Below are 1,152,471 nucleotides of genomic sequence, written 5' to 3' on the forward strand. Positions count from 1 at the left end.
CCAGAAATGAACCCACAATTATAATGTCAATTAGTCTTTGACAAAGTAAGAAAGAATATACAATGGAAAAAGAATGTCTCTTCAACAAATGGTGTTGGGAAAACTGGACAGCAACATGCAAAAGAATGAAACTGGACCACTTTCTTACACCATACGCAAAAATAAATTCAAAACGGATTAAAGACCTAAATGTGAGACTTGAAACCATAAAAATCCTTGAAGAGAGCACAGGAAGTAACTTGTTGTATATTGGCCATAGGAACTTCTTTCTAAATATGTCTCTTGAGGCAAGGGAATCAAAATCAAAAATAAACTATTAGTACTACATCAAAAACAAAACAGAACAATAAACAAAAAAACTTCTGCACAGTGAAGGAAATAATCAACAAAACCAAAAGGCAACCTACTGAATGGCAGAAGATATCTGCAAATAACATACTGATAAAGGGTGAGTATCCAAAACATTAAAGAACTTATAAAACTCAACACCCTCAAAAATGAATAATCCAATTAAAAATGGGCAGAAAACATGAATAGACATTTTCCAAAGAAGACATACATATGGCCAACAGATACATGAAAAGATGCTCAACATCACTCATTATGAATATGCAAATCAAAACCAAGAAGAGATGCCACCTCATATCTGTCAGAATAGTTCAAATCAACACAAGAAACACCAGTGTTGGCTAGGATGTGGAGAAAGGGGAACCCTCTTGCACTGTTGGTGGGAATGCAAACTGGTGCAGCGGCTCTGGAAAACAGTATACAGTTTCCTCAAAAAGGTAAGAACGGAACTAACCAGGATCCAGCAATTGCACTACTGGGTATTTACCCAAAGAATACAAAAATACTGATTCAAAGGGGTATGTGCACCCTGATATGTACAACAGCATTATCTGCAATAGCTAAATTATGGAAATCGCCCAAGTGTTCATCGATTGATGAATGGATAAAGAAGCTGTGTGTGTGTGTGTGTGGGTGTGTGTATGTATATGTGTGTATGTGTGTATATATATATACACACATACACACATATACATACACATATACATATACATATACATACATATACATATACACACATATACATATACATATATACAATGGATGTGTGTATACATATATGTAATATATGTGTATATGTGTGTACACACACATATGTACATGTATACATACGTACATACAGTGGAATATTACCAAGCCATAAAAAATCATGAAATCTTGCCATTTGCAATTACATGGATGGAGGTACAAATAGTACTATGCTACGTGAAATAAATCAGAGAAAGACAAATACCATATGATTTCACTCCTATGTAGAATTTAAGAAACACACACACACACACACACAAAATGAGCAAAGGGAAAAAGAAAGAGACAGAGAGACAAACCAAGAAACAGACTCTTAAGTAGAAAGAACAAACTGATGGTGACCAGAGGGAAGGGGAGTGGGGGAATGGGTTAAATGGTAGAGGAGATTAAGGAGATCACCTATTGTGATGAGCACCAACACAGGTGATGTACAGAAGTATTAAATCACTACATTGTACACCTGAAACTAATATCACACTGTATGTTAACTTACTGGAATTTAAGTAAAAACTTTAAAAAATCTGGTTCTGTTATTTTCAATTTTCACAGGTTTTCTGGTAAAGCCACACACTCTCTTTCTCTTTTCCATGCAAAGTTGGTCATTCTCCTTTCTTCTGTTTCTTGTTTTGTTTTGTTTTTTTCTTTGAGCTCCCTACCTCAGTGTAACTGGTCAGGAAAAAACCAAAAACTTAAAGATGACTGAGTATCCTGCTACAAGAATGATATGTACAAATTCCACTGTACTCATGCTAAAACACAGATTCCATCGATGGCCCAAATGGCCCTGAATGACCTAGCCTGGCACTGTCCAACACAGCAGCCAGTAGCCACATGTGGCTATTGAACGCTTGAAACATAGGCAGTTTGAATTGATATGTGCTGCAAGTGGAAACTCCACACTGGATATCAAAGACTTTGTACCAAAATAACAATAATAATGATGATAATAATAATAATGTAAAATTTCATTAACAATTATTTATATTGATCGCATGTTGAGACAGTAGTATTTTGGATCTTTTGAGTTCAATAAAATATATATTATTAAATTTAATTTTACTTGTTTTGTTTTAATTTTTAAATGTGGCTACCAGAAAATTTAAAATTACATGTGACTCACACTGTATTTTTAAACGTTTTTTAGAAGTTTATTTTTTTGAGAGAGTGAGCAAGCAAGTGAACATGAGTAAGGGAGAGGGAGAGAAAGAATCCCAAGCAGGCTCCATGCTGTCAGTGCACAGCCTGATGCGGGGCTCAATCCCATGAACATGACCTGAGCCGAAATCAAGAGTCAGACGCTTAACTGATGGAGCCACCAGGCGCCCCCTCCCACCATATTTCTGTCGGGTGTTCGGCCTCAGTTCCTGTCACCCTTCTAACCACGGTCTAGGCTCCAGGTAAGCTGAATTCCTTTTAAGCCTTCATCTATGTCAGTTTTTTTCACTTAATTTACTCTTACTCAGCTTTGTGCCAGAGTTCAGATATTACTTCTTTGATATAGTGTGGCATGTGGTCAGCCTATCAAATTTGGATCTCTGTGACCTCATGACCCCATTTGTTTTCATCCATCATGGCACTTGTCACACTGCTATAACGGACCCTTTCTGCCCCTCTGGACTATAAGCAGCAAGAGTGAAGAAACTGCTACTATATAGGGCATACAGTAGGTGCTCAATAAATATTTATGAAGGAAGGAGGGAGATCTAATCCGATTGTACCGCATCAATGTCACCCAACACCCTATAGCAGGAACTGGCAAACAATAGCCCACAGGCCAAATCTGGCCCGCCATCTGCTCTGGTAAATAAAAGTTTACTGGAATACAGCTAGGTTCATTCATTGACACACGATTTATAGCTGCTTTTGTGAAGCAGAAGTGAACAGTTGCAGCAGAGACCATATGGTCCACAAAGCCTAAAATATTTACTCTATGACTCTTTCAAGAAAAAAGTTTGCTGATCTCTGTCCTATAAGACAATGTTCAACTCTTCAGCACAGGTCACTGCTTACCTGTCCAGCATTATCTGATGGTACTCCTCCTATAATACCTGTTTCAGATGTGCTTAACTACAGCCAGTGCCGGGAAACCTCCCTCACTCATGCTCATCCATTCCATGTCCAGACCACACTGTGGCTCTCAACACTGTAACATACATAATATGTAATTATAATTCCAGAATATGTAACAGAAATGAATATATACCTACCTGTAAGTCTTTCTTCTTTAGACCGCAAACAACTCAAGGGCAAGGACAGCTTACTCATTCAACACGTATTTATTGAGTGTGCCCCAAATGTGCCATTAGGAGCTAGAGACAGAATGGTCACCATGCTCAAGTCACTTACAACCAGTTGGAATGGGATGGGAAATCCACTTTCCTTCAACTGTGTCCCCACTGTCCAAGCCAGTGCCAGGCGTGCTGGAGCCACGCAGCTCATGTCTAAGTGAAGGGATGTATCCTACCAGAATCACACTTTTAGCTTCACATAACACTACAAGCAGTGCTATTAGGAGTCAGACCCCTTTCCCCTCCCAGCCTTGACAGGCAGGCAGGCAAGAAATAATAGGTGAGGACACAGATTTGGGAAGCAAACTGCCTGGATTGGAATGCTGGCTCTGTACCTGCTCTCTGTGTGATCTTAGGAAAGCTGCTAGACCCTCCTGCGAATCATGCCCCGTGTCTGTAAAGTAGGCAGAAAAACACCCATCTTGGAGAAATGCCATGTAGATTCAACAACCGATACTATAGATGCAAAATGCACAGAGCAGTGCCTGGCCCATAGCAAGTGTTTTATAAGCATCGGCTACATCATTATCTTCATCGCTCTTGTTATCACAACCTAAGGGAGGGTATGTGACGCCTTTAGGAGCCTCGTTGGTCAAAGGGGGCTAATGGTATCTGCTCTGTCCACTTTGCTGTGGGAATCTGACTAGAGACATCAGTGGGAGGACTCCATGACCTGTAGAGTGCTCTACAGATGTGATCCAGGGTGATGATTAGCTCCCAGATGTGTGGGCCAAGACATTGCTGACACATCTGCAAGGCACAGACATCTGGAGGCCTGGCATTCCATCATCTCAACCCCTGCTGCCCTTCCCCCTCCTGCTCAACTTCCTTCCCTCACGCAGCCCCTTCTCCCATCCGGGCGGTGGGGGGGGGGGGGGGGGGAGGGCGCAGCTTGCCCGTTCCACAGTTGGAGCAAGAGATTCTTCTGTTCTCTCTCCAGTTTCCATCATGTCAAGGATGCACAGAGGGTCCATTAAGGCTTCTTATGGGAAGAGGCAAGGGTGTGGAGAGAGGGAAGGAATGGGACTCTCTTCCACTGGGGTTTTGACAAGCACCCCTAGATGAAATCTTTCCATTCAGTCACCAAAGCCCTTGGTGGGTCATGGCTACTGCTAGGATGTGATTTCTTTTTTCTTTTCCTTCCTTTCTTTCTTTCTTTCTTTCTTTCTTTCTTTCTTTCTTTCTTTCTTTCTTTCCTTTCTTTTTTGGAAGTAGGCCAACAGCAAAAGAATGTTTCATTGAATCAAAATACACATCCATTGCGATTTTTTTCTCAGCCATTTTTCCTCTTTGCTTTCCCAAACACAATACTGTCCAGCGTAGTTCACAAAGCACTTTTGGAGTTAAGGCTGAGACTGTTTTGCAAGGAATCCCCAAAAGCAAGTCAATTCAGTTCAATACACATTTATTCGGCACCAGGCACCATGCTGGGCCCCAGAGGTGAATTGAAAACACTGCACTGTTGTTGGAGACAGTCATAAAACCCAGAACTTTCTGACACGCTATGACAGGGCTGACATAGAAGTGATCCCTGGCACTTGGGGATCTCAGAGGAGGGGACAGGTACCCAGCTTTTGTACTGCTTGACCGGAGCACAGAACCAAACATATCCAAAGTCTTTCATGGCAATATCACAAATCAGTGAGCCCTACATTTGAGAGTTCAAAGAAGACTTCCCAAAGAAAACACTCATGGATCATGGGTGAATAGATGCACCAGGGTTCATAGTTGCAAGCAGCAACCACAGAATTTGGCTCAAAGAGAACTCATGGCAAGCATTTGGGGGAGCATGGTCCACAGTCTTCTGTGAGGGAAGGCTGAAAAATTAGACTTGAAAGAGTCAGAAAGCCAGGCAGTTTCAGGGGTTCAGTAGCAAGAAGAGTTCAAAAATTGCACCCAGCTTTGGGATGCCTGAGTGGCTCAGTCAGTTAAGTGTCCAACTTCTGCTCATGTCATGATCTTGCGGTTCATGGGTTCAAGTCCCACATCATGCTCTGTGCTGACAGCTCAGAGCCTGGAGCCTGCTTCAGATTCTGTGTCTACCTCTCTCACTCTCTGCTCCTACCCCACTTACATTCTCTCTCTCATTCACTCTGTCTTTCTCAAAAATAAGTATTAAAAAAAATCGCACCCAGTTTCTCCAAACTCCAACTGTTCCTCTCTAGTATCACTCTGCTTAAGACTCAGAGTCCTGGGAGAGAGGCTGTAGCTGGTACATGCAGGTCACCTGCCTAGGTAAGGAGAGGAATGATCTTCAGTGGGAGAATATAATGGTCTGATTTAAGCTCCACCAAGGCCATACCCAGTGGGGCAGAGGTGGTTTACCCCCCCTTCTCCCTGCAAAACATTTAGGGTGTTGCTGAGGAGTAACTGCACTGCTGCTGAGCAGCCAAAAAAGACATTGCAACCGCCAAACAGCGATAGGCAGAAGAAAAAGGGTGGCAAAAGTGTGCATGATCATGGAAGCTGGGTGAGCAAAGTTATGGAGGTCTAGAAAAATAAGGAATGGGCAGGGAATTTCAAGCAGCTTGGCATTACTTGGGTATAAGGCATGAGATCAAAAAACAACCAGGTATGAGCAGGGGCACAGTATGGTGATGCTTAAACTTGAGATTGCACTGGGGAGTGGTTGGGACAATGAAGGAAGCTACGGAGTCTGGTGTCACCCCTACGTGTGTTACTGCTGCTTAGAAGTAGTGTGTTGTTCTTGCCCAGTGTCAAGGGCTGCAGCATGTTCCGTGACTATTACGTACCCCACTGATACCGGGACAAATAGATTAAACAAGTCCAAATACCAGTAACCCAATTGCAGATGTTCTGAGAGGGCTCTGAGCTTGGCCCATCCCCAACTGCAAGTTTCACGGGAAGACTTAAAAGGAAGGGTGGAGAATTCTCATCTGTGGCCCATGCATGCCCCATCCCCCAGCCAACCTCAGAAACCTCTGCTGCCCAATATTCATCCTTTGCTCTGTTTTTCTTTGTTGATTTTGTTTGTAACACAGGCCAGTGTCTTATGTAATGGGACACATGGCTGGGTGAGAAGCTTCCTCCCGGAAGTTCGGTTTTCTTGGAATTAATTGTGATGCTAAAAGGAATGATCGAGTGAAAACTAAAAACGCAAGCCTTTCTTGAGCACCTGCTTTCTTATTTATTGATAATATGCTAGCCCCTTTCTTACTTACTGATAATGCTTTCCCTACAATGAATGTCCCAGTGAAGCAGATGAAACTTGTAATTCCTGTTTTCCTGGTAGGAAAATGGATTCCAGGTCTGTAAAGTTCCCATGTTTGGGGAAGCTGAAATTTAAACCCAAGTTTGTCGGACTCCAAAGGCCAATATTCATTCCTCAGAATCAATCTATCCCTTAACAGGTCTTTCTGTAGCTATTTTGTTCCTTGCCACATGGATCTGAACCTCAACCTGGTTGCCTGTCAGCTTGCACCTCTTTAGTGATGGAAAGCTCACCGCTTCACATACAAAAAAGAGCCCTCTAAAAACCAGCCCTTTACATGGAGACAAATCTGCCCCCGCTGGGAAATCCTTTGTCTCCACCTTGCATTCTTGAACCCCAAAAAGGAGTCCCTGCCTCTAGCTGCATGTTTACTATGACAATATCTGAAGATGAGATTGAATCTCAGTGGATTCTCCATGTAAACTCACAACCTCTCTCTTCTCTAATTGGAAATGTTCTTGGAAATCATCTAGGTGTGTCGTCCTTAAACCAGGCAAACATCAAAGTCCCTAGGAAACATGTAGATTCCCAGGTCTCTCCTAATACTTATTCAACTGGAGTCTCAACAAGCGGGGCCAGAAATCTGTACTTCCCCCCAAGCTCCCAGGTCATTCACATTTCTCCATGGGTTTCCATCCCATTCTCCAAATTATATTGCATGGGAGATCAAGATCCAAAGAGGGGAAGAAATTTGCCTATAAGCCACACAGCCAATCAGTCATGTTTTTACATTCTGATAGGGCAAGGCCAGCCTTGCTGATTCCTGTAAACAGCCCCTCTTACACACATGCCTCTCGCTCTGCCCCAAGAAGGCTGTTCATGGACTGTGGAATAGAATAGCTTGCCTACAAGTGAGTGAAGAAACTACGTCATCTCTGATCGTAAAACCTAGTGAACTGCAACCATGCTGGTATTTGTACTACAAAAACCTCCTGGGGAAGCTGGCCAGACTTGGAACTGGCCTTGCTTCTTGAGCAGAGGTTAAGGCTTTCTTCCCTGCTCCTCCCTACCTGCGCAGACGTCTGGAAAGGGGATGGGCTTGGGGGTTGCCAAGGGGTCAGGAAAGCACCAGAGATAAAAATCAGGGAATATTCTACTCTTGGTTCTGCCAGCTGAATAACTTTGGATAGGTACTTTTTCCTTCCTGGCCCTCAGTCTTCTCATTTCTAAAATGGGGGGATTTTAGAAATGCTTTGGAGTGGGTAGGGGTGCCTGGGGACCTCATTTGGTTAAGCGTCTGACTTTGGCTCATGTCATGATCTCACAGTTGGTGAATTCGAGCCCCAGATCCCGGCTCTCTGCTGTCAACGCAGAGCCTGCTTTGGATCTTCTGCCTCCCTCTCTCTGCCCCACCCCTACTCACACTCTCCTTCTCTCTCTCAAAAATAAATAAACATTACAAAAAGAATCAGAAATGGGCTGGAGTGATTATGAGAACAGAGCTGCAGAGTCACCACGTCTTAAATTAGAACTCCATCCCAGCCCCTTACTGATGGCACCACTCCGGGAGCGTCACCTGCCCTCCCTGTGCCACAGGACGTGTTCTGTGAACTGGCGATGCCAACAGCTGGATTACGGGATATGAGTGACACCTAAGTGAGATACTACAAATAACCCCGCTTGGCATAGACCCTGGCCAAGGGAAATGCGCAACAAATGGTAAGTATTCCTCTTATTATTATTATAACTGGCCATTCTAATCTGAATCTCCAAGAAAGGAGCCTCTCTGACCAAGGGCAGAATACCGAGGTCTTACATTTGAACAGTCTTCCCCAGTTCCTTCACAGATGGCCCCCTCGGCCCCCCAGGGTTCCTCAACCACCCTATGAATGGACCGCTTCGCAAAGCCCGGAGGGGATTTCTCTGGGTGTCAGAAGAGAGATGCCCAAAGTCCTGCTCTGGCATGGATACCCTGTGTCAACACAAACCCAGCCTCAGTTTCTTCATCTACAAAGTACAAAGTCTGTCCAAGAAAGACTTCATGAACCCTGTCCTAGAAAACTCAAATCAGCACACATTTGCTGAGCACCCAACATACGCTTCAGCCTGACCTGGGCATGAGAGACATAAAACATGGCCATACCAAGGAGGTGACATCTTAAGGGAAAACAGAAACCTGAAGGGATGATTAGAACTCCTTGGGCTAGGTAGAAGCATCACAGATGTATGGGGATTGTAAGAAACAAAAGGAGGAGCCCCTAAACTGAATTTGGGGGAGATATGTTTAGAACAGCTTCCCTAACATAGGCAATACTTCTCCTCTGAGAGTCTTCTGGGTCAACATCAACATACTCAACATAGAGGACTGCTTCTTTACTCCCTCCATTTCCAGTTGTGGGCCCTGAGGGCTTGAGAATCCTGGAATATTAGAGTTTAGAGCTGAAGGATTTTTCCAAGAAGTCCTAGTGCCACCAATCTGTTTTTGAAAAGACCCTGAGGGTAAGACTGAGGAGAGCCCAGCCTAAGGTTCCCACGGCCTGTTAGTGTCAGAGCTGGGGGCAGGATATGAGTTCTTAGCTTCCCATCTGGGGCATTTGCTGCTACGTGAACTCACAACCTCCCCACCCCATGCCCCCTTGTCTTTTTTCCTTTTCTTTTCTCTTTTCCTTCCTTGATCTCCTTTCTTCCTCCCCCGCCCCCGCCCTTCCTCTTTCCCTTCCTTCCTTTTCTTTTTTCTTCTTTCTCTCCCCCCATAACCCCACCAACAGAGCACAACTATGGCCCCTTGAATGCCCCTGCTGCCAACTCCTGTAAAATAGGAAAACAGAGCAGCTATAGCATGTACAAACACATGTAGCGAAGTTTCCAAAGGGAGACAGACAGTGCCTTTCAGGGTCTTGCAGTTTGATGGGCAGAGGCCAATTATTAAAAAGCTCACCCCCACAGAGCTTGTGGGTTCTGTTTGGCAGCTGCCCTCTTTCCAAACCCTCATATGCTGCATTGATTGCAAATTGGAAGGGTCACTGCTCTCAAGGGATTCTGGGTATTTCATATGCTTCCTAGGATCCTCCCTCAGGGCTCCCTCATTCCAGGCATCAAGGTCAATCTTGCTGGATGCTATTCATGAGCTAGGTCCAGTGCAAGACAGCAGGGTACAAACAAAATCCTACCCAGACCGTGCTCTTGCGTTGCTCATAGTCTTATGGGGCACAGTGACACTGAGTGAGGAAAATGCTGGAATGGAGGTGGGGAAGTCTTCACCATCAGACCAACTTCTTCTGGGAGAGGCAAAAGGTCTTAGGGAGGCAGTGACAGACATTTTAACTGGAAGGGCATTACCAGAAAACAAAATAGCACATGCAAAGGCTGAGAGGAAAGGTGTGAGAGGAAATTTTTTGAGATTTTTCAGTGTGGCTGTCAATAAAGTATGGTGCTGAGTACAAGAATGACAGTGACAACTAACACTTATATAGTACTTGTTACACCGTGGGTACTATTCTAGGTATCTGACATATGTCGACCCATCCTCACTAAAATCTTATGAGGGCTGCTATTATTTCCCCTAATCGGCAGAGGAGGACACCAAGGCATGCAGAGGTTGTCATTCGCCCAAGGTTGTTGGGCCCTTAACCACTAGTGTCTTGTATGACCATGAGAGGGATCTCAGTTGTCTCTAGGCCAGGAGAGTTGGATGGGGATCCAGACTCTGCTCCAGACTTTTTGGGACCTTAACCTTCTCTAGACTGGCCAAATGGAGCCATCCATTGTCCCATCGTTAACCTCAACAGAAGGCAGTGAAGGTAAAAAGGACAGAGAAGCAAAAAGTGTTCTTTGTACATAAGTTATTATCTAATATAATCCCTCATGCCCATGGCACATCTTCCCCAGTGTGGTGGGGGCATATGGAGAACCTGAGGCCCACAGAGGGTGAATGGCTTGCTAAAGGCCACCCAACCACTCTTCCATAAAGGTTAGACTGGAACTGAGAAAAACGGGGAGGAGGAAGAGGAGAAAGGGAAGAGGAGAAGGGGAAGGAGATGATGAAGAGGGAGAACCTAGCACTCTTAAGTTTACAAACTTTTCCCAAAACATCTACACTGGCTTTACACAGCCCCTCACTATGGTTCACATACTTGCATTTGGAAGTCAGCACATTCATGCAGTTACACATAGGTCCATGCATGGTTTCCACCTAAACCTAATGGTATTTTTTCTTAAATTCTGCTTACTGTATCTGCATGATACAAATTATGCCTCATCCATGCACTATCCATTGAGCCCAAGTGGATTTATCACCCACTTCAGGCTCCATGTTCTTCCTGCTCTAATACTCGACACCAGAGGGGACTGGGAAGACCCAAGTTCCCAGACCTCTTAGTTAGCAAGTCCTGCTGAGTCAAGTTCCTTAATACTGCCCAGATCCAGCCTCACTATCGCAACGACCCCAGCTCAGGCAACCTCATCTTCCTCTAAACATTTATCTATTCTCCTACCCCAGCCCATCCCAACCTATTTTACTCTACCCGACCTTACCTAGTCTCTGTGCCTTTGGCTCCTTCCCTTCTCTCTACTTTCCTACTCTGCAGCCAGAGGGGTTTTTCCAAAATGCTTGTCTGCCTATGTCACACCCTGCTTTCAATCCAGTGCCTTCCAATGGCCAAGGTGTTCAGCTCTGCCAACCTCTCCAAACAGCCCCCATCTTTCAGTCCATAGCAGTTTCTCACCGTGTCTCAAATATGGCGTACTCTTTCATAGATATGTTGATCTCTCTATCCATAGGGCTGTTCCTCTACTGCTCTCCTCACTGAACTCTCACACATCCTTTGACTGTGAAGGCTCTCCTGATGCCTGCCTTTCCTTGGCAGAGTTAATCTTGTCTATCCTTTTCTCACCTACATAAGCTGCTGTAATAACTATTTACTGAGAGTTTTTGTTTTCAAGCGCCTAATGGCTTTACGTACATTAGCTAATATAATCTTCCCAACAGTTCTTTGAGGCAATGTATTTATCCCCTTCATAGATGAAGAAAGTGAGGCTTAGAGAGGTTAATGTCAGCTAGCTTGAGCCTCTTAATTAGCAAGACCTATTGAGTGTGACTTATAAATTTCTCTCAAGGACCAACCCCTCCTCGCTGAAAATTGTACCACCAATATTTAAACCCAGATTGGCTTGACTCCAAAGTGTCTGATTTTATCACACTACCTTTAGTTAGCTAAGTTCCAAGAGTTTCTTAAAGGCAGACTTTGGGGTCGTGTTCATCGCAGCACTCTAAACCTGGAAATCAGTCCTCAGACATTGGCTGGAAGGTAGAGGGATTTAGCTTTTGACTTAGGATGGGGAAGAGGGGCACCATCCATTTGTTGTAGGAAGCACAGTTATCACTGGTTTGAATTACTTAGTCTGTCCAAGTTTAGATGTCAATATCTCAAGATCATAACCAACTACAGAATTTGGAACAGGTTATTCAAGTGGTTTAAACCTCAATTTCTTTAACTGGAAAATGGCAGTAACATGGTTCTTTTGCATGCGGTTAAGTGAGGTAAGTGTGTAGTCACTGATGTGATGGGCACTCTCGAAATAGTAGTTACCAGCGTTTGTCTATGCAGTCCCCTCCTCTTTGTCATGAAGCCTGCCTAGGGAAGTAATTCCTCAACCATACAGGAGGAGAAAGTCATCTAGGGGTGATTCCCTGTGCACCTCTGATACACACCTTCTTTATTCAATGGAGGACACCATATGAAAAGTCCCACATTGCCAGCACAGTGGGAGGTGAGCTCCCTGGGCATTTTCCATGGCAGCACATGAATCATCTGACTGTGTGGAGGCCAGGGCACCGAACCCAGCAGCCTCAGGTGCACTTCAAGAATTTTTCTTTTCTTTTTCTTTTTTTTTCCCTAATGAAACATCTTAACAGACATTGGTCCAACTAACTTTCCCGCCATGGCAACACACAGACACACACCTGTCTCTCCAAGCTTCTGGAATCACCCTCCGGAGAGCCTGATGGGGGCTGCGAGGAGCAGCAAGGCTCCACAGTGCCAGGAAAAGGGGTTTAAAACTAGAGAGGGCACGAGCAGCAGAATGAGCTGGGGACAGGCTGGTAGCACATATTGTGGTGGCATCACACATATGTGATGGCACATTCAGGGGTCAGCCAGCTTCGGCCAACCAGGCAGCTATCCAGAGGCCACAGCTGTCTGTGAAGGCCTCAGAGAAGCCACACACCTCTCTTTGCAGCTTTTGCACTGTGTTGGGTTCTGCCATCACAGCTGCTTTACCCTGAGTTAAACTTTTGATACTCTTTACAGTTCACACATCGCACAGGACTGCTAATCATTAATCCCTTCTCTCTCTTTTTTAAAATTCCTTCTCTTAATCAGAATTCCTTAGGCCTCTCCCAAACAAAGCTTCCTACTTCTCTCTCCAAGATTCAAAGAGTTGTGCATATAATCTAATAAAAGAAGAAATGACCCTACTATACATTGTACTGAATACATTACAGTTACTCTCTTGGTCAAGCCTCATAATAACCTCACAAGGTGGGACTATTACTAACCCCATTTTGTTGATGAGGAAACAGAGGTTCTGACGGCAAATTACTTACCCAAGGTAATAGCTAGTGAATGGCGACAGAGACAGATTCAACTTAATTAGGCTCACACCATGGTCTCAGCACACTGGGGAGTTTCTGCAACTGTTGGGCTAATTTTTCCTTTGGGTTGGGTCAAGACAATGGAAAGCTATGATAATGGGGTGACTCAGCAAAGGCTGGGGACCTAGGTTTTAGGAAAGGGCATACACGAGAGGAATTTAGAACAGGGCTTGGCATGTGGTAATGTTATACACTGAATATTTGTGTCCTCCTGAAATTCCTATGTTGAAACCTAATCCCCAGGGTGATGGTATTAGGAGATGGGGCCTCTGGGAGGTGATTAGGTCTTGAGGGTGGAGCCTCTTGAATGGGATTAGTGCTTTTATGAAAGAGACCCCAGGGAGCTCCCTCTTCCCATCTGGCCTGTGAGGACACAGCAAAAAGATAGCTGTTTATGAACCAGGAGATTCTCACCAGACACTGAATCTGCCAGCACCTTGATCTTGGACTTCCCAGTGCCAGAACTATGAGAAACAAATCGGTGTTGTTTATACCAGTATCCTATTACACCAAAACTAAGATAAGGCCACAGACAAAGGCAAGCAAGTGTTCAATGAATGCAACTATGACTTTTCTTTTCTTCTTCTTTTTTTTTTTTTAACATGTTGGTTCCTCTCTGAAAATATTATGCCTAGGAGGAGGAGTCGGCAACACTGCAGGAGAAATTGATTCATCTAAACTCCACCTACATACTTGCAGAAACGTAAATCCAGTAATAATGAAACTTCTTGAAAGAGTATCCTTGAGCTTAGATTGCTAGAATCTCAGCAGACCTCTAGGCACTGAGTTGTCTGGAAGAGTCTCTCTGTGCTTTGTTTCCCCATGTGTAGTAGAGTTGAGGCGGAGTGGTTGCGGGGGACTCAGTATGTAGGTTTTCAGGAAGGGGACTGTTGACCTCACAGGCACTCAACAAAACTGAGAAGTAGGCATATTTTCAACTGCTTATATTTTACACCTCTCTGAATTCCCACAGTGCCTTACTCTCCTCTCTTGAACAGGTGTCATCCTTGCATAATGAGATACCTGACCACATGCTTACTTCTTCTGCAGAGCTAGCTCCTGTGAGCTTTTACCAGAAAGTTAAGATTCTATAAGGCCTCTTTGTACTCTACCCTCCCAGGTAACACGCTGGAAGCAGTTCATTTGCTTTTTAAAAGGAGACTCCAGGGGTGCCTGGGTGGCTCAGTTGGTAATTAAGTATCCCCTGACTCAGGCTTTGGTTAGGATCTCACAGTTCTTGGGTTTGAGCCCCATGTTGGGCTCTGTGCTGACAGCTCAGAGCCTGGAGCCTGCTTTGGATTCTGTGTCTCCCTCTCTCTTGGCCCCTCTCCCACTCGTGCCGTGTCTTTCTCTCTCTCAAAAATAAATAAACACTTAAAAAAATGGGGTGCCTGGGTGGCTCAGATGGTTAAGCGTACAACTTCGGCTCAGGTCGTGATCTCATGGTTTGCGAGTTCAAGCCCCACGTCGGGTTCCACGCTGGCAACAGGGAGCCTGCGTGGGATCGTCTCTGCCTCTCTCCCACTAGTGAGCTCTCTCTATCTCAAAATTAACTTAAAAATAAATAAATAAATAAATAAATAAATAAATAAATAAATAAAACAATGGCAGAATGTCTCCCCATGACCTCAAGATCCAAACTGCCATTGTTTCTTGCCTGGAAAATAACAATAGCCACCCTCTTTGGGGCCTTCTCTCTGGCCCCATTTCCACTTCTGCAGCCAAAACAGTTTTTCTTAAAGAGCAACCTTGGTATTTCACTTTGTTAACATTCTTTGGTACCTCTCAGTTACTTCAAATATGGTCCAACTTTTTGTCCAAAGCTCCCAACACTCTGCCTAGCCCCAGCTTGCCCTCTGGCTATTTGGGTCTTTATTCTCATGGGAAGTGCTTTCAGCCCCGGAATTTGTTTTCCGTTTTCTCTTATCTCTGGGTTTTCAATGTTCCTGGTGGCCCATCTCATTCCTCCCCACTCTCTTTGGTTTACCCCTCCTGTCCTTTGGGATTTAGTGCTTCCTTGAAGCACTAGTTTGTCTCATGACCCAGCAATGAGTTAAGAACCCCCTACTGCAGCCTGAAATCACTGACCCACCTCTCTATAATCTCCAAGGGACTGTACGGTCCAAGAGCAGGGAGCTTCTCACTCTTCCGTTGCACGCCCAGTGCCTGGCATATAGTAGGTAATCAATAGATATCTGTTGAGTGAATACACAGAGGTCCCCCAGGGGCAAGAAACACTACCCAAGCAGAAAGAGAGACAATAAGAATTTTTAATCCATGGAAAGTGCTGCAGGGACTCTGTCCAGGCCCACAGGCAGCAGGAAGAGGCAGGGATCCTGCAAACCCAGTAGTGTCTGGAAAATGAAAAGCCATAAAGACCCAAGCTTCCTCACTGCAACAATCCTCGGGGCCTCCTTCCTGATGCTGAAGAGGTCAGATTGTCTCTCCATGGGTCTCCTCCAGGGCCCACTGTGGGAAGGAAGCTGAGTGTGGCAGGAGGAAGGAAGAAGAGCAAAGGCCGCTTGGTCTCCACCTGAAAGCCCCTCCCCCGGGACTGACCGCCATCCATAAGAAAATGTTTAAAAAGGAGAGACTTGGATAGTCAAATAATATCTTAGAAAAAATAAAAGAGAAAAAAAAACGGATAATTCCAGCAGTTACAAAGTTCTCTGTCGGCTATCCACAAGAGAAAGAGTTTGCTTTGGCCTCGCTGGCAAGCCTCATCTGCCAGGCCCATCCTCAGCTGTCCCCCAGCCCCCCCCAGGCCCCAGGATCCACGAGAGTAGGGCTCCCCCACCCATGGAGAGTCTCTGTGCTCATGGAGGGCAGTACCCTCCCTCACCGGCCCTTGGACTCCCCATACGTGTTTCGGGCCATGGACACCATCTTCTCCTCGCATGTGATTTTGGTGTCCTTGAGGATGCTGTACCACACCATACCCGCAGGCCGGACCTCCTCGCTGCGGCAGAAAAGGTAGGGCACGGTGTCCACACGGCTCTGGATGTAGGCGCTTCGCAGGAGGCTGGAGCAGTGACCGCTCACCCTCTCCAGTCGCCGCAGGATCAGGTGGGCCTTCCTGAAAGGCAGGACGAGACAGTGATGAAGAATGAAGCCCAGATCAAAGCTTAAGCCTTTGACGGTGAATAAAGGTCGACAAGAGAAATGAGGACTTCCTGTCCCAACAACCTCCTAACCATTCCTGGCCTGAGTGTGATATTTCAAACACCCATTTGAAAATCACCTCAGAATCTGTCCTCTTCAACTGTGCAATGTGTAAAGAATGAAAGTGACATAGAACCTTTGATCCAGCATTTTCATTTCCAAGAAAAGAGAGTCCCAGGAGTTATGAAGTCACCAGCCTTAGGGCTCTGACCAAGGAGAAATTATTATAATAATCATACACAGAAACCACAATCACAACTAAAATTTATTGACACTAGCCATGCTAGGCACAGAGTAAGTGCTTTGCATACATTTAACAGTTTTATTTAATCTTCACAACAGCCCTGAACATACTGTTCTTTCCACTCACACAGAATGGGAGTAGAGCCCACAGCTCAGAGAAATGACATTGCATGACCAAGGTCAAACATCAAGTTGACTGTTGGGGCTGGGCATTCGAATCTAGGCCTGATACCCATGAAGTCCCTCTCTAACTTCTGCTTTTGTGTTTCTCTATTCTCTGATACTCTTTTTTTTTCTTTTTGAAAGAGAAAGAGAGCATGCAGAGAGAGAGAGGGAGAGAGAGAGAATCATAAGCAGGCTCTGCGCTGGCACAGAGCCTGACACAGGGCTCGAACTCATGAACCATGAGATCATGACCTGAGCCGAGATCGAGTCAGATGCTTAACTGACTGAGCCACCCAGGTGCCCCTCTCATACCCTATTCTTACAGGCAGGAAATTTGGAGATATTTTATCAAAGCCTTAATAGCTAAGTTCCCAAATCAGATTTCTCTAGATCTCGTTTTTGTCATCTCTAAAACAGTGAGGATGGTCTTAGTTTCACAAGTTCATGGTTAAGATTTACCATGAGAAAGGTCCAAAGCCTGGCACAGAGTAAGCTCCCAATAAATGATACCTACGATTACCAAGAATTGTTATGATAGTATCTTGGGATCAGGGTCATACTGAACACTAGTCTAAACAAGAATCACCCTGTGCCGTGGTGATCATCATGAGTAATTTATCTGGAGTCCTTTATCCAGCACCAGAAAGAGGATCATTGAGGAGGCCTGATGGCTGCATAGAAGATTAAGCTAGAGAGGATCTCTGAGATCCTTGGGTCTCTCAATGATGGCACTATTGACACTTGAGCCAGATAATTTGCTCTTGTGGAGGCTGTCTGGTAGGAAGTTTTGCAGAATCTCTGGGCCTCTGCCCATTAAGTACCAATTGCACTCCTTTGCCCCAGTCCTAGCAATGAAATTGTCTATAGACATTGTAAATTCTCCTCTTGGAGGTGAGGGCGGGGGGAATCACCCCAACTGGGAACCAGTGACCTGGTCTCACCTACTGTTATTGAAGATGTGAAAACTGAGGCTGAGAGAGGAAAAGGGGCATCCTCTTCCCGGATCCCACCATAGACTAGTGTCACTGTCAAGGTGTCCATCTCCATGTAGAATCCAGTTTTCTCTAGGTTCCACCATCTTCAAGATACCCAAGGGCTGAGTGAACAGCTCTCTCATGCTGTCCTCTCCATGCCCCTCTGAGACCCCAGGAGGGAGGGCATTTTACGACAACATACCCCACAAGTGGGAGACTGTGTCAGGCACCTGCATGGCGACTGGAAAAGGGCCGGGCTTACGTGTGTATGTTTTGTGGGCACAATTTATGAGGTACCTTTCAAAAAGTCCTCTTTGTATAGTTCACCACTTGGGTGGAATATTTCCTGAGGTGCCAAGAATTCATAGCTTCATAATCACACTCGAGTTGCCACTCTGCCCACAGACCTCTCTCTCCCCTGGCAGGCCAAAGAAGAGCTTGAGGAGTACGTTTCTCTCTTCTCCTGGTTTGAGTCCTTGCTCTGTTCCTTAATAGCTCTGTGTCCTTGGGAAATTTACTTAATGTCTCTAAACCCATTTCTTCACTTGAAAAATGGCACTGTTGTGAAGTTAAAGGAGATAATGCTATTGACTGCACATTTACTGAGCATTTATTTTATGAGAGTGCTCCCTATTCAGTGTGAAAGACCAACAGATGGACAATGACAAAAAGGAGAATGATAGGAGGAGGCACGGGGGCCGGGAGGAAGCAGAGGAAGGTGCCTAGGTAGGATTGGGGATATCCAAGAAGGCTTCCTAGTAGAAGGGTAACTTGTATTGAGTCTCATAAATGAATAGGGGTCAAAGAAGACAAAGACATAACAGGAGGGATAGGGAAAGGCATAAAGATAAGTGATTACGTTGAATTTCTGAGGATTTACAGTTGGAATGCCATGTGGTAAGTGGGGACACAGTGGGAAAACTGGTGAAGTGGCAGGAGCCAGCCATTAGAACTCAGGAACTGGGGAGTTGGTTGTACCAAGTAATGGTACACCATTCAGGCTCTAGAGCCTGACTGCTCAGGTTCAAATCCTGGCTCAGCCACCTACTAGCTCTGATATTGAGGGAATTGTTTAACCAGGTGTGACTCCATTTCCTTATCCATGAAATGGGAATAATGTTTGTTATCTACCACAAAGACTCATTAAAAAAAAAAAAGCATTAATGAATCTATAACAAGCCCTCAATAAGTGTTATCTAGATCGGTAGTCTGGAAGGCAAGTAGGGGAGTTATCAAAGGGTTTCAAGCTGCCAAGTAACAGATTCAGAGCTGGACTATTTAAAAACGTTCCTGGATGCCTTGAGGAGAACCGAATTGGGGGAAGGACAAGCCTGGCAGCAAGAAACCAGGTAGGGCACACATCTAGGAGTCAAGTGTTTCCTATCATCACACTTAAGGGTGCTGGTTTGTGTTTTCTGTGCTTTTAAAAAGCTGCGTCCTCTTTCCGCTTCCTCATTTATAACAAGGGAGTGACATTTGCCAACCTCATAAAGTTATAGCGAGGATTACAGAAGTTAATACACACAAAACCCTTAGAAATGTGTTTGGCACATTGTAAGTCCCCGATACAGGGTAGAAAGTACCACCCCCACCATTGCCCCTCATCATCACTGTTTCTGTACTGGTATAAGCCTTGGGCACCTTTGCAAGTCAGTGGCAGGAGACAGACAGAAATAGGAATAAAGTGGATACCTAATCATTAGTTTGGGGGCTCAGAAATCTTCCCAAGGGATTTAACAACTACACTAGGACCTCAATGATGAGACAGGTTTTTAAGGTAGATGGGGAGGCAGAGGAAAGAGCCCATCCAAAGTTAGATTACCAAGAGCACGAACAACCAGAACTTTGAAATGGTTAGTGCAAAGAATGGATAAGAGACTAGTCAGTTTTTCAGATCTCAGACCATCTAGACTCTTCAAAGCCCTGGGGAAGTGTTATATTTTAGGGGCAATGGAGAGTTACTGTCTGATTCAGACAGTCACAAAAACAAGGCACGGATATAAAATGAGGTTGGAAAGGGGAATCCCTTCAACATGTCCAAAGGCTTTGTCTCCAAAGGCCCAGCCATTTCCTCAGGGAGAATTCTGGAACTCCAATGAACCAAGCCTCCTTTTGAATGGATGGGGAAACTGAGGTTTGGAGTGAGAAAATACTCGGTCTAAAGGAACACCTTAAGTTAGTAACAAAGGCAGAGCAAGAACCAGAGCTCTTGGTTGTACAGAGCTGAATTGAAATATCTGGGCCTGGAGTCTCAGAGTCAAATCCTAGCTCTATAACTTAACAGCATGTGGATCATTAGGAAGTTCTTCAATGGTGCTCTTAGTTACCACATCAGTAAAACGAGAGTAATAACAGTGTTCTGGGGGGAATGAGATGAGCTGAGTAATTTGATTACTCTCAGTAAATGTTAGCCAAGGTTCAAAGTAGCATACTGTAGTAGAAAGGACACAGGCTTCAGAAACCATTAGGGTAAGTCACTTCTCTGTAAGTCTGTTTCCTCATTTGTAAAATGGGATTAGAGATGCTTATTTTGTAGGGCTGTTGTTAGGCTGAAATGAATGACTGCTGTAGGCATCCAGCACAGAAATTTGTACTCAATAGGCACTAAACTGGTGCCAGTTCACTTAACTATCCCCTGCTCTTTGTCCACAGCACACACTGCCTCAGACTTTGGCTTGCATTTAGCCAACAAACACAGGAGAACTCAGAAGGGGACACCACGGAGACAAGGGTTGGAGGTGCTCAAAGGCCGGAGAAGAGGAGGGGGAGTGAGAGACCAAAGGTGAGAGAGCTGGGTAATAAATTTGTAGGCAATGGAGATCCATAAATCAAAGGCCAGGCATGCTCCAAGCTTTCCCTGGAGAGGGAATCGTAGGTCAGAATGACCACTTTTCTCAAATACCGGAAATGAAATCTTCCTCATTGGAGACGGGACCCAGGCCTGCTGGGATAGGAAGCCAGAGGTGAAGGAGTGACAGTGCACATTAATTTATGGTTGTATTAGCGGGCAAGGCTGAGACAGGAATGGCTTGTGGAGGAGTCAGGGGCTGAGTTCCAATGCCACTTCTCCGGGAACTATAGAACCTTTGACCGACCATTCTATTCCCAGCACCATTACCCAATCAGCTGTTGACACAGTTAGTGGATACAGACCTAATTTCTAAGGGGGCCCTGGAATGGAGGGGGGAAAAAGAGGCAGTAGGGAAATGTTCCTATTGGCCTCTCCCCCTCCTCCCTATCTCCTTTAGTTGAGCTCAAACGTCTCTGTGTTAGCTGACCTCAAGCTTAATGAGAGTCGAGGGCATGACGTGCTTGCACAAAAACGGGACACAACCTCCAAAAGTGGATAGCGCAGATTAAGAGAAAGAATGACTTCATTCATGTTGCCCTGGTCAGGCCACATCTGGAGAACCCCAGTCACTTCTGGTAAGAGGGACATGTGCAAACTGTAGCCAGATCATGATGCTGAAGCTTGTCTCAAAAGCAAGTCTTAATGAGGAAGTGTGGAAAGCAGGAATGGAATGTGTCCTCTGAAGGGAGAATTCAGGCAAACGGTTATGTTGTTCTAATAAATGAAGACTAGTGGGAAGAAAAAAAAAAACCTGAAATTAAATATAATCCTCACCACAATTTTAGAGTTCATACTTCAGTCCCAGTCTTTAGGTGGTAAAAGTGAGGCTTGGGCTGGTCATATGGTTTGACCAGGGCTAACAGAGTGTGAGAAGAGCATCTAGAGCTGTTGCAAGGCACCCCAGTGTTATCAATGATATTGCTCCAAAATTAACAGAAGGTGAATTTTGACTCAATATGATAAAAAACTTAAAACTAGAATCCTTGAAATCTAGAATGGACCCTTCCATATCTCCATATCACTAGAGATGATCAAATCAAGTAAGTTTTAGAGAGGAGTCTGTCTTGGTCTGTTTGGGCTGCTATAACAAAATACCACAGACTGTGTCGTTTATAAACAATGGAGATTTAATCCTCACAGTTCCGAAGGCTGGGAAATCCAGGATCATGGCACTGAGGACATGTGCTGTGCGGTAGCTAGTGAGGGCTAGCTTCCTGGTCCACAGATGGTACTTTCTTGCTGTGCCTCCACATGGTGAAGGGGCAAAGAATATCTCTGGTCCCTCTTTTTATATGAGTACTAATCCCATTCCTAAGGGATCCAACCTCTCGACCTAATCAACTCCCAAAGATCCCATCTCTTAATACTATCACCTTGGACATTAGTTTTTGAATCTATGGATTTTGGGGGGATACAACATTCAGACCATAGCAGACTCTAATGGTAGTAGAAAGTGGAGAAGACTTTTGTGGTTCTTGTTTGTTTTTACTGACAAGAATCAAGGGGTTGATTCACAGATACCATCTGGTGGGCATCTGATGAGAACTTCACGATAGATGTGACACAACTGCCAAGGCACAGAGTTCCTGACGTAAGAGGACCACATTTGCTGAAGTTCTGTTCTTGCTTCAAAGTCATGCTGAAATTTCACCTTCAGGAAGTCTTCCAGAACTTCCAGCTATCATAAGTCATCTTTTACCCTTTGCTGCTGAAGCTTTTTATTTCTCTGTTGAGATATATAATATATTCTGCCTTAGTTGTGTACATATCTTGGGATGCAATGTGTTATAATGGACAGGACGCTGGTTTGAAGTTTGCATTTTGAGTTTATTTTGAATTTGGCCTCTGGCAGTTATTAGCTATGTAACCTTAGTTATTAGCTAATAACTAAGTTATTAGCTAACCATAGTTATTAGCTATGTAACCTTAAACAATTTACTTAATTCCAGTGATTCCCTGTTGCTTAATCTTCAGAATCAACGGTTTAGGAGATGAAATGAGATGTAAATGACCTAGCCCATAATAGTGCTCAACTAGTATCTTCCACCTGCTTCTTGGACAATGTAGAAGGAATTAATAAGAGCGAACTGACTTGAACTGAGGAAATTCTCAGGACTCAGCTTTCAAAATCCAAAATTCTCTAGCAGGAATTGATAAAAGGAATGGAATGGCATTTGAGCATCCATGTGGACCTAGGGAAATAATATGGCCAGGTGGGCAAAATGTTTATACAGAGTTGTTTATAACAGCAAAGCATTTGGAAGAAACCTAGTTGGTATTTAACAGAAGACTCAAGTAACATATAGTACATTCAAATAATTGCATGGCTAAAGGGCCTACCCAGATAACACAGTACATGTGCATCCAAGAGAAAAGACCTATTAAGTATAAAGAGACAGCAGAACATGGTGTATCTATTTGTTGTACATAGCAGAGTTGGTGAAAATTGTGCTCTGGTTGTAGACACAGGTATATCCTTAAGCCTGTATCAGCATCCCTATTCATTTTCTTATCCAAGTCATATCTAGAAAGGTATGTGCACACTGCTAATGACTTTATCTCTGGGTTGGGATTATGGGATTCAGAGTGCAAAATTCTCACTTTCCACTTTATATACATCCACATCATGTAGATGCTACAGAATGAGCAAGAATTACTTTTAGAACAAAATACAATAAGGTCTTTCCATTTTGAAAACCTGCGTATATACACATATATTTTTGTAGCTGGTGTGATGAATCTGAGCAATGAAACCATGGTTTCATGACGTTGCGGTAGTTCACTGGGGTTACTTTCAGCATCTAGCCTCAGACCAGTCCCACGAAACAGAAAACAAGTAGCTCAATACTGCTGTCTTGATATAGATCTTCAACATCAGCTTGGAAATGTGATTTATAAGAGTGAAAATATTTATGTTTTGTCTTCTCCTTATTCTCTCGCAAGAAACCATAAGACCTTCCCAAGAATTCATTCCTTAACTGATGGTAAGAATGACAGAGTCTCAACCAACCCAGTGATTTCAGTGTGGAACAGAAACAGACTACAAAATAGCAGCCAACCTTGTTATACCACCAGTGGGAACACTGATCCATAGAACACTTGTTCAAGGTCATCCTGTGTTTTGTATTTATCCACCCTGAAGCATCTTCAATTAGAAGAAATGCCACTGATTTAATAATAGCCTTTCAAGAAAAGGAGAAAGAATATAACACTTAATGTGCACATCCATTGTGCACCGTCCATCCTGATTTCAGAAATGTCAAAATATGCAACAACAACAAAAAAGATTAAAAGTGCATGTGAGATCATAGGAATATGGCCCTAGAAGCCTAAGTTTGCTCTTGTTCAAAATATCCTAGAAATTCCAAAAGACTTAATCCCTGATAGCTAAGGAAAGGGTTAATATAATCTTGAATTGAAAGAATGACATCGAGTTTGCTTATTTTCACTATGGATGCAGCAACCATGGTTCATGGGATATGCCAACTCTTCTCAGATAGGACAGGCCTATCTTGCTATGTTGAGAAAAATCCTAGGCTAAACCAAGTCTGTAATGATTTCTGTGATGTATTAGCAATGTCTGCCATGGAAGCAAGAGGGGCTGAGACAGTAAATATATCATTAGAGTCCAGAAAGATCAATTCACTGAAACAAAATCCCTTCAGGTGCTTTCTCTCTTCTTCCTATTCTGTCACTTCAGCCATACGTGGCTGAGAGGATCATCGAGAAGCCCAAGAGTGGTCAAGTATATTCTATTGGAGCAAATTCTGGTCCTTAGCCACCTATGAGCTCAGTTTCTGATGTCTAACAGAAACCGTATGGCTGGGCCAGCTGGGTGTCAGCAGGTTTTCTCTGAGTAGCTGTTTGTGGCACCCACGGCTGCCACAGGAGCCAGGCTCTGGAGGACAATGGCCTGACAGATTTATTAGGCAGAGATAAGAGATGCCCAATTTGTCACCAAATTTTATGGGGGTATATGACTATAGTTTTAAGGAGAAGTATGGAACATTTTGGGGTTTGGTGATTCCTGATAGAGTTCATTCCATGGTATCGGTGGTTCTGGGAGGTGCTCTTAACACCCTGGCCACCTAGGTCCCTGAGAAACAGGACATGCTGGACTAAAGGACAGTCAAGGTGTCCCTGTTCTCTGGTCTTTATGACCTTGAGGGCTTTCTGGTTTCTTCGCTTCCCAGCTGGAAGGGACTTTGGAGTCCGGCTCTTTTACATTACAAACGAGGTCCAGAATGGGAATGGAGGTTTTCCAAGGTCACGCAGCTAGTGGGTGGCAAACCTAGGACAGGAACCCAAGGCTCCTGGCTCCAGGGCAGTGTCTTGCTCTCTCTCTCTCTCCTTTACACTTTGATACTCTGCACACTTGCGAACCCTTCGGAGTCATGGCACATTTACCCAAATTGTTCCTCTGTTTAAAACGTTTACCTGGCTTTTTGGGGGAAAGAACACACTCCTGGACAGAGCTCACAGGAGCCATCATGATCTGCCCTCTGCTGAACTCACCAGCCTTGTTTTCTTTTCCCCCCTCTCACCTTGAACTCTCTGTCCCAATGAGAATTATACTTCTTAAGTGTATCCTCTTAATTACCATCCCCCAACTCATCTTTGCATTGGTTGTTCCTTCTGATGAAAGCATCCATGGGAGGACTCCTTTGATGCTAAGCACAGACTTCACTGTCTTCTCCAAGGATTCTTGTTTGAGGTCCAGGTCTGGGTTAGCTGTGCCAGGTTCACATCTAGAACCCTGTCACTCAAAGTGTACTTTTGGGACGAGCAACACTGGCATCACACCTGAGAGCTTATTAGAAATGCAGAATCTCAGGCCCATCCTAAGCCACTAAGTCTATTTGAATTTTAACAAGGCTTTCACGGGATTCTCATGCCCATTAAAGTTTGAGAAACACTGCAGTAAACCAGCTTCTCACCCTCCTTTTTACAGCATGCTTCTTGTAACATGCTTCACTGCAACTACCTACAGACTTTTGCTCACTAGATGCTGCTCCTTCTAAGGCAGGATCTGTCTTCTTCACTCATATATTTCCAGCCCATAGCACAGAGCCTGGTACATAGTAAGCACATTAAGTGAATCAACGAATAAGTAAATTAATGAAATGTGGTCTCCACAGGTCTCTTAATATTTTCAAGCACAATGCATTTTTTTATTGCTACTTTTGAGCTGGAGAGACCTTAGGGTTCATGGAATTTAGTTGTTACCAACTGTGACCTATAGATCTTTGATAGCTCAAAGAGACTTAAGAGTCCCTCGGGATTGGGGGAAGGGGGTCTGAAAGGGAGACCTAGCAGGTGGAGCTCCAGACCACCCTCTCTAGTTTCTACCAGAACAACTGTGTAACCATCTGAGCCACACATTATCCAATCATTTAACAAGTAAATTTAGCACCCACTTACAAGAGTGAGTAGGACATAAAGAATCGCTAAACACACATAAGCTGCCATAGTAGTACAGAAGAGAGATAACACAAGAGTAAACACATAAGCAATATAAGATACCAAAGCTAATAGGTATGATGCAGAAAATTAAAACATAAGCATGTGACTGAGAAGATATGTAGAAATCTTAGAGGATTCTCTGAGGAAGTAGCATTCTAGTTGAGACATGGGGGTCTACATAAGATCTGTTTAGAAAAAAATTTTCTACTGCTTAAAAGAAGGAGTACCACTGCCCTAGTTCATCCTGACCATTTTATAGATGAGGAGACTGAAAGCCAGAGAAAGCCAGAACCCAAGGTTGTACACTGAGTTCATTAGCAGTGTCAGGATAGATTAGGATGCAGCTATCTTGGTTCCTGTGGACATGCCAGTGTGGGATGTTAAAGGAATCTCATATTCCCTCCAGAGACTAGAAATACTGAAGAGTGAGGAAACTGGGTGATACCAACGGGGGCTGGTGGACAGTGACTGGTGACCGGTTGGCTGGAGGTTAGGGGGGTTATCAGAGCCCATTACCAAGTGGGTTGTCCTACCTCTGTGGGCGGCCAGGCAGCCTCTCCAGAAGATTTATGTCCTTGAGGGCCATAAAGGATCCCAGAAGGTCATAAAGACAAAGTCAGGAGTGGAGCTCTGGTTTACCTTCCACCCAAACTCTCTGAGCCCTGTGGGAAAGGCCAATAAAGTGGGATGCCTTTCCCTGACCATGGGCAAGATGGCAGCCCAGATGACTCACACAGTGGCTTTCATCTGAGGCTCTGGGCTTCTGCCTGTCTACTCTCTTTTAGCTTTTATCTAAAGAAACTTCCTTTCATGTGAAAGAGAGAAAGTTATAGTCCAGGACCCAATGGGCAGATAACGTCTATTCCAGGGAGAGATCCCAGCTCTCATCTGTTCCCTTGAGGGTCTCAAATCCTTGGAGGGTTATTTCAAGTGTTATAAGGGCTCAGGGTAAGGGCTCAGGGCAGAATCAGCCTCCATATAAAACTCTGTGCAACCATGGGCAGTTCACTTGACCTCACAGGGCCTCCAATTCCTTATCATCCACAACATGAGAATACCCTACTTTGCCCAGCTTACCCGGGTAATTTTAAAACTTTTTAAAGCATAGAGTGCTACCAACTAAGTATTTCAGGAGGTCAGGTGATGCTCTCCAATGCCACCAGTACCACCCCGCCCCAGAACACCACACTGTCTCCCCTGGATTATTATAACAACGGCCTCCAGAGCCTCACTACCTCCCTCCTGTCTTGACCCCTCTCCATGTTTCCAACAGCAAGTCAGAGGCATCTTTCTTCCCTGAAGATCAGCTAATATCACCCCCTTCTGAAAAACACTTGAAAAGCTTCTCATTACCCTGGGGAGATAATCCAAACTCTTTAACCCTACTTAAAGGGCATTCAGGACTGGCCCCTGCTGACCTCTCCCTTCTTATCCCTTCCCACTCCTGCTGTCACACACTTTGCTTCAACTACAGGGAAACTCTCTCAGTTCCTCTACACACAGTGTTTACCAAGTGTAGAAGGAGTTCCCCTGGGGAAGGAGAAAGGGTTTGAGGTGGTACTCAAGATGATCACAGACACAGCATTAAACAACAATGAATCACACTGGGAAAAGCAGTTAGATTCTCTTTTTCATTCTCTTCCCCTCCTCCAGATTACTTTAAAAAAGAAAGTCTTGGTTTGAGACTGCGTCTTTAGTACTTCTCTAACACTTGCTAATCTCCTTTTTAAACTCAGAGTGTCAGGCTCCACTAGGATTGAATAGCATTGTTTTCTGTTTTTGTTTTTTTTTTTCTTTTTTCTCTTCCCTTGTATCAAATGTTTACATTTAATTTTCTTTTTTTTTATTATAATTTAAAAAAAATCTTTATTTTTTTTGAGAGAGAGCAAGAGAGAGAGAGAGAGAGAGAGAGAGACAGAGACAGAGCATGAGCAGGGGAGGGGCAGAGAGAGAGGGAGACTCAGAATCCTAAGCAGGCTCCAGGCTCTGAGCTGTCAGCACCGAGCCCAACGTAGGGCTTGAACTCACAACCCACGAGATCATGACGTGAGCCGAAGTCAGATGCTTAACCAACTGAGCCACCCAGGCACCCCTACATTTAATTTTCTATTAAGGGTAGTTGGTGCCCATTTTCCCTTTACAAAATGATACGGTGTTTTCAAATATATTATCAATGAGAAGTGAATCTAAGATACCAAAACAAAATAAAATAAGTGCTTACAGTATGGCGATATGTCGAAACTCATACAAGTGGCAGGCATATGATGAAAATTTGAGGAAAACCCTGCCCTGATGTAACATTATCTCCTCTGTGCATTCCCTAGGCTAGTCACAATGCCCCACACCCTCCAATCCTCCTCCCCTTCCTCTAGTCTAACCCTCTTCACCCTGTGGGTCTTAGTCTCAGCACTTGGGAAGCCTTCACTAGGTTACCTAGATCAGATGTCTATCTCTCACCTTCCCAAAGGACCCTATTCTGTTATCTCTTTTACTTATTCCTATTCTTTCAATTGCTTAAATGCTTAATTACCTCCAACAGTGAGTTTCTCTCCTTTTATTACTGCATGGTCAATAACCAACTGGTAAAAGTAAGTGATGAGGGGCGCCTGGGTGGCTCAGTCGGTTGAGCGTCCGACTTCGGCTCAGGTCGCGATCTCACTGTCAGTGAGTTCGAGCCCCACGTCGGGCTCTGGGCTGATGGCTCAGAGCCTGGAGCCTGCTTCCATTCTGTGTCTCCCCCTCTCTCTGCCCCTCCCCCGTTCATGCTCTGTCTCTCTCTGTCTCAAAAATAAATAAAACGTTAAAAAAAAATTAAAAAAAAAAAGTGATGAGTGAACGAATAAGTGAATGTTGTTAGGCACAAGGCATGAAATGCAGCCACCATTTCATATGCTACTTTGTGAATGAAGCTTCACAAGATAGGGACTGTGACTTTGTGATGTTCGAACCCCCCATGGCATCTAGCACCAGTGGCTGGCATAGTCACTGCCAATGACAGAAGTCATGGCTTAATACACATTGAATATAGAAATGTATTTAGTAATGGTCACTAATGGACTTATTCTAGAAAACCTCAGGTTTCTTATGGAAGAGTGGGGAGAGCCCTAGATTAGAGGCCACGAGTCTGCCACTATGCCCTTCTATCATCCTGGTTAGGACACATAACCCTCCAGGAGTCCATGGTTCCTGTCTCTAACCCTGAAGGTGGAAGGTGGGTGAGGAAAGCGAATGATGGAAAGGACAGTAATGTCTCTCTCCTATCTGATATTCCAGGAGTCCAAGAAACAAAAATTCCAAGATTCTGTCATTCTCCCTGCCCATTTCCTATCTCTAATCCTGACAGAACAAAAGTGAATGATACCCTTATTTATTAGACAAAGCCCATTCTTAGCCTATGGAAAAAAAAAAAAGGTCCAATAAAATCATACAGAAGTAAGAGGAATCTGCCACTCCACTCATACTCACACAGCCATCCGTACCTGGGCCCCAGCTCGTCCTCACTCCTCCAGACAAAGTCACCAAACTTCTCATAGTGAGAATTGTAGTGGTGCTGTACTCGGAACAACATCGAGGCTGAGACCTCCATCAGCGTGTTGTAGGCAGTCTGCTGCTCCTTTCCACTTGTGTACCCATTGTACAGATTGTAGATCTTGTCTGCTATCTCTGAGGTGGGGAGAAGTATAGGCACAGATCACTGGACAGCAGGAAAAAGTGAGCATGGAAACATGCCTTGCAATAAGGGAGGCACATTTGTGCGGGACTTCGCATGCATGGTATTTGGGGGCAGACAGACCTTCAGTCCACCTTGAATATCATTGGCTAGTTATGCTCAGTTTTCCCATCTATCAACTGGAGATAAGGATGTCTACTCTGCAGGTGTGCTGGGAGGGTGGAATTAAAAAGTGAATGTAAAGCATTCGACACGGGGTCATAATTTGCCAGCTTCATTGTCAACAAATATTTGGTGCCCATGATTGAACAGAAAATTCCAAACAAGTGCAGAGGCTTAAATCAACTGTCACGAGCTCATCTCAGCAGTCTACTTCTACATCCCCTCTATAATATTTCCAACACAGCTCCATGATCAGGTCTAACAGGTGTCCATTCAAAAATCTTTCAAAGAGGGGCACCTGGATGGCTCTGTCAGATAAGCATCCGACTTGAGCTCAGGTCATGATCTTGCAGTTCATGGGTTTGAGCCCTGCATCAGGCTCTGTGCTGACAGCTCAGAGCCTGGAGCCTGGTACGGATTCTGTGTCTCCCTCTCTCTCTGCCCCTCCCCGACTTGTGCTGTCTGTCTGTCTCTCTCGCTCTCAAAAAAAAACCTTTTTTTTTAAAAGGTTTAAAAAAATTTTTTTTTAATCTTTCAAAGAAAAATCAGACTCTTCTGCTGGCCATTCACAGCTATTTCTATTTCTTTAGTCATTCCTATTCAATTGATGTAACTTGAAGTCATCATGGGCTGCTCTCTTGAACGGAAGGACCACTCTTTCATGTTTGAAGACTCTGACCAAAATTTATGTATGTCCCCCCAAGTCATTGCTAATGGCAATTGCCTCTAGAAGAATCTTGGAAACTTGTGTTAAGATGGGAGAAGCATTTACTTCTCATTATTTCCACCCTGGTTTTAATTTTTCTTTCTTTCTTTTTAACCCTATGCATATGTTATTTTAAAATAATAATAATAACAATAACAATAAATAACCAGGAAACCATCTCAAACCCCCTCACTTTTGAGATTCAATAGCTCTTCAATAGGAGGACTATCTTGTCTGATACCACACAAAGTGCTTATTATTCGGCTTATTATTCAGCCATATGTAGACATGTCTGTCTGTCTGTCTGTCTGTCTCTCTCTCTCCCTAGAATGTGAACTCCTAAAAGGTGTAGAGCATCACTTGTGTACCAGCGCTCTTAGGAAATATTTGCTCAACCTGAAGTGAACCACCAGGACTCACAAGCCACCATTACACTCTGGCCAGTCCTGATGTAGAAACCATACCTATATGTTGGCGAAGAACTAAGTATGTGGTGGATGTGACCGACTGGTTCGACTTTTTTTTAGGTGTTTTGCCTGAAGTTTACAACTTCAGGGACCAGGAGCAGCAGAAAGGTCCAATCTTGCATGCTAGCTCTCACTGATAGTCACTGACTTCAGCTCTAGGCTGAGGATTCTGAGGCCACCCCTGGGCTAGATGGGAATGTGTGCTATGAGGACCTAATGATAGTAGGTTGAGTCATTTTCTACTGTCACTGATACGCCAGCTCTGGCACAGACCGAAATGGAAAAAAGTGCCTGGTCTCCCAAAGTCTAGGCTAAGGGGCAGGATACAGTCATGGGGCCCTGACTGTCTACCATCCTTGCCTCTAAACCAGAACACAGACAAATTCTATGAAAGAGGAACAAGTCTCTCCACTGGCTAAGATACTGCTGGACAATCTCAATTTCCTTTAGGCCTTAATTTACTTCCGTGTTCCTCCTGTCCCCTTAGTCCTTTCACTTTTTTCTTTCTGTCCAAATACGTGTATGTGGCAGGAAAGGGGTGGTGGTTAACTTCTGGGTACAGAACTTAAAGGAAATATGGGAATTACCTGGGAAGTGAAGAGATTGGTCACCTACCTTCTGCTTTGTTGTCATCCACCAGTGGACAGGCTGTTCTCAAGGTCACTGTGCTGAGTTCCGAGTGCCTCCCCCGTGTATCCACGGCATACAAAGTGAACCTGTAGTGCAGCGAGAAAACAGAGCACTGGGTTGTGACTTCAGAGAAGACCCTGGAAGGTGTAAGGAGGAACACAAAATCAAGTACAGGGGTAATGGTCAATAGAAGTCAGGGAGGCTTAGCCTGTAAGAGAAATGATTTGGGGGAAAAATAGCAACCATATAGCATTTATTGGGCACCGATCATCTGCAGGGCACCCTGTACTTACTCCTATTTTAAAAGTAAGCAAACCTAGAAGGCAGGGATTATTATCACCTGAACTTCACCAACGAAGAAACTGAAGCTTAGATTTTATATCTTCCCGTGGTCTCGTAGTTATTTGGGGACAGAGCAGTCTGAGTCTGGGACTTCAGAAGTGAACCCTAGTGGTGTCTTGGATGGCTAGAATACTCATCTATGTTCTTTCATTCATGCAGTGAACAAACACTTACTGAGCATTAACAATGTGCTAGCAGTCATTTTATTCAGATACTACCTAAGCTAGGTATTATGGCTGTGTTTTATCAATAAGGACATTGGTCCCAAAGAGGTCAAGTAATTGTCCTATTATTACATATTAAGTAAGTAGCAACAGGGGACCACAACTTAGGTCTGCCTGAATCCAAAGATTATATTCTTGGGACACCTGCATGGCCCAGTCAGTTGAGCGTCCAACTCTTGATTTTGTCTTAGGTTGTGATCTCAGCGTTCTGGGATCGAGCCCCACATCAGGCTCCACGCTGAGGGTGAAGCCTGCTTAAGATTCTCTCTCTCCCTCTCTCTCTCCCATCTTTCCCTCTTCCTCACTTGCTCTCTCTAAAAAGCAAAATCAAAACAAAGATTATGTTCTTATCCACACTGCCAAATCTAACTCTACCTTTTATCTTTCATTAGCTGGCTCGGAGTGCTGGCAAAGGTAAGGAAGTGTGGGCCAATACCTAAAACATAAGTCTTAAGAGGCCTAAACATGGGGTATTTGGGCCCCATCTTCAAAAAGAACCTAATCTATTCATCTGCTTTCTGGGGATTTGGGCTTCTGCCTTTGGTATAAGAACAATAGCACTGTGATGTGGGCATTCTCTCTCTCCTCCTGTTGTATCTCCGCATCATGAGTGGAGCTCAGTTCTACGGCTTACTACATCCAGTACTATTTAGGTCAAGAGAAACAGTGGTGGGGGGCCTGGGTGGCTCAGTGGGTTAAACGTCAGACTCATGGTCACAGCTCAGGTCAAGATGAGATCAAGCCCTGCATCTGGCTCTGCACTGGCAGCATGGAGCCTGCTTGGGGTTCTCTCTCTTCTTCTCTCCTTGCTCTTCTCCTGCTCATGTTATCTCTCTCTCTCTCTAAAAATAAATAAATAAACATGAAAACAAAATTAAAAAAATAAAAGAGAGAAGCAGTGGTGACAGAGGGAAGAGCCTGGTCCTGGAGATGGCCAGGTTTGGGTTCACATTCCACTCTACTTCCTTGCTCTGTGACCTTGGTCAAGTCACTTCCCTTCTCTGTGCTCACTTCATCTCTCTGTATCACGCATCTCTGTTAAGGAGGCCACTGCCCACTTCATGGGTCAGTGTGGATGAACATAAAATGTTAAGTGCTACTTGAGGTGAGTAATGATTGAGAAGCCTTGCAGAGGAGTTAGAAGGAAGATCACGAGGAAACTCCAGGATACGAGAATAAGCAAGTGGCAAAGTAGGAAGGGAAGGACAGTATTGAGTACCACTGTGTAAGCAGTTACTACCCACACAACAATCCATCTAGAAAGCAGCAGAGGCAGGATCCAAACCCTAGCCTGTAGCTCCCAGAGGGTGTATATGTCAGTTTGAGTACAACAGTATCCCTGGCATTTAACAGTACTGGGTATATATGATAGACACCCAGTAAATATTTGAGTAAATAAATGAACCTGAGCATACCACATCTTTTTTTCTTTTAGTTAGTTTGCTTAATTAATTAATTATTTATTATTTTGATAATTACTATTTTTTTAATATGAAATTTGTTGCCAAATTGATTTCCATACAACACCCAGTGCTCATCCCAAAAGGTGCCCTCCTCCATGCCCGTCACCCACCCTCCCCTCCCTCCCACCCCCATCAACCCTCAGTTTATTCTCAGTTTTTAAGAGTCTCTTATGGTTTGGCTCTCTCCCTAACTTTGTTTCCCCTTCCCCTCCCCCATGGTCTTCTGTTAAGTTTCTCAGGATCCACATAAGAATGAAAACATATGGTATCTGTCTTTCTCTGTATGACTTATTTCACATAGCATAACACTCTCCAGTTCCATCCACATTGCTACAAATGGCCAGATTTCATTCTTTCTCATTGCCAAGTAGTATTCCATTGTATATATAAACCACATCTTCACGTTGCTACAAATGGCCATATTTCATTCTTTCTCATCGCCAAGTAGTATTCCATTGTGTATATAAACCACAATTTCTTTATCCATTCATCAGTTGATGGACATTTAGGCTCTTTCCATATTTTGGCTATTGTTGAAAGTGCTGCTATAAACATTGGGGTACAGAGAGATCAAGAGAAAATCCCAAATAGGCTCTGCACTGTCAGCATAGAGCCTGATGTGGGGCTTGAACTCACAAACCATGAGATTATGACCTGAGCTGAAACCAAGTCAGATGCTTAACCAACTGAGCTAGCCAGGTGCCCCCCACATATAATTCCTTAATTTCAGTTTCTACATTTTTCTACAACAAAATGGGGATAATTGTAGAGATAATGTATGATTATCTCAAATATTACATAGAGTGATATACATGAGAGGTGGCTTGTAAGCTGCAGATTTTTTTGAGGGCGGGAGGGGCAGAGGGAGAGAGAGAATCTTAAGCAGGCTCTACACCCAGTGCGGAGCCCGATTTTACAACTGTGAGATCATGACCTGAGCTGAAATCAAGAGTTGGACGCTTAACCCACTCAGCCACCCAGGCACCCTGCTGCAGATTTTCATAAAGACGATGTAAAGAGCACTTATTTGTGCAAGAGTATACCTTTAAAAAATGCTTTCTTGGGGAAGAGGAGATTCATTCCAACTGAGGGAAACACAGAAGGGCATAGTGAATGGAATATGTGAATTAGCCTCAAAACATGAGGAGTTGGAAAAAATTTTTAAACACTGCTTTCCCATTGGCCACTTATGTTTCCATGGTATTTCTGCAATATATTTCCTCCACCAAGAGGGTCCAGGGTCACCTCTCTGCTTAGCCAAGCAGCATGAATAACAGCATGCTGGGGAAGAAGCAGTCTTACATTTTTAAGTCACAAAAACCTGGGTGGAATCCTTGTTTTCCCCAATTGTTGGCTGAGTATTCTCTGGTGAAATTCTCTCTCACAAGTTTGAGATCAAGACTCAATGATACAATGATGGAGCAGGCCTGGCTCAGTCTTTGCTCCTAAAAGGTAGCTTCTATTTGTGTTATTAGGGTAACCAAACATGTCAGTGGAGGCCTCAGGATGGAGGAAGCCTCAGGCCACCCTGCCAGTGGGGGGTGGAGGGGTGGAGAAAGAGGAAGATGTCAACCTCACAGGCCTGGGTCAAAAGTCACAAGGCCAAGCACTTTCTGCCCGTCTCAGCTGTAATTGTAGAACTGTTCCAGAGACACATCTGAAAGCTGTTAGGGGACCAGGCAGGGCTTGGAGGGGCTCTTTGTGAGAGGAAGAAAGTGGCGGCCCCTGATGTGGAGAACGGTGGGGAGAAAGGAGAGAAAGAAAGAGAAAGAGACCGAGAAACAGACACACAGACACACCCATAGAGTAGAGTGAAAAGCAGGGAGAGAAAGAGAGACTGAGAGAAGGCACAGGTGAGACCTTTGTGTTTCTCAGGGGATCCGGAAGGGTGCCCACCACCATCTGCTCGTTCTTTTATCTTCTCTTTGCCCACTGAAGCAGGCTGAGATTCACTGACAGTTTGAACTAGAACTCCGGAGACATCCCCAAACTCCATATACTTATTTACAGGTGGAGAAACGGAGGCCCAGAGAGGAAAGATCCTTACGTAAGGACCCACTGCCAGTTAGTTCAGAGTAGACACTGGCTTTTCTGACTCCTCCCCCAGTGTGCCTTCTATACACTAGACTGCTTCTGGTATAACTGGCTGACTTAGGTCCAATTGCACCTTTGGGATACTTTTATTACAAAAGAGGGGGCTCCAAGGATGAAGTGGGATGAGCTGTTTAGGAACCTGAAGCTCCAGACTCCAACCCGTGCTGTTCCTTCCTCCCACTTTGGTTTAGGGGAAAGAACACTGGCCAAGGTGCCTGAAACAAACAAAACAAAACAGACAGAAATACCATAAATACAGAGAACAAAGTGGTGGTTGTCAGAGGAGTGGGCTGTAAGGGCATGAGCAAAATGGGTGAAGGGAAGTGGGAGGTACAGCCTTCCAGTTATGAGTAAGTCATGGGGACAAACGGTACAGCACAGGGAATATAGTCAATGGTGTTATAAGAGCTTTGCATGGTGACAGATGGTAGTTACACCTGTGGTGGACACAGGGTAATGTAGAGAGTTGTCGAATCATTATGTTGTGCACCTAAAACTAATGTGATATAGTTTGTCAAGTATACTTATATTAAAACAAGCAAGAAAACAAACAAACAGAGTTCATGTCCCAGGTTTTCCACACACTGTGGCCTGTGAGATCTTGGCTGTCTAAAGCAATATGGTGTCAGTGAATTGTGATTTCAATGTGGGGGAAGTGCCTTGGGATTGACTACTCAAAGGCAAAGTATTTTTCAATTTCCTTATCACCCTCAGGAAAAAGTCCAAAATCCTTACCACAGGCTCCCAGGGTGGCTCCTTGACCTTTATTCATTTGACAGTACTGGATCATTGAACTTCAAATAAACTCTGGCCACACCTCCAGCCTTGTTTACCAGTCTTTGCCTACTATTCTGTTTCATAGTAGAACCTTATCCAACTGCTAATGGTTCCAGAACATGGATTCTACCTCTTTGCCTTTGCACATGCTACACCCTCTGTCTGGGTCATCCTTCCCCTTCTCCACTCAACCCTTCCTTTCCACCTTGTCCTTGGAGCATCAGTCAAACCTCATCCCCTCCAGTAAACCTTTCTCCACGCAGTGAATAGTGCCCTAGTATAGCACATGCCGCATTACTATGTCAAGTGCTCATACACTTCTCTCTTCTCCCCATGACATCTTCAGGACCAGAATATTGCTCTGCCCATCTCCATCCACCCACCTACACTGGGTGCTCAGACACCTAAATCACGTGATGCTGAGCAAGTACTTTCCAGACTGAATGGCAGACTGAACGAATGACTCAACCAACTATGAAGTAGTTCCCTTGTCTGGAAATCAGCTTCCCCATTTGTAAAATGAACGAAAGGTGACTAGGTTGAAAGGCCATCATAAGAGATGAGATGACAGAATGGCTAAGAGCATGATCTTGGAATCAGGCAGTTTGGTTTTAAATTGGGGCTCCCTATTTATTGCCTGTGTAAGGACTTGTGTCAATTTACTCACCTGTAAAATAGGAATCAGGATATTAAAACCTACTGTATACAGTAGTGGTAGCATAAAATGAGATGTAAGTGCTTATCATGATGCCTGGCATGTGCTAACATTCAGGGAGAGTGAGCTGTGGGCATTATTATCAATAATATTGTTATTATGACGGTGCTCAAGGCTCTGACCCCTCCTCTCCCCCTCCTTCCAACATCCAGAGCGAGCTGTCCTAGTAGAAATCAGAGGAAATTGGGCGGAGAGGAAGCTGTTGTTGGTCCCATCCAAGACCCCCAGACCCCCTCACAGCAGGGGTGAGAGAATGAAACCGAGAAGTTAATTGGCGGTGAGAGCTTCTCACGGATCTGACAGGGGGTAAGAGCAGGGATAGAGCCCCAGAGGCCCACATCAGGACCAGGTCCCCGAGAGTACGGGAGAATGCGTTTGAAGTCTCCAGGCCAACGCCTGCTCTTCCCCAGCCGCCACATGATTTAGGCATTCTGGGGAGGCAAAAGTCTCCTCGCTGATTTGAAGGGAAACAGATGTTTCCAGGCCAGAGGCCCTGGTCTTGTAAAATGCTCCTTCCCCCCACGCAGTTTTGGCAAACAACTTCCCGTTAGTTTAAACCCCCCCCCCTTCCCCACCCCAACAAACACACACCCAGTCTACCATCACTCCCCTCCCCGCCATTCCCAGCACAATGTGGCAGTCAGGGTGGTGGGAAAAACAGAGTCCCAGCTTTGGCTCTGGGTCCAAACAGCTGGATGGCCAGGGACACTTGACTGCCCTTCTCTGGGTCTCAGTCTCCTGTCTCTGCAGTGAGGGAACTAAACCAAGACCACCTCTAAGGACAGGCTAGATCTGATATGTTAGGGACTCATGATTGTTTTTTCCTCTGAAAGAACTGGTATTATTCATTCCAGATCCTACTCCATTGCAGTCTATAGCAAAGAGCATGGGACTCATATCAAGCTGCTCTGGTTTTGAATCTGGCTAGACTCTGTCAGCTACCTGGCAAGTAATGACTTAACCATTGGGCCTTGGTTTCCTTACCTGCAAAATGGGACAAAGGTTCAATCTCACAGCATTGTGAGAATTAAATCAGAATTCAATCTCCTCACCCATATTTTAGGTCTCTTATGAGTGAAACTGAGTGTCAGACGTCTTTCCTTACACTACTCAAAAGGCACAGAATGGTCTGGACCCGGAGTAGGTGTGCAAAATGCTTTTAATTGATTGCTGTCAGGAGAACTACCTAGACGCTGGGCGGCCCAAAGACTCATGTTCTTTTTAAAAATTTTTTTTTTCAACATTTATTTATTTTTGGGACAGAGAGAGACAGAGCATGAACGGGGGAGGGGCAGAGAGAGAGGGAGACACAGAATCGGAAACAGGCTCCAGGCTCTGAGCCATCAGCCCAGAGCCTGACGCGGGGCTCGAACTCACGGACCGCGAGATCGTGACCTGGCTGAAGTCGGACGCTTAACCGACTGCACCACCCAGGCACCCCAAGACTCATGTTCTTAATCCAGTTCTGCTCTAGTGATAGAATGAGCACTCTCATTTTCATGATCACAATGAAGTGGCACGGTTAGAACCGATTTTGGAGCCTGACTACCTGAGTTCAAATGTTGGTTGTACAACCTACATTTTTTGACCTTCAGCAAGGTAATTAACCTCTCTGTTCTTTAGTGTGTCTTGTCTTTAAAGTGTGGATGATCACATTACCTCCTTCAAAGGGATGTTAGAGGAATAAAGTACTCAATACACTGCCTGGCACAGGGTTAAGTGCTAAGTAAGCATTCACCACTATTCGGGGTGTGTGTTTAAATTATTAGTCTCTGCTAGAATGATTTTAAAAAGTGAGCCCCCCCTCCCCAGTTCTTTAACATTTCTCTCATTGAGACAAGGGGGTCCGATGGCCCTTCACCTTGAATTTTGGTGGGTTCAGGAATGTGTTGACTAGTAGAACACAGCAGAAGGGATACTTGCTGTATGACTTTTGAGTCTGGGTCATAAAAGGCTATGCAACTTCTACCAAGCTCACCGAAACTCGGTCGAAGCCCTGAGCCTCCATGCAAGACATCCAACCGCCCTCAGGCCACCCTGGAGCGAGGAAGCCAGGACACAGGGAGGGAGATGCAGCTGAGGCTCCAGACTTCATGAAGCAAAGACAGCTGATTGTGCTGTGCACTGTCTTGGTGCCTGACCCACAGAATCCATTAGCATAATCAAATAAGTTGTCTTAAGCCACTAAATTTTGGGGTCATTTATGACATCATCATCAACAGTAACTCTAACAACTTCCAAGCATCTACAGCAAGGGTCAGCAAACCATGGCACATGGGCCAAATCTGGTCTGCCACAGGTTTCTGTAAATAAGGCAGAGCTGAGTAATTGCAACAGAGACCATGTGACCCACAAAGCCTAAAATGTTTACTATCTGGACTTCTAGAGAAAAGTTTGCTGACCCCTGATCCAGAGTTCTGACACAGAACTTAACACAAAGCACTTCACGCAAAATCATTTTGTGTACATTATTTCATTTGATGCCAGGGTTAGAAATCATTCCTGTTTTACAGACAGGCTCAGTGAGTCCAGATGACTTGTCCAGGGTCACACAGCTCTTCTGACCCCAAGCCTAATGTCACAACTGCTTGCTGAAGATCTGGACTCCAGTTTGGGTTCAGACACTGAATAAGCAACATGGCCTTGGGCAAGTTCTATTGTGCTTTGTTCTCAGTTTCCCAGCCTGCGAAATGAGGGGATTGGGCAGGACGGTGTGAACCAGTGCCAGAATTCAGATGTCCAAAGTTTTCCCCAGCTGGGTGCTGGCCATCAGGCAAAATCTCTCTGTTCATCAGTCCAGGAGTATCAAAGCAAGGCTTGAGAATGAACAGCCAGGGGCTGTTATGGTTCCCTGCTCTGTTCCACATGCAGCCCACCTACTCCCCAGCACTGAAAACCAATCTTTTTATATCCCAACTTGGGCTGGCACCTTGTGCTTTCTGCCAACATAAATATTTGGTTACAGTGCCAGGCATGGAGAGACTGTCATGGTATTAAGGACGCTGATCCTGGTTTCTACTTTCAGAGCAACTCAGTCTGAGGCCTGATTGGGAGGCCAGTGGAACACCTGCTAGGTGCCCAGCACTCCGCAAAGCAGGGCAAAAACAGTTGGGGAGAAGACGAGTGTGGTCCTTGCTTTCCAGGAGCTCACAGAAGAGCAGCGATATGGTTGAGTGAAGAAATGGGATGCAGTGCTAGGAGCACTTCAATAAAAATTTATTCCCGTCCTTCCATTTCCTTCAGATGTGTTCTTTCTTCCTTCTTTAAAACAATGGACTAAAGCCTCGGATAGGCATTCAAGGACTGCCCGGATCCCCTGTCAGCTGCAACCTATCGGAAATGTCAACCACCTACGACAATCTCGTTTTCTCCTACCAAAAAAAACAAAAACCAAAAACCAAACAAAAAACAAAAACAAAAACAAATCCACCTTAAAAAAAACCCTGTAAGGGGACAATCTTTATACCCTCCACCCTGAAAGCCTTAGAGGACTGAAAGAGCCAAAGGATTTTAACATACAAAAACTAGGTAAAAGGTCCATTTGAGATCATTCATTTACCTATCAAGTATAACTTGACCCTTCTTGAAAGAAAGATTCGGGTTGGCACTTAGCTTTCAAGGCTGTTCCTGTTTCCCTTTCCTTTTCTTCTTGTCATTCCCTTCCCTTTCTCGACCTTCTTCTCTCTTCCTTCTCTTTTTCCAGGGAGTAGACTACATGGTAACACACAGCTAGACTGACCACTGGTCTCAGTTGGAGGATGTTCATCTTTTTTGTTTGCTTGCTTGTTTATTTATTTATACTTATTTATTTAGAAAGTGAGCACACACACAAGAGGGGTGCAGAGAGAGAGAGAGAGAGAGAGAGAGAGAGACAGAGAGAGAGACAGAGAGAGAGAGAATCCCAAGCAGGCTCCACAATATCAGCGTAGAGACCAATGCGGGGCTCAATCTCATAAACCATGAGATCGTGACCTGGGCCAAAATCAGGAGTCAGATGCTCAACCGACTGGGCTACCAAGGGGCACCAAGGATGTTCATCTATTAATAGGTTGTTTTAGGTCAAAGCAGACACAGACTAATTTTATGGTTTCAAATCAAGGAATGGATGCCTATTATTCCATGATTCCATTTAAATTTGTATTCCTGGGATCTTTAAAGCAAATTGTGGCCTTTTTATTATATATTTATTATAAACTGGATAGTCTTTCTAACACACCCAGGTATAGATAATAATTTTTAAGTGACTACAGTTATAGGAATTTTTTGCAGAAAAGTATAGTATGTAGCACTGAGGCAGAGGGCAGGATTTGAAGGTTTAACCTTGTCTTTAACTAGCTATGGAAGTTTAGCCAGATTATTTAACTTCTCTGTAGTTCAGATACCATTGATATCAAACCCCACAGGGATGCTGTGAGGGCCAAATGTTCATTATGGATGTGAAAGTGCCTTAGAGACCCCACACACACTTCTTGGGCACTCACTCTGTATCGGAGCACCGTGCTGGGGGCTTTTACACAGTTGTCTTCTGTTCTCTTTAAAACTGCCTAAGGGGTACATATTATTAAATCCACTTTACAAGGAGGCAAATGAGCCATGGAAATTTGAATTGACTTTTCCAAGGCTGCACAGATAGTTCAGCTAGGCCCCAACATAGGTCTCCCAACTGAAAGTTCAGTGCCATTTCCAAACAGATAGAATTAGTAACTATTCATTGGTCCCAATTGGACCTTGAGTCACAGTTTGGAGGAGGTTAGAGCTGATTAGGAGGATGAACTCCATGTTCCCAACTTTTGACAAGGCAGTGCTCTTAGTACAGCAACACCATCATCGCCCATCATCCCTTTTCAACCCTGGCATTACCCCTCTTCCTATGTCTGACCCTGAAGTCTTTCTCTTCTTCCTTATTGCCTTGTAAAATTGCATTTGGCCCAAGTCAAGCTCAGAGGAGAGGCGGCCAAGCAGAGGTCTCCAACTTGGAATTATCCTTGGGCATTAAGTCAGGCAACATTACAGGCAGGATGGTTCTTAGATACCTCAAGTTGAGCTCAGTTTCCACCTGATGTGAGAGCAGTGTTTTCCCACAGGTGGAGGAATGGATGTGGGAAGAAGGACCAAGCCCTGCACTTGGGAGTCTGAAGGACTGAATTTGTACCATGGCTGTCCATTTCCTATTCCTGTTTTCTTTGACATCCTTGGTTTCCATAAATGTAAAAAGTGGAGTTAACAGTATCTGTCTCACAAGATTGTTTTAAGAACAAAATAACATGAAAAACACCTAGAATAGTGCTTGGCACTGTAAATATCATCTTGCTTGTCTTGCTTCTTTATAACACTCAAATGGGGGGATAAAGTGGAAACATTGATTCCTGAAATCAAAACCCTGGGCAAAGGCAATCCTCCTGGAGGGTATCATGGCAACAAGGCCACTGTTTTTCATAATGTTTAGTTAGAACTCCAGCTCAGCCACTGGGTGTGTAGGCAAATCACATCATGCCTCTGAGCCTCAGTTTCCCTTTCCTTCCCCAGGAAAGGTAAATGAAAGCAAAAATAAATAATTGGGATTACATCAAACTGAAAAGTTTTGCAGTTAAAAAAGCACCATCAACAAAATGAAAAGGCAACTTACTGAATGGGATAATATATTTGCAAATGATATATTCAATAAGAGGTTAATATCCAAAATATCAAGAACTCAAACAACTCAACACCAAGAAAAAAATCAGATTAAAAAAATGGACAGAGGACCTGAATAGACATTTTTTCAAAGAAGATATACACATGGCTAACAGACATATGAAAAGATGCTCAACATCACCCATCATCAAAGAAATGTAAATCAAAACCACAATGAACTATCACCTCACACCTGTCAGAATGGCTAGTATCAAAAAGACAAGAAATAACAAGTGTTGATGAGGATGTGGAGAAAGAGGAAGCGTCATGCACTGCTGGTGGGAAGGCAAACTGGTGCAGCCACTATGGGAAACAGTATGAGGGGCCTCAAAAAATTAAAAATGGAACTATCATATGGTCCAGTAACTGCACTTCTGAGTATATACCCAAGGAAAATTAAAACACTATTTTTTTTAGAGAGAGAGAGAGCACACAAGTTGGGGAGAGGGGCAGAGGGAGAGAGAGAGAAACCCAAGCAGGTTCTATACTCAGCGCCACGCCCAACATGGGGCTTGATCCCATGACCCTGGGATCACAACCTGAAATCAAAAGTCAGACGCTTAACCAACTGAGCCACCCAGGTGCTCTAAAACACTAATTTCAAGAGATATATGCACCCCTATGTGTACTGTACTATTTACAATAGCCAAGACTGGAAGCAACCCGAGTGTCCTTTGATAACAGATGGATAAAGATGCGGTACATATACACAATGGAATATTACTCAGGTATAAAAAAGAATGAAATCTTGCCATTTGTGACAACACGGATGAACCTAGAGGGTATTATGCTAATAAGCAAAATAAGTCGGACAGAGAAAGGCAAAAACAAAATCGATGGACAAACAAACAGAAACAGACTTATAAGTACAGAGAACAACTTGGTAGTTGCCATGTGGGAGAGGTTGGGGGGGATGGGCAAAAAAGGTGAACAGAATTAAGAAGAACAAAGTTCTAGTTATAAAATAAATAAGTGATGGAGATGAAAAGTACAGCATAGGACATATAGACAATAATATTGTAATAATGTTGTATGGTGACAGTGACTACACTTACCATGGTGAGCACAGAGTAATGTACAGAATTACTCAATTACAATGTTGTACACCTGAATTAATGTAACACTGTATGTTAACTATACTTCGATAATTGAAAATATGATAATAAAAACAGATAAATAATATCTGCTTTTTTGCTTTTTCATATAATTGATCACTCTTGTTAATCAACTGCAGTTTACTTAGCTCAAAAATTTCAAGTCCAGTCTAGTTACCATACAGTGTTATATTAATTTCAGGAGTATGATACAGATTCAACAATTCTATACATTACTCGGTGCTTATCAAGATTGTACCTTTAATCCCCTTCACCTATTTCACCCATGCCCCATCAACTCCCTTTTGGTAACCATGAGTTTGTTCTCTACAGTTAAGAGTCTGCTTTTTGGTTTGTCTAACTTACAATTTTTTTGCAAAGGCCAAGATTTCACTCTTTTTATGGCTGAGTAATAGTCCATTGTATGTATGTGTGTGTGTGCAGACACACACACACACACATACCACATCTTTTTAACAATATCTGCTTTTAATAGTATGAGAATTAGAGACTATGCACGCAGTGAGCTACAAACTGAGGGAGGTCTGAACCCTGCGCTTCCCTGGCTTTGCCTTAATCAGCACTATGACTGTGGGTGAAGTTCTTCCTCATGGATTTTGCTTTCTTTTCCTATAAAACAACGGGTCATTAGATGTCTTCGCTGGTGAATTCCACCAAATTTTAATAGCAATCAACACGAATCCTACATAAACTCTTCCAAAAATATAAAAGAGGAGGGAACACTGCCAACTAATTATATAAAGCCAATATTATTCTGATACCAAAACCAGAAAAGTCATCAAAGAAAGAAAACTACAGTCCAATATCCCTTATAAATATAGATACAACAAAATCCTAAACAAATCCAGTAATATGTAAAAATGATTATACATCATGACCAAGTGGGATTTATCCCATGAAAGCATGACTGATTCAGCAAATGACAATTAACTAATATAACACATCCTATTAATAGAATAAAGGACAAAAATTATACAATCACCTCAACAGACACAGAAAAAGCTTTCATAAAACTCAACATCCCCTCATGATAAAAACACTTGAACTATGAATAGAAGAAAACCACCACAACCTGATAAAGGGCATCTGTGGAAAGCTCACAGCTAACATCATACTTAATGGTAAAGACTGAAAACCTCCCCCTATGGCCTAGAAAAGACAAGGAGACCGACTTTCACTATTGCTATTCAGCACTATACTTAAGGTTATTGACAGGGTATTTAGGCAAGAAGAAGAAAAAAAAATCATCCAGATAGTAAAGTATAAAACTATCTCTATTGGGGTGCCTGGGTGGCTCAGTCGTTAAGCATCTGACTCTTGATTTTGGCTGAGGTTTGTGAGGTTTGTGAGATCGAGCCTCATGTTGGGGCTCTGAGCTGACAGCATGGAGCCTACTTGGGATTCTGTCTCTCTGTCCACCCCCTCTCTCAACATGAATAAATAAACTTAAAAAAATAAAACTATCTCTATTTGTAGATGACATAATCTTGTATATAGAAAAACAAAGGAATATACACACACACAGACACACATACACACACAACAGATCTTAAAAAGAAAGAAAACAAATTCGATAAGGTTACAGGTAAGATAAATATACAAAAGTCAATTGTATTTTATATACTAGCAGTGAACAATCAGAAAATGAAATTAAGAAATAATCCCATTTCTAGTAGCAACAACAAAAAAAAAACCACTTAGGAATAAATTAAACAAAAGGCATGCATGACGTATACACTGAAAACCATAAAACACAGAAAGAAATTAAAGACTTAAATAAATGGAAAGACATCTTGTGCTCATGGAGTGGAAGATTTAATGTTATTAATACGGAAATACTCCCAAATTTATCTGTAGATTCAACACAATTCCATTACAATCCCAGCTGATTTTTTGCAGAAAATGACCAGCTACTCCTAAAATTCATATGGTACCCAGAAGAGCCAAAATAATCCCGAAAAAAAAAAAAAGTTGGAAGACTCCCATAACCTGATTTCAAAATTTACCACAAAATTGCAGTAATCAAGACTGTCTGATACTAGTATAAAAATAGACATAGATCAATGGACTAAAATTGAGAGTCCAGAAATAAATGCATACATTTATGGTCAATTGATTTTCAACAAGAGCAAAAGAATAGTCTCTTTAACAATAGTCTCTCCAGTAAATGATGCTGGGACAATTGGATAGCGATATGCAAGAAAATGAAATTGGACCCCTATCTCACACCATATAAAAAAATTACCTCAAAATGGATCAAAGACATAAACATAAAAGCAAAAACTAAAAAAACTCTTAGAAAAACCCCTAGATCTTCATGAGCTTAGATAAGATGATGATTTCTTAGCTATGACCCCAAAAGCACAACTAAAACAAAAAAAAAAAATAAGAGAAGTTAGACTTCACGGAAGTTAAAAACTTTTGTGTTATGAAGGACGATATTAAGAAAACAAAAACACAACCCACCAAACATGGGAAAATATTTGTAAACCATGTATCTGGTACAAGACTAATATTCAGAATATATAAAGAAGTATTGCAACTCAACAACGGAGAGATAAATAGCACAATATAAAAATGGACAAAAGATTTGAATAGATATTTCTCAGAGAAGATACACAGCTAATAAACATATGAAAATATGTTCACGTCATGAGTCAGCAGGGAATGAAAATCAAAAGCATAATGGGACACCACCTCTTACCCATTAAGATGGCTATAACCAAAAAAAAAAAAAAAAAAAAAAAAAAAAAAAAAAAAAAAAAAAACCAAAGAAACAAAAACAAAAAACAAGAAATAAGTGCTGGCAAAGATGGAAGAAATTGGAACTCTCATATATTGTTGATGGGAATGTAAAATGGTGTAGCCATCCTGGCAAACAGCTTGGCAGTTCCTCTCAAAGTTAAAAAAAAAAAAAATTAATGATTATTCATTACTGAGAGATAGAGAGAGACAGAGCATGAGCAGGGCAGGGGCAGAGAGAGAGGGAGACACAGAATCCGAAGCAGGCTCCAGGCTCTGAGTCGTCAGCACAGAGCCCGACACGGGGCTCAAACTCACAAACCGTGAGATCATGACCTGAGCCGAAGTCGGACACCCAACCGACTGAGCCACCCAGGTGCCCCTTTCCTCTCAAAGTTAAACATAGAGTTAACATGACCTAGAAATTCTATTCCTAGGTATATACCCAAGAGAACTGAAAACATATGTCCATTAAGAAAAAAGTGTACACAAATTTTCATAGCTGCATTAACAGCCAAAAAGTAGAAAACAACTCAAACGTCCATCAACTGATGAATAAACAAAATATCCATACAACTGAATATTATTCAACCATAAAAAGGAATGAATTCCTTATTCATGCTACAGTATCACTGAACCTTGAGAACATTATGCCGGGTGAAAGAATTCAGACAGGCCATATGTCGTGTGATTCCATTTCCATGAAGTGTTCCCAATAGTCAAATTCCTAGACACAGAAAGTAGATTAGTGGTAGTCAGGACAGGGACGCGGAGACAACAGGAGTGACTGCTAATGGATATGGAGTTTCTTTTTCAGATGATTAAAATGTTCTGGAATTAGTTGTGATAATCGTACAACTTTCTAAACATTGTAAAATTCACTGAACTGCATACTTTACAAGGGTGAATTACATGGTATGTGATTTAGATCTCAAAAAAATAATAAAGCTCTATAAACAAACAAAGCCAATGTGTCACTCTACAAGAATCCTGTGTCCATAAAGGTGGCCATGGCAAGGATCGGATCTTCAATATCTGTAGCTTTCTGACCTCTGCGTTTGAGAAAGCACCTTCTGCCTCAGCCTCTGTCCCATATTTGCTCATATAAGCAGAAAGGGTTACTTAAAGGGGAAACAGGGGACCTTCAATGAAATCTTTTTTAAAAAATAAACGTTTATTTACTTATTTTGAGAGATAGAGAGAGAGAGTGTAACAGCATGGGTGCGAGTGGGGGAGAGGCAGAGAGAGAGGGAGGGAGAATCCCAAGCAGGCTCTGTGTTAGAAGTATATTAGAATACCATTCAGCTGGCTCTATTTTTTTCTTCATAATATTTATGAACTTCTAATATATAATTTCCTTGTTTGTTATATTTACCGAGTTTGTCACTCCTGCTTGGATATAAAATTCACAAAAACAAGAATGGAGTCTGTTACAGTCACTGATATATTCCTAGTGCCAAAAGTTTAGGTAGCTCACTGGGGCGCCTGGGCGGCTCAGTCAGTTAAGCGTTCAACTTCAGCTCAGGTCATGATCTTGTGGTCTGTGGGTTTGAGTCCTGCTTTGGGCTCTGTGCTAGCAGCTCGGAGCCCGGAGCCTGCTTCAGATTTGTGTCTCCCTCTCTCTGTCCCTTCCCTGCTCATGCTCTGTCTCTCAAAAATAAATAAACATTAAAAAAATTTTTTTAGTGACTTGAATCTGAATATTGCACTTTTAATCCCAACCCCCTGATGTATCTTTCAGAATAAAACCAAATAATGTTTAGGGGTGCCTGAGTGGCTCAGTGGGTTAAGCGTCCAACTGAGGCTCAGGTCCTGATCTCATGGTCTGTGGGTTTGAGCCCTGCGTCAGGCTCTGTGCTGACAGCTCAGGAGCATGCTTTGGATTCGTGTCTCCCTCTCTCTGTCCCTTCCCTGCTCATGCTCTCACTCTCAAAAATAAACATTAAAAAAATAAAAAAAAAATAGAGTTAGATCATAAGGTAGGCCTTCAATAAGGGTTTCTTGAATACATGGATGTGTACATATGAATACATATAAATGTCTGTCCCTGTGTGTGTGTGTGTGTGTGTGTGTGTGTGTGTGTGTGGAGTATGAGTAGAATGTGAGATATGGCATGTGCATTGCTTAGGAAGAGGATGGATCCTTTTTCCTACATTCAGCATTGGAAAGCTAGGGGAAAGAAATGGTGGAGAAAAAGGAGGAAAAGGGATTATAGTTTTCACAAACTCAAAAACTTAGGAAAGTCAGTCCTTTTGTAGCTATTAAAACAGCTGTTTTGTCATTTTATAGTATTTCTGTAAACCAATGTGCACCTAAGCGCCTTGGCTGCAGCTACTAAAAAGCAGGTGTGGCCCAGAAGCCCTGTGCACACAGTCCCTGCCCATCAAGGGGCTCTCAATTTACTTGACTAGACTATACACACACACATACACACACAATTCATACATATGTATCATCTTTGCCAATCATTGACTATATGTTATCTAATTTACTCCTTACCACAATCTTAAATAGATCATATTATCTATATTTATCTATGCTTACAGATGAAGAAACAAAGTCTCAGAGAGATAAAATGAAATGCCTGAGTCACCTGGTGGTAACTTCCAGAGTAGGATCCAATCCCAGAGCTGTCCTGACCTCAAGTCTGCATTCTTTGTAGGATACAGTATGCCCATCATGAATTAACATGTCAGTCTTAATCCAAAAGGCACTTATATATGATCTGAAGATAGTAGTTTTGTCTCCAATGCACATATTTTAATCAAACACCAATGCTTCCTGTCCTGAGTTCCTGCTGTCTTGTGACATTGTACTTTTGTTCCTGAATAAAAGCAAAGGATTCTTTCTGTTGCCATCTTAAATTTTTTTTTTTTTCAACGTTTATTTATTTTTGGGACAGAGAGAGACAGAGCATGAATGGGGGAGGGGCAGAGAGAGAGGGAGACACAGAATCAGAAACAGGCTCCAGGCTCTGAGCCATCAGCCCAGAGCCTGACGCGGGGCTCGAACCCACGGACCGCGAGATCGTGACCTGGCTGAAGTCGGATGCTTAACCGACTGCGCCACCCAGGCGCCCCTCTGTTGCCATCTTAAAACAAACAAACAAACAAACAAAACAAAAGGCACTTATAATCCTATGTGAACAGATAAAACATGTCCCCAAGAACCAATGGTGAACAAGACAGGATAGAAAGTTAGGCACTGGTCGAACTAGTTCAGAGAAAAAGTAAGGGGGTTGGCAAAGTTCTTCCTTAGGGGAAAGGAGAGAGCTATTACCTTCACCTGTTCAGGAAAGCAGAGCAGTAATAGAGGGCAAAGTTAAGTGGTGCGAACAGCATGATTGAAAGATCAGTTCTCCACGCCAGGCTGCCAAATAAACAGGTCACGGATGACGAAAGCACACTAGATATGAATGTGCAGTATCTCAGTAGAACTCCCAACAGAGGTGGTAACCACTGAGGAGCTGGACGCGGCTGCCCAGAAAGCCCTGAGGGAAGCCTCGTCTGTGTCAGCCCTGAGCTCCAGAGAGAACTCCCAGTGTTCTCACCAGCTGAGAAATAGCATCAGGACAGAGTCTTGTCAAGTAGCTTATTTTTCACCTAAGGCTCAGAGAGGGCAATCAACTTGTCCTAGGTCATATAGCGAGTTCAAAGCAAATCCAAGATTTGAACCCAGACGCCCTGTCTCCAAGGCAGGGTACTGTACTGACACTTAGCACAGTGAGCAGATTCACAGGGGAAACTATAAACAGGGCTGAGAACAGGGTACCCTTCCCCAAAGGTGTCTCCCTGCCTCCATTCCACTTAGCAGGACCGGCCTGGTGGGTCCCCAGGCAGCCTTTATACTGGGAAGTTTTTACTCTGTTTTGATTTTATTTTTTTCCTCCTCTCACTCCGTTGATGCTTGCTCTCTGGGCCATACTGACCCATTCTCTGCTCGCTCATATGGCCCAACTCCCCCCTTCTTTGCGGCAGCCATTATGTCTGATAACTGTATGTCACGCACTGTGGGTACTACATGACTGATCCTGGTTTTCCCAAGAAAGGGGTTCTGCAAAGAAGGTGCCTCTCCCTCACCCACTACAGTAACAGGCTCAGAGCGGTGTCGTTCCTCTGGAAGGCTAAGTGCCCATTATATGGCAGAGAACAGGTCTGCATTCAAACCCAAGACTGTCTGCCCCCACCACCAGGGCTGCGTCCTCCCCACCACGGTGTCCCTCTTTGTTCTCACCAGAGGGTCTGATCACTGCTGTGAACTTGGGCAACCTCACATAGCCTTTGTCTCGTATCTCAGAACCCCAGCCACCATCCGGCTCCCTTTGCCCATGAAGATAAGCCTCTTTGGTCGACTGGACACATCGGCCTTAGAAACCTTGAGCTACCAGAATAAGGGCAACGGGCTGGCTGGGCACAGTTGGGGCATCCGGCCCTGATAAGACCTCGCCACGGCTGGACAAGCTCTCAGAGACGTAAGACTTTGCGTAAGCACAAGATTAGAAGAATACATTATTAAAGTATTTATTTCTTTTCTTGTAGGTATTGACATAAAAAGGGGGAAAAAGGGTTCCCAGGAGAGATAAGACCTAATGAGACTTTCTGCGCCTTGGTTTTAAAAATATGGCTATTATGGAAATTAAGTTAATATTATTAATAAACAATAAATAACAAAAACTGTGTCAGCTGCAACCAGCTGGATTTTCGATCGGCTAGCGTATGAAACGAGAGATGCCGTTGGAAATTAAAAAGGAGAGAAGTGAGCAAATAAATAAACAAACATAAACTCACTTTGCTCTTTGGACCAGACTGATGACAAGGAGACAGTCATCTTCAAGTGGATCTTTAATTTTAATTTCTTTTAGGATAAAACAAAGTACTCTGAAGCAAATGTGACGCAGCCCTGGCAGGTATTAATCCTGCACGGTGGGCACACGGTGGCTTATTGTCCTGGCTCCATACTTTCTGCATTTTATTTTCAGTTTCGTGATTAAAGCAAACAAATGAACACATCCCTGACACCTATCAATTTATACTTTGCAAAGCTTATTACGCAAATAACCTTGAAAGCAAGACAAAGCAGGCTTTATTGCCCACATTTTACATTCAGAGATTTTGATGTCTGCAGGGAGGGTGGGGAGGGAGCTCTTTAATCAAGGACAGACACATAGTGGCAGAGTGATAGAGCTGGCACTTAATTCAACTTCTGGTTGAGGGCTCCTTGTGCTATATTCACCTTGACACTGAAGACACAACTGCTCCCTCTTGCAGAAAAATCTCTACAGGGTCTGGGTTGATCCAAGGACAGACACGGCACCAAGACACTTCTGAGCTCAGCGTCTCTGCTAGTCTACCCATCTTCCCATCACTCTGCTCTCCAACAATGAAACTTGATATCACTGGTCCTGTAAATGTTCCCTAAAGCCTAGATGCAAGGCTGGGACTCCTAGGTAGCTCTCTATAGCACTCTGCTTCACATTCATACCAGCCCATTCTCTCTGTGACCTTTATTGTCTAGTTCATCTTTGTGAGTTGGGATGCTGCACCTGAGTGGGTTTTTTCACCTTCCCACCTTCCTCAGATGGAACGCAGACTATGAGGGAAGGCAGTGCAATGCCGGTGGTTAAGGATCCAGGGTGTTAGCATTAGAAAGACCTATATATGGGCCCTGTTCTGTGCTCCACCTCTACGAACCTCTATTTTCTCAACTCTGTAACGGAGATAATAGAACTCTGAGAACAGCAGGGTTTTCCGGTTTTGTTTTGTTTTCAGTTTCGGTTGTTTCCTTTACCTAGCCTTTCTTACTCCTTTTTCTGGAAGCATGGTGCCTGTGTCCACTTAGCAACAATTTTTCCACCTCTACTGTGATTTGAGTGGGACTGTCCATTTCATGTCCCTGACTCCCACCACAGAAATGGTGAGATAACCCAAGCAAAACAACCAGATTCCTTTCCTGGGGATTGATAGGGATCTCTTTCTAAGATCATAGGTCTAAAGGACCATCAAAGACTCTAGCTGCCAGGGTCATGAGGAAAACCCAACTCAAAAAGCAGCCAAACACACAGCAAACTTGAGACAGAGACACAAAGTCCATATCCTATTATCTGAACTCCTAGATTCCGCTGAATCTAGGGGCTGAAGCCAGCACATTTGTTGAATTTCCCAGTTACACAAGAAAATAAATTCCATTTTTTTCCACACGCAATTTTGATTTGAGTTTCTGTTACTTGCACTCATGAGTCCAGATTCTCCTATGTCCTTCTGAAATATCCTTTAGAAAGTTATTGTGAAGATAAAACAAGTTAATGTTTAGTCACACACTTAAAATAGTATCTGGTGCATTTCGAGTTGCCCAAGATGGTGGGGAGGAGATTAATTAATAGGACTGTGGTGGACTCTCGTCCCAGAAGCTCTTCTGCTTGGCTCTCCAGCTCAGCCTAGCGACCAGCAAATAAAATCCCTGCCACTGCTTGGTCACGTGACCTTGGCCAGTTCTCTCTCCGGGCTCTGGGAGAGACCCATACCTGTTTTCACGGGGCCAATTGCTTCTCCCTCAGAGTCTTAGTACCTAGGACATGAAGCCATAAGTGACACTGTCCTCATCTATCCTTTATTTGCTGAGCACGCCACTGGTATGCGAGCTCTCTGGGAGAAAGAAACTGTATCTCATCTCCCTTCAACCCCATCAGCCCCCACATGGTTGTGGCACCCATAAAGGATCTCTTGCTGTTTCAGAAACAGATGAGAGCCAAGTACTCTTAAAAATTAGAAAGGGAATAATGGGAACTTTTGCCAACTCACATAAGCTCACTTTTTTTTTTAATCTTCCAGAGGATAGGTATAGCCTACAGAAATATTTCCTGGTTGTCGACAGTACTGCTCTACCTTGGGCCAGCCTAAGAGGCAAGGGATTGAAGTAGAGTTCTTACCAATAAGCATCATGCAGGATAAATTTGTACATGCTCATGAGCTGTTTCTGGCTCATCCCTCGCCCTCCCATGTCCTGCTCATCTGACACGGTAGATTTCAACCACCCTCTTTCTTCCAATTCTGGCTAACACTAGACCTCACTGTCTCCCATTGAGGTCGTGGGAACAGCTTCCTTACTGCTTCCTACAGTTCCCTCCAACTTCCAATCTATCGTCAGTATATCAGCCAGCGGATCTTTCTAAAGTGCAAATTAACAATGTCTATTGAGCATCTGGCTTAAAACCTTTAATGACTGCTTTACCCCTTAAGATAAAGTCCACACTTCTTGGCCTAGCAAGAGAGTCCCTTGCTCTTCAATAACTTTGTACATATGACTCCCTCTCCGTGGAAAACCTTTCCCCTTCTCTGTCTTCATCTTCCTGATCCTATTTATCCTTTAAAGCTCAACTGAAATGAAATGTCACCCTTCCTGGCCAGCTTTCACTGGACTGAGAGGCATCGCCTCCTCTGAGCTCTCTTATCACGGGCCACATTTTATCACGAGCTCCACGGCAGCAGGGACAATGTGCTGTTCATCTCTGGGTCCCTAGAATATAGTGCAGGTCCCTGCAGAGATGCAGAGACTGTAAAATGAATGAACACCAGTGCTAATAGGGAAGATGCTACATTTGAACACACCCTTAAAGGCTAAGTGTGCACTGGATAAGTACAGAAAGTACTGTCCTGGCTGTCCAAAACGTCCTCTCTCTCCCTACCTTTTTCCATAGCTCATAATCAGTGTGATATTGTAGAACCAGTTCACCAATTTTAATTGCCCTGTGGTGTGGCAGTTTGTATACACATCTGGCTTCTCCCAGCAGAATAGGGAGCTATCCAGGGCAGACACTGTGCCCTCATTTCTGTGTGTGTCCCTTATAGGGCTGCACAGGAAGGAATACAGTGTACAGGTTCAGAGCGTGGGCTCTGAGATCAGAAAAGACCTGTTTTCTAACACTAGTTCTGGCATATACTCCCTTAGTGACTTAGTGACATGCCCAGTTTACTGAACCTCTGCAAGCCTTTATTTCTTTATGTCTAAAATAAGGGAGAAAAGTGTGTGCCTCATATAGCTATGATTAAATGCGATACTACATGCATTGATTTCTCCAATGAATATTCATTGAACGCTTTCTGCATGTGTGCAGTTGAGTGTACAGAAATAAACAAAACAAACACCAGCTTTACTCTCACAGACTGTCAAGTCTAATAGGGGACAGACATGATCACACACACAAATATGTCATTTCAAAGTTTAATAATTGCAGTAAAGGAAAGGGGTAAGGAGGCGCAATTCAGATTACGGGTTGGGGGATGCCATTCGGAGGGAGCAACACTGAGGCTGAGGCTGAGAACTGAAGAACAAATAAGAGATGTAGATGTGCCAAAGCCCTGTAAGGGGTAAAGAGTGCGCGATCTGGCAGAGGCAGTACTCGTTACTGATGAGAAGCTTGGGCTCTGGAACCAGCCAGTATGAATTTAAATCCTGGCTCTGTTACTGACTAGTGCATGACTTTAGGCAAATTTCTTAACTTCTCTGGCCTTTGGTTATCTCATGTATAAAATGGGGATCATAAAATTCTGTCCTCACTGAGTTATTGAGAGGACTGGTCCAGGTAATTTATATAAAGCATTTAGAACCGCATCTGGCATATCAACAGCACTCTTTCACAGCCATCCGTATCATTAATTCTTCTTTGTTTCTTCCTCTGAAGTATGGACATGGATACTACTAGAAAGGAAGAGGCAAAGGTCTTGCCTGAAGAAGACATATCCACACTAGGAAATGAAAAAGGATAGTGGGAAATGATGGGAGGTTGTCCAATAAAATATCAGGAACTCAGTTTGCCTAGCTGTAAATGGTATAATCCTTGCCTCTAGGGTCAGCACATTTTATGGTGCCAATGCACTCCTAAGACACCTCTAGGGGACTCCCTTTGGCCTGCATTGGTTAGCTGGATTTGGACAAGGTTACTGGGATTCCTGGAAAAAAGTATAATTCTAAGCCAGTGTATTATTTAAAAATTCACAGACTTAAAGCAAAAACAAACAAATAAAAAACTCCAGGGATTACCTCTGTGTTTTTTTTTTTTTAAGATGCTTTGGTTGATTTAATATCCATCTAGAAGCCAGCGAAATTGCTGTTTGTTTATTCTGTAGCTTCTGAGTGTCTTCCTTGCCTGTGTGCGTTCTCTCCTCTCCGTCACAGGCCATAGGTATGGTTAATAAATATCTATCTATGTCTTAAGCTATGACACATGTGAAGGAGAGAGTTCTGGGGGGCAGGCCTGTGATAAGGATGAGAGGGCTAGATACAGTCCTGGGAGTCAGGCAGGGAGCTAACCCAAGCACCGCCCTCTGCACAAGTCAGACAGCCCCCTGGCCTTCCTTGCTTGTTTGAATCTGTGTTTCCCAGAAAGAAATAGTAACTTCTCCTTTTTCTGGCAGGGGTGCCTGATGAAACTCCCTGAAAACAGGGCCTCTCCCTCCCCTTCACGTTGGCCTCACACATGCTAATGCAAATGAGTCCTGACCCAGCCAGGGGTCTGCGGGAAAGCTGCCAGGAGCTTTAGAACAAACATGAAAAGAATGTTATTTCATTTCTGGCATCCTGGGGAAAGAGGGACCCAGAGAGGGAAGTTGGGCAGTTAGGGGGTGGAGGGAGAGGGACAATGAATATGAATGCTTACTGCAATAAGACTGAAGTAAAAGGAAAGGATGAGAGGAAATTAATATGTCTCTCAAGTGCCAAGAATTGACATATAGAATAATTTTTTTTAATTTGACAGATACGTTTTGAAGTAGAATTTATTACTCCCATTTTCTGGATGCAGAAAGAGGCTTGGTCTCAAAAGCTAGACATAGTTTTTTCGAAGGTTACCGGACTATGAAAGGGTAGAGTCAAGATTTAAACCTAGATTTTAAAGTTTTGAATTCCGTGCTATATCTTCTCAACGAGGCTGGCTTCTTGGCTGTTCTTTGATAGATTTCCAAAGAATACTGTGAGTACAACAAGCCCACATCCTATCTATGCCTCTCTTTATCCACTTCTTCCTCTCATCTCTTTCTGCCACAATTCTAACTCCGGATTCCTCACCTCTTACCAGGACTCCTACAACAGCTCTCTAAGCCTCCTGAATCTAACCCACACTCCATAGAGATCATTCTAAAGCCCAAATGTGGCCTTCTCACTGCTGCTCAGAACCAATCATTGGTTCCTTCATCTGCATTACAAGGCCTTACAAGTTCTGGCCCTCCAACCTCATACAGTATAAATCTCAGCCATCCTGAATCTTCTGCTCTTCCCTTAGGTGTCCCTTCAATTTCCCCCTTCTTGTCTTTATTTTGGCTATTCTCTCTGCCTCAGATGCCTTAACTTTCCTAATTCTAAATGGCCAATGCTATCCATTCTTTCAGACTCAACTCAAATGTGCCTCCCCCGAGGTACACTGGCTGTTAGAGATCACAGCCTCCTCCGAATTTTCTTGCCTTTAGTAAGGGTAAATCACCCTCCACCCCAGAATAATTATCTGCTTACAAATTTGTCTCCAACACTGGACACAGCTCTTTCAATCTGAGCCATAAGAGTTCCAATTTTAGTCACCCTACTGCCTATAAGAGGAATGCATAAGAACATACAAGTGTAGACTCTGGAGCCAGGCATCTTGTATTAGACTCATGGCTCTGCCATTTACCAACTAGGTGACCTTGAACAAGACACTTAGCCTTGCAGTGTTAATTTTCTTATATATAAAACAAGGATACTATAGTACCTGGCTCAGAGGGTACCATATTGTGAAGGATCGAAGAGTTAGTGTGGCAGGTAGTCAGAACTTGATAACTGGTTGATGAAGGCAGTGACTAGGAGGCAGGGGCCATGTGACTGCTATGATACTGGCTAACAGCCATAGATGTTTATATGAAGTATGGACTCCAGCCATTCAACCTGTAGTACCCATTACGGACCTTTGGTGTTGGCTGAATTGAGTACCTACCAAATGTTAGGCCATATGTTAGGGACTCACAGAGTCCTAAAGCACGGTTTCTAAAACATGTTCTACTCTTGGATCACTGACAATCTTAGTTCCCGATCATCATGAGAACAGTATTTGGGATGGGTTCAAGGAACAGTAGAAGAAAAAAAGAAAAAGGGAAGGCATCTCTTGTTATGTCAGATATTTGATGAAAATGATCCCCAGTTTTGTCACATCTTATGTCCAAAGGGCTCCTGGAAGTGGCTCAGAGAGAACAGAAAAATGTGAGCAACTTCACAGTGGGCAGGACAATTGGCTGATCATGGGTTCCCTTTATGGTCATCCTTGAGGAAGACCTACTAAAGAAACGTCTTGTGTGTACTTGGTATGTGCTTGGTATGTCTTGTGTGCTGAACATCTACGGCTGGGAGCTTGGCATGTATTAACCATTCTATACTTGCCTTACCATGAAACTAATGTAGGAAGTAGCAACACTCTCACCTTGCAGATGTGGAAATTGAGAGCCAGGAAAAATAAGTATCTTGTACAGCCAGAAACTATTTGATATTTGAACTCACCCTAGGGCAATCTGACTCCAAACCCCATGCCCCTAGCCTCTCATACACCCAATATGATCAGGGTACACATGTGCTTGGATCCAGGACAAGAAAGCAGCAGGTGGCCTGTATGGTCTGTATGGGAGTTAAGAGCCCTCATCCAGCCCAGCTCTGACACTGATTCTCTAAGTGACAGAGTGCAGGTTCGTGCCCTCCCTGAACTTCAGTTTCTCCCATAAAGAGAGAAGGTTCAGGTCAATGATTTCCGAGGCCTCAAGCTCTATTATGCTGTATTTCAAGTGTGAAAGCATCACGGGGTTGTTGGTAAATGGGAGAGTCTGTCCTTGAGGGAAAGGAGAACAGAATAGAAAGGAAAATGTCAAGAATCTGGATTCTGTCTTGCTTCTGAATTTCCATGCATCATTCATGATGATCCCCTGTGGTCTGCTAATACCTTTTCAGCGATGACGCTCAAGACTGCTCACAGCAACAGCCTCCATAGATGGAGGTGGGAGCGAGGGGGCAGGTGGCCACTTAGCATGAAGTGATGGACCCACAGCCAAGATAACAGGAGCAGGGACAAGTTAGGAAGCCTGGCCTCTAGCCTGAGTCCATTCCTACCTCTAGGAGTTCTTCGAGCCTTAGAAATCAGAGAAGGAAGGGACTTCTCCATTCAATCCCTTCATTGTAACAAGAAAGAAACTGAAGTTCAGAAAGAGGAAGCTCTTTGCCTATGGTCTCTTGTGGATGGGCAGCAAAGCTGGGCACAGAACCCGGAGTGGCTTGTGACCCCATCCCAGGAATCTCTCACCATGTTGAGCTGTCTCTGTGTTTCCCCTGCAACAAAGCAACCCTAAGATAAAAGGTCGGGGTCAAGACTCATTGGAAAGAACACTACATCAGGTGTTGGGACCACTATATGTTAATCCTTGCTCTGCTCTGAATGAGAAGCCTATGGGTCATCTCTCAGGGCCTCAGCTTCCACATGTATACACTGGAAGAGCTGACCTAGGTTAGTAATTCTGAATTAACCTGCAGGCTAATTGTAACTTACAAAATTGGTCTATGTGACCAATTTTAAATTGGTTGCCAGCAAGTACTAATTAAGAGATTGCACTTAAACCCCTAGATTTATGGCTTGGAATATTTTTCAACACTGGGTCTATACTCTCACATAGTAATAATCAGCTGAAGCTGAGTATTCTCTACTCCATTTATAGTTTACCATGGTCCCCACTGTTCCCTATCATAACCATCTGGCCATTGTTGACCCATTGATGTCACTTGCAAGTTCCTCCTTATAAAACCCAGCTGAGAGTTCACCCTGTCTCCCTTAGCTCCCTGCTACCCTGCACATAGGGCTTTCACTGTCCTCTGAGATTACCACCCCACTGATGGCCAGCATCAGAATGTTTTCTGATAGTGACCTAGCAAAACTCCAACCTCTGCCTGTCTTTCCACGTAGTAGATACCAGTAACTACACTGGATTTAGGGACCAATCTAATCTGGTGTAATCTCATCTTGATCCTTAACTCATTACATTTACAAAGATTTTATTTCCCAAATAAGGGCATAATCTGAGGTTTGGGGTAGATACGGACTTTGGTGCGGGGGGGGGGGGGTGTCATCACTATTCAATGCAGTACAACCCCTCCAATTACTTCCTCAGGAAGATTTTGCAGTTGATTTGCAAAGGGGGCCTGCAGTAGACAAGGCTGGGTTCGTGGCCCTTCCCCAGAGTTCTCACAGCCCCTGGGCTTTCCCATCAGAACACGAAGCGAAGCACCATGGACCTGTCTGGTCTCTTCTGCTTCCCCACCATAACTGTGAGCTCTGTGAGAGCAGAGACCTTGCTTGGCTTGCTTAGTTCTGCATCCCAAGTACCCAGCTTAGGGTGAGGCTCACTGTAGATGCCCCACAAATATGTCCTTTTCCAGAGCACTCTGCACTGCAGTCAGTTAGTAAGGATAAGAAAAGCTATCCTTGGATGTTCCCAGAACTGAGCTGAGCCCATGTTGCTCCACTCCGACCCAGCATATGCCCTTCTCAGGGCACCACTCACTGGATCCCCAAATGTATGAGGACCCCACCCTTCCCCTTTACCTATGCCAAATGGCTTCCCTAATAATCAAGTCAACCCAGCTCCTTCCACACCATGCTCAGAGTAGTCCCCAGAAAACACAGGTTTAATATAACCTGCGCCTCCTCAAGCTTTTCTTTGCTCCCCATTGCCTGCAGGATAAAGTCCAGCTTCTCTGCCCAGCATTCAAGGCCTAGCTTTCCAGCATGGCCTCAGCCCTCACCCATCCACTATCCATGAGTTCACAAGAGCAGCCTGTGCCCTGTCCCTCCAGAACTCTGGCCAGTGTCCCATTCCTGGATGAAATCTTGATGCAGTTTGAGGAAAGAAACAGCCTGCCTGAGAGTCCCCAGCAGGTTTTAGGAGCCTCACTGTCTGTCAGCTGAAAAACAGCTTTATTTTTCCTCTACGAGTCTCTCTTGGCTTGAGACACATGGCTGTATATGCCTCTGGCTTAGGACAGCTCTTCCCCTCTCTGGGGCCCCAACTGTGCACTTTGGAGAGGTCAGCATGACCTGATGCTAGAGGGAATTGAGTCTTGAGTCACAAGGCTCTCTCTCTCCCTACCCACAACCCTGTCTCCCAACCAACTGGACAAGGTGCCACAACCTGGGAGAGTTCACATTCCATTCAGGTTTGGGGGCATCGGAAGCCCCCGGCCCCTGGTTAGCTCTGGGACCCTTGGCCACAACTTGGCTGTTTGCTCCAGAGTTACACAGTAGACCCAGGCCCTTGTACTTAGGGTGGGTACCATGGGGAATGCACAGAAGGATGAAAGAATAGAGATCTTGGGATTGGGACAGAGACTGAGAAGTGCTAAGTAAAGAAGAAAGAGACAAGACATGCATATGCAGAGACGGCAAATAGAAGAGAAGGACACACAGACAAAAATAATAGATGGGAAGTCAGAGTGACGCCAAGACAGGGAGAGAGCAAGAAAGTGAGAGGGGAAAAAAAGGGAGGGAAAACAAGAGTCAAGCAATAAAGAAATGGACAAAGGGGAAAGGAAAGAAGAGATGTTTGAAAAGAGGGAGGGGACACAGGGAGAGAAGGAGGGAGGGAGGGAGATGGAAGAAAGGAAAGGGAGGGAGGGGGAAGAAAGGGAGAAAAGGCAGGGAGAGGGAGAAGGGAAGTGGGAGGGAGGAAGCAGAGGGAAGGGAGGGAGGGGGAGAAAAGGCAGAGAAAAAGAGGGAGAAGGTAAATGGCAGGAGGAAGGAAGGAAAGGGGGAAGGGAAGGAGGGAAGGTGAGAGGAAGGGAAGGGAGGAGAGAGGAAGGGAAGGGAGGAAAGAGGAAGGGAAGGGAAGGGAGGAGAGAGGAAGGGAAAGGAGGAGAGAGGAAGGGAAGGAAGGAAGGAGGAAAAGTGGGAGAAAAGGCAGAGAAAGAGAAAGAAAAGGAGAAGGGAAGTGGTGGGGGGAGGCAGAGAAGGAGACTGAAGAGAAGAAGAAAGGGCTGAGGAAGTTTCACACTGGGAAGAAAAAGTCAGTATGGAGTGGGGCAAGAATTGTCAGGCCTGTCTTGGCTTCTTTCCTGGTGTTTCCTGGATCAACCCTGGGCCTCAGCCTCCGTTCACACTGGTCCAGAGGCTGTGGCCCAGGGCCCTGGTCAGCATGGAAGGCTTCTTCCATGCCTATCGCTTTTCTCCCAAATGCTGAAAGTCCCCTCAGAGGTTGGGCCCTGTCACGCTGGGGACTTGGCTCCAGAGGCCCACTAAACAGATGGGTTCACTGAAACTGAAAGGTGGGAGAAGTATGGGGCCTGAAGCTGAATGAAGCTCTTTCGCCTGGACTCGAACTCTCCCCTCTCCAATCAACAGGGGCTTGAGTCCCTCTCCTCTCCTCCATTCTCTCTTGAGGTGCACAGCCTGCAAATTCATGAACTGGTCCTTTGGGTCGGCCTCATTCAATCCCTCTCCTATAAGTGAAGAACCGGAGGCCTCCAGAGGGGAAAATCCTTGCCACGGCCCCAGCTGCTTCGAGCCAGAAGCAAGATGACCCTCAGGTCTCTCGCCTCCCATCATCTGGGCAAGCACTTTTGGAAGCCAGCCTTAGAGGGCTCCTGATGACTTTCATGCTGTTTCCAGTAAAGTCTGTGCTGATTCTTGGCACGAAGAGAGGAAATGAAGAGGGTAGGGTAGGAATGTAAATAAAGGGGAACTTTGGGATTTCATCTAGTATATAATTATAGTATCCATGGCGGTGGCCTTGGCTGCTTTTCTGATGTACTGCCCAGGCTGTGCCCAGGCAGAGGTGGTGTCTGGGGGTGAAGGGGGCCCAGAAATGCTCCATCCAAGGCTCCAGTCCCCCTGGGCTTTTGGAATAGCATCTCTGGGCCAAAAAGCGTGGACTTGTTTGCAGAAACACATGGCAATCTGGAGACACTGAGAAACAACTCAGCACATGAGAGCTGGAGATCCTGGGTGTCGCAAAAATGGCATTGGGAGTACATTGCTAGGAGAAACAGAGGTCTTCGTACTGACTCTGAGCTCAGCCATTGGCATGGCAGGGCCAGGAGTGCAGGAGGAAGTATGGAATTGAGTGGTAGTGGACAGGTATCTCTTGGTGTCAAGACTGAGAAATCTATTTTCCATACTGTTTCCAACTCATCTGGGCCCACGTGGCTCTTTGCACAAAAGACCCCTCTAAACATATTCTACCCCCTGACCCTCGCTGTCTCTACACTGTATCATTCTTCTTGTCATCCAATGTGGTATTTTGAGTTCAGGCTCTGGAAATAAATTAGCTGAGTTCAAAGCTTGACTTCTCCTCTTACTAGCTTTGAGGTTTTGGTCACGTTATCTAAACTCTCTGTGCCTTAGCAGGCTAATCTGTTGGATAAGAAGAATAGTAATGGCCTTAGAGAGTAGGTTTGAGGATTAAATTAGATAAGGTAGGTAGGTAGGTAGGTAGCCAGGCAGAGAGACAAATCTCCAGGTAGATATACAGATACGGAGATTTGGTACTAGACTGCAGCCTGGCACATGGTGGGGGTCATCTAAATATTTGGTACGAAAGGGAGTTAGAGGTTGTGAATGCGTGAAGGGGAAAAGTCAGTGTCTCCAGATTGATGCACCGACTTGGAAATTTCTTCAAATCGTTCAACAACTATTTACTGGATTCTTTACTGGTGTCAGTCACTGTTCTAGGTACCAGGGATATGGGATAAAAAGGCAGACACAGATGCTGCTCTATGCAGCTGACAGGTGAGAAAAGACAGACAACAAACAAGCGACCAGATACCAAGTCATTACAGCTTTAGTGAGTAGCATGGCTTTGTGTCTCTATGTGTGGCAGGCAGGATTTACTGCAGATAATGTGGTCAAGGAAGGCCTTTTTCGGGAGACGAAGTGACATGTAATTCAACACATGAAGGAGAACAAGGAGCCATCATGGGAACAATGACGGGCAAATCCCGGAGAAGTCCATCCTGGGGAAAGGGAAGAAGCAGAGGCCTTGAGGAAGGAAAAAAGCGCTACATCCTAGCAAGAGTGCGTGGGGATGATGAGTAAAGGGCCAGTGTCCGAGATAAAGACTTACTTTGCTCTCCCACTGGAATGCCGTGAACAGGAAGGTGTCAAAGTGGCAACCCCAGGCCGGATTGCTCGGGTGAAGACTGCTACCCCAGAGAGTACCGGCCAGGCTCCTCCACCTCCAGTCAAGCACGGACAGTGAGCTAGACACATCTTGTGCTCTTTACATGTTTCAGTCCATCGAATCCTCACGATCCTATGCAAAGGGTCCTATCGTGATTCCATTTTACAGGTGAAAAATTGTAACTCAGGGAGGTTAAGAGATTTGCCCAAGGCCACCTATCCACCTGAGGGGAGGGGTTGGAGTGGAGGCGAAGACTTCCTTCTATCTGATCTAATTTTAAGGCCTAATTTTCAACTGTGTATGTGAGGTGGTGGGTGGGAAGGGGCAAATGGATTTGCGACGTCTCTATTGCCTTGCCCGCTGCTGACCTCTGACGACGGAGTCATCAAGAAAGCCTGACATGAGCACATGATGACCTTGTGAAAAATTCAAAGCGTTTCCTCATCTACCACTCATTTTAATCTTTGTGACCACATGGGGAGGTAGAACTAATTATCTCCACTTTCTGGATCAATCAGCTCCATTTCACGGATGAGAAAGATGAGTGTGAAGCACCTTCCCTGGGGGTCTGCAGGCTGCAGGCTGGGTCCATCCCCAGCGTGCTTTCCATGACAAACAGGGCTGCCATTAGTGCGAAGGCCCTCTTGCACTCATATTCTGACAGGTCCATTTGTGTGATGCACAAGGACAGGGATAGCACGTGGGGCGAGGGCAGAGGAGGGTGGGTGTTAGAGGCAGCTTGGGTACAAATGTCAGCTCTCTTTCTCCTTGTCATGTAATTTTGGGCAAAATGTTTACCCCTTTAAGCTCCAGTTTTCCCACCAATGAAACAGGAGGTGATGATGATGATGATGGTGATATCAGATCCACAGGATTATGGCAAGGATTAAACGAGATAGCACACCCAACATCATCCTTAGCATGGTTCCTGGCACACAGGGAGTGCTCAGTCAACTATTACTCTCCCCGCTACTGCTATTATCCAGGAAGTACCAGAGGCACTGAGAATCAGGACTTTGGTGTAGTCTTAATCCCCACCTCAGAGGTGCGCAATTCTCATAGCACAGAGTTTAACCTTTCCATTTCACAGATGAGAACATCAAGGCAGAGGCGGAAGAACTGGCTCTGGGTCTCACTGGGAGCAAGTGTGGGAACTGCTATCTGACTCCTGACCTCAGGCTTTTTCTTCACAATGCTTTCCCTTCTCTAGGGCCCTGGTTTTCCTTTTACTCCTCTCCTCCAACTCCACCCATCCCTGCTAAGAAGGAACCCCTCTCCTCCCCCAAGCCTCTGGCCCCACCATGGATGTTGGCATGTGGTTGTAGTACCCAGGCTCCCTTGGCATTCTTTTCAGAGAGCTGAGGCCAGGGAGGTGAAGGACGGGCCTGGGGCAAGCCTCTGAATGTGTGGGAATGAGCCCCCCTCCCCGGGAATTGGGCCTGGCTGCCACTGCATGTTTGCTCAGGACCCTTTGGCAATCATCCATGGTTTGAGAAAGGCAAAGCAGCCAAGACAAGACAGAGGCTAATTACCTTGGGTAATAGGAAATTGAGGAGCGGTGACAAGAAGGGTATCTAGGCCTCTAGCCAGGCAAGGGCAGGGAAGACCATGGATGCCTAGCCTGGCCTGACCCATCCACTGTGAGTGGAGATTCCTTCTCAGGGTCACTCTCCAGTTCCAACAACCCAAGGGTGCAGGAGTTGGCCACACTGTCAGACCTTCTGGGGACCCTCTCCTCTGCTTCTCTGTTTGTTTTCATTCAAAAGCAAAACAAATGAAACAAACAAGGAAATTCAATTTAGACAGGGCCCAAATGCTGAGGTTTCTGTTTTGCTACACCAGGGTGAGCTTAGGACAGAGAATCAGCCTTGACTTTCCCTCCCCCAATTGGTCTCAACCAAGTGGTGCTTTGTAAAACTACATGGATAAAGGGGCTGCAAAAGTAATTTGTCTTCCTTGGTGGACTGAAGAGAGGGAGTAGAGATTCAGAGAGAGAGAAAGAAAGACAGAATGAGAGAGACGGAGAGGGAGAGAGAGAGAGAGAGAGAGAGAGAGATGAAGAGAGAGGAACCCACACTCAAATAAGAAACAGGACAGAGAAACTGAGGTACACACACAAGAACAGAAGAGAATAACAAAGAGAAAGGCAAAGTCAGAATGACTGGAAGAATGGCAGATAGACACAGACAGCAAGCTATGAAGAATAGACTTACACAGAGAATGAATGAAAGGCAAGAGAGATGAACAGAGACACAAGGAGGCACAGTGGGGTAAAAACAAGTGAGAGAGGCAGAAAAGCAGGAAGGGCAGGAGCCCAGGAGGAGAAGAAGGGAGAGAAAGAATGAGAAGAAATCTCGTGGCAAAAGTATGCATTCTCTAAACTCTCAAGCTGGGGTGGATCTAACACACCTTCACTTTGAAGGTGCCAGAACTGCAGAACAAGAAGGGGACATGAACGTCTAGCCCAAGGTCCCAGAGATGGAAGTGGTGGTAGTGAGATGTGAATGCAGACTTCCTGCCTGAGAGACTGGCCCTCTCCACCTGAATCCTATTATATCTCTGGCGGGGGGGGGGGGGGGGGTGTGGATGGGTGATTTGGTGCCCTGTGCTTAATTAAAACTCAGGGGTGTGGGCTCATGCTCTCTTTTCATTCTATTTCATTCCCAAAGGATCCTGGGCCAGTAGCACCTCAACCTGCTCCATAGGAAATGGCTCTCCCTTGGTTGTCCTTGGAAGAGACACAGATTCCAAGTGATGGAGTCAAGAAGAACAAAGCAGTAACTATATGCAAGGCATTCTGGTCAACCCCTGTCTGTGGATTTTGTCACTTACTGCTCTTCCTTTTAACCCCGTGATATGAGAACAATTACCAGCTCCCTATTTCCAGAGGAAGACACTGTTGCATCGAGCAGTGAGAAATGACTTTCCCCAGGGCAGGTCATGAGTAAAGGGTGGAATCAGGATTTGCACCCAGTTTAGTCTGTCCCCAAAGCCCATGCTCTTCCTACTTCCATACACAGCCTTTTTGACCCAAGAGTAAGAAAACTGATTTTGGTAAGAAATGAGCAAGCAGAAAATAAGAAGCCCCAAGAACTGACAATGGAACTATTTTAAAACTCGCGACCGTGTTGGTCAGACTTCATGGAAGAAGAGTCACCAATAGGATGAGAGATGGGTCCAAACCACACCCTGGGATCCTTGTCGAAGCAGCCCAGATTCCACAGCCATTTAATAAAATCAGTTTTGAAAATAAAAGAAAGAAGTGTTCAGAGTTAGGAATGACAAACTCATGACAAATACATTTCCAGGACAGAAGAAGAAAGGATGGTCCTACTTAAAGACATGGCAAGGGGGTCATGGGTGTTAAGCAGTAAGGGAAAGAAGAGGTGAGGGAAAACCACCATCATCTTGAAAGGATTCGACTGATTTGTCAGCTCTCAGGGTTAATTGCTTTTGGGGTTCCATAAGACATTTCATTGCTCTCTACATAACAGGCCTGTAGGATTCCAGACTGCCTAATGCCCAGACTCTACAATGTCACCCAGAGACAGGGTTACTACTTGTTTCTCACTGGATAGGAACCACCTTCCAGGGCTCTGGCCCTCTCTGCTAGATGTTATCCCAGTAGTTGGTGAATGGACGGGGAGAGGATTAAAATTAACCATTAGCCCAACAAGGACAACAAGAACAACAGTGATAACAGCTAACACTTCTTAGGCTCTTACTGGGAACTCATCACCAAGTGGAGAGCTTTTGTGCACTAGCTTATCAAATCCACTTCAGGTCCCAGTGCATCAGACACTGTTATTATCTACATTTTCACAGAGGAGGACATGGAAGCTCAGAAGGTTGACAGGCTCACTAGGTGTCACACAGCTGGTAAGTGCAGGGTAGAGATGTGAACCCAGATCTGTCTGCCTCCAGTCTATGTGCTTAATGAGGGACAAAGGGACCAGAAGCCAGTCATCATGAAATCTTTCAAAAATGTTACTTTCTTCACATAATCAGTTTTCAGAGTTGGAAAAGGCTTCAGAGCTCTTAATCTAGTCACATACATTTAATAGATGCGGTGGTCCTGGACACCCAGAGGTTGGTGTCAGCACTTATTGATTAAGAGGCAGTGGAGTCATGCTCTCAAGATCTGGATCCCAGGTCAGCACTTAAGGCTTGAGGCAAATGCTACTTCCTCTGGCAGGTTTGCCAAGATGTCCCACCAGAAGAGATTTGATAGCCTGTTGTATTTTGGGGATTCCATTTCCAGAGCTCTCACTGTCCCCAATTGATTTTGCTATTCTGTACAAAGTAAAACTTGGATCCCAACATCTACAAGATAGTCAGTGGCAGAGCCAGGGTCAGAGGCCCAATCTCTAGCTTATAGGGATATTCCTGAGTTTGGTGCATGAATGTGTTGGGTGTTACCAATGAGCCTGAATATATTGGATATTCTAAAGTATGCCATGGTCTTTAGAAAAGTCATGGCCTTCCAGAGGAAGTGGGGATGGGATACGGTTTGGAGGTGAAAGAGATTCACATTGTGAAGGGGTTAATACTTACTGAGCACATACATACTGTGCTGAGGTGTTTTTTGTTTAATTCTCATGTGCCTCTGCAAACTAGGTTTTATTATTACTGTTGTACTGAGGCTTATAGAGGTAAAGGATGACATAACTAAAAATGTCAAAGCCAGATCAGAATTCACGGTCTGTGGCCTTTCATACCACCATTAAGTTCTAAGTTATTTGAAAATAGAACCCTTGTGGTAGTCACATTCATACCTGCATTTCTTAGCTCAGTACCAAGTCATAGGAACTCTTCAGAAAATGTCTGCTGAATAAGTAAATGAGTTATGAGTGAATGAATGAATACATAAAAATGGAATGAATGAAAGAAGTGATGAATAAATAAGTGAATGAATGATGGAGTATAAGAGAGGAAGAACAGATATATGGATGAATGAGATAGATAGATGGAGAAAGGGAAGAAGGGGGAGAGAAAGGGATGGAAGGAGGGATGGATTAATGATTGGGTAAAGGATGGATAAATGAATGGATCTCTGAGTAAATAAAAGAAAAACATAACTGAGTTCAATAATTTGTGGATAATGCCCTCCTTGTTAATAACTTCAGCTTTCTAGGCTAAGGGAGGTGCCCTATAGTTTTGTAACTAGGGTACATGAAGAAAGCTTGTCTCTAGAACTCTATATTATAGCTTTTGATGGATGCATCTCAATGTGGCAAATGCTCACCGAGGGGAGAACAAAAGAAAAACAAGCCCCTTTTCTAAGATTAACAGATGAGCCTCAGAATGACTTCCTTTTGTATCACTAGAAGTTTGGATGCAGTAACTCTAATATATTTTGTGAAGGAGTGATAATGGCACTATTTCTAAGGAGGGGGAAGCTGAATCTAATAAAACTAACAACAACAAATATATGTATACATACATACATACATACATACATATATATATATGTCATATATATACGCTGCATGCATACATACTTCAGATATACGAATCTAAGTATTTTTTCAGAGGGGATATCATGGAATTGAGAAAAGAACGCCAGGCAGGGACTCCTATCCCAGCCCTCCTTGCTAACTCACCACTTTTCCTCTCTGGGCTGCAGATTATTCATCACTAGAAGAAATGCTTTTGTGTTCCTGGCCTCCCTGGGCCCTCCAGCACTAACCCTGTGTGATTCTGTGGCCTATTGTGGCCACACTTCTCCAATGGATACTTCCAAACCTTAGCATCTGAAGGTGCACATACAGGCTGTCTATAAAACGCTTGGCTGCCTGGACAGATTACTCATGCCTTGCCTCCCAGACTTGAAATCATCTTGTTTCACATCCCCCACGCACCCAGCACATCTTACTTGTAGAGACCGTCGGGCTCCAGACACTTGAAGATGACGGAGTAGATACTGACTTCAGGGACCTCTCCATGGCTTCGACCAGCTGCTACACAAGATGTGCCCAGGCCAGAGAGTAAGTCATCGGCAAAACTCAGGAATTCTCCTGGAGGGAGACAAAGAAAGATGAGCTCCCCAGCTCAGGCCTTGGTGAGCAGACATCCTTGCTGCTGTCCAAACCCAAGAAATGTCTAGATACCATTATCAGGAGGATTAGTGGGCAAAGCAAGCATAGCATATGAATGACACAGAATAGTATCTAGCCTTAATGTCTCTTTGTTTAAATTTATGCCTGAATTTTCCCAACTGTAAAGTGGGCATACTAATATCTGCCTTTATAAAATTGTAGGAAGGCTCAAATGAGGTAAATTATTGTGCAATAAAAATAAACGAAAAGGCAAAAGGTGCATCGTGCTTTCTGTCCAGACTAACAATTCTGGTCTTATTGCTGCCATTAACTTCCTCTTAACTATTTGAGCAAGACCTTCCTTCCGGGAACTGCATTCTCCTTGCTGGTGTAACAAAGGAGTTGGACCAAGGATGTAAGATAGGTTTCCTATTACATGGTCACTCTTATGCATGAAGTGGAGTCATGAAGTATCCTGGTTCTGGATTCTGGATTCATGAAGTGGCTCGTGGATTCAGGAAGTGTTATGTTGGTTCTGGATTCGTGAAGTGTTATGTTGAGATGGACAGAGACCTGGTCCAACTAAGGGGGAAAAAGTTCCGTGCCTGATAAGTGATGGCTATGGGACAGGAAGGGACAGTGGAAGAACAGGAGCCTCAAACTCCATGATTTCTAACAATCAATCTAGACACTGGATTTTAGGAAGCAGCTGAAGTTTAGTAGAAATAGACCTAACTAAAAGGAATAACTGGACATTTAAAATCTCAGGTTCTACTTTTAGCTCTGTTAAGAATTTGCTGGATGGCTTTGGGCAACCAAATTCCCATCTCTGTGCCTTAGTTTTGTCTTCTGTAGAGTGAAAGTGGTAGGATCACTATTAGAGCTTTTGAAAAAAGAAAATAAAAACATAGATGTGCACAAAGACTAAGATATATGGATAAACGTTACAGTACCATTTAAACCAGGATGAATTTAGAAACAACTAAATGTTCAATGATATAGAAATAGCAGTATCATTTATAGTTCAGTGATGCAATGGAACATTTTATAGCCATTAAAAACAAGATTGTGGAAGCATATGAAGTTATATGAAAAGATATTAAGTTAAAAGACAGGTTACACTATTACAGAATAATCTAATTTTTGGTGGAAATTTTACATGTTTATCTATTTAAAAAGAGAAGGAAGAAATTACCAAAAAAAAAATGTACAATAGTGGCTTTGTCTGGAAAGTGAGATCATGGGTATTTTTCTCTCTTATTTTTGCTTATCTCTGTTTTTTTTTTTTTTTAATCATCGATAATGGACATGTATTACTTTTGTAACAAAGAAAAAAATCAATAAAAAATTACTTAAAAATAGATAAAATAAATGAACCAGGCTAAATGGCCTCTTAAGTTCCCTTCCAATTCTAAAATTGGATGATTTAGGAGCAAAACAAACACGTGGATTATTTTATACCACACAGCATGGAACGATTTGAAGCGACCTTACCATTCATTCCTTCTCCTTCTTGTCTAATATGGAATGCCTCACACTCCTTTCTCATTTATTCTTAATAACGACAAGAGGAAGAAGTCCATTCGACTAAATCCTCTCCACTTGATGTTAAGGACAATCAAATATATTGGAACCAACATGGAACAGTAATAATATTGGCCAAGTGCCTGAGAAGGCTGTGACCCAAGGAGGCCACAGAGCTCTTCTCTACCACGGAACTGGTAAAGCCAAATATATAGATCACAGCCTGCTGGTGTTTCAAAGAAAAGTTTCATTCTTCACTCACAGGTGAATGATATAACACTTGTCTGACTTGAACTGTCTGGAAAGCCCTAGGATTTCAGGTAAACAACCGTTCGATAACGTACTTGTCCGTAGGGTCCAATAGAGCAGATCTGATTGTCGTGTTCTTTGTTTTCTACTTTTTTACAAAGACATCTACAGTTCATAGACTTGATACGTAGGTGCCAGAGGGAAGCATGTGAACCAGGCTGATGTCAACAACATGCAAGTTCACCTGCTATTGTCAGACAGGCTTGGGACTGAATTCTACTTCCACCATTTATTGCAAGTCTCCTAACCTCTGAAAGTCTCAGTTTTCCCTTCTGTAATACGGGATCAGTAACTGTTACTGAGTTTGGAGTCCAGAATGAAAGAATCTAAGAAGAGATTCTTAGACCGGCAGCCGTCTAGAACCAGCAGTTGGAAACCGAAAAGGTAAATGAAAGCTTTATTCATCAAGGATGTTGGCATCCTCTATTTCTTTCACAGGCCTCTTATGTCAGCTTCTTCCACAGTAAAATCATAAACAGACAATGTCTCTCTTCCAATAGCTACCAAAGCAGAACAACATATAGGGTGAAAAATGAAGAAAAGGGGGAAAAACACAGAATTACTCACTGGAATAAGGGCTTTGTCTCTCGTGGTTTCTTAGGATTTTAAGTTTGGCAACTTACATTTGTTTTCTCTGAGCTTGGATCCACGTCTGTCTGCTTCTCAATTTGTTTCTAGATAGCCATTGAAAGAGTTGGCCCCTCATGAGGGAATTCAGGATTTCTGTGGCCAGTATTAACGGTCTTCAAGCCAAAATATGGCTGACATTCATTCACAAATGGGCATAGCTTTCCAGATGTTTCAATGCATTTCAGAACAATTGGACCCTGGATAAAAGCTTTATAGCATGCCTGACAGGTCAGTAAGACAGGCACACAGCTCTAAGGTTTAAGATTTAGTTCGAAGGAAGAAACTGGAGAGCCTGGAACACGTAACTAGTCATATGGAGGACAGTATAAGGACATACAGCATCCAGTTGTATTTGGGACTGCATAGACATGATGACCTTTGCATGGAAAGTGTCAAAAGGAAAGGAAGTGACACAGTGCCAACTCTTCTTTGTTTCATTTAATCATCACAGCATCCAATCCTAAGGAGTTAAATGTTAGCAGCTCTGTTGTAAAGCTGGGATTAAGCTCACAAATTTCAGGAGGGACAGAGCTGAGATTTGAACCTGTATCCTCCTAACTGGAAAGCCATACTTTTTCTTTTATACTATGCTGCCTCCTAGAGAAAGTTTAAAAACAACAGTGTTCGAAAGTGAGGTTTTCAATTCTGTTCAGTTTGCAATTGAAGCGTGTCACTCTCTTAGCTTGGGGAGTGAAACAATGAAAGAAATAGTTCCTGACCTACAGTTTGTAGTGTGACAAAAGGAAGGGTTCTGAAAGACAAGAACAGACCGACAGAGTAAGTTGTAAGATCGCTTTTCTTGGCACTGTCTTCCAGAAGGTTTAAATGTAACTTCGATGGAGACAGGTGAATGAGGGGATCCTTCACTTCCTCACCTGTTGGAAGGGGTCCTAAGGAAGATCTTCTCTGTGTGCAAATGCAAATCAGTGCAGTTCAACACATGCACTGGGGCTCCACAATACCCCAAGTCTGGCAATGGGACAGTCGAATGAACAATACTCCAGGGCAGTGGTTAAGAGGCTGGGCTCTGAATTTACACTGCTTAAGGTTAAATCCTGGTTCACCCCCACTTATGGCTTGCCTCAGGCAGGTTCTTTGATTCCCTCCATCTATCTCCTCATATGTAAAACAGATAGAATCATAGTATCTAACGTACAATGTTGTGAATATCATATAAAATATTGCATCTATAGCTTACAAATCAATTAGCACCGTGTCTGACATACAATAAGGGTTCAAAGATATGTTAACTATTGTGTTAATTATCGTTTTCGTTAACACTGTCATCATATCAGAGGAGAGAGATAAGGGCCCTTAGAAAATTTTTTTTTTTTTTTTGGTCCAATCTTTTATCCTGTCCTTTTCCAGGTGACAGTTGAGGTTTAGAGAAAGAAAGTATCATGTCCATGGCCATACGCAAAGTGGGAGGTCCGCTTGGAACAAACATTTCATCTCTTGGCCCTTACAGCCTGTGTGGTGATTCCTATTAGCCTCTGAGATAAACCCGCTGAGACCTGAAGACCTTGCTCTGAATTTCTGACCAACTACCTTCAACATGAACGTGAGCTAGATTTACTTTGTGCCAGGCACCGTGCGAGGCACACAGTTCCACCCTGCCATCTTCTTAAACTTGGACTCCCCTGAGAAAGATAAAAAGCCCAGGAGAGACAGAAGTAGTTCAAGAGGTTTCCAACACGTGCTATATTCTAGCAGCGGCTTGCCCATCAGGACATGCAGAACTCCAGGGTGGAGAAGGAGAGGCAGACGTGGTGGGGGCTGAAGTCTGTCTCCTCTGTGCCCACACCAACTTCAAGCCAGATCAACGCCAGTTTGATCTATTGTATATACTGATGGTCACGTTTTATTTAAGTTGGGGACAAAAAAACTGTTCTAAAAATATTGGCTTACAAGTGTTACTGCTTAAAATGTTTGAATCCTAAAACCCTGCCACATTCTCTGGTAGAAGAAATACAGAGGTTCAGGAATGTTGCACCCCACCCCCCAACCCCCAATTCAAGGCTTCACAGCCACTCTGGGGCAGAGTCGAGGATCAAACCTATTTGCTTCTGAGCTCCATGTGCCTCCCACTAGGAAACTCTGCCCAGGTTAGGCTACCCCTGTCCCCTCCTCTCTGGTATGTTATGGCTGTGTGGCAGAACCCTCCTAGACGGGGCTGCCGTTGCCACCGCCTAGCCCATGCCTGTCCAAGATTCTAACATTCTTTCTCTGTTTTTCTTTCCTTGAAAACAGATAGGGAGTTGGGAGTCGCTGTACAGGAATGTGCCTGTTCCCCATTATGGCTCTTCTGGGGCTGTAACCCGAGTGGGCTTGGGCCAGACCCCCACACACTGCTTCATCCACTCAGACTCGAGCCTTGCTCTCATTACGATCCACAGCGGAGGTCAATCACAAATTCTGCTGGAGATTCAGAACCAACCCAACAAAGCACAGTAATTTTTTGAAAGGCCCCACCCCCTGCCTCAATCCCTTCTCCTTTTATCACTCCCTCAAATCCCCTGCCTCCTCGTTTCCCCCCTCTCTCCCCTTCTCCCCTCACCCCCTCACTTCTGATTGAGTTGAGGTCACAGTCAAAGCCGGCCACAAGAGCAAATTGAAAACAGGCTGGGGGGGAAGGGTGGGGGGAGAAAAAGCAGCAAAGAAATTCCAAAATGGAAGGGGCGGGAGTAGTGAGTTATTTAGCCCAGGTGGGGAGAAAGGTCCCAGCTCCAGCCTCCATGCTCTTTTCAGGAAACGCCAGGGGGATTTGGAGGCAGCTTTGGGCCTGGTCTCTCTCTAACCTGAGGATGCTTCTTGCTGTGGTGCCAAGGAGAAGCAGGGCTCTGCATTTCCCACCATTCCTTTAGTTGGGCCAATGTAGAAATTCATTCAGAGACCTTGTCATGACAAGATGCATTTTTTCAGGGCCTCACACTTATCAGCTGCCATTGGTTTGTTTCTTCACAAACACGGTACTTGAAATCTGAGGAGCCAGTGTCTGGTTCCTACCTCGAGCATAATGGCAGTACGAGGTGGAGGAAAGAGACTGGGTTTGTGGGGGCAGATGAAGGACCCGGTTTTGAAGCCAGCCTCCACCACTTAGGAACTATACTATCTACGGATGGATGATTAAGCTCTCTGAGACTGCTTCTTAATCATCAGAGAATCAGGTGAGGAACAAATAATTTATGTGGTATGCCTGCTACATGGATGGTTTACCAATGTCCGTGCTCCCCCAGTCCTGCTACCGTATGTCCATTTCCATCAGGTCACAGCAATTTGTCTGACAGCCAAATTTTTAGTGGTGAAACTCAGCTACTTTGAGATACATTATATAATATCTAACTCCCTAGAACTTTTTTTGTTTTTAAAGGAAGCAATATTTAAGAAGGTTGAGGGAAGAAGGATGGAAGGTAGGCAAAGAGGAGAGAGGGAAAGGAAATGTCTATTTCACTCTTATCGTATGACAGGTAATTTTTTTTAACATTGCCCTGATTAAACATTGAAAACAGCCCCATTGTGATTTTCAATACAATCTAAAGATTTGGGTTAACCACGCTTTTACAAATGAGGAAACAGGTTGAAAGAAGGCTAAGAAACTTGCCTAATGGGATCCCATGCTTTTCCTACTGCACATTTACCAACAGACTAGGAGATGCTGTTTCAGCAGGATTTGTGTTTTGGTCACCTCTGTGTCCTCAGTGCCCAGCATAAGGCTGGCCATGCAGAGATGTGTGGGACTCTAGAAAACCAGATGTCAGTGGTTGAAGCCTGGATCCACACCCCATCTCCCCAACAATGGCATCGGTCATTAGAACTCTCTTTTGGGAGAACCAGGATGCCTCCTGGGTGACCTCTTTTAGGAATGCATAGGACTCGCATGATATAAAAGAGAAGGGACTGCCAAAAAATGATTCTGAAAATGGCAATGGTGGTCTAGCAAATACCTACCAAAAGTTCCTATGTGCCAAAAGTCATGTGAAGGGACTTCTGGCTCATCTCCATGCAAGTCCTCGAGTGAACCATCCATCAATTGGACCAGCTTTAAACCCATGCCTCCTTCTACTAACAGCGCATGAGTTTTCCACTGGAGAACCAGCTCTCCCCTAATGTCAATCTATATGATTTCGGTGGAGCTAAGGCCTACTCCTTCCTCCAGAGATGGGCATGTGGTCAGCGACCCGATATTCCATGTCAGAGGCCAACGAGAGATGAACTAGTCACTCAAGCCTGATCAATCGGACTAACTCCTGGGACAGAGTCCAAGTCCTGATGATGACATCATTTGAAACCTTGGATCGGTTGGGTCTGAAGTTAGATATCCTCTTGGATATTTCAAATACATGAGTCAGTATTTTCCCTTTTCTGCCAAAGTACTTTCCATTTGTTTTCAGTTACTTGCAACCAGGAGCCTTACCAGACACAAATCCTATGAGGTAGATGTTATGATTGCCATTTTATATGAGAAAAAAAAAAAAAAAAGCTTACAGGTCTCAAGCAGATTGCCTAAGGTCACACTTCATCTAAATAACAAGGCTGGACTTCAAATCCATAGCTGTCAGACTCCAAAATCTGAGCCTTTCCCATCATAAAACACTGCCTTGGGCAAGAGATACAAAGATTCTATTATTCAACAAAAATCACTGAGAATTTCCAATTCCTATTTCCTCTAGTCCTGTTTTCCAACCTCATTGCCTACATTATCTTCCTCACTAACTCATTCCAGCAATACTGGTATTCTTCTGAGGAAGAATGCCATGCATTCTCCAACCACAGGGTCTTTGCACCTATGGCTTCCATCTCTGGAGAGCTCTTCCCTCTGTTTTTTGCATAATCATTCCTTCTCCTTACCCAGATGATTACTTAAATGTTACTTCCTCAGAAAGTCCTTCTGCAGCCACTCAGTCTCATCTAATCCCTTTCTATCCCCCTTTTCTACTTTCTCTTCATAAACCTTATCAATCTTTCTCATATATTGATGAATTCTTGTATTGTCTGTATACCCCACTATGAGCCCCATGGGGAAAGGACTTTGATCACTTACCACAGCAACTGTACATAGCAGATTCTCCATAAATATTTACTGTGTACTGTGACCTGAGGTGATGGCTGGCAACACAATGTGAAGAAGAATGTCTAAGTTTACGTGCCCTGGGAAACAGAGACTAAAAGAAGGGTCTGGGTGCAGATGGTTATTCCGAGAAGCATGCATGGGAGAGAGGAAAGAATCAAATAAGGAAAAAGAAACATCAATATAGAAGTGCATGATGAAGTCTACTGCCATGAATCATAGGAATGCCATTCTACAGGGACCTTCTAAGAAGGGAACTAGATGTCTCCCAGAATCGTTTGGCTGAAAGCTGGGAGCTAGCTGATTCCTGATAACCACTGGTTGAGAACCTCCCCATGAAAAGTTCCCCATGCTTTTTTTTTTTTTTTTTTTTAAGCTGTGCATGTACATGGGCCTAGGGAGCTCCCTTGGTCCTGTATGACAGCATGATGAGGCAGAAAATGGAAGCTTGCTTTTGAGGTCACTATCAGTACAAGGTGAGCCTTGGTGTAGACAGTACTACCACCACTGCTGTGGCTAAAATATCCAGGACCAAGCGGGTATAGTATAGCCCAAGAGGTGTATGCTACAAAGACCCAAGTCCTGTGTTTGAGAAATTCACAGAAAGAGCAACTGACATGCCTTGTTCTCTGAGGTCTAGGACAGACGCAACTGGGTAACCCAACTGGTGAAACAGTCCACAAACAATTATTAAATACCCACTAGGTTCCAAGGAAAGGACTACCCACTATGGACAGAGCACTGGTCCACCCTTTCCCTGTGGTGCTCGCGGCTTAGCAAGGCAGATTTGCAATGGTTGCTTTTATGAGCAACCCACCAAAGAGTCCTGCAACTTATTATTAATATGGAATTTAATAATATCAACCTCAGTATTAATATGCACTTGGCTAATAGAGGCTGCCCTTTTCTACCGCTGGATTAATCAGGGCCAAACAAGCCCTCGTCATCCCCACCATCTCGAGGACAAATGATGCTAATGCATTTGGCCAGAGTGGGTATTGCTAACATGTGTGAGGAGAGCTGACCTGGGGGGCAGGCTTGTGGAAGAGGAGCAAAGTGGAAAGACAGCCAAGGTCCCCTCGCCATCACTCTCTGAGGACCACGGTGCTTGTTTACTGCCCTCACAGCACGCATCAACAGAAGCTTTGCTTTTCTTCCTTGTCTTTTTTTTAACTTGCATTCCTAAATGTTACACTATGGTGAAGTGGAAAGAACCGAATGTACAAAATGTGCTTCTCATCAGAGTCTCCGTTCCCCTAAAACTTCCAACTTTGTCTGGGCCGAGCACTTCATTCAACGTCTCCCTCTCTGGGTAAAGAGGCAGAAACGTTGTGTGCTGACAGTGGGTCCTAATAGCCCCTCTGACCACAAGTCTGATGAAACAGTATACAGTCTGGTGGAGCTGGGGTTACTATTCTCATTCTATCCAGAAGAGAGGTGCAGAGAGTTGGGGCAAGTGGCCCAACCATACACCTACTGCACGGTGAAGCTAGTACTTGAACCCAGGTCGATCCAATCCCAGAGCCTGTGGTTTTTCTTAATTGTTCTGTTTCTATGGACCTCAGTCTCCTTGTCTCTTAGATGAGGATGTCATTATCTACTCTGGAAGAGGGACATGAGGGGTGAATTCAATTAAGTCCATAAAAAAATATAAAAGTGCTTTATTATCTGCAAACTGTGATGTGTATCTAAGGGGTTGTTGGTGAGGTAAATCCACAGAATAACAGGCAAGAGGATGAAAATGTCAGATGGGTTCTGCTTCTGGAGTTAGAAGGAGGGAAAGGAGGCCATCTTTCGGGAGGAACTGAGGTATGTTGGTGTTCAGCCCAAAGGACACACAAAATGGAATGATGATGAACCTTTGCCAACCTGGAAACATACTCATCAGTGGCAAAGAGGAATTTGTATCCCAAGAAGGGGAAAGGCATTGTGCTGGATGAGGGTGCTATAATGCAGGGCAAGTTAGGACTCCTGGGGCTGGAGCTTCCACAACTCTTAGTCCTGGAAAGTGGGCTTCTCTTACTTTAGTTCAGCTAAAGTCCTATCGCCTCAGAGCCTTCTGCATCACCCTATCTAAAGCAGACATAGGCTGCCTACTCTCAATTAGTCTTCATAGAACTCTTGATTTTCTTTTAAACACCTGTAGTTACTATGTTCATTTATTTATTTTCATCTGATTACTAAAACGTGAGCACCATGAGCTCAGAAGACTTATCCATCTTGTTCCATCTTTTTCATGGTTTCTGTTTAGCAAAGAGTGGGGGACAGAGTAACCATTCACTAAGGATTCACTGAATACATTGGGGAGAGGTGAGGCCTGAGAGGCAATCAACTAATGACTCAGCCACGACTTCGCAAACATGTGGAGACAGCCTGTTGTTTTTGCTCATACCTGATATCTTTCCAAAAGCTTTCCTTGGTCACCCTTCCATCCAGCAAGGATGAGGTACCTCCTATGAGTTCCCATAGTGTCTTCACTTCCACCACTGTGGTCCTTAACCCTTTGTCCTGCAACCACCTGTTTAGTGTCTCCCTCCCCCAGGACTTATGGAAAGGGACCTGGCCTGTCTTATTCACCATCTGAGCCCTATGCCGGGGAGTGTGGAATGATTAAGTAGATGAATGAGCATGGCTTCCTTCCCAGCTGGAAGCAGGCCCGCTAGGCAAGGGGCGGGGTGGGATTTCCCAGCACACCAACCTCTGAATTGTGTGGGGAAGAGCAATCCCAGGAGGCCAGTAGATCTTGTGTGAAAGAACACTGAATCCAGGGTCAAAGGGCATGAGCTGTGCCCCTGCCTTCCTATGAGACTTTACAAATCTATTCACATCTCTGGCACAGCAAATGGCCATAATAGAAAGGGCATGCATCAAACTCTTGTCCAGCCTTTACCTGGTTTGATCTTGCAACCAATTCCAACACTGAGACCCTCTTTTATTTTCCTTTATATTTGCCTATCACTTTGCTTCTTCAGTCTCAGCCTCCCTGAGCTTTGTCTAGCTGCCAGACCCCCCACACCCCAGGAAATTTCTGTCATTAGTAGTACCGCTTCTTGGTCTCTGCCCAACCCTGGCATTTCTGCCCAGCTAAGCCTTCTGCTGTATCACCTTACCACTCGCACTGGCTGCCTATGAATCCTTTGACTCCTGTCTCTCTTTATGAGGAGGGTTGCCATTCTCTTCTTACAGCTTTCTCCTTTTGTAAAGCCCTTTAAAGTTCACAGTGCATGCCCCTACCTTCTTTGCCATCATACTCAAGCTTCACAAGCACTCAGTGAGGTAGGAAACATGAATAGAAGTGAAAATTCCCATTTTACACAAAGGAAAACTGACTCAGGAAAGGAATGTGTCTACAGAAGAGGTACCAGAGTTGGATCACACATTTCCTGATGTGAGATACAGTGTTTTAGTAGCTGTACCCTGTGCTCTTGTCTCCTCATCCAGACTGCAGACCCACCTGTGACTAACACAGCTTTACAGCCACTCCCTGAAGGAACTAATGAGGCCCTCACCTTTAGTGAGCCCTCTGCACATTTACTGATTTAGACAATTACATTTACTAAGACATCAGCATCAAACCCCCCTTGGAGAGGGAAAAGTAGCAGAAAAGGCAATACTGTGCTCCTGGGTTTAAATCCTGGCTTTGCTGAATGACTCCTCCGAGCAAGTTACTTAATCTCTCTAATCCTCATTTTCTTCATCTGAAAAATGCATGTGAAAATGCCTACCTCACCAGAATCAATAGAATCATACTAAGAGTTAATTTACACAACGTATGCAAAACACTTAGCACGGTGCCTGGCACATGGTAAACACTCAGTAATGGAAACTGTATTGTTGTGATTACTTTTATTATGGAAAATGCCAACTCATAAAGCATTTCACAGGAAGTAAAGAGGAGAAATTCAACAATCCAGGGACAGTGAATTATCCTCCTGAATTTAGCACCTCTTACTCTGCCCAAACCAGAACTGCGTAAACTATGTGCCCAGAGATTAAAATTTGCTGAATGCCCAAAGCTGCCCTCCCTTTTCTAAATATAAACGTCAAAGCCCATGGTTAGCAGATAGCTGGGGTATCTTCCATAGATAAGGGAGCCTCTGTTTGTCTTTCTTCTTCCCTCCTGGGGTGGGATCAGGCTTCAAACCCAAATCTGACCAAGACTCTCCAAAGGCAGCTCTGGGAGGACCCTGTTAAGGCACCAGAGAGGAATGAATGAGGTCCTAAGGCCATTCCATTCTCCCAGCCAACTTCCCCCAATACACACACACACACACACACACACACAAACACACACACACACGTGCACAAACGCATATCCCCCTCCTCATCCCATCCCTGTGCCCAGGCCTTACGGCAGGGAGACGCCAGGAAGGTGGAGGGAAGTCCAGCAAAGATGACTCAGTTTTTCTAGTCGTGCAAACAACACCATTCCACCAGGCTGAGGTGAATCACTGAGAAGAGGTGGGACCTGGGAGGTGGCAGAGAGAGGTACATTTCCAAATGAAAGAGACACACAGAAAGAAGGAATAGGACGGAATAGAGAAAGAGTCAGAAAAAGACTCATAGCCAGGAAATGCTCAGAGGCAGACTGAAGTAGAAATAGATAGCAATAGAAAGGAACAGAGAAGGAGAAAGAGAGTCATACAGAAATGGAAGGATGGAAAGAGAGACAAAGAGAGATCAAAAGAGAGATAAATGGAGACAGAAGGAGACCAAGAGTAAGAGAAACAAGGAAGGAAGGAGGAAGACAGGAGGGAGGAAGGGAAGGAGTGAACTATCCCAAAAGAGAAAGGGATAATATCAAAACAAAACAAAACAAAACAAAAAAAAAACAGGAGGAAAAGAGGCAGAGAGGGACATAGACAGCAAGAGAGCTGGACACTGAGAACGACCCCTGCAAGAGGAGGAGAAGAGGACAATGCCTGGCCATTGCCACTGAGCCATCTTAGCTCTCCCAAGGGCAGGCTAATGCTCCTTCTTCTCATTCCATCCTCCATGACCTTATCCAGTTCCCTTGACAGAAGAGACACACCCTAGGCCCAGAGGGGGAATGCTGTCCCCTTCCCTTTTAGCTTTGGATCAAAAACCAAGTCAGTCAAAGGTCCTATCGCTCTATAACCTGGCCATAAGAGGGCCTTGGGGTCCCACTGAGATCCCACAGGGAGAAGTGACTTTCTGGAGATGCCCAGAGGCCAGAAGGGCCTCCACAGGAGATGGTGGCCCTTGAGTATCTGACCAGGGCAACCTTGATGGGGGGGGGGGGTGCCCACCTATCCCAGGGGAAATGACCTGGGAGGTAAAGAAAGCAGTGTGAGTAGGTGACAGCCATTTGCACCCAAACCCCCTCATCTATCCTCCCACACACATACAGGATTTTTTTCACTCTCTTAAAATGACTTCCTTGCTTCCCAATTTATATTAAATTTTTCCTTTAAATAGAGAAGGGGAAACAAGTTCTCTCTTCAACCCACAATGAAAGCTATAAAAGGGTTTTTAAGCTTGGAAAATTTGGCTGGTCAGTTTTTCCTACTGTTTAATACATGCCTTAGGTTACAGTGAATGAGTAAACACGGTTCATAAGCTTCTAATTCATAACTAGCCCTGTGAGTTTATACCATATATAGACACACACACACACTGGAGATATATATATATATGGTGAGTGTGTGTATAAGTAGGGTATATATTCACACACATATATAGTATAGTATACATGTGTAGTATTCATGTATATGGTATACATATGTAAAAACAAACATGTATGTCTGCATCTACATACATAAACATACACATGGAAGTGTGTGTGTGTGTCTAAGTGATCTCTCAAATTTGACATCCCATTAGGGTTGACAAAACACTCTCTCATTTGATCCTAGATAACCCCAGGAGGTAGGCAGGGTGAGATGTCACCTCCAGTTTGCTGATACCTTTAGTGAAGGCAGAGCTCCAGGGACCAATAATCTCCCATATTACAGTTCCCCTTGCCAGTCACACAGACTGATTACGTGAGCACTGTTCAGGCAATGCATGCATCTGGATCTGCAAGAACCCAAAGCAAGGGGAGCCTAAGGCGTCATCTGTTTCAGGCCTTCATTTTACAGATTATAAGACTAAAGCTCAGAGACTCACTGCTTGCCCATAGGGTGCCTCTGTGCAAATCTTCCTTAAATACTTTGCTTCTATGTATCTGCAAGTGGTCCTAAAATCCCGGTTTATTAGAACAAGAGACATGACTATAATGTCTACAACTGGAATGAGGAGTTTTTAGATGTGGTAGTACTGTGCACTGTAAAACCTGTCCAACTGTACATGGCATTCCTGGGAGGGAGCTCAGCCAAGGTCAGGGCAGAGAGGAGGGCAAGAGAGAAGACAGGGAGGGGGTGCCTGGGTGGCTCAGTCAGTTGAGTGTCCAACTTCAACTCAGGTCACAATCTCACGGTTCGTCAGTTCAAGCTCTGCATCAAGCTCACTGCTGTCACAGCAGAGCCCATTTCGGATCCTCTGTCCCTCTCTCTCTTCCCCTCCCCCACTCATGCTCTCTCAGAAATGAATAAACATTTATTTAAAAACGAGAGAGGATAGGGAAGGTAAGACGAGAGAGGAACCAACCTTAGATTGTCTAAGAAGATAACTCATTTCACTTCAGGTATAACAGGAGAAAAATAATACCTAGTGTTTATTAAGCACTTAATGGTGTCTGATGGTTCCAATAACCCTTGAGTGGGACACATCTCTACTGCTGCCTTCTCTGCTTTCCTCCAACTAATGCTGCTACTACTGACCTTGAGCACTCACGATCTGTAGAGTAGCACGCCTAGTATTTCTTTAACGTCACCTCATTTCAGCTCCACAAGAACTCTAAGAGCTGTTTCCCTGAATTCACAGATGAAGATGTCAAGACTAACACAGGGGCAGTAATATGCCCAGGTTCATGCAGCCAACTGTGTGGCTGAGATTCTACTTTGGTGAGGAAAGGGTAGAGGTCAGATTCCTCCACATTCTCTGAAGAGAACTCAAATGCTCTACCTACTTAATCACTACTGACTCTTTTGGCACACCAGACTCTACCTACTCTGTATGTGGGGGTGTCAATACCCAATAAGTACCAGCCAAGAATGAAAGCATCTCTCTGAATTCTCATTCGTGTGTTTTATAGTGTCCCACAGTCGGTTCATCCCTTTAATCATGCCAAGGATGTTGAATAGAGCCATATGGATGATGTATCTGTGGAGTCTGTGCTCTGAGGCCACAAAGGCGGCTCTGCCCCAGCTTTTCCTTGGTACCCAGTTTGTCTCCTTATTTCCACCTCTCCCTCACTAGCTTCCCATTTTGAATACAAACAGATATGGATAGTCATCATGAATTAAAAAGAAAAAAATTAAAAAGGCAAGGCAAAACAAAATTAGAGCCAGGAGTCTGCCACAGGAAGCAAAGCCACGTCTTTGGATACCAGTGGAAATGGGCTTTCTGTCTTCAGCATCCTCTAGTATAAATGGGAGTAAGTTCTCCTACTTTGATGATGTATTTTATGGATTTAATGTGATGTATAGTTTCTGGCCCATTGCTTGCCACTCAGAACTTTGTTTTACAGACTGGAAAACAAGAAGCGGGTATCGGCCAGGGTCACTCACACTGGACTAGAACTTTACGGTGTGTGTATTTCATACCCATCAACTCCTTACCATGGTCTACGAGACGTCAGGGGTCTAGGGCCACCACTGCAGCTAGGGCCCTTTGGTCCCCCTTGCTGATGATACTTCAGTGATCTGAACTCACATCATCAAAGAGGTATTCTCTGACCCCCTAACTAAAGTGGCATCCCCAACCTCTGTCCCCATATCCATTTTTATTTCAACCACTTATTACTCCTTGATGTTATATTGTACATCAGTTATTTTATCATCTTATCCCATCCTCCTCCCCCTGCAACGGGAACATAAGCTCAATGACAGCAGGTATTTTGTTTTCTTCGGTGCTGTAGCTCAGCTTCTATATGTTTTTAAATGTTTATTTATTTTTGATAGGGAGACAGAGAGAGACAGCACTAGCGGGGGAGAGGGGCAGAGAGAGAGGGAGACACAGAACCTGAAGCAGACTCCAGGCTCCGAGCTGTCCGCCCATAGCCCAGCCCAACATGGGGCTTGAACTCACAAACTGCGAGATCGTGACCTGAGCTGAAGTCAGATGCTTAACTGACTGAGCCACCCAGGTGCCCCAATGCTGTATCTCAGCTTCCAGAATAGTTTTTGGTGCACAGTAGGTGCTCGATAAATATGTATTAAATGACTTAAGTCATAGTTCTTCACAAAATACCAAGAGGCTAGCCAGGCTGGGATTCTGATTCCCATTTTATACATGAATAAACAGGCCTAGGGAGCTGAAGAAGTTTCTCCAAACTTCAGCTGGTGACAGAGGTGGGACTGGCACACTGAGTGGTCAGACTGAAATCCAAATTTCTTGCTCTCCCACCAAGCTGTATTTCTTATTATCACTCCCCTTCCTCTCCAAGTATATATGGGGAGTGGCTGTTACTTGAGATTCCATTGCTTAAGTGAGAAGCCACAGGAGATGGAGGTGTTAGGAGTGATTTCCCTGTGTGTTCTCCACCCAGACACAGGCCTTGCCAGGGCCATGCTGTGTACATACTAGAGCACTGGTCCTCAGTGGGAAGCACACATCACCCATGTTCCAGACCAGCCACCAGCAGCCAAGAGGAGGAGGGCTTGGTATCAAGTTGGTAGAATGGAGGAAGAGGGTAGGAAGGGACTGCTGTAGTCATCTTTAAGGCTCCAGAGAGCCATAAGGGAGAAGTCCAATTTCCCTTTTGGAGTAATTTCCTCTCTATGAAGAGGTGATGACTTATTTCATTACCCCAAGGTTTCCACTTGCCTCCTGGGAACAGCCAAGTCCTGCAGAAGAGGGAGGGACTCACCAGCTCTTGGGTTCTCTATGGAGAGGAAAGGCCTGGGCTGGGACTTGGGCTGGGATCTGACCTCCTCTGTGACTCACCTGCCTTCTTTGGACATCAGCTCACTCAGAAATCTTGGGCATAGAAAACCCTGGGGATTGGTTTGGGGAGATGGTGTTTAGAAAACTGTAGGCTGTGGCATGCTATAGGTCCATACTGTGTTTGGTGTCCCACAAACGTGATGTCCTTAACCCTCACAGAAATACATGACGTTGGCATTATCGTGCTCATTTTGTAATTGGAGAAACAGCAGTGCAAGGTCAAGGACTGTGTCCAAAATCACACTGATAGAGAAAAGAACGTTGAGATCAGAGTCAAGATCTCTTAATAATATGTCCCTCTCAAATGCAGACTCGGGGTATGGTCACCTGACATCCTCAGAGTCACAGCCAGGGTCCTTAGAAACCATTGAAATCTTTTGTCTCCTAGACAGATAAACAGGCATGAAGGGAAAGGGACTTGTCTGGGATCACATAGCAAGATAAAAGCAGAGTCCAACTGGAACCAAGCCAGACTTTCCTGCTGAACTAAAAAGTGAATGGACATTCAATGGTAGTCCGCATTCCATCATTATTAGCCAGGCGAGAAGAAGGTGTGCAGCCTTCTTCCCCCCTCCCCCACCCCTGTAGGGGGAAGGGCAAGAGTTCCTAGGAAAAGCGTCCTTCCAAGCCTCGCCCTCTAGACCACAATATTCCCACAGCCTAGCATAGTGCTGGTGCTTAGTGGATATTCAAGATCTCTTTGAATGAGTGAGTGAATGAATGAATGAATGAGTCACTCCTCTCTTCTTATTGTTCTGGGCATCTTCCCACGGCGACACTTCTGTTCACACTCTTCTACTTGTCTGGTATGTTCTCTCTGTCCTGCAAAGTCAATCTTTAGGCCCCAGGTTAAGGTTCAAGCCCATCCCCACTACCTTCCCATTCCACATTCCACATTAATTTACAGGGACCTCAGAGAGCTGCTGTGAGGATCCACGATGTTCAGGAGAGGTCAGCGAGTAATGCATTCCATACTTGCTACAAGGTGGTGGTACAGTCGTGGTCATAGGCTTCAACATGTCACCTAGTCCTATGACCTGTAGGAGTTCCCATGTGTTCCAGTCACTCTTCTAGAACTTCAATTTCCTTTCAATGTATGCATGAATAGGACCAGTCAGCTGCCTGTGACGTAGGGGTGTGTGTGATGCGTGTGCTAAACACCCTGCCTTGGGAAGCCCTGATTCATGGTGGCATCACTGACATCCTTGCCCTCATGCAGAGTACTTTGTAGTTTACAGGGTATTTTTCTTTTCTTTCTTGTGATCCTTACAGCAACACTTATGAGCAAATGATGTTACTTTTACCTTCTAGACAAGGAAAGCTGAGGATCAGAAGAGGGAGCTGATTTGCCACCACAGCAGTAAGTGTGAGATGCGGGATTCTTGTAAGGTATTTAGCACCTGCACCCAGTTCTAACCCCCTGTCAAGTGACCTTTCCTCAGTGTCTCCATGCACAAGGTAAGGGCATGATTAGAGTATGCCGAAGGGAATGCTTCCATAGAAGGAAGTGCTGGGATGATCAACATAAGGCAGGGCAATGGAACAGGAAATGCACTTTGGAAGACCTGCCCAAGAGAGTTTCAGAAGACTCCCCCGCCGGGCAGTGAGATGTGGGACTCAGCCTCTAGAGCACAATTTCCTCCCATACCTCTCCTCCACCTCTGAATTTTTTTTTTTTAATTTTTTTTTCAACGTTTATTTATTTTTGGGACAGAGAGAGACAGAGCATGAACGGGGGAGGGGCAGAGAGAGAGGGAGACACAGAATCGGAAACAGGCTCCAGGCTCCGAGCCATCAGCCCAGAGCCCGACGCGGGGCTCGAACTCACGGACCGCGAGATCGTGACCTGGCTGAAGTCGGACGCTTAACCGACTGGCCACCCAGGCGCCCCCTCCACCTCTGAATTTTTAAGCACATCCCTGGGTAAGCTGAATTTTTCAAGAGTTCCCATTTGGATACTCATATGAATCTTGATTCTCCTCTTTGATCTAGGGACAGAATCCTGATTTTGAACGGATCAACCCCTCAGAAAACAGTAAAGCTTACATCATAAGCCAATGAATGTTTGCAAATGGTTGCTTTAGTGGTGGGCACATGAACCAGACGTAGGGAAAGTGTGCTAGAGGGCTTCCACACAAGCTTTCCCCTCTTTCTTAAGATGGAAACATGGAGAAGAGAGTCCATTTTCTCTCTTGAACATATCTGAATATAATGCTTAGAAGCCTTGGGGCGCCTGGGTGGCGCAGTCGGTTGGGCGTCCGACTTCAGCCAGGTCACGATCTCGCGGTCCGTGAGTTCGAGCCCCGCGTCGGGCTCTGGGCTGACGGCTCAGAGCCTGGAGCCTGTTTCCGATTCTGTGTCTCCCTCTCTCTCTGCCCCTCCCCCGTTCATGCTCTGTCTCTCTCCCAAAAATAAAATAAACGTTGAAAAAAAAAAAAATTAATGCTTAGAAGCCTTGCAGCCATCTTGCCACCAGCCTGAGGAACGGGCCAGAAACAAGGGTACTTTCAGAGAACCAGAGCTGGGTCTCTGATGTGCCACATTTGGATCCACCCTACCTCCGGACTTCTGGTAACACAAGATAATGCATTTCCTATTTGTTTAAACTGAGTTGCACCAAAATGACTGTTCCTTGAAGACAAAAGCCACCTGCCCCCTCCTGGTGGGTCTTATGTGCAACCTGCATTGTGACCCAGTGCAGGTCTCTCCAACGGTGCTATGACCTACTGAGTCAGGTAGCCAAAAGTTATTAGTCACAAACAGTAAAGTCAAAATATGTAAGAACACCTGACTTTTTTTAGATCATTAGACCAATGGCTCTCAAACTTTAATGCATCAGAATTACCTAATGGGAGGTTCTTGTTAAAATACAGATTGCTGGACCCCAGCCCCAGAGTTACTAATTCAGTAAGTCTGTGGTGGGGCTTGAAAATTGAAATTTCTTTCACGTTCCTAGATACTGATGTTGCTGCTGGTCTGAGTACCACATTTGGAGAACAAGTATTTAGATGATTTTATACTAATGTCTCTTGCACTTATTTGCACATAAATATGATTTCTTGGCTAGGAGAAAAGGAAGTAAAACTATAGTTAGTCCTCATGTACCTGGAAACATCTAGAGGAGTGTGTCTTCCGTTGACTACATCTTTCATGGGTATCCTTAGAAATGAGGGTTGAGATCTAAGGTTCCAGATGCCTGTTACTTCAGACCCAGAAAACGTAGGATGTAGGTACAGTGACTTAGGGATAACACAGATGAAGTTCCTGTCTTCATCTCCTAGGTAACATTATTTATGAAATCAAAAAGGTACTGCTGCCATTATTAATGCCATTAATGTCATCACTTAGACTTTATAAATTCTTTTCACATCCTTCATCCCATCTTATCTCTGTAACAACACTGTGAGAAAGATCATTAAGATTATAAATAAGGGAGAAGAGAAAGAGGTGGACCAGAATGGGAGTGAGAGAGAAAACTCCCATTGCACAGATGTGGAAACTGAGGTTGAATGACCTGTCCTTGTCATACAGCAAGTAAATTCCTGAGCTAAGATTCAAATCCAGAATTGTCCACCATTAGGTTGCATATTCTCTCTAGTCAACTATGGTATTTTTAGTAAGGTGGCACAGGAGAGAACTATGGATAAGAAAAAGAAAGTTCAGAAATTCTAGGGCTAGCTCATCTTCCGAAAGAAGGCCAACCTCTTGCTTCAGAAATCCTAGCAAAGCCAACTCAGCCTAATGGATTGGTATGGTATGGAAAAGAGCATGGTGATCTTGGGTGGCTGTCTCTGAGCATCCATTTCCTTGGCTTGAAAATCAATGTCATAACACCTTCCTTGAGGAATTGTGAAGACTGGCAATATTACATAGAAAGAGCCTAACAGTCTTTGGCCCAAAGTAGGCCCTAAATAATAGGAGGCTCTTGTGATTTTGATAATGATGATTATTCAGGGAGGTTCTAAGAATGAACACGTATGAGATGGGAGGCAAGGAAGAGGCTCAGATCCATGACTAGCAAGTTCAGCTTGGACAGACATGGACACCAGACCTTGGATGCCAGCTTCAAATATTAGTTTCTAAAGTTGTAATTTGCTAAACCAACCAGTTCGCGGGCCTTACTTCACAAATTATTACTTTGCCGTTTCAAAGGCCTCCCATAACTAGAACCAGCCCTCCACAAAGCAGGAAGAGAGTCACAGCTGAGTTCCACGAGGAAAGCATTGTCTCAGGGGCTGTAGACGCATGCAATATATTTTTTGGCCAGTGCTACTTGGATTTTTAGCAAGGAGAGAAGGCCAAAATGTTAAAAAAAAAAAAAAATCACATAGCTTACATGCTTAGATTTGGACTGAAGTCTGTCTCATTTTCAAACTCTAAACATGGGGGCGCCTGGGTGGCTCAGTGGGTTGAGCGTCTGACTTCAGCTCAGGTCGTAATCTCATGGTTCGTGAGTTCGAGCCCCATGTTGGGCTCTGTGCTGATAGCTCAGAGCCTGGAACTGCTTTGGATTCTGTGTCTCCCTCTCTCTCTGCCTCTCCCCCGCTCACACTCCGTCTCTCTCTCAAAAATAAATATTGAAAAAAAAAAAAAAACTCTAAACATGGATGCTGTCTCTGTTTCACTGACAGAATATTACTAACCTGGTTGGACACCTTGGCAAAGGCAAAAGAAAAGTGATTCTTGGCGGGAGAAAGACAGAAGGTCCTATTTTTTAGTGACTTCTGCAAATGTCTGCATTCTCCACCAGGGAAGGGGGAAATTTTTTTTTTTTAATTTTATTCTAGTTTTACCTGGTAGGTGCTACGTGAAACGTAGCTGAGTTGACGGAAGGCAAGGGAATTGCTGAAACACAGGGCTTTACTATTTGAGCCACAGATCTCAACCACCGTGGGTAAACATGTTTCCATGGGAAAATGTGGTCAGAGTTCCCTTCCGCACGTAGGTGCCAAGAACACCTTTCCCTCGCAGCCTTTCACTGATTTCTGTGGGGCTGCGTGGTTCTATATTTAGAACAAGATGACATGAGTTCCAGTCCCAGTTTTCCCCGCTCTATTAGTTGAATGACCCTTGGACTCCCTGTCTCCATTTCTTTATCTGTCAAGCAGGCATGAAAATCTCCCACTTCTTTGGGGTCTTTTGAGCTTAAAGGAAAATAATGTTTGCAGCCTCACTTTGAAAACTGCACAGCCCCTGTACAATTTTGAAGAGTTGTAACTCTCCAGTCTGTTAGGATGTGAGCCCCCCTCCACAACTTCTACATGAAAGCGGGCATTCACTTCTCAGGACTCCATGGCCAAGGCCCCAGTCCTCTCTCTGTGTGGAGACATGCCTGCTTCTGTCTCTAAGCTGCCCAGGTGTCTCTCCTCTCAAAGCTTCAACTTCCAAAATTCATAAGCTCTGAGATAAAGAAAACTAAAAAGGAACAATTATTGCCACACATGCAGACAACATATAATATGTGGTATAGATCACGTTCCTGCTTGGGGCCCTGCTGGCAAGGCACAGAGTGGAGGGTGTGCGAGAGGAGGAAACAGCAGAGCACAGGGGCCAGTGATTTCCCGGCTCCGGGGGTGGGATTTTGTCCCATCCTCTACCCTCATCCAGAACCTAAATACCACTGATAGCTTCTGCCCTCTAGGCTGCTGTCATAGGTCAATAAATGAAGCATCAGATTAAAACCTGTATTCAGAAGCTATTCATCTCCCCTCTACCAGAGGTCCTTAGATTGAGTGATAATGTTAGCACTGAGTAGTAAACACAGGAGATTAAAGCAAGCCACTGCTGCATTCAACAGCAGTGCCAGAAGGATGTAATGAGAATTCCCAACGTGTCAAGGGAGCTTTCTCGATCCTTTACCCTGCAGGTGCCAACCCTAAGCAAAGCCTTTCCTTTGCTGTTTCCCTGCTGAAAGTCTTTAATTATTCATGGGCCTCGGGGAAAAAAGGTCACAACTCTTCGGAGTTGCCCTAAATGGGTCCCAGCTACCATTCCAGGTGCACTCGTTCCATAAACCATCCCTTCTGGATTCATCCCCAAACAGGTCACAATTTTATACCTCCCTGCTTTTGTGTTGGCTGTACCCCCCACTTGGTAGACCACTTCTCCCCATTTCCTTGCCTGCTGTCAGTGGAGGCTTATTGAAATCCTACTCATTTCCAAGGCCCAGCTCAAATGCCATCTTCTCTAGGAAGCCCCTCCTTATTCCAAACCTCCTCCACAGCAACCCCCACCCCCTTTTCCCCCTTGTCTAAGCCACAGCTGACCTCTATTGTTTGGTGCTAATTTCATTTATACAAAGAACATGACATCAGAAGGCTTAACCTTGTGCACGTGGTCCAGCATCTCTGACATGTGTGCCTGTCACATCCTGGAAATCTCTAAAAGTCTCTCTTTCCTTATCTCTAATAGGGAGATAATCATAATATCTACTTCATGGAGGTGGTGTAAGCAGCAAAAGAGATGGAAGTATATTTTAATTTTGGAAATATGATAAATTTGTCATTGCGATTTTTAGTATGCCTGCCTAAGCTGGGTTTTTGTTTTTTTTTTGTTTGTTTTTGTTTTAACTTCCCAATGAGGCCAGTCTGATATCTGGATCCCAGTTGCTCAGATCCAATTCTGACCCAGCACAAATAATTAGAAACATCTGACAAGGGGCACCTGGGTGGCTCAGTCGGTTAAGCGTCCATCTTCCACTCAGGTCATCATCTTGGGTTTGTGAGTTCAAGCCTTATGTCAGGCTCCGTGCCAACAGTTCAGAGCCTGGAGCCTGCTTTGGATTCTGTGTCTCCCTCTCTCTCTGCCCCTCCCCCTCTCATGCTCTGTCTCTGTTTCTCTCTCAAAAATAAGCAATAAAAAAGATTTTAAAAAAAGAAATGTCTGATGAATTTAAAATATGAAAATAAAAGAAAAAATGAATTAATCAAGTCAGAGTCGGGAAACAGAAGACTCCTTTCAACATAAGAATGACCGCTTCCCCATCAATTAAATTAGGGTTCTCCTGATATTCCTTTTCAAAGCCAGACCTGTGCACTCCAAAGACATTCCTAATTGTTCTCTTCACAGAACCTTATCATAACATGAATTTTCCCTGTAGTCTGTTGGTCTAATTTGTTTCAGCTGCATTTGACAAGTCCCCCAGTGATGGGGACCATTTGTCTTTTGCCCATCGAACACCTACCACCTAGGACAGCTCTAAATATACATCTGCTAAGTGAAAGAATACACTGATATTTCTACTTATCAAAACAGAAAACCACGCCCAGATGGAAGGTGATGGCAAAGGGTAGCCTATCATTCAATAACCGTTAGTGTATGTGGAAACACCTTCCTTCTTGCACCCGTCCCATCCCGTAGGCTGGATAGGAGGCCCAGTGTTTGTTCCCATTGCTTCTTCACTTTTCTCCATGGAAACACTTAAACTACATCACATATGTCCTTGTCTGCTTGCCTTCTAGACTATGATCTCCAAAACAGAACGGCACTTTTGTCTTTATGTCCTAACTGCACAGCGGTGAGTGCTGAAACACAGGGATAGGGCACAGCCACAAGTATGAAGTTCTGTTTGATATGTGGTTCAAGGCCCCTCTGCTTACTGATGCTCACATGCTTTTTATTTTATTTGGTCTCCCTGTTCACCAGAATTTCTCCATGTTTACACGTGTCAATGTGTATGGACATGTGTAACATGGAACAAACAGAACTGAAATTTTGCCTTTACAATTTATATTGGTAACTTCATGTTCATTTGACAGGTGTATTGTATTTCTGACAAGTGCACACTTTCTTTTGGTCTTGGACTATGGATACCACACAAGATGGAGTGGCATACGTAATGCGGTTTGTGGTGGGGACACCGGGAACTGAAACCCACAGAGAAGACCTGAGGAGGGAGGCGGTGAATGATGAACTTTGATGGAACCCGCCTGCCCCTAAGTTTCCGAAGCCAGAAAACCCAGCAGGGTCTCTTGGAGAAAAGTTTTAAAGACAGCTCAGTGTTTGGAAAAAGCGTTTCCTGAAAACTCACTGACCATTGCAGAATCCGAAGAGCTGGGCAGCTGCCACGGGGGGAATGGGATATAGGCGTAGAATCAAAAAATCCGATTTCAAGTCATAGGTACTGAGGGATAATGGTAACGATTCAAGCCACAGAAGATGTGAACCAGGGCAGCTGGGAATGTTATACAGGGGACGGGATAGGGGGTGAGGAGGCCCAGCGATCTGCCCCACGTCACACTGCTCCTAAAAGGCCACGTCCGGGTTGGAAACCAGACCTGTGCGCTCCAAATGCATGACTAACTGTACTCTAAGACAGGGCCTTCTGCTTGATGCTTAGGCTATCTCTAGCTGATCTGTCTGGAATGAGCCAGAGCTGTGTCCCCAGTCTTGGATTAGCTTCTATGGGGGAAAAAAAAGGGAGGGAGGAAAGAGGAGAAGCAGAGAAAAAGAGAAAGAATGAAAGGGCAAGAGAGAGAAAGAGAAGGGGATTTTGGCTCTACCCCAGCCCTACAGAGAAGGGATCTTCAGGGTTGTGACCCAGGGCTTCATATTTGAAACCCTCTGCAGGTGATTCTCGTACCCAAGAGCAGACAACCATGGATCTGGAGCCGAATTCTGCTCTGGCTGTGATGTTGGACTCGTGAGTTCTAACAGCCTTTGCAGAGTCTGGGCTGTATGTCCCAAGTCTCTCTGCTTGCTGGCACTCAGAGCCAAAGCTCTTCGTATCGACTGAAGGAAAAGTACTAAAGATACATTTCCGTATTTTATAAATAATAAAATACATAACTTTATTTTTTTTTTTGGCCTTTCAGTATATCTGAAAAATTGAGATGTGTCCTACAAGTGATGATGACATACAAACAGTTTCCATCAGCCAGGTGGCAGATGTGGCTGCGTGCACCTTGTGTGAACTTGGCTGTCATTCTTCGTGTACAACTGAATATAGACAGCCCTTGATGTTTCAGGCCACAAACTCCTAAAGAACTAATTGTGAAGGAAATGGGAGTCCTGACTGTTGGCTGACAGCCTTCACTGACAACCGCCAGAAAGATCAGGAAAGCACCAGCACTAAAACTTGAAGGAAAATCCCAGAGATAATAATGGAGTCTTCGTTGAAGAAATGTGGTAATAAAAACGAGTGATATACTATACATGCTGTGACAGGGATGAACCGTGAAAGAAGCCAGTCATCGAAGATCACATATTGTTAAGATTCCATTTCTATGAAACGTCCAGGGCAGGCAGATCCATGGAGGTAGAAAGTAGATTTGTGGTTGTGTGGGACTGGGGAAATGAGAGGAAGAAGGGAGTGGACGCTAATGGGTAGGGGGCATATTTGCGGGGTGCTGATGAAGTCCTAAAATTGATTATGTTGGTAGTTACAACTCTGCAAATGTACAAAAAAACCCTATTAAATTATATACTTTAAACAGGCAAACTGTATGGGATGCAACTTGTATCTCAATATTGCTGTTAAAAAACCCCAAATACTATGAGGTAGTGGTGGGGGGACGGGGGAATGCAGTATAATCAATCCTCTGGCTGGTAAAGAGAACAATAGTATATGGAAAAACCCAGGATTCAATGACCTTGAATCAGAAAGTGATTTGGCAAAGTCAAAGCTGGATGTAAAGAAATGCTATGAATATTTGAATACTTATTTTACCTTTATATCACAGAAGTGATATATTACAAAAATACAATCACAATACATGAGCTCTTTTAATGAGTCTAAAAATTTAATTGTGAAGAAAGCACTGGCTTACAGCTGAGTTGGCAGCATTTTCTCTTTCTTCTTAATGGCACCTAAAACAAAGTGGCTCTTAAAATCAATGACATGTCGATATGATGAAGATACGGTATTTGAGTCTTAGCTACTGGAGGCCAGCTTTTCCAGCCAGTGACTAGCCACGAAATGCCCGATAGATCCCTTAGCTTCTCCATTCCTAAGCTTTCAGATCTCTCTAGTGGATTTATTTCTAAGGATCCTCCTGGCTCTCAGATGTTCCAGTTCTAATTTAAATTTCTATTCATGTCTGGTGGAAAATTCACCAATCGTTAGATCCTGCATCAGATCGCAGGCTTCAAATATAAGGAAGAGAGGAAAATAGCACATCCATCTAAATTTAAATTTCTACCGAAAAGGAATACGCTGGAAGAGAAAGGTAAAATGACTTCTTGTACTTTTCCCTTGATTATCTGCAGAGTTTCATTTCTTAATCCTCTCTGAATCCCAGATCCCCAGAGATCTGACAGTGAATGGAATAACACATTAAGAGGGGAAACTCTGGGCCTGTGGTCAAAATGTGTTCACTACGGCAGCCAACTGCTTGGGCGGCAGCTTTGGCCCCTGGTTGAGTTCTTGGCGTATAATTGTCCAGCCTGTAGGTGGCTTCCTGCTGATCCTGTGTGCAGGGCAGCAACCAGGACGCCTAAAGCACTAACCCCAGCAGGAGCTCACACAGACTCAGGACTTACAAAAAGAAAAGAAACACAATGGAAGAAGAGAAACCCTTGTAAGCGTCATCAGAGAAAACTTTTCTTAGTAGGTTCAAGAATTCCTTTAGTTACCAGACTGCATAGTTCAGATTATTTTTGTCAAAAATGCAAACGCCCATGTTTATGTCAGCTGTCTTCAAAATAAGTGAGAAACTCAAAGTGCCTAAATGTCCAACACTGGAAAAATGGTAAATAAAATCTGGACTATCCATATTATAAAACTGTATACAGACACTAAAATGTTTGCCAGTAGTTTACAAAACTTTTTTTTTTCCTGTGGGGGCGGGGGGGGGGCGATGGGGAGGAAAGGCTTAGATAACACCATCTAATAAAAAAAAAAGTAGAAAAATGTAAAATACATTATGTTTTCCACTATATAGAGAATATACATTGGTTGGGAAAGAAATCTATGAAAATTCTGACCATCTCAGACCTGTGTCTTTCTGAGAGCTTTGTTACCATTTCTGTTTTCCCATTCTATAATGCACGCAGCACCATTTTCTACTATGGAAATTCTATATAATTTTAAACCTCTTTTTATTATAAAAAAATCTGTTCATTATAATTTAAGGAAATGAAGAAAATATAAATCTGCCAGACATAACATAAAGAAAACAACTTATGGTGACATTTTGGTATATGTTGCTTGAATCAATACACAGCACACAACACACAACACACATGACTATATGAGCCACTGCGAAGTTCACCCAGACTATAACTCTGCTTTCTGAGAACTAGCCCCAAGACACATAGTACTGGGCTGTGTTAGCCATGGTTTTCCCAGGTAACCCTATATCTTTAATCATAGCTTACTGAATCAAGAATAAAAATTTAACCCAAGGTGGCCCAATCATATTTCTTTTCTCTAGGGAATTAAAGCTGGTAATTCCAAGGTACAGGGAAGATAGGCAGATGGTCAAAACACTGGACTAGGGCAGTGACGTTATATAGTGACCAGAGGCAACAGATGATGGGCTTCTGGAAGACTGAGAGAACAACAATAGTGATTCCTAATAACTCCCAGTTCCCTGTCTCTTTGACTCACAAGACTCCCCCTTCAGTTCTAAGTAAAGACATCCACACCCCTGGAGCCAAAAGTGCTTTAATTAAAACATATCAGATGGTAATTTGTAATGAGCTTTCTTCAGTGGTAATATTTAGATGATTTCCTTTATAGTCAACATTGTCCTAGACATTGTTGCATGCAAATATTTTATGAGCAATTCTTCCTGGAGTAAGTTGTCTTCTGCTATGTATTGATAATATTTACCTTTAAGAAAGTTATATTAATTCACATTATAATCAACAAACCATAATATAGCCTAATAAATTTAATATAATTTTTAATGAAATAAAAAGGTGACATAAACCTTTAGTGGTTCATAAGATCCTCTAAGAACTACTGTTCATAAGAGGGCCTAATAAATCCCTTCACTTCAATTGAATAAACGGTCTTAATATCAGAACAACTCAAGTTGACATGTTTATTATTTTTGGTCAAAGATCATTGGAAGGGTGTTCAGAAAAAAATGTTAAATTCATTGTGAACTTTAAAAATAGCTTTGAAAAATCTGAAAAAGCCAAGTTATAGATTCTTGGGAAAAGAGATAACAGTTTGGAGTTATTAAAGAACATTATCAGTCCCATTCATCAAAGTGTTGTTTCAAGAGTATTATTTTTGGAATAACCTTGATGTTTCATCTTTTGAATCATCCAGTTCCCCAAAAAAGTCATACAGTATCAGTGTTGGACAGCAATATAGCTTTTTTGGAACTATTTTAAACTGAATATTAGCTCTACTAAATATGCATCCTAGGGACCATCTGGCAAGTTTTTTTGATGGAAAGAAAAGCTTTGAAGAAAATGAGGGGAGTTCTTCATACTCATGGATGATAGCATGAAGGAGGACTAATACTCTCCCCTTTGTTGATTATGACATAGTTTTGAAACAGATTGTCCTGAAGAAAAAGAAGCTTCAGTGAATACAGAAGCGTTGATAGCTCTTCAAGCAACTGATTTCAATTCTTTTGGATATATACTCAGAGAATCGATGGTTGGATAATATGGTAGTTGAATTTCTACTTTTTTTCAGGAACCTCCATAGTGTCCCAAAGTGGCTGTACCACTTTACATTCCCATCAACAATGCACAAGGCTTCCTATTTCTCCACATCCTCGCCAATACTTGTCCTTTGTTCTTTTGACAAAAGCCATCCTAACAGGTGTGAGGTAATGACTCACTGTGGTTTTGAGCCACAGTGGCCAAGATGTGGAAGTAACCAAATGTCCATCATTGGATGAGAAGATAAGCGAGTTGAGGAATATACAAACAATGGAGTAATAGTCTTTAAACAAAAGGAAATTTGGCAATATGTGATATGAATGAACCATGAGACTCTTGTCTTCTTGAGGACAATATGCTTGTCTTCATGAGGACAGTATGCTGAGTTCTAAATAAGCCAGTCACAGAAGGAAAATGCTGCATGATTTCACCTATATGAGATATCCAAAATAGTCAAACACAGAATCAGAGAGTGGAATGGTAGTTTCAAGGGGCTCCAGGAGGGGAAAATGGGCCATTGCTAATCAATGAGCATAATATTTCAATTTTGCAAGGAGAAAGTTCTAGAGATCCGATGTACATTGTACCTATAGTTAACAATACTGTATTGTTCATTTCAAAATTTGCCAAGAGAGCAGAACTCATATTAAGTGTTCTTACCACAATAATTTTTTTTAAAAGAAGTTTAAAATTGCTTAAAAGTCAGAAGTCTGGCAAAGTAGAATAATGCAGCTCTATGCCATATACCATTTGCTGAGCTGAACAAGTGTTCCCTTTTAAATCATGTTCCCTTAAGACAATAGTCTTTATTTTCCCCATTGCCTTCTCCAGTGGCCTCTCTTGAAAAATCATCCTCATCCACAGATGGTCAACATTATGATGGAATTTTGTTTTCCTCTCCTGTGAATTTGGAGCTGATAGAAGCTTCTCAGCTCCTTGCTGGGACCTGCTGACAAACCCGCTGGCCCCAGAACTATCTGTGACGTCAGGATGATGCTTCTGAGGTTCCTGTTGGTACCTTCTGCCGAGCCACGGGGCCCAGCTGGATATGCATCGATGAGCACATGGAGTTCAGGCTTTGTCACTGTCCCCACAAAGCCAATGTGAGCTGGAGTGGCTGATGGAATCCTTCACTATCTTTTCCCCATTAAAACATGATAGAGTCTAGTTTTAACAGAGAGATTGGGGAACGGGTTAACAATATCACATTCCCTTTGGAAGTACTTGGAAAGAAACTACCAAACAAGGCCTCTTTTGTAAACTAAGAGGGATGCATTCAAAGTTCTCCAACAGCACTCCATGGCTGACATTCTAGTATTCAATAACGAATCAACCCCGAAACTTGCACCTAGGTGGTCGTACTAAGGAACATACAGTGTCTGGGGAGAAATGAGGTATCTGAATGAAAAATGGGGTGTCCCTCAGATAGTCATGAGGAGGAGTCATGAGGAGGACTATCCCTCAGATAGTCATGAGGATAGACATGCCCTCCATGTCTAATCAAGTGACTCACCTATGACAGCATCCCTCCCACCCTCCAAAACAAAAAATGTTTGTTATCAAGAACTGTCATTGGCAAAAAACACAGGTATCTTAGACATGGCAGTGACAGGTCCTTCTCTGAAAGGGTCCACCTCCAGCCCATTTTTACAGGCAATTTGCTACGTTTACACACGCCAGAACACAAGGAAGGGACAGCTACTTGGGCTCCTCTATTGCCACAGATCTGATGTGCCTTTGACTGCTCTATCACATACCTTCATTCCTCGGTTGTTTGGTTGATTCATTTTTAGGGGTATCAACAGTTTACCCTGGAACACGGTTTGGGCACAAAGGCCTTATACTTTAGACACCAAAGGTCACACTCTGGATTAGGTTCGAGGGGCCAGGCCTCTAGACCACAAGAGCAAACACAACAGCAATTTTCCAGGAGCCAAATCAGTGGGAAACATGTCAAAGAAGGTGAAGCCGAGAACTATTTTTGTGGCTGTCTTAAGGACATAAAAAGTCATAAAGCATAAAAAGGCTTCAGATGGATTTCCCCCATCTTTCTTCCCAGCTGCAGAAACTTTCTTCCTGGCTTGTTTTGGAATAGGAGCCAGAAGACCCTTGGTGAGGATGCCAATGGCCTGCTCCCAGCCCTGCTACCTGCTCCCTGGATGCCTGAGCAAATGTGGATGTGCCTTGCTCCTCTGCAGCCCCTGGGGCAGATCCTTCCAGCTTCCCAGCGATGTTCTTGGACTGCATGAGTAGCTCCTGGCCCAGAGTTAGGCCAAGCTCTCAGATGTGCCAACTCACAGCTAGGGACGCCAGACCTGGCATGGGGGGCCGCCCGCCTGGGGCCGTGGGCTATCCTCAAGAAAACAGAGAGTTTGAAAGGGCCTAGAGTTTCACCCCCAAGCTGTGCTTTGATCCCGGTGGGCTTCTGTACCAATTACACATGGTCTTGTGGAAATGCCCTAAAGATTTAAGGATAGATGCGGGTGGGGGAGAGGGCAAAGTGGGTGATGAGCTGGGAGGAGGGCACTTGTTGGGATGAGCGCTGGGTGTTGTACGGAAACCAGTTTGACAATAAATTATATTAAAAAAAAAAAAAAAAGAAGAAGAAAGAAAGTGTTGCTCCCCAAATCAGAGGATGAACACCGCAGACTGAATCTTCAGATGCACCCCTGGCCTGGTCCTCAGTGCCTCATTTGGGAAACCCCAATTCCTTCTCATTACCTAACATCATTCGGCTTTCAAACATTTCAAAGCCAAGACTCCACCTTTCCAGAACATCTTACCCATACATCCTATATAAAACCCAAAGACTGGGGCCATGAGGCCCCAGCTCCTTTATCCCATAAAGCAATTCTACTGCACAGCTTGTGGGCCCCTGAGGTCTAGCCACAGATCCCTTAAGCTCTGAGAAACATACTTGAAAACCATGGTTTAAGGATTTTTATAAACAACCTAAATCTTTCTAAAATCCAATTTCAAAATTGCCAGTTTTTAGCAGGAAAAAAAAACAACCCCATCAAGTAAATTCACAGGCATTCAGTGTCAGAACGCATTCAACAAACACCTTCGGAGTACAGAGCACAGGTCAGGCACTGTGCTGGGCGGCGGGGACGAAGACATAAAATAAGACACAATTCTAACACCGAATTGCAGCCGAGGGGCGTCAGGAAAGCTACTCACGTCTCTCTGAGTCCCTGTCGTTTTATGTCCTTGCGCAGTAAATGTGCTAACAGTGTGAGAGTGGATGATTACTGTCATCTGGAATCTCTTCAGTTTCTACTAGAAGAAGCTGAGTTCCAGAGTGGGAGATCAGACTTGAGGCCCAGACTCAACTTCTGGTCTCCTGGATTCCAACTGAGCAGTATTTCAGTCTCCCTGACTGCAGGGTATGGCAGAGGTCAGTGAGGAGAGGCTGACGAGAATGGCGTGGGAAGAGAAGGGGCAGCGGTGGTGGCTGGGTCTCCTGACTCGAAGGTGAAGTGCTGAAACTATTCTGTCTTAGATGATGGGGTGAAAGGACTCTGCGGGTAGGGTGTGAGAGCTTAGCAAAATAACACTGTCAAACCAAATACATCAGGGTGACAGACAACGGGTTCCCAATACAGATAGTGTTCCTTTTTACTTTCCAAATGCCTCCCGATTTACAAAGCACTTTCACTGGCAGTATCATATTTGATCCTCCTAGGAAGGATTTTGGTGCATAGGAGGGACATTTCCCCATTTCAGATGTGTATAAATGGAGTCTGAGAGATGGGAGATGACTTCCCAGGAGGGTCAGACAAGTGAAAAGTAGCACAGCCTAGACATTTCAACAAGTCAGGAGTCTACATTTTCTGTTTGAGTTGAGTAATGTACTGAGTGAGAAAGAGGTGTGGGTCTCGACTTTGATCTGGGGGTATGGGAATGGTAGTGACTTTGACAGAATTAAAGAAAGGAGACTGACATTTATTGAGTATAACCATCATATCAATGGGAAGCACAGTTAGTGCCTGGACCTTTACAGTAATATGGGGAAGGCAGGCATGTCAAGAGGTAAATAGTTATCTAGTGTGATGAATCCTAGTCTAGAGATATATACAGGAGCTTGTTTCATTGTAGCAACCAGGGGATAGGTGTGTTTATTTCCAACTCCATGAGGAAACCAAAGCTCAGAGAGGCTAAGTAACCAGCCCCCAGGCCATGCAGCCAGTACTCGGGAGGAGCAGAAGGAGTTGAACTCCAGTTACTGACTCCAAAGCCCTTGCTCTTTGGACCTCACCTAGCTGCCCTTAGCTTCAATGAAAGCATCTGCAGGCATGCTGGCTGGAGAGGGTAGGAATAATATTATTTCATTTATGTTTTATTTATGTGGTGTCGTGATATTTATCTAGAAGCTTTCATCTGAGAGATGTGAAGTGTTTTATAAACAGGTTCCTATTATTGCCTCTCTCCCCTTGTCCTCCTCCACCCGAGTCCTTGGGAACCAGGAGGTTGCCAGGGATGGCCAAGGTCACAAGTATGGACAGGTGTATGTGTGATGGTTTCCCCACGTGGGGACACAGCTGTGTTTGGCGATAACAGCAATAATCTCTCACTTTGTATATCTCTCTGTTGTTTACTAACCGCTTTCATGTCCAACTTTGACTTGATCCTCACATCAGTCATGTGAAATAGGCAGAGCAAGCAATATACAGAGGAGGAAACAGGCCCAGAGAGGTAAACTAATTTGCTCAAAGACACACAGCCTGCCATGAGAGGAGTGTAGAAAGAAACCCAGATCTGCTGATTTATGCCAAAGTGGTGTTGTATATTGATCAAGAGGCTGCGCTTTGGAGTCAGGCAGACCTACCTAGAGTTCGGCACCCACTAGGTATCTTCAGAGCTGTATGCCTGTAATGGTCGACTTCATCTGAAAGGGACATACTAATCACTCCTACATTAGTGAGCTGGGGAGAATCCACATGGGAACTTCCTGTAAGTATAAAGAACTTACCATAGTGCCTTACAAGTAGGGAGCTCTCAATAAACAGCAGCTTGAGTGAAAATTCCAACAGAGACCTCCTCCCGCAGTAACCATTGTCTGGAAGGAAGGAGTGAGGCATGCATACCCCAGAAGGGGTCTGCCTGGAGCCTGGGCAAGGTGTGCAGCCTACCTACAGCTGCCATCCAAGCTGAGGTTCCCAGCCCCCACTCCCTCCCCCTCAGACATCAGCCCCTGTATGGGATGCTTCTGATGGCACGTACTCCCCAGCTCATCCCCAAAGTTGCTGCCCACCTGTCTCCAGTTCTCCCCAGCTGGCAGCTTCACTTTGCCTGGGAGAAGAGCAGGAAACCTGCGTCCTCAGGTGCTCTCCTCCTAGCTCCCCCACGAGGAGATACAGCCAAAGAAAACCAAAGCACTCTGTTTGTTTTCTAAGCCGGAGCCAGGAGCGATTCCCGTAAGGCACGCCTGGCTTAATGGGGCTGTGTCTGGGCCTTGCCTCTAAGCCAGGCTCTGGCAGAGTCTGAAGACTGCTCTCCTGCCTGGCCCCACTGCAGGCAGTGGCATTTGCTTAAGGCGATTGAGAGTCCAGGCCAAGGGGGCGGAGATGGCGGGAGGCTTCATTCTGGTTCTGTCTGCACTGACTTCCCATGTGACCCTGGACATGTCCCTTTTTCTGCTCTGGGCCTCAGTTTCCCCACCTTTGCCAAAAGACGTTTCTTCTAAGTCAGTAATTCCCCACCCTGGCTGCTTAAGAGAATCACGTGGGGGAGCTTGTACAAAATGAACACCTGAGCCCCTGCCCCATAGATTCTCCTCCGATTGGTCTGGTGTGAGGTCTGGGCAACAGCAGTTTTCAGAAGCTCAACAGGTGATTCGAGCAGGCAGCCAAGGTCTAGAACCCAAGGCCCTCAGGGAAGTCTGAGAGCCCTGTGAACTCTGTCATTTAAAAATTCTATGAAAAAAGTGAAGGAGTGGAAACAGAACCTTCTAGGAGAAGTCCTGATGGTTCTTCTGTCTTTAAACCTCCATCTAATCAAGGTGCCTCACTGGACGGATGGGCAAACCGAGGCCCAAAGAGAAGAGATGAGGCCAAAGCCATCTAGTGAGTCACTGATAGCCTGGTCTAAACCTGGGTCTCCTAAACCTCAGGTCCTAAACCTGAGTCACATGACAAATACTACAATAAAGACCAAAAAAGGATTCAAAGGAGGGGGGAGAAGAAGCTGAAAGCACAACAAAGAAAGGAAAGGCAGAGGAGGGCACATTTTTAAAGGAAGAAAAGGAAGTAAAAGAAAAGAACGGGAGGCAAGGGAAGGGGGGTGTGGAGAAGGGGGAGATAAAAGCCACGGCAGGGGCACGAGCCGCTCAGAGAGTCCCCGGTGAGTCAGGGCAGCTCCGAGCCACACTTGGCTGTACAGCGCGTATTCGGCAAATACAACCAGGGCAAGAGCTCCGCTCCCAGCTGGGGCCCCAGGCCCAGGCTGGAGCCTGCGTGGGGGCGGTCTGACTCACAGCTGCTGCTTCCTTACCCTGCTTCCAGCCTCTTGCTCAATCCAGGCAGCAGGCAGGACGGATGCTCTTGTGCAAGGTGATCCCAGCAGAGAGGTCCTGGAATCTTTAGGATAGACTTCTGGCATGGGGAAGGGAGCAGATGGGGCGGGGAGACCCTGGGCGACCCCCAAAGAGGCCGAGCCTCTTCCTCCTGCAGGCCCTTATCTGAGGCCCACGTCCGCTGGCGCGCTCTTCCCTACTGACGGCCCACCTAGCATGGTATTCAAGGCCTCCTACATCTGGCCCTGTGACGTCTTTATTCAGGTCTCCCCGCATGCTTTTGATACTATTCGTGAGGCCAGCTGTTTCCCCAAACATGGTTGGAAGTCTCCTACCTCCACACCTTTGTGTATCATGTGTTCACTCACCCGTCCTATTGAATTCGTAGGCATCTTTTAAAATCCAACTTATAAAAATCTCACATGAACTATCCCAGCATTAGTCTCACTCCTTCCCCAATGGCCCTCTCCAGATCTCCAGTCAGAATCACTCCTTTCCCCTCCTACATTGCCCCGTCAAGTGTCCTATCCCTCCTCTGCAATACCTACCCCACCCCCAGACTAGTGGATCAGACCACAGAAATGAAAGTTCTTAGGTGACCAGATTATGTCCACAGAACGTCTCTTGACAGTAGACTTGGACAGATCTCGGTTTCAGTGGACTTGGACAGACACACCTGCTTTATGGGTGCTTTGAGTCACAGCACCCTCAACTGTAAGACCAGGGTGTCAATTCTTACCTCATAGGGTCAATGTGGCCACACTGTCAGCAGTGTGGATGAGGAGGAGATCAGGAGAGGAGGAAGCAGATAAAATAAGAATGAACCCTAAAAGTAAGGATGCTGGTAGGCTCTTTTCCTCATGAGGACCAGGCTGGCAGAGCTGAAGAAACTTTGTACTCAAGACCTCATACCCTCCTCCCAATAGCACTGTGAGATAGGCAGGAGATCCTGTCCCTAAAAATGGAGACTCTACCTAACATAGGAAAGCTTGGGCCAAGGCCCCATGAAAACGTGAACCCTCCTACTTCTAAGATGCCTATTCTTGCTTTATGGCTCCACTGCCTGTCAGGAAGACAAGGAGACTTGGCCCCAATGTCAGCAGATGTCAGCCTTTGGGCACAATGGGACCTGAGAGGCTAGAGGAAGGCAAAACACATGCGGGGAACTCTGTCTTTCATAGGAAGCCAGGATGTGGAGTGGGGAGAGGAGGAGGGCATTCCAAGGGCCTGCAGAACTCTTTGGGAAAACATTTATTTGGTTTCATCATCCCAAGGAGATTCTCAATCATGGTGACTCTCACACATTAATAGACATGGAATCACTGGCCGGGGGATGGGGGGGTGGGATCTAAAAAATAAAAGTTCCCAGAAATACTGATTCAGTAGCTTTGGAGTCAATGCTGTAATTTGCATTATTAACATGTTCTCCCTTGTGATTCTGATATAAATGGACCACACATTGCAAAACACTTTAGCCCATGCTCTGACCTAAACCATCTCTCTCCTCCTAGCCTAGCCTGCCCCTAGCTCAGAATTCTCTTTTACTCACAACACTGATTAAATTGATGTGTGTACCTCTTTCCCCTTCTTCTGCCAACACCTATCATTTCGTCCTGTCCTGTTTCATCTGGGTCTCTAGGGAAGAATTACCCGAGCGGGCAACAGCATCCTTCCATCTCAGGGAGGCCAGTCCCTGCCCATGAGCTTCAGATGGATCCTTCTATCAGTTATTTCTATCAGTTTATTTCTATCAGTTACTATAGTTCCTTTCCTCCAGAATTGCTTCTTCTTCTGTATCTCTTTCCATTTGGGAGACAGGCTCTAAGTTCCACATAGTGATCCTGCCTCAACCTCTCAAAGTCTATATTCACTCTTCCCACTCAGTCTTCTGCTCCAGCAACACTTCACCAAAATGCATGTGTGTACACACACACACACACACACACACACACACACACACACACACATCACCATCACCTTCACTATCCTGTGGTTCTACCTCTCAGCGTCCCTCCTCACTCCATCATCACTTCCATGACTCTCCTTTGGTTCCTAATTCTCCCCCAGAGCACTGCAGTTCAAGGAGACCAAAGAAGAGGGTGTGAGGGGTAAGAATTCAGGCTGGGCCTTCTTGGATTCTCAGGAAATAGGAAGAGCTGTGGAGAATTAGGGGGACTCAGAGAAAGGGAAGATGATATCTAACCAAGTTGGTAGCTCTAGCCATAAAGATATGGCCAACAGATTTTAAAATAGCTTGCCATATTGTATGTCTACATATGTATAAACATATACATACACATGCATGTGTGTATATACACACACATATATGAATATACTTGCATGTATATACTTGGGCACATATACATACATACACACATGCATAAAACATATACACATACATATATACGTACTTGATTGCAATAAATTTTAGAGGAACAAAAGCATCCATGAAGACTTTGCTATTTTTCCTCAGCAGCTGCCAGAGGCCAGAGTTGGCCACTGGGCTCTTGTAACAACAAAGATTCTAAGATTCTTCCATCATGGGATGTGTGAAGGTGTGGGTGAGTGAGCAAAGTCTTTTCTTAACCAACTTCCCATGCCTCGGTGAATCCATCATCTAAAATAGGCATATTATTAGGAAAATCATGTGTTTTGTTCATTTTCATTTCTTTTCTTTGGGGGTGTTATCGTGTGTATTTGTGTGTGTATGGGGGCGGGGATGAGGGCTTATCTTAGCTGAAAGTGAGTCTAGAAAAAAGAGTGTTTTTCAAACCACTTATTCCTAATAAGATCTCGTGGAAAAACCCAGCCGGTAAAGGTAAGGCTCTCTGCTAGTAGCAGGAGGTGAGTGGTACAATTTCCTGTCTATTCTAATTTGCCTTCCTCAGTGGTTGTTGAGGTGCCTCAAAATATCCCTCAAGTTATAATGACACTGTTTTGGAAATTGCTGATGTAGTCCAAACTTCTTATTTTGAGAATGAGAGAAAGGGGGACTTGCTATAGCTTACACAGCCACAGTACTAGAATGTGAATGCCTGATTACCAACTCCTGCACCCGTGTTCCTCCAGCTAAGCGGTTCTCCCATGTGTGCTGGTGTGATAACACCAATTCAGGGCTCAAAGGAAAGATGAAGATCCAAGGCATCTGGGTCCAGCCACTCTGGTCCAAGCCACCATGTTCATAGCAAACGAGCATCCCCAGCCTCTGTAGGGCAGTCAAGGGCTTTTGGTGGGATTTTATAGCTTCCTTTGGAAATACATGAGGTTCTTTGTGTCATGACAAGAATGGGAAAGGTTCTGGGGGTGCGGGGGCACTAGGGCTGAAGGCAAGAGGCCCAATACAGAGAAGACCAAGGCAGCATCAGAGAATGAGGTGATGTGAGACAGAGATTTGAAGGCTTTCCCTGGCTGGACGTCTTAAGAGATGTCTGAGTTCAGCTTAGGCAAATCCCCTCTTGAAGGACAAGTTCTTTCTCCCTTTCTTTTTTGTTTCACATCTTTTTTCAATGGTCTGTGAATCTACAGACATGCCAGGGAAGAGGCCAGAGAGTCTACTTTTGACTCTAAAACAAGACTAATCAATAGTCAGTCTTACCTCAGTTCATTTTAGTTCTCAAATTAAAAATAAATAAAAAGTGTTCAACATTAGATGTTTACAGCATTTGCCTACAAGGAACCCTGGGTGAGGTAGTGAAGTCCAGACAGCACAGGGCCAAGGCTCAGTGTACATTTTCCTTCAGTTTTTTCTTATGGGTCTCAACTTCTCCCATCTGTTGTGCCACCATTACCCCCAGCAGATACTTACTGAGCTGCAACTATGTGTAGGGCAGTGTTAGGCCCTGAGAAATGAAAAGCACATGTGAAAGAAAAAAAAAGAAACTGCTCTCAAAAAACTTACAAGCATGTAGCTCTGCAATGCAGTAGAAAGCGTCTGGGCTTTGGAATTGGAAAGATCAGAGCCCAAGTCAAATTTCTATCTGCCCAGGCTACTATGATTCGGGCAAAGAGCTTCAGCTGAATCTCCACCACTCCACGCAGGATGTTGTGATAACAGCACCTACCTAGCACAGCCCTGAGCATGGGGTCGGTACTCAACAAAAATTACCATCTTTCTTGCCTCTCTTAGAAAATGTGGGGAAGTCAAAGTTGGGGTGAATTTGTCCCTCAGATCTTTGACCTTAAGCAAAAGTTGAAGTTTAGAAAGTTTAGAAAGTTACCATAGAAGAACAGAACACCTAAGCCCCTGCTTACATTTTGTTTTGTACATTGGGCCTTCCTAAATTGTGGATTTTTTTTAAGGGGAGGGGGAGGGAGTTTGCGGATATTAAAAGGAGGAAGAAGGGGAGAAGGAGAAAAAGAGGGAAGGGGGGGCAAAGAGAAATATAAAAAAAAAAGAAAAAAGAAATTGAGAAATAAAATGAAATCAAGTAATCATGAAAGAAATCAAGAAGGAGGTTGGTAAGCAAAGGGTCTTCTACTAGTGATAGGTGGATGTAACTAAAGGTACAAGTTGTTCAGCGAGTATTGAATGATGAGTGAATGAATGCTTAACCTAGTAAATGTCAAAGCTTAACATGCTTGTGACTGATTTACTCTCAAGTTTTTATAATTTGGCACAAATTATTTTGTCACTAAAATAATCCCTTAATTCCACTGCACTTCTTAAGTGGGGTAGAAAAGTATGAAGCAAGTTAGAATACTGAAAACCTAAGATCTATGTTAATGCCACAGACACAGAGTAGCGTGGTGGGGAAAAAAAAAATGGCATAACCTTTTTCTTGACAAAGTCCTTATCTGGTGAGGTCTCACTCCTGAGAAACGAAATGTTCCCTTCAAAGAGGCAATGGGTGTATATTTAGGGGACAGGGGGAAACTCATTCTGCATTCCAGCGTCCTGGGTCTAGTCCTCCAACTGCCACAGATTTACTGTGCAGCCACCAGCCTGTCCCTTCCCTGGTAAAAACCATTTTGTTGGGTTGCATGGTATTTACCAAAGTGTGGGACACACCAGAATTAAACCACTTAATGGAAAAAACAAAACAAAACAACTTTCTAATTTTCTTTCAGTCCTTCACATTTAATCATGGAGAATGGCTTCGTTTACCACTGATATTCCTTTGACAATTCCATAACATGTGCCAACCTCCCTTCTTTACAAGACAGAGCAAGCCTGGGGCTCAGAACCTTCTGGAGGCAATACTGTCTTGTCCAGAGTTATATAAAATTGTTTCATTTTCATTGTATTGATTTTTAGAGTTAGCTTCTATTTGTGGCAAGTAATCCTGGCTTTCCACTTACTGGTAGTGACATAAATTTCCATTTTGAAATCATTGATTTCACCAAAAATAATTTAAAAAGAAAGAAAGAAAGAAAGAAAGAAAGAAAGAAAGAAAGAAAGAAAGAAAGAAAGAAAGAAATCAGTTTCAATAAGAACATGTCAAATTAATAATATCTCAGGGATGACAAGATTGTAAAGCTGATGCTCAAATGAGGGCTACAAGAAACTGTGCTTGAGGATTTTCCAGGGTCCTTTCAAGGAGGGGAAATTGGGATTATTTGAGCTCTTCAAACTCTGAAACTGCCAGCCAGAACATTCCAAAGGGGATCAAATGAGCTTTAGTTTTCAAGGGAAACCAGGTTTTGGTTTCCGGGAAAACTAAACTGTGTAGAAGGCTACCGGGATCTATTCCCCTCAATCAGTTGTCCACATGGGAGAGAAGCAGGTCTGCAGAGGCCCTGGAAAGAATACAGGGCTCCTTAACTCTGGGGCCCACAGAAAACAGCCCCTGGCTGCCCAGAGGCCACCCCAGCAAGAGGTTGAGGCCCTATGATTTCTCTGAGCTCCCCGGCCGGGGCCTCTCTGCTCCCTGGCCAAGAAGAGAGACAAGGCCAGCTGCACAGGCCGGCCCACTCATGCGCAGCTGGAATCTCTGGGCCAAGGGGAGTCAGGGGCCCTGATACAGTCTCCTTCTCCTGCACACCCACCCCACCTCAGTTTGAAATATAGCAGAGCAAGGAGGTAAAACCAGGACGACCCCAAACTGCAGAGATGGGTTTAAATGGGATGGGAGTGGGTTCTCTCCTCCCTACTCAGTATACTCCACCCCCCGGGCCATAAGAGCTCACCAAGATTTCTGGCTCAAGCTGACCTCAGGGAGAGCGATTGGACAGTGCTCTGAAGACAATGAGGAGGAAGAGGAGGAGGAGGAGGAGGAGGAGGAAGAGGAGGAGGAGGAAGAAGAGGAGGAGGAAGAAGAGGAGGAGGAGGAGGGAGAGGAGGAGGGAGAGGAGGAGGGAGAGGAGGAGGAGGAATGGTTCCCCAGCTCTGGAGGAGGGAGGAGAAATGGAAGGGGATGGATTTCTCCAAAGAGTTAATGTTCACTGAACATTACACACACTCACCTGAATTAAAAATAAAAAAAAAATTAAAAAATTAAAAAAATTAAAAAACCTCCCAACCCTGGACCCGATAGTTGAATGACAGGGGCTGCTGGCTATGGAACGGGGAGACGCCTCAGTATGGGAACTGAAGCAGGGATGGATTATCATTCAGGACAAATTAACATCTTAAGTTGGGGGCTGCTAGTTCTGTGAGTACTAGTTTGACCCCATCAGTGGACACATCACCAATTCACAGCATGGCAGGACTGGCCTGGGCAAAAAGGATCTATGATGCCCCTCCATCACATCATCTGCTGAGCAACACTGAAGTCAACACCTACCAGGTACAGGGCTCAGAGCCAGGTACTGAGGGGACGGTGGTGAACAGACCAAACGCAGCTGCCTCTGCCCTCCATGAACTTTACCTTCCAGCAGAAAATACAATTTGAATAAATAATTGCAATGACACATGAAGAGAGCTCTTAGGTGAGCGAGTGCTTGAGTCTCCAGTCACCTCTACTAAAAAGTCTTGGAGAAGGGAACCTGGGTGGCTCAAGTCAGTTAAGCGTCTGAGTCTTGCTTTTGGCTCAGGTCATGATCTCAAGGTTATGAGATGGAGCCCTGTATCTGGCTCCTTGCTTAAGATTCTCTCTCTGTGGGGCGCCTGGGTGGCGCAGTCGGTTAAGCGTCCGACTTCAGCCAGGTCACGATCTCGCGGTCTGTGAGTTCGAGCCCCGCGTCGGGCTCTGGGCTGATAGCTCAGAGCCTGGAGCCTGTTTCCGAATCTGTGTCTCCCTCTCTCTCTGCCCCTCCCCCGTTCATGCTCTGTCTCTCTCTGTCCCCAAAATAAATAAACGTTGAAAAAAAAAAAAAAAAAAAAGATTCTCTCTCTGTGTCTCTGTCTCTCTCTTTCTCCCTCTTTCCTTCCCTCTGCCCCTCTCCTGCACTCTCTCTCTCAGCAAATAAGTGTTGGAGAGGCCTGGAAAACTGTCTCTGCATCCCTGGTCTGGAGTTTCCTCATTGGTGACAAGCATGGGGGTCAAGATCCATGACTTTCAAGTCCTAGGGATTCTAGAAGTGTTCAGGGCCACTGGGAACGAGCTTGCAGCCTGAATCCCTAAGCCCCTGCTTTTATTTTGTCTAGTACATTGGGCCTTTCCAAACTGTGTTTAAAAAACGGGTTCTGCTGGTATTAACAGGAAGAAGAATATATGTTAACAAATTTAGATTTAAATTTAAAAAATTAAAAATTAAAAAAGGGCACTTCATTTAAAAAAAGAAGGAGGAAGAAGAGGGGAGAAAAGGAGGGAAGGGAGGGAGAGAGGGGGAGAAGGAGGGAGAGAGAGATCAAGAACAAAAAAAGAAAACAAATTAGAAATCATGAAAGAAATTAAAGAGGTTGGTAACTTAACAAGATGATCACCAAGATTTTATCAAGTTTTGGGTTTCTAGGACTGTGGTGGCACAAATGTCCCAGAATTTAAGCTAGTGATGCTGGGTTATATGAAAATCTATAACTATGACCATATTCACATGTTGAAGTAATTTTCTACTCACTTTATCCATTTGTTTTCCTGTAAGCACCCAGAAAGGTGAGGTCATTGGTGTGTATATAAACACACACACACACACACACACACACACACACACACACACACACACATGCATGTGCATATTTACAGTGTATGCATAACATATATACACAGAGAAATACAGATGAAGAGACATGAAAATATATGCACCACTGGGTGTAACTAAGCATTGTTCAGTTCCATGATGTAATAGTTAAAAAGCATACTGTTTTGAGTCTAAAGGACTGTTTCCTGGATATGTGATTTGGGGAACTGACTAAACTGTCCTAAGTCTCAGTCTCTCTTTCTGTGAATTGGGAAGAGTAATGTGTAACTCTGCAGTATTCTTGGATGGATTAAATAACAGCGTAATTACAGCACTCACCATGGTGAGTAGCAAGTAACAGAAACCTATAAATGATATTTTCTTTTGCTTTTATGCCTCTTCCTAAATGTCTAGCCATGGATAGCCAGCATTTTCCCTCTGTGCCTTTCTTCCTCTCAATTCGGACAGGGACACTGTCACTTGGAAATTGTCCTTACTGAAACCCCAGGTTGGTACAGAAGTGAAAGGGCTGTAATTTGGAGGATCTTAGGCTGAGTCCCTCCACGTTCCTACATAATGCATGCTCATCCACTGAAATAGTGGGAAACGTACACAAGCAAAGATGTAAAAAAAAAAAAATTAAAATTATCTGTAATCACTCTACTTCAAAATAATCACTGTTGGCATCTTGGTGTGTATTTCCCATACCCTTTTCTAAGTATATATAAACAAACATAATATTTTCTATGTCTCTGAGCAATTTTAAACTCCCAGGATGAAAGAGGCACAGGGAGAATACAGACAAACAAAACACTCTAACACACACACACACACACACACACACACACACACACACACCCCTTTCATTTTGTTCTCTGGTTCTTGAACAGCTCTGAACTTCCGTTCACTTCAAGCTCTGTCCATACTCCCAAGAAACCATGATTGAACATGCATTGCTGGATTTTCGTTTTTGCACAAGTCCCATTATGGACCTATAGACACAGACATAGAATGACTATGTTCACCCCACGGTTGATCAATCTTTTAGCCAATGAGTCCTGGACTCTCACCATGAGCCACATCCCGTGTGGTAGGGCCTGAGGTCAAGGGCACCAGCCCCATCCTCCCAGAGCTCTGAGACTAATATCAGCAGACAGCCGCCACCGCATCTTGGGTCCCAAATTCAGCAGGTGACATGGCGAACCAGTTGGAGGCCCTCAGATAAAATAGCAATACAAATAGCAGTAGTAGTGACAGCCACCATGTAGGAGAGCTGATCACTATAATAGAAACTGTGCTCAACACTCTACTTTCATCGCCTCTGATTCTCTCTCTCCAAGGTAGACTCAGTTACCCCTCAGATACCACCTCACGCCAGTCAGAGTGGCCAAAATGAACAAATCAGGAGACTATAGATGCTGGAGAGGATGTGGAGAAACGGGAACCCTCTTGCACTGTTGGTGGGAATGTAAAGCATACTGAAGAGAAAAAGCAAAACACGGCTTGCCTAAGGTCACCTCGTCAGTGAGTGGTTGAGCCAGGGTTACTTAAGGTTCCCTCCATCTCTTCTGTGGAGCAAAGCTTATAGAAGGACACTGGCCACTCCCCAGCAGGATCAGAGCCCACAGTCCCAGGCCAATGACCTGTATTCCTCTGGCCCACGACACTCACCTCAGGGAGGCAGACCTAAACAGCCCAGGAATATCAAGACTGAGGAAGTCACATCTGCTTGACTCAGTCAAGCCAAGGGTTCTGATTCAGCTGGACTCTCGCAGACCACCCAACTCAGCCTACATATCAATCTTGAGCCCAATTACCCCACCCTGGTCTGCCCTGGCTCCTGCCAGTGACTGAATTCTCCTCTCCTTCTCAAGGCACCTGATATTGTGGGACACAGAAGAACGAGCGAAAGCTAGGGCCAGGATGTAGATCCTGATCATGTGAGCTTGCCTGAGCCTGTTTCCTCAGCTGTAAAACAGAGATGAAAATATAACCTTCTACATAAGACTGATGAGAGGGTCAAATGAATCCTGTAAGATTGCCTGGCACATGGTGGCTTATTTAATAAATGCTCATTCTTTCTCATTTTTTTTTCATTCATTAAATATTTCATGGGGATCTACTTTGATTCAGTTATTCTTGCAAGTGCTTAAAACAGACCAGTCAAGAAAACAAACGAAGACAAGAAAACAAACAATAGATTGTTGCCTTTGTAGAGGTTACACCTGGGGAGTAGGGGAAGCCGTTCTCATTCTTCCCTCCTTGCCCTCTTTCTTGCCAGCACGACTTGCACAGAAGGCCCAAGCGCTGTGAGGCTTCAGGAGAGCCCCCCACCCCTCCCCACCCCTTCTCTCAAGTGTGAAATGTTGCTCTTAGAAAGACCCTTGGAAACTCCACACTGTTTCAGCATAAGTCCTTTGCCCTAACCTTATTCCATTTCACAGACCGATACAGAAGGCTGAGACCTTGGAAATCTCATCAGACCAGATGGGCAAGAAAATAATTTTAGGGAGAGGGAATTCAACAGACACATGCTGAATACATCTCTACGCCAAGCCCTATGTACTGGTGCCGAGAGAAGATGGGGCACACACCCAGCTTTTTTTTTTTTTTTTCCACATTTAGAGGAAAATTCTGAGTTAATTGTGAGCTGTTTGTGGTATTTTCTTTAATTCCACTTAATCTGTTAATGTATATGTACAGCTGCAGACAAAAAGGAGTTTGATTCTGGGGGTCATGTCTGAGAACCCAATGAGGACATTACAAAATATAGGACACAGGCACTTCATTAGCTTTCGAAAAATCCCCCCCTCCAAAATTCTCAATCCAGAAACACATCTAATACCAAGAATTCTGGACAAGGGATGATTGACTTGTAGTATTATTTTCTCTAGATTATGGATTTAAAAAGCCGAGCTGCAGGGAACCTAAGGAATTTGTCCAAGGTTACACAGCTATAACAGAATCAGGATTGGAACCTGGAAGCCTGATTTAAGAACCTATTTTCTTGGTCTCTACATGATTTGCTTTTCTTACTTCCCACGTTATTTATGTGTGCCAGGCACTTTATATTCTTTTTTTTTTTTTTTGCATTTAATCCTCACAACAATCAAATAGGTAATGACTACGATTGTCAGTCTTTCGTTGATAAAGAAACGATTGCTAAAACCAACATATTTAAATTTTTTTTTTACGTTTATTTATTTTTGAGACAGAGAGAGAGACAGAGCATGAATGGGGGAGGGGCAGAGAGAGGCACACACACAGAATCCGAAACAGGCTCCAGGCTCTGAGCTGTCAGCACAGAGCCCGACGCAGGGCTCGAACTCACGGACTGAGAGATCATGACCTGAGCTGAAGTCGGACGCTTAACCGACGGAGCCACCCAGGCGCCCCTAAAACCAACATATTTAATATCATGCTGCTTAACAGGTAACAGGACTGGGATCTGAACTTAGGACTGCCTGGCTCTAATGCCCTTCCCCTTCATCACTGTCCTATATACTGCCATGGACCACTGAGGTCCAAAATGGGCTGCACTTACAGAGGACTTGCATGATCCTTTGGTGTATGTACATCTGCTGTCTTGCTTCCTTGCAATCATTCTCCACATAACAGCACAGTGATATTTGTAAAATAAAATCTGATAGTATCACTAATTCACTAATTCATTCATTCACTCAATAAATTTACTCAGCCTTCATGCCTGTCATTTTTCTGGTCACTAAGATGACAGCGATAAATAAAAATCAGTCTAGCCCATTATGGAGCAAACTCTTCCCCATGTTTCCATTATATTTAGAATAGAATCCAAAAGCCTTAACGTTAGACCCAGGAGATATGAACCTCCTCATCCTCTCTTCTTGTTCTTCCCCTTCACTGTCTCCTCCACTCCTAGTAGCCTGCAGTGAGTTCGTCCATCATTCCAGCTTCCTCCAGCCTCGAGTCCTTAGCATCTGAGAGTTTTTTTTTTCTTTCTGAAAATGTGTTTCCTTACACATTCATTAGTTTCATTATTCAATTAATGTGTTTCCCACTGGACTGTAAGTGACATGTGGGAAGAGCTAGGCCTTTTCTTGTTGACCTGTGTATCGCCAACCTCTAGCAACACGTATCTGGTACTGAAGGGGCATTTAATAAATACTTTTGGAATAAGTGACAGTAGAAGTACTATTTACAGGCACAGATCTTTTTTTAAATGCTGAGTCAAGGGGCGCCTGGGTGGCGCAGTCGGTTAAGCGTCCGACTTCAGCCAGGTCACGATCTCGCGGTCCGTGAGTTCGAGCCCCGCATCGGGCTCTGGGCTGATGGCTCAGAGCCTGGAGCCTGTTTCCGATTCTGTGTCTCCCTCTCTCTCTGCCCCTCCCCCGTTCATGCTCTGTCTCTCTCTGTCCCAAAAATAAATAAACGTTGAAAAAAATAAAAATAAAAAAAAAATAAATGCTGAGTCAAGTGGCATACTATTATGACATTTATTTTCTTGTATAACTTTTCTTTTTTAGTTTCCTGGGGCTAATTACCGTTCATTTTTTCCTTCCCAAACTTTACTGAAATATTACCGACATACAACATATGTAAGTTGAAGGTACAATGTGATGATTTGGTAACATGCATATATTGTGAAATGAGTACCATAATAAGGTTAGTTAACATCTCTGTCCCTCCTCAAAATTCCCTTTGTGTGTGTGTGTGCATGTGATGAAAACTTTTAAGCCTACTCTCGTAACAACTTTTCAGTAAATAATAGAGTATCGCTAACTATGGTCACCATGCTGTTCATTAGATCCCCAGAACATATCTGTCTGATAGCTGAATGTTTGTACTCTTTCTTCTCTTCCAGCATCTCTGCTTTCTCTTCCAGCCTCCAGCCCAGGCAACCACCATTCTACTATTTTTTTGAGCTTTTTTAAAAAAAAAGATTCTACATCTAAGTGTGAACATACAGTATTTTTCTTCTCTGTATGACTTACTTTGCTTAGCATTATGCCCCCAAAGTCCATCCATGTTGCTGTAAAAGGCAACATTTCCTTCTCTTTTAAGGCTGAATAATACTCCTTTATAAATATATATCAAGGAATACACACACACACACACACACACACACACACATTTTCTTTATCCATACATATACTGATGGAAACTTAGGTTGGTTTAGAGGCACAAAACTTAAGTATTAATAATATTTGGACCTAGATATAAGGCAGAGAAAGAAGATAGTAAGAACATGTCTCAGAGAAAGTAAAGTTACTTCAACTGAAGATCATGACTGGTACCACAAGATCAAAGAACAATATGCCAGGAGGGCTGAACACAGAAGTGTCGACATGAACTCTGGGTTGTTTGTAAAAATGAGGCTGAGTGAGTTTAGGAAAAGGAAGTCTGAAGACATTATACGTGTTGAAAACCAAGGCTCTACAAAGATAGAGACAGAGAGGGTGTCTGCTTCGAATTCATCCCTTGAGCACATATCCTCCCCGCACTCACACCTGCCTCCCCTCCAGCCCGGTGTGCATCATGGTACACTCGGTCACCTTTCTAGGTCTATCTTCCCCTTCGAGGTTGGAAAGTTCTCGTGAACAATGGCTGTAACGGATTCACCTTACTGTTCCTGATGCCTATCATACAGGTGCCGGTGGGAGTTCAAGAAGCGTCTGTTGACTTAGAAGGAACGGAAGTGCAATAACATAAGCTGAGGCAGAAGCAGCTGCACTTTTCTCATCTACTCCAGCATCTGCCAACTTCCACTTGGTGAAGTTTAGCTGGATCATCGGGCTCCAAATCAGAAAAAGCCATTCCGACTTTAAGAGATAAGGGAGACCACCAAAGAGAAAAACAGAAACCAAGAACGACTTTGAGAAAGACACAGACAAAACGAATGAGAAACCACAGGAGTCTCCTTGTCAAAATCCGGGAGGGCCTGCTGGCATCTCCCATCGGCCCCACGGGGGCGAAGATAAAAATCCTACCCCTGTGGGCATCAAACTGCATCTACTACATACTGCCACTAATTCAATTTTTATGGCATGGACTGACCTGCCAAACTTCTATTGTTGAGCCTGCTTGAGAAGACAGCTATGGAGGGTGAGAGGGAAAAAGCCATGCCTTCTTCTTCCACAGGCCTGGGTCATCTCCTTTTCATTCCCTCGGCTTTCTCCCAATTGTCATAATTGTGACTCCTTATATTTCATTAAGGGTTCCCTATAGTCAGGAAAATTTTAAAGTCTGAGGTCATTTCTCCTTCCTGAACAGCCTTTTTCTCAGCAGGCAAATAGGAGGTAAAAACCAAAACCAAGGTGGCTGCCTTGGGCCATGAAGCTAGAATATCAGAGGTCAGCTGAGGTTAAACCAAAAAATATTCCAAAAGCTGGAAGAGCCCAACTAAGATGCAGCCCAGTTTTTCCCAGAGAGGGTTTCTGAAGACTGTTCCTTTGGGAAAAGGTGCATTATAGTCAAATATATTCAAGAAACATTCCTTGACAATCCCTTCCTTTAAGATTCACAATGCCCGTGTATCATACTAACGTCTCTGAGAAGTCACTGAATTAAGAAACCCACTTAGATTTGATTAACCAACAGTTTTCCAAACTAACTGATCCCAGAACTGTTTATGTTCTATTAGGTTCACTAATTAGAATCCCATCAGACTAATGTTCTCCTGTGTAGATGCTGTGGAGTTGAGGTCCGGGAGAGGTGAGCATGAACTTGACAATGAAAGAATGCTTCTTTAAGAATACCAGGCTTATGCAGGACCTTGAAGGATAAGGGGTAAGGAGGCACCGCTTAGGCAGAAATGACAGGCAAGGTTCAGAAGTGTCACTGGTTCATTTAATAATTCATTAAGTATTCATCCAGTGCCTACTCTGAGCCAGAAAGTATTCTTGGTGTTAAAGACACAGAGAGGATTGAGAGAAACATGAACTTGGACTTCCTGGAATCTGCATTCTGCATTAGAATGGAAGATGTAAGCAGGCCATCACAGACCAATTCTTCTACCCAAGATGGCCAAGGAAAAGGAGCTAGGACCTGAAGGTTAATTAAGAATTCTCCCACCAGAGTGGCAGAGAAAAGAATTTGAGCTAGAGCAACATGAATAATGGTTCCCTTGCCATCCCTCAAATACAGTAGGCACACTCCCACCTCAGGGCCTTTGCATGTGTTTTTCTCTTTGCCAGAAACCTTCTTCCTCTGGGTCCCTCATCTCCTTCAGGTCTTTGCTGCAATGTTTCCCTTTTCTGACTACCTCATTTAAAATGATGTGGCCCCCTCCCAATTCTAACACTTTTTCTGCTTTTCCCTTCTGTATCACTTATCAAAATCTGATAAATTATATAAATTCTTATTTATTTTTTATTTTTACTCTCTGTCTTCCTTTTCTTCTAGAGAGATATGTGAGGGTGACCCCAAATTTATGTGACATTGTGACACCCCCACCCTCCAGAATGTTGACTCTATAAAAGAGGTTTTGTCTCTTTGATTCACTGCTGTGTCCCCAGCACATACTACCTGGTACAAGTAGGCATTCAGTAAGGATTTACTGAATAAATGGATTAACGAACAAATGCAAAGTGTGGGTATGTTTGAAGGATAATGACAGGAGGGAAAGAATAAACACTTAGCACAAATTCTTTGCAAAGTGCATGGATTATAAAAATATTAGAAGACCAATATTATCTTCATTTTATAGATGAGTAAACTGAAGCTCAGAAAGGTAAAGTGATTTACCCAGTGCCACACAGCAAATAAGTACAGAAGCCCATGTACAAACCTAGATCTGATACGAATCACTAAAACGACTCAGGCTTGGTGATCTCAGGTGGTTCTTTGGTTTTTGGTCTTCACCATAATGCACTTCTACTCTGAACTAATGAGTAGCTTTCTGAGGTGGCCCAGAATGCATAGATCTGGTTGGCTCCTAGTCATGGGACCAATGAATAATGGCATGGCAGCCCTCAGGGCTGAAGATGACTCAGCAGACCAGAGCTGTAGAGGCCATCTCTCCCCATCCCAAACACCTCATTCATTCTGTGATGTCAGGCGCCTGACTACCTCCATGCTGAGCCAGTTAATAGCTCACCCTATAAACGGGTGCGTAACAAAGTCTACTGCAAGGCCGTCATCACTTGGTCAAGTTTGGCTGATCTCTGGGCTGGCCACATGATTAATTCCAACTGGCTGTGGTCCCCCTGCCTGGGGTCATTCAGAAATCCTTCACTCCTTGGCTGGGAGTCTATAGACTCATAGTGTTAGGGGATTCAAGAACTTCCTTTCTCCCTCCCTCCCTCCTTGATTTCCTCCCACCTTTTTCTACTTCCCTTGTTAATTCATCCATCGGTTTTTCATGGAGTTACATATTCGCTTAGTCATTCATTCATGAACTCATATATTCTTTCATTAATTTACTCATATATTGCTACTATATAATTTATAATATGTATTCATTCATAAAGGCATACATTGATCTGCTGATTCTCTTAATCAAACCAGGTATTGTAAAGGATCTTATGATAATTATTTTTATCTTGGAGCTCAGACGTCACCTCTCTAAGCATGATTTTCCCACTGAAGAAGGTTGAGTGGGGAGTTTCGATGGCACAAAATGTCTAAGCCACTTGTAACCAAAAGCCTCCTCCAATTCTTTACTTCCATGAGTTTAATTTGTATAAGATACAAGCCCAGCTCTACAAGAGTTCATAGCCTCGAAAAGTACATTTCAAACTTTTTTGACTGTGATTCATATATTTTACATCCCAGCGTAGCATGCATATATGACTGAAACAAAGCTTTATAAAATAACACTGACCCTTGATACACACAATATAATCTGATATATTCATTTTTTTAAATGTTGGCCACAATCCAGTAAGTTGATTTCATGACTCACTAATGGGTGTGTAATGACCTAAAGTTTGAACACTATAGACTAGAAAGTCTAGAGAAAGAGTTACAAGTAACATATAAGACAAGATAACTATTTGGACACCACCGTAGTCTCTCTGCTCCCATAATCTTTCAAATCCAACAGCCATCTACCTACTTATGTGGGTTCCATCTCTTCTTAAATGCCTCCTGACTTTCCTTCCCTGCATTCACTGTTCCTGCCATCTCTGCCAAATGGACCTGACTTCCTGCCTCCAGTCTTATCCCTCCACTCCATCCTCTAAACTGTAGTCAGTGATCGTTCTAAAATATGCACTCGATGAAAAGTCTGTAATACTCCTCACTTAGCTTCGCTCTACAAAATAAATAAATGTATCTAATTCCTTAGGTTTCCCTGGCCTTGATTCTTTCTCCAGGGTCATTACCTGCTAATTCCACTCTTGTATCTTATGCTAAATCCATATGTTGGGTTGTTCACAAGTCCTTGAATCTTCTGTGCTGTTTCATGTCTCTGAGTCTTTGCTTTTGAAGATTTTTGTGTCTAGAATTCCTATTCCACTGACTACAGGGCTCACTTAAGGATCATCAAATCACATATTTCTCTGTGCAGACTTTGTTGAGGGGCCTCCTCAACCATCCCCTTTCTTTTTACACTACCCTGAATATCTGTGTACCCTCAAACTCCCGTTTGGGTCAAGGACTGTGTTTCTCACTTCTCTTCATCCCCTGGACTCAGCAAAGTTCTTGGCACAAATTAGGTGCTTGGAAAATATTTTTAAAGGTGTATGAGGTACTCTGGGGAAGATGGGATTTGACTTGTTAATAACTGTGGCAGCCCTGAGAAGGCACCTTGGAAATCCGGCCATAGGGGGCTCAATTAACCAAGAGCCCAAGTCTGAGTTTTCCAAATTCCATCCCATTTGCACTGAGGCCACATTTCCTATAGGCTGCTGTCAGACAGTGACAGGACATGGTGCCAGGGGCACTGGGGCAGGCCTGTTCCTATGAGATGCAAGAATCCCCCTTGGACGGTAGACCGTTTTCAGGACTCCTCCTTGATGGTCTTGCCAAATATTACTTAAGCCTCCATTCTCTCTCTCCTCTACTCAGGGTCAGCTTTGCACCATGCTCTGATGGTTTTCCCAGCCTTTTCAGTAACTGCCCATCTTCTCTCACACAGGTGTTTCCCCTAATAAAATACTTGACTGTTTCATCCCATCTCGGTGTCTGCTTCTTGGAGGGCCTGAACTAACACAATATTCTCAGTGTCTATATGAGAGGTGACATGATTGTGAACAATTGATGTGACTGAGGTTCAGTAGTGTGCTGGTAAATACTTAACAACAGGCTCTCTGTTGGAGGGGGGGGGGAACAAGGTCCTGATTTGTAGCACTGGCTGATGTCAATAGCTAGTCAATGTCAATTTTTCCACCACAGCCAGTGTCACACTGCCACTGTGATATCACTGAACATGGACTTGGAAAGAGATGTGCACAGTTGTCTTAAGGACAGAGTGCAAACCAGCTCTAGAGGACCTCCATGAGGTTCACAAGCCCAAGTTTCCATCTTTCTATTGGGCATCTTTTGATAGCCCACTGCAGTTCTGTTCACTCCTGAGTGCTCTTTCCAGGAGGGGCCCTGTAGCTAGCCTGTTCTGGAAGTTTCTGTCAAGTCACTGGGCTGGAAACCTTGTGGACCTGTAGCTAACCCATGGTTCCAGAGGGTGGATGGGGGGGAGGGTTTCCTGTTCCTAGACATGTAGGCTCTGCTAGGTGGAAGCAGTCATCTTCTGTTTTCTTAGAGAAGGCTTGTGACACCAAACTGGCCTTGTATGACCTTTCTGGCTGTGATATGGAAGATGGTTTGAAGGAGAGAAGGAAGAAGACAGTAAGACCAATAGGAGGTGGTTTAAATAAGAGTTGTAAAGCCTGAGTGGAAGGTAGTATTGTAGGGATTATTTCATCAGGAAAATCAAGGAAGGAAGAAGTGGAGGGAAGGAGAAAGGGACGGAAGGAAAGAGAGAGGGGTGGAGAGAGGAAGGAAGGAAGCAAGGAAGGAAGGAAGGAAGCAAGGAAGGAAAGAAGGAAGGAAGCAAGGAAAGAAGGAAGCAAGGAAAGAAGGAAGCAAGAAAAGAAGGAAGGAAGGGAGGAAGGAAGGAAGGGAGGAAGGAAGGAAGGGAGGAAGGAAGGAAGAGAGGAAGGAAGGAAGGAGGGAGGGAAGGAGGAAAGGAAATAAAGACCAGTTATTATTGAGCCTTTACTACTTGCCAAGCTCATATTAAGCAGTTTCTTATTTCACACCCCCATATAAATGCCAAGGTGAAAATTACTGTCTCCCATGTTACAGATGTAGAAAAGGAGCCTCAAAGAGGTTATGCCTTGAAAAACAATAATCGAAGAGATAGCAAAAATAGTAGTTAGTGTTCCTTGAGCCTTGACTGTACAGAGTAACTCACAGCAACCCTATGGGGGTATTGCTATCATCCCAATTTAAAGATGTGATTAAACTACTAACAAATGATAGGAGTTGAAACTATAATCCAGACACCTTATCTCTTGACCAAGGTCTAAGTATCCTGCTTTAGATGCCATTAATAAAACAGATTAAGTCCCCAAAGTCAGAAAACACACTTTTTCAGTTCTTCATGAATGAGGACAGAGATTAGGAAATGCACAATGTAAAAAAGAAAGATTCTGAGACCCGTCTTGCAGATGGAAAACCTGGGCTGCCCTCCCTGTTGTGGAAAGGATACTTGGAATTTCAGCTTAAGACTGTATCACTGGATGAGCCCACAGTAAACTCATCACATGGCAGAAGTTTGGGAGAGGCTTTAAGCTAAGTGGACTAAAGACCAAGAATAGTTAGAAAGAAAGTTAAATACATTTGAGAACAAAAGCAGCCACTGACCTCCCCATCCTGGGAATTGGAGTCTGTAGCCAAATCTCAGCAGACACAGCTGGATAATCCCAGTGTAAATCCCCTTGCTGAGTAAGAGATCCCACCAGAATAAACAACAATAATTGAACCCCATGGCCTCCTGGCTTTACCAGCTGGCCATTCTCAACACAGATAGCCTTTGAGGGGAGATGCTGGGCCAGTGACTCTACCAGAGTGAGCCTAGTCCTTCTCTGAACATAGGGCCAACTATCACATAATACTTGAAATGGACAGGCACTAGCCAGAAATGAAGACAGGTAATGCCACCTAAGGTGAAGCAGGAGTCTGATCAAACTGAGTCAGATGAGATTCAGGGGCTGGAGGACACCCCTTCCCAAAGAAACCAACTGGAAGACAGCAACTGGGTGATGTTGTAAAGAGATGTCCTTTCTAGACAAAGTGAGGCCTTTTGTTTGACCCTGACATCAACTGCTTTACCAATCCAGAAAGTGATCATGCCAAGCTTGGTCCAGGGAGCAGCAGGAAAGGGAGGGGGGAGGGATCAGGGGCTCTAGGTCTTGATCAGCTCTGTGACCTTGAACAAGATAGTCTTCCTCTCTCAATGGAGTTCTTGTCTCTCTACCTTGGAGGTAACCGCCCCTGTGCCCATCTTTCCACCTTGGTCAGGAAGGCCACAGACCAGAGCAGTGAGTAGTGACAGCTAAGAGTCACTAAGGCCTGATTTGCATCTCAGTGCTGTCGTCGGCTAGCTGTGCAGCCCATGGCAAGCCGCCACACGTCTCTGAGTCTTGGTTTGCTTGTGTGTGAAAACGACAAATACTTATAGGAGCGCTGTGAACATCTGAGGAAACAACACATGCAGAGTGTTTAGGGTAGTTCCCGGCAGAACATTAAGTACTTAATAAATAGTTGCTAATATGATTATTAATCAAAACACAGCAGTAATAATTAAGTGTGTTATCAGACCTCAGCTTTCTTACCTGTAAAACGACCAGATGATCCCAGTGTTCCTTCCACCTCTGCTGTTATCTGATAACCCACAGCAGATACTTGACAATACAAAAAAAAAAAAAAAATACAAAAAGGAAAAAAAAGGAATACGTGCTCCAGACCATGCAGACTGGAGGACAGAATTCTGATCTACTCAGCCTCAATCCACATTTGGCCTCACTAGTTTTCCCACTGTTGCTTTCTTCCTTGACCGACAGACACCTAGGGAAACCCAAGAAGCCAGACATCCATCCTTGATACTCTACTCACACAGCAGACAGCCTGATGGTGGAGCCCAGGGCCTCACGGGGAACGGTGGGAACCAGCACGTCAGCACCCAAGCTGAGATCTGACGCCAGGCAACAGATGATCGATCCAGGCCCGTGAGGAATGAGCGACAACTTCACAAACCAAGATTCCTCTTACTGGTAGGAGAGTCCAAAGTATGCCCTCATGTCATCTAACTCAGAGTCTTTTTGCTGTGACTTTCTCTCTCCCCTTTCTATTGGCTCTTGCTCAAGATCTGAAAAGCCACAGGAAGTACTTAATTATTACCATGTAGTGGAAAAGACAGGGGGCTTTGAAGTCAGACTGCTGGGTTTGAATCTGGAATTCCTAACGATGCTGCCTTGGGCAGGTGGCTTCCCATTTTCAGCCTTGGTTTCTTCATATGTACCGTGAGCTGTTAATCCATATTTTTCATAGTTTGTTTTATGAGCTTTAACTGACATAAAGGATATATAGTGCTTGGCACAGTACATGTAGCAGGCTTTCAATTAATGTTTACCCCCTTTGACCCCCTTTCCTTATCAATATAAAAAGACTCACATTCTATTTTTTAAGTTTATCGAGAAAGACAGAGAGAGGGAGGGAGAGAGAGAGAGAATCCCAAGCAGGCTCTGCACACACTCGTGAACTGTGAGATCAGGACCTGAGCTGAAGTCAAGAGTCCGACTCGACCAACTGAGCTACCCAGGCACCCCCAAGAATCATATTCTATATATTAATGTAACTTTCGCCCTCTGTTTCAAAAGTTTTACATTCTGTATCTCTTTATCTTATTAGACAGTACTTTGGAAACTGAGTTTTGAGTATCTTATTTATATGCCCAGCACCCTGCATTAGTCTGGACCAGAAGAGTTACTCAAGAAGGTTTGCTGATCAGAATCTGTTTCACTGGAAATCCTGCGATTCCGTGAAGCGAGTTCTATTGACTTAGTTACATAATAAGCGAGCTTTGCCCAGTCCTTTACCTTCCCCATCTTCTCTGGAGGCACAACCCTTCTTAGGTTCACAAGTTTTCCTGTTTTATTTTTAAAAACAAAAATCGTTTCCTCTTAAAAAAAAAGAGAGAGAGAGAGAACAGGATATATCCTGAGAGTCTGAGAAAGAGCTTCTTTGCGATGCTGCGGCCTGGGGAAAGTCAAATCAGACTACAGGCAATGCATAGGTCAGGATGAAACGAGATGGTTTGGTGCCTCTGCCCCTGCTGGACTGAGGCCTAAGCCCTGGCCCCAGGATGACCACTCATTTTCCTGGGGGTATCACTTGCCCCAGCTGTAGACAGACACCATGTCTGTATGGCCTCCCAAGGATGCCACCCCAAACCAGCTTTCTCTCTGCTTCAGCAACTAGAGTGGAGGGGACAAGAGCCCAGGCGGAGGACCAGATCTGGCGTGTAACCCCTCGTCTTCCCCCGGGGGCTGTTCTTCACTCTATTTTGTTTCCCTGTCCTCTTTTCCATCCTCCTCAACCCTCTTTTTCTTCTCTCACCCTTTTCTGGCCTGCCTCTGGTTTCTCTTATAGAAACATTCACTGATTCCATTTACTAACCGACGCATGCAGACCGTGAGTGCGCGTGCTGTGTGCTAGGCGAGCGGCTGTCATCCAATGTGTCACGCATGCCCATTTGTGTTGGAGGGACCAACATGGCGCGCGGTACATCCAAATGTCTTTGCAGTATGCCTGTGGGGAGCTGGCTGTGTTTATGCATATCTTGTGTGGTTCTACTGCTTGGCCAGGATTTGCCTCTGGGAGTGTCTGTTGTGTGTGGTGTGCTATCCCCAAGCCACGTGTCTCTGTATGTGTTGTGGGTCCACTCTGTGCGGTGTACCGTGTATGCCTATGTGCTTACCACGTGTGTCTTTGTTATCTGCCTTTTGTATACTGTACGTGGCTTGAATGTCCCTGTGGGGTGATGTGTTTACACACGTGTGTGTCTATGTGTCCTCTTTATTGCTTAGCTAGGTGAGATCACCGTATTGTGTGTATTTGTGTGTGCTGGGCTGCCTTCGTGTTGTGGTTCCGCAGCCTGTGATCCTGCGTGTGGTTGTCAAATCTCTTGGTTGTGTGCGTTGTGTATGTGGGATGTATTGTGTTTGCTGTTTGTGCACATGCGGCTTGTTTCTCTGTGTCCCTGTCTCTGTGAAATGTGTCTGTTTCCCCTGCCAGCTCTTCCTCCCCTTCGAGCGCCCCAGCCTCCCTCCCTCCCGTCTCCTCCCTAGGCTGTGACCAGTCTCAGCTGACACCTTCGCTGCTCTGGCAACCCAAGAACGGCCTGGAGAAAGGTCAGCTGGCCACCTTCTCCCTGGGCCTGCCCAGATCCCAAGACTCTGGTGTTGTGTGGTGTGGGAGCGCCCTCTGTTGGCTGTGTGGACCACAAATGGCCTCTGCAACTGGGGCTTCCTCCTCCCTTTGCAGATCACCCCCAAGAGACTTTCAGCCTCATTAATAAAAGGTCTTAGAAGGGGGGAATTCCCGTGTCATTTCTCATTCAAAGAAAGAGACTTGAGATTGAAAGAGGGTGTTATTAAGTGCACTGAGACACTGGGTACATACCAGATGCATTCTGAGTTGATGGTAAAGACTTCCCTGACCACGTACTCAGGTCACTGTCCCACTGAAACAAGACTGGAAAACATATACTGGCCCTCACTGGTGAAAGTAACAGCTACTTCCAATTTATATTCAAGGGGGTTCCAATCTCAACCCCACACTTACCTGATAATTTCATGCTTCCCACCGCCACCCCCCAACTACCCCAGGCATTATTTCCCAAGGCTTCAATTTCCCCTTTGTGACAAGACCCAACGTTGACACCCCAGGGGTTCCATTCCAGAAAAAGGGAAGGGTCAATAGTGCAGGATAAACATTGAAAAGTTTCCAGTGGCTTGAACTTAAGGAAGTCGAAGGCACACTTGTGAGAGGGTTACACTTAGTGGAAGGAAAGTGAATGGTCACGGATGCACTCAGGACTTACAATGCCCTGGGTATGTGATTCTAAGACCCTCAACAGGAGGAGAAAGGATCCATGGGCTTACGTGTGGGCATGGGTGCACAGAGACACATATCCACACCAAAACACAGAATTCTCAAACAGCCTTTGTGGCAAATGTCCCTGAAGTGTGGGGGCATGCATATTTCCCACTTCTTGACTTACAGAACAAACAGAACTTAAGGCCATTATTTTACACAAAAACATGGGTTTTCATTGCATTCCTTCTTCTGGTGACTAACAGGATGCTGATAAGCAGTTGTTTCTGTAAACTCAGTATGACAGGGTTGCAGGAGGACCCAAGGACCACATAGCCCAATCAGCCTCAAGTATGTTTTTCAGAACATCACTTCTCATGAGACATTAATAGTTATTTCAAGGTTATTTCAATAACAGTTATTAGAGATAGAAACAGTTATTTCAAGCAAAATAAGTTCGAAAAACACAGGGTTAAGTAAAGTTTAACAGATTTCCTTCCCACATGTTTTCTTAGAGCCTTTAATATGATGATGATATATCTCAAAAATTTCTGAAAAAGGAGGGGAATGTATGTAGTGTGTCTCAAAGTACATACATAATAGAACTTTTTTCTTTCCTAGAAATTTATGGGCGAAAACATTGTGTTTACACGTTGGCAAAGCAAGATCCCAAGTAGCATAATTCAATTACCATTAAATTCCCACTTACTTTGATAATCAGATATTTTGTTTTTGGATGTTTGTTTTAATTCATCTCTTTGGACCTTAAAATAACATGGGTAGATGGATACTATGAGATACTATGTTATCATGCTAAATTACAGATAAGAAGACAGACTCGAGGAGTATAAAGTGACTTGTCCCAAGTCATGACATTGGTCAGTGATGATACAAGACTTGACAAGAGGCACATCTCTCTCCAAAACACATATACCTCTACTTTGTTAACTACTGCTGAGTCTAGCTTTACTAAAAGTTTAAATGTAGTCCCTGTCCTCAACAGCTATATATTATACTTAAAGAGACCTTTTAAAAAAAGTTTTTTAATGTTTATTTATTTTTGAGAGAGAGAGACAGAGAGAGACAGAGAGAGACAGAGACAGAGAGAGAGAGAGAGACAGCATACAAGCAGGGGAGGGGCAGAGAGAGGGAGACACAGAATCTGGAGCAGGCTCCAGGCTCTGAGCTGTCAGCACAGCTGACATTAAAGAGACCTTTTAAAAAATACAATGCTAAAAATTAGTGGATAATAATTGGCATCACATATGGGAGATAAGGGAAAGAAAAAGAACTGGGAAGGAAGGTCAAGGAAAGCTTCCTGGAAGAGGTGAATTTCAACTGTGCTTTGAAGGATAGAGAAGGCTTATTAGATCAGGGGTCAGCAACATTTTATTCAAGGTAAAGGGCCAGACAGTCAATATTTTCTGCCTGTGAGCCATACAGTCTCTGCTGTAAGTACCTGACATCGCTGTTGGGAGTGTGAAAACAGCCCTAGATGATAAGTAAATGAATGGACATGGTTGTGTTCCAATAAAACTTTATTCGCAAAACTTTATTCGCCCATGGACCCTAGTTTACCAGTCCCTGAGTTGCATGGAGAGACAAGGGGAATGAGACCTTTCTGGACTAGAAGGATCTCTTCTACAAATGCAGTCAGCAGTACACTCAAGGGCCTTGCTCATAACTGTTCACTTTCTAGTTCCCATTCCACCCCAACCCCACCTCAATTGTCTTCTAAGCCCTGAGGGTAAACTCACTGTAGTTATGCAAAGAGAAGGCTGTCTACATCTGAGATAAGCTGAACAAACAGCTCAAGGATCCCAGTGGAAGGTGCCTGGATTTAGTCTGTTGGGAGGGCAGAAAAAGTCAACAGACCTAGTTCTCTCTTGAAAAGGGGATTGGTCTCTTCCTCCAAAAAGTCAAGGCTAATGCTCAAGTGCTTACCTGTTTCTATATACTAGGTATGGAACAACCCTCCTTTGCAGATAGCCAACCTGATGTGCAGAGGTTCCAGTATTCATCAAATGTAATATGCCGGAACAACATCTCTGTCCCTCCATCCCTAGCACGGGCCCAGTGAGTGGCGTTACTCCTTGCACATTACACTTCAGTAGCTCTCTACTTAGTATAGGATCAAAATCAGGTGCTCCAGCCTGGCCTCAAGGCACTGTACATGTGACCTCAAAGACTCAAGCCTCACTCTCCTCAGCATCTACTCGAGCTAAACTACATTGGTCTCTGTGCCCTTGTGCACGATTTACAAGTTCCACACTTTGGGCCTCTGCACCTGTGCCTGGAATGCCCTCCCCCTTCCTTCCTTTTACCCCTGTCCTATCCTGTCCTTCAAGGCTCTACTCTTAACTCCTCCTACTTGGTGACTTGGCGAAGACATCCCATTCTCCCCTCTAAATCGCCACAACCCAGATGCAGCATTTATTATGGGCAGTGTCCTTGGCTTTTTGTTTTGTTTTCCAAAATGAAACTTGGGGCACCTGGGTGGCTCAGTCGGTTGGGTGTATGACTTCAGCTCAGGTGATAATCTCACAGTTCATGGGGTTGGGCTCTGTGCTGACAGCTCAGAGCCTGGAGCCTGCTTCAGATGCTGTGTCTCCCTCTGTCTCTGCCCCTCCCCTGTTTGCACTCTCTCTCTCTCTCAAAAATAATATTAAAAAAAAAAAAACTTGTTAATGATCGTAAGAAATACAAACCTACTGTTTAAACACCCAAGCATTCTAAAAACTATAATGCAAAAAAAAAAAAAAAAAAAAAAAAAAAAGAAAAGAAAAGAAAAAGAGAGAGAAACTCAGATGGGTGATAAAGTCCAAAAAGATGTCAAGGGGTAATACAGCACAGTCTTTCAGGGAATGCAGCTGCTCTGGTGTAAAGGACCCCTACAGAGGAATGACGAGAGAGAACGCTGGGAACATGGCAGGGGCCAGAACACCAAAAATCCTAACTTTCTTTTTTTTTTTTTTTTTGCTCCCCTAAATTCTAAATTTCACTGAGTTTTGATTTAGAGATTGCTGGAGGAAAAAACAAAAACAAGAAAACAGATGCCATATCCCCACTAAGCACCTGGCTTGATACATAGTAGGTGGTCAATAAGTATTTGTTAAATTAATATAAGGCTAGACTTGGGGCCTTAGGCTAAGAAAACAACTCTAACTGGATTTCCTAGCATTGTTCCTATAGGAAAGGCATTGAGTGAGAGTCTGCAGTAGGAAGCTCAGGGGACTGGTGCCTGTGGATGGTCCCATAAACTAATTCCTTAATCATTTCCCCCTTAAAACAGAGAGTGTCTCCCCATCTATCCCAGCATGTGTACTGAAGCTAGGCGGGAGAATATGAGTGGACAAGTTCCACAGTGAGCTTCTGAGGGTGAACAGAAAGATATATTATGGGGAGTTAGCCATAAAAGGGTAGCTCTCTGGTGCCATGCTGGAAGGGGAGAAGCTCAAGGCACAGGGGGAGGAAAAGGTAAGGGAAACAAAAAGGGGAGAGGAATGAGCAGGAGCAGCCCTCTTGTCTGCATACTGACCTTTACAACCTGGGAAGTATTTTACAGAGTAGAAGAATCCTAAGTTTGGAAGAACCCAAAAGGTCACAGAAGCTGACCCCTCGGTCAACAAGCCAGTGCCATTTGGCCCCACTTTGAACCTTTCCAGTTATAGAAAACTAGCTCCTCTATATCCAGGAGGCTGGTGCAGGGCAGTGTCCAGGATGCAAGTGTAGACAATATGAAGAGGAAGGGGGACTAATCCCCTAAGAAGCATTTACTATATGTCAGATGATCACTGGGCGTACTACCTACATTATTTCGTGTAACCCTCATGACAACCTCGTGAATGGGGATTAACATCTCTGTTTTACAGGTAAGGAGAGTGGGGCTCAGAAATATTGAGTCATTGGACCTAATTACAAATCTGGTAAGTAGGGAAGCCGGAATTCAAATTCAGGATGGTTTACCATCAAGGCCCATGGGATTTTAGCCAAAAAGCAGCTTTGGCTCAGACTCATAAAAGGCCTGATGACTTAGGTAGCCCCCACAAAGGCCAGGGTAGAGGGGATGAGGACCCTGCCAGTTGGTATGGCTATGGGGGGTTGGGGGAGGGAGCATGAGAGGATGCCAGGCTGGGGCAGGAATACAGGAAATGCTTCAGGACAGGATTATGGCACATTGGCAAGGATGGTCCCGAAGGCTCACATGTTTTTGGTTCTGTGTGCCTGTGCCTGCCCCATGGTGAACATTTGGGCACTCTCCTCTTCTCATCCCCTTCCCAAGCTTCAAACAAAAGAAGAAGAGAGTAGGGCTCAGGGAAACAAGAGTGTCCTGGCCTGATCCCATAATCACATAAAGCAATCCCCACCCTGGATCTGTTACCAACTCTCCTTTGAAAAGCATCAGAAAACTCATCCCACACTCCCCCTTGCTTGCAAAGCCCTTTCATCCTTTCAGTAAGCAGCATATAGTCTCAGGGCCAGGCACTAGGGATACAGAAAGAACAACAACAATCACAGAAACCATGTCTCCCGTTCTTTCTACGTGCCAGGAGCTCTGCTAAGTGCTTTATGTGCATTTTCTTACCTAATCCCAACAACAACCTTGTGAGGTAGCCGCTGTCACTGTTCCTACTTTACAGACAGACACTGAGGCTCAGATTAATTCATCCAAAGTGACAATCACTACGTGGGGGAGTGGGGGTCTGAAATCTGAACCCAAGCACAGAAATTCAAAGACTCTCAAGGAACCAGCTCACAGTTCAGGGAAAGAAGTGTGCATTGAGCACGAGGCGTGTGAACCCACAGAATCTGAGTCTGAAGTGCTGTCCAGGTGGCAAGTGATGAGAAAAAAAGGAGGAAAGGCTAACCTTGTGAAAAGCATTTAATATATGCCAAGCCAAGCAAGGTCAGTTAGGTTGGTTGTCTCACTGAATTCTTCCTTCAACCCTGTGGAGAGGCAACTGATAGGCCCATTTTACAGATGGGCAGTGTGGGGCTCAGGGATACTGAGTCCCTTGACCTAAGATGGAAGTCCAATTATTAGGAGGCTTGTAGGTGAAGCTCCTACAGCAGCCTCAAGTTGAGGGTGGGCTCTTAAGAGGGTATCTCATGCAAGGGTATCTCAGCAGAGGGATTACAGTGTGCAGTGGCCGAGGGAAGGGCGGCAGGCAGGGCTGGACCGGAAGCGAGGAGAGATAGGGCTGGAGAGACAAGAAGGGGTAAAATTTAGGAGAACCTTAAAAACCACACTAAGAAATGGGAACCTTATTCTGAAGGCAAAAGAGAATTATGATGGGTTTTAGAATCCTCCCACTGACTGCAAAGTGAAAAATCAGAGGGGTAAAAGGGTTAGGATGGATGGAGACAGGAAGACTAGTAAGGAGAACGTTACAGTAACCCAGGAGAGCAATGATGAGGACAGGGCCAAGGCCAAGGGTCAGTGTAGTCTGAAATGACAGCAATAAAGTAATTTTATTAAAGGGAGACTGAGGCTCAGAAAGTTAAGTCCCGGCCACTGTTAAAACTGGAACACAAACTCTGGTCTATCTGACTCTCAGGGACCTTTTTAAAACTGCATACATCCTTTTTTTTTTTTTTTTTTTTTTTTTTTTTTAGAATTCTCTCTCTCACTCACTTCTACTATCTACCAGCATGAGTACATTTTTCATTACCCAGATAGGAGTTTTAGGATTCTCATTTTAAAAACGTGAAATCATGAGTTCAGAGAAGCAAAGAAACAATTGTGTCTAAAATAATGTAGATAGGATGCAGCAGAGCCAGGATTTGAATGCAAAGCTTGTGTTTTTCCCATTCCACCCTGCAGATCCCCAATACAACACCATGGCTCTTTTGTGCCCACACACTACCTCCCTTCCCATCAACTTTTTCTTAAGTTGGGTTTTTCAAATGGAAGAAATACCAACTGAGGAAATAGAGTATGCAATACATTTTTGGATAAAGTTATTTTTGTCCACGGTGATTTCTCCCCCTCAGAAAGATTACAGAAGGTTCAGATCAGCAGAAAAGCAGCCTGGAAATTTCATGCTTTAACAAGTTCCAAATATTTTTGAATTATTATTTACTTATTTTCTTAGGAAGTAAATTCCACATTTGGAGGGGGGGGGGCGAGGCCAAGAAGTGGCCACATACCCCAGTTTTTGATTCACTCTCAAGAAGGAAAGCACCTGGAAAAACTGCAGCCTGCAATTATCAATTATCGATCTTCCACTATGGGTCCATTATACCCACTGGCTCATTTAATTATCGTGATGATCCCACAGGAGTGGTACTATTATCCCTATTTTATAGAGGGGGTAACTGATACCCAGAAAGATGAAGTTACACGCCCATTGTCATCCACATGGAAATGGAAGATTTGAATACAGAATCTATCACAAATGTTTTTCTCTTCTGACTGTAATTTACTGCATCTATCTCCATAATTAGTCTAGTTCATCTCTCTTTGCTTTCCCATCATTGATTTTATGAGCAGGTAGCAAATGCAAGCACCATCAGGGTTTAATGGGAAGAGCAGAGCACACACGATGCCTCCAAGCCCTACCGGCTTTTTCTTCCACCATCTTGCTGTTAGAGCTCTCCAAACAAAAGAGCAAAAAGACCATTGGTCTGCGAGTCAGGCCCCGAGGTCTAATGCTGGCTCTGCCAGGCCAAAGGTGTGGGTCCACAGACAAACAACCTCCCTAACTGGCCCTAGTGTCATCATCTGTAAACTTAGGATGTTAGAAAGCAATGAGGCACTCTCTGTGGTTCCATATTCTAAAATGTTAGTATCTCAGAAGAAATGCAGTGGGTCAGTTCTCAGAGCAAAGGTGAACACACACAGGACAGAAGAGGCAGAGATAAGACAATGTGGGGAGAGGGAGCGAAAGGGACTGAAAGAGGGGAGGAGGTCTCTAACAGTGGGGGCAAGAGGCAGCCCAAAGTTACAGCCTTGCCCTTTCATCTAGAGCCTTGCAGATAAACTTCAACCCAAGTCAAGGACCCATGGCCCTATGAAGAACATTGACTGAGGGCTGACTAGAATCTGGGATGGAGGAAAGGGAGCAAAAGAAAGCCAGTGACAGATCTTCCATTCACTTGAGATGCTGTATGACACCAGGCTGTGTTCTAAATCTGTTCTTTGCAGCAGGACAGCTGAGTTGGTGGCATAGAAGGGCCAGATGTAATTGCAAAGCCAGCCTGGTCTTCCCTCTTTTTTCCCTGGTTGCCATTTTCACATGAAAACCATAAAAGATCCCAGAAATGGGAGGTGCACTTAATGGGTTTTTTTGGCACCAAGAAATTAATCTTTTTTAAACCAAGGGGATTTTTTTCTCTTTCCTAAAGATCTTTGGCAAACAGAAGCTAAATTGCTTCCAGACCTCATGAAAGGTATTCTGTGCAAACGAGGTGTGATTTACACTTCCTTTAATTAGTCTGAACCCTGGAAAAAGAGAGAAATAATAGAAAACAAGAGCTATGTAGAAAACAAGTCCAAACAGCCCTAAAATAACAGTTTTGTAAAAGCATCAGTTGAGGGTGTTAGAAGGAAACCAATAACAAAAAACAACAAAAACAAAACAAAACAAAAAAATCCTTCTAGTTCTGGGAGTGGGGCAATTACAAGTGAATTGAAGTTTTGTTGGACTCCTTTCCCTGGGGATGGGGGAGGGGAGAAAGTTTGGCAGAAAGGAGCCTTAGTGTTCTCAGAGTTAAGTTTCAAGTTCTGGTTGACCTTCCTTCCGTTAAGCCTGTCTTTTCTGAGGGCACTTGGGGTCTAGGGAGCCAGAGAGTCAGGGAAGGACAGGATAGTTCTCGAAATCATGGACATTTCACCAAGTGTGTCTCCTACCTGGGTTGAACATACAGCATTTAGGAAGAGGAATGGTTTTTGGAAACACAGACCTATACTTAAGTTTTGGCTCTGCCGTTTACAGCCAGAGTGACTCTGGACAACCCCAGTCTGCAATCTGTTGACCACTCCCTTACTCCTTGAAGCTCTCATTTCCTGGCTGCCTGATTCCCCCTCCTCCACACACCCTTCTTATTGTCCCATCAGGTTGCTCCTGTTTACTATCTTTTGCAGATTCAAGTTCATCTACCTGGAAGTTAGTTGCTGGGGTTGCTCAAGGCTCAGTCCCAAACCTACTTCCACTGGTCAGTTGACTTTATCAAGATGATATATCCATTGTGCATTGTTCCATCTTTCATCTGATTAATTCTCAGAGTCTTATTGCCTGGCCACATCTTCTCCTTTGTTGGGACCTCATAGCCAAATGTGTTGCTACATCTTTTAATTGAATGTTTCCAAGTATCTCAGATATAACATATCCAAAACTGAACTCAGGATCTTCCACCTTAATCAGGTCCACTCCCCAAAGAAGACCATCCCCCTCCATGCACATATTATCCTTGGCCCACATTATCCTTCACCCTCTATCTGGTGCAATGTCATGGCCAGTTGATTTCATCTCTGCCCTAACGTTACATGATTTGAGCCAATCTTGCCCCTTCTCTGTGCAAAATGGACACAGATGTGCATGGCCTTGTTGACAGTGTGCAACAACTCAATGGTGATCATCTCCGCCTCTTACTCAGCTCACCTGTAGTCTATGATGGACTCTGGAGCCATCCACAGCCTGGGCCCAGGAACTCTTAGAGGAGTTTAAGTTTAAGGAGACAATTAGGAGCCAGCAAGAGAAGCCTCTGGTGTGAATCTTATCTTTATTTTCACTAATCCCATTCCTTCTGACTACTCATCTCCCTCAGGGAAAAAAGAAAAAAACAACACAAAAACAAATTATCATACCTTTTGGGTGTTGGAATGGAATACCCAACCTGATGTACTGCACAAGCTTAAAGAATAATTTCATCTTACCTTTAGAATGTTTAAGAGCCTAAGGCTCTATTCTACCACTAGAATCCTTGAAATCATAAGGCCAGTATCAATGATAATTGCACTGGCCATACATACGTGATTCAAGAGTCATAAACCAGAGGACCTGGGCTCAAGTACTGGCTCTGTCTCTAACTCACCACCCTTATTCTCAAGGACTTCATCATCTCTGTACTAGAAAGGGGTTTATACTTGGTGAGTTACATGGGTTCTGTCAGCTCAAACATTTACAGGACCGTTATTATAAACCATGCAGAGAAGGAGAGAGGGATCCAGGGAGACTCTTCTTTGCAGATTCCCTAGAAAATCATGGATCTTCCCCATGAAAGGAATAACACAGATAACAACTGCTGAAATTTATTGAGCACCCATCATATACTACACACTAATGTCCACAGTCAAGAGATAAACTAAGAAAAAAAACAAAATTGAATCCGTGCACTGTTGGTGGGAATGCAAATTGGTGTGGCCACTGTGGAAGACAACAGTATAGAGGTTCCTCAAAGTTAAAAATGGGGTGCCTGGGTGGCTCAGTCCATTGAGCATCCAAACCTTGGTTTCAGCTCAGGTCATGATCCCAGAGTCATGGGATAGAGCCCTGCGTTGGGCTCTATGCTCATCATGGATTCTCTCCCTTTCCCTCTGCCTCTCTCCGGCCCCCACCCTTTAAAAAAAAAAGGTTAAAAATAGAACACTAATTTATGATCCAGCAATCATACCACTGGTTATTTACCCAAAGAACACTGGGTATTTACCCACAAGAACACTGATTCAGAGAGACAGATGTGCCTCTATGTTTATAGCAGCATTATCTACAATAGCCATATTATGGAAGCAGTCCAAGTGTTCACTGATTGATGAATAAAGAAGGTGTGACGTACATCTACAATGGAATATTACTCAGCCATCAAAAAGAATGAAATCTTGCCATTTACACATGCATGGAGCTAAAGAGTATTATGCTAAGCAAAAGTAAGTCGGAGAAAGACAAATACCATATGATTTCACTTATAGGTGGAATTTCAGAAACAAAACAAATGAATAAAGGGAAAAAAAAGAGAGAGAGACAGAGAGAGGCAAACGAAGAACCAGACTCTTAACTACAGAGAACAAACTGATGGTTACCAGAAAGGAGATGGGTGGGGGGGGGGGGGAAGGGTTAAATAGATGATGGGGATTAAGGAGGGCTCTTGTCATGATAAGCACCGAGTGATGTATGGAAGTATTGAATCACTATATTGTAGACCTGAAACTAATATCATACTGTGTGGAATTGAAACAAAAACCTTAAAAAGCCAAAACAAGAAACAAACAAACCAACAAACCAACCAGCCAACAAACAAACACGTTGAGCCTTGCCCCCATTGTCACATGGTTAATGAATGGTACAGCTGAGATTTCCAATGTCACGCTGACTTATTTACAGCCCGTGCTGGACACCACACTCTCCATTTATCCAGCCATTTTTGTTGTGCCTCTGTTCACTCATCCATTCATTCGTGTTACAAGCATTCCAAGTACTTTCTCTGTGCGTGGAACTGTGCTAAACACAAGGAAGCATGAGAAAAGGTCCATCAAGAAGTTCACAAATTGGCTACAGAAACAGGTAACTATGCTTAGGACATTTAGAAAGATTCTTTCTTTCCAAAGGGCCATTCTGGTCATGTCTCTGATCCTTCTGAAAAAGGCTGATGGCGCTCCCCTTTGCCTACAGGATGAAGTCCAAACAGCTTAGCCTGTTGTCTAATCCCATTGTGACCTGGTTCCGGTCTCACCTCCTCTCGACCACATTCATTCAACACTTGTTCAATACTAGCCATGTGCCAGAACTGTACTAGAGTGTTGGGAAGGCAGTGCTGAGTGACAAAGACTTAGGCCCTGATCTCCTGGAGCTTGCAGATATCAACCAAATTATCACATTAATGCAGAAGTAGGCATTCCTTTAAGCTTTCTGTGGCCCAGCCCCAGTAGATGTGGGGTCTCTCATCCCATCAGACGCTTCCTGCCCAGTAAGCCATAAGGATCCAGCTCTCCTTGGATGCATTCGATGATCAAATGGACTTTTAACAATGCAACTTGTCCTATTCATCAGGCATAAATATCTACTAACCAGAGATTTGTGTGTGTGTGCAATAAATACATTTTTACTCTACCTCAACATAGTTTTTCAACAATAGTTTAAAACTTCTTACTATATACTACCATAAAACAACATGGTCCTTCTCCCCAGGAAATGCTATGCTTCAAGTTAATTGCTTATAGTTTATCTCCCCTATTCAACTCTAAATTTCAAGTAGGCTGAGTTCTTGTCTATTCTTGTCCACCAATGAATTCCCAACACTTAGCCCAGTGTTTGGCACACTGTGGACATTCAGAACATATGATGCTTAGATTGAATAATCCTTAATGATTCTTAAAACCTTAACTCAAAAGGAGACTGTAACAGACAGATTCTCACCCATTTTTTTTTTCCAGAGGAGGAAATACAGACTGAAAGGAGAAACAACTTTCCAAAAGCTACAGAGAGTTGGTAGCTTAATTGAGGTCAGAACCAAAGAGAATCTGATGTCCAGAACTCCTGTGATACCACACCCATTCATGAACCTTGAGTCTGACATGGCCAGGAAGATACAGCCTCAGGGGGAAAGAGCACATAACTGGAAGCAGACACAGTCCCTCGACCTTTACTACACACGTATTTATCTCAAAGAGCGTCACTGAGTGCATTGTTCCAGAGCAAGACGAGCCCATCTGCGTGGGAGAAACTCTAGTCTGCCCCCAAAGATCATCTCTGACTGAGAAAAAGATTCAATCACTCCCTCTAACCCAAACTCTCCAAAACTCTATTTCCTATTATGTCTCAACTACCAAATTTAACCCACCCGCATCTCAAGATTAGATCTGTGAGCTCACAAAAGCTCAATCACTCAATTTAGAGTAGGGAAAATCTTATCCTCTCCAAACAAAGTGAAATGTGACATAACCCAGTTGCTAGGATTATGTCTCACTCAGGAAGAAGGAGAGGAACAGGGAGAAAAATGGGTGGGTCATTCATTACAGTGAATTTTCCAGGATAATTTGAGTAGTGTGGCCCTCCAAAATCAATGTTCCAGTCCTTAAAACAATGCTCAAGTCAAGGTCCAGGCTTTAGGAGAGCCATGAGAGTGAAAAAGCCTCTTCTGCCCTTGCCCTGAATCCCTGAGTAATCTCTAGGTACATTCTGATTCCTCCTCGGATGACTGGCCTACTATCAATGATGATCTTTATACCCAGGCCCAGGGAATCCTAAAAGAAAGTACCAGTCTCCAAAATCTACTTGATTGGGCCAATGCAGAATATGGCACAATTCTACCTAATCAAGAATCCTTTTCCTCTTCTGAGCCTTCATTTGCAACATCCTGGAATTTCATAGGAAGCTGACTTGGGAAATATCTAAAGTCCCTTCCAACATCTTTGGTTGGTGTTTCAATAACTGAAAGACAGTTTGGTATACCAAAAGGGTCAGGGACTCTGGCCTTATCCAATTTCCAATTCTGCCCTGGACAAGCGATTTTACTTCACTGAACACCAGTTTTCTCTTCTTTAAAAAAGGCAGTGACAATTTATAGATCACAGAATTTGCAAGGATTTGAGAATATATATTTGATGTCCTTAAAACAGTGTCTGGTATACAGACCTACACAGTAAATGATCAGTAATCAGTCTGAGCAGGTCTTTGGACTTCAGCTAATTAATGACTGGTCTCAAGAATAAGACCTCTATGGATAAAATCTTAAAAGAGACTTTGAGTTCAGAAAGGAGCTATGTTCTCAAGTTAAAGAGTCTTCTAATTCATCAGCAACCACTAATCTACTAGAGGCTACCAATTCACAGCTGGTGAAACCTGTTTTCCTAAAACAACTGGCCATGTTAAAAAGTGGTACAGTTACAGAACATCCAGCTCTCAAGGCCAGTTTTAGAGGAAATCACTCTTTCCATATGGAGGATTACTAAGAGGCACCTTGGTATGGACTCAATTTTAAACAATCCAGAAAAACTCCTGCCAGGGCCTGAGCAATGTAATTAATTTTGGACCAGCCACCCTACCATCCCGGGTTTCAGTTTGCCCATTTATATGATAGAGGTGATGACATAAGCATCTAGGAGTTGCTTAAATGACTGACTGTGATAACCCCTAGTCCTTGCAGGGTAGATGGTTGACAGCAAAAGTAGGTTTCCTTAGTATTCCTGCAGCTCTTATCACCTATGTGTCTTTGGTTACCTCTCTTTCCCTCTCTGAGTCTCCATTTTCAGACCTAGAAAAGGAGTCCCAGGACACTCCCCATCATAGAACTATTGTAAGCAATTGATGAGGCAATGGACAAAAAGGGTTTTATAAAGTAGAAGGAAGGCATGACCCAAAGGCAGGACATGCTCATGGCTATGCCCAGGCTCTTTTAGACAAGCATCCCAGCATCTCCCTTTTATTCTTATCGTCTAAAAGTGATTGTACTTCCATGTACACAAGAGTTTGAAGGTTCCATTTCCAATGGTGCCTGTGGAAATGTTACCAGTATTTTTTGTCATTTAGAGTGACCCGAGGGGAAATTGGCCAGACTGTTGTCCTAGGTCCAGAGTCTTACTACAAGATTAAAACTCCACCCAGAAACCTGAGTCAACCGAAGAATGAGGCACTGGGCATAAACCATGCCAAAAATATCCACCCTCTGCTTTCCAGGATCCCAAATGACACTGGTCATTGAAAACCCATCCCTCCAATCCAGAGGGAAAACTCAGCTCTGCTTAAGATGAATTTAGTGCCCAGCATTAGTGTTAAAACCCCAAAAGGCCCTTCCAAAACTGTGACCTTCTATTCAAAGGCTTGCTTTTGTTTGGTTGTATCTTGTAAAACACTTTAGCAGCAAATTTAGGACTTATAAAACGGGGCCAACTGACAGCCTCAGGAACCAAAAGTCTGTTTATTCATTGAGTACAGACAGTGGGGGCAGGAGCAACAGACAACATGGTGCCTAAGCCAGGGGTTTCTGGAGCAAAGATATCTTAGAACCCACAGCAGTCATGGGTCCTGAGGTAAGAATGAGGAAAGAGTTCATGGAAAAGGTAGAACTAGTTATAATTGCAGTAGGCTCTGAGACAACAAAGATTTAAAAAGAACACCACTTGACCTTGGATATGTTACTGAGCATCTCTGTGTCAATAAAATGGATGATACACTTCCTACTTCATGATTACTACTGAATACTATTATGCCAAAGGGCTCTCCTAAAGCCCTCTCTGACCCTCTCTCATACTGTTTGTTTTTTTGAGGAATAGAATTTACATACAATAAAATGCATGGATCTTAAGTACATAGTTCATACCTGAATGATTTTCAAAAATGGCTAGATTCTCCACTTTACATGGATGGCTAACCTATGTCACAGACACTTAGGCAAGATAAAAGAAAAGATATTCTTCTGGTATCTAGGAAACACAAACCTATAAGGAAGCTTATACATGAACTATTATAATTTTCTTTTTCTTTTAGTGAGAAAACTGAGGTCTAGAGAATTGATTTGGGGAAGTGAATGTGGTAGAAGGTCATATACTTTTACAGTGATAAAATGATCCTGATAATTAGCAAATATCTATTCAGTGTTTAATATGTCTCAGGATGATAGCTCTCCCTGCTAAATGCTTCATCAACAGCCATACTGAAAGTGATGCAGCCACAAAGAGACTTCTAACCATAGGTAACCTACCGGTTACATTAAGAAAGATGTGGGGGGTGGGGGTGTCTGGGTGGCTCAGTCGGTTAAGCGCCCAACCCTTGATTTTGGCTCAAGTCATGTTATCACAGGTTCATGGGATCAAGCCCCTGTGCTGACAGCACAGAGCCTGCTTGGGATTCTCATTCTCTCTCTCTCTCTCTCTCTCTCTCTCTCAATCTCTCTCTCTCTCTCTCAATCTCTCTTTCTGCCCCTCCCCTGCTCATGGTTGCGTGTGCTCTCTCTCTCTCTCTCTCTCTCTCTCTCTCTCTCTCCCCCTCTCTCTCTCAAAATAAATAAATAAACTTAAAAAAAAAAAAGAAAGATAGGAAGAATGGGGAGTGAAAGAATGCTGAAGGGAGGGACAGATTGCAGTTGAAGATACATTAGTTATAAAAGTGCCAGGCATACTGAATAGACAGTTAAAAGAAACTCAATAAATAATTGTTGAATGAATGCATGCATGTGTGATCTGTAGACAACTTCATCAACTTGGACTGCAAACACTTCTTTCAATGCTTAGAATAATTGCAGTCATAGACCCACATGTACACATTGCTGAGAAGTCCAGTGTCTCCTTGAGGCCACCCTCGCTCGTGTCTGGATTATAAGAGAATTCTAGAGGTTTCCTCAGTCAAGGCTTTATGGTGCCTTATGAAGAGAGAAGGGGGAATAGCATCATGTCCCCAGTGGGCCCCCTGTCCTTCTTTGCCTGTAATTCCTGCCACTGCCACATAAGGCCACTTTGGAAAATGGGAGTTCTGTGAGGCTCTATGCCAGGTCATGGTGAGGAGGAAGGCATTAGAAAAGTCATCTAACACGTACCACAGTGGTTCTCCAAGGGAGGACCATCACACTCCTCAGCCACAGAGGTCCAGGCTTGGGTTCCCAAGTCTAAAACTCTTTGGACTAAGGCTCGTTTCTCGTGCTCAGGTCATGCCCACTGTACCAACGTGGCTGTGCCTACTGTGACTTTAGCTTGACACACCAATCAGATTTCCTCCTCCCTCACGCTGAGTTCCCCTACATGCTGAGACAATATTACCTCATCCTAGAGATTCTATACTTGATAAGGTGATCAGGATCTTCTACCCATCTGTTTCCAGCAGCAACTCAATTTAAAATCAAATTTTCATGTTGCTCCCCTTGAATGCTCCATACTAAACATCATTGACAGGGTAGCCTTTTTCAGGCCACAAAATGCCCCAGTTAAATCCTTGCCCCAGAGTAAGCACTGTTTACCAGTCGGACTTACTCTCATATATTTAAGACATACCATTCACAAGAACTTTCTCAGACAGTAAAGCTCAGCTCCAACATAACTTGCAGTCTATACATACTAAAACTTCTGCCAGCTTTTAAAATGGCAGCTCCTCTTGAGAACAAATAATGATAAATAAACTACAACTCTTCCTAACAATATGAATGGACTGCACAATATGATGAGCAAAAGAATCCAGACACAGCAGAATGCATATTGTGTATTTTATATATAGCTCAAAAGAGGCAAAATTGGTCTGTAAACTAAGAAATAAAAAATAAAATAAATACAATACAAGTCAGAATAGAGGGCTGCCTCAGTTCGGCTCAGGTCACGATCTCGCAGTTCAAGAGTTCGAGCCCTTCATTGGGCTCTCTGCTGTCAACATGGAGTCGGCTTCAGATCCTCTGTTCCCCTCTCTCTCTGCCCCTCCCCAACTTGTGCGCACACACACATGTTGTCTCTTTCTCAAAAATAAGCAAACTTTTTTTTTAAAAAGTCAGGATAGAAACGTATCCTTGAGGAAAGGGCAAATACCTAATGAAAGCACAGGTGGGCTTCCGGGAGGCTTGCAACGTCCCGTTACTTGATCTGGGTATTGGTAACAGGACTGTATTCACTTTGTGAAAATTCATCCAGATGTACACTTATGATTAGTATACTTTCGTGTATGAATGTTACACTTCCGTAGAAATTTCAAAAAACAAAGGTACTCCGCCAAAAGTGAATAAAAGAAAGGACAGTATATGCATTTAATACCCTAGAGGCATGAAATCATAAAACCTTAAAGACAGAAAGGCCTCGGAAGTGATCAGTTTCAAACACCTCATTTTAAAGACAGGGAAAATGAGGCCCATAGAGGGGAGTCCCATGATCACACAGGGACTTTGTGTCAGATCATGTCTCCTGTAATTCAGCCCTTCACAATATTCCTTTCCTTCTGCAGCCGATAAAGGGGAAATATGAGAGAAGACTAAAAATAAGCCATACATCAGGATATCAAGGCATAAAATTTTTCAAATGCCGATGGATATCTATCTGCCTTGCAAACAGTGTCAGACAGCTGGATGAGGCAGATGTGGCCACATAAGTGTGCTGCCCATGACGCATGGGCTGGAAGAGTGAGGCAGAGCCAACTCTAAAGGAACAAAAGAGAAGCCTGTCTGTCCAGAATGCACCAGGAATGAGAATTCCAAAGAGGTCATCCGGGGAGAAGCTGTGCTTGCGCCCCAGAGAAGCCTGGGTGCATTTACTGGCATTCCAAACATCTGTGCTTTTGCAAGACAGATAAAAGGGAGTCTGCTTCCCTGACTTGAGGTATGATATATGGGCTTCTGAGGCACTGGGTGTGGGCTGCTGTTGAAGATGCGATGCAACGTTTGATGGATGAAGGCTGAGGAAACTACTAAGCCACACATTAATAAAAATTATCAAACTGTCCTGGTTGGTGGAACAGAATGCTAATGCCATTCTCCATGTGGACGTCAAAGGCAGAGAATGTCTGGAAGGAGCTAACCTGCTTTGTATCTTTACCTTCATCCCACTTGTCCAAATTAGAGCCTCAGTTCTGCTGCCAACACCTTAACTAGCCAAGACTGGCGGGGCCCACTCTAAAATAGAACCACCCATGATGCCTCACCTGCACCTACCCCTTCTCAACTGAGAGTGAGAAGGTGTGTTGCAAACACAATGTAGACCCATAAATACCCTCCACCACTCCCCACTGCCCAGAGAACAGTCCAAATACCAGCCTGGCCTTTAAGGCACTTACCCACCTGACCACAAACTTCCGTCTCCTTTATGTTCTCATGGTCCTCCTTTCTTTTTCATCTTCATGTCTTTGTTGGTTTCCACTCTTTCCTCATCTGGATTTCCTCTCAATCATCTCTACCACTGAAACTCTTCCAGGCTGAGGTCAATGGCCACTATCTATTTAGTTACATTTCGTTTTTACCATATTATCACATAGTTGTCCATTTTTCATTTCTCTCACCCAAGATTGAGCACTCCAAGAAAGAAGATAGTACTGATATAGCAATATGACTGACATATGCAGTTGTCCAATATACAGATTTTTCTGAATGAGTATGTAAGACGATCCTTTGGCATCATCACACATCCCTAGCCTCTGATTTTAGCCTCAACTGCAGTAGACAGTTCCAGCGTGAGCTCAGACTCCCCTTATGCTGCTCTACCTCCAGCACAGGCCAGATGCGTCTTTCTGCTTCCTGCCCCGGGGGCCTTAGCTGGTTGATGCCCGGCATCAGCTCAGAGGGGTAAACATGGCCCAGAAGTGTAACGAATGGAAATCTTCAAACACAGGTAGGAAGCCAGAGCAGACATACTCCTACTTTGCATCCTCAATTCTGGCAGTGATTATGGGAGGCATTTGTTTCCTCCTCAGGAGGTGCCGGTGGACTAGAGCCCATATTACCTCAATAAGAACCTTGTGAACACACCCCTGTATTGGCTTTCTCTCTTTCTGGTGGTACTACCCAAGCTCCATCATAACTGCTTCCTGTGTGTACCTACTAAGTAAATTACCTGCTCCTAATCCTTGCTCAGTGTCTGTTTTTAGGTTAAATCAAAATGAAAAATAAAACAAAACAAAAAACAGGATGAATACATGTCCTCTCTCTGAATTACAATTGGGCAATACAACTAACTGTCTCTAACATTTCCCCAGTGCCTGGAACCACCTATGGCATGCAATATATAATCCATAATTATGTGAGCGAGAAATAAATTTTAAAAATATGAGCCACTAGTGTCAACTTAGCCTATAAAAAAAAAAGCCCTACTTACAAACATAATCATCAAGGCAGTTGTCTATGTAGCTAATTCTAGGTGAGAAACATTAGAAGAATACAATCTCACTGCCATTTGATTTTGCTCCATCACTTTAGGTTCATTCAGTTGAGTGTATTCACTGGATCTCATTTTCAATACCCCCTTGTCTCTTTATGATGCGGGTCCAAGACTCCCCTGAGAGGTTCAGCTACTGAATAGCCAGATCTGATTTTCCTAAGGCGTAACTTATCACACACATGATGACAGAACATGTGTACCCAATGCAGAAAACATGGTGACCTATAGATCCTGGCCCAGGCAGGGTATGATCAGAGTTTAAGTTGTGCCAAGATTTCTGCCTTGAAAATAATGCTCAGTCCTCCTCCATATCTGTAATAAAAAATGTTTATTTCTCTTTCACTATATATTCCTTTCCTTTCTTCCATTAAAATCGTCATCATCACCATTACCATCATCATCGTTCTTCCCCTTTCAGGGATTCCTTGGAAGCTATCAAGAGTAGGGATAAAGAACATGGACTTCTCAATGAGAAAAAATCAGATTCAAATCTTAGCTCTATCACTTAATAACAATTAGTTCCTAGGCAAGTGACTCTGCTCCTAAACCTTGATTTCCCATTTGTGCTATAAAGATAATAATAACTACTTTTCAGAACAATTCTGATGATTAAGTAAGTCCTTAGTATATAAATGCTCAATCATTGCTAGTTCTCTCCCCTTTCCTTTTTTTTTTTTTTTTAAGGGAGAGTGAGAGAGCAAAAGCACGTGCACTAATTGGAGAGAGGTGAAGAAGAAGAGAGAGGATCTTAAGGGCTCCATCCCGTGACCCTGGGATCATGACCTAATAAGCTGAAATCAAGAGTCTGATGTTCAACCAAATGAGCCACCCCTCTCCCTTTCCTTTAAATTAGCTTTGCACTTTCCACACTGCTTACAAAATTCCTGGTATAGAAAAGGTGCTTCACAAATGCCACTCGTCTTGCTTCATTCTTGCTTTAATTCCCTTTAAACTGGATAGAAGTAGTTTGCCTGCCTTGTTTCAGGGCTTTTGATACCAGCATAATCTACATTTTTGATACTAGGAATATAGCATAGACTGAGACAGTCAAGGTGAGGTCCCCAATCTTATAGGGCCTACATTCAGGAGCAGGGGAACCAAAAATAAATAGGCAAAAATAAATAAATAAGTAAAATTATTTCAGAAAATGGCAAGTGATGTGAGGACAGTAATACTGGAGGATGTGGCAAGGGGTGACAGAGAAGGAACTTTATATTTGGGTGGTCAGGAGGCCTCTAAGTGAAGAGGACAATGGGATGAAACAATCAACAATTCAAACAACTGGGGAAAGAACATTCTAGGCAGGGGAAAGTAGGTGTGAAGAAACCAGCTTGGTGTGACTGAGGATAAGAAAGATGACTAGGGCGGTTCTGCCCTTCCATGCTAAGTTAGTCATCAGTTACCTCAAAGCCAACTCAAGAAGGGAAAGAGTTTGTGTTGTGTTGTTCTCTTTTCCAAATATAAAGGAAATACCTCTCAAGGATGGCTGTATAAGGGAATTTGTTTTCTTGCCTACTAGAATGAATGACTTCCATCTTTTCTGGCCTTTGGAAATGGTATGCTCCCTTCTTGAAGGCTATGCTCTCCAGAACTCAGACTTCTTCTAAAGGATGACTTCTGCCCAGGGGTCTGAAATAATGAGTGAGCCCAAATCCAAAGGTATTGTGACCCAACTCTTTGGCACTTGAATGGTTAGTGCTGACAGCACAAATTATTCTAGGATTCTTGATATGAGGTCTAAGGCCTCTGGAATTACATTCATGAACTATGAATGATCTCAGTGGAGTCACTTCTCTTCTGAGTCTTACTCCTCATCTGTATGATTGAGTGAGAGAGGAGAGAACTGGGCAGGGGTGGAGGCAGGGGAACTGGGTAGAGGTTTGTCTGTGATCTCTACAGTTCCTTCCAGATTTCCTGTGATTCTAAAAGGTACTTTAGAATCATGGAGTGAGTATTACCAGGGAACTCTTATGTGTTGGAAAGCTGGCTTACATCACTGATGTCAGCTGTACCTGAGGCCTTTAAATGGGTCAACTGTCTGCAAAGATGAGCTGGAGAGAAACCTAGTAATTATGGATTAAAGAGAAATTACAACAGGGCCCATAATTGTTCTTTTACAAGCCCATATTCATTGTTAGTTAATAACCAAATTCCCTCTTTCCAGAGTACTCCACCCTTACCTTTCTCCACCTGGCTAGGTGAGGCCAGCTCAGGGCAGGGCAACTGAGTTCTCCCTGGGGAGTTTGGGGTCCAATGAACACAACTCCTTGATCTCCTCTTACATGACTTCAGGAATGTACCCCAAATCTTTCCCTTGAGAGGCATGATAAGATGACTTAGGAAAAGGAAAGTCAATGGGAGGAAGTTTATGAATATTGGGGATGGAACTGGTGGGCAAATCCAAGCCTGAATACTTCTAAGGACACATGGTAGAAGAATTAATGATGGTTCTCTAATCTCTAATATTTGCTCTTCCAGATTCAGGGAACTTTCTCTTAATATATCCATGATATACAGTAATAGGGCAAAGTATTGCTCTGTGAACAAACTGAAGCATTTAGCTTTTCTCTCTACATGAACCTTCTGAAAATGACAAAGTCTGGGAGTGTTCTTTCTTCCATGGCAATCATACCTATTTGCATAAGTTCAATAAGAACCTGCTCTCCTTATAATAGGACACCACTGGAAATACTGGTGATCTTACCAAGGCTTTGACTGGAACATCATATTTGAGAGACATGTATAGTCTCAGATATGACCATACAGCTTTAAAGAACTAAAGTTGACTTTATGAAGCATGAAGCCAATAAAGCCCCTTGGAAATGTTGGTCTAATATCTTGCTTAGAAAGTACCCAGAGTCTTCCTTACCAAGTAAGTAAAAATGTCACTTCCTGGCAGGTGCAGAAACCACAGGATACTTTGGGGACCTCATGAAGAGGAATTAGCCCAAATCAACAGGTATTGCAGGCATGCCTTATGGCAAGTACTTGGCATGGCTTCTGGCCTAGAGAGGCTACTAAAAGTTCAATCTCGATTCCTTATAAAAAGTTCTAGCAAAGCAAATTTTAAAAGATCTATATTGGGGCACCTGGGTGGTTCAGTCAGTTAAGCATCCGACTTTGGCTCAGGTCATGATCTCACAGTTTGGGAGTTCGAGCCCCACATCAGGCTCTGTGCTAACAGCTCAGAGCCTGGAGCCTGCTTTGTCTCCCTTTCTTTCTGCCCCTCCCCTGCTCATGCTCTGTCTCTGTCTCAAAAATAAATAGAACATTAAAACAATTTTTTTAAAGATCTATATTGATCAAGAACTACTTTTGTTAAGCTAAGTAAATAATTAGGCCAAGTTTGTTAAAATTGGACTTTTCAAAAAGAATTAGTCTTGATTTGGCTATCACTGGAAATGAGGGTAATTATAGAGAAAAATTATGTTCAATAATAACACGTCTTTGCAGATGTTAAATTCTAGTTCTGTCTTTAAATGTTGGCTAAGCTGGGCAACTTGAGGTAAACTTCAGAGAAATAGCTCACGTATAGACAATCTTCTTGGTTGTTATTCCGTGGGGGTAACAGGACCCCATAGGCAGATGACTATTTAAACCACTGGAAAATGGGTTGGATTCCCCCAACAAGTGTATGTAAAAAGGCTTTTCTCACTGTAGACCTATCAATAGATACAGGCTATAGAGCTTTATTAAATTATTCACTTGAGGCTGGGTTAATTCCTACATCTCTAAATGAATATGCAAACTATATCCTCCCTAAATCTGATCTGACAGTCGCTAGCAACCCACCCCATATAAACCCAGGAGACCTGGTTTATTTAAAGGATTGGAAGTCTAATACATCAGGAAATTTAACTCCTAAATGGAAGGACCTCTACCGGGTCATATTATGTACTCTCACTGCAGTAAAATTAGAAGGACATTCCTCATGGATTCATGTTTCAAGAATTAACCGGGGTGCCTGGGTGGCTCATTTGGTTAAGCTTCTGACTTTGGCTCAGATCATGATCTTGCAGTTCATAGGTTTGAGCCCTGTGTTGGGCTCTGTGCTGACAGCTCAGAGCCTGGAGCCTGCTTCAGATTCTGTGTCTCCCTCTCTCTCTGCCCCTCCCCTGTTCCCTCTCTCTCTCTCTCTCTCTCATAGATAAACATTAAAAAATTAAAAAAAAAAAAAAGAAATAAAGAATTAAACCTGTATCTTCCTCACAGGATTCTAGTATGCCTGCTGTCATGCCTTCTTACTCCTGTGAACCTGTGGAAGACCTCAAATTTCTCTTCAGGAGACAACAAAAGAGTTGAGGAAAATTCTAACTATCAAAGGTCTTTTATTTAGGTTTCTCTTTCTCATAATATTAACCTTATTTTGTTGTCTTATTTCCGGTGTCTCCCTGACTGGTGCCAAGACTCCTTCACTACCATGACTTCCAGCTGATAGATGATCTTTTCTACTCAAGGAGGTTCATACATGTTTTCTACCTGGGATTGGCTGCCTTGGCCTTTGGTAACTCCTATATATACATACCTCAACTGACCAATGTTGGTCCATAGGTAGGGGCATCTCTACACCCCTATTCAGCAAGAAGAAGTTATAGAAGAGAAGACCTTCCACCCTCAGCAACCTTTAAGATTTAAGAGTCAAAACTGTTCAGGGGGGAATGATGTGGGAAACTCTGGAGGAAATGTAGACGAGATTAAATTTCCTTTTAACCTGCTGCCCATTGACAAATACTTGAGGCAGGTTGAGTACAACATTTCTCCAGGAACTCCCCAGTATCTTAATGTTAATGCTCTGCTAGAGGGGAAAACAACCTTAGTTGGACAATGACAATGGCTAGGCCTCCAGAATCTGATGAGTCTTCTTTAGCATAGGAAAATCCCTTTGGAAAATCCCACTGACTTTACCTCCCCAACTCCCAAGTATATAATCAGTGTCTCCTCACAATCTCTGGGCAGCTCTTTCTGCCTGGGTCCTTTCCTCATGCTTTAATAAAATAACCTTTTCACACCTGGCGGGGGGCGGGGGAGAATCCATGCATGGCTAGGAGCAGAGAGATCCAAATCTACTCACCAGGAGACTAAAAGAAAGTTCCTTGACTTCTGGAATTCAGTTTCCTCATCTGAATTGAATCTATAAAGATCTTGTAAGTATATTTTAGGATTCTAGAAGCATGTGACCTAGTGGGGCTACTCCTAGTTGATCATCTATCAGCTGAAGTATGGTGGTGAAGGAGTCTTGGTACCAGGCAGGGAGACACCGGAAAAGACAACAAAGTAAAGTTAATATTATGAGAAAGAGACAAAAGCCACAGTTCAGGCTTTTGTGAAAATGAGAATAACAATACTAACTTCATCAAAGAATTATGGTGAACATAGAGTTTAGCACAGCACCTAAACTCCTTTCATTCGGTGTACTCCTTTAATGGTTACCCATTAGGTTTCTGCTGTGAACCTATGCTAGGACAGGACAGACAAATAAATACAATGATGAACTAGACAGAGATCCTCACAGAGCTAGAAGTCTTGTGGGGTGATGGCGTTTTGGGGTAATGCTGGGGTTTGGAGCCGACGGCCAGGAAAAGAATTCTTGAAGACATCTTTGGTGCAAAAAGATGATTTTATTAAGGCACAGGGACAGGACCCATGGGCAGAAAGAGCCGCCTGGGATTGAGAAGAGTGACTGATTATATACCCTCAGGTTGGGAGGGAGTTAGGGACAGCATACATCTCTAAGGAATTCTGGAAGCAAGGTTTCCAGGACCTTGAGGGGCTAGTTGTCGTTAAGAAAATGTCATTTATTACTGCTTAGTAAAACCTCAGTCATGAGACCCTTCAGATATGTATCAGGGGCCATATGCTTGGAGTATAATTGCCGACATATACTTGGGGATTAAAGATAAAAGAGGTTTGCAAAGAAATATTTATGTGTTTAAGGAGATGCACAGAATCCTGTGAGGGGGGAAGGGGGGTCGGGATAATGTTAAGCCAAGATTCCCTTTTGCCCCTAGCAAAGTGTCAACATCAAGGCAGCTGGGCTTCTAGAGGAAGGTCACTCTGCCTATTTCAAAGACTTATCAATGGGTTGTAGGTAGTAAGGGAACTTAATTTTTCATTTGCCTTGTTTCCCACATCACCAGGGCAAGTACATAAACCCCCTTAAATTTTGATGAGGGTGATATCAGGGCTCCAGGAAACAGAGTCTATAGGTTTCTGGAGATTAGACTGTGGATGAGATTGCCTTTTTCTTGCAGTTTACTAAGTTATCTGTAAACTGAAGGAGACTCCTGGCCTGCGTGACTGTGATCTCCATCAGTCAACCACTTACTTTCTTTCCTTTCCCCTGCTCTTGGGCAGCCAGGACTGTTGGAGGAATATCACACACATCCCACCTTGGTGGAGGGGGGGGGGCAGGGAGGGAGGGGAGGGTACTGTTAGCCTGTACTTTGCCCTCAGCTTGCCCCACGCTCCCTCATCAGGGGCACAGAGCAAACATTCAAAAATTGAAGCTATTTTTATAGGACATTTCTGCTATTATTATTAATAATCAGCTCAACGCCCACCCTACCCCCCGCCTTTGTTACGATACAGGCAAAGAGTAGGCTAGAATATTCCAAGACATGATTAATTCAAAACTCTGAAGGGAAGATGCTCTGTGTCCCTGGCCTGGGTTAGGGAAGACACAATCAAATATCTAAGGGGTAAAGCAGATAATACAAATTCATGCAGTCGGTCAGACATCAGACAAACTGGAAGACGGGGCACTTTCGCAAACTAAACCTTACGCACATTCTCTACAGTGGGGAGCTGCTACTTAGCAATCCTGTCCACTGCTGCCATGTGGGATTACACCCCAGCTTGCCAGAACCTACTCTTTTTTCAACAGAAGCCAGGAATCCAAGTTTTCATGGGAAAACATTCCAGATTTCAAATGATGGCAACTTATCCAAATATTTTTTAATATTTTTAACGCTACGTAGCCAATTGCTACTTCTAGTTTAAGGCCAAGTATTTCAGATAAGGAAGAGTATTGTGTATATTTTCAAAGGGGATGCTAAAGAGAAAAGAAAAGGGATGAGTAATTATTTTATATACTCCACGCACCAGGCATCTCACATACATCATACAGAATTTCATTTGCTGCTCACAACAGTGTTGAGAAGTACAGATGTTTAGTTTGGGTTTTGTTTTGTTTTCTTTTTTCCTTAACATATTCACCTTTAGAGACTGTGTTTTGGGGAACATTGGCATAGACAGATAAGACTCTGGCAGCACCAGTAAGACTGAATATAGCGGAAGACAAGAAGAGGTAGAGAAGCCTGATGAGGAAGTTATACTGGAAGTATCTAGAGTGGCCTCAGTGAGGAAGAAAGATTTGAGGTATAATGGAGAAGGAAGGTTTTTTTTTAAATTATTTTTTTAATGTTTATTTATTTTTGAGAGAGAGAGAGAGAGAGCACAAGCGGGGGAAGGGGCAGAGAGAAAGGGAGACACAGAATCTGAAACAGGCTCCAGGCGCTGAGCTGTCAGCACAGACACAGGGATCAAACTCACAAACCATGAGATCATGACCTGAGCCGAAGCCAGACGCTCAACCAACTGAGCCACCCAGGCGCCCCAGAAGTAAGATTTTTTTTAAAGTCAACAAATAATGCCTTAGAGGGAAATCCTCCTTCCTACCCCCTCCCCAAGTCTGATGGGGGTACAGAGGTACTTATAGCTACACTCTTTTCCTCATCTTTTCCTTTCATCTTTAGGCAATCTTTTTGGATGCCTCTGTTCAGTCCCATGTCAACTATCCCTCCAGGTGGGCAATATAAGATGAACCTTAGTCCTATAAAGTGGGTCACTCAGTCAACTCCTTGATGCCCACACAGAATCCTTAGGACAATGAAGTTCTGTAGAGAAACCATTCAGCCATTGTTCTTGATCCCCAGAGCCAGGGGCTTCTTGCCTCTGACTAGCATACACCGGCAGTCAGAAATGGAAAGAAATGTAGATTAAATAATCAGGATACGAAAATTCAATTTTTGACCCCACTCTTCTCAGAAGTTGGACTTTTGACTATCAACTTCACAAGCCTGATCTTCAATTCTCTCACCTTTAAATGTAAATAATAATTCCCTACTTGGAAGGATGAATTTGTGGATAAAATGAAATACTAGATTCAAAGATGCTTCAACTCATCTTCCATTGACTAGCAGCCAAGGCAATAAAACATGCATTCTTTAACATGCCTTAAACAGCTCACCATAACTTCACCCCTTCTATGGTCTCTTCTCTTTTAAATCTACCAATCAAAATTTAATCTCCAGCCACATTACCCTTTCATTCCTTAAGGCCACTGCACATGCTTTTCCCTCTCTCTCTCTGGGATACTCTTCTTATTCATCTTCCCCTCAACCTTCACATGGTCTCACTATTTCTTGCTCACACTTCAGGGCCTTTATTAGGTGCCTACCATATGCCTGACATTTTACTAGACACTGGGGATGAAGTGATAAAAAAGAGGAACATAATTCTACCGAGGAGGAGTTAATATTCTAGTGAGAAAGGCAAATGTTAAGCCCATCTCCCCCAACCCCCAATCAAAATCCATTCATTATAATTGTAATAAGTGCTACCAAGGGAGTATTAAATGCTAAAAGTTCACATAATCAATGAAAGGGCCAAATATAATCTAAGGATTTAGAGAAGTGACATTTAAGCTGAGACCTGAGTGTATAGACCCCAGTGGGAAAGAAAATTGGAGATATCAAGAATAGATAGAAGACTGGAGAAGAAGGCAAGAACAATTATTCATAACCTTATAGGCCATGTCAAAATTTTTTTTTATTCAGTTAGAAGAGTTATGGGAAGCTCTTAAAAGGTTTAAGTCAGGAGAGTAATATTATAAATCAGATATCTATTCATCAACTATTAATTGAGTGTCCATGATATGCCAGGCACTGTGCTAGGTCCTGGATATGATCAAGAGCTGTATTTTGAAGGGTAGCTCTGCCTTTAGAACTGAGAACTGAAAGGGACAAAACGTGGCTAATATGAAAACTAATTAGAAGGTAGCTGCAAGAGATAATTGTGGCTTACACTAGGCAATATGAAAAAAAGAGAACAACAAGAGATAGTGTTATGTGTCAATTATACCTTCAATAATACTTCTTTTTCTCTGGCAGAGAAAGAGACAATGGAGATCGAAGCTAAATAACTTGGTTATAGATTGAATATGAGGATAAATAAGAGAAAAGAGTTATACCTTGGGGGGTTTTCTTCAAGGAACTCAATTTATAGTGGTACCATTTGCAGAGAATAAACTAACACTTGGGCAGGGGCGTATGCGTGTGGAGATGGTAACAAGTTCAGTTTGGGATGTGTTGAGTTTGGATTGTTTGTGAGACACCACACTGCACATGCCTTTTTTTATTCAGCTAGATATGGGTAGAGAGCTCAGAAGCATGAGATGGAAATGCAAACATAAGAGCAGCGAATGTGTTGATTTTAACTATCGGAGTGCACGTGGGAGCCCAGAGACAGTTTAAATTAAGAGTAGATAGAAAGGGTGCCTGGGTGGCTTAAGCATGTGACTTAGGCTCCGGTCATGATCTCATGGTTTGTGAGTTTGAGCCCCACATCGGGCTCTCCGCTGCTGTCAGTATGGAGCCCATTTCGGACCCTCTGTCCTCCCCCACCTCAAAAAATAAACTTAAAAAAAAAAAAAAAGAAAAGAAGAGAGGATAGAAGACCAAGACCTAAGGACTCTAAGATTTAAAGAGCAAACTGGAGGACCCGGAAAGGGAGGCTGAGTTGGAGTCAGACAGGCTAGTGGAAACCCAGGACAGTATGGTCAAAGAAAGCAAGAAAAGCAAAGGTTTCAGAAGAGAATGGTCAACCCCATAGAACGAATGAAGATATCAAGTAAATTTATGACCAAAAAAAAAAAAAAAATCATTGGATTTAGTACCTCATGGAAGTCGCAGACATTTACAGAGAAAATGATTCATGTCAGCAACATGGTGGTTGCAGGAGACAGAGTCAAGCAAAGTGAGGTGAGGAAGGAGTGGAAAGTGAAGAAACGGGGTCAACCACTGTAGATTCTACTTTCAAAAGTGTGTTTATTAAGAAGAGACATACTGATAGTAGAAAATGGAGTGTTTTGTTTCTTTAAAAAGAAAAACCTACAAGAATATTTAAATCATGGTAAAAATAATCTACTGAAGGAGAGACTGAAGATACAAAATAGAGGGATATAATTAATATGTAAAGTTTCCTAAGAATTTAGGAGCACATGAGAGCAGTGTGAATAAGGGGACTAACTCTAGGTGCACCTGGGTGGCTCATTGGTTAAACATCCAACTTCGGCTCAGGTCATGATCTCGTGGTTCATGAGTTCCAGCCCTGCGGCAGGCTCTGTGCTGACAGCTGGGAGCCTAGAGCCTGCTTTGGATTCTGTGTCTCTGTCTCTCTCTCTGCCCCTCCCCCGCTCATTCTCTCTCTGTCTCTGTCTCTCTCTCTCTCTCTCAAATAAATAAACATTAAAACAATTAAAAGGACTAACTCTAGAGAGGAAGAGCACCTCCTACATTGTATCATCAGGGAAGTGGAAAAATATGCAGAAAGGGGCACAGAGACTTAAAATTGTCACAGACGGAGGTTGAACTACTCCCTATGTTATCTTCTCTGTGAATGAGGGACAAGCCCATCTGCTGAGAGAGGCGGGGAAGGATAGGGTGTCATCAATTGAAAGATGATGAAGAAAGCAAATGACAGGAGAAGTCTAGTAGGATTGCCTGGTGGTGAAGCATCCAGATGACACTGGTGACTGATGATATACTGGTGCCAAATACTCTCAACTGTGTGCTTTTCTCCAGCAGTGTGACTGTATGTACAAGCAGCAGGGAAGAAGTGAGACTTGAAGAGCAGTCTTTTCAGCCAGAGGGTGAGCTCCACATGGGAGGGCTCATAGTCTTGAATAAGAGGGGTTGATCAGTATGATTAATTACTAAAACCGGAATCTTGAACAGCTCCCTCACTTCCTCTAGGTAGCCTTTACTGACACCATGGGCCTGAGTTAGAAGCCTCTATTCTGTGCTCTTAACAGTATCTGAATTATCTCCACACCTATCACGCTGGAGGGTAATTTCTTGCTATGTTCTCTCTCTCTCCTAGTCAAGTACAAGATCCATATGGGCAAGAATCATGCCTGTTTTATTACTCTCCCATGCCCAGCACGTTCTGCAGTATCTGGACCACAGTAAGAGCTCCATATACATTAATGGGATGAGTGAATGTGCTTTATGAACTGTAAAAAAAAAAAAAAAGAAGAAGAAGAAGAAGAAGAAGAAGAAAGAAAGAAAAAGAAAAGAAAAAGCTCTGATACAGAAAGCGGGCTGGGTAGAAAGCAGGCTGGGTGGCATGCAGGAATGGAGAGAATTAAGATCCTCCAAGTACCTTTTCCCTTTGGAAGTACTTCACTTTTGGAAACCTCTCATCCTAAGAGCAGCTGTAGTGACAGAAATGTTTTCTGAGGATCTAATATCAGTTCCAGATGTTTTCAGTCATGTCGGTTTGTACCTCACCCTGTAAAACATATTTTCTTCATCCCCCCTCCTCTCCTCCACTCTAGCTGAGGGAGTGAGGCCCAGTCTCCAATGACATCACCTCCCTCAAGCTGGTCCAGAGCAGGCAGACGGCAGGCGGATAAGGGCCCCTCTAGCTTCTCAAAGAGTATGGCTGAGCCATGGCCGACGCTGCTTGAGAAGCTCTGAGTAATCTCCACAGTATTTTTTCAACAGTTCTATCACAGATGTTGCTGCCACCATCCTCTCAGCTCCTAGGGAAATTGGGGCCATGTTGTCCCTTGCCTTCAGTTATCCCCCCACACAAATTGACCTCTATAACTGCTTGCCTTCACCTGAGAAGGTCTTCAGTCTAAGGTCTAAGATGGGATAGTGCGTGTAGGGGAGAGGGGGGTTGTCTTTCGGTTGTAGATTAGATTTAATAGAAACTTAATGGAAATTGGGAGAAAGAAGATATCGAATGGGGGTGGGGTGGTGGAGACATCTTCTCATCATTCTAGACATCATTCGTGACCCAGATCTAGAGGAATTTATATGAGCAGTTTATACCTAAGCCAGTTCAGGGAGACAAACACAAGAAAAGATGGTGCGAGACACAGACAGAAGAGGACATGAAGTGAAAAAGACAAAGGAAGAGACAGAAAGATATCAAGAGGAAACACACACAGAGGGAGAAAAAGAAAGAGAAAGAGGGAGGGAGAGAGTCAGGAAAGGACAAAGAAAGGAGGAAACACACACAAAAGCTGAGAGTTGGCAGAAGGGGAGCCTGGTACTGATCAACTGGGGAGCAGCCCAGCAGGCTCCCAGATGCCAGGACAGCAAAGGGCACTGACCAGCTCCAGATGTTGTTGCTTTCCATGAGGAGGCTGGGGGTGTAAAGGCCCTATTGCCTCTGTGGGGGCCAAAGCCTGAATCAAACAAGTTAAAGTTGGAAAGCCCATGGAAAGAGAGAGAAGTTTCTGATTTTTAGAAGGTTAAAAAAATCCAGCAGATTACCCAGGCAAGTTCAGGGGGGTGTGGTGGGAGATTATGACACTGAGTGAGACCCTTCCCCTTCTTGTCTTCATTCTTTTGACCCTTATAATGAGGGAGCTGGACTCATGCTTAAGGTCCTTATACTCTGAACTTCTGGGTTCACAGAAGCTGACATATATGAAAATAGACAAAGTAGTGATGATTCTAAAGGTCTACATTCCCTATAAGGTGACAGCCCTCCAGCTGCCATCAGGTGGCTTGATACTTCATCATGCCCAGACAAACAGACACCTTCTATGCCCTAATTTCCATCTGCCTCAGCACGGCACAGCCTACTAGAGGTAATATGGACTGGTGGAAAGATGACTGGAATTGGCAGGGAAAGGAGGGAAAGAAACCAGAGTCCCTCCCATTTTATCTCCAGCTCGACTACTAGCTCATCCTACGTGCCACTTCCAGTCAAGTCCCTACCCTTTCCTCGCCTATTCCTCTATAAGTCAACCAAGGAATTTGACTTTATTAAATATGCTTGTGCCTCAGCCCCCACTTCATATTCCTACCCTCCTGCCCAAAAGGCTGAAACCCGTGCCAATTTCTCTGGTGAGGCCACGCAAGAGAACCAGACGTCTGTTTTTAATATCGATGACAGGTTAGTGTGTGGGGAATTTAGCCACTCCCCAAAACAAGCCCCGTTTCTGCTCAAAACAACTGGAACAGGAGGCTACTTATGTTTGGCTTTCCCAATAGAGTCCCAGAACCGACAGAGCAATGGCTTCTCTGAAAGAAACAAAGAGAGCGCCAAACCCAGGGGCGAGGGGCAGGGGAAGGAGACAGGGAAGGAGAGTGAGCATTTCAACAGCTAGTTCAAAAAGATATGGAACAGATGGCAGTAATAAAGTGTGGTGTGTTTGTGTGTGTAAAAGAGAGAGAGAGGGCAAGAGAGAAAGAGTCCGTACGCATGTATATCAGTGCACACACATTCGTGAGCTTGCAAATAAATAATTCCAGCACTGGACTCGGCTGTTGGTGAAAATCCAGAGATCAAAGGAGAAAACCCGCATTTCCTTATTCTGGCCTCACCTGGCCAAGTGTGTGAGTAATCCTAACTCTCCATCCAAAACAAGTCTTACACCTTACTTTGTTGTTTTCTTCTGAACATTTAATTTTCCTTTCATTGTTTTTAATTCATGGAAATGAGAAGGAACTAAAATTTACTAGTACCTACTGTGTCCCAAGAACTTTACTACCTTCAATCTTGAAGGTAGCATGTTCAGTGATTGTTATTTTTCCCATTCCATGGATAAGGAAACTGAGACCTAGAAAAGATTATGACTGGCCCTAGATTTCTCAGTGCAAAGTGGTGGAAACTGAAAGCAGAAGCCAAGTTTTCCAAAGTCCATACTCCTTCATTAGGCTTCTATCCTCTAAGATAAAACTCAATCAGATGAGCTGGAATATTTAAATTTGAGCCAGGTGAAGTTTCGAGATGGTTGAGACATGGTAAAGATGACATAGAGGCAAAAAAAAAAAAAAAGTTTTTGCTTCAGATAGCCCCCAATCATCCATAGCATCAGTTGACCATGATACATTTTAGAAGGCTCATTATATACTCAGCTAGTCTCTAGGGCTATGTAAGACTAAATATCTATATCTATACACATATACATACATATATTGATATCTACCCATGAACAACTCAATTCATTAACATTGAAAATCTATGTGGGTCAGGCACTATGGGAGGATTCCAAATTATACAGAAATAAGTCATTATCTTCTTCTTTGTAGACAGCTACCCACTAAAAAATTCAAGAGCTGAACAATGGGGATAATGAAAGTCAAGTCACACAAAAAAGGATTAGAAGAACCTATAAAGATGGAAGTAGCTATGTCATTACCTTCAAACTTCTGAGTGACAGCAGGAAGAAGAAGGGATGATATCTGTGTGGGGTGACCTCAGACCATTAACTAAAAACAAGTAAGCTTCATGTATATAAAAGAAAGAAAGAAAGAAAGAAAGAAAGAAAGAAAGAAAGAAAGAAAGAAAGAAAGAAAGAGAAAGAAAGAAAGAAAGAAAGAAAATAAGTTCTTGGATCAGAGCATTGGTTCCTAGACAATCAGAAGGAAGAATCTTGGATTTCCATTTCTGGACCAGATGGACAAACAGCCACTAGATTAATTTCCCCAGCTGCCTGAAACATAAAGAAATTAAAAAAGGAAAAGAAAGAGTATAAAACAAATGTTCAAACTGGAACTCAGCAACAAAAGTCAGAGATCTTGAAAGATTGAAATTGAAAACAAATTATGTGAGCCCTTAAAATTTTCCAGATTACTGCCTTTAGAGTTTCCAGATCACTGTGCAGTGAGAGGGAGGCCTGCAAGATTCCCTGCACTGAGAAGATCCAGTTCTCAGTCTGAAGAGATCAAAAATGACCACAGGGATAAAAGAATGGAGAGAGGAGAGCTACACAAAGAGAAAAATGAAGAGATCTGTGGAGGGTCCCATTTCAACACTCACCACAGTACTGACTAATGAATGTAGGTGAGGAAACTACTACCTCAAGAGGATTAGATGGAACGCTGCCAAGTGTTCATATAGGGGCCAAAAATAGTGGCTGTTCCTACCAGCCATACCGGAAAATCTCATAATTCATAGGCCATTGTGTGGAGCACATAGAAGAATCTTGCCTCAGTAGTAGGGAATAATTAGCCCTAGACTAAACACTGCTCCAGTTCCAGCTAGCAAATCTTAAAAGTGAGACTCAAAAGAATAGAACTATTTCCAAGTAACTTAACTGTGTCCCAGAACAGAGTTAAAAAATATAGGAATACAAAAATATCCAGCACCAACAAGGCAAAAATAAAAATGTCTGGCATCCAGTCAAAAATTACCTGGCATGTAAAGAAGCAGGAAAATGCAACCCATAATGAGGAAAGAAACCAATCCATTTAAACTGACTCAGACATTAGAATTAGCATATAAAGACATTAAAACAATTATAACTCTATTCTATATGTCAAAAATGTTAAAGTGTGTGATATATTAACAAGACCCAAACTGAACTTTTAAAGATGAAAATTATAATGTCTGAGACGAAAAATTTACCAGACGGGGTCAAAAATAGGTTAGACTTTGCAGAAGGTATTGAAGATCCATCCAAAATTAAACAAAGAATTAAAAAAAATAAAAATAGAATCACTTCACATGGCCAAAAAACACATAAAATTAGAGTCACTGAAGGAGAATAAAGATGGTCAGGAAGAAAAAAAAATAAAAAAAAAATAATGGCCCCCAAATCTCCAAACATGATAGAACTATAAACTATAAACTATAAACATGATAAACTATAAACTATAAACATGATAGAACTATAAACTATAAACTATATATAGAACTATATCCAAGAAGCTCAATGAACCTCAAGCACAATAAAATAATAAAATTGCTCAAAACTTGGACGAAAGAGAAGATCTTAGAAGCATCCACAGGACAAAAATGGTATGTATATACAGGGGGTCAAAGGTAGGAATAAAAGCAGATTTCTCAATGCAAACAATGTAAGCAAGACAGAGAAGCAACAGTTTTAAATTACTAAAAGAAAAACATGTCAATCTAGAATTCTATATCCAGCAATAACAACTTACAAAAGCAGAAGCAGAAAGAATCTATCACTAACAGATCTGAAAGGTAAGAAATAGAAAAAGACATCCTTTAGGAAGGACAATGAAATTAGATGAAAATATGTATGTGAAGGAATGATGAGCAGCAAAAATGGTAACTACATGGGTAAATATATAAAATTATTTTTTTCTTAAAAAAATAAAATTACTTTTCTTATTATTTAAAGGTCTTTAAATATAATTATTCTTTAGGGAAAAATAATGACAAGTTATAGAATATAACATGCATATATATATATATGCAAAATGTATGTCAGTACAATAAAGGCTAGGAGAGGAGAAATAAAAATATACTATTATAAGGTTCCTATACTATATATATAGTGGTATAATAGCTTTGAAGGTATATCATGATATGCTGACTATGCATATATAAACACTAAAGTAACCACTAAAATAAAAAAAGATATATAGTTAATAAGTCAACAAAGGAGATAAAAAGGAATCATAAAAACACTCAATCCAAAAAAAGAAAAAAAGAAAAAAAAGACAAGAAAGATGGGACAACAGAAAATAAGTAGCAAGATGACAAACCTAAACCTGACCAAAAAAAAAAAAAAAAAAAATCACATTAAATATGAATGGTCTAAATATCCCAATTTATTTATGTATTTATTTATTTTTTCAATATATGAAATTTATTGTCAAATTGGTTTCCATACAACACCCAGTGCTCATCCCAAAAGGTACCCTCCTCAATACCCATCACCCACCCTCCCCTCCCTCCCACCCCCATCAACCCTCAGTTTGTTCTCAGGTTTTAAGAGTCTCTTATGCTTTTAAATACCCCAATTTAAAGGTAACAGTGTCAAATTGGATTTAAAAAATATATACAAAAGACCTAAATATATGTTGCCTACAAGAAATATATTTTATTTTATTTTATTTTATTTTATTTTTGATAACTAAATGGAATTTATTTTTTTTACATTTGATCAAAGATTTTATTTATTTTTTAATATAATTTATTGTCAAATTGGTTTCCATACAACACCCAGTGTTCATCCCAACAAGTGCCCTCCTCCCTGCCCATCACCCATTTTCCCCTCCCCCTCACCCCCCCCCAATCTACCCTTAGTTTGTTCTCAGTCCTTAAGAGTTTTAAAGTGGATGCTGAAAATAATGACAGAACAGATTCTGGTCCATAAAGCCAGTCTCAATAAATTTAAAATGATTAAAGTCATAAAAATTATGTTCTTTGATATATAGTGACATCAATAACAAAAAGATGTCTGTAAAATCCCCAATATTTGGAACATAAGTAACATTAAATAAGTAGCCATAAAGAATCCATAAGTCAACGAAGAAAACAAAAGGGAAATTAGAATATATTTTGAATGAAAATGAAAACTCTATCAAAAATTGGTAAGCCACTAAAGCAGTAGTTAGGGGGAATGCTTATAAGAAAAATCTCAAAACAATAACCTCAGCTACTACCTTAAAAATCCAGGAAAAAGAGGAGTGAACTAAATCCAGTTAGCCAAAGAAAAGAAATAATAAAGATCCCAACAGAACATAACGAAACGGGTAACAATAGTGAAAACAGATGAAACCAAAGTTGAATGGCTTGAGAAAGTAAATAAATTACATAACCTTTGAGCCAGATTGATCAGAAAGAGAGAGAGAGAGAGAGAAAGGCAAACTGCCAAAATCAAGAATGAGAGAGAGATCGCTATAATTTCTAAATTTCCATGGGTATTAAAAGACTAATTATAGAATGTTATGAACAATTTTTTGCCAGTAAATTTTATAACCTACATGAAATGGCCAAATTCCTTGAAACACACAAGCTATAATCTGAATAGCCTTGTATCTATCAGACAATTAAATTGGTAGTTAAACCTTCCTACAGGGAAAGCTCCAAGCCCAGGTTTTTTCACTGGTGAATTCTATCAAATAATTAAGGAAGAAATACTGCTAATTCTACCCAAACTGTTAGAAAATGGGAAAGAAAGGAAATATTTTGCGAGGGCAAATTTACGTTGCGAGGCCAGAATTAATCCTGATAATAAAAACAGACAAAAGCATTACAAGAAAACTACAGATCAGAATCTCTCAGGAACATAGATGCAAAAAATTCGCAACAAAATTTTAACACATCAAATCCAACAATATGTAGAAAGAAAAAAAAAGATAATGCATCATGACCATGTGGGATTTACTTACTCTGGAAATGTAAGGGTTTTTTTTTTATCATTTGGAAATCCATCAATGTAATTTGTCATATTTTTAAATGTAATCTATCATATTCACAAAGAAACAAGCTATATGATCATTTCAATAGGCAGAAAATTCAACATCCATTTCTAATTCAAACAAAACAAAAATCTCTCAGCAAACGAGTATTCAGTCTTCCATCATGAAGTCTGATGTTACATAAAGAATGAGCACGGTGCTGGAGTGAGATTTGGTTATAAAGCCTGACTCTACTAGGTACTGGTTGTAGGCCTTTGGAAAAATCTCACACCTCTCTGGGTGGGATCCATTTACTTGATCTGTAAGCAAGGCTGCTAATCATTTGGAGAGTGAAGTTAGAAAAATGACGGCACTTGTTCCTCTGACCACCGCCCTCCCCAAATCAATTTCAACAGGTAGCCATGCAGAAAAATACGTCCGCAAGAACTAAAGTTTCTAGGTAAGGGATTATAGCACTTGGGTGAGGCACAAAAACAGGAAAAGCGATAGCAAGCAGGTTAAGAAAGATAAGATTCACTATCATAACCTCCCCCAAGATGGGACAGACCAATTCAGAGAGAGAAATCCTCCCTGTGGAAGGAGAGAGAAGTGTGTGCGTGGCTTCACCAAGAGCTATTGAGGCCCCAGAAGCTTTCACGGCACCAGGCTCTCACGAACTCAAGCTTCCAACCCATCCTGGTGCCTGCCAGTTCCTACAGCTCCAGGGGTCCCTGTGGGCCAGGCTTCACTTGGTTCCAGTGATGACTGGGCATAACCCAAGCATACAATACACACTCACAGAAAATTGGTTAGTTTGCCATGTATCTAAACCATATTCTCAATGATGCTTCATTGTTAATTAAATTGACAGTGCCTTCAGATACAGTCAGCCTATGCCTGACTACCACAGACCCAGACTCCTGGCCTGCCTTGAAGCCAAACCCGCCCCCACATAGCCAATCTCCAGGATGGCACAGCTTCCTGGCTCTATCAGACATTCAGAATTCAAGGAGAGCAACTCAGAGTCACAACCAAATGTAGCACTCTGAAGAGTCCCTTTTCTCATCTCCTCCTGAATGTGTGAATCATTTCCAAATCCCTCTTCCCCACCACTGAAGACAGCTATCTCACTAGAGATGGTATGTCACACTAGAAAAGACAATTCCTTGAGTTTCTTTATCTCCGTCCCAGAGATTATATGCTTACAGACTCTGTTATTCAAACATGTGACCTGTAGGCCTTTCCAAGCAGAAAAGGTTAAATCCTTTTCTAAATTAACACTTTGATATATGACTTTAATGATCCATCTCAGAGAATCAGAAATTCTTTCCAACTACAATTTAATATCTTTCCCCACTGAAAAATCATATAAAAAGGCATACAGGTGTGGGCACCAGGTGACAATCACAAAACAATGAAATCTCAAATGCCTTCCCACATCAGACGACAGTAAGTCTCCAAATCCATTTCTCTCCTCTGTCACACCACCCCAACAAAATGCGAAGTCATGGGCTTCCTACTTACCTGTATAGAGGTCTGTATCTGTGTATTCATCCACCTTCTTGTGCTGCAGAATATAGTCAGAGACCTTGGTCCCAATAGCTGGTTGAACATCCACCCACTCCAAGGAGACCACTGTGCTGGAGGGCTCTACTGTTGGGGACAGACGAAGCCTAGAAAGGGTGACGGGGAAGGTTGATCATTTCCCAGTCAGCATTGTCTGGGCTCCAAAAGTGTGTGCATATCTCAAGATTAAAAGCACAGGATTCACCCTAGGCTCAAATTCTGTTTCAACCCACCAACAAGCCTTTGTATGGACTCTGGCAATTCATTATACCTCTTTCAGTCTCCATTTCCTTATCCATAAAACAGGGTTATGAATAGCTACCTTTCAGGATCAGTGTGGGATCCAGTAAATTAACCCAAGCATATGATATATGCTCAAAGAAAATTGATTTTTCCATGTATCTAAACCATATTATCAATGATGCTTCGTTGTTAATTAAATTCACAGTGCCTTCAGATACAGTAGCCTCAACCTTCCTGCCATTCTCTCCAATCCCCCAACAGATCATTCAGATCTATAACATCTTTAAATCAACACTCCCTCAGAGAGGGCAGGAGTCCCAGAGAATCCTTTTATAAGTTACGACACAGCACAACGATTGAAGGTCAGAACTGGAAAAGTCCTTAGAGGCTGGGAAGTTTAATCACCTCATTTCACAGGTAGGGAAGCAAGGAAAAGAAAAACTATTTGTGAAAAGTCACACAGCATGTTGGGCACAGAACTATGATGGTAATTTCCTTGTGCCCAGCCGAGATTCCTTCTCTATTTCCATTACACTACCTCTTCAAGAACTATCTTATGGTGTAATCTACCTAACACACACAAAGGGATGTTATGGGCCTCAGGTTCCCCCACATTGGCTCTTGCTTCTCTCTCCTATGCTCCTCACAGCACTGTCTTAATCACACTGCATCAGTTGAGATGATCTTCTCTTACTTCCCTGAATGCTGAATTTCCCACATTGGGGCTTTCACATGTGTTCCTCCTTTTGCTTGAACCACGATGGTGCCATTTGTTGCCTGGAAAACTACTCTGATTCAGGTCTTTTCAGAGAGGCTTCCCTCCCTCCCCTCCAACTAATGCACCAACCACATTATTCTCTCCTAGCACCTCTTTGTCTTTCTTTCATATATTTATTAGCTTTTTGAGTTGTATCATATTTTCCTGTTTTTGCTTTGATATCTATCCCCTCACTAAAGGGTCAGCTCCCTAAGTGCACAGACTGTCTTGCTCACTGATGAATTCCCCAGTGCCTGACACACAGCAGGTGTTCAAAAATTATTTGTTGAATGAATGAATTAAATGACATTTCTTAGACAACATTCTACACCCTCCTTACCTGAGTAGCCCCAGTGACCAACACAGGAACTGATTAAGCAGCTGTCAGTGCCCAGTAAACGTCTCCTAAACAGATGAGCGCGGAAGTAATGATAAATGGAGGGGATCATTGAAAAAATCTGGTTTCTATTCTCCCCAAACACTCCGCTTTCTCAAAGGAGGAGGCAGGTCACAGAGGCTTCAGGGATCTGGTGATGCACTCGGGGACAGGACTGTGAGTCCATGAAAGGGGTGGCCAGAGGAAGAGGGACCAAGCACACATACTTACACTGGCTGTGGGAGGGGGCTGCAGTTGGGGAGCCCACTGGCATCAAAGGCGCTGAGGTCACATCTGCACCAGTCATCGATCACATCCCCTTTTCCAGAGCACCAGTAGGAGCTCATCAGTGCGCTCTTGAAGGCCTGGAATAAAGAAGGGCAGAAGAGATGATGAGGATCATGGTGGAGAGATTGAGAGTGAAGATCCCAGGGACCAGAGTTGACCCAAGCTTCAGAGCAACCCACCTAGGCACAGGCCACCATGTCTTTCCCAAAGACCTAACACTCTGCCACCAGGTTCTCCCATTCTGAGCCATTCTCTCCCCCAGGCAGCCAGAATGGTCACTGAGGCAGGACAGTGGTAACAGCAACTGCTGAGAACCTCCTCTGGGGCCCAGCACTCTACCTGAATTAAATTATGTAATCTTCTCCACCCCATGCCATCGATATCACAATTATTATTATCGTCATTTCCCACTCTACCCATTGGAGTACTGAGGTCCACAGAAATAACTTGTCTGAGGTTCACAGCCAGTAACGTGATGGAGCTGGGATCTCATGAAAACAGTCTGGGCCCAGGCCCTGCCCCTCCCCACCCCTTTTTAATTGAAGTATAATTAACAGTGTTATATTAGTTTCAAGTGTACCACATAAGGATTCCACAATTCTACACACTACTCAGTGCTTAGCACAGTAAGTAAAGTCACCAGACTTCTTGCAGATGCTTGGTCCATCTCACCTCCCCGTGTGGAAACCTTCAGAGGCTCCCCCCAAGGCCCTCAGGATAAAGCCTAAGCTCCTTACTCTAGCTCCTGATGGCTTCCACAGGCTCATCGTTCACCACTCCTGTGATGTTCCCTTACATGCTAATGTCCACCCTCATGCCACCTCTAACATTCTCACCACAGTAAATTCCTATGAAAAGCGTGCTCTAAGTTAGGAGACAACAAATTCCTTCTGTAAAGGGCCAGATAGCAAATAGTTTTGACTTTGTGGCCAGGTAGTCTCTGCCACAACTAACTTAGCTTTGCCTTTGTAGCCCACAAGCGACAGAGATACTTTAAATGAATGCGCATGATTGTGTTCTGATAAAACGTTATTGACAAAGACAGGAAGCAGGCTAAATTTGGTCTAGGTCCACAGTTTGCTGACCCTTCCTCTCAATGATGATAAACGTTCTATAGAATTGCAATGTGCCTCGTTGTGTTTTTATTTAAAAAGATTTCTTCTGGGGCGCCTGGGTGGCGCAGTCGGTTAAGCGTCCGACTTCAGCCAGGTCACGATCTCGCGGTCTGTGAGTTCGAGCCCCGCGTCAGGCTCTGGGCTGATGGCTCAGAGCCTGGAGCCTGTTTCCGATTCTGTGTCTCCCTCTCTCTCTGCCCCTCCCCCGTTCATACTCTGTCTCTCTCTGTCCCAAAAATAAATAAACGTTGAAAAAAAAAATTAAAAAAAAAAAAAAGATTTCTTCTCTCCCTGCTAGAATATTCCCTACTCCCCTTCCTTGTACTCCAAGGAAGGAAATATCCCTTTATTCTGAGACTAATTCTTAAGTCTTGAATCATTCCCCTCTTGTGGACGCCATAACACGCTAGACCACACCTATTGTCACCTTCCCTTGCCTGTCTCATCCAACAGATTCTGATCACACCAAGGGTACAGGCCATGCCTTATTCACACAAGTATTCTCACAGGGCCCAGCACCGATATCCAGTCAATATTTACTGAATAAATAAATGGACACCGAAAAACATCATCAAGCTCATGTTCAGGTTCAGGTGTGCTTCATGCTGTAGTCACTCCATTTACACTAATGTTTCAAGGCACTGAGGGTTCAGCTCTTTTTTAAACTTAGAGAGCATTGATTTCTTTTCTCTTTGCCAGGTAACAGACTCTATGTCCTTTCTTTTGCTTTTATGTTTGTTACTTTCTGTGTACTTTTTAAATTTTTTAAATTTTTATTTACTTTTTTGAGAGAGACAGAGTGTGAGAGGGGGAGGGGCAGAGAGTGAATGAGACACAGAATCGGAAACAGGCTCCAGGCTCCGAGCTGCCAGCACAGAGCCTCTTTGTACTTTTTATTTTTTTTTTCAATATATGAAATTTATTGTCAAATTGGTTTCCATACAACACCCAGTGCTCATCCCAAAAGGTGCCCTCCTCAATACCCATCAACCACCCTCCCCTCCCTCCCACCCCCCATCAACCCTCAGTTTGTTCTCAGTTTTTAAGAAAGTGTCACACTGCCTATAACCAAGGACACCTGATTACCCAGCTGTCACTTTTTCCATCCTACGTTGTCAAAAGACTCAGGTGTAACATGTTTGTGTAAAGTAGGTCTGGGGTCTGCCTCCTTAGCTACCCAACACACAGATACAAGAGGAGGTAAGTAGCAAGGATGCTATTGTCACACCGTGCGTGGCTGTCCTGCAGATCTGCCTCTTGTTTCAATAGTATTCGGCCAGAACAGACCCAGGGACACCCCTTCTTCCAGCCTCTGACCACCCTCCAACCTCTTCCAGTCACAACCTTCAGAACCATCTTCTCAGCCATCCTCTGTCTCCAGGACCAGGCAACACTGCATTCTGAGCTTAGCTCCTTATTGCCAAACAAACACGAGCTCTCAGATTCTTCAGAGTTATTCTGTCAACGTGGAGGCTGCCATTGACCACCGTTAGCCCTAACCACTAGGGTTAGGGTCGATATGCATCTGTGGGCCTCCTACACCTACCTCTCTCTGGGCTTCTATTTCCACCTTGACAGTGTAGCTCAGGAGGCTATGCGCCACTTCTTCTGCAAGTCGGCTGAGCAGAAATGCAAAGGCACTGAGTGCTTCTTGAAGATGCAAAACTAGCTTCTTGAAGGGCAAAACGTGCCCTCCTCCAAAGCATTCAAAAGCCTTTCCAAGATGAGTGGAGAAAAACTCTGACACCATGGAGGTTCTGAAGAAGAACCTGAACCAGGCCCTCTTGAAGCTGCCTGCCCTGTGTTCTGCCCAAGCAAGCCCCCATCTCTGTGACTTCCTGGAGAACCACTTCCTAGATGAGGAGGTGAAACTTATCAAGAAGATGGTGACCACCTGACTCACCTTATCATGCTCGCTGCTCCCCTAGCTGGGCTGGGCAAGTATTTATTTGAAAGGTTGACCCTGAAGCACAACTAGAAGCAACTGGAGCCCAGCAGCCTTTGAGGACCCTCCCCTGACATCCCCCTGGTGTCAGAGATTCTGCCTGAGCCTCTCCCTGCAACCATTAGGCAGCCTTTTAACCACCCCAGATCCCTTTCCCAAGCCAAAGGCCAAAAGGAAACAATAAAGCTTTTTAGAGGAAAAAACAAACAAAACAAGAATGCTATTGTGTTAGCCTCTACCACATTTCTCTAAGTGACTCTGATGAGGAGGCCCCAATACTCCTGCTGTGTGTTTTCACCCATATTCTCCACTAGGGAATAAACAAATGACTAATTTATCCTGAATTTAGAGTAATGATCTAAAGAAACAAAGAAGACCAGGGCACCTGGGACGCTCAGTAGGTTAAGCGTCCAACTTCGGCTCTGGTCATGGTCTCATGGTTTGTGGGTTCGAGCCCCATATCGGGCTCTGTGCTGACAGCTCAGAGCCTGGAGCCTGCTTTGGATTCTGTGTCTCCCTCTCTCTCTCTGCCCCTTCCCTGCTCACACTCTGTCTCTCTCTCTCTCTCAAAAATAAATAAACATTAAAAAATTTTTTTAAATAAAGAAACAAAAAAGAATTACAGTGAAAGCTAATGTTCATGAAGCATGTAATACAGCATACACTTTAAGGGCATTAGGGTTGCCCTTAAAGGGTTGCCAGAGTCAGTAAACAAAAATACAGGATGCCCAGTTAAATTCAAATTTCAAGTGAACAACAATATTTTTTTAGTATATTTCTCTCAACATTTGCATATGCACCTAGCTCTCTTCCTACTACAAATCAGAACCTATGTTAGAAACAAATGTCCGCTGCTCTACCAGCACAGGGTGGGGGTGGGGGTGGGGGTTGGGGTCTCTTGAGGACAGAAAGCAATGGGATCACATGAGGTCATGCTGACTGATGGACCTCCTTCCTCCATTTGCAGGTTCCCCTTTACTACAATTAACGTGCAAAATGGCTCTGGGCATAAGATTCTGTAACATCTCCAGCTAGTACTAAGGGCTTACTTACTACCATAATGGTGAAATCTGGGGCCATGGATGAAAGTGACCCAGATGGTAAGAGACTGCTTTGACTCTAGCAATGAGAGGAGAGAGAACATCCTGTTTTGTTTGTGTATGTGTTTTTGTTTTTGTGTGTGTGTTTTGTAATCAAGAGTCGCTTGAGCTTGTGGAAAACAAAACAGGAAATCTCTCTGGACTTTGTGAGTTTCACCATCCAAGCTGCTCTTGGGAAGAAATCCTGCCTGCGAGTCTCCTCATCTACTGGCTCTTTCCCAAACCATGAGGAACAGAATGGGGACTGGTGCAATGGCCAGGCAAACCCTGGAGAGAGCACAAACATACCCTGATAAAAGGCCTACATCAAAGAGGGAGCCCTGGCTAGGCAGCAGAAACCAGCAAGGCATCAGGGCAGCATCACTCTTTCCTTGTCTCCAGCCCTTGCAACATCCCATCCCGAATCCAATTAGATCCCAGGGGAGGAGAATCATAGAACGTTCCAGCTTCAAGGGATTCTGTAAATCATCTAATCTAATCCATTTGACAGATCAGATACAGTGGCTCAGAAAGGCTAGCTGGCTGGCCCACGGTGAGAGAGCAACTCTGTGATGAAATGATTCTATTCCTCCATTTAATCGTAAAATTACCCTTTGAGATAGAGGTCCTATCCCCATTCACAAAGGAGCATGGAAGAGAATCCTGGCATCCTGGACTTCCCCAGGTCACACAGCAACAATAAATGCCAAGATTTCATCCAAAACATCCTTTTCAGCTGCTCTGTTTGAATCACGTGCTTATGTTCTGTTTGCGTGCCTGTGCATGGGTGTGTGTGTGTGTGTGTGTGTGTGTGTTTGTGTGTTCTCGGAGGAAAATGAAACCTTACACTGGAGGCATTGTTGACTTCTGGCTTTTGAGTCAGTGCAGGGACTGAAGAAACAAATCCTGTACTTAAACAAGGGTAAGGACTACATTTGCATGATCATTCGTTTTCATAACAAAGAAATGCTTCCAACTTCTGGCTAATTAGCTAGCAAACCAAAAGGGGCAGGAGGAGTAAACAGCCACAAAAATGTTAAGCAATCAAAATAAACTAAGATTTATTTCTGACTCGATGGTTACTTTCCTATTTGAACTTGCCTCGTTCAAATTATTGAGTTATTCCTCTCTTTAAGCCTTAATTTCTCCATCTGTAAAATGAGGATGCAAAAGATATATTTTTGAAGGTTTAGTTAAGTTCAGTAAACATTCACTGAACTTCCTACTCCATACCATCTGCTGTCTGGATGCTAAGAAATGAGGTGAACACGATGCAGTAGCTAACTTCAAAGGACTCATAGTGTAATGCTGAAGACACAAACAATCGCAATGAATACGGTTCAAATGCTATGAAGTAGTACACAGAGAAGGCTGTAGGAATACCAAGGAAGGGACTCCTCCAGCCTTAGAATGTTGACAATGTCTTAGGAATCCTAACTTTAGTACTCTGTATTTGATTAAGATACATGGGACCATCCATACAGAATGTCACTGAGCCCGTGAATTAAATTCCATACTCTATACTTACAATGACTGTATTTTTTACACTAAAAATCAGACTCAGAGGCTGACACCAAGTTTGTTGTTTCTGATTTTGAGATGATTCTGAGATGATTTTTCTGACCAAAAAGATGCCCTGAAGTCCTCACTCAAAGCTTAATGGATTTTGTTATCCCCACGGTGCTATTAAGATTGGTCTTGTGGCTGTCCAATCATTTTCTCTAGGCAACTGTCACAGCCTCTGGACTGGCCTTTGAGCCCCAAGGTCACCTTTTCAGCACCTCCTCTCCCAGCTTTCTAAAACATTCCTGCTTAGTACACTCTCTTGCCCAGATTCCTTCAAAATCCCACCTCCTTCTGGTTAAAGTCTCTCTCTGCTTCTTAACCTGACATTCAAAATCCTTTGTTGTTCAGCCTGTGGCTCCTCTCCCTTCTCCTCCCCACTGCACCCACTTTATGATCTGGCACATGCCAAGCCTTCTCTTATGCTGTGCCTTTGTTCTGTATTGCCCTTTCCCCACTTTTTTCTCCTTGCTGAATTCCAGGAAACCTTTTGTCCACCAGGACCCTGCCATACTTGAGGAATTTTGTCCCTATACCTCCTCTCAATTTTTTCCCATTTCCCATTTCCTTGCAGTTTGCTTACTTATGTGTCCTTCTTATTATACTGTGAACTCCTCCAGCCCAAGATAATATATTTGATTAATCACTGTGCCCCTGGCTCTAAGCAAAAGAGCAACACATAGTAGGGTCCCCAAAATGGGCGTTAAATTCCACAGATACGTACTAGGATGCTCTGCCAGGTATTAAGCTTATATACTTGCTGTAACTTTTCTTTTCTAGCAAAAGAGATGACAGAAATGTAATTGGTCACCATAAAAAGACTGACTCTCCATGAAGCCATTGAAAGTGCACTGGGGTGGGGGATGGAAGGAGAGAGAATCTCTTCTGGAGACATCTGGAATCACTGCTTGGAGGAGAGTAGGTTGATAGCTTTTTGCCAGAGGAGTGCTTGGGTCTAAAATAAGAAGCTCCTAGGTGCCTAGAGAAAGAGGGAGGAGGAGCAATAGGAATGGTTGACATCCTAGCTTTGTAGGGAGACTAATTCCTGAGCCCCTGTGGACCACACGTTTGATTGGTCAGGAGGGACTAGGATTGATGAACACAGAAAGAATTGAAGAGGACATCATAGGAGTGCTTGTGCAGAGGCAGAAATCATGGTTTCCAGCTCAGCCTGGACCTCTGGGATAGAACCTACCCAGGCCATTTGCCATCCAGTCATCAGCACACCCACTAACAGTGGCTGCAGGAGGTGCCAATCACTCATTTTCCCAGCAGATAGAGGAGTTGGAGACCAGGGACCAGAGCCCCCATTCTTTGGGAATAGAATAAAACACTGTTGGTGTGCCCTGATCTTGAGGAGATTGGCTGGTCATCTTGTTATCAATCAATGACTGCAGAATTAAGCAGCCTGTGTGAGAATACATTTGGGGACAGAAGTGAATAATGTCTGGGGACTGAAATTTTCTTATTCTGCAACAGAGCAGGAAGGCAGGGATAGTGACTTTAAAACATGCCCCTAGATATCGCTGATGTTTCCTTCAACATGACATGCAATCTAGGTTCTCCCCCCTTGGGTCTGGACTCTGTAACTGCAGCCAAAAGAATCATTACTGCTTCAATTTCTGGCCCCAAGTCTTGAGAAACTGGCAGCTTCCACATTATGTCTCTTGGGATAGTCACTCTTGGGGCCCAACCACCATGCTGTGAGGAAGCCCAGACCACATGGAGAGGCCACATGGAGGTATTCCAGCCAATGGACCTAACTGAGGCCACAGCCAACAGCCGGGGTCATCTGCTGGATATGTGAGTGTGGACGTCTTTGAGATACCTCCAGCCACAGCCACCAGCTGACTGCACCCACATGAGAGAGCCAAGTAAGAACGACCGAGGTCAGCCCAGTCAACTCCCAGAACCATTAGAAAGACTAATAAAATGATCACCATTGGTTTAAGTCAACAATTTCTGGGATTACATGGCAATAAACAATGGGAGCAACAGGTAATTTACCTCTGACAATGGTGAAAGATTGCTTAGAGGAGGTAGCAACTAGGGACAGCCAAGCAAAGGGAAGTACAAACCTTAGACTAGAGGGCTCTGACACGCATATGCACATACTCAATGCCACAGATCCCTGGTATGTCAAATCTAGAAGACTCCTGAAAGGTGATGCTGATCTTCACAATTCTGCAGACCAAGAGGCCCAAAGAGGGGAAGAGACTTGTCCAAGTTTACACCACAAGAATCTGGCAGAAAACAAACCAAGTTTCTCATCTCAGTAACAGTCACTACATGAGGCTGCCTACCTTTGGACCTGGTTCAAGCCACTCATCAGCTATGCTGCTAGACAGGAAACATAGTAACAACACTCGCTGAGAGTGTGCTAAGCACTTTGATACACATGATCTCACTTAATCTTGTTGCCTTAGAAGGCAGATTCTGTTGTTACTGTCCCATTTTACAGGTGAAGAAACTGAGGTTCAGAGGGTGCAATAGTCTATTCAAAGTCACCAATTAAAAAGTGGTAGAACAAGAACTTGAACTCAGGTCATTTGATCCTGTAATCCATTCTGTCAGCCATGACCATCATGGGCAATATTCTCACCGACTAGAGTAGCCAAGCACTTTTACACTTTCCATGTGTTACTCCTCACAAAAACTCTAAGTACTTTAGATATATCGGCTCATTTAATTTTCCCAACAATCTGTGAGGTAGGTAGAATTATTATGTGCCATTTTACATTTGTACCCAGGGTCAGGGGGCTGGTCGGTGACACAGTCGGGATCTGAACCCAGGAAATCTGGCCCTAGAGCTTGTGCTCTGAAATATAAAGCCTCCAAATACACACTCTGATGGAGACAATCCATGTTTTTAAATATGATTTTCACCGCTGATTCCCTCCACCTTTAGTAGATATTGAGGTCTTCACTGTATCCATATGAATAGACTAATGAAAATGCCATCTGTAATTTCCATTTCTGTAAGTCAAATGTCAGTAATGTCACACAGTTCAATGTAATAGCAGCCACAGGAGTGAATAAAATTCCACAGGAAGAGGAGATAGAGCATGAAAAAAGCCAAGCGACAGGAGAATCCCAGGGACTCTAACCTTTTCCGACTAACTTGCTATGTGGCCTCAGTAAGTCATTTACCCTCTCTGGGCCTTATTGTCACTCGTAATTTCTTCAACTTATGTACGCACTGCACAGTATTGCTGGTTCTGATAATGTGTCCTGATTTGTGTCCGGGATTTTACTTTTCCTCATAACTGCCCACAGTTTTCCCATCCCCTTTAAAACTTCCTATCTTAGATGTACTGTCTGAGATCCTTTAAAAGTTCCTTCCAGCAGACAGAACTATGGAGACAGTAAAAGGATCAGTGATTGGCAGGGGCTGGGGGGAGGGGACGAATGGACCGAAGGAGCACACAGGATTTTTGGGCATTTCAACTGTTCTGTATGATACTATCATGGTGGATGCGTGTCATTATACATCTGTCAGAACTCGGAATGCACACCAAGAGCAAACCCTCACGTAAACCATGGACTTTGAGTAACAAAGATGTGTCAGTACAGGTTCACCAGTTGTAACAAATGCACCACGGTGCTGAGGGACTATGATGTGGTATGTGGGAGACTCTGTGTTGTGGGGGGGCAGGGGGTATATAGGAACTCTTTGTACTTTATGCCCAGTTTTGCTGGGAACCTAACACTGATCAAAAGAAAATAAAGTCTATACTTCACTCCCCCCCCCCCCCCACCGATTGCTTTCTGCAGAAGAGGTCACACGGGCGATGAGCATGCCATGGGTGGTTTCTGAATACAGGGAGGGGTATCATGAAGGGAAGAGACACCTGTTAAGCACATCCTTACTCTGTCCTGGTGCTAAGGCATCTATCTGTCAGCTCTCCTATGCCTCTCAACACCTTGTGCATGCTACAGCTCTCACCGTCTGCAGTAATCCTTCTAGACGAGCAAGTGTAGGACCAGAGAAGAGAAGACAGCAGCCCAGCGTTCCCCAGATAGAACACAATCGAGCAGAGAGTCTCCAACTCCAAGCCCAAGCTTTGCCCCCTGACCTCCCTTGTCCCGCTCCTCATTTTCAGCTTCTGAGTCAGACCTCTCTATTCACAAGGCCACACAGTGGAGGAATACTAACCGGCAAGGACCCATTTCCTATATGAGAAATTGTGCCGCTCAATCTATGGCTCCATAAATCACAGAAATGACACCTAATTTCCCCTGTCAGGATAAACTTCGCTTTTCAAGCCATTCTCCCCTGAATGATGAGAGCCCAACAGAACAGCTTGTTAATCTGGGTGACAGGGGGAAGACATTTAAAGCCAGCCAAGCCCCCCTTCTTGCCACACTTACTTCTGCTAATGAAAAAATATTAGAGAAATAAATATACAACCCACTGAGATGCTCCAGCATGGGGCACTGTCAGCTGTCTGTTTCTCAAGATGTACAGAGACAAGATGGTAAGGTTATATGATCCTCAGGCAAGGAGCTATTTTTCTTGTCAGTGCACCCCATACTTCAGTTCCCATCCATCTCAGGTAGAGGACGGAGTGCTAGGTTTCAACGCATTAAAAATAACAGTGAGCGGATTTGAGCACAACTATATGCCAGACACAGTGCTCATTGTTTTCCAGGAAGAGAAGCATTTTATTTGCACAGGAATGCCATGATTTGGGTATTTCTATCACTCTCATTACACAGAGGATGAGATCAAAGCCCCAGGGACTCTGGGTTCCTTTCCTATGTCACATAGACAATGTTTGGCAGAGCAAAATTAAATCTCAAGCTCCTCCCATTCCTAAATACATCACCACTTCCAGCTAATTTAATCCTGAAATAAGCCAGTATACTGGGTTGTACTAAATCTTTGAAAAAGTTCCAACTTAAAGTTTGGCTCAGCATGAACAAACGACTTGAACAATGTCACAAATCTAGGATAATTCAGAGTTAGGATTCAAACACCAAGCTGATTCCCGAGACCGAATACTTCTTCTCTGCCCCAGTCATTTTTCCTAAATACTGAAAACAGGTGAGGTTTGAGGGGCGTGGCATATTCTCAGGGTGAGCCAGGGTGACTGGTTAACCTTGTTTTGTTCAGTCCTAAGTCCTTACTGGCAAGAACAACGCTCCAAAGTGTGTTTCCAGGAACATGAGTTCAATGGGATGCTGATTTTAAGTTAAAAAAAAAAAAATTGAGAGTGGTTGGAGAGGTTGTCTCTGTGGTCAAGTACACTTGGAAAAGACTGGATTTAAAAAGATAAGATTGCTCTACATGGAACTTTTCAGAGCCATTTATATACTAGTGGTCAGTGGGAAACCCTAAGAAGGTAATGCATAAGATGCAGCATTTCCCAAACATCACTGTCTATAGAATGTTCCCCCCCACCCACACACACACACACACATGGCATCTTGGTATCTGGTACTTGCCAGAGTCTTCTCCATATTGTGCTAACCTCGATTCTAGGCTGGATACAAAGCTCTCTGCCAAGAGCTTCTCAGGAAAGACAGCTCATCCCAGCTCTGTCAGCAACTGTGCAACTTTGGCCAAGTCAGTCTCCCTCTCTGGGACTCAGTTGTCTCGTCTATAAAATAAGGGTGTTGAATATTCTTATTTCAGAGGCCCTAACCTTCCGGCAACACCATGAGTGCTAGAAGGACCTGTAACTCACACTGATACTGCTCAGACTCCTGTTGAATCTTCCTCAGGCATCCAATTCAGATGCTTGCAGACTAAGCCGTAGGCCACTCTGATGACCTGAGCCCTCCATGATTGGCCTCCCTGACCACAGAGCCTGCCACATCCCACTAGGTGGCTCGGAGTCATCTGGATGCCTCTGTGCTGATGTCGGGCCCTCCGAATCTCTGCTCCTTCCAGCATCACCTCTTGCCACCACTCTTTTCAGACTCTATTCTCCAGCCATGCTTTCTCACCTCTGGCCATTCACATGCTATTTCCTCTCTAGGAACTCTTCCCCCATCCCATAATTTCCCCCACCGAGTGATCTATCAATTCTGTTTGGGAATGAGCTCTTGCAGGGAACGTTCTCCAACCCCCTAAAGCTGGAATAGACCCCTTCCTTTGTAATACATCTTCTCCCACCTTCCCCTGTCATAAAACTTATTCTACTGTGTTATATTTTCTTGTCTGTTTCATTGCTCATCTGTCTCTCCTAATAGACTGTGTACAAACTGAGGTTGGAACTCTCCTGTCTGCTTTATTATTTAATCCCTAGCACCTGACATAGAGTAGAGGGGCTCAGTAGTTGACTAATCAATTGGTTTATCATAAATGAGCTAATGCTAAGAGCCCTAATCTTGTATCTCTTATCCCTTCACCCCTGGTTGGCCTTAGCTTAGAAGATTTCTCTTCTGCCTAGGGCCTTAGGATAAATTCTAAACCTTTTCCATGCTCCTACCACATGCTAACTTTATTTCTAAGACCAGCACAGGAGATCTAAGAGCCAAATCTCTCGATTTTTAAAAACTTTCTACATCCTCCAGTAAAATATGGAAGGATTTTTTGTTGTGATGGTGGTTTGTTTGTTTGTTGTTTGTTTTATCTTTTCACACAAAGAATCCCAAATATCAGAAAGGACCAGGACAAAATTACTTTGAAGTCTCTTTCCTAAATATTTATGCAAATTGCAAATTCTACTCTACAATAGACTTGAGTTGGTTTTCATATTAAAACAATGACATTTTTTCCCCTCAAAATGTTTCTCATAGGGTGATATTTGGGGCTCTTCCCTCATTAATGACTGGAAGCACTTATTAGAACTTCAGATTCCCAGGTCAAACTCAGCAGCAAACCAGAATCCCGAGTGAGGTGCTGCAGAATCTGATTTAATATACTCGAAGGTGATTCCTGTATACTATTTGTTCAAGAATCTCGTCTCTCTTTATCCTGTGGCTTTGGAGATATCTTTGCATATCATAGTGTATCCCTCCTGGATTAAGGTACTCTGGTTTGAGAATAAAAACCTACCTACAGGATTTTATTTTAATAGTTACCTTTCAGGTATCAGATACAAAGAACAGTTTGGCAGTCATGTTTGAACTAAATAACCTTGTTGCTTTAGCCAAGGGTGGTGGGAGAAAAATTCATTATTTGGCCTAAATTGGACTGATTAGATATTTTTGCTAGGAATTTAGATTCAAAGGGTCATTGGTCTGTGAATGCTTGAACTGGCATGAGATACAAAGCTAGACTTGGCTCTGGGGTCTCGGCATGCTGAGCTACTTTCACAGAGACCAGAAAATATAAGAAAGAGAGTTAGAGAGAGAGAGAGAGACAGACAGACAGAGAGAGAAGCAGAGATGGAAGGCTTTGGAGTTACTTCTGAGAGTGGTTTCCTAGATGCTGGGGCTCTGCTGTGCTCTCTGTCCATGAGAAGTCACTATATCATTATAATAATTTCTCCAATTTTTTTCCCTCAGATGTTTTAGTGGGTTTCTACTTCTTACCAACAGAAGGGCAAGTATAAATATTCTGTTCTTGGCCTGGCACACAAGGCCCTTCCTACAGAGATGGCAATCTTTCTAGCCTCATGCCCCACCACCGAGTATACCCCAGTCCTACATACCAGTGACACTAAACCACCTGTCACAAACCAGACAAGCAACAAACTCTTCTCAGCTTAGAATGCTTCTCTTCCACTCTACCTTTGGTCACATCACCCTCATTCTCTAAGAATTATCAACAACTGCAATCTTCTCCAGAAACCCCTTTCTGGTTTCCCAGCTCCCACTGCAACTTGGACAACGTATCTGCTAGTGAGCTACAATATTTTACTGAATTATTCATCGGTATGCCTGTCTTCTCCACTGAAATCTTCCTTGGCTTATTTTACCCGAAGCTTCTTGTACAAGGCCTGGCCCACAGCAGGTACTCCATACATGTTTGTCACATGAATAAGTGATGCATGAATGAGTGGCAAACTCTGAGGAACAGAAGACTAGAAGCTCTTTGGATGTCTAACCTATGTGATCTTAGTAGACCTTCTCCAACACCAGGGCGATAGATTGTGCTTACACTGTTCCAAACTATCTCCAGACTATTTGTCCCGCCTGTCACCGAGCTGATAGCAGTTGTGAAAGTGATGAATAGCAGACCAATTATGAGCAACAGGAAACATCAGTTATAACTCCAGGGAGAAGATGCAGCCATATCAGTAGCCTCATCCATCTAATCATGAGTCATCTTCCCAAGGCATCTTGCCCTGTGACCTTGAACTGCCAAGGACTTCTTAGTCTCGCACAAATCCAAGTTCTTCAGAGAACAGATCCTCCTCTCAGCCTGTCTCCTACAAGGCGTTGCTCCTGGCCCGCTCAGTCCTAGAAGGGAAAACCTGGATGGAACTCATACTTTTCCTAAGGGAAGCTTTTAGCCAAGGCTCCCAGCCCCACCCAATAGACAAGACCTGTCTTCTAAGGCCTGCTGTCCTTTGACAGATAGTAACTCCTCTCCCCTGTGGTGAGAACATCTGGAGATGAGAGGCGGATGGGAAGGTTTCAAGTGGAAGATTTGTCCAAGATTGTGGAGTTTATGTCGCTAAATGCTAGCTTAAGTTAATGGTGAGTTTCTGAGTAAAGGACCGCAGAATTTCCTTTCTGTGGCCACTGGTGACCTCATTTTTCCAGTACGCCCATTTTCCCTTAGGAAGCATCTGAGGGAGGCAGTCTCTCCAGCTGATGAGGCTTCCATGGTTGGGCCTGTGGGTGGGGGCAGGGAAAGAAAGGTCAGAGGACAGGAGGGGACAGTCTAGTCTAGACTCAAACTAAGCTTATCTTTGCCTTTGAAAGGGAGGCTTAGAAATTCAGCTGGAGAGGTTATGAAAACGGAAATTTCTACCACATGCATTATAGTCACATTTCCATCAAGGCACGTTGGGACTCTGAAGTCTAGATCCCTTAAACCAACAAAGGTTATTATACATGCTGGAGGGAAAGCAAGACATGGAAGTCAAGTGTATGGTCTTTGGAACCAAACCCCTGGGTTCAAAGTTTAGTGTTATCACTAAGCAAATTGACAGAAGTGACTTCAACTCTCTATGTTTCATTTCCACATGTGTGAAATGGGGATACGTTAACGCCTACAACAGTAAGGAATGTTTAAGGATCATTTGTAAAGTATCTAGCATAATGTCAGACCCATGCATGTGTCTATGCATATACATACATTTAACAACTAAGTGAATATTGACAAAGCCCTGGACTTGGATGTTCTCCACATGGAAGAAACATAATTATTATGAATTATTATTATTTATTATGAACATAGTAAAGTTGTTTACAATTATTTACAGACAAAAATTATTCTAGGCACATCTATGCTCAGAGTAATTTTTATTCTTTTTAATATTTTTTCAGTGGGGAAAAGTAAATCACTAGAATCAGCTTCCAAAAAGACACTAAGATTACCTTTGCCTTTGGGGAGGTATGACTTTCCTGGTTTCTGTGAACTGACCACCCTTCGGGTTCTTTAATCAATGGATGCCTGAGGCTAAGACAATTACGATTTAGTGTGCACCTACTCTATGCTGAATGTTTAATCAGCAGCAAGAACAGAAGCAGAAGAGACAAGGAAGAAAAAAAAAAGAGCGAAGTTGAAGATGAAGAGGAAAGAAGCTGCAACTAACACTGATCAAATTTTTAATCATACTAAGAATTTCTAAGGGCTTTATATAAATAATCCTACCTAAGCCAACAATAATTCAATGAGCTACATCATCCCCATGTTATCTTCATAGAGATTCTGAGTAATAGAAGTTGTATCTCCATCGTATGTGGCAAAGTAAGAATTTAAGCCTAGGTCTATCTGATACTTGAACCTTCTTTTCTTTACATCTATCATCATATATAATATCCAGAACAATCCTAGAAAGCAAGTCTTAAGATAAGACAATGGAGCTCAAGTAGGATAAGTTATCTGTACAATGCTATCCAACAGGTAAGCATAAACTCTGAAATTCAAATCTAGATCTGGGTGACTCCAAAATTCAGACCTTCTCAGTGACATTTCACTAAAATGCCTAACACCTCAAAATCTCATTGATAAGTCTGTTTACTTTGAATATAAGAAATACCCTCCTTGATATAAAATATGCATAAATATTTATATATATATATGCACACACACACACATATATCTACCTATAGGTATATATCTATATTTATACTTTCTCCAGGTTCCTTCAAAATAAATATCTGAAAATTTGACAAACAAATAGGAAAGAAGCAATATGAAGGGATGGAAGAGCCTCACTGATGTGTACTTCTCAATCCCAAAGCAGCCACTTATACTACCATTTGCTGGTATTCCCTCTATTTTTTAAGAGAAAGTAATAACTTCTGGTAAAGATTCAGCTTGGGCAAGCCAAAGTTGAAGGAGTCAAGCCCAAACTCTTTTAAGAGTGGATCCATGCTTCTAAAAAGGATTGAGAACAGGGCTCTGGATTGAGTTAACAAAAGGTATTTGTTGAATCACTTCATACCTATTAGAATGGCTATTATCAAGAAGATAAGATATTTTGATATAAGATGTGAAAAAGATAAGGTAACACCAACAAGCGTTGGTGAGGATGTGGAAAAAAGGGAACCCTTGTGCATTGTTAGTGGGAATGTAAATTGGTGAAGTGACTATGGAAAACAGTATAGCAGTTCCTCAAAAAACTAAAAAAAAAAAAAAAAATTACCACATGACCCGGCAATCCCTCTGGGCATTTACCCAAAGAAAATGAAAACACTAACTCAAAAAGATACATGCACCCCAATGTTCACTGCAACATTGTTCATTAATAGCAAGACATGGAAACAACCTAAGTGTCCACTGATGGATGAATGGATAAAGAAAATGTAGTATGCGTGTGTGTGTGTGTGTGTGTGTGTGTGTGTACACACAAATATTATTTAGCCATAAAAAATAAAATCTTGCCAGATGAACATGGATGGACCTTGAACACATTATGCTAAGTGAAATAAGTCAAACAGAGAAAGACAAATACCGTATGATCTCACTTACATGTGGAATCTAAAAAAAAAAAAAATCATAGATAAAGAGAATACATTAGTGGTTGCTCAGAGGTGGGGCATAGGGGTGGGGAAAATGGGTTAGAGAGGTTAAAAAGTGTATAATTTACAAACTTGCAAATTAAAAAATAAATAGGTTATGGGGATGTCATGTACAGGTTTGTGACTATAGTTAATAATACTGAATTGTACATCTGAAAGATGCTAAGAGAATAGATCTTAAACGTTCCCATCACATGAAAAAACTTGTAACTATGTGATGATGGATGCTAACTATTAACTAAACTCATGCGGTGATCATTTTGCAATGTGCAAAAATACTGTGCACCTGAAACAATATAATATTATACATCAATTACACCTCAATAGAGGGAAGTGAGGAGGAGGAGGAGGAGGCCTTTGTTGAGTTTTGAGACAAGAACTTCAATTAGGTGGTGGAATCGCTTCCAAGAAGCTGAGAAGTGACAGAGTTGAGAAATGAAACAGAAGTTTCACCATCAAGGAAAAGTGAAGAAAAAGATAGTGACAGGAGGGACTGTAGAATCCAAGAACAGCTATTTGATGACACAATAGGTTTGCTTGTGTCAAAGTGTAGAGGAAGGAGCCAATGATGAGGCAGTTTCTGTAGCTTACATATTTGAGACTACAGGCAATAGAACCAGATAAATGTGTTTAAATCCTGGTTCTATAACTCCTGGCTGATTTCTCCTTCTGAGCTTTGGTTGACTTTAGCCACTCAAAAGTTATGCTTTGAATGCTTAGTATATACATGACACTAAAGATAAAAGCTATTGTGACCCAGGACAAATCCAAAAGTCTGGAAGCAAGAGACTTGAATTCTACCTTTAATTCTGGAGTCAAGTGAAGCAGTCTCTGTGTGTTCTCACTTCTACATAAACCATACATCATTAAGAAAGATATACACATGCTGAAGTTCTTACAGAGGCTAATAATTAAGATGGCTGGGATAAAACTGAGTTGGAGTGAAGTACAGACCCATTTGATGAAAAGTTATAAAAGGAATTGGGATGTTATAAGAATTAAGCCTTAAAATATCTTCAAATTCCTGAACGACTGTCACTTAGAACCAGGAGAGGACATATTTTTATTGAGCTACTTCTATGTGCCAAACATTGCTCCTAAGCACCTTACCTGGATTATTTTCAATTAATAATCTATTATTTTAGCTACTGTAGTTAGAAACAATTCTATAAAGTAGACATATGAGAGAATAGAATCTTAAAACCTTCAGTAATGTGCCCAAATACACAAAGTAATCTTGTAGCGAAGCTGATATTTGAACCTTTATCTCTCTGATTCCAAAGTATATGTTCTGTCTAATAAGTCAGTAGGTAAGTCTATTTCAGTATAGTGTTGATGAATGGAACTAGAGACCAGGATAGGAAAATATTTTAACTCAATAAAAGGGACATTCTAGTAGTGAGAGAACAAGCTGTTTAGGGGTCACTGGGCAAGCTTCACTTGGAATATTCAAATACAGACTCTTGCAGGGTATAGTAGAAAAGATTCAAGCAATAGACTAGGATACGTCTACATGCCTGGACCCCTTCCAGTTCTGAGTCTGTCTGCTCTTTATTTCTCATAGGCATTGTTTTGATCATAAAATAAAAGAATGAAATGTGGAAAAGGAGAAGGAAAAGCAAGAGGAAGAGCAGAAAGGGAGGAAACATAAGTAAGAGCTTATCTTTACTCAGCACAAGACTAAGCTTACTACATACCAGGCACAAGACTAAGCGTGTTAAATGCCCATCTCATTTAACAGAATAACCTCAGAAATTAGGTATTATTATTATTAAACCCACATCACATCTGAGGGAACTAAGGCTCAGAATTCCTTGCCAAATGTCACACAGAGAAAAGGAACAGCTAGGACTTGATGACAGATTTGATGTACATCAAAAACAAACTCGTAAATCCTAGATTAGAAAGCTCAGGTTATTCTATTAGATCCTTGGGGTACAGGTGTATCAATACTAGTTGTGGTAGAATGCCAAAAAAGTCAAACCTGGTCAACCTTCTAGACCTAACTACCAAGATACAGGAAATGCAGCGGCAGAGGAACATGTTAAATGATACCATGAGGATGCAATGAGAAAAATCCAGGCTGTGGAGAGCTCTACTGGACAAATGATGCAGTTCTTGAAAAATATCACAAGGAATAAAAAGAGAGAGAGTTAGATAAAGGAAGAAACCTACAGATTAAAAGAGACTTACTTATCAGCCCATCACAATGTTTAGACTTATTTAGATCCTGCTTCGATCAAACAAACTTGTACCAAAAACATAAGACAATCCAGTAAACGTGAACAATGACTAGATATTTGATGATATTGAGAAACTGTTAAATTGGAGAGCATGGTAATGGTATTGAAGGTATTTTTTTAGTCTTTATCTTTTAAAAATATGGGCTTTAACATTTGTACATAAAAGGCCATAATGTTTGAGGTGAGAGAGCAGGTAAGGTAGGCTTAGTGTGAATTGATCACTGTTGCAACTGAAGGTGAGAGGTCCATGGAGGTTCATTACACTAATTTCTCTGCTCTGATGGAAGTTACAGTTCTCTAAACTAAATCGTTTTGGGTTGGGTAGCAGAACTGGGATTTAACAGCGTCCCCTCAAATGGGAAAGTGTGGAAATGAAGTTGAAAAAGAAAAGAAACATGTGGTCCCAGGAGAAGCCCCATTCCTCAAGGTATTCTCCTCCTCCCAGGACTTGAGTTTACAACCTGGAACCCTTCCATTCAGAAATATTAGGAATGACACGACTCTATTGACCAAGGAAGGCACTGCACAGACTGACTGTATAATGGTACAAACTCATGCTGCTTTCAGCTACATCTGCCTGGTGAATTGTGAGACACATCTGGAACGACTTTTTGGTTCTTAGAAATAGCAAGAGAGTTGAACTGTTTGTGAATTCTTTCTGGGCCCTTTGCATCACCGCTGACTGAAGTTGTCTAATGACCCAAGAAGAGCCCCTGTGAACAGGGATAAGCTCCAGAAGGGATGGGGCCTACAGCTTGCTCCATTCCTGGAAGCCAGGCACTGCCCTGGCTGGGGTAGTCTTTGCATGGTTGTGTGATGGATGAGTTATTATAGGTCAGCTGGAAAAGAGATCCCAGCCCTGGTTCTGATATGTTTTAGCCCTTTGGGACTTTGGGGGGTGGCACCTACCCTTTCTAAGCCTCAGTTTCCTTTTCTGTAAAATGAAGATAAATATCACTACCGTCCTTGGTCTGTTGAGAGGATCAAGGGGGCCAGTGTATGTGAAAGCACCTTGGAGGCATACCAATGTAAGTTGGTAATTCATTTGCTTTTCACTCATTCAATTCACCTATTCACATTGAGAATTTACTGAATTTCTACTATGAGTCAGGCACTATACCGGAATGCTGGTGCAATGCTGAGCATAAGTTTGCCCAGACCTTTGTCTCATGGAATTTACCCCCTAATGTATAAGACAATCATTTGAGCCGATTAGGAACGATATTCTAGAAGTAAGAGAAACAGGATGCTTGGGGTCACTGAGCAAGCTGTTACTGGGAATGTTCAAACACGGACTCCACTCCAGTTTGTAAGGCATGGCAGAAAGGAACCAAGAAGTAGACTAGGGTTGGACTAGATGCCTTCATTTCCGAGTTTACCTGTTCTTCCTTCCTCACAGGCACTGCTGTCATCATAAAACAAAATAATAAAATGTGGAGGAGGAGGAGACATAGACATTAATCAATTTCAAAACATAAAAAGTATAATTAGAAGCTTTGATAACGGCTACGGAAGAAAGATAAAAAGACTCAAGAAAGTACATAAACAAATAAATGGGGAGCTTATCAAATCCAGAAGCTTCCACAGCAATCTGGCGGGGGGAGTAGCAGTTAACCCAGAAAAGAAGGAGGAAGAGGGATGAAATCCATGCTAGTTAGAGGGAGAAGCATGAGCAAAGGCTCTTCAGCACAACAAGGTATATAGCCTTTCCAGAAATTGGATGATCACCAGTGACTGAAAACCAGAAAGCAAGGACGGTAGGGGTACCAATGAGTTTTAAGAAGTTAGGAGGGCCAGCCAGTCCAAGCAGCCCCATGTAGGCCATGTTAGTAAGTACCATGGTCTTGATCCTAGGCAATTGGAAGGCAGTTAAGGGTTTGAATCGGGAAAGTGATGAGTGTAAGTTTTATTTTTGAAAACGCCACTAGCTGCAAGGAAGAAAATTAACTAGAGGGGGCAAGGACTGTTGTTAGCCAATGAGGAGACAATTGCAATAGTCCAGGTAAAACTTGAACAAGACTGGGTAAGAGTGAATTCTTCTGAGAAATTCTTAAGAAGAAAAATCTGCAGGATTTGATAACGGGTTATAGTTTCAGGGGGGACGAGTGCAGGAAGGAAGAAAAGCATCAAGAACCTACTGGTTTCAGAATCTGTAAAAAGTGAGATAGAAAACACTATCCTAAAAAAGGCAGTCTTTTATGGCAAATGTAGTGTCCACAAGACTGAAGCCACTCTGTTTCCATTGGATGAAGGGAGTCAGCTCTGGAATGAGTTGCAAAGTGAATCAGCATAGACAGTAGAAGCAGTCAATTTAAAAAAAAAAAAAATTGGCCGTGAAGTAAAGAAATGAAGACACAGTAGCTGGAGAAGGTAATATAATGCAGTGATAGTGTCTGTAGTGCACATTAGACTTCCATTTATGATAATTTAAAAAGTTGAAAGGAAGTAGCTAATAGAGAGTACAGCAAAGTGAGAAAAAGCCCAGGGGCTCAGGTTAAACCCTGGTTCCTCCACCTGGTCCTATTTCTAGGGACTGGGGACAAATGGTGTAACATCTCCATGCCTCAGTTTTCACAATGGAGAAAAAAAAAAGATAATAATAATACCCACCATGTGAGGTTGATGAAAAGGTTCAGTGAGCTAAGTACATAAAGAGCTAAAGCTGAGCTCCTGGCACAATTGAAGTGCTTAGGAAATGGTTGTTATTAAAAGTACAAGGGAAAGACATTATGCTATTCTCTTTTTTATCACATTTGCTAACTGAATTCAATGCCCCATGGGGTAAGGGTAGGGGGAGGACGCCCTTTGCTGTGACATGCAATAGTGTTTGCATTTGCTAAGTCTGTATGTCTTGTAGATCTTATTGAAGCTGGTCGTCTTCTGGTCCCATGAAATAGCTACATTTTCCAGTTTTGCAAGTAGGCAAGCCAAGCATTAAGTTCCTTTTTTGTAATTGACCATGAGCGTGTTGAGTAATGTGTGGATTATTTCTCCCTCTTTTCTTTGATCTTCTCTCTTGCCAAGGATTGCCTGACAGTCTGGTTCCTGGCCAGTGCACCTCCTCAGAATGCACGGAGAAGGAGAGGAAGTGGCCCACAATAGCAGAGATTTATGCCAGATTATAAGTACTTGACTTTCTTAATCCCTAAACAAGGAATTCCCTGAAGGAACTTCAGAATGAAAGAGACCTGTGATAGTGGTTCTCAAATTCAGTGTGCATCAGAATCACTCTGGAAGCTTGTGAAAATGAAGATTCCCAGCCTCACCCCACCTGAGAAAAAATAATCAGTAGGAGGAAGCCAGGAACCTGCATTTTTAACAAATGCTTCCTCCATGCCCATCCCAACAGATTCCGAGTGAGACCCCCTGAAATCCAGTCTCCATATTCCACCAGCTACTCCTCACGTCGCTTTACTGCTTTATTGTTTTTTCTCTTCACTTTCTAATATACAGTATCATTTACTATTCTTATTGTTTACTTTTTGTCTCCCACACATGCTCCAGTAGAAATTAAGTCTCCAGATGGTCAAAATACATGCCTGCTTTTCTCTCTAATGTATCTCAAATGCCCAGCATAGTGCCTGACCCAAGGGAGACCCTCAGTAAATACCTGCTAAAATTATTTGAATTGAATCCCCACACTCCCAGCCACCTCATATAGGAGCTTCTGCAATAGAAACCCCAACTAACTGGTCATCTTATTTAAGTCTTCTATAACGTTTGGGTCCAGAACATTTAGAAAACAGACTGATACCAAGATTTTTTTTCCAGGAAAAATAATTTGATAATGTATAATTTGGTATAAATTTTTGCAGGATGGAGATCCAAAGACACTTTGAAATCAGAGATCTGCAGACCCCAAATTTAATAACCCTTGGTTATCACATAGCCTTGGTCCCTGAAATTCACTCTTCAGCTGTTGCTGTAGTTATTCACCTAAAAGTCACATTTATTTTCACTTTTTTTTAGGAATTTAATTTTTTTAATGTTTATTTTATTTTTGAGAGAGAAAGAGAGAGAGAGAGAGAGAGAAAGCAGAGAGGGGAAGAGAGAGAGGGAAAGAGACAGACAATCCCAAGCAGGCTCCATGCTGTTAGTACAGAGCCTGACACAGGGCTTAAACCCATGAACTGTGAGATGATCTGAGCCAAACTCAAGAGTTGGATGCCTAACCGACTGAGCCACCCAGGCACCCCTAAGATTTTATTTTTAAGTAATTTCTACACTCAATGTGGGACTTGAACCTACAACCCTGAGATCAAGAGTTGCATGCTCCACCAACTGAGTCAGCAGGTGCCCCTAAAAGTCACATTTAATCATGTCTTTCCCTTGACCCAAACCTTGAAGGAGGACTCCCTATAGTTTACATGGTTCCTAACTCCCTCAATGCAGCATTCAAAGCTTCCCACAGCTCAGGCTTCTGCACATCACTTTTCCAGTTTGATCTCTCCTAAACCTCAAACCTGTCACAGAGTGACTGATGAAACACATAAGCTTTAGATACAGACATCCCAGGCTCACATTCTGACCCCACAACTCCCTAGCTATGTGATCTTAGATAAGTTACTTACCTCTGTAAAGCCTCAGGTTTTGCTTTTTAATTTGTGAAATGGGCATAATAGTGCATACTCAAATGTGTTGGAGGGGGTGGAGTGAGAGAACATATATTAATATACATAAAATGCTTAAAAATGCCAGGCATAGATTTGGCACTCAATAACTGTTGAGTTTTATTCTCCTGTTCTATATGTTTGGCTCACAGTATCTGAAATAACTTTTTTCCCCTTCCTTTCCAATATCCCTTAGTCTAGACCAAGGTTTATCAGACTTTTTTTTTGTAAAGAACTAGAAATGAATGTTTTTGGCTTTGTGTGTCATACTGTATTCTGTGGCTACTACCCAACCCTGCTGTTGCTGCAGGAAAGCAACCATAGATGATATGTAAACAAACGTGTGGCTAGGTTTCATAAATGTTATTTGTAAAAACAGGTGGCGTGCTGGATTTCACCCATGGGTCACAATTTTCCAACTATGACCTGAACTAGCTTTGGAACTTTACAGAACTGGCTTCAAGCTTCTCTGAGACTCTGTGTCCTCATCTATTAAATAGGGATAATGATAGTACTTCCCTCATGAATTGTTGGGTGATTAAATGAGATAAAAGCATGTAAAGCCCTCAGCACAGTTTCTGGCATATGATAGGCATCTCATCGATAGTATTATCTTCATCATCCAACAGACCTGCCTCAAGCTGTTCCATGATCTGCCCATATCCACCTTGCCTACTGCAAGAACTTTTCCAGACTCTCTCTGAGTTTCTTTCTCCCACTTTCTAACACTGTTGGAATGTCAATTGTATTATTTGAAAATAAGTCATGCATGAATGTAACATATGCAAGTAATTATAGTTACTTCTGTGACTCCTCAGCTTCATCCACTAGACTGTGAGCTCCTTGAAGGCACAATCTGCATCTGACTCCCCCCTCTGAATCTTGTTCCCTTACACAGTTATCTGTCACACACTAAGCACCCAAGGAAGGCAAGAAGATGGCAGCGATGGTGCTACAGTGATGGTGACAGCAGCCGTGATAATGGTGGTGGTGATGGTGGTAATAATGGTGTGGGGGAAGCGGGGGTGATCTTGGCTGACTTCCTTTCAAAGAGCAGTCATTTGGAATTCCCTTCTCAGTGAGAGCCAAGAAGTGTAAATAGAGCAAACAAGTCTTTCTGGCAGAGAGAGGATCTGCTAGAGGGTCAGACAACCACAACAAGACCAAAATTATACATGGCTCTTCCTAGAGCAGCATGAAAAGAAAAAGGAAAAAAGAAAAACAAAACAAAACAAAACTCACATGACCGGAAGTCAGGAGACCCAAGCACTAGGAAATAATCATCCATCTATAGAGTATTTCACAGTCTTCAAATTGTTAGCAAAGGGTGTCTTAATTTTTCTACATGAGAGCCCTCTGGTAAAAGTTACCACTATCCATTTTACAGAAGAGGAAACTGAGTCTCAGAGAGATGAAGGGCATCACTGAGGTCAGAAGCCATGCCTAACTGCTTTGAATTCAAAACTGGTGTGTGACTAGAGCAAGCCACTCCTCAAATCTAGGTCTTACTTCTACTATTTGTGACATAAGAGACTTGATCTGTAAGATGAACAGGATGTGGTTTTAACATCCCTCTCTACTCATAAATGCTGTGCCACTACAAAAAAGTGCAAGATATGTACCTATTTCTCTTCCAAATATTAATTGAAGGAGCAAAACTGTTAATATATCTGGATGGGAAATAAACTGCAGGTCACAGGATGACTCTTCTAACCTCAAAGTATTTCCCTTATTTTCAGGGTAAAAGTCAGCTCTGACGCTACCACAGCACTGGGAGGTGGAGGATGGGGGGAGGGTGATGAAGTTAGCTCAGAATTCTCCTGGTACAGATAAAGTAACAAAGACCACAACAGGAGAAGCATCCATGCCCAATGCCATATAAGAGTCAAGGGCAGAGCCTAGTTCAGATTCCAGATGTCCCAATTCTCTAGTTGTCCCAAAGAGAACTCCTAGCCCCAAGATGGATAGAGATAGATACAATGCCTAATTTATAAATGAGTACAAGGAAGGTCACCCAGTAGCCAATGGCAGAGATGGGTTTCAAATCAAGCTCTGACTGGCTCTGCACCATGACTCTGTTCTGTCTCCCCCACTCGCAGCCTCTTCTTCTCCTTCACCCAAAGGCTACATTAACAGCCCCACAAAGTCTTATACATTAAGCACTAGCTGTGCTGTGGTTTTGGGCTGTGTAAAGCCATTTAACAGGTGGAGGGAGGAGATTTATATATAAACCAAACTGTCCATCATAAATCATTTTTTTCCTGCTTTCTTGGTTCTAAATCATAGCGTGACATGTAATGAAGGGCTCCTTTCCAACTGAGGCACAAGGAGTCATCCTATCCTATGTATTTACGGAGACGGATGCAAGGAGACCCCAACCACCAAAGGAGCTGGTGTCCAGTGGTCCCCAGGGCTATTCAGAGCACATCCTAACCTTGGTCCAGAATGAGAGGCCAGAACTGCCTTACAGACCTCAGACAAGCCACACCCCCTCTCTGATACTTCCTACCATGCCATAAAATGGGACTCAGAAGTTGCCTGAACACCCGCAAATAATTCAAGGGAGTCAGGGGTTCTTACATAGAAGACTGGTTCCATTCCACATCAGGAGGTCTGTAGGAGAAGGGAATCCTCTTATTCTTTGTGGCACTCCACCTATGACTTCCCTTACCAACAGAATATGGACTCCAGCCAAGTTTATTTATTTTTTTAATTTTTTTTTTTAACATTTATTTATTTTTGAGACAGAGAGAGACAGAGCATGAACGGGGGAGGGTCAGAGAGAGAGGGAGACACAGAATCTGAAACAGGCTCCAGGCTCTGAGCAGTCAGCACAGAGCCGGACGCGGGGCTCAAACTCACATAGCGCGAGATCGTGACCTGGGCCGAAGTCGGACGCTTAACCGACTGAGCCACCCAGGTGCCCCTCCAGTCAAGTTTATAAAGTGTGAAAATGTTCCTGTATTCCCTCCATTCATGATCTGTCCTTTTGGGTTACCCAGTGATGTCTCCCATGCAAAATACAGATCTTACTCTAGAATGTCACGTCCCTAGCACTTTGGGCATCTGCAAAGTTACAGAGTACTACTTAGAAGAGGAAGTATCAAAGGAAACTTGAAAAAAGGAGGGACCAAGTTGAGATGAACATCACTTTTATCATTATCATAGAGAATGTTTGCCCATTATATGCAATGTGCCAGGCACTATACATTCGTTATCTTGTTTGATGCCCATAAAGACCACATTTTACAGATGTGGAAATTGAGGTTTGGAGAAGTCATTCAGCATCACACAGTGAACAGGAGATTGGGGCAGGATTCCAATCCAGCCTGAGTAGAGCAACAGAGCCTATGCTACCTGATTCCACTCCAACGAAGTTTCTTGCAGGAAACTGAGAAAGAAACTCATTCATCGATGCTCTCTGCCTTTTCAGGTAGGGGAAGAAACACCCAGAAAGGGAAAAAGGACTTTTCCCAGCCTTGCTGTGCCTCAGTGTCAGAGCCCAGGCCAAGGTTCTTTTGTGTGTTATGCATGTGTCCTCCACCTCCAGCTGCAGAGAAAAGCAAAGAGATGGAGAAGCCAGGGGAGAAGGATCGATGGGGTCTGGGGAGGCAGAAAAACAGATGACTGCCACAAGGGGAGTGGCTGCCTTCTCATCACACCAGCCTCATTTAATGACCATATTCCCCTCCCCCAGATCATTTCCAGACCTACAGTCGGCCTTTACCACCCACTCCTTCCTTAGCCTGGATCTCCTGGAAAAGCCTAACTTACCACAGCCCCTAGACTGTTATGCAACTTTAAAAAGGCCTACCATTGGGGGTTGGGGAGAAGAAGCTTGGAGACTCGAGGAAGCCACCTCATCAACCAGCTCTGATGTTTCTGAGCAGGGATGACTAAGAGGAGGAGAGCGTGTGGCTGAGAACACATCACCCCTGCCTGTCTGCCTGCCCAAACTCTTCCCAGGCTCCCCACTACTGGAGGCCAGACTCCTCCCCACCACAGCCTCCCCAGGCCTGCCTGGCCCAGCCCTGCCACTTTCTCCTCGGTGCTGCCCATGGAGCTGCCCCCGAGTCTCAGCCCCTGCCACACACGGGTTCTCACTCAGTTTCTCAGGCAAATGGGCCAGTTCATTCTTCAGGCCTTTGCAGGAGTTGGGTCTTCAGTGTTGCATGTGCTCAGTCTCCTCACCTTCCCCCAAACACAGTCCTCCACATTCACCTTATGCATCCAAGCCCTCTTAGATGTCACTTCCTCAGGGAAGCCTTCCCTAACTCCACAAGACCTCCTACCACACTCTTTCAACCCACTGGCCTGGACTTCCCTTGGTACTTTGCAGTCCATCTTTACTTGTATCATTGTTTCATTAATACCCGTCTCGTCCGTGTGAGGATAAAGACCAAGTCTACGCATTACACTCTACTTCTCAGGGCATGACACAGTACTTGGCATATAGTAAGTCCTCAAAAATGGTGAATGAATGAATGAATGAATGACTAGTGCTTCAACAGTCCCAGATCTCCTATAAGGAGAACAGTGACATCTAGTGACTGCTTTCACACTCTTGGGCTTCTCTGATAACATCCCACCAGTTGGCCTCGAAAACATCTCGCTTGATTTCCGAAGAACTGCATATTTCGCTGATGCCAAGGGAAGCTGGCATAGAATCCAGACATGGGGGAATCTGATTCCTAAGCAAGGAGGAAAGGAACCACCAAGCCTCTTGCTATTGCATGTGCCAAGAACACATCACAAAAGTCCTGGGACTTCGCTAAGATGGTGCCACATCACAGATGAGGAGAGTCTGGCCCAGAAAGGCAGTCACTGGGCCAAGTTTACAGAGCAGTAAATGGGGATTCTCACAGCCTCACCCACCAAGTCCTGGAGAGCAGCTAACCATGATGCTTCACTCATCCACACTGACATAACACTGGTTGGACCATCTTTGGTATTCGGCGGAAGCTACCGCAGCCTCCTGAGAGGTCTCCCCCTTTGCACCCTTGCATTTTCACACTCATCTCTCACCCTGAAGCTGGAGGGGTGGAGATAGATACATATTTGGCTTTTTTGTTATAGTTATTGTGGAGACCTTTCATGCACAGAATTAGATTATCCACGATGCTTACTTCATGATTCAAGCTCATTATTGCACCATGCATGGTTAGGCTTTATGTATTCATCCAGTTAGTGTTTGTTAATTAGCTAGTTTTAATGCTTTAATAAACTCCCACAAATCCACCACCCAAAATGCCAGCTAGGAACTTGATTCCTCCATGTAATGAGGGCTCCCTCAAGCCATTGCCCCGCCTCCCTGACTCAAGACTACCATCATCCTGAGTCCTACGTTCACCATTTCCTTGGTTCCCTTTTAAAATAGTTTATAACACCTGTATTCATTCCAGAAATGTAGTGTATTTGGCGTGTGTGTATCTGTTTTAACTTAAAACAGGGGAGGGGTGCCTGGGTGGCTCAGTTGGTTGAGCATCCAACTTTGGCTCAGGTCATGATCTCACAGTTCATGGGTTTGAGGCCTGCATCGGGCTCTGCGCTGACAGCTCAGAGCCTGGAGCCTGCTTAGGATTCTGTGTCGTTCTCTTTCTCTGCTCCCCCACCCCACCCTCAAAAATAAATAAACATTAAAACATTTTTTTAAAAACAGGGGAAAGGGTATCATGCTATATAAAATATACTTTTGGGGGGGTGCCTGGGTGGCTCAGTCGGTTAAGCGCCCATCTTCGGCTCAGGTCATGATCTCACAGTTTGTGAGTTTGAGCCCCACGTCAGGCTCTGTGCTGACAGCTCAGATTCTGTGTCTCCCTGCTTCAGATTCTGTGTCTCCCTCTCTCTCTGCCCCTCCCCGCTCATGCTCTGTCTCTCTCACTCTCAAAAATGAATAAATGTTAAAAAAAATTTAATTATACCTTTGGGACTTCTATTCTTCATTTAATATTATGTTTGTTCGTCTCATATCAAGTGTCAGTATAATCCATTTGTGTTGTCTGCTGTAGAGCATTCCACTGTATGCATATTCCATTATACACTTATTTAACTGCTCTCCCACTGAGGGGTCTTCTGCGTCATTTCCAGAGGGCTCCTTCTGCTGCACAAATCTAACCTATCTAATCCTTCCTGCATATCCTAAGCATCTCACTGCCCTCCAGACAGATCCAAATTCTATGAGCTAGTTTTCTATAACCTGTATGATCAGGCTCCTTCTGACCTCTCTAGCCTCATTGTGCTTTCCTTTTATCTCTTGATCTTAGTCACGGGGGATGTCTTCCAGTCTTCGTATGGATCATGTTCTTTTCTGCATCTGGTCATCTACCTAATGCTTTCCCCACCTCCTTACTCTGATCCCCTCTCTGTCCTCTATGAAGCCCTACCTGACCACGCACCACCCTCTAGCACTCAGTCCAATAGAATGCTATGGTGGGAACGCACAATCCATAGCATCCTATTGGTGCTGGTCAGGGATCTACCAGAGGATCTTCTTTGGAGGTGCAGGGCCAGCTATCTGGGAGTTGCTGCAGAGGGAAGCATGGGGACCAAGTAGAGATGCTTTAACCACTTTCCTCTTCCTAAGTGAAGGCATGGCATCACTATTCCTGGTTTTTAGGAATTGGGGTTCCTGAAAGATTGCATTTAGAGAAACTGTTCATTAATACACTTTTGCAAACCAGTGAACCATTTATATGGTCTCTTCAAGGCCAGGCATACTGTAGTGGAAAATGAGAGATTCAGAAAGAGGAAAAAGAGGAGACAGAACTTCGTGACTAAGTACATGGGCTCTGAAACAGACTAACTTTGAGCAAATCACTAAACATCTTCGAGGTTTCCTTACTTGTAAAGTGGGCATGACATTAGGATGAACCACATGGAATTACCACTTTTATAAATTAAAAAATGATCCACAGTTGGTAATTTCGTATGAATCACACCAATACTTATATGTATTTCATAGATCTGGAGGGAAGATTAAATGAGATAATCCAAGTATAGCACTGAGGCAGAGACTGTCAGGTTTTCAACAAACCCATATATCTTCTTCTCCTAGGCAAACAGATAGAATAGATTTCCCTGTTTTTGTTTGCACACAGGTGTGTCCAATGGCTGAGTTCTAGCCAAGGGAGTGGAACTGAAATGATATTTGTTACTTTCAGGCTTGGCCCATTTCAACTTCTCATGTATCATCCTCCATGTTCTTTCTTCTTCCACAGCAACTGTGGAAGCATCAGGTTGATGGAGCACAAGACAGAACAAGGTGGGTCTCTGAACCATCTCTCAGAGTAAAGCCACTCATCATCAGAAACATTTATCTGGGACTCTGCACAAACAAGCGATAACTTCTATTGTCTTAAGCCATTGAGATTTGAGGATTTGTTGGTAATAGCAGCTATATATGTACTTAAACCATGGTAAGGAATCAATACCATGGTGATGATGACAAGACAATCCCAGTGGACAAAGGGCCTACAAGGGCAGGAGGCAGGAAGATTGATACTTAAATGTGACGCAGTGGCTGTGTCAGGGGAGCTCACCTCCTTGGTACCATTGTCTTGGATGAGGGTATACAGTGGTACCACACGGTTGATTTCCAGCAGCACTGGCGTGGGGCTCAGCTGCTCTTTGCCCGGCCGGCGGCAAAGGTGGCAGGTAGAGGGACAGCGGCCTTTCTCCTCACAGCGGATCTCCACACCTGAGATGAGCTGGTCATCTGACAGCATTTGCGCCGTCAGCAGACCTGAGAGGTAAGTGATGAAGGGCATGGACTTGAGTTCCTTCTTGCTGCCCAGCTCTGTGGTCTCTGGAGAGGAAAGAGAAATTCAATATTGTTCAAAAGGTCAGACTCTTGAACCCATAGGGTCCAATGTGCTAAGGAGGAGGTATCCACTGGAAAGGAAAAAAAAGATGGTAGAGTGGTTTGCTCATGATGCCTTGGAAAGCACACCTGCTTGAGGACTCAAGGTGTCAGAATGGTATCTTGTTTTATAATTCATGTTAAATAGCTCCTTACTTTCTCCAGGCCTCACTTTCTCCATATTGGAAGTTGGTTGCTTAGACAAGAGGATTCTCCAAGGGCCCTGTAAGATGTAAATATCCAAAGAAATTTTTCCCAACAGGAAATTCCTGTCTACTGTCAATTTACATAAATTTTACCTTTCTTTTGAGAACTTGCTCCAGTCCTGTATTTTCCATGAAGTTTCAAGTAATGGCGGAAACATAAGCTGGAGTCCAATCAATTTCCATTTAAATCCCTATTCTGTTTGAAAATAGCAAGGGGTCTTGGGAAGGTCTCTTAATACCTAAGCGCCTTTGGAGATTAATTCTGTAAAATGGGGTTATAACGTTAACGAAACAGTGATGAGTGGTAAATGAGATAGAAGGAGGTGGACCTGCCTGGAAAAGAAATGATTTCCCCTTTCTTTCTGTGCTCCTCTGGTCCCTTGTTCAAATTTCTTTTCCTATCTTCTTCAAGCGCACGCTGAGATCTAATTACATATGCTCCATTCTGGGCTGTCTCTCTTGACCTGTGCAGTTAGCATTTCCCACCTCTGTGCTTCTGCCCACTTTCCCTGCTGCCTCTCCAAACATTTACCACCCATCCATGCTCCATTTCAATATCCCCTTTTCGGGAAATCTTTTCTCCTTGCTCTAGCCCTTCTTCTCCAAAGAAGCATTTCTGTTGATAAGCCTTTTTCTTGTTAAGCTCATTTTCTCATCTCATCTTCTGCTGACCTCGCCAACCATATTATCGGCTCTTGGAGATGGGACCATGTCTCCCACTCCTGCCTCCCGCACCCTGTCCACTTCAGTGTCCAGCACGGCACTAGGGATATACTTAAGACTTCATCAAAGAGGAAAATTATGGAATCTGAATGGCTAGAATGACATCCATGATCTAGTCGGGAGGCTCCAAAATCCTTCAGAGGAATTCTTATGGATCCCAAGAAGCATCTCAACAGATGCTTGCAAAGGACAAAAGGGAAACTGGGCAGGTGGCACTCTAAACCCCACCTCTCGGCTTCCATTAGAGCAGTGCCACTTGTATCTCTCCTATAGACTGGCCTTCTACATAAGGCTTCATAAGAAGAGAGTGGTCTACAGCCATGCCAAAAAGCTTGAAAAAGCAAAGTAACTGGTACAACCCAGGGAGTTCCATTTACATCAGAGACTTTGTGAATGGTGTTCTCAAACTTACGAGATGCATAATCTGAGTGGCAAAACAGGATAGCCCTGTAAGTAATAAGGGACAGGGCTTGGTCCAGATGGCAGTTTCTTCTAAGCCTGGTAAAGTGAAGGCAGGCTCCTGCCTCAGTGGAAAAAGTGGCCCTGGGCACCAAGGCCTGAGAGAAAAAGTAGGGTTGTCTCCTGCTCTTGCTCTTGGCCTGCAGTGACATGCAGCGGCGATCTGGAAATGGGCTTGTGAACGAGAAATCAAAATAAATGCGGCCTTCATTCATTACTCTCTGGGCCCTCGGGCCTGGGATCTGGGCTCCACCTTTTGTGTCTGGCTGTCAACAAATGCTTATGAGCATCAGATCAAAGACTCTGAGGGAGGAAGACAAGGCAAATTCCAGCTAACCAATCCTTCAGAGGGATTAAAGAAGGGTAGTTACTAAGATAAACAAAACAAAGCTGTGAAGAAGGCATCTCAGCAGCTGGGCAGACAGAGACAGTTTTAAGTACAGACAAGTCGAAAGAAGATGATGATGATGATGACTTCTGGAAGTGGAGGCCAGAAGGAATAGTTTTGGAGAAGGGTAACTTCAAACTTTGGAGAGAATAACCATTGAGGGGAGAAGGTCAGAGAGCAGTCAGAGCTGTGAGGACACTAGCGAGACAGTTAGCCCACACTCTGATCCAGAGGTCAGCAAACTATGGTCCATGGGTCAAATCCACACCTCAGCCTTTTTTTTTTTCTTTTTTGTAAATATAGTTTTATTGGAACACAGGCACCCTCATTCATTTATATATTGTGTATGGCTACAATGGCACAATTGAGTAGGTGCAACCAGGACACTATGCCCCACGAATTCTGAAATATTTACTATCTGATCCTTTACAGATTAAGTTTGGGAACCTCTGCTCCAGTCCTAGGTTATAGATGGGGAAACCGAGTCTCAGAAAGAGAATCTACCTTTGGTCACACAAGAATGTGGCAGTATAATGGTAACATTGGAATCGATTAGGCCATCAATACACTTACATTGTGAATCTCCAATGAGAAAAAAATAGTGAGGCACCTTTTCTCCATAAAACATCTTCCAAAAAACTACTGAAAAAACATACATTTGAAAATGGTAATCTGGTATAACCCTCCCATTTTAAACAAGGGGAAACTGTGTCCCAAAGAAAGACTCTCCAAGGTCACACTCTGAGTTTGGGTTCCTTTCGGTACATGATTCCAGTCTCTTCTGTTAACCAGTTCATCACTTAAACTACTAATTTTATCTTGTATTTTAAACCATAGATGGCCCACCCCTCATAGCACATTGCCACATGCACATAATTTAACTGGGAAGGAAATAACGTGTTGGAAGTAAAAATTCCCTTGATCAAACGTTCATAGCCCCTGGGTTAAAGATATAACTATCCATTTAACAACAAAACAAGCTATAGATCTTTGCTGGTCTGTTTTTTCCAATAAATCTCTTTCATCTTTTTTTTTTTTCAATCTATCAATCCTACAGGTGGGGTTAAAAGCCCACGGTCTAGACTAACAGTTGCACTACAGTAGCAATATAGAATTCCTAGTTGAACACAGAAGCTGGTTTTGCAAAAGGAGGGTCCTTGAGTATCTCCTGGTCCAACCCCATCGCTCAACAAACGAAGAACTTGAGACCTAAACAGAGAAAGAGATTTACCTCTATATTCCATGCACATTTATTAACAATGATCCTTTTTGTAAAGATCGCTTCATGCCTAAGTTATGATCTGGATGAAAGTTACAACAGGGAAGACCATTAACCATTCCATTAATTATTCCTCTGTAGACATGGCAATTGTGAAATCTAATTATTTCTGATCCAACCTCACTCTGTGGCTAAAGTCATCTTTAGTTCAAGTGCCAGTTTTTCAGAAAAGCCTTCCCTGAACTCCATCCCCATGCCACCAATCTACATAGGGTTTCCTATCAAAGATTCTTGTAGCATCCCGTTCTATCCATCACCTCTTAATGCGTCCAGACTATAAACTCCATGAGGACAAAGACCATATTAGTTTTGCTGATTCCCATACCCACTTCACATAGAACGTGAAACACTTCAGGTTTTCAGTAATATTTTCAATAAATATTTGTTGAATATGTATTTATAGACCCTGATCACTGTACTATCTTATCAAAGCACTGATAAGTCGAGAACGAAGGTCTGTGCATGTCATGACTAACAGTTAATTGATGGCTTGTAATCAAGTGGCAACCTCTTCCCAAAGCAAAATTAGCTTTCTCAGTTGGAAGGTTTATGGATGAATAGCTGATCAATTTGCCAGTTGCTCTGACCTCCCCTGGGTTTTCACATAGGCCCTTGCCATTGAGGGGATGGGAGAGTTCACTTAAAACAGCCTGTCTCTAACAGGCAAGGATCAAGAGCATTTTTGAAGAGACTTATCCTCTGTTCACATTTCCCATCCCTCTGAACAATGCTTCCAAAATAGGATCATGTCTGGTTTCAAGCCCAATTCAGTTCCAATGACACTACAACCCATTCATTTGAGAACCTGCCAACTGAACTCTCTTTTTTCTCCTCCCAAATTCCTGCTGGGTCTAATTTTGTTGCCACCAAAAAAAAAAAAAAAAAAAAAAAAAGCAGCCTCAGTTGAAGTGACAAGTCCTTGTTGGGAGGACAGCCAGGGCTTTCCGGCAGGAGGCGATGGCACTGCTTGCCCTCATCCAGAAAACAAAACAAAGGCAGCAGACGAAGGGCTCCGGGGAGAGCCAAAGCCGTGCGAATGTTTGTTCAATATTCGGCCACAGCGCAGGGCGCTGCCTCCCAAGTCAGACAGGCTTGCTTTGGCAATAGGCTTGCACTTGAAGCATTTAAAGGCTCCACAGGGACCAGAGGGGCTCAAATTAGAAACGTTAAGGGTGGGGGGAAGAGGGTGAGACTTTTATATCATAAAGAATGGCCTTTATTACAGCAATGGCCTCCCAGGAATTGCTGAAATGGGATCATTTCTTAGGCGGAGTTACTGTCTCCTGTTGGAGGAAAGCAATTGCTCTGAGGCCTGACTCAAGGACCCACACAAATATCCTAAACAAAGGGAAAGTAGCCAGCCGAAAGGCCATCGGCAAGGCCTGTGCTTGTGCGTTGTGCAATCCAAACTCCCCAGCGGAACAGTCAAGGTCACGCATTGTCAGTGTGCCCTTCGTAAGTCACGGCACCGACCTGACTGAATGAGTTCTTGGGAGGATCAACGATGGTGCCTGGCAAAGGTTAAGCTCTCAGTCTGTATTAGTCGTTGTTGTTGTTGCTGCTGCTGCTGTGGTTGTTATAATTCTTACCGCTGCTGCTGCTGCTGCTGCTGCTGCTCACAGGATGTTACAATTGCAATTTCTACGGAGACACCAAGTTGGAATAGAAATGAAATCCCAAAGCCGAGCCCCAATATGCAGGATTTACAAAGGAGGTGGATCCTAGTTTCAGAACTCCAGAATCCTCCGCCAGAACAAGGAAATAAAACAAGGTCAGAGAATAGACGGGAAGGATTTAGGAGAGATTTGTTTTAGACAGTCTATTACCTGACGTTTAGAGTCTCCAGCACCCCAGGTGAGAGATATGTGGAGCACGGTACCTTTTCATCCCATTTTGTAAGAAGGATCTCAAGAGTGCCTCTTGGAGAACTTGGTAGGTGTTCCCTACAACTGGGGAGATAGTGGACTAGAGTCTTAACGCCACCTGCAAAAACTCTACTGACCTGTGGCAACACCACAGGCGGGCGGCGGGGGGGGGCGGGGGGGGGGCGCGGGCTACACAGGGATGAGGCCCAAATCCCAGAGGCTGCCAAAGTGAAAATATTCCAGTCTTTCCCCTGTACCAGGTGTGAGTCACATAGGAGAAAGAGAGACCTAGAACGGTTGGTTCTAAGTCCTACCCGAGAGGAATTCTAACAGAGATTGAGGGGTTCACCCCAGTGAGAGTCCCTATGAGATAGGCCACTAGAGAAACACAGGTGGAGGGAGAACAGTAGCAGGCAGCCTGAGAGAAAATGCATCATCCCAGGTCTTGGGGAAAGCTCCCGAAGAAGCCCCAAGAGAAAGGGCTAGCTTTAAAAAACTGTCAAGATCAGAGAACACAGAGCCATATACAAGGGTACCAGGGTAAGGATGACCTTCCTAATCCTTACCACTTCCGCCCTCTGCTTTGACCATGGAGGGAGAGGAAAGAGAAATGTGAGGTAGAAAAACAGAATGAAGGCCAATCTTGCCCCACCTCTTAATGCCCCCACCACTGGGGAGGGCAAGGAGATGTGATATGTCAGATTTAGAGATCTGATTAAAATTCTCAGACTGGACAGCCTAATTCCTGACTGGAAACTGTGTTAGCAGCTCAAAATGTCTATATCACTGTCTAGCCCATAAAAGTGAGAAGAGATTAGATGTGCCCTGCTAAAATCTTCATCTAGGAGCAGAGGAAGATTATCCCACTGAATACATTAAAAGGATCGTGAGAAGCAAGTCACATGTATACTTTAGAACGTACATATATTCATAAACTGTATTGTGAATTTTCTCCATTTATATTATCAACCGAACCATTTACATCATCTTCATTAGAGTGCTTATCACATTTTTAATTTTAGTTAATATGCTAGTTCAATTAATAACTGTGTCCCCAACTAAACTACAAGCTCCATAAAAGCGAGGACCACAGCCTGTCTTAGTGACTACTTGCATCCCAGCACAGAGTTCACTGTCTGACGTAGTATAGGTGGCTTACAGGTTAAGTATCTGCATAAATGAAGCATCTGACCCTCTTTCCCTTTAATCGCTTCCATTCCTATAACACTTGTGAGACTTTAAGCTCGCTATCTCAACTTACCACCATAGTTCCAAAGGCAGATGGTCTTAACCTTACTTTATTCAGGTACAAATAATAGCTCAGAGAGACAAAGTAATTTGCCCAAAGCCAATTAAAGTTAGTAACTAGCCTAGCCTTTTTTTTTTTTTTTTTTTTTTTTTTAGCAGGGGCGCCTCGGTGGCTCAGTGGTTAAGCGTCTGACTTCGACTCAGGTCATGACCTCACGGTTGGTGGGTTCAAGCTCCATGTCAGGCTCTGTGCTGACAGCTTAGAGCCTGGAGCCTGCTTCAGATTCTGTGTCTCCCTCTCTGCCCCTCCCCCACTAGTTCGCGCGTGCACACACGCATTCTCTCTCTCAAATAAAAGTTAAAAAAAAAACACTAAAAACTAACGTTTACTCATTTATCTTGAGAGAGAGAGAGAGAGAGAGAGAGAGAGGGAGGGAGGGGAAGAGAGAGATCAAATCCCAAGCAAGCTCCACACCATCAGTGAAGATCCCAACAGGAGGCTCAAACCCATGAACCGTGAGATCATGACCTGAGCTAAAATCAAGAGTAGGCTGCTTAACCAACTGAACCACCCAGCGCCCCTAGCCTAACTTTTTGTACTGGTTCTCCTACTCCTGCCATTGTCTATGTTTCCCCTCCCCAAATCTTGTAGCACTAACTCTCACTCTTGCACAACGAGTCTCTGCTGAAAACACTTGGGCCTTCTCTGTTGCTGTTATGCCCAGACAACACCGCCAGGCTCCCTCACCTCTTTCCATGGACTAAAGCATCTCACGGGTAAAAGGTAGTTTAAAGGTCACCTGGTCAGAAATCCCATCTGATGTTCCATTCACCACCAAATCATCCTCTTCTTTTTGGAAACTTTTAATGATGTAAAGCTCATTATCTTTTTAGGCTTCCAGTTCCATTATGGGACAGCTCTGTTAAATCTAGATGGCTTCCCACCCAGGAACTGCATTCTTCATCCTAAGCATCAGACCCAGACCCAGAGGTATGCACTTTATGTTATTAGGACACCCTATCGAAGGTCCTCAAGCCTGTCCCCTCCTTGGGGGTCATGCTAAGATTAACCAACGAACTAGGTGGATGAACCATGGGGCATTCCCGAGTGCCTTCTGATAAGGTATAAGTGTCTCAGTGAGTGTGAGTATGTGTATGTGAGTGTGTGCACACGTGTGCATATTTAAGGAATGGAAGGGAAGACAGGTCTACAAAACTGCCAAATCCTAGGAAAACTTGTCTCCTGATCTAACCTAATTCACAGCTTCTTCCCAAAATATACAACAATCAGCCCATTTGCAGAGGGCAGCTATAGCACACAGACTTGCTTGGGGGTGAATTCCACCCCTTCCATTTCCAGGTGGGGGACCCTAGACAAGTCAGTTAACCTCTCTGAGGCTCCATGTGCTCGCCTGTAAAATGTTGATCCTGTTAGTACCTAAATCTTGGAATATTCGGAGGATCAATGCGAAACAGAACCCGATGAGGAATTTACAAATTCTAGGGTGTCCGGAGCATCGTCAGAGTTATTTTTGTCCCAGCCCTTGGCCTTCACCTCAGCATTATTCAGTTCTTGTTCAAGTCTGGATCTGTAAAGCTTCCCTTGTAACCTGCAGCGCTTTAACCACACTGTCAGGAATTTCTCCCCAAACCACCCACTTTCTACCTAGTGGAACACGGCAGACAAAGGTAGAATTGAACACTTAAGTCCAAAGCTACTGAGTTAGATTCCCTGATTTAGGATCTTTCTGGTCAAGTCACTACCTCTCCAACCTTGGTGTTCCTCGCTTGTAAAATGGGAACACTAATTCCTGACTGAACTGCTCTGGGCATCAATCAAGAGATGCAGCCCCAGCTGATTCACACCGATGATATCATATGGCTCTTCCTATCATACTACAAATTAGGAACAGTCGCCCCCTTTTATAGATAAGGAGACTGAGGCTCAGAGTGACACAGTATAACCTCACAAGAAGATACCTGTTTCAAGTGAAAGCAGTAACATCTCTGAGGAAGCAGTTAAATCTGAGGAAAATACTCTCTGCAAGGCAAGGAGGGCCAGCCCTATACACTGCCTAGTACCCAATATCCCAGTAGTGGCTAATGTCGTTTAATGTTTGTTGCAAATTAGAATCCTTCATTTTTTTTTTTTCCAAGTACTAAAATTCCTGTGTGGCTCTGCTGTCCTAAAGAAATTACTGGGCAGAGTGAAGAATCCCAGTACAGTTCAGTGGACCCCAAAGTGGGCCTTTCCACAGTCCAAGGTGTGCTCAGGCTTCCTCTACCCCTCCTGGAAGGGAACAGTCAGTATTGAAGCTTATCATTTACTCCTGCCTGTAGTGGGACAAGACGGGCCCTGGCCAGTAAAGGGAGGCTGGAGAAAAAGGTCATCTGTGATCTCCTGCTGCCCTCTAGTGCCTGCTTAAGATGATTGCTCTTGGGAAAAATGTGTTCTTCCATGCCAAAGAATGATTGCTGTGTGCAAAGCAACTTGCTAGGAGCTGAGGACAGCAGGTAAAACAGTAAAGCCTTGGCTAAAATACAAGGAAGCCTAGTGTAATGACCGTAAGGCAAGCATTTGCTTAGAAGGCCTATTTGCCAGGTTTGCAGCCAGGCAACGGGGGGCAAGGGAGCTGAAGGGTGAAATTATGAGCAACGATTTGTTTCAATCCCAGCAGTACCCAAATATAGAAATTGTACTGAGTGTATCCACTAAGGAGAAAAAGCCAGACAAGAGGGAAAGAAGACACGTGGGAAAGATCATCAATGGAGCCGAATCCTATAGGAACCAGGCAGAGATAAACTCCCAGGGAGTACAGGAAAGGATGTGATCCGAATCTAAGACAAATGGAAGTTGGAATTTTATCATGAGGCCAGGGCCTCTGGGCACAGCTGTGCGAGTTGTGCACACATGTGACAGTAACAAGGCAAGGGGGTGAGTAGGATCTGAATCCAGACTCAGCCCCGCTAGCTGTGCCTGTGCCCACCGGATTGAATCCAAGTAGAAGAGCACTATTTCCTGATTTCTATAAAAGCTAAGTCATGGGCTGGCCAAGGCCTTGCATGGAACCATGAACATGCTGTCAGAGCCTCCGCTCTATTATGTTTAAAGTAAGGCTAGTCTCACCGACGGCACAAAGTTGTTAGAATCTGAGATAATGTATGCCCATGCCACCCAAGAAATTTCAGTTCTTATTGTTACTACTATTATTATAACAAACTAGTTTTATTTTTAAGAGATGGTGGGATAAGTCCTTCAAGAAAGGGAAAGGGTAGAATGGAAATTCACATTTCCTGAGCTTCCATTATTTTTTGCCAAGCACAAGACATTATGAATCTCACTGGCTCCTCGTGACAGTGCTTTTGGACTAGGGAGTATTACAATTGTCACAACCATATTTTACAAGCGAGAAAACAGAAGTTCTGAGAGGTGACAGACTGCAGCCAAAGGCTATTAGGCATTCAGGGCAACTCTAAAGCCCATTTTCTCGCCAACGGAGCACAGAAGCATCATTAAGAGGAGGCCTGTCCTCTCCTACCTGAGATCCCATTCTCCCTGTTTCTTAAAAACTCTGCTCAAAACTTATCCCCTTCAAGGAAGCATTCCAAGATTAGTTAATCCCCAATTCTTTCTCCTCCCAGTAGCTTCTTAGGCTAGGGGTCAAGGATGAAATGCTCAGAAGGTATCATTCCTGGATAAGGTTTAGGGAATGGAGGTCTCTGGAATGCTAGTAACCTGCTTCAGACAGAGACTCCCAGATCATGCTGCTTGGAAATGACCTTGAAGCAGGAGAGCAGGCTGACAAGACATACCTGGTCACCCTGCAGCCAGCAGGAGGTTGCCAGATTTGAACATCAAGGAGGGCGTGACCCTGAAGTGGGGTCATTTGGAAGCTCTGGTGTGAAGGGCTATCAGAAAACAAACTTCTACTCTCTGGCCACTTTCCCAGGAGGTTACAGGCTTGTGACTACACTTCTAACTCTTTCCCCTGAAATCTTAATACTCAGGTTAAAAGGTCATCTTTAAACATGCTGACAGGCAATAGTTTTGGAGAACAGATTCAAGGTGAGTTACTTCTCCCGTTAGCATCCTTATTCCCTGTAGTTGTGCTGCTAGGGATAAGGAGAGGGTCTAATGAGCCCACCCATCAAAAAATAAAATAAAAATAAAGGGCTAAGACCATTAAAGACTCCTTCTCATATTGCTGAGGGAAGCAGTAAAATTAACATTAATAATAGCTATGGGGCTCCTGGGTGGCTCATTCCGTTGAGTGTCCAACTCTTGATTTCGGCTCAGGTCATGATCCCAGGGTCATGGGTCAAGCCCCATGTTGGGTTCCGCACTGAGCATGGAACCTGCTTAAGATTCTTTCTCTCTCTCTCTCTCTCTCTCTCTCTCCCTCTGCCCTTCTCCTCCGCTCATGCTCTCTCTCAAATTAAAAAAAAAAAAAATTAGGGGCACCTGGGTGCCTCAGTCGGTTGAGCATCCGACTTGGGCTCAGGTCATGATCTCGAAGTCTGTGAGTTCCAGCCTCGCGTCGGGCTCTGTACTGAGAGCTCAGAGCCTGGAGTCTGTTTCCGATTCTGTGTGTGTGTCTCTCTCTCTCTCTCTGCCTCTCCCCTGTATCTCACTCTCTCTCTCTGCCACTCCCCCACTCATGCTCTGTCTCCTAATGTCTCAAAAATAAAGATAAACATTAAAAACAATTTTAAAAAAATTAAATAGTAGCTATGATTTTACAGGGACATATCACAGCTCAGATGTTCTGTCATTTACTATGTGTACATTGTCTCCTGTGGTCTGTAAAAATCTTAACAGTGAGAAGTAGGTTTTGTTACCGCTTTTTAAAAGATGAAGAAATGGAGGCTCACAGAGAAGAAATCAATGGTTGGAGTGAACTGGATTTGCAGCCACTTTGACTGGTTTTACTTACTCTAAGCATCTTTCACTATTGTAAGCTGTGTCCAATCTGCTAGACCACTGGAGATTCAAGGCTAGGCAGTTATAAATTCTGAAAATTGAATGTGTAATTTCTGTTACTTCTGCCCATTACATCATAGTGATTAACAATAAAAACCTTAACATAAGAATCCATGGACAATCAGTAGGTAATTGGTTGAAAAATTATGGTGTATCCAGACGGTGGAGTCTATTTACTTAAAAAGGGAATTAGGACAATCTTTATATGATATGGAGTAATCACAAATATATTTTATTAAATGGAAAAAGCAAAGTGCAGAACAGTGTTTATAGTGCTTTCTTTTGTACAAGAAAGGAACATAAATATATACATTATATAAATATGGGATTTATATAATATGTATATATGACCTATATACAGATTAGATAGATTTTTCAATAAGTAACACTTAAACAATCAACTCAAACTAAAAAAAAAAAAAAGGTAAACCAAGGGGGAGCAAGGAAATAGGGCCAAGGGGACAAGGATAGAAGCCAAAGTTTTTTGAATATATCATTTTTTTTAATAAGTTTTAGCTTTGGAATCATGTAAAATTATTATATAATTTTTTAAGTCAAAAAATATAAAAACAATCTCTGCAAATTAAATGCAAACTGAAAAAATCTAGTTTTATATATATACATATATATATATACATATATATATGTATATATATATATATATATATATACACCACAGAAACAATAATTATTTTAAGTGGCTTTTATTTTTTTTTTTTTTAAATTTTTTTTTTTCAACGTTTATTTATTTTTGGGACAGAGAGAGACAGAGCATGAATGGGGGAGGGGCAGAGAGAGAGGGAGACACAGAATCGGAAACAGGCTCCAGGCTCTGAGCCATCAGCCCAGAGCCTGACGCGGGGCTCGAACTCCCGGACCGCGAGATCGTGACCTGGCTGAAGTCGGACGCTTAACCGACTGCGCCACCCAGGCGCCCCTTAAGTGGCTTTTAAAATGCAGAAACTTTGATTTCATGTTTAATGAGAAATATTCCAAAGGAAAAAAAAAAATCTGCAAATAGAGCTTAAACTAAGATTTATTGCTAGCTATAGTATTGGTATTGTTATTTTGAAACTATTATGGATATAATGTGGGCTATAGCAAATAAATAAGCCATTACATTACCATCGTTAGGAATGAACATTATAAGCAGAAGAGGCAACTACTTCAGGTATAGAGTCAAAGAAGGTGAGAAAAATTCTGTACACTGAAATTTTCACTGGAAATCATATAAACTTATGATTTATTTTTATCTTTTACAAAATAAGCATTTCATAGTTGTCTCCACTGAAAAGACCTAGAAATGATGACAGCTAATCGCAATGAATATCCCTTCTGCCTAGACTCTTGTTTTGAAATACCATTGCCCACTAAAAGAAACAAAAGATTCTTGGAAAAATTCCTTACTCCAGCTCTGGAAGAGGTATGATACAAGCTGTGCCTGGGACATCTTGCCGTGCCAAAAAGCAGGATCTGCCAAAGGCTGATGTGGTCATTTCAAAAGGACATAGAAACCCATCTAGAGGGGCTCACACTGGCCTAACATTGATTGAATAAACTGAACATCAAAGAGAATAATGACTGAAATTGATTGAAATGGATCAAATAAATAAGTTTCCTGTAATTCATAGTGTACTTCAAACCAAAACCAAAGCCAAAGCCAAAACCAAAAAGCAAACAAAGCCTATTGATCACCATTGGGGATGGCTAGGACACTAGGTCATTATCTGAAAATTGATAAAGGAATACAGTAATAATCAAGTTTTATTGCATGAACTGGATTTCAGGGTAACTACCCTTTTCTTTATGGCAATACTGCCAGTAACAAAAGGTTGGAAGAATGACAGAATTACAAAATTGCCATTTTGTAAGCTCTAATAAGACAAGAGATCTGGACAGCTCTCATCAATTAATCCTAAAATCATTAGCAGAAAGGATGATGGGAAAATGTCTAATCAGTGTATAAGAATTATACTGCCTAACCTGCTGATCAATCATAATATCACTAAAAGTAGTAAACCAGACAAGTACCTTTGATATGATGCCAGAGGAAGCACACAGCATGGCCTGTATGCTGGCATTCCTTAGGTCCATGGATAAAATTTAAGAGTCTGTGAACTTGTTTAGGGGAAAAAAGACATCTTTATTTTAAGTATCCTATAAAGGCAATTTAGCATTTTCTTAAATTATGAATGAAGGCAACAAACAATAGTAGTGTACCACTTCCTATGATTTTGACAATCAAATTCATATATATTTCTATCACATTACAGTTTTTAAAAATACAGGTATTTCCAAATACTTACATTCAGTACTACTTAGAAATTGTAAGTTATTAGACTCTCCACTACATCTTGTTATTAATAAAGAAGCACACATAACATTACACTACTGATTTTTTTTTATATTTTGATAACTATATCTGATATCATGTCTTTCTTACATAGTTTCTATGAATTTAATTTTATGAATTTACAAACATGATTCTGATATAAGTGGGTCAGCAGTCTTCATTCATTCTACACAGTGGGTCCAATGGGACCAAAAAAAAAAAAAAAGTGATGAATCGCTAGGAGAAAAGAACAAATTAACACAAAGAGGGGGCCATCAGCTAAATCTGCCAAGTAGACAATTCTAAAGAACACATGAGTCACTGTCTTTGACAAATAATGGCATGGGCAAAATTTTAGGTGTGACTGTTATAGACTAAAGGAGACCAAGTACAACATGTAGACATTTTGATCCTTATCTAAACACACTCATAAAAAAATAAAACTTATAAAAAAAAGTTTTTTGAAGCACTTAAAGAATTTTGAATATGAACTGCTAGATGTGATAATGATGCTGAGATATTATGTTAAAAAATAATGGTCTGTTAGAGATACATACTGAGATATTTAAAGGAGGAATGATAGGATATCTGGGATTTGCTTTAAAAGATTCTAGCAACAAAAAACAAATTGGGAGTGAGGGATAGCTGAAGCAAAATCAGCAAACTATTGACAACAATAATTGCAGGGTGATGGGCACACAGGGACCCACTATACCATTTTCCCTCTTTGTGTGTGTACTTTTTCTCCATAAAACACAGAGAAAAAAGGGCTGCCAGAGGATTACACAAAATCAGTAAAGGCAATTACTGTTGGGGAGTAGAACGGGGAGGAATTTTTCACATCTACAGCATGTATTGTTTTGATGCTTTCTTCTAAATGCATTTTCATTTGTATTATGTTTAAAAGTGAAAAAAAATAGCAACCAAATATTCCTACTTTTGTAAAAATAAATTAGAATAATGGTTAGCAATGACATGAGAAAAGTATATAGAGATGGATGGGGGTAAGGGAAAGGACATTGTCTCTGTCTGCTGCCGGCCAGTCTCACAGACTACCAATTGATGGAGTGGGACAATCGTAGCCACCATAAAGAGAAAGGTGGATGAAATCCTGGAGCAATGATAACAGGAAATATGGAATGAGGTTGAGAGGTGGGACTTAGCAGGAATAAGGCCCATGGGAAATTTTCCAGCAACCCTCACTTAGCATTGAGTTGAGTTGAGGTTGATGACACCAAACAGGCAATGTTCTCTGAGCAAGCCTCCAAATGCCTCCATCATTTATCAAGGATCTACTCAGTCAGTGACTACTGCTGACCTTTGGCTATAGGCACTAGTTCAAACTATTAGAAAGTGGGTCTGGCCAATGCACATACATGTGTATGATATTAAAATAAAGCTTCAAAATTCTGAACCAACTATTTCCATATCAGTTCAAGAAAATTAAAAAAAATCCTCCCTCACAAGGACATTTATGCAGCCTTATTTGTGATGGTTAAATGTTTAACGATAGGCTTCTCAACTTGACGAAGTCTTACCTGGCCAGTTTGACAACCATGAGGGCCAAATACACACACACACACACACACACACACACACACACACACACACATTTTTCAAACATTTTCCCATTTTAAGTAAATATGAAAACTTACATTTATTAGAAAAACACTTGTTGGATATCCGATAAAGTCATAAGTATACATTAAAAGAGAACCTTGTAAATGAACCTTGTAAATTTATATGAACATAACCAATATAATGGTTATATTAAGGTGATGAATAAAGTTGACTCTTTGTATATGCTCTTTTATGCTATAAATTTAAATTGAATTCAAACGTCTATTGAGCACTTCCCATGTACTGGGTGAAGGTCAGACTGAGAAATACACAGGTATTGAGTATGGCATATGTAGATGAGAGTCAGAGTTTCAGCAGAAAGTAGACTAATGACAGGCAGACAGACAGATGGTAAATACATAAATAGAATAAGAGATTGAGGGAGGGAGGAAAGGATGGAACCTCTAAAATGGCCTGCAATGATCTCATGTCCTTGATATGCACTGCCTATTATAATCTCTTCCACTTGAGTAAATTGCTTTTAACCAACAGAATATGGCAGTTGGGGATGTCACTTCTATGATTAGGTTACAAAAGACTGTGACTCTTGTCTTTGTCAGACCCTCTCTTGATTTGATGAAACAGACTCTCATGGAGCAGCTCACATGTCAAGTACTATCAGAAATCTCCAGCCAAATGGCAGCAAAGAACGGAGGCCCTCAGTCCAACAACCCTTAAGGAATTGAATCCTGCCATCAACTACATAAATGATCTTGGAAATGATCCTTCCTCAGTCAAACCCCAGCCCTAGCTGATAACTAGACTGTAGTCTTATGAGAGACTGTAAGGCAGGGATCTAGCTAAGCTGTGCTCAGATTCCTGACTCACAGACTGTGGAGTAAGAAGTGTGTTGTTTTAAGCCACAACACTTCAGGGTAATTTATTATTCAGTGATACATAAGTGATAGAGATAGACAGATATAACTTTATTCTATCATTTCATGGAAATTCTAGCAATTTTAAACCTCTAGAATCAAACAAATTTGGTTAGGATAAAGTAGAGTTTTAACTCCTCCCATTTTCTCCTTTGTATTCTATAAACACAAACTCCTCTTCCTCCTCAGAGTTCATCGGTAATAAGAGATGAAGGAGAAAATATTTTGTCAAAAATACTATAGATCACATTAATGATAATAATGGCTATAGTAGCCAACATTCACAGAGCACTTACTCTTTACCAGGCTGTGCTTTAAAAACCTGGGCTCTGTTAAGTCATCCAACATTCAAACATTCCTATAGGTCGATAACTAATAGTCCCATTTTGCAGAGGTGGAAAGTAAAGTACAGAGAGACTAAACACCTTTTCTTTTTTTTATTTGAGTGTGACAATGAGCTAGGTTGTTTTTTTTTTTTTTTCGTATAGCAATTTTTATTTATGTATATTTATACTTACTTCCAAGGATTTTTTATTTTTATTTTTTCATCATGATAAATGTATTCTTTAATCCCCATCACCGTTTCACCAATCCCCCCACCCACCTCCCAAACCTCCCAAACCATCAGTTTGTTCTCTGTAGTTAAGAGTCTGTTTCTTGGTTTGTTTCCCTCTCTCTCTCTCTCTCTCTCTCCTTTTATCTTCAATGTCATTTGTTTTGTTCAAAGTAAATTCTCCAAGATTCCACAGCTTGTCAGTTGCAGCAAGTTACCAAGCTTCACCTCAAATCACCTTTTCCTCAAAATAACTTTCCAGGTAGGGGGGACTGGGCTTCCAAACAGGTCTGACTCCAAAGCCCCTTTCTCTTTCTACTACACAAGGGTGGACTTAATAAAAAAACAAACAAAAACAAAAAAACACCTTGTTTATAAAAAGCGCAATAAATTACACATTACTACCAGACAGGCAATATCCTAAAATGTAAATGTTTAACATCTAATATTTCTCATTTTGTCTCCCAAAATCCTATGGGTTAGCTACTGTTATTCTCATCATTAGGAAAATAAAAAAGATGTTAAACTAGAAATCTTAGCAAATGGAGAAAATAGTGCTTATCTCATTGGGTGATGCTATCGGTTGAACTGCGTCCCCCAGAAAGATAGGTTGATAGCCTATACGTCAGAATGAGATTTTATTTGGAAATCAGGTCATTGCCGATGTGATTAGTTAAGATAAGATCATACTGAAGTTTTAATTAGGTAAGATGGTGGTCACACTTAATCTGACTGCTGTCCTTACAAGAAGACAGCGACACACCCAATGAGACGAGGAGAATGGCACGTGAACATGGAGACATACACAGAGAAAATGACCACAACAAGATGGAGGCGGGTATTGGAGTTACGCTACCATAAGCCACGGGATGCCTGTGGCCACCAGAAGCTGGAAGGGGAAACGAAGGATCCTCCCTCAGAGACTTCAGAGAAAGCATGGTCCCACTAACACCTGGATGTCGGATTTCTAGCTTCCAGAACTGTGAAAGAATAAATTTCTCTTGTTTTAAGCCACCCAGTTTGTGATACTTTGTTATGACAGCCCTAGGAAACTGATACAGGTAGTTTAAAAGTTAAATGAAAAAAAGATTATGATGAAATGCTGAATAAAGAGTAAAGTGCTCCACAAAGAGTATTTTAGAAACATCTCTGTGTATGAGGAATGCTAATATTGTGCCAGAGTATGCAAAGCCACGGAATTAAAATGAGTGCCTTTTCCCAGGGTATTTATTTTACTCTGAGATTTTTGAGGGAAGTGTGGTAATTAATTTCACTGGTAAGTAATTTAAACATAAAAAAAAAAAAGCACAGCCAAACATTTTTTTTTTTTTTTTAATGAGGAGAGAAAGGATTTTTCATTGTTGTTGTTGTTGTTCTTTAAAGGCATGCTTGGATGATATCTCCAGACTGTCAGAGGAGTGCAACCAGCTCCTCTCACTGGGGAAACATCAGAATAAAAACATGATGAGTCCTGAATGGAGACTTTGGGTTGGGAACTGTGGTTTTCAGCAGAGTGATAACTCCCATCTGGTCTGAGAAGAGGGTATAGGTGAGGTCTTAAGGTTGGGAACAAACTATTTGACGGCAGCCCTCCCATCTCCCCAGCCTCTAACATGCGGGGCTGATAGAAGTACTCCCCAGTTCCCTATCCAGAAAGGTTTCTTGCCATTCTGGTGAAACAGGCCACTCAGACTCTCCAACATGGCAGAAACTCAGGACAGAGGGCAATTCCTGCTGTTCCCTGGCATTGCTGCCCAGAAGAGCTCATGGGAGTGTCTTTGTCTTGACAAGATCATGCTCTGTGGTCAGAATAGCCACGATTTGCCCCACAATCCTTGAATTCCTAAGCATTGTCATCTCTCCTTCTCTTTTGATTCTTATGAATAATCTTCAATAAAATAGAAAGCTAGCTCCCATCATAAAATGTGAGTAGTCTTTGTATGGTGGTTCAGAGGAGGTCCGTGGGCCTAACTGGCCTCGGTTTGTACCTCAGTCCTGTCACTTCCTAGGAGACGAAGGTAGGCAAGCAAGTTAGTCCTGCTGAGTCTCAGATGCCTCTCTGTAAGATGGACCTACTACTCTCTACTTGAGTCATTGCTGTGGCAAATTGTGATATGTGACCGTATCTACGAAGTGTTTGGTATATTGCTGGTGTTCGAAAAACGGTCCCCTTTTACTCAACTGACCCCCCCTGAGTCATTCTGCAGCTTGAGTAAGTGTAGGTCAGACAGGAAATGCAGTTCACTTAAAATCACATTTCTGAGTCTCACTCACTTACTCAGCAACTCTTATGTGCTGGGCACTGTGCTAACAGATGCAAGAATTCCTCCTCCCTTGGCCCTGGAAGGTTCTGTTGCACCTGCTGGCTGGCTGCCAGTTTTGAGCAAAATCTGCGCCAGGGCCCTTCAGTCCCCAGCTGGGCTCCCTCTTCAGTCCACTCCTGACTCAACTTTTTCCTGGTCTGTCTGGTCAAAACCCTGGGTAGCTATGAACTGCAAATATATCCTTGAGGTCTAAATAGCCTCTGAACTCTATGCCAATCCAGGCATCCAGCCCCATGTCTGTTCAAAGCATGCCCTAAGTATGCCAACCCAGTCTCCCTTTCCCCTCAATATTTGAAATGCTGGGCACTAGGGCTTCTGGAAGCAGCTGTCTAAAGGCTGTAAGAGCTAATTATAATTTTAAAAAATACTCTTCATTAAGTGCAAACGACTACGTATTCATAATTTTGGTTAATCCTCATAGCAAAACTTATCTCCATTTAGAAATAAAAAAATGGACCAAGAGGTTAAGCAAGATTATTAGGGTGGGTTCTCATCTAGTCTTGGGTCCCAATCTCTGTTTTATCCTTGTGAACACGTGGCCTTACTGTGTAACCATCTGGGTGTCAGTTGCTTATCTAACAGGGTGGTTATGAGAATTAAGGGACTATGCATGGGAAGTGCTTAGCTGCAGCCAGACACGAAGTGCTCAAAGGTGGTAGCTGCGTTCTGTTTCCGTTGTATTATCATTGTGCAGGGTCACATACCTACGTGGTATTTCCAATTCAGGACCATGCAACCTCACCCCCTGTCCCTGCGCCTACTCTGTACCACGTGGTCTGCTGCACCAGCAGGTACTGGACCTGGAACTGCGTCAGGGGCCACAGGTGCTCAGCAGCCCTAGGCCTGACTGGCTGTACTGTGGGCTTCCTGGAGGGCGCTTTGCTCTGCAGGGGCAGCAGGTGCAGAGCGCGGTCCCCTATTTACCTCTGTTGCGGCCTCCCCACCGAGCAAGGAAAAGACTCCTCTCCCTTGAGCACTAGGTCCATCGCATGAACTCGAGTCTAGGCAGCCGCGTGTCCCAGGGAGAAACACGGAGCCCCAGAAAATTGCTCTGTAAGCGAGTCCAGCCTCCGCGCCTGCCCCCGGGGAAAGCTGTACTCTTCCCCTGGTCACTCCCTCACATGCGCTGGCCGCACTTCCGAGACGCCCTTCTGCCAGGAGCCCAGGCTCTGCTGAGGCCCGTTCCTGGACGTCACGGGTCAGCGAAGCGGTTAACGCACATATTGGAATCAGACACGAGTTCTGACTTAGCTCCGGACTCGCTGAGGGAACCTGGGCGGGCCGCTTTCATCTCAGTTTCCCTGTCCGCACAAAGGGGGGGAACACAAAGCGGACGCGCGCGTTCCTAGGTCCCCACGTTCCCAGCTGGGAGCTAGCTTCTACTCCACCCCTGAGCTACGGACGCTCGGGTCCGTGTGACTACAAGCCCCAGCATGCCCCGGGGGCGGGGCGCAGTGACGGACAGACGGCTGTGCGAATTAGCGCCCGCCAAGGGGCGCGCGGCGGCGCGTGCGCAGAGGGCGGCGGGCGGGTGGGCTGGCGGCGGTGGACGCGTTGGAGCCGCGGGCGGTCAGGTAAGGGGCGGGAAGGAGGGTCCGGGACTAGGGACCGCGGCCTGAGTCGCGGGCCGTGGCTTAGCGGCGGGGCGGGGGGCCGCGCTGGCGTGCAGCGGCCGGCCCACGCCCGACTGGCAGGGTCTGGGGACCGGATCTGGGGGGCAGGACCAGGGTGGGGGTGGGGCTGCGAGGGACAGGCTCGGGAGGGATCCGAAGGGGCAGAGGAGCTCAGAGGAGATGCAGATCCGCTGGGAGGGGAGCGAGGGCCTCTCTCAGAATACCCGGTGCAGCATCTCGGGAGGCCTGAGGTAATGTGGGGGTCCCCGAGGAAAGAGGGGTGCAGCATCTGGGAGATGGGAGGGCATCTGAAGGCCCTGGAGGCATCGGGGGTGCAGAATTTCGGAAATAAAAAGGAACTGGGGGGCTCTGATGAGGTTTGGGGTGCCGCATCTCAGGAGGTTTGAGGCAGTCTGGGGTCACCATGCATTTGAGGGGCCAAAACCTGAGATCAGAGAGAGCAGGGCCTGGGGAGGAAGCGTTTTCCAGATGAGATCTGGGGAAAATTGAGGGCGTGAGTTCTTGGGGGAATCAGTGGGAGGCAGTGTCTTGTTAGCAAGGAGGGATCAAGCTGAGGTTTGAAGGCAGCACATGACATGGGGTGGATAAAAGGGGAAGGAACCAGGTTTGAGGTCGGCCGACTGCCTGATGGAATGCAGGACTTGGGGGCTCAGATTGAGGCGGGGCACAGAAGTCTGGGGTGTGCAGTTGGGATGCTGTGCTGGGATGCAGGGCTGAAGGCTGCAGCGATTTGGAAACAGATGAAAGGATCTATGTCAGAGGCATTTGGGGCACATGAGTAAAGAATTGGTAAGGGCTGCAATACAGAGCCCAAAAGGCTGAATTGTCTGTTGTAAGACGGTTGGGATTTAGGGAGGGTTGAGGGGACAGGCTGGAGACATACTAACTGGGTTATAGAATGAAAGGGCTCTAAGGACCCTGAATAGGTTTATGGATTGGTGTCTCGGGCTGCTAAAGGAATTTTCCTGAAGTCTGCATGGGAGGCAAAGGGAGTACTACACTAGAGTCCCAAGGCCCCGGGGGGTAGTGTGTGAGAGTGGACTTGAGTGTGTGGAGTTTAGCAGAGTTCAGGGGTTCAGCAGCGGAGTCAGAAATCTTCAGGGATCAGGACTCCTGAAGGAGCCTGACTCTCCACGGGAGGGGCAAAATCCCCCTCCCTCCCTAACCAGAGATTGCTTATCACAGGGCAACTATGGCACTGCCAGTAACTCTGAACCCAGCCTTGGGCTGCTGCAAGGGGTAGGCTTGGGAGGAGGAGGAGACAGTGGTTAAAGGAGGTGGAAAGCAGGAAACCGTTCAAGGTCATCTGCCTAAGTATTCCTTCCCCTGCCCCTCCGAGCTGTGATTGCAGATAGTATGGGAGACCTCCAGGGGATGAGTAGAACAAGACCTCAGGCCTTACCGTCCTTATCAGTTACATAAGTAGACTGAATTAATCCTGAATAAGGTCCACTACAGCTCCAAGAGGCAGTGACTCTGTGAGTGAGGTGTTTGGGCTGGAAAAGAATGACAGGAAGAGGGGAACACTGAGCATTTAGTCCTGCACCAGGTTCTAAAGAGAGGGTTCCTAATGAGACATGTGCAATACCTGGAAACGTTTTCGGCCCACACGGTTGGGGTACGGGGGACTACTGGCCTCCAGTAGGCAGACGCCAAGGAAACTGTTAAACATTGTACAGTGCACCGGTCAGCCCCCACAACAAAGAATTAGCTGGCCCAAAAATGTCAGCAGTGCCAAAGCTGAGGAGCTCTGCGCAGGAGTCAGATGTTCTGGATTCAAATCCTGGCTCTCTGTCTTCCCTCCTTTGTCATCTTGAATGAATTACTTAACCTCCCTGCGCTTGGCTCTTCATCTGTAAAATGGAATTAATCACAGACGACATCATAGATGACCGTGAAGCTTCAGTGAGAGACATCAGAGTGCTTCATGTCTGGTGCACAGCAAGCACGCAAAATTTAGTAATGTGTAATTTTTATATGTGCTTTCTTACTCAGCTTTCCTCACAGCACTAGTCAACAGGCCCTACCATATCCAGTTTTACACACGAGGCAGCTAAGTCTTGGGAAGTGACTTGTTTAAGGTTCCAAAACTAGGATGGCAGAGCTAGGCTCATATTCAGATCTCTGTAGCCTGTAACCCTGCGTATTCCCTCTTTCCTTGCTGGGGCCTGCTTAGTCCTACTGTCTCAGCCCCTTCCCCTCTAATGAAAGAACTGCCCATGAGTATTGCTGAATATCGAATTGCACTCTGAAGGGGACAAAACTATCTCAATTAGGTAGGGAGTAGCCCTGGACTTTGTTCTTGATTTGCTCTTAGACCAGGACCAGTGGGCAGATAAGGGGAGGAGCCTGAAGTTAGACGGGATGAGGTGCTAGGGACTGAAGGGTGAGGTGTGGAGGCCGCTGGCTTGAAAAAAACACTTCGCAGCAGAGACTGAAGCCGAAGGCAGTCACGCTCTGGAAAATAACTCCTGGTTCTAAATGATCTCTTGGGTTTCTTTCCCCTGGGACAGAGTAATAGCATTTGCTCTGTCAGCTCTAGGACAAGCTACGGCACTGCTGAAGCCAGTTCAGGCACACAGTAGGACTGCATCAGAAGGCAAGAGATTTAGCTGGAATAGTCCTACGCACCGCTATGGAAAACATGTGATAGGAATTGAATCAGCCTGGGAATCAGAGGCTTCAAGTCCAAAATCCCTCCTCTGCTGCTAATTTACTAGGTGACCTTGGACAGACACTTCTTAGCAGCCTCAATCTATTAAAAATAAGAATAGCAACCATTTACTGTTTATTATGTGCATTGACTCAGTTAATCCTGCCAATGATCCTGCCAACATTGTAGATGTTATTCCATATTTTGTAGATGAGAAAACTAGTAGGTTAGATGCTTTACCTAAGGCTTCATAGCACAGCGGGATGTGAGCCCAGGTCTGTCTGACTCCTAAGTTATATTATACTAGTTTCATTAGAATGGCTTCTCCAACATTTAAAGCCTGTGCACCTGTGTCTGGAGAGTTTGGTAGTTAGGTTTACAAAGCCCTTTGGGTAGATCACTGTCCCTGCACACTGACGTGCTGCCTCTGTGACAGTCCTTCCATTTTGTCCTTTTGGTATAACAATTTGATTTAAAAATCATTCCTAGGTGCCTTTACCAACCTCTCAGCCAAACTGCCTAGAGCCAGTGGTAGCCTCATCAGCTAGGGAACTGTAATGGATGTTTTGAGTTGATGTGGTTTTATGACTGGGAGTTAACACACCTGGATTGGAATCTCAGTTCTACTACCTACCAGCTTTGAGACTCTGTGTCCTTATTTATGAAGAGGAATAACAAACATGTATTTCACAGTGATTACGAGAATAGGAGATAATGTATAAAAGATGCCTGACATCCAATAAATGGTAGTTTTATAAGAGCACTTCTAAGAGGAAGGCATTGCTAGAAGGGAACTGAGGGTTGCTTTCCCAAATTTCAGTGACCCTAAGCAGCCCCTGCCAGTCTCCCCCCAACTCCCATCCCCTCCTCTACCTTTCCCAGGATCTGCTCCCTGATCCTTTCATCAAAAGCTCATGGTTAAGTGAACATGTGTTGTATGTAGATAAAGCAACTGGAAGAGGGGTGGGTGAGTCGAGATGAGTTGGAGGTCCTCTGAGAAAGGACTGTTGGTTTTTCCCATATTCAAGATTCTTTGTCACATTGGCAGCATTGGTATTAACCCAAACGTTTGTGGAAGATACAAGGGAATCTTTCCAGCGCCTGCCGTTTTAGAAGAGGAAGAAAAGTGTCTTTCCAGCAAATTCTATTATTGGTTTAACTTATTCTTGACATACTTTAGCTGAGGTTCCCTTTTCTACAAACATTTTCTTCTGAGTTGCTTTGTGTGTCTCACACTGGTACAGCTCTGGGGGGAAGTCATGCTTGTGTTTCCCTATAAGCTCCTACTTGTTGAGTTTCTCTTAGCTGTTGGCAGGTACCTTAAACGCCCTGTGTAAATAAACTTCAGACCCTCTTCCACACACAAGATTAGGCAGGTGTCACGAGAGGACCTCCCTGACTTTGTTAAAATCGCTCCTGTGAGCACCTCCCAGAGAGCAACCACTGGGGGCACGGAGATGGTTGTGTACTTGGTCAGCATTCCATTCAAACACAAGAGGAATACATACAGTTTAGAAGGGAAATGTGATAAGCCTTGCAAAACCACCCCCCTGCCAAACCAGAGGAGGGTGGCAGTGGAAAATGAACCTTTATGCTTTGTGAAAGGAAACGTAGTACTATTTTACATGTTTTCTGGTTTTTAGGTAAGTCGCTCTATTCATGTTTGGTTTGTTCAAAATTATATCCCTAGTGTTTTTATGGGGCCAGACTCAGTGTGTGCTCAAGTAAAGATTTGTTTAATTAATTGCTTAAAGTTCTTCAGTTCTGCTGACGGCCTAAGCCCCCAAGGAGTTGACACGTGTACGGCCTTTGGGCATCTCTAATCTTTTGATTCAGAGATCAGGTAAAAACTCTTTGGTGAAGGCTCAGAACTTTTACTTTTGAAACTTGCATATTTGGTATCTTCATACAGTATGCCTGTTGTAAAGTGCGTATTCTTTTCTTCTCATTGGCTGAGTAGTGGCTGTGCCTGCACTCTTATAAATACTGCACAGTTAATTGTATGCTTCCCTTGGTGCTATACTAAGTGTGTTATTCACATAATCCCATTTAATCCTTACAATAACCTTGTGAGGAAGATACTGTTGTAAATCCCGTTTTCTTAGATAAACCAAGAACTAGAGAGGTTACTTAACTTGTCCAAGTCTCCACAGTGAGCAGTAGGGCCAGGATTGAAATCCAGAAAGCCTGATTCCTGAGCCCTCTTTCTTCGTCTGTATAATACTGGTTACCTCCAGTTCCTGTCTTTTAGTCCTCGTTCTGCCATATGATTAGCAAGTTCTCAATTTCTCTCTCCTGATCTCCGTTTACTCATCTATTTTACTCTTTGAGATCACTACTAATTCTAGCATTCCATATTTAGTCCCTAGTAGAAGAAGCCTATTTTCTGGGCAAAAGAAGTTGTGAATTCATGTGCCAGTCAGTTTCTAGCATGAATATCTAGTGTCCTCAATCAAATTCTTTCAAAGCTGGCCAGTCTCTTTATTAATCTTCATGTGCTTTTATATGTCATGAAAAGAAAGATGTGTCATCCTTTGAAAATGTAGTTTATAAACTGAATGCTTGGTTTATACTAGTACTAGTTGTTGTTATTGTTAATACCATTGCTGGTTGTTACTAAAACTATGATAGATAGCAATTTTTCATTTCATACCTGCCGGTTTCCAGACTAGGCACTTCACATGCATTATCCTTAATTTCTTACTTTTTGTAAAGTAAGAAAACAAATTTGGTGAGGTTATTAAATAACTTACCTATTGTCCCACACCTTGAAAATGGCAGTGCTGATTTGACCCCAGTTCTGTCTGACTTCAGGGTTCATGGGTTTCTGTTTGCTTTTTGTTTTTTCCTGCTATCCTGGTTGTTTAAATCACGGACTGGGGAAAGCCTGGTGGTGCCAGAAACGGCTGGATTAGGCTAGGGTAGGACTATAGAATTTTCCTGAGTCTTAAGGCTGCTGAAGCAAACACAGCTTAAGGGGTAGATTCTCACCTGAAGAGCTGGCCTGGTATCAGCAGGCAATGTGCAGTATTAATCATGAGATCAGAACAGTGATGGGAGAGTGCATGGGCTGAGGTGAGCAGTCAAGAGTTGAGAGTACAAAGACACAACAGGAAACATATTCAAGGTATCATGAAGTCAGACAACACTATTATAAAGAATGTGTTGGGGGTTCATTCTGATTGGTTTTAGATTTTATAGCTGGCAGAAAATGGGCAGCTAACTTAGAGACTTGGGATGGTTAGACAGTTCCTGTCACCCGTCTGGCCCTTTCATGGAAACTGAGTCTGAATTAACTTTCCATCTGAATCACTGTCAGTATGAACAGTAATGGTTAGATACACGCTTCTGGAGGAGAGGGAACGTATCTGCTTGTCACGCAGAGCTCTGTGTCGGGCTAGGATCCTACTGAAGGCAGTGTTCCCAGCTCCTAGAGATGGGAGACATAGTTTAGGCTTTTTCCAAGTCTGAGGTATATCCCTGATGCTTTAGTGATGGCAGCTCCAGCTTTCCTGGCAAAGCATGCCAGCATTAGAGTAGGAATCCTTGACATTCTCCTCTGCCTCAGAGAGCCTAGTGAAGCTGCAGGCAGCTGAGGTATTTTAGGATATGGATGTGGGCATAGTAAATTCATTTTTCAAAGTGGATGGCTTAGACAGGGCGGTAAGAAGCTTTTTAATTGAAGGAGGTGGTACGACATTCCAGAAAGCTGGGGAAAGAATTTGCTAGTATTTTTACAGGTTGGCAGGTTTGTTTAATTAGCTGATCTGCAGTGCCAGCTTTGGGAAGAACAGATGTCCCTTGCATTGTAAGGTGACATGCTCTTGATCTAAACACCAAATGTTGCCCTCAGTCTGTTGTCCCAGATGATGGAAGAAGGGACCCAAGCTGTTGGTTTAGAACTAAGGTTTGCATGGATTCTGAGTTGAGGTTTCTATCAGCATTTCTCAACTACTGTGCCCAGACCCATGGCATTTAAGAAGTCAGTATTAAGTTTCAGATATTCACTTGAGACCTTATAGGTTCATGATACGTGATAATGTGTCATTTGTTGAGACGTGGATTTGAATCCTAATGGTTTGCCAGGCTGCTGTGTGAGAGTGGGTCACCCAGCTAATAAATCAATATAGCCCATTTTATAGAAGATAAATACCGTAACAATAGTATTGTTCTTTCTTATTTGTGGAGAAAAGGATATGCTATAAGGCAGCGTTTCCCAGAGTATGGTCTGGAGAACACTTGTTAACAAGTGTTATTACACCAGTGGCGGCGGTTGGGGGGGGGGGGGTGGGGATGGGGAAGCTTGAAGTAATTCTGGGTTAAACAAAGTTAAAGGTTATCTGTACTGCATGGTTTCACCACGTGTGGGCTTTGTGACCCTGAGCCAGTGCTTCCTCATGGCAAAATGAGATAATAAAAACAGCACCTACTTTATAGGGGCATGAGGCAGATTAAATGAGATTAAGTATATGAAGCATCTAGTGTGGCATCCAACACATAGAAGGTACTAGATGTATAATGGTTTCCCTTCCAGTAGAAGGGAAGTGGGATTTCAGAGAGGTTGGATTGCTTTTGGATACTGGGTGTGTCTGCTGTTGAGTACTTGTCAGATCGCGATGCAAAGCTAAATACGGGGAATTCTGTAATACGCATCCAGAACGCATCTCTGCATAGACGCCCTTTCTTCTGTATGCATGGAGAAAGTTGATGGCATTTGCGGAGCTCTTCTCAGCTTGCTGCATTGTCCTTAAAACCCAGCTAACTTGCCCTCCTCTTCTCCTTGATGGCTGAGGATCTGCATTTCAGGACAGCACAGATGTGGCTGTAGAATTTGCATTTAAGAAGGGCTGCAATTTACCCACATGCCTCACCTTGCCAGATCTGTTCATTCTAATTTGGGGTATAAATACAAATGACGGAAGTCTCAGAGCACTGAGATCTCTGTTCTATTTCATGAGCATATGTGGATCAAGGTGAGTGGGAGTATTTATGGCGTGTACTTAGAGAAGCAGGGGGTGTTCCAGGCCAAAAATAAATGGTCTTGATAAGGCACTACTGGTTTTTAAATCACTGGGCTTGAGTCTTTGGTTATCTGAGCTCCACCACTTTCCTACTTCAATCTACTCATTTTAGTGATTGTACTTCTGGAATATTGCTCCCATGCATCTTCCTTCCATTTCCACCCCTTGCTGTCTAGTTCAGGCTCCCTATTACCTCCCCCAGGCGGTTTTGCAGTAGCTTCCAGACTAGGTTCTCCGCCTTTTCACCTACTCCATTCAAGCTCTGATCCTATCAGTTCTCTGCTTCAAAACATGCATTGCTTCACCATTCCCGTCAAAATGAAATCCAAAGGTCTCATTTCGGCTCTGAAGACTTCTTATAATTATTCTCATAATCACGCCAGTTACTTTAATCTACCTACATTCTCCCCACAGTTTTAACCTTAAGGATGAGAGAAAATAGAACTAAAATTCATCTAAGACTCTTTTGGTGCTAAGCCAAAACTTAGCATTTCATACACTGCCTATATCATCTCATGTAATCCTCGCGTTGACCTTGTGAAGGCGGTATTATTTCATTGTACAGATGAGGAAACAAATGTATACAGGCAACAGGTTCTCCTTCTACTACCCTGAAGTTCTTGCTCTTCCCCTTGCCTTCTAACCTTTGTTAAGACTGCCCTTTGTCTGGTACTCCCTTTCTCCCATCTCTACGTATCTGTGCACCCTTCCAGAGCCCTATCCAGTGCCATCCCCAGCCCCTACTGAAAATTCTATTTCCCCTCAAATTAGAGTAGATGCCTCATAGCCTCCATCTAACTGAGTTTATGTCTTATTTATGATACTGCTTTCTGCCTTGGCTATTATTTGCCTATATGTCTTGTCCCCTTTCCTAAAGTTTGAGATCTGAAGGGCAGGATTTCTATCCTGAAAACCTAATATAGTACAGCACGTGGTACCTAGTCCTAGTTGGGTGGATTGGTGAGTAGATAGGGGAATAGATGCATGAAAAATACATGTATTTCCCGACCTAATGTTTTACGGATCACTTGAATTTTCTGTTTCCCTGTATGCTTCCCAGGAGCCCGAATGTGACATGGTGAACTCTACATAACATAATAAAACAGTCTCCATGATTTTGGTCACATAGTTTTCTTTGCCTAAAATGCCTTTATCCCACAAGGCCTTGTTTCTTTCCAGACCTGTCACAGAAGTGACACTGTTTCTGGGAAGCCCTTCCCAGTTCCTCTGGGAACTGTTACCCCGTCCACCATGCACCCACAGAACTTTGTGTGTAGTCCTTTCCTGTAATTTTCTTAGGCTTTTCCCCTAATATAAATGGAGTTGTAGATGTCAGTAATCACTAACATTAATCAGGCATGATGCTGGCCACGGGCTGTGCTAAGTGTGTCGTAGTCATCATGTTGCTTAACCCTTCCAAAACTCATATAAAGTAGATACTGTTATTACTTCAATTTTATAGATGGGTGATGGGGAAACCGAGCTTTGGGAGGTTTAGGCCACCTCCTTAAGGTCACACAACTAAGTATCAGAGACTCGAGAACCTGAATTCTTACCTACTATGCAGTGCTGCATCTGTTCCCTTTCCCTGTGTATCACGGTCACCTAACAGACTTCAACAAGTATTTGTTAAACACGTCAGTGGCTGGATGAGAGATGGTAGCTGTTCTCTGAATGTTTCTTGAGTGAATTAGTTCATGCAGGCAGTGCAGTAATGGCTTCTTATTCTTATTAGCAGGCGTTGACCCTCTGGAGCATGAATGCCAAGCTGTCCGGTCCTGGGCTGTGTTAGCAGGCCCCTCAGAGGAAGTGCGATGGCCGCAGCAGCGACTGCGTCTCACCTGAACCTGGATGCCCTCCGGGAAGTGCTGGAATGCCCCATCTGCATGGAGTCCTTCACAGAGGAGCAGCTGCGGCCCAAGCTCCTGCACTGTGGCCACACCATCTGCCGCCAGTGCCTGGAGAAGCTCCTGGCCAGTAGCATCAATGGTGTGCGCTGTCCCTTCTGCAGCAAGATTACCCGCATCACCAGCCTCACCCAGCTGACGGACAACCTGACCGTGCTGAAGATCATTGACACGGCGGGGCTCAGTGAGGCCGTGGGGCTGCTCATGTGCCGGTCCTGTGGGCGGCGGCTGCCCCGGCAGTTCTGCAGGAGCTGCGGCCTGGTGCTGTGTGAGCCTTGCCGGGAGGCTGACCACCAGCCCCCTGGCCACTGTACGCTCCCCGTCAAAGAGGCGGCCGAGGAGCGGCGCCACGACTTCGGAGAGAAGCTGGCCCGTCTGCGGGAGCTCATGGGGGAGCTGCAGCGGCGGAAGGTGGCCTTGGAAGGGGTCTCCAAGGACCTCCAGGCCAGGTACAAAGCAGTGCTTCAGGAGTACGGGCATGAGGAGCGCAGGGTCCAGGAAGAGCTGGCCCGCTCTCGGAAATTCTTCACGGGCTCTCTGGCTGAGGTGGAGAAGTCCAACAGTCAGGTGGTGGAGGAGCAGAGTTACCTGCTTAACATTGCCGAGGTGCAGGCCGTGTCTCGCTGTGACTACTTCCTGGCCAAGATCAAGCAGGCGGACGTCGCGCTCCTGGAGGAGACCGCGGACGAGGAGGAGCCGGAGCTCACGGCCAGCCTGCCCCGCGAGCTTACCCTGCAGGACGTGGAGCTGCTTAAGGTCGGCCACGTCGGCCCCCTCCAAATCGGGCAGGCTGTTAAGAAGCCCCGGACCGTCAACATGGAAGACTCCTGGGCCATGGAGGCGGCAGCCTCTGCCGCCTCCACCTCTGTTACGTTCAGAGAGATGGACGTGAGCCCCGAGGAAGTGGTCGCCAGCCCGAGGGCCTCGCCTGCGAAGCAGCGGGGCTCCGAGCCAGCCGCCAACATCCAGCAGTGCCTCTTCCTCAAGAAGATGGGGGCCAAAGGCAGCACGCCAGGCATGTTCAACCTCCCAGTGAGTCTCTACGTGACCGGTCAGGGCGAGGTGCTGGTTGCCGACCGAGGCAACTACCGAATCCAAGTGTTCACTCGCAAAGGCTTTTTGAAGGAGATCCGCCGCAGCCCCAGTGGCATTGACAGCTTTGTGCTGAGCTTCCTTGGGGCTGATCTGCCCAACCTCACGCCTCTCTCAGTGGCCATGAACTGCCAGGGGCTGATTGGTGTGACTGACAGCTATGACAACTCCCTCAAGGTATACACCTTGGATGGCCACTGCGTGGCCTGTCACCGGAGCCAGCTGAGCAAACCCTGGGGCATCACAGCCCTTCCATCTGGCCAGTTCGTGGTAACTGATGTGGAAGGTGGAAAGCTCTGGTGCTTCACTGTTGACCGGGGGGCAGGGGTGGTCAAATACAGCTGCCTCTGTAGTGCCGTGCGGCCCAAGTTTGTCACCTGCGACGCTGAGGGCACCGTCTACTTCACGCAGGGCTTGGGCCTCAATCTGGAGAATCGGCAGAACGAGCACCACCTGGAGGGCGGCTTCTCCATTGGCTCTGTGGGCCCCGATGGGCAGCTGGGTCGCCAGATTAGCCACTTTTTCTCAGAGAATGAGGATTTCCGCTGCATTGCCGGCATGTGTGTGGATGCTCGTGGCGATCTCATTGTGGCCGATAGCAGTCGAAAGGAAATTCTCCACTTTCCCAAGGGCGGGGGCTATAGTGTGCTCATTCGAGAGGGGCTCACATGTCCAGTGGGCATCGCCCTCACTCCTAAGGGGCAGCTGTTGGTCTTGGACTGTTGGGATCACTGCATCAAGATCTATAGCTACCATCTGAGAAGATACTCCACCCCTTAGGGGATAAGAGAGAACAGGTTCTTCTCCCCAGCCAGCTCCCTACCCAACCCCCACCCCCACCCTTATTCTTGGGTTATTGGTGGTATTGTAGAGTGCGCTTGGCCTAGGTCTTCATTCCCGCTGGCTAATCTTAGAATTTTAGAGGCTCTGTCTTTTAGTAGTTTTTTGTTTCTGTTTCTGTTTGTTTCTTTCTGCATTATTTCCTTCCTAAATTTAGAGCTTTAACATGCATTGCCCCAAATAAGACATATGATATGGGGTTAACTGAAGTTTGATTAGAATTTAGGCACTTCTGAGGCTTCAGTAGAGAGCCTCCTGCCCCCCTGTATTTGAAATTTGCCCTTATACTGAATCCTTGTTGATTTCCCTCTTTTGGCCTCGTTAACCCCGGTCCCATATTTCCCTCCTATTATAATGTGTTTCATCTGTGATACTTTCTCTTCAGCTCTGCTGCATTTAGTGTGCATGCTCCACCTTTCGTTTCAGACATCACAGCCCTGGGGCATGATGTCTCAGGTCTCTTCACCTTTACCAGAGTGAAAGCTCACTCATTTAGTGCCACCAAGAGACATACACAGTCCCTTTGGACCTCTCGGCTCTGGAGGTTTTGTGCCATCTTGGATTGGTCTCTAATTGCAGATGTGACAGAAGATGGATTGACCCTAGTTGGTTGGTATGGAAGACTTCAGCCTGGAAATTGCTCGCCTTTTATAGGAGCATATAGACTGGAATTATTTCAAAGCACAGAAAGATGGGAATAAACAAACACAAATGCTAATATAGTCAGTAAACACTCTTGGAGAGTCTCTAGAGTTCATCATTTTTCATATTACCTCTCTCCACTGACCTGTGCTAAGAGTTGTCTGCAGAATTGTACAACACAGGCCAGGGCCAGCAGAGTGGAGATGTGGGCACATCGCATTTTCATTACTAAGACAAAACTGTTGGGTCTTTATTCTGTATTTTCCTCAAGTGACTGCACAACATTTGGTTTTGAGATTTATTTCCATTCCTCTATCAGAATTAAATAATAACTGTTTCTTCATCGCTGGTGTTCATGTCTTTTAATTAAATACGGGATTTGGGAGATGGAGAGAGAGAAGTTGTACCACGCCGCTTTGCTTCCATATCTGACACTGCATTCTTTGAGAGCGTTAGGATCTACCCCAGCCCAAAATCAGCCTAAGGCACCATTATGTAAAAATGATCCAAATCTTACTCTCACCCACAGGTATACAGAATCAGCCCCCAAGGTTGATAGAGTCACCAGCGCTCTGTTAGGAAATGAGCTTCTACCATTTGCGTTATCCTTATAATTACAGTTCAAAAAGGGAAGAAGTCTTGTCTTTAAAAAGACCAAAACTGGATAAGGGAAATCGTGACAAGGCTTCTCAGGCTTCGTTTTTGCTAAGCAGCATATTTTGCTCGTAGATGCAGGGCCAAAGAGCTATTACCCTGCTTTTCAAAGAAACAAAATTTGCTGAGCTGGGCTACTCAAAATTGTTTTTTGTTGTTTTTTTGTCTGTTTTTGTTTTTGTTTGTTATTTGGTGGTCACGTTGCTTTTTGGGCTTCTGTTGTAATAGCTGCCAAAGAATAGGAAAGGAAATAATTGGTAGGATGTTGAATTAGTTCCTCTTGTGCTTTTCACCTGGAGAAAGCCCCGTGTTCTGATTATGAAATTGCACCCAATTTCCAAAGATCGTAGAATTGAGAAGAAACTGATCCAATTAAAAGTGCATCACAAATGGCTCCAGTAGTTATCAGAGCCACTTTCTCTGTGATAGCACCTGGCAGTAGGAGGTCTGTCTTTGCTGTCAGTGGGGGGCTTGCTGAGGCAATAACAGTGGTCGAGGCCTCTGGCACAGGGTCTGCAGCACAGAAATGTACATTGTGGGCTGGCTTGACGTAAATGGGCCAGAAACCCTGTAGCTGCCGATGCTTTTGGAGGCAAGTGCTATCACCTGTGCTGTTCAGCACTTAGGGCTTCCCGTTGCTGAACTACGCTCATGCCGTGGTCCTCAAGTACGGCAGGCACCTGCTGACCCCGAATGGGTGAGAAATGGACGCCTCCTGAATAGTTTTTTCTTTGATGTGAATATTTCAGGCTGTGCTTAGTCCAGTCAGTTTTCAATTACCTACCGTGTTGACTCAATCACATACGCAGTACATCCCCAGGACACCGTTTTCCTCAATTATAGCAGTTTCTGTTTGTTGTTTGTTTTTTTGTTTTTAAGCAACAGTGCCCTTAGTTGAGTAAAGTCTCACATACCAGTCTATCATGTCAAGTAGATCACCCCTGCTCTGGGTGAAGCAGGTTTGTGGGCCTGGAGAAGAGGCTTTATTTATCCCCCCATCTAACCTCCTGTTTATTCTTACAAAACTCTTGTGAATCTACAGAACACTTTCTGAAAACCATTGCTAATCTTCCATGTGGCCATGGACAAGCCATTTCACCTTTCCCCTTCTGGAAAATGATGAAATGATTCTTCACAGGAAGGGTGTAAAATACGAGACAATGGATGCAAAACTACTTGGATGTAGTCCTCGGCGTACTCAACAGGTGACAGCTGTTCCTGTCTTCCCTGAGTGGCATGAGGTGTTCCAACCACTCCAAACTAACTTTCCCTCTTTCCTATTTTATGGATTCCTAATTGCCAGCCACAACTTTTCTCAGGCATTTCCTCTCCTGGTCACCTGTTCCTTTCTATTATCACTCTCCCTATTTCATGTGTCTATTATTGTATAAATTGCTGTGAGCACATAGCATGGTCCCTAACGCAAAATATATCCTCAGTTATTTAACTGGCTGCTGTTTACTTGCTAATGATGATAGGTCTCCAGTAACCTTCGTCTTCTTAACGTAGTAGCCCCCTCATGTTGGACAAAACGGTATTCTTAGGCAACAGATTACTTACAGGTTAGTTAAGTCCCTGCCTCCCTTTATCATTCTGAGTAATTAACTTAGAAATTAAGGTTTTAGAGCAATGATTCATTCAGTATTTCTTGAGTACCTACTGTGGGCCAGGCACTATGGGAAGTGTTCAGAAAAGAAAAAAAAATTAATAAATGATATTCATGTGTCTACTCTTTCAGAAATTGTTTCAGTCTTTCCTAAGATACTTGAAATCTAATGTTACATTGCCGTGGACTTCCTGAGAGGCCAGGGATAGGCACTTCCTGAATGATTGTAAGGGTCAATCCAGCCAAAGACAGTCCGCAGAGGGACACTCCATTATTCCAGTCAGTAAGATAAACTTGGCTGGAGTCCTACAGTGTTCCTGTGGGTAAGGCAAGTAATGCTTAAGTAGTTGTACTTCTAATCTAGTGCTAATTAATGGCCTCTTAAAAGTAAAGTGTTACCCAGCTCTGTTGCAGGGAAGTAGAAGGCAGAGCTTGGTATGAAACTGGGGGCTCTGTCTTGCACCTGACTAGGCTGCTGATTTGTACTTAGGACGTACAGCCCCTCGAGGGATCTCAAAAACAAATTACAGATATGAAATAGCAGATGCCTGGATGAATTTTACAAGCAGGGCAGTGGTGAGGTACAAAGCTGCTTAGCAAAATACATACTTACACTCCAGACCTATGGCTATATCTTGTCAATATCATTAATATTCATGCTCTCCTGGCTAAGTCCGAAGTTAGTGAGGCAGCTCTGGGACTGCCAATGTATTCTAGTGGGAAAGTCACTGGACTTCGTCTAGGTCTGAATCACAGCTCTGCCCTTGACCTACTCAGGTGGCCTCTGGTGATCAACACACCTCTCCAACAGTTTCCCAGTCTGTAAAGAGGTTAGACTAGATCGTTGGTAAAATCCCTTTTAGCTCTACGATTTTAATTACTCTTTAACCAACTAGAATTGTTGCATTTTGCCTCACTTTTTGCCCAATTCTTGCTATAACTGTGTTTAATACATTGGAGTGGTAGAAAGAACCTCCGCTTTGTAATAATCAGCTCCACTTTGGTCCAAGTCCTTACTCTGCCCCAACTACTGGAACTTACTAGGCTCTTGTCACTCTGCTGAACTATTGTTTCTTCATCTGGTGGAAGGCAAAGACAGTTTATGTTTTACAGCGCTTTTGTGAGAATTAAAAGATACAAATGGGATGGCATACGTAGAAGTACCTAATTCAGAAAGTGTGAGGTGCTCAGGGAACGTGACTTCCCGTCATGCTGCACTGATGTGAAATTTTCAAGTTAACGTCGGGAGACTGCAGACCTGTGTTGGTGTTGCGGGTGGCACTGCTCAGCTTCTGAAGGAAAAGCCTACTGGAGGGAGAGAGGGATTCCTGGAGAGGTGGAGGCAAACACTCATAGTACTGTACCCCCCAAGGGAAGCTGCACGTCAAGCTTAAAGGCTAATTATTTGATGAAAGTAGTCAGGATGTCATCTTGACTGTTTTTGAGAGGTTAAATGGAGTCACGATTTTTATATACAGACATATATATGTATGTATTGTGTGCATGTGTGTGTATTTATTTCAAGACAGAAATATGCGTGTTTAGCTATTCTGCTAGATGGCTAGCATAAAAGGATTTTTCCTCTGGGTCATTATTCATGAACTCAAGTAATTACAAAAATTAACATAAGCCATTAGAGTGCAATTGCTGGCTGCATCTTGGGCTCTCCTGGAAACAAAGGCTGGTTGTCACGGACACTGAACCTGTGGCCCTCCATCCCTTGCTGCCCATTAGGCCTTGGGTCGGGGAAGCAGCACTCTGAAAGTTCAGCACAGCCACGAGACCCCCCTGCTATAGCACAGAGCCAAACGTAGGCCCTCGGCATACCTCGTCTGTAGGACAGGGTCCCCCCTCCATCCTTGGTCCTTGGCTGGATACCATGGTGCTGGAGAAGGTCACCCCTTTTCCAAGACCCCTTGGCTATCTGAGGAGTCCCCTATGATCAACCCAGTAACTTTATAGATGGCATCACCAACCATCATATATGATCGAATTTGCTGGAAAGCTGCTGCTTTTCAGTCCTTCACTGGGATGTTCCTGATAACGAGACAGGACCTAAGAGGCAACACAACTGGCCAAACTTCATGCAGTCCTCTTTTCACTGGACGCCCTGGCCAACAGTCCACCCCATCTCCACATTCCTCTGTACTCTTGGGCCATTGCCAAAGATGTGTTCATCTGGTCCAGTCAGTGGGTGCAACAGTCCTCCATCTACGATCTCTGGGAATCTCTTGTGTCACAGATAACCGAAACAAATCAAGATCACACATGTCTCTACACAAACTAAATCGATAACAAAAGTCCTCACTAAGACACTTTATCGCCTTCAGAGTTTCAGACATCATTGATAGTGACCAAAGCACTCATTTCATTTCTCAAAATACACAGCGTTGGGCTCTTATATAAGGCATTTAGTAGAATTTTCATTTCCCTTACCACCCTCACACTGCAGCCCTCATAGAGTGCCATAATGGCTTACTTACACACGTTCAAGTTCAATTAAATGAATCATGGCACATTTCAGTAACCAAACATCCAGGGTGAATTGTAATGATTCTGACTCCAAATTTGATGCTTGGATTCTGACAGCATCCAAGCCCCGCTACTTCCCACTTCCCCATCAGCCCCTCATTTGGCAAACCCAGGTGCTCCCACTCTTGGTGCCAGAGGGAATTTCAAACAGTGGAGACATACCCCAACCTCCCTGCCCATTATATACTAGCCAGGCCAGTCTCTCCTTGTTTTCTCAAGCCACTTGGGACCTTAGGGAGAGCAGAAAGCCTCATTATGTGATCGATTAGCCCTTTTATATCTTGATGTGTGGGCGGGAGCATCAGTTCTGTGGCCAAACCGCATGCATACCGGGTGGGAGTCCATCCCACTACTGCCCCGTGACGGCACACTTCAGAGTATGATAAATTAAGTTTTACGAATGTAGTTTATGAGCAACCACATGAATAAGACTGTGTTTCTGTGAAAGGACACTTAATATCTAAACTTGAGAATAAAAACCCTAACTGTCTCAGGCCCAAGGACCTGAAACTTGTTTGCAAGCCTGATGATTCTAGAGCAGGGTTAGAAATAAACTGTAAATATCGTGGCTCAAAGGGTGGAAAGGGAGTGGGCCTGCTTCGTATCTCCCCTGATCCTGGCTCAGGGCTGGATGCAGGAGAAGGAAGCTTGTGCCGATGGATGTGCTGGAAGAAACGTGTGATCCATACACAGATGGGCCATCCACCCTGCACCTCCCATAAAGGCTACTTAATTCTTAGCTAAATGAAAGGTACAAATGCTGAGGTCAAAGCCCTAGCAGGATGTATTCTTCTCTCCTGCTCTGGCATCGATGGCTGCACAGGCCCTTCTCCCTCCTCCATGAAATGGGAGATGTTAACGCCAGCCTACCTAACATGCACTATCCCACAGCATTTTACAGAAGGAAAAGCTGGCCAGAAACGAGAAGCATGCACAGCCCCTCTAAATGAAATAAAGCCGCTCTAAAGAAAACCTCAGAAACAATACTGGGCCCACGGTTGGGGGGGTGAGGGTGGGGAAGGCTGCTCCCTGAGGAGACAAGTTGCAAAAGGGGAGCTGTGTCTTTATACAGGGAGCTCTGTCTCCTATGACGGTTACCAACCGGGTCCCAAACCTGCATTTTCGGTTTGTTTGTTTTTCCCCCTCATTACCAGTCTGGGGTATGTCCAGCTGCCCACTTTGTACTGCCAATCGGGATGTGAACTGTGGGCTGCTGTGCTGGATGAAGACCTCCCTGAGAACCCTCACGCTCACTGTCCTCAAACCTGAGCTCCGCTCTCCAACACTGGCCGACCTTCCTTTGCTCTACTTTAAGAACCCCTTCTGGGGCGCCTGGGTGGCTCAGTCGGTTGAGCGTCCGACTTCGGCTCAGGTCATGATCTCACACTCTGTGAGTTCGAGCCCCGCGTCAGGCTCTGTGCTGACAGCTCAGAGCCTGGAGCCTGCTTCTGCTTCTGTGTCTCCCTGTCTCTCTGCCCCTCCCCCGCTCATGCTCTGTCTCTGTCAAAAATAAAAATAAACATTAAAAAAAAATTAAAAAAAAAAGAAACCCTTCAGCGCCCCCATTTCTTACCCATTTATTTCTGTTTTCTCCAGCTTCACAACTACGAAATGTTAAGCTGCTATCATTTTTCTCCTGAAACAAGGCTACAACTTCCTAACTGATCTTCCCGGATGACTCTTATCTAGCATCCCTTATACACGTCCTTCAATCCCAGGTCCAGCCCCACCCTGCACCAGCCAGAATCAATCGTTTTTTGAAATGCAAATTAATATGACACAAAAATCTTTAAACGACCTTAAACGGCTCCTACTAAAACGGGCGCATTTCTTAGCATGGTCCACGCATCTAGGGGGATTTGGCGTTTATCTCAGCTCCTCCCTAGCAATCTGCTCCATACACTTTTTGTCTCGTATCTCAGGGCCTTTTCTGTACACGCATGTCTTGCTACCTGAAACTTCCCCTCTCCCTACCCACCTACGTGGCCTAAACCTTGCCTCCTGCAGGGTTCCTGGGATGCCCCTCCTGACCCACCGCACAGTTTGAGCCAGGTGTCCAAGCCACGCTTTGTGTGGCTGCTGCTCCTAGCGTTTCCACGTTGCATTGTGATTTCCTCATTACCTATCTCTCTCCAAGTCTGGACTGAGCTCTGCGAAGGGAGAGCCACGTTGAATTTGGTGCCGCATTGGCACAGAGTAGACACTAAAACTGTTGCTGGACAAAACCAGGGCAGGGGGTCGGCTTTGCTCATATGTTAATATAAATGAACACTTTGTATTGCATTTAGCCCCTGCTGTCTGTGCCCACTTGTCCCCCTCCCACCAGCTGCCTCCCTGAATCACTGACAGTAGGTGGGACAGAAAACGGGACATAGTTGAAAGTGGGAGGCGTGTTTACCTCCGATTTCATTTTCCTTGAAGAAGCTTCTCAACCAGACAATAATGAAAAGTTGTATTTCCTTCTGTAAACTCAACCCAAACTGTGTCTTTGTGCAGAATCACCACCAGAAGGGAAGGCTCAAAAAGATACCTTCGACGTGTGGTATGTACATTATATATCTCAATAAAGCTGTTAGAAACAAAAAGGAGATACCTTTGGACAAAGGGTCTCTTAACACATCTTCTTGGAATGAGAAGGAAGAAAGAAAAGGGAGCTGGTTTGAGTCCTAACCCTGTCACTAGTTTATAGTTCCCTTTGAACAAGTTTTTCATTACCCATTTCATCATCTACAGTTAATAGATTTATTGAATTAAGGGTCTTTCCGGTTGTGAATTTCAGTGATTGTGGTGCCTCAGACTTCAGGGACTTCTTGAACCAAGATCTCTAAAAGAAGCCTTCCATCGGGCGCCCATGGAATGTGAGGAAACAGAAGGGCAGACCCCAAGAATCCTACAGAGGAACACTTGGGGTCTAGGGCTTGTGTGTCAGATGAAGACCAGCTCCAACCCAATGGATCAGCGGTCAAGTCAGTCTCTAAGACCTGGCTCGAAGCCTGCGCCCCAGCCCAAAGCCAGGGTGTTGATAGAAAACAAGAATCTGGAACCAACTGACCGACATCATGCAGGCTAGAATCATGCTGGTCTATCTGCCTCTATTTTTTTCACTCTTCCGATGAAGTATGTCTACCTGTTTCAAGAGGAAGAGAAATGCCTCCCAGAGAGGACACTTTTTGGAGTGCCCACTGTGGTTAAGTAACAGCAAAACGTAAATGGTGAGAGGCCCCGAGCAAGAAAAGAAAGAAAGGGAAGAGCAGGTATTTCCACCAGCTATATGTCTCTGGATTATATACATCCCCCCTCCCACCCCAGCACCTCCTGAGTCTCAGTTTCCTAGGCAGGAAGACACCAGCTTCAGAGGATTTGTTGTTAGGATTCACTGAGATCCTGTATGCGAGGTGCCCAGCATGCCTGCTGGCAGATAGTGGTTCTCAGTACCTGGCATCTGTTCTTACAGGGATGAAGTAGGGCATTGGGGCTCTAGAGTGACACAGTCCTGGGATAGAATCCTGCCTCTGCCTATTACCAGCCACGTGACCTTAAGCAGATGAGTTTTCTCATTTGGAAGATGGACATAATACTCTGGACCCTGCCGGCTTCTCATGAAGACAACGCAAGATCATGTGATTAACTGGCCCACAGTAGGAACTGCATACAAATCAGTCATCATTGCCCATTCCTCCGGAATCCCTTTCCCCAACACACACAGCCCTACACATCCTTCTCGTGTATTATAAGCTCAGTGCCCAGCTGTGCAAACACTCCCCTGTGCCCCACTGCTGGGTTCCAGGCTGTGCTTTTTGATAATTTTGCTCCCCTCCCCCCCACCCCAACCACCCCCAGGTTCAGGCAGGACTCAAATTCAAGCTGGCAGATCATCCAGTGAGAAACAGCCGTGACTTCAGGCTTATCTAGGCTTCTGTACTCAGGACTGGAAAGAGCTATACCATTAGGCTTTTTGTTTTGGGAAACTGATGGTAATAACAATCATCACTGACTCAACTGCGTCTCACAATAATAAATGATAACAATAACAGCTCGCATTTCCTGAGTATTTCTTATATGCCAGGTGCAGTGATTATCACTTTATAATCATTGTTTCTGCGAATTCTGCTAACAATACTGTGAAGCAGGCATCACTGTACCCATCTTGAAGATACACTGAGACTCAGCAAATCAAAATGCCTTGCCCTAGTCACACATCTGGCAAACGGGGCAGAAGACTCACATACACTGGGTATGTATGTCGGTATTTGTTGAAAGGTACACCTTTGATAAGGAGTGGGGAACAATGACTGATTTGAGTTCCTACAAGCCAACTCATCACACGACCTCATGCCATCTTCGTAATAACCTTGATGCTTCCCTAACTATTCCCCAGGTACCTCTGAAACTAGCCCCATGTGTTGACTCCATTGCAGGCATTTGGAGATACAGCCTTGCCCTTGTGCGAGAAGACTCAGCTATGGACAGAGGCAATGGCAGTTTCTCTAACTACTTGGAAGACCGAGGAACAGAGACGTTCAAAGACCTAAAAAAAGAAGCCAGTGGTGTCCCTAAAGAGCACCTGGAGAGATTCAGGCACTGTTGCTGCAAACTGGCCTGAGAGGACTCGGCATTCACCAGGCTTTCCCACACCCCAGATTCACGTCTTGTCCCCTGCAAATCCCTTCTCTACCACCCCAGTCTGGCAAATGCCCACACCCTCCCGGGCTCTGCTGGGACATCTCCTCCAGGAAAGTTCCAAGCCACCCTACGTGGTTAGGGGCCAGTCTCCCAGGCTTGCTTCCTTCACTCCTGACCCCCCCCACCCCGCACACACACACACAGTGCACACACGCACGTGTGCATGCTTTCCTTTGTTGCAGCATTTATCAAAAGGGTTGTAACTGTCTATCCACCTGTTAATCTTTCCTATTTGGCTGTGAGCTTCCTGAGAGCAGAGGGTGGGTCTCACTCGCCTTGCAGCCTCAGCACCTGATACAGAGCCTGGCATATTCCAGGAGCTGGACCCACTAGTGGACCCCTTAGTGTGGAAAGATGGAGGGGTGAGAAGGTATGAAGGAAGAACTAGGAGAGATAGAGCAGCAGGAAACACACCCTGTGCCGTGATATCTGTGAGTGAGGCTGCTCTCAGGTTGATGGGTTCTATCTGCTGCTGCCGACCTGGGGAAGACAAAAGCTTCCCTCGGTGCACCAGCGTTCCTTCCAGACCATTCTGTTCTCACTAAGGGGCTGAAGGCAGAGAGAGAACAAAAGCCCCATATTCATCTCCAGGGAAATTCCACATTCTTAGGGCAGGACTGCTGAGAGAGAAGGGTCCCTTCGGACAGCCCCGCTCCCTCAGTCCCTGTATCGCCTTCCTGGGAATAGGCCTGTGATAGCAGAACAGCTGTGGTTTCGCCCCTGGCTGAATAGAATCAAGGGTAACCAGCTTACAGCAGTATCCATCTTGTATTGTTGCCCTAGGGGGAAGGACAACAGGGGTGGTCTCCAGAGCTTCAGGGGAGGATGTATTTGTGTGTGCACGTACCCTACAACAAGAAAATGTGCAGTCTGTCCACCGGTAACTCTGCCATCTCTGAGGATATGGGGGGCTTTGGCAAGCAGGAGACTTTGAATTTGCTCTGAGTTTTCAGGAGGGTGAAGAAAAAAAAAAAAAAACAACGCTGTTAGCTGGTTATTACGTTGTAACTATAGGTTCTAACAGATTGCATAAGCAGACCTCAACTTTCCCGTCTGTAGAATGGGAACAGCCAGCCCAGATGAGAATAGAGAATGCCTTACACAAGAGTCATTGTTTCTTCCTTTTGTACCCATGGTAGATGTCGCTAAGTGACCACTGGATTCCTGTCACCAAGCCTGGTCCTGACCCAGGATCTCTTTCCGCGAGCATTCCAGGCAGCTACTACCTTTTGATCAAAACCGGCGCATAAGGAGAAGCTCACCCTAGCTGGATGCCTGCCAAGGCCTCTTCCAGCTCTGACGTTTTAGGGTTTGGCTTTGTCTGGCAGTGCTGTGGCTAAGCTAAGACAGAGAGTTAAGCTACCAGAGGGGTACTGGTGCATAGAGTACCTCCTCCCCCGCCCAAGCTGAGGGCCTAAGTCTTTGCTTCCCTCAGTTCTTCCAGTGGTGGATAAGAGAAACAGAACAGGAGTGCAAACAGCTCCCCTGGGTCTCATGCCAGCCAGCATCTAGAGAGTTCTTTGAGGCCGCCATGCTATGCACACACAGGGTCTTCATGATTAAAGCAGCCTGGGTTCAAATCCCTGCTCTGCCACACTCCCTGGTGTGAACTCCCTCAGGTCGCCTTACCCTTCTGAGCCTCAGTTTCCTCAAGCATGAAATGCAGACAGCAACGCCTCCCTTCAGGCCTGTTGTGCGAGGAGTACATTGGATGAAATAATGTACGTGAGAGGGCTCTGTGAGTTGCTCTGCGCCGAGCGCCGCGAAGGATTATTATTCTCGGTACGCGCCAATAGGAAGAAGACTAGGGTGTTCCGTTCCAGATGGACTCAATCTAAAGCGGGGAACAAATGCTTTTTTTGGTAATTTCATCTGGTGGAAATGGCAGTCTCATGGGCCTATTTGTGTTTAATGAACCACATCCTGTATCGTCTTTTTGCAAGGCTCTGAGGAGAAAGAAGTGGGTTCCCTCCTCTGGCGTGCTGCAGACTAGCGAGTGAGCGTCCAGCTCTCCCTTAACCTCCCCTGACCGCTCTACCCTCCCCTCTCCCTCAGAGCTAGATGCATCCTACAAGTAGCTGCATCGGAGCCACGGTGCAAGGGGAAGGGAGAGGGGTCCTCAGCCACATCCCACCACCTGGCTGAGACCCTGGCATAGATGGATGTGGACAGGCTCTGATCCCTGACTCCTGCTGTAGTTAAGGAGCGTGCGGCTGCGTGTGACTGAAAGGCAGACAGCCTGGGGCAGATGGGGCCCGAGGAAGGGGCAGTCGGTTGGGGACACAGCAGATCTGGGAGGGCCCTGAGGCCGTGCAGAAGAGTCTGGAAATTAACCTCAGGGCAAGGACACAGCACCCAGGAGTTTTCATTCCAGAAGTGGCATGAAGGAATGTCTGTTTTAGAAACATCCCATGATGGTTGGTTTTATGTGAAATCTTGCCTGAGCCATGGGGTGTCCAGATATTCGGTCAAACACTATTCTAGCTGTGTCTGTGAAGGTGTCTTGGATGAGATAATCAGAAGACTAAAGCAGACTCCCTAATGTGGGTGGGCCTCATCTAATCAGTTGAAGGCCTGACTAGAACAAAAAGACTGACCCTCCCGTGAGAAGGAACTCCTCCTGCCTGACTGTTTGAGCAGGAACGTCATTCTCTTCCTGCCTTTGGACTTAAACTGAAACATTGGTTCTTTTTGGGTCCCAAGCCCACCAGCTTTGGAATTAGAACTTATACTACCAGCTCTCCTGAATTTCCAGTCCGCTGAACAGATCTTGGATTGAAACTTAGCTTGTACAATAACATCAGTCACATGAGCCAATTCCTTATAATAAATCTGTGTGTGTGTGTGTGTGTGTGTGTGTGTATCAAATGTATCTTTTACATGAATATTACATATCCATCCAACCAACCATCTTGTTGGTTCCATCTCTCTGGAGAGCCCTGACTGGTCCATGTCCTGAGGGCTGCTGTGTGGTTTGGATTGATGGGGGACAGGAGTGGATGCAGGGAGTCCAGGTAGGATGCCTATGCTAGAGGCCAGACAAGTCACGATGGCAACTAGTGACAGAGCGACCGCAGTGAGATGGAAAGAAAAGGGTAAATTCAAGACCTAACTGGGAATTAAAATGGATAACATTTGCAAAATGGGCGGGGGGAGGGAGAGGGAGATATTAAGAAGGACTCAGCAGGGGCGCCTGGGTGGCTCAATCAGTTAAGCGTCCGACTTCTCACAGTTTTTGAGTTTGAGCTCCTCATCAGGCTCTATGCGGACAGCTCAGGGCCTGGAGCCTGCTTCGGATTCTGTGTCTCCCTCTCTCTCTGCCCCTCCCCCACTCACAGTCTGTCTCTCTCTGTCTCTCAAAAATAAACAAATGTTAAAAAAATTTAAAAAAAAGAAGAAGAAGAAGAAGAAGAAGGACTCAGCCTTCTGTCTCCCTTCCCAAGATCCAAACAGATCATGGCACGTTTTGCGAGAACACCGGAAAGTGCTAGGTTGTCTAGGGTGTGTGGGGCAGAGTTTGGGCGGGCAAGGGAGCTGGCATAACAGCAAATACCAGAGGAAAGCTTGGAGGCACAGGTGTGAAGTGGGAGTCATCAATTGTAGGGATGGTGACAGAGTCCCCACAGAGGGAAGGACAGTCCAAGAAGAGGGCCCAGGCCAGGGTCCTGTGCAGCCACAGCAACTGGTTTGGCAGAGGAGGATGCAGCAGACAGAGAAAGGAGCCGGCAAGAAGGGAGGTGGCCAACAAGGAAGGTCTGGTGCCATGAAAGCAAACACAGAAAGTGCCTCAAGCAGGAAGTGGTCAACTCTGTCAACTGCTAACACAAGGTCAAGCAAACGGGACGTGAAAACTGCCCCCGATGATTGAATCTACAGAGAAGTAAACCGGTGCCCAGGCAGGTCTCGGCTCTGAGAACGACTCCTTTCATGTCTGGTTGCTGTCTTTGAAGCAAGCTCCCTCAGGAAACTGAAAGCCCCAGAGAGTTCTCCAGCCCACATCAGCCCCTTGGCCACAACTGTCCTCACAAAAGGAGGTGACATTTGACTTTCTTTCCCTTCTCCTCCCCCCCACCTCAACCCCTGGGCTGCCTTTCAAACAGCCAAAACTCCTTTAAAGAGGAGTCTAGGAATGCCTCAGCTGACATTCAAAAGTGCATTGTAATTCAAATGGAAATGCAGAAATTCATTCCCTTGGACAGTCTTGGGAAATTATAATAGAGATAAAACATCTTTTAAAGGTGGCACCAGGCATTTATCTGTGAGGACATCTCTATACCATGGACTATCCCAATCTTAACTCAAGAGCAGTATAACCTTCACTGGAAAATGTCCTTTCACAGGGTCACAGAGTCTATAAACTTGGAAAAGTCATACTAATTGCATAAATTTTCTCTTCTATACTTTCTTGGTCTCTCCTTTGGGTATCTGTGTGTGTGTGTGTATCTTGGTTTGCCTTTGCCTATCTCTCTTTTTTTCTGACTCCTCCTACCTCCTTCAGTTGGTCTCTCTCTGTCTCTTGTTCACACACGCGTGTGCACATGCGCACGCACACACACACATGAACGCAGTTACCTGAGCAGACATGGCAACTATGGTGGGGAAGGAATGGGTTGGACCAAGATGATAAATAGGTGCCCAGCTCAGTGCTAGATGAGTCCATCGATATGCTATGCTTTCATGGGAGCCTGTGTTCTGCATATGAGGAAACTGATCTAGAGAGTGAATCAATTTGCCCAAGAACACACAGCTGGTAAGAGGTAGAGCTTGCATTTGAATCAGAGTCCATCTGATTGCAAAACCTCTGCTTTATCTCCGAATGAGGAAGTCTTTATCCAAGGTAGCCAGGGGATAGATAACTTCATAGAGAGAGTTCTTAATCATGATAAAAGTCTCATGTATCAAGGTCACAGCTAAGCAGAATATGTGAATATCAAGTCAAGGAGTGAAATGGAGGCCCAATTGGGAGAAAGGTAGCTTTTTAAAATACACACATATCAAGACCACAGCAGTATTTAGTGAAAAGTGAGCTGAGGCAAGAGACTCAAAACTCCATGTGGTCCTTGGGGCACCACCTGGGAGGAGAGGTGAAGGTCAAAGGAAACGGACAGGCTAAACAGCTTCCACACTAAGCCTGCCTGGGCCTGGAGGGTCCAGCGATGATTTTGGCCGCTCTGGTTGCCTTCTAAGGTCCAGCTCTTCCTGGCTTCTGACAGGCACCATCTAATTAGCCTGTTCGGTGCTCTGGTCCCCTCCAGACCGGTGAAATGCTGAGCAGACCCACTTGGTGGTAGAAAGCCCCACCTCCCTGCCTAGATCTTTCTAGTCCTGCTTGGCATACCCAGTCCCCCTCTGGAATCAGTGTCACAAGGTAGGTCTGTTACTTTAGCATTCACTTTGCCCTACTGCAGGGAGAGCAATACATAGACCACCCCCTGCCGCTATCTGCATCACAGCAGATGTTGTTAACTGATCATAATGTTCTTGGCCAGTGACTTCAATGAGCTCCATACAGTGGCCTAGACAAGCTACTCCCTAACGGATCAAAACTGGCACATGAAAGGAAAGGTATGGGCCATCACATGATAGTGACTGGGTTCTTTACCATGTGTCAGTCCCTCCCTCTTTCCAGCTATTTACCAGTGAATTAAAAAAAAAAAAAAAAGTCTACAACAAAAATGGTAAAATGTTGAAAGTCTAAGACAGACTGGTGATGAAAAACAGGGGACCGTGCCCACATCTTGTCTATTGCGGTGCCCCAGCACCTGGTGTGAGGTCTGCCAAGAAGGAACATTTGGGTATTAGTGAATTAAAGAATTAATGCATGATAAATGTGACTTTTTTCTCCCTGTGGAATGCACACTTAGAAGCACTTAGGGGAATAAAATGAACCTCTCATGAGGATATTTTAATCAGGCACATTCACCCCAACCCCCTGGGCTTTCCAGTGATTTCCAGTGGCTGCTTTGTATCACAGCAGGAGCCAGAGCCCCATGATTAGTAAATCTGGAAAGGCTGGGGCATTTATTTGTAATTTCTGGGGACACAAGATCTAGGGAACACTGTACTCAGGTTGGAATTCAAACACCATCTCATTCGCTAACAAACTGTGTGGCCCTGACAAGCCCCTTTTCTTCTCTACACTCCAGGTTCCCCTTCTTTAAGATAAGGGGTGAGTAGTATCCTTGCTTTCTCTGCCTCCGGGGGTACGTGGGAGAACCAGTGGAACCATACTCTGTGAAGTGCTCTATTCATGTCTGTGCTCAATACCCGTGCCCTGTTGGGTCTTTTTTCTTGAACTTCTCTTCCAGCCTTGGTCTTTCCAGCCAAGGACAAGCCATCATGTGGAGCTAACCATAGATTTCAAAGACTCCAGGAACCCCTCTACCCCTACACTCTCTGGTTGGAAGGATATTTGCAGGGATTGTGCTATTATGGTGACACAGGTGCGTCACAGGGGGAGCTAAGGGCTGGGTTTACACGTGAGCCAGGAGTTGTGGCCAGGACCAGAAATCCTCAGCTGACGCCCACACGTTTTGCTTTATTTTAAGCTACAGTTTTTCATGTGCTTACTCTACGCCAGACATCTTACCTGTATTATCTCATTTCATTTTCCCAACAGCCCCACAAGGGAATTACTATCTCTCATTTAACAAGTGGGGGCACCGAAACATAGCAGTTACTTGCCCGAGGTTACCCAGCAGGAGGCTTGCAAGTCTGTCTGTCCGGCTCGGCCCCACACTAGCTCTCCTCTTCCCACAGCTCTGCCGCCAGAGTGATCAGCTTCCAAACCCAGATCCACCCTGACCTGCTTCCCAGGGAGCCCTTGTTTAGCAAGCGCCCATGACACAGAGCTGATGGCTGGGGAGAGAAAGGTCACCTGCTATTTCTGAGCCCAGAGTTCTTTCAATTCTTTGGGGTGTGGGGGGTGGAATCCCCGGCTTCTCAGCCTCCCACTCGCAAACATCACTCCCACATTTAAAAAATAAAACCATCGTGTTTAATGTGCCATCTAGATCCCAGCAGGTGGACAGAGAGAGGAACGCACACGTTAGTGTTAAGGTGGCCTCAGCATATTCCTGTGCTCTTCTTAGGGGCAAGCCTGGATGATAGAAGAAGGAAAAGCACCTCAGCACAGGCAGCCCAGAGAGAAAAACTACCACACCAAGGGTTCCCAGCAAGTCTGTGGCGAACCCGAAGACTCTGGAGTCTTAAAGGGGCCCCCAGATGCCCTTTCAGGCCTCCTCTCTGCCCCCAAACCATCTGACTTGCAACAGAGTCCATGCATTCACTGTATGAGGAGTGGGATTTTCTGGAGTGCAACAGTCCAAGGCCTGGAAGCAGCTGACGTGGCACTTAGCATGAGAGTGCTGTCCCAGGCCCCAAACACAGGCCGAGGCGAGTTAGTTCAGCGGCCACAGTGAGCGAAGCTTTTTATAAACATAACCTAATTGTATTACTTCAAAGTCCTGAAGCTTATTGCCCTGCTTAATGATGTGTCACGTTATTTATAGGGGAGGACAACGAGACTTCTATTGATTTAATGCACTTCCTTAAAGACCGTCATTGTCACAGCCATAAAACAGAGCTATTCCCACACAACTCAATTATGTCCCCCGCGTCTATAAACCACCCTGTGGCCCACACAGTTGTACACAGGAGGCAGGGAGAGGTGAGACCGTGGTGGGGGTCTCAAGGCCCCAGGACAGAAGGAGAAGTTCTAGAGATGGCAAATGCAGGTGCAGTGGGGCACCATCCAGTCAGGGAGGAGGGGCGGCATGCAAAACCCCTGATGGGGAGCTTGAAGCACCCCACTTTGTCTTGGCCCACCCAGCGGAGCTCTGTGATGCTAAGCAAGCTTCCTCCTCCCTCTGGGCCTTAGTTTTCCCAACTGCAAACTTGGGTTGCTAAGCCCAGTGAGACGTGTAAGGTCCCTGGTGGCCCCCACGTTCTGCGGGTTTGAGGGTTATGGCCGATCTGGTTCTTGAGACAGAGCTGAGCCATGTGGCGACGGTGCGAGCACATGTTTAACATTGCTCCCCACCCTTTCCGTCCATCGTCCATCGAGAGCTCTTATTTCTCAGTTGATCGATGCTAACAGTAACGGACGCTAACAGGAAGCAATTCTCACCCTGCTACTTATTAGCTGTGTATCTCTGGGCACTTGACTTGGCACAACTGAGACGCATTTTCTCCCCTGTGAAATGGGGATGTGAATACACAGGCCTGTTAACATACCTCATTCATGTATGCAATATGCCTGTCTTTCTCAAAATGCTGCTACACAAACTACTACCCTTTAATGTGGGAGGCAGACAAGAACAGCTAAAGTGCCCATTTCATAGGAAGGGAAAACTGAGATGGGAAGGGAATGAAGTTCCCAAGGTGGGGTGGTGGAGACTGGTCTCCTGCATCTGATCTGGGGAGTTCCAACTCTGGTAACAGCTGAGGATTGAAGGGAGATAAGATCTGGTGACCCTCCCTGAGGACAGAAGGCCCTCCGTGGGACAGACTTGATACTGTGCCCTCAGACACAAAGTGATGGCTGCCAGGCTTCCAAGCAGCCTGGAGAGAAGAAGGGGTCAAGGAGACACCACTCCCACCCCTCTAACTCTCCCCCAACAGTTGTTTCAAGGGGAGAGAGCTGGGAACAAGGAGCCTGCGGGAGAAGACCAGAGTTCTGGAGTGCTGACCACCACCTTGCAGCCTCAGAAAATGCCTGAACTGGAAGAATCCTGAGATATCATCATACGGCCCCTTATAGGGTCAGTGGTGCAAGGAAGCCCAGAGAGGGGCGGGGACAGCCTAAGGGCACACAGCCTGTACAAGACAGAGCCAGGATTTAGCCTGTAGGAGCCTTACCTCCACACTCCACCCAGCTGCCAACTTCAGCAAGCATTTGCAGGCCTACCTTTCTGATACTGGAGCCACAGCTGCTGCTGGACCTTCTTGCTGGGGAAGTGAATGATACAGGTGAGCTCGGAGCCATAGAGGGCCTCTGCGATGTAGTGGGAGCCGTAGTGCTGGATGAAGGAGAGCAGCTCCTCTCGGCTGCTCTCCCTGGTCAGGATCTTGAGGACGTTGGTGAAGCCTGGACAGAGGAGGAGCAGGGGGAGGTGGTCAGATTTGGGAGGCCAGTGGCTGCCAAACTGTAAGTGGCAGGGGGCTCTTTCCAGCCAGGTTTGGTGCCTTATCCCTCACCACCGCATCAGCCTGCTGGCTGCACTGGTCTGAACATACGCAACAAGTTCCCCTTCGCTCACACGGCAAAGGTCGGTCCCTCTGGTGGACCCACAACTGAGTGGGGAACAACAGCGGAGGAAGGCCAAAAGCCTGGTGACCTAGATCACGGGACCTGAAAGTCATGATCAGGAAATCAAAGTTGATGTCTGTCCCGAGCAACTAATGTGTACCAAGCACACTGCTCACTATTTCGCCTACTTTGTCCAATTTAGTTTAGGCCCCAACAGGGCACCCCCTGATGTGTACGTGAGCAAGTCAAATCTCAGACTATAAATCATTTCCTTGGTCTTCCAGCCAGAGGAGCTAGGATTCCCAGCCCCTTCTGCTCTCACTGCAAAGCATATGCACTTCCCGCGGCATCCAGTCACCCAGGGCTTGAACTCTCCATGGCTGGAGCCCCGGGGCTGCACTGACCTAGGCTCAGCAGATACTCTGCGTGCTAAGATTTGATCCCTGGCTTAGCTTCCTATAACACTACTTTCCCTTCTGCCTCTGCCTTTGCCTTCCCAAAACAGTGGTATGTTCTCTCTGCTGACATGGCCAAGGGCTTCCTTTGCTGCTCTACTGTCCTTAGTCCTGTGCCAAAGAGACCTAGGTCCTCAGTGCCCAGCATGGTGCCTGCACAGCAATCACTCAGCAACTGCTGTCCCCAACCCCCCCCCCCCAACCTTCCCCTGGCAGGCAGGTCACCAAGCTGTGCTTCCAAGAGCCTTAAGTCCTGTGTGGGCTCCTTCCTGCTACTAGATGACCAGTCCAGTGACCTTACCTGGTATTCCAGGCCTCCAAGGGCATCTCCCATGAGCCACCTACATCAGGCTTTACATCCAGCCAAATCAGCCTTCTGATTTCTCCTAAATGTGACCTGAGATCTCCACCATCCTTTCTTCACGTACATCCCCCGACACGCAACACCCATACACATTCACACCACCACCCACCTGGAATGACCTCCCCACTTCTTCCCTATGTCCTCCCTGTGCACGAAGTCTCCGGAAAGTCACCCCCACCCTCCCAAGAAACCATTCACACAGTCCTGGCCAGCCGCACCTACACTCTGCACCGCCAGGGGGCGCCACCTTGACCGCAGAAGCTAGTCCACTCGTCTTTGAGTCTGGAAACGCGTCCTTCCCCACCCCCGCCCCACCCCGATACAGGGCACAGGTCCTGGGACAAGGCGGGGACACCAACCACCATTCTTCCAAGAGCAGTGGATTCTGTGCCACATGAAAGTACAATGTAAAACAGCAAGCAAGCCCTTCTCCAACAGTAGAAATGAGCTGCAGTTTGCCAACACTTGATTTACAAGGGGTTCCCAGGAGCATCATTATTGATTAATTAAAGCTGATACACCTTTGTAGTTTTAACACAAACATCGCAGTCTCATTCACAAGTGCCGTGCAAGGGTGTGGGTGGTAGGGAAAACAGAAACATGCCTCAAAAGAATGGCTGTTTGATTAGGACAACCCCTCTCCATCAATCTGTTAACTCATACAACTGGGTAATTAATGCAGCAGTGTTAATGATGAGATCATTTCTCTTAAATAATAAATAACAACACCATGGAGATGACCTGTGGCACTTTATCCAGGCAGACAAAACTGTAATCAAATCCCTGCTCTGCTCCTGTTCGGCCACTTACTAGTGTGACCTTGGGCAAGTTACTTAACCTCTCTGACCCTCGGTTTCCTCATCTGGAAAAAATGGGATAAATAATGCCTTCCTTGCAGGACTGATAGAAGTCCTAAGATAAAAAAAAAAAAAATCATTAGAAAGGACTTAGCCAACATCAGCAATAATCACTATTTGTACTTCCCAGATGGGAAAGTCCCCTGATTCCTAGACTAAAAGTGTTCCGTGTTGCTCGTGAACAAAGTGATATTGAAAAAGATAAGAAAAGATGTGGCAGTAAGTAGGAGACACAGGGACAATCATTCAGTGGCAGCATTACCAGTAACAGCCAGGGTAGAAAACCCCATCTTTCCAGAAACTTTCATTCACTCTGAATTTTCCAGTTTTCCTTTTTTTTTGTTTAATTCCTTTATCAAACAAGAGTGCCAACAATGTGTTGATTCTCTGTTAGTTACAGAGAATACAATAGAGGATACAGGAAAGAACAGGGCCTACACCCTACCCACAGTTCTTGGGTCAGGGGAGAAGACAGACAAGACTCAGATATGCATCTAGCACTTGTTAGTGCTTTAATACAGGTGCTCACAGGGAATATCCGGAGTTACTCTGAGGGGAATGGAGAACACAGGAGGGGTCTTGCAGCACTGCACGACGTGTTCCCTGGGCCAGGAGATCCAGGCAGAGGGAACAGCATGTGCAAAGGCACAGAGGCATGAAAGAACATGGCCCATTTTGAGAACTATAAATTGTGCCTCATCAACTGAAACACAGGGTTTGTGCAGGTAGAGCATGGGCAGTATATGTGCCCGTGTGTTGGAGGGGTATGTGTTATTGCTGTCTAGGAGTTGGACAGGAAAGGAAATCATCCAGGAGAGACCAGAGGAACCAGTGCCTCAGAAGAATTTATAATCCACAGGCCTGACATACACAGAACGTAATTGTGACTTAGATTGTCATTTACCCCATCTCCCACTCACCCTTCCTCACACTGCTATGATACCCCTTCCTCCAGGAAGCCGCTCGGACTCCTCAGAGCAGACAGCTCCCTCCTCTGGGGCACTGCTGCCCCACTGTTGCATTGAACCGACTGAAGCGTAAGGGTCTCACTGTCTGTCTGCTTGTCTGCCCCCCCTCCCTGTGGGCTCCTTCATAGAGGGGAGGGCATGGCCTCATTCCCTCAGCATCCCCAGTGCCAGCCCAGGGCCTGGCACCCCCTAAGCCCTTGGGCACATGTGCTGAATTGCACCAAGCCCCCTGCCCCCTAAGCCCTTGGGCACACGTGCTGAATTGCACTAAGCCCCCTGGCTGCCTGAGAGGTGGTCCTCACCTGCCGAGAGGGTGATGGTGCTGAGCTTCACGCGGTACAGGTTGCTTCGGACCCGCCACTGCTGCACCATAGGGTAACCCATGGCCTCGTCATACCTGATGTCTCCTGGGGGACAGAATAAGAAGGGGAGGTCAGCACTTAGAGAACACTCACCAAAACCCCCAGCCTGCAGCCCTGCTGTGTAATGGCCCCTTCTAAATAGGCAAATGCTTGCCTTGGCGTGCGGGCTCTCACTGGGGCCAACAGCTTTATCTGGATCTGCCTCCAGGCCTCTTCCTGGCCTCTGATCTCAACCCCAATCCTGCTTTTTCTCTGCCCAACAGCTTATAAGCAAGCAAAAGCAGATTTATGATTCCACGTAATCCTGCTGGCACCTTGCCATGGGAAATTAGACATCTCAGTGCCTCGGTTTCCCCACTGATACTATGGCTACCTATGCCGACCTTACTTCACAGATGCCTCGGGAGACTCAAATAAGATAACAGAAGTGGAGTCCTGTGGGAACCTGTCAATGCTGTACGTGCAGGCACAGGGTCAGTGACCACAGCCCGTCCTCTGCGTATCACCTATGGCTGCTTTCACAGGATGACAGCTGTTCTCAGCAGGTGCCACAGAGCTTCCTGTAGAGCCTAGCACATTCACTATCTGGCTCTTTCTGTTGGCTGACCCCTGTTTGCACCACTGTTTTCTAACATGGAAACATGGGGTGAACATCGGTATCACATAAGACACACATGCACATACATAAAGGCTCACATTTCAAGTAAGACCGAGCTAAATGAAATTAAGCAAGATTTTAAAAACTCTGGGTAGTTTCTGGGGCACTTGGGCGGCTCAGTCGGTGAAGAGACCAACTTTGGCTCAGGTCATGACCTCAAGGTTGGTGAGTTAGAGCCCCACATCGGGCTCTGTGCTGACAGCTCGGAGCCTGGAGCCTGCTTTGGATTCTGTGCCTCCCTCTATCTCTGCCCCTCCCACACTCACACTCCGTCTGTCTCTAAAAACTAAATAAGCATTAAATTTTTTTTTTTAATCTGTGATAATTTCTTGGCACCTTGACTAGGTTAACATGCATTCTAGAGCTCTAGGAAATTCTACTTAAGGTAGCATTTTGCAAACTTTTTTGACCAAGGAATCCCATTTTCATAGAGGGTTCACTGGAACTCATGTTCCATAGAATGCATTTTGGAAAACACAGGTATTGACAAAGAATAAACAAAGATGAAACCAGCACACTGTTAGCAAATGGTTAACTCTAGGTGGCGGGTGTATAAAAGATTCTTGTATTCTGATTTATATCTATTTGCATTTTCTAAACTTTCTGCTCTTAGCACTGAAAACTCTCTTTTTTTTTAATCAGGAAAAAAATACATGGAAAAGAAATGCTAGTCACATCAGCAGTTAATATTATTGTTGTTATGTATCCTCTGCAAATGGCAGGCACATTTTCTGTCCTTTTCTCTTGTCCCCTGGTGAGGAGGCACTTAAAGAGATATCTGATACCAAGATTAAAATGAGAATCTCATTGGAACCAATGATTTCTTCCTGGACATTACTGCAGTATTAAAGTTGTCCATTACTGTCAACTTTTTTTTTTTTTTCCTCCTTAGCCTTTTCAGGAATAACATAATTTTTTTTCCGAAGCTTTCATTTTAAAGTAAAATATTCATGATCTCCAAATATATGTCTACTGGAGCGGGGTTGTTTTGTGATAAATATGTCCTCTCTGTTTATCTGCTCTGCCTGTCCTGTCCTTCCTCTGGAGAGGCTGCGAAGAGAAGGAGAATGGGTGGGGGTGGGGGATGAAGGAGAGGCTGCGTTTTGAGTCAGGCAGGAGCAAACAGTCTGCACAGGAAGACTAGGCACCTTCATCCGGGTAGCCTCTGCCCCATCTGTTTGCGCTCGTCCTGATTCAGAACAGGCTTGGAGTGGGGATTGGCGACGGGGGCCCATCTTCAAGAGAGGGAGGCAAAGCATCTGAATGCAGGCTGTGGACACAGTTCATTCACTGGATGACATGGCGTCCAAAGGGAAAACAAATGCTATATCTTTTGATTATCATGAAACTTATAAAGCCATCATTTTTGCCTCTCCCCACATTGTTGGACCTCCCCATAGTCGTTATTATCACTCTGCCCTTCACTTCCCTCCATCTCTGGTCCTTCCTGGAGTCCAGCCTGGAATATAAGCTCCTCTAGTGGAGTGTTAGCTTCTTGAGGTCAAGGAGATGTTTTGTTTTTTTTTTTTAATGTTCATTTATTTTGAAAGAGAGAGAGAGAGAGAGAGAGAGAGAGAATCCCAAGCAGGTTCTGCGCTGTCAGCACAGAGCCTGATGCAGGACTCCAACTCCCAAACCTGGAGATCATGACCTGAGTGGAAACAAGAGTCAGGTGCATAACCGACTAAGCCACCCAGGCACCCCAAGGCCATGGTCTTTATTATCTGCACTCCTGCAGAGCCAAGAACAGAGCCTGGACCATAACAGGCTCTCAACAAACACTTATTTACTGGCTCACTTGCTCACTTGCATCCTATACCCAATCATAAGGGTATGGCTCATCCTTGGTCCTTACTCATTCTTGACCTCCATTTTATCTGACTCTATCCTAGATCCCCACCAAAAGATGGGCTTTTTCCTGGTAAGTTTTTTTTGTTGTTGTTGTTAACTCTAGAAATATAACAGTTCCCTTATTAGGATGCCTCCAGAGATCCTCATGTCAAAACAAACAATCCTAATAATTTGTACCACTAATACAGAAGCACAATGCACCGAGCATTTTACACCTACAATCTCCAGTACTCACCATGGTGCTGAAGAATAGTTCTTACACCCCATATCTCAGAAGAAGAAACTGAGGCTCAGAGAGGGAAATGCCCAAGGACACATAGGTCAATGCCTGTGCTTTTCCATTAAAGAACAGCCCCTCCCCACAGACCATGGTGATGTCTGCTTTAAGGGGTGGTGAACTCCCTGTGACTGAGGGTCCCCAAGAGGGATCATTACTCAGTGGGGATATTACAGATCTGATCTCTTCATTGGTAAGGAGGACTAGACGAGATGCCCCTGACAGTCTCGGTCAGCTCTGAAATCCTATGATCTTATGAAAATCTAAAATTAAGGAAGGCACAGCAGTTTTTAGACAGATTTCACAAAGCATTTTTAGATATATGATTTCATCTGATCTACATCTGGGCTCTTTTTGAAGTAGGACAGGTCAGGAAGGTGATGTAGGATAGTGGATACGGCATCAGCTTTGGAGTCAACACCCACTGGGCTTAAATCCTGACTCGACTGTGGACTAGTTATGTGGCCTTGGACCAGTTAAATGATTTCTCTAATCAGAAAGAAATCCTGTGCCCTTGAAAGGAGACAATGACCCTTGCAGGGTTACAGAGATGAAGACATGCACAGTGTATGGCCCCTGGAGACCTGAAGCACACATGACTTGGGTCCTCTGCTCCGTCCATGCCACTTTATTGGAAAGGCTGTGGAGGTTCCAAGGGCTTGCACGTGGTAGAGGGGGCTAGGAAACAAAGTTGGCCACACTGCGTGGTCTTCCTTGGGGGACAGTTTCCTTCTCAGTGAGAGGGTGCAATCACCTGTGAGGATGACCATTCTCTGCGGGCAGTGGTTGAGATCCCCAACCACTGTATCACAAAAGCAGAACAAGGGCCTTTACATCTTAGGAAAGTCCCTCCAAAAAGGGTAGGAGAGGACCTGGGAGAAGATGAGGGGGAGCAGAAGAGCATCCTGGGTGGAACAGAAGATACAGAGTCCCAGGAGAGCCTGCAGAAGAGGGGGAGAAGGAGAGGGAGGGGTGGGGGTTGGGGAGCTGCAGAGCAGAGTGAATAGGGCAGAAGACCCAGGGCGGTGGAACCTGGTTCTCATCCTGGTAGGCGTGCTCTGTGACCTTGGGCTGATCCCATCACCTCTCTGAGTCTAGACTCTTCATCTATATAATGGGGAAAATAATACCCACCCCACAGGATGGCTCAGCGCCCATATTCAAAATCAAGTTGTGTAACAAATGCTTCCAAGTGAGGGAGACTCCTGGTAGAGAGGGCCAGTGATGTTACTTTAGCACGATTTAAAAATAAACCTAGTGAAATAAGCTAGACGCAGAAAGACAAATACTGCACGATCTCGCTTTTATGTAGAATCTAAAAAAGCCAAACTCATAAAAGCAGAGAGTAGAATGGTTGAGGGTTAGGGGAAAATGGAGAGACGCTGGTCAAAGGTACAAAGGTTCAGTTATGTGGGATGAATAAATTCTGCGGATCGAAGGCACAGCACGGTGCCTAGAGTTAGCATACCTGAAATTTGCTAAGAGAGTAGATCTTGGCTCAGATCAGAGGCTAGAGTCTCAGGGAATCCCCCTAGCTCTGCACAGACCATAGCAGAAGCCTCCCCTCCCCCTCCCCCCCCCCCCCAAATGGCAGGTCCCTTTTGCACTCTGTCTCTCATGAAGGAGGAGGCCCGTCTTGGACGTGCTGAGGACTGACAGGCACCCAGAGATCAGCAGGTGTGTGGTCAGAGCAGCGGGGAGGGTTGTGGCATGTGCGGCTTACCAGTGAGCAGCTGGAGGTCCGGGAGGGGCTCGGAGAGGACCCCCCGGCACTGCTCCTCCACCGGCAGTGGGATCACCAACAGCCCATCGGCCAGCTGAGGGAAGTCCTTGATGAAGTTGTTCTCCCTGCGGAGAGGAGCAGAGAGACCGCCAGAATGAGAACGTGAAGGCTGCTGGGGGCTGCAAGGTAGGAGGGCCGGGATCTTGTAGTCAGATCAGAGAGACTCTCAAGTGGGCGGCTGTCCTTGCCCTTCGCCTCTGGCTCCCCGAGTCCCAGCTCAGAGCACGCGGTGCTAATCACAGGCTCCAGACTCCTGCAGGCTAGGGCTCGAGTCCTGGCCCGCCATCCACTAGATGCACAATCCTGAGGAAGCTACTGTTCCACCCAGAACCTCAGTTTCCTTGCTGTGAAGTGAGATCTCAGGGTTGTTGTAAACACTTAATGGGATAAAGCTGCCAATTGCTTAAGACACCGTCTGAAGCTCTACAAACTGTGTTATTTGGCTGCTAAACATCTCCTTGCATAAGCAATGACAGTGGTGAGCTAGAATGAGGGAACTGGGGACAGCCTGGAGTGCTTGGAGGAACAGGGGCAGGGTTGAACTGGAGAAAGGAAGGCTGCAAAGAATGGGTGTGAGTGTGCTCAAGTGGAAGCGTCCTAAGGCATCTTTTGGATCACACGCCTCCTTTTACAGATGGGGACACTGAGGCCTAGAGAAGGGGAGCGACTTGCTCCCAGACCCACTCCTCCCCACTCTCCCCGCCCAATTCCAGGCTCATGCTCTTTCTCCTGCCCTGGTTTCATCAGATGCCTCTATTCATTCCCCGCAGGGCCATTGCAGGGAACAGAAGACAGACCTTGGGGGACTGAACCCTGAACAGAGGTAGTCTTTTGGGCAGGCAGGGTACTAACAGTGCATCCCATGGGGGAGCCTTCAATCTTTCATGCAACAGACCTGCCTAACACTAGAACAGCCTGCCAAGCCAGGTGGTGAGCTTCCTGTTCTTGAGAGTGTGCAAGCAGGGAATCTGACAGCCACTTGGCACGGATGGTATTAAAATCTGACATTTGAGGTCCCTCCATATTCAGAAAAGCTCAGAATCTGAGACACTAATCACAATCTGGAGAGGAGAAGGAGGAGGAGGGGGAGGAGAAGAAGAAAAGGAGGAGGGTGTTTATCACTTCACTGTGCCCCCTGGAAAGGGCAACTTTGAAATGAAAATCAGGAAGAGGAAAACAAAGATAGGGATGCCAAGGCAATGCCTTTGAAGCCTGGATCTCTTGAGCAGTTCAAAAGCAGCTGTACAAACGTGGGGGCAGGGCTGGGTCACTTCCTGTCTGTACCCGCTGTCCCTGCTGCGCACCTCACCCTAGGCACCTGTGAAGCCCCCCCAATGATTCATTCATGTAGGGAACCCCTCCCCTGTATCCTGACCCCTGAGGAGTCCAGGGTAAGAGACGTTAGCCCCATTTTCAACATACTCAGCATTGCCAGTATCTTCGTCATCATCATCTCTCACATTGTGTCCAATCCTCAGAATTTGCTAGGGTCTGGCTAAGTGCTTTACATACATTTTATCACTTAACGTTCACAGCAACCCCACAAGACAGTTACGATTACATTCTTTTCCCAGATGATCAAAACACGGGGCACAGAGTGAAGAGGTGGTGGGTGCTGGGGTTTGAACCCAGGTCTGTTGATTGCACACTTGGGAAAGTTGGCAGCTGGGCCTGGGAGTGTCTGCTGAGCACGTGTGTGCATGACAATGAGTTTCTAGGTCCACGCTGGTGCACCGAGGCATGCTATTTTGTGTGCCTGTGTGGGCGTACCCCTGTCTGTCTCGGGAGCTATACTTGTTTAAGTCTATGCGTGTGCCGTGATCGTGGCTTCCACCTAGGTGTTTGTGGTTGGCGTATGATCCGTTTGAAAGCCTGGGCGTGTGGAACGGCCATGCGAATAGAAAAAGAGGGACTTCTGGGGCGATGGGAGTGCCCCTAAAGGGGCACGTTAACACTCGCCAGGGTCTGAGGGCCTAAGTTTCCTTCTGTGTCCCTTGTGAGGTGGCCTATGGTGATACAGATCTCCCCACAAAGATACAGCAGGGTGGAGGGTGTCTGCATGCCCAGGTCAGCTGAGCTCACACTCTGGGTGGAGCCCTGAGCTGGGCCGAAAGATTCAGAGAGATCGGATTCTCCCCCACTTTTCTAGATCTTCCCAGCCTAGTGGGGGAGATGACAAATGAGCCATGCGGAGCAGCCACTGGGGCCCAGTGATCAGGAATTCTGGGTGGGCTGGATGCTTCTGGGACCCAGCTCCACGAGACCCAAGCACCTGTTTCAAGCGTAGGTATGGGCACGAGTGAGAAGATGCCAGCAGCTCTGGAGACTGGGCTCCAGTTCTGCCCACACCACACCACACCTCACTGCTTAACCTGGAGCAAACCGCTCAAACTTCAGATTTCCCATCTGTAAAGTGAGGGTCAGAAAAGCTGTTCGATCTGCCTTAATGAGAAACAGCAATAGACAATAAGAATAACCTTTTATAGGGGTGCCTGGGTGGCGCAGTCGGTTAAGCGTCCGACTTCAGCCAGGTCACGATCTCGCGGTCCGTGAGTTCGAGCCCCGTGTCAGGCTCTGGGCTGATGGCTCGGAGCCTGGAGCCTGTTTCCGATTCTGTGTCTCCCTCTCTCTCTGCCCCTCCCCCGTGCATGCTCTGTCTCTCTCTGTCCCAAAAATAAATAAAAAACATTGAAAAAAAAATTAAAAAAAAAAAAAAAAGAATAACCTTTTATTGAGCACCTACCACGCACCAGGCACAGTTCCAGGTACATTTATCTTCTCCCAACCCTATGAGGTCGGTGCTGTTAGGACCCTCACTTCAGAGGCTGAACAGATGAAGCACAACACAGTTGGAGGTCCCAGGTGGTCTGGTCCCAAGGCTCCCAGTCCTCACTACTGCTCAGGTGCAGGGAACTGTCAAAGCCAGCAGAGCAGTAGCGCCCCTGGGTACACTGAGCCCCGACAGGCCACGGCCAAGAGAAGGAGCGTGCTGCTCGTTACGACTTGACCGAACCAGCTGCTCTGGTCTGCACGTGACCTCACCCATCTTCACTGCATCGCCATGAGCTGGGTGCTCACTCAGCCAATGCAGAAGTAGAGGCTCTGAGGCGTGCAGTACCTTCCAGAACTTACACAGAGTGCACTGGAGAAGAGGGATCTGAAAGCAAGCTTATGTTTTCTCACTTTACCATCCAGGGTCTCCATCTTCTCTGGCACTGCTTTTAGAGACAGAGACAGAGACACCCTCTTCACTCCACATCCCTCTGCCTTCTGTGTAAGCCAGGCTTCACTCGGTGGGTAGATCTGACCCCACAGGGACAATGAAAGGCAGCCTCGGGATGGTGGGGTGGAGGTGGGGGGGCTCATATGCTCTGTGTTCCTAGAGGAAGGTTTTCTCCCAAAGCTTTGGGGAAGCAGGGAGGATGTTGAGGAAGCACGTGAGAAAGAAGGGGAAGATGCAGGGGTGGGAGGTCGAAGGCCAGTGTGAAGGCTGGGAGGGAGGGAGGCAGGGGCGAAGCAGGGGATGGTAAGACCAAGGTCTGTCCCTCAGAAAGGGGCCCCTTTGCCGCCACCGCCTGGGGATGGCCACAGTCCTGCGTGGCCATTGCCAGCAGAGGGCGCCCAGGGCTTTCACATCTCCTGGGCTCTCTCGGGAGGTACAAAAACTCAGAAGGGAAGAGCAGGCGCCAGGAAGTTCCCCTGGGCCCAGAACCGCAGACAGAACCCAGACGGCTGCTTCAGAATCCACCCACCTGCAAAAGGGACGCGGGAGGCCGGCGGGGTGCTGGTTAAATTCAATTGCCAGAAAGTGAATTCTGATTCTCATAGCTTGTGTGTACGTGTGTGTGTGTAGAAAAACAAAAACAAAAACAAACTACAAGGCAACTGATCCCAAAGATAGGAAGATGGGAAGGAGAATGAGTAATATTTATCGATCATATTTGTTGATCATCAGCTATGCCCTAAATAGTGTGCGTGTGTGTGTGTGTGTGTGTGTGTGTGTGAGTGTGTGATTTTAACCACATGACACCTCTAGGAGACAAGTAGTATTACCCCCATCTTGTAAATAAAGAAATGGGCCCTCAGGGAGGTTAAGGAACCTGTCCCACATGTCCACAGTTAGGAAGCTGGCAGGGGCCAAGACCACTTGTAGCCAACGGGGAGGTTCCCAGCTTAGTGCTTTGCACTTGGTAAACACCTGCCCAATGGATCAATCCGAAGCCCATGCTCTTGATCCCTGGTATAACCTGAGACCAGTCAGTTCTGCCCTTTTACCGCCAGAGTGGATGCTCTCTCGTGCCCACGGGTGCGTCTGTATGTGCACGTGAGTGGATGTCATGTTTCAAACTGGGACAGGGTCACAGTTTCTTTAGACCAGTATCTCCCCCCAAATATCCATGAATCAATCTCAGCTGATACTATATGAAAATACTTGATTAATTTTTTTAAGCTTTTTAAAAATTTATTTTGAGAGAGAGTGCTGAAGGGGCAAAGAAAGAGGGGGAGAGAGAGAATTTCAACCAGTCTCCTCACTGACAGTGCGGGACTCGAACTCGCCAACTGTGAGATCATGACCTGAGCGGAAATCAAGAGTTGGTTGCTTAACTGACTAAGCTACCCAGGCACCCCTGGAAATGATTAATCAACTTTTAAAAATAGTAGATCCTGGGCTCTGGGCACTCAGGAGGGCCCTGGAGGTACGAGATCTCACTTGTTCCACATTTATTAGGGTCTCTCAAGTTTCAGGGACTGCTCTGCACACCGGGGCCCAGCAGGAAACAGGGAGGTGCCTCCATTCACAAGGATCAGAGAGAACGCAAGGCATGTAGGAAGGTCTGAAAGGTCTTCGAAATCTAGCCTCTGCCTACCTCCTGCCTTATGTTTTGACCCCTGTCCCCTGGTCTGCTGTTCTCCAGCCGCACTGACCGCCCTTAAGTTCCTCTTACAGGGCATACTCACTTCCTACAAAGGGCCCACTGGGGGGTTTGCCCTCTCTCTGGAAAGGTCCCTGCCCCATGCACCTGGCTATCACCTGCTTATCGTTCGGACTACACATTACTGCCAGGACAGTTCTCCTGTTATGCTATCCCATAGTATCTTTCCTTCCATGAAGAGCTTCCCAACTCCTACCCGTAGATGTGCTCCCGGGGACCTTCCTTGAGACCTACCCTGCCTGTTAAACTGTGAGCTCCCTGGGGGCCAAGACTACCCCTCTGCTACTACTGCCTCCCCAGTGCAAACTGCATACAAAGTGTGTACTCACTGAACACTGGATCGAAGGGATCTTGGGAATTTAAGTCTAAAACTCCAGCCTGTCCCCACGGAGCTTCAAACCCTACTTTCTTCCTCTTCCTAACTGCATGGCACCCTGGTTCCTCTGGAGCTCAGATAGGAGCCAGGGGCTCCAGCCCCACCCAGCTGCTGGGGACCAGATGGGAAACGGTGGTCTGTCTAAGCAGGGGTTGGTCAGACCTCCCACACTGGATGAACACATGTGTACGTGTGTGTATCCCCACACTGGGGTGGGGATGTAGCAGGCGGGGTGGGCTGAAGGATGTCAACAGGAGGCAAGAGGCCAAGTTAAAAACCCACCTCCTCTTCCATGTAATCATCTCGATTTTCCCCAGATGCAATAAAACCTTCCTATCACTTTTCCCTCATGCATCGATCCCAGAAGTGGCCTTGGGGTCTGGTGGTGGAAAAGGCAAGGGCTCAGAAGTCCTGCAGACATGGATCCAAATGCTGGCTGTGTGACCTTGGGGAGGTCACTTCCATTTTATGAGTCTTAGTGACCTCACCTGTAAAATGGAAGTGAGAGGTCTGACTTCCAGGGGCTGAGAGGAAGATTCGTTTGTAAAGTGATCTTTAGTGATGATCCCATTTCCGGAACCTCACACTAGATTCTGAATCTCTTCAAGAGCCTCAGAGCACCTGAGACAGTGACTACTCCTAGTAGAAGCCCTGTAAGCATCTGTTCAGTTGTGTGCAGAGGTGAGAGGCAGGCCTCTTCACCCACCATGCCACCTGCAAAGGACTTCTGACTCAAAGCTACAGAGTATTTCCGTGGAGTATGCACCTTGTCTAGCTTCCCTCCCATCAGCCATGCTGACAAGAACAGCAAGCAGGGGAGGCTGGGCTCCTCCGCCACCCTCCCCAGCCTACCTGAGGTCTTCCCTCCCTCCTGCCCCAATTTAAGAATATGTGTGAGTGTTTTGGATACATTAATACACAGCCACCAGCATGCAAGAGCCGATCACCCCTCAGTTCTGGGGAAATTAGCATTTAAATTGAGGCATTTCAGGGAAGTAAATCATCCCAGAGCCAGCCAGCACTGTCTGCAGCTCTTCCTCAGTGGAGGGAAGGCGAGGAGCCGTGGCCTGCAAGCTGTTGAGTCTGCAGGGAGTGGCTCTCTCCACCATTTCTGGCTGTCCCCAGGCTGCCCAAGGCCTCCTAAAAGGGTGGCAGTCAACCCCCAGCACCACTGAGGACATCTCACCTGGTTTAAACCATGCCGTATCCCTCACCTACGCCTAAACTGAGGCTTTCTGTCAAACGAGAGTGGTGTTTTTGGCTGAGATGTGGTTTCCTGTGTGATCAATGAGCCGGGACATGTGCTCTCATCTTGGCTCTGTCACTGTCTAACTGGGGGGTCTGGGGAAGCCACTCCCCGCCTCTGGGTGGGTGAGCAGCTGGTAAAAATACTTGGGCTTCTCTGAAGTGTACATTAAGAGGTATTAGGCTTGATTCTACAGGCACTCTGTATGTTCTGGAGTCACAGGGACCAGTGTTGTTGAAACTGATGCTGACATCTGTCCGTACCCAGCCTCCAACTCTGCTCTTCTTGGGGAGCAGTTAGAAACTTTGTTCTGTGATCTACTTCTTAACTATGGGTCTTTGTTTACATTCTCTGCTCAGGTGCTGCACTGAGTCATTCTTACATTCAACCATTCATTCATTCATTCATTCATTCAAATATTCAATGAATTTTCATTATTACATACCAGGCGTTGGAAATACAATGACAAAACAGACATTCTCTGTCCTTAAGCTCCCATATCCTAGGAGAAGACACATGTGTAAAATGCTTCTAGATAAGTGTGCAAGGTGAATAATGGTTTTGAAGAGGTTCAAGTGAAGTATTTTTCATTCCCCATAAATCATATTTGTCTATGGCACCCCGCCCGCTCAATCAAAAGCATTCATCCCTTAGGTAGAAGGGCAGATATCATCTAGACAAGAAAGGGGTCATTGCTCAGCTTTGCATCTCAAAGATGACTTTGTAGTGTCTTGAGCTAGACAAGAGTTTCCAAAGCCAGCCTGTGCTAAAAGTGAAGGTCCCCTTATATATCAAAGCCAGGCTTGACCGACTCAAATCATAGTGTCTTATTTTAATGTACAGATGGTGCAGGCTATGACCTCAGGGGAGTTCCCACCAGACAGGAAAAGGAAGGAGAAAACCCTTCTTTCTGCCATCAGTGCTGTGCTGGATTGCGAGAAGAGAAGGCTAGGGGGGCCAGGAGCTCATACCCAAGGGTAGACAACCCCTTTCTGGTCTTTTGGAAGGCAGCACTGCCTCCCCATCCACCCTCGAGGGCAGCGTCTACAAATGCTGAAGATACTAACAAGTGTTTGGGAAAAGTCCCAGGGCAGGTGAGCAGGGACACTGGGGCCTGCTGCTTCAGATCAGGGATTCGTCTGGGGAGCTGGGGAGCCCCTCTATCCAACGAGCCATGGAAGCTCCCATGAGAGGGCAGCAGGAGCTGAGCAAGAGACTGGAAGTCAGCCTCTGATTCCTGCACCTACAAGGCAGACATAATAAAGCTGACAAGACTTCCTGTCCCAACCCCCTGCTTGCATGGAGGCAGCGATGGGGAAGGGGACCTGAGATTAGAACAAAGGGGCTTCAGAGTGTGGGGACCTCATGACTCTGGACTGTGGCAGTGTATTCTGACAACATATCCTTCCTCAAAAGACTACCCAAGACCATCCACATCCTAACGGATGCCAGTGCAAGGGCACAGAGCCACGCTCAAGTAAGAAATCCACATAGTGACTCCAAGCAAGGATCTAGTACACCATGCATCCTGAGGCCTGGTGGAGGTGGGGGAGACTGCTTGGTGAAGAAAAGGCAGGGTTGGCTGGGGAGGAGTTCAACTTTGAACAGACTAAGTACTTCCTCTAAAGAGGATGTTCTGTATCCTTCATTGGTAACCTGAAATACTTTTTTGCTATAAGTGAAATGGAACCTTGAGGAAAAGATTATTTCAGCTGTAGAAAATTAAGACTACACTGTTTTGCATAACTGACTTGTAGTGGGAAAAATGTTTAAATCTTTTATTGTTTAAAGAGACAGTTATAGGTTAGAGTTATAAAGTTTAAGATTCACAGCAGGGAGGTTCAGAGAACAAGGGGGTAGAGAGGAGGGGCACTTAACACAGAGTGGGCAAGGTGGGAAGGCTGCCTGGAGGAGGTGAGCCTTGACTGATTGGGAGGGGTCATCCAGGGAAAGAGCAAAGAATGCAAATGGGGTCCGGGCAGAAAGAATAGCATGTGCAGAAGTCTGAAGTGGGGTGTGTGTGTGTGTGTGTGTGTGTGTGTGTGTGTGTGTGTCTCAGAGAGAGAGAGAGAGAGAGAGGAGGTAAACACTCACATGGCACATTCTGGAAATTGAAAGAAGCCAAGATTCAAGATGTAAAAGCATTGACTAAAATGCAAAGACGGGCTGGAGAGGGGCACATAAACAGACCAGCTCTTACCAGTCTTCCAAGTGATGCTAAGAAACGCGGGCTTTATTTTATTTTTTATAATTTTTTACTGTTTACTGATTTTTGAGAGAGAATGAGTGAGCAAGCAGGGGAGGGGCAGAGAGAGAGGGAGACACAAAATCAGAAGCAGACTCGAGGCTCCACTCTCTGAGCTGAGAGTCAGCACCGAACCCGATGTGGGACTCAAACTCACAAACCGTGAGATCATGACCTGAGCGGAAGTCAGATGCTTAATTAACCGCCTGAGCCACCCAGGCGCCCCAGGAATGCGGGCTTTATTCTGAGGGCAAGACGACCCACTGCAGGGATTTCAGCAGGAGAGAAATACTTTCTGACCGGAGCTTTAGAAAGATAGCCTGGACACACGCTAGAGGGTGAGCTGAAAAAGGAACAAGGATGGAGGGAAGGAGTGTGTTAGTATGTTATGGGGTTTTGCAGCACCCCAGACAAGCACGGTGGAGGCGCCCTATGACAGGACATGGAGAAGACGCACCACTTTGAAAGACACACAGCAAGTAGCACCTGCTGTTCCCTGTCACCAGCTGCACGCAGTGGGAGCAGAACGAGTCATGAGACGTGTCAGCAGTGCTGACTCCAGAACCCACGTCCACTTCTGGCTAAGCACCAGAGGCCCCGGACACCCCCGATTTTACCTGCTGTGGCCAGAGAGCAGACCAATGCCCATCGGGAAGTTCTTGCCTCCTTCCTGCCCCTACCAGCTGGCAGCCCATCCTCCACGAGATTCATCCTGTGAGATTCACAGGAAGACTGCCAGATCTCAGTAAAACCCCTAGCGTTTCGTGCGAGCCCAGCCACCTCCAGAGGGAGGCTCCCAGGATTGCCGTCTCTTCCTTGGCAGGATGCAGTTCATGACCCCCACCCTACGGGCTGTTTCACGGGTCATGGGTGCAAAGTTGCTTCCCTGGCTCTGCTGGGGTCCATGCGTGTGGGGCTGTTCTTATCTCAGCTGATGCTCGGCACATTGATGAGAGAGGGGACAAAGGCAGGGCAGAGGAAGTGACTCATTTACTGGTTCCTGGGTTGGCAAGACCAGAACAGGCTACCCATCCACATTTTTGATTTCCAGCCCCAGAGCTGTTTCCTCTTGCATGTTCTGGAGGGTTCCTAAGAAAGGCCATGTTACCTGCCCTACCCCCTCGGACCTGTGGGCTCCTTGAAAGCAGGGGCTGCATTTGATTCTTCTTTGCAACGTCCCCTGAGCCCTCTTGGGAGCCTCCAGACAGACTTCATAGTGTCCTCTTCTCTAGAAAGCATCCCTGAGCCCCTTCATTGGAAGGGACGTCCTGCTTCCACAGCACTTGATTTTGACTCTGACCACAGCCTCTGGCAAGTACATGGTCGTTCTCTGCATGCCGGTTTCCCTTTCAAGGCTCTCTACTTCTCAGTTGCAGGGATCTGGGGATCTGGGGATCTGGGATCTGCCAGATCTGGGATCTGACAATCGTCTGGGCAACTGCCCTCTGAGCCTTCCTCACCTACACACCCTGCTTCCAGGGTGTGTACAGACACAACACAGGACGGCTGTGTGCTTGGGTTCAGGCCACCACCCCTCTCCCAGGGTCTGCTGTAACAGCCTGTTAATAATGCACTCTGCATTCAGCCTGGTCCCTCTAATTTGCCAACCACCCTGTGGCCAGAATGATTTTGTAAAATGACGGTTCTAACTCAGATGTATCACGGGCCCCGTGTATTCGTGTATTAGTAACCAACTGCCACCAATATAGCGGCTTAAACCAACATACACTTATTATATTTTTTTGTAGGTCAGATGTCTGACATGGGTTTGTGGGCTACAGGCAAGGTGTTGGCACGGATGTATGCTTTCTGGAAGCTCCAGAGTAGGAACCGCTCCCTTGCCATTCCAGCTTTTTGAGACTGCCCGAGTTCCTTGGTCCCGGGCCCTCTTCCACCACCATCAAAGCTAGCCAAGGCAAGGCAAGTCCTTCTGGAATCACATCCCTCTGGCCTCCTCTGTTACCTCCCACTCCCCTTTTAAGGAACCTTAGGATTACATCAGACCCACCTGGATAATCCAGGCAATAATCTCTTTATCTCCATATCAGCAGCTTGATTTCCACCTGCACCCTTAATCACCCTTTGCCATGGAAGGTAATTTATTCACAGGGTCTAGGGATTAAAATATGTACATCTGGAAGGCATTATTCTGCCTACTACACTCCATTTCCACCCCCGGCAGGAGAGCTTTGCTGATGCCTCCCTTTCACTTGGGGGTTTGATGCCCCTTCTCTGAGTTTCCACAGCACCCATCCTTCCCCTATCTTAGCACTTTCACACTGGACTATTGATCTTGGTCACTCACTATCTCCCTTGCTGGACAAAGGGCACTTTACGGCAAGGACCACGTCTTTCTTACTCGCTGCCTACATCCAGCCTTGACACAGTGGCTGAAACACATTCTAGGGGTTCAATAAGTGATTATTCAGTGAATGAATGAATGAATGAATGAATACTCCTAGCTGAATGGAAATGTGGGAGAGACCACCCATCCAGCTGTGTTACTCCAATCTCCCCCTACCCTTTCGTCCCTACATATCTAGTATCAGAATGACAAACATCATTTTTAAGCTAATATCTACTGATTCCTTGCAGTGTGCTAGCAATTATTCTAAGGGATCTGCACACATCTTGTTTCACACAGCAACCCTGGGAGGGAAGTACTCTTATTCTATTTGTTTGTTTGTTTGTTTGCTTGTTATAAATAAAGGAACAGAAGAGTAAAGAGATTGATTAAAGTACAAGGGACTAGCAAGCTGGACGTGGAACAATTCAACTCCATGTTCTTAGAAACTATGCAAAAATAGGCTAGTAATGTTTAATCTTGCCCCAAAATGAAATGCTGAAACGTGCAAGCTGACTCACTGAAAATACCAGTGTTGGCTGAATGTGCCAGATGGATGCCCACATTGATAACAGTAACTGCTCTTTATTGAATGCATGTCATGTGCTAGGTCCTCGTCAAGACTTGTTTCTAACTTTTTTTTTTTTTTGCCATAGACTGAATGTTGGTGTCCCGCCCCTTCAAATCCATATGTTGAAACCTAACCCCCAATATGAAGGTATTAGGAAGTGGGGCCTTTGGGAAGTGATCAGTTCATGAGGGTGGGCCCTTCATGAATAGGGTTAGTGCTCTTGTAAGACAGACCCCAGAGAGCTCCTTGTCCCCTCCACCAAGTGAGGAAAGGTACCATCTAAGCACCAGGAAACAGTTCCTCAGCACACATGAATCTGCCACTGCCTTGATCTTGGACTTCCCAGCCTCCAGAACTTAGAGAAATAAAACCTTTATTGGTTCCGCCATGAAGTCGATGGTATTTTGTTAGAGCAGCCCCAACACTGAGCTCCAACAGCCCCAACACTAAGACACTTCTAACATCTTGCAAAGTCATTATTATTATCTTGATGCTGGAGGTAAGGAGACTGGGTCTCAGTGAGGTGGGGTCACGTTCCCAGGCTCACCCTCTACTCTGCCACACCCCTCTCCAACCATGTTCCACGGTCTTTCTCCTGCCTTGCCCTCATGCATACGAAGGTGTGCATGAACACACACACACACACACACACACACAATGTGAAGCCTGACTTACACACTGCACATGCCTTCCCTCTCTAAATGCAAAACCATTTCTACCAGAGGCACCAAACTCACTTAAGCATTCCGGGCATGGCCGCTTCTAACTCCTGCCCTGGTAATTGCAATCCCTGAAATTGAAAGAAATCGCAGGCTAGAGAAACATTATCTTCTCTTCAGCCCCTGTGCCCTCCCCCTCCTCAGCACCAGGACTCCTCGTGGTGTCCTAACCCCAGGAGCAGGCCGGATTGCTGTCACTGGGGCCTCTGCAGCTGTTTCCAGAACGTCCCCCTCCATTTCTCAAGGGAAGGAATCCAAGACCCTGCTACCCTGACATCCAATTTCAGAGCTGGGGTGGTGAAAGTTCGACATCACTAGGCCCGATCTCTGCATTTTTTTCTGACCCAGCACTGTCGTTATCTCTGCTTTTCAGATGCTATAATGAGATCTGAAGAGGAGAATTAGCCTCACCAAAACCTCCAGACAGAGACGTGGACCTAAACACAAATCTGCAGGGCCTGAGTGAACAAGCCCCTGGTCCTAGGTGGCGGCTGAGCCTGTGAGAGACGGGTACAGCTCAGCCTAGATCCCCCTCTGCAGCCACAGCCCAAACTGCACGCTGAGATTTACCCCCCTCCATCCCGAAAGGGTCTATTGCTTATGTTATCACAGTCAAAGGCAGAAGCCACTATCCCTGTGCTGTTAAAAAACATTTCAATTGCAATTAGGATTTCATATTCCAGTGTTCAGGGCACTCTCTGCTCTCAGGGCACCATGATCCCCACACACCTCCACTCGTGTCTGTCTCAAGGGTGTAGCTTAACAGCAGACACAAAATACGTGTACTCAAGCACTTGCTGAGTGAGTCCAAGTGTTGGGACTACTGACTCTCCCTGAATCCTGGTGTGTGTGCCCACCATTCCTCAAGCACCCCCAGTCCTCTCCTGGACAGGGAGCCAGTTCTGTGAAGCTGTTCCACCAACTTGCTTTAAACAAGTCACTTCCCAGCTCTGGGGGTGTCTTAAGCCCTAGGGTCATTTCTTTGACATACAGGCGTCCTCAAACGGCTCTGGCACAGAGGGCTAAGAAGAAGTTCCCAAGAGGAGGAGCGTGTTCCCACGGGCACTCTGTATCTTCCTTCCCACCTCGGGAGCAGTCTCTACAGCCAGACCACCTGAATTTACAGCATGCTTCCAATTCCCATCCCCTACATGGCTCTGGTTAGACAGAACGTTGAACCTTTCCTGGGCCTCTGTTTGCTCATCAGGAAAATGGGAATAATAATCATCCTTAGCCTTACATACTTGTCATAAAGATTAAAAGAGTCCATAATGTGAACCACAGAAGAAGGACTGAAAACAGCAGGCTCTCGATAAATAGTAGCTATCGCCGCTGTGGAGCATAGTTTTATTTAACATTCTCGAAAAGCCTGTCTTGATTAGGAATAAGAGAGATGCAAATTTTAGAGCTGGGATGGACCTCAAATTCTTTTCTTTTCCTCTTTCCAGGCAGCAGACACAGCTTGTCCAAGTCACATGATAGGACTATAATGAGAACCCAGGACAGGTGGCTACTAATTTGGAGTTCCTTTTTTTCTATCATGGGATTCTTTTTTTTTTTTTTTTTTTTTCTGGCTGGTGGATTTGATTTTTCCCTAGCCTCATACCCTATCCCTGACATCTGAAAGAGTTTTTTTTTTTAATGTTTGTTTATTTTAAGAGAGAGAAAGAGACAGAGCATGAACGGGGAAGGGGCAGAGAGAGAGGGAGCCACAGAGTCCGAAGCAGGTTCCAGGCTCTGAGCTGTCAGCACAGAGCTCGATGCAGGGCTCGAACTCACAGACCATGAGATCATGACTCAAGCCGAAGTCGGACACTTATCTGACTGAGCCACCCAGACGTCCCCTCTAGGACAGTTATTAATGCTAAAGGCAGTATTCCCAGCACCATATGTTGAACACATTTCTTCCTACCACGTTATGCACTGAAATTGTTGTGGGTATGTCTTTCCCCCCACATTGGGAGCAGAGACCTACTGTGTCTTCTACTTCTCCAGTTCCCAACAAAGAGTTAGGTACATAGAGGATTCTCAAAAATGTTTGTGAAATTGAATCTCCAGGAGGTTGGACTCCAAATTAAGTTAAAAAGACATTTCAAAACTCCTAACTTAGGAGTGCCTGGGTGGTTCAGTCAGTTAAGCTTCCAACTTTAGCTCAGGTCATGATCTCACGAGTTTGAGCTCTGAGTCTGGCTCTGTACTGACAATGCAAAGCCTGCTTGGGATTCTCTCTCTCCCTCTCTCACCCTGCCCCCAAAATAAATAAATAAACTTTAATAAAGAAAACTACCTAACTTAAAGCAACAAATAGGAAAAATCAAAGCCACATTTTAACTAACCTCACAGCATCAATACATTTGTAACTTTGTCTGTAGTATTTAGAAAGAGAACCCTTTTCTTCTTTTGTTTTTCTTTTTCTTTTTTTTTTTTTTTGGTTGTTGTTGTTTTTCATTTGCTTTTCTTTTCTTTTCTTCCCCTCCTCTCTCCTCCCCTCCCCTCCTTTCTTCCTTTCTTTCTTTACTCCTTTCCCTTCCTTCCTTCCTTCCCCTTCCTCCCCTGCCCTTCTCTTCTCTCCTTCCTTCCTTCCTTCCTTCTTTCCTTCCTTCCTTCCTTCCTTCCTTCCTTCCTTCTTTCCTTGTTAACACTTAAAACCAAGCCATGAGGTGCCTTTTAGCATCAGAACATGTGGTCTAGATACAGCTGGTTCTGGTGTGAATTTCTGGCAGGGGTCATATCTCTGAAAGTTTCTCTCTTCTTCGCTTTTGTCTTTCTCCTTCTCCCTGGGGCACCTTGGAAGTCTTTCCATATAGCCACCTCTAATGAGCTCTGCAGAATGAAAAACCTGCTGCAATAGAAGAAAATCTAATAGCAATTGCTTTCTTGTTTGCTCCCTCTTCTCTGTCTCTCTCTTTTTTTTATTAGTCATTAGCAATGGAGAAAGAAAACACCCAAAGGCAGTAGAAAGGCAGCAATATTTGCACGTGCTTTCTGCAACAGTGAGCTAATGAGGAGCCCTGATCATCTCTCATATCCCTTCTTTTTCAATTCTCGCAGATCTGATATCAGTTGCAGTCAAATCCAGGCCCCAGCTAGTGTGGAATTAGCTATTTTGCATCACAACCAAAGTGAAGTGTGGGTAATGTTGTAGGGCAACTGGAAATGGCTTTAAGTGCTCCTTAAAAACCAATGGATGTCAAGATTTAAAAAGGGCCTAGGAAAACCAAAAGATCTAATTAACGAACACAATTTTTGGTCTTTTCAAGATCTGACACCAAAATGTAATTCAATTTAGTTTTCAAGAGCCTAGGTCTAGCTCATACCCTTGCTAGTTAGTGATCATGGTTGTCACATGGCCATGCTCAGCCTCAAATTTGTCTATAATACTTCCACCCCACACATTGAGAATGGGTCTTCAACTCCATCTCTTACTGTGTGTGTGATCCTGAACAAGTTATTTAATTTCAGGAGCCTCAGTTACCTCATTTGTAAAATGAGGATCAAAATACTACCTACTTTTATAGACTCAATTACGAGAAGAAAAAAAGGGGGTGAGGGATAAAAACAGCCTTGTATATATGTAACTGTATGGAAGTTTCCATTTATTTTCTAGAAAGAAGGGGCAGGTCTAAGTCTTGCCTCTGCCTTTTTGGATAACCGTGCCTCTGTCACTGGATAGATTTCAGGTTCCTCATTTGCATTAGGGACTAAATCATGGTACTGGTGATTCTAAGCTATTGTGGAACTAAATGAGATGACAAATACAGCATGACACCTGTCACATCATACTATGCATTCCATAATGTTCATTACTGTTATTATTACTATTAATAATAAGAATGTGAAGTGGGTTTTTAAAAAAATAATATATAGTGGGAAACCCCCAAAGAATCAAAAGTAACAGCAACAACAAAAAAAATTCCTGAAACTAGTAAGTGACTATGGCAAAATGACAGGATACAAGGTTAATATATGAAAGTCAAATTCTTTCCTATATGAGAGCAATGAACAATGGAATTTGAAATTAAACACAAAATACCATTTACAGTGGCATCCAAAAAAAATGAAATCCTTAGGTCTAAATCTAACAAAATACACACAAGATCTATAAATGAGGAAAACTTCAAAACTGATGAAAGTAATAAAAAAAATCTAAAGAAATGGAAAGACATTCCACGTTCATTCTCATGTTGTTAAAATGTCAGTTCGTGCCAAGTTGATCTATAGATTCAACGCAATCCCAATCAAAATCCCACTAAGTTATTTTGTAGAGATCGACAAGCTAATTCTAAAGTTTATGTGGAAAGGCCAAAGACCCAAAACAGCCAACACAAACTGAAGGAGAGAAAACCAAGTCAGATAACTGGTATTGCCTAACTTTAGGCTTATTACAAAGCTACAGTAATCAAGGAAGTATGGTATTGGTGAAATAATAGACAAATAAGTTAGGAAACAGAACGGAGAGCCCAGAAATAGACCCACACAAATCTGGTCAACTAATCCTTGTTAAAAGAGCAGAAGCAATTCAACAGAGAAAGGATTGTCTTTTTTAAAATATGGTGCTGGAAAAATAGACATCCACATGCCGGAAAAAAAGAAATCTAGACACAGGTCCTACACCTTTCACAAAAAAATTGACCCCACACGAATCGTAGACCTAAATGCAAAGCCTGAAACTATAAAACCTCTAGAAGACAACATAAGAGAAGATCTTGGTGATCTTGGGTTTGTTGATGCACTTTCACATACAACGCCAAAAGCACAATCCATTAAAGAAAAAAAAAAAGATATGTTGGGCTTTATTAAAATTAAAAACTTCTGCTCTGTGAAAGACACTGTTAAGAAAATGAGAAGACAAGGCACAGATTGGGAGAAAATATTTGCAAAACACATATCTGATGAAAGACTTGCATCCGAATTATACAGAGAACACTTAAAATTCCACAATAAGAAAACAAACAACCAGATTTAAAAAGGGGCAAAAGAGCTGAGCAGACGTAGCACCAAAGAAGATATACAGATAGCTAAGAAGCATATGAATGCACGCACAACACATGTCATTCCGTAATTGCAAATTAAACAACAATGAGATACCACCACATAACTATTGGAACGATAACATCTAAAGCACTAGCAACACCAAATGCTGGTGAGGATGTGGACCAGAAGGAAGAGTTCAGTGCGACTGGGAATACAAAATAGTACAGCCACTTTGGCAGGTAATCTGGCAGTTTCTGGCAAAGCCAAACATATCCTTACCACACAATTCAGCAATTGGGCTCCTTGATACTTAACCCAAGTGAATGAAAAACATGTCTATGCAAAACCCTGCCCGTGAACAGTCATAGTGACTTTACTCTTGCTTACCAAAACTTGGACGCAACCACGTTATCCTTCAGTAAGTGATCCGATAAAGGATTTGTGGTGCATCCATGAATGTGATAGTTTGTACCAACAGCAATAAATGAGCTATTAAGTCACACAAAGACACAGAAGAACTTTAAATGCATACTGCTCCATGAAAGGAGCAAGTGTCAAAGGGCCACAGATTGTATGATTCCAACTCTATCACATTCTAGAAAAGGTAGAGTTATAAAGGCAGTGAAAAGATCAATGGCTACGAGGAGTTGGGGGAGAGAGATGGACGGATGAGAAGGTGGCACAGGGGTTCTTTAGGACAGTGAAACTGTGTCACACTGTAATGGTGGATATATGATGTCATGCAAAACCCATAGAATGTACAACACAAAGTATACTATAGACTGTAATTAATAATATTGTATCAATAGTGGCTCACCAGTTGTGACAAATACACCCCACTCATATAAGATGTTAATGATAGGAGGATCTGTATGGTAGAGGGTACTGAGGGCAATGGAAACTCTGTACTTTCTGCTTCATTTTTCTGCAAATCTAAAACTACTCTAAAATATCCTATTAATGCGGCGCCTGGGTGGCTCAGTCGGTTAAGCAGCTGATTTCAGCTTAGGTTATGATCTTGCAGTCCATGGGTTCGAGCCCCACATCAGGCTCTGTGCTGACAGCTCAGAGCCTGGAGCCTGCTTCAGATTCTATGTCTCCCTCTCTCTCTGCCTCTCCCCCACCTGCACTCCGTCTCTCTCAAAAATAAATAGACATTAAAAAATTAGAACATCCTATTAATTAAAATAATAATAATAATATGCAGAGGCAAGACAGGTGTTCCATTAAACTTTATTGGTGTAGGGGCTCCCTCCAATTTTTGTAGATAATATTTAACCGGAAAATAGTCACATCCATTTATCTATATATTGTCTATGGTTGCTTTCTTATTAGGATAGCACAGTTGAGTCACTGTGGTAGAGTCTGTATGGCTAACAAAGCGGAAAGTACTTGCTATCTGGCCCTGTACCGAAAATTTTGCTGACTCCTGTTTAGAGTATAGACTTCTGGGCTGAGAAGTACATTGAGAAGTTGTTCAGTTCAATTACCTAATAAATTCTGGAAACCTTACTACCACAACATCCCAGGAGGAGCGGCTACCTTGTCTAACCTCTCCAGCTGGTATGAACTTCTGCACATTAATCTTAACATTAGAAACCAGCCTCTTTTCCTCTCTCTGCTATTCCTCCGATTCACCAAGTGCACTCTTTCTGATCTAGAAATATGATATCAGAGGAGAATCTGGGCATACACACATCACTCACAGCCTTCTTCATGAACCACACCCTTTCACACCCATGCCCCCAGACCCTACTTCTGATTTTTGGTTTCAATGCCAGAACAAGGTACCCCAGTTATGGCCCTGGCTCCTTTTAAATTGAAAAGGAAGTTGACCCTTGAAAAAGGCAGGGGTTAGAGGTGCCAACCCCCATGTAGTTGAAAATCTGCATATAACTTTTGACTCTCCCAAAACTTTACTACAAATAGCCTAGTGTTGATCAGAAGGCTTACTGATAATAGTAAATTAATACATATTTCATATGTTCTCCATATTATATACTGTATTCTTACAATAGACTAAGCTAGAGAAAATAAAACGTTATTAAGAAAATCATAAGGAAGAGAAAATACATTTACAGTGCTGTGCTGTATTTACTGGGGGAAAAACCCCATATAAGTGGACCCATGTGGTTCAAACCCATGTTGTTCAAGGCTCCACTGTAGACAAAATTATGGACCTCAGAGATGTCCAGGTCTTTATTCCTGGAACCTGTGAACATTACCTTATGTCATGGACTGAACTGGGTCCAATTCATATATTGAATTCTTCACAGTATCTCCCAGTATCTCAGGGTATGTATGTATTTGAGGATAAGATCTTGAAAGAAGTGAGTAAGTTAAAATGAGGCCTTGAGGGTGAGTCCTAATCCAATCTGACTGGTGTTCTTGTAAGAGGAAAATCATGGACATGTGGAGACACCAAGGATGCTTGTGAAAGACCATGTGGGGACACAGTGAGGAGGCGGCCATTTGCTAGGCAAGGGGAGAGGCCCTCGAAGAAACAAACCTGCTGACACCTTGTTCTTAGCTTCTAGCCTCCAGAACTGTAAGGAAATGACTATCTACCATTTAAACCACCCAGTCTGTGATATTGTGCAGCCCAAGCAAACGAATACACCTTATGTAGCCAAAGGGACCTTTCAGAGCAACAGCTCCTAGTGGGACCTGTCCATCCGCATTAAATTAAAGATTCTAAAATGATGGGCCCTACTGCATCACACATGTCCTCTATAAGGAGGAAACAAGAATGTGCCCACATAAGGGCCAGAAGGTGATATCAAGATGGGAGAAGAGATTGCAGTGATGTGGCCACAGGCCAAGGAACACGAACGTATAGAAGAGAACGCGCCAGATTCTCCCCAGAAGCTTCTAGAAAGAACTCCTCCTCATACCTTGATTTAAGCCCCATCAAACTCAGTTTGGACTTCTGGCCTGCAGAAGGGGAAGAGAAGTGTATGCTGTTTTAACCACAAAGTTTGTGGGCATTTCTTACAGCAGTCGTACGAAACGGATACATGTACTTTCTCAGATAAATACCATTTTTGGTTTAGCGTGGTCTCCAGACCCTTCTTCTCCATGGCCTCAGCTCTTAAGCTGGAGCCAGAGGGCCACTCAACCAATTCCCTGTCCAAGTATTTCTGGGGACTCTGAGGAGTTCAACATTAGCCAGGACTGCGTTTGAATCCCCACTCCAAAAAGTGGTAGTCTCTGTGATCTTAGGCATAGTACTGAACCGTTTAAGCCTCGATTTCAATCAGTGAATGAGGATCACACTATCAACCCTCTAGGGTTGTTGCAAAACTGTTAAATGACATAGGTAAAATTTTCTGGAATAAAGTACCTTTTTAATGTTCTCAGTAAGTAATTATGACAATTGCTATCCTTATTGGTGTTAGACTCTCCACGAATTCTCAGTCTGCCTGAGTTTCTCTTCTCAAAGCTGATAACGGACTTTGTAAACCATGGCTTAGGACTCAGCTCTGGTACCAATTCAGTGAGTTTGTACCAGCCACTCCCTCTCTCATTCACTGGTGACCCTGACCAGTGAGTATCTGTAAGGCGCTTAGAATCAGGAAGGCACGATCGTCAATGACTCCAGTTCTGTTATTTGGCACGTACGAGAGGCCGAGTGGCTTTACTTCAGAGAAGCTAAGTGACTTGCCCAAGGTCACACAGCTAAATAAATGACCACCTTGGGATTTACGTGCAGGTTTCCAAAGTGCTATCCACTATGCCACACTGTGTCTCACCTACTATGCCTGTCTCTCCGAATTCTAAACCTCAAAACACCAGGCTGCCACTTACAGCACTTCCTGAACTGGGCACAGGCATTTCCTGTTCCTAAGGCCAGACTCCGTCCTTTTGTCTTCTGGGAAGTTCCTTCCCCAGGGCAGCTCCTGGTGAGGAGACAGATGGGAGGGCCCCTCGCAGGTGGTGGGAAGCCCTGAGACTCTGTGCCCTTGTGCTGGAGAAGGTGGTGACATACCTAATCGTCCTCCCTCCTCCCAGGGAACTAGGAAACCAGCGCTTACCCAGAGCGCCTTCCCACTCTGTCAGCAATCCAGACCATATGGTTAATTAGCTAAAATTTGCGACCGCATCTGTGATGCTATTTCTCTTTTTGGCATGTGTGAACTTAATTACTGAAGCCATGGGAAGCTCCGGGCCCACTGGGAGTGTGGTGGGCACGAGGGTCACAGAGAATGCCCATGGCTTAGAGATGGGATGTGTGGGTGGTCGAGGGTCTGAGACACAGAGAACAGAGAGGGCCATTCGATCAGCTGAGGATGGGAGTTTTATGTGGTTGCAATGAGGCTGGGACACAATGTCACAAGGCCCCATCTGTGCGTGTTGGCAAGCATCCGCAAAAAAAGGCCAACCTCCTTGCACAGTGGAGCATAGGGTTCACTCACTGGTCACCCGTTGTTCTTTAGTTCTGTCCTCAGTTACTGCACAAAACATCTGTATCCCTGGAACATGGGGATGGGGCCTATGACATAGAAGGTGTCCAATAAAGAAGACTCATTGGTCCAATAAATGAATGTACCCTTCTTTGCCTTTGTTTCCTCATCTGTAGAAGGGGTCTTAAAAGTTAAAGTTGACCATCCTGTTAGGATTAAATGAAATAAAATACATGTAGTAGCTAGCACAATGCCTGACATAATAATAGGTGTTCAGTAATAACTCACTGAATGAATGAATGAATGGACAGCAGAATCAATGAGCCACCCAACGTCAGCCCTGGGAGAAGCCGGAGGGATCAGAATCCAGTCCGATCCTCCCCCTGTGCCTCATTTGTCTCATCTGCAAAATGGGTACAATACACCCACCTCCCTGATTAGGTTACTTAAGGCTTAAAAGAAATAACAATAATGCAGACCTTCTAGAAGGGTGCCTGAAATGTGGTAAGCATTCAGCAAACACTGTTGCTGGGGTTGTGGATGATAGTGAAATGGGGGAAGCTTACTGCGAGCAGGGAAAGGGCTCTGCCCAGGCAACAGCAGCCTATGGTATATCCTGGACCCTCCTCTCAGCATGGGCCAACACCATGCTCCAGGGCTCACAGGATAGACGTGTGCCAGCTCTGAGGGGTCACTGGCATAAGAAGGGAAACAGAGCTCCCCACAACCCCTCCTCTGGCGAACACTCAAACTAAGAAGTAAGTCAGAGCCCAGAGATGATCTGACCAATGTTGACATTGTCCCCCCCTTGTACCCCCCTTCGTGGGGACTCCTGGGCTCCCACATATGATTTTGCAGATGGTGCCGTTGGTAAGAGGGCACAAAGAGAGTAAAATCCAGCCCTGTTCAGCAAGCCACATGCAATGCCCATGAAGGGTGTGTCTTCCCCGAGATGGCTATTTTTTTCTGATTCATACACACGTGGTGTATCGGCCGCTGTGGCCTTGGAGCCTTCTCTGGGGTCAACGGGCAGCTTGGGGGCTGGTGAACTGGAAGCCTCAGAACCTGGGGGCAGATGTTCGTAAGAGCAGGGCCAGTGTGTGTCTTACTCATCTAGCTCTAGTGCCTAATACTAGTGGACATTCAAGCAAATACCTGTGGAAGAAATGAGCCACTGTATTCTTACTACCAATCAGAGACCCTACTGTGTGCTATGAATTCAGCGCATGCTGAATAAATGTGTGACTGAACTAGCAGGAGAAGAAGTGTGTTCAGGAGAAGCAGTGATTTCCTCAACTTTCAGCACGATATAGTAATAGGAGTTAATTTATTGAACAGTGACTGTGTCTGGGCATAATATAAAGAGCAATATATGTATTGTCTCCTCAAGTCTCACAAAGGCCTTAGAGGAGGGCACTAGGTTTGCATGCAATGTACAAATGAATGCACTGAGGCTCATGAAGGCTGAGGGATTTGCCAGTGGTCACAGGGCTCCCAAGGAGCAATGTGGACATTAGTAGTGGGGCGCCTGGGTGGCTCAGTCAGTTGGGTGTCCGACTTTGCCTCAGGTCATGATCTCACAGTCCATGAGTTCGAGCCCCATGTCAGGCTCTGTGCTGACACCTTGGAGCCTGGAGCTTGCTTCAAATTCTGTCTTCCTCTCTTTCTACCCCTCCCCCACTCCCCCCCCCCCAAATATAAATAAAGATTTTAAAAAAGAAGCGTTTCATTGCCTCCAGTGGTGTTTCATTGCCTCCATTTTTTCTTTTTTTTGTAGGTTCTGGAGCCTTCCTACAATCCCCACTCTTTGCCGGAGACCTGGGGATCCCTCAGTCTGGCGCAGCCCTGACCCAACAGACTGTGGTATTCGTGTCTGACTGTGCCCCAGCCTCCTCTCTCTGCCTGAGACCGGGACCCTTCACAGCATCACTTGTGAGCAAATGTTGGATGAAAGAATGAATAAATGAACGAATGTGTGAGGGGTGGCATGAGGGCAGTCCACGGGATGTATGATTTCCCTCATCGTGGCAGCAAATTTCCACTCACATCTTAGAAGCCTGGTTGGTACACCCTCTTTGGCTTCTGGGGGGCATCAGGTAAACATATTCATTCATTCATTCATTCATTCATTCATTCATTCACTCAATGGCCACCAGTGCCCTTTTAACCACCATGCTCTTCTCCTAAGCTGATTCGTGAGATATCAGGAGACCTACCACTCCCTCTGTCTGTTATACTATTTCCCTCCACTCGCTCACATCGTCACTTTATTCAGTTCTGTGCTTTACTGTGTCACCTCCTCTGAGAAGTCTGCCATGACCACACTGGATAGAGTAAAACTTTCTAATTCCTTACCCTGCTTTATTCTTCTTCATGTTCCCTACTGCCACCAGAAATGCATGTTGATTTTCTCTTGGCTGCCTTCATATCCCCATCCTTTCCCAGACAGTTAGCTCTATGAGGGCAAGGACCTCATCTGTCTTGTTAACTGCTATTTTACCAATATTTAGAACAGCACCTGCCATAGCAAAGTGCCTGACATGTATTTATGAAATGACCGGAAGGGTGGTTGGAGAGTCTCGGTCTGTTATTTAAATGTCTGTTCAGCGTCTGACATTCTCTTTCTTTCTCATTCTCTGCACTTGCTTCTTCATCAGTCAGGCAAGGTACAGAAAACAGACGTGACCCCCCCCCCAACCCCGAATGTATAAAAAGGGCCATCAGGAAAAGTTTAGGAAATCACCAAATGGAAGATACCATGTCTGAGCGTTAAGAGCCTAGGTCCCTGCCAAAAGACTCCCCACCTTGCAAGGGCTAGGACGCACAGCGTAACCTCAAAGCCCCAGCCTTTGCCACACCTGAGACAAGGGCTTCACCAAGACAAGTCAGTGCAAGGCAGCGTCGGGACTGGTTTTGGACAGGAAGCTGGGGGCAACTGCTGTGACAGCACCGTGCAGCGGCGACAATGTGAGGTACGTCGTCTTGCTCCCGTTGCCTCTTACCCAAGACCAAAGTAATGCTAACACCAACCTTAGAGGGCACCTGCTAGGCTGAAATGCAAGCGCTTTGTGAAGTGTAAAGCTTCACACAGATGGAGACAGCAAGGCTGGGCAGTTCAGAGTTGACTGACAGCTGGGAGCCACGGGAGGATTCGGAGAAGGGTAGAAACACACCAGGAAATCACGTTTGGGGAGCGAATGCAGTCTTGTGTACAGACGGCCTGGGCCTCCAGCTTCCCTTTTCCCTTCCGGATTGTGCCTAGGCAAGGGGGGAGGGGAGAGAAGTAGCGACTGCAGAGTGGGAATCCCCCTTCTGCACATGCAGGAGGGAGTGGGGGTGGCAGGGAACGGGCCTGGGTGACAGGCACCGCTTGTGCCACCCTGATTAGCTGGGAAAATGCAAATCTGCACTTCCTTCCCCGCCGCAGCTAACAAGATAATGAATATTTTCATCAGCTGCAGAGAATACAAACATCTGTAGGAACACCAAACCTACTCTCAGGGGTGGGGGGAGGAGGGAAGGACGCGGAGGTGGGGAAACGGCTTCTCAGCAGTTTTAGGGAAGAGGAGATGTGTGGAGATGCTGGAGCGGTGGCTGGGAGCTGGGAGCTCCGGCCGGTGCCTCCAGCACATGGCACAGCGGGGAACAGGTAACTACCCACTGCAGCCCACTCCCGCTGCCCTGGCAGGGTTGACACATGGTCCTCTGTGGACTTTTCATCCCCGTCGATCTATCCACCTGCACTGGTAGCTGTTCCCTCCGCCTGCCCACATATCTACTCAACCAACATTCACGGAGTCCTACTATGTGCCAGGGATGAATGCAGGCTCTAGGGGATAGAGGTAAATAAGACAGCTCTTGCCCTCAACAAGCTCATCCATGCATATATTTACTTGCATTATTAAATGCCTATTCATGAAGCGCCCACTGTGTGCCCGGCATGACCCATCTAGTCGGACAGACAGAAATGTGAACACATCCCCTTATCGAAGGAGTGCTCTGAGAGAGCAGACAGCAAAGGAGGATCGCCTACTGGTTCCTTCTGGAGGAGTGGTGTTCCAGAAAGACTGTTCGGAGGAGGTGACAGGCCCCTGGTGCAAATCGAGAATGGACTGGAGTATCTTAGGCAGGGAAAGTGGAAGAGCATTCCAGATACAGGGAACAGCATGTGCAGAATCAGGGAAGCAAGAGGAACCCCGGGGAACTCAGTGAACCACCAAGAGTTCAGTAGAAATGGATGATACCAAGCAAGGCAAGGGCCAGGAGCAGTGACAGAGGAAGTCCGAGAGGTAGGCTAGAGCCCATTTATGTGAAGCCTTATCCACCACGCTAGGGAGGTGAAGCTTATCCCGGACATGATGTGACAATGCTGGCCAAGTTTTGAGCACAGGAGTGCCATGATAAGATGTGCGTTTTTTTGTCTTTTTTTTTTTTTTAATTTTTTTCAACGTTTATTTATTTTTTTTTTGGGGGGGGACAGAGAGAGACAGAGCATGAACCGGGGAGGGGCAGAGAGAGAGGGAGACACAGAATCGGAAACAGGCTCCAGGCTCTGAGCCATCAGCCCAGAGCCCGACGCGGGGCTCGAACTCACAGACCGCGAGATCGTGACCTGGCTGAAGTCGGATGCTTAACCGACTGCGCCACCCAGGCGCCCCAAGATGTGCGTTTTAAGAAGATCACTCTGGCTGCAGCATGGAGAATGGATTCAGAAGGAAGAGTGGGAGGGGAGTAAGGGGGCTGCTGAGGATTCTGGCTGGAGGCAGCCTGGCCCTTATTCAGAGGGCTTGTCCTCTAGGGGCTGGAAGACACCTGCAGATGCAGAGAGCTGGCTCTGTGACTTTGCAGAGCACCAGGAGCTACTCATAAGACCCCCTTCTTGCAGTTTCACTGAAGAACAAATGAGATAATGTGTGTCAAAGTGACCGACAAGGTCTAAAGCACTGTAGAAACATTAGTTATTGGTTATTTCATCAGAGCAGTACTATTGGGTCTGATCATCACTGCCTTCTGTTGTCTTACATTCCCATCACTGATAATCTAGAAACGGAAGGTGGTAAAAATTGGAGCCTCTAGGCTCTAGTTTGCCACTCACTCTGAGTGAGGGCTTGGAAAGTCCCTTGAAGCTCTGTGTTTTGGTGTCTGCATCTCTGAAAGGAGAATAATACTCTTCTCTTTACCTATTCTTTAGGGCTCTCAGGGGGACACATCAGGACGGCTGACCCTCTAGTATTGGACAAACCTGTATCTTGCACAGCAACTTGAGTAGAAAGTGGGTGTGAACTCAAATCCAGTGAGCACCTGCCTGGGCCCCATATTTCAGATTAGAGGTTTGGTCTGCCGGCCAAATGTAGCCCTCTGCCTGTTTTTTGGTGCAGGCCATGGGCTGAGGATGGTTTTTAATTTTTAGGTGGCTGTGGGAAAAATCAAAGGCAGAAGAGTGTTTCGTGCGACATGCAAAAATTCTGTGAAATGCAAAACTTGGTGTCCATAAATAAAGTTTTATGGGAACACACCCACAATATGCCAAGTGGACAGGTGGAGGGCTGCATTCATTTGTATAATGTTTGTGGCTTTTTTCCACCACAGCCTCAGAGTCGGTTACCCGCACCAAAGGACACAAGTCTGCACAGCTCAGTATATTTACTACCTGGCCCTTTACCAAAAAGTTTTCTGACCTCCTACTTTAAAGTTTATTTATTTATTTTGAGAGAGAGAGAGAGAGCAACAAAGAGCACAGGAGACAGAATCTCAAGCAGGCTCTGTGCTAACAGCGTGGCGCCCAACATGGGGCTCGATCTTACGAACCGTGAGGTCATGACCTGAGCCAAAATCAAGATTCCAATGCTTAACAGACTGAGCCACCGAGGCACCCTGTCCCCCTACTCCAGATACACGGACTTGAGTATTGCTCACTGTTGCAACCCTAGGAGGTAGGGATTTAATTTCCTTTCTGTTTACAGATGAGGAAACTAAGGCCCAGAAAAATTGAACCACTTGTCTAAAGAGACATAGAATGCTTCAATTCCATGACTACTTTATTTCAAAGCCCATTCTCCTTTTGCCTTTTATCCTGATTCTTCTCTCCGAAGGGGCCAATTACCCTCCTTCTCTCAAGACACCCAGCAATCATGGGTCCACCAGACTCTACCTAACTGAGAATAAAGACCAAGGGGGCCTTATATCCCACACCATGCAGCATCTACTACGGTGCCCCTCACACAGTACGTGCTTGAAAAATAACGATTGCTACTTTGGACACATGTGGCTGGTGGGGGTGGGGGAACCATGCTGTTCCATCACCCCGGCATTCATAGTTATCAGCCATTGATTTATAAGATATACTCCTTTTTTCCTTTCTTTATTGGAAATGAGTGTAAATCTGCACCCTCCCCCCAAAACGCGGCCATGTGGAGATGTTTGTGCACACTGTTCAGTTTCTCGACAGGAGCCCAGCAGTCAGTGCTTGCTGTTTTATGGCAAGCAAGTCCTGCGATCAATACCAACCTACCTCTTCCTCTGGCTGCGAGGTGGCTCTGGGCCCCTGAAGACCATCTTCCAATATCCCCAGTTCCCACTTCTCCAGGCAACCCTCATCACTCAGACTTTGTGAAAACCGGCAAGAGAAAATACCCACGGATGGCTGAGCGCTGATAGGAAACACTGCCTGTGTTTGGGGACGTGGAGTTGCCCGGGGGGACCTGGTCTCTCACGGCATCCCAACGTAAGCAACAAGAAATGGTTTGTTGTGCATCCTAGGGCGAGATTCCTCACCTTTCTGAGATTCAGTTTCCTTATAGATGAGGTGTGGTTGCTAAAGCCAGGCTGTCAGGGTTATAGAGAGGGCTGAACAGGGAATAGCAGGTGGAAAAAGTGCCTTGCAGCATCTGGCCCACAGCAGATACTCAGTGAGCTCCACTAGACCGCAGTTGCCTTTTGCACAACGTGCAACGTGCCTTCAGGAGTGGGGGCATGGGGTGGGGGTGAGGGAGGAAAATAACCAGATTACTACAGCACCAACCAGGGTAAGAGGGTTGCAGAGAGAGCCCAGAGGAAAAGAAGCAAGAATGTAACTTTTACTAAGGATCCCTGGTGCCAGATTTGTGCTGGGAACTTCTCTTACAGAAGCTCTTTTATCTTCTTTAAATGTTTACTTATTTGTTTTGAGGGGGGAGGGACAGAGAGAGAAGGGGAGAGAGAAAATCCCAAGTAGGCTCCGCGCTGACAGCTGGCATACGGCTCCATCTCACGAACCGTGAGATCACAACCTGTCCTGAAATCAAAAGAATCGGACGCTTAACCGACTGAGCCACCCAGGCAACTGTCTCTTTCCATACATGTCCACTCAGAGCCACTCCCTGATAAGCATGCTGAACTCAGCTTCTGCTTCCTGAGCAAACCCCACCCGCAATGAAAGGCAGGAAATGATGGAGCTCACACCTTGACCTTCCGTTTAGTTCTTGGTCGGAACCTCTTCCTTTGGGTACCTGCACAATTGAAGTCATTCATTGGTGCACATCTTCAACTGTTCACTGAATTTCCCAAGAACCGTGATCCTTCAAGATGCTCAGAGTACCATAAACTTACATTTTCTGAACTTACTATTTTGGATACCACTGTTTCCTCACCTTTAGGTGAGCTCCGACCTCTGAGTATCTTTTTTTTATTATTATTTTTTAAATGTTTATTTTTGAGAGAGAAAGAGACAAAGCATGAGCAGGGAAGGTTAGAGAAAGAGGGAGACACAGAATCAGAAGCAGGCTCCAGGCTCTGAGCTGTCAGCACAGAGCCTGATGTGGAGGTCGAACTCATGAAAGGTGAGATCATGACCTAAGCCGAAATTGGAGGCTCAACCGACTGAGCCCCCCCGGTGCCCCCCGTTTAAAAAAATTTTTTTTATTGTTCGACCTCTGAGTATCTTAACTGCCTTCTGTTATTTCAATTAGAAGCTGAGGAGCAGCGTATATTTTAAAAATAATCACAGTCCAATGCATGCACCAATCTGATCTGCAGTGCTTCTGAAAGACATCCACGGTACCTCCGTATCCGCGTGTGACTGCACACTCCGCCCCACCACCCTGGTTTTGCCTGCCTTTCCCCCCTCATTTACTTCTGTAACACTCCTCTTCATCTTTGAGAGGCACTGTGTGAACTGCAGATGCCTTTCCAGCAGGCTTGCTGATGACAAATCTGAGGACCAAGACAGCATGGGGCCACATTATGGTCATTCAGCTCCAGAGGGTTCTTTCTGAGTGGAGGCCAACTTCTACCTGTGAGCACTGAGAGAGCGCCGCCTGATGTGGCCAAGCAGCCTAATGAACCCATCCTTGTGGAGAACATCTGCTTTCCTGCCCCTGTGTCTGTCTTCCAGGAGTCTTGAAGCACAGCCTCCAGTCACTCCTGGCCCCAGTCCTGGACCAGCCCATGTCCGGAGGCCATCATGCAAGGCCCCCTCCCCACAACAATGTTTGGAGTTCAGTCAGGACCCCAAACAACACCAGCTGCATCCCCTCTGGCTCACTCACTGCCTTGCTAAGCCATTACATCTAGAACTCCAAGTGTAAAGGCTGGCCCTTTCTTGGGGCTAGTGGTACTGGCTATCAACAGTTCAGTGTGCAAACCTCTTGCCCGAGAGGTTCTGCTTCCTAGACTTATCCTAAGGAGACAACCAGTCAAATGCGCACAGCTGTATTTACAAAGATGCTCATCACAACATAGTTTATGACAGTGAAAAGCTGGCAAACATCTCCGTGTCTATCAATAAATAAATGAATTATAAGTCTTGGCAATGAAATACCATGCAGGCATTGAAAAACATATAGCTGATCTTTATAAATTAGAGGAGAAAGATCTCTAGGGGATATTTTAAAATGACAGGCATATGCTATATGATACTAGGCACATCAATTTTTTACTATAATATATGTGACTACAAGCACAGGAGGACATTTGGAATGAAGTTCACTAAAATGTGAAGGAGGTCACACACAGATGAGGCTTCAGGTGATTTTAAACTTCTTTTAAAAAACATTGCTTGGGTTTTCCTACAGATATATTATATATCTGTAGATTATATCTCTACAGATATATATATATATATATATATATATATATATATATAATCTACAGATATATATATATATATATATATATATATATATACACATACATACATACAGAGAGAGAGAGAGAGAGAGAGAGAGAGAGAGAGATAGGAACAAAGCCCTGGGTAAATAATTTTCCCTTTCAATCCTGAGTGAAGAGGGATCTAATACTAACTATCAATAATACTACCTATCATTTATTTTTATTTTTTAATATTTATTTGTTTTTTGAGATAGAGCAGAAGCAGGGGAAGGGCAGAGAGAGGAGGAGACAGAATCTGAAGCAGGCTCTGGGCTCTGAGCTGTCAGCACAGAGTCTGACGTGAGTCTTGAACCCACAAATCACGAGATCATGACCCAAGCTGAAGTTGGACACTTAACCGAACGAGCCACCCAGGTGCCCCAATAATATTACCTATTAATAAGACTATGAAATATTAAGCAGAGACTTATCTAAGTCACTTAAAACAGAGCCTTCAATAAACGGTCAATGACAAGCTTCAATAAACGGTCACTAGTAATAATTATTATAAAGAAGCAGGTATAGGGCAGACATCCTGAACAGATAGCCTAGGGCAATAACAGAGAGGACAACCCAAATGGACCAGGCTTCGTCTCTTCTGCTCTCACAGGACCACACTCCCACACACATAAACACACACACACACATTCATCCCCAGTCCCATAAATGCTCACATGCGTACACACAAATACATACACTCACACTCACACGTAAACCACACTAATAGATATTCATACTTACACATAAACACGCCCACACATATTCACTCTTGTACTTGTACATGCACTCACACGCACACACACACATTCATGCTCACATACACCAAGGCAGGCAGACACATACACACATATTTCAGGTACATGTGTTGGGGGCACACCCTGAGATGCACTCACACACACACAGAGACGCAAGCAGACACACAGTGACGTGCATCACCAGGAGATGGGGAGGACCGAGCCGGCAAAACGGGCAGCTGGCACCTGCCTTTCTCCCTGCACCACCCCCCGACGAGCCCGCTTATGCCCTGGGTCCCCTCTGCACAGACTCTGGCTGCTCTCTGCTGGCTCCCAAAGCCTGTCTCCCTGCGAGAGAGGGAGGGGTGGCTTGGGAGAAGCGAGAGGGTGACTGGGTTGAATTAAGCATGATGCCTGGAGACGTGTCGCTGAACTCAGAACCCCCATTCTCCAGGCGTGCGCAGGCCTGACAAAACATTTCAAAGCGGAGGACAGCCAGAGGAATGGAGGAGCCGACAGCTCCTAACAGCACGGTAACAAGAAGACACTAATAAAAGAGTGCGTCTGTGAGCTGAGCAGCTCCAGAGACGAAGAATACAAGGCTTCTTCAAAGGCATGTTGGCAACGCATGGGCCTTTCCTCGGGCGTCTTCTGTGCCCCACGCATCACAGCAGAGGGGCAGAAGCGCCTGGTGAGTTGTGCTCGGATTCCCCTCTGTGAGCAGGGGTTCCTGCAGCCAGCACCGTCAGGTATGTCCTTGAGAGCCCTAGAGGTCAAAACTGTGGGGAGCGTGGCACAGCGGAGTCCTACGGTAGATAGCTCTGGAAGCAAGGAAAGGAAAGCAGGAGGCAGAGAGGAGGTGGGAAAGGGGATGCAGGAGGAGAAGGAAGACGATCCTCTATTTCCTGAGTGTAGATCTGTAGTGAAAGAGAGCTTATTGCCTCCACAACAACCTGTGCAAATGTCAAGGATTCTAGTTCCAAAAGACACAAGTCGCTAAACACCTACTTTTGGCAGACCCTAGGTATTAAAGATGAAAATCAAAGCAAATCAGACAGAGGAACAGTGACCCCATCCTCAAGCCCTTGGCAGTCTAGTAGGGGGGTCATACAGGTAAAGGGGCAATTGTGCTATGTGTAAACTCCCCACATCCCATGTTCTCTCTCCCTTTTCTAGCAAAATCCCTCCTTGAAGAGGAGTTCCTGCACCCTCCCTCCACTTTCTCCTCTCTCATTCTCACTTAACTCCTTCCAAGCACCTTCTGCCACATTCACACACTCAACTTGCACTCCCCGCCATTACTGACAACCCCCACTTTGCCAAACCCACTGCTCTCCATCTTCATCTTAGGTGGCCTCTGAGTGGCATGTGCCACAGATGACCAAACTCTTCTTGGGAAGTGTGTTCTGCAGGTTCCATGGCATCCACTATCTGGTGTCTCCTCATTCTGCTGCCTCCCCGGCTCCTCTGACCCTGTCCCTTGGGCTGGTTTCTCTTGTCTTCCCCCTAAACAATGTGTCTGTCTCTCTTCGCTCTCTGTACTCTCTCTGGACAATATCCTCTACAATGATTTTTGAAATTCTCTATATACCAAGAGGGTTAGTTTAGAATCAACTGCGAGGTATGTTTGCGCATTGAGGAGAGTTACAATCAGGCAGTTGGATATGCCTGACTTTTGCTCTGAAGAAAGCTCCAGGCTGGGGACACAGATCTGGAAGAGGGCACACATGGAGAGCTGCAGGGAGAGAAGACCCAAGTACTGAGGATCAATCCCCAAGAAGGCTGGAAGTGTCTGTGGAGGTGACAAGGCAACCAGGGGCATGGCATGCACAAAAGCCTGGAAAGACATTTTCAGGAAAGAGTGGACAATGGTGCTAAGTGAAGAGAAGCATGGGTGTGAGATAGAGAGAGAAGCGTGTATATGGGATGTCACCATGAAGGGAGCACTTTTGGCCTTGAGGAAAGCAGTTTCTGTGGGTGATGGGTGCAGACGCCAGGCTGCGGTGGGTGGGGAAGCAGTGGGAAGTGAGGACACGGAGACCATTTGCATAGACTTCTCTTTCTAGAATGCTGGCTGCGAATGGAAGACATACGGTGGCAGCAACTCAAGTGTGTGGAGGGGATGAGAGGGGAGAAATGAACACAGTTGGGCTGAGGGGAGAGGATCAGGACAGAGGGAGACATTTACGAAAAAAGGGGGGCGCTCACTGAGGACATCAGGTTTCTAAATGATTGCAGGGGAGGAGATCAGTATTAGATGGCAGAACTCTTCCCCTAAGACAGGAGTGGGTGTGTATGCGGGTACATGAAAAAGAGGTTTGGAAGTTACGCTCTTTCTTGCATGATGGTCGCATATTTTGTCTTTAAAATAGTAGAGTAGGGGGCGCCTGGGTGGCTCAGTCAGTTAAAAGCATCCAACTCGATTTTGGCTCAGGTCATGATCTCGCAGTTTGTGAGATCGAGCCCTGCTGACAGTGCAGAGTCTGCTTGGGATTCTCTCTCCCCTCTCTCTGCCCTTCCCCAGCTTGCTCTCTCTGTCTCTCCAAATCAATAAACTTTAAAAAAATATAGAAGAGAAAGGAAGGTAGTGCTGAAGTCGTGTTGGAGGCCGAAACGAGGGGGCTCTGAAGGTTTGACAAATCCACCACTGCAAGGATGGGGAGAAGGAAGAGAACAGCAAGAGACTGCCTGCTTGTTTGAGGACCCAGCTGTTATTGAGACTATGGATGGGTATTGGTGCCAGTCTGCATTGCAGTGTGGCTTATACAAACTACATGTGGCTGTCCCCAGGTTGGAAGCAGGAGAGCTGATGGGGTGGATCCAGGGCCAGGGTCCATGCAAGACTGGTCCTGAGCTCACCTGTGTCTATAGGACAATAATTACAGCAACAACAGCTACCATTTTGCTGAGTGCCAATAACGTTCCAGGTGCCTTATCTACTGCATCTCTAATTCTCAGGATAGTGCCACAAAACCACTAAGTATTCCCCCTTTTACCCAGGAGAACTCAGGTCCCAGAGACGTGATCTAATTTTCCCAAAATTTCAAAGGCTGTCTGATTTCAAAGTCTGGGCTCCTTCCCTTATTCTGTATCTTGTCACAACCTTTGAGACTTGACTTTAGCTCTCATTTTCTCCAAGTGTTTGCTTCCCAAGGATAAACAACTTCAGGCTTTGAACATGTCCTTTTGGGGCCTCGTTTCCAGTCCCCTTCCTCTCCACGCAGTTTGTTAACTTCCCATTCCTGAACATGTGTACACACGTGTGCTTTCTTCAAGGTGGTAATGAGTTCCCTATGGGAAAGCCAAGACTCCTCAGTAAAAAGTTCTTGAAGACTCGGGAGGGTTTTTCCCCAAAGAAATTTGCATATGCTTCCCTCTAGTTTTCTCACTAAACCAATCTGCCAACTCAGATGTCCTTCCAGGAGCCAGAGATGCAGAGCCCAGCATCCCATGGCCATGATCACCTCTCTGCCTCTCCCTCCAAACACTCATGCCCACGCTCCACAAAGACCAAGCCACTTGGGGTCTTACATGCTTTGTTCTCAAGTTTTGTGCTTCTTGAACTTCACCTATTGATCTTTCTGCCTGAAATATCCCTTCCTCGGCCCTTTTCTAGCAAACACTCACCCCTCAAGATTCAGCTCAGACATCACCTTTGAGGAACATTCTCAGGTGGCCCGCTACCATCAGGTTCCCCCCAGTGTTCGTGCTTCCTCTCTGATAACACAGAACAGGCAGGAGACAACGGTTATGTGACTGGGTCAGTGGGCTCATCAGTCAGACTAGGCAAAACCTGGTTTAAGGCACTTACTACTTGTGTCACTTAACCTTCTCGATGTCCCCATTTTCTCAGCCCAAGGATGGGGACAGTGTAGACCTGTCTCGTAGGGCTGGTGTGAAGAAGTAAGCCGAAAGCTCTTAGCACTTGGCACGGTGCTCAGCACATAAGAAATGGCAGTTATTCCTGTAACACTTGTCAAACAGTACTATATTGAGTCCATGCTTTTATCTTCCCCACCAGCCCATGAGTACCAAGAGGGAAGGGATAGCACCTGATTCATGTTTTTTCATCTCCAGCACCTTGCTCAGTGCCTAGATTACAATAGAGGATCATGAATAAATGAACAGATGACTCTAAGTCACTTCAGTGTGTATTGTCCTTGTAATCACATTATCTGAAATTACCTATTTCATTTCCATATGTTTTGAGAGAAGATAAGGGATAAGATGTACTTTCTTCATTTGAAAGGCAGGAGACCTCCCCAAGGATTGACTTGATGATGGGGAGATTTAAGGGTTGAGTACCAAGCCCCATGCAGGATCATGGGGAGTGGAGGTGGCCATCCCCAACTGGACCTTATGACCATTTAGAAGAGGTAAAGACCAATGGCTAGGCACAGTCAACAGTGTAAGCTGGCAAGAAAAGATCTAAGTCACATGGAGAGATGGGGGCACTGTATCAAGACTGACATTCTACTGGTACTCATGCATACAACCGTTCTTATTTATGGCTCCACAGGCAATAGGACGGTTCCATTCTGATTATTTGGCATCCATGCCATTACATTTACAAAATATATTAAATGTTACCCTTTCCCTGAAACACCAGGATCCTAGGTTCCCAGCAGGGTTGGGGAAAGTGATGAAGAACACAGTTGAGAGGACTGTGAACCCAAAGACTAAATTTCAGGTGGCCACAAGCCAGGAGCAAAGAACAGAGTTCAGGTCAGGTGAAGGCCAGCCATCTTGTTGAGTCAATGAATTAGCAATCTGAGCCCTGCATGGAAGCCACCCCTTAGAAGACTCTGCCTTCTCCCTCAACCACCACCGCCCCCAGCTCTCTCTCCATATAACAGAGCCACGTGACTCCAGCCAGCAGCCTCATCTTCGCTGCAGCCACCGGGGCCAGAATCTAGTCACAGGAAATTTATGAACCTCTAGGCCAGATCTCAGGGGATCTAGCTTCCCATTAGCACTTAGTACTTATGTCTGTTACACATGCATCTAGTGGTACAGTCATTATTTCTTTACAGATGCATCTTTCCTGCTAGCTTGAGGCTTTCCTAGAAGCAGTAAGATTGAGAAAGAAAGAAAGAAAGAAAGAAAGAAAGAAAGAAAGAAAAGAAGAAAAGGAAATAAAAGAAAATAAAAGAAAAAGAAAGAAGGGAAAGAAAAATAAAGAATGGAAAAAGAAGAAATTAGGCTGGCTTCTGGTTTTGCTCTCATTTTAGGAACCAGTTTTATACAGTGGGCCTCTCTCCTATTTTTCCAATGCCTATCTCGATAACCTGCCCAGCGTGCTACGTTCTTTTGATCCCAGATGCTTTCCCTGCAGGGGACAGAACTCCATCCCCAGATTTTTGCCCATATCTTGGGTCTTTAGTCTTTGAAACATACCTAACTTCTACTGCAAAGTTGTGAGCCCTGACTCTGAACCAACATATACTTGCACTACCCAAGGGGGGCCCTATTGAATTTTCCAACCTGCTACAGTCATGTCTCTTCCTTTCTGGAAGTCTCCTGTGAAGGCTTTGCCTCAGAAATCTGTGGATTTGAGGAAAGAAATGAAGTAGGTTAGTGGGGATGTCATGTGGAAGAACAGGGGTCACAGAGAAGAGAGATCATGATAAGGGAAGGCAGGTGGGACCATGTCTGTTTCATGAGGGGGAGTACTTCACTCAAAGACAGGCCTCTGATTCAGAATTCAGAGTTCAGGTGGGGAGATGCAGAAGAGAAAACACATACTGAGTATATATCACAAACCAAGCACCGTGAGATTATATATTATATCTCACTGAACGTTCCCATCACCACTTGCAATAGAAGCCATTGTTCCCATTTTACAGATGAGAGCACTCAAGTTCAAGGAGATTAAGAATCTTCTTTGATATCAACAAGCAAATTAAGAGTAGAGCTCAGAACTGAATCAGTTCTGTCTCACTGTAAAGCCATTTCCTCCAAACCCTTAGCCTAGGTAAACAGGGTGTCCCCACACTTTGGAAACATGCCTTTTCCCCCAGCTAGCCCCCAGATCCCCAGGATAACTATCTTTTACAGTTTAAGTGAGCAATCATGGTCACCTCTGCTTATCTGGCTCCTTCCACGAGGAGATTATAAAATCTTGGGCCACTGAAACCACAAGCATCTTAGTACTCCACTGAAGCAGCGGCTTTCAAATTTCTTTTCTTTGTGGCAGAATCTATATTTGGGACTCCCATGCATGAAGCAGATACCAGAGCAGTCTCCAGCCCCCCTCCCCCAAACTGTCCCCCTCTGAAAGGTACTCCTGAGGCTCTTCTTAAGACCCCATACCCCTCCAAGAAATGCAGTCTGCCTACTTTGGCACCTCATTTGTGGATGAGAAGGCTGGGGACTAGGGTCATAAAGGGCCTCACCCAAGGTTATCCAGTGACCTGGAGGCAGCACTGGGACAAGAATCTACATCCATTGTTCTCGTATTCTCTTTTCTATCCGATGGCCAAGTCATAGCCATCAGAGAAAACGATAAGGTGCTCTGAGTCTAAGCAGGCAGACGGAGTAGGAGTGGGTTCTGGAGACAAAAACCTCCTTCTGATAGGGGGAGGAATCATTAAGAATAGTGACCAACTTAACTGAGCACTTTCTGTGGTGCTAGGTGCAGGGCAGAGAGCTGTGCCTGCAGCATTCCATTTAATCCTCGCAACAGATTATGATCCCATTATGGAGATGAGGAAGAGGAGTCTTAATCCCTAGGCATTAGGTGACCCAGCCAGTAAAGTGCTGTCAGTGGGATTTGTTCCAGAGCCACCTCGTTCCAGAGCCCAGCTCTTAACCAGCCTGCAGTACAGTCTTCCTACTGAAGGCTAGACTCGTTGGTATTTACCAACATGTCCTTCCCTCCCCTCCTGCCAATCTCCCAGCAAACGCTCTGCACGATCAGACATCTCATTTTCCTCACCGTGACCGCCTGTGTGCAAGGTCTTGGGTATAAATGCGCACCTCCTACCCTCCCTCTGACAAACGCACATGCATGCGTACACAGGTGCGGGCATGCACTCATGCATAATGCATGCCACCGCGGTCTCAAAGCCTGCTAAATTGAGATTCAGCCGGCTGTTGGGTCTGGAGGAGACACCTCAGTGCCTGCGTCATTAGCTGAGCTCTGAAAGCCATCATTACTGCAGCCACTGTGGCTGAGTCACTGAGACCGCAGGCAGGTAATAGAATTACAGGGACACATAATAAAAGGGAATGGAATGGGACTCGGGCCGGAAAGGAGGACTATCTGTCATCCGTCCTGAAGGGTGATATGTAAACAAGAAGCTCCAGGTCCCCGAGATACCGGTTCCGTCAAGTCCTTCAGCAGAGGATAATAAACGGCGCAATTATAACCTCGGCACTCTGAGGTTTCAAAGGAGAGGGAGAAGAAAAAAAAAATCAATGAAATTAATTTAATGTGGACCCATTCTTTATGTTTGTTTTGCTACAGCAGTTGTAGGAGATACCCCTATAGACCTGCTCATCTTTCCTCCACCCACTGTCTTTACCCACAAGAGCAAAGGGAGAAGAAAAAAGCCAGGACTTCAGGCATATTTGTCTATGACACCTCATAGAAGGGAAACAGATCAGAGAATCTCAGGCTGGAAGAGGCTTTAAAATTGCATCTTTCACAACAGAGAGGAAGACGGAGGGTCGGTACATACCATTGTGTGGGTTGTGCACTGTGTAAGGGTGCCCTGTTGAGGGACAAATGGGGACTTCAATCGAACCCATGCTTTCCAGATCCTTGGATGGGGTCACATCCATCTCTATATAAGTGATAGGGAGGAGCCACAGGTAGGTCTAGGGAGTTATACTGAACGAGGACTGAGAGACCTGTGTTCTGTGGGGTTCACATTCAATGTGATCATTTGTACATCCCCTTCCTGGATATATTCCCTCTTTGTAAAGGGAGGACATTAGATAATGTGCAGGGGAAGGCACTACCATGAAGACACTGATTTCCCATGATTTCCCAGCAGGCATAGTACTCAGAGTATGAAGCATCTGCCTTATTTAATATTTTCAATAATCCCCTCGAGGTTGACTTAGTCCCATTTTGCAGATGGGGAAAAAAAAAAAGCAAAGCTCAGAGTTGTGATCACCTTCCCCAGGTCACAAAAACAGTTGAGTAGAGAAGCAAGGTTTGCGACTAAGTAGGTCTGAGTAACATGCCTCCTCTATAAGGCTGTTTCCACCTCTAGTTTTCTGTGATTCTGTATATAAAGTGACCTCAGCTATTGGAGTGCCAGGGGCAGGGGGCAAGGACTGGTCTTGCTATCCCAATCAAACAATGGAGAACGTTATCTGATAAGAGCTGACGGGTCTGTGCATCAGGGGGCGGGAGGTCAGGGTGCGGGAGAAGCAAAACTGACCAAATGCAAAACTGGTCTTCCAAGGAGGTTAATGAGAGATAATCCTGAAAATCACTGTCCAGTAAGCCCGGTGTCAATATTTAGTAAAATAATTGGACGAATGTGCCCAGAGAAAATCTGCAAGCATTCGGGAGATAATGGAATAGTGAGCGTTAAGGAGCACTGGAGGTTCATGTAGAACAAATCATCCTGGACAACTTGATAGCTTTTCCTGACAAAATTACAAAATTAGTGGATAAAGGAGATGTAGTAGAGGTTATGGATCTGAGCTCCGGCAAAATATTGAATAGTGTCACATGTGATATTCAACTTGCCAAATTAATTCAAATTGCCTCTGATTCAAGCTGTGCTATGCGGATTAGTGCTGTTATTGAATCTGGTTGAAGAACAGAGCCATCAGGTGCTGATATGTAGTACTGCTCCAAGGGCCAGGCCCAGCGACCTTCTCACCCCCATCTGTGGTCTGGAAGGGAGCGGCAGCAGGGCCACTGGGATCCCAGGTGAGAAATGCAGGCATCTTTAAAACAGTGGAAGGCCCTGGGGCATCAGGAGGGAAAGGCTGTTTGATAGATAATTTGATTATCACAACCTCCCTATGGGCCAGCCGTCATTACCATCATCCTTCTCATCATCAATTGTCATCATCATAATGTAGATCATAATGAACTGAGGGGTTGGAGAGGGAGTGGCTGACCACACAGATAGGAAGTAGAATCACCTGTTTCTGATTCTAATGACTGGTGTACTTTCCTCTGTGCCCAGTGGTTCCCAAACTATGCATATATCAAAATCGCCAGGGGTGCAGGGAGAGTGGGGGAGGGTTAAAGATTGCTGGGCCCACTCCCAGAGTTTCTGATGCAGTGGTTCTGGGGCCTGAGAATTTGCATTTCCACCAAGTTTCCAGGTGACGCTAGTGTCCAAGGACCACCCTTGGACCACTGCTCTATTCCAGCACTTCTTGGATATTAATTTGCATATGACTCACCTGTTAATCTTGTTAAAATGCAGATTCTGATCAGTAGATTTCCTGAAGAGTGAAGGATTCTGCATTTCTAATAAGCTTCCGGGTGGGGCCCATGCCGCTGGGCCCAGCACACCCTGAGCAGCAAACACCTATGCCGTGATGTTGGGCAATAAATCTAGAAAGCACCGTGACTTAAGAATCTACTCTGGAATTCAAAGTAGAGGAAAGAGGTCTTAAGACATACAGAAAAATGATTTATAGAAAAGACATAATTCGGAAGATCCGAATTTCAAATGTGGCCTTGCCTTCCTTTTATTCCTTTTATGGTTGGAGGAATTTCTTTAACTTCTTTAGGCATCAGTTTGCTTGTTTTCAAAGCAACACTCATTATGTGTCTTACAAAAATTATTTTTCTTTAATGCCAAGACTTTTATTCGATGGTCAATTTATAAAAAAAATCCACAGAGAAAATACTTGTGGACTTGTCAAATGATTGCTGAAGACACACCCTATGGTATTGTTCAACACCCTTGTGTGGGCAGCCACCCAGGAAACTCTTCTCAGAATGCAGTGTTAACTCATCTCTCTCTCCCCTGATGACTGACTCTACCTCCTTCTGCAGGCAAACAGGACCCAGTATACTTGTCATTGCCAAAATGTTCCCTGGACTCTTCTAAGGTGGTTTTATTGGAATTCTAGAATCACTCCATTATAAAATATACCCCTCTGCCTTTTTTAAAAAAAAATGTTCATTTACTTTGAGAGAGAGAGAACATGAGCAGGGGAAGGATAGAGCAGGGAAGGGGAATGAGGGGGTAGGGGCACAGAGAGGGAGAGAGAGAGCCCGACGACCTGGGGCTCAATCTCATGAACCATGAGATGATGACCTGAGCCGAAATCAAGAGTTGGTCACTTAACCAATCGAGCCACCCAGGCGCCCCGGCCCCTTCTGCTTTAAATACCTCAATGTATGTATACAATTTCTTGCCAGTTGTCTACAGTCCTTCAGCAGAGTGGAAAGGGCCTATGTCTGAACTACTGATTTAATGAATGCAAAAAGAAGGATTGAGGGCCCTTGCCCATCCTTCTCTGGAGGCACTTATTAAGCTCAAGAGAGAGAAATCAAAGAAGGACTGTTGTAGACAGGGACAAGAGGAATGAAATGGCTAATTATTGTGATTGTTATTACATACACTATCAAAACCAGTTATGCTTTAAATTTGGTATTTAGATGGAGCGCCTGGGTGGCTCAGTCAGTTAAGTGTCTGACTGGCTCAGGTCATGATCTCGCTGTTCGTGGGCTCGAGCCCCGCATCAGGCTCTGTGCTGACAGAAGCCTGGAGCCTGCTTTGGATTCTGTCTCCTTCTCTCTCTGTCCCTCCTCTGCTCACACTCTCAAAAATAAATAAATGTAAATTAACAAATTTTTTTTAAAAAATTGATATTTAGGAACGTTTCAACAGTTGTTAAAAAATAGAACCCCACCTGGCATAGTCTTCCAGCCTCAGTGAATTCTGACCATTCTCTCCACAATCTCTGCATTCCTCATCATCTCCTTCTCCTGTTACCTCTAGCATTCCCTGACCAGTGCCTACCACAGCAGCAAATTCTAAATCTTGATGTATTTCTTAATGTTCCTCAAACACCAGGAAAGAAATCACTAGTTCCACTCACATCCCAGTCTCTTTTTTTCCACTCTCCCAGAGTAACACAAATTTCCCCAGAGCCACGTGCCTTTTATGGCTCTCCTTGGCCAACAGCGGGTCTAAGATATGTGGGGTCAATAATTAATCATTCATTTACCTTTACATTCCCTCAATAACCATCCTGCCCCCAGCCACTCCTTCATTTATTCCACCATTCATTGAACACATCACTAATCCATCCATGGGTTCATTCATTCATGTAATTATTCTCATATATATTCATCAATATATGAATCAGATGTGAATATACATTAACATATATATGTATGTATGCATCCACTAAGCAGTCCATTTTTCATTCACATTAGATCTCTATTCATACATTCTTTCCTTCACTCATTCATTTACCAAATATCCACAGTGCTCGCTGGGAGCCCAGCTGGTCGGGATCTGCCTTGGATACTGATTTGTAGAAGGTGTGGTCAGTGCCATTTAGAAATTCAGAAACCAATGAAGAAGACAGAGGAGAGGCAAACATAAAATTGCAAAGGCTGTGTGGTCAGGGCAAGGAGGGCAAGAAGTTGAAAACAAAAGTAATAATAACTGCATGCCTACTATGTCCCCAGTACTTCCCGTGCCTTTTCTGATTTAAATGATCCCTTCCTTTTGGGGCACCTGGGTGGCTCAGTTGGTTAAGGGGCCAATTCTTCATTTCGTCGCAGGTCATGATCTCATGGTACATAAGCTGAAGCCCTGCATCAGGCTCTACACTGGGCATGGAACATGCTTGAGATTCTCTCTCTCTCCCTCAGATCCTCCCCTGCTTGCACATGCATGTGCTCTCACTCTCAAATAAATAAATAAATGAATAAATGTTAAAAAAAAATGCTCCCTTTCTTTTAATAGGTGATGAAACCAAATTCACCTAGTAAATAGTCTCAGTTGAGATCCGCGCCCAGGCACTTTCTTCACGCTCCCCAAACTCTTAACCACTCTGCTATATTCACTGGCAATATCATTGGCGACCTCACTTTAGACTAGAGTTTCTGGGGAGTGATGTGGGAGAAATCCAATTAGAAAGGTGTGAGAAGCAATTGGAATGTGAAGAAGTGGAAACTATGAGTTTTTGTCAAGGAGCTTGTCCTTCAAAGGGTGGAGAGAGAAGTTGGTACCTGAAGAGGAGACTAGGAGCAAGTCTCAGCCAGGGCATCAGAAGATTCTTAGGAGTAAAGGCAAGCAGGTTTACCACCGCAGGTCCCTTCCTTTCTCTTCCATTAGTTATTGTCTCCATTCCTGTTGCTCTCGCCATGCCTGTGAGCTGTTTTATTTACTTCTGTAAATGCTAGGATATAGCGAGGAGGCTAACATAGTGTAGTTGCTAAATTAACACCTATAGAGTGGACGTCAAATGCTCTACAATGGATTGATGCATTACCTAGAATCACACTGTAGAGAAAGAGAGGAGTATGTTGGCTGAGTGGGGCAGCTGATCACCAAGTGATGAGTGGATCCCACCGGATCCTGGAAGGCTGCTGATATGGAGGCAGTGGCTGGGGTAACTAGAAACATAAAGTCAAAACTTGTAAGAAAAGTGTAGGTTCAAACACAGAGTAAAACTGACGTTGTGCCTAAGCAGGGGGCAGCGTCAAAGTGGGGGACTCGAACAAGTGTGTAGGATTGTCTTAGAGGAGACAGGCCCGTAAAAAACAGACCCAGGGAACAAATGTCACATGCCTATAGTGTTTGGCCATTTGCACAATTCCCTGGCAATTCACATTGGTTCAGGAGCCCCAGCAAAGAAAACAGTCTTATGGGTGTAGAGAAAATGAAGGTTTCAGTTTCAGTGGGGTGGGTTTTAGTATAACTGTTATTAGTCTGTTGTGCAAAAAGCCCATTAGAAACTCACTAGGGCTCTCAAAAGTATTGCACATTTATTATAATTATATTCCTTCTGATTGCTCCATGGGTTTCTTGATACTGACTGAGCATTGGATCTATTAAAGGTGCATAGGGAAGAGTAGCTTCTGGGTCACTTGGCATTTGAGTCCAGGGACAGATACACCTAGTTCATGCCCCACACATATTGCTGAAAGGAAGAAAGGGACCTGCCAAGTTGTGAATTGTAGGCACGTGCTTTGACATGTATTATTTTCTATCATGACGACCAGAGGAGTCGGAGGATCAGGTACATCAAGTAGCTTTCCCAAGGTCACACAGCTAGTCGGGAGCAGAACTGGCATTCGTAACCCAGCTGGTCTAACTTGCAAAGCCTATATCCTTTCCAGGGCCCCATGCAGCCCCCAGCAATGGGATCTCTTTAGTAAGAGAAAGGATTTCTCACTCCAGGTTGGCAACCTTTTTGAGAAAAGGAGGGGGCAGGGGAGGAAAGAATCATTTCATGCCAGTTTCAGTCTCAAAGATCACTCTCCAGCTGTCAGCAGAGCCCGCAATCACTGTGGAGTTTTATTAAGGAGCAAGAGTCGTCGAAGAGAGAAGTGACAGATTGAAAATTAACTTGCCAAACTCCCCATCAATATTGTGACAGTCCCCAAGTACCAGTTCAGTGGCCCAGTGTACCAACTTGACAATATTAACATAACTTTGTCAGAACAAAAGCTTCCCCTGTGTCTTTTCAAGAGAAGCTGATTTTGGGGAGACAGACATTCTTCTTTTTGCCTTTTTTGTCACCTCTGACTTCTACATGTCACACCCCCAGCTCACTTGACCGAATTTCACTTGCATAAGCATCTTTTTTGTGTGACCTAGGAGCTTGGTAAGTGGAGGGACGGTGGAAGCTATCATCTAATCCAGGCGACTTTTATCTGGGATAAATGGTAAACTTAGACAGGACTCTGGGACAAAAGGCATAAACCAGAACTGTCCCAGTCTACCTGGGACATACGGTCACCCTACAAATACTAGGCACATGCTGCAACTCTTTGTATGTCCATCACCTTGCACAATGATTAAAATTCAGTGAGAGCAGGGAACTTGTTCAATGAGGGAATGGAATAGGTTCTTTTCTTTTAATTAGTCTTAGAGAAGCTCACAGAACCTTACTGACTTCCTTCTTTGTTCCTTCTATACTCTTGCCCTCCCTCTCTTCAGCCCTCCCCAGACCCTTCCTTCCTTTTATTTCTTCTTGCCTTCTCAACTTACAAGTCACCTTGTATTCATCAAGCCCTGTTTATTTTTTATCACTGGGCATATAAATAAACACAGTTTCTGCCTTGAGGGTGAGAAGAGAAAATGAGTAGAATATACTAAGCATTGACCATGGGTCAGCTGATTTAAACACTGGCTTATTTTGCCACCTGACCAATGAGGTAGTTAGTATGTTCACCTTGTGCAAATGAGGAAAATTAGCCTGGGCCAGGTGACTTGACCAAGGTCACACAGCTAATAACAGCAGAGGGTGAATTTAATTCCAGGCCTGCCAGAGTCTCACCCTTAAACTACACTCCCACCTCAGCTTTATAGAGGGAAACTGAAATATAAAATAGTGCAGTGTGTAAAGTGCTGTGACAGAGAAGGGTTCCCAGTCTGTGGATGGGTATAAAAGTGTCTCTGACCCACAATTTTCTATACACTTTATCCATAAATCAACATGAATGGAACCAGAGAGTGTTATGCTAAGTGAAATAAGTCACACAGAGAGAGACAGATACCATATGTTTTCACTCTTATGTGGATCCTGAGAAACTTAACAGAAGACCATGGGGGAGGGGAAGGAAAAAAAAGATAGAGAGGGAGGGAGACAAACCATAAGAGACTCTTAAAAACTGAGAATAAACTGAGGGTTAATAGGGGGTGGGAGGGAGGGGAAAGTAGGTGATGGGCATTGAGGACGGCACCCGTTAGGATGAGCACTGGGGTGTTGTATGGAAACCAATTTGACAATAAATTTCATATTAAAAAAAAATGAAAACATAAAAAAATAAATTAGAAAAATCAACTTTGAACTTACAGCTACCGTTTGTCACAACCTTTCACAACCTGAGTCGTATAGACACTTTGCTAGCTAGGTCTTGGGGATTGATACTGACAGTCAAAAACGTGCCGGGTCTCATTTCAGTAGGGAAGGTAGACATTGAATAAAGAATCACACAAATATTAATTTAATTTAGGTCTTTACAAGTATTTCAGTGGAAAAATAGCACAAAGACAAGATATAATTTTTTCGTCATTATTTCCATGGGCAAAGAACAGTCTGGGTGGGTAAATAATGAAGATCATATTGCGGAGAGCTAGGATTCGAACCCACCAACTACTTGATCGCAAAGCCTGTGGGTGCCCTTCCCTCCCTCCTCAACAATGTGACTGCAAAGCCATTGGTGGAACAGAGCAAATCCCTCGGCACCACTTTCTAAGCTCAGTAACCTCAGTGTCTTTCTCTGCAGAATGGATATAACATTGGCTCATCTCCATGAGCTTGTTGTGAGGAGTGAAGAAGATAAGTACCTGAAGCACTGGGCAGAGTCTCTGACCCATACATGTGTGCTCGGTAAATAGCAATTATCATCATCGTTAATATTATTAGGCAGTATTGAATTATTGACCAAGGTAATTTGGTGGTCTATCATATACATCATGTCCTGCGTGGTTGGTTAACTTTTAGCCTGGGCATATTTTTATAATATGCTTCCTCCACTCCCCAGCTGCCGCCACCCTCCAGTCCCTGAGCCCAGCACAGTGATATGAATGGAGCAGGACATGTGACCGTGTGGTGTAAGGGGAAGGGAGGAAGAGATGTTTGAGTATGGATTTGGAGCCACCCTGCCTAGATGTCAATCCTGGCTCCACCATTTATTTCTAAGCTGGGTGACTGAGAAAATTAGTGTCATCTCTGGACATCATACTGCTGTGGGAGCTGAATGGGTTTATACAGGTAAAGCTCCTCCCTGAGTTCTCCTCTTAGGTCACTGGGAACTCGTTCTCATCCTCTTTGGCTGGTGCCTCTTCATTTCTCTGACCTGTAAGTATGGGAGCCCCTGGGCTCTGGGCCTGGGCTCATCTCTTCTCTCTCTACTCCCTGATGAGTCTGTCTCCTCTCATTTCTTTTATATCATTCATATGCTAAGTAATCTGACATTTGTATTTCAAGGCCGGTTTCTCTTCTCTGTTGGTATATCCAACTGGCTTCCTGACATCTTCACGAGGAAATACGTGAGATATGGCCAGATGACGTTTAGTAAAGCAGGGTGATGATTACCTGTTTTTTTTTTTATTTTTTTATTTTTTTAACGTTTATTTATTTTTGAGACAGAGAGAGACAGAGCATGAATGGGGGAGGGTCAGAGAGAGGGAGCCACAGAATCGGAAACAGGCTCCAGGCTCCGAGCTATCAGCACAGAGCCTGACGCGGGGCTCGAACTCACGAACCGTGAGATCATGACCTGACCCGAAGTCGGCTGCTTAACCGACTGAGCCACCCAGGCGCCCCTACCTGGGGTTTATGATACTGTTGCCTACTTTTATTAATGGCTGGAATTTTCCACAAATGAGTTCATTTTTTAATATGGCTGAAATCAAATTTCTGTTTCTGCTCCCCTCCCTTATGCCTCCTCTCCTGTCTCCATCAATGGGACTTCCATCTGTCCAGTGGCTTAGGCTAAAACAGAGAGCCAACCTCACCTCCCGCTTCCTCTCCCTCATCAGCAAATTCTGTTGCCCTATCTCGAGAATACACCCAGAATCTGCCCACCATGTCAACTTGTACAGCCATGCTCCATTGTCTTTCACCTGAACCACTGCAGAAGCCTTGGAACGGCTTTCCCTGCTTCTATCCTGGCCACTAAAGTCTATTCTTCACACCCCAGATGGAATGGTCTTTTAAAAATATGAGTGAGATTAGAGCCCTCTTCTACTCAAACCATGCACTGGCTTGCTTCTCTTCTCACTCAGGATAAAATCCAAAGTATGGCATTTACATGACTCATGGGACTCCACACAGATTGCCACAGCGTTCTACTTGCCATCTATTATTTTTTAACTTAGAACATTTTCTCCTACTACTCACCACCGCCCCCCCCTTCACTATATTCCATCCACCTGAACTCCTTTTTGTTCATGGATCATGCCAGGGGTCTGTGAACTTGCTGCACCCTCCGCCCGGAGGCTCTTCCTTAGGTACCTGCAAAGTTCACAATCTCACCTAAGACCTACGCGCAAGTATCACCTTATCAAAGAGGGCTTTTCTGTTCAGCCTGTATTAAACAGGACCCCCTGCCCAGCACATGCCAGCCCTATGATCCTGCCTCCCTCCATCGTGTTTACACTTGACATAGTCTCTATATAGTTATCTGTTGATTGTCTCCCACACTAGAATACAACTCACGAGGGCAGGGATTTTAGGGGCTTTGTTCATTGCTATATTCCTGGCTTTCCAAAGACAGTGAGTGACATATAAACAGGTACTCAGTAAAGTTTTGGTTAAATAAAGATACAATGGCGCCTGGTGCAAGATAAGTCCTGTATGTTTGTCACTGCTATTCTTGTTACTATTGTTACTACTGCCACTACTGTTAATTTTACTAGGACTTAGTTGACTCACAATGACACAACAAGATGTAAAGACCTTATCAGGACCTTATCGTACAGATGAGGAGATTCGGCTGAGAAAGGAGAAATCACCTGTGTGAGGCATGACAGACCAAGAGGAAGAATTCAGTCTCCAGAACCCTGCTCTCTCTCCTCTCTGAGGCCCCTAGTTTTTCCATGATGGCATCGTATATCACTGATGGGATCCCTGTATTAGAATGTTCTCTGTGTCATTTTTTTAAAAGTTCATCGCCTATGGAAAGACCTTTAAGAGATATCACTAAATGAGGGTAAAAGTAAAAAAAAAAAAAAAAAATCAATATACTTTGTGTGATTTTTATGGAAGAAAGGGGAGGGATAATATTTAATCTTACTTGCTTGGATTTATATGTAAAAAACACTGGAAAGATACCCAAGAAAGGAGTAACAGTAGGGTAGGGCCGGGGCAATAGGGATGGCAGAAAACAGGGAAAAGATGAAAAACTATCATCGTATGTATTTTATGCTGCTTTTGTTTTTGAACTTTGTGAATTTAATGTATATAAAAAATAAGCCTTCCAAAACTGTCACTGGCAAAGGGGCCCAGAAGAAAGACAGGTAAAGATATAGTAGTGACGAAGCCGGCCTTGAGATTCTCTCAACTTGACCCATCTTAAAACAAGCTTCTTCCTGACTCTAGGTGTCTGACCTCTCTTTCTCAGACTATGACTTTAGACAAGTGTCCCTATAAATTCTTTATCTGCCCCTTTAGCAAGTAAATCTTTCAAGAAGTGTCTGGCTAGTTCTCCAACCCAGGAAGGAAGGTCTTTCTTAAGGATCCGGAAGCCATTTCTTTAAAACACAGTCGTCAAGGAAGATAGCAGAGAAATACGTCTTTGGATTTGGAATAACTCCATCTGTGGGATGTATTCCGCTGGTGACCCTCCCCTGAAGTCCTCTGGTACCCTTCTACCTGCTTACCCCAACCACAGAAACCCTCCTGACCTTGTCTGAATGCAACTGAGTTCAGACCTCTCTCCCTGTTGCAGCAGTCTTGAATAACCTCTTTCTGGCCTGTTCGACACAGTCTGATGAAATTTCTGCTTTGAAAGTCACAGTGCTGGATAAGAGCCAGGATCAAAGCAAAAGGACGTTACGTACACACTAAGGTAGTGTGAATCACTGACTTTATTCAAGGCTACTGCAATAAAAGAGAGGGGTTTGAACTCAGTTCCACTGGGCTAGAGGGCAGAGGATTTTTGAGGCTGGGGTGGGAAGGCAGGGGGTACTGGAGGACTCTGGCACTAGGAAAGGGGGGTTGACCAATAGGTATGTCCTACATATTGACTTATTTTGAATTTGCAAATGCATTTCTCTATCTTTCTCCACAATTACGTTTCAAAAAGAGATGCTCCCAGGTCTTTGAGAAAGAAAAAGAAAAAAAAAAAAAAGGAAACACAAATGTAAATAATACCAATAAAAACTATGTCCTTTTCCCCTTTATACCGATGTTGGGCTCCTTGAGTCCTGCTCAGCTTTTAGCTCCAGAACCTGGCAGATGATAAGTACTCAGTGTCTATTTATTGGGTGAATCACACAGCTGAAGGAGAATTTAATTGCTATTTAGTTTAATTTCAAACTAGGTTTCCACCTCCTTTGCAAACACAGCTGCAAGATTTCCTATAGGCTTGTATATTCCCAGTGGTTGGGTTCTCATGAACTCCTTAGAAGTAGAGGGGGAATTAATACAAACTTGTAGAACGCTGAGTTCTCTGAACTTCAGTTCTCTGAACCGTGAGTGGGCAGGAAAGACTCATCCCTTTATCCTGTCTTTCTTCCTACTCTAGAAAGCATCCAAAACAAGCTGAAGCATCTTCAAGGTCACAGGTCATGGCAAGTGCCGGGACCGGCACAGAGAAGGGAGAGGTGGCCCACTGATTCAGGGTTGATTATTGCAACGTGGTCAGGAATATACTGAATTAACTAGGACTGGGTTACCCAAATGACTGCAGCTTCTGCTCCTGGCTTATGCCTGCTAATTAATTGCCCACTTAATGGGCTCCTCTGAGGATCTTATGAGACATAAAAATAAATGCTCATTTTGGACTCTTAAAAGCCACCTTTGAGGTGTTTCACTAGATTATCATTAATAGAAATTATTCAGCGGTGATGTTACATAAAACCCCAGCCACTGCCCTTGGAGCTCTCTGTATTAATTCACATCCAATAAACTGTGATCCTATCTTTCATTAGAATTGTTACTAACTACATTTCTATTCAGGGCATCTCCCTGAAATGGAAATATTTCCCTAAAAATTAATTTTCCTGATACACATGTGTAGGCTTATTAATGTGAGCTTAGAATAGACTTACTGTTTCATTTCTCTGGAAGGAACACAAAGAAAGTAATGTTGGTGAATTTGCATCTCACATGATCTCAAGTGTGCCAGGATGGGCGCTCCGGCACAAAATTTCAGAGTAAGTGGCATCTCACAGATCCTCAGATTCATGTTAGGAAAATGTCACTAACATTTGCACATGTCTTTACATTTACAAAGCATTTTAACCTGACTTTTCTCATCACCTCTCCCTCCCCACCATAATTCTCCTGTGGGCTTGGTATGATGATGTTCCCTGATTTAGTGGTGAGCAAACTGGCCTCAGAAGGTTCTAAGACCGTGAAAAGTTTCATAGCCAGTAATGGTCGCATTACCGTCGGGGTTTAAATAACCCTTCCTGACTGAATGCCCATCCCCCACCATGGTTTATTTCTACAATCCCTTTCCCTCACCCTCTTCAAGATCCTCTAGATGTCCATGTCTGCAGATCCTCTGTGCTCTTACTTGCCTGGGGGCACTCTCCCACCTAGCTAACTCTTAATCACAGACTCCAGATTTCAGCCAGCAGCTTTCAGGAAGCCTCCCCTACCTCTGCTCACCACTGGCCAGTGGTCCATCTGCATAAGCATTGAGACCTGGACTGTCTCCTTCATATTTTCATCCTCAAAGCTCATACATCACAGCCGAGCAACAAAAACTTGTTGAAAGCAAATGGGAACCAGTGGTAAAGCCAGGACTGGAGTCTCTGACCTCAAGTGCAGCCCTCTGGCCATTTCATTCCCTCCTGTAATTAACAAAATGACAAAAACAACAAATGACTTCTGAGGTGTGACTTCTTCAGAGAGTGATACACCCGATGTTGCCTTAGCATAATGCAAATATAGTAAAATTCCATCACTGTGGACTCCATTAATTAAGGATGCATAATGCTTGGCCAGGGACTGGGCTGGCTTGTACCTTTGGAGTGTTTATTTATAAAAGAGATTGCTAAGCACATTAGTACATTAGCAGTGTAAACAAGATCACCAGGGAAACGGCAGAAGATACTTAAGAGAACAAACTGCCTGGAGTCACTTTGGAAGCACCCATTATGAACAAACAATCACTGTGCTAATTACAATTGCTCTGCTAATTACAATTACTGTGCTAATTACAATCTATCCTTATCTGTTCCATAGGCTCCCCTACGGACTTTTTCTTCTGAGCACTTAGACCAGCCTGAGTTACCGCCTACATTTTCGTGGAATGAAAGTGTGGTTCTTTAAAAATTGTCTCTGCTTTGGATGGCTCAGTGGTTCCAATAGGCTTCCCCCTCCTAGAAAAAGAACAGAGTCAGGGATTTTGAAGCCAGAAAATTAAAAACAAAACCAAAAAAATGCAGGGGGAGAAGGGAAATTAACCTGGTTGCTTTTGTTGTTTTAGCACCTTCTGCAGACTAAAAGACACAGTTTTAGGTTAGTCGGAGAACATTCAAAATATGCTATGTATAATTTGTTTTCCTCATAAAATGACCACGTTTGGTAGATTTAGAGATGTGAACACCAAGAACAAAATTTAAAAAAAAATTAAAGTTGCTATTTGTCTTTCTTCTCTTACTATAATTAGGGAGAAAGATTAGAGAGGCCTTTTTTAGAAATGGATTGAAATTCTATGCTCCCCACATGCAAAAAGTAAAAAGCATCTTTCACTAGGTCTTAATTTTACTACTTTCTTTCTGTCCCCAAGTATACTAATGAGTGTTGAGGGTATGAGATTTTTGTCTAAGCACTTAATAATAATAAAGCTTCGGGGCGCCTGGGTAGCTCAGTCAGTTAAGCAACTGACTTCGGCTCAGGTCATGATCTCACAGTTTGTGGGTTCAAGTCCCACGTCGGGCTCTGTGCTGACAGCTCAGAGCCTGGAGCCTGCTTCGGATTCTGTGTCTCCCTCTCTCTCTGTTCCTCCCCTGCTCGTTCTCTGTCTCTTTCTGTCTCTCAAAAAAATGTTAAAAATATTAAATAATAATAATAATAATAATAATAATAATAATAATAATAAAGCTTCACTCAGGCCGGTGTCTCCTCCCAAATGGATTTCTCACTACTGTTTCAGGAGTCTGTTTTCCACCTGAAGCTGACTGCAGCCCAGCTCTCTGCTGCAAAGTCCTCTCTGCTGCATTGAATGGTGGTGAACTGAGATTGTGGCACACAGGAGGCTCTGATCTGGGCACCCAACCATGGCTTCAGGATACTGGACTCAGGATGAGTGTCTCCCCCCCAGCTGGGACTGACTCTCAAAGCATCCCATAGCCATCACTAAGCAGAGGAGATGGATGGATGGATGGATGGATGGACGCAGAAAACAAGTTGTGCTACATTATACACTAGGGGCCTGTTGGATTACAGGGCAAGACTGTCACCCTGGCTGCTGCAAACCCCAAATACAGTCTCTGCACTTGGTCACTCTGGATGAAGACTCCTTTGGGAGTGCATGGCCTTCTAGGTGTCATTGGCCCTGGGACTTGAATACTGCTCTCCAGTAGGAAAATGGAAGAGGGACAATCCTTCTCTAGTCTCAGGCATAACCTGGGCTCACAACTCATGAAAAGTTCAGTTTAATGCCTTGCTATTCAAAGCTGGTCCTCAGACCCGGGAACTCATTTGTAAAGCAGAGTTTCAGGTCTTATCTTCAACCCACTGAACCACAGCCTCTATTTTAGCAGGATCCCTCGGTGATTTGTATGCATATTAGAGGTTAAGAATCACTAGTGTAGTTCATATGTACTATGTTCTGGCTATAAGCAGACATAGGGAAAAGTCCTACCTTTAGATAGGGTTTTTGTGTATAATAATGATGATGAGCTATTACTTGCTTTCCTACTCTTCGAGGATCATATGGTTTGAGCCGTATGTGTGTGCATTTGCACACATTATCTGGAGGCTACAGAATGAAGACGAGAGCAGGACCTGACTCTTGGCTCCCTCACCTGCTGTATCACCTTGTATGCCATACTTCACTTCTCTGAGCTCTAGTTTTCTCATGTAGAAAATATCGTAGTCAACCCATTCTACATGTGTCATGGGAGAAATACCTTCCTATGACCCTCAAAGTCAGGCTTTGAAAGGTAAAGAAAATCTGGTTTTACAATATCAATCATCTCTAAGGTACTGGGTAATGTACCAGAAGGAAAAGTAGGATCTGAACAAGTAGGTTCTGATGTGCAGAACATAGGACTTACTGGTTAACCTTCATTGTGTTTAGATGCATATCCTTTCCTATAGGTCAGGACCACTTCTAAGCTGGTTATTACATATTTTTAATATTTCCACAGAAGTGTTCCACACTTCCAGAACTTTTAGGCATAAGCCATGGCCCATTATCAAATTCCACACAGTACACATGGGCATCTAAATCCCACATTCCTCATTGAATGTAGGTCATTCACACAGAAACAAAGGAGCTATCCTACAGGACACAGGTAATACAATACATGAGCAAGATTTTGTCCTTCCAAAAGGAGGTGACCTTGGGCGGCTGCCTATTCCACAATGCTGGCTGAGTGGTCCACCTCCCGAAGACCCACAGAGAATGAAGGGCTCTGTTTCTGCCCCTACCCTAGGCATTTCACCAAAGCAATGTATTCACCAAAACATGTTGGGTGGAGGAAGCTGGGAGGATGATGACAGGTCTTAGAGGATATTTTTAGGTTAAAACCCCACTTTACAGTTGAATATCTTGAGGTTCACAGAGGGTAAGAGATTTATCCAAAGCCACACAGCTATGCAATGGCAGATGCAAGGTTTACGCCTCATCATTTCTCGTGGTGGCATTTGACAGTTCAGAGCCTGGAGCATGCTTTGGAATCTGTGTCTCCCTCTCTGTCCCTCCCTTGCTCACGTTCTCTCTCTTTTTTTTTTTTTTTTTTTTTTTTTAATTTTTTTTTCCAACGTTTATTTATTTTTGGGACAGAGAGAGACAGAGCATGAACGGGGGAGGGGCAGAGAGAGAGGGAGACACAGAATCAGAAACAGGCTCCAGGCTCTGAGCCATCAGCCCAGAGCCTGACACGGGGCTCGAACTCACGGACCGCGAGATCGTGACCTGGCTGAAGTCGGACGCTCAACCAACTGCGCCACCCAGGCGCCCCACGTTCTCTCTTGAAAATAAATACACATTCAAAAAGTTTTAATCATCACAATACCTTCAAGAAGTAGGTATTGTCATTATTTCCAATTTAGAGATGAGGAACCCGAGGCACAATGAACAAATGTGCCCAAGGTCATACAGTTGACAGGTCGCAGGCTAGGACTCAGACTCTAGAGTCTGGCATCTTAGACACGAGGCCAGTACATTTCCAAACTGCTGGATAATGTGAGCCACATGGGAATATGGTGACACTTCACTTTCCCAAGCTCCTTATTTTAGGAGGGGGAAAAAAAACAAAACAACAACAACAACAAAAAACAACAATTGGTAAGTCTTGGTTCAGCTCCAGGTGATTCTTATGATCAGGTGAGTAGGAGAAGCTTCACTAAGCCTGTGGCCATGGGGGTTGAATAGGAAGAGGCTGTATTCCTCAGTATTCATCTAAGTTCTGCCATAACCTTAATTTACAGAAACGGCAACTGATCAGGAGAGAATGAGCAAGGGTGATCCAACAGGAAGTGGCAGAACAGGTATGGAAACTCAGCTTTTTTATTCCAGGGCCTATAGGACAGGGGACACATTGGCCTTCTCTCTTGCAGAAGATGTCCAGAAACCTTGGGAAAATGCATAGACCAAAGAGAGATTCTTCTGTAGCCAGCCCAAGAGTCAGGGCCCCAGGGAAAGTCGCCTCTTAACTCCTGTGATCCAGCCTCTAATTCCTGTCCTCAGTTTACTACTAAAGTCTCATTAATTTATTCCCTAGAGAAGGAAACATACAGCTGTGTCTCCAGGTGGCAAGTTGAGGATATTGTCAAGAGTTGGGATATGACTGTACAGGTAGGCTTGAAAATTGTCTTGAGAATCAGAAGCTAATGCCACTTTTAATTAATAATCTCTCCACCAGCAGCCCCCTTTGCTTTCTCTTGCTATAGTAATACCATGGTGTATCACAAAACACCCAGGCCTGAGAATGCAGAAAAACAGCTTCCAGTCCTATCTCTACCATTAATTCTTTATATGGAGGCTTGACCTTGATGTTGCCATCTGTATAGTGTGGAAGCTGGATCATAGATCTTTAAGGCTTCAGAGTGGATACAGTGCAGCCCAACAGACTGGGGGTTGGAAGCCTGACTTTTTCATTTCCTAGTTATATTATTTTAAAGTAGTTCATTTAAACACTGTGAGACTTAGGCGTCTCATCTACAAAAGTCATTGAAACTTCTTCAAAGTTCATCCATCTATAAATATGGTTTTTTGGGGGAGGTGAATGAAGGAAATGGTCAAGAAAAGAATAGAAGGTCTTATTACGGTTCTCATACAGGTGGTGATGTCAAGTGGGAGAATGCTAGAAGCCCGAAAGTTACACTGGTGGATGGGCTTTGTTGTTAGACTGAAGTTCTATCACCTGATAGCTGTATGACTATTAGGCTAGTTAGCTTAACATCTCTATACCTCGGTGTAGTAAATGGTATTGATGTCCCATGTTTTTCTTGATCTTCTCAGCACCTGGTAGACAGCATTTCATGTCCCTGCTCAATACTTTGAGGGGTACTGTAACCATAGGACTGGATTTGACCAATGGAACATGAGCAGAAAGTCACCTCTAGGAGGAAGTAATGAGAGCAAATTCCCTTCCCATTACCATAGTGTTCACAGAAGTACATGGAGATGATGTTTCTGTCAGGAGGGAGACACAGAATCCAAAGCAGGCTCCAGGCTCTGAGCTGTCAGCACAGAGCCCAAGGTAGGGCTTGAATTCACGAAACACGAGATCATGACCTGAGCGGAAGTCGGACGCCCAACTGACTGAGTCATCCAGGCACCCCTCCTTTCCTCTTTTTTTTTTTTTTTAATAAAACCAAGTTGTTAAGGGCTATTTTGTGATTGGTATTGGGAACATTAAATAAGAAAATATATAAAGTACATGGTGTAGGATCTGGCACATAACAAAAATGCATATGGCTAACTGGAGAAAACGAGAGAAAGGGAGCAGGGAGGGAAGGGAAGGATCCGGAAACAGCATGTATCATTAGCCATCTCCCAGGAAGGCACTAGAAAAATAGCTTTGGAGGCCACTTAATAAGATCTGACTCAGGACCCTCCACTGGGAAACAAGTGGGTGCCACTAACAAAAACCAGCTTTTCTCAAATGCTTAAAGAGAGCCTTTCTGTCTCACCAGGCGTAGGCTGGTGGTGTCTCATCCTGAAATCCCACATCTTACCCAAAACTATCCTCTTACGCTGTACAATGTGCATATCTGATAAGCAGACTAGACTGAAAAGCGCCTTTCTAGCAAATCTCTCATGAGCTCCTCGTGCTCTTTGTAGGTCATCCTGGAAGGCCTATGAGCAAACATCTATTGCCAGCAGAACCATCTTATTTTTGATGAGGCTTTTGCAAAATCTACAATTGTAATTTGCTCAGCCCCCATTCCCAAGCAACTTCCTTCACTGCAATTTCTGAGACTCCAGGCTGAATAAGAGCTCTTGACTGATGTTTATCTAAATCCCTGCAATCTATAACCAAAGTTGACCTCTCTTTCTTACAGGAATGAGGTAGGATGGAGGAGGATTAGGGAGGGAAGGAAGTAAAATACAAACAAAAAATCAAATACCACCAACCTTTGATGACTTTATCTCATTCCGACAGTCTTTCCCAATTCCCTCATTGATGGAGAGCTAAGAGGAGGGAATTCTAATGGCAACCCTGCGTGGGTCATTAAGACCCACAATGTGCACCGAAAGGTATTAGAACCAGCAAAACTTGACATCACTTCCTGAGTTTCGGGGGTAACTCAGGAGTGAATTGCGTTGACTCTCCATGTTTCTACAGAATCTGACAATTTCATAAAGTTTTATGTCCATTCACGTCCATCTGATTAGGAAACGGATTCCTAATCCAGAGCTCTCTCCAGGTACCACCTAGGTTCTTAAAATAACCTCTACCCATCCTGGGACTAAACTCTGCTGTGACTTGAGTACGAACTCTATCTTCTTCCTCTCTCACTTGAGGTCTGTCCTCCAAATCTTTCATTTCTCACTCCTTCCCACTTCCCCACCTTTCGTCTCTGCTTTGTCTCTGTGACTGCTTCTCGTTGTCACTCTTTTCCTATCTCTAACTTTCTGTGTGGTCTCTTAGCGTGTGCCGCACAAAATCTTCACACACAGTGGAAAACTCCCAGGTTTGTCAGGGTCCTAAGCATCCCCGCATGCTCATCTCTCAGGGACAGGCTGCAGCCTAAACATGGCAACCTGAGAAGGTGGTCAGAAAAGGAAATCAAGTTCCTGCAGAATCATGTACACGGGGGTGGCTCCTGCCTAAAGTCCATCCGTCATTAAGAATCCAGCATCCCCTGGGGCACCTGAGTGGCTCAGTTGGTTAAAGCATCCAACTTTGGCTCAGGTCATGCTCTCACAGTTTGGGAGTTCGAGCCCCACGTTGGGCTCTGTGCTGACAGCTCAGAGCCTGGAGCCTGCTTCGGATGATGTGTCTCCCTCTCTCTTTGCCCCTCCCCGGCTCGTGCTCTGTCTGTCTCTGTCTCTGTCTCTTTGTCTGTCTGTCTGTCTCTCTCTCAAAAATAAGTAAACATAAAAAAAAAAAAAAAAAAGAATCTGGCTTCCCCCAATGGCACCTGAGTCCTCCCTCTGTGTTGACCACATGCTATTAAAGGGATACGAGCAAGTGACAGACATCCCTTACAACAGAACCAGAAGCCAGAGAACATTGGTTTGAGAGTCAGAAACTCTAACCTTGAGTCTCAAAGGGGCCCCAGATCATGGCGAGCCCTGGAAAAGTTATATCGTTTGCTGGGTCTCAGTTTCTCTATGTGTGCAACAAGGGGTTAGGTCTAATCGTTAAGGTCTTGTGCAGTGTAGAGACTTGAAATGGGAGGCCTTTCGTAGACCAGAAATCCAGGTTGCTTTTCCAGAGATTCGATGGAGGAAATGAGAATGCACATCTGTCCTCTATCAGCATTTGCTAGGTGTGAGGATCGAGGTAGGGGCAGGGAGGAGAATGAAGCAGAGTGGTGCCTGTCATGCAGGAGACTCTCGCTGGTAGACAGTTTGAAATCCCAGGCCAGGCGGTTGTCAGGAAATGAGGCATATGGCAGGACGGCTGGTGGGGTGCCTGCTGGCTACTCTGGAGGGCTGGACCGAAGATTACTTGGAGGAGGGAGAAAAGGAACGGGGGATGAGGTGAGAAATGACAACTGCCTTTGATATTGAAAATTTTGCAGGCCTGCCTTCTGGAACTTGGAGGACAGAGAAGCCACTGCCTCCCCCCTGTCTGAGGCTCAGTAAGGGAGCCTTGAAAGAGATAAATTTAGACTCATCAGGAGCCACTCGGCTTCCCACTGTGGGAAGTCAACTGCCTTACCATGTGCCTCCGAGAGGTGACATGGTCTAAGGATGGAAATAATTGTAAAAAAAAGTTTAACTGAAGCCAAGGATAAGAGAGTTTATGTGAAATGGGTGAATCAAATACAATGGTAGTCTGGGGAGTTCCCTAAATCTTGAGGCTGTTGTCAAAAGAGAAAGTGTGGTCTATTCACTACATCCTTTCAATGAGCAAATCAGGGCAGACACAGACCCTGGCTATTCAGAAACAACTCAAGATTGAAGGGTTGGAAACAATGAGCAGAGTGTTTGAGGCAGAATGAGGATTCCGGATGGGGCTAAAATTCTGTCAGAGCCTGGAGACTCCCAGGCTCAGCCTTTACAGCAACATGCTCTCTCTTAATGATCAGTTTGTTGGTAGTAGAAAGGCCAGCATGCTGGGATCTGACCTGAGGTCATGAGCTAGCTTTGCAGTGACTTGTTTTGTGACCTTGCCCAAGTCCCTTCTCCATATGTAAATGAGATCTGGGATTCCATGGAGGTTCTTTGGGATCTAGCATCTTACTTTCCAGTTTGGGTCCTTCTTTTGCACCCAAAGCTAATCTCCACACAAGAGAATGAGAATTAGTACATTTGATCACTTAGCCAGCCAGTCTGATAGCTGCTGTGAGAAATCAAGCTACATAAAACATACAATGGGTCCATCACAGTGGCTGGAAAGTGATGAGATGACTATGCTTGTCATGGGCGGGACCAGGATTTGGAGCCGGGTCTATGTGGAGACCTGTTCTGCTGAGTCCCCACCCCTGCTTATCTTTATCTGTCCATCTGCAGACTCGTTCCTCGACCAGAAAATGCCCTTCCAACTCTTATCCCTCCCAAGAAGTACTTTTCTTTGCTATCACTTCAAACCCCAATTCATAAGCCTCATCCTCTGAGAAACCCCTTATCGTTCCTTCTAATTCTTCTCAAAAGGCTTCACAAAGAAATTCTTTGAAAACTACTGGGATACTGCTTTGCAAATTAAATATTCATATATTTTTGTCGATTGTGTATGTCATTGTGCGAGCTTGTAAATTCCCTTCTCAAAAAACAAGGAACAATTTCTTTCTTTTGGATACCACACAGCATTATTTTACCTATCAGGGTACTCAAAACAGAAGTTTCATAAAGTATTAAAACTACAGAAAGTTAGCATTGTGAGTCCCAGTATTGAGTAGTTCATTTGCATTATCCTTAAGTCTCTCAGATTTTTCCAACAAAGTAGCATTCAGCTGCTGTTTGAGCCTCTGCATAGTAGAAAGGAAACTTCACTGGGATTTGAAGGACTCAACTCTGCTACCAAATTGCTGTGTGGCTACCAGTCACTACTATTACCCTTAAGTCATCCCTTGCTTGACCTTCTCTTCTGCCTACAACTGCTCACTGGCCATTGGGCATTATGCCTTTCAACTAAATATCTTCCAATATCCCCCTTTCTCTCCTAACTGTTCCCATTATCCCGGTTGAAGCCACCAACACTCTCACGTGACTTCCAAAATATACCCCCAACTAAGCCCCCATTTCACACTTTCCCATGCCACCCTCTTTGCAACCTACCTCCCATGCAGTCACTATGAGGTTGAACAATGTAATACAACCACTCTTTTAACCCTTTATCAGTTCTCCCATTTACTATTAGAATAAAGACTTGGCCAGCAAGACCCCCATGATCTGCCACTACGTGCTGCTCTGGCTTCACCTCCCACAACTCTTCCCTTACTTTCTCAGCCAAAACCACACCAGACTTCTTCCTATCTTAAAGCCAAAGGCGTTTTTTTTTCCTTCTTAGAACATCTGTCTCTGCTTGAAATCTTTCCCAATGCTAACTCTCACTCATTTTCCAGGTATTAGTTAAATAACACTTCATCTGAAAAGTAGACTCCCAAGTCTTATTATTGCTTTCTAATCCAATAGATGCACACCCACTATTCTGCTCCAACTAAATTAGAGCCTACTGTTAATTGCTATCTTGGAACACTATATCTTCATTCAACAGTACTTGCCACAAATTAAATAAGTACATAAGATTACAAACACACACACACACACACACACGCACACATGTATGCCCACACACTACACCTAGACACCAGAGGATCTCAGGCCACTTTTATCTTACTTTTCATTGTATCTCAAGTAACCAGCATGGTACTTGGAAAACAGTAGGTGCTCAAGCAGCTGTGATAACTACACAGGTGAATGGTTTTAGGGGGTTCACATTCCCATGCTTGTTCTACAAACCAGGGAGTGACAAGGTATACTGGATGAAAAGACAAGAGCAAGACTTTGGAGTCAGCCAGATTTACACCTGATTCTTTGCTCTGCCTCTCACTGGTGACCTTGGGAGAGTCACTTTACCTCTCCGGCGTTGACATATCAGCTGCAAAATGGAGGCTATGGTGCCTCCCAGGGTGTTAATAATGAAGCTAAAATGGTATTATCCTGGCTCTCTCACTTCCTAGAAGGGATATCAGGGAGAATCACTTAACATTTCCATTTTTCTTCTGTATAAAGGGGATGAAAATAGACCCTGCTTCTCAGGGCCATTGTGAGGATCACATAAATTAATAGATGGTTAATAGATGGCAAGTGCTTAGAATGCCCTCAGCGTGTGCTGAGTTAATATCATCACCACCATCATCATCATTACTGTTATTATTATTAATACTAAACATACTTGGTAAAGAGTTTGACATGGAGTATTTCTTAATAAATAGTGGTCATGATTACCACTCCTACTATAACCACTACTATTATTAATTAGATGATGGAATGGGGATGATAATGATTATAATGGTGATATTTCTTCCCAATTCTGACTTTTGTTGACATGACCTCAAAATGCTAGGGTGAACCCTGCCATGTGATAATATCCTATTACATTTTCATGCAAAACTGTATAAAAGTACTGTTTTTTTTAAAGATAATCATTCTTTATACATAGAACAATGCTTCTCATTCTACCATCTTTTGATTCTTCAGATTGTGAGACATGATAAATCCTGCTTCTTCAAATCTCTCAGGGAGGCTTTCATAATGATGCTGCATGTCTAATCTTCATATAATTTGGCCAACTCAATCCTCATTCTGTTTGCTCTTATATGAGAATGGTCTTATCTTTTAATTTTGTAGGTACCTCTATATTTATTAACAGAGAAAGAGGTCTTTGACATTTTGTTGAGCAAAAAAACAGCAATTTCTAAACAGCTTTACTGAGATTTAGTGTGTGTGTGTGTGTGTGTGTGTGTGTGTGTGTGTGTAGATAGAGAGAGGGAGAGAGGAGTTTTAAGAATGTTCAAGAAAATGTTAATTCTGGATATTTCTGGGTGATGGGAATTTTATTTTCTACTTCATTAAATGTCTTTATTTTTTAACTGCCTGAATAGCCTACATAGGATACTTATTTTTTAATAGACTGAAAGATTAATTTAAACATTTTAAAATTCCATTAACTGTACTTATAGGATGATTTAAGGCTGAATTAAAAATATGTGGATAGAGTTAGAAAAATGGAAGGGCAGGATAAATAAAGGCTAGGTCAGTGGAAAAGGAACCTCATGGAATGAATTTTGCTAACTTGTAACACTTCATTGGCTAGGCATCAATAAGCCTACAAAGATACTGGCCAGTCTAACAAAGCTCAATCCCATGGTGCCCATGGCTTCTGCCCCCTGCCCAGATTTTGGGTCAGTGATCCAACCAGTGAAGTGCGAGTATCTGCCCATACCTAAAGGTCATCTGGAAGACTTGGCCTTGGTTCACATGCTGGGTCCGGTTGTTGTAACCATGTAGCATCTCTCCAAAGAGGGTGTCGTTGAATTTGGAGTCGGGTTTGAGGCATTTGGGGCCCTCGCAGACATCTGAGAGCATTAGGCAGGATTTTCCATCAGGAGCCAGCTTGTATTCCTCCACACAACTGCACAATAAAACAGAGCCGAGAGTTAGCTCCGCATGCTGGATGCCCCCATTGTGGATGACCTAAAACCAAGGCCTCCTTTGCCTGCAAAACAGGTCAGAGTTTAGGAATGGAGACAGCTATTCTGGCTGGAATCTATCTAGGGCACAGGTGTCTAGAGAGAAGCACATTAATCCTGCAAATTGGTAAATTCAGGGAAAGTCATTTGTGACATTTTGGAGGAGTCGAGGGGGAAACCAGAGTGCACATCTATGCACAAAGCAAATTTAAAAACTGTTTTCCATGAACACGCAGACTTTAAAAAGCATGACAGACCAATTCACAGGGAATTATCAACTAGTTTCTCAAACCAGAATCTATTCCCAGTGTATCTGTCGACCAAGGTTGAAGACTGTAGCAAAAACAAGGTTGTTATTGCCCTTGTAACTCAGAGGTGATCCTTCCAGGACCACGGACAGCTCACTGCAGTCGCTGCTTCTGCTCAATTAGCAATATACCTAGTCTCTGTTGACCTCTAACTACCCAATCCTAACAGCAGAAGGGCCTTTGACATGCCTTTGAGTCAGGGACTAAACCGGTCCTCCTCTGTGGACTAAATAGGCATCTGAATGGGGTGTGGAAATAATATTTGCAATCTGGGGATGTTTGTAGTGAAAAAGGAATCTCTTAGGCATGGGGAAGAGGAGGAAACAGAGGTCTCAGCTCCTGAAAAATCAATCCAGAAATGGGAACTCTTTTAGTCTTTACATGTTCATGGCCTTTGGCTATGCACTGGGAAAAGGATGCACATAAGAGATAAGACACACAAGAGAATAGGCTGCTCAACTGAAAAAACTTGTATAAATATCATCTTTGCTCCTTTGGACCTATGTGAACCCCAGCAAGTCATTTAACTTCTTTGATCTTCAATTTCCTCATCTGTAGAATGGGGTAGAAACTCCTACCCTATATTAATTCATTAGGCTGCTATAACATCCTTGGATACATTGGCTGCAAAAAGAGGAATTGAAAGGTACTTCGCAAAATAATTACAGTAATGATGGAAATGGTGGTGTTTATTGAGCAGACACTTTCCATGGAAATTTCATATATTTCTACTTTTAAATGTTTCTTTTTGAGAGAGACAAAGAGAGAACACAAGCCGGAGAGAGTTAGAGAGAGAATCCCAAGCAAGCTCCATGCTAAGCCTACTGTCAGCACAGAGCCCGACGCAGGGCTCTACCCCATGACACTGAGATCATGACCCGAGCTGAAATCAAGAGTTGGGCACTTAACTGACTGAGCCACCCAGGTGCTTCTTGTATATTTATTTTCTGGCCATGAAACAAGTTAATTTCATCATTCCTGCTTTACCCAGAATCAAAATGAGGAGACAAGTAAAGCAGGTCACACTGTAAGCAAGAGGCAAAGTGGCATTCAAATTTGAGTCTTTTTAGCAACAAAGGGACCTTTCTCTACACTTGTCTTCTCCAAATCCAGTTGTTTCTACTTGCATGAAATGACCCTGGGTAAGGCTGTGCCAGTTAGAGGCAGTAGAAAGCAGGCAAGCTCTTATTTGTGAAAATCTATTGACTCTGACTGCAGAGAGACTCAGAAACTCATACAGAAGAAGGGAGAGGCTCTATGCGATGGTTTGGGAAGAAAATATTCCTAGGTTGAAAGAACCAGTAGCTGATGCCAGACATGTGGAACTCAACTGAAGGCAGGAAGCAAATAGGAAGAGCTGAAACGCTGACTCAAGATCACTCTAGTGAAAAGCCAGGAATGTCTCCTGCATAAAGCAAGCTGTCACTCTTCCCTTGTTCTCTTATCACCTCTAGTGTGTTGAACAGATGCACCAACTGTCCTTCCTACATGCTTCTGCCCAAGTACAGCAGAAGGTTGTTGGAAGAAGGCCTGTCCTGGTGCCTTCATCAAGTCTATCCCCTCTTCTTTTTGCATTTGTTAAATGTAAGTAACTCTCCCTTGATAAAGGTGGAGTACACATGACATGAGTTACATGAATGCACAGGGTATATGGTAAGTTCCTAATGAAGTCTAGTTCCAGCCATCTATTCCCAGGAGGTTCCCAGCAAATATGAGAAATGGTTTACTGGAGTAGAGCTTCCTCTCTTTATACACACACACAGACACACACACACACGCACACACGCATGCACCTGTGAATAAATATACTCTTGTTATAAATGATTAAACATTATCAAAGTCTATAGAGTTCTTCATTTCCACTCCTCACATATTTTTACTTAATATCAGTAGTCATCATTGTTAACTATTATGTATTCTTCTAGGTTTTTAAAAATACATTTATAAATACAATATTACGCATATAATTATATTATATATATAAATTTTTCATAATAAACTCGTAAGTACACCATACATTATTATAAGATATGCATTTGTACTTAATACTATTTCTTAGAGATCTTTTCAAACCAGTATTCATATAGATCTATCTTTCTGATGGCTATTTGGCATTGCACGGTATAAATGTACCATAATGCCTTTAGCTAATCTTTATTAATGAGCATTTTGGTTGTTTATAGCTGTTTATTATTGCAAATGGTATCATAATGAAGATCTTTGTACATATATCATTCTGTACATGTATGTGTTTCTACTAAAAAAATCTTAGAAAAAGGATTGCTGGGTCAGTGGTTTATGAATTTAAAAATTTTGGTAGATTTAATAATGGCTGTCTGTTGGGGCTCTACCAGTCTACAATCCTATCACTGATGATTGAGAAAGCCCATTTCCCCATAACTTTCATGTTCATTATCACCAATATGGGATTGGAAAAAAACTCATTTTTGTTTTGCTTGGCATTTCCCTGATTACTGCTGAGCTTCCCCACCTTTTGATGTCATGGCCATGTGTATTTCTCCTTCTATAGGTTGTCCATCCATGTGCTTTAACCATTTTCCTATTGTGATTCTTGTCTTTTTCCTTATTGGCTTACGTATGCTTTGCATATTTTCTGGAGTTCTCCTTCTCCTTTCATACATATTGAAATTTTCTTTCATTCTGTACTTGTGTTTTAACCTTACTTTTGATATCTTATAACCTCTCTATCCTGGTCCTTAACTGCTTCTGAATTTGGTGCAATGCTTAGGAAGCGACAGATGATAAAACACATTTCTATATATTATTCTAGTATTTATATAGGTTTTTAAAAATCTTTGGTTGTTTAATCTGTATGGATTTAATTTTGTGCATGATGTGAGTGGTTATTTTAACTTCATTATTTTCAAAATGAGTAACCATTACCTGAAGGGTCCATCTGTTCACTAACTAATGTAAAATACTATTTTGTCATATACTAAATCACTATGTATGCCATGTATACATGGTTGGAATTTTTCCTATTTAGCTGTCTGTATTTTCCTGCAATAATTCTATACTACTTGAGGGGTTCCTGGGTGGCTCAGTCAGTTGAGCATCCAACATCAGCTCAGGTCATGATCTCAGGGTTCATGAGTTTGAACCCCACATCAAGCTCTCGGCTGTCAGGGCAGAGCCTGCTTTGGATCCTTTGTCTCCCTCTCTCTTTGCCTCTGTCTCTCTCTCTCTCTCTCTCTCTCTCCCTCTCCCTCTCTCAGAAATAGAAAAAACATGAAAAAGATTATATACTACTTGAATTACTGTAGCTTTGAGGCGTGGTCTGGATATAGTCAAGTAAGTCTCCTCCCCATTGTAAACACTAATTTTCTATCTCAAAACTTCCTCACTCGTCTTATTATTTTCCCATTCAAATGAATTTTAATTTTGACTTGTCAAATTCCACATAAAACCCTAGTAGAATTTTGGGTGATATCACATTGAATTTGTAGACCAATGTGGGGGGAATTTAAAAAAAAATGTTCCCCTGTAAGAAATACCTATTGAGACTCAACTCTATGTTGGGCACCACCACCAACTGTGGCAGAGACAATGTCTTCCGTTCGCTACACTGGGTCCTCTTTCTGGATGTGTACCATAGACTGTACAACCAAGCTTCCCCTGCAGGTGGGCCAGAGGGGCCACGTGACAGGATTCTGAATGATGGAATCTGTGCTGATGTGATGCAAGCTGCTGCCAGACTCAGACCTTCAAAACATCCTGTCTGATTCTCAAGCCCCCTCTTCTCTTGCTATGGCAAGTTTGGAGAGCATGTGATCGAAATGCATACTTGCAGTTGGAGAAGTTCACCTCAATCACAATGGATCTTGCATGAAAAGCGTATAATAAACTTTTGTGTACACGTTTCCGGCTTGGGAGGCTTCATTTGTTACAGCAACACAGCTGATCTTATCCTAGGATCTTTACAGTTGTGAGTTTTCTAATTCAGAAATAGTTTGCATCTCCATTTATTAAGTGTTCCTTTAATGTCTTTTAATTTTTTTTATTATTTTTTGTAAACACTGTTTTCCTGTTATTTAGATTTTTAAAGTCTCCAAAACCAGTGTGGCTCAAACACCTTTTATTACAATCAAAACTTAATTTTTTATATGAAATATAATTTCTTATCGAATTGGTTTCCATACAACACCCAGTGCTCCTCCCAACAGGTGCCCTCCTCAATGCCCATCACCCACTTTCCCCTCTCCCACACCCCCATCAACCTTCAGTTCATTCTCAGTATTTAGGAGTCTATTATGGTTTGCCTCCCTCCCTTTCTGGTTTATATATTAAGCGTTCCTTTAAAGCCTTCTCTGAAGTTTTAGACTTCTGGTTGTAAACGTCTTCTCGGGGCTTATTCTTACGTATGGGTACAGTATGCAGGGTTCCACAGGATACAGACGTGCATTTTAGATGCAGATCACCAGGGGCCAAATCCTGATTTTGTCTCCCATTAGCTGTGTGGCCTTGGACAAAATGCTTAGCCTCTCTGTACTTGCTCTGCTTACCTATAAAGAAGTACTCACCTCAAAGAGCCACTGTGAAGATTAAATGAGATATGTCTGGAATTCGGTGTCCCCAAACTTACAGCCAGTGGTCACTGCTATCATTACATCCTTTTCCATTACAGAAGTAGGATCAGGTTTTCACTTATGTTTTCCCTTATATTTTCTAGTAGAAACTGCTGATATTGAGGAAAGCTATTACTGATTTCTGTAAGTTGATTTTTCACCGTGCCACATAAGAAGCTCATCAGTTCTAATACACGTACCAGATTTTTCTAAATGGATGAGTATATATTTGCCTCGTTTGGGCATTAGAACTATGCTAGGATTTTGGAATAAATTAGAAAACAGCCATTTTATTTTCTTTCTCTGGTTCAGTTTATATAAGAGAGTGGTTGTGCATTCCTTAATGATTTGATAGGACCTGCCTATAAAACCCATGAGCTCATGACTTCTTTTCAATTGTAGATATTTAGCTCTCTGATCATTTTATTTTATGTTATCTGTCTGTTTAGATTTTCTACACCATCATGAGTGAAACTTGGTAATTTATATTTTCCAAGAAAATAATGCATTTTATCAAGACTTGCAAATTTATTGATATAAAGTTGTACACAGTATTCTCATTAAATTTGCTTTATCTTCTGTGCTTCTATGGGTATGTCTCTAGCTCATTCCTAACGTCCTTGTGTTCTCTCTCCCTCTCTCATTTCAAAAGGCTTTTGCATTTCATTGATGAGGCTCCTTTTTTTCTCCTATTTCATTTATTTCAGCTTTTATTTGTATTAATTCCTTCCTGCTGCTTTCTTTGACTTTGTTTTATAATTCTTTTTCTGGCTTCTTGATTTGAATGCTTATTTGTTTATTTTCAATCTGTCTTGCTTCTCAATACATGACACGGAGCTCTGACTGCTTTGCCCATGTTCCATGAATGTGAATATACAGTCTGCCTGCTCCTACTCATTTCTAAGGACGTGGTCATTTAAGTTTGATTTTTCTCCTTACTCGAGTGTTACTTAGGAGGTTTAGTTGTTTAAATGTAAAAAAATTCTCGAGTAGACCGATGCATCTGCTAACTAGACTGCTGTTAATATGTAATATTATTGCATTGTATTCTGGAATATAGCTTGTATAATTTCTACTTCGGTGAATTTACTGAGATTTCATGCTCCCTTACTTAAGGGAGACGGAGGTGTGGAGCTCAGAGTTTGTATCTAATTAAACCTGGGTTCAAAGGGAAGCTATGCCCCTTATCAGCCATATGACCCTGATACAATCTATTAACTTCTGTAGGCCTCAGTGACACAATCTATTAAATGGGGATAAAAGTTATCCTTACCACAGAGCTTATGTGAGAACCGACATAACTTACCTAAAGGACAAAATAGTATCTGTCGTGTAATAGACAATGTGAAACATATGGTGCCATTGCAACACTGCTCTTGATAAATGATATATCCATACATATAGCATTCATGTATTTTAAATAGATAAGTGTATACATAATTATTACAGTTCAAGTTAAATATGTACATTATATACATATGTATGCCTGTGTATTTATATTCTTATGCATATACATATATACACACACATATATACATGTACATATATACACATACATACATACACACATACACGCAAAGCTCAGCCCTACAGTTAAGATTCCAGTCTAGTGGAATATTTCCCTATATACAAACTGACCTGCTCCTTATTACAACCTGAATTAGGTAGAATAATGGTGCCCCCCAAATGTCTGTGTCCTAACAACCATAGGTCCTTACAACCTATGGATATGTTACCATACATGGCAAAAGGAACTTTGTAAGTATGATTAAGACTTTCGAGGTGGGAAGATTGTTCTTGATTATCTAGTTGGACTCAATGTAATCAAAAGGGTCCTTATAAGGGGAGCCTGGGTGGCTCAGTTGGTTAAGCATCCGACTTTGGCTCAGGTCATGATCTCACGTCACGGTTCATGGGTTCGAGCCCCATGTCAGGCTCTGTGCTGACAGCTTGGATCCTGGAGCCTGCTTCAGATTCTGACTCTCTCTCTCCCTCTCTCTCTCATAAATAAATAAACAAACATTAAAATTTTTAAAAAGGGGTGCCTGGGTGGCTCAGTTGGTTAAGCATCTGACTTGGGCTCAGCTCATGATCTCACACTTGGTAAGTTCGAGTCCTGCATCAGGCTCTGTGCTGACAGCTCGGGCCCTGGAGCCTACTTTGGATTCTCTCTCTCTCTCTCTCTCTCTCTCTCTCTCTCTCTCTCTCTCTCTCAAAAGTAAATACACATTAAAAAACATTTTTTAAAAGGGGGTCTTTATAAGAGCATAAGAAGTAGACAAATGTGTCAGAGTCAGAGAAGGAGATATAGTGTGGAGTCAGAGGAGAAACAGATAGAAACAGACTGTTCCTCTGGCCTTAAGAATCTTGCTGATGCCTCAGTTTTAGGAATTGTGACTTCCACAGGTGTAAATAATAAATCTGTGAGGTTTTAAGCCACTACGTTTGTGGCAATTCATCATCAAAGCATCAGGAAACTAAAGGAAGACCGTAGCAGGGAGGCATTGCTCATGTTCAGATGAGAAAACCGGTAAGTGACTTGCCCATGGAGATACACCTTGTTTACCGTGGTGCTAGGAAGCAGACCTGGGAGTTCATATTTCAAAGCATGTGTATGAGTGTGTGTGTGCCACGTGTGTGTGTGTGTGTGTGTGTGTATGTGTGGGTGAGAGAGAAATTTTAGCCATATTACACCTGTAGGTTCATGGTTATTTATTTATTTATTTTTGTCTGGGGGTAGGAAAGGATTGTGGCTCAACAGGAGAGGAAGGAGGGGAGATAAAAGGTTTGGGGTATGCTTAGTAAGACACTTAGAGATGCGGGGAGGGGAAAAAAACAGAGACTCATAAAAACATAGGGACTCAGAGGTAAATGATCCTCTGAGTTTTGAAACATGAGAAACTCTCTCCCCCAAGCCACCTCAGGGCACAAGATGGATGATTTATGCAAAGGTCTGTTTAGTTGTTTTTTTTTTTTTTTTTTCCATGCGACATAATTATACAGTTTCTTTAGAACATTCTGTCGTCTGGGAGATTTTCTTACAGAAATTCTAAAGAGTGTAGGCTCACAGGAAACCAGCCAAGATCTGCATGGAACTATATTTATACATATGCCAAAATGAAAACCATAAAATAAGTACAAAGATACAAACTGGGCATTTTAGCTGTAGGCAATGAATGTGTTACCCTTAACACACCTATCACATTATAGAGAATACTAGAACTAGATGGGCCTTTAGAGATTGTACCATAAAACCTATACGTGTTTGGCCAAGAGCATGTTTTATTTAATCCCTACAGCAACATCACGAGATGGGGAGTTTCATTCCAACACAGCCACCAAGGACCTCGAGGCTGGCACTTGAAAATTCCACAACCAAGATCATACCAGCACTTTGGAAAAACCAGTACCTTGACCTGGATCTTCTTACCCCTCATCCAGTACTCATTTCATTTCAGCCCAAATGACTATTTCCAATCTGCTTGTCTTTCAAAAGAGGAATCTGGGACCATAGAGAGGTATGGCATTTACACAGATTCTCCAAGCAGGGTGTTTATTTATTCATGTATTTACTTGCTCAGTTATTCATTCATTCCTCAACGGTTTGTGGAGCCTATAAAATTATAGATGGCAATGCACAGACTAGAAATTTTTTTCTTTAAATGGCAAAAAGAATCAGATCCTGGAGGGGGGGGGGCTGGGAATGTAAAAACATAGAAAATGTAAGGTCAGAAGAGCTCAAGGAACGGCATACAACACTGACTTGGACCAACGTCAGGGCTGAATCTGAGTATCCCACCACAAGACAAGACCGTAGCAGGTGCCGTCCAGCCTTACTGAATCGGACCCCTGAAATGAATCCCACCCTGGGGCTGTCCGGACCATGACTCTCTGTGGCCTAGAAGGTAAGGTCCTGAGCCACAGGAACCCTACAATCCAATATCATGGGGGCCTTTCTCATGAAGGCCCTTGGGACTGTCTCAACATTAACCAAAATAAAGATTAGTAAAACTGTTTTCAGGGTGGTCTCCATCTGAAGGTTTCACTCAAGGGAAAGATTGAGTTTCCAGAAAAGCCATTTTGAATGTAAGGTACCCAAGGGTATTCTTTAGAAAAGAAGGAAAGAAGGAAAGGAAAGGAAAGGAAACAGAATTCCATGGGGGAATTCTGGTTAACTTATATAATGATGTATCTACTCTAAGACCCTCAACACTTGTGAGAAACATTAGCATGTCACCTAACACTAAGAAAAACATTTAAAAAAAATCTTTCAAAGCATTGATAGTAAAATGCATCCTGATTTCAGAGATGTTAGAAAGTGGAAAATGTGGGCACTTTAGAACCAGTGAATTATGATATATCACCACCGCGGGACTTGTCAGAGCCTTTACAATCCTCAGGTGCACCATGAACCTTAAAGGCAGTTATAGAGTACAATTTCCCATCCACATAGGAATGTGACCACTGAGCTACCCTTTTCTGCCTTTCAGCTGCATATGGGACTCATGTTTCACAGATCCCACAGTGGAAAAACCTCTCTGAACGAATGGATGAACTCTGTGTGCTTCAGTCAAATGTCTGAATATGTTTTACACCTGAGCTTTTGCAAAATACTTCAAGCAGCCGGGAGCATAAGGTTGTGATGTCTGCCGAGAACCTGGTATGTGGATGTTCTGTGCTAACTATGGGAGGTAAAATCCCGTTTCTTCGATCAGAAGTCACAGAGGTGAAAATGCAGACCCTAACCTAAAAGTCAGAAACCAAAACAAAACAAGTGCTGAATAAACACATCCCACACCTCTCCAACCAGTTACTGAAAGTCAAAATTAAGATCACTATCTTCCGTCTGGAGGTCAGCGTTTTCCACTCCTAGAGAGGATGTGTGGCTAGACGTGCTCTTTCGGCCCAGATTTTTAAACACATTTTCATTACATTGTTAATAAAATTACATTGAAATCACATTCAAATTTGAAGAGAGACGCTTGGGTTATCTCCTGTCCCAACTTTACCTCCTAAATGGCTGTGAGATCCTTCTGGGCCACGGTTTCCTCCTCTGAAAGATCTGAGAAATACTTGAAACTTCAAAAAATATTAATGACCTTGATCACCATTTCTTATTTAAAAATACAGGGAACAAAAATATATATACAGGGAACATCTCTCTTAGCAAATTATGCCAGGAAAAGGTGTTTACCCCCTGAAACAAACAAAACACAATAAAACAACAAAAAACACAACCTTCCTTTTGTCAAGCCAGGACTACTATATAATCCACCATATGTTTGGGGGAGGGGGTTGTTTGTTTTGCCTTTTCTGTTTACTTCAGTTGCCAAGAAGCAAAGAGCTAAATTTATCTCCAGTTGAGTAATGCCCCCATTTCAGGCTCCTGCAACCATTTTCTCTCTCTATCCTTACACATGGCTCCAGTCAGTCCTAACTTTATATGACATGTTTTTTTAAATAGGTTGGATTTATGTGGATAATATTAAGTCCTTGTCAAAGAATGTACGAAGTACATCATAAACACACACACACAAAAGATACCAACTTGGTTGCTAGGTAACCAAGCAACCTGTAATTGCTTGGGGATGCTCCCTCACCTGTAAAGATTCATTCTAAATGCTTCAGCTCAGTTTCTGATGACCTTCTCAACTTCTCTCAAATTCACCTGCTTCTCTCTACCCTGCTAGTACCTGTTGCTCTATCAACATCAATCAGGACCAAGTGAGGCTCAGCCACCTGTCCTCAGTGTCCCCTCTGTCCCAGAGTACAAACTCAATGCCTATTTGCGTTCTCAGCATCCCATAAAAGGCCAGGTATAGAGTAGGTGCAAGAAATCCTAGATAGATGAATTCCTTAATTCAACGGTTACGGTTTTGAAGAAGTTCTTGGGGCAAACAGTGGGGAGTGACAATGGGGATACCCAGGTGACTACGACCTAGTCCCTGATCATGAAGACTTCACAGTCCTTTTTCCACACAGGAAAGCAGGTAAGTCAAAAGAGCAACGGGGTGACCACAGAGAGAAGCACTGGGGTGCTGTGTGATCCCAGAGAAAGATACTTTACTCAGTTGTGTAGACCAGGGGCTGGCTATCAAGGAAGCTGGCAGGAGGTCCAGTCTGCAGGGTGTCCAGATATCACTGGGATAAATTAGAATTCAAAGCTACCAAACAGTCCTTGCAAGAGCGTCTTGTGGGTCGAAATGAAAAAAATACAAATCAAAATAAAACAAGAAAAAAGGTCCTTTCTTTGCACGCCCTAACCCCACTTGCTAAATCCCGAGCCAATATTTAAGCAGTATCCACTTGAAAGGGCAAGGTATTCTATTACCCAGCTCCAGGGTAACTACACTTCTCACTCCTGCACCCCATGGGGCTCAGAGAAGACTTGTCAGAGAAGGTTATATCCACACTGAGTCTTGATGATGAAACAGAGCTAAGCTAAATGGCCACAGACAAGGGGTAGGGATTGATGGTACAGAGGAGGAGGAGAGGCAGATGGAACAACATTGTCAAAATTCCAGATGCGCAGGCCAAGAAGAGGCCTCATTCAGGAAGAGGGACAGAACTGGAATTGCAGCTGGGAAGACTGGGCTGGGGACAACTGCTTTAGCCATGTTAAGTGAAGAACATCATTTAACAATTATTATGTGAGCACCTACTAATTGCCAGGCACTGTTCTAGGTGCTGGAGATAGGGTGGTAAAGAAGACCTACAATTCCGTCGCCAAGTGATTAAATTAGCTGGCTTTACACCTATTAGACTGGCCATAACTGCCATTCGCTGGGTGCTCACGCATGCTGGCCTCTGTGCATGCATAATTCCATTCAATCCTCACAACTGCATCTGATTCTACTTAAAAGGAAAGGCTCACGGAAGTTTAGGGACTTGCTTAAGACCACATAGCTAGAAGTGGCCAGAGGCGGGGAATAACAGCAGGTCTGTCCTGACTGAGACTAGAGCCACACAGCCTCAGTTGGAGCCCTAATGCCCACATGGTCCCCATGTGTGACCTTGGGAAAGTCACAGAGCTATTTTGTGCCTGGTTTTCTTGATGGTAACTGGCGATCATAATAGTGCGTCCCTTGTAGAGTTGTTAGGAGAATTAAAAACCGGCTCTTGTAATCGAAGCACTAACCACAGCCGTGGCACAGAAGAGGCACTTCATAAAAGTTAGCTGCTGTGACTCACCTGGCTGCAGAGGGGTTTATTGAACCTGAGCCTACCCAAGGAACTCAGCAAGGTCACAGAGCTCTGATCCAGTCTGGAAGGTCTCCTTGAGCAAAGGTTTGTTTCCCTTGCTTAATTCAATTAGGTGCTACATCTCTCTACCAACTTTCTCACAAGTACCTGCTAATGGCTTTCATTGTTTTGTTTACAGTGCTTCTAACAAGTGTGGGTAACTTCTCATTTGCATCCTTAATAGGCAATCTTCAAAACATGTTGACACTGTAGTTGGTTTTAGGAGACCTGGGTTTTATTTTCTTTTTTTGTCCTGTTTATCAGCATTTGGATGGGCTTCAACAGCTGCCAGCACACTCCCGCCCATTCATTCTTATTTAAGACTTTCAGAGTTCTTCTTATATTTTGGATATTAACCCCTTATTGGATATATCAACATCAAAAACAGCAACGACAACAAACAATCCAATCAAAAAATGGCCAGAGGACCTGCATAGACATATTCCCTAAGGAGACGTACCAATGGCCAACAGATTCATGAAAAACTGTTTCAATATCACTGCATGTCAGAAAAATGTAAATCAAAACCACAATGAGATATCCCTTCAAATCTGTTGTTAAGGCTAGTATCAAAAAGACAGGAAATAACAGGTGTTGGCAAGAATGTGGAGAAAAGGGAACCTCAGTGCACTGTCGGTGGGAATGCAAACTGGCGCAGCCACTATGGGAAACAGTATGGAGTTCCTTAAAAACTTAAAAATAGAACTACCCTACGATCCAGCCTGAAGAAAATGAAAACACTAATCAGAAAAGATATGTGCACCCGATGTTTACTGCAGGATTATTTACAATAGCCAAGATATGGAAGCAGCCCAAGTGTCATCAATAGATGAATGGAGGGGCTTGTGGGTGGCTCAGTCCATTAAGTGCCCAACTTCAGCTCAGGTCATGATCTCATGGTCCATGAGTTCGAGCCCTGGATCAGGCTCCGTGCTGGCAGCTCAGAGCCTAGAGCCTGCTTCGGATTCTGTGTCAATGTCTCTCTCTGCTCCTCCCCCACTTGTGCTCGCTCTCTCTTTCTCTCTCTCAAAAATAAATAAACATTTTTTAAAAAGTTATAGATGAATGGATAAAGATGTGGTGTGTGTATATGTAGACACACACACACACACACACACACACACACACACACCATGGAATACCACTCAGCCACATACAAAGAATGAAATCTTACCATTTGTTTTTTTTTTTTTTTTCAACGTTTATTTATTTTTTGGGACAGAGAGAGACAGAGCATGAACGGGGGAGGGGCAGAGAGAGAGGGAGACACAGAATTGGAAACAGGCTCCAGGCTCTGAGCCATCAGCCCAGAGCCCGACGCGGGGCTCGAACTCACGGACCGCGAGATCGTGACCTGGCTGAAGTCGGACGCTTAACCGACTGCGCCACCCAGGCGCCCCGAAATCTTACCATTTGTGACAACATGGATGGACCTAGAGGGTACTATGCTCAGGGAAATAAGTCAGACAAAGAAAAACACCACACGATTTCACTGATCTGTGGAACCTAAATATCAAAACAAAGAACACCAACAAAAAAAAAAAAAACAGAGTCATAAATACAGAGAACAAGCTAGCGGTTGCCTGCGGGGAGGCGGGGGCAGGGAAGGACAGGGGCAAAACAGGGGAAGGGGCTTGAGGAACAAGCTCCTAGTCTCATGTGGTTGCAAAGTACGACATAGTAAATAGAGTCAGTACCAGTGTATTAAGTTTCTATGGTGACAGATGACAAGTACACTTACTGCGGTGAGCGTCCCCTAACATATATAAATGTCAGATCACTATGGCGTGCATCTGAAACTAACTTTGTATCCCAACTCTGCTTCAATTAAAAAAAAAAGAGACTTTCAGAGACTTTTCCTGATAGGGAAAGTCAGGTGATCCTGTCTCACAAACGTAAAAACCAAGAACTTAAACACCTCGAGTCACTGAGCAAGTGAGGGGCTATTGTCCCTACTCATCATTCACTGTAATTATTTTATTTAACAAATACATACAGTGCCAACTCTGTGCAGGGCCCTGTTCAGAAGCACTTTACAGACACTCATGGAAACTGTGAGGTAATGCATTTTAGTCCTCATCACAACTCCATAAAGAGATACTATTATCATGCCTATTTTACACAGGAGGAAAGGGAGACACAGAGATGTTGAGTAACTTGCTCATGGTCACGCAGCAAGGAGGCAGCGAGCTACATTACTAACCATGTGACCTTGGACACACGACTTACCCTTAAGGGAGTAATAAACAGTAAGTAACTGTGCACTCTTCACAAGCATCTTTATATTGGGGCAAATATTAAAAGTTTAGACACGAGCAAACTGAAGATCAGGGGTTCTCAGAGACTTGCCCAATGCCTAAGAGAGAGCTATCTCCGGAGCTTGGATGAGAACCGGAGTCTGTCGATTCCCCTTGACCTCTGCAGTGTGCTTCACTGGAAGGTGGTGACAGTCGCTATGTCACAATCCATTACTGCTCTACCTGCTGTTCCTGCTGTTTTTTGCAACAGAAAGACCACCCCACCACCAGGTACACAGGGAGAAAAATAATGATAAGAACACGGCTGATTCTGTATTCAAGCCTCAGATCTAAGCCCATGCATAATTTACTCAACACTGCCCTGCAGTCACTTAAGCTGAGGAGAGACAGCTATAAATTCAGGTCTGCATACACTAATTTATTTCTTATTTATTTTGCTGATACATATCTAGGGCCTGCAGCAAGCCATTGCAACACCTGCTCAAAGGCACCTGCAGCCCCCAGTGTAACTGAGGCAGAAGGGGAAACCCTAAAGCAAGTCCCAGGAGGAAAACTAGAACCCTGGACGAGAACCATGCAGATAAAATTAATTTTCTGTTACACTGAGTTCAAACTCATACACGCTCCCCCACCCCCTTTTGCATAATATGTAGGACCGAACAGGCTCTTGCTAAATGCCTTATTCTGTTTTCCGATCTTAGCAAAGCACTGAGCATATTTCGATGACAGACATTCTTGCACGAGCACTGGATTATTTTTCTGAGTCACAGAATGTCAAAAGATGAGGACATTTTTATTTATTTATTTATTTTATTTTTTTATTTTTTTTTTATTTTTTTAAATTTTTTTTTTTCAACGTTTATTTATTTTTGGGACAGAGAGAGACAGAGCATGAACGGGGGAGGGGCAGAGAGAGAGGGAGACACAGAATCGGAAACAGGCTCCAGGCTCTGAGCCATCAGCCCAGAGCCTGACGCGGGGCTCGAACTCACGGACCGCGAGATCGTGACCTGGCTGAAGTCGGACGCTTAACCGACTGCGCCACCCAGGCGCCCCAGAAGATGAGGACATTTTTAAATAGGAAGATGTCACCAGAAAGAGACTGAAGAAGAGAGGGGAAAAAAAACAGTGCCATTTTCGAGGAATAGCTGAGGATCAAGCCCTACCCTGGAGGCCGTCCATGACAGAGGTAATTCCCAATTCACTCCTCCGGATGGAAAACTAGGTAAACTGGATGAAATGTTAGGCGTCATCGGCCAAAGATCTCATTTTGCATGTGGTCAAACTGCGGCCCAGAGAGGGAAAGGGACTTGTCCCAGGCTACTCAGCAAGCTGGTCCCAATGTGCCCATTCTTTCGGTCTCAGACACATTGCAAAACTCCACTGAGTCCTTAGCATTTGCCTGCACGGCTTCCTTTCCGCCTCCTCGCCTCCACTTAATTATCCTTACAGATAGGGCGTTAGGGCATAGAGAGGCCATCCCTGAATTTGCACTGCTAACTCCCTGCAGAAACGGGGTAGACAGTGTGGCCTAAGCTTTTTCTCAAGCACACACCTCCTGGTTTCTCAGTGACACTTTCTTTTTTTTTTATTTTTTTTTTCAACGTTTATTTATTTTTGGGACAGAGAGAGACAGAGCATGAACGGGGGAGGGCAGAGAGAGAGGGAGACAACAGAATCGGAAACAGGCTCCAGGCTCTGAGCCATCAGCCCAGAGCCTGACGCAGGGCTCGAACTCACGGACCGCGAGATCGTGACCTGGCTGAAGTCGAACGCTCAACCGACTGCGCCACCCAGGCGCCCCTCTCAGTGACACTTTCAAGGCGCCTGCTCTGGTCTCCAAGCTACACTGGCCAGGGCTGCAGGGGAGATGCAGAAGGGGCAGGGGGCTTCAGCACAACATAGTCCTGACCCTAAGACACCGCCTGAGCACGGATTCCATCTATTATAAGAATTAATCAATTATTTATTTTGCTTCTTCCTTTCTTCTTCCCAATACCCCGCAGAAGCCTTTTGCTTCTTGGGCTGAAAAAGCAGACACGGAAAGGCCATTTCGTTGACGGGCAGGCCCGGTCTGGCCTGACTGCAGTTCCTGACCTTTTTTCCGCATCTCCCACCGAGGGGAAGGGCCTCGGGGACAGAGACTCACCCGCAGAACATGAAGATAGTGCTGGAGGTGGCATCATAGGGCAAAGGCAGCGTCTGCTGCAGGCACAGCTGCTCACAGCCACCGTTGAAGCCGTCCGAGCAGTCGATGCCTTTGGAGTGGTCGTAGCATCCGGAGCCGTCCTTCATGGGCCTCAGCTCCTCGGGGCACTGCTCGGGGAGAGAGCGACAGGGCAGTCATGGCCAAGGAGGTGGTGGGTCCCACTGAGCCCTCTCCTCCCACTTTCCGAGAAGGGCCATGCGTCAGAGACCACAGAGGGGGTGTCAAAGTCTTGTCTGGCCAATTAGTAGTTGTATGGTCTCTCTGAACCTCACTGTGCCCACCTGTGAAATGGGACTTTTGTCAGTATCCGCCTGGTAGATGTGTGAGAATAGAAGGAGGTACCGTGGGCAAAGTGCTCAGAACAGAGTGCTCAGAACAGAGTGCTCAGAACAAAGTGGCTCATGTGGCAACTGCACAGCAAGCCTTAGCTGCGATTACTATTGACACTGCGGGAATCATCATCATCATTGTGTTTATTATTATCCAGTAGGATCTGCCACTGATAAAAAAAAAAAAAAAATCACCCTGGCAGGCAGCCAGGTTATATTTTAAAGAGTTCCAACCGACATGAGTTTTAAACTCCAGCTCTTCCTCTCCTCCTTCTGTGACCTGGGACAAGGTACGCACCATCTCTGAGCCTCAACCTCCTTATCTGTTAAATGGGCAGAGCACCTACACTTATGCATTTGTTGGGAAGCTTCAACTGGATCCTGGGAGTGCACGTCCTACTTCGGAATTTGGCACGCAATCTGGTACTCATCAAACGTGAGTTCTCTCCCTTCCTGTCTTGAATTTGTCTTTTCGTCTCCACCCCGGTTTCCAGAGTCCTGAATGGGACCCCTTCATGGCCACATCGGGAGCCTGCAAATTCCAGTTAGGTCTCCTCCACACCATCCTCCTAAGTGGTATTTCTCAATCATCACTCCCCAGCTTAAATAAGTAACTGCGTTTTCCAGAACAATAACACTTTGAATCTCCCTTCAGCTGATAGGCAAGGTCTTCTGTAGATGTTTCAGCTCCTGTTTCACCAGGAACACCTGTTTCCTGGACCCGTAGCCCTCTGGTCCCTAAAAGTACCCTGGTGACTCCAATCTTGAGTGACCTCAGTCAAATGCTCTTCTGAGTGTGCCTGGCATCTGCTAAATGCTCCATAATTGGAAGATCCTATACTATAGGGACAACTGGCTATATAATTTATTTTCCATCATTAGATGAGCTGAGCTAATCTTGTCCAGTCCAGCAGACAGAGAAGCTGTTTCCAACTTCTCTTGCATTCAGGACCAAAAATGAGGTACTAGGTTTTAATTTCAGTCACCCTTGCTGGCATTTCCTGTCCACAAAGATTAACACCCAGAGCTCAGCCCTCCTCATCCATCACTGGACATCACTGATTAAAATGCCCCCACTGCACACCCCACACCCAGCTCCCTGGTCCCTTCTCCAAGCCTCCATCCTGAACCCCATCAATAACAAACACATACACACAGATCAATTCACAAAGACCACAATAACAATAACCACAAAAAAGAAAAAGGTCAATCCTCCTGGAAATTAAATTTCGCCTAAGAAGAATTCATAATTACCAATGCACGAGAATTCTTCAAGACATTTGAGACTGGCGCCAGGGAGGGTGACGGAGAAAGTAGGTTATAAATGGCCTTTGTCAAGCTGCAGAAAGGTTATAAAACCGGCTACATTTTGTGCTTAAAAAGAAAAATCAATTTTCCATGTGAGTGAAGTGCTGTAAATATTAATACAAGCTCAGAGGAAGTCGCTGCTTGTCTCTAAACATTCAATGTCAGACAGGAGGGCACCTGGTCATGGGGTCATTTGGGAGCCATTTACCGGTCCTCAAGGCTGGGTCTGTCTGTCTGCAGAGATTGGGAATTAGCACTGGAAAGAATGGCTGACCTTCTCACCAGGTGACAGGAGGTATCTGGGGCACGGAATTACAGTTCGTCCCATCCCCTGCTGATTCCCTACTACTTTTGTTCTTTATAAAAGTATGTTGTGGGGGCACCTGCATGCCTCAGTCGCTTGAGCCGCAGACTTCAGCTCAGGTCATGATCTCAAGGTTCATAGGTTTGAGCCCCACATCAGGCTCTGTACTGACAAAGCAGAGCCTGCTTGGGATTCTCAATCTCTCTCTCTCTCTCTCTGCCCCTCCCCAACTTGTGCACGCGCGCTCTCTCTCTCTCTCTCTCTGTCTCTCAGAATAAATGAATAATCTTTAAAAAAATAAATAAAAAATTTTTTCAAAAGTATGTTCTGTAATCCAGATAAGACCTAAACACTTTCCCTGTTTTTACTTAGTCCTTACAGCAAGCCTATGAGGTCATGTGACAGGCTGAGAATGGCTACCAAAGATATGTTTCTGTCCTTATCCCTGAAACCTGTGAATATCACCTTCTATGGCCAAGTTCTGGCAGATTAAAGTTCTTGCATGAAGTTGACTACCTGGGTTATCGAGGTAGGTCTAAATGCGGCCATGAATGTCCCCGCAGGAGAGAGGCAAAGAGAGATCACACGCAAGATGAGAAGGCCATGTGCAGGCAGAGCTGAGATTGTAGCCACATGGCTATAAGCCAGCAAATGCTGCAACCCCCAAAAGCTGGAAGAGGCAAAGAAGCCACGTGGAGGGAAGGTGACCCTGAGAGCACCATGACTTTGGACTTGTGCCCTCTGGAATGGAGACAGAATACATTTCTGTCATCTTAAACCATACAGTTTCTGGTGCTTTGGTAGTCACAGGAAAGCAATACACGTTGGTAGTCACATTAGTCCCACTTTACAGATCAGGAAACTGAGGAGAAGTGGCAGGGGTGGGGCTTTTCAGGCTTTCTGGCTCGGTAGCTCTTAACTGATACTCAGGCAACTCACTGCACTCCCCTGTCACTTACTGAATGGTAGATTTTTCATCTTGGGAAGTCAGAGCAAAGATGGAGTTAGAGCTGACCTCACCGACTTACTGTAAAATTGAGGCTCAGAGAGTAGGAGGGTGTCCATCACCGCAAATCCCCCAGCACATGAGTAGAGGGTACACAGCCAGTCCCCTAGTCCCAGCTTGGGGCCCCATCCACCATACTTACTTCCCTTTATGTTAAAGCATTTTATGTCTGAAGACAAACTTGATGATGATTTACAGATGGGAAACTGAGGCTCAGAGAGGTGAAGGTGCTTGGATAACATAACACAGCAAATTAAAGGCAGAGCTAGAATTAAACTTGCATTTGATCTGTGACCATGGGAGAGGTGTTCTGAGTATATGAAGTGGGTTTTCCAATCACCATATGATCACCCCTTCATCCAGCGTGGACTTCATACCCTGAGTCCTTGTGGGTGGGAGAGGGCAGACTATATCTAGTAATGTCATTTGAGATTTGCAAATTATTTCAACTATTTCACAGTTTGTCATCTCTCTCCCCCCACCAAAATGCAAAGCTGGTAATACTATGGACCTTCCTGCCTTGTTCTCAGCTACACTGCACACTTAGCATAGCATCTGGAACATAGTAGCCGCTTTTTTTTTTTTTTTTAATAAACCATCTGAGCGCCAGACAGGATGTATAGTATGTCTGTGTGTTTGGGTTTGGGTTTGGGTTTCAATCCAAACTCTGCTTCTTATAAGCTGTGTAACCTCTTGCCAGTGACTCAACATCATCTATCTTTATGTGATTACTCTAAGGAGTAAACAGAGTGAAAGCCAGCATCAAAGATGGCCCCCAATGATGCCTACTACTGGTATTCACACCCTGTGTAGTCTCCTCCCACACTCTACCAGCGTCGGTCTGCATGACCAATAGCATATGGCAGAACTGATGGTATATCACTTCCAAGATTAGATTATAAAAGACTGAAACTTCTGTCTCCCTCCCTCTCTTTCATAGCACTGCTGTGGTGAAATCAAGCTGCCATGTTGTGAGCAAGGGACTGAAGCCTCTGGCCAACAGCCAGCAAGGCTGACCTTCCAGCAACACATGAGTAAGCTTGGAAACAGATCCTCCAACCCCAGTAAAGCCACTTCAGAGAACTACAGACCCAGCTGACATTCTGACTATAATCTTAGAGGGGCCAGACCCACCCGGCTAAGCCACTCTTGAATTTCTAACCCTCCAAGATTACGTGAGATGATACAAGCTTCTAGTTTGCAGCTGCTCAATTTGGGGATAATTTGTTATACAGCAATAGATAACTAATACAGTGAGACAAATGCGTCAAATGTTCAACACACACTCAGCAAGTGGCAGCTGCTGTTGTGGGTAATTTGAAGGAGCTTAGAAACTAGTTTGAGGGATAAGGAATATACATATCTGTCAGACAGAGGACTAGTAATAGAACAAACAAAGAAGCACAGCATAATTTGAATGGGAAAATAAAGTCCCTCCAAGTGTGAGTGCGACGGGGGGATGCCGGAGTGGGGAGGCCTTGGTCGGAGAAGACTTCCTCTTTGTCAGGAGCAGATGTCACTGAGCAAAAGGGACATGTGCCAATACACTAGAAACAGGAAGATCAGAATTCCTGCCCAGGCACGTCTGCTCACTTGCTTTGTGTGTCAGACATGTCCCTGAACCCAGCTGGACCTCAGTTTCCTTTCTTTAAACAGAGGGACAGCTCACAGACAAGAATGTGGGGGCTGAAGTCAGGCCTGATCCCATGCAGGTTTTGAGACCCTGAGCAAGTGCTTCACCTCAAAGAATGCCTCGGGTTCCTTAGGGAGGAATGGCCACTCTACTGGAGGCATTTCTGGAGACTTTATGAGAAAACCCACCTGAAGTGCCTGGCTCGGAACCTAGCACATAGTAGGCACTTAATCAATGAAGGACAAATGAACAAATGATAAATGAATGAACCCAACCCCCAAAAGAAAACCTAACTAAAACTATTAGCTTCTTTTTTTTTTTTAATTTTTTTTTCAATGTTTATTTATTTTTGGGACAGAGAGAGACAGAGCATGAACGAGGGAAGGGCAGAGAGAGAGGGAGACACAGAATCGGAAACAGGCTCCAGGCTCTGAGCCATCAGCCCAGAGCCCGACGCGGGGCTCGAACTCACGGACCGCAAGATCGTGACCTGGCTGAAGTCGGACGCTTAACCGACTGCGCCACCCAGGCGCCCCAGCTTCTTTTTTTTTTTTAACGTGTATTTATTTCAAGAGAGAGAGAGAGAGAGAATGTGTGCAGACGCATGTGAATGGTGCGAGGGGCAAAAAGAGGGAGAGAAAGAATCCCAAGCACACTCTGCATTGTCAGCACAGAACCTGATGCGGGGCCTGAGCTCACGACTGTGAGATCATGATCTGAACCGAAGCCAAGAGTCAGATGATTAACAGACTGAGCCCCCAGGCATCCCTAGCTTCTTCCTTTCTTATCTATATAAGTCTTTCATTGGATCATTCAAAATATATTTACTGAATACCTCCTCAGTGCTAAAAATGTATCAGTAAACACGAGAGACAAGGCCTTGCTATCATGGACTTTAAATCCTAGAGAGGAGACAAATGATTGGCAAGTAAACAGAAAATGGTTATTCCACGGAGGAAAAAAGTAAGATGAAGAAAGAATAAAGTGAGTGGGGATGGACTGAAGGAGGCATACACTCAACATCGGAGCAAAGCCTGAATAATTAGCCTCCTGGGTGAATACAAGCGGGAAGAATTTTCTAATAGGGAACAGGAAGTATGAAAGTCCTGAGGGAGGAGCAGTGTTGGCCTGTCCATGGAACAGAGGAGGCCATAGCTCAGTGAGACAGGGAAAAACAAGGCTAGCACAAAGCAAGGTGTGAGAGGTAGGCAGTGACCAGATCACTTAAGCCAGAGTTAGCACACTATAGTCTGCAGGTCAAATTCAGTCTGAACCCTGTTTGTTTGCCTTTTTTTTTCATATTTTATTTAATTTTGAGATAACTGTAGATTCACATGCAGTTGTAGGAAATAATATGATATAGAGAAACCCTGTGTACCTTTTGACAAGTTTCCTCCAATGGAAACATCTTGGAAAAAATATAGAAAAAATATCACCCCAAGGATATTTACATTGATAGTCAAGATACACAGCATTTCCATCACTACAGAAATTCCCCTTTTTGCCCTTTACTTCCACAATCACTTCCCACCCGACTCCTCTCCTTAATGCGCAGAAACCACCATGTTCTCCATTCCTTTATATCATAGAATTCTTCAGAATACATTATAGAATTTCTGTCACTTCAGGAATAGAACATAAATATAATCATACAGTATATGACCTCTGGGGATTGGCTTTTTTCCCCCTACTCAGCATCATTCTCCTATGCATCCAGATTGCTGATGTATCAATATTTACCTCCTTTTTTATTGCACAGTAGTATTCCATGGTGTGGACATACCATTGTGTGTGTAACCATTCACCCGATGAAGGACATGTGAGTTGTTTCCTGTTCTTAGCTAATATGAACAGCTGCTCTAAACATCTGCATACAAGTTTTTGTGTAAACTTAAGTTTTCACTTCTCTGAAAAAAATGCCAAGAAGTACAATTTCTGAGTCATAGGATAGTTACAGATTTAATTTTTTTTAGAAAGCTGCCAAACTGTTTTCCAGGGTGTCTGTGCTATTTTAAATCCCCACAGTAACGTATGAGTGGTTCAGTTTGCCACAACCTTGACATCATTTGATGTTGTCAATATATTTTATTGTAGCCATCCTGATAGGTGTGTGGTGAGATCTCACTGTGCCTTTAATTTGAATTTCCCTAATACTTATTGATGTTGAGTATCTTTTGTGCTCACCTTCCGTCTGTAGATCTTTTTCAGTGAGGTGTCTCTTGATGTCTTTTGCCTATTTTCCGATTGATTTGGGTTTTTTTATACTGTTATTTGAGAGTTCCTTATATATTCTAGACATTAGACTTTTGTCAGAGATGTGGCTTGCAAATGTATTTTCTCTCCCAGTTTGTAACTTGTCTTCTCATCTTCTTCAAATGAGCTTTCACAGAGCAAATGTTTTCAATTTTGATGAAATCCAAGTTACCATTTTCTCTTTTATGGATCATACTTTTAGAATCTGAAAACATTTTGCCAAGCCCAACTCTCAGAGATTTTCTCCTCTGTGTGTGTACTTTTCTAGAAGTGTTAAGGCTTTATGTTTCACAATTAATTCTGTGATACATTTCGAGTTAATTTCTGCATGAGGTGTGATACTTCCCCTGAGGTTTGTTTTCTTGACTGTGAATGTGCTATTGTGCCCAGCACCCTTTGTTAGAAAGCTCCAATTTTTTTTCCATTTAAGTGGCTTTTGCCTCTTTGTAAAAAACAACAACAACAAAAACACAAAAAACAAAAACAAACTGAGCATATTTGTGTGGGACATTTCTGGGTTTTCTATTCTGTTCCATTGATCTTTAGGTCTGTCCCTCTTACACACCTTAACATTGGGTAGACTGACTTCTTCTATTTTATTTTTCTTTTCAAAAGAAGTTTTGCTTAGGTGGCTCAGTCAGTGAAGCATCTGACTTCAGCTCAGGTCATGATCTTGCGGTTCGAGGGTTCAAGCCCTGCACTGGGCTCTGTGTCGACAGCTCAGAGCCTGGAGCCTGCTTCGGATTCTGTGTCTCACTTTCTCTCTGCCCCTTCCCCACTCGTACTCTCTCTCAAAAATAAATAAACATCAAAAAATTAAAACAAAAACGAAAGAAGTTTTGCTCATTCTAGTTCTTTCGCCCTTCCATATAAATTGTGGAAAAATCTTGTGTATATCCATAAAAAATTCATCCTGTCATTTTTGATAGGAATCATACTACAAATTTATATCAATTTGAAGAGAATTGAGATCTTTACTATGTTGAATGCTAATCCATGAAGAGAATATGTCTTTCCACTTAGATCTTTTAAAAATTTCTTTCATTAGCATTCCATAGTTCTCAGCATACATGTCCCATTCATGTTAGATTCACATCTAAATATTTCATTATTTTTTAGGCACTATAAATGATATTGCATTTCACCTGTCCCATTCTTGATATTGATAACTGGCATCTTCTCTCCCTTTTATCTGTATTCCTAGATTTTTTTTTCAATTTTCTTGATGTTTCCAAAGAATCCATTTTTTTGTTTCCTTGACTTTTATCTATAGGTTGTGTTGTTATTCTGTTTTTAAGTGCATTGATTTCCTTTCTTTTGCTTGCTTTGGGTTTATTTTGTTCTCCTTTTTGTAGGATCTTAGGTGGAAGTTTAAATTACTGAATTGAAACTTCTTTTCTAATGTATGCATTAATGACTATTAAGTTTCCTCCTCATTAAATATAAGGACCCAGAGAAATTACAATGAAAGGATAGCATCCCACAAATTCGCATATACTGTATTTTTATTTCTTTCAGTTCAGTGTATTTTTTTTTATTTCCCTTGAGACTTCCTCTTCAATCTATGGAGTATTTAGAAATTTGTTGTGTAGTTTCCAAATGTTTAAAGATTTTTCTGTTATTTGTTATTGCTTTGTAGTTTGCTTCTCTTGTAGTTAGAAAACACACCCTGTATGATTTGAATTCTTTAAATTTACAGAGGTTTTTTTAATGGTCAAGATACGATCCATCTTAGTACATGTTCCATAGGCACTGAAAAAGAATGTGTACTCTGTTGTTGTTGGGCAGTGTGTTCTATAAAATTAACTAGATCCTTTTAGGTGATGATGTTATTGAGTTATTCTATAACGTTGGTAATTTTCTAACTGTTCCATTCCATCAGTTGTTGAGAGAGGAAGGCTGGTGTAATCAACTATAATTATGGATTTATCCATTTTTCTTTTCAGTTCTATTGGTTTTTGCCTCACAAATTTTGCAGTTTCACTATTTGATGCATAAACATTTAGGATTGCTAAGACTTCTTGGTGGATGACCCTTTCAATATTATCTGATAGCCCTCTCTGGCTTACTTTATCTGATATTAACATAGCTACCTCTGCTTTTTGTTTGATTTGCATGTCTTTTTTTAAATGTTTATTTATTTATTTATTTATTTATTTATTTATTTATTTAGAGAGCAGGAGAGAGGCAGAGAGAGGGAGAGAGAGAATCCCAAACAGGAGTGAGGCTCAAGATCACAAACTGTGATCATGACCTGAATGGAAATCAAAAGTCAGACGCTGAACTGATTGAGCCACCCAGGAGCCCCTGCATATGTCCTTTTTAATTTACTTTCAACCTGCTAAAATCATTATGTGTGAAGTGAATTTCTTGTAAAAAGCATACCATATTTTTAAATCAACTCTGCCAATTTGTCTTTTGCATTTTTAAATCATTTACATTTAATGTGATTATTAGTATTTTAGAGCGTAAGTCAGATGTTTGATTTTGTTTTCTGTTCTCCATTTTTCATTTTACTGTCTTCATTTTCTTGTCTTCTTGTGGGCTATTCAAACATTATTTTTTAAATTCCATCTTGATTTGTCTTCAGTGTTTTTGAGTACATCTCTTTATATAGTTTTTGGTGTTTGTTCTAGGTATGCATAACTTATTACAGTCTATTCATGCCAACCCACTTAAGTGACAGAAACCTTACCTCCCTTTATGTCCCTTTATCTTCTCTCATCTGCAACATAATTTTCTTAAATATTCCTTTAAACACTTTTAGGACCACGTCAAATAGTGCTATCAGCTTTACTTTAACTGTCAAACATAATGTAGAAAACTCAAGAAAACAAGGAAGGTCTATTGCATTTACCCATATTTGTGCTGTATTCTTTCTTCCTTCCCAATGTTCCAAGATTCCTTCTTCTATCATTCCTTTCTGTTTGGAGAACTTCCTTTAGCCAGTTTTTAAAAAAGGTCTAATGGCAACTAATTCTCTAAGTTTTCCTTCATATGAGAATGTGTTGATTTCTCCTTCATTCCTAAAAGATATTCCACTGGGCATAGGATTCTGAGTTGACAGTTTTTGGGTTTTTTGTTTTTGTTTTTGTTTTTTTATCCAACACTTTTAAAATGCTGTGCCACTTGCCTCTGGCCTCCTGGTTTCTCAAGAGAATCCCACCATCATTCAAATTGTGTTTTTCCATACAAATCAAAACCACACTCAGATATCACCTCACGCCAGTCAGAGTGGCCAAAATGAACAAATCAGGAGACTATAGATGCTGGAGAGGATGTGGAGAAACGGGAACCCTCTTGGACTGTTGGTGGAATGCAAATTGGTGCAGCCACTCTGGAAAACAGTGTGGAGGTTCCTCAAAAAATTGAAAATAGACCTACCCTATGACCCAGCAATAGCACTGCTAGGAATTTATCCAAGGGATACAGGAGTACTGATGCATAGGAGCACTTGTACCCCAATGTTTATAGCAGCACTCTCAACGATAGCCAAATTATGGAAAGAGCTTAAATGTCCATCAACTGATGAATGGATAAAGAAATTGTGGTTTATATACACAATGGAGTACTACATGGCAATGAGAAAGAATGAAATATGGCCCTTTGTAGCAACATGGATGGAACTGGAGAGTGTGATGCTATGTGAAATAAGCCATACAGAGAAAGACAGATACCATATGGTTTCACTCTTATGTGGATCCTGAGAAACTTAACAGAAACCCATGGGGGAGGGGAAGGAAAAAAAAAAAGAGGTTAGAGTGGAAGAGAGCCAAAGCATAAGAGACTCTTAAAAACTGAGAACAAACTGAGGGTTGATGGGGGTGGGAGGGAGGGAGGGAGGGAAGGGTGGGTGATGGGTATTGAGGAGGGCACCTTTTGGGATGAGCACTGGGTGTTGTATGGAAACCAATTTGACAATAAACTTCATATATTGAAAAAACAAAACAAAAAAAAACCAAATTGTGTTTTTCCAGTAGATAAAATATCATTTCTTTCTCCTTGCTTTCAAGTTTTTTTCCTTGAAAAACTGAAATTTGACTATGATTGTTGGTGTGGATTTCTTTGTGTCTATCCTGGAGTTTGCTCAAGCTTTTCAAATATGTATATTTATGCATTTTACCAAATTTGAGATGTTTCCAGCCATTATTTCCTTTTTTTAAATATTAAATTTATTGTCAAATTGGTTTCCATACAACACCCAGTGCTCATCCCAACAGGTGGCCTCCTCAGTGCCCATCACCCACTTTCCCTTCCCTCCCACCCCCCATCAACCCTCAGTTTATTCTCAGTTTTTAAGAATCTCTTATGGTTTGCCTCCTTCCCTCTCTGTAATTTTTCCCCCTTCCCCTCCCCCATGGTCTTCTGTTAAGTTTCTCAGGATCCACATATTATTTCTTTGAGTACTTTTTCAGTTCCACTCTTTCTTCTCTCCTTCTGGCTCTTGAGACTGTTTATTTTATCAGTCTTTTCTCTTGATGTTCAGAGTGGGTAATTTCTATTGTTCTATCTTTAAGTTTACTGGTGATTTTCTCTGTCCTCTCCATTCTATTAGCCGAGTCAATCCACTGACTTTCAAAAAAATTAATTATTGTATTTTTCACTTCTATAATTTTCATTTGCTTCTCCTTTATATCTTTTACTTCTTTCCTGAGACTTTGTTTTTTTCATTTGTGCTTGAAATTGCTTAAGCATTTTTCTGATGGCTATTTTAACATATTTGTCATCAAATTCCAATATCTCTGCTATCTTCATAGTAGCATCTATTGGCCATCTTTTTTTGCATTTGGTTTGAGATCTTTCAGGTTCTTGGTATGACAAGTGATTCTCAATGGAAACCTGGACAACTTGGGGCATTGTGTTATGTTATTATGTTTTAACTCTGTATCTTATTTAAACCTTATATTTTATCTGGATTTCTCTGACACTGTTCCAATAGGGGAAAGTGGAGGCATACCTCATTACTACCAGGGGAGGTAGAATCCCAGTTTCCCCATTTGGCCTTCTTGGACACCATTGGCCACCAATGCAGCAAAGACAGGGGAGGATCGTATTATCAGATGGTATCAGTCTGGTAACAATGGGAGTCTAGCTTCCTACTTGGCCTTTATTAGAATGGGTTGGGAATGGGCCATGTTACTTCTATGATGTTTGGCTAGAGTGATTATTGTCTGAAGACTTTCTGTTTTCATAGGCTTCATTTTTCTTGGGACTTTGGCTGAGAAGAGAAGGCTTTGGGTTTGGGGTTTTGTTTTTTTTGTTTGTTTTTTGGTCTTTAAATATTGGCATTTCTGATTTGTTGGCTCCTTCAGCTCTAAGCTTGGGATATATGAGGCAAAAAGCAAACTCAAGGTATAGGGGCCACCATATCTTTCCTTGGGCCCCCCATGTTCCTAGCTGGTCTCCCTTTTCGCTATCTTTTATAGACTTATGTTTGTTTTTTATGTAACCTCCAGCATTTCTAGCTGTATTTAGCAGGAGAAAGACATCTATTTCCCAATGCCTGTTTTCCACAGTACTAAGAATATTTACATTTTTAAAGTTTTTTTTTTTTTTAAGGAAGAACATGAGACAAAAAAAAAAAAAAGACCACATGTGGCTTGCAAAGCCTAAAATATTTACTACATGGTTCTTTATACACAAAAGTCGTTGACCCCTGACTTTAGCCATGGGAAGGCATCTTGAGTTGATTCTAAGTACAACTGGAAGGCACTGAAGGTTGTGAAGTGATCTGGTGTGGTACTTTGAAGAGATTACTGAAGTCAGTGCATTCAGTTATCTGTAAGCACTTTCTTAGAGCTCACCAAAGAAGCCTTGGGAGGCAGACTCTGTGGGGCTAGAAGTGGGCAGAAGAAAAGGGGCAGGTCTGTGTCATAATAACCTCATTCCTTAGAAGGCTGCTCTTTTGCCAGAAGGTTTTCAGTAAGTGCATGAGAAACCCAGACCAGCTGACCTCCAGAACTTCACAGCCTCCATTCTGCCCCACCTCAGGCGAGGACCCACAGGAACACCCTGGGCCTGAGTCCCTGAGCCTTAAAGTCTTGAGGATCTGAGTGGGGGAGTGTTACAGGGGATTCTTCGCTGTTCCTGCAACAGACTGGCCTTGCCTTTCTCCTCCCAGCCCCCTCTCCCATCCCCTGTGCCTTCTTTCTCTCCTTCCCCGCCCGTTTCCAACATCACCAAGCCATTTGTTTCTGTTTGTAATTATGCATTTTAATGTTCATTAATTATGGAATGCAAATTGCTTCAAGTGCAAAATTGTCATGAGCTGCTCCACCACCCCACCCCCAGGTCTAGAAGGTGGACCAGCTGTTCTGAGCAGAAGGAAAAACAACCAACTTATAAGACAGAATAACTTTTCCCGGGGGCTGATGGACTCATACGACAAATAAACCTGGGGAATCTCCGGACTGGTGCTGAAGAAAGAACCCTGCCCCTCCCTTGGGCCCCATGGGGCATCAGTGTGGCATCATCCTTCTCTTCTGCAACCTTGGGCTTGAGAGACAGGGTGGGATAACAGAAAGAACTCCAGCCTCAGACCCAGACTCTTACTCACTGTCACCTGTGCTAGTCATGTTTCTCTGACCCTCAGTTTCCCCATCCGGAAAACCTTTCTCAAAGTGGGTGCGGAAGGCAAACAGGATGACAGAGACAAATAGCCAAAGCCTAGCAAGCCCTCAATAAATAAATGCATGTGAATAAGGATATCCAGAGCTGAGTTTCGGGTCTGCCTTGCCTCTCTCTTAACTGGCTGGGTGGCTTCAGGCAAGCACATCCGCCTCTCTGAGTCTGTTTCCTATACTGTAAAAAGAAGACAGTGGAAAACAGGAAGCTGGAGACGTCTCTTAGCGCTGAGCTGCTTGGGCTTATTTTCTTTTATTTAATTAAAAAAATTTTAATTGAATATTTTATTGGTGGGGGGAGGGACAAAGAGAGAGGGAGACAGAATCTGAAGCAGGCTCCAGGCTCTGAGCTGTCAGCAGAGAGCTCAATGCAGGGCTTGAACCCACAATCCGTGAGATCATGACCGGAGCCGAAGTCAGACACTTAACCGACTGAGCTACCCAGGTGCCCAGAGCTGCTTGTTTTTTTTTGCTAAAGCAACTATGAGTTGTGAAAAGGAGAGAAGCAGCTCTAAACTATTTCTGAAGGAAGTGGAGATCCCCTCTGAATTGACTGAGCATGACTTAAGACACCACCAGGACGACTCCCACCTGCCGAACTATGGGCAAAGCCTTGTCCTCCTCCAAGGGCTCAGCAAGTATCTGATTTCTCTCATCACTAGTGCAAGCAAAACAACAGTCCTTCCTCCTAGGACAAGAGCCGCCTCCTCCTAATAACACTGCCTCATCCGATCATGGTCAAGATTATGTAAGACAATGCAAAAGCAGTAATACCATTCATGAACGATAGGCTGAACACACTGTCAGCCATATAGGATCCCACTCCTCCTGTGGGTGAAATCTACCACTTCCCACCTGTGTGCCCTGAATTCCCCGTTTCCACATCTCCACACTGGAGAGAGAGTCCCTCCTACCCCCCTGCGCTTCTGAGTGAATGAAACCATATCACATGCCTGACACATGTCTGACCCAATGGCAGGTGCTCAGAAAATGGTAAACTGCTATTTGGATCCCTTGTGACTTTCCTCCCAAAAGGAAATACATTCAGGAAGCAATGGAAGAGGGCTGCATGCAGGCAGAGGGAAAGGAGACTGTTGCCATGGGCAGTTTTTACTATTCTCAGCAACGCTAAGGTAGGACCAGCATCATCATGCTCATTTTGCAGATGAGCAAACTAAAGCCCAGAAAGGTCAAGTGACTTGCCTGGGGTTACACAGCAAGTAAGAGGCAGACTCTGCCTACCCCTGGAGGTCCCCTGATTGTAAAAAAGGGGTTCTTTCTCCCTGCTCCACATGAAGGTGGACTGTCCGTGATGTCACAAGTGGTTCAGACTGGCCAGGGCTACACAAGAATTCTGAGAGCTTTGTAGGAAGGTCACTATGATGGACTATGAAGGGACACAAAGGGGCTGGTGGCAGCAGTCCTGGAGGTGCAGATCAGATACAGCATCCCTAGGAGGGTGGGAAGCAATGAAGGAAATGAGATGGTTATTTCTACCAGGTGCTAGATTTTTCCCATATGCCATCTCCTCAAGTTCTCACAGCAAAACTCAGAGGCACCGATAAGACACCCTCTTTCTGCAGGTAAGGTTACGGAGGACCGCGCTAACTAAGCGAGTGCCGTGGAGCCCTGCAGTGCCGACCATCCCTTTGACTAGACGCTGAGTGGGCTGGGCTGCCCGTGTCCCAGGAGGCCTCGGGATGACTGCCTGGAAAGGGGGTGTGCAGGGAAGACCCTGCCATCCCCCATCCCCTGCACCTCTCCCTCCTCCACCTCAATCTGTCAACCAGGTCAGCTAGCCCGTCTATTACTGCAGACATTGATTTGGACAACCAGGCCGGTCGAGAGCCCATAATTACGGGGAGTTTTAATCAACTCATGCCAATTCAGCCGTCGCTCAATTTGATGCGGACATGGAGGAAAGGGGTGGGCATGCAAAAAAGGATTACGGGGATCGATCGCGGCTGATGGAGGACTGCAGCTGCAGGCACCCCCAGGGGCTTCAGACCCAAGTGGAGGAGTCCCCGGGAGAGCTCCCAGGCACACTGCCCAAACCACAACCCTGCATCATCTGTCCCTCCACCTGGATGTGGAAACCATGTAGGCAGACGCCCAAGGGTGTCTGCGGTGAAGGGGCAGAGAGAACGAGAGGGAGGGAGAGAATCCCCAGCAGGCCCCGCACTGTCAGTGCAGAGCCTGATGCGGGGCTCGATGCCATGAACTGTGAGATCATGACCTGAGCTGAAACCAAGAGTCGACGCTTAACCAACTAAGCCACTCAGGCGCCTCTTTATGTGTCTTCATTTTAAAATGGACCTGATAATAACTAACTAACTCCTGGGTTTGCTGGGACTTCTCAGTGCCATCATGGACAGATACTTATGTGGAAGTTCTTACTTCCTTCTGATTGGCCCGGAGCCAGCAAGCCTCATTTTCACTTCTCTCCTAGGTTAAGGATTCTTCCCAGCACAAACGTCATTCTGCCATGGAGGATGGTTTCTGGCTCACAGTCTGTCTCCCCAGGAGCCTGTGGGCTATTTGACAAGAGAGTGTAAGACACACAGCTTCCTCTTTTCGGCCCAGTCCCGGTGCCGAGCACAGGGGACGAAGACGCTGGCATGGCCTTCGGCATCGGGCAGGTCTGGACTGAAATCCCTCCAGATTGCCACTCGCTAGCCGGGTAATGCTAGCCAGTCACATCGTTAACACTTCGAGACTCAATTCCCTCAATGTAAACGGAGACTAATTACACCTATTCAGTGGAATTGCCACGGGGAAAACGAATCAGACAACCGATATCCCTAGCACAGAGCCTGGTACGTGATAAAACGTAAACCGTTATAAAAGTGGTTATTGTGATCATCGTCGCTTGAATATTTGATACCCGGTAAATATTTCTGGAATGCAAGAAAATGTCAATTACGTTGCTTAGTTCTGTCTTGAGTTCCTGTGAAACACCAATAGGCCATTCTCCCCACACGCCTGCCATCTGTGCAGCATTCAACAAACACTCACTGGAGACATGAGAGAGGAAATTGGCGTGCTCTGGGTGCCTACTGTGAGCCAGACGCTACACGACGTGTTCTCCTTAGCCTGCTTTGCTCAAGACCCACAATTCTAATTTTTTTTAACATTTATTCATTTTTCAGAGTAAGAGAGACAGAGCATGAGTGGGGGAGGGGCAGAGAGGGAGGGAGACACAGAATCCAAAGCAGGCCCCAGGCTCTGAGCTGTCAACACAGAACCACATGCAGGGCTCGAACTCACGGACCGCGAGATCATGACCTGAGCTGAAGTTGGACACTTAACCGACTGAGCCACCCAGGCGCCCCTCAAGACCCATAATTCTATGGGCTTACTATTATTCAGTCCGATTTTGCAGAAGAGAAAACAGGCTTTGAAGCCAGAGTGCTTTTCCTATGTCACTCAGGCTTTCTAGGAATGGAAGCAGGGTGTAGGCACAGGTATGTTTGGCTCTAAACCCGTGCTCTCTGCACCACACAACTCATTTCTTTTTTTTTTTTTTTTAATTTTTTTTTTCAACGTTTATTTATTTTTGGGACAGAGAGAGACAGAGCATGAACTGGGGAGGGGCAGAGAGAGAGGGAGACACAGAATCGGAAACAGGCTCCAGGCTCCGAGCCATCAGCCCAGAGCCCGACGCGGGGCTCGAACTCACGGACCGCGAGATCGTGACCTGGCTGAAGTCGGACGCTTAACCGACTGCGCCACCCAGGCGCCCCCCACACAACTCATTTCTGATGGAGACACAAAGAAAGAGAAGGGATGGCGGTCCTTGACCTCCAAGAGAATTAGACCTACTGGAGGCACTGGGGAAACCCCCGGAGGGAGGCAAGTCACGCTCAAGATGGTTTATGCTCAAGAATAGTACTAAAGGGTGCCTGGGTGGCTCAGTCGGTTACGCATCTGACTTTGGCTCAGGTCATGATCTTGTGGTTTGTGGGTTTGAGCCCCACATCGGGCTCTGTGCCGACAGCCTAGAGCCTGAAGCCTGCTTCAGATTCCGCGTCTCCCTCTCTCTCTGCCCCTCCCCTGCTCACAGTCGTTTTCTTTCTGTCTCTCAAAAATAAATAAAAAATGTTAAAAAAATCAAGAATAATAGTGAGATGGCACTGGTGCTGAAAAACACGGCTGGGTTTGCTGGCACCCATCCAGGTCATGGCCAGCCACCCAAATTTATCATGAGCACCCATCTTTCCCATTAGAGGAACACATGAACACAGTTAGGAGACACTGATTACAGTCCCTGCTTTGGGCAGTTCTCTTCCCTTCTCTTGCCTCAGGCTTCCTATCTGCTCTGAGAAAGGTGGCAGCTGGTTTCCACGGGCCTTACAGCTTGGACATCCTATGGTTCTCTGAAAGAGGCCTACAGAAACGCCAAGGGAGGTCAGAAGGTATGTTCTGGTAGTGGGTAGAACCTGTGCTGGGGAACCATGGAGAAGGGCTGCTCTTGTGGGAGTGGCCCAAGGATATTGTTTGCAGCCAAGCCCGACAGCCGCTTTCAACGGCTGGCCGTCCTTCTAGCTGGAGTCATAAAGCCTTCTGCCTCCCTCTGGAGTTCCCCAGGACACCACGTGGAGTAGGGGTTCAGTTCAGCAAATGCCTATTCAAAGCTGACTGTCCTCCAGGCCATCAAGTTTACAGAGCCTTAGCCCAGCCTTCAAAAAGCATCTGGTCCAACACTGGGAGAGGAGTAAGTCATAACATTCTTATAGTCCTTGGAGATTTTTAATATGGTACGAATAAGCACGGAGAGCAGAGGGAAGAAGAGAACAGAGAACACTCTCCCAAGAAAATTCTCCAGGAGTCCTGTCAAATGTGTATTCAATAACTGTCTAGTAAGGAAAATAAATAGCCTTTGTATAGTTAATCAATAATAGTAATAGCTGGGGGGCGGCGCCTGGGTGGCTCAGTCGGTTAAGTGTCCGACTTCTGCTCAGGTCATGATCTCATGGTCCGTGAGTTCAAGCCCCACGTCGGTCTCTGTGCTGACAGCTCAGAGCCTGGAGCCTGTTTCGGATTCTGTGTCTCCCTCTCTCTCTGACCCTCCCCCATTCATGCTCTGTCTCTCTCTGTCTCAAAAATAAATAAACATTAAAAAACAATTAAAATTACTAAAAAAAAAAATAGTAATAGCTGGGGGCACCTAGGTGGCTCAGTCGGTTAAGCGTCTGACTCTTAGTTTCGGCTCAGGTCATGATCTCACAGTTTGTGAGTTTGAGCCCCATATTGGGCTCTGCACTGGCAGCGTGGAGCCTGCTTGGGATTCTCTCTCTCTCTCTCTCTCTCTCTCTCTCTCTCTCTCTCTCTCCCTGTCCCTCTCTTGTTCTCTCTCTCTCCCTTTCTCTCTCAAAATACATAAACTTAAAAAGTAAGTACTAGCTAACAATAGTTCTCACCATGTGCCAAGTACTATTCTAAATGTGTTAGGGATATTAACTCATAGTGTTAACGACACCCTGGTGGTAAAGGTACTATTATTCTCGTTTTTCAGAAGAGAAAACCGAGGCACAGACAGCTTCAGTAACTTGTCCGAAGACCTGAGCAAGTAGGCGGCACAGCCGGCCGTCAAGTCATGCTATGTTGCCTTTCAGGTGGCTGAGGTTTCTAAAGTCCTTCTCCAAGCATTCTATCATTCCAGCCTCAGGTGACTGCCAGACAGACTCAGCTCCTGGTTGGAAGAAGAGAACCCCATGGTGCAAGACGTAAGGGGCCTTCCCTGGGTCACACAGTGAGCACCTGTAGGGCGGAGCTGAGGTTCAGCAGCCTGCACCATTCCGAAGCTGCACCTTCCGGGCTAACGGCAAGACTCAGTGAAGGAGCCCTCTGCTACCGAGACGGGGCTCGAGCCCCCTTCCCCTGGGTCAGGCGCTTTGTGGTTCCAGGGTGCTGGGGGGAAGCAGACATGGATCATGCACTCCCTCAATGCCCGGCACGTCATTCCAGCTCCCCAGCTCCTCAGAAAAGGGTATACTGTTATTGTCAGCACTCACAAATGGGAAAGTAAGGCTTGCAAAGGAGAGATGACGTTGCTTCAGGTCAACATTATAGATGCTCCAATTTCTTCTAGTTTTAAGAAGACCCATGTCCCTGTTCTCCCTGTGAGTGGCACAGAGCCAAGAGGATTTTGACAACGTTTGCATGCTACAGACTGATGTGCAGGGCAGCACTGGCAAAAATGGCTTTCCAACATCATCTGAGCACTGACTGCCGAGCCAGGTCCCACACTAAGCACTGAACGCACGCTGACTGGGCCCCTCCTCAAAGCAGCCCTAGGTGGTGGATGCTATTACCAAGCTCACTTACCAGATGGGGAATCTGAGACACAGCGAGGTTCATGAGCACGCCCAAGGTCACACAGCCAGTAAGTGGCAGACCCAGGAAAGGAGGCCCCAGGGTCTGTTTCTTTAAGCCTTGGGCTAGGCCCCCTCCCATAACAACCACGTAAGGTACGTCCTATTAGTTTACTCATTTTTTGATATTGGGAGACTAAGACTCAACATGGTTTAAAGCAACCTATGTCAGTATATAGTAAGTGGCAGAGCCAGGATTTGAACCCCGCAGACCCTGATCCCAAAGAACTCCTTCTCCCCCACTACTATGCCTACTAGTGAGCTAGAGATCCAGGGGCCAGGCTTCTGTCAGGACAGGCTGAAGACATGGTCTTTTCGATGGCTGCTAGGTTTTGCTGGCTCATTCCCTTCCCCATCCTTTGTAACTAAAAACTCTATTCGCAGCTTGCGGCTGTGTCCTCACACCGCACCTTCTCATCGATCACCCGGACTCTGCGTGAGAAATGATTTTATAAGCTAGTTGGCTTTGAAAAGCATGGAGCAGCAGCCATTGAACATATGCTTCTGTGGGTATATATTTATTCAGCGTATGTTGAGTGTAATTTTGGGCGGTTTGCATATTTCATTTTTTTGTTGTTGCAGAGAGCAATTTAAGAGAACGAAGAAAAAAAAAAATCTACCCCTGAATGGAGACAGATGCCATAGATGTTAGACCCTGAGGTTCAGAGTCCAGTGTTTTGGGAATGGTGGGGGTGGGGGGTGAGAGGAAACTCAAGCCAAGAATTAAGGACCAGCAGTGACAGTCTCCTATCCCTGCCACCTACAGCAAGCACTAGCTAGCCAGCCTCACGGCAGGTGCTTCAAGTCTTTATTGTCAAGCCCTCCCCAGCAGCCTATCTGACTCTGCCCCTAGCTGCTATGTACTGAGTACTATAAATATCATCCAGACCCAGGGCTACGTGCACACCACCCACCTAACTCTCCAGGAAATCCCACGTGGAGGTGCTGCTGTGCATATAAGAACATTAATACATCATTACTCAGTGTCATTAATGAGTACAACAGGGATCTGTGCAGCAGGAAGCCTGACCCCAGACCAGTGCTCCCTCAAAGTTCTAGAGCCCTTCAGATTTGGGTTCCGATCCCAAGGCCTCCAATCCCAACGTGACCCCAGATCAGCGATCCATCAAGGTGACGGGAGCCCTTCGGATTTGGGATCTGATCCCAAGGCCGCCAAACCCAACATGAGTGGCACTGCACGCACGCTACTCCCCTTCCTGGGTTGGCTTCTACACTCGCAGAATGCGGATGGTGATGCCATTTGGCTGGTGTGCTGTGTGGATTCCAAGATCCAAAGTTACACTTAAAAGCTCAAAAGACATTGGTTCCCTTTCTCTCTCTACCCCCACCCCTTGCCTAAAAGGTTCTCCTCTCACCCGGGATGAACTCAGGATGTAACATTTAAAGATATGCCTTAGAAGAAGCCTGCATGGTTTGGACCAGCTGCAGGGGGAGGGGGGGATTTATGCTCATGTGGGTGCAAAAACTCAAAGGACAGGAAGAAGCAGGCCCAGGCCCGAGTCTACACCAGAGGGAATCTTTCAGAAAGGAGAAAGTTTACCCTGCATATGTGCTAAAAAGAGGCATCCACATGTGATTTTGCATGGTGGGATCTGAAATATCAATTTCTGGCTAGGTAAATCGACTGAGCTCTTTGTTAGCCAGGACACAACTCACCCCTGTGACTTTGGAGCCTAGCAGAGGACCCCACCCCAAGAGGGACTTAGGTGATGCATCCTGAATGCAGCTAAAATTTGAATGAAACTGTGGGCCAGCTGATAACCACTTTTTGCTTCAACTAAAAGAGAAGATTAGTTTTACCTAGCTTAGTGAAATGTGCTGAAGGCCAGAGAATTCATCACCGAAAAGCAAAAGTAAAATAAAATTGTGGTTCTAGGTACATATAAATGGGGAAACTACATGGAAAAGATAAGGGACTTGATTATCATAAAAGTCAGGGCTGTGGCTACTTATAGAGGGGGAGAAAGGGCTAAAACGGGAAATGGAGTCCCAGCAAGTGTGTTAAGAAGGGGCTTCTGGAATGCAGGCAGTAGTCGAAGTTTTGACCTGGGTGGTGAATAGATAGGTATCACATAATTACATTTATTTATTTACTTACTTATGAGAGAGAGGGGGGAGGGACAGAAGGGGGAGAAAGAAAAAGAGAGCAGGGGAGGGGCAGAAAGAGAGAGAAAATCTTAAGCAGGTTTTACTTTCAGTGTGGAGCCCAACGCAGGGCTTGATTCCATGCCCTTGGGATCATGACCTGAGCAGAAATCAAGAGTCAGATGCTCAACGGACTGAGCCATCCGGGAGCCTTGCATAATTTAATTACTATTGATGAAACCGCAAGTGATGTTTGACACATTTCTCTCTCTCTCTCTCTCTCTCTCTCTCTCTCTCTATATATATATATATATGTATATATATATATACATGTATGTACATATGTATGTATATATGTATATGTGTGTGTGTATATACATATATATATATACACACATATATATGTGTGTGTGTATACACACACACACACACACTAATAGAAAGAAAATACAAAAATACCAAATTGTTAGTGGTGATTATTGGAGATGACATGACTGTGGGTGATATTTTTCCTCCTTCTTCTTTCTCTGTATTCTAAATATCCTTACATGTATATATAATGCCTTTATAATTGAAAAAGGGAAAGCAAGTTTATAGCTGAAATGCCTCATTATCTAAACAAGGCGACAACAAAATCGTGGAGGTTGGTTACAGTGCTGCTGACTAGAATCCCACCATATGGAGGCCTCTGTCTTCTTCCTAAGGTTTACTGTGTGTGCAAGAATGGCTCTCCTGGGGGAGTGGGGGGAGGAGCACAGGTGCCATTGACTATCCTACAGGCTGATCTTCAGTCTTCCCTCTCCAGACCCAAGCACAGCTTCAACTTGTGGACTGTTGGGGGGAAAGAAGGAGCCCCAGACAAAATTAAGCTCAAATCTCAGAATCTGTAAAAAGCATGAGAGGCTCAGCTAAGAACACACAAGTAGAACCATGTTGAGGAATAGGGTCATTTTAGTACCTAGGTCTGTACCATCCCCATGACAGTGGGCTTCTAAGATCGCTTTTCCTTACAATGACGGCAAGAAAGATTCTTGAAGATCAATGAAAGCCAGAAAAAGATCCCATGCATGATAATGTGATTTATAATAAGAAATATGTATATTTTTATCTTCATCCTCATTTCTAGACAGAGTTCTCAAAACCCTTGGAATTTCCTTAAGTGATGAGAGCAAACAAGGTTTCTTAGTGTTTATAACAAGCTCCTTTCAATCACATCTGAACTTATGTTAATGAGGTGATTTTTGGAAAGAACCTAATGTTGGGGTCTGCTGGTTGCCAGGGGGAACCAACCAGGTGATTAGAAGGCTGGGACCTTCAGGATCCCGTAAGAGGAAGAAGGGGCTGGAAGTTACATCAGTTGCCAGTAGCCGACAATTTAAGCAATTATGCCTATGTAATGAGGCCTCCGTAAAAACCCAAAAGGATGGCGTCTGGAGAGCTTCTGAGATAGTACACACATGGAGGTGAAGAAGGGGCATGCAAGTTCCATGCTTCTTTCCCTGCACCTTGCCCTATGTACCTCTTCACCTGGTTGTTCATCTGTATCCTTTATAATATCCTTTACAATAAACTGGTAAACAGAAGTCAGTTTCTCTAGTTTCGTGAGTCACTCAAGCAAATTAATCGAATCCAAAGAGGGGGTCATGAGAACCTACCATCTATACCTGGTCAATCAGAAGGACAGGCTTACAAGCTGGACCTGTGACTGGTCTCTGGAATTGGGGGGCAGTCTTATAGATGTGACTCTGTAACTTATGGGATCTGATGCTATCTCCAGGTGCACAGTGTCCAAGTTTAGTTGGATTGTAGGACAGAGTCACTGCCCATTGAGAACTGGAGAACTTCTGGGTCATGTCAAAGAGCAAGCATACAAGGGGCCTTGTTTCCTAGCTCACCAAACTCCTCCCTTTCCCTCTAGGAACTGATCCTGGAAAGGGAGGTTACAGAACAGGGTCCTTCTCATGCCTGGCTACTCACACTGGGCTGGGCCAACATCATAAGGTGCAGGGATCATTCTCAGTTTATGGACAATGCAACAGAGGCTCAGAGGCATTCAACAATTTGCCCACAGTCACACAGCTTCCCAGTGATTAGACAGCACATAAACCCAACTCTGGATCATAGCCAAGTCTGCTCTTTGCACTGGAAGAATTCTGATGAGCCATCCCACTGCCCTAGGAATGTCTATGGTGCTCCTCAGGTGCTATCTTCTCAGCGAGAAGAAAGGCTAGTGAGTGAGGGGTTTATGAAACCTTCTCACTCTTTGCTACCCCAAGGCTAAAAGGTTTCAAGGTCGAGGCTGGTGGTCTTGTGCTTCTCTGCTGTCCCTGAGATAACTTCTCTGTCTCCAAGAACAGATCTGGGCTAGCAGAGAAGATGTACAAGGCAGGACTCAGGGAGAAGCTGGAGAATGCAGGGAAAAGGCTAAATTTTCAAATTTGTAATAATGATGATGATGATATAATTTCTGATCCATTTGCCCCAAGATGTGTGATAAAAAGAAAAGGACACTACACTGTGTGGGAGAGAGAATCCTAGCCTGGAGTTTAGGACACTTGAGTTCAAGCCAAGCGTAGTTCCTATGCTTTTTGGCCTCAATTTGTTCATCTTTGTCTTTGGTTAAAATCAAGTTAAGAAGCCAGTTGTCTTAAAAAAAAAAAAAAAAAAGGAAAAGTTTGTATAAAGACATGTGGTTCTGACACAGAAAGTTACCTCAAAGAAACACAACTACTGTATGCTTTTCATGCTTCTATTTTTAAACTTACATATATAAATTCTTATTTAGATTTGCATATGCATTGGGGAAAATTTATAGGAAGATATATAGAGACCCAAGTGAAAGAAAATAAGGACACTGGTTTGTGTTTTTTTCCTTTCTACATTTCAGCAGGGGTTTAAATTGGTCTTATTTTAGGGGCTCCTGGGTGACTCAGTCAGTTAAACATCCGACTCTTGATTTCAGCTCAGGTCATGATCTCATGGTTCAGGAGTTCCAGCCCCACACTGGGTTCAGCGTTTGAGATACTCTCTCTCCCTCTTTGTGCCGTCCCTTGCTCACACACACACGTGCACACTCACTCTCTCTCTCAAAAATAAACATTTAAAAATACATAAAAATAATAAAGTTTGTTTTATTTTCTTTTACAATGAGCACGAGCTACTTAACAACTAAGAAAAAAAGAAGACTGAAGATCGGATGGGGAAGACACCTTATAGATGCAACGAGTCTGTTACCATAGTTAAGACGAACACAATGATTCCGGGTTTTCATTTCAGAGCTAAGAAAAAGATGTCTAACTCTCAGCATTCCAACGGCCATGGAGTCTGTCACAGGTGCTTAGCATGACCGCTGGGAACTCTGTGGTCACGGTCTCTGACCCGCTCCAGTCTTCAAGGAGACAACAGCCCCGCGACAACAGCCTCCTACCTGCCCGGTCCTCTGCATTTGCGCCGCCTCCCACATGCATCTTGCACACATCACCGGGCTCTACTCTCTAACGTACCATTTTTGCTTGATCACTCCCCTCGTCAAGGGGATACATTGGGTCCAACACCCTAACCTGCCCTTGGGCTGCATCATGAAAGAAAACCAGCACCCCTGAAACAGGTGGAGTCCAGAAAGTCAGAGGTGGTGTTGCTCCTTTTTATTTTTAATCCATCCCACACCTTCACCCAAATCATGGAATTTGAAAACTGGCCTTACAGACTATTGAGAATTTATTCTAAAGAAATAACTCAGAACACAAAGAATCCTTCTGCCCAAAGATGATCAGGGCAACACTGTTGACAATAGATTAAAACTGAAGGGACGCCTGGGTGGCTCAGTCGGTTAATCGTCCAACTTTGGCTCAGGTCATGATCTCGCGGTCTGTGGGTTCAAGCCCTGCGTCGGGCTCTGTGCTGACAGCTCAAAGCCTGGAGCCTGCTTCAGATTCTGTCTCCCTCTCTCTCTGTCCCTCTCCCCTGCTTGCACTCTCTTGCTCTCTCTCTCTCTCAAAAATAAATAAAAAAAAAAAAATTAAAAAATACAGATTAAAATTGAAAACATTCAAAATGCCCACCAATCAGGTGAAGTAAGGGATTGAGTAGTCCCCTCTGTGGAGTATTAGGAAACAGGACAAATGATGTTTATGAAGACTTTGCCCTGACTGAGGACGAGGGTTCTGCCATTGGGCTGCTTGACTTAAACTGCCTGCTCTAGAACTTAGAAGCCGTGTGACCCTGAGTGAGGTACATAAGTTCTCCCATCTGTAAGAAAGGGGCAATGGTGACACCCATGTCAGACGCTTTGGGACATAGCAATCCCCCAGACAATTTCAGCTCTCATCATCCCTATCATTCGCGCATGAAATATCAGATAATAGCAGCAGCAACCATACTCTGTGTCTACTTAGGGCCGGGTGCTGGCCCATTGTGTGTGCATTATCTCAGTTAGTGCCGATGGCAGCTTTGCTGGATATTATTAGTCCCATTTTACTCAACAGGAACCTGAGACTCAGAGGCCTTAAATACTATGTCCCAAGGTCACCCAGCTAGTGAGTGACAGAGCAGATTTGGGGCCCAGGTTTCTCTGATGCCAGAAACTGCTCTTAAGCGCTATGCTGACCCCTTGAAGGTAGGGGTGATGGTGGGAGTAAATATATTCTCTCATAAGGGCACCTTTCCAAAGGCGAAAAGCTTTGTGAAGCAGGTGCATGAAACATACAATTAAAATGCCGACATCTCTCCTGAGATGCTTACAAAAGGGAAGCAAAGGGATGGAGAATTTTTTCCTCCTGTATGTTTGCTTTCCCACCAAACCAGGAGTTAAGCCTCACCCTCCACCTAGTGTTGCCCTTCCCCCTCCCCGCCTCGGGCCCTTCCGATGTTAGAAATCTGCCCTCTGAGAACAGGTATCATGAGGTCATAGATTTCAGGAATCGAAAGGAAACTCAGCGGGGCGCCTGGGTGGCGCAGTCGGTTAAGCGTCCGACTTCAGCCAGGTCACGATCTCGCGGTCCGTGAGTTCGAGCCCCGCATCAGGCTCTGGGCTGATGGCTCAGAGCCTGGAGCCTGTTTCCGATTCTGTGTCTCCCTCTCTCTCTGCCCCTCCCCCATTCATGCTCTGTCTCTCTCTCTCCCAAAAATAAATAAACGTTGAAAAAAAAAAATTAAAAAAAAAAAAAAAAAAAAGAAAGGAAACTCAGCAATCAGTGGCCCCTCCCCAGGTCGGTCTGAAGCTCCCTCTCCCTTCCCACACGCAGTCCACACAGAAGGTGGCCGCCTTCCCCGAAGGGATTTGTTCCACTCCTGCAGCCAACAGGTGGCAGAACCAGGCAGCGGCCGTTCCCTGCCCCCACCTCTGGGGCTCCTTTCCCCCACGCCATTCTTCCAGGAATCAAAGGGTAAAACCCATCGCTTTGGAAGGGCGAGGGCTGCTCCCTGACTTTAACAGCTAATGACTTCCACACAATAAAACCAGCTTACCAGAAATACCATCAGACCCAGCAAATCTGGGTCCCAAAGAAATAAAATGAGGGGAAAAAACTAGAGAAGGCTTCAAATGTCATGGGAAGAATAAAATATTTAATATCATAAAAGGGTGCTGAGGCTTTATGAGAAAGCCACACATTATAATCCTGAAAACCCTATATCGGACTCCCACCCACCGCCGCCACACCCACCCCAGAAGGGAGGAGGACTATGCTGGGAGTTCACAAAGAAAGGATGGACAGGCACAGCTCCCAAATGAGGGGCAGCTCCCTTCCTTTTCACTCCCCAAAGTTTGATCCTTATGGACAGGCTCAGAGTCGATAGGCAAGTTCTAATCTTGTTCTTTTCTACTCTCCTACCCCTTTCTCCGATACTTATTCTCTTTTATCTTCCTGCAGATCTCCTGGATGCAGAGGAAGAAGAAGACATTTTAGACACTGAAAGAGAAGGGGGAGAAGGAAGTGTCCCCTTCCTTTCACTCCCTGACATTGGGGGACATCTGCTTTATCCCTGGGGAATGATCCTTAGCCTGTGGAAGCTGCCATCTGAGGAGTTAAGAGAACGGGATTTGGAGTTAGATATACCTGGGTTTGAATTTCTGCTCTGCCTTTTTCTGGCTGCTTAGACTTGGGCAAGTTTCTCGTGCTTCCTAAATCCATTTCTTCACGGACAAAGTAGGAGTAACAATAGTGCTCACCTCCTAAGGTTGATGCAAGGATCCAATGTGATGACCTATTTCAAGCATTCGTCCCAGGGCCTGTCACGTAATCAGCACTCAAACTCTATGTATCTCTATCAGTAATTATTGATAGCACTAATTCGTTTGTCAATAGCATCAACCAAGTCATGCTTTCAATAATACGATCAGTACTAGTATTACTGATGAAGGGGCATATAGAGAATTCTCCATGTATGGACCTGGTTGATCAGAGGGTGCTGTGATGAGGACAAGATATAGGAGATACTCCACCCTTGAAAACAACTATTTCCCTGCCCAAGAGTCTCTGAGTTTTTACAAAGATGTGTTACTCTCTGACTCTGCATATTTGTAAGATTTATAAGAAGAAAAAGGTGGCAAAGCATCATTCCTCCTATTGGACTATGGCAAAAGCCAGCTGGGTTGTAGCATGAATCCATCATACTCCCTGTCACCGGTCTGCTGGGATGGACTAAACCTCAAGAGTCTACTTCTGGGGAGGAGAAACTACGTCTCAGGGGCCAGGCCCTACCGTGGCTCAGCCCCACATCGCCCGTCCAGGCGGGCAGAATGCCAGGCCCACAGGCTTGGGCTTACCCCGGTCAGCAGTGCCTGGGCTGTGTTCCAAAGTGATTTCTCACCCAGCTGATTCTCCGAGGTGCCTTCCCTGCCCTTCGGAAAGGATGAGGGATGGAGAGAAGCAGGCTCTCTCTTTCAGCATCTCATGGCAATCAGGGGTGCTGTGACCCTTCCTAATATCTGGGAGGCCAGATGGCTTTTTAGGTCAAAATGGAAACACACACACACACAAAAGAGAGAAGGAGATTATGGGTGGGTGGTTTCTAGGGGTGGGGCGGAGTGGGATCTGTATGGAATTCAAAGGGAGGGCTGGACACACCTCCTAAAAGATACCAACAGTCTGCAGGATGGAGCCAGCATGCAAATGCCCATACCTTCCCCAGTCCTAACTTTCCACAAAGGCCCTGGACTGTCCGGTGCCCACCCTCCTCTCCTCTCCATCCTTCTCTTTTGATGCTTCTACACACACCCTCATTTTCTACCAGGCAGTTCCACTTTCCTCATGGGTCAAGTAGAGATAATTATACAACCTAGATCATAAGCTGAGCACTCAAAATCATGTCTGCACACAGGTCACTGTGTGGACTATTGCTCTTACATTCCTAGTCTTTTTCTTATTTAAAAAAATTAATGTTTATTTATTTTTGAGAGAAAGAGACACAGAGTATGAGTGGTGGGGCACAGAGAGAGAGAGACAGACAGACAGACAGAATCTGAAGCAGGCTCCAGGCTCTGAGCTGTCAGCACAGAGCCCAACAGTGGACTCAAACTCAAGGATGGTGAGATCATGACCTGAGCCGAAGTCAGACACCTAATCAACTGAGCCACCCAGGCGCCCCTAGGCTTTGTCTTTCTTAAAATGGACCTAACAGTGTCCATCTAGAGGGAGAGTTACAAGCATTAACTGCCATGGACATACGTGAGTTGGCACGCAGTATTAGTGAGCGTCCCTCTCTCCTACCCCAGCCCCCTTCTCTCTGCACTCACATCCACCTTGCGAGATACTCTCATGCAGAGATGAAGTGATTTGTTCAAGGCCACACTGCAGTCCTGTTGAAGCCCATCTCACCTTCTGAGCTACCTTAGAAAACAAGGTGGGGCTCTTTTTCTTGTCTCCCCTGCTCCATTCAGTGTGCTGGATGCAGGACTATTGCCGAATAAATCTTTGGACTGTTGCAGTGGCAAAGGTGATCATAAGGCCACTGCCTAGGCAGGTTCACCTGGGAGGAAGGAGTCTTGGGATCACATCTCGATTCTGTCACTGTTTTCCTACATGAACTTGAGCTATTTCTGCATCTTTCTAGGCTTTTGCTTTTCTTTCTATATAATGGGTACTGGCCTCGTTAGATATCTAGGGTGCCTTCCTACTCTCGGAGCCCTGGTCCATGCGTCCATGCTACAGGAAGAAGGTAGATTAAAGAGAGACACCCATTCTCTGCTGCTCTCCCCATCGACAGGTTAAGTCCAATTCCCTCTCTATGAATCTACACTGACCTTAATAATCTGCCTGACAAACAGAATGGGGTAGAAATGATGTTCTGGGACTTCTGAGGCTGGGTGCTAAGAAGCCTTGAAGCTTCTGTCTCTGTTCTTGGAACACCTGATCCTGGGATGCTCCCTCTGCAGACCGAGCGTCTGTGGCCTGACGAGCCCTGCCCGATGGAAAGGCAATGGGCAGGCACTCTAGTTGACAGCCCCAGGGCAGAGATGAGGTCCAGCATGGCCAGGCTTGACTGTCTGCTATTCCGGCACCTTCTAAGTAAGTGAAGGGACCCTCATGGAAGAAATCCTCCAACTCTAGATGGCCCCCCTGTCACACATCAGAGACAAATAACCCAGCTGAACCCTTCCCATATTCCTGACTGACAAAACGTGAGAAAAACATTGGGAAAATGGAGGTAAGCTGTGAATTGCCATTTCAAAAGGGGCTGAGAGAACAGATTTCGATCTCCAGATTTGTCTGAGGTTGAAGCCGTCAAGAGGATGCTTCCCCGCTGGGAGAACCTGGGCAACACCAAGGAGGAGCCTGAGCAAAATGCTTCAGGGGCAGCAGCCACACAGGGATGGCCCGAGTGTCCTCCACACAATATTATGATAAAGTACCCATGGTTTTCTTTGGTTTTGTCCTCTATCGTGATTAAAATTTCACCATGTTTGTACTGCCACACAGAATAAATGGAACCACAGCTTACTTTTCAAACTGGGCCTCGCCGACATCATTACGTGTGTCAGATTTATACGATTTCTAATAGATAACGTTTTACCCTTCAGCACACCGAAGGGGAACGCAAGCCTCCCTCCCTTCTCTGATGCTTCATTCACTGTTACTTCCTCCATCTCTGATCAAGCGGTGAGGGTCTCTCCGGAAATTATTGAAAATCGAAATAACAAGATGATTCTTTACGTGGCATCTCCTGGATCACCCTCCGTATTCTCGCCGACAATATTTTTATTCACCCTGCATTAGTTTCTTCTCGCCGCTGCAACAAATTACCACCAACCTGCTGGTTTAAAACAACACAAATGTACTATCTTGCAGTTCCACAGGCTGGAAGGCCAACAAAGTTCTCAGTTGGCTCAAATCACGGTATTGGCAGGGTGGCACGACTTTCTGGAGGCTGTAGGGGTGAATCCATTTCCTTGCCTTTCCCAGTTGTTAGAGACTTCTCCTGGGGTTGTAACTCCTTTCCTCCATCTTCAAAGGTGGCAATGTTACATCTCTCTGAACTTCTGTGCTGGCTCCCGTCTTCCACATTGAAGGACATTGTGATTACACTGGGCTCGCACTGATAATTCAGGACAATCTCCCTCTTTAAAAGTCAGCTTATTAGCAACCTTAATTCCGTATGTGAATTTAATCTCCACTTTAGTTATGAAAGGTAAAATATTCACAGGCTCCAGACATTAGGATGTAAATTTCCTTGTGGGGGCTATAATGCTGCCCACCATATACCAAGTGACCCTTCCCAATCTGGACAACTATATACTTGAGGACCACAGTATCCCAGGGGAATTACCATAGAAGAACCAGAAAACGAAGCCAAATGCGTCCACTTTTTTTTTTTCATTTGTGGGTTCAGAAGTTGAGGTCTAGATAGAAGGTAAAATAAGATGATAATAATGACAGTAATGGGAAATCTGTGATATGTTAGAGCACTGGCTTCTCCACCCTCCACCTGCCCCCCCCCACCCCAAAGAAGTAAGGATCACTTGAGCATGGGAAGACAGGAATGTTGGAAATGAAACAAGATGGTCTTGAAAATGGTAGAGAATGTCCTTCAAAGAGATCCTGTACTTCATATGCACCAGGCTTGCCCACGAGGTGCTAAAGAGGATGACGAGCTACAGAAGATCAGGTGAATTTGAGGGACTGGAAAGAAAAGAGTGTTCCTGCCTCACTTGCCAGATAGCACCTGCGGGGATGGCAGCACAGTCAAGTGCTCTTCCTTGGCATGACAGCAGCCAACGACAAGTGCCTTCATGGTCGGCCTAAATCAAGAGGTCTTCAGCTGGTTCCTCTCGACACTCATGCCCCCAGTGTGGTCAAGAGGAGTTGCTGTCCTCATGCCCTCAGCAGGGTGGTAAAGCTATCTGATGCACAAAGCCAGCTGGCCGCAAAGGACCTTGTGGTGGGGATGGAGAGAGCAAGGCAGAAGATGCCAGGATAAGCCACATGCCTATAAATCACATGGGAACAGGGCGGTGCTGGCACAATACCAGTGATGGACAAGGGCCAGACAAGACAGCAGGCGCTATTACTGTCAGGTAGTTGTCGAGTATAGAACCACCCCTCAGCCCCATGCATGGATGGACATCAGCCCCCTTTGAACTTGTACACTCAGGAAGAGGCGGGAGGCAGAGCACCTGAATTAAACTAGAATTAAGTTTCCACCACCAATGGATGGAGCAGAACAGAAATGAAATTCGGTTACAGAAACATTATAGAAAATTAAATAGGCTGTGCTCCTGAGCTTTCGTGGCCCCAAATATCATATCCACTGCATAAAAACATCAGCAATCCTGGTCTCATCATCTTGCACATAAATGACATTTTGTGAATCCCTAATCATCTCCGGTTATACTCTTTGTCAGACCACCTACAAGTTCAAGAGCTACTGCTTCCTTCTGAAAGATGAAGGAACTGAGGCTAATGAGGTGAACGTAGATTCTAAAGTTCACGGATGACCAAGCCAGGGCTTAAGCCCAATTTGCTTAGCCCAGTCTTCCTTCCAAGCTTCTCCGCTACTATCTCCACTCAGAATCACAGGAAAGCAAGCCAAAATGGTTGTGGCATGAAGAATAATACTTAAAACACATTCTTGGGCCTCTACCTGGCCACCTTGTGGTGATTCCTTGGGAAGTCACTCTGCTTCCCGCATGGGCGGGGAACCCGCTGCCCAGGTTTGTTGTGAAGATGAGTTATTGGAGGCAGACATGTCTGGGGAACTCTAAAGTGCTCTAAAAATATAAGGTATTATTACTACTTTTTTTTTTTTTTTTTTTTTTTTTTACCAAATTGAGTTTCTTAGAAGAGGAGCTGTAAGAAACAGTTTCTCTATGCAGAAATGCCAAAAAGAAATGAGGGAGATTTTCAAGTTCAGTGTAGAAGTGGGTGTCTCCCCATGTATTCTGAAGGCACAGAGAAGAGTGTGCCTTACCTCCATTGAGCCCTAGAGTTGCAGCTTTAACATTAGATCCTTAATCTAGAGAGGAAGGTCTTTGACAACCTCATCAAACTGTTGAATTTTCTCTTAACCTCCAGGGAACGAATGTTCTTTCTCTCTCTCTTTTTATTTTTCCAGTTCACGCTGATGAGAGAGGGAAAAGAGACAACTCTTACCTAGACACACACACATGTGTGCATCCCTCTGCATTCTGACGTTTCGTTCTTCTGGGACATCTATCTTCAAGGAGAGGGAGTTTAATTAGTTCGGGAATCGGAACTGATGAAAGAAGGAAATAGAGGCAGGCAACTCATGCCTTTCAGAAATATCAGCTTTCTGTTGTGGAGACAACACAGACGATCTGGGACATCCTTTTGATTTGCATGCCCACTGACTGGCTTTAAGACTAGGGCAATTTCTCCTCTCTCTCAGAAGGCCTCACTTTTCTAATACGCAAAATGGAGGGTTGGTTTGCAATACTCTGAAGTAGACAGCCGCTGTCACCAACCCCCCTTTCTGTTGCCTGTACCCTACTTTTCCTTGAGAGTCTGTGCCCTTTCCCCAACTCACTACCATGTACTGTAGGTGCAGCTGGCACTTGGCCAAAGTCTCGGGTATGACTGGGTCTGGGATGAGCCCAGTGTTTCCCCTTGATGACAGCAATTGGTACAGTGATGGGCATGAGGATGAAGGTGGCCCAATGAGATGAGATCCTGTGACTAGAGCTGGAGGAACTAGGAAAGAGATGTTATTGTCCTACAGGACTTACTGAATGGGGATGCTGTCCAGTGAATGACATGGTTCGGAGGAAAGTAGAGTGAAGAGAAGACAGATCCCATGACATTGTTTAAACCCCTTAATCCTACTGTGCCTAGACTTCTGTTAGATCCAATACATTTACTCTTTTTGCCTAAACTAGTTCTGAGTTTCTATCACTTATAATCCCAAGAATTATAATAAAAAAAAATCTCTAATTGCCCATCCACTTCTGAAGATCTGCTGATCTTTGAGTCTAAAATGTAGTTTAATTGCATTGTCTCAATCTCTAGAAGCTTCTTCTTTGTATTGGGCTCCCAGCCACTGTCTATTTCCCTAGCTGTGGTGCAGGAACATTAAGAGTGGAATGTGTATTCTATTTCCTGTGGTCTCTAGTCCAAAGCAGGAATTCACATCCCTGGCCCCGTTCCTCCCTCCATCCCTTCTTTCTTTCATCCTTATTTACACAGACAGTTGGGGTGTTAAGTTGAATTGACAGATTCCTGGGTTCTCTCTCAGTTCACTGGGCAGGATAAACTTGAAAAAAGGCAGTTTGTGCTATAAATGATTGCAGAGGATATAGCAGATGTAACAGGTGCACGACAACAGTGATGATCCTTAGAACAGAGTGGTCACTTTGCCAAGATGGGGAAGGAAAAGAAGACAAATCTGGAAAGAGATCTACTTGTTTGCTACACTGGCTGGGTGGTTGGGGGAAGGACCTTAGGCAAAAGGATGGCGGGAGCAAAGGCTCGGAGTCATTAAATAGGCAAGTATGTTCAGACAACTACATCGAATTCATCCCACTGGCCTTAGTGTAAAATGAAGCAAAGTGCTGGAGAGATTGGAAAGGGCCAAATCAAGAAAGCACCGAATGCCAGGTGAAGAAGCTCAGCTTGTAGGGTGACGTTTCTCAAATGGGCTTCTGTGACACCACTGCCTCCTCATACATATAACACTCATTAAATTGTTACAATTTTACACTCCTGGGCCCTAACCCCTCTATCGAATCAAAATTACTGGTGTGGGACCCTGAAACCTGAATTTTAAGGATTTTTTAAATTAATTTTTAAAACATTTATTTTGAGTGGGGAGGTGAGGGAGAGAGAGAGGGGAGAGAGAATCCCATGCTCGATGTGGGGCTCGATCTCACAAACTGTGTGATCACGACCTGAGCCGAAACCAAGAGTCGGAGGTTTAACTGACTGAGCCACCAGGTGCTCCTGGAACCTGCATTTTAAACAAGCCCCCCCCCCCCCCCCGCCAGGTCATTCCTATGAAACAAACCAGCCAATCTGGGAGCCTCTTCTGTAGGCAACAAAGATCCTCACATACCTTTTTCTGTGTCCTTCTCCCATGCCAGATACTAGAGTTCTATGCAACCAAGTCTGCCATCCTTCTCCATGCCCTTGCTTTGGCCATCCCCACTCTTTTCTTTGTTAAGTTTATTTATTTATTTTGAGAGAGAGAGAGAGAAAGAAAGAGAGAGCTTGGGAGGGGCAGAGACAGAGAGAGAGAGAGAATCCCAAGCAGGCTTCTCACTGTCAGCCCAGGGCTGCACGTGGGGTTTGAACCCATGAACCATGAGATCATAACCTGAACTGAAACCAGATTCAGATGCTTAACCAACTGAGCCACCCAGGCACCCTGCCCACTCTTTTCCTAATGGAAGGTGACTCATCTTTTGAAGCCAGTTCACCACTAACTTCCCCACTTTCTACCAACTTTAAAATCTCAGCTGACACGTTTTCTTCTAGACATCTCATTGACATGGACCCATTGTGTTCACAGAGATAAGACATGCCCTATCTCACTCCCAAATGGACAGTAACCTACCTGAGGCCAGGAGCTCTTAAGGACGTATTGCATATTGGACCCTAAAGTGCTGCTATTTCATTCTTCCAACACTTCCACAAGGTAGGTTTAATTACCCATTTACAGATGAGGAAACCAAGGAAGCCTGATGTGCCAAAGAGGACATAGAGGTAGGAGCTATGAGCGGTGTGATTCTCCTTCACAAGCCACCCCCCCCCCCCACACACACACAGGGAGAGGCCTCCAGAGAGCAGTCTTAGCACCTGGGCCAGAACCATGTTCATGGGCCAAGGGCACTTACCACACATCCTGAGGAGTCCACCTGGCGGTCAGACACACACTTGAAGTTTCGAGTACAGCCCCCATTGTTCCGAGAGCAGTCACGAACCGGCCCAAAGGAGGACAGCAGGTCGTTGATAGTTTCGAAGTATGTGGACAGCATCGCTTCCTCCCTTGGAGACAAAGGGGATGGTTAAACCCCAGAGACACGTGTATCATTAGATTAAAAAAATTAAATATGCATTCATCACATTTAAGATCATCATTCACGATATTTGTAACCAAGAAAATGATACCAATCCATATTTGAGAAAAAACTAGTAAGAAAAAAAATTAACAGGTATGCCATCATATGACACAATGTTTGTCTACTTGCGATCAAGGGGAATATATTTGGGACGCTGCATTCTTTATTCCATCAATCCCCATAATTTGGGAAGGCAGGCATGAGATTTCCATCTTACGAATAAGCGGACTAGGGCTCAGAAAGTTGAATGTCCTGCTGAAGTCCACCCAGCTTGTAACGTGGCAGAATTAAAGTTTGTACCAAGTTCCAGCTGAGTCCAAAGATCAAGCTCCTCCCACTATACAACTCTTAACTTACATTACATATGTTTCTACAGATTCCAGACCTCCCCATAGCAACTCTGCAAAATGGGTGTCTTCCTAATATTCCTACTTTTGATATAAATTGAAATGATACAAGGTATCGGACTTACCCCAAATTACCAGCCAATAAATACCAGGGCCAAGGCACAAACACAGGACTGTTTGACTCTAGAACCCCAGAACTGTGCTCTTCATGCTATCGCATAAAAGTGACACCACAGGACAGCTGTTGGAAAGGTCACGGGATTCTAGGAAAATGCATCATTCCTCCCAAATGAAGTTTCCAAGGGAAAACACTGGACTCGGTACCATAATTTGTGGATCTGCCAAAATTTTATTGGAGGATATACACAGACAGAAGTTTCTGGATGCTATTTTCTGGCAAAAGAGCCCCAAATAAGGATATCCTAGCACTGGAGCATCTGTGATGCCCACAGGTGCATGAGATCCTAAAGGGACACCATGGACAGTGTGAAGAAGTACGCATTATCCCATGATGTAAGGCTCATGGAATCCAGAAATGTGAAGGAAGGGAGATGCCCATGGACCATCCTTCATCCTTCTACCACTGTTTTCCTCCATAGGCTTGGAGTTCTAGGTTTTGGTGTCCTAGCTTATTTTCTGTCTCCGGTATGATCCCTCTTTGTGCCATCTTCCGTACTGACTGCCAGAGAACTTGATAAATTCCAGCTCTAAATTAGAAACCTCATTGATTAATAATAGTTCTCCATTACTTACAGAAGAAAATCTAAATTAGTTTCCTTGGCATTCAAGGTCCTTCATAATTTGGTTCTGCCTACCTGTCCAGCTCCATTTACCCTGTCCTCATATTCTCTATTGGTGAGCCACAGGTCTCATTCCCTAAACACATAATCTTAGGTTAGGTTCTCTGAAAACAGACTCTGAAACAGTTGCATACAGCAGGTTTACCAAGGATCCCTCTGACATACTCTTAGAAAAGTAAGCAAGACAGGACTGGACAAGGGAGAGGCTGACCTGCCATGTGGTTAATGTACGTAGATCTAAAGCTTCACCTTGTCCTTAGGGGAGCTCTGGAGCTAGGTGGTCCTTTAAGGATTTCCTGATTAGAGGCAAGGGACCAGCCCTCTGCAACACCCTGTTGGCCAGTCACTGGCCAAAGGCTGTCATCTGGTATCCTTGCACAAGGCAGAGGGCAATGACCAGTGAGGAACACAGGTGTGTGGGTCATGAGCCACAGTCCGGGGGATGGGCAGATCAGCCCTGAAGAAGGGATCTGAGTATAGTATGCACCTTCACCTCTCTGAATCTTTAATCATACTCTTGGGTCTAGGATGCTCATCTCTAACTTTTCTCCTTGACAAAATCCTAAGAATCCTTCAAAACGCTTCAAATCCATCCACCCATCCATCCATTCATGTATTGCATGTGCTTACTGAGTGCTTACTACGTAGCAGGCACTATTCTAGGTACTGCAGATGCAGAAGTGACACATGACAAAGGCCTTCCCTCCATAGAGCTTGCTATGACCTCTCTTTGGGAAACCCAACCAGAATTAATTTCTTTTCCCTCTGAGTACATTGTTTAAATCTATTATCTCATTGATCTTAATCATTGGCTCTATGGTTTCCCAGCGAGACCTTAAGCTTTTTGAGCAAATGGCCCTCGGCACAAGGCCTGGCAAAAAACCTGTGATAAGCAAATGTTTTTCAGATGAGACAAAGAAAACATTGGAAGGCTTGGATGCAGATTCCACCTATCATTGGTTTCACCAAGGGTCTCTCCAACAGGACACTCCCCTGTCCATCCCCAAGTCTAGGATCCCCCCCAAGTCTTTCATGATCAAGTCTTTAGTATAGGGACAACAGAGAAGATGGCAGGAGAGCTGCCAGACTATCCCTCACTTCCCAACTTTACACAGAATGAGGTCAGGATGGCAGGTGAATGGGGGAAGAGAATGAACCGCTCCTGAACTGAGGCTCTTGAGAGACTTGCCATTTGGGAATCATGGAAAGAGCTGAGGATCCTGCGAAGACATTAAGGCTATTAAAATATGAATAACCTTAGAGTAAGAAGAAGTGAGAAGTAAAAAGAGGGGATAAAGACAGAGGGAGAGACAGGCTGAGAAAGTGTGAGACCACATTAAGAGATACACATGTAGAACGTTGCTAGAAAGAAAGAACTGGATGGATGGACAGGATGGATGGATGGATGGATGAATGGATGGATAGATGGGTGGAAGGAAGGAAAGAGAGGGAGGAAAGAGGGAGGAAGGAAGGAAGGAAGGAAGGAAGGAAGGAAGGAAGGAAGGACAGACAGAGAGACAGAGACACCCAGAGGAGTGTCATATAGAGAGACTAAAAAAGAGGAAGATGAAGGCAGAGAAAGTATGTGAAAAGAGAGACAGAAATGAAGAGCTAGATTAGGGAGAAACTGGAATAAGAAACACCAAGATTTTAAAGGAGAAAACATTAAGGTAAACAAAACAGGGACATTGTATATGGAGCAGGGGGTGGGGAGGGGAAGGGACGGGGAGGGGTGCAGGAGATGGGCACTGGGACCTGGAAGGAGACAGGCTCAGAAAGAGAATGGAAGAAGAAAAAGACCCTGTGTAAATGGAAGAGAACACACACAGGGACCCAGAGAGCAGTCAGAGAATGACAAAGAAAAACAAAGGAGAAAAGAGAAAAACAAGCAAAAAATGTCACCTTGCAGTGGAACCTGGAGACAGCTCAGGCTGTACAAATAAGGAGGCTGTTAGCTTTTGAAAGGATTGATTCTGCATAAACATCAGTTACATGAGGAGAACATTATTTAAAACACAAAGACCTGACACTGGGGCTGTTACTGAGTCTAGCAGTGATTGTGTCAGGCTACAGAAATGAAGAATCATCCTGCACAAGTGAGAGAAGTAGCTCAAGGCAGACTCTGACATTTTCTTAACTCCAGACTTAATCCCTCATCCCAGCTGCTGAGTCCGGGATTTGGGGTCTGTGGGAGCTTAAAGCTGCCCCAGTAGCTGAGCGCAAAGGATCAAGGGACTAGCGCTGCAGGTGGAGGTGGGCTGGGGTGACAGAGAGATCTGGGTGAGTCACAGCTTTGCCAGAAATTGCCATCAGCACTAACATCTTCATCATCTGTAACTTCCTGAACACCTGCTGTGCATGGAGGGCCATGCTAGGTTCCTTCACTGTGCCCTCTCCTTTGACTTTCACCGTTGTCTTATGACACACATTTTTACTCCTACCACGCAGCTGGAGAGACTAGATCTTGGGGGGTCTCGTCACTAGCCCTTGTCCACGAGGTGGAGAGGCCGGGGTATGCACCCAAGTGTGCCTGATGTCAGGTCCTGAGCTTCCTCCCATGCCATAGTTGTGCTGGGCCAACTTGCTCTGGGCCCTCGGGATAAGTCAGAGCTCTCACAACAGGAAAGCCCGTAGAAACCTGCATCCAACCTCTGTGTCTTTGAGGAGGAAGAACCAGAAGGGTAGAATGTATACAACCTCTGCATATTTCCCGGCACCGCCTCCTGGCCTGTGTACCTGCCACAGTAGCCTCTATCTGTCTTGGAATAAGACAGAGCAACGTGTGTACTCATTTCCTAGAGGTGCATAACCAGTACCATAAACCAGATGACTGAAAACAGCAGCAACTTACTCTCTCCGACTTCTGGAGGTTGGGAGTTCAAACTCAAGGTGTCAGCAGAGCTATGCTTCCTCTGTAGACCCTAGGGGAGAATCCTTCCTGGTCTCTTCAGAGCTTCCCATGGCTCCTGGCAACCCTTGGCATCTCTTGGCTTATAGCCACATCAGTCTAACCTCTGCTTCCACCCTCACATGGCCCTCTTCCCGCATCAGTGTCTTTTCCTCTTCTTACAGTGACACCCTCCATTGGATTCAGCACCTACCCAAATCCATTATGTCCTTATCTCAATTATATTGGCAAAGACCTTATTTCCAAATGAGGTCATGTTCTGAGGATCCAGGTGGACATGAATTTGGGGGGGCGGGGCATGACTCAACCCACTATTCACAGCTCACAGGAAAGCCCTCAGGCTTACACAGTAGGACAGAGCCAGGACTAGAACCCTCTACTCCTTGGCTCTTTCTCCAGTGCTCCTAACATCACATCAGCCCTTCCACTCCAGACTCTGCATGTTACACGATGGTATTCACAAGGCCTATAAAGTCTCAGAAAAAGAACCATGATGAAACCACTTCACCCTCATTGGAGAGGAGAAAAGACCAACTTTCATTAAGTACCTAACATCCCAGGCAGAACAGGGGTCAGCAAGCTTTTCTTTATAGGAATCCATAGTAAATACCTTTGGCTTTGTAAGCCTTACAGTCTCTGATCTAACTACTCAAAGCTGCTTTTGTAATGCACAAGCAGCCACAGAAAATATGCAATGGCCATATGCAAAATGCAATGAATTAGCATCGATATGCTTCACTAAAACTATATGCACAAAAAAAACCATGGCAGGCTGGATTGCTATATCCTTTTTGATTTTTTTTAATGGGAAAACACTCAGGTCAGGGTTGGAGTTAGGATTTGAAGCCAGGTATGCCCAACTCCGGAACACACATTCTTTCTCTTACATGAAGTTTCATCTGTGCCTCAGTATTCTCATCTGTAAAGTGGAAACAGTATGTTTCTAGCTTACAACCACATAAGATCATTGTAAGAACACAATGACATGATATGCACAGAAGCCCAGTGCAAACTGATTCATAATCCATTCATTAAGAAATATCTGGGCACCCACTGCGGGTCAGGTGCTGAGCTGATCATTACTACGGCTCTCCTTTGGCCTCTCCATGCCTCTGTTCCTGCGCCTGCCAGGTCTGGACACTGTCCAAGTTGTTTCCAAGCTACTCTCCAGCTTACGCATCCCAATTCTTCCTGATACTGCTGGTTTCAAAACTGAGTCAACCAGGGGAGCCTGGGTGGCTCAATCGGTTGAGCATCCAATTTCGGCTCAGGTCATGATCTCATGGCTCATGAGTCCAAGCATCGGAATCTGGAGCTTGCTTCAGATCCTGTGTCTTCTTCTCTCTTTGGCCTTCCCCTGCTCATACTCTGTCTCTCTCTCAGCATTATATAAAACATCAAAAAAACTGAGTCAACCAGACACCCCCTCTCCCCCGGGCTGAGTGAGGCTGCCATCCCTGCACTGATTGCTCAAGTGCAAATGCATCACCTGGGCTCCATTCGGCTGAGTCAGCGGAGCCCCACACAGGGTGAGCATCAGGCAAGGCAGCTGGGAACAGATGCTGACGTGGCCTGCTGTTAATAAACACCTGGAGACGTCTGTGTCACTCACAGAGAGGTGTGAATGGATGACTCAGGGCCCAGACAGTGACAAGACCCCAGGGGGCAGACTGATCATTCTCTAATATCAACAGGCACACTTGTTCCTGAGCATCCATAGAGGGAGGAACCTAAGACAGGCTTCTCAGCTCCAGAAGCATGAGCAGCAGTGCAGATGAGTGGATCTGCAGCAGCTTTGACTCCTGGCTTCACTCACTATGAGATGTTGGGCAAGTCCCTTACACTCTGAGTCTCCACTTTCTCATCAGAAAAATGGGCATATGAGCACGTAGGTGGCAGAACTGGCATGAGAAATAAACCAGACAATATATGCAAAATGTTCCCCACACAGAAAGTGCCCAAAGGCTGGTGGTAATTGGTACCCTCACAGTTGCACTTGAGAGTGTAAGGAGCCCAATGCAGGAGAAGGCAAGGATGGAGAACCACGTATTGCCCGTTTACTCATTCAAGTTTTTCATGGATGCCGAATCTGTCCTGGGTCCTGCGCTGGTTCCTGGAGCACAAGGCAATAGGTGTGACATAGCATATGCTCAGGAGGTAGAAAAACACACCACAAAAGTTAACCTAACAATACAACTGGGGCCACAGGTTCATAAAGAGGCCCCCTTCAGCCAGACCCTGGAAGTGTGGGTCAGACAAGGCTTTTTAGAGGAGGCAGTACTGAACCTGAAACATAAAGGATGAGCAGGAATTAGGCAAAGGAAGAAGATAAAAGTATTCCAGGCAGATGGAACAGAATAAGTTAAGGCCTAGAGGCAAGGAAACTTTAATCGAAGCAATGAAGCAGGAGGGCTGGGAGGAAGTAGGGTGTGGCAAATGATGGGCCAGGAGGCAGGCTAGGCAAGGTTCTGTGTGCCAGGCCCTGGCAATTCTGGACTTTGCCCTGGGACCTATGAGGTGGCCACCAAAGGGTTTCAGGCAGAGCCCACTTTTACTTAGACTAGTAACATAGGTTGGTATTTGATAAAAATCATTATGGCAATGAAAACAACAATAATAATGTTTACTGGGCATTCATAATATGCCCTAAAGTGTACCAAGCAATGATTGTGTCGACCTACTTAATCCTCATTAAAAAACAAAAAAACAGGGGCGCCTGGGTGGCTCAGTCGGTTAAGCGTCCGACTTCGGCTCAGGTCACGATCTCGTGGTCCGTGAGTTCGAGCCCCGCGTCGGGCTCTGTGCTGACAGCTCAGAGCCTGGAGCCTGCTTCGGATTCTGTGTCTCCCTCTCTCTCTCTGCTCCTCCCCCGTTCATGCTCTGTCTCTCTCTGTCTCAAAAATAAATAAACATTAAAAAAAACAAAACAAAACAAAACAATGATGTAAATGATATGATCATCCCCATTTTGTAGAAGAAGAAAGTGAGGCACCATTTTAAGGATGAAGGCTGTTCTGAGACCAGCCAAAGACAATGTAGGAACAGCCTCAGGGCAGTGGCTGGCATACGGCAAGTGCTTTATAAAGAGGTTAGAGTGGGAGAGAGCCAAAGCATAAGAGACTGTTAAAAACTGAGAACAAACTGAGGGTTGATGGGGGTGGGAGGGAGGAGAGGGTGGGTGATGGGTATTGAGGAGGGCACCTTTTGGGATGAGCACTGGGTGTTTTATGGAAACCAATTTGACAATAAATTTCATATATTATAAAAAACAAAAAAAAATAAATAAATAAAAAATAAAACTTCTGAGTAAAGGCAAAAAAAAAAAAATATATATATATATAAAGATTAGTTATAAAAGGGTTCCAGGCAGAGGTGAGCTGACACAGGCCACAAGGAGGCAGATTTGGGCTTTTGTAAAATAGGAGTTACTGAGCAATGGGAAGGAACAAGGTCTTACAAGGTCCTGCCGTGGGCCGATGTAGGAACGCAGACTGAGGAGGGATGGCCATGTTCTGGGCTGGTGGTGGGGGACCGTCAAGCCTCCAGGGAGATCTGCACAATCTCATGGTGGTGGGAACAACAACCATGGCTAATATCTATTGAGAACTCAAGACACGAGAGCTCTGACTTCACATGGTCCATCTCATCACTTCTTGCCATAGCCCTGTGGGGTGGTGCTATTCGTACGCCCCTTCTGTCGACTAAGAGAGGAACGCACACACTCACATGCACGAATTGGCACTGGCAGAGCTGGGGGCTTGTCCTGTGTCACACAGTAAGTCAGAGTGGCAGAGCCGGGGCTCTGCCCTGGCGGGTCTGACTCTGAGGCAGAGAGCAGTGTCCTGTTTTCCTCCTTAAGATCCCTTCCCAGCTGGAGATTCTGGGGCTGGTGTTACAGCTGATGCTCATCATTCCCCTTCCTCTAGCAATTACGGTTTGCAGTAATTTAGGTCAAGAATGTGTATTGCTGTGCAGAGTGGTCTCAAAGCTTCCTGCGTGTGTCTGTGCCTTTGAGTAGCTCACGAGCTTCCTGCATGCGGAGATCCTTCCTCACGTCCCTCAGTGTGCTGGCTGTGCCTCAGCTGTTCAATGAATAAGCACAGGGGGTGGAGGAAGGGGAGGGACAAAGGGGGCCCATCAGCTGTGTGGTCTTGGGGACAAAGAGAAAACGATCGTGAGTGTCCACTGCCCATCTGTGAAATGGGGACAGTAACATTCAGCTCACAGGGTTGTGTGGTCAGGATTCGATGAGATAAAAGATGTCAAAGCCCGCCAGGCTCAAACAGGGACCTCAACAGGGGGCTGTTGTGTTTTGGAAATGCATTTGTTCATTTCACAAATATTTACCCAGTACTCACTGCTGGGGGTGGGGGGAGCTGCAGGTTCTGTAGGAAGCAAAGAGCAAACAGGACAGGCTTTGTTCTCTTGGAACGTACTGTTTAGTTACCCAGTCACCCAGCAAGTCCTATCTATGCCTACAACCAAATCCGGGCCTATGTCTGTGTCTGTATGTCGTATGTCTACGTCTATAATTACAAACGATGATAGATGCTTAAAAAATACGGGGTACTGTGAGAGCATATGGCAGGGGGGGCCAATCTACTCTAGGGAGCTGAGGATGGGAGTTGGGTGTTTCCCCAGAGAAGTGGGGGAAGTGGATTTCCCCAGAGTATCAGGCCCTGAAGCCAAACCACCCTGAGGCGTTCTGTCACACGAGGACACTCCTAATGTGTGCCCCCCCCCACCCCTCCACGCACAATGACCATGGAGTCCATCTGATCTTTGAGAGCATCATTCCTTGGCAAAAAGCCATCACCTCCTTCTAACTGCTCGGTCATAGGAATTCTTCTCCTCACCCCACCCCCCTTTCTCCTGCCCCTGTGAGTCCCATCATCATATTAAAAAGGAACCATTATTAAAAAGGTTCAGTGACAAATGCTGAGGCTTGAGGATTATTTATTTATGAAATACCCACATGAAGTCATTGAGAGCTTCTAGCAGCTCTCATCTCAGAGAGAAGCTCATTAAGACGGGCCCAGGGGTGGGAGGGCACTGCATTCTCAGAAGCAACTGCTCAGAACGCCCAGCCGGGAGAGTGCCTGTTGCCCAGAGAGGGCGGAAGACACTCGTGCCCTGGGATGGCAGTGGGGGCTGCCTGGAGGCAGCAGAGCTCACCATTGGAGAGCAAATGGGGTTGTGTCCTCTAACATAAAGAGCATGGGCTGGCGGCTCCAGGCATGGGATCTGGGTCCCGCTTTGCCTCGCTCTGCTGTGTGTCCCCCCGTGACTTTCTATCCTCCCTGAGCCCTTCAGGTGCCACATTTCTATGACGATTCTGTGATCTCGTGGGGTCCTTCCAGCTCAGATTTCTAATAACATGATGTGGCTTCCCAAAAAGATAGGGTGGAAATGTAAGAGTGAAATAGTGAGAAGAGACAGTACCCGTTGTTTCCATTCTATTGCTCACTGCCGTTGTTTTGCACCTAAGGAAATCAAGGGGCTTGTACAATTAGCAGGGAAATCAGAAAGTGTTACCATGTGTTACTATGAAGACCCCACGGGCTCAAACCAGGCCAGTCATTTATCAGCGAAGAAATGTTAACAACTCATTCAGCTTTTCTGAGCCTCCTTTCCTCAAGCACAGGTCGTAGACCACAGCACCTAACTCTACCTACCAGGGTGATCGCAAGATAACAAAAGCTCCATGAAGGCAGAGCTCGGGCAAGCTCACTGCAGTCCAGTGCCTAGAATGCTATACAGGCTTCCAGATTTTTATCAGAAAGATGAGTGAATGAATGAATGAATTCAAACTTCTGCAAACTACCCCACCCATGCACTCATTTTTATTGTTGTGTTGTTACTAACAATAGCATGCTTTTAAAAGTCAATCCTGAACATTCCTCAAACCGGAGAACAGGGGTTCTTAACTCGGTGCCCAGGACCCCTTTGCCAATCTGCAGAAGCATATGGGCCACTTCTTAGATTAATGTCTTTAAATGCATTAAAGCAAATGTAAAAAAACATTACAAAAGAAACCATTTATCAAAACAGATTTTTTAAAAGCCAGCTGCAATATAATAATCTATATATGCTTCTTTGTTGACACATTATAAATTTTTTTAAATGTTTATTTCTGAGACAGAGAGAGACAGAACATGAATGGGGGAGGGTCAGAGAGAGAGGAAGACACAGAATCCGAAGCAGTCTCCAGGCTCTGAGAGCTGTCAGCACAGAGCCTGACACAGGGCTTGAACTCACAAACTGTGAGATCATGACCTGAGCTGAAGTCGGTCGCTCAACCGACTGAGCCACCCAGGTGCCCCTTCTTTGTTGACACATTAAATAAAAAGATCTAGTAACAGATGTAATAATGACCATAAATTGGAAGTGGTGATTAGCATAAACTATATTTAAAAAAAATTTTTTTTTAATGTTTATTTATTTTTGAGACAGACAGAGACAGAGCATGAACGGGGGAGGGTCAGAGAGAGAGGGAGACACAGAATCCGAAGCAGGCTCCAGGCTCTGAGCTGTCAGCACAGAGCCCGACGTGGGGCTTGAACTCACGGACCGTGAGATCATGACCTGAGCCGAAGTCGGCCGCTTAACCGACTGAGCCACCCAGGCACCCCAGCATAAACTATATTTTAAGACATATGCAACAAATGAAAGATGACCTAAAACTGCACGCCATTTCTATCACTGACAGAGTCACAGGTGCTGTGAGCGCACCCATGTCTATAACAGAAGAAAAGGCTAACTTCCAATGAGCGGTGGCGGAAGTAAAAATGTATTATCTTGCCATGTTATTTCATGGACCTCCAGCAGGGACCCCAGGATGAGAGCCTCTGCCTAGACCAACACTTTGATAGAGAAACCTTCTCCCTGAATATCTGCTGGTACGTGAGTAGAACCAGGAAGCTTGGGTCTAGAGAAGAGGAGGAGGGACATTAAAACACAGCTGTGATCACGCCATCTTCCTTCCTGCTGAGCATGTGTGGCGGGGCGAAGGGAGAACAGACTGTGGCTTCACACAAAAATTTCACAAAGCTCTCAAGGGTGTATCTTTGCAGGAGTGACCCCCTCTCTGAGCTTCAGACTGCTCGTCTGTGAATGCATCACTGCTGTCAACGAGACGGTGCACCTGTGCAAAGATGCAAACGCTAGTCCTTCTCTGTTGCCCATCTGCTCCTCCTGGGGTGAGACTAATGTATTGCAGCCACCCACACTTAGAGCTGCCCCATGTCCCACAGCCACGATGCGTTTCTGCATTCCTTAACACCTACTGGGGAGCAGGCCATCTGCTAGATACTCAGCACCCAGAGGGGCCCAGACAAAGCCCCACCCTCAAGAAGTGCGGAGGCTGGGGCCAGGGACAACAGGATTTACGATATGAAGATGAGGGAACGATTATAGCATAGATGCATAAAAATACATGAGGTCCCCAAGAGGAAGCAATGATTTCTCCCTGGCCTAGTTAGGGAAGGCTTCCTGGAGGAGGTAGCAATATACTGGCTCTTAAAGGAAGACGTCTTAAAGGAAGACAATGAGGAGGAGGAGGAGAAGGGAAGGAAGAGGAAAGGATGGGGAGAAAGGCATGACAGGCATCAGAGGATAACACAAACAGAGTAACTAAAATGTGCTAGAGGGGACGGAGGAGTACTGGAGAAATAGGCAGAGAGCCCGTGAGGAGTGAGTGGGAGTAAAGGTAGCTCATGAGCAGATCTTGTTACCCCATTTTATAGATGAGAAAACTGAGTCTCGGAGTGGGAAAGTCATACACGATCAATACCATGGTTCCTTCAAAGTGGAGCCACAGTAGGAATGCAACCATGTCATAAAGTCCGTGCTCTCCCCGGAGGGTGGCACTGAATGCCACTTGTAGAAGACTGCTTACAGGAATTCTACCCAAAGTCAGAATTGGGAACCAGAAGGCTTTAGGAACAGGGCCTTGGTGATCAGGGAAGCACTGCCTCCCCCCAAAGGCAACCCTCATTCCCCTTTCCTTGCCTTGCACATTCCGTCTCCTCCTCTTCTGTTCCTGGCAGTTCCAGCCACTAGCCTGCAGGAGATTCCTGCGTGGTGGTGAACGTAGGGAGCGCGTGGTGACGGCAGTGACTCTGGCCTCGTGTCCAGACAGCTGTCACCCTGCAGCCAGGCTATGAGTGGGCCCTGAGGGCTTCTCTCCTGCCCTCCACACCCCCACCTTGCCAGTGGCCTCTGTTTCTGGCTCCTGTCCCAGCCAGGCTGCCTCTGCCACGTGCCTGCAGCGGGGTCCCAGCGCCAGCACAGGCGAGGGGGAGCCAGTACGTGCCTCCGTCGCAGGGGACTGGCCAGGACCTGGAGCAAGTCCTAGAGCATAGGCGTGCGGAGCATTGCTGAGACAGCGGAGACGTTTCTGAAAAGCAGGAGGACTGGGATAGACAGCAACTTTGTCTCCAGTCTCACAAGCTTCTCCAAAGCTAGGGCATGTTAGTTTCACCCTGCTGACAAATCCCCATTGTCTTTGAAGACTTATTCTTTCCTTCCTTCAGCCAAGCCAAATTAGTCATGTTCTCTGTGGCCTCACTGAATGGGGAGTATGCTTTCTTGTTACTAATAATAGAGTGGCAGCTGCATCACAAGTCCTCCACCTGCACCATCTTCTGCTATGATACTCACAGCATCCCAGCAGGAGACATGCACAACCCCACTATACAGATGCAAAGCTGAGCGCGAAGGGAGGGGCAGAGATTTGCTTCAGGTCACAGGCCTAATCAATTTCAAACCTAGCTCCCACGGACTTCAAAGCTGGAGGCATTTTTAATTTCCATGCCATCCCACCATCAATTAGAACTCGTTTCATGAAGTCTAAGTGTATGTGGCCCACCTCCTCTGTGAGCAACCCAACGGACAGCGTGGGGCTTGGCCTGGAAAAGGGTATGGTGGATGTCTGAGCACAGAAGCGAAGAAAGGAGGGCCTCAAGAGGGAGGGGGAAGGAAGGAGCCGTGGCGGATCTTATTTTCCCACCACACCGTGTGTTTCTAAAGGCAGAAGTCTGTGCACCTGCAGAGCCTAGTACAATGACATTTAACGGGGAGGTGGTGCATGTTTGTTGAACAGTTTAATGAATGGATAGATGCGTAAACAGACAATATGAGAACTCACTGAGGAATTCCTCAAAGAACGAATACGCTAGCCTGATTTCCTGGCAAATTGGTCTTTAAAAGAATTTGAGCTTTCAAGAGCTGAAGGCTCTCCTGGGAATTATAGGGCCAGAGTTTTAGGGAGATGAAAAGATAAAAAACACAGATCAACATGACACTCTCTGCCCACTCAGCCGCTTGGAATGGGGAACTGTTCGTTGTTCAGTGGGTACACAGCTTCAGTTGTGTAAATGAGTTCTGGAGACTGCCATACAACACAGGGCCTGCAGCTGACAAAACAGTGGTGTGCAATTTAAAATTTGGTTAAGCTGGTAAATCTCGTGTTAAGTGTTCTTACTGCAAACAAAGCAAGAGACTAACGAAAACAACGCCCCCCAAAAATGAAGGGGCAGGAGGAAGCTTTGGGAAGTGACGGATACATTTAGCACCTTGACGGTGGTGACTATATACTTTAAATATGTGCAGTTTTTTTTTTTCAGGAAATCAATTATACCTCAATACAGCCGTTAATCATTAAAATAAAAAGAGCCCTTGGAATCTCAAGCCACTAAAAAGGTCATGGTGTGCCCCAGACTTCACTGTTAAAAGAGTTGTCACCAGCCTAGAAATGCTCTCTTGACGTGTATGTATCCTTTGAGGTGCCTTCCTTGTACTATCCTTTGTGCCTTGATTACCTCCTGACCCTGTAGGTGGTCACAGCCCTGTGCTCTCCCACCTTCTGGACATGGCCAGCTTCCATGAGGCAGGCAAGTTTCAGGGAGAACTTCAGCAACGTTGCAGGAAGGGAGTAGACAGAAGCCCTGAGGGAAATGTAGGGTAACAGGGACTCCTGGAACTGGACGGCACTTTGTAACCCCAAAATGCTTCCCGGCCAAACCGAACCAGAGCTAGAACAGTGGGGGAGGCATTTTTAAAGTGATGCATTACTTTATTGGGCTGCCACAGTTGTCCCTGGTCTTGTTTCCATTTTACAGATGAACAAACTGAGTCCCTGAGAGGAAGATGGTTTGCTTAAAATCGGACTCCTGATGTTCTGAGCAGTGTCCATGGTCCGCAGTGATGGGACCATGGAGGAGAGACAGTTTGAGAGGTTTTGAGCATAGTTACAGGATGAAATGTATGCGTCCAGGGAAGTGTGTATGGGGAGTGGAGGGGCCCAAGTGCCAGTGAAGGGAAAGAAATACTGGAGAATGAAATTCTGTTCTATAATGCAGGGAAATCTATTCTATAACACAGATGTAGGAAGGAGATAAAACCCCAAGTGGTGTTAGAAGAAAGGAAAGAAAGAGATGTTTAAAGAGAACAGTTTGGGGGGCACCTGGGTAGTTCAGGCGGTTGAATGTCTGACTTTGGCCCAGGTTATGATCTCATCGTTTGTGAGTTGGAGCCCCACATCAGGCCCTGTGCTGACAGCTCGGAGCCTGGAACCTGCTTCAGATTCTGTGTTTCTCTCTGTCCCTCCCCTGCTTGCACTCTGTCTCTCTCTCAAAAATAAATAAACGTTAAAAAAAAAAAGATATTTATAGAGAACAGTCTGGAATATCAGAAAGCATTCAGGATCCCAGTGAGAGGATTTGGAGTTGGAATCCCAGCACTTCTAGCTGCCTACTAAAAAAATACTTTAATCTATAGAATGGAAGTTGCAGGCAGGAAAAGGCTGTGTCCAGTCTGTCAGTTACTTGCCAAAAATGTTGTAGTGGATAGTGAATTAAGGTAATTAAACATTAATTAATTTGTTGAACAAAAACTATTGTGACTTTGAAGCATCAGGATTATCTGTAGCATAGTTAAATGAATGAGGTTTTTAAGTGGTGAAAATTCACCAGGTAATTTCCCAGTGATCATTCATAATTATAAGACTGTTAAATGTCCAAAGCCTGAAAGGATGATTCTTAATTTCTTTAGCATCAACAAAATAATTACCCATCCATCGTCCATCCATCCATCCAGCCCTCCACCCATCATTCCATGCATCCATCCATTGCAAAGATACGTACTGAGCACCTGCTATGCCTGTCCCTGGGTTAGAAGCAGAAATGCAGATGATAACAAGCCATGGCCTCTGTCATCAACCAAGCCCCCAGTCTTAAAGAGCAGAAAAGAAATGGGAAACAGGTCTGCAGGAGTTCAGAAAGAGTGGATGATACTTCCAACGTGGGGTTAAGGGAGTGGGTGAGAGCTGGGTCTGCAGATTGAGAAAGACTTCCACTCTTGGGTCTTTGGTATTTCAAGCTGTGCACATGTATATGCTTATTCAAAAATAAGCATCTCGTTTACCAAAAAAAAAAAAAAAAAAAATCGGCGATGATGCTGGGAGGAAAGAAGAGGAAGAGGAGGAAAAGGAAGAAGGAGGAGAAGATTACAGACTGAAAATAGGTCCTTATGTTTGAGAATGAAAATCTAAATGTCAACTATTCTCCAGAAGCTTTCCTGTATCTTAATTTGCATTTATTTGGTAAAAAGGTACTAGTTTCCAACTACTCACCAGCCAAGTTAACAAGTGTTTTTGTTTAGTGATAACTCTCAGTGCTGATGAGGGTAGAGTGAAACATTTATTCAACTTGTGCTGGTGTAAATTGCCAAAATTTATGAAGAGCAGTTTCGCAAAATATATCAAAACTCCTGAAGTGTTCATACACTCTGACCTAGTGATCAAAGTAGTACTTTTTAAAGGAGACATCAGCAATGCAGGTAAAGATGTATCCACAAACACGTTCTTAACGATGTCATCAACAACATGGTTAAAATTGGAATGATCTAGAGGTACCTGGGTGGCTCAGTCAGTTAAGCGTCTGACTTTGGCTCAGGTCATGATCTCACAGTCCGTGAGTTCAAGCCTTGTGTCGGGCTCTGTGCTGACAGCTCAGAGCCTGGAGCCTGCTTCAGATTCTGTGTCTCCCTCTCTCTCTCTGCTCGCACTCTGTCTCTCTCTCTCTCAAAAATAAACATTAAAAAAAATTTGGAAGGATCTAAATATTTCACAGTGACAATGATTGTGAACACTGTGGTTTCATTCATGTAATATTATGTGAAAATTTAAAAGTCAGGATTTCCAGGAACAGCTAACTGTATGGAAAATGAATAATAGTTTTAAAAAAACAAGAAAACATTACATATATACAATGTGCATATAACTGGAACAGAAAAATCAAGAAGGAGGTGGAATTTCACTGGGTTGGATTTGTGAAAATGCAGGAAAGACCATGGGGTCGACCGCCCTTAGATGTGTTTATACCATATCTACATTCCCTTCCAGTAACAGCACCCCTGTTAGCTTTATAGAAATTTACACCACTCTCCCCACAGACACATATACCCTGGATATGGTCTTGTAGATGCATCAATCAGAGTGTCTTGCAATCCTCTGGCCTATAAATGAGCAAGTAAGCTGAGTATTATTAGGCCAATCAGAGGTTGACCCCTGGAATCTGAATCTTTTTTTTTTTCAACGTTTATTTATTTTTGGGACAGAGAGAGACAGAGCATGAACGGGGGAGGGGCAGAGAGAGAGGGAGACACAGAATCGGAAACAGGCTCCAGGCTCTGAGCCATCAGCCCAGAGCCTGACGCGGGGCTCGAACTCACGGACCGCGAGATCGTGACCTGGCTGAAGTCGGACGCTTAACTGACTGCGCCACCCAGGCGCCCCTGGAATCTGAATCTTAAGCAGAATGGCATACAGCTTGAGGATCATTAAGGTTGGAAATCAATTGCTTATAAACTATTCATGCCTGTGTACGTTTTAGAAGTTCTTCAAGGTATCCCCATGCGGGACGTCTACTTTGGTTGCTGACTGCTGTCGTAAGCAAGCTGTGGCCAACCACTGGAAGTTTCTGAAGACGGGAATGACATCAACAGCACTGTGTCTACAAGTGGTGAAGGGACATTTCAATTCAGAGCATCTACATTCAGTTCAGTGTGTCCTGAGTTTTACCAACAGAAGACCAAGATGAAGAGTCACGATTTTTGAAGGGTAGTTGGAAAAGGATACGGTTTCAGGCAGTCCTGACCAGCAGAGGTACCCGACTTGTGCCTCCCATGACAGAGACCCACGGAAGGCCTCCATCAAGGTCCCGTCTCCACCTGGAAGAGCACGAGCAAGTGGCAGGAAAGGAGAAAAGGCAGAGAATGTACTTTGAGGCCAATGTTCACTGAGTCCCTTGGTAAATTCACTCTCACAGCCAGGCGGACAAGGAGGCAGGCTTTACCTGGAAGCTGTCTGTCTTTGCAAATCCAGGGCTGAGCCTGGGGGCCTGTGCTGCCTGGGAGGCCATGGGGTTCGGGAGAAAGCCAGTAAACCTGGAATCTGAGAGAAGAAGGCTCAAGTCGCCCACTTGCTGCTAAGGTGAGAAATGTTAGTGGCTTCCCCTTTTCTGAACCTCAGTTGCCCTATTTGCGATAGGGCAGTTCACTTACTCATATGAAAGCACATTCATTCATTCATTCATCCATCCATCCATCCATCCATCCATCCATTCATTTCACAAATGTCTATCAAGTACCTACTACTGTAAGGTACTTCTGGTTTAGACTTGTGCAGGAAAATAAGGGAAATAGGTTGTTTCCTTATGTCAGAAGGGTGGGTAGGCTGTGGTGCTGTCCAGCGAGGATGGGGGAGCTGTGCACTCCTCACTTGTACACTAATCCCCTCATCTCCAGCTTTTAAGGATCTGGGCAGACAACCCCAGGTAGCAAAGAGCCTGATCCTGGCCACAGACATGCTGTCAGAGAGACCCACAGCGCCGGGAAGATGCAATCATCCGCCCACAGACTTGCCGTGCACCTCTTGTTCCAGACAAGGCCACTGTGTGGCCTGCTGGGGGCTTGGAAAAGGAGGAGGAGTGCAGGGGAGGAGTGGGTGGAGACCGTGCTCACGGGCCAGTTACGCGGTCTGTGAAGTACTCAAGTGCAGTCCGTGCACACGCAGTGAAGAAGGACTGACCTCGTCTCCCAACTGGGCTCCTTTTCCGGTGTGGGAAATAACCGGACATTTCGGAAATGCCAGAAGATACTTACTGAGCATGTAATGCATGTCGCACGCTGCTCTCGGTAGAGAAAAGGAAATGGTGTATTTAAAAAAAAAAAGTCCCTTCCCTCATAGCGTTTATATTCTGGTAGGGGGACACAAACATGAAACAAATGAGTGAGGGATAAAGAGTTACGGAGCCTCGGTGTTACCAGTTACTGAGGCAGAACGGGGCTAGGCAGTGCTGAGGTGGACTGAGGGGTCCTGTGCTAGTTTAGTAAGGTGGTCAGGGAAGCTTTGTAGGGTTATTAAGACAATAAAATGGGATAATTAATGCGGAGTGATTAACACAGCACCTGGCTTAGAGCAAGGGCTCCGGAAACTGCTGCTGCTGTTGTTATTGTTAATTACGTTCTAAGTCCCTTTACTGAACATGGGGACATTAAGCCTATTTCATAGGGCCACTGAATGGATGGAATGTGGAAATATATAAAAATAAGTTTAATGACAAATTCAATGAGTGATTATTGAGAGCCCGCTATGTTTCAGGGGAGAGAGCCCTAAATACACTATAAATACACAGTGTAAAGCCAGAGGGCTAAGTGAAGGAAAAGAAGGCAGGGACTGAGAGAGAGATTCCTTACAGAGAGAGGCTATGCTGTTTTGGAGATGCCGGGTCAGGAAAGGACCACCCGAGGCCTGAGGAGATGACCTATAGCAAGAGCAGGAAGCTGGAGAGAAGCAGCCTGGGGAAAGCATGCTGCCAGTGGAGAGAACAGCAAGTGCAAAGGTCCAGAGGCAGGGGTGGGGTTGGCCCTGCAAGGAGCAGCAGGGCCCATATCACAGAGCACCCAAAAGGTGATGGTAAGGACTCTGGGTTTTATCACATGTATAATGCAAAGGCACTGGAGGGTTTTGAGCGGGGTACGCTAATCTGATTTACAGTTTAAAAGGATAACTCTGGCCACTCAGTGTAGGTTACAGTATATATCATCTTATTCATCTATGATGAATGTATCATGAGATCAGGGGTAACATATGCAAAGTATCTGGCACTCGTTCTAAAGTAAATATATTCACTACGTGGCTACTATGTGTAGGCTTCTAGGTACAACAGTGTATCTAGAGACGGCCACTACTTCTTGTCCTCACAGATATTCTGATGGTTTTATTGGCACAGTGTACATATTCAATGTTAGTATCACTTGATATGAACTATTATCTTATGTTTTATTATACTATATGAATAACACAGCATTCCTATTTTTTTTAATTTTTTTTTAACGTTTTTATTTATTTTTGAGACAGAGAGAGACAGAGCATGAAGGGGGGAGGGGCAGAGAGAGAAGGAGACACAGAATCGGAAGCAGGCTCCAGGGTCTGAGCCATCAGCCCAGAGCCTGACGCGGGGCTCGAACTCACGGACCGCGAGATCGTGACCTGGCTGAAGTCGGACGCTTAACCGACTGCGCCACCCAGGCGCCCCACAGCATTCCTATTTTTATCTCTCTTCCCCCCAAAGTGACAGTATTAAAAATTTATCAGAAGATTATTCTTGGGGAAAAGGAAGCAGCAAAACAAAAAATAAAAAGAATGCAAGAAGGAGCAGGGACATGCCCTTTCTCACCACTGTATATCTGAGTATGTGGCTCTGACTTTCCTCTCGAATGACCCTCTGGGGGACTCCTATGCCCATTCCAGAGCCCAGCTCACTCGCCACCTCCTCCATGAAGCCGGAAGCCCTCCATCCACCCTACCATTCAGGCTGAACTGCTGTTTACCTACCTGCCCTGTCCACTTTCCTGGATCCTGGATCCCTCTCTATGCAGGCATATCACAGGCCACGTGCATACACTGTTTTGTTCATGACACCATTCTTCCTACTTGTGTGCGTGTGTATCCTACTTGTGATGGGCACAGGGCCTGACGCATGGCTGCTGTAATAAACATGTGCAGAAGAAAGAGAAGAAAGGAAGACGAGAGGAAGGGAAAGAGGGAGGGAGAGAGAGAAGAAAAGGAATGCAGTTCTTTCCTCCTCTTTTTCCAGGTGATGCTAAAGCCCATTTCAGCCAACAAGTGCTGTGAGTTTATCGATCAACACTTCTGTGGTATTGAACTCAGTTTCTATTGACAGAAATAACTACCACCAAGGCTGGGGGGGAGAGAGAAATGTGCTGACAGCTAGCAAATCATACCCCTGGTATTGGAGTGCCTGTCTATGCCAAGGGGGACAATCATTAATTTCCTGTTCCTTCACAGTTACATTTCTTGCGTTGACTGACAAGTTCATTTTGGGGACTCATCAGGCCCTTTAGAAATAAACTCCCTACTTATTCCATGTTTCTAACTGCACCTGCCACCCAGATGATCGGCTGGCTGCCTGAGACTCACATAAACATTCCAAATTGCTCTCAACAGCTCAACATGGTAGTTAAAGGAAATCTTCCAGTTTCTGTATGATATAATCAAGAGAACCCACTTTCCTTTGCATCTCAATTCTGTGCACAGAACCAAAAAGGGTTTCATTCACCGCCTGTGCCTCCCCACCTTTAAATCAATGATACCCAAGAATTTAGCTATAAAATGGTTTGTCAGCATGCAGAACTTCCAATTAAGTCGCTTGCAAAAGCTGTGTGATTCTGAGTAGGTCACTTGACCTCTCTGGGCTTGTTTTCTTGCCTGATAAAGGTGGCTCTATAGTGAAAAGCACTGTTGACAAGGAAAACATGAGGCAACAGGAGTAAACAGATTAAAGCTCTGCAAAGGGAAGGACACTTGCAATATTAATTCATTAACTCTCAAAATGAGTCTCAGGGTGGCCATCCCCCTTTTACAGACAAGAATACAACATCTCCAACAAAGGAAGTAACCTGTGTCTCGGGCTGGTAAGTGATGGAGTTTTGATAGGGACCCAGCTCTGCCTGAGGCGGCAAATGACAGAAAGACAATTTATCATTCATCTCATTAGTGAGTTTAAAATTCCATTTGGTGCCAGTGGCCTCAAGGTGTGCACAGGTACAACCCAGTTTTCTGCTAGCCTTCACACTGTTCAAAAAAGAGACAACAGGCCCCAGATGGAGTCACCCGGGCTGAGCCCATGTCACCAAAGCAAAACTAATACCTAACCTGACTGCAGTTTTCATCTCCCCCAGGAATGTGATCTTAATGGAAAACCTGGAATTTTCTGATGAGCACCAGTGAAATAATCTGCCTGACAGACTCCTTTGTCACCAAGGCAAAGGTTGCTTTGCTGAATATAATCTTTTTCTTTTCTTCCCATTTGTGACTTCCTTGCCCCATACTCTCTCAGCCTTTACAAACCTTCCCTTCTTCTGTAGCTCTTTTGAACTCCTTTGTATCTGCTAGACAGGATACTTCCCTACTCATGAATCATTAAATAAAGCCAATTAGATCTTCAAAATTACTCCGCTGAACTTTGTTTTTTAGCCATATAAACAAAGCACTTCCGATCCATGGATCCATCGAGAAACAATTCTTTGAGCTCAAAGTCATCACAGCAAAATTCTTTAGACCCCAAATGCCTGGTCTTGATGTACCTAATGTATTCACTGTTGTTTATTTTGCTAACAGTAGCCATAGGTACCTTGACATTTGCATTAATATACAATTCCTCTTAAAAACTGTTTATATTTTGAAAAGGTTTTGAATACTTCTAACAATTCACTTAGGCAGGAATTTTCTCCCTTGAAAGACAATGAGCCACATGTGGTGCAGCTTTTGGGCTGACACCCAAGGTATTTTGCTTTCCTTTCTTTACTGGCAGACATTCACTGAATACCTATTGTTCCCTGGCATTCCGTTGCTGTGGCCCTTTTGTAGCTTCCACTAGAGTGGGGAAGGGCCAACCTTAATCTGATGATGCTGTTTCCTATGTGTCAAACAGTGAGTGTGGCCCTTCTGCCCTGCTATATCACCACGAGTCCAAGAAGTAGCAACCGTGCGACTTAGTCCCATCTTACAGATAGGAAATGGACATAGTGAAGCGAAGGGACATGCACAGCGTCACCCATTAGGTGAGCGGAGAATCTAGGATTTGAATATGGGCTGTGAGGAGCCAGATGGTGTCACTTGATTGACAGGTGGGCTCTGAGCCATGAGGTGATCTTCTCACAGGAGGATGACCGGCCCATCATCTTCTTTTGTATGCCTTTGACGTTTAGCTAATAAAATACATACATATTTTTTTAAAAGTATAGGCTCTGGAAGCTGGCTGCCTAAAGCCCTAACTGTGACCTAACAATACCACCATGGACACTGAGTTGCTGTTAGCATAAAATGAATCAATACAGACAAAGCATTTAGAACTGGTCACATTGTAAGTATTCACGGCATGTTGGCTGTTATTTGTTTTGTTTTTTGTTTTTTCAATGTTTATCTTTGAGAAAGGGAGGGGCAGAGACAGAGGGAGACACAGAATCTGAAGCAGGCTCTACACTCCGAGCTGAGCTGTCAGCACAGAGTCTGATGAGGGGCTCGAACTCACGAACCTTGAGATCATGACCTGAGCCGAAGTTGGACGCTTAACCAACTGAGCCACCCAGGTGCCCCAGCTGATGTTTATTGTTAACAGCTAAGATGGAAAAGCCTACAGTGCTCAAAGGGTCTAGCATGCCCCTCCCCCACATATTCCTAAACATAAGGCAACCCACCTACCCACCCACCCCCGCCCATCTTCTTGGGAAGATTTCAAGAGTTTCTTGATCTGCCTGACTATATAAACTTTGCTTAGAGATGTAAGTGAACCAGTCATAGATCTACTTGGAGTACTTCATTTATTACTTTGATAAAACTCATACCCATTTAAAACATTATATACAATGATAAACACATTTAGAAATACTGCTCTTGCCCAGTGTTTTGTTTGAGCAAAACCACTCTGTTCCGACTCTTCACCGATTATTCCTGATCTAGTATATCTTCTCCAGGCAGTTGTTTAAAAGAAATCAGCTGAGAAAACACCCTTCCTATGTGAGAAAGCCACAACCAAGGGGACAGCCTCCTGTCTGAGGGGCGGCTGTGTGGAGTAAATTCCACCCTCACATACAGACAGACACTTAGGGTTATGGTGGTCTAAGCGTGGATGATCTATTAATGAGGGCAGGGGCTGGTTAAACTGGGTCTGATGCTGGGAGCCTGGTGTGCTGGAAGGAGAGCAGACACATGAAGGAAAACGTCAGTCCTGGTCAGACCAGGAGGCACTGTACCCAGCTCATCGACTTTTAATCTATTTTTTTCCTAGAGAAGTCATACATTGCTGTTGTAAGGTGTTTAGGCAACACTGGGAAGTAAAAAGAAAAACAAATCCATTAATCCCACTGCCCAGAGAGAGCTACGATTGCTATTTTGCAATCTTTGATCCAAGCATGAATGCTCTTTCCCCAGATAGTCTCCTGGCTCAAATGTCAGCCGCTCAATGTCATCAGATGACTGCCTAATGTTAGGGCTACCAGATTTAGCGTATGAAAGTACAGGACACTCAGTTGCATCTGGATTTCAGATGAGCAGCAAATAATTTTTAGTATAAACATGTCCCAAATACTGTAATTATCCACTGCCGGGAATTCACACTTATCACTCGCAACTCTGGGGTAGCACTGACCAGCCATCCTGGCTCCCTTCCATGGGATACTGACCATGAGCCTCCTCTGTTCTGACCCAGCTCAGGTGCGGGCTAGAGAGGGATCCCGATATGGAAACAGATATTTACCTGCCAGTTTCTAGAAAGGAAACACATGTGCCCCCTTCTGCCCCAGACCTGGGGCTAAGCTGGGCTTTAAACTGATTTTCAAGTGCTCGCTTCGGCAGCACATATACTAAACTGATTTTCAAAAGGAAGTGGTAGGTAGGAACAAGGGGTGAATAACTGATATTTGAAGGCGGCCAAAGTAATTGTCAATTGCTCTTTAAAAAAAAAAAAAAAAAAGAACACAATGACCCTGTTACAATTTAAAAAAAAAATAAAAGAGGGGCGCCTGGGTGGCTCAGTTGGTTAAGCCACTGACTACCGCTCAGGTCATGGTCTCATGGTTCATGGGTTCGAGCTCGTGTTTTCAAGCTCTACCTTGGGCTCTCTGTTGTCAGCATGGAGCCCACTGTGGATCCTCTGTCCCACTTTGTCTGCCCCTCCTCCGCTCTCTCTCTCAAAAATAAATAAACATTAAAAATATTTTGTAAGAAAAGGAAAAGAAAAAAGCCAAATGGTAGCCGTCACATAATAACAGGGGCCCGTGCTCTGCTGGGAGCTTCACCTGTCCTTCGTAAATCCAACAACAATCCCGAATCCTCATTTTACAGGAGAGTAAACACAAGTTCAGAGAGGTTAGGTAATTCATCCAAGGTCTCAGTTAATCAGGAGAGAAAGTAGGATTAGAATCCAAGCTCTGTTTGAAACAAACACTCCCACAGCAAGTACAGACTTGAGGCCGGCCAGCAGTTGCCAGGGCGTGAAAGCAACTGGCTTTTTCAAAAGTGTTATTTATTTATTGCAAAAGGCATTTTACCTCCCTGTGCATTTATGAAAGTGGCCCTGTAAGGAGGAGGCCGGAGCTCTCAGAGACCCAGCACATTCTGAAAGCAAACTTAATACGTGTATTTGTACTCACTAAGCACGGGGAATCGAGTTTGTGGCTGTCTCTATTCTTCAAGAGGTGGGGTGGCAGGAGGTCAATTACGGCTGGACCCCGGAAGGCTTTCTGGAAGCTGTGGTATCCTATGGAGGCCTTAGTAACTTGGAGAGAGTTTGCACAGAATCAAATTCGCCCGAATTAAACAGGACGGCAAATGAAGACTATATTGATTTTCTGCTCAGGTCAATAAATAAGATAAATTGACCAAAAGAGCTAAATACTGATCAGGGTGAACCGAACATCAACATTTACTAAGAGCAGAGGGAGGAGAAACATATATCAGAAAAATGGAGATGCCAATAAGAGCATCAGGGCAGCCGCTTGGTTTCCAGTTAAGGTCTGTGTTTAAGGATTAATATTTTAGTCGAGTCTTTACACACACACACGCACACGCACGCACCAGGCAGTGGGATTAAGTTATTACAATAAAACTTCATTTAGTCAGCCTGATTGCTGGGAAGACTGATTGATTTTTTTTTTTTTTTTAAGAATGTCACTGAATTAAAATGCGTGGGTATGATACGGCAGAAGGAGCACTGCATTGGGAGTCAGAAGACCTCGGTCACTGCCCTATGACTTGTTAAGAGCACGAAATCATATATTATTCATTTTTTGTATCCCCTGTGCCTAGCACAGACCCTGGCATACAGATAGAGTCTTTAATCAAGTCTTTTTTTTTTTTTTTTAATTTTTTTTTCAACGTTTTATTTATTTTTGGGACAGAGAGAGACAGAGCATGAACGGGGGAGGGGCAGAGAGAGAGGGAGACACAGAATCGGAAACAGGCTCCAGGCTCCGAGCCATCAGCCCAGAGCCCGACGCGGGGCTCGAACTCACGGACCGCGAGATCGTGACCTGGCTGAAGTCGGACGCTCAACCGACTGCGCCACCCAGGCGCCCCAATCAAGTCTTTAATCAAGTCTTCAATCTTCTGTGAAGAGCAGACCTGAGTCAAAGATTTGGGTACCTGTCGTCGATTTGGGAGGTGACCCCAGGAGGCAAGGGAGGGGCTAAGAAATGAGGTAAGAAAGGGAGGAAAGCCAAAGGGTGTGTTAATGAATGGGCCACCATGTGGGACACAGGGGCTCAGTCCTGCTGGAGACGAGGTAGCATGCACCCAGTTCCACCTCGGGGCAAGGGACCTTGGATAATTTCCCACCAAATTTGTTTGAGTGTTGTGCCATTTGTCGAGGATATTGACTCCACCTCGCCCACCATGTTTTTTTTTTTCCCCAATCCTAAAGTCTTGGTCGAGGGCTGTGCTATTTGTGAGGGGTATTACCCACCCCCCGATTTTAAAAGCAGAGAGATTCCGTAGTGGAGCCCACTACTGAAACTGCAGGTGACCGCTGCCAAGAGCCATGCGGAGATAAGAAGCCCACAGGCAAGAGGTTATTCTAGCTAAGAGGTTGCAGGAAGGACCTCTGGGAACTGTGACCAGGGTCAAGTCCTTCACCTTTCAGGACATCAGAATCCAACTCCAAAAGACTGAGATTTGGATCTTTACATTTTCCTCCAAGACTAAGTGTCAGTAACTCTGAAAACCAGATGGTCAAACACAGAAAAGAGGATTAGAAGCCCTTGAGGAAACTGCTTCTCACACAGATAAAAATGATCTATAATGAGCATTCCACTTGTTAGCTTTTAAGTGTGAGCATTTCAGGCATTCGAACATACACGCGGAGATATATATGAACAAGATGATCACTGAGGCATTGTTTGTAATAGCAAAAACTTGGAAACAACCTAAATACCCTTCAATCGGGGCAGAACTGAATAAAATTGGTATATTCATGGGCTGGAATGTTCTCCTGCAGTTAAAAGGAATGAACTGAGTCTATATGTGTCAACACGGGTAGAGCTCAAAAAATGTTCCGAGGGAAAAAGCAAGATGCAGAATGTTATATATAGTATGGCACCATTTAAGAAAACATGCACGCGTTATAGCTTTCCTGCCGGGTAGGTTACATATATGGAAAAGTATTTTTAAAGGACTGAAAAGGGGCAACAGAAACTCATTTAAAGTTATTTTGGAAAGACTTGGAAAGATTAAAACCACATTTACATGAGTGGCTACTTTTGGGGAGGAGAAGTCGAGATAAGAGGGGGATGTGACTAGCAATGAAAAGTATGGCTGGGACAGAGTGATTTTAGCTTTAGTGATATTATTCTAATTTTTAAAGCCGAATTGATTCATGCATTTTTAAGTAAGCTGGAAAAACAAGAACTGTCTAGTACACAGGCTGGTATGACAGATTACATGGCAACGTGGGAAGAGTTCAGCAAATGGAATCGGTCCTAGCAATCCTAGCAAACACTTCTCTGCTGAGAGTCTCTGACTCCTCAGTTTGAAAACAGACCCGGGGCACTGAATTCACAAAGCTGAGTACTAATAAAGTGACAGGTAGTGTCTTCCCTCCGGGGAAGAATTTGTATTCACCTACTGTTTGTTCCCTGCTCTCTAGTAGGTTTTTGGGTTTTGTGGGTTTTTTTTTCCATTTTTTCATTTTTTTGTTTTGTTTTTGTTTTTGTTTTTGTTTTTGTTTTTGGCTGTGTTTCTTATACTTAGGGGGAAAAAAGAATCAATCCTTTATTAAGTTGAAAGGTGAGGTTTCTGCCTAATTTCCATGGAATCAGGAATCTGATTTAATGGTCAGAACGAATGAGGTTTTTCATGTTTTCTTAATTGTCATAGTGTCAGTCAGTGTTGGAATTGAGCAGGGTTTCAGCTGAACTTGGATGTACTCTTTCGCCCTGCTGCTAAGGAGGGGCCACTCCACAATGACAACACCACCGGGTGGTATTAAGTCAAAGAGTTACTTGATGGTCCTGAGTTAAAACTGCTGGGGTCAAGTTCAAACAGGAGAAGTTGTCAGGGCAAAGGAACATCTTCTGCAAGAGCTCTAGGGTTGTGGGACCCCATGCTTTTACTAGGCTAGTCTTCTACCTGGAGTGCTATCTTCTCTCCCAATGTTCACATGTCCATACCGTATTTCCCTTTGTGTCATTTTCTCCACGTAGCCTTCGTGGAGGCTACTGATCATGATGCTGATAACAGCTACCATCTGTGGAAAGCAACATTAGTTACCAGGGACCAAGCAGGGTTATCCTCTAATCTTCCCGGGGCAACCCTGTGAACTAAGCATCCATGTTCCCATTTTATAGATGGGGAAATCAAGGATCATTAAGTATGAAAAGGGAAGCGGGAGCACCATTTTCCAAGGGCTCTGCTTTTTGACACTTTCTCCCCCTTACCATGTTCATGGCTTCCTGGGGTCTATGGTTTCTGTGCTATGTGATTTAGATACAGAGAAATCCTTTTCAAAGATTTTCCTTGATGGGGAGTCTGCTTCTTGGGCTTACCCTTCAGAAACACAGTTCATTGGTTGGTTGTTTGGTTCCTTCCTTCCTTCCTTCCTTCCTTCCTTCCTTCCTTCCTTCCTTCCTTCCTTTTGAAAGACAGAGAGCAAGCAGGGGAGGAGCAAAGAGAGAAGGAGAGAGAGGATCCTAAGCAGGCTGCATGCTGCCAGCACACAGACAGATGCAGGGCTCGAATTCACAAATAGTGAGATGATGACCTGAGCTGAAATCAAGAGTCAGTCATTTCACTGACTGAGCCACGCAGGTGTCCCCAGAAACAGAGTTTTAAAGGTAAGAGCACAAGTCAGAGAGAAAGATAGGGACCTATGAAATGACCTAAAGTAAGATCCATTCTTTAAAACAGGAGACACTGTGTATAAACAAAGCAGGAGACCCAGGGTATGGGCAAGGCAGGAGACCCAGGTATGAACACGGCAGGAGGCACAGGGTGCAGACAAAGCAGGAGACCTGGGATGTACAGAAGACAGGAGGCCAGTGAATCTTACAAGATGGACGAAGAGGAAGACCAGACATGTGGCTCCCAGTGCCACATGTCACAGCTACATGCAGCAGCAAGGACAGGAGCCTCTAGCCGTTTCCAGAGTTGCGTCCATCACAAAGTCCCAAAGGGGCTCTTTCTCTGTCTGCCTGGAGGCAAGGTCTCTCTCCCAGGTGTGTCTTCACCGGCTCTTTCCTCCCTCTCTCTATCCGGGCTCTCTCCTTCCCTCTCTCTCTTCTCCCCTCACACCTCCGCTACAGGAACTAAGTGGAAGGAGACCATCCATCTGCCTTGTGAGGGAACCAGGTGCTTGGTTCTTTGCTTCAGCTTTCTTTGCCTTTGGTTTGCTCCTGGCTTGCCAGGGGGAAAACCACTTACTACATCAAACAAAGATTTTTTTTTAACTGGATGCTCTGAAAGCCACGATAGAAGTGTAAAGAAATTTGCCCACGTTCAAACATAGTGGCCATGGCTGGAATTTGAAGCAAGTTGTGAATCCAAAACTCTCTTCTGGCTACTGACAAAACTTGTGCGTGCATGTGTTGAAAGCTGCATTATTCTTACAGCAAGTTTTGCTTTATCTTCCCTTACTGACCATTATTGGTGACAGGAACCACACTGAGAGCAGGACCAATTCTGATTCCTCTCTCTGTCTTCCAGCTCATTTCGCATCATGCCAGGCACAGAGTAAGTGACATGGGACAAATAGGAAAGCCAGGGCCAATGGAGCTGACCTCTGAGCCTTCCTTCACATGACACTTCAGTGCAGAGGGCAGTGTAGACGGAGTGGTGTTACCCCAGTAAAGAGCAGCACCCCCAGGACCTCCAAGGTGAGGATACTGCGTGCAGGAGGCCAGAAAGGTCAAAGCACCCTCCTAAAACAGTCTGGGGTAGCTGGCTCCAGATCCCACGGATCCAGACTGAGATCTGGATGCTTTGATGATCCTCTCCTGAGAAGAAGGTTCGGGACATAGGCTCAGCCTTTCCCAACCTGTTCGGAGAAATTATGCCAGTGAAAAAAAGTTCCTGAAGTCAAATATATTTAATAAATGCTGTGTTGAATTAAGTTAAGCAAGGTCTTCGACTTTAGGACTTTTTAGAGCAAGCACACTTTGTAAATATTCAAAGGAGAAAAATGAAGGTACGTTTATGTAACCATAGAAACCGCAGTCTCAGAGCATTGCACAGGGCTACCATTCCACAGGAAATGGATAGGACACAAGTCAGGGGGAAGGAAAAAAAAAAGTCCAATGAAATTATCTAAAAAAAAAAAAAAAGTAAGAACCACTTCTTAAGGAAGGGGCCAAGGGTGAGCCAAGACAAGAAGCCCGCCTTCTTTCCTCTGCAGAGTAGCCAACTGCACAGGACAGATGAAGCGACATTATGGGGTCATGCTTGACACCTGTCGTTCTCTCTTTAAACTCAAAGGCGATCTGCACTTCACAATGCTTCCTGACTCTCAACCCTGTCCCCACCTCCAGTGCCACCATCCTGATCCAAGCTATCACCATCTCTCACCTGGTTTTCACAATACTCTTCTACCAGTCCTCCTTACCTCTGTCCTTGCTCTCCTGCAGTCTACTTTCGACAAAGCAGCCAGAGTGTTCTTTTTGAAACTTACAGTGGAGGCCTCCTATGGCTTCCCATTTCTTCCAGAGTAAAAACTAAAGCTCTCCTTTCATCTGGCCACCTATTGTTTCTTTGGCATTACCTCTTACTGTCCTACTTCCTTCCGCAAGAACACCATTCTCATCCTTCTTCAAATACCCCAGGTATTCTGTGCCTCAGGACCTTTGCACTGGTGGTGCATTGTTTTGGAATGCTCTTTTCCCAGAAGCACACACATTCTCTCTCCTTCAATTTTGTGTTCAAATGTCATATTCTTGGAGAAACTTCCCCTGATTATCTTATTTAAAATTGCCACTCTTGCCCCACCCTCAGCACTTATCCTCCTTTCTGTCTGCATGTAATAGCACTTACCACCTCTGACTTACTATGTAATTTATTTACTTATCATGTTATTGCCTCTCTTTCCGCTAGAGTGTAAGCTCCATGCTGGGAGAAGTCTTTGTTTTATTTTCTGAAGTATACCTAGCACCCATAGTGGTGCCTAATACAGAGTAGATCTTTGTGGTAGAGTATATTCCCCAAAGATCTCCCATCCCACATGCACTTCCAACAATGTGACCCTAGAACTCCTCCCATTGAGTGTTAGGGTCTCTGTATCTCTTCCTTGAGACTGGCCTGATTTGTCTGATTGCTGTAGCCAACAGAGTGCAGTGGAAGAGGGATGCTCTGTGACTTCCAAGGCTAGGTCATAACAAGGCCAAGCACTTTCTCCTTGCTCACTTGGAACTCAGCCACCATACTGTGTAGGAGCCCATTCAGTCCATGGCAAGGCCCAACTGGGAAGTTACTGGGGCGTTCAGCTCACAGGCCCGCCTCAGCTCCCAGCTGGCAGCCTGACCCTGTAAGCCCAGGTGAACCAGTCTAGCTGACTTGCATTGAACTGAGATGAACCAACCACTCTCGTCGAACCTTGCCTGCCTATGGATTTAGGAACAAAATAAATGATCGGGAGAAGGGTGTTGCCTCAGCCAGCCCCCCAGGCCTAAACTTGAACACAATGGTCACGGTTTTGCCAGCAGCATTTAAATCATTGCTTGGGCTTGGAAACATCCTGACCTCTTCCTGGACATGGAACAAAAATTCCCTCTATGAACCAACCTCAGGCTCCTTGTGAGAAGGATTAAATAATGTGACACACTTAAAGAGCGCAGACCAGAGCGTGGATGCGATGGTCGCGAGACTGCAGTTTGATGTTCTTTTCCTTCTGCACAGATGTCTGGAGTCCAAAGGAAACGCATCTGGAAAGGCCTCTTTCTTTCTGTGACCAGGCAGGCGCCCCTGCAGATGTGTGCACAGTAATTGGCACAACTGACAGGAGACTGGCTCTCTCTTGTCTCCAGGTCTCTGTTCTCAACTCCCCGCTTCCTCCACTGTTGGCTTCACTCATCATGAAGCCAATTAGCGAATTGCTTGAGTCTCAGATTAATTACTACTTGCATCTAGAAGCCTCTGTCTGCTTCCTATGGTTGGGATTTCTGCTGTAGGCCCCAGGGCAACCAACCCTCCACCATCCTGTCAGCTTCACACCAGAGCGTGAGTTTTCTCTGGCCTGCTCATTTGCCAGTGCTAGGTGAGGACGAGAACAGGAATTCTCTGGAGACCGGGGCAGCTCCAGAGCCAACCATATGGCCTGGCGTTACGTTCATGTCTCCAGAATGCAGGAACGTCAAGAGTTCACATCGTACGAGGGCTGCGTATTGCTGGGGCAGACACTCCCATCAGGCTGCGTGATGATTTCTTCCTAGGACTCAGAGAGTCTGGTGAACAACCATGAGGTGACAGGCAGCACTGTGGGTCTCCACTCAAGAGTCCAGTCAGGCCATCTATATCCAAGAGGCTGCCCAGTGTTGTGGGTAGGACCTCATCCTGGGAACCAGACTGCCTGCTCTCCAACCTTGACTACCTCACTTACGGGCTGTAGGACCTCCAACAATTTACTTCCATCTTCTGGGCCTCAGTTTCCTCAACTGTGAAATGGGCATAATGACACCACCCACCCCAGAGGGTTGAAATGGCAGGGATTAAATGAATTACTAAGCGTAGAGCATGGACAATGATGTTTGGCACAGTTTAAGGGCCTCAGAAGGGTCTCATTCATCCACCGGTGGAGCAGGATCTATATCTGTTCTCTACAGCAGGAAGACCCAGGACACTTCCACGTCTCAAAAAATTCTCGTGACAAACAGGATCCCAAAAATCAACTCCAGATTAAGGCTGTGTGACGAACAGCTTTCAATCCCCCCGGGCACTTGTGTTACTGTTTGCTCCACAGCTTTACTGGGGGGAAATGACAAAGCTCTGTGTTTGCAGGCTGTGCCTTGATGCCCAGGCTGAATGCCTTCCAGCACCCCTGCCCCCAAATAGCCCCCCAGGCCTTCAAAGCCCCCTCTGCAGAGAAGAAGGAGCCAGCCTAGCCTTCTGAAGCCCTCCCCACCTGGAGGCCTCCTTCCACCACCTCCTTCCCTGCCTCTTGGCTATTTCAGGAAACTGAAAAGACCACCCAGGGAACGGATCATGGGCTTCACTTCCGGTGAGTCTGGGGGGCGAGGAGGCAGACTTGCCTGTACAAAAGAGCACGTGTTCCTGTTAAAAAGTCCTCGTGGAAATAAACGTGCAACCTATTATCAACCGTGAGGAGCCACCAGCAGGAGTTGGAGTGACACAGAAGGGGCATTTGTAACGGCACAAAACACTTAGCACTTTACCAAGACATGCGTGGGATATAAAAGGAGACGTAGGGCTCGAGGAATCTGCCAGGAAAGCAACGTGCCCTGAATGCGGGACGGCCCATCACTATACCCCAACACACGGTCTTTATTCTCTGAACGATGCCACCGGCGACTCAAGCACGGACAGAATGTCTGCATGGACGCAGGTGTAAAAGGCCAGGTCTGTCTTCCTTCTGGGGCTCCCACTCAAGCACCTGTCTTTGTCTTCCTAGGCAGACAGGCCTGCCTGCAACATCTTCAGTGCTCAGGGAAAGAGCACAAATAGAAACTCAGGTATAATGAGACCGAGGATTTTAAAGCTATACATTAGGGGCGCCTGGGTGTCTCAGTCAGTTAAATGTCTGACGGCAGCTCAGGTCATGATCCCTCGGTTTGTGGGTTCCAGACCTGCACGGGGGTCTGTGCTGACAGTGCAGAGCCTGGAGCCTGCTTTGGATTCTGTGTCTCCCTCTCTGTCTCTGCCCCTCCCCTGCTTGCACCCTGTCTCCCTCTCTCTCTTAAAAAATAAACAAACATTGGGGTGCCTGGGTGACTCAGTCGGTTAAGGGTCCAACTTCAGCTCAGGTCATGATCTCACTGTTCCTGACTTTGAGCCCTGCGTCGGGCTCTGTGCTGACAGCTCAGAACCTGGAGTCTGTTTAACATTCTGTGTTTCCCTCTCTGTCTCTGTCCCTCCCCTCCTCATGCTTTACCTGTCTCTCTGTCTCAAAAATTAAATAAACATTTTAAAAAAATTTAAAAATAAACAAACATTATAAAAAAGTTGTATGTTGAAGTAACAAGACATTCAATAAATGCGTTTTATCCTCCTAAACTGACAGTTATACCTTCATAACAGTCTGGAAGGCAAGGCTCAAATCTAGCGTCCTTGGATTTCCTTGGAAGAGAAGGGGGCCCCGAGGTGATCCCCAAATATTCATGGTGCCCAGGGCAGCCAGAGACATGGTTACGGGAAGTGCGAGACTAGGTAAATCCCCAGTTTTGTTTTTAGCTTTGAGAGCCTGGGAATCACACACCCTCATGGGGAGACATAGGAAATGCTTTGTGCCCTTCAAGTCAAACCTTTCTCTCTAGAGCTTTACCCTTTTCACATTTTCACTCTGGCTCTTCACAGCCACACAGAAGAAACAGATGTCTGTTCTCCACTGACCAGCCAACGTCCAAGAGAAACCTGTGTGCCAGGAAGATAGCCGTGGAAGCCTGTGTGGACCCTGTTCCTCAGAGGTCACAGGCTATCAGTGGAGACGGGACAGCTGAGCCCATGTGAGATCAAAGTGGATGGTGGGAAAAGCAGACACATCTGGGGAGCATTTCCTGGTATGTCAGCCCAGAAAGGATCCAAGGAATGTTTCTGTTCAACGTTAGAAAAGGGAAATAGCAGCAGAACCTTCTAACCACACGTTGCTGTGGGGGGGATTTGGACACACGGAATGGAAGAAAGCCCAGCTGCTCTCTCGGCTTGAAGCAGAGGCCGGAGAGGGGTGTGGAGCCCCTGCCCCCCACCCTGCCCTCACTTCTCTCCCCCACAGACAGAGGACCTGCCGCCCATGGAATGCCAGGGGTCTGGGCAGCCCCATTTTAAATACTGTTGCTCTGGCCAACCTCTTCATTTGGTTTTGAGAGAGAGACAGAGCACGAGCCAGGGAAGGGCAGAGAGAGAGAGGGAGACACAGAATCCAAAGCAGGCTCCAGGCTCTGAGCTGTCAGCACAGAGCCTGACACAGGGCTTCAACTCACGGACCACGAGATCGTGACCTGAGCCAAAGTCAGACACTTAACCAACTGAGCCACCTAGGCACCCCCAACCTCTTCACTTAGAGGGAGAGTGATTTGCTACATACCTATCACCTGCTACACACTTCCTGGCTTTGGGGAGACACAGCCGGGACCTTGTTACTTTTTGTATCCTAGAGTCTGGCACATGGTGGCCACTCAGAGAGTGTGTTGAAACAGACCAAAGGAGAGATGCCAGCCCAGAATCAGAATGCTGTGGGACTTATATGAGATCATTCAGTTAGTGAGATACTTGAAATCCCTTTTAGAAAAGCAAGGAAAAACAGGTGTGAGGAATCTAGGAAAGACAGAAACCAGACAGAAAAAAGGATTAGTAGGAAGCTAAAAATACCTTGACATGAGAGCCTTACACTATCATTGTCAATAAATAAATATCTACAAACTTTGAAAACTCCTCTATTTAGTATTTTTAAGATTTCATTTCCCTATCTGCATTTCTCCATTAATGCTCTTACAGGCTTATACTAGTAATAACTGCTAACATTTATCGAGCAACCATTATGCAATCTTTATTAAGAGCACTGCTGGCATTTTCTTTTTCTTTTTTTTCTTTCTTTTTTTTTATAATTTTTTTTTATTTTTTTTCAACGTTTATTTATTTTTGGGACAGAGAGAGACAGAGCATGATCGGGGGAGGGGCAGAGAGAGAGGGAGACACAGAATCGGAAACAGGCTCCAGGCTCTGAGCCATCAGCCCAGAGCCCGACGCGGGGCTCGAACTCACGGACCGCGAGATCGTGACCTGGCTGAAGTCGGACGCTTAACCGACTGCGCCACCCAGGCGCCCCTTTATAATTTTTTTTAACATTTATTTATTATTGAGAGAGAGACAGAGACTGTGAGCAGGGAAGAGGTAGAGAGAGGGGGAGACACAGAATCTGAAGCAGGTTCCAGGCTCGGAGCTGTCAGCACAGAGCCCGATGCAGGGCTTGAACTCACAAACTGCGAGATCGTGACCTGAGCCGAAGTCAGACGCTTAACCGACTGAGCCGCCCAGGTGCCGCACTACTGGCATTTTCTTATCTAACGCTCAGAACAACCCTTTCCACTAGGGCCACGATTCCCTTTACACAAACGAGAAAGCTGATAACTCAGAGAAATTAAGAGAGGTGTCCAAGATCACTGAGCCAAGCAGTGATGAAATGCACACCGGAACCCACACGATATGTATTTACTGATTGCTGAACAAGAGTTAAGGGATGGGTTCAGTAATTTGGGGGACCACTTCCTCCTCCCCTTGGCTTGCGGTCGCAGAGCTGGGTAACACATTTCTCTCTCTGCAGCTTGGTAGCCGGGAGGTTAGGGTTCCCAGGCTCTTCTTGGTGCCAAGACACCGGACTCTTCACTCTGGGCCCCAAAGGGTACCAGAGAGTGAGCTTCAGGCCCACAGAAGGGACTCTGAGCAGGCTCCAAGAAGTGACAGCTCGCCCAAATCCCAGACCCAGGAAAGTCTTTCAACTGCTGTTTTGGAGCGTGCCACACCTTCATCTGGAAAAGCAGGCCTGCCTTCATGGGCTCTCCCATTGGCGTTATGCACGGCTAAATGGGGGCCATATTTCACCCTAGAAGTGGCTGCCTTTCAGGAGCAGAGTGTGATTAAGAAAGACAGATGGCAGGCAATATCCGTTACCAACACCTGTACAGCACACAGGGATCTATTTGGCAGAAAGGGGCTATGTAAGAGCAAGATCGTTACCATTTGAACTAGAAAACAGAATGTGGTGAAGGAGGTGAAGAATGCGAGGGGTGGGGGAGGGGCCGCACAGAGAGGCTGAAGGAAGGCACCACAGGAAAACGCAGTGAGGCAGCTGGGTGGGTCCTTGGAACCACAGCACTGTGTCTTAAGCCCCACCTCTGCCACTGACTGACTGACTGACGGAGAAGACAGGACAAGTCGCCCCTCCCCTGGGCCTCAGTCTCCCCCTCAATGAGAAACTGATGGACCTCAGAGGTTTAACCTCACTTGGGCACCCAAGGCTGCAGGAGGCACCATTTGGAGGCATACTCAATGACAAGACTAGATCAGACTCTGAGAACACCCGGAAAGGAGTATTTAGCCAAGTGCTGATGGTCTCAACCCCCTCCCCCATTCTGAGAGGCAGGGACCTCTGTCATGGAGCCTCAAAACTGAAGCAGCCCAGAGGTCCCTGCGTCTCAGAATGGGGGTGGGGGGTTCCTGCTCCAGTTCGGAGACTCCACGACCAGAGATGTCTGCCTCTCAGAATGAGGGTAGGGGTTGTTAACGGTAAGGACAGAGGTCATGGGGTAGACGGATCTTTGTCCCAATGCTTCTACAGGTCCTACCTGCTAATAAGTTGGAGTCAACATTTTCAGAAAGGGAAAAGAAAGATGAAAGGAGCTAGCATAAGACAAGAGCCGACTTTAGGGTTCAACAGATCAGGGTATCTGCTCTGCCATGTGTTGGCTCTGTAAACCCAGGCAAGTTACAATTCTCTGAACCAGGCTTTTTCCTCATCTGTAAAATGGGGATCTTTACAGGGCTACTATGAGTATTAAGTGGCATAATGTTTTTTTCAGCTCTTAGCACAGAACCTGGTATATAACTGGCTCCATCCACAAAGGCTATCGTCTCCTCCTCCCCATCAAAAGAGTCACCACCATCATCGCCAGCTTCAGCCTGGACAAGGATGCCTTCTCTTCTTATTTTGGAAGTTGCATCTCTCTAAAGGCTTTCACAGAGCAGAAGGAGAGCCCTGCTCTGTGTAGTTCCCAGAGGGACGCTGGGGTCAGCAAGTATAAGCAATAGCCAGAGGGTGGGGAAAGGCAGGGGGAGAACTAGGATGCATTTGGCACATCCTTTCTGTTTGTGCAAAGCAGCCTTTGTGTCTCGTCTTAGGGGCCAGGCCTATAGAATTAAATACAGTACGTGAGACATTATGATAACATACACATTACGTGTTAACAACACGTGCATTGCACAAAGTGGATTCAAGACACCTGGGTGAAGCGAGGGTACGAGCTACTCAAACATCTGCACTCCCTCAACAGGGAAGAGTGAAAGCAGGGGTGTCGGCATATGGCACGGGTTGGCCGAGGCCAGATGTGAGAGGGTCCAGGTAGTGGAGAGGATGCTAGATTCCTTCTGAGGACACTGGAACAGGGGGTGACACGATCTGATTCTTACTTTATTTTATTTGTAATTTTTTAATGTTTGAGAGGGAGAGAAAGAGAGGGAACGAGCAGGGGAGGGGCAGAGAGAGGGAGATTGAGAGTCCCAAGCAGGCTTTGTGCTGCCAGTGTGGAGCCCAACACAGGGCTTGAACCCACGAACCGTGAGATCATGACCTGAGCTGAAATCAAGAGTTGAACGCTTAACCGACTGAGCCACCAGGCACCTCTGATTCGTATCGTAAATGGTGATTTCAGCTGTGCTGTGCAGAATGTACTCGGTGGGGATGAGGGAGGCCAGTCTTGAGGCCACTGCCATCTCCCGGATGAGGGATGATGCTGGCTTGAACTCGCAGGTCGATTAAAGGTGAGGAATTTTGAATAACGGGTACATTTTCAAGGTGGGGCATCCAGAGTCTGCTGACAGTTTGGATCGTGGATTTGAGAGGCAGAACTAGTCAGGAGTAACTCCAAATGTTTCAGCCTGAGTAACAGGACACATGTTGGTGCCTTTTCCAGGATAGGACAGGCTGTAGGAGGAGCAGGTTGAGGGAATAATGAATTCGGCTTCAGACATGCAACGCTGGAAATGTCCATTAGCCATTCAAATGGAGGCATTTACGAGGTTGGGGCTGGAGTGATTTGGCATTTAAAACCACGGGCTGGATGAAATCGCTGCGGGGGTGAGCAGTCTGAGGACGGGGGCCGTGGTGCCCTGTAACATTTAGAGGTCAGGAAGTGGGGAGGACCCAGCAGGGGAGAGTGAGTGAGTGCTGCCTGTGACGTAGGCAGGGAACCAGGAGAGAGTGTTATCCTAGAAGCCAAACGAAGCAAATGTTTCTAGCCAGGAGAGGGACCAGCTATGCTACATAGGATAGAGGGTCCAGCAAATGGAGATTGGGAACTCGTCATTGGAAGTGGGCAAGCTGAAGGTTACTGGGGACACTGGTGATGAAGCTTCAGTGTGTAACTGAGACGGGGGTGCGAGTCTGGTGGAAGTGGATTCCAGAGAAAAGGAGGGTGAGGAACAGGAGGTGGAGGGTACTGGTAACTCTCGGGAGGATCGTGCCTTAAAAGGAGGGCAGAGAATTGGAGTGAGGCCAATTCATTCCGAGGGTCAAGGAAAGCATTGTTTTGTTTTGTAAGATGAGAGATCTTAAATCCTGGTTATATGGGTGGGCATTGCCTGGTAGAGGGAAGGAACTACGTGAGAAAAGCCTCTAATGGGAACAAGGGAGTCTAGTGCCTGAGCACAAGGACGGCCCAAATTTGGTGGGCCCCGAGCTAATGCAATTTGGAGAGCCCTCTTTGACAAAACGAATTCAAAGTCATGAATTCAGAATGAGGGATGGAAATTAAGACTTACTTAGTACAAGGAAACACCTCATAACAAAGAAATAGTGCTTTAAAGATGCACGTATGTTTCTTCTGAGATTTTCCTTGAGCCAGGACTTCTCAGTCTCTGCAAGATTGACATTTGGGGCCAGATGGTTCTTTGTTGTAGGGGGCTGTCCTGTGCATCACAGGCTGCTTTGCAGAATCTGTGACATCTACACCCTAGATGCCAGGAGTACGCGTACCCCCAACTGTGACAAACAAAAATGTCTTGAGTCATGCCCACTATCACCTTGAGAACCATTTCTAGGTCCTTTACTTGAAATGCTTGCATCCAAATACTCTTGGTTATAATCCCCATCTCAAACATTCTACAAGTCCCAGAAACCTTCAGCACTAACAGGGGGCCAGGCCAGTGAAGGTCGCAGAAGCTTAGAAGCTTAGGCTTCCTCTGCTTCTGATAAGTCTACTTCTGCTCTAGTTGATGGCTTGGACAGGAAGAGCCATCCTAAAAGAAGGAAAGGCAGAGTACAGGGGCAGATGCCAGTAAGCTAAGAGACCTGATCTTCCCACTGCTTGTTTTCTCAGCACAGCAAAAAGCAAGAACATCCACTGAGAAGGTGATAGCAGGAGACTGGGTTAGAGCTTTGCTGGGAGGGAAGGGGTGAAACTGTCATCCTGTGGAATAAGATAGTGAGTAGACCGGGGTTCCTATGAGCCTCACAATGGATTAGAAGTGGGAGAAAGACTAGTCCCAGTGGGTGGAGGATGGCATGGATGCCTTATAAAGCAGCACACGCTTTGATCGCCAGAGCAACCCGCCCTGCGATAGGCATTCAAGCAAATGACCAAATGATCCTCCCGGTCCTTCTTGTTCTGAGATTCTGTGGTTTTCCAGCAAAGCAACCTGATGCCCTAGCAGAATGACCCCATAGCACCTTCACTCACAAGAGAGTAAGGTCAGTCTCACAAAATAACGGTTGTGATGGCTGAGAGCACTGGCCCTGGGTGGGGGCTTAGATTCCACGCCTCACTTCATTTAATACAAGATAAGAGAGTTGAAGAAAGTTTAAGCCACTTATCCACTGTCACACAGCTGGAAGAAATGGTACGATCCAAACTGAAGCGCCATCTACAAAATGCCTGACCAGTATTCCTCAACACTGTCAAGGTCACGAAGGACAAATAAAGACCGAGAAACCATCTCAGACAGAGAAGACTGAGGAAATGTGATAATTAAACGCAGTGTCATATCCTGGAATGGATTCTACAACAGGAAGAGGATATTACTGGGAAAACTGGTGAAATTCAAATGCATAGTCTGGAGTTCAGTTCATAGTATCGTTCGGTTCACAATAATGTTGGTTTCTTAGTTGTGACGGACGTGCCATGGTGAGATGTTAGCAACAGAGACTCTAAACACCGATGAGGTGCAAGTGACAGTTCTCTGTGTTATCGCTATAAGTTAACGAATAAGTTAACAATAAGTTTAAAACAGAAACTTCCCAGGAACAACACGAGTAGCAGTAGCAGAAGGAGAACAATGATGTGACACACTCCCTGGTGTTGTAACTCTTATCCGGTACCAATGGGATGTGTCTAAGACCTCTGCTTTCTGTGTTTACACCTACATGCGTCCTCTATCCGAGAGGCAGCCTGGTACCGTGGCAAGAGATGGCTTTGAATCCAGGCAAACACTGCTTCAGCCTAGGCTCATCTGTTAAGTGTAATTCTGTACAGAAATCACGTCCTGGCTCAAATCTTTGTTCCCTGCATCTATTAAATGTGTCCGATAATATCTCCCTCTCAGGCTTTGTGTGAAACTCCACCCGGAAACGGGGGAAAAAACACAGCACTTGGTGCCCAGTAGGTGCTCAGTAAACACGAGGTCAGCCTTCTTTCTTCTTAAGAGCTAAGAACCTAAAGCAAACCAGGCCTCTTTCTTTCTGACAAGAACCTTTCATGTTTAATTTATAGGCTGGTTTAGGTAGCTGAATTTTAAATAATTCATAGCCTTGCTGTTAATATTTGTAGTTGTTGAATTCCTGTAATAAAACATTTAGGGATTTCTTCCCTCCCTGAAGTATATTTTGCCGGGAGAATGATTTGTTTTCTGAAATCTAGGACTTGGCTGCCCTCTCTTTATTTTCCTTCCTGCGTCTAATTCTGTCCATCGCTGCTGCAGGGGTGAGAGATGGCAGCCTGGGTTGTGTCCAGGACGTATGGCTGAGTGAATGGGATGCCAGCTCACCTGCGGCTGGGGCTTGCGGGCTGGGTTCACTTTTCAGGGTCTGCATATCACATCATCCACTTCCTTGCTGGAGCTGGGTTTAAACTCAAGTCTGCCGTTTCCTCACTGTGTGTGCTCACGCAGGTGACCTCACCTTTCTGAGCCTCTGCTTGCGTGTGTGCAGAAATGGCAGTAACGCTCTCAGCTTACATTACGTGCTTCTGCATCCTTACACTCTGCCAACATCCCTGGAAGCTGGGTCATCGAATCTCTCTCCGCCTCAACCCCTACCGTGTGCATCTGATAAGACAAACAGCCTCCCTATTTGCTCTGTTTCCTTCTCATCTTGGCTTGGGCCATTTCCACAGGAACCCCCGGGCTCTTCCTTGGACAAAACCTTGCTGGCTTTGTCAAGTCTCAGTAGCCCTGGGTTTGGGGGAAGGAGAAGGATGATTCGGGCACGCTGTGGCATCTTCCCGAAGGAGGCTCTGGTTCCCTCTTGAGGATGCAGGAGAGTCTGAAACACAAGGCCAGCTTCACAGGTGCCAACTGTATTGTTCAAAGAATATCCTCCCTTTTATAGCACTTATATTTCATTCTCTACTGCCAGAATGGAGACACATGCTGGGTTTCTGCATTCGTAATTGGGGAAGAACAGATGGGAGAGACGCAGTTGGAAGTAATACTGTCATTAAAATAATCTATACTGCTCGTAACTCTCGGGCGTGTGAGAGAAGGTGAGTGGGGCCACGTGGACCAAGTTTCCTCATATCCATTCCTCATGGAAATTACGGGGAGCTTGAGCCTCAGTGAGATCTGAAACTCCATTCTCTCATGGTACACCTCTGTGGGTATGTCTCTAGCTCCAAAGGCAAAAGAGGGGAGAGATTGGTGGGAATGTTCCCTTAGGTAAAGGGTGGGGTGGGCATTCTGGAGAGGGAGAACAGCATGGGCCAAAGGTGAGGAGGGTGCAAGTTAATAGGAAGTAGGGCAGCCTGGGTGCAGAGGTCTTTTTAAGGAAGGAGTGCAGGATATGGCTGGAAAAAGAACGTGGGGCATGGTGATGACGTCCTTGAATGCCACGGAAGCCACTGAACAAGAATTGCTGTGGTGTGTCAGAAAGAGCACTGGATTGTGAGTCAGGTTCAGTTCAGGCTGTTACTAACTAGCTATGAGAACACAGGAAAGATATTTCTCTTTCCTGGGCCTCGGATCTTCATCTGGAACATAGAAATAAAACATGTGATCCAAGTAAATCTTCAGTAGCTTGAAGGACAGTAGCTCTGAACTTCAGCAGGAACACATGTGATTCCTGAACCCTTTTTCTCCTTTGGCCATGCAGGTCAAGTTTAAACTAAGCTTATCCCAGTCCCTGTTGTTTCATTAGTGATAATGAGAAGAAGAAAGAAGAAAGAAGAAGAAAGAAGAAAGAAGGAAGAAGAAGAAGAAGAAGAAGAAGAAGAAGAAGAAGAAGAAGAAGAAGAAGAAGAAGAAGAAGAATCATTTGTAAAATAATATCGATACCCTTGACTAAGGGCCTACATTGTTCCAGGCACCGTGAGGTGCTTTACCGGCACATCTTGATCTAGACCACCGTCATCCGAGGCCCATCATGCAGCACTTGTCAACCCTTCACATATGAGGCTCAGAGAGGTAAGAGGATGTGATGTGCTACGCTGATGACAGGGCCAGGTGTCACGCCCGCCTTCAACCTGTGACCTCTTCTTGCTAAGTCTCCTTGTCCAGCAATAATGGCCTTAGGAGGAATCCTAAGGCCCAGAGCACTGTGCAAATATTTAGCATCCACTGGCTACCCTTCGATGTAGACCCTGGGGTCCCCATTTTATAGACGAACAAACTAAGGTTCTTTGAGGAGAAATCACCAGCCCAAAGTCACAAAACCAGCACGGAGCATGGCTGGGCTTTGGCCTCCTATCTGCCTGGTGTCAGATTTCCAGACACTGCTTTGGAGATTTCTGTGTTCACATTCACAGAGGTTGAGAAGAACGCCACAGTCCCTTCCCCCAAAGTCTTTACACACTTCCTGCAAGGATGCCCCATCTTGCCAAACTCCCATAATGCCCTCTCCTGTGCTGGGGAGCATTCTTGGCACAGATGCATCAACGCTACTGTTACAAGGCGAACACATAAGCTGATATCTCAACATTCATGAGGCAGCAGCCTTACACGTGTAGGAGTTCCCGCAGCTGCGACTAGCCTTCTCCTTGGGAAAAGGCTTCAGACCAGCAGACTAGCACATCAACCCAAGTTCTGGAAGTTGACTTTCCACCATTGACTCTTTGGAGGGCCACCTCATCTCTCTATGTTGGGGTTTCTTCCTGCTGGCTCCCCCACCACCAATGGCCAGCCACCAATGCAAAGCGTTAGTGACACCATGTTGAGGCATCTGAGGTTGGAAGGGAGGGAGGGAGCGGGGGAAATTGACTGGCTGCTTTATACAAGGTAGCTCAAAAATGTCCCATCACAGCCCTGTATGGTAGAGCCTATATTATTATCCCCATTTGATGGATGAAAAAAAAACGAAGTTTGGAAAGGTTTAAATGGCCTTCCCAAGACAAGTAATAGAAGCAAGATTTGAATGCAGGTCTTTAGTCTGACAATGAAAACTTATACACTTTTGGCTATAGCACATGTCTTCCTATACTAGGAAAAAATAGACTTGGCTCTTTCCTCTCTTACCTCCATCTTCAGTTTTCTCACTGATACAGGATTCCTCAATACTTTAGGAAACAATGTTATTGCAGCCATTTGGGTAGCAAAGATATTAATTTCTCTAGAGAGATTTTCTTTTTGTTCAAGTGCCTAGGAATTCTTGTGGGCTCCTGTGGACTGCAAAAGCCCCAGTGATACTGACTGCGTTCTTGCTACTCATAGAGTCCTTTGCACATGCTGTTCCCTCTGTCTGACATGCTTTTCCCTTGCCTGTTTCCCTCTTTAACCCACTTATCTTTTAGATCTCATGTCACTTGTGACTTTCTCAGAGAAGCTGCCATAAGCCCCTGTTGAGGTCACACACACTCAGCCTGCTCCCAGTCCCAGTTAACTCTCTCATAGCATTGCATTTCTTTCTTCTCTGTCACCTGGCTCAGTGTGCAAGTATTGATTAGTTGGAAGCTGTTGTATGAATACCAGCCTCTCTCACTATATCATAAACCCTAAGAGGACAGGGACTGCATCTACTTGGATCATGACTGAATCCTCAGTTCCAAGCACAGCCCTTGAGACATAGTATATGCTCAGTTAAGTATTTACTGAATGAATGTATTAAAATACAGATGCTTAAATGCTGGGTCTGAAGACAATGTTTCCTAACTTGTGCTTTTGGGAGGCATAGGTTTCTCCTCGGAGCTTACTAGGAATGTGGAATCTCAGACTCCATCCCAAACCATCAGAATCAAACTGTGCATTTTTAACGGGGTCCACCAATGACTCCTATGTATGTTTACAACTGATCAGCATTTCAAAAGAGAAAGGAAGGTAGAAGGGTGAGGTAGCCCACATTAATGAATCAGTTATTTAGTTAACCAATTAATTCAGTAAAATCATCTAGTGCCATGCTAGGCCCTGGGACTCTGGTGTGAACACAGTAGATATAGTGCTTGCCCTAAGGGGTTGCCCCATGCCTGCTTGGATGGGCAGGGCATTAGGGGGAGAGGATGCTCATCACCCGAAGAGGTAGAGAGACCTTCCTGCAGGCGGTGACTGGGAGCGGTGGGTACAGAGGAGCAGCCTCATACTCACTGGAACTTTCCATTGCCTGTCTCCAAGCTAGAGGCTAGAGGTTGTTGCAACAATCCAGCAATGCAAGCAGGTCTTGATTTCCCTCCAGCTCTCTCCCCTAAGTCTCTCCTGCACGCAGATGCCTTTTTTGCAAAACCTGCCTAAAATACCCTGAGAATCAAATACTGGCCAATCCCACGGCCAAGGCCTCCCCTGCTCTTTTCTCATTTACATTCTGCCTCCCGATGTCAACCCTGAACCTTCTTCTCATCTCCCTCTATGTTTTCTGTCCCCTTCCACCACTTCCCCTCCTAGGTTTCCTCTGGCACATCCATTATGTGTACTATGATGCAGCTATTAGAAATGATGTTTACAAAGAGTGTGTAACAACATGGAACATGCTTAGGTTATGATAGGAAGTGGGGAGCAAAATCATATGGAGAGATGATTACAGTCTTGTAAAAATAAAAACACTATGTTTGGTTATAAAAAAAAAAAAAACCCAAAAAACAAAGCAAAACTCAAGAATGCATCAACCAATATTTATGTTTGCATGGGCCCTTAAATACATATTTATTAAAAATTTCTATTTCCTTTTTTAATAATGGGGGATTTCTTTCAGAGACAGGAAAATGAATAAATACAACAAATGTAAAACTACTATTTATCTACCATGTCATTTTGGGCAAGTTTGTTAATTTCCCTGAGCCTTGGTTTTCTTCTCTCTAAAAGAGGGCCGGAGCGGTGCTTCCCACACAGACTGTTTTGAGATTGTGTTCCTCAGGCACTCAGCATGAAAGCTAAACCCATAGCAGTGACCGTCACTGTCATTGGTCATTGGTGATCAGTTCCCAGCTTACCTGTTCAGTACAGGTATAGATCAAAGAACAGGACAAATTTAATGTCCTGTAGGACATAATGTAGGGCTGGAGGCTGGAGACAGGAAATCGTTGCTTAGAAATCCTGAACTCTGAATTAATTTCGGTCCTAACTGGCTGTGTGACCTTGGATATAAGTCTCTTTCTGTGTCCAGGCTTTGGTTTTCCCAAATGTTGAAGAGGAACACGGCCACCAAGGTCAACAGAACTTCCTGCCACGTGCCTAAAAGACAAGGTCTCAACTCCCCTGGAATTCCCAGGTGTAAATGCTTTCATAGTCCTAAAAATCCTATTGTTAGACTAATATTGTAACCTCTTTCAAATGTCCCTCTGCTCTCTGCTGAGTGTTGACCTAAGCACAAAGGTCCAGCCCTGTTAAGGTCTCTCAGACAAGACCCCACCTCCCCTGCCAACCACAGAACTATTCTTGGGGTTTCATAGACTGTGTCAACTGTTAGAAGAAAAATAAAAAGTGCCATTTCCCTATGTTGGGATTTAGGGTGTGGTGGCCCCTCGTTTGTGATTGACAAGCACACCCCTCCGTGCTCTTGTAATTCAGTTCTTAACATTGACAAGTCTTGTTTCACGCCGCCTCCCCTCCCCGTTCCGTGAGGCTGCAGGTTGGACCAGATGCTCTCTGAAGAGGCTGTGTGACCCCCCTCCCCCCAACCCTCCCCCCACGTCTCCTCCTCCTCCTGGGACAGCAGCAATTTCTGTGGGTGAAGGAGGGTTTGTCTGTTTTTTTCCTGAACACGTAGCTCTGTCTCCCCTCTCTCTGTCCCCTCAGCTGATCTGCGGGCTCAGAGGAGCCAAGCCAGCTGGCTCTGCTCTATGCGGAAGCTCTAAGTAATTTTAATGGCATAAAAACCGGAGAGTAGTTCTCCAGCTCTTGTAAGAGGCAACATTAACAGGGCATCATTTAAAGGGGAGAACGTGAATGAGGCAGACAGAAAGAAAGAGAGGGAAGAATGGGAGCAACCAACTCTCAGGATCCTTAAAAAATCCTGGGTCAGTAGCCCACTCACTGGTCTCTTGAAAGCCCATCTCCTGCTCAGGATGGCTTCTTGTTTCAATAGCTTTACTACGTTCTAGGCACTATGTTGACCTCTTGACTGTACATTGCCTCATTTCCCCCTCAACTACATGTCAGCTCTAAGCAAATGGGGGGAGGGGGTTTTACGTGGTGTTTCACTGTTCTATCCCCATTGTCTAGAACGATGCCAAGACCCCTTGTATGTGCTCATTAAATCTTTCTTGCTATAATAAACAGCCACTCTCTGAGATCACCAGGATTACTACCTCCATTTTATAGACGAATAAACTGGAGTTCCTGACAGTTGTTACTAGCCCTGGGTCATGAAGCTGGTTAGGGAATAGATTCAGGCTTTCTGGTCTACCTGACCTCAAAGCCTGCCCGATCTCAGACCCCATGCCCATGGGCAATGCCCACCCCCCCTCCACTTCCCTACTCAAGGCTCCAGAACCATCTCCTGCTGGAAGTCTTCCTGAATTACTTCCTTGATCACTTTTAGCAATGACAGAACACACAGCCCTCCTGTCCTTTATCAAGTCCAAAGCCACCTTCCCCCAAAGGCCCCTTACTATTTACCCTGAGCTGTGCCTGACTGAATATTTTATACCTTGAATTGTTAATGTTTACTAAGTGCGTGCCCCTAACAAATTACAGGTATTTCAAGGAAGTCTCTGTGTCTGATTTATGTCGTCATTTGCCAGAATGGCTGACTCATAGTGGGTTTTTAATCAGTATATGTCTAATAACGACAAGTTTAACCTTTGGAATCACAGAATCGAGGATCAAATTAGTAGTACCTATCGAAATTTATTATTTTTTAAAGTTTATTTATTTATTTATTTAGAGACAGAGACAGAATAGAATGGGGGAGGGGCAGAGAGAATCCCAAGTAGTTTCCACACTGTCGGCACAGAGCCCCGCATGGCTTAATCCCATGAACCACAAGATCATGACCTGAGCCGAAATCCAGAGTCAGAGGCTGAACCAACTGAGTCACCCAGGTGCCCCAGTTGTGTCTATTGAAATTTAAAGTAACTTTCCTTTTGGGGCACTTGGGTGGCTCAGCTGGTTCAGCCTCTGACTCTTGATTTTGGCTCAGGTCATGATCTTATGGTTCATGGGATCCAGCCCTGTGTTGGGCTTCTTGTTGACATTGAGGAGCCTGCTTGGGATTCTTTCTCCTCTCTCTCTGCCCTTCCCCTGGCTCATGTACACATGAGCATTCTCAATCTCAATCTCTCTCTCTCTCTCTCTCTCCAAATAAATAAGTTAAAAAAATTAAAAAGTAACTTTCCTTTAACAATATAATTTCACTTGAAAAAACCTAAAAATACTCAAGTGGCACAAAAATACATGCATGGGGCTGAATATCATAACACTCTTTATAGCAGTTAAAATAATACAATAACTTAAAGGCCCATTGTTTCTCAGTGGTTAGACTTGTATTATGGAATATTAATCAGCTTTGAAAAAGAATATTGTAGACTTGTGTGAATTGACATGGAGACATCTTTAAAATTTTGTAGTAAGCAGAAAAAGCAAATTTCAGAGAAAGTATACAGCGCAATCCCATTTGAGTTAAAATTTACCTATGTAAATGCATGTCAACAGTTCTGGAAGTATGCATGTCAAATTGGCAAGCATGTCAAATTGGGCACTTTTGGGGCGGGCTGTAAGTATGGTGAATGAAGAAGATTTCTGCCTCTCTACTGAGAAAATACTTCTCTAAAAAATAATTTGGGCAATTTAAAAGAAAAGACTCATAGGGCATGAAGATTGGAGGGGACACTACAGAGGCAGAGGCGGCACAGGAAGGGGTTGATGTTCCTTGAGTATTTCTGGTCTGCCCAACATTGGTGAGGTGTCTTCTGTACAGATTCCTCACTGACACATCCTAACAAAGCCTGGAAGGGGCGCCTGGGTGGCTTAGTCGGTTAAGCATCCGACTTCGGCTCAGGTCATGATCTCACGGTCCGTGGGTTCGAGCCCCGCATCGGGCTCTGTGCTGACAGCTCAGAGCCTGGAGCCTGTTTCAGATTCTGTGTCTCCCTCTCTCTCTGCCCCTCCCCTGTTCATGTTCTGTCTCTCTCTGTCTCAAAAATAAATAAACGTTAAAAAAAATTTAAAAAAAAAAAAAAGAAGAAAGAACAAAGCCTGGAAGGTAAACATTAGCAATGCCACTTTATAGATAAGGACACTGAAGTCCAGATTCTAAATGTCAGGCCTGTCTTCCTCAGGAGGACAGCACCAAGATTCTAATCCAAGTACATTTTGTGGAGGGAGCTATGGAGCCCTGTGCAGGCTCGCCCTGCTGGGGGTCAGCGGCTGGGAAGTTCTCTCCTGCTCTCATCTCCCTCGATTACTTCTCACACCTGAAGGTTATCACCCCAAGTTGCCACTCGCTCTTTGGAAAACAGGGGCTTTGCATTTTTTTGCTCCCCCCCGGGTGTGGGCTGACCACTTTTCCCCAATGGTGTATTCACTCCTCGAGGTGTATTCACTCCTCGATTGTCTAAATCAGCATGCGTACAAGGCTTCTCTTGACTCCTTGGTCATTAGAGTTTCTTGGCAATCCCAGGTTCTGCTTTTGGAAGAATGGCACGATCTGCATTTTTCTTTCTTTCTCTCTTCTTCTTTTCTTTCTTTTTTTGCCATCTGAATTTTTTTTAATTTCATTTTTTATTTTTTAAAATTTACATCCAAATTAGCATATAGTGAAAGAATGATTTCAGGAGTAGATTCCTTATTGCCCCTTACCCATTTGGCCCATCCCCCCTCCCACAACCCCTCCAGTAACCCTCAGTTTGTTCTCCATATTTATGGGTGTCTTCTGTTTTGTCCCCCTCCCTGTTTTTATATTATTTTTGTTTCCCTTCCCTTATGTTCATCTGTTTTGTCTCTTAAAGTCCTCATATGAGTGAAGTCATATGATTTTTGTCTTTCTCTGACTGACTCATTTCACTTAGCATAATACCCTCCAGTTGTTTTGAGAAGAGGGGAGTAGCAGGAAAGAACGGTAGAAAGCTGTTTTGTGATCAGACTCTGTGTTCATGGATCAGGTGGGGCAGGGCCATCACCGGCTTTCACCCCTAGGGAAGGTGACTGCCTCAGAGACCTGGCTGGACTGCACTGAGCAAGGGGACATCTCCAAAGGAGCCAGAGGGTGGGAACCAAGGATTCATATTAGAATCTTTATGCTTCGGACTCTTAGCAGAGCTGACTTAATCCAACTTCTGACCCACATGAGGGAGCTCTCTGGAGCATCCCTACAGAACAGCCACCAGCCACTGTTCCAGTGCTGGGAAGCTCACCACTTCACAAAGGACCATGCTCCACATCAAACAGTCCTCAGTCAGAGCACACATTTTCTGGTGGTGCCCAGACCTGCCTCCCCTGAAACCTCAACCCATGAGATTAAGGAGCGGGATTCTTTGGTGAAAGGGCCAGAAGCTTTGCCCTTGACTAGTGATAAGACTCAAGATGAGCTACCCAAGGTATGTAGAATTCATAGTATCTAATCCCTTGTTTTATAAATGGGAAAGATGAGGTCCAGCGAGTCTTATTAAAATCCAAGTCTCTTAATCCTCAAAGAATATAACCACAGTTACTTTCTCAATATGTATTTTTTTTTTAAAAAAAGACAGGAACCATCCCATTAACCCCATTTACGGAAGTCCTGGACATCTCTTTAGAAGTACACTTTGCTGACCAGGTACAGCCCTTGCTCAGTCACCACCACTGCCACCCTGCCATGGCCAATGCCATCATCATCACCACAGAATAGATATTACACAGAGGTGTCTACTACGTGCCAGGCATTCTGCTAAGCATTTCACACTTCATAGCTACTTTTGAAGGACCCTGTGGGAGGGGTGAGGAACCTCCCAGTGAGGGGAAGAATGCCCACCTAATGTGACAGTTGTCTTTCCAAGAGCTTTTAAATGAAGCAGAAGATGAGCCTCTTCCTGCCAGATCTCATCAACTGGGGCTTGTAGGCTCAGAGCAATAGAAAAGTCAGGCTGCTTTTCCCATGCCTAAAAGGAAATGCAGATGTCTGTGTGTGCGCACAAACCCACACGTGCTCACACAGGCTCCCTGATTCACAGATAAATGGAGCTCGGGGCTGGCTCCAGGAACTGCCTTCTCATTTGGAATCATCTACAGTCCCTGAGCACTGCTTTCAGTATCTCAAATCGACCCAAACCCAGCTCTGCTTTTTGTACATATTGTAGGCCACAATTAATGATTAAGGAAGACCACGCTTCCTGATATCGAGCTTGGATCACGAGTACCTCTCCTCCCCTGAACCCCCTTCTGTTCTCCCACTCTAGCCTGAAAATAAGATCCTTTGTGATTAAGTCCCATTCCTTCTTCCAAAAGTTACTTCCTCCATCCTTTGTCATGTTCCATCCAAAGTGGTCTTCTGACCTTTACATCCCAGCTAGAGTGCCATTCCTTGTCCATCCATCACCAAGGCTCCCTTCCAATACCACAATGTCCATGAAACTGGCGAGGATATTCTTAGGACTCCTGTATAAATGATCTCTCTCTCATCAGAAATCTTAGGATCATTTTCCTTACAATTGCCTTAAAACATACATTGATCCCAACAGTGGATACAGGCACCTGAGTCGTTATCACCCGTCCCCCGCTCTGCAACTCAAGAGATTTCTTTTTGATGCATGTTTCTCTCTGCCACATCCTATAGCCTTGGCTGGGTTGTGTGCTCCCACAAGATTTTCTGCCCCTTCCATCTTCTTTTTGTTCCCTGCCTTAGTATCATCAGGTCCCATTTCTACCTTTGCAGTCACACAACAAGTGTAGGTAATTTGACATTGCTATTATTTTTCACTGGTGTTACAAGAAATGTTTGACCAACTCTCTTAATAATATACCCAGTCATGCTGATAATAATAAGCTGAATAAGGCATTCCATTACTGACCTATAGGTACTATCCTAAGGGCTTTATATGCATTGGCTGATTTAAATATTTCACAGAACCAATGAGCTGGGTACTCTTTTTGTATTCCCATTTTACGGATGAGGAAACCAAGACTTGGAGAAGTTAGCTCACCCGTGCAAAGTTACCCAAAGTAACAGAGCTAGGATTTGAACTCACGTGGGACTGACTCCGAAGCCCAAGCTCTCAATCAGAGAATAGCCCTGAGATATCTAGGTAATTACATGCACTTTCCGAGGGGAGGGACACAGCCATGAGGACATTATTTGGAAATAAAAGCAAACACAGGATTCAGAAGAGAGCAGAGAGAAAGGAGAACAATCTGAGCAGGCAGTCTGAGAACAATGAATTGTGGTTTAAAAGATTTGGGTAAACAAAATTAGTTGGAATAGAGCAAAGAGGTCAGCCTGAAGTCTGCCCTTGAGCAGGGATTCCAAAGAAGCTCATTTTTACCGTGGAGAGCTCCGAAAACCTTGAGCGTGTACTGGGTGGCACAGGTGATGTGGTATCTGTCTCCTTCCATCTGAACCTCTGCTTTCCTTAGGCCAGGTAGCCATGGCTTCCCTCGTCAGGGCCTCTCCCTGGGGTGCACACCTCAAGGATGAGTTGTTACCCTTAAAGGAGGTATTGCAGGAAGGAGACCCTTCCACGTGTACCCATAGTGTGGTCACACAGCGAACACGTAGAGCTGTCTTAAGCTTTCACAATCATGGGGCTTCTTGTTTTTATATTCATTGCTACTAACAGGAAGCTAATGGGTTTTGTTTTTCTGGCTTCCTCTGGTGTTCAGATTCCTTCTTCAGCCAGCTCCAGGAGCTCACTTGTGTAACAACATACTCATGAGTATTCATAAAGCACACTGCTTTGGATTGATTGGCTCTGTCTATTAGAATTGTCTTGGCCACAGCGAATATGTAGTTCCAACAGAAATCTGTAACAGACAGTCCCCCCTTTGACACCTGAGGGCTCTCAAGAACGGTGCCTGGGCTCTATTAGCCGCTAACCCCTAGTGCTCCCAGGTGCCATCTCCTCTCTGACCACAAACATCTCAGGGTGGGGGCTTGATTCGCAGGTAGCCCTGGTTCCAGGTTGATGCCTGCAGCAGACGCCCAGGGGGTGTTCTTGGAATAAGTGAGGGGATGATTGAAAACATCACTGTACTGCCCTACTGCTACATAAAACTGGCTGTCAGTGCCGACAGCCCCCTACGGTGTATCTTCCTTCCCCGCCCACCCTACCAATCTAGCTTTGGCCACACCTCTCTCCACACACCCTTTCATGCTTGTGCAACAACCAATGAATCGCCTCCCTGCTGTCAGCTTGCTGAGGCTCGGCATTTCCCATGACACTCCACAGCCCCCTTTAGTTCCCCTCCCCACCGCATCCCAGTCTCCCCACTGCCTCTCCCTTCTAGGTCATGCTGAAACAGCTACCATTCACGGGACACCTGCCATGGGGCAGGTGCTTCGTGTGCAGAACCCCCATGGATCCTCACAACAGCCCACTAAGTAGGTCTGTCACTCCCTATGTTACAGACGAGAACACGAGGCTCAGGGAGAGGGACTTTCCAGGCCCATGAACAACAGCCAAAGTGCCAGCACCGCTGTGGATGACACGGGAGCCCAGCAGTGCAGCCAGCACACTATACTGTACCTTCGCACAGAAACGTGGGTTTGCTTCTCCAGATAGACGAGGGAAACTTCACCTAGAGATTTGAATAGTAATGGGTGATCACACACCCCTGCACTCACACCTGCTCCCAACATCTTCATCTGCCTCTTCCAACCTCCAACTTATCCCCAGCCTCTGCAGCAAGTACTCCAGCCTCCTGAGTGCAAAGCCAAAAGCCAGGTGCCATGGGGGGGGCACTCCGGGTGTGACACAAACCATATACCTTCCCTGAGTTGACAGAGGAACGGGGAGATGAGCAATAAAGAAAGGAAAAAGAAAAGTACATTCAAAGAGCTGTTAGACTCCTCTTATTGAAAGAGACTGCGGAAATGCCAAGGAGGGTGTCGGGAAGGGTAAAGAAAACAACATCAACTGTCAGCCTGACACTATATTAGGTGCATTAATAAAACAGTAGCCATTTAAGCAGTTTTTTTTATTTCAAGTTTATTTATTTGGAGAGAGTGAGCAAGCAGGATAGGAAGAGAGAGAGAGAGAGAGAGAGAGAGAGAGAGAGAGAAAATCCCAAGCAGGCTCTGCATTGTCAGCGTGGAGCCCAAAGCAGGGCTTGAATGCACAAACTATGAGATCATGACCTGAGCCAAAACCAAGGGTCTGGCGCTTAACTGACTGAGCCACTCAGGCGCTCCTACAGTAGCCACTTTACAGCACCTATTATGTACTATAGACTTCCCACACCTTCTCTGTCATCCTCACAAGAAGCAAGCGGTCAGGGTTCTTATCTATTTTATAAATAAAGAAGCCGAGGCACAGAGAGGTGGAACAAATTACCTACAGGCACACAGCCACATCATGTGGCAGACCTAAATTCGAATCCATGCCTGTCTGGGTTCAAAGGCTGTACTCTTCCTGCCATGCTCGCTGCCTGCATTTCTGTCATTTCAGAGCCTCTTTCATTGTCCACTTGGATCTGCCATGTGCCATGTACCTGCATCTGCAGTAAAGAGGAAGTGTCGAGCCTCAGCATTGGGAAAGACCTGGAAACCACTTGGAAACCAGGATGCTTGGTAGGGGAAAGAAGGCTTTATGTAGATGGAATCTGAGCCGGACTGGAAGGACTGGTGGGACTTAGCGCACGGACACTGGGAAGGCATTCTCGAGAGAAAGGTCTCCACAAGCACGGGCTCGGAGATGTGCGAGTGGCACGCACACCGGAGAGAAGAAAACACCGCTGGTCAGCATGGCTGCAGGTTTAAGCTGCCGGAAGGGAACGTGACCATAATCCTGTTAGGCTGAGCTACAATCCCTGACTTTGGCAGACTGTTTGCTTTGAACCAAGGGTGTGGACCCTGCAGAGCTGACTCTGTAGGAAGTAACCCCCAAGGAGAGGCAGTGAGACTATTTTGGGGGGACCCTAAGAAGGCAAGTCTATTCACACCAACCACTAGACTAAATTGATCCCCCAGACATTGCCTCTGTGCACAGTCTTGGAATGCTTTGTCAGGACCTCTCCCAAACCCCGGAAAATAAAGTCCATGGTGCCTTCCGGAGAGAAATGGCACTTGCTCCCCACTGTCTAATCTGAACAGCCCTTTGCTGACTAATTGAATTACTCTGGCCCACAAACTGATAGACAGCTGCTAAAAATGGTTATTGCATTATTAATTCGCTCCAGCAATTTCACATTAAACCTATACTGTTAATAATTTTTCCCCTTCTATTTCTTCCCTCTTAATTAGACTATTTAAAACTTAGAAGGAATAGTCTTCCCATGCTAAATGGAGGCATCGGGCAAATTACATTTTTGATTGAATACTTCTCTGATAGGCCAGCAAATGAGACTGTTGAGTTGTTAATTATTGTCAAAGTTCCACACGACGCCTGCTAATGAGGCAGTCAATCTTAGCTGTCAGTCCCCGAATATTAATGGAAGCCAATGGGATGTACTGGGAAGGATGCTTGTTGGAGGTCCAGGGTGACCAGTTCACTGGCTGCACATGCAAGGTTGGTGACTTCCTATTGGTAGAGCTAATGAGAATTTGTGACGAGTGGAGAAAAGGGTAGGCAACGAACACAGAGGTGAGGACAGCCCTGAACAGCTTCACGGCACCAAGTAGGTACCACTGGGATGGCCCATCTGGTTGACTTTCAGCATTTATCACTGCTAGCCTGGCTCTGGAGAGCTTATGAACAAGGCTGTATATTTGGTATTCTGGAGAGCTTCCGGGTATGAGGAATGGGCTGTTAAGCAGCCAGGAGGAGGTATACAACTTAAGACTGCTGATCTGGACTCAGAATGACCAAGCCTCAGGCTCCCATGCTGGCTGATGTCTTGGGATTTAGTTCTGACTTTAGCACCATAATTCTGTGGGTCAAGAGTGGGGTTAGGTTTCATTCAGCAAAAGCCGGGTGACGAAGAGAAGATGTCATCCAAGACTGGGCATCACAGAACCCTATACTTAGTCTGGGACAAAGCAAAAGTCTCAGTAAAAGGGCAGGGAAGGGAGAGAAATTGGATTTGATTCAATAAATATTTACCGAACACTTTGTATGCATGATAAAGTCTTGAGTTCCCTGTGCAAACTCCCAGGGCAGACATTTTTGGGGAATCATCCTTGACTTTTACTTCCATTTCACAACTCCCCAATCCTCCCTCCCCTCCACTGGACTGTTCCCTAACATTCTGACTCTCCTTCACCAATGCTTCTGGGAATTCCTTTTCTTCTCCACTCCCATTTCTTGTTCCCCTAGTCTGCTGCTCGCTGGGTTACTGACCTAGTATAATAATTACTGGATGTTCACTCTCCCACTCTTTCCTGCTGTGACCTCTTTGACTTCATCCCCTACCAGTCCCTCTAGTTTACTCTGTTCCTCAAACACACCAGCCAGCCCCCCGCTTCCTCTCTGAGCTTTCGTTTCAGCATCTCTAAAGCAGGCATCAACTGCTGTGACCTATCTGTTCACATGTGTTGGTATCCATCTCCCTGAGCTGCATAATTCCAACTGGTATTTAATCTTCACTCGTGGGTCCAACTGCCTATCCCTCTTATCCTATTCATTTTATGATGTTATCAATATGGGTTGCAGATCAGGATGGGGATGCTGGCCGGGCAAGGCTACAACATCCTGGCAGCAGGTGGGGATTTGACCCCTAAAATAGAGACTTCTCTTCCATCTCATGAGGACAGATTCTTACCCTGGGAGAGGCAGCGGGCAACAAGTTTGTGAATTCACATAGGTTTTAAGGCTGACTTATAGGTTTTATTTTGCAATTTTGTGGGGGGGGGGTATAATGAACAAAAAGAAAAAGAAGAAAATTTATCTTCTGAAGATATAATCTCACCATGCTACTAACTGAACAATGGATGCTACCAATGCTATTGACAGCTTACAAACACAAGAAGCTGTTTTGGGTGTTCAGGATACCAGGGATAAAACAAAGGGGTGGGGGAGGTGCGCCTGGGTGACTCAGATGGTTAAGCGTCCAATTTCAGCTCAGGTCATGATCTCACAGCTTGTGAGTTCAAGCCCTGCGTCAGGCTCTGTGCTGACAGCTCAGAGCCTGGAGCCTGCCTCAGATTCGGTGTCTCCCTCTCTCTCTCTGTCCCCCCCTCCCACTTGTGTTCTGTCTCTCTCTCTCAAAATCAATTTAAAAAAATTTTTTAAAAAAGGGCAAGATCTCTGCCCACCAGGAACTTATATTCTAATTTGGGAGGCAATAATCCAACAAGTAAATCAATACATACATTCATACAAATAAGCATACAGACATCCATACATACAATGATTTCAGATACTGGTGAGGAATATAAAGACCACTTCTCAGCATACAGAGACACGACAGTGATGGTAGGGCAGGTATATGTGGGGCTGGGCAACATTAGGGAAATATTAAGAGATGGATTTGAGCCAATAAAGAAAGCCAGCTAAAGGAATATGAGCCAGAGAAAAGCATTCCAGGCAGAGCTAAGAGTACACACAAAGGGTCTGAGCAGGAACTGAGTTTGGCATGTTGCAGGAATAGAATTAACACTGGTTTGGTGGAACCCTAATAATGAAGGGTGGGAGGTATGCTTCATATGAGTTTAGAGAGGAGGGACCTTATAGGTCATGGTGATGAGCTTGGACTTGACACCAAGGACAATGGGAAGCTGTTGCAGGATTTAAGCGGTAGAATGACACCATTGGGTCAAGATTCCCACTGAGCACTTCTTTTAGGTGAAACCCAGTGGGTAGGCAGTGAATGTACAACACTGAAGTAGATACAATCACTGCCTTCTCAGAGTTCAGTCTAATGGTGGAGACAGACATAGAGCCAAGTATCTTGCAGGAGGTGAGGACAGACAGACTGGGTGGATCCCAAAGGTTGCTCTTTCTTTCTATAGTAATAGATATTTTAGTTTGATTTCTAGTTCCTTGGACTTATTATCACATTTCCCAACCTTGCTCTAAGCTGGGTGTGGCCAGGAGGTGACTTTGTGGCTAGTGGGATATACTCTGAGGTAAATTATAGCAGCTCTAGGGGTCCTCGTTGGGAGACAGCTGGTTTCAGGTTCTGCTGCTCTCATGCCGGTGTCATCCTACGGCATGTGGCTTCAGTGGCTGCGGGACTACCTCAGTGCACACCAAGGAGAGCTAGACCTCAGGGAGGGAGGGACAGGAAGCTGGCAGGAGTCTACATCTCTAAACACTCGTGGAGTTAAGAAGCTGCCATTCCAGACCTGGATTCCCACCTTCCCACCTCTGAACTTTTACCCCCAAGAGACAAATATACATCCACCTCCTGTAGAAGCATGGGTGGGTTTCTATTCATGCAGACTGACTGAATCCTAAGAGTTACTGGTGCTAATAACAGGTGGAAGGAACTGTTAAGGGCATGCAGAGATAGGGAACAAACTCCACCTCCTCTAAAACAAATTGCCTACATTTACTCTGAGCTTCCATTCTAGTGTGTTCTCTTTACCCGCCCCCTCTCCTCCCAGCTAATGCTGCAGAGATGGGTAAGACTGGCTGTGAGACGTCGGGGCCTCAGTGGTTTGGTTCCTGCTTCCTTGGCTCCCCTTGGACCCCCCTCAAACAGACAGCACAGGAACCAGAGCGAAGGTCAGCGTGAGCAGTCCCTTCCCACAGAGAAGTCAGATGAGTCTGGCTCACGCTCATGAGTCAGGCCAAGACAAGTTGAGATTAGAAACAGGAGCATTTAAGCAATTAAACCAGAGCATTCATTTCACTAGGCAGGAGAGGAACCGAACGAAAACAGAACCTAATGAACAGGAGATGGCAACTCCTTTGAAGCTATTACTTATTCACAAAAATTATTCCTGAATTTTATTAAGGAAAAAAAAGGAGGGCTCAGGAAAATTCAGCATTGACTAAAACCCCACGGTGTAGACACAACACCCACAAGAATCTGTACAAAATGTTAGGCAAGGCAAAAAACAATACTGAGGACAAACGATACGGATGGTTTCTCTGTTCTAGACTGCTCCAACTTCCAGCTAACTAATGTCTTCAGGCAGAGGTAACAAAGATTTTTAACAGTGGGTACATGGAGGGCACCACCAATAAGCCAATCTGAATATGGTGGATCCGGGAGTCCTCTGTCGTGTCAACTGTTAGTCCTTTATTTTCTGGATCAAAGCGACATCTGGGGAATCCTAGCAGAGAAGCTGAGATGGTCAGAGGTATTTGGGCTCTCAAAAAGCAACTATTTAAGAACTGGTCCGAATGCACTTCAATATGTGGGCAGCCACCACAGTGTCCTATTATATGCCTCTAAATATTAGCCCTGCTTCCATAAATGACAAGCTATTGCTCCAAAGAGGAGGCTTGAGGCCCTAGATCAAAGTAGCTCCGTTTCTTTTGTCAACAGCCGCAGAGGTGCCAACGTTGTGCAAGTTTTCTTCCAAGCCCCATCAAGGGCCCTAGAGTACCCATCAAGAGCAGTGCCAGCTGCAGCTAATGCACACAAAACACTCTGCAATTAACAGAGTTGAGTGTGCCATTAAGACAACCTTCCGAGGAAGGCAATACCTCCAAGTAAGCGTCAGCGCGTCATGAAGTTAGTCAAGCTGGTAAACACCTAAGTGATGGCCTTGTAAAAAAAAAAAAAAAATCACTTTTGAACTCATTTAGCTCTGCAGGCTGAGGCATGGTGCAGACAAATGATGGCTGTTCCATTATTTTCTGTTGATATTTACATGCACTCCCGTATTTGGTGGCTTTTGGAGAAATAGGTTTCGTTTTCCAGAGTCAGGCTGTTATGCATGCACATTCCAGCTCTTACCCTGTTTCAACTGTGCAAACTTGGGAAGTTACTACAATTCCCTGAGCTTTTATTTTGCTCATCTGTAAAAAAGATTAGGGGGGTAATCCTAATAGGTTCCCGTTATGAGTAATTACAAAAGGTGCCAATGGACAGTGGTTCCCTTAACAATCGTCATTTCTGTGCTGGTTGAATATACACTTGTACATCTCACATTAAAAAAAAAATTTTTTTTTGATTATGTATGTTTGAGAGAGACACACACACATAGAGCACAAACAGGGGAGGGGCAGAGGGAGAGGGAGACAGAATCTGAAGCAGGCTCCAGGCTCCGAGCTGTCAGCATGAAGCCCGACACGGGGCTCAAATCTACGAGCCGTGAGATCACGACTGAGCCCACGTTGGACACTTAACCGACTGAACTAACCAGGCGCCCCTACATTTTAAATAAAACAAGATGGATTGGACTACATCCCCAGAAGTGCACCTCATTGTTTTTTTTTTTTTTCAACGTTTATTTATTTTTGGGACAGAGAGAGACAGAGCATGAACGGGGGAGGGGCAGAGAGAGAGGGAGACACAGAGTCGGAAACAGGCTCCAGGCTCCGAGCCATCAGCCCAGAGCCTGACGCGGGGCTCGAACTCCCGGACCGCGAGATCGTGACCTGGCTGAAGTCGGACGCTTAACCGACTGCGCCACCCAGGTGCCCCGCACCTCATTGTTTAATGAATGCTTTGGGGGATTAGGCTGAAAAGAACCCACCACTCAAGAGCATGGGTTTTATTTTTTCTATACTTGGATTTGAATCGTGTCCCTGCTATTTGACAAGAGCTGTGTGATCTTTGGCCAGTAACCTAACCTCTCTGACCTTCATTTGTCTTCATCTTTAACATGGGAATAATACCATCAAGCCGAGAAGATTGTTGTGAGAAGTAAATGATGTAATGTGTAGGCCTAGCACACAGAAGACACTCAGCAAATGTAAGCTTTTAAAGACGATTCCATTATTCCAGAGGCATATTCCTCTTTGGGTCACAACTGGACTTGGGGAGAGCCAGGAAAACATAAGGCTTCCACACAGCCAGGATAAGGCACCAGTATTGCTGTTTGGCAGAACAGAATTCAAATTCCATTTCTACTCTTCACTGGCTGTGTGACAGGGACAATCTGTGTTACCTCTCTGTTTCAGTCTTTTATCTGCAAGATAAGGAAGCAACTTGTCTTCTATGGAGGGTTATACATGCTCTATCTTATTGTTTTGAGCATTAATTAGCTTACATGTCTACTTAATACTTCTGCTTACCATGTTCCTGGCATTATCCTCACACTTCATAACTGTAACTCACTAAATTTAATCTTCATGTCAATTCTTTGAGATAAGTACTATTCTTATCCCCATGTCACAGATGAGAAATTGAGTGAGATATTGAGTAACCTGACCAAGATCCTTTGGTTAGTGAATGGCAGCCCTAGGATTTGATCCTAATACATTCTGGCTTTGGGATTGGTGCCCTTCATCACCATGCTGTGGGGTCACTGCTATCACCACTCCCATAGACACCACAATGACAACCATATTTATCGTGTGCTGATTCAGTACCAAGCCTTTTCCATGCACAGCCTCATTTTATTCTCACACCACCTGCATGGGACGGGTTCTGTGACTTTCTCAAGGTCACTCAATTATTAGCAAGTGCCAGTGCTTACACTTGATTTCGGATCCTCTGGCCCTGGCTATTAGACTGTTGAAACTGGGAACACACCCAGCATGTCACCGGGCACATAACTGACATCCTCCAAAAGGCCTTTTTCTCTTGCAGGAATTTTCAAGCCATAAAGGTTGCATTTCCTGACAGCCCATGAGCACCTGAGTATCAATCTTTTCTCCCTGTCTAATTTGAAGGGTGAATCTGGTGGTTTCAGATAACAAATGAACCCACACACATCTCCACTTTGCTCTCACTTAGCACAGCTCTGCCCAACGCCTGGCACCTTGTTTATGTCTTTGGAAGAAGAAAAATCAGCAAAGGTGGGTGGCAGAGGCCTGCCTATCTCCTTAAGGGCTGGACAAATCGATAGATGAGAAAACATATTCATAAGGCTTTAGGGACCTTGACTATAAAAGAAGGTGTGAAGAACCCATCATTGTTTGGATTGTGTGTGTCAGATTTCTAATTTGGTTTAATTTTGTAAATAAAGGCCTAGTATCTCACAGGAGAACACTGGGCTCAGCCAATTCTAAGACAGCGACCTTGCTTTCCTTCTCTACCCATCTTCCACACTGAGCCAGAGGAATGCTTCCAGGATGGAAATCCAGTCATTTCTTCTCCTCCTTAAAATCCTTTCATGGCTTCCAGTTGCCCTCAGGAGAAAAGACAGGACCCCTGAATGTAATTTCCCAGGCTCTTCATAGTTGGTCCTGGTACCAACCACTCTCTCCTCATTTCCTTCCTCCCATCTTCCTTCACTCTTGTCATCAGTCTTCACTCCAGTTCTCAAAACCACCTTGCATTTCCCTGAATGTGCTAGGTATTGTCTTTGTTGGTCTCCTTTTCCTTCAGATTTCAGCTGGGACTCCACTTTTCTCTGAGAAGCCAGCCAGGATAGTTTGAATCTGTCCATCCCCGAATCTCTTAATTGTTTGCACTCTTTATTATCTCTTATTATTATATCCTTACCAGGGAGTGGGTATAGTTTTCTACCACGTAGCTCAGAGTATGACACAGAGGGTAGGTCTTCCGTAAATATTTCCTGGATGAATAAATAAAGGAACCTTGCTCAGGATTTATAACTACCTTACTTTTTGGAGGGTGGGTAGCAAAGAAGAAATATAGTCAAGGTTTAGGACAAGATAAAGATGCAAATGGAACTGAAATTAAAAGAAAAATAATAATACTGGGGCACCTGGATGGCTCAGTTGGTTAAGCATCCAACTCCTGATTTCAGCTCAGGTCATGATCTGAGGGTTGTGGGATCGAGCCCCATGTCGGGTTCTGTGCTGAGTGTGGAGCCTGCTTAAGATTCTCTCTCCCTCTCCCTCTGCCGCCCTCCCTACTCGTGCGCTGTTTCTCTCTCAGAAAAATATATTGTTTTTTCCTCTAATTCCTAGTTGATCTTGCACCACACTTAATTCAATTTATAAATAGTTGTTAGTTTTTACGGAATTGTCAAGCAATGTGCTGGACTCAGCTGCAAAGATAAGTACATATTTTTTTCCCTCAGAAAGCTCACAGTCCAATGGGGGAGGGACATACCAAAGCGAAGCTCACAAGATATGTATCAGCTGTTTGAGGACATATCCTGTACCAAGCTTTCACCCATCATTTGTAATTTTCTCTGCAAGGTACAAAGATGGGCATCGAAGCCATTTTTACAGATAAGGATACTAAAGTTCAGAGAGGTTTAAGTAGGTACCTTTCCTTTGTTCAATCATGCAATGGAGTATTAGAAATACCTGTGCTTTTTTTTTGCTATAATATCTCAATTCACACTCCACACTTGACATCATTTTTATGCCTATTACCTCATTTCAGTCCCACAAGGCTCTGCTTAAAATGCAGACAAGGATGACCTTACAATCCTTAATTTATCAGATAAAAAAGCTGAGACCCCAAGAGGCACCCCAATGTGACAATCTCCAGGTCATGTATTAAGGCAAATAGGAACAGAACCCACATTTCTTGCTGATGGGGCCTTCTCCTTGTCAATTTTCAAATACGCTTGACCCTTGTACAACACAGGGGGTTAGAGATGCCCACCTGCAGTGGCATTGAAAATTACATGTTGTTTCTGATGCCCCCAAAACTTAACTACTCATAGCCTACTATTGACCAGAAGCCTTTCCAATAACATAAACAGTCGATTAACACGTATTGTGTATGCTACACATATTCTATACTGTATTCTTACAATAAATTAAGCTAGAGAAAAGGAAGTGTTATTAAGAAAGTCATAAGGAAGAGAAAATATGTTTATAATACCATAGTGTGTTAATCAAAAAAATCCACATAGAAGTGGACCTGGCAGTCCAAACGTGTGTCATCAAGGACCAACTGTATACCCTCCAAAATCCTGTCCCTCCAAACCCAAACATGCAACTCCTTTTGTCCATAAGAAACCCCAACATTTCTTTCTCAGGGTAGATTGATGGGACTGTCCTAGAGCTGGATGACTATAGTTTTAGAGGACCCAGGGGTCCTCAGCAAGTGCCCCAGTCCCCAAGCAGTGTTTACATTAAATTTGCTTTACATTAAGTTTGCTTTCAGGCCTTTCTCCACTGCTCCCCATTCAGCTGATATATGAAAGGGCCCTGGAGACTCTGGCCAGCTCTGGGTCCCATTTGAGGACAGCACATTGGCCCAAATCACAGCACATTATCTGGTCTCGATATATTATCACAATATGGTTTTCTTCAGACTGATAGTGATTCATTACTTTAAGTACACAGGGGGATAATTCCAGAGGAGAACTGACCATCTCCCTGAGATATTTCTTGCCATTAAAAAAAATAATAATAAAGAAGGAGAAAAATATTCCCAGACAGGGATTCCTTATGTCTCTCATTGTGTCTCAAGGCTTTATTTTTCTTAATTCAACTCCACAAGCATTTACTTTCCTTGCTTCATTGCCCAGCTGTGTGAAGATTTGAAAGAACAAAGATAAATATGATCGAGAGCCTTCATCTTAGGGTACCCACTGTATTAAAAGAAAACAGATATGTGAAAAAAGAGCCCTAACTCTCAAGATCATGTAGTACAGTTAGGTAAAAAGATCAGGCTTTGCTGGAAGGCCAATCATGAGTTCAAATCCCAGTTTTCCACTTAACTAGCATCACATCCTTGGGCTGTCGACTTAACCTCATACAGTCCTGCTTTTCTCATCTGGTATAATGAAGACAATGACAGTATCATCATCAATACCCTATTTAAGGATGCGTAAGGGGCTTCTGGGTGGCTCAGTTGGTTGAGTGTCCGACTTCAGCTCAGGTCATGATCTCACAGTTCATGAGTTCGAGCCCTGTGTCAGGCTCTGTGCTGACAGCTCAGAGCCTAGAGCCTGCTTCAGATTCTGTGTCTCCCTCTCTCTCTCTGCTCCTCTCCTGCTCACATGCTGTCTCTCTCTCTCTCAAAAATAAATAAAGATTAAAAAAATATGGATGCATGAAATAGCGTATGAAAAATTCTGTTATTGGGTGCCTGGATGGTTGAGTTGGTCATGCGTCCAACTATTGATTTCAGTTTAGGTCCTGATCTCATGGTTTGTGAGTTTGATCCCTGAATCAGGCTCTGTGCTGACAGCACTAGCTTGCTTGGGATTCTCTTGCCCCCTCTCTTTTTTCCCCTCTCCAGCTCGTGCTTGTTCGTTCTCTGTCTCTCAAGATAAATAAACATTAAAAAAATTCTGTACCATAGCTAGCACATAGCAAATACTCAATAAACATGACTTTTATTTGTATTTTCCAACTTGCCTGGCCTCCCACAGGACTGTCAAACTGTTGAGGACAGGGATTGCACACTTTTCTCCTTTGTAACCCCTTCATTTCTCATATCCAGCAGAAACCTCATCACACATTTGACTTTTAATAAGAAAAATAAGTTTATTTTAGACATATAAACAGAAATGAAATCATTCATTTCATTCTTTTCAAATTGACTAAGTAAAAAAACAAAATCTTTAGCGAAAGCCTACTGTATATGGACCCTATGCTGAGTGCTGGAAAGAGATCAATAAAACCCTGTCCCTGCTCTCCTAAAGCTTAAGGCTCCAACGTGCCACAGAGAAGGGAAGAAACAAGAAAAATCATCATTTAGTCTTCCTGATGATTCAGAAGGAAAATGATAGCACAGAGAAGGAAACTCAGGCTACTGGTCAGGGATCTAGAACTTCTGGTTATACAACATTGCTTAGAATTAAATTTGACTCCTTTGCCTTCTTAGGACTTTGAAGTCCCTTTAATGGCAATTATGATAATCTGGGATACTGGGATTCTGGCTTGACTGTTTTTTTGTTTTTTTTTTTTTTGTGGGGGGGGACCTTTTATTCTAGAATAATTGTAGATTTAGAGAAGAGTTGCAAAGTTAGTAGAGAACTTCTGTATACCCTTCACCCAGCTATCCTAATGCTAACATCTTATATAACCATATGTATCAGTTAGGGTTCTTTGGAGAAACAGAACCAGTAGAATTATAAATTCTACATAAAGAAATGTATTATAAAGAACTGGCTCACTTGATGACAAAGGCTGGCAAGTCCAAAATCTGCAGAGCCAATGGCCCATTTTGAATTCCAAGGCTGGCAGGCTGTGTTAGAACCAGGAAAAGCTGATGTTTCAGCTCAAGGGCTGTCAAGGAGGAAAATTTTCTCTTAACTCAGGGAAGGGTCAGCCTTTTGTTCTATTCAGTCCTTCAACAGATTGGATGAGGCCCACCCACTCTAGGGAAGGCAATCTGCTTTACTCAGTCTACTGATTTAAATGCTAATCTCATCCAGAAACACACTCAGAGAAACACCCAGAATAATGTTCGACCAAATATCCAGGCACTCCGTGGCCCAGTCAGGTTGAGACATACACTTCACCATCAAGTACCAGAGTACATTTACCAAACTAAGAAATTAACATTGAAACAATCCTATTAAACTGATGCCAACTGCCATTTCTCTAGAATAGCCTCTATGCACACCAAATGACACTGGAGGTAGGCACCCAAGTTGGGACTCTTGGGTCTGCACTACCAACACAGAGTGAGATGTTTGGCTACACACCACGAATAGAGAAACAGAATGAACACTGGTCCAGTAGTCTAAATACTTGGATTCTAATCCTAGCTTTGCTATTAAAAGGCTCTAGGTCCTTGTGAAAATTGTATCTTTCTGATACTTTATTTAAAAAAAAAAATCTAACTAGATAAGCCAAAAAAGTCCCTTCAATCTCTAAAGTCTACAGATGTAAGGAGAACATTACACACACAAACACACACACACATACACACACACACATGCACACACGCACACACAAACCCAATGTGGTCCTCCTGCTCGGAGGTCCCCTCCTTATCCAGTGGAGGGTGCCAACTTGGGAGTAAGAGGACTGCTGTTCAGGCCCTGGGCTCTCATGCTGGTAAATTCAGCCTAAGCCTGACCCTGCTCCAGTCACAGCTTAACCACCCTCTCAGCTGACCCTGAACTTCCCTCAACTCATCTCTCTCATCTCCCATGGCTGGGTCTCCTGCCTGATCTGCCCCTCTGCCCTGACTCCTGGCCTTCCACCTTCCCACTGGGGTCTGTGTTTTCCCATCCTCTCTTCCAGTTTTCATGACTTGAACCTTTGCCCTGGATCTCTTGGGTACCAGACCTAGATGGCCCTCTGGGGTTCAGGCTTCTGGCCCTGTGCTGTCTCTAGCTTCAAACTATTTATTTCATTATAATTTTTATTTTAGGAATATGTGCCTGCAATGAACACCCTGCCTGTCTCGCATAACCTGATTTACTGCTCAGATGCATGTACACACACACACACACACACACACACACACACACACACACTCCACCTGTCAGGGTCAGCTTGTGAGGGCTTCCTTGAGCCAATCTTCTGTCTGTACTGAAGAAGCTAGCCAGAGTCAAGTGGCATGACATTTAGAGATCATTTCTATGTGTCTAACAGAGTGAAGAAGACTGAAGCAATGAGAGGCCAAGTTTAGCACAACACAAAGCAAAAGAGGCTCAGGGGAACAACCAGGTGACCTTCACTCAGAGGCAAGAATTGCAAAATATGGAGGCCGGTGCACCTGACCTACAATTGCCAAATGGGCAGTAATAACTTAAAGTCTTTATACTCCTAGCTCTCCTCTCCATTGTCCCATTTCCACACCCTCTGCTGGATGGGTATGCACTACAGGAATGCCAGCCTATTTTTGCAGCAAAGTCAAAGCCAGATTTGTAACCAATGATGTGCTTGGGGTGTTCAACCATCTAACATCTCTACCTACCATGTGCCAGGTCCTACTGCCAGCAGGAATGAACTGGGGAGAAAAAGGTCAATCAGCCATGATTCTAAACATCAAGGAGCTTGCAGACTGGAGAGAAGGGCAAGTGGGAAAAGGGTATGTAATATATTATGTATAAATGCTGGAGCTCAGGGGGAAGGGAGGGGCTGAAGGAAAATGAACTCATGGCACACCTCCTAGAGGAGGGATGCACAGGTCACAGCCCCACTTCCTCAGGGCTAAGGCTCGGAGTGAAGACAGACAGATACTCATTCCTCATTTCTGGCCTAATCTACAAGACTGGGCCCCTAAGTGGCCCTGCTCATGTAAGAGTATCTAGAGCTCAACTCATCCTGCTAAAGAAGCCAGATCCAAAGGTTCTAAAATTGGATTTTGGTGATGGCTATACAACTCTGTACACTTAGCAAGACTCAGCAAAATGTAAACTTACGATGAGTGAGTATAATGGTATGTAAATCACGTCTCAAAACCCACTAAAAAACGAAAGGGGAGGTTTATCTCCTGGATATACTTGTTTGTTCTGCAGATCAAGGTCATCAATGCTTCCCTAATTTCTTCAAGACAAAATCCATACCTTTGGCCCAAATTCAAAACACTACAAGCAGTGAGGCTTAGCCCTGCCCTGTGTCTTTTGCTCTAAGTGGACTGGCCTTCCCTGTGGTCTGTACATCCCATCTCATTCCAGTGTGCTCCCTTTCCTTCCTATCCCACTTCATTCCATATCATCCCACCCCACAGGATTGCGTGTGTTTTGCTTTAAGCATTCACTTCAGCAATGCACGGCTCTATGACAGGTGTTACGGGTAAAGAAATGAAAACAAGTTCTGCCCTCAAAGAGTGTGCAGACTCCCCTGTGTATCATAAAGACACATAAGAAAACAGACAGATAGGGGCACGTGGGTGGCTCAGTCGGTTAAGTGGCCAACTTGGGCTGAGGTCATGATCTCACGGCTCTTGGGTTTGAGCTCTGTGTCGGGCTCCATGCTGACAGCTCAGAACCTGGAGCCTGCTTCGGATTCTGTGTCTCCCTCTCTCTCCCCCTGCCCGTGCACCGCCCCCGCCCCACCCCTGCCGCTAACACTCTGTCTTTCTCTGTCAAAACAAATAAACATGAAAAAAAAAAAAAAAAGACAAATAGAGCCATGACAATGAACAGTTATATAACGCTTGCTATGAGCCAGGCACTGTTCTCAGCATTTTTACATACATGGGCTCACCTCATTTTTAACAACTACCCCGTAGGAGAGGTACTATTATTATTTCCAAAGGAACTAAAGCAGGGAAGGGTTAAGCAAAATGTTCCAGGTCACAACGCTAGTAGGTGGAAAAGCTGGAATTCAAATTCAGGCATCCAGTCTCCTGAGCTCAGATGCTTAATCTTCATGTATAGACACACAGATCAGAGGTAGAAAGGTTCTCTGAGGTGACACCCCACATAGTTCTGGGAGAAGAGGTATAATCTGCCCTGCCGACACATGGAAGGGAAGACTGAATGAAAGGCAGGTATAAAGATATGAACATATACAGTGGGGTGTGTTCGGGGACTCTCCACAACTTGATGAGGTGAAAGGTAAGGAGAGACGTCGACAGTGTCGCTTGGAGATGAGGCTTGACACATTGTTAGGAAGTGTGTTCCACATCAGGTTGAAGTGCCGTATCACTTAGCATGCCTTTGCCTCAAGAAGCAGAAAAGCATGAGTGAAGTTGGTTTAAGCCACAATCACATGTATTATTGCTTATATCAGAAAGTCCAGAGATATGGCAGATTTCAGAGTTGTTCAATTCAGCAGCTCAGCTGTGTTATCAGGGACCTCGGTTTTCCATCTCTCCACTCTGGCGTGCTCTGTGTTGACTAATCTCTCAGGAGGACTCGCTTCATGGTCTCAAAAAGCAAAACATTTTCAGGCTTCCTGGCCAGATACAGTGAAGTCCAAAATCAGAAAGCAACCACTGCTTATGGTGTCTCCTTGTTAAAAACAAGGGTACATTTCCCAGAAGACCTTCCCCCATATGTCTCGCTGAGGTTCACGTACCAACACTGACCAATCACTGCCAAGGAGAATTCACCATATTGGTTTAGTCAAATCAGGGCTTAGCTCCTAGAAAGGGATGGGGCTCACCTTTCCCTGAGTCATAGGTTTTGCGAGCAAAGAAAAGGGGACTGAATGTCAAGGAGGCAGTCAGTATGTCTGAGAGAAAAGCTTAGCCTTTTTCCTGAAAGTGATAACGGTGGGGGCAGAGGGGGCAAGAGCAGGGTACTTTAAGTGAAGACACAACCAAACTGATGTTTGTTTGTTTATTTTTATTAAATATAATTTATTGTCAAATTGATTTCCATACAACACCCAGTGCTCATCCCAACCCAAACTGATGTTTAGAAGCAATGTTTTATCATACTTCCATTACCTTTAACTACTCGATCCTGCATTCATGTCCCCTCCCCTTCTTCTTTTCCTTCCTCTCTTCCTTCCTTCTTCCCACTTGTGTTCCATCGAACACAAACTACTGAGGTTTATGCTTTGTTCAATATCATGCTTAGTCCTAGAATCACACTAAGCAGAGCGTGCGCGCGCGCACACACACACACACACACACACACACACACACACATCCTTCCTGCATTTTATGTGACCATGGGTCTTTGTCTCCCTGCAACTGCCTCACCCCCACCTCCTCCCGCACAAAGCCCTTTATGAGCAACCCAGCACCCAGTAATCTCTCCCGTATCAAGTGTTTTTACCATCCCTGAGGCGGCTTGCCAATTCATGCGCAACCTGGTGTGAGAAGATGGGAAGCTGTCCTAGGGGAGATTCTGTGGACATTAAAAGCATCTCAGAACTAGAGAGTATCTGTTTATTTGCTCCACCCCCAACTCAAATCCCTCTCTCCTCTTTCAACTGTCTTTTAAAATTCCCCAGTAATGATTATTGGTTTTCTGCAGCCAAAGGGCAAAATTAATAAATTTCTCAGCCACACAACTTTCTTGGAATCTAATAATGATCTTTGACTGTTAGCACTGGGACGAAGGATGTAGACAATAAAATAGAAGCAGGGAAGGAAGGAGAGGAAGGCAATGTGGGTGTGGAGCAATCAAATCTATCCACTCTGGGAGTGTTGTGGGACAATCAAATCTATCCACTCGGGGAGTGTTGTTCAGTGAGACCAGGTAAGTGAGCCACTCATTCATTCATCCGTTCATTCATTCATTTATGAGAGAGAGTGTACGCACATGTGAATGTTAGCAGGGGAGGGGCAGAGCGAGAGAGAGGGAGAGAGAGAGAATCCCAAGCAGGCTCCATGCCTAGGACAGAGCCCTACTCAGGGCTCAATCTCACAAGGTCTCAATCTCATGAGATCATGACCTGAGCTGAAATCAAAAGTCAGACACTTAGTCAACTGAGCCACCCAGGCATCCCCAGGGAACTGAGCCTTTCAGAAAGAGAGACCTGTAATAAACTTTAAAAAGGGGGGGAGGATATGTGGCTCAGTTGGTTAAGCATCTGACTCTTTTTTTATTTTAATGTTTATTTTTTGAGAGAGACAGAGCAGGAGCAGGGGAGGGGCAGAGAAAGAGGGAGACACAGAATCCGAAGCAGGCTCCAGGCTCTGAGCTGTCAGCACAAGCCTGACATGGGGCTTGAACTCATGAATTATGAGACCATGACCCGAGCCAAAGTCAGACATTTAACTATCTAAGCACCCCAGCATCCAACTCTTATTTTCGGCTCACGTCATGATCTCGTGGTTCCTGAGTTCAAGCCCCACATTGGTCAGAGTGGAACATGCTTGGAATTCTCTCTCTCTCTCTCTCTCTCTCTCTCTCTCTCTCTCTGCTCCTCCCACCCCATCAAAGTAAATAAACTTAAAAAATAAGAACAAAAAGAAAGGGGGACCATTCTTATGTCAAGACCTTGAGGCAGGAAGGCTGTGAGGCAGGTAAAGGGTGGGGTATATGAGGGCAGTGAGCGAGTCAGAACTCACACAGACCAGAGGATTAATGTGTTACCCTTCTCTGGGAAGCCTTTTCCCTACCCCTCTCCCACCTCCATTTGTGGAATTGGGACATCAGCATTCAACTAGGCTGAGGGATCGGCTACTGGTATGCATTTTGGCAAAAATGAGATTGCCTTTGAATTTCAGGATGAGAAACAGTGGAACAAAGTTTTCCAGCTTGTATCAAGCCAATACAGGATACCGGAAAAAGAGAGCAATGATGCCTCTACAGTAGGTGCAGACCAGCCAGTGCTATTTCTTTGAGGGAGATTATCAGATGTGTATCTTGGAAGGCAGTAGGAGAACTCGAAAGGGTCTTTGGAATCAGACAGTTCTGAGTTTGATTCACTAGAACCATTATCTGCCAGATGTGTGGTATTGCAAAGTCACTTAACTTCTGGGGGAGTTAGTTTCTTACTGTGTGAAATGGGATCCATATTCTCTGTGTGTTCTGCCTCTATGGGCTGTTTGAGGAACAAATGGGATAATGAATGTGGAAGTCTCTTAGAGACATCTGAGTTAAGTTGATGAGTTTGTTATTTCTTCTGGGAAGATACTTCTCGCTTCCCGAAGGGACCACATAGCAGATCTCACTGAGTAATTAACGTGTAAACAACTTTGATTTTCCATTTCAATGACTCCCTCTCTTCTCTGCCTCTGTGTAACTTATATCTCTAGACTCTGCTAAAAGAAGGGAGTAGGAGGAGATAGCCTGCTTACTCTTGAAGATATCCAGAAAGAGATTTCTTTGGTTCAAATGTGGTCAGCAGAAAAACAGCTTTATATGCAGATAATAAAATTTCAGTCCAGGCACTATTTTTACATTCTTGATCAGACAAAAGAATCGTTTCCTATGAACCAGTGAAAACAAAGTTACTGGCCAGGTTCTCCATTGCCCCAAACACTTCAGTCATACTTTCACAAAGAAAAATATTCTCAGATACTACAACAGTATAATCATCAAAATCGGGAAATTAACATGTAAACATTACTACTGCAGAAATCTCAAGCCCCATTGAAGTTTTGCTAAATGTCCCAAAATATCCATTAGGGAAAAGGATCCAGGTCAGAATCATGTGTCACGTTTACATGTTATGTCTTCTAGTCGCCGATCTGGAATGTGTCCTCATTTTTTTCTTGTCTTTTATAATCTTGAAGCTTTTGAATACCATCCACTTTCAGTTTGGGTTTGTCTGATGTTTCCTCCTGATCAGATCCAGGTAATGTGTCTCTGGATAAGAATATCAAAGGAGCCGTGTTCCTTTGTCTGGACGTCCACGTCCTATCACGTGGCACATAACTTTGATTTGTCTCATTTAGGGTGATATTCACTTTATATGTTCCATTACAATGTTGTCTGTCAGTGTACTCTACTAAAGTAAGACTTTCACTCTCTGCAATTATTAAGTCTTTTGTGGAGATATACTTTGAAACTACATAAATATCTCTTTCCTCATCAGACATTCAGGTATTCATTTATTAATGTATATTAGGATGGAATGGTGGTTTCTTATATTATTGACTGCGTTATATATTACCAGATTTTTTTTTATTTTGATGTTCAAATTGTACAAGATTTGACCAGTAGAAGCTTCTTGAAACTGGCTCCTGTGTCCTTTAACATGTCTCCAACTTTCTGACTTGCCTTCTGACACAAGATATTTTGTTTTCCTTGTCCCACCCATTTCTGCAAAGAGCTCAGATTCCTTTTAGTGGAAATGGTATTAAAAACCTGAGATCATGTTATTGTGTGGCGTGTGTGTGTGTGTGTGTATGTGGTGCATGACAGAGAAAAAGAAAGAGAGAGAAAGAAAGAGGAAGAGAGAGAGACAGAGAGCAGCAGAGAGGGAGAGGGAGAGAGAGAGAGAGAGAGAGGTATTTTGGTTTATGTTTGTATTATAACAACGTTAATTAGATGATAGCACTTTTCATATAGATTCCAATAGACTGTTAATAAATACTCTATGAAAAAGAGAGATCCAAGGTCAACTGAGTCTGCCAAACACCAATATGCTTCTGTGTTTGGTGGCCATCCAAAAGGCCATGGAGTACGTAGTATCTATTTATATGGCAGTCTCAGCACTAGAATCATTTGTTGCTTCTAACTGATATAAATGGATTTTTTTTAAGTTTTACCTGAGTTCTCTACAACATATTTATTATCCCTGTTTAAAAATATACTAGAGAAAGAGTGATTCCCTTTCCCTCCCACCACCCCAGTCCCTCATAGATGCCTGCTTCACAGGATGCTGAGGTCAACGCTGTTCTGGGGAAGAAAAGACAATGGGCTGAGACTGTGCTGAGTCAGCACAGGTGTGAGGGCCTGGGGGCAGGGTCAAGGTACATCCAGTTCTGGAATGTGATGAAGTCTAAGTGCACAAGGTGAGGAGGAGGAAGGATGAAGCCTGCCCTCACAGCTTCTTGGTAGCAACGGTGAGCTTCCAGAAGTTAGGGAGCCTTTATTGCTTAGTGTTGGAAGGCACAGACTTTGGAATCAGATTCGCGTTTGATTCTTGGCTTGTCCTGTAAGAAGGATGCGTGACTTTACGTATAATAACAGTACCTATCTTATAATGCCTTTGTGAGGATTAGACGTGACAGCTGCGTGAAACATACTTATCCCATTGCCTGGCATATGGTAAATGCTCAATAATTGGCATTTCTTTTTTGGTGGTGGTGGTTATTTCAGTATCAGTCGAGAGTTTGGATAGTCTCTCAGGGAGGTCTATAAAAGGATATGCAAGGCAATCAGGAATGAAGGAGACGGCTCTAGGAGACAGGCCCAGGATTTCTCCATCTTGGCACTAATGACACTTTGGGCTATTCAATTCTTGGTTGTGGGGGCTGTTCCGTGTATTACAGAAAGCTTAGCAGTGTCCCTGGCCTCTACCCACTAGATACCAGTAGCACCTCCCGGTTGCGACCACCCAAATCATTTCTAGGCATTGCCAAATGTCCCAGGGGGCAGGGGAAGGGGGTCAACTTGTCCCTGGTTAAGGACCACTGGGCTATGCATTGGAAGATATTTTCCAATGAGCTGAGAATTTTCCAGAATTACTTCTTACTTCACATGGTTATAAGGGGAGGAAGAGGGACAAATATGTGAGTACCCTGCCTGCCATCCTGACCCATAGCATATGCCAGACTTGACCAATCAAGTACCTACCTGATCCCCTTAGGCAGTACTTGTCCCAAAGAAGGGCATATACACCTGGCTGGGCCAATACAAATCCTTCCCTGGGATCTTACACAACACACAGAAGAAATGGAATTCTGTTTCCTAGATGTTCCAGATGTAAGAATGGTGTCCATGCCCCATACCTTATGGAGGACACGGAAATAATGTGGTCAGCACAGAGACAGGAGCCAAGAGAGGGAAAGAGAGAAGGAGAAGGAAAATCTTTGTCTCTCCAGATCCTGCCATGCATGAGCCCATCTCTGCCATAGGCATTGCCAGTCATGAGAACCCCTAGGTTCCCATTTATGGTTAGGATGTTTAGGGCTGCCTTTTATATAGATTGTGAAACCAGACTGGTTTCTGTTGCAAAGATAAAGGAGAGGGAGGGTGTAATTAATAAGACAAGGTCCTTCAGTAAACCTGAGTGCATGGGACCCAGAATCCAGGCAGGAGAACTTGCCTTATGCAGGAAGGGCCATGTCCTGGAGATCATGGGGAGAGAGGTAGATGCAGATGAAGAGTGTCAGTGACACAAGTTCAGAGAGGTACCAGGTACCGCAGACTCCACAGTGGGGACTGTGTGTACAAGTTATCATCAGCAAGCCATCTATGATCCCACTTTTCTCTCTTCCACTCAAGAAAGAGTTTCAGAATCCAAGCAAGGACTAGGATTTTACTTATAATAATTTTGAATACACTATTTTGTTAAAAAAGATCCCTGTAAGAGAGAAGGTATTTTCAAGCTTGAGTAATTTGATTGTTATTAGTATCACGTCTCTTACCAATTATCTAAAATCTGGATTTCAAATATTACAAACCAGAATAACTTGAGTCATTTAGCTATGTTTCATGTTGTGTTTCCTGCAACTTACCCAGATTTTTATTTTGGTGGGTCAGAGTTACTTCACTGGCTGACATAAGAAAATATAAGTGTTCACTAACTGTCGATAATGCACACTCAATTTTTAACTGCCTTCTGGTTTATTCTTAACACAGTGTCGCATCTGACAGAACTCAAGAGTTGTATGAGATAGTCCAACCATCACTGGATGGAGGATTATACATGGTGTATGTCCGACTACTTACTCTAGACCCACTGCACAACTCACTAATCAATTCCGGCTTTCATTTTTATTGAGCCCACATGCAGCCTCAGAATTCTTCTCAACATCATGTTCCAGCAAATACAAAACTGGCTTTAAAGATGCAACTTATTTGCTATTGGTGACTGCTTCAAAAGCCCCTGTGGTTTGTTCTTATTCATTTTCTGGTGAAAGAGAAATGGTCCCCGGGTTCCGGCCAGGCTAAGAAGACCCTGGAGCAGCCTTGAGCATCCGACACTCTATTTTAGTATCCTTGCCCTCCCATTAAGAAGAGGTGAGATGTGATGAGAGGCACAGGCTGTGAGGCCTCAGGCTTTTATCTCTGGCGATGACATGGGCAGTGTGACATGCAGGGTAATGAATTGCCCTCTTTGCAGAAATGAATAAGTTGTGGTCGGTGATGCAATGATCAATTTGCTCCCTCACGTTAAGCTGTCCATTCATCATCCACACCTGCTGTCAGGAGCCCAGGGCCGCTGATATTGGCCTCAAGCCTCTGCCTCCGCCAGCTGAGCAACAGCCTTTGGTGCTGCCTCCCCAAGGCTCAAGGCTGCTTTTGATTACAAGCTCCGATGAAGGGCCCGGTTCCTGCTCAGCCACTGGGGACTCTGGAAAAAAGGACATCTCTGCTGACCTGGACCACGGAGATGCAGCCTACTAAAATGTGAAGGACCCCTTGACAGGTACCCAGGTGGACTGTTCGACTGTTCCATCATGTGACAGTGGGCCAGCCCCTGATAACAGACATGTTATCTCTGTCCCTCGGCATCTCTATGCTAAAGGGAAGGGATGGAGTCATCGGTCTCTCATTATCTCCTGCATCTCCAGCCCAGTAAGGCCTTCCACAAACATCTGCTATTGGAAGGGCAGGTTAGGACTTTAACTCTCCCACTCACCAAGGCAAATAACAACATCTGTTAACTGCCGGTTCCTTGGCATCAGTGAATCGGTTCATGGACCCTTCACACCTGAAAAGAAGGTGTAACTATCAGGTTTTGCTGATGAGGAAAATGAAGCATAGCAAGGTTAAGTGAGATGCCCAAAGCCACAGAGAAGTTGCATGGGAGTCCATACTGAATCCAGATCTGCTTGACTCCAAAACCCTTGCCCTTTCTACTAGGAATCCTTTTAGATAGAGGGCAGGCCAAGAAGACACTCTAACCAAGCCAATTTCCTGATAGTGGTGTGGGTCCCGGGTGCCTCCAGGCTGACGCAGGGGAAGGCCAGGAGGCCCAGAGGAGTTTGGGGCTGATTTCTGCATCTCTAGTTTCCAGTTTAAATTTTCAAGTTCCTGGTCAGAACTCAAGTGATAGAGCCAAGGTGGCTGGCCAGCAGAAATGTTGAGAAGCTTCTCAGGGTCTGGGGGATAATATGGGATATTTCTTCTTTTTCCTCAGCCGAGATGTTCAGTGGCCTGCATTGACATGTCTTGAGTCCCAGGCCCCGAGTAGGTTCTCAGCACCGTGAGGCTGATTCTAAATCTTTTGCGCATTGTAAGTACCTGATGAAGTTACTTGTTCACCATTTTGAATGGGAAAACTGAAGCTCAGGGAAGATGAGATATCTGCCCATGGTCATGTAGCTCATTAATGGCAGTGGAACCATTAGTCATTTGTTGGGTATTTCTGGCAACTCTGGTGGGATGGGATGGACAGTGAAATAGGCTCAGGGCCAGAAATTGTTGTGCTAATCCACACTTTTGACCTGGCCAGTATGTGAGCTTGGAGGGGTCATATTTGCCCCCAGGTGTGTGACCGAGGCCCCACCTCTAATGGTGGAAAAAACAATACCTTTGGATCTGTATGGGTAAAGATCTGAACCCACTTCTGCTCAATGATCAAATTGGTGTGATATTTTTTTCCTTTTTTTTTCTGGTTTATTTATTTTGAGAGAGAGAGAGAGAGAGAGAGAGAGAGGGAGAGAGAGCTAGCACGAATGGGGGAGGCGCAGAGAGGGAAAGAGAGAATTCCAAGCAGGCTCCATGCCATCAGCATGTAGCCCGATGTGGGGCTCCAACTCACAAACCATGAGGTCGTGACCTGAGATGAAATCAAGAGTCAAATGCTTAACCGACTGAGCCACCTAGGCGCCCCTTGATCTTAAGCAAGTTGCTTCCCCTTTCTGAGGCTCGCTTTCTCTTCTGTAAAATGGGCCAGTATTACATATCACATGGGGTTGTGAGATTACAAAGTTTGTTATTTTTTTTCATCTATTCTCTACTAGGCACTATTGCTGTGGATATAACGGTGAGCAAGACAGAAAGTACTCTGCGCATGCAGGATTTGCAGTTTAATTGGAAATCTAAACAAGTAATCACAGTCAAGTAGGACACATGCTATGCTGGGGGACAAAGGTCTCTTTCCGGAGAGGTTGATCCAGAAGTTCTCAATCCTGGATGCACATTAGTATAAACCTTCAAAAGCTTTTAAAAAGTTCTACTGCCTAAGTGCTACCCCAGACCAAACAAATCAGAATTCCTAAAGGTAGGGCCTTTGATATATTTTTAGCTTTTTACATTAGCATAATTTCAGACTTATGGGACAGAGTATAACTCTTGCCACTTCTGTTTAATATTGTACTGAAGGTTGTAGTCAGAGAAATTAGCCAAGAAATAAAGAAATAAAAGGCATCCTGATTGGAGAAGAAATAAAACTATCTATATTTGTAGATGTCATGACTTTTCATACAGAAAATCCTAAAGAATACATACACACACATACACACACACGCACGCACATGCACACACACAGAATTTGAATTAATAAATGAACTCAGTAAGACTTCAGGACACAAAGCCAATGTCCAAAAGCTAATTGTATTTATATTCAGTAGAAATGAAAAATTAAAAAATGAAATTAAGAAAATTTGGGGCACTGGGTGGCTCACTTGGTTAAGCGTCCAACTTCCTCTCAGGTCACGATCTCACAGTTCATGAGTTTGAACCCTGTGTCAGGCTCCGTGCTGACAGCTCAGAGCCTGGAGCCTGCTTAGGATTCTGTTTCCATTGCTCTCTACCCCTCCCCTGCTTGCTCTCTCTCTCTCTCTCTGTCAAATACAAATAAACATTAAAAAGAAAAGAAAAGAAAATGACTCCATTTTCCATAGCATCAAAAAGAATAAAATACTTAGAAATAACTTTTTGGGCTGAGCACTGGGTGTCATATGGGAGAGACAAATCACGGGGTTCTACTCCTGAAACCAATACCTCACTGTGCGTTAACTAACTTGAATTTAAATAAATAAATTTTGTAAAAAATTCACAAAAGAAGTGTAAGATCTGTACACTGAAAACTAAAATAATGCTGAAAAAAATAAAGAAGGTCTAAATAAATGCTCATGAATAAAGACATTTGATACTGGAAAGATGGCAGTACTCCCTGAACTGATCTACAGAGTCAATGCAGCCCCTACCATCTCCCAGTGGATTTCATTTTTATTATTTGTTTTAGAAGTTTCAAGCTCATCCCAGAATTTATATGAAGATATAAGGAATCTAGAACACTTGAAACAGTCTTGAAAAAGAAGAACAAAGTCAGAGGACTCATACATCCCAATTTCTTTCTCCTCTTTTCTCTCCTCTCCCTCTCTCTGTATACAGAACATGTGCATGTGTACATGTGTGTGATGTGTATGTTTGCACGGTATATATTTCTTCTTAACTGTTTGAGAGTAAGTTAAAAACATGATGTCCCTTTACCCTTAATACCTCAATGTGCATTTTCCAAACCCAAAGATATTGTCTTGTATAACTCTTTGTTTTATTTGAAAGAGAGAGAGCGTGTAGGAGTGGGGGAGAGGGCAGAGAGAGAATCTCAGGCAGGCTCCACACTCAGTGCAGAGACTGATGCAGGGCCCGATCTCATGACCTTGGGATCATGACCTGAGCTGAAACTGAGACTCAGACACTCAACCTACTGAGCCACCCAGGAGCCCCTTTTATAACTTTTATAATACAATTACTTATATCAGGAGATTATCAGTGATGTAGTACTATCACCCAAAGAACACACTTCTCCAGGTGTACCAGTAATGTTCTTTTTTTTTTTTTTAAGATTTTATTTTTAAGTAACCTCTATACCCAACGTGGGGCTTGAACTCACAACCCTGAGATCAAGAGTTGCATGCTCTACTGACTGAGGCAGCCAGGCATCACTCACTAATGTTCTTTATAACAAAAGAAAATCCCAGCTTGGTCGGCATCCTTTCACAATGTTAAATGTGTGTCAACTCATCAGGTTGTAATACTTTGAATATATCACAATTTCATTTGTCAATTATACCTCAATAAAGCTGAAAAAAATAAAAAGAGAAAAGAAAATGCCAGCTCAAAAGCTGCACTCACTTGTTAGTCTCTTTGGATTCCTTTAATCTGAACAAATCCTTTTCCAGTTTTGTCTTTGGTGAGCTTGACATTCTTAAAGATATAGGTCAGCTGTTTTGTAGAATGTCTCATGTGTCCTCATGATTACATTTGGGTTAAGTGGTTTTGGTGGGAATACCCCCAGAAATGTTGCTCTGGCCTTCTCGGTGCATCATATCAGCAGGTTCCTTGTGGAGAGATCTGCTGAGATTACGCAACTATCCTGTTCCTCTTCCACCCACTAGGTCTGGCATGCATCTGCGGATTTTAAAAACTCACCAGCTTAAATGCATTAGCCAGGACTGAGGGTCACTCATTTACCCTTATCTAAGGAGGCAAGACCTGGCTTTCTGGAAGAAGAACCATTTAAACTGAAGCCTCCAGGGGCGCCTGGGTGGCTCAGTCGGTTGAGCCTCTGACTTTGGCTCAGGTCATGATCTCAGGCTCGTGAGTTCAAGCCCCATGTCGGGCTCTGGGCTGACAGCTCGGAGCCTAGAGCCTGCTTCAGATTCTGTGTCTCCCTCTCTCTCTGCTCCTCCCCTGCCCATGCCCCCCCCCCTTCAAAAGTTAATAAAAACATTAAAAAATAAGTAAATAAAAATAAAATAAAGAACATCAGGAGTGAAGGCAGGAAGTGATGTGAGGAGGGGAGAGCGGTGACTAGAGAGAGGAAATGGGAACTGGGCAATGCAATAGGGCTTACTGAACAGCAGTGGCGCTATATGAGGTTGAGTGTTGACGATGGGGAGAGGTCCGGCGCTATGGACACGCATGGAGAAAGGGCTTGTGGGATCACATACAGCTTCCTGGAGGAGGCGGCATATGCCGAGTGCTGTTGGCTGAGTATAAAGAAGCCAGATGAAGGGGCAGGTGATTCCTGTGTTCTAGGTAGTTAGAACTGGAAGCGTGGAGGAACTAAAGGCACCCAAGAAGTTTGGATCTTGGGGATGTGGCTGGAAAGAGAAGCAGGGCCAGACCCCCAAGGCTGTGGGTCGCACTGAGGAATTCGGGCTCCATAGCTTCCTGGCAAGAGACAAGGGGAGGGATGGGAGGGTCTAAAGCATGTTTGTAATCCCAAGGAATCCACTCTAGCTGCATGCGGAGGATGACTCAGGAGGCAGGAAGGACACCTAAGAGGTCTATTTGCTAATGTTGTGGAGGAAATCCCTGCATCGTGTCCACAGGGACTGGGGTTGGACAAGTGGGAGCCATCATCACGGCTCCCAGCTCAGGGACGATGGCCAGGCACACCCATGAGTCTTCGCAGGATCTAACTGGGGTCTTTTCTGCAAGCTTTTGGGAGGACAGGTTAAAAAGAGGAAAACACCATGGCAAAGGGAAGAGACAGAGGACAACGACCTGTTGGCCGGGGACGGGGAGAGGGGAGGAAGAGCAAGGGGGTCGCTCCGGTGCGGAACGGAGACAAATGGGCAGTGAGTTCCGGAGAATACATCCTTTCTCTGGAACACTGGCCTCTCCATCAGGGCCCCGCACAGGCCTGTCAGGCGGGAGCGGAGCTTTTGTGCGTGCGCGGCTGTGCTCCCGTTGCCATGGCGATGGGGCCATAAGTCACGTCTGCTGCTGCTACACAGAGGCGCTGTGATTTATGCCTGCCCGGCTGGGATTGTAAACTTTTTTTTTTTTTAATGTTCAAAATCCGTCACAGCAAGGGAGGGCGGGATGTGCCTGGCTCACTTTGGAGGAGCGGGTTACAGTCAGACCTGCCTGCGATGCTCCTCCTCGCCCCGCGGGCACCGGGCCCTGGGTGCTGGAACTAGCAGCCCAGCAGAGCTCTGCAGGGCTCCTTTCAGACCAGTGGGAAGGGTTCCAAAAGCTTGAGGCTGATGTTCATTCCTAAGACCAGAACGCTGCCTTACTCCTGAGACCAGTTCTTCCTCCTGTCTCCCTGGGGCCAAGTCTATGCAGGCCAGCATGCCTCTATATGCTTAAAACGGTGGCTTCATAATCTGCACCACACCCTCACCCCTTTAGAACTGGGTCTCTAGAAGCACGTCATGGAAGGAGCATGAATTTGAAAGCCTACCTCCTGAGCCGCAGTGGTTTTCATCTGTTCAATGGGGACAATATAATTTCATCTAAGGTAGGGCTCCTCAATCTTGGCACCAGTGAAATCTGGGTTTAGGTAGTTCTTTACTGACATTTGGAGTTGAATAAATTCCTTATTGAAGGGGGTGGAGTGTGCACTCTAGGATGTTTAACAACATCCCTGCCCCTACCAGGAGCATTTTCCCACCGTGGCCACCAGAAATATTCCCAGAGATTGCCAAATGCTCCCTACGAGATAAATCATCTCTTTAAAGCCCATTTTGCAGGTGAGGGAAGTGAGGCTTTGCCCCTTTGGACCTAGAGTCCCTCAGCTCTCATGGGCAACCAAAATCTTTCCCCGAAGACCAGGTCCTTTCTGGGATATGTAGATTCCCTTCCTATTTCCTGCCATGCCTTCCGGATACTGTATTCACCCCACTGGCCTGGACACCCTCATCCATCCTGCAGCACCTGTACAACCCCAGTGTGCAAATGTCATGCACCCTCTCAGGCTGTCCCCTTTCAATGTGCCAGTCTTATACATGAGGGGATGCTGGCAGGGCTGGAAAACGCCCTGGAGGGGAGGAGGGAGAAAAAGGTGCACTGTGGAACCATACTCTGCTCCAGGAACTCTGTACCTAAGATGCCTTCGGGGGGTCTGGCGTGGCTTGCTAGGACTCACTGGGACTACCATGCATGCTCCCCCCTTGCCCCCAAAACCATTCTCTCTCATTTCCTTATTCTTGTTTCCCTTTTTTAACTTATAGTAACACAGACATAAAATTTACTATCTTCACCTTTTTTTAAGTATACAGTTCAGTGACATTATGCACACTCATATTGTACAACTATCGCCACCATCCATCTCCAGAACTTTTTCGTCTTGTAAAACTGAAGCTCTGAACGTGCCAAACAACCATCCCAATCCCCACTCCCCTCGGCCCTTGGCATCCACCATTCTGTTTTCTGTCTCTGCGATTTCCGACTACTCTAAGTACCTCATATAAGTGGAATTATACAGTATCTGTCTTTTTGTCACAGGCTTATTTTTCTAAGAATATCCTCAGGGTTCATCCACGTTGTAGCACATTAGAACTCTCTTCCTTTTTAAGGCTAAATAATATTCCATTGCACGTACGTACCACATTTTGCTTGTCTGTTCAACCACTGACGGATGCTTGAGTTGTCTCCACGTTTTAGATACTGTGCACAATGCTATAAATCTATTGTTCCTTTTTTAAAAAAATTTAATGCTTTTTTATTTTTGAGACAGAGAGACAGAATGCAAGCGGGGGAAGGCAGAGAGAGAGGGAGACAAAGAATGCAAAGCAGGCTCCGGGCTCTGAGCTGTCAGCACAGAGCCCAATGTGGGGTTTGAACCCACAAACTGTGAGATCATGACCTGAGTCGAAGTCGAACTCTCAACCACCCAGGGCTGAGCCACCCAGGCACCCCTCTTCTTCCTTTTTGAAACAACTTGAAGTTACATTTCAATGACTCGTTCATCATGCACTTACTGAGTGATTACTGAATGCCAAGGGAAAATGGAGTTTTCAAAGAGCATGAATCACAATCCCTTTCGAAAGGCAAGCTTTTTTAAAAAGCCTAAAGAAGGATTCTCATACTGGGTTAAGTTTGGGGTAAATCATAAGAGCCAATATATTTGTGCCAAATGCATCATACATTAAATCACTTGATTCTCAAAGAGATCTTATGGGGCAGCCATCTTTATTCTGTTAATGTAGAAACAGGCAGAGCAAGGTAAAGCAACTTGCCCACCTTAACCAAATGGGGGTGGCATTGCTGGGATTTGAGTCAGAGCACCCGGCACTAGAGCCTGTGTGGCTAATGTCTGGTCTATGCTGAGCCTAGAGTTCTAAAAGTCTAGATTACTATGAAGGTTTTCATCTTTTTCACTACTTTTTTTCTCTTGGCTACTTCCTTTTCCTCCTCTGCCAGTTGTAGGTGTTGGTACACATCTACTCACTCAGGATTTTTTCCTCCTCTGAAGTATCCAACATGCCCATTCTATTTAAGCCTACACTTTCCATGAGGGCCTTCTACAGGGTCAAGGAGACAGAATGTGGAGCTCAGCAGCAGCTGGCCTAATAAGCCAATAGCAGAGAGGACAGCTCTCTGCTCCACCCTCCCCAAAGAATGTTGTGTACCACTTGAATCTCAGTGGGGTAATGTGGTACTACCGGCAGTGGGTCTCAAGAAATGTTGGTCCTGAGCCTGTACCTCATTAAATACCGTTGGGGAGACTGTGTGCAGACCTTGCTTCCTAAAGACTTGTGATGTTCATTAACATATTACCGTCCTTGGGAATGCTGCCACCCAGGAAATCAATGTAGCAACTTCATTTATCATAGGATTTTTAAACCCTTCAAATTAGAGAATTCTCCTTTTTTATTCTGTTACATTTACTAACCCCAAAGTACTGGTGTTATCTGGAGCCCCTCTACAACAAGACGGATGTGTTTATAATGAAGTACAATAAACACCACATGAGGCAGGAAGTTTTGATAAGGACGTTTGATGTTAAGGATATTTATGGGTAAGGGGGTTGGGTGAAGCGCAGAGACATTATAAAGAAATTTGTCGAGCAATTTATTGATAATATCAAAATATCCCCATGACGGTGCCACTGCAGCCACATCAAACTAGGGTCATCAAAATGCTCTGTATCCTTGCTCTGAGACACTGACTGTGCCTAGGACTGGAAGTGCAAATATGGCTAAGATTCAGGCCTTGACCTCCAGGAACACAAAGATACCAGGTAGGGGCAGAGTGGGAATACTCACCGTTAACTATAATGCAAGGCAATGAGCTGCCCCATAATTAAGAAATTCTATTGGCATGCGCAAAGTGTTAAGGGGGTCACGATTCCAAGTGGATGGAAGGAAGATATGTTCTGGAAAGGTTGCTCAGAGGAAGTGACACTTCTGCAAGCCTGTGATGGATGGAGAGAGTGTGCCAGGAACACGGCAGACTGTGTGAGCACGAGGACATTTCAGGCAGAGGTACAACACTGGTGAAGACAATGAGATAGGAATGTGTCTGGCATTTTGAGGAAATGGCAAATGGGGACACGGTGAGAAACAAGATCACAGAGGGGAGGGTGGTCATATTCTGAAGTGTTAACGTGTATCAGGAGAAACGGTTTGGATTTTTATGGTGAGGCTGTGTGGGGCATGTTGGGGGGCTCTAAATGGTTTTAGCAGGAGACAGGCATGGTCCAATCTGTGTAGCAGTTGGATCAGGCATGTGCATGGGGATACAGGGAGGACTGAAAGCAGGGAGACTCTTTGGGAAGTTTTGAGGCTAGGAGTGTTAGGGAAGATGAAGAGGCACGGACATTTTGAAGGTAAAATGGGAAGGTTGTGCATTCATGCTGGGTCTCTTCCATTTATTCCTCCACATCAACCCTCAGCTCATCCTTACCCTGCTTTGGGCCTCAGGAGGTTGAGTTTGGTCGACAGGCTCAATGGACTCTCTTGTCTGGGCTCCCGTTGGGTCAGCCAGTGTGGGGGCACTAGCAGAAGGTCTGGTAGGAGGTGGTTGAATGAGGTTGGGATATTTATTCCCCTGGCTTCTTTCCTGTCTGTGTCTCTTGACTGAAGGCCAACGCTCCTGTCAGGCAGTATACTGCATGCAATTCTCTCTCCAGGCTCTGGTAACCTCCCCCTCACCTTGGCCCACTGATACCTGCCACAGTCTACTGCATATCCCTTGTTGTTTCTCCAGAACTTCCCCCCACCAACTTTGTGAATAGTTTCCTTTTAAACCTTTCCCAGCTTGAGCAATCCACCTGCTTCTGCTGGGACCCTCTTTGATATTAGTTTCCTTTATGAATAAGGGGAAAAGGAGGTAAGCCTAATATCCAGATCAATTCATTTCTCATTGAAATATCCAAATCATCTTTCTGACCAGACTGCACTGGTGCATGTATGTGTGTGTTGAGTAAAATGGGAATTGAGACTTACCTGGCAGAATAAGATGTGCTAAGGCAAACGGGTGGTCCTACCCAATCCCAATGAGTGGGTCTTAGAAGGCAAAACAATTGCTTAATTTAGCTTATCTTGGTAATCGCTACCCCTGCGTTTCTGCTTGAATAATTTAAAGCGTGGATGGTTTAGGTGAGAACAGAGCAAAGATACCTAAGGGAATATTGTGAGACCATGACAAACAACACAGCAGGAGGCTATGAGATACCCACAGGCAGAAGGTGGATTCTATTGACCTAGAACCAGCCACATGATGGCATAGAAATGGGAAAAAAAATGACTCAGATGGTCACTTCCAGTTTGTGAGCTTGTAGCTGTTTCAACACGCCTTTGGAATGCTAAGATTCAGTTCAAGACCCTTGTAATGAGGGTGGTTTGTTTACAGCTTAAATTAAAGTGTTCCATTTTTAAAACATTATAAGTGAAAATGATAGTACAAGACAGTATCTAGGAAGCACCTCTATAGAGGCCTCAATTCTGCCTCAAGCCAGAAATCTATTTCAGAAAATCTGTTGGAACCAAGACGAGATTATCCAAATATGCCCCTTGAGATAACAGATAGATAAAAACAGACAGACGGAGTGAGCCCCATTTCTAATTCATTCTCAGTATTTCCATCCACATGACTATCTGTCTCCTGCATCTCAGCAGCCAAAAATCCCCTTTCGTTTTACCGGGACACACACATCAAGTCATCAGATACAAAACCGGAAGGAGCTCTGAATACTACCAGTTGACAGTTGGCAAACACCTGACTCTTCTGTTCCAACTCCCATCAATACTGAAGGCAGGCTTCATGAGCTGATCATGACACTTTTCCCACCTGAGTCTGGTCTGCAGCCTCAGAAATCTTCTTAACATAATATGGTAGGCATCCCCAACCCATTAACTGAAGTCGGCACATGAGATGTCCAGTAGCTGCCATCCATGATTCAGTCCAAATCTCTCAGGCAGATGAATAACTAGAAGCCCAGGGAGGGGCTTTGAAGTCATGTGTTGGAGTAGATATGCAACTGATGGCCCCCTCCCCAAGCCCCAACCTTCCTCCCATGCCATCTGTACACTGTGATCCCACTCCCTAATCAGAGACGGCTAATCTGGAGGGGAGCTCCTAACCCATTCCAGGCCAGTAAGAGTCCTTCTCTAGGATCTTTCAAACTGCAACCCTAGGAAGAGAAGAATTCACTCTTTGGGCTAAGAGCACAAGGATATGGGGGACTCAGGATTATCACAACTCCTGCTGTGGAGTGAGAGTAGTCAGAATGCAGTTGTGCATGCAGAGAGAAAGAAGCCATCATGAGACGATGCAGAGGCAAGACAGAACGCTAATGCCATGTAATTCCCTCAACCCTTCCTCCAACCCCTGTGGCTCAGCTGATCTCCCTCTCTTCCCATGGTGTCCTTCCAATACAGCTGTCGTTAACTCATTTGAATTGAACTTGTGTCTCCTGAAACCAAAAATATGCCAACTGATAGGGAGCAGAATGGGCTTCCGTGCAGTGAAACAGAGGAAGGGAGGTACAGTGGCGTGACTGACACCGGTAGGTTCCTGAGATCACAAGCTCTGTGTCCTAATCCCAAACCTTCTCACCAGCTGTGCTGCCAAGGGTCTTAGAATGTCAGCTCCTCACCTGTGAAATTGGGGGATAAAAGTAGCATTGAACTTGGAATATGGCTGTAAGGACCACACATAGGACATTGTGCGGACGAGGCTTCTGCCTGGGTAGGCATGCCTGGAACGCCACTTATAGCTGTCTTTAGGGTGAAGCTGGGACTCAGACACAGGTATCCTGACCCCCAGCCCAGGATGCTTGCCCAAAATTGCACTTTTCATGTCTCCCTCTCCCTCTTTTCATCCAAAGAGCTACAGTCCTATTTCAACATCTGAAGTCCCATTTGAAAAGTGTTTAACTTCTAATGCAGATATAACAAGTCGTTTCTCAGATTCACTGTATCTGCAAAGCCTTCTATAATTCAACATCAAATATTTATTATTACATTTATTAAAGTTTTAATAATTTAGCATCTCCTGCATGTAAGGGAGAAGCTTAGCTAACTGGTTCCCCTTTATCCAACCTGGGTCACTTCAATATTTATATTCCAAAGTCTCCATTTGAGTTTCATTTAGCAGAGGCTGTGTCGTGGGCCCTCTGCCTGAGCTCACAGTTGGTGCGTGCTCCAGCCTCCCCAGTGGCAAAGACTAACAGAAATCTGGTGCTGAACAGTGTTTGAAGAGATTTACCGAGCCTGGGCAGAAACTCATCCTAATAGACTTCACTTTTATTATGATCGCTAAACTGAAATGGGGGAAAATATATATGTCTCCAGGCTCACTGGCTGAGTGACAGGCAGCCAGGATGTGAAGAGATGTGGGTATGGAGTAGGTCCATTTGAGGGAGCGTAGAGGCCTTTAAAGTAATGCTTCTCGGAGGGGCTTCGTCTTCCTAGAACAAGGGAGGAATGTGGTGGTGCAGGGCAATTGCTAATGCCAAGTCCTATGAACCCAGCTGTGAGTGACAGACACACTCCCTACTGCCCCCACAGCCTCTCCCTTTTCCCATTTAATATTTTGTCTTCCACTAGCATGAAATGGACTTCCACACATACACTCAGTGGACTAAACGGTCCACAAAGATGAAGACAGAAAATCCAATGGGCTTAGGTCCCGATCTTATAGAGATTCCCCCACATCAACAACAGCCAACATTTACGAAGCAGTCACCAGACAGCTCGCATTCAAGTCTTCGTTCTGCCACTCACTACTCATAATATGTTGGACAAAGAAATTAAATTTTGTGTGCCTCAGTTTCCTCACCGGTAAATAATAGTGACTCCGTCATTCAGTTGTTGTGAGAAGTCAGAACTGATACATATAAAGGGCTCCGAGAGGGCCTGGCACAAAATAAGTGCTCAATACATGGCTGTAATTATTATTTATGACTGTGGGCCAAGAGTTTAAATGTTATTCAATACTCACAAAAACACTCAGGGGCGCCTGGGTGGCTCAGTCGGTTGAGCGTCTGACTCTTGGTTTCGGCTCAAGTCATGATCTCACAGTTTCATGGGCTTGAGTCCCGCATCAAGCTCTGCACTGACAGCATGGAGCCTGCCTGGGATTTTCTCTCTCCCTCTCTCTCTGCCCTCCTCCCCACTTGCTCCCCACTCTCGAAATAAATAGACTTTAAAAATAAATCCAAAGATATAATAGCAATTCTTATTCTTATCTACAGATAGGAAATGGAGACGTGGAAAGTTTAAGTTACTTGCCCAAGGTCAGTTCATGAGGGGTGGAGCTGGCATTGGAACTCGAGCAGTTGGGCTCCAGAGCCCACACGAATCCCTTCGCCTAGTACTCCTCTCATCGGGTGGGTAAGTAGGTTGCCTGCTGAAGTTCTCTTGCTCCTTGGGAAAGGAACTCTATGTGAGTAATTGGCAAGGAAGGGAAAGTGGGTGAAGCTCAATGGGGCTGATGCTACATGATGAGGGCTAAAGAAGCCCACTCCTGTCCCAGCATCCCCACTGGGATGCACTTCAAGGTTGCCCGCCATGAGTATACGCACACCACCACCATCACTAAGATCTGCTGAGGTTATGGGGAAGGCAAAGGCGAAAAGTCTGAGTTTCACTCACCTCCAACAGGAGGGAGCCATCTTGAGTACCTGAGGTCTGAATCAAGGGACACCCTCTCCTCCAGACTCTGCTTCCTACAGGCAATCCCATCCATTGCTCCTGTGTAATGGACCACCTGCCTCACTCCTGCCTACCCTACATATCCTGATGTCCTGCTGCTCTGATGATCCCTGGCCTCCACCACTGATGCCACCTGCTCAAGAGGAAGCATGCACACGTCCCTTCTCTGTACTGTGAACTGTGCCTTTTATCACCTGATCCCCCCGTGCCATATGGTTACCTCCCTATTTGTAGTACCGTGTCTACTCAAACTTCTAAAACACTCCACTCGTTGAACACCAATTACATGTAAGGTGCTCTACGAGTTACTCTATACACATTATAATATCCTCACAACCACCTGAGGGAAGCACAACCATCTCTATCTGCCAGGTTCAGAAAGGGTAAGGGGAGGAAGTAAAGTTACTTGAACTAAAGAGTTCAGGTCGCAAATTGTGCACAAAGACTCATGTCCAGGTGTGTAGGATTCCAATCCTACACTTTTTCCAACTGGTTCATCTCTTTCTGACCTTTATATTTCTAGAACCAGCACAGTGTCCGTCACACAAAGATGTACCTACAATGCTTCTGTTGAGGGTGTCACCTTAAGATGCACAGCCCACATTTTCAGAATACATTGCATCTGCCTGGAGGTAGTGTCTGGGAAAAGCCGGATTCTGGTATCTGGGACATTCACACAGGAGCACCTGCCGGGGGCACTCTCCTCAGCTGTCCTCGGGGGATTCTGCTGATTCTGCTAGGCGAGGTAGCCCACAGCCAAGGGGAGAGAGAAGAAGAAAATAGCACGCTTGTTCTGTTTCCTCTCCTCTTCTCCCTGCGCCCCTTGGCACCAGCCCCCAGACACAATGAACCACAGGCTCCCTCCTCAGACATGCCACTTGCAGTCCCCATGCCTTGTCCGTGGAGAGGGCACCTGTGGGGTTTTCTGTCCAGCATCCATCCACCGCCTGTCCTGATCTTCCTTTAGGGGACAACTGTACCTGCAATCTCAGTCCACATGGTAAAGGTGCCTCTGCCCCCACTGGCTTCGAGGGAGGGTCAGTGACCCCAGGTCTGGAAATTTGAGCACTTTGCCCCTTTAGACACTGATCTGGGATACTGGAAAATGTCCCCAAACAGAACAAATAGGGGCAGCACAGTCTAGAGATGAGAAGCATGGAATCAGGAGTCAGGTTCCCAGGATTCAAATTCTGGTTCTACCGCTTCCTGTCTGTGTCAGCTGGCAAGCTGAATGACCTCTTCGTGCCTTAGTTTCCTCAAGCATTAAATGGAGCTAATAATGGGTGAAGATTCAATGAGCTCATTTCAGTAAAGCACTTACATCATTGCTTCCTTATAAGGGTACTCGTTATGGTACTATGGTACCTTCTAGATAATCCAGGATAATCAACCTCTTTTAAGGTGCGTAACTACATATGCAAAGACCATTTTTCCAAATAACGTAACATTTACAGGTTCTAGGAATTGGGAGCTGATACCATCGAGGGTCATTATCAGTCTCCCAGAAATGGAGTCAGAAAATCGGCCTCTCTGTCAAGTTTCCAGGTGTGCTGATGTTACTGGTCCAGGGACCACACTCTGAGAACCAGTGACCTAGTGATTTCCTGCTAAAACTTCACAGTTTCACCTGAAGGTCTCTCCTCTTTCTCTGTCCTGCTCTTTCCTTCTATCCTCTTGGGCTGTCACCAAATATGACATCTTTTGGTTTGCACTTTTGTCCCAGCTGAAGCACTGAGATCTCTGTCTGAACAGTTTTTATATCTCTAATACTTAGCCTGGCATATAGTAGGTGTTCAGTAAATTCTCAGGGCTTGGAATTGAAAGGACAAATGAACAAGGAAGCATTCCTAATTCCATTCTGAACAAATTCAATGTGAAAATTGTCACCAAGTGAGAAATGCTGGCTTTCATTCTGATATCCCATTATTCTTTCAAAATTGTGCAGGAATTAACAGTAGTTCATCATTTCCTTTCCATTGATTGGAGATCATAGAAAAATCACTGAGGGGCTCCAAAAGCTGGGCTTTGTGGATGATTATTATTCCAACAATAATAGCTATTCTTGCATTTCTCTTCTAAGAAGAATCGGCTCTGGGTGAAATTGTGAAGGCTCAGTGTGTAGAAATAAGCGTTGTTTGCCATGCTTCTCTCTCCACAAGGATCTTTTATTTCATCTCTCAAGTCAGTATCTTGTTCCACGCTCCTGGCTACCGTGAGATCCATGGAAGCAGAGGTGGATCTTAATGTCTCTGTATTCCTCAGGTATCTTGGCACAGTGCCTGGCACACAGGAGGGGCCCAGCTAAGGTTTTGAGAATTGAAAAGAGTCTGGATGCAATTTAACGAGAGCTCACTCATCCACCTTTGTAGCTGACATCGTTAGTGTCTGAGAATCTCATTCCAGGCAGCTTCCCGCTGGGACAGGCTGGGAACACGGCAGATGTCCCCGGGGAGAGTTCTCTTCTTTGGCCCTTCAACTCCTCAGACTTGAAAGTCTTCCCTCTCGCCTTAGATTCTACATAGCCAAAATCCATCCACAAGTCAAGGTTAATTGCTAATGTTCTCTCTTGCACTTTCTTAATCCTTTTGGTCTGGAATTGCTTTTTTCTTTTCCAACCCCCCAAGGAACTCCATATGTATGGCACGCATATCCCTTCATTCCTTCTACACATATTTTCACACACATGAAGCCAGAGACCTACCACACTGTACGAGACTTTGTAAGTTAACATTTAAGTCTTCCTTGAACCCCGTGCGTGACAAAGGGATGAATGTGAGCTCTCAATACTAACACACTACTGATTTTAAGATGCATCATGGATTGGATGTAGCCTTTTACCAAAAGGAGAAAAGAATTAAAAAGAGAAGGAGAACACAAATATGTTACACTATGTTACAGTAACAACAAACGTGATAACTAATGCTTCTAGATAACTCCCCATGCGCCAAACTCAGTGCTCTCCAATGTATTATGTCACTTGATTCTCAACAACACACCCCTACGTGGTATAATCTTCTATCCACATTATCCACAAGGTGAAACACAGCTCCAGAAAAGCTCGCGCAGTAAGCAAGTGGCAGAGGTGGGATTTGAACTCAGGCAGTTCAGCTGGGCTCCATAACCGAAAAAGAACTACCTTACGTAATAAGCTGTATGCTTAGTCAAAACGCAGCATACGTAGAGAGAAGTGTGTAAATCGTTATCTATACCCGCTTGGTGAATTTTTATAGGAGAACACACCCGTATAACCACCACCCAGATCAAGAAATCAAACACTGTCAGTATCACATAAGTTCTTCCCTGTTTCCCACGAATCACTGCCCTCTCTTTCAACAAAAAGTAATCCTTATCATTTCCTCTACCAGCGCAGATTCATTTTTACTATTTTTGATCTTCACATACACATAATGTTGTGCGTCTTCTGTGTCTTCTATAACTCCATATTATATTTGTGAAATTCATTGATGGCCATGTGGGTGGTTGGTTTTTGTTGTTGTTGCCGTTAATATTCATCGCCAGTAGTATTCCATGGCATGACTATTTCATTATCTATTTGGCTTTTTTCACTGATGGGATTTGTGGTTTTGTTACACCCTTTTAGGCAGGGTGAACGAGTGCTGCTATTAGCATTCTTGAATGTACTATCGGTGGTACAGATACACACATTTCTGCTAAGTATATTATTAGAAGTACAATTGATAGATTGCACCATCTACTTCAGTAGATTCTGCCCAACAGAGTCACGTACAGGTCATGTGAACTTACATTCCCACTACAAAGCTTTCAGAATTCCAGTTGTTCCGGGTTCTCACAAAAATTTGTTCTCATCAGTTGTTTTAAACTTAGCCACCCAACTGGGAAGAGCCTGTATGTTTGACCGCTAAGTTGCTCTGCCTTCCATAGTGTGAGATTCTGTAGTTTCCAAATGACTTGTCCCAAACTAAAAAACAACAAAAAAGTCAACAGGCAAAGCATCTTTAAGTTTTCCTTCTGATTCTGCTGTAATGCTTATCTTTTTCCTTTCTGGCTTGGCTTTTGAACAGCCTTTCCTCTATTCTCCTGGCTGTGATTCTATGGCTTATTATTGGCTATCTATAATTATGATCTATTATTTATTAATTTGTAACATATCATCTGACTGGAACTTGTTAATTCTTTAAACACCCATGATCACTTGCCTGGGCAATGTCATGTCAAACAAGTTTTATTAGTGCAGCTTGGAGAACTCAACCTACATAGCGTGGATTCTTTTGAATGGTGATGACTGCCATCTTTTATCCACCCTTGCAGGGAAACCAATGGGCACTGGTGGGAGGTATGCTGAAGGTAAGACTTAAAAGGCTGTCTGCTATTTCTCCAAGACCAGACAAATCATGAGGGCACCTCTGAGGAGGATAATAACCTAATGCCCTAACCAAGCCAAATATTCTTCAAATATTTGTGTAACTTTTCTTTAAAGGAGAACCTCAGTGGTTTGTGAAGGAAGGGTTGAGAAGGAGTTTCTGTAGCTACAGAACACCATCCCCTCCTCCCATCCTGAGCAGTTCTGTTCTGGGCCCAACTTGGTGTAAGTGTGTGCGCCATGTAAACAGGCACAGCCTTCTTAGCAGGAGGTGAGGAAAAACATCTCCTTGTTATTGACTCATGCCCCCTGAAGGTCTCACCTTTTCCAACTTACCGCACTATCCCTTCTAACTACATATAATACTCTTTCTGAAATGTATGCTAGTACTTAAACTTTTTCTTTTTATTTCTTTCTTTTCTTTTTTTTTTGTTTACATTTCTAAAGATGTTTTAGAGTCCCTGCATGCAGATATTCTGGGCCCTTGTTTTCTGGATTGCTAATTCAATGCAAATCAGATTGGATCAGAAAAGGCAACTGAGTCATCCTGTGGATTATGGTCTTTCTCAATAGCCTGACATAGCATATGACTTTCTTGACTCTGCCTTCCCCATCATCCCCAGTTTCTACTTGAACTCTACTGTGGTTGGAATTTAGTTCATCTAACATGGGTATAATGTAGCACTGGGAATGTATCACATACTAGTGTTAATATATCATGTTACTTAATCATTACAACAACTCTTGGGAGATGTTTCAGTAAAATAATTAAAAACATGGGTTCTGGAGCTCAAGAGATCATGGGCTGAAGCTTGGGTGCAGCACTTACTAATGAAGGCATCACTCTTATGCCTCACATTTTCTTTTTAATCTGGAAATTCAAATAATAATAGCATCACCTTAAGGGGTTTTTGTTAGAATATAATGAGATAATGTTAGCAAAGGGTTTGGTATGTAATGGATAATCAATGGCTATGAATTATATTATTGTTACACTCTGCGAAGAAGGTACGGTTACTATCCCAATTTCGCTAAGAAAATGGAAAGTTAGCAAATTGAATTTGGCCAGGATCACATACTTCATACACGGTAGACATGGGCTTCTAACTCAGACCTGTTCAAATCTGGAGTGAGTGTTATCATGACACCGGTACCTTCACTGAAATTACAAATTCAATGTCAACAGTACAGAACTTGGAGGAAAGCTAGAGGAGAACTTTCATCTGATATCAATCAAGATCACTGGGTCTCCTTGAGAATAGCTCCTCAACCAGATGATCTTTGCTCTACTTTTAAAATATGTAATGCAGAGAAACCTTAGCACATGCTTTACTCAAGTCCATTGGCCTCAAGTCTATCAAGAATAGAAATAATGGCAAACTGCCATGAATTTGTGTGTGTGTAAAACCATCTTAGGTCTTAATAATTACCAATTTGTTTCCTAAGTGCTATCCATTAACAATTTATTCTTTTTCAAACTCTCTCTTTTGGGAAATATCAACATCCATGTTAGGGCCATTTCACCATGAAAAGTTGAGAAGGTGAGAATAAACAAATCGCAAAGCAGAGACCAACCCAAACCCAATCCAAAGAGTTGGATTTGGGAGCTTCTTATCAAGATGCCACATACATACTGATGACATCTGGATTCAGAAAGGCCCATCACAGTCACAAGGATGAGGCTGGTAAGGCATGATTCTGAGTTCCAATTTAAGAGTGACCAAGCTGTGCATGTGTCGCTTTCAAAAGCCGAATCAGAGTCCATTTTTAGTAACATTAAAATTTCTGGAATGCTTCCCCTAATCAAATTGGAAGGAAAGAAAACAAAAACAAAAACAAAAACTTCCACTAGAAAGCTCCAGAATAGTGACAGGAGCAGATCTAAGGCCACTGGTTTAATTAAATCAATAAACATCTAGTAGTTGTCCAATAGGTACTGGGAACTGGGGATTAGAAAGCTAAATAAGTTATTTTCTTTGACCTTGAGAGATTCACCACATAATGGGACAGAATGATATGTAAGCAACTAATTACAGCACAGTAGAGCAAGTCTATAATGAAGTTAACTACAAGGTGCAAACATGTAAGGAAAGATGTAGTCTCCATCCTTTCCTGAATGAAGAACAAATAAATTTGCCCTGTGCATCAAGAACCTATGGATTAGTCCAAAGTCTGTCCCAGTACCAGAGTCACAAAAGAAGCATCTAATTCTCTCATCTTTCACTTTCATGATTCTCCAGTGTACAATATTAAGTAAAGTTCTTTTATAAGATATAATCATTAATAATCCCAGGATGAGCCAGATAATGTATTTGCTTCCCTCATATTTTACATAAACCCAGGAGGAGTGTAATACTGTTGAAATATAAACCATTGAGGCCCACCAATGGGGGACACTTCTAGAAGTGTAGAGCATGACATATTGGACAGTGTTCTTCACACCATCTACTAGGCAGGTGCCTACTTCAACACTAAGAAGCCACTTCAGCAAAGAGGTCCCTGTGATCCTGAACCAGAGGGACTTCTAGTGTGCCAAAGAGCTCTTGGTACACAACAGTGGAGATGACTTCCCTACCTGACATCTGCAGGGTCTTCTGTGACGAGCACATCGGTCTTGCAGCTGGCCAGAGGGTTGATGGACAGCTCCACAGGCGGAACCACAAAGCTTTTGCTGACAGGAAGCCAGAGTCCTTGGCCCAAGCTGAAAGTAGACCTGCAATGTAAGAGTTTCCATTGGGGAACTCCCTGGGAAGCAGTGAGAAAACAGAAAACAGGGGCCCCTCCTTCCATCCCCACTAGGGCTATGTCTTACTTCCCACCCAACTGAGTCCCCTACATTCTCTAATGCGTGATTTTGGCCAACTATGCCAAGACTTGAATGTCATTACTTAAATGTATTAATCATTTGGCCCATGCACTGCTTTGCATGGCTAGTTTTCTTATCCTGACTACCTGTCCTGACTCCCAGTAAACAGCAGGTTCTATGAGGACAGGGACTATTTTGGCTCTGCTTTCCCAAGCAGTCTTGAGCGAGCAGGAGTTCCATAAGTGGCTGCTAAATCAGCAGGGGCAGTCTGCACAAAGGTGAAGAGCAAGGATCCTGAATCAGTTTGAACCAAAATCTGATTCCCAGTTGTGCCACTTAATTTGTTATATGTCTTCATCAGCTGAAGTACTGAAGTTTCATACGAGATTTCATGGAAGTGGCAGGGAGAGGTCCTGTGGCTGTAGAATATTTTCAAAGCACTAGACTAGATAATCAGTGAAGCCTCCTCCAGTTCAAATATCTGAGTTCATAAGTCTAGATGCCAGACAAATGGGAATTAGATTCTCATCAACATTTGGGCCATGATGGTACATTCATGCCAATGAGAGTTCCTCTGTACTCAGTGCAACCTGAATGAAGTTCACAGGCTCCCTTGACTTAGGATGCATGACTATGCCTCCAATCCCCAGCATCACGCCCCAACAAGATTGTCAACTCACCTGAGGATCTTTTCAGGAGCTTGTTCTCCTGTTACTAGGTCATAGCCCCTCTCAAGTGTAGTGTAAGGCCAAGGTCTGTGGAAAGAACAGAAGGAGGGAAAGAAAAGGAGATGGTGTTAGTCAGAAGCAGGTAGGATTCATATGTGGACACTGCTTAAAAGTAGCTTTACAGACAACCAAATTTCACAGGATAATTACAGTTGATCCTTAAATAACAGCCTCCCTCCAGTCAAAACTCTGTGTATAACTTTTGATTCCCCCAAACCCTAACTACCAATAACCTACTGCTTTATTTTGTTGTTGTTGTTTAAAATAGGCTCCATGCTCAACATGGGGCTTGAACTCATAACTCCAAGATCAAGAATCACATGCTCTACTGACTAGGCCAGCCAGGCAGCTCAGTAATAGCCTACTGTTGACTGGAAGGTTTACTGATAACATAACCAGTTGATTCACACATATTTTATAGGTTATGTGTATTAGACGCTTTCATCTTACAATAAAGTAGGCTAGAGAAAAGAAAAGGTCATTAAGAAAATCATGAAGAAAATGCATTTACAGTTCTGTACTATATTTATTGAAAAAAAAAAATCTACATGTAAGTGGACCCATGCATTTTAAATCCATGCTGTTCAAACCCATGTACTGGGTAAGACCATTTATAAAAGAATGTCTCCATTTCACAGAAGGACTCGGCACTTTAAAGACCATTTGTCCATTCTGGAGTTTATGGACAAAAACCCGATTCTCTATCAGTTCAGTTAAGGAAGTGTTCATTGATTACTTACAGTGTGGGAGGGTGAGTTAAATTTGAGCCTTTGTTCTCTAGAAGATTTATTAATCATGTAACTTTAATATTAAAATGTGATTCAGTGGGAAATGGGATTTGCTGCCCATCAGGTTGTATATGACACAACTGTTGTAGAAAAAGAGTCCTCTTCGTGGAGAGGTTTGGGGCCTGTACTACCATAGCAGAGGAGCAGGGGATGGCTTTCCACTGTCCCTGCCCTGATGCCCCTTGCCACTCACCCTTCACTCTGTCCCCAGTCACTGCGCACACACAGGTGTCTGTGAACCGGGTCAGGGGCATAGCCTTCATGACAGCTGCACTCTCCTGTAAGCAAAAAGAGAAAGGGGTCTTGTGAAATACCATCTGCCCCAAATAGCCTTCTCCCCTGGTTTCCTGGTTTCTTAGGAAATAAAGTGGGCTGCCCAGTTTTGGAAAAGACCCAGGGAAAGAGCGTGTTCTGGTCTACCCACCACTATGGTTAACAAAGGGTTTATTCCCCTGTTCATCTGCTCGCTTATTCATTCAACAAGTCCTAACCACACTCCCTGCCAGGTTCTTGGCCCACACTGAGGATACAGAGATTAGACACTGAAGGGGCTCATGGCTTCATGAGGGAAACAGGAAATGACCTGGTGGTATACATTAAAAGTATCATCAGAAATTCAAATTCTTCTCTCCACTTGAATGAGCAATTCATGTTCATCCATAAGCCCCAAATTAATGTCACCTCTACCAAGATACCTTTGATTTCCCCTTCTGGAAAATTTGTGTTCATCTATCACTTCCAGAGTTCATTTTGTTTTGTTGTTATTGTTGTCTTAGTTGGTGTGCCTCTTCCCTTCCCATCTTTCCATTCTTGTTCTTTCCCTCTCCACCCATCAATCCATCTATCCACCCATCTATCCGTCCACGTAACCATACATCATTTTTTATGGCCATATCTCATGCCATGTTGCATGAATGCTTGCTAGCGTTCCACACTACCTTAAGCATCTTCTCCCACTGGCCAAGCTCACTTGGGGTTTCCTTGCATAGCTTTAGAGTTCAGAATCCTGGAAGGTTTCCAAAGTTCTCCGTCCTACCCTCTTCAATTACCAATCCATTGTACACTCCTTAAAGTTGGGTTGAATAAGGTTCAATTTGTTACTGGTTTTTCCTAAGGTGTATTTGTAGAATATCCCCAGACACCTTACCAAACATAGATTCTATAAAAAAAAAAAAAAATGACTGGGAAACACTAGATGGTTTGTAGAGCCAGTGGTGTGTGACTCTTCATGAAAGTGATACCTAAACAGCTTTCCCAAACCTATTTCATCTTGGGAAGCTCGCTGGTGCAACAGACCACAAGATTAGTGTCCCATGGCCCGCAACTTGGGAAACGCTGTTGGAAACTGCCCTGCCTTATCCCACTGTGTACAACAGAGTAGATCCTCAATACTGGGAGTTGAATGAATAATTAACTATCTGGAGCACCTGGGTGGCTCAGTCGGTTGAGTGTCTGACCTTGGCTCAGGTCATGATCTCACAGTTCTTGAGTTCCAGCCCCACACTGGGCTCACCACTGTCAGTGTGGAGCCTGCTTTGGATCCTCTGTCCTCCTCTCTCTCTGTCCTTTCCCCGCCTGTGGGTGTGCGCACTCTCTCTCTCTCAATAATAAATAAAACACTTAAAAAATAATTAACTATCTGTTATGGCTCATAAATTTCTAGACTATTGCTGTCAGGTTGCTTTCTTTCTCATCTTCAGGTGATCTACTCTCTCTCTCTCTCTCTGTCTCTCTCTCTCTCTCTCTCACACACACACACACACACACACACACACACACACACAGCTGCAACTCTTCAATCCTACAGTGATTCTGACTGGCCTGACCTGAGTGTTTTTGAACCATGTTTCACAGAAACGTGTAATTCAAAGGAATAGATTTAGGAAACTTGCAACTTTTAGATTTGAATTTCCTTTAAACATTTGTCTTTTTAAATCTCAGTCATACTAAAAAATAAATAAAGGCTAAATGCTCAGATGTTGTGTAATAGAATTCAGGACACTGGAGAGCACTCTCATATTAAGCCCAGTTGCTAGGTAAACACATTTTATGCAAACCTCATTTAAAAACAACCACTACCCCCAAACCCACACAAACACCCTCTCCTGTCATCTCTGTTTCATTGAGGAGGATATTGGAGCCTGGGAACTGTAGTGCTAACGAGGCCATGCTTTTTACGACTACAGATTTTGTGAATCAAGATTCTTTTCAACCTGTGCTACCAAAACACAACACAGCAGAGAATATACACTAGGTTAACAGGTTCTACAACTATCACCCATAACTCCTCTTTTCAAAACATTTGTACTCACCAAACAACCTCATTGTTTTCATGGGTTCACCAAAAATATTATGCATTTGACCTTATACAAAGCATTCCGAGCATTAAAAAAAACCTCTCTAATTTGTTTTATACATTATAATGCTGCTTAATCTTTGTAACCCCAGCATTCACAAGTATTTGGCAAACAGCCTGCACTTGATAAATGTTGGCTGAGCCAAAATGGTAGTGAGACAGAATAAGAAGTGATGGATGGGTAAGAGGTACTATTACAAATATTTAGAATGGAGATCACCAAAAGGCAGAAGAAAGAGGGAGACAGAGAGAGAGAGAGAGCTCTACCTTTCCCCTTCTCTGGATACCTGGTAAATAGGAGGGGGCTTCTCGCAGGCAGGAACGTTCTCTGTAACTCTCTTCTCCAACAGCAAGTTCAAGTGCTCCAACAAATGTGTGTGCTGTAGGTGTGTGCAAGCTAATGAGCTGATTGTTGCCAGAGGTAAGGAAAATGGAAGAAGAGGGAGGAGATCCTTGAGATTTCGGTGAGAATAATTTACCAAAAAGGGGAGGGGTAGGAGTCACTAATGATGTGTTAAAATGCTACAGTCCCGTCATGAAATATTCATCACTTTAAATATGCCTAATATTAAATATTAAAAGTCCTGGCATTTGTCCTCGAGACTCCCAGGGCTGATTTATGATCTGCCACAACCACAGACCTCATGATTTGTAATGGAAGAGGTAAATAGTTACCTCTGGTGGAGGGACAGGAAGTCAGGCTGGGGCAGGCAAGAAGGGCTGAGAAAGGAGGGCCTTTCTTTTTGAGGGAAAGGGCACTGCTCAGTCAGGTTCCTGTTTCTCCGATCTGTGACTCTGCAGGAAAGGGCACAGGTTACGGTCCCCCTTTCCCTCTTGTTGGGAATATTGAGAGAATGAGAGATCTATACCGAGGAAGGTTACTGCTATATTTTGTGTTTCTTTCTTGCATGCTTACCAGGCAAGTTTCCCCGTTCTCAGAACAGATCATTAATTACTGACTTGCATTATACAACAAATATGTATTTTGCAAATGAGAGGCGAGGCATCCACTCTGGAGGCCCTGAAAAGGTTACCTGGAGGGGCACCCTGGTGGCTCAGTGGGTTAAGTGTCTGATTTAAGCTCAGGTCATAATCTCACAGTTCGTGAGTTTGAGCCCCGCATTGAGTTCTCTGCTGTCGGCAGAGAACCTGCTTCAGATTCTCTGTCCCCCTCTCTCTCTGCCCCTCCCCCACTCATTCTTTAAACAAACTAACTTACTGAAAAAAAAAAAGAAAAAAGAAAAAAGGTTACCTGGAGAATAGGAAGTGAGGCAGGGGAGGAATGATGGCTAGAGGCAAACAGACCTGGGTTCTAATCCTCACATTCTCTCTCCCTGGATGGGTCTCAGTTTTCTCATTAATAGAATGGGAAATGACCGTAATGTCAACTCCACAGAGCTGACTGTGAGAGTAAATTGAAGTAGTGGAAAGTAAGGCTCATGGCTCGGGCAGACAAACAGTCCTCCATAAATTTCTTCCTCTTTCCCTTCCGTTCCAAACCAGCACTCTGTTCTGATATATGCTGGCACATAACTTTAGGAAGACTGCGTAAGTAATTTCCTTCTACCTGGACCTTAGCTTCCCCATCTGCAAAATGGAAACCTGGAGTAGACGTTCATCAATTCTGAGTGCCAATGAGAGCCAGTCATTTACACAGCCTTTCTGAATCCTGAAACTCTGTTTTCCTGACACTGCTTCAGCCTTAGCTGTGATCACTCTTAGCGACTGGGCTAGGTGTCTCCAGTAAGATTTCCATCAATGCCCTGGCTATTGACTTTATTGACTCCAATTTCCTATTTTGCTGGCTCAGCCAACTCTCCACTATTTGCAACCAAGCACTTCCTTCTTGCAAGATGCAAGCTTCTGATAGCCAGACCTAGGGATTAACCCCTTCTTCAGATGAGTCCTTTCTGCAACCCTGCCTCTGCATACCCAGAGCAGCCGGGCGGTCAGAACAGCTCTCCAGGGATCCAGGTTTACATGATCTATGATCACCCATGCTCCCTTACTCCTATCACTACAGAAGCTCCTTGAATGAGGAGGCTGCAGCCATCTTGCTCACTGTTGCATCCGCACCCACTGCACTGCCTGGTGCATAAATAAATGAGGGGGCACATCTCACAATAGTAACATCTATGCCAATGGGATAAAGAAACCATTTTTCTTAAATTTGCCTGTTTTCTCCACTAAGCTGGGAACTTCTTAACTGCAGAAATCTTTCTGTAACCATCTCCATATGCTAGCAATTAGTGTCATGCCTGATGAAGAGTAGGCAGCTTATTTGCTGAATGAATGAATGAATGAATGAATGGAGAAATACATTGAAGTTTTCATGAATTCAGGCTGAGTTCATTTAGAATAATGATGGTTCTGCCGAAGACTAGAAGAAACTTCCTTATATGCAGGACAGGTATTTGCCAAGGAAATGGAAAGTATCAACATGAGTGTTGATGAAATGTCTAAAATAGAATTCTATTTCACATCAGAGCAGAAACAGCTCTTAAAGATCAGCTGGGTCACAGCTTCTCAGCTTCGTTTTTCCAAGGAACAAATGAAATTTCAGAGAGTGAAGACATTTGGCCAAATGACTGGACTAGCTTTGGGGGAGTCAGGATTAGAACCCAGGGCTCCTGGCCACTACTGTAGCATCCTTCCTGCTGCGTGGGTGATCTCAATGCTTCGATATACCTGGCAACATTTGCTAGGATTTTTTTCCTTGGTATTTGCCTGCCATCTCTGAATTGCCTATAATGAGAATCTATAACACAGACAAGGATTTTTTAAATATATTTTTTAAATGTTTATTACTTATTTTGAGAGACAGAGGAAGAGAAAGAATGGGAGTGGGAGGAGGGGCAAATAGAAAGGGAGAGGGAGAGGGAGAGAGGGAAAGGGGGAGAGGGAGAGGGAGAGAGAGAGAGAGAGAGAGAGAGAGAGAGAATCCCAAGTAGGCTCCATACTGTCAGTGCAGAGACCATCGTGGGGCTCAAACTCATGACCCATGAGATCATGATCCGTGAGATCATGACCTGAGCTTAAATCAAGAGTCAGACGTGTAACTGACTAAGTTACCCAGGCACCCTGGGATTATTATTTTTTTAAAATATAATGAATCTTAGATGGCCTTAACAGATTCAAACCATATATTTATATGTGATTGATAATGCAGACCTCAAAAAAGAGTTTAATCTATTCATTAAAGTGGTTTCCATAAAGGAAATCAGTTACATGGATTTTCATCGTGCTAGTTACTGAAACTCTGTATTATCAGCTATATGTGAGTTGCACTGGTATTAATATATTTACTCTTCCTGGGGCGCCTGGGTGGCTCAGTCAGTTAGGTGTCCGACTTCGGCTCAGGTCATGATCTCATGGTTCATGGGTTCAAGCCCCATGTCAGGCTCTGTGCTGACAGCTCGGAGCCTGGAGCCTGCTTTGGAATCTATGACCCCCCCCCCCCCGTCCCCTCCCCAGCTCGTGCTCTGTCTCTGTCTCTCAAAAAATAAATTAATGTTAAAAACATTTTAAAAAATATATTTATTCTTCCTGTCCCCTAGGTCCCATTTATTCACTTCTCAATTTATGTTACATACCTTCTTACTCCATAAACTCTTGGGTAGAACACTAGAATCCCTCAACTATGAGCAATCTTGAGTTTATCTTGTGTAGGTTCTTCAAAACCAGTTTGAAGTGGACACCGCCTTCATGTTAATCATGTAAAACCAGGATGCTGGTAAAGTAGTTCAGAGCATGGATCCTGGAATCATCTCGTTTTGGATCCAAATCCTGGATCTGCCACTTACAATCTGCACGAACTTGATCAAGTGGCTTCACCTCTCTGCATCTGTTTCCTAATCTGTAACAACGCTGCTGTCACTTATCTGCTGGAAAGATTGGTGATGTATCTGCAAAGTCTGAACTACAATCTTTGGCACACTTCTTGCTGAAAACGTTGTGGATGTTTGAGTTTTTGTAATTATTGTTCCAGGATAGGAGGGGGCCAATTTAACATCTTGTTTTTGTGGAAAGAAAAAGTGCTATCTAGATGAAGGATGGTCCCAATTTCAAGGTATGCCCTTTGCAAAGCCAAGAGGATCTATTTCTTGATCTGCAAATTTGAGGCAGCTTGAATGAAATAATCTCCAAAGCTGGTTATGGTGTTTTCAGAACCAGTAACACCTGTTGCCTTTGTCTTTGCTCCTCCTACTGAAGGACACACAGGCGTGGACAAGAGGCTAAGCCAGATGGTGCTGCCCCCTCTTTCCTCCACAGCTCAGAAAAGCTCATCACCTGCCCATGATGACAAGATGAATGCAAAGCCTTCTTCCCAAGTCTGCCTGCTGTCTGGCTATCCTCCTCCCGCCTTGTTATCCTCTTACGATTCCATTTTCACTTGCTTCCAACTCAGCCATCACTTATCATCACAGGCCAGGGACACTGGCTGCTGTTCACTTTCCTATTTATTCTTCTTGTCACTGTGGCTTGCAAAGACATCTCCCTGGGCCCTCAAAGCAGTAAGCGTGTGTGGCATCCTTTCTTGTCCTGACTCCAAAGGGGCCACCTTGGGCCTCTTCACTTCTATCTCTGTGTCGCTGGAGCCCAGCTCAGGGCCAGGCATGCGGTGGGGGAGGCATGAGTTGAGCCTAGCATTACTGGGATGTTGCTTCATGGTAGGAGTGGTGGAAGACACTTGCCATATGTCACTGCCTGTCGTCTCACAGGTCACACCCGTAGGAGTAGGATGAAGGTACCAGTGTCCTCATTGTAAAACAAGGAAACAAAAGTTTGGACTCAACTAGTCATTGGGCCAAGGTCACAGAATCAGGTCTTCAAAACCCATGCTCTTTCACACAATCACAAACATCATAACAATAAACATGACCACCAGGATGAGAGAAAGGACAGCTGTCTATAATGTGACAACAATCAGCTGCTAGCCAATAAGCATTAGGAAGAAGAGGAATCTCTAATTCACCCACACCAAAATTAACATCCTGCTGATTTCTAAAATCCCACTATAAGTAAAGATTAAAAATCACTCTTCCAAATATCCTGTGTAAATATTTTATGTGTGGATTGCACTAAATCCATAATGCCTATGCAATGAAGGGTACTTATGTTGATTTCCTGATAGCAGGGATAATCCACAGGGGAAGCATAATACCTTCTAACTAAGCATCTATTATGTGCTGACCTTACCTAGTTACCTTTGGTATCCATACTGGCAGGATAATACTATTGGTTCCACTATAAAAACTATGTATGAGGTTGAGGCCTGGAGAGTTACGGTAAGCAAGCTGCCCAGGGTTGCTGAACATCCAAGTCCAGTCTCCTTCTGACTCCTTGCCTAGCTATGTGATGCCTTTCTGAGAATGTGCTTGGACAGAGTGTGGAAAAAACCATGGGAACGGGAGATCGGGGTGGCGGGGGGGAAGGAAAACGTACCCTGTGCTGGACTGTATTACTGGGGTCAAGTCTTCATTTCCTGTAGTAGTATGCATTCCTGTCCTTGCCATGGTTGACTGTGAGAACAGAGATTTCTTCCCTAGCCTTTGTCTTCAGGCTTAGCATGTCACTTGATTTTTTGGCCAATGGGATGGTAGCAGACATGATGTGAACACAGGGGCCAAATGTGCTTGAAATGTGCTGGGTGGCTGGGCTTGCTCTCTTGCATTACTGCCTCTTGCCATGAAAAAAACCACACTCTAGGGGCACCTGGGTGGTTCAGCTGGTTAAGCATCTGACTTCAGCTTAGGCCATGATCTCACAGTTGTGGGTTTGAGCCCCACGTTGGGCTCTGTGCTGACAGCCCAGAGCCTGGAGCCTGCTTCTGATTCTGTGTGTCCCTCTCTCTCTGCCCCTCCCCTGCTCATGCTCTACTTCTGTTTCTCAAAAATAATAAACGTTGAAAAAATTTAAAACAAAAAGAAAGAAAAGAAAACCATTCTCCAAGTAGTGGCTGGTGCAAGAAGAATGAGAGGCACGTGGAACAGAGCAGAGACAAAAGTGCAGCTGAGTCCTGGCTAGACTGGTCCACCCGGATGTGTAACAAAGGGGGGAAATGCTTACAGTTGTTGACAATAAAACACTGTGGCTGTTTGTCATGAAGCATTACTGGAGCAGAAGTGGATATACCTCCAACATACATTCCCTCCACCTCCTATGAACATTGGTCCTGCTTTCTTCCCAAACCGGAAACCTTAGAAAAATCTCTGACTGGACTATGTTACCACCCTCAACATCCAAACGGCACCTGAATCCCAATGATGCAGCCTCCTTACTGTCACTCAGGCCCATCCATTCCCAGCTTTCCCACTATCACTGCCCTGGGGCAGGCTCTGGACATTGTCTATGTGCACTGTTGATAAGTCTCATCACTGCCAATAAGCTTTCCGTGTCCCACCATCAATCTGAGTGATGGCCAGTAATCTTTTCAAAGACCCTACATCCATCGCTTATCCCCAAAACTGTCAGTGGCTTCCAGTAGCTCTCAGGACAGAGTTCACATGCCCTAGACTAACATCCAAAGCCCTTCGTGACTGGCCCCAGCCAACTGTCCCAGCCTTATGAACTGCTCTCCCTCCCTTGTACCTTTCCTGCCCTCACATCCTCTTGGGTTTGCTGATGGTAACAGGGCCATCCAAGACCCACCTGCAGACCAGGGGCTGCTTCTTCCAGCAGTTCTGCCCTGAATCCACTCACTCCTTGAGAAGAGCAGAGGCTGAGAACTGGAGAGAGACATATTCAACAGTGGAGATACCAGGGGTTGAGAGGGGAGTAGGGGGTGAAGAGAAAATTAAGTAGCAAAATGATTATTTAGTAAAAGAATGAGATCATTGTGGCAGTTTTGAATGTAAGCACTGTCATCAGGGAATATATCTTACATGCTGACCCCTCTGCAACCTTGGACAAATCATTCTGCTTTTGTAGACCGCAGCCTTTCCATCTATAAAGTGAGTGGCAAATACACGGGGATCCCCAAACGCCCTTCCAAATCTTGTTCACATCCCAGTCCTTGATTCTTCTTCTAACGCACTCTAGTCTTGTCTCTTGAAGTCAGCGTTTCCCCAGGGACTGAGGGGCAGCGAGGCATGGGGTTGGAGAGGGTTGGAAGTCTGGGGAACAGAGGTTTGGAAAGCAGAAAAGCACAACTGGAGTGAAATAACAAGAGACTAGGATTTGGATCTTTGTAAAGTGAGGGACCCTTCTCTAGAGGTCTGCTCAGCCAACTGTGCTATGGCCTAGGGCAGGTCCCCTTCCTCCCTGGGACTCAGTCTCTCTATATACCCTGAGAAGGCTGGTCCAGATGACATCTAAGCAAACTCACATGGGCGTCTCTGCTGTCCCTTTTTTCCTTACACTGTCGGAGTGACACGTTTCAGCCTTGGTCTTCCCCATACATTTGAGACACATTTAGATGCCTGCATTCAACCTGCCGGCCCCTCATTGCCATTCATCAACACGCCTCTGAGAGCAGGGAGAAAAAAAAATAGAGGCCAAGGGGTTGTGGTGGTACAGGCTGGTGATCAGGACTGATAGAGATCAGAGTCCCTCATCAAGGCCACATGGGGCTAATTGGCACTGACTCCGCTCATGTGAGCAGCCTGTGCAGAATGACCTGGGCTCTGAAAAGCCGCCAGCCAGGCCACACCAGGGATCCCACCTCGGAGGCTCAGCCAGGGAGAGCCCTCTCCCCCTAGCCTTGTTCATCCCTGAGTGAACCACACACCACATACAATCATCGATAAATTATTATATGGGGAAAAATCATGTAGATAAGACACTGTCTCAAAATTACGGCAGACTGAGGATGGAGGGGGACAAAGACCTCTCGCCAGCAGCCTGGGACACACACAGATGCAGACATCCCCAACAGCCAGCAAGGATCACGGAATTCCTAACATGAATGCACAGAGCTGGGCCTGCTGGCGAAGGGCTGCCCTTCCCCACCGCTGCCCCCACCTCACCCAGGTGCCTGTATTATCCATGCTTCTCAGGCCAACCCGGCCTGGGTCAGGGGCCAAGGGTAACCAGCTGGAGAAAGGAAACCGGCATCAGCACGGGTATTAACGTTCTGGGGCTGAGTCCTCAGCTCACTATGAACAGACCAAGTGGCCTGAATAAGTTGCTGGGTTACTCCGGGCTTCAGTTTCCTCATCAGAAAATGGACACCTTAACCCCAATTTTGTTTTTGTTTTTTATTTAAAAAAAACTTTTTTAATGTTTAATTTTGAGAGAGAGAGAGACATGGGCACACATGCAAGCAGGGGAGGGGCAGAGAGAGAGGGAACAGAGGATCTGAAAGCAGGCTCTATGCTGACAGCAGAGAGCCTGATGCGGGGCTCAAACCCATGAACCCTCAAATCATGACCCAAGCTGAAGTCGGATGCTTAACAGATTGAGCCACACAGGTGCCCCAGTTAAACCCAATGTTTTAAAAGTGTCACAGGGATTGGAGATAACATATTAAAGACAATGACCACATCAGCGGACGTGCAGGCAGCATTCAGTAAGTGTGAGCTGTTACCACTGTTTGTTGTTAGTATTACGGACAGCATGGCCACCACGGTGGACCCCCAGGCCGCACTTCCTCTCTAGCTTGGTGCCCTTGCCCTTGTCTGCAGCAACAGCCTTCCCCCCAGACTTCTGCTGTGTGGATTCCTCCCCTTCTCCTCCTCACATGGTCCTTGCCTCATCTCTGGTCCAGATCTTACTTCATCCGACCATTTTTCATTCTTAGTATGATTCCTCTGTGCCTGGGACAGGTGGGATCGCGGCACAGAGACGAATCCGTCCTATTCTCTCATCACAAGCAGGTGACACTTGGGTGTCATTGAGAAAAAAATACATTGCTACCACAAGGTGTGATTTGGGATGGGGAGGGGAGTGTGTGCAAAGAGCCACAGGGTCACAGGAAAGAGCATCGAACTCTGCCCCAAGGTTGAGGACATGCCAGCAAAGAGGGGGGCTAAAAATAACAAGAGGGGACACTGAGACACCTGCCAAGCAGTTTTAGAAGTTTTTTACATACATTAACTCATGTCCCTCCCAACAAGCCTATGAAGCAGGTTCTAGTTTCAATCCCATCTTACAGATGAGGAGATTGAGGCCAAGAGGGGTTAAGTAACTTGCTGGCCTGATGTCACAACGCGAAGAGTGCCAAGGCCAGCACTGGAAACCAGCAGACAGTGCCGTTCGCCCCAGGCCACACAGCTTCTCTCTCAAGGCGGGTGTAGGAGTTTGCCAGACAGAGGGAAAGGCAAAGGAAGGAGGCAAAGAAGGTCATAACACAGATGGCCCTTTGGTTCCTTGGGTCCTCAGAGGCAGAGGGCTTAGCAGGCACTGAGGACCTGCTACTCATTCCATAGGTGTGGGGATGGAACCCTGGGAAACCCATAGTCCCTCTACAAAAAGGGTCATTCCCAAATACTGAATCCAAGCACTGGGCACGGAGAGAGGCCATTTAAGGCAGAGAAGACAGGCACTAAAGTCAGGACAGGGTATGAGCTCTGCATGTGTCATCCAGTGGCTCCATGATTGCACAATTTCCTGTCTCTGCCCAAGGCTCTATTTCCTCAGTTCTACAACGAGTTTGATCTGGCCTGTCCCTTTCACTGCATGACGTCTAGAATGCTTTATCCCCAGTATGGGCTCCATAAGCACAGCCTGCTATTGCTATGATTATTACTAGGGAATTGGCTGCCTTAATGTTCTTTCCTGCCCACAGCTCTGATCTTGGATCCCTTGGCTGTCATTTGGGAAAGGGAAAAGGCTGGGAGTTGCTTATGGATCCTGTTAAGCATGATGTATTTGATTTACCCTCTCACCTTCATCCACCCAGTCACTCTGTGAAAGCAGGGGCTCATGTCCTGATTTTACAGATGAGGAAACTGAAGCCCCCAGGGGTTAAACGATCGGCCTCCAGTTTGCACAGCAAGAAAGTAACAGGATCAGGATTCGAATCCTGTTCTTCTCTACTCTGGGAGTCAGAGCTCCCCAGCACTAGTTAAGATGGGGGAATTCAGCATGATCCTGAGTGCCACTCAAAATGACCCACTATGGTGGCTCTACCTGGCCACCTACCACACCTCTATTGGACCTTCCAGGATATAGATGAGATAAGGCTATGTGGTTGTCAGTACCTCGGCACCTGTCCCACCCACCATGGCTCTGTTTCCCACAAGCTGATGGTTGGCCTTGTTCAATATCCTTCATCTCTCTGAGCCTCACCCTTCTAACCCAAAAGACAGGGAACATAAGCCCTGTCCCGTCCCATTCACAAGGATGCAGTAAGGATAAAATATACACTATTCTATTCAGGACACATGATGATTAATAATGCCGTGGTTCCCCACTTGCACAAAACCTGAACCTTCAAAGTGAAATATACAAAACAGATTAAGCAGAGGGTAATTATTCATTTTGCAAAAGAGTTCTTCAGTCTACAAAAGAGATGTACTGATGGTTTTTTTTTTTTTTCAAACATCAGCTATCTTTGTGAGTTTGGAATCAAATCTCATTTATAAAATTAAACCAAGAAAGAATAATGATTTTCCAGATGTGCACTGAGTACAATGGGCCGCACACACACATGCATCCTGCCTGTGCCATCCACGCCCTAAAGCAAGGTGGTCCAGACACCAGGAGGAGGGAGGCTTTGCCTCTGGCTAGTCAGAAACTGGGGGAAAACAGAGAAGCGGTGGGCATCATGTGAGACCTGCACTCTGTTCAGAGGGGTCCATTCCTAAGAGTGACCTCAGCCTCAGCTATATACAGGCAGATGGTCAGGGTCACAGTTAGCTTTCCTGGGAAACTAGAGAACTGTCATTTCTAGTGCTTCCATCTGGAATATTATACCATTTTACAGTAATGTGTATGTCAGCAGAACCCAGCTCATTTCCCCTTTGCTAACCACATTCCTGGTTGTATTCAAACTCATGCTCGTGCTCTCCCTCTCCTTCTTGCCTCTCTTCTGTTTGATGGTTCTCTCTTCCCCTCTTCTCTCTCGTTTTTGTCTTGCAGTGTTTGGCGTTTGCTCCTGCCTCAGTTTCCTTCTTTGGTCTCTTCTTTTCCACCTTTGCCTTTCTCTCCATGTGTGCCTCTCTATCCCTCACCGTCCTCCTTCCTGTAAGCCTCTTTCCTTTGTAGCCCTCCTCAGGGAAAAGACCTCGAGTTTAAGTCAGACAGGTGCAGGTTAAGTCCCCAAATCCAATTTGTCCACAGAAAAGACACAAAAAAGGGACAGTCTGTCTACTTCAAGGGTTAATGTGATGATTACAAAAGATATGGTAAGTAAAAGTGCCTAAGCAAGGACTACAATTACACCTTGTTAATTCCACTCCCCTACTTTCCTTCCTCTTTCCCTTGATTTCTTTCCCTGAATTTCCCATCCATTCCACTCCCTTTGCCTCAGTCTCACACAAGCACGCACACCACAGCCTCTTCACCACCCTCTGCCCCAGGCACCCCCCACACCCCTCCCCAGGCTCTGCCTCTCACCCCCTGCCCCAAGCAGCCCCCACATTCAGGCAACGATTTACTTGCAGAACAGCACAGGCTCCCATAACTAAAATGCAAATTCTTTCACAAAATATTTTGCAGTACATTTACTGGTATATGATAGAGAATCATGAATCATTAAAATTAAGCAACGTGTGTCCAAGTGGCCTGCACCAGGTTTCACTAGGGAGTCAGACTTTGCTATTAAGTCCATTTCTGGCCATTGGAAAGATTGCACCAGACCATTCCTACTGTACGGGGTGAGGTCACTTGACCTCGCCTGACTTGTGTAGAGCATCTTGAATTCCTGGATGTCCTATCCAGAGGAACAGTCTTGGTGTGATCAGCATAAAATCCATACACCTCTCCCACCCCTGCTGTCTGGTAGAAACCCATCTACTGACATTTCAATTAAAATACCATTTAACAAAAAGTAACCAAAAGGTTGGGACCACACACACACACACACACACACACACACACACACACACACTCCTCTTTTTGAGAGACCTTTTAATCACCTACATTGAAATGAAAGCAGCCTCCATCCAGAAGAGAAAGAGCAGTGTGGTGTCATAGGTGGCTCCCTTTGATGACACCAAATAACCGGAAAAGGCCATTGCTATTGCCAAGTGCTGTGTTTTAAATGGTTTTGTGGAGGCCCCTTTTTCTCAGAAATCTGTCACCACGCCTTCCAGTCCATCATGATGAAGACTTTTGTGGGTTAAGCATTATCAACACTAGGGGTTCTTTTTGCCCCTGATTCAATAATTCCCATTTGTTGAACCCATATAGTTGCCATATTATGTAGCAGTTCCTTTGTACTGATTTTAATCGTCACAATAACCCTAGCAAAGGTGAGTACATTTTCCTCTGATGAAAAGGAGCTTGGGGAAAATTAAGCAATTTGCTCCAAACCACACCAACAGTCCCAGGCAGAGACAAGATTTTAACCCACATCTGCCACCTTCAGCGCTTCCACTTTTTTCCCCTTTTCCCTACTGCCTCTCCAAAAACAAAACAGCCCACACTGGGAGCAGCTTGATTTTGAGCAAACGGAGGTGGTGGCAGTGTGTCATATCTCCCTCCCTGGTGACTGACTCAGTCCTGGTTCTCAGTCAATGTTTGTGAAAGGAAGACATTAATGAAGCTGACAGGGGACTTACCATGCCCCAGATGGCCTGCACTGAAACGCCTCTTTGCATGAATGCGTGGACCGGATCATAAGCCTGGAAGACAGACCTGAAAAAAACACTGCCAGAAGCTGATACCACCTTCAGAAGTTGTAAAAGGCTTCTGAAGACACTGACCCAAGTTGCAGCTTGGAGGCCCACATTCCAAGAATAAAATATTTGACTGCTTCAGTTGTTCTCAAGAGATGGGGAAATCTAGCTTCAGCGTGGTGGTCAGGAGACCTCTACTGTGTTACAAACTTCCTGAGTGATTTGAGTCAGGCCCTGACCCTCTCTGAACGCCAACCTCATCCCTGTAGAAAGCGGGGGTTGGAATACATGGCCTGCACAGTGCCTCCCAGCCTGGGCCTCTGTGCTCTTTGAACCCCCAACTGGCCCCTAAAGGAGACTCTTCGAAGGCTTCTCAGGAGAAGGGTTGGAGCAGCTACTGTAGTGAGTTAACAGTTTCCCCTTCCAAGTTTAGGGGGCACCCAGGGCTGTGCAATGCAGGGTTGACACCCACAGATGAGCACCTCTGTAGATTTTGTGTCCGAGCCTCCTCACTCACCTCCCTGAGTCCCAGCCCTGTTCAGCACAGTGCTCAGAAAATCTCTGCTCAGCCCCCACTCGTGGTGCATGTTTGTGGCACTGGTTCACTTCTCCTCTCATTCCAGTTCACTGATATCTGTTATTGTCTGAATGTCTGTGTCCTCCCAAATTCATATACTGAAGCTCCTAACACCAACATGATGGTATTTGGAGGTGGGGCCTTTGGAAAATAATCAGGGTTAGATGAGGTCAGCCCTTGCGATGGGATGAGAAGAAGTGGAGGAGAGACAGATTTCGCACAGTCTACGTGCACACATGCAAGCACGCAGGGGTGGAAGAAAGGTCATGTGAGGACACAGAGAGCAGTCAAGAGGTCAGTCTTCCACAAGCAGGAAGAACACTGTCATCAGGAACCAATTCAGTGGTATCTTGATGTTGGGACTTTCCAGCCTCCAGAGCTGTGAGAAAGACGATTACGTTGTTCAAGCCACCACTCCATGATATTTTGTTACAACAGCCCAAAGCGACTAAGACAGTGTCATCCTCTCCTGAGTCTTTAGAGACAGTGTGAAAACTGCTCCTGGATCTCATCCACATGTGGGGGACATAGCATTGGATTCCTCATTTCTGATGTCAAAGCTTGAAATCGGTTTGTTAGAAAACTCGAAGGGACAGAGATGATAGTGTCTTTTGCTCACTATCCCCAACACTGGGCACACGGCCCGGCATATAACTGGTGCTCACTGAATCACAGCAATGAATGAGATCCAACATCTTGATTCCAATCACTTCTTTCCACCACCACAGCCATCACCCTGGCCAAAGCCATCATCACCTCTGGCCTGGATAACCCTATTGGTCTTCCAAGGAGCCCCCTTGCTACCACTCTTTCCTGTGTCCCTAAAGATTTTTCTCAGCGTTGTAGCCAGAGTGATCCTTCGAAAAGGTAAGTTAGATGACAACAGTCTTCTGGTCAGAATGCTCTTGTGGCTTCTCATTGAGTTCAGGTTGAAAGACAAGGTTCTTACAATGTACTACAAGGCTCTGGGCCTCTGGTCCCACTGTGATCCTAGCTCTTAATATTCAGCTAGTGTTCAGTGAAGCCCAGGAACATTCTCTTACCTGGTCTTCCTCAAATATGTGAGGCACAATCTGCTCTCAGAGCCTTTGTTCCAGCCGTTCCCTCCACCTGGCCAGATATTCCCCCCGGTAACCACAAAGCATGCTTTGCGCCCCCCCCCCATCTCCTCAGTCATGCCTACCTTGAACACCCTACTTAAATTTGCAACCACCTCTCTCCTCCTCATTCACAGCCCACTCTTCCTGCAGCCTCTTTATAAAAAATATCATCTTCTAACATAGGATACAACTTACTTGTTGTATTACATATATTCTAATTATGTTTGCCCCCTGCCCCACTTGAATGCGAGCTCCATGATGGCAACAATTTTTATCTATTCTGTTCATTCTGTCAGTATCTGACATCCTGCTTGAACTAGATTATTGAGAAATAAATACCAGTTGAATGTTAAATAAACAAATACATGAATAAATGAATAGATACGAAAACCAGTTATTTAACTCAGATGTAAAAGTATTAAATCAACCTACTAGACCAAGGGTTGGCAAATTTTTTTCTGGAAAGGGCCAGCTGGTAAATATTTTAGGTTTTGCAAGCTACAGGTTCATGGCTTTTCAACTCTACTACTGTAGAAAACAGTCATAGGCAATATGTAAACTAATAAGCATTGGCTGTGTTTCAATAAAACTTTATTTATGAAAAACAGCGGTTGTCCTGTGGGCTGTAGTTTTGGCGACTGCTGCACTAGACTATCTATCAGGTCGGGCACTGGGTCTCATTTTGTTCTCCGTTAAATCCCAGTGCATAGCACAGCACCTATCACAGCACTGTCACTCAATAAATAATTTGAATTAAATGACACATTTAATTTGAATTAAATGACAAGAGTGGAAGGAACTACCACTCTTCACTCTCTGTCACAGCACTGTCCAAATGCATTTGCTACATGGTTAACTTTCTACATCTATGATCTCCAAAATGGTAGCCACTAGCCTGTGGCTACTGAGCACTTGAAATACATGTGAATTAATTTACTTTTTAATTTAAACAGCCACATATGGCTAGGGGCTACCATATTGGGACAGTATAGCTCTATCACAAACATTGGTTTGCTACATGATCCAGTTATAGTCCCTCCCCATCTAGGAAGACTTACCTGACTGCTAAGGCTCATAGTAACTATTATATTTTTTAATCCTACAATTCTCATTTTATTCAATTTATGTTTTGACCACAGTTACAACAATACTTAATGTTCATTGAGCTTTGTGCACCAGGCATTGTGCTAAGTGCTTAATATGTTTTATCTAGTTTAATGCTGGGCAGAGCACTGGCTTTCAATGAAGATTTGCAATACACATTCAAAACTGGAGAGCACTCAGAGAAAATCTAATGAATAGCTGATCCTTGAACAACATGAGGGACAAGGGTGCTGGACCCCAGGCACCATTGAAACTCCATGTATAATTTTTGACTCCCCCAAAGCTTAGTTACTAATAGCCTACTATTGACTGGAAAGCCTTACTGATAACACAAATGGTCAATTAACACATATTGTGCATGTTATATGTATTATATACCATATTCTTTTTTTAAAAAAAATTAACGTTTATTTATTATTGAGAAACAGAGAGAGACAGAGCATGAGCATGGGGGCGGGGGCAGCAGGCAGAGAGAGGAGGAGACACAGAATCTGAAACAGGCTCCAGGCTCTGAGCAGTCAGCACAGAGCCTGATGCGGGACTCAAACCTACAAACCTGGAGATCATGACCTGAGCCAACGTCAGATGCTTAACTGACTGAGGCACCCAGGCATCCCTATATACTATATTCTTATAATAAAGCAAACTAGAGAAAAGAAAATGTTATGAAGAGAATCATAAGAAAGAGAAAATACATTCACAGTACCATATTGTGTTTCTTGAAAAAAATCTGCATGTAAGTGGACCCGCACAGTTCAAACCCATTGTTGTTCAAGGAGTCAACTATAATTTCCTTTTATATTACAAATAGAGAAACTAAGACTCAGAGAACAAAGTGACATGTCAAAGGTCACACTATTAGTCAAAATTGCAAATCTAGTAGTCAAGTCCATGGAATTGGTCTCCAAACACAATGTTTCTTTTTTTTATTCATTCATTCCATCATTCATTATTAAACACGGGCAGTGAACTAGACAATGAATGGGCTGGGTTTGGAGGTAAGCAGTAAATCCCATAGGTGCAGCCTAGAGTCTCTTGGATACCTAGGAATCGAACACAGAACTTCACAAATAAACATATAATTAGAAGTTGTGATTCTGTACTGATAGTGCAGATCAGTGGTTAAGAGGATACAATTTGAAGCCTGACTTCTAGGATACCAATTTGGACTCCACCACTTCTTAGATGCGTGACTTTGGGAAAATCCATTAACTTATATGATTCAGTTTCCTTGTCTGTAAAATGATAATAATAGGGCATTGCACCAATTCTAAGACACACTTTCCACACTTTCATACCCTTGAAATGAGAACTTGTGTGTTATTAGTATCCTAATGGTAATTGTTGGCAGCATTTTTTTCTTAGTAGAATGCAAAATATTGGCACATATATCTAACTGCATCTTGCTACAGTTAAAATATGATTTTGTCGATTTCCTAGGGCTATTAATGGGATTAAATGAGATAATATATGTGAAGTCCATAGAAGAGAGCCTGACACATAGTTTGTATTGTACAATGGGCATTGTTATTATTATTTGCTATAAAGAAAAAAATAAAGGGTACTAATGCTGGGTAAAAGGAATAACTGAGTCTAGAAAGTCAGCAAAATCCTCCTTGAGGATGAGACATTTAAGCTGAAACAAGAAAGATAAGGAGGAGGAAAGAAAGGGAAGAATAAGACTCGTAAGGAGTGAGGGTGGGTGGAGAGCAGACGGTTGAGTACAGAGGTAACAGAACCTGCAAAGACCCTGTATTTGCTGTAAATGACTCTTCACTAACCAGCATGGAACACTTCACAACATGGCTTTGTATCCTAAGAACACTCCCAACCCCAACCTGTAAATTTACCATCATCTTCCTTTTCCACACTTTTGTTTATTGATAGTTCACTTCTCATAGGTACTACAGATATATTTTAAAGTTTATGAATTATTTGGAAAATAGCAGGACAGATACCACTGATAGAGCCACCAATATATTTTTGTAATATACTTGCTGAATAAAATTAAATATAGTCTCTAATTTAAATGCCAGTAAATTATATTTTTGATAACGAATCTCATCTTAAAATCTGAGAGCTCCCCTTCTTTTTGGCACATTCATCAAAGAGGTAAGAATCAGAGATACCTCCATTTATCTTCCTATTAGCAACTTCATCGAAAGACACTTCAGATCTCTCACACCCTCTTTCTTTCAGGTTCAGAAGCAAAGGTTACCTTGGACCTTCAGAGGGGCTGGCAAGCTCCCAATAAGAAAACATTTTCAGTCTCTTTTGCAGCCCATTCTAACCTTCTTGTCCTTCCAAATTTTTGAACAGTCAGTCCTGTTGCTTTCTGTTGTGGGCTTTCTGAAATTTTATGACCTCATCTTTGACACAGATTGTCCTTTTTCAAAAGACCTCCACCCTCTTCCACAACATTTTACAACACCTCTAGACCAAATATAGCAAGACTCCCAAATAAGAGATATAAAATGGTTTCCCTACAACCCATAAATGCTGTCACACTTCCGTCCCTCAGTTCTGCATTTCTCCCTTGTCCCCAGTCCAACTGGGTCCTTTTATTTTTTTCAGTCAGCTTATTCCATAAATTCTTTGTCCAACGGATTCATGCCTACCTCTGAGAATTCTCTGCAAATACCTATCAGAGAATGCCAGAATGCCTCTCTTTTCTCAATACTAAGCAAACTTCTCAAACACTGACTCCTCAAATAGTAGCCTCTTACTCAGTCTGGGTCCAAATCCCAGCTGTGATATTTAATAAATATATGACCTTGAGAATTTCATTCAACTGTTTTAAGACATAGCTTCTTGTATGGCAAATGGAAGCATCAATAACTACACTGAAGTATTGTTATGAAGCCCAAGGTAGTAATAGAAAGCTGCAGCAATTATTCTTGGTACACAGTAAATGCACAATAAATTTCAGATGCCATTACTATTGCCCCAGTATTCATGCACTCCTTGATATCATACCCAAACTTGACCATGCCTCTCTTCACTATAAGCTAGCTCTGGCCATTATCTAACACCTCCGTGTATTATATATAGATATGAACCTGTATCAAATGGATCACTTTGTTAAGATAAATAGAATTTTGTGGCTAACATTCATTTCATGGTCTTTAAACAGAAAAAGACCTTGGTTTGTTGTTGTTTGAATGGCTTTTGTTGGAAATTTTTTTTTTAAAGTTTTATTTAATTATCTCGCATGTCTTAATGAGGCATGGAGTTCATTAATTGACAATCAGCTTAGATGAGTTTTGTTTAATACAGGTTTCGGTATAGTTCTGGACCAAGGCATGGTGACATAGACAGCATTCTGAATTCTGAGGATAAGGGTGACTCACTTAATGGAAGACTGATTTACTCTAGTTGAGGCCCACTAGAGTAACAACATAGTTGGACACACTAATCCTCAATGGATAAAGGATAGAGCTTACTTTATCTGAGTTCTAAAAAGACTAGTGGTACCCACCTCAAAGGAGAGGTGACTTTCAGAAGAGAGCTGTACCGGGTAAAATTCCTTAGCAAAAACAGCCAAAATTCACTGTCAGCACCCAGAGAGCTGTCCATGGTCCTGACCAACAGAACCATACACCCAACCCACTGAAAAAGCCCTGACATTTCATCAAATGAAACTTGCTTCTCATTCATTCACTCTTTCATTCATTCACTCATTCATTCCTTCATTCACAAAAAGATGTATTAATGTGGTAACAGTTTCAGTGAGCTATAGCAATAAACAAAATGAACACTGGACAAGTTTTAACAGAACTATATACTCATAAAACAAATCTCTCCTCTCTGGTCTGACAGGAAGTGGGCTCTCTATAGATAAATCTCAGCTTATTTAATTGTGCATCTCACCTGTGCACGATCTTACTTAAATGCTACACATCTAGTACCTAGAAACCCCCATGCTACAATCTCCTTCAAGGCAGGGACATTCTCCATTTCTGTGAATTCTTAAATTTACAACTTCATAAAGTCCTTGTGTCCCATTAAACTTGAACAATACAGGACTTAGTAAATAACAAGATTAATCTATAAACATTAGAAATATTTAATACCATATAAGACAAATATAGGACATAACTACACTCATTGTATTCTCATTTCATATCTTATTGCAAATGAAAAGTGGCTGCTGAAGACACGGAAATAAACTGAACGTGACGGCGAACATGACTGAAGTTCTTATCAATTGGAAAAGAAAATTCAATCTTCTTTAAATGCCATTTACAAATTGTTTCAATCATACTCACACTCTAAGTTATTAGTGCTCAAAAGGTCATAGAAACATGAATTTTGAACTGAGAAATATCTTAGGAATTATTCAGGGTTGTAATTCGTATCTTGCCACTAATTTACTTAGCGACACTGGGCAACTTGCTTAGCCTCAGTGGCCTTCAGTCTCATAATTAGATCAGACTAGATGATCACTAGGGATCTTTCTTGCATTAAAAGTTGTTTCCACTAATTTCTTTGTTGAAGAGAATGAATATGAAGTTCACAGCATATGCCATACTCAAGAGTGGATGACAAATCTGTGGACAAGCTGACTCTAGGACTGAGAGCATTGGACTTACTTCATTGCACCAGTTTAGAAGTTGTCCAAGGACTAAATGAAAGTCCATTGATAGGAAAGTCCAGGTTATGGTAAGTTTCTGTTAGGTGGTCAGCTCCTAGAGGTCAGGGACAACATCTTATTTAGTTCTGAAAAAATTTAACAACAGTGCACAATGCTGGATTAGAGGTGTCTGATGAAATATTTATTAAGTTAATTGACATATAAATTGAATTAATTACATAAAGGCACTAGGGACTGCATAACTGATTATAAAATTAAAAAAAGATGCTATGTTTTGAGTGCCCACCATACATTATATACTGTGCAAGGTGTATTGGAAATGTGATTTTTCATCTCATTCTCATAGTGACCTGCCAAATAGGTCTTACTCTCATTTTTACATATTTTAAAAAATAAGTCTTGGATATATTAAATGGCTTTCCCAAAGCCCTACTTCAGTAAGCACAGAAGCAAAGATTTGGACCTGGTCTGACTCAAAAGGATATTCCAATTCTACTCTGGTTAACTAAATGCCTGAATGAATAAATAAAGAGATGAATGAATTAGTGACTAAAGGCATTAGTGTTCTGCTGCTACTTGCTTCTGGTTTGAAGCCATACTGTCAAATATTTTGTATGGAATTTAGCATGATACCACACATGTGCAGAACTTTAATAAAGCTGTTTCACAAAAGGATTTACCCGTAATGACATTCTGAAGAGTCAAAGCCTGATCATTTAAACTGCCTGGTTCTACACCATATGGGACTGTAGCAAGTAGTTCTTGAATGATCACTTCTATCTTCTGAAAGATGAAGTGTAATGGTAGCCTATTCTGGAAAGGATCATAACACCACCGTCTGGAAACATTTTCAGACCTTCTCTAAATCTTCACTGAAGCCCTTCTTTGCCTTGGTCCTATATTGGTGTGTTCTCATCCCCTTCCCTATTAGAAGGTACATATTAAATGATTGGCTTTCCAAAGAAAATAAGCCATGATTTGTGACATTAACCAATTTTGTTGGTATAAATACCTTCATCACAGCCAATTTTCAAGCTATCTACATGACATATCTGAACAAAGAGCCGGGAAGAGATGATAACAATCAACTCTCATGAGTCTCATGAGCTGTTACAAAAGCCAACACAAGCACACCATGTATCCAACCCCATAATCAGCTCTGTGGGTGGTAATGATTGCTGAAATCCCTAGAAGAACACACTTGAACTGGGCTATGGCACACAGCCAGGAAAACTTGGCCAGGTTCATTCACACATCATGGCATATATCTATCTATCTATCTATCTATGTATAGATATCTATATAGATATATAGATATAGATATATAGATATCTATATAGATCTATATATATATGTACATGTATACATATATATATAGATCTATATAGATATCTACACATAGATAGATATAGATATAACTATATATAGTTATATATATGTAATTATGTATGTAACTATATATGTATATATAATTATATATGTATATATATGTAATTATATGTATATATATGTTTGTGTGTGTGTGTATATATATACATCTTCAGCAGTATTATGTCTCCACTTTTCTCCTTCTTGGTCAGTTTGGAAGAATGATCCTTCTTATTGACAAATTCACTAAAGCTTTAAGGCATGATGAGCAATGATTGGACTCTATGACTTTGTTTGGCCCTACTCAAGGAAGGAGAAGCTTACTGAAGGAAGGCAAAGCCACTTTTGACAGATTTAAGGCCTGAATATGTACAGGAGTTAGGGGTTTAGTTTTGCCATGACTTCCCCCATAGTCTAATTCCTGATAGAAAGCAAAGGAGGGGAGGCCTACCTATTGCCATGAACAATTAGATGGTTCCCCAAAACAATTGGACAGATGTGGAAAGTCGTTTCCCCTTTTCTCATAAAGTCTTACTAATACCTTTAGTGGTTCTCAGAATCTTCAGGTCCTTATCTTTCTCTGAGTTCTTTTCATCTTACCTTTCCAACTTCATCACCTGCGTCTCTCCTAGTTCTCCTCCTCCACTTACTATGCAGTATATTCTCCGGATGCCAGCTCAGATATACTGCTTTCTCGTTCCTGGAATAATTTTAAACTTTCTTCCTCTTGATTTCAATCATTAAAATCCCTCTGTTAAGGGACCCTTCCTATTCATACTCCCTACTGATTCTACAAGGTTCAGATAAAAGGTCACGCACTCCATGATGTATCTCCTGAAATCCCCATCTAAAATACATTTTTCCCTTTTCTCCAGTCATGAGCTACTTTGTTAATGCCTGTTCTTGATTTATCCCACATTGTGTCTTTTATAATAGCTATATATGGGCATATTATTTTTATCCCTGTGAAAATGTGAAATCCATGAAGGCAGGAACATTGTCCAATTTGTCTGTGATTTCCCATAGCACTTAACACACAAGACTTATGAGTTGTGGAATTAAGAAAATCTTGCTTGAATTGAATCTAACAAATTGCAATAAATTTTTCAAAATGGGTGTGAGTCAAGCCCCATGAAAATATATTCAGGGATCTTATGTTCCCATTTCCACTCCTCACCGGTAGATAGTCCCATCTGTTTATGCCTTGAATGACTTGTAAGAGTAAGGTTCTTTGCTGGACATGGTGGTGAGAAGGATACAGGAGTAAATGAGATACAGTCCCTGGCTTTAAAGAGCTTACATTTTAACAGGGCAGGCGTTTCCAAACAATAACTCAAGTTTTAATCAGATATTTAGTCAACAGAGAACTCTGATGATACTGTAGAAGTCATCCATTCTACCAGGAGGAAAGAAGAGGTCATCAGTGAATAGGATTTTACAAGGTCGATGATTAAAGAATGCAAGACACTTCAGGTAGAAGGAGGGGCCTGAACTCTAGTTAGAAGGTAAAACTTGGCATGGGGTGTTTGGGAGGACTATAGAGAAGATGAACAGGGTGTAGGCTGCAAGGAGAGTGTTCTTGGGGATGTGGCTGAATGGGAGGATGAGGCCAGAGCCTTCCAGCTTGTCTGGCTATGAGATGGTTCCTGGTGACCCACTTTCTCTAGAGCTGGAAGATGTTTAATCTGAGCTCATAGGTAAGTGGATATGGAGGAAGAGACTAAAAACTGGTGTATAAAATTGTTTCACAGAGCATATAAATGTCCTTCCTTCCTTCATCCTTTCATGATTTTCTTTGTGTGCCAATTATACATCAGCATTAGGCCAGGCTTGAAGGATACAGAGATAACCAAGACACATGCTTTGAATCCCCCCTTCCTCAGCCCCTAACAAAGCTTACGGTCTGGGGATAGACCCAGACAAGGAAAGAACAATGGCTGTGCACAGGGACAAGAACTATGACACAGGGACCTATGAGAGCAGAAAGGAGGACTCCTTAATCTGGTGAGGGGTTTGGACTGAATGGAATGGAAATAAAATAATAATAATAACAATAATAATAATAATAATAATAATAATAATAATAATAATAATAAAAACAACCCCTGGTCTCCCAGTAAAAGAGGGAGAAAGATATTTCCAGAAGGAGGGAATAGTCCATCAAAGGAATGTAGGCATGAGAGGGTATGGTACCTTCAGGGAATTGCAGGGATCAGTATATCTAAAACCCAGGGCAGGTGGCACACAGGCAGAAAATAAAGTGCCAGATGTGAGCATGGCTTTGTCAGATAAATAAATTAACATATATGGCAACTAGGACTTATATTGTTTGTGTAGAACATGAGAGGACTATTTGGGAGGGAAAGTGTTTAGAGCCTTGGTGCACCAAAGAGAGTCCTTGGCCAGAAGCATCAGCAGTAGTTGGTAGCTTTTTAGAAATGTAGGATCTTAAAGTCACAGTAGACCTACAGAGGCTCAAGAAGCAATGGTTAAGAGCTCAGTCCCCCGAGTTTGAATCCTGGCTCTCTATCTGCTGGCTGTGTGACTTTGATCCTCTCGCCTTTCTTCTCTGGCATCAATACTGTCAGTGATAAAGTTGAGAAGGTCAACGCAGTGGATTCTTGTAGCATTTTCAGCTCTACGGTAAATGTGTGTGTATGTGTGTGTGCAATTCCAGGGGATACTTGTGGGAGAACTGATCATTTCTAAAACTGCCTAGCACGTGCTTACTCCCTGGATGACCCACTGTTTGGAATTATGCCCTCAAGCTTACAGCTAACAGAAAAGATCATCAGAAACCATGACCTTGCACCTGAAGGCAGGTCCGATGGGAAGCCAGAAGGTCAGACCCTCAGGCACTGTGCTAGCTGTGGCTTCATAGAGGGAGGCAAGGGAGGAGATACCTTCTGTTCTCTTCTACCAATAGTCTTGCCTGCTTTTTAAGGAAAGAAAAGGAAAACGAAAAAAGAAAAAGAAACAGAAACAAGAAACAGAAACATACAAAGAAAAAAAAAAGAATGTACAGGACCAGATCCAGAGGCACATCATTTCACAAGGGCGTTCCTGGCTGTTGGATGAGGATAATCGAGTGTGTTTATGTGTGTATGTGTGTACCTGTGTGTGTGTGTGTGTGTGTGTGTGTGTGTATGGTGGGAGTAAAGGGGTACTGCTTAGGGTGATAGTGCCTTAAAGCCTAAATGTTTTAATTAAGAGAAAGAAGATTCAGCTGTCTGGTCAAATGATACACTAAAGCTGCATTGCATTTTCCAAATAGCTTCCCCAACAGGCCTATGTAAAAGCTACAAAAATGTGTCTAAACAGACTTCCAACTAAAGGATAAGAGGGGATCATGGTTAGAAAGCCAAATCCTTGCCCAACCCTGCAGAGACTCAAGGGTTAGCCTGGAGAAGCCCTCTCTTCACTCCTGAACTGTTGCCCCATGGAGCAGTGGGAGAGAACCGAGATAGAGCACACCTTTGACCTGGGCTACTGAGAGCCCTCAGCTCTGCACAGAGGTGGCCGCATGGGCATTGTGCAATGGACTTTCCAATAAAATGGCCACGCTCTTGTTAACGAAGAAGAAATGAAGTTCCAGAGAGACTACACCAATGTAAGTCATAGGGAAGAGCAAAGGACTGGGAGCTAGAACAGCTTCATGTCTAACTTGCTTTGGGACCTTGCCAACTCTTTTCTCTCTAACTTCTATTTCCCAGTTTGTGGACATTAATAACCACCACTTATTGAACAACAAGTAGGAATAAGATATTATCTACGTACTAATCATTTTCTATAAGGAAGACACTGTCTCCTAGGTTTAAATATCATGGGTATGCTATTGACTCATACATTTCTATCTCCAGCTAAAACTTCTTTGAATTTGACTTCTGGACATCAATGCCTGTCTTCTATCTCTACTTGATGTTTACTAGTCATCTTGAACTTACATCCAAAACAGTACCCTTAATCCTCCTCACCTCAATCCTGACCCTCCCACAGCATCCTCTGACTCAATGAAAGAGAAGTCCATTCATCCCACTGTTCGGACTGAACCCTTTGGAATCATCTTTGACCCCTCTCTGCTTCTCACCTTTCAGACCCAATTACAAGGACTGTCAAATCTACCCTCTAAATAGGTCCAGAATTTGACCATCTTTCCCCCTTACCCCTGTGGGCCAAGCCACTGCTAACGCTTACCTATATTAGAATAATAGTGCCCTTGAATGCCAAGTCAATTTGCCACGCACCAGCCAGAGTACTTCTGTTAAAATCCAGGCCACATCATGTCGCTCCTTTGGCTCAGAATCCTCCAGTGACATCTCACCTCACTCAGAGTAAAATCCAAAGTCCTTGTCATCCTCTGTAAGTCCCTGAAGCCGCCCCGCCCAACCTTCTGCTTTTCAAATTTTCCTTCTACTCCTCTCCTCTCTCAACTCCATCTAACCACACCATTCTTCCTATTGAACCAATGGCAACATCCCTGAACTCCTGCTGCAGCGTGCTGGCCCTTGTCGTTGCCTCTACCTAGAATACCGGTCCCCCAGATAGTCACATGGCTTCCATCATCTTAGCTTCAGGGTGCCCACTCAAATGTCCTCTTCTCAGAGAAGCCTTCCCTGACCACTGCATATAATAACAGCTCCACCCCCACTCCCAGCTTAGCATCCCATATGCTGTGTGCTCCCCCCCAGCATGCATCATCACCTGACAGAGCACATATATTTTCCTGTTTGTCTGTTGTAGCACTGTCCAACAGAACTTTCTGCAGGGGTGGTAATGTTCTACATCTGAGTTGTCCAAGAGGTAGCCATTAGTCACACGTAGCTTGATATATGGCTAATGTGACTGGGGAAATGAATGCTTACTTTATTTAATTCCACTTAATTTAAATAGCGACGTGCAGCTAGTGGCTACCTTGTTAGTGCAGATTTAATGTATCCTTGGAATATAAACTTAATTAGGGCAGAGATTACACCTATTTTGTTCACTGCTATATCTTCAATGCCTAGGAAGATGTCTGCCCTGTGGAATGAATGAGTAAATGAATTTACAAGGGGCTTTCCATGTATTATCTCATTTAATCCTAACAACAGTCTTGTGGGTTAGATGCTATTTTCATTCTCTGGTACTCAGAGAGAGGAAGTATCTTCCTAAAGAACACCCAGCTAGTGTGTACCCTATGATCAATATCTCCCCACTTAAGAACATGGGGATCTATCTAATGTACAACATAGTGAGCAGTTAAAGTGGTTTTATATACTTGAAAGTTGCTACACAAAAGTTATCACTGCAAAAAGAATGGTATATGAAGTGACGGGGGTGTTAGTGAGTCTGAAGGTGGTAATCATTTCACGATATATATGTGCATTATTAAATCATGGCATTGTTCACCTTAAACTTATACAATGTTATATGTCAACTTAATTTCAGTAAAGCTGGAAAAAATGACAAAGAACATCCAGCTAGTAAGGGGTGGATAGGATCTGAGCTCAGGGATGCTAGATGATGTTCAGACACCTTGCTTTGAAATTGGACCAGATGTTGTCTGTGGTCCTTTTTCCTTCTGGGATTCTATGGTTTTATGGAACTTTCTCCCTTGCCAGGTGATGGCAGCGTATAGTTTAATGGCCAATGGAACTGATGGGCCTTCATGTAAAATCCCTTGTCAATGGCTCAAGAGCCATGATTCTTCAGGTAGAGGGGTGTAGACCATCTTTTGGCCCATATCCTCCCTCCCTCTATCCCCAGCCTAACCCATGGCTCACCAGTGTCTGGGTCGCAGAGCTGCTCACAGGCATCTGTCGTCCTCTGTCCGCAGAGGTCTCTCACCCATGGGGAGGTGGCGTTGATCTGGTAATACAGGGACAGCTTGGCCGGGTTTAACCAGTCGGAGACATCCAGGTAGCTCCCTTCACTCACCACAAAGCTGCTCCCTGCAGGTGAACAGAGAGAAAGACAGCTACTTTCTCCCTGCTTTTAGGATACAGACATAGATGTGTCCTGCTGTTGATGCTGCAGGCCGAGAACACAGACAGGTACATACAAGCCATCTCCCCACCCCAGGACCCTGTTCTTACTTGACCACCGGCATTTACAGAGCATTTATAGCGTGCTTGTCACAATATGAGCAGCCAGTAGAGACACACAAATCAGACACAGAGACAGTTCAGCCTAGTGGTTAGGAGTTGGGCCCTGAGAACTCATAGAGACTTAGGTACAAATCAAGAATCTACCCTTACCTGCCATTGACTTTGGGAAAGGCACTCAATGCCTCTGGGCCTTGGTTACATCATCTGTAAACAGGAATATTAATGGAACGCACCTCATTGTTAGAAAAATGGAATAAATTAATGTAGACAAGATGCTATGCTTAGCCAGGGCCTGACTTGTCCTAGTAAAGAATCCTTAAACATTAAAATTTAAAAGCAAAAAAAAAAAAAAAAAAAGTGCTAACGTCCCTGTCACTCAGGCACCTCCCTCCGCACCCCCCCCCCCCACTGAAAAGGGGTCATTAATGCCCACAGGGGCCAGGTGTGTGATATTAATGGGAGAGACTAGCAGAGTAGCTTCTTGGCCTCCTGGCCTAGATTTTGTTTTTTATTCTATTAGGATGAGAAAGAGAGAGGGAATAGAGAGAGTACAGAATATAAAACCCAGATATAAACCCACAATTAGAGAGGGAGGTGGGGGGAAAAAGAGAAATTCAAAGAAATCGGTAGCACGTCTAAGAAAAAAAGCCACACTTGTGCAATGGAAAATGCCTTAATGTTGGGGAACAATGGAGTTTGGGGTGAACTGACAGTTCGGGTTCTATCAGACTGGAGTAGCTGCAGGCCCACTCCAGCCAACTTTTGCCAAAATGGGTCTAGGAGCCAGTAGTCCAAGAATGTCAGGTTTTCTTCAGGCAGAGCCAAAAATTCAGATTTTAATTGTAATCAAGCAATTTGGCAATAATGACTTAAATTTGTTCTTAAAAAACTTGTGTACGTCCGACAAAAGACTCTAGCTTTGCAATTTATGCTCTAAAATATTCCTTTTAACGTATATAGGTGCACACAAATACATATACCTCTACACTGGCATACATACATACCTGAATGCATACATACACATACACACATATACATAAATAAACACACGCACACACATATTCTTTGGGAGCAGGGAACAGAAACCTGTTCAGGGTGGCTGCATATTGGGTATATGTGGTGAGTGTATACATATAAAAATAGAGCAAAGGTGTCTCACATCATTAGACAACAAGAAGGAATAAAAGGCATTCAAATTGGCAAGGAGGAAGTAAGAGTTTTACTATTTACAGATGACATGATACTATATACAGAAAATCCTAAAAATATTCCACCAAAAAACTACGGGAACTCATAAATGAATTCAGTGAAGTCACAGGATACAAAATCAATATTCTGAAATCTGTTCCATTCCTATACACTGATAATGAAGCAGCAGAAAGTGAAATTAAGAAAGCAATCCCATTTATAATTGCACCCCAACCAATAAAAGATCTGCAAATAAACTTAATCAAAGAGGGGAAAGACCCATATCCTGAAAACTCTAAAACATTAATGAAAGAAATTCAAGATGATACAAAGAAATGGAAAGAAAGTCCATGTTCATGTGTTGGAAGAACAAATATTGTTAAAGTGTCTATTATTCTACAGATTTAATGTAATCCCAATCAAAATACCAACAGCATTTTTCGCAGAACTGGAAGAATAACCCTAAAATCTGTATGGAAGCACAAAAGACCCAGGCCAAAGCAATGGTGACAAAGACAAACAAAACTGGAGTCATCACAACGCCAGACTTCAACTTATATTACAAAGCTTTAGTAATCAAAACCATATGGTACCGGCATGAAAACAGACATATGGATCAACAGCACAGAACTGAAAACCCAGATATAAACCCACAATTATACAGTCAATTAATCTTTGACAAAGGGGGAAAGAATATACAATGGGAAAAAGGCAGCTTCTTCAACAAATGATATTGGAAAAACTGGACAGCTACATGCAGAAGCATGAAACTGGCCCACTTTTTTACACGATACACAAAAATAAACTAAAAATGGATTGAAGACCAAAATATGAGACCTGAAACCATAAAAATCTTAGAAGAGAGCACAGATAGTAATTTCTCTGGCATCAGCTGTAGCAATGTTTTTCTAGATATGTCTCCTGAGGCAAAAGAAATAAAAGCAAAAATAAACTATCGGGACTACATCAAAATAAACAGCTTCTGCACAACAAAGGAAAAAATCAACGAAACTAAAAGGCAACCTACTGAATGGGAAAACATATTGGCAAATGACATATCCAATAAAGGGTCAGTATCCAAAATATATAAAGAACTTATATAACTCAACACCAAAAAATGAATAATCTAATTTAAAAATGGGCAGAAGACATGAACAGACATGTTTCCAAAGAAGACATACAAATAGGCAACAGACACATGAAAAGATGCTCAATATCTCTCATCATCAGGAAAATGCAAATCAAAACTATGGTGAGTTTTCACCTTACACCAGTCAGAATGGCTAAAATCAACACAAGAAACAACAAGTGTTGGAAAGGATATGGAGATACGGGAACCCTCTTATACTGTTGGAATGCAAACTGGTGCAGCCACTCTGGAAAACAGTATGGAGCAGTCTGGAATCTCCTCAAACAGTTAAAAATAAAATTACCTTATGATTCAGCAATCATACTACTGTGCATTTATCCAAAGAATACAAAAAACACTAATTCAAAGGGATACGTTCACCCTGATATTTATTGCAACATTATTTGCAAGAGCCTAACTATGGAAGCGGCCCAAGTGTCCATCCATAGATGAGTGGATAAATAAGATGTGGTGGTAGGGCGACAAGGGTGGCTCGGTCGGTTAAGGATCTGACTCTTGATTTCAGCTCAAGTCATGATCTCATGCCCCATGAGTTTGAGCCCCACATCAGGTTCCATGCTGACAGTGTGGAGCCTGCTTGAGATTCTCTCTCTCTCTCTCTCTCTCTCTCTCTCTCTCTCTGCCCTGCCATGTGCTCTCTCTCTCTCTCTTTCTGTCAAAATAAATAAGAATCAACTTTTAAAAATGTGGTATATAATATACGATGGAATATTACTCAGACATAAAAAAGAATGATATCTTGCCATTTGCAATGACATGGATGGAGGAGGAGAATATAACACTAAGTGAAATAAGTCAGAGAGAGACAAATACCATATGACTTCACTCATATGTGGAATTTAAGACACAAAACAAACCAACAAAGAAAAAGAGAGAGAGAAAAACAAGAAACTCTCACCTATTGAGGACAAACTGATGGTAATCAGAAGGGAAATGGTGGGTGACATATGGAAATGTTGGAGATGGAAATGATGGAGATTAAGAGTACCCTTATCATGATGAGCACTTAGTCATGCATGGAAGTGCTGAATCACTCACTATATTGTACAACTAAAATTAACAGAGCAGTGTATGTTAACTATATTGAAATTAAAATTAAAAAGAAACTTAATAAATGAAAAAAAGAAAACACAGATAAAATCTCCATTAAAAAAAAAATACAGCACAGGTCAAATTTCATAGGAGGAAAGAAAAACCAAAAAGTTCAAGTAGGATCAAGCTCCACCACGCTGGACTTGGAGAGCAGTTCTAGATTTATAAGAGATCTACAGACCTCAGCAGCAGGAGATCTTAAATTGTTTCACAATTAACATGACTCAGCTTCTTTTCCTGCATTTGCTTCCCTCTACATCACGATCAACCAACAAAATCTTTCCATGTATGCAATTTAAATTTTCCAAAGAAGGACCCGATTACTGGGCATCATTTGGGTTTAACGAGAACCTCTCTGCCAGGTCACAAAAGACCTTGCTGGCTGACTGCAATGATTGTGCTCCTCTCGGCCCTGGTGTCCAGCTGTGGCCCAATGGGCAATGGCCAGGGACGCAGGATCACATCAGACCATACCTGAATGCCTCAAGGATCTAAGATTTTTCCTGAGGGCATGGCAGGCAACATTATCCTCTCTAACTCACACAGAGGATATGATTTCTATCATCTTATAGAATGAGTTCTTCAGTAGAAGTACAGTGGACAACGTGATTTGGGGTGATGATGAAAGAGGGATTCTATGAGAAAAGCATAAGGGATAGATAGCATCAGGATCAGAGATAAGGAAATGACCACATTTGAAGTCGGCCTTAGAATCCTTGGCAGCTAAAGGAAAAAAAAAAAAAAGGAAAAGAAAGAAAAAAGTCTGCTGGATTCCATATTTCAAATTTCTGGCAAGGAAAGATATGCAAATCTATCTGCAAAGCCATATTTTCCCCTCTGGAACTAAGCCCAAGCAGAAACATGTCACATGGGTCCCTGTGCAAGGCACCGAACATCAGTATCAACCACAGATTTTTCTTTTGAAAAGCACAGTCATGCTGTTTAAATGGGTAATTCTTGTATTTATTCTCACTAAAGACTGAGGGATGGATATTGAATTGTGTCCCAGGGCTGAGTTTGGCTAATCCCACTACTTCAGGGAAACTACACGGTGCAGCCATACAGAGAATAGAGTCAGCAATCCATGGATTCAGATCTTCACTCTGCTACTTACAAACTGTAAACCTGGGCAAATCCTCCATCACCTCATATGAAAAATGTGGTTCCTAATTTCTCCTTCATAGAGTTGATACAAAGACTAAATGAGACAATGCATGTATCTTAGGTCAGGTTTACCAGAAATGAGGCTCAAAGGCAAAGACTGACATGCAGGAGGTTTACTGGGTGCTGCTTGTAAGGAAATGACCAAATGGCGTTGAGAGTGAGCAGAGGGAGAAGTCAAATAGTGATGCCGTTGCAGCAAAGACCCCAGGGCTGATCCCAGCGGGACGTTCTGGGGCTGGGATGGTCCTTCACAGTTGTCCCGAATCAAGACAATGTATCAGGCCTTTGTACCCTCACTTTAACCAGTCATAGGCTGCGGGCTATCTTTAGGGGAGCGGCACGGACTTGGATGAAGTGGTCCTTTTCCATGAAGGACATTTCTCCAAGAAAGGCTCAGAGCAAGTGGTCACCCACCAACATTCCTGGAAGCTGGGGGAATAGTGCCTATGTTCTAACGACAGATTTGGTCATGGCATTAGTACATCCACTACAATATGTGATGTCCCTAGCACATTGTGAAATCTCAACTAACAAGAGTAACTTTAGTTTTTATTTGAATTTCTTATAAACCTGGACACTCCAAATCCAATACTGGTTTATCAGATCTCTCTTAAATATGGGGAAATAAGAGTCTTTTTGAAAGACAATGACTCAAAAGCAGGTTATCTTCAACTTCTTTAAAAAGGTACTCTACCAAAGTATACTGTTGTTGTTATTGTTGTTTTAATGTTTATTTATTTTTGAGAGACAGAGAGAGAGCATGAGTGGCGGGCAGGGGGCAGAGAGAAAGGGAGACACAGAATCTTTTTTTTTTTTTTTAATTTTTTTTTTCAACGTTTATTTATTTTTGGGACAGAGAGAGACAGAGCATGAACGGGGGAGGGGCAGAGAGAGAGGGAGACACAGAATCGGAAACAGGCTCCAGGCTCTGAGCCATCAGCCCAGAGCCCGACGCGGGGCTCGAACTCACGGACCGCGAGATCGTGACCTGGCTGAAGTCGGACGCTTAACCGACTGCGCCACCCAGGCGCCCCTGGAGACACAGAATCTTAAGCAGGCTCCAGGCTCCGAGCTGTCAGCACAGAGCCCGATGTGGGGCTTGAACCCACGAACGGTGAGATCATGACCTGGGCTGAAGTCGACGCTTAACCGACTGAGCAACCCAGATGCCCCTATACTGTTGGTTTAATGGCAGAAGGAAGTTACTATCCTTTGAATGAGTGTGTTACACATCCTGTTCACTTAATTCTTACAACAGACCTATGGGGGTATGTATTCCCCCCATTTGACAGAAGGACGGCACAAATTCAGAGAGAAACTAAGTTACCTGAATTTATAAGTAATAAGTGGCCCAAGTAAAAAGTGACTCTAGGTATTTCAGCATCCAAAGCTGGGACATACCCATTATTCCAGACTGGCATGAGAGCTGGGGCTTTGATTCAGTATTAGGCAGAGTTTCCCTCTTCCATGATTTCCTTTCTCCTCTGATAGTCTATGCATCCCTCTGTAGAGTGTATCCTAGAGTGCTGGAAGTCTTTTGCCTTTTCTGATTGACAGTGATTTCGTACAGGGAAGAGGTCATGACTCATTAGTCCTTATCAATGCAGCCCTCAGCAGAATGCCTGGCATATATTAGGAGTTTAGAGAATGTCTGTTGAATGAATTAATGAAATCACAGTCCCATGCTTGACTGGAAGGAATTTCAACTAACTTCAGCATGGGATTGTGAAGCAGGAATGCCTCCACATGGATCCCAAAGGGTTTTTGTTTGTTTTTTGTTTTTATCCTGTGAGAGCCAGAATACAAGATGAGCCCTTCAGTGTCTCCCTCGCCCCAAATCAATCAAGGTTCTTGAGTTCTCATTTGCCCCATGGACTTGTGATGTAGATGATTAAAGTAGAGATGCTGGAGGGGTTCAGTGTGAAGGAGGAAGGACATGTGGCAGGGAGATGTCACATCAGATAGTGAAAGGAAGTAACTGCACAAAATGTAATTTCAAGACTTAATCCATGTGTTCATTTAACGAACATTTATTAAGCCCCTCCTTGCATAAGAAATGGATACCAAGAAAGATAAATGGACGGAATCTGTCAAGAAAATTTCAGATTAGCAAGGGAGATCAAATGTGTGCACAGATGGATATAATACCTCCTAGAGTGTTGGGAGAACTGCATGACAAGGATGGGCATCTTTGAGGATAAGTGGAAGGAAAAAAGGGTGTTGTAGAGGAATCATTGAAGAGTTGGCCTTTAAGCTAGATTTCGAAGGATACCAAGGAGAACAAACTTGGCAAAAGTTGAGGTGGCATCTGCCCCCTCAAGGCTCACCTTCAGATCTGCCTTATGCTCCTTAAGAGGAGATTAAGATCTCTCTCATACATACAAGGCATTCTACTCAACTGGAAGCTATATATGCCATATTATAGGTTTACTCATTCATCCATATATTTATTCATTTAACAAATAAATCACCTACCATGTGCTGGGCCCTGTCTCATCCTCTGGATGAGTAAAATATGGCATCTGTCTACAGAGAGCTTATAGTCCAGGAAGGGAGTTCAGAAATAGCAAATCTAAGGCAAAGCAGGATTTAAAAAAAAAAAAAAATTTCCTCTTCCTTATTCTCCAATCTAGATTGTATATTTCTTGAAAGTAGAGACTATGCCTTATCTAACTCTGCAATCACCACAGTGCTTAGGGTATAGTGGAGGTTCAGAAGATGTTGGGGAGTGTGTGTGAGAGAGACTAAGAGGAGAGAGAGAGAGAGAGAGAGGAGGGAGGGAGAGAATGCACGCAAACATGCACAGTGAGGCCAAAGAGTGGCAAGCAGCTCTCTCTGGGTAAGTTCTAGCATTACTTTGAGAATAGATATATAGAAAAGGAATAGGAATGCATTTTTCTGTGTGTCTCACACATCTCTACTTTTCCAATGGACCCTGTTTTCTTTTCTTGGCTTTGGACCAAAGGTACCCCCATTTTTCTGGGCGCTCTGAGAATCCTCTTTGTGCTCAAATCAATCTCCCCAGAGCAGTGACTCTGGAATGAATCTTTGCCAAAATCTCATCTTCAAAATGTCATGTTTCCTTATTTTTAAATATATATATATATATTTTTTTTTCTCCCACTGGCTTGTGGGAATATACATCATCTAATTAGCCAAATGGATTTTCAGTTCAGCCCAATCGTTTCCTTATCTAGCATCTGAAGCTCAGCGTTGCTCAGGGGACTGAACGGGCACGGAGGTCCTCATTAACTCTGATCTTCAATTACATTGATTATAAGCCTGCTTCTGTAATTGTGCAGCATAGATCAGAGGTGAGCTGGGGAGCTCAGGCCACTCGGTAGTGTTCTATGAAAAGCCAGAGGCATATCGGCCCCTAAAGAAACAGAAAGCTACAGATGAGAACTAAAAATACCACGGAAGGAGGTATCACCAGACAAAATTGCCTGGCGAGCCGGACGGCAGCTGCAAATCCCTTTCATTATACCTCAAATCATGAGACAGACCTCTGAGAACCATGGATAGAAAATTTCAAAAGAAGGCTCTGGTCACAGTGGTGAATGAGAAGCAGGGAAAGGAAAGGTGGTATGGTGGAAAGGTGGTCTTCACAAATGAAGCTCAGGGAATTTTCTGGCCAAAAGTACATGGCTCTTTTTTTCCCCCTTCTCATTCTTTGGGTATAAAATAATTAAAGGTTTCTTTCCTAATGTTACAGCATGTATTCATTCCCATGATGATCTCATCTGTCAGGGTCTCAGACCTGGGAGAAAACGTCTTTGGGGAGCATAGGATGAGAAAACAAAAACAAAAACAAAAAACAAGATGAAGAAGTGAGCCACCCACCTTCAGCTCAACAGACCCATGAAGAGTGCACCCACACCCACCTCTCTCCCCTGTCCAGAGAGCCCCAAGTTAGGCTTGAATACATTCCACCACTTGTCATTGACTGAAAGCCATTTCAGGAGTGAGTGACCAAACTCTGCAAACGGGGGGTTAGATGCATCAGCCACGTTTCTCTGTGCTGTCGCCCCCTGGTCTTCTTCCAGCTCTCTTCCCTTCTGTTGCATTCTTCCCCCTCGCCTGGCATCAACGTCAACCTATTCCTCTGTACGTTCTATGTGTCATGGGCTGATCTATGGCGTCCCCAAATTTCACATGTTGAAAGTCCTAACGCCCCGTACCTCTGAGTATCCTTGTATTGGGGGCTGGGGTCTTTAAAGAGGTAATTAAGGTTAAATGAGGTCATTATGTTGGGGCCCTAATCCAGTAGGACTGATGTCTTTATAAGAAGAGGAGACGAGGCCACAAACACAGAAGGACGACCATGTGAAGACCCAGGGAAAAGCTGGCCATCTACAGGCCAAGGAGAGACATCCTCAGAAGAGGACCTTTTGGCCAACAACTTGATATCAACTTCTGGCCTCGACAACTATGGGGAAATAAATTTCTGTTGTTTAAGCCACGCAGTCTGTGGTACTTTGTTATAGCAGTCCTGGCAACTATTGTACTCTCTGTCTTATATGACAACAACTACCTCTTTAAAAATTTTTTTTTCGATGTTTATTTAGTTGTGAGAGGGGGGAGTAGGGAGGGAAGGGGGAAGGGGCAGAGAGAGAGGGAGACACAGAATTGGAGGCAGGCTCCAGGTTCTGAGCTGTCAGGACAGAGCCTGACACGGGTCTCAAACTCACGGACCGCAAGATTATGACCTGAGCGGAAGTCAGACACTCAACCGACTGAGCCACCCAGACGCCCCTCACAACAACTGCCTCTTAACACTTGCATTTGCCCCATTTATTAACCTTTATTGTTGTCACAGATTCCTATGTATCACTTTCCAGAATAAAGTTCTCAAATGCATAAAATATAATGCATAGCATTACAAAGGAAACCAATAGTGGAAACACCCTAGTCTGAGCTACGCTAAGCTATTTCCATCCATTCCACAGATGCCCAGTCTGCTACCTGACCTGCTTCCAAACACTTGAACATCGTTGGATGGACAAGGAGTGGCAGCCAGACTATAATGAATATTCAATCCCGCTGAAGTATGTGAATGAGATGCAAATGACAGAGAAGAAAACTAAGAAAACATGGAGAAGAAGTTTCACTGGCTATTTTAAAAAGGGCTGGCCTCTTTCTTTTTGTTCAAATACTAATTTTTTAAAAATCTCTGAAGAAGATAGAAACTTGGTTAAAATTAGAATTGTCTTAGAACAATCACACAATAGAGCATAATTTTATGAAGCTAAGCTACATATTTAATTTTAAAGAGGGTTAGAAAATTTTGAGTTCCTTTTTTCATTATCACCTGCTAAGGAACCTTTTTCAACACACTTTTCCTCAACCACTCTCAACTCATGAAGTTTTAATACCACAGATATACTCTGTATGTATGAATATGTACTATGCTTTTGATGTACATAAAAAAGAGTAAAAGGAGGTCCTCCTGCCCCCAGAATCAATTTTAATGTCTTTGGAGGTATTATTATTTTTTTTTTAATTTTTTTTCAACGTTTATTTATTTTTTTGGGGACAGAGAGAGACAGAGCATGAATGGGGAGGGGCAGAGAGAGAGGGAGACATAGAATCAGAAACAGGCTCCAAGCCATCAGCCCAGAGCCTGACGTGGGGCTCGAACTCACGGACCGCGAGATCGTGACCTGGCTGAAGTCGGACGCTCAACCGACTGTGCCACCCAGGCGCCCCTCTTTGGAGGTATTATTATCCTCACTGAGAATGGATGCTACAGTTACAGATAAACTTAGGGTTAAGAAAAGCAAGGGATAGGGGCACCTGGGTGGCTCAGTTGGTTGAGTGTCCAACTTTGGCTCAAGTCATGATCTCATGGTTTGTGGGTTCAAGCCCCTGCATCAGGCTCTGTGCTGACAGGCTCTGTCCTGGAGCCTACTTTGGATTCTGTGTCTCCTTCTCTCTCTGCTCCTTCCCCACTCACTCTCTGTCTCTGTCTTTCAAAAATAAGTAAAATGTAAAAAAAAAAAAAAAAATTAAATAAAAAAAAAAAAAAAGAAATGAAAGGGATGTGCCCAAGATCTCACTGGGATTAGTGAAATATCTACAACTAGCACAAGGGAGGTGAGGATCAGAGAAAGGAACAGACTTTCCCAGGGACATAGAGCTGGAAAGCGTTGGGAATGGGCCAGAGCCCAAGTGCGGTGACCCAAGTACTCAGAGTTTGTCCCGGTATTCCACACTGACAACCAAGAATAGATCCCATGATGGTGAGCTGTCTCAAGGCTAAAGCTCCCTCACTGGGAGTGTGAAATGATAATAACTTTGAGAGGTCCATTCACGGAAGAACATCAAAGAACTCATCACCAAACATCCCTTTAAAGGAACCATGGAGATGGACAGGCTACTGGTATTTTGAGTGTTCTATGTTCGAAAAAGAGTTATCTCCAAACAAAGCTGCACGAAAGCCTGGTTTTCTTTCCCCAAATGGAGTTTTGCTTGATTGTCTCCAGGCAATTGTGTTTCTGTTTTCTGTCTTTCTCACTTCAAATTGTCATCAAAGTCTGCCTAAAAGAGATTGCCACCAAATTCCACATGCCTTTATGTACCACTGGTCTTGCTTCAAAGTTGAGTTAGGGGTGTCTGAATCTGGACAAAAGAGGTTTGAAGAGTTGAAATTTCAAAAAAAAATTATTTTTCTCTCCATGGATATAACAATTTGGTACCAAGCTAGGCAGCAAGGTTTGAAAAGAACAAAGTCATGAAAAATGCTTCCTGTTTTCCTTTAGGTTATTTATTTTTTTAAAGAACTGTGATTAAAGATTGAAGACAACCATTTGATTGAAGGCAACCGGTTGCTTTTAATTTAAGAATTTATTTTTTTCCTTCCTTTTTTTTTTTTTTAAACTTTCTTGATGACTTCACTGGGGATATATGCATCAAGCCCAATCTTGATGTTGGAATTCTTTTTTATCTAAGATCAGTGCTTCTTGAATGAACATGGTGGACAGTTGCTCCCAAAACTCAAGGGTCCTCTGGCTCTGATTTGCTAATACAGTAGCACCCTATTGTGCATAAGGGATACATTCCAAGGCCCCCTGTGGATGCCTGATACCACAGATGATACCAAACTCTGCATATCCTATGTTTTTTCCTATACATACATATTTAAGATAAAATTTAATTTATACACTAGGCAGAGTAAGAGATTAACAATAACTAATAATAAAACAGAACAGTAATAATGTACTGTAATAAAATTTATCCCTCTCTAAATATCTCACCTTACTGTACTCACTCTTCTTGTGATGATGTGAGTGGATAAAATGCTCACGTGATGAGATGGTGTAAGGTAAATAAACACAGACACGTGACATGGCATTAGGCTACTACTGACCTTCTGATGTATCATCTGCTTTTGGACTGTGATTGACTGCACGTAACTTCAACCTCGGAAAGTGAAAGTACAGAAAAGGGGGCCCACTGTGTTCAAAAATTTCCTTCTTTATCAGCTGCTCAAGTAAGACAGGAGTTCAGATGGGAGGGGCAAGGGCTAGACCACAGGGTGAAACAGGTATGGTTTAAATCCTAGTCCAGCTACTGACCTGCTGGGTGGCCCCGGAACAGATCATTCGATCTTGGTTAAGTCTTCTCTGTTTCCTTATCTGCACAATGGAAATGCTTACTTCATAGAGATTCTATGACCATTAAATAAAATGATAATTCTATGAATAATTGGACCCTATGTAGATGGTACCCTCTGGAGCTGTGCTCCATGGTGGTTATGCCCAGGACATAGACAATAATTTCATTTTTATTTTATTTAGTTATTTTTTAATGTTTATTTTTGATGGAGAGAGAGAGAGCATAAGCAGGGAAGGGGCAGAAGAGAGACAGAATTTGAAGCAGGCTCCAGGCTCTGAGCTGTCAGCACAGATTCTGATGTGGGGCTCGAACCCACAAGCCATGAAACTATGACCTGAGCTGAAATCTGATGCTTAACCGACTGAGTCACCCAGGCATCCCAATAGTTTCATTTTTAAAACCAATGTGCACCTTTCTCCTGCCTGCCCAACCAAGGAGCCCATTTCCCTGTGCTGAGCCAAGGCTTGTCCCAGTAGCACCTCCAATTTTCACAATATCCCAGGGTGAACTGGGTAAGACAGGAAATGAGGGTTACAACTTTAAGATGTGTGGCAGGAGTGAAGTGTAGAGGGCTGAGAAGAATGCCCTGAACATATTAGTTTCAATAAAACCATCATGAAAATACTATGTGTGGTTGAGATAGGACTGGCTGATGGAATGAACAAATGAATGAACGGACCATGTGGCTTTCCAGATTCACCAGCCTAACTTTGTGGCTTACCTTCCCTGCTCCCCCTTCTTCGGTGATGTACCCCTTTCTATGGCACACCCTTCTTTCTGCCTCTCCCAAAGAGCCTGCACAAATGTCAGGGGCTGTTTGGCAAAGATGGCTCACAACTGTGAGTGCTAAGAATAACCATATTAGCAATTCCTCCCGGATCCGTTTCATTACTACACTGCGGGTTCGATGCCAACCGACCAAATTAGGCCCAAGCACCTGCCTGCTTTCGTGTCTCTCACTGTCAGTGTGTGTGCATGTGTCCCTCCCTCTCTAGGTCTCTGGCTTTCTATTCTCTTCACTTTTGCCTAGAAATAAATTCAGTGGGAAAAGCACAAGGTCTCAGACCTCAGAACTGGCAAACCTGGATTCAACAAGTGCCCCCACCACTTATTATTTGAATGACCTCAGGAAATGCTTTTTATTTTTTTTCTCAGCTTCCTCATCAAAAAGGGAATGCATACCACTTACCCGGCAGCATTCACAGGAATATTAAATGCAACCGCGTGTATACCTGGCTTCTTGGATGTGCTTACCAAATGGGAGATTTTGCTGCTGCGGCTGTTGTTAATCTAATTGATCCCAGAAATAATTCTGGAGGGCAGGTGTTACTTTTAGCCCCATTTCACAGACAAGAAGACTCCAGCCGAAGGAGGTTAAAGGTATATGTCCTCAGTTACACAGCAAGAAAGTTGATAATTCCAAACTAGAACTCATTACAGAGCTCTGTCTCTAATACCAGGCTGCCTCCTTCCCATTCCTCTCCCTGTTATAAGTGTGTGTGTGCACACACACACATATACATGCATGTGTGCATACATGCATGTGTGTGAATGTGTGTGTATGTATTTGGCTTCTGTCAATATTCATCTCTGGTTATTTCTCTAAGTACTCAGCTTCCCATGGGGGTGGCTGAAACATAAATCAGACCATGTTGAGAGTGTGTGAAATGGCAGGAGAAGGTGACATAATATTGTAATTCAATACTTAATATCTCCGAAGACATGTAATACATCCTCATGGCATTTCCAGAAGATATTTTCTGGAAACTGGACAATAATTCACATTAATGCGAAGCCTAAATCTAATTGTTTTATGAGGCTACAAAGGACTACATAGGATAAAGCTTCCAAAAATGTTGAGGCTTTAACAGTCATGTTGATGGAACAGATTTCACTGTCTGGCACAGATGAGAACAGCTGCCTAGATATATAATATTGGTACCTGGAGCACGATAACAAAGGAAATGTGCGGCTTAGCCACACCGTAATGTTCACTGCCATGAGCCTTCCGCCAGCCAAACCCTGCTATGAATTATGGGAAAGATAAAGAGAGAAAGGATAAGATTTTGAGGGCTGAAGGAAGGTCTTGAGGCTTCAACAGGCCACAGGATGGCAGAGACCCACATTTCTGGTATATGACATGTGAAGGATGAGTTATTTCAATCTGTTCCCAGAGGGAGATGTGGGGCTTGAGGGAGCCAGGCTCTGGAGCCAGATAGGATGGGTGGGAGCCCAATCCTGCCATTTATTAGCCGGCTTCTGCCCATTACCTGACCTTGTGAGCCTACAGGTTCCTATTCCATCAAATGGGGATGACAGTACCTGCCACATAACTCCTGTGTATAAAGGCACATTGAGATATCCATGGTTGATGGGGAAAGCAAGGGGGGCAAGAGTATGTAGGACCTTATCTCAGGTATCAAAAAAACAAACAGCAACTCAGGGTGTGTGTGTGTGTGTGTGTGTGTGTGTAGTAAAATTTCTGGAAGGATACACACAAAAAAAGTCATCCACCCAACAGACCAGAACTAGGAGTATGAAAGAGGGCATCTTTAGTATTTTCTTCATCCAATCCTGTTGCTGCTGCTACTATTATTACTACTGATATTATTACCACTACCATCAGTATTAATACCAGCTACTTCAGAAGGTTTGGGAGGAATAAAGGATAGAATATATATAAAGTTGTAATATTATTGAGTCCAACACATAGTAGGTAACCAAAATGTGCCCATTCTTTCTTTGTCCGTGGCAACAAAGGACTATGCTTTCCCTACCTTGGAACAGAAAGAGCCACTGGATGATGGGCCGGCAGCAGTTGACCGGATGTAGCCATTCTTCCCTCCCTTCCTAGCCCACTCCCCTTGACTTCGCAGAAGTTGTTCCCATATCCCGGACACCCTCCTCACCATATCTATCCTCCTAGGTCCAGCCAAAGGCACGCCCTTCTTTCCCTTGTCCTCTCACGTGCAAGTGACATGTCCTTCTTCTGCCCCGAATGCCCTGGCCTCTGTACCTCTCTCCTTACATCACCTTACATCAGTGTCGCTGCTAATGCCACATGAGTTCGGCACGCACTTACTGAGTACCTCCCCATCCATGTGACCAGGGTTGGAGCATGCTGATATTTTATCCACTGCAGGACAGAGTGCGCTTTCTTTCTTTTTTTTTTTTTTTTATTTTTTTTAACGTTTATTTATTTTTGAGACAGAGACAGAGCATTAAGGGGGGAGGGGCAGAGAGAGAAGGAGACACAGAATCAGAAGCAGGCTCTGAGCCATCAGCCCAGAGCCTGACGCGGGGCTCGAACTCACAGACTGCAAGATCGTGACCTGAGCTGAAGTCGGACGCTTAACCGACTGCGCCACCCAGGCGCCCCCAGAGTGTGCTTTCTGAGGGACCACGCATGTCTAACATATTTTCAAATTACTGTTTCTCAGCCCAGTGTTGGGCACTTAGTGGGTGATCAGAAAACATTCTGAGTGGATGGACGGATGAAGTGAGAAATGGTGCTTTCTATTTGAAGAACATTACCCTACATGTTACCAAATGGAAAGAAAAGAAAGAAACCATACAGTTCTACAAACCCACTCACCAATGGTACTTCAAATTTCACTCGAGACTCACTAATGAGCCTTAGCGGCAGGCAATTTTTGTTTAGCATGTAAGGTGCTGTGCGACACCTTTACAACCAATATCTGACTTGATCCTCAAGCAAGAAATATTGGGAGATTTTGGAGTCAGACAGATCTTCTTCAGCAGCTGTGTGAGTATGGGCAAATTTATTATTACCCTTGTTGGGACTCAGTTTCCTTATTAGAAAAAAAAAAAGAGGAAAATAATAGTTACTGCCTCTAGGATTATTGTCAGGAATAAGTAAGGTAATGGATATCAAATATTTTTTAGAGTGGTTGGCATTCAATTGTACTACTGTATAGGCACATATGTTTTATGGAATTCTCATCATTCCCATGGCACGAATGAAGACGCTGAAAAGCAGTAAGGGCATTTCTTGCCTGAGTTACATACAACTATTTAATGACCAACCCGGGACTGAGTCCAGATGTCCAGACTCTGGGTGTTGGGCTTCATTTACTGTCACTTTGCTTCTCAGCAGGCTGGTTACTGCACTGAAGTCTGAATGTATTTATCCATACATTCAACAAATGTTTATTGAGTGCCATACGTACCTCGGCCCTGGTTGTAAGAACTGGACATTTAGCAGGGAGAAAAAAAAGATAGCACTTGGCTGTAGAGAGTGCACTCAACGTTGAGTAGATGAGCATTGAACAGGTAAATGCACCAACACTTACATGACTACAAATAAAAAGAAGAGCCGTGGATTAAGAAACAGGCTGCTGTGAGTACCTAAATATGTGTGTGTGTGTGTGTGTGTGTGTGTGTGTGTGTGTGTGTGTCTGTGTGTGTGTTTTGGGGTGGAAGAGGGAAGGTGGTGATATCAGTGAAATAATGTTCCTTGCAAAGAAAATAAGACATGTGAAGTTTCTGAGATAGAAAATCGGTTAGGTTCCGTTTCAGTCTGAACTCACATTAGCAAACGAGGCTAGCTAAACCCGGGGATTCGTGGGACACCGGGCACGTGTTTATGTGGTTTCCTCTCAAACTTAATTGTCCTTTCTGGAGTGCTAAATATTTGAAAGAGCACAGTAAAATACCCAAACCATGATTTGGTGAATCCAAACCAGACCCCACAGTGCAGCCTCACAGTTTACACCTCAGGAATGGGCATTAGCAGAGGCCACATAAAAGACCAAATGTAAAGGGGTGCCTGGGTGGCACACTCAGTTGGGCATCCGACTTCAGCCCAGGTCATGATCTCACGGTTCGTGAGTTCGAGCCCCACGTCGGGCTCTGTGCTGACAGCTCGGACCCTGGAGCCTGCTTCGGATTCTGTGTCTCCCTCTCTCTCTGCCCCTCCCCCACTCACACTCAGTCTCTCTCTCTCTCTCTCTCAAAAATAAAGATTAAAAAAAAAGACCAAATGTTGAACTAAAATCATTTCACTTTTGCAAAGGACTAGACAATTTTCTACATTGCTGTTGTTAAGTTCATTTAGATGATGCAGCCCTTCTGTCTCTTTACAGACAGCGTGTCTGGTACAGTGTTTAAGGGCAGGCATAGGGAGCCGGGCGATCAACTATTCACACTGTGGCCCTGCCGGCAACTAACCAAGTCAAATTGGTCCAGTTAAATGGGCCTTGGTTCCTCAGCTATAAAATGGTGGATAATAATCTCATAGGAATGTGGAAGGTAATATATGTAAATTAAATTTCTGTTGTTTCAAATTACTCAGCTTTAATGTAGATGAGGTAATACACGTAAAGTACTTAAAACAGTACCTGGTATGTAATAAATGCTTAATAAGTGTTAGCTACTCTTACACTATTTCTACCTAAATATATTTGATGATCCCATTGTGAAATACAAGAGAATGCAGCCTCGTTCAAATACAGTTTGGCAAAAACAAACACAATAACCCAGGCTCCTGCTTAAATAACATATTAGCTCTGGATATAACAGTGTAAACAAAAGCTCTTTCTGTGACTCATTTCTATTTTCTTAATTGCCTGCTCTTGCTCTGGACCTCAGCCAGGAGTCAGTCTTTAGCCGTGCCATGGATATACACATATCAAATTGTGCGTGTGCATAAACAAGAACACACAGGTCCTGGTGCTTCTGAGGACTGCAAAGAAATGGCATTAAAAGTGAGTGATTTGAAACAACTGAAATTTAATTAAAAACAAAATTAAAAGTTGTTCCAAGCCCAGTGCTCCAGCCAGCAAGACTCAGAGGAAATTAGTAAGTGGTACTAATAGTCGGATCCAATTCACAAACCTCTATGAAGAGATAGTCAGAGGGAAAAAAGATGCATACTCTTTAGATGAAACAATTAAAGATCACTTCTGAGAAATAATCATGAACAGTATCCCAGGGCAAAAAGGAATATTATTAGCTGGTATGTTCCTTTTTGACTTTCTCATTTCCATTACAGGAAAGTGCCCTGAAATTCCCCAAGTAGCATCTTCTATGGCAACAGACAAGGATACTGATTTTGAAAACCAGACTAATATGAGTGGGCGGTGGGGCAGATTCCTTTTAAAGAGTAATTGTCACCCGCTGCCTGACATTCCTCTTTACCAATTCATCCACCTTTTAAATTTTCAAGAACTCTGGTTGCTTAGTAAAATTCCAATCCCCTTCAAATTACAGATCTCAAACCACGAGCTAACAAGTTTGGCTGGAAATTGGGGGCTGGGTTCCAAGATGATTTCTTGAGTTTCTGGGGTGCCATTATGGATGGTGTCAGAGTGGGCAGTGAGGCTGTGCTGGTGGCAGAGCAGAGAAGTAAGTCCAAGAGAGACGTGGATCTGTCTCTGCTTTTCAGTGCAGCACGGAGACAGACAGACAGAAAGAAGCAAAAACCAAGTTAGGAACCATGAAGATACAGGAAATGAGCTGAAGGCAATAAAAGAGGTGGGGCGCAAGAAGTCAGGGAGAGAAGTAACCGGAGATGGGTAGCTGAAACTTTCTGCGAGTGTGAACTGGCTGGAAGGAGGGTGGCCCCACTGAATTTAAACACCCAAAGTCGGGGCACATAGCAAATGCCCCTGAACAAAACAACACTCATCAGAGCCCTACTTTGCTGAACATCTTGTTGCCAGTGGAAAAGCAACAAGAATGCCTATCCATAGATTATCTGGTTCCTGCTCTCCTCTGCAACCCTACCCCACCCAGGCCCCCCGAAACCGTGCAGATCTCTTTCCAGATTTTCCACTACTCTAGTGGTTTGAATGTGCTCTGCCTGGAACACGCTTCCCTCCCTCACACCTTTCCTGTCTCGAATGAAATGCCACCTCCTCTGACCACTATATCTGAGCTTGACATCCCAATGTTCCTCTTTGTTTTAATTGTTTTACACCATTTCAATTATTTTCACAGCAGCCCTCACTTATTTCCCTGCCACAACATATTTTGTTATTTTGCTAATTTTCTTTGGGGCCTGTCTCTTGCTGAGAATGAAAGCATTATGAAGGCAGAGGCATTCATAATGTCTTTGTTCAGGATAGCGTCTCTACTGCTCCAGGACAATAGGGACACGTGAAATAAATATTCATTCAATGTGTAACTTCTGTAATGATTAAATAGGCCACTGCAGGTTAAACACCCAGTACACTGGCTGCCACATCAGAGGCATGTGATGACTTTACTGAGATTTTTATAATCATCTAATATTATATCGACTTAGATTCTAACAGTGAGTTTGATCCTGGGAGGACAGAAGGATGGAGACTTGAAAAGGCAATCGGAGGGCCCCAAATACCAAGTTTCTGTCCTCACATGTGTCTAGAACCCCCAATTTGCAGGAAGAATGTGCTTGTTATATACATGGATCTTACTGCGGGCCTTAGGATGGGAAGAGAGTGGTGCTGGAGGCTGATAGAGCAGGTCCATCAGGGAAAGGGGAAAATCCGAGACCAATTATCTTTGGCACAAACCAGTTTCATCCTATCCTAACAAACTCTTTGAGGAGGATCATGGATCTGTCCAAGATCAACCTATCCTTGATGCTCAACTCCACCCCTACTTTCACCAAGATCCACCTCGGGGAGAAGTGTCTTCTCCATCTTCTCTTCCGTTTTTGATGTAGCTTTGCAAACAATGCAACTTATGCTTCCTGCTCAAGACTGGTGTTCAAGAGTCCATCCCACTGTCAGATCACGTGACCAAATTTTATGTCTTGAGTGCGGAATAGATCTAAACATAATAGACTCCACTCTATGTTAGATACTGTTTCAAAATTTGGAGTCTATAAAAGTGGAAGAGTCCCTACCTGAAAGTAGCACATGACGCAGCGGGGAGATAACCAGACAGACAGGTATCACAGAGCATCACCAGTGTTATGATGAAGAGGAACCAGGAACCTTCGGGCACACAGAGCACGGACCCTGATTCCTCTGCAAGGTCAGAATGGCCACATCTGAGCTGAATGTCGACACACCAGAAGGCAAAGCTAGGTGAAGTGGGGGCAAAGGAGAATTTTGGCAAAAAGGAAAGGATGTTTGTAAAGCAACAAAAAAAAGAACCTTTGGGGCCTTCGAGAAACAGCCTGGTTGGAGATTGGCTGGAGTGCAAATGAGATGGGAAATGGGCAAAGATAGGCTGAAAGTCGTTCCCGGCACTCACAATTTAGAAAATTGCTACACCAGCTACTTTGCAACATGCCCACAATGTGCCCTCACCTCTGTGCCACGTTCTCCCTCTTGAGGTGGCAGAAGCTGCCATGTTTAATTGATTCCATATTTCAAATGTGACACCAGTTCCAATCACTGGGCCCCTGGGCCTCCCTCCAGGCCTCTGCTTCCATGGCCGGTCCCACGCCCAGCACATTAATACGGCATCTGAGTCTTTGTAGGAGATGCCCCCCCCCCCCCAAATCTTCGTGCTCACAGATCACACCAGCACCTGTATGGGGGCCTGGGATGATAGCTCTCTAGCCTCTGCCCTGGCCTCAATACCGTGATAAGACATCACTTGAACTATTATTCACACTGTCAAACCTGTAGGAGAACAGCCTTCAGAGATCTGGTGAGTTAATTTTGCTCGCAGAACACAGTGACATCTCTTACTAGTAATTTTCATCCAGGCAGGATCTGTACAGGTCCCAATAATATGTGTTCTTCAAAGTTGCTTGCATTTTACCACCCTTTTTTTTCCCTACAACCATAGACAAGATGTGGGTATCTGGTTCTTGATCTTCACACAGGAAAGCTGGCACAGGAGCACAACGGTAATATTAGCTAGCCCTTAGCGTGTTTACCACTAACCAGTCACGTAATCTTCACAAAGCACAGTCTGATTCCTGGCACACTGGCATCCCTGTGTTTCAGAAGACCAAGCTGTGCCACGGGAGAGGTGGAGTGAGGATTTGAACCCATGTACTCCGCCACTGGCAACCATGGTCTTAACCACCACACGTCACAGCTTGGCAGAAGACACTCTTATTTTGATGTCTGGGGTCGCCAGCCTCTCAGGGACGCCAGGAGGCAGATGCAGAGTGGCCTGTGACTCCCTCCCCTCCTCGGGCCCTCCTTGCAGTGAGTTACTAAACGTCCTTGGCTCCAGCTCTACAGGAACTCCCTTCTCTCTCTCTCTCATTTCTAATGCCCCAGTTCAGACATCACCATACAGACTAAATGTAACAGCCCCTAACAGGTTCCTTTCCTTTGGCCTCGGCCACTCAGACTCACCCTCTACACTGTGGTCAGTCAATCCACAATCTCCACCATGTACTGGAGATTTCACAGGAAAAAGACAGCGACACTGTCTGCACTCAAGGGGCTGAAGGCAGCATTAGCAAGGGCTATTGTTGACTGAGCATTGACTATGTGCCACATGCTTGCCTTAGTTTCGTATTCAGTCATTTGCCCTCTGAAGTGGTTTACTGCTGCCATCCCCATTTCACAGATGAGCAAACAGAGGCTTAGAAATGAAATAACTAGCTCAACACTACATGGCTACAAAATATCAGAGCCAAGTATTGAACCTAGGGAGTGACTCTTAAGCAAATTAGACACTGAATAAGCAATTGTAAATGTGCTGACTGCACATTTAACAGCGAGACCTAACTTAGACTAGAAGTAAGGGTAGGATGCCAATGGAAAAAAAAATATTACTGAGTGCCTCCTCTTTGCCAAACATTCTACTACTGAATGCTTGACAGATATTATCTCATTTAGTTTCCCTAAGAGGAAGCTATTATCATCATGTCCACTCTACAGATTAGGGAACAGGCCAGAAGGGTTAAGTAACATCTGTAATATCAAATAGCTATTAATTCACAGAGTCAGCATCTCAACCCAGATACATCTAACTCTACAGCCTGATCTCTTAATTACCATCTTGCATCGCCTTTTGTAAGAGCAACTGGGATGTCTACACTCCCTTGTTTAAATCCTTCAGTTCCTCCATGACCTCCAATCACCTCCTTGAGGGAAGTCCAACAAAGAGACCCTGCTCTCCCATCTGTTCCTCCCATTATTCTTCATTATGTCCCTTGGAGCCTGGGATGCTCTGGATGCTATCTGTTCCTGCCACACCTTTTCCTAGGGTGTCCTCCTTGTCTGGGACATTGTCCTTCTTGTCCTCACTCCATCCTGGATCTCCGACAGAGCAAACATTCTCACTCCCAATCCTGCCCACCCAGCTCCTCCCAATGGGACAAATCCTCTCGCTCCCTAAGGCTTTACCCAGATCTGGCCAGTGGAAAATACTCCAAGTTTCCCTGGCAACCTCGCTCACTCTTGTCTACACGCCCTACATGGTTCTGATTATGATTTGCCTTTTGTAGTCTTTTGCTTTATAGCTATCCTGTCACTTTAAATAACAGGCGTGAGCCCTTTGAAGATATGATTTGCATTTACTGAGCACCTGTTATGGGGTATTTTCATATCCCTCTTGATTTCATCACCTTCACCTTACAAAATAGAGGCTAAGAGCTTTACTTTTATAGACGGTGGAATTGCTGGCTCAGAGAAGTGAGGTGACTCATCTAAGACCCATAGTTAGTAAGTAGAGAGATACAGCACTGAACCTGTGGTTTTCTGATTCTATATCTCACGTGCTTTCCTGTCTCACCCTCCTTTAGCACTGACTGTGTCTGAGTTTGTCCTAGAGTGTGAGTTTTACCCTGTACAGGCATTCAGCAAGGGCCAGCTGAAAGTCTTAATGTGTGGATTCACCAATAAAGCCCAAATGGGAATTAGAGTTAAAGCAGAAGAGGGAATTCACAGAAAGTTCAGGAGTAGTTCAGGCTCTGGGGATTATTCAAGCTGCAGGTAAGATGCCCGAGCCTTTAGCAAAGGTTCAGAAAGTTTCCAACAGCTGCCCCCAAACCAGGACGGTGCAGCTGCAGATATATTTGGCTTAGATAATCCAGAGGGGTAGCTGGGGAGGAAAGCCAAACAGCAAGGCTCTGCTGGGCACTAGGGACCGGAGGGAGAAAGTGCAGAGAGGCAGGAGGGATGTGCAGGATTTAATTATTCTTCCCATCTCATCATCTCCCCTCTGAATATGATGCATTCTCTCCCTCCCATACTGTTGTTGGCATCCGAGATGTTCAAGGTCCCCTGGCAGCTGAAGCTTCGAACTGGAGATGGGAGGCATCTTTCCCACCATGGCCCAGATCCCCACCACTTCTTTTTTCTTTCCAGCAGCCTTGGGAGCCCACAGTCCCTGCCCAAGCTTGGCTGTGATCCTTCTAAGCTTTCTTCAAATGGCAACTTGTGGGCTGTGAAAGGTTTGCTCAGCTGCCTTTGCTTCGAAGATCCTTGCTCAAGGGGGCTGGCTGGCCACAGAAAGGCCTGGCCAGATAAGACTCAGAAGAGATCTGGATGCTAATGGGATGGATGCATAAAGACTCCAGAGGCCATGTACCCAGTGGGATGAATAAAGGGCAACTTTGCAGTCAAATGTTCTACTCCTGAGTTATATCCCCTCTAAAGGGGAATATTTCTCATTCTACTTTTAGAAAGTTATGGCAGGGAGGAATTTTAAGTACCATCTTGTTCCCTTCCCAGATTGTACCAGGAAGAAACAGGCCTGGAGAAGTCGTGGTAGAGCCACAGCCCAAATGCAGTCATCTAATTTTATGTCTACCATGTTCTACAGCCACAAATAATTTTGCTCACCCCCTTCCTGCCTCTATGGCATTGAAGTGCTCACATAAACTTCATGGGCTTTAATTTCCCTTAAATTTAAAGTGAGGATAATGTCTGGATCTACTTCATGAGACATTAGAATGAAAGCAGGTAACCCTTTTCAAGGCACTTAGCAGTGTTCTGTAAACATTGCCAATTATTAATGTTGGTATTAGCTCATCATTGGAATACTTGACCAGCAGCGTCTACATGTATGCACTGACAAGTGCCCATGCCCCTCTAGGAAGCATGGCATCACCCATCACCCACCTTCATGTAAACATCAATGGCTCTGAGATCCAGCTCAGGCGGCACCCCTCAAGATATCCTCCTCTTAGTACCATTCCCCATTTCCAGCTTGGGGTACTTAGCTGCCCTTCTTTTCTATCCCCACAGCATCCAGCACAACTCTCTCTCTAGGAGAGGTCAGAGAGTGTGTCTTATTCATGTCTCCACCCCTGACATCTACACATGCCATGGAGAAGAGGATGTGCGATATTTGTTAACCAAAGGAAGGAAAGGAAGGCAGAAGAGGGGGGAGAAAACAGGCATTATGTATGAATAAGAAAGTGGTGTTGATAATGAATTTTTAACTATTTAATTTCTTCCTTCTGGCCAAGCTAAGCCTCCCCAAAATTATACCTTCTACTGATGTGGCCATACCCACTAGGCTCTTTCCAACTCCTTTACTGTCCTCATAAGTAATAAAGTTATGAACAAACAGAAATGGGAAAGCACCACATTCTCATAATCAGACCTATTCTCATAGTTGGCCAAGAGATCCCACATATATCAGCCCATTGACACTCATTTGGGGTAGGGAGTATTAACGCTGCTTTTGGGGGTGGCTGGGTGGCTCAGTCAGTTAACATCCAACTGTTGGTATCAGCTCAGGTCATGATCTCATGGTTTGTGAATTTGAGCCCCCACACTGGGCTCCCCACTGACAATGCAGAGCCTGCTTGGAATTCCGTCTCTCCCTCTCTCTCTCTCTCTCTGCCCTTCCTCTGCTCAGTCTCTCTGTCTCTCTCAAAATAAATGAATACATTCTAAAAACTATTTAAAAAAAAACCAAAACATTGCTTTTGGATGAGGAAACAGAGGCTCAGGTCAAAAAAAAAAAAAACTGGAAAGCAGAGTAGCTAGGTGTAGAACTCACATCTCCTGGGTCATAGATAAATGCACTTAACCACTGCACCATGTTATCTTCTCTCTCCCAGCACTGTACCACTGCCTCACCCCTACACCACTGTGCAAACACCAAGTCAATAAGGAGGGAACATCGCACTATAATCCCAAGCTCCCTCTCATCAGAGCTCCCGTCCATCACTCTCTCCTCCCTGCTGAAAAGTCAAAGTGGTCTTCTGCTCACAATAGCAGAATAGAATTATTAATGAGAAGAAATTACATTTCCCTACCCCTTTCGACCGTCCTCTGCCCCCCATTCCTAGGAACGTATTTTTGGACTCAATGTGCTATCAAAACACAGAAATTAGTCTCTAATTTTGGACGTCAAACTCAGTTATCCCTTTTGTTAGGAAAGGAAATTAATAACAATTCATCCTGGTCAGGAGCCAAGCTAACATCTTAGCACAGAGTGTCATTAAAAATCCCAACCCAACTGGCTGTTGTGATATCTTTAAAAGCTTCAACGTGTTCAGCCGCTTAGAGTGGTTTTCCAGAGTTTATTCTCCCTCAAGCCCCTTGTCACTTTTAACCTGGGGATCAGTTACTATTTAAGGAAGAAATAGCTTGAAGCATTTTTTTTCCTTCCATGGTTTTGTAGACCTAGGCTTTTCTAATAAAGAGGTTTGAGGGGGAAAAAAGCAGATTCTACTCTAGGGGGTATCCACCGCCCCAAGCAACAGCTCCAGGCCATTGCTGAGCGAGTTGCCCATTAAGTACCAGAAGAGGAAGAAGGCAAAGAAGTTTTCACAGTTTATAATTATATTACCAGTTTCATTACAGATCTCATTTTAATTCTGACTGAAACCTAGCCTTGCCTTCTCCCTGCACTCTCTCATGTATAGTTATTAAATCTGGGTTGGAGTTCAACCTATTCTTCCTGATTTCAGCATATTAATATGGTTTATTGGTATTTCATTGCCACCTCCCTCCTCTCTGCCCCCCCCCCCGGGTGTTCTGAATCTCAGCTCAATTTATATTTTCCCCTCTTCCTGGGCTTCTGGATAAAGCTGGTTTCATTTTGGTACTGGGGGGGAGAAATGTGATTTTGATTGGAGTTTCTTATCTTTGGGGATGGGAGGAAAAACTGTGGGGAGTGAAGTCAATCACAAGAGAGGCAAACTCAGATTTTGTGCACCATCATTCCCCCGGATATATCTTCTTAGGTTATCTAGGTTCACCTGCCTGCCCCACCTCCCTTCATTTCACAGACACAATTTATTATATGTCTGCTGAAGCCTCTGTTAGACCTCACAGTAGGGTAGGACATGAATAAGCTGTGGCCTTTGACCTTGAGGAAATTTAAGTCTAGCTAGTGAAATCACTTCATTTTTTGGTTTTCCTTCTTTCTTTCTTTCTTTCTTTCTTTCTTTCTTTCTTTCACTCACTCATTCGTTCATTCATTCAATGAATGCTGTTTGGTTGCACAAACTCTGATTTAGACACTGTCCTAGGTGCTGAATATAATGAGCAAAACAAATAAAATCTTTAGCCTCATGGAGCTTACAACTTAGTGGGAGAGACCAACATGAACTAGATAATATATAATTACCAACTTAAATAATTGGAATAAAGGAATAGAACAGGGGTTGTGGAGAATAATTACTAAGGGACCTAAAAGAGTCAGGGATATGAAAAGAGGAAGTCAATCACTTTAGGGTAAATAAATTTGTCCAGAAGAAACTGGGGAGGTAGGGAAAACGTTTTCCAGGCAGTGGGAACAACTTGTGCAAAGGTCCTGAGGTAGGAGGCAGCTAAGGATATTTAAGGAACCCACATAAAGACAGTGGAGTAAGTTGAGGCTGGATGGAGAGGTAGGTAGGGACCTGATCTTGCAGGAGCTTAAGAGCCATGTTAAGAAGTTCAGTCTTTACAATTATAGTAAGAGGTACTTGAACAGGTTTTATGAGAAAATGCAGTATGCTGAGATTGCTGATTTTAAAATATCAACTCTGTTTGTATTGTTGAAAACAGACTGGAGAGGAGTCAGATTTAACTCAGGAGGCCAGTTCTTAGGACTATGGCAGTTGTTCCAATGACACATTCATAACAATAATAGTGATGGGAGGTAGGCTGTGGGGTTATTAAAAAGGCAGAAATATAGTTCTATCTAGTTTTCAAGGAAGGGGGTTTTGATAAACAGGGTTTTCTGGAGGAAGGAGAAAATTAAGTTAGGCCATGGAGATGGGTAGAGTTGCAGTATATGGAAACTAGGAAGGGCACTTCTGGTGGAGAGAAACACTTAAACAAATGTACATAGGAAGACACAAGGCAAAGTAGCCTATCTGTCATAACAGCATCAAATGTGTGCAAAGTAGTGAAGGGCAAACAAGGCGGAGACCCTGCTATGGAGAACTTTCATCCCTGAACATGTTCTATGGCACTCAAAGGTCTGCAATTAGCACTGAACAATTTAAAACCAAGCCCCAGATGGTGCCACAGAGCAGAAGGTCCAAGGAACTCCTCTCTTTATACAGGTTTCTTTGCAGTTTGTGACTAAGCAGCCACCTTCAGTTGTGGTGTAATTTTTCCTTCCTTAAGTTGAAAATACTCCTCCCATGTATTCAAATCACTGCAAACTAGCTCTGGAGCTGGTTATAACCTCATTCTTCATTAAAGGCACAAAGCCATATAAGATTAGCTCACTCTCTTGGGTTGAAAGACATGAAGTAGGGGTGGAAGCAAATATAGATTGAGATTCATCATATATAATTTTTGTTTTCAAAAGCAGCTACACGTGGCATATTAATGAGCTAGGCCATCCTAATGATAAACATTTCCACTTCAGGTTTTCACAGGCTGGTAAGGAACCCTCAGACCCCAAATTCCTCAGTCATAGAAAACAAAAGGGATTTGAAATATCACCTAGTCTAACCCAAAGGTGAGGCCAACAACTTAACTTTATCTTAACATATAAATATTTTAGCAGGAATATTTTGATGTAATGAACATATCAACACAAAATTACTGTGTGTGCATATGTGTGTGTGTGTGTTTAGTCAGGGAAAGTATTCAAGAGACACTCCCTAGCTTTCACTCATTCCTGAGTTTCATTCCATTCCTGGGCTAAGGCAAAGAGTGGGTGCCACCCAAGAATGAGGTTGTGAAGAATAAACAAACATAATTTGAAAGTCCTAAAAAATTAAGTGTTTTAAAAATTTATATTCTGATAAAATGGCTCTGAATCAAAATACCATGTACCCAAGTCAAACCCATTTCTTCCCTTTTCTTCTATGGCTTCACAGAAATGTGGTCATCTATTCTTAGGAAATTTCCTATGATGGGGAACTCCTTACCTTGCAATGACCCCCTTCCAGTATTAAACAAAAGTGATAACAACCACTAACATTTATACGATTTACTGAGCCATTACTAGATCTCTGGTACTGAGCTAAAAGCTTTATGAGCATTATTTCATTTATTCTGCACAATAACTCTATGGGATAAGTACTGCTATTATCCCCACTTTATAGATAATGAAGCTGAAGCTCAGAAAGTGAAGACATTTTCAGATGAAGGATCAATTTTACTTCATCACTGACCACCTCATCACCCATCTAGCTCTAATTTTTCTTCCTGGGGACTCCCAAGTCTGTCCCCTTTTCAAAACCAATAATAATGACCATGGTTATATTTGTCAAAGAGTGGGGCATGGAAGGACCTCGGACCAGGGGTTCAGGTACATTTGGGCTCTCATGTTGCTTCACTTCTGTGTGTTAATCTGGCTAAATCACTTAACATCTCTGCATTTACATCCATGTATGCAAATGAAGATGCTAAATGCTGCCTCACAGTTCTGCTATGAGACTGGAATGAGTATAACTCCATGAAAATGTTTGAACACTGCCATATTTATAACAGATTTACTCAATAATATTGGGTTCACTTTTTGTTTAGATTCCTTCAATTCTTCTTATAGAATGATTCCTTCAGTCATTAGGTATCCACAGTGTTTTTCCAATCTCTCAACTGTGAAGCCTTTCCTTTGGACAACTTCCAATATATCACTCACCTTCTCAAAGCACCAGAACAGAACAGACTATAAGAGAGAACTCTAGGTGTACTGTTATTTGTCTACACTAGAGTGGAGCCATCTCACTCACTTAATCTAAACTTACTCCTTTAAAAGTTGCGTCTTTGGGCCACCTGGGTGGCTCAGTCAGGTAAGTATCCGACTTCGGCTCAGGTCATGATCTTGTAGTTCATGAGTTTGAGTCCCACACAGGCTCTCTGCTGTCAGCATGGAGCCCACTTTGGATCCTCTGTCCCTGGTCTCTCTCTGCCCCTCCCCCATTCTCTTTCTCACTGTCCTCTCAAAAATAAATAAACATAAAAAATTAAGAGTTGCCTCTTCTATTAGCTTGCTGTAGTGTCAGAATATTGGGTAAATATACCCTGACCTACACTGGGAGCCTCAAGAGATGAACAAACCAACATCTCAAATAAGATAAGCTTTTAAAATTAACTTGTAACCATTCATCCACAATGCCACCTACATGACAATCTGGATGAAGCCTGGATCCATGTACATTATCAGGTCTGCTTTGTTATAAAACTCACAGTCGCCATTTACATTGCATTCAGTGCTATGGACAATCACTGGAGCTACAGCATGAGGCAGCTCCATTAATATGACATTGACACAGTAAAAGATGGAAGAAACCAAAGCCCTTTATCAGGAGTCCCTGTGGTTCCAAGGAGTTATTACATTATTATATGTTATTATAAAAGTAACATTTACAGAGATATTAATGTAACTCTCAAACTTCTGTTAATTTATCACACAGAGTTCATATTAAGAATATTAGTATATAGGCTCCACCCCTAGAGACTGTGATTCACTAGTTCTAAGACTCATCAGCCCAAATGACCAAAATGCTTATAACTAACAGGCCACAGCTGAAAAAACAGCTAGATTCAAGGAGTTTGGACATAAATCTAATTCATCTCTTCACTGTGTACTTAGCAGGGCAAAAAGCCTCTAGTGGCCTTGAGAAGACCCAGACAAAGAAAGGGGTGATATTTGCCAAGGGTTTGGATGAGGGCTATTGCTCTTGCCAGTTAGGATATGGAAAAGTGCCACGTTGTGCTGGCCTTTACCTATAACGGGCAGTGAGTATCAAGTACAACGATACCATAACACAACTGCAGAATACTTTTCTTTTTTTTTTATTTTTTTTATTTTTTTTTTTAATTTTTTTTTTCAACGTTTATTTATTTTTGAGACAGAGAGAGACAGAGCATGAACGGGGCAGGGGCAGAGAGAGAGGGAGACACAGAATCAGAAACAGGCTCCAGGCTCTGAGCCATCAGCCCAGAGCCCGACGCGGGGCTCGAACTCACGGACCGCAAGATCGTGACCTGGCTGAAGTCGGACGCTTAACCGACTGCGCCACCCAGGCGCCCCCAGAATACTTTTCTTTTTGAAGACCCGCCCCATTACTCAACCCCACGCCCCATACGTCAGCACCACGGAGAGCTCAACACATATGGCTGGATGAGTGCTCTCCCTAAGGGCTGACAAGTTGGCAGCTTAAGGTTTATGGCGAAGGTAAGAAAACTGAGAGCTGTCTTAGCCACTTAGCCATGGTCCTTGAGTGGCTTTGTCTCAGTGGAGTCCTTCCCACTCGATGGGGGCTGCTTTCATCCTGATAGGCTTTATTGTGTGTGATGTTGTTTATAACTCAGACAGTGGCCTTTTAAGGTAGGGGCATATATATATGATTGAATTGTACACTTGCATTCTGTTTTCTTTACTGTATGTATGTCATATATCGATGAATTTACAAATATTAATGCCAACTGATAATAAAGGTTCAGGAAAATAGACATCATCATCACTTACCCTCTTGCCTCCCTACATAACACTCCTGCATCTCCAGAAATCAGAGCTAGAGACCTCACTAGTCAAATTCATATAAATTATTCTTGGTTAGGCCCTGCTCCACCGCCACAGAAAACTGGATTCCACTCTTTTTCAAGTCCTCGTTTTCTTCTCTGTCAAATGGGGATAATAAAGATCACTTTGAAGAGCTGTTGGGGGAATGGGATGTGCAATCCATATAGGTTATCCACCCACAGGAAGCACTGGGATCATGCTGGGAAAGGTCTGCTGGCCTAGAACTGGACAGCCATCGACCTGACTGTAAGTATTCACTGCTCTAAGAATTCCTGTTCAACCCCAGAAGTACCATAATAGATTGGTACTGTTTGATTCTATCAGAATCTATTAGAATAGAAGAATCCCATTTATTTAGTTTCTTATGCCTTCTTGTCCTGCCATGTACCAGCTTCTCATGTCTCTTCCTTTATGGATCATTTTAAGAATAAGAGTAGCAAGCTATGGAGATTTTTCGAGCAATCACCATGTTTTAGATATTTTATAGGTATTTTATATACATTATGTCATTCAATCTTTTCAAAATAATCTCCATTTTACAGATGAGAAAAATTGAGACATAGGGAGCTTAACTGATTCTCCTATATTTCATAGCAACTAAACAAGAAAACTGAGATATTAACCTAAACATATTCATTTCAAAGGGTACATTCCTAACCAAGACAATGCAGCATGTAGGGGACTGAGATCCTTTTGGGCTAGGTCCTCTATCACTGCCTACCATGTTTGTACCATCGCATCCCTAGGATTTGTAAACTCCATTGTCATTGTCAATTAGCCTTGATCTGTAAGCATTTTCTGCCTTAGTTTTCCTTGATTCAGTCTCCCCTTTCTTCTTAGAGATCTAATATAACAGTCCATAGGGCCATGCATAAGTCTGCTTTAATTCAGGTTTCATGCATTCATTCATCATATATTTACTGAGCATCCACCATGGACCAGGTATTGTGCTAATCATCAGGAATACAAGATCTCTCCCAGAAGACACAACTCCTGCCCCCAAAGAGATTCCAGTCTACAGGCAGAAACAGACAACTCTACAGGAAGTTGTAAAGTTTTAAGCTTATGACAGAGGTCAGAATAAGGACCACTGAGAAAGGGCACCTGTTATCTCACCACATTTTTCTCTGTCCTTCCAAGCCATCACAACACTTTTCGAGTTTTCTTGGGTGATCCCTTGATTTTGCAATTTCACAACTACATGTTCTCTGAAAATCCGATAAATGTGGAATTGTAGGCTTCACAATAATCCAATGAGATAGGTATTATTATCATACCATTTTATAGATGCAGACTGAGGCTCTGAGAGGTAAGTCATTCACTTCGCTATAGAAATGGCAGATAACAGAACAACTATTTGAATTCATGTTTGTATTATTCTACAGCCTCTGCTCTTAGCCTCTAAACTATTTACCATGACCTTGAGAAGGTTACTTAGACTCCTTAGGAGCTCAATGTCTACAAGCATGAAAATAAATATTCAAAACTCGAATGTTGCTAAGGCCTATCGTTCTACAGTTAAAGTGTAGGGACTGGTAACACTAAAAGTTAAGATCACATGCCTTAAATGGTGGCCAAAATTTGTCCTATTGGTTTTTCCAAACTCATTGTTTATTACTCTTAGTCTTTCATCTCCATCCAGGTTCTGGCAATTCTTCCCATCCCAATCTCCATGAACCTATATGACCTAGATGCTTCTGTACATTTGCTTCCTTCTGCTTCCCTCTGCTATCCTTTTGTTATCTTACACTCAAAGTTGCACCTGTCATATATACACATATGATTTGATAGAATTGAATCAAAAATGTTATGTTTAGGACCGGAAGCCAACTGCATGTATATAAAATAAGAAATACTGAACTTCGTTGTAGTTCAGGTGAAAAACAAGTAGAGGCTAGTTTACATGGTGAAGTGGGAGCCATCACAGGATGCATTAATAGAAGTCTGAGTGTTTCAGAGAAAGGAGGTAATCATTCCACTTTGGACAAAACATATGGAAGGGATTGGTGCTAGATCTGAACATGAACTTAAAAGGTAAAGATAAAATTGAATTATATTGAGATAAGGCTGACAACTATTGAGTAAGGATCTCAAAAATATTCAATACAGATCCAATTGCAAAAATATTTTTTTTAAATAATAGGGCTAATATGGTGTTGGAAGTCAGAAGGGTGGTTACCTCTGGGAAGGCATTAACTGGGAGTGAACATAAGGAAGCTGGGAATGTATTATGGTTCGATCTGGATGGACTCTTACGTAAAAATTTAAGCTGCATACTTAATATATCTTGTTTATTATATTTATGATAACCTTCATACACTTAAAAATAGTAATGCCAAGCACTTGGACAAGCAATTGAGGAAATAGGTGCCATCACATCCTACTGGAGCATGTAAACTGGAACATCTTTCTGGAGGACACTTTAACAATAGCTATCAAGAACCTTAATCAGTTTCTTGGGCCATGCTTTTTTTGCAAATGATTACAAAGACTACAGTGTCTCATTAATTCAAATTAATTATGTGAAGAGTAAACGGTAGGATATAACATACTTGTAAAGTACATCTACACAGAATGAGATAAGAGTATTCTCCAGGACATTCAGGAAATTCCAACGAAGCTCATATGATCTTCTCGGTCGTATTTTTTAATTAGCAAATAGTATTTGGGGAGGGGATATTTTTAGTTAGGAATAGGATTCGCAAGCATAATAAGAAGCAGGAGGTTCTCTGAAGTAGCTCAGTCTCCCTGCACTCACATTTGAATTCTTCCTTAATTTAACAAATCTTATCCTTGCCCATGGCAAAAAAAAAAAAAAAAAAAAAAAAAAAAAAGCAGTCTGTAGTTCCATTCAAATAATCCAGGATTCTAAATCATAAGGGCTTCTTCCAAGGTCTTTGGAATGTTTTTTTGTTTGTTTGTTTGTTTATTTTGGTAATCTGATTGTGAAGTTGGGCTATGCATGGAGGACATTTGACCAGACAAGGGTGCAAGGTGATGAGCAGGTAATGGGGCATCTTTTATGCTTGGTTCTTACCATCTGCAATGAAGTGCTCAGGCACATGCAGAGTCACTTTCACGGTCAGTGGACAGGACATCTGACTGCCACACACCATGGCCAGGATGCAGGAGCTCACAGCAATCAATGTCAAGGCCGTCTTATTCACTGGGCTTTTCAGCAAACCTAATAACAAAAATACAACACAAAGATACATAAATCCAGAAGGTGAGAAAATAGGGATACCATGGAATTTGGGAATCCTGTTATTTTCCAAATAGGAATCTGGAAAAAGAAACCATATTTTCCAACATCTGTGCTTGCAGTGACATCTCAGTGTCCTTTGTTGGGTCTCAACTTAACTCTCTGCAAAATGGGCTTATCATCCCCTTTGGTACAGATGAAAGAAACGAGCTTCCTGAAAACTGTGGTTTTCCCTCTCCTCCCCTCTCAATTAGGCTGGTCGTTTTGGGTAATTATTAAAAAATATTAAACTCTCTATTAGCTTTAGGAGCAAGTAGGAAGAAGTGAGAAGTGCTGAATTCGCAGAGCCCAGTGGAATGAACATGGGCTTTACAGTCTGCCAACCGTGGGTTCAAATCTGGGCTTTAGCCCTCAGTGGCTGTGTGACCTGTTTCATTCTCTGAACCTCAGTTTTCTTACACGTCTGATGAGAGTAGTAAGAAACAGCTCACAGGTTGTTGTGATGATTATGTGGCATAGTGTAGACACAATGTCTATCATCTAACAGGGTCTCACAGACTGTTAGAAGCTCTTCAGTTCACATTAGTGTTGCAGGCATTTACTGAGCACCTACTATGGAGATACATACAGAGCAACGCGACAAGAGTTTTTGCTCTCCGGGAGCTTACAGGCTAGGGGGCTTATCCCCAGCTAATTAGACTCCAAGGCAAGTTGTGTTAAGGAGCTAGCAGAGAGGGTGCAAGATGTGAAGGGGAGATTTGCCTGAGAAAATTAAAGACAATTTAATAGATGCAATAGAATGAGTAGATTGGATTTGCATGGCCAGCAGAGCACTGGGCCAGCAGAGCAATTCTGTTGTCTGTGTCCTAAGCCCCCACTGTGTCTCATTCTTTAGGTCTTGCTATTGACAACTACTTTAAAGGTTTTAATAACATTTTTAGAACAATGGGTCCCAAATTTCTATCACCCACTAGGCTCTTTTGAGCAAACTTTTATTCCCAAGTCTCCTAGACATCTCCCTACAGTAGTCCCAGGGGCATGACATAAATGTGTTCAAAAGTGAACACATTATCTTCTCCTTAAAGCTCCCTCCTCTTCCTGATCCTTCTTATTCTCCTCCTCCTGTTCTTCCTTCTCCTCCTCCTGAGCTCCCCAACTTATTGAAAATACCACCATTTAAACTGGCAAGAAACTTAGACATCCTTCATGCTTGTCTTCTTCCTTTACAGCATCTGCACATCCATGCAGTTCTATTTATTCTTTTTTTAAAAGTTTATTTATTTTAAGATGGGGGGGGAAGCACAGAGAGGGAGGGAGAGAGAGAATCCCAAGCAGGCTCTGCACTGTCAGCATGGATCTCGATGTAGGGCTTGATCTCACAAACCACGGGATCATGACTTGAGGCAAAATCAAGAGTCCGAGCTTAACCAACTGAGCCACCCAGGTGCCCCTTTATTCTATGTCCTTATCATTTTCACCTGTTTCCCCACATCTCTTCTGTTCTCTGCTTATGAAATGAGGGAGGTTTGGGCACATCTTCCCATCTCATTCCCTGCTGGAACCCCTTGAGACTGTTTTACACCTCTGGGCACAGGATGCCTTCCATTCTCATTAGCCTGGCATTTGAGGCCTTTCATGGTGGGTCTCTGCACTCACACCTCCTGTTGCCCAACCCTACCTGACAGAGGTATGGGCAGGGCTGCATAACTGCAGTGCCACCACAGTCAACACTTCATCACGCTAATATCATAGGTGTTATTTCTTTTTAAAATTTTTTTAAATATTTATTTTTGAGACACACACACACACACACACACACACACACACACACACACACACAGAGTGCAAGTGGGGGAGGGGCAGAGAGAGAGGGAAACATGGAATCCGAAGCAGGCTCCAGGCTCCGAGCTGTAAGCACAGAGCCTCACATGGGTATTGAACCCACAAACCATGAGATCATGACCTGTGCCCAAGTCGGACACTTAACCGACTGAGCCACACAGGCGCCCTGACAGATGTTATATCTTTTGCATAGAACCCCACTTGTTACCTTATCCTTCATCACTCATTGAGATTAATCACAAATGTAAATTCCTCTCCCTCTAGGCAAACAAACAGCCTACGTTTGTTGTGTTTCTCAAAATATCTCACTCCAACATTAGATTCTAGTAACTGGATGGTAAGCTCAGGTGCCATATCCTTTGCCTACCATCCTTTGATCCCAATGCCTAGCACAGTGTCTGGGATGTGGTAGAATCTCAGCGAATGCATCCCAACTTCCAGGGATGATAGTAACATGTTAGTAAGCAGATAAGGTGCTGACCAGTCGAAAAGCAGGCCAACCATAAGCCAGCTGTATTGCTAGACTGGTGGATCCTAATGGAATAAGAGCCCTTATGGACAGCTTTTGGATTTTTTTGTATGTCTATCTAATTTTTTCTTAATAAACAGTGAGCTTCTTGAAGGAAGGCACCCCATCTTCACCATCTTTACATCTCTCATGCTAAACTTACTTCCTGGAACCTATAAGTTCTTTGATTTAAGAACAGCATCTTTATCTTTATTGCTAGTCCTAGTACAAGGCATAACTTTTGGTAGAGACTATTCATCTATTTGCTGTATTTGTTGGATATATGTTAGATGGAATGGCAAGTAAGATTTAAAAAGCTGCTTCTGGTGTCAGGTGGATGGGAAGTCCCTAAGCCTAAAATGACCACTGGAAGAAAAGGAACAAATTGTCTCTCTTCCTGGGAGCCACAAAAAGCTGTTTCAAACTCTGAACTATACAGTTTAGTACCTAAATAACATAAGCTTGCTAGCATCCAAGTTTTGTACTAGAAAGGGTATGGACTAGGAGTCAGTGCTTTGTGTAAATCTTTCCTTAAAAAGTCAACATGTTACCCCAAGTCTAGATATTTAACAACCTCCCCTCCTTCCCCCGCAAAGAACGCTTAGCAGCAGCACTGAGTTTCCACTCTAGATTGTGTAGAGTCTGTTCTCAGGGGACGAACATGTAAGGATGAGTCCAGCATGAACACATTCTTGGGAAGGGGAACCGGAGAGTGAGATAAGGAAGGTACATGTTCCTGGCATTGGGGAAGCAGATGCCCTGGATGGACAACAGCATCCTGTGGGTCTCTGAGAAGGCACCTCCCAGACTTGCCTCCATATGGCAGCAGAAATGGAGATGACCAAGACTTTCCTTTTGCTAATTAACCAACTACCAGAAATGCTGCCCAGCCCTCGCTGGGCTGATTTCCGGTTGGAAGATGAGGACTTATGGGCAGGTGTGGGATTGCCTGTACTATCTCTCTGGACTCACACCGGGCTAACTGCTTCCCCTAGGTCTTTTAAACCTTCACAGTAATCCACAATCTTTAGGAGTCAGTGGGGAGGGGAGTGAAGGTATATTGTTAGCTTATTGCCTCTCAGTTTTATCATCTGGAAAATAGGAAGGAGACGACACATCCTTCGAGAGTGTTGTGAGACCTAATGAGACAGCACATGTTAAATGCCTACCACAGTTTTTGGCACATGGTAGGCCCTCGCAAATGATCATTTCCAAGCCAGGTATCAGTATTTATCTAATCATTGATGGCAGAAACCAGTACTCATTTACTTCTTTGTCCAACACATTGACAGAACATATTATGAACTGAATTATTCTTTAGAAACCAAAGACAGAAACGGTGGATATAGTGGGGGAGAGTCCTAAGAAGAGGGAGGGAGTGGAGGGGAGAATGTGAATGAACAGTGTCCTGGGGAAGCCATTTATTCAGCGAATGCCTGAATCGCTACAGCTGCCTCTGAAGTCCAGGAAGAAGAAAGCACACAGGTCAAGTCTGCACTTGGGCCAGATGCCTGTGGAGCTGCCCATGGGGCTTGGGGAGTTTCCATGGCAACTGAATCTGGCAGAAACTTCACAGTGGAACTCAAACAGAGGTGACTTCTTAAGAGTTCCTGGCCCAACAAGCTGATCATTAGCATTTAGCTCTGAGTAAGAGCTGCAGACAGTGGCAAGGTAGAAACTATCTTTCCCATAAAAACCACATCCTTCTCATCCAGGCTCTGTATTGCATCACAGGAAGCCGAGACAGGGAGGAGAAACTCCCTTTACAGAGTGTTTACTATGATTCAGGCACTACGCCTAGCACTCACATCTATCCGACCATTCACCCATCCAACCAGTTTTTACCAAGCATCACCTCCTTCTCCATATTGTTCTAGGCAAAGAGGGAATGACAATGAACACAAGGCAACCAATGTCCTTGAAGCTTACATTTTGGTGAAGCAAATTCACCTCATTTAATCCTTATAACAAGCTGCTACTATCATCCCCATTTTACACATAGACAGAGGGACAGAACAACCAAATGACTTTCTAAGGTCACTCAACTTATACATGGCAGAGGCAAGATTAGAACCAGCACTTTCCAACCTTTCCCCCATATCATGCCACCTTCCACTTCACCACAGAATAAAGGTCCCACCAAGGCATCATGTAGTTGCAGAAAGAGCATGACCTCTAAAGCTAGACCTGCTTGTGTTCAAATCCTGGCTTCACCACTAACTCTCCATGTGACACTTGCCAGTGGGTCTAACCCTAAAAGGACAAAATATTTCCATCTGAAAAATGGAGGAGTGCTCTTCTTTCAGAGCTAATATGAGGACAAGACAGAACTCCATGCAACTGGAAAAAAAATCAATAAATGACAGCTTCAGATCAATAACTGATAGCTCCAGATCATAACAGGAGCATCGCCAAATGTCCAGGGTCACGGGTATTCTTGTTTCACATTCCAGCTCGCAGTCCCCTCCCCATCACTTGCAAGAGAGAGCACTGTGCTGTAGGAATAGAATTACACCAGGGTGTATTGATTGTTGGAACTGGAGAAAGTTAATAATCTAATTTCCCTTTCGTTTCCCCTCCCTCTTACCACTCAACTCCTCTCATGGCAGCAGAGAATGGCATAAAATGCATTGCTTGAGAAATTCGACCGGAAATAACTCGGCATTGTTGATCCACACGCTGCCTATAATTTGGGGTTTGATTGATTCTCGGTTTGGAGATGCCAGGTTGAGAGAAGAAAATCAAATTTAAGTTAAATTTGGAATTGAATCAATCACATTTTACAATGAAGAAAATAGATCTAACCCCATCAGACCACTGTGTGCAGAAAACTTAAAGCTGCTATACTTCCATTGAATCCTTCCTCCCGATATCTCTGGGGGACAAAAAACTAGGTCCCAAGCTGAGAAATCATTTCTTCCTTTAAATGGCATATGGGGTTGGGGTGAGGGACAGGGACTTGAAGATCCCAGGACATTAGGGCGGAGGAGGCCAATTGATAGAAAAGCCACTTAGAATAGGATGAAGAGGCTGGGTTTTGGAGATTTAAATCCAGACTCTTCCATTTAATAGCTATCTAACTTGTGGCAAGTTACCTACACTCCCAGAGCCTCAGTGTTCTAATCTATGAAATGGCAATCATAACCCATAACTGGTGGAAAAGCTGTTTAGATTAAATGTGAGATCACAATTGTAACATTAAACACATGTACTTTATCTTTCCTTTCATCTCAAGTCTTCAAATTCCCACTGCCTACAGATCTCAGCAGGATATATGGCTCTTTGGCTTACACTGGAATTCTGGCTTTTATACTTAGCTGCTGGCCTTCATGCACAAGTCACCTAACTGCTCTAAGCCTCAATGTCTTTATCTGAGAAGCTGTTCATTCAATAAGTAGTTATTTAATGTGCATCTACTATGTGCCAGACCTCATCTTTTGTGCCCTCCTATTATTTCCAGCGTCTGTAAGTGTGTCTGAATATATATTAGGTGTTCAATAAACGTCTATTTACTGAATGAGTGAATGAATGAATGAATGATTGAACGCCTAACTATCATTCTCCATTCTACCAAGAGATGTCAGTACTGGACTACTGTTACTGGTTCCTTTCTAGTCAAATGTATGCATTCATTCTCTTTGGCAATGATTGGTCCCCCTGCCCCCCCCCCCCCACCACCTTCCAGCTAGAGATCATACGAAAAGCCCTTGATAGGCTGCTAAACCTCGCGCATATCAGGGTGGCCCCTGCAGATGGCTGGTGTTCCCCACTAACTTCAATGAATGCCTCTTGGGATTCCTGCTGCACCTGAGCTCCAGCACCTCTGTGCTTCTTTGTGTGTTTCTGGAAATGAAAATTGGGACACACTGTCTGACAAGTACAAGAGTCACAATGGAGGCAGGAGGAAAGAATATTTATAAGTGTGACTTTCTGAGAATTCTACATAAGGTGGCCCCCTATCCTCAGCCTTACTCGTGGCTGGAGTGTATACATAATACTTTAGTATGATGTGTCAATATGGGGCATTCTACTCCTCCCATTCACCCCCACTTTGCTCACCTGGGGTTAATTCTCTCCTCATCTCCTTCTCTCTATCTTTGCGGTGAACTAGTTTCTTATGTTCTCTGGCTCTTTGACCATGGCACTCTCAAATACACGGCATCCTTGAAACCATTTGTAGTTTTCCCAATCTCCCATCTTTCATAGGGTTTTCCTTTGTAGGATCTGTGCCAGCGTTCATCCAGCCTATTCATATTTCCAGAGACAGCAACTTCAACATCTCCAAAGCAGCAATTCTCCTCTCAGACAGATGTACTCAACAGCCCTGGACTCTGACTCTACAAGCCAGCTTGTAGCCAGCTTCTGCTGCCCAGGGAAAAATGATGCGCTTAATACGTCCTCTTCAGGAGGAGCTAGTTAGTTAGTTAATGGTGGCAGCTGGCTTGTCGTGAGCCTTCCTTCCTCCAAATCAAGTAATGCTAGCATTATTTTATTTATCTAAAATCCTATTTTGAGTCTTATTATTATTATACTTTGTATAGATTTTCTTCTTTACAATGACTTCCCTAGCAGAGAATATCACCATCACCACCATCACCACCACAGCCGCCATCATCATCATCATCATCATCATCACAAATATTTATGAAAACATTTATGCACCCAACAATTAACTAAACATTCTCAAATAGTATCTAACTTAGACTTCATAGAAACTTCATGAGGTGCTGTCTATCATCATCCATATTTTGCACATGAGGAAGCAAAGGGCACCACTTACCAAGGGCCATGTAGCTCAAAGTTTATAGGGCTGAAACGAAAAACCATTTGACCTCGGAGTCCGAGTTCTTAACCATTACCCTCTATAACTTCTCTATCAACATGCCAGATATGGTATGAACAGTGAATACTCAACCCTAACTGTCAAGCTGCTTACAGACCTCAGCTTTTCCTAGAGCCCTGTGGTGACGATGGGTTGACACAGAGCGGTCTCATCATCCCACCTGATGATGACCACAGGTCTTCAAGGGAACCTCTCCACATCACCACACGGGACTTTATAAGGAGAGCAGATGGTGACAGGGGCAGGATAGATGGCTCTTTCTCTTCCTTTCTGACCTCCAGAAAATACTTCATGGCCTCAGTTAGTGCAGTGTGCTATTGTGAGGCCACTGGGGAACACATTTGGCTGAGTAAAGCTTGGATTGTGGCACCCTGTTGAAGATAAAGCCACTGGTGGCAGACACAGAATGGGTATAGAGACAACTGGCTCATAGGATTTCTCAATGGCAGCTGCAGATGGCTGGCCTTGGTATGAATGTAACTTTAAGGGGATGACGGTGGAGATGGTAACAATCGTGTTGGTGACAAAGATCACACAGATGGTGCCATGTTTTTTCACTTTTTATGAATTCACAAATTATTCCCAACTATCCCATTCACTTTTCAACAAAATTCCATGTAATCAGCATTGGTATTATCTCCAGTATACAAGTGCGGAGTCCAACACTTAATGGTGAACTCAAGCTTAGACATGAGAGGAATAACTGGGCCTGGAAGCCACATCTCCTGACCCACAGCCTAGTACCTTTTCACAACACTATACCCAGGTCTCATTGGCGAGGTGTGAAGGCAGGATGAGAATCCCTGCTCTCATCTATGGACCTACTGACTACACAAGTGCATCTAAATGTCCCAACGAGCCACAGCTGTTATTTCTCACCAAACAAAATGTATCTTGAAAACAAAATTTCCATTTTCAAGAAATTCTGGGACATGTTGCATTCTATATTCACCTCCTAAAGTACTAGAGTTATGTATATTTATATATCTGGTATTAGGGCACCTGGGTGGCTCAGTCAGCTTGCTCTCTGCCTCTCTCTCTCAAAAATAATAAACATTAAAAAATTATATATCTGGTATTAAAATCTCTGGAAAGGCCTGCACTGAATTCTCTTTAGCAGAATTTAACCTGATGTTCCCCAAAAGTAATAATATATTACAGAGCCATTATTCTATGAAACAAAGTAGGAAAAATGAGCTACTTTAAAAATGTATACAGAAGTTGCCATTAATTATATCAGCAGTTCCCAATAATTAACTGTTGCCCTATGCCAGGCACTATATTAAAGATTCTATTTACATTTGCCTATAGACTTCTCAACAGCCTTGCAAGGCAGAGATTACCACCTCTATCTAAAGATGGGAAAACCAAGACTTAACCATTAGGAAGTGATAGAGAAAAAATTCCTGGTCAGTCTTGTCTGACTCCAATGTCTATATGCTTTTGGCTCCTAAGCCATTAAAAGAAAATAGTTTTAGGGGCACCTGGGTAGCTCAGTCGGCAAGGCATCTGACTTTGGCTCAGGTCATGATCTCATGGTTCATGGGTTTGAGCCCCGCAGGGGGCTCTGAGCTGACAGCTCAGAGCCTGGAGCCTGCTTCATATTCTGTGTGTCCCTCTCTCTCTCTGCCCCTCCCCACTCATGCTCTGTCTCTCTCTCTCTCTTTTTCAAAAATAAATAAACATTGGGGCGCCTGGGTGGCGCAGTCGGTTAAGCGTCCGACTTCAGCCAGGTCACGATCTCGCGGTCCGTGAGTTCGAGCCCCGCGTCAGGCTCTGGGCTGATGGCTCAGAGCCTGGAGCCTGTTTCCGAGTCTGTGTCTCCCTCTCTCTCTGCCCCTCCCCCGTTCATGCTCTGTCTCTCTCTGTCCCAAAAATAAATAAAAAAACGTTGAAAAAAAAAAATAAAAAATAAATAAATAAATAAATAAACATTAAGAAAAAAGAATGGAGGGGCGCCTGGGTGGCTCAGCTGGGTAAGCATCCGACTCTGTTTCAGCTCAGGTCACAATCTCATGTGGGGCCAGCTTGATATTCTCTCTCTCTCTCTCTCTCTCTCTCCCTCCCTCCCTCCCTCCCCTTCCCTCGCTCACACTCTCTCTCAAAATAAATAAAAATTTAAAAATTTAAAGAAAAAAAAGGAAAAAGAATGGAGTTTTACAGTAACCCAAAAAGATATCTGCACCCCATGTCGACAGAAGCATTATTTATTACAGCTGAGACACGGAAACAAGCTAACTGTTGATCAGCAGATGTATGTATGCATATATATATATATATATATATATATATATATATACACACACACATATATATGCATATATATACATATATGTATACATATATATATGATGAAATATAATTCAGCCATAAAAAATGAGAAAATCCTGCCATTAGTGACAATATAGATGAGTCTTGAAGGCATAATGCTGAGTGAAATAAATCAGAGAAAGACTAATGCTGTATGATCTTATTTATATGTGGAATCCAAAAAGGAGCAAAAAGGAAATAAACTCATGGAGAAGACATCATCTATGTGGTCACCAGAGGCAGAGGGTGGGGAGATGGGGGAATAGGAGGAATGGGGTCAAAATGCACAAACTTGCAGTTATAAGATAGATAAGTACTAGGGGTGTGATAAATAGCATGGCGACTATAGCTAACACTGCTGTATGGCATATAGGAAAGTTACCGAAGAGAGGAAATCCTAAGGGTTCTCGTCACAATGAAAATGATTTTTTTTCTTCTTGCTTTTTCTTTTCACTGTACTTATTTGAGATGATGGATGCTGACTCTATTTATTAGCGTAATCATTTCACAAAATATGTAAGTCAAACCAATATGCACCACGCACCTTAAACTTTTGCACAGTGACGGATGTCAATTGTATCTCAACTGGAGGGAAAAAAAAACTTGTTTACAGAAAACAGAACTTCAGAGTCACAGAAAACTACGTGCAAAGAAGGAAAAGAGGCAGGTACAAGGGCCAGTTTGAAAGGTTAGAGACTATTCAACTGGTAGCAGCCTGACGGAATGCATTAGGGAGGGGGGAAAGAGATACTGTACTCAGTCCGTGAAACTGCAGTGTGCAGAGAGAAATCGTGGTGACAGTTCAAAGAGCTAAAGTTCTAGAAAGGTTCACAAATAAATGGGAATGAAGGAAGGAAAGGTGGAGCTTGGTTTTCAGAGCCACAGGTGATCATCAGCTGGTACTGACTCACAAAATAAAAATGCTATTTTTTAAACACTGGTGCTTGACCTCTGTGTTCACCTTCCTAGACTGTGGGCTGTTTAGCAGCACCACCACATGCAGCCCACACCCCTCATGGAACGGGGAGACTGGCAGAGAAGAGCTGGGGACCAAGTGTTGGGGGCAGAGGGACAGAGCAAAGAGCAGCCACATGTTTCCATGGCTACCAAGGAAGATCGGGACCAATCGTCTCCCATTTCCACGGAAGGCACATTTTTAGCTGCTTTTTCTTGGAGCTTGCCAAAGAAGTCAACACCCAGTTTTCTAAGAAGATGCCACTGGATGTTTGTCCAAGGCTTGTGAAAGTAGGAGGACAGAAACTATGTTTATTGTATATTTAATATTTATTAGGTCAGCTGTGTTGTCCTTTACCTACAGAATCTTCTCCACTCCATAGGTCTACTGTAAATTCTAGGCAATGCTGCCACTTTCTGATACTAGAGGAAATGGAAACTCTGAGAGGTTAATGCACTTCCCTAAAAGCTGAGAATTAGTAAGGGCAGAGAGAGAATATAAACCAACCTATTGACCTCCTAATTCAAGGTTTCTTCCATCATATCACACGACCTCTAAAGGAAGGGGGTTCCATCAAATCTCTGTGCTCCTTCCTCCTCACATCTCTGTCCGGATTCTCGGACTACACTTGAGAAATAATGGGAAACGAGGCTTTGTCCAAACCCTCCACTGCACTTCTCTTTGTACCTTTCCTTGTGACAGGCCACATGCATTCCCTACAGCCATGTGTTGCTCTTCCTGCTTTTATCAACATGTCTAAGGCAGATCTACTTTTTGGAAAATCTTTTTATTTGCTTTAAAGTAATCTCTATGCCCAACGTGTAGCTCAAACTCACAACTTTGAGATCAAGAGTTCCATGCTCTTCTTACTACGCCAGCCAAGTGCAGCAAAAGGCAGACCTACTTTTTAAGGCCCGAGAACCCCCATCTCCTGGAAGTCTTCCCTAACTCACAGAAACTCCATACCTCTCTGGACTCCTGTCACAAGTATCACCTGTTCTAATATGAGTCACAGAATCTCGGATTTACAGAGAACTTAAAAAGAGCTTTGACCCTAACAAATTACACCATACAAGTAGTTCCCTACAATGTCCTGTCCTATGGTCATCCAACCTGTGTTTGAACATCACCTACACTGAAAGCTTGTTAGGTAAAAAGAAAACCAATTTCATTGGTGATGGTGATGATGATGATGATGATGATGATGATGATGGTGATGGTGATGGTGATGATGGTGATGATGGTGATGTTCTTTTATTTTTAGAGCAGTTACTACGACATGTTGTGCTAAATATTTTAGATATTACTTTATTTGATCAATCATCAATTTTCTTTAGTGCATTTTTCAAATAAGGAAACTTGAGTCTAGCCCAAGGCTAGAAGGCTATTGAGAAGCAAAGCCAGGATTCTAATCCAGATCTAGACCCCAAAGCCTTAACAATGTATCACGAAGTCTTCCTTCACTGTTGACCTTCTGTATGAAAACTATGTCAATGAGAAATAAAAATCTACTCCTAGAGCCAAAACCAGCTAGACATATTCCTGTCCTCAACATTCCATAGTCTTGTTTCCATTCCTCCTCTCTCAGGCAGACCTTTGTGTTTGAAGTTGGAAAACAGGCTCCCATACTTCTTTTGCTCAAACTTATACTCTATCTTGTGACTCCCACATTCAGGAAATAATCATGGAGCTAGAAGAGAGAGCTGGAGGAGTGCCTTTAGATCCATGAGTTGAATCCATTATGCTAAAGGTTAAAAGGAGGACAGGAGAGAGTGCTGTCTAGAGTCATAATGTCCAGAGCCCGACCTAGATCCCATTGGTTCCAGCTCCCACAACAAGGTTTCTCAGTTCACCATTTGGGATAGTCATCATTGGTTCCTACCTTAACCAGTATCTCTTGCAACAAATACAGTGCCTCTGGCACTCTCTGTACATGTGACACTGGCCACAGTGTCCCACAAATGACCGTATGTCAGATGGGCTCAACCAGGATACTCTGGTCAATGTTAACATACAATCAAAATGAACCATACCCAAATATTCCCACAAAACAATCTTGAGAGACTGGTGCAAAAAGTCTAAAGCATAGTAGATTAGGTAAATGTGAAGAACATGGGCTTTAGAATTGGAGAAACTTGGGTTCAAATCCCCACTCTGTTATTTTCTGGTTGGCCTTAGGCAAGTCTTATCATCCTCACACATAAAATGTGAATCACATCTACTCCACAGCATTGTTAGAAAGATTAAATAGAAAAATACATTGCACAGTAGGTACCCAATGAATAGCATCCATGATCGTGACCATCATCAGATGTGAGACCAGCAAATGTACACCTCAGCCTTTGTATCCCAGAAAATATCTGCATAAATTTACGATGGTTCAGAAGAGGAAGAAAGAGCACGTAGCTGGAAGGAGAGTGAGTTTTTGGTAAGAGAAGGTTTAAACATATGTAGAGCACCTAATATATGCCAAGCCTCTACTGGACTCTTTGGATCCACTGTTCAGTTTGCTCCTCACAGCAATCACTGGCTTCCCATTTTATGGATCAGGGAAGTGAAGCTCAGGGAAGAGAAGTGGTTTGCTCAAGGTCACTCACCTCGTAAGCTGCAGAGCTGGTAATGTAACTCAGGATGCATGATTCTCTAAACAGAACATAGACAAGTTGTCCATGCTCTGAGAAGATAATGAGGGTTAGACTAGAGATTATGTCAGGAGAGGGCACTAGTTAAAGGACACAGGACATTTAGCCTTGATGCAAAGGAGACTCAGGCAGACCGACCTCTTGAAGGGCATGTCACAGAGGACATCCAAACATAGAAAAAAAGTAAAAAAAAAATAAATACTCCACAAGTGCAACTTTGAGAACCAAGGCCCTGGTCTAGGCGCTTGACTTGCTTTGTTTTACCCAGACCTTAAAACAACCCTTTGGGTTAAGCACCATGATCTCCATTTTATAAATGAGGAAAATGAAGCTCAGGGAGATGACACACTTGTTCCAAGTTGCACAAACCATCGGAGGCAGAGCTGGGATTCTACCCAGGTCTGCGTGACCCCAGCAACATCTGCATTCCTCTTGCATCACCCAGGGGCTTATTTACCATCAGGGTCTCCCGAAGGTCTAAGGAACGAGAGGAAGCTTTGGCCCAAGAAGCACATCTTAAGACCAAGGGTCTTCTTAGCACCCTAACCATCATTCTTACAAAGGAATGAACTGGGTCCCTGCAGGGCACAGAGGATTCTGCCCTTTTTTGGGTGGATGAGTTTGGCTGCTAAGCACCTGGGGACTTTATTAGGATAAACACACCTGTCTCCAGCTCTTTAAATAGAAGGGCATTTTCCCCTGGTTTTCCAATCCATTGCCTTCTCTTCAGACCACTAACATTTCAGCAAAAGCACATTTGCATTGTGTTGAAACAGCCATTTGGAGATAAACAGCTTTGCCTTTAGACCTTTGAGAAGAGAATATAAAGGAGTATAAAAGAGGGAAAAAATGAGAGGGGAAAGAATGTTCCTGTGCAGCATTTCTGCCCAAGCATATTTCCACACAGAGGCCTCTACCCATTTCAGGCTGACATTCTGGGTCTAAACCTTTCAAGTTTGCTGGCTGAAATATTCCACCTACAGAAGAACAATAGTGGTCTTAGCCCAAGGGGCATGCCAGACTCACATACTGTCTTGTCCTTGAGCAACAAGGAAGTGCCTGGGGCCTGTGCAAAGTGCTCTGTCCTGGGGCACAAGAGACCAAACCTGAACATCACTCTGCTATTTATACACCATGCCACCTTCAGCAAAATCCCTCCCCTCCCTGGATGTCTATCTCCCTGTCTGTAAGAGGAGGAAATCATCTAGTCCACTTTTCTCGAAGGCCCATTCTGCACTGAGCTCTGCGCTCTAAGCTGGGGATACAGAGATCAGAGCCTCCAAGGGTCTCAATGTGCAGTGGGGTAGCAGGCTCCAAACAGAGAATGTAACGCAAGCAGACTACCATGACAACAGAGGCCAGTGCAGAAGAGGGGACCCCTAATCCGGGTTTGGGTATCCGAGAACTGTTCCTGAGAGCTGAGGCTTGTAATGAGAGAGTTGAGTAGAAAAACGGGTGTGTGGTCCAGGAGATGGGTGAACAGGACACGGTGCATCAACTAGAGTGGCAGAGGTAACAGGCACATAGAGTAAGTACAATGTTAACAGAGGAGGCCAGGGAGCGGGGGAGGGAGGAGCTTACAAAGGAAGCGGGCTTCATCCTAGACGATACTTCATGGCCTTTTGGGCCAGCCGTCCTGGCACCGTGCAAACACCGAACACATCCTCATTCATTCACCTTGTCAGCAGAGATGTGTTGGGTATCTGCTGAGCACCAGACATTGTGTTGGGTGCTGAGGATACAGCAGGGACTTCATAGTCTCAAGGAGGGGGATCCAAAGACCTTGTGACAAAGGATATGATCTACAAGTGTACCTCTGGGGTGGAAAACAAGGAGAGGCGCCTGGGTTAAAGGCAGAAATCTTATTCTTCAAAGACCATCTATAAGAAAATCAGAGAGGGGGTGTGCCTGGGTGGCTCAGAGGGTTAACTGTCTGATTTCAGCTCAGGTCATGACCTCATGGTTCGTGGGTTTGAGCCCCACATTGGGCTCTGTGCTGACAGCTCAGGGCCTGGGGCATGCTTCCCATTCTGTGTCTCCCTCTCTCTCTGCCCCTCCCATGCTCGTGCTCTGTCTCTCTCCTTCTGTCTCAAAAATAAACAAACATTAAAAAATAATTAACAAAATCAGAGGATGCTTCCACCAGGAGGCCGAAGAACATTCTGCACAGAATGTGAGAACCTGAAGCTTGGCAATCAACCATTCTTTAAGTCTACAGACATGAAAAAGCATGAGTCACCTGAAATGAGAGAAACATCTGGTTTGAAGAAAAGGAAAGAGGGTGGGGGACTGAGGTAGACAGCTTCTAAAATGGCTCCCAATGGTCCTGGCTTCCTGGTAATCACACTCTCGTGTGATCCCTTCCCCTACTGACTTGCTTCTGCCAAACGGAATACAACAAAAGTGTGGGATGTCACTTCCATGACTAGGTACAAGAGGTTGTGACTCCCATCTTGCTCACACTCTCTTTGCCCCTTTCTCACTTTCTTGCTCTGGTGAAGCCAGGTGCCAGCCATGTTGTCAGCTGCCAGAGAGAGAGGCCCACAAGACAAAGAAGTGAGAGTGGCCTCTGGTTCACAGCCCTTGTGGGAATGAATCCTGCCAACCATCACATGAGGTAGCTGGGAAGCAGACCCTTCCCCCAAGTCAAGCCTTGAGAGGGAACCATAGCCTAGGTTTATGACTTCACTGTAGTCTTGTGAGAAACCCTAAGCTTGAGGAATAGTTACATGGTACCTGAGCCCCTGACCCACAGAATAAATGTCAGTTGAGGCAACATGTCAATCAATAAATGTTTGTTGAGATAATAAATAGGTAACGTATGTTTGTTGTTTAAACCTGAAGATTTGGGGGTCATTTGTTATGGAGCCATAAAGAACTAACACCAGGACCTACTTAAATGAATAAATGAGAAAGGCTGAAAAGCCCTCATCCCCAGAAGGAGACTCAGGGACTTTCAAGTTTAGAAGAGACCCCCTTTCATTTAGAAAGGTTCCCTGTGGGTGGCTCAGTCAGTTAAGCATCCAACTCTTGATATTAGCTCAGGTCTCAATATCAGAGTCGTGAGTTCAAGTCCTACAATGGACTCCACACTGGCACTTCCTTAAAAAATTAATAGAATAATAAATAAAAACAAAAAGCTTCCCTGTGCACCTGATGTGTCATACCCGGGGCAACCTGAAGGGACTATAGTCAGGGAGGCGAGACGGTCCAGAGGAGACATAATGACATTGTACCCAGTAAAAGGGCTAGGTTGTTTTTCTGAAGACTCCAAGACCTGGTGAGGGCTGAGAGGAAGGAGACGCTGAGAGTGACTCAAAATCAGGGCTGGCCTCCCAGCAAAGGAAGTCCCTTTCATCTCTACAGAGGCATTTCTCTCCGGGAGACCCTAGGTTCACGCATCATCCCAGAAGGGAAGTGGGCGACATGGAAGGCTTCTGAGCTCTGCGATCAGAGAAAATAAGCTTGAAACCTAGCTCGGTAATTTCTTGACAGTGTGAAGTGCTGCAGGTCATGAAAAGGAAGAGTTAGGAACACAGCCCTTAGGGTCCCACAGAGCTGGGATCAAGCACCAGTGCTGCCCATTCCTACCGGAAGATGCTGGTACCAGTGATCTGATCTTCCTAAATCCCAGCATTCCCATTTACAAAGCAAGAATCATTAAAATACCTACTTCATACGATCACTTGACCTAAGCAACAGGTTACCAGCACAGTGGCCAATATAAGAAAGGCTCAGTAATTGTTAGCTAATTTCGCTGGGAAAGTTACTTAACTTCCTGATGGCTCTTTATGTATTTCAAGCCCTCAGCACACTGCTTGGCATATGCTGAGAGCCCCGTGACTGTTGTCTGCTATACCTGTTAATATTATCAGCGGAGGCCCAGTGAATCGTCATGGTTCCTCCTAGACTACGGGCTGGCCAGCGATGATACATCCAAGTTACACATCGTTGTATATTTGTAAAAACGCTCCCCACCCCACCCCCAGGGGCACTTGGCTCCTTGTGCTAGGATGGAAGGACACAGATTATTCCTGCAGAAGGAGCTGTACAGAGGCATCACTCAGGTAGAGATGACAGGGACACGCCAGCAGAGGTTCCCTAAGTAACCGTAATTCAGGTGCTATACACACCTGGAGCTTCCTGCTTGTGCTGTTAAATTTATGGGACGGCAATAATAGTAACAACATTAGTGCATATTTATTTATGAAATGCCCACACCTGAACAGCCTAAAGAGCTAAACTAGAAGCCCTACTAAATTTAATAGAAACCTATGTATATATGTGAGGACGTGAATATGTGCGTAAGTATAGAAGAATTGAGATTAGGATGTAGGCATGCTTAGAGCAGAGGTAACAGCAGCCCTGGGAATCATAACTATGAATTTCTTCTTCCATTTCAGTCGTCAACCAGGACCAGCATTAGCAGTGTTGCTTCCTCCTTGGTTTTCTAGGAGTCAGCGGCTCAAAGAACAGAAAATACCATTGCAAGAGGCAGCAGAATTCAAATTCCCAGATTCACCAACTTTCTGGCGACACGGCCTAGGATGGTCATTTCTTTTTGTTGTTGTATCACACAGGTTCCTCAAATGATAAAATGGGCATCATGACGCCTCAGTCCTACTCAAAGTCTAATGTGGGAGATGGGTACTCTCTCCACCTTCTCTCCTTTCCCTTGTATTTCAAACTACAAAGAACAGGGCATATCAAAGGTTATTGCTTTTCTGCAGACCAATCTCCCAACTGGCTCCTTGCTAAGTTTTTTTTAGTGAAATCCTATAAGCAGGGACAGAAGAATGTAGACTGCCCTCCCCCTCCCCTGTGACTACACCCTCCTCAGGGGTGTGGACCCTACCTTAGTTCCTCTAGCACTGAACCTGTTACTGAGTAGCAGCTAAATTAATATTTGGTTAATAAATAAATAGGTGAATGAATGAGTGGACAGAGAGGCCAACCAGTCACTTTATTCCAGGGAGAAGGAGCAGGCTCCATGGGATCTCTCTTTCCGAGAAGAGAAAATACAGTCATTACCTCCTTGGTGAAGAGAAGGAGTTAAGTGTGAGTTTGAGCTGAGGCATCACTTGGACTCAAAATAAAAATATTAGAATAACTACCGTGGTTAAATGCTTAACTCTGCCGAGTCCTACACTAAGTGCTGTATATCGAATTCTCCAATCCTTATGATACCATGTGATGGAGCTACTGCTACTACACCCATTTTACAGAGGAGAAAATCAAGTCCGTATGAATGCACTGGCTACCTGACATCACAGGGCTAATAAAATGTGAACCGAAGAGGCTGACCCCAGAGTGCAGCCTTGAAAACTCTTTCCCACACTGCTTTCCAGGGGACAGCCTTCTGACCCACGGGAGGAGGTCTTGCAACACAACACAGCCAATTCCCCGACACTGCTAGGTAAAGGGAGCCAGACAGAAACAGATGTGGCCTCCACTCTCATGAATTTTTCAATCTATAAGGGGTGGGAATTTACAGATGTGAATATGTCATTTTGTACTCTGATTCATGCTAGGATGGAGAAGGATAGTGTAGGACAAGAGAGCACAGCATCGGGACTTCTTTTAGAAAGGGACAGTGAAGCCCAGTCCCGATAGTAGGAAGGAAGGATGTATGATCCAGGGTGGGATACAGTGGGGAAAAAATGATGAGTCACATGAGAGGACGCTGAGGAGGTGGGCAGGGACATGTGAGGGAGCCATCAAAGGCCACTGAGAAAAAAGACAGCATGATGAAGTTAATGTGGTATGATGCTCAGCTGGCTGCTGGGGGAGAATGTGTCACTACCAGAGTGGCAGTGAGGATCAAGGGGTGACATGTGGTGACAACACTGGGGACAGAGAAAAGTCATCCAGTGCAGTGCATTTGGAGGGGAGTTGCTGGTTCATGGAAGATCAGCTCTTCTGGGAAGTGGGAACAGGAGGGCATCAGTAGTGTTTGAACATCTACACTCAAACTCTACGTCAACAGATCACCTCATTGCCATAAAGAAGTTCAGATAGGTGCACCGTAAAAAGATGTTGTGTCCATCTTATTTTAGGGCTGAAGATGTATTTCCCACCTTCCTCTCCAGTCTTGATTATTCACTTATCATTCACGTGTTTTTTTTATTCCTTAGTCAACAAATACGTACTGAGTTTCTATAGTCTACACATGGGCCAAACTGTGCCAGGCACAGAAACACAAGACAGTAATTCCTAAGAGATACACCCTGACTTGCTGCTGGGACTGGGGCAATGGTGGGCTGGAACTGGCACAATTTGGCTCCTAAGAGCTAAGTATTAAATACTCAAAGATGTTGCACAGTAGTTGTGAAACCTAATGACTTAAAATTAGACATGGAAGAAGAATTTATACCTTGGAAATTGGCAAGTGCTACAAATAAGGCTTTTTACATTATTCTATTCTTCAGTGAGCCAGCTTGCGAGCATACCAATGGGTTGATCTAGTTGCCTCAATGGGTCCAATAGTCTGACAGTTTCTCTTCAGAGTTCAGAGTAATCAAAAATATTTGTGAAAACTGTAGACTCTGGAGTCAGACAGACCTGGGTGTGTATCCTGCTGGGACCACCCACTGATGATCCATATCAGGCAACTTACTTTATCATTCTGACCTTCATTCTCCTGCCTTGAAAATGGAGATAACGTATACATACTATGTTTGCGAGTGCTTTGCACAGAGCCCAATACTTTGTAAGCACTCAATGAATGATAGGCATTATTGTTTCTTTTGCTTAACAACAGCTTCTGTGTATCTTATAAAAATATATTATATTTCTTTTCATTCCAGTATAATTAATGTACAATTCTGTGAACAATATAGTATACACTATATTGTATAGCGTATACTATATTGTACAATATAATGATCCCAAAATTCAAGTGTACAATATAGTGATTCAAAAATTCTACACACTCCTCAGTGCTCATCATAAGTGTACTCTTACCCTATTTCACCCATCCCCCCACCCACCTCCCCTCTGGGAGCCATCAGTTTGTTCTCTATATCTAAGAGTCTGGTTTCTTGTTTGTCTCTCTTTTTCTTTGTTCATTGTTTAAATTCCACATATAAGTAAAATCCTATATCTGTCTTTCTCTGACAGACTGATTTCACTTTGTATTATACCCACTAGATCCATCCATGATGTGGCAAATGGGAAGACCTCATTCTTTTTATGGCCGAGTAATATTCCATATTGTGTGTGTGTGTGTGTCCCCACATCTTTATCCATTCATCTATCAATGGACATTTGGGTGGCTTCCATAATTTGGCTATTGTAGATAATGCTGCAATAAACATAGGAATGCATGTATCTTTTGGAATTTGTGTTTTTGTACCTGGGTAAATGCCCAGTAGTGGAATTACTGGATATGGTAGTTCTATTTTAAACTTTTTCGAGGAACTTCCATACTGTTTTGCACAATGGCTGCACCAGCTTGCCTTTCCTCCAAGAGGGCATCGAACCCTTAGTATGCATTATTATTGCTCTTCTTTTCCTTTATTTTCTAGTGTATGCCCTCACCCATTTTACTCTTGATTATCCTTAGTAGTATCCAGCCTTCACTTACACACGTCCTGGAACAGGGATCTCACAACTCCCAATGCAACCCATTCCATTTCTGGTCACTTCTGGGGATTACAAAAATCTCTGTTAACTAGAAATCAGTATAATTTCTACAATTGTTTTCACTTATTTCACAATGTGCTGTGCAAACATTTGCTACAAGCATATTAAATTATTCAAGTTGCATCAAGGTCAGAGACCAAAACAATCAATGATGCAATATAAATTCTGTCTACTCTCCCGTTGAACTTGTATGAGGAGACCAGGGCCTGTGGAACAAGAAGGCCCAGATTTAAACTTCAGCCTGCTGTTTACTAGCTGCATGATTTGAGGCAACTGTCATAATCTCTCTTGGCCTTGATGTCCTCATCTGTATATTTGTACTCTGAGGATATTTGCCAAAGATCAAATTAATTCACATGCCCTCCATGCTCAAAATTGTTATCTGGTAGACACAAGTTAAAAATGCCTCATGATACAGGGGAGGGGACATTGTTTCTGACTGTCCCTGCCATGCTTTGTAGTAAGTACTAAGGGCATACAAATAAATAAGAAACAAGACTGCACATGTCAGCCATGTAGGAAAAGCTACATTAGCAACAGATCCATTTTTAAAGGGAAGAACTGAGGTTCAGGATGCCAAGCCATTTGTTAAAAAAAAAAAAAAAACAAAAAAAACAAAAAAAACTTTGTGAGTGGCTCCTAGGTGACTCAGTCAGTTGAGCATCCGACTTTGGCTCAGGTCATGATCTCAGGGTCCATGAGTTCAAGCCCTGCATCTGGGTCTGTGTTGATAGCTCAGAGCCTGAAGCCTGCTTCGGATTGTGTCTGCCTCTCTCTCTGCTTCTCCTCCACTCACACACTGTCTCTCAAAAATGAATAAATGTTTAAATTTTTTCAAAAAAAAAAGTATGTGTGCTATGCAAAAAAAAAAAAAGGAAAAGAAAAGAGAAAAAGAAAGAAGAAAAAAAGGTCATCAAAACCCAGGGTCACTGTAGCTCACCATGCAGCCGACTGGAGTCCACAGAGAACCTGAGTGTGTGGCAGTATGGGATCAGAACAGCCCATTTTCACACATGCTTCTTTCCTTCACTACATCCTCCCTTTACTAAGCATTCATTCTTGCTTACTCAAATTCAGCCCAATTCCCGTTCAATCTCTTCTTCTTTTTTTAATGGAAACATATCCTCCTACCCACCCCCATCAGCTTTGCTGATGTGTAGTTTAGTTTTATTATTCCAAACATTTACATAGGCTCATCAGGGAGAGGTTGCCTTTCTGTTTCTAGGTGGTGTCTTCGCACACAGATAATTTAAATGCATCTTAAGTGTCCAGCTTGAGCCCTTGACACACGGGAGGGAGTCAAGTGGGTAAATCCTGAAGTTAGTGGGAGGCTGTAAATCGTGGATTCCAAATGCACATTATGTGATTTGTTGTATAAATTATTAATGCCGGTCCAGGCTGTGGCTTGTTTACATTCTCTGAACAAGGAAATAAATACTGTCATCCTTGAACTTTCAGTGGGAGAATGAAGAGGGACAAGAGGCCCCTAATTCAGTCCTCAGAAGATTTTCTCGTCCCTGTGTAAGGAGAGAAGGAGGAAGGAAGAGAGGAGGGGAGGAGACATTTGGGAACGTACTGTGTGCCACTCAGTACAAGAGTTTCTTCACCCACGTTATTTTCCTAAACCTCATTACTGCACTATCAGTATTTCCACAGACCAAGACAAGGGGCCCAGATACTCTGTGTCACTTGTCCAAGGCCATGCAGTTGATAAGTGGTGGAGCCAGGACCTTAAGCCGGGTTTGGGTTCCAAGGATGAGCCCTCTCTCGTGCAGCACACTGAACTCTGCACAGCAAGAAGCCTGAATCCATTTGCGGCCAACTCCAGCACGGTTGGCCCTGTGGTGAGGCGCCTGAGTGGCCCAGCCTGTCCACATCTCCATGCCCATGGATTGATCAAGGTGTCATCCTCCCTGTCCATTGCCTGATCCAGTCACCATGAGAGTGACTTCTCTTCTTGGATAAGAACAAGGCTGCCACTCTCACTAGATAGCCACGCTTAAACCACTCAACTACACGTAGCACCTAAAAGGGAGTTCTCTTGGGGCGCCTGGGCGGCTCGGTCGGTTGAGTGTCCAGCTCTTGATCTTAGCTCAGGTCTTGATCTCAGAGTTGTGAGTTCAAGCCCCGTGCTGAGCTCCATGTTCAGCTCCGGGCTGGGCATGAAGCCTACTTAAAAATAAAATAAAATACAATAAAAGAGAGCTCTCTTTCAACAGCACTTCCATCTTATTGAGCACACATACCTTTGCTTGTTCCCTGGCTCATAATCCTTTATGGAGCTTATTAAAAATACAGTGCTCTGGGCTCTACATAAGAACGAGAATCCCAGGAGGTACTGCCCAGAAATCTGATTTTTAAACTTTTTTTTCCCTCTAGAATTATTAACCATTGTTCCTGCAGATGGAGAATCAGAGAAAGGTTGTTTTAAAACCACATAGAGATAAGCTATACATTCAGCGGCATCTCTGTTCAAGTTCCAAGCCATGCCCTTGGGTGCCCATGGATGCTGATGCTTTCTGAGCAATGGTGAAGGGGTGTGTGTGTGTGTGCACATGCAGGCATGCACACGTACATGCATGTCACCTGGCTCTTCTAGCACACCACAGAAATACAGAAGATGTATTTCTTTAAAATTAACTTCATAAAGGATATTTATGTGTAGTGAATGCAATACTATTCATATTTCTTATTTGTAACAGGTTAATTGGGCTTGTATATAAGACTGGAAACATAATCCTTATTCATAATCCTATCAAGAGGCAGGAAGACTATGGATCCAGAAAGCCTTTTGAGGGGCTAGCCATGACTCCAAACCATGACTTTCACTATTGCCATAACTCAGGCACAGCAGAGTAGAGATTACACAGAATGCTCGGTGCAGCATCAGAAGCTAACACGCTCTGTTCCATTCTCTTACTTCAAGGGCACTCTAGAGTAAGTACAATTTTTACAGAATAGCCTTAGAACACAACTACATTAGTTTACGCAGATCTCTGTTATACACTTGATATTGTCAGGTATAATCCCAATTCAAATATATCACATTGTAAAGTGCTAAGTAGTACTATTCTTAGAAACAACTACAGTTTATAACCTTGTCACCTTTAAGGTACACTTCTTCAGGTTAAGGAACCATGTAGGGGCTCACCTGGGCACCTTGATAGTGTTGTGATACTGCTGATCCATTAGGAGGTAAGTCAACTTTTCTGAGCCAGCCTAGGAACTTTGCCCTTGCCTATGTTTGTTGTTATGAGAAAGCATACTCTACATGCCAAAAGATGTTACAAACAAATTCCAGTGGGCTCCTAGGTTGTACAGCTAGGAGTTGTAGCAAAACTTACTAGGGGTGTTACGAGCCACAGGGCCACAAAAGCTAGATAAAGGCAATGTTAGCTGAGAGCTATAAACAGTGTGCCAAGTGACCCTAACAAGCTCTTCTATCCACTGGGGCTGCTCCAACAGCTTTCTCTTTAGGATACATGAAAGCAGCCGAGAGGATTGTTTTCCCGAGAGCTTTTTGGCTGCCCTGAGCGTGTCAAGGGACTTTGCTGTTTCTAATTATCTCCCTTTATGTTCAGGCCGAGACTTGTTAATACAATAAACTGGCGTCTCCAGGATGCGCTCACAACGCAGAAACATCTCAAGGTGTTTTACAAGCAGAAGATCATGTTAAATCAAATCAAATACCAATTAAAGATTAACAGCAGTGTTAGAGAGCTGTTATCACGGTCCAGCCAGGGCCACTGGGACGGCCGGTGTTTCCTCCAAGCTGCTGTGGTCCGGCTCCTGTCCAGATTGCTATTTTGGGATCTACTGGGCAAAAGAGTCTTTGCCTGAGTCCCAAGGCCCCAGAAATATCAACATTGAAAAGATGTTAAATATCATCTCAGTTGAGCCCTGCTGTTTCAAATGGGGAAACTGAGGTCTACAGAAAAGCATCACCCGGCAAGAATCCAAGCTCCACACTCCAAAGAGCCCCCTGTCATTGACAGAGAACCCCACCTGGCTGATTTCTAACATCTATGAACCTTTTCTCTGCTTCCTGCTTGCAAGTGGTTGAGCTGTAGCCCCCAAAAGATCTGTCCATCTCGCAATGCAATCTTATTTGGGAAAAGGGTCTTTGCAGATGTATTTAAGTTCAGGATCTCAAGATGAGATCATCCTGGATTTAGGATAGGCCCTAGATCCAATGACTCAGATCCTTAAAAGAGAAAGACAAAGGGAGACATGAGACCTTAAGAGGGGAAGGCCACGTGAAGACAGAGGCAGAGATTGGAGTGATGTGGCCACAAGGCGGCCAGCAGCCACCAGAAGATGGGACTGAGGCATGGAACAGATTCTCGGTCAGAGCTTCCAGAAGAAATGCATTTGGCCAACACCTTGCGTTCAGACTCGTGGCCTCCAAAACTAGGGAAGAACAAGTTTTTGTTGCTGTAAGCCACCAACTCTGAGGTAATCTGTTACGGCAGCCTCAGGAGACTGGTATCTGCCTCCACCTGGAATGTCATTTCTTCGCCTCTTCCATATGGTGAGTGCCTACTTTTCTCTTAAGATCCAGTTGTAATATTGCTACCAGCCTGTGTGGAAGCCTTCCTGACTTAGCCTACATCTAGAACTGGTCCCACCTTCCTTGGTCTCCCCCAGTATATACACCCATAACGTTCCTCTGAGTGTCTGTAATTCATTATTTTAGTTGCCAGTCCCTTTCCTCTACCAGATTCTGGGTTTGTCTAGAATACGGGGCACATCTTAGTCAGTGCTGGGCTCAAAAACCATCATGCCCATACAAGCGTTTAGGAAATGTTAGTCGAGTTAGTGTGAGCACAAATGAATGACTTAATCCTTGTTCTCTTCCTTCCTTTCCAATTATCGAAACCCATACCCACTGCATCTCTGTGGGTATTGGGAGCCTTAACCTCCCCCACCCCCTAACTTGAAGGCTGTGAAAACATAAACTTAGAGATTTTCAGGCCCAGACACGAGGCAGTATAATGTCAAAGATGTAAGTGCCAGCTTTGGGGTCAGACACACTTAAGCATATGCCCTGCCTCTACCACTTGCTGGCAAGGAACTTCATCTTTCTGAACTTCAGAGCCCTCACCTTGAAAATGAAGATAAAAGATTAAGTTAATGCAAGTAATCTGAGCGACAACCCCTTTTGAACGTACCATCATCCCTGTTTGACAGATTACGACCTTGAATCCCAGAGAAGTTAATTGTTCGGAGTGGCATAGGCAAAAAGGGCCATGGCAAGATTTGAACTTAGGACAGTGAAATCCATGCTCTTCAACAACACACTGTACAGAATCCCAGGGCTCCCAACCACCACATCAAGATTCCCCGAATCCATCTGCTGGAGTAATAAAACAATTTTCTATTGTTTCCAAAAATGAAGCGTCCCCAGAATAGCACACACCCCTGAATTTATCTTGTTCAGTCTTCAGGCTCCTTGGGAGGCCTCTAAATCCGCATGTAATACAGTCTCCCGAGTCTCAGCTGGTTTGAGACACTGTGAATCGTAATGCCAGCAGTATGAAAACAAATGCCTTCTGCCCAAACCATCGTCTTTCAATTACAGATCACTCTCTCCATTTGGAAGCACTTCCCTTTGCATGCAGACATCTTGCAGTCTGGCACGAGTTAGAAACGAGAAGAGACAGAGAGAGGAGACCCGGGAGAGTTCGGATGGGGGGATACGAGACAGGGAGAGCAGAAGGGGAAAGGCATCAACATGAACGGGTGCTCAGAGTTCATCTAGCTCAGGACCCTGGTTGCACAGTCCCGGGGCCTGCCTCTCGTGGGTCTAGGGGCTGGCGTCCAAGGGTGGATCCTGGAGTCGTGCAGTATGGTAACACAGGTACAGTCCAACTTAAAACAACAACAACAACAACAACAACAACAACAACAACAACAACAGTGGATGAAACTAGGGTACAGAGAAGTTAAACAGCTTCACCACCCCATCAGCAAGGTAACAGCAGGGCCAGGAATTCTGACTTCTGATCCAGTTCTCTGTAGCATATGGAGGGTCAGTATCCAAAGTGAAAACAGAGGTGTATATGGGGGTGCCTGGGTAGCTCAGTCAGTTAAGCCACCGACTCTTGATTTCGGCTCAGGTCATGATATCATGGTTCATGGGTTCGAGCCCCACATGGGGGCTCTGTGCTGTCAGTGTGGAGCCTGCTTGGCATTCTCTCTCTCTCTCCCTCTCTCTCTATCTCACTCTCTGCCCCTCCCTCCACTCTCTCTTTCAAAAGCAAATATTTTCAAAGATAGAGGTATGGACCAAGGGGGTTTTGCAGGGATGGCAAAACAGAGTTAAGACTTAAAAGATGGGAAATGAGAGGAAGGAGAGATAGAGAGATGGAAATGGAACAAGAGACATCTACAAAGGAGGAGAGCTGGGGAGGATGAAGACAGGGGCGGAGAAGAGGGGAGAAAATGGGGAAAGCCAAAGATGACAGTGCAGGAAAAGTTCCAACAGAAGGGGTCTGACAGCTGCTCCGTCGCCCTCTGATGACCATGCTTGAGCACATCCCCTGCGTGGGTGTGTGTGGGTCCCAGGCCTCTGTGACACTACCTGGCTGACCTCGCCCTGGGCCCCCAGCCCAGCTTCCCTGCCTCAGGGGGCGCCTTCCTCTCTACTCTCCCTTTTCTCTGCTCTACTCTGGATGCGGCTGGATTCACTTCACCTACTCCTTTAAGACCTCCTCTCCTTCAGGAACTTCTCCTCTCCCCTCTGCCTGCCGCCCACCCTCCAGCCTCTCCTCTGTGTTTCCATGACACCCCAGTACCCCCGATCATGTTGTTTATCACGCTGGACTTTAAATCTCTGTTTTAATGTCACCCTCCCTCTCTGAGGAGACTTAGTCTCCCAGGGCCAGGAACTCGGTTTGACCCATCTTACCTCTTACACACATCTTACACACTCAGGGGCTGACTGGTGAAAGCCTGGCTGGTGAATGCGTGATTGGAGAAACCACGCTTTCTCTCTGGCGAGTGACAAATTACGTCTACGGCCACTGGGGGGCGCTCTTGGGTAACGCCAGCCACGGACCCCGGCGGGGGGTGGCGACACAGAGCAGAACTATTCTCTACCAAACACCTCCACAAAATAGAGAAGGCAAGAGTAATTCAAAACTGGAGATCCTTCCAGACTTCACCAGGGGAGGCTAGAACAAAGCCTGCCCTGGTGGATGAAAGACTAAAATGAAAGTCAGAGGAGAGGGTCTCCAGTCTGTGGAACTGGTTAGCTCTGTGGCCTGGGGAAGTCACTCATCACCAAAGGGCAACTGTTCCTGCCATTCGCACAAGCCCGGGTGATGGCCATTATTATCACCGCCCTCAGCTGTCAAGAATATAGTTGGACGAATGAGCATTAAAGCATTCCCATCTACGGGGGGTGGGGAAGACTTTAACAATACAAGAAGTGGGCTTATTAGGGATTCTTATTCCGGTTGGCAACACTGACTGCATGTCTACTGCATCAACCACGATTTCAGGCACTAGTGATGCAGGTGTGTGCAAGGGGAGCAGAGACACAGAACCAACCAGGGTTTTAAAAGAGACAAGGGCTTGGGGCGCCTGGGTGGCTCAGTTGGTTAAGCATCTGACTTCAGCTCAGGTCATGACCTCACAGTTCGTGAATTTGAGCCCCTGCTCAGAGCCTGGAACTTGCTTCAGGTTCTGAGTCTCCCTCTCTCTCTGCCCCTCCCCCTCACGTTCTCTCTCTCTCTCTCTCTCTCTCTCTCTCAAAAGAAATAAACACTAACAAAAAATTTAAAGCGATAAGGACTTGACAACAAAAGACATACAGGTATCATGCCGTGGTGCCATTCTGACCAGAGGGATCAGGGCAAGCTTCAGAAAGGTGGCGATATTCATTCCAGCCAGATCTAGAAGGAGAGTCAGGTGTCGTGAGACAGAGCTGGGTTGACACGGCACTCCAGGCTGATGCAAGAGCACTGGCAAACACTGGCGAGGGAAGATGCCCAGGGTGTGTTGATGGGGGTCCGAACAAGGGAGAGAACAGAAGTGAGGGCTTGAGAGGCAGGGTTGGCTAATACTGGCGGCAGGTAAGAGTAGTGGGAATGGTAAATACTGACGCACACACACACATACTCCCTCATACACGCGCGTGTGTAACTATAGCTATGCCTCGATCTCAACATGCAGTTTTGTTTCCACTTCACGAGTGAAGAACAGGAAACGCAGAGGGGTTAAGTACATGTCCCGGGTGAGTGAACAGTCACGCCGGGATCTACCCTAGGGTCTATCTCCAAAGGCAGTGCTTTCAAACGCTACGCTCCACCTCACCCAACGTTGGACTCAGAAGTGGAGAATTTATCACGGAGGCCAAGTGGGAGCCATTGAAGAAGTATGAGGGAGTGACACAATCTAACAAATGCTTTCAGAAGGTGACTCTGCTGCCACTTGTACCCCATCAGCTTTGGGTGCTTCCCACCTTCCTTTTCCTAATGAAGCCCCTTCGGGGGTGACGAGGGGTGGACATGGTCCATTTGTAGCAGTCCCCAAGTCTCCCCGGGGAGTGCAGGATGGGCCCAGCCCTTCTGACAAATGCTCCAGCCTCCCTTGGCCCCAGGGAGTGATTTATCAGAGCAGCGTCAGCACGCCTCTGCCCAGCAGCCTGTGATCCAAGGCTGGCGGCCCGGGCTGGGGTTTTTAATTAGCTGAGAGAGGGAAGAGTCAAGCCCTCTCAGATGGAAAGAAAGACACCAAGAAGACTCATAAATCCAGAACCAAGGATCCATCGACTGGAGTCTGGCAGTGGTAGGAGAGGCGAGGGGAGGGGGCCCAGGGGAGAGGGAGGGACAGGCTGGCTCTCTTTTTCTCTCTGTCACAGTCTCCCTTGCTTTCAGGTCCAGGTACCACAGAGAGGATGGGGATCTATACTGCCATTTACATAGGAATCTCTGGGCTGCACCTGCTTCCAGAGTGGCTGTATGACCAGTCAGGGAACCTCATTTCTAGTTCCCCATCTACTGGAGTTGCTGTGTGATTTGAGGCAAAAACTGCAACAGACAAGCCTGCAGACCTTGGAGTAAGACAGGAGCTTCAATCTCTAACCTCTAATCCTCCCTACAACTGTGACATGGGCAAGTTGCTTTCCCTCTTTGTGCCTCAGTTTCCCCATTTATAAAACCACGATAAGACCTTGTAGTGTAAGGATTAAATGAGATAATGGGGGTGCCTGGGTGGCTCAGTTGGTTAAGCATCCGACTTTAGCTCAGGCCACGATCTCATGGTTTGTGGGTTGGAGCCCCACATCGGGCTCTGCGCTGACAGGTCAGAGCCTGGAGCCTGCTTCGGATTCTGTGTCTCCCCCTCTCTCTGCCACTCCCCCATTCATGCTCTGTCTCTGTCTTTCAAAAATAAATAAATGTTAAAAAAATTTTAAAAACTGAGATAATGCAGGCAAAATGCTTGACCTGTAATGGATGCTCAATAAATAACAGCTATTTTACAAACAAACAAACAAACAAACCAATAAATAACAAGTATTTTAAAATTTCTTTTCCTCCCTCTGGGCCTCAGTTTCCCCATATGTAAAATGCAAAGTTGTGCCGCATGACGTATATGGGCTTTTTCTTTTTTTCTAGCACTGCTTTCCTCTGTGCATTTTTAGCTGGATCTAAGAAGGCCTGTGTGTGAGGAGAAACAATATTATCCCCATATCTAAATTTGAGGGGCCAGGGGTCCCTTAGAAAAAGGTTGCAAATTTACTTTTTGCTGGTGTCCAGGAGACAGGGCAGGGGCTAAACCGGCATAGAAACCTTGACCGATGCACATTTCACACCCACATAAGCGAGACAATTCTAAGAGCCAGAGTTATTGGCTGCCTCAGCAGTGAGTGAGCTCCCCATCTCTGGAGGAATGCAAGCAAAAGATGGGCAATAGTCTGGGGTGAATGTTCTAAAAGAAATTTAAACTTTGAATGGGGGGGGCAGGCTTTTTCCTTTAAGGTCTTCACTAGCACTGAAAATATCACAGCCTAATGCTTAGGGGTGATATTAACTTACTGTGTAGTTTCTCACTTAATTCTTGCCACCCAGCAAGATAGGCAAGTGTATTCACACTCCTACTTTATAGATTGGAGACCCAAGATGCAAAATAGTTCAGCTGCTTGCTCAAGGTTGCACCCAGATTGAAGGAGACAGAGCAAGAATAGGAGAAGTTCTGGTGAATCAAACTCTTAAACTCCTTTCTTCATGTTACACAGCCGGCCTCCCATCTCTGATTCTACACCTGATGGCAGAGCCCCAGCCTAGTTCATATTGATTGCAGCTGTCCCTTTCTTCCTCCCCAGCCCCTGTCTCTGTCCCCCGCCTGCTCCTCCACATGTATTTACGCTGGGCTGCCTGGTAACAAACGGCTCGTTACCATGCGGAAGGCGACAGCCGGGCGATTAGTGAAATTTGTTACCCGTGCGTCTCTGAACAAAATTAAATTAAAAGTGCTGCTTCGCTGTCAAGATAAGGGCCAAGCTGCTGAGATAATTTTTCACTCTCAAACACTCAATTACCCAGTGAGGTTGGATCAGATACAATCAAAGGGGGAAAAAAAGAAAAAAAAATAAAGAGAAAAAAATAGAGAGAGAGGCAGGACCTCCAAGAACAGATGTAAGAGTTGTTATCACTCACTCTGGCCAGGGATGTTAAAGAGGCTGTTGCCATGGTGATGGGGTTGGACCACATGAGACAGGTAGGTGGGTGTGGCCTGCGACTACATCCTGCAATAAAGGAGATGCTCTCCATCCCCATTGTCCTTGCCTTAGGCCAGATGGTATCATTTTTCACTTGAATTATTCCAACAGTCTCCTACCTGATCTCCCTCACCTTCTTACCTCCCCCATCCGGTTAGAGTGACCTTTCTACCACACAAATCTGAAAACATCACTCCTTTGTTGAAATCCTGTGATGGCTTCTCATTGTCATCCCGATGAAGTCCAAGTCACGTAGCCAGTGTCACCTCTAGCTCTCTCTCTCTCCTCAAACTTGATATTTCAACGAAATGAACCAGACATATCCCTTCCTCTCCATGTCCTCCCTCCCCCTTTCCTTCCCTCCTTCCTTCCCTCCTTCCTTCCTTCCTCCCTCCCTCCCTCTCTTCCTCCCTTCCTCCCTCCCTTCCTTCCTTCCTTCCTTCCTTCCTTCCTTCCTTCCTTCTTTCCTTCCTTCCTTCCTTCCTTCCTTTTCAACAGGGATTCTTTTGTGGGCCTACAGTATGCCAGGCATTCTGCTCAATCTCACTCAATTCCCAGTTCCCTCTGTCGGGGATAATCTTCTACCTTCTTTCAATCAAGAATACCATCTTGTTCCTCAAAACTCAGCCTGGGAATTTCCCATGCCAGCGTGTCTATCAGGATTCCACTAAGCTGATCAGGTGCTCTTCCCCTGTGCCAGCATGGAATTCACTACCGTCTCCTCCTCCATCACAGTGCTTTCCACACTCCAGTGTCATGGTCTACTGGACTGTCTCCACCTACCAAGACTGAGAGACCCGCAAGGGCGAAGTCTGTGCTTCACTTATCTGTGTACCTCCTGAGCCCACTGAGCGGGCTTCCAGGAAGAATCTTGTAAACTGATATCACCGTGGACTTAAATGGTGAGATGCCTGTTGTAGGTCTCTTCTGGAGATTGGAGAAGCCTCTTTCCTCCTTGTTTTCGGTTCTTTACCATCCTTCCTTTATGTGTCAGTTTTGCTCCTCTGGAGAGCCATCCTTGACATATGGACCCTATATCTCAAGACTACCACTCCAAACCTCCTCAGTCATTAGCACATAGCTTACACTACATCATCTTTCCTTTGTTAAAAGAACAAAAACAAAAAAAATTACTTTGCAATTAGAATCACAGGTTGCAGAGCCAAGGACACCATAGAAGTATAATCTATTTTGCTAAAGAGAGACTGAAGCCACAGATTTTGATTGATCTAGTATTCTTCATTATTTCTTACTACCTCTGCAATCTTGAGAATACCTTCAGGGCAAGGATCACCAGTCTTACCCATCTTTGATGTAGTTCCCTAAGCTCTCAATGAGGGCTACACCTGGAGAGCTTCCATAAAATATTGGAGATGCCCAGGCATCTATTAAATCAAACTTTGGGGTGAATTGTACCCTTTGGGGTGAATTGAATCCCTTTGTACATATGCTTCCTATGTACATAGGGATATGAACCATGCTAAGAAGGAAAAGTAACCTTTACTCAAAACATCATTCAAGGACAGAATACAAGGAGATCATTCTCATGGTCTATGACTCCTTCCACCTGGATCTTTAGTTTTGATTCTTCTTTATCCTCTTTTATTTTTACTCCACTAGGTAAAGATGAAATACTTTCATGCCTCCAGGGGTCCCAAGAGCAGGCACACTATGGTTTAAATGAATAGCAAAAGAGGGGTGGACAACATTTTTCAAGACTTCAAATCAATTTAAACACTTCTGCATTCAGCTGACCTAGCTGCTGAGATACACTCTCCTAGTGTATAAAGTGAAGCGGGCAGACCTGAGGCTACCATCTACCCATCACTTACCACCTGCCACGGACTGCACGGGGTGCTTTCCTTGTACTATTTCTTTTCAACCTCAAACTCATTGTTAGCGGAAGGAACGATGCATATGCCATTACACAGTGAGGAAAGCAGGAGCAAATAGGTTAGAATGACCTTCCCAAGGTCATTCTGCCAAGACGCGTAACTGCCTGAGTTTGGCTCCAAAGGCCAGAAATTAAACATAGTACACTGGGCTACCTCCAGCAAGTGTACTTACCTCAAACCCCTTGTGGGGACAGACAAGGTATAAATGATAAACAGAAGGATAAACAAATACATACATATATAATATATGGTGATTCACCCACATGTTTTTTAAATAAATTGTTCTGTTTGTCCTCGAAAGTAATTATCATGGTTTATAAATTCCGCCCTTCTTAAAAAATCATTCTTCACAATTATCTTGTTGCATAATATTCCATCGAGTTGATACATCATAATTTACTTAGCCATTCCCTTATTGTTGGATACTCAAGCTCATCCTAATTTGTCAATGTTACAGATTATGCTACACTGACTATCTTCAGGTTCACAGCATCATGAAAAATGGGTAGTGTCATGGAAAAAATATGGTCATGATAAAACGTCAAGTAAAAAAACGAAGTGCAAAAGTGTGTGTCGATTACAGTTACAATGATGAGAAAGAATATATATGTAAATGAGGATGGGGAAAAATGAAATAACCTCTTTGTTCTAGAAGGTTCTTGCTAGTTTCTGTTTTTCTATTTTCCTCTAGTAGTATTATTATTAATTTATATTGGTGAAAAAAAGTAAAAGAAATAAGCATGTCATGCACAGTGGGATTAAAACATCTTAGTCCTCAGAGTGAAGAGGTGAACTTAGAGGTCAGTGGTCTTGACTTATTCTGGGGACAGCAACCAGAGAAAGAGCTTCTGAAAGGCTGGAACCATGTCTTATTAACCCATGATTCGTAAGAAAGCCATACTGTTCCTGATCTACAGTGGCTGTTAAGTGATAAAAGGATAGAATTTCAGATCTTGAAGAAGCCTCAGATACAATTTATTCAAACACCACGTCCCAGCTGAATAGATGGAAAGCCAAAAAGACTTGCCCAAGGTTCCCCCAAAATTTGAGTGCAAGAGCTAGAGTTAATGCCATGTTTTCTAAAATCTACTCTAATTAGAAGAAGCAGATGGTTAGCAAATTCACTCCATGGAAGCCACAGAAGAAAAGTCCCCCATCAGTCCCAACACAGGATGGGTTTGACACACTGACCTGGGGTACCGTAAAGTGTCATGCATGTTGAGTTAGTTACAGATCTCCCTCGGATCCCTAGGTCCTGCAGCCTTTAAGATGTTGTCATGACAAATGTCTCTGACCTGAGGCATCTGCTTCCTTCCCAGGCAGCGTTAAGTGGTTTGACTATACCTGGGACATCGAGAGAAGAACACTTTCAAACCTGGGTCCATGACTGAGGGACACATTCTGGGCCTCCTTCTGGTCTATACCCTCTCCTAGGATTGTCTCCTCCTGCCACGCCTTCATTTACCACCTGATGGGAATTCTAAATCCAAAATGGCCCCAAGATTCTCACCCCCTGAACACACCATGCATTCCCCTCCTCTTGAATGTGGGTGAGACCATGAATATGATGGGATAATACTCTATGATTAGGTGTAGGGATTTTTCAGATGTAATTAAGGTCCCAAATAAGTTGACTACAAGTTGATCATAAAGGAATTTATCCTGGATGGGTTTGACCAAATCAAATGAGCCCTAAAAGAGGCATTGAAGGAAGAGCGTCTAAGAGATGCCCTCCTGCCTTGAAGAAGCCAACAGTCATGCTGTGAACAGCCCCCATGGGGCTACAAGAAAGGTCCTGATGGGGGCCTCTAAGACCTGAGAGGGTCCCTGACTGACAGCAGCAGCAAAACAGGCACGTCAGTCATACAGCAACAGGAAGTGAATTCTGCCAAGAACCACACCATGTGCGTTTTGAAAGGGGGCCTTGAGCCTTAGTGGAGACTGAAGCCCCAGTTGACTCCCTGATTTGAGACCCTGAGCAGAGAACCCAGTTGTGACATGACTGGACTTCTAACCTACAGAACTGCTGTGAGATAATCAACGTGTGTTCTTTGGAGCTGCTATGTTTGTGGCAGTTCATTACACAGAAAGAGAAAGTTAATACACAGCCACAGAGTGCTGGGCCTCTCTCTTCTCTCAGTGAGTGCTCTCCTGCACTCAGAGACGGCCGGCATCTCTATCGGGTAGTCCTACAGGCACCTGAGAGGCAGCGGCTCTCACACCAAGCTTACCCCTTCTCTCCTAAAGGTCTGCTGCTCCGCCCTTCCCCAGCGCTATGATTCTCTCTCCAGCCCCTAAGCCAGAATCGGATGCTCATCCTCAGCAATCCTCGATGGCTCACCTTCTTGGAGCCAGACAGTCATTGGGCTCTAACTTTGTTTCCACCTGTTCCTGACAGGCAGCCCTTCCCAGGTGCTCTCTTTCTACCTCAACAGCCTCCTAACTGGTCTACCACCTCTAGTCTGCCCTCCTAATGGCACTTCCTCCACTGTGGAGAGAGTGATAGGCTTAAAACAGAAATAGGATGATGGCTCTCTCTTCTTCAAAAGCCTTCTTGGGCTCCCCATTTCACATAGGTTCAAGCGCAAGCTCTCTCTGGTTCATGAGTAGATGCGTTCATGGTCAGCCCCCATGCATGCATCCCTCAGGTAGCAGCTTTAATGTTAGTTCTTCAAAGATGCCTATCATCAATTTCCCCATTATTTTAGTTCCCTCTGTCTTTTCTTGTTCAAAGGCACTTCTCCCCATTGGAAATGATATATTAATGTATGTATTTATTTGTGAAAAACTTCTCTTCCTTCCCTTTTCACCCTTGCAAGACTGCAAGACTGATGAGAGGAGTCACATCATTGGTCTATTTGTTATGATATACCTGGTCCTTACCATAGACTCTCAGCAGAATTAGGTATTTAACAAAATATTAGTTGATCAAGGGAATGGATAAAAATGAATGAACTTGGTATTCAATGTCTTTCTTGATCCACTCCCAGCCTTTTTTCTCACTATCTTCATTTATATACCTTATACTCCAGTGACACACAATTCCACTTAGTAATCATAAATCCTGAAAAGTGGGATTATCACCTTCATTTTTGAGAGGAAGAAACCGAGGCCTGGAAAGTAAATCAATTTGTCGAAGATCACCTAAAGTAAGAGTCGGGGACTAAATAAGGTCACGCGTGCAAGCATCTTGCAATGTGCTTGACACATAGTGGGCGATCTTGGCTGGTAGGTTTCACCTCTTTATCTGGGAACGAATTTTTGCAAGGTAAGAGAATCCTGGCCGTCCCGCAGGATTGCAAAAAAAGGGGATGACAGAGTGTTCATGCTTGGGGCGGGAGGCAGAGAGTCGCAATCTCTCAGTATAAGGAACAGGGGGGAAAATCCTGCTGAGCCTAGTTGAAAAACAAGAAAGCGAGAGAGACTGATTATTCCTTCTCACTAGTGTAAGCAACTAAAAACGACATGTTTGCTTTATCGCCTTTGGTCTCCCATTTGATTCCTGACAGGCGTCTCCCTCCCTTCGATGCAGGGCTGGGCTGTCAGGTGCTGAGCTGGTTGGCATCGCAAAGGAGGAGGAGAACTGAGAACAGTTTAAACAATATTTCAGGGACCATCTCGGGCTTAGGGAGGAGTTTTTGAAATTGTCTGCCTCCTTCATTGCATTCAAGGAATCCTCATTTGCCAACATTGCTTGATGTTTCTGCAGGTTGGAGAGAGGTAGTCTGGGTGGAATCTTTAAGAGGAAAAGAAAACCCAACAACAACAGCAACAACAACCAAAACAAAACAAAACAAAAACAACCTAATGTCTACTTCCTCTGAGGTTTGAGGGGAGGGAGAAAAGAGAGACATAAGACAGTGGGATTTTTAGCCCTTAACTATTCTGAATACATAATCTTCTCTTCTCTAATATCTCAATAAATGGGGCCAAATGCAGGTGTAGATCAAAGCTAGGTTTCTGCATTCGACTGTTGTTTCAGTAAGAGAAATCCAAACTCCCAGTCTCATCTCTCCATGAGGACAACTGGAATCTCTCCAGATGGTCTGCATAAGCTACTGGAACCATCTAGAGAAAGGTATCCACCTACTGCAAACCACACACAGCTATCTACCAGACCGAGAGTTGTGATAAGAGGGAAGATCTTCCTAGAGGCTAATACTGGGGTGTGGTGACAACAGACTTTGGAACTAACCAAAATGGGGTTCAAGCTTCAGACCCGCATGGCCATTTTGATTCTGTGACCTTGGAGAGGTCACTCTGTCTGCTGTTAGTTTCATTCTTTTACATATAACGCAAGGGCAATAACTGATCACATAGGAAGTTTAGTGACTAGGCAATAGACTTGGCACCAAAGCAGCATTTAATGAATGGTTTCGATAGACTGCTACTCCTCTTATAACTGTTACTCGAGCTCCTGGCTTGGGAAAGGGGGGATACACTCAATGGGGGCCCAATGGGGGCCCAATGCCAGAAGAGGAACAGGGATGTGCTGGGGGCTAATGTGTCAAGGAATGCATAGTTTTCTCAACTCTGGATGAAAGTTAGAATCTGGAAAGGATTTTATACCAATACCCATACCCCTGGACCAGGCAATCCCATGTAATGGGCCTGAGATAAGTATATGTAATTGGTGTTTTAAAAAGCTTTCCAAGTGATTCAGAGGTTTAGTTTGGCCATAAAACTACCCAATTCCAACAGTCCTTACCACACAGCTGAGGACAGCTGTCCTGCTGTTGGCTCTGACCTGACCCAGGTTTCAGGACTCACTCCAGAGCGTCCAAGCTTCTACTTAGGCCCTAAATACCCAGTCTCCCCAGCTGACCCTGTCGTCTATTTCTGAAAAGAGATCCAGTGCACAGAGCCTTGGACTTTGTGGCTTCCTTTGTCCTATTCTCAGTGCACAGAGTGGTCCTAGGGTAAATTCTGGATTGCTCAGATTATGTCTAGACAATGGTTGTGCACCCCAGCCTACAGCTAAATTCTTCCTTCTTACTGACAGGTTCCTCTCAGTGGTGTGATGGTAAACGCTTAACAATGAGCTCTCCAAGGAGGAAGGGGAAGCTTCCATTACTGTGTTTGCCAGTTTCCATGGTGTGAATACATCCACTGCAGCTGATGATAAGCTACCAAAGCGACATCACTCAGAGCAGAATTGGGAATGAAAAGCACAGTAGGCTCTTACAAATCGGTCTGGGTTGGTTCCAATGTAGCAGTGGAAGTTCTATCTTATGTTTTCCTACTGGGACCAAATATCAGGACTCCCACTGCTGGTGGTGCCCTGGGAAGGCTGGTCCCTATGGGCACCACTTTTGTCCTCCATATTGAACTACTTCTCAGTTCCTGAGTTGGTTCCGACCACTCTTATTCATGGTCCTAGCTCTTCCCAGGGCAGATGGCCATGGAGGACTTAGAGTTGACGCCAGGAAGTTGTCCTGGATCCGATCAGCAGGCTTTGTGCATCAGCAAGGACATAGGTATCTGCCTCTTGTCTCTAGCACATGCCTTGTTCTAGGTACTGTGGTACATGTCTCACGCGTTACCTCAATCACCTAATGGTCTCGTCAGATTTTAAAACCAAACCACTTAAGTGCAAATCCCAGCTCTCCTTACTCCATGGTAGTCTAGATCTCAGCTTCCTTACCTGTAAAATGAAGATGAAAATAATCCCATCCGACGGTACTCTTCCAAAGCATGTGGGGTGACGCATATAAAGAGCACAGACAGGTGTAGAGAAAGTTCAGTACATCACATACTGTGCTTCCTGTCTTGTCCTCTTCCTGGTTGTCTACTTTTCTGTCACGGACACTCAGAATAGTATTACCAACATGAACTTAGAGAGCATCCAGTTTTACCTCCTTGGTTGACAGAAAGGAACCAGAGGCTCAAAGTCTTGGTCAGTTCTCATAAACAAACACCTGGGATTGGAACCTTCCAGTAGTCATGGCACTTTGTTGTGCTTGGTGCTTCCTCCCTCCGTTCTTGTCTCCATCTTTCCCACCCAGCTCACCCAGCACCCCTGCTCCCTGGCTTTCCACCCTGTCCTAACCTGCCCCGGTTTTCCCCATCCCCATGTTGAGGCCCTGGGATCACCAGATAAGCCTACCTCTGCTGGCATGCTCTCACCTGTGGGCCCCCAGGTAACCTTTTGTCATTCTGTCTTCTGTACGAGTTCCTGCTCCTGGGGAGGAGCAGACCAGATGGGTCAATGAGGATGGGGGAAATAAGGACTTTGGAGCTCTGCTTCTCTGTCCCCTCCATACCAGGACCACCATTCCCTCCCTCCACAGCTTGGGTACTGGATCACTCTTTCAAGGTCAGTCTAGATACAAAGGCTTAGAAAATGATTAAATACCTATCCACCAATCTTTGGTGTTTACCCTTTTCTGAGTAGAAGGTCCTAGAAGGGTGCCCTGAAGGCTAGCTTAAAGCATCCTGCAGGTGTGCCTGTGGAAGAGGCTGACCTCAGGCAAGGCACAAGGACGCAAAGGGAAAACCCATATTGCAACGTCCCCAAGAGGTCAGCCCAAGCAAATTCATGTTCTTACTGAAAAGGTTTAGTCTTTTTTTTTTTTTTTTCTAGAAGCAAAACCAATGTGCAGGTCAACACATTGGGAAAAAAAGGCCATGAAACCATGTGTGTCTGAGGCACTCATTTTGCTGTGCTTAACTGGTTACCATTTAATGAACAGTGATCACAAGGCAGGCACACCCAGCTAAGTATGTCCTGTGCACACATGATCTCCTTTAACCCTCACACCAAGCTTAAGGAAGAACAGAAGGACTAATACTAGACTGATCCTCCTTAACCCAGAACAAATTGAGGCTCAGAGAAGGAAAGTGCCTTTCCCTAAGCCACACAGCTAGGAAACAGCAGACCAAGGGTTTGGACCCCTGCCTGCTGTTTCTGAAGCCAAGAATTAGCCTAGAAGGACAACTGTTGACTTAATACTTTGGTCTGGAAATAATTTCAAACTGATGGAAAAGCTGCAAGCATAAGAACATCCGTATGCCCTTTGCCCAGATTCCCCTGCTGTTAAAATTTTGTCCCATTTGCTTTGCCAGTTGAAAAGGCAAACACTGTCACCTTGGGGAAAAGGCTTCCCTTCCCTGAGCCTTTGTTTCTGTAGACATAAAATGGAACGAGTCCTTTCTTTAGGAGTGAAAAAAATCCTGTGCTCTGAAAGGAAACAGTGGCTAAAAGATGGGGTGGCTCCTGTCTATTTCTCTGGCCCATGTGCCATTATTCCCCAAGCCACAGACCTGCGCTCTTCCCAGTGCCTGCCATTGCTCCCATTTGTGCCCCCCTTCCCCAGAGCGCCACGTAGCCTCTCCCCTCATAATGGGAAGGTACTGATCTGTCAAACTTTCATGCCACCCCATTCCCACTTCCCAGAGTCTCTGCTCCACCCTGGCATCCTCCCCTTCTATTTCAGGATGGTCTCCTACCCTCAATCCCCAAAGGTCTTGATTTCTGCACATATGGCTTGAATTTTCCCTCACCCGTCCTCTTCCCTTAGGAGAGGATTAATCCATGTTTGCATGTGCGTGCATGCAGGCAGGGAAAATCAAAAAGAAAAATTCACATATCCATACAGTTTAGCAGAAAGTTGAGTTTATAATTCAAGAGTTCTTATCACTCACAGAACATCTCAGTTTAAGAATCACAGAATTAAGGGGCGCCTGGGTGGCTCAGTCAGTTAAGCATCTGACTTCAGCTCAGGTCATGATCTCGCAGTCTGTAGGTTCGAGCCCCGTGTTGGGCTCTGTGCTGACAGCTCAGAGCCTGGAGCCTGCTTTGGATTCCGTGTCTGCCCCTCTCCTGTTTCCCTGTTTGTGCTTGCTCTGTCTCTCAAAAATAAATAAACATTAAAAAATTAATAAAAAAAGAATCACAGAATTAAAACTACCAACTAAAACAAAGATATAGGCAAAAGCAGGGGCGGGCAGCCATGCTCTGGTTCTGTCTGCTGGGGAACTAATTGGCAAAGCTTAGAAGAAAGTGCATGAGATTGGGAAGAAGAAAATGTGGGTTTCTGAAACTGGCTGGGCAACCAGCTAATGAGAAGACCAAAGTCCAGAGAGGGAGAGATAGTAGCCCAAGGCCACAGGGCCAACCGCACAGAGCCGGGCTGGGAGGCTCCTGCCGGGTGCTTGCACTGTTGGAACCATCCAGCAGCTGTAGCTGCTTTGTCTGCTGCTCAGCACTGTGCCTGGGGCTGGACAGGCCATCTGCACTTCTCATCTGGCCCTTCAATTATACACTAGCTTATCCTGATCAGCACTGCTTCTCTGTGTGAACTGCATCACCCCCTAGGAGATTATAACCACCTTGAGGCTTGCAGCCTAGGCCCCATTTCCCACAATGCCCAGCATCATGCTTAGTAAGGTTGTTTGTTTCATAAATATAAGTTAGACTCGAATGAGCTTCAGAGTTGGTAACATGAGGCACAAATACTGTTGTTTGACAGATAGGAAAACTGAGGCTTCAAGAAGACATGTGCTTGGCAAGGGTCACTAAGTGAGTCAGTGGTAGGGGTACAGACTTCAATACGTATCTCCTAACTCAGGGTCCACTGTCCTTCCAAGTGTCATCTCTGGTTAATAAAGGTGAAATTCTGCCCAGTGGGAACCTATCATATCCAGCTACTTCATTAGTTAATCCTGTGGGGTACAGTCAGAATTGTCATACCCCAAACAAGTGATGGATTGAATGATTATTTATTTGACCATACACAGACCTCTGTGCTTGATAAATAGGCTCCTTTAGGCAGCAAGATCATGCATGATAGGAGATCACATTCATTACACAAAGCATTCTAAGATTTCACTCAAGTGTCCTGGACCAGTCCTACAAGTGAGGGCCACCTATATGATGTGGGGGTTTTAGGGTAGGGGTGAGCAAACTATGAGCGACAGGTGAAATCTGGACCAGCATCTGATTTTGGACATAAAATTCCTTAGGACACATGTATATTCATTCATTTATGTGTTATCTTTGGAAGCTTTCAAGGTACCGGAGCAGAGTTGAATAGTTTCAAAAGTAACTGCATGGCCTGCAAGATGAAAAGGTTTATGAATTGGCCATTGATATTAAAAAGGTTGCTGACTCTTGATTCAGGAAATCTCACCAGACACACACACATCTTGGTCTCTCAGTCCCTACTCCTCAGGTTCTTTGTCCCTCTTCCTGTCTGCCCACTCACCATATTGATTACTACTGTTCTCTGCTTATGGGTTCCACCTGGTTCTCCCAGACGCCTTTGAATGACAGTCCCAGGGCCCTTACAAAAAACCAGAGCCTCAAGGAAGCCAGGGTGGAATCTCAGACTATCATAAATCTCCTTTCCAGTTGCTCCTAGTGCCAAAAATGAAAGTTCAGCTGACTTAATTTTGGGTTCGGGATGTTTCCAAGGAAAGGGGAATTTTGGGAGAAAGAAGAAAATTCGGAGTCCTGGAACCTCCCATCTCTGGACTTGCACTCTGGGAGACAGGTGTCAACAGCTCTATTTTACATGGAAGGCGATGCCGCTCACCCATGGCCACACCAAGGGGATGAGGTAAAGGCAGGATTCACAGCCAGGTGTAGCTGACTCTAGCACCTTCTACATCGACATGCTAGAGAGAGACTAGGTAGGAAAACCCCATTAGATGTTCCCTCTCTCCTCCCATCCCATGCCTTCTCTCGACCATTAGCTCTAGGTGTATCCTTCTCTGCTGGGGAACCTCCTGAACTTGTCACATCCCTTCAGATTGCACACACTCCAACCATGCTCAAAGAATCAGGCAGAGTGGGTTTTCAACCTCAGGAGTTAGGCCCTCCTCCACACTACCTGGCATGTCCTTCCCTGGAGGCCTTGAAGTACAAGAGCTGGGCAGCGCTGAGGCCTCAGTCCTGCTCACCAGGGGCAGACCCTTTTCTTGCACGTGGAAATGGAGTGAGCAAAGACAAGAGAGGCTGACAGAAAAGCAGCATCCGCCCTGGGCACTTATAATAATCCAGACACCGGGCCAAAAATTTCTTTCATTCATTCGTTAGTCGTTCATCCAAATCTATTAAGCCGGTGCCCACCCGGGATCCATTCCCGTGTTAGGTGCTGGGGATGGGAAGGTAAGTACAGATGGCAATGTGCCTCTCCTTGGGGTGCTTCCAGCTCCGTGGAGGATACAGACATCACCCAGAGAACACACCGGTAAATAGAATATTAGAGTGGGGATGAAGTCTGCAGGGTAAGCACGCAGGAGCTACCACGTAAGGAAACAGCAATCAGGCATGGGATGACACAGCGGAAGGCATACCATTTAAGTCGAGATGTCACAGCGAGTCCAAGGGTGGTGCGGGGGGTGGCTGTTCCAGGAAAGTTCTGGTGGGACAGATATGGGAGTGCTGGAGAAGAGGCCTGGGTGCAGGAGGACACAGAGCCCGGGGTAAATGGGCGGCCAACCACTCAACACATTCATCCGAAATGCAGAAGGAAGGACTGAAGGCTTCTTAGCCAGAGAAGCAACATGATCCCTACTTACATTTTCAAAATGATCACTCTGGCTGCAGGGTTGAGAAGGGACTGGAAGACACTAAGTGACATGGTTGAGAAGGGATTTTAGCTGTTTTCAAGCAAAGGATGGAGGTGATACCAACTGGGATGAAGGTGATAAAGAGGGGAGAGCTTGCTGCTGGGGGTTGTAGTTATAAAGATGTTCAGGCTCCTATTTAATCCTCACACTTACCCCAAGAGGGCGCTATCACTACCTCATTTCAAACCAAGAATACCAGTGGCGGTTCAGTCGGTTTAGCCTCAGAGTCTTGATTTCAGCTCAGGTCATGATCCCGGGGTCCTGGGAAGGGAGGGAGGAAAGGAGGAAAAGAGATAAGAAGTGCGGGATAGAGGAAAGGGGGAAGAAAGAAGGAAGGAAGAATCCCCCAGGAAACAGCTGGAGAAGAGAGGGGAGAGAGTGGTGGGGAAAGGGGCAAGAGAGGAAGAGATAATAAGGAGAGAAGAAGAAACAGAGAAAATAGAAGAGAACAAAGGAAAGACGGAGGGATGAAGAGAAGGAAGCCTGGAGACACGAAGGAGGGAAGAAGAGAGGAAAAGGGGAGAACAAGAAAAGAGAAACAGAAATTAAACAAGCAGGCAAGCAAGCCAGCCCAGGACACTGAGAAGGACGAGGAAGACACAGTGGAAGCCAGAGGCAGAGGGAGAAGGGCTCGCCATCTGTGGACACGCAGAGGGACGGAGTGGCAGCCGTCCGCTGGCAGGAGAGGCCGGGAAGGAAGGTAGGAGAGGATGCATCCCAGCCGTGTCCTCCCCACCCTGGAAACACAGCCTGGCCTTCCGCAGTACATGGAGGCATTGGGCCAAACTGTTTATCTCCAATCCGGTGGCTCACATTTGCTTTTCTTTTTAAAGTTTAACTCCGATTTACAAGGGGCGTGCTCTGTGATGGATGTTTTTCCAGTTAGTTGTAAACAGCAGAGGAGACCTGCAGTTTACCAGTCCTGCAGAGGAGACCCACCAACTTCCTCAGCCCTCGTTCTGGCTGCTGGACTGGGGGGGGGGAGAAGACGGGTCAAGAATATCATCCATCACCAACTCCAAAATCCTCAACACAGCAAGATACCGTGAGCCAAGGCTCGGGAAGGGGTGAGGGGCAGGCCTGATTATTCCAAGGCTGAGAAACCTTCCAAGCTGATGTGTCAGAAGAGATACTCCCCACACAGGGCCTGTTCAATGAAAGGTGCCAGGGTACGGGACATAAGGAAACCAACAATGAGGGCTGAACTCACATTACTAATGTCTACCTTAGCAGGTGCCATGACAAATTTTTTTCTGTAACTTAACCAAAATTCATCTCTAGGTCTATGAAGGCCATTTCACAGATGAGAAAACTGAGGTATAGGGAAGGTAGATAACCTGCCTAAGAGCAAAATTTGCCCAGAGAAGCTACATGACCCATGATCTTTGAATGTCCACCATGCATGTGTGGAATGCACGCAAACTGTTTCACGACAGAGATTCTTTCCCTCTTCCCTACCCTGGGTCCTTCTTCAGCCCACTTTGGTGCAGAGGTGAGAGGGCCACATGCCTTGATTAGTTGCCAGAGGACCCCTGCTTCTTCCTGGGCCTGGTCCAAGCCCCTGGATCGCTCCTTAATCACAAGCATGGATTACAGGCCTATGCCCCTCTGTTCTCTTCCAAGATTGCAACCGTGAACTTGCTATTTCCCCATCATTAGAAAACACTCAGGAAAAAAAGAGGTTAGAGTGGGAGAGAGCCAAAGCATAAGAGACTGTTAAAAACTGAGAACAAACTGAGGGTTGATGGGGGGTGGGAGGGAGGAGAGGGTGGGTGATGGGTATTGAGGAGGGCACCTTTTAGGATGAGCACTGGGTGTTGTATGGAAACCAATTTGACAATAAATTTCATATAATTAAAAAAAAAAACTGAGAACAAACTGAGGGTTGATGGGGGGTGGGAGGGAGGAGAGGGTGGGTGAGGGGTATTGAGGAGGGCACCTTTTGGGATGAGCACTGGGTGTTGTATGGAAACCAATTTGACAATAAATTTCATATAATAAAAAAAAATAAAAAAAAAAAAAAGAAAACACTCAGGGATGAGGAATTACATTCACGGGTGAAATACGCTCTATTCTCCCCTCAGGAGTATGTGTAACCATTCAAAGAACAGTGGACCTCAGCACCAAGGTTGTCGCCCTTTCTGGAGTGCCGCTTCTGCATCTGACGTCTCCTTACCTTTAGTGTCACTGAGAGAAATAATGATGCATCAATACGGATTTCATCTGTTGAAGACATAGTCCAGATAGTCAAAAGGAGTCCTCTGTATAGGAACCAACTACAGAACTTTCTCTCTGGTCCTGGTTGTCAGGTAAAGAGAATTTCCTGAACAAATGGTTCTAGCCCATAGACCCTGCACATTTTATTGCTGAGTATGTTTCCTTCTGGACTTTGATTGCTAAATCTCTACATTAAATTGCCAGCTCCTTCTAAGAACTACACAACACAGGATGGCATAGATCACCTTGCATCGATCTAACCTGGGTTTGAATCATTTTCTTTATTCTTATTTTGCTTTCAATCTGATTCCCTTCGTTATTTCATTTCCTGTGCTGGATTTTTTTTTTTAACTGCACGAACTTAAAAACAAAATTCTTCCCCAAATCCTTTGGGGAATGACGTAGGACAGAGAGCAAATAAAGAAGCTATACAAGGACCATCACTGGTGTAGCCAGGGTTTCGGATGCCAGGCTGCATTAACCAGATCAGGACAAGGTTGAAGAAAAGCCGAGGTTTGTGCCTGAGCACAAAGTCTGCTTCCCAGGCATACGTCCTGCACACGCTAGTTCTGGAACCTTCCGGAACCTTCCCAAGGACTCCCTTACCTTTGCTGCGGCGGCGACTCCGGTACTGCTCCGTGTAGAACGTCAGCTGTGTTTCGTCATCTGCCTCTGAACCTGAAGTCCCCTTGGTTCTCCCAAAGCTGATTCCCCCTGAAAGGAACAACAATCCATTAGTCATAGAGGCCTCCTGGAGCTTGTTAAATCCCTCATCCGACCCAAAGATCAGCAACCCCATCGCCAGACTTCTTTCTGTAAAATCCCAAGTGACCCAGAAGCTGGCATGATTTATGGAAGGAGTTTGGGCTCTGCAGCGAGGCAGATCTGGGTTCTAACCATGATGTGGTAGCCACAAGCTGTGTGACCTTGAGGGACACCTCCCCTCTCTGAGCCCTGGGTTGTTTCTTAACCAAACGGGGACAGTTACTACTGACCTTGTAGGGTTGCTTTGAAGATTAAAGGAGATATAATATATAAAATATCTGGTCTGTGGTGGGTACTAACTGACAGCTATGTTTTTGCTTCATATGATGAGCCTGCCTCTAAAAAAACACTTCGGGTAACTTAATTTCATACACATTTCAAGCAAGTGCTTACTAGATGCCAGGCCAAGAGTGAGACACTGGAGATCCAAAGATAGATACGGCCCAGTCCGTGCCAGCCAGGGGATCGTAAGCTAGTCAACGAGATAAATGGGATCCTAAGGAGCCTTTAACCTAATTCATGGTTATGTTTTTCCACACAATGAGATGCTGAGAACATGGGGGAGAGCAATCCATCCCCACACGGAGGACCTGGGAAGGTTTTATGGAGGAAGGGGGATTTTAAGTCAGGGCTGAAAGGATGAATGGGGCTTCAGTGGCAGAAAATGGAGTTGCAGGTAAAGGGAAGAGCCTGAGCATCCCTGGGGACAGGAAGCGGGGCGGGTGGAGGCCATGCTGATCGGAGTACTGACTGGAAGGATCACTGGAGCCACACAGTGGAAGTCCCTGAGGGCCACATTGAGGACCAGGGGCCTTCCTATGGGCGTCACGGAAGGTTCCAGAGCAAGAGGAGGAGTTCATCAGCTGCACATGCCACGACAGATACCACAGAGGCCTCAGAGTGGGTGCCGCAGAGGGCAAGCAGGTGCAAGGCTCAGTGATCCCTTTGCGAGAGGCGACAAGGGTCTGGGTGAGGCAGGGGACACTGAGGATACAGAGGAAGACAGGGGAGCAAGGGCTGTTTAGGGACACACTCAGGAACAGGAAGGCCGATGGGCGAGGCATTCACATGCTATGAACAGTGGATTCCAAAAGTGATAAAGAACCAGAGGGATATATGCCAAAATACTAGGAGCAGTTAATTGTGCAGGGAGGAATACAGATAATTTTTATTTTCTCTGTGCTATACACACACACACACACACACACACACACACACACACACACATATGTAATCACTAACAAAAAAGCACAGAGTGCGTGAAGAGAGGGATTAAAGCATTAGTAAACTCTGTGCCCAGAGAGGATACAGTCAGGGGAGAGCTGCAGAGAGTGTTGGGGGCACGGGGGCGGGCAGGGGAGCAAAGGGCCTTTGTTTGGGGAAACTGCCTCAGGTACAGAAGCTTCAGACACTGACATCGATAGACTGTCTCTGGAGGAGACTCAAAAACCTAGTAGAAGTGGCTGTCCTGGATGGAGAAGAGGGTGAAGGTTAGGGATAGTGGGAGACCGCTTTTCACTACAAATATTTTGTAACTGTTAAGTCAAGTGCCCTACAAACAAACCTATTACCTGTTTGAATATCTTACGCGAGGAACAGAAAAATATACATCAGAGGGAAACACTGCTCAACTCAAGAGAGAGTTTCCTATGTCATTTCCTCTATAGGGCACCTGAAATGGCATTCGGTATATGGAAACCCTGCTTGAGACACTCTATCTACAATATGGTTACTGTGCATGCATTCATCCATTCCAGCAACATGCGGAATGATCTGCTTCGTGCCTAGATGTCTGTATGTTACTGCCTATGTAATCCTCATCATGAAATTCTCGTAAGGAAAGTGTAATTAACAAAATAGATCATGAAAGGCACAAGGACCTGTGTGGGCAAAGTTACTTAGGTGCCAGAGGTCACACAGCTGATGAGTATGAGGATTCAGATTCAAGGCTCGTCTGTCCGGCTCCACATGTGAGCTTTCTAGATGCAAACTGCTTTCCTGGAAACAACTCAAGAGGGAACCTTAGGGAAGGCAGACGGTCCTTAAAGCATCAAGGCACCAAGTACTGTGGTAGGAGCTTCACATACGCCTTCCTATTCCAAACTCACAGTACTCCTTGGAGGGAGGTATATTGATATCAGCCCATTTTACAGATGAGGCAACCAAGGTTCAGAAGACAAAAGTGATTTGCTAATAATGAGTGAAGTAGGACTTGGTACCCACGTGTAACCGAGGCCAAGTTCAAATTTACAGCCATTTGTGACACGCCCTTCCCAAATTAATGCTCTGGAAAATGGAAAGATTAATACCTGCCCTCTGCCTCCCCTGAGACAGCATGTTGTAATGGATGGGAAAAGTATAGGCGACAACAATGTCTGATCTTTGTCCTCAAATGTATCTTTGGCCTTGTCCCTGTCTCTTAGTGTAAACATCACCATTTTCCCAGCAATTAAGGATAGGGCCTGGAGACAGCAGGAGACCCCAGACTGTGCTAGACACAGTCCCTCACTTAAAGGCTCTCCTTTGAAAAGGAGACGGCATGGCCCTGTGGACACTCTGGAAGCAGTGGAAGAGCAGAGGTGTCCAAAAGTCAGTTTTCACATTGTCACTGAAATATTTTCCTGTTACAGAAAAAGGGAAGAGGGAAAAAGGGAGGGAGGGGAAAAAAAAGGGAAGGAAGGAAGGAAAGAAAGAAAGAAGGAAAGAAAGGAAAGGAAAAGGAAAAGGAAAAGGAAAAGGAAAAGGAAAAGGAAAAGGAAAAGGAAAAGGAAAGGAAGGCTTTCGGTCATCTACACATAATTCTTGGCCAAAAGGAAAATGAAGGCATGGGATAAAATAGTTGCTTTATGTGCAGGAAGCATCTGTCATACTTCCTGCTGTGTCTGGGGCAGCAGAAAAAAAGGGAGGAGTCTGTCCTGTCAGGAATCTACCTCCATATTTCCTTCAATTCTCTACCTTATCCCCTACTTAAAGCTTTACAGCCAAATCCTCCCTCCCTCCCTTCTTCTCTCTCTCGCATTTTCCTCTCTCATTTTCCTTCCTCTCCCAAACAAATGACCTATTATGTTCCTGCCATGGTGACCATGACAGACAGGAGTCAGTTCTTTCTCTATTGGGACAGTCTAGCAGGTGTGAGAGAAAGTCGCCAGACAATTCTAATACAATAATAATAATAATAATAATAATAATAATAATAATAATAAGCTAACTATTACATAGCACTGTCTCTGCCAGGCATTGTTTTAACCCTTTACCTGTACCGATAACTCTAGGAGGTAGGTTGCTACTTTCATTCCCTTTTTAATGGATGAGGAAATGAAGGCACAAGGGAAGTAAGTAATTGGCCCAGGGTCACACAGCTTGTCAGTAGCAGAACCACAATGCAAATCCAGGCAGTGACTGCAAAGTCTATTCCTTTAGTCTCTATGCCAGCATACAATAAAATATGAGCAGATAGCTCATGTAACGTCCACTGCCATACCTGTAAGGAAGGCATTATGAACCTTGTCTTACTGGTGAATGAACCATGTTTCAGAGAGCTGATGGCAGATAGTAAGTGAGGGAGCTGAGACTGAATCAGGTCTGTCTACCGGCAAAGCTGGCCTCATGGCTAAAATAACCTGGGAAACTATGCTCGTGTGTGTGTGTGTGTGCGCGCGCGTGTGCGCCTGCGAGAGTGTGCATGTGTGTGTACACAGAGGCAGAGAAGTGGCAAAGCTTGACGATTTGACCTGAGAAGGTTAGCAGGTGTGTTACCTCCCCCAATGCCAGGGAGCATTTGCTGCTTCTCGCCACTCCTCTCCAACGGACCACTGAACTTGTGCTCTTGGTAAGACTCCATTCAGGCTTCACTAGATCCTAGTGATGCTCCACCGTTCCACATGCCCAAGCACATGGAGATCACACCCCTGACTACCACAAAGTCTTCTCCAGTCCCTCCCCACTCCCACACCTCTGACCTCACCTCCTTCCTGTAGGTACCAAGCTACCATTCCCAAAGTAGAAGCTGAAGATCAGAGAGGTTTTCTCTCCACCAACCTGTCCAACAGAAATATAATGTAAGGTGCATATGTCATTTTAAGTGTCCTAGCAGCCATTTTAGAAAGGGAAAAACAAACAGGTTAAATTCATTTTCAGAATATGTTGTGTTTAATGCAGTATGTTAAAAAATCTTGTGATTTTAATATGTAATTAACATAAGATTATTACTGACATATTTTATATATTTTTTCATGATAAGTTTTAATAATCCAGTGTCTATTTTATGCTTACAGCATATCTCAATACAGACTAGCTGCATTTTAAGTGCCCACTATATCAGAGCGCACACTTCTGGAGGCATTAGAAAACAGATATTACTAAGCATAATTAAGGGCCAGGATCCGAGTACAAGAGAGAGATGAGTAAGTCACAGACCCCACTAAGGTGTTGAATCTTTTTTTTATTTCAATGTGAATTGAATGAAAAATGATGTAGCTCAGGTCCCATTAAAAGATAATAACCATTGTCTGTGCCCTCAAGCACTTAGAGTCTAGTAGGCTTCTACACTGGTTTCATCCATGAGCCAGGAGAGGTAATGGACTTTTGTAGAAAGACACCAGGGTACTGGAGTCAGGCAGGAGGTCTGATCTGAGGTCTTACTTATTAGCTGTGTGAGGTTGGGCGAGGTACCTAACCTCTCTGAATTCATCTTTGAAAGGGGGGGATAATAAACTCTCAGCTCACAGGCTCATTTTGAGGGAAATGACATAATGTATGTAAACAGCATAAAGACCAAAGAAGTGAGGGGGAGGGCACATTCCTCATTTATTCAATACTTGCCTGAGTTTAACAGAAGAACAGGAAGTGCCAATGGGTGGGAGTACTAACTCCCTGTCTACTGTGACATCCTATGGAGGTGGCAGACACCCAAGTCATATAGCCTCTGAGTGTCCATATAATCTGAAGGGGACACAGGCCAATTACAGACTGACTTGGAAATGATTCAGATGGATAGAAAAGGGTCCCCTCTGCTAACATTTTAGTATGAAATTGGTGATTTAGTGAAGTAAAGTGCAGCCAATAATTACACAGGAGTATTCAAGTATTTCCATTTAAGGGCTGAGAAAAAGGGAGAATGGCCTGAGACTGGCAAGAGAAGAGAAGACCCAGCAGCTTCTTTGTCCTTGTCTCATGGGCCCCTGGTTCCTCTGGTCCTGAAGGGTCTGGAATACAGCCTGAAGAAGACGAGCTAAGCACATTCTCTAGTGAGATAAGCACTGCTCTGGGCACTTTATATGCAGTAGCCCATCTACACTTCACAAGAGGCCCGAGAGGGAAGAATCACCTCAATTTTATTGAGGGGCATGCCAACATTCAGATTCTCAATGTTGCTTATCGGAGATCACAAAATTTACAAATGGCAGAACTGCCATATTTGAACCTTACTTTGTCGGATTCAAAAACTCTCTGTTCTCATGAAAAGATGAGTCATTATTAGTCACTAGGGAAATGCAAATCAAAGCCACAATGAGATACCATTTCATATCCAGTAGGTTGGCCATAATCAAAATAATCAGAAAATAACCAGTGTTGGAGAGGATGTAGAGAAATGGTGAGAATGTCAAATGGTGTAGCCACTGTGGAAAAAAGTTTGACTGTTCCTTAAGAACCTAAGCCAGGGGTGTCTGGGTGCCTGGTTGGTTAAATGTCCTATTTCAGCCCAGTTCATGATCTCATGGTTCATGAGTTCTAGGTCCACACTGGGCTCTATGCGGTAAGCACAGAGCCCGCTTCACATCCTCTATCTCCCTTTCTCTGCCCTTTTCCTGCTCATGTGCTTTCTCTCTCTCTCGCTCAAAAAAAAAAAAAAATTAAAAAAAAAAGCTAACCCCCAAATTACCACATGGCCCAGCAATTCTGCCCCAAGGCATTTCCCAAAAGAACTGAAGATAGGGTATTCAAATAAATACGTGCACATGAATGTTGATACAGCAATATTTACACTAGTCAAAAGGTAGAAACAACACAAATGTCCATCAACTGATGAATGGGCAAACAAAATGTGGTCTATCCTTACAATGGGATATTATTCAACCATAAATGGATGCTCATGCCTGCTACCACATGGATGGACCTTGCCAATGTTCTGCTAAGGGAAAGAAGCCAGACATAAAAGGTCATATACTATATAATTCTATTTATATAAAACATCCAAAATTAGTAAATCTAGAGACACAGAAAACAGTGGTTGCCTGGGCTGGGCAGACAGAGGAGAGGAATAGGGAGTGATTGCCAGGGAATATGAGGTTTCTTTCTGGGGTAATGGAAAGGTCTTGGAACTCCACGCAGGTGACGGTTGCACAAACTTGTGTGCTAGGTGACAATGAATTATGCACTTTAAAATAGTTAATGGTTGATTTTATGTTATGTGAGCTTTAACCAAAAAAAAAATGCCAAAACAAAGAGGCCCTCTGACAGGGAGGAGGCAAGTCAGGACACAGAGGGAGGACTTACAAAGCCATCTTGCCTGGTGCTAAGCTCAGGCATTCTGAGTCCTGAGGAGACCCCTTGGGCCACCTCAAGTAATCACGACACTCATTCCTTTATGCATTCATTCATTTAGCAGTTATTGCCCAAGCACCTGCTCTGTGCCAAACACTATTTGGGCAGTCAGGATAAAACAGAGAAGGCAGCAGACAAAAACTTCCTGAATTCCTAGAGTTCACTTTCTGGTGAGGAAGCAATTAAGATATTCCAGGCATGATGCTAGACTTTCTACATAAGAATCATCTCAATTTCACTGATAAATAACCGAAGATGTTCAGAGGTATTTAGAGGCTTTCAGGAGGGCAAAGAGACTTGATGACCCGCAAAGGACCTACCCTAGGTGTGCTCTGGGGCAAATCAGGGCATCTGAGCAATCTGTGAATCTTATTATGGGAAAGTCTAGAGCAAGATCAATGATCTTTGCTGGGTCTATGAGAATTAACTCCTTGCTCTTCTTTGCAAATCTGCCTTCTCTGACTGTGCTGCTCCTCCACAAACCTGCCGTGCCAGCCTCTGGCCGGCCCACCCCTCTGCACTCTATCTCCTGCGCTCTTGGTATCATGATGGATGGTGGTGACATGTTAAATTATTCAGGCCCCATGTCTTCCTGGAGCTGGTGACAGCGATATTGCATTTTTAGATTGTCCAGAACTGCACCAGATAGAGAAATATGTAGCTTGGGAATGTGCAGACCCATCTGACCCCCAACCATTTGGGGAATACAAATGGTGCCAGTTGCTGGAAAAGGACAAAAGTGGCTAAAACTTGCCATGCATGCCTCCTTCCCCAAACCACACAACTCACAGCTGCTCTGAGCTCCAGGGCTAAACACAGATGTTCATAGGCATCTAGCACCTGGACAGGCTCTGACCACAGTTGCTACTGGTCACCGGTCACCGCTATAGGCCAGGAACTTTGCCCAGAGGTGACGACAGCTATCCCTATTCCTCCTGATGTGCAAACAGAGGCAGAGACAGACTGAGCTCCTTATCTGTAGTTACACAGCCAATGAGTAGCAGGACCTGAGTTCAAACCCTGATTTACCTGATCCCCAGGAAAACAGACTCTGCAGCACTCCTGAGATTCATGTTAAATTTTTATTTACTTAAAAAAATTTTTTTAACCTTTGTTTATTTTTGAGAGAGAGACACCGTGTGAGCAGGGGAGGAGCAGAGAGAAAGGGAGACACAGAATGCAAAGCAGGCTCCAGGCTCCAAGCTGTCAGCACAGAACCTGACATGGGGCTCGAACTCACAAACTGTGAGATCATGACCTGAGCTGAAGTCAGAAACTCAACCAACTGAGCCACCCAGGGACCCTCATGTTGAATTTTTTAAATAGATCATTATGGTTAAAAAAGTCTTTGTAATAAACTATAATTAAACCTGATAGTTAATAATTTCAGGAAAAAATGAAAATGACCTACTAGAGGACCATTTAGGGGAGGGAGTTAAACAAAAATGATGGCATGTCCTTAAAATAGACTTTCATGAGACCATTAAATACAGTGACATAAATGTATGTTTAGTGACATACAAACCTCTCCATGATATATTGTTGGGTGAAAAAACATATAGAGAAGAAGGCAAAGAAAGATTCCACTCGTGCATTTATACACACTTGCTCATATTTGCTGTGAATTCCACTGACTGTAATAAAAAATGAACATATTTTATTTTAAAAAATACAGAAGAAAATAAAAGTCAATCTGAGATGTTTATGATCTAGAGTTATAAAATAAATTTTAAAAAGCATATTGCAAAACTCTCAGTGTAAAACGACCCTATTCTGTTTTAAAAATACATACCCTCTAAAGCATATGAATATATGTATATACATACACATATGCATAAAAAGATATTGTAAGAAATATATTAAGGTACTTCAGTGGTTATTCTCTGAGTAGTTAAGATTTGGGGTATGTAAAATGTTTTTCTTATTGTTCATCTGCATTTTAAGATTTTCCTTCCACGAATATCTAATGCTTGGTAATTTTTAAAAAACACTTAATAAAAGTTACTTTTTTTAAAAAATAAATTGTCTTAATGCCGCAGTTTATGCCCATTCCTCACTTGAACTTGAGTGTGATATGGTCGTCATCCCAGGGGTAATCTTCCCACCTCAAGAATGGTGCTATCTCAACTTGTGACCAAATTGTGGCCCAAAGAACTACCTATGTGGGAGAGAAGCTTTGCAACTAAGCTTATCTCAGCATCTCATGAAAGGAAAGCTTTGTCTTCTGGAATATCCCGTTGTTCCCTGTGGGAGGCTGCATCTTGCAGACATGGCTGTAGCACAATGTTCCGCCCCACACTTTCTTTGGCAATGTGACCTTTGCCACCCCCTATCAAAGGTGGGGACTGCTTTCCCTCCCCTTGAATCTGGGTCACCTCAGGGATGTCTTTTTAATAAAGAGGCTGCAGAGGAAGTGACACAACTTCTCTAGGAATGGGTGCATAATCTCTGGAAATGGGTTATCAAAGGCCATGCAGCTTCTGCCTGGCTTTCTTGAAACATTGACTCTCAGATGCGTATTCCCTCTTGGAAACCTGCCACTGCTCCCTGAGAGGTCTTGGCCACATGAAGGTGCCACACACAGTGGTGCCATCAACAGTCTCAGCTGACCCCGGCTGCCAAGATACCCCAGTCCAGGTGGCAAATATGCGGGAGAAGAAACTTCCAGATGCTTTCTCCCCCCACCCCCGGACACCTGAATCATATACAGATGCTGGAGTATTTCCAGCTGAGTTCCAGTCACTGTGGAGCTTGGACAACCCGTCTATCTTCCTTTTGTCATTTATGAATTCCTGACTCCTAGAATCCATGAGCATAGGGTGGTTGTTATCTTAAGGCACTAAGTTTAGAGTGGTGTGCTGTGCAGAAGGAGGTAACCAGAACACTCCCCTTGTCCAGTGCTACAAAAATATCCACACTCCTTCCCACTTGTCACCATATGGCATCCCTAGGCAATGGAAAGGTGACCTGGATGTTCAGAGACCCAGGTCCTAAGTCTATCCTGTTACTAACATGCTGTATGCCTGGAAAAGGCATTGACATCTAGCAAATATCACAGAACGCTTAGCACCTTGACTAGCTTCCCAGCAATGGCAGCTCCTTTGACCCCCACAATAATGGATGAGATAGGTACTGCCACGCCCACTTGCAATATGAAGAGACTGTGGGTCAGAGACACCACTAGTGACTTGTTCAAGGTCACATGGCTCATAAATGGCGGAACAGAGATGAGAATACAGGGGCAGGTCCAGAAGCTGTAACAATAAGAGATCAGATTCCGGTCCATGAGGTTGGCCAAGAATCAAGTTCCCTGCAATTCCCACCCTCTAGACTCTGCCTAGCCTTTTGGAATCACAGGTTCTAGCTATTCTACATACCCACATGATGGCACTTCAGCTGCCTGAAAATGGCACGTGTGCCCACTTATAATCTTTCCTTCCAAGTCAGATATTCCTAACACCTTCAGTCATTCCTTATAACACATGTGTTACAAAATTAGGACTTTTTTTTGGATTATGAAGTCAATGTCTATATATTGTAGAAAATTAGAAAACAAAAATTGGAAGGCACAAAGAAGAAAATAATAATCAAGACAATACTCTCCCTCCCAACAGGTTTTCCTCCTTTCTAGTTTTTAACTATGCATTATGCATATGTTTTCACAACTAGATTTTATGGTCTTATAACATAAGTACATCTTGTGAGTTTTGTTTAAAAATATCTAAGCTTAAATTGATTCATTCGTGTATGTCAGAAATACATATTGGGATCCAGCTATATGCTTAGCACTTTTGCTATTATATAAATCATATATATCACACATGTGTGTATATGCACATATCTAATCTATACCAAGCTTTATGTGTATACCAATATCTTCATCTGTACATTATCTACATCCTATATCCACCAAAGTGTTAATAGCGAGTTTCTCTGAATACTGAGATTTTCTTCTTTCTGTGGACCTTTCTTATTTTCCTTTGTTTTTCCTGAAAATGAGCAGAGATTGCTTATGAAATTAAAATGAAGCTACATAAAATACGTCATATACATTATCCCATGTCATTAAGTAGTGACTCCAGTATCATTTAATGTCTGCAATATATTCCATGGTACCAGTGTATCATCATGCATTTCATCATTCCCTAGTGTTTGAATTTTATATTGTTTCCAATTTTTCACTATAATATCACACCACATGTTCCTAAAGATAAATCTTTCTACACATCCTTGTAGTGTAGAATCCTTGTGCATCCATGTGTAGAATTTTCGTCAGAGTAAAAAGACAAATTTATAGGTCGAAGGGTATGGACGTATTTAATTGAAGTTTTTGGTCCATATCAAGATGTCCTCCAGGAAGGTTATGCCAATGTCATCTTGATTAGTTATATACAGGAGTTGATTATTTCACTACCCATTCTAGAACACTGGATGTTACATCATGGTTTTCCAATCTTAGTATTTTTGATATGCATCCCATATCTCAAAAATCATTTTGTCATATTCTTTTCAATATACCCCGAAGTGATCAAGTCCTTTTTGATTTGTGATGTCCAGAACTAGGCATCATAACCCAGGTATGACCTGACCTACACAGAGAAGAAATGGACCAGCACTTCTCTTTCTCAGAACACGAGGCTTATAATAATGCAGCCAAGGACTGTCCCCGCTTTACTGGCAGCTGACTTGTATTCAATACGTTCTCAGTTCTTTGTTCACATGCACCGTAAATAAAGCACCGTAAAAAAGTCTTTCCCATCATGTATTTGTACAATTGATTTTTCTAAACCAAAGTAAAGAAAATTTATACTACCAAATTGTGTCTGTGTATTTTGGCCCCTTCTTCTAGTGTCTCAAGATATTTTTTTTTGGCCCTGGTCCTGTAATCTCATATTTTCACTATTCCCAGACTAGATGGCCTCTATGAACTGGATAAAAATGAAAAGGAACGGGAGGTAAGAGGAATGAATAGTTACTAAGTGTCTGCAACATGTCAAGCGTATAGTACAAATTAATGCTGATTATCAAGAAATTGATGCTTGCAGGGATTACTTGTCTTGGGAAAGGCCACATAGCCAGTAAGGAGAAATGATGGGTTGAGAAGTCTAACTGTGGTTCTTGCTATTCCTGGTGTACCATGCCAGGTCTCCCCTGATCTAAGGCAAAGAGACTAGTGTTGAAGAGAACTATGTGCAGAATAGAACCGGACAGCTCTTAGTTACAGAACTCTCTTTAGGTTGACATTAGTCACTTAAGGAAAACTCTGAATAAAACTGGACAATCTGACTATACTACCAAACACTCTACAATTTCCTCCTTTGGAAACAACAACAAACTATTGTCCATTCAATAAAGTCCTGTTGAAAGCTTATGACATGCCAGAAAGTGGATATGCATTGGTGGAGTGAAACAGAAATATTTCCTGACATCGCAGAGTTTGCATTTAATTGGGAAGACAGACTATTCAGATAAACACATATAAAAACCAATACACCTATGAGAAAAGCTTTGAAAAACAGCTTGCTGGCCTTCAGATATCCTGTGCCTGTAGTATGTCTCTGCTATACCTGCACCTGTCCAAAGTAGAAGTGCAGTTTGCCCAGCAGGATTTATTCTTAGTGAACCCATGATGGCTCTGAGAGCTTCCAACTTCCCTTCTCACACGTTCACTATGTGAATTTGGCTAAATGGCCTCGTTGTTCTTGAGAATCAAAAGCAAATCAAATCAAAATCAAATCAAAGTTTCAAAGGCGCTTCATCACCCATTTGAAAGGAGGGTATGATTTGTCCTCCTTCAGAATTTTGGAAGCTTTTCTACTTAACCTTGATTCCTCCAAGAATATAACTAACTCTGTGTTCTAAATACATGTTGTCAAATCATTTTAGCCCTGGAAAAGTAATTTGCTTGAGTTTGGGGACTGAAATTGAGGCAGACACTTCAAAGTAAATACTTACTACTTCCTCTATATGTTCGAACTGCATTTCTTATGAAACATCTTTATTCTCCCTTTTCTAGTTTTCAGATTTTCTTCTTGATATATGTGACAGATCTGACAGATTCAGAATGAATTTAGTTTTATACTTTCATCTGGCAATAAGGTTTCAGTTGTTTCATGCAGTGGGACAATCATTTTCTTGTTCTTATTGTTCCAAAGGCAATTTTAAAAGCTTGTTTTATTTTTTGTTATTTTTGTATTGTTTTTCAGAATTTCCCACCATGAACTGACAAATTTGAAGGCTCAGCATTTCTGAGACTATTTTCATAAGTTTGGGCTAAGCAGTTACACATTTTTGGCCCTTTTAAAAATCTTTTAGTTCCTGTGCAAATACATCTTCTCCCTCACTGCTTCCCAAATCCCTCCTTCATTCTAATTCTCTGTGATTATTTGCTAAGAATTTCATTTTTCTGAGTCTTCCTCTCTGTAATACATCTATTCCATTTTAGAGTCTCTGGTCACAAAACCAGGAAAATCTCTTCGCTGACATTAAAATATTACATATATATGTGTATTCATAAATTCTTGGTTATAATATTTCATCTTTTGAAATAGAAGTGTTATTCCTGGTTTAATAATATCCAGCACTGGCAAAGGTTTTATGAAATAATCATTTTCCTAAATTGTTGCAAGCACTGCAAATTTGTATGGCCCTTTTGGGAAGCAATTTGGCAAAATAAAAAAGAGCCTTAAAAAATAGTCATCCCTTTTGACCCACTTCTGGGAATTCACCCTAAGGAGACCATCCTAAATATAGGAGAGGTTTTATGTAGCATCACACTCACTGCAATGTTATTTATAAATATAGGAAAATGGAAAATAACCTTAACGCCCAACTTGAAGGGAATGGTTAATTATGTCGGAACATTAACTGGGCCTTGATGATAATTAGATAGAAAATACTTGTATCCAATACTAATTTTAAGAATGGGGGTAAAATCATAAAGTCTGTATTTACAAAGTGATTACTGTTAAATATAGCAAAGATTTTTCTTATGGTCCGGAGGAGTAAGATATTAATGGGCCTACTCTCCTCCAGATAACAATAAAGTTGGAACAAAGTGAAAACAAAATCCACCACCTGAGGGCTCTAGAAAGTAAATACAAACAAGTGTGTTTTGGAAAGTAGATGAACTTGGAGAAAGAAGGCAGCACAGGGAAACTTCTCGGGTTTCAAGCTTTATCCTGAGGGTAGATCACAGTTTCAGTCTGGCTCAGGGCAACTGAAATATCAAAAAAACCTGGGTTTTTTCTGGAGTGAGGACCCAGTGGATGGATGCAGATCAACCACTGCCACCAGGGAGGGAAGGAGGAATCCAGAAAAGAAGAGATCCAGAGAGGGTCTCATAATCTATGTGTAAGCCTTGCCCACGTCTCTGGCTGACCTCCGAGCCACACACAGGTCGGGCAAATTATAAGCAGCAGAGCTAAAGAAAGAAAAACAGCTGAGATTTGAGTGGCTGTTCACCGCAGGCAAGACAGTCAGATGGACAAGGCTTTTAACACAACTACTGTAATTGTGCTCAACAGGAAAAAGATGATTACAATGAATAAAAAAATACAAGAATTATTAGCAGAAAAACACACACGCAGTGCAAAGGAAGATTTTAGAACTGAAAAATGAAACAAATATGTGAAATTAAAAAAAAAATCGCTGGATGGGCTTAATAGGGATAACAGGAAATAATCACTGGCCTTGCAGGTAGATTAATAAAATTCTATACTCAGAAGAAGAGAGAGAAGAAATAATGAAAAATATTAAATAGTGTCTAAGGGAAACATAGGACAATATCAAAAGTTTTAAATATGGATGAGTGAAGTTGTAGAAAGAGAGAGAACAGAGTAATAAAAATTAAAGAAATAATGGTTGAGATTTACCAACTTTGGTGTAAGAAATATATGAAACTAGCCAATTCACAAAGTTCAGGAAACACTGAATGGGATAAACATGGCGGGGGGAGGGGGGGCGGGTAAAAAGAGGGCCACACTGATAGTCAAACTGCTGGAAATCAAACTTATGGAAACATCCTGGCTCTAGCCACTTCTATATGGCAAGAAAAAAAGAGAAAAGGCTATAAAGATTAGGAAGGAAGGAATAAAAGTATATTTGTAGATGACATGATTATTTAGAAAAAGAATCACAAGAGACCTATAAAACAACCATTAGAATAAGTAACTTTAGCATGGTTGAAAGATAAAAGGTTAATTAATATATGAAAGTCAACTGTATTTCTATACATAGGCAGCACACAATTGGAAAATGAAAATTCAAAAACAATTCCATTTAGAAGAGTGCAAGAAACACTGCTTAGTAAGTTTAATCAAAGGTATACAAGATTTCTTCAATGAAAACAGCAGAAAACTACTAGGAAAAATTTAAGAAAAGCTAAATAAATGGAGAGATATACCATGCCTGTGGACTGCAAGACTCAACACTGTTAAGATGTCATTATCCATCCCTCCACCCGCCCCCCCAAGTATATCTGTAGGTTAAATGCAATCCTATTCATAATCCGATGGGAGGTTTTTTTGTGGTTTTTTTAGGGGGGTGTTTTTTTGGGGGTAGAAATTGACAGGGTGATTTAAGAATTTATAGGTAAGTGCAAATAACCTAAACTTGCCCAACAATTTTAATTGTTTTAATGTTTAATATTTTTGAGAGAGAGAGAGAGAGAAAGAAAGAGAGAGAGGAACAGAAATACAGGGAGACACAGACTCCAAAGTCCAGGCTCTGAACTATCAGCACAGAGGCCGACGTGGGGCTCGAACTTACGAACCATGAGATCATGACCTGAGCCAAAGCCGTATACTCAACCAACTGAGCCACCCAGACACCCCTCAAGCAATTTTAAAACAGAATAATATTGGAGGGCTTACACTACTTGTTTTCAAGACTTGCAATAAAACTATAGTAACCAAGGGGCACCTGGGTGGCTCAGTCAGTTGAGCGTCCGACTTCAGCTCAGGTCATGATCTCATGGTTGGTGAGTTCGAGCGCCACGTCAGGCTCTGTGCTGACAGCTCAGAGCCTGAAGCCTGCTTTGGATTCTATGTCTCCCTCTCTCTCTGCCCCTCCCCTGCTCATACTCTGTCTCTCTCTGTCTCAAAAATAAACATTAAAAAAAAAAAACTATAGTAACCAAGACAAGCAGAGGCATATAGATGAATGACACAGAGTTCAGAATTATACACAACAGAGTTTTGATAAAGTTGTCAAAGGAAAGCCTTTTATACAAACGCTGCTGGAACAGACAGACAGCCAGATGCTAAGAGATAAACACAGGCCCTAGAGCATGCCATACACACATACTAACTCAAACAGATCACAGAACTAAGGGTACATCCTAGAACTATAAACCATCCAGTAGAAAACAGGAGAAAAATCTCTGTGACTTTGGGATAGACAAAGATCTTGGGTAAAGAACCAAGTGCGTGAATCATAAAAGAAAAAGAATATATACACAAAAATATATCAAAATATATACATATATACACACAATATATATATATATATACACACACAAATACATATATATATATATATATATATACACACACACAAATATATACATACACAAATCATATAAAGGTGAAAACATTTTGCTCTTTTAAATTTTTTTAACATTTATTTATTTTTGAGAGAGAGAGACAAAGCATGAGCAGGGGAGGGGCGGAGAGAGGGAAAAATAATCCAAAATGGGCTCCAGGCTCTGAGCTGTCAGCACAGAGCCCCATACGGAGCTCGAACTCATGAACCATGAGATCGTGACCTGAGCTGAAGCCGAGCGCTTAACCAACTGAGCCACCCAGACACCCCTTGCTCTTCTGAAGACACAATGTTAAAAAGTAAAGGCAAACTGTAGAAGAGAAGAATGTGTCTATAGCACAGTAGTCCCCCCCTTATCCAGAGGGAATACGTTCCAAGACCACTGATGGATGCCTGAAACTATGGATATACCAAATCCTATAGATAGAAAGATAGATACATAGATAGATAGATAGATAGATAGATAGATATGTTTTCCTACACACACACGATAGATAGATGACGTGTTTTCCTACACACACACACACGATAGATAGATGACGTGTTTTCCTACACACACACATCTACGATAAAGTTTAATTTTTAAATTTGGCACATGATAACAATAATAACTAATAATAAAAAAATAGAACAGTCATAACAGTTATGTGAATGTGGTCTCTCTCATAAAATCTTACTGTGCTATACTCACCCTTCTTTTTGGGAGACATGAGATGACAAAATGCTTACACGATGAGATGAAACGAGGCTGGTGAATGACGCAGGCGTGATGAATTGTGAGGCTAACTGTGACCTTCTGATGCTGTCAGGAGCATCAGAAGTTAATTAGAACTGAAGTTAATCAGAAGTAATAGAAACCACAGAAAGCAAAACCGAGGATAAGGGGGCGGATACTGTACATATATTTGACAAAGGACTTGGGTTGAGAATATATGGAGACTCCTTATAATTTTATAAGAAGAAGACAAAAAACTTGGTTAAAAATTTACAAGTTATTTGAAGAAATACTTTTACAAACAAAGAATGGCAATAAACACATAAATAGACATTCAACCTCTTTAGTCATCAGGGAAATGAAAATTAAACCACAGTGAGACACCACTACATAATCGTTAGAATGGTTTGTTTTTGTTGTTGTTGTTGTTGTTGTTTTTTAGCATGGGTAAATTTAAAAGAAAAAAAGATCAGCCTTACCAATTCCAGCAACGTTTGGGAACAGGTGAAACGCATACACTGCTAATGAGAATATGTATCATGCACCTACTCAGAAAAACAACAACAACCACCATTTCTCAAAAACTTAAACCTACAACAACCATAGGACCCACATATTCCATTCCTAGTTATTTACTAAAGAGAAATAAAAATATATGTCTACACAAAGACTTATGCATGAATATTCATGGAAGCTTAACTCACATAGCAAAAAAACTGAAATCAGCCCCAATGTCCACCAACGGGTGAAGAAATAAAGCATATCCATATAATGGAATACTATTCAGCATTAAGAAGTAACTCCCAACCTATGCAACAATACAGATGAATCTCAAAGTCATTGAGTAAAAGCTACCAGAACAAAGAATACATGATTATCTGTATGGTCATATGTATGTTTACCGTATGATTCAATTCATATGGAATTCTAGAAAGACAAATCCAATCTAGAGTGAGAAAAAAGCAGACCTGTGGTTGCCTGATGTTTGTGAGTGGAAAGAAGAGTATACTACAAAAAGGTCACAAGGGATCTTTTGAGGGTGATGGAAATGTTCACTGGCATATACATCTTCCAAAACTCACTGAATTGTATACTCTAAATGCATGCAGTTTATTGTACACAAAGTATACTTCAACAAAGTTGACCTCTGAACTGCATATAGAAAAATATGATTCAAGCTTGGAAAGAAATTACAGACAAATTAAAATGTCAGTAGTATTTGGATGATGAGGTTACAGGAAATTTTTGTTTTTATGATTTCACTTTCAGTAATGTTACAAACTTTCTTTAAGGAACAGAAATCACTTTAAATTAAAAAAAAAATAATAAACCGGCTTATGTCAGGTTAGATTAGGCAAGCATCCTTTTTCTGGTTAAATGTATAAATAAGATACGAATTTCTAAAACGAATTATTTCTGAAGACTACTATTCTTGTTGATCAGACCTAAGGGCAGAGAGGTAATCCCAGAGGGATAAGTGTTCTCCCTCCTCCTCTACATTTCATGCACAAAACTGGAACAGAGACAATTCACTAATTTACCATCAATTGTGTTTTTAGTGAAATAATTCTTGTGTAGCTATCTGGGGAACTGAGGTCCTTGCTGATTGATACACTGCATTAGCTCTGTGTTGTTTTGTGTATGCAAAAGTCAGTGTGCGTGTGTGTGTGTGTGTGTGTGTGTGTGTGTGCGCGCGCACCTGTGTGTGTATCCCTTTGGATCTGAGTGAGCTTGTTACTGTTTTGACTGAAAGAGAATGGTAGAGGTAAGTCTAAATATTTTCCAGGGCTCAGTCAAAAAAGGCCATGCTCTTTGACCTGGTTATCTCTGGAGGGTTACACTGAGAGAAGCCAGTAGCTCTCCCAAAAGTCTGACTACCTAGAGACTACCATGTTGGAGAGGCTATTTGTAGAAGCACTGATTCAGCCCCAGCTGGATCCCTTAGCCAACAACCAGCATCAGCTGTCGGCCATGCCAGTGGGCCATTGTGTATGTCCTGCCCAGCTGAGTCATCAGAAGACTGCAGTGCCTGCCCTTCCCACCCACCCCCCGATTTTTGACCGTAACCACATGAGAGACTCCAAGCCGGAATTGCTCAGCCAAGCCCTTCCCAAATTCCAGACCCATAAAACTGTGGGTAAAATAAAATAATTGTTTTTAGCCACCAACATGTTGAAAGTAATTTATTACGCAGCAATGAGCATTTGTAACAGTGATCTTGGGTGAGTCACTTGACCTCTTTCAATTCTTTAGTCTTACATCTCTAATAGGAATATCATCAACTCTTAGTACTGTTGCAAGTTTTACAAGAATTTTCAAACCTTTGAATACTGAGCAGATACTTGTGGTTTCATTTTATTTGCTTATTTACACAAGACACTTATTGGATACTTACTATATGTCAGGCCTGTGCAGTAGACTATGGGTCTATTATTAATAAGAGATAGTCCTTCCAGCCAAGGAACTCATATTCGGATGAAGAAAAGTGGTCAAGAAGCCAGGTGATGGTGGACACTTGGGTGGCTCAGTTGGTTAAGAGTCCAACTTTGGCTCAGGTCATGATCTCACGGCTTGTGGGTTCGAGCCCTGAGTCGGGATCTGTGCTGACAGTTCAGAGCCTGGAGCCTGCTTCGGATTCTGTATCTCCCTCTTGCTCTCTGCCCCTCCCCCACTCGTGCTCTGTCTCTCTCTCCCTCAAAAATAAATAAACATTAAAAAAAATTAAAGAAACCAGGGGATAGAGTCAAGTGTGACAAAGTCATCACATAAGTCAGTGCAGGAACATGCTGGGGATACATGGTAGGGGCTTGCTCCCATCATCCTGGGGGTGGTGCTGAGAATGGTCAGGATTCCAGATCAGATGTGTGGAGCTGGAGGGAGGCAGGAGAGTGGAGAGAGATCATTGTATAACAGTAAGAGCATCTGGCTTGGCTGGTGTGAGTGTAAACTAAACAAGGCATGTGGACTGATGCACACAAGAAGGGCGTTCTGAGTGGCCTACGTAAATCTTGGTGAAAACAGATCCTTTTGAGGCATGGTGGAGGCACCATAGTGCCTGCCTTTCATGTATCTCTCTGGGCACAGAAAAATAAAAAAAAAAAAATTAGTAGGCAAGCAAATAATCTAGAACATCAGATTCAAGTACCTGCTACCTTAAATAATCTTTGTCACTGTGCATGAGCAAAGCAGGAGACAAGGTTGATGGACAAGAGTTCACCAGAAACATCTTATTCTGCTCAATGCAAGTCTAGAGGATTGGGATACTGGGAGGCAGCTGTGGAAGTCTGACTCCAACATCTTGGCAAAGCCCCTCTTTCCAAGTCAGGTTTACACAGGGATCCGCCTACCTCCTGTGGCCCAATGGGTGCCCTGTGGCCAGTAGAGTTATTTCTTGATTGCCAGATGACCACGATCATTCTCACAAAGTGCACATGTTCGTGGTGTGTGTGTGCGTGCGCGTGTGTGTTTGGGAGGCAGGCATCAACAACAACAACAAAAAAAACAAACCAAACAAAAAAACACTTTTCCATTCATCATTTAAGTAAGTCCATTTAACAACTCCATGCCATAAGTAGGATGAGCAGAGGGTCATAGAAGTAACGTGCAAGGTCCTGTGTCCAGGTGACAACAGTAAAAGAGCCAATTCACAGTCACCTCTGGTTCCCTACACCCAGCGCTCTTCCCGGACACCTCTTGTGGACATGTAAGAATGGTGACTGGTGGAGATTAACAGTGAAGCTTTCTTTTAGATCAATCAAGGCCTCAGACAGGTGAAGAAGAGAGAGAAGGGAACCCTATTTGGGACAAGGAAACACAGTGTCTCCTTTTCTGTGAAAAGCCCACAACTTTTACGTGCTGGACACATGAAGGGCTCTACGCAAATACCATATTTAATTAGCTCTGGTCCAAGTGAAAAGAAACTAAATTCAATTTGCTATTTGCACTCCTTCTTTTCTCCCTTGGAGAAGTTTAGGGTTTTAAACAGCTCAGGGAGCAGGGAAAAGAAGTAAAGTTAGGAAGGGAGGGAGGGAGGGAGGGAGGAAGGAAGGAAGGAAGGAAGGAAGGAAGGAAGGAAGGAAGGAAGGAAGGGAGAGAGAGAGAGAGGGAGGAAGGAAAAGAAAAACAAAGCTGTCTAATACCCAGAGTTGTGCCAATCAAGTTGTTTTAGGTAAGAGTGGGAGACTTTGTCAGGAGGTGGTTAAAACTTTCCCCAAACCATCTCAAAATGTTGACAGGATGTCTGCCTGCCTTAGTGGTACCTGGAACCCAGTAGGTGCTACCTCTCAGTGCGGTACCTGGCATGTAGTAGGTGCTACCTCTCAGTGCAGTACCTGACACCCAGTAGGTCCTACCTCTCAGTGTGGTACCTGGACGCAGTAGGTGCTACCTCTCAGTGAGGTACCTGGCACGCAGTAGGTGTTACCTCTCAGTGAAGTACCTGGCACCCAGTAGGTGCTACCTCTCAGTGAGGTACCTGGAACGCAGTAGGTGCTACCTCTCAGTGAGGTACCTGGCACGCAGTAGGTGCTACCTCTCAGTGAGGTACCTGGCACGCAGTAGGTGTTACCTCTCAGTGAAGTACCTGGCACCCAGTAGGTGCTACCTCTCAGTGAGGTACCTGGAACGCAGTAGGTGCTACCTCTCAGTGCGGTACCTGGAACGCAGTAGGTGCTACCTCTCAGTGCGGTACCTGGCACGCAGTAGGTGTTACCTCTCAGTGAAGTACCTGGCACCCAGTAGGCTCTAACAAGTGTTGGCCAGAAGGAATGAAGTAGGAGGGGTTGTTCTCACCAGCATCCCCCATGGTGTCATGCTACAGATGCTCTGAAGACATGTTTTCCAATTTAATCCTGTTTGCTGAGTTCCTGGCCTGTTAATCTCAAACAGAAATACCCTACCATGCGCTGCAGGTCTGCTTTTTCCTTCCTCCTCACTACAACTCCCCACTCAGCCCTCCCACATTTCCATCCCAGTAGAAAACAGCATCTTTTCAAAGCAGAAACCACCACACTGCATCTCGTTTCAGACACAACGATCCCAGGGTGAACTGCATCCCTCTGGTGCTAGATCCCACCCAAGGGTTCCCACATCTTATGACAGCAGGGCAGAAGGCAGGTGAACCCCCTTTTAAAAAACACTGTTAGGCCAAAAAAAAAAAAAGAGTCATTTCCAACCTCTCCCTGCCTCCTATAAGAGCAAAAGTGCTAAGTGATTTCACTGTCATTCAGAAATGGATTCCCTGACAAGTTTTATAAACTCATTAACTAAAACTTAGGAGTCCTGGGTCCTCATTCTATCAAAGCTGCCATGGGGCTTTAAGTCAGTCATTTACCTTCTCTGCTTTCTCGTAAGAGAAAAATAATTATATCCTCCCCCATATATTTTGTAAACCCATTATTCAGTTCAGTTGAGAAATTCTCACATGGCCAAGTCAGAATTCTTGCTGGTTTCTCCCAAACCCGCTACCCTGCCAGCCATCCCCATCTGGGAAAAAGAATCCCCAGCCATGCACTTAATCAGGCCAAAACATGGCAGCTGTACTGGTCCCCTTTATTCTCTTCCAGAGAACAGTCAATCCATCCTTATTTCTTTCTGTCCTTTTCACTCACAATGCATCGTTCACCCTGTCCTTTTTGCTGGTCATCAAACACATTAACCTTGTTCTTGTCTCAAGGTCATGACATTGCTCCTTCCATGCCTGGAATGTTCTTTCTCCACTTCGTCTAGGCCTCGACTCACACGTCACCTTACAGAAGCCTTCCCTGACTACCCTACCTGAAATACCCTTAGTCCATTCCCACACACTCTATACTCTGCTTTATTTTCTTCATAACATTTATTACTATCTGAGATGAGGCCGTATCTTTGTTGCTTCTCTCTTCCATCACTATAGAACCGTCAGGAGATTAGGATCTCAGTCTTTCCATCATGGTACTCTGTACTTAGTCGAGTGTCTGGCATATAGTAGGCACTCCATAAATATCCATAGAATGAATGAACAGATAATGCATGTGAAAACATGTAGAAAAGCTCAAAGCTCCAGAGCCAAAGGGGAAATTACACATTATCAGCCTTCTTGCCCACTCCAAAGACAGGATTTACAGGTAGGTCTGGGAATCTCTTACAAATACATATACGTTTCAGGGACTCACCTATTTGGTTATATGAGGAGCTCACTGGGGAAGCAAAGGAAATGAAAAAAGGATAGATTTCATTTTGCTGGGCACAGTGTGTTATTTCCCAAATTGCTCTGAATTTCCCAGGACATGGCTTCAGGCTTACAGAGTGAGGGTGCCAAGGCCTGGTGTAGCCAGGGCAGGAAGGCCCCCATGGAGGAGCATATGGGCTTGTGTTATGGGGTAGGCAGTCCAGGAGTGGTCTCCAGGGCCCCGGCCCTCCAATGCCTCCTTCACCAGAGCCCCTCGTCCACTGGTTCCAGAATTTTCCACTCCACAGTTAATAACAAAGTTTACCCTTACCAGTTCTAGGAAGCGCACATGACTGGGGATGAGATCCACCTCAGATTCTTCCTTGCTGTGCAATTTTGAGAAAATTACTTAACCTCTTTGACTCTTTCTAAATTATTTTCTTTTATTGTTTGTAACGTGAAAACCACGGACCCTGATTCCTGCCTCACCAGCTCTTCTCTAAGCATTTGTGAGTAATAAAAATTAAGGGATCCCAGGATGACACGTCCGTTACCCTCAATTTCCCAGGAAGGTGATGAAGCCTGACTTTAGAATCTTTTCTACAGGTAGATTTTTACCAGGTGGAGGTGAACAGATGAACAGCACTGGAATGTGAAAAGATAACTCATAGCACTGCACAGCTATTACTTCACATTAAAGGAAATGATTTGTATTCAGAGATTATGTAATTGTGAAGTGCTGAACAATTACAAAATATTTTGGCTCCTTTTGGATATGAGGGAGGGATACAAAACCCCGAAATAGAAGAAAGTGGTGGCTCATAGGAAAATTTTGTCCTATCTGTTTGTGAATGACTGAAAACTCCACCTTCCTACACACATTCTGAACACTTCCGGCCAAATGAGTCATCCTGTTATGATGGCAAGTGTTTGCTAAGCCTCTACTACATGCCCGGTTTCTAGACCTGAACCAGTTCTCAGACAAAATCCACTGGCTAAAGGAGAGGCTGGGTACCCATAAGGAAGACTGCAAAACTACACCAAGTGTGCACAGCAATGGCTTCTCCAGGTCTTCCTCAGAGAGACTTATGGTCTGTTATTTGGGTAGTCATATCGCCAAGAATATCCAGATTTTTTAAAAGATAAGATAGTTGGATAGAAGTTGACACTGATACCCAGGAACCCAAGGCTTATTTAGAATGGGGAATGTATGGACTGCCAGGTAACCGATTGGAGTCCTCCCCTATGAGGACTCCCGCATGAGATGACCATTTCCCAGTCCCCAAGTGCATAATATGCACAGACAGACGTAAGGAGTGGCAGAACCCGCTTTCTACTGTTCTCTTGTTTTTTTCCCATTGTTCCTCTATTATAATAAACTATCCTAATGGGGCATTTCCATATCCTTATCCAAGCAGAGGCATTCCCATCCCCAGCCAAGAGAGGAAATCACAACCAGTATCTCATCCTGAAGGTAATGGATGTGGCAAGTGACTCTTAACGACCCTAAAGATGCAGGGATGGTGGTATCTATCTTATCTCCATTTAATTCACCAACCTGGTCCTTTAACAACGCAGATGGATCCAGGAGGATGGCAGTGAGCTACCACAAACTCAAACAAATTGTTGGCTCAACTGTAGCTGCCAGATGTGGTGTCTATGCTACAGCCAATTAACACAGCCTTGGGCATAGAGTCTATGGCTGTTGATCTAGAAAATAAGTTTTATCCCATCCCTATCTGGAAGGAGGATCAGAAGCAGTTTCCATTCCCATGGGGTAGGCACCACTACACATTTACAGTCTTGCCCCAGGGCTATATTACCCTCCATCAGCCCAGTCTGAAGGGAAATGGATCATGAGGCCAGTCTGCAGAATATCACATCGGTCTGCTCTGTTGATGCATCATGCTGATTGGACAAGATGAACAAGAAAGGGAAAGTGCATTCAAGAGGTGGTAAGATAGACATGATCCAAAAGGTGGGATATAAATCCTATGAAGAACTGGGGGTTTGCCACATCAGTGAAGGGTTTAGGTTTCTATGGCCTGTGGTATGTCATATATCTGTTCCAAAATAAATGAGAAATTCCTGCATCTTATAGTTCACACCTCTAGGAAAGAAGCAGAATGCGTGGTAGTCTTCTTAGGCTTCTAAAGGCACCATGTTAAACATGTAGGGATATCGCCCTGACCCATTTTCCCAGTAGCATGGAAGGCCCCCAGCTCCAAGTGGGTCACAGATTGGGAAAAGGTTCTGCGGCAGAACAGGCTGTGGAGCAAACAACCTGCCATGTGTACCATTTGATCCACTGGACCCTGTAGTGTAAGCGTCATTGGTCACAATAAATACTGTGTGGAGGTCATGGCAAGTGCCAACTAGGAGACTCATAAAGTAGACCCCCAAGCTTCTGGATTAAGGCCATGCCACCTGCAGTAGAGAGGTGCATTTGCAGGGGTGAGGGGAGTTTCTGGTAATGCTAATGGGTCCTATCAAGAGAGCAGGCAGCCAGATCTGCCTATCATGAGCTAGATTCTGTCCGATTCGGCACATCATGGAGGAGAGATGACACACAGAAATGGCACATCCAGGATCAGGTCCAAGCAAGGTCAGCATAAGTAAATGGCCCAGACCCCATGCCATCCACCAGTGGCACATATCACTCACGTTACAGTTATGGCCACCTGTGGGTGGGATGGAAGGGTGGAAGGCCAAGCTAATTTCACAAAGAGATATGCATATAAGCCAAAGTCCTTCTGCACAATGTGCAGGACTTCAAAGGGTGCACTTGGCCATCTACATTGTGAAAAAAGAGGAGAGGTCCAAGGTAAGATATAAGTGGATACATGATTTAATTGGCTTGTCAGGGCCCCGGCAGAGAAAGACACCTTGCCTGTTGAACACCAACTTAAGCAAATGCCTTTGAGAAGTCAACAAGGCATCCAAGGCAGTGGCTATCAATCGTTGGTGGGCTTATTGAGGAGAGGGCCAAGACAGAAGGCCATGGAACTTGTCTTTTCACTTTCAGTGGTTCAGACATATGCCATAGCTCAATGCTCCACACAAAACATGTCCCAGCTCCCTAGAGCCTGCTTACAAAGCTTTTAGCCCTCCACCTCTTCTAAGCTGACTCTGACTGCCCATGTGAAATAGAATAGTATCAAAGACAAGAGAGACCAGACAGGCAGTAAAAAGCTCCAAAAGGGGCCAGAATGAGTGACCGGCAGGTGTCTCTGGCTCTGAGATTCCACGACAAAGGAGCCAAGGATGGGAATATTTTCCTAGTACCCTAGCTCTCTCACTCAATCATGCCATCAGAATCACCAGGAAGCTGTTAAAATGCAGATTGCCGGGCTCCCTCACAGAGTGGCAAGGTCTAAGAGTCTCCAGCCAGTTCTCCAAGGATGCAATGCTGGCTGTTCAGACACCACCCTTTGCCTGTCCCTGTCCCAGAGCAACAGGAACTCAGAAGCCGACCTTATAGGCACCACTCCAGACTCCAACATGCTGTGTTCTCACAGCCAGCTTCAGTGATGGAGGCCGTATGTGTTGTACTTCAGAGCCTGGCTTTGGGGTTCTACAGATCTGCGTTCAAATCCAGACTCTGCCACTGACCAGCTATGTGACCTGTGGCAAATGGACTTCACCTTGTGGGCCTCAATTTTCTCATAGAAAATGAGTCATAATAATAAAAACTTTTGGGGGACGTTGTGAAGATGTAATTAGAAATACCAAAGGAAAAAAAAAAAACAGGCATGGTGCTTGGCACTAAGTAAGCCCTTGGTAAATACGGGTAGTGCTCTGTAAACTGCAAAGTGCCAGCAAATATAAGAACTGCTTTCTACCGGCATGTGGCTTTTATTTTCCAATTCAAACTTTCATCTTTCAGGACACAGAGGGGTAACAACATTAGGAGGGAAGGAAAGGAAAGAGACTGTGGTGGGGGGTTATGGTTCCTCCCTCCCCACCCCTCCCCACTCTTCCTTCACCCCTCCACCTCTCCTCAGCCCTCTTCTCCCAGGTCACCCTGTTTACATCTGGACTTGGGACTTGGGTGAGAAATAGCTTCCCATTTTCCTTACCCACGGTGCCAAGAGAGGATGAGTAGGCCAATGTTCTCCCATCTCTATTAGCAAACCTGTCTATGTTTGTGTGGCCATCTATGATGCAATCACCTCGGTTAGCACAATACCTGGCCCATAACACTTGCACAGATATTACTTGTTGAACTCAACTGAATTTACAGCAGTTAAGGGTCCAAGATCTGGGTGGGCCCTCGTATTGTGTCTGGGTCAGTGTATGACCTTGGGTAACCCTCACCCTTCATACAGGCCTCAGTTTCTCATTTGTCAAAAACAGAGATTTCCCTGGCCTCTTTCAGCTCCGGGTGGGAGCATCCTGGACAGACATCTGAACGGGGAATTGATAAACCAGGGTCCTGGACCCAGATCTGCCACTAACTCATGGTGAAGTCACTTCCTCTCTCTGGGCCTCAGCTTTCCCATCTGCATGATGGAATGATTTCCAAGAACTCATTTCCCATTCCAAAGTCCTAAATGTCTAGAATATTTTGTTTTAGGACTCTTTGGGGCTCAAGGTCAAGGCATTTAAGCAGTGTTTGACATGATGGAGAATGAGTGTGTTTCCTTTTATCTTGTAATGGCCACATTTACCACATCTCAGATCTTACTGGATGAAATCTCCCCTAATAACACACAGTAATAATGATCATTAATATTGCATGTAATCATTAAAGCACAATCATATTATTCTCACCTCAGATGGTAACTTTTAAATGAGAGTGCAGCAATACTTTAGAGCAAGACAAAGGAAGGCAAAGATGGACTGTTCTTTGAATCACTCACTCGAATCTTCTCTACATGCATTTTCACCTTACAGGAAGTGGCATAAGATAGTGAAGGCACCACTGGCTTTGGCTTTAAAAGATATGGCTTCCACGCCAGCTTGTTTTACTTACTAGCTGTGTGACTGCGGGCAAGTGACTCAACCACTCTGGGCCTCAGTCTTCTCATCCGGGAATGCTTCCCTGCCCTCACAGGGCTGTTGCAAAGATCACCTAAGATAATGGATGTGAAAGTCTGTTGTAAAGTGTAAAGCTCTCTGCAAACACAAGACACTGCCATGATGGTAATAAAAAAGCAAATGGCACATGAATATTTCACAAGCACAGACTGGGACAGATTATTTGTAAAGTACCCCCATCTAATGGGGTTTTACAAATACACACTCCCTGCCCTTATTATGAACCTCCTAATAATCTCTTTCTAAAGCTCATCTGCAAACTCCTTTTCTCTCCCCTGTCATTCCTTCTTAATATCTCCTCTCTCACACAGCTATTTATTACTGAACGCTGGGTGGCATTTGGGGAGACAGTTGGTCAGAAAAATAGACACATTCATATTTTGTGCAGACATAAACAAAATAAAGCAAGGACACTTCGATTCTAAGCTATTAAAAAATATACATCTTCCTTGTGGGTCTGTCTGCAGTCGCTCCTATTAGTAATACTTAAGTCTGAAATTAGGTTTAACAACCCCATCCCCATATGTAGCCTCCAATCCATTCACAGGTGGCATTAATACAGAAAGGGAAGAAATAGGCTGAGATGCATTTTTTTTCCTCTTAAAAAAAAAGTGTAAATTTTACAAAGCCTTTTGGAGCCTCTCTTGGCTAAAGGAGAAATCCTTTTGCCATTAACTGCTCCTGCAGAGAGAGCTTGCTTGCTGCAAGATCATGATGAGGGTAAGCATTAATTAAATCTAACTGCGAGAGAATAATTATGTACACATATCCGTCAGGGCAAGTTGTCACTATCCAGTAACAAAGTTGGATACAAACTCCATCAGCAGAACTGTCAGGCGGCTGTTAAAAGGATATAAATGTGTCCCAAAAGGATCATTTCATTTAGGGGGGAAAAATTGGATTGCAAAGGATTAATGAGGCGAGGGGTTTGTGTTTTCAATTGAATGTAAAATGCAAACCGAGGAAGTTGTGATATCATCATTTAACCTTAATGTATATCTACATTTGGGTTTCTAACACGTGGTGGGGACAATTAGACCTTGTGCATCAAACCAACATTCCCATCAAGCAATGAGATTAAAGGTTAGATTTCTGTAAGTTAGATTGCACAAAAGTTTGCAAAAATCTAATTTACACAGATGGCATATTCTTAATAATAATTAGGCAAGGAAATGAATGTAAATCCCACCAGGGTAATTTGGGGATTCAGGAAAGGGCCCTTTTTTTGTGGCTGCCTTCATGTCTGCTGAATTTCAGTCCAACCTCAGTAGCACGCGCACGCACGTGTGTGCATGCCTGCGTGTGTCCCACACAGAGGCCCCAGGCAGGTGAGGTGAGTACAAGTCTTGGAGACAGGTGCTGCAAACGGGCACAGCTACAATGTAGGAACAGACACAGCAGTGTTGGAAGCAGGTCTAAGGGGACATACAGGCTCCAGCACTGTCTGACCATGTGAGCTTGGGCTACTTCATGTCTCTGAACATCAATTTTCCTTTACAAAATAGTGTTATTGAAGGGCAGTCACAACAATATATTTGAAGGCATTTAGAACAGTGACTGGCACAAAACAGGTGGCCAATTATTGCTGCTGTGTCCTAGCAGATCTAGGTCCCAAGGGAGGAAACAAACCACAACCTCAGGACCTGTTTTTCCTCACTGGCATCCTTGCTGGGGCAGTCATAGGTCGTGATGGTTTCCAGGCAAGGCAAGGATTAGGAAGCCCGTCTGGTTTCACTGCATGCTTCATGGCCAACAATAGCAGTCAACACCAAGGTCATTTACTCCAATGCACTCATAAAACAATTTGTAGTGTTTGGTTGACTGACTGCCTACCTGTTTCCTGCTCCATAACTTGAGCCCCATAGGGGTGAGGACCTCATATGTCTGGTTTTCTACTGTCATCTCAGAACCTAGAATGGTGTCTGACCCTCGGTAGGCACTCAGTTGAAAGTAGGAATGAAAGTCAGGTTGGAGGCCCTGGACGGGGATGTAGCAGAAGGAGCTAGAGTTGGAAAATGGGAATCAGGCACAACAGTACTAGAGAACAGCCAGGAAGAGACTCATTCTATGCCAGGAAAGATGCCGGAAGGATGATGATCTGACTCGTCTGGCTGTACTGGAGCCACGGAAGTTGATCCAGTCACAATGAGGCCAGAGTCTATCAGAGATCCTAGCCATTCTGGGATGCTGTAATTATCAGTGTAATAACCTAGTCTTGACTTCTCAAGATCTTGTCAAGTTATTTTTAGGTCCTGCCTGAATGCATGATTTCTGCAAGACCTTTCCCCTTTTTGGAATCTATGTAGGTTGCTACAAATGCAAACATTCTGCTGAAGGGGATCGCACTGACCCTTCTCAGCCAACATCTTTCCCAAGGGAACCAGGCTGACATAGGCACAGAAGGAGGCCGGCAACATAGCTATTCCCTGGAACCTTATCTTCTCAACTAGACCATACATAGGGCCTTTCTATTTCCAGAAGATATCCTGACACAATGGACTATTTCTGTGGCCTGAAGAAGACATATGAAGAACATGGATTGAAACAAAATAATTTTTCCTGACAGAAGCCACTTTTCTGGAAATTTTCCATTACAACCTCATCTACACACACTCCCTTCCACTCCCCCACCCCGCAAAAAAACAAAATAAAATCAGTGTACATTATACAGATTGCTTCTATTTCCACCTCTGATTGAAAGAAATGTCTTTCAGAGGGATAAAAATTAAACCACACAAATTGCCAAGAGTCATCATTGAAAGTAAAATAAAATTTCAAGAAATTGGGCCGAAGCCAGAAAACTGAGGTCATAAAATGTCAAGACCCATAAAGAGAATTTCATACTTCTGTTGAAAAATCTTTAAACTCTAATTCTTGGGGGCAGAATTTTATATATGTTCATTTGATTATATTTTTAATAGTATAGTTTAATTTTTCTGTATTATGGTTATGCCTACTTGATCTAATAGGAAAATTTCTGTAAAGATATTCCCCTTTGATTATGTGATTAGTCAACCTGTCATTGTACTTCCCTCAATTTTTTTTTTTTTATATATTTTGAAGCCGGGTTATTTCTGTATGTAAGTACAGATTTCATTTGTCTCCTGGTGAACTGTTCCTTTTATGATTAATGACCGTCTTTATTCCTAAGAATATTTTGTTTCTTGTTGTAAAGTTTATTTTGCTGTATATTTCTACTTCTCCCCAAGCTTCCATTTGATTAGTATTTGCCTCGTATATATTTTTCTTTCCCTTCACTGTCATACTTTCTGTGGCTCTACGGTTTAGGAAGATCTCTGGTAAATGGCATGCAATTGGATTTTACTTAATATAATCTATTTCTGAATTTTATTTTGCAAATTATATTTATTGTAATTACTGATGCTTTGGGGCTTGTTTCTACCCTGTTATGTTTCAGTCTCTCTTCTTTTAAAATTTTTATTTATTTATTTTTTAATTTAAGTTTATTTATTTATTTTCAGAAAGACAGAGAGAGTGACCAGGGGAGGGGCAGAGAAAGAGGGAAGGAGAATCCCAAGCAGGTTCTGCACTGTCAGCACAGAGCCTGATGTGGGGCTCAAACTCACAAACTGCAAGATCATGACCTGAGGTAAAACCAAGAGTTGGATGCTTAACTGACTGAGCCACCCAGGTGCTCTTAAAATTTTTATTTAAATTCCAGCTACCATACAGTGTAATATTAGTTTCAGGTGTAGAATTTACTGATTAAATACTTCCATATAACACCCAATGCTCATCACAAGTGCACGCCTTAATCCCCATCCCCCATTGATCCAGCCCTGGCACTACTATTGGCCCAAAGAATACAAAAATACTAATTCAAAAGGATACGTGTAACCCGATATTTATAGCAGCATAATCTGTAAAAGCCAAATTATGGGAACAGCCCACGTGTCCGAAGACTGAAGAAGGGTAAAGAAGGTGCGGTGTATATACACAATAGAGTATTATTCAGCCATGAGAAAGAATGAATCCTTGCCATTTGCAACAACGTGGATGGAGCTAGAGAGTATTACACTAAGTGAAATGAGTTAGTCACAGAAAGACAAACACCATATGATTTCACTCGCATGTGGAATTTAGAAAACAAACCAAAAAATGATCATGAAGGAAAAAAAGAGAGGCAAACCAGTGTCCTCTTGCTCTGACTTTCTCATTACCTTTATCTCACCACACCCTACCCCCCAACCCCAGAGTCCCTCACGACATCGGCTTCTAAATGTAAAGCCGGAGCTTTGTGTTTCCTTTTCATTCTTTACCCCCGAGGAGCTCCCTTTCTTGACCTGTGATAAACACGCATGTTTTAAAAAGTTATATTTTATTCAATGCGCACACACACGTGTATGGAGCAGGAAGAAGGCCAGGGTCAGCTCCATGTGCCATGCTGTTGACCGTTTACCACACTCTTTGCCAGCTTTCTTTTCATTTAGGAATGGGAGCTTCGTTATAAACAAAAACTTGTTTGTTTTTAAAAGTAAATATTCTGGAAGTGCGAATTTTTCGCCCAAATACTGAAGTCCAGCGTATACATATGAACAGGAGCTCCATGAAAGAGTCTTACCTACTCAGCCACATTCTCCTGCCTGCTCCCTGAGTGCCTCTTTGGAGCACAGCTGGTCGGCTCCTGCTACTGGCCTGTGAGCTCTACCCCGTATCCTCAGGATGTACAAACCACCTCTGTCTCAAACGTGGGAAAATGCAAAGCCTTCTCTTTATAATCTGTGAAGTGATTTACCCATTTGGTCACAGCTGAGTTAGAAAAAGACACAAGCTGCCAGCTTCGATGTGTCTTATCCAAATCCCCCAACAGTCAGTCCTGGTGCAGGTCATATGGCCTAGGTGGTTTTACATGTTCAAATGGCATGAAAACTGGACAATTTTGGAAGTCAGGGGACTCGAAATTCAGTTCCTGGGTGTGCTAATTCTTCTCTGCGGCACGGATGAGGTCTCCCCATCCATCATTTTCCGCATCTATGAGCAGGATGGATCAGATGACCTTGAAATTCATTTCCATCTCTGATGGACTAAGAGAACAAGAGGAGTTCTCTAATGGAAATCCCCCCACTGTGTGCCTGCAAGCCTGGAGCAATGCCTCTGAGGCATCTGGATTCACCTACAGTCACCCAGCAATTAGATGGTCAGCAGCAGGGCTTAAATATAGGATTCTCTGCGTCCACATCTGAGATGCTGCCTCACACCAGGATTGCAGGTCAGATCTAATCCATTGCCTGTTTTTGTGTGGTCCAGGAGCTAACAATGGTGTTGACATCTTTAAGTGGTTAAAACAAACCAAAAGAAGAATGTGTTAAGATGTGGGAATCATACAAAATTCACATTTTAGTATCCATAAATGCATTCCATTCTTTTGATTAGTAGAACGCTATTACAAAAAAAAATCGTACTTATTATTATTATACTATGAATTTTGTCAAATGTGTGGAAAATTGTCTCTCATTGTGCAAGTAAGCACCTGCATAATATCTTCAAGTTTGCCTCTTGGTCAGTAAAGCCTAAAATATTTCCCATCTAGCCCCTTACTGGAAAAATGTGCTGATCCTGCATTCGACCATAGGCCCCTGCAAGGATGAAGCCAGGGTCCAAGATCAACCATCTTCCATATATCATAAGCCAGGCCGGATCAGACAACGACTTGAGATCCAAACCTCTTTAGTACTGTTTATGCAGAGGCGTAAAAAATACATATGGTCTTTTGATCAGCTACAAATGGATTTGAATCTGGGATCTGGTCATCTGAACTAGATGTATCACATAACAAAAGTTCCTTCATAGATCTGAGCCTCCGTTTTTCCATCAGCAAGTTAGGAATAATGAGGCTTCTCTCATGGAGTTGTGCAGATCAGTCCAGGCTTTAACATAAGACTGAGGCTTAATAAAATCGCCATACCTGTAGGTTGTAAAAAGCAGCCCAACATTTTGTCCATTTGTCCTTCAAGAGGTGAACATAATCTTATTTCCCCGCCCCTTGAATCTAAGGTGATCCCCTGACTTGTTTTGAGCAACAGAATGAAACAGAAGTGATATGTGCCTTCCAGGCTTAGGACTCAAAAAACAAAACAAAAACAAAAACAAAAAACCTTGCAGCTCCTATCCTTGTCATTTTGAGAACCCTTCGCTATTTGAACCAGCCTTGGATAGCTGGCTGACCACAGGTACATGACTGAGGTCAGCTTCGCCTACCCCTCCAAGACCAGAACTGCCCAGGTGAGCCCAGTGCAAATGCTCAACTTGGATTAAAAGCCAAAGAAATGGTGACTGTCCTAAGTCATAGGATTCTGGGGTGTTTTATTATGCCACAACTCTGACACAGTATTTGAGCCATTCTGATGGAAGAAATATCCTAGAACTGTGACCTCAGGCCACACCAGCACCTGGCTCACAGCCACTGCAAAGGCCACTTGTGATCACCTCTCCACCCTGCCAGGCCAGGCAGAATTGACTGAGAGCCCCATGACATATTTCAGACAGACAAGGAAAACCGCCTGGAGGAGACATACACTTTCGGCAACGCAAACTTCTCTGAAAGACACATCAGAGATTTATGGAGGCATCTGTGCACTCCAACTACAAATCAGCTCTCCCACACCTCAGCCCCACACGGCCTGAGGATCACTGGGCTGGTGGTGGCACTGGTCCTTGTGGGAAGGGCCTGAGGTCAAGAAAAGGAAAGCCAGAGCCCCAGGGAAAAGGCTGCTCCATCAAATAGGCATGGCATCCCCTGTCTTTGAAGGTACCAAGGCTCTGATTTCAGGATGCAGCTAATCCTCGCAGTGCTTCAAGGAGCGTGTCCACAAACACCTAGCACATTCTCAAAACGGCCCTGGGAAATAAGCATGGTGGGGATCACCGCATCTCCAGGTGCTGGGGATGGAATCCCAACAAGATTAAGCAGCTTCTAACTGAACTTAAGAGCTAGGGTTCCAGCCAGGGTTTTCTGACTCTAAATACTGGACTTTTCAATAGACAACAATACTTCCGAATCAGATTTATCACCAAAGGCCATTTAAGTTGGAGGAGACCTGTGGAAATTATCTCGCCCATCACCTTTGCTTTCCAAATTAACAACAAAGATTTATTGGGTACTTACCATGTTCAGTGCAGCCTGCTGAGCACTTCACATGCATTAACTCTAATCCCCCAGCCCCCTTGGAGGTGGCCGCTAATACAATTTGTAGATTAGGTAATGCCAATTTAGCATAAAATGTCATTTCCCGAAGTTGAGCGAGTCAGAGGCAGAACTGGGATATGAATTCACATCCATCTGACTTCAAAACCTGAGCTTGTTTCCACAAAGACACAGTCTCTTAGATGGGGACACTGAGGCCCAGAGGGTTGAAGGTCTTGTCCAAGATCATGCAGCCCATTTGATTAATTGTCCATTAATCCGCCAAGCATTAACTGAGCACCTGCTATTTGTTAGGAACCAGGCTAGTCAAAGGAAGCCCGGGCATGACCTGGACATAGCCACTGCACTTCATGAGTTTAATTAAGGGAGAAGAGAGGTGGCCATAAATTACTCTAATAAAAGGTAATAAATGACAAATATCACAAGGAAGACAGATCAGAGGCTATCAGAGCTTCTGGCTCCTTTATCCTCCCTGGCAGATAAGCCTTTGATAGGTTCTTTTACTGTAGGACACTGTCTTCAGAATGCCGCTTATGTAAATAAATGTATTTTCTTCTGTTTATTGGTAACTGGCTATAAATTATTCACTTAGTTGGAGGAAAATATTCAGAAACATTAATGGCTTTAAATTATCTGCCTTAATGGGTCGTTGCTATGCTTAAATATGGAACAGCCAAGCCCCAGGTTCAGTCTTTATTTCTCTGGTTCTCATTTTGTTCCCCAAACCTCTTTCCTCTTATCAGCCTACCCTTTCTACCAAGGAGTTTTGGATAGAGGTCGCTGCCCTTTTGGCCAAAGGAAGTTCTGAAACTGTATAATCAAAATGAAGTCCCACTAGAAACCATGAGATAATTAACAGGACCAGAAGGAAGATTGGACAGACACCAGCAATCTGGGGAAGATAAAATTGTTGTTTTCTTCTCTACCTCTGTGCCATTTCTCAGGCTAGATTTTCCTCCCTGCCCCCATTGCCACGTGACAAAAAGCCTGTTCTTCCTTCAACACAATGCCTTAAGACCACTTTCTTTGTGAAGTTTTCCAAATTTTTCCCAAATGAAAATTATACGTACTTGCTCCAAGTCCCTGAGCACATGGCCCTGGCTCCCTGAGGCCAGAGGGAGTCTGAAGGGGGATGTCCTGACTCTTGTCCTGACTCAGAGAGAGAGGTGCCTCACCTTCCAGAGTCTTCTAGCCTCTGAACACCCTCACAGCAGCACTGGTGATACAGAAACCCTTCCCGATGCAAGAGGAGTGACTGCCACTTTCTTCCAGTACCTAGACTAGGCTGGTACCATTTCACAGTTTGAAGATCTTACCCAGACTAGCTGGGACCAAAACCCAAGTCATCTGGGAACTGCGCTGTGGGCTCCGTCTAGACTCTGAGGTCACAGTTCCGCAACCTGCTAGCTGGAAAAACTTGGGCAAGTCACTGAACCTAAGTTGGAACTTCCTCTTTGGTAGAATGTGGATAATTACAGTCCTTACCATGTGGGATCTGGGGAAGCTCTTAAATGAGATATGTGATGAGCACAAAAGTTAGAACATACTCAGGAGAGTATGCTAGTTGTACCACATCTCATGAAACATTTGTATTCCATGATGCTCCCAGCAGTCTGCTTTACCCATCCATCCATCCATCCATCCATCCATCCATCCATCCATCCATCCGTCCACACATCCACCATTTAGCCAATTGCTATTCTATGCTGGTTCTGTTCTGCATTGGAGCTACAGAGAGACATAAATCACTGTCCTTCCCATCATGGGACTGTCAGAGCTGGGGAGGGAGAAAGATGTGTCCACAAGTATTTACAATGGATTGTGATAAGGGCTGAGACAGAAAGCAGAACAGGCTGCATGTGCCCAGACAAAAGGAGTGGCTCATTCAGCAGAGGTAAGGAGAAAATAGGTAAGGAGGAGAAAAGAGGTAAGGAATGAGGGCGGGCCGGGCGTGTGGTCTTCATAGATAAGATGTGAAACTGAATTCTGAAAAATGACTAGCAATTTGCTGCTTGGGGCAGGCGGCAGGGAGCAGGGTCTTTTAGGCAGAACCCAGTTCGTACACAGACTTGGAAAGGAAGGCAGGTTGGGTAAAGGGAAAGATGGCTGGTGTGCACGAGACCACAGAATGCAGAGGCTTGGGATTTGGGGGGAACTAAGGGGCAGGCTGGAGTCAGGCTATCAAGACGTCTTGTGTGGCAAGCTATAGCAATTTTTTTACCCTCTTAGACATGTTCCCTTCATCCTATAGATTTTGGCTTCTAAAACTGAGTAAATGGGGTGCCTGGGTGACTTAGTTGGTTTAGCCTTCAACTCTTGGTTTCAGCTCACGTCATGATCTCATGGTTTTCTGAGTTCGAGGCCCGCATCAGGCTCCATGCTGACAGTGCAAAGCCTGCTTGGGATTCTCTCTCTCCCTTTTTCTTTGCCCCTCCCCGACTCGCTCGTGTGTGCTCGCTCTCTCTCTCAAATAAACTTTTAAAAGATACTAAAAAAATAAAAAATAAGAGTAAATGTATCCCTCCCTAATGGGTAAGGGCAGTGACATAAATAATAATAATAAAACAAGAGTGATAAAATAATAACTAATAGGGGCTCAGTCGGTTAAGCATCCGATTCTCGGTTTCGGCTCAGGTCATGATCTCACGGCTTTGTGGGTTCGAGCCCACACCTGGCCCTGTGTTGGCAGCATGGAGCCTGCTTGGGGTCCAATCTCTCTCCTCTCTCTCTGCCCCTGCCCCACCCTCTGTCTGTCTCAAAATAAATAAATAAACTTAAAAAATAATAAATAATAAAACAATGGGGCACACGTGTTCAACGTGCACCGTTTGCTAGGCTCTGTGCTCAGTGCTTTACAGGCATTGTCTCATTTGATCCTACAGAAAACCTTTGAAGATGGTACCCTTATCATATGAGCATAATCAGTGTTAAGTGTTCTTCCTGGGACATCACTATTTCCTAAAAGCTTGAGAAAATGCTAAATAATTTAACTTAAAAAAATAATGTAGCATCATTTAAACTAAAATAAGCATGGAAATATTATGAAATAGAATGTCATGGATTTTTTTTTAGGTGGAACCTGGAATTTGGGGCTTATGACCAATGTCTTTTGAGCATAGCCATAGGCTTTCTGGGAGCGTGTTGATTCTCACCTGCCTTTGGTAAGACTTCACTGCAAAATCTTGAGATGCCCCCGGTGCAAGTGACAGACTATCAGGAAAATGTTGTAGTCAAGAGAGTGACATGGGCAGATTTAGTGTGTTTTCAAAAGATCGCTCCGGGAGTACCTGGGTGGCTCAGTCAGTTAAATGTTCGACTTCAGCTCAGGTCATGATCTTGTGGTTCGTGAGTTCGGGCCCCATGTCCGGCTCTGTGCTGTTTCAGAGTCTGGAGTCTGCTTTGGATTCTGTGTCTCCCTCTCTCTCTGCCCCTCCCCTGCTCTCATTCTGTCTGTCTCTCTCTCTCTCAAAAATGAATAAACATTAAAAAAAATGATCCCTCCAGCCTCCAGGGTAGAAGATGGATTTGTGGATGAAGGGGCTGTTGCAGGAGTCCGCACAAGCAGCAATGACACCTCAACCAGGTCACAGGCAGTGGCGCAGTGAGCATGGGGTGGATCTGGGAGCCTCTGGAGGTGAAATGAGGACAACACAGATGACGGTGATAACGTCAGCTACTCTTTACGATAGTCACCCAAATGCCAGGCACTGGGCTACACATTTTGCAGTTTTATCTCAAAATCCACATATAACATTCGTATTATTACTACTACTTTACAGATGGGAAAACTGAGACTAAAACAGCTTCTTCGTTTGCTTAAGATCAGTCAGCCAGCCAACAGTGGTTAATGCAATATCAACTACAAGAATCCCACCTTTAAACCACTATCGAAACGTCATGAACCATGGGAATCTCTTCTTGACATCAAAAGCAGTATTTCCCTGCTTCGTTTTTGTCCCAACACATTTGCATCCAACTTCCTGTGGACACCGGGGAATGGCGTGGCCAACAGCTGCCTCATAAAACCCTGTCGGAGACATGAGGGCAGCAGTCAAGTCCCCCGCTGCCCTCCTCTGTCTGCCTAAGGATGATGCACTTGGGCGTCCACGAGGCCTCTCAGGAAGAAGCCAGAGCCACAGAAACACATTGGAACTGCTTTTAACCATGTGCTCAATTTCATGACACCAGTTCTTCACTGTCTGTTCCATCTGCCGTGAACCGCTGGGCACCAAGGGCTGGGCAGGAAGTGCACTGAAGCAGAGAGAGGCCAGGAGCTCCCACTCTGGGCCAGCAAGCCCACGCCACCTCAGGGACAGGGGGACGAGACAGACAGTGAAAGACTGAGGATTCAGACCCTCATACTGTATCTGGGGGCTTTTGATGGTCAGTGAAGGCTAACAGAGCAATTCCAGTTGCGTTCCTCTGGCCATTTCTGTTCCTCAGGATTTTAATAAATGTTCCAAGGGGAAAAACAGTCTGTGGTCAAGAAGGCTGCACAGCTGTTGAACTAAACAAAGAAGCTCAGCTTTCTGTACTACAGGACATCCTGAGGTATTTATTTTTTTAAATTATTATTATATTTTTTTAGTGTTTATTTTTGAGACAGACAGAGAGATAAAGAGAGAGAGCACGAGCAGGGGAGGGGCAGAGAGAGAGAGAGGGAGACACAGAATCTGAAGCAGGCTCCAGGCTCTGAGCTGTCAGCACAGAGCCTGATGTGAGGCTTGAAATCACAAACCCGCGAGATCATGACCCGAGCCAAAGTCAGACGCTTAACCGACTGAGCCACCCTGGTGCCCCCATCTGGGGGTCTTCAATAGTCTAAGATGCATTTGGGAGTTTCCAAGAGGCAGAAGGAGTATGCAGAATTTCTAAAACTTTTATTGGCCACGGAGTTCTTCTGTCCAAGAAAATCGTGAGGACCCATGGTGGCAAGCACATGAGCTGGGAAGTACAGGGCTGACTCATACTATCCTTATTCTCTCTTGCAAAAAAAAACCTTACCCAACAGTGGCAGTAAAATCTCAAGCACAATGTTATTAAGCCATTTTGAAAATTGCCTTAACAGCATCCACTTGAGCACAGTTAATGTGCCATCCATCAGTGAGTCTATCTCTAGAGGAAACAAGATTCTCTGGAGGTCTGTTTCAAGAGGCTTTGGTTTATCCTGGATCCCTCTCACATCACCAACTTGAAAGTTAGGAAACTGAGCCACTTTTGAATGATCTTTAAGGTGAATGCACTCATTCATTCAACAAATATTTATTAAACACTTTCTCTGTATTAGGTTTATGAATATGAAACACATTTTTTTGAGAGGAAGATAGTAGATAAGCAAACAAACAGAAATAATTTTAGACCACAACATTATGGAACAAATAAAAAAGGGTTTTGTAGCAGGTCTTGGGATAGAAAGCATGAGACTGGGTGGTCATGGAAGACAGTTGTGAGGCACTCACATCTGAGCTGAGAGCTGAAAGGTGGGAGAACAGCTGGGGGGGTGTAAAGAGACACAGCAAGGGGAAGAGACAGCAAGTTCTCAGATTCCAAAGTGGGGAACCGTTTGCTGTGCTTCTGCAAAATGAAGGAAGTGTGGCTGGCCCATGAGGAAATGCCAAGTAAAGAAAGCACCAGCCAGATCCAGATGGAACAGGAGTTTGGCAAATAGTCTGGATTGTATTTTAAGGACAACAGGAAACCACTGAATGATTTTTTTTTAAGAGAGAGAGCATGTGCACAAGCAGGGCAGAGGGGCAGAGGGAGAGAGACAGAATCTTAAGCAGGCTCCATGTTCAGCGTGAAGCCTGATGCGGGGCTTGATCCCGTGACCTAGGATCATGACCTGAGCTGAGATAAAGAGTCAAGACATTCAACTGACTGAGCCACCCAGGTGTCCCCAGGAAACCACTGAACAATTTTAATCAGAAAGTGACCTTATCTGGTTTATAGTTCTAAAAAGATTAGTCTGGCTACTTTGGGGAGACTGAATCTCGAGGAGGGTACAGTTGCAAGCAGGAGGTGAGAGATGGCAGTGGTCACAGATTTGAGATACATTTAGGGAAAAAACAATGCAGTAATTCTCTTAGGCCCAGTTTGTTTTTGTTTTTTTTTTTTTAATATGAAATTTATCGTCAAACTGGTTTCCATACAACACCCAGTGCTCATCCCAACAGATGCCCTCCTCCATGCCCGTCACCCGCCCTCCCTTCCCTCCCACCCCCATCAACCCTCAGTTTATTCTCAGTTTTTAAGAGTCTCTTATGGTTTGGCTCTCTCCCTCTCTAACTTTTTTTTCCCTTCCCCTCCCCCATGGTCTTCTGTCAAGTTTCTCAGGATCCACATAAGAATGAAAACATATGGTATCTGTCTTTCTCTGTATGACTTATTTCACTTAGCATAACACTCTCCAGTTCCATCCACGTTGCTACAAAAGGCCATATTTCATTCTTTCTCATTGCCAAGTAGTATTCCGTTGTGTATATAAACCACAATTTCTTTATCCATTCACTAGTTGATGGACATTTAGGCTTTTTCCATAATTTGGCTATTGTTGAAAGTGCTGCTATAAACATTGGGGTACAAGTGCCCCTATGCATCAGCACTCCTGTATCCTTGGGTAAATTCCTAGCAGTGCTATTGCTGGGTTATAGGGTAGATCTATTTTTAATTTTTTGAGGAACCTCCACACTGTTTTCCAGAGCGGCTGCACCAGTTTGCATTCCCACCAACAGTGCAAGAGGGTTCCCGTTTCTCCACATCCTCTCCAGCATCTACAGTCTCCTGATTTGTTCATTTTAGCCACTCTGACCAGCAGGAGGTGATATCTCAGTGTGGTTTGATTTGTATTTCTCTGATGAGGAGTGACGTTGAACATCTTTTCATGTGCCTATTGCCCATCTGGATGTCTTCTTTAGAGAAGTGTGTATGCATGTCCTCTGCCCATTTCTTCACTGGATTATTTGTTTTTCGGGTGTGGAGTTTGGTGAGTTCTTTGCAGATTTTGGATACTAGCCCTTTGTCTGATATGTCATGTGCAAATATCTTTTCCCATTCCTTTGGTTGCTCCTAGGCCCAATTTGACTTGCAAATCAAAATAAGTTGATATCCAATCATCATCTAAGTCAAACAACAGGTTTTCATTAACAGTAAAATTCTGAAATGCTACTCTAAGAGGGGGAAACAAATTCCAAAATGAAGACTAAATTTGATGACTACCCTCCCCCCCCCCAAAAAAAAACCCTTCCACATGACATGGTTTATGGTATTGCTTAATGCAGAATTATTAGAAATGGTGCAAATGCCCAAAATAGAGGCCTCATTAGGACAGTTACGGTGCGTAAGAGGGATTTAGGGGGCGAGGGAAAGAATTCAGTGGTAAAACACATGTTCAGGACATGACACTAAGGAAATGAATTCGGACTGGCGGTGAGAAGGGCGGAGGTTACGAACCAGGAGCCACTTGTACTCACAGGGGCTGGATTTGCAGGGAGGGTCTCAGAGGGGAATTCTTGGTGAGTGGTGGAAGAAAAACAGATGGATAAGTAAGCTGAGTGAAACTACCAGGGACACTGAACAAACGTAAGAAAGAACAAATACAAGACGGAATTCTATTCAGCTCCTGACACACATTGGCTGAGCGTTCCCCCGTGTCTACATTCGCCATCTCATCAGACCTTCACAGTGATCTCTGGTGCAGGGATTGACATCCCATTGTGCAGAAGAGGAGACTGAGACTCAGGGACATCCAGGTGATTCTTTGAAAGCCACGCACAGTGGAAGTTCACTGGGCTGGAATTAGTACTGGACACTGCTGACCTCAAAGCAACTTACTTATCTTCTGTATTGGCTCAACCTGGGGTTTACCATGTGAATTCCAGAAAGGAACGCCATTATCAACTTCTGCCTCGATTTATGACCTCAGGTTAATGTGCCGATCTTGTTTTTTTTTTTTTTTTTTTTTTTTTTTTTTATAGGATTCAGGATTTCACAGGACAAAGACCGAGGCATCGTCTCAACAAAAAGCAATGTCTACCATGCATGCAGCCACTGATTGAGGCCCACAAATGCCAAGACGATTCGAACAGTGAGACAGTTCCAGCCGTCAAGGAATTCTCCGTCTAGCTAAGGAGAGAGCCGGATGAGCAAATTATATTACACAAAAATGAACTCGGCACTTAACACATACGGAAAGATATGGGAGAACTCACACATGTAAGAATTCAGAGTGAATTCCGACTAACAGGCAGTGATACCTTCACAGAGTGCCATGCAAGCTAAGTTTGGGAAAACAGGTAGGACCTCACTAGCTCAGAGCACAGTGGTTTAGGAGCGCCTGGGTGGCTCAGTTGAGTGTCCAACTCTTTTTTTTTTTTTTTTTAATGTTTATTTCTGAGAGAGAGAGAGAGAGAGAGAGAGAGAGAGAGCCGGGGAGGGGCAGAGAGAGAGGGAGACACAGAAACCGAAACAGGCTCCAGGACCTGAGCTGTCAGCACAGAGCCCGACACGGGGCTCAAACCCACGAACTGTGAGATCATGACCTGAGCCGAAGTTGGACGCTTAACCGACTGAGCCACCCAGGCGCCCCTGAGTGTCCGACTCTTGATTTCAGCTCAGGTCGTGATCCCAGGGTTGTGGAATCAAGCTCAGCGTTGAACGTGCAGCCTGCTTAAGATTTTTTCTCTCTCTCCCTCTGCCCCTCTCCCCCATGCTCTCTCTTTCTGTCTCTCAAAATAAAATAGAATAAAATAAAATAAAACACAGTGGTTTAGTTAAAAAGTTTGTAACCCAGCTGGGTTATTTCTTCCTAGCTCTTCCTTTACTAGGGCATCCCTTTGGGCAAGTTACTGTAGCTTCCTGTGCCTTGGGGATGTCATCTGTAAAATGGGAATCACCCTGTATCTCCTTCACAAGATTGGTGAGAATCAAATAAGAGGCATTTAGTACTTAGCCTGCTGCCTGGAGTAAGTATCAATAAATGACAACAATTGCTTATAGGGTCCAGTTAGGTCATTTCAGACAGAGAGAATGCCATGGAAAGGAACATGGAAGTGGAACCCACAGATTTAGGTGAGACAGCAGAGAGGCAAGAGCTCTGCAGTGGCCCTGAATGTCACCTTCACAAGCCTGTACACTCCCGAGGGCACCAGACATCCAATGGAGCTCTGGGAGAAGAGTGACATCATCAGAACCATGTTCACAGGAACTAGAGATGTGAGAGACCAGAATCAGAGAGGAGCTGGAGGCTATGGAGTGGACTTAAGGGAAGAAGTCTGGACGTCAGGCAATGATGAGGGGGTTCATCCCATTTACAAAGTCACAGAGATGACCAGAGAAAGAAAAAGGTGATGGTGACGGTGATGATGATGATGAGAAGGAGGAGGAAGAGGAGGAAGAAGAGGAGGAGGAGAGAATGGGGAAAGGAGGAGGAGGAGGAGGGAAAGATCTACTTTTTCTTGCATGCTGGGCTGGGTGCTACGCTAAGAAAGCATAACAACCCTGTGATAAGAGGGGCTTGGAGAAACAGAGCCACCTGCCCAAGGTGACGCGGTTAGTTAACAGCAGAGCCAAAAGTTCATTTTGATTCTGTCTGGTTTACAGCGCTCCTACGCCTGACCATGATACTATACTATTTTGAAGAGTGACTCCAAAACCCATTCTGGGACCCAAGCTTGAGGACTGCCTTCCACGAGAACATCTGCCTCCCTTGCGCCCTCCAAAGTGACACCAGCTACAATTTAAAGAGCACCGGCTGTGCTCGTCAGGTTCCGTGTTAGGCACTTTCCATAGACTGTTGCTAATCTTCTCAGCCTGTACAAAAGATGGCTGGTCCATTCCCATCTCCAAGGAGGCAGCCGGAGCTAAGAGACCCTGGCTCCACACCCAGAGGCACAGGTCTGCTGCCTTCAAGCCTCCGCTGAGATGACTGATCGGGGAGAAGGTGGCACGATTCTATGAGTCCAGGGAAGCAAGGGAAGGGGGCACAGCTCTTCCTGGACCCGCAGAACCCGGGGACAGCCCGCTGACACCCTGGCAAGAGGTGCTGGAAGGGCCTACCTCGAGACTTGCTCCTCCGCTTCCGCCTCCCTGCTGAGGCCCTGCGCGGGGCTGGCTGCAGCTGACCGATCTCGATGGGCGTGTTAGCGCGGAAACTCTCCTTGAACTTCTGCATCAGGGACTCCACTGTCTCCTGCGTCGCCTCAGCTGCTGCTACAGGGTGGGCAATGGGGCTGAGGTTAGGGCTCGGCCCACCCCTGGCCCCTGGAGGACTGGGCCTGGCCACCCTGAGTCCCTGGAGCTCCCTCCCTGACCCATAATGATGGAGAAGCCACAGGTGCCAGTATAGATGTATCTGTTGGCCTCCTCACTTGTGCATTCAACACACACCATGTTGCAGGCATCCCCCCCAGCCCTTGAGATATGGTGGTGAAAAGTCAGACACAATCCATGATTCAAGGAATTCATAGCTTGGGAGGACACATAGCTAGGCATTCCCAAAACTGCAATACTTTTGCGATAGGACAGTACAGAATGCTAGAGGAGCACCAAGAAGGGTCCTGTCATCCATCGGGAATCAAGGCAGGCTTCCTGAAAGAGACACTATATACACAGACACCTTAAGAATGAGTAGGAATTAGCAAAGAGGGTAGAATCAGGGTAGGGTTACTAAAGAGATTTAGGATAAGAAAGATTGCCTGGGTAGGAGGAGAGGCATGTGCAAGGATCCAAAGCCAGAAAGAACATGGTGCTTGAGCAACTGACAGTTCAATGTGGCTCCAAGGGAGCGTGCAAAGAGAAGATGAGACCAGAGAGGTAAGGTCACTGTCAGTCACATCAAGGAGCTCGGATTGCATCCTAATGGCAGAAGTTATTCCCCGAAAGGTTTTAAACAGAAAACTGGTACGTTCAAAATAAGTCCCTTTGACAATAGTTCCTAATGAGAGGGTGGCGAACGCATGTAGAGGTAGAGAGAGAGGCCAGTGCAGCGGTGTGGTAGCCAGCCAGACCCCATAGTGGCCTGAACAGAACAGTGGCAGTGAAGGAAGATGGGAGCCCGTGGGTCAAACAACATTTGAGGACATAAAACTATAGTACTGTGATATGGAGATCACTTGGTACAATATCCCAACTTAGGGAAACCGAGGCCCCCCTCCCCGAACAAGGCATATAACACTCCAAGCTAGCAAGTGGCAAAGTCAAGTCTTCTAACTCCCAGCCCAATGTTCCATTTTTATCAATACCCTCGATGGAGTTAGTAGCCTCATTTCTATAAAATTGCAAAATTGAGACAGGTAGAAAGTTCCAGAGAATGGTGAGAGTGAGGTCAGAAGGGCACCGAGAAAAAGGTGGAAGATAAAAGAGGAAAAAAAAAGGCAGAAAAGCTCAAGAAGGAAGGACAGAGGCAACATAAAAGGCAAGGAGAGGAAACAGGAAAGAGGCAAAGGAAATTGTCTAAATGGCCTCACTGCCTTTGTTCTGAGACATTCCCAAAGAGAGTCCTAACTTTGAAATCTTCAAGCTCAGCCCTCCCTCCATCTATGTCTCTAGAGGCAAGGACGTTTCTTCGGTTTAAGCTACCTGCTGTCTGAGGCCAGGAAATGGTACACACAAAAGATTCATGCTTCTTTGAAGGGGTTTCACCGGACTGGACAAAGAGGGCTTCTGAACATACCAATGCCCATTTCTAAGGAGCTCCTGTTTTCCCAGGTAAGGTTATCAGCTTAGACGGATGCATCTGGGGTGTAGCTCATACCCAGATGGCTGTTTTGGGCACTGGGCTCTGCGAGAAGCTCTGTCTTTGATGACACAGGAGAGCATCTATGTTTGCTAAGGAAAAGACAATCGACAATACAGATGGAACATGAAGGCATTATGACTTTCTCACCTGCCTGTCTTGCTCTCTGGCAAGGTTCTCTAAACTGAGTATACTTAAAGATAAACCACAAGGGAGATCCCGGACATGGGACTCCCTACCCAAGCCTGCGATGCACAGCCCTCCAGCAAGAAGCTACCCTCCAAATTCTGAGAATCACTGCCAAGCCCAGTCTTTTAACCCAGAGATGAGAGTAATTGGCCCCATACTGTAAGGGTTGGGCTATACTGTGGTCAAGAGTTTAGAGCACGCCATAGTCTGGAATCCAGGGACCCATACATGTGCGCCAACACCCATGCCTTCATTCATCTTCCTGTCCATTCATTCATCCATTCAACACTGTTTTCAGAAAAACCATAATGTACCTGAGACAAGCACAGGAAATGTTGTTTTAGCTCAGGCCATCATAACAGAAGTCATATATTGGGCTACTTAACAGTTCTGGCTACTCTACAGTTCTGGACGCTGGAAGGCTGAGACCAGGAAGCCAGCATGGTTGTGTTCTAGTGAGGTCTCCCTTCTTGGCTCACAGACTGTCACACTCTCCCTGTGTACATGGTAGGGAGAGAGAACCAGAGGCAGAGATGCAGAGACAGAGAGAAAGAGGGAGGGGAAGAGAGAGATCTCTTCCTCTTCTTCTAACACCACAGTCCTATCCAATTAGGGCCCACCTTTATGATGTCACTTAATTTTAATGACCTCTTAAAGATCTACTCCAAATACAATCTGCTGTGGATTTTACTGTGTCCTTCCAAATTTCATATGTGGAAGCCCTAAGCCCCATTGTGACTATATTTGGAGACAGGGTTTCTAATAGGTAATTAAAGTTAAAGGAGGTCATAAGGGTGAGATCCTAATCCAATAGGATTGGTGTCTTTGTAAGAAGAGGAAGAAATCACTCTCTCTCCTCTTGCTCTCCTAGCATACACGTACACTGAGGAAAGGCCATGTGGGTACACAGTGAGAAGGAAGCCATCTGCAAGCCACAACTCAACTGTGCTGCTGTCTTGATCTTGGACTTGCAGCCTCCAGAGCTATGAGAACATGAATGTCTATTGTTTAAGCCCCCCAGTCTACAGTACGTTCTTATGTCAGTCCAAGTAGACAACCCACGATCACATCGAGGTTAAGGCTTCAATATAGGACTCGGGGGGGGGGGGCACAAGTGTGCCATCTAGAACAAGGTACAATGGTGAAAAGACCACCAAAACCCTCCTAATTCTCACCATATAGACAAGACAGACCAAGATTAATGAAATGACTGACATCTACATGTAAAATTTCATAAGTGATATATAGCACAAATGAGAGCTAAAAGAGGATATAAGAAGCTCTATTAGCGGAATATGACCTAGTTTAGGAACATCATGGACACTAACTTCAAGAAATGCGTAGTGGGACTAAGGTCTGAAAAGAGTATGAGTGAATCAAGTGATGAGGAAGGAAGGAAGCGGTGAGTGATAAGAGCACGAGTCAGGGGGAAGAGTCCAAAGAGCCCTTTGAGGAGAAGAAATACGAAAGGGGCTGCTCCACCACTCACTGGGCCTGAAACACTGAAAACAACTGGCAAGAGATCATGCTGGCGAGGCAGAAGTCCTAACCCCAACACCAACCCTAACCCTTCTGGAGCTTATCAAGGACAGAACACGCTGACGGTTTCAGACGGAAGAGTGACTTGATCAGATTTTCATTTAGGGAAGATCGTTCCAGCAGCACAGAGCAGAATTTATGGAGAAAGGGGCAGAAATGGAAGCGAGGAGACCAACCAAGCAAATGGTGCAGTTGTGCAGCAGTCCACACACAAGATGATGGTCACCTGAAGGCACCTCTCCATGAGAGTCCTGGAAGAGCACACGTTCCAGAGGACTGAAAACACGAGTTGGGTCTGAGATACGAACACGTGGTGTCTTCCAGACGTCTAGGTAGAGGTGCCAAGTAGATGGCAGGTTATGCGCGTCTCACACTCACAAGAGAGAACTAGACTCCATGGAGACCCCACACACGCACTCCTTGTTAAAGTACAGAAGCACTATGTGTAGTGGTTAAGAACATGAGCTTCCGGCACAGTGCAAACAATGGAACGTGTGTTCATTCCTGCTCTGTACTGGCTGTTCTCCATTTGCTCCCCCTGATCCCTTGCCACCCAGGTTCATGCTGCCCCGCCCCACGTTCTGGAGGCAGACCTTCTATGCACCACATCCCTGCTCCTTGTTGTTTGGCTATCAGTTGGCTTTGCCCAGTGGGACGTAGGAGGCCGGAGGCAAGAATTTGGAAGTAGGTCTTCCCTTGCTCCTTTCCGGTCTCTGCACCCTATTCCTGAGAGTCTGGGACACTAGACAATTACAGCTTCTGCTAGGGGCCCCTGTCTACAGATCCCGTCCTCACAGGCTCCAGGAAAACCATTTCTCCTCCCCGTCCTTTCAGTTCAAGGAGTTAGTAGTGGCTTCCTGATATTTCCTGTCCCTGGTTCCTCCATACCTTCATGCTGATTCTCTTCACTCTGCCTACGCCTCCATAAATAATCGCTTCGTTGAGTTTCTCCTTAAAGTCTCATTTGAAGGTGACTTCTTTGTCCAGCTGAGACCTTGACTGATACAGCATCCCTTTCCATCATGCTTCTGACATTCACCAATTCTAAAGATCAGCCTCTTCTCATCCTGCTATTTCTGCTTTCTTTTCTCCTAAATGGACACAGACTGGACTGGCTAGAAGGAGAGGCAGACACGGGAAGGGAAGGTTTGCTCCTCTGAGCTGCAAGGGTTTCTGATCGGGACTGTAGCAAATCTCATCCATCTGTTTGGCTGTTCTTGCTGGGGCGGCAGTGCCGGGAGCCCAGACTTACAGGGGAAGAGCCTGTACAAGCCCCTCCGTGGGCTATCTCATCCTGCCTCCCGCTCTCCCCCACCCCCAACCCTCTGATCCCTTTCAGTAGTTCTAGCAATATCAATATATCACGTTGTCCAAACAAGCCACACTACCTCCTGGTACCCGCTGAGCTCTGCCTCCCTAGAGCAGCAAAATGCTCACCCGTTGCCTGGATGAATGCAACAGATGGTGCTTGATCTGAGCATCGCGGCGGGCCCAGGAAAGGAGGGGGCAGGGGGAAGCCATCTCTTTCTACCATGTGAGAGACTGTCAAGTTTAATGGGTATAGACCGCTGGCGCCTGAGGAGAGCCCCCCCCCCCCTTCCCGGCCCCCGAGACAGAGAGAAGGGAAGAGAGAAAGGGGAGGAGGGAAGAAAAGAGAAAACAAGAATGGAAAGGAAAAGTGTGCTCAGCAGTAAAGGCAGGGGGCAAAAAGGAGGGGGCAGAGAAGAGTGGAAGGGGAGGAGAGAGAGCAGGAAAATAATACACAGGGAACAGGAAGGCAGGGGGTGGGGGGGAGGAGTGGCAAGGCCAGGAGAGGGGAAGACGAGGCAGGAGAAGGGGAAGGAGAGGTGGAAGACAGGGCAAACCTTGAGGGCCTTTGCAAAGGCATACAGTTTCCAGATACCAGGCAAGTGGCAGCCTGGTCCTCCGCCCTGCACTCCAGGCACCACATGCTGTGTCCACCCTAGAACCCCACCATCTGCATTCAGAGCCTCCCCACACAGCCTGGGATGCCCTATGACCAACACTTATATAGGTTCCTGTTTCACTTTCATCACCCTCTTTAATTTTTCTAGACTCATCTAGCCTGTGTAGGAAGAAAATTCACAATGCTTGAATACCAACTCTTTGCCAGGCCAAAGAGCCTGGCATCTCCTTGTACTTTCCTCCTTTATTCTTCCTAACAAGCTTGAAAGGTAAGGATCATTAGCTGGTGTTTCAAAATGAGGAAACTGAGACTCAGAGAAGTTAGGTAACCTCCTAGGGTCACACAGCTTAGGAGTGGCAAAGCTGGGATTCGGACCTAGGTTACAGCGACACTGATGACCCTAGCGCCATCCACTGCACTCACCTACACAGATTCTTTCAGGTTTGTCGGTGGATGGAAATGGATAGCCCAGTATTGGGGTTTGGAGGTTACTTCTCAGGGCCTGGAAAGTGACTCTGACAGGCCAGCCCCTCTCCGACCATCCAGGCAAGGAGCCCCAAGCACCCGGCCTTGTCTGGAGCCAGGGGCTCAACCTGATTGGAGAGTGAGCAGTGATGCCAGAGGAATCTTGCTCAGTGTTGATGGCCAAGACTGTCCAGCCTGGAGGTCCTAGGCTCAGGCTCAACTCATGCCCCATTTTCTCAGCTTCATCTCACTACAGAACCTAAGTTCAGAGAACCAAGCCACAGGTGGATATTAACTGACCATACTGACTACTGTGAGTGAAAAAGTCACTCAGGTTCCAATGTCAACTTTGCCATTGTGTGAGCTTGAGTTACTCTCTTCTCCTTGACAGTGGTGCTCAGTTTCTTCCTTTGTAACTGTCTGTAGGGCTGTGGGGGGACAGAATGGAAGTATGTACATAAATTGTCTAACAGAGCTCCTAGAACATAGTAAGTGCTCAAGAAAGAGCAGTCATCACCAAACTTCCTACTGTTCACCCTTTGGCTTCACGACTAGTCGGTCAATTCATCCATCCATCCATCCATCCATCCATCTATTCATTTGTTCATTCATTCATTTTGAAAATCATCTGCATTATAAAATACCCACTTTGAAAATTCATTTAGGGTCGCCTGGGTGGCTCAGTCAGTTGGGCATCTGACTTTGGCTCAGGTCATGATCTCACGGTTTGTGGGTGAGAGACCCATGTCAGGTTCTATGCTGACAGCTCAGAGCCAGGAGTCTGCTTTGGATTCTGTGTCTCCCTCTCTCTCTCTGCCCCTTCCCTACTCACGCTCTCTCTGTCTCTTAAAAATAAATAAACATTGAAAAAAAATTTTAAAGAAAATTCGTTTAGAAAATACATAGTTCCTTCTTTTTAAAAAATATTTATGCATTTTTGAGAGAGAGAGAGAGAGAGAGAGAGAGAGAGAGAGAGGCAGGCAGCGGGGGAGGGGAACAGAGACAGGGAGACAGAAGATCCAAAACAGGCTATGTGCCAATAGCAGCAAGCCTGATGCAGGGCTTGGACTCACGAACCGTGAGATCATGACCTGAGCCGAAATCAGACCCTCAACAGAATGAGCCACCCAGGCACCCCAGTATAGTTCCTCTTCTATTTAGATGTGGAAACAAAGGCACTAAGAGACAAAGTCACAATACAAGTCCACAGAAGACCAAAGTCCAACTCTAAGGTCTCCTGTTTCCAGTACTTTTCTCCGATTCCCCAAATTCTAAGATAACTTTAACCTCAGATGTAGTGATGTTCAATTCTATGTATAAAATTGTCTAGACCATGGTATCTAGATAGTTGGTCAAGCATTATTCTAGATATTTCTGTGAACAATTTTTAAAGATAAGATTAACATTTAACATAATAGACTTTGAGCAAGGCAAATAGTTGAAGGGTTAAAAGAAGAAAGACTAGGGCACCTGGGTGGCTCAGTCAGTTAAGGGTCTGACTCTTGATATTGACTCAGGTCATGATCTCACAGTTATAAGATCGAGTCCCATTGCTGGGCTCTGCACTGTCAGTGCAGAGCCTCTTGGGATTATCCCTCTCCCTCTCTCTCTCTCTTTGTCCCTTCCCTGCTCTCTCATACTCTCTCTCTCTCTTTCTCTCGCTCTCTCAAAATGAATAAATAAACATTAAAAAAGTAAGTAAAAAGACTGACCTCCCCCAAGGGACAAAGAATTCTGCCAGCAAACTATCTTCAGACTCGAGCTACAACATTAAATGCTCCCTGCATCTTTAGCCTAATGGTCTCCCCTAATGATTTGGGACTTGTCAGCCTCCAGAATCACAGGAATCATTTCCTTAAAACAAATAAACAAATAAATGAACAAACAAACCTCTAGATAGATGCTGATAGAGACAGAAAGAGGTAGACAGCTGGAGAGATAGAAAATATATATAATCAATAAGTGATACAGAAAGCCCTCCTATTAATTCTGTTTCTCTGGGCAACCCTGACAAATACAGACCTCGCTTGTGTCTCCAGGCTTTAAACTGAGCACGTCTAGATGCCAGGATTTGGGGGGACGGTAATAAAAGAAGACATCCCAGTTTTAAAGCACACGCCAGCTGGGAAGACCTGTTATAAATAGAAAAAGCCATCAAATTTGGAAGTTGCGAGAGTCCAATCACTGAATCCAACATTACATCTCATGTAGGAGCCACCCTCTTCATGAAAAGAAAAAACAAAAATTAAGAACAGTCAGCATTCCTTAGCCAGATGACAATACTCCGCTTCCAGAACAAATGTAAAACCCATATATGCTTTTTTTCTAAATGGCCACCCCTTCCAAATTCTCAGGGATAAAAAGTTGATGGATAGAATTTTCTCAAGTTTTAGCTTGTTTCTCACACACATTTTCTGAAACCTTTGATGCCTGCTACAGCTTATCTTCAAGCAAGCGCCTACAGGCAAGACAAATGAACACACAGCAGCAAATATAAATTGGAAAACTTGGGAACAGCCTTTTCTTATATACAGGATCTTGGGCCTGTCAGCTAATACTGCAGACTTGTAGGGTGGTCATAATTTCTGCTGGAGAACTGTATCAAGTTTGAATGACGGAATTAGAATTAGTGATCTTTCCCTCTGTTCTGTTAACAACACAATACTTTCCAGATTCTCTGGAGCTGGTTCCACGGCCTCCTAGCCAGGACACAGATGGTCTCTAAGATTCTTTCCAGCTCCGTGGCCCTGTATTCTAAATGTAAATGAAATTGTGCTTTCACTAAAATGAATACGGTAACCGCAAGAACACTACTCTTGAATTCACAAAGTCTTCTTATCTCTCAGTAATGTTATCCTTACAATCTCCTATTTTATAGAGCCCGGAGAAGCAAAAGAGGTTTCCAAAGTTTGGGCTGGAGTTGAATCAACAGACAAACAAGTCGTGTTCAAGAGGGAAAGGGTCAAGTAACTGGATAGGTAGGGTCAACACCTTCTTGGTCACTTGTTTACCACCTGGACAGCAAGGTGTGGCTACGGAAAGGCTTTGGAATCAGCTGCTCTTTGGAATAATAAGCCCCATTTCCCACCAGCTGTGAGATGTGGGCAAATCATTTAACCACCCAAAGTCTCAGCTTCCCCGAGTGTTAAGCTGAGGTTTGCGATTCCAAATTCATAAAGCTGTTTTTTGGATTAAATGAGATGCTAAAATGCTTATCACAGTGCCTGATGCAGAGGAAGCATTTAAAAAATGAGAGTTAATACTGTTGTTTTTATTGCCAAAAAGATCTTAAGCACATCAGTCATAGCAAATGTGGATCTTCTGCCCAAACCTGTGGGGCATATTCAAGTCCAGAATCTGCTGGGATTCACAGGAGCTAGCCAGATTCCTCTTCCAGAATCATCTTTTCTGTAACTGCACAGGAAGGCCAAGTATGGGGGGGGTCTGCATGTCCTGGGAATGGAGGGCCACTTACATTGTACAGATGGAATTCTTCAGCCAACACCATCACTGGGTGCTGTATCCAGAAGTGGGCACTGGGGACACAGTGATGGGCTGAAGATCACCCCTCCTTTAAAACAGTGTCATGAGGATAGAGGGTGCTAAATGCCCAGAGAGGTGTGACCAGAACACTGAGAACACGCTCTCCAGTTCCTTTTGCAAGTGCAAAGGCTGTGGGAAATTCCTGGAGTCGATGCCAACTCGCCTGAGCCTTAAGGCATTCAGGGCCAGGTAAAGAGGGCTATATAAAGAGTGCCATCAGCAGGCGACAGGGGCAAGGATTGTAGAGAAAGCTCCACTTGGTTTGGTGCTTCTTGAGCTTAAAGTGGGGATGATTTTATTACCGAGAACATCCGTCTGCAGCTGGGAACAAGGGTGGCTCTTGTTACACTCCTACCTCCTTTCCCAAACCCTAGATCAAAAGCCCACCTATTTAGAAAGCCCTGCCCTCCAGCCCCACCACCCTTTCCTGTGCCTATTCCTGTTGTCTCAGATGCTCTGGGTACAGGGCATGCATGTCCTGGAATCTGACAGACTTGGGTGTAACCGCCATTCTCTCTTTATGCACCATGTGGCTTTAGGTGTTGGGTATGTTTCTTACACTGCCCTAAGACCCAGTTCTTGGCCTGTAAAACCCTGAGCATAAATCTCCCTGCAGAAGTATGGGGTTTTGTGGGGTTTTGCTGGTTAAAATTCAATGCAATGACATATGCAAAGTGCTTAGCTCAGTACCCAAAACGGATTAAGCACTCAGCAAAGTATAGCCTTTATTACCATTATTGTTAGCCGGCTTAAGTGAGATAAGCTTGCAGAAGGCCTTGCACCAAGTCAAAGCCTAATGCATGCTGAGTCCTTCCCTTCCTTTTTGGGTAACTCATCACCTTTGACTAAGGACTATGGACTCTGACTCCCTGTTGTCCTCCCAAGTATAAATTTTACTATCATCTCTGGCTCCTGTAGAGTTCATGGGTTTCATCTCCACTCTACTTCAGCCAATCCCATCATGGTTACCCCAGAGATGTAGCCATAATCTGGGACCTGGATATGGCTGTAACACAAATCCTGGATCCAAAACTTTTGCTCATGGCCCTCTGTCTACCCTCCTGCCTTGCTTTGCCATGCTTTTCAAGTTCGTGCTCTGACTTCTAGGAATTACCAGGCCTCAAACATATGTGTTGCTGACAAAGATCTAGCTCCATCATCATACAGCCAGAGGAAGCTGTTTTCTGGCAGCAGAGAGGGGAGATGCCCACCCTTGGACCCCTACTCCCTTCCTCCCCAGAAACTTTATCTTTTCTCGGTTTTACATTTCCCACCAGAGAGTTAGCTTAGACTTCTCTGGTTGATCTAGTACCAACGTTCACTTAAATATACCATTCCAATTTTCAAGGACATCTCATTAGTCACGTAATCATTAATAGCAGTAATAATAATATTAACCATTTATGGAGTATTTACAACGTGATAAGTTTTAAGGTAAACATAGCCATGATTTAATGTATTTTTCATAATGGGCTGTGGTGCATGGAGTTATTAGCCTTGTCTCTTCACCCTGCCTCCCCCACCCTGCTGGCACCCTTGCTAGAGCCTCATTATATATGGAATGCACTTCATTGCTCTTTGATTTGCTCTTGTCTGTGTGACTTGTTTTGGCCAATGGTATTTGGGTAAAAGTCAGCGTATGTCGGTTGTGAGCATAGGCTTCAAGAGGTACCACAGACTTCTGCTCACACGTTTACACCTGCCAGCACCATGAGGGAGACGTGTCCCAGCTAGCCTGCTGGTGCACACAGGATGAATGACACACGGTAGGTTCACACCTCTGCAGCAAGGAACAGAGTCACCCTACTCTTAGAGCCCAGTCACTGACTCCAGCCCCTTGCAGATGATGAGCAAACCTAAGATGAGAAGAACATTCCACTCAATCCTCAGACACATGACAAACTGATGTTTATCATATGATGCCACTGAGATTTTGTAGCTGGTTGTTATGCCGCACTATTGTGGCCTGACTGACTGGTATACAACCTGTCGAGATACGTATTATTATTTTCATCTTACAAATGGGTGAGTGAGGCACACCAAGGTTAATTAATTTTTCAAATGTCATATAACCTCTGAGCAGCAGTGCTGGACAAATATCTTTAAATACTACTCCATGGATTGTTTTGGAAGGCGACCAATAAACGTGATTTAATGAACTGGCTTGCACACTGGAGTTGATGAAAGTAACCCATTAGCCAGCTTCCCTTTAGTCCCTATTAATAGCAATTATGAAGAACATCTAAGAAATAACAATGACCCAAAACGGAGCTGTGCCTCTGTGGTGACATAAAGACTATTAACGCATCTGTTCAGAGCCTGCAGGGGTGGGCTATGCTTGGTGAATGAATGAACAAAGGTTTCAAGGTGCGTATGACTGGGCACTGAATGAAAGATACACATTGTGACATAAGTCCATTACTAAGCCACGCTATGGTGGGGGAGGGGGCTTACCAGGGAGCAGAATATGGAATTTGTACAATCTTACTACTTCAACTGGCAGACTTACCACCCATCTTACTTTAAACGAAGGGCCTATCTTCCCAGTGCAAAAGGGTGGTTATAAATTTAAACACACGTAAGTCAACTATAGCAAATGGCAGGAATTTTGGAGTAAAATTAATGCAGCTGCATTATAAATATGTCCTATTTCTCAATATTAAACTCTTAAAAATAGACTGGCTAAATATATAGGCAGTAATGGATTGAGGCTGAGTTGGCGTTACTATAAAGCTCGGGATTTTCCATTTAATGACTTATAATTTCAATTTCCCATTCCTCCATGACAGTGAGAGCAGGCTTGCTTTATTATTCATGATTACAGGCTACCACCACACGAAAACGAAAGGAGAAAACCAGAGAGCAACACCGGTAGGAGGGGAGAGCAGAGAACCCCAAATCGAAAACTCAGCAGATCTGGGAGAAGACCCAATCTCCAGTTCCATCTCAGCTGCTGTGTGACTTTGGATACCTCAGCCAGCCTCGCTGAGCCTCAAGAAATAAACATTTCTGTGAAATGCATGTCATAGCATGTGATAAGCTGGGCCTCTATACAGTTTGTAATATTGCCATTTCACTATAGCTTAACAAAGACTGGGCTTCTAAATTGTTTTTTCACATCCTTAATCATACCGCCAACGTCCATACAAAGAAGTGAGACAAATGGGGCGCCTGGGTGGTGCAGTCGGTTAAGCGTCCGACTTCAGCCAGGTCACGATCTCGCGGTCCGTGAGTTCGAGCCCCGCGTCAGGCTCTGGGCTGATGGCTCAGAGCCTGGAGCCTGTTTCCGATTCTGTGTCTCCCTCTCTCTCTGCCCCTCCCCCGTTCATGCTCTGTCTCTCTCTGTCCCAAAAATAAATAAACGTTGAAAAAAAAATCAAAGAAGTGAGACAAAGCAACATGGCAGAAACACTGAGGTTCGAATCCCAGATCTGCCTACTAGCATACATCACCCTTGAGTTCAGTGACCCTGCCTCTCTGATCCTCAGGTGTTCTTGGTCTATTTCATGGGGTTGAGGAGGCCCACAGGAAAGATTTCCATAAGCACACTAGTGATACCACTCGTATTTGTCGACTTGTTGAGTGTTTATGCCAGGCACCATGAGCTCACATCCCACTCGCCACAAGCTTGGGGAACAGGTGACATTAGTATCACCCTATGGGAACACAGCTTGATCTGGGGCCCAGGCTGGTCTGATTCCTGTGGTTTTAATCACTACTGAAATGATGCAGACAGCAGAAGGAACAGGAGAAGGATGTGGAGGGAACAAAAGAGGGACTAGGCTGTGGCATGCTTGAAGCTATCCCAAGCACCTACGGGAGCTGCTGAGTGGATCTGGGCTCACACATGTATCTGAGGAATTAGTTTTATTCCATGGTTAGATGATCTTGAATTATCTTCTTCTTTCCTTATTCAGTCCTGGCTAAACTAGCTCAGCTAAGTATTATGGATACCTCCTTTTTTTCCTCCATCCTTTTCCCAGGGAGCAGTCAAAAAACTAAGCTAAGGCAGTAGAAAGAACTGGAAATCATGTCTTTAGCAGAGCAGAACAAATTCCTCCTCTGATGTTTTTTGGTGAAATAATAGAGATCCATCCTAGGGAGCCATTTGCACAGGGAGGCTGCGTGCACGGGCAGATGGGTCTTGAGGAATGCTCTCATTTTGTTCAATATGCACAATGAGGTAGAGAAATGTGATAAAAAAAAAAAAAGAGAGAGAGAGAGGGAGAGGGAGGGAGGAAGGGAGAGAGACAGAGACAGAGAGACAGAGAGAGAGGCTGTGACAGAACCTTCAAACCAAGATCCTGTAGTGGCAACACTGTGGGTTCTGAGAGCCCTGGAAGGGATCCTATGCTCCTGCTGCTGTTCTGATAAGGGGTATTCTGGGATTATACACATGTGCTATCTCTCTCCTCTTGAGTGTCTGCCTCTTCTTCCTCACCTATTAGCTCTTATCAGTCATCTCCTGATTTAAACCTCCAGAAGCTGGACCCAACATGCCTGGGTTAGCCGTTAAGTGTCCAAGCAGATTTTTTTGGAGCCCTCACCAAAATGTACATGTCATAAACACACATTCAGCTGGGTGCTCCTCCTTCTCCTCCTCACTTATGTCATTTCCACTCAATAATTTGAGCATCGGAGATCTCAGTGTGAGGGAACGGTAAGGCAACCACTGCAAAAGCAACATTAATAGAAACATAAAGCCTTAGACCCAGAAGGCAACAGCTCCAACATGCATTGCTCAGACCACACCTAGGGGCCTGTGTTGAGATCTGAATGTCACATTAAAAATATTAGCAACATAAGGGCTCCCAGGTGGCTCAGTCAGTTAAGCATCTGACTTTGGTTCAGGTCATGATCTCGCAGTTCGTGAGTTTGAGCCCTGTGTTGTGTTCTCTGCTGTCACTGCGGAGCCTGCTTCAGATCCTCTGTCACCCTCTCTCTGCCCTTCCCCCACTCGCTCTCTCTCTCTCTCTCTCTCTCTCTCTAAGAAACATTTTTTAAAAATAAAAAAAGTATTATTAGCAAAGTAGAACAAGACAGGTGTGAGAAGCGAGTCTGAGACGAAGGCTGGGAATGGTATCACGAGGAACATTAAGACAGGAGCTACAGTTATCTGAAGGACTGCGGGACTAATACTGCTTCTAATACTATTGTTTCCTATTCTTACCACTGTTGCTATGTCCCATGTACCACGATACATGCTTATTAGATGTTATAATTACAAGAGTCATTTTTTTAATACTTACATTGGGCCAAGCACCTGGTAAGATGTCCAAGATTTAATTTTCAATGATGCTGTGAAGCAAACTCTCTACCTTTTTTTTTTTTAAACAGATGGGAAAATGACTACATTCAGGTTCTTGACTAAAGCAAGGTTTTTCAGCCTCGGCATTACTTACATTTGAGGCTGGATAATTCCCTATTGTGAGGACTGTCCTGTGTATTATTATAGGATGTTTAGCAGCCTCCCTGGCCTCTGCCAATTAGATGCTAGTAGACCCCTCCTCAAGTCGTGACAACTGAAAGTGTCTCCAGATATTGTTCAATACCTCTGGAGGAGCAAAAATCATCCCTGGTTGATAACCACTGGCCTAAGATAAGCCAGGTGGTAAGTGGGAGGGATGGGATTCAAATTTAGATATGTCTGGTACCAAGATCCATAATCTTAAAAATAATAGTATCGGTAACAGCTATAATAGTAATATTATTATCTTAGGAACCCACTATATCACTGAAAGTAATCAAACAAAGGTGCCACATTCCAAATACATATAGAAGAGATTCAAATATTAAGTAACAATGAACTAAAAGACCAGATCAATGATAATCCTAAAAGTCCATTCTGTAAATTTAGACCATGAGGTTCTAATTTTTATTATAAATGATTTTCAATAATTATGGAGGAAGAAAAACATCTTACAATGAATTGTCTTCGCCTTAGCAGAAACTCAAGTTCACCTCGTTCTCATATGCATAAGATCGGGAAGATGCCCCCCCCCCACCTCCAAATCCCTTTCTTTATCCCTCCAACACTCACACAGGCACCAACCCTCCTGTCCATGCATCTGGGCTCAGAATCAATTCATCCATTGTCTGGTTCTAGGTAGAGCATAGCTAAGTTACAGTAGCAAGTCGTGAGCTGTGCAGCAGATTGGCAAGTCTCCACCTGTTTGTAGTAAGTTAATGATGCCCGAGCAAAGAAGACATTGACAAGAAGGGAGCCCATTAACCTCCCACCTGCCTCTCTTCATGGTCAGAGCATCTACTCTTGAGCTGTATTTGGATGCAGATGAGGAAAATGGAGGGGAAACATGCACATCTCTAGCAATTACAGATGGGAACGAAAAAAGACATATGGATCCAAGCCAGTGAGAAACCTGCTGGAAGTCAGTCATCCAGGTGAAATTTCAGAGTCAGTTCTCAAAAGAGCCTGATGATGCAGTGAATTACACCAGGATGAAGCTAAATTACAGCTGGACTGAGTTGGGCTAAACATAAAAGAGACTTCCTCAATTACCTCATGAATCAAGCAACCAAAATAAAAAACAAAAACAAAAAAGACCAGAGGAAGCTATGGAGCTCCCATATCCAGAAAGCCAAGTGTAGAGAAAAGTCCACCTGTCTGGCTGACTTCAGCATTCACCTGCAAAGCACAGGGACTAAAGCCACATTTTTGCTGCTGGGTGTGGTAGATCAAACAAGGATGAGGGAGTTTTCCAAAGTGGCAAATATATAAAGATGCAAAACTCCAAAGTCATCTTCAGTTCAAAACCTGACAAGTCACTTATAACGGCTGGAGTTCAGCGTTCCTGGAGGGACAATGCTGCAGAGTAGGTGAGAAGAGGGCTGTGAACAAACACATCAGAGAGAAGCCAGAATGCCAAGCTGAAGACTTGAACTGCAGTCTGTATAACAGGGAAGATTACACATACAGGTGTTTAAAATATATGGGTACACAGGAAGATTTTCATCAGAAGAAAGGTACTGTCAGAGAGGTACTTAAGAAAGATCAATGCGATTGCCAGTGTGGAAGAGAGGAAAGAATGGATAATGATAATCATGATAAAAAGAGCTGAAATGTATCGAGCCACTCAGCATGTGCCAGTAACTGTGCTAAGCATTTAACCTGAATTTTTCAACTTAATACTCAGAACAGCCGTATGACATAAGCACTTCAATAAATTGCTCTTTGTAGGAGAATTTAAGCTTAGAATTCAAATTGTGTTCAGGGTCCAATACTAATTACTGGTTGAGTCAAGATACTAACACTGGATGAATTTTAGTGACTGCATTTATACAAGAGGCTGTGTAAGTCCAGACCAAAGTAAATACAGACACTGACTATGGCAATGTCAAAGGACATGGGGCGCCTGGGTGGCTCAGTCGGTTAAGCGTCCGACTTCAGCTCAGGTCACGATCTCGCGGTCCATGAGTTCGAGCCCCACGTCGGGCTCTGGGCTGATGGCTCAGAGCCTGGAGACTGCTTCCGATTCTGTGTCTCCCTCTCTCTCTGCCCCTCCCCCATTCATGCTCTGTGTCTCTCTGTCTCAAAAATAAATAAAACGTTAAAAAATTTTTTTTAAATAAAAAAATAAAAAAAGGACATAGAAAGCAAGATATATATTTGAAAAAATATATATATGTGTGTATATATATATATATATATATATATATATATATAGGCATTGGAATAGACAGGAACAATAGAACTTAGATCTAAATTGGAGGAGATACAGAGAAGTCATGAATGCATCCTGGTTTTCCCCCTGGGAATGGTATCTGATTATTATTTGAGAGGTAACTACATCTCAATATATCTAAATTTATCCGAATGTTCCCCTTTTCAATTATAAAAGAATCACTGATGGTTTTCCTTGCCATAATCAACTTGCCTGCAAAACTTGATCAAAACATTCATTACAGAAAAGAAAAATATAATCATAGAAGAAGAAATTTCTTCATCTGACCATCAACCCCAGTGAGTAAGTGGCATAAGGGCAGAGACTGTTGGGCAAGACCATGACCCAGATTCTAGGGTTTCTAGAGGACTACGGGTTCAATCAGACAGCCAAGGAGGGTACCAGTTTAATGAGCAGGGGGGTTTGTGGACATCTGAACTTAAAACTTAAGTAAACTCAGTTCGTGCAAATATTTGCACTCGTGTGTTCAATAAGCTTATCACAGAATGTCTGTGGCTTACACCTGGCAAGTCTAATCCTTGGCATCTCACTGCCTCTCCAGGATACCAGATATATTGCCTGTTCTGATCTTCATGGTTTTCCAATCTTCAGCAATGTCTGAATCTCTTTTCTCACTCTTGTCCTTCTGGACGGGCATGACCCTCCCTATCTCACCCTGTCCCCAGTCACAGCCGTCATTCACTTCCAAGCTAATTGTCTCCATCGATGTGTGCAAACTAACCATTTATGGGAAATGCCACGGAATGTTAATTTCATTTGGAATTGGATAATTGCAAAAAGCGCGCCCATTTTTTTTATTATATAGAATGAATAAGTATTGTATTAATAGTGCCATTTCCAATTACAATCCCAATCACAGGCCTGTCATCCCCTAACTGTGGGTTATTTTTCACGGAGCATTTTTCTGAACGGTTTTCTTTTTAAATCCTTCCCCCCTACTCCCTTCCTCACATCATTGTAATTAAGATAATACAGCATAATTATAAACACATATTGGAAGCTCAAATGCCAGCATGGACCATCCAACTAGTGCTACACACTTATTGAAATTTCTCAAGCAAAAAAAAAAAAAAAAAAAAAAGGGTTGGAACCGCTACTGAGAGAGAAGAATGAAGATTGGTGAAGTCAGCAAGGAGCACGCCAGAGCAGTCCAAAAACCCTGGCCAGAGTCCACGTCTGGGAGCTGAGCTTGCTTGCATATTTCTAGTAGGCAACCAGGAAACATGCACGAAGCTTTCAGATGTTGAGAGAAAAAAACTACTGAGCATTGATCAGGTGCTTCTTACATATCATCTGACCTCCCCATCAACAGAAATCCATGAAGTTTGTTTTTTATTAAATCCATTTTACAGATGAAGAAGCTGAGAGTGTAAGGAGTTAAGAAAGTTGGCCAATGTGAAGAACTAAGATGGACAAGCTGAAATGCAATCCCGGGTTCTAGTGTTAGCTAGTTACTACCATTAGGAAACACTCCAAAAAAATGTTTTTGTTTCATTCAAAATTGTATTCATTCATGTGTCTGGGGGTCAAGTCAGGGTTAGTTAGGTTGCTTAGACTGGGCTTTGCTTGCTACAAGCTGCAGGTTGGTTTCGGGTCTATTTCATAAGTCTGTCATCCTCTCTGGACCAGCAGGCTCTCTGGGGCATATTCCCACAGAGATGTGAGAAGGTAGGCACGAGGAGGAAACTCCACTGTGTAAGTACATTTCAAGCTTTTGTCTGTGTCACACTTGCTAACGTGTCAATGGTCAAAGTCAGTGAGATGGCCAAGGCCAGTATCACCGGGACAGGAAAGTATGCTCCACTCACAGTGGCAGATGGAGGGTGAATATTTTCTGAACTGTCACTGAAGTGATGACACCCTATATGTCTTCCAATTTTCACTATACCATGAAAACCATACCACTCAGTGTCTAAGTTCCTAGAGTGTAGGGGGTCAGGTCAAAGACATGTGGCCATGGCAACACAGAAGGGGTAATGAATCACATGACCTGGAGATTTCCTCATTTGTATCAACAATGGTAATACATACAAATACATACAAAAGGGCTACTGAGATGCCTGTAACAGGTTTTAAATGTACAGAGTTTCTTTATAACCTCATGTTTTATCCCCTTGTTCTGCTTTGCTTTTCTTCATTAAACAATCACACCTGCCCTTATGTTACATATTTGGTTTTTTATTATCTGTTCTTCCAAATATAAGTTAAATAAATGAAAAGACATTGCCTATTTTGTTAACTGTTATAACGCCAGCACCTATGGCATTGACTGGAATGCAGTGGACACATAATAAAGATTTTTTTTTAATAAATGAAATGCAAGTATGTGAACCCCAGCTTATAAAAACTCCATCCATGAAGACAAAAACCTCACCCCATACCAATATAGGTAGTGTTCTGTGCTCTAAAGAAGGGGTAGGTTTTCTGAGAGGCACAGTGGAATGATGATGAGGAAAAAGGGAATGGGAACGATGAGCAGTCTCTTGTAGTTTTTCTTGCGAAAGGTATATAGAAATAGCTCTTGTAAAAGTAAGCAGAATTAAACCTCGTAACAAGCACAGCAAAGAGCTGCGGGTTAAAAGTTGGAGAATGTTTCATGGAGCAAGAGCCTTTTGAACTAGTCCTTAAAGCCCATGTTAGAATCACATATGGGGAGATGGGAGAGGAAAATCCCAGAAAGGAGAAACAAAACGAGAAAACTTACAGAAGGAGGAAAAGGCATAGGTAATCATTTCAACTGTCCAAACAAGTTCCACACGTCCTTTAGAACTTCTTGGTTTATCTAAGCAACTCCGGAGTCGTTATATTAGTTCATCTATTAAATAACCATGTATAATATATTGGAGACTTATTATCACCATATATCATAGAGGAAGAAACAGAGGCTCAAAGACAATCTGTAATTTAACTTTGTAGCTAGATGAGAAATGGAAATTTTAGCTGAGCCCTCCCCCCACCCCACCACATGCATAGACATCAAAATGAGTTTGGAGATAGATCACTCAGTAGATCCTATGAAAACTGAGTAGTTAAGAACCAGTTAGTGAACTAGTAAACCCCTCAGCCCCGTGAGGGGCTTGACAAATGATATTCGAAAAAAGGATATGTGGGCGATTTCTTGGGAAACGGCATCACTTGTGAGCTTCATCTCCTACTACCCGGGGAGGGAATGATGGCACCCCTGAGGATGCCTAATGAGAAGGGCTGTCACGGCACTACTCCCAGACCTTCACGTGTGGTCCCTGTCCGGTGAGCTGGTGTCCAGTTCCCACCAGGGAAATGTAAGCGGTGAGCAATGGGCTGGCCAGATGCTCTGCTGACTGCTAAGCAGAGGCACCTATGTGGGGATCTGCCTGTGCCACCAGAATGTTCTCTATGGCCCAGATAGGATGATGAGCCAGAGAAGACCAGCACGAGGTTGAAATACAAAATAGCTGTTAAAAGAAGGATGCTAAGCTAGACTGTGTGGGCGCTCACATCCTGCCCCCGCACCCCCCATTCCAGCTGTGAGATCTTGAGGAAGTTCACTAAATTTTCTAAGGCTCTGGTTCTTTATCTGTAAAATAGGGATAATAATCGTACCAACACAGGCCATTATGTGGATTAAATGAGTAAATACAAGAAAAAACGCTTAGCACGTTGCAAGCGCTGTACAAGTGGTAACTCCCAAAATTATGTTAAGTTAGAAGGAATACAGCTGCCTGGAAGGGTGAACAAACCTCACCAGAGGGAAGCAGGGGAAATGTTTAGAGTCACAGAATAAGTGAATGAACACAGGGAAACAGGGATGCATCCAGACACATTAAGGGACCTCAGTGGAGGGATCTTTAGGAATGGAGGCTGGTCCCTTGAGGAGATCATGAAAACGCCTCCAAAGAGACAGCATTCATTCTACCAGGCTCACTGTCCTTGAAGTCAAGTTATGGCAATGCCATCAAGTCAGGTCTTCCCTGATGCTGTTGTGTTTCTTCCCTCTTCATCCACCCCACAGCCCCAGAGGGGTTAGAAACAATAGCTAAAAGATAAGGGGAGGTGACAAGCAGAAAAGAAAAATCAGGTGTTACCTACCTTCCTCAGCTGCCAAGGTAACTATAGCCTTAGTCAGGAGAGCAGAGCTAGAGAGGGAGGCTCACCTTTTAATGGAGACCAAGGGGTTACTTATTACATGATGCTGGGCATCCCTGAGTTGAAATGTTTTGCTACGTTAGGTAAATGCCAAACTTTGCATGACCTAATGCTGATCGGAAACGTCATTCTGTTATTCTACAGGGGCAGAGGAGATGTTAATACCAATATAAAGGGGTAAATATATATATATATATATATATAAGGGGTAACAGAACAGAAAACTAAAGATGCTTTGTGACTATATCCTATGGGCTAATCTTGGATGACACACTAGGTTACAAGTTTCTAATATTATTTTTGCTACATTTCCTATTGTATTGCATTAATACAGCTATTCCCATTCAACAAGGGCTTTCTTTTTGTTTTTAATTTAACAGACTCATCACAACACATCCAGACAAAAATGACTTAGGGAAGTGGCACAATGTGACTTGGGTGTTTATCTCCCAACTCATGAGCCATTCTCCATACCATGATTCAATCAATGTATGCAATTTATAGTTCCAAATATTATGCATTCTCCCCCTTTAGTTCAAACCTGGATTGATCATTCCTGCACATTCCCATCCTATCTTGGACTCCTTGCTCTTGTAATACTTCTCATATTTGCAATGATGCATGATTGCTACCTTCCCCAACTGAAGAGGAGTTCCACACTGTCATAAACCATATTTGCATAATTTACTACTGTTTCTTCTCCTGGTACAGAGGAGACACTGAGTGCATGTCAGATAAATGGATGTATGGATGGATTAATTAGTAGGGACTTATCACTTTCACTGAGTTTCAAAGCACTGATCTTCGTGGGTTAAGTGATTTTTTTTTTGATTTCTAAATAACTGGTTAAATACATAAAGTTCTGTCCTAAGATATATTCCCAGCTAAGATATTGTTGCCACTGATTTTTAAAATCAGTTTCAGAAGTATCGCCTTTTAGAAGTACATGAAACCTTCAAAATCATTGCTTACAGATGGCCAAACTGAGTCCTGGAGAGTGGTAATGACTGTGAGCCAGGGTCAGGACAGGAAGGCAGGAGGGCGTATAGTCCAGTCTTCTCAGCTGTGCTTTGCTGGCTGAAGAACCCTTTGGCCCTGTGTCACTGATTGTTTTTATGGATTCACACTCCAGGGCATCACCTGGTGAGGCTGTCACTGGGTGTAAATGAAAACTGAACAGGAGCCTGGAGGAAGCCTCCACTCTGGCATTAATGAACACATGGCAGAATCCAGCCTAATGTTGCATGAAGTTTGGAGAAAGATCAATAACCATCAAGTCAAAACAGATCTTCAGCCTCCTGGTCTCCCTACACCCCCTCCCACACCCCCTCTAGGCAGCCAGTGGGCCCTGAAGTGTGTTATTCATGGCTGGATTTGAGCTGTTAATGAAACATCTTTATGAGGCATAGGTCTGGGCTGATGCAGTCAGGTTCCTCTAAGAACAAAACTCAGGGATTCCTGTCTTTGCTGTGCAGAGTCAGGCTTTGGTAAAATTGTCCTGGCATATGCCTCACCTCTCTTGCATAAACTCTGCTGGGAGCCTCTCCCCTCCCCCACGTCGCATCTGGTTCTCAGCAGGTATTCAGGAAGACAAGTGGTGATGGCTGAGGTTGACTCAGTGACTTCTCTTGTGTTAGCATGGTGCTCAGCACATATGTGGATTGTCTTTTATTTCCCACAGTAATCCTATGAGTTAAATAACTTATTACAGCCATTTCACAGATGAAGAAACTGCAGCTCAGGAAGGTTAATTAACTCCCCACGCAAAGTCACAGGGCTAGCACAGGAAGTGCTAGAACACACAGTCTGGCTTCAGAGCCCATGCTGACAAGCATTAGGCTTCACTAACTCCTACTGCCCATGTGGTAGCCACGCAATAGCTCAGAGAGGTCATGGCTCCTCAAAACGTCTCCCCTCTGCTGCCCTACCTATTCTGCATCTCTCTTCCCATATGCATTTGCACTCACATACGAAGTGTGTGTAATTTTGCTGAACATTTGCCACATGTCTTGTATGATTTTAGTACATTACACTCAACACTTTACTTCAACCTCTGAAAGTGGGCACTGTTACCCCTGACTCACAGTTGAGCAAATGGAGGCTCAGATAAGTGGGGTAACTTAGCCTCCCCAGCAAGAGGCAAGGCGGGATTCTGGGTGGGAGGCCTGGGCTCCTTTCTGAGTGCTTGAGTGTAGCTCTGCCTGGCCATCCCAGCTCAGAAAAGAGATTCCCTCACCTCTCAATTGCCACTGCTCTGACCCTGCCCCTTCCTCACAGAGCACAGCACCACATCACATGACCATTCCATAGTTACTCATGCTAATGATCTTTGGATGCCAAGAGACTGCAGGTCCCTGAGAGCGAGGGCCATGTCTTACGCCCCCTGAGCTCTGAGTCCAGCTCCTTTCTCACCATAGATATTTGAAACTCCAGTGGCAAACATAAAACCTCATCCCTTTTCTCCACTCAGCTGTGAGTTGCTGAGCATGTCACTTCATGCTTCTTGAACTCTACTCTGTGTCCAGCAAAATGAATAATACCACCTCCCTACAAAATTGATTGGAAGAGGACATGAGAAACTAGATGTGAAACATCCAGTATAATGTCTAACAGACAGCAAGCGTCCATTAAAAAAAATATTATCACAAGAACATAATCATGGAGTAAAAAGTAGCTCTTTAGCACTTCAAACATCTATAAGAAACAGTTCTTAACTTAGTTAACTGGTTATCCAATACACAGGCACTGGGTCTTACTAACAGAATTAAAAACAGTGCTGATGATAATACCAAACTCATGTGTAACACTCCATGGCATTAGAGTGTGCTCATTTAGGAAGAGAGGAATGGAAAGACGGAGACCAAAAACAAGCATGCAGATGTGGAGTCTGAAGGGTCAGGTCATGAGGAAGTGCCCAGGAAGGACATCTGGAACTCTCTGTTACCATACAAATCCTCTGCCTTGGTTCCACTGTCTCTCCCCTCTCTAACCCATCCTCCCCATTATGGTCAGTTGGATCTGCCAAAAATGAAAATGTTTCACCAGTTGAAAGACCATCAATGGATCCCCACTGCCCTTGGAACCAAAGTCAAATACTTGCACATGGCTTATAAGGAAAGCCTTTTATAACCTGGTCCGTAACAGCTTCCTCATGGCTCACTTATATCCATTTCTTTCTGACCCAAACCAGCCAAACCAGTCTTTGCACAGCACCTTCCCATCCCCCACCTTCCCCTAGCTGAGCACTACTTGTCCATCAGATCTCCAGTCAGCTCTCCACTACTCGAAGAAACCCTCACTGACCCTCTAGACTAGGTGGGTCTGTCTGCTAAATGGTCCATAGCACCACCTAATTCTCCTCTCATAATATATGCTTATCGTTCATTATCTTCTTCACCACAGACAGCAAAATCCCTTAGAATCAAAGAAGGCAGCCATATTCGAAGAGCACAGCTGGTACCAGGCACATAATGTGATGTCTGGCTTCTTCCCTCTCTCTGCCTCAGTTTTCTCAAAGGCTAATGATGTTGAAACATCCATTCTTGGGGCGCCTGGGTGGCTCAGTCGGCTGAGCGTCCGACTTCGGCTCAGGTCACATCTCGCGGCCAGTGAGTTCGAGCCCCGCGTCGGGCTCTGTGGTGACAGCTCAGAGCCTGGAGGCTGTTTCAAATTCTGTGTCTCCCTCTCTCTCTGACCCACCCCGTTCATGGTCTATCTCTCTCTGTTTCAAAAATAAATAAACGTTAAAAAAAAAAAAAGAAAGAAAGAAACATCCATTCTTCCTGCTACACTGGGCTGGTGGAAAGATAAAAGGATACATCTGAGAGAGTCATATTAAAGCTTCCATTACTGCTCACATAGCAGATATTTTTCTTATTATTTTTTTAATTTGGAAAGATGACCTGAAAAGGCAAAAGCAAACTTAATCAAAACATAACTAGGGATTTTGAGAGCTCAGACTGACAGAAAAATACCACCAGTTGGACCCTGAAAAATCCCCAAATTTTATGACAAATGCAGTATACTATCCGTATCTATTTCTCTGTCTCTATCAATTGTGTGTGGATCACATTAAAATTTATTTCTCCTGAAAACATCTTTCCTTAATTGCTAAAGTCTTATGCGTTTAAGGAGAATAGAAATCCATAGAATTCTGAGCAGTCTACACTTAAATCACTAAAACATTATTTGGAAATTACATTTGAATGTCCAGGAGACTTTGGAGTAATTTAAATAAGGTCCTTAAAACCACTGTTTTTTCTTCCTTCACCTTAATCACCTTTCCCAAATACAATGCCATACTAAGAAAAGAACAATCCCCCAAATCAAATTATAGTAAATGCTGAAAATAATGTGGAGGCATGAACTCATAAACCAAGAAATGACTTTCTGGGAGGTTGAAAATCTGGCTGAAAACACTACTGCCTGTTGAACCTGAGTTGGGTAGACAAAACTGACTCTTAGGGGAAAAAAAAAAGTCATCCATTCGGCAAATATTAAGTACTTATTATTACCACACTCCCCACAAGGGAGACACTGTCCCTACTTTTATGAGACTTATATTCTCGAAAGGGAGATAGGACTCAAGTAATTTCATGAATGGCATGCACTGAACAGGAGGCCATGTGAGCATGGAACAGGGAAGTCTGATATGAGCCGGGAGCTCAGCAAACTTTCTCCTGAGGAAAGAATGTCTGAGCTGGCATCTTTGCCTTTGACTTTGCCTTATCCCAAAGACAATGGTTTTCAGTCATGTGAGTGGTAAGAGCTTATCTACATTTTAGAAGTTTTACCTGAGTGGCCCTGAGCAGAAAGCAGTAGGCAGTGGGCAGTGCGGCAGGGTGGGCACCAGTAACCAAGTCAGCATCTTCAAGACTGAGTTTCCTTACCTCTAACATAGGGGTTACAGCTAATCTGAAAAGATATATGCACCGCTATGTTTACTGCAGCATTATTGACAACAGACAACTTATGGAAACAGCCAGGTAAGTGTCCATTGACAGACGGACAGATAAAGAAGATGTGATACATATATACACACACACATACACACAGACAAAATGGAACGTTACTCAGCCATAAAAAAGAATGAAACCTTGCCATTTGCAATGACATGGATGGAGCTAGAGATATAATGCTAAGGGAAATAAATCAATTGGAGAAAGAGAAATACAATATGATTTCACGCATGTGCAATTTTAAAAACTAAACAAATGAACAAAGAAAAAAAGAGACCAAAAAACAAGGCTCTTTTTTTTTTCAACGCTTTTTATTTATTTGTTTATTTATTTTTTTTGGGGGGGGGACAGAGAGAGACAGAGCATGAATGGGGGAGGGGCAGAGAGAGAGGGAGACACAGAATCAGAAGCAGGCTCCAGGCTCTGAGCCATCAGCCCAGAGCCCGACGCGGGGCTCGAACTCACGGACCGCGAGATCGTGACCTGGCTGAAGTCGGACGCTTAACCGACTGCGTCACCCAGGCACCCCAACAAGACTCTTAACCGTAGAGAACAAACTGACAGTTACCAGAGGGGAGGTTGGGGTGAAGGTGAAGGGGATTAAGAGAGCACCTGTTGTGCTGAGCCCTGGGTAATATACAGAGTTGTTCAATCAGTATATTGCACCCCTGAAACCAATATACCACTGTATGATAACTATACTAGAATTTTAAAAAGTAAAAATGAAATGACATGAAATAAAATAAAATAAGAAAATAAATAGAACAAAATAAATAGGGGCTCTAGTCTTTCTGCCTCTGCTGCAAAGTTACCGGGAGGAGCTAAGAGGATAGCGTGGATGACGCAAGACCTAGACAATGATTGGTGTGCAAACGGTTCACCACCTGAAAATGCTGTGCACATTAATAAGAATGAAAGGTGCTTCGTCAATATCTTCATGTCCATACAGAATGGACAGTGTGATGGTGAATGCTCACAGTCCCTTGAGGGCAAACTAATGAAGTATGGGGGTCCTTAAGAAATACTTGTGGGGGGCGGGAGAGCTTAACATCCACAAGAAGGTAATGAAAGAGATTTTTCTTTAAAAAAAATGCTAGTGCAAGACAATATCTACAATCCCCACTGTTTTTCAGGCACCTGTACCAGGAAGTCTATCCACAGAACTCAGGCTAGGAACCCCAAGGATAAAACAAAAGCATCGTTATCACAGGGGTAATGTGTCAGACTGGAGCCCATAATGAAATATGCATTTTATACCGCTACCCAAATGAACAAAAGTTGCATGAAGCAATATGAATGTGACTATTCTACAATGTTTGCTATTCTCTCCTACTCTATTGTTTTTGTTTTATTTTATTGCAGGGTTTTGTTTTTTTTTTTCATGTTTTTAAATGCTGGCAATGATTCAATAGGTCGATCTTCCTAGCAATTTGAATAGCAATGTTGACAGAATGACAGGCATACTTTTGAATTTGGCCTCTGTTAATTAATGGCTGGTATGACCATGGACAAAACACAACCTCTCTAAACCTCAGTTTCCTCAACTGTGAAATGGGGATAATAATGCTAGCGTAGGAGTTAAGCAAATTGAAGTAATACTGGGGGAAATCACTACATAGATTTCTACTACATAGGTCAATCACTACATAGGTCAATAAAGGGTAGTGATTATAAATAGAGGCTGCTAATAGGGGTATTAGAGCAGAGCTAAATCCCTCTTGATTAGGGGGACTGGAAGGAGGAAAAAGAAAAAAAAAATCCCATATTCATTTTCTACCCAGGGGGTCTTTCTGTTTTCCAAATGTCACTATTTGCTATGGGGAGGGGAACCCAGTCCAAAAGCCTCTGTTTGCTGTGACAGGATTTATAAATAAGTAAAATGCTTCATCAAACATTTATAGTTGTGTGTGAGAGTCAAAAAAAAAAAAAAAGGGGCACGTGAGCTTGGGTTTATTTATAGTGACTCCCTGTTTTCCTCTCCACCAGAATTTCACAGCTTAACTTTCATTTGCTTATGATTGTTCTTGGATGAACTTCACTTCCAAGCAGAAGGTATTAATTATTAAAACACAGACCAGAAAAAACAGCCCACGCTGCTCCCCCAAACAATGACAGGATGATGCAGCAGAAGGAAGCCACCAGAAAGAAGGGCTTAGAAATTGCCAGCACATGCTTTCCCACAGAGCCAACCCTTGGCAAAACTCATTTAAACAAACATGCTGTGGGCACCCACTGTGCTCCACTTGGGGGCTGCGCCAGCCGTGGGGAGGGGTCAGTGATGAATTAGACCCTTGCTAACTCAGCTCCTAGTGAAGGGAGAGAGCTCCCAGCCAAGGGGGACGCGGTGTATAAATATCAAAGCAGGACTGAAGGGGGCAAGTGCACCTGCACTAGGTGTGCAGGGAATGGCAGAACCCAAAAAAGCCCTTCCAGGAGGCATCCTGGTCTGGGGAAAGAACAACTGTGGGATCAGGCTATGGGAGGTTCAAGCCCCTTGCTCCTATGCCTCCTGACTCCGTGATCTTGGGCATGCCACAGCCATCCCACATGTGACAACAGTGTCAATAATCCCTCCCTGACAAAGGTCACTGTTAGGATTAAATATGAAAATCCATGTGAAATGTTAAACATACAGTAAACATCCATGAAATAGTAAATATTTAATAGCAATAATATGGACACATATTTAGCATACAGTAGGTGCTAAATAAATCGCACCCACCTCCTAGCCACTCCAACTTCAATATGCTTGTACAGCACTGATACCCGCCATTCCCAAGGGCACCCTCCTTACCTGGCCCCAGTCTCAGTCTGCTACATAATTTGTCCACCAATTTGTTGATTGAACATCTAATATCATTGATATTGTTTCAATAATACTCACTGAGCATCTCCTCGATAACAACGCGAGTGCAGGCATCAGGGATTCAAAGAAGAAAAGAAACGGAATAGCTTCATGACATTCTCATGGGGGAAAGATGGCCATAAACGCATCAGTAAGTCAAATACAGGCTATGTCGGATGGTACTAACACTAAAAACAAAGACAAGGCCAGAAGGAAGAGCAGGAATTCCTAGGGAAGGAATATGCTATTTAAAACTAGTTGTGGGGTGGCTTATGGAGAAGGTACCATCTGTGCAGGGACCTGAGGAGGTCATCAAGCAGCCAGGTGGCTATCTAAGGGAAGAGAATCCCGGAGAGGAAACAGCAGGTGAAAATGCCCTGAGTAGGAAGTATGATGGGCCTCAGACCATCTCCAGTCACTTTGGCCTCCTGGAGGGGAGGACAGAGCACAGTGATCTAATTTTACAAATCAACTCTGTTTTTCTCACACACTAGTATAAGCAATGTGTACCTTACCAGCGTCCACATTAGGTCCCGCAAATACACGCACAAAGAGACAGATGCCTGGCTGTGTGCTCTGTCCCTGGTTCCACAAAGGAGGGAGTGTGGCCCCGGGTTTGGTGACTACACTGTCACCACAACCACAGCACCCTCAGGCTCTGAGCTCTACAACAGCAGGAGCTCTCAGCAGCATCCAAGAGCACAGACTGGAGTTATCTCTGACAATTTCAGGGACTTGTGGAGGAATTTAAGTTAAGGGGCGCCTGGCTGGCTCAGTTAAGCATCCGACTTCAGCTCAGGTCATGATCACATGGTTCGTGGGTTCAAGCCCCGTGTCCGGCTCTGTGCTGATGCCTCGGAGCCTGGAGCCTGCTTCAGATTCTGTCTCCCTCTCTCTCTCTGCCCTTCCCCCACTCATGCGCACGCGCACGCGCTCTCTCTCTCTCTCTCTCAAAAACAAAACATTAAAAAACTTTTTCTCACTAAGTAAAATCAAGAAACAAAAGCAGAAAAACAAAAACAAAAAGGAAACATGGAATAAAAATAGTTCTTTTAGCTCAATTAGTTGAATTGCTCACAGGTACGCGATGTTTGCCATGGTACAAGTGCGAGGGTGAAAGTCATGTACCAAGAGTAAAGGCTGCATGCAGCCTGCCTGAGTTCCTGGCCTAGCTGTGTGACTTGGGAAAGTCTGCTTAACCTCTCTGTGCATGAATTTCCCCACCTATAAAATGGGAATAATAATAGTACTTATCTTGAAGGATTTATGTCAGAGTAAAATGAGTTCATCTTGGTAAATGTGTAGCAGCACACCTGGCCTGGAGTAAGTGATCATAAAAGTTAGTTAATGTTTGGGAGAATGGACACACACATTTTTATAAAGTCACATACAGAACACTGCACAGCAATAAAAGAAGATGAATTATGAGTACCTGTAGTAACATGGATGAATCTCACAGACGATATACGAATAAGAAGCCAGACACAAAAGAGGGCATACCGTAGGATCCCAAATATATAAAGAATAGGAAAAAGCAACTGATGGTAAAGGTCAGAATACTGTTTGCTTTTGAGAGATGGGAGATTTTCTAAGAAGGTGCCAGAGGGAAACTTCAGCAGTTCTAGAAGCATTCTATCTATCATAAGGCTGCCTGCTAGAACTTTCTGGAATAACAGAGTTGTTCGTATTCTGTGTTGTGCAATGCACTGTGATGGCTACATGTGGCTAGTGGTCACTGTATTGTGAGACACAGGTGTAAATCTCAGACTGGCTGGTGGTAAAAAGAGTACATGTATTTGTTTAAAAATATATCAAAAATGTACTTAAGATCTGTGTGATTTGTAGACCTAAGTATATGTGTGATAGCCCTCAAAAGTTAGCTAGGATTATTAATTTACATACATTACATCACTTGTACCTCACAGGCTCAGTACATTGTGGGACACCAATCCCTATTGTGCCCATTGCTACAGTGGCTAAACTGAGCCTCAGACAGGTAGCTGTGATTTGCAAGTGGTCACACAGAGGTTATAAATGGCAGGGTAGGAGACAAGTCCACTCAAGTCTCTTCTTGCCAAGTGGGGAAAAAGCAACACAAAAAGATCCTGCTGAGATGATTCCATGCAACAACTCATTAATTCAATCCATACTCTGTTGAGCACCTGCTAAATGCCAGGCACTATCCTAGAGGCTTGACATGGAGCAGTGGACAAAGTGGGGGGAAAGTCCCTTCTTTCATGGGGCTGCTGACATTAGAAGTCTTTGGCCACCTCACATTCTGATCACCGTACAGAATCCCTCACCTGCGCTAACTTGGCCATAGACCAGACTGTGTGAAATCAGACTCAACTAAGCATCCATCAGCTATCTATTTTCTGTCTGATAATCCTACACTTGAATGTTGACTCGTTTCAGAGCTGACCAGCCTACTTGTTTTTCTGTGCCCTAGCTCTTTCATTAAAATAAAGGATGAAAGGTGCTCGCTTCAGCAGCACATATACTAAAATAAAGGATGAAAGAATGTATCACAGAAAAATATGAATTAAAAGAAAGGCAGAAAGCATTATTAGCAGCAAAGACATTATTACTTAATCGTAAAAGATCAATTCCCTCCAAAAAAAATGTTTTTAAGTCAATCCACACCTTTGTTCACTTAGCAATGGAGTCCTAAAACAGAAATAAACAAAAATTGCCAGAAATTAGCGAAACTGACCAGTCCAGGTTTTCAATGGAAGATTTTAGCTCAAAATGCTCAGACACAACAATAACAACAAAAAATTAAGCAGACAAAATTTAGATATAGACATTTTGGTCAATAAACTTAACAGGCAGGATCTAATGGTTACACACGAAATCTTCTGATAATCAGAAAATGCATGATGCTTTGGGGCACTTGGGTGGCTTCATCAGTTGAGCATTCAACTCTTGATTTTAGCTCAGATCATGACCCCAATGTCTTGCAACTGAGCCCCATGTCAAGCTCCATGTGCAGCATGGAGATTCTTAAGATTCTCTCTCTCTCTCTCTCTCTCTCTCTCTCTCTCCCTCTGTTCCTCTCCCACCACTCATAGATGTGCGTGCTCTCTCTCTTGCTCTCTCTCTCTCTATCTAAAAAAAAAGGAAGTAAGAAAAAAAGGAGAAAAATGCATGATATTTCTCAAAACATAGGAATTGTTTATAAAAAGTAGCCATGTCCCAGAGTACAAAGCAAGTCTCAACAAATAATTAAGAAATAAATAAATATCCAGATCATACTCTTTGACAAAACAAAATAAAATTAGTGTCAATAGCCAAAATATTTTTAAAATGTATGTTTAGAGTTGGTGGGGGATGGGTGAACCAGGTGATGGGGAGTAAGGTGTGCACTCGGGATGAGCACTGGGTGCTGTATGGAAATGTTGAATCACTGTATTGGACATCTGAAACTAGTACTATATGTTAACTATACTGGAATGAACAATAAACACTTGCAAAAACATTTGATTTAATTCATGATTCAAAGAAGAGACAAATTTGAAAAATATTTAGAACTAAATGCACAGCACACAGTAAAGCGATGTCTACAAAAGAAGCAATACCCAAGTGAAATACTGAATGGAAATGGTCAGAGAGAAAGATTGAAAATTAATGAGCTACACTTTTAATTCAAGAATCTTAAAAAGAATGGTAATAATAAAGGATGTGGAAGGAAGAAAATGATTAAGATGGAAATTAATGATGTAGAAAAGAAGCAGTATAGAGTATCAACACACCATGACCGAATTTAAATAATATTAATAAAACGCATAGAATACCAACACGATTGAGCAAAAGGCCCAAATAAATCCATATATGGAATTAAAATAAGGATATGATTATAAATATGGTATAAAGTCGGGATACACAGACACAGATATGTATACTTATCACACACAGATATAGATATATCCACATAAATATGTACATTTAGCACATATTAAAAACACCAAAAACATTATGTCCACAAATGGGACAATTTAGACAAAACTCAGTGACTCTCAGGAAAAGTACCAAAACTGACTCAAGAAGAAACAGATAACAGAAACAGTCATACAAGCAACTGAATCAGTAGACAGAATTTACCATCTAACAAAGAGAAAAACAAAAATATCAGGCACAGACATATTGAGGCATAAATTCTAACAAATGTTATGAGAGAGTCCCCATTCCATGCAATAGTTATACATACAAATAGTTATACGTAAAAGCATGACAGTAGAAGAGGGAAGCTGTTCAATCTCATGTTTTATGTAACTAGAATAAGTTGATATTGAAAACCATCAAAAATCTTAGCAAAAGTCAGTCTCTTTCTAAAAGAATATATGCCACCATATACACTACACAATCAGGACAGAAAACATGATTGTCTTACTTCATGCAGAAAGAGTATTTAATAAAATGTAATGCCCAATCATGATTTTTAAAAGTTTTCATGCACTAGGAAGAGAGCAGAAATTCCTTTAGTATCAAAAAGCTACTAATTTTTACTATTTGGTTTTCTACAAAAACGTAATATATAATGATAAAGTTTTAGAATTCTTCCCTTTAAAGTCAGGAAGAAAAATGACAAGGTCTGTCATCATTTTTATTCAGCACTGAGTAAGAGGCCCAGCTTATAAGGGTAACAGGACAGAATAAAACAAATATAAGATATACAGATTTGCAAAATGACTGTTAATTGTATATGATTTTTTTCACATGGAAATTAAAGAAAATCTAGAGGCAAAAGGTAATAAAATAATGAACCATATTTTCTAGATTCATAATCAATGAGAAACTATTTCTATACACAAAGAAACAACAATTAAGAAATGTAATAGGGGTGCCTAGGTGGCTAATTCCGTTAAGCATCAGACTCTTGGTTTTGGCTCAGGTCATGATCTCAGGATTTTGTGAGTTCAAGCCCCACATTGGCTCCGTGCAGGCAGAGTGGAGACTGCCTGAGATTCTCTCTCTCCTCTCTCTCTGCCCCTTCCCCACTCACGCTGTCTCTGTCTCTCTCAAAATAAATAAACAAAACTGAGAAAAAAATTTTAAAGAAAAAACAATAAATGTAATAAAAATGAAAATATACAGTTTGCTCTAGTAACAGAAGTGGTGACGCCCCTAGAAATTACATACAATAAAACGGGTTTGTACATATACACACACATTTAAAAACTATACTCAAAGACAAAAATAAGGCCTAAGTAAAGATGTATACTATTTCTTGGATTTGAGGAAGTCCAAGTTTTATGAATTTCACAATTTTGTCAATTCAATACAATGCCAATCCCAGCAGGGCTTTTCCTAAAATAGAAGTTTATCTTAAAATTCAGGTAGCAGAGTAAAGAGAAAAGAAGAGCCAAAACATTTAAGTAAGAACAATGAGGGGGTCCTGCCCAAGCTGTTATCAAGACATTATAGAACTATAATAATTAAGAGAATGTAATGAGAACAGGGGTCAGTATATAGACCAGTGAGAAGGAAGACAGAGCTCAGGAACTGGTCCCCACACACAGAGGGACTTGTTATAGGACAGCGGCATTATAAGTCTGTGAGTAAAGTGGGATTTCGAAAGTAGATAGAACAAGTACCTATCCACATGAAAAAATGTATCTAATTAGATCTGTAAACCATCACATATACAAGCAAGTCCATGGCTAAAGACCTCAAAGTAACAAGCCAAACCTTAAGAATTTAAAATAAAATACAGGAGCACCTTTAAGACATTAGGATAGTAAGCAATTTCTTCCCTAAGTCACAAGAAGTATACGCTAGAAATGAAAATAAAAATAATAATTTTCTAGCATTAAAATGACAATCTTCAAAATGAGGAAGTAATTCTCTTAACAAAATGAAAACATAAGTCATAGATTAGAAGAAGGCATTTTCAAAATGACCAAGGGCAACTTATTTTTTTTATGTGATTATTATCAATATTTATAAAGAACTTCTAATTAATAAGAAAAAAAATAGAAAATTGTGCAATAGATGGAATCAGGAAGTTGGCAGAAGAAAACTCAATATAAGAAAAGATGTTTAACCTCATTAGTAATCTCTGACATGCAAATTAAATTAGCTTTGAAGTTATAATTTTATATGCTACAGATGGGCAAAATGTAAATCATCTGATAATAAGTCTTATTGAGAATTTGGGAAAGTGGTAGCTTTTATATATTGCTGGTGGGTGTGTGATAAAATATAAAATTGAAAGGCATGAATAAAAGTCCCAGACATGATCATGACAACTATACATGAAGCAGACACATAAACAGTCAAATGGGAGGGTAACACGAATGTTAGGGTCGTGAGGAATGGAATCAGTGGGAATGATTCAGCTGTGTAATTTAACATTTTATTTCTAAGAAATATCGTACAGATACCACCAAATACATACATTGTTGTCCCAATTTGGTGTTAAGAATATTTATATCATATTAATTTACTCTACTGTATGGTTAAAGTAGCTCGTAATTTAAAATACAAATACATTTTAGGAGGACTTTTTAAAAAACAGATGCCATTTGGGGCACCTGGGTGGCTCAGTCGGTTGAGCGACCCACTTCAGCTCAGGTCATGATCTCGTGGTTCGTGAGTTCGAGCCCTGCATCAGGCTCTGTGCTGATAGCTCAGAGCCCGGAGCCTGCTTCAGATTCTGTGTCTCCCTCTCTCTCTGCCCCTCCCCAGTTCACACTCTTTCTCTCTCTCTCTCAAAAAATAAATACTTAAATAAACATTAAAAATTACAAAAAAAAAAAGGATGCAATTCAAGAGAAAGAACAACTGACGTGAGGAAATGAAGACAAAGCCAAGGGAAAAAGTGGTACTCGGATGAGCACATAAAATCTGGTACACTTCCTAGAGCTTCAGCTTCACAATAGACGCCAAGCATCCCAGCAGACAGCAAGCACAAAGAGGAGGGACTGGCTATCAGATTCATACGTCCACAAAATTAAAATAACCATCTGGCCAGAGAACACAGCCATCTCGGTTCCGATTCTGGAGTCGATTTTGCTATTTTGCGCCCTGTGTGAGGTACGAAGCAACATCCTCAGCTGGCCCCCCTCAGAAATCGGAGAAGACTGCAGCAAGGTTAATGACACAAACAGTAACTGCATAGCCCAAGGAACTGTTCTAAACAGCTTATGCTTTATAACTTATTTAATACCGACAACTAGCCTTATTTTAGTATCACCATTCACAGATACGGAAATTGAGGGAAAAGGAGGTAAATCGCTTGCTTCAATCCTACAGCTATGAAGTAGAAAACCTGGCGCGGAACTGATTCTGGCTCTCCATTATCCTGTATTAACATCATTACAGCAAAGCCAGTTCCATGAAAGTAGTGTGATGATCTCAGAGTAAAGTGGTCCAGGCATGCAGCTGACTGAATGTCTGACTTTCCCAGCAAGCACGTCTTTGGAACAGCTGAACCAGTACTCACTACTCTTACTGCAATCTGGAACTTTCTGACCGAGTGACCAAGCTATGGGTCTTTTTGCCAAGAAATAGGAGATAACCCCAGTTTTGCAAATAATCTTAGGGGAAAAAACTCAAACACCAACCCTCCATTAAAAAAAAAAAAGTGCTACTCTAGAAAGGAATAAAACAGGTTGTATGTTCTCAGACACTGAACCATGGATATCAATTCTCACCACTGGTATCCTTAATGTGGAAGGACTGTGAATGTGATGAACACAGAACACACAGTTAAGTACCAGTTGTGTTTACGGTATTGATTGTTGTTATTGTTATATGCAAAATCGCCTGTGTTCTCCCTGCTTCCATGATTGTTCTCTATGTTCTCTATACTCCCCTTAGCAACATAAATTTGAACTTGACTCTCCTTCACTCCACAGCCTCCAATGGCTGCAAATCAGACCCAGAAAATCCCAGCACTGCGCGGTCACTGGCCCCACATTAGGTTACATTAGGTTCTTGCTGCCTACACTTCTCCTCTTGTCTCTGCTCACCCTACTGTGTCCCTCGTTGGAACTCCTCTCAACTTGGTGGAGTTGTGCCTTCTGACTGGCCATCTCCTCTGCAAAAGCAGGGCCCCAATTCTTCTGTGTGCTACCCCACCCTTTATCCACTTATCACTGCCCTGCATGAAGGTTTTTATGAATGGGGTCCTGTGATTACTCTCTTTCCCTCCACTGCCCCATTAGAATGTAAGCTCTGTGAGGACAAGGACTTGTCCACTTCGATCATTGCTCTGTCCCCACCATCTGCAATATGCCTTGTGCATAGCAGGTGCTCTCACTGAGCATCAGTGAACAGAAAGAAAGGAGGAAGGGAAATGTGTTAGTTGGGTTTTATGCTTATGGTTCCCGGATACTGATTTAGACACAGCCGTGTACTCAACCTTGGTAGAATCATGGTGTAGACTGGCTTCACCCCCAGCACTTACAGTCATGAAAAGATGCATGTCCAATACCAACATACATCATAAACAAAAAAAGGGCCGCGATATCTCCAATGCCCCTCGCTAACTGCTCAGGGCCAGGAAGAGAAGTGATAACACTTATGCCCTGGAAGGCATGGAACCAAAAGGCAAGGAGCTCTGGTCCCTGCTGGCAAGACATGAGTGGGGTCCTCAGGGGCCTGCCCAGCCTGGCACCAGCCCCCTTGCACACTAAGATCTAATTAATAAGACCCCAGAGAAAGAGCAGGCAGAAGAATCAAAGCAGCAAGCGACAGCAGAACAGCATCTGCAAGCAGGAGAGGGCTGGGCCCAGCTGGGCTCCACCCAGCAGCACCAGCCCTAATTAAGTTATTAGACACACGCCACTGCAGCCGGGGTGCTCCTGGGCCCGCCACCCACAGAGAGGGCTGGCTCTGTGGGGGGCTGATGACTGAGCCGCTTCTGGCCCTCTCAGGGCCCTGTATTTCCTTCTCCTTCTTCCTTTATTCTCTTATAAACGTGGTAGACAAGTGGATACCATTAGCTCATTTCTTCTATTTATTCTACCAGTATGGACTGAGGACTTCCTATCTTCCAGGGAATATTCTAAATGCTGGGGACAGAGAGTGCATGAAAAGATCTCAAATTCCAACTCTCTTGGAGACAGCTGTATATATGTATACATGTGCGCATGCATGTATGCAGATGCGTGTGTGTGTGAATATCTGATATTTTACATATAACATCATCCGGAGAGAAATGAGCCAGCATATAAGTATTTCTAGCTCCCGCATGATGGAACACCGTCTCCAAGAGGTAAAATGGACTACACAGTATATGACATGCCATCCTAATACGAGACCCCATTGTTTGTAATGACAGCAAAAACACCTGGGATGTTCTCCATGCTTCTAAAAGGAATCGTCTTATCTTCCTCTTAGTTGCCCTCCCTTCTTGCACTTCTCCCTTGCCCTCTCTCCCTGCTTGCACATTCCCTCAATAAGTCAAGGTGCAACACAAGGACACAGGGAGCCCCCACCTGCCCGCTGTGTTCCACGTTGCTGGGCATGGTGGTGGCAGGGCCTAGCCCCAGCTTTCCCTTCCTGCCTCACTGTAAACCTGTCATTCCTAGATCTTGTGAAAATCAGTGTTTAGGGACCCATCTCATTCCCTCCCTTTATTTTATCATCGACTTCCTGTGGGACATTTTCTTCCTCTTTACCCTTCCTCCTAAGGACACAGGATTGGATGTTCCCTCTGGTCTCATTTAACAAACAGGGGAACTAAGGTCCAGCGTAGGGCACCTAAGTCAAACTGAAGGGCATGTCGGTAGAAGAGCTCTGCATGAAAGGCAGAGAGGATCGCTCCCAGACACCGTGGCATCTACTGGAGCATGCTAGCTCCTCATCTGTCATTCGGGTCATGGTGGCGGCCTTCTATGGATCTCCCTGCCCTTATTCTAATCCAGCCTGTGCTGTCACCTTAATAATCCTTCTAGGAAGAAAAATATCTGGGCATGGTACTCCCTACTTGAAAATGGCTGCCCAGGGTCTATCAGGTAAAGTCCAAGTCCCCAGGATCTGGTCCCCGTCATGTGTCCCAGTCTCTCCTCCTGTGCATGTTCGCTTGTTCCAGTCACTCTAGACATCTTGCAGTTCCCAGAATGCAGCATTCTTTATTCTCTCTTGCAAACCTATGCACATCCCTTCCCCTACCCCTTGGATTAATTGATGAACTTCTTATCTTCAGGATCCAGCTCACGTAGCACCTTCTGAGGGAAGCCTTCCCCGTCATCCTCAGCACATTTAAATGCTTTTGTCCGTGTGTCCCTTGAATATATGTCCATATTCACATCCTGACACCTTCCCAGCAATAATTTATGGATGCCTCACTATGCACAGGCCACTGTTGAAACTCTTTACCTGGGAGTTCTCACTGAATCTTCACAGTGATTTTCAATCTGGGCATGCTCACGTACCTGTTTCAGAGATGGGGAAACTGAGGCCCAGAGAGCTTGGATGACCTGCCTCTGGTCACAGAGCTGAGAACTGTCAGACCCCAGACTGCACGCTGGCCATGCTCTCAAATGTGTCCTGCTGCTATGATTACCTGTTTATCCAAATCTCTCCCACACATCATGAATTTGTCAAAATGTGAATCCCCCCAGAACCCCAGCACTTAACACTGAGACTCAAGTCTCTGCACACAATGTGAACTTTGTAGGTGGCCACTGAATGAATGGGCTTTTTGGTCTTGATTTATTTGCTTTCAAAGCCTGCTAGACAGTAGGATAGCACAGTGGCCACAAAACAGAGACTCTGGAGCCAGACAGACACAGAGACTCAGGTCCTAATCCTAGCTCTGTTACATCTCACAGCTTGAAATAGTTAACCTCTCTCACTCCCAGTTGTCCTGGTCTGTAAAACGGGCTCATGATGATAACACATAAGATAATCACAAGGATTAAATGCAGAACTGCATAGAAAGTACATAGCATAATGTTCTGGAACTCAACAGACAGTGGGTACTCACTAGGTATTGGTTATGACTGCCATTATGATCCACTCTGTTCCTTATCTTGACAGTGTTCTCGTTCTCCCTCCCTCCCTCCCTCCTTTTCTCTCTCTCTCTCTCTCTCTCTCTCTTCCCCCCCCCCCCACCATGTCTCTCCTTAATCAAGAGGCATGCCCTCTCAGCACGACTAGTTTGGGGTCTGTGCAGACTGAGAGGGGGGGCATGGCCGCTCTGGCCCGCTAAGCCCAGCGCCCTCCTTCCCCACTCTACATGGCCACCTTCCAGCTGTGAAATAGAGTCCCTGCTCGAATGGGCCCCAGAGCTGTCAGGGGGCTGCCAATTTCACAGTTCACGAGGCTACTGTTCCCCCCTGATTAATGGGGTGCCAGCAGCCATGGGCAGGGCCATGACACCAGTCAAATGGGGCTCCCCCCTACTCCCTGCCTATGCTTCCTGAGGAGTAGAGAACAGGCCAGCCTCATGCATATTAATGCAGGGAGAGAAATGACTTTGTACTGCATGCCTTCGAAAAAAATAAATAAGGTTTCACCCAAGTCTCGTGCATTTCCTTCGGTGAGCTCAGCATGCTTCGGGGAAGAAAACCACACATACACCCACACGCGCATGCACGCGCGCGTGCACACACACACACACACGTACAAACACAGAACTATGAAAAACCAAAAACACTTTATACCACTGATCTGAGCAGAGCATCTGATGCCAAGAATGACCCAGGGGGCACAGGAGATATTAAACCCTGGAGCACAGATAGGGTTAGTTTGAAATTAATCCAGTTCTACCCCATAACCCTAAGGGAATTAAAATGGATGAGGTCCAAACTCGGCAGGGCACGTGAAGCCTGCCCCGCCACCTTTGAAGTCACCGCTGTCCATTAATACCATCCCTCAGCTCACACACAGATGCTCTCTGCTCCCTCCAACAGCAAACCAGAATCTGCTTTCCTGGCCCTGTCCCCAGTGGGGATGGAGGGAAGCTTTCATCTCAAGCAGACCCCCAACCCCTCCATCCCACACATACAGCCTCTGGAAAGCCACCCCCACTTCCTGTGTGTTGGTTTCCCCAACTCTGTGTAACAGAACACTCCCACTCTGGCCCAGTCCCCTCTGGCCCAGTCCCCTCTCTGTGCTCTAGTCACACTGGCCTCTGGGCCACACTTCTTCTTTGCAAAGGTCACTTCCTCTGCTCTTCAGCTCTTCACCTGGCTAAACACTACGGATCCCTCTGACTTCGGCTAAAATCCTCCCTCCTGAGAAAGGCCATGCTAGACAGTCAAACGGAGGCCAACTGGGCTCCCCTCTTCTCCCTCAGAGCTCTTAGTGCGTTCCCTTCCCGGCAGCCCGGCGTTCAGTTCGGACTCAGGTAAGTCAGAACAGATCTCGAGACCGTCTTCCACTGGCGGGCGGTGTGTCGGAGGGCAAGGCTCAATCAGCCTCTGCTCTGGTCATGAATGGATGAGTCAACTGTGGGGTGGCTGCGGGGATTAAAAAAAAAAAATAGCACGCAAAGTGCCTGATCTGTTTGCAGAAGATCCTCAACACACTGTCATAGCTGACACTCACTGAGCCTTTTCTTTGCAAAAGCATGTCCTGTGACACATTCAACTCATTTAGTCCATCAACGTGGGGATGCTTGGTCTGATCTTCCCCGTTTTAGAGATGACGGCAGTGGGAGGCTGGGGCATTTACTCACGTGTCCAAGGTTATGCATGGCTCGTATTAGGAAATACCAGGGGTTCGCCAGGATGGCCTGGCTCTGGAGCCCACATGCCTAACCACCTACAGAGTGATCTCATTTCCACCCCTTTATCTTCCCTCTTGGATCTTTCTCAGCCTGAAACACCCTTGTTGAAGGCGCGCTCTCTCTCTCTCTCACGAAGTCTTTCCTAATTTGTCATCCCGACTCTTTCTTTTGGAAACCCACACACCCCTCCCCAAACCCATGCACAGACAGCTGGAATCACAAAATGTGGCCCTTCAGATAAAAATACTCTGTAACCACCCTCTGGCCCGTTCTTTGATAGGAAGAGGCAAACCTCATTTTCTTACAATGTGAAGAAAGATTCCTGGTGTAGGAATATTTCTCAGAGTACAGAAATTGCTTTCTCCTCCAGGCTCCTCCAGGGTCAAACACTCAGACTCCAGAACGAAACCAACCTACCACCCAGGAGCGCCCTCCCCTGTTAGAACACCAACATCACCTTTCTCCGGAGATCCCGACAAATTCAGAGCCGGAGAAGGGAGCGGAGATCTCATGGTGCACCTGACCATGCTACACATAGTTACGTGGAGGGAGGCCCAGGGAGGAAGAGGATTCAACTTGGGCTATATGGCATGCTGAAGGCAGAGCCCAGGCTCCCTCATTCCCCCTTCGGTGCCCTCCCCTCTGTCTCCCCATGCTTTCTCTTCAAAAAAAGAGGGGGAAGGAGGGAGAACCACAGGAGTCATTGCCAAAGACACAGCTGGATGGGACAAAGCTATGCTGAGCCAAAGCAGGCTGCCTGTCTGTCCACACTGGGCGAGGCTGCTCTCCCGGGGTGATGAACAGCGCCAATCAGGCGGCACTTAACATAATTATAATGAAGTGGATGCATCTGGTCTCCCAAGGCTTCATTCACTAGGGAAATGATGAGGAAGTGATGTCTCTCTCTGCCAACCTCCTTGGGACACTTACCAAACAGTCCAGGAGCCAGGAGGCTATACAAAGAGGCTTGAGACTGACCTCTGCCACGTATTAGCCCAGTTAGAAACCTAGTTACTAGCGCCCTTTTTCCTTTCTGCACCATTTCTGTACAAGGAGGTACGAGTAGATGAGAGGTTGCCTGAGAGAAAGTCTTCCTTTCTTTCTCTTACAGAGATGCTGGTTTTTCTAGTAACTTCCTTGCACTACACACACACACACCATTAGCCATGCTAGCTGGACATGTGGCACTCAGTTCTGGCTCAGTCTCCACTGGACTCCAGTGACAGGGCAGAAACTGAAAGATGTAGGCGTGTAGACTTAAAAGGGTCCAAGCTGCTCATGAGTCGGATGGGAAGACTGAGGCTCAGGAAAAGAATGTGACTTTCTCAAGACCATAATAATATGTAGGAGAGATAGCCTATGCACCAGGCTATCTACCTATTAAGGCGTTTCATTCTCAAAACGACTCTAGAAGTCCCAAATTATTAGTAAACCAGTTTTACACATGAGGAAGCTGAGACTTAAAAGAAGTCAGTTAGCTTGCCCACGATCAAGGTGGTTTATACCCATGAATGCCCCATTCCAAACCCATCGTCTGCTGGCTGGCCACTTCCCCCAGAAAGCCCTCCCATTACTTTTGCTTTGACTTATGGGTTAGTGTATCCTTAAATATTTCGATAAGTCAAAAGTTGGTGAAGTCCCACCCTCTTTTACATGCACTGGTGGGATGCTAGCTATTGAAGGAGATCCTGGGGAGAATGCTTTTGTAAAATAAAGAACCGTTTAGGAAAATAATCTGTCATTCCTTGATTTATCTCTTTGCTAAGCTGAGCTATTCACAAACCAGGTCCTTTTGAAGCAAGACACATCAGTCCTGCTCTGAGCAGATGGGCTCCCCGCTGTTCTGGACGGGATATGATGCTTTGAGGGCCTGCCATACTCACAGATGCCTGCTTTAGTGAAAGGCAGCTGCAGGTGCATAAGAGCCCAGAGGGTATGCTGAGACTCCCCTATCCTGGCGAAGCTGATGGGACCAGAGATCCATGTCTGAGCACAGACAGCCCCACATTAGCCTGTGGATGGTGGTGTGGCCTGTGTGAGGACCTGCCCGTTAGGACTTTAAACACTGGAGATGGGAAATTCTCTCACAGGGTGTTTGCACAGGAGATCCAAGAAGACTGTCACAGTCAGATGAGCATATCTCATAAGGAACAGAGTGGAGCCAGGAACAGAAGCTATGAGGCAGCAGAAGCCATGGGCATACACAGATTAGGAGATAAAGAAAGGTCCAGAGACACTCACACAGATTCACGAGCTTAGCAGAGACACTTGAGGCAGAAACAGTGTGCTAATTCCTGTTACAGCCTAACAGTGGCGCTTTCTCCTTGAATCCCGTGACTGTCTTCTCGTCATCCCTGGCCCCTGGGTTCTCCAAATGTGAAGGCAGCAGAACATCAGTGAAAAGCAAGCATTCAAAGGACACAAAGAGCAAGGTACAAATCCCGGCTTTAACGCCAAGCAGGTACGTGATCTTGGGAAAGTTACCTGTGTTCTCCCAGCTCTGGTTGCCTCATCTGAAAAAAAAGGGCAGTGAGAGGTACTGACCATACCAACATTTTTTTTTTGAGGATTAAATGTGTAAATATTTATGGAGTGCTGATCATGGAGGCTGGCCCATACAAGCTAGCTAATATTATTCCCGTTGCAACTAAAAATAAATCCTCATCAGCTAACCCAAACAGTCTCTTCTTTGAAACCTGAACAAACTTAATAAAAGCACTCAGTGTCAGTCATTCATTGATTCATTCACTCATTCTATTTACCCATTCATTCCAGAAGTTATTTACTTGTTGTCTGCTCTGTGCCAGGCAGTGATCTAAATAACAAGCACATAGCACTGAACAAAACAGACAAAATACCTGGGGGAGACAGACAATTAGATACACAGATATATATATTGGGTCAAATGGTGATAAAGGCTAGAAGAAAAAGACGAGAAGGGAAAGGAGACTAGAGTGTGGGGTATGCACATGTGATTGTCTGTACTGTGCTAGTTCATACGGGGTGGTCAGGGATGACCTCAATGATGACATGACCTATGAAAAAGACCGGGAGGGACTGAGAGAACAAGTCATGCAGAAACCAGGAGAAAACACTGTTCAGGGACAGGAATGCAAAGGCCCTGAGGTAGCTCTCTCAAGAACAAATCCTTCTATATAGTGAATAAAAAAATAATGCAGTGCAGTACAGGGGACATGGTCAATGGTATTGTAAGAGTGCTGTATGGTGACAGATGGTGGCTACACTTGTGGTGAGCGCAGCATAACATAGAGACTTGTCACATCACTACGTTGCAGACCTGAAAGTAATGTCACTTTGTGGTATCAGCTAGCTTTCAATTAAAAAAATAAAAAATTGGGGCATCTGGGTGGCTGAGTCAGTTAAGCGGCCAGCTTCGGCTCAGGTCATGATCTCAGAGTCTGTGGGTTCGAGCCCCACGTCAGACTCTCTGCTGACAGCACGGAGCCTGGAGCCTGCTTTGCATTCTGTGGCGCCCTCCCTCTCTCTCTGCCTCCCTCTCTCTCAAAAATAAATAAACATTAAAGATTTTTTTTAGGGGCGCCTGGGTGGCTCAGTCGGTTAAGCGTCTGACTTCATCTCAGGTCACGATCTCACGGTCCATGAGTTCGAGCCCCGCGTCAGGCTCTGGGCTGATGGCTCGGAGCCTGGAGCCTGCTTCCAATTCTGTGTCTCCCTCTCTCTCTGCCCCTCCCCCGTTCATGCTCTGTCTCTCTCTGTCCCAAAAATAAATAAAAAAAAAAAAAAAAAACAAAAAAAAAGCTGCTGAGGATTCAACTCAGTTTTTAAAGATTTTTTTTAAATAATAAAACTAAAAAAATAAAAATACCAAAGACTGGCTACAAAAATTGTAAAGATAGTCTCCCAATAACCAAGAAATACTGGAAAACAAAACAGACCAAAAATTAAAAAAAAAAAAAAAAAGTTACAATGCAACAACAGCATTCCCATCCTATGTTTGTGCAATGTGCTAGTTGACAAGAAGCATTCGCTTGCGTAATTATTTGGCTCTCCCACATTCTTGTGAAAATTAGAACCTCCATTCTACCAACGTGACACCCAGGGCTTAGAACAGGGCTTCTCAATCTCGGCCCTACTGACGTTCTAAGCTGGGTAATCCTTTTACCGAGAGGAGCCATCCTGTGTCCTGTGCATAGCAGGGCATTTACCAGCATCCCTGGCCTCTACCCACCAGATACCGGCAGCATCCTCTACCCTTTCCCCAGTCCATGACGAACAACAAGGTCTCCAGACATTATCAAATGTCCCCAGTAAGGAGGTGACAGCGACAAAATCACCTCGGGTCGAGAACCACTGGCCCAGAGAAACGACTAGTCCAAAATCTCAAAACCAGTGAGCAGATAAAGGTTAGATTCTGACCCAGAGTCCCTCGTTAGGGGAGACCATCACCTTTTCCAAAGGATGCAGTTTCCAAAGCCAGCCTGTGTCTGTTAATACTGTCTGGGTGGCAGGAAGTGAAGGGGGGAGGCTGGGAAAGTATGTGATGAAGAGGGACAGTGGCGGGCAGTTTGCTCCATGTAGCTGATGGCTGATCTCTACTCAAGTATGGAACCGTGGAGCCAAGGGAGGAAGATTACTGGCTTCCCATTCTTTTTTTTTTTTTTTTTAATGTTTTATTTATTTATTTATTTATTTATTTATTTATTTATTTATTTATTTTGAGAGAGAGAGAGAAAGAGACGGAGAGACAGACAGAGAGAGAGACAGAGCATGAGCAGGGGAGGAGCAGAAAAAAGAGGGAGACACAGAATCGGAAGCAGGCTCCAGGCTCTGAGCTGTCAGCACAGAGCCCGACGCGGGGCTCGAACTCACAAACCTTGAAATCACGACCTGACCCGAAGTCAGACATGTAACTGACTGAGCCACCCAGGCACACCAATCTCACTCCCCATTCTCATGTCATTGCTGGATGCCCAGAAGACTTAGTGTCTGAGAACGTTTTAGAAACCAGACTCTTATCCTGCTGGGGATGTTGACCACCCAAAACAGAATGGCTCCTGGCCAAGTTACAAAGATACTTTTGTCTTCAGTATTCATTCCACAGATGAGGACCCAGGCAAAGAAAAGAGGAAACATGTTTCAAGTACCATAGATTTAAAATGCAGAGAAGAGAGAGCAGGCAGTAAATGTCCACCTTGGAAATGCCAAGGAGCAGTGAGCCCGTGGGCTGCGGCATAAGGGCAGCCACATTTTTTTTTTAAATTTTTTTTTAACGTTTATTTATTTTTGAGACAGAGAGAGACAAAGCATGAACGGGGATGGGTCAGAGAGAGGGAGACACAGAATCTGAAACAGGCTCCAGGATCTGAGCTGTCAGCCCAGAGCCCGACGCGGGGCTCGAACTCAGGGACCGTAAGATCACGACCTGAGCTGAAGTCCGACGCTTAACCGACTGAGCCACCCAGGAGCCCCAGGGCAGCCACATTTTAAGAGTCGCACAGGAGCCAGGTACTGGGTGGGGATTATCCATCCATGCCGGTCAGTGGCCTCTCTGTGCTCAGGGGGCAGCAATGCATCTGCCCGGACACCCATGGATATCCTTTCTCCAGGAGCCTGGAGCCTCGGAGAGAGGTCGCAAGACTCCCCTGCTTTCATAATCCTGCGTCTCTCCTGTCCCACCCCGGAGATGGTGGGGAGGAAGGTCCTGCGTGCCAGACATCTGAACCCCCTCAGACAGGAGAACCCCCTTGCTGAGCAATGGCTGAAGGAAAAGCTGGAAAGGCAGAGAACAACTGGCATTGGCACAGCCAACTCAGCATTGTGTTGTCCACCCGACTCTCCCCGGGGGAGAAAACTGCCCCTTGCAGCCGGGGATTCATTCCTTCGTTCCTCTCACACATAGACAGTCATCTCCCAGAATGTGTCAGGACCCAGGTCCACATCCAGGATTTGAATAGAAAAAATCATCCCTTCAGAACGTGTGGCAGTCACACTAAGGTGACACTGGCTGGAAGTTAGATGGCCTCTGGTAGGGCCACCACCACCCCTCCCCCACGTACACACTCCACAGAACTGGCTGTGCAACCTTAGATAAGCCCCTTCCCCTCTCTGAGCCTCCCTGTGCTGAATGCAGTGAGCATTTCACACAGTAGCAATAATGGCATCTGTTTAGAATCAAACTCCTCCACTAAGTGTTTGACAAGTGTGACCTGGTCTCATAGCCACAAGCATCCTGCAGAAGGCCATCCCATTTCAGAGGCGGGCACACCTAGTCCCTGAGGTGTGAGTGACTTTCTCCAGTTCTCACACCTTGTGAACTGCACGCATGATGGGTCTGCTTTGAGAGCTGGGCTTCTTAGCCACTTCCTACTCTGCTGTCTGACTTCTCAAAGGTCTTTTGGTGTCTGTTCCGCTGCGAGCCTCCGTCTGGCTGGAAACACAAAACTCAAGGAGTTGGAGAGGGTGAAGAATGGCATCCGGACCTGCCACCAAAGTGGGGATCGCTGCTGTTAAGGAAGTGGGTCAGGCGGTGCCAGAGCTGGAGAGGGAGAACAGCCCTCCCGGATGAGGCACTACCACTCAGCCTCCGCCGTGTGCCAGAAGGCCTGGCGTTCCCAGAGTCTCCAGTGATCAAGTCTCCAACTCAATGGTGCCTGACGCATGGGCAGAAATGTGAATGTGACACGAAATGTCCTGCCTTATGAAGATGGGCAACTTAACTGAAAAATGTAAAACATACTCTGTATGCAAACAGAACAAAAGAAATACATCTGGAGACTGAATTCTACCCCAGAGATGCCAGAGCACAACCTCTATTCTCTGGTCTCCCCAGCATCCTTCCTTCTGAATGTCAACTCCACCTAAACCCCTCCTTTTCATCCTGACTCCCAATTGCTTAACACCTTTGCAGGAAACTAACTCCCCATTTACCAATGGCTCCCCATCTCACTCACAGCAAAAGCCAACACCCTTACCTACCAGGCCTTACATGACCTTTTCTTTAGCACCTCTGTGACCCAATTTATTCTACTGCTCTCTTCCCCATACTGCTTCTTCCTATTCCTTGAACACTCCCAGCACACTGATGCCACAGGGCCTTTGCACTTGCCATTCGTGTTGCCTGAAACGTTCCTTCCTCAAATATCCAACTGGGTTCTTCATCTACTACAGATTGGTCCTCAGATGAGTGAGGCCTTTCCTGAGGGTCCTAATTCCTTTCCTTGTTTTAATTTTCCCTTGTTGCAAGGATCATGATTTGATATTATATATAATTATACATATGTATTTTATATATTTAGGCTTATACAATGTATATTCATACATATTTATATTTTCTATTTGATTATATATTTTTACATAAATATATTTTTTCTTGTTCACTTATTTACGGTCTTTGCATACTTGAAAATAAACTTAGGGGCACCTGAGTGGCACAGTCAGTTGAGGGTCCAACTCTTGGTTTCAGCTCAGGTCATGAGCCCGCGATTTCATGAGTTCAAGCCCCACATTGGGCTCTGTGCTGGCAATGGGGAGACTGCTTGGGATTGTCTCTCTCCCTCTCTCTCTCTGCCCCTCCCCTGCTCACACTGTCTGTCTCTCCCAAAAAAAGTACGTAAACTTAATGGAAACGGAATTATATATATTTTATTCACTGCTTTATCCTTCGTGCCCTAAACTGTGCCTAACACAGTAGAGACCTAATTTAAGCTTGTTGAATTCATAAATAAAAAAATAGATGTACAAATGTTTCCTTATTTAACAAATGTTTACTGGGACTTTCTGACACGGGGGTGTTGAGCGAAACATGCATCAACAACTTTATAACAGTCAAATCATTTAACCCAGTAATTCCACTCCTGGGAATATACCCTGAGAAAATAATACAGAATAGTGAAAAATAATATTAAGCCCCAAATGTCTATTTGCTAATGAACATAAAATAAAAAGGAAGCGACTAAAATGTTCACCAATAAATAAACTATGAGACAGTCAGAAGATGAAATGATGAGCAGTTTGAAATGCTCTGGCATAATATTTCAGAAAAATGTAAGAGATAAAATAATAGATTTTCAACTTTCAATATGCAAAAGAGGAGAAGAGAAACAAAAGGAAAACCCTGTCAACAGTTGTGGCTACTGAGGCATTATGAAAAACATCTAATTTAGACTTTTTCAAAAGTTTTCTACAATGAGCCTACAAACTTTGCTAAGTAGGAAATATTAAAAAAAAAACTGACCATAAGTGTGGATCAGGGTGGTAATTTATTGCATCCCAGGGGCGGATGAGCATACGGGAGGCAGAGGCAGGCTGGGATCCTGGAGGAGAGAGAGCCTCAGCTGCCTGGACTCTTGGTGACAGTCAGGCCCCCGCTGGGTGATGTCCAGCTATTACAATGGAGGCCTGTATGGGAGATACGGAGTCCCCTGACTGCTGGGAAATTGCTCCAGCTCTGATCAATCAGGGAGCAGTCTCTTCAGCCCCTGACACTTATCAAACCTCCTTCACCCACATCTGTCAGTGTGCGGTGGGGCTGCCTCTCCAGGGCACAGTCTAATCAAGTCAGAATGCCCAGAGTGTCCCTGGAGACAAGGAGGAGGGGGACTCTGCGGGAGAAGGGAGAAAAGGGGAGACAGGGAGATAGGGGAAGAATCATGAGGGAGGAGGGGAAGAGCAAATGTTCAGAGAACGCCCGTTTGTTTTGCTATCGTGGCAATTAATGCTGGGAAGTGACATTTTAAGGGGCTCTGGTGACAGCTTTGGTGACATTCCTGTTTGTGATTCCATGACAAATCTCTGTCTATATCTTATTTTAGAGAGCGTGGAGACAGCTCAGAGGATGGCTGTCTGGGGATGCCGAGCTCCAGTCTGCTGGAGGAGCGGCTCCCTCCTGCTTTGCCCAGCCTGTGCACTCCGGCACCAGGGCCAATGTCCACGACGGGGGGACTGACACATCAAAGCAGAAAAAGCTTTGGTGCAGAGTCAGAGTCTGGTCTTCCACAGTCTTATGCACTCCACTGCGTGGTAACATTAATTGGCGAGAACACGAATGTTCTACCACCCTACAAGTGGCCAGCTGGGGTTAAAAGAAAAGGAAAAGAAGGGGCGCCTGAATGTGGTTCAGTCAGTTAAGCGTCCGACTTTGACTCAGGTCGTGATCTCATGGTTTGTGGGTTTGAGCCCCGCATCGGGCTCTGTGCTGACAGCTCAGAGCCTGGAGCCTCTTCAGATTCTGTGTCTTTCTTTCTCTCTCTCTGCCCCTCTCCGGCTTGCACTCTGTCTGTCTGTCTATCTGTCTGTCTGTCTGTCTCTCTCTCTCAAATAAATAAATAAATAAATAAACAATCATTAAAAAAAAAAAAAGAAAACTTTTCAATTCTGAATACTTGCCAGGCTGCCCAGTTCTAAGGAACCTTTTTTTTTTTTTTTAAATACAGATCTTGCCCCACTTTGTTTTCTAAGAAGTCCAAATAAGAAAACAGAATGGAAATGGATTGAGTTCAAATTTTACAATCTGAGAATTAGAAAGAATTACTGTGTCTCATCTCCAATCGTGCCACAGTATTCTGAACCAAGAGCTACCCAGGCTTGAATACACCCAAAGAGGAGACATTCTTACACCTAAGATGAAGAGGGGAGGGCAGTCTGGATGTAACAAGTTGTTTTGCCAAACAATAGTCAAGATGCTACAGAGATAAATACGGTATGGCCAGAGAGAGCCGTGAACTTGAACTCAAGAGATGTGGGTTTAAGGAGAGCTTCATCCCCAAACTCACTCTTTGTCATGGGGGCAGAGTGATTCAATTCCTCTGAGCTCTGCAAGGTTTTTGGTCTCTCAAAGGGTTCAGTAACACACAGAGTATCATATAATGTTTATGAAGCCATTCTATAAATGTTAAAGGACTATATAAAATAAAGCGGCTATTACTGTTTTAAACCCCTCTAAACTGTGAGCTTCTAGAAGAAAATGATTTCCCATTGTGCTTTGTCTCTTCTGCATTAAATGCAAGGTCTTGCACATAGTAGGTATTCAGTAAACAGCTGTTAAATAAGAGAATGAGGGGCACCTGGGTAGCTCAGTTGGTTAAGCATCCGACTCTTGATTTCGGCTCAGGTAATGAATGATCTCATGGTTTGTGAGTTCGAGCCCCATGTTGGGCTCTGAGCTGATAGCACAAAGTCTGCTTGGGGTTCTGTCTCCCTCTCTCTCTGCCCCTTCCCGCTTGCTCTCTATCTCTCTCTCAAAATAAATAAAAAGAAACTTAAAAAACTTGCTTAAAAAAATAAAATCAAATGAGTAAATGAAGGAACGACTGAGTAGTGAAGGAAGCATATCCACCCTCCCAAAAAAAGATGCAGGGACTAAAGCGTCAGCCCCCTTTCCCTCTAGGACAGGTGATATAAGTGTAAAGAAGACAGAAAGTACACCAAACAGCCTCTGGGGCATTTTGCAACTCAGACTCCCAAAGGAACTTTCAACAAGGAGAGGGGAGAGCCAGTCAGTAACACGAAGCCAGGGCAGATTGGTGTAAGAAAGTCATATCCAACATTTTCTTTTTACACTAAAGAAACTATCTTTCAAAAATAATCTTATGTGGAGCCACAATGTATGAACCAGTTAAAAGCAGTTCAGCTCTGGTGAAAGCCATTCTGCCCATCCCGCTTTCCTCTGGGCCCCAGGGAGCCTGGCAGCACCCTCAAAGCCCTGCCAAATGGGAGCTGTTGTTAGGGAGTGAGTTTCCTCATGCTCTTGGACAACCTCCCTCTGAGCCTCCAAGAACCTGGGAAGAGGAAGGTGTTGAGCTGTGGCTTAAAGGATGAGTGGTTTTTCTCAGGGAGTGAACATGACAGGAGAAATTTCTGGGAGCTGGGGGATGGATGGAAGAGAGAGTGTCCCCTAAGGAAAGAATATACAGAACATACAGAGCAGCCTTTGGAAGGAATGGCCACATAGTTTCAAGAGAGAGTATAAAGATGATGGGACCCCGGGCCATCATGTTGGGTAAAAGACACCAATGAGTTGGCCACAGGGACAATAGACATGAAGCCCTCACGTGGGCCAGGACCCTCTCATGTACCATCCCCATTTCCTCTACCCAAACCTCACCTTGAGTACCTTGAATTATCCTCCTCCTTCAGATCTCCAGGCAAAAAGCACCTGCAGGAAGCGATCAGAGATCCAGCAACCAGGGACCTGTGCCCCTGGGGATCCTAATATAATATACCCTCTCTAAGGTTTAGGAGATCTTTGAACTTCAGGTCAAGACCCACTCATCAACTGTGAAACCAATTCAGTGGTCCATACCAGCATTAAAAAGATGACATAAAAAGAACAGAAAATATCAGAGCATGCCACACATAATAAAGATAAGTATGCTTTTGCAAAACTTATTTTAGAGACACACACACACACACACACACACACACACTCCTACCCATACATGTGGGGCCTCAGTGCAAAATCTATTTCTCGCTGTGGCTGGTGTTCAATATTTTTGATAAACACAGCTCCAAGGGACTTGGCTTGCTAGCACCTAAGCTCATGTCTTACCTCTCCTGCTCAAATAAATGAACAGGATTAATGCGTGTGGTATAGTGTTCAGAGCCTACTGGGGTTTGCTGGGTTCAAATTCTGGCTCTGCTACTTTTACCTTGCATAACTGAGACGATCTCCAAATTTTGATAAGAGTAACTTCTTCCTTATGAAAGGGGTGGGAAGAGTCAAAAATCCTTGATTTAAAAACACTAAACAAGGCTGGTCCAGGTCAGAAAAAGATTAGTAAGGAGTCCACGCAAGTTACCAGCCTGTGGAAACACACTAAGATAGCCATCTCTCCATCCACTCATTTACCCATTCTTCCATCTACCTGATGCAACACGTATTGTATCCCAGATACTTCATGAGGCACAGAATAACCCAAACATATCTGGTACACAACTTCATGGAACCCTGAATCCAGTGGGAAAATTAAAGCAATTAATTAAAACGCCCAAATAATTTAAAAATTATTATTACAGAAACAAACAGGGGAGTTGATAGAAGGCAAAAGAAGAGAGCTCACATAGAGAAAAGAGCTTTGTCTGATGAGGTGGGACTAAGCCGACGCCAGAATGGCGAGAAGGAGTCAGCCATGATAGACTGGGGAAGGAAAGACTGGGATTCTTCCAGGCAAACATAACCATGGCTATGCAAAGGACCTGTGGTGCAACAAGCTCAGGAAAACTGAAGAGCAGAGAGGAGGCCATTGGCTGGAGTATGGAAGCTGAGGTCAACAGCAGTGAGAGCTCAGGAAAAGCTTTCAGCATGAAACAGTGTGACCAGAAGGATCATAACAGAGCCACCGCTGTGTAAAGAATGGCTGAGGGTAGGAAAGGGAAGTTAAGATGTGGGCAGGAGTGAAGCTGAGGGTGCTAGAAGCTTAGACTAGAGCCTCTGCATGAAGAAGTTTGAACATCAAGGCATCTGAATGAGGTGCTGTGTAGAAAGAGCTCTGAAATTTTAGAAAGCACTACACAACAATGACATTTACATGGCATTTGCCTGGGGGCATTAGGAGGGTAAGTTAATAAACAGCTTTCCAGTTCTCTGTCACCCTAGAGTGCTCTATTGACAACAAATACGAGTCCCCTGTACCCTTGGGAGCCTCTCAAAACACTAAAAAATGGGATCTCTCTGTTGCAAAGTCCCTGCTAGAAGCCAATCCAGAAGTCCAGATTTACTCTGTAGCAGCTCCCTGCCTCCAAGAACAGATGTTAATTATATATTTTTCTTCCCTGATTTGTGGACGAAGCAAGTTCATGGTTGCTATGCTTTCGCTGTCCCTGGGATTACAACAGCTTAGTGCCTTTCAAGACCATGAAACTCAGCGTGGGAGGTGTATCCATACCCCTCCCTGCTCTGCCCCTTATCGAGACAGTTCTAGTGCTGGAATTTTAACCTGGCTCAGTCACTTTCCTGCTGTGTGACGTTGGACGGGTTACTCAGCCCCTCTTCGCCTTAATCTCCTGCTCTGTAGGATGGGAGCAACATTAGTACACAACTCACAGGGTTACTGGTGAAAATGGCATAATTCAAGGAAAGTTCTCAAAACAGAGGTTATATAGCTAAGCAAAGGTCTCTGTTTCTATTTCCTTCTCTCTCCTTCCTTCCCTTCCTTCCATTAGAAACAGTATGCATTCTTTTTCCACAATAATAAAACCAAATTAAGAAAACCCAATACCCATTCAGCCATCCCCTACCCTATCCCTTGATAAGGTGATAAATCTGTTACCTTAATTTCCTTGAGCTTTCATGCATAATATTCAGGGAAGGGAAACATAAATTTCAGGATGGATAAGGAGAACTGGAATTGAAATCTATCAAGTTTCCGTTATGTACCAAACACAGTGCTAAGCATTCACATACTGACGTGATTAAATCCGCAGCAATGTGCTAAGGTGTATCAGCAATGATATGCAAAATTCCTGAGCATTTCTAAGGCAGAGGCACCAACTAGCAAGACAGGGCACCTGCCATCACACCGGGGAGGTACCCTAAAGCCACCCCTGTTCCTGGATGGTGGGAGCTTCAGGAGGATTCTTGGAGGGGGGCTGGCATGGCCAGGAAGCAGAAGGGCATGGTGGGGGGGGGAGACTCAGAACAGGGAGCTACTTACCAACTGACACAGAAGTTCAATATGTAACAAAGGGTGTGGCCACGTGGGCGTGTACCAGCTGAATTTCAGACCTGCTCAGGACACCGCTCTTGGGGTCTGGAAACCCAAGCAGCGGCCCCTTGGTAATGAAACTTCCTCCCTCTGCTCTCCAGAGTGTCCTCTCTATTCTCTACAAGTCCAAGCTGAAAAGCAGGCTGACAGCGCTTGAGAATAGTGAAGGAGTTTGAATTTATAGGCAAATGCTAAGCAGCAAACATGCAGCTGGGATCAGCCTTTGGCAGTATGATTTCAAAAGGGCTATGGGATTACTTTTGTCTGGGTTGCCCAGCCTCTGAATAGTTGTCCACTCTGGACAAAGCCCGTGGCTGCTCCCCGGTCACCTCATGAAAGACAGCACCTCACAGTTCTCTCCCAAGGGCCGCCTGAGGCAAAGAGAGCTCACCTGTCTGAGCTGCTGTTAGATCTTCTACAACCTGCCAGGGGAGCCATCCCTCTCCTGTCCAGACAAGGAGGAACAGGTGCTCAGGGACCACAGTGTTGCAAGAACAGCCCCGAGCAGCCCCCTCCTGACAGGCAGGGCGACCAGCAAGCTGGGTGCAGTCAGGAAAAGTGTGCCCTTCACTTCCATCTTGCCTAGATTTCTTCCTCGCCCACCCTTAACGGATGGAAGGGTGGCTGGATACAGTGATGAAGGGGCTGTGTGGTATTTCAAACTGTACTTTGTTTTAAAGCCTAGGCAGGGTTTGAAAAAAAAAATTCTTTTAATTGTTTAAAACAAGGGGCACCTGGGTGGCTCAGTCAGTTAAAGCGTCCAACTTCAATTCAGGTCATGATCTCATGGTGCGTGGGTCGGAGCTCCGCATCGGGCTCTGTGCTGACAGCTCGGAGCCTGGAGCCTGCTTCGGATTCTGTGTCTCCCGCTCTCTGCCCCTCCCCCACTCACACTCACTCTCTCTCCCTGTCTCTCAAAAATAAACATTAAAAAAATTAATTGTTTGGGCTCCTGGGTGGCTCCGTCGGTCAAGCATCCCACTTTGGCTCAGGTCATGATCTCGTGGTTTGTGGGTTCGAGCCCCGCGTCGGGCTCTGTGCTGACAGCTCAGAGCCTGGAGCCTGCTTCCGATTCTGTGTCCTCTCTCTCTCTGCCCCTCCCCCGCTCACGCTCGCTCACTCTCTCTCTCTCTCAAAAATAAACATTAAAAAAATTAATTATTTTAAAAAATAACGTGGATCAGACAAAAACAGGTGAGGCGAAGGCATGGCCCTCCAGGTGGCGAAGAGTTTTGTCCAAGGCCATTTCACCAGAGAACTGAGGAGTGGGGTTTAATTTAATTAGCTCATCTCCACTTCCTGGAGGCAGGGGGAAGGGAATGCCAGTAAACGAGCAGTTCAGAGACAGGAGTGACCATGGAGGACAAGGGAAATACCCCAGGCTAGAACATATAAGGAGACTGGGGATGAATACTGGGCCTGGGTTAAGGACACTCTGGAAGCCTGGCTAAGAGCAGGGGCCTGAGGTCTACAAACACAGCTCTCGGGGATTCAACCTCTACCACGTGCCAGGCCCTGGGGTAGGTATTTTGCACACATTTTATTTTCACATTGAATCCTTCCGGAACCCTTCCATGAGGAAACTGAGATTCGGAGGGCTGAATTCCTATTTTTCCAAAGTCACCCAGTAAATAAAGGAGGCAGGATTTGAACCCAGGTCCAGGTGACACCAAACCCTGTGTTCTCCCCTATTGTCTCACTCTCCCCTCTCTGCAGGGTTCTAGGCTTGACAAAATGTCTCCTTGCAAGACACCCTTAATGTCCTTATCAGTCCACTGAGCACAACAGAAGACGGGTCCAAGAGGAAGGACCCTGGAAGGAGAGAAGAAGGATGTGGAGCTCAGAGATCCGGCACTGGCCCAAGCAGCGAGGGCTCCCCTCAACTCACCAAAAGCAGTGGGTCGGTGTCAGAACGGGGGTCTCCAGGCCAAGCCTTTAACAGCATCACAGAGACAATGAGGAGGAAAGAGCAGAATGGTTCGCTTGCAGCATTTATAGGAAAAGAGCCAAACCCCATCTATAAACAAACTGGTGCCATAGACACTCACTAAAGACAGAACACATTCTACGCTCATGTCTAAATAATCAATTGTCTTCCAACTTCTGGGAAATGTGTCTTTGCAACAGCACATATCAAAAAGGGTGAGAGGTTTCAGTCACCAAAAAAATCTCAGTATGACCCAGCAATAGTGGTGCAAAACAAATGTGATCTCATCAACAGAAGCATACCAGCTGGCAAGAGGGAGGTGAGAGTCCCATTTGGCTTGGCACAGGAGTATTCCCACCTTGAGGAAGAGGTCTGTTAGTGCTGGTGTTACATTCTAGGACACGAAAAGTCAGACTCTCCACCTAGAGGACAGTGACCAGGATGGTGAAACGTCTGAAACGATGTCATATGAGAATGGCTGAAGAAACTGGGATTATTCAGATTGATTTCCAGAAGGTACAGCGCTCCTTTTTTTTCTGCAGTCAAATTTTCCAAGAGCTGCCTTAAAGAAGGAAATCAGATTCATTTTCTTTGTGGACGTGAAAGCCCAGAGAAAAGAGATTTCAATTCAATGTAAGGAAAAAACTTTCTAATAGTAGTGTGTGAAAATGAGGAGACTTCCCACCAGAGTAGTGAGAAGGCCATCAAGGGAAGTAATCAAGAGACAATGGAAAGATATTGAACTAGGTAACTTCTGATGCTCCTCAAAACTCAATTCCAAGAACACGGACTCCTTTTTTTTTTTTTCTTTCTTTCTCCCATCACTGCTAAAGAACTAGAGAAGACAAAGTCTGATGATTGCCCATGAATCCAAAGTGGCTCAGCCCTGAAGACACCACCCGTGTCCCCAACCGCCCAGCTCCTGTGCCTCTTCCCAGCTCCCCAGAACGTCCCCTGGAAGGTGGGATACAACAAGGAGGACTCACCTTTCTTCTCAAAGTCCCCCTTCTCTTCTCCTGGCCGGCCCAGACTGTCCAGGGTGTGCGTCACCTGGCTGCCAAACTCATCCTCGCGGGAGACGTGGTTGGCCCGGCGGGGTAGGTCCTCCTCCTCCTCATAGTCATAGTCATCTAGGATGGGGGTCTCCCGGATGGGCACTCCAATGACAGAATTGTGAGCCTGTAGCCGAGAGGAGCGGAAGCTTTCCCGGGCCTGGGGTCCCAGCAGCACTGATGGGATGTAGTGAATCTCGTGAGTGGCTTCCGTGCTGGCGCTCTTCTGGGGGATGCGGCGACGTTTCTGCCAGCGCCGCTGGGCATACAGCGCCACAGTGAACACCAGCAGCAGGAGCAGCAGTGCGATGAGGCCGCCCTGGAGCAGAAGAGCAGAAGGACAAGAAAATGGGCCAGTGCTCTTTGGGCTACGGGGCCAGCGGGGTCTCCCTGTCCACCAGACTCGGCGCAGATCCCTGGGCGTGGTTCCTAAAGCCACAGGAACCCCTAGCCGCTGCTTGAAAGCCAGAGAGATGTCACTTCCAAACTTGGCTTTCTCGCCAACAAGCTGTGTGACCTTGGGCAAACCGCTTGACTTCTCCGAGCCTTGCTTTTCACATCTAGGAGGATGAGTAAGAATCCCTGCCTTTGCTTCTTCATCAGGTTGCCATGGGGAGCAAATGAGATAGATAATGGTCATGTCAGAGCAAGCAGATGACTAAACGCGGAGAAGAGTCAAGGCTGTGGCTTCACACAGGTGAGTAGCTGAACCTCGACTCTGCCTCCCATCAGCTGAGTGACCCCAGGACATTTGCTCACATTCTCTCAGCTTTGCTTCTTTATCTCTAGAATGAGTCCACTTAGGGATCAAGAGACAGTAGTACCCTTTCTTCCAACCTGCTACAAATATGAGACAACATTATTAAATCAAACATAATTCTGCATGGTCTGTACTTCCTTCTAATACGTGATTCCCAGTAGGGAGCCTGGGACAAAACAGGCGCCTCATAAATATCTATTGAATGAATAAATGAAAAAAAAAACCCACACCTTTCTAGGGCTCCTTTAATCAGAACATTAAGGCAAACTGAAGCTTATTTTTCTTTAATACATCCAACTAGCAAATATTCCAGAGTCTGCATACCATACCTTGCCCTGGAACAGGTTACGATGTTTATAGACGTATCTTACATGATTCACAAGACTCACAAAATACCCTGTTCTGTGAGTTCCTTAAGAGCAGGGTTACTCACAAGCATGTCTGTGTCCCCGATGGCACCTGCCAAGAACTGGAGGGGACAGTGGGCATTCTATTCACTCCACTGTATTCACCATGTGCCAGGAACATCTGCAATGGATGGAGTAGCTCCCTCAGTTACCCTGCTTTTCTTCCTTACATACTGTGCTTTGTGTCTGGGGGGCTACAGGTCCCTGTGTCGAATCCCTGGGGGTAATTCATGGGGTTGGGAAGGATCATCCTCACTGTTTGGGAGAGAGAGGGGAGAAATCCAGAGACTTGGAAACTCATGGTGAACAGTAGAGCAAAAGCTGAGCCTCATTTTTGGCTGTGTTTGGTTTCATTTTTTTTGTTTTAGCTCTAAAGCCTACATCCTTCCAACCACACCCATGTGGTTGATTGCTCCTCCTTGACTATGATCTCACTGAAGGCAAGGATGACTTCCGACAACTATTTGTATAATATCTAACAAAGACGACAGATGTTAATGCTAAATACATTATTGGTGGGGGGGCGGGGCATGACTGCCATTAAGCATACCCAGTTAAGCCAAGAAGGATACTATTCACTAAAAGCATTAGGCTAGTCTCCTGCCTGCACGGGAACGTTATCGTGTTCTTTTTGCAAGGACCTCGGTTCAGTAAGCTGGAATTCATCACCTCCATGGAAGGGACAAGTGGGTGGGAACGCGGGCTAAGAAGTGGCCAGGCATGTAGGTACAGCTGAGCTACTATGGAATGCTCAGGGAGCTTTCTCTGGGCGTCAGAACTTACGCACAAGCACACAAACCAAATAACTCTATTGTATTTATGTGTATGTGTGTATGTACGTATGTACACATATGCATATATGTACGTTTATAAAATGGGTGCATATGCATGGGTTCATCACATTTGCAACCCCCCACCCCAAGTAAACATAGATCCTTTTTCCCTCCATAGAACATACAACAGTGATTGCTCTGTGTCTAGAAGACTCCTTTGACAGGGTATTACTTGTCAGTTTTTCCATTACAGATAAGAGAGGGAGGAGACAAAGGAAGGTGGGGGAGGAGGAAAATGAAGGAAAGAGATAAGAGCAACAGGCAGTGAAAAGAGAGAGGAGGCAGAAAGAACACTTGATGAAATAATAGCAGGCCCTCTCCTTATTGCTTTTCCTTCTTGTTCTTTGATCTTCAACACAATCTAATGTGATCGGGATTATAGCGTCTGTTCTATAGATGAAATGAGGAAAAGGTGGTTCAGAAAGGTTAAAGAACCTGCTTGAAGTCACACAGCTTTTGATCCTAGGTCCACCTGGGTACAAAAAGCCAGGACGTGGTAAAGCAGGGATCTGAACCCAGGTCTTCGTTGCAGAGCCACTGGCTATTTGACTGCATGGTGGTTCTCACTGGCCAAAGGGAGGGGAGGAGAAAACGGGAACAATGGGGAGGGTGCACAAAGAGAGAGCAGATCCTGAGAAGGGAAAAGGAAAACATGACCTTCAAATCCAGGAGTCGATGGGCACGTCTTGAGGCTGCCTCTTCAGTAAAGCTTTTCACTTTTGTCAATTACGACCTTGGGGAAATCTCTTTGCCTATCTTCTATTTACCTCTGGGCATTTCACTGGCTGTGAGGGTCAGACCCCTGCCAGTGCGGGCCCTTCATCCGCAGCCCCTTCCGCCCACCCTGTTTATGAGACTTCGACCCTGTGGTCAGATCCCAGATCCCTGGGAAAGATAAGGCCTAACCAACTGTCCACCTACAACCACTACCGCCCGTCTCTGCCTCCACTGCATCTAAACCACCCTCCCAGGTCACCCCCTGTGGCCCTGGATCAGCTCCTAAATCCACACCAGGAGCTCCTGGAAGGCAGGAAGGCACACGCTTTGTCTCCAAAACCCTCCAGCATCGTTGGCCCTAGTGGCTAAGAGCTGGCCTCAGAGGGATAGTTTTAGTCCAGATTCTACTACTTTGAGGCTATGTCCTTGACTAGGTCACTTTCCCTTTCAGAGCCTTGGCTTCGTGACTGCTTAAACAAGGGCAGTGTCACAGTGTCAGCTCATTGGGTCATCGTGAGGCTAACTAAGATGTGTGTATGTAGTGCTGTGGGGAGGGTGCATGGCAGCTGCTCACAGACTAAGGTTAGCTGCTGCTGCTGTCAACAGCATTCAGCCAGGGTAGATTTAACGTAAATGAATAAATTAAGGAGGAGTGAACAAACAGCTTGACCTTCTGCACCTGAATGCCTATTCTGCAATATTTGCCTGGAGGCCCCCAAATCCTTCTTAATCTGGACCAAACACTTTGCACGTGCTCTGGCATTCACCTTGGCACAAATGTGCATGCTAGGCATCTTTGTCCTACGTCAGGTAAGGAAACTGAGGCACAGAGCCAGGAGGTCCATTATGCAAGGTAGTGCAACTGAGATTCAAACTAACCTCAACATGGTGACATGGTTCTGCTTGGAGTGAGAAGGGACAGGGGCATCGAAGGCCTGATTAGCCCCTGCCCAGCCTCACATACGCCTCCTCAAATTACCTAGGCAATTCCAGGTATAGGTTTCCCAGCACAGGAAACTTCCGCAAGGTCGTACAGAGGAATACCACCCATCTCCCTTGCCCCCCTTGGATGGGAGCTGAGCTCGAAAGTACCTTTAGCCTAATGATCCAATGATTCTTTAACCCCTGGCCTTGCCATATGATACGATCCCAGGCCAGCAGCTCTGGTTCTCCCCGGGTACCCGGACCTCAGCGTCCTCCAGCCTCAGCTGAGCCACCAACTATGTGGCTTCTGTTACAGATCAGATTTTCACTGTGAACGTTTGGCCAAAAGAGAATCTCAGTATTCAAGGGTTTACTGTACCACTGACCTAGTGAAACAAATATCCCCATGCCGGGCTCCTGAAAGGCTGAGGGGACCCCCGCCTCAAACACAGGAGCAGCTCAGGGGATGTTACAGGCAGGAGTCTGGCCAGTTCTATGTCCCTAGAGCCTTCCCTTTCCTTCCTGAGAAAGGAGTTGAGAACAGGAAACTGGGGACAGGCTCCAGGCATGGAGGAAATAGGAAATAGGTTCTGAATTCCAGTTTACTCATTGTGTTTGAGCTTGAATTTCTCAGATTCCCCAGGGACCTTCAGTTTACTCATCTGTACATTGGAATTAGCAATACCTGGAATAGTATAACACAGAGGCAAACAAAGACTAAGGGTCAGAAAGACTTTAACTCTCATACTACCACATATAAACTGGGCAATCTTAGACAAAGGAATGAATCTCTCAATCACAATCATCTCCTCCATAAAACTGGGTCAAAAACATCCATAGAGAGAGAGGTTAGACGTGGAGAGGCACACTCAGTGCCTGGTACATGGTAAACCTGTGATAATCTCTCATTCACGCTTCACACAGGGTTGCTGTGCAAAGCAAATCTGAGCAGTGCTCTGATGGCACTTACAAACTAACAAGTGCTGTGCACGAGCAGAGGAGCTCAAGACAACCAGGTGGCCGTGTTCTCCCAGTGAGACATTCCATCCTAAGAGAGCAGACGAGTAACTCAGAAGCAAGAAGCTGTCATGTGCGTCCACCTGGATCGGTCCAGGCTGTTGTGCCGGTCCACTTGCACAGAACCGCACTCCATTTCCTCACGGTCTTTCCTCACCAAGGGCAAGCGAACAGAAAAGCAGGAGCTGACGCTGGAAAGGTAAGCAGGGCCAGAGTGTCCACCCACCGAGTCTGCACGCCAGGAGCAAACACGAGTCCTGGAGGTAGAGAAAACACAGCAGGGCAACCGCAAGCCAAACAGGAAGAAGGGGACGTAGGGAAAAGAGGTGAATTTTTAGAAAGCAGGTGAAGAAGAGGCCAAGGCTCCAGAGGTGGCACACAGAGGCCCCGCTGGCCTCAGGGATGCGCTGATGTCAAATCCGATTTGGATGGTGTTCACTCTCGGGCAGCCCAAGACAAACAAGGTTGGAGAAGGGGCAGCGACTTCCAGAAATAAAAATGCCAGGCTGTTAGTTACAGGTTGGTTTTTGGAAGTGCAGGCAGTACAGGTCTCGGGGTGATCAGTTTTACCCTTTTCTTAGGGATCTGAGGATTTCACTAAGCTGTCAGGCAGGAAGTGGGAGAGAAAGAGCAGGAAGAATGTGTGTGCCCATCTCTGACGGGAAACTCCTTACTATCCGGGGCAGCTGGGTGGCTCAGAGACTTAAACATGTGGTTCTTACCTTTGGCTCAGGTCATGATCTCACAGTCTGTGAGATTGACCCCTGGTGGCGGGGGGGGCTCTGCGCTGACAGCGTAGAGACTCCTTGGGATTCTCTCTCCCTCTCTCTCTGTCCCTCCTCCTCCCACACTCTCGTGCATGCACATGCACTTGCTCTCTCTCTCTCTCTCAAAATAAATAAGTAAACACTAAAAAAAAAAAGGTCTGGCACCAAGTACTCAACAAATATCAGCCTCTCTTATTTCTCTATCCGAAACCAAATCCTGTGCACCCTCCCTTGTGTAAAACCCTTTCTTTGCTCTCCAGGGCCCTGAGAATAATGTCCAGACTCTTTTCTTGGACTCAAGGCCCTTCATGAGGCCTTGAGGGAGGCCATGAGGGAGGAGGTACTCCCTTCTTTCTCATGCCCACGTCCCCACAAGTCCTACCCCATACTCTGTTCTGGAGCCACACCGAGCAATGAGCATTCCCCCCAAGGGTGATGCTCCGGGCTCTTCCACACTGGCTACTCCCTCTGCCCAGAGCACTCTCACCCCCGTTCTGGTTTGAATAATGACCCTGCAAAATCCAGGTCCTCCCAGAACCTCAGAATGGGATCTTATTTGGAAATAGGGTCACTTCAGTTGTAATTGGTTAAGGTAAGTTCGTACTGGATTGGGTGGGCCCTAAATCCAATGACTGATGTCCTTATAAGAAGAGTAGAGGAGGGGTGCCTGGGTGGCTCATTCAGTTAAGTATCTGACTTCAGCTCAGGTCATGATCTTGCAGTTCGTGGGTTCAAGCCCCAGGCTGGGCTCTGTGCTGACAGCTCAGAGCCTGGAGGCCACTTTGGATTCTGTGTCTCCCTCTCTCTCTGCACCTCCCCCACTCGTGCTGTCTCTCTCCATCTCTCAAAAATGCATAGACATTAAAAAAAATATTCTCTCTCTCTCTAAAGGAAAAAAAAAGAGGATACAGATGGACAGAAAGACAGACAGACACATACATACACACACAGTCACACACAGGGAGAGGGAGAGAGAGAGAGAAGAAGGAAGAGGGGGAGGAGGAGAAGGGGAAGGAAAGGAAGGGAAAGGAGAGGAGGCAAAAGGAGAGGGAGAAGGAGGAGAAGGAGAAAAGGAAGAAGAAGAGGGAGGAGAAAGAGAAGGAGGAGGAGAAGAGGAAGGAGGAGGAGAAGAGGGGGGAAGAGGAGGAGAAGAAGGAGGAGGAAAATGAGAAGAGGGAAGAGGAGGAGCTAGAAAAGAGGAGCAGTCAAGTAGGAGGAGGGGGGAGGACCAGGTGGGGGAGGAGAAGGAGAATCAGAAGGAGGCCATGTGAAGATGGAGACAGACTGCAATAATGCATCTACGAGTCAAGGAAGGCCAAGCATTGCCCGCAACCATCTGAAGCTACTGGGAGGCACGGGACAGATTCTCCATCAGCCTCCAGGGACAGCAAACCCTACTGACATCCTGATTTTGGCCTTCTGGCCTCCTGAATTGTGAAGGATAAATTTCTGTTCTTTTAAGCCTCTCATTTTGTTGTGATTTTGTTAAGGAGTCCCTAGCAACTAATACACTCCCCTTCATCTGCTCATCCCAACTCACTCAGCCATCTCAGCTCAGAGATCACGTCCTCAGGGAGTATCTTGGCCTCTTCAGGGTGGGGCCAGTCTGTGATGTCTTCCCTCTCAGCCCCTGTGGTTTTCAGTCATCTGGCTGTACTACTACAATATGGCCATCTGGTTGACCATGTTCCCACTGTAGGTGAACTGCCATCTACCCCTGCCATTTACACAACCCAAGATGCAGTACTTGGTCGAGAGAAGGTGCTTAATAAATATACAGGAGCCTAAAATCTTAACAAGACCTTTCAGAGGAATTTAAATCTTACAGTCCCTGTAGCATCTCTAACCTCAGCATCCAAAGGGCACCTGATCAGACCTCACGTGGACCCTCTCTGCTGTTCTGCCTTTATCCCCATGCTAGTACCTCTAGCTGGTTTGCTTACAAAATATCAAACACTGAAAGAAATATAAAGATGAAAAATAGAAAGCACCCCAACCTACCCCACTGAGAGAGCCTTCTGAAAAGTCAAACTTAGAACTCCATTCAGCCTGGCCTCATTTTAATCTATTTTTTCATGTTAACTATCCAGGCACGGGAGAAGGAGCCAGAGAAAGAAAAAAAAGACGGGGTGGGGGGGGGGAAGGGTAAGGATAATGTGAGAAATGCTTTATTTGACAATGTGTCATTGGGAAACTGATTATTTCTGTCTCCGGCCTTTTTAATATTCCCTCACAACGGCCAAGCTGCAAGGGGATTTGGTATTCTAAGACTGGATTTATAATACTCTGTTCAGCAGTGATAAGAACACGGGCCTTTAATCCTCAGAGCTGTGAACATGCATATTCTCCCAAGTAATGTCCTTCTCTTCTCGTCACTTGTGTCTCGTCTCGACAGCCAGCCCTAGGATGGCTGAAGACTGATGATCCACTGGGTGTGCTCCTGGCCATTTGCCGAGTGACCGAGCTAGTGGGGTAAGGGTTCTGAGTTCTCTGGGGAGCCTCCTTTCAGGCTCCAGTCTAGGTTTAAGATGGAGGGGTTACTGGAAAATAGTCCAGACCTTTGGCATTACAGATAAGGAAAACTGAGATTCAGAGAGGAGTGGCTTGACCAAGTTCACAGAACATCCTAAAAGGGTATTGGCAGTGGAATGTGCAGCCCACATCCCCCAAGGCTGCTGAGAAGTCATGTGAATCCTGACAGTTATCTACACATAACTTCTGCCACCTTCCCCTTCTCTCCATCCAATGGCCGTCCTAGCCCCTAGTCGCTACAGCCCCTTCATCATGATCATCTTCATACACTCTGGATGATCTCCCAGGCTTTGTCCCCACCCCTACTGTTCCCAATCCATCTTCTCTAGCATGACCGGGGCACAGCTGGACACAGAGCCCCTCCTTACTGATTAAGGTGGAGAGTCCTATGGTTTGGCAGTTCAGGTTCTTGTCAGTCAGGCCCCCATTTTTCTGGATAATCTGGTCTCAAACCATACACTTTCGAGGTACCTTTCTCAAAATATATGTTTCGCCCACCCATGCCACCAACCCCACTGGGCACTTACTATGCAGCAGGCACAGTGCCAAGTGTCCAGCCACATCAGAACTCGTTGTTTCTGTGAAATGTCCTGGTATTTTTACCCACATCATTTCTTCTGCTTGGAATGCCACTCTCATGGTTATCCTTCACCTCATGTCCAAATACCACCAGACTTCAAGGCTAGTGTCAATGTAATCTCTTTGGTGACCTCTGCTGAGATGCCCCCTCTATAGGCTTAGCCAGAAGAAATCTCTTAATCCTCAGAACTTCCACAATGCTTCACCTAAAACTTCACTTAAAGAGCTTTAGTGTTTTCTACCTTGCATTAGAGTTACTGGTGCTCAGCACTTAGCTCCACTACTGGTTATTAGATTACTACACCCTTTGCACAGATGAAAAAGTGAGGCTTAGAAGATAAACTTGCTTGAGAGGACACAACAAGGTGAATATATATGGGATAAGGCCTGCTAACTGAGACAGTTTCCAGTAAAGGTAGGCTCACTCTCTCAGAGACTGGAAATTGCCCATTGGAACTTGAGGGAGAATAAGATGGTAACACAGGTTAAGAACTATACTTTAGACACTCATGTTCCTCGAATTTTTTTTTCTTTTTAAGCAATATGGTGCTAAGATCACACTGGATGCATATGGTGGAGAGACAAAGCAAGGAGACCATGGAGGCAGCTGTTCACGATGGGCTAGAACAGCTCTCTACTTTGCCCCCCGCCAGGAGATATTTGGTAATGGGGGCATTTTTGGGTGTCATGACTGGAGAGCGGGTGCTACTGTTATTTAGTGGGAAGAGGCCAGGGAATCCGTAAGCATCCTCCATGCAAAGGACAGCTACAAACAATAAAGAACTACCTGGCCCGGAATGTCAAAAGTATGGAGACTGAGGAAGCCCCTGGTCTAAGAGAAAATCCCGCAATTGGGGCATTTCAAGTGGTGATCAGGGAGTGGGGTATAAACAAGACACGCCAGGGGATGGGAAGACATGGTGTGCGATTAGCAGGAGAGGAGGAGGGCGAAGGAGCCAACAGAGACACCATGGTGTAGATCCTGCAACTGGAGGAGAGAGGAATCCATCTGTTAATTTTTTTCTGGGTAAGCTCCCAGAAGGCTATGAAAGATCCCAGCACATAATCAAATGAAGAGGTAAGTTCCATGTGTGAGCAATTAGGAGAAGATAAACTGATAAAGACAACTGCAAATAACTGATAAAGATCTGTATCTATATATACATGTATGGGTTTGTATATGTTCATATGTATAAAAATATACTCACACCTAGCTTCACGTATCTATAGTTAGCTATATTTATATATAGTTATCTCTTTGTGTCTAGACAGATATAAGATGACCTATTTAAGGAGGTCCCATTACAGAAAATGAAACATTTTTTTTTCTTTTAAACTAGTCATCTACTTATAATGTATCTATTAGAGACACTATTTTATTTCCCAAGATAATGCCAGAGGAATAGAGTAAAAACCCAGCAGTTCTTTGGAATACAGTCATTGCCCACTCAGATCAACCTTCCTTAATCATTTTTAGATCAGATCAGAATGAGGCCCAAATCCTGAGAGATCAGTGTGAATCCCACAGAAATTTATCAAAGGGAAAGCTAATGAATATTGGGACCAGCAGCACTTGCCCTCGAGTCAGACAGACATGGATTTTAGTAACGGCTGCACTACCTTTCAGTCGTGTGTCTTTGGGCATGTGGCTTAAGTTTCCTCCATTGTCTCATCTGTAAATTGGGTTAGTAATACTAGCTGAGGGGGGCAGGGGAGGATTCAATGAGTCTGCATTACAGAACGTGGACCACAGAGATTTGCAAGTCGTGGCTCTCAGGAAATACTAGCATCCTTATTATTGATGCAAGGCCTTGTTTCATGAAAAATTAGATGCAAAGGAGTGTGGTGAGACCACCACTCCGCCTCCACTATATTGAGATATTCTCTGTGGTTTCCCAAATACCTTCTGGTGACCACCCCTGCTCTCTTCCTCCAGGCTCCAAGCAGTGTGCCCTTGACCACCTCCCTTCCCTTCCTTGGGCTGAGTAGGTGAGACTGGATGGTTTCTGACTATCATTCCAGCTGCAAAATCCTAGATTAGAAAGGCTAAGGCAAACTTGAAAGTGTTTCTGGAGGCGCCTGGGTGGCTCAGTTGGTTAAGCGTCTGACTTCGGTTCAGGTCATGATCTCACAGTTTGTGGACTGGAGCCCTGCATCCAGCTCTGTGCTGACAACTCAGAGCCTGGAGCCTGCTTCAGATTCTGTGCATCTCTCTCTCTCTCTCTCTCTCTCTCTCTCTCTCTCTCTCTCCCCCCCTCCCCCACTCGTACGTGCTCCTCTCACATGCTCTCTCTCTCTCAAAAACGAATAAACATTAAAAAAAGAAAGCATTTCTGAACATATGAAATATGCATTCTTAGGACATCCTGCCTAGCATTGTAGCTGTATATGCACATATGACACTGGTAAAATGCCCTGCATCCCTACCACCATCTCACACACCTGTATGTTTGCTCATGCTGCTCAGTCTGCCTGAAAGCACCCCTCCTTCACTTCTCTGTCTAGTCCTTTCAACCTCAGCTCTTGGGTCAAGAGTTCTCAGCAACCCTTTCTGAAACGTGCTATCTCTAGCTGGGTTAAGTACACAACTTTCAGACCCGTAAGTGACTCACGCTTCTGTCTGCCAACCACCCTCCCGCCACCTCTGTGTACCCAAGGGCCAGCATGGGGTCTGACCCTGAGTAGGCCTCATTATGCACTTAGTGCATTTTCACACTGAGAGATGGTGCAGAAAAGGGCTGGGTTTTATTTATCCCTGAGCAAATTTGATTGTTACATGACACAGTAGATCTTCAATTACTTGTTAGAAGAATTAATGAATGAGCCCACTAGAAATGCCTCTCTGAGAATAGGTGACTGAAATATACGTACACCTGCTTGGCAATTCTCCATTTGTGTGTGAGAATGCTGAAGATAATTCACAGGAGCCATTGAGCAAAAATCAGCACCGTACTCCAAATCCTCAGGTGGCCTCTCAAAAGTTCTGTCTGAAATCCCACTCTGAAGGATGGGTGGATGGAGAGGGTGGGAGAAAGCAGCTTTTTGAGGGGATTGATTTTCCTACTCTTCTCTGAGTCATGAAGACAAACACAAGAACCTAGATGACTCAAGAGGAGGACTGCGCTCATCCATCGACATACTCATTTGCCAGGATGAGGGCGTGCCTTGAAGCAGGCAGACTAGAGTTCAAGTTCTTACTCTTCCACCCCCAGTGGTGTGACCTTGGAACACTCTCCCTGTAAGCTTCAACATGGGAATAACACCATTCACCAGGGAGGTACGTTGTGAGGACTAGGTAAAATGATATATCTAGACGATGTCACAAAGCCCTTGACCTGTAGAAAACATTCAGTCCCGGGCGCCTGGGTGGCTCAGTGGGTTAAGAGTCCAACTTTGGCTCAGGTCATGATCTCAGAGTTCCTGACTTCAAGCGCTGTGTCCGGCTCTGTGCTGACAGCTCAGAGCCTAGAGCCTGGAGCCTGCTTTGGATTCTGTGTCTCCCTCGCTCTCTGCCCCTCCCCTGCTCATGCTCTGTCTCTCTCTCTCTCGCTCTCTCCCCAAAAATAAATAATAAAACCTAAAAACAAAAAGAAAACATCCAGTCCCCAGTAGTTAATTGGCTTCATTGTTACTGTTATGACTGTCACCCCCAGTCCCTGTGCAAACCTCTCGCCTGGATCTAGGAGCACATGGGTATGGCCTGGAAGAACTCACAGTTGGTTTATGGAAACAGAGAAGCAAGCAGATAATCACTCTAATGCACATTTCAATAAGTTTGATGACAGAGGGAAACATAGTAAGAAGCAAAGAGTTTCTTAAAGCTTCTAAGTGCGAGGCACAGAGGAAGTGAGAATCAAAAGGACTTCCTTATAATTCCAATCACGGTCAAGTTCAAAGGTACGGGAGTAGGTTGGCCCATCCAACCAGGATGGTCAAAGGCTGGGTCTGCATCATCTTTGATTCCTACCCAAATGTGACAGGGTAGACAACCACGTACATGGAATGATGGTTGGTGGTGCAGGCTCTGGAGTTGAAGAACCTGGGTCTGAGTGTCTGTGCAGTCACAGACCAGCTCTGGAGCCTCGGATGGGTCACTGCACTTTTCTGAGCTCAGCTTTATCACCTGGAAAGCTGAGGACAGCAGTCTTCACTGAAAGAGGCTATCATGGGATTAAGAAAGGCACAAAAGGGATTCAGTGCAGTGTCTAGAACACAACCATGGCCAATAAATTGTTGTTTAAAAAAATTCTGGCAGAGGGAAAACACACTGAGAAAGAAATCAGAACACCTTAGTCCCAATCCTGATCCTGCCCCTTTATAAATTAAAGAAGTGTGCAGGATGCTCACACGTCCTCACACACATTATTTAACAAGATGGCTACAGCAGCCACATGAGCTCAGCATTCTTCATTTAATAGATGAGGAAAGTGAGCCTCCAAGAGGTGACGTTGTCCAAGGTTCCAGAATCCAAAGTCTGTCTGCTGCAGGCTACTGTAATAATCCTGAGACCCTCAATGTGTCCCTAGAGCTAGCAGTATACAGAGCCTGTGTCCTCTGCTCAGGGAATTATTTTCTGAGAAGGTGCTGCAGACTCATAGGGTCCAAGGAGAGATCTCTAATACCATGCCAATTTAAGCCACTGTGTCCAGTAACTCAGCCTTCTGAGATGGGAAGGAGGGCTAAGACTCCAAAAGAGCTGGAGGCCACTAAGAGCCTAGTTAATACTTCACTCATATAAAATAACTTTCATAAGGGCAGCAATCTTCCAAAGTAAGCTGGTTTCTTTGGAAATCACAGGTGGGGAAAAGAAGTTTAGTATTGGGGGCAGGGTGGGGATGCTGGTCTACCACTACTAACATGCAGCATCATCCGTGAAGACTTCCCTTTGCACCCCCGCTGGACAATGCCCCTCATCCCCATCTCCATCACAGAATCCCTATCTCCTTTCTTTGCCTTAACTTTGTTTATAGTACTTCCCTCTCCTTGCTGATATACTAACATTGATGTGTTAACTTTGTTTATGGCTCTGATGCAAAAAAACTTTCATAAGACAAGACCTTTGTTTTGTTTACTTATCATCAATAAAACAACTTAATGCTTTGTTGGTATTTGCTAAATAGTTTTTGAATGGATAGATGGATACAAATCTCCCCAAATGATCTGATAAGCCCTAAAGGTCAAAGGCTGGGTCTGAATCATCTTGGATTACTACCCCATGGCCAGAAGATTGGAAGACACTTAATGAGCACACAGTTATTTGCATGCGCGCGCGCGCGCGCGCACACACACACACACACACACACACACACACACACACACACACATACACACTCCTGTTAGTTCCCTCCTGGAGTCTGGGAAGGGGTACTTGTTATAGAAGTAATTAGGAGGCAAATCTGGTTAACTGTCTGGCTGCTTCCTTCCACCATTGGGGTCAAATGGAAAAGTTGGGTCTGAATTCCAAATTTGTTTAATGACTTATTTATTTGTAAATATTGAGGAAACACTGAGCCAGAAAGCAAAGGAGTGAAGGATGCCTGACCCAACTATTCATGCACAATCACCTTCCACAGAAAGCAAGCTGATAGCTGTATCTATTTGCTGATCCTATTGTTAATGTCTACATGGAAAATGATAGAATGTTACATGAACAGGGGCATCCAGGATGTAGTTCAAAGAACACTGGATTTGGTTCAAGTCCTGGCTGTCACTGATGAGCTGTGCAGCCCTGGGCCAGTCACTCTACCTTGCTGAGTCTTAGATACCCCAGCTAAAGGGATCAAGACAACAGATGCCTCTTCCTCTTTATGCAAGGACCCCATTGAGAACCATGTTTATAAAATAACTTTATATGCTGCAGAATGATTTTGCTGATAGGTATTGGTGCTTAGTAAAAGACGTGCTGAAAAAGAGAACCAAGCACCAGTGGTAACTCAGGCAGACAGTAACCTAAGTCTCAAATAAGCTTATTCAAAACTTAGTACAAGTCACACAGCAGGGGTCCCTTAGAGGCACTGTTTTGCTGCCATTTCCCAGCATTGGTGATGGAGCTGTCAATGGTCCTGAAGTTGTGTTGTGATGGCCTCAGGATCTCCCCTACTGGGCCTGATCAGGAAAATCCCAGGAAAGTTAGGCTAAGGGCTAAGGGCAGAGAGTCAAGCACAAGATGCCAAGCCAAGAAAAGGGAAAAGAGAGAGGCCTCGACCAAAGGCTGTGCTGGGCTGTGGCAGACACAAGAGATCTCTCTGGAAGAAGAGATGCTCATTGTCCTTGCTACACCCCCCAGGGCTGACCTGGTAGGATCTACCCTTTCCTGCGTCACCTTCCGGCTCCACGCCACCTGAGCTTTTTGGAAAATAGAATTTAGCGTTTTCTGAGTACCCCAGGTTAGCAAACACCTACTACCTCATTTATAACCCCTCTCACTTCTGAGATGTCCTCCACCCTAGTCCACACGTCAGGCAACTCAGGGTCCAGGCCACAGAAGGAGCTTTTAGGTGGCAAGGTTTCTTTCCTTGTTCAGGGAACATCCCAATTGTACCACTGCTAACCTCCTCCGCCCCATCATGAGTGCTGAACACCCCAAAGTCTGTTCCTGAGACCTTGCTATCACAAAATGTGCTGCCCCAACATGGCCCTCCAGGTCCTGCTTCCCCCGACTCCTTAGATTCTGTGTCTAAATCCTTCCAAGTCCCATCCCCACCCTCAGATCCAGGCCCAGCTGGGCATACATAATCATACAGCACCCTTAGCTTAAGTCCAGGGTGAGTACAAGGACCTAAAGCCTCAGCATATCAGAGCCTAAAGGGGTCAGTGTCAGCTCCCCCAAACCAGCCACCCATGAAGACGTAGTTAGATGGAGTTGAGCTTAACCCCATAACTGCTGGATTAAATGCCCATGTCACAGAACCACCTACTGCCCAGACTGGTGAGGGATCTGGGCTCATGCACAACCCCGTGCATTCTGAACCAGCTAGAATGTTCTGGAAGAACAGGTAGAGGTGGAATAGGGTCTCTCGCCTAGGAAGTCCTTGTTTCCGAATGTGGTCTCCAAAGAAGCTGAGGGCATTAGTTGACTACAGCTGTCAAAAAAAATCAACACAAACTGAGTGACTTAAAACAATAGAAAACTTGTGTTTCATGGTTCAGGAAGCCAAGAGTCTGAAATCAAGGTGTTAGCTGGGCCATGCTCCCTCCTGGGGCCCTGAGGAAGAATCCTTCCTTGTCTCTTCCAGCATCTGGTGGCTCCTGGAATCCCTTGGCATGTGACAATATCATTCCACCCAATCTATGCATGAATCTTCCATCACCTTCTTTTCCCTGGGCCTCTTTGTGTCCTCTTCTCTTGTCATGAGGGCACCAGTCACTGGAGGCAGAGCACACCCTGAATCCGGGATGATTTCATCTTGTGATCCTAATTACATCTACAAAGATCCTACTTCCAAATAAGGTTCCATTCTGACAATCCAGTGAACATGAATTTGGGGGGTAGTACTCAATCAACCATACCTAGACGAATATTTAAGGTCACTTATGTAGACTTACGAGTCTCTGAGATAATCCATAACAGGTGAACTGCGAAAATTCAGGAAAGAAAAGGACTAAGAGAGGGTAGTGGGAAGATCTCTTTTCCTCTCCCTGCATGGCTATACTGGGGCAGAGGACACAAACCCTGCATGCATTATGGGAGGCAGCATCCAGACAAGGAGAAATTACAGGAAGATGTTTCGATGGAAAAACAAAACAAACAAAAACAACTTCCCATCACAGCAAACTCAACTCTCTTGAGACACAGCTTACATATACCTCCTTCTTGACTCTCCCAGATAGATGGGATCATGCCCTTTCCCACAAACCTGCTTGGTCCAACGACACTGCTATGGTCTGAATGTTTATGTCCACACAAAATTTGTATGTTCCAAACCTAATGCCCAAAGTCATGGTATCAGGAAGTAGGGCCCATCAGAGGTGATTAGACCATAAGGTTGAGCCCTCATGAATGGGATGAGTATCCTTATCAAAAAGGCTGGATACAACAAGAGTCTGCAATCATGAAGACAGCCTTTGCCTTTACCATGCATGCACCCTGATCTCAGACTTCCAGCCTCCTGAGAAATAAGCTTCTCCTGTCCATAAGCCACTATGTTTTGGGTATTTTGTTGCAGCAGCCTGAATAGACAGAGACAGATATGTTTCCCAAACTTGCCCAATCATAAGGATACCCCAGGGATGCTCATTAAAAATACTTGTTTCTGGGCTTTACCTAGTCCTACAGATTCAACTTCAGGGGGCCTTACCAGCAGGTAGGTTTGACAGAGCTGACCTAGTGGGTGACACATGAGTTGACATGGTGCAGAAGAATATCCAAATCCCACCTACCGTACCCTCAGAGGCTCTGCTCATGGGTAGAAGTAGGTCATGTGAATTCTCCGTACCTCATTTTCCCTATCTGTGAAGTAGTATCTACTTTAGGATTACTTGAGCTCAAGCATTCATCAGAGTGACTAAAACAATAGAAATTCTTAGTGCTGAAGTGCCAAGATGATTGCCAAAAGCATAATCATCCAAAATGGCCCTTATCCTGATCTTTAGCATATGGTTGCCTACAGAGGAGTCTGCCCTCATTGACCACTTTCTTTCCCCCCTCTTTTATACATGCCAATTTAGCCTCTTGGTAATAAGGTTCAGGGCAGGCCACCCCAGAATATGTCACTTTGGCATATAGATCTTTTTTTAATTAAAGTTACTTGAGAAATGGGGTGCCTGTGTGGCTCAGTCAATTAAGCATCTGACTTCGGCTCAGGTCATGATCTCACAGTTTGTGAATTCGAGCCCCATGTCAGGCTCTGTGCTGACAGCTCAGAGCCTGGAGCCTGCTTCGGATTCTGTGTCTCCCTTTCTCTCTGCCCCTCCCCCACTCACACTCTGTCTCTCAAAAATATATCAGTGTTGAAAATCAGTTTAAGAAAAGTTACATGAGAAATGGCACAAGGGCACTCTGACTCTCCTCTCTGTCCCCCTGAAAGCAGAAAATAAATCTCCCATGTGAAAGGTACTCTCCCTACACCAGGAGGTACAGATATCCCTATCGCCAGAGATAGGTAATTCAGCACCAAGAACGCTGTATAAAACAAGGCGAACCAAAACAAAACAAAACAAAATTCTCCTTATTTCCTTTACTAATTAGCACCTGAGCCTGTTTCTTTATCATGTCAGTTCTTCACAAATTTCTTGTTTCTTTGTCTAAAAGGTATATAAACAGCCTGCTTTGGCCACTTCTTGGATCTTCAATCTTTGGGGTCTCCTCGTCACTGGAGAAGTCCAAGTAGCCAAGGATTTAGGAAGAGAATGGAAAAGGAGGAGAATCCAAAAGGAGGTGGGAGGAGAAGGGACAAGAGGGAAAGTGGATCTTTTTCAAAGACCCCAACTGGTGGGCATATCTAATTCCTCAGCTCATTACATACATGAGGATCTCTTTTATTGTGGTCACAACTTCCCCCGTGTTTCCAGTCCAGACCCTGAGGCTCTCACTGGGGCAAGGTGCACACCTCCCCTTTATCATCCCTGCCTTTAAAAGCCTGTGTGGGAAGCAGTGCAGAAGAGGAGTTAGGGGACCTTTGGAGTCAGGCAGAACTGGAATAAAATTCCAGCTCTGTCATTCCTTGTGGCTATGAACAAGTTACAAAAGCTGTTACAAAAATAACATCAAAAGGTAAATGTCTGATCAAAGCCTCCAGGGGCCTCTTTTTACTCATCTATTTGATGGGCATCATAATGGTCCTAACTTAATACAGTAGGATTTACTGTACTTGTTGTAGCAGTTAAGCTATTTGGAACATTTAAGCACTCAGAAGAGTGTTGGAGGAAAACGTTTCTCCCGGGCATCCTGTGATCAGGGTGAACCTCCTCATACACTCTCTCTTGCCCTGCTGCCTTTACTCCTCCCTCCTAGGTACACGGATTCTCCTGATGCATGCGTGGGGAATGAGGACCTGGACTTCCAGAGCTCTGTCCTTCCCTCTCGCCCTTTCATTTTAGGAGCCAGCCATCCTTCAGAAGCAGCCTCCCAATCTTCCCCTCCACCCCTTCCATTTCACAGGGACAGAGTCCCATGTGGGAAGACATCAGGTACCCAGCACTCATCCTGGGTGAGGAAGTACCCATTTTGTGCTAAGTCCTTCAAATCAACCTTTCTTAATAATAAAGACAAAATGTTAATGTCCATCTGCTTTACTCCTTTTTTTTCTTATCTTTCAAATTGTTCTGAATTCAGGCCGAGAAAATATGGGGCTCCTGCAAACCCAGTACCCTGGTGCAAACCCTACCTGGTGCATAGAATGTTCTCAGTAAATCATTCTGTTATTATTTTTGCATTCACCAGAAACTCCATTGTCTCTCCTTCCTTTGTAGGAAACATTTTTTTTTTCTTTTTTTCTCTCACTCTCAGAAAGCTTTTACATTTCCCTCCCTTTTATCTACACCGTTCTGAAATTGCACCACAGTGCAACTAGGTGTGGGCTTTTTTTTCCCTTTTTGTTCCTCATTCATTGTGTTTGGTACTCTGTAGACCCTTTCAATCTGAACATTTGCTCCTTTCTTCTGTGCAGGGGCAGGTTCTGGCATTATTCCCTCCCTCCCATTGTCTGTGCCTGGTTTCTGGAGCCCCTCTCCTTTTGCTGTCAACAAGCAAGTTTTCTAGGGGGTCTGACCAGAGTCTAATGCTCCCTGGGTCCCAGTCACAAAGCCTCCCTGGATGCAGGGCTCTATGTCCTTCCAGAGGCAAAGCAGGCTGGCAAGAGGACTTCCCAAGCAATCGGCAAGGGGAAGGGGCCGCATTCTGGAAGGAAGCCCTGTTTCTAGCTCCCCTCTGGCACTGGGTCCTAATTCCAAAGCAGGATACTGTAGAAAATCACTGTACCTGAACCAGTATCTGGCTCTGTGGAAGCCAAATGCTCAGACCTTAATCCTCCTCATGAGATTTTAGGCAGGTCATTCAACCTTCCTCCCATAGCCTCCTTTTCCTCACTACTCAAGTGGCAACAATGATTTACCCCAACTGACTCCTAGGATGGTTGGCAGAATCAGAGAAGATGATGTGGGGGGCAGGGGGGGAGGCTTTGAAAATCATGAAGTGCTGTTCATATATGAGTGCGTATGAGTGCACACACATACAGGAAATTACAACGTAACTCTCAAAACTACCCTCACATCACAGAGAAAGGCTGAAGGGCTGCTAAACAAACTTCTGCTTATCCTTCGAATCCAGCTGAAGTGTCCCTATTACTATTTCATTCAGCACATAAAATAACTGGTTTGAATTTAGAGCCATGATTAAAAAGGAAACGGATATGTTTAAACAAGAGGATTGCACTCAGGGCCCAGTGGCACTGACTGTGAGGAGTGGGCACTGAGACTGACCTAAGAAGACAGAAGTTTCATGTCTCCATCCATTTTCACTCTGGACTATAGATGTTCATTGAGTGTAATGGTGGGGAAAATGACCTAACTTCCTATCTCTGTTTCTGTATCTCTTGTCATAAAATATATGGAGATAGGTTAATTCATGCAAATTCAATGTACGTATGATAGGACTGCAGTGTCATAAAATGCTGCCTATATCTGTCTTCTGAACAGGAACTCCCAATAATACTCTGTTTGGACCAAGGACTCTTGGCTAAAAATGCCGTGTCCTTACAGTACATGGTACACAAGGGCTGGGCAGCAGAAGGGGGGGGTTATAAGAGAAGGCGGGGGCTTTGTAAGCTGGCTGAGGGCAAGAGACAGGGCCAACCCCCCTCCCCAGGCCAGAGAAGGTTGCAGTGTTGCCCAGCGGCCCACAACCAGGATGCAAAGGGGGCCTCAGGCAGGGAGAGATGATATCTGGGCAGGACAGGGAGACTGGTAACTGAGCAGAGACAATACAGACATGCCTGGTAACCAGGCCTCTGCACCATGACCCCGGCTCCCCTTTCTCTGCCATGCCCCCTCCAGTGCCAGCTAAGGGGTCATATGCCTCCACCAGGCTCAGCTGGGGCAGGAGGGAAGCCCAGTGACACACTCGTCTTTCTAAAATCTCCCTTTGCAAATGTCAGATCGAAAGGACAGAACTCAGAGATCATAAGGTTAACCAACGTTGCTATGATTATCACCTCCTGTGACACTTTCCTTAAATCAAATCTTATCTGAGCACCCACTTACGAAACAAACAAGCGAAAGAACTATTCCAGTTCAAGTAGAGATTGGGAGCCTGAAATTTCTAGGGCTCCATGAAGCAGGACTACACAAAAGTGCTCTTTCGTTCTATAAAGGGAGATATCAAATTAAATGCCTTATCTAATTAAGTCAATCTTCACAGGAAATCTGTGAGGACTGTATTAATATACCCATTTTGCAGATGAGAAAACTCAAAAGATGTTAAGTCACTTGCTCCGGGTCTCCAAACTGGGCTGTAGCAGATGTCATTAGAACCCAGATCTGTGAGGCCCAGTAGAAAATCTGTGAGGGTTTCTTCTGCCCTCCAGGAAAACCTTGTCCCATGTGACAGTGTATTATTATAAATACAAGCAAATGATACAAAACAAACCATCATGAACAACACCACGTCTCTTGCACGACACTGAGGTTTAAAAAGCCTTTGCTGGAGAGTCTGGGTGGCTCCGTCAGTTAGGGGTCCAACTTCAGCTCAGGTCATGATCTCACACTTTGTGGGTTTGAGCCCCGAGTCGCGCTCTGGGCTGACAGCTCAGAGACTGCAGCCTGCTGTGGATTCTGTCTCTCCCTCTCTCTCTGCCCTTTCCCCGCTCGCACTCTGTCTCTCCAAAATAAACAAACGTTAAAAAATTTAAGAAAAATAAAGAAAAAGACTTTGCTGCAGTACCATTTGAGCCAAAGATGTGTTATAAGCTGGGACCAGGGTAAGGCCGGTGAGACACTTGTCTTGAATGCAAAATTCAGAAGGGAGTCAAAAAACTCACTAATCAAGACAAATCATACTTTAATACCATATTTTTAAAAAATCAGGATTAATGCATTCCTGAGTTTTGGCAACCCTTTGTATCGTGTGTCCGTGGCACCTGAGGCACTCATGCCTCCAGTGCAAGCCTTGGCCCTGCAGGTGCCAGCCTCATGAAACTGGGAGAAAATGTACTTTTGAACCAATTTTACATGTGAGTAAGGGGAAATCTCAGAACATTAAATAACATTTCCAGGGAACTAAATGCCGTGAATGTCTGGGATGTAGGTGACAGAGAAAGAATTCAAACCCATGTCACCGGACTCTGGGAAGCTTATAAATACACTGGTCAACACCTTGCCCCTCTCAGAGCCTCAGTTTCCCCATCTATAAAAGAGGGGATTGTACCAGATGGTCTACAAGGATCTTCCTGGTGGTAAATGCCTCAGGAGTCTATGAACTGATAAAGTCACAGCCCACATCTCTGGCTCTAGCCAGCCTGGGGCTGAATCTCTTCCACAACACCCTTCGGTGAGGAGAAACTCATTACCTCTCGGAGTGTAGAACTCTGGAAGGAATTTGGGATAACTCTTTCTCTGACAAGCTGTTTGACCTAAGAGAATGAATTTTCTTCTATGATGCTCAAGTGTAATAGCTAGAGAAACAGGGATGCTGGGGCCCACCTCCAAGGATGCTGTAAAGATTAAATGAGTTAAGGGTGCCTGGGTGGATCAGTTGGTTAAGCATCTGACTTTGGCTCTGGTCATGATCTCGCGGTTCATGAGTTCAAGCCCCGCGTCTGGCTCTGTGCTGACAGCTCAGAGCCTGGAGCCTGCTTCAGATTCTGTGTCCCCCCTCTCTCTCCGCCCCACCCCTACTTGTGCTCTCTGTCTTTCAAAAATGAATAAACATAAAAAAAATAAGATTAAATGAGCTAATGTGGGTGAAGTTCCTGGAACTCAGAAGCAGCTCAAAAACACTGGCAATTATTCTCCAAGCTGCCATTCTTGAGTAGAAACAAACAAGAAGGAAGACAGAACGATGCTCTATTTGTATGCCAATATTGAACTTTTTCCAGACTTTCCCAGCTGTAGGAGGTCCCACAATACTCAGGGATCAATCAGACAGGGGATTTTTCCTAGAACCTTAGATGAATTGCTTTATCAATGTGAAAACCAAGGCCCAGGGAATATCTTCCTTGCCCTAGATCACACAGCAAATCAGCAGTAGACTCAAGATGCCTGAAAACCCAAGCTCATCATATCTCCACTTAGGTAACCAAGAGGCCCTGCCATGCTTGGCAGACAGCATCACCCTAGAGGCAGAAGGCAGCCCTGAGTCCCTACAGCCAATGCAGCCAGTTTCCTAAGCATTGGGCAGGAGGAGAGAAGCACAGAGATGAATGGGATGTGGCTCCTCCCACCCCAGAATTGCAAGGGGGCAGGGCGGCAGGACGAGTTAATGAAACCTGTCCACACATCCCTGGAATATGATCCTTCCTTGCTCCTTTGTTCCCTCTCTCCCGCAAAAGGACCAGTGAAGTAGACAGATGTTGGTGACATCTGGGCCACTGTTGTGGGGCAGCAAGTGGCTCTGGGCTACTGGAGGAAAGCTGTTGGTGTTTGGAATAATAATAGAGAGCTCACATTTGCATAGTGCTTCCTCCATTTCAAGAGACACCCAGCCCCACCCACTCCCACTCATTAGTCCCAGAGAGTGATGCAAATAGCAGCTGTTTGAAAGCCAGGTAGAGCCATTTCCAATTCTTAGAAGGCAAAACCAAGGCTCAGAGAAGCTAAGCTTCCTGCCCCAAATCACTGAGCTAATCACTTTGTGCCCAAGCACAAAGTCACAAGACTCCTAGACTAGCATCATGCTATGTGCTCAGCTCCGGCATGGGCTGTAAGCGAGGGCAAACACGATGCAGACTTATCTCTACAGGGGAGGAAAACACCTGATTTGTGTTTAGCAGGCACGACATCATATGGTTAGTATGCTCACCTCATTACTTCTCTCCACATTGAGATAAATTATTATTTTCATCCTCCTCTCCTGGGTGCAGAAATTGAGACTCAGTTCAAGTAACCTACCTGCGGTCACACTGGTGACTAAAAGGAGTCACTGGTGCTGTGGGAGGTCCTGTGACTTGGTGGAAAGAATTGGGACACCCGGTTCCTGGTCCCGCCATCCTCACAAACTGGGTGGTACTCTTGGTGTATGGCAGAGCTGGAATTTGAATCCCAAAGCCAGCTGACTCTGGGTGTGGCTGTGTGTGTGTGTGTGTGTGTGTGTGTGTGTACAATGGTGGAACATTTCAAGAAGGAGGAACTGAGCCTTGGGAAGCAGGCTTCTGCTAGGATAAACACAAGGGCATTATAGCCCCAGGCAGTACCCTCCCAGGCTTATACTGAGCATGCTCCCAGAACAGGAAGTCGCCAAGGCTGCAGCAGAGTCAGGGAGCGGAAGGGAGAAGAGATGAGGTGGGGGGTGCATCAAGGAGCCAGACAGCAGAGGGCCAAGGGACCAGGCAGTGAGAAAAACTCAGTGTGGTTGATATCAATTCAGAGCGGATGCTGGAGCTACCCTTGGCTAAAACCTTCCTACAGACTTGGCTTTCAGTCTGTATCTTTCCTCAGCTATGGGTGCCAGTTCTTTCTCTAGGATAGGGATCTTTGAAAGATTTCTAGTACTTATGAGTCCAATTCCCATGTGGCATATGGGGGTCCAAAGCCCAGAAAAGGAAGGGTTTTGCCCAAACCCACTAAGCACCTCAAGGGCTTGACTTCGGCTCTGACTCAGGCTTAGTGCCTCCTAGGCAGACACTTTCCAGCATGGTACACCATATTCTCTCAGCTCACATCTTCTGCCCATCGCTGGGACTTAGCAGAAGGCTCACATTCACTCCCTAACTGCCCGAGACTTGGTTACAATTCTCCTTTCCATCTGGGCCTTTCCGGGCTTTCCCTTTGTCCACCATGAAAGAGCCACTCAAGAGGAGAGAGAAAAGGACAGCTCCCTCCACGCCAGCTGCTCTTTCTGAGCCTGAAGCCATTCAAAGCCAGTGGGGCCGTCAGCTCTGACATGGACTGAGCCCAATAAACAAAACTCCACTGAGATGAATTTGTCCTTTGATGCTTTTCAGAGTTGACAAGGTAGAGCTCCCTCAGAGCCTGCATGACTCATGAGTTCTTTCTAATGGATTAGTTTGGGTACATTTTCAGCTAGGAGAAACTTTGACAACTGTACTCCTACAAGCCAGGGGTATCTCCTAAAGGATCCATCTGATTTCGTTCCAGGTGGAGGTCATTTTGAAATGTATATCAGTCCAAGCAGTGAGTACCTTGAAAGAAGAGATCTGAACGCCATCCATGGATGTGGACCCATTGTAGACAGAGCCTACGATTCTCTCTCTCTCTCTCTCTATCTCTCCTCTGTCTCTGTCTCTCTCTCTTTCTCTCTCTCACACACACACAACCTGTATTTTCATTTGAAATCTGATTTTCAAAAGTTTGGACACCAATTTTTTTTAACGTTTATTTTGAGACGGAGAGAGCATAAGCAGGGGAGGGGCGACAGAGAGGGGGAGAGAGAGAGAGACAGAATCCTAAGCAGGCTCCACGCTGTCAATGCAGAGCCCAGTGTGGCTCGAACTAATGACCCTGAGATCATGACCTGAGCTGAGATCAAGAGTCTGATGCTTAACCAACTGAGCCACCCAGGTGCCCTGAATTTTTTTGAATGGGTTGCTGAACTGGAGGCAAAATGAGACTCATCTGTGGCCCAGATATAGCCTTGGACCCTCAGTTTACAAACTCTGCTCTATAGGGTCCAATTAGTTTCATTTAACTTGGAGCAAACTTTGACATGTGCATTACTATAAATCCTCTTAGAGAATGCTTCCCATTTGGAATGGTTCCCCCGGACTTAGCTGACATTCTCCTGAGCATTCCTATAGATTGCTGGAGTGAAAATTGGCAAGTTTCCACCTAGAGGCTGTAACCTATAAATATATCTCGAACCTCCATTGCTTTTACACTCTGCTGGTGGATATAATTGAGTTTCTCTCTGTACCAAATGAGCTCTGAGTTCTTAGTACTTGATGCACTTAATAGAGGAAAGTCGGGAGGAGTCAGGAAAAGCAAGAATAACACGGAAACGGAACAGGGCTATGCGGGCTAGAGGTGTCATAAAGGTTTTATCGCCTCTTGTTAGAAGAGAAAAGCATAAGTAATGTTATCATCTCAATCTCTGTGTAATAAACGTTTTATGGTACCCTGCCCAGCTACACACAGGTGGCCTGGAGACACAGGGAAGGATTCAACGACGGTTAGAAGTCAGTTCTCAGCAGGAAGCAAAGCGGGCTTAAGGATGATGGCAGGTGATGTTTGATTGGGGAACCTGCTTTCTTAGAGATGTCATAAGAAGACTTCCTTTAAGGAGTCCCTCAGCACATATCATGAGGTCCCTGCTGGTGTGTGGAACCAGCCCCGGAAGGCTGGGGTGGCCCAGAGCAAGAGCTGGCTTCAGAATTCCACAGGGAACTTAGCTCTTGTGTGTTGCCATCTGTGTGGGTCTGCAGAGAAAGGACGCTAACTCTAGCCTTCTACTTTTCTTGCCGAGTCATTCCTTCCTCCATTTATTCATTCATTCCATAAATATGGAGTGATTCGCCATCATCACCACAATCATCCCTGTCATTTATTTAGAGATTTCCATTTTTCAGGCACTTGACATTTGCATAGATAATTCCCTTTGATTCTGACAAGAAATCTACACGCGAAGTATCACTACCCCTTTTTACTGATAATGAAACCCAGGCTCAGCAAGATGTCACAGGGCTAAAATCACACCTCTAAGAAGCAGCAGTGTTTCGGTGTGAAACTAGGTTGTCTGACCGCTCCCCCACCGCGGACTGCGGTTTTCCCACCAGAGAACATTACCTTAATAATACCATGAGGTTTTGTAGTGTGTTGGAAAGGAAGTCTTTGATTTTCATAATGACAGGCAATCGAATTATCCTCATTTCCCAGAAACAAGACTGAGTCTCAGACAAGTGAAGTGATTTGCCAGAGACCACACAGCCATTACGTGGGTCTCCAGTTGAGGTCCATGCCCACCTACAGGGTCCCCTCAATGATGACGACAATCATGAACAAGCCTGGAAGTTAGCAATTACTGATGTACCTAATAAGCACTTGAATAGACTACGTTCACGAACCCCTCATAACCGTCCTATACAGTCAGTGTAACTATCACTGTAGTAAAGAAACAGGGCTCAAAAAATTGAACAAAGCGTGCCCAAGCTACACAGCTAGTGAACAGGAAAGCCAGCATTTATACCAAGATCTATTCGACCTGAATTCTTCACCCAAGTTCGTAACCCCGTGATGTGCAAGGAAGGCCTCCGTGAGGGAGACTGAGCTGAATATGACCCAGACACCCTGTCAAAGACCTCAAGGTGCCTGTCCAACATGCATTCTCGCTTTCTTCCTTAGGAACAGGCACTGATGTTATCTCCAGCTAACAACCTCCAGCTAACAAGTACATCTGAGTCAGGTGACTAGATTCTGGCCAATAAGATATCAGTATAAGGGGCCTGAGAGCCTTCCCTAGAAGCTCCTTTAAAAGGAACTGCTTTGGCTGGGAGGCATGCCTCATTTTCCCTTTCTTTTCTCCCCTTTCCTGCTGCTCGGGACTTGAATAGGATGGCTGACTTTCCTGCAGTCATCGTGGACCACGAGGATGGATGCCACACCTTAGAATGGTAGGGGAAAAGGAAAGCAGGAAGAAGGGAAGGAGAGTAAGAGAAAGGGATGGAGAGAGGGAAGGAGAGGGGGAGGGCAAGAAGGAAGGGCTAAGTCCTTGAAGATATCATGGGGATGCTACCATAGCCCTGTCCATCCTATCCTCAGACTTCTTTTATAGGAGAGAGAAATACATTTCCTCTTGTTTAAGGCACGATTATTCTGGTTTTGTTACATGCACTCAGACCTAATACTAATTGATACAGATCTGCCCTCAAGTAGCTCACAGTCCTGCAGACAAGATGGATATACAGCAAACAGATAACCAACGTACAAGAAGGTGGTTACAGCCTCAAACAGAGCTTATAAAGGGCTTCATTCATCCTCCCGTGGCCTCCACCGTAATGGCCCTGACAGCAAACTCCACAGGCCAGGGCATGCTCTCTGTGTAATGGCAATGGATAAGCTGTCCGTTCTGAAAGGCGAATGCATCTATTTCAATTAGATGTGCCCAGTGCTGGGATTGTAACCAATTAATCCTGCCCATCTGAACGCTGATTAGTTGGAATATTTGGGTGAATGGATAATAACAGGCTAATAAGCCTACCATCTGAATGCCACTGCACGTCTTTTTTTGACACAATATTGTAGATACGTTTGCAGCATCTGTGACTAATCTTCAAGTGGCGGGTGGCCCAGTTTGCAAAGCGGCAGAGGGAGGGGCACAGGGGCTCCAGGGTCTGGGCGGCCAGGGCCAGTTCCAGCTAGTCCTCTGCTTCTGAGTTTGGACCCAGGCAGCCCAGGTTATCCTAACTGCCCTCTGCTTCTTGGACATTGGAGACCCACAATGAGGCCACAGTGGCTGGACACGGGCTGGGAGGCAAGAGGTCTCTGCTCTGAGTTCAGAGCCACCTTGAATCCACTGGGTAACAACTCAAGCAAGCCCCTTCTCCTGTATGGCTTTGTTTACTCCTTTGTGCTACAATCTTTTTTTTTTTTTAATTTTTTAATATTTATTCATTTTTGAGAGACAGAGAGAGCCAGAGCACGAGTTGGGCAGGGATAAACAGAGAGGAGACACAGAATCTAAAGCAGGCTCCAGGCTCTGAACTGACAGCACAGAGCCTGATGTGGGGCTCGAACTCATAAGCCGTGAGATCGTGACCTGAGCCGGAGTTGGACGCTTAACCGACTGAGCCACCCAGCCACCGCATCTTTTTTTTTTTAGTTGGGGTTAAGAACATTTAACACGAGATCTACCCTCTTAACAAAATTTTAAGTGTAAAATACAATATTGTTAACTATATTGCACAGCAGATCTCTAGAACTTACTCATCTTGAATAAATGGAACTTCATATCCTTTGAATAACGATTCCCATCCCCCCCCCCAACCCCTGTCAACCACCCTTCTACTCTCTGCTTCTATAGATTTGACTAATTAAGATGTGTCATATAAGCGAAATCATGCAGTATTTGTCTTACTGTGCCTGGATTATCTCACTTAGCATAGTGTCCTTAAATTTCATCCACGGTGTTGCAAATAATTTCCTGCTTTTTTTTTTTTAAAGGCCAAACAATATTTCATGGCGTGGGTACGTGCGTATATACATTTTTTCTTCATCCACTCATCAACAGATACTAAAGCTGTTTCCACATCCTGGCTGTTGTGAACACTGTTGCAATAACCTTGAACCGGTCTTACTTCTACCTCCTGGTATTTGCACATCATCCCCCTACCCAGTACATTCTTTGCTGCCACTCTTTGCCTGGTTAATTTCTTCTTATTCTTTAGATTGCTGCTTCCTGCTGGAAAACCTTCTGCAGCCACTTCTCACTTACCTAGGGCTCTCTGTGCTACACAGGATCCCACGTGTTGTAACAATGTGTTTACCAGTCCACTTCCTGCATTGAACTCCAAGCTCCATGATGGCAGAGGCCAGTTCTTTTCTTTTTAAAGTTTTTTTTAATGTTTATTTAGTTTTGGGGGGGGGGGGTTGGGGAAGGGCAGACAGAAAGACACAGACTCCAAAGCAGGTTCCAGGCTCTGAGCTCTCAGCACAAAGCCTGACGCAGGGCTCGAACTCATGAACCATGAGATCATGACCTGAGCTGAAATCTCAGACGCTCAACCGACTGAGCCACCCAGGCACCCCTGGCAGAGGCCAGTTGTGACTGCTCACAATTATATCCCTGCTGCTTGGCATAGGGAATGGCCCAGAAGAGGCAACATAAACGTATGTTTGCTAAAGCCTTGCTCTGACCCTCTCATGAATTGAGTAAGAAGCAAATGGAATCTAGGATTCAAAAAATCACTTTGCGTGGGGGGCCTGAGTAGCTCAGTTGGTTAAGGGTCTGACTCTTGGTTTTGGCTCAGGTCATAATCTCACAGTTGGTGAGCTTGAGCCCCGTGTTGGGATCTGCGCCGACAGTGCGGAGCCGGCTTGGGATTCTCTATCTCCCCCCTTCTCTCTGCCCCTCCTCTGTGCTTGCTCTCTCTCAAAACAAATAAATAAATAAGCAAACATTTAAAAAAAAAAAAAAAGAATCACTTTGCAAATCTCTAAATTGATATACAAATGTAAGGAATTAGCAGTAATGAAAAAGTCCTTGAAGGTACAGAAATTAAGCATTCCAATTCTTCCAAGAGCTTCACGCTTGCTCAGTGTGTCACCAATAATTACCATGGCTTCTCCTTCCCTCATTCATTGTAATTAAGACATAGTGTTTTCATTAGGGGAGAAACCAAGGTCCAGAGCAGCAGAAATCATGTGGCGTGTGAGTCCGGGCACCATGGCACACTGGCTGTGTGGCCCTGGATAAGTCACCCAGCTCCCTTGAGTCCCAGCATCCTCCTCTGTAGAAAAAAATTCAAATCTCCACCATCAAGCTCATAGTTTGTTGTGAAAATCAAACAGAGTTAATGTGTAGAAAACGGCTTGTGACCTGTAAAATGCTATGGACGTGTCACTTCAATAGCATCCTGCTGGTGTCTCCCCCCAACAGTATTTGTTACAACTTGGATTTCTGGTCTCTAAATCCTGGGAAAGTGCACAGAGGTATAAAAAGCATGGGGTGTCTGATGCATTTGTCCACTCAGTTTCCTAAGTATTTAATGTATGCTAGGGGCTAGGGGATAAGAGGTGACTCAAGCTGGCCCTTCTCTCAAAGACCTTCCAGTCTGGTGGTGGGGGCTGAGACGAGCAGGCAGGTGAAGATGACAGGGTGTCTCTGCAGAGCTGTGAGCTGGTGGGATGGGGGCATTGTACACACTGACCCCGGAGCAACTGTTTAGGCCTGACCCTGAAGGACTTTCTGGAACAGATGAAGGTGTATGGATTCTATCTTGTCAGGGATTTTGAACAGGGAAATGACCAGGTCAGACTCACCAGCTGAAAGAACATTCTGGAAAGAGGCAAAGATGCAAAAACTGATAGGGAGACCATGACAGGCATCTACTCAGAATTTTGGAGAGAAGAATGGAAACAGAAAAAAAAAAAAAAAAGTGTAACAAAATGGGAGAGAGAAGTGGGAATCAGAAAGGAATGTTAATTGAAAATGTGAGGAAAGAATGTCTAATAAGAAACTCGTAAAGATAAAGACAGAAAAAGCAAGGATTAATGGCTTGCCTCCTTATCTTAAGGCCTTCCGAGGCCATGCACTGCCTCTACCATTCATCACTCAGGCTGTACTCCTGGCTGTAGGACAGAAACCTGCCCAGACAGACTCTCTGTCATTGATGAAGACGTGAGGGGCAGAGAGAAAGCATGGATATGGATGCCAGTCCCTGCTCTGGTCTATCTGCACTGAGTGAGGTGGAGAAGTCACTTAACCCATCTGATCTGCAGCACCTAAATCACAGAGTGAGGCGAGGGTCAAAGGAAAGGGTATGTAAAGGACACCTAATATAGTTGTGAGGACAGAGGAGCACTTCACGTCCTTTCCCTTTGCCTGACTCCTGACCCAGAGGCCGCAGACAATACTGAGCACTCGCTATGTACCAAGCCTGGAGGAACGTGATGGTCATGATCAGGAAGCTTGCCAGGCCTCCCTGGGCACTCAACACTAACCCAAACCTCTTCTGCCCTCATTGCAGCCAGGCCCTACAGCTGTGACAGATCTGTGATCTGTCCTACAGGCAGGACCAGAGAGTCGGTCCTGTGGCTCCAAAGAGCCTCTTCCCAACAGATGCTGACAGAGGCAGGCAGAGCCCTATTGTGGGGTTGTGCTCCCAAAGCTCGGTAGCCCCCAGTCCCATCTCTTAGTCCTGGACAAAAACCCTGCCAATTTACGTTTATGCCTCTTTCGCCAAGACTTAGTTGTCTTTGGGAACCTAAGAAAACTAACTTCACCCCTTTATACCTTGGTTTCCTCATCAATAAAATGGGAATTTCGAATCCCGTTGAGTTCATAAGGGGACATTATTAGAATCATATGAGAATAGACATGAAAGCTTCCCATGGTACGAACATAATACTTTTGGCAAGACTACTTTTTAACCAAAATCACAAGAAAAAAAATTATTTTTTCTTTGCCTGTTGAGATTTTCAAGGTCATCCTAATTTTGTTTAAATCTAAAATGCCTGCTGGAATCAACTTCATGAAAGCAGGGACTCTGTGTTGAACATTATACCTAGGCCAGTGCCTAAATATTTAGTGGATACTCAATAAAACATTAATAAATGAATGAATGAAAGGGGCATATTTTAACTTCAAACACAACTGTGTTATAAAATGAATATATATGCACCTTACTTTTGGAAAGGATCTCATATACAAGGTCAGCAGACACTAGAGTTTGTAAGCACAGAAAATGAGGTGGAGGGATGGGAAGGGGAATAACAATGCATGAGTGGGAGGGCAGTGAAACTCTGGCTCAGGGAAAGAGACCCTGGGCAGGAGGGTCCCCAGCTCTGGCCCTTCCCCTCTTACTTTAATGTATGCTTTGGGAAAAGCACTTCTGTTCTCTCTCCATTTTCTTATTTACCAAACTATACCGCCAATGGGTAAGAGGATGTCTGTAATGAAATGTTTTTTGCCAGTATGTAGCGTCTTCTGGTTCTCCTTCCTGGGGGACTTTAAAGTGCAGGGGAAAGCAAGTGCTAGTTTATTCTTTAAGCTCCCTAAATTCCTATACCTCCTGCCTTTAACCTGTTTGGATAAGAAAATTGATAAGCTGCTTTGAAAGCAAAAAAATATATATAAATAATAATAATAATAATAATAAAATAAGCCAGGTGTAAGGGTCTTGGGCCTGGGATATTTTGTCCCAGATACAGTGCCGGAGTTAAGCTGGGTTTCTGGTGTATGTAGAACAAGGGAACAAGGGCTCTTGCCCAGGGTGCCAGCTCCTTCCTCACGGCTGAGGCAGCAGTGCAGTCACGGGCCAGCAGCTGCCCACATCGCTGAGGGACTGGCCTTCAGATCTGGCTGAGGTGCCCTTCTGGAAATAGAGCATCATTTCTGAAGGTGGAGGGAAGGTAGAAGGCTGCATTATCCTCTCCACCTAGATATCTTAGCCACTTGGCTCAAGGCCCTGGGGTGTAGAAGGTGGTCATGAGAGCCCCTCTCTCCTCATGTGTATGGCTGTTACTAATGACAACTTCCTTATTTGTAGGAGGCATGGCTTCTGAAACCTTTTAATATTCACAGTCTTATTTGTTCCTCGCAAGGTCCCCTGTCCAATGTCCTCATTATTAGTGTCTGCATCCCACAGATGAGGAAAATGAACTTCCGAAGGGCTCAGGTACATTTCAGTAAAAAGACGTGTGGAGGTCTATTTACCTAACACTGCTATATTCCAGGCTCTGGAATGTACCCAGGAGAAGAGGGTGTAGTCTCCGATCTCACAACATTCCCTGTCCTGCCGGACTGCAGCAGGAGAACGGGCACCTTGACTCTAGGGAGTAAATTATTATGGTAGAAGTAAGCTTGAGACGGTCCATCCACACTTAAAATGGTTATACGATTCAGATAGTGAGGCTGAAAGCCAGGCTGGTCTTTTGGAGGAGCCAAGACTTGAACTGAGTTGCAAACAATGAGTACTAGTTACTTTGGCTTAAGTGGAATCAAAGAAAGAGAGTGTGTGCTCCAGGTACAGGGAATAGTAGAAGCAGAGGTCCTCTGGTTAAAACATCAGGGGGCATCTTAGATGCTACGGGAAACTCACAGTGTCCAATGTAGGCTGTGGAATGGCACGGGATGGAACAGCTACCCACTCTGGGTCACAGAGAGCCTTACAAGTGAGACCGAGGGGCTAGGACTTCATCCCTAAGGGAATGAGAGTCGGGGAACATTCTCAGCAGAGACAACATATGAACAGATGTGTGTTCAGTGATCAGGCTTGGCCTCTTAGCCCTTGTCCAGTGATCTTGAACATCAACAAAATAAAGTCTGTGCTGACTACACCATTCTGGACCCAGGAGCGGAGTGTATCTCGTATCTGCGTAGTTAGCACAGTCACATGCTGGCTCAAAAAGCAGAAAGGCGGCAAGTGGTACAGACCCCAAAGAGGCCATCCAGGGAAGACAAAAGGCATGTCAGACATGATGGCAACAATCTGCTCTTATATTCGGGGTTGGCAATGCCCACATCTTCTCTGAACCACTTGGTGCTGTGTCCCAGGGACCGCACACTGGTTGGTCGGACGATCTGGCTTCCTCACTGCTAACGGTGTCACTTCAGGCAAGGTTCTTCCCTCTCTAATTCCAAATTGGAAGCCTCAATTTCCCCAATTATACAATGAGCAGATTGAACCAGACGCTCTCTCTGGTTGCATCTACCTCTGGCACGTGATGAGTCTTACTTTCCAATAGACTTTTCAAGGCGTATTTACAACATCCATTCTCATGGCCAACGTCTGTCACATGTGTAAGAGAGGGAAAGAATGTACCTTTATCAAGTCATGGCTTGCTAACCCATAGCTGCTGACACCCTATCAAGTTCTTCAAGTAGCTATTTGGAAACAAGAAGGACAAAGGGTAATAAAACCCTGAAGGGAAAGAAGGAAAGAAAGGCTATATGGAAAGTCTGTTCTTGCCCAGACGTAAACTTCAAAGTCACAGAGAATGACGGCAGCTTCTTTCTGCCCCTCCTGTGTCATTTCACACCTGCCTCCACCCCCCCTGCAGCCTGGACCCTTCTTTTCCTCAACTGAATACACAGAATTGAAGGCTTTATTTTCACCAGCTCTCCTTGCACAGACTGCCCAAACTGGAAAGCCATTTAAGATCATCCTGACCAGAGGTTTTCAAACCTCATTTTGTAGCAGAACCCTTGGTTCAAATCATATTTTATACTCAAAATCCAATGTACAAGCCTACAGAAGGGAAGTTTCTGGTAAGAGGGAGGGAGCATGTGGCTCCCCTCCTCTCCCACCACTTTCCCCTCCCTACTGTCCCCCGACCCAGAAGCACGGCCACAAATCCCTGCAGCCCTGAGGAACGTGATTTCAAAACCACTGACCTACTACTCACATATGCTTAAAGATGGAGAGACTGAAACCCAGGGTGAAGAAGGCATTTCACTCAAGCTGCACTGCCAGAAGGTAACAGTTAGAAGCAAAATCCAGATCTCTAGGCTCCCAGGCCAATGTGGATGCCATAGTTCCATTTGTTTTCTTTGTCCTGGCCTGTTGACATCTCAGCCTCAAGGGCCCTGAGGGTGGTACTCTCCCCAGAGAATGTCACCGCCTCCTCATCTCCTTTCTCCCTTTCCTTGGAGAATCAGCTCACTAAACACCCACACTCAGTTCCAACTCTGCTTTTTGGAAACAGATCAGCCTGTCCTGTCCTGGCAGACATATTCTCAGAGCCTTGGGCTTTTCCACAGCCTGCTGCCCCCACTGGGACTTCTGAGTCTGGGAGGAACCAGAAGGCTCCCCCCCACCCCGCCCCCGTCGAAATGACTTTCCCTCCCCACATGCACGTGCACAAACATTCCTTGCTCTCCTGTCTCTCCCAGACTCCTCAGTGCTGCAGACACAGAAGCTAGCAAAACCTGCAGTGAACCAAGAGTCAGAACACTAGGTGTGAGTGATGGCCGCATTCTTTTCAACCAGGTTGATATAGTTTCAAACACATTTCTTTGCCTCTTGAGGTCTTCATGACCCCGCATCAGCAACCTCCAAAGTTTGTTGTGGATTCCAAGTGACATAATGAAGGTAGAAGAATCAGTAATGTGGTAAAGTGCTTCATATATGTAAGGAATGATTTTATTTAGTAAAATTTTCATCATTTCCCCTTAGGCAGGACATTTGTAGCAACTTCAGTTAATACTTAAGTATTTCCATTTGCCTATTAATTTATTAATGGGATGCTTTCTGAAAAGACATTTCTAATCATCCTTTGATCCTGACCTGTACCAAAATCATGAGACTGTGAGCTTTGTGAGGCCATCAGAGCCAGTGTTCGGCACACAGTAGGCACCAAACTCAGGAAGCACCTGCCGTGTGCCAAACACTGGCTTTGATGGCCTCACAAAGCTCACAGTCTCATGAGAGGCACAGACACTATTGATTCTGTGGGCAGTGCTAGGAATGGAGGACACAGAGTGGGATGGAAATACTTAGGGGCACATATCCCAGCCTTGGGGTAGGAGGGCCACCAAAGACTTCCAGGAAGAACTGATGTCTGAGCTAATATCTGAAGGTTGAGTTGCAGGGATCCAGGTGAAGGAAGAAAAGTGTAAAGAAGAGAGAGGGAAGCAAGGACCACTGAGAGAAGAGGAGACGGAAAGTGGCTATAGTGCTTCTGTGTGGTTTGAGCAGGCAAAGAGTGGTCAGGGATGAGCCTGGGTCAGTAATAACAGGGGTCAGAGCATGAATGGTTCTGTATGCAAAGCTATCAAGTCAGAACTATCACAGCATCCTTTTCTTTTTTTTTTTAATGTTTATTTATTTTTGAGAGATAGAGAGAGAGTATGAGCAGGGGAGGGGGAGAGAGAGAGAGAGAGACAAAGAGAGAGAGAGAATTCAAAGCAGGCTCCAGGCTCTGAGCTGTCAGCACAGAGCCCGATGCAGGGCTCAAACCCACGAACCATGAGATCATGACTTGAGCCAAAGTCAGACACTTAACTGACTGAGCCACCCAGGCGCCCCATAGCATTCTCATATTACAGAGGAGAAACTGAGAACACCAGAGATGAAATGACTTATCCAAGGGCACAGATGAAAAGCAGTAGAGGCAGAATGTCAACCGAGGACTCTACTCCTCCCAGAGAAGCACTTCCTGGTTTCCTTATCTAAAGTAGAACCACCTGGGGCACCTGGGTGGCTCAGTCGGTTAAGCATCCAACTTCAGCTCAGGTCACGATCTCACAGTCCGTGAGTTCGAGCCCCGCATCGGGCTCTGGGCTGATGGCTCAGAGCCTGGAGCCTGCTTCCGATTCTGTGTCTCCCTCTCTCTCTGCCCGTCCCCCGTTCATGCTCTGTCCCTCTCTGTCTCAAAAATAAATAAACGTTAAAAAAAATTAAAAAAAAAATAAAGTAGAACCACCTGCCCTTTTCTACCCATTGCCCTCCTTCATTTTTCCTCATGACACTTACTACAGTCTAATAGTATAATATAAATTTATGTATTTGTGCATGACCTTCCTCTCTGACAAAAACACAAGCTCCAGGATAATACCGACTTGGATTTATTCACGGTATGTACCTGGTGCACTTAACAGCATCTGGCACATGGAAGAAACTCAGAAAGGGTGGAATGAAGGAATGAATTCCGAGCAATATAAACCCCTGACAACCCAATGCTATATTATGTTCCTCTGACTGATGGGGAGCCTTTGACCTTTTAGTTACCACTGGTAGGAGACCAAGAAGATAGGATTTAGCTTTGGAAGGTCCATGCTGGCAGCAGTATGGAGAATGAATTTGCAGAGAAAGGCAGATATAGAGGCCAGGACACCACAGAAGGGGCAGCTACACTATTCTTTGCCAGGGAACATGATGGTCTAGATTGGAGAACAGTAAGAAGGACGGAGAGAAGAAAGGCCCCTAATGAACCCGAAGCCTCAGGCAGACCATCCTCCCAAGACTTGGGAGCCTATAAGAGAAGAAATCAGAGAGGAAGGACACATCCCAAGAAGACAGAGCTCTTCCCATTTCTGAAGATTATACATGAGAGTGGCTAAAACAGGGTCTCAAATTAAATTTTTCCAGGACAGCCTCTGATAAAACTATACCCTTGACGGGCTGGAGGAGTGGTGTCTTTGAAAAAGGGAAAAAAAGACCTGCATTGCCTGATGAGGAGGAGGATAAACGTGCAAACCCTATGGAAGTCATGAGCAGGCTCACTTGATAGTCAAAGAGGCAGATTTCTCTGTGAGGATAGAGCCTGATACCTGAAGGGTCACAGGCTGCTGCTGCTTCCCGGGATGGTGCCTCTACCCTCCTCAGCACTCTCTTGCACACGTATGCCCATGTGTGGCCAAGACTGAAGAGACAGAACTAAAAGGTGTTATTTTTATTCCAGCAAAGCCTGGAAAGAAATTAAGAAAAGGATGCAAATACATAATTTGGTTGCCTTCATTCACTTGTTCATTCGTTCATTTAGCCGATCAATCCACCGGGGAGTCATTCAGTGCTAATGCTTACTGATAGCCTCACAGTGCCAGACGCAGCACCTCCAGTGAGGACAGAAGCAGCAGCATGACAGATCTAGTCTCTGTCCACACAGAGTGTGGGTGTGAACGGCCCCATGTTTCCTGCCTGTGGTCTTTGCACAAGGCCATTAAAAAAAAAAAAAAAATCAAATTATCATTACGTTTGAGTGTTGTATATTTGTTAGGGACTGGACATGTCTTGTACCACTTAATCAGCAACTCTATGGGGCAACTATCGTCACTCTCATTTGTCAAAGAAGGAAGCTGAGGTTCAAAGAGGTTTAGGGAATTGCCAGAGATGAGGCACATTGTGGCAGAGGAGCATGAACTTAAACCCATGTCAGGTTTCTTGCCAAAGCCCTTGCAGGGTCCCCGCGCTGCCTCATGCATCACAGGATGTGCCTTGCAGCACTGAGGACAGTGCCTGGCTCTCGGTAAGTGCCACATGAGATTACGTGTCCTTCTTGCTGTGGCTATCAAGAGGCAAGTTACTTTATCTCTGAGTCGCAGCGTCCTCTGAAATGGGAACACTAATGCATCACAATCTTGATAAGAAGTGTAAAGACTTAAAGAGATGGTAAACACCATGCCCAGTTTGCTGTCTGACACACTGGGCAGTCATCTATAGCAGAGCCAGAACACATGACCATGGATGAAGGGCAGTCCTGAAGTCCTGCAGGGCAATACTGTGTCTGGACACAGAAGGGGCCCTTTGAGGAGGCCGTTTTACCCCCCACACCTAGGGCTATAGGCTAAGAGGGCCATGGCACTCTCCCACGTCTCTTCTCTCATGCCCCATTTCTTTACTGCAAGGGGAGAGAATGAGAGAGGAGTGTGGAAGGAGGTGCTGGGTCATGAGGCCAGGAATAGCAATGCCCTCTGGAATGCCCCGTGGCCATGACAGCTCCAGGTTTGGGGCCATTCCTGAAGACCTTTTCTTGGCCACTGTCAGGAATGTCTCCCTCCTGCTGAAAGGCTCCCCTGGGCTAGAAAAAGAGCTGGCATGGCAGGAATCCAGTGACTCCAGTCCAGCTGGGCACTGCCACCAAAGTCTGCGTCCCGCGTTTTATTCGTATCACCTTTCTAAAACAAGCAGGGATCACCTGCCTTACAAGGAAGTGGAAGTCTGAAAAACCCAACAACAGTCACTGGCTGCCTCTGTCCCTCTGACCAGGCAATATCTGATGTCCGTGTCCAGGAGCCATAAATGGGGAATCAAGGCACAGTGGAGGGGAGAGTGGGCCTGTGATAACCCCAACTCCCGCAATCACCCTCCTATGCTAGAGTAAGGCTGAACTCGGCTCAGGGACAAATGCCTTCACAAATTTTGTTGCCTGGGGGAGCCTAGGTGGCTCAGTCAGTTAAGAAGGGTCTGACTCTTTGTTTTGGCTCAGGTCATGATCTCACAGTTCGTGAGTGCAAGTCCCACAATGGGCTCTGCACTGACAGCGCAGAACCTGCTTGGGATTCTGTCTCTCTCGTTCTCTCTGCCCCTCTCCTGAGCATGCTCTCTCGCTCTCTCTCTCTCTCTCTCTCTCTCTCTCACTCTCAAAATAAAGAAATAAACTTTAGGGGAAAAAAAGAAATCCAGTTGCCTGATTAACTCCTGTGTCTTATGTTGGGCACCTTACCCAGCCAGTCACACACTCAGACGGTTGTATCTGTGTTAAATGCCAGCTTCAGGAAGACTTTCTGAATCTCAATAGTCATGGTCCAGTCTACCTGCCTTGAGTAGCCTCCAAGTGCCGAGGGAGCACAGAACCCTTGAACCTGATAGAGAGGATGGGAGACGGTTCCCAACAGTAGTTCTGTATCTATGGGGAGTTACACCCTCAGACAAATCACTCTGTCTCTTTGAACCTCAGATTTTCCCATCTGTCAAATGGGCACATTAACAGCTACTCCACAGGATAGTGTGAGGAGTATGTGGCAAGAGGCATTGAAGCACCTAGTAAGCATTAGATAACTGGTAGTAATTGAGGATGTGGGGTAATAACGATGAAGGCTACCATCTACTGAGAATTTATTATTATGTCAGACCTGTTTTACTTATTTTTTTTAATTTTTTTTAATGTTTATTTATTCTTGAGACAGAGAGAGACAGAGCATGAACGGGAGAGGGTCAGAGAGAGGGAGACACAGAATCTGAAACAGGCTCCAGGCTCTGAGCGGTCAGCACAGAGCCCAACGCGGGGCTCAAACTCACGGACCGCGAGATCATGACCTGAGCCGAAGTCGGACGTTTAACCGACTGAGCCACCCAGGCGCCCCTGTCAGACCCTGTTTTAAATATGTGAATAGTGATTAACAGCATTAAGTAAGACTTACTGTTATAATTGATATATTTCCTTAAATCCACTAAACACTTCAGCTACCATGTCTTTGCATGGATGCTTGCAACAAAGCTCAGTGTTTTCTCAGCCATTTGATTTGACCAACAGATCTGGAGCATCTATGAAGGGCTAGCCCTTCACAGGTTTAGGGGATGGAGAGAACCAGATGGGGAGCAGTTATGGTTCAATGTAACTTTGAGACAACTAAGCAACAAAACAAGGGCACGCCTGACTGCTAAAAAATAAAGTAGTGAGGGGCATCTGGGTGGCTCAGTCGGTGAAGCGTCTGACTTAAACTCAGGTCATGATCTCATGGTTTGTGGGTTCGAGCCCCACATCGAACTCTGTGCTGACAGCTCAGATCCTGGAGCCTGCTTCAGATTCTGTGTCTCTCTCTCTCTCTCTCTCTCTCTCTCTCTCTCTCTCTCTCTGCCCCTCCCTGGCTTGTGCTTTGTCTCTATCTCTTAAAAATAAACAAACATTTAAAAAATTTTTTAAGTAAAGTAGTGGCATTTAACATATTTGCCCTGAAGCCTACAATACTACATACAGTTGTACAAATTTGTGTGTGTGTGTGTGTGTGTGTGTGTATCTGACCTCAAAGTTTCACACATGAAAATATACTTGCTTTTACTACAATGGATGTATGCCAAAATCTATTCTAATCTATTCTATTTATTCTAGTACATTCTGTTCCATTCTATTCTTGTTTTTTCTTTTTCTTTTTCTTTTTTTTTTTTTTTTTTTTTGTATTCTAGTCTTTCTACCCTCCTCTATCCTATTTCATTCCATTTGGGTCTGTTTTGTTACTTTCCATTGCATTCTGTTCTCTTATTTTCTATTTCTTTCCATTCCATTCTTTTACATTCTCCTCCATTTCTCTTAAATACTTGCTGTGAGCCACTTAATATTTTATGACCTATTAAATTGTTTTGACCCATATTTCAAAAAGTACTGATAGAAAGAAGCTGTTTTCTAGTTATGTATAGCTGAGAAACACTCTTGAAATGAAATCCTAGCTAACATCAGAATCTTAATTATTAAACAAGTAATTAGAGTTACTCTGGCTGGAGTTCCTCTAGAGAGTGGGGACCCGGAACGGACTGTTTGGCATTTCCACATTGCTAGACACATAGTAACTGCTGAGGACTATTTTGGGCTGAGATTGATTATAAAGAACTCTTTTCTCTGCTTTCAGAGGAAGGGTGGGAGGGAGATTATTTAATTTTTTTTTATTAATTCAGTTAATTTCTGTATACATATCAGATGCCTACTGTGTGCCAAGTCTAATGCTATGGCTGGACACACAAAGGAAAACAAGAAGATTCTTGCCCTCACTAGAGTTGTAGCAAGTATACTAAAGCATTTTACACACAGAGTCCCATTAAACATTCATGGTTCCTTTGAGGGACTATTGGAGTTTTACCCATTTTACAGATGAAGAAACAGGCTCAGAAGTAGCCCGTGCTCATACAGTGATCCACACTGGGGCTGCAATTTAAGACCAGGTTGCCAGAACCCCGGATTCTTTATTTCTAGTGGAACAATCTGAGAAGGGATGTCCGAAGAGATGGCTTCTGAGATATATCTATCTACGGTGGTGAAGGAAAGCCTTTCCGCTGCCCCTCCAAATACAGAATAGCGTGAGCAAAAGACAGGAAGGAGGCTGGAGCTACAAGGTATGTTGGGAGAACATGGAGAAGCCACACTTTGCTGGAACACAGAATGTGTGAGAGAGAATTTCAGCGGGGCTTGGAAGGTACACAGAGCAGGGAGAGGAGAGGAGGAAGGCAGCTCACCTCCCTCTGCAGCTGTGTCTGGCTGGGGCCCTCCAAGGCAAGTCCACACTGAAGGGCAGGGTTGACAGGCTGCTGGCTGAGATTAAGCCTCAGCCGGATGTGGGAAAGGCACAGCTCATGGCAGGAAACAATTACTTCTTTGGAAGCATATGTCCAGAGATGGCCATCTCTCCAAGAAAAAAAAAATATATGTGTGTGTGTGTGTGTGTGTGTGTGTGTGTATACATATACACACATGCATATACATATACACACACACACACACATACATGGTCTGATGTGTGTGTGTGTGTGTGTGTGTGTGTGTGTGTGTATAGCCTGAATTAAAATTATGGCCACATAAATAAAATCCTCCCACTGGGATCACTAACAAAACTTTCTCAATTTCATGGATGGCCATACCTGGCCTGTGAGGTAGGCAGGCAGAGATCATTTTCTCTGCTGGATGATAGGGGAGATGAAGACACACAATCGAGACTCAGTCTTACCCAGAACTCCTGTTACAGCCCTGTGTCTCCTCTTCCCATGCCTTCCAGGGAACCCATTTCCCTTCCTTTGTGCAGGGGCTGCTACAGAAGTAGCTCCTGGAACCTGAGATGACCACTGCTAAGCCTGAGGCACAAGCCTGACATGCCACTGTTTCCAGAAGGGCATTAGAGAGAAACTCCATCACCAAAAAGCGATTCAGACACATCTCCCTTCCCCACTGGGGAGTCTGAACTCGGCGCCATCCTGAGTGAAGAGACTGAGTTCGACCTATGTAAATATGAGCCTTTCTGAAGATGAGGAGCTGGGAGTGGGTGGGAGAGGATAAAGGGGGCTATTATTTATTGAGTGCTACTACCTGTCATGCATGCATGTTGGATAATTCATTTAATCAGGAAACCTTACGACTGGCTATGTATTAGAATTCCCATGTGAAAGGTAAAGTAGCTGAGGCTCAGAGAGGTTAAAAGACCTGTCAAAGTCATCCAACTAATGAGTGAAAGGGGCTGGATTTGAACTTAGGTTGGTGTGTACACAAAGCCCAAGTTCATCTTACCTTATCATGATGTCTCTAGATTGTGATACAATAATGGGACATCTAGGGGTGCCTGGGTGGCTCAATTGATTAAGCGCCCGACTTCGGTCATGGTTTGCGGGTTCGAGCCCCGTGTCGGGCTCTGTGCTGACAGCTTGGAGCCTGGGCCCGCTTCGATTCTGTTATCTTCCACTCTCTCTGCCCCTCTTCTGCTCATGCTCTGTCTCTCAAAAATGAATAAACGTTAAAAAAACATTTAAAAAAATAAAAATAATGGGACATCTAGACTATGGTAAAGTAGCATAAAAAGGGAGATGTATAAAAGAGGAAGGAGGAAGGAGAGAAAAAAGAGTAAAGAAGACGAATTAGTAATACTCTCTCTCCCATGACTACTACCATTTTACCACTGCTACTATAATTCAGACCCTCTCCCTTTCTAAGTTAGTTTCACATTCAATGTCATACTTGATGTTGGGACAAAGAGAGAACACATACCACTTTCTCTGCAGTTAAGAGATAGGGGTATTGAGGGTCAGGGAGATTAAGTAATTGTTGAAGGTCAGTTACAAACCTGAATGGAACTGAGTTCCAAGAGTTTTAGCTTGAAAAAACAGAAGATTTGCAATAATAGTCCTCGGAATGTTGTTTCAGTACCACTCGTGGTAAAATTTTTTTTTTCCTTTTTTTTCCAGCTTCATTGAGATATAACTGACAAATAATATTGTAGAAATTTAAGACGCCTTCCTTGCATACTATTGGTGAGAATATGAATTGGTATAGCCATTATTAAAAATAGTACAGAAGAGGGGCGCCTGGGTGGCGCAGTCGGTTGAGCGTCCGACTTGAGCCAGGTCACGATCTCGCGGTCCGGGAGTTCGAGCCCCGCGTCAGGCTCTGGGCTGATGGCTCAGAGCCTGGAGCCTGTTTCCGATTCTGTGTCTCCCTCTCTCTCTGCCCCTCCCCCGTTCATGCACTGTCTCTCTCTGTCCCAAAAATAAATAAACGTTGAAAAAAAAATTAAAAAAAAAATAGTACAGAAGTTTCTCAAAAAATTACAAATAAAAGTACTTCTATGGACCAGTGATCCTACTTCTAGGTTTACATCCAAACGAAATGGAACCACTACCTCAACGAGATAGCCATGCCCTTATCACGCTCACTGAAGCATTGTTCACAACAGCCAAGACAGGGAAGAAAACATTTTCCAATGGGACTCAGTCCATATACTCTCACACACATACAAACATCAACATTTCAGAAACAAGGCGTGCCCTTACTTTCTGCAATCCATTCTGAGATTCCCCCTTCTGTCTATTCCATTTCATTTCATTGTGCCGCAGAAAGTGCTGGTCCTGAGTCATTAAATAGGTTTAATATCATAGTAATGGGTCAATGCAGGAGTGATTTTCAGGGCATAAAAGCATGAAAAGTAGTTCAAAGGATCCCAAGGAATCCCACATGGAAGAAAAAAAAAAAAAAAAGATTCATGCTTCACTGCTAGAAATGGCAAAACTATGACCAAAGAGCAGAAACTATAGGAACACAAAATTTAGGTCAAAATAAAGAGGCCTTTCTAAATAGGCAAAAATGTCCCAAAATAGAAAGACTGCCTTAGGAAGTAGTGAGCTCCCTGGAACTATAGCCATACAAGCAGAAGCCTGAAGGTTACTTGACAAGGATGCCGTAAACGGAACTGAAGGTGACCTCTAAGCTTCTTTCTGGGCCCAAAACGCAATTTAATGTCTTTTTCTCATTTTTCTCCCTATGCCAGCAGCTATCACAGGAAATTTTGCCTTTGATGTCAGAGTCAGAGGGCACAGAGGAGAAATAGAGATGCTGAATGTTGGTTCCACTGCCAAACGGGGGAGTGTAATACTCCTCTCTCCATTCTGAGAAAATAGAGGAAACGAGGAGCAAAACAGCAATCCAGGGAGGAATAAAGTATAAAAAAGTATGAGCAATCAGAGAAAAGGAGAGCTGCATTTTAGTCCCTGTTCTTTCTTTCGTCATTGTAGGACACAGGGCCAGCCAGCCAGCCTCACTTTCCCCAGGTATGCAGTGGGAATACAGCTGAACTATACATCTCCACACACTACTGCATTCCTCAGGTTCTGGGTATTCCTGGTGCCTTATTCCAGGATTCCCTTGTCATTGCTCATGATGCCAGCTCAGCAGCTGAACAAGGCAAAGGGGACAGTGGGGAGTGACTTAGCTGCACCTTTGAGGGAAGAAGGAAGGAACAATTATGGCCCATCCCCATGGCCTTGCGCTGACTTAGAGAGACTCATCCCATCAAATGTGTGGGTCATGGAGTTCAATTCATTAATTTTGGTGGTGGAGGGAGGCTGACAGGCCCGGTGCTGACATGAATAATGATGGATCACCAGGAGAGGGCCCAGGAAAATCTGCAGCTTAATCAGACCCAGAGAGTCTCCTCAGGCATTAATGTAGGCCAAGTGCTTTCTAGCCAATCAGACCCAATTTCAATTTAATGTTGCAAATTGTTACCATGCAGCTCAGCCTCTCAACCACAACTCAGACTCAAATTGGGTTACTCATTTGTTCCCTTTTCCTGCTCATTTGCTAGCACCTGCCTGGTCATTGTCTGTGCTACAGCTTGCAGCAGGGGAGGTGGCTAGACTACGGTGGCAAGAATTCACAGAGGACCATGCAAAGCCCGGAGCTGGCATCCCCACTTTACCACTTTGCACTCTTGTTTCTAAAGCCCATTCTTTGCTTGCTTATAAATACATGCTGCTTCTTCACAGCCAGCAGAATGAAATCCAAGTCTTTACCATCAGACTGCTCTACCCTTGCCACCCACCGTGCTTCCCCAAGCAACCTGTGCCTCAGCCACAACACATCACTTCCACTGCCGAAAAAAGTGCCGTGCCCTTGGATTTTGAAGCCTCTGTGTAACTGCACGTGCTGTGCCCTCTGCCTGCAACACCTTTATTTGTTCCCCTCTGTTCGCCACCTCCCTCACATCTACCATCCTTTAATCCAGAGGACACTGGCCAGAGAAAAAGGCAAACAAGCAGATCCTTGAGAGGCAAGGATTGTCTATTTCACTTTTTGCCCAGAGTGGACACTCAATATAAATAGAGTCAATGAACTCTGGGCAAGACATTTCAAGTTTCCAATCCTCTGTTTTCTCAGATGTAAAATGATAAAAATAATAAACCTACCTCCCACACATACATTAGTGTGACTGTTCGTGAGGGACACTTTTCTTTTCAGCCCTTTACCTTCCCAGTGCCTTTGAGAGCCCTCCCTGGATGAAACTATCAGTGTAGCTCTCGCCCTCCAAAACACTTCTCTTAGCTGCCCTGGGCTTCACTTCTCTGCAGCTCAGTTTCTTTATATGTAAAATGTATATACTGCATCTTAGAGGGTTGGAGACATTGAAAGAAACCATTAATTCATCCCTGCTTTTAGTACATATGTCCAATGCAAATGACTGAAAACAGTGAATGTAAAAGTGACTGTCATGGGATGAGATACAGAGTGGATGCTCAACAAAAGCTTTCTGTTTCATCTAATATCCTCTTCTTCTTTCTTCCTTCCTTTTTCCTCTTCCTAGCCCCTATCATCTTCCTTTATCCCCAAGGTATGATTTTGAAACTCCTGTGGCCTTGTTAGGCACAGCCTAACCTTATCCCTGAAGCCCTCTGCCCCCTCAACAGGACACTTGGGTGCAGAGCAGTGTGATGGCAGTGATTCTACCCCTGCCAACTGCTACATGTGCTGGGCTCTGGACTCCTTTGAGCAAGTTGCCATGTGAACACGGGGTCAGAGAACTCCTGCTCTTCTTCTAAGGATCCATCATTAGAAGCTTATGCCGTCATTCTACTCTTACCTCCCAGTAAACAAGTGCCAAGATTGAGGGAAGACCTGAAGCAATGTGGTTTCACATCCACACCTCACTTCCTGGTAACATATGGTTTAGCACATAAGTAAATTCACCCAAACTTGTCAGAAACTATGTATGAGGGATTCAGATCCTACCTGGTATCAGAAAATTGTCAATGTTATTGAGAAGAATAAAAGGTCAGGCGTCGCAATCTCTTCATGTGGTCTTTAAACGTAGTCACCAAAGTGAGGGAACTGAAAGGTCCAGAGAGTGACACTCTGTGGAGGGCGGGGGATATCAGGGTTCTCCACCATTAATTAACTGTATGTCCTTGGGCCATCCATTTCTCTCTGAACTTTAGATTTGTAATCTGTAAAATTCATCTAGTTTAGTTCAATGAAAAATAATGGGCACCCACCATCTGCCTTCCACACATGGGGCTAGACACAGACAAAAAGACAAACAGCATAGAGCTTAAATCAACTGGAAAGACTGATTTTGGAAGCATTCCATACATTACAAAATGTGCTATTGAAATACTCTGTAACTCGTTTTGACTGTGTGTGTTTGTATATATGTGTATAAGTGCAAGTGTGTGTGTGTGTGTGTGTGTGTGTGTGTGTATGTTATTCCAGTGAGTGAGTGAAAAATCAAAGATAATGTGGTTAGTGAATCTCTTTGGCCTAAATTTACCAAGTGTTTAGTATGAACAAGATGTTACTCTAGACAATGCAGACAGAAGAATGAATAGCCTCTACTTTCATAAAGCTTATGTTCTGGGATAAGAAAGTCACCCTTGAGAGGGAGAAGAAGGAACGTTAGGCTTTTTCACTCAGTTATGAAGGCGTAATTAGAGGTGGGCCTTTGATGACAAATAGGAACCAAGACAAGTTGAGGCCACGTTCTTCAGCTGAAATCAGGCCAGCAATACTAGTTGAGGAATATGCTTTTTCAGTACCTGGGACAGCACCGCACATACTCCATAAGCTTTAGCAAGTTGAGGCAGCTGATTCTTTCAATCTGATTTGGGTTTAAAAGACCTTACAGAGCCTCAAAGCATGTAGATGTATATGCAGGACCAGATGCCACTTTCATAGTTATGCCTAAATTGTTCAGGAGTTGTCTATATCGGCAAAGATTTTCCCGGTAAGTGACCAACCAAGTTTCCTGCTTAAACACTGTGGACTTGAAAATCAGAAATAAAAAGTAATACCACATTACTTCTTTTAAAATGTCTCCCATGACTCTCACCTTATTCTTACCTCTGCTCTCTATCTCTTCTACCATCTGTAAGCCCTAAAGTGTGCATTTGACTGGAAATGTATCACTCAAAGCACCTGTGGTGGGCTGAAATTGGTTAGGATTTCATGGTTCCCATCCAATTTCAGCTAGCAGCAGGCAAGAAGGGGGAAATGTTCAGTTATGGGCAACCCCATACTTTTTGCTTTTGTTAAAACAAAGTTTGGAAAGAAAGACTTTTGTTGTTTTTGTTGTTATTGTTGTTGTTGTTCTTCTTCTCCCTCTCCCTCTCCCTCTCCTTCTTTTTCTTCCTCTAGAGAACTTTTACCCATTGGAATTATTTTGCTGAAGACTTTCATGAAATCTTTTAGGATATGCCCTTTCAAATATCCTTCTCAGGTGAGGGAGACAGTATTCTTTCTTTATTTCTTAGCAACAATATTATATCAACACTTTTTTTTTGATCAGCATTATTCTAGCCTTTTGCTTCAACCCTTAGGACTCTAAAATCTGGGAGAAAAATACCACATCACTTCTCCTAAAGTGTCTCCCATGACTCTCACTAGTTGGTTTCATCATCTAGGAATGAGGGAACCACACAAACAAGATAGTAAATCTGGGCCTAGGGATTCCCAGAGCCTCATCTAGAAACAGAGAATAGAATTTCATCATTAGACAGGATCAGCTATTTGCTTTCTCTGCTAAGTACTGCCATAGGATAGGATCTCCAAACATCAGAATACAAAATAAAATCTTTTTTTCATTTTTATTATTGTATTTTACTTGAGAGAGAGAGAGAGACAGAGACAGAGACAGAGACAGAGACAGAGAGAGAGCATGCGCATGCGTGTGCCAGCAGGGGAGAGGGGCAGAGGGAGAGAATCTCAACAAGGCTCCATGCTCAGCACAGAGCTTGACACAGGGCTCAATCCCATGACCCCAGGGATCAGGACCTGAACCAAAATCAAGAATCAAGACACACAACTGACTGAGTCCCCCAAGTGCCCCCCCAAATATCTATCTCTAAAATCCATAATTTCACCCCCTACCTAATATTGGATACCCCACCCCACACTGTGGTTGATTTTTGTAAATCTCTTTACTATCTTTACCATCGTTTTCATCTGCTTTTGTAGTAAAGACCTACTTTTCCTTTGAAAGACTAAATGATACCCCCTTCAAAGTTTTCAACATATGTGGTCTGACTCTGGATTACCCAAATCTAGGTCCAGTAGTAGCCACTTGACCCAGGGTTGACCAAGTGGCGCATCACAGTGACTTACTTGAGGTTTGTGGTACGCAGAATAATACCCCAAAGATGCTCGTGTCTTCATCCCTGGCACCTATGAATATGTTAGGTTACCCGGCAATGGAGAATTAAGGTTGCAGATGAAATTAAAGCTTCTAATCAGCTTTTTGATGGGTAAGTAGTCCTTGATTATACAGAGGAGCCGAGCGTAATCACAAGTATCTTTATAAGTGGAAGAAGGAGACAGAAGAGGAAGTAAGAATGATGTGGTCTGAGAACTTGGCTCACTTGTGTTGATTTTGTAGATGGAAGATGAGACCACAAATAAAGGAATGTGGGCAGCCTCTACAAGATGGAAAGGCAAGGACACAGATTCTCCCCAGTCCCCCCAGAAGGAACACAGTCCTACCACCAACACTGTGATGATAACCCAATGAGAAAAATTTCAAATATATAAACCACAGAACTAAAAGATAATACAGGGGCGCTTGGGTGGTTCAGATGGTTAAGTGTCCAACTTTGGCTCAGGTCATGATCTCATGGTTGGTAAGTTTGAGCCCTGCATTGGGCTCTCTACTGTCAGCATGGAGCCTGCTTCAGATTCTCTGTCTCCCTCTCTTTCTGCCCCTCCTCTGCTCGCTCTCACTCATTCTCTCTCTCTCTCTCTCTCTCTCTCTCTCTCTCTCTCTCTCAAAAATAAATAAACACATTTTAAAAAGATAATATATCTGTGTAGCTTTAAGCTACTAAGTTTGCAGTAATTTGTTACAACATCAATAGAAAACTAACATGAAATGAACACATGAGCAAGTGATGGTTTTCCCAGGCACGTTGGTTAAAAATAAGAAGCACTCTTTCCTTACTGGCGATGCTAACATATCCAATGGGGAGAGTTTGCCCAAGAATGAAACCAACCCAGAGGAAACCAGAGCAAAGGAATTTCTGATGATGTTGTGTGGACATTTTGATCTACCATTCCTTCACTAAAGGTAGCCTTAGATACTTCAGTTCCTTGAGGAATTAAAGACCTTATTTGTCCTTTAGCCAGTTTGAGTTGGATTTATATCACTTGCAAATTAAAATAAAAAATCCCAACATAGGCACAGTGGAGAAAATACCACTTCTTGAAATAGCCTATTCCAATTTTGGGTACTTTTGTTATTGTGTCTTTTTAAAATAGAGTTAGAATTGGCTGCTGTGTGGCTTTCTCCACATTGCTTATGTCCTGAGGCCACACAGGACAAATTTGACTCCCACCACCCCTTAAGAGATAGTTAGGATCTGAAATAATAATCCCTACTAAGATCCCCAAAAGGTTCTCTTCTGCAGGCTACATCCTCCCAGCAGTTTTCAGAATTGTGGGAATATAGTTTTGAATCCTTCCACTACCCTGTGGTTAATCTTCTCTGGACACACTCATTTATCATCACGATTTTTTTAAGGATAATACCACAACTAAGCACAGTATTCCAGGAAATGAGTAACCAGATCAGAATATCCCTGTTCTAGGTGAGGCACTTTGACTGACAAAATCTAAATTGGGGAAAAAAAGTCTATTGTTGTTGTTGTTGAATACCATTACTTCACTTGTCTTATTGTCCAATAAAATCCATGCGTGTTTTTCCTAGCTGCTGCTGCATCATTTCTCTGCCCCTCTCTGCACACCCACCCTCCATTTCCACCTCGTTTCGTTACGAATAATGTTTTCAAGTGCACAGAACTCTTTACAGTTACAGCTCCTTAAGTTCCTCATGTAGAGAAGCAGATAGTGAGTAAAACACAGGATTTCAATTCAGGCAAGCCTGGATTCAAATCCTGGTTTCACCACTAATAGCCACATGACCTTCAACAATTCCATTATCCCTTCCAATCCTAGCTCCCTCATGATAAAATAATAATAGTACCTTCCACATAGGACTGTTGTGGAAGCAAACAAGATAATATGTGGAAAACGTTTGGCATAGTGCCTGGCATGTACTATGCTCTCAGAAAACGATACCTATTATTATATCCAGTCAGAAAAAAAATAGGTCAGAGCTTTCAAACTCAGGATTGTCCTCTTCCGTGCATGCAAATGGAAACATTAGTACAGGGAGAGACACAAACAAAGACTTGGGGTGGAGGGGACTACGGGGTAAGGCAATACGACTAGGCTCCCTATATTCTTGGTTTACATCTAAAGTCAAAGACCAGTGCTCCCAAAAATTAGGGCATCCACACTTTTCTAATCCTGGATGTGTCAGACTTAAGAGTTTGTTTTAAAAATGGGAACTGGTAGGCAGAAAGCATACAGATTTCTTTAAGACACATTAAGTAAATTCATGAAAATCATACACATAAGGGAGGAATCAAGGTATTTGCAAATTGAAACTTCAGACCAAAAACTCTAGGAAGATTTCGGCAACATCTGATCTAATCTCTCCCCTTATAAGTAAGGAATGTAGTCTCAAGAGAGTGACTGTGTTTTGCTCTGCTTGAACCAGCAGATTTGCTTTGGAACCAACTAGAAGTTGAGGTCATTTTTTTTTTCCTCTTCTGGGCCCAAACTTCCTGGCCCAACAAGACATGAAAGAAGCTCGTTTGGGTTTTTCTTTCTCCGGAAGAAATTTAGAAAACAAGGATTTAAGCATATGTGGTTATTTGGAAAGTGACTGCAGGGAAACACTAGTAGGAGATGGGGAAATGAGGCAGGAAGGGAAGGAAGCAAATAAGGGATGGTTTATTAAGCCAGCCAGATGTTACAGTGGGCAACAGGAGGGAGGTTTATCCTGCTAGGGTGGCAAGGGTGGTGGGCAACCCCCCACAATCAGGGGTCCGATGGTTCCATGGCACTCTAGCCTGCCTCGAGGGTGGGCAGAAAGGCACCAAGCTGCCAGAGAGACTTTAGCCAGTGTCACATGTGCTGGCAACTGAAGTTGGGTCAGCACTCATGGGAAATGTTAGTGCTAAGGGGAAGTGAGCTGGACCCCAACAGTGTCTGCTACAAAGTTCACATAATAATGAGACGAAGTCTCTGAATCATCCTCAAGCTACCAACCAGTGGCCCAACCAACCCACAGACCAATTAAGAAACAATTATTAATACCAACTGTGCTGGCATTCTAAGATGTTAAAGATACAGAGAAAATATTCAAGTGCTTGCTTACTCTATTGATGCTAAGTAGCCATATCCCTATACAACAGTTCTTCAGAATCAGAAATAATTCTAGACAACATGCATGAGAATTCCCCCAACTAGTTTATTTTTTTTTACCGTTTATTTATTTTTTTGGACATAGAGAGACAGAGCATGAATGGGGAGGGTCAGAGACAGGGAGACACAGAATCTGAAACAGGCTCTGGGCTCTGAGCTGTCAGCACAGAGCCCGACACGGGGCTCGAACTCACGGACCGCGAGATCATGACCTGAGCCAAAGTCGGCCGCTTAACCGACTGAGCCACCCAGGCGCCCCGATCCCCCAACTAGTTTAATGGGTAGGAAATTTCCTAATACCATGCATATCTTGCATGCTAATTTCTGTCTGGAATCCTTCCTGTCAACCTCAATGTTTAAGAATCATCTCAACGGCCATCTCTTCCATGAGATTTGCTCCAAGGGCTAAATGGGCTAAGCTAACAAGCTTAACTCCCAGTGACCCATACCAGATACCCCCAAGGTATGCCAGGCATGGGCGGTTTATACACATTCCTGCACTTCCTCATCCTTGAGCTTCAAGCCAGCCATATTTTGTCATTGAGATCTTATGGAACCTTGCCAAGAATGCAAGCTGTTCTAGGGGACTGCCCAAAGCTTAGATACAGGCAAAAGGTTGGTAACTCCCTTTCTCCCCAAATGCTATGGGACCCAGTAGTAGGCATATGTTGAAAGCAAAAAGGAAGCACACATACAACATACAGCACGTATAACATAAAACATACAGTAGCATGGAAACTATCGGCTTAAGAGACCTATCTTAACCTACTCCCTCAACTAGGTATACTTTTTAAATAATTTTTTTAGGTTTATTTATTTATTTTGAGAGATAATGAGAGAGCATGAGTTGGGGAGGGGCAGGCAGACGGGAGAACAGAGAATTCCAAGCAGGCCCCACGCTGTCAGCACAGAGCCCAACATAGGGCTCGAACTCGTGAGCTGTGAGATCATGGCAAAACCAAGAGTAGGACGCTTAACCAACTGAGTGCCCCTGGTGTCCCTCAACTAGGTATATTTTCAGATAAAACCTGGGAGGAAAAGGGGCACATTAAGTGTTCTTACACTGATCTACACTGACCTTTTCCTGAAAGAGTTAACAAGAGCTTCCCCGGGCCTCAGAGTATGATGGTTACTGACAGTGCCATGGTGATGTCAATTAAAATGCCCCTGTGTTTGAATGAGGTCAGCAAAGCTGGTGAGGAGAGTACTGCCAACCCTTTTCTCCCTGACCCGAGTCCACCACCTAGAAAGGGTGTTGCCTTTAGTAAGGGCTCACCCGTTCTTTTCTTCCTTTCCTGACTCCTTTTTTTCCTCTTTCTATTTTTTGCTTTTGTTTTGCTTTAAGATCCCTTTTCTCCACTGCAGTAATAAATCACTGCTGGCGAGATCTACTGATGAATGCTAAAATGAGTGGGGAAAACCTTATGAAGACGCGGGATGTCTGCAGCGTCTGAAAGTACCTCTCCCAAATATTTATGAGTCGCGGTGGTGGTTTTATTAAACATCCACACTTTCTCTGGCACACTTCCCTCCAGGAGGCAGATCTTAATCTCCTGCCCCCTGTGCACATTGGTGTTAGTAACTTGCTTCTACTAGGGTATGGACAGAGAAAACCAGGAACTTCAGAGTGGAGAAACTTGACAGACACCATCTTAGCATGTCCTAAGTCCTAATGATAGCACATTCCTCCTGATATAATGAAGCGAGAAGGCCACTTCTCATTTGTCGTTGGTCTTCCCTCGCATCTGTAATGCCAGTCCAATTACGAGAAAGCATCAGATCCACCCAGGTCCAGAGACACCCTGCAAAATACCTCCTCACTGCTCTCCAAAATATCAAGGTAGTACGCAAGCAAAGCCTGAGGAGCAGAAGACTAAGCAGACAGGTCAACTAAATGCAATACGGTACCCGGGACTGGATTCTGGAACAACAACAAAAAAAAAGGGCATCAGTGAAAAAATTCAGGCAAAAGGAATAAAGTGTTAACGGTGTGGCATCGTTAACTACTCAGTTTTGGGAAGTGTACCATGGTTCAGAAAAAAGGTTGATAGTTGGGGAAGTTAGTTAGAGGATACAGGGGAATTCTCTGTACTTACTTTACGATTATTTTGGAAACCTAAAGTTATTTCAAAATAAAAGTTAAAAAACACAAAAACAAAAAACAGTCTCTTCTCTCAGTGGTGGTGTAGAAAGCCTTGGGACAGGACACCCAGAGAGCTGGTTCCCGGCCTTAGCTTGCTCATGGACTCTGGCCTTGAGTCAATTCCCCTCTCAGGGCACAATCCCTTCATCCTTTACATGATGGGGGTGTACAGGCAGTTAAGTGGTTGTTTTCAAGCCACGATCACTAGGGCATAGCCATGGTGGTATGTGGGGTGAATTAAAAGAAGCAGATCCTATCCCCCTCATCAACTCCTCCAAGCTTCCAGCCACAGCAGATCCACGTGGATGTATTAGGCGTCCATATAACATTTCATTTGATGAAAGGTTTCTGGTGTAAAATGTTGGAAAGTACTGGAATAGATCATTTACAAGATTCCTTTCTAAACTTACATTTATCCTCCTCCGCTAAGTCTTCCCTGAATTAACTAAGAATGACTTAGATACTCCCTTCCTTCTCTACTCGGGAGTTTTCCGTGGGTGGGAGCCATGTCTGTTTACCTGTGTTGATCAGTCCGCAGCCTTTGTGGTGGGACAGAGTAGTCAGTACCAGGTATTGGTCCTGAATAGGATGCTAGGAATCTACTAACCTCTTGGAAAGTGAGCGTGAAACACATCCCTGACCCTAGACTCTTGATAACATCATCTACTGCCAACAGATCGTGAGTAAGATGCAAAGTTGTACATTACTGACTGACATCCTCATCCATGCCACATTTTAAGACCTGGATCAATTTTCCCTTCCTCTAGGAAGCTTCCCTTGATCCCTCCAGCTGGAAGGGACCTCTTCTTCCTCTGTGTTCCCACTGTCTTTGGTCTGTGCCTCCTACACAGCACTACTTCCTTGAATATTTCATCCAATAATCCTACCCAAAGACACAGAAACCTGCATCTTGGAACCTCCAGAAGTGCTTCCCCCAGTGCTTTGTGTATACACGATGCCCCATGAACTTTGAAGACATGAACGAATAAGCTCTAAGCCTCTTTGTTTCAAGGAGTTCAAAACAAGACTCTGACAGATCTAGGTTTGAATCTCAGCTCTGCCAGTTCCTATAGTGTAAACTTAGACAAACTGCTTAATGCTCCTGGGGCCACAATCTCAAATCAGTCTCTGGTTGATAAATGCTAGGCCAGGAGTCTAACACAACACTTGACACAGTGGGTGGGTGTTCAAGAAATATTAGTTGAATAACTAAATTGTAGCCTCTCTGAGCTTCCGTTCCTTTATCTGTAAAATAACAATACAAATGCCTACCTTACATTGCTGTGGTGAGATTAAACAGCAGAGCCTCGTCGTGCATTCAGCACGACGCCTGATGCATGGCAATTGCTCTATAAATGTTTGTTTCCCTTCTAGTCTTTCCCCATCAGGTATTTTCTCCAATGAAGGGACTAACTTAAGCACTTCTCCCAGCCATGTGCTTCATTACGGAGACCAAATTAAGAATCCAAGGTGCTTACATTTGAGAAAAAGCAAAAGATGCTAGACCATGGAGTGCGGCATGGGGTGTAATGTATTCACAGTAGCTCAGCTAAGAAAACATCCAGGCCCCCGGTTGAGACTAACACAGCACCATTAGCATAACAGGTGTCTTTGCTACAAGAATGACACTTTAAAGACAAATCCCCCCAATGCAGTCCCCAAACGCAGGAGTACATATTTAATTACACTTAATGCCATCTTTTCCCTCCAGCTCCATGCTTGGAGGGGACACAAAACTCCACCAAGTTGGGAAGATTTTTATAGAAATGGCTGGAATCCAGAACTGCTTCTTAGCTCCAATGCCCAAAGGAAAAATGTCAACAGTGGTGCTTCAGGGAAGGAGCTGTGGGCTTTCTTTGTTTGCTTGGAGAACAGCTAGCTGAGAAAGAAAATCACGGAATGGGAAAAGGAGAACACACTGGGACCCATGAGAGGTGAGGTTCACTGTGGGAAAGGCTCTGGGTTGATCTCTACCATAGGCTATTTTCAGTAAACAGAGCAAACAAAATGGTGTCGGTATAAACCATTCCAATTTTCATAGAAGGAAACTGAGGTTAGGAGGATTTGAGTGATTTTCTCAAGGTCACATAGTTAACGACTGGGAGCTTGGAGCTGAACTCAGGCCTGTCTGGCCCCAAGCCTGTGTGTTTTTCTTCGTATCTCTTGTCCCAGTGGCTTTCACTTAGTGGGCACATGTTCTATGACATGTGTTACAGTTTCATATACATCATCTCACTGAACCCTTACCCCACTCCATAGCGTTTCCCCTATTTTACAAAACAGAAAACCAAAGCCGCAATGAATTAATTCACTTGTCCATGGTCACAAAGAGAGGTAATGTAAATCCCAGGATTTAAATGCAAACTTGTTTGGTTTTTTTTAATTATTCATTTTTTTTAATGTTCCTGGCACATGAAGACCCAGAAGACTATTCTTTTAATGTTTATTTCTGAGACAGAGAGAAACAGAGCATGAGCAGGGGAGGGGCAGAGAGAGAGGGAGACACAGAATCCAAAGCAGGCTCCAGGCTCTGAGCTGTCAGCACAGAGCCCGACGCGGGGCTCGAACTCACAAACCGCGAGATCATGACCTGAACCGAAGTTGGTCACTCAACCGATGGAGCCACCCAGGCGCCCCAAACTTGTTCATTTTTTTTAGCCTCAATGTCACACTAACTTGCTGTGTGAATCTGAAGAAGTGAGTTCCTTTCGACAGGCACTGGTTTTCTTCATTTTGAAAATGAGGGTCTTAAAGCAAGGATCTCCAAATTTCCTTCTACCTCTAACATGCCATGATCTTCTTTGCTTCTCTGACATGAGGTCTTTTCTATTTGCCACCCCTGGGTACCCCTAACCTTTTAAATATCCCCCAGGGGATACTGAGAAAGTTGGTGAAAGGAGGTCTGGCTTTACCACTGAGTCACTGTGTGATCTTAGACATGATAAACCTTTCAAAGCTTCACCACAGGACTAAAAATAATAATAATAATAATAACAATAATAATAGTCATAATAATAATAAACAGCTACAATATGAGTGCCTAAATAACTAAGAATGGTTTTGAATATAAAAGGCATTAGTGGATATGTCATCATTGCCTTAAAATTATCAACTTACTGTACAAATATTAGCTAGCATTATTATTGCTATTATTATTATCATTCATAAGGTGCAATGCACTCATTGGGGGTAAGTAACTTCTATATCAACAGAGTTGATTCATGGAAGCATAAATGGTCCTCACTGGCCCTCACATGAGTATCCCTAGGTTTTGCAAGAGCCACCCTCTGAAATTCCCCATCAGCTTTTTAATAGATACTTCTGAATGGTTCCTCGGAGTATTTTATTGGGAACATGAGAAGATTCTGCTATACCACAGAAGCCAGAGGCACAGACCTTGAACTCTTATAACCCAGGGTTCAAGCTTGAGCTCTATCACATCTAACAAAAGAGCCTGCCCCTCTGAGTCTTCTCACATTTAAAGGCAGTTACCAAGAGATTAGATAAAGCACCGTGCCTGGCACATGAAGACCCAGAAGACTATGCTATTTTTAATACCAAAATGTTACCGATGCCCAGGCTGCAGCAGACGACAAGATGGGCCAAGTTCAGGGACTCGCAGAAGTGGGGTGGGCAAGAGGGCTCAGGTGTTCCTTTTTCATGTCCGTCTCCCCATGCCCCTGCTCTGATATGTACACTTTCCCATAGTGTTAAAGGGTGAAAAACACATTTGTTTAAAATCCATCTGCTTTTTATAACTTCCAGAGACCAAAATCTGCACGGGCTGCAGTTCTCTGCTGCTCCTAATTAATTCCTAAACAAAGACCGCTCTGGCAGCAGCACAGTTTATGAAGCCGGTTGACCCCCTGATGCAGAAAATGATGACACAGACGTTGCTACCTTTTCCCAAGCTCATTTTTCACTTGGCACCACTTGGTCAGGCCAGCCATGTATTCACCTCCTGGGGAGCAGGATATGGTCCCCGGGGCAGGGTGGGGGGGGCGGTGGTTCTCGGAGACCCCAGCTGTCACTTCCCATGGCTGCTGGCTTCTTTCCACTCAGGGGCCTCCCAAAAGCAGCCTGGGGTGGAACAGACCAGAAAACCACCAGCTTGGTCTTCGATTTATCCAAAAGATTCCCAAACTGACGAGTCTCTAATCTACACGGTGTTTTGGAGGCCACCGGAAATAATGATCACAATAGTCCTCACGAACCAAGCATCTATTACGTGACAGGTGAAGCCCTGGGGATGCTCTCCTCTAGCTTATCTCATTTCATTCAACACAGTCTTTGAAGATGTGAGCTACTGTCCTCAGTTTAAAGCCCAGGAAACAGGATATTGGAGATACAAAGAGAGGTTTTGTACCCTACAGATCCCATTCACGGAGCACTCCCCATGGGCAAGGCACCAAGCACTTCCCCATTACCTCACTGTAGGCTAGGACGGGTTAGACAACTTGTCCCAGGTCATATAGGCAGGGGGTGAAGAAACAGAAACCTAGCAAGGTGTGGGCCTCTCCTCTAAGTTAGCTGTTCTTCCAGTCCCACTGGTATTAATCAGTGCAGTCATGCCAAGAGCATGGGCTCCAAACTCAGAGTCCAGGTCCTGTGTGACCTTAGGCAATATCAGTTTTCTCGTCCAACAAATGGGTACATGCACATCTTATCTGTAAATAATCATTAGCAGGCAGAATTCTGTAAACTTTAATGAATTCTGTAAAGATTAATGACAAAGACCATACTGTCATATAAAAGGCACTCAATTTTTTTTCTTCTTGCAATAACTAAGTGGAAGCTGTTATCATCAGATGTCTCCCTGCAATCTGTGAATCTACACCCAGTACTTGATGTTGTGAAAAGTTCATTACAGTAACACATGACAAGATCATCCAACTGTCTATCTCCCAGTCCATTCACCTAAGAGTTTACTGAGCTGCTATTATGTGCTTCTAAAAACCCCTCTCTTGGGGCGCCTGGGTGGCGCAGTCGGTTAAGCGTCCGACTTCAGCCAGGTCACGATCTCGCGGTCCGTGAGTTCGAGCCCCGCGTCGGGCTCTGGGCTGATGGCTCAGAACCTGGAGCCTGTTTCCGATTCTGTGTCTCCCTCTCTTTCTGCCCCTCCCCCGTTCATGCTCTGTCTCTCTCTGTCCCAAAAATAAATAAACGTTGAAAAAAAAAATTTATAAAAACCCCTCTCATCTCCTTTCTTCCCTTTCCATCCTGTCCCCTCTCTGCTTTGGGATCACCTCCCCTCACTCTTTCTGCTTTTGGCCTTCGTTCCAGGAGAAACTGCAGAGAAGGAAAAGACGAGTCCAGCTTCCCTCATTCCTTCAGCCACTGGGGGCTGGGGTGGCAATAACCATGATACTCTGTTAGCTCAGGCTGCCATAAAGAAATTCCACAGACTGAGTGGCTTCAACAACAGAAATTTGGTTTCTCTCCATTCTAGCAGCTGAAGTCCTCTAGATCAAGGGTATCCACAAGGGCTCGTTCCCAACTTGTAGCAGTCACCTTGTCACTGTGTCCTCACATGGCCTTTCCATTAGGTACATGCATCACCAATGTCTCTTCCTCATCTTTAAGGATACCAGTCCTATTGGGTTAGCGCCCCACTCATAGGACCTTACTTAATCTTAATTACCTTCTCCAAGGCCCCATCTTCAAATATGGCCATATGGGGGTTTAGGACACAATTCAGTAGATAACCCCTGCCATTCTGAATCTCAAAAGGAGGGTGGCCAGAGGGTCCAGCCCAAATTTCACCCTGAACCTCAAATGGCAGGTCTAGAAACTTCAGGCAAATGTCCACCACTGGCCCCACCTATGCATTTCTGTCAGAGATTCAGGAAGTCCTTTTTCTGGCACTCACCAGCTATGTGACTCTAAGCAAGGCCCTTCTCTGAGGCTCAGCTATAAAAGGACGTTAAAAAGAAGACCTACTTAATATACAGTCAGGAGGTTTTAATGAAATGTTAAATGGGAACACGTTCTGTTAATGTTAGTGGGTCAACAGTGCTTGAGCTTTTAGAACAGCTACGGGGGCTCCTGGGTGGCTCCACTGGCTGAGCGTCAGACTTTGGCTCAGGTCATGATTTCACAGGTTTGTGAGTTCAAGCCCCACGTCGGGCTCTGTGCTGACAGCTCGGAGCCTGGAGCCTGCTTCAGATTCTGTGTCTCCCTCTCTCTCCACCCCTACCCTGCTCGCACTCTGTCTGTCTCTCTCTCTCTGTCTCTTAAAAATAAATAAACACTTAAAAAAATTAACAATAGCTATAATCTATTAAGAAATTTCTATTTATCAGATACCAAGCTTGCACACAGCATGGACGCTTCCATTCGTGGCAATGATTTTGTAGAGGAGGTACCATTGTTACACCTGTTTTACCTCAAGGCTCAGAGAGGGCAAGTAGCTAGCCCAAGATCACACAGTTAGCCAAAGGCTGGCAGAAACAGGTCCAGCTGTTCTCCTCTCCCTTCAGCCATGCTGCTGTAATGATTGTAACGGTGCAGACCCACCCTATGGGTAAGCTTCCTTTACCTGAGATCATCTGCAACGATGGGAGGGAGGGGCTAACCCACATCCCCCCACGGGAGGCCTTGGGTAGCTCTGTGAACCATCTAAACAAAGCCCCTGGCACAGACACCAACATATTTCACTCCCTATTAAGGAAGGCCAAGACAGGGCAGGCCTCTCGATGCTTCATTAGGGGAACATCAGGACACATAAGGACAGTAATAAAACAGGAACCGAAGAGGGTGTCCATGGGGAAAGCCTAGAGCCACTCTCGCTGATGCCCCTGCAGGATTTTAGACAAGGGAGGCTACAGACAGAGCCAGACAAAGACAGAAGCAGATGAGATGGGGGTGCTCAGTGAGAGCAGGAGCGTTCTAGTCAGCAAGGCAAACACAGGGTCTAGATCCCAATCGGGTCTCTCCCTAGCTGTGTGACCTTGGGCAAGACCACTTAACCTGATAGACCTCGATATTTAAATCTGCAAAATGGAGACAGTGATGCCCGCCCAGCAGGGTTTCAGAAGAATTAAATCATGTTTTACACGAGCAGGTCCAGGCTGTGACTTTCTCCCTGCTGGTCTCAGGGAGCTTCAGGATAGGGATTCTCCTCCACCTTCGCTACCCACAGACACCAGCTGCAGAGTTTTCCGTAATGCAGATTGCCTGGAACCCCCACCAGGAATTCAGATCCAGCATACCTGGGGCAGAGTCCAGGAAACTGTGTTTTAAACAAACACTGCAAGTAATTCTATATATATATTTATGTTTAGTTATTTATTTATTTTTCTGACACTGACACCATCCAGGTGCCCCGACTGAGCCACTCAGGTGCCCCAACACCCCAGGTAATTCTTAAGTAGGAAGGAGATCTTGCTCCACACCTAGTGAAATATGGGCAGTAAATAGCACGGCTTAATGAGAAGCAATTTGTAAAAATCCTAATGTATGAGGGTAATGCAAGAGCTTTAGAATCCAGATACCGGGCTTCCATTCTTATGCTGTTTATGTTGCAGAAAATGCTTATCATCTATGGACTTCAGTCTCCTCCCAGGTGACATGGACAAAACACCCTAACAACTGCTTTAGAAAGTAAAACAATACACATAAAATAATCAGTGCTCTGTATTGTTCCTATGACATATTCACTTTCACCTGGTCCTTGAAAGGAACTTGTAGGGGTGCCTGGGTAGTTAAGCGTCCAACTTTGGCTCATGTCATGATCTCACAGTTCGTGGGTTCCGGCCCCGTGTTGGGCTCTGGGCTGACAGCTCAGAGCCTGGAGCCTGCTTCGGATTCTGTCTCCCTCTCTCGACACCCTTCCCCCACTCCTGCTCTGTCTCTCTCTGTCTCTCTCTGTCTCTCTCTGTCTCTCTCTGTCTCTCTCAAAATAAGCACTAAAAATATTAAACAAAAACAAAAACAAAAAAACAAGAGAGGAACTTATAATAACCCCACAACTGTGGAAACCCAGGAATGGAAACAGGGACACAGATTTTTTTTTTCTTCTACCTTAATTCCAACCTCACATTTTGTTTAACCAGGCAACTTAGAGGGGGCAAAAATAATTGGTGATTTTAAATGCTTTGATACAACAAGGCGCTGCAATCACGATAAATCATCGCCGACATATGCCCAGCTCCTCCAAGTGACAGATGACAAACAAAAGCAGGACAAGGTCCTCCATCACAGGCGGAATCATTGAGTTAATGGAAGAATTATTGCTTCTGAAATCCACTCCAGTCCTATTGAGGGGAACGTTCCAATTTATCAAAGCCAAATGAACATTAATTGCAGCAGTCTGGTAAGTTTTCCAGCCGTTATGACCTTCATTGAATTTTAATCCAAAACAGATAAGATTTCCTTCCACACAAGAGGAAACAACACAATTAGCTCAAAATGACAGCTAGATTATGAAGCAGGCGCACAGGAACCACATACACGCGTTCACACTCACGCACACAAGCCCCAGTGAAGACACTGATTCTGCGTGGCTTAAAATTCAGCACAAAGGAGGTAAGCAGAGAAAAGGTAAATAAATACAATCGCACATCTGCATAAACCTCCCCCCTTCATTCAAGAGAGGAATTTTTGGAGGCGGAAGGCAAGATAGAAAAGGTGGCAGGCAGTAATGGAGACAGAATTTCCGTTAACTGCTGTAATTAATGTTATGTCTCATCGGGGAGAGATTAGGAAAAAACAGAGAGGGAAGGAAGAAAAAACAAGTATTATTTTGCTATTAAAGACGCCCTTGAGCTGGGGAACATTAGCAGCAGAAGTTTGAATTGGGTAATTGTTTGACTGTATCGGCGGATGTGCAGACAGGATGATTACCACAATGAAGTGAAATATAGCTGTGTGCAACCTATATGTTTATGGCTCCCGCAGCATGGAGCCAGAGGCCTTCTGCTGAGTACAGATCACAGCTGGGGGACGTCTAGAAAGTGTAGTGAGGCGGGGACCACCCACCCACACAGACACATAAGCACGAGTGCGCATTCGTGCAGTCTAGCCAGCAAGGCCATTTCTGCCACTGACCTGACACATGACACTGAGTCACTCTGAGACCTACAGGCTTAGTTTCCATATTTGTTTTCACTCTACAATGAGCGCACTGGACTCCCTGTGTTTTAAAGGGGCTGAGGTTGTCTTGCGGATTTTTTTTTTTTTTTTTTTTTTAGAATTAAGTTGGAAATTTCTGCTTTCCTCACTTCTAAGCACTTATGATGAGGAAAATGTGGCTGCCATCTTCCACAGTCCAGAGTCAGGCCCGTTTGACCGACACACAGGGATGTGGGACCAGATGGTTAAGGAGATGGGCCCCAGGAGACGTCCTTACCCATCTTTGCCCTGGTAGCAGAAGAAATGTCTTACGAGAGATCACTTGGAACCAGAAATCTTTTTTTTTTTTTTTTAACATTTATTTATTTTTGAGAGACAGAGAAAAAGCACGAGTGGGGAGGGGAGCAGGAGAGGGAGACACAGAATCCGAAGCACATTCCAAGCTCTGAGCTGTCAGCACAGAGACCGACAACGGGGCCAGAACCCATGAATTGAGAGATCATGACCTGAGCCGAAGTTGGATGCTTAAACGACTGAGCCACCCAGGCGTCACCAGAAGTTTTTTTAAGTAAACTCTACACCCACTGTGGGACTCAGACTGAGGACCCTGAGATCAAGAGTCACATGATCTACCACGTGAGCCAGCCAGGTGCCCCTGGAATCAGAAACTTAAGTTTGATTCAGGGCTCAGGCACCAGCCATGTGATCGTAGAGGCGAGTTATCTTAACTCCCTCATCCGAGGTTTTATCGTTTGTCAAACAAGATCAATAATAGTAACAATATCAATGAAACTGATGACTTACCATTTGCATGCAGTCCACATGTTACCTCATTTTAATTCCACGAGGTAGAAACTATCAGTATTATCATTTTTAATGGGGGAAACAGACACAGAGCAGTAACTTAACCAATGGCAGTTAAGTGGCAGTTAAATGATAAGGCCAGGATTCTGACCCAGGCAATCCTGCTCCAGACTCCACACTCTCTTTGTTTTTAAACCCTTTATTTTGAATACAGGGGCACCTGGGTGGCTCAGTTGGTTAAGTGTCCAACTTCAGCTCAGGTCATCATCGCAGCTCATGAGTTCAAGCCCCACATTGGGCTCTGTGCTGAAAGCCCAGAACCTGAAGCCTGCTTTGGATTCTGTGCCCCCCTCTCTCTCCCCAACTTGTGCTCTGTCTCTCAAAAATGAATGTTAAAAAAAACCTTTATAAACCTGTTATTTTGAATATAGACTCATGAGAAGTCACAAAGCTGGTACAGAAGATTTCCTGTATACTATTTACTCAGTTTCCTCCAAAGTTAAAATCACATATAAAAGAATAATCAAAACCAGGAAATAAATGTTATAATACATTAACAAGACTACAGACCTTATATGGATTTTATTATATTTCCCACCAATGTTCCTTTTTTGGTCCAGGATCCCATGTGGCATTTAGATTCTATGTCTGCCCAGTCTTCTCTTATCCGTGACAATCCCTCAGCCTTTCCTATCTTTCATGATTTTGACACTTTTGAAGAGCGCTGGCCAATTATGTCGTAGAATGTCGCTCACTTTGGGGTGTGCCTAATTGTATTCTCACAATTACAATGAGGGTACACATTTTGCACAAGCGTCAGGAACGGCATTGTGCCCTTCTCAGTGCATCCTAGCAGAGGATTCATGATGTCGATCTGTCTTATTCCTGGTGGTGGTAACCTGGATCACTTGGTTAAAGTGAGGTAGTGGGGTGAATGGTAGACCCAAAAAATGATAGGTCCCCATCCTAGCTCCCAGAACCAGTGAATGCTACCTTATTTGGGGAAAGAAAACAAACAAACAAAAAGAGGTTTTTGCAGATGTAATTAAGTTAAGATCTTGCAAAAGAAGATCATCCTGAATTACCCAGGAGGGCTCTGAAGCCAATAACTCATGTCCTTATGAGAGACATACAGAAGAGAGGACATAGAGAAGAAGGTGATACAAAGACTAAGGCAGAGATGTGGAGTTATGTATGCAGGAGTATTTATGTATGTATGTATGTAGTCCCGAGCCACAGAACACCTGGCACCTCCATAAACTAGAAGAGGCAAGGAACAGATATCCCCTAGAGCCACTGAGAGAGTACAGTCCTACTGAAACCTTGATTTTGGATTTTTGGCCTCCAAAACTGTGACAGAATAATTTTCTGTTGTTTCAATAGCCCCCCACTTTGTGACAATTTGTTACAGCAGCCCTAGAAGCTGATACTACTTATCTACTAGATTCTCTACTATAAATCACCATTTTCCTTTCATAATTAATAAATATTGGGGGGGAATACTTTGAGATTCCGCAACTATCCTGCTTCTTCTTGAAGTTTCACCCTTTAATATTCGTATATATCAGTGGATCTTGTCAGTAGTAATTTTAATTTTTTTTTTTCAACGTTTATTTATTTTTGGGACAAAGAGAGACAGAGCATGAACGGGGGAGGGGCAGAGAGAGAGGGAGACACAGAATCGGAAACAGGCTCCAGGCTCTGAGCCATCAGCCCAGAGCCCGACGCGGGGCCCGAACTCACGGACCGCGAGATCGTGACCTGGCTGAAGTCGGACGCTTAACCGACTGCGCCACCCAGGCGCCCCAGTAGTAATTTTAACAGTGGTGACTGTCTAATGACGATCTTCTACTTCCCTCTTTCCTTCCACATTTATTTCTCAATTGGGATTCTATTGTAAGAAAGAGCTATGTCTTCTATCTCATTCATTTATTTAGTCTATTATTTATGTCAGTATTTCAGAGCCAATATTCTTTTTTTAAAAAATGTTTTCAAATGTTTATTTTTTGAGACAGAGAAAGAGAGACAGAACACGAGCAGGGGAAGGGCAGACAGACAGGGAGACACAGAATCTGAAGCAGGCTCCAGGCTCTAAGCTGTCAGCACAGGGCCCGACACGGGGCTCGAACTCACAAACCATGTGATCATGAGCCTAAGTGGGACGCTCAGCCAACTGAGCCGTCCAGGCGCCCCCAGAGTCAATATTCTGAATAACTCCTGCCCAGCTTAGCTCAAAGGATGTTTGTGAAGGTCAAGCATGAGCGTGAATTAGGGAGAAATATTTTGAAGGGCAAAAGGAAGAGAAGGGATGTTCTCTGAGCACTGTGCTGAGACATTCCATGTGTCTTCTCCCCTCAGCCCCATGAATGAGAGGCCCACAGCCTCACTGTAGATTCAGGAGACAGTAACAATCAGAGAAGTTCAGGAATGTGCCTGAGACAAGCAGCAATAAGAGAGTCATACTCTGAACCAACATCTGTCTGTCCAAACGTATGTCATTTCCACCAGACCAAGTTGTCTTCTGAGGACTGGGAGGGGGAGGAAGGGGAACTAACTGAAGGTGGATCTTGAAGCTCTATTGTGTCCAACGCCAAGTTCACTGGACATTTTCACCGTGGGCTGACTCAGGGCATGGGGGAAGGGGAGTATACAACGTGAATACCGCACAGCACACGTGCATTCATTCTGTGTTGTTAGAATACTGCACACACAGAAGCTTCAGGTTCTTTTTTCCTTTTTTAATGTTTATTTATTTTTGAGACACAGAGAGACAGAGCACAGGCAGGGGAGGGGCGGAGAGAGACAGAGACACAGAATCTGAGGCAGGCTCCAGGCTCCAAGCTGTCATCACAGAGCCCGACGTGGGGCTCAAACCCACAAAGCATGAGATCATGACCTGAGCCGAAGTCAGAAATGTAACCAACTGAGCCACCCAGGTGCTCCAGAAGCTTCAGGTTCTTGAAGCAAAATGAAATGTGCAACAACAAGCCGGAGTGTAAAGGTAGAGAGTAGTCACCAAGAGAACATCCCCCTCAACTCTGTCAACCTGCCTGCTGCCCTTCCTGCCCCTGCCATGCTTCTCTGCCGTCTCTAGATCTCCCCTCTCCCTTCTCTTTTCCACCTTTTCCTCTGCTGCTTCTTCTCAGATCCACTGTGCCAGTGCCCCCCTCCGTGTCGTGCAGGAGGCCTTCTGTCCCTCTCAGCCCCTGACTTCCTCCTCATCCCCCTCCTCACCCCAGGACCCTTCTACCACTTTTTCTTGGGCTTGGGTTCTATCTGCCCCTCCACCTCCACCTCTGTGTGGTTCCTTCCTCCTTGCCTTTTATTCTGCATCCTCTTCCCTGTCTCTGCTTCTACTGCTAACTCCTTACCGGTCCATTCCTGCCAATTTCCTTGTATTTTTCTACATCTCTCTCATTATCATCAGCTCCCTTTTTCTCAGTTTCCCTCTCTGTCTTCAGTAGTTTCTATACACCTAACATAGAAGAGCTACTCAATGAATATTAGCAGATGTCTATTTTTCCTGTCTGTGTTTCTCTCTGCCTCCCTCTGTCTCATATTTTGCAGATTATTTTTTCTTATACACAATCCTATCCTGCATCCCAACTGCCTCTGTTCCCCTGTCTAGGTTGCCTCTTGCCATCTCCAGGATTTTCTTTCTGGGCTTGACTGTCGGCCCAGACAGATGGGGTAATCCGGATGGAGAACATCCTTTTCCTAGCCTCATTCTCTCCACCCACAAAATGAAGGTGGGGTTCAGTCTGCTGCCGTATGCAACTGTCCACATGCCCATTCTCTGTAAAGGACTATACACCTCTGCCATTGGCTTTGGGTTGGGCCACACATGTGCTTTGGCCCTGGCCACAGAACATGAGAGAACCCCCTGTGTGAGCACTAGCTTGCAGAAGCGTCCTCGATTTCCACCAGTTCTTTTGCTCATTCCCTCTGCCATGGAGACCAAAGGTCTCAGGCTGGGGCTCCCCTTCGGCCAAAACTGCAGAATGAGAAGACATGCGGAGCTGAGCCACAGAGACCGCAGCTGCCAACACGGAAGGCGCGTGAGCAAGAAAGCACTGTTTGGTCAGTCACCAAGATTCAGAGCGATTTGTTTGTAGAATAAACGTGTGCCAGCTGACTCATCTAGAAAAGTTGGATTCTGCAAGGTCTAAGGTGCTTTGGGCTCCAACATTCCAACCATATTTTATAGCTCCGTCGCTTCTGCGGAAACCTAGCCAAATCCTTTCATGGGCATTGTCTCAGTTCAATGCCATGATTTCAATCTTAATTCCACTTTTACAAATGACCAACCAAGAAACTCAGAGAGGTGAAGACATCCAAACCTCCATAGCTGCTATGAGGAAGACTCTCGGCTTGAAACCCAGGCTCCTGACACCAGACCATGTTCTTTCTACTTCACTATGCTGCATCCCTAAATGCTATGGGAGATAAGTCTCATATCCTATAGACAGAAGCCATGGCTTATCCTTCTCACGGTCCCGTAAGCCTAGCTAGAGACCCTACATGCTTTTAGTACATCCTTGTTGTTGAGGCAAGTCAAACCTGAGCTACCAGGTTCATGTGGCTTGAATTTTTAAAACTTAATGCATGCATCTGTGATTTTTAAAATTCTACTTTCTTAAAAAAATAAACGGGATTGATGTACATAAATACATGTACATAAGTACATAAAAATGTACATGGTATATCTGTATTGCCCAATCTTATCATGTCCTGCAACTGATAAACGGTTGATGATCTCAATTTATACATGGGGGTCTTAAGGCTAAGAAGGGAAGTGTGTGCCTATGGTCAGGGAGCAAATGAGTGTTAGGGCTGGGACACCCGAGTCCCAGGCCACAGCTTCATGGCTGTATGTATCGCGTGTTTTTTTTTCTGCCACTATATCATTGTCACCTTTCCTTTTAAAATAATCCCCCTTAGGATGTTTTCCTCACTACTCTACTTTCTGTCCAAAGGCCTTTGGGACCTGCAGTCTGTAATGGCCTGGTTTCCCCTGTCCTGGCTGCCCTGGGCTTTCTTCAATAATATCACTTATAAATAACACAGCAATGGCACTTGTTATTGGTGAAATCCGCCCCCCCCCCCACACACACACACAAAATATATGTAGGACTCCTAATGCCCAATACCTCAGAACATGACCTTATATGGAGAGGAGACTGGCACTTTATGGAGGTAAGCAAGTTACAACAAGGTCATTATGGTGGGCCCCACCCAATATAACTGGCATCCTCATAAAAAGTGGAAAATGTGGATGCAGAGACAGACACACACACAGTGAGAATGCCACGTAAAAATCAGAGCTATGCTGTCATAAGCCAAGGAACTCCAAGAAGCTGGAAGGGATATTTCCCCTAGTGCCTTCAGAAGGAGTGTGGCCCCGCCCACACCTTGATCTCAGAAATCTAGCCTCCAGAAGTGTGAAACAACACATGTTAGGTCACTCAGTCCATGCACTTTGTTACGGCAATCCTCGGAAACTGATACGCGAATAAAGGGCAGAGTCCTAACACTTAGGAAGACCCAGCTACGTGTCAGTCTCTAGCGGTATGTGCCTTATGTGAGTCATCTTACAACAACGCCCTCAGGCAGTTACTTCCATCCTCACCCCATTCCAGAAGAGGAAATGGAAGCAGAGGGAGGAAAGATGCCTATGTTACACAGCTAGGAAGTCAGTAATGGAGCCAGAATATGAACCTGGGGACCCCAATCCACAGTTCTTGCACATTAGTTATATTCTCTGTGCCTGCATGTTCTCAAAAGTAGAACAGGAGTTCAACAGGATATCTGTTGAATTGGGATTGTGTAGAGAATTGAGTGAGTCAAACATACGCTGACAATACAACACTAAGTGTTTAAACCATGCTTATTAACACTGTTATTTTCAGGGGCGCCTTGGTGGTTCAGTTGGCTAAGCGCCTGACTTTGGCTCAGGTCATGATCTCACAGTTTGTGAGTTCGAGACCCGCATCAGGCTCTATGCTGACAGCTCAGAGCCTGGATGCCTGCTTCAGATTCTACGTCTCCGTCTCTCTCTGCCCCTCCTCTGCTCACGCTCTGTCTCTCTCTGTCTCTCAATAATAAGTAAACGTTAAAAAAAAAAATTAAAACATTGTTATTTTCAGATCCTTCACTATTTTAACTATTTTCTCATAACTTTTCTAATCATTGTTTCTCTGAGCATGGGATCCCCAAAAGTAAACACATTGTTTCAGGTCTCATCTAGAACCTCTAAAACTAGTTATTCAGAACACTAGTCTTTCATTAATACAACTTAAAATGTGGAAACAGGGGTGCCTGGTAACTCAGTTGGTTTGTGAGTTCGAGCCCCGGGTCGGGCTCTGTGCTGACAGCTCAGAACCTGGAGCCTGCTTCGGATTCTGGGTCTCCCTCTCTCTGTGCCCCTTCCCCTCCTCAAAAATAAATAAACATTACAAATTTTAATAAAAAAATAAATTAAAAAAATAAAATGTGGAACCACTCTTACCACTTTCGACAATCAGAGTCCATATAGTTGGCTCATTCTGAGCTTGTGGTTGACTTTTTCAAAGCTTTTCTTTTTCTTTTCTCTTATTTTCTTGCAGATAGGATTTTCATTGTTAGGTTTAGCAGGCAAGGAAACCACTGCATGATTGAGTGATTAAATCAATGAACTAAGGAATGCATGATATGCTGTGAATGAATAAATGCAATGGTTGGGGAAATGATCTAAAGTCATTTTTCACAGAAAGCTTTAAAAAGAATTATCCCCAAATCACACAAATCCTTTAAACAAAGCTTCTGATTGAGAATGGGAATAATAATTCCTTAGATTTATGTGGCATTTTATAATCCTCAAAGTATTTTTCTATATATTATTATGCCATAGAATTATAGATCTTATAAGTGTGAGAGAACCACACTAGTCATCTAATTTAAGTATTATTTCTCTCAAAATCCTGATGACTAGGGCTTCTACCCTTTGCTTTCCTACCCCCAGAGACAAAAAACTGACTACCCCTTACTCCGTCATCGAGTGCCAGATAGCTCAAACACTTAGAAAGGTCTGTCCTGCCATGGACCGGGGTATTGGGCCCTTATAACCACCCCTTCACTGTGGCCCACCCATATAAATGGTGGGAGAATGAGGGAAATAACAGTATCTATCCTACAGAATGTTAGAACAATTAAATGGAATAACCCATGTGCTGCAACTAGACTGTGCCTGGCATACAGAAAGTCCTCAATGGTGGCAGCCATTAATTTCATTGTGCAGGACACTGGCACATGTAGCTGCATTCAGTACCTAGAAAAACTCTCAGAATTAGGGAACATTATCCCAGTTTCACCAATGATGGTTTTGATTTGGCCAAAGTCATAAAGCTAGCAACAGAGATACTATTCAATATTGGAGTTGACTTCCAAGTCAAACCCCGCCCCCTTTAATCTACCCACAGATTCCACACAAGGAGGAGTCTGTGCATGAATCTGCCCATAAGGTCTTATAAATTTAAGCCAACAGCTGATGCAGAGAGAAGAGAAATGGCAGTCTAGTATGCAGAGTAAGGGTGGAGGTTCTGGAATCAGCCTATATAGGGTGAAATACTGGTTTTCCCGTTTAATCTTTGGGTGACCAAGTCACATCAAATAGCTACTGAGTTTATTAATATCTCAGGCTCAGGTCTTAACAAACTCAGAGCATGCTGGTTCCATTCCAGAAGGCATGAACTGTAGCAGGTTCTAATGACTGAGCTGGAGCTGGTTACCCTACATGAGTGGGCAGGATGCTTGTCCTGAGAAAAGAGAATGGAGGACATTGACCCTAGAATGATTTGGATCTTCTCACAAACGATCTCAGATCTTCACCAAAGACAGAAACAATGCAAAATTTGATAGACCAGGAGCCATCCTGTCGTGAGTAACCATGTGACTTGAGTTTAGAATCTTGGGAAAAGCCTGCTCCCAGAACTGCATTCCTGTTAACCACACAGCCTTAGAAGTCAGTTAAACTCACTGCATCTCCAGTTTCTCATCTACGAAATGGGAAAACAGATTTTAGCCACTGTGAATGCTATTTTGAATGGTTGTTTAGGGGACAGGAAAGCAAACATTCTTTTCATTCTTGCTGAACTGTGGCCAGACCAGCAAGGACAGATAAGAGTCTAAGCCACAGAGAGGTGTGCTGTCCAGGCCAAGCTCCACTGTCTGTCTGGGGGATCCTGGACGACTTGCAGCCTATATGGGACCTCAGTTCATCCATTTATGAAATGAAAAGGTATATTAAATCAACACATCTTAAAGTTTTCAATGAAAGTGCCCCTAAGACTTGTACCCGAATGTTTATAGCAGCACTTTCAACAATAGCCAAATTATGGAAAGAGCCTAAATGTCCATCAACTGATGAATGGATGAAGAAATTGTGGTTTATACACACAATGGAATACTACGAGGCAATGAGAAAAAATGAAATATGGCCTTCTGTAGCAACAGTGGATGGAACTGGAAAGTGTTATGCTAAGTGAAATAAGTCATACAGAGAAAGACAGATACCATATGTTTCCACTTTTATGTGGATCCTGAGAAACTTGACAGAAGACCATGGGGGAGGGGAAGGAAAAAAAAAGTTAGAGAGGGAAGGAGGCAAACCATAAGAGACTCTTAAAAACTGAGAATAAACTGAGGGTTGATGGCGGGGGGTGGGAGGGAGGGCAGGATGGGTAATGGACATTGAGGAGGGCACCTGTTGGGATGAGCACTGGGTGTTGTATGGAAACCATTTGACAGTAAATTTCATGAAAGGAAGGAAGGAAGGAAGGAAGGAAGGAAGGAAGGAAGGAAGGAAAGAAGGAAGGAAGGAAGGAAGGAAGGAAGGAAGGAAGGAAGGAAGGAAAGAAAGAAGGAAGGAAGGAAGGAATAAAGAAAGAAAGAAAGAAAGAAAGAAAGAAAGAAAGAAAGAAAGAAAGAAAGAGCCCCTAAGAATAAGAGCTAATGGTCTTAGGTGCCAAGCCCTCTGATACAAGTGCTCGGTGTACGTACATAGTAAGTATTGGTGGAAGCCTCGTTTACAGATGACAAAAACAAGGCACAGAGGAATTTGAAACTTTGTCCAAAATCATCCAGAGTGTTAAGCAGCACAGCAGGACTTTACGCCCAGGCACTCGGGCTCTGGAACCTGTGCTTATTATGAACCTCCACGTCACCCTACCTCACCTCAGAGAAGCCGGGCTGCCATCAACAAATGTCTTGGGGTTCAAGGTTTCCTGGACATGACTCTATCTCCTGAAGAGGTAGTAAGGTGAGGACAGGAAAGATCCAGATTTTGGAGCCCTGAAGATGGAAAAGAACTGGCGGGACCACAAGGTGGTAGCCTTGGGCCACATTAGTGTGAGGGCAGGGAAGATCTGGATTGTGCCAACCTCCACAGGGCCTACTCTGCCAGCCACATCTTGAATTCCAGATTCGTGTGGGTCTTGATGATTTCTCCTTTCCAAGCTGAACTCACTGAGCAGAATAAAAAGGTGAAGAACACCTACAGTCCTTGGAGACAGAGTGTGTGATTTAGTGGAAGTAACACTGAACCTGGAAGCAGAGAACGTCCATTCAGGGCTCATTTATAATTGAGATTATACCATCTAGGTTACTGGGCTATGGGAAGGATGTAGACAAGTAAACGTGAGGCCGAATCCAGAAAATGCTTAATAAATATTAATCAAAAACAGAGTCTCACTCTCCAACATGAAAAAAGTAAGTCACGCCCCCTCGAGTCTTCTTGGCATCAGATGGTGTCTCATGCCCCGTGAACTCTTGAGCAAGTACCCTGAAACACTTGCACCCCAAAGTTAGCATGCAGGCACTCACTTGGCTTGGCATGTGGCTGCATCATTTGCAAAATATATATATGGGAAAAGTCTATCGCACTCATTCCGTGAATAACACAAAGGCCTTGATTTGTTTTTCCACGTGATAAGCATGCGTTAGGTCCAAAATTAACACTGCTGTCTGGCTGGGGTATGTGTGTGTTTTTCCAAAAAGAGAAAACTTCCAAGCTCTTACTCAGCCCTAATCAGAATGTCTAATGCACAGTGTTAGGTGAAGAGGAACCAGGAGACTGGAGACCAAGAGCAAAGGTCTGTCCCCAGTACAGATTCTCAATAAATGTTGCTGACTGTTGAATGGAAAATACAGGACTGCACGGTAGTGCTGCTTTGCTGAGTGGCCTTATGCCAAATTCTTCACCTCTCTGAGCCATACCTTTCTCACGTGTAGATTGGGAATCACATTTCCTATCCTTATGCATTCGGCAGAGCCGTGCTACAAGAGAAAATAATGGCTTGAAGAGTGAAAAGCACTAGGGGGATGTCACTTGTAGCTATTATCAGATCTCTTCTTGAGCCAATTAGACACTGTACATTCTGCATAATGAATTTGTTTTTTCCTATCTACCATACAGAGCCATTAACTACAGCTTTTTGAAGAAACCATTAATATGAGCCTACATACATTTTAGACCACCATTCAAGTGATTTAAGCCCTAACAGCCTTCTCTGAAGAGAGAGCAGACTCCAAGAGCTCCAGGTCATAGGGCCGACAGAGATGGAAGGCCACTTCACCTCTCTGTGCCCGTAACTTCATCTCTCACATGGAGGTGACATGCCTGACTCCACGCATTCTTGGTGAGAATGCAATGAGATAATGTCCTTAAATGTGCCCTGCACAGTGCTTGACACACGCTTGGACAGTCAATAAATTCTTGCACTGAGAGAAATAGTGTGGAGGACATAGTTCAGGCTTTGTAGTCAGACATGCTTAGGGGTTCGAGTGCCCAAGAGCATCTCTGTCTCTTACTAGCTATGTGACCTTGGGTAAAGTTTCTCTGCCCCCGCGACTCAGTATTCACAACTACAACAGGAGGGTAATGGAGGGGCTTCGACGTGTGACTGTGGCTAAGCCTAGCCCAGCGCCAAGGGTCACCATGTACGATCTACACTGCAGAGGGTATTGTGAGGGTCAAAGCACCTGGCCTATGAAAGGCACTTGGGAAAGGGCAGCCCTGCTCCAATTCTGTTCCTATTTTGTTTGTTCAGTCATTCCTGGAAAGGCCAGTTGTATTTTGGAGCACTGAACCTCAGCCCTCGGTGGAACAGGCCAAGCACGTGACAGATGTTAAACAGCTATTCCCAGAGATGTCGGCCAAAAGGCCAAGGAGCTGGAGACCCTTTATTCTCTTCTCTGAAGCACAATTAGTTTGTCACAGCTGACAGATGATGGATGGGTATGCATCAGTCCAAGTGACACCACAGAATCCACCTGACCTTCTGTTTATCATTCTAACCTCTTGCACACAGCCAATTTCTTCAACCTGCCACTGGCAACCCCAGCCTCCCTCCACAGTCTCCCCAACTCACCCTCTCCATCCCCTAGCACCTTATGGCATTCCCCCTCACTCACCATCACAGAAATGTGGAGAATGTGCATCTGCTCCTCTACAATCTCTGAAGGCTCCTGGAGCGTGGGCGCGGTGGCCCGGGCCAGCTGCCCGGCACTGCTCATGGAGACGTGGAAATACAAGGTGCCATTCTCGAGCCATTGCTGTCTCCAGTGCACCAGCGAGATGTCCGCCGCCGTGCCAGACATCTCTGTAAGACAAGACCAAAGGCGCTGGGTGAGCGGCATTGCCTGGGCCTCGGTTTTCCAGGGAGGGAAAGAGCCACACACATGTTCAGGAGATCAGAAGGCACCTACTTTGGATGCCTTTCCATCCATCAAATCTATGAGCCGGACACCATCGCTTCCATTTGTACGTGGTCAACTGTGGCCAAGAATCTCCCCAAGCCACAAAGTGTAAGAGACAGAATTTGAACCCAGTCTGTCTGGGGTCCTTGTGTATAGCACCATCCATGATAAGGCAATTCAGTCCATTCAATTAAAGTGAGCAGAATCAATCTAAGCAAGAGATTCAAGAGTTTACATTCTCCTGAGGCCATGGAACTAGAAGACGATGAAGGGAAGACATCTCCATCCATGAGAAGAGCAGGGGTTTAGAGTGTGAATTCTTTAAAAGCTGAGTTGGAAGTGTCAGGGCATCACTGCAGAACCCCAAAGCTGGAAAGGCCCAAGAGAACATGTGGCCCAGCCTGGGTGCCTCAGAATTACTCTTTATAGGAAAGGAGCTTGGCAAGTGGGTGGTTCTGAGCCTATTTCTCCTGCTTCAGTCAGAGAAGCCCATTTTTTGCTAGTGTATATACTGCAACCCCAGCAAGGGAGTGTTGGCACAAAGTTTCCATGACTTAAAAATACTTCAAAATACTTCACTGCCCTACACTAATGTTCTCCTATGACCAAGGGGAAGTTAGAACCTCCTAGCAAGCTACAGTCACCTGACCTCTAAATTATTATTTTAATAGTACTTCCATTCAGTACCAACATAGCCTCTTATTAAATAAGAAGGGTGACAGCATTAGCTTTCAGGAAGTGTCCTTGCACCGGAGGAACCTGTATGGCTCAGGCAGTAGAGCATGTGACTCTCGAACTTGGGGTTGTGAGTTTGAGCTCCCGCTTCGGTGTAGAGATTACTTAAAAGAAGTGTCCTTGTACCAAGATCATACAATCTTTTCATAATGTTGCCTACTAGAGGGAATATGTCCCTGGAAATGTCCTAGAAGGACAAAGGCCTATCAGGGTATCTTATGAAGAAAGGGGAAGGTTGCTAGGGTTCCAGGACTTCACTCAAGCGAGGGTTACCGTAGGAGACAGAAACACTCCATCGTAGACAAGTAGCTGTAATGATGTCTGGAGCTTGGAGCTCTGCACTACAGAGCTGACCTAGGGGTCATATTCCCATAGTCACCAAAGACCTCATACACGTGTGTGTGTAGACACACACACACACACTTAAGGAGGGTTGGTGGGGAAACAGAGTTAGAACTTCGTTTCCAGTCCGCTCTCCCTATGCCCCACTACAACCCCCGCCATGTCTGGCGACACTGAAGGAAACAGAGTCACCTTGAAGAGATGATGTTTGCTCACCAAATTCTACTGAATTATTCTTGCATCGTCCACCCCCCATAGACTAACTCCTTGAGGTTCACAATCAACAGTCCTTAGGGAAGAGCATCTGGCACTTGATAAGTGCTATAAAAAGTTAGCTATTAATATTTATTATCATTATTATTATTAACAGGCACAGAATCTAATTTACCCTTCAGCTGCTCTGAAAAAAAAATCCTTGAGACATCCTTGACTGCTTGCTTTCTTTCCCTCTCCTCCTCCAGTCCACCAGGAAATCCTTCAAAAGCCACCCCAAAGTCCCTTCCCTTCTTGGCTCCTCTCTTGCAACCATCTGGGCCAAGGTACCACCTCTCTTGCCTGACTTACTACAAGCACTTCCTAACTGGACTCTGTTCTTGCCTCTCTGCTCTTCTGTCCATTCCCACACAGAAACCAGAGGAGCCCTGCCAGAACCTGTTCGCTAGCTCCCATCAGCCCTCAGCGCCAAACCCTCAACAGCCTCCCACCTCATTCCAAGTAAAAGACAAGGTGGCCAGAACATAGGAGGTTACAAGTCCAAGTGAAAACCTACCTGGGATGCACTAAGAGTTGAGCAGGGCTGGAGACCATCACAAGGACCCTAAGAGCTCACTGTGGGGCGCCACGGGAGAGGCTGGCTGGGTGGCCAGTCTGTGAAGTGGGCCTCTTCCCAGCACCTTCTCTCCACACACCGCCCCACCTCCTGGCCTCAGCACCCGAAGCCCTGGCAGCAACATCTCTGGCAGCCAGCCAGCTGGGCCGAGGCAAGGTGAAGACATGGTAAATGGCCTTGCTCAGTACCTCATTCGTATTTCTCCCAGGGCATTAAAGCCTATAACCAGAGGCCCAGAGAACCCACGGCTACAAGCTGCCTCTGGAAATGGCTGCCTCTCATTCAGCAGCTCCAGAAAAAAAGGACCCCTGTGCCAGTGGACCGCCAGGCACTTACAGTGCCACATCTGATCGACACAGCCTGGGACTGGGGAGGCAGAGTCAGTGAAGGAGGGCTGGCTGAAATCTGCACTCTTTACTCCTGGAGCTCTCCCTCCCCAGCCTGTGCTCAAAATCCCACCATTGAAGAAGCCTGTCCTCCTCATGTTCAGATTAGGAAACGGAGGGTCACAGAGGGTGAGTCACTCACTTAAGGCCACTGGTGAATGTATGCCCAGATGGACCCAGTGGACTTCCGGTCCACACAATTTCTACTATGCCGGTAGCTCTTACAACATCTCCTTTTCCTTGACTAAATTAGCCCATGAACCAAAACTAGATTGAGCTCTTTGTTTGCTACAGCGATGAGTGCACAGTCAGCAGACAGTAAACGTTAAATGATAATAACAGTGTGTGAAACACAGTAAATATTGAATCACAGAGATCAGCTCTGGACTCACTCTATTACAAAGGAAGGAAACTGTTGCTGAGGCGGGGAGGAGGGCCATGGAGCCTCAAAGAGAAAACCACCCTGGCAGAAGCAGAAGGCCTGATCATTCATTCACTCATTCATTCATTCACTCATTCATTCATTCATTCATTCATTCATTCATGCTTGTGTTTGTTTATTCACTCACTCAACACACTTTATTGAGGGCCTACTCAATTGTGAGTACTTTAGTAGTTCAGAACATGGAGTGAAATGAGGCATAATCTTGCCTTCAGGAAGCTCAGTCCTTTCTTTAGTGGCATGTCCTTTCTTTAGATGCCCATCTGGCATCTCCCTGCCCACACATGCACACACTCTCCATTTATTGTGGCCCAGAATCTGCGCATTACTCTGACCAATCCCCTCCTCATGTGCTCCAGCCCTGCAAACTTACAACCGTTACTCAAACAGACCAGGCTTACTCTTACTCTTGTCTCAGGAAAGAAGGACTCTTTCTCCTGTCTGTTTGGAACTCTCCTCCCAGACCCTGCAAACCACTTTCTCCTCGGTGTTAGTCTCCCTGATCAAGTGACACCTGTTCAGAGAGGCTCTGCCAGTTTTAGCTAAAGTTCTCTCTACACACATCACACTCTCTGGTATCCCCTTTACAAAAACTTGTTATAGCACTTATCACTATTTAAATTAATCTTGTGCATTTTCTAAGTTTATCTATTTGAGAGAGAGAGCATACATGAGCGCTAGTGGGGGAGGGGCAGGGAGACAGAGAATCCCAAGTAGGCTCCACGCTGATAGCACAGAGCCTGACACGGGGCTCAATCCCACAAACTGCGAGATCATGACCCGAGCCAAAATCAAGAGTCGGATGCTAAACCAACTGAGCCACCCAGGTGCCCCAATCCTATGCATTTTCTTAAACATGTATTTAATGCCTGCCTCTCCAGGAGAGCAGGGATTTCCTGCCATATCTCACATACTTTTAAAAGTGCCCGACGCATAACAAGTGCTCAAGAAAAAATTACTGAATTGCCAATGATGAATACATGCACACACACATATCCATAATAAGATTACGGAGGTAGAGTTTAACCTCACTAGAGTATTAAAGAAAGAGTAAGTAAGCTCCACTGGGAATCTGAAGGTGGGACAGGACTCTCCTAGCTTAGGGACAAGGAGCCACTCTAAAAACATGGTGACATGAACGTTGCAAAGAATGGGCAAATGTTGTTGGCCTTCAGAGAGAGGAGGCATGGAGACGGGCTGGGCAGTTGGGTATTTCAGGGTACTAACACCGCATGTGCAAGTAGGAGTGTGGTGGGATGTCAGCTGGAAATGTACTTCAGACACAGGGTTAAGGGCTTTGAGTCCCTAGCGACACAGTGTACTCTCTTCTGCATGCAGTCGGGAATCAGCAAAGTACACTTGATCAGAGCGCCAGTCCTGTGTCCATTAAAAACAGGTCAAAGAAATACTAGCATAACCAAGGCCAGCTCCTGAAATTCCCCGCTGATTGATTTTCCAATTGCATTTTCCCCAACCTCTTCCCCTAGTCCTTCCATATAAACATTTCATTGAAGTCTTCAAGTCACATTACAATCAAACTTAAAGCAAAAGGGGGACTAAACACATTTGGTTGGGAACCAAGACGATTCCCATAAAGGCAGATTATGCTGACATGATGAATATAAAACGAAACAGCAGATATTAAAGTAGGAGAATTGGTGCACCATGCCTTCCGGCGGTAGGCTGACTCCACTGCCTGCCTCCCTCCCACCTCGGATAGCCTGGTTTTATATTGGAATCATAAAGAAACACAGGGATTGCCTTTTCACCTTTCTCTGTTCTCCCCCCATGGGCTGCAACTCGTGAAATATTCAATAGGCTCAAATCCCCTCAACCACCCCGCTAAAGCCAAGTGAGCGGATCAGCCTTCATCAGTGATTCTGGGTAGACCGCCATCCTGCCTCAGCAGCCACAGATGCCTTTCAGCCTCCTGGAAAAGAAATAAAAATTCCCGAAGGCGTGTTGTGCTTTTAATTGGCTTGTTCTTCCTAATCTATGGCACTCATTGTATTTTTATTTAATTCCTGAAGGTCATTATGAAAATAAGCAGCTCTTCTGATCACCAGCCATCTTGGTAACATCTCCCAAGTGGCTAACTAACCCTCCGTCAGATTCCACAGCTCCAGCTGACCCTCCAGCAGATTATTCGCAGAAGGCCAGAGAGCGCTTCTGATGAGTTTGCAAATGGTCTTTGCTTCGCTGAGGGAAGGCAGACATTACGTGAGATGAACTCACTGCCTAGGTACAAAGAGTTGAGAAAGGTAGAGATGTTAACTTCCATCATCCTGGCCATTAGCTGTCCCAAAATTCATGGGGGCGGGGGTGGGTCATCTCTACACAGCAAGTCCTGCTGAGTGCTTAGGAAATATATCTCAAACACACGCCCTTCCTTTCATGTCTACAATGGTTGCCTTAATGCAGACCTTTATCGTCTCTCTTGTGGAATACTTCAAATGGCCTTGTGCCAGTCAGGGTCTTATCACAGAAGAGAAGACACACTCAGTAAGGTCGCTGAGAAGGGACTGTCTACAAAGACTTTGGAAGTATATTAGTCAGCGTCCTCCAGAGAAATAGAAGCAACAGGATATACATATATTTATATGAGAGAAAAAGACTTATTACGAAGGGTTCGTTTCTATGGTTATGGAGGCTAAGAAGTCCCAAATCTGCCATCTTCAAGAAGGAGAACTAGTGGCACAGTTCAGTCTAAACCCAAAGTCCTGAGAACCAAGGGAGCCAGTGGTGTAAATCTCTCAGTCTGAGTCCAAAGGCCCAAGAACTGGAAGGGCTAATGCCCAAGGGCTGGAGAAGATGGGCTATCCTGGCTCAAGCAGAGAGCAAATTGTCCTTCCTCTACCTTTTGGTTCTGTTCAAGCCCTCAACAGGTTGAGCAATGCCTGCATTGATAAAGGCCTTTCTCCTTTCCTTGGTCTACGGATTCAAATGTTAGTCTCTTCTAGAAACATGCTCAGAGACACATCCAGAAATAATGTTTTACCAGCTCTCTGGACATCCTCTAAACAAAGTCAAATTGCATAAAATTGCATAAAATTAATCAACACAGACAGGATTAAGGTAAACCAGTGATGAAGCACCTCAAGGTTGACAACAGCAAGGAGCTGTCACCACCCTAGGCCCAAAGGGGCAAGGGGAGGGGTATTTATAAAACCATGAAACAGCCACAGTTGTAGGAAAGGGTTGCCAGACAGGAGTTGTGGCCTTCAGTAGAATAACCCAGCTACTGACAAGGCATGGCCCATCATGGGAGTGCTGGGGTAATAAATGCTCCAACCTCACTCTCCTTCTACCTGCTAATCTCTTGCAGGTGCCTTCCATGGGCCAATTCCAACCAAACACCCAAGGCGGAGCAACTCATACAGGTCAGTCTTCCAGGGCCCTCAGCAAGGAGGAAAGGGTTAAGAGTGGATCTTAGGGAGTCAGTGGAGACTACCTAGAAGGCCCCAACTGGTATGCCTACCTCCAGGCTTCCTTCCAACCATCATGCAAATAGCTACCAGGATTAAATTTCCAACTTATAAATCTGACCACATCATTCCCTTGCTCAAAATCTTTCAATGGCTCCTGATTCCCCTCAGGATAAAACCTAATTTCATGAGCCCAGCACCTGAATTTCTCCTCTGCCTTACCCCTCTTCACTCCTTTCCCTGCACTTACACATTAAATCTGATCAAATATTTATGTAATCTCCATATATAGTGTACTCTTTCCTAATTCAATGTCTTTGAAGATGCCTTTTTGTTAAGGCCAAGATAAATCAGTTTAATTTTATAACACATCATTTCGTTGCCTCGACTAAAAATGCTTCTTCAGAGTCTGGGAGAGCCTTCCCTACGCAACCCTATCCCCTGCTCTGGAAGATTTCCATGACCCCCATATGAGCTAGAAGTTCCTTTACGCTTCTATAAAGAGGAAGTATTGCATGCTATATAATATCATAGACCCTGAGAGACCAACTGCTTGAATTTGAACCACAGCTCCCCTGTGCTCAAGCTGGGGGTCTTTGGATAAACTTTTTACCTTATTTGTGCCTCAGTTTCTTCATCTGTCAAATGAGGATAATAATAGCACCTGCTATTATAGAAATAGAGCTATTTTTCTGCTATTATGGAAATAAATAAAACACCTCATAGAGTTATTTTGAGAATTAAATAGCACAAAATAGTTTTTAACCTTAATCTGGATCCTCAGTAAGCATTCCAGTTACATTTGTTACATATTACTTCACACACATAATTACAGCATCCTATTTTACCACTGTCTTGGTCTTTGCTATTTATCTATGCAGCATTTGGTATTTACCTATGTTAAAATGTGTTTATACAGCTGACCTCTCTCTTATTGGACACTAGTACAGGGACACTTCAGAGCCATTTGTGTACCCGAGTGCCTGAGACAGTGGCTGAATGCAGGGCAGAAGGCTCCACAAACATGTGTGTTGAGTTGAACTGAGCTGTCCCCGTATCTGAGTTCAAATGGGCACGGAGAGGACGGAGAGAAGAAATGCCAACTGAGGACAGCAGCGATGGCTTGATTCCCATATAACAACACTACAGAAATTTACTTAACATCTGGCTCAAGTTTAGGCGCCCTGGAGAATGCAAATGAAGAGAAAGCCTTCAAACATTCAGGGTGTTTGCATTTCTGACGGAGACAGACAAGAAGTTTATACAGAAAATAGATAATCTTATGATTCTGTTTAGACATAAGTATGCGTGTACACGGCTGGAAAGAAGTATACTGCAACAAAATGCACTGCAACATCAAGAATAGTGCTCTTTAAACGGTGGGATCGGAGGTGATTTTAATCATGATCTGATTCATTTTCCTCTACATTTTCTACATTGAATATATATTACCTCTGCATCTGCTAGAGGCAGATACATGCTCACTTTAAAGATTCATTTAGTCAACCAACCTTCTCTGAGATCTGGCATTGAGGAACTCTATCCTCGGGAGCTTGGGCCAAGGAATGGAGAAAAAGCATGCTATAAATAACTATAAATCAAAGTAGAAAGCTTAAAGGAGAGGAGATGACTTCTGGCTGGATCTAGAAAGTTTCTTTGTGGAGGAGCCTTAAAGGATGGGCAAGATTTCAACAAGTGGCCGTGTGGCAGAGGGCACTATAAATGGATGAATGGCACAAAGGCAAAAAGACAGGATTGCAGATGCAAAAGGGGTAGTGGGAGGAAACCAGCAGAAAAAGCAGAGGGTCATCAGTGCAGAGGGAACAGAAGGATATAGCAAGTCTGCAGAGAGGAAAGTAAAGAAGGGGCTGCCTTTACCTATGGGCTATCTCCCAGAAGAATAACGAATATGAGGCCCCACTTGGGACTCCTTCATACAATCAGATCAAGCCCTAGTTGGGAGGTAAATGAAGCTCTCCAAATACCATAAATTAAAATGACAGGATAAATGGATGGCTGATGAATGTGTGGATGGATGGATAGATCCTCGTCTTTCTAACCTAATCGATAATCACACAGTCTGGATTTGTGAAAAGAACACTGAATCTGGAGTCACATGCTGAGGTTTGCGTGATACTTCTCCACCAACTAGCTAGTTTACCTGAGGACAAGTCAGAAAGCCTCTATGATTTTCTTTCTTTATTTGTAAAGTGTGTGTGTGGTGGGAAGGGTCACCTACTATCCTACTTATATCACACCTGACACAGAATTAAGAGAAAACAAAGCCATGCCTAGCAATGTGCTTCGAAATCTCGAAAATCTCAGTTAGTCCTAAAAGCAAATGCCATCATTGCCCCCATCATTCCAGAATATAGCTTCCACGGGGCACCCAGCTGGCTCAGGCGGTAGAGCATGGGACTCTTGATCTCAGGGTTGTCAGTTCAAGTCCCACATTAGGCGCAGTAGAAGTTACTTAAAATAAAATTCTTAAAAATATATATAGCCTCCATAAATATCTTATGACTGTCTAAAATGTGTCACGCACAGTGCTAGGTCCCGCAGATTAGGTAAATCAGGCTCAGTGCCAGGTCCCAAAGATCAGGTAAAAAAGACCAATTTGATTGCTGCCTTCCATTCCAGATGAATGTTCCTCCATGGCCACTATCCAGCAACAATGGCTGTATTTTCCTCTTGCTTCAGTTTCATCCATTTATATATATATACACACATATATATATGTGTGTGTATGTGTGTGTGTGTGTGTGTGTGTATATATATATATATATATATATATATATATATATATAATGTTTATTTATTTTTGAGAGAGACAGAATGCGAGTGGGTTAGGGGCAGAGAGAGGGGAGACACAGAAGCAGAAGCAGGCTCCAGGCTCCGAGCTGTCAGCACAGAGCCCGACATGGGGCTCAAATTCACAAGCTGTGAGATCATGACCTGAGCCGAAGTCAGACACTCAACCGACTGAGCCACCCAGGCGCCCCTCATCCATTTATATATTAATCATTCATTCATTCATTCCTGGTACAAGATTGCGTCTGTCTAGGTAACTGCTATCCTCAGTCCTTAGCATGCAGTAGGTGCCCAACAAATGTTTGTTGAATAAATGCGTCACTCAACGCACATTTCAGGAGTTCCTGCCCTCAAGAAAATCACAATCTAGGAGGGCAGGAAAAGGAAAATCAATGAAAGTGACAATCCTGTTGCACCGGTCATGAGAGAGTATGCACAGGGTGTCACAGGAATGTATGTGAGGGGTGACTTAATGCTCCTCATTTATCAGGGGTCTGGACAAGGTAAGCAGGCAGAGTCTATAATCTGGACATTTTATAAGTCTAAGCAATCCTGATGTCAGACCAGGTTAAATGCCCACAGGATGCATCACTGAGGTATGTGGATTGGGAGTTCACCTCAGCAGGGTAGGGGGGATAGGGGGTAGAAGATGGAGAGACAGCAGGGGCAGGGATGCAGCCAGGGGAACGGCACTTGGACGAGGACACCCCAGGAGTACCTCAGACCCTCTCCTTCCTCACCCTCATTTGTCAGCTCATCTATGCCTTTGCCCCCAATCTGCCCCTCTCAATTCCTTGGAGAACTGTGTCTTTGGCAAAAACAAAAAACAAAAACAAAAACAAAAAACAAAAACCTGCTTTCCCTGGCCACCCAGTGGAGATAAATAATACAGTTATATCCAGGTAAATAAGGGAGAGGAAGAGAATTAAGAGTTATTGGCAAGGGAGAAAAGCACATCATTTCAGATTCTATTTGAAAATAGATGGATAGTTGACAGAACTGAATCTTATTACTCCTGGTTACTCTCTCCTGAAGCATTTACCTCCCTCCCTTGCTGCATTTTTTCATCTGGTCTTTCTTTGTCATTTAGCTTCACTATTTGCTCTTGGTTTCTCTGTGTATTTGCTCTTTCTCTTTCTTTCTTTTCCTTTCTTTTCTTTGCTTAATGCATCCAAACAATCAATGAATTTTTTTCTCTCCCTCCCCTATTTCACAACATTGCAAATGGATGTGGAGAGGGAGCCCAAAGAATGGGGACAGGGACTAACTTTCACCAATACCCACTCATGTGTGCCAGGCGCTCAGCTAGGGGCGGGAAACCCACATAAATAAAGGAGAGAGTAGGACATCCATTGTTCAGCTGTGCTACCCGAGGACTCAACAGGTGACTGGATGCTCCCAAGATCTTCCCCCTAGAGCATGGCAGAACGGGAATTCAAGCTCTGGTTTCTTGATTCCAAATCCAGTGTTCTCCCCACTGTCCTAACTGGGCTGAGAAAAGGAGTTTGCATATTTGAGTAAAAAGATGGAGGGACCAAGTCCACACCGGGGGTATGCCAGGAGTACCAGGACAGCACCTCCGAGCCAGCCAGGTGCTCTGTCCATATATCCCATTATGATGGAGTCATTTGCGGGGTGAAGTGTTGCTGTTGAGCCCTGTTTTTAAAATGAAAATCTCTCCTGGGAGAGGTATATGAAGCGTTCTGTCTTGGGGTGAAGTAAATTTTTAAAACCACTTTGCTCCTTCCTGCTGAGCAACCTTTAGTAAGTTAGGTTTATCTCCCTAAGCGTCACTTGCCTCCTATGGAAAAATGAGAGTCATAAAAGCAATCTCTGGGTCACCTGGTGGCTCAGTCAGTTGAGCGTCAACTCTTTATTTCGGCTGAGGTCATGATCTCATGGTTAGTGGGATCAAGCTCCATGTTGGGCTCTGTACTGACAGCGGGAACCTGCTTGGGATTCTCCCTCTCCCTCTGCCCCTCCCCTGCTCTCACAGGCTCTCTAAGGAAATAAATTAATAAATGATCTATTTTTTTTAAAAAAAGGCAATCTTTAACAAATGTCCTGAGAATTAAGAAAGATGCCTGTTAGAAGGAGCCAGCACTGCATTCAGCACCTGCAAATACCCTGACAGCTGTCTGTCTTCTCATCACTCTGCCTATCTCACCACTGTCAAGACAAGAATCAGGTTGTTTCGAGAGCAGTGGGGGACGGCACAGTACAGAATACAGAGAAGGAGGAGGCAGAGGTTAAGCGTCCCGCTTCACTTGGAAACAGTGTCCACGACCCTGTGGCCTAGTCCCTAGTATCCACACCCCCCACACACCCTTTTTAAGTCATCTCTACTGGCTATGACCTGGAATCACAGAAAACCTCACATACAAACGAGTACCAAGTGATGGAGATCGATGATCTAATCCACCATTTTACTGACCAGGAAATGGGGACCATAGAGAGGTAGCAACTTGCCCTGAATTACACAGCCTTATAATGCAATGCTCTTCAAGGATTATAAGGGGGCTTGAGACAAAGATTTGGGGAGGGTGCAGGACAGAGCTTTACAAAAGGTGGAATCTCCCTGACTCCTAAAAGTGGTTTACCACTGAGGGAGGGTGTAGAATTCCCTGTAACTCCAGCGCTCCCTCCACCCGGCCTAAAGATGCTACCATGATGGCTCCTTAGGTCTCTGTTGCTGAGTCTGACTTGTCAATCCCCAACCTCCTTACCTCAATCCAGAGGGTTCCCCACCTGAGAGCCACAGGCTTGGACTCACCCCTGACAGGTAATAAAACGTAATGTGTCAGGAGAGCATGGTACCACGCCATGTTGTGGCCAAGGGAGGAAAAAGGAAACTTGTAAAATCCCACAACCGAACAGAAGCGAAGAGGGTGAACATACCTGCCCCTGGCTCCACCAGCTATTTGCAGTAGGGTGGGAGAGTTGGACATGAAGGAATCCCTTCACTTGATTAATTCATCCCAGTGCCAGACGCTGGCCACCCGTTGCCTCTGTATGCACACCACAGTCCACTGGCCCTGAGCAGCATCATGGCCTCTCCGTTCTCATCCACACTGCACTTCCTGCCTGAAATGCCCGAACCTCTCCTTCTGCAACACAGACATCATCCCCCTTTAAAATCTCACTGAGATGACCCCTCCGAAAAGCCCTGTCCAAGATGCCCTCTCCCTCCTCTGAGCTCTAAGCTCCTCTGGCACGTTTCTACTCCATTCCCTGGTTCACTAACCTTCCCAGCCTGCAATTCTCATTTCCTTTGCTAGTTCATGAGACTCTTCTGGGCTAAGAGTGGCTATTATCTCCTCTATTTCCCTCTTAGTAGCTCAGTCTTCTTTTTAATAGCAGGTGCTTGATAACTATGAGCCAATGCAAGATTCAAATCAAGGTCCAAGAGGGTAAGACTTCCAACTCCAATTTCACAGATGGGAATACTGAGACACAGTGGGTGGAAAAGTTACTTAGAGACATTGAGACCCAGAAGTGGGAAGAACCAGGTGAAGCCTAAGAACATATGGGTCCACCTGTCCCCTAACCTCACCCCTATCCCACCACAGAACACCTGCAGCATCTATCCAAACAGCCCCAACTTGCCCCAACTTGCATCACATGGCATGTGATGTGGCCAACTCACGACCAGTCAGCATCCTGTGCCTTGCCTAGGTCTCCAATTGCGCCATTCCCTCCCCACTGCCCTGCCTACAGAAGCATGCCCCCATGCTCTTGTTCACGCGCTTCCCTCTCCCAAGGCTGTTTTCGTTCTTTGTTGCCTATGGATCTTCAGGACTCAGCTGTAAGTAGACCCAACAGTCAACAATTCGTCCCCTCACGTCTACACCTGTGCAATGTGACACTGCAGATCCCCATCAAGAGGTGAGTCTGTCCCTCTTCCCTTCGAACCAGAGTTGGCTGCCAGACTTTCTTTGGCCAAAAAGACAATGCCAAATATGACACAAGCAGGGACTTGAAAAGTGTCAGGGTTTGCTCTCTCTTGCCGTACTTGGAAGCCCTCAAACTGTCATGTGATGGAGCGTGGGATAACATGCTGGGTGATGAGGGAAACATAGCCCATTTTCCCCAGTGGAGAGAAGCCTTCCCGGACCATCAGCTCCTGGAAAAACCGCCAGCTGACCACAGACACACGAGAAAGCCTGGCAGAGATCTGCCAAGGCCAGCAGAAGAACTTAGCTCAACTAAGCTCAGCCCAAACCACCAGCCCCATGTAATTATGAGCTAAAAACCTGCTGTAAGCCATTAAGTTTTGGGTGTTTTGTTACACAGCCACAGATACCTGGAAGAACAACTCAATGTCACTCCCTTTGTGAAGCCTCCCTGCCCCCAGTGCTGGGGTCGGGAGCCCCTCATCCTTTCACTGCTGTGCTTATCACACTGTATTGTAATCACTGCTTTGGTTATTTCACACCTCACCTACCCTCTGCTCCCTGAGTCTCCAAGCTTCTTAAAATGAAAGGCCTGCACTCCCTTGCTGCCTGCTATCTCCCTAACACCCAACTCAGAGTAGGTGCTCAATGGGCATGTGCAGAACAGAAGGCATGGCCTCAGAAAACTCCCCCCCAGGTGGGGTCCTGCCACATCGTCCTCAGCCCCATCTCCTCCTAATCAAAATCTCCATGGCCCTGATTTGAGAGAGTGCGTGGGTATGGACTGGCTCCCAGCTGCACAGCTTCAGAAGCATAATCTGCCCCTATATTCCTTAAATAAGCCCCGTGCCTGTTCACGGTGGCCTTGATTATTATTCAACCTCTACTCCATTACCCTTATTTATAACACTGCGATGGAGCGCAGCCCCAGGCCGGTGGCGGGATGATTACAGGACGCTTTTGACTTGCAATTCCACACCATTCAGTCCAATTTAGACCCGCCACAGATGGTGCCCTGTGGCAGGCAAGGGACATGAGAGGATACCAGGCTGGAGGTGGGGAGGAGGGAAGGACCCTCTTGATTTTCTGAGTGAACCAGAGGAGAGTGAGAAAAAGGCTCAGACTGTCCCCAATGTCCTTCATGACCTGAACAGTGAGCACCTGAATGATGGCAAATCATGCCCTTCTCCAACAGCGTGGGGCACAAGAACTCCTGTGACCATTACTGGACATCTCTTTTTTTTTTTTTTTAATCTTTTGATTTAAATGCCAGACTCCCCAGTGAGATGATGGAATGCTGGTCCCATACTGCCAGGCTAACAGTCAGGACAGATGAATTCCACTCTGGTCTTGGCTCTGTGACCCTACGGGAGACATTTGTACCCCTGGGCCTCAGTTTTCTCATCTGTCAAATGGGAGGACTAATTTGTCTCCTGACTCCTTCCCTAGGTCACTGCAGAAAATAAAGGGAAATATTTATGAGAAGGTACTTTGCATAAAACATTCTCTGGGCCACGGTCATAGTTATGGCTCATGCTAATCAACCTAATATAAGATGTCTGGAAAACCAAAACTACATGGCTCAAAGGGAAAGGCTAACATCCCTCCCATTTTAAACACCCCAGCTCCTTACCGCAGCGTAGGGTCAGGGCTGGGTCTCTAAAACCGGTTACCTGCGCCCCCACCCCTGCCACTCTATTTAACTGAGGAACATGGCAGAAGTCGCCCAACTTCTCAAGGTCTCGCTTTCCTCATAGAAACTGGGGAGAATAGCGTCATAATCATCACTGGAGTGTGAGTGTCAGGAAGGCAGGGATTAGGCCGTGTCCCAGGGCCTTCAACAGTATCTGCTATAATGTAGCCACTTAATCTAATAGAATGACTGACATTCGTTAAGTGCTTATTGTATGCAAGGCTCTGTTCCCAGCTGTTTGCACAGATTTTCTCATTTCGTCTTTCCTATATCCCTATGACTTGTGGATAATAATAAATCCACACGCACACAGTGCTGAGGTACCATGTGAGCACGAGACCTGGCACCCGGCTTGGCTCAATAAGGTTGTAGCACGGCACACTGGGACTCCTATACCGCCTCTCCTGTGCTACACAAGTGCATGGCTTTTACTCCAGCTAACAGAGACATTGGGGGTTGCTTGCTCTGAAGCACTGGGGTCTGCCTTTGATTGTAAATTGCCAGAGAACGGGTACCATGACTGTCCAATGACCTCTTCAGAGCGCTGTGGTTAACAACCCAGAATATCATCAGGGTGTAGGACTAGAAGTCATGACCTCTGCACTGTCATGTCCCCCGCCCCCCACCCCCACCTCACCTTGCTGGCTCTGCTTCCAGAACCACAGAAACCAAACTGAGACTGAGCCACCTCAGCAAACGTTCCTGGGGAGCTGCCACTTCGCCAGACCCTTGGCTGGAGCATATAAGCACCATTGCCCTGAATCTCCACTTCTCGTTTAGACTCAAGAAAATCCAAACTCCGGGAAAACAGGGAGGTGTCCTAGATTACACAGTAAGGCGGGGACTGGGCCACCAAGAAACCAGGCTCTTAACCTCAAGGACAAACGTGTACTGCACCTGCCCATTTATGAGCAGCCTCCTGGCTCCACCGCTGCCTTGCTGGGTCACCCAGGGGAAGGTGCTTTCCTCTCTGAACTCACTTTTCTCACCTGTAAAATGGGAGCAGCCAACCTCAGAAGCTGTTGAGAGGAGGTACCCCAGACTGCCATTGGTGGGGAAAGTGCTTATTGTCTACCTTAATGGAAACTCAAGCCATCAGAGAACAGAGACAGCAATGCCTCCCACTCCATGCTTACAAGGAGAACCTCACCCACGTGTGTTGGTTCTACCACGTGATAATTACAGTGGGAACTGAGAAGACAGGCCCACCCACCTGGCGTCCCAGGCATCTCCAATACAGGCAATTTACCTTTTCTGAGTATTTCTCCTTAATGACCATGGGTGGTTTAACTTAACCACCACCCTGGTTCCTGTCCACTGCACAATATGGAATACACTAGAAGAAATCATATTGCCAGAACGCCCTTATGGATAGGCAAGTGTGCCTATTTCCAGGGGGCACCAGGAAGTTTGCTGATACTGGGAGCAAGGATCAAGTTAGATAAGTCATCTCTAGAGAATATATAAGAGAATCACGTCAGGGAGTTACAGGTATGTAGGAAGTTGCATCTACACAGCCTAGAAATACCTGCAGAGATGCCCGGGCAGACAAGCACACATTTACAGGGCTGTGCTCCTAAAGCAAAAGTGTGCTGGCTCACAGACACACGAATCTGTGCATCTGTGTGCTTCCAGGAAAGCATCCACATCTCCTTGCCACACAAATGCCATGTGTTTACCTGTAGTCTCTTACACATGCATCAATGCACAGAGTGATGTGCTCACGTGTGGATACAAACACCACCGTGACCAGATACATGGTGTTAAATGTGGACTCACATGCACATTTTGCAAAACCGCTCCCTTCCTTACACTGGCACCAAGGGCATTTGTGCCTGCATCACACTGGTGTGCTTCTGACACATGCAAATAGGCACCCACGGTACCTGCACACACAGACCCGTGGACACCTTGATAACACAGCAGCTACAGGCTTGCACAGGACCCTCACAGACGCACCTGCTCACAGTGTGTTCAGCTGGTTCACCCCATCTGCTCACGGCCACGCGTGCTCCATCTTGCCTGTTCAAACCCACACGTATGTGCGTTCAACATTGTGAATGTGCATGACCGCACTCACATGCAGAAACCCAAATATGTGTTCAGGCATGCACACGCCTACAGATCCTGGCACATGAAACCTAAGGACATACCTACACCCTCATTTGTATGTCCTCACGTACAAGAGGCACGCAACTGATGTCATGAGCCCCTCTGAGCCCTGGGAATATCTCCGAATCTGTCCTCCAAGGGGCCTGGTTTTGTACTCGAAGAGAAAGATCAAATCCTCTCCCATACAGTCTCTGGAAGCTATTTCCTCTTCTCTAGTCTGACTGACAGGCCATCGTGGAGCAAAGGAGGGCACAGCAGTCTCTGTTCCCGGGCTGTCCATCCACTTAATCCTTTCTGATTCTGTTATGGGGAAAAAAACTCCACGGAATTGCTATTTCATCCGTTCAGCCTGATGTCCTTGAAAGAGACAGAGGCAGAAAGAGGCTCGCTGATGGGCCCCAGGTGGCCCTGGTGACATTCCCACAGGGTTCTGACTCTAAGCTCTGTTTGGGAAACCTGGCCAGGGAGCCAAAGCCAGTGCCCTGAATGCAGGGGCAGGAGAATCCGGAAGCAGGAGTAACCCGTTAATAAAACCCACAGCCACACACCATGCTTGGCACCATCACATACTGCAATTCATGGGACCCTCAGTCCACTCGCAAGAGAGCTAGACGCAAGCCTGTTTTACCAAGAAGTGAAGGCCCTTGTCGAAGGTGCTACGCGCGGCAAACAAGGAGCAGGGGTGGAAATCGAAACTCAGATCAGTTGGCCCCAAAGCACTTTCTAAACTCAGGGGAGTCTGGAAAGAAGCTGGCCAACCATGTGTTACTGCATGGCCTCTGGAATCTTCCTCTTCTTAGGTGGAACTTGCAAGAGTTCTGGTCCACAGAAGACCACAATGCGCTGCAGAGCTGTTTTCCCAACCTGGTCCAAGGACCAGGAACTGGATAAGGAGGCAAGGAAGGAGAGAGAGTCTGGGGACAAAAGAAAGAGAGGAGTCAGGAAGGAGGATGGGCCAGTGTTAGGAAGAAGGCAGGAAGAGACCATGGGGAAGGAAGGAAGCAGCTTTAAGAGATGGCCAACTCGGTGGCACCCGGGTGGCTCAGTTGGTTAAGCATCTGATTTTAGCTCAGGTCATGATCTCACGGTTTGTGGGTTTGAGCCCCACATTGGGCTCTTCACCAACATTGCACGGCCTGCCTGGAATTCTCTCCTCCCTCGTTCTCTGCCCCTCCCCCACTCATGCTGTGTGTCTCTGTCTCTCTGTGTCTCCAAATAAACTAAAACAATTCTTTTAAAAGAGGTGGCAGACTCCATCCCTCTTTTCTTCTAACAGCATCCAGTGAGCACCTTCTCTGCGCACCCATAAAGACACCAGCACTGCCGAGGGCAAGAGACAACATTTCTATCCAGGGAACTCCTGAATGAGCAGGGCCAATGTCTGTTCTATGGGTTATGTCAAAGCTTGACCAGATGTTGTTTTTTTTTTAATATCTGCATAACGAGTTTCAAAATCAGTGAAGAAAGAGAGGTGCAAAATGACCTCCAACATACCCCGTCTCCTGCCCTAAGTCTACCTACAAGGATGAGCATTAATTATACTCAAGCCTTAGACACACATTTTCCCGCATCATCCTCACAACTATGTCTCAATAAAGTTATGATATCTCACTGTGTATCTGTGTATACGTGCGTGTGCATGTACGTGCATATATATATGCACGCATACACACGGGCATATGTACATATGTGACCTAGAAAAATGAAGACACTAGCAACGATCACACAGGATTTCAGCTGTAGAGATGTAGATTTCATCCACACCCACTCAGCCTAACCCAGGGTCCTTAGATACCCAAAGACATTCCTCTTACTACCCCTCCTGCAGCTGCACCTACCGTATGTGGTGGCTAATTAATTCCCACAATCCTGGTTGTTTAGCACAGGAAGGCACTGCTGGATGAACCCTAAGACATAATCCAGAGGCAACGAAACCAAGGTTGGCAGAGGTGAAGTGGCTTGGCTAAGGTCACTGTGCGATAAATGTCTGGACGGGGACTGCCCTTCTGACCCCAAGATCAACGCCCTTTTCCCAATGTGCTTTACGACAGGCTCTGTATTTTCAAGAGGAGATATCCTCACCCTGAGGTCACTGACCTGGATACAGAAAAGCAGATATGAGGACGGAGGTGCCTCTGATCAACATTCTCCTACATGGGGGTGAAAGCCGGAGGGAAAGCAATCCTTCCATCCCTGTGGCAACAGGATTAGCAACTGAATTTGACAGATGAGCCAAGTGCAGCCCAGAGAGAGGAAGGGACTTGCCTAGGAAGAAATGGAGCAGCCTCTCAAACACGACCCCATGTCTTTTCCCACAGCGTCTACCCTGAATAGCACTAGAAGCCACTGAGTGGAGGCTGAGAAGACACAGATGAGAGACAGAGGGACCGGTGGCTCCTAAGGTGTCACTTACCAACTCTGAGACTTTTGACGAGGCCCAGCTTCTGGGTATATGACTTGTGAGGTCACACAGACCCAGCATTTAGAAGGCTGCCATGAATTAGTTTCATTGCTGTTACCATCCTGAAAGTCTTAATAATTTGTTTAGTATTTATTTAATTTTGAAAGGGAGAGGGGCAGAGAGAGAGAGAGAGAGAGAGAGGGAGACAGAGAATCCCAAGCAGACTCCACAAGGTCAGCACAGAACCCAACACGGGGCTCAAACTCAGGAACTATCAGATGGTGACCTGAGCTGAAATCAAGAGTTGGACGCTTGGGGCGCCTGGGTGGCGCAGTCGGTTGGGCGTCCGACTTCAGCCAGGTCACGATCTCGCGGTCCGTGAGTTCGAGCCCCGCGTCGGGCTCTGGGCTGATGGCTCAGAGCCTGGAGCCTGTTTCCGATTCTGTGTCTCCCTCTCTCTCTCCCCTCCCCCGTTCATGCTCTGTCTCTCTCTGTCCCAAAAATAAATAAACGTTGAAAAAAAAAAAATTTAAAAAAAAAAAAAAAAGAGTTGGACGCTTAACCGACTGAGTCACCCAGGTGCCCCAGAAGTCTTAATAACTGTTGAACACGGGGCCCCACCTTTCACACTGGGCCCTGAAAATTATGTAGGAGGCCCTATCTCTGTCTCTTCATCTTTCTGAGCCTCAGTTTCCTCAGCTATAAATGGGGTTAATAATTGGGGCTAACCTAACAGGGTGTCTGTGCCTTGCCCTCATCCTCCTTGGCACTCCCCTTTCTGGTAGAGGCCAAAAGAACTTTCTCCCACAGATACCTGCTCTCTGCCCAGCACTTTCCTAACCCCCATGTAGGGCACACCAGAAATACCAGGGATTTTTAATGTCCTCCACCCATGTCCCCCCAGCCCTCCACCTGTAGTAGCCCTTAACTGATAAAAGATGGGGAGTGTAGGATAAATGCCCCAGCTTGGGACAGGGCTGGGTATGTTCCATCTGCCCCCCAGAGTTCCTCAGTGGAATGAGCTCAGGTGCCTATGACAGTCCCCTGCTCAGCTATCCACGTTCACTGGCCCCCTTCCCTGCCCCGCCTCACCATCCTGGGACCACCTCCCAGAGAAATTACTTGTCCTCATCCTCTCATCCCACTGTCTGCTTCTGGAGAACCCAATTTCAGACAGAGCTGCTGCGAGCTTAATTGAGATAATGCATGTAAAGTGCTTAATACAGCATCGGGCATAGACACAAGCCCTCAATAAATGGTAGGCCTACCAAAAAAAAAAAAAAAAAGCCACTTTACAAGAAGACATGAGGAAGACGACAGAATGCTTATAATTGATTTCTAAATTTATCCTCCTAATGAAATCATCTCCAGGCAGACCCTGCTCGTGACCAGTCAGGAATGATTTTTCAGGGCCCCACTTCCCGCCAGAGGCAGATGCCAGTCATTCTGGTTCCCAGGACCCACCCCAGAGTAAAAGCTCACGGAATCACCATCCACTTCCTTCCTGGTCTTAGCAGCAAATGGGAGGCACAGAGCCACCCAAAAGCTCAGAGCCCAGAGATGAGACATCTTGTCTCCCCCTTTGTTTTACAGAATCAGAAAACAAAGGGATGGAAATACGCCCAAAGACAGTAGTGTGTGAAGGGCAAGTTCAGAAGAATGAGGCTGCCTGCCACCTATTCTCTTAATAAACTTCGCTATTTACTTACTGATTTGTTAATTCCTTGTACTTGCCCCATGCGCACACACATACTACAAAGTAAGCTCCACAGACACAAGGATTTCTGCCTGTTTTGTTCCCTGGAGCCTAGCCCAGTGCCAGGCACATATTAAGTGCTCGATATTTAAGTGAACAAATGTTCTTCCCATGAGACCCATAGCATACACCTGCTGAAGCTCTTCCTGGCCTGCTTCAGGGTTGAGGGGTGGGCAACGATTCCAAACGGCCTCAGAGCCCGACCCCCCACTATGATCAGAATAGCATGGTTAGAATGAGGGCCCTGGAGCCAGACCACCAAAGGGAACCCTAGTTCCACTAGGCAGCCCCTGCAAGACCTGGGACAACTTACCCTCAGTCTCTCCATCTTTAAATAGGGCAGCTGAAAGTATTTACCAAGGGGGTACGTACAGAATGTAAAAACCAACCCTAGGGTAAGCACTCAGTACAGATTAGCTATTATGAAGATAAAAAGAAAAGGCCTCCCGCCCCTGGGGCTTACTTTTGCTGCTAATATATGAGGGGAAATATTCCAAAGTGTGGAAAAATGCACTAATGCTGGTGTAGAGGATGACTGTGTGCAACCCATTTTCATCAAATTAATGAACAGAGAATAACAACATGAGGACGTTCTATCCTCTCCAGTGTCTTCCGGCCCTTCCTCTAACCTCAAGGAGAAAGTGTCAGTGAAGTGCTATAATGTCTTTAACAAGCCAGAGAGCGGGGCTCGGGCTCAGATCCTCCTGGCTGCTATAGCACCAGTTGGCTAGAAGGTAACAGCATTGTTTCACTTTCGTTGTACTGACTTTTTTTTTAATTATCTTCTTTTTTAGTGTTTATTTTTGAGAGAGAGAGAGAGAGAGAGAGAGAGCGTGCAAGCGAGCGAGGGAGGGGCAGAAAGAGAGGGAGACACAGAATCTGAAGCAGGCTCTAGACTTTGAGCTGGGGGCTTGAACCCACAAACGGCGAGATCATGACCTGAGCTGAAGTCAGATGCTTAACAGACTAAGCCACCCCGGCGCCTCTCATTGTACTGACTTTTATAGTGGCCTCTTCTAATTTTAGTAAGTGATGCTAGTTCCCCATTTGTGTTTATAATATTAAAGCTTCCATTTGCCATTCATATGTTACTTTAGAACAAAATGAAGTGAAAAAGAGAATGCAGATAAGGCCAAAGCGATAACGACGTCCCTGAAGTGACCAGGGTTTGGGAACCGCGGTCTAGTGTTGACTCATAAGCCCCCCTAGACAGGGACACGGGATCCAGATCTTCAGACCGGGCCCTGCCATCCACTTATGCCCTTTGACTTTGAACGAGCCCACCCCCCTCCCTGGGCTCAGTTGCCCCCTTTCCCCCCGCCCCATCTCTGAAATGAAGGGAGCACAAGACCCAGGCTTCTGAAAATGTTTGAAACGTGTTGAATCTTTTCAGGATTCCAATAAAAACTGTAACCAACCCGTGGAAAATGCATCAAGGCCGTGTGGCCTCCCTGCTTGTCTCCACGATGTCTCACTCCCAGATTAAAGTCTGCAAACTTCAGAGACTCTTTGGCGCCCATTTGTTTATTAACACGGCTTTACTTTTTATGCCACTTTCCTCTCCCTGCCTAATTCCTGACAAAGGAAATAAAGACAGCACTTAAGAACCCATGTTTAGAAACCTCACTCATTACTGCACCCAGGGTGTTCACACATAGCACTGGGGTGCCACTTTCCACTTCCTTCGCCCCACACTGTCTGCACTCAAGTCCCCTGTATGGTGTTTAACAGAAAGAGCCTTGGGGAGGGCACATGTGGTTTATAGCGGATTCTCAGGAAAGTGGAAAGCGGGCTTTGCTTCTGACCCGGCTCTTCTGTTTGGATTAGCTCATATTTACTGAGCTCCAGCTCCCAAGGCAGCCTGTGAGCTCGGGGGGCCCATGAGGCAGCGGGAATCAGTCGAGGCTGACCCTGCCTCAGTGAGGCATCAGGTTGGTGGAGTGGATATCCAGCTCATCTCATGCACCAGACAGAATGCAGCACAAGAAGTGCGGCCTGGAAGCGTGCGCTTTACAGAGAGGTGGCAGAGGGGAGGCAATGATCAGCTTTGCCTTAAGGGGCCAGCATGCGAGTTTCCTGGACAGGTGATGTCTGAGTGCATTCGTGAAGATGGACAGATAAAGGTGAAGATGGGGAAAGCGTTCTGAGCATGAAAGTGAAAAACCCCATTAAGATATACACGTCGGGGCGCCTGGGTGGCTCAGTCGGTTAAGCATCTGACTTCAGCTCAGGTCATGATCTCACTGTCGGTGAGCTCAAGCCCCTCATCAGGCTCTATGCTGACAGCTCACAGCCTGGAGCCTGCTTCAGATTCTGTGTCTCCCTCTCTCTCTGCCCCTCCCCCACTCACACTCAGTCTCTCTCTGCCTCTCAAAAATGAATAAACATTTTTTTAAAAGTTTTTTTTTTTTTTAATCTGAAGATATACATGTCATTTGGGAGCCAGTGATTTGTCAAGTTGGGGCAACTGCCTTCTGGGTGACCTTGTAAAGCCCAACTTCTCTGAGACATGAACCTCCGGTACCCCCAGTCCCAAAAAGTATCAGACACTTCCTCCGGAAGGACTGCCATGTCAGAAGTGTGGTCCCCCCGTAAACACATGGCTCAAGATACAGTCAGGATGTGCACAGAGGAAGAGGGCCTCAGTGTCGCAAGGCAGCCCCCAAAGAGTATCGACAGCCTTGGAAACCAGACCCAACCAGACCCTGTCCCAAACCTCCACGTTTTCTCTGCATCTCCATCTCCTTTGTGTTGGCTTCCTTCGAGCCCTGCTCTTCCCTCAAATCCCCACCTTTTCCGAAACAAAACAAAAACACTATGTATCACTTCTCTAACTAACAGGCAGAGGCTTTTAACAGATTTCTAATGCACTGCCAGACGACGCCTTAAGGCTTGAATCCCCAAGGACACCTCACTGAAAAGGATAGAGAATCCGTAGTTATTGGGGCTTTGGATTTTATTGTTTTCATAAAACATTGCCAAGAAGTGTCTATTTCACTCACAGGTAGACACACACGGTTAGTCTACATGGAAGTCTAATTCATTCTGAATGCACGGTATCCCAGGAGGACCAAGGTCTGCGTTAGCGATGGAGATACAGGGTTCAGAGAATGGATGTCAGTGGCCTAACCTGGTTCCCTTCCACCTCCCAAAACCTACCCCAGATCTCATCTACCAAGATCTAAATACAGCTCCCCCTTTACAAACTCTAATCCAAGGCCCGATGGCCCTATGGCTGCCCTCTTAACTGCCTGGGTTTTCTCAATACATCCCCTACTTATCTCTAACCTAACATTGTTTAATGACAAATTCTCTTAGAACTTTTCTCTGCTGGTCACCAAAACCTACCCTTGCTGTGTTTGACACTTTGATACTCTATAGGTGATGGTTCAGATTCTTGATGAACAAGATTTGGCTTGAAATGGATCCCTGAAGTCACCTCCTTCAGTTAAAAACAAGACAAAACAAAACAAAACTCTTGAGCAATGCTTCCTAATAGAAGGAACTAAGAACTATATTAAATTGAGACACTGAAGCAGCTTCATGACAGAAGACTTTCTCAGCAGGGTACCTTTTGGCCATTTCAAAACACATTTATGGCACTGACACCAAATACTTACTCCAATCTACCCTGATGTTTTCCATCAGAATCTGGTGAATTGCGAGCCTCGAGCGTTGCTAGAACCGTCAGTGATTACACTTTCCTAAATGACCTAAAGTATTTTAAGGTATTTATGAACTTCAAAATATTATACAAGGTAGTTTTATCCCCTTTTCTGTATTTCAAGGAATAAGCACAGTAATGTTTAAGAAGTCCTATGGAATCCTCAGCAATGAGATCTATCTCCCAGTTTTCTTTAAGAATAACGACCCAGAGGCGCCTGGGTGGCGCAGTCGGTTAAGCGTCCGACTTCAGCCAGGTCACGATCTCGCGGTCCGTGAGTTCGAGCCCCGCGTCAGGCTCTGGGCTGATGGCTCAGAGCCTGGAGCCTGTTTCCGATTCTGTGTCTCCCTCTCTCTCTGCCCCTCCCCCGTTCATGCTCTGTCTCTCTCTGTCCCAAAAATAAATAAACGTTAAAAAAAAAAAAAAGAATAACGACCCAGAGGGGCATCTGGGCGGCTCAGCGGGTTGAGCTCCCAACTCTTGATTCTGGCTGCAGTCATGATCTCATGGTTATGAGATCGAGCCCTGCTTCAGGCTCTCCACTGGGCATGGGGCCTGCTTAGGAGTCTCTCTCCCACGCTCCCTCTCCCACTCATTCTCATAAAGAAGGAAGGAAGGAAGGAAGGAAGGAAGGAAGGAAGGAAGGAAGGAAGGAAGGAAGGAAATAAATAAAAATTTAAAGAATAACACAGAGACAGTGCTTAGCTGAGTGCTAAGACAGTGAAAGTGTACTGTTTTGCCAGCTTTTCTCAGTTGCCCCCCATGCCCATGATGGGTAAGTGGGAGACCCACCAGTCCAGAGCCACCCTGAATTACAATCTCTGCTGGGCTCCTTACCAGACAGGCGAACTCAGACAAACCCTTTTACTTCTCTAAGGCTCAGATTCCTCAACTCGAAAACAAGGATCGTGACACCTTCCTAGCCAGGGTCCTGGGATTTGTGCTGAATCTGGCACAGAGCACTGCTCCATAAATGTCTGTCGTCTTATGTCCTTCTTTAAAACTCTGCACAATAGTTTCTTTGAATCCACGCACAGAACTCCATTTTGTTACCTTTCAGCTCCCTAAATTTGGCTCAGCATAGAGTGGGCCAGCTTTCCTCTCCAACTCTGACCTTTTGAAATTCATCTCTGCCTGGAAGCTTCTTAATTCGAATCTTCCACCCACCAATGGAAAATGACCAAAAAAAAAATCCAATATAAAGTGTTTGGTCAGAGAAGAACTTCAGAGACTAAACCTCCAGGCATGTAAGTATGGGCTCCCCTGATGCCACACAAAATTGTGGGCGACGGTAATCGCATAGGCCACGTCTACTGAGGGCTTGCCATGTGCCCTGTGCTTCTAAGTGATCTAAATGAAATATCTCCTATCACCTTCACAATGCTACAAGGGAGAGACTCGTGGCAATCCCATTGTACGGATGAAAAAAAGCGAAGTGTCTCCTAGATTTGATAATTGATCGCTAATCACACAGCTCAGACCTCAACTCTTCACTCTCTGGCTCCCCAGCCACCAAGGCACCACTCCCCCTCCACGCCTCCCCTGACTGTGAGCCTTCAGAAGTGCGCCGCAGCAGGAGGCATGTCCGCTCCAGCACGGATTTCTGGAGGATCTCCAGGGAAGCCAGTTGCACTCTGTGTGCTTGGGTGTCTCATCCACACACAGGGTAATTAAAAATTACCTGTCTTGCAGGATAGTATTGAAAATTCACGGCAGGGGGTGGGGGGGACAAGAACGAGAAGTTATGAGGGACTCCCTCTACATGGCAGTATCTTAACCTTCTCCCTCACAAGAGCCTCCTGCAGGGCCACGGGAGGAGAGATACTGCTCTGGGTCACGCGCCGTGATTCTAAGTGGCCAGGAAGGAGCCTGGAACCCCTCCCAGGAGACACCAGGGATGATGCTCTCCCTGCTCAGATGCCCTCTGGCTGAGGATAGTACCCCATGAGGTTTGTGTCCTTGCCCTGAAGAATGGCTGGACTCCGACTCCCTCAAATCCAAACCCTTCAAGTTTCCTTGCAAAGAAAAGAATAAACTACAGACCACTCAGTGCAGAGGGCAGGGAGCTTCCTGACAGACAGCTGATGGGAACCTGATGTAATGTAAACTTCAGCCTGGGGATCCTGGTCAGAAGCTGTCCCAGATTCCATGAAAAACAGAGTGGAGCTGAATGGAAATCAGGTGGGTCCACTCTGTGGGTGTATCTGGGCCTCAGAAGCATAAATGGAGAGCCCTTTGGCTCTGTTTATTCTTCCTTCTTACCTCTCCCCTCTGTGACTTCTCCTTCCCCCGCCCCCCCCTTTTCTTCCTATTTTTCCTCCTTCACCTGTGACTTCTCCCTCCCCTACCTCCCTCTCTCCCTCCCTCCCTCTGTCACGCACGCACGCACACACACACACACACACACACACACACACACACACACACAGAATCCCACCTTCTTTAGGATGCTGAACATAGACCTTTCATGTTGCTGAAATAGCTTTGCACCCCTAGATGGCATTTCAAAGCCTCAGGAAGCATCCCTGTATCTCTGCTTCCATATGCATTACCTCTAGTAACACAAGCTCCATGGCTGCCACAGACCCATCAAATTCCAGGACTTAAAAAAAAAAAAAAAAAAAAAAAAAAAACACACAAAAAAAACAAAAAAACCCAACAACTTAGGACTGGCTCTACTCAGCTATTACTCACTGCTGAGTCAGGAGAACCTGAAACAATAGCGGGAAATAGCAGGCACTCAATACAGACTTGTTGAATGAATAAATTGAGAAATGTAAGTTCTTGACCCCATTTTGCAGGTGGGGAAACCAAGGCTCCAGGACAGCTAAGTCTCCTGCCCAGGATCACACTGTGAGTTCACTGTAGATCTAAGATTTGAAGTTACGTCTTCCGATGCCTAGCTCATTTCTTAATCGCCACACGATCAGGATTGTCACTCCCAGACCTCTTATTTAAAACACTGAAAGTGCCCTTATGAGCCTGCAGAGTCTCTGGGGAGAAGCAGGTCTAGCATCCATTGCCAGCCATTAACACAGCAGCAGAGACTGACCCTCAGTCTTGGGAGAACTGATGTGAGGATTCCTCAGAAAGCGGAGTCCTGGATACAGGAGCAGCTCTCATTAGGAGCAGTACAGGCAGGGTCCTGGCATGCTGTGCGGGCAAACCAAGTGCCAGCCCTAATCTGTCCACTCCAGAGAGGGACTATGCCCAGCACAGAGAGCCAGCAGGACTGGGTATGGGTAGGGTGGTTAAACCTCTGATCAGAGATGCTAGGAACTCAGTCATGTACCAGATCCAAGGTAGCCAAGAACAGCCCACCCCCCTCCTTTCCTCTGGGTTCCTGTGGGAGCCAGGCACACAGGAAGAATGGAAATCTACCACCAAGTTCCATGACACTCCTTGGTGAGGCAATGTGGTCTCTGGGGCCAGCCTGACTGGGTTCAGACCCCACCTCCACTACTCACTCATCTGTGTGCTTTTCAAAATCTGCTTATGTTCCTCAACATGTGCCCACTGCCTCAGTTTTCTCATCTGTAAAGTGGGGATACTAAGAATGTCTCCATTTGGGTAGCATCACACTTTCAACTTTGCCTGCCAGGAAAATTTCCATCGTATAAGTGTTAGCTGTTATCATTTCTCATGTGCATCTGAAACAACAGGGCTGTAGCAATCTTTTTTTTTTTTTTTTTTTGATGGAGTCGAGGATGGGGGGCAGAGAGAGAGAGAGAGAATGCACAAACCGGGGAGGGGCAAAGAGAGAGGGAGACACAGAATCCGAAGCAGGCTCCAGGCTCTGAGCTGTCAGCACAGAGCCCGACACAGGGCTCAAACTCACAGACCACAAGATCATGACCTTAACTGAAGTAGGACACTCAACCGACTGAGCCACCCAAGCGCCCCAAGGGCTGTAGCAATCTTACAATTTAGATTACTACACACTCCCAGGTTCCCACTGGAAGCTCTGGCCATCCTGGACTTTCCTTCTTTCTGGCTGAAAGAAGACACTTGAGAGGGTCAACAGACACTGAAGAGCCTCTGGGACAAGGGAAGCCCAGACTCCAACATCAGGGCTAATCAGGTGGTGCTGCGCTCTCTGCAGAATGAATCACCCCTTTTCTGTTTGCCCAGCTTGGGGCTCTCTCCAACAAGCTCTGGGTCCAAACAAGCCAGCACAGCCACCGAACATAACACCAGAGGGGCTTTAGAACAAACACGTCCAAGGCCCTCATCTCGTGATGGAAAACAGAGGCCCCCAGTGGGGAAGAGGCACTCGCACGGTCACCCCAGCAGGTGCCTATGCTGCGTGACAACCGAAGTCGTGTTTCTACCATTCGCTGCTGTTTCTCCCACACGGTGCTGCTCTGTGGAAGGCCTGGGGTTGCAGAGGTTATATGACCTTATTGTTACAAGGCGCTTTGCAAAAATAAAGTATTCCAGAAGGACCAAGCCTGGCAGTGGCTCTGCTGCTCCTTTGAGCAGAAGGGACTCAACTAGTCACTGTGGGAGGCAAATTAAGGCACATTTGTTTTATGCAGGGCACCACTTAGAAGATTGCTTCTTCCAAAGTCTCCTGGGAAAAATTCCTTCTTTTCCAAGGGGTGAGCTTTTTGCTCTCAGAGAACCATTTATTCTGATAAGATCGAAGTAATCGTTACAGGCCGTGCTTCTCTCTGGATGTGCTCTTTCATTAAATATGTACTGAGGCCCTACAACGGGTTGTTTTATGTAGATGTATAGTTGCACCTGCCACGTTGTAGTCAAATACTCACGGAGATTTCACCTACATTTTAGTCCTGCGCCTTCTCGGGGCAGCCCAGCAAGGCAGTTAATTGCGGTAGGAAAAAAATAAACTAAAACCTGGACGCTACCACGTTATAACTGTACCACCTCAGATGCGTCACTTTACTATCCTGTAAAATGGGAAGCACAGAGCCATCCCAATGTACTTGAAGGGGTAACAAGGGGTCTGAGTTCACTCCCTGGCAGTGGTCCCTGCTTCACACATCAGGAAACTGAGGCCAAGAGAGGTGAACATGGAAATAGAAACGCCCAAGACCCATGAGACACTTAGTGGGAGACACAGGCTGCCCAACTGGCATGATTTCCCAACTCACCTTGGGTTCAAGTTAACAACGTTGGAGGCGTTTCAGACACGCTGAAAGCTGATTCATATGTAGCTATTGTTTTAAATAAGCCTTTTGCGGGGTGCCTGGGTGGCTCTGTCTGTTAAGTGAACAGCTTCGGCTCAGGTCATGATCTCGTGGTTCCTGAGTTCAAGCCCGCGTCAGGCTCTGTGATGACAGCTCAGAGCCTGGAGCTGCTTTAGATTCTGTCTCCCTCTCTCTGCACCTCCCCCGCTCACGCTCTGTCTCTCTCTCTCTATATCTATCTCTCAAAAAATAAATAAACATTAAAAAAAATTTTTTTTTAAATAAGCCTTTTGGTCCTCTTTATCCACAAAATGGAGAGAAGAGCAGCAGGGAGGGTCGACTTAAACAACCCAGTGAGCTTACTATTGTCAGCACTGAAGAGACATACTGTTTTAAGAGCTCATCAACCATCATTTCCCCCGTTTCACTGCTGAGCAAACTGAGGCAATAAGGACCACTGGGATGCTCATGGAAATGCGTATTCCCAGGGCCCAAATTCCCTGGGCTCAAACAGAAATCTGGTAGGAACCAAGGCATCTGCATTTTAATCAGCTTCTTCCTGGGATGATTTTCTGGGAATCATCAAATCAAACTGCTCTGCCTGCCTCTCAGCAGAGAAGATGAAAAGACCTTACTTACCACATGCCAGGCTCTTCCCACATAGGATCAAATTTGCTTCTTGGGATCGACCAATTAGGAAACAGGCTCAGAGAAGTTAAATAACTTGCCCAAAGTCATGGAGCTAGAAAGTGGTAGCTCTGGGCTTCCTACTCCACGAAGGTCTAACTTCATCCGGTCACTCTGCCCCTTCTTCGTGACCAGGACCAGCAGGCTGTGCTTCCTTTCCTACAGCCTAAGCAAGGAGTCAGACGGTCCCTCCGCAACCCCAACGGCCATCCACCCACACCTCGTCACTCGGCATGGCAGATCTGAAGAAAAACAGACTGTCTCCTCTTTGCATCCCTGCCTGGTACAAACACAGCAGCTGGAATCAAAGAAAGACTGTTGAAATTAAAGTATGAAGCGTGCGGAGCAGCTTGGACTGGTGGGTAGTCTGATGTTCCAGCTCCTTGTTTGCTCATGCACTTTCTAGATGCATAAAAATGCACATCTCCTCTACCATTCTACCAAGCAGGGACACGCACTGCACTCTGTCAGCTTCCTTCACAGACCCAAACCAGCTGGAGGGAGGGACACGGCCAGTGAGGGAGGGAGATCTGCCCGGTAATAGGAGCCCTGGATATTCGTCCGTGTTCTGTGGCTTTTGGCAGTGGCATCCCAGCTCTGGGCCTCAATTTCCTCACCTGTGAAACGGGATGACAGCAGCCAAACCATGAGGTCCAGCACTTTGCACGATGCTCAGTGAATATTTGTAGACTGAATACAGGACACGATGAGGTCTGTAGAAGATTATGCAGTGACACGCGTAGATCAGGACTAGGTCACAAACAGGTGCTTCCCCAAATATTTGTGCCTCTGGGAAAACCACTTCTACCTCTCTGGTTGCAGCGACCACTCCAGATCACAGCCCTATCTGACTATCCTGGCCCTCTACACAACCCATTCCAGAACCCCCCAGACCTCCATCCAAGGCTGTATGTCTCATTCCTACACCTCCTTACTCAACACCTGGATAATCTGATGAACCAATCAGGCTAAGGTGTAAATGGGAGCTAAGTGACTGATCCAGATGGATGGAACCAAGTCATAGACCCCATGTGCATTTCATTTACTGGTATGAATATTCAATTCTAAGAGGGGAGTGGTCAGCACTATGACAGCATTTGTTGTTTGAAACAGGGTAGGGAATGCATCTGTGACTAAAATCAAATCCAACAGGTAACCGCCTTCTCTAGCAGGCCAGGTTCTGATGTTCCAGAGCCTTACAACTTTTACAACTATTAACGTTCATGGTCGTGGGGGTTCTCTTGTGCACTATGGGTTCCCGGACAGCATCCCTGGCCTCTACCTACTAGACTCCAGTAGCATCTCCCCATCCATCAGTTGTGACAACTAAAAATGTTTTCAAACATGGCCAAATGTACTGTAGGAGGCAAAATCTCTTCCTGTTGGGAACCACTGCTCTGGAGTGAAAATAACAAAAATTTGCTAAACTGATAAAGCAGCACTAACCAATCCCAGGTTCTTGAACACACCATGGTATCTCTTGCCACAACCCTACACATTCTGTTGCCTCTTCTGGAATCTTCTCTCCCTGCCCCATCCCTACCTCAATACCTGGCAAGCGTCTACTGCTCCTCCACTCAGAGGTCACCTCATCTGTGAAATCTTCCAGAGACTCCTAAAACTGGGAGGTCAGAGAGACACTTCCCACTTGTGAAAGCAAGTTGCACTCTGGTCTGTCACAATGCAGTTATATCTTTGCACCCCCGAACTAAACCTTGCGTTCTTTGAAGACAAGGTCCCCACCCCATTCCTGCTTAAATTCCAGTTCCTAACACCATGGCCAACAACCGAATAAATAAATGCATGAACAGAAGACTACCACTTTATGACTGTCTACTATGTGTCGGCCCCCACCATGCATCCGATCAGCACATCCTCACCTCGATGCCCAGGTTGTGTCCCCGGCTATTATTACCACATGCTTCCAGAGGGTAACTGACTCCCAGAGAACAGAGATAAAACATCCAGTGTCACACAGGGAGCAAGTACAACAACTGGGCCTGTGAACTTGGGTCTATGTGGCTCCTACTCTGCCAGTCTGACCTTCTGTCTTGCCCAGAAGTGAGCTCACCTTGCCTTGTTTCCTCAAGTAGCTTCTGCCTTTAGATGTTGGCCCTCAGCGGCACCCCCTGCTCCCTCTCACCAGGCCCCTGACCCTGTTGACGACAGGCAGCAAAGCAGCAGGCAGGTGGGTGTGAACGGTGATGATGTGTGCACCCTGGCCCCCAGCACAGGCACAGTGGGACTCTAGCTATGCAGCCCGGCTTCTCCACACAGCAATGCAGGCCTAAGCAGAGGACTGTGGGCATTTTCAGCACACTCTTCTGTCTCTTGCGGAGTTATTACATTCCTTCAACCTAACTAGTAATGGGGACCTTTGGGGGCTGGAGAGGAAACAACGATTTCCCCCTCCCTCTCCTGGAGTCAAGTCCAGAATTTAATAAAGGTTAAGAAAAACACGAAGGCATTCCAATTCCTCCTCTCTGCAGATTTTTTTAAATTTAGTTTTAGCCATGATGTTAGATTGACAGTCTGGAGGGCTGACGTTTATCCATTCCCATAACGGGTCTGGTCCAGACAGAGAGTTTGAGCCATTATTATACATGCACACACACATACATACACATGCACATGCACACACACGCACACAGTTTGAAAAGAACAATTTCTTTTACAAAAAACAAAATATCAGCTGCATTACACTGATCTGATCTGGACCCAATCTGTCTGCCCCACTTTTTTTTTTTAAGTATATTTATAGGGGCGCCTGGGTGGTGCAGTCGGTTGGGCGTCCGACTTCAGCCAGGTCACGATCTCGCGGTCTGTGAGTTCGAGCCCCGCGTCAGGCTCTGGGCTGATGGCTCAGAGCCTGGAGCCTGTTTCCGATTCTGTGTCTCCCTCTCTCTCTGCCCCTCCCCCGTTCATGCTCTGTCTCTCTCTGTCCCAAAAATAAATAAACATTGAAAAAAAAATTAAAAAAAAAAAAATAAATAAATAAATAAAGTATATTTATATATTTTGAGAGAGAGGGAGAGAGTATGTGCAGGAGAGAGGCATAGAGAGGGAAAGACAGAGAATCCCAAGCAGGCTCCGCACTGTTAGCACAGAGCCCAACATGGGGCTCGATCTCATGAACCTCGAGATCATCACCTGAGTCAAAATCAAGAAACGGATGCCTAACCAACTGAGCCACCCAGGCACCCCTGCCCCACTTCTGTCTCCTAAAGCCACATTCTCAAATGTAAATTGACATTTCACAGTCAGTTAAGACCTTCCCTCTAGCTGACCATCCCCACCACCATTTGATCCTACCTCCTTTCTCTCAATGCCTGGAATTAACCTCTTGGTTTCAGCCCTCCCCAGTTAAAACAAGGAATATGGATCTTTGCTTCCAAAACGCTCGATGGCTTTGCCAACCTACAGAAGTCCCAATGTCTTGGGTGAGGGGCCTTACTCTACAGAGTACCACCCCTCCACGTGCTTTCATCCTGAATCACCAGCACTGCGTTCAGTGAAAGTGACTGGGAATGAGGAGGAAGATTCTCTGGCCACAAAGAAACCTTGAATATTACAAGTCAACATGCTTTCAAGTGTGAAATATGTCCAGGATTGCTTCTCATCCTAATACAAATGATTTCCCTCCTATGGAAGAATGCAGCAGGCATTTTTATTGTTCTTCCTTCTGCCTCTGCATTTTTGCTTTCCATCCTTGTTGTAGGCAGGTAGGCATTGCAACACACACGCTTTGTAGATGAACAAATAAAGAGGCAGAGTAAAACTGGGTTGAATCTACTTGCATGGAACTTGACTCCTGCAATCAATCAACATATATTTATTAATTGCCTAACATCAGCTGGATACCATGTAGACTAGTGGGACACAACAAGATAGACATGGCCATGGACACTCTTAACTAGGGAGAAACATGTGCCCATCATGATGTGAAAAGCACTTGATGGGGAAGCTGTGGCAACGGGAGCCTAAGAGGAGGCCCAAGCCAGCTATGATCCTGCAGACTCAGGGGAGGACATGACGTCTACGCTGAGAGATATAGGATGAGTAGGTTTCCAAGGGCAAGAAGAACAAAAGCACTCTGTCCATCCAGAGGAGGCAGATGTGAATATCAACAAACAAACAGTGAATAAGGATCCTTCAAAAAAGCTTGGAGAAAAAATTCAGCATGGCTGGTATGCAGATTTGAGGAAGCAGAGAGAAGTCATAGCAAGTGATGAGGCTGGAAAGATGGGCTGGGGAATGAAGCACGCCAGGACTAGCAGATCATGCAGAATTTCCCCCGAGACCCATGGGGAGCCACTGTCGAGATGAAGCCTGGAAAGAGACAGGACAGGTAGGCTGGTCTCTGCCTTCTCTACCTCGAAAAGGAAGAGATGGGATGTGAAGGCAGTGGAAGTGGGGAGGGGGTGGTGTTGAGGGAAGCTCATTACAGGAGGCAGGGCTTGCCTGGATGACCCTATAGCTGGAGAGGCGAGGACGGGCATCCTGAGCAACAGCCGGTCTAGGACACTGCATGTTGTGTTTCAGGAGCGTTAAACACAAAAGGACAGGAGTTAGATGTTGCTGGAGCAGCTGGCTGGCGAGAGACTGTGGCATCATTCATGTAACTTATTTAATAATAAAACAGGCAGACAAGAGACGCCATCTGAAGTGTAGATTGTTGGCCCTGATCCCTGAGGGAGAGGCTGATGACAGGCCAGACTCCTGCAGGTCCAGCACAGAGTCTGGCCTGCCCTTCCAGACGGCACAAGGCTGTTCTGGATTGTCCATATGAGGATGCCCGTGCCAGAGTGCAACGGCTCACCTCTCCCTCCGGGCCGGCCCCACAACCAGACATGGAGAGTGCAGCCCTCCCGCCATTGCCTCTGTTGCCATGGGGTCTCCAGGCACCTTCTCTGATGTTCTTGAGAGCACCCAGCCCAGCCAGAACTGAGTCAGAGCTGGGCCGACCCAGACCGGTCACATGACCAAGGAGACGGGCACTCAGGCCGGAACCCCTCTCTCTCCTTCCCGGATTCGGAGTCTCCTCTTCCCTTCAGAGCTTTCCCCCTGGACTCCTTAATGATGAAGAGTGTCTCATCAATTCCCCTACTAATTACCTGCTGTATGTCCTCATGGAGACTGATAAGGAGGTAATTAGGATGGACATGCTGGGATTACAGGAAGGGGGAAACGTTCCATTGTCAAGATAATGCCACTTTCCCACCACCCCCTTCCCTGACAAATGACCCAGCAGTACATGGGGATTTTTTAGAGATGGAGAAGCTGGAAGGGGTGTGAGGGGAACGGAGTGGAACGAGGGGGTGGAATTGCATGTTTCAGAGCGGAAGCAGCCCTTGACCATAATTCACAAGTCCCAACCTCAGTGCCTCGGGACACCAGGCAGGCAGTCAGATGCGTGGAAGCAGAACAGGTGGCAGGAAATGAGTGGCACATGCGTGATGATACAGGACAACCCACACTCAGCCTTAGGGAGCGACCGCGAGGGAGGGATGGGGAGTTTGCACCCCTGTAGAAGGGGCGACACGACAGCCCCATTGGCACGCTGCCCTGCAGGAAGCCCAGTTTGGGTGGCTCTTCCAATTCTTCTAGAGAAGCTGGAAATCCAGATGTTGTGTGGAATTTCTCATTTATCTTCATTTTGGAAACCTACCCACTTTTAAAAATATATATATATATTTTGCAAGCCAAGCAAAATGTTATCTGTGTGCCAGAGGTGGCCCGTGGGCAGCCAGTTTGAGGTCACTCAGTTTAGCCCAATGCCTTGTTTACAGTCGTAGAAACTAAATAGATGTTCAGAGAGAAAGAGGGTCTTGCCCAGGGTCACCTAGCAAGTTAATGGTGGAGCCAAGACTTAAACATGCTTTTTTTGCTCAGCACACTTACACATTTCACAGTACTAAAAACTGGAAGCTGATCACAGATCACAGGAATAAAACAGGCATATAAATAATACCAACGGATGTATGTAGTGATACCGAATTGCACAAAGAAAACTCCTCAGCAGAATATAATCACTTCCAGTGGTAGCTGTGGGAGAAAGAGAAAATGTACACGAAAGGCTTCCGGTAGAAAGGGCTGAACCATGCATTGTCTCGATATGAGAATCTTATATATGAGGAACAGACCCATAAGTTGATATAAGTGATAAAATGTATGGAAATGCCAAGAAAGAGTAGCTTTAAGAAACCGGGTGGGCCTAAGAAAGGGGGTGTGAAGTGATGTGGAAGTGATGATAAGGTCCTCAAAGACAAGATGGCGCTCATGATGGAGCTTGAAGGGTGCGTATTTTACCAATGGATCGGAGTGACAGATATAAGACCCTCCAGGACACAGAGATAGTAACGCATGGGATTTAGGTAGCTGAGAAACAAAGGTCAATGTAGCTAGAGTATACATTTAAGAAGCGACAGGGCTGGACAGGGAAGTTGAGTGCACATCTGATAAGGCCAAGTATGCCAAACAAAAAAGTGTAAATACATTAGGTAGGAAATGAGCAGCTGCTGCAAATTTGTGAACAAGGAACAAAGCTGGTGATGCTACGGGTGTTGTATCTGGGGACCATTCACCTGGCGGTACGTCTACAGTGAACCAGAGGCTAAAAACTGATGCAGAAGCCCCTTGGGAGGTTGCTGAGAGCTCATTCATCCTTGCCTGATAAATATGTGTTCAACAACTACCACGTTCCAGGCACTATGCTAGAGGCTGAGGATCTGTGATAAATAAAACAATGATTCATTACATGTACTGCCCACCTAGTAGGTACCAAGCACCCTCTGAGAGCAGGGTTTCGGCCCCATTCATTTTAGGCCAAGTGCAGAACCTGGCAAGGAGTGAATGCTCAGTAGTGGTTTGCCCCACATAACTGACCAGGTGCAAAGGAAAAGTGAAAGGGCCAAGCTGAGAATGTCCAGTAGAGCTCAGAAGCATGGATGACACAGAAGACACCTGGGGGGATGAATGACCTCTGATTCTGAGATCAGGGTTCTCTGGGTGTGTCCTAAGTCTTCATAATTGTTAGACAATTGAACTATTGTTCCGTTAGACAACTGAACTATTCCCTTTCCCTTCCTGAAGGTCAGTTTCTGCATCTGCAGAATCGAATAGAAGAGCTTGGCTAGGTCCGAGGTTCTATGTCCCAAAGGTCATATGTGAAATTGAAAGCATGACAAAATGGAGTCAGTGGGGAGGGAGAGAGTACAGAATATGCAGAATTTCCAAGGCTGGAAGAATAGAGCAGCTGGAAGAGAGGAAGGGGAGGAAAGCCAGATTTGGGAATCTTTGGGGCTACTCAGAGCCATGGAGCTGGATAACTATCAGCTTCCAGAACAACCTCTCTACCTGGACCTGCCCTTGGCAAGACCTCACTCAGGCTGCGTGGCCGTTGCCGTTTCCCATCACTCGTATTACTATAATTACTGAGGTTCCTGACGTTCTCTACGGCCTCCTTACACTGTGGGAAAGCACTTTCCTGATGACTGTTAATTAATCCCTCACCACCTCTGTGCATGCCAGCGACTGCTGAGAGTGGCCTCATTTTTCATCCCAGGGAAATGGGCAGAGAAAGGGGCTGGAAGGTCACTCAGACAGCTTCGGGCTGATTCAGGACTGGAACCTGGGAGTCTTCTCCAGCCATTCATCACCAGCACCAGGGTTGACCCAATGGAAGAGGCACAGGGTGATTGAGCTAGGCAACGAGCCACTTCAAGAAGAAAGTGATGGCAAATCTTTCCCGGAGTGGGTGACAAATAGCAGCCTCACAGAGAGGAAAACAAGAATGGGTGCTGTTTAGAGGCTGCAAGGGAAAGGGAGGTAAATTGAGGGCTTGGATACCATCCCAAGGAGCATGAACTCTGCAGTAGAGGTCTAACTTCCACTGCAATTCAGAGAAAGGAAGGGTGGCCTCCTGCCTGAGGAGCAGAGAAAAGCAACTTCTGCTAAAAGGGCTGCAGCAGGTGCTTTGCTAACTAGAGAATCAGGAAACGGTGACCACCAGCAGGTACAGGTGAGAAAGGTGACCTCCAGCTAGAGGGGCAGAGAAGGGTGACTTCCTCCTGGAAAATGGGAAATCTATGACCTTTTCCAAGAGGGCAGACAAGACTTACAGGAAGAAAAGGGATGTGAGCTGACCACCCTTCCTAAACTGCAGGTCCAAAAAAAGAGATCAGACACGTTAAGCTACTGTCACAGCTCTAAGCAAGAGGCAGGTGCCCCGCCTTCGTCAGGCTAAGCAGTTAATTTGTCCAACTCATTGCTTTCAAATTCCTCATTTTTTAACATGCGTTCAGGGTCCCTGTCACTGATGGCTGAGGATGAATTAGGATAGGGTTTTAAAGGAAGGCGGAGAGGAGGAGAACCACCAAGAAAGGGGGAGAAGAACCCCTGCTGTTTTTAATCAACCGAATGATGAAGGAGGGGGAGCAGGGAGGGAACGTGAGAAGAGGGGCCATATGTACTTCCTTCTCCAAGATGACTTGGCAAGAGGTGCCAGCTCTCCAGACTCCATATAAAGTGGCCATGCTCAGTGGCTACAGGGGTCATAAATGCAGGCCCCAGAAAAGCCAGGAGATTGCAACGATAATAGCTACCATTTATTGTTTACTGTGTTCCAGGAATCGGGCTCGACACTAAAATGATAATGGATGTGACCACCGTTTGAAAGCACACTCTGTCCTAGGATCTTGTGCTTGGCACTTCTCACGCACTATCTCTTTTCATTCTCAGATTGCCCCATGGAGTGTGAACTGTGATCATTCGTGTTTCTAAGTGAAGAAACCGGGACTCACAGGGGTCAAGTAGTCTCACCAAGGTCACCAGTAACTGGCAGAGCACGGACTCAAGCCCAGGTCCTTGCGACTCCAACAACTCCAGCGCTTAACCACTGTGCACCCATTCGAGGACTCGTTTCTCTGTACCTACAGCTTCCCCATCGCCAAAGAAAAAAAGCTGTGGTCAGAGTCCCTGAAGGAGAGATCACTCAAGAGAGTCTGGCTTGTCCCGTTATACCCTCCCACCAGGTCACTCCAGCCAGTTCGCAAGAGGGAATAATTCTCAGGCCTAAAGGCGGAAGAGAACACCTGTTCATTTTGACACACTCTGCCTAAGGCTTCAGGAAACCCAACCAACGTGGCGAGAAATGAGCCCAGCAGATACAGAGAAAGACAGCTTAGCCAAATGACAGGCACTCATGGAAACCCACCCCGAGGACTCCTCGAGGACTAGTTAGTGATTCCAATGCAGAGAACAGAAGGGAAGACAGGGAGGCATGAAGCCTTGGACGCAGGTATGAAAGGAGCCAACACATCACATCCCCCCATCCTGGCTTCAACATGTCAACTTCACACTTGGTGCGAGACTCTACCTCCGGAGCCCAAATCACCTATTCTCTGCCCACTCCTCACCACCCACCCCCTCCTCTGTGTCAGCCTCGGTAAATACAGGTGGGGAGAGAGCACATAACAGAGATGGCTCATACCCCACCCCACTCCACTGAAAATCTTCCCTTTTCAGCACTAACAGAATCACCTAATTTAGTGAGGCCATTTCCACCTTCTCTTGGAGCTAGTTTTGACTACAAGTGGACTCCTGGCTGAAGGGATGTAAATGGAAGTTCATTTCACTTGAAGACAAGTCCTAAAACAAAGGGGACATTCCCTCCTCCCAAACTTCTCTCCTTCGCATGGCTAGAATTTGGACACAACATATATTGCCAGGACAGCCATGTTGATCCATGTGATAAACTTGGGAACACAGGCCACACAAAACAGAGCATCAGGATAGAAGGACCCCATGTTTCCAACACAGGGTCCTACAGCACGGACACCTACCAGACAGGCAGACACCATCTCATGTAACTCACTGGGATACTGGGGTTTCTGTCACTCACCACTGAATCAGTACTAACACAGGGAGAAGGCATTAGACAATGGGACTCTAAGTGTCTTGATCACAGACACCACATTTTTCTATGTCTTGTGCTTACCCCCCAAACAGTACCATTTAACAGAAAGAACAAGGGTTTTGGAGACCAACAAGAGTTCTGATAGGTCTCTGCCGCTTACTAGGCAGCTTAAACTTACTGAGCCTCAGTGTTCTCACCCATTAAATGGAGTTCCAAGGATTAAATAAAATAAGCTGTACCTTCACGGAGGAAGGGCTGTGTCTATCTTGTTCACTGATGTGTATCTATCTATCCACCAGTGCTCGCAAAGAGTACCGGGTGCACAGCACAAGCTACACAAAGAACTGATGAATACATGGACAGTATACCCCAAGCACGGGGCCCATTATGGGTGCACTTGAAACATCATTAATTACCAACACAATCCTGAGAGACCTTCCCCATTAGAACTTTTGAAGATTACACTATAAGCCAACCAGAGAACTAGGCCCATGAGTCAAATTTCTTGATTTTACTGCAAAAAAAAAAAAAAAAACAAAAACAAAAACAAAAAAAAAAAAAACTTAGAAGGGTCCCCTTGCCCTTTTAAAGGTGGAAAGCAGAAAGATAATGACCATCCTCTTTCTATCCTCTTCTCAGTCCCTCTCTACTCTACGGCCCCCCATTCGTGTTCCATTTAATTTTCACATATAGTCTAAGATGCTAAATTTCTTCCAGACTGGGACACCTCCTAAGCTTCTGTCTCAAAGCCAGAAAATGAAAGGTCCATGTGGGGTTGGCTCCCCACTATCAAGGAGCCTCTAGACTTAACACAGGAGGGAAAGAAGAAACAGTAGAACTTGTTTTTGTTTTCTGAGGATCTCCTGCATCTCATAATAATAGTATACTATTTGTCAGATATGCATTCTATGTCAGGCTCTATGCTAGATATTTTACTCTGCTTTATCTCATTTACCCTCACAACAAGCCCCGTAAGTATGCAGGTGCAGCCTACATAAGAGATGAGAAAACAGAGGTCTAGGGGGCTTAAGCTACTTGCCCAAGGCAGGAACAGATGCCTGCCCACATTCAAACATGCACACAAATATGCATTGTTCACAACAGCCAAAGGGCTACCCAAATGTCCAACGGCAGATGCGGGACTAACTATATGTGGTACCTGCATGCAACAAAATATGAGACAGCCTTAAAAATGAATGAATTACTGACACCTGCCAAAAATATGGATGAACCTTGAAAACATTATGCTAAGCGAAAAACGCCAATCATGAAATACTACATATCATATAATTCCTTGTACATGAGATGTCCAGGAAGTCGATTAGTGGTTGCTTCCAGAAGTGACAGTTAAAGGGTAACGGGTTTCTTTCTGAGGTGAGAAAATGTTCTAAGACTGACTTGGGATGGTTGCACATACCTGGGAATATACTAAAATCAATTGAATGATACATTCTAAATGGATGAAATATATAGTATGGGAATTCTGTCTCAATAAAGCTGTTTAAAAAAAGAAAAGCTAATGCCTGTACCCATGTCTGGAAGGCTCCCAACTCCTGTTTATTCGACTTCATCACCTAGCACTTGGTATGTACCATCTCATTGAATTCTCAAGATGGTTCTGTGACGTGTGGATGACTGTTCTCATTTCATAAATGAGGAAATTAAGGGCCAGAGAGGAAAAATAATGTGTTCTCTTTCAAAAAGAAAATTTAATCTACAGAGAAGAAAACTGATTTTCTAAACATCTCCCTATATGAGGTACCCACACATGTTCATTATAAACAGACTGTGGGAGCCAGAAGAGAAAATAAAATGGTCTAACCTCACGATTTTCAAATTGCCCTCCAAGTGTCATACCCTAAAGATGCCCATGCAGGTGCTCAGGGGTCAATGCAGGGAAATGGGGAGTTACATTTAGAGCACTTTCTAAATTCTATTTTCGATACTGTGCTTTCCATGTAAGGCTTTAGTTGAAAATACTGCGAAGGTAGTTTGGAAGCAACCGATCTTGTCCAACTTGCCCATTTTAAACATAAGATAATTTAAACAGGAGCAGAAAAAGGTCTCTGATTCACATGGTGAGCTAATATTAGTGCTGGGCAGGGGGCCAGTTTTCTTCCCCTCCCCCATCACACATTCCTTTTAGTCCAGATTAATGGCCTGATACAAGACTAGGCTAGAGAACTCAGTTCTGTTCATCAACTCATGTTCCAAACCGGAGGGCAGCAACCTTTCTCTGTAAAGGCCAGATGGTAAATATTTTTGGCTTTGCAGGCCATATGGTGTCTTTAGCAATTAACTTGGCCATTGTAGTGGGAATGTAGCCATAGACAATACATGAAAAAGGGGTGTGGCTGGATTCCAATAAAACAGGTGGGGGCCATAGTTTGCTGGCTCCTGCCCCTAACAGAGTCCATACTGTCAGTCCCTCCTGTCCCCAGGGAGGAAAGGGACGGCACAGGATGAGGAACGGTCCCTCCTCAGTGTCCCTGCTAGAACTGCATATGGTGGCAGTGTGGCGTGGTGGACAGCAATACATACACAGACCTGGAGTCAGGCAGGTCTGCTTTCAGACCCAGGTTTCCACCCATTCAACCTCTGAGACCGGAGAAGTCAGCCATCTCGGAGACTCTGTATTACTTGCGGCACGGGGACAACAATGTCTACTTTCAGGGTCATTGCAAACGTTACATGAGAAGTGGAACAGGAGCGCTTCCTTTTACATTGGGGAGAACCGTGACGATAGGCAAGGCCAGCCCCACTGTCTGCTGTCATCTCCCACTGGGCTCCCTTTACTCACCCACCTCCAGCCCAGAGCCCTCCTGCTGGATTCCTTTGCAATGGAGTCTGCCCGAGCCTCTACCCCTTTATACGTAGCACTTTCCTCCTTGGGATGCTTTTCCCCAGACCTTCCCATGGCTTAACCTTCCCACTCTCCTAGGCTCAGCTCAACTGCCACTTTTGGCAGAATTTTCCTAATGACACTCTCTAAAATAGCAACCCCTACCCTGTACCCCAAGGCATTCCATTACAGAACCCCACTTTCTTTTCCTTGTAGCCCTACCTGCTGTCTTAAATTTCACCACTCATGGGGGCACCTAGGTGGCTCAGATGGTTAAGTGTCCAACTCTTGGTTTCGGCTCAGGTCATGAACTCACAGTTTGTGGACTGAAGATCCATGTCAGGCTCTATGCTGACGGTGCAGAGCCTGCTTGGGACTCTGTCTCTCCTTCTCTCCCTCTGCCCCTCCTCTGCTTACTCTTTCTGTCTCTCTCTCTCAGAATAAATAAATAAACTAATTTAAATTTTTTTAAATTTCAGGGGCACCTGGGTGGCTCAGTCAATTGAGCATCCGACTTCGGCTCAGGTCAGGATCTCACAGTTTGTGAGTTTGAGCCCCGTGTCGGGCTGTGTGCTAATAGCTCAGAGCCTGGATCCTGTTTCAGATTCTGTGTCTCCCTCTCACTGCTCCTTCCCCACTCATGCTCTGTCTCTCTCTGTCTCTCAAAAATGAATAAACATTAAATTTTTTTTTTAATTTTAAATTTCCTTGCTCATGTATCTGTTTACTAGTTTAATGTCTGTTTCTCTCAAAGCTCCATAAGGATCTTACTGGCTTCCTAGAATTGAGAATAGAGTGATAGATGAATGCATGCATAAGAAGATGTGGTGTTTATATGTATATCTACACACACACACACACACACACACATACACACACCACAGAATATTATTCACCAATAAAAAGGGATGAGATCGTGCCATTTGCAACAACATGGATGGACCTAGAGGGTATTATGCTAAGTGAAATATGTCAGGCATAAAAAGACAAATACCATATGATTTCTCTTACATGTGGAATCTAAAAAACAAAACCAATGAATAAACAAACAAAAAGCAGAGTCAGAGCTGCAAATACAGAAAATAAACTGATGGTTGCCAGAGAGGAGGTGGTGGGGATGGGAAAAATGGATGAAGGGGAGTGGGAGACAAAGGCTTCCAGGTATGAAATGAATAAGGCACAGGAACACAAGGTACAGCATAGGGATTATAGTTAATAATATGTAATAATGTTGTATGGTGGCAGAGGGTAGCTACCCTTCTGGTGAGCACAGCATAGCGTATAGAGTTGTTGAAACACTGGGCTGTACACCTAAAACTAATGTTACACTGTGTGTCAACTATATTCAAAAAAATTGAAAAGAATGGAGGTTGCAACATACTGAGCACTCAGCAAATATTTGTTGAAATAAAAATGAAGGTATGATGATTCCCAAACTGCTCTATGTTTCTGAATTATCTTCTCCACCTAAATAAAGCTCCTGCATTTCGGAAGGACTATGTTTGAACATAGTGCAAACATCCCCATGTTAGGAAGGTCAATCTAATGATGCATCCCTCAATTAGGTACTGACTGACCTGGAGTACAGAGATCCTCTGGAATGATCTGGGTCTCCCATGACACGGACTGCCAAGAGCTGGCATTGCACCCAGACTATAGGAAAGCTATCTCATGAATTTCCATATTAAATTAGACCTACACGGGCCCCTTAACTCCATCCCTACTTATATTTTGCCGTTGGGGAAACTGACGCTCAAAGGACTTTCTCACAGTCTTGTTCTTCATTGAAAGAGGAAGCCCTTAAACTACTCAAGTCATAAAATTCTAGGGATATAGCCTTAAAACTCATGCCATCTGATCAAACAGATGGAGAACTCAGAGCAAGAGAGGAAAAGGGACTTGCCCAAGATCACACAGCACCACAGGGGCAGCATTAAGACTAAACACCATGTGTGTTTGTACCCAGAGTTGGAATAGCACCCCTAGCCATCCATGCTGCTCTTTGGAGAGAAACTGAAAGAAAAAGAGAAGAAATCATTCCAGGCACACATTTAGCAATACTCCTAAGTCCTGACAATATTAACAACACACGACAGCTTCGTTGAACAAATTGGCAGCCAGTATAGGCAGCTTAAGGAGACAGGAGGGTTGGAAAAAGGAAAAAAAAAAAAAAAAAAAGACCACCAGACACACAGAAATCTTCCCATTCTGCTCTTTTCTAAGCCTGTCTCTACAATTAGGGCTCAGACAGGAGATGTTGGGGTGTGGTAGAAGTTTGAAGGAGGTGCCTACGTGGCATATGAGTATGTGTGTGCATGAGCACACACACGCATTCACATGTGCATGCGGCTCCCAAGAGACTGCATGGGGGAATAATCCATTCGTGAGATGTCACTCATCTTTTATACAAATTAACCTCCACCCCCTAATGCAGATATTAATTTGTTCTTTGTTTCCTTGACATTCAGCAGGGGAGATCTCTGAAGAATTAAAGAAAGTTCTTCAAGAGGTGAAAAGGGGAAGTCAGGGCTTAGGAGCTCTGGATCTCTGGATGATTGACATTTGCTGCACTGCTTCCCATGGGGACAAAGGGGAAGACTGCCTTCACCTGGACCTACTCCCATCTGTAGAAGGAAGCCAATCTTGGCCACCAGATCACACTAAATAATAATATCATCATTTACTCTACACCTGGTCTTTTTTTTTTAAAGTTTTTTTTAACGTTTATTTACTTTTGAGAGAAAGAGAGAGACAGAGCATGAGAGGGAGAGGGGCAGAGAGAGAGTGGGAGACACAGAATCTGAAGCAAGCTCCAGGCTCTGAGCTGTCAGCACAAAGCCCGACTCGAGGCTCGAACTCATGAACTGTGAGATCATGACCTGAGCCAAAGCTGGATGCTTAACCAACTGAGCCACCCAGGCACCCCTTCACCTGGTCTTTGATGAGTGCTTTGCAAGCACCATACCAACTCCCACTAACTCACTGCCATCAAAGAAGTCCCAGTCAGCCAATGTTCCTAACCCCACCTAGGGTATATGATTCTTTCTTTTTTTTTTTTTTTTTTTCTTTCGGGTTGGGGGAAGAGAGCGCGCACACACACACACATGCACAGGGAAAAGACAGAGAGGGAGAAAGAAGACCAAGCAGGCTCCAGGCCCAGCGTGGAGCCCAACATGGGGCTTGACGTCACAACCCCAAGATCAGGACCCGAGCAACAATCAAGAGTCAGATGCTTAACTGACTGAGCCACCCAGGCACCCCTAGGATGTACATTTCATTACCCTCCAGCCAATGGCTTCTGGCAGCAAAGGACCATCCTGAACCCTCCGCCTTCCCAGATGGCCCCCTACCCCTTTGTTCTCTACTAATAGAAGTTTCAGATTCAGGTGTGTTTGAGGGGCCATGTCATGTCACTCCCACAACTGGAAGCTTTAGCCTTTGTGAAAAGTTCTATCACAAAGGATGAATTTAAAAAAAAAATGCAAAACACCATCAGACATACACTCAAAAGTACAGACCTTCCATTTTTCCCTTTAGCTGTGTATCTGTTTGTTATCACAATCTGTAAGAATAAATAAGCCATCTAACATTATTTGTGGAACTAAATAAGTACACAAATAAGAATAAATAATATTAACACTGAAGATGGTTTTAAAAATACATATTGCCAGGGTGCCTGGGTGGCTCAGTCGATTAGGCATCCAGCTCTTGATTTTGGCTCAGGTCTAAGATCCCAGCCGGGGCCGTGGGATCGAGCCCCACATCAGGCTCCATGCTGGACATGAGGCTTGCTTAAGATTCTCTCTCTCCCTCTCCCTTTGCCCCTTCTCTGCACTCTCTCTCTCTAAAAAAAAATACATATTGCCAATCACATTTAATGTGAGGAACCCAAGGAATCACACATATCCCTACTGCATCTCTGCTTGATGCAACAAATCACCATGAAATAGGGACTTCTCATTTTATAGGTGGGTCCACAGAGGCCAATGGCAGGAAGGCAGTCATAAGTTCATTGGCTTACTCAAGGAATTAAAATTGTTTAGTTGCAGTATAATGGCCTATGACTTCTGGATTCCAGAAATCAAACTTCTTTCACATTAGGCACCCCCTAAAAATCTTTGAGAAGTTAGGACCAAGAGCAATGAAAAGAGAAGTCATTTTCATTTCTTTATTATGTACCACATGTTGAACAAGATCATGAGCGGGATGGTGCCTGGCACTAAACGGGGGGTTTGCAAACAGTATCTTATTCCATTCTCTTAACAACCCCATGAAGTCAACGTAATACACCCATTGTTCAGATGAGGATATTGAGGATTAGAGAAAGATAGTGGCTTTCCAAAAGATAGAAACAGCTTTTAAATGTAGTCTGTACATTTATCAGAGTTCCACTCATATAATTTTCACTGCTGAGATTCCCGCTTAGTGATGCGGATATCAGGAAATGAGGCATCAGATGGGGAGAAAAGGTAGGGAACTTCACTGCAAATCACCAACAAGTAGAAACTCTGTTTTAATTGAAAGCAGTAGAGCAAACACTAAGCCCACAGTCAAGGGGAGAAGTAGCAGCACACTCACTAACCTAATATCGCAGGCATGGGAGGAATGGGAGGTGGGCTGAATGAGTGCTAATGACCTTGGGTGGCCAATGTAATGGGTATAAGAAATTGGCCCAGCTTTCAGCAGCTAAAGTGTTACCAAAAATCCATATTCTATGGATTTATGGGAACCTAATTCTGTTCTTACTCAATGAAAAATAAAACAAATAGGGAACTGGTGGAGATCAATGGATCAACCTGTCATTTACCTGTCTATAATTTCCCAATATTCCTTAATCACCTCTCATCATCACAGACTAGCTGGAGAAAATGGGGGAATTAGGAAAGACTCCAATTTTGCAAATGGGAAAGTGAGACTACTAATCATCAATGCAGTATATGATTACTTTAAAAAATTATTATTGGGGCACCTGGGTGGCTCAGTCGGCTGGGCGTCCGGCTTTGGCTCAGGTCATGATCTTGCAGTCCATGAGTTCAAGCCCCGCATCAGGCTCTGGGCTGACAGCTCAGAGCCTGGAGCCTGTTTCGGATTCTGTGTCTCCCTCTCTCTCTGACCCTCCCCTGCTCATGCTCTGTCTCTCTCTGTCTCAAAAATAAATAAATGTTAAAAAAAATTTTAAATAATAATAAAAAATAAAAAATTATTATTTTGGGGGTGCCTGGGTGGCTCAGTCAGTTGAGTGGTTGATTCTTGATTTTGGCGTGGGTCATGATCTCACAGTTTGTGGGTTCAAGCCCCATGTCTGGCTCTGTGCTGACAGGGCTCTGTGCTGATGGTGTAGGGCCTGCTTGGGATTCTCTCTCTCTGCCTCTCACCCACTTGTGCATTCTCTCGCTCTCTCTCTCCTTGTCTCTCTCTAGCTCTAAATAAATAAATAAATAAATAAATAAATAAATAAATAACTTTAAACAATTATTATTTTCTACCCAAAATACCTTTTAGGACATTGAATATCCTGAGCCAGTCCCATGTCAGCATGACCCTAATGGATATGCCTCCTCAATCATTTATTTCCCCAAATAAAACATCCCACTTAGCCTCTATTTGTTCTTAGCTCTATACCTAAGAACTCCCTTCTTTAAGCATGCAAACACTCAACCTCATGGCTCTTCTCCATTTATGTGTTCATGCATCCATTCATTCAACCATCCACCCATGTGCAGATCTTCCCCCAAAACTGTTCCAGATGGCCTATCTTGTGCTGGACACACAGAAGACAGGATCCTTGCCATGAGGGCTTAGCAACTAATTGGAAAAATAGACAGTATTCACAACATTCCTTGACATGTAGAAGAAAGTGATAAATGCATGAGTGTAAGAAAGGCCTGTTTCTGTGCAAGTGCAAAAAAAGATGAGGAGGTGATCTGGGTAGGTACGACATGAATGAATCATATAAGATACACACAGGGGAAGGAGTTTCTGCTTTCCTCTGATCACTACCAGTAATCTACCAAGCTCCACCTCTTACTTTCTTTTTTAAACACTTATTTTTTTAATTTTTTTAATGTTTATTTATTTTTGAGACAAAGACAGAGCATGAATGGGAGAGGGTTAGAGAGAGGGAGACACAGAATCTGAAGCAGGCTCCAGGCTCTGAGCTGTCAGCACAGAGACCGACGCGGGGCTTGAACTCATAGACCATGAGATCATGACCTGAGCCGAGGTCGGACGCTCAACCGACTGAGCCTCCCAGGTGCCCCAAACACTTATTTATTTTTGAGAGAGAGCATGAGAGCAGGCAAGTAGGGGAGGGACAGAGAGAGAGGGGTCAGAGGATCCAAAGCAGATTCGCACTGATAGCATGGCTCTGATGCAGGGCTCAAACTCACAAACCATGAGATCATGACCTGTGTCAAAATCGGACGTTTATCTACTGAACCACCGAGGCACCCCTAGCAAGCTTCAGCTCTTAAGTGGCTTGGGGAGACCAATGAAAATGACTGGATCACCTTCGCTTTCAGACTGAATCACTGAATCACAGCACACCCATCCATGGGAATTCTTTTTTTCTACCTTTCCTGACCTCACAGATGAGCAGGTAAATTCAACCACCCAGCTTTAACTGTTCCCTCTCATCAGCTGTGTAAGTTGATGCAGCTCTCCAGAGAGTCTCCAGTGAGCCCCCATGATCTAGATTGGCTGGGAGTTGATGATGAAAGACTTGTAGACCCCACTTGGGCTGCTGCTTCAGCTACTGGCTTCATCCAGCCTTCACCTCACGTTCTGCAATTTATCCCACAATGTGATCTTGCTAGATCAGGAGAAGAAGTAGTAATGGACACAGCAGTATACAGGCATCCCTGGATTCCTGGCTACAATAATATCAAAACTCCCAATTTTCGCTTAACAGTTGGTATTAATATTTTACACTTTACCAATAAAGAAACTGAGGTTCAGAGAGGGACATGATTTTGTTCCATGTCACGGAAGTTTTAAGAGGCAGAGGCAGGACAAGACCTTAAAGGAATCTAACTCCACACCGAATGCTCTTTCTACCATGCCACATAAGAGCTGCGATTCTGAAGAATATAAAGGATCTGTGTATTGTGGAGACAGGAGGGGACACCATAGCCCTCTCCCACTCCCAAAGGTCCACTGAGAGTGTGCACGTGCGCACACACACACACAATCTATTACTGCCACATCTCCAATGTCAGCAGACTAGCAGAGAAACACTATTCTTTTTCTTGGAGAAACTTTTTCTCTGTTAAGAAGCAAGAACCCAACAGCTTTCTTGAGACCCATTTTTCATACAATTAATGTCAGGCCTCCCATGTTTCCTAATGAAATCTGACACTAACGGAGAAAAATGGATACATTAATATTGAGTTCATTAGTAAATAGATTACCCAAATGTTTGGGGTGAAGGAAGAAGGAGAAAGGGGGAGAGAGGCACACATACCCACTCAGCTATTCTGCCAAGAGCCTCTCCGAGGACCACATGCTGATCAAATATTTATGGATTTTAATGCACTGATCTGTTAAGTCTGGAAATACTCTCTTTTACCAAAATTTTTTTTTTAAAGGGAGAGAGAGAAGACCCCACCTGACACTGTAGCATTTTACTGAGATGGAAACTGAGTCTACTTAAGGAAAAGGCAGGGCCCAGAGAGAAACCTTTGTTCCCTGGACAGGAGATGCAAAGGACTCTTCTCCTGAGACATCATACCCCCATGCCTCACACACACTCCTCCACACTAGGAGATAGTGACAGGGAAAGAAGAAGTGTGGCCGAGTTAGGAGAGATTTTAGACTGGCAGAAAAATTCTTTGTGTACCCTGCTTAATTCTGCCTCCCGCTCTAGAGAATCATTCAGCTGCCCCATAGTCACCAGTCTCTACCCTACTACGCCCTGTGAAGGGGGACAGAAGCCAAAGCATAGCAGCAGCAGCACTGGTCCCAGCCCATAGAGCAGAACAGTCTAGTTCTGACCCTTCCTTGCTGTATGACGTTGGTACCTTGGACAGCTCCTGTCACTTCCTGCCTTTGTGAAAAGGAGAGGCTAATGGAGGCCTTAGGCTGTCTCCCAGAATCACTGTCACCATGGTCAAATGAGGTCATGGGCAGGACAGCTCTTAATATAAACTAAAGTGCCATAAAATATACAATGTTGCGGCTGTTTCAAGGCATCCTATCCCTTTATGTCTATATGATGTGTTGGAAAATGAAAGCAAAAAGGCCAGGATACCAGTCCCAGCTCCGCAAACTATTCTGTTTGACCTTGGTCAAGTCCCTTCATCCCTCTGGACATCAGCTTGCCCAGCAGCAACATGGCCAGGCTGGGCCACAGCTTTTGCACAGCCTTCGCACAGCTTCCTATCTACAACCACCCAGAGATTTCAGAAAGAGGCCAGATATTATGGTGCTGGAATCTCTAGAGACCCAAGGTTATCCTTGATTAAGGTCAGAGAGGAGATATACTGAGGATCAGATGATCTCTTAGAACTACTACAGTTCTCATATTTTGAGAGATGGGACATTTTGTGTCTCTTAAAGTCCTTGAGTAAGGAAATCTCATGTCATGCTCCGAGGAGAAAACAACTTAATAAAAGTGAGGACAGAAAGAAAGAAGGAAATAGTTCAGGTAGAAATGGACCCCAGAGAGAGTAGATGTTCATGAATCAAATAGTTTCTTTCCTGGTCGCTGCATTTCGCTCTGTCATGGGCACTTTATTCACTGAGATAGGAATGATCTGCCAAAACATTTTTACACACAAGAGACGGAGATACACAGACAGATGGTGAGAGACAGAGGCAGACACAGCCTCTAAGCAAGAGGCAGAAACTTTCCTGTTCTTTGTGAGCAGGAGGTTAAGGAAACAAAAAGAGGAAGAAACCGAAAGGGGAAAAAATGTAAAGTAGCAAACAATCAGGAAAAAGACAATGCCACATTCAGAGTAGGGTCTTTGTATTCCAAACAGCAGTGACATTTCCTTAAATGAGGAGGCGAATCCTTTCAAGTGAGCCTTTTTATACGAGCCTCTTGCCGTCCAATTTATTAACCCAGAGAGAAATGCATGGAAAGCAAGACACAGAGTGTATAGGAAGATACAAAGCAGAAACCCAAAATGTATTTTGTTCCCTGAATCTTCTAATGTGACTCACTGGCTCTATTGTGACAAAGTGAGAGGTCCCTGAGGAGTTCATTTCATGTCTCATCCATCCTCAGAGTAATGGGAAAATCCCGCCTGTCTCTACAAAATATCAGCACACACTGTGTGCCACATGCACTCAATTCCATTAGACATAATGGAACAAGATTGTCCCAGAAGTTGTTTTCAATTGCTTGAGTGCATCCTTCATTTAGAGAAACAAGAATATATGAGCTGTTTGACTCAAGTTGAAGTGTGGACCCAAGTCTGCAGTGATCACCATGGCTATTTTCTTATGGATGGCTAGGTGGAGACATGGCCAAGTAACACCTCTCCTCATAGTTGAAGAGAGATTTCTGCATCTCTGTTTCAAGTCACATATTACAAAGCAGCACCAGCTATTCATTAACTGTTGTTAACTGAGCCCCGGTCCCTGAATGGTCCACACCCACAAAGGCATTTCCATTCTGTGAATGCCAACAATCAGATTCAGCCACGGAAGAGCACATAAAGTGCCAGATGGTCAGGAGTTTGAATCCCCCATTCTGCCACTTCTAGCTGCTTGACTGTTGGCAGGTCACTTAGTCCTGCTGAAACAGTTTTATCAGGTGAAAATGAAACAAGAAATGATAGGTGTTTGTTGGAATAATTCAATGTAATGTAGCAAGGACAATGAAAAGTCTGAGGGAAAGTGTCCAGAACTTGGGAAAGACTGGTTAGCAGTGAGCTTCCCAAAGTAACTCCTACCTCTGAACCACCCTCCTGTACTTGTGAGTTTGTGGGCTTAGAGCTGGGTTTCCAGCGCCGGAAGAGAAGCCCAGAGACCTCCAATTCAACTCCTAATATGCCACTAATTTACTAGGAACATGAAGTTTGTCTCCCCTGGCTGGGTCCCCCAATGAAGGGGGTTGGACTTGATTTGGTCATCTAGCAGTTTTCAAACTGTGTTTTCAGAACACAATCATTTCTTCAAACACAGCTTTATGCAGAAATAGAATATGCATAGCACAGGAGAGTGGGTATGAAATGGACATTGGGGTCAGAAGTTCCCTTCATACTTGTGCCCCTGACCATCTTTAGCAGGATCTCTTCTGCCAAGCCTCAGGGCATCATGGAAGACAGTGAGAAAAGCCACTGCTTCGGTGACACTGAGGTCTTGTCTGATGACATTCTGCGAGAAGCACAGAGAAACGGCATGGGAATTTCCGATGTTTGATCGGTTGGACAGCTTTTTCCTGCCATTAGCTTCCAGAGCTGGCTACTGACCTCGCTGGCTCTTTCACGCTCACCAAAGAAACATCAAGGCAGGGAGGGCCCATGGGAGACGGAACACTTCAAGAAACAAAAGGCAGCCAATAGGAATCATTTCCACGGTCATTTCATTCTCACGTACGGAGAATGTGTCTATGAAGGAGGCTTAGCCCATGATGGGCTGAAATTCATGCAAATACCATTATTGTTTGTATTTGTTTCTATGGCTGTTGTAAAGAATTGCCACAAATTCAGTGGCTTAAACCAACAGAAATTTATTCTCTCACATTTCTGGAAGCCAGAAATCTAACACCAGGTTCACTGGGCCAAAATCAAGGTGACAGTTGGGCCACACTCCCTCTGGAGATTCTAGGGCAGAATCTGTCCCTTGCCTCTTCCAGTCTGGCTTGTGGCCACATCACTCCAATCTCTACCTCTGTTATCATTTTGCCTTCTCCCCTTCTGTGTCAAGTCAAATCTCCTTCTGCCTCCCTCTTATCTGGATGCTTGTGATTGCTTTTAGGCCCCAGAGAATCATCTCCCCATCTAAAGATCATGAACGTCATCACATCTGCCCACACCTTTCTTCCATACAAGGTAAACAGAGGGTAGAATTCACAGGATCCAGGGATTAGAATGTGGATACTTTGCAAGGATGTGGGGGTGCATAAATGGACCCACCACACTTTGTTCCTTATTCATGCACAGTGCAAACTTGAAGGACACAGACAAGTACACCTGATAATTCAGCCATGGAAGGTTTTTAAACTCTACAAACATAAAGAGAAACCTCCAGGACCCCTTAGTGACGTTGTTCATCTGTTCCCTTTGTTAGAACGACACTCAGCTCTCACCCCAAATTCACTTGTACACAGCCTACTCACCCTTAAGAATCAGTGTGAAAATAACTCATCCGGGAAGCTTTCTCAGATCACCCCAGTGCCTGAACTCACTTTTCCCCGGGAGAGACTCACATTAGCTAAATTGTCATGATGCCACTCACAACTGGTAACAATAGGTGTTTGTGCTGCACTCACTAACACTCAGGCGCTGCGCTAAGGGTCTACGTGGAGAGCACCACGGCAACCTCACAAACACCCCAAGAGGCAAATCCTGTTATTTTCACCATTTACAGATGGGAATACGGAGACTTGGAGAGAGGGAGTAACATGCCCAAGGTCACTCAGCTAGCAAGAGGGGAGTACCCCAACTCCACAACATGGTCCACACTGCCTTCCTCCTTAAGCCATTCCACACCTGGCATCAGTTAGTTCCACACCAGCTTCATCTTTCCTTCCAGAATGTGCCTTTCTTTTTTTTTTAAATATAAAATTTATTGTCAAATTGGTTTCCATACAACACCCAGTGCTCATCCCAGAACGTGCCCTTATTAAAGACTGAGTCAGTAGGGGCGCCTGGGTGGCGCAGTAGGTTAAGCGTCCGACTTCAGCCAGGTCACGATCTCGCAGTCCGTGAGTTCGAGCCCCGCGTCAGGCTCTGGGCTGATAGCTCAGAGCCTGGAGCCTGTTTCAGATTCTGTGTCTCCCTCTCTCTCTGCCCCTCCCCCGTTCATGCTCTGTCTCTCTCTGTCCCAAAAATAAATAAACGTTGAAAAAGACTGAGTCAGTGTTTTCTGTACTTCATACCCCTCTCAACCTGGCCTAATCCCTGTTTGCAGGAATAAATGAATGATTAAGTGAAAAACAAATAAAAAAGGAAAAAGAGATAAATTAAGGAGATCAAGGAAGGCAGAGAAGACAGGAGGAAAGAGAAAACAGAAGGAGGGAAGAAGGTAGGAGGAAGGAAGAAGGGCCAGGACTACTCAGAAAATATCACTCAGAGTGTCTCCCTCTTAGATATTATGCCAAAAACTCCTGAAGGAGGAAAAGCAACTCCCAGGGTGGCCCCATCATTAGTTCTAATAGACTTGGACACAGGGGGACAGAGGAGGGGAGGAAGGTGAGAGAAAGAGGAGAGAGAGAGATCTCCAGCATAACGTGACTGAAAAAGCCAGCAAAACCACACAAACATCCATACACACATATAGAGGAAAAACCCATTCCCCAGAGCAATATTAACAGGAGAAAATTAAAGCCTGCACCACAGCCCAGCTCCTAAGACTTCAAAGCCCTCCACACATGGAAATGAACCCTACAGGCAGGTGGGGGCGCCGAGGTTGATGTAAGCACCCGCAGTGTGGACATACACTGAGTCCTAATAGCCCAGAATCTCACAGACCCTGCCCTTCCCCAGCTTCGTCCACCCTCGAACCCTGGGAGTCCCAAAAGGCAAGGGACTACGTTAACTCTCAACACCACAACCAAAGTGGGAAGATATCTGGATCCTGGAAGACAGCAGGGTTCAGGAGCGGTGGTGTTAATTTGTGCGTACACACACAATCCAAGCTCAGACCCCCCACAGAGAGACACAGAATCACAGACAACCCATCTCCCTGTACAGGAAGCTGTGTTTCCTTTATGCAATTCCACCACCCCCTACACCTCGATGATTTATTTTGTTTTCCTTTCTTTATCCCTGAGCCTAAAGCTAAGGAAAGAGGAAAGAATGAACACGGGCTTCAACTCTGGACCTAAGAGTAATGAAAAGGGTGAAGCAAGAGGAGAGCAGGGGAGGGGAGCAGCCTGGTGGAGGCATTGTGTGCAATACTAATGTGAAAGCGGCCTTCCCATCGCTCATGTTTCCTCGGGGCCCCAATGCATTCTTCATCCAAACATAAATTAGGGTTTTTTTTCCTTCCCCCTCCAGAATGTGGATAGCAACACTGACACATGCAGCCTGCACAAGAGTGGGGGACATTTTTCCCCTGGGGCATGGACAGATTGACTCCATGAAGAGACCCAGGATTCTAAGAGAGCCAAGGTTACAGCTGGGGGGGGGGGGGTTCATCTGCATAGGAGTGGCCACTCCCATGTTTTCCCCTTGAAGTTGCAGTGTCTTCAGCAGCACAAAGGAGCCTAGGAAGTGACAGCCTTGAGCCCAGCCTGTGGCCCACTGAACCCTCCAGCCTGCAAGGCTTGCCTTTCATGCCCACCCTTTGTGTTGTTATTTTAATTATTTTTTTAAAATATTCATTCTTTTATTCATGCAAGCAATGTATTGCTGAGTGCCTGACAGGTGTCAAACCTGCACCAGGTCCTTGGGCGTTCAGTGGAAAATAAAAAGATAAAATCCTTGCCCTTACAGATTTACAACACAGAAAAGCAACAGGACATAAACAAGTATGAATGACGGCCACAGCTGCTTTTTGAGAGCTCTCAAAGTCCCTTGCACAGTTCTAAGTGCTTAAAAGATAGTAAATCATTTAATCTTCACACAACCTGAAGAAGACAGATGAGGCAGATGAGGAAGCTGGGACTCTAACCAGACTGTGAACTTGCCTAAGGTCACACAGCCGGCAGGTGGCAGAGCTGGGTCTTCAAACCCGTCACTCGGATCCTTACCCCAAATTCAACACAAAACAAAACAAAAACAAGTACGTGGTTGCAGCTGATGTCACATGCTCACAGAAGAAAGAAACAGGATGCTGTGACAGCAGAGAACAACAGGTAGGGACTTCTTTGGATGGGATGGTGAGGGAGGGCTTCTCAGAGGAGGTGACGTTTAAACTGAAGGAGGTGATAGAGGAGAAGTCAGCCATGTCCAAAGAGAAAAGAGAAAGACTGTTTCAAGAAACATGGATACTTCCTTATGAGTCTATTCTCCTTGATCTCGTAACTTCTTTCTTTCCCTACCTCACCCCTTCTTCTCCCTCGCTCTGCCACCCACACCCTGAATTCTGCAGGTGTCTCTCTCCAGTCTCATACTTTCTTACTCCCATAGTTAGTTCCCTCCGTCCATTATTCACGTCTGCTTGTGGCTCCCAGTATGGCCAGTATTTTAATCCTCATTTTGCAGTTAAGTAAACTGGGGGGTGGAGAAAGGGAGGGAGAGCAGGGGATGCTTACATTTGGCATTTTCTAGATTTTATCATGTCCAATCCCTGGTGGAGGCTCAGGGGTGCTATGAGATTGGCATCAAACCACACAGCCCACGAACCTTTTTTTCCATGAAGACCAAACTCACATGTGCTGACTCTCTGTCCAGGGCAGCATGCTATTCCCCCAGAGTTGGGGTTACTTTTCAAAGGATCTGCCCATAACCGGATCAAGGAAAGGCAGAGAAAACTAGGTAACAGACCAATGCAGCGTTTATTAGTTTCTCAAGCAGAACTCAAGACTGTACATCCTTCTAAGCCCTGAATCTGGCCACCTATTCAGACAGCATTTGTCCAACCAATCAACCAAACTCCTAATAAACTCATTTGTACTCATTCTCAACAATCCTATTCTCTCAGTGTAGGAAGGGCTGCCTCATCCTTTTGTTTTGCAGACACAGAAACTGAGACCAAGCCAAAAACAGAAGTTAGGTCTACAGGTAGACCAATGAGGAGAAACAAGCAAATATGGAAGAAAAATCCCTCTGCCCTCTTAGGTGAAACAGGTCCCTTAAGTTTTCTCTTCCCCAGCTCCTTCGCCTGCTGGTGGTGTGAATGAATCTGCCCTGAGCCATCTCTGTTCCCTCAAGGCAATGTGCATAGTATATGGATGCCGAAATCACACAGACCTAGTTCAAATCCTATCACTGCTAACCTTGACGAATCTAGGTCATTTCGCTGAGCTTAACTTGCATTGTCTATAGAACATTTCAGGTTGGTATGAGGATTAAATGGCAGTACGTGTGAAGAGCTGAATCTAATGTTGACACATAATCTGTGCTCACTGCACACAAGTTCCCTTTAACTCTGGGAATGAATGAAATGTATGGTGATTGACCGGAGTTAGAGACGCAATGAATTATCATCAAATCAGTCAGAGCTTACTAGTCTACCGCCAACCTACAACCTGGAGGGTATCCTGCGGCTTCAGTGGCATGTGTCACCTGAGGTAGGGTGACCTGGTATGTCCCGGGAACATCTGAAGAGAAGCCTGCAGAGCAGGAACTAAGGGAAACGTGATGGAAGTAAGGTCAAGGAGAAAAGGCACATGCCACATCTTTCCAAAATCACTAAGGGGGTGACAGGAGGGAAGCACTCTTGATCATGACTAACAGGCTTCATGGGAAGGTGGGGTTTTTGAGTGAGGCATGTTAGCGCTTAACTACATAAACGCATTATACTGATAGCTCACACGTGGAGGGCTCTGAACAAGGAGAGTAGAGCTTCCTAGTTGAGAATTTCTTATGTTCTCACCTCCACCTTGGGAGGCTGTCCCTGTTGTTCTAAAGTCAGCTCTCGGCTGAGCATACTGTATGCTGGGCACTCCTCGGATCCTCACCCCAATCCCACTCATGTAGGTCCTGTTGCATAAATGAGGAAACCACGGTTCAGAGAGGATACCAATCTGCCCAGAATCACACAGCTGGTTACTTCATCTAGGGCAATTCCCCTCTCCCATTATACTCAACTCTCTGTCCTTTATATATAAATATGTATGCGATTCTGGAAACAGGAAATAAGTAATAGATAAAGAGCAAGAAGGTGATGGCTATAACCACACAAAGACAGAAGCAGGCTCTAAAGAGCAGAGAAGAAAAGAATTGCTAAGAAGAAACAAAAGGCACATCCAACCTCATGTCTTCGTGTAAAGCCCTCAGCACCAGGCGACAAGGACGATGCACTATAAAGGACAGGGAAGGCCCAGAGACCTAGGTGGTACACATCCGGCTTTCCGAAGACTAAAATGGCCTATTAATTTAGATTCCAAAGCCCTGTGCATGCTGTTTAGCTAGAATCTAGAAAAAAAAAAATGGAAAAAAAAATGCTAATCAGAGAGTCTATTACCAGATCAGAAGATTATACTTAACTTACATTCTCATTATTTTTAATGTTTTCAACCAACATTGCACCAAGCTTAAAATCAGAGAGGAGTGTAATCTGTTTATAAGTAAGGTGGAAGCTAATTGGGGAGGCCTGCTCAGTCTAGGACTGAGGGTTTAAGTCAACCCTGTTCCCAGGGTGGGGAGGATTATGTGACTTGGCCAAAGGCAAAATGAAGCAGAAATTCAGGGCAATTTTCCAGGTATTTTAATCTAAAATCTACCACTCTGACTATAATATGCAAGACAGCTAAGGACAAAGGCAAAAACACTAGGGATTGGCTTTATCTCCCTTTTAACTCTACAGATTCTTGTCTCAATTCACCACTTTTTGTCTCCAGAGACATGATCCAGGAGGCGAGGGCATTATCAGCTAAATGCCTATTTCTCAAAATATGTTCCATGGAACCCTATCTTCATAAGACATTCATAGGAAATACGATGCTCTGTGGTCAAATAAACTTAGGAAGTGTTCAGACAAGGGAAAAAAAAAATGGGTCCATTTACCATAAAGCTGTTCAGAGTTCATCCACTTGATAATGATGATTTGTAGTATGAACCTCTAATGGGTCTGTGCATGTGTTTGTTTGGGCGTAGACTGCCATGTGTCCACACTTACTCTGAACCAGAGCTTGAAAAATTCTGGTTTACATTGTTGCAGCTTTACTTTACTGTGGGAAAAAAGAGAGGCAAGGAACAGCATGGAGGCTTTTACTTTACAAGTGCCAAACACTTTGTATAAAACCAAGGGCTTCATTGCTATGATATTAGATAGTATTTCATTAATAACTGATCTCTTAATTCATGCTTTATGATCCTGTCAGCACAGAGAGGCATTTGTCTCTGCCCAAAAAGAAAGTCTGTGTAGCTTCTAATCGTGTGCCTCCCCTCCCTCTGCCCCATTAACTTGGAAAAGAAGAATCACTGGAAAAGGTGGACGAAAGTCAAAACAATTGAGTTGTCTCTTTATGGATTTATCGAGTGGCAACTGGTGCCATAGAGAGACCGAGGCGGGGGCAGCGAAGCATGCCGGGAAACCCATTGATCATCAGGCACCTGGGTCAAAAAGGATTTTATCTTCTGTCCGCAAATCCAAATGGCAAGCCCAAGCACAGATACAGCAGACAGGAGACAGAGGGGGCCGCCAGACTCAGTCCCTCCCCTCGCCAGCCCCTCCCAGGCAGAGGTCTCCAAGGTCACAGTAGGGGAAAACAACCCCATTTCAGAGAGGTTAAGTTTGGGTCAAACTCATTGCTGGGAATCTATCATGGATTAAATTCAGAGGAGACAGACAAATCAGGCATGGCCCCCACTTTCAGGAGCCCACTGTTTAATAGGGGGGAGGAAAGACAAATAACCACCCAATTGTCAGAATGAGTACTGAAAGGGGCTCCCTGACACCAAAAGGGCTACAAAGGCTCTAAAAAAGGAGACCATTATTCTCCCCTCCAGGAGGTGCAGCTTAACCTGCCTCTCCTTCAGTGCCAACAGGACTTAATGACTCACTTCCGGGGGGAACAGAGTACAGAAAAGGGAAATAATAACTTTGCAATGGAGAAACCTGGTAGATACCACCTTAACTCGGTGATCAGGGTTAACATCAGGTTGATATCATCAGGATACTGTATCTGATACTATTTGATGGCAAAGATAGTTCACTTCTGTGAGGTTTCTCCAAACCCATATAACCCTAATGTCATCATGAGAAAAGAGTACACACCCAAATGGAGGGGCGTTCTACAAAAAACTAAACCAGTACTTTTCACAGCTCTGGGAAAGGGAGGGGGAGGGGAAGAGGGAGGGAAGGGAGGAAGGGAGGAAGGGAGGAAGGGAGGAAGGAAGGAAGGAAGGAAGGAAGGAAGGAAGGAAGGGGAAAAAAAAGAAAAGAGAAAACTGTTATGTATCAGAGCAAAGAAACCAGACAGGACAGCTAAAAGCAACATGGACTGCGTCCCGGGACAGAAAAGGAACACTAGTGTAAACCGTGCAATCTACATACAGTCTGTAGTGTAGTTAATAGTAATGTACGAATGCTGATTTCTTAGTTTTGACAGAAGTGCCATGGTAATAAAAGACCTTAACGATAGGAGAAGCTGGGTAAAGAGTATATAGAAAGCCTCTGTACTATTTATGCCAATTTTCTGTACATCTAAAACTATGCCCAAACAGGAAATCTAAGAAAAAAACAAAACAAAACAAAACATACAGTGCTTACTAAGGGTTTTGAGAGATTAATGACTTCTGTAAATCAGTTTGGGGGAGATGGAGATGAAAATCATAGAAAGACAGTGTCGTCAGAGGAAACACTGGAATGATAGAGGATGTGTTCAGAGCTCTATGCATACTTGATATGATGGGAGGGCAGGCTGGGCAGTGGGGAATGAGGCTGAGGACACATGGACAATTGAATGAAGAATCTTCTAGGTTAAGGTAAGAATGTTAGCCTAATGTTACAATGTGAGTGAGTCAATGAAGGATTTAGAGCAGAGAAAGCCGGTCAAATGGGAACGAGATGTCTAGAAGTGAAGATGAGTTGGCAAAGACCATCAGCAAGTCATGTTTAATATGGAGGCAGAAAAGTAGGGAAAACAGCAAGTAAAATCACAATTAAGTTGGCCATCCTATGGGGGCCCTGCTTTGACATGACTTCTATGCTGAATGGTGGATGGGTTAAAGTGCAGTTGCTTTCCATGCTTGTGACTTGAAAGCATAAAAGTCATAATGGCAGATGCCTGTTTCTTCTGCTTACACACCCCATGTCTACACTGCTACCTCCTTTAAGAGAAACAAGCAGCAGAGAGTTCTGGGAAAGATAGGGGCAACTGGATACAACTAAGAAGTGGAGTCACAAAATAATAATAATAATAATAATAATAATAATAATAATAATAATAATAATAAAGCTAAATCCAGGATGGCAGATAACTTGGTGTAAAAAGCAAAAACAAAAACAAAAACAAAAAGCGAAAAACAAACAAAAAAAGACAGTAGAAACTGGGGAAACAGATCATGGCCATCCCAACTCAAAAACCTGAGTACCTAACCAGCGTCTCCAGAATCAAGTCCAAACACTAAGCGTGGTACTCCAAGCTTATTATGTTTGCAGGAGACTACCTTTCTATCTCACCTGCCTCCTTGTTGTACTTTACCACAAGTAAGCCAACACTACATTCTTTTTTTTTTTTTTTTTTTTAATTTTTTTTTTTCAACGTTTATTTATTTTTTTTGGGACAGAGAGAGACAGAGCATGAACGGGGGAGGGGCAGAGAGAGAGGGAGACACAGAATCGGAAACAGGCTCCAGGCTCTGAGCCGTCAGCCCAGAGCCCGACGCGGGGCTCGAACTCACGGACCGCGAGATCGTGACCTGGCTGAAGTAGGACGCTTCACCGACTGCGCCACCCAGGCGCCCCAACACTACGTTCTTAAGAAAGAACAAAAAAACAAAAACCTGAACTTCCAGTTCCCCTGCCTTTGTGTAAACTATTCTGTCAGCCACAGCTGCCTTGACTTGAGCCAGAATCCCACCCTAGTATTTAATACTTCATCCACATGCCACTGCCTCCCCAAAGTCTTCCCCGACCACACGGAAAACTCCTGAAGTTGTTACAATCCAACTTTTTGGTGCATCTCTTTTAGGACTTACTCTATATCTTAACTACATTTTTGGTGAGCTGGAAGCAGGCACATCTCCCTGGGGGCAGGAATCATACCTTATCAGTGCCTAGATTTCCCCTGCACATATCATCTGGGTGTTCAGGTAGTGTTGGTGTTATCCAATACTCTTTCCCTACAGACATCTTATTTTCCTTATCTAACTCTCCCTAGAAAGGATGAAAAGCTTGGAGCACCCGGGTGGCTCAACTGTTTAAGAATCCAACATCGGCTCATATCATGACCTCACGGTTCGTGAGTTTGAGCCCCGTGTCGGACTCTGTGCTAACAGCTCAGAGCCTGGAGCCTGGAGCCTGCTTTGGATTCTGCGTCTCCCTCTCTCTCTCCCTGCCTCTCCCTTGCTCACACTCTGTCTCTGTCTCTCTCTCCCAGAAGTAAATATATATTTAAAAAAAAAAAAAAAGGACCAAAAGCTCACTTTCCCAGACTCCACTGCATATAGAGGTGGCCATGTGACTCATTTTTGGCTGAATCATAAGCTGAAATGTTTGGAGGCACTTCTAGAAAATATGTCTCTTCTAATAAAGGAAACAGCTCATAGGGAGAGCTGTTTTCTGCCTGCCTTCCCTTAATCCCTGTCTTAGAAGCTATGTTAGCTCATGCATCTTGGGGTGGGAGAGCCCCCTTGGAGCCCCAAGAAGGTCAAGACACCAAAGGGCTGCCCACCCTGGGCACTGACATCTAGATCTGCAAAGTCACTAATCTTTAAACTTTTTGTCATAGGAGATAATTAAATGTCCTCATTGTCTAAGCTTCTAGGACACAGATAAAAGTATCCTAAGTAAGACACTGCTTAATATCTTTTTAATTCAATGGAATGTGATGATTTCCTATCATCTGAGTCCATTTGGCCTTCTCTATGTACCCCCCCCCCCCTCAAAGAAAAAGAGTCCTTGGAACTCAGAGTCTATGCCTCCAACCTTGGACTGGAGAGAACACGGGGTCTGACCCCAGAAAACAATTACTCTCTCATGTGAATTTCTAATCTGGCTCAAGAAACACTATCTAAGGCCAAGTCATAATCTCCTTATGACTTCATCTACCTTTAAATGTCAAGTGCTGATTTTCGCCGTACTTCCCCTGAGAGGAATTATTACTTTAATGAGGAACATGGGCCGTCATCTGCATCCCAGGACTTGTGACACTTGAGAGGTATTATCTCCACCAACCTGAAACCTCCCACACATTAAAGACGCAGAGGTCAAATAAAATATTCTTGCATTTTACAGTCCAAGAATCAGAGCTGAACTACTGAGCCCCGAGAGAACCAACAATTGCAAACAGTTGCTAAGTTTCTCATACACAGGGATCCAGGCACCAAGGGGGTGATAAACAGAGGTGGACAAGAGGGGGAGGAAAATTAATGAATGCTGCACTAGAAACTTTATCCAATGCTTTATTTTTGGTGTTTCTTGTAATCTTCAAGATGATCATAGGATTTAAGGATTAACGTACCCATTTGCTTGAAAGGAAGCTCAGGGAAATTACTCACACTTGTATTGCTAAGCCAAAAGGTGGAAACAATCCAGATGTCTATCAACAGATGAATGGACGAAAGAGGCGTGATACTTCCGTGCAATGGAATATCATTCAGCCACAAAAAAAGGAATTGAGTTCTCCAAGACGCTGCAACGTGGATGAAGTTTGAAGACATAAGGTTACATTAAAGCCAGACACAAAAGGGCAGATATTGAATGATTCTACCTCTACGAAATTCTCTGAGAACTGGCAAATTTGTAGAGCTAGAAAGCAGACTGAGAATACCAGCAGTTAAGTTGTATGTACACAGAATGGGGAGTTACTGCTTAATGGTTGCAGAGTTTCTATTTGCGGTGACGAAAAGGTTTTGGAAACAGATCGTGGGGACAGTTGCACAATATTGTGAACACAATTAACGCACTGAATGGTACACTGGAAAATAGTTAAAATGGCAAATTTTACATTATATATATTAATAAGTAAATATATATATAAATATACTGCATATATATGTATATATACACTGCATAAATATTACCGCATAGAAAAAAAATCACATCATTAATGCAGAGTTTCTAGTTGCGGTGATGAAAAAAGGTTTTGGAAACAGATCGTGGGGACAGTTGCACAATCTTGTGAACATAATGCAATGAATTGTACACTGGAAAATGGTTAAAACGGCAAATTTTACCTTATATATATTAAATAAATATATATATATAAATATACTGCATATACATATATATATATATATATATACTGCATAAATATACAAAAATATTACTGCACAGAAAAAAATCACATCACTGATACATGCTTTACAACAACTTAAAAGATACCTTGGACTCCAAAGTCTGTAGTCTTTCTAGCAAACCATAAAGGGGTCCTCAAAGATTTAGTTCCATGCTGATTTATAGAACCTTCTGTAACAATGAAAATGTTCTATGTCTGTACATGTGGTAGCCTACAATCACATATGGGTACTGAGAATTTTAAATGTGGCTAACATGCCCAAGCCATTGAAATTTTTATTTTATTTTATTTTATTTTATTTTATTTTATTTTATTTTATTTTATTTTATCTTATTTTATTTTATTTTATGTTATTTTATTTTACTTAAAGTGTAATTTAAGTATAGCCACTGGCTGGATAGCACAGACCAAGAGAAACGCTGATTTTGGTTCACCTCTACCTCCAATCCATCCATCAGGAAAGCTGCCTTGATAACAGCAGACCTGGTTATATCATCTGCTTCCTGGAAACTCCACTAAATGGAAACCTTAAATGCATACATGGAGGTGAAAGAAGCCGGTTTGAAAAGGCTACATACTGTATGATTCCAATTACATAACATTCTGAAAAATGCAAAACTATGGAGACAGTAAAAAAAAAAAAAAAAATCAGTGGTTGCCAAGGGTTGGGGGAGGGAGAAATAAATAGGCAAAACACAGACGATTTTTAGGACAGAGGAACTATTTTGTATGAATAATAGTGGTGGATACATGTCACTCTGCGTTTAGTCAAAACCCACAGAATGCAGACACAGGGGGACAATGATGCGTCAATGTAGGTTCATCAGTTGCAAAAGTGTCACTATGCTGTGGGAATTGCTAGTGGGGAAGCTGGGGTTCTGGTGCCGAGGCAGAGGGTGTTTGGACCTCTATGAACTTTCTGCTCAATTTTGTTACGACCCTAAAACTGCTCTCAAAAATAAAGCCAATTATTCTGCATGTCGCTGTCCAGTTTTCCCAGCACTACTTGATGAAGAGACTGTCTTTATTCCATTGGATATTCTTTCCTGCTTTGTCAAAGATTAGTTGGCCATACGTTTGTGGGTCCATTTCTGGGTTCTCTATTCTGTTCCATTGATCTGAGTGTCTGTTCTTGTGCCAGTACCACACTGTCTTGATGATTACAGCTTTGTAGTATAGCTTGAAGTCCGGGATTGTGATGCCTCCTGTTTTAGTTTTCTTTTTCAGGATTGCTTTGGCTATTTGGGGTCTCTTCTGGTTCCATACAAATTTTAGAATTATTTGTTCTAGCTCTGTGAAGAATTCTGGTGTTACTTTGATAGGGATTGCATTGAATATGTAGATTGCTTTGGGTAGTATCGACATTTTAGCCATGTTTGTTCTTCCTGGGAAAACTGGACAGTGATATGTAGAAGAATGAACCTGGGCCACTTTCTTACACCATACACAAAAGTAAACTCAAAATGGATGAAAGACCTCAATGTAAGACAGAAAGCCACCAAAATCCTCGAGGAGAAAGCAGGCAAAAACCTCTGTGACCTTGGCCGCGGCAACTTCTTACTCAACATGTCTCCGGAGGAAAGGGAAACAAAAGCAAAAATGAACTACCAGGACCTCATCAAAATAACTTCTGCACAGCAAAGGAAACAATCAGCAAAACTAAAAGGCAACCCGAGAGAATGGGAGAAGATATTTGCAAATGACATATCAGATAAAGGGTTAGTATCCAAAATCTACAAAGAACTTATCAAACTCAACACCCAAAAAACAAATAATTCAGTGAAGAAATGAGCAAAAGACATGACTGGACACTTCTCCAAAGAAGACATCCAGATGGCCAACCAACACATGAAAAAATGCTCAACATCACTCATCATCGGGGAAATACAAATCAAAACCACAATGAGATACCACCTTATACCTGTCAGAATGGCTAACATTAACAGCTCAGGCAACAACAAATGTGGGCGAGGATGCGGAGAAAGAGGATCTCTTTTGCACTGCTGGTGGCAATGCAAGCTGGTGCAGCCACGCTGGAAAACTGTATGGAGGTTCCTCAAAAACCTAAAAACAGAACTACCCTACGACCCAGCAATTGCACTACTAGGCATTTATCCACGGGATATAGGTGTGCTGTTTCAAAGGGACACATGCACCCCCATGTTTATAGCAGCACTATCGACAGTAGCCAAAGTATTGAAAGAGCCCAAATGTCCATTGACAGATGAATGGATAAAGAAGAGGTGGTATATGTATACAATGGAGTATTACTCGGCAATCAAAAAGAATGAAATCTTGCCATTTGCAACTACATGGATGGAACTGGAGGGTATTATGCTAAGTGAAATTAGAGAAAGACAAAAATCATATGACTTCACTCATATGAGGACTTTAAGAGACTAAACAGATGAACATAAGGGAAGGGAAATTAAAATAATATAAAAACAGGGAGGGGGACAAAACAGAAGAGACTCATAAATACGGAGAACAAACTGAGGGTTACTGGAGGGGTTGTGGGGGGGGATGGGCTAAATGGGTAAGGGGCACTAAGGAAGCTACTCCTGAAATCATTATTGCACTATATGCTAACTAATTTGGATGTAAATTTTTAAAAATAAAAAATAAAATTAAAAAAAATAAAGCCAATTAAAAAAAAAAAAGAAGAAGGTAAAAGCACCATTAAAACTCACCATCCTTGGGCATATGGGGATGCGGGCGGGGTCCCCCAGCCTCTGACTCCTGCCCCTCCTCCAGTCCCCTTTCTCACTGTCCCCTTCCTCACCACAAGCCTTGCCTAGCTATTCCCTCTGAGGCCTCTTCACCCCTAGAGCGGCTAGGCCAGCTTTCTTACTTCTTTCAAACCCCTAATTCCCCTCTTCGAATCCTTTCTTGAGCCAGGAAAATGGGAGTTAACTACTCTCCCTCCTTTTTGTGTCCATTGAATCACAGCTTGGGCATTGTTTTGCTACTGATCTGTCTCTTCTAACAACTCCTAGGTTGCTTCAGGGTAGGTCTTACTCCTCCCCACCAGATCTTGCATGACCTGGCCCCAGGCAATCTCTGAAGACGCCTTCACCCCGGCCTCCCTCCAGCCACACAGACTTCTGGCAGTCCGCTCTCAGTTCCTCACTGCCTCTGGCCTTCACGCCTCTTTTCTCCCTGCCTGAACCTGCTCCCCCACTAACTCAAACCTATCTTTCAGTTCCAACTCCCCCCCTTGGGAAAGCCTTCCCTGATTTCCCAGACTGAAATAAATGCCCCAGTTATAAGTTCTCAAAACATAAGATGCTTTTGCCTTCAAGGAAAAATAACTGTTTATGAAAGTATGTTTAATTTTTATCTCTTCCTTTAGCCTTTAAGCTAAGCCTGTTGTTTCTTGTTTTATTGTTTTTCCTCACAGTTTTATCCATAATTCCTGCTATATCTGAAGTTCCCAGCATATATTGGTGAATAAATGGATTCATGTCTCTATCCTCAGGATCCAGGTGGGTGTTTAATAATTATTTGTAAAACCGCTGTATTTCTGTCATGTCCAGGGTTTAGGGCAGTTCCTGACACAAAAGAAGTGCTTAGAAAATTCAGTATTTGTTGAATGAATGAATGAATGAATGAATGAATGAATGAAAAGTTCAGACATCCTTGCACAATGAACCACTCCACCTCTTCATGGTAGAAACTATTTAGCACCATACAGAGTTTCAGACTGAAGAGGTTACTGCCAAATGCATACAAAAATGATGGGTTGTTTTTTTTTTTTCATTTACTAAATATTTTCCAAGCATACTCTCTTACCTTATTCTTTCAGTGATGCTGCATGTTGGGTAACGAATCCCACTTCTAGATATGGGTGATTGCATTCGGAGAAAAAGCTTGTCCTGCCACATGTAACAGAGCACAAGGGGCCAGGCTGCCTGCTCCCTCCCCTCCCCCCCCCCCCCCCCCCCCCCCCCCCCCCGGAAAGGCACAGGGTGAGGGCTGAGAGGCTGAGATGCTGCCAGGACAGAGGAGCCACACAAACCCTCCAGATTCCTGGGGGCCAGAGCCGGACGGGGAGACAGAATGGACCGTGATTACAATCTGAGGGGGATTCTTCCACTGAAAGACAGCTGATTGGATTATGCTGTGATGCCAGAGTCTGTGGGTTATCAAACACCCCCGGATTACCTCCAAGCAGCTGGAACTGGAAATCTGGAGGCAGAGGCTGGCCTGCTTCTAGGGGCCAGGCTGGGGGGCATGGGAGCAGCTCAGCTGGGGGTTACAGCTAGCATGCGAGATGACGGATTTATCAATCCCAGCACTGCTGATGAAAAACACTTCTGAAGGGGAGCTGCTTACCCTGGGGAGCAGGGGAGTCATGGGAACAGCCCCTTATAACTCCCCAAACTCTACTAAGTCTGTATCATGACCCTCATCTGACAGATGCACACATCTAGGCTGGTGGAGGAGTCATGTCGTGCTCCAAGTAGAAAGTCAGGACTGAGATGACAATTCCAAGTCTGCCCAACTCTAACTACTACACTGCATTCCGGAGCAAGATTCTTCAACGTAGACAACAGCTGAAAACACCGATGGGGACGAGATCTCCCAGGAAGACGATCATGGATCTGAACCCTTTCTGGACACTTACTATGTGCCAGTAGGCAGTCCATAGGGACAATCACATATAACCTGTGTGGTTGACGTTATTATCCCACGCATGACATGACAGAACGGAGTTTGGTTCTGCGAGGTGGCCGAGCCTGCCCTTAAACACAGACCACGTTTTTTCAATTTCCTTCTGCAAGTGTGGGAAGCAAAAAGCAATACACAAAGCTACCTGCTTTACCCCCCTCCAAACAATGTGCTGGGCTGGCTCTACAGTAAAGTGGCAGTGCTACTTCTGTTCAATCTGGTTCCCAATTTTCATAGACTTTCATGTGAACTATGGCTGCTTAAAATGTGAAAATGAAGTGGAACTGTGTCAAGAGTGGTTAAGAAAGGGGCATTCAGAAAAGCAGAAGAGCTCTGCTCATACCATCTTGGGAAAGATGATGAACGGAGTATCAAGCATGTCCTGGCAGGGCTGATGTATGCACCAGGTTCTGCATCCAGGGCCCACAGTATGTTTAGGGGCCAATGTGAATGTTTTAATCTTTCTAAAAACCAGAAGTGAAGGTAGTTTTATGTTTAGGTCAAAGAAAATGTTTCAAATATATTATTAGTATAATCACCTTTAGGGGCACCCGGGTTGCTCAGTCGGTTGGTTGAACCCCTGACTTCATGGTTCGTGGGTTCAAGCCCCGTGTCGGGCTCTGTGCTGACAGCTCAGAGCCTGGAGCCTGCTGTGGATTCTGTGTCTCCTTCTCTCTCTGCCCTTCCCCTGCTCACGTTCTTTTTCTCTCTCAAAAATAAATAAACATGAAAAAAAATTTTAGTATAATCACCTTTATGTAAACACAATTATAAAATATTTCCCAAGTAAACAATAAGTAATTTTTTTTAAATGCCATGGAAGAATGGCTCACAAAAGCAATAGTGCCTAGGTCTTCAGAAGTCATAAAGTTGCCTTGTATGCTGACTGTGTTATTATATAACCTTGGCCACTGAATGTGGAGCTAAATGAGCTAATGAGAATTAGTGCAATTAGGGGAGAACATTCTCAGGTATGTTCTAATGAACTCACATGAGATTCCCATGGGCAGAGCTAAGGTTCTGAGCACTATCGAGAGAAGTGGAAATATGCTCCTGGTTGCGTGTGGGCATTTCCCCTTCGGCCATGCTGAGCAGAGAAGGCTAAATTAAAGTTACCTTTAGTTTTATCACTTTCTCCAGCTCAAAATTCACTCTTATTATGGGTCCTTGGAACCTAATGGTATCCAGGAGATTGGAATCAATACCTAAACTCTGGTTAAGCAGATCTTTTCTGCCTAACCCAAACCCTGCTTCTTCTAGCTACAGTCTTTAGTTTTGCTTTTTAAGAATGAAAAATCTATACATGTTGCTTTCCTCGCATTATTGCAAGGATTCCTTGTAAGGAGACCCATTTGTGAGTCTGGGTACCTAATATCGTGAGGGATGGTCACAGCCCTCGAAGGTCACTGAAAAGCCACAGACTGTAGTAACAATGTAGTCAGAAATTTTTATGAGCTGGGCAAGTCACTTCCTCTCATGGACCATTTCTGAGGTGAGTTACTGGCATATGAAGTTCCTGGAAAATCTGAAGGATTCTGTGATACTGAAGATATGGGATATTATGGATGGTCCTATCAGAGATCCCTTACAGTAAAATCAGTGTGATAGTGAGAATCTATCATGGTGGTGTTTGAGAAGCCTATTGTGCCAAAAGCAAGGCTTATTAGTTTCTGCACAGACAGTATCATTTCTAAGAATTTGCAGAAGGAAAGTAAAGGTCACACAGGTTACCTGCGCATAGCAAATCAGGGGCGATGCCAGGTTCAAGCCCTGGGGACAGTGCAGTGCGGGTACACAAGAGTTGTCACATTACTGATACCTCAGTCCTGGAGTTGCAAACCCTACTTCTGGGCATGACAGCCGGAAGGAGAAATCCCATTTCACTTCCAATCATTTGAATGAGAAAGGGGTCAACACTAAACTGGGGACAATTGTCTTTACATCACCTGGACAATGATTCTAATACAAACTTGCAGACCATCGGCTTCTCCCCGCACTGATCTGGAATGTGGAAATTATAATTGACAACAGGCAGGTGCCTGAAAGTTACTTTCTCAGCATCTGTTCCCTAAGTAGTCCCAGAGCAAGGAAATGAAGAAAGCTCAGGGGGTTGCTGGAGAAATGTGATCTCCTCCAGCTGCATCTAACAGTCCAATATCCTCCTCACAAACTAGTCTCTTCCTCTGCTTCCCTCATCCTGCCAGGCCTCTCCCTCTCCCTCTCTGTCTCCCTCCCCCCTCCCCCCTCCCTGCTGTTGGAAGTTCTGCCCCTCCTTTAAGACTTTCATTCCAAATCCCACCTTTCTCCAAGAACCTGTCCAGCCCAACTCACCTCCCACTACCCGCTTCTGGAAAGTCCATCTCTGTCACCTGTGAACTGGGGGAAAGTTAAGCATGGCTTGAATTCAACCCAAATATAATAATTCTATGAGTAAACACTGGCTGGACCCTGATGTCACTCAGAGCCTTTTATTTTTATTTTCCTGTGCAACACAAGGCATAGATTCAGGAAGAAACACTGGCTAACATAAAAGGATAAATCTTGCATTCTGGACCCCTTAGGTATTGTACCACTTGCGCCCTGTCCTCATGCCATGCCTTTGGGCATGAACCAAAGTCTCCTCATCTGTAAAATGGGAAGTGATTAAACATTAATGGGTTATTCTGAGGATTAAAGAAAGCAAAAAGAAAAAAAACACGATTATAGGCAGTGATGTGCAATACAAATGCAAGAAACAGCTATTACTATCACTCCAATAATAGCTGATGGATGGGTAGGGACACCTGGGTGGCTCAGCTGGTTAAGCTTCTGACCTCGACTTCAGTTCATGAATTCGAGCCCACGTTGGTCTCTGTGCTGACAACTCAGAGCCTGGAGCCTGCTTCGGATTCTGTGTCACCCCCTTTCTCTCTGCCCCTCCCCCACTCACTCTCTGTCTCTCTCTCTCTCTCTCTCTAAACATTTTTTTAAATTTTTTTTAAAAAAGAAGAGCTGATGTGTTAAGGGAAGTAACAAACTGGATGTTGCTCCTTTTTTTAGCTCAAGAAAGGCAAACGCTCTGAGATTTATCTGTTACATGCTAGGATAGAGTTCAGTCACCCAACCACGAATTAAAAGACATTATTAAGCACCTTCCATGTATCCACATAGGTTCCAGCAGTAGAGAGAGAGAACATCAAAACACCATGCAAGGAATTAGCCTCTGCGCCTTAACTTGGTTAAATCATCTAGTTTTTAAATTTTTTTTTTCAATGTTTATTTATTTTTGGGACAGAGAGAGACAGAGCATGAACGGGGGAGGGGCAGAGAGAGAGGGAGACACAGAATCGGAAACAGGCTCCAGGCTCTGAGCCATCAGCCCAGAGCCTGACGCGGGCTCGAACTCCCGGACCGCGAGATGGTGACCTGGCTGAAGTCGGACGCTTAACCGACTGCGCCACCCAGGCGCCCCAAATCATCTAGTTTTTAAAAGCAATGGGTCCTCACCTGGAGTATGGGAGTCTTTTGGTCAGTAGTCAGCACAGCGTCAATAGGTTCCTCAGTATTTGTGAACTTATTCCATCGACATGTAACTGGAACTTTCAGTAGTGCAGTTCTGGACTGGGTTCTCTGATGATAATATATGTTGAAGGAAGGATCCAGGAATTTAGATCCCAAACTATCAGAGGCAGGAGAAAGGGTTACAGACCTGATTCTGACCTGGCCACTCTGTCTCAGTGTGACTCAATCAGCATAAGTAGCTTTAATCTCCGTGCCTCGGTTTCTCTTAAAGTCATGAAGGAGAGATGCAATGATGATATAAACCAAGAACAACCAGATAAAGAACGGAATATATAGAGGCGGGAGTTAAGAAGTCAAAGTAATGGTGAACAGCAACTTTTCTCAGCAGGAGTAAACCAGGGAATACGAGAAAGTACATGCAAACCATTGGCTTTGATCGCTGAACATGAAGTAACAGAAATCAATAAATGTCTTAATGACTCTTTCACTCTCAGGGCATGTGGGTAGTTGTCCAGCACTGAGAGATCCATGGATCATACTCTGAGGTTGGAACCACCTTGATTTCCCCCCTTCCTGTCTCTGTCAAACATTTACTGAACATGTCTGGCCTTGTGCAAAGCATACCTACTGGGAAAACTGAGAGTAAACACGACAGCCACAATCCCTGCTCTCACAGAGAGCTTACAGAGCAGGGGGTAAGACAGACAGTTTAACCAATAAAGAGGCTGAATATAACGTGGAAATCCAGAAAGAATGCAGGGAATAATAAGGGAATATATAACAGGGGCTGTCTGACCTAGCCGGTCGTTGGAGAGGATCTCCATCTGAAATATTATGTCATGCCAGAATTTAAGAACGTATAGGAGGTGGCCAGGCAAAGAAGAGTGGAAACTGTACCCAAGAAAGGAGACACAGAAATAAGAAGACACAATTTCTGCCATCATAGTGCTACCGGTGTAATGGATGAGAGTTGAGAAAACAACATTCCAAAATCGTTCAGTACAAGCTGCACCACTAACCAGCACTGAAAAGAAGCCCCTCCCCATTTCCAGGACTGTATCTACAGTGGGCACGTACAATAGACACAGCAAGTAAGCAGCTAGCCTACCTAATTTCGAGGCTTGGCTTTATGGACAGCCCGCTGTGTGACCCGGGACAAGTCCCTTGCCCCCTCTGGCCTCACTCTTCCCAAGGGGAGGTTATTTTAGATACTCACGTACAGGCTTCCAACCCGAAAATTCTTCACTCCAGGATGACTTAGCAATTTCCGGGATTTGTCCTATACTTCTAAAAGAATCAGTTTTTTTTTTTTTTTTTCTTTTCTTCCACATTATGCCCTTTTACGGGGAATGGTGACATTATTTATTTCTCATATCCTCCGGACTTAAATCCCTGAATTATTCTAAATCTTGCCCAGGCCTGGCATCACAAATAAATTCTCCATCCCAGGGGGATGGAGATAAATGGGGGCTGCCACTACTGTGACCTCCATCAGGGATTTGGCTCCAACACTCCACCTAAGGAAAATGCTGCACCAAGTCAAGCTAGAGGCAGAAGGGGGCATAAAAATAAAATAAAATAAAACAAAACAGAAAAGAAAGACATCTAAAGCTAAGAATTCTTGAAATTTCTTGAAAAGACACAAGAAGGTGTTTCTCTCCAGATGCACCTCAAAGACCCCCATCAGACTGGGCGGGGGGAACAACGACCCAATGTGGGGTCTTTGCTTTTCATTTTCAGAAGGAAAGGAGTCTGAGGCTAAATGGAAGGCAGACAGGAAGGCACAGCGAGAACTCCCAAGCCTGGGCTCCCCGCTAGAATCTGTGCGACCTCCACCAGTCATGCCATTCTTTCTGAGATGGAGTTTCCTTGGCTGGAAAGGGAAGATGCCATCATCTCCTCAAAGAATTGCCGAAAAGATAAAACAAAACTGTAGGGGGCGCCTGGGTGGCTCAGTCGGTTGAGCTTCCAGCTTCAGCTCACGTCATGATCTCACGGTTTCTGGGTTCAAGTCCTGCGTCGGGTTCTGTGTTGACAGCTCAGAGCCTGGAGCCTGCTTTGGATTCTGTGTCTCCCTCTCTCTCTGCCCTTCCCCTGCTCATGCTCTGTCTCTCTCTCTCAAAAATGAATAAACATTAAAAAAAAATGCAGGTGTGGAAATGCCTAATATAGGCATAGGACACATAAAATATTCAATGAAGAGTAGTTGAGGCTAAACCAACGTGGGGGCTCTGTGGAAAACTGGCAGAGGTGTCTACAGTTCTCAGCTCTCTGGTGCCAGATACTTCACAAGGGGAGTGAGTTCCTTAGCCCCCCAAAAGGAGAAGGAATAATGCAGTTGAGTGTAAACATACGGGCAACAGAGTTTAACAGTGTTGGGGAATTTTAGTTCCATCATGTTTAAGACTTCCCTAACCTCAGGGCGCCTGGGTGGCTCAGTCAGTTAAGTATCTGCCTTCAGCTCAGGTCATGATCTCATGATTTCTGAGTTCAAGCCCCACATGGGGCTTTCTGTTATCTGTGCAGAGCCTATTTCAGATCCTCTGTCTCCCTCTCTCTCTGCCCCTTCCCTGCTTGCCCTCTCCCTCTCTTTCTCTCCAAAAGAAAAGAAAAAGAAAAGAAAGGAAAAACAAAAAAAGAAAAAAAGACTTCCCTAACCTCTCTGAGCCCAAGGTTCCTCAAGTGCACAAAATAGTACATACCTAAGATTATTTTAGGACTTAAAAGATCCTGCATATCATACACTTAAGGATGATACTTGGTGCTGGCCATGCGCACCATAAATGATGGCTACCAAAGTTTCATGATCTGCCTGGCTTCTCTGAGATCTGTATCTGACGGTTAACCCTGAGTAATCTACCCCACCCCCAAACCGTTTTCAGTGACCCCCTTTGCCCCAGGAGGCTGATTGACCTCTACAGCCTGGATCATCCAGGTGGGATCTGCTCGGGACAGGCACCAAGTGGGCAGATCAGTGAGCGGCAGAGAAGTCAGGGTGTTTATCATCCTCACTCCCTTCCTCTGGAGCTGTGGTCTCAGTAGTGGATGGGAGTCAGCTGTGGCCAGTCCTTATAAGGGGCCCCTCCTCCCGGCATCATTATCCCCTCATCTGCTACCAACAGGGTGGCAAGAACTTCCCCCCTGAAATGAAGAATCTGGCTCCTGTTTTTTAATGTTTGGACTCAGATAGCTTTCACATCTCACCTTTCCCTCCTCACTCTGTGCTCCCTGTCTGGGCAAGCTGATAGGAAAGCCTGGGTGCTCCCTCCTTTTGGTGCTGCCTGGAGACTCTAACTATATGCAAGTCCCCCACCCCCACCCTGCCCCAGCCCCACCCTTGAGCCACGATAAAAATCCAGGCCAGCCTCTTTCTCTGGCTCTCTCCAGCCATTCTGGACCTGCTTGAGAGGCCGGGCCTGCTCACCCCAAAGACCATAATTATGTGAATAATCAACCTTTCCACACCCGCTTTGTGTATCTGCAGGTATCATCAGTCTCAACGCCTAAATTAAATTTGTCACTCCTGCTCTTGCAGAGTGACAAAAACATCCCGGTGCAGGGGCACCTGGGTGGCTCAGTCGGTTAAGCGTCCGACTTCAGCTCAGGTCATGATCTCGCGGTTCTTGAGTTCAAGCCACGCGTCAGGCTCTGTGCTGAGGGCTCAGAGCCTGGAGCCTGTTTCGGATTCTGTGTCTCCCTCTCTCTCTGACCCCCATTCATGCTCTGTCTCTCTCTGTCTCAAAAATAAATAAACGTTAAAAAAAAAAAAAAAAAAAAAAAACATCCCAGTGCTCACTGGCAAGACCTCATGACCACTCGCTGGTTCCCTTAGCCCTGCCACACCCTTCAGTAAACCCCCCATGGCCACCTCTTCTGAATCTGGTCAGAAAGGAGCCCTCTGTTTCCCACCAGGACCCTGACTGATAGAACACTGACGGTCCCTGAGCATGTGCACTCATTAAGCATCTGTTAGTCACCTACTTGTCCAAGTTACCTTGTGTCTGAGCAGAATGCGTGGTGGAGGACAGCTTTACAGTACGAGAAACAAAACAAATACTTTCTGTACAGCATCTCACTCCATTCTTTCAACAGCCCTGCAGAATTTGAATCCTCGTGCTGTTCTGAAGCGAAACCAAAGTGCAGAAAGAACATTGTTCAAGGTGACAGCTCATTCATGGTGAGGCGGGGGCAAGAATCGAGGATGGACTCCACTCGACCCCTCCTTCCCTCTACATGAAGACACAGGCACGATGCCACAGTACGGGGTAGGCTGTGGGATGAGATACACACAGAGCACGCTCTGAATGATCAGCACACAGAAAGGCCACTCGTGGTTAAGGTTGAGGGCCTGTGAGCAACAGGCCTGGAAGTATTTGTACAACCTGAACATAAGGACAGGCTATACAAAGTGGGTCTGTGAGCAGTACTGGAGACCTCACATGGAGATGTGAGACAGATACATCGAAGTCTGGTCTTGAAGACTTCGCACATCATTGGCCATGAGTCCCTACTTAATGCAACCATTCTTTGACCACAGTCAGAAATGTACCTCCGTCCTCTATCCACTGACACTGTGCAGTACACACTGCTTTTTCACAGAACCTCCGTTTCCCCAGTCACAATATGTGGGCTGTTTTGCTTTATATCCACTCGATTAAACATGGATTAAATCCACTGGCAGCATCACAGTAATGGAACCCAATAGTTCATACTTTGGGACTCAATTCATGGTCAACTTATGTCTTTTCTTACCCACTCACTTCTACTAGCCTAGGAACCATGGGATTGGAAACATGACCTGGACATGTTTCTCCTTTAAGCCTGTATAGTACCTAACACAGAGGGGCATCCAATAAATGTTTGCAGAACAGTAGACTGATGTGGCCCAGCCTCCTTCTCGGCTAACCTGGAAAATCACAGACCAGGGAGGTAAGGACTGCTCCAAAGTCACCAAGTGGATTAATGGTTCCTTCAAGGCATCGACCTCGTAAAGACTCACTCTTAGAACTTGTCCCCAGGGGCTTGTTTTGTAGACCATGGGCCACAGTTTGCCGACTTCTGTCTGGTATTACAGATGGGAGGTTAAAACAAGAAACAGGCCAGGTGAGTCTTTCTGTGAGCAGAAAGAAATACGAGCCTTTCAAACTTGCCCGAATTCTCCGACAAGTTTAATCAAGTACAAAATAAAAGGTGGGCATGATTTACCTAGTTTTTCCAAATGCTGTTGATGAAGTACCTCATGAACAACTACAGAAGGAGATCAACGACTGAGAGGGTGGGGTATAAACGATGTTGCAGAACAGGAGGCAGTTAAGCCTCAGGAAACGAAGGTCTGGTAGCTTCAAAGAAGAAAGGATGCTTGTTGAGTAAGCATCCTGGCCTTACAGAAGGAGCTGGACTCAAACTTGGGTTACAAGGTATACCGGGAACTCTGAGGCCCCACACTGCATCATCAAGGACCTTATAAAGAGGCACAGTAAACAGACAATAGACATCACTGTACTCTGCCCACATCTGCCACGGTGCTGCTCCTGTATCAGGTAACATTAGAGTATGCTTCAGGAGCAATTCCCAAATCTTAGGGTCTTAAAGGATAATGGTGTATGTGTGACTAACGTTCATCTAAGGTTGGCAGTGGCCTCAACTCATTAGAGTCTCTCAATGACCCAGGCAGGTGGGGCAGCCACCATGTGAAACACTGCCACTCTCCATGCGAGAAGGAAAGAGAAAGTTCTGGAATGTCTTTCCCTGACAGACAAGTGGCATATTAACACCTCCACTCACACCTTTAGTTATGTGAGCCATCTGCCAGTAAGCAGGCTGAGAACTGCAACCCTAGCATGAGCCCCAAGAGGAGAGGAACCAGAAATACTGGGCAAAATAGTACCCGCAGTGTGGCCAACAGCCCCTCCCAAAAAAGCCTGCCATGGTCTGACGGTGTGGGGAGGCTAAGCAAGCCGCTGAGCTTAGCAGAGGATGAAGGCAGCTTGGATTCGTTAGTGGAAAGGCACTGGCCTGGGAGTCTGCAGGTATCAGAGACGTACCACTCCCCTTCTGCTGCACGCAGGTGACGCCGTGAGCTCCTTCCCTGCTCTTTCCAAGCACAGATTCTCCCTGGCAGAATGTGACAAGTTAACATAGCATTCTGTTTGCTCCGTGCCCCTGACACATTACATAACTTAGCCCCGTTCTGCAGTCATCCAAGGCCTCTGTTCATTTCCCGTTGTAAACTCGAGGGCAGAGGCCTTGTCTTACTCATCTTGCAGAACCCAGCACAGTTCTTTACAGATTGGAGGCACTGCCTGCATGTTTATTTAATAAATGCACAGGTTAAATTTCCTGAAAACGATGACTTAGAGAACTCAGCCTAGCCAACGGTGGATGTTCCAGGGAATGCATACAACGATAATAGTGACAATGTCAGTGACCAGCTGATAAAGACTGATGATAAATATTAATAGTAAAAAACAACATGCACAGAGCAGCCGTCAATTTATAGATCCTTTTCACCTCTATTCTCTGTTTTGATGTTCTCCTGAACTCTGTGTGGGAAGCAGAGTTAAGATGAGGAATTTGAGGTCCAGGAAGTAATGGGATTCTCCCAACGTCACGCAGCTAGTCAAGGTGGGCTGGATTACAAGTGTAGGCCTATGCTTCAGATTCTGTGTCTCCCCTCTCTGCCCCTCCTCCCACTTGCACTCTCTCCCTCTCTCAAAAATGAATACAACATTATTATTTTTTAAATAAAAGAAAAAGAAGAATAGGTCAATCACTCTTTTCCCGTGATTTTTCCATTAATAGTTCTCTCTCCGACTCCTCCCATAACGTGAATATGCATTTACGATAATATGCAGACCAAATTTTTCCCTGCGTCCTGCAGATTAGCCTCCTGAGCCATCCTTGTGACCTCAGCCTCAAATGTCTGAGCTCCCCACACCTGCTGCAGCCACCCACTTTGCCTTCCTGCTCAAGCAACCCAGCTCTCTGGGAACACCTGCTCTGAACCACAAATAGCATCAACTCCATGTTCTTCAGTGAGTTTTCATTCGTGGGGATGTTTTCAGAGCACAATGGAGGCTCGCTCCTATAGGACTTCACTGCTATTTTAGAGCCACAGCAATAAACACAAACTACAATAAAAACAATCCAGACTATCTTGCAAGCTTCTCTTAGCCATTCTCTGTAACAACGCTCTGGGTGGAGCAGGGCCACTCACTGCACAGAGGAAGAGCATGTGGTCTAGAAATTAAGTGACAGAAAAGGCAGTGTAGTGACTGGTTAAGAGCATTAGCCATGAGAATCAGCCTAATCTGGGTTCCGGTGTGGGCTCTGCCAGACGGTCACTTATGAACACCTCTCAGTCTCTCAAGTTCACCCTCTGTAAAGTAGGGACATGTTCCTGATCCTCTTAGGATTGTTGTAAAGATAAATGAGAGAATGCATAGAAAGCTCTTGCAGAGAGACCTGCTCATGAGAAGCACTGGGCACATGAATTACTTTACTCATGTCCGCTTTCCCTCTAGATGGGAAGCTCCGAACGGCTAAGAGCCCTCTTTGCTTGTCCATGCTTTCCCCAGAGTCTAACACAATGCCTGGGCCACGTTCAAGGCTTTATAAACTCTTGTAATTATTATGAGACTTGATTGAGTTCACATAGCTATCTAATTTCTCTATAAAATCGCTGAGGCTGTTGCTTCTCAGACATATAGAACTTGGCGAGCTTTCACCCAGTGTTATTTTTAAGTTCGCTTAGAATCACAGAAACCTTGAGGACTTTACGCCAGCCCCCATCCATTTGCAAGAGTCATCTCTGCAATGCCCTCTCTCGTTTCCATACAATGAGTTCTGTACATTATTCCCTTACTCACTGTGTGGTATGTGCTGTCCTAACAAACAATTTCCACTTGTAATTCTTCAGGTTCTCACTTGTAAAACAGAATAGCAATCCCAGGTCTCAAGAAAGGTCTCCCTGACCGCAAGAAAAGGGAGGGTGAATCAAAAATGACTTTCCTGTAGCTAACAATCTGGAAGTAGGCAAGAGGTGAACGGCAACAAAGGATCAGAGATTCACAAAAGTCACAGAATATTTACACAGTAATTCTTCATCGACCTTGGAAAAGGACAGTAGTTGACAAAAACAGATTTGAGAGCCCTAGAATTCTTATCACACAGGGGTTCTGGGAAACACACCATGCACACATATGTATACGCACGCACACACACACACACACACACAGAGATATGCAGAGTTTTGAACCTCACACTCAATACAAACTAAAGAAGGCATCCACTGAAACAAAGTCACAGGAGTTGTCTTTTTTTTTTAATTCTCAAGGCAGCTAGTATACCAAATACCTCTCTTTTTTTTCATTTTTTATTTATTTTTTTTAAACCGTGACCTTCTTTTACGTGTTCAGTCAACACTGACATTGTGGTAAGAACTGTCAAAGAAGATTCTCATACGTGTTTTCCATTATGGAGTCTCTGCCTCATTGCAAAGTTTTTAGAATAAACTAAGTCCATGTATTTAGGGAAGGTAAGCATATAATTGTATCTTCCATCACACTTAATTTTCCCAGTGTGTGTAACAGACAAGTTTGTATGTTTGTCTGTTAATTATCTCTGGGTTAAGAGCATAAGAGGGTGGGAGATAGCATCCTCAGCCTCTACTGAAGGGTAAACCATAGAACTGCTCTGGTTTCCCAGGAACCAGAATAATGATTGCCATGTGCTAAGAATTCTGATCTAAAAAACATATACAAAAATAACACGCATTTTTAACATGTTGGTTTATAAATATAAAATCCCATTATCACAGAGCCACAGTTGGCCCAGTCTCCAAGGATTACTGTGCATTTAACACAGTAGGAAAAATAATCACTCGCAGGCTTAAGAAATGCCCTGAACCTTGATTCTAAGTGTCGGCACAGAATAGTCCCGCCTGAACTTAGGTCAAGTAAAATGGGGCAAATCTATAGAAGTCATCATTTACTTAGGGGAAACTAAAGTGCTGTTAATGAAGACAGAAAATCTTACAACAAACACAGGACAATACTTGCCAACAAAAGTACAGGCCAGCCCAGATTAATGAATTCGCTTAAGAGTTCCTCCCTGCCATGGCTATTTGTTAAAACTGGAAGAGTGCTATTCAAACGTTAAAGTTCTTCTGGTTGTTAATAATATTATTTTATTTTTCTAAGCACCAGTGATCCTGGCTGCTCTTGGAATCTCTTGGGAAATGAGTCTCTATGTACCGTGATTATAATGATTCATTATATTTGTGTAGGGTTTTGTGGCTTGGAAAGCATTTTCCATTCGTTATTAATATTATCATTATTAATAATAATAGCTACCATTCATTGTGTTCTTTTTTAGGGGCCACGCACTGTTCAGTGGGCAGAAAACATGGCATCTATAATCGTTACAATATCCCTGGCAAGGAATCTGCAGACACCCATTCTATAGGGGAGGACACGGAGGCCCCTGGATGGCGTGACTCCTAAGCAGCGGAGAGGATACTAAACCTCATGCCTGCCTGACCCCAAGATTCAGGCTGTTCGCATTCTACCTATGGCAATTCATGGGACCTTAACCTCATCTGTTTACTATCTATTCTCTGCCAATCCTTTCAGACTAAACACCCTTTGAAGGCAGGAAATGGATGGTGTTCAGAGTCGCCACATGACTCCCTCGCACATTCCTTGGAACACTGCAGGCACTGGATGGGCATCTGCTAAAAAAGTGAAGAAGTGAGCACGCAAGGGAATTCTTACATCTCTTCTGAGACAAAGAGATTTCTTGGTATTTTCTCTGTTCATAAACAGGGGAGTGAGGACTCAAAGAGGTAAAGCGACTTCCCCAAGGGCACACAGCCATGAAGGGCTAGCGACGTAACGCCATCTGAAGTCAACAGACTTGTGGTCTGATTGGCCATGCACAGGCCTCAGCTGCTTCATTGTATCAAAGCACGCGCGTGTCATGGCAGGTGGCTGATGAGTGGTGGGGAGGGGCTGCAGGCCAGCCCCAAGCCCAGGTATACTGCCCACCTCCCTCCACACACACCCCCTTCTGTCAGCCCAGAGGGCAAGCCCATGAACGAGTGTGAGCATAAATGCGGAGGCTTCTGCTTGGGAGTGGGTGAGGCTGGAGAGGTAGTAGATGTGGACCTGACAATTCAGGCAGCCAAATTCAATTTGAGGGAATTTGGTTCAGTGCTTTCCATTAACAACACTCTAAGAAAAATATAATTCCCGGGACTACAGAAGGAAAGGAGAAAAGAAAACAACTTTTCATCGTGTGCAGTCAATGCAAAGCAAATCAATCACACTCCTTCTCCCCCCGGCCCCGGCAATGCCTCAGTGAATGGGAACAGCACAGGGCCTCTGAGCCCCGGGCCAGTCCTCAGGGCGCGGCAGGAGACAGAATCAGGAAGAGGAACGGAAGACCGGCAAAAGGTGATCTCCATTCCAGGCCACCTTCAATCATACAAAGGAGCCTTTACAGTTGAGAAAACACTTTACCTACATTTGGTCATCAGAGCCTTTGGAAATAGGTGACGTTATAATTCTTATTTTATAAATGAGAAATTGGATTGGAGTAATTAAATAACATGCACAGTGTGAGACAACTAGTGGGTGGTGGCGATTTGAAGCCAGGTCCTTTTGGCCCCACAGGCCAATCTCTTAAACTCGACATTATCAAATGGCCCCTATAACCCAACAGAGAGCAGAGCGTAAATTCAGCTGGGCGTCTGCACCCACAACTACAACTTTTCTCTTCCGGTTCAAGCTCATCCCAACATGGGAACTGAAAGGGCCTACATGTATTTCAATATGGTAACATCACTTCCTGCCTCACCTCCCTCATCCAAGCAAACCTGGAACACACATAGCAATGCTTTAAATTCCGTGATCACTTTTCCTGTCAAAGTGCCCTCTCGCCTACCCACAGCGAGCTGGGGAGCAAAGTTTCCAGGGAAGCCTGACCAGAAGGCAGAGAGGCACAGTGGCTGAAATGTGAACTTGGGAGCCAAATGACATGAGCCTAAATCCTAGCTCCATCCTTAAGGGTTGCATGACCTTGAGTAAGGCCTGCTACCTCCTTATGCCCCAATTTCTTGATCTGGGAAGTCAGCATAGCAGTTGGACCTCACCTCTCAGGGTTATAAGGATTAATGAGGTAATACCTGAAGCGCTTAGACAGTGTCTGGAAGACAGAAAGCATATCATAAAGTTTTGTTATTATCATGGCTGCATGGCAAAGCACTGATGATCACAGGACGCTCCATTGGGGAGGCCCTTGTAGAGACATCTAGTCTAACATGCTTATTCCACAGAGGAGAAGACTGAGGCTTAGAGACAGGAAGCCCGGCCCCCACAGCACTCAGGGAGCCAGCGGCAGTCTCCTGTGCCCATATGTGGATCTTCTGCTGCATTTGCATACTTTCTTCCAACTCTCTTACTCCTCTAGGACTGTGCACCTGAAAAAAGGTTCCCTTTTCTCGCTTGTGAGAGGGAGTGGCTGGCCTTGGCTGAGCAGGGTTTACAGGGAATCCTTAATGCTACTTGGCAAAGCAGCTACCGATATTTCCAATGTCTTGTTGAACATCCTCGATCCAAAAGCTGCACGAGGCCAGACTGCAGTCCCCTGGGCCAATGTGGGCACATTAACTTCCAGCCAACGTGATGATTCAAGGGCTGATTATGTCCTTGGTGGATTAGCTGTGTGCCTGGCTTTTCCTCTCTCTTTCAGATGTCCCTTGGCCATTTCATGGCTCACTGACACTTTCCCCCCAGAGGGTAAGGAGGGAAGGGGAGAGCCTCTGAGCTGCCCATCACTCAGACACTGGCAGTAGGTAGCAAGTCTGAAGGACGCTTCCAGTGCAAGGGCTGTATCTGCAAACAGGAACCCTGTTCATATGGACATTTGAGAGCCAAGGGGGGTTTTCACAGTCACAAGCTAGGATCGTAGATTCGGATGGTTCAAATCCCACTGCTGCCACTTACAAGCGATATGAATTCAGGCAACTTACTTTATATTCCACTGAGCCTCAGTCTCTCCATCTGTAAACTGGGAAGAGTAAGGGCCACCTACTCTAAGGGCTGCAAAGTTTACGTGACATGATAAATGCAAAACATACAGGACAGTGCCTGGCACATGGTAAGTACTGGATAAATTTTATCCATTATTAAAAATAAACCGGCTGAGTCGGTTAAGTGTCCGACTCTTGATTTCCACTCAGGTTATGATCCACTCAGGTTTATGAGTTCGAGCCCTACATCAGGCTCCATGCTGGCAGTGCAGAGCCTGCTTGGGATTCTCTCTCTTTCCCTCTCTCTGTGCCCCTCCCCCTACATACTCTCTCAATAAATAAATCAATTTAAAAAAATAAAAATAAAAATAATTTTGAATGGTCACCATTTTTTTGCAGTGACCACTGAGAAATGGCTAGAACCCCTGGGTCAAGATATTGTACGCTTGACACAAATATAATGTCGTGTGTTAACTGCACTTCAGTTTTCTTTTCTTTTTTCTTTTTTTTTTTTTTTTGAAAGTTTTAAAAAATACGTCCTGGCTAATGTGTGCTCCAAATCCTGAGGTTGTACAGCTCACCACCTCTTCCCCGCAAATCCTGGCTGATGTTGGCTGCCAGAAATATACTCTGCAAATTTCAGCATGCGAGTTCTTGTCTGCAAGCATGCTGGAAAGAAGACGCATAAGGCGAAAACCTGACTATGGAGCCAGACTTCCACTGAATGCTCACGGTTCTAACACTTCTAAGTTGCAGCATGGTGTTTGGGAAGTCACTGGATTTCTCTGAGACTCGGCTTCCTCGTTTCCCCATGGTGGATGACAGCATTTCTGGACGTGCCACCTGCACATGGGTGGGGAAAGGTGGTGCACACATCTCCGTTGCTGTCACCAGCATCGCTGTGGTTAGAGTTAGTGGCTGAGCTGTTCAACGTTACTGAAGGAGCCATGTATTTGAACGTTCACCTAGTTTTATGCTGATACTGAAACTCAGTGTTCGTCCCATTTTATAGATACAGAAACCATGCTTATAAAGAAACTGGTTAAAGCCTCAATTCTACAACTTTCTCTGGTGCCCACCTGCTCAAACTCTCTAAGTCTGGCTTGCAGTCCCTTCACCACTAAGGAGATCTTTAACATTTTACTATTGGTTATTTGAGCACATGTTTATCTACATGAGGTGCTCCAACCAAGGACAGAGTTATCCTGATGTCTGCATCCCTAGTATCTCACATGGTGCCTAAATTATTGTCCACTGAAGTGAAAAACCACCAGGTCAAATGAAGGGGTGTAGCCCAATGAAATGTGCTCTTACAGAGTTAGAAGCCATCTGCTTAGAAAGGCTTCTTTTCAAGGGGAAATGTGATTACAGAGATGCTGAGGTTATCAAGAGTCCTTAGAAGGAATCCAGGTGGGAAATCAGAGTGCAAACTAGAACATATCCCCTCCTTCATAATGAGGGAGAAAGGAAATTAATGATGACTCCAAGGAGGCAAAGATCCTGAACCCATCTTTGGTAATATGTCTTTTGCCAGAAACAGAAAAAAATAAATAAATAAAAAAAGAAACAGGAAAAAAAAAGAAAGAGGAAATGTGGACAATTAGGAAGTAATTAAGATCTCACAGAAACAGCTATGACAGAAAGCAGTTAAGGGAATACTTAGCGATTTGGGGGAAAACACAAATCAGCAGGTTGGACAGCATGTATCCTAAGGTGTTCCAGAGAAGAGCTGATATAGTTACTGAAGCACTTACAATTATTTCTGAAAAGTCATGGTAGAACAGCAGCAGAATAGATACTTAAATTTTGTAAAACATCAAATGTCATATTTATCTTTTAGACAGAAGGGAAAAATACATGAAGCAGGAGCTTCAAGAGCTGAGAGAAGAGAGAAATACTTCCAACTGGTACATGACAGGCACTTGCATTTAGAGCATCCCATTGGACCATCCATCCACTTGCAAGCCAGGCCTGGCTTCTTCCCATTTTCCAGAGCAGGAAGCCAAGTCTCTGAATGGGAAGCAAACTGTCCAGGGAGAGCCACTAATCATTGCCTGAGCTGGGACTCAACCCCAGTCTTTGCCTCACTCTGGCAGGGCTCTCGTCTTACCCTTTTTATTGCTCTTCTACAACAAAGATTAACAAATTGGACACAACCCAGGAAAACAAAGGAATTATGAGACTGCATAAGACCGGGGTTATAAAAACAGCACCAATCACGGCTTGCAAACATGATAGCTTTTCAATAGAATTACAAAGACAGTGGATGAAAAGATCACAAGATGGCTTAATCTGGACCACAATAACTCAAAATCGTTTCTCAAAATTAATTCAAATAAGCTAGGAGGGGCTGCAAAACTGAGAGGCTCAGAAATTAGCTCAAAGGCAGTAAACAAAGAATAATGGTGGAAATAATTCAAATACAAAGGAAGGCACCAAGTCTGGGGAAGCTCGAACCCCCTCCTCCCCCATAATGTCATTTCATGACTCCTCCCAGGTAGTTAGTAACACACAGCAGGACTGAGATAAGGTATTGGCAGGAGAGTCTTATTGAGTGAAGCCTCATTTTGAGGCCTGGGGTTAATAAAAGAAGCAAGGCCAGACAAGAGATAGTTTCTTTTCTCACCATTAGCACTTACAAAAGAGGAGCTGTGTGCATTGTATAAAGGAGGAAGGAGTCAGGATGGACAGGAGCCTTGATATCTGGATGAACCAAACACCATCAACTCAGAATTGGAGACCCATTATGCCAGGTCCCCCATCCAGCCCTTTCCAACTTACTGACCAGCAGGTTGAGATCTAGAATCAATTCTTCCTCCTGATGGATCTCCCTGATCCCTAGTCCTTACCTAGACTAAGATATGGAGCTCACCGACGGTACTAGACCAAACTGTCCCCCCCACCCCCCGCATCACAGGTCAGTTTACACAACAAACATGTTCCTGCACGACTTCGTGTCACACACCGTGTTAGGTCATAAGGCTACAAGATGGACAAGGCAGGAGTCTTTGCCCCGCCCTCTAGAAGCTCAGGCCAGAGGAGGGTGGTTGAGCTGGGGTTTACAGTACGTCATTTAATCTTGCTTCAATTTATGGCCAGAAGATTCATCATCCTTCACAGAGGTTTAGTTGTATTGTTCAAGGTCATGGAGTTAAGCAAATGCCAGCAGTGGCATTCAAATATCTGTCTCTACTACATAAGCTCACCAATGTCTACCATACAAGTTCATGGCTATAGGTCAAGGGAAATAATAACTTTCATGACTGAGCACCTATTCTGTGCCAGGCATTTTGTTTAGCACAGGATCTCACGCAATCTTCATAAATCCTATTAAAGGGTTCTCATTGACTCATATTGCACGTAAGGAAAGGGAGGCTCTAAGAGGCGCAAGGTCACAAGTAGCTTGTACATAGAGAAGTGAGAGTCTGCCTTACAGACTTAAAGAAGCCCACTGAGGATGTGAGGATGTATATGCTTCCTTACGGCTGCTATAACAAATTGCCAGAAACTTAGTGACATAAAACAATACAAATTTGTGATCTTACAGCTCTGGAGGTCAGAAGTCCAAAACAGGTTTCCCTGGGCCAAAACCAAGGTATTTCCAGGGCTGCATTCCTTCCAGGACCTTCCATGGAATAATAACTTTCCTTACCTTTTCTAACTCCTAGAGCTGCACTCTTTGGCTCCTGGCTCCTTTCTCCTTTTTCAAAGCTAGCAGCATGGCATCTCTGGGTCTCTCTGTGTCTCTCTCCACATCTCCTTCCCTGACTCTAATGCTAGTGCCTCACTCTGAAAAAAAGACCCGTGTGATTATACTGGGCCCACCCAGATAATTCAGGATAATCTTCCTTCCCTTCCCAAGATCCTTACCTTAATCACATCTACAAAGTTCCTCTCATCATACATCAGTGAGCACATTCAGAGGTTAGGATGTGGACATCAGTGGGTGGGGGCATTATTCAGTCTACACAGGCTAGCAGAAGCATACTTAACTATAGTATAAACTATAAATAACAAGCCCACTGTCTGAAAGAGGACACTGAGGTTCACAGAGGTAAAATGGGTCTTTGGGGACATGTGTGCAAATGGCAAGGTGGAAATCTGAACCCAAACTGGTCTAACTTCAAGGTTCATTTTTCCCCTTCCCACGGCACACAGAGCCCCCAGGGAAATGTCACAGACACATTCAAATGGATAAGCAGTCAGATCCAAATGAATAATCATTTGGGAAGGTTTCAAGACAGGCTTGGTGACTTTCTAGGTTGGTGGGAAACGGTTGTGGATGATAGGATGCTATATGTCTTTCGAAATCACAAGAAATATATGTTTGGGGGTTCGGTGACTACTGAGGAGTGTGGACAAAGATTAAAAAAAATCCTCTTTCTCAGCAGCCAAGCAGAGAGGAAGAAAAGGCTGTTGTGGGGAGAATAAGGCAAGTACGTATTCAGGCCCCAGACCTTCTCTGACTCCAGCCATGAGTACTTTCTGTCGCTTCTCTGGGCCTAGCTTCCTCACCTGAAATAGAGGCAGTGATGTCTGCCTGGGATGAGGCAGTGAGGCAGTACCTGTGTGGTGCCCAACACGGCATCCTGCACATGGTAGGAGCTCAATAATCACAGGAGTTTTCTTTTTTTTTTTTCCTTCTCTGTTCTAACTTAGGTTTAAGAAACATCCAGGTTTTGTTTGAAGGAAGACAGCAAGCTGTGCAACTCATCTTTAAAAAAAAAAAAAAAAAAAAAAACCACTCCCTCCTCTTGCCTGTGCTCAAGGCTTGAATGAAGGCTTAGAGACATGGGCAGACCAAGGAGGGAAGGCAGGGGAGGAGAAAATGCAGGCACCCCCTAGTCCGACAGGACAAACGCAATGCATTATTCAGGGTGTTTGCTGGTGGGCCTCCATCAGGAGTGGGCAAGAGAGCTGGAGAGGTCGTTTAAACTCCTCAGGACTTGGCTGATCTCCGAGTAAGGCCAGATGCCACAGTCCCTATTAGTCAGCTGTTTGCCAGCCCCTGGCAATCTACTGGGACCTTCTCTGGAAACCCCGGGCTCCGAGCTGGGCAGGAGGTTAATCAAGCCACCTCCCCATTCTGGAAAGCCTTTACTAAAATCCTGGTTTACAAACTATGATGAAAGCACTGAACTGTAAGAAAGTAGATGCAGAAGGCACTCCAGGCGGGACCTGCCTCACCTGTAAACAGAGTCACTAACAGCTGGCAGAGGGTGGTTTGAAGGGTGAGAGGCAGTATTCCTGGCCCAAAAAGATGCTCTTACCTTTGTTGTCACACCTAAAATTCCACCTGGACTCTCTCTGAGTGTAAATTGGTACAGCTATTTCGGAGGGCAATTTAGCAGTATCCGTGCAACTCGAAAATGCCTGTATTCTCTGACCTGGTAATACTACCCCTAGGGAGCTAACCTACAGAAATACCCACGCACAACAGAATGCTGCATATACAAAAAAAGTTCACCGTAGCATGCTTTTGATAATGCAAGATTAGAAACAACATAAACGTCCATCAATAGGAAAACAGTTTAGATAAATGACAGCATATCCATACTACAGAATGAGGTCATTAGAAATAATGAAGTAGATCCAAATGTTCTGATAGTGAGAGGTTTCCGATCATTTTTAAATGAAAAACATACACACGCAAGTCTCAGAATAATAGAGCAATGATCCTGCATATGGGGGAACACGCAGACGTGGATTTGGATTTATACACACAGGCAGATGTAAATAAAGAGAAAAATAATTGAGAAGGATCTACACCAAACAGGTCACAGCGATTATCTCTGGGTAGGGAAGTCAGATGAGAAGGCCAAGAGCAAGCTGCCCCTTTTTACTCTGTATGGTTTTACTTTATTTATAGTTTTACCCAAAGAATGGCTTTCTGTATTACTTATGTAATTTAGGAAAGCTTAAGTTGCAAAATGAAAACCATTTCTACGGCTTATGGACAGGATGAGGCTCGGCAGGTGGATTCAAGTCCTCCATTTCTCAGACGGAGAGGACAGGCAGAGACAGGAGGGAGCAATCTGTCCAAGGTCACTTATTGGCCTAAGAGTTGACCCAGAGCTTCTGGCAACCAGACCAGAGCTCTTTCCACCACCCTCAAGGTCTGGAATCCTTGAGTGTCCACGGTATGAAGGCAAATCACCACTAGACAGCAGGCAAACTTTAATGATTATCAGATTACCTGGGGGCAGCATGCTCTAAAGGTCTGGGTCCAGATGCTGTTTCTGCCACTGGCTTGTCTGGGGCCTCAATCAAGTCACTTTTTCCCGCTGAGCGTCTGATTTCTTATCTGCGACATGGAGACACGACCGCCTTTCTCACGGTGATATTAGGAACATCAACTAATTTTCCTTCCTTTTTTCTTTGAAAGACTCATTCCCTACCCTTCTTTTCTAAGAGGGACATTGCTCTTAAAAAAGCTGAGACACAACTAGGTTGAGTGTGTCCAAAAGCTAAGAGTTCAAATTTCGGCTATACCCTGGACCTATCTGGTAGCATTTGACAAAGTATAAAAACATTGTCTGTACTTCACTGCTGCCTCTCCCCTCCCCACCCAAGTTTCTGAATGCCTTTGGGTCCTTCTTACTTACTCGGTAGAAAAAAAAAATGTCTTTGGACCACACTGCTGTCATCAGAAGCAAAGGTTTCAATGCACTCCCCCATCTCTGAGGTCTGGAGCCCAGGGTCGTCTGCAGAGGAAAAGGCATGTGAGGCAAGATGCCTCGTGGAGAAAAAAAGGGAACCTGGTGTTTTCCCAAAGCTGGAAAGAACGGCAGTCACTAAACAATCTCCCACTCACCCAAGGAGAACTGTCCCCAAGTTCGTGAAGACCAAGCAGCTCTGACAAGGTGAGGTGATGGTGACTGACTGGCTTACTCCAAAAACATCTCCCCAGCCTGCCTGTGGTAGATGCCTGGGATCCCATCATTAATCCTTCCAGTTAAGTCTTTGAAGGCCTCTGTTAGCATACAAATGTTTCTCCTGGGAAGAATAATAAAATTTAATCCAAGTGAACAAACATTTACTGACAGTTGCTTTCAACCAGGCACTTCTGAGGTGTAGTGGGATGTCCAAAGATGAATGCAAAGTTCCCTGTCCTCCAGGAGCTTATAGCTCATCAGAAAGAGTAAAACGTGTGCTAAACAACTGAAAGCAAGGAGGGGGGAGTGGTTCAAAAATTATGTAAAAGGAGAAGAAAATTCCGTAATTGTTCTCTCCTCTGTCTAATGTATCAAGACCTCAATTGCAGTGCAGATCACCTTCAGGGACTTCCATCAAGAGTCACAAATTTTTTAAGTATTTTACAAAGATTGATCTGACAGTTTTGTGGATTATGAGAAAAAATGGACAAGGATCGAGGCTAAGCAGGTGGAGGTGGGTAAGATAAGAATCTAATCTGAAAGATGTGAAAGACTGTAGAGAACAAGACACAACAGGCAGGAAAGGGTGGAATCTGGAAGGATGAAGGTATCCATTCCTGCTTGTATCAAACAGATACTTTCTTTTTTTTTCTTTTTGAGCGCTTGCTAGGTGCAAAGCGTGGTGTTGAAACCTCAAAATACAGTAGTAGAGCTCTCCCCTCCTTGAGCTTAGAGTTGAGTGTGGGGACCACATAGTAAAATTACATCATAAAAATAAATGTATAATTCGGGGCGCCTGGGTGGCGCAGTCGGTTAAGCGTCCGACTTCAGCCAGGTCACGATCTCGCCGTCCGTGAGTTCGAGCCCCGCGTCGGGCTCTGGGCTGATGGCTCAGAGCCTGGAGCCTGTTTCCGATTCTGTGTCTCCCTCTCTCTCTGCCCCTCCCCCGTTCATGCTCTGTCTCTCTCTGTTCCAAAAACAAATAAACGTTGAAAAAAAAAAATTAAAAAAAAAAATAAAAAAAAAATAAATGTATAATTCAAAAAAAATCTAAGTACTCTGAAAGAAAGGTCACAGGATGCTCTGAAAGAACAACGAGATCTGTTCTAGTCAGGGATGTGTCATTGGGGAAGTCTTCCTTGAGGAAGTGGTATTTTATTTGGACAGAACAGATAAGTAGGAATGAACTATGTCAACGAGAGAGTACTTCATCCCACTACAGTGGCTATAACCACAAAGACAAACAACAACAAGTTTTAGTAAGAATCTAGAGAAATTAGAACCCTCATACACTGCTGAACAGAATGGAAAATGGTGCAGCCACTTTGAAACACCATTGGCAGTCCCCCCAGAAGTTAAAAATAGAAGTCCTTGAGTGCCCAGTAATTCCACTCCTAGGTATACGCCTAGAAGAAATCAAAAACATACATACAAAATATTCCTAGGGGCATTACTCATAATAGCCAAAAAGTAGATGGAAGCAATCCAGATGTCCATTAACTGATACATGGATAAGTAAAATGTGGTATATCCATACAATGGAAGATTATTTAGCAATAAAAAAGAATAAAGTACTGATACATGCCAAAACATTGATGAACTTTAAAAATGTTATTCTAGGGGCACCTGGGTGGCTCAGTCGGTTGAGTGTCCGACTTCGGCTCAGGTCATGATCTCGCAGTCTGTAGGTTCGAGCCCCACATCGGGCTCTGTGCTGACGGCTCAGAGCCTGGAGCCTGCTTTGGATTCTGTGTCTCCCTCTCTCTCTGCCCCTCCCCCGCTCAGGCTCTGTCTCTCTCCTTCTCTGTGAAAAATAAACATTAAAAAAAAATTTTAATAAAAAAATAAAAACACTATTCTATGTGAAAAAATCTGGTCCCAAAAGACCACGTATGTCATGATTCCATCTAAATGAAATGTCCAGGATGTACCAAGTCATAGGGACAGAAAGTAGGTTAGTGCTTGGGGACAAGAAAATGGAGTAACTGGTTACAGGGTTTCTTTTTGGGGTGATGGAATGTTCTGGAAGTAGATAGCAGTGATTGTTCCAGGAGTTTGTGCTTATACTAAAAATCACTGAAATATACACTTTTTTTAAAGGGTGAAATTTATGGCATGTGAATTATATCTCCATAAAGAATAAGAATGAATGAGGTAAAGAGGGTACAAATATGAAGAGTGTTCTGGTTAGAGGGAAGAGAATATATAAATGACCATGGGAAGGGAAATGTGGTTCTGTAGTTCATAGAGAGAACTGAGGTCAAGGTCAATGTGGCTGGAGTATTGGGAGCAACAGAGAGTAATAGCACATGAGACAAGAAATATAAGCAGAGGTAGGTCACGGGTGGCTTTCAGGACACATTAAGCTGGCTGGTCTTTATCCTCAGAATAATGGGACAAGGTGGGGAGGTGTGTGTGTGTGTGTGTGTGTGTGTGTGTGTGTGTGTGTGTGAGAGAGAGAGAGAGAGAGAGAGAGAGAGAGAGAGAGAGAGAGAGATACATTCCCTTTGCCTATACTAGGCGGCATGAACTAGAGGGAGCCAAAGAATAAGTACAGGGTGACCAGTTGTACAGGTCAAAGCACGAGAAGATGTCAGGTCAAGAGAGGGTGGTGGGGGTGGGAGTGTGTATGTGGAGAGAACATGCTATGACTGATGTTTTGGGGAGTGAATGGCTGGGACGATTCTGAGTTCACCAATGGGGGAAAATGGCAGGTTTGAGCAAGCAGAACAAGTCCGTTGTGCAGAGATGTTTCGTCAGCACCTACCATGTGCCAGGAACTGGGAAACTGAGGTTCTGAAGAGCCAAGTAATGTATCCAAATACACATAGTTGGTAGGGGGTGGCACGGGGATTCAAATCCAGGTCTGTGTGTTATCAGGCTCTCTGCATCCTTTCTCTAAATTACGATGCTTCCAGGCTAGGGATGGCAATACACCCCCAATTCTTATCTATTAGTAGTGACTGCCCAGAGCACTGGGCTGAGACAAATTCTGAGCCCAAGCCCAGGCCCAGGAGAAACACAGACCATGACCGAGTGGGGACACAAGCCCTGAGTACAAAAGAGGCAGCAGTGGGGCAACTGCACCGTATTTGCCATGCCTGGTCCAAGGGTTCAAGGGAAGAAGACACACGTGTAGCTGAAGGGATTACAAACAGCCACTTGTGAACTACCCACACACTCAACAATGGGCCAATGTCCAACACATTACACCATGCAAGGGCATCAGAAACAAGAGTGCAGGGGCGCTTTGGTGGCTCAGTCGGTTAAGCGTCCGACTTTGGCTCAGGTCTTGACCTCACAGACCCAGGTTTGTCAGCTTGAGCCCCAGGCTGGGTTCCCGGCCATCAGCACAGAGCCCGCTTCAGAGCCTCTGGCCCTGCCCCTCCCCCGCTGGTGCACTTGCTCTCTGTATCTCTTACTCTCTCTCTCTCAAAAATAAACATTTTAAAAAAAGCCACGAAGTTTAAAAAAAAAAAAAAGATTAAAAAAAGAAACAAGAGTGCATTCTATATCAAGGGCGGAGAAAAGCCTTCGGTAAAGAGTCAGATGATGAACACGTTAGGCTTTGGGGGCCAGACAATCTCTGTTACAACGACTCAACTGTGCCACCGTAATATGAAAGCAGCCACAGACAATACATAAACCAATGAGCATGGCTGTATGCCAATAACACGATTTATGAACACTGAAATTGGAGTTTCATATACTTTTTATGTGTCATGAAATATCATTCTTCTTTGATTTTCTTTCCAACTATTTAAAAATGTAAAATCCACTCTTCACTCACCAGTCATACCAAAAAGAGATGGGCTATATTTGGCCCACACGCCACAGTTTTCTCTCTCCTGTACTTTATGTTTCCATTTATAAGGAGGTCAAGGACAGACAAAATTAATTGTGATATATATCAGTCCAGTGGTTGCCTATGGGTAGATAGGGGCTCACTGGGAGGGGTCACCAGGAAACTTTCTGGAGAGATGGAAATATTCTTATTTGCAAGGGTTTGTCAAAACTCCTCAAAATGTATACTTAAGAAGACTGAATTTCACTGTGTGTACGTGTAACCTCCATTTAACACTGTTGCTTTAACCTGAAACACTAGGGTGAAAGGGAAATGGCTACCTGGAGGAGGTGCCATTTGGACGATCTCTGAAGAATAAATAAACTCCCCTCCCAACGGGGGAAGGAAATGTTGATGGGTGTAGGAGTAAGATTCAATCAGGGCTCAGACATAAACAAAACACGGGGAAAAATTCTATTTGGCAAGAAGCAATGAAAGTATACCCCCATCCACAGGCCTTTATTTTCCAAAAGCTCCAGCTCAGAAATAATTGCCTTGCACAATAATTGGGGGATGCTGTCTGGGAGCTGATACAAGTGGAGCCGGGTGCAATTTGGGGAGATTTGTTACGCTCAGCTCCCTTCTATCAATTCCAGCGGCTCAGATGTTCCTGACCTGTTGCTTGGCATATTGTGAAATCGTCTTTTATTTACTGCACTTCCATTAAAAGATGAAATCCACGAACAGGAGCTCACAGGCCAGAAAATCACCATTTATGTCTCCACTTATCTCCTGTCCGCGGCCAAGAACCTTGTCTCCTCGGCGCCTGGGATCTGGCTTCATGCGCCAGTTTCAGTACGGCCTGGGAGTATCTGTGGAGGAACCCACATCTGGGTAATGGGATTGGGCTAACAGGCAGGGCTGGGCTGGGTTAAAATGGTGCTCCTCTGGAAGGTGAGCCCCAGGATTATGCTGGGTTGCAAGGGAAGGAATGGATGCAAAGTCAGGATTTACCCAGAACTCAAGGTGTCTTGACAAGTCTGGGGATCTGGCAGGGTGGTTGGAGGAATCACTGGAATGAGCTGGTTGAGTGGTGATTCAAAGGCAAAAGTGAAACTCCGGATAACCTTAACCTGGGCGAATCACTGGTCCTTTTTTCAGCATAGCACATGCCTGAGCCTAACCATGTCAGAGATCTCCACTCCAACCTCAGTTATGTGACTAGAAATAGGGTACTAGCTCCTTCCCATCGCTGAGCCTCGTTTTCCCCTTCTGTAAAAGGGGAAGAGCAAATTAAGCAATCTACTTCAGCTCTGATGTTCTCCCAATTCTCCCACGGTTCCCTCACTTGGTTACTTGATAGGCAACTTGGGGCAAGTCACATTTCCTCTGGGCTCTGGGTACCACTTTATACAGAGAGGGCTGAATGAGACAATCTCTAAAGATGCTCCCAGATTTCGAGGTCTCTGTTCTTGCATGCTCAGAAGACCCAAGGCATCTATCTCATTGTTCTTGACAGACTGCCCCTTGGGTCACAGTTAAGTCCCTGACCCTTTTCCTTCCTATCCCTACTTTTCCTGGCCTGGATGTTCCTTGAGGGCACTGATCCCACCATTCTTAGCACAGAGAACGGAGAGTTGGATAGTGGATGAAAAGGCGGAAGGGTAGATGGGTGGATGGGTAGTTGAGGGATTAATGAGTGGTAGAAGATTGGCTGGGGAATGAACGAAAGGGGGTTTGAGAGCACCAGAGAACAGAGAAATAGAAGGGAAGATATCCACAGCCAATACCAGGCACCCCCTTCCCCACCATAGTTCAGTCGCAGTATACAGAGTAGTAAGTTACAATAAAGTCTACTATAAACAGTCTCGTGCTTTCTGAAGCCCATACTTCAGGAAAGAGACTACAACATCCCTTTTATCTGCCAGTAAGCACGTGAATTGTAAACACACATCATGCCTATTCATATGCTCACTGGGAAAGAATCACAAGGGAATATGTGATCCCTTGGGAAGCATACCTCAGATCCAGGGAACTAGGTAGTATAAAAAATAAAAGAAGTAAAATTTTAAAAGAAGGGGTACCTGGGTGGCTCTGTTGGTTGTGTCCAACTCGTGGTTTGGGCTCAGATCATGGTCTCAAGGTTCGTGAGTTCCAGCCTCGCGTTGAGCTGTGTGCTGACAGTGCAGAGCATGCTTGGTCTTCTTGCCCTCTCTCTGCCCTACCTGCGTGCGTGCGCTCTCTCTCTCTCTCTCTCTCAAAATAAATAAACTTAAAGATAAATAAATAAAAATAAAAGAAAATATTTCTCGATTATGTGGCCCAGACAATAAGCACTGAGCGAGAAGTTTTAAGCAGAGAGAAATCTGTGAATGGAGAAGGCAGAGGAGTGGAGGTGGAGGGAGGTGTAGATGGAAGAGATTTCCCAGAGGAGAGCTTCGGAAGGTGGGAAGGCATCTGGCAGGGGTGAACACAGAGCAGAGTGCAGGGGTGCAGTGGTCGGAGGAGAGGGGATACTGACAAAGGCCAAGGGGGCCAGAGGGTCCCAGTAGGATGGGGGTGGTGGCTCGGTGAGAGACGTGCCTGCTGAGAGTACACCCATCTCTAGCCTCTCGCCTGCCCTAGGAAAGACAGAGAGGGCAGGAGAAAGAAAAGAGATGTGGTAAAGAGGGACAGAAGTGAAAGGAGAGCTCCACAGACAGGCAGAGACAGAGAGTCCTCCACATCCAGGAGTCTGAATCCTGACTGGAAGGGGCTGAGGCTGAGACTGTACTCTCTGTGACAGCAGAGAACCGGGGCATCCCTGGAGCCAGCCCCAGCTGGGGCGGGGGGTGCTAATGCATGGAGGGGCCACGGTGCCTTGCCCAGGGAGCCCAGCGCTCAGACCAGTGGGGCACCTGGAAGCCCGTCTCTTTCTCCACTGCCAGCTTTAAGTTGCTAAGGTTACCTTCTGAACTGCCTAATTAGAGAAGCTGTCATTCTGATGAAGATCAGGGGGGAGGGGGGGAAAAAAAACGAAAGCAGACATTTCATACTCTTAGACAAGAAGAAAATGATAAAGCTAATTCAACAGTCGTAGAAACTCTGCCTGCAGTCAAAGAAGGCTGTGCCTTCACCGGGACCATCCTGTCACTAGCTGGGAGAGAGCTGGAAATGAGCAGCCACGTTGCATCCACAGGGAGCAGCTGACAGCCTCCAGCAAGACTACATGGGGTGGGGGGAGGAACAGAGATCTGTGTCCATTTTGCTGCCGTGCTCTGGTAAGTCTCAGCGACCCAGAAATGAGGTGCCCTTTGTAGCCAGCAGGGCTAAATTAGGCTGAGACAGCCTCTGTACCTCGTCAAGACCCACCACTGGGGGATCACAACTCTGAGGACCAGGATGCCAGCTCCATTCTTCAGCAGTATCGGGCCACCCCCAGGAGTATCCTGAACTGTGGAAACTTACACGTGCTGCACACACTCCTTTGCTAAGTGCCCCCCCCCCTTAGCCTCCCCCTTCTCTGCACTTGCACACCTCATCCTTCTCTAACCAAGACTCCTTGGACAAAGAACAGCGCCATTGTGTTGCGAGCAAGGAAGTCCATTTTCAACCAGTGCATTATCTCTGCAAGAAGGAGAGAAGCAAAGGGGAGCCTGTGTGGCTCAGTTAGGCGGCCAACTTTGGCTCAGGTCATGATCGCATGGTTCATGAGTTCAACCCCTGCATTGAGAATGCTTGGGTTGGGATCCTCTCTCTCCCTCCCTCTCTTAATTAATTAATTAGTTAGTTAATTAATTAATAATAAAAACTAAAAAAAAAAAAGAATGGGAGAAGCATAATAGCACTGTGCCAGGAGTCAGGAAGCTCAGGCATTAATCCCGGCACAGCCACCAACTCACTGTGTGACCTTGGTCAAGTCCTTTGACCTCTCTGAGACTCACAGTCCACACCCTGTGGACCTCCTGGGATAGGTTAAAAATTATATGAAGAAAAGAGAAAAATTCTGCTACCCAAGAAAATAAGTATCTTGGGGCTGGATCTGTATCCTATTCAGAGATCCATCCCAGCCTCAAGGACAGGACCTGGTATACAAAAGGTGTTCAATAAATGCTCACTGAACTGAATCAACACTTTGAGAATTGTACCATGTTCTATATTTATTTCTTCACTCCACATCTTTTAGCACCTAGTAAAAACATGATTTCTGCCTATGCTAAGATTATGACTTGGTGGAAAAGATAAACATAAATACATGTACATATATATTTAAAACCTAGTATCTATAAACCAGGGAGACCAGATCTAACCTGAGAAGTCAGGAAAGGCTTCTCTAAGGGAGTGACACTAATTTAGGATCTGAAAAGTTACCAAGAGTCAGCCAAACAAAACAAACAAACAAAAACGAAAACAAAAAAGGTGGAGGCAAGACCTTTCTAGGCAAAGAAAACAGCCTGTGCAAAGGCCCAGGGGCAGCAAGGGGACTGTCACCTCAGAACAACTGATAAAAGCCCAGTGGCAATGGAAAAGCAGAGAACAACAGGGAGAATGGCAGAAGGTGAGGCAGGAAATGTACACAGTACTCGAACCAGAGGGCCACACACTTGCTACCATCATTTCCCTTTCTTTCTGGAGGACAGGCTGAGTCCTGCCCCTTCTGGACATGGGCTGGGGCATGAGTGCAGCAGGGCCATGTGAAAGTCCCGGTCTGATTTGCCAGGCAAATCAGGCTCTTCAACCCCGCAGCCACTTCCATGAATCAGCCTCCCCTCCACACAGATCTAAATAGAGCCCTTATCTGAGATGCTCTGTTTTGCGGCAAAGGCCAACCTGGAAAGGGCCCCGCAGATGATGTAGCCCAGTGGTAGCTAAGTACACTTCACGGACTTTCAGGATCTGAAGAGATATTTTAAGGAGACTGTGGGGAGGGGGAGGGGAAGTCCTGGAGGACCGGGCTGGGGGCCCTCACACCCCCATCTCAGGTGGAGCAGCCTTGTCTCCCCCAGACTTTTCCAGTGGGCTGCCCAAGATTCCATTTGAAAGAAAACGTCTGATGCTACAGGAGGATCTGGAACACCACTATCACCCTACAGATGAGAACACTGAGGCCCCTGATGAAGACATGTTTCTGTTGCTACTGAGCAGCCATTTAGTATCAGCCCCCAGACTCACCTTTTAAAATATCACCCTCCCATGGGGCACCTGGGTGGCTCAGTCGGTTAGGCGTCCGACTTCGGCTCAAGTCATGATCTCACAGTTTGTGGGTTCAAGCCCCGCGTCGGGCTCTGTGCTGACAGCTCAGAGTCTGGAGCCTGCTTCGGATTCGGTGTCTCCTTCTCTCTCTGCCCGTCCCCTGCTCATGCTCTGTCTCTTTCTGTCTCAAAAATAAATAAGTAAAATGTTGCCCTCCCTCCAACCATGGGCAGCCTGGAGGGGATGTCAATCCACTTCTGCCCCAGATGAGGGTAAGTACGCGGCCATGTTGAGCCAATGATTGCTGAAGGGAGAGGGGTAAATGATGGACAAACTCCTGGAGCCCCTCCATCCTGGTGGAGGTGCTCGGATCCCCAGAGCTGCACGTTCTGAACCTGCTTCTTCACCTCTTGCGTCCTTCACTGAGCCACCTCAAATCCTTCCCTAAAGTCCCTTTGCTTAAATAATACAGCTGGTTTCTGTTGCTTGCAACCCTCTCCTATAGCTCAAGAATGTCTGGACTTGCTCAGGGCATTCAGAGCTAGAAGCGTGCCCAAGATTAGAAACCCAAGCTCTTCAGCCACAGCCTGGGGCTGCCCAGGCTGGTGACTATTTCGGGCTCCGTGTTCACTTGGTCCTTCATCCCTAGTCTTCTGCCTTGTCCTCCCAGTCTCTTCCTAAGTCTCTTGGGACGAAAAAATACAGCCGCCTCTCTTCCTTTCCGTATCCTCCAACAGAACTCACAGGCAATCCTGCCCTTGGGGTCCTTCACCATAAATCTGACATCAGCCACTCCTCATTGGCCATAAAATAATTTATTGAAAGTACAGAGAAACAAGTACAGATATTATGCCAGGAGCTGGATCCAAGCCAAACAAAAACAAGATAAATTCTTAACTGCTTCCTTACTACGCTACACCAGTATGTGTGTGCCTGTCTCTCCCACCCCAGCGAGGCTTAAAGAAATTTTTCGCAATTTTCCCTGCTTCGGAAGGCACCTGCGAATATCCTGTTTCTACATCACTCTTCCCTTTGCTCACAATCTAAAGGCAATTTAATTTCCTATATGAAAGACGCAGCAAAGGAGGCTGGCACTGGGGGGTGGCAGGGAGGGCGCTTGGTTTTTCTTCTTTCAGCTTGCTCATTGACTACAGAGCTGTTTCCAACAGTAGCAGAAGTTGCTCCCAAGGCACTTGAAGGAGATGGAAACACATGAGCCTAATTGCATTATACTGCAGTTTGACCAAGCGATCACTAACTTTATTGCACAGAAAGAAAATGGAAATGACAGAGGCAAATTTAACCCATCTATTCCCTAACTTAAACTCAGGATTCCGCCCTCCAGTTTGAGGGAAGGGAACAGACAGAAACGCTCATGGGTGGTCAAGAAAATTATTTCTCTGGGGCGCCTGGGTGGCTCAGTGGGTTAAGTGTCCGGCTCTTGATTTCGGCTCAGCTCATGTTCTCATGGTTTGTGGGATCAAACCCTGCATTGGGCTCCGAGCTGACAGTGTGGAGCCTGATTGGGATTCTCTCTCTCTCCCTTTCTCTCTGCTCCTCTCACTCCCTCTGAAAATAAATACATCAACATTTAAAAAAATTATTCTGCTCTGTTCTGTAACCCCCATTAGGAGTAGAAGCTGGTATGCATATGTGTTGTCTTACCTAACTTCAGCCACCCACCATTCCCCCCTGCCCCGGTCTCCCCTGACTTGCCAGTATGAGGGCAAGAATGAAGAGCCTATTAAACTGTGTGACCCGTTCATTCATTTGTTCATTCACTCAATAAATATTTACTGAGTACTAATTATGAAGCAAATGCTTTGGGAAGCAGTGCTGAACACAGTCCCTGCCCTCAAAAAGTTTGTAGTCTAGGGGAGCCAATAGACAACCAACACAGACAAACAGATACCAAGGTACAATTGAGACTAGATGGTCAGGGAAGGCTTCTAGGAGACCTCTGGCAAGCAACAGAAAAACAGAGCATGGGGGTGGGGGGCACCTGGGTGGTTCAGTCGGTTAAACGTCTGACTTCAGCTCAGGTCACGATCTCATGGTTCATGGGTCACGCTCTGTGCTGACAGCTTGGAGCCTGGAGCCAGCTTCAGATTCTGTTTCCCTCTCTCTCTCTCTGTCCCTCGCCTGCTTGCACTCTGTGTCTCTCTCTCTCAAAAATAAACAAACACTAAAAACATTCAATCTTTGAAAAAGAAAAACACAGCATGGGTAAAGGTGAAGGTGCATAGGGCCTCTCTGCATGGTAGCCCTCAAACCCAGCTGTTTATTAGAATCCCTAAGTCTCCTGGAAAGATTATGAAACAGAACAGTAATGCTTAGTTGTTCTGATTTAATTGGCTTACAGTAGGGCCCAGGACCTGACTTTTTTTTTTAATTTAAGAGCAGTTTCAGGTTAATGGAAATATTGATGGGAAAGTACAGACCTCCCATATGCAACTCTGCGCGCGCGTGCGCGCACACACACACACACACACACACACACACACACACACACACGGTTTCCCTTATTACTTATATCTTATATTAGTACGGTGCATCTGTTAAAGCTGATGAGCCAATCTAAATACACTGTTATTAATTGAAGTCCAAAGCTCCCTCTTTGTGCTGTGCCTTCTATGAGTTTCCACAAATGTATAATAACATGTATCCATCGTTACTGCATCATACAGAATAGTTTCACTGCTGTAAAACCCACCTGTTTGTCTCTTCCTCCTCCTCCCCAAACCCCTGACAACTGATCCTCTTCTTGTCTCCAGAGTCCTACCTTTTCAAGAATGTCATATATTTGGAATCATGCAGTCCACAGCCTTTTCACATCGGCTTCCCTCACTTAGCAAAATATGATTTTAAGGTCTCTCCATGTCTTTTCGTGGCTTGATAGCTCATTTCTTTTTATCACTGAATAATATTCCATTGTCTGGATGCATCCCAGTTTATTTATCCTTTCTTCTATTCAGGGACGTCTTGGTGGCTTCCAAGTTTTTGGCAGTTTAAATTAAGCTGCTGAAAACATTCATGTGCAGGATTTTGCATGGAAACAAGTTTTCAACTCATTTGAGTAAAATACCAAGGAAATGTGACTGCTGGATCTTACATTAAGAGTATAGTTAGTTTTGCAAGAAACTGCCAAATTATCTAACTCCCAGTTATAATGATGTCATTAGCCTACAGTAGAGTCCAGGTCCCAGCATTTTTTTAAAAAAAACTTTCCCAAATATTCTGATGTAAAGCTCAGATTTAATATCTTGTAGGGCTTGGTTAAGGACCATGTATTTCATTATAAGAACAATGGAAACTCGTGAACTTAAGCAAAGAAGAGGCATGCTTTGACATATAGTCTCACAAAGTCATTCTGGCAGCATGTGAGGATGGGTGGGGAAGGACTGGGGAGGCTGTAAAAGCAAGAGTGAACATGAGGGGCCAGTCAGGAGTCTACTGAATTAGAGGTCAGCGATGACAGGTTATTCATACCAGAGCAGGGATGGAAAGAAAGGGGTGGATTCGAAAGGCATGTTAGAGAAAATTAATGAGCTCTGGCTATTGGTTCCATATCGAAGTGGGGGAAAAACGAAGAGAGAAATCCAAGGATAACAACAGATATTTCCCATTGTGTTCTAGAAGCAAGTTTCAGTCTACCCTGCAAAGAGGCACAAAAGGTCATCAGCCTGGGGGTGCCTGGGTGGCTCAGTCAGTTGGGTGTCCAACTTCGGCTCAGGTCATGATCTCACGGTTCGTGGGTTTGAGCCCCATGTTGGGCTCTGCGTTGACAGCTTAGAGCCTGGAGCCTGCTTCGGATTCTGTGTCTCCCTTTCTCTCTGCCCCTCCCCCACTCAGATTCTCTCTCTGTCTCAAAAATAAATGTTAAAAAAAAAAGTCACCAGCCTGTTTTCTTTTGTCTTCCCCATTCTCTTCTTCCTATTCTTCCTCTCCTACCTCTCCATCTTTGATTTGTTTTCTTGTTTGTTTGAAGTAAGAAATCCTCTTGACTCAAGACCACTTGCTATTTTAAAGCACTACTTACTAAACCCTTGCAAACTAACTGAGCATCTTCCTTGAAGGTCAAATTCAAAATGGTGCATGATATTTTGGGGACAAGGTAACTTGACTCAGATGCCACTCTTTGTCCCTTATAGCCAAAAATTGAAATTTCAGAAGGGATGACCCCTTAAGGTTTATCATTCTTGCAACTTTTCTTCTGAAACTCTCCAGCAGATGTTCCTGATGCCGTGAAGAAAAAAAGCTTTACTACAGAGCTGCTGCTGAACAGCGCAAGAGCAGCAGAGGAGATTTGAAGACGAGGAACCCACCAGGGTCACCAAAAAAGAGCTTTGGATAGTTAGCAAAACAGGAATAAGTCATCCAGAGTCTTTTTACCAGCCGCTCTCAAAAATCCATCTCGTGCTGACAATCAAGGTGGCAGATAACTCTATACAAGATGAATCAAGTGGTCCCAGAGGCCTCCAAAGTCATTTGGGACATTTGGAATCACATCCAGCAAGGCCAGGTGCATGGAGGCCCTGACGGAAGAAGCTGGCTAGAGAGAGCTGCACCCTGCAAGGCCCTGCTCACCTCTTCCCTCCTTTGCTCTAAGTACTGCGCAGAAGCAGCGAGCTCCGAGTGGTGCATGGGGCCATAATGGTCACAAGGCGCTTGGGCTGGCTTCTCTGGTCAGGGTGGGCAGACAATGCTCAGGGACTGTAAAGAGAATTCAAGGCTGTGGGAGCTGATGAAGAGACAGAGAGGGAGAAAGACAGGGAAGAAGACAGACAGATACACACAGCCAAGTAGAAAGACAAAAAAAAAAAAAAAAAAAAGAGGGACATCAAGAATAAAGAGAAAAAAAAGAAAAGAAAGACAGGGAAGGAACAGGGAGGACAGAGAAAAGGAATACACAGAAAGAGGGAAAAGAGGCAACAGGAGGAAAAGAGAAGAACCAGGTAAGTATGGGGGGGAGGGGGGAGGAGAGGAGAGTCCTGTCCTGCATTCTACGCCCACTCCGTCCATCACAGGGGGATTTTCCGGAGGAGTTCTCTCTCAAAGAAACACTCATGAATCCTCCATGAAACCACCACGGACACTCAGGCCTGGGTGTCTGCCGGGTGGTTCTGCGTACACCCGTCTCCACAGGATGAGAACGCCCAGGGTTCCTCTTCCTATAGCCCGCCCCCCCCCCCCCCCCCCCCCCCCCCCGTGCACTGGACCTCACCTGGGCAGGGTGAGGCCATATTTGCCCAACAGCCAGATGGGAAGAAAAGGCATGGCTGAGAAATGACCCCCACAGGGACCGGGAATTCCTACCACTAAGTGTCATTAATGGATTAAGGTTAGACACCCTGGACTACATACACCAGATTTTGCAAATGAAAGTTTACGAAGCAACATTTCCATTAACAAACCTTGGTGTATTCGAAAGTAAGTTGCTGTAAATTTCCTTCTCAACACTACAGCTCGTTGAGGTCAGTGGTTATACAGTGTTGCCCAAAGGCCTGTTCTAACATTCATTGACACCTATTCACTAACAGGCCCCATAGCAGGAATAGGGTACAGAAAAGACAGGACTCCGTCCTGCCCCGTCAAAGGTTCCTAAGCAGTGCTAACAGAATGTTCTGCAGTGACAGACCTGTTCTATATCTGTGCTGTTCAATAGAGTAGCCACTAGCCACATGTAGCTTTATTTAAATTAACTAAAATTAAATACAATTTAACATTCAGTCCCTCAGTCATGCAAGTCGTACTTCAAGTCTCAACAGCCATGTGTGGCCAGGGGCCACTGTATCGGCCTATGCAGGTGGAAAATGAGGTAAGACATGAATATATATATATATATTTAAATATAAAGGAAGTGGTCTACAAGGAATATGTAATAACTTTTCTGAATAACGGTATTCAAATCTGAATCAGGGGAGGAAGGAAAGAGGACGAAGCAGGCAGGGTGGACGTTTCCATAGAGAAAGTAGCTTACAAAAAATGGAGTTCTACCAGCAGAAATGGAGGGGAACGAAGACATCACGATGGAGGGCACGGCATGAGTAAAGTCACAGAAATGGAAAAGCTGAGCTCCTTTTCTGGGATCTGAAGTGTAGCCAGAGAGCAGTAAGGTGGATTCAGCCATTAGGTAGAGGGCTCAGATGCCAAGGAGTTTGCTATTGATCCTGTAAAGGGGGAGGGGGGTGGGGTGGAGAGGAGGTGGTCACTGGGGATTCTAAGCAAGGGAGAAATCACCTTCGGGAATGGTCCCCCAGGCTGCATATCTGCTCGAAGGAAGAAAATGGAGCAGTCTATCAAGAGACAATGGGGAGAGAGATGATATAACATGAAGAAGGGTGAAGGAGACCAGGAAGGAGTGGTTGCTGTTGAATTTTAAGATGCAAGGCTGTCTGGTGCACCCGGGTGGCTTAGTCAGTTAAGCGTCTGACTCTTGATTTTGGCTCAGGTCATGATCTCACAGTTTGTGGGTTCAAGCCCTACATCGGGCTCTGCGCTGACAGCACGGAGCCTGCTTGGGATTCTCTCTCTCCCTCTCTCTCTCTGCCACTTCCCTGCTCCCTCTCTTTCTCTCCCTCTATAAATAAATAAATAAACTTAAAAACAATAAAAAAGACAGAGGGCTGTCTGGAAGCCTTATTTTGGCCCCAAAAAGGATGGCATGTGTAAGTCTAACTATAATTGAGGCAGGCAGTTCCCTGAAGTCATCTTCTGAGCCAATGTCTTTGCAGAGGAAGAATCATCCAAGAAAGGTGATCTTTTTCACAACCACTTGCCAGCCCATTAACCTATACTGCAGGATCCCTTCCCCCCAGGCCCACCCTCATAAGCCACCTCATAAGCCACCAAGGGCTCATCATCCAATGAGAATCTGGTAGAAAAAAAGGGAGCAAAGGAAAGAGGAAAATGAGAGGGAGAGGAGAGGTATTTAAAAAACACGTGCTGGGGAAGTCCAAACAAAATCCCAGCCATTCCTGCTGGAGATTTTATGGAGCGAGACATCCCCAAAATGGGTTTTGAATTATACTCTGCACCTCATAAAGCACAGGCACTCTTGGCAGCCCGCTCACACGCACTGCCCTGTCATTACCTGCCCAATCCTCCCGGCAGGAAGGCTTGCCGGGAGACCCAGAATGGTGCAGGTAACCCAATGGAGGCAAGGGAACACGGGACAAGGTGAACTGGGATATGCATTCAGATGCAGCCCCAGCCTTTTGAGTTTAGGTGCAAGGGACCTGCCTTCTCAAGGCCTTGTTCTCCGGCTGTGCAAGGAGAGGGCTGCTCTGGATAGGCCTGGGGGCCCTGAGTTCTAAGCTAGGAGGGCCTGGAGGGTTGCAATGTGGATGGGTGCAGTTAGGGGGCCCCTTACAGCGTTGCATGTGGATGGGAGGGGCTGTGTGGTGCCAGCAAAGAGGACTTGCTTTAATTCCTTCACAAGGTGATGGAAAGAAAGATCAGGTGTGGTGTGGTCGTAATGGAAGACAATCTTCGATAACGTTTATTTATTATTATTTTTTTTAATACTGGGCAAGAAATAGTACTTGGGATGGCATTCAGGAAGTCAACATGACCTGGGAACTAAACTGCAGCTCTGTCCCCCGTGCGAGGTCAGCTCACTCTCTAAACCAGTTTCCTCATCTGCAAAAGGGAAAACGTCTTGGGTGTCAGCCACAAGAATGTAACGGAGAACACAGGGAAAACAATTAATAATATTGTTGCTTTCTACAGTAACAGATGGTAACTGGATCTATGCAGGTAATCATTTCATAATGTACAAAAATCACTAAGTCACTATGTTGCACACCTAAAACGAGTATTGTATGCTAGTTATTAACCAATTTTTAAAAGGCCACCTGAAAGGGAAAGGACATTAGGGACACGTGCTGTGGAGTCCCAGGAGGGGCCGTGAACTCCAAGAGTCCAACGACTTGTGCTCCCGGCTCATCTCTGCTATTGCTTCCTTCTCTTTATTGTTTTTTTCCCACTTTATTGAGCTACAATTGACATATAACATTGTATAAATTTAAGGTGTACAATGTGTTGATTTGACACACTTATACATTGCTAAATAATAACCAAAGTAGCATTTGCTAACACCTCCATCACATCACATAATTACCATTTTGTGTTTATAGTGAGGACATTTAAGATCTACTCTCTTAGCACCTTCCAAGTGCATGACATCACTGTTAACTGTAATCAGCATTGGATTCCTAGAACTTCCTCACCTCATAACTGGAGGTCTGTACTCTTTGACCAGCATCTCCCCATTTCCCACACACCCCAGTAACCACCCTTATAGCCTCGGTTTCTAGGAGTTTGGCTTTTTGAAATTCCACGTAGGAGTGACACCACATAGTATCCGCCTTTCTCGGATTTATTTCACTCAGCACAGTGCCCTCAAGATTTATCCACATTGTCACAACTGGAAGATTTCCTTGTTTCTCATGGCTCAATAATATTCCATTGCGTGTAACACCACACCTTCTTTTTCCATTCATCCGTTGACCGACACAGGTTTGCGTCCTTATCTTGGCTGTGGTGAATAATGCTTCAGTGACCACGAAAGTACATACCTTGTGTGGAACTGCTGCATTACATGGTAATTCTATTTTCAAATTGTTGAGGAACCTCCATACCATTTTCCAGAGTGACGACAACAATTTACATTTCCACCAAGAAGGCCAATGGGTTCCCTTTTCCTCTCCTTTAACTCAGAGTTGGGGACAAAAATGCTCTCTAAAGGTTCAACCCCTAAACTTCTGTGACTTAATGTCTCTGTCAATCTGAAACATGTATATATTTCAAAAGCTTTTCGCTGGCCTTCTCTCCGGTGACTGGCAGTGTTCTCTATTATATCCCTAAAACATTCTGAGGCTCACAAGCCCTGAATGCTCACACCAATAAGGTAATTCCTCTCCAGCATCCTTAGGACATGTCACTATCAAATCAGTTGCATTTTTAACAGAGGATCAATTCGTTTCCCAAACCTGTGGATGCCTGTTATGTGTTTTGCCATTTGAAAATTTAATGGAATGTTATTATGCACGTTAAAAAAAAAATTTATGAGCATCACAAGGAAGTGGCTTCTAGGAGGACGAAGTTGATTTTACCATAAAAATTACAAAAGTCACTTAAATATTGCTATTGAGCTAGGTCAGGTGCGACAACTATAAAAATTTAGAAAGGAATCATAAAACTCTAGCAGAATTACTTGGCAAGCACTTACGTTCTCAGTCCCCTTTAATGAAACCAACATTGGAGACCATATTTGGTCCATTATGAGCATGGTTTACACAAGAAAGATGGCATGAAACTCCACTCAGCTGACCCAGACTCCAAGAATTCTGGAGTCTACATCAAATAACCAGCAAACACACATACTTCTACGTATCTTAAGTTACAAGGAAATGTTTAAGGTGCATTATTATTTTTTATGATTCCTTGCTTTAGAAGACTTTTTCTATGAACTGACCAGCCACCAATCCACATGGCCTCACAAATGAGGGTTTCTAAAGTAAACGACTCAACCTAAACCCAGGCAACCCTTTCCTGAAGAGTCTATCTCCTCATTCAAGTGAGTAAAAGGTTTCAGGTAGGAAAGGAAGAGCTGCTTTATCAGGCAAGTCAGATACCATGTCAGAAGGAACACATTCACCCCCAACTCATTGTGATAAATGACTCCCTTGCTGGGTCCAGTTTCTTTTAGTTCCCCAGCAGGAAAAGTCATTATCATATTTTCCCTCTCGCATATGTATCAGTCTATACGTATAACGTGTGTGTGTGTGTGTGTGTGTGTGTGTAGGATATATACAAGGATGTGTGTGTTATGTATAAACACATACAACATGCACATGTTTATATATACATACATATGTTTTACATGTATACATTTTTTTTCAAGCAGTGGTCAGTAAAAAAGGGGGCTCCCTGCCTGAGGACTGAAGTATATCTTGGAGGCAGATTCTGGGGCCTGAGCATGCATGGAGCAGCTTTGTAAAGTTGGCTTAATATTGAATATAAGAAGGTCAATGAGCTTTCTCCAATCACAGTACCTCCATAAAATATTATGGCAGGAACATTACCCATCTCCTTCCTAATATATTGTACATGGGGCACAGAGGATGATGCTGTGGTCTACCCACAGCACTGGGCTTGTACAACATATTTTAAAGCTGTGGAATCTTGATTAATATATCCGAGTTGCTTGTAAGAAACTTGCAGAGAGACACAGGACAAGTCACTTTCTCTCTGTCACCAAACGTGGCTGTTCAGGCGTGTATTTATTCCACAAGACTCCCAGCAAATTCTTCATCATGATCATTTCTGGGGACTGAGACAGGGCAAGGGAAAGGCATTCAATTTTTCCTTTATAATATCCCTGAACGGTTTGCATTTGGTACAGCAAGCTGGTATGCTTTTCGTTAAAATTAAATTAAAACTTACTAAGCATGCATGCACTAGCTGCTGGAGTTACAGATGTGAAAGAGACAAGGTGTTTAGCTTAGGAAGGTTAAAGACTAGGAAGAGAGGCAGACGATTAGCCAATAACAGTACTTCCATGAAACAAAGAACTTCAATGAATACACCAAGGGCTTGGGAGAGAACTGTTCTTGGTGATGCCAGGAGAGTCATCTTGGAAGCAGTTAAAGTACATCCGAGCTGGATCTTAAAAGATAGGTAGTAGCTATGAGGCAGGAAAGGTATTTTTTTAATGCACATATTAGAGGAAATCTGACAATTAAGTGGGCGATTTTTAAATTTTATTTTTTTTAGTTTTTTTAATGTTTATTTTTGAGAGAGACAGAGAGACAGAGTATGAGTGGGAGAGGGGCAGAGAGAGAGAGGGAGACACAGAATCAGAAACAGACTCCAGGCTCTGAGCTGTCAGCACAGAGCCCAACGCGGAGCTCGAACTCACAAACTGCGAGATCGTGACCTGAGTCGAAGTCGGACGCCTAACCGACTGAGGTACGCAGGCACCCCTGTGGGCAAAATTTAAATTTTAAATGAATATTTTTGTCTCAGTGGTTGGGCTGGATCTATGTGTTCCTAAAGTATGGTATGAGGGATAAATTTAGAGGTCCTGTTAATATTACATATATACATTCATCTATTTGTGCATGTATGTAGCTATTTGTATATAGATATGTTTCCTTTAATAGTTACATAGTTACTCTTACAGGCCATCTTCTATTTATAGCAAGTTATTCTAGTGTTCCATTTGTGATAGTGATACAAAGATTCCTTTTTAAAAAAAAATGCAGCTAATCCCATTTATTATGTGACCTTGTACAATTGGCTTGATCTCTCTGAATGGGCATGTCTTCATCTGTAATATGGAGATACTAAAAATACCCATGAAAAGGAGGTGTTTTTTTTTTTTTTCTTTAAATCAGAAAGTACAAATGTTATCACCATAGACTATGAACTCCTTGCATTTCTGGGCCCCCAGGGACTGGGCACACAACTGGGATGGAAGAATCACTGAATAATGACTAAGGGGTTTAGCTCCAGGCAAGGGGAGCTTAAGGTGAACCAGGGGTTGTTGTAGGGAATTCAGTTTTGTCTAGAAAATGTGAATAGAATTCATCTCCCATGCAAACCCCCGCTGATAGCAGCGGCTGCTGAAGACACTGCATTTGAGAAGTGATCTAAAGCCAATGAAGTTGCTGATTGGCAATGTCTGATCACAAGTATTTCCCACTTGTGCGGATCTTCATTCAACAAATATTTACTGAGTGCCTACTACACGATGGGCGTGGCTCTAGGCACCTGGGATCCCAGTAGGTGGACAAGACTGGAAGATTCCTCCATTCTTGTGGAGCACTGTATGCAGCCCCACCTTCCCCAGCTTCTTGAAGGAGAGCTGGCTCCAACAATGTTCCTCAATCTCATCTGAGGCTGCAAGAGGAACTGTCCTTTATTCGAGGTCCTCTAGCAAGGGAAAGGCAGACACAGGACCAAAATCGAAGGCGTTTGCCTCCCAATGCAGTACAGTCTGCTATTTAGCATACTTGTAAACCTGTTTGGTTTCCCAAGGTTTGCAGCTCTGCCCTTTCTCAGCCACCAGCCTTCCCATTTGCTGTCCCCTTTGGCTCTCTATTCCCCAGCTGGGAACAGGGAGCCAGGTGAAAGGGGGACCCCTCCCTTAGAGGCATCTACAGTTTGGAGAGGTGGCTCTGAGAGGCCAGGAGAATAAAGTGGAGAGAGAAAAGCAGGGAGGGAGGGACAGGGAAGTCACCTATTGGCAGACGAGTAATTGGTTACTTTGGGCAGTCAGTTCTCCAGTCTCCCTCCCTGGGGGAGACTAGAAAGAAAGTAATTCAAGAAGGTTTCCTAACAAATTAGTGTGAGACTGGGCTTGAAATTTTGAGTTGCACCTGGATTCAGAGCTGAGGGTTTGATCTTCAGAGGCCTCAGGAAGGATGCAGAGAGGGAGGAAGGAAGGGAGGGAGGTCTTACTCCTCGGCAGCAGCTTCCAGCCTCAGAGACTCCTCGAGGGAGCCCTTTTCTCCCTCCTGGGCTCCTGCTGAGCTGGCTGGGCCGAGAAGAACCTCACAGATCACAGGGTTTAATCTAACCACAACAGAAATGGGGTGGGGGTGGGGGGGGTGGGGGGCGGAAAGCCCAAAATGCAGAAGGATGGAACCACAGACACCCAGCAGAACTGAGACCAAACCCCAGGATTCCTGGCTCATAGTCCTGGCCACCAGATCACCCTGCCCCCTGGGTTCCAGGAGGTCTTTACTCCCAAGACTCCCTTTGAATTGGCTTAAGTCCCTCCAACTACAAAGAGTGTGGGGAAGGAGCACGTCCTAGGGATGAAGGTACAGGCCTATTTATTTTTGTTTACTTAACAAACACCAAGGTACCATCTGCTGAGGGGCAGGCAAACATTAGTTCTTGAAACCCTAACAATCTCCCAAATAAGCAACGGAAAACCCCACTGAGGTGGGTACCCTCTATGGTGCTGTTCACAAACTCTTGCTCCTGAGGTTGTCCATGTTGCATTCATTTGGTCGGAAAACCTCCACTCAGCACCCACTATGCGCTGTGTCCTGCACTTCGTGGTTCAGAGAGCAAAAAGATGAACAAGGCACATTCCCTACCTTTGGGGGGCCATTAGGTAAAGGTCTGAAAATGAATGGGACAGAAAGCTATGAAGGGACTGTATACCAGGGTGAGGGAAGACTTCTTGGAGGAAGTGATATTTAAGTTTCATGAACAAGGGAGAAAATGGAAAATGAATTCACAGAAGAAGGCGCATTTTTAGGATTTTTAGGCTCTGAAAAGGAATTTTTTTTTAAGAGAAATGGAAAACAAAAGGATTTTGTTTTTGTTTTTTTACTTTACATACAGCTGGAGTTGGGAAGAGGGGCGGAAGGAGAGAGAGAAAAACTTAAGCAGGCATCACACTCAGTACGGAGTCCAACACAGGGCTCTATCCCAAGGCCCTGGGAACATGACTTGAGCCAAAATCAAGAGTCGGATGCTGAACCGACTAAGCCACCCAGGTGTCCCGAAAAACAAAGGTTTTAAGCAGGAGAGAATGACAAGATCCAATTTGCTTGTTTTGGAAAAGATCCCTGTGGCTACTGAATACAGCACGGATGGCAAACTTTTTCTGTAAAGGGGCAGTCGGTAAATATTTTAAGCATTGTGGGCCAGATACTCACTGTTGCTACTACTCAACTTTGCTGTTGTAAATAGAAAACAACCATTGACAATTCATTTCACCAGTGTAGGAGCATGGCTGCGTTCCAATAAATCTTTATTTGTGGATATGGATGTTTGAATGTCATGTAATTGTCACTATCCTGAAGTGTTACTTTTCGCGGGATTCTTTTCACCCATATGAATGAAGGAATGAAGGAATGGAGTTTACAGGCCGTACAAAAGTGGCAGTAAGCTGGATTTGGCCCGTGTGCTGAATACCATATACTAGAAAGAAAGGATGGGGACAGAGACACAGCCAGAAGACGGGAGACTGATACAACAGCCCAAGTAAGCAAGGATGAAGCTTGAATGAAGGTTATGGCAGTAGGAAATTACAAGCGAGGGATACTGAGAGTCATTCTAGAAGTAAAACCAATAAGGTTGGCTGAATGAAAGAATGGGGGACAAGAGAAAGGACATTTCAAGAATGACTCCTTTGCTTGGGTAATTGGGTGGATAGAAGCCCGATCTCCTGAAATAGGGGAGATGTGGGAAGAGCGGGTTTGGGGAGCAAATCACATGTTGCCAGTGTGGTCACTGACAGGAGACAGAGAAACAGAGTCCCTGAGGCTTGCCAGGTAAAATACAGGATGTCTGGTTAAATTTTAATTTCCGATCATCAGAGAGTCATTTTAAGTACAACTATGTCCCAAATATTGCACTGGACATAATTCTACTAAGTATTCACTGTCCAAAATTCAAGTTTAACTGGGCATCCTGTATTTTACTTTTTGCATCTATTTTTATTCACAAAGTATGGCAATCCTAAGGGGAGGGGGATGAGCATTTTGGGGGAAAAAATCTTTATCTAAGCCTTGGAGGAGAAAGAGAAGATTCCTCAGAGGAGGTCCTAGCTGAGTTAAGGCTAGGAGTTGGCCAGGTGAATCAGGGATGGGAAAAGCATTCTAACCAGAGAGAATAGCATTTCCGTTCAGGATCAAGTGGGGGGAATGTTCCCGGTGCCCTCATAAATCTGCAAGATGTCAGTAAGGCTAGAGCATGAAGCACCAAGGAGAATGGCAGGAGGCAGGCTGAAGAAGCATCCAGGGGCCATCCACGCAGGTCCCTGATGGATATGTTACAGAGTTGGTACACTTCTTAAAGTATAGATTCCCAGGCCTGTCTGGGTACGTCAGCAAGTCTAGGAATGAGAGACTGGGTTCCAAAGTGATTCTAATGAGTAGGGAACTTTAGGGAAAACTGGGAGTTTCCCTCCTACAAATCCCAAGAGCCTAGGAAGTTGCTGCTGCCTCTGAATCTTGAAAGGAGTAACCCAAGTAATCAGAGCAAAGGCACTATAGTGTGAACGTACAGCCTCCCGTGGGGACGGACCCCTGAGGAGGAAGCTCTGTCCATTTGCAGGGAAGCAGAAGGTCCAGAACGTTCACGCACCCGCCCAACTCCCCAACAGTCACTCTGAGTCTGGCACCTGGCTCTCCTTGGGCGCTCTCGACTCAGTGCAAGTGAACCAGACGTCTCTGTGACTTTCCTTGCCACCCCACCCCCTTCCGTCCTCCGCCCACAGTCACCACTGAAATGATTCCCCCAAATGCAGCTATTACTGTGACTGGAAATCTCTTTACTGCTGATTCTGCTAATGGAAATGTTCCTTCCCTTTTCGGCTGCTTGCAAAGCCACTCGTGACTTTCCTGGGTGCTTGAGAGCAAGGCTTTGTCAGCCAGCCACCACCAGAAGGGAGAGAATTCTGCCCCGATTGCCTCCTACAACACCCACCTGCCTCAGACTCAGGCTCTAAGAGCCTCTCTGTCCAAACTGTCCTCAGACAACCCTGGAGTCCCCTGCTCCCCCCTGCTTCTGGAGAAGGAGCAGAGATCAGTGGTCAATTGCATTCCTTTTTGCCTGGCCTGGGGGAGAAGGAAAGGGAGGGGGGAGTTGTAAGGACAGCGTGCTGGAGAGGAAGGAGGGGGAAGGGAAAAGTAATTTGCATTCATTATTTATTGAAACCTCCACCTCTTTCCAAAAAAGGATTCCAGGTGGCTAAGAGGCTTGGAGCGCAAACCTTGCCAGATGCGGTACTGGGTGCTTTGCATGTAACATCTCTGTAAGGATCCTGGGCTTCGTGTAAGTAAAAACCGAGCACGGTGCTAGGCACTCATGAAAATCTAGTTTACGGAGGGAGAGCTCTCCAAAAATAATGGTCACAGCAACCCCAAAGAGTGATCATTATGTCGTCTTCACTTTACCGATGAGCAAACAGGCTCAGAGAGGTGGCCCACAGAAGTCAGCAGTTAAGACGTAGGGCATCTGGGATTTGATCCCAGGGCTCTTGGTCCTCAGAGCTGGTGCGTGTTCCACCCCAGAACACTGCCTCTCAATCGGCAGAGCTGGGCTGGAGCCTGAATTAGCTCTGGGATCTTGGAAAATGTATTCTGCTTTGCCAGGTAAATGAGGGAGTTGGGCTGGAAGTCAGAGGATTTTACCCAGTTCTAATATTCTACGAAAGGTATACATTTATTTGGATTTTTACAGCATTATATCTAAATGTTATAGATTCGTATATATATCCCATATGTATAGATAATGTAATATAAGTTACATTCTCAAGGCGGGAACATTAAAAGTGCACGATGCTGCAAAGAAGCGTTCAGTGGACAAAACTCGACATGGGGTGGAGAGGAGAGCACCTGGTCAAAAGGGGGCCGGATCTCTGACAAGGGATGTCCTGGCAATTTCTACAAAGAGAAGAGAGAGCCTCCCCACGTGCCTGAAAGGACAGGTCCCCCAGGATGACACTATGCCTAGCACGAGGGATTTCCCTAAGCACCGAGAGAAGAGGAAAGTGGAAAAGGAAAAAGGGAGAGCAGAAAGCAACGAGGGGGTGAGGAAAGAGGGAAGGGAGAGAGTGGAGAAGGCAGGGAAGTGTAGGAATTTGCCTGTGGAGTACTCAGGGATAATGAGTGGCATCTAGAGAAAATGAGACCAGGCCTCGTGCTCTCTTGGAGAACCACCGCACAGAGCGGAAGGGCCTGGGGAGATGCTGAGTCAGCTCCCGGCAGCCCAGAAACAAGGTGTTCAGTCCCTTGGGCCTGTGAGGCTGTCACACCTGAAGTTCTTGTATAGAAACGTCTGCAACTTCTTGGTAATGAGAGCAGGAAGAGATAAAAAGTAAGAGAGGTTGTCAAAGAGATGGAAACTGAAGAGCACTCTTACTTGTGCGCAGCATACGAAGGGAGAGAGCAGGGGGTTTAGAACCAGACAGACCTGCCTGGGTTTGGAGCCAGCCCGGCCGTATAATCACTGTGTGCTCTTGGGCATGTCCCTTAACCTCTCTGAGCCTCAGAGTTCACCTAAAACATGGCCTGAGTCTGGTCTTTCAGGCCCGTAGAGAGGATGAAATGAGAGAACAGATACACCAGCATGGCATCTGGGGCACAGTAAATGTTCAATAAATGTCCTCACATAGCCTGCTTCATGCCAGAATGATAAAGTCTGGAACACCCGGGCCCCCCACCCCTAGTGGCCCAGTTGCCCCTCCCCCAGGCGGGAGGAAGACACATCAGAGGAGGGGTCAGTAGACTGAGATCTGGTTCTGGCTTCATCACCGTCTTGCTACATGACCTCGACTTCCCCATCTTTAGACAGCAGCGTTTTGTTTAGATAATGTCCTAAATTACTACATTTGGTGTTTCCAAAACCATGGTGTATCATCTTCCCCAAAACATTCAATGCTTCTCTGTTTGCCACGAGGCAAAAAGTTCCAATCCCTTATCTGGCTTCCATGATTTGCAAAAGAACATCTTCCCTAAACCCAGCACACTTTCCTCCAATCAAACTGACCTCATTCTGAGTCCTATAAACACCCTCAGAATATTAGGGAGATAGGAGAAGGTAGAGGAAGTGGCTAGGAGAGCTCAAAGAGAGAAGTCTCTATGGGAGGGGCAGCATTCCAGCTCAGATGTTAAGACTGATGAGTGCAATTCCAACACCTCTCCAGTTCTGCCCAGTACGGATGCCCATTCTAGGCCACCATCGTGCCTCACCTGAATAGACTCCTACAGGCCTTCTGGCTTCTGTCTTTGCTCCTGTACACAGAAGCCTAAGTAATTCTTCCCAAGCGTACTTCAGATGCTGATACTCTTTTAAAATCCTGCCTGGCTCTCTACTTCCTCTCCTGTCCTGTCCTCCTTTGCTCACTCCACTCTGGATGCACTGGCCTTCTTGCTAAGCCTTGGGCATCCCAGGTGTGCTCCCCAGTCAGGTCTCTGCTAGAACAGTTCTCTGCCTGGAATGTTCCCTTCGTAGATCGCTGCTTGGCCAACTCCTTCATCACCTTCAAGTCTTGGTTCTAATCCTACATTCTCAATGAGCTCCCCTCTCTCTGCTCTATGTAACATGAAAACCCATCTCCTCATCTCCAAAATTTCCCTTTTACTTAATTTCCTTTTGTTCATAGAATGTATCACCTTCTCACATACTACCTAATTTTATTTATTATGTGCATCATTAGCACCCTCTCCTCGCCACACACCCACCCACACTCTCACTCGCTCACTTCTCTATATGAGCTCTCTGAATATAAGAGTGCTCTGTCTTTTGTTCTCTGTTGTATTGTAAGCACCTGCAACAGTGCCTAGCACAGTATAGGTGCTCAATAGTTAAGGGACTAGTCATAATTATAGTACTCTTTTTTAATGTTTATTTGTTTGTGTATTTATTTTTGCAAGAGCGAGAGAGAGACAGAGCCCAACACAGGGATCAAACCCACAGACCACAAGATCATGACCTGAGCCAAAGTCGGATGCCTAACTGACTGAGCCTCCCCAGGCACCCCTATACTACTCTTTTATATTGATAGTGGGCCTCAAGGCTCCAGTGTGCAACTCCAATGTGAGGTCAAGAGAGGCTGCAAAGATGTGGTGATATTTAAATTCAGTCTCAAAGGTAAGAAGGAATTTTCCCAGGGGGGGAGTCACAAAACAAGAAGGGAGGGTTCTTACCATAGGGCACTCTGGACAGAGTCAGATCACGGACCTTATACCACAATAAGGAGCTTGAACTTCATACTAAGAACTGTGGGGAAGCAGTGAAGTGCTTTATTTTTTTTTTTTATATTTTTTAACGTTTATTTATTTTTGAGACAGAGAGAGACAGAGCATGAACGGGGGAGGGGTAGAGAGAGAGGGAGACACAGAATCGGAAGCAGGCTCCAGGCTCCGAGCTGTCAGCACAGACCCCGACGCGGGGCTCAAACTCACGGACTGCGAGATCATGACCTGAGCTGAAGTCGGACGCTTAACCGACTGAGCCACCCAGGCGCCCCGAGTGAAGTGCTTTAGAAGAGAACAGCCACGATCAGATTTGGGCTTTTAATGCAGTCACGCTGTCGGCAAGTACAGAGGGTAGATTAGAGGCAAAGAGACCATGCCGTTGACTTCTAAAATTGTAGTGGAGAGAAGCCTTGAGGTGTGAGCCTCCCCCTTTGACAATGGGGATGGAGAAACGGTTTCTCTTCAGGTGAAAACCCTAACAGTTTACACCACACAGCAACCCCGTCGATGCTTCACTCACAGACCGGACTGCTTGCGTGTTCTAGCACACCGGTAGGGAAGCTACAAAGGTTTCAGTCCTGGATCTTACATTGTGTAGTCCCCATCCATCGCCCTTCCCATCCAAAGGGACGTCTTTATGGGGACTGTTGTCCAGGAGAACTACAGACAGCAGCAAAGAGCCAGAGGAAGGAGAGCGCTGGCAAGGGAGAACAGATCCTGTCCCTCCAAGCACTGCTGTCTGCCTCCTTCCAGGGCAGAAAGGCTGCAAGCTCTCCCGGAAAGGAGAGACACCAGCTCGCTCTCTCTCTCTCTCGTTATAGTTAATCTTTTGTTGCCACTAGCTGGTCAGTGAGAGAACTTGGGAAAGCATGAGCTCTGTAAAGGAAGCAACCCCGTAACGCTGCTCTACCGCAAGGTTAAATCCAACTTTCTTCCCTTTCCTGGAAAAGAGCAGGCTGCTTCTGCTCACCCCGAAAAGCAGCTAGAGTAAAAAGCAATGAGGCTTCCTCCTCCCCCAGAACAAAACCTATCAGCTCTGGTTCTCGGGAGAGATTGGAGCCAACCAGCTGGATACTTGGGCAGGAGAACAAATTCAGTTTCCCTAGGGATATTTTTCTCCCTAGATTTTGGTTTTTCGGGTATTTTGTGTGTGTGTGGTTTTTTTGTGGTTTTTTGTTTTGGGGGTTTTCTTTTGCAGGGAGGAGAGTTTGTTCAACTGAGTTTCAGACACTGAGACATATTTAAGCACACAGTCATGTGTTCAAGGTCCAGTGTGATGGAAAGAAACACAGAGTGGGGCCCAAGACCACTGGGTTTAAGTCTGAACTGCTAGTCCTCAAGAAGGTTTCTTCCCCAGTCTGAACGCCCATGTTACCATATAAAACTCTGTGTACTCTGAGCCCATCAGCATTGACGGTCATGCTAAAAGTTTTCATGAATTCACCCAAGGACGTCACTGTCACTCTCCACCCTTCTCTCCCTGAAGCACATGTGTTCACACTGTCCTATGGCAGCCAAGGCCTAATTTACAGCAAAGCAAGGACGTGAGAAACAGATTTTGCTTGCCAGAGGCCATTGCAAACCTGCCGAACTTGATAGAAATTAAAATTACAGAATACTCTTGCAGCCTGAGGGCCCAGTTCAGGAAACCTATCAAGCTGTGGGTCACACCAAAGCCTACAGAGCGGTGCTATCTCAGTTGGTGTCACTGACCCCCCGAAACAGCAAATCCGGCTGGCCCTGACCGGACTTGAGCCTCTGTAACACAGCTGAAGCGAATCCACCTCTCTCCCTGACCCACTGCCTTCTCAGGAAGTTGGTACATTCTGAGGGCAGATAATACATCTCTATCTGCCCTGATTATTAAATATATTTCATCAGATTCAAGCTGGTGAAAGGCTGGGGATGGGGGAGGGAAGCAAGTGGAAAGAGGAAGAAGATTCAGATCAGAGACCACCGAACACGCCCCTAACTGCGACCCTCATTTACAATATCCCAGGAAGCTGGACCATCACAGCAGGATGGGGCCTGGAGTGTGGTACTACTCCAATACTTTATTTGATGCTAAGGACCTGGTGCCCAATTGAGAAAGGAACATATGTATTTTTAAACCTAGCTTTGTTGGAAGATATCACATTCGCCATCTTGTCCACCCCAGAATTTCTCTCTCTGACCCATAAGGAAAAGAACACTGGAACTGATTTTAATGAGTAGTCTGTGGACAGAAATCCCTACGGAAGACCCAGATTACTACTACTTGTATGTTTTTTTCTCCCTATTAATCACTGGCATCAACCTTCAGAATTAAGCCAGAAACCAAAAAGGGCAGATAGTCTCATTGTCTCCTAGGACTTCGGTTCTGTGTCCAAATGCCTGCCAGATAGCTGTATAGTGTCTGCTTACAGGCTTTCTTCAATATGGATCCTATAATCATTAGAGGTCAGGATGCTGAGTTCTGGACAGCTTCCTGGGAACCAGCCCCCTAGTATTTGCACCTTGCACAGAAAAAAGCACGTTCCTCATTCCCTGTTGACATGTGAAGCAAGTTTCTCCGGCCCTTTGTGAACTGTCCTTGTTAGGCTAAATTCTCTGCTTCTAGCAACCTTTCTGATTTGGTGCCTGGGTCCTAATTCCTTCCAGAGGCTTTTCTCTTTTGGTATCCATTTTTGTCTCTGTTTTCATGAATCTTTGCAGACCAGGCCAATCAGCTTCCGGCAAAGAGCATCCTTTTGGGGCAGAACTTCAGGACACTTGCCAGATGCACTCATACAGGTACATTCAGACATACTGACAGACAGGCTTTCCTTTCTATGTACCATCCCCCAAATAGAGAGTAAACTCCTCAGCTATGCAATTGCTATACCAAGGCAGCTTAGTAAGAAATGTTGACAACGAGGGCTTCCTCAATTTTATCTTTTTCCCCCTTTTGCTGAATCAAGGCTAGTGGTAAACAGCCCAGTCCAGCTACTGTCAGGTCCAGGAAGAAGGATGCCATCTCCCTACCTGTGGGCATGAAAGCTAAATCCACAAGCGGACTCCAGGGCTGCCTGGGGGCAAATGAGGACTGAGTGATGTGCAAGTTCACCTCTGAAGCCCTGCACGGCACTTGCTGCTGTTTAAATTCTTTTCTTTTCAATCAGTCCTTCCCAACACCCTGTGCTACCAGCAAAAGAAAGGAGACAGTGAGAAGCCAGATGAGCTAGTCAGAGTAACAGAGTGCATCAGGGCACTTCAAGTTCATAGCGTCTCTACACTGAAGGATTATTTTAGGGCTTCTCTACCCACTCATATTACCACACAAAGCACTGAAGCTCTGGGGATAAATGACTTGTTCAAGGTCAGAGTGGGCCACAGCTGAGATTTCCAAATCTTAACCAACACTAAGCTCCCAAGCTGCACGGAAGCTTCCAACTTCTCCTCCAACCTCTCCCCCCACAAAGGCCTCATGCATTTTTCCCCCTTTCTGGAAGTTTCCCCAGGCTTCTCTGAATCTACAGAGATGTGTTCCCTCCCTGATGTTATAGAACGTGTAATCTCCGTCACTCATTGGCACCATTAAATAGAATGCCCTCTGATATCCCATGAATCATGGAACTTTGAGCTGGCAGGGTCATCAAAGGTCATGCCTTACTTTCAAACTCTCATACTTTGGCACCCTAGTGTAGCTGAAGTTCCTCTGAGAAATGTTGCTGTCATGTTGATGATTGGTGTATTTCTCTCCAAGACCCTGCCCCAGGCGCTCCGTAAATGTAACCAACCCCTGAACACATCTTTGCCAATACACAACTACCAAGAAGGTAGGTGTCTGGTAGAATGAGATTCTGGTTCCAGGTCTGCCATTTACCCGCACTGCGACCTTGGACTAGATACCTGACCTCTCCAAAAATGCTTCCTAATCCGTGAAATGGTAATAACTGCAATGCCGACTTCATATGTTTTATGTGGATTAAAAATAAACGGTAAACGTGAAGTTCTTAGCACCTCATTAAGGATTCAATAACTATTTGCTATTTCTTGATCACTTTCAAGGAAATTCACTCTGTCAGTGCCAGTGACTTATATAATCAGAATCTAAAGAAGAGGCCCAGACACTGAAAACTGGGGGGAAACTTCAAGTCTGAGGCAAACTTCCATCTATATAAAGCAGACTAGAACATGATGGGAGAGAAGAGCTATGGAGAGGCATTACCGATAATAGAGCCAATAACTGGAACAAGAGAAGCAGAACGGAGGGAGACAGGGCCAGATATGCAGGGGACTTTGGTGACTGGGGATGGTGGGCAATGTATGCACCCTGAGGTCCACCAACTAACAGTAAAATGGGAACTGCACCTTTTATTTGTTTGTTCTCCCCCTTTAACGCCAAGGACATTTTCCCACCACCAACTCTGAGCCCACAACCCAAAGCATGGCCCGAGGGCTTCTGCGGACACTATCACCCCCTAGTGGTGGCTCCACACACCCCACTATTGGCAGGATTTGGCATTTGCTGACTGCGTAGGCAATTGTGGCGTTTATCGTCTCCAAATCCCTTGAACTGTCCAGGAAGTGGTGAAAGACTCGCCCAGCACACCAGAGACAAAACACTAAGCAAGGATGTTTGAAAGGTCTGGGGATGAAATGATGGGATGGAGCTACCTTGGGACCTTAGGGAAGATAAGGCCATAAATGACTCAGTGCCCCCCACCCCCAGACACACACACACATACACACACACCGGCCCTCGTTTCCAGCCAGCCTGGCCCTCCCAGAGCTCATTGTGCACTCCATGTTTACATGCAAACAGTGGAAGACCAACACAAATAAAAAACCCACGTCTCCCTACACAGCTCCTGCTACACTCGGCCATCTGGTGACTACCTCGCTAGCCAAATCCCCCGGAGGGAGCGCCTGAGCTGCCAGTCCAGGGCGCTGGGGGGAGAAGAAGGAGGCAAGACACAATTCCCCACATGCATCCTAAGGGCTCAGAGCTGCCGAGAAGGACAGCAACCCCCCACTCCTCAGCAGGCGGTCCCCAGCCGCCCGGCTCAGCTGCCTTGCGTCAGAGAAGGCGGAAGGCTCCAAGCGGAGGGCGCCTGGAGACTCTCCAGCCGATGCTGGGGTCCTGGGGGATTCAAGACTTCCAGCTCCCCACGCAGCTCCTCACTCAGCTTGCCCCAGCTCCCAGGCGCCCACTCCCTCTTGAAAGCCTAAGTTTCAAAAGGCAGAGATTGCCAGCTTCAGGAATTCTTCGGGGACTCCGATAGCTGGCTGGACCGGGTCCTCCACATCCTTGGGGAACTGGAATGCTCTGGGGTCTTCGCTTCCAAGTCATGCCATACCCTAGAATGTCCCCCTCTACGCACTTACTTGAACAGCCATTTAGGAAGCCTCCCACTCATGACCTCTCAGGACACCCTAGAGTAGAGAGATCACGAGGACGGAAGAAATGTGAAACTGTAAGTGGTGCTGAAGGCATACCCTTCGGGTCGCTAGAAGGACCCTTCCCTTCGAGGAGGCGGCACGAGTCAGCCCTGAGCCCTGGGTTAGCTTTTCGCCCGAAGAACCCCTATCTCCACCCTCACCCCTTCCTTTGAAATGGACAGGCCCACAGGTGCACGTGGGAAGAGCTATTGGTGTGTGTGCATGTGTGTGTCGGTGCGTGTGTGTATGCTTGAGTGAGTGTGTGTGTGTGTGTGTGTCGCACGCTAGACGCGCCGCCGCGGGAAGTCCCCAGGGAACCTGCAAGGCGCACTCCCGCCGCGCCTCCCAGAAAGCTCAGCAAAGCTCAGGTTACAGCCAGCTGGGGAGAGCCCCGGGGCCAGACGCCCGAGGCTGGAGCACCGACCGCGAGCGGGCCTGGCACTCCCTCAAATCTCCAGAGGCGGCCAGCGTGAAAGGGAAGGGGGGCGGGGGTCACAAAAACACGTTTTAAAATATTATGGCTCCCAGGAGAGAGGATTCTAGTCTCCGGATTCGTCTTTAGGGCTTCTCGGGCAAGCGAAGAGTTAACCTCGGAGGTTCAAGCCAGGATCCCGAAAGCGCTTCACCGGCGAGACGCCAGGGCCGAGCCGGATCCCGAGAAGGCACGGATCCGGGGAAGAAGGGCTCGGAGTCTCCCGGCGAGCCCCCGGCGCCTTCCAGGCGCTGTCGTTGGCCAGACTCCGACAGCCAATCGCGCCCCGCGCCCCCGAAAGGGGAGGAGAGCGAGCGATCCGCGAGCGCGGGAGAGCTAAGGGGGAACGTTTTTGTAAACGCTCTCCGAGATAATTAAGCTATCAATTACCCGGGTGGGAAATCAGCCGCGCTTCCCGCAGCTCCTCGGAAGGGCCGACTCCTCCGGGATTGGCGCTGGGAACCAGCAGGCAGCGAGCTGCTGGCGAACTTTCGGATTAACTTTTCCATTTGAGCCCCCACCCCACCCCCACCCTTTTCCCCTGCCCTGCCGTTTTCTGGCCTTTGAGTTGTTATTATTGGTCCAGCGAGTGCGCCGTGAGGACCAACCTGCTGTCCCCTGGAAGGGGGATAGAAATGCGACTGCGACAAGGACAGTGGGGGGAGAATCAGAGAACCTGGACGTGGCGACCTCAGAAATCACTCAACCCTCCCCTGCCCCATTTCACAGATGGCCAAAACTGAGGCCCAGGGAGGGGAAGCGACTGGGCCAAGGTCACACAACCCACACGGAGACCGAGTTTACGCGGGCTGGGTGATCCCACATGGAGCTTCTCTGCTCCGATTCTCGAGAAAATCTATCTGGAAGAGCCTTGCCTCCAACTCCGAGGTGAGAGTGAGGGGGCGGTAACCGCAAGCGGCCAGGGACAGTGCCCGGAGGAGCGGAGAGCGGCTGGACGACCCGGGTCCCCAGCTCCAACACACTTAGCCATCTGGGTTCTCCGGCGTCGGGGATGGATCGCGGCAGAGCTCAACGCCTGGGCTGAGAGAGCGGGGGACACAGGTCCCCACTGCGGGAGTGTCGGCACGCCCCCGAGCTCCCGCCACGCGCTCTCGGGGACCTCCTGCCCGTCCTGCTCTCCAACCACCTGTACGTCCTCCGGGCCCCGCGGCCGCCCTCTCCCAACCCCGCTCGGGGCAGCCCGGGGCGGGGATCCCCAGGGCGCCCCCACCCGTCCGGCTTCACTTAGGGGCTCGGGGCTCCTCGGGATCCCGCGCGTGCCGGCGCCCAGCCTTACCCAGGGTGAAGAAGGGCAGCTCGGTGTTGTCCAGGTCGTCTTGCACGGCGATGCGCCCCGGCAGCTCGTTACGCACAAAGAGCAGGAGGCGCGACTCGGCGGCGGTGCCCGCGGAGCCGGCGGAGCCCGAGGACGCGGCGGCGGCGGCGGCGGCGGCCCCGGTCCCGGTCCCGGCCCCGGTCCCGGCCCCGGCGCGGGTGCCGCTCCAGCCGATGTCGCTCTCCCGCAGGGCGGGCAGCGTGGACACCGTGACGGTCTTGAGCCGGCACGGGCTGTCGGGCTCCCGCGAGGCGGCGGCGGTGGCGCCGGCCAGCAGCGGCCGCGGCGGCAGCAGGAACAGGAACAGCAGCAGCAGCGGCGGCGGCGGCGCCGGGTGGAAGCCGAGCCTCAGCCGCCCCCGGAGCCCCGAGCCGGGGCCGGGGCTGCGCCGGGCGCCGGCGGCCGCCATGGCGGGAGGGGCTGCGGTGCTGCGAGCGGCGGCGGCGGCGGCGGCGGCGAAGAAGGAGGAAGCGGAGGAAGCGGCGGCGGCGGCGGCGGACGCCGGAGCTAACCAGGACGCCGGAGCTAAGGAGCCGTGGGAGCCGCGCGCCAGCAGCCCCCAGCTCCCGGCTCCGCCTCCCGATCGGCCCTGGACCGCCCCCCCGCGCCGCCTCCCCGGGCCCCGCCGCCCGCCCCCCCCCCCTTCCTGGCTCCCCCCAGCAGACCCCAAGCGTTCCGGAGGCCCCGCCCGGCCTCGTGCAAATCCCAGTCGCCCCCTCTCCTTTCCCAGGATCCCCCAATGCCACCCTCACGATGGTCTTTAGCCACACCACCCCTCTCCAGATTCTTGACACTTAAGGACCCCTCGCGCCTCCTCTAATTCCTCCCAGCTCAGCCCAGCTCGCCCAGCTTCACCCCCACCCCGGCTCAACCCTCGGGCTGCACCTGGGGGCGCGCCTCGGCCCAGCCTAGCTCCAAGCCCCGCCCTCTAGGGGGTAGGGGGCGCCTCTTGATGGCCAAGACTTAACTTTGTCTCCCCAGGAGCCCAGTAACAAGTCCTGGACCCTCTTCTAGTCCCCGAAATAATTGAGCCCCCCTCCTCACCCTCTTTCCCGCAACTCGCGTATTCAGTCTCCAGACACCAGGATCCCACCTCTCTCCTCCACCCAGGCCTCCGGGGTTGCATTAAATGCTTGCAGACGGAGGGGTGTCATACCCCACCCTCTAGCCCCCAAATTGACTCGGGCCTGGAAGCTCTGGCCCCCTAAGCTGCCGCCCGCCCTGCAAGCCCGCCCACTCTCGCGCTTGTGTTTTGGATCCCTACTCCGAGCTTGGAGCAGCTCTACTTGGCTGCTTCTGTTCTCTGCGTGAAATTCCTGAAAAGGGTATGAGGTAGAGAGACCTGCTACTCTGTCTGCTTCTGGCTCCCATGGGCTCCTACGTCCTCTCCCCCATTCCCAGAGGAGGGGTCTGTTCACCAGTTCTTTCCCCCACCCCAGTCCTTCCAGATTCAAGTTGAGCTGGGAACCTAGGCCCTGTGTCTGAGGGCCCTGTGCCCTTTGGCCTTGGGCTGATTCTCCGTGACCCACATGACCTCAGATCCTTCGGGGAGCCATCGCTGGCATCCTGGGGGATCTAGTGCTTGGGCAGCCCCCCTTCCCCACTCCCCTTACTTCTCCTCACCTCTCCTCTCTGTTTTCTCTTTCATCTCTACTCATGTCATTCGTCCTCTTCTTGACTTTAATCATATAAATGCTTCCTCCCTATAATTTGTGAGACATCTCCCATCTCTCTCTATTGCTTTACCCATCTGCACTTTTTTGTGGAGTCTCTGTGCGCCAACTTGTCTCCTCTTAGCTCTTCCCTCTTCTGCCTCTTCTCTCCTTTCTGTCTTTAACTCTTCCCACGCATTGCCCTTTCCCCTCTACCGTCACATTTTATTTACTCTGTTATGACTTTGGATAAAGGCAGAAGACTGAAAAGGAGGAGAAATCAAAACCTATGTTGTGACCTTGGACGTAGTACTGCTTGTTAAGCACTCCAAATGCTAGGCAAGTATATATGTTAGCTTTTATACGTAACCATACTGCATGGAGATGGGTATTATGATTCCCATTTTTCAGATGAAGAAACTGAGATCAGGAGGTCAGGGAGGTGAAGGGACTTCCCAAGGTCACACATCTGGTGAGCAAAAAAGCTGAGATCCAAACTGCAGGCTCCAAAGCCTTTGCTGTTTCTATTAAATCATACTGTCCTCAGTGACCTTGGAAAAACCCACCTATCGAAGATGCGAAAGGCACATCTGCATGCGTGTGTTTGGGTCTGTTTCAGCTCTGAGGTTTGTAAGATAGGTTTCTCCTGTCTCAGTTTACTAATCTTGTGAACCCAAGGGGGGGGGGGGGGAGGTGGAATCTGGCCTTTCAAGTCCTCTGATTCTAAACCATCTCCTGCCTCTCTAATGCCCGCTCCAGTTCATTTACTCCTCCAAAATATGTCGTCCTGCCTCCCTCAGTCTCTCCTTTGTACCCTTACAATCCGCCACTATCCTCTGCAATGGGGCTTTCTGATTCTCTATGCCCCTTTCTTCAAATATGCTGACATAGTCCATTTATAGAAGTGCACACCAGGAAAAAAGGGCTCCCTTATGTAAGGCAGAGTCTGTGCAAGTCCTTCGTGGACCTCTGGTACAAAGGCCTGTCGAATGCGACCAACGCTACCATTCATTCATTCACCACCCAATACCCAGGGCTCCTCCCAGGCACTGTATGGGGATGCAGAGAGGGATAAACACAGCTCCTGCCCTTGAAGAGTTTATAATGATGGGGGCGCAAGGTGTGGGGATGAGATGAGCACAGAAATATCTCAGGTACCAGGCAGGCACGAAGACATGTGTCTTTTTATGAGGTGTTTTGAAACTTAGGCTTGGAGAAATCAAAGAAAGCTTCCCAGAGGAGGAGGCACTGGAGTTGAAACATGAAGGACTCGAAGCGGGGAGGTAGACATCCTGGGTTAAAGCTGGCATTTGGCATTTTTGCAACTGTTTGGCATCTGAACAAATCCCTCTCCTGTGCCAGAGGGTGCTTCGCTCTCTGAGGCACAGCCCACATCCCATGAAGAGGCTGAAATTTCCAGATACCTTCTCAGCCTCTACAGCAGCTAGGACTTGGGCATGTGACTCAGAACTCACCAATCAGATTCACCCCTCCCAGAGGCTGGAAAGGAAGCTGGAATCAGGCAGAATCCCCCTGGGTACCAAAGTGGCACTACTTGGTTCGGTTACATCCAGATTTGATTGCTAGAGGGAATGGTTTTAACAGCACTGGCTTGGAGCACGGTGTCACTGATGTCAACAGTGTGAATTGCCCTATTTATGCCTGACAGCAACTTCAGGAATAGTGTCTCCACCAGCCAGTTCTGTGCTGTGATTTGGATCGGTGCTCTTGACTTCATGGACTCTACGCCCCGATCCCGCGCCCTCCTGGAGATTCTAAGTAATCCAATATCACTTTACTGAATTCTGTTTCTGCCTAAATTATCCAGAATTGGTATCTGTTGCTTGCAACTAAGACACCTGCCTGAGAACACAGAAATTGGAAACAGATGGAGGGCAGAGAGGGCAGAGCTTACAAAAGGAAAAGGGGGAAGTTCAGTGAAGGGGGGAGAGGGAGTAATTGAAGACAAGACAGAAAAGGCAGGCAAGGAGTTTGCTGTTCGTCTTCAAGAGGACCAACTTTATCTAGTAGGTAGTGTTGAATCTGGAATAACCACAGGAAAAGAACTCGTATTTCTGAACACAAACTGCGACTTCACAACTTTGTGTGGTGTATCAGTGAACGATGACAATTCCTGCCTTCTGGTGGTGGTGAGGCTTGGGAAATAATTATGCAAAGTGCTTAACATTCTAGGTGCTCAATAAATTATAACTGCTGCTTTGATGTGTCATCCCAGCGATATCTGGAGTTAATCTTGTTATCCCCATTTAATAGATGGCGAGTTTGAGGCTCAGGGTAGCTAAGGAACTTGACTTTGATCCTGTAGTTATCAAGTGGTAAAACTCAGGTCTGTCTGACTTCTCACTCCCTGACATCCTACCACAGCACAATTTTTCCTTTTCTCCTCCTCCTACCCCATACTCTATTCCCTTCCTTTCCTTCTCTCTTTCTCTCTTTCTTTCTTTCTTTCTTTTTCTTTCTTTCTTTCTTTTTTTCTCTTTCTTCCTTCCTTTCTTCCTTCCTTTCTTCCTTCCTTCCTTCCTTCCTTCCTTCCTTCCTTCCTTCCTTCCTTCCTTATATCCATACCACCTGACCGAGGCAGCTTAGCATAGTTGAAAAAGCAGGGACTGGGGTGGCAGACAGGCTTTGGTCTGGATATCATCTTTGCTATTTATCTCCTGGGTCAAGTCAGTTAATAAGCGCCCCTACTCGATCTTTCATTTTCTCACATGCAAAATAAGGAAAGCAGCACCACTTTTCAGGACCGTGGGAATTAAATGAGATCACATGTATGAAAAATGTCTAGCTTATATTAGGTTCTCCGTCATGTTCTAAGTGAATCTAAGCATTTGACATCATCGCATTCACTGTTTTCCTCTTCAGCCCCATGTAACAAGATCCTCACCACCGCCACTCTGTTCTAGCCTTATGTGTCTCTTTTCTATTCCCAGAAGGTTCCAAGTTCCTTGCTGCCCCAGTGTTTTCACACAGGCTCTTCCCTCTGCCCGGAGAGATCTCCCTCCAGACTTCACCTTGTTACCTTTCACTAACCTGTAAGTGTCAGCTAATAAAACACTTCTCCTAAGATGACTAACCACCCAGTCTAAACTAGCCTGAGCTAGCACTAATATAGAGATGTAAAACTGACTTTTTACTCTCACACAGGTATTGTAGTAGGCGCTAGCCTTAACTCTGCAGTGAAGAAAACAAACCATCCTTCTGGCTTTCTACAATGAGTACATTCTCTTCCCTCCCTCCCTCCCTGCCTCCTTTCTTCCTTCCTTCTCTCCCAGCTTTCCATGATTCAAGAATATATATATATTTTTTTTTTACTTTACGTCTTTCTTCCTTAAGCCTTGAGATGATCTCTAGGACACAGACTCCAGCTCAGGAGGAGTTTGCTTTCTCCCGCTTCATCTCTGCTCTATCTAAGCTCCATGTCCCATCCATCCTCTTGGAACCCACAAATCTCCACCATTTGTTTTCTCTCGCTTCAATCATGGCCGTCTCTGTAACTCACTCTGTCCCTTTAGTCCTGCCTTCTCACTGCAGCACGTTGACTCCACTCATCACCTGGCATGTGGTTTCCTTTCCTATCCTCTCACCACCTCCCCCAGACACTCTTGGTTGCAGCTCCGCCAGCCCCTTGAACAGAGCCCAGCTCCATCAGTTGGTATAGGGTCACTTACAAGATTAAGGTCAATCTTGTATCTTTACCTTCTATTGTTGTCGTATCCAAAATAGATCATTGTAAATATGCCTATCACTGCTGCTGCTTCAACGCAGATACCTCTCTTTGGTGTAAGTTCAAATTCTTTTGTAGACCACTTACTCTCTGGCTAATTTCTAATGATTTACCTCTGTGAGCCTTAATGTTGGGGTCATGGGAAGGTTGAATCAGCCAGCAGGTATAAATGGAAGCCCCCAGTGCTCTCGGGCACATAGTAGGTCCTCCAGTAACAGTAGCTTGTTTCCACTACACACGTCTTATTTATTTGGTCCTTCTGTTACTTCTCTGTCTCTTTGCTTCCGACCTTCCATTTCTCATTTCCCTTTTCAGAACATTTCCACTATATCTCATTTAGAGCAAACTTTTACCATTGTCTCTAACTTCTCTTTCGTGAAAAATGAAAGAATATTTTAATCACCATTGTCTTTCTTCATTTCTGCTTGCATTTGTTTGACTGATTTCTGCTTCAACCCAGTACTTCTCTGACTCTTTCCCTTAACAATTCTCAAATTTATTATCTTTTTTCTCCAGCTCATACCTTTCACTACCTCCCGCTTCCTCTGTCCTCGGTCCTCTAAATCAACCCCTTCTTGTTCTGTGATTTACTGCAGTCATTTCCTACCCTTCTTGCACCATTCAGTCGAAAACCTCCCAATCCTCACTGAGAGTCTCCCGTCTCTTTCCTCCTTCCTCTCGCATTTTCTTTTTCACATCCCCTCGTCTTAATTCACCCCCATCATTCATTTGTTTATGCCCAGTCTCTGTGTCTCATTGCCTACTTAATCATTTAACCTATTCGTGTTCCCTTCCTCCTTTGTTATGTGTGTCATCTTTCATCATTAACACACATTAACGGGTGATATTGCTTTGGGTCTCATTTGTTACAAATCTTACTATTGGTGTATTATCAGAATCCTCTTTCCAGGTCTCGTTGGCACTTCTTGTCTGGAATCTTTTCTCTCTGGGAGCCTACTTGGAAAACAAAACAAAACAAAACAAAACAAAACAAAACAAAACAAAAACAACCACAACAACAAACACCTTGCAGTATATAATCTATATTTATTCAAGCTGAACTTCTAACCTGGTGCATTAGAATGTCTATTACTAATGAAAAGAATAAACTTTATTCTCTGCTATAGAATCCTAGGTCATTTCCCTTTTCTGCAGCACATTATTTTTACGATTACATTTGAATTGGTGAAGGTGATGTCAGCATAGAGTGACTGTTTCTACAACATCATCTGAGTGCCTAGTCTGAGGAAGGCATACGATACTTTTTTTTTCATGTAATTCTCACAACCGCCTGTGAAGGGGGGGGGGGTTAACCCCCCGCTTCACATGGGTAGAATTGAGAATACATGGAAAATGTGTGGCCTCATATAGGCTGGGCAACTGATACGCAATAAAGTCTTTCCAACTTCTTTGGGTAGAAATTCAAAATTGGCCCCCGTATGCAGAGGGTGAGGAGAGACTGAAGAAAGATCCAGATTGGTAGCTGGCAGTGTTAATAAGCAAGGGAACTCAAATTTGAGGCTTGCCTCTTGATGCCACAAAATAAGTGAATTTCCTCACCCGCCTGCCAGAATCTTAAAAGTTTCTATGGAGGCCCTAACTGCATTCAGTCGCATATACCATCACATGATCTCAACAAGCCATTGTTCTCTGAAGGTTGCATCCTTGAGAGAATTTTGGCTAAGGGAATAGTGGGCAGAATGTATATTTCATGGGCTGGGGAGGAGGTGAGGAGTCTCTGATTGCCCCAGATCAGCTCGTCATGGTCAACTGCTGGTCATGTCCTCAGGATGACCTCCTCCAACAACACAGCATAGTGTAAAGGCTAAGAGTTCCCATACTTTTGTAACAGGGATGATATCAACCACTTTGCAGGAGAGTTATTTAATATTTGTCTTCCCTGCTAAATTATAGTTACCATGAAGGCAGAAATCCTGCCAATCTTGGTCCCTGCTACCTGGTATGTGTTAGGCCATCACTGATGTTTTGTTGAATGAATGAATGAATGAATGAATGAATATTAAAAGCACAATATCTTGCATAAGACAACATTGGTTTTGAATTTCAGCTCTGCCTCTGCCATTTAATACCTGTGTGACCTTGAGCATAGGAGAAAGAGAGCAGATAGAGTCTCACAGTCTATATGTTTACATTTGTTGAAGCATGGTTGTTTTTGATTTTTTAAAAAAAAATTTTTTTTTCAACGTTTATTTTTTATTTTTGGGACAGAGAGAGACAGAGCATGAACGGGGGAGGGGCAGAGAGAGGGAGACACAGAATCGGAAACAGGCTCCAGGCTCTGAGCCATCAGCCCAGAGCCCGACGCGGGGCTCGAACTCACAGACCGTGAGATCGTGACCTGGCTGAAGTCGGACGCTTAACCGACTGCGCCACCCAGGCGCCCGTTTTTGATTTTTAAGTGATATTATTTAACAATCTTCAGAGGACAAACTAGGGTTCCAAACCCAGCTCTCCCGCTTGCCAGCTTGGATGCCTTGGGCAAGTTACTTATCTCTTCCAACATCTTCATCTCTAAAATGGGAATGATACAATGTCTCTATCACACCCAGGGGCAAGAGCTAGTTTGGTTGATGATCTGGGGTGAAACCCCAAGACTGCCAGGTTTCATGCACATTTCGTGACAGTAGAGGTCTCACTGGTCTGACTCCTGACTCCACGGCCCCCTTTCACTGCTTCTCTTGCTGTCCTTAGGAGCTCCCGCAAACAGAACTCCCAAGACCTAGCCCAGATGTATCTCAGAGAGGCAGAGGACGTCCCCCACTCCTGACCTACTTACCAAGCTATATTTGATGACTATTGTATGATAATCTGCAGACTCAGCAGGACTGGGACTCTGCAGGCTCCCTGTGTCTCCTGAAGGTCCAGCTGTACTCCATGTCATGCTAGAGAGGCTTCCAGCAAAATCTGTTGGAAGTCCCTCTTCCCAGCTCTGGGCACTATATATCACAGATATGTAATTTGTTTGTTTGTTTGTTTGCTTACTGAGGCTCTGGTCTACAGATGGACAAGGAAAAACAATATTTAAATTCAGAGAGCCCTGAGGCGCCTGGGTGGCTCAGTCGGTTGAGCATCCAACTTCGGCTCAGGTCATGATCTTTCAGTTTGTGGGTTTGAGCCCTGCGGCGGGCTCTGTGCTGACAGCTCAGAGTCTGGAGCCTGTTTGGATTCTGTGTTTCCTTCTCTCACTGCCCCTCCCCTGCTTGTGCTCTTTCTCTCTCTTTTAAAAATAAATAATCATTTAAAAAAAATTAGACTCAGAGAGCCCTTCCTCCTTCCCTTCTTCCTATCATCTCTCCTTCATGAAATACTATGCACCAGGAATGGGGACACAACAATTAGCGAGACGAAAATGGTCCCTGCGCTCACGAGGCTTACAGTCTAGTCAAGAGACAGACAAAAATAAATAAATAATGAATGTATGGGAGGAGAAAATGGGGAATTGCTATTCAACTGGTATAAAGTTTCAGCTATGACAGATAATTAAGTTCTAGAGATGTTCTGTACAACATCTGCTGTGCCTATAGTTAACAATACTGTATGGTATACATAAAAATTTATTTGGAGGGTAGATCTCATGCTAACTGTTCTTACCACAATAAAAAAGAGAGAGACTATATGACTGAAAGTGTTTAAATATTCTGGGATGTGGAAAAGAATATGGTTCTGTGAAGTGGAATAATGAAAGAGTTATTAATTTATATTTGAGGACTAGGCGATACAGCTCTAAAAATGTGGCACTTCATTCGAAACAGGGACAGACGCATGGGAATTGGACCGGCAAAGGGGGTCAGGAGGTTTCCAGGCACAGGGAGCAGCAAGCCAAAAAGTCCTTGAGGAAGAACTTGGTAAATTTGAGGAGCCAAACGTTTCAAGCTATGTGGCTAGAGAGTTGAGAGGGAAGAGTAGAAAAGGATGAAACGAGTCTCGGAAAGTTAGTAGGGCTTAAATTATTCAGCTGTATGTAGGCCATGGTAAGGAGTGTGGATTTAATTCTAATTTAAATGGAAAGCCATGGGCAATTTTACGTACGAGGATGGCATAGTCAGATACACATTTTGAAAATGCTACTTTGGCGGTGGGGGGGAGAGTGGATTTGTATAGCGCAGGGGAGGAGAGCAAGAGTGGAGTAGGCACTCTCTCAGGGCATCCAGGTGTAAACCTCTCTAGCAGGCAGGCTTTCGCATTACAATGTCCCCACACCATGGGGTGCTGTAGCATGCAGACATTGATCTTGGGGAACCTGTTATCTCTATTGAAAACTAGTTCTAGTTTTGGTTGGCCCTGACCCACAGAACATCCTGATTTGTATTTTTCTTATTGAATCTACCACTTACTGATTCAAATTCCAAAATTTGGGGGAAGCTATATGGGACAAGTTTCACGAAGATTCTCCAGGTATCTGAAGGCATCTACCATTTCTTCTCCTTCAAGGAATGGCTGTCGCTGTTGGCCATCTCCGCCATTCTCTGCCTGAGATTAAAATACAAACAACAATAATAATTAACAACTTCCATTTTACTGAATGTGTGTCTGTTCGTCAACATAACATTTGACTTCTATGACATTGTGAGCCAGCAGTACAGGAATTTTTAGCTTCATTTACAAGTGGCAAAAATACAATTCAAAGACATGAGTTACGCAAGGTTGGGAGACAAGTTGGAAGAACCGAGTCCTGAATCAAGTCCTACAACTCCAACTCCAGGCCCCTTTTCACCTCAGAGCAAGAGTCAGTATAGACAGAGGATAAGCTCCTACACTGTGGCATCAGATTGTCGGAGTTCGGATACCGACTCCGATACTTACTGTGCGACCTTGGGGAAATTACTTAAAGTCTCTGAACTTCAGTTTCTTTATCTGAGAAAAACAAAAATACCTACCTCAGAGAGTTGGACGAGGATTAAAGGAGCTAATAGATTAAAAGCATGAAGCACTGTGTCAAGCCTATATTAATAATCAATAAATGTTAGCTATTATAGCATCCTAGAACCTACTTGACCAAAAGCAACACTGGCAAAATAGAGATTGCAGTGGGTTTAGTACAAGGTATCCTAGTTTAGAATATTAACTCTGCCATAATGTCATGATAAGGTAGCTAATCAGTGACCTGGTTCATCTGTAAAATGGGTGTAATCATACCTAGTTCACAGAGTTGTTTATAAAAGTAAATTCTCTAAATAGTAAGAGAAATCACCTAGCATTGAGAATTAGTATCCGACAAATAGTAATTTATCTCCTTTCTGCTTTAACATTTCCTCCAGAAAGACTTTCCTGATGCCCCAGGCAGTGTTAGTCATTCTCCTTTCTTTGCCCTTAACACCTTGCAACTACCTGGAACAGAGCACAGATCACGATGCTTGCTTTAAAAGTATCTGCTCATCTGGGTGCCTGGGTGGCTCAGTCTGTTAAGTGTCCCACTTGGGTTCAGGTCATGACCTCACAGTTCATGTTCGAGCCCTGTGTTGGGCTGTGTGCTGACAGCTCAGAGCCTGGGGCCTGCTTCTGATTCTGTGTCTCCCTCTCTCACTGCTCTTTCCCCTCTCAAAAATAAATAAACATTGGGGCTCCTGGGTGGCGCAGTCGTTTAAGCGTCCGATTTCAGCCAGGTCACGATCTTGCGGTCCGTGAGTTCGAGCCCCGCGTCAGGCTCTGGGCTGATGGCTCAGAGCCTGGAGCCTGTTTCCGATTCTGTGTCTCCCTCTCTCTGCCCCTCCCCCGTTCATGCTCTGTCTCTCTCTGTCCCAAAAATAAATAAACATTGAAAAAAAATTATAAAAAAAAAAAAAGATATTCTTTAAAAAAAAAAAATAAATAAATAAATAAATAAATAAACATTAACAGTATCTGCTCATCTGTCTTCACCTCTAGACTGGAGTTACTGGATGTGCCAGGTACTGTTCTAAGCACTTTGCAAGTAATAATGTATTTAATCTTGATGTGAACCCGAGGAAGGAGGGGTACTATCATCCCCTCAATCAGGAAACTGAGGCATGGGAGGTTGAATCATGCATCCAGCTTGCATGGCTGGCAGAGAGGGGGTGCTCACTTTTTCTTTCTTGTTGTTTGGGTCTCCGTGGCGATGTCATCCCTGGAGAGAGGACTTTTGTGACTCCCTTCTCTAAAGGACTCCCCCATTCACCACCATTCCCATGGTGGCATCATTTCCAAGGGGACAGGATGGAAAAGCAGGAGGACGCTTTACAGGGGAGAAATACTGCACTTGCGGCATTAAGTCTGAGGTTTGAGATGCCTACTAAGATTCACTGAGAAAAAATAATACTTGAAAAAAGTGTAATGTCTAGTATTCATCACCTTGGTCTACTGGTAGTTCATTCTCCCTGACATCTATGGAGATCCTTAGGAGCTAATAGATTGTTTAAAGCCTACCTTGCAACGCTCTCTGTACTCCTTTTTCTTGTGGTTAGCTTTCTCACCTTACTCTCTAATTAATTTCTGTTGCCCTGGGTCTTATGTAATCCATTAGCATGATATTTAAGCTCCAAGACAATTCTTCTGATCTCTCTCACTAGTTTTTCTTCCTATAACCTATGCCCTCATCAAAACAGCTGTCCTCACTATTCCTTGAGCACACTCCAGATTTCCTGTTATCTCTGTCTAGATTATTTTTCCCTAACTAGCACTCTGCACACACATACGGCATCCGTCCATCAGGGCCATTTCTGATTCTCCTCACATTCTTTATATATAATAGTTATTTTTTCCTTTACGTGTCCTTATTCTTTGTATAGCTTATTTATAACTCTCTATTTTTTTTTTTTAATCACATATACTATTTGTATTTAAGGCTACAATCCATTAGTATTGAACTTGGCCATGCTGGTTAGTGAGATATAGGCAGTCACAACGTGTGCCAAGGGTATTACAGTGGGACTGCCTCTTTGCACTTCTGCCTATGGCACGAGAGGAAAATGCCCTATCTAGCCCACTGGTCCAAGTAGGGTGGCAGATATGGGATCAGAGCTGGACCTAGGCCACAGTTTGGAGACAAGCCTGGCCAAACCAGCCTACATCAGCAGACTCCCCAAGGCAACCTTCAGATGTTTGAGTCAGAATCTATGATTGCCCTTTTAAGCCATTGAGTTTTAGAGTGGTTTTATTACACAGCATTATTGTGGTAATAACTGACTGATACAAAGTCTTAGCTCCTATCCTACACTCTGAATATCTTGAAGCTAGATAGAGACAGTCTGATTCATCTTTTTTTTACTCATGCAAAATTCCAAGGCACAATCCGAATATGTATTTGCTGAACAAATGAATGGATAAGTGAATAAAGAGCTGTAGTGAGAGATTTAAGAATTAAGGAGACTAATGTATTCATTAGTTCAACAAGAATTTCCCAAATACTAATTTTGCATCAGGCATTGTGTTAGAAAAACAGTATTCAGTGCTAAACAAACCAGACTTGACTTCTGGATGCTCCTTGGTGGCTTGGGAAAGCTTGAGAACCGGGGATTCATAATGCAGTCAACGTGCAAACTCTGATTATCCTTGAATCGCATGCGAGGGCACCAAAATAATCAGAGAAGTGATAATGGATAGAAAAGAGCAGAAGATCCCTCGCTCGTTGCTGATTCCCATTATCTCAGGTTAAGAGCAAATCCCCAGACAGATGGAAGGAATTTACATCCATTTGAAGAAAATGAGTAGTAGAGGCTGACCCAAGGGGTAAAACTGAAATTTATAGGGATAGGTATTGGTCATTTTCTGATTGCTGAATTACACCTCTGTCCCTTTCCACTATCGTGGAGATGCTGTCGATATGCTGAGCCTAAATGCTGTTACCATCTGTAAATCAAAAACCTGGATTCATGACAGTCTAACCTCAATGCCCTTTTCTGAGAGCATTTCTGATCATGAAGCATTTCTGTCACACTTTCCTGCCTAGCCCACCTGCTCACTCCAGAGGTGTGGCTATGGCAGCTTGTGGCTGATGACTTCCATGTCACAATGGAAGGGGCTCCAGGAATGCAGAGCAGATCTGGAATTCCTAAATTGTGAGGTCTTGACCAGAGCCAAGGCTGAAGGCCAGTTCCCCTTGCTTTGGGTACCAGCCACTGAGAGGGAAAATTCATCCAGCTTATGCGTTAATATCACCTAAGGTTTTGTGTTAGCCTCTATGTTTTGAAAGAGCAGGTGGCTAGGACAGATGGACTGAGAGAGAAAAGGCAACTTCTGCAGGCTTGAAGGATGACACTCCAAAAGGAAATGCATGGCTATTTCCAAAACTAGCACCTTTCAGCTTGAAAGAATAAGTTGAGACATTTTACTACCTTCAATCAATGACACATTGACATGATACCTAATGGGTATAGTGGGCATAAAAAAAAATAAAGTTTTAGGTCAGGTAGACAACTATCCACAGAGATCTATTTTCTAATCATTGTGCAATCTAAATGTGATAATACATATGCAGCATGTAGTTCACGATTTAATATATGGCAAAAAAAAACCCACAAAAAATAATAGTAACATTTATTGAGTACACACAATATACCATGAAGTATGCTACATGCTGTGAAGGGCTCATTTCAATTCACTCTTTCAATAACTGTAAGAGCTAGGAACGGTTAGTATTGCCATTTGACCTATGAGGAAACTAGAGCACAGAGAGGTAAAATTCCTTTTCCAGAGTCACATAGCAAGTATACGGTGGCATCAGGATTCGAACTCAGGCAGCCTTATTCCAGAGCTCTGGTCACAACCACTCCTCCATATTCCCCCTCAAAAATCAAGAGTAGACATACAATAAATCAAAGCTAACATCATCATCATCATCATCATCATCATCATCATTTGCTTTATCGTAATAATTATTAGGTACACTAACAAAAAAAGTCACTGCATGAGGGTACTTTCCTGGAATGTTCCTACTGAAAGAAACTACTGATTCAAAAGCAAGGATGCAAGTTTAAAGGTGGCCTTTTGGGCCAAACTGTAGGAGAGAGGTAAAAGGAAGGGAAGGCTCTGTGAAGTCCAAAATGCTTACTTCTGACTTCACCGTATGGTAGCCTACACAAGATCCCCACTGAGTCATCTGAAAAGTGCAATGCAGTGTGAATTATATCATGGGCCATTTTTTATTTTTTATTTTTTTTTTACCTCCCCCAGTTTGTGCAACCTTTGCCAGGCATCTTTACAGTTACTTTGCTCCTACTAAACAGGCCTATTTCCCCTCCCCTTGAATCAAAGCCTGGCTCTGTGACTTGTTTTGACCAACTGACTGAGGCAGAAGTGAGGACAGACCAGTTTTGAGCCTTGTGTATTTCTGCTTTCCATCCCTTGCTTCCGAAGTCATAGGGGAAGCACATGCCTGGGCTAGCCTATGGGCCTCAGAGGCAGGATGGCAAGCCCGTGGAGCAGATGTCATAGCTACGTTTTTGCAACCAAACTCAGCTGAGAGCTAAATCTTAGCTGACTCGCAGACCCGGTGATGAGTCTCGCCTAGGTGGCTGAACTCCCACCAGCCCTCTGATTCCTAGGCTATAATGATAAATCATTGTTTTAAGCCACTGAACTTTGGGGGTACTTTGTTATGCAAAAACAGGTAAACCAGGGTAGGGAATGATCCTGCCTACTTATACCCAGGAACACAGCAATTGAATAAAGAGTGGTTCCCTTTCATACCTTCTTGATCAAGCAGAAAAAGTCTCAGTTCCTACCAGTTGAAGTCCCCCAATTGCGTTAGGTGGAGGGAGCCAGCCGAGGGACAGCAGATACCTGTGCTTCCCCTTTGGCGCATCTAGGAGGTGGGGAAGTGCCTGGACACCACGTGGACCTCCTGCCCGGGAAGCAGACAGCTCCACCATCAGCACAAGGATGGCCCGACAGCCTCACAGCAAGCTTCCCAGAATCGTTGCTTCCATCGCCACAGGTGGTGATTTCTGCGTCAGAGCCGGTGCCCCCTCTCCACTCCTGATTTCTCATTTCTCTAAAAAGGACAGTCTCTGATTTATCTCTCGGAAGAGGGCAGGGAGTTTAGGGAGGGATGGGGCCATGGAGGAGAAGGCAGGGGAGGAAAGGAACAAACTGCCTCACCAGAACGGGCTCTACCCATATAAAGTGCTAATGAAATTAGAAATAACAACAATAATTACGCTTCCAAGGCCGAAGCCTCACATTTCTCACCATGAATATTCATCTCCATGTTATCTTTCGAAGGAATAAAAATTGGGTGGAACAGTAATGTGCCTGTAAGCTGTTATCCTTTTCTTTTCTTTTTTTTTTTTCTTTTTAATTCTTCTATTCTATTTTTACCTGGATCCAGGCAGACCCCTGGTTTGATAGTGCCTGTATTCTAATATTCTTTGTAGCTGTGATTTGAGTCTCACTGGGGTGGCCACGTGCAGATGTCTGACACGTAAGATGCTTAACATGTCAATAAAATGTAAGTTATAAAGAAGGGGGCTCTGGAATCAAGCTGAAACTCCTCTTTTTGTGGCTGCTAAGTGGTCACAGGCGGAAGATCACTGTGAGTCTGGCAGCCAGGACTCTGGACAAAGGAATCCAGTGGATCTTTTATCAACTGGCACAGAAGATCGGGAGGTTACCGCTAAGCTATCACTAGCTATCAATGGGGTGGGGGGAGGCACCTGGCTGTCTGCAGTGGTCTTCAATTGGTTCCCAAGCTCAGAAGAGCACCTGTGAGGCAGCACTCATCCCGATGCATGGTAAATGCATGTAAAATGTATCAGTCTGCTCAGGCTGCCATAACAAAATTCCACAAACTGGATGGCTTAAAACAAACAAACAAACAAACAAACAACAACAGTAATTTATTTTCTCACAGTTCTAGAGACTGCAGTCCAAGATCAAAGTGCCAGCTGGATTAGTGTCTGGTGAGAGCTCTGTCTTTGGATTGCAGATGGCTGTCTTTTCTCTGTATCCTCACATAGCCTTTCCTTGGTGTGTGGGTGCAGGCAGGGTGAGAGAGAGGGAAACAGAGAGATCCCTTCTTTTTAAAATTTTATTTTTGAGTAACTTCTACACCCAACACAGGGCTTGAACTCACAACCCTGAGATTAAGAGTCACACACTCTACTGACTAAGCCAGGCAGGTGCCCCATCCCTTCTTCTTATGAGGCCACCAATCCTATCTGATTAGGGCCCCACCCTCTTGACCTCATTCAACCTTAATTAGCTCCTAAAGGTTCTATCTCCGAATACCATCATGTTTGGGGGTTAGGGCTTCAATATATAAATTTTTGACAGGGAGACACAGTTCAGTCCATAGCATACGGTACGGACAACCTTCTCTGCAGGCACTTGCGAAGGTTGTATGGCTCCCACTGTCACCAAGGAAGAAAAAAGGGCTTATATTACCCAGTCATGATGTAATCACTGGCCTATATTTCAAGGATGAGAGTCAGAATGTCAGCATTGATAACATCACTCCGGAGAGGGTGGAGGAAGTGGAGGAGTGAGACACGAATCACAGGCTTCAGTAAATCCCATGGGAACAACTGGGCCCAGGAGCTGTGAGCCAGAGGGCTTCCTCTGCCAGGTCTCTGAGAAGCAGCCAGGTTTGCCTAAGTCAGCAATCAGGTAAAGAGCCCCAGAGACAGGAGAGAGGCCTTGGGGAATTGCTAAGTGCAGGTGTGTATCGGGAAGAGGGGGCAGCCAGGGCAGTAGGCTGATGGGGTGAGTGTGGGAGAGAAAGCCTAATAAGACGGTAAATGTTGACACATTAAGGCTTCTCAAAATATAACTCTCATTATGTCACCCGCAAGTTTGCTTACAAACCTTCAGCAGCTTTTTGGTACCTTCATAATAAGGGGATGAAGTTCTTAACTTGACATTCATGGCTCTGTCTGCTGTGGTTTCAACGAGCCCTCCTTGTCTTTTGAGATGACAGTCATAGCGAACATTTAGGACATGCTTATTTGAGATAGCCACTCTTCTGAGTCTTCGGTACGTACAAACTCACTCAACTCTAACCACAACCTGAGAAGGTAGCAGTGACTTTCCTCATTGTACAGATGAAAAACATAGGGCTCATGAAAGTAAAGTGGCTCAGCGAAGGTCATATACCTAGTAGATAGTCAAGCTGGAACTCGAACCCAAGACAACTAACTACAGAGTCCATACACATAAATGTTACAGGCTACTCTTTTCTTCTTGCCCTCCATGCGGCAGAGTCTCTGGCTTTCTCCCAAACATGTCCTATGTTTTCTGTTCCTGGGGTGTTCAACCTCATCCCATTCTCTGCAGATCCCAATTCTCATGAATATTCACGGCCAAGTTCGAGGGGCGTCTTCTCCTTACAGCATGGTGCCCCCTGCTGTAAGTGGTACCTCCCAATTCATATCCCACTGAGCATTTTATCCTACCTTTTCTTGCGGTGATTACCATTTGGAAGCTAAAAGGAAAATTAATATGACCGGAGTATATAATCATCATATCTGGATGCATAGAAGCTCTCCCATAGGCTGTGAGGTCCACACAGGCATGGAATAGGTGTGTGGGCATGTGGCACGCCTCACAGTGCCTGGAACAGTGCTCTGAACTTAGTCATTGTATCAGGTGGGATTTGGTTCAGGGGAAAGTAATAAAAACCCCAAAATGGTGAGTTAAATAGGATAGAAATCTAATTCTCCCTCTCTCATAAAATACGTCTGGAGATAGAGTGCAGAGCTATTCTAACAGTTCCAGAGTCATCAGGAATCCAGATCACTTCCACAGTTTTCCTTTGTAATCCCTAAGGTGTGGCTCTGTTCTTCATGGTCCAGAAGGGCTGCCTGAACTCTCTCTGCCATCATATGCATGATCTAAGTAGTATGACAGAGTAAGAGGAGGAGGTGCAAACACAACAATCCTGCTTATATCTTAGGGGCCAGACTTAATCACACAGTCACTTCTAACTGCAAAGCAGCTGGGGATGTCTTTTTAGTCATTTAGTTGGAGGTGTGGCCCTCCAGGTAAAAATGAGAATTATGTTATTAAGGGAGAAGGGATGGGCAGGTGTTGCAAGCAACCAGCCAACTTGGCATAGCAGGTCCTCAGTAAATATTCAACAACCATTCCTTGAAACCTGCTCCATGCCAGTCCCCGTGTGAAACAAGGACACCTAAGTCAACAAGAAAGCTCCAGTCCCTACTTACTATGAGCTTATGCTTTAGATGGGAAGACGAAGTAAACATTACTTACAAAAAGGTTGTGATGGAGGCTACAACAGGATGATACAGGGTACCACAGGAGCCCTGACTGGATGAGACTTGGGCGGCCTGATGGAAAGAATGAATTATTTGCATAAAGCTATAAAATAAGCCCTTCCTTGGTTCCATTCTAGTAGGAGTAAATGAGCAAGGGGAGATACAGGGGTGCTGAGGGAAGGTAAGTTTGGAGAAAAGAATATGGCCAGGCTCTAAACATGGCTGGCCCACCTGTTACATTTTGGACAAATTACTCACCAGCTCCAAAACTTAACATCTTCAATCTGTCCAATGAAATGATATTGAGTCTTTCATAGACTTTGTGGGAGAGCTGATATGGTATACAATAGGTGATCAACAAATGTTAGCTTCTTTATTGGAGGCAAAGGGATGCAGCCGTTCCCACATTACGCACGCTCTTCCCCTTCTCGCATTTGCCCTGCAACACCAGCCAGAGCCCTCCAGCTTCAATAGAAGTCAGTTTGGGATGAAGCTGATGTTGAATTTGATTTTCTTTTCCCCTGGAACTGACATAAAGGGGTCTGTCCCTTAATTACTAGTCATTGCCCTTCACACACAAAAAGTGGTAACCCGTTCAGCCCATCAAAGCATGCCCTTTGAAATGCTGAACTAGACAGTGAACAGAAAGTATCTGCCAAAAGGCGTCTTTTCTTCCAGAGATAAAAGCAACTTGAAAATGTATGTAAGTCCTGCGCCCTTGTTAATTAATCAGGATTCGCATTAAAAGCTTAAACGTCTTTGATGCGGGAAGCTCGGGGAGTCGGAACCTTTTTTCTGTTTTATAGAGGGGAAATGGGTGGACAGGGCAGCCCAAAGAGGTATATGTGGGGACGGCAGGGGATGAGTCCCCTGCTGCTACCAGGACAGCTGTAACAGGCAGGGAGGGGATGGGTTCCAAAGTGAGAAGACCACCACGTTCATGCAAGCTTCACCCATTCATCAAAGAGCAACACAAAACTCAGAACTACCAATGCTCCTGACACAGGAGTTTATAGCAGGAACGTCTATTCATTTATGCAACATTTGATTAGTGGCTTTCTACTACACGCCAGGTTAGGGAAGCAGTTGTGAATACAACACAGTCCCTACCTTCTAAAGAGTTGGGCGCATAGGTTCTCAAATGGTGTTTCGTGCCCCAGGGGATATTTATTTGGCAAAGTCTGGAGACATGCTTCATCGTTGTCACAACTGGGGGAAGGGATACTGGTACATAGCGGGTAAAGACCAGGTCTGCTGCTGGACACCCTACCATGCACAGGACAGCCCCCACAACAGACTTATCCAGTCCAAAATATCAATAGCGCCGAGGCTGAGACAGCGGGAGAGACAAACATTTCAACAAGCAATTTCAATAAAGCATAATAAGTGCCATGTCCTAGCAGGAGCAAGCAAGTGATCGTCAGAGAAAGCCTCCCTGCAGAAGTGGTATATAAGCTGAGACTTTAAAGAGGAGTGAGAGTGCAGGCCGGGTGGGGACCAGGGCTGGGCAGGGCAAGAAGAAGGAAAAGCATGTGAGAGCTCCAAGACAGGAGAGTGAGGAGCGGCTGTGTAGCTGGAAGGGAGAATGAGAAGAAAAAAGGTTGCACAGAGGAGGCTAGCAGGCTAACAGGGGCTGGGACTCGTGAGCAGTGTTTAGGAATAGGATTTTATCTGAAAATCATTGCATAGTTACTGAAGGGTTTTAAACCAAAAAGTTACATCATACAGATTTATCATAGAAAAATGCATTGCCAGACGCTGTCCTGGGTACTTGGGAGGAAATACAAAGATTGCCCATACCTTGACAATCTGATGGGGAAAATAAAATGAGATCAGAGACTTACAATACTAAGCACATGTAAAAGAAGACTTGGGATGGATTGGTTTTCATTTACAAGGTCAGGGGAAATCAGTCCTGTCTTAGTTTGGGCTGCCCTAACAGAACACCAGGCACTGGGTGACTTAAACAACAGTCAGCACTCACTATGCTAGAAGGTCAAGATCAAGGTGCTGGCAGATTCTGTGTCTGGTGAGGTTCCTCGTCTTGCTTTGTGAATGGCTGTCTTCTCGCTGTGTCCTCACGTGTCAGAGAGAGAGAGAGAGAAAGAGAAAAGGTCTCTTCATCCTCTTACAAGGGCACCAATCTCCTCATGGGGGGCTCTACCCCCAGAATTTATCCAAACCCAAGTGTCTCCCAAAGGCCCCACTTCCAAATATCATCCCACTGGGAATTAGGGCTTTAATGTATGAAACGTGAGGGGACGCAGACATTCAGTCCATAGCAAGTCCCTTTTGAGATCAAAAGGAAGAAGGGATCACAGTGCTGGCCCAAACTGGGGAGGTGATTCATAGACTGTGGGGGAGGGGTCGGAGCCAAAGTTGGGAACTGTAAATAAAGAAGTTGGCTTTTGCTTCCTGTTTACCTTTGTCCCATCTTTCAATTTCTTAAATGCAGCAGATTCTCTCTTGGCTCCCAGTTGTGCTACTTGGAACATTCTGCCTTCCCTTCCTTCCCAACTGTACCTTCCTCCAATTAACACCTTCTCAGCCTTTGGGTCTCAGATTGGACACCACCTCTTCTGGGAATTTCTCCATGGGTTTCCCCGGTCTAAAGACTGGACTTGTTTTATGGTCTTGCACCCCATTAGATCATAACCTCCATGAGGGCAAGGGGCATGAATTGCCCACTGCTGTATCCCATTACTTAGCACAACCCTAGCAAAGAGCAGATGTTTGCTAACTATGTATTGACCTGATTTGCAGGTGGAAGCCAGAAGAACACAAACAAGGTAGAATCTAATCTGAGGAATGACTCAAGGTCATGGTCAGGATCGGAGTTCAGAACTGAGGCTTCAAACTCACAGGGGTTTGGGAATCCTATTTATTTGGTGCCAGGTGGATGCTGGGGGAGGGGATCAGCATGGGTGCTTAAAGTTCAGGGCTACACCAAGAAAAGTGAAACAAGTGGATATATTTGAGATAATTTTCTTTTCCCCCAGGGGAAAGTGCAGTCCTGGAAAGCTATGTGGTTCAAGTGGTATCTTAGCATGGCCTTGACTGATGGACAAGCTTGCCTCTGCTATTGCACGGCCGTGTTCTCTGCCTTGGTATATGTTGATCTGCAAATTCTCTACACACGATTGTCTCTGTCAGAGCACAGGTGTGGCTTAATGTGCAGAGTGTCACCTAGGTTACATCCCACAGAGGACACCTATTATGTGCTTCTACAGGCTGTGATCTCCAGGCTCTTGCTTTCAAAGCACAAAACACCTACAGCATAATCAACATGGCATACATTATGTATTCATGATCATGAATAGTGTATGTGTGTGTATGGATCCGTGAAAACTTGTGTTTTGTTCAGAGGCTTAACTTTTCAAAGAATTTCCACAACTAGAACCTCATTTCTTCTGCTGGGCAATAATACAAGGTAGATGAAGACGCCGTGGTTCTCCCTTTACAGAGGAGCAACCAGGGGTGCCAAGAGGTTAGCACCTCGTTCAAGGCCACACAGCTATCATGATGTGATGTGATACTACCAGGGAGGGGACCCACGCCTCTTAGTTGTCAATTAATCAAATCCGTCCAACCCACTGTAGGTGAACTCTCCAGACTGTGAGAAAATATGTTCAAACGTGTTCTCGAAAACAACAGCTGCCATTGGCTCAACCTGCTGTGGAATGTTTAGTGGAGGCTTAACGTACGATCATTAGATATGTGAATGATCTTCAGTTAAACAGTTGTATCTTCCTGACTGACCCAAAAAATAATTTCTTTAATTATGAAATGTGTATTCTTTTTTAAAATAATTTTTAATGTTTATTTATTTTGAGAGAGACAGAGAGAGAGAGAGAGAGCATGAGCAGAGGAGGGGCAGAGAGAGGGGGAGACACAGAACCCAAAGCAAACTCCAGGCTCTGAGCTGTCAGCACAGAGCCCCACGTGGGGCTCGAACCCATGAACTGTGAGATCATGACCTGAGCCAAAGTCTGATGCTTAACCAACTGAGCCACCAGGCACCCCATGTATTCTTTCTTTTAAAGTGTATTTATTTATTTATTTTGAGAGAGAGAGAGAGAAACAGCAGAGTAGGGGCAGAGAGAGAGGGGGACAGAAGATCCGAAGCAGGTTCTGGGCTGACAGCACAGAACTCACGAACCGTGAGTTCATGACCTAAGACGAAGCTGGACGCCACCCAGGCACCCCTAAAATGTGTATTCCTATGTTTCAGTAATACGTGACATGGTGAATTTTAGAAACAAATGAATGATTGGTAATAACATGGACTTATATTCATCTGAAGTTAAAAGCATTTGGTTACATACCCAGCCTCTATTGAAAAAAAACTGAGGTTAATCAGTAGGGATCAAAATCCTTCAAGGAACCTGTTTCATCCCTCAATTTGAACATCAGGCCAAATAACCAGAAGGTTATTGTTGAGATACTCTGGCTAAAGGAAAAGCCTATATACATATGCAATTGTAAGTAGTTATACTAATGCATAAAGTTCTCATAAAACCTTTCAACTCAAGCTTGAAGCAAATGCATTCTCTTTTGTTCCCTTTTCCATACCCCTCCCATCAATCTTTTATTTTTATTTTTCCCCCCTTTCTCTTCTTTTCTCCCACCTGTTTCTTTCTAAGACTGTCTCCTCTCTGTGAAGGTTTACATAAGAAAGCCAATGATAATGCAGGCTCACTAATTCTGAAGAAAAAAGAAGTGTAGCTGTGCTGAATTAGGCACAGATTCATTCCTGTGATCCGAAGTTTTTCAACACCGTATGTTTTCAAGCATTCATATAAAGAAGTGCCTTTTTATGGCATTCACATTGTCTTTATCTTTTCCTCTCACTGCTTTCTGCGTGCACTCCCATACCCACATGCTTGCAGAGACAGAGGCTGTTCCTACGCAAACTTTGTCGAAACAGTGTTCTCCCACAGATAAATCACTTCCTTCCCAAGGAAGCAAATACCTTTGCCACATGGCTGCAGTGGGCGGGAAGACGCCTTGTCCTGCACCCTGCCTGTCAATCACTTAGCACGCCGGCAGGGAGAGCCTCTGGGAACGTTGAGTGGTCAAGAGGGTTGCCGTACCGGCCACGGCATGGAGGCCCTTTCCTCAAGGTGACTCCAGCGACCAGCTCCGGATGGTCTGAAGGACCCTGTGTTGGGAGATGGAACTGATTAGTGGTAGGAGCCCTCCTGGATGATTCCCGTGATTTGCTTGAAGAGCAAAGCATGTGTCAGATTCCCAGAGCTCATGTCACAACTGAGCAGAAGCCTCGGACAGATGACTTGTGGCTTGGAGATCCTGTGGAGGACAGCTCACCCCTCCCACGTTACTCGAGGGGGAAAATCACACACAACATACTGATGGGTTGCAAATATATGAACGCCGATAATGTGCTTCCCTATTGCACAAAGGAAGAAAACACATAAATGGGTTAATTAGCTCCTGTGCAGAATTTAATTGGAGCATCTTTGTTCACTCTGCTTCAGCCAGAATCTCAATTATCAATCCCTAGCTCCATGATTTTTGAGCATGGACGTAAATTTTCATTTGGGGCTTCCCATCAGAGGCTCAGGGTCCCGGCTGTCTTCCCCATGGCAGTGGTAGCTGATTTCAACATGGAATTTTGATTACTTAGAATTCATCCCATTATCACAAGGAACAATGACTCCTGTCAGCACTCAAAGGCATTTTCCCTCTGTATGTGTGTATCGATAAGTAGGTTCTTGAGAAGTCCAGATTGGAGCCAGGGCTGGGACCTCAGTAACTTTTATGCCCCATAAGATGAAGCAATCGTAAGTGACCTGGATCATGTTAACAACTCATTTAATCCTTACAAAAATCCTCCCAGGCAGGTATCATTATTATTGTCAGCATTCACTAGATAAAGAAACTGAATCACAGAGAGGTTAAGAGATTTTCCCAGGTACTTGACTGAGCCCGGGTGGTCTGGATCCTGGGTCCACATTCTTAATCACCGTGTTCCTATGTCTCACAATAATACGATAGCATCTCACTGCAGCCACGCCAATGTCAATTCTAGCGGAATCATAAATTGAAACAAACCATTCATTTTATAAGAATGATATTATTTAGAGTTATTTTGGTTCTGAACAACAGAAATCAGACCCTCACTTAACTTATGCAAAAAAGGAAACTTATTATAAGGGTTGGGTAGGGGATGAGTCTTTAGAAAGCCAAGGGCAGGAATGCAGCTGGATATGAGGAACACGTGGAAGTAGGAGCTAGAAAAGCATCAGGATTTTCTCCTGGTCTCTCTTCCTTATTTTTTTAAAAAAATGTTTTTAGTATTTATTTTTGAGGGAGAGACAGAGAGAGAGGGAGACATAGAATCTGAAGCAAGCTCCAGGCTCTGAGCTGTCAGCACAGAGCCGGATGTGGGGCTCGAACTCATGAACCGTGAGATCATGACCTGAGCCGAAGTCGGACGCTTAACCGACTGAGCCACCCAGGCGCCCCTCTCTTCCTTATTTTTATGTTTGTTTGTTTGTTTGTTTATTTATTTATTTATTTATTTGAGAGAGACACAGCACGAACAGGGGAGGGAGGGAGAGGGAGAACTTCAAGCAGGCTTCACGCCCAGGGCGGAGCCTGACGCAGGGCCTGATCCCACGACTGTGAGACCATGACCTGAGTCGAAATCAAGAGTCGGGCGTGCAACCCACTGAGCCACCCAGGCGCCCCACTCTTCCTTACCTCTTTCGACTATCTCTGGCTCCTGCTGTCTTCACTGTGTCTGTCTGCAGAGCGACAACCTGCAGTTGCATCGGCAGAAGACATGCTCATACCCACAGATTCGGAGCTGTGTTTCTCATACACTTGGATCCAAAGAGAGACTTTACCCGATATTTGCTCCTAATATGTCCACAAAGCCCAGAATGAAAGTGAATATTATTGTTTGTTATCACTGAGGACGCTGTTGTCCATAACTCTATTGATTTCTGTGTCTGGTGCTTTGAACAGCTTCTTTGCCCAACGATACTCGCACGCCCGAAGTAGGAGCAGCTGCATTTTAAAGTAAAAACCTTGCAAGGGTCCCCAAACCTTCCTGGGCCAGTAAGAGGCTTCCTTGAACTTTTTCAAATCTACATGTGCTTTCCAGGATTTGATACTTGAAACAGCATCAGGAAGTAGGGAAGGTGGTTACTCTTCTTTTTTTTTTTTTTTTAACAGAGAAAAACCAGAGGCTCAGAGAGATGGCAATTCTTATTTAATGTTGCGCTGTTATCAAGTGGCGAAGTTCTTTGTTAATGACTCTGTACAAGTAAATCAAAATTCAAAATTCAGCTTTTAGTCGTGATCTACCCTGCACGGGAGAATCAATCCAAAGGCAGTGCATCCGATTTGAGGATTAGGCGCCAGATCTCCAGCCTTCTGGCCTTGCCACGAAACATTTCTCTGCACTTCTAAGAGGTTTCAAGAACATGTTATTTTGTCAGCCCAGGCTTCCGGATTTAACCTTTTCCCTAGAATCATTCCTCCTTGGCAATAAGCACATACAATTTGCTTTTATTATTTTCTACTTAGCTCCTGTTTCCTCTGCCAATTCTGGGTTCTGAAAGGGTGGCCAACATTGTAGAAGTCAAAGCAATTGAATGTTCATCTCTCCTACATAGAAATCATGAATTTCTTTGCTTCTACCCTACCTCCTTTTAAGAGGATTTCCTACGCTCAATGACCCATCAATCTTTGCCGTCAGTGAATACATATGGGAACCCACTCCTCACTTCACACTGAGCTAGGCACGGCTCTCTGCAGGGGCTGTGCGACACATTTCCAGGGAAATGAGAACAGATCTCTTGGGTGGATGATGTCCCACAAATCATGACTATGTAGTTAACCAGCTGTACAGCATCTCTCACTCTAAGGCACAAAAGTTAGTTTTAATTTTGAATTTAAAACAGCAGAATCTGAGGACGTATCTAAAAGAGAACCTCCTGATCACCCAGGGGAAAGATACTGGCATGAGCCACTCAAGGATGATGTTGCATCTTTGTCCCTAGAACAATACTAGTGCCGGCTCTTGTGGCAGCCAGCCTTCTAGGTGGCCCCGATGATCCTCACCAGCTGGCATTCATGCCATTGCATAGTCCGCTCCCAACATGACCACGACTGAACTTGGAGTCAATGGGAAATTATAGAGATGATGGTGTGTAACTTCCGAGGCTAAGTCGTTAAAAAAAAACCCAACAACTGTGACTTCTAATTCATCTCTCTTGGACTGCTTGCTCAGGGGGAACCAGTGGCCATGTCATGAAGATACTTGGGAAGCCCATGAAGAGGACTGTACCGGAAGGAACTGAGGCCTTCTGGAAAAAGCTAGCATCAACTTGCAGGCACGTGAGTGAGTCAACATTGGAAATGGATCCTCCAGCCTGCAGATGACTGTAGCCCCTGCTGACATTTGACTGCAACCGTATGAGAGATTATGAGCAAGATACCTGGACTGCTACCGAATTCCTGACCCACATAAACTGTGAGATAATAAATGTTTACTACAATTTTAAATTCTGGGGCAATTTGTTAGGTAGAAATAGGTGACTAATATAGCTTTAAAATCCTGCTCTGCCCATAACCTATCTTAGGGAAGCCACCCTAAGATAACTCTTAATGAATGAGCACAACTGTGCTATGTACCCAGCGACCTCCTGAGCCTGACCATAGCACAATGGAACAGACAGCCAGGCACAGACAGGACTGGCCTCCTCATTCAGGAGCTTGGGTTTGGGGAACTGAAAGACTGAGTCAGAACCTAGTGGGCACTGCTTCTGAAAAAGGAATAGAGGGTTGGGTGTTTTGTCAGCCAGCATGGGCCAGGGACAGGCAGAAGGCAGAAGATGCTCATGACCAAGAGAGAAGGACAAGAGGCAAGACAGAAGCAGAGAAGGGGCGCCTGGGTGGCTCAGTTGATTAGGCGTCTGACTTTGGCTCAGGTCATGATCTCACTGTCCATGGGTTCAAGCCCCATATCGGGCTCTGTGACGACAGTTCAGAGCCTGGAGCCTGCTTTGGATTCTGTGTCTCCCTCTCTCTCTGCCCCTCCCCTGCTTGTGCTCTCTCTCTCTCTCTCTCAAAAATAAATAAACACATTTGGGAAAAAAAAAAGAAGCAGAGAAACAAACAAACAAAAAAACATAAATGAGAAAGCAGTTTCAGGTCCTGGTGGCTACTCAGTGCCTCTTCTCCGCAGACTTGAAGCCAAATCCGAATTGCCAGGTCTCCATGAAATTTCAGATGCTTTGATTTACGCCAGTCTAAAATGTACCCCAAATGGTCCCCACACAAAAGCACCTTCAGAAAGTCATTAAATGATCACCTGTCCAGATGTTAGGATATTTACCTAGAAGGAAAGGATTCAGGATTCAGTCTTAAAAAATTTTTTTTTAACATTTATTTGTCTTTGAGAGACAGAGAGAGACAGAGTGCAAGTGGGGGAGGAGCAGAGAGAGAGAGGAAGACACAGAATCCGAAGCAGGCTCCAGGCTCTGAACTGTCAGCACAGAGCCTGACGTGGGGCTCAAACCCAGAGCCGAAGTCAGACTCTTAACCAACTGAGCTACCCAGATGCCCCATGGACTCAGAGTCTTAAGAAGCAGTGTCCCATGGAGATGATAGCGTATTTTCCTTTTTATATCTTCATTTTAAAGGCAAAGAAATGACTGAGAGAATTTGGTTTGCACACACTCTTATTATGCTTTAAAGGGATAATGCTCTCTCTCTCTCTCTCTCTCATATCACATAGGGACAGAACTAAGAAAACTGCCTTCTGTAGATGCCGGTTCACTCAGGTTCAAGAATGAAAGAAATTCACTTAGCTTTGGAACAATGATCTCGCCCTTCTGGCTCCCATGATTTCCCATGGATACCCGGGCAGGTGACACACCCCTACACTACTTACTGGTGTGAATCCTGTCTCAGGGAGAGGACACTTCCTTGAGGGGCCCCGAATTGGCTTGCACATTAATTTGGCATGGAGACTGAGACCTCTGTGTGCAAAGCAGTTCTGCTTAGGTATTGCTAAATACGCAGATCATGTTCCAGCTTCCCCCTCTGGAGAGAGCTTACAAAAAGGAATCTTTACATGTGAAAAGTGTTGAGAGCTGCCCTTCCTTTTCATTGCAAGAGGGTGTAATAAAAGGCACTGTTTGCACCTGAGAACAGGAAGCATGTGAGGGACTCCTGGCCAGAGGAAGTCCTATTAGGAAGGCGTTCGTGGGGATCTGCACAGCTGAGGGCGTCTGTATGCAGGAGGAGGGATAGGAGCTGCACCTTGCACAGGTCAAGAGGTGTGAGGGGAACATTGCAGACTTGAGAGGCAGAGAAATGCAGTTCTTGTGCTAATTTCCAAAGAGAGTCTGATGAGGTTTCCATCATGAATACGAAATGATGTCTTCTGCAAGGAATGTTTCATGCTTCCATAAACAGCCCATGCCTGTGTGATTTTATGGGAGAGATTCTCCATAATGGTGAGGGATTTCTACTTACAGAGAGTTTTAAAGTGAGCTGCAATGATGTGTCTTCAATAAAAGAAGAAATGAAACATCAGAGACACTTATAGGAACGGTCTTGGAATGTGTAACCATCTCTTTCTTTCTTTCTTCTTCTTCTTTTTTTTTTTTTTTTTTTTTTTTGTCTCTCTGGAGAACATTGGCTGTCTAGTTTTTGCTTTGGCTTCTCAGTGGAGGGAATTTAAGGTTTCAAGGTCTTGGCTCTACTCACTCCCACCCCAACGTTGGCCATCCCCCTTCCAAAGCTATTCCAGCTACATGGAACTGTTGCCATTTTCCATCCACAAGCTTACGCACCTGCTGTTCTGTCTGTTTGTCATGAACACTCCCTGCAACCTGTCTTTACCTGGCTGACTTCTTGCCTTGTTTCAGGGCTCAGCGGAGACATCAATGCTGAGGACCTTGTCACACTCCATTCTACTCTCCGTCCCCCTAAATTCTCCTGTGGAGATCTGTAATGGATACTTGCCTCGCTTTTTCGCCTACTCAGCAGCTTTTGGACACACACACACACACACACACACACACATTCTCTCTCTGGTTAGCAATGTCCTGTCTTATTCCAATGTGATTGTTTACAGCCCCAGCCTGACCAATCAGGCACACCCATGTTAGACCTTGAATAGAAAGTCAGGTACATGAAGAAGGAGACGTGCACAAAATCTCCTTCTGGTGAAGCTGACGGTAGAAGCATCCGGTGTTCAGGCCACAGGAGGTGGAGGTTCTGGAGTCCCACACCCAGGGCCAGTGGCATGTTCTGACATCTTTGGGCAGAGAGCAGCAGGCTGGGATTTGCTGCCACATTCGCACACTATAGTTTGGATATTATTACGCCTGGCTGTCTATGAGCCATTTCAATCTATTCCTTTCATCAGCTCCTTTTCTGCTTAGATTGCTTAAGAGAGTTTTTTCGGCTAAGAACTCTTACTGAGGCAGCACCCCCTCCTCTATGCCCTGATGGCACCTGACCTCCCTTTCACTGTACCTTATACGTTCTTCTACTTAGACATCTGCCCCCTCTGTATCCATCAATGTCCTGAGGGCTGGGACCAGGTGTGCCTTCTTCCTAGTGATATCCTGGTTCTTATTGTGATGCTGGAATAAATATTTACTGATTAAATAAATGCACAAAGGAAGATTCTTTCCAAGTGCCTTAAAAAAAATTTTTTTAACGTTTATTTATTTTTGAGAGAGACAGAGACAGAGTGTGAGCGAGGGAGGGGCAGAGAGAAAAGGAGACAGAATCTGAAGCAGGCTCCAGGCTCTGAGCAAGCTGTCAGCACAGAGCCTCACACGGGGCTTGAACTCACAAACTGTGAGATCATGACCTGAGCCAAAGTCGGATGCTCAACCGACTGAGCCACCCAGGTGCCCCCCGCTTTTTTAAATAAGTTTTTTTTTAATGTTCCAAGTGCCTTTTATCATTCTCAAATTCGGGGGAATTGTCAGCTGTGGTGTCCCCTAGAATACGTAAGCCCCAGAGCACATGTGTGTGGGTACCAGGTGTCCTGGAAAAGGTGGTTAGGATCAGAATAGAGGTGGACAAGTTACCCAGCAGAGCCAGAAATAAAATACAGGCAGTCTAATCTAAAGAAATAGACAAGCTCATTATCAGGCGAGCTCCATATCAAGGACTTCCGGTGGATTCAAGAGGTAGGTGCAAGTCTATGCACAGAGAATTGGGAAACTGGGGACAGTAGAGGAGGACAGAAACAGGCCTGAGGGGTGCAGTGTCAGGTGAGATGGAGAATGAGCAGGGCTTATCTGGTGGCAAGTAGGAACTGGGCAGTGGGAGAATAGCTGCGTAATGACCTTGAGATGGATGGTTTGGGCGTGTGCCAGGGATGAAAAGAAAACTAGTGGGATTGGGCTGGGGATAAGTCCAAAGCTACAGGAATTAGAGCCCAGAGAGGTAAAGTGACCAGCATGAACCTGCACAACCAAGTCAGTAGCAAAAGGGAGATATGAACTCGAGCCTGCCTAATTTCAGAGACTCTGTCCTTATTAAACACTAGGTTATAGTGACTTGAGACAACATCTCAGCTGAGTAAACAGGTGCTAGTTTTCTTTTCCCTTTCGAAGTTCAAGAGGCCAAGTGAGGATCTAAGAGTGAGGAAAGAAAAGAAGATTGTGTGGATGGCTCAGACAGTGAATGACAGGGCTGGAACCAGCTTCCAGATCCCTCAGCGCATCCCAGATGATCACCTCGCTCTGGGAGAACAAGTCTAGGAAGATAAGGCTGACCCAAGTAGATTGGGGGTAGGCGCGGGGGGAGGAAGGGGATACCGGCCACTGGCTCTCTAGGTGGGCTAAATATCAGTGCTCAGAGAACATGATTTCTGCACAGAGAGTTTGCAAGGCTGGGAACCGATGTCTTGTCAGCTTGGACAATCTGCTGTCTTCCAAAGCCGGCAAAACCTGTAGAGACTTGCTGCCCGTTTACCTGACATACCCAGACATTAGATGCTCTGAGGCGAAATGCTTCTGATCTGCATTGGCTCCCGTCCCAAAAAGCAGAGATTTATGGACAGGCCTATGGGGGGAGAGTTGAGACTGGCTCCAGGCCCCATTTCAGCTCTCTCCACCTGGGGACCATCCCCCCTTTTCTTACCTTCCAAATGACAGGTTAAGGGACACTAAAAAATGGAATCTTAAGCCTGGCCGTGTTTTCTGGGACCCCCTGAGATGAGGACCTAGCCACTCCTCACAATTATGTGGGGACCTGGTGACAAACACACGCTGTGAGTCCCATTTAAGCCCCCAGAGGTCTGGGTGTGAGCAGTTTCCAATAGTCCCTTAAGGGACGCTGCTCATCAGCCAGGTGGAAGAGTCTCTGATCTAATCTAACAGAACGATAGTCACATTTTACAAGTGAGAGAGCAGAAACGCAGGAGGGGAGGGGACAAGCAGCCTAAGAAAATGGTTTAAGCCTGAACTCTGCCATTTGCTTGCTTTGTAGCTTAAGGAAAGGCACTGAAACTTCCCAAGCTCCAGTGTTCTCATATTTATAAACATAGACAGGGGTGCCTGGCCGGCTCAGCCGGTTGGGTGTCCCACTCTTGGTTTCAGCTCGGGTCGTGATTTCAGGATCTCACGCTTTGTGGGTTCGAGTCCTGCAGTGGGCTTGGTGCTGACGGTAGGAAGCCTGCTTGGGATTCTGTCTCCCTCTCTCGCTCTGTGCCCCTTCCCTTCGCTCTGTCTGTTTCTCTCTCAAAAATGAATAAACTTAAAAAAAAATTTAAAAACCAACATAGACATAACAGCTTATTTTACAGCACTGTTGGAAGATAGGAAAGTTCTTAGCTCAGCGACTGATGAAGTAAATGTGCTTATTAACTAGTAGTGGGAGAGCAGATGAATGAAATAAATAATTGTATCTAGTCGGATAAATTATTTTTCAATCATTGCTATCACTGTCGTTGCCGTTTCTTTTCTTACGTATTTTTTATGAGATTCCACGCTGCTTACCATGATTTCCTTTGTACCCTGCTAGAAGAAATCATCCCCAAACCATAAGCTGATCCTCACCCACCCCCATATGTATCTGTGCAGGTGAACTCCCTTGCTGCAACACAGATCTTCTTCTGTTCTCTGACTTTTCCTCTCTCACCAGGTCAGCCTCCAAATACCCAAAGACACCCCATGGCCTGACCTGCCATCAGAGTTCCTCTGGAGCAGAGCATCTGAGAGAATAGGCCCATCCCGCAGTCCACAGAGCAGCAAGAACACGGATAATTCCCAGAGACATTGGCCCAAGGCGTGGCCCCAGGGCATCTCCAGCTCAAACTCCCCGGGCCCCTCTCTGGAAAGACTCTGAATGCAGAGAGCTGGCCAGTGTGAGTGTGTAGGTCTGGGTGTATCTGCATGTCTGTGAGGGGAGGAAGGTGCTTTGGGTTTCTATGTGTACGCATGTGTGCGCACCAATATTTGCAGGCATGGAACAGACAAATCTACCACGCTGAGACTGGGTGGAGAGAAAAGGCCCGGAGGCTTACACATCTTCCATGGCCATAGGTGTGTGCCACATGTTTATTAAACAGATGAATGGAGGATAGAAGGAGTGAATAATGACAGAGCGAATGAGTGAAACAGAAATGTCTCAGGTGGAAGCCAAGGGAAATTTCTGTTAATCCAAAGTCTAAAGCCAGGAGCTGTTAATCCATGTCCCTGGAAATATCTGCACCTTCTTTTGAGGTGGCATCATTATGACAGTCCTACACATTTTATAGTTAGACAAACTTGGATGAGAATCCTAACACAAGCAGCTTTGCCTCTCTGGGCAACAATGTCTTTGTCTGTAAGTCAGGGATGTCAATTTCTAGTTAATAAGATTATGTGGAAGGTTAAATAAAATGCCATATGATGTTCAGTGCCGAGCATGGTACCTGTTACAGAAGAATTTAATAAATCCCTTCTACCTTCTTTCCTTCCTTCCTTCCTTTCTTCCTTCCTTCCTTCCTTCCTTCCCCTCCCTCGCCCACCCTTGTCTTTCTCCTTCCTTCCTTCCTTCCTTCCTTCCTTCCTTCCTTCCTTCCTTCCTTCCTTCCTTCCCCTCTTCATTCCCTCCTTCCCTCTTTCTCTCCTTCCTCCTCCCTGCTTCCCTCTCTCCCTTCCTTCCTTTAGTCCTTCCTTCCCTCTTTGCATTCCTTCCTTCAGGGAAACAGTGGAGGATTACCTTTCAAAGAACTTTACTAGTCATGTTGGCCAAATTGCCTAGGTCTGGGATGGGTGCCAAGAAAGACCAACTTGAAGACAAGAGGATTCTAGATGGTTTCTAGCATTGTTTGCAAACTTCAAGCCCTGTTAGGAGTTGACTGATGCCATTCACTTCCTTTTAAGAGTCAATGTAGTGCAGTAGAAAGAAGAAATTACCAAAATAGACTGATTTGGCGTTTTGTCCTTTATGATTGGCTATGACTTGGACCAGTCCCTCCCCCTTTCTGGTCCTTACTGTCCTCACATCAGGGCCCTGACAACTCTACAATGCTAGATGAGAATATAAATATTTTGGGTGCTGGAGGCAAGGGGTTCGGTGTCCAGTGTGCAGGGTCCAGGATGCCATGGAAGACAGAATTTATACAAGGCTCCTACTCATATGGCCCAGGCCACATAAGACGGTGACACTGAAGTTAAGTGCTAAGGTAATTTAGGAAAAAGGGGGACCTCTGGGAGTCACAGTCTTCCGGAGAGGCTCTCCAGATGTGAGGCAATAGAACACCCTTCACGAATGCCTCCTGTGACTAGGAAGAAACAACAATTATAACAATGACAACTACAATTGATTAAGCATCCGCTCAATTCCACGACCCGCACCGAGTGCTTTACATGAAACATCTGGCATGTTTCTCACAAAATGTGGGGTCACTGTTGCCACTATTATTCTCATTTTGTAGACTGTAAGGGGCTCGCAAGGTAAATGGCAAGGTAGGATGTGAACTGAGACCATTGAACTCCACAGCTGGTGCTCTCAACAGCAGCCCTGCCCAGCCCCTCTGGTCGCTGTCCTGACCCCACAGACATGACCGACAACTCTGCTGCCACCGCCAGAACGTCTGCCAGGACCACAGGTGCTGATGATGAGCTGCCCTCTATGCAGACGTGGCAACACTTTTCCAGATGCTTTTTCATGCATATGCCCCACCTCCTCTCAACACCACCCAACAAGGAAGTTGCAGTGGGATTAGTCCCATTTTGCAGACTCACACAACAAGACTCCCCGAATTTGTTTCTTGCAGAAGACACACTTGGTGATGGAGATCATACCAGGACACTGGGCTCCAAACGTAGCCGTTTCCTTCAGGGTGATGTTCAAGTGTCCCTGGAGTGAAATGCAATGGTGCCTCTAGCCAAAGTCTAACCTGAGGCACAGAGCCATCCAGCTGTCTGCCAGCATCATCCTATAGGGAGTTGTGAGCGCATTAGGTAGAGGCTGGGCTCCCTGCTCACCATCGGTCATGTTTGCATTGGCTGCCCCACTCTGTATGCCTGCTGGAAGGTTCCCTGGTGTCACCTGAAACCTGAGAACAGCCCTTGGGTAGATCAGGATTTCTAACCCACATGCCTTAGTTCAGCCCTCTGCAGAGGGAGCTCAGATGTCATTAATCACTGTTCTGTTTGCATAAATGCTGTCATCTCCCATCCCAGGCAAAGACAGACCCCTCCCCCCGGGGAGAAACTCTAGAAACAGAAGCCAAAGCATGCACCCCAGTGCCAGACGGGAAGGAAGAGGCTGAGGTTAATGCAATGTCAAGGGAAAGAAACCTTTAGCACGCCTGTGGGGGAAAGAGCTTCGCTTAGAGACTTGTCAGACTACCGGAACCTCAGCCTCCAGGATCAGCTCAACCAGAATTAAATCCTGATGCCCTCTGTTGGTGTTTTCCAGTAATGGTAAAATTTTGGAGATCTAGAAAGGAAGCAACAATCTGTGGGACACAGACGTAAACCCCACATTCATACACAAATTCACATGTACTGCGTTTTTATACTCAGAGCCTGCAAGCCAGGACCATGGACCGTCAGGTTTGTAGAGACTTTATAAACATCTGAGTCTTGTCCCTTATTTTTTGAAAATGAAGAAACAAGAGGCTGTCAGAGGAACAATTTCTGTCAGAAGATGGAAACCATTCTCCTGGCATAGTGCATTGAGCCTTAACTATATGCAGGCAGCGTGGCCATGGTCAGTTCTCTCCACATACCGTCACATCTGATCCTTCCTGCAGCCTCGCGTGGTGTGCATTATTCTCTCCCGTTTACACAGGAGGAAAAGGAGGTGCAAGTGAGTTATGGAACGTGTCCAAAGTTAGTAAAGCTACTACTTGGCAGGTCTAAGATGCTATTCCAGGCAGATCTGGCTCTTGAATCCATGCTGCCTCCCATCTCAGTTAGAACTTCAACTTGAAGTTGGATCTCTAACCCTCAATCTTGTGACCTTTACACGAACGCGTACAGAATATACACATTTGGTCTCTCCCAGAGCGCACAGAAACACGATGAACTGACTTTAGGCTCATGCCCTGGATACCGCTGTGGAACATAATGCCCGTCCCGATAAGTAATACCTTATTTCTCTGCCTGTGTTTAGAACCATTTGAAAGATAGACGCAGGAGCCAAAGGAGAAAATCAGACCATCACCGTTGTTGTTAACGCTCTTAGATTATGGGCGTTGGTTCTATTGCTCAGGTGGGCTTACCAGAACTTCACCCCTGAGTAAGTTTGCCCCACCTGCCAGTCGCTGCTGCAGAGGCCTCCATCGCAGAGAGAGAACCTGCCCAACTAAGCTTAGAACATGGCACAGGGCAGCTGAGAACATGCCTTCATACAGAGAGGCAGACCTGAACCAAACAGACTTGCACATTAAGCTTTGCATGCCCATTTCTTTTGGCAGAAGCCACAAATCAGATGCTACTTTTCCTCCCCTGGGGGCATCAGGAGGCCAGGAATATTTTGCTAATGGAAGTTCCTTCACATGAACACGTGAGAAGCTGAGCATAAGTGATTCCCCTAAACTGTTATTTCGGGGGTCCACTAATTCAGAGCATATAAAGTTCTGTGCGTTATCTACAAAGTTGGCCCGGTAAGTAAACACGATGATCTAGCCTACCCAGAATGATCCAGACTCCTTTTTCAAGCACTGTGTTATGACTAGCATGTCAGATCCTAGTTTTCAATGAGTATTTTTCTATTCCCATCAGCATATCCCCAGAGGGACTTGAATGGAATTCTAAAGCATGCACTCCTGGAGTTTAGACTGGCCTTCCCTTAATTAGTACAAATGACAGGTCTGGCTCTATGTAGATGAGTTATAGAGTTAACTCGTGTGAGCTACATCATTGCACGAAGGACAGTTTTCACTGTGAGTCCAAATTTCACCTGCTTGAAATTCTTTGGAAAGCCTCCTTTTGGGTGGTAACTTGTCAGACCCATTTCTTGTCATAAGTTGCAGGAAAATCAATCCCACTATTTGGGAGTTGGACTCAATCTGAAAGCAATAGGCTTGTCACATTTAATTATTTCACACTCCACTCACCAAGCCATGAAAGTGTCAATTTCACCTGAGGGGTAATGGGACCAGGGAAGAAAAATCTGCCCAAGTGTGGGAAAACAATAAGCTATAGTTAACAACAAGAGCAAATTTTGGAAGTTAAGGAAAAAAAAAAAGTTTCCCCAGTGAGGAACCAGAGAGGGTGGGAGAGACAGATTTGCAGATTGATTTTCTCCTAAAAATATTAGAATTCTAGAAAATATGTGCAGAAAGGGAACCTTAGAAGTTATGAAATCAAACTCTTCAGTTTATTGATACAGTGACTAGGGCATCTCTGACATTAAGTAGTAGTAATAATAATAATAATAATAATAATCAACTAGTATTTATTTAACACTGATTATGTGCCAGTCACTTTTCCAAGGTCCTCTCGCCAGTCAGTGGGAGAACAGAGGCCAGAACCTAGGTTTCCCGGTTGCTACTATTTTTATCCTTTAAATACCAAAGTAAGAAAGGATCATATAGAAAAACCTGACAAGTTTGTATTTTATTCCCGTGAAATACAAAGAATACATTCAAATGATGCTATTGTTTTCACTCTGGCAGACACCATGGCATTGAAACCTCCTTCCACGGAATCAGGACTAGTTGACCCCCATCCCCCCACTTTTTAAAAAATAAATGTTGACTCAATGGGCGATGGCCATTAAGGAGGACACTTGTGGTGAACAGTGGGTGTTATATGTGAGTGATGAATCACTAAATTCTACTGCTGAAACAAACAAACAAAAACAAAGTTGAAAATAGAAACTTCATGACAGTACAATGTGTTTTTTTCCTCTAAGTCCTTGATATGAATAAAAACATATTCAAGCTTTGCTATTTTTAACAGTTGGGGTGATGGGGGAGTGGGGGTTAAGATTCTTAAACCACAAGATCCAAGACTGTAGATGATGATGATTTGTTCTAAGTTGCTGGGGGAAGGAGACAAAAAAAGCAAGAGTGAGAATAAAAAGATCCTTTTTACACAAAATAAAGGTGTGTCCATTGCACTCTGCAATTTCCCTCAACTTAGGAGTATAAAAGATAGAACAATCTGGTATCTAAGGGAGCTGATTTAGACAGATAGGGTTTTGCCTCTCAACTCTGCTACTTATTTCCTGTGTGAGTTTGTCAAGAACTCACAGGGCTCGATCTCATGACTGAGAGATCATGACCTAAGCTGAAATCAAGAGTCAGAAGCTTAATGGATTGAGCCACCCAGTCACCCCAATAGTCGCTTTGACCATTTTAAGAGTACAATTCATTTGTATTAATTATACTCATAGTATTGTGTAATCATCACTACTATTTATTTCCAAACAATTTTATCACCCCAAACAGAAACTCTTTACCCATTAAACTATAACCCCTCATTAATCTTCTCCCCCAGTTCCTAGTAACTTCTAATCTCCTGTCTCATGAATTTGCCTTTTTTCATATAAGTGAAACCATACAATCAATATTTGTCCTTTTATGTCTGGCTTATGTCACTTAGTATATGTTTTCAAGGTATATCCATGTTGTAGCATGTATTAGAATTTCATTCTTTTTAAAGACTTAATAATATTCCACTGCATGAATATACCACATTTTGATTAGCCATTCATCTGTTGATGGACAATTGGGTTGTTTCTTCCTTTTGGCTATTGTGAATAATCCTTGTTGGTTTGAAACCTTGGAATCTTCTTGGGTGAAATCTGAAACGGGGCGCCATACATGGAAGGTAAGGAGAGACCTGAGAAAGAGACAACTCAGATTTGTAGACGGTAGTTTTAATAAGCAAGGGAACTTATACACAAGGCTTGTCTGGGATGGCCACAAGATAAGCGTATCTTTACACCCACCCCCCAGAATCTTAAGTTCATGTAGAGGTCTTAACTGGATGCAGTCACACATATACTGTCTAGATGGTCTTAACAATACATTGTTCTCCCAAGGCTGTGTCCTTGAAAACAGCTTCTGCTGTGAACAATGGACAGTACATTCTAAGGACAGGGGAGCAGGTGAGGAGCCTCCGATTGCCTAGGACCAGCTTGAGGGTCAACTGGCAGGCATGTCCTCTTGATTACTTCCTCCAACAGTGCTGCAGTGAACACTGGTGTACCATATATATTTGAGTCCCGATATTCAATTACTTGGGGTATATACCTGGAAAGTCAAATTGCTGGGTCATATGGTAATTTTATGTTTAGCTCTTTGAGAAGTCACCAAACTGTATTCCACAGCAGCTGGTATTGTATACAGATGGTATTATATCACCATCAGCAATGTACAAGGGTTCCAATTTCTCCACATCCTTGCCAACCCTTGTTATTTTCTTTTTCATTAATAATTCTTTTAGGGCTACCTGGGTAGCTCCATTGGTTACGCATCCAACTCTTGAGTTTGGCTTAGGTCATAGTCTCACAGTTCCTAATTCAAGCCCCACATTGGGCTCCTTGCTGATACTGCTGCTTGCATGGAGCCTGCTTGGATCTCTCTCTCTACCCCTCCCTTGCTTGTGTGTGCTTTCTCTCTCTCTCTTTCTCTCAATGAATAGACTTTTAAAAAAGAAATAAATTTATTTGAAAAAAAAGTATTTTTTTTATTGTAGCCATCCACAGGTTTTGTGTGTAGATAAATAAGATTGTATTGTCTGAAATGTAGCAAAACCCAGTAAAGGGAAGTTGAAAACACTGATGCTGTCGGAGGTGTTGATGACTGTGTCCACCCAAATTGTTCCCTCCTTTTGGAATATCTTCCCTTCTTACATTTCCAGGTTTTCAAGTTATATCCATCCTCCTGACTGTCCACACAGGAGTAAGGAAATATACACTTAAAGATAGAGGAGTGGTACTGGGGTCCACACTGCTGGTAAGGACCTAAGGTAATATCAACCTTGGCTCATATTCATTTTTCTTTTTCTTTATTCACCAGAAATGGGAAGAATGATTTCCAGAGCTATAACATTTTTCATTTAATATATTTATTAAACAAGATACTTGTTGGGAAGCCACCCTCATTTTTTCTTAGATTATCTTACTTGATTTATTTCCTGATGGTATGTAGGATTTAGATATTTTTATTCAATTTTTAACCTACTGATGCAAGATATGAGCAAGGACCAGATGGATACCATTTGCAGCAAGATTATGGGATTCCCCCAGAACTTCTCATGGGTGTTTTAATTTACAAGATGCCAAGAGTCACAAGGAGAAGCAAACTTTCTGGATAAGACCTTTGAGTACAAACATCTCTGAACTGGAAGCCGTGGATCCTTACATCTCGCTTCTCTACCTCTTCTGAACATTTTCTCAATGCTCCAATTAATTAACAAGGAGATGAGTTGATATATTTGAAACATGAGATGAATCATGAAGATGAGAATGTTGATTGATTATTATCATGTTTGTGGAGTTCATCACACTATGTTATGGTGTTGCAGCAACCGAAATGAGGGAGGGTTACAAATGATGCAATGGGGAAATTGCTCCTTAATAATCAATAGAGTGGGTTAATGTTTTGAATTAGTAACATGTTCTTACATTGCTTTACATAGTTTGGCTCTTCCTTGGAACCAGGAACAAGGACATTCTACCTTCATATTCTCTGGGAAGCACTGTCCCAGTAGAGTGTGGGTAACAAAAGAAATCAATTCTCAGTCTTTGAGGTTCAGAGTGAGATTTTGGAACTTATAGCTTTAACCATTGTTAAAAAGAAAATAATTTTGTATTTCAGGATTCTGGACACTATAAATATAAGGTCCAAGATTTGTTGCTGTCATGATGCCAGAGGCCACATTAGGGTAAACACAACTACCTAGGGTTCTGGAAGGTCGAGCTTTGGCCAAAGGTACAGGGAAGAGTTGAATCTTTATCATGGCCACACTTTCATGGGAAACTTGTATCACCTTTTGCTTGGAGAATTCACTGATCACTTTTGGCAGTAAGTGATCCCTTTTGCCCCAAATTTCCTAGTGATGTGTTTGAACATTCTTTAGAGTACTTAATAGTTTCATACATTTTGCTATATGAATTTACACATGTGAATTATATTTCTTTTTAATCTTTATTTTTTTTATAGGCTAGAAAACTTATAAGTGTTATAGTAGATCTAAAACTTCATGATGGAGATGAATCACTTGGAGTGCTAATGCAGATAGCCGATCTCTACCTATAGAGATTCTGACTCATTAGATCTCAGATGGCATCCAGGAATCTATTTTATAAGCAATCATCCTAGGCAATCCTATTGCAAGTCTAAAGGCCACATTTACAGAAACTCTTCGTGACACTGAAAATTATATCTTGCATACAAAGTGTATGCAGTAGATGAATGCTGAATTAATGCAAGAGTAGACTAAGGTGTTGGCAAATTCAACAGTTAGTCTTCTTGGCAAGTTTTCTATCTGAAGAGAATCATACGAACGAATTGGGAAGGAAATTAAATATGACTGATTATCTCCCACTCAGTCAAATTCCTTGAGTGCCGGGAACTTTTTGACCATACTCCTGCCAGGTCGTTTACACAAGTGGAAACTGAGGCTCGGAGAATCACTCTCTGTCTTAAAATCAATGAGCCAGTAAGTGACTTCACACCCTGGTTCATCCTATTTTAAAAACCATGCCCGGGGCGCCTGGGTGGCGCAGTCGGTTAAGCGTCCGACTTCAGCCAGGTCACGATCTCGCGGTCCGTGAGTTCGAGCCCCGCATCGGGCTCTGGGCTGATGGCTCAGAGCCTGGAGCCTGTTTCCGATTCTGTGTCTCCCTCTCTCTCTGCCCCTCCCCCGTTCATGCTCTGTCTCTCTCTGTCCCAAAAATAAATAAACGTTGAAAAAAAAAATTTTTTTATAAAAAAAAAAACAAAAAAAAAAACCATGCCCTTTTCATTTCTCCAGGCTTCCCAGGATACAGGGCTCAGATGTCACAATCCAGAAAATGACCTCTCCCAGTAGTACTGAGAAAGGGATTTAACCTCTGTGTGCCTTAATTTACCATTTGCAAAATAAGGGCAAAGACACTTAATTAAATAGGGTGTATTATGAGAATTAATCAGTAGAGGCTTCAGATGGGAGGTGAAAATGTAAAGCATCTAATCACACCGTGATTATTATGAACAATAATAACATCATCAACGTTGGCTTTATAATTTAACCCACAAAGCATTGAACTACCAGCTCTGATTATTATTATTGATAATTAATAAGGATAAGACATGAGGTTAATGAGGGTTCTTTGTGGCTTTAAATCTTTATAGGGTAGGAAGAAAGGAAAATTAATTCTTTTCTTCATACCAAATGTAACTGGATTTGGATTTGTTGCCTGTTTTTGTGTTTCTTTATCTCTCCCTTAAAATTCCCTGAGGCCCACTTGGAATAATGGAGTAAATGAGTTAGTCTGTAAAAACACATTTTAAAGCCCACAGTGAGGGCAGCTTCAACGCATGATATTTGAGACAGTGGCTCATCAGGGAAGCATTGGTTCACACCAAAACTTAGCTATCTTCTGAAATTCAGAAGGAAGTGCTTGCGGCGAAGATAACCCCCAGGAAATATGAGCCTCTTAGTTGGAAAACTGCAGATGGACCTCTGGCCCCACGATTGACCAGTCTATGAGTTTCGCTAAGTTGTACCGTCTACGTGATCTGACCTGCAAGACAGGGATGATAGTCCTCGTTCAGTTTGCAAGGCTGTTTTGATGTGTATGAAAGTCTTGTTGTCATTAGCTCAGTTTGCAAAGGTGGTCAGAAAGGGAAAGTAAAGACTTTGAATCCTAAATACAAAGACAAATTATATGCTTTATTAATAGGTTCATAGTGAGTTATAAAGTTAGAGGAATAATCTGGATCGAGTGTTGGAAGTTGCTGCTCCAGAGTGATGTCTATAATGCTCAGAAATCAGGCCACCCAGCCAAGACACCATCATCCTGGGCCAACATTATCTCCCTAGGAATAATGAGAGCTACTCAGCAGATCTCCCTCCTCAGTGCCACAGAGACTCCAGTAACTTGGTAACTTGCTTACAGGAAGCTTGTTATTGAATACCTTTCTTGAACCTAATTTGACCAGAGAAGTGGCTCCACTTTTTCTTTTTCATTTATTCTAAATTCAGCATCCATTCAATGTAATGCCAAGTAGTATTTTGGACATTTGGGAAACATGGTTCCAAAGTTAGAAACTTGTAGGGTGAATGCAAAATTGGCTACAATTCTTTACCTTTCCCTCTGTCCACAGCCTTTGCAGTGCAACTTATGTATTACCTCCATTAAGACGGAGTCTGGTCCCCTGTCCCTTGAGTGTGGCCTTGTGACTTAAATTGGCTAAGAGAATATGGTGGGAGTGACAGCTCAATGGTTCTAAGCCTAGGCTTCATGAGGTGCTTTTGCTCACTTTCTTTGGGAACCTAACCATTGGCCATCTCAAAAGCCCTAGCTAACCTTCTGGAGGATCAGACTCTTACAGAAGAGAACCCGGCTGAAGCGATCTAAGAGCTATTTATAGTCAGCAGCACTGACTGACACAGAGCTGACAGCAGATGTACAAGTAGGAAAGTTAAGACAAGATGAACCACTCTGTTGATACACAAACTCAAGAGTAATAATAATGTTTGTAGTTTTAGGCCATTAAGTTTGAGGTAGTTTGTTAGGCAACGGTTGCTAACTCATATAAATGCACAATGGAGATATTCGAAAGGAACATTTTTGTGACTTTATAAAAGGAAAACAAAAGTAAAGGGAAAAAAATACTAACCTAGCATGAGTTTACCAGCAACCAGATTTATCGGCTCTCTAGTTGTAGTTTTAAAATGTTTCAATTGTGATAAAATTTCTAACTGCAGTTTTATTGTTCATAGTAGAAAAGATCTTGACCACCTATAGAGCTGAATGAAAGAGGCCATGGAATGACCTATTTATCTCTTGATTCATTTAAAAAACAAAACACCTTTCTGGGTACCTGCTCTGTGTCTGAAATCTTGGTAGGTGCTAGGTTGTAAAGTCAACTACGGAATGTTTGACATTTCATTTTTAGTGAATTATTCTTTGAAGATCTGCTTTGACATATCCCTAGAAGTTAGGCCATTTTAAGTTTACCTCAAGGACCAATGCAGATGAAACTCTCTGTGTATATTCACCTTAACTCTCTTCCCTTCATTGATGGTCAATTTTCTTGTTTGAAAAGCAAAATTTTGGGGCCGAGTTCTCTTCCATTTCTCTATTATTTGATGTGAAATCGGTTTCCTCATTTTTATCCCCAGGTCATATATGACTGATACAAAGGCTAAATGGATACCGATGACTTAACTCAAAGCAATGACATTCTAATGGTGAGAATCTTGGACACTGGATTTCAGCACCACACGTACAGAGTAATCACTTCAGTTCTAATAATAAAAAAACACCCAGACAAACTGAAAATCAATGATTTTTCTTGGGCCCACTAGAGAACTGAGTCTGTGGGGCAGGCAAACTGCCACTCTGAAATCTGGAGAAACAACTTCGTCCATAAAGACACAGCTAGACTTCCTGTAAAAGCTGCTGGAGCCATATACTGGAAGGAACACTGCAATGATCATTTTGAAGAATTTCTGGCCGCTGAGTCTGGCCTAGTATTGGAGTGAAAATGCCAGGGACTTTGATCTTAGGGCACCACCCACCTTTTCATGGGCTTTACCTCCAGGAACCCCACCAGATTCTCATTTTGAAGACCTGAGAAGAACCCTTGTGTCCCTGGCAGGAAGATGGGAAGGGATGAGTAATCATTATAAAATACTCCCAGAAGCTCTCCATAACAAATGTCTACACTACAGGCGAGATTGGTCCATCATTCTTTGTTGTGGGAAGGGGAAGGGCATTCTTTAAAACAAATTTTTTTTAACATTTATTTATTTTTTGAGAGAGAGGCAGGCAGACAGACAGAGGGTGAGTGGGGGAGAGGCAGAGAGAGAGAGAGAGGGAGACACAGAATCTGTAGCAGGCTTCAGGCTCTGGGCTGTCAGTACAGAGCCTGACGTGGGGCTCGAACTCACAAACTGTGAGATCATGACCTGAGCCAAATTAGGACGCCTAAACCAAATGAGCCACCCAGGCACCCCAGGGGAAGGGCATTCCTATGCTCCAGCCCTTCTAGCATTCCCGTTTCATCTAAGGGCAGAGAAGGAAGAATGGCATAGTCCATAGGGATCTGGGATTCAAGGAAATTGATGGAGAATGCTTCAGCCAGGGAAGGGAATAGGTGGCAAGTAGGGGGAAAAAAAAGTTATAGCACTGGGGAGGCACCTGTGGAGGTCATAGCCCTAAGATAAAACCTAGGTAAAACACTGAAATTTAATGAGAAGAGTTCAGAATGCTCCTGTGGTGTCTGACTCATGGCATGCCACTGCTAAAATAACCACATCTTAATCCCCAGAGCCTGTGACTATGTTATCTTACATGGTAAAAAGGCACCTGCAAGATATGAATGAAGTTAAACAATCTTGAGATAGGAAATTATCCTGGGTCTCCCTAGTGGGTCTTAAATTAAATCATAAGGGCCCTTATGAGAAGGAGGGAAAAGGTCAAAGCAAAAAGAAGGAGATGTGGAAAGAGAAGTAAGAGGTTGGAGTAATTCAAGGAAAGGGTCACCAGCCAAGAAATGCATGCAGCCTTCAGAAGCTAAAAGTCGAATGAATGGGTTCTCCCTTACAGGCTCCAGAAGAAACCAGCCTTGTTGACATCTTGCTCATTGACATAGATTTCAAGCTTCTGACCCTCAGAACCATAAGAGAATACATCTATGTTGTTTTAAGCATCTAAGTCTCTGTTAATTTATTGCAGCAGCAGTAAGATATTAATACAGCTTCCCCTCCCCTACACCTTACTATCACACCAACAGGATTACAGTGTAATGACGGTGGGTTGCACTTGAAGCAGCTGAGAGACGCAGACTCCTTCTGAGTAGCACTTGAGGAAGCCCTAATTCAAGAGGGGAGACAAAAACAAGGACACAAGAAGAATGTGAAGCTTCTAAAACCTAAAGTTACACTAAACACAGCCCAATTCCTAGCCAGACCACCATAAATCCTCACATGAAGAGCCTATTAAACACAGTTCTTGCTATTTGATACATGTCTACCTTTCAACAAAAAAATGATCAGACATGCCAAAAGGTAACAAAAAGCATAGTCTTAAGTGACAAAGCTAGCAACAGAATAGACTCAGATATGACATACCTATTTGAACTATAAGACAAGGCATTTAAAATAACCCAGGTGAATATGTTAAGGATCAAATGGAAAAAGGTATAGAACATGCAAAAACAGATGAGTAATGTAACTAGAGAGATGGAAACTAGACAAAGAGTTTTAAGGCTAAGGCAAGTAGAAGAAAAAGAATAATAAAAATTTGGGCAGAAATCAATGAAATTCAAAACAGAAAAAAAATGGAGAAAATCCACATAATCTAAAGCTATTTTTTTTGAAATGATCAATAAAACTGAGAAACCTCTAGCCAGGCTAACCAATAACAACAGAGAGAAGATATAATTTACCAGTGTTAGAAGTGAAGGGGAGGTCAGGAATATTGATCACAAGAACATGAAGCGGAGTCTAAAGGAATATTATGAAGAGTAATTATAGCCAAAATTTAATAACTGAGAACAAATGGACCAATTCCTTGAAGGATAAAAATACACACACAAAGAGAAATATATAACCTGAATATCACTGTATCTAATAAAGAAACTGAATCAATAACAAAGAGCCTTCTGAAAAAGAAAACACCAGGCCCAAATGGTTTCACTGGTGAATTCTACTAAATATTCCAGGAAGAAGTAACATCAATTCTCAACCACCTCTACAGTAAAGAGAAATCGAAGGGGGTGAGGGGGGAACATTTTCAAACTAATTCTAGCAGGCCAGCATTACCTTAATACTAAAACTGAAAAATTACATTATGAGAAGAGATAATTACAGACCAGTATCTGTCATGATCATAGATATGAAAATTCTCAACCAAATATTAGTAAATAAATTCCAACACTGTATAAAGAGAATTATATACTATGACCCAATGGAATTAATTTGAGGTGTGTTAAGTGTTCTTCAACCATTGAAATAAATGTAATCAACCGTATATATAAACAGGCTAAAGAAGAAAAATCATAGTATTAGATCAATTGACACTAAAAAAACATTTGAAAAAATCCAACACTAATTCATGATAAAAACACTCAGAACATTAGGAATAGAGAAGAATTTCCTCAGTTTGATAAAGAACAGCTACAAAAATCCTACAGCATCATACTTAATGTTGACAGGGCACTTTCCTCTTAAGATTGGGAACAAGGCAAGAATGTCTTTCTCACCACTTCAATTCAGCATCATAATGAAATTCCTACCTAGTGCGATCAGAAAAGAAAGAGCCATAAAGAGTACACAGATTGGGAAGGACAAAGTGAAACAATCTTTATCCTCTGATGGCATGATTATCTATGTAGAAAATCCCAAATGATCAATTAAAAAAAGGTCCTGAAACTAGTATGTGATGATAGCGAGGTTTCAGGATACAAGAATAATATGCAAAACCAACTGCTTTCCTATACCCCACTAATGAATTTTACTATAAAAATACCATTTACAATAGCACCCACAAAATGAAATATTAAGTGTAAATGCAGTGAAATATATTATAATATCTGTATGTGGAAACTACAGAACACTTATGAAAGAAATAAAGGCAGAATCAAACAAATGAAGAGATAATTCATATTCGTAGACTAGAAGAGTCAGTATTGTTAACACGTCAGTTTTTCCCAACTTGATCTATAGATTCAAAGCAATCACAACCAAAATCCCAACAGAGTATTCTGTAGATATTACAAACTCGTTGTAAAGTTTATGCAGAAAGGCAAAAGACCTAGAATACAATACTGATGAAGAATAAACTTGGATGACTCTGCTTCCCGATTTCAAGTCTTATTGTGAACCTACAGTAATCAAGACAGTGTGGTGTGGGTGGAAGAACATAGATTGAGCAGCAGAATAAAAGATCCCCAAGACAGACCCACAGGAATATAATCAATCCATCTTTGAAAAAAATGCATAGATAATTTAGTGAAGAAATAAAGACTTTTCTTTTCAACAAATGATGCTGGATCAAGTGTACATCCATATGTTAAAACAAAACAAAAACAAAACAAAACAAAACAAAACAAAACAAAACAAAACAAAAAAAACAAGAATCTAGGCACAGACCCTCCACAAAAATTAACTCAAAATGGATTATATACCTAAATTTAAATGTAAAATTAGAAAACTTCTAGAAGCAAGAGAAAATCTACATGATCTTGGATTTGAAGGTGAGTTTTCAGATATCCTAACAAAAGAATGATCCATAGAAGAAGAAAATTGATGTTAGACCTCATTAAAATTAAAAATTTCTCCTCTTTGTAACACATTCCTAAGAAAACAAAAAGACAAACCACAGCCTGGGAGAAAATATTTGCAAAACACATATCTGAACTTGTATCCAAATATACAAAGAACTCTCAAAAACTGGGGCAATAAGAAAACAAACAAATCAATTTAGGAAAAAATATCAGAACATGCCTCACCAGAGAAGATATACAGATGGCAAGTAAACATATGAAAAGATGTTCCACATAATTTTTCATTAGGAAAATGCAAATTAAAATGAGAAAACACTGCACACCTATCAGAGTGGCTACAATCCAAAAAGCTGACAATACCAATTTCTGGCAAGAATGCTGTGCAACAGGGGCTCTCATTCATTGTTGGTAGAAATGCTAAATAATACAACCACTTTGGAAGACCAGTTGGCAGTTTCTTACAAAAGCTAAACATAGTCTTACCATACGCTTCAGCAATCTCACTCCTGGTATTTACTCAGCTGATCTGAAAACTTATGCCACACAATAACTAGCATTTAAATATTTATAACAGCTTTATTGATAATTGCCAAAAAAAAACCTGATATCAACCAAGATGTCTTTCAGTATGTGAATGCATAAACAAATTACGGTACATCTGTGTAGTGGAATACTATTCAGCAGTCAAAGGGAATGTGCTTTTCTGGCCAAACATGTGGATGAATCTTAATACTGCTAAGTGAAGGAAGCCAGTCAAAAAAGGCTCCATGTGGATGGAACTGGAGGGTATTACGCTAAGGGAAATAAGTCAGGCAGAGAAAGACAGAAACCGTATGTTTTCACTCATATGTGGATCCTGAGAAACTTAAAAGAAGACCATGGGGGAGATGAAGGAGGGAAAAAAAGTTACAGAGACGGAGGGAGGAAAACCATAAAAGACTCTTAAATACTGAGAACAAACTGAGGGTTGATGGGGGGGGGTGGGAGAGAGGGGAAAGTGGGTGATGGGCATTGAGGAGAGCACCTGTTGGGATGAGCACTGGATGTTGTATGGAAACCAATTTGACAATGAAATATATTTCATATTAAAAAAAGGCTACATGTTGTATCATTCCATGTATAAACTATTCTGGGAAAGGCAAATCTACAGAAATGGTAAACATCAGATAAGTGTTTGCCAGAGACTCGAATTAGGAGAGAGACAAGTGAAGCACGGGGTATGTATTGGGACAGTGAAACTGATCTATAAGATACTCTAAGGGTGGGTATAGGACATTAGGTATTTGTCAGAACACATAGAACTGTACAGCACACGGTAGTTAATTTGCATGAACCTTAATGCATGCAAATTTAAAAAACAATGTGGGAGTCCAGAGACTCCCAGGACGAAATGCAGAATATCACAAGAGACTCTAATTGTATGTGATTGTATTGCACATACAACCTCACTGAAGGGAGTGGGGTGTAGGAAAGGTGCTGACCTAGGTAACCTTGGAAATGAGTGGCGTCCATAAGACTAAGGACAAAAGGAACTGTATATAAGCAACGTCCTCTAGTTGAAAACGTTATTTCCCATGGAGGTACAAGTTAACTATTCTGAAGCCACTATTCTGTACACTGACACTGAAAAATTAAGTAAATGATGGCAGATGGTAGGAGTCAGGTTTCTCAGTGTTGGAGGAGGAGATTATAGACCAGCAAGAAGAGGCTATAATGATCCACGTGGACCAGAGTTAGTAACATCAGGATGAACTCATGTTTTGCTTAATATGGATGCAAGTGGTTACACGGAACTATTTATAGATGTGTGCACATACAAGGGTTAGTACACACACGTTTCCTTGCTGTGCCAACTGAGGGGCTCTATAAGATGAAACCCCACTAGTATCAAGCATGTGTAGTGCCCATAAATTTGTTTCTAATACCATTCTCTAGTAACAGTAAGCAGGGATCCTTGGAGAAAAATCAGATTTGAAGACTGTGGCAGGAAATGTACACGGTGAAGTCTCATAGAGCTAGAGATGAAACCACACGCGCGCACACACACACACACACACACACACACACACAGGGACTGATACAGGAGCCATTTGTAAGAGCTCCCAATGGCAAATGCTGGAACAATTTGAGCAATACAAGAAATTTTATGTGGTATTGAATTATAGCCTAAAGTGTAAAATAACTATCTATGAGTCCACAATGATTTAAAGAAATTGAAAGACATGATTTAAGTAGATAAATATATGGGGGAAGGTAGAAAAATCTGTCCAGAAGAATCCCAAGTAATTTTGGTGGAAAATTATGCATGGAAAGGGTGTGAGAAGGGGGAAAGGGAGAAAAGTCTGGAAAGAGGGGAAGGTTAACTGTGGAGTGGAGAAACATGAAAAGCACTATGTCAGCCATGTAATCAAACTGAACGTTATCAGAGATAAGTCATGTTGATAACGTGCCCCTGATACGAGGTGATCAAAATGACATTTCATCTCTGTGATCTTCCTCTCCAAAACCCATACGCCCAGTTCAATCATGAGAAGATCAGACAAATCCCAATCGAGGGACATTCTATGAAATACCTGAATAGTACTCCTCAAAACTGTCAGAAATAAGGAAAGTCTGAGAAATACCTCAGTGAAGAAGAACCTAAGGAGACCTGATGAATGGATGCAGTATGGAACCAGAAATAGGATATTAGGTAAAAACTTAGAAAACCTGGAAAATACACGGATATTAATTAACAATATGTTAGTATTAACGCACTAATTGTGGCATGCTAATGTGAGATGTTAATAATAGGGAAAGATGGGTGTGGGTTATAAAGGAACCCTGTACCATCTTTACAGTTTTTGTATAAATCCAAAAGTATTCTAAAATTTTACAAGTTAACCTAAAAAAAAAAAAATTCTGGGAACTGCAACAAGGTTGGTGAGACAAATATTTTATAGGTGGAAGAAGCAGCCAAGGAAATCAATGCAGCGCATGGATGTGGGGCATTAATGCTAGACTCATGGGTTCTGAGGTCCATCCTGCTACTTCGGGGATGTGTGCTGCTGAGCATCTAATTTAACCTTTATTTCCTCACATGTTAATTGGGCATCATGTAATGATGACAGCTGAATTATATAAGGCATGTGGCATATATACCATATGTGGCTATGGCTGCCATTCTCATTATCACACGGCTCTTCTTGGGTTGGTTATCCTATCTGATTATCCACCTCCACTGGGTAGATGTCTGTGGAATATCTGGATGGCTGTTGCATTAAGAAAGTCCTTCCTTATACTAACCCAAATCTAGCCTGCTGTCTTTCAAACGTGTCCCCCCCACCCCCAGGGAGACAGAAACCAGATGCTCCCCTTTCGCTGAACAAAGATGTTGATTATTTAGTCAGATTTCTCTGCAGGCTTTGGACTTCTCATCCATCTTTTGCATTTGTGCAAACTGGTCCTTTTATTATTACAATAGAAAGAGACTGGAGGCTGAAATATTTATTATGATGTCATAAATAACTGTTCAGAAGTTTTCCTTTTTCTTGCAAAAACAACAGATCTTCACTATAGAAATTTGATAAAATGCTAACATTCAGAAAGAATTAAAAACCGTCTATAATGCCAATAGTCATAAAGTTTTACAATCTGCTTTCAGAAACTAACAGGTATCTTGTGAACGCACGATCATGTTTGTGCGCCTAAATATTGTCACACAAATAATTTCTAACTGCTGCATAACATTCGACTTATAATGATTGTGCCATAGTTTATTAGTTCAATCGCTTACTTTGGGTGTTTGGGGAGCTTTATTTTATTTATTTATTTTTATATTACAAATAGTTTGGGGATGAGCATCCTTGTAATTAAGTCTTTATGTGTGTTTTCAATTATGTCCTTCGGGTGATGTGTTATTTGTCATTGTGGCTTAGGTTGTTTCGCATCAGGGAGGAACTTAAAACCAGCACTGTTCTCAGGCCCCAGGGGAGAGCGAGATGGAGGCTAGGAGGTAAGGCGGTTCAGAGTACAACAAAACAAAACAAAACTTGTATTTATGCTAGGTTAGACTTTGAGTCTCAGTGTCTACACATCTGCCTTATTCTGGTGGCAAACATTCCAACTGCTGTGCCCTTTGTAGTCAGTACTCTTGGCTATTAATCTGTTATGCCACACGCCAGCAGCGTGACTCATTATCTCCATCTGTAAAATGGGGTTGTCTCGTGAAAACTAAAAGAAAAAAATACGTGGACATCTTCCTACACCTGATACAGGCTCCATAAACAATGGATGGCCTCCACGTGAGTGATGCTTAAGTCTTTCTCTAGCCCACCTCAAGGCATCCCCTGTGCCCTCACCTTTGGGCAATTTATTATAACCAGGCAATATTTTCCTTCTGAGAAAAGCAAAAAAGACATTTTTCTCCTTCTTCCTCCTTCTGCATCCTCAAAGCCTCAGGCCCTTCTGAGACTCCTGTGATCACAAAGTCACTTCCATTACAATCAAGACTAGAAGAATATCTATTCTTGACAAACAGGGTTTTAATTCACCAGCCCTCCGTACCAGCCCCCGCCCCCCCAGTACCCTAGTGTCCAAAATGCTTTATCTGGCATTTTCTTGGCTGACACATGGATAAGGAAGAAAAGGCAAGACGCTATGCAGAGTAGAAATCTAACAAGCCCTGGAAAAATTCACCTCCTGCTTCCCCTCGCCTCCTTTTTTGGGAGCTACCTGTTTTCCAACAGCTTCAATTTTATATCAGAAGGGACCTGAAGAAAAGGACATAAGCTGGGTAGTCAGACACATTAGGGCTCTACTCTATGTCTTTGCTACTTACCAGCTTTGAGATCCTGGGCAAGTTAATTGAGGTCTCTGAGCCTCAGTTTCCTTAAGTGCACAAAAGGATTATAACAGCTGGTTGGTGATAAGTTCATGAATTGTGTAAAATGCAGGGCATATAGTGCCTGGCACATCGTAGCATTTCTCCATTCATTGGGTTTCTTACCATGGCAAACTTTCCTTACTACACCTCTATTAAAGTGAGCCTAGGAGAGAAATAAAATCATTCATCAATATATCCCTCTAGTTGTGCGGTCCAGAGTGCTTTAGTTAGAATAGCTGCCTCAAAACCTGCCTAACTAGACTCATTCATTCATCCATTCTCTCAGCTTGTGCCAGGAATTATGCTGGGCACTGGAACGACAAAATGAACAAGGCATTCTCTGCCCTAAGGGAGCTCATAGCCCAGTGTGGGAGACAGACAAGTAAACATGAAATTATAATTCAGCCACAAAGGATCTGTGTGCGGCAGAGGGATGTAAAAGGGCCTGGCAGGGCACTGAGCAGGGTCACTTAACTCAGCCTTGTTGGGGACGATGTCCTGGGAGAGAGGACAGCTGAGCTGAGCTTGATGATCCAGAATGAATTAGGTGGCTATAAGTCAAATCGTGTGATTTAACTTTATGACGACTCTGAAAAATAGACATTTTTATTTTACAAAGGTAGAACCTGAGGTCCAAAGAGATTGTTTTATCCAAGATTACCCACAAGTGTGGCGACCCAACAAAGGCTAAGGGAGCCTGGCTCCAGAGCTCACCATTTCCCCCCTGTACCACGCTGCCTCTTCCAGACTGAGAATGTACCCTTGCTGGTGAAAGTTTGGGCAGCATGTCAGTACAGCTGCTGCGTAAGTAAAGGAAAACCCGTAGAATGCTCTTCAGCCTCCTTTGATCCCTCCATCCTTCATTTTTCACGCCAAAGCTCTTCTTTTTCAATACTTGAAAAAGTATTATGCTGGGGATTTAGAGGAGGCAGGGATTCAGCTTTGCTCCCAATGCCCAGCCCCAGATGTGGGCTGCAGGGGCCTCAGCCACCCCCCTGTCATCATTATTTCTTCCAGGGACAGAGTTATGGCCCCCAGGAGAGGTCTGTTCCACCAGAGTAGTCAGTTACTAATGAGCTTCATTCTGCTTCTCCGCCCCCTGCTCCCCAGCCATTCTCCACCCCCACATCTCCTAAGTCACCTTCATCTGGCAGCTGGAGACTGGTGGGAGTGTGTGTATGTGGGTGTGTGGCCCAGCAGCTAGATGCCCCCCGGGGCCCCTGTGTATCTACCGGGTGTGAGCCAACCTCAGAGGAGAGAGGTGTAGCCCCTCGGACCACTGCTAAGGACAGACAAGCCTGGCCTCGGTGCCTGAGGCCTTGTGGCTCCCTCCCTTCTGAACAACCTGATGCCCACCAGGCTCTGGTCTTTCTCTGCCAGAATCCTAGGACCCCTCTGCTAAGCCTGTTCCTACTTCATGATAGGATTATACTATCACATGAATCCAAATTAGGAACATCAATGTCAGCATACCATTTACTGGGAACTTGCTATCTGCAAGATACAATTATTATCTCTGCTCCAAATTCTTTTTTTTTTTTTTTTAATTTTTTTTTTCAACGTTTATTTATTTTTGGGACAGAGAGAGACAGAGCATGAACGGGGGAGGGGCAGAGAGAGAGGGAGACACAGAATCGGAAACAGGCTCCAGGCTCTGAGCCATCAGCCCAGAGCCTGACGCGGGGCTCGAACTCACAGACCGCGAGATTGTGACCTGGCTGAAGTCGGACGCTTAACCGACTGCGCCACCCAGGCGCCCCCCAAATTCTTTTTAATGTTTATTTTTGAGAGGGAGGGAGAGAGAGAGAGAGAGAGACCACGAGCAGGAGAGGGGCAGTGAGAGGGAGACACAGAATCTGAAGCTGGTTCTAGGCTCTGAGCTGTTAGCACAGAGCCCAATGCAGGGCTCAAACTCACAAGCCATGAGATCATGACCTGAGCTGAAGTCCTATGCTTTACGGACTGAGCTACCCAGGCGCCCCTTATTATCTCTGTTCTATACATGAAGAAATTAAGGCTCAGAGAAGTTCAGTAACTTGTCCGTTGCCCACAAGTGTAAGCGATAGATCCAGAATTTTACCCCAGCAGTGTGACTGCACACCCTGTACCCCTAACCACCATTATATAGGGAGAGGGACTAATGTTTGAGTACCTATTCTGTGCCAAGCATTGGGCTAAACTCTGTGCATAGATTATCTTAGTGGCTCCTTCCAACCAGCCTATGGGGTAGGTACTTTTATTTTCTCTATCTTAGAGATGAGGACACTGTCATTCAGAAAGGTTAAGGGATTTTCTAGGTCACACAGTGGGAAAATGGCGGGTCTGAGATTCAAGTCCCAGGCAGCCTGACGCCTGAGTCCACAATCCTAGGCAGCATGCTACTCCGCCTGTACTGGTTTGAATCGTGTCCCTCCCAAAGTTCATGTCTGCCTAGAACCTCAGAGTGTGACCTTACCTAGAAATAATATCTTTGCAGATATAATCTGGAATCTGGGTAAGATGAGATCATCTTGAAATAGGGTAGACCCTAAATCCAATGACTGGTGTCTTCATACATAAGAGAAAGGAGAGGGAGAAGCAGACACATAAACATAGACACACAAAGAAGGAAGATGGCCATGTGAGACAGAAGCGGAGATTGGAAAGATGCAGTCATCTTTCCAAGGAATTCCAAGGATGGCTGGTAACCACCATGTGCTAGAAAGAGGCAAGGAGGGATTCTTCTCTAGGACCTTTTTGGAGCACGGCCCTACCAACGACTTGATTTTAGACCTCTCGTTTCCAGACCTGTGGGAGAACGAACTTCTGTTTTAAGCCACCCAATATGTGGTAATTAGTTATGGCGGCCCTAGGATATGAATATACCATTTGAGAACCAAGTTTTCTCCTTGAAAACAGGAGACAAGGCTTCATGCTCCCACGGAGTTCCTTTTGGCTTCAAGAAGTATGATTCTATGATTCTTAATTAAACCAAAGACTGTGGAGTTCCTGCAGTAAATGGTCTGTGGGAAGCCACGGTTACTAAATGGGGTCTAACAGCATGACTCCCTCCTTCGTCTTCATGTGGCGTTCTCTGGAGCAGGGAGAATGGACCTGAGCTTTCCAACTGAGTGGTCTTAGATGAGTCAGTTAACCTCTTGGCCTCAATGTTCAAATCTATAAAATGGGAGTAGCTGTATCCTTAAATTTTTTATGTTTATTTATTTTATTTTATTTTTTTAAATGTTTATTTCTGAGACAGAGAGAGATGGAGCATGAATGGGGGAGGGGCAGGGAGAGGGGAAGACACAGAGTCAGAAGCAGGCCCCAGGCTCTGAGCTGTCAGGACAGAGCCTGAGGCGGGGCTCGAACTCACGAACCCTGAGATTCTGACCTGAGCTGAAGTCAGACGCTTAACCGACTGAGCCACCCAGGTGCCCCTGGAGTCGCTGTATCCTTGAAATTGTGAGGACTGAATAAAATAGTGGATATGTAATATCTGACCCATGGAAAAGCAAAATATGTGCATTGGTCCTTCACCTTCACTCTAGGGAAGTTTTTGTTTGTTTGTTTTTGAAGGTGTAGCATATTTGCAAGGACATTCCCAGTAGGAGAGGTGCCAAGGAGAGGGAGTGGAAAGTGAGGGGTGCAGGTCAGGGCAGTGTCATTGGGTCTTATGAAGACATTTGCACAGGAGACATTTGCTGCTGGGGGTGGGTATTAGACAGGATTCAGCAGGTCAGTTCAAGAAAACCTTCGCTGACCCTCTGCTATGTCCTGGGCACTGGGATTGATGCCATGGCAGGGGAGGAATCCCCCAGAATCTATGTTCCAGATGGGGTTGATTGCTCCCTAGTAAAGTTTAGCTGTACCTTTCTATATTTAGATTCTATCTTTGTCAGGCAAGAAGACTTGTTTGACAGGGCTCTGGTTTTTCATCTCTGAAAAGCCACTCATCCGTAGAGCTTGGGGTTTGGGGGAGAGGGAAATGGGAGGAGATCTGGCTTCTCTCCCCCAGTCGGAACAGATGGGATCAGAACAGGGCCCTTCCACATCCCCAGCCAAGATGCCTGAGCCTTGGCAGGTGTCCCAGGACACAGACAATGGGGTCTGATGGCAGCCTCTCCGGCCTGGCTCTCCCTGGGCAGGAGGTTTCTCCTGGGGCTGGCAAAGCCATTTCTTCAGACTCAGAAAAGGGATCTGGGGAGAGAAGACTGCGCTGAGGCAACTCCTAACAGCTTCCCTGGAAAATTAGGACACAGCTTGTGGGATCCCAGCCCAGCGGCCCTACCACCTGACCCTTCTGTCTCTGCCAGGACCACTGTCTGCGGAGACAGAGGCAGAACTGGCCTAGGAACATTGATCTGCTGGGTGGTGAAGAGGGAGGATGGCATACAGGGTGAGATGGGGGGAGGAGGGTCAGGCAGCCAGGATGGTACAGTTGGTTAGAGTCTGATGTTTTGCTCTATTGGTGAGGCAGAATTTGGAGGGAACGGGTAAGAACAGTTGGCCTCTGAGCACAGCCAAAATAGAAAAGATTAAGCATCGGGTAGGGGAAGGGATCTGTCTGCCCATACATCTTAGACACAGACCTGAAAAATGAAGGAATCAGATCCTGAAGAGTCTTTCAGAGGTGCTTGAGCCCAGACTCATGCCTTCAGAAAGATGAATTTCAAAACCACCCAGGGAGGATGGCTGAACGATAAACCCCCATTCATCTCCTGGTGACTCCGTCCTGCAGTCTCAGCTACTTGGATTCCCCATAAGTGCTCAGCTTCCTCCTTGCTAAGTAGATGACTTACCCTGTTCTTTACTGAAATTAAGCCCATCTGGTGCAATCTCCCGCTACTTCCTCCCTCTCTCTCTCTGAAAATGTGTTGATCTTCAGCCCAGCAGATTGTAAGCTCCTCAAGGGAAGGTACCCTGCCTCATTCCTTGTCTGTGTCCCCATGATCTGGCATAAAAGGAAGAGGGAGGGAGAGAGAGAGAAGGGAGATGGAGATATCTATGGATACAAACATAGATATAGATATAGATATAGATATAGATATAGATATAGATATAGATATAGATATATAGATATACAGAGAGAAATTCAGCAAGCAAGAGTCACGGAGAAGCATACAGAAAGCAAGCCAGTGACAGAACACTAAAGCATGTAGAATCCCTGTTATGTGCCTAGCATGGCGCTAGGTGTATCAAATACACTATTATTACTATTTTGATGGGGGGACAGTTCATTGGGTTTTCTCTTCAAATTACAAAGGGCAATAAATGCTGGTTGACAGGTGGATACTTGCCAAACAACTCAGATGTGAACACACATAAAACCAGTGATCTCCCTCTTCCCTGGGCACACCTATCCCCACACACTTTGTAATAAATATCAACAATTAAGTGTGTTAGCTTTTGTCTTACTTGGGCTTTTCATATGCTTGTATAAACATAGGCTTCTTTTTCCTCTATTGCTTTATTTAAAAAAAAAACAACAATATTCTATACTTACTGACTCTGTATTTTGCCTTTTTCGCTAACAATATATCGTAGACATCCCTTTCTGTCAATACACATAGATCTAACTCATTCTTTTAATAACTAAACAACTCTCCACAGAGTAGATGCATGAGAATTATTCTACTATTGATGGACATTCAGGTTGTTTCCAGACTATGCTTTATGTTACGATAAACAATGATCTAATAAAGATCCTTGGCTATCTATTCATATAAAAATGGGTGTTTTTATTTCTATATGCTGGACTCCTCCAAGTGGGATTGCTATGGTAAAGCAATATGGTAAAGCTATGGTAAAGGTTTATAGTTTTTAAAATTTATTAGATCCTTCCAGATTAATTTTTTAAAATGTTATAGCAATTTATAGTCTCACCAGCAATATGAGACAATTTTATTTTCCTAACCCCTCATCAGCAACTAGATGGAATCAATCTTTAATTTTCATGCATTAGACGGGAAAAAATGTTATTTCATTGTTGTTTTGATTTGTCTGTCTCTAACAACTAGGGGAGACTAATCCTATTTTGAACTTGTATTGGCCATTAGGGTTTTCTCTTCTGATATTTCTTTTTTTTAATGCATTTTTTATTTATTTTTGAGAGACAGACAGAGAGAGACAGACAGAGAGAGAGAGAGAAAGAGAGAGAGAGACACAGAATCTGAAGCAGGCTCCAGGCTCTGAGCTCTCAGCACAGAGCCCGATGCAGGGTTCAAAACCACAGACTGGACCACAAGATCATGATCTGAGCTGAAATCGGATGCCCAACAGATTGAGCCATCCAAGATCTTCTGATATTTCCCTGTCACATTCTTTGTCTTTTCCTATGAGGATGTTCCATTTTTCTTTCCCCCTCCTGGGATGCTCCACATTTTCTTATCCATTTGGTAGGGTTTTTTGTATAGTATGCATAATGTACATCCATAATTTAATCTTTAGCATGTGCATCAAGATGCCCAGGGGCCACAGAAAACTTAGAGGCACACCAAGAGGTAGTAAACACTTTAGGGAGAAACTCAGTGACATTTAACATCTGCTGAATCCCTGAAACTACTAAAGAGGGGGGATTCACCATCTCAACAGCAGATCACGCTACAATTCCATCAATGATAGTGTATGTATGTGGTGCTGGGTTTCAGAGGGTTGCTCTAAATAAGAAGCAAGTAACATGCAAAGATCAATGTGGAACAAGAAATGGCGGTGGTGGTGTTCAATCTGATTCCAAGTTTTGAGAAGCTGTGCAGTGTCCAAAGTCCCATGCAATCCACATATAAGTGACTGCATTTATTTGAAAGCAAAATGACAGGCGGACCTGGGTGGCTCAGTCGGTTCAGCATCTGGCTGTTGATTTCAGCTCAGGTCATGATTTTGCGGTTCAGGAGATTGAGCCCCATGTTGGGCTCTCCACTGGCAGCACAGAGCCTGCTTGGAATTCTTTCTCTCCCTCTCTCTCTGTCCCCCACCCAACTCTCTCTCTCTCTCTCTCTCTCTCTCAAAATAAATAAATAAACATGAAAAAAATTTTTCAAATGAAATGATAACATCATCTTTCTTTCAAATTGTGTGTATAAGATGATAGAACCTTCATACTTCTTATATTGCTTGACCCTAACTTCTCAATAAATGGAACTGCTGGCTATTGCTTTTGGCCTAGAAGTCCTGTGAAAAGTCACTTAGACACTAACCAATATGTGAATCAGGCATGTTTGGGAGTCTTTGGGAACAATTCAAAGAGTCGGGTAATGACATCTCTGTTTTGCATCTTTTTTCACAGATGCAGAAACTCAGGCTCAGAGAGGTTAATTGATTTAAGATCAGAGAGTTAGAAAGTGACAGAAATCAGATTTGGACCCAGGTCTCCCTTGCTCATACACTGAGACTTACCTCAGCAATCTGGTGGTGCCATCTGTGGGTCCAGGTCTATAAAATGCCCAGAGCCTTAGAGGAAGGTGACCCCCATTTCCAAAGTTCCATCCTCTGACATTGCCTTGGATCCAACCACAGCTTTTATCCTTGATCTCTCCTCCTCCACCAAAGCCTGTAGCCCATGACAATGTCCAATTCTTATCTTAAAAGAAGTGGGGAGATAGTCCTTGACTTTGACGATCCCTTCAAGTCATTTTGTCACTGTTCTCCTCTGGACCACAAATTTCTCCAAGGCTAATGCTGTTACCTGCCCTTCCTCACTTCTCACTATGATACCGGCGCTGATTGTAATCCAGCCTCCTGTGCTCAGCTGACGTGGTGGTGTTCACCAAGGCTATACCTTGGCGAATTTTTAAAAAATTCGTCACAAAAGTTCGAGGCTTGTTTTAAGGATCTCATCCCACTTGCCCTTGAGCATATTGGAACTGCATGCACTAGATGCTCAAAGCATGCCTAGGACTTACTTGTTTCTGCAAGTCTTCCCGCCCCCCCCCCGCCCAGTATCCTTCCTCAACTCCACGCCTCTGTTAGTTTCTAGCTGCCTCATGAGTACCCCTAACTGAATGAAGTTCTGGAAGGATTATCTATGTAAACCAATCTTCCCAACTGACTCTGAACTCTGCCTGTCCCAGTCCCAAACCCTCTTTGTCCACCTCCCACTCTTTTCCTTTTTCTGTTGTTTAATGGAAGTATTGAACTTTTAAATCTATTCGGAGCTAGGTTGGAATGATCCCTTATGTGACCTTTGGGTAAGTCATTTTACCTCTCTGAGCCTATTTGTTCATTTGTAATAAGACATAACAACAACGACAACAATGAGAATAATGCATTGTATGGATGTTATAAGGGCTAAATGAGAGATTTCACAAAAAGTATCTAACATAGGGCTTAGCACTTAGTAGGGTTTGACACATGAAGCAAACATAAGTGTTCATCTATCAGCGCCATCTTTGTGGTCATTGTCATTAGTATCATCTTCCCCACAATCAACCTGCTCCTCTTTTTCCTGTTGAAAGAAAATGTGCTTTGGTGAAAAAAAAAAAAAAAAAAGAGCACCAGATTTGGAGTCAGAAGACCTACATCCAAAGCCCAACCATACATCTACTGTATGACTTTGGGCAAACGACTTCACCCCTCTGAGTCTGAATACCCTCCTCCACAAAAGGGAATTCCTATCATTCATCCATAATGGAGTGTCCAATGGGACAATAGGTGAGAATCCACTTTATAACTTATATATTGCAACACAGGTCACTTTCAGCCGATGGTTTATGACTGTGTCCCTGGGGCTACCATTCTCACAAGAGAAAAGTTCAAAGTCATCTTGACATCCAGTCTCTACCTCTCCCACACATACCTGAGGCCCTGCGTTCACTCTCGGTTCTTCAATTTGCTTGTGCTGGTCAGAGATGCGCACTGAATCTGGGAGTACTTTCTCTGGTTGTGTCTGCTCTGGACTCACAATTCATGTTTAACCCTCAGCAGGACGAGAGATTTAGTCCCACAGGTGCTGTCCCAGCATCTTTTCCTAACACCATATGTTGTCTACTTGCCTGATAAGGTTTTCCAACAAGGTGAGTATACTTTCTGAGTATCTCCATATCTTAATGGAAAATTCTCCTGCAACTTTTCAGACACTTTATCTGTGATTAAATATTAACATTCCCAACCAACATATTTTTCATCGCAAAGTGTGAAATATTACAAGATCCTCTCATGTTGTCTATTCACACGACTTCCTGAAGCCAGTGCCAGATTGGGAAGCTGATTGGAAATACAAAAGACGTTAAAGAGAGGAGAAGGTACAATGACGCTGAGGGTGGAGAAGGAGAAAGAATGCAGACAGACCCCTTGGTGACTGCAGGGACTGGCTTGGAACAGCTCTCCCTTATCACACTGTGATTGGCAGGTATCTTGCAATGTTCCCAGATATCCCCTCTCAAACGGCTGAGCCCCCTGAGATTTATTTATATGACTCACAAAACATGGGGAGCAAAATGCAACTGCCAGGAAGATATTATAACCAGGATCTGTTTTTAATGCAAAATCTTTAACTCACCAACTTATTCATCTCCAGAAAAAAGGTTTCCCTGTCCAAACCCCTTGCATCAGAACTCGGTGAAATGCATTGAGGGAGAGAGAGGAGTTCGCTTTAACCGATAGCATTCACCGTTTTTTACGGTGCTATTCGTCTAAGTGACAAAGCCAGAAGGCAAACCTATACTTCTTTCTGACTTTTTATTGCTTTTCATCCCAGTGGGAACCAGCAGACGAGGAGAAAAAAAGGCCTTTTGAATGGTGAAATGTGCTTAAGATTTTTTTTTCAGAAGGAGGAGGAGAAAAATGATCAACAAATGTGATTCGAGTTTGTTATAGTTTGGAGAAAAATGTTGTTGAAGGTAGGCTTCTGCAAATTCTCTGTGACATCTGGGGATCCAGCTAGAGATGAAGGGTAGCAGTGGGATAAAAGCTATGGTGGCAAGAAGCTACTGGGACTTGCGTTTTGGCCTACTGTTAGAGAGTTTAGCACACAGAACTGTGTACAGAATGAGCTATCGTACAGGTGGGGAGGTCCCTATCACCAGAGGTCTTCAAATATATGCCTCCCGGTGGAGGTGTTCTAGAGAGAACACAAACACTGGAGAATAAGTCCAGTGGAGGGCCGCTGAAAACCTTTCTAGGCATTAGAGTCTAGGATTCTTTATAATCAGCTGAAGGAAAAAAAGGGAGGGGGGCTTTGGTAGTGAAAATGCAGGAACTTTCTTATCTTCTTTGGATCCAAACAGAACTGAGTTTTGATCACTTTACTGAGCGAGAGGGTATATATTCCATTTTATAATGGGAGGGACCAATAATATTAACATTAGCAACAACCGCAGTGATAATAGTTAATTTACATTTAGTGTTGGCTGTGTGCCAGGCATGGTCTTAAGTGCTTTCTAAGCATTATCTACTTCACTCCTCAGAATAACCCTATAAGGGAGAAGCTGTAATTATTCCTCCCAATTTAGCGTTGGGAACAGAGATTCAGAGAGGTTATGTAAGGTCACTGGAACCTCCTTTATTGATGGGAAAATTGTAGCCCCAGAGCATGTTTGAGGCAGGATGATCAGAAAGAATATGGAGATTTGGAGTGGGAAGACGAGGGTCCTAACGTTCTAGGTTATCAAGTATCAGAGTGTGTCCATTATTGTACTAGATACTTTATCTCACTTCATCTCACAACAACCATGAGAGAGTGATAATTTAATCTCCCTTTCATGGATGAGGAAAGTGAAGATCAGGGAGGTTGAGTAACTTCCCCAATATTGCACAGCAAGGTCAAGGTAAAGCTTGATATTTTCAGATTGCTTGCTATGTTTGTACACAGAGACCCTGATATTTGAATCAGATCTCAGGAAAGCCAATTCACTTTTTTCTTTTTTTTTAGGTTTGGTTTTGCTTATTTGGAAAACGAGCCATAATAGATGTCCTTGGCTTGCCAGTCATCCAGGGTTGTTCAAGTCTGAAGAGTGCAGATTAAAGTACATTGTGAATTAAGTATAGAGTCTCTCATTTTTGCAATCCCTGAGGCTTCTGATTATAAACCTGGGGATCCTCCTACTTGGTACCGGATTTTTTGTTCCTTAAAGCAGCAGCTAGAGGCCAGGGCCTGGAGCTTCTGAAAATGGATCAGTGTTCTTTATTTAAAAAAATTTTTTTTTAACGTTTGTTTATTTTTGAGACAGAGAGAGACAGAGCATGAATGGGGGAGGGGCAGAGAGAGAGGGAGACACAGAATCCTAAACAGGCTTCAGGCTCTGAGCTGTCAGCACAGAGCCCAACGCGGGGCTCGAACTCACGGACCGTGAGATCATGACCTGAGCCGAAGCCAGACGCCCAACCGACCAAGCCACCCAGGCGCCCCTGGATCAGTGTTCTTTAAATGCCAAGGCCTTGTTGACTGATGGTTCTGCATGTTTGGGCAGGTGAAAATAGATGCTGGTTTCTCTGTCTGACGTTGTACTTACCGGGTCTCAGAAAGCAGAGAGGCCAGAGGAAAATGCTCTTTGAGTGAACCTGGCCTAATGGGATCCCCCAACTCATTATCTGAATCCCCTCCCACATAAGTGACGGGGTCTCTGTGGCCTCTTTGCATGTACGCTCTACGTGCCTCTGTCTAGAAGGAGCTTCCGCTTTGAGTTTTGCTCTTAAATCTCACCTGTGTGTGTCCAGTCTGGGGGAATAGAATCCAATTGCTAAGGTCCCGAAAGGCACTCCTTCTTTCCTCTCTGGTCGTCCTAAAATTATTCCTTAATAAATTCCATGTTGAACATTTCTTTTTCTTTGAAATGGGTGATCTATGGAGGGACAAGCCAAATGCTTGAGGTCTTCAAAGGCCTTGTGACGTCCCACAGCAAACAGAGCTCTTGAGCTAGGAGGAGACCTATATTGGCCTCCTGCCTCTGCCATGAGATCTTGGGGAAGCCATGTCCACTTAACAATCCCATCTAAAAAGGACACGGAAATGCAGCAAGAGAAGTGTATGCTACATGAAGGCACGGGGTGCTGAAATGCCCAGAGCAGGCACTCAGTCGATTCTGGAGTGAAGGGGTGCAAGCAGTGAAGGCTTCCTGGAGGAGGTATGATGACGCTGACACTTGATGGGCGAGTTAAAGTTGGCAGGTAAACAGGTGGAAGAAGGGCATTCTGCAGAGGGAATAGTTGGTTCAAAGGCACAGAGGGACAGTAAGAAGGTCTGGGCCTGGTACACTGAGCAACCCAAAACCATAAGGTGTGGCTAGAGCATGGGGTGACTCTTAAGGGATGGTGAGGCCAGGTGATGAGGGACCTTGTAAATGCCAAGAGAAGAGTGTGCGTCTATCCTTTAAATTTTTTCTAGGTTTATTTATTTATTTTGAAAGAGAGAGAGAGGGAGAGGGAGAGGTGCAGAGAGAGATGGAGAGAATCCTAAGCAGGCTACATGCTATCAGCGCAGCGCCTGACGTGGGGCTTGAACTCACGAACCATGAGGTCATGACTTGAACCAAAATCAAGAGTCGGACACTTAACTGACTGAGCCACCCAGGTGCCCCGCTGGGTGTGCCTCCATCCTAACAGCAATGGGGAGACATCAGAGAATGCTAATCCCTCATAGGGTAAGAGGCTTATATACCAAAAAGACCACTTGATTTGCAGTTTGAAGGGCGATGGGAGGGGGCAGTAGAGACTAGGACCAGCTGGCACTAGTGCGTTTGTCCAAGAGAGGAGAGACAAGGCATAATCTGAGGCAGGGGTGGTGAAGAAGAGGTATGACTTGCTCCTTTCGGCTCCCCCTTTCCTCATCTAGAAAATGTGGGGGTCTCTGTCGTCCAAATCCTTCATCGCTTCACTCGTAACTTTTTCATCCAGAACTTTTCCTTCCATAGACCCCCAATGTTTCAAGAGGTTATGTCTATTAAGTTACATTTATTGAGGGATAATTAGCTTTCCAATAAGTACCGATTTTAGTTGATAAAATTCCCACCAAAAGCAATTAAAGTCTGATTTTATTGGGGAAATATATGATTCCCGTTAGCATTTTTGAAATATTGAAAGGAGATCATGGACTGCCATTATATCTTCTGGACTTTTCTTGCCAGGGAGTGTGGGGCAGAGAGTGAGCAAACCACTGGATGTGTTCACCGGTAAGGTTCCCCTCTGAAATTTTATGAGTCTGGGAAATAATCCCCTCTTCAACAAGTACTTGGTAAGTTGTAAATCAGTCTGTAAGTGTGAGGGATCATTACAACCCATTATGATTAGGTAGATTCTCCCAAAATGGGAGACTTCAGACACAAGAGGTAGTAAGGTGAAACCCCATGATTTAACACAGGAGAAACCAGAGGCTCAAACAGGTTGAGTGATAGGTTTTAAAATGTCAGCAAATCAGTGAAAATAGCATCCATGGCTCCCCCTGCTTGACTTCCTTGGGCATCTGCTGATTTTAAAGAATGTTTGAAGCTTTCCTCTCTCCACCTTCGGCCATTCCCACTTAGCGGGAAGGATTCATTTCTTGGTGGAAGGGAGCAAGGAATCAAAGGGTGGTGCTCATGGGAAGTTCAAAGGGGTCAAGTTCATGAGTGGAAGGTGATATCCCTCTGCACCTGGTCCCAGAGGGAAGGGCAGAGAGTGCGCAGAGGGGGGGGAGACGTTGGCACAGCGAAAGCACGGACCATTATAGAAAGGCATTTGCAGGCTCTCAGTTCAGCCCCCAAGTGGGAGGTGACAGAGGACAGGATTAAGAAACCTGGGAGTGGCTGCAGTGACCTGAAAGCCCTATACTAATCTGAACCGGTGATAGGAGGAACAGATGGGGACTGAGTTTCAATATCAAGGTGCACCTAACTGTGACACATTTTAAATGGACAAAAAGCACATTGTGGGCTAGGTCTGTATGATCCCATTTACGTATTAAAGAGATAGTAACTCAGCTTCAGCATCCTTATTGGCAAATGGAGGTAAAAACAGCACCTATCTTACGATGTTGTGCAGATTCAATGAGTTCAAGTATAGAAGTGTTTAGAGCCATGACTCGCATGTAGAGCAAACTGTGAGGATGTTTGCTCTCGTATTTACCACTTTGTTTTTTTAATTTTAATATTAAAAAAATTTTTAAGTGTTTTTATTTAAGCAGGCTCCCTGCTGTCAGCATGGAGCCCAACACCGGTCTCGAACTCACAAAACGTGAGATCATGACCTGAGCCGAAATCAAGAATCGGACGCTCAACCGACCAAGCTACCCAGGCACTCTTATTTTTAATATTTTTAAACGTTTATTTATTTTTGAGAGAGAGAGCAGGGGAGGGCCAGAGAGAGAGAGGGAGACAGAGACTCCCAATCCCGATCCCAAGCAGACTCCGCGTTGCCAATGTAGAGCCCGACACAGGGCTGGAACCCACGGACTGTGAGATCATGACCTGAGCCAAAAACCAAGAGTCAGACGCTTAACCAGCTGAGCCACCCAGGCGCCCTATTACTGTTTCTAAGCATTTAGACACCTGTGACTCAATAGGATGGATTTGAAAGATCCAATGGTGGTTAACTGTGGGGAGGAACAAGTATGACAAGGATGTTGAAGGAGGGCTTTTCCTTTGCTATTATTATTTGCTTATTGTTATTTTTTATTCCTGTAGTGATTATTTCTTTTGCATGAGACAGTGTTTCTGTATTATATACTAAGAAATAAATTTGGCTTATTTGCCGCTCTGATAGCATAACCCATAGTTGTGGAAATGCAGAGCCAACAAAGGAAATATTCTCATTTATTTGTTTATTCATCCATCCTTCATTCAACTAGTACCTGCTGCATGCCTGTTTTGTGCCAGGGACTGCAGATAAAGGAACAGAACAGACAACCCACCTTTGCTTTCCTGTGAAAGGTGGAGACCAGAGGGAAAAAATGAGGAAAATATTTGCCATGTCTGATGGAGGTACGTTCCCTGCTATGCACTGTCGGCCAACACTGGCCGTGTTCTGTGGGGGAAGGTAAGGCAAGGAAGAGTAGGGGAAGGACAAGAGGGAGGAGTGTTGCAATTTCAATGGGAACGGACAGGAAAGATCAGAGCAAAGGTCTGAAGGGTGGCAGGGAGCTAGGCAGCTACGGGAGAACATTGCAGGCATTATTTCATTTAATCCTTTCAAAAATCCTCCCCAGAACCCTAAGAGGTACGGATTATTAAAGCCCTCATTTACAGATGGGGAATCAGAAGCTCAGAGAGAAGGAGGTTGTGTAAATAAGTGTCATCTTCAGAAAAAAAAAATGTACCTGGCTTTGGGACAGCTCAAGGCGGCTCCAAGCCCGTGCAGGATCTGTGGCTCTGGGGGGAATGAGCCCTCTGGTGCCACCTTTTGCTGCTCTAGGAATATTGGAAAGTGACCTGCATTTCTCCCTCTCCCTCTCCCTCTCTATCCTTCTTTCTTTTCATTTCTGGTATCTCCTGTCCTGAGCTCAGAAGTGTGGGCAGAGCCTGGTGACTCATTTGAAACCTGCACACAAGCCTCCACCTGTCACACCTTGGCTCTCCCGATGTCCCGCTGACACACTGATGCGTGAGTGAGAGGCAGTGCATTGATGTGGAAGAGCATGGCGTTTGGAGACAAAAGACCGGACACTGGCCATCTCTGTGAACACTGTTAGCCCTCTCCAAGCCTCGGTTTCAAATTTTACCTGGCTAACTCCCAGATTTATATTGCTGATTAAGTGAGAAGCAACATAACTAAGATTCTTCTCCCCAATTCCAGTGTGTGTGTGTGTGTGTGTGTGTGTGTGTGTGTGTGTGTATGCACACACACACAGGTGCACGGGGGTGTGAGGTGGCACCTCCTCTACAATGACAAGTAATTCTCGGACACCAGCCGGGTGTCTTATAATTCAACTCAGTTCTGACACATCTACCTGAGATAGCATCAGATTCCATAGGTTCAGGGCTGGGTCCCAGATGACAGCCCTCCACTTCAGATTGCAACCTCAAGTTCAGGTTCTCACCTGTGCTTCTGACTGACCGGCTGTAGGTTGGAGTTTCTAACAACCCACTCCTTGGGTTCAGTTAATTTGCTAGAGTGGCTCATGTATCTCAGAGAAACATCTTACTCATTAGATCACTGGTTTATTACAAAAGGATGTGACTCCGAAACAGTCTGATGGAAGAGGCATAGGGCAAGCTCCAAGTGCACAACTCTCCCCAAATGCCATGTGGGCATCAACCCAGCAGCTCTCTGCACCCCATCCTTTTGGGTTTTTATGGAGGCTTCATTACATGGGCATGATTGATTAAACCATCGGCCACCGGTGATTGATTCGCCCTCTAGAAATCAGAGGGTGGGACTGAAAGTTCCAAACTTCTAATTACAGGGATGGTTCCCCTGTAACCAGGTGCTTCCCAAATCCTTAGGTGCTTCCCCAAATCTCATTAACATAAACCCACTTGTGGTGGAAAGAGGCTTGTTATGAATAACAAGACACCCATTTCACACTTATGTCTCTGAAACATTTCAGGAACTAGGAAGAGAGACCAAACAGAATAAAGGATGTTCCCATTGCTCTTATCCCTCAAGAAATTCCAAGACTTTTCAGAGCTGTGAGCCAGGAACAGTGGACTAAGCCTACATGTAAACGAAAAAGATATTTTGGTCATCTGAGTGACCAAATACATATTTCTTATGAATCACAGTAATGCAGTAACTTTATTGCAATAATATAATATATAAATATTCAATATTTAGATAGGCTAATAAATATTCCATTTGTTAGAAGTCTACCCTAAGGCTTAAGGTCAAGGCAACAAAGATAACAAAAACAGGAGCTCACTTAGGTGTCCAAATGCCCAGGTAATTGTGCTACTATTTGCTTTACTAAAACAAAGTCTAATGATATGTGGTGAGAGAGAAAATAATAATGTTTTATCTGATAACTTGGAAGCCAAAGTCAGTAAATGTGGTTGTAGATACATCATCCCACACCCCCTCCACTTCTGTCATCCAAGACCCCACCAGTTATTACTGGGGTTAGTTCATAGCTCCGGCCTTCTCTCATTCAGTCATACACAGCCACACAATAGCCAGAATGAATTCATAAAACACTCATGGAAACATGCTACGTCTCTGCTGAAAACTTTTCCATGGCTCCCCATTATCCTCCAAATAGTTTTCAAACTTTCCAACATGGCTCAAAACACTCTTGATGAGTAGGCCCTGCCAACATCATTAGACTCATCTCTTCCCATCATGATTCTTCCCCATTTTCTCCATGACTATAAACTCCAGCCAACCTAAGGTGCTTGGAGCCTCCCCAGTGCCCCGGGTCTTTCTCATCTCCTGGGTTTTCCCACATGCCATTGCTTTTGCCTAGAGACTGCCTACGTCTCCACCGCATTTCCACCTGCCATGGCCAAGGCTAGCTGCGTGGCCCTGCTCTGGGCTACCCTACTGCTCCCACTTGTCCCTACGATAGCATCAGATGTTTGCAGCATCTCCACTCAGAACATAAGCTCCGAGGGGAGAGGTCGTGTCTACCTGCTTCACTTTTTACTGCCCAGAACCTACCACGGTTTCTGACATAGAGACAGTGTCAGTAAAAGTGGAAAATGAATATAAATAGCAGCCATTTATTGAATTCTTCCTGTATAGCAGATACTGTGCTAAACTCTTGACACACTTAGCATTTAATTGTCGTAATACAGGCACTGATCCTTCGGACAGCACCCAGTCTGCGGGTGGGAGACAGTTGGGGGGAGAGTCTGGGCCACTCTGCTGTGCCTGGCAGTAATTCTTCAGTAACCGAATTATCTATTTATGCACTGTGTCCCAGGGCAGAGGCTGGGCATCCAGGTGTGTGGTGTGTGTGTGTGTGTGTGTGCACACGCGTGTGTGCATGTGCATGTATGTGTGCAGCTGCTGTTTGCCAAAAGGAATGGAATTGTTTCACAAAATATTTTAGCCACCATAGCTATATTTAGGGTGACCATACAATTTACTGTCCAAACGGGGACTTTTAGCATTAAAAGAAGGCACAGTTAATAAGTAACTAAATCAGTGATTTAAAGTGAAACTTCAGTGTGCATCAGAATCACCTTGCAGGGCCTGTTTGTGATTCAGTAGATCTAGGGAGGGTCATGAAAATTTGTATTTATGGCAAGTTACCAAATGATTCTAAAAAGGGTGGGGTGGGGGAGGGAGGAAGAAAAGAAAAGAAACATACAAAGGGAAACAACCACAGAATATAGGAAGAAACGAAACGATCTAATTTCTCTTACTTTCTTAGACTTCCCTACCTCATTTTTTTTTTTAATTTTTTTTTCAACGTTTATTTATTTTTGGGACAGAGAGAGACAGAGCATGAACGGGGGAGGGGCAGAGAGAGAGGGAGACACAGAATCGGAAACAGGCTCCAGGCTCTGAGCCATCAGCCCAGAGCCCGACGTGGGGCTCGAACTCACGGACCGCAAGATCGTGACCTGGCTGAAGTCGGACGCTTAACCGACTGCGCCACCCAGGCGCCCCCCTACCTCATTTTTACCCTGTTTTGAAGCAGTTGTTATAATGCTCTTGTCTTAATAGAAGGGAGTGTAGTTCAGTAATTCTCAAATTTTATTTCCTGCTAGACTATTTCTAGGATATGGTAATAACTGATTCCTGAGGGACAGCAAAAGCTTCTGTGGGTCAGATAACATTTCTAGCTTAAAGGCACTGAGGATGTCTGCATAAAGAAATTTGCATAATTGACAACTCAATTTCATTTTTCTATGAACGGTTTAAAAACATTTTTTCCCCTAGAGAACATTTATTATCATTTTACAGAAGGAGACTTTCCTGGCACCCAATCTGGGAAATCTGTGGAAGAGGTTTTGCAAAATGTAAATAGCCATTTAGACCCCCAAAACATGAAAATTCATGTGGTATTTTCATAATTTGTAATGCACTTTAAAATGCATACGATAGTTTGATTATCTCATAAACCTGGGAACCTGACGGAGAAGGCAAATTGGATATAAAAACCAAGACTCAGAGGAGGTGTCCAAGATGGCTCCAAGAGGAAATGGAGCCAAGAAGAAATGAAGGTGTCTGCCTCCCTGACACCTGGGAAGGGAAGGACGCAGGGAAAAGCAAGAAGTGGGAACCTTGGCGTCAAAACATGATGCACAGAGATGTGTACCTTTTTTGTGGCAGAAGAGAGCATCTTGCGAAAGCAAGTCCTACCATAGACAAGCTTATGCCAAGAGAAGTTATAAGATGTTCATCTGACATTAGTGGGGTAATGAGAAGAGGGAAAAGAAAACTGATCTCGGCCATGGCCCTGTGAGGACCAGAGAGCAGGTTCTGGCCGGATGATGTGAATGATATTCTGTAATTAGTTGGCAAATAGATGCTGATATTTCTTTTAACTGCCTGGAACACGGCCCTGGCGCTGTGCCTCCATCCTGCTTGAGCCAAACGTGGGGTCCCAGCTGCTGCCACAACTTTGGGTCTTTTGTTGTTTCCCTTGTCATTTCTAATCAGGTCATGTGGACACCTGATTGTACCACTCGAGAGCTGAGGTTGCCACAGTAACCCCATAAAGGTGCTCAGGTACAGCTGATGTTCCGTCATCTGGATACATGCCACCGGGTCCCCACTGGGCCTTTGCTTTCTTCAGGAAGGAGGAGATGGGACAAACAAGTAAGAAAAAAGGGAATGTTGCAAAAGGAGAGAGAAACAGACCGATGGTGTGAGTGCCTCCTTCATTTGTTCTAGACTATCACGTCAGGTTGAACCATCCAATATGATTCCATCTCTCCCACTTTGCAGATTGGAAAACGAGGTAAAGAGAAGGGAGGTGCCTGCCCAGATGTCTCCCAGTGAGTCAGAGGCAGAAATCAGGCCAAGCTGAAACCTCAGACTCCTGGTACAGTGTTCTTTCAACTACCCTAAACTTTTATTCAGAATATTTATGGCCAATTCTTTTTTTTTTTTTTTTAATTTTTTTTTCAACATTTATTTATTTTTGGGACAGAGAGAGACAGAGCATGAACGGGGGAGGGGCAGAGAGAGAGGGAGACACAGAATCGGAAACAGGCTCCAGGCTCTGGGCCATCAGCCCAGAGCCTGATGCGGGGCTCGAACTCAAGGACCGTGAGATTGTGACCTGGCTGAAGTCGGACGCTTAACCGACTGCTCCACCCAGGCGCCCCTGGCCAATTCTTTTCAAACTGTATTCTCCAGAGATGTAAGGTTTTCAAGAAACGTTAGAAAAAGAGTAGAAGAAGAGACAGGGTGCCCGGCTCCTCAAAGGAAATCCGAAAACAATTGCTCCAGAAGGATTCATAGAGAACTCATTCTCCAGGTTTGGATAGGTTTGGATTTGCTCATGTGATGGGATATTTATCACTGTGTTCAATGTGAACATGGAGAGAAATTATCCTGTCATCCCGAGCCAGTGACCAGAACAGTAAGGCCTTTGATTTATTCATCCAATAAGGCCCCGCTTGGGCCAAGATGCACATAGCAGTGGACCAAACAGCCAAAACCTGGCTCTGGAGTGCTCAATGGCTACAGAGCTGGCAATACTCTTCCTGATTCTACCATAAGTAACAATCCCTTATGAGGATGGTGTGACTTCCGACTTTGCAGAGGGCTCCTGCACCTCTTAGCTCCCTCGGAGGCAGGGGTGGGTGGGGGTGGCATTTTATGCTCACTTCCTGAGACGAACTTGTGGTTACAGAGAGAAAGAGGTACAAGGGGCATCTGATTCTCACTGAGGAGTGATGTTGGATCGTTATAAACCTGGAGTCTAGCACGGTGTCTCCCATGCATGTTTGACTGCATGTCGTGTGCACAGCACGGTCAGGATGGTGAGGATGATTAACATCTCACGTCAGTCAGCATCCTCCAGACAAACAGACTGATCTCGTGAGTGAAAATCCTGAAGCATCCAGGGGGTGAGGCTACTTATCTGCATCTGACACGTGGTGGCCACTGTGCCATACAAAAGAGACCTAGAGCGCCTGGGTGGCGCAGTCGGTTAAGCGTCCGACTTCAGCCAGGTCACGATCTCGCGGTCCGTGAGTTCGAGCCCCGCGTCAGGCTCTGGGCTGATGGCTCAGAGCCTGGAGCCTGTTTCTGATTCTGTGTCTCCCTCTCTCTCTGCCCCTCCCCCGTTCATGCTCTGTCTCTCTCTGTCCCAAAAATAAATAAAACGAAAAAAAAAAAAAAAAAAGAGACCTAGAGGTTCAATGTGCGTACAGGAGGGTTGGGGAGACTTCTTGGAGGAGGTGAACCCAGGTTTGCATGGATGAATCTGGAGTTTATCCTACATGATGGAGAGAAGGGTATTCCTGTCAGAGGTAACACCTTTCTAAAGCAACAAGATGGCCCTAGCATAGAGAGTGAACTCGAGAACCAAGAGTGGACGGGTGTCAGGTCATGAAAATTGTGAGTGTGACGGTCAGAAACTTGGAGTGTGGACATCTGGAGCTGGGGACAGGCTTGAAGTGAGGCTAACACAATTTTCCTTGAGTTGTAAACATTATTGTGAGGTTTTACAAATCCAGTGAACATAATACTCTATCCACATGATGGATTCCGACAGTTACATATCTGTATCAAAGCACTTAAGACCAATTCTCTCAGCGAATGGTTACTTCCACCCATGGCACAGGTAGGAAAGGATCATAGCTGGAGCACATTCATGGCTCAATCATCCTGGACAAATAGGACAATGCCCTCCTTTTACAGGTGAGGGGTCAGGCCCAGAGAGGACAAGGGACCTACCTAAGGACACTGAGACAGAGGATGTTAGTGTCAGGGCAAAATCTAGGTTACTATATACCAGGGTCTTTTTTCCCCTCCCTCCCCAGGAGATATCTGACAATTTCTGAAGACATTTTCACTTGTCACAACTGGGGAAGGTGCTACTGGCATCTGATGGGTAGAGGCTGAGAATGCTTCTAAGCCTTCTGCAATGTACAGGACAGGCCTCCCCAGGAAGGCATTGATTCCGCTGAAAATGTCCATCACGCTGAGGTTGAGAAACCCTGCTTCTGCCATGCCTAATTGAAGCTCTTGTTGGATGGGGTCCTTGGAAACCATCTGGCTTCCTTCCAGTTGAGTTAATCCAGGTCCAGTGAAGACGGGTGACTTCTCCAAGGTGGACAGTGGAATGTTGCCATGTTTCCTTAGCTTCTGGTTAAGCCCTAACATTTATCAGGAGCCTCTCATGCACCTGAGCATAAGTCAGGTATGGAGACAGTGTCTTATGAGGATAGAGGAGAGATGCCACCTCAAAATGGCCAGAGAAAGTTGTCCTGACCAAAGTTGTATAGCGGTCACTCATACCATCAACTGGAGGGAAAAAAAACAGGCCCTAGTGGAGTAAACAGTCATGGTCAGCACACATGAACTCAGTGGATATTTATGGGATGGCTGTCCCTCTTCAGGCACCGTGCCAAGCACCAGAGAGTCAATCACGAACAAGACAGGGTCCCTGCAAATAAACACACTCTCCACCACCCAAACTTGGAGGATTCAGTGCTTGAGAATCCAAGCTCTGGATTCAAGTGAACTAAGTTCATACGCTCCTTTGCTGCATACTAGCTGGTGGAGCTTAGGAAAGCAATTTAACCTCTCTGAGCTTCAGTTTCCTCATCTGTAAAATGGCAACAATAATAGTGTCTCCCTCAGAGGACTGATTTGAGTACCGAATGAGGTGGTGAACATAAAGGGTTCAGCATGGCGCAGGGAACAGCAAGTGAAAGGGAGCACCGTAGGTGCAGAAGTCATTACAATTGTATACAGGAACCCTGAATTCTTATCTTGCTTCTCCCGTCCTTGGCGAAGTGATCACTTCATTACCCACCATTTCTGGTTTTCAGTAAAATAAGAGATGAGACTAGCACTTTGTGGGTTATGAATCTTATCCTCTGCCCCTTACCTAAGCGACTCCTGGGTCCACACCACCCTTCTCCTCTGGAACTGTGGCCATTCAGGCCCCCACGTCACCTACAACGCAGCCAGCCTGGGGATGGCCAGATCCCCGTAGTTCAGCAAAGCAGATACGATGACAAAGCTGTGGTTTCAGGGAGGCCGGCCTCCTGGGCTGCCCACTGGCTGTCCCTGGCTGCTTGGAATGCATATCAGTGTCAGCCTGCAGTGATCATGAACAAAGCCATTAGAGAGAAGATGGTAGTGTTTTTATTTTTAACGAAATGACTCATTCCCCCTCCGGCTGTGAGCTGTTGAGGGCTCAGGAAGGGAGCAGGAGATGTTAGAAGTGCAAGTTCAGGACACTTTGGCCCCATTGGGAGCTAAACAGGGGATGTCATACACTTTTTCTCAGTTTAATAGGCCCTGGAAAAAGGTGTTTAAACTGAAAAGGCTGTCTCAGTGTTGTGGCTTTAAGGGCAAGGGAAAGGAAGGGCAGAAACACAGCCAGTGACAGTGACGGAATTAGAACCCGGGCTAAGGGTGGGGAAAGGTGCTTATGGAAGCTTCATATTAGGTGTGGTCAGGGGCTGGACACTTTCTGGAACGTGGTCTCCACATGCTGTCTTAAATCAGGAGCCTTTAAATTGCATTACACAGTGTCCTAGGGGTTCACTTGGAGCACCCCGTCGCCGTGCAGTTCTGGTTTTCTGCCCTGCCCACCTGCAATGGCTGTGCTGGTGTCTACCTCACCTGTTAAAGCCTCAAGAGTTAACATAATTGGGTCCTTATTAGGTACCAGCCATGACACTAAACACTCAATGGGTGTGAAATCATTTAGTTTCATAACAACGCTATGAAAAATTTACAATTACTATCGCTATTTTGTACTTTACGAAATAGAGGCCTAAAGCCAAGGTAAATCATTTGCCCTGAGTCACAAGGCTAATAGGCAGCTTTGCCAGAACTAGAAATCAGACCTGTCTGTCTGCAAAGCCCATTTTTCTCAACCACAATGCTGCATGGCCCCCCATGCTGGGTTTCCACATAAGCTTTCATTTTCAAAAAGTGTTCCATGGTTATTTTAAAAGGAATAAAATAAAAGTTTGAAAGTGACTGATTAGATGTTCTGAGATCTCTCCCGGCTCCAAATTTCCAACTTTTACATTTTATAGAAGGAAGAAAGCAGAGGCCTCGTTAACAAAGGTTGATAATGGGAAACAATGGACAAGCCCTGGAATAATAATAGTAGCTAATATCTGAGCACTTATAGGCCAGACGATGCTCTAAATCCTTCATCCGCAATAACTCATTTAATCCTTGCACCAGCCATCTTTAGTAGGTGGTATTATCACTATGCCCATTTCTAGATAAGGAAACAGTACAATAAGGTCATAACTCAGATTCAAGGTCATACAAATAGAAGGTAAGAGGCCAGTTTTCAAAGCCCGTGCCCGTGCTATCACTGCTGTGCTCTGATGAGATGACTAACACTGGGGGGAACCCACTTTCCTTAATATCAGCATTTATTTTGTAGCATCACACCAATGCAAATTTATGTAAATAGACATGCAGATCAGCTGCTACCCTGGCATTGGTGCCAGCTTCCCATCAGGGATGTTGATGCAACAAAATTTGGCCATTGTCGCGGATGTGAGCCATCAAAGTGGTAGACATTTCAATCATTCCCCACATTTTTCAGGCTTGGAAGAAATGAATGCATATTAGGTAGCTATGCGCCTATACATGCTGAAATTTTGCATTTTCTTTCTTAGAAGTATTTTTTCCAACGGCGGATGCTTAGTATCCGTTGAAAATGAGATAATGTCTAGTACTGCATTTTCATCCTGCTGCATTGGGGCCTTGCCACAGTCCTACAAAGAAGGCAAAACATACCTTCTTTGAGAGGCAGCAGAAAGGTTGAAGGGGCTTTCTTAGGATATCCCTGAAAGTTGTTGGCCTGCTTTGTCTTTCTTTGTCTCCTACTCCTTCACCACTGATTCTTCCTTATGGTGCTGTATTATTTTCTTGGTTGGATGCAGGAAAGCTAGTCTCCAGTCTGTCCCATAGAAAGAAAGGGAAAGGACACCATATCGCCTCTTTAAAAATGGATATATCCATTCACAGTAGAAGATTGGCCACCTAATAAAGGAGAGAGAAGCTAGGATTCACTGAGGAACTACTATGCCCAGCAGTAGTATGCCCTAGTGCTTTGGGTAGCATGACCATATCATTTATCATCCAAAAAATGAATAGGGGTGCTGTGAATAATTACGTCAAGACCACAGGATGAACTGAGACCATCCTAGGCAAACTGGGATGTGTGGTCGCACTCACTGAAGAGGTATCATTCATTTTGCATTTACCGTAGCCCCCAAATGTAGGTGACTTTCTTTGTTCTGAACCTCAGAAAGGTGTAACATGTCCAGGGTCATATTGCAAATGCATGACAGTGCTGTCTGTCTGATTCCAAATCCCTGGGTCAAGGGTGACATCAGAAATGGGGGCGCTTGGCAAGCAAGCCACATAAAAGCTGACTCTGGAGGTTGCTTTGCTGTCCAGCCTTTCTTGTCCCCACCATATTCCCAGCCATTGTCCTTGACCATCAGAGCTCAGGTGGGGCGCGATGACTGCACTGTTCCAGCAGAGGGCAGTGTTGCCATGCCGGCCAAGGCCAAGGGCTACAGAAAACAGGATGGGGGCCCTGGCTAAACAGACCCAGTGGCCTGTGCAGCATCCCTAAAACAAACCAGCCTCATAGGGCTGCCTGCTGGCCAGCTGCTTCCCAGGCTCCCATCCCCTTAAGGCTCCACTGTGGATAAACCTGTCGTCCCCCTCATCTGTCTACTGGCTCCCAATATACAGCACCAGAACAAATCCAAGAGCTTTATACCACCTGGGTTAGAAAAAGACCCAGGGAGAGTTTCCAGATTAGAATCAGGAACTGTTGCCATTTTCTTGTTTGCTCAGAATTACTCCAGAGCTGGGAGTGTTGTTGACATATGTGTTACCACTTAATCTTTCATAAGAAATTCTTTTCAGGGGTAGCTGAATTCTGGATCCATGCCAGGTTAGATAATTACATTCCCCCAGAAAACAGGAGCTCTGACGGCTGCATTCTTTTTCCAGCAAGAGTTTGGGGTTTCAAGGATGCAGGTTAGGCGTTGGTGGGAGGGTGACAAAACGGTCCATGAAGAAAAAAGCCCAGGGTTTGATGAGAAAAAATAAACCTCAAAGTGTCACCCACTAACCATTTTTTTCCTTCCTTTGGCCTCATTCAAAGTGAGATTCATTTGTAGTTTTTGTCTGTAACTAAGAATTCAATTTTTGCTCTTTTAAAAGAAACCTGATTTACAGGGGGTGTGAAACAAAGCAGAAAATGATAAGAGGAGGGAAAAAAATAACAATTCAAATGGAAAAAACAGTAAAAGAAAAATCCTTTTAACAGTTTCTCTCATCTAAAGTGGATGGGACAGCATTTTTACATTAAGTTCAGCATTTTGTCAGGAGGGGATGAAAATGCCCTGTGATCCTCAAACTAAGAATTGCTGGTGATTTCAAACCCTCCTGCTGGCTTAGATCTTAATCAACCAGAAAACCTCAAAATGACAAACAAACAAAAGACAGCTTTGCTCTCTGAGGTTCATTAGCTCAGGCCAAGGTTGAGAAGACGCGCTAGAAACAGGCGAGCTCCAGAAGTCACTTTGTGGGTAATTCTTCTCCCTCCCCTCCCCCCACCCCAGGCCATTCTCTCTAACAACGAGTGGCCTTTCGTGATTGTTTCCTGGGTACTTCCCGGGAGCGGAGCTGAGGCTGGGGTGGGCGAGGAGGCAGGGGCTCTCCGTTGTGCGGGCTCATGCGGCCCCCCCCCTGTGCATGCCTCTGGTGTCAAGGACGTTTGCCAGCAAGCCCAGGACCCAGGAGAGGATCCTGGTAAGCGCAGGCTGAGCTCCACCTCCTGGGCTTCCTTCCTCCCAGCTGCTCCTCTTCCTCCGCATCCTCCTCATGGTCCAAAGTACCAGCATCTCCTGGACGTCTGCTCAGAACACACAGGCACCTGTTCTTGCCTCGCCTTCCACCGCCAGTTTTCAATTCTATCAAACATCTTCCACCTTTCTCCCCTTCTGTCTCCATTCTCCCTCTCCCTGCCTCCCTGTCTGTCTCTCTCTCTCTCTCTCTCCACACACACACACACACACACACACACACAATCACACACACTCACATTCTGTCTCACACTCATACTCATACCCACTTAGCCTCACACACTCTCACACACTCACATTCTCCCACACTCATACACTCACACACTCATACTCTTTCACACACACACACACTCACAAAGACACACACCTCCTCTTTTCTCCTAGCTCCAGGTCTGGCCCTCAATATCTTTCCCCTTAACAGCTTCTTGGCTGTTCTCCCTGCCTCTCTATGCAAGACAGCCAAAGTAAACTTCCTTAAGCCCATTTCTGACGGTACAATTTCTCTCTAAAATCCTTCAGCAGCTCACCACCACCTACAGGATCAAGTCCTAAATCCTTAGCTTGGCATTCAAGGTCCTTCATGATGTGGCTCTCTCTTGCCCGTCAGGCTTCTGTCAATGTCCCGTGCTCCAGCCGTACGGATCCCATTACTCCTCAGCAGCTTCTTCATACCCCGCGTCTTTTCTCAGCTCGTCTCATGTGCTCATATCGTTCCCTTGACCTCGCTGATCCCATCCAGATTCTGTCTACTCATCATGCATCAGCCTAAAGGCCACTTCCTTTTTTTATTTTTTTAAATATTTCTTAAAAACATTTTTTTAATCTTTATTTATGAGAGAGAGAGAGAGAGAGAGAGAGAGAGAGAGAGAACAGGCAGGAACAGAGAGAGAGAGACATAGAATCCAAAGCAGGCTTCAGGCTCTGAGGTGTCAGCACAGAGCCCGATGCAGGGCTTGAACTCATGAACCTGTGAGATCATGACCTGAGCTGAAGTCAGGTGCTTAACTGACTGAGCCACCCAGGCGCCCCAAAGACTACCTTCTTCTGAATGATCTACCTCTCACCCCCTATATCTCTGCTACAAAGCAAAGTAAATCTTCCTTGCTCACGAACGTCCACCACGCTTTACTTGCAGCATATATATTTTTAATTGATCTAATATTTAGTCTTTTTTATGCTCATGTTTTTTCCCCTTAAGTGTGCATTCCATGAAGATGGGGAGTCAGCATGGTTTAGTTCAGTGCTTTTTATATGGTGAATTTTATTTTTATTTTTAAATTTTTTTTCAACGTTTTTTTATTTATTTTTGGGACAGAGAGAGACAGAGCATGAACGGGGGAGGGGCAGAGAGAGAGGGAGACACAGAATCAGAAACAGGCTCCAGGCTCTGAGCCATCAGCCCAGAGCCCGACGCGGGGCTCGAACTCATGGACCGTGAGATCGTGACCTGGCTGAAGTCGGACGCTTAACCGACTGCGCCACCCAGGTGCCCCTATATGGTGAATTTTAAATGGCAATTTGTTGAACAGATTAATGAATACTTTTAAGAACCCATAAATGAAGGAGTGAATCAAACTTGCATGGATGCATGAATAAATGACTTTGTGCATGGATGGATTAATGAATTTGTGTACTTACGCATTCAAATATACTATAGGAGCCTACTATGCAAATTATCCCAGGAATAGATGAATGCTCACATGCACAAATGAGTAAAAACATGCATGCATGAGCCTGTGAATGAATGACCAGGTGGCTGGATTCCTGATTCTTGGGATTGTCTCTCAACAGGAAAGTTGACCAAGTTACTACAATAATTAATTCCAGGCATTTTCTCAGTCCTTCTTCTTCCTCTTGACTGGGCTTCCTATTCAACTCTCAGATCTTCATTCTTTCTCGGTTGTTGCACCCACTAGCTTCTGTTGAGGATGGTCTCCGCCAACCCCAAGCCAAGACATCCACTGAGAGGATACTATTCTGTTCATATTTGTACTGAAGTGGTCTGGCTGTTCCTCTCAGAAGGCAGTAAATGATCCATTCTTAAGTGTTCCCAGAAGGATGGCATCTTTACCTCTCTATATCACATAGCGGCCGAATCTATGGGTTTTACTTTAATCCACAATGGAGATTATCTGCACTCTAAGTTCTTGTTAGAGGATTTTATTGTGAATCGAATGAGAGCCAGCACTTCTCAGAAGCTCGTTTACGATATCTGATGTTTGATAGAGAAAGTCTAATAGACATGCTAACTATCCATTCATCTCCAGTCTCCACTGGAAAGGAAATACCTGAGTCACATTATCTCAGCCCATGGCAGAAATGTTTTCCCTGAGTTACGACTTAATATTTTGCTCTTTGCCTTTACGAAGGGTCGATAAGAAAACTGCCCAGAAGAAAAAAGCATGTCTGTATTTCTCCGAAACTGTGATTGAAGATTGGATCCACTATTTAACTCAATGGACTTCAAAGTCCCTATTTATATTACAGAAAAAGTCCTAAAACTAAATAATGGGCCACACCATGAAGCTGATAAGGAGCATGTGGGCTGTGTTCTACCATGATGTACATGCCCCAATGAAAGGATATGGCATAGTTAATGATTGATGTGGGCCATATCTGACACAAAAAAATACCACAGCATGAGATTTAGGACCTGGGACCAGGCCTGGGTCACAAGGTATTTATTGGACAGAATGGGAACTCAGAGGCCATTAATGTTTATTTTCCTGTTTACCTGGCTTATCACCAGGTATCAGGGGTGGGAATCCAGAGAGCATTCTAGAACAGAGGTCACACAATTATTGCCTGTGGGCTAGCTGCCTGTTTTGTAAATGAACACAGCCAATTCAGTGTTGGAATATAGCTATATTCATTTGTTTATGCATTTGCTATGGCTGTGTTCACGCTGTCACAACAGAGATGGAGTAGTTGCTATAGAGACTGGTAGACCACAAAGCCCGAAATGTTTACTCTTCGGTCCTAGAAAAAAGGGCATCGGGATGGGGTCAAAGTATACGAGTTAGTATGCAAAGTTTGCACGTATTTAAAAGTTCCTGCACCATCTGAGATGCAGTGTTCTCAGCTGTAGAATGGGATGACACATTCTGTCTGTATTACAGGTTTTGGCAACATGGAATGAGAAAAGGTGGTTGTAAATAACTAGCATGGTAGTAGTTCTGTGTGAAGCTTAGGAAGCAGGACAGGATGACACTTATGCAGACACAGATGTGATCTTCCAGGCAAAAGTCAGTGCTTCACTTTCTCTCCAGGAAAGCCACTCTCAGGAGAATTTTCTTCAACAGCCATGGCCTGGAGAAAGACCGTTTTCCTGCCAGAAAGGGCAATTGAGCATTCTGTCAGTCCTTCTCACTGCACAGGAACTAGACTGAGATAATCTCAGGTGGGAGAGCACGATGCATTCTTTCCACAGCCTCATATGTCAGGTATGATTTTAATTTCAGATAATGTCCAAACTCGATAAGAAGCCCATTGGTAGCGTGAGCAGAACTTCTGGTGCTGCCTGTGTCTATGGCAGCAGCATCCCCCTCCCAGACCCCAACTCTAACCTAAGGGAGACCTCATTGAGATGAAGGTGTACTCAAGCTTGCCCGCCCCCCACCCGCCCCCGCCCCCGCCATTGTTTCCTAAAGCTGAGTTCACTAATGGAAATTATCACTTGAGACTCAAGTTTGCGCCGATGCCTGAGTGAAGCGGTTCCTGACATCTCCTCATCCCCGGTACCTAACATCAATATGCCCAATGCACTCAGACCATTCAAACAGATCTGATCCATCCAACAACACGAATGCAGAGGACAAGACCACAACATATGGCACACTGCAGACATTCAGTAAATTCAGTTCCAGTTGAACTGAACAAATTCGGGTTTGAATCTTGCTGGGGCAGATGATGATGATGATGATGATGATGATAACAGGAGTATGGTGGTAGTGGGATGATGGCAGCTACAGTTAAGGGATCAGAGTGAGGTTTTGCAAAATGGAAATGTATTAAACCAAGAATTGAATAAATGCTCAAAGCCTGCCTACCGCTCACACACCCCACTGACTCTCAACTGAGGTGACTATGTACATAGGGAAAATATCCATATGAGAGACAAAGCTCTTCGTTATTAATAGCTGAGCCAATACGCAGTAACCTCCAATGATCAGCTGTGGTAAAAGCCTGCTTGCAGCAAGAGGCTTAGAAATCTAATTTGGTCTATTTAACTCCTCTCCTTAAATTTGAGGTGGCTGAGTCTTCAGAGGAAGTTATGGTCCGAGTTACTCAGCTACAGGAATGCGTGAAGTGGGGTAGATATACAGACTTGGCTTGTCTTTCTTCAAGGAGACAAAAAGTACCAAGAAGTCCTTATTCCATAGGATCAGGAAGTAACCCTGAACAAGAACACAGCCAACCCAATGTCCTGGAGATGACCAATCAGATTGGCTACTAAAGGAGCTGACAGATGGAAGCATAGGAGATTTGGTAGAAGTTCTCCTTTCCCTACATTTTACCATGCTAGAATATTTTACTAAGCATCTATGAACATATTTGTTTTCCCTTTGATGTTCAAAAAAGTCCTGGGGGGATACATCAAATCATTTTCTAGGTGAGGGAATAGGTTCAGAGTGATCAAGTAATTTGCCTGATTACTTGGGCTAGTAATGGTTGACCTGGATCTCAAACTCATGTCTGTCTGGTTCCAAAGCCCATGCTCTTTCCACTACACTCTTGCTATTCAAAATGTGATCCATGGACCAGCTACTCAGCGTCACCTGGAAACCTAGAAGTGTTTCAGGAGTGTAGGTACCTCAGGCCCACTCCAGACCTACTGAATCTGAATCTGAAATTTAACAAAATCTCCAGGTGACTAATGTATGTATTGAAGTTAGAGGAGCACCATGAGACACAACACTAGCTAGCTCCAACCATTCCCTTTTTCCAGAAAACAAGACCACTTATTGTGGTCACACTGTGCAAAGGAGGCTGGCTTTGATGTGGGTAACTGGGTAACTTGACTTATCCTGCCTACTGGGTGGGAAACCTAAGGTCTGAGTTTCCTGAGGACACTGGACACTTTGTATTGACTGGTCTGTTCCCCTTACTGGATCCAATGTCCCAGCTGCTCCTGCATTTTCCTTTACTTCCTTCCATTCAGTCTGAGGCCATGAAATCCAAACAGATGTTAGACAGATTTTGTCCAAACATCTCAACGTGTGACCACCCTAGACTCTCAGAGGAGGAGGCTGTTCTATTTCCCCTTGAGGAAAAAGAATACACAGATAGGTTTGTAGAATCCTGCGGAAACGAAGTCCCATGATAACCTAAAAAAAGGAGTTTGTTATGAATTTATAGTCACTTATTTTCCTTTTTCACTTTTGATATAGTTTTGTTATTTCTCAGTGTAATTTCCTATGGCAGATTAAGATCCATAATGTTCCAAGATACTGTGATTCATGCATAAGAGAGATTTGAAATAAAAGATACATTTGTTGTCACTTACTGCTCAGATACTTGATAAATATTCTCTCACTCTAGCCTCAAGACAACTCTCTGAGAATAGGGAAATTATCCCCACTTTATAGATGAAGGCAATATGTTCAGCCTCTGGTGATACCACCAAAGCAAGTTTTCAGTGTAGATTGGAACCATTCAAAGATACATCTGTTTGGGGCACCTGGGTGCCTCAGTCGGTTGAGTGTCTGACTTTGGCTCAGGCCGTGATCTCATGGTTTGTGAGTTTGAGCCCTGTGTTGGGCTCTGTGCTGACAGCTTGCTCGGAGCCTGGAGCCTCCTTTGGACTCTGTGTCTCCTTCTCTGTTTGACCCTCCTGCACTCGCGCTCTCTGTCTCTCAAAAATAAATACATGTAAAAAAAAAATTCAAAGATGTATCTGTTTGAGGTGAATGACAAGTAATATGTTAGGGGTGAAGGATGCCTAAAAATGAATAAGACACAAGGTCCTAAATCAACTATCTTATCTGAATATTTTAGGTGGGGGAGATTAATAAATTTAATTGGTAGGTATTTTTTAAGAAGTATGCACATATTAAAGAGTAGAAAGCAAATGTTGAAATTTTGAGTGAATTTATCACAAACAGAAGATTTGATTACAATGTTGAGATTATAGATGTTCTCTATAATCTCTTCAGGTATGTTCTGAAACCCTGGGGATAGGCTTTTCGTCTTCTGTCTGTTGTTAGCAAATGCAGCAGCAGCAGTAGAAGCAGTAGCAGAAGGAAGAGTATAGTGGTAACAGTCTCAAAGCTACTGTATTCATTATCTATTGATGCATAACAAATGATCCCCAAAATTAATGGCTCAAAGCAACACACATTTATTACTTCACAGTTTAGGTAGGTTAGGAATCAGGATGTGCCTTGACGGTTCTCTGCTTCATTCCCACAGGCTGTGCTGACAATATTGACTGAGGTGGTAGTCTCATTTGAAGGCCTGACTGGGGAAGGATCTCCTCCCAAGATCACTCAGTGGTTATTGATAGAATTCACTTCTTTAGAGGATGTTGGATTGAAGGCCTCAGTTTCTTGCTGACTGTTGGCCTGAGGCCATCCTCAGTTCCTTGTTCCATGAACCTCTCCAACATGGCAGCTGGCTTCATCAGTGTATGTAAGATGAGAAGGCAATAGAGAGAACCCAGCAAAATAGAACTCACAGCCTTTCATAACATAACCATAGAAGTGACATTCTATCATATTTGCTGTATTCTATTTTCTAAAAGTGGTTCACTAAGGGAGGGAATTATGTAAGGAGTTGAATACCAGGAAGCAGAAATCATTTGAAAGATACCCATCATAACTACTGTTTATTGAGTGTCTCTGAAGTGCCTGGAATTCTGCTAATCCCTTAATTTACATGATCTCATTTAATATCCACAACTTTTAGTTAAGTGTGGATTACAACACCCATACCCATTTTACAGATGGGGGAGCTGAGAACCATGAGGCTAAGCAACTTATCCAGGGTTACATAGTGTCAAAATCAAGATGAAAATCATGATTTGTGTGATAGTAAAGCCCATGTTCTTAGACAAACTCTTCAAAAATGTTATTTTTAGGGAGCAAGGGCCAGAGGCTCCTTTTCCAGCCATGTCTTTGGAACTTAGAGGTCTAACACAACCAGGGGGCTCAATCCAGGGTGACAGATACTTATTAGAGACACATTATAGTAAGCATATAAAGTGGGCATCTATTTATATGAATTACTGTTCATAGGAACATTTAGTTTTGGCTGAAGCACAAGAAAGGAGACTCTGGGATATTAAGAGAGGGATCAGAAAAATGGCAATGGAATGGTCATTACCTCATCATACACTGGTGGACTTTGTTCAAACACCTCTGAGATAGGACCAAAAAACCCACAAAAACTAAAGAAATAGTACTTGAGCAGGATTTAAAAAGTCTCTGAACATAAGCAGAACCAATCTGGGAGTCATGATTCAAGGAGTAGCACAGAATTGGCATATCCTTGGGATGAGGCTTTTTTGTGAGGGACACAGAACTCAATCACATTGGCCAGCAGGTTGGTAGAAGTAGGGCAGACTTCAGCTTGGTTTGATTTATTGGCTCTATGGTGTCACCAAGGCCCTGATTTCTTCCTGTTAATTTGCTTCACCTTCTATAATGTTGACTTTATCCTAACGCTGGCCCTATTTCTTAATCATAAACTATTGGAATGTCCAGGACTACCTACTTCTTTGCCCCTATCTAGAGACTGTCTCTGAGAAGTACAGCAGCCTTGTCCATAAACACTCTACCAATGGCTCCTTCCTGCTGGCCTGAATTTCACCACATGTTTATATAATAACTGTGGCCACAGTGTGAGATCATTGCTGACTAGCTAGAATGAGATGTATGTCCTATCCTTATTCCAGAGGCATTAAAAAGTCCCTTTTTGGGGCACATGGGTGGCTCAGTCAGTTAAGCATCCAACTTCTGTACAGGTCATGATCTCGTGGTCTGTGAGTTCCAGCCCTGCACCGGGCTCTGTGCTGATAGCTCAGAACCTGGAGCCTGCTTTGAATTCTGTGTCTCCCTCTCTTTCTGCACCTCCCCTGCTCACATTCTGTCTCTCACTCTCAAAAATAAATAAACATTAATTTTTTTAAAAAGTTCCTTTTTAACCCAATTTGGTTATGTCATCTATTTTTATTGTGGTGTTTGATTGAACCTGGCTATGACTGAACATCAACCCCCTGAGAATGAAAGTTCTCTTATCTCATATGCAAATTTTTGTCCCAAGACCATATGTGGACACAAAAGTCAGGGGCAGAAAGATTTATTGAGAAAAACACTGAATATGATATCAAAATATTCTTGTTCTAGCCATTCATATTTAAGTGATCTTGGGTATTCTTTGACTCATTCAACTAATGTTAATGATCTTATCTGGGGCTGTGCACCATGGGCTATGCTCTGTAGGACTAAGCACATAGTAAAATCTTAATTAATATGTCAGTTGAATGCATTAATGTCTTTTGATAATATAAAGATCAAGTCAGACAAATGTCACCAATCAAAATATCCCCCAAATAGTACAAAGTGTAATTCCAAAATTCCAAGCCAACACTTTCCCTTTTCCTATATTTATGCCTATTATGGCTTAAATCCCCAACAGTGACTAAATGAACCCCCTTCGCCAGCTGTCCATAGGGCCATTGAGTCCACATCAAGTGAAAATTTACTCAATTATAAATTGATTGAATTACTCCAAATGATATCCGAATAAGATGGAAATGAAAGACATCCTTGAGATTAAAAAAAAAAAATTGAATAGAATGGGTAGAGCAGAGCAGAATGGTTAAAGAGAAGTCACAGAGGGCTATGTGCATGTTGAACGCACATGAAATCAGAGAAAGTCAATGCCATGTGCTGATGGTGGGAAGGGCCATTATACATTATAGGCCGATTGTATGTACATGAAAGACTGCCTTATTTCAAATTAATCAAGAGAAATGTAGGACACTAGACACTAGCACATTTTAAAAGGCACTATTTTCAGTGAGCATCCATCAAAAACAAAACCATTCCACTGTAATAAAGCATGCCCCATTACAAAGGAGAGTGTGATGACAGTACGATCTTATGGGCAGGAAATGACCTGTGTTGATGTCAGTATGGCTCAGGCCACTTCACAGCCACAACATGGTGTGGGTTTTAATGGACAATAACCATGACATCACAGAAGTCTAAGTGGCCGAGAGAATGGCTTTTTTCTTTCTTTCTTTTTTTTTTTTTTTTCAGATAGGTTTGGCTGGTGACGGATTTTAATCATTAACTTATAATTATGCAAATATATGCATATTACATGTTAATTTAAAAACCAATTTTAAGAGAATCAAATTCCAGAAATACAGTTGTTCCAAACAGTGCAGGTCCAAGACATTGCTTTTTCTTGTTTGCCCTCTTTCCTTCTCAGTCCTACTTATTACTTCTTTAAGTCTTTGGGGATGGGCTTCTTAATTTGGAACTCTATGTGGATTTAGGGGGTCAAGATACTCCCTGAAATTTCATCAAATTTTTTATATGGAAGAAAATACATTTTTTTTCTGGAAAGAGTGTCTCATAGTCACAAAGGGATGTGTAAAGCATCCATTCCCCCACCATGCCAGTGTTTAGAATCATTACATTAGTTGGAAGGAATAGAGTGTACTGTGAAAAGAGCTATAGGTTTTTGAGAGTAAGAGGGATTTAAACTCTAGCTCTACAAATTTTTTGAACAAATTAGTAAACATCTCTACTCCTTAGACTCCTTTGTTGCCCTGCAAGGTTATTCTTTAAATCAGATAATCAAATAAGCTAAATAAATATTTAGAACATCTAATTCAATAGTAGGTATTCAGAAGTGATAGCTGACATTATCATTATGACTTTTCTTTTCCTTTCTTCTTTCTTTGTTTTTCAGAGCGGTAACCAAAGCATTTTAAGGGGATCACTGTGTTGTGCATTGAGTGCAGTCAGGAGTGATGAACCCAAGTCAAGCAGTTTGGTATATTCCTCATATGTATTATTGGAGAGTTAGACTAACATCAGTTTACCCTATATATGCTAAAGTAATTTTCAGGGATTTTTCCGTGAGCCGAATGGTGTTTGGAGACTGGCCCATGAACTCCATTTGGATCCCTATAAGTTAGTAGGTAGAAAACATTTAGGTGGTTCTACAACTGAATATGTGGCCTTAAACAAGTCATTCAACTTTTCTGGGACGAGTTTCTCCATCTGTAACATGGAAAGTCTTCATGCTATTGCTCAGACTATCACATTCTTTTCCTTTTCTCACAACTTTGTTATAATATACTTTTCCTGAGGAAATTCTTTTGATCAAGTCTATAAGGCGAATCATTCCATTACTTCGTGTGCCTCAGGTCTTATGTGCAGAATCTTTAAGAGTTGTAACTTCAACAAAGGCTTTCTTATTATCTATACAACTGTCCAAGTGACTCAGCTGTGTGCACTCCTTTGACCTATGAGAAACTCATACTTGGGATTTTTACCACTTATTAGGCCCCATTTATATATGATTTCCAGAAGCAAGGGACCTGGTCATCTCCCCATTTTGCCCTTCAAAAGGTTCTGTGTATCAAAGACTCTGTTCTTCTTTTATCTAGATACCCATCCACCTAGCCACCCATCACCCACATTTGCCTACTTCTGTATTTTCTCCTGCTCAGCTCCTTTGTTGAAAAGGCCTTCAGTTTTCCATCCCTCTGTTTAGCCATTTAACTTAACCTAAACCATTTTTGACAATGAAAAACAAGACTGGGTTTATTAAAAAAAATCTTCTTTGATCTTTAATCATGGCTGAAGATAATTCAATCTGGTCTTCATTATCACAGTGGTTTATAACCAGCAGCTGCACGCCCTGACTCAGATAAATGCTTGGCCTGTATTATTACAATAAAACCAACACCATAGAATAATATTTTTTTCTCCCTTTCATGATGATATCATCACAGAGAACTAATGTTCTTTTTTTTTCATTACTGCTTCATTGTATGAAATATGGACTAAATCAACCCTCTGGTCAGATAGTTTCTTCTACAGTATTGAAGTATTGAAGGGGGTGGGGGGGCTTAACCATTGAGATCAATAGGTGAACGCTACAGTGTGGAATAATCAGGGGAGAATGTTTGATGTGTGTTCACAAAGTGAGGAGACAGAGTGCTCCATTTAAAGTTTTCTCTTTAATCTAAGCTGTTCTGTGTCATCTGTTTGAGTTAATGGCATTTCTATCCTCACTACCATGGAGGTCCAGACTGCATCTTGATAATGGTTAAATGTTGAAGCGCTACTAAATAGTGTTTGGCCAGGAGACAGATGGAATACCTGAATCCTGTCTTACTCCATCTATTCCTTTTCTTTGCAAGAATTCTCAAGGGCAATAAGCACATAAACAATGGCAGCAAGTCAGAAATCAAACTTCCACTTTCTTTTTGGCAGAGCATATGCCAGAAACCCAAATCTGATCTCTTTGGTAAATTGGACTAGAACTAAAGGCTAAGTGGGGGAGGAGAAAATGAGATTATTTCTCTCATAATGTCCAAATTGAAAAATTTTAAGTTTATTTATGTATTTGTAGAGAGAGAGAGAGAGGCTGCACACGAGTGGGGAGGAGCAGAGAGGGGAAGAGAGAGGGAGAGAGAGAGAGAATCCCAAGCAGGTTCTATGCTGACAGTGCAGGGAGTCAAACCCATGAACCATGAGGTCATGACCTGAGCTGAAATCAAGATTCAGATGCTTAACCCACTGAGCCACCAAGGCACGCCTCCAAGTCTAAATCTTACCTTTAGCCTAGTGATTTTCAACCTTGACTGCATATTGGAATCACCCGGGTAGCTTTTACTGCATGGGTCCTACACCTGAAGATTTTTTTTTTTAATTGGTCCGGGAAGCAGCCTGGAGAATCAGGAGGCTTAAAAGTTCTCTAGGTGATTCTAGTATGCAGCCCAGGTTAAGAGCCCTAATTTCTGGCTGTCAGACACTGAAGAGACGATTTCCTAGAGTAGTACTTCTTAAACTCTAATGTGCATAGGGATCACCTAGGAGCTTATCAAAATGCAACTCTGATTTGGTAACCCTGGAGTGGGACCTGGGAATCTGCATTTCTTCAAGCTCCCTGTCCCTGCTCCTGGTGGCTCAGGGACTGTGCTTTGTGTGCCAAGGTCCCAGGGTTCCTGACAGGAGAGAGAAGAGGAAGTTGCAAGTTTGATCTGCTGACTTATTGATCTGGTTGAAATAGAAAGAATAGAACATGACAATTTTGAGAATAACCCAGTAGCCCTGCCCTGGGGTACATTCTCCCTATTTCTGTCCTGGAGTATCACCTAAAGAGATTAGTAACTCTTTCTTTAAAGCAAGGTAGGGTAGAGAGAGGAATCCCTTCCCAACAGCATTTGCAGTGAGAAGAATATGAGATTTACTCCTGTTCCCTCGATGAATCAATCCATTGCCATTCTGTGTTCCTCCTCTGAAATATTACCCACTTTCTTCTCTTCATTTCAGCTATAGCTACTTAATTTTGGTATCTAACCATCTAGAGTGATCTCTCTGCTGCTAATTTCTTTGCTGCCAAAATTTTCTGCATGCCCTTGATGGTTCTGGTTATTTACATAACCTTATACCCAATAAATTCCTTAGCCTCCAGCTCTCTGTGCCCCCAAATAGGCTGTATCCTAATCCCTCCAGACTTGCCATCTTCTGAATATATTATGTTCATATATATGTATATATAATATAATATATAATATATTATATTCCACTCATCCATTCTTTCATTCACACGTGCATTCATTCATTCATTCATTCAAGAAAGATGGCATCAGACACACAAAGAATTGTGACACAGTGTGACAGGATCTGAGAATATCAGGAAAGACTTCATAGAGGAGGTAATATTTGATCTCAGTCTTCTAGGAGAATGGCTTTTAAGGTGGATAAATCAATTTGAGTTCAAGAGACAGCAAATGCAGGCTTATAGAGGCATGAAAGAGAGGTCATCATGTTCAAAAGGTACGCATATTTTGTAGTGTCATTTTGGGAGGCTGGGGTATAGGAAAGTATAGTGAATGGAGTAGAAGCTCTGGCAAAGAGCCTGTAGAGCCCCGAGATGTGTTGTAGGCAGCAGGGAAACTAGAATGATTTCATGCTTGTAGAGTTATATTAAGACGTATGCTTGCTCACCTTTTGGCATTTGCCTTTGTTGTTCCCTCTCCCTTGAATATTCTTTTTCCTCCATTTTCCCTGTGAAGGTTTACTCACTTGTGTTTTAGTTGAAATAAGGTCTCCCTACTAGAGAGAATCAATCTTTCTTTCTGTACTTTGGATTCACGTTATTCAGGTGACATGTGTCTCTTTGCCTAGGTTTCAACATATTTCAACAGCAAATGTTATGCTTTATTAATCTTTGAATATCTCTTTACCATTCAACACCTAGGCTTTCTTCTGGCACATGTTAGCTGTTCAATAAACAGTTGTTGAATTAAATTAAACAGGATAGGAAAAGCCATGCCATCAATTACGGCCTTAAGCATCACCATCTCTACTCTTCTTATATTTGACTTGAGTGTTGATCAAAGAGTATTTACTGACAAAACCATGTATTCATTCCAGTTCTGTCTCCACAGAGACTTTGCTCAAAAGCAAAGGGTTGGGAGTTAAAAGGCCTCTTGCATCACAGCCAAATTGATGGCTCAATTTCTTCTGTCAGGGCTTCAAGTCCAGATGCTGACTACCACCACAAAGCACAGCTGGAACTTCTTATGTCAGATTGAAATGAAGAAGCAAAAGGATAGAATGGAACTAGCCATTTCACCCGTGTTTTCACTAATGACTCTTCAGGAAACAACAGCTATCTATTGGGCCATTCATTAATGTCAAATATACAGAGCATAATAATAGTAGCTATCATTTCTAGTATGCTTACGACAATTTAGACACTGGGATAAGCATGTCCTGTGAAGTGTTGCACATGATGCTCACAATCTTGCAAAGTAGGCATTATTATTCGTTGTTTGTAGCTGAGGAGACTGAGGCAGGGAATGGTTAAATAGCATGCCCAAGGTCAAATAGCACTGGTGAGTTTTGGAATTGAGAATTGAGCCCTGGCTGTTGACTCCCTAACCCGGGCATTAAATAAGTGTATCATATTGTCTCAAGGAATTAAAAAGGATGGTCTGAGAGTCAGGGAAGGTGGAGACAGGTTCAGGGAGGGCATGAAGAACCTCATGTGAACTAGGAGTCTCTAAATCTATACCCCTATTGTCATCAGCTCCCATTGATGCAATAGCAGTGGGACACATAGGAGCATTTGAAAATGTTCCTATTGATTGGAAGTGAATAATTATTGCCTTCTCTATATTACAGATTCACTATCAGAAAGTAATAGCAGAAATGCTATCCAAGATTAATAGCCACGTTTCATTATTTTTAATGCAAACTATTGATTTTAAAGTGGTGTAAGGTATGGCAGTTTATTACAATAAAACAATAAAATAGACTATATGAAATAATTGAGAATAATCTTTTCCCTTTTTGCTGCGGCTAAGGAACATAATGTGCTGTGCATGTGAAGGCATTTATGGCAAGCTCTATCCAGTGATGGCAGCTTAAGCACTCTATAAAGAAGCACTTTGGAACCAGAGTATTATAAATAATCGACAATAAAGCTGGTAAATGGGCCTTTAATTTGATTCCATTATGTCACAGGACCACAAGGACCAAGGGGCCCCAGCATCAAAAACAGTAACTGCTGAGCAGAACACAAAGATAAGCAGATCAGATGGCCTCGAGATGGCCTTTCCACCTGGGGAATTCCCAGGAAAAGACTGGGTCATTGGCAGCTAGGTGTGGGGTAATATTTTACCTATGAGCCAATACATCCGTGGTCAACAAGCCCCCCACTCCCAACACAGTGTCTTCTAACAATCTTCCCCCCTCGGCATCGTTTCTCCAAGTATCTCCTCTACTTCCCTTCACTTTGGCTATTTTCACAGTTAACAGTAGATACATTCAGAAGCAATTTCCCTCTGGAGTCATTCTGTTGATTGGGGTTGTAGAGGCTGCCAAAATAATGTATGACTTCATTGCCAGAAATAGACCATAAATGATGAAGGAGGTGATAGGCCAACTGTATATGTTGTGTTAACCAGACCACACCTGGAGGAGTGAATACAGGTCTACACCAATTGTAAAAGCAGATTGACATTGGACATGCTGGGCAGAGATGTGGATGATGAGAGATGAAGATGAAATCATGGCAAAAGAAGAACAATGGCTGAAACTGTGGCTGTTGAAACTAGAGGGGACTCTGGAAAATGGAAGAAGTGTCCATGAATACTTGAAGGGTTGACATATGAAGGAGGATTTGGGCTTATCCTGTGAAGCCCTAAAAAAAGAGAAATTTGGTCTCAGTCAGACATGGATCCGAGCTCTACTTCTCCACTTAGAGTAGTAGCGTGACCTTATGCAAGTGATCGAAACTTTTCAGTGCTCCATCTCTTTGTCTGTACCATAGAGGTAATGATAACATGGACCCTACAGGATTGGGAAGAGGTAGATTAAGTGAGACAAGACACATCAAGTGCCTACCTCAGTGTTCAGTACAAAGCAAGAGCTCCATGGATACCGACAATAAACACCGACATTAACAACAGCAAAACTAGAAGGCAGATGGCACCCCTTCCTGAGGGGCTGCAGCAGACATAGTTGGCACTGAAACTGGGGTCACGGGGGCTTGGACTGGCTCCATAAAATTACCCCAAACTTCCCAGAGATCCGGTTCGAGGACAGAGTGGAAAAGCCTGACCAGCGCTATATTTTAAAGCATAGTGAATTAAAACTGTGAAAGCCAAATTGAGGCCAATTTCAGAGGCAAGCATGGGGCTGGAGGCAGAGCCAAGGGGTGGGGGTGAACAAGAGCACAGAGAGAATGTGAGATGAAGGGGTAGGAAGGAGAAGCAATGACTGGTTCTTAAGACTCTTCATGGGTCATGGTGGCTCACTTTGGTGGCCTCTCATTGCATAGCGGGTAGGACAGTAGGATTGATAGTCTTGGGTTTAGAGTGGGCACCAAAAATTCCAATTCCAGGTGGTATTAAGAAGAAATTCCTAATTGGTAAGCAATACACTATAATGGAGTCATGAAAGGAAGTTGAATACCACTTTACAGCATAGACTCTGGAGCCAGACTGGCTAGATGCTAATCCTGACCGCTCCAATTAGACTGCCTCACCTCTCTGTGCCTCCAGTTCCTCATCTGAAAAGTGGGGATAATAATGAAGCCCACCTCTTCAGGTTATGAATGTTTAATGATAATGCATACAATGGCAGTTATTATTGTAGTTAGAATTATCCAAAGATGGTATGGGTTTCCATCCACATATGAGTCTAGGGTCAGGGTCTGAAAGTAGATGCAGCAAAGCATACCCCTCTCCCTGGGGATGAGACTCATTGTCTATTCCACTACTCACAGCAGAAAAAAAAATAATTTAAAATAGTTTTTTTTTATTGTCAGAGATATATGAGGATAGGGTCCAAATATAAGCATGTGGTCCAGAAGGAGTCATTTGGAGGAAGCAGTCCATTCCTGAAATATGTATGTGTACTGATCACAGAGGAGGCTGAAAATATCCAGAACAATTTTAACCCCTGGTCCTGGCAGAGCTTTGGATCATCTCTTTCTGCACACTCATCCTCTTCCTAAACTCATGGAGATACTGGTAGTGGGGCTGGAGCTGTGTTCTTTGCAATCTGGATTCTTTTCTCCCTCTATCTACTAAGAAAACCTATTGATTCCATATTTTCTAGGGTCATTCAAGAGGCGGCGGTCTTTCCCTCAACCCCACACTGTTCTGTTACTTCTCTGAAGTCCTTAAATTTTATAGAACATCACAGTGCCTGTGTCCTTTACCTTGTCTCCAAGTCCCCCATACCACTCATACTCACCAAAATCCTCCAACTTAAAACTAGAGCATAAACAATTTAGGGGTGAGAACCCCTGCTGCTTCATTTTGTCTCTCATTGTCTCTAGCACAAGTCACCTTGGGTATGTAATATTTCTTGTCTGGACCACAATTTTGCACTTAGTGAGAGGCGGTAGGAGTTCATTGAGCAGATTAAGAGCATATATGGTAGACAGTTTCTGTTGTCTGAACAATAACTACCTCCCCTTTTTCCTTTTGACAGAATGCCAGCACCAAGCCCAAGGTTGTGGGACATGGTCTATCTAAGTTAATCACTTCAAATCCACCCTTTACTCTCCCAAACTCTCTTGCAGCTAAGGTTGGCCTGTCATACAAATATGGTGATTGAGACAGAAGGGAAGTCACCAGAGTGGGGCTTCTAGGAAAACTTGTTTTTCTGATGAAAGGGACCAGGGGCCCATCTTTCTTTCCTTCTTTCTGTATGGAAGGCCCTGGCATTGGTTTCTGAACCAATGGTAGGTGACACCTACTTGACATTTGTAATATGAGAAACACAAGAATCTGTTTATTTAAGCTATACCTAGTCAGGGTTTGGGTTACTTGCAACCAAAAACATCCCTAACCCATGTAGGGAAAGGGGCGTTGAATTTTATGCCAAGGAAACCAAACGAGTAGAAATGACAATGCATGAAGTGGTTAGTATATATGGGGGAGAAAGTATGTTAGGGAATAGTGTTAGGGAATTGATGGGCAAGACAGTGGTAAAACCAAAGAGGAAAGTTTGGCCAATTTGTAGAGACTCTACAGAAGGTATCCTCAATCCTGGCTGCACATTTGCAATACCTGGAGAGCTTTACAAAACGATGGGGGCTCAGGCCCCTCCCATAAGATCCAAAGTGAATTGACTGGGGGTAAGGAACAGGCATCTGTAGTTTTTAAAACCTCCCCAGCATTGAACATCAGGGCTGAGGACTCTCATCCTGTCAGGTATTGTGCGGCCAGAGCCTGGCCTACCTGTCACTTTTACATCTCCCTCGAGTATTAGGCTCTGGTCACACTGTCCTTCTTGAGAATGACGTGATGTTTCTCACATCCTACTCATGCTCCAGACTTTACTTAGACCATCAGACTCCACAGACTTCCCTTGGTCTCCTCATACCAACCTAAGTTCTTATTTTCTCCTCTAGTAGTATTTGTTTTTTAACCAGATAGTTTGAAGTTATATATTTATTTTTTGTGTTCTTTGTTTACTTATTTATCAGCTGTGAGAGCAAAGGCCATTGCCTGTTTTAATCACTGCTATACCTCCCAGATACCTTGTACACAATGCCTGGCATACACTGGGTATTAAATAATTATTTTTAAAGTGAATTAATAAGACAAAGGCCCTGTGTCCAGGACTCAGATGTATGATGGCAATTTTTGCAGTCACTGGAGGGAAACAGTCCCATTAGTCCCATATCAAAGTGTTCCGGTGTGCCTATGGAGGTGCAACAAGGGTTAAATGGTGAAGGGACACCAGTCAGAAGATTCTTGCAGCATCATGGGAGAGACTGGGACAGAACCTGGGCAAAAGACAAACACTCCACTCTATGTGCCCAGTCCCCAGCTCTCTTCCCAACACCAAAAACCTAAGGATATTTGGAAAGGGAAGAAATGGAGGATTGGATGAGTGTTGATGGAAGAGCGGATTTATATAAAGCAGATTCAACAGAGCAGGAGGCCTCTAGATTTCCAGAGAGAGGCAGAGATGCAGAAAGTGTAACGGGGCAGTGGTAGATTAACTTTACCAACTTGGCACCACCTTTTGCAGGCATTAAGAACTTCCTGAGTCCCCAGCTAGTGCGTGCAGTTGAGGACAGCAGGTTAAGGCAGCTTGTGGCATTTTGTTTTCTTTCTTCGCTAGTAAAGGGGGAATTTAAATGAGTTTAACCTTTGATGATCTGGCGATTGTAAAAATCAACCTACCAAAGTTCAGGCGGTGTCAGATGCACAGACACCCTTTCTGAACAGCTCATCTTCCCAGACCTTTCTCTGTCAAATGTCAGAGCCCAAATGAGCTTGTTTGGGAGGCAAATTACATGTTGCGAGCAGTCATTTCCTGTAGCTGGCAACTTCTATTCTGAATAATTAAATAACGCAGCAACAAAAAGGCTCTGGTTTTCAACTCTAAACATAAGGGTGTGTGTGTGTGTGTGTGTGTGTGTGTATTTAAGTATATATACACATATAAATACGTGTGTGTGTGTGTATATATATATATATAGTTGTTCTCATGGTCTCTGAACATTGGGGGAGTTCAAGTCTTAAACCAGACATCAACAATCATTTACCCAGAATTTGTCATTATTTAAAGGTTGTGGTCTTTCTGATATAAAGGCTGAGTTGTGAACACGGTTTTAATGGGACAAGAAAAGAGACATTATTTCTTTCTGGAAGGGGAGAAAGGGTCAGGGCGATACTGAGAGGGATTAAATAAATGGATAGAGCTTGGTCTGAGAAACCAAAGGGAAATGATTTCTGGAAAGCCGGGTCCTCATCATCCCCATCTTGAGCTTTCTCTGCAGTATCCACACAATAAAGCGTTACATCACAGTTTAATATTTGTAAGCCACAAATGCACGCAAGCAGAGGTCTTATAACCATCATTTAGCATATGAGAAAATGGAGGCTGAGAGAAATAGAGTGGCCTGCAAGATAACCCAGCTAGTAAGTGGTAAAGGCCAGAGGGTGGGGTCAGTGATACCCCAAGTCATCTGGCATCTGAGAGACACTGTGATGCAGGAAAGACTGTAGACTTAGAGACAGTATGCATCTGTCCAAACTCATCATAATGCACACATTAAATACTAGAAGCATTTTGTGTATTTAGTATATGTCGATAAAGCTGGAAAAAAAACCAAACTAAACGAGTTCTGAATCTAGCTGGAATGGCCCTCAGCAAGTCAATCGATAGTGACTGTTCCCAACACTGCTTCTTGATTCAGGGACTCAAAGCTTTCATCTGGATGGCTCCACCAGCCTGTCCACTGCTCTCCCAGCCTCCTGTCTACAGTCACCCCTATCCACCCACCAGGATGTATTGAGAATAATCATTCTAAAACATATACTTGATCAAGACATATCATGCCCTTCTATAACCAACCATCATCCTGTAGTCAAACCATAACCCCAAAGCCTATTCACAAAACTATTGAGATTTGGAACCATGTATTTCTGAACCTGGCCTCTCTCAACGCCTTTTAAGTCCTGGACCCCAAAGTTCCAGTTGTGCAAAGAGTCACAATATGTAAAATGCTCAGAACAGCGTCTGAAACATGGCAAGTACTGTAGAAGCGTTAGCTGGTATATTCCTGCCATTATTATTACTACTATTGCGGTCATTATCAGCACTCTCATTGAACTACTTGGATTTCCCAACAAGCATCATGTTCTCACCCCACCCCTCCCTGGCCCCATGCATTCACATATATCTTTCCTTCATTTGCTTAACTGTAACACTCTCTTGGAAAGCTAGCATGGATGCTGCTCCCTCTGGAAAAATTTCCTTGACTTCATCTAGCTGAAAGTGGTGACTTTTACAGTCCTCTGTGTTTCCAGTATAGTCCTATTTACCATATTGTATTATAATTCTGTTCACTTTTTTTCTGGTTCCTGCTCCTTCCCTTACCAACAGAGACTTAAATTTTTTCCTCCATAACCACAGTACTTAGCATGGTGCTTGGTGCACATTCTTAGGCCATGTTTGTTAGTAGATCGACAGTATGGCTGAGGCAAAAGGAGTCTATCTAGGTGCCTATTTCTCTGAGTGTGTTTTGGGGTTCTAAATATCAGGTAAATGGTCTTCATTCTCTGTTCTTGTTTTGAAAACATTAACTATGGATAAGCTGGTTATTTTCCTCAAATTTTAGCCACCATCTTTCACACCAGTTAGTAGGAACATGTACTTAATGCCTCTGGCTCTGATCTTGTGGCTCCCCAGGGATAAGGGCAGGTGGGCCAAGTGGCTTGGGGGACAGACTGAAACAGAGTGGCACTAGGGAATCCCCACAGAGCCATCCAACCAATTAGGGTCTGAGTGTGAGGCAGAGCTACAGGTGCGGTAGAGGAGAGAGAGCTAACCCAGTCAGGACTGTAGTACACACACACACACACACACACACACACACACACACACACTTCCGCACACATTCACACATACACACTCATGCATACACATACTCACACACACACACACACACACACACACACACACACACACACACATCACACCCCATACTGTAAAAGTCCTTGTCTATCTTCTGTCTTCCAACATTCATTTCACAAACATTTTGAACCTATTTTATGTACCAGCCTCTGGGTTAATAACTGGTAGTGAGCAAAACAGGATTCCTGTTGACATAAGTAGATAAGTCCAGAGATAACTGCCATAAGCTCATGATGTGATGAAGATGATGGTGATGATAAAATTAGTGCTTATTTTTTGAGAGCTTACTGTCTGGGCCAGGCCGCGTGCTGAGCACATTATATGTATTCTCTTGTTTAATCTTCCTTGTGATAGTATGAGGTCTACGCTGCTATCCTGGTTACACAGATGAGGAAATAGAGGCTCAGCAAAGACATGCAACATGATAAAGTCCAACTGTGACCCAAGTAATATTTATCCTCTAGAAAAAGCCAATCTTAGAGGAGATAAGAGTGAAGGGAAAGAAAGAGAATGCAGAGGAAGGGGATTAAGGAAAATGAAAGCCCCTTTCTTCTGGAAAGAAATGCTAGGGAGTCAGAAGTGGCCTTAAGTCTTATGGATAAAGGCATGTCTAGGTCATCCATGACAATGGCTGTTACCAGACCAAACATCGGGGACCGGGAAGACACAGCCATCCAAGAACCCCATCCTCTAGATGTAAGACCTGGGGTCAGGACTGTGGGGATGCCAGTGTTGCTGTTCCAACAGCAATGGTGCATGGAAAGATATGCACCAGCACTGGGGTAGGGTGGTTACTGGGGTTGGCTTAGCATCATGGTCAAGGACATTCTTAGAAAACACACCCATCATGGGTAGTTTTTTGACTTACATACAAATCATTGAGATCCTGGGTTTTTATAGCTGTATTCACTTTGTTTTTCAGATAGGGGAACCCAGAAGGGACAGAGACATGTCTGGAGTCTGATAATGAGTTAGTGGCAGAAAAATGTCTGGGAGCACGATTGTGCTCTTTCTCTCTTCCTCTATAGGAGGAGAGTTGCTTCTGCTCTGTGTCCTGGCCTGGCACAGCCCAGAACCTCTGGAGCTCCCTGTGGTTTGGCCGACAGTTGCTTTCTCTCTTGTTTCCTGTGTCTTTGGTTCCTGTGCTATGCCTACCTGCCAGCAGGTAGAGACCAACAGAGGGCCTGCTGGTCATATCTGCTCAGATTGTACCTGAGAGATGGGGCATGGAGCTCCCTTTCCAGTGGTACTTCTTGGAGCAAACCTCTGCCCAAAGCAAATGCCAGCCCTGTACTGAGAGGAACTGGCCTTCAGCGTCTTGACTGATAGGCTCTGTCCATCTTGGCAGACCAGGAAGTCCCTGTTGAGAGAATCCAGCTCTGGGACAGTGGTGTTCTGGTAGGACAATACATTTTGAATTAATATATTCCTTAACAAATATATAATAGTGGGGGCACCTGGATGGCTCAGTCGGTTAAGCGTCCAACTCTTGATTTTGACTCAGATCATGGATTCACAGTTTGTGAGTTTGTACCCTGCATCAGGCTCTGTGATGACATCATGGAGTCTGCTTGGGATTCTCTCTCTCTGCCCTTCCCTGCTTGTGCTCTCTCTCAAAATAAATAAATAAACTTTAAAAAAGTGTATGATAGCAAAAATACAGAAATCAAGCTATAAACCACCATGTTGTAGAAGAGTGTCTTTTTTCAATTAGCTAGAAAACAAAATTCATAGTTGCCTCCAATTTTAGAAAAAAAACCTTCTATGATATTTTTTCAATATTTCAGACGTGCTCTTTATTTTTGATTTTAAATTGATTCTCTATGAATTATAAAGCCATTTGGATTAAGCACAGTTAAATCCAGAAGCAAGAAAACAACCATCAGAACCACACAAACGCCTAGGTATCATGTATTGAAGACTTGGTATATGACAGATATGTTTTTAACTTTTCATTACAAGTCCAGAGTAAATATATTATTGTTCTAAACTTGCAGATGAGAAAACCGAGGCACTCAAGGCTGTACAGTTCACCCCCAAAGCATGCAATAAAAGGCAGAACAGGAATTTAAATCCAGATCATTTAACCTCTGAGCCTGCTCTTCTCCATCACAATTGATAGAAACAGCAGCAGCATCAGGGCATCAGAATCACCTGGATGGCTTGGTGTTGCACCCCCTCTCCCAGGGTTTCTAAGACTAGAGTGGCGCTAGAGAATTTGTCCTTCAAAAGAGCTCCCAGGCGATACTGATGCTGCTGGTCAGAAAATCCTACTTTGAAAACCACTGCCTTGTAGGGTCTCTAAATAACATCTTTCATGATTATGTAATTTAATCTTCACACGATGTATGAGAAAGGAATTTTATTATAATCCCCATTTTATAGAAGATATGAAAGCATTTTGCCTAAGGTCATCCAGTGATAAGTGATGGAGCCTAAGTTCAAAGCAGAAAGCTCTGCATTCAGAACCCACACACATACTAAAGCATTATGCTGGGGTGATTGCCACATTTTCCTTGATTATATTAAGCTTATTATAGCTCCGCTTCTGCTGCAAGTAGCAGCACTTGCATTTTCTACTTTCCATTCACAATTACAAGACAGGAAGGTCAAAATACAATAAAAAAAGCAATCACTTGGACAAGCACACCCTGCTATACAGAGAACACGGCAAAGCTGTCCACTCTGAACTGTTGGCTGGCATGCAGTGCCACTAGGTGGTAGCTCAAAATGCTGAATGATCAGCAAACGCACAGAAGTCCAAATTCAGTCCTTTATACTGTCAAGCCAAGTTTAAAAATGGGTGTAGAATATTGCTTCCATGGGTTTCTAATTCTGGGTCCTCCTAAGCCCTGTGCATCAACCAGATTACCATACTCTCCATGGGAGAGACATGGTGACCATGTCCACGAAGGGTAGCAGCCACAATTTGTACAAATAATGTTCAGTCTGACATCTCTCCTCAACCGCACATCCATCTTTCCTACCGCACAAATCAACCCAACTCAATGGAAGGAAAGAGAACTGGGGGACATCACCAACAATTGCTAAGTTTACCAGGAAATCTAGAGTAGCTTGATTGAAAATGACTAGGGAAAACATTTTTTTTTTGTTTGTTTGTTTTTTGGCCACAGGGAAGAAGGGAAATTGTTTTGAAATTACTTATTCTTTGTCTTGTTGGTGAAGATGAGAGAAAAGGAGGGTTTTATATTACAGTTTAGCCCTCCATTTGGCCAAGACAGAGAATCTTCCTTTTCAAATTGCTTAGGCTTGGATTAAATGAGATCAAATGAGATCATGCTTGGTAAACTGTAAAGTGTAGTGCCAGAGGGTGAGATTATTATGATGAAACACAGTGGAGTGAAATTGGTCAATTTTCTAGCTTTGAAGACAGACAAATTGAAGCTTAAGTGCCAGCTATGCTAATAGCAATGTAATTTTGGAATGAAAATTAACCTCTCTGAGCCTTTTTTTAAACTGTAAAATGTAAATTTTAACCCTATTTCATGAAGGTAATTGAAGAGTTAAATTAGAAAATAAAATATGGTCAAGAAAATATCATAATTGGCTATTATTTTGGAGGAATACTGGTTTGCGAAAAAGTTTTATAGGCCAAAATATACCAAAACATAATAATAACTAGGATACATAGGCCAAGATGCTTAAATATAGATAAAAATTGGCAAAAACCGTTGTCGTTTTGCACTGAAATGATATGTGAAAAATCATGAATAAAAGACTCATTTTTGGCCAAAATCTGGCCTTAACTAAAATTTTAAATAATTCATAAAGTAAGAAATTGCTGGATGGTACCAAAATCATGGGTTTAAGATACCAGAAAGATTTAAAGTTGTCCCCAGTAAACCTTCACAAAGGGCTTCTGAGAATTTAAAGGGCATTTGTCCTACAGCAGTGTAAGAAACAACACATGGACAAAGTAGAGAGGCATGTCAAAAGAATTGTAGCTGTTGCTTCTGTCTAGTGGTTCTGCATTTCTACACTGATATGCTGAAAGCCCAGAAAGCTTTTGAGTTGGATCACCAATGTACCACCAGCTCGCACTAGAAGAGACTGAGAACGTTCATGTTTCTGAAAAGACGCTAAGCCCCCAGCTTCCTTTAGGCAGGAAATAGCCTAAGAAATTTACTTACTTGTAAACAGGGCCATTTCTTATAAAATAGCAAAAAACATCTCAGAGGGTAGAGTCAAGATTCCCGATGGCAGAGTGAAAAGCTAAAGATAAAAATGACCTTGGGAGCCATTTCCAAGGAGTAGATCCAGACCCTATTCAAAGGACATTACCTGCTCCTAAATTAGGAGGGAACTGACAACATGTAACCAGAATTGTGACAGCTATGGCACTTACATTTCTCCCCTTTTTAAGTGGAACTGTCTTTTATGGCCATCCAGTTTCTACTCATAACATGTTGAGTCAGTGATGGAATGGTGATGGTGAGTCAGTGATGGATGGTGCCTTTTTAGGTCACAGAATTTTGGATAAAGGAGAGTGATACATAAGGAGACGTATCTGAGAGGCCTCAACCACATCTGGACTTGACTTAAATAATAAGATTCTGGAATTGGAGTCTGATCCCATAATGGCTTTGGTCAATGTTTCTTCCAAAAGCTGCAGGAGAAAAAAGGGAGAAGCCAACTATTTCTGGGAGGAGACGATCTCCAAAGGACATTCTTTGGCAATGCTGCTGATCACGGGTCTTTGTGTCTTGTGGCAGTAGAATTTCCAGTATGGGGATCCCTCTGGGACTGTTTTTCCCCTCAGTAAAAGTTCCTAGATGACTGAGGGTCTGCCACATTAAGCTCCTAAGGGTTGCTTTTCAACAATTTTGTAGAGTAGTACATTTCTAAAATGTATTACATGCTTCCTTGATTCTTGAAATAGTGAATTCAGAACATCAATTTTGTGTGTTCCTATGACTAAGCCTTGTTCATGTTCTTCCTTCTGCTAGGACAATCTATCTGATTTCTACCTGTGAAAATCCTTGCATCCACCAAAAGCTGCTGAAATACCTTTTTTTTTTTTTTTTCATGGAGAATTTCTTGATTCTTCCTCTCCAACTAACTTAATACTAACATATAATTATCATGATAATAGCTATCATTTATTGAGCAGTTGCCATGCACTAATTATTTTACCTAAATTACATGATTTAATTTTTACAACAGATAAGTGTTGTCCTATTATTATTTTACACACACAGATGAGCTGGAAAGCTATGGGATTTTGCAAATGAAGAAACAGGTTCAGACATTTACTGAACCACCAAAAGTCATAAACCAAATGGCACCTGCAAAGTGAAAAGAATCTGGAATGGGTCCCAAACTGTACTGCTCCTAAATCAGACTGCTTTCCATCTCATGTATAAAGATCTACCCAACCACAGGGAGAAGATGATGTTCTTTTTCCTCTTCCTCCCTCTCCTAGTATATTTCTCCATTCCATACTAGCCCAGGCTATTTAATGGTACTTAAATAGCCAGATTGGCTGGGTTAAATGCTGACTCTCCCTTTTACCAGCTATTATCTCCACACTTTGGTCCTTACTTGTAAAATACGGACAACAAGAGTAACCTCCCTATTGAGTACTGTGAATAGTAAATGTATTAATTCATGCAGGGTTCTTAAAACAGTGCCTGGCTCATAGTAGGAACTCAAAACATGTTAGCTATTATTGTCTTGTTCTTTTTCCTTCCTTCTTTCTCTCTCTCCACATCTCTCTCTTTTCTCCTTATGTTTTCAGATTTAAAATATAACAATTTGGGCTCTATTGATGAAGCTGAAAAGTAAATAAATAGCAGGTGCAGGCGGAAAGCAGATGGAATTCACTCTGGGTTTCCTTTCCTGTTAACTTTGGACAGGTTTGCTGTTTGCATAACTTGTTCTCTGCCTTTTCCCCAAACAGCCCCTTATGAGTCTCTATGTTTGTTATTTAATTCACAAATTCTTTTCACTTCCTTTTCTTGCAGCTATCCCACCCTGTCCTTTCCCTCAATATTAATAATAGTTGTCATTTGTATTTTCTGTGTGTCAGACACCCTTCACGCTTTCTCTTGCATAATACTCACATGGTCCCCAAGGTATACATATAATTATTTCCTTTTTACAGATGAAGAAATTGAGATTCTATGGAGATAAACTCTGAAATGTCTGCTTGTATCTAATATTTATGTGACTTAAAAAAAATAAGGCAGGCTTCAAATTGTTTATGGAAAAGTTTAACTTCAGAAATTCTCTCTTGTAGGAAATAGAGAAAATGCCACTGTGTTCACTGCATGTTCATGTTTTAACAAAAATTGTAACCGAGTCAAAAGATTAACTTTTAGAAAACAAGATCCAGGCTGAAGAATGTTTGATTTATTGGAAATATCATCCTTGGTAAGAGAAAGGAGTTGAATCAATTATAGTAAGATGCCTCCTCCTTCACGTGGTCTCCAGAGGAAATAAGCCAATGAGAAATGAGCCCCTCACTTACACTATAAGGGCCTCAGGGATAAGGCCCGATGTGGAACTGCTTCTGCTCTGACAACAAGGGTAGGGATGAGGTAACAAGGTCTGATCTTTGACTGTAACCTGGGGCTATTGCATCTGGTACTGCACTCATATTGCCACTGTGGTATCCTAAGATCCAACTCTTTTCTTATTTTTTCTTTTTTAAGTATTTTATTTTACTTTTCAGAGAGCACAAGTTGGGAAAGGGCAGGGAGAGGGGCACAGAGGATTCAAAGCGGGTTCTGCACTGACAGCAACAAGTCCGGTGCAGGGCTGGAACTCACAAACCATGAAATCATGACCTGAGCTGAAGTTGGATGATCGTCTGACTGGGCCACCTGCATGTCCCCCCCCCCCCTCCGCAACTCTTTTCTTTCAGTTCTTCCGAGGACAGAAATGTTGAGATATTCCTTAATTACTTCTGTAGACCAGCTTCATTTGATTTCTTACAGGTTCTCTGTGTCCTCTTTCCTCTTACCTACATGTGGATGTAGCTTCTCAAACTCTGTTCTTAGCAGGCCTGAGTGTAAATGTGTCAGTTTTTATCTAGGTTATGCTGGATAACAAATAATCTCAAAAGCCTATCAATACATATTTAATTTTTACATTTTTTGAAGGTTTTGGGTCAACTACAGCCCTGCTAGACTTAGCTTGATTCCACATGTTTTCTTATTCTGCAATCCAAGCTGAAGAAAAAGTGACTACCGGGGACATGTTGTTTTCAGAGAGGTGGCCCAGGATAGGAGAACTCAGGCAAGCCATACAATCAAATTGAAAGCTTCCATTCATGTGAGAGTAGAATCATGTTTGCTTGTATCACATTGGTTGGGATATGTCACATGGTAAAGCCTCAAGGAAAGGGGTCTGGGAAGCATGGCAGGGGTGAAGTGGGAACAAATCATTATGAACAGATAACATACAACAGTAAATGATATTGAGCTTGCCATTTTAAGAGGCCATCATTGAGGTGCCTGGGTGGTTCAGTAGGTTGAGCATCTGACTTCGGCTCAGGTCATCGTCTCATGGCTCAGTGGTTCAAGCCCTCACATTGGGCTCTGTGCTGACAGCTCAGAGCCTGGAGCCTGCTTTGGATTCTGTATCTCCCTCTCTCTCTGCCCTTCCCCCACTTGCACTCTCTCTGTCTCTCAAAAATGAATAAACGTTAAAAAAAATTAAGAGGCCATCATCATCTGGCTACAGCTGGTGTCATGATGAAAATTCTTGACTTCCAATTCATTTAGGATAGCCCAAACTGTGGATTGGTTTTCCTGGATCAGGTGTCCAATCTTGGGCCAACAACAGTAGCCAGGAAAAGGGGGTATGCTAGCATTATTACAAGGGAAAAACAAGAATGGTGGCCAGAGGCAAATTATGTAAGAGTGCATGAGAAAAGCATGCAAATTCACTACACTTATGTTAACTGAATGTTGACCTATTGCTTTTCTCCTTATTATTAACCTCATTATTCCCATCACCTTCACTTTTAACACCTCTCTACCATTGTTGCCACCACCATTATCAGCATCATCTTTATTGCCTTGATGGCTTTACCACTTCATCAGCATAATCACCTCCATCATCCTTATTCTTCTTTATGACTTAGTCATCTTCATCATCTGTACCACTATCAGCATCACATTTAATCCAAACATTGTAAATTATGGTATTCTCTCCAAATCTATTTTTCCTCTTAACTACTGTGTAGAACACAGGAGTTTGAGAAGAAATTAAATTCTCCCCTCTCAGCTAAAGGAGTTTTAAGTGATTTCAGTAAGCCAACAAACAGGTTACCATGAGAATAGTTATTGTATATTATGATACTTATTGATTCAGGAAGAATAAGTGATGCAAGTCCGTCCAGTGAAAGTCAGGTTCATAACTCCGGGTCAGTCAGAAGGAAAAGATGACTCATCTCTTATTGAACATACATAAGGAAATATGTAGCCCAGGATATTGCAGGAAAGCACCTTGTGACTATAATGGGAACCACCCTTAGGATGAAAGCATGCTGAAGTTAGAAAGAGGAGACAGAAAAGCACTTGGTATTTTTTCTTATTGACGCTGTTTCTCTATTGGATCAATCCTGACCTCAAGCTTGCCTTGTATATTTGATGCAATAAATTTCCTTTCCTGTCTATGTCTGAATTTGTTTAACTACAAAACCCATCTAAAATTATATAATCAAACTAATGACCTTCACTAACTTCATCAAAACAAATATCACTAATTCCACAACTGCTACATTTCAACGACTGCCTCTACAACAACTCTGGAGTCCTTAATTGGAGATCAAATTATAGATATGAAGGAAAGAAGTACAGAAACATGGTAAGGAGATATTTTCTGTTAATATTTTTGGCATTTTGAAAAAAAAAAATCCTCCTATTTTTCCTGCATCTTTCATAACAGTTAAACTGTTAGTCTAAAAGCAATCTTGGATATGCATAATGCATTTTATGTTCCAAAACTAATAAAATGATTTTATATCTGAAAAAAATTCTAAAAAATACTCAGTACTATGTATACAGGCAACAAAGTGGTGGGGTGGGAAGTACACTGGATGGGCTTCCTCCTCCTCCTCTTCCTCCTCCTCCTCCTTCTTCTTTTTAATGTTTTTATTTATTTTTGAGAGAGAGAGAGAGAGAGAGAGAGAGAGCATGAGTAGGGGAGGGGCAAGAGAGAGAGGAAGACACAGAATCCAAAGCAGGCTCCAGGCTCTGAGCTGTCAGGACAGCCAGACCTGGAGCTCAAACTCATGAACTACGAGATCATGACCTGAGCCGAAGTCAGAGGCTTAACTGACTGAGCCACCCAGGTGCCCCAAGATGGGCTTCCTTCTTAACTATGACTGTGGAAGCCTACCTTTTAAGAGTTTCAGACCCTAATTTGCATGTGACCTTGGTTAAGTTCCTTTCCTTCTCTGGACTTTCGTGTCTAAATTGATAGGGTTAGTCTAGGTTTTCACTAAGGAGCCTGAGATTCTAAGGTGGATTTTGTTTTTTTTGAGCAGTGGGGGAATTTATTTTAATGGACTTAGTATTTCTGGACAAGTCATGCGTCTTAGTTCAGTAGCTTATAAATTTATAAAAACAGAAGTAGAATCATAGTCTCTTAGAGTCACACAGGACCACTGAGATCACCTAATCCAACTCCCTTACATTTGAGATAAGGAAACCAGGGGCCAGAAAGGTTAAGTGACTTACCCAAGGGCACCCAAGCAATTTTGTGGCCATGCCTTTCACCCACTCCTTATGACCTTAATTTTATCTGATTTTCTTGAGTTAATCCTGCCCTGACATCTCTTTTAAATTGAGAATTCCCCAGTGGTAGGTTATTTTGTTTTTCTTCCTAACAGAGCAAATGAAACACAAGACCATAAGCTCTTCAAAAATGAGACTGTGACTTGATTATTTTTGCAGCCCCCTGTCCACTTAGCCTGACAATCAAGGCAAGTTGAATGAATGAACCTCAGTGAGAAATAAAGTAATTTCAAGCATTCCCCTGCTTCTTCAATGCTTTCTCTTAACTATTCCAGATGAGTTGGTTACTTGACTTTTTAACCTTTAAAGAATTCAGTTACAAACTCATTGAAGTTCTGAGACTGTATCCCAAATATTTAGATGTTCGGGAAAGACTAAGGAAGTCTCCTAAAATCATCTGCATTTGTATACCACTGGCTCACTTTACCTGTCTCAAACTTGCCTTCCACTTCTGACACACCTACCAGGTAATCATTGATAATGAACATAAATGGTTATTTGATCGTTTCACTGTAAAATTTAGTTCTGCCAATAATCTATGAGCCTTCTTTGTCTAAAGCAAGGAGGGGACAGGTCCTCCATGATTTTTGCTGACCTCCAGAAGCTGAGAATCCAAAGGGAGATTTTATTTTGCAATTACAAGGGGTAATGCAAATAGGGCCAATTGAAAGTGGCTCCCTGGAGTCCTTCCTTCGGACTGAGACAGATCTGTGATGAAGGTTGTCAGTTTATTCTGCTTTGAGTGACCTGCAGGGGTCACAGTAGGATCACGCATTCTCCTTAAGAAAAGAATTTTCTGAGAAACCATACTTCAGGATCTCTGCAGGGAGCTAGAGACCCATCTCCTGCTCAGTCTCCTCTCTGAAACTAACAGACCAAGCTGAATATGGATGAGTCTGCAACTCTGTGACCTTTTTTTTGCCTCTTCTCCCCTTTCAGATATGAGCAAGTACATGGCTGCAGAACGTGAGTCTCCCAGACTGCCCTTCCCAGAGGCTAGCACGTCAGGACAGCAGCTGTGGCTTCATGGATTGAAGGTCAGAAGACCTGAGTTCAAGCCCTGGTCCTGCCACTTCCTGGTTGAATCACTTTGTCACTCAGTGTCTGTTTTATTCATCTCTTAGGCGGGATAATGCCTACTTAGTACGGTGAGTGTGACTGTTGTAAATGACACAGGTGAAATGTTTGGTTCGTGGTTGGTGCTCAACAAATAGTATCTGCCATTGTTATAATTTTAACAGCTACTTGGTTGTGAGAAAATACTGCTTAAGACTATTAAATTCAGGAACAGCATTTGCCTAACTTTAGGATACATAGAAATGTCACTTGGGGAGCTTATTAAAACACAGATTCTAGACATTAGCCCCAGAGAGTTAGATTCAGTAGGGGTGCGTCTGAGAATCTACATTTTTAACATGAGCTCCAGGTGATTCTGATGCAGGTGGTTCATGATCCACACTTTGAGTAAAATGTTGTGAAGAGGAAAATGAGCAGCAAGCAGGCTTAGCAAATATTTGTTGACGCATTGATTGACTCATTGGGGATGCTAGCTCTCACCTGTACAGGAGCCTGAAAGTAAGCATCATTTTATCCCTGTAGTAATCAAGAAATCTCTCCGTATGTCTAATTGCATCCTTGCCTGCAATAACCTAAGCCTGTTCCTCTTAGTAAAAATGAGAACAAGTGATCAGCGGTCCCATCATAAAAACTCCTTAGATATTTGCAGAGAGCAATCATGTCATCCACTAGTTATCTTATGTTTTCACAAGACATCTCTTTTATTTGCTATAATTTTAAGTCCCTACTAAGACTCAATAAATGATCTTGAATGAATCAAGTCCTGATAAAACAGGAGTAAGGACCAAAGAATATCAGAAATCAATGGGACTTTGGAGATTTTTGAACATAAATTCCTCATTTGACAGATGAACAAATTAAGACCTAGAGGTCACATCACACATTGGTGGCAGGATAGAGATTTAGACCATTGGTTTCCTGCATTCACATGGCACACATTCTAATTCATTTCATACCAATGAAAATCTACCCTTTCCAAGGCAATGTGCTGGGCACCATCAGGAACAGGTGATGGTGGACCATAAGGCAAGCTGAGGGCAAAGCACAAGCTAGCAACAGCCCCCTGCCCCCAGGTGGGATCTGTGTGATATTCCTCAAGCACTTCTGGCTGCCCAAGAACAAAGGAAAGGGCAGAAAACAAATGGTAAACTGATAAGGGTCTCCATCAGTTTATAAATATCTTAGTACAATTACAAAATGAAGAGCAATCTTACCAACAGCCTAAAGTCCAGGAACTCCCTACTGTCTTAATGTTAATGCTTTACTAGAGGGAAAAACAACCTTAGTTTGACAATAGTTAGGCCCCATCACAGGGAAATGTGTTGACCTAAAAACAACAACAACAACAGTGCCTGCATTAAAGAAGAGCACAGTCTGGTGGAGGAAGCATAAAGCCAACAGACAAGTGACAAATGACCTAAGGACCGTGAAGTAGGCATTCTTCTTCCTATTTTACCAAGGTGGACATAGAAGACCAGAGCAGGTGAGTAACTTGCCGTGGATCTAATAGTAGCTGGAAGAGCCTGCACATGATCTTTTAATTCATTCAATAAACACATATTTATGGTAGGCTTACATACTATATGCCAGTCCTATGCTAGGCCTTTGTTATGTAATGATGAATGGGACCTCCACCACACCTGTGTAATAAGTCAAGCACGGAGCATAATAAGTCAAATCCTAGAGCCTATGGTCTAGAGATCTTCTGCTCTCTCTCTCTCTTTAAGTAAAGACCAATTGGCTTGCAGTCATCCTGGGAATTCCAAAAGGAAAAATAAAACAAAGATTCTTTCTTACCTAACAAAGGTAAAGACATAATCCATGTTAAGTCAAATCAATCTTTCCCTACTCTGGGGAAGTCTAACTGCTTACGGACCCCAAAGATGGATGGCCCATCGTGAGGCTGTAATTACATTTGCCACAATTATGTTCCCAGCAGTCAAATGCTGGGGCAATGAGGGAAGGAAACACATCCTGGTTGCCCCCACCCACGTTAAATGTTGAATTATCTTACAGTTGATAGTTCCCTAGATTCCTCGACCTTTAAATGCCGAACGCTACATGCCTTTTGAATTTTAATCAATTTATTTTTTTCAACTGGAAATGTCAGACTTCTGTATAGAATTACTTGGTGCTGCTGATGTGACAAAGACTCAAAGTTCAGTGTCTGAAGTCATGGAATTGCAGAGGAACCAGCATGCATCAAGAGACATAATTTGCAGGCAGCCAAATAAGGAAGTGAGAGAACATGTATTTTTCATTAGCTTTCATTTAGAGGTTCTGGGACCTGAATTTCTTTTGTCTCCTATCCTCCAGCACGAATAAAACTAGTTGGGATGGCTAATGACTTGGACCATGTCACTAAGAAAGCTGAAGATGGAATGTGATTTCTTATTTATAAAGTGCCTCCTGGGTGTCCGGAGATATAATATCACTTAATCCTCACCCAAACTCTATGATGAAAACGTTATGATTCCTTTTTTATAGAAGAGGAAACTGAGGCTCGAGGAAACTTGCTAGTTACTGCCGAGCTTGTAAGTGACAGAACACAGTTCAAACTGTGAAGTGCTGAACTCCAAAATGCATGCTTTTGCCATGCCGCTAACTTCTCTGATGTGAGTCACTGTTCCTTTACCTATTTCTTAGGAGAGTCAGTCTTCAGATGCACTTACACAATACACAACTGGCTGCTTCCTGTCACTGAGTTTCCATCTGCTCCAGGCTTCACTGACCCAGAGCCTTGACATTGGTGTAGTTTTGTATTCAGATAAATAACTTCTACAGTATTTGTCTTCTATGGAAAAAAAAAAATCATGTCTAGCACGTTCTCCACCATATGGTCCCCAGTTTGACCACTAGGAAAGATGCATGGCACATAGTAGATGCTCAAACCTATTTGTTGAATTCTTCTGTGCTGGTAGTTGTCTCTCTCTGTGTCTGTTTCTCTCTCCCTCTCTCTCCCTTTCTCCCTCTTCCCTCAACATGTGTCCCAGCATTTATCTCTAGGTTAAGAAAATGCCAAGCCAATCTTAGAAATTCAGTGGGTCTCCCCCCTTCACTGAGCCATTACCGTTTCCCCGGCTGGCTAAATAAAGCTAACATTTAAGTCACAGAACAGGCCCCGAGGTAATAATGGAGAAGTAGGACTTCACTAATCACTGACTAGTTTCACCTTTTAAGAAAAGGCTGTTTGACCAGGTCCATAATTCCGCAGCCCTCTACCCCTCCCAAATGCCTACTTTCCATCTAGAGAACTCTCTGCACAGCAGGCTTTGCAGACTGTAAATTCCTGGGCAGGAGTGGACTTGTCCCGGGCTGTCACTGCACTCGGCTCTATCTCCCCACACAGGGAAGTGCTAAAAGCTTATTTAAACAGCTAACACCAGACAGGCTCAGTACCCTTAGCTGACTTTTCCATCAACTGATCCCCTGAGGCGAGGAACCTGCCAATGCCTCAACCTCTCCTTCTAGCTTCATCTGTTGTCACTTACTTTATGTCTTCTACTCCATGGGTTAAACTCAAATGCACACAGTGGCCGAGCAGATGATATAAATGTGTATCTCAGGAAAGAAAAGTAGAGTAGACACTGCTTATGAAAGAGGCAGATATTTGTTTCTGCAGAGTGTATCCAGGGGGAAAGATGGCCATGTACTACTACAAATTCCAAACTTTCAAAAGGATTCTGATATATATGTGAAATCAGTCAATCTTAAATATTGCTCCAAATGTCCTAAAATTAGGTACGTGGTTATGGAAACCTCTCTTCTTTTGTTCTACAATTTTCTATGATCTGCTGTTTTCTGACCCTTGGATTTTCTTCATGCTGCTTCCCATGCCTAGAATTCTTGTCCCTCTGACCTATCTATGCACACTCTTGAGATGCCACCTCCTCTGTGAAGGATCTCTCATCTGTAGCTGACCTTTCTCTCCTCTGAGTTCCCATGACATGCCCTGTGGACTTCGCTCAAATGTGATACTTTCTGGACGTTAAGCTCTTTGGGTCTTATTCAAATTTCCATTCTCCTTACCCCATATCATCTACCTCAAGGACTAACACTCAATAAATATCTGTTGAAAGAAAAATGGAATAAATGAATGAATGAGCAAATAAAAAGACAGTGTGGTGTGATAGAAAAAACATGAATCTTAGAAAAAGACTTTGGTCTTTGGGTTTCAATTTTAGATCTGCTTCTTATTAACTTTGTCATCTTGGAGACTGTACTCTTGTTGCCAGAAAAGAAAGACAAAGATATCTACACTGCAAGGTTGATGTGATGATTAAAGAAAAGAAGGTTCAGAGCCTATGCTCTCATTACTCCTACTGCAGTGTTTTTCAAACATTGCTGCTCGTAAGAATCCCTGAGCCATTTGCTGTTAACCATCCTGATTCAGGATCCACCCAAAGCATACTGAATCAATTTCTCTAGGGGAGGAACCTAGAGATATATATTCTTATAATCAGGAAAGCTTGGAAAATAAAGCACACTCATTATTACATTTTCTATGTTTCCAATAGCAGCCTTCCAATGTCTCAAAGTACTTCACCCTGTTGGGGTCACCCTTACTATGAATATATTTCATATATGAATGAATATATATATTTTTAAAGTAGGATCCACACCCAACATGGGGCTTGAATTCACAACCCTGGGATCAAGAGTCAGATGCTCTACTAACAGAGCCGTACAGGCGCCCCACGAATATTTAAATAAAAATGGAATGAGTCCTCACTTTTTTCCCCACAGTCTGATTATGAGGCAGTTTTCCAAGTAAAAGCAGTCATTGAGGTTTTTTCTGTAAGTCTTCCTTTGAAAGCTATTAAAAATGTATTTCCTGATTCCTTAGGATCCCATTAAAATGTTAGCACCATAAAGGCAGGGATTTTGTCTGAATTGCTATATCCCATGAGCTTAGAACAGTGCCTGAAACATGGATGTTAAATAAATATTTTCTATGTTTGAGTCAGATAACTTCATTCACAGCACATGTGCTCCAAGAATAGACTCATATGTTGAATATCAAATGGTTTTTCTATCTGACCTCTCAATCTCAAATAGCGCCTAGAGTAGAGCCATGCAAAAGTCACTTCAAGTCCCAGCTCAAAACTTCAACAGCTGAAATTTCAGCAGGATAGTTGATGGTTCTATCATTATCTGTTTATCTTCCCATTAGTTACTTTACGGCCTGTGTGTCCAAGCACATGCCTTCATGATGTATAGGACCAAGGGATGGATAAGAAAGACGGAATACAAGTATTAGTATGGCCATTCACTGTGGCAGGCCCCAGAAATGTGTCTGATGACAAACAAGTAAGGAATCCTGAATTTTTCTTTGTTAAATTACAATGGAAAAAAGTTGAAGTAGAGGTGACTTATTTAATCAATCAGTATTTTATATTGCTAAATAAAAACCACCAACAACTATAAACTGGGAAATAAGAAGTATATTGTGTTGAATATATACTTTTGCTCACACAATTCAAGGGAGCAATATTATGACAACCCTCTGATTAAATCAGGGGTTATATGTCATTTTATAATTTATCAAAAAGAATTAAGTATACGGTGAAATGAAAATTCCCTTTGCCAAAAGAGAAGGAGGCAAGATAAGGATTAGCTAGTGGGTGGCCAAGAACCAAAAAGCCATAAATAAATAATCAAAAACAAATAAATAGATTAATACATAAATAAATAACAAGCACACGTATTTTGGGATCAGGAAATACTGAAAATGTAGCTGAAGGATATCATGGGGAAAGATAATTTAAGATTTCATAGTCACTTGAAAAAAAAAGACCTTTAGCTAAATTTTCTTGTTCCACTCTGACTTCTCTGGTAGAATGATTTTTGTTTTGCTTTTTCAATCCTTCACTTTAATAGAATTATATACTCGTGCCCTTTTTCTGTGTGGTGTTGAAGTGCCTGTAGGTTGAGTAGGTGGAGTAGACATCCCCACTCAACCCCAGCCCCATTCACTTTAGGCTTGGCCATCTGGCTCACTTTGGCCAATGATATGTTAACAGATATGCCATGAACAGAGGCTTTAAATGTTCTTGCTCTATTTGTCTCAGTCCCTTATGCCTTTGTCGTTCTCCATGAGAAGATGATGCCCTGGAAAGCTTCTGGGACCATAATGCAGCTTATGACATGAATGACACACAACCTGAGGTAGAGTGTCCCCATCTCTGTGGGCAACTCATAAACTAGTGAGTGAAAGATTCAGGATGGTAAATGATTTTGCTATAAAACCACCAAGATTTTATGCAACATTATCGCTGTAATACTTGGCTACTGTATCTCCAAACACCTGTTATTCCTGATGAGAACTACATATTGTTCAAGGTGATGTTCACTTCACACGAAATGCTCTAGCCTGTTGCATGCACAGAACTTGGACTATAGGAAGAGAAGTGATTTACAGTATCAGTGGTAGAACCTCATGGAGTTGCTTGTGACAGACTGGGTGGCACAGATACAGAGACCAGCCATGAACTCTAAACCTTAATGACACCCGTTTTTACCTTAAACAGTAACTGTAAATGCAAGTAGGACCATGTGGCATTATGCTCAATTATGGAAGAAACCTTTATTGGTAAGAAAAGGTAGATTATACCACAGTGATAAATCCAAAATCTCAGTGGTTTAGCAAAAACCCAGGTGTATTTCTCACTCATGTAAACTCCAGCTGACTCTCCAGACCAAATATTCTCCAAGTAGTGACTCAGTGATACAGGCTGGTGGAGGCTCCACCATACTACATCTGGTCATCTGGAACTCATGGCCTTCATGGACAATGAGGCAGGTAAAGGAATGCAAAATGGGCTGTGGCCATTAAATATTTCATCTCAGGGGTGTCTGGGTGGCTTAGTCAATTAAGCATTAGACTTCAGCTCAGGTCATGATCTCACAGTTCGTAAGTTTGTGCCTCACATTGGGCTCCCTGCTGTGAGCAGAAAGCCCACCTCGGATCCTCTGCTCCCCCTTTTCTCTGTCCCTCCCCTGCTAGCACTCTCTCTTTCTCTCAAAAATAAACATTTATACATAAATAAATGAATGAATAAATAAATAAATATTTCATCTCAGACATAATGCATAGCACTTCCACTCACAACCCATTGGCCAAAACTAGACACATGGTCCTAGCCAAATAACTACAAGGCAGTAAGGAAATGTAACATTATTCTGTGCCTGGAAGGAGAAAGGAACCAGATATGTATAAACACTGGAACTGTCGACCACAAAATCATATTGTTCTATTTGATTAAGTGGAAAAAGTATTCAGTGGGTTGTCGGTATGCTAATAATAATTACTATGTCAAATACAACACATGACAAACTTTAGCTGATTGATATGCGAACAGATTTTTAAAAAGTACCCTGGAATATAAGTAGTGACTACATATTTAAACTGAGACCTGTATTCACATGAAAGAATATTCACTAAGAGTTCACTGGTACTCTAAGTGGTGGAAGCCTCCAAGAAATTACTGTCTATACCTCAGTCTGGGGTAATGAACCTGTCTGATATAATTGGAATCCCTCACAGAGGAGGGCACAACCTTTTGAGTCCTTTTGGGAGTAGAACTGTAAAGGATATGAGGTAGAAGGAAGGAGCATTTTAAGTCTCCCTGTGGACCTACATTGCTCTGGGGTAGATAAAACATCCCCAAATTGCTCTGAAGCTATCCAAGCATTAAAAATTCCATGCAAGAGAGAGCAGTGTTGAACTAAAATAAGACACCATGTAGACATGCAGGATTCCTGGGGGAAGCAACCAACTCAGCTTGAGAGGTCACAGTTGGCAGGAGGGGGGGGTTGATCATGGGAATTTGTAGCCATGGCTCACAATGCATGATACACGCAATGTTCACCTACCATATAATGATCTAGACTCTCCAATAAGACATCAGTGCCCAAAGTACTGAAATTTTGAATTGGACAAAATAACCACAGGGATAATAAAACTACTTTATAGGCTTAGAAAAATAGAAAGTAGTGTTTCAAAATGAGTCATGCTATACAATTTGTAGGTCCACACAGGAAGAAAAATTGGCAATAGTTACGGAGTTAATAAGAGAGAACTAGATGAAAACCATGCCCTCATGTCTTGGGTAGGCTTTTATTTATAAGATCTCTGTTGGGTATAAGAAGTAAGATCTGCCTGGGAAGCAATGTTGTCTAGACACGACTCCCAGAAGTATCATTTTACTTTTGTTCTTCCAAGCAATTGTGTTAAATTTGTAACTACCCACGCATCCACACTTCCTGAGTGTATGCTGCCGGGTCACAAGGTGCCATTTTTCCAGCTCAGATCAGGGTTCTAGGGACCTCTGTTCATTGCAGCTTCTGTAATACTAGCTGGTTTTGCTCTAAGGAACAGTAGACCCCATAGATGACTATTCCTGAAATGGTGAGAAAATATGAGGTGATTCTAATAATGGATGGGGAAACTGTGTGTTTCCCATGTAAATAATGTGATGCATACTTCTGAAAATGCTCTTGGGAGGGCCCTGCCTTTAAGGTTATGGGATACCTAACTGTTAGCCTTTCTTTCTTGGCTGAGGGCAAATGATGTACCTCAGAAGGAGTCTACAATGTCTGGCTCAAATGTTTTAAGGTGCATGGCTATCATTCTCGAAGACAACGTTTTGAAGTGAATTAGAACTTACTTCATTTGTAGCATAAAGTTGAAAATGTAGGAACCCAACCTTACACACTACACTACACATATACTCTCTCTCACACACACACACACACACACACACACACACACACACACACACATGCATGCACAAACACGGGTTGTTTTAGTGACCCTCTGGTTCCAGAAAACAGGAGCTTCTTTAATTTACCATAGATTCTGGGCAAGTACAAGGATTTCTACACCTTGAAGAGTATATCATTAAGCTTCTTTCAATTAAGAAGGAACATTAAATGATAAAAGGTATCATAGACTCTTAGAAAATCTTTCCTAATGGTCATTTTGGCCATTGTCATGATTATAATCATTCAAGAACGGACTCAATACATTGTTACATAGAGACACTGAACACAAGGTGTGAGCTCTTCAAGTCTGAAGGGAGAGTTTGCGTGTAAATTACCATAAAAGTAAAGAATAAATACTGAGATATTCTATAATCTTTTTTTTTAAAAAAATGTTTATTTATTTATTTTGAGAGACAGAGTGCAAGTGGGGGAAAGGCAGAGAGAGAGGCAGACACAGAATCGGAAACAGGCTCCAGACTCTGAGCTGTCAGCACGGAGCCCGATGTTGGGTTCAAACTCATGAACTGTGAGATCACGACCTGAGCTGAAGTCAGACACTTAACCAACTGAGCCACCCAGGTACCTGAGATAGTCTATAATCTTTTGCCTCACATTATGACATGGTAAGTTTCATGCTTACTAGTTTGTCATCTTCCTACTAATAAATAAGAGAGCCTTGACCTACTTTGCAATATTTTTGCTAGAGAAGAGAGGAGGCCCCACCTACAGTGGGCAGATGTTACTACTTTTCAGGAATGTTGAGTCAGTGAGAGAGGCAGGTTCCTCACCCCCAGGAGAAGAAACTTGAAAGTTTGGTCTGCTAAGGCTGGCAAGAGTGATCAACCTGTCTGCTTGCCTCTTGTAAGGTGGAAAAAGAAGGTACTATCTTCATTACTTCCAGAAATGAAAAAAAAAAAAAAAAAAGAAAAGAAAGAGAAAGAAAGAATGAACCGACCCCAGGAATAGTTCTTTGTTCTTTGTTCTAGTTCTCAGTTCTTTGTTGTTGTTGTTGTTGTTGTTTTCATTTTGCCCTATGTTTTCTTAAGTAGAAAATACAAATGTTTTACTAAAGAAACTTTTTCCTTATGTCTCTTAACACATCCACGCACTGCCTTACAAAAAAGAATTGAGGGGCGCCTGGGTGGCGCAGTTGGTTAAGCGGCTGACTTCAGCTCAGGTCATGATCTCACGGTCTGTGAGTTCGAGCCCCACATCAGGCTCTGGGCTGATGGCTCAGAGCCTGGAGCCTGTTTCCGATTCTGTGTCTCCCTCTCTCTCTGCCCCTCCCCCGTTCATGTTCTGTCTCTCTCTGTCCCCAAAATAAATAAACGTTGAAAAAAAAAAATTAAAAAAAAAAATAGACAAATTCTAAAAAGAATTGAGTGCATCTTTCTTGATCCCACAGTCCCAGCCTTCCTCTAATAATCATGGAATTCTTCCATTTTATCCCATCACACCTTTCTCTTATTCTCCATATTTCAATTATTTATCGCATTCCCGTCTTACCTCCTGAAGATTTTCCTTCCTCTATGTCATTAAATCATGAAGTTTTAGACAGTTTTCCTTGAAGTTCGCAACACACTGCTCATAAGGAGATTTGAGGTCCTGATGGAACGTAGATACTAGCATTGCTGTGAAACCTACAATTGAAAGTGACAGAAAAAAAATGTTTTAATTTGGGGGGTGGTTCATAGCCTTCTTCACTTTTATTTTTCCCTGTCTCATGTTTTCTTCCCAGTGGGGAAGAGAGAGGTGTTATCTATCCATCTTCCACCCAAAATATAAATGCTATGCAAATTTAAACCTTCCAGTTCATCAAAGCCCCTCCTTGGCCATTACACAACCTGCATTTTCTCACTGGTTACCTCCTCCTCAGACGAAGCACCCTTGGAGATCTGCCCCATCTCCAGCAAGGCACCAATCTCCTTTCTCCTCATCTGATAACTAGTTCTCTTCATCTCTTTTCTTGGGTTTACCCAGGAAACTAAAAATCCCTCCCATTTTTTCAATTTTTTATTGTAGTAAAATATACATAAAATATTTATCACTTTAACTATCCATAAGTGCACAGTTCAGTGGCATTAAACACAATAATAATGTTGGCTAACCATCACCGCTATTTCTACCCAAAACATTTTTGTCAACCTCAACAAATACTCTGTATTCATTAAATGGTAACTCCTCCTTCCACTCCTCTCTTGGCCCCTGGTGCCCACTATTTCTACTTTCTGCCTCTGAATTTGCTTATTTTAGGTACCTCATGTAAGTGGAATCACACAATATTTGTCTATCTATATCTGGTTTATTTCACTAAACATGCTCTTTTGAATCTCCATCCATGTTTTAGCATATATCAAAGTTTCATTAATTTCTTATATTGAATAATATTCGTGCGTGTGTGTGTCACGTTCTGTTTATCCGCTAATCTGTTGATGGGTGCTGGAGCTGCTTTTACATTTTGGTTATTGTGAATAACGCTACAGTGAATATTAACGTAGACACGCACACTTTGCCTAGCTAACCCTTGTCATTTTGAAGATCTCAGCTCAGTATCACTTGCTCACCAACACCTTCTCTGCCCTTTCCTGACTAGGTCAGTCTTACAGGTAGACCACGTTTACCACTCTACACATATCAAAGTACGCAACTATGTATTTGTGATGTGATTTGATAAACGTTCCTCTCCCCGACTGGTATAAGCCTACTACACTGCTGTGTACTTAGTAGGACCTCAAAAATTGTCCATCGAACAAGCCAATAGGAGACACCTCAAATGTGGTAACTGTCATTTTTCTGAATGAATCATTATCTAGATCTAAAGCTGACATTAAAATAGTGAGCTGGACTAGTTGGCAGAGACCAGAAGATAATGACCATGAACACAATGACAAAAATGACTCAAGAGCACAAGTTTTCGCCATGTACCTCCCTTGGTAATGACAAACACCATCCACATATGAAAATGAATTTGGCTGAGGACTATTGATTTTCCCTTTGCTTTACTCCAGGCTTTGTACTGAGACTCCAGCTCTCAAGAGGAAGAATGCCCTGCTCCGGTTCTGCTTGGCCTTGGTTTACCTCCAGCTCAAACATGCCTGCTTGGCTGTCGGATTTAATTAAAGGGTAAGACAATAGCAACAACAACAGAAGCAGGAGAGTTGAGAGACCTTGCTTGTTTTGTGAAACAGAATATTTAGAGTGGATTTTCAGAAGGCGAATGAGCAGAGCAAAGATCACCAGAGCATCACACTGCCTGGCAGCTGTGAAGAAAGCAGCCACACAGGTCTCTCTCTGGGTCTCCTGTCTTGTAGGCAGGCAATGTGGTGGGGAGAACAGCTCCGTCCACTGAGTGTGGGGAGAGGGTATGAGCCAGAGTTTCTGGAAGACAGAATCAGAAAGAAGGCTCCAAATGGTCTGACCTGTTCCTGTTCCATGACGGCAGCTGGAGATGTTCAATCAGATGTGATTGCACCCGTAGCCCCAGCTCAGGTCCTTACACTGGGTGGACGTGATCCATTATAAGCTGTTGCAGCTGAGGGTGGGCTCTAAGACCATTAGAGGATGGGGAAAGAGTAAGGTGCCCACAGTAAGAAGAAGGTGGTGATGGTCATGCTAAAGGGCTACCCTGGAGCAGACATTTAGTCTCCCTCATGACTTCTATCAGCACCCCCTTACTGCCACCAGCCACCTCTTCCTCTTTTGCCACTCCTCAGCAAACTCTTCTTCAATTTTAGCCCACAACCCTTCTTATCCTGATTCAGAACCATAACATCGCAGATAAATCTTCCTTATTACAAGAGAAAACATGTGTGGAGTGGGGTGAAAAACTGAGTGACAAAGTCCAACTCTTTTGTAATGGCTAGGGGAGAGGAAAGGATGGGGCATTGCAGGGACTTTGTCCCATCACTCAGGGTACCATCTAAGAAAGTTACATTTTCGAAAAAGTGGGGGGTTCTTCCATATCCCTGAATTTTTATTTGAAAAAAATTCAAACCCTCAGAGAAAACCCTCTGAAAGAATACTATAGTGAATATAAATATATCCTCCATTTAGATTCACAATTGCTAGCATTTTGTCATACTTGCTTTATCTGCACATATATGTGCATGGGCGCATACACACACACACACACACTCACACACACACACACACACACACACACAGGTTTTTTTCCCCAGAAGTTTTTGAAAGTAGTTTGCAGTCATAATATTCCAACCCCAGATACCTTAGACTATATCTATGTATAAAGCACAAGGACCTTGTCATACGTAAGAAATTTAATACTGATGTGGTAATGCCTAACATGTGGTATTAATTAAATTTTTTTTTGTTTATTTAGTTTGAGAGAGAGAGTGTGTGTGAGTAGGGGAGGAGCAGAGAGAGAGAGAGAGAGAGAGAGAGAGAGAGAGAAATTCCAAGCAGGATCCACACCATAAGTGCAGAGCCTAACATGGAGCACGAACTCATGAAACATGAGATCATGACCTGAGCCAAAACCAAGAGTCAGATGCTTAACCAACTGAGCCACCCAGGCACCCCTAACAAGTGGTCTATACTAAAATTACCCTAAGTGCTCCCCAGATATACTTTATAGATCTTTAAAAAAAATCCAAGATCGAATTAAAGTTCTCCCATTGCATTTGGTTTTTATGTTTCTTTATTATCCTTTGATATACAACCCCCTTTAATCATGTACATATGGATGCTTATTTATTTAATATTATTCATGAACAATTTTTTGAGAGTCCAGGCTAGTAGTCTTCCAGAATATCCCCAAACTTTGGATTTTCCTTTTTCGTCATGAATAGGTTCAAGTAAAAATATTTTGGGCAAGATATTGTGCAATTGACTTTGAATTCCATCAGGAGGCACATAATGCCAGTTTATCTCATTATTGGTGTTACTAAATTTGATCACTTGATTAAGGTGGTAGCCATTAGGTGTCCCCATTATAAATAATCTCTTTCCTTAATTAAGAAGTTACCTGTGGGACCATGGTTTGAAATCCCATGAATATCCTGTTTTTTAAGAACCTTTTACCCAATGGCTTAAACTTCTTGTTGATCCATTATTTCCTGATCGTTACCAAATGGTGACTTTCTATTCTAGTATTCCAATGACATATAATAGTATTGTTTTTTTAAAAATTTTTAATGTTTTTATTTTTGAGAGAGAGAGACACACACAGCGTGAGCAGGGGAAGGGCAGAGAGGGAGGGAGACACAGAATCTGAAGTAAGTTCCAGGCTTCGAGCTGTCAGCACAAAGGCTGATGCAGGGGCTGGAACTTGTGAACCGTGAGATCATGACCTGAGGCAAAGTCAGATGCTTAACCAACTGAGCCACCCAGGTGCCCCTCAGTATTCTTCTGTAAAGAACTCTCCCTTTCTCTTTCAAAGGGGGAGATGTAGATTATATCTTGAAGATAAGACCCAAAAGTGCATAGAAATAAAGCCCATAGTACTGACCACATCCTGCTTAAAATGTTCTACATGTGATTAGATGATTTCCTCCATGGCTTTGGTCTTCTTTGATGTGGATCCCAAATCCTCCAAATCTTTGGATGTCCCAGCACCACAGGGGCCTGTTTCTTCCCAGCATGTAAAACCACCCACACTGTATGAGGAATTTAGATCATCCGCCCAGAATAAAAAGTATGGAATCACTCTTGTAAACTACACACAAGTGATTCCTCATTAGGGATGAAGTTAACCCAGTAGGGGACCAGTTTGTGGTGCAAATAGGGTGGGAGACATTAGGGTCCAGTTGGAGCAGCTGTAGTAAGGGACATGCGTTAAGCACTGTTGAGCCCATAAAAGTTCAAGTCCTAGTGTACAGACTGAGTAGGACAGGAGGAGTGAAGGGGAATGAGCAAGAGATGGAAGTTCAGAGACAGGTAAGAAAGGGAAACACTGGGGCTCTTTTGTCTACTTCGGAACCCTTTGAGCTTATTGTGAATTTAACACAGATTCGGCTCCCTGCAGTGGATCCCGCTGCTAGATGAGACCAGACTGGGTTAAGGGAATCAAATGTCTGATTGGGGCCGCCATGGTAGGAGGGGTGGCTGTCCACCATGACACCCTGGCACATGCTCACCTCCTCTCTCTGGCTCAGTTCAGTGGTAGTGGTTTTATGCGGTGTCAGCAAGGAGGCTGCCATGTTCTCTCTCCATCCCTACGTGGCAAGGAAGTTCCTGCCAAAATCAGAGAAGGGGAAGGCAAGTGTGTGCGAGTGGGTGGGCAGCTTTGCGGCAGGGAGCAGAGGGTAGAGACAAGTGTGTTTAAATCAGCACAACAATCAGTCCCTGGCAGGCGCAATTTTGAGATTAGGGCTTCGGGTCCTATTTTATTTTATTTTTTATAAAAGGAAATGATCTCTCTCTGATGAAAAAGTCGTGCTGCTCTATTGTTGTAATCTCACCTCCACTCACAGTTCCACGCGGTTTCATTTCTGACCTACTTTCTTCATCTCCTTCGCTTGTTTCCTTCAAGAGCAGTTTTAGCTCCCAACGCCAGCCAGTACCTTGCTTAAATTGCTTTAATCTCCAAGTGCTTCTTATATTGATTTTAAACAGTTAAGCTGCCAATCAACTCTTCTCCTTGTGCAGCCGTTGAGGGCAGAGAGATTAAAACAACAAACAAATAAGGCTGGTGCTAGGAAGTTGGTTAGAATTTCCAAATGAATGTCAGTAGCTCGCAGTAACAACTCTTTCCCCCTCCCACCGAAGAGGTGCAGAGTGTTATGAAGAGACTAGGCCCAGCTTTGTAATGTTAATAATAGCCAGCATTTAATGAATGGCTGCTTGCTGCCAGGAACCCTTCTAAATACTGTATTCCTCTTACCTCATTTAATCCTGCCACAGGTCAGGTGGCAAATACTGTCATGATTCTCTTTGAACAGAAGAGGAAACTGAGGCACAGAACAGCCAGGAGAGCATGAAAGGCACAGAGCACGAAATCGAAGGCAGTCTGGCTCTGGGAAGATGAACTAGTAAGCAGCAAGTTATAAGAACTCCCTTGCCCTGTGACTAAGTCTCCACCAGGCTGCAGCAGAATGACACACAAGTGCCATCTTCCAAGAAACAAAGGCAAGAGTGGCCAAAATGGGTAAAAGTTCAACACCTTTTAATTCAAGAAGCATGCGTGAATCCCCGATGACGTGTAGGCACCGGGTTTGACCTTGGAGATACAGACGGGGTAAAGATGCAGTCACAGCTCTCAGAAACCTCAAAATCTTATGGAGTCTAACCACAGGTAGGCAGTCCACTGGGGAAGATGGGAGTGAAAGAGGGAGAAAGGCAGGTAAGTGATTCACGTTATGTATGACTCAAACCTCACCTCCTCCAGAAAGCCTTCCCCAACCACCTCTGGCTGCTTCCCTCTTGTCTTGTCACTCGCTGTTGAATACTACAACAGTAGGATCACTTGTTTGTCTCCCCCACTAGATCAGGGGCCTGCAAGCCACATCTTGAGAGAACTGGCTCCCTGCCTATTTTTTAGAAAGAAAGTTTTATGGAAACACAACCACTGGCATTTGTTTGCGTATTGTCTATGACTGCTCTAGAGCTACAGCAGCAGAGGCGAACAATCACATCAGATATCACCTGGCTTGTACAGCCTAAACTCTTCACTACCCGGCCCTTTTCAGACAAAGTCTTCTGACCCCTCTTCCAGACCACGACCATTTTGGGGGGCACTTCTGAATCTGCAGCAGCCAGGGCACAGGAGGAGGATCGCCCTGGCTCTGCAAACCCTGCAGCGGTGTCGTTTCAGCTCGGCCTGAGGTAGACTCTTAAAATTCAAGTTTCTGCCGGAGAGAGAAGTAGAGGGGATACTGAACTCCTACCCAGCTCTTCTGTTTCCCGGCTCAATGCACATCCCACGGCAGTGGCACGGCAAATGGGGAGTTAGCAACCAAACGGGGTCTGCTGAAACGGCTCTGCAACAACTAACGCATAGGAAGACAGAGGCTTGGGGGCAGGCAGAAGGGATAAAGTGGAGACAAAGGAAAAATAGACCATGCGTGGGATGACTTGCCACTTTAATTTTCCTAGGGGGTGACAGAGCTTCTGTGACAGGTAGGTTATTTTGGGTCTTCATTAGGACTCTTATTAATATGGTGTTGGATGTATCTAAGTGCACCTGCCGCGTGAGGAATCGTAAAGTGGCGTGTGTAATGTCACATCTATCTTGGGAAGGACTGGCACGAGGGTGGGCAAGCAACAGATTGGACGGCGAGTAGAAATTACCTGCACAATTTCTGTGCTCTGAGCTGGTAACAAGCCCAGCATGTTCGAATGAACACTCTATCCAAGCAATTGCTGGCAAGAGGGTCATCCGTCTTAAAAGAGAACATTTTTGCCTGAATTGCAGCACGCCATGAAAGGGCTCAGCTGGTTTGAACACGGATGGTGCCTTGGCCCGCGGTTTGCCCCCAAGTGGTATGTGGGGAACAGCATAGTTTTCAGAGGGCTGGCTGCAAGCTGCAGAGAGGCCTGAGAGTCAGGAGGGAGACGTAGGCCTGACGGGAAGGGGTGACCCATGATCTCTAATTTATATGACCAAGACATTGCAGGAGTGAGGCAGGCTGAGCTTTTTATGCTGTTGTTCTTGAAAATCTTGCTGTGTCGGGCTGCATTTGAACTTGAATCAAAAGGCCCTGAAGGTGGTCAGTGCCTATTTTCTTCCTTCTTTGCGGGACAGCAGAGACTCTCGGTTCCCTTATCGTAGACTAGGAGCCATTAGAATTTCAGGTTTAAATCGATGTTGAAAATGAAGTTCCACCACTTAACTATTAAAATTCAATTAGAGAGCTCTTACAACTGATGATGAGCGGGCTTGCTCCTTTTTGAAGAACTGAGATCTGAAAGCATGCCATCATATCTTGGGCCAGCTTAACTATTAGCAAGTTGTACAGTCCACTTCAGATTGTGCCACTAGCTATCTTCCAGATGTTATAGAATGAACCCACTCTTGCTTTCATGTAATGTATCTTCATGGATCTGCAGATAGTTGCCTTTTGACCCCTACCACCCAGATCACGAGTATCCTCTTTTCTAGGCTATATTATCTCATTTCTTTCTACTTCTCCCATAGGCATAGTTTTGATTGCACTCACAACTTTGATAGATTTTTTTTTTTTGTGGCATGCCTCAACCTGTCTTTAGCCTTCTTTACTTTGCTATTCAGAACAAATGTAGTGATGCATTCCCCCTGCTAAATGTGTTCCTCTCACAAGGCAGATTGTACTGAGAAAGGACTCTCAGGTGACAAAAATAATCAGCTCCTACAGGAAGCCCTCATACCCTTACAAAGTTACATACATACAAAGACAAGGAAGCATTTAATGGGGGGGGGGGGGGTTAGGCAGTGTGGACCCCTCCCTGACCCAATTTCATTCAGAAGCACTCACCCAGTCAGTGGAACATTGGGTGTTCCTGTTTAGTTTCAAAGTTAAGTATTTGTTGTTATTTTTCTTAAATTTAGAAAAATCTGTTCATTGATTTTCAATTTTTTTTTCTAAGAGACTGCTACGGAATAAAGTAAAAGTAACCTGAATGGTTATTAGCAAAGGTTTGCTAACTTAACACCGCTCACCTCTGAACTAACAACTCCTTCCTGATGACCAAAGAACTCAGAAAATGCAGAGCTAATTTCCATGAGTTAAACCAGCGAGCTTGTATTTTCTTTTTCTCTCTTTATGATTTTGGCAAGAGGTTTTACTTTCGTCGCCTCTCAAGTGATCCCCAAGCCATTTCATGGACAAGAATGTGGCATTTTCCTCGGGCCAGAACTTTTTGGAAAAAACCAAGCTATAAGATGTCAGCAAGTGGAGGAATCCAAGAAATGGTGCAGTCCAGATCCTCACTGTATGGGTAAGGAGGTGAATGGTGGCTACAGCTGATTCTGGATTGAGTCAGAACATGAACAAGGTTTTCTCTTAGCCACTGATTTGTGCCAAAATTGAGGGGTCTCACTGAAATTCTTTCTCTTATGAAATGGTAACATCAGAAAGGTAATCATGGAAAATATGACAATTTCACTACTGTTTTTCTTTCTTTCTCTCTCTCTCTCTTTTCTTTTCCCTATTCCCTTAGCCTTTATGTAATATTCTTCTTGAAAATGTCAGTCTGCCTCGGCTACATTGAGGGGAGATAAGAAAGGGGGGATCATCCACCACTGAAGTACAGTGTTAGAGGGAGGTTGTGTATCTTAATTTTTTTTAATGTTTATTTATTTTTGAGAGAGAGAGAGAGTGAGCAGGGGAGGGGAGGAGAAAGAGGGAGACACAGAATCTGAAGCAGGCTCCAGGCTCAGAGCTGGATGCGAGGCTCAAACTCACCAACTGTGAGATTATAACCTGAGCTGAAGTCAGATACTTAACTGACTGAGCCACCCAGACACCCCAGAGATGTGTATGTTAGTAGCCTGTGATGAGGGTGGCAACACAAAGCAAATTCAGACAGAGAGTAGAATAAGTCCCCTAGAGTGCGCCATGCAAAGCCATCTACGTGGGGCTTTGGGGCACCCTGGTGTGCTGGGCACAGCCTCTACCACTATATTTCTCCAGCCCCAGGGGATGAAGACTAGTCAGGGAACCCTGCAGCTGCAAACAGCTCTAAAGTCTTCCATTTCTCTCTTAAAAATATTATGTGAATGTAGATTGTACTCCATAACACTATAATCCATAAAAGCTAAGGTGCATTTATTGTAAGACACATCATGGTTTTATCCCTAAGAATGAAAAAAACAAACAAACCCAAATACTGCAAATTAAATTGTGACACAGAATCGATTGTAAAATTCACTCTCATTTCAAAGGTGTTAATACATGAATGGCTGAGGATCGATGAACTAGTGGATATTTATCTGGTTTTTAATATAAAAATATAATCCCTCCCCCCTTCAATCTTTAAGTAAGCTTATTTCAAAAAGATGCACCCTGTTTCTACTTTGGCTTTGTGTACCCACTGGTATAGAGCTGCAAACACCCAGGAGTATTCATATTCCCATTTAAGAAACATTAATTGCACCATTTCAGTGATATGGGCATCTTTCAAGCGTGGTGGGAAAGAGAGATGCTGTGGAACGTTTTTCATTTAAAACCTTAGAAACTCAAGAAAATTAAAAACATATGTTCAAACAAAAACTTGCACATGAGTGTTTATGGCAGCATTATTCATAACACCCAAAAGGTGGAAACAAACCAAATGTCCATCAACTGATGAATGGATAAACAAAATGTGGTGTATTCATAGAACATTTTTCTGCCGCGGAAAGGAATGAAGTTCCCATCCATACAGGTTACAACATGGATGAACCTTGAAACATGATGCTTAGTGAAAGAAGCCAGCCACAATAGCCACACATTATATAAGTCCATGTGTATGAAATGTCAGAATAGGTAAATCCACATAGTAGATAGACTAGAGGTTGCCAAGGAGCTGGGAAAAAGGATGGACTAGAGAGTGACTTTAATGAAGATGGGGTTTGTTTTTGGGGTGATGAGAACGTTCTGGAATTAGAAAGTGATGATAGTTGTACCACACCGTGAATATGCTAAAAGATACTGAGTTGAACACTTCAAAACGGTTACAATGTTCAATTGTATATTACGTGAATTTTATCTCAATAAAATGGGTAAAAGTGCTTAGAAAATTTTGTTTCCTACCCCTCATCTCCCAGCTAACAGTAGAAGCAACGCTGTTGGAAATAGGGTTAGGAGGAGGTCTTAGCGAAGCCTTGCTCTTGCTCCCAGGAATGACCCCTGCGGTCCTCCTCCAGAACAACACGGGGGGTCCGAGGAGCCCGTGTGAAACCCACTGCCTGAAACTCTCCTCACACAATGGCCCCCTCTTTCATGGTGCATTGCAAGGCACAAGCCACCGTCTCCCGGGAGCAGATTCCCCGAGGAGAGAAGACAGTGCGACACTTCACCACATGCCTTCCCTCTCCAGCGCTACCAGGTACTCCAGATGCAGACTGCTCCCTCCCTGGCACCAAGTTCCTCACACATTCGGGAGCCAGGTTTTTATACCACCCACATCCACCACGAAAGGCCAGCCACGAGGACTTTGGAGAAGCAGCATGTTCTGCTGGAAAGTTTCTTCCCAACCTTAAATCCCCTCTGGAGCAAGGCACGCATGGGTACACCTTTCACACTCACATGTAAGGCATGTGGTTTGTTCAGCCCCGGGTGCTGCCTGGGTCAGAAATGTCCGGTTGAGCCTGCCCCAGTCTCGGCATGGGGTGAGAGCTGATCGTGGCAGATCCACATCTTTATTGCATGTTCTGATGTGGCTTTTGGTCACAGTAATGTACTTGCCCCCTCCCCATATCCCTGGTTTCATGGTTGACACAGTGCCATCATCTTTGACCCCAGTTTCATCTGTTACCAACTCATGTCTGCCATTTGTGTAGGCTTTCCTTCTAGTAACTGACTCTGTTGTCTCCAGGGAGCAGCCTGGATAGCAGCAGCCTGGAACCCCAGGCTCCACCTACACTGAGTCCCCAAGAAGGAGCCCACAGTGCTGTTTCCCACATCTTTCCTTCTGCTATTTTTTTCTGCTTGACATTTTCTCCCTCCTCTTTTTGCCTAACTCACTCATGTTTCAAGACTTAGCTCAGATCCAGTAAATGGATGCTTGGGCATATATGGAAAGATTCATCTCACCTCCCACTCTACATACATAAAAAAAAGTTAGAGAAAATATAATAAAAGTAAATAATACACAGCCAATCTTAACACATAGAGAGGGAAATCCACAACGCCAGCATGGAAGAAGGACCTGGCATTGGAGCTGTGAATGTAGGCTGATTTCTAACTCACAGGGGTGGGAAAGGTTATGTAAATGAATATGGGCTTTGCTCACCAGTGTGAACTGAAACTCCGAACAAAGACAGGGATGTTAAAGAATGCCCTATCTGTGAAATAGAGATTTTACCACGAGTCCTCCACTCGCCAGGACTATACGTGGAAATCAGAATCCTGTGAGAGGTCAGAATCCTTGGTCAAAACCAAATATACTTACTCACGTCATCTTTGCGTTAAGAATCCAAGATAAAAAAATTAATATATAATAAACAATCTCAAACTAACCCATAGGGATGCTTCCATAAGGCAAAACACAGGTGACCTCCACAATATACACCCCAACGGAGATGACATCCTAGTAAAAAATTATGTACCTCACAAGGAAACAGCCACAAGGAAGGGGAGTCCACACATGAAACATGGAAAAATTCACACTGAAGAGCTGGATGACTGGATTCTCTGAGGGGGTTTACAGGGTAAGCATATTTAAGTGGTAAAAGATAAATGAAGGTAGTGTACATAAGGCAAGAACAATAGAACATGGAAAATTAATAGGTGGGCTTAAAAAAAAGAATTAAATAGAAATTAATGTATTTATAGACCTTAAAAACCCAATGGATGGACTGTGCAGTCAGTAGACTAGAACAGAAGAGAATTCGTGCGCTAGAATATAGCTTTGAGGAAATTACCCAAAATGCAGCTCACAGATATAGGGAGAAGAAGGATAAAATTAGACCTGTAAGATAGACTAAGAATATCCAGTACATATCTAACAGAGCATGTAAATCCAGAGGACAAGTGATGGTCACAGAAAAATAGGCTATTTTTTTTCTGTTTTTTGAAACTGTCGTAAAAAAACGCATAATATGGAATTTACTCTCTTAGCCATTTTTAAGTATGCCGTTCAGTAGCATTACATATATTCACATTATGGGAAACTGAACTCCAGAACTTTTCCATCTTACAAATCTGAAACTGTATACCCGTTAAACAACTCCTCCTTTTCCCTCCCCACCCCCAGCCCCTGGAAACTACCATTCAATTTTCTGTTTCTATGAAGTGGACTACTTTACACACCTCATGTAAGAGGAATCGGATAGTATTTTCCTAGTTTTAAAAACAGATCAGGGGCGCCTCAGTGGCTCAGTCAGTTAAGCATCTGACTCTTGATTTAGGTTCAGGTCATGGTTTCACAGTTTGTGAGATCAAGCCCCGTGTCAGGGAGCCTACTTGGGATTCTCTCTCTGCCTCTCTCTCTGCCCCTCCCCTACTCATGCTCTGTCTCTCTCTCTGTCTCTCTCTCTCTCTCTCTCTCTTTCTCAATATAAGTAAATGAACATTAAAAAATATTTTTAAACAGATAAAATCAGCATTTAGAGTCCTAGAGATAAAATAAATAAGAACAAATCTATACTCAAGATATTTTGTATAAATATGATAGAATATCAAAAATAAATTGTTAAAAACCACAAAAAAGGAAAGAGAGATTATTCACAAAGAGATAACTATTAGCTGACAACTGCTGACCTAGCATTCTATATCCAGCTTCATCCATCACTGGGAAATAAAATTAAGATAAAGACATTTTCAGGAAGAAAAAAGACTGACGTAATTTGCCTATTCACTGGCCTCTCTGAAAGAACTACTGAAGGATAAACTAATGTAAAACGGAAACTGAACCTAAATGATACGTGTGAGATGCTGGAAACAATGCTGAGTAAGCAGTATTAAGCACACTGTCAACACTAAATAAATATAAACTTCAAATACACACACACACACACACACACACACGTGTGTATGCATATATATGTACTAATAACGGAAAGGTTTTTATTTTTTTTATTGTTTTTTTTTTCAACGTTTATTTATTTTTGGGACAGAGAGAGACAGAGCATGAACGGGGGAGGGGCAGAGAGAGAGGGAGACACAGAATCGGAAACAGGCTCCAGGCTCTGAGCCATCAGCCCAGAGCCTGACGCGGGGCTCGAACTCACGGACCGCGAGATCGTGACCTGGCTGAAGTCGGACGCTTAACCGACTGCGCCACCCAGGCGCCCCCGGAAAGGTTTTTAAAAGATGGAAATAAAATACTTGCCAATTCCATGGGATATAGGGAAAATGATTTCATAGTGAGAGAGTCCTATGTGCCTCACAATATTCACAGAGAAAACAGATGTGTTGATTAATTTAAACCTTATTAAATATAGTGTGCATGTTTAAAATTGAAGAGTAATCTCTAAATTACACCAAACAGAATGTACTTCCAATTTAAAAAAGGGAAATAAAGATAACTTTTTTTTTCAATTTAATAGAAAGCAGGAAAGAACACATGAAAAAGCCAAGATAAGGCACAGTAATTGAATGCTACCTACCATTGGAAATGGTATATATCTGCATGTAATAACATGAGTAAACCACAAAGATTTGATATTCGGAGTAAAAGAAAAACTTGCAAAGTTTATGTATGGTGTTAACATATGTACTTCCTACAACACATGAAATCATATTTGTTGTTCAAGTATATGTACAAACACAAAGATATGATTGTTAATTGCTAACACCATCGCCAGGCTAAAAGTTGCTTCTGGTGATAAAAAGAAGAATATAGAATTTAAAAAGCCTGCAAAGAAGTTTTCTACCATACTAGTAATCTTTAATTCTGTGTAAGTTTTGAAACATCTATGAAAAAATGTTGACGTTAGTTAAATCTAGGTGGGGAGTATGTGTTTTATGATATTATATTATTCTCATTCATTTCTACAGTTTTGAAATATTTTTATACTTGCAAAAAGATTCAGCTCAGGATGTCTCTGTCCCATGAAGATCTCCCAGGCTCTCTATCTCTAGACCACATTTGATACTCTCTCCTGTGCTCTTATAACTACATGCACTTATCCTATCAAAGCACCTGTTTATATATGATGACTTAGGTGGTGCTTTCCAGAAGCAGAGCCTGAGACAGGGAGTTGGGTCCTTGTGATTGACATGGGGAGAGTTCATCAGCAAAAACTTGTAAGGGAGAGACTGAAGTAGGGTAAAGAAGGGAAAAGAGCCAAGCACAGATTTGGTCTCAGGGATAGCCTCGCCTTGGCCTGGTCTTCAGGGATGGGGCTCTGAAGCAAAACCACACCACAATGTTGTCTCCCTCACTGGGGTAAGATGACTGCCTTCCATACCTCTGTATCCATTTGGCTGTGGCCTATCACTAGTGGAGGTACATGGCTCCAGGCATTCAAGTGCATTTCTCTCAAGAAGGAAGTAAGGGCAATCATGAATCCTAGCAGCCAGTACTCACAGCAGGTAGAACTCAGTGCAACAGACCTGGTATATCATCTGGGTGAGGCACCAAACAGCTCTATCACACCTGTATCATCCTTGATGCTCATTTTTCTCACTGCCTTTCCTTAAATCAGGGGCGGGGTCCTACTCAGTATCCTGGCCTCCAAGCCAGCACAGTGCTTGCATGGAGTGGGCTCTCACACACATTTAATGAACTGAAATGAACCTGGAAAAAAAAATGATCCAGCAATGCTAAAGGGGGAATGTCAATGTCAATAGGAAAAGGCCAAAGGTTCTTCCTCCTGCATTCCCAAGCCCACTGGTGGAGGGCTGACTTGTTTTCTTCCTGATGATGACACATGCATGCAAGCATCTATCCATCAAGCATTTATTCAACACCTACTATGTATCACGCACTGGAGACTAAAAGCAGTATACACTATGCTTATATGCTCAAGTTACATTACAGTCAAATGTGTAAGGCAATTGACTCCTATCAATTTATATTAATGGAGAGTCCCGTTTCTAGGATCTGTGGGAGATATCATTCTGAATAATTAATGCAATCAGCCCATAAGCCTTTATAATTCAGAAAGGGAAACAGGAATGCACACTTAAAAAACTGATACCAGCTAAGCTATTGTAAGTGCCATAACTTGAGTTCAACTATGTGATAAATGTTCAGTATGATATATAATTCATTCATTCACTCATTCAATTATTCATTTGTTCATTTCTCCTTTGAGCAAATATTTAATATAGGCCTATTGTGTACTAAACACCTAGAGGCACTTGGTGTAGAGTACTGAATAAGACAACATGTTCATAAATTTACAGATTAAAGACTACAGGAAAGACAAACATGCTAGAGTTACTCATAAGTAAATATATTTTGGCAAGTTGCAATGAGTCTATGAATGAAGAAAACCAAGGACTATGAAGCAAGATAATGGAAGATACCCTTATTTGGTTTCAGGAGTTATGAAAAGCATCCCAAGCAAATTGATTTTTTGTTTATTATAAATGAAGAATTAGGACAAATGAGTAGAGTGAGTAGAAGAGTATTTAAATGTAGAGGAAAGAACCACAAAGTTTTTGATGTTGGCTAAATTTAGCTCAGGAGCAGAATGAGTTGGAGAATGGCTGGAGCGAGGGCTTAGGGGCTGGATCATGCATTACTTTGTGTCTCATTAAGATATTTGCATTTCATTCCAAATGTAAAAGGAGGCCACCAGAAAGTTTAAGCAGAGGAGAGACATAACCTGATTCATGGTTTTAAAAAGATTAGTCTATCAGAGTGGAGAGTGGATTGGAGGGAAACAAGGATGGGTATGAGATGGAAAGATAAAACAGTTGTCCATCAATGAGATCCCAGTAGCTTGAAGTATGCATGACAGCGTCCATACATATGTTTAGGGTGGGATGGACAAAGCTGGAAGGTACATTGGAAATGAGGCGTGAAGGAGAGAGAGACATAACAATGACTCCAGATTTGGGGCTTAAGCAACTGGGTAAATGGAAGGACTATTAACTGAGATGCAGAAGAATGGGTAGAGATTGATACTAAGGGAACTCAGGAACACCTCTAGGGGTAGCCAATATCTGGACAAGACATCTAAAAAGATTAATTTGAGAAAGGGGGGTTGTTCTAGGCAGAGAGAACAATGTAAACAGAAGCCCAGGGATGAAAGAGTCCATGGTTTAGGAAATGGCAGTAAAAGACTATGGCACTGGGTATGCAAAGTGACACTCTGTGGGGATGTTGTTATCAGGATACAAGATTGAAAAGTTAAGTAGACATGGAAATCAAAGTCTCTGAAATTAATTTGTATAAAAAGATAATCTTTGGAGGTTTTTAGGCAGTGGAATAACATGTTCAGACCTGCTTTTTTTAATTTTTTTTTTATTTTTAGGAAGATATCCAGAATTTTTGGAGCTCTGTAAGGGAGAAAAAATAGTTGGTGTTGGAGAAAGAGACATTTTGGGAAAATTGAAATATATGCAATCTTTTTTTAGCATCTCTAACAGATCAGTTTAAGAATATGAGCATGCATTATGTATAATTTGGGTTGTTTTTAAAAAGATCATGTTTCATGTTTGTTATATATAGAGCTGCTAAGGCCTGGACAACTCTTGGAATAGATTTTATTTTTCCAATAGAATGGAGGTGGGGGTGTGGTGGCTACCCACTGGTCAACAATGTTGCCTTGTCAAATCTTGTCTTTTCTAACCTAAATATTCATATCTTTTTTATAAATCAAAAAAGGAAGGCTGCTTTTGTTTTTGTTTTTGGATGATCTGCTTTATTGCCCACTAAAGTGATTTTCAGACCAAAAAGCAAAGGAAGGAAAAATGGCTGAGAAATCATGGGACAGCAGATACTATTCGTGGTGTGGGATTATAAAAAAGATGTAAAAATATTTTTCTTCTTGGTACTTTAAACATTTTTTTTAAAGTCAAAACAGTGTCCTTGACCAGAAGTCAATAAGCTTTACCTGGGAAGGGCCAGATAATAAATGTTTTAGGCTTTGGGGACTCTATGGTTTCTGTTGTAAGTATTCACCTCTGTCTATAACACAAAAGCAACCACAGATGATGCATTAAAAAAAATGATCATGCCTGTGTTCCTACAATAAACTTTATTTACAAAAACGGTGTTGAGCCATATTTGTTGACCCTTGCCCAAGACCTCCCAATCCAACCATAAAGTTTTGGGGTTTGGGGGGGGGTTCTCTTTAAAAGTGTATATTTCTGCCTTTTATATCATATGCAGTTTATAGAGTATCACTATGTCTAATGTGTCACTTACAAAGGTTGCTCAGTTTAATCTACTCACATGCAGTTGAGCCAGTATCCAATAAAAGTAAGTCCTGGAAATGGTAGCCCTTTGTTTTAATAAAAGCTATGAAAATTGCTACTAAATTCTAACTTTATTTTTTGTGTCCCCCACTTTCAATGTGTCTTGTGTTAATATTTAAGCTGTTTTATGGCTAATAAAATTTGTTTCTCGAATAAAATTCTCAATTCTCACTCGCCCTGAGAAAGTAGGGAAGAGAAGCAACAGAAAGAGGAAAAGGAAAATGAGAACAAGGATGATGTGCTGAGGATAAAGAGGAGGAAACGCTGCATTTTGTTGTTTTTGTTTTGTTTTGTTTGTTTTTAAAATTTTTTGTTTTGTTTTTATTTTGTTTTGTTTTGTTTTGTTTTGTTTTGTTTTGTTTTTGCCTCCAACTCATGGGCCAGGCTCTGTGCCAAAATATTACAAACATCATTTAATTCCCCCAACAATCCTATAAAGCAAGTTACGATCACCATTTAAATATTGGCAAGAACACTTTTAAAGTTGGGTTTCTCCACAAGGAGACACTGAAAGAAGGTTCCTTTTTCCCAGGAAACATGGTGAGGGAGTGAGCAAATAAGCCAGGGAAGGAGGAATGCCAAAGGATTTTTTATCAAGGGGGCAACTAACACACAGTCCCTCTAGGGAATCCTAATGATGACTGTAGAACATGTCTCACAACACTTCCCCTAAAGTATCAAGGAAGCTGGGGTATTTAATCACCAAATCCTATGGCTTGTTGGTAAGGTTTGCTCTTGGGGACCATTAACTCCTTGAATCTTCCATCTTGTGTCACATGTAGGTTGACACCATTCCTGAAGCCAGAGAAAGCCTTATGGAGAGATAAACAGGTACCACACTCAGGAATTATCCATGGAACCTTCAGATGGCATGGACCAAAGGGATATATATGGGTGGGGTTCCGAGAGTATGTGCCTCAGACACTAAGTCTCTGAAGTATGCATGATGCTATTTTTCCCTGACACCAAGTAGAAACTATGAGTCCAAGAGCTAAAGGGAAGGCTGGGGTCAATCTCTGGGAATTTAAACTAATAATGCCTCTGATTTTTCTAAGACCTCTCTCTTCCCAGAGTCCACTCTTCACATGAAGACTGCAGTGTGCATTCACCATGGCATGATACAATTTTAGTGGGAAAGAAATCAGAGCTCTTTGATTTGATTTGAAATCAAAGAGCAAAGAAATGTTGTCACAATCCACTAAATCATCCCCAGCCTGTTATTTACCCATGGAAAATACAGATATAGGATTAACAAGGTGGCCAACATCCATAGGTAGTATGGTTCACAGGTCTGATGAGAGCTGTTTTAACAGCAATGGGGGAATGCTCTCTGTTTGGAACCTTAGAGGCATATGCCTAGGTATGGAGAAAGACAAGTGTTTAGAGAAAAGTATTAAGTGCTTTATAAATGTTAGCTAGTATCGTTATCATAGATTATTTTTTAAATAACTGACCAGTTTTTAACATACCCTCCTCTTCTCTGCTTTAGATCCATCTTCCTGAGTTGGAGTAAGCAGGAGAGTTTCATTAGAGCACAAGAGCTAACATATGGGAAAGGCATGAGACCTTGTTTCTGTGTTCCTCCAGAGGGCAGATGCAGAATGGATGGTGGTGGTGGGGGAATGCCAAGAAATAATTGAACTCAATATGAGGAAGAACTTCCTAGCAGTTAGCACAATCTGAGACTAAGACTATTCTGTTTTGTGAAGCAATAAACTCCCACCACTGGAGATGTTGGCTTCTCATTTGCTGCAGCCAGGATAGCAGGATCTATGGCATTGGGTACAAACAGGGAAGAGATAACCACTTCAGTTGCCTTGAAACAATGGAGGCCTGAGTTCCATCTTGGCTCTGTTACTGTTGCTTACTCTGAGCTGTCATTCTCTAATCTATAAAATGGGGATACTCACAGTATATTTTCACAGGTTCTGTAGATTTCCTAAGATTATGTATGTAAAGTGTTAGTGCAGTGTCTAGCCATAGTAATAATTAAATTTCTATTGTCATCTGTTGTTATTAAGGAGCTCACAACAAAGGAGGTAGATGCACAGAAGTTCTCCTGGCCAACGCACACTGAGTGCTCTCTCTGTATTATGCTTGAGACAGATGCTGAGGTACAGAAATGGATACAATGGGTTCTTTCCCACAAGGAGTTCCCAGCATGCATGTGCTTGTATACAGGGATCTCCTCAGGATTAATTAGTCCAAGCAGACCTACTGGCCTGGGTCTCAGGGAATGACATGTCTGGCTGAAGCCCAGCAGCTCTGCCTGGAGAGGGCCAGTCTCACAGGTGATGGAAATAGGTGAGTCACATGGTCCTGTGTCATTTCCAGAAGGGTAACAAGCAGACACAGAACACTCCAGAAGACTGTAGCTAATCAAGCAAACAAGTCATAAGTGTTTATCTAGGACCATTAAAAGAGATGCAAAAATCAGCCTTATGGCTGAGAAAGAGACCTCAAAAAGCCATGCTATCAGTATATATGGGGGTTAGCTTTTCCGAGGCCCATGAAAACATTAATTGAGAACAAAGGGAGCTGCAAAGAATGACAACTTGTAGAGCATTTAGTAAATATCAGACATTGTCCTAAACATGTCATATACATTGGAGTATTTAATCTGTTTTGTAGCCTTATGATATAGATACTACTGTTATTACATCACCATTTACATTGAGACCGAGGCACGAAGAAGTTAAACTACCCACCTGTGATCACAAGGTACACAGATGGGGAGACCTCTAAGCTAACTATTTACCCAGGAAGGAAGGACTGTTGGAGAAACATCAGTTTGCTAGCTATTTTCCTTAAGACAGAATGGTACTGACTGTGGCTTCTGGGCTTTGTGGAGACAACTGAGCATTCTGGATCTGAGATCTGCTGCTGACTTATTTTTGCCATTGGCACCTCCCTGTAGTAACCTGGAATCACACCTGTTTGCAAAACTCTTTGAGATGAATAATAGGAAATGAGGAACAAGGAATGAGACAGATGTGGCAGTTGCCGTGGAAATGTAGGAGTCTTTGTGGCCCTATTCTGGGTGGTGACGTTCATAAAGTTGTACGAAATGGGAATATTTTCCTGTGACAGTATGTGAAGGTGTGATGACCGCAGGGACACGTCTTCTCCAAAACCAGTGGTTGGCTGTGTTGACAGAGGTGGGGGCACAGAAACACTGCAGCATTCACAGGTCAAAATTCCATGCGATTTCTTGGCTGTGTGATCTTGGACAAGTCATTTAATCTCTCTTGGTTTCAACTTCCCTTTAGGTAATAATGTCTACTTTGTAGGGTTGCTGTAAATATTAGATGAGATAATGATGCAAAGTGTAGGACATTAAGTCAAATATTTCAGACTATTAATAAGATCTGGCTCTCTGTGTGACCTTGGATTTATTCTTCTCCCTGTCTCCACTGAGGTTCATCCAGTGTGAAAAATGGGCCAGAACCCAGCTTCTTTCCTGACTTGGCAGCAGAGTAAAGGTGGGAATTGTTCCCTCTGCCAATCTCAGCTAGGCCTGACCTTGTATAAAATCAAACAAACAGAACATTATTCAAAATCCCCACAGGCAGAAGCATGTGTAGGGGGTAACTCTTGTTCTGCCAAATATTGGCTGTCTTTCCTGGATATTCAAAAATATATATTTCACTGGTGAAACAAAGCCCACTGATGTCCAACAGAAAAGCAGCAAGCAGAAGGAGGCTTCTCCTCTCCTCTCCTTTATTACTAATGCTTATGCAGACCTACTGGGGAGAAAGCAGTATCAGTGTTAGAAGGTTGGCAGCTGCCACTGTAGTGATACCTGGGGCCTTTCAGAATGTTCCAGCCCCAGACTTGTAAGCAGGGACGGCTCCAAAAACAAGTCTGGACACATACAGGAGAAAAAAGCATTGTAGTTATATAGTAGAGTTTCTCTGTGATGCCTAATGGTTCCAAACGCATTGACTGACATGTGGTACCTGTTGGGATCTTTCACATTTCTCTCGAACTATCTCCCCTTCCCCACCAAAAAAATGATCTTACCAATATAAAATGAATGACCTGGGGCACCTGGGTGGCTCAGTCAGTTGAGTGTCTGACTCTTGATTCTGGCTCAGGTCATGATGCCATGGTTTGTGAGATTGAGCCCCATGTCAGTCTCTATGCTGGCAGCATGGAGCCTGCTTGGGATTCTCTCTCTATTTCCCACACTCTCAAAATAAATGAATGAACTCAAAAAAAAAAGTTAAGTATATAAATAAATGATCTGCCAGCAGATGGATTCTAGAGAAATCGTTCTGACCAGGTAGAAGATGACCACTGCTCTCATAACTATGAGATCTTGAAAAAATGACTACATCCTTGGGGTTTCTGTTCCTTCCACTATCAGGAGAGGAAGATGCTGCCAGCCTTGAAAGATCATTGTGGGCATGGAGACTTTCTACCAGCTTATGGATCAATGATACATGTGTTAGGCATCCTTTCGAGGGCTGGGGAAGTAGGGGTGAACAAGAGAAAATTCAAAATCGTTGCCATCAAGGAGCCTGTGTTTTGCAGGGAACTCAGACATAAGCAAATACATAAGCAAACAAGATAGTTTCAGTTACTGAGATAAGCTATGAAGACAATAAAACAGTCAGTGGTACAGAATGACAAGGGGTGCTTCCTTTGTTAAGTGATCAGAGGAGATCTGGGAAGAGGTGACATTGGAATTGAGGTGAAAATGGTGACAGCCAGCTCTGCCAATGTCTGAGAGAGGGACATTGATGGGAGAAGGAATACGTGGAAAGGCCAACAGATGGGGACACAATTTAGAATATCTGAGGGTTGTGGCTGGTGGTTAGTGAACAAAGGAAATACCTGTAGCTACCTGCTGACTCTCAGCTGACTCTCTCTTAGCTCTAAAGCTGAGATCCCAGTGGGAGAATTACTGGATCAGCCAGAGTGAGGTGTGCAGCTCTTAACCTGTTAACTCTGGCTGGAGGGTCAGGTTGATATTCAGAACATGGTGACTCCAATGGGAATCATATTCTGGGAATCATATTCCCATATTCTCAATGGGAATCCCTCCCCTGGAGGGAGGGGAAAATGCAGTTCCTGGGAAAAAAGAAAGTGTCGTTCCCAAAATGAAAGGAGAGTGGCTGGTGCTCAAAGTGAGGCTCATTCATTACACCAGGTTCTGCAGCTCCAAAGAAATTTGACCTTTCCTGATGCTTCTTAAGGTAGGTTGGGCAGAACATCCTCTCTCCATCTTAGAAAGAGGGAGAGATTGGAGAGACTGGAGTCTCCTGCTACAGAGACTGGAGAGTCACGTTCAAGGTTACATAGGTTATAAAAGGCTAAACAAGATGGGTAATCAAGTTTCAGCTTGAAATCCTAGGACAATGTCTTCTATTTTTAGTTCATTTATCCATTTATGTTTATTGGATATTTATTGTATTGTAATAGCTGTGGTCCTCCGAAAGGAATCTTTGTTCAAAGAACTTCGGAAAAGCCAACCTACCATCTTTTGGAGATTCTTAAGTTGTATTAGCATAAAGAAACAAAGTTCTTGAAGAACAGAATTTATTAAAATTTATTTGATCACTGAACTTGCTTTCTACTATGTAAAATGCAAATTAAATGATTTTTAGTTATTCCTTCTTCATTTGAAAATTATACATCAAATATCTACTGTAACATATATATATAATGGAAGGAACAAGGATCTGAAATGAAATGTCTGCTTTAAACCCAACCTCTGCTGGGTGATCTTAGGCAAATCACCTATTATCTGTACACTGGGTTCCTATTTTTTTATCTATAAAATGAGGAGAGTCAGACTAAATGAGGCTAAAGTCTCTTCCTGCTCTGATAGTCAGTAATTGTATTTCTATTCCCCAGTGCTGTAAAAGTTATAGATAAGAGGAAATATGGTTCTCAAATTCAAGGAATTTACATTTCATTTGCAAAAGGAGACTGTACACGTGCACACACACACACACGCACACACACTCATGAGCACACATGATCCAGGATCGTAAACAAGTGATTAGATAGTGCTAATTATATACAACCTTGCTCATCTCAAGGTGAGAGTAATAATAATGTTTGGTTGTTCTATGAGGAGTACAGTGACAACAGAAAGGTTATATGATGTCCCAAGGTCACACTATGTTCAATTTCAGTTATTGTTGCCACATGTGTCCACAGTTGGGGATCTCTGCAAATTAATCAATCCTTAGGCTAGAATTTATGCTGTTGGGTAGAGTGCAAAACAGACAAAAGAAGAACTAATATTTGTATAACTTTTTTTTTAAGGTTTATTTATTTACTTTGAGAGAGACAGAGACAGCACGAGTGGAGCAAGGGAAGAGAGACAGGCAGACACAGAATCCCAAACAGGCTTCGCACTATCAGCACGGAGCCCCACATGGGCCTCGAACCCACAAAACTGTGAGATTATGATCTGAGCTGAAACCAAGAGTCAGACACTTAGCCAACTGAGCCACCCCGGTCCCTGTATAATTCTTTATCTTTTAAAAACAGCTTCACTAGATACACTTCACCCAATATGAAAAACCTAGTATGTATATTGCTCGTGTCTTTGTACAGATTAGAGAGCTGTAGTGCAGAGCCTGTGAGCAACCTATCCTAGTGTGCTACGTGGCAGAGTCACTTTTGTCCAACCCCATGGCTGTCTTTTTCCATAATACTGCCCTCATTGGCTTACTGAAAAAAAAAAAAACTGCATTCCTAGAACTGGAGGTCAAATAGAGTGATCCCCTGTTTGCACTGAAATCTCAGTGTTTCAAACCTGAATGAGAGAAAAGACACCATTCCCATTCCCTTTTCCATCATAATGTGAATATTTTTATTCCCAATTTTGTTCTGGCAGTTGGGATATTGGAAAGGGAATAAAGGATATTAAAGGCATAGCTCATCCTTGTAAAAACTCACTCACTTGGCATTTGGTCTTGATGGCAGGGCATAAAACATACAAACAGTTTAGCTACTACCCTTAGTTTCCTGGAAAAATGGTTCTCATAGAGTCATCTGTAAAATAGAATATTACACAGGAGAGAGAATATTTAGAAGCCAAAGTCCCCAGTTCCTGCACTTAAGGCTATGGGGTCTTGGTTGATTTACTTCTTTGAACCTCAATATCCTAATCTGTAAAATTGGAGTACTTTTGATAGTTCAATAATCAACTGCTATTGTAAAGATCACACAATAGAACACTTGAATACGTATTTTAATCTTTGAGAAGAGATGCACACATGAGGAAGTATTGCTTTAGTAACAAGTATCATGGGGCACCTGGGTGGCTGAGTTTGTTAAGTGTCCCGACTTCAGCTCAGGTCGTGATCTTGCAGTTCGTGAGTTCAAGCCCCACATTGCGCTCTGTGCTGAAAGCTTTGAGCCTGGAGCCTGCTTTGGATTCTGTGTCTCCCTCTCTCTCTGCCCCTCCCCTGCTTTCTCTCTCTCTCTCTCTCTCAAAAATAAATAAACATTAAAAAAAGAATAAATATCATATGGATAGCTTAAGGGAAAGTATTTGCATAAAAGCTCAAATTTTGTTGTAACTAGATAAGGAAAGCATTGCTCCTGGGAATCAAATACCAAAGTACAGGCATAGCTTTGTTCTCTGGAATTCTTCTTTGTTATTGTAATTTTGGAATGGAATTTGACCTGTATTCAAGGCAGGATGTAGCTAGACATTGGAGTCAGGATGTGCATAGGACCACAGGGAGTAAAGAAGAGAATGTAAAGGAGAGAGGGAAAACAACAAGCAAATTGAGACTGTATACATCAGCCTCCAGGTGAATCAAATCCTTTCCGCAGCGGCTTCCATGCCATATCTGGGTAAACACACAACATCAGTTGTCAAGGCCATGTGCCCTCCCTACCTTGTCTAGTGCCTTTCAGTCACAGCTTCTAAGCTCTGACAATGGGAGAGAGTTTAGCTCCGTGTTAGCTGGGACACCGGATCATCTGTAAGCAATGCTAGAGCAGCCACAGGCAGGGTTCAGTGAGCACTCCCCAACTGGGATTAGATTCCAAATCCCTGCTATGAAAAGAATGCAGGTATTTCACAATAGTGTTTGAGTTTTACCATCTTTGATATTCCCAAGGAGAGGACTCCATCCAACTTCGATATTTGATAAGATAGCACATATGGACTTTGTGACGGACCTAGGCTTGTCTGAATAGTTGGCCTAGGGCACATCACTGCACTTTTCTGAATGTGCTTTCCGTCTTTACAGAAATAACCAATCCCTACTAGTCTCAAAGAGGTGTAAAAGTTATAAAGCTTGAATTGTAAGAGGTTAGTGATTTGTTTAGGTCACCAGTAAGTCAATGGCCAACCCAACATTTGAAATGAGGGATTTGGACAGTTTAGTATTTTTTCACTCTTTCTTCCAGGGGTCAGTTTGAACCAAGCCAAAGTCTCAGAATGAAAAGAACTTGTATTTCTGTCAAGTGGCAGAGTTAGATATATTTTGAAAATTCCTTCTATGCCCACCAGATAATTGGAACTAAAGTGCTCTATGGCAAATTGACAGCTTAAAGTTGGAGCTCTGCTGCTCACCCTATAAAAAGATGTTGAAAAAACAAACTACCCACTGCCACGACAGGCTCTGATTTCCATAATGCTGCACACTTAAGAAGGGAAAAGGATACAGACATAGCCTAAAGCCTTTCAGTCAAGACATAAACAAAGTCCCTATTGGTTGACTTCCCATATCCAAAGAACCACTATATTGATACTTCCCAGACTCTCTGTGTTGAAAGAAAACTGATTCCTGCCTCCTCCCCCACCATTTCATCACAGAATTGTTTTTAGTAAAATATAATTAAAGAAAATTGAGGAATAAAATAAAAAAGTAGACCTACACAATATAAGGCCAAATTTGTTGTGTCAGGTTTGACAGAAATAAAATTGTTTTGTCAAATTGATAGAAAGGTTTCCAAAGCCTCTATCTCAATTTCTACACTCGTCTTGTCATGGACAAGTTACAAATAGTTTGCAGATCAGCACCTGTCTGTGGACGCCACTTTGAATAGTACTGTTCAACAGCACTGCAGAACAGGAACCCCTAACATGCTGGACTGGGAGCCCGGGAGGAACAGGTGTGGCAATTTCAAGATCATTAACATGCTGTATGATTTATACAGGTGTTATATTTATTGTCTGTTTTCTCCCTCTGGAATGTAAGCTCCATGTAGGGAGTGATTTCAGTGTGTTTTGTACACTAGATATTCCCAGAACTAGAATAGGGACTAGTGCATAGTACATACTCAAAGAATATTTGCATATAAATGTGTGCATGACACAGGGAGGGGTGAGAAGAGGAATAGGCAGAAAAACAAACATCAAAATAAACAAAAAACTTTTTTTTTTGCCATAGGAGGAAAGTTATAATAAGAAAATCAGCTAGCAAAACCAATAATCAAACATAAATTCACCATGAATTAAATTAATCCTGCAAAATGGTTGACAAAAATTCATAATAAGAATATGTAAGTTGGTCACAGAGGAAAAAAAAAACCCACTTGAAACACATCAGAAATTAGGAAGCAAGTAAAAAAAAAAAAATGAAACTGGAGAATTGTGGACATAAAGAACCAATCAGAAATGTTGAAAATGGATACATTTAAACAGAAAACATAAAGAATGGATTAAACCCCCAACAAATAAACCAAGGAAAAAATAATGATTTGGAATGAAATGATAAGAATCTTATCCAGAATTCTCCAACTGAAGGGCAACTAGGGAGGAAAGATAAAGAGATATCAAGAATAGCTTGAGAAACTCCAACTGAGGCCCCATAAGAGTTCCAAAAGACATAAGGAATAAAAAGAGATGAGAAATATTTGAAGAGGTAATTAATGGCCTTTTACAGAACTGAAAATATACAAGTTCACAGATCAAAAGATCCACAGAGAAGAATAAATTATACCAAATAAACGTCTACTCATTGAATGAGACAGTAAAAGAACTAAGGCGAAAATGCAATCTTAAAAACTACCAGGGAGGGGTGCCTGGGTGGCTCAGTCGGTTGAGTGTCGGACTTCGGCCCAGGTCAAGATCTTGCGGTTTGTGAGTTCAAGCCCCGCGTCAGGCTCTGTGCTTGGAGCCTGGAGCCTGCTTCTGATCCTGTGTCTCCCTGTCTCTCTGCTCCTCCCCTGTTCTCTCTCTCTCTCCCTCTTTCTCTCTCTCAAAAAAAAAAATAAATAAATAAAATAAAATAAAACATTTAAAAAACCACCAGGGGAAAAAAGACAGAGTGGCCATTGAGTAATAGAATTTAGACTCAGAGATTTTTTTCCCCCACTTTGGCAATGAAGGTGCCCAAAGATCAAAGCGTAATATCTCACTGTATTGAAAGAAAACATGTATTAACCTCCAATTTTATTTCTAGATAAACTTCCGGTCAAGTCGGAGCTAGAATGCATGAATGGGGAAGTTAAGGCTCTCAGGCTCTTTCTAAAAGAAAAAAATGCAGGATGTATTTTATAAAAAAGGAAATGCTGACCCAAAATGCAGATGTGGGATATAAGAAACAGTGGTAAAAGTTTAAAAAAGAGAAAAAATTATAAAAATCATTTCTGTGGGCACAAGAATTGAGAAAATACCAGTATGTTTAACTACCTGAATGCAAAATTAATAATTATGTGTGTGTTATGTAAAACAAATTCTAAGGAATAATTATTATGATTGACACTGGAGTTCAGTGGTAAATAATGTGTTCTAAGGTATTTGCTATATTTAGGAAAACATTTAAAATTCTGAATGCTTTTAGCCATGGTTAAAAAATTGTAATTATTTATATATGTAAAAAAATACAGTTCTAAAACATCAGAGAGGAATAATAAATATAGTAAATATATCAATCCCAACAGAGTCAAATAAGAAAAAGGTAGAACTAAGTCTAAATATATCTGTAATCACTACTGGTGTAAATGAATAAAATTTGCCATTATAAGATCAGAACCAATTTCTAAAACTCCAGTAATAATGTTTCCTAAAGGAGAACCATTTAAAACAAAAATCACACAAGTTTGAAAAGTAAAGTAAGTGATATATTTTGCAAGTACTAACACAATGAAGGATAATGAGGCAATATACCAGCAAAATGAAATCCAAGGCAGAAATATTACTAGCAATTAAGGCATACATTACTTAATAATAAAATTTTTAAAATTCTAGGAAAATATAATTTAAAGAATATTGATGCACTTAACAACATATCCTCAAAATTTAAAAGCAACATTGATATTACTCTTTGCAAAACAGGCAAATATCCTATCAATGGAAGGTCTTAAAATATCTTTATCACAAAAGGAAAGATTAAACAGATAAAAAAATACCAGAATTAAGAAGCTTTGTCATCTATGTGTGTATACTTACTTATTCATATACATATATATATACACTATATACAAAAATTGGTAATGTAATTTTTCTAAAACACCCAAAATACACTGATATATAACATAACTATCTATCCATCTATCAACCTATCTATGTATACATGTACATTTGTGACATATGTAGTCATGAAGAAATTATTAAATATTTCAAAGAACTAATATTGAATAGACCGAATTTTCTTCTTGCAATGCAAATAATTTAGAAAATGACAATAAAACAGAAGTGGACTGTTACTTTACATTTGGTAACTAACATAAGCTAAGAGAAACATAAATCTTAAGCAGTGTTTCCCTTATTGATTTGAACATTGGACTAATCTAGGGGAGCTATAATAAATACTAAAGCCTGGATCCCACCTCCAGTGATTCTGATGAAATTGGTCTCTGGGGTATGTAACCTGGGATGTTAATGTATAGTCAAAGCTGAGCACCACTGATTTAGGATCTGGTACCTTTTCTACCCCCATGCATTAAAGCCTTTAAATATGGTATCATAAAGACAAAATACTTTTGATTCTCTTCAAGAGTTATTAAGATGCAAACTTCATTGAAAGCCAAATGGCTGGTGATGTAATCACCACAGCAGCTGTCAAAGTGCCTTCAGTCACTGTGACCAAATTCCTCCATCTGTCCTTTATTTCCTTCATTTACTATTGAGCACACATCTTAATTGACCCTTACACAGAAGACATCTGATGAGCTGCTGGGGTGTCCATGTGTGAAGAGGTCTGAGTCAATCGTTTTGCCCATTTTCTCATGGGAAAGAGAGTAGCAAACACACTAAAGCATCTTTCCTTGGTCTAATCAAAAGGCCAGGCATGAGGGGTATCAAATTCTCCTTGCACAGGAGTGAGTTGGAGTGAAACCCAAGTGCCTTAATGTTGGCCAAAAGCAAAGATGGATGACTAATATTTTCAGTAATAGAATTCTATATGGTTTGATAAATTGCAAGTAATAACATATAATGTATGGATATGTGGGCTCTGAAATTAGACGTATTGGGAACAAGTCCCAGCTCAGTTAATTATGAGCTGTTTGACCTTGGGCCCATTACTTATTTGTAAATTCTGTGACATTTAAATGAGATGATGTAGATAAAGTGCTCAGTTCAGTGCCTGATACATGGTCAGTGTATAGTAAATGCATACGTTTTACTATTATTGTTGTCATTATTTAGTAATTTTCCAAAGATAGGTACCACAAGGGTCATGTTGGCTGAAAGTTTATTATTTTAATGTTTATTTATTTATTTTGAGAGAAAGAGAGTGAGAGCACGTGTGAGTAGGGCAGGAGCAGAGAGAGGGAGAGAGAGAGAGAATCCCAAGCAGGACCCATGTCGTCACACAGATCCTGAGGCAAGGCTCGAACCCATGAACCATGAAGGATCATGACCTGAGCCAAAATCAAGAGTCAGGCACTTAACTAACTGAGCCACCTTGGCACCCCATGGCTGTGAGTTTTTGAAAGTTGATGCATACTCCTTCCATTATAGAAAAGTGATAGGATTGGCAAGAAAGTATCCAAAAGTGAGAAATATAAAAATAGAAGTCCAGACAGGGAGAGAGATTTTCAGCATTGAAATACCTAACTAATACCATTTCCAGGTTTCTATGGACAGTGATCTCCCTTAAGAAAGGGTCACTCCATACTACATGGCAATGAAAAAGAACGAAATATGGCCCTTTGTAGCAACGTGGATGGAACTGGAGAGTGTGATGCTAAGTGAAATAAGCCATACAGAGAAAGACAGATAACATATGGTTTCACTCTTATGTGGATCCTGAGAAACTTAACAGAAACCCATGGGGGAGGGGAAGGAAAAAAAAAAAAAGAAGAGGTTAGAGTGGGAGAGAGCCAAAGCATAAGAGACTCTTAAAAACTGAGAACAAACTGAGGGTTGATGGGGGGTGGGAGGGAGGGGAGGGTGGGTGATGGGTATTGAGGAGGGCACCTTTTGGGATGAGCACTGGGTGTTGTATGGAAACCAATTTGACAATAAATTTCATATATTGAAAAAAAAAACAAAAAAAAACCCAAATAGGGGCGCCTGGGTGGCGCAGTCGGTTAAGCGTCCGACTTCAGCCAGGTCACGATCTCGCGGTCCGTGAGTTCGAGCCCCGCGTCGGGCTCTGGGCTGATGGCTCAGAGCCTGGAGCCTGCTTCCAATTCTGTGTCTCCCTCTCTCTCTGCCCCTCCCCCGTTCATGCTCTGTCTCTCTCTGTCTCAAAAATGAATAAAACCTTAAAAAAAAAAAATTTAAAAAAAAAAAAAACCCAAATAAATAAATAAATAAATAAATAAATAAACGTTAAAAAAAAAAAAAAAAAAAAAAAAAAGGGTCACTCCAGTGGGGCAAGGTCCTCTAAAGCTTCAGGGTGGTGAATGGTAGATGACACTTTATTCATGAAATTACCCCAACCAAGGGAACAAAAAAGCATTTGAACTTAAAGTGGTCCAGGGCTTTGAAAGATGTACATCTTATCATCTACATTGTAATTTATATCTCCTTTCCCCAAGGACATGTGGACAGACACCTGTACATTCTGTGACTTTCTCCTCTAATATTGCAACCTAGATACTGAGATGTCACAACTTACATGTTTTAGTGTGCTCCTAATATGTTACTCTCTTTCTGATCATCCACTTCTAAGACTCCATCCTAAGTCTTCCTTCCTACTTTGTGGTATCCAAAGTTTTCTCTTTCCTCATTCAAAAGATACACAGGACACATTGTTTTCCTGTGCTCTGCATACAGGCTCTTATCTCATGCAATGATACTTCTTCAACAAGTATTTGTTGAGCAGCTACTATGTACACTGTCCTATGTGTTAGGGGTGTGGGAAGCAAGAGGGAGTCCCTGATCTCAAGAAGCATGAAGTCTGGTGGAAGAAGGATAAAAACACGCTATGACGTGAATAAAGAGAACAGGAACCCAACCCAGATTGGAGGCAAGGAATGCTTCATGGGAGTAGGTAAGATTGGCTTTGGGCTGAAGGATAGGTAAGACTCAGCCAGGTGAACAGGAGGTAGAAGAGTGTCCCAAGCAGAAGGGTTAGTAGAGAAAGGTAATGGAGTAGAGTTCCCAGCAGAAAACCTTCTACGAAGGCCATCTGACATTTAGGCTTTGTCCTGAAGACATCAAAACTCAGAGCTGGGCTTGTCCCGTGAAGTAGCCATTAGACTCATGTGACTCCTGGGCATTTTAACTAAAGCCAGTTCTGACGTGGATGTGCTGAAACTGTGAAGTATGTATCAGGTTTCAGAGATCTAGTATTAGAAAAGTTTATACAATATCTCATTAATAATTATTATACTGAAGGGCACCTGACTGACTCAGTCAGAAGAGCATGTGACTCTTGATCCTGGGGTTGTGAGTTTGAACCCTATGTGGAGTGCAGAGATTGCTTAAAAATAAAATCTTTATTTTTAAATTTTTATTATATAAATTAAATTTACTCATTTACTTTTTACTATCTAATTTTTTCTAGTATAATTTTTATGTTTATTTTTGAGAGAGAGAGAGAGAGAGGAGAGAGAGCAAAGGAGGGGCAGAGAGAGTGAGAGACACACACACACAGAATCAGAAGCAGGCTCCAGGCTCTGAGCTGTCAGCATAGACCCTGACGTGGGGCTTGAACTCACAAGCTGCGAGATCATGACCTGAGCCAAAGTCAGATGCTTAACCAACTGAGCCACCCAGGCACCCCAATTTTTTTTTACTATTTAGAGTGTAGTGGGGTGCCTGGGTGGCTCAGTCAGTTAAAGGTTAGATCTTGGCTCAGGTCATGATCTCATGGTTCACGGGTTCAAGGCCCTCTTGGGCTCTGTGCTGACAGCTCAGAGCCTGGAGCCTGCCTCAGATTCTGTGTGTGTCTCTCTCTGCCCTCCCCCTGCTTGCGCTCTGTTTTGCTCTCTCTCTCAAAAATAAGTAAACATTAAATTTTTTTAATTAAAAAAAACGAAGTGTGCCTACAAAAAAATTAAAATTATATATGTGTCTTGCATTCATGACTTGTATTATATTTCTATGGAACAATGCTTCATTAGAGGCTTTTAAAAGACAGAAGATGTTATCATTTTAATAATATTTTCAGAGATAGATATTTTCTTAATAAGATAAATATTCTGCTTAATGGAGAGAAACACTAAACACTAAAAGCACTTTCATTAACTTTAGAAACAAAGAACTCACCATCAACAAAAACAGCGACAGAACCCGCAACTATTAATTAATAAATATTTTTGCAGAAGGTGCTAGACAGTGCCATGGGACGAGAGGGGGAATCACACACATAAATATTGGGAATGAATATGTAAAATTATCACTACTTCAGATAATACGATTATATCCCTTGGAAAGCTGAGGAGAGTGAAATAAAAACTATGACAAATAATCAGAGAATTCAATAAAGTGGATGGGAAAAAAGCTCATATACTGAAATCAATAACTTTCATAATACAAATAACACACCGTTAAAACAGTTAGAAAATAGAGTGGTAGAAGATGCCATTTAAAATAGCAACAAATAAGAAATGTCCACAGTCTCCATGAAGGAAAATGTAAAATGTTCTCAAAGACTTGAACACGTGGAAGGACAGCTGTGAAGATGCGGAAAGGCTAATTAAAACTACCAAGATGGTAGTTTTCACTTTACAGGTTATCCGAGATCCAAAAGGCTATCTGTACTGTATTGCTCAGGATGTGAGGAAATAGGGCAATCTTACACAGTGCTGGTAGGATTCTCATTTGGCATGAACTCTGTGAAAGACAATTCGAAAGTATACATTTAAATAATAAATGCACTCATTCATTAACAAGATACATAAATGCATGCAAAATAATGAATAAAAAATAATTGATGTAGGGGGTTCCGGATTCATCATCTCATGGTTCGTGATTTCGAACCCTACATCAGGCTGTCTGCTGACAGCATAGAGCCTGCTTGAGATTCTCTCTCTCTCCCTTTCTCTCTGCCCCTTCCCCACTCTTGTGTGCATGTGCATGCTCTCTCTTTCTCTCTCTCTCAAAAGAAATAGACCTTAAAAAATTGCTGTATTGTTTACTAAAGCAAAGGACTGCAAACAACCTCTATGTCCATCAATAGGAAACTTGCTTACATAGATGGCTTCCCTATAATAGAATAATAGTACAAAGCCGAAAAGAGACTGAGGAATATTTTCACATACACGTTATGAATTATTTGTAAGTCATATTGATATACATAAAGTAAGAAATGGTGTGAATCATGTGCCATTGTTTCCGCAAAAGGATAGACAGGAATACTGCATCTGTATGTATTTGTTTCTACATGAATAAAATTCTGCTGGAGGGCAGACACAGGAAACAGAGAATAGTGGTCACCTTTGGCGTGGAGAACCGGGTGGCTTGGGACCCATCTGTATTTTGAACTATGTGTATGTTTTAACTATTAGAAACATTTAAGGGGCACCTGGGTGGCTCAGTTGGTTAAGCGTCCAACTCTTGATACTGGCTCAGGTCCTGATCTCATGGTTGGTGGTTGGGCTCTGCACTGACAGCAGGGAGCCTACTTGGGATTCTCTCTCTCTGTCTCTCTCTCTCTCTGCCCTTTCCCTGCTTGCTCTCTCTTTCAAAATAAATAAATAAACATTTAAAAAATTTAAAAAGAAACACATTTAAGAAGCCTCAGCTAAAAGTCACCATATTTTAGAATGCCCCAGTAAAAAAAAACTTTTCATACAAAATACCCGGAAGGAGGTCTGCCAAGAATATTAGAGGAAGACAGTGGAATTGGGCAAAGACAGGAAGTATGGTGATCTTGGCAGTGAGAGAAATTGAAACGTGAGAAGTTTCATAATGTTGGAATTGGTTAAGTATACAGGCACTTGCGGTAGGCAAGCCAAGAGGCATATACAAATTTGGTTACTTCCTAGCTAGACATCCACAGATGAGGTCCTTAACTTCTCTGAGCTGTAGTTTCCACATGTGCAAAGTGATGATAATACGGCCAACCCCATGTTGTGAGGAATGATGAGGCAATTCAGTGTATGCACACTACATGCACAGTATGTGACACAGAGGAGGTATTCAATGAAGGAAAGCTAGTGTTCTTTTTTTCTTTCTTGTATTTATAACAAAATATACACTCACCTAAACTTTTATAAAATAGGATCATACTATACAACTGTAAATTTTTTTCTGCAGATTTTGGCCTTAATTTAAATAGTACGAGCACTTTTCCATGTCAGGACATACGACATTATCTCAATTTTTAAAGTGGCCAAGTACTGATCCTTTGTGTGCAAATACTAGGATTTATATTCTTATTCCCTCAGACAGAGACTATTAGGCTGTTTCTAATACTCTATTCTTACAAATAAGGTTGAATGAACACATTCTTATTTTTCCCACTTATTTTGTATGATATTTTCCTATATTAGATTATTATTATTTCTATTTAAGTAGTCATGGAGTTTGGCTAACAAATGGATTCCTTCTTATAAGTCAGCAAAGCTTCTCCCAAACTCTGCCTTTCATTTCAAAATGGGTCTACTGGAAGGTTCTCCCCTGTAGCCCTGGAGGATGGAAATCACCAATGCGACCCTGGCGGAGTGTCCTGGTCCCTGCAATTTTGCTAATCACTCTCTTCAGCTTGATGGATGCTGAAGGAGATAGATGCCTGTTGGCTGGGTAATTTCTACAGAGCCGGAATGGTAGATCATTTTTAAGTGAGCAAGACTCGAGCAGCACATTCTGGTAATGAGGTGGGGAGCAGAGTAATGAACAGAGTTCAGGGTATGAAAACATCACGACAAAGGGAACTGCTTTTGAGCAGAATGATGAGGCGAGTGATTAAGGAGTGATGTTGGGAATGAAATGATCTGGACACCACAGAAAGCACATGGAACGACAGATCAGAGGGGCTTTCAGAGGTCATCTGGTCCTTCCCCTCCTTCTATCTAGAAATACGGATCGTCAGAGTAAGAGGAGACTAAGACCTGTGGATTTGTGCCAATTAAAGAGGGGCGTATGACCCACGGATACAGCCTTATGAGTTCAAGAAGCTGATGAGCCTTTTATTTGGAAGAGATTTAAACATACATAACAAATCAAACAAGTAAAAACACAACAGAATAATAGAGCAAACAACCGTCTAGTTGGCTGCTCAGAATTGGCAAATATTTAGATTTCCTTATTTTGCCTTATACTCAAGAAATAAAACACCCCACAGGTAAAACTAAAACTCTACGTCTCACAGCTCCTTCCCCTTTGGCCCACCAAAATGTTTTATATGTGACCAAGTCTGTGTACGTGTGTGTATAGTCAGCAAAAAAGGCTGTCACACATGCCTCCCTTTCTTGTATGCTCATGGCACCATTCTTACCGAGAGGTGAAGTCTGTTTCCATTCTTCTTGAAACTGGGTGTATAACCTATATTAATCAGTAGAAGGCAGCAGAGGTGACATCTTGGGGTTTCTGACCCCAGGCCTTAAGAAGTCTGAAGGCTTCTAATAATGAACTGTTGGAACTTCATCAAAACAAAAAGCTTCTGCACAGTGAAGGAAACAACCAGCAATACTAAAAGGCAACTGACAGGATGGGAGAAGATATTTGCAAACGACATATCAGATAAAGGGTTAGTATCCAAAATCTATAAAGAACTTATCAAACTCAACACCCAGAAAACAAATAATCCAGTGAAGAAATGGGAAAAAGACATGAATCTCCAAAGAAGACATCCAGATGGCCAACCGTCACATGAAAAAATGCTCAACATCACTCATCATCTGGGAAATACAAATCAAAACCACAATGAGATACCACCTCACACCTGTCAGAATGGCTAACATTAACAACTCAGGCAACAACAGATGTTGGCAAGGATGCGGAGAAAGAGGATCTCTTTTGCACTGCTGATAGGAATGCAAACTGGTGCAGCCACTCTGGAAAACAGTCTGGAGGCTCCCCCCCAAAATTAAAAATAGAACTACCCTACGACCCAGCAATTGCACTACTAGGTATTTATCCAAGGCATACAGGTATGCTGTTTCGAAGGGGCACGTGCACCCCAATGTTTATAGCAGCACTATCAACAATAGCCAAAGTATGGAAAGCGACCAAATGTCCATTGATGGATGAATGGATAAAGAAGATGTGGTACATATATACAATGGAGTATTACTTGGCAATCAAAAAGAATGAAATCTTGCCATTTGCAACTATGTGGATGGAACTGGAGGGTATTATGCTAAGCGAAATTAGTCCATTAGAGAAAGACAAATATCATATGACCTCATTCATATGAGGACTTTAAGAGACAAAACAGGTGAACATAAGGAAAGGGAAACAAAAATAATATAAAAACAGGGAGGGGGACAAAACAGAAGAGACTCTTAAATATGGAGAACAAACAGAGGGTTACTGGAGGGGTTGTGGGAGGGGGGATGGGCTAAATGGGGAGGGGGCATTAAGGAATCTACTCATGAAATCATTGTTACACTATATGCTAACTAACTTGGGTGTAAATTTAAAAAAATGAACAAATAAAATAAAACAAACAAACAAAAAAGAAGTCTAAAGGCTTCTGAGTCTTCCCTCTGCAAAGCTAGCTGCCATGTATGACGGCCAACTTCCCTACAATCACTATTTAGAGAGGAAACCCAAGCTGGTCACATGAAAAGGCCAAGTGGAATAACATCCAGGTTCCAGATATGTGAATGAATTTTTGGAACTTCTAGCCAACCTGCAGCTGAATTCAGGTAAGTGAGAGACCCCATTCAATGGCACATGGAGCAAAAGATCCATCCAGCTAAGCCAGTTCATCAATAGAATTGTGAAGAAAACAAAAGTTATTATTTCAGATCACTAAGTTTGTTGTGTCATAATATATAAATGAAATATGCTTATGGGCATATACCAATAAAATATTAATAGTGTGCCCAACAGCTGCTTCCACTAATGGCCAATAAACCTCTATCAGACTGGCCTTCTCATGGATGACAATATACAATGGACAAAATGTAAAAGAGAAAACAACTACTTCAAGGCAATGGAGAATGATCAACAGTAAGTATGTCTTGGATGGGGAGTTAACACTTAGAAGAAAAATGGCATCCTCCTTTTCATTGCTTATCTTAGCATGAGGGCAGTCTCTAGTCTGCAACATGCAGGGCAGTTAAAACTATGAGAGAATGATAACAGCCTTGCTGGCTTCAAAAGAAGAGATTAGGTAGAGTTTGGAGCAATCTTATTTGCTAGAAAGTGAGGGGCAGATCTTGGAAAGGACAGAGCTAGAGACGGAAAGCTCAGATGCTGTACATACACTTTCCCCAAATCTCTCATGCATGAGTGATTCCCCAAATCTCTCATGCGTGGAGTAGAGTTTAAATAAGCTGCCTATGGCTGAAAGAACTGAACTTTGAGCTGCTATCCAAAAGACAGACTTTGCATTTTGCCCAACCGCGTCATCTTCTGCTAAAGCAAAGCAAACAAAATGCTTCACTCTTGGAAAGAATACAGCAGAATCTACCATGTCCATAACGTAACATTTTCAATGTCCAGGAGATAACCATAGAAGCGTCTGTATAGGAAGGGACAGGAGCTTGGGACACATCCTCAAGGGCATAATAACTGTGCCAATGGCAGAAGCTGACAGTGAATGAAAGCCTTCTATGTTCCAGGGCATACTCTACGTACTTTTATGCTTATGATTTGCATCCTCATGGCAACTTTATTATGTTGATACACTTACTTGATCAGTTAATATGGAGTCAAGAAAGCAGAAACCAGTTTAGGTATTTCAGGCAAAGAGAGATTAAATATATACATATGCATAATTGAGCTACTCAATAGTTAGAAGGACTTCCTGGCCTAGGGCAGTGTTATCCTGATATAAAGACCTGTGAGAAGCCACTTCTGCCAGAACTCACTTTGCTAGGTCCTTTGCTGCTGCTGTTGCAAGAGGCGGCTGTTGCGTAGCTACCCCAAGAGCCCGCTTACTGCCGCCACCTTCACCGGACGAAACTGTCCTGCCTGCTGCTACCAGCACCACGGCCACTGCTGTCACCACTGAGGCTGGTATCAAAAGAACGGCTCTTCCTTCTTTTTCCTCATAATCTTGCAGAAGTGCTTTCCTTTGGTGGAACCTAGATTGGAACGCCACCAGTAAGGGGTATGGGAAATATGGTTTCTAATCCTGCGGGTCTTGTAAGAAAGGGGAGATATTAGAAAGGCAGGAACAATGCAAATATGAACAGACACTATTCAGCACAACTGCCATCGCTATGTTACATTTGAGGAAACGGAAGCACAAATTCTAAGGGGTTGTCCAAGATCACGCATCTAGGAAGTGCTGGTTAGCATTTGAACTCAGAAGGCTGAACTCCAGAGGTTGTGTTTTTAATCTGATGGACATTTACCTTGTTTTTAATTATTTACAATTATAAGCCAAGTCACAGAAAATACATTTGTCTTTGGGTCCACATGCTAATTATCATTTTGATGATAGTCTGGAAGTAATTAATGTTGGCACTCCTTAGATTTTCTAAATTGCAATATTATAAGCAAGACTACCATTTAATTTCAAAGCTCATATTTGTATTTGTTTTTCATAATTATGTCAATGCCAGGTTATGATGCCAAGTGACAGCATTTAACTTTTAATGTGTCGGTAAGCAAGTATGACAGCATGTAGTTTGCACGTCCTAATGTCAAAATGACAATATTTGTTCTGCATCTGCAATTGTAGTCATTAATACTTTAACATTTGTAATGACAAAATTACTCTTTCTCAGCAATGGGTTGTAATCAAAAGATATTTTCATGGACTAAGAAATTAATTTATTGACTCGGTTCATAAATTAAGAATTTAATTTGACATCATGAAAATGATTCAGTGAAGGGGAGTATCACACTATCTTAAATGTTGCAGGCTAATGAGAAAACGACTGCCAGATACTTCATAATAAATGATACATTTGAGAGCCAAGTAACCTCATGACAAGCCATAGGGACAAACAGTCCTTGGCAGTTTGAACAAAGAAAAGTAGTGGGAGAATTGAGTTATAAGAAGGTATACAATGGTATTCTTAAAACAGAATAGAACAAAATACACGCCTTTGTGCTTACTTCCATGTTTGAGTTTTGGGCAAAACTGCAACGCAGACCTCTTCTTTGTACACATTCAGTATGAGTTTAGAAATAAATTTGTAAATAAAAGCTTTATGAAGAATACACACACACACACACACACACACACACACACACACACACATTTAGTTATCCATTGCAGTTTTAGTGAGGTCGGTTCTACATAGGAACAGACAGATTTCAAAATGTTTGTTTTTAATCCAATAAATATTTATTTCTCACTAACATAAGCATCTATGGTGAGTGTTCTGTTTGATATGTGGCTCATGTTCCTATGGTAATGCAGTCTTCTTATATCTTGAAACTCTGGTATTCCTTGGGCCTTCTCAATCTCATCACCTTATTCCCAGCAAAAAGAAGGAAAGAACTTGGAAGCTTACATGAGTGAGCACAGAAGTGAAACAGGCTGTTTTCATTCGTATGCGTTGGAGATCAAACAGAATGTGCACTCTGATTTGCCCAAAAAATCAAATGACAGAATTTGGGAATACCAAACAACTGGAAATTGAAAGGGAGAAATTCTGGAAAAGGGGGAGCTACAGAAGAAGGAATTCTAAAATCTGAATACAAGCTTCCTTTGAATTCTTTTTTTTTTTTTTAATTTAAAAAAAAATTTTTTTTTCAACGTTTATTTATTTTTGGGACAGAGAGAGACAGAGCATGAACGGGGGAGGGGCAGAGAGAGAGGGAGACACAGAATCGGAAACAGGCTCCAGGCTCTGAGCCATCAGCCCAGAGCCTGACGCGGGGCTCGAACTCACAGACCGCGAGATCGTGACCTGGCTGAAGTCGGACGCTTAACCGACTGCGCCACCCAGGCGCTCCAGCTGCCTTTGAATTCTTGATTGACTCCTAAGCTGTGCATTGTGAAAATTAATAAAAAGAAACCTCACTAAAATGTAGTCGAGGCAGCAGAGGGAAGTCTCATGCCCTACCACCCCTTGTCAATTACAGACCCAACAGGAAGAGACATACCTTGCAAGTCCCTACTATGTTAGCTATTACTTTACTATTCCAGAAGGAAGAAGAAAAATTTTCTCTCTATCCTGGCAACAGCTCAGCCAATGAGAAATTGTCACAACTCAGCCAATAAAAAGCCACTATACTTCAAATTCCCAGTTTACTCCAATGAAAAATTTTAGTGTATAACAGCCCTTTCCAATGCTCCCCTTTCCTCTGTAAAAGATCGTATCCTCTATTTTGTCCTCTGGACATGCCTATGGTTTTGCTGTAGCCTGCGTATCCTATATCGCAATTCTCTGCTACTCCTGAATAAACTCATTTTTGCTGAGAAAGAGTAATTTTGTCATTACAAATGTTAATAAATACAATGACAGATGCAAATAACTGGCAGCTTTATTTTTAAGGTTAACAGCATCAGTGGTACCAGAAGCCAAGTAGTCTTCAGGCAAAATAGCAACCAAAAGCCCTAAATTTCTGCAGAAATTTAGCAGCAGCTAAAATTTCAGTAGCCCCCTATCTCAGGGAAGGCAGGCTTTTGGTTTCAGTCAAGTTATGTAAGAGGGAATTGGTAACACCTTTGGCTTTCATTGCAATTATGTCACTGAACAAAATAACAAGTCTCAGGGTTAGGAGATTTGTTATATAAGAATTAATTTTATTAATTTCACAATGCTCAGGAAAAACAAACAAACAAACAAAAAAACTTATAATTGATCATTTTTCTAAGGCCTAAATCTAAGCCTTCAAAAGCCAGTTGATCTCTAATAGTTTAACTGTCTGCTAGAACAAAACTCAACACTCTATAAAGGAAGACAAAGGAATCCAGAATCTTCACAACTTATTATCTATAATATCCGATTTAAAATTGAATAATTAATAAAAAGTTACAGAGAGGGAGGGAGGCAAACCATAAGAGACTCTTAAGGACTGAGGACAAATTAAGGGTAGATGGGGGGTGAGGGAGAGGGGAAAGTGGGTGATGGGCATGGAGGAGGGCACTTATTGGGATGAGCACTGGGTGTTGTATGGAAACCAATTTGATAATAAATTATATTTAAAAAATAAATTAAATAATTAATAGACACACACTAAAATAACAATGTGATTTGTGGTCAAGAGAAAGGTCAGTCAATAGCAAGAGACCCAGTAACAACCAAAATGTTGGAATTAGCAGACAAGGTGTTTTTTTTTTAAAAAGATAAATATGTTAAGAAACTTTCAAAAATTGGGAAAAAGTTGTGGAATTCAGGAAAAATATTAAAACTGTAACAATAAACCAATAAATATTCTAAAGCTGAAAAATAGAAAATAAAAATTTGTTACCTGAAATTAAAAAAAAAATCATTGGAAGGGATCAGCAGTAGATTGAACAAGAAATAACAGAGCCTCAATGATCTGTGAAACAATAGCAAGTGACTAGCATGTTAATTAGAATCCCAGATGGAGAAGGAGAGAAATAAACAGAAAGATATGTGAAGGAAGATTAGTAAAAATCCTTCCACATTTAATCAGAAATGGAATTGTACAGATCCAGGAAGTTCAGAAAACTTTAAGCAGGAAAAAAAACATGACAAAAATCATAGGTAAGCACATCATAGTCAAACTACTGATAACCAGAGATTAAGAAAAAATCTTAAAGCAGGCAGAGGAAAAAAAATACACATCACAACAGGAACATTGGTTGAATTCTCACCAGAAACAAGGGAAGACAGAAATTAATGTAATGTTACCTTTAATGTTCAGAGAAAAACAATAACCAAAATAACTATTAACCAGATTATTTATCCAATGAAAATGTGTTTTTAAATTGAAGATGAAAAAAATTACATTTGCAGACAAAGAAAATTTGAGCACATTTTTTTCTGCTCCAAAAAATACTTAAGGAAATTATTTAGGCAGAATAAAAATCTAATAGGTGATAATTTATACATAAATTTATAATTTATATATACAAAGAGTAATGAGGAGCATAGCAAATGGCCAATATGTGGGTAAATATAGATATAAATTATAAATGTATTTACAAGTCAATTGACTAAAGCCCAAACTGCAATAATATATATTTGGGGTTCATATCATATGAAGAAGTAAAATATATGATATTAGAAGGATGGAGGGCATATACATGAAATTATATAGTAGTGAAGATTTTACAATATAGATGATGTGATACAATATATTGTGAGAAGTTAAGGGTACATATTTTAATCCTTGGAGTAAATAGTAAAGCATAAATAAATAAGAGAAGGAGGTGTAGATTAAAAAAAAAGATATAATGGGATACAAAAAGTACCTGATTAATTCCAAAGAATAATGGAAATAAATGACATAGAAACAAAGAACAGGAGGTATTAACAGGAAACAAATAGCAAGATAGTTGGCTTAAACCCATCATATTACTAGTTACACTAAATGTAAATGGAGTAAACACTGATTAAAGTGGGGAGATTTTTAAGACTTGATTTAAATAATGTCCCAAGCATATGCTATTCACAAGAGTCACACTTTATTAAGATACAGAGACGTTTCTGGGGCGCCTGGGTGGCGCAGTCGGTTAAGCGTCCGACTTCAGCCAGGTCACGATCTCGCGGTCCGTGAGTTCGAGCCCCGCGTCAGGCTCTGGGTTGATGGCTCAGAGCCTGGAGCCTGTTTCCGATTCTGTGTCTCCCTCTCTCTCTCTGCCCCTCCCCCGTTCATGCTCTGTCTCTCTCTGTCCCAAAAATAAATAAACGTTGAAAAAAAAAAAAATTAAAAAAAAAAAAAAAAAAAAAAGATACAGAGACGTTCAAAGGAAGACACCTATTACACAAACCTAAGGCAAGGAAAATCGAGTTGCTATATAGATATCAAACGAAGTAGATTTCAACCCAGGAAGTGTTGCCAGAGAAGAAGAGGGAGATTTTAAATGGTAAAAAAGTCAATTCCTCAAGAAGACAAGATGACCTAAATGTGCACTTTCTTAATAAAAGCCTTCAGAATACATTGATAAATCTTTAGGGAGAGATAGAACAAAAGTTATATATTTCTACCAAGGGAGAAATAGGACCGAAGTAAACCACTGCAAAGATGTTGAAACTGTATCCTTTATACTAAAGTGCAAACATTTAGGTCCAATATTACTAAAGTTATCTTTCGTAAGATAGATACTAGAGTACTTATCACTGTTTTCTTTTTATTTCTAGAATTTAAGAAAGTCCTTTTGTTTTAGCTTTTTTTCCTGTTCTGAGCTTAGTTTTATCTTTATTTGTTGCTAAAAATTAATGTCCACTTCTATGCATTACAGACAAAACAGGAATGGTGTATATTAGTTCAGACTGCCAATATACCAGAACTAAAAGTCATAAACCAGCACAAACCTTATATGGTGCATTGTGACAGCTATATATGGCTGGATCTGTGGTGCAGGGCAAAGCTAGAATCTGCAGGCAGGTGAAAGTAGGTGAGAAAAATGAGTATCATGTAGCCACCATCATCTAGGCTCATGCTAAATACCTGAGCTACTAAGTATCATTATGTTAGTTTTAGATTTGAGGACTTCCCAAGATCACATAGTTTGTAGGCAGTAGAGATGAGCCACAAACTCTGTTTTCCATGAACCCTAAAGCCTATATTGCTTTTTTTAAAAATGTTTTTTAAATTTATTTTTGAGAGAGACAGAGAGAGAGGGTGCATGTGCGCGTGTGCACGCGCGCGCGCGCGCGCATACACACACACACACACACACACACACACACACACACACACACACAAGCGGGGGAGGGGCAGAGAGAGAGGGGGGACACAGAATCTGAACCCAGGAACCGCAAAATCACGAACTAAGCCCAAGTTGGACACTCAAACAACTGAGCCACCCTGGTGCCCCTACAGTCTGTGTATCTCTGTCACCAATCCAACTTCTACCAGTGATGAGTACATAGGACCTATGCCAAGGAAGATGGAGGGAAAAAAAATTCATCTGTGACGTACTTTGGAACATAAGAGACTGGTGAGATAAAGGCAGATCTGATAAATAAAATGAGGAAGGCATGGGGAAAGTCTAGAAAAGGCAAAGTAAGGAATAAAAGAGGTTAAATATCTTTTCAGAATAAAACCCTGAGCCACCCACTCTCTTAGACAAGTCTCTCTCCCTAAAACTCAATTTCCCTCCATAAAATGAGAGAAGTGGAGAGACAGATCTTAAGGATGGCATCCAGGTCAAAACTGCCATCCTTCTCAGGCCAGGCTGCCAGTTTCCCCATGCCAGGCACAGTGGCCAAAAATGCACTGCAGGACCTCGTTGAGTCTGTATCGGCAGGAGAAGCAAGGTGGAGAAAACCACCTCCGGCCAAACTCGTTAACAGTTGTTTCATTAATCACAGTTTGTGTTTCAAATCCAAAGACAATCTGTCCAATTAACATTAAAGCTCTGGCAGCCATGGGGAGACCTTTAGGAAAAGGCAATTTGACACAATTGCTAATAATGCTCACATTTAGGAAAGTGGCTCCCAAACATAACATTCTCCTGGTGACAGCTTGAGTCCTGTCCAAAGCGGGAGCGCGGGCTTCAGGCGCCTCTACAAACTGCCCCCTTCTCTCCACCTAGCCTCACTGTCCTGGAGGCCAGTCACATGGCAGCTGTCTCAGAAGGGCCCGTCTTCCCCAAAACACCACTGTCATGCACACCTCAGTACCCTGTCCATTTGAACCCACAGCCCACATACCTTCTCAATATTGTTGTGGCCTTGTCTACAGCTCGTATTACATTTCTTTCTTTTATTTTTTTTTTTAAATTTACATCCAGATTAGTTAGCATATAATGCAACAATGATTTCATGAGTAGATTCCTTAATGCCCCTACCCATTTAGCCCATCCCCCCCCCGCAACCCCTCCAGTAACCCTCTGTTTGTTCTCCATATCTAATAGTCTCTTCTGTTTTGTCCCCCTCCCTGTTTTTATATTATTTTTGTTTCCCTTTCCTTATGTTCACCTGTTTTGTGTCTTAAAGTCCTCATCTGAGTGAAGTCATATGATATTTGTCTTTCTCTGACTAATTTCGCTTAGCATAATACCCTCCAGTTCCATCCACGTAGTTGCAAATGGCAAGATTTCATTCTTTTTGATTGCCAAGTAATACTCCATTGTATATACATACCACATCTTTATCCATTCAACCATTGATAGACATTTGGGGTCTTTCCACACTTTGGCTATTGTTGATAGTGCTGCTATAAACATTGGGGTGCATATGTCCCTTCTAAACAGCACACATCTATCCCTTGGACAAATACCTAGTAGTGCAAGTGGTGGGTTGTAGGGTAGTTTTATTTTTAATTTTTTAAAGAACCTTCATACTGTTTTCCAGAGTGGCTGCACCAGCTTGCATTCCCATGATATTACATTTCTAATAGCATTTATTTCGACAAAAAAAAATTCTCAACAGATGTTGAGACTTGAGTTTGAGTCACTTCAATTCTTTTTGTTTGTATTAATTAATTAATTAATTAACTTATTTTTATTTTTATTTTAGAGAGAGAGAGCATGAATGGGGGGAGAGGGGGAGAGGGAGAGGGAGAGATAGAAAGAATCCCAAGCAGGCTCCACACTCAGCATGGAGCCTGACGCAGGATCCTGATGTCATGACCCGAGCAGAAATCAAGAGTCAGATGCTCAACCTACTGAGCCACCCAGGTGCCCCAATCAATTTTTTAAGAGAATTTTTAAGTTTATTTATTTTTGAAAGACACAGAGAGACAGAGCACAAGCAAGGGAGGGGGAGAGAGAGAGGGAGACACAGAATCGGAAGCAGGCTCCAGGCTCTGAGCTGTCAGCACAGAGCCTGACGTGGGGTTCAAACCCACAAAGTGTGAGATCATGACCTGAGCCAAAGGTGGATGCTTAACCGACTGAGCCACCCAGGCACCCCTAATTTTTAACTTAGGCATGGTTTAGTTTTTGTTGTTGTTGTTTTGCTGTTTTTCAATTTTCAAGTCAAACATACACACAGACAAAAACATTCACATAGCATAAAGAGTTACAGTGTGAAGCCCAAATCTGCCTTTCTCTCTAACTTCTAGGATCCTCTCTGGACGTAATCTCAGCTACCAGTATCTTGTATTTTCTTCAAAGATGCTAATACAATAGTATAAATAAGCTTTTCCTGATACACAAATAGTAATATATTAGTCATACTATTTTACACATGGCTGAACACTGTATCTCGGAGACTGTTCCATATCAGTACACATGGAGCTTACCACTGTCTTTATAACCTTGGGTACATAAATTGACTTCTGTGAGCATCAGTGCCCTTATAGGTGAAAGCGCTTAATAAAATGATTCAAGACTAACTTGTGGGTGTCTACTCTGGGTGCATACCTACTCCCTGAGCACATAGCACTTAGGATACTTTATTGCTATTGTCTGTTAGCACTTTGCGCAATGATGCCAACCAATTATTGGTATTTATGGACTGAACGACTGTGAATCCAAGGAACTCTCTGAGTATGTGATGGTTACTTTTATGTGTCAATTTGGGCTAGAGAAGGCTGAGAAATGGCTGGTAAAACATTATTTCTGGGTGTGTCTGTGAGGGTGTTCTGGAAGAGATTAGCATTTTAATTCATAGATTGAGTAGAAGCAAAGGTCACCCTCAGCAACGTGGGCAGCAGCATCCAATCCACTGAGGACCTAAGTAGAACATAAAGAAGGGTGAATTTGCTGTCCTTGCTTGAGCATCAATCTTCTTCTGCCCTCAGACATCTGTGCTTTTAGTTCTCAGGCTTTCAGATTTGGACTAGGACCTACACCATGGGCTCCTCTCCTTCTCAGGCCTTCGGACTAGACATAAATCACACTGCCAGCTTTCCTAGTTCTCCAGCTTGTAGATGGCAGGTCCCGGGACAACTCTCCTCCATAATCATGTGAGCCAACTCATGTGATAATATCCTCAAAAATATCTATATGCCTGTATCTCTGTCATCTATCTATCTATCTATCTATATCAACTATTACTGGTTGTGTTTCTCTAGAGAAGTCTGACTACTATAGGAAATTGCACGAGATCAATACTCAGGCATCAAGGATAGGACCTGACAAGTGGAAGGTATGTAACATGATATTCTGCTGCCTTTTTCTCTGAAATTCCATAGTAGGCATAGGCTAAACTGCACAACAGAGTACCGGACTCTATTCTGCCTTATTAATCAGTCCATGTACACACAGTACATGCATGTGTGCATGCCTGTGTGTGTGTGTCCCATCCCTGCCATGCCCTATTGGCACACTGGAAGCACCAAGACAGGTTGTGGCTTCAGTCGTGGTAATTATATCCAGTAATCGTAGGACTTCTCTTAGGACTTGTCATTCATCTGCATAATGGGAGCAAGGGATTGCTCCTGGGTTGGATTACTGTGAAGCTAAATCAGATAATACATGTGAAATCATGTTAGGGGTGAAACAGCTTTAATGGTGACAACATTATTGAGGGGACCTTGCATTTGATCTTGACACAGTCAATCCTCTACTTGGACACTCTTGCCTCCCTGTGTTCCCTACTTATGGCATAGCCCCAAATAGGGACCGAGTAGCAGAAGATTCCAGGCAGACAGTAAAAATAGAGATTCAGGCAGAATTTCAAGGTGGTTTTTGTGAATATCCCATTCATAACAATAGCAATCCCTCTTTTAGGGATATGGTGAATAGGAGACCCCTGGGACAGACATAGGCAAGAGCCAGCCAGTCCCAAGACCCTCCAGAAAGTGACTGAACGTCGTGGTGAATCCTTAGTTCTTGAAGGAATCTGAGACACTGAAAGAGGAGAAGGAGAGGAATATGTACTCTTCTTACAGACGATCTCTTAGACCCTGGCATAGTTTCTGGCACTGATACAGAGACAGCCTATTTCACAGGTGCTGATTTATTTCAGTGAGAAGTGGGGTGACAGGGAGGGGAAGAAACCTTGCAACTTTGAAACTGCCCAGTATATGTCCGGCTTGCCCAAGACATCCTGAATGTGGAGTCTGAGGCCAATGGTATATTTCCTGTCCAGGACAGGAATAGCTCAGGGCGGTGTCCTCTGGGAGAAACACACATGGAGAAGGAAGGAGGGATCCACCAGGAAGCCTCAAGCATTGCTGTCAACTTTCCCAGAGCCTGGCCTTTTTGGAAGGTTGGGCATCCCATTTCTTACTGGTAATTACCAGATACACTCAGCTGCTCAGCAGGTGGAGATGTCAGGTGGCGGTGCCTCCCTCACCCCTTCCCTCTCTTCCCGCTAGCTGGCTCTCCTTGGGTGCCCTTGCCATCTTGTCTGCAGGTTTTTGCTGGCCCTGGTGGGGAGGCAGACAACACAGGGGTATCTTGTTGATTACTTTCTGTTCTCCCCATGGAATAATTGAAATGCAACTAAGGAAGGGGGAGTAAAAGGAAATGAAGGGGTCATTAGATACTGGGACAGGAGGTGACAACCTTTGAAACAATCTTTTCTGGGTGACACCTGAGCAGTCCAAGCCTGCAATTTCGGCCATGAATGTTCAGCCTCTTCACAAGAGTTCCCTAATGACAGTGTGGGCGATGGATGGAGACAGGGCAGTCGAAGCTTAAAATATATGCCAAGGAGATATTAAAAGCCACACAATCTCCTAGGAGTGGGGAGAAGAGGCAGGAGAGCAGCAGAGATAGGATAGAAGTTCTGCCACTTGTCAGTTAAGATGCTGGGATCACCTTCTGTTCACTCTTCTATTGTTCTGCACACAGTCATACTGATCCTTCATAATGCCTTCCATATCTCTCCACTTGTCTCCACTCCCAAAGTCACCATGCTAGCCTAGACCTTAATTACCTTTCTCCTTGACAATTACAGTAATAGACTCCCTGCCCCCAGGCTCTGCCAATTCCAGTCTACCCTGTAGATGTCACCAGATTGAACTTCCTAAAATATCTCTTTGCACATGTCATTTTCCTGCTTAAAAATTTCAATGGCTCCCCACTGTCTGCAAAGTAAAGGCTCAATTCTTAGTCCGGAAATCAATGCTGCCAAAACCTTAGACATTCCATGTCCTTTGTGAAGGCTGTGACCAGATCATATTCATATTTCTGTCCCCCATTTCTGAGATGTAAGCTCTACAAGGGAAAATAAGGTTTATTCTTCACTGCAGACCTATAATAAGCATTCAGATGATAGTTGTTGACTGAATACATTAATTAACTCATTAATAGTGTATGTCATATGGTAGACACCTGTAAGTCTTTGTGGAAGGAAAGGATGAAGGGAGACAGGCAGAGAAGAAGGAGGACGCTGTATTAAAAGAGGCGCAGATTGTAGATGGACGGCAGCTGCAGTTTGGGGTCCCCAGAATCAGGACATTCCAGGGGAAACTTGACAGAAGGCATTAGAGATATGGACGAAACAGGGGTTGAAGACCATCTCAGGTTCAGACCAGGTATAGGGAGTGGAAAAAGGCCAGAGGGAGACTGATTATGCTGAGAGAGACCACTGGAGGGGACTTTATGGGAAGCTATGGAAGCAAGTCGCAAGTGGGGGGCTTGGGAGCCCAAGTAAGAGGACCAGAAGGGATGAGCCAGTTGGGTGAGGAGCCAGGGACTCAGAGAGTTTGCACATCAACCAGGATGTGCTGAGTAAGTTTTAATAGCCATTATGAGTAACTTTATATGGGGAGTGCTTCAATTTTGGATATCATGAATGTTTGAGATTTGGATGACAGTTGAGGAACCATTTGTCAGAAAAATAAATAAACCCATATGATTTTGCATAGAATTGACTTGAGAAATTCCCCTAAAGTCAATCCCCAGGTTAAGAAAACCTGTGTTTATGTAGTCTGGAAACCTCACATTTGCATTTTATCACCTATTAACTTGAAGGTTTTTATCATCCAGTAATACGTTGAATCCTTGCAAGTCTCTGAAATTGGTAATAAATTATTCCTATTTGGGGAAATATGCCTTACCCAAGTAAGAAGTGAGTGGTAATATATTTAGAGTAAAAGTCAGGTATTTTGGTTTCAAGTTGAGTGTTTGTTTTTTTTTTTTTCTTATCAACTATCCACCAATACAAACTGTGCCAACACTTCTGTGGGAATCAGAATTCCCTGACAAATACCAACTGAGTACCTGCTATGTGTCTGGCACTGTGCTAGGCACTTGGGATACATCGGGGAACAAAAATAGACCAATGTTCCTGTTCCTTGGAGCTCCGGACCCAAAATGAGGTCAGTGCCTTCCAAGCCTGAAAGCCTGGATCAGAGCATGTTCTGGTCATGAAGTGTTGATTGCAGTGTTTGAGGCTTTAAAAACTGTAACCCAGTAGGTATCATCCTAGGTACCACTTCTTGTCAAAGGTAAGTTTTATGTCCCCTGACACCGTGCATCCCACATCTTTCATCACTAACTAATCATGGGCTCCACGAATTTTCATTTCTTTTTTTGTTCTTCTATTTAAAAATGTTAAACCTGAAAATCTCTCTGTTTTCCATCTCACCAAAAGAAATGCAGCCCAAATGCAACATGGAACTCATGGTTGTTCAGAAGAAGAATGAAAACCAGACTAAGTGCCGAGGGACCCAGCTCCCTAGCACTATACTGGCTCTGTCACTTGTGGTGCTCCTGTCTCTTCCTCAGGCCTCAGTTTCCTCACCTGTAAAGCAAGCCTGCGTGATTCCATGCTCCTTCTCTGTGCTTAGAGGCTAATAGGCTGTAGATGCCTGAGAGCATTGAGCCTGAGAGAAAACGGTTATAATTGCAAGGTGGTGAGACACAGCTGATGAGACGAACATCGCCCCCACAATTAGTAGCTGCCTCCTTGGCTCTAGGAACCAAACAGTTCCTAGCTGAGTGGGGAGGAGGCAGAAAAGGTGAGAGGAGAGGCAGGACAGAAGCTTGTTTATTTTTAATTTTTGTCTTATTTTCTTTTCCCCAGCAGAAAAGGAGCGGGACAGATCAGTGGGCCAGTGGTGAATGTAGGATGTCAGGCTGTATTTCTTCCTGAAAAGGTCAGTCCCCTGCCAAGCCGGGGCTGCCTCATGGTGGCCTTTTTAAAAAACAGACAGCCGGGGCGCCTGGGTGGCGCAGTCGGTTAAGCGTCCGACTTCAGCCAGGTCACGATCTCGCGGTCCGTGAGTTCGAGCCCCGCGTCGGGCTCTGGGCTGATGGCTCAGAGCCTGGAGCCTGTTTCCGATTCTGTGTCTCCCTCTCTCTCTGCCCCTCCCCCGTTCATGCTCTGTCTCTCTCTGTCCCAAAAATAAATAAAAACGTTGGAAAAAAAAAACAGCCTGAGAGGCTGCCACCAAGCTTGAAAGTGGGGGGCAAATTCAGACTCCTGGTGTGTTGGAGCAGAAAGGGGTCTGGCTGTGTTGGTGCAGTCCCTGTCTTCGACTTTGCAGGTAGGGATACTGAGGTCCAGAGGGTGGGGTGGGGAGAAGTGACATGTCCATGGTCGCAGGTCTTGCAATCAGCAGAGGTGTGCCTCGAGCCCAAGAACTTCCCGTGTTTGCCTAAATCAAACTTTTTCTTTTTTCTGCTTATTGCTGCCCCTAATAAAATCATTGTTTTTCTTCCATCTGCTACTGGCTTAGTGTCTCAGAATAAATAAAATGTGGTCATAACAGTTATCCCTTCTTTATAGCATGGAAACTGACACTTAAAAATTGAAGGTGTGACTCATTAAACCTCTAGGTATGTTTTTAAGAGTTGTTTTGTAAATGATTAAGTGTTTACGATGAGAGGTGGTAAAATTATATTTTTGGTTTGCATTTTCAATTTGCATATACTCTCCTCCATTCAATTTCTTCCTCACTCTCCACCTGGTCCAAATTTTCTCTCCAATGAAAACATTAAAAGCTTTTTTCCCTGTGTGTACCTAAAACATCACATTGGATTCTCACAAACCCCCACCCTATTCATGCCTGACCTTCCTGAATCGATTTACACTCCATGCCCCTCCTCTCTTGCCAACCCCCACTGATCTACTGAAACTTGGTTATTGGATAAAGCAATCAAGGGTCGCCTGTGTGACTCAGTTAAGTGTCAGATTCTTGGTTTAGGCTCAGGTCATGATCTTGAGGTTCATGGGTTCAAGCCCCACATTGGACTCTGTGCTGCTGGTGCAGAGCCTGCTTAGGATTCCCCCCCCCCTCTCTCTGCCCCTCCCCCCTCTCAAAATAAATTAATAAACTTAAGCAAAAATAAAGCAATCCAGACAGGCCAATTTGCCTTTGTGCCTTGGGAGCAAAGTAACCCTGGACAAATTATTCAACCTCTCTGTGCCCAGTATGATCTTCTGAAAGATGAAGATAGGGATAATTCTTAACCGTCAGGTTATTGTAGGGCTAAATAAAAACTAATACCTACTGTTTTCCCAACACCTGTTCTGTGCTAAAGCAAGCATTTTAGGCATCTTAATTAACTCACTTAACCCAACTGTTCTTACCACTATCTCCATTTGATAGCTGAGGAAAAAGGGTCAGAGAAACCCCAGGACTGGCAGGTGGCACAGCAATTGAATAACCAAGTCTGTCTAACCTGAAGAAACATGCCCCTTTCTAGCATACCTCATGAATTACTACATAGCATTGGTTCTCAACCTGGGCAATCTTGCCCCCCAGAGGACATTTGGCAATGTCTGGAGACAATGTTGGTTGTCACAAATGGGGAGAGGCACTACTGGCATCTAGTGGGTAGAGACCAGGGATGCTGCTAAGCATTCTACAATGCACAGGGCAGTGCCCCACAACAAGGCATTATCTGGACCCAAATAACAATAGTGCCAAGATAGAGAAACCCTGCTGTGTCGTATTCCATTGTACGAATTTACTATCGCTCATTCTGCTTAGTGGACATAATATGGTGTGTGCAGAGGGTCAGACGCATGGTAAACATTCAACAAATAATAGCTATCATCATCATTATTGCTATTTCTAGACCTCCTCCACACTTTACCTGTCCTCTTTTCAGGTTATTCCTGATACCTGCTAGATAGAAGTAACATTTCCATTACCCTTTACTTTAGTATTTGATGGTCACTATTTATTATAGCTGTTTCTACATATTCTTTGTTCTCTTTGACAGGTTGCAAGTTTTCCAAGGGAAGAAGTTGTGTCTGTTTTATATCTCCCCCATGTACTTAGTACAGTGCCAGCCCATCCTCACTGGTTTCGAGAAACTGAGCACTTTTCTAACAAAAGGTAGGCAGGGACTATTACCCCTATTTTGTAGCTGAGGAAACAGGGTCAGAATGGCCAAGTTTTTCAAGGCTGCTGACTTACAGGTGGTGGAGATTCTACTAGATCCCACCTGAGAGTCCAGCATTACCTTGTTTGGCTGTTTATATAATCAACTAGAAACCACCAAAAACTGTGGTTCATTCTTTTAGAGAGAAGTATCGAAGAGAACCTTTGAAATAAACAAGCAAAAGTGATAAGGAAAGCAGTTCCAGTGTGCATCTGATCTGGAGATGTCTATTGTGGGGTCCACAAAATATAGCCAGAGAGAGAGGGTCACCACAAAGGGCAAACCACCGCAGAAAACTCATGGCAGGGGGTCCAGGAATCTGGATATGAGGCCCAAATGTGACTTAGCTACCTGTGCAGCACTGAAAAAGCCATGGTACCTTTCCTCATCTGTCAAATAGGGGCATAAATGCCCATCTTAGCTAGCCTACAGGTGGCTCTGGGGAAATGTATGTCAGGTATAGTCAATCTGCATTATTTACCGTAGTCATGTTCTATAAACCTGTTGCAAACACTGAACTGGTGAACACTGAACCATTGCTCCTAAGGGAAATACGGGGTTGCATTGCTGTGAGCCTCTGATCACATTTTCATCAACCAATCAATATATAAACTTGGTTTATGTGTGTTTATTTTAAAGGCACCTTATTTACTATATATTGTTGATTCATTAACATTGAACTCACAGCCAACAGCACTATAAGTCATGCCTGAATGAAGCTTATCTAACATACTTATTTTCTCAGTAAGGCAGACCTTATAAAAGCTTCTTGAGCTTAGGAACACTTGGACAGCATTTCAGCACTATGCTTGGGTGCCATTTCAAACAGCAAAATCACCAACAAAAAGCACAAAAATGTGACAAACATGGCACCGAATGTACCACAAAAAGGACACTTGTTTATAGTATGAGAGCTGAAATTTAAAAAAAAGGCAGAGAATCAGCTTGTCAACCTCGGCTGGGAACATGCATGTCAGAATAAAAGTTTCATCACTCTGCACACATCTGTGAATGACCATGAAAGCGCGTGAGTACTGGTTTGGGGGTCATGGATAAACTTCAGCAGTAGGAGAATTTGAAAGTACAAAATTCACGAATAGTGAGAATCAACTGTATGTAAGTTTTACGAATTTGGGTGTTAGTAAGAAAATGATGACAAGTAATTCACAAGGGAAGGTAACAAAAATGGCGAGTGAACAACATATAGGAAGATGTTCAACATCACCACACACTGAGGAAATGAGTATTGAGATCAAAATGCAATACTGCTACACATCTACCAAAATGTCCAAAATGTGAAAGACTGATGATATTAAATGTTGTCCAAGATGTGGAACAATGAGCACTCCATGTACTGCGGAGCCATTTTTGAAACCTATTTCACAGAATATATAGAAGTTGAATGTAGGCCAATGATATGGCCCAAGAATCCCACTCCCAGACGTGTACTCAGCAGAAATGTATACACATGTTTACCTAGTTACATGTGTATGAGGCAGCTATCTGATCACCTAAGGGTAGTCAGAAACGAAATGTTCATCTGGTAGAATTAAAAAACAACAACGACAATGAAATATAATCTAAGTGCAAGAATGGAAAGTCTGCAGCTATCCTCAATAATACGGAATCATTTCATAAGCATAATTTTGAGCCAAAGAAGATAGACATAAAGAGAGTGTATGCTGTATAATTCCATTTACATAAAGTTCAAAACCAGGCAGCACCTCTATATATAGTTTTAGAACTAAGATGAGTGTTTACTCTTGGGGTAACAATGACTGAAGTGGGCATGAGGCTCCTTCAAGGAGGCTGGTGACCCTCTCTTACTTGATCTAGGTGTTATACAGACAGCATCCTCAGTTTCTGAACATTTATTGAACTGCATACTCATGAGCTGTGCACTTCTCTCCATGTGCTTTATACTTCCATAAAAGTTAAAAAATAATTTGAAGTGGAGATAGAGACAAAACACTTATTGAACGCCTACTATGGGTCAAGCATTTTATTCTGTCTTCTTAATTCTTGTAACCTTTAATTCTTGTAATTCTTCATAGCCTAATAATAAAAATCACTGATAACACTTCTTAAAGTTAGAAAATCACCAAATCCCATGCCAGGTCTAGGGGAAAATATGGACATCAGTCTTTTAAATAGGTGATTTTACATTCAGCCAAGTTTGACATATGTTGATTGGTATGTGTATGGAGAAGTGAGATTTAATGCAGTGTCTAACGTATAATATGAACTCAAAAAATCATAGCTCTTCTTTTTTTTTTATTTTCAGGTGCAGTTTTCTCCATGTTATAGTTGAAGGACTGAGGAGCAAAGAGGGAAAATGACTTCACCTAAGGTTATAGCCAGAAACAAATGTTTTATGTGAGTTATCTCACTTTATGCTAATAACCACTCAGGGGAGTAGATTTCCATTATGTTCACCTTACCCAGGAGCAAACTGTAGCTTGGGAAACGAAAGTAACTTGCCCAGGGATATTTAGCTAGGAAACAGGGGAGCCGGGTCAATCTAACACATGGAACCATGATCCATTCAATTCTCAAAGTTCTGCCGCAGGTTAGGAAAGGTAGAAGAAAGGGAAATTCAGGAGCACAGAAGACAGACTTTATTATTTTTACACATCGTGTGCTTGGTCTTTAACCAAGGCAATAGACTTGGTATAGTCTATTTGCTACTCAGCATCTCCTTTGAACAATTAGGGCAGGATGCAGACTTTCTCAGTTCCATCTGTAAACAGAACATCAGGGACGGAGTGGGTTGATGGCATGCTTGGTTGATATGCTCTGTGCCTAGGCTGGTTGTAATCTGTGCCATTTATCTTCACAAATAACATACCTCCTTTGGGCTGCTGTCACAACTTGGGGGAAATTTGAAGCTAAAAGGCAGCCCCACCAGGGATCTGGGGAAATTCTTTCATTGTTTTGGAAGGTAGCACTTGGGAAGTCCCAGTCTGAAACTTTTTCTTAGCTAAGTAATATCTCTGGGAGTTGAGATGGTAGCTAGAATCTGTTTTGCGATGTCCAATGTCATGATCATTGTTATACCATTATTGTCAAAGAGTGAGAATGTTTCTGTCTCAGGCTAGAGTGATGATGATATTTTCTGTCCCTTTGTGCTCATAGAGTAATCTTCAATTTCATTGCCTACCACTTTTTACTAGTTCACTGTCATTGCTTAAAAACCAGGGCCATGTTTTAGTATTGGGCAGGGTCTTTATACCTTAAAGACAAGAAGCAGGCACTGACCTACATTTTTTCACCTCAGGTACTTATGTGTCATCCATTTCTACTAGTCTGTGCTCATCTATTTGAAAGGACCAGGACTTGCTCCTTGAGTGGGAGGCCAAGAAATCTCTACACTATTCTTGGTGGTATATTTCAGAGGTCTAGACACAGGCTGCACAGTTTAGGCCATCTTACCACTAGAGACTGCAAGAAAATGTATTCTCTCTCATCTCTCTTGCTCCTGTTTTCCTATGACACTGGTGGATATGGTTTTAACTTAATTTTTATGACATTGCAAGAACAAGATCTTGACCTTAAATAAAGCATCAGGGGGAAGGAGCTAGATGCTCCCATGTAAGATTCCTGGTTAAACAAAAGTCTCTAGTCCAGTTTTCACTAAGAAAGTCGTAAATGGTTTTTAGCTTGCTTAGTGCTTGTGTGCATATAATCCCCCAGCCTGACGACCCTCTGTAGTTTGCCCATATTCCACCATCATCACGATCACCTCCTTTTCACTGTAATTATCTTTATTCTCAAAACATGGGAAAGCCTTGACCACCACTGGCTAAAAACCTTGATCACCACTGACTGATATCTTACCATGGTGGCAGCATTCTGCTTGGTACATTGAGTGGTTCCCAGAGGCACAGAGATGACTGACATATTCCAGTCTCCACCCTGCCCTCCTCTTGGGGGATCTTTCACAAGGTACACCTGACCATGTTTATTACAGTTCTGGATGAAACAGGAGATGACAAAGAACTCTCAGGGCTTATTCAACCCCTCCTTCCCTGCGGGGTCCTAAACAGAGAGAGGTGCTGAGCATTCAGCTAGGGAAGTGGAAAACCAACCAGACCTGGTGTTGGAAAAACCAACTGCAGACATTTTTTTCTAACATTCTGGCTTTGATCAAATATTGCAATTTTGCTCCAAGCAATTTTGCTCCTGATCATTTAACTCACATGTGGTGGCGAAAGGTACATTAATCGATCATGTTTTAAATTCATTGACATTCAGCCCAAACATTCTGGCCTTGTAAGAACAGTCCAATTTCCCAATGCCTGCAGGCGGATGCTAAGCTGTTGCCCTGTGCATCAGAGAGAGGAAAAATCTCCCTTTGCAGAAAAGACAGAAGTTCCTAAATCAAGAGGATGGGAAGGGGAAGGAGGAAGAGGAGGAGGAGGGGAAGGAGGAAGGGGAGGCAGAAAGAGTTGAAAATCCTTCTGTGCCCTTGCTCAGCTTTTCCATTCCAAAATTAGGAAGGAAGGCACCTGGCTGAGGGGTGAGGGGATAAGTGGAACCAAGACAAGTTTATAATTAAGGGCAAGGTGGCACAAAGAATAGAACATTGGCTTTGGAGCCAGGCAGACTGAAATTGCCACTAATCTGCGTGTCACTTGGAACATATTTCCTCACTTCTCAGTTTTCTCAGCTATAAAGTGGGGATAAAATCTTGACCTTTCAAAGATTGCTTTATGGATTATAGGAACTATCCCTATATAGATGCTACCGCATTGATTTGCTTTCAAAAAAAGACAACTACTAGTATCCTTTAATTCTAGATATCAAATAGATTCAAAGATGAAAAGATAAGGAGGACACGTACCTGGTCCCCTAGATGCACACTCTGTAGCAAATGAGATGTGATGTCACCTGGTTATTCTACTAAAGCAACATGATTAGAAATCCATGTTTGATTGAAGCATCATAATTATTTCTGTCCTCTAAGTAGAAAGCTTGAGGTAATCTCAACTCTTTTCCATCTCTCTATCCCCAATCTGATAGTCGCTGAATCCTACCACTCTCATGGGTAAAATGTTTCGCAAATCAAACCTCTTATTTCTCTCTGTTCTTCCTGCCCTCACCACAGTTCTAGACACAATTCTCTGTACCCCAGGCTGCTGCAGTTCTTTCTGACTAATCTCCTGTAATCTTTCTCTAATTTATTTTCTGAGTAAGTTATCTTTTTGACGCAGTTCAAATTCTAATGGACATTTGATTGTCCTATATCATCTACTAAACAGAGTTTTATTGTTTGTCTTAGTAATCAGGATTGTCAGCATTTTGGTTCCAGCCCCCCTTCACTGGTGATTTTCAAGCAGGGATGATTTTGCTCCCAGGGGACAGTTTTGATTGTCAAAAATTGGAAGGGGGGGTTTGCTACTGGTATTCAGTGAGTAGAGGTCAAGAATGCTTTTGAAATCCTACAATGCACAGGACAACCACCCACAACACAGAAGCATCTGGCCCCAAAAGTCAATAATGTCAAGCTGAAGAAAACTTGCCTGATGGCTGAGGTGATCAGAGTCAGGCTGGAAACAGAAAAACTAAATGCTCAGTTGCTATTACTAGTCAACAGATAGGACGCTGGGAGGAAGCAGGATGGATTGTGGGCCAAGTGGATGGGTTCAAGAATGAGTGTGCCCCTCTATGACGTGCTTTGATCCACAGCAGGAAATGGGCATGGGTGACAAAGGAATTGGGCTGCCCTGGACCGCTGGGTCTGGAATGACCTTACAAGGAACACTGGGGAGGTCTGCATGTGAGTTTGTTGGGTTTGGGGATGAAGAGGAATGTGGCGTTTTCTCTGGGGCAACACCTCCACTTTCATTTTCTGTTAAGAAAGCACATGTGGTAAACAGGTTAATCATCTCTCCCAGAAGTTGGGAGAGAGATTTGTGATAATCGAATGCAAAAAATGCGTTAAGATCTGGGACGCCAGGGTGGTTCAGTCAGCTAAGTGTCCGACTGCGGCTCAGGTCATGATCTCACAGTTCGTGGGTTCGAGCCCTGCGTCGGGCTCTGTGCTGACAGCACAGAGGCTGGAGCCTGCTTCGGATTCTGTGTCTCCCTCTCTCTCTGCCCCTCCCCCGCTCACACTCTGTCTCACTCTGTCAAAAATAAATAAATGTAATTAAAAAAAAATTTTTTTTTAAATGCGTAAGATCGTTTCCGGAACTGCAAATTTGTAACATCAAAATATAAGATCAAATTAACCTCAGTAACAGAAATTCAACAATAAAAATGATGACAATACAAACAATTATGATAGTGGTTTAGATTAATGTATCACTTTTAACCTGAAGAGTTAGGAAATAAAGGAATCTGAATTAAGTTTCTATAGTGACATAAGAAAGTGTGTGATAAAATGTTTAGTGATGCTATTTTCAGATAAAATATAAGTTTCTAAAGTTCCAGATGCAACGCAGGAGAAAGTTTTTTTTTTTTTCCAATAAGCCACCAAATGTGAGTTAATTTTGAAAGGAAAATTTAATGATAAGATTTATGCAACAAAGATACTAAGAGGGCCACAGACACATACCTTCCCAGTATGTGAATAAACAGAGGTGAATTTCTTAGGTTGTTGCGGCTGAGTTGTGCTTCCATTAGGACCTCTGTGAGGTGACATACATAATTAATCACTAATATTATTATTAACATCTCTTAATATAGAAGATGGATCCTTGTGTATCTAAATTGCACCCTGCTTCAGATGTTACCTAATTAAAAAACTGAGGCCAACAGTCAGAGAGAAATATTAATGGCATGCAATTTAGTTTAAATCTCAGTTCACAAAGAGATCTCAAAAATAATTGTATGTTTTCCATGAGGAATACCTGTTATGCAAAAACCATTTCAGGGCCAACTCCCTTGCTCTTCAGATCAAATAAATGTCTGTTCTATATTACCATGCTTATTTGATCTCAGGTTGTCAATAAGACCATTAGAGAACATTCAGCTTTGGAGACTGGAGGAAACAGTAAAAACACCAGTGTAAATTACAGGGTGAAACAAGGAATTTATTTTTAACCTCATGGAGGATTGGACTTTAATGAGACACTACTTTAGGTCTGAAATGAAAGGTTTGCAGCAAGAAAAAAGGAAAGTTGAATGTGATTACTAACCCAATCTTGTTTTTACAAGATGCTTTCTAAATGACTATATAGCTTACATTTTGGTAATACAGAGCACTTTATATACGCAGCACCTACACATGGGTAATTTCATGTGACATTCATAGCAACCTAGCCATCAGGCAGGACAGAAGTGACCGTTCCCACTCTACAGATTCAGAAACAAATCATTTAGAAAAGATAAGTGACTTCCTCAGAGTCACACGGAAAAATACCCCATCCCTTCTCAGCCTTATCTAAAGTAGGATTTTTTTTGTTGTTTGCAATAGAAGACTATTACACTCTAAACTTGGTATTTTAAAATCAAATAATATGTGTAAAAGGCATTGTACATTAGGAAAAAACTATATGGTATATACATTGTTTCTGAATCTAGGATCTCAATTGCTCCTCACAACAAACCCCCAAGCTAAGTTTTTTTGTTTTTGTTTTTGTTTTTTTAATTTCTGATTTAAAGATGAAGACACTGGGGCTCAAAAAGTTGAAGGGATTTGCCCAAGGTCATCTATTTTTTCTGGGGGGGGGGCAGGGCTGAAACTGAAGCCCATGTGTTCTGAACCCAAATTCAATGTAATGTTCAATTATTCTGAAATGCAGCTAAAATGTCAGTGAACGGTATTCCTACGACTATTCGATTTTCAATAAGACACTTGGAACTCCAACGTCTTTAAGGAACCAGCGAGGGGAATCTGTTATCTAGAAATTTCAGGTTCTGCCAGGGATAGAGAAGGACTTCATTTTTATCTAGGTTGCCTTTCCAAGTGCCCTAAACCCCAGTATGTAGACTTAGGATATCCTCACGGAAAAATTGACAAATATGATTACAAATGGAAAGAAACAATTTAAAAAAGTAAACATGCAAAACAAATGTCCACTAAACCATTTTTTTTCCCTGGGAGTCTGGGGCAGGGAGAGGATATATAGAAGTCATTTATCATTTTAAAGGTGGCTGTGTCCCTTTAAATGCAATCTGTAATGACTTATGACTCCAGCGACCCTTCTTGATTACTGCCTGTTGCCATTCATTATCACCATGGAAACAGCACTGTTGCCAGCTGTGTGCTTGGTGGTGGGGTGGAGGCGGAGCTGTTGACTAGGGACAAGAGGCTAGTACATGCGAGACTGTGGATTTATGGAAGTTTTTTTTTTTTTTTTGCAAGAGCAGAGAAATTGTGGGGACCTGGCTCTCCCCCGCCCCCAACAAACACCGCCCCCCCTAGGTGGGGTGTAATCCAGAGGGGAACACCAGAACAGATGGGCTCAGTGCCCTCTTCTCTCTTCGGGAAGAAAATTAGATGAGATCAGAAACACTCCAGTTTGGATGATAATCCACGAGGCAGCAGAAGGCATGAGGAAGGGGCAAACTGTGTGCAAATTTCATTAACACAATTTCTCATGGAGATTCTTCAAGCCTGTGAACCAATCTTCTCAGCTGCCTCATTTCTAAGCCCCTAGTGTATCACATCTCCAAGAGCGACTGCAAAATCCATCCAGCTTCCCCATACCTGTCTCAGTCTTAATTTCATTCTTATCCTCATTCTAATGTGGTTTTCTGCCCCCTTTTTCACTCCTTATATATGCCCCTTAGCCTTTTTTCCCCCTGCTTTCTCTCATCCCCCTTCATAGCTAATGAATGATCCTAGCGAGATAGACAAGGAATGGAAAGAAACACAATCTATTCTAACCCCTTCCTGCTATAGACAACAAAACTGATCCCCAAAGTGGTTTCAGGAATTCCCCCAAAGCTATCAGAGATTTCTTGGCAGATTCAATGCTAAAACCTAGGTCTCTAAATTCCCAAGTCAGTGATTCTTTTTATAGTACATGGTGTGGCTCTAACCCATTTCCTCCTTGCTTTGCAGGCTAATGCTCTTCCATAAGTTTAGTAAAATTTCAACTCTCTAGGCCAATTATTATTTAGTGCAGAGTAATCCTTGTTTTCATAGAGTATTTCTCTCTGCAGAATTTGGTTTGCTCCAGAGACATTAGAGGGTTTGTTCTCATGAGATACTCAAGATGGAGGGCTCATCTATCTTCCTACTTTATTTAGAGTGAGTCTTAAAGCCCCAGGACATGGAAGGGCTCAAAATGGGTATATAAAAAAAGGGTAGGGGAGCCTGGGTGGCTCAGTTGGTTAAGCGTCTCACTCTTGACATTAGTTCACATCATGCTCCCATCAGGCTCCGTGCCGAGTGTGGAGCCTGCTTGGGATTCTCTCTCTCTCTCTCTCTCTCTCTCTCTCTCTCTGAGAAAATAAATAAATATTAAAGAAAAGTCTCAAAAAATCAGAATACGATCACTCTGCACTACTGAACTCTGCCTTGGCTCCAGGCTGCTGGGGAGAATGAGAGACACCATTTCAGAGTTGGCTGCAAAAATGTTTCACACAAACATTATTTGGTTAGCAAAGGGATTTTCTTTTTTACACACAACATGGCATTCAACTTCCAAGAACTCTGGAGAATGCCCACAATTGATGTCTGGTGTTAAGCTGGAAGCAGCTGGTAAAGTAAAAGTGCATAGAACTCGAGAGACTGTTGATCTGGACCTCAGTCCTGGCTCTGCAGCTGAGCTCACAACAAAGTCATGATTAAGCCCCTTCCTTCCCTGGACCTCTGTGTCTTTGTGATGTCAGGTTTGGGCCAAGGTTATCCCCTATAAGACCTTTTCCAACTCCAGCTTAATAATAACGATAATAGCAGAGGCCCGGAATTGCTACCCTTTATTTTTCCCTACTGTGTATCTCAGGATTTTGCAAGCCTCATTATCTCATTGATGCTTACAGTCTCTCACACAGATAGGTATTCTTTCCCAAATTATAAATAAGGAAAGAGGTTCAAAGAGATTAAGGAACTTGCCTAGGGTAATTAACATATTCATTTAAATTTTTTTTAATGTTTATTTATTTTTGAGACAGAGAGAAACAGAGCATGAATGGGGGAGGGTCAGAGAGAGGGAGACACAGAATCTGAAACGGGCTCCAGGCTCTGAGCTGTCAGCACAGAGCCCGACGCGGGGCTCGAACCCATGGACCGTGAGATCATGACCTGAGCCAAAGTCGGCCACTTAACCGACTGAGCCACCCAGGCGCCCCTAACATATTCATTTAAACAGCAGAGCTAGGACTCACACCCAGGTCTGTAAGGCCAACACTATGTTACCAACTGACAATGTCTTTGAACATTCTATGATTTTACTATTCTGACATCTTAAAAGCCAAATATTGCCCCACGGCGGGCTCTGCACTAACAGCATGGAGCCTGCTTGGGATTCTCTCTCTCTCTCTCTCTCTCTCTCTCTCTGCCCCTTTTCTGCTTGTGTTCTCTCTCTCTTTCAAAATAAATAAACTTTAAAAAAGCTACATATTCATTTATCCCATGAGTGTTTACTAGCTTCCTAATATAGGCAACTTTTTTCTTTGTAATATTTTTATTTTAGACTTACACAAAGCAATAAATACTTTTACCATCTCTCCTGAAGGTAATTTGCCTCTCTTAATGGTATTTTGTTTGATATTAATATAGCCAATCCTGCTTTTGTTTGATTAGCATGGATGTTGTCTCATCCTTTTACTTATAATCTGTTTCAGTCTCTATACCTAAAGCATGTTTCTTATAGACAATATATACTTGAGTCTTTTTATTTTATCCATTTGGACAATCTTTGCCTTTGAAATGGAACATTGAGATGATTTATATTTAATGTAATAACTAATATGATTAGGTTTAAGGCTACTACTTGCTATTTCCTTAATATTTGCCCCTTATGCTCTTTGTTACCTTTTTCCTCTTTTCTGATTTGCTTTGGGTTCAGCAGTTTTCATGATTTCATCTGATCTCTTTTGTTAGCTTATTAGATAAGGCTTTTTGCTGTGTTATTTTAATGTTTGCTTTAGAATTTATACTATAAAGTATCAGAGTTTACTTTCAAAGGACATGATACCACTTCATGTATAGTAGAAGAACCTTAAAATAGTACGCTTCCATTTATCTTTGCTGAACTTCATTCTTTTTTCTCATGCATTTTACTTCTATTTATGTCATAAACTCTAAAATATATACTTTTTGCTTTAAATGGCCTATTATATTTTTAAATTTTAAGACTTTATTTTTTTTTTAATACAGCTTTAGGTTCACAGCAAAATTGAGAGGAATGAACTATATGCAACCTTTTAAGGAGCTGGAGATACAGTGATGAACAAAAGACAAAACCCCCTGGAGCTCACCGACTATTTTGTGTATGTGGGGAACAGTAATTAGATAATATGCACACAACTTTAGATAGAGATCAGTGCTCTGATAAAACCCAATAGGATGGTGGGATAAAGCCAGTTTAAGTGGCTTCCCTGAGTGGGTGACATACGGGCTGACACCTAAAACGTAAGAATGAACCAGCCATTTAATGAGCAAGCCGAGAGAGAAGGACGGCAGGTAGGGAAGAACAAAGACAGAGTCCTGGGAAGGAAAGAGTTTCTTGTGTTTGAGGAAGGGCAAGTAGATTGGGAGACAATGGGGGATGTGTCCCAGGGAGGAAAGAAGAGGGCGCAGGGTGGTTTGGTCAGAAGGTTAGACAGCAGCCAGATGAGTATAGCCTTTAAAGGTGCTGTAAGGTCACGGGGCTCCATTTTGGGTGTGAGGAGACATAAAGAAAATCTACACATATACAACCAAGATGTATGTATGTGAATATACACTCTCTGGAGTAAAAACATGAAGTAGTTTTAATTATTCCTACAACTATCCCAATTTTACTCTGCAGAAATCTCATTAACAACACCTTAGTATTGTTCCTTTACTTCTGAGCCACTTTAAGGTATCAGAACACCAGCTATTATATTTAATTCTCAGTCCCAGATGCTTTCATGTTAATGTCAAACTCTCCTTAAGATTTTCATCTTCTCATCTCCTCGCTACAGACTAGACTTATCCAAGTTTCTAGTTCAGGAGCCAGCAAAGTTTTTCTGTAAAGGGACAAAAAGTAAATATTTTAGGCTTTCTAGGCCATATGTTCCCTGTCGCAACTACTCAACTCTGCAGTTCTAGTGTGAAAGAAACCTAGACAATACATAAATGAATGAGTGTGGCTGTATTCCAATAATACTTTATTTATACACACTGAAATTTGAATTTCATATAATTTTCAGATGTCTTGAAATTTTCTCCTTCTTCTTTTTTCCTAACCTGTCTCATACGCGAAATGGAAATAGGATTTGGCCCACAGGCCATAGTTTTCAGATGCCTGCTCAGGGAATTTGTAGTTAGAAGATGTGTATGGTGTATGTGGTCTACTCTGGACACAATTCATCCCTGCTGTGTTTTTATGTCTCCTTTCTGGTGAGCCGAACCAGAGGAGATAGAAGTCTTCTATATGCTGGCCCATGGTCAGTTAACTGCATTTTCATTGTTGGATTTCACCACTCTTCAAGCTAACATTGAATGGGAGTAGCAGAAACTATCCATATCCATCCATGTCCCCTCAGTCCATATATTTTTCATGTAAATTGGCTGACTTTTGACTGCCAGCCTCTCTATTCCTTTGCCTGAGGGTTTTCTCTGGCTGCTACAGCCCACTCTTCCTATGCAGAAGGAGCTTGGAAGTGATTGGAAATTAATATTCTTCTGGAGCAGCCCTCAAGCATTCTGCAAGCAATGATTGACAGGAGGAGGTGGATAAAATTTACAGCTCCCCCCTCCTCATGGATAATCCTGAGGCATGTGTTCCATATTGATCCCAGCAGAATTTAGTGACAATTGTCTCAGTGGTAACTTGCTTCATAGCTCATTGTTTATTGGTTGCCTTCCTAACCCCATTTCACTTCCTTACTCCCTTACAGATTTTTTTAAGGATCACCTCTCCAATAACAACTTGAACTTAAATCCTTGTCTCAAGGTCTGGTTCTAGGGGAATCCAAACCAAGATAATGTGCATCTAGACCCTGTGTGTCAGCCAATGCTGACCCTTTTTGGAACACATAATGGGAGCTTTGGAGGTTTCCTATAAGTTTTGTCTGTGAATGGTTAGAAGTGAATGTTGTCTTCAAATATGTGACCTGTATCACAGAGTGGAAAGGTTTTATTTAATCCCATGTATCTCTAGAGGACAAAAATAGGACCATCAACTAAATGTTATGGAAGGTACAGTTCAGATAAGAAAATTAATTTTTATAGTCACAGTTATCATGAACTAACTTGTTCTAGCTCATGAGTCAGTGAGCTCCTAATCAATGGCTATATCCACATGAAATTTGGTGGGGATTTTTTGGTAGGAATACTAAGAAGGAGCCAATCAACTCACTGAGGTTGAACTGGAATATCATTTAAGGTGCCTTCATACTCTTGTGTTCTTCCATACTGGAATTAAATACAGAAATCCTGAAGCTTTGGGCATGGAAAACAAACCAAATGTCAGGAATTGATGCATCACAGAAAAGAAACTCTATCCAAACTCTGATGACAGAATTTAGGAAATGGTTCCTTACCCGAAACCTCATAAATCATTTCACAAGATAGCTTCCCAAGTATTTAGAAATTGTTAATGTGGAGAACAGTGACTCTTAGCCCAGTCTGACACCTCTTCATACCCGAAGAGAAATCTATCCAGAGTTGGACAACAATAATCTCCTTTAGGAAGAATTATGGCACTATTATCTTGCCCTCTAGTGTCTTTTTCTCTCCTTACTCTCAGAGAAAACTGTGGGCAAAAAAGTAAAATATTTTATTGCTCTCAAAATCATGTCAAAAATTTATTGGGGTAATTCTCCAGTTGTCACCACCAATTGCAAGCCCTGGTCATGTTCTAAATCTTATTAGTGTCATCCTCACTAAAGGGGCCAGTCTGACTTGGGCACTTGGTCAGCTGGTCTCTCTTATTCCCTAGAGAATGGGATTTTAACATTTCAGTTGGGAACTGGCATGGTGAGGGAGATTAGAGGTTGACCAAAAAGTGCCAGAAAGAGAATGAATCATTTAGGGTCTTACGGGATGGAGTCCGAGACATTTCAAAGAATTTCAAAGCTAAATCTTGTTTTCATCTTATAGGGGGAGGAATGGAATAGCACATAAGCCATGGTGCCAGCTGATCAGAGTTTTTGACTCAGTTCTGTTCCTGTTTCACCAAGGCAACAACAGGTAAGTCGCTTCCCTTCTCTGACTTCCCATTTTTCAGCTGTAAAATAAAATACTGGACCGCTAATTGCTAAGTTCTCTTTAGCTTTGAAATTCTGTGATTTATAGCTACATCTGTTATTATTCTTTTCTAAAGTATTTTCCTATATATTCACTCAACAATGTGAGATGAACACACATGAGATATAGATATAGATATAGATATACACACACACATACACACACATTTATTTATACATGAAAGTTTAGTGTAGATGGTTGTTTTATTCATATAAATATGCACTTACAAATAAATAATACAATCATATGTGTGTGCATATGTGCACATACATATATATACACACATGGACAAATATATGTGTATGTGTAAAAGAAAATAAGAAAGGAGAATGAAAAATATCTAGGGGAGGGATACAATTTCAAAATAAGTTAGGGGCGCCTGGGTGGCTTGGTCGGTTAAGTGTCCGACTTTGGCTCAGGTCATGATCTCATGGTTCGTGAGTTTGAGCCCTGCGTTGGGCTCTGTACTGACAGCTCAGAGCCTGGAGCCTGCCAGATTCTGTGTTTCATTTTCTCTCTGCCCCTCCCTGCCCCCTTGTGCTCTGTCTCTCTCTCAAAAGTAAATAAAGATTTAAAAAATTAAAAAAACATAAGTTAGAAGTGGAGAGAAGAATCACCTCACCTTCATCAGTTGAAGAAAGCTTCCTGATGGAAGTAGAATTTCATTAATTATTTAACTGATAAGTGCTAAAATCTAGATGGGTTGATGGTAATGGGTAGTGCATAGTTATATCATTAGCACAAATAATGTCCTGATACCAGACTTGGGTTTGGGTGGGGCGGGACTTTTAAGCTGGCGTTAAAGTCACCATGACAACAGGCATGGACAGAGTGATTTCATGTGGATTAGAAGACCATCTTGGTATTAGATGGGTTTCAGTAGTCTACTTTTGCCAGGCATCTGTTTTCACCCATGTGCTAGGAATACCTGGAAACTAGGGAAATGAATAAGATTTATTAGGAAAAGAAGAGCTGGAAAAATAAGATGCGGTTTCTGCATTCAAGAAGCTGACAATATGGTGAGAAATCAAGACTGAATGAAGGGTTTAATTATTAAAATATGTACTAAGTTCAGAGAAACATGGAAAATAAACATAAAACGAACAGACAGCGTAAAAAGCTTGATGGCAAGTAGCAGAGACAACCGGGTGAGTCCAGAGACCATAAAGAGTCAATGTTGGTGAAGCACGGAGTGAGGGGAAAATGTGGCTGCAAAATGGGTAGAAACATGCATCTGGGAATCCTCGTAACTGTCGTCAGACGGTGGTGCTATGATTTTCCTTACAGACAAACACTAAGGTTATAGAAACGTTTTTGACTCGACAAAACAAAGTCAGTGGCAGAACTCGGATTCAAACGCAGGTCTGTCTGACTCAAGAATATATGATGTTAGGCAATTTCTATACTGTCTCCCTTTTGCAGAGCAGTTGGAGAGTAAGTACGAGGGGGAGGGAGGAGGTCATGGACATAGGAAGGGTCCTCTGGTCCTAACAGAGATTGGCTGATAAAGGAAACACAGACACTGAACAATTAATAGAGAATAACTGTAGGTCTGATGATTTTCTAAAGAATGTGTGAAACCTGACCATGTTTATAGGATGAGGGGAAAGACTCTAAAAGTAAAGGGGTAAGTATAAAGAGAAGGGGTATTATTGACAGACAATGACTCAAGGCTGGAAGAGAGCAGGGGTTCAAAGGCACAGACAGGTGCACTTGCTCTGAAACCTCAGTTTTCTCAACTGAAAAAACATGGACAATAAACCCACCACTTAAGAGAGTTGTGTAGATTAAGTGAAATAAACCCTCAGAAGCACTTTGTAAACTGTTAATTACCATGCTAATTATTGGTTCCTTATCTTTAAAAGGATATCCAGAGGAGATGGATTGGTTGGTAAGGGGCCACAAAGAAGCTGGAAGATACCTATTCATGTGGGTGACTAAGTTCTCTAAGCTGCACTTGGCAAGAGATGAATGGACAATGAGGGGATTTAAATCATAACAACTGTGTTTCTTGGGAAACTAAGTGGAGTTGCATGCTTTCTGCCTCTGCCTAGCTCCTGACGAGATAAATCTCACCTGGGAACATTCCATCTGAGGACAGAAGGGGCAGTATACGCTTAGTGAGAAGCAAGGTTGGATTAGTATGCCAGTAAATGTTTAACAACTGGTTCTCCAGGTACAAAAGGCTCTTATCTAATATTTCCTGATGTCCTGAGAAAAATCACTTCCATCATGGCAGATTTCAATCTCCCACTCAAGTGGAGTTGTGAAGAGATGTGCATAGCCAGCCTTGTGAGTCCCATTCCTAGGGATAAAACCAGATTTATGATGGTGGCATGTCTTTGTCCTGCCTTACCTTGTATAGCTAGTCCTGGGGGGTGGAACAGAGGCAGCTGGTTAAAAACACTGTTACACATGCAAAACACTATCTAGCATATTTCATTTCATTTTCATTGCCCTGTTCCTGACCTCTTTTTTTTTTAATCCAAGTTAGTTAACATACAGTGTAGTATGTTGGTTTCAGAAGTAGAACCCAGTGATTCATCACTTACATATAACACCCAGTGCTCATCCCAACAAGTGCCCTCCTAAGCCCATCACCCATTTAGCCCATATTTCATTTTTAATCTTGATTCAAATGTTGAGATTACAGATCTCATATTCTTGCTGTTCATTTCTGTTGTAACTTTTAGACACCTCTGATTATTTCTACCCTCTTTCCTGGGAGACATAATCAGAGCTTTCTGTTTTCAATATTGTTCGAGTCTAAGAGGACCTAAAGGATTTATGCTCATGGATTGGAAGAAAAACTATTGTTAAAATTTCTACACTACCCAAAGCAATCTACACATTGAATGCAATCCCTGTCAAGACACCAAGACACCCACAGCATTTTTCACAGAACTACAACAAACAATCCTAAAATTTCTGTGGAACCACAAAAGACTCTGAATACCCAAAGCAATCTTGAAAAAGTAAGGCAAAGTTGGAGGCATCACAATTCTGAACTTCAAGTTACATTACAAAGATGTAGTAATCAAAACAGTATGGTACTGGCACAAAATAGATACATAGATTGGTGGGACAAAATAGAAAGTCCAGAAATGAATCCATAATTAAATGGTCAATTGATCTTCAACAAAGCAGGAAAGAATATCCAATGGGCAAAAGAATGTCTCTTCAACAAATGGTGTTGGGAAAACTGGATAGCAACACGCAAAAGAATGAAACTGGACCACTGTGTTACACTATACACAAAATGAAATTCAAAATGGATTAAAGATGTAAATATGAGACTTGAAACCATATAAGTCCTAGCAGAGAATATAGGCAGTAACCTCTTTGACACTGGCTGCAGCAAATTCTTTCTAGATATGTCTCCTGAGGCAAGGGAAATAAAAGAGAAATAAACTATTGGGACTACACCAAAATAAAAAGCTTCTGCACAGCAAAGGAAAACAATCAACAAAACCAAAAGGCAACCTACTGAATGGAGGAAGTTATTGGGAAATGGCATATTTGATAAAGTATTAGTATCCAAAATACACAAAGAACTTCTAAAACTCAACACACAAAAAAATGAATAATCCAACTAAAAATGGGCACAAGACATGAACAGACCTTTTTTCAAAGAAGACATATAGATGCTCAACATCACTTATAATCAGGAAAATGCAAATTAAAGCTATAATGAGATATTACCTCATACTTGTCAGAATGGCTAAACCAATAACACAAGAAACAACAGGTGTTGGTGAGGAAATGGAGAAAAAGAACCCTCTTACACTGTTGGTGGGAATGAAAATGGTTTATCCACTCTGGTAAAACAATATGGAGGTCTGTCAAAAAGTTCAAAATAGAACTAACTAGGATCCAGCAATCACACTACTGGGTATTTAGCCAAAGAATACAAAAACACTATTTCAAAAGGGAACATGCACCCCAATGTTTATAGCAGTAGTATCTACAATAATCAAATTATGGAAACAGCCCATGTCCATCAATTGATGAATAGGTAAGATACATATAGATATAGAATGGAATATTTTACATATAATGGAATATTGCTCAGCAATGAAAAAGAATAAAATCTTGCCATTTGTAATGACATGGATGGAGCTAGAGAGTATTTTGCTAAGCAAAATAAGTCAGTCAGAGAAAGACAAATACCATGCGATTTCACTCATATGTTGTGTTTCAGAAACAAAAAAAATGAGCAAAGGGAAAAAAGAAAAAGCAAGAGAGAGTGAGTGAGAAAGAGAGAGAGAGAGAGAGAGATCAAGAAACAGACTCTTGGGGCGCCTGGGTGGCGCAGTCGGTTAAGCGTCCGACTTCAGCCAGGTCACGATCTCACGGTCCGTGAGTTCGAGCCCCGCGTCGGTCTCTGGGCTGATGGCTCAGAGCCTGGAGCCTGTTTCCGATTCTGTGTCTCCCTCTCTCTCTGCCCCTCCCCTGTTCATGCTCTGTCTCTCTCTGTCCCAAAAAATAAATAAATAAATAAATAAACGTTGAAAAAAAAATTAAAAAAAAAAAGAAACAGACTCTTGACTATGGAGAACAAACCACTGGTTACCAGAAGAGAGGTGTGTGGGGGTTGGGTGAAATAGGCGATGGGAATTAGTGGGTGAACCTGTGATGAGCACTGGGTGATGTATGGAAGTGCCGAATCACTGAATTATATACCTGAAACTAACACTGTACTTCGTGTTAGCTAACTGGAATTTAAATAAAAACTTTAAAAAAGTATTTATAAAGTTTTAACTCTCAGACCAGGCTTTAAATTTAAGGCGAAAGAAGTTCAAACCGTTAACTCAAAACATTAACTTTGTTATTGATAAAATTGATATTAAGAAAATGATGTGGGGGCGCCTGGGTGGCGCAGTCGGTTAAGCGTCCGACTTCAGCCAGGTCACGACCTCGCGGTCCGTCAGTTCGAGCCCCGCGTCGGGCTCTGGGCTGATGGCTCAGAGCCTGGAGCCTGTTTCCGATTCTGTGTCTCCCTCTCTCTCTGCCCCTCCCCCGTTCATGCTCTGTCTCTCTCTGTCCCAAAAATAAATAAAACGTTGAAAAAAAAAAAAAAAAAGAAAAAAAGAAAATGATGTGTCCTGCAAGGTAGTAGTCTTTCTAATGCTGAATCCTAGGTTCAGACAGTTTCACACATCCAGTGACAGATCATTTTAGGCCTTTCCTCATTGAAACTTTAGGGCATTAAAAACTGAGAAGACCATGCCTCCCCCTTCTCCTGGAAGTGGTTCATTCCCAAGAGAGAGTTAAGGAAGAGAGAGAAGAGGAGATTGCTTGTGTCCAGGGATGCTTTCTAACCTCAGCAGATAGGCCACTTCGTGTGTAAGAATTAACCCCAATCCTTCTTAAATGCGTCCAAAAAATAAAAGAAGGAAAATTCATTGTGACATGGGTATTATCATGATAACAGAGCCAGACAAAGATATCACAAAGAAGAAAATGAGAGACCTATATTCCTTATGAATACAGACACAAAATTACTCCACAAAATACTAGCAACTAAACCCAGCAGCATATAAAAAGGATTATACACTATAACCAAGTGGAATTAATCTGAATAATGCAAGGTTGGTTCAACATATAAAAAGCAATCAATTTAATACTGATATTACTAAGAATAAAGAGGAAGAAAACCCCACATGATCATCTCAGTAAATGCAGAAAAAGTATTTGACAAAATCCAATATTCTTTCATGATAATAACACTCAGCAACCTAGGGGAGAAAAGCCATCTGCAAAATGCAAATAGAGTTTCCTTCACATGGAAGGAAATATCAGGAAGGAGGAAAAAGTCTCCATCTTTAAAAAAAAGTGTGAATTTTGTCAATCAGCTTGATTTTCTGACAACTGCTTGAAAGGAGCCACCTGACGGACATGAATGTTGTTAAGGCTAAAAGGAGTAGAGGGAGAATTTTTGAAGCAGACCCGGATAGATTGCAAAGCATAACACAATTATATAGGCATCGGTTTTAAATTACTGTTTATTAACTGTATGATCTTTGGGCATCTTAAGCCTTGTGAGACTCAGTTTTCTCATCTGTAGAATGATTACAGTAATTGTTATTTCCCAAGAGTTTTAGAAAATCAGGTTCAATGTGTATAAAGAGTGTAGCATTGTGTCAGGCTGAGAGTAGGCACTCCCTAATGATAATTTTATTGTTATTCATAGTTGTGGGAGCAGGGTAGTAGGATGGAAAGGGGAGTCAGGCTGGCTAAGAGGACGCCCACTTAAGAAGTAGATCTGGTTACATATCCTAACAAGATAAAATTGCTGTCTCCAAGAGATATCTGCATCCCCATGTTCATTGCAACATTGTTGACAATAGCCAAAATATGGAAACAACTTAAGTGTCAGTGGAGGGATGGAGAAAATACAGAATATTAGTCAGCCATTAAAAGTAGGGAATCCTGCCATTTGTGACAACATGGATGAACCTGAGGACATCATGCTAAGTGAAATAAGGTAGAGAAAGACAAATACTGTATGATCTCACTTATATGTGGAATCAAAAAAAAAAAAACCCACACAAAAAAACCCACCAAACTCATAGAAACTGAGAGTAGAATGTGGTTGCCAGGGTCTGGATACTAGGGGAAATGAGGGAGTGTTGGTCAAAGGTTACAAAATTCCAGGTATAAGATGGATAAGTTCTGCGGATCTAATTACACCATGGTGACTATAGTTAAAAATACTAAACTGTATACTTGCAAGTGGATGAGAGTAGATCTTAAATGTTGTCACCCCCATCACTACAAAAAAAATAAAATAGTAATTATGCGAGGTGAAGGATGTGTCACCTAATCTTATTGTGGTAATCATTTTGCAATACATTTGTGTATTAAGTCATCACATTTGTACACCTTAAACTCACAGAATGTTGTCTCAATTGTATCTCAATGAAGCTGTAAAAGAAAAAAAAAAAAGAAGAAATGGAGTGGGGCAGCTCTCAAAAGAGAAAAAAAACCTAGAAGTTCTCCGTAGTTTATTCTATGACAGGTTGTACAACGGGTAAGTAATGAATCTGCTTCTGGCTTCCACTTCCTTCATTTGGAAAATAGAGCAGGTGAATTACATGAGCTCCTTGAACTCTAAAGTTCAGTAACTACAAAGTGGTGGTGGCACAGGAGGGAGGGTGGGAGAAGGCCATGTGCAACCTTTTGAATATTGCTGTAGACCTTGTTTGAGTACAAGCTCCAGTTTGCTTCCACCAAAGGTAACGAGAGGAAAGAACATCAACATGATGACACTCTTCTTTTTGGCTCTAAAAGGCTTCCAGATTGTGTCTAATTTTAGATCCCTTTCTGGAGGCCAAAGAGGTGCCTGTGGACAGCTTGACGATAAATCTTTCAGCACACATAACTCTTCTCCTTGTCATCTCCGTGTGAGGAACGTGAGCACTTGAAGCTTCCTCCTCCAGAGCCGTCAATCTGGCACCTGTCACCAGCATCTGATTCATTATAAAAATATTTAATTCTTCCAAGATGAATTGGCACAATGTCCAAAGAGAGAGAAAAAATGGCACAGGGGAGATAGAAAGGCTCTTTGTAGGGAGGGCTTGTGCTTGGCTCAGTGTCCAATAAACATTTTTAGAAGGAAGCCAGACCCAACGGTTTCCTTCGTCATCAATGTCACTAGCGCCATTTCGGTCAAATTCAGTAGGAATGTTAACAACTCATTGATTGTTCTAGCCTCATAGTTCTCTAAGATTGTCTTCTGTGGGAATCCTTATCTCCACTGATCTTTGGTAGAGCCACACATTCAAAGTCTCAGTAACCTGTTCCACTTTTAGGATTTCAAACCTAGGAGGCCCTTTTTTTCTAGCTACAATCTTAAAAGAGCTTTGATAGCTTCCCACACCTACAGGGCAATATTCAAAGTCCTTACTTTCAAAGAGTATTTGTCATTTGCCTTCAACCTATTTTCCCTGCATCAAGACATTACCATCACTCTTAACAGACCTGACTCCTGGCTTTATATTCACCGTGTTTTAGAATGTTCCTTCTTAATAGCTCTACTTTCGAGTTTCTCAATCTTATGACTATTGGCATTGGGGGCCAGATAATTCTTTGCTGTGGAAGATGTTTTATACCATCCCTGGCACATTCCAAGTTATGACGTGCAAAAATGTATCCTGGAAGTTAAAAATGCCTCTAATTTTTTAATTTTTAAAAAATTTTTTATGTTTATTTTTGAGACAGAGAGAGAGAGAGAGAGAGAGAGAGAGAGAGGAAGAGAGAGAGGGAGACACAGAATCCAAAGCAGGCTCCAGGCTCTGAGCTGTCAGCACAGAGACCAATGTAGGGCTCAAACCCACAAACTGCAAGATCATGAACAGAGCTGAAGTCGGGCGTTTAACCGACTGACCCACCCAGGTGCCCCCCAAAATGCCTCTGACTGAGAGTGATTGCTCTGTTTGAAATATTTCTAAGCAACCTTTCCTATCCAGTTCAAATGTCACCTCTTCTGTAGAGCCTTTCTAACTTCTCTAAGGAAACCAGCTCATTTCCTCCCATGACTTCATGATAACTATAGTCAGACATGCTGTGGTGTATTATTTCTATAGATGCTTGTCTCCTCAACTAGACTGAGCCTCTCTATGGTAAGGACCTTGTCTTATTCATCACTGTATTCTCAAATCCTACCCTAGTACTTGGAACTGGAACTATGGATAGTGATCAAAATCTGTTAATTTATCTTACATTTATATCAGTCCTATGAAGTAGAAAAAGCAAATATTATTTTTTTTAATAAGGCAGATAATTTTCACATTGGGAAGGTGCACTTTCAATTGCAATTGGCAGAAATATAACTCAAATCGGCCTGGGGAAAAAAATAAGACATATAATGGCTCATATATTTAAAAAAAATCCAGAGTTGGACTTCAGGCAGAGCTGGATCCAGGTGAACAGATCCTGGGAAGGAAAAAAAAACACACAATTACTACAGATGAGTGTTCAGAAACTTGAGTATAAAGGTGAAGGAATTTTAGTGAACTGGCCAAAAACACAGAGTCGAGTCAGGCAGCGACTGAGGATGGGAGAAAATGGCAATGTGGGTTCTATTCAAGTTTGCTTTAGTGTTGGCTCTCTGGGTGCCTCTATTAATAGATAAAATGGTGTATTTGAGAATAACAACTCAGGTGATGAGTGTGGATCCTGGTTATCTCTATTATCTCATAGAAATGTACTCAAGGTTCAGTGACTTTCATATCCTGTGTAAAGTTCAATGTTTTCAGGTTGAAGGAACCTAGAGCTGTATGATTTTATGGTTTCGGGTATATCCATTCCTAAGAATACTTAATTTAGTCAATACTTCTGCTATTCATTGATCGCTGTCAGCCAGAATTAATGTCTGGATTCTAGGCCTTAAAGCACTTACTGTGCTATTGATGGGTTGTTCTTATCTTTGACTGACTGGCAGGCCTGGGAATTTTAAATCTGTGTGCTCTTAGAATATTTTTCCTGAGAGTGAAACCATAGACCACCCAGAAGAATACCTGGGACTTGAAACTAGAGTTCTTGGCATAGGAGTGATTAAGTTTTCTTTATCGGTACGGTGTAGGGTAAAATTTGATAAACTCCACAGCAAGGGAATAGCACAGATGGGGGCAGGTAGGTGAATTCCCTGGGACACATATCAGATGTGAGTTTTACAGGGACCTAGAAAAGGTTGCCACTTGGAGATACCACACAAGGCAGCTCTTTCTTGGAACAAGACTCCTCAAAACGCCATAAAGGACACATCTCTAAGCTGAGATAACATATAAAGTAGGAATACCCAGACTGGGAGTGTGGCAACCCAGGTTTTATCCACCTTTCCAGGACCTCAGTCAAGTCACAGAATCACAGAGTATCACAGATAGAAGAGATTTTAACTATGAGATACAAGCCTCTTATTTGTGATGGTCTGAACATGGGTCCAAAGAGATAAAATGTCTGGGTCAAAACCATCAAGCGGCAGAGTCAAGATTAGAACTAAGATGTGTTAACTCTGTGCTTGCATGCCAGTATTTCCTTCGATGTTTATAATGTTCCTGGTGTTTGTAATGTTCCTGCTATTACTGTGATTTGCTCCATTTTAGAACAATAACATCTGTATCCAAAGTGACTTAACCTTTAGTAAATATCAGGGTTGAATTTAAAACACTGGACTTAGTCTCCTTGTTGCAAGCGCAGATATTTTCCAATACTGTCTATGAAATAAGAGCTGAAGACTAAGGTGTCTTCCTGTTCTAGGATTGCTACCCACTGTCTCCGTCCAATGAGCCTTCCCCACAAACCATCTCAGAGAGCACAGTGGGCTTATGTGAAAGCAGCCTCCTGGGAAAGCCAAGGCAGATGCACCCTGGAGAAGGAGCTTTTGGGGGAAGGCAAGGGATGATCTAATAATAAGGGTACGCTACCAACCCGAATGTGCTAAGCCTTTTAGTCACATTATCACATTTAATTACCACTGTCATCCTCTGATTAGATTTTGTCTTGTTTTACAAATGAAGGAGCCGAGGCTGAGAGAGATGGCAGGATCAGTACAAGTTCACCCAGATATTCAGCAGAGATTCAGATATACATCGAGGTGATGCCAGCTCTGCCCTCTCCCTAATGCTTCTGAACTATTCCATTCAAAGTTGCAGCACAGGAACAGAGATAAGCTGACTTACTTTCCTGCTACAATTAAGATTAAATTGGTACAGTTTCCCAGCCACCTGTTCACCTCTTGTCTGCCTGTCAGCTGCCAGGTCCTCGTTTTCTGCCTACAGCTGAATTAACACTGAATCCCCGTCTGCACATCACCCTCATCTTTCTTCTCCAGACCCAAAGTTTGTTTCTGCCAAATGGAATCAAAGGGATTCCTTATCTCTATCCCAGACCCAGCTAATAAGGGCTTGTCCTCTCATTTTCCAGAAACACAAGCCTACTGATCGCTCCTGGACTTTTTAAAGTTACATATTTTATAGGAATTTTAGGGAAGGTGTAGGGAAACTTTTTTTTTAATCTAAAAATAAGAGTTTGATGATAGCTGAATTGAAGCCATTTACAGTGTGTTGAAAAACAGTAATGGCCTAGGGATGAACGGTATCTGGGTCCAAATACTGGAATGTTTTAAAACTCAATCGTATCTGGAAAAGAGGGTGATATTCTCTTGTGGAACTGCAGAGGTGGTCAAATAAGATCAATAGAAAGCACCGAGTAAAATGCTAACTGGTGTTTAATGTATGTAAATCGACAAATATTAAGAAAAAAGTTAAACAATTAAATTTATACATGTATGCTTTACGTGCCTCCCTTTCTCCAATCTGTAGCCTATATCCCGTCTCTAAACCACCACATTCCTAGAATTATTTGCAGTAGGGAAGCGCTCATGCTAGGGCCCCATACATAGGAAACTCATTCACAGAGCTGGAGGAAGGACTTAGTCACAGTGCCAAGGTTTTCTAAGGAAATTAATTAGAGATGTACAGTCGTCTGATCATCACAGTGTTATTTCAGTATTAAAATATCATTAAAACCCACAGTCTACAAGCAGAGAACTGTAAATTAAATTGTGGAATATCTACATAATTAAATCTTATACAGCCAATAAAAAGCATCGTATATACAATGTTTGACAAACTTGTCTGATCTTTGGGATCTCCTGGGGTGATTTATGAAAGCATAGGGCCGACCCTAGACTTAGTGAATCAAACTCTCCATGAGGAGAGAATGGATATATGTATTTTCACCAGGTTGCTACGTGGTTTTTATGGTGAGGCAAATATATGAAATTCTTTTATAGAAAATGCATTTTTAATGCTAAGAGAAAAAATGCGATCAAATAGTATGTACTATCCTTTAACAGTTTCATAAAAATATAATAATTAAAAAGAAACAAAAGCCCTTTCTGTCTCTGGAGATTATATTGTACAGTAAAGAGCAAGGTATTTATGGTCAAAAGACCTAGTTAAAATGTATATCCTCAGGCAAGTACTGAAACCCACTATGCCTTAGTGTCCTCATCCTTAAAATGGGGAAAATAAAAGTTCATATTTTACATGTCATTGTGAGGATAAAATAATGTAATAAATACAGGTTATAAATACAGTTAATGTTATTTATCATATTATTTTATATCATATTGTTTAACATCATTATAAGTACAGTTACTAGTATTAGGGGTAGTATTTCTATCCCTCTGAAGAAATAAGGTGGTCTAGAAGTATTCTCTCATGACGACGTACTGGACAGATATAGGAAAGAACTATCTGCAGAAACTGGGCAGCAGGCAGCTGAGTGCAACCTATCTTCACTTAGGGCTATCATCTGTAGCCTCCCTCCTGGACACAACCTTCTAAATTGTCTCCTTGCCTCCCTTCTTGACCTCTACTATCAACTTCCTACAATGCTGCTAGAGGGATCTTCGAAAGAAACTTCACCATCTAAATTTGTCAATGGCTCTCCATTGTAATAAACAAATTTGGTCTCCTAGAACTCTATTTCAGTCTCTATGCCACCCTGCATGTCAATCTCCCCTTCCAGATGTGACCCCATGAGAATTGGGACTGTCTTTAGTCTCCGCTGTCTTTCTAAAATAACCTGAAAACAATGATCAACTGATTCAATGCTTGCATGTTTCTCCCGCCTTCCCTGCTGTAGCTCTCTTACCCCATCCAGATCCTAGAGCAGGATTTGAAGAGTATCTCTCTGCTCCATGCTCTTAACATTGGACTTGTGTCCAGAAGGTATCATTCAATGCTGCCATCACTGAAGATCCTCTGGGTCTCAGTTTCCCAGGGTGAAGTGACACTTCCTGACCCATGGCAAAATAATCTCTTCACATCATCTCTTGACAATGTCCTGGAGAAAAATACCCCTGCTAACTCTCACCTGCCCAATGAGCTTCTAGGTTCCGTCCTAGGAATCCAGCCCCCTCATTTCTTTACAAGTCATTAGCCAAGATATTATGATTGCAGGTAGCTAACCCAGTGGATGATGAAGTCTGTCCAATCATGGACTCCAAACAACACTCAACCTCTGAGATTACATGAATGACTCTAATTCCATGAAGCTTCATCTTTAAGGACAGAGGGAGAGAGTCAGCTCTAACGGATTCTCTCATCAATGAGGGAACACCAAGCCAGACACTGCGAACACAAACAGACATTTATTCTCCAACAAAAGGGGTATAGTCCAAAATGGAAAGAAGTGACACCTTATTGGTGAAAAAAAAGATACCCAGAAGTGTGACAGACCCTAACAGGAGCCAAAAGAGTCTCTGATAAGACATGAGAACAACATGTCCTAAGAGGTTTGGTCGAACACCTGACAGACTGTCAGGCTCCAAAGATTCTGAAGGTGGTGATTGATCAAAAGTCAAGACCAGGGGCGCCTGGGTGGCTCAGTCGGTTAAGCATCCGACTTCAGCTCAGGTCACGATCTCACGGTCTGCGAGTTCGAGCCCCGCGTCGGGCTCTGGGCTGATGGCTCAGAGCCTGGAGCCTGCTTCCGATTCTGTGTCTCCCTCTCTCTCTGCCCCTCCCCCGTTCATGCTCTGTCTCTCTCTGTCCCAAAAATAAATAAACGTTAAAAAAAAATTTTTTTTTAAAGTCAAGACCAGAATTCATAGGACTTGGAGACACAAAGCCAGCTTGAGAGGGCCAGAGAGAGTGGCAGGTGTAAGAGATCATGCAAAGACTGAAGTGAATTGACAGGCACTGACAGGAAAGGAGACTGAGACGGGCCTTGGATGGAGGAGAACTGTTTAAATCTTAAGTGTCTCCCCCTTTCCCTTAAGATAAAACCAATCACAGTGCCATGACTTTTAGAATCTTCCTCAGAATCAGCCTCCTCTTATTTTGATCCTACCAATCTTTATGCTTAGGCCTCAGAATATTCCATTGCCTTCACTGGAAAAACTACTCTTCTTGTCCTTCAGCAGGGTAATTCTCACTCATCTGCCAGGGCTCAGCTTATAAGCCACTTTCTTCTGGCCCCTCCAGGCTGTGCTTGGTGCCTTTCTCCACCTCTGTGTTCCATCCCAACACCATGGGAAAGATATTTCTAAGAAATGGGACCAGCACCATCTCCCTGGGGAGAGTGAGAAGCAGAGGTAGGAGGTGGTAGGAGATCAGGAACAGTGATAGGTACGGAGAGTCTAGGAGGAACAATGTGAGGATGGAAGAGCCTTGTAGTAGAGGCTGGAAAAACCAACACAAGGAGAAGGGAACCAACCAGAGAGGATACATGGAGACAAGGGTAGGGAGCTATCATCAAAGCCATGTTCCAAGGAGAGTAGGGCAGGTCATATCTGCCATCAACAAGGAAGATGGGTACTGCTGTGTGTGTGGGTGTGTGTGTGTGGGGGGTGTAAAGGGTGGTGAAGTGTCTCTGGATTTATAGAGAAAGCACCTATCATTCCTTCAGAATCCCAAATCCTCCCAATCTTGTTTCTTCAGCCTAGTAGAAGCTCATCTCTACCGCCTACGGTGAGCTGTTGTGGACCTTGGGATATTGACCTTAGAGTTCCAATACTGCATGGTATTTACAGCTTGAAATCCCAGAGAGGAGGAAGTATCTTTGCAGATAATTCTGAGAAAGTCCCAGGGAGCGCTCTCATGAGCTTGGCTTGGGTCACATGCTTACCTCTGAACCAATCACAGTGGCCAGGATGACAGGAGCTAGGAGGTCTCTAATTGACCTGGCATGCACCAAGATGCCCCCTCCAAGTTCTGATGGCGGAGGGCTTTTGGCTTCCACTTCCAAGTAACATGTCCAACATTACACAATAGGCCTTTTCACAATTCTTGCACCACTATTTTCTTGTGCCTTTTGGATGCTTCTAGGCTCACAAAGGTCCATGTGAAAATTCAGAATTTAAAAATTAAGTCAGAAAGAGCCTTGGGCAGCTCTGAGAAAGACCTGGGTAAGTGTAAACCAATAACTAATAAATGTTCTTCCTGTTCCTTCTCATGCACTAATAAACAGTCTCTTTTGGTCTGTCTATCCCTTCAGGGTCTGGGTGAGTTTGATTTTTATTAACTTTGTTTTTCTTCCATAATTTTCCTCCCATTTAGAGCCAGGAAAATTACAGGCAAGTAGCCAAGTGCCATAAAAGCCTTAGGGAGACCTGCTGATTGAAGGGACATTTTCAGGTCTCACAGCTGGAGTTGGCCACCTGGAGTGTGGGTGACCTTGGGCAAGTGACTTAATCTCTCTGGGTCTCCCTGTTCTCTGCTTTTGAAGAAGAACTAATCCAGTTGTACCTTCTCCGTACATCAAGAATAGGAGCCAGAGAAATCTTAGATGGCGGTAAGTCTGGTTGTATGCCAGATGGATAAATTGTGCACTCGTAAAGGACTGATGTTTTTCACCTGCACTCACCCAGTGCCCTGATTCTCCCCTGCTCCTGTCATCCTCAAAAATAAGTTGCCGAAAATGAGTTCTCTAAATGAGAAATTTAGAGACATCAACTCTCTCTGGACTTTCATGTGGGTGGGTGGTAGGAAGGTAGGAGAAAATAGGTGAAAACAGAAAAGAAAAGGAAAACAAAATAAAATCTTTGGGAACTATAAAAGCTTCACTTCTGGCTGCATGTTCAACCCTGGCACCAACCAGAGAATCAATTTATTTATTTATTGTCCAGAACTGCTAAGGAGATGTTACTGTGACTGGATCGAGTTACCTGCTCTGTTTCCATTCTCTGCTTAAAGGGCCAACTTAACAGAGATAAGGCCGACAGAAGCGTCAGGAACCTTTCTGGATATTCTACAACTTGAATAATATATCCATAGATTATTGGAAACAATTTGGGTTTAAAATTTAAAAAGTTAGTGGCTGCCACCTAAAAAGTAATAACGAACTAATTCATTCAACAGACACTGACCAAGTAGTCAGATGAAGTCATTTCCTCACTTAACAAATGCATGTTGACTGGGTGCCCTCTTCTTGTCCATGGGAACACAATAACGAACAAAACAAAGACAATGTCATCCCTCATGGTGCTTGAATTCCAGTGGAAGAAGATTAGTGTAAACATTGAACAGATAAATAGGGTCATTTCAGAGGATGCTAAGTGATCTGCAGAAAATAAAAGAGATGGAAAGTGAATGGAAATGGAGCTGGTTTAGACATGGCGGTCAGCTGCCACCTTCCCAAGGACAGTGTCTGAAAGGAGAATTGAAGCTAAAGCCCAGCTCAGAGTTGGGTGAGTAGAGCCAAAAACTCATAAGTAATCTCACTTTCCAGCCAATATCTGTCATTAGAAAAACATTCTCTCCTTGCCTGTCCATCTCTCCAGAGCCTGGGTGAATTCGATTTTTATTAACTTTTTATTTCACATCTAGCCTAGCATTCAGAGCTGGATCAACGTCTCTTGGGTTCTGTGAAAGTTTGGGGCACAGCTTTCCAGGCAGGGAGAGTAGCAAAGGCCTGAGATGGGAAGAAGTCGACTCTGGGGAATAAAGCGAAACTCAGTGTGTGAAGGTAAGGGTGATAATGGATGAGCTGGAAGTCCTGTGCAGGGCCGGGCGCCTAATGCTCTGGTGGGCAGTTTGGGTCTTATTCCAAGTTTAAAGAGTTTTGCATAGAAGAGGTATTAGCATAGACTGATTTATAAGCAGATAGGCTAGTGTGTAGCCATTGACTATAAGGTGACAAGGGTGGGGGTCTCTCACCTCACAAAGTGACAGTCTTACAAGAAAGAGAATCATCTGAGCAGATGACCAGGCTTCAGGGGCATGATTCAAAACATGTCAAATGCATTTTCTAGAACACAAAATAGGGGGTTCACAATCCTGTATATTTATAATCCTGTATATTCACAATCCTGTATATATTGAATATTAAATATTCAACAGACACATCAGTATATTTACTGATAATTGGACACTGCAAGGAGTGAAAAGTTCAGTAAAATATCTGCATGGGGTGTACACAAAGTGATGTGAATTGCATGGAGGTAGGCATGATTAATTCTGCCTGGGGATGAATAACAGAGTCCTAATTGACATGAAATTCCCACTTCATCCTAAATAATGAATATGACTTTTCCAATCATATGGGGAAGGATGGAATTTTCAGACGGAGATGACAATGTTAACAAAGACCCAGAGACGTGGAAGTTCAGAAAATTACGAAAAAGGTGATCCAAAGACTCTTTCTAGAGGATTCAGTGATCAGGAGAATGGCTGGAGGGGATTCTGGAAAACTAAGCTGAGGTCACTTTGTAACAGGCCTATTTGGTATTCTAAGGATTCTGGACCTTATTTGAAAGCACCAGATTGCTTTTGAAGATTTTTGGACTGAAGAATAACAGGATACCTATTGTATTTTTGAAGGATCACTCTTCTGGCTCTGTGGAGGTTAGATTCAGGGGGATCATAGTAGAGAAGGGAAGCCCATTTGGCAGACTATAGCCATGCCTCAAAAGAGACATAAGGAGACCATGAGCTAGGACATAGCAATGGAAAGTAGAGAAAGAGAGGGAATTCAGAAAATTTCATCTGGTCCAAGAGCCATAGGTTAATAGCCAGTGACATAATTATTTACCAGTGAGTAAGACCAGTGACAAGACAATTATTTCCTGGCCTGAATGGTCTCTGCTCCTGACAAGCGTCCAGGTTATTGGGCATATGATGGCCAAATAGGGCCATTTCTCACATGGTGGGTAAATCATAGTCTCAAACCAGGAGCATGCTTGAATATCAGTGTCCAACCTTCTTTCAATAATGGCCAATCTTTTATTACTTTTCTCTTTTAGGATCGGATTCTCTACTTGCACTTACTGTATGGTCACTGAGGTCAGAGCTCTATGGGGATATCACACGTTTGTATGTGGTTTTATGGTTTGTAAAGTGCTTTCATGACCATGCCCTGAACCATCACAGGAGTCTGGCGAGGTACGGAGAGGAATAACCACCATGCTCATCTCATACACAATGAAGCTAAAACTCCAAGAGACTAAGACATTTAAATAAAATTATACAAGCGCTTCATAGTAAGCATTCCAATGCAGTGCTCCAACCCAAATCCCAGATCATCCACCACATTCCGCAGACTTTAAATTTAACTAGTAGGTGGTGGACATGACCTCTAAAGGCAGTAGATGCATACATTTGTACTTGCCCTTTTCCTGCTCCCGACAGATATCACAACTCTCGCTCAACACAGTTTCCTACTGACGTTGGACTTTGCCCGATTTGTGCTAACCTGATGCACCTGCTAGTCTCTGATGCATGGTTTGGATTAGGTTTAAATAAAACTCATTTCCCATCCTGGATCACATGATGTGAAAAGTCCACCTCAGTTTTGAGTTTTACAATTTTATATATAATGTTGATAATTCTAGAAACTCGGTTTAATCCAACTAAAATTTGTTGGGAGCCTGTCCTGTTCTAGGAGCCTGTCCTTTATTCATCATATGAGTAAAAAAAAAAAAAAAAAAAAAACAAAAAAGACAAAAAACATTCATCATGTTTCAGAGCTTTGTGCTCACAGTCTGGTGGTGGTGATAGGCAGAGACCCAAGTAACTGAGGTCTAGTTTAGATGCATAACAAAACATTATAGAAGAACAGAAGAGGTGGGAGTTGATGTCCCTTGGGGATAAAGACGGTTCTAGGTAAAGACAGACCTGGAGTTCTGGTGGATAATATGGCATCTCAGCAGACCTTCGAGTCGAGGGAATAAAGGAGACACTTTTAGCATTGACAACCACTTAAGAAAAGGCATCAAGGCACAGCGAGTTGGGTGTTGCAGACTGGAAACCTCCTGAGTATGGCGTTCTGTTCAGGACCCCCTAGTGGCTGGATTGAGGCTACATAGAAATGCAATTCATGTATTGACTGAATCATTTTTAAAAATCCCAAGGCAAAAGAGGAAATAATGTTTATCCTTGGGAAACTTGTAATTCAAAGGAGAGTGGAGAAATGTTTTGGATATCAGAAAATTCTGCTCTTAACTGCTACTCTGAGAAGTCATCCTCCCAAGATCTCAGGTTCAAAGGTTAGAAAATAGATTTATCTTAAGTGCCAGCTCTGGTTACTCTGGAGCAGCCCAGAGGAGATGTTTTAAGACACAAATGGCTTGATGGATTAGCAGGGGCTGCCATGGGTGGGCGCCGAGTGCTATGTATTTGTCCTTCCCACACAAGTCCATCTCCAACATCACTGTGCACTCTATGCTCCTGTGATTCCCCCCACAGCCTCCGTGCTGTAGCTTAACCCCAAAGACAGCAGGGCGATAAGGTGAAGTTATTTATCCCACTTCAATAGGAAAAGAAGCACGTACCATATTGGCAAGAGGAAAGGAAGCTTCTTGGCTACTCTCTTTATTTTGAGATACGTTTTGAAATATTCTTGCCTCAGCATCCTTAGTTCCTGGCTATCAGCCACAGTAAAATCAGCTCCTTCTGGTCCATTACAAATTAAGTAATCATAACTGTATTCATCATGAAAACATACACAGAAGGGATACATAAGCCAGCAATTAGTATCAAGGCTTCAAGCCTTTCATTGACTAACTCCAAGGGCCTCATGGTGACTATTTCACTCGAGACCATGAGTATCCAAAGCTCCTGGCTCTGTGTTTCCAGGGAAATGATTCCTCACGTGGTTGCACTGGGAGTAGTTGTCTGCCTAGCCTTGTTCCTGGCTTATACTACATCGTCTGATAATATTTGTAGAAGGAAGAGTGCCAACAGGTCATTGTGCCAAATAACTTTTTAAGCACATAGAATGTTTCCGGGCCACTGCTAGGCATAGGAAGTCTCCCTGAACACAGTGTGCGCTTCCCGGCTTTCTGTGCCTCTGTGAAAACGAGAGGTTGGGCTGGACTATGTCCAACAACGTATGACATAGAAAGTGACCAACCACAGCATTCTGCCTGAGTTTCCGGTCACAGAAGCAGGGTGATTTTTTTCAGGTGATACCCATTTGGATTACAGATTGAGAGAGGCTTCTGAAGTCAGGCTGACAGTCCGTGGCTAATGTTGCCACTAGGTGTTCACTGTTCATGTCTGCCTTGCAGTGCTTTTCCTGAGCTGTCCTCGCCACATCTCAAACACCACCCTCTCCTTTTATCTGGAGCCTGATTCTTTTAGGAAGTAATGTAACCTGCCTTCTAAGAAGTGTTCTCTGAAGAGATGACCACAGCCTCCACTTAATGTCACCAGCTCTTGACACATATTTTTTTGCAGCACACTTGTGTCAGGAGATAGGAAATCCAAACGTGACCATGCATATCATGCAGTGTTACGTGATGTTGTTCACGCACATTGACTGTGTTGCCATTTTGCTTTTATTTACTACGATTTGTTTTGCTTCCATCAAATGTCTTCTTCTGGATGTTTATTGAGTGCCTTATCGGTGTAACCAAGCCCTGTGCCTTGGGGTAAACGGGGAAAGATTAAAACTATGGTGCATCTTTTCTCTTTGTACACTCACAGTTCTACTGGTTATACCATAGGTTTGTTTAAATCTACCCTGACATCTGTCTGAATGGGAGCTTAATGATTGGGTTGATTTATTCTTCTCTATGCAGTTGGGAAAAGTAAGGCTGAGAGGGGGAAAACGACATGCTCAAGGAGCATGTAGAAATCTTCCATCTACAAAGTCTAGTTCGGATTCCCAGTCCAGAGCTTCTTAGACACATCCTCGGCAATGCTCAGCTCTGCACCGGGAAGAATAAGGAAGGGGTCATCAGGTAAGTAAAGGTGGACAGCTAAGGAATTAATGAGTCATTTATCTGCAGTATTTTCTCCTTCCTTCAACATGCATTCAAAGGCTTCCAACTATTGGCAAAGTGTGAAAAATCCACAGTCACTGACAACTGTCAGTCCACTTCTTGGTAGGGAAGAGAGACACAAGCACATTTATTTCCATACAGTTTAGAGTTTAGGCAAATGCCATAAATACAATAAATGTGTGAAGACTGGAGAGGTTAGTTGTGCTTGGACACATGGGCAAGTTTCTTACAGCACAGTAGAGTACTTGGAGCAGCTTGTGGGGAAATGCCCTCCGTGAAAAGGGACAAGCGGATGGAAAGATGTGTGGAAGACATCCAAATGTCCTTTGCAGAATACGCCATCACACCTTACAGAAACAGGAAGGTACCCGACTTATGATCTACTGGCGGTCTGCCCTGATCCTCCACCCTGTCGCCTATGCCTACAAAGAAGTGGTCATCGGTTTGCTCGCTTTAAGTGGATGCAGTTCTAACTTTTACCACACGATGGCAGTGCAGGGCCACAAAAGGCTTTGAGCAACCTCTAGAGTGTATGAGGTACTTTTGAAGGGTATGTTTGGAAAAAAAAAAAATGGCAGGAAATTTCGGAAGCTGCCCCAGAGCGGAAGCCAGAGCTGCTGGGACGGGCTTCTAGGGGAGGCCGGAAGCCTTTGAAGCCAACACGACAGGTATTTTCCCTCTAAATCTCTAGTCTGTCCATTATCTCTAGAGATAATTAAATGTGTTCAGAGGTGTAGCCCATAAAGAATGAAGCCCCTTTTGAGTTATACCCATATTTTTTTAAATTAAGAGGACTTATAATGCCCCATCCGCCAGTTTTCCTCAAATATATTCTCTGTGAGGACTGTGCCTGTGATGGCCTGTTGTCCCACTGGGCAAAGGCAATGAGAGGAGATGGTGGAAAATGAAACAAATATGTGTCACCAGAGCCCCTAAGACAATATACAGGAAGGGAAAGGGGGTGTGAGACTGTCAGTGTGGTCGTGTGTGTGTGTGTGTGTGTGTGTGTGTGTGTGTGTGTTGGAGGTAACAGTAAGAAACGCGGTGGTGCTGGCACGGGCTATCATTTTTGGCTGTGTGGGGTATGAGGCAGAGACTGGGGAAGAGAAAGGGAGGAGAGAGAGAGTGGGGGGGGGGGGATAAATAGGATTCCCAGAGATCCCTAGGGTGCGGGAAACGATTCGGTTGGAGTCAATGGCAAAGAGTGAGTTTCAAATTAGATTTTTTTAACCCCTGTATTTCTCTGACCCCTTAATTTCCACCCCTCCCCCACATATTCTCTGTCTTGCCCTTTCTTGGTATTTTTTTTAATTTTAATGTTTATTTATTTCTGCGAGACAGAACGTGAGCAGGGGAGGGGCAGAAAGAGAGGTGAGACACAGAATCCGAAGCAGGCCCCAGGCTCTGAGCTGTCAGCACAGAGCCCGACACGGCTCAAACTCACAGACCGTGAGATCATGACCTGAGACGAAGTCAGATGCTTAACCTTTTGAGCCACCCAGGCACCCCATTCCCCTTTCTTGGTCTTAACAGCCACGGTTCCCACCTTTCATCTTCTATCATCCTTTTCCACCCTCTTTTCTGTTAGTCTCAAGCAGAAACTTGGTGGGGGGGGGGGGGTGGGGGGAGGAGGATTAGGGTCAGAATCTGCTAGCCTCCAGAGAAGAGGAAGGAAGGCCTGTGTGCCAGTGGCGGGGAAGGGGGGACAAGTTGGAGGACTGGAAGAGCTCAGCCCCCAGTCTAGCAGGCTGCAGGCCAGGAGAAAGCCTGCATCCCAGCTACAGAAGGGGGAGATCAGGAGGATGCCCAGGAAATGGGAGTGGGCAGAGCTGATGAGACAGGGTGTTTGCAGGGTGTTTGTTCTTCTTTTTTACTTTGAAAAGGCAGAACCCATCACCCACCCTCTCCTCCCTCCCACCCCCCATCAACCCTCAGTTTATTCTCAGTTTTTAAGAGTCTCTTTTGGAAACCAATTTGACAGTAAATTTCACATTAAAAACAAAACAAACAAAACAAACAAAAAGGCAGAACCTCTCAATTTTTAAGTTACAATCAATTTCCAGAAATCATTTATTTCTAAACATTGCCAGTCAAATCCCCATTCCTTTCTGCTCTTAGAGTTTGAATGGAATTGATTTGTGATTTTTAATTTCAAAGAAATAATGTCCCTCTGGCTTGGAAATTGTGGGCATGGGTTTTCCTTCACCTCCCTTTCTTCTCCACTCTCTGTCCCCAACTCTGTCATCTACACCAGGGTGGGTCCCAAGGGTAGGGAGACAAGGCAATTGCTTTAATTTGCTTTTTTCTCTACTACTGATGATTCAACATAAGAAACATTTTTTCCAGAAGTTGATATTAGTAAAGACCATTTTCAAAGAGCTATAAGTAAGAGAGGCTGTGTGGGCAGGATTCAAGAGAGAATGCATTGTGGTTTTTTTTTTAATCATTATTATTTACTAACCTTTTATTCAAGGACTGCAGTGGAAGATTGACAAAACAACTCTTATCCCTTAATCAATTATGGCTGCAAGACAATAAATAGCAATTCGATGTTTCTTTTGTGTTCTGGGAAAGAAGGATGCATCGACTGCCTTTAAAGCTCAGAGCCTTTACGTAGACCCTGGATGGGCAGTCATAATTGGCATTTTTAATCCAATAATCTCTACGAGCTTGGCATAAATGAAGACACTAATCATCACGATAAAAACAATAATTTGCTTTGGCGTTAGCTGTTAGAGTTTATAAAACAATGGCATGTACCTTGTGAGACTGAATTCTTCCAACCGCTCTGGGAAGTAGTTACTATTTCCATTTTACTGATGAGGCGACTGAGGCTCAGAGAGCCTGTACTTGAAGCTGTACTCCTCCCACTACATGCATACAGATCAAGGGGCATCTTAACATACTCCCTTCGCACAGATGTGTACACGGCTTACTGAGATGGAATATCCTCAACCGGGGTGGATTGAGATGGATACAAAGTGCCTGGAGACTCTACAGTAAGCACACCCAGAATGGAAAACTCTTTTCTTTCTTTCCTTTCCTTTCCTTCCTTCCTTTCTTTCTTTCTTTCTTTCTTTCTTTCTTTCTTTCTTTCTTTCTTTCTCCTTTTTCCTTTCTTTCTTTTTATTGTAAGAACATTTAACATGAGATCTACCCTCAACACATTTTAAGTGTACAATACAGTATTGTTAACTACAGGCACAGTGTTATACAGCAGATCTCTGGAATTACTCATCTTATATAACTGAAACATTATACCCTCTGAATGGCAGCTCCCCATTACCCCAGCCCCTGGAAACCACCTTTCTGTTCTCTGCTTCTATGTGTCCGACTATTTAGATACCTCGTGTAATTACAATCATACAGGACTTGGTCTTCCGTAACTGGCATATCTCACCTAGCATAATGCCTTCAAGGTTCATCCATGCTGTCATATATTACACAATGTCCTTCCTTTTTAAGGCTTCAAAAAATTAAAAATAGAGCAACCATATGATCCAGCCATCCCACTTCTGGGTATTTATCCAAAATAATTGAAATCAGGATCTCAAAGAGGTATCTGCTCTCATGTTCACTGTAGCATTATCACGGTAGCCAACATGTGGAAGTAAATTAAATGTCCATTGACAGATGAATGGGTAAAGAAAATGAGGTATATACATACAATGGAATAGTACTCATCCTTAAAACATAAAGAGAGAGGATTCCTTTTGGAGAACTTCTTTCAAGTTCTGACTTCACCATATTAAATCAGAGGCCTTGGACATATTAATTGACTTCTCTGAACCTTATAACTTCATCTATAAAATGGGAATGATGCTGAGTGTCTCTTAATGATAACCATGTAAAGTGGTTAGTATTCCTTTGATACACGTAGTTGTTATTATGCCAGCTAGGACCCACGTGGACCATCCATTCCTAGGTCCCCTTTAAGCCATTATCAAACAAGGGTGAGAGAGATGGTATATTTATCTATTACTGCATAACAAATTAACTGAAAACACAGCAGCTTAAAATAACAGTAACTCACACAGTTTCTGTGGATCAGAATTTCAGAAGAGGTTTACTAAGGTGGTTCTGGCTGAAGGTCTCTTGGAAGATTATAGTCAAGATGTTGGCCTGGGCTGCTCTTATCTAAAGGTTTTACTGGGGCTGGACAGTTTGATTCCAAGGTGGGTCAATTGGCAGACTGAAGTTGATTGTTGCAGGAAGCCTCGGTTCCTAGCCATGTGGATTTCTCCATAGAGCTTCTGCACTTCTCACAATATGGTGGCTCCCTTCCCCTAGAGAGAGTTACCCAATGATACACAAGAACAAGTAGAGCCTACAATACCGCTTCTGACTAGCCTCAGTCATAAATGCTATTTCTGAAACATGATTTTCTACCATCATGGATTATCTAAGATGGCAGCATGATGGCTGGTGGATAGAATCTTCTGAGGCCATATTGAAAACTGGATGCCACAGAGCTCCTTCCTACAGACCCAGTACTAGTAGTTTTGTGCCAGGAATTGTTTCGGAGAGGCCTCAGCCCTTGGAGTTAGGTGGTCATGATGAGATAGCTGTTTGTAAACATCCCCTCCTAAACCAAAAGTTCAACTTCAGAAAGCACAGCATGAGCCTAGATGTAGTAGAAAAGGTGTAAATGTGGCAAAGAAGCTTCACAGACTGGGTCCATGAGGCCCAGAGAGTTTACATGACCTGCTGGTCTCCTGATTTCGAATCTGGCTTCCTTCTACCCTGGGGACCTGGACATTCTAATCCCTGCACCCGAGCCTGCCAAAAAAAAGGAATCTAACTCCAACTGCCCAAGGCCATGATTCCCTGACTCAGTTGGCCCTACAAAACATTAGGTGCTTGTTGAATTTAAAGATTTCAGAGTGCTTCTGGGAGAGATTCTGACGCAAGAGGCTTGGGATAGAGGCTGGAAATTCGTTTTTAACGATCATTCCAGGTGATTGGGAGTATCAAGTTTGGGAAGGCCAAAGGTATTTTAGTCAAGAGCTGACAGAGTTAGGAGATATGAATCCCCAACTGTCATACCATGTGTGCACTGAAATTGTTCACAACCCTGGATCTTTGGACGCACAGTCTTTGCTAGCCTCATGCATTCTCCATTTTCTGGCTCCTCTGCTCTGGCCTAGTGTATGTGCATTGCTGGGCTCACAACGCTGCTCTCCTACACCGCCTGCACTGAATTAACAACCCACAAGAACACACATAGGATGTTTGTGTGTTTTCTCTATTTGGACAGGCAGGGGGTTCCCTGGGTGTTTGGAGATAATTTTTTGGTTAAATTATATTTGTATGTTTTTTTCCTTTCATGTTTGACAAAACAAATTGGCTTCTTGACAGTTGCCTCCTCTCTCTCTCTGTCTCCTCATTTCCTGCTGTGGAGACTAATCTACTTTTTTGTTTGTTTGTTTCTTTTCTTTTCTTTTAAGTCCCCAACACACAATCAGTCTGCTTGCAAGCCAACATTTGCAGCCCAAATATTACCTAGAGGAGAGAAGGGTTTGGGGAGGGGGATCCCTTGTTTAACCACAGAATATTTCCCTAGATTTCCACTGTCTGAGAGTGACCTCTTGGATGTTAAAATGAGCACAGCCATCCTGCAGAAAAATTGTGAGGTTTGGTTCTGATCCACCCTGCCTATGCTCTTATATTTATTGAGACCCTACTGTATACTTATTTTTTAAGTAAACAGATAAAACTTATGTGGGTACAATCCTCACCCAATCTAGTAGGGGCAAAGGAAGAGGGACTTTTTCAGTGCAAGGTAGAATGTGGACAGACTTAGGAAAAGTGAACTTAATGGGAAGCTCCAAGGAGAGGTAGAACATTCTAGGGGAACAACCACAGAAGGCACTGAGCATAAAAGTTAAGGGCATGAGATTCTGGGGTCATATCCTAGGCTTCAAATCCTGACTCTGCCTTGTATTAGTTGTTTGATTTGGGGCAAGTCCATTAACCTCTCTGGGCCTCAGTTGCTTCATCTGTAAGATTAGGATAGAAATGGTGCTCCTCTTAGGGTTGGCATGAGAATTCAGGGAGTTAATGCAAGTAAAGCAACTAATTAGTACCTAGGATGTAGCATGGACTCAGAAAATGTCAACTCTTCTTGCGCTGAGCCTTGAAGGATAGGTGAGATCTGGGTGTGTATAGGTGGAGGTAGGTGGGGAGATCATTCTAGAGTAAGGCAATATAAGAAAAACCAAGCTTCGGGGGGATTACCAGGCATTTATGGAATTAGGGGAATTGCCTCTCCTGGAAGCAAAAGGGGAGTGAGAAGTAGAGGAAGATCATCTGGAAAAGGATGTGCCAAGACCACATCCCCCTCTTTTTTTTTGTTTTTTGAAAGAGAGGGAGAGAGAGAGGAGGAGAGAGGGAGAGAGAGAGAGAAACAGGGACAGAGAGAAGGGAAGGGGCAGAGAGGAGGGAGAGAGAGAATCTTCATTTGGGGGTGGAGCTCAATGCACAGCTTGATTTTATGAGCATATCATGACCTGAGCTGAAATCAAGAGTTAGATGCTTAACCTGCTTAACCAACTGAACCACCCAGGTGCCCCACATCTCCTTCTTCTTGATGGCTCACTTATTTCACTGATGACACCAATGCAGTAACATCTTAAAGGCTGAGTTCTGGTGGGGGGCATATGGTGGTATCTGCAATCATTGTAACTTTTCTTTTGGGAAGAAATAGTTATACTAAGATAGTGGGGACTTACATTCTTCTCTTTCACCTTGCTAATAATTCATCTCAAGACCCATTTCTGGTAAAATGCCCTGCAGCTTGATGACAAAAATAGTCCACGGCTACAAGGCATTGTTACTTTTACCCTAGCAGCTTAGCCTTTTGTAAGATTGTACAGGATTTAAATTCGGTAAGGTGTTTTCCTTGTTTGAAGGCCATCTAATTCCTTCTTTCTCTTCTCCTTTAGTTTCAAAGAAATGATCTGTCATGGCACAGCTGATATTCAGAGATAGTTTATCAAGTCCATCTTTTTCCCAAATCGAGTACAATCCATTTCATGCAAATGGGCACTGATCTCAGCCTACAGAGGCAGGGGTTTTCAAGGATCCCTTTGCCCACTTGGGCCTGTAAACTTTAGGAATTTCTTTTTGAGGGGCAAGGCATGGAAGTTTGAGAAGAGAGCCGAATGGCTGAGAGCCATTGAGAAAAAGATATATTCTGTTTGGGGAAAAGACAGAGAAACAATGTCTGGTGGGATAGAGGTAGCAAGAAAAAAAATAAACTGGAAATCAATTCTGGTAAAGATGTTTAGGGTGGATTGATGTGGAACAAAAAAATATTAACATTCTACTCTGTCTTTATAGGAAAACTATAGTAAAGTCTTAAAAGAAAAAAAATCAAGCAATGTTGGGTGTGATTGAATAACTAAAGACACAGTAGGACCCAAGGGCTGGTCCTGCATGGGTGAGAAGCCAGGTCTACATCTAGTGTCAAAATAGTGGCTTTTTTTGTTGTTGTTTGTACAAACAACAACCCTAGGAGCAGGTATCAGTTCTCCCATGTATGAGATGAAGAGACTGGGGATTTGAGGTTTAAAATGACTTGGTTGAGATCACAGAGATAATAAATCACAGAGTCGGGGCTCTGTCTCTTGGACTGAGGGATGCTTCAATCTGTGACCTAAAAGTCTGCATAGCTCTTATCCCCTGACACAGGGGCCTCGCCTCATCTATCTTTGTATCCTCTACACTAAATGCAAAGCCTGGCACAGTAGATTTTCATTGCTCTTTTATTGAGTGAATATTTTACGACTCCCTTGTCTCCTGTGTATAGCATATGGGTGGGTTGGTTACATGGGGGAAGACAAGTACTCAACTAGCACTAACTCCAGTTGGTGGAGTGATGGAGGACCTTGACGCTCAAGAGGTACATGATACTGAGTGAGTGGTACCTCTTCAAGGCTTGGCAGTGGCTTTCGCAAGTAATTGGAAGGGCCCATGGTAAAGGGCTCCAACCATTTGCTTTTAAAGCTCTTTGTGAGACAAGTGTGCATGTGGCACATGGTGTCCATTGCCAGACCCTCTAATATACTGGCCCAGAGTAGAGTAAGTTGTGGCTGTAACTTGCAAGTAACAGGCTATCTTCACAAGCCGTGCACCTAATTAGACTCTGATAATCTGTATAAATTAGCATTTGCTAGTGATAAATATCACACACCGAGCCTTAAATAATACATTAGATTTAATTGAATAAATGCATATATTATGGCGTTCTAATGCATATTTGCCATAATGAGTTATCTTTCATGCACAAACAAACAGCAATTCTGATTAATCAGGTGGGGTAATTGTGCTATTAAAACTCCAGGTTCCCTGAGAAAGGTCTCAGTCTTGGTCAGGTGACAGGAAAAAATATTTTCCTTGACTATCTAGATAAATTCCTATCTTTTGGAATCTTCCTATCTTTGAACCCTTAGGTTTTTGCAGTGATGTCAAGGTGTATACCCCTTGCTCACTTCCAAAATTTAGACTTGAGCTTCAAATCTGCTTTTTTCCTAAGTCTGTGGTTTTGGACAAGTCACTTGAATCCCTTGTGCCCAGTGTCCCCATTAATACAGAGAGGAATAATAGCACTCCTTACCAATTTAGGAGAATTAGATGTGTTACATGTAAGGCATCTAACCCAGTCCTAAGTCCATGGAAGATGCTTGGTAAATGGAGGCTATTGTCATTATGAAGCATGAAATAACTTTCCATCTATTATCTCATTCAATTATATCAAGAAATATGTGAATGCAGAGCAACTAAGATTATGTCCAATTTTTAAAATGAAAGAGATCACCCCAGAGATTAAATGACTTGTTTGTTTACACACTCAACAAATATTTTTTGCTCACACAAGGCCAAGAGTTTGAAATATACAGGTAAAAAATATAAAGATAGCCCCTCCCTCCCCTGCCTTGGTGAACTTACAGTATAAGTGGAGGGGGGGGGGTCAGAATAGATGGCAAGAAATTACCAATTATTATATTGCCATAATGAAAGTATACACAAAATGCAATGGCAGAATCTGGGAAATAGTACTCAAGTCATTCTCTGAAAGCCTAGGAAGTTCTCAAAGACATGACCAGAGTTGAGTGGAGATGTGTAAGAAGAAGAGTTTGATGGTTGCTTGGGATTGAGCTATGCTTTCCAGGAAGAGGGAACAGTCCTATCAGAGGGTTGGAACTGAGAAGCCAAGCCAAGCTTGGGTAATTACAAGAGATTCAGTGTATCTAAGGTATGTTTCTCATCCTCAGTGCTCCTGGCATTTCGGTTAGTGGTAGGGATGGTCCTCTGGGGACTGTCTTGTGTATTGTAGGGTTTTTAGCCAAATCCCTGACCTCTATTTACCACATGCTAGTAGCATTATCTCCTCCCCCACCACTTGAGACAATCAAAAGTGTTTCACACATTGTCCAATGTCCCTGGGGGTGGCGGGCAAAGATCTCCCATAGCTGAGAATCACAGCTCTAGAATTCAGATGAAAGATGAGGCTGACGTGACAGCCAGATCATGGCAAGCTTCTTCTGCTCTACTTAAGTAATTTCTAGTTTTCTTTTAGGTGCTTGGGAACAATCTTTAATAAGCACACGGGGATACCCTCTTATTATAACTTACATTGAATGCACATTTTCCCACATTACCTGCCTGTGAATTCATTAACAGCAATAATTCAAGTTGCACTCTCTCCTGCCACCAACTGCTGACACAGAATCTGCAAATATTTCCCCTCCTGCAAAACCTCCTCTTCTCCCTTCTGCCATTAAATGTTTTGTGTGAGTGAGTGAGTGAGTGAGTGTGTGTGTGTGTGTGTGTGTGTGTTGAGTCCCTGGAAATTTCTCACATATGCTCATGGACACATTTTTTGCAGCTTCCACTGCTCTGTTAGGAACTGCTGCTGTGCTGGACAGCAGAATTCCACACAGAAGGCCAATTAACAGAACTATGACCTTCATGGTCCAGTCTTAGGGCACCGTAGTGGGCAACGTGTTCCAGTCCCCCAAACACATTTTCAGTATAAATTCATCTTCTTTACTTGCAATCCTCAAACCTCATGATAGCAATGCCATGTGTAGACCACATTCATGCTCATTACCTCCACCCCCTCTTTTCCTTCTAGCCACCTCCCTTACATCCCATCAGTCTCCTGGCAGCATTCCCTAAACAAAACAAAACAAAACAAAACAAAACAAAACAAACCAGAAACGTTCTCAATCCCATCTCTGTGCAGCCTTGCTTTGTGCTTCAAGAGAAAACCCCTCCAGCTACCTTCATGCACCTCTTGTCTTTCTTTTCTACTTCCCTGTGGGTTTTTTCCTCTATTTTCTTTTTCATAAAAATATAGAGAACCAATGAAGAGATGTGGGCAAGCTTGAACCCCCATAGCGGACAACAAGAAAGACAAGTCTCAGAATTTTGTATTGTGGGATGTTTAGATGTAGGACCGGCACTGTCACTGTATCCACAACATTGCACTGGTGGCTACTATGGCTTTACCATCCCTGGCAGTGTCCTCTCTTTTCTATGCAGTATGGCTTTCCTGGGAGGGTATTTCTGCTCTTCTGTCCACCATGAACCATAGATTCTCCTGCTGTTCTAAAGTTCCCTGTGGGCGTTGTCACTGACCTGCCAAGTGTTACCATGCCCTTGACACCTCAGCCACTGCAGAGCAAAAGATTCTCAGCAGGCTGAGGAGAGTTGAAGGGGATATCTGATTCCCCTCCTGACTTGATGTTACATTCTGTTAGAGAGGTCCTACAGCAGTATTGACAATTCTGCCATGCTTAAGAGAATTTGCTAAATTAGAACCTGTATTGTTTACTTAAAGCCCTTACACCCTTCCAGTTGACTGGCTTGCAATGGATTTGAAAAACAACCATAGTACTGTAACTAAAGTCATTATTCCCTGTTATGATTAGTTTTTGTTCTTTTGTTCTGACTCAGCTGTCCTTCTCTTCCCTGAGGATGTGCATAAACACTGCCCAATGTCTCCCCTCCTCCTACCATTCCATGCCACCCTATAGCACTTAGGTTACAGTTGGGCCACGTGCTCATCAGACATGTCCACCATGACAGAGCTCCATTTTTGGATGTAGCCTACCTGTAAGCAGATATTTCCACTGAAAAAATATATTCCCTGATCCTCATTTATGTATTTATTTTATTTAATAAAAATTTTATTTTTTTTCTAGAATTAGTGACTCATCACTTATATATAACACCCAGTACTCATCCCAACATGTGCCCTCCCATTTAGCCCATCCCTCCACCCACCTTTCCTCCAGCAACTCTATTTGTTCTCTGTATTTAAGACTCTCTTTCATGGTTTGCCTCCCTCTTTTTATCTTCTTTTCTTTCTCTTCCCCTGTTTTGTTTCTTAAATTCCACATATGAGCGATCATGTGATATTTTATATTTCTCTGACTTATTTTGCTTAGCATCACACACTCTAGTTCCATCCACATTGTTGTAAATGGCAAGATTTCACTCTTTTTAATCACCAAGTAATATTCTAGTGTGTGTGTGTGTGTGTGTGTGTGTGTGTGTGTGTGTGTGTGTATCATAACTTATTTATCCATTTGTCAGTTGATGGACATTTAGGCTCTTCCATAATTTTGCCATTTCTTACTATCAGTTTGTATGTTTTTCCTACAAGCCACGTTGAGCCTTTTGTGGAATGAAGTAGATAGTAAATTAAGAAATGAATCTATGCATTAGACATACATGATGTGGATGTGGACAGCAGATAAGAACCAGGTGCAAATGAGTAAAAGCTTGGCTGACCTACTGGAAGGGAAAATAGGTAATTTGGGGAAAGACACACATAACCTCTAGTCAAGTGTAAAAGCACATGAGAGATTACAATGGTGGACATGTATAGGACCCTTCTTGTTGATCTGGCTTTGAAGCATTCCACTCAAGTGACTTAAAAAAAAAAAAAACAACTGAAGCGGATTCTCTTTAAGAGGACATCTTTCCTTTATAATACTTTCCTGGAAATCTTCCTAAATAGAAGGTAACAAACTTTCTGAAAGCTTCAGGAGAGATTGGCAAATTTCATTTTATCTTTCTGTGATTGTTTGAAATCAGCATGATGAGCATCTGTTCTGACACCATATTCTACCAAAGCAGTGCCATGGTGCCTTCTTTTTAAAGTATCTTTTAATAGCTTCTGTATATTGAGTGTTTACACCATGCCTGATACTACGCTCTACAATTCCATACACTATCTCATTGGACTCTCACAAGGGACATCCTCTTAAAGCACACAGAATTTTTGCCCTTTCACCAAATAGCTTCATTTATGTTGCTTCTTAAATTCTTGTTGCTTGCATTTTTTTATTTTTATGGCTCCTTGCTTACTATCTGGAAATCACCTCTTACTCAGCTTCTGATTTTATGCTTTTAAACTCCCCCATGGTAGCAAACTTGGAAACCACACTTCATAGGATTATGTATCATGGAAGTTGGGGTCTAAATGAGAGTCTCATGGTTTTGTTGGATTAAAATGGATGCATTGCTCTAGATCCTACAGTTACTTGAGATACCCTAGGGTGCTGTGTATGGGGACCAGGTTGAGAAAACCCAGAGTTTCCCAGCTAGCCATCTCTTCCGATTTACAGAGTTGAACCGGCTTAGCTTTTTTCAATATCCCTTGAATGCATAAACTTCCAGTTATATATATGTTGATACTGACAGATGATGAGAAGCTAACAACCACTTATTAGAATTTAATATGTCTGAACATTTATCTTTTAAAAATGAATCTTAGACTTTCAACCACATGTATCTCTGTGCACATACCATTTGTTTGAACTTAATACAGTGGATAAAAAAGGTTTTCAAGAATTGTTTGTACCTCTGGGCATACCTTAGTCACAGACTTTTAATAGAATTTGTTTAAGCCTTATGAAAACTGTACTTAGTCATGGCTTGATACAAATTGTTCACTGGATTCATTAGGAATTATATCTAAGAATAAGATCTATTTCATTTAAAATAAAATGTAGAAATGAAGAAACAAAATGTTAATGTTTCTTACTATCTGTTAGAATGTGCTAGAATGATACATACTATGTGGATATGGCCAAAAGGTTAGGAGTCTGAGTTTTTGATTATAGTCTTTTTCACAGTTCTAGGCTTCTTTCTTAGTAGGTTGGCAGACTCCATAGGGAAACCAAGAGAAAGAGCTGTGAATAGATATTTTTGTGAAGGCCTTGAGTTTGGGGATGATACAGGAACATTCAAAGTCTAGTGCTATATGGAATGTTTAGGAGTAAGGGCATAGATTCCATGACTTAGGGTGAGAACCTAGGTAATCACTTCTCATTTGGACCTTACCTGAGGATAATCTTCCCTCAGTAAACTATGATGCAGACAAAAATAATGATATATTAAAAGGATAGCTCTATTTCTGGAGTTGTAGCTCATTTCATAACTCTGGGGGACAGCAGACTCAGCATAGTATATACATAACAGGAGACTGGGGAGGGGTCTAAGGGTCAGGTCTAGGCCCTAGCTCTATCACTTTGTAACTTCATGGTTTCCAGCAAGTGACTTTCAATTTTATCTCTAAGTTGAAGGGCATAAAAATGTCTACATCACAGGGTTTCTGGGAGACCTATACGCAATGATATGTGCCTGAGAAAGACTTTTGGAAACTTCAATGCATCATCTATGCCTTTTCTTAGTATCGTTTGGAATTTCCCCTCAAGGTTTAATCTCCTTTCACATCAGCATGTGGATGTAGGTAGGAGTTAATGTGTGAATCCTTGAAGGGAATAAGGTCACCAATGGAACTGAGGTTCACTACATACAATTTAATGAACCTTTAATGGGGCTTCTTTGAAGTGAACATCTACTCATCCTTTCATATTGCTGTTGAAGTGGATTGTCTACAACCATATTGGTTTATCAACTATACTTTAAGATACATTGTTTCTGCTTCCCTTCTATAAAAAGACCCAGTACAGGTGGTCTCCTAGGCAAACTAGCAGGGACTTTTCATGTTGGTCCTGTCCACCATTGGCCTAAATCACTATTTCCACAATATCTCAGGATCTCTCTCTCTCTCTCTCTCTCTCTGCAAAGATCACTCTGCAGTGATTACATTCTTCAGAAGGAAGGTAAAGATGAGGTGACATACAATATATTTAATATGTGCAGGTACATTTCAAGCTCCACCATAATTAGTCATCAAACTGACCTTGGGAAGAAGAGAGTACGACGCTATGCTATGGCTGAGGGAATTTGTGCTTCTAGATTATTTACTTAAATTCACACTGATGGGCAGAGATGGACCTAAACTTTTCTCTCTGATGTTTAAGTAGTGCTGGCTTCACCAGTCCCGGCTACCTCCCAGAACATCAGGAGGCAGGTGGAACATGCCTCAGGCTTAGGAAGGGCCAGAAGATTCCACTGCAGGAATTTTAAGACACATATTATGGTATTTTTTATGTTACTTTGTACACTTGAGAAACATCAGGTAACTTCCTTGAATCCATGCCCTGCCTCTGCTTGCATAGCTCCCTGGCTTGCTGAGGATCAAATGGAATAATAAAAGCAAAAGTGCTTGGCAGGCTGTTAAGTGCTATATGAAAGTGAGAAATTGGTATTATCCTGAGACCTTACCAAATTTTGCTTGATGTTTCAGAGGGTACAGGCAAGAATATCACTCAACTGCTACTTCCAGAAAGTGACCATTTTACCTTACCCTGTGGGCTGACATAGGAGAACTAGCTCCTTGTGTTCTTGGCAATGGCTGGTGCCAGTCAAACCTCAGTTAAAGCTACCACTCATTTATCAGACTTGCATTGGATTTATGGTATAATCTAGTTTTAATGGCAGCACATCCACCAATTTTGTTATCTAGGCTTAGGGAGACTCTCCGTTTATTAACTTCTTAATCCGGGCTAGAAACTGCGGGGTTTCTCTTATATTTTCTTTAGGGCTATTACAGACAGAACAAAAATGGGATGGTTTACTATAGAAGCATTTTAATCCTCAGGTTTATTAGCATCATATACGGTAATAATGCTAGAACCGGAAGGAAGAATGTGCAGATCAACTAATCATGGCTTTGCTTATTAATTTAATTCCAAACTTTACTAAGAACCTCTATGTGCTAAGGGTCAGGGAGAAAAAGTGAAACAGCAGAGTTCCTGTTCTTCAAAGTCTCAAAGTCTGGGGAAATATTATACATTTAATAAATCACATAATGACCACATAATTGCTAGTGGCCAGATCAAAGGAAAAAAAAGCCGGAACATTCCAACCCAGAAAAAAATTTGTAGAGAGCCTTTCTCCTCCCTAACTCCTTGCAAACACTTGAATATATTCTTCTAAGGCTTGCATTCATTAGTCAGCATTTCAGGGCCAGATGTACAGTCACATCCTGGCATTGTAATTCATGGCTTGTTTCGTGTGTGAGTTTTTGTGTACATATTGGCAGCGGACGTGGTGAGAAGCACGGTGATGAGTATCTTGGCTCTGGAGTCAGCCTGGTCCGCCCCTAGCGCATGTTTATACAAGGACTTGGGCAACTATATAATCCTGCAAAGTTCCCCTTTCTTTCCCTGTAAATGGGAGCACTGATACGTACCTAATAAAGAGTTGGGAAGAGAATGAGGGGAAATAAAAGGTGTAAAATTGCTCGTTCAGTATCTGGCACAAAAGTAAGTGTTCGAAATGCTAGCTGATATGACATGCCATACATGTATACATGCCCCCGCAGCACCTTGAGAAGAAGCCTGTACCTATAATGATGATGACATGTGGTATCGGTTTGATCTTGAGAAAGACACTTTGCTTCTCCAAGACTCTATTCCTTTCTCTATATAATGAAGATAATAATAGCTATTCTTTGGAGCTTGTGAGGGGAGTCTCATTTATCTATGCATTTATTTCATGTATCTATGTCAAGCCCCTATTATGCGCTAGGACACGTTCTCCTTGCTGGAGAATCAGGAGTGCATACAGATGACATAACACATGTAAACTGCTTGGTAGATAGTAGGAACTTAAGTGTAAGTAACCGCATGTTACTAATAATTACAAGTGATCAGCTATAACCATTCAAACTTAGTTATAATTAGCGTTAAGATTATATATTAAAAATGACCATTTCCTCTATCAGATATATTTATCTCCTTGTGCATGTGTGATTTTAATATCCTGACTGTCCGAGCAGCCCATTGCAGGGTACAGAGACCCCTGGAACCAAACATTTGAATTTCCAGATATTTGCATGTATTTCATCTTCCACTGGACCTTGAAGTTGACCTCAACTCCAGTCTCTGAATTTCCATTTAATAAGAAGCTGAGTGGAAAATGAGACCTTCACCCTTGGAAATCCCTTTATTTCCACCTGTGTTTACAAAAGTGGTGATGCCTTGCAATGAACTTGCTCCTCGCACAGACTTCTCAAAGTGTGTTTGAGGGATCAGCAATGATAATTTAGTTCTAAACTCAGTTTAAACGATTGCACCAGCAACTGTGAGTTTCATTTCCTTCCTGGATTCATCTGCTTCCGAGTGTATTAGGTCTGTGTAACAGGTCCTGCGAAGGACCTCATTAGGCTCTGAGATGATACACTGCTTGGGCAGAAGAAGTCTGTCTCAGCTGTTCATGAATGCCCTAATGCCTTAGCTGGAGCCCCCACTGATCTGCTGCGTCCCAGTGTGGGGATGGCCTGGAAGTCACACAGTGTGAACGGCAGTGTGGTAACCTCTAATCGAGGTGCGATCACAGAGAACTCGTGATTCGTGACTGATTTGCTCACTTGGTTTAGCTAAGGACAAGGCCATAAGTTCAGGCTGCTTCCTCCAGCCTCACACATCATATCCCAATTGATCTATTAGAGCAAAGGTATCTAGGCCAGTGGTCTTCAAAATCAGGTTCCGTGGACTTCAAGTTGGTACAGGTGGAGGTGGGGGAAGGGCAGTTGTGTAATGCTCCTCTATTTCAGGCAAAAACTGCTCTGAATATATTTGTTTTTTATTTTGCTTTTCTGCAAAATTTTATTTTTAAAAAGTTCTCTTGGGCCCATTTACTTATGTATTTTTGAAAACAACACTTTAGGGTAATTGTTCTGGCTCTTCTCTCCTCTTAATCCTTCTCTTCCCCTCTTAAGTATGGCTATCTTAGGGACTTCTCCACAGCTATTGGGGGTATTGCTGCTAACGTAGAGTTGGTGTCCAGAGTGACTTGTGAGGCATATCCCTTGTCCTTTAGTTTCCATCAGTGCCCTTGTAAGCCACTCCTGTTTAAACTTTAACGTGCATGCCACTCAATTGATTATTTCCTTAAAACTCAGCTTCTGATTCAACACATCCAGAGTGAGACCTGAGATTGTGCATTTCTAACAAGTTCCCTGGTGATGCTGATGTTGTGGGTATGTGGACCACCCTTTGAGTTGGGAGGGCCTATGTAATTATAACGTGTTTGGTACAGGAACATAGCCCCAACACGAATGCCCCCTTACTCCAGCACCAATTGAATCGTAGCTCCTTTGTGAATCCAGAAATCCTGGAGCTGTGACCGCTCCATGATACTAGCCTGCTGGAAATGAATGCCTCCCTACTCTCACCCCAACCTGGCCCACAGCTCCCCACGGTGGGGGGAATATCACAGTAGCAACCACTTGGATTTGGTCTTGAAAAACTGCAAGTAGAGGCAGGAATCTTATTGAGCATTTGCTACAGGACAGACACTGTGCCAGGCACTTAACCTACAACATCACACCTGATATTCAACATTTCTGAGAAGCCCATGTTTAATAGCCATTGCATGTTTAAGGAAATTGCAACAATGTACCTTATACTGCAAAAAGCAATGGCAGACATCCCTAAATATTCTTAATGACTGATATCCAGCTTCTGATTTTATTTAAAAAAAAAACCAAACGTTTATTTCTTTTGAGAGAGAGAGAGAGAGAGAGAGAGAGAGAGAGAGAAAGAGAGTGTGCATGAGTGGGGGAGGGGCAGAGAGAGGGAGAGAATCCTAAGCAGCATCCTCTGTGCTGACAAGCACAGAGCCTGATGCAGGGCTCAATGTCATGAATCGTGAGATCATGATGTGAGCCAAGATCAAGAGTCCAACACTCAACTGACTGAGCCACCCAGGAGCCCCCAGCTTCTAATTTTTCAAATATATACTTTCTCATCCACTTCTGTGAGCCTGCCAGCTCATGTGGCTGGTTTATGGAACTAGTAAAAGCCATGGTCCGAAATAGGCCCTGAATTCTTAGTCCAGGGATCTCCCTCCTGTATATTGTCTTTTATGTCTGCAAAGAACATTAGATTCTATCTACACAGAGTGACGGATCTTTCAAACAGAGTGCCGGTAGCATGATGTCATGAAGTGGTTTTCAAATTGAGGCTTGAGAATCATCTGGAGAGCTTGTTCATTTTGATTGGGATTTTGTAACCATGGGGTGGAACCTATAAATACACACTTTTAATGGTGACCAGGGAGATCCTCAAGTAGACGGCCACAAGGTGGCCCTTTGACAAATACTGCTATGTGCTCAAGACTGGGTATCAGGAGACCTGGATGTGAAACTTGGCTCGGTGTCTTTCACTCCTCAACCCACCCTGTCTGCCTCGGTTTCCTCTTAAAAATACTGGGGTACAGCAGTGGACCTTAATTTTCCCAGTGCATTAGAATCATCCAGGATTTCAGATTCAGAGGTCTGAGGAAAGCCTGGACATCTGTTTCTTTCCAACGCTCCCGAATTCGAAGATGAGAGGAGTTACCATCACCCTCTTTCAGGGTAGGCAGGTGTATGTTCTGCGATAAGGGGCATACAGATTTGTGCATTTTTGGTGCTCTTGGCAATGACTGGATGTGGTAAAAATCATTTTCATCCCTAGCTTCCTCACCCTGTATTTGCTGTCAGTGATGACAGTATACACTGGGCTCCTTACTTTCTCTCCTTTAACTCTCAGAACACTACCTTTTTTTCCAGGAAAATATTTGTGTTTTACAAACAATGAAGCCAAAAATCCAAGGGGCCACATTGTCTTCAGAAAATCTCACTTCTGGGGGTTTGAGCAGGGGTTTGAACCCAGGTCAGTCAAGCTCAAAGTGGGCACTTTTCTCGTGGGTCCCCAGAACCAGTTGTCTCTCTGGAGTCTGCATCTCACTTTGTGACGATGAATGAGCATGAATGTGAATTGTTAGTCGGCCAGAGCTGCCATAACAAAGTACCACAGACTGGGGAGCTTCAACAACAGAAATTAATTTCTGCACCATTCTGGAGGCTGGAAGTCAAGCATCAAGGTGTCACCAGGTTTGGCTTCTGAATCCTCTTTCCTTGTCCTGCCAACAGCCACCTTCTCACTGTGTCCTCACGTAGCCTCTTCTCTGTGACAGTGCACACCTAGTGTCCTTTCCTCTTCTTATAAGGACAAGATTAGGACCTCATCCTTATGACTTCATTTACCCTTAATCACATCTTGAAGGGACCTATTCCTAAATGTGGTCACATTATGGGTTAGGGCTTCAACATAAGAGTTTTGGGGAGACACAGTTGGGTCCATAATAGGATCTTTGGTTTATTTTATCTCATTAATATATGTGGATCAACAACCCACAGACCAGTTCATTGGATGTGGGTGAAGAAATTCTCAGTGAGTCACAATTTCAAATCACTTTGTTCAGTCGGTTTTCAGATTATTAGCTCAGAAAGCACTGGGCTAGACACTGTGGGTCCTTCACAGTTACCCCAAAAGCATCTATGGCTCCCTGAAATTATGTGTCATAATTGTATGGATATATAAATGTGTGTTTTTATGGGGAGAAAATCCATAGCTTTCATTAGATCTTCAAAGACTTCACATGACCTTCAGAGCTTAAGCAGCAATGAAGGCCTTTCTCAGTTCTTAAGTTCTGAGATTCCAAATAGAGATATTCTGTTCTCTTGAGGGCTCTTCAAGTAGTATCCCAAAGATGTTATCATACTGCTCTCCTTCAACCCTTGGGCTTAAGAAAGATTATGCTTCTGGACCAATCACGGCAGGTTTCTTGGAGGGGGTGAGCATTATGTCTAAAAGTCTGTTGGCCACACTTAGTGAGTAATGAGGGCATAGAGGGTTTCCTACATCTGAAATTAGACCAAAAAGTTCTGATCTTTCTATAGAAAAGAAGGAAAAGAATGTCCTGGTGAGATGATTTAGGATTTGCCATGCTTATGAATAGATAAATACACTCTATTCATAATGTATATTTTGCACAAGTATCTTGAGGGAATAATCTCCCAGAATGACTCAGCAAAAAGCAACTTTTTGAAACTTCCATCATTGTGCTCATTGTTTCCCATCACTACCTTCATCCAATGAGTTCTTGCAGCCTATGGATCCTCTGACTCTCTCACTTGGATGGTTTCCATATTCAACTAACTGGGTCCCTGCCTCTGGCTTTGCCTACCTCAGATCCCTTCTATGTGTTGCTAGATCAGATTTTCTGAAAATCTTTGTTTTGCTCTCTCCTCCTAAATATTCTGAAGACTGTATTATTTCAAGACTATTAAAACATTTTGAAAATAGTAACATGCTGTTTAGAATTATAAGTAGTAGTTACATCTTCCCATTAGAAGGAATTAGAGGTATCTGTTCATTCAATCACAAACAGCTAAGTAAACCATAAGTGGGGTCAAAACCATCCTCTGGCTTTGAAATGTGGTAGGTGATGATGATAAAATTAATAGCCAAGGTTTTTGAGTTCTTACCATTGTCTAGAACTGGTTTTTTTTTAATTAACTTTTAAGTTTATTTATTTATTCTGAGAAGAGACAGAGACAGTGCCAGCAGGGTAGGGGCAGAGAGAGGGAGAGAGAGAGAATTCCAAGCAGGCTCTGCATGGTGAGTGCAAAGCCAGATATGGGACTTGAACTCACGAACCATGAGATCATGACCAGAGGTCAAACTAAGAGTCGGACACTCAACCAAATGAGCCACCCGGGCGCCCCCATTTCCTAGGACAGTTTTTATCATTTTGTATCTATGAACTAAATTTAACTTGCCAAGAATCTTGCATGTAGATATACCTTGTTATTCTCACTTATATGTAATAAACCTAAGACATTAGGAGGTTAAGAAACTTGCCTAAGACCCCATAGTTAGTAAATGTTGATGACAGGATTCAAGCCCAGGTAATCTGGAACTAGTGTTGCAAGAATAGCATTGAAAGAAAATATGAACATGATAACATTGTGTAGAAAGCCATTTTAAAGCTACCTTTCAAATTTCCAATTAAGTACAGTTTAATTTTCTTTCTTTGATAAAGATTTATCAGCAGAATTTATTTATGTTTATTGGCCATCATTAGAGAATCTGGAGAGTCATAAACAGAACCTGGGGAAGAAGTAGAAAGAAGTATATATGTTTAATGTTTACTGAAGGTAACTGAACAAGAATTGGGAGAGAAAGGGGTTGGTGATCAATGGAGCTCCTTAGCATGCTTACAGAAAAAGGAGAATATATTAGGTGACCATTGCTACAATAATACCATGTAACAAATTACTCCCCAGATTTCAGTGCTTTACAACAAACGTTTATTTCTCCGTCAGCAGTCTGCACGTGAACTGGAAGATTCTGGTTCAAGCTGAGTTGGTTCAATTGGCACTATCTATCTGTCATTGTAGGACTCAGGTTTAAGCCACGGTGTTTACAAAAGTATAGTCTTCTTATGGTACAGGGCAGGAGTGCAAGAGATCAAGTCAAACAACATAAGCCAATGCAGAGTCTGGTTGCCATGATGTACTTTATAGTCACACACCTTTCACTGGACAAGCAAGTCACATGGCCAAGACTCAAGTCCCCAGAGTGGAAAAGTATAATTTGTCCTCAGTGAATAATGACACAGGTTGCAAGGGAAGGAAAATTATTAGTCTACCACAGAAGGATTATCTGTGGTTGAAATAAACCCTACCTGGTGAAAGGTCCTATGACTATGTCCACTGGAAGGGGTAGAAAAAATCTTAATGGGAAAGAATATTAAACTTAATGGAGAAAAACATCACCACTGGGTGGTACTCTTATTCCAGGACAGCTTTTTGCAGGACAGATGTATTTGAGTAGCCAAATAAGGAAATTTTCAATAGGACATTACAAGTTGAATTTTTATAACTCAAACCATGAATATATTTTCATTTCTACTTCACAATGTTAATATGTGTGAAGTACTCAAAACAGTGCCTGGAAGAGAATACTCCTATTAGAGTATTGCTGTGATGATGATGATGATGATAATGTCGTCAAAATTGTGCAGCATTTCTGTTCTTTGTATATTTCCTTTCTCCTGCTTGAACTCAACAATGGTTTCTACAAGAGACCCCCCAGTGCTTACATCCTAATGAAAACCTTTTCTAAGTCTCATGACCAAGAAACAGAAAGTAATAACTTTTGGGAATGATGGACATTTTTAATAATATAATTTTGTCCAAAGCATTAAGCATGAGTTATATGGGTGCCTGGGCGGCTCAGTCAGTTAAGTGTCTGACTTCAACTCTGGTCATGATCTCACAGCTCTTGAGTTTGAGCGCCACATCGGGCTCTGTGCTGGTAGTGCGGAGCCTGGAGCCTGCTTCGGATTCTGTGTCTACCTCTCTCTCTCTGCCCCTCTGCCACTTGCTCTCTGTCTCTCAAAAATAAACATTAAAAAAAAGGATGAGTTACAAAGAGATTTGGGGGATTTAATGAGAAGTGTGTAAGAAGGATCTGTCTGCCTTCCACCCACATTGTTTTAACAGTCAAATACAGGATAGCTAAAGGGGAGAAGGAGGGGAGAGAAATTTGTCTCTTACAATGTTGGTAAAAGATATGGCCAAGAATGGCCCAATTTGGAGAGAGTGTTCTATGTGCAGCTACATAATAGGTAGTCTTCAATTTATTCAAGCAGGATAAAATTTTTAAAAAGTACGAAAATCTTGTAAATAATCAAATTAAGTAGCCAATGTCCCAAAATATTTGGCCATTTTCCCTGAGAGGTCTCCCACACAGCAAAAAAACCAGAAAACTTTCTTTTTTATTTATTTATTTATTTATTTATTTATTTATTTATTTATTTATCTATTCAACGTTTATTTATTTTTGGGACAGAGAGAGACAGAGCATGAACGGGGGAGGGGCAGAGAGAGAGGGAGACACAGAATCGGAAACAGGCTCCAGGCTCTGAGCCATCAGCCCAGAGCCTGACGCGGGGCTCGAACTCACGGACCGCGAGATCGTGACCTGGCTGAAGTCGGACGCTTAACCGACTGCGCCACCCAGGCGCCCCTAGAAAACTTTCTTAAACACACACACACACACACACACACACACACACACACACACACACCCAAAAGCATAAGAATTGAAGGTCAACGTTCTAATAGTATCAGGGAAAAAACAATCTTGAGATTGCAGAGGTCTATTCATCATGATGTTTTCTTTCTATTTGAAATACTAAAGGAGAATTTGTTTGGAAAGAGAAAAAAACTTTCAACTCCCTATCCTCATATGTTTGGCATTAAAGTGAATATGTTCTTTTCTTAATGAATGTATCTAACCAGAAAAGAGTCTCAGGATCCTGGAATGTCTGCACTGACAGCCCTTGGAGACCACTCTGAGACACTGAAAGAGAGTTTACGTCACTTGCTCAAGTGCACCGTTAGTGACAGAGCATGGACAAATTACCCAGATGTTTTTATTCTAAGTCCAGTGTCCAGTATTAAACTGAATTTAATATAGTTTCCCCCAGCTGCTTATCTTTGGGAAAAATTACTTTCATGTTTTCATTTTCCTTGCCATCAAAATGGAAGGACTAATCAGTGGCTTTTCTAAGGATATCCCGTTCACTTCTTTCGAGGTATGCCTCATGGAAAAACGTTTCTTCTTTTTTGTTTGTTTGTTATTTTTTGCTTCAGGTTCAAAGACTTACCAGTCAATGGAAAATTTGAGGGAGGAGAACTTTTGAGGATTCCACATTTAACACATTGAACAATGGACAGATTTCTTACTGGTCTCCATTCCATTGAAGACTTATTATTTGTATAAAAACAAAAGCAAAAATAAACTATTGGGACTACACCAAAATGGAAAGGTTTTTTTTTTAAGTTTATTTATTTTTGAGAGAGAGTGCACTCATGCTCCTGTAGGGGAGGGGCAGAGAGAGAGGTGGACAGAGCTTCTGAAGCAGGCTCTGTGCTGACAACAAAGAGCCCAAGGCAGGGCTCAAACTTTCGAACCTCACAAACCATGAGATCGTGACCAGAGCCAAAAGGACGCTTAACCGACTGAACCACCCAGGCACCCCCAAAATGAAAAGTTTTTGGACAGCAAAGGAAACTGTCAACAAAACAAAAGGCAACGTAGTGAATAGGAGAAGATATTTGCAAATGACATATTCAATAAGGGGTTAATATATAAGATATAAAAAGAACTTATACAACCCAACACTAAAAAAATAATAATAAATAAATAAACAATCTGATTAAAAAATGGCCAGAGGACCTGAATAGACATTTTACCAAAGAAGACATACAAATGGCTAACAGACACATGAAAAGATGCTTAACATCACTAATCATCAGAGAAATACAAATCAAAACCAAAATGAGATATTGCCCTCATACCAGTCAGAATGGATAGTATTACAGGGACAAGAAATAACCGGTGCAGACGAGGGTGTGAGGAAAAAGGAACCCTCGTGCACTGTTGGTGGGAATGTAAATTGGCACAGCCATTGTGGAAACTGAATGGAAGTTCCTCAAAAAACTAAAAATAAAAACTACCATATGATCAAGTAATTTACTACTGGGTATTTAACCCCTGGAAAATGAATTAGTAAAGATATGCATCCCCATGTTTATTGAATCATTATTTAAAACAGCCAAGATATGGAAGCAATCCAAGTGTCCATTGATAGATGAATGGATAAAGATATGGTATGTATACACACACACACACACACACACACACACACACACACACACACTGGAATATTACTCAACCACAAAAAAAAAAAAAAGAAATTTTGCCATTTGTGACAACATTGATGGACCTAGAGGGCATTATGCTAAGTGAAATAAATCATATTGAGAAAGATAAATACCATGTGATTTTAGTTATGGGTGGAATCTAAAAAAAACAAAAGAGCAAACAAACAAACAAAAACAGATTCTTAAATACAGAAAACAAACTGATGGTTGCCAGAGACGAGGTTGGTAGGGAGATGGGCAAAATAGATAGAAGGGATTAAGATATACAAATTCCCAGTTAGATATAAGTCAGAGATGAAAGTACAACAAAGGGAATATAGTCAATAATATTGTAGTAACATTGTATGCTGACAGATGGTGACTATACTTATCGCAGTAAGCAATGAGTAATGCATAGAAACCTGAATGGACACCTGAAACTAAATAGCATTCTATGTCAATTATACTTCAATAATTTAACAAATGATTATTTTTCTGGAAGAAAAGTTTTTGCTGAAATTTCTCAGAGAATTGAGCTTTGAAAGATATCCTATTTGGGATGATGGAGCTATGTTCAACCTGCTGAATTTACATAAAAGTACTTAATAGATAATTATTCAATGCATGCTTTCTGGTGCATGAATCAGCATTCTGAGGTTTGAATCTCAGAGACTCTTAATTGTTGGCAAATATTCAACATTTGTCTCTCTTAATCTTTACTATTAAACTTTTTTTGACCTAATCTTCCTTCAGTCTCTCATCCACTGTGTTTATTATCCAAAAACAGACACTTAAAGAAATCAGTGATAACCATTCTCTCAATAAAACTAAAAGTTCTGAGCTATCATCCTGTCCCATCTTCAGATTAGGACACTGAAACAGGGTGCTTATTATTCATGAATAATTTGTTTGCAAGTTACGATCTTCAACTTCTCCCTGGTTTTCTCTGTGCCACAAAACCCTTCTAGTGGCACCTATTAGGAAAGACAAACTCCTAGTCCTCCAACCTGCTTGCTTCACGGACCGAAGGGAGTTTCATTATTAATCATTTATATATTATCTCTACACTGCCTGCCTCCTTCTTAATCACCTCCTTGGAATCTACTGCTATTAATCATCAAATGTGTGTCTGAGCATTACCGGTAATTATCTTTGAATGTTTGCTACCTGTCAGTTTAATTACTTGTTTTCCCCCAAGGAGTACAGACTGATTCAGGTCCCTGACTCCACTGTGTGCATGTGTGTGTGTGTTAATGTGTTTACATACTTGATTCTGTGTGCACGTGTGTGTTACTTTTAGATTCCAATTACCATTGCATGAAGTAAAACTATATTTCAAATATGTATTCCTAACCCTTGATCACCTATGAAACCACATACTTCTTGTTGAATGTGAAGGCAGAAAATCAGGTATAATCTTTGATCCCCTTGGTTTAATCTTGTATCTCTCACAACAATTCTTTGAAGTCCTCTATAAACTAATTGATTTTACTTCTCCAGGAATAAGTACTGTACGTATCTGGGGGGGGGGGGTTGGTTATTTGTGTGTATGTATGTGTGTTTTTAATCCATTCAGTGTTTGCAGGGATCAAACATGAATGAGACCAAAATTCGTAATCAATACTTGTCCATTCCTCTTAGTGTAAGTACCCAAAAGAAGGCTTTACACCCTCACTTTTGAATGGATGGCAGTAGAAACATAGTTTGTGTTTCTTAGGGTATACAAAGAGCACCTAAATTGTGTTTAGAGCAAAGGAACAAATTAAATAAGCACTCAGTCTTCTCTGAGGAGGACATTTCACTATACCAGAAGAGTACTGGCCATTAAGGAACATACAGAGTCACATGGTTGGAGACGGGATGAAAAGAAAGAAATGAACATTTGTTGAATGTCTGCACGTACTATTTTATTTTATCCTCCAAATGATAGTTCTTGTGTGTTGGTCCCATTAACTCAGAAAGATTGCCCTACTACACTCAGATGGTAAGTAACAGAACTGGGATTTAATCATGATTTGCCTGATTCCAAAATCCATATTCATGCTGCTATTCCAGTGCTGCCTCAAGATAAACATGTGCATAAATAATATCAGATAATGGGAACATGTAAAAATTGGAAGAAACACAAGATAATGTTCCTCTCAAACTCAGAAGAGGGGTTCAGACCACCCCTTCTAGATGGGTTGTCCAGAGAAAGCTTTATGAAGATGATTTTGGACTGAAGAACATGTAGAATGTAAAGATATAAGACATGGCCTCATTGATCAAAGATCTTATAATTTACTTTGATATATAACAACTGTAGCTTAACATTTATTGACCTTAATATGTGTATGGAAAGATTCTAAGCTAGATTCTAGATCTGTTGTCTCCTTTAATTGGTTCAACTGAAATGGTTCAAGTAGAATAGAAGTTTGGTTATCTCTCATGTCACAGCACTGGGCAGGTGAATTGGTTGCTGGAGCTTATTCTGAGTCAATGACTGTAAAAACATTCTCTAAATTGTAAACTGCTATGTGGACTTACGAGAAGTGTTGGGAATTTCGTGCAGGGTAGCTGGGTAATTTGGGGAGGAGATTCAAGTTAGTGAAGAGTTTTAAAAAACCAAATAGTGGAGTGCAGAGTTTGGATGATGAGTTCCTATTTACAGATGGAGTAACTAAGTCTCTAAAAGGCCAACTGATGTATTCAAGGTTATGTTGCAGATGACTTAAGGAAACATCCAAGTCTCCTAACACTAGATCTACTGCCCTTTTGTCCAAGTCTAATACCACTGGCCAAGTGTACATCCAAGCTAAAGAGAATGCTAAACAGAGTGCGGTGGTGTGGACTACACAGTCTCAGTTATGGGTCAAGGCCTTTATTTGCTCTAGCTCCATCATTAATACTCAGAGAAGACAACTGGGGGCGCAGACAACTCTAAGTTGTAATTCGAAGAAGATAAAAATGAAAACAAGGGTATTTTATAGGTCTAGGACACCTACTATGTGCCAAGTTTTCCATGCCATCCTTTGACAGTCTCATAAGTAAAGTACATTTATCCCCATTTTAATAGAGGGCGATAGAATGGTGGTGCAAAGTTACACAACTGGTAAATTGTAAAGCAGAGATTCAAACCCAAATTCCCTTGCTCCAAAATATGCCCCATTTCCAGTCTACCACTTTGTTTTCATTCAAGTGGAATAAATCTGTTACATGAATTGTTCTCCAGTCCTCACAATTTATCATTTCCAAATTTGATGACAACCACTTCTCCAAGGTGTAAGAAATGTTTCTTAACTGGGGAAGAATTATTTTCAAGGAAAGATTACAACTTTCTTCCGTTTTCCTTAGAAGTATGTTCTTCCTTTAATAGGTAAGACTTCTGACTTCTGAATAGAACAGAAACTCTAGATGAAAATGTTTCCTGAAGCTCAGGTATTTGATATGTACCCATATCCTTAGAAGGTATCTTCTCTCCTTGATGTCAGTGGGATTCTGATATTTTATTGGCATTTGGCAGAGAACTATTGGCAAATTGTCATTACAAAGTCTGGCCTAATTTGGAGGATTCCTTATTGCAAACCCAGGAATGGTTCATTCTGTGATCAGGGAGCAGTCCAATGTGCCTCAATTTCCCTTGTATAGATATTGAAATTGAAATTCTCCATGGAGAAACTGGATATCTTCTGTTGAATTGTTACTGTAGTTTTATATGTCCATATATATGCCCAGAATTATCCAGTTCACTTTCCCATTTTCTTCTCTTCTTGTTCTTATATTTTGTTTTGTTTTAATTGAGATGTTAAGGTCCTATACCGCTCTGAGTGGCAATTTTAAACCAGATTTCTCTATAGACTTGGGATCTAGCAGCATTTGTGAGATGAGGCTGATCCAATTATCTAGGCTTAAAACTCTAGAGAGATAATATTTTACAAACTGTGATGTTATGTCCAGTGTACTCTCTTGGTTAAAAATAAACATTTCTGAGTTATAGACTCTTTGTTCAAGTTGGTTGTATAATTGAGGGACCAGGAGGGAAATGTCCTTTTGAAGCTGAAATGGAGTGTGTAACATCTTATTGCTACAGTTGCTTTTTCTTTATATATTTTTTCATTTAATTAAAAAAAAAGGTCTTGCTCTTAAATTTAAAATTACCTGGGAATTTGTTACCCTTTGTTGTTTTATCATAGGCCTCTTTGTGTAGCATACTAGAAATTCTGTGCAGGAGAAAAACTTGTTATACCTCCTTCCTTTATGGATAATGTAATTGAAGTAGATGTTTTCCTCAAGATCACATAGCAAGTGTTAGTGTAGAGCCATGAAGAATCGAATCCTATTTTAATTGAATTAAAAAAAAAAACCCTGATGTATCTGTATTGATTAGGGCTACTAATTGTTAAGTTTACCCTGGTTACATAAGAAAAGAGAAACATGTTGGAAGGCTCTCTGAGGGTATCCAAGAGGATTAGGTTTGGGAATAAGCAGGAACCAAGCAGCTCTGGAGGGGAGGCAAAAAGGATAACCTCACAAAACAGATACAGATAAATTGTTCAGAAAAATCAGAGAATGGAGAGAACAGACATCAAGGTGGCTCTGGGTAAATAAGGGGATGCTTTCTGGAGGAGGCAAAATTTGAGCTGATCCTTCAAGGATAGGGTGGATTTATATGCATTGAGACAGATAAGGAAAAAGCATAATCTTTGGTAATAGCTCAAGGTCACTTTTAGGGAACTTGACACATGCACATGTGAAATACCAGGATGATGCTGGAAGGGAGGTCAGTAGGTGATAAAAGGTCAGGGTGAGGGATATCAACATCATGTCAGCGGTCCCACACTCAAGTTCATACAGACTCAACTTGGGTTAAACGTGGTTGTTTTGCATTCTTTTTTTTTCCCATCTTTCTGCCATTGTTTTCCCCTCCATTATGTGCTTTTCTCACTGCTCTTCCTCTTTCTGTTCTTTATGCCCCACTTACCTTCTTTTCATTATTCTTCTTTTTGCCCATTGCCTGTGCTATGATTATTGCCCTCATTTTTAGTATATTAAGTTTGGTATAAAAATCACCTACTTTTGAGTTCCAATTCTGTCATGACAGTTTGACAAGCTCCATAGACAGACTCCCCATAGAAACTGGTGAAAATATTTTTATAAAAAAATAAAAAAAAACATTCAAAGTATTTAGAAATGATCTAAAGGGCATATAGCAAATAAAGAAACAAATTCATTAAAAAGTGATTAAAACTCAGTAAGAACAGTGAAAATGTATAGTATCTCAACTAAGACTCCAGTCTTAGTTTCTGAGGAAGAAACTAGACTCTATACTAAAGTTATCAGGAATACAGGACTCCATCTCCCCCGGCCCCTAGTCAAGGGGTTATCTTCCCAGGGGGAACAGCATGTCAGCATTGCTCATCTTGCTCCCAGATGTCTGTTGCTGAGGCCGTGTGTGCAGCCAAGAAGTTACTCTTTCCTTCTTCCCCTTAACCCCTCATTTATGGGAATGAGGCTCTACCTTGGGCACCATGGAAAATACTGAGAGGCCAATCTCCCTTGTCCCAGCTTGTAAGGCAGTGATTCCCTGTGGGAGAAGCAAGCCAAGAAGACCTCCACCCCCATCCACTGAGCACGCAGCTCCTAAAGTGGGAGTGTCACTCAGATAGAAGCAGGACATCGTCCCAAACCCCAACTTTAAAGCCCTGGCTCAGAGATTTTGCCTAGGGAAGGAAGTAGGCCTTAACATGGACAGTTCCGGGTTCATTCTGCATGTCGCTGTCCAGTTTTCCCAGCACCACTTGCTGAAGAGGCTGTCTTTATTCCATTGGATATTCTTTCCTGCTTTATCAAAGATTAGTTGGCCATACGTTTGTGGGTCCATTTCTGGGTTCTCTATTCTGTTCCATTGATCTGAGTGTCTGTTCTTGGGCCAGTACCATACTGTCTTGATGATGACAGCTTTGTAAAATAGCTTGAAGTCTGGAATTGTGATGCCTCCTGCTTTGGTTTTCTCTTTCAAGATTGCTTTGCCTATTCAGGGTCCTTTCTGGTTCCATACAAATTTTAGGATTATTTGTTCTAGCTCTGTGAAGAATGCTGGTGTTACTTTGATAGAGATTGCATTGAATACGTAGATTGCTTTGGGTAGTATCGACATTTTAACAATACTTGTTCTTTCTATCCAGGAGCATGGAATCTTTTTCCATTTTTTTGTGTCTTCTTCAACTTCTTTCATAAGCTTTCTTAGTTTTCAGTGTATAGATTTTTCACCTCTTTGGTTACATTTATTCCTAGGTATTTTATGTTTTTTTGTGCAACTGTAAATGGGATTGATTCCTTGATTTCTCTTTCTGTCGCTTCGTTGTTGGTGTATAGGAATGCAACCGATTTCTGTGCATTGATTTTAATATCCTGCAACTTTGATGAATTCATGAATCAATTCTAGCACTTTTTTGTGGAATCTTTTGGGTTTTCCATATAGAGCACCATGTCATCGGTGAAGAGTGAAAGCTTGACCTCCTCCTCAATTTGGATGCCTTTTATTTCTTTCTGTTGTCTGATTGCAGAGGCTCAGACTTCCAATACTATGTTGAATAACAGTGGTGAGAGTGGACATCCCTGTCTTGTTCCTGAACTTAGGGGAAAAGCTGGACCACTTTCTTACACCATACACAAAAATAAACTCAAAATGGATGAAAGACCTCAACGTAAGACAAGAAGCCATCAAAATCCTCAAGGAAAAAGCAGGCAAACACCTCTTTGATCTTGCCTGCAGCAACTTCTTACTCAACACGTCTCCGGAGGCAAGGGAAACAAAAGCAAAAATGAACTACTGGGACCTCATCAAAATAAAAGGCTTCTGCACAGCAAAGGAAACAATCAGCAAAACTAAAAGGCAATCAACAGAATGGGAGAAGATATTTGCAAATGACATATCAGATAAAGGGTTAGTATCCAAAATCTACAAAGAACTTATCAAACTCAACACCCAAAAAACAAATAATTCAGTGAAGAAATGGGCAAAAGACATGACTGGACACTTCTCCAAGGAAGACATCCAGATGGCCAACTGACACATGAAAAAAATGCTCAACATCACTCATCAAATACAAATCAAATATAAATACAAATCAAAACCACAATGAGATACGACCTTACACCTGTCAGAATGGCTAGCATTAACAACTCAGGCAACAAAGATGTTGGCAAGGATGCGGAGAAGGAGGATCTCTTTTGCATTGTTGGTGGCAATGCAAGCTGGTGCAGCCGCTGTGGAAAACAGTATGGAGGTTCCTTAAAAAATTAAAAATAGAACTACCCTACGACCCAGGAATTGCACTACTAGGCATTTATCCACAGGATACAGGTGTGGTGATTCGAAGGGACACAATGTTTACAGCAGCACTACTGACAATGGCCAAAGTATGGAAAGAGCCCAAATGTCCATCGATGGATAAATGGATAAAGAAGATGTGGTATATTTATACAATGTAGCATTATTCGGCAATCAAAAAGAATGAAATCTTGCCACTTGCAACTACGTGGATGGAACTGGAGGGTATTACGCTACGCGAAATTAGTCAATCAGAGAAAGTAAAAAATCATATGACTTCACTCATATGAGGAATTTAAGAGACAAAACAGATGAACATAAGGGAAGGGAAACAAAAATAATATAAAAACAGTGAGGGGGACAAAACAGAAGAGACTCCTAAATATGGAGAACAAACTGAGGGTTACTGGAGGGGTTGTGGGAGGGGGGATGGGTAAATAGGTAAGGGGCATTAAGGAATCTACTCCTGAAATCATTGTTTCACTATATGCTAACTAATTTGGATGTAAATTTTAAAAATTAAAAAAATAAAATAAAATAAAATAAACACAAGGAGATCCCACCTCACACCTGTCAGAATGGCTAAAATGAACAACTTCGGAAGCAACAGATGTTGGAAAGGATGTGGAGAAAGGGGAATGCTTTTGCAATATTGGTGGGAATGCAAACCAGTGCAGCCACTCTGGAAAAGAGTATGGAGGTTCCTTGAAAAGTTGAAAATAGAACTTACCTATGACCCAGCAACTGTGCTGCTAGGTATTTATCCAAAGGAGGATACAAAAGTGCTGATATGAAGAGGCACATGCACCTCAATGTTTATAGCAGTGCCATTAACAATGGCTAAATTATGGAAAGGGCCCAAATGGCCACCGACTGATGAATGGATAAAGAAGATGTCATATATATATAATGGAATATTACTTGGTGATCAAAAAGAATGTAATCTTGACATCTGCAACAATATTGATGGAACTAAAAATAAGTCAGAGAAAGACAAATATATGATTTCACTCATATGTGAAATTTAAGAAACAGAACAGATGAACATAGGGGAAGGGAAGGAAAAATAAGATAAAGACAGAGGGAGGCAAACGATAAGAGACTCTTAAATACAGAGAACACACAGAGTTGATGGAGGGGGTTTGTGTGGGGGGATGGGCTAAATGGGTGATGGGCATTAAGGAGGGCACTTGTTGGCATCAGCACTGGGTGTTTCGTGTAGTGATGAGTCATTGGGTTCTACACCTGAAACAAATACTACACTGTATATTAACTAACTTGAATTTAAATAAATAAATTTTTAAAAAAAGAAAAAAAAAAACCATGGACAGTTCCCAATCTCTTCCCAAAGGAATGAACTTGATTCACAAAAGAATGTGGAGAATTTAAAGTTTCAGAGCACTCTCAAAAATAGTGAGGGTTGTGATGAATGGTAATTGGAAAGATATTGATAGGTGCATTGGAAATACACGTTAAAGTGTAGGCCAGAAAATTATAAAAATGAACTAAGTGGAAATTCTAGAGTATAATAAATGAAATGAAACAATCACTAGCTTGTTAGATGGATTGGAAGACTTGAAAATGATGAAATGACAATATTACCCAAATTGATCTACAGACTCAAGGCAATCCTTATTAGTATCCCAGCTGGCTTCTTTGTAGAAAATGAGGAGCTGATTCTAAAATTTGCATGGAATTTCACCTCCCCCACTTATGCTCTGTCTCTCTCTCTCTCTCTCCTTCAAAAATAAATGAAAAGATTTAAAAAAACTTAAAAAAGGGGGCGCCTGGGTGGGTCAGTCGGGTGAGTGTCCGGCTTTGGCTCAGGTCATGATCTCACAGTTTGTGGGTTCGAGCCCTGCATTGGGCTCTATGCTGACAGCTTAGAGCCTGGAGCCTGCTTCTGATTCTGTGTCTCCCTCTCTCTCTGCTCCTCCCCCACTCATGCTCTATCTCTGTCTCTCTCCTTCAAAAATAAATAAAAACATTAAAAAAAAATTTTAAATTTGCATGGAATTTCAAGAGACCCAGGGGAGCCAAAACAATCTGAAAAAGAACAACAAAGTTGCAGGATTGACATTTCTTGATTTCAAAACATACTATGAAGCAACAGTAATCAAGACAATGTGGTGTTGGCGTAACAAGAGACGTGTAGATTAGTATGGTAATATAATTAAATGTTCAGAGATAAGCCCATGTGTCTATGGACAATGGATTTTCAACAAGGATAATAGGGCGCTTCCATGGGAAAAGATTAGTCTTTTCCATAAATGGTGGTGAAAAAACTAGATAGCCATATGCAAAAGAATGAATCCTTACCTCACACCATTTACAAAAATTAACTCAAGATGGACCAGAGATCTAAATGGAAGAGCTAAAACAGAAAAATTCTTATAAGAAAACATAGTGATAAATCCTCATGACCTCAGATTTGACAATGGATTCTTAAATATGGCATCAAAGGCATGAATATGAAAGAAACACTAGCTAATTTAGACTTTAAAACTTAAAACATCTGTGCTTCAAAGGACACTATCAAGAAAGTGAATACAACCCATAAAATGAGAGAGAATATTTGCAAATCATGAATCTGATAAAAGTCTAGTATCCAGAATATATATAGAATACTTATATCTCAATAAGAAAGACACAATCCAATTAAAACATGAACAAAGAGGGGCGCCTGTGTGGCTGAGTTGGTTAAGTGTCCGACTTCAGCTCAGGTCATGACCTTGCGTTTGTGAGTTTGAGCCCTGCATTGGGCTCTGTGCCGACAACCTGGAGCCTGGAGCCTGCTTCAGATTCTTTGTCTCCCTTGCTCTCTACCCCTCCCCCACTCATGCTCTGTGTCTCTCTCAAAAATAAATAAACTTTAAAAAAAGTAGACAAAGAACTTGAATAGATATTTCTCCAAAGAAGATATATAAATGACCAATAAACACTTGAGAAGATCCTTGACATCATTAGTCATCAGGGAAATGCATATCAGAGCCAAACCAAGTTGTTGGCATGGCTGGCAATCAGTAGAGCGTGAAACTCTTGGTCTCAACAATGTGAGTTAGAGCCCCACACTGGGTGTAGAGATTACTCTAAAACAAAAATAAAAACAAAACCAAAAACAACAAAACAAAACAAAAAAACCACAAGCTGTTTAGGGCCCTAATGATGGTTCAGTGATGTATTATGTTTATTATTATTTTAATTTTTATTTAAATTCTAGTTAGTTGACACACAGTGCAATATTGGTTTCAGGACAGTGACATATTATTAAAGCTATACCCTAACACATGAACTGGATCTCAAGATGGCCATGGTGATGATGATAAAATCACATTGTTTTGTTTTATTCCAAAGTTATGAAACCCTTTCTCTCTCCTTTCTCTTTCTCCCCCAGGGTATTCTGCGGTGGTTCTCCCTTTTCCATGTTAAAGGGTTTCCCCCTTGTCTACGTGTTCGTTGGTTTAGTGAACAGTGTAGTGTAATTACACAGCTTGAATTAAAAAAAACCCTGGATTTGAGTTCCATCTCTGCCACATTTAATTGTATGAGAAAAGTGCATTTCTATAACGACGTTTGAGTTTCTTCCCAAAGAAAAATATGTTATTACTCATTGAAACAAGAGCTTCCTTTCTTGGAAACTTGACTCCATGAAAGAAACAAATGGTGGGGCATGGCCAAACCACTGCCAATGGGTCCAGTCAAGATTTCTGGAACTTGACTCAATTATAATAGTATTCTTTGTCCTTGCAACAATAATGGCATTGGTAGTGAAGTAAGATGAGGCAGACATGCTGTGGCCCAGCATCTTCAGAGCTAGATCCTGACTCGTTTACTTCCCAGTGTGTACTTACTCGCAATCTTTCATTCTTTGCAGTTGACTCTCCACTTTTCCTCGGTACCCCTTTATTTTCAAGTCTTCCAGCTTGTTAAAAAAATTACTTTCCATTCTTTGACCACAGAACTCCTCTCTCTCCCTGTCACCTCACTGTATTAACTGTTCAGCAGTATGCTCCTGCTCCCATGAAACTGATATGTCCCTATCTGCAGTTTATGTTGGCATGATCCAAATCTACAGGTGAGACTAGTTAGATTGACTCAAACTCACATTTCTATTGGACAGACCATTGTTCAAGTTCACAGACTGAATCTCTATCCCTAACAGTTTACTTCCCACTGATCTCAAGTAGGTGTGTAGATATTTCCCTGCACTATATCCCCACCATGACCAAGAAAACTAAAACAAACTTTAACATGGATGCTGTATTGAGTCTCACTTTCCCACATGAAGGACAGAATAAATCAAAGTACAGAACTGCGACCCTATCACTGCCTCCTGTGTATAGAGAGAGATAAAAGGTGAGCTTAAAGATGCTGTAGATCAGCACTGAGCAACCTGCAACCATATGCTGCCCCTAAGGTTTGCCATATGGCTCTGAGTCTAATTTCAAACTCACTTTTCAGCACATTTAAAGGTGAAGGAGTTCGACAGGAATGAGGGACGTCCATGGAAACCACCTATCATGAGCAAAAGAGAGATTTTAGAATGTCCAGTCCTCTACCATGTGTTCTCCAGCTGGACTGGGACAGAGGCAGAAGCAAATACTTGTGGTTGGCGGAAATAAAGCTAATGCTGTTGGGAGGCCCCAAGGCAGCTGGGCCTGTGGGCTTCACTGCACAGCCCTGACCAAGGAGTCCCAGGCCACCTTACTAGAAGGAAATGGAGAGAGGATTCACTTTAGTTCTTAGAGAATGAGGATCTTTTCTCTTTCAGTTGCAAGACTTTTGAGTTTTCACATTGTGCTTTATTATAGTGATTTGGGGGGGGGATTATGATATGTACCCTTTTTGAATTTTCCCTTTTTAAAATTTATTCTATCATTTATTTTCCTCTCCTTTCCTTCCTTCTCATGTACCCTTTTCTCCCTCCCTCCAGTCTTTTCCTTCCTTCTTCCTCCTTCCTTCCTTCCTTCCCTCCTTCCTTCCTTCCTTCCTTCCTTCCTTCCTTCCTTCCTTCCTCTTCCCTCCTTTCCTTTCCTCTTCCCTTCTATTAGTTGATGTTTTTTCTGCAGGGTAAAGTGCTATGTAGAATATATATATGTGTAATGTAAGTTTCATTTCCTGGGGGAATTCCCAGTTTGCGGCGGATATGAGCTGCGATAAAATGCCTTTCTTTATAGATAAGCATGCATAAGGTCCAGGACAATATTTCTAAAAAAAATTCAAAGGAAAATGAGGTCACTTTGACCTGGTATGTGTGAGTATGTGGGGCTGAGAGTAGAGGATGCTGAAGAGGGAAGCAGAGAAAAATGTGGAGGTCAGCTTTGACCTGAGCTGGAAGCATTGGAAGACAACTTTTCTCCCCAAACAGCTTGAGTCAACATCTCCTCTTCACACCCAATTTTAGTAGCCTCGGGTAAGGTGATATGTGCTCCTTTCTTGAAGGAAACAGACTGTGATGATCAAACCCCGACATACAAAGTGCCATCTGCCATTTACTTTTTATCTTCTCAAGTCATGGGAAACTCCAACTAACTCCAAGATATAAGATATTGACAAATCAACTCAGAATAAGCTGTCTGTTATCAGGAAGGTGCATTGAGTGTTACTCTTCTACAAGCAATGAGAAATTTCCATCAAGTATTAACATAAATCCAAATACTACATCTTAAAGTCACCATGGTCTTAGCCCACATTATCACATTTTGTTCCTTACAAGAACCATTGCACAGGGAGGGAAACTAAGGCTTATTGAATTTAAGTAACTTGGTTGAAGGCCCACAGCTGGGAAGTGATGAAGTATTAGAAGCCAAGACTCCCAATATAATGCATACCCCATACATTTCAGTTACTATTTCATGCCAAGTCATTGAGGTTGTTCCTTTATTGAGTCATTCAGGAGACAGTCGATGGCTATTTACTCTGAGCAGTTCCCCGTGCTGAGCTCTAAAGGAGTCAAAGATGAAAAAAGCACTGTCCCTTTGGCATAGATCAAAAGGGCAGAATCAAAATAGAAACATAGTTATGTTTAGGATTCTAAACATATTTTTTAGTTACTCCAAGCACAATCCCTTTACACAATGTCACATCAAAGCTTTCATTTTCTCTTTCTCTCTGCATCTTCTTGCTCCCCGGAGCCTCAACCTTTTAGACCAAGGCACTAAAAATGGTTTTTCTTTTTCTTTTCTTTCCTTCCCCCCAACTTTTCCTATTTTGACTCAAAGCAGGAAAGGAGGTGAGTACTTACATAAGCATAAAATATAAAATAATTGGGCAACAAAAGTTTCATCTTTATCATGTAAGCAATAAGTATCCATCCTTTTGGTTTATTTTTATTTTAATATTTCTTCCCCCCAACCCCACCCTACCCACCTTGGTGGTCACTCCACAAGGGTCTCTTTGTCCCATGCTCTTCTCCTTAGGATCTATAGATTTCCTTTTCCCCTACCCATCAAAAACTCCAAGCCGAGCAGGAGAAAACTAACAATTCATATTGAAGTCTATAGTTCACAGAATGTCTGGCTTTGGGATGAAGAGAAGGATCAAGGGTCCACAGGAAGGGGGAGAGCATGTGAGGAGCAGGGTTTGGGGATGACGCTGTCTACAGGGAAGCCATAGCTCTTAGGCAGAAGTCTCACAAAGACCAGGGATAATACTGGGGATCTGGGGAGTGTCCATGAGATAAGTTAGTTCTACCAGGAATGGTGTTCTGAATTCTGTACCATACTTTTGGCTCTTTGCGGATTGAATTATATTTCTTGAACCTCAGGGAAGCCATTCACTGGGTAATTTTTAGTGTCTCATGTTTATTTCCCAGTTTGCATATTCTCTCATCATTGTCCTACCTGGTCACCTCCAGATTCCTGAATCCTTCTAGTATGGGAGACTAAAAGAGAGGAAAGCTACTTATAGAATCAACCAGGTAGTTGAAAAATGTTTACATACTCATGTCCTTACCCTTTTAAATAAATTTTTTAATCTTTTTTTTTTTTTTTTTTTTTTTGAGAGAAAGAGAGTGAGAGAGAGAGAGCGCGCAGGAGCATGGGAAGGACAGAGACAGAAAGAGACACAGACCCCGAAGCAGGCTCCAGGCTCTGAACTGTCAACACAGAGCCCCACGTGGAGCTCAAGCTCACCGACCACAAGATCATGACCTGAGCCGAAGTCAGGTGCTTAACCGACTAAGCCACCCAGGCACCCCACTTATCTTTTTTTTTTATTTCCAAAGATATGTGCCCTGAGTTACGCATGCATGTGCTGTCCACAGTAGTGTGTCACAATGTGACCTACAAGTCCAGCACAGCATTGCATCAGATGCCAACTGAAAATATTTTGTCATAGGCTGTCTTCTAGAGAAAGGGCAGATATCCCTTTTCAATTTCTCCTTCCTTTGTTGAAGAGAAGTTGCTAAGGAGAGGAGAAATTTGACTGACCAGCAATCAAAGAATGGGCTCACTATGTATAATCTACTCATTCTTTTGTTCAATCAATGTTTATTGAGCACTTATTATGCACCTGGTATAGACTGGGCAGTGGAGCTCTGGCTATGAATGTTACAGACAAAATATGTTCTCTCTTGAATCTTATGAGCCTATATATGAAATAAAAATGAAATCAATTCCCATGGTCATCCACAATTATTAGTATAATCATTGAGGTGACCAACATGCATTGAACTCAGTATCAGGCACTATGATAGGCATGGGGCGTGGACATAGGCCAGGTTCAACTGCTGTCATCAAGGAGCTGAGAGCCTAGTGAGGGAAGCAGACAATTCACCACTCCTGAGCATGACAGATGATGCTGTGGGAGACTAAGAAGACAGTGATGATGTCTGCCTGGGGAGGCTGGGGCAGAGATCAAGATGATGTAAAGTCTTTACAGTGGCCTACAATGACCTAAGTGATGTAGATGACCACTTCTCTACACTGGCATCCTCGTTGGTTCTGGTAATTTCTTTTGTCTAGACCTTTGCACTAACTTATCCCTCTAACTCAGGGTTTCTTAACCTTGGCTATTGATATTTTGGATTAGGGGCCTATCCTGTGCATTGTGGAATATTTAGCAGCATTCCTGGCCTTTACTCACTGGATGCCAGTAGCAAAACTCTCTGCTCCCAAGCCATGAAAACCTAAAGTATCTGCAGAGGGCACTGGCTGCCAAAAGTTCCCTAGGAGCAAAACTACCCCCAGTTGAGAAGCACTATTCTAACTAGAATATTCTCCCAGATATCTGCATCGTTAGCAAATCATTCAAGAATTTGCTCAAAATGTTACTATCTCATACTTGGACTGCCCTACTTAAAAAAAATTAAAGTTTGTTTATTTATTTTGAAGGACAGAGAGAGAGAGAGAGAGAGAGAGCGCGCACAGCAGGGGAGGGGCAGAGACAGGGGGAGAAGGAGAATATCCCAAGTAGGCTCTGCACTGTAAGTGCAGAGTCCAATGTGGGGTTTGAATTCACGAACCTTGTGATCATGACCTGAACTGAACTGAAACCAAGAGTTGGATTCTTTAAAAAAAATTTTTTTTTAATGTTTTATTTATTTTTGAGACAGAGAGAGACAGAGCATGCGCAGGGGAGGGGCAGAGAGAGAGGGAGACCCAGAATCCGAAACAGGCTCCAGGCCCTGAGCTGTCAGCACAGAGCCCGAGGCGGGGCCCGAACTTACAAACCATGAGATCATGACCTGAGCTGAAGTCGGACGCTTAACCGACTGAGCCACCCAGGTGCCCCTCAGATGGTCCTACTTAAAACTTTAATACCACTAACCATTCTTCATCCCCCCTACTCCCCTTTAAAAATTTTCATCCACATATATTAACATCATCTAATATACTATGTAATTTATCATTGCTATTGGCTTTCTCCGTGTTAGAACATGAACTCTATGTAAGCAGGCGTCTGTTTTGTTCATGGCTGTGTCCTTTATGACTAGAACAGTGCCTGGCAGAGTTTAAGCACTGAGCACCTATTTGGTGAATTAATTAATGAAAGATAGTCAACATTTGTATAAAACTGTAATGTTTAGAGGCACATCCTCATTTAACCCTCAAATAATATTATTAATTGGGCCACAGTATTATTTCCATTATAAAGTTAAGGAAATTCAGTAATGCTAAAGATAAGCCTCACACCAAGAAAGATGATGCCAGAAAGTCAATTGGATAATTAAATATTTTTAAATATAGCCCTCTCTAGATTCTATGATGTCTTTCCAGAGGCTGAATGAACTGGGAAATTTGGTGATTTGTGAGACGGAACAAAGAAAGGATAGTCTCTTGGCTATAAAGAACCAACCTCTGCCTCAGAAAAAGAGACAAAGGATTTCCGTACCCCATGAGAAGGCACAAGTATTTTCATCTTAACCCACTTGCTATGACTCTATGTGCCTCTGTGTTGGTTATCCTGGGGGCACATGTTATCCCCTGGGGAATAATGGGAGGTAGGAAAGTATAAGAAAGGTCCAGAATAATCACTGAACATCTTATTACAGTCGCAGTACTCAGTATGGAAAGATAACAAGTACTTGAAAATATCAGCGACATAGTAAAAACAAATTCACATACATTGTTCATTGATTCATTCATCAGCTACTTACTGAGTACCTACTCATGCATTCAACATATGTGAACATCAGACAAAGCCTCTACCTTCATGGAGTTTATATTCTACTGGTAGAGACAGACAGTATAGAGATGGGAAATTCAAAGTAATTTTTCATTTTTTAAAGTTTATTTATTTTGAGAGAGAGAGAGAGAGAGAGCATGAGCGAGTGCACGAGTGGGGTGGGGCAGAAAGAGAGGGAGAGAGAGAGAATCCCAAGAAGGCTGCACGTTGTTAGCACAGAGCCCAAGGTGGGGCTCTATCTCAACCGCGAGATCATGTCCTGAGCCGACAGCAAGAGTCAGATGCTGAACGCACTGAGCCACTGAATGCCTTCAAAGTAATTTTTTAAATGACACAGGAAATGTCATAAACACTTCAGGCTGGGGAGGAATAGGTGCTACTTAGGCTTGAGAGCTCCTGGGGTGGGGGGGGGTACCCTCACTCTCCCCTGGGACTTGAAGCATTCGGGAGAAAATATTGAAACATACAGGACAGTACTTAATGTAAGGACACTGTCCCGGAGACAGGAATTGGGTCACTTGGAGCCAGAATACACTTTATGCTTCTGCTTAAAAGCAACATTTTTGTGTGTGCTTTAGATCATAGGAACGGTGGTTCAGGGCACATTAAAGGATAGAGGACTGGTAGTGGGTATCCAAAGATAAAAGAGAGTCTGTGGGTCAAAATAGGAAGCGTTGAGTATTCTATGTCCCTTTGTAGATGCAGAATACACATTAGCTTAGGATATGTTTTAAGGAGTCAACTAGTGACAAACTATTTCTCATTGAATGTAAGATACCACTGATCTTAAGACGTACCGTTACTGTATTTGCCACTAAGCAAGGAAAAGGAGAAAGTATAATTGTAATATATTGTCAGTTATGAGATGCATCCTGATTTGAGAGGTGTTAACATGTGAGAAACTGTGAGATGTGGAACTGTTGGATAGAATCAGGTTTAGTTCTTAGATATGCCAAACTAACTGGGCCTTTCTTCTCTGATCCAGGCTATGTTGTGACGGTTTACCCTTATTTTATTTTAATTACCATAAATGGATATTATAGGATGCTAAGGTTGTGGCTAAGATAACTCTCTGATCAAAGATGATTTGTGTTCCTTTCCATAACATGGAATTGGTGCTGTGGAGCCGTATATCCCAGTGTGTGTGTGTGTGTGTGTGTGTGTGTGTGCTGTGTGTGTCTGTGTGTGTGAGTGGGTGTGATTTTTGGGTGGTGGGTAGGAGGCTTGAAGCTTAGGAGATAGAGTCCTCACTGGGTGTGGTCTTGGGACTGGTTCTGGCCAATAATGTGTGAGTAGAGATAATGTAGGTCACTTCTGAGCAAGGATTTCTAAGTATCTGTGTGTCCTCCCATGCTGTCTTCACCTTCCGCAGCAGGCTTAGAGGCTGCATATTGAATATTCTACCATAATGAAATAAAAGGATCCTGGACCCACGAACCATTCTTGGAGTACCTCCAATCAGGAATATTCTTGCCGAACATTGCATGGGCAAGAAAGAAACATCTCTTGTTTTAAGTCACTGAAATGTGGAGGTAAATACAGAAATCAGCCTATCCTAGCACAGGTCAATTTTGTTCTTTCTTTATTTCTTAGCAAGTATGTAGTGCCTGCCAAATAATACCGAACACTTCTTCCAAAACTCTGATGAAGATGGAAATTCCTCAACTGACTGAATGCTTATGGGTCCTGAGTTGACCTTGCTCCACAGGGATTAGAAGAGCAAGTTGCTTCCCACGCCCCTGGCGGGGTCTCCTCGACTGTACCCAGGGTGTGATTATTACTGTATTGCAGTGGAAACTATGGGCCCAGGAGTTTCTCTTTTGTATTTGATACACGGCCTGTCTCCTGGCAGGGGCACACAGAACTGAGAGCTCTTTGACTGAGGTCAGTAGATCATGGTGTGTTAATCCCATGGAAAGAAAAAAGCATCTTTACAAGGCACTATCATTAACTCCCCGTTCTTGGCTAAGAATAATTTTCAAGAAGACTTCTATAAAATGTGTGTATTCACATCCTTGAAACATAGTCTGGGAGACTGTCTTTGACCCCTTCTCTTAGTCCTCATCTTGGCCATCACGGGGTTTTCTCCTTAGTGATGGGAAGAAAGGGGATTTGCACCATTACACATATATTACTCTATCCCCTTGAGTGCTGTGTTCTAGTAATGGGGTCTTGTTCTAGTAACAAGACCTTGTTTTGTCTGGTGTGAAATAACACACATTTGTTTCTTAGAAGGTAGAATGTGTGTGTGTGTGTGTGTCTGGGTGTGTGTGTCTGGGTGTGTCTGGATGTGTCTGGGTCTAGTGGGTGTTAGAGGCATAAGGCATGAGGTCTAGGCAATACACAACATTAGAATATTATTAACATGAGGTGATTTTATTTGCATTTTAGAAACATTGCTTTGCTTTCAGGATAAGGGATGGATTAGAAGAGTTAAGACATTGGCAAAAATGAGCCTGGTCCCTGAGAGACCCGTTAATAGTGTATTCCGCTAATCCAGGCCAAGGGATATATTCAATGGCAATGCTAATAGAAATGAAGACTGACATTTTAGAATAATTTTATAGACCAAATCTCTAGGAAATGGTAGAATGTTTTATTTTAAAGTGTAGGTTTTATCATTCAGGTGTGGTGAGACCAACAGATCAAGGGATGATTGCCATTGAAAATCTAGTTTGTTATTCACAGTTCCCAAGAGGAAGACCACACACTGCACCATGCAGGGCCACATGGGGAAGCACCAGCATCTGTCAGGAGGCATAAAGAGCAAACAGAAGACACAGGCAGGAGGTTTGGTTGTAGTTTCTGAAGTACGAAAGGCAAGAAAACATAAGGTCAGCAGGTTAGACTTGGCTAGTTTGAATAATTTCAGGAAGCTATGGAGTATAGGTGCTTTCTCTAGGTATCTGGTACCTGGTATCTAAGGCAGAAAATTGCCTCCTAGAGTATAAAAGCCAGGCGGAAAAGGCATTCAAAGTATGAGCTTCCGATTGGTGCATTTGTATATGAAAAGTGAACTCCAGAGCAAATCACTTGCTGTCAAAGGACTGTCTAGCCCTGGGAGGGACAGTCTATCCTAGCCAGCAACGCCGGGAGGCAGAGCAACAAAAATGCAGAAAACAAGAAAATGTAGTTAATGTGCATTTCATGAGAAAAAAGAGGAAGTCAAAGCGATTTCCTTCTGGAATGACTATGTGGAAGTGAAATGCTATTTACATTTCAGAGAACTATTCTTCTTTATTGAGCACCTACTCTGTGCCAGGCACTGCTCTATGATCTTTACATAGTCTCAATCCTCAAAGCAAAAGTTTGACAGTGGGACTATTTTTAGCTTAATTGTATACTTGTGTTGAAGAAGACTGCAAGAGTTTGTGCTCAGTCGTCCATGACATGCTCCCTCAGAGCTTGATTTTAGAGATGTTGAACTTGAGGTGCCAGCAGGACATCTTGGTAGAGCTATCTAGGACACAATGCTAGCAATACCCCCATTTTTACCGATGTTCTTGTTTAACAGAAACTTGCCTCGCACTTGCTACATCCCAGATACAGCTCTAAGACTTTAAGAAATGCCAACTCTTTTAATCCCACAGCAATACTTTGAGGTATTATTTATCCCCATTTTACATATATTTTTAATGATTATAATAGCTACCAATTTATGGAATATACTGATGAAGCATGTACTAGACTAAACATTTTATGTAGATTAACTAAAGTTGATCATGTAAGACAAATGTGATTTATCTCCATTTCAAAGACTAGAAAACTAAGGCTTAGTGGCTTGCATCATTGGACTACTGTCCCATGGCTTGATTTTTGTGAATTTCATAGATTCGAGCTTTGATTCTGATTAAAGGCATTGTCCCATTTTGCAGACCAGAAATTAAGGATCAGTAGTATGAAGTGACTGACAAATGCCATGGGGCCATCCTTAAGTCACCCAGCCTCAGTTTGGATTTCAGTATATCTGATTCTTCATTCCAATCTCTTCCCAATATTGCTGTGCTTTCAAACCGTGGTTCACTGGAGCTGTTTTCAGTCAGTTTCACAAAAGTGAATTTCTTCACAAGATTTCACAAGAGTTGACGTTGCTACGCGCTGAATTGTATTCCCCTCAAAATCCATGCTGAAGTTCTCCAGTCCCTCAGAACG

At 44.1% G+C, this 1,152,471-nt stretch overlaps 2 protein-coding genes and 2 long non-coding RNA genes across 10 annotated transcripts; 2 read left to right on the forward strand and 2 right to left on the reverse strand.

The window, feature by feature from the left end:
• Positions 1 to 15,459: 15,459 nt before the first annotated feature.
• Positions 15,460 to 895,344, reverse strand: ASTN2 (astrotactin 2). 4 transcript variants are annotated; one of them, XM_045469024.1, is made up of 23 exons: positions 894,706 to 895,344; positions 767,214 to 767,401; positions 691,162 to 691,546; positions 632,913 to 633,062; positions 587,547 to 587,654; positions 540,619 to 540,765; positions 506,246 to 506,413; positions 476,856 to 476,940; positions 475,827 to 475,901; positions 474,916 to 475,053; positions 377,366 to 377,516; positions 341,086 to 341,252; positions 324,296 to 324,484; positions 260,471 to 260,595; positions 255,902 to 256,006; positions 252,614 to 252,793; positions 201,269 to 201,534; positions 170,028 to 170,161; positions 168,379 to 168,527; positions 69,886 to 70,027; positions 31,686 to 31,786; positions 29,545 to 29,728; positions 15,460 to 16,283 (listed from the first exon to the last, which is right to left on the reverse strand). In XM_045469024.1, exons 1-23 carry the CDS (start codon positions 895,151 to 895,153, stop codon positions 16,046 to 16,048), a joined length of 4,023 nt encoding a protein of 1,340 aa, XP_045324980.1. In that variant the 5' UTR covers positions 895,154 to 895,344; the 3' UTR covers positions 15,460 to 16,045. The 4 variants fall into 4 exon arrangements, with proteins under 4 accessions (XP_045324980.1, XP_045324981.1, XP_045324979.1 ...); XM_045469025.1 differs by having other exon boundaries at positions 474,916 to 475,041; positions 632,913 to 633,065; XM_045469023.1 differs by having other exon boundaries at positions 632,913 to 633,065.
• TRIM32 (tripartite motif containing 32) lies at positions 221,939 to 234,573 on the forward strand. 4 transcript variants are annotated; one of them, XM_045469027.1, is made up of 2 exons: positions 221,939 to 222,015; positions 231,485 to 234,573. In XM_045469027.1, the coding sequence occupies exon 2, from the start codon at positions 231,510 to 231,512 to the stop codon at positions 233,526 to 233,528; it is 2,019 nt and encodes a 672-aa protein (XP_045324983.1). In that variant the 5' UTR covers positions 221,939 to 222,015; positions 231,485 to 231,509; the 3' UTR covers positions 233,529 to 234,573. The 4 variants fall into 4 exon arrangements, with proteins under 4 accessions (XP_045324983.1, XP_045324984.1, XP_045324986.1 ...); XM_045469028.1 differs by having other exon boundaries at positions 221,940 to 222,015; positions 231,488 to 234,573; XM_045469030.1 differs by lacking the exon at positions 221,939 to 222,015 and adding an exon at positions 222,110 to 222,305 and having other exon boundaries at positions 231,488 to 234,573.
• On the reverse strand, positions 307,308 to 313,900 carry LOC123593339. The gene is made up of 2 exons (XR_006710269.1): positions 308,652 to 313,900; positions 307,308 to 308,417 (listed from the first exon to the last, which is right to left on the reverse strand). It is a non-coding gene; the product is annotated as an uncharacterized LOC123593339 (long non-coding RNA).
• On the forward strand, positions 476,824 to 481,540 carry LOC123593340. The gene is made up of 3 exons (XR_006710270.1): positions 476,824 to 476,942; positions 479,405 to 479,408; positions 481,530 to 481,540. It is a non-coding gene; the product is annotated as an uncharacterized LOC123593340 (long non-coding RNA).
• Positions 895,345 to 1,152,471: the final 257,127 nt, after the last annotated feature.

The sequence above is a fragment of the Leopardus geoffroyi genome, chromosome D4 (assembly GCF_018350155.1).
Source record: "Leopardus geoffroyi isolate Oge1 chromosome D4, O.geoffroyi_Oge1_pat1.0, whole genome shotgun sequence".
Lineage (NCBI taxonomy): Eukaryota > Metazoa > Chordata > Mammalia > Carnivora > Felidae > Leopardus > Leopardus geoffroyi.

Coding starts and splice junctions, on each gene's coding strand:
- TRIM32 (XM_045469027.1), top strand. CDS start 231,510: ATGCCAAGCTGTCCGGTCCTGGGCTGTGTTAGCAGGCCCCTCAGAGGA.
- ASTN2 (XM_045469023.1), bottom strand. CDS start 895,153: ATGGCGGCCGCCGGCGCCCGGCGCAGCCCCGGCCCCGGCTCGGGGCTC. Junction 201,535..252,613: donor GTGGCTCCAGTATCAGAAAG/GTAGGCCTGCAA, acceptor TTTCCTCTCCAG/AGACCACAGAGCTGGGCAGC. Junction 16,284..29,544: donor GAGGACGAGCTGGGGCCCAG/GTACGGATGGCT, acceptor CCTGCCTTTCAG/GAAGGCCCACCTGATCCTGC.